Here is a 1,153,433-nt window from a genome sequence, read left to right on the forward strand (position 1 = left end):
AGATTGCAAGTACTAGAGAAAGATCATTTTTTTATATACGTAAGAAGCTCCATATTTCCCAGCCTTTTGCAAGAAATGCACTGCCTACTGGTAACTACACTAGTTCGATTTAAAACTCTTCTGCTAACTCGCATGTCCCTAATTGGCAATGCGCCGGAATATTTGAAGCAATGCTTTTCACTCTATTGCCTTAAGAGAGCATGGAGGTCAGCTGTGAGAAACGTCTGTTGATTCCACCTTGGAGCATATGGGAAAACACCAGAGCTAAGGGGCTCCTAGTTGTTGCCAGTGCTATATGGAACTTTTCCCTTAAAGATTGATGGCAGACACACTGCGAGGCTTTAAAAATGCATTTATTTGTGTAAATCTCTGTCTACAGAATACAACACTTAGTTGCTTATTCAGGTCCTTGGCGCTTTTGTAAGACAATATGATAACAAAAATCATTATATCATAATACAAAATCACCCACTGCCAGATTATATTAAAGTGAAGTTGGCTATTGTGACCTGTCAAGAGCAAGATTATGTTCCAAGGTGCGTAGGGATGCACACCACTCACACCCAAACGAGAAAGTGGCATAACGTCCCATTGTAATTTTCCTGTGTACCTAATCTGTTTTCCTTAGAAAGTTTATAAACTGACTGGTCAGTTTGTAAATTGTCTTTACAATTGTCTTTACAAACTGACCTGGTCAAGTAATATTTTCACAGAGCTCTTCAGTATAGTAACAAACCCCCCAAGATTGGACCAGCACTTCAAGCTGGGAATGGCTGTCAAAGATAAGAACCAGTCTTCAATATGGGCGTGGCTCTTCAGGATAGGAAAGGCTCTCCCCAATAGTAGCACCTCTCCAAGGTAGAAAGCATTGTCGGAGATGAGCACATCTCAGAGATTGAAACAGTTGTTTACAATGAAAATAGCTCTCCGAATGTAATTAGCTGTCCCAGGTTGAAATGGCTTTCCAGAAGGAGAATATCACATGTATTTTTGTGCAAAGTCCATCAGTGTCTGAAGAAAGTGCTGTGTGCAGGAGGAGCTAGTTTAGGATAAATGGGGTTGTGCCAGAGATCTCAGAATAAAGGGGTAGCTGAAAGAGAGCATGAGAAAGATTGTGGTGCAGAAGACCTTGAGTTATAGAATCCTCCTCATGAGAGCCTTGATAAGAAACGCATTCTGAAGGATAGATAGAGGGAATGAGATCTCTTTGGTAGAGCATGCATAAGAGAGGGGTTTGCAGGAGGAGCTTTCTACAGGATCTCTTGAAACGCTGAGAGTGAGATATGTGTTGCCAGGCGTATGAGAGTCTATTCACATGTGCTTGTGGGAGAGTGATTTGCACAGTTGTGCTCATGCTTAATAGAATATCAATGGAGTGAGCGCTTGCTGCAAGTGAATAATTGTTCAGCAGTGTTAGAGGAATATAGTGCAACAGTACCCAGTGATAATGAGCGATGCATAAGTGCTCGAAAGGGTAATGGGTGATGCAGCAGTCATGTAGGAGAAATGTATGTACCAGTGCTTGACCAACAGAGATATCTGAAGGTGGGCATGGGGTCATAGAGGCCACCAGCATTCCTAGAGATGTAGAGGTTTATGTATTTTTTCTCTGTGGTTAAGAGCTGTTTGGAATATGCTTACAGTAAAATGTGTTTAAGAGGTTGTGACAGAAAGAACTGACGTTAACCTCAACATCATTATCCGTCAGCTGATGGTCAAAGTTAAGTCACTTGAATTCACCCAGATACAGGCGACTTTTTCCAAGACTACATCTGCAAAAAAAACAAAGCAGCTGCCTATCATGGAAAAGTGACAATTAATCACCCAAAAGAATCCAAGCGTTGGTCCAGTTGTACCTGGATGGAGAAATTACTCAGTAGTCTCCCTACATATCTCATCAAAGGCCTGAAGACTTTTGATCACACCACCTCAATAGTAATGCAGCTCCACGGTCTCTGCCTCCAAGTCCACCTAATCTTCAAAACCAGCTGTGTCACCTATAAGGAATTAGAAATGGCACCCTCACATACCGGTCAGAGAAAATAACCACGCCTGGTGATCAATGTCCTAATTAGGAGTCCAAGCATTGGCTGCATTACTCAAAGTATCTGAAAATCAATCTGCTTCCCAAAACTTTAAACACCAGTGCTACCCTCCCTTATCATTAACTATATCATAGAGTTTGCATCCTTTGTTCACCCTTCAGGGCACTAATATATATACTATGGTAATTGCCAACTGCATTTCTACAGTTAGGAAAGGACACAATAGATTTTATCAGACACACAGGGTAATATTCCATGTAAAAGCCATTACTGCCACTCCTAGAGCAGAACAGTTTTACAATTTTACTTTAAATGGTGTTTTGACCTCTCCCATTGAAAACTGCTTTTTTTTATATAACTGTATTTTTCTGCTGCAATGATTTCTAATAATGTCCTTTATTTGACATATCAGACCTTCAAATGCAAAATGAAGAAATAATACTTTTAAAAAAAGGGGTCCCATGCTTTACTTGTGAACTATGACAAATATATTATATAAATGTAAAATAAAGAAAACACTTTTACAGAACCGAATTATAAACCAAATCAAATCATGTAAAACTTGGCTAGCTTTATACATGTTCAGATACGAGTAAGGCGTATCAGACTTGACCAGTGGAACCAGGACCTGTTCCGATTGTTCAGTAGGCTCACTCTTTCAAAATGAAATTACTTTGATAGTTTGGGATGTGCACAGAACTGGCTTCTGTGGCATCCAAATCAGACTATGCACCAATCAACTCTTGCCTTCAATGCTGAAGCATATCTGTTTCTTGCACCTGGAATCCATGAGGCATGGAGCAGGCTCAAAGCTTCCTCCAGAAGGCCTTCATCTTTAGTGATCATCCAGCATCTTCCAATTAAGAATATATCCCTCTTAAGTCAAAACTTGCTGAGTCCCCTGAGGATGAGTGTCCTCTGAAACAATAAGGAAGCAAGAGACACCATGTTTCAGAAGACCGGGTCAGGTGTAGTACTATATAACAGTGAAATCACTCCACTTTTAGATTCACTCAAAGAATTCTCACAAACGGCAGGAAAGTATGAACCCTTCAGCTCCACCAAACTTGATTGAATGCTTTAACTGCTAGATCACCTAGGTCTGGTCCCTAAATAAAAGACCAGAGAAGCTAACATGTTAGATATTAAGCAGAAATGCCTTATCTAAAAAGGCTTCCTAAGTCTGCTGAAGCACTTGAAACACATATGGATACAGCCTTTAGTCCCTATAGTTGCTCAGAAATGTAGAATTCTAGATTCAGTAATCCAGGTAAGATTCTACTCTGAATAAAACGTTTTGATCTAGGCTGTAGTGTTAAATATATTGGGTCAGAGCTACAAGCACAATAAAATGAAGTTTACATATGGACAATGAGTCAGAAGTTCAGGACATCACAAAAGAGCATCATCTCTCTAGCTAACTTCAAACGCCTAACTACAGATGTACCTGCTAGTAATTCCAGATGTAACATGAAGCGGAGACTTCTACGTGCAAACTACGTAATGTTGCTTGGACTCTTCCAAATCTATCTTTCTGATGTATAGCTCTAGCTGTTTCAGGTTTATGTGCTGTGAAAAAACAATAATAGGTGGTTCTCGGCTTCAGCCACTAGCTGAATCTAGGCTCCCCACCAAAGATCCTTCCTAAGGTAGGGGCCAGGTAAACAATTGAGAGGCCAATAATGTAAAGGCCTTGGAAGAATGGACTCAAAGCTGAAAGTGTACTTATGATGGGTGGGCCAGTTCACCTTACAGGAAAAAAACTCCAATTGAAGCAGAAACTTTATTTCCTGCTAGGTCAGTTTAATCTTTTTTTGCGCTGGAGCTGCAAAGCTGCTTTAGTAGCTTCCATTATAAAACCCAGAAATGCCAAACTCTAAAACGACAGTTGCATACAGTTCAGCCCAAAAATAAACCTCCCTGAAAGGGTTTTGATATATTCTTATTGCGAGGCGAGAATCCCCTTCTTTTTAGACATCAAAAGAATGTCCAAATATGGTCTTAAGCAAACTTTCTTTTACCATGAGCTGTGTCCCCACCTGTCACGCAAATTTTGAAAAAATGCATGGGTGCAGAAAGAGGGAATTGTTATATTTGCCATTGAATAAACCTTCTTCTCCAAAGACATCAAAAGAAAATACTAATACATTATTAAGCTTATGTCCATCGCCCTGATCTCCACCACTTACCATCTAAAAAAAACCAATGTTTAAAAACACAATTGGGTAGAAAGAGTTTAACAAAGCTGGCATTTCCTGGCAAACATTACAAGTTGATACGAAAAGCTTGCATCTTCCCATGAAACCCCTTCCGTTTTAGAATATGCCTCAAAAACAGATTTTATCCTTTATGAATTATTTGTGAACAACCACTGTTCACTGATCTGTTTTCACTAATCGACATTGTGGTTTTCCTTTACAACCTGAAAAATATTTCTTAGAGACACCTCTTAATTTATAGTCCTTCTACAGTACTTCTTGTATCACTAAAATTACCGACATTTTCTATAATGATTGAAAAAACCTTCCATAATAGTTTGCAAAAAGAAAATGTGAAGTGTATCTAAACAGATCTAAAACCCAGGAGAGTAGCTGGATTATGAAAGGTAGGGGCAACCTGACCCACTCAGTTACTGAAGATGAGGACATTTTTGGCCAGTTAAAGACCTGAGTTCTGAGGGCATATCAGGGTCAGCTCAGCTGGGTATGTAAGGATCAAATGGAGATTTGATGTCTGAATGGTGCTCACTGAAGGACAGCTGGCTGTGTAAGGAGGTGAGGGCTGAGGTACGGCTGAGGGTATTTAAGGATAAAACAGTGGTCTTCTGAGGAACCTTCAGAGGTGTCTGAGGTTGGCGTAAAATGTTTTAGGACCATCTGTAGGTGGCTGAAGACAGACTCTGGGTTTCTTAATGGCATGCTGGGGATATCTTAGAGCACTTCAGTGGCATCAGAGAGCTGACTGGGACATTTGAAGGACCATTCCTTAGTATAGGGCTGTCTGAGAAGACGTTCATGAATTCTAAGGGCATGGTAGGTGTCTGTGGGAATACTAGAGTTTCTGAGAGCACATGAGGGTAGTTTAAATTCCAGATCACTGAAGAACAGCTGGATCTGTCAGATGGCTAAATGGAGGTGAAAGCCTGATTGGGGGGGCGGTCTCTGATGGCCTTCAGGTGGTCTCAGAGGGCATGCCAAGGGTCTTTGAGGACAATCTGGAAGCATTTATCGACCTATTTGGGTGTCTAAGAAAAAGAGGTAGGCCAATGAGAATGATACAAGAATCTTGAGGTGCTACCTGCTGGTGACTGAGTTTCATTTGTGGTTTTCTTAACCTCCTTGAGAGCAGACTGAGGTTGTCCATGTACCAGGTGTGAATTCTAAAACTGGACTTATGGCTTACTTGGGCCAGCTAGTTGTGTCTGAAGGAGAGTTGAGAATCACTTGTGCTGGTGGTTTAAAATGTATTTTTATAATGAAAGTAAAAACGCAACGTCCATAAGTGTAAGATAGGTTAACATCAGTGTAGAATAAGATTAAAGTAAAAACAGTGTTCATTCAAATAATATTAGTAAGATAACAGAAATACCTCCTATAAATGATATCCACTTTAAATAATGACTGATCATACTGTGTCCAGACTTTATAAAACTTCTCCCTAGGTCACTCCTTCATCGTATGTAGAGGTCACATGTATGGTCATAAGATGGTAACATTCGAGATATTTTACCTACAATATGGAGGGCAAGGGATAACCTCTTCAATAGTGGGCATAATTTGGCAAAACCTACATCTGGAAAATCAATTCGATCTTAGCGAACGGGGACAAACTGATCCGTATCAAACTTCATAGTTGGGAATTCCATATGACTTAGCTTATAGATTTCTTACACTTTTCTCATGGAAACAGCCAGGGGGGCAGTTCAAAAGCAAACATGTGTAACTGATCGGCTTCCTCACTTTATCTAAAGCATTAGGAATTGTTGCCGCACCCACCACTTGCACAACCTTGCGGGCAGATAATACAGCTGAAAGAAGGTCTTGTAATGTATCATACGATTTGACGATTATAACAATTGTACACCCCACATACCCCATTCTCAGAGCTGAGGTTTTCGGCACATATGCTCAGTCATTCTCGTTTCTAGTTTCTGTTTCTAGCAGAAAGTGTCTGTTAACTTTGTTTTTGAATAGTGGTTTTAATTGTCTTTTAACTAGAGGAATGCCTTTCCAGCCTGATTCATTTTCTCATAGCCATTTCAGCCAATACATTGGGATGAGGTGCATTCTCTGAACAATCCAATCTTTAACCTTTTTTTTTTACCTTCCATTACCCGCCTTCTCAACCACCCCAGAGTTCTCTAACTGCCAAACGACCTTGCAGTACTGAGCACACTGCGCTGCAAAAAGGCAAATGAAATGGCTGGTGTCATGGAGAACAAACTGTCAACATAAGAAACAGTCCCACCAGGTCCAAAATAAAATACCAAATTCGCATAACTTCTTGTAAGGCTTTGAGTACAGCAGGTTGTCCATGGAGCATACACTGATATAAAAGGTTAAATCCAGATAAAGCTAATCTTCTAGAATGATAAGTGAAGTGACCAACATCAAGCACAACCAAACTTTTCCTTGTACAGTAGGAGATCCTAGTGCGACTTCACCTTTGGCAACAGTTCCTCATTTAGCTCCCAATATATGGTTACACTTGTTCTTGGCAATGCCGTTCATTGAGTAAGTACTTAAGTAAAATAGATTTTCACAGTGAAGATAACATCTGATCTCGCACCACCTCTTCCGACTGCAGTTGGTGTTTTTTGTGAACAAAAAAAGAGAAATTGTTGCATACTTACATGTCAGGCAGAGACTCATACATGCTTGAAAGCAAGAGACTGTCATAGTGAAATTAAATTTCCTTCTATTCCCTCATTTTGCATTTTTTGGGGGACAGCAATTCATCTTACGGATAGTGCTCAATAGTAGGAAGGAGACTGGCTTTTTCACTGGCATTCCAGACTTAGGGTGCTGTACAAACTGCTTAAAAATTATGGTTTTGACAGCAAAGTAGTCGGGGTTTCCTTTGTGGAGCAGCTTCTGCGGTCTATTTTGAAAAATCTCTTGCTTCTTTAGGGAGACATTTGAGGGTGGTTGTATTCCCATTCAGCGGTGGCCAGTCTCACAGGAGCTGAGGGAAGAACACTCAGGAGGGCTAGGTGGAGCTTAGGAATTCCTTTGAGTAAGGATCTGCCAGAGTCTAGCATTGACATAATACCAGTGGTTGAATTACAAGTTTAAAATCCTCTTCAGCAATAAGAGGTATTATTCCAGCTGGCATTGAACCTTATGAGCTAGTGCAATAATGTGTTCTTCACAAAAACAGCTCTTGTCATTGATGAAGCCACGTAATTTTGTGCAGGCAACAATTTCCGTCTTGCAGTATGGCAATAAGAGGTATTATTCCAGCTGGCATTGAACCTTATGAGCTAGTGCAATAATGTGTTCTTCACAAAAACAGCTCTTGTCATTGATGAAGCCACGTAATTTTGTGCAGGCAACAATTTCCGTCTTGCAGTATGGCAATGATAGGTTGTGGGGCCAATATTGCACAGGCCTTAGGCAGCTAGTATGGGCAATTAGGTAATACTCTGTTTGCATGGAGTTTAATTTGAGACTGTGATGTCATCTATGACTGTATATCTCTGGCTAGGGAATAAAATGTCTTTGGAGAAGATATTTGTAAGTAAAGCGGACTATCGTCAGCATAGAAACAGTATGAGATGTTGGAGTTTTTCAGAGGGGAGGCCAGCAGTTTCATATTAAGGTCAACAAGAGTAGGTGAAAAGATGAAAGTAGGGAAATGTTTTCTAGTAAATTTGCTATTTTTATCCTCTGGCCTCCGTTATCCAGGTATCAAGTAACCTAGTCCATTTAAACAGAGCTGTCCTAGAGGAGTTTCAGGATAAAGGAGTGGTGACAGGGGCATATGTCGCTGACAAGTCCAGTAGAGGTGTATGCATGCATGTGGTCTTGTTATAGTGTAAACCTGGCCAAAAGGCTTCGGAGCATTGTACAATGTCAGAGGGAAAGAGATAGATAAGATGTAACTGAGAGGTAGCTGCATTCTGGGAATAAAAGGTAAACATGTTTTAAAGGACTGCGGTTTCAGCACTTTCCTAAAATAGAACACTGTTGGGGTGGCCCTGATGGATGTAAGGATGTTGTTTCATATCCAGGGTGGATATATGTAGAAGGCCTGTAGCCTTGTTTTTTACCTTAAATTTGATGTTCTTCTGGTGCAGAGTGGCAAGAGTCACTGGAGATACTGTGCTTATCAGCCAGATGTGAAGGGGGTGCTGCTTGTGACAGCTTTGTAAATGACGCAGCACGTTTTAATTTTTTTGGGGATGGCAAGGGGAACCATTGGGATTCTCTCACTGTGGGGCTGATGTCCTGTTTCTTCAGGCCTTGGATGAGACGTGCTGGGGGGTGTCAGATGCTCTTAAAGAGGCCTGTGTGGAGTCCGGGAGGCATTGGGGCATTTAGTGGCACACCTACAACAGGTTTCCACCAGATTGTTGAAAATAATCCTACTTTTTAGTATGCTGTTTTACTTACGCTTATGAACTAAAAAGCTTTTGGCGTGGAAGATTCCACAGCTGTTAACAGAAATGTTTCAATGCAGAATGAAGAAGGCATCTGTGGACATGAACAAGAAATGAGAAAGACGCATAGTCAGCATTATAGACTGAGAGAGAAGACTAATGATTTCACTGACTAACATCTGACACTTAATTGACAGTTGCAGTGTTTCTCATGAAAGAGCTACTGGGGAGGGTTGATGAACAAGCTGGGCTGTTAGCGTACTAGTCAATATTTAGAAGCATCTAATTGCAAATTACACAGAAAAAGGCCTACTTGTTTGTGTTTATCTAGGACCTTCACTGCAGTGTAACCACTTGTCATGTATACTTAAATGTTCAACTGATGCTATTTGTCCCTACAGCAATACCTTTTAAAGGCAACACTGATTTACTAACATGCAGTAGGAAGTTATCGCTTTTCTTGCTTCTGAATTCTCTAACTCAGATTTACCTGACTATATAAAGCTTTGTACAGTGAACCATAAGCTAAAAAGACTCAGCATTTGAAAGTAACTATGGCATTCCTGTGTGGATTTTAATCCTGTGTTTTGTTCTTCCAAAGCATGTGTACTGTATAGTCCGTTTGAAACTGAAGTCTAATAAAAATGTATAGTTTGCAACTATATATATATATATATATATATATATATATATATATATATATATATATATATATATATATATATATATATATATATAAAATGTATGTGTGATGAGCGTGAGAGAGAGACTGCGCAAGGCGCATTCTATGTCCTGGATTTTTGTAAGCAACTGCAATCCTATTTATTGCTGTATCCACATGTTTTCTTGCGGGCAAGAAATGAATAGTAAATACAAATGTCTTAACTAGACGGTTTTTTCACTCGAGGAGAGAAAAGGCTTGCCTGGAGAACACTATAAGTTTGAATAAAAGAGCTCTTTGTGGCAGAATGATGCTGTCTAGACTTACTTTCCTTTATCTTGATGTTTGATTTAACTCGAAAGCTTAATTCCCTTGTTATAGAAAATGTTCTCACGCCACTAAGCGTCTGAAAGGTCAATGACCAAAGGAAAACCCAAGTATGTGAATCCCAAAGTAAATTGGACAGAAGTGCTCCTTCTACAGATGAATGAAGCAAGCTTCCCAAACCACAAATGTATACACTCAAGCCCAAAGGTTTTGAACAGGATTGTATCATTAACTTTTTGAAAAGTACAAGCAGGTGTCCAGGTAGAGCTCAAGAGAACAAATGAAAAGTCATTCGAATAGTAACAATAATGGAAAAACATTGCAGCTTACCAAACTAGTTTTAATTTTTTTGCGCCACAGGTGCCAAGAGATGGCAGCAGCTCAAAATCCGAGACAGGCATTTCCACAAGGAGTGTTATTGTGAGCATAAAAACATTGATGAGGTACCTTACGGTAATAGTAATGCTTTTTTATATATCTCACAATCCTTCCTCCTTGCACTATTTATTTGTGCAGCCTTAAGACATTTCAGTGTTAATCAAAAGATTAATTTTGTGTTTCATAATACTTTCCAACCACACTAACAAACCATATTGACGCATCCAGTCACTATTGTCATCTTTATCATCCGGAGTCCTCGAAAGGACCTCAAGTAAGACTTGGGATGGGGTCAATGCAGACTCATACAATGATGTAATTCAGCAACAGGATAAGACCAAAGGCTTTTACTTTATCAGTGGTGCACAGTCCCTTTCATACTTCCAAGTATATATTCAATCTCTGTGGGTATGCCTATACAGATGTTTGGGATAAAAGTGCAGCATGCTGCCCTTATAATTATGCACGGTCCACCTTTGACAAACAGGGCAAAACCAAAAGCCTGTCCATGCTGCATAATTACAGGCCTTTGGGCCTTTGATTGATTAGAGATCAAAGCTAAGGCAGCTGGGTCTGCTGCCTCTTCTAAAACTTAAGTAACTTGGCATCACTTGTAAATGGATAATTCCATTTGTAAATGGGCAAAAGATGGCAAAGAATTAGGCAGTCTCTGAAATGGGTCTTGTTCAGAGGAAGGAGCTTTGTTTCAGAGGTTCTAATGGCTAGCAAAACATAGCTTTTTGTAGTAAAATCCGGAGCAGTCCTTGGGTAGCCGCCAGTAAGCTTGGTTCCCACAGACATAAAAGGTTCTGGTCAATTAGTTGTGCCACTTCGAGTAAACAATACTCATGAAAAAAGTTCAAAATTAGAGACAAAAGAGGTTGGCTTGGTCAGAGTCAGAAGGGGTATATCACACTGATCCCTTTTAGAATTATATTGCAGTTACTAGTTTAACAGACCAGTTCTTAGGCTGTATTAGCTAGGGTGTGATCCGGGCCAAGATCTGGTGGCTGTGTAAGTGAGGAACGCTGGCCCTCCATCTTTGGAGCCTGGGTAAGTAGGCATATATCGAGCACAACAAAAGGTTTGCTTGTACTGTTCCAGAAATTGCAAGAATGTGCTGTTCTTTTAGACAGAATACTTGTTCAGAGGGTGGGCAGCAGGCTCAGAGCAGTTAATTTCATCTTGCTGCCACCTGTCACCTGCAGGCACAGCACAGTGATCTAACCAGGCAGACTTGTAGAGAGGGCTGGCCAGACCCAGCGAGAGAACATGTAGCTGGGGTGCTTCCCTTTACCACAGTCACAAGGAATAATGGAAGTGCTGCATCCTGATGTCTGCTTGTGTCTGCATGGAACAATGCCAGCAGTAGCAGCACTCTGGTACACAGGAGCAAAGTCTGTTCAGGTTGCAGGTGTGGTGTCTCAGGTCCTTGGACCGCTTGCAGTGTGAAGTGTCCATTCTGGAAGGCATTCCGTGGCACTTAACAACAGTTTTTGTAACCAGCAGAATCTGGTACAGGACAAGGCTGGAGTGCAGACCTCTGCTTGTGGAAACGTGAATCCAATCTCCGGGCTGCAGATTATGGAACGCTTTAGTGGGGCTGGTAGACAATGTGACTTGGGCCTGACAATGGAAGCTGTTGAGATAGCAAGTCAATTGTTTGTAGTATTCTCATGTCACATCATTATTTACATGCAAATTGAGTAAAGCTGGTGATACTGGAGGAATATTAGGAAAAAACATAGGTCAAAACTTCATGTGGTCTCATCTTGGTCCTTTTGGGGGTGGCTTGAATTGAACAGAGAGCTAAAGGATGGGCATTGCGACCATGTGATTCCTGTTTTACTTCAAATCCAGGACATTTTGATTTCAGAGTGCCATTAAATCTTTATACTTTGCCTGAAGACTCAAGGTGGTATGTGGAATGAAAGTGTTGACTAATTCCCAAATCCTTAAGTAGTTATTGGAATAAAGAAGACAAAAAGTGACTACCTTTGTCACTCCTGTTGCAAAGGAGTCTTCCAAACTTGGGGATAAAGTCTCAGAGCAGCTCAGGCACAGGGGTAGACATCAAACCATCCGGAAAACATGCACACTAGAACCAGTACATAACATAAGAACAGCACAAGAGCATTTGGGTAAAATCATCCTGGATGTAGGCAGAGTCCTCGTGGACAGATAGAGAGCTGTAGTAGTTTTGACACCGTTCCCAATATTGTAGATTTAACAAGTAGCACAACTACTGGGCATTGGAGGTGAATTATGGTGCAAATCAATGGGAACCTGCAGTACAAATCATACGGTTTTTACCAGCATGAACAACACCATGATAGGATCGAACTCAATTCAGGAGTATCAGTTTGGGGTGTCCACTCTTCAGTGTTTATCCCTCCATACTGCATCAGGGACTCTTGCAATCGGGTTTTAAACAGGTGGGGTGTTCTCTGTAGCTGGAACACACTCCTGTAACTCATTAAGAGCATTTGAGGTGAGCATCATGAGGGGCTCGGCTAATTGGAGCACTCGAAATCGAGTAACTTCAAAACTGTGAGATGGAGCAGCCTTTTTAGCTGTCTGATCAGCAAAAGTGTTACTTTTTCTCTTTATTTCCTTGGTAGCTTAGCATGCCACACATGTAACCATGGCAACTTTAGACGGTAACTGGAGCGTATCAAGCAATATCTTTAGTTTGATTGGAGCCCTGCAGAGTTGAGGAACCTTCGCTGCATCCAGTGAAGCCCAAAATTGTGAGAATTCCTGGACACATGCTTTGAATCTATAAAAATAGCTTTCTCTGGAGGCAACCTCGAGATCTATCAGTGCGGCTACTTTAGCAGATTGTTCATGAGGGAACCATCAGCTTTCAACAACTTTGTATATTGTACAAAAGCATAACCAACAACCGTGGGTCATTTTTCGTTTATGAGGCAGGAACTATTATTATACAAAACAACCATGCGACAATAGTGCGTCGGTAAAATATATGTAAGGTTTGAATAGTGGGGCAGTGGTGATGAAGCATTCGTGTCTCTGCGAGAGCAGTGTGGAGCAAGGTAGCTGGAGTGAACACAGGACATGGAACCAGTGAAAAGCATATAGCAACAATATTTCATATCTAGACATGAACATGAAAAGATGCTGCGTTTTTGTGGTGGACAGTAATACAGCAACAGTTCAGGGTGACACGTACAAATGTTTAGACACTTCAGCCACAGGGGTAGTGGGTTGGCACAGAGGCAGCCTTGTCGCAACAGCATTGAGAGCAGAGGAATAATAAGCAATTGGTTTCTTTTAGTCCCCACGATCTTGTACCAATTCATCCAAAGCAAAGACGTCTCTCTTAAGGTAATAGTTTAAAGGTTTGGGATAGTCGGTAATCCTGAGAAGGAGACCGGGGCCAGCCCAGAATGCACATTTCCCATGCCCCTGGGGACAGTCGAACTGCAGAGGGAACCAGTGAGAGAAGAGTGAGAAGTGTGTCCCAATGTTTTAGATCAAAGCAACAGTTATCAAGCAATCTATTGACTCGCCAGATACAATTATTGGTTCTGCAAACAGATAGAAGTCTCAGTGGTAGGCCGGTCTGGGATTGCAGTATCCCCACCTCCCAGGGCTTCACGCAGTATCAGCAAGAGGGTCAGCTATCCACAAAAGACACAAAACCTGAACATTCTACGAGTTCAGTAATTAACTGGCTGAGGTGGGTGAGGGACAAAGCAAAGACCAATTCATAGATGTTCTTAGGAGCCAGTGGACTGACTAGTAACTCTGGTACCCCTGGAGGCCCCCTGTCCTGTCGAACCACCTACAGGTGGCATACAGCCAGTAAAGAGGCAAGAGACTTGAGTGTATTACCTGGAGGCATTTTGTGCAATACTGCCGCATCCTTGTGAAATATGGGCCAGCAAAAGCTCCTACTCCCATTAAATCAACAGCACTAGTGCCCAGCCAGTAAACCGAGAGCACCTTCAAATTACATGGCTCTTGTGATTTAATAGTACTGAACAAGTAGACCTGACCTCAAACAAGAACAGAAAAGAACTCTGAAAGAATTTTTCGCAACAGATTTCACAAGTAAATCAATCCAAATCCTACCCCCCGCCCCTAATGATCACTTGCCAAAAAACTGCAAAGGGCAACAAGGCCCCAGTTCCATGGTCATTCATATAGTGAGAGTGAGACATGACATATTGTTGAATCTTCAAGAAAATAAGAGTGCTGAGACAGCAAGAGGCCTAGGTGGTGACCCTAGAAGACACATAGATGTAATAGAAGACAAGGTTGAAGTGGTGCGTCAAGACATGTTAAATGTAAAAGACCAAAACCTAGACTTACAAGCACACCTAGAGGACCTTTTCCAGAGGAGACAAGACATCAAGGGGAGGAGGGGTCTGGGGTGCCAATGAATAACAAAGGAGGCAATATAGAAGCATATGTTCAGAGGCTCTTCGCCCTTATTATGCCCAACCTCAGATGAGAGGATGAGTACCATTTGGAGGAGAGAAAAAGCTGGGAGGAGACTGTAGGGCAGAGCTCCTCTCGGCTTCTGTTAATGAAACTCCAGGAAATGAGTCAATGCCTACTAACACGTCCCTTCTATTCAACTGGGAAACACATTACCAACCACCCACTCAAAACAGGAGTGCTCTGGGACTGCTTTGGGGCCAATGCTACAGCTGCCTGCAAGAGTAAAGGAGGAGACTCGGGATGCGCATAGAGCCGGGGAAGGAGTAGGACTGCACAGACCAAGATCATCCGAGAAAGGCTTGCACATTAGATTCTGCATGCATAGATATATAGTGGCCCAGCTGCTATACGTTCACTCTGTCCAGATTTTAAGACAATTGCAAACTGCATTTTGGGACTTGCGGTTTTGCTTTTATACTTGCAAATCTGGACTCAAACACGCCAGCAAGCAAATGTACTGGAGACTAAAATGTCAGACGTACCATTAGGTGTCTATGACATGAGGCTACTTGACAGGTTGAACTTCGAGGGCGTGTGCCAGCAAAAGGCAAGACGTGCTGAAAGTGCCATTTAGCTTGAGGGCGATGTTTTCACTCTGACCTCATGCTGAAAGGAACAACAAAAGAAGAAAACTACTCAAGTTAGGTACAGACGTGGGAAAACAAATCGTAAAGGAAACATTGTAGAAGGGCAACTACAGAACACAGTCGAGGACACGTCAAAGGCCTGTATTTAAGGCTGCCGTTTTTTAGTGTGCCCTATTTTAATTTCTGCACAGCTCTGCAACTGAAACAGACTAGTTGATCACACATCTTTCTATAAATGCTTCAACTGAAGATTACTAAAGAAAAAAAATCAATGCATTGCACAGGATTTTTAACATCAGCAAAGACATAACGTACTTGATAGACAACTCCGGGAAAGCGTATCCATTCAAAGACGGTTACTGTCTACGCCAATATTAAAAGCCTAAATGTTTTGACACCCAAATGAACACGACAAAGAGAGCGAGGGTGAGCTGGCCCTTGAAACGTCCCCTCTCCTGTTGTTTTATGTTTGTAGAGGGAGCTGGGGGGAAGGGAGACCTGCTGAAGGACTTGCCCAAGGAAGCATGGCTGCTCTGAAACACCCACCCACAGTGTAAGAGGAGCAGACAAAAACAGAAGAAAAAGTCCCCTACAAAAGAGATAAACAAGACCAAGTGTTATTATACAGTAGTTGGCCCCTGCTCTGAAAGAGAAAAAGGAGGACCAAAGAGGCAGATCTGACCACTAGGGAGCAAGGATTTTGCAACCAACAAATGACATTGCTTTAAGCCCACAGTATAAGTATACTTAAAAGTATACACTAGGTTGAACGCTTACGCTTGACCAAATAAGCAGGTAAAATAACTAGGGGAAGTACATATAAAACAGAAGTGCAGACCATCTGGAGTGAATTCACAGCGGTGTGGGCTTGGCTTAAAGTCCTGGACACCAAAAGGGAACTGTATACCCTGCTTCAAATAAAACAAAAATATTGTAAGGATGGGAACAAAGCCCTGTATTCGGAGAGTTAAAATCACCAGAGACTTGGGGCCTGATTTAGATTTTGGTGGGTGGGTTACTCCATCACAACGGTGATGGATATCCCTTCCGATGAAATGTAAATCCTGTAAAATAATGGGATTTATATTTTGGTGGCCGAGATATATCCGTCACCCTTGTGACAAAGTAACCCGTCTGCCAAAATGTAAATCGGGCCCAGAGTTATTTCTGCCAGAACACATAGAAAGTTATGAAACATGCATTTAAAGACTACTATAGAACATTATGGTCATTAGGAGATAAACATGAAGATATAGTTAATTATCATGTACAAAACATGGCAACCCATAAACTCACACCTGCGCAAACAGAATGTCTTGAAAAATCCTTTTCAATTTAAGAAGTGATTAGAGTCTCGAGACTAAAAACCACAAAAGTGGTCAGGCTCAGTTGATTTACCTCGCTATTTTACAAAACATTCCGTCAAGTAATGGCACCTGTCCTCACACAACTAAATAATTAATTTTGGAAAATAGGATCAATTAGAAACTCATTAAGGGGAGGTCTTTATCGTCCTGCTCAAACCAAAGAAAGACCTAACTTCATGCTCGACTGACAGGCCAATCTCCCTGTTAAACATCAGAATTGTGACAAGCAGAGTAGGACCACATATCCAAAGCTTGATCGACCCCAACCAAGAGGGCTTTATACCTGGTAGAAACTGTTCAGACAACACTAACCATGTCTTTCAAATAATAAGATTAGAACAAGAAAGAAAGCCTTGTTACTTGCGGTCGACACAGAAAGTGTTTAAGAGAGTACACTGACCCTTTGTTGCATAAGCCCTAAACATATCGGCTTTGATCCAAGATTTAGAACATAGTAGCTGTGGTAGCCCCATCGCTAAGATTTAGGCCAATGGAGATCCCATAGCCCCATTTAATATTGGAAGAAACTTGAGCCGGGGCTACTCCCTCTCCTTTAGGTTTTATATATAGAGCTCCTAGGTATCAGAGTCAATAACAACAAAGGGATTAGGGGGTGCAGATAGGGAGTTGTGTCGCAAAATCTGCACATACGCATTCAACGTGCCAGTAGCTCTAACTCAACCCACTTTCTGTTACCCTCTGCTAGAGAAAATTAACCTATCTGTCAAAGCCCCTTTAGCATTGACTTACAAAAATACCAGTTTCTTAATCCCTCAATAACCACAAATCAAAGACAGCAGTTACCAAGAAAATGACCCCCTGCTGTTGGTCTTTTATTGTTTAATTAATAAGGAGATGGGTTATTAGGCAGGTGGACCTTTTGACTAAGCTTAGAGTGATTCCACCATAAGTCCTCATCTAATGCATATGCATTTCAATCGATAAACATCAGCCAATTATTTCCCTGGACTCAATAATTCTCACGCACCATGACCCATTTGGTCATGAATAACCACACCTTTTAATTAAAGTTAATATTTATATTTCCCTAGATTAACAATGCTAATATCACGTAAATTAATCTCAACACCATGTGATATACATACACAAACAATACCAGTTGACATCATCTTCTAAAGAATCTCAATTTAGCTAGAACATTGGCTATTAAACATTCCAGAATCACAGTACAAATCAATAGCAAGAATAGCTGCACATTAGAAATGATATACATCTAGATTCAGCAAATGAACAATATCAGTTCTTTGTTAAAAGCAGTTTGTTAACATGTCCAGTGTCTCTTTAACTACCCTTCTCTATAGAATAGCATGTTTGGGCTTCACGCTAAAACAATTTAGTCAAAGTTAATTTGAAAAAAACATTTAACTATGGCTCTATCAAAATAGCGGTTGGTGTCTAGAAACAACGAACAAACTTACAACAAGAACAATAGCACTTTGTTATACCTTTCCTCATATGGATAGGCAAGCTGTGATTCTCTTTGTCAGTTGGACATCCATCTGGTCTTCTTCAGCGAAAGGGAATGGTTCAGACACGGGGACTGTAAGCAAATCTGAACCATCAAGTAACAGCATCTAAGGGATCAGCAACAATCATTTAGCCATTAAGCTATAGAATTAAAGTTAGAAAATAAAGTCATCAGGAACTGCTCATCTCCCAATCAGAACCTTTACGAGAAAAGTCAAAGTAAGAAAAGCCTTGTATATTCTTGTGTAATCGGGCTAAGTTAGAATCACCAAAAATAACTTTCCACATTGTAATTGGCCAGAAAATCGTATGTTTTCAGTCAATCCCATAAGAATTAAACCCCAAATCTAAGATAAAACTGATCTGTCTTTCATGCATCGATGATTGGCTCCTCTTGTTGTGTTCCCATCGTCCGGCTCGTCAGGTAACTTTCTTGTATACATTCGTACTCCAGCCAGTGCATCCATTGTTAGTTCCTGGGAACATCGCTGTCTCACACATCAAGTTAACACTCTAACAAATATTATTACAGAACATTCTAGCAAGCAGTTCTCATGAGAAAATTAAAGACATCTGCTAAATGTTTGGTCAACACAGTGTGAACAATAAATGTATTGCTCTTTCTGGACGTACATTCCCATGATTTTATTCAGAGATTTGCAGTTTAACATGAGGCTGTGCAAACTAGGCCCAAAGCTCGCTAACGTAAGGCCTACGATTAATAAGCTAATACACAACATGACTCATTAATATAACATATGATTATAATTTCTTTACACATACAATTTGAATAATAATATGCATTTCTCTAAAGCATTCTATATTTATGAAGGACACTCAAGTGGGCACATTTGATTAGTTGCACATTATTTTCCGACATTAGTCAAATCTCTATGCATATTCTTAACTCATAGATCATTAGTAATAAATTGAGCGTTCACAATCCTTCCTCTGATGACTAAATATCTCATCACACTTTCATATCACCCATTGTTCTTTCTAAAACGTTTATTTCTTCTATCCTGTTTTGAATTTTCCCTAAACAATCTTTCCATTTTAATTTTTCCCCTCCTCTGATCATTTTTCAATGTATTCATTTTAATCATATGAAACAATTTATAAATTCCCCATGTTCCAATTATACAAATCACAATAATCAATATTACTTGTATTATATTCAAAATTAACCCCTTCCGGGGCAAGCCAATCTCCCACAGAAGCAAAACCTTTGCCAACTTTTTCCCAAACTCCTGATTCTTTCAGCACATTCACATCAGTGCTCTTATTAGTAAAATTTTTAATTAACCTTTTAATTTCTCCACTATTGTTGAGTATGAACGCGTAACAATGTTGCAAGTTCAGCATTTTACAAACTCTGCCCTCTTTTGCTAAAAGAATGTCTAATGCAAGGCGGTTCTGAAGATTCATAGATATTTCTGCATCTATTTCTGTATCCATTAGGATCATGGCTCCCGAAAATGTAGTCAGCATGTTATCCATTATAGTAGACAACGTTCTAATTTTCACTGAATTTAGAATAACTCCCACTGAAGGAATCCTTGCTCCAGATATGTCTCCAACTGTGCCAGAATAATCCCGCTTTTGTCTATCATGATGTAATTCAACTTTTTTAAGTACTTCATTCAGGTTCTCAAGTTGAAAAATCTTTGGGTATACTATCCCCAAGTAACATGTGCCATACCATCCTCTTGGAAGATGGTAATATGCAATTTGTCCACAGATATAAAAAACTCCTGGAATTGCTGGGTCTTGTCCATTCAACATAAATGTCCATTTACTCAACCAGAAACACATGTCTACGTTCACTTGTTCCCACAAACGTGTCAGTTCTAGATTTAGGTCTATATACACAAAGCTTCCCTATGTGTTGTGCATCTAAAGCTATTTTCCCTTGCGTCTTTGTTTCGCTAAATGCATGATAATTTCTAAATGTTCTTTTTCTCTAAGCCTTTCTCTAATCTTTCCTTTAATGCCTTTCTCCTATCATCTGTCTGATCTAAGAAGCTGTTTTCCTTCTCTTCGTGTCTCACAGGAGTGTTTGAACGGCTTTCAGTTTGCTCAGATTCAGTCTTTGTTTCTCCTTCTCCCCTCTCCAATTCTGGAATTGGTCTGGACGTTGTTAGAACTCTCAACAACCCCTCTTCATTGCCCAAAGAAGACAGTACTTTCCAAGTATGGCTTGCGTGGGTTCAGTTTGGAACTCCAGCGCACTTCACAGCTATAGCAGTGACCAGTACTACTTGCTAAGGGCCTTTTCACTGAGGCTCCAAGCAAGTCTCTCTCATGTGTTTTCTAATCACAACCCAATCTCCTGCTTTCAGGTTGTGGCTTTGATCTTGAGATGGCTGCAGTGTGGTGGCTTCCACCTGATGAGAGAGAGTGAACCACGTCAGCCAGGCCTTTGCAGTAGTACAACACCATATAATATGTTATGTTCGCACGAGCATTTGCAGGAACCGCTGGCAATCTCATCACTCTGCCCATGAGGAATTGATGTGGTGATAGTCCAGTTTTCCTGCCTGTTGTGTTTCTCATACTCATCAGAACTAACAGCAGTGCATCTGTCCATTTCAAATTTGTGGACCCACACACTTTCAACATTCTTGATTTCAAGGTGCCATTCATCTGCTCATCAAGTCCTGTGGCTTCAGGGCGGTAGCTACAATGCAACTTCTGCTCAATGTTTAAAGCTGCACATAGCAATTTAATTACTTCATTGTTTAAGTGACTTCCTCTGTCTGATTCTAAAAAGACCGAAAAATCAAAACAAGGTATCAGTTCCCTAAGCAGTAACTTTGCTACTGTGAGGTTGTCATTTCTTCGTGTAGGGTAAGCTTCAATCCAGTGACTAAAGATGCAAACAATCAACAACGCATCTCTCAATCCTCCACACACAAGCTTCTCAATGAAATCCATCTGCACTCTGCTAAATGGACCTCCTGCTCTTCCAATGTGGCTCGTATTGACCACAGTCCCTTTACCTTTGTTCATCTGCTGACAGATGACGCAACAGTGGCAAATTGCTTTGCTTCAGCAACCTGTCTAAATTTTGGATTAAACCAGTATTGCTTAAAAGTACGAATTATGGCATCCCTTCCAACATGTGCTTTACCATGGTAATACCTAGCTATTTGAGTCAACAACTATTAGGCAGGACCACCTCTCCCTCTCCTGATACCCACAAATCATCTTCACGTTGAACGCATTTTAACTTTATCCAGTTTTTCCTTTCCTCCCTGTCAACATTATCCTGAAGCATTTTTAGTGTTTCCAATGTGTCAACTACATGTAAAGCATAACTGGTACAGTTCTCCTCCTCAGGTAACAATTCCCATTTGTCCTTGAACGATATACAGCTCAATGAGCAAAACCTTGCTACTTGATCTGCATATCAATTTCCCGTTGACACAAAGTCTTGCAATTTCAAGTGTGCACTGCATTTCACCACAGCAATCTTTTCAGGCAATTGCATAGCTTGTAACAAATCATGTTTTTTTCACCATTTCTAATTGGCAAACCAGAAGAGGTCAGGAAAACTCTTAGTGACCACAGCTGACCAAAATCATGGACTAATCCGAATCCATACTGGCAATCAGTATAGATGTTAACTTTGAGTTGTGCAGAGACATGGCATGCTCTTGTAAGAGCCATTATTTCAGCTACTTGTGCAGAATACACTCCTCGAACCCTATCAGAAATTACACACACAGCATATCCTGCCCTCAATGTTCCCATGTTATCTCTGAAATAGGAATCATCAACAAAAAACAATTTGGTAATTTTCTCCCACTCTGGTGTCTCGAATATCAGGCCTCGGTTTTGTGCACTAATCAGTAACCTCCAGACAGTCATGTTCGACTTCTTTCAATTTGTCAACTTCAATATTTTCTTCTGGAAGCAAAGTTGCTGTGTTCAGCACTGTACACCTTTTCAACAACACATTAGGGGAACCCAGGATGACAATTTCATACCTCGTCAACCTCGCATTCACTAGGTAGTGCGTCTTGGATCTTGTAAGCAAAACTTCTATGGAGTGAGGAACCATAACAGTTAAAGGATGTCCCATCACAATGCTCTCACTCGGAGTGAGGCTTGGTCCAACTTCTGCAACTGTGCCCAGACAGCCTGGTAAAGCTGCTGCAACTGGGTCCAGAGTAGCTGAAAAATATGCTATTGGGCGGTTTACACCAACATGGACTTGAGTCAGAACGGACAAAGAACATTCATCACGCTCCTGACAAAACAACATGAAGGGTTTTGTGTAGTCCGGCATTCTCAAAGCGGGGGCTTTGCACAAACTCTCTCTCAAGTATGTAAATGCTTTCATACAGGCTTGATCTAACAGTAAGGGATTAACAACTTCTTTGTGTCAACTTCTGCAGTGGCATTGAAATAATTGAAATGTTGGGAATCCAGTGGCGACAATAGCTCACCATTCCTAGAAATATTCTGACATCTCTCTGTTTAGCTGGGGGATTTATCTTCAATATGGCTTTAAACCTCTCTCTGGAAATCCTTCTAGCTCCCTTCTCTATTTGGTGTCCCAAGTATTTCACATCTTTCTGACAGTACTGTAATTTAGCTGGGGACACTTTATATCCATTCTTCCCTAAGTGATTCAATAAGGGAATAGTATTGTACTTGCATGCCTCTTTTGTCTTGGATGCAACCAATAGATCATCAATGTACTGGACTAACGCCGATTGGAAGGCATTTGCAATGAGTCCAGGTTCTTTTTCAGGATTTGGTTGGAAATGGATGGAGATTCTGAAAATCCTTGAGGAATTCTGCACCAACAGTAGACTCCATCCAAAAATTTCAAACAGAAGATAAATCAACTATCCTCATGAAGAGATACAGAAAAGAATGCTTGAGACAGGTCCACTACGGTGAACCATTCAGCATCACATTTCATCTGAAACAACATCACTGCTGGATTTGGCACTACTGGGCAACATTTGATCACAATATCATTTACTTTCCTCAAATCCTGAACAACCTGGAACTTCCCACATGGCTTTCGCAATCCCATTATCAGTGAGTTACATGGGCTGCTCCGCACTTCTTTTAAAACACCTTGGTTTACAAATTCTGCAGTTATTGGAACAATCCCCTCAATTGTGTCCTGAGTTATGTGGTACTGAGGAATCTGGGGGAAAATCGTATTTGGCTTTACCAGGACCTTAACTGGCTCAACTCCTTTGATTAGACCAATGTCTTTTCCTGTGAAATCCCACACTTTCATTTTAACTGTGCCCTGTAAGTCAGTAGGAAGATCTCTCACTGATCAAAGGGTACTCTTCATCAATGTGTCACATTCTGTTTCTGCAGGCAAGTCATCTTCATCTTCACTATTTGTCTGGATGGTAATTCCTTCATTCAAGCAAGCAATTGAACATCTTGTTTTGCGTAGCAAATCTCTCCCTAACAAGGATACTGGACTTAAATCACACAGTACAATTTTGTGTAAGCCTTTAAAGTTTCCAGTTTTAACTTGGACTGGTTCTGTGATTGGATTGGTCAACAACTGATTTGCAACTCCTACAGTCTGCACTGTTTTCCCTGAAAGTGGCAAGTTTGGAACTTCAGCAGTCCTCAATGTAGAGCCTGGAGGTCCTGTGTCGACTAAAAATGAGACTTTGTAACCCCTTACTTTTCCCTTCACACATGGGCCTTTCTGATCTACTTCTAATGAGGTTGCCAACATACATTCTTCTTCATAAGAACTCTCACTCACCCAATCATCATTCACTTCATCCTCACTCTGTAGTGGGCATTGGTGTACTCTAGTTGAGCCTTTGACTCATGACCTGCTGAGGGAGCAACACCTGTTGCTGCTACATTGGGGCTGGAGGTATTTGAATTTGCTGTCTAGGTACCATTTGAACTTGAGGTTGCATTCACTGTGACTGGTGCAGCTGCAAACGTGGCATTTGTATTTGTTGCACGGGCTCAAAAGTTTGCATCCGGTTAACATTATTTTCTAAATTCAGATTTTGACCTCTCATTCTTGGTCCTCTCATATTTGGGAAAGAATTGCTTTTGCTTGTTTGCTGAACAACACCTTCCTGACCTAACTTCAGACACTACCGTTTCCAGTGTCCGAGGCCTTCACAAGCGTGACATTGCAACAATCTCTTCATTCCTTGCACATCATTCTGAACAACAACTCTATTCAAGTCTGGACCACAGTTCACATTTCCAATGCCACCTCTACCTCTACCTTTTGCCTGGGTCTGCAACCACATGTTTCCTTGCTGCTGTGGAAAACCTCCCTGCATTCCTGATTGTGCCGTCTTAATCTGCATCACCATTGCCTTTTCTTTCAACTTCCTCTGGTTCAACTCAATCTCATTGCTAAAGTACTTTGCATACTGTAATACTTCATCAGTCGACTTCGCTTGCCAACAAATCAAATGACTCTTAATCATCTGGCTAATTTCAGGTCTCAATCCCTCAACAAATCTGAACACGAAGTGAATCATGTCTTTTGACTCAGTTGTCTCTGTCCAACTGTAATGTTTAAATGCCTTCAACAGTCTCTCATAGTATGCATGTATTGACTCCTTGCCTTCCTGAGCGGTCCTGTCTATTCTCTGCCAATCTATATTCTTTGGCGAAAATTTTTGTTTTCAAAAACTCTATCACCTTATAGTAATATGTCATCATGTCTGGAGATGGTGCATTTGTGACTGGACCTCTTTGAGGTTCGCTTGTCGGCCAATCTACACTTCGCTTGCACTCAACCCATAAATCTGTTGGAACCACTATTTCTAACAGGGTGTTCAAATTTTTCCACATGCATTTTGTGAGTTTCACAAACCTATCTCTTTGCTGGTACCATTCCACTGGCTTCTCTCTCAACCTGGGATAATCATTTGTGAATGACAGAATGTCACTTCTGCTCCAAGGGACATGGACAAAATTCCCTCCCGGAATCTCTCTCATTGGTAATATTTTCACTGGGTCCTCAGTCTGCTGCACATGTATAGTAAGATTCCCAGAACCACTTTTCCTCTTGTCTCTTTTCTTCACCCATCTGCCTTCCCATTTGTCTAAGGATTCCCATGTTTGAATCCTGTGAACCAGTTCTCTAAGGTGAATTTTAATTCCCTTTAACCTCATGTTCTCAAAGTCCCTTGAGTGTAACTCTAACCTGTAATTCCTCTTTAAGGGCTTTGTTTTCTCAATTTCTATGTCATACTTCTCTGCCAATTTCTGATGTACTATTTCTGCTTTATTGGTAATCAGCTTGCACAAGTAACAGAGCTCATCTTCCCTGTATGAGTCAATTCTATCTAACCCCATCATTACTTCAATCAGGTCTTCTGCTTCTAATCTAAGCCTGGTCACATTCAGGGCACTTCCTCCGCTGGAATCATCTTGGGTGCTACTCAGCTTCTCTAACCACTCAGTTAACTGTTGAGTTGTCAGACCTTGTAATGAAATGTTATTGTTACTTGCACCTGGCTCTTGCTGTAACGTTAGGCTCAGGGTCTGTAATGTGTCACCCTACTTGGATCTAAAACTATTTTGAATCTTCCCTGATTATTTGGAGGAGTTCTAAAAGAACCTAATTCAATTAATGGACTTGTTCCATCAAATGTTGGTCTCATGGGAATCATCATTCTTGTGTTCTCATTAAAACTCTCCCTTCCTACGCTTGGATTCAGGATTTTCTGCTCACTGTTCCTCTTATTTTCCCTGGGCAAACAACGGTATGACTGGACCTATTGTAACTGGTACTGACACTGCATCTGTACTTGGTCTGGCATCTGACTTTCTCAGGTACATTACTCCTGTACTCGAACTTAACATTGCAGACATCACTGCCTGTGAACCCGTTATGGGAGTGTATCTCGGGATGGTCTGTGCTTGCACTGGGGGAATCCGATTCGGTGCGGACTCTATCTGGATCAAAGTCAGCTTCTGGTAAACTTGTCCTGTCAGAACAACTAAGTTTGTTGCAGTCTCTACAATAGGCACATCTGGGTAAATTCTCTGAATGTCAATCTGCGGCATTGGCCTTTGAATCGCAGAAGTATTTGGAACGATATAGCTAACCTGTATTTGGGTCTGTGTGGATTCAGTCAGTATTAGAGCTGTTGGGTCTACACTGGTATTGGAACCTTTCTCATGTGCTGCATATGGTGGGAGACGATTCCTGAGTAACTGTAAAAATAAACTCATCATCATCTGAGTCTTCATCGCAAGTCAAAGACTTTTTAGACTCTGTCGATTTCTGCTGTCTGTCATCAGAAGGATAGGAATCCCTCTCTGCAGTACCTTTCCTAATGTTGTTCCTTCTCTCTTGGGTAATTGCTGTAAACAACTTTATTCCCTGTAAAGTCTCAGTTCTCCAAAATTATGCTCACTATCTTATCTAGCCTCTGCTAAAGTCTTCTCAGCGTTCCTCATTCTCCTCTCAAACTTCAGTTGCTGTTGCTGTCTGGCTACTAGTTCCCAAATAGCTAATGCTGCAAACTGTGCTGGTCTCGGAGGAGGTTTCATATCGTACAGTACTCTCCTCAAATTTTCTTAAATCCTCAAATTAAATGTTCCATGGGCAGCAAATGCTAAGCTCTCTTCTCTCTCATTCTCTTTGCACCATTGTTTCAACCAAAAACATGGTACAGCACATTGTTCTTAAAATACAATATAGACGGGTGTACCTTCTGGTGGTGTAATCTCCCCAATACTAGTTGGATTAAACGTACTCCTCTTAAAGCACTCTTTAAAGCTTTGAACATTTTCATTTTTTGCAATTTACGCTCCTTTCAATCAAATCAGTAAGTGACTTTTAATCCCCAAACCCTTTTTGCCTACCTTCCCAACCAATGAAGCTTCACTGTTGTCCACCAATCTGTTTGCAACCCTTCTCACTAACCAAACTATCCCAGTGCGGCTCCAATGACTTCACACTCACATGTACAGTGAGTGACAGAGCCCTTCGGCTTGCCCTCCTAAGCTCAGGTCCATGCAAAACTAATGCAGAATATTGTGAGCACTAAATAAAACCCAATACACAAATTTGTCTGCTTACTTCAGGTAGGTAACACAATTGCTTCAGAAACCTTACTGATTTTTCTCTGCGGCCTTTCGCCCCTGACAGATACTCCTGCTTCCTCAGTTTCCCTGCCTCGCAAGCAAAATTCGACCTGCAAATTTCACTCTCAACTGATCATTGGGTCTATCCTGGTGCACATAGGACTCGCCAAATCTCAGTAGAAAACCTATCCCTCACTTCAACACGCACTTTTGAGTTTGTCAAACATGACCAATTCACCTATTAAACAGACAAATTACAACATAAACCTAGTGTCTCCTACACTTTTCAATATACTCCAGAATCTTAGACCACACAGGGCCCGTATACCAACAACCATGTGGACAAAGGGCTACACACATGTGAAGCTCAACGACTTCCTTACTCTCACACTTCGGAGTGCGCAAGCTCCTTAACAACTTCATTTGTAGTATGCACACTCCCTAAACCCTCACAAACATCACAGTTCACCTGTAATTTGTTTAAGCTGGGCAAGTGCAAAACCTGTCTCATTAACACTGCAACTAGAACGCAGGGAACATCTTCAAACAAACATTGGCAAACTTGAAGGTTTTGGGAAAGTCATGGTAGGTTCTTAGGGAGACATTTTCTTTCCCCCTTGTATCATCGAATCTGAAAATCTTAACCTTTACCAATTTTCATTTGCCAGTTCTACAAAGTATTTTGATGTCTTAAGGATACTACCCATCCAACTCCTTTACCACTTCTGAGATAAACGGTCCTTATGATTACCTCTTATAGAGACAAACCATGCAAAGGACTCTATGATGGGCCCCTAAGGAAACAAACCATCAAACCCTTTTACCATTTCTAGAGAGAAAAAGGACTTTATCATGGCCTCTTACGGAGACTCAGTATCCTAATCTGCTACCATTTCTGTTAATTGCGTCAGTCCTTATCTGGTCTTTTATTGTTTGATTAATAAGGGGACTCATTATCAGGCCGGTGGACCTTTTGACTACACTTAGAGTGATTCCACCATAAGTCCTCATCTAATGCAAATACAACATCACAATCGATAAACATCAGCCAATTATTTCTCAGGCACCATGACCCATTTGGTCATGAATAACCACACCTTCTAAGCCATAGAATTAAAGTTAGAAAATAAAGTCATCAGGAACTGTTCAGCTCCCAAACAGAACCTTTATGAGGAAAGTCAAAGTAAGAAAAGCCTTGTATCTTCTTGGTGCGGTTGGGCTGTTAGAATCACCTCAAAGAACTTCCCACATTGTAATTGGCTTGAAAATGGTACGTTTACAGTCAATCCAATAAGAATTAAACCCCAAATCTAAGATATCACTAAACTGTCTTTCACACATTGATGTTTGGCTCCGCTTGACCTGTTCCCATCTTCTGGTAACTTTCTTGTATCCATTCGTACTTTCAGTGCTTCCATTGTTAGTTCCTGGGAATATTGCTGTCTCATGCATCAAGTTAACATTGTGACAAATACTAATACAGAACATTCTAGCAAGCAGTTCTCATGCGAAAGTTAAAGACATCTGCTAAAGGTTTGGTCAACACGGTGTGAACAATAAATGTATTGATCTTTCTGGACATACATTCCCCCGAATTTATTCAGACATTGCAGCTTGACAGGAGGCTGTGCAAACTAGGCCCAAACCTCGCTAACTTAAGGCCTACGATTAATAAGCAGATACACAACATGAGACATTAATATAACATACGATTACAATTTCTTTACACATACACTTTGAATAATAATTAAAATGCATTTCTCTAAAGCATTCTATATTGACGACGGCCACTTAAGTGGGCACAGTTTACCAATCGCACATTATTTTTCTATATTAGTCAAATCTCTATGCAAATTCTTAACTCATAACATGTAAAATCATTAGTAATAAATTCGGCCTTCACAATAATTAGGGGTTAAAATGTCATCCTCTCTTGAAATATTAGCAAGGTTAGAGCTACTAGGACCTAGCTCAGGCTCTGTAGAAAGAGCTTTAATCCTGGCATATGAGAGGGACCCAGAAGGACAGAATAACGGCAGTTAAAATCACAGTTCTGTGCAGATTTATCTATCTAGTACATTTACTGCCATTAACGTATCACATAGCAGACTTAAGAAAATACCAAAGCTGATTGTTATATTTGTATGGGCTGGCTGACAGCCTGAACTGGCAAAGAACATTGTGTTTCGCTCCACAGAGCGTGGATTGGGCCTCCAATGCACAATGAACTATTAATCATGCAACTCAAATGTGTTACATGGAAACTATTAGTGATTCATAGATCAAATTATAGCAGGGGAGCACTTAATGGAAATAGTATAGCTGCCCAAGAAACATAGACCATGAGGTTTTTTACTCCTCCACTGTGACAAAGCCCATATTAATAATGGGACGTAGTGATGATAAGGAAAGGACTCTCTATCTCGCCATCCCCGAACACATTTTGATATGACAATCCAAGTTCAAGCCATCATTAGAGAACACAAGCTATGCAGCCTACCAAGATGCTGTGGTTAGAGGATCAGGGTTTCATTGACCATGCAGTCCTGAAAACCATTTGACTAATTAAGGCAAATTTTGTGGTCGTGGAAAATGAGAGGCATTGAATTTCACATACATCTGTAATAACATAAGCAAGCAATCTTTAAATGTCATACGAGAATTGGCTAATTATAAAATCAGACGATGAGTGCATATTATCCAATACATATAAATTCCTGATCTGTACCTCATATACTGACAAAATTCCAGCCTAGAAAAGGTGGGAAACAGAGCTATGTAGGTCACCAACAACCAAGGAATAGAAGACGTTTGACTACAGACCATGGGCAACTGCATCCTGTGTGGTGCACCGAAGGAGAACACAATATGGGATAAAGCTAAGAACAAGGAGTCCTAGAAACAGTATGGAGGTGCCAGCAATCTCTTACACTTGCTTTGACACTGTCCCAAACTCAAAATATATTGGGGATGAAGTGACAGAGGATAAAGGGCCTGATTTAGAGTTTAAAAGACAGGGTACTTTATTCCATCACAAAAGTATCCTGTCTGCCAAATCTTTGGTCCACCCAATCTATTCTGAGTTTTGCAGACCTTCAGTTTTTTGACAGAGGCACCCCGAGCCTACTCTGAAGAGTAAGGACATCAGACTGTGGGCCCTCTTTACAGCAGACAGTATGAGGTCTTTAAGGCAAACCTGGGGCCTTATTACAAAATATGGCACATTATCCTTGTTTGCGCTGGGCGCACATTTCCAAAGGTCTGCCCTGTGCAAAGGAGAATGCACCATAATAGATTTAATGCGCGGCACCCAGGGCAGCTGTGAACTCGCATTACCCTAGGGGCAGTGCATTCAACTGAAATACAGAGCAGCTTTGAAGTAGCCGCTCTGTGTTCCACTCTGCAGGTGGCAAACTGCCTGCACTTTTAAGAGGGGTGAGAGATCCCTTTGCAGGCGGGTGCAGTGAGTAACTGCACCCGCCTGCAAGAGGATTTCTGGAGGGTCCATAGGACCCCCTTCACCTCATCCAGAGGGCTACCATAAGGGGGCACACTGACAGTGCACCACCTTTCTGTGGTACACTGTTAGTGTGTCCTGATGGCGGGGGCGCAGAGGCAAAGAGATTCCCTCATTTGCATGGGGACACAACCCCATGCAAATGAGGGAACGCTCTCTGTAGTACTGAAGGGGACGCTCAAGTGTCTGCGGCTCCTTCTGTAATGCCAAAGTGCCCCATCGGTGTGCAAAGCGGGTGCAAACATCCACTGTGCTCTCTGGGCACTGTGCATAATATGGCCTCTGGGGGTTACAGACAGAAATAAATTCCCCCACACACCTGGAGTGACCACCCAAAGTGTTGGAGTCATTCATTGTTTGTTTATTTTACAAATACAAAAAAGTAATGGCGCTTCCTCTGACGGCACAAAGCTTACTGCTGGGCCAGTGGTGACCTTTAAATCTGGAGAGCAGTATTCCTTCAGGATAGCGGATGTAATTTCCTCTGCCACCCTGATGGTTAGTGAGCTGCCTGCCAAACAACAGATCAGGTCTTTAGACTTGGGGTTGATTTTTGTGATCCCTAATGTTTAATACCAATCCTATCAGTCTCCCACCATATACAAAACTAGGCATAGGCAACAGAATCTCCCATCCTACAAAATGTCAAAAAAGAATAATTATAACACTGCTAAACAAACCAAGACAAGTGATACCCTTTCAATGGGGAACAAATAGGGTCTTGGATCATAGATCATCCCTTCATCCAATCTTAGAATTGAGAGGACTAGAAAAAACACTGAAATTAGAAATGCAGAAAGGATCACCCATATTGTTGAAGAGAGGGACAACAGATTTTGTTGTTTCTATAAGCATCTTTAAGTACAGGAAACTACAGGTTGTGATGACCGAGAAGGAATATCTGTGCCTGGAGCAGCTTCCCACATTGCTAAGACCGACAAAGAGAAATTAGAGAAGAAGACATTCTTTGGGTTATAAACAGTCTCAAACTATCCAAAGAACCAGGACCAGATGACTTTATGGGCAGACTTTTACAATGTTTTGGGGCCTAACAATTACAGATGCTTTCCGGGGATAGTGTACTATGGTATAGTCACTCCGCAGTGTCAGAAACTATGATCCTCGTCATACTCAAGCCAAATAAACCAGCTACAGAGTTTGCCTACTATAGGTCAGTCTTGCTACTCAGTGTGGGTGTCACAATACAAACAAAATTGCTAACATCCTGACATTAATAAACCTTGACCATGCAGGTTTTATGTTGGGCATCTCTAGCTTCACAGCACCTGCAACACGTTGCTCCTATCCAAGGCTGGCTGGTTCACATTTTATCTCTGTGACAAAATTATTTTCTTCACCTTCTTAAGTGTAACAAGACTATATAGCACTTTAAAAAAAAAATGATTGTACAATGAGTAACACATACACTCTCAAACAACCAGTGGCTGAGGAGAAGTTAAACTGCATTTGAGAACAAAACACTGCTCTAAACTCCCTTCCCCACCATGCCCCCGGTTGCAGTCCTTTGATAAGTTGTATAATCATGAGCAAGCTGTTGTTACTTAGTAACCCATGGCTCATTTCCACATGCTCCTTCTATTCCCCTATGAGACCGGATATCTTGCTCCACTCATGTATGTGATGATATTCGGAATACTCAGATAATTTGGACATGTGAATTCATTGAACTTGGCAGCCAGAAATGGCAGCTATGGCTTCCATACTATGTCAAACTCTACCTCTTTGCTCAGGGGTCAAGGAGATTTTATATGTGCTACTTTTTTCTCAAAAATGTTGCATAAAAATGTCCATGGTTTGTTGCCTCCTTCAAAAGACCGGTGATCAAGTTGGCAAGACAGGAGGTACCGCTAATGCTTTTATTTTTCACATTAATCCAATCTTGCTGCACAACTGGTGTTTGATTCTGTGTGTTTATGAGCTTCCTTTTACCTGGTGGTTCCCTCTCAGCTCAGCATCTTTTCAGGAGCACCTCAGTTAGAATGTTCTCCCTCTGGATCTCCTTGATGACACCCCATATATGGCCACATAATCTTCTTCATTTAGAGAAGTAATCTAAAATGATTTCTCTAATGTCCGGAAGTGCAACTGGATCCCTGAGGAGTGCTTCATTAAGGCACCAGGTAGTTTTACACTTACTCCAGAATATTCCAAGACTTTCAAATAAGCAGACCATTGGGCCCTGATCTGACAAGGTCATGGGTCTCAGTTCTACCTCTTATCTCTAGCACCAGCCTTTTATCCAGCAAAATATAATATCATGTGAGAGGCTTGTGCAAGCAGGACTGTGTCCCTGGAAGATCAGACCTGCCCTACACAATAGCTCTCCTCGTTGTTTAGGAGGAAGAAGGTTGTTTTGTTTCTGGGTCTTCAAGGAGTCACTTTACTGCCAGTTTCTCAGCACTGTGGTTACCACATACGGTTAAAGAACAAGCGCATCTAGGCACCCTGAGCAGATATGTTCCTGCAGGATTCAGATGCGGTGAGTTTGGTTCTATATTAATTTATGTGCGTGAGGATAGAGCTTTATAAACTCACACTGATGTTCTAGGAGAGTTCAGGATATATTAGTGTCAGCCGAATGCAGCCTACATGTTGACCCATTTCCACCTTCTGCTCCATCCCCAGCAAGTCACTCTTCTGTTACTTAGATCACAGTGTTGAGATGCACCTATTAAAACAATGATAATCTATGCACACCCATTCCAGACTATTATAAATCACGTATGTATGGCTGTGTTCTTTGATGGGTCACACACACATCTTTCAGTTGTCAGGTGTCGCAAATCTGCATTCACAGACCCCAGATCCCATTCACCAGCACTCTCAGACCTTACCAAAACTCCTAGATCATTACTCTCAGACCACCGTCAATACCTAACAACCCACACGCTAAATACCTCCATTAGCAGTTCCATGCCTTCCTCAGCACTTCTGGGCCCACATCAGTACTCACAAATCACCGTCAGCACTCATATACTGCCATCAGCAGTCACAGATTCCCATCAGCCGCTATAGACCACCATCAACACTCATAGACCCCCATCAGCACTCACAGATCACCGGCAGCGCCCACAGTCCAACACCAGGAGTCACAAATCCTCATCAGTGCTCACAGATCCCAACCATGACTAACAATCCACACACCAACCATGTCTCCTATTACTTGTTGATTGTATGCCTAGCTTTGACCCTGTACAGTGCTGTTCTGCCTCTTGGCTACATTAGTCCTATATAAAAAACACATAAGAGAGCAGCACTTGACCTTCTTGGTCTCGTTCAACAATCCCCCCAATGCCACTGATTAGCTGCCTTTGGCTCCACTGGTTGGGTGACCATACTAAAGTCCACAAGCCCCCCAGTTCGGTCCTGCTGTGGGAACTTTGCCTGAACCCTTATTTGATTATTAATTTTGTCACTTCTCACTGTATTCATTTTCACCGTCTCTCACATAGACCTTACGGTTCATTTGTTTGCTAACTTGTTTACAGTGTTTTATTTTTACAGTTTTGCATATAGATTCTTGGGATTTCCACTTGCTACTGGCCTAGTTGGTTTTATTCCTGCATAGCGATAGCCTGCCTTTGTCCTGCTTTCCGCTGTTGCCGCCACCGATTTTCCCATCTGTTTTTTCTCACTTCAGGATCTCTGCCCGTCCTAATTTCTGATGGCCCCTCCCACCTCCTAGGACTACTAATGGAAGCTTCTGCACCCCCACGCCGCCAGCACATCAAAAGTGCTCCAAAGGCAAGCCTGTCCATGCCTGGACTGTGCCCAGTGTCAGGAACCCTAGCTCTCCCTCCATCAACTGCTACTCTAGAGCTGAACTTACTGCCCTGGACTCCAACCCCAGAGCAAGGACCTCTGCCGTACCTCTCCTCGCTCCACAACAGGTCCTTTCACATGCTGCCACTGCCTCTTCTCCTGAGTCAGCAATATAGAAGCGTACCCCCCTCTTGCCAACTCCACTGGCTCCTGTTCAACATCCGATCCCTCTGCAACCATGCAAGCAAGATATGGGACACCATTACCATCCTCAACTTCAATATCGTCTTCCTCACAGAAACGTGGCTCAATGCCTCTGCACCCGACATCACCACAGCCACACCCGCCGACGGGAAGATTGTTCACCACAGCTGCATTAGCAAATACAGATGTGGAATCGCCATCATCCACAAAGATTTCATCCATTGCTCTACCATGGTGAACGACCACTCAACTATTATGGAACACCTCAATTTCCAGCTCAGATTAGACTGCAAAAACACCATAAAAGGCACACTGGCTTACAGACCTCCAGTTTCTGCAACACCATCCCTGATTTCATCATGCCCCCCAAGCTATTGAAACCGAACCATACATCTTCCTCCACTGGCGGCTGGCAGGAGAGAAACGTAGCGTGGCAGGGGATGAGGAGGGAGGGGATGAAAAACCATAGGATATATATTTTATGAACTTACCTTTATTGCCGTGCTGGGCAGATCTGCTCCTCCTATGTCCTTGGCTGCACGAACAGGCTCCTAGGCTGCCCTGTGTCTATTCCTAACACTCCTTTCATGCTGCTGGAAGCATGAAAGCAGCATTAGGATTGGACGGAGTGCCCAGCCAGGGCTCTCCGAGGCAAAGTAAAAGTGCCTTCTTTGCTGGGTTGGAGAGAGCCCAGTGCGCATGTGTGTTTGGCTGGGCCCAAACATACATACTCACTGAGAGGGAGTGCTGTGCACTCCCTCTTCGTGCTCATCACAGCTCCATGGCCCCAACCCTTTTACAAGAAAACAATTATAAACTTTGTTTATTATTGTTTTCTTGTAAAAGATTTTCAGCTGCTGCTGCTGGCGGGGGTGGAGGGGGATGGCAATCCTCCGTCATAGCAGAGGAGCAGCCCATGTCTTCCTCGGAGACCCCAGTTTCCAAATTCCAGCACCTCCCACCGCAGTTGGAACAAGATATCCAAAAGCCAATGGACCGATGCCTTGGAACACCCTGGAACTAAGGTCCTTGAAACACAAATAGCATACAAAAGGAAAGGAGATGGTGCACGACCAAGGAGCCCACCGATTGAACCAGCTACAAGAACTCTCTCAGCCAGTACCACAGACTACTGAAAGACACCGAAAGGAACGCCTTAGCCAATCGCATCGAAACCAGTGGTAACCACAGCAAAAAAGTATTTAGCATTATAAAGGAATTCCCCAACCCCTTCTGTCAATGTCCCAGACAACTGGAAACACAAAGGAATCAAACCACTCCTTAAGAAACCTTATGCCAATACCAACAAGCTCAAAAACTTCCAACCGATCTCCCTATTCCCCTTTCTTGCCAAAGTCCTTGAGAAAGCAATCAACCAACAACTCATGGAATACATAGAGAACAACAATCTTCTGGACACTACCCAAGCAGGCTTCTGCTCCAACCATAGCACTGAAACCGCACTCACTGCCGCCACAGACAACATCAAAACCAGGCTTTGCGGACCCCCAGTGGTTCCTGGACCACAGGTTGGGAACCCATGGATCACATAATTTCTATCCAACAGAACCCAATGAGTGCTCCGACCTACCTTCTCATGAAAACCTAAGAACGTCATCTGCGGTGTCCCCTAAGGCTCATGACCCACCCACTTCAACATCTACATGACTCCCTTGGCCAACATCGTCAGGAACCAAGGACTCAAAATCATCGAATACACCAATGACACCCAACTCATCCTACCACTATCCAAAGTCCCCTCCAACACAAGGGCCATCCTCCACCTCTGCACGATCAGCATTGCTAACTGCGTGCAAGACAACTGCCTCAGACTCAACGCAGACAAAACTGAAGTCATAATCTTTAAAAGCACCACCTCACCATGGGACGACTCTTGATGGCCCGCCACCCTGGGACCATCCCCTCCACATACATACTCCCACAGCCCAACCTGAAACCTCTGCATTAATCTGGACAACAAACTCACCATGACAAGCCAGATCAAATTCAGTCTTCTCTGCATGCTTCATCCTCTGCATGCTACCAAGATCTTCTAATGGCTCCCTCGTTCCACCAGGTGCACCATCACACAAGCCTTTGTTACCAGTCGCCTGGACTATAGCAACGCTCTGTACTCTGGAATCACATCAAAACTCATGAAGAGACTACAAACCACACAGAACAAAGCAGCCAGACTCACCCTCAACCTCCCCAAAATGACCCACGTCACCCCCCACCTGAGGGAACTCCACTGGCTCCCCCTTAAACAAACTTTGCAAATTAAAAATGCTGACCCACACCTACAAAGCCCTCCACAACCAAGGACCAGCACACCTCAACCGCCACCTCAGCTTCCACCTCCCCTCCAGACCCTTGCACTCTGCCTCCCTCTCCCTCACCCACATCTCCCACATCCGCTGCTGCAATAGGGGAGGCCGCACGTTCTCCTACCTGTCCGCAAAATCCTGAAACAGCCTTCCCATCCACCTCAGGACAACATTCTCCCTCCTGGAATTCAGAATGGGGCTCAAGACCTGGCTCTTTGGCTGAACCTACAGCATCCAGACCCAGTGACTAGATACCCTCACAAGTGATTAGCGTGCTATACAAATCCTGACTGATTGATAACCCAGTTTCAAAATTATATGGGCTGCTGAGTAGTGTGAAAATCAATCCTGAGTTGATGTTTGTGTCACCAACTATCAATCATTCACAGGTCCTCTAAACAAACCTTCGCTGAGGTGAAGATTGTTACTGTGCTTCCTTCTCAGTTTTGGTTTTAGCAAGCACCTCATTCATGGCCATATTTAGGTCACAGTCAAGTGTAAGACACTCCATGGCCCAGGCTGCAATGTTTTGAAAACTCTGCTATAGTCACAGAGTTTTTGGTGCACTGGATTAGGGTTGATGCCACTGTGTGATTGGGCACCGGGCATTGAGGACAGAGACTAGTTATATGATGATGATGTCTTGGTTTTCTTGAGTGATTTGCAGTGCTCTGGCCCTCATTTGCAAATCCTCCGCATCTTTGGCAGTCTTTAAGGACTGTGTAAAAACAAGACCAAATCTTCTTTGTTCTTTTTTAAGAAATCTGCCTTCAAACATGGTTTGGACATGGGATAACTGGGTGACGGTGGAAGGATTTCAATACATAGGAGTACATGTGATGCAAGACCCCACAGGATCTAGGCAAGGAGGATTTTACCCTAGCTTGACAAGCTCTCGGCAGATGCTAAATTCTGTTTAGCACTTACCCTGTCTCTGCTGGGCTGTTCAGTGATTTTTAGAATGGTGACCTTCCCCCGATTGCTCTACCAGTTACAAAACATTCCCTACATGTTCCCTCAAAGCTTCTTTGCCGAAATAACTTATATCCGTAGAGAACCTTTTGCTCAGTTCTGGGTGGTCAGAATTGCACTACAAAAATGTCACATATCAACCTATGATGGAGGCATTGCTACTACCAAACTAGCCTCTTGTAATAAGACAGCCAATCTAGTGATGCTTAATGAGTGGTGGTACGACTTTGAAAGAGATCCCGCTTTTGTTCCACATGTTGGGCGTTATAGGGAGTTCAGCTCCTCCACCTTCTCTACGGATATATGACCTGCTTTGTTCTCCTATCAGTTACTATAGTGGTACAGGAGGCCTGGCATGATATAACCAGACCCTTGGGGTGAAATACCAAGCTTACAAAAGAAAACCTCCCATGTGTGTCAGGAATACGCTCCTCCAGGTGCCTCGGTTGATGGGATTTTGCTAGTGGAAACAAATGTGGGATATCTAGGTTGCAGGATGTAATGCAGCGGGTCATTTTGGAATCCTACACTGAGTACAGACTGAATTTGAACTTCACTGTAGCCAATTTTGTAGGTATCCACAGCTGCAAAATACAATCCAACACTTTGAAATGTCACTGAGTATCCCAAAACATCACCTGTGTCCTCAGTAGTGTGGAATTTCTTCACACAATACCCTCCAATGCCCATATCTTCAGCCGGTCTCCTCATCCCTCCCCATTGCCCCCTGCAAGGGTGGAGGAGTTAGTCAAGGTCTCTGTGGTCTTAGCAGGGGCCCCATACCTTTTCAGATTTCCTCGGGCCACCCTGGGCTTTGTATACCATCTTCTAGGCCAGCATGCATCAGTCTAAGTTGACCGCCCAGCGCTTAATTGTCAGAGCACTCCCACTGCCCCACAGCTATACAATGTCCCTCCCAACCACTGCAAGGGCTGTGTTACAAAACAACAGTGTGTATTTAGATAATGTCATGTATCCCCAGATTCCCAGTGTTGCCAGTGCCAGGCTGTAGTGATATTTGTATTTTGACCACTGACTTCGTGTCGCACCACTTTTCACTTGGCTTAGCTGTCCACCGTCACTTTAGTGATCACCAGTTACTGACTCCATTTTTTATTCAGCTTAGCCTTAGCTTTACTGCCACGTTAAAGGAACAAGTAGTTTTCCGTACAAAACATGTTATGCAACGTGTTTTCTATTTTGCGTGTTCTTTTCTCATTTCTCACAAAAGAGCTAGGACATAATATAGAGGAGTCAGTCAACACGATAAAGATGTACTAGACTGATATTTACGGTACAGCAGGGAACGGCTTAGGCTTGGGAGAGACACCTTGGGAAACTGGCCAGTTCCAAACTGTTTCTTTCAACCATGATCTAAAATAGCCAGCATTTGTTAATACTTCTTATACAGCGGAAGGCTTTTTTCCAGAAAGCTCCTTCCTCGTTTGTTTAAAATATATAAGAGACCCAGATCAACAGTGGGGGATTCAGAGACCTCAATCAGGATTTTAGATATCGAATGCCTGATATATTTCCCGTGAGGGTAGAATTCTCTCTTTCTCATCTCAGTCGAACGGGGTCATCGGCTTGCTGGCAGGAGAAAAAGAGACAGGCCCTACGTTGATGCATTTTTATTAATTATTTGCTTTGCATTGTGTGTGAATATATATCCATATAACAATATAAGTGTTTGTATCCTTGCGTGTATATATTTGCTGTTTATAGATTGAAGATTCTTTGTACATGGTCTTACTTCATTGTTGCACATTTTAAAAGTACACTTTTGGCTATTCAAGCCTTCCTTCACAAGCCTTGCGAAAAGCTATAATAATTGTCTTCTTCAGATTATGAAGTGCATTTCAGAGAATCTTTTCGACCCATTTTCAGTTTGTGTATTTTGGCTCAATCAAAAGTAAAGCAAAACACTTTGGTGTAGATCGGCTGGGGGAAGGGTTTGTAGGGTAAAAGTGTATACTTAAAAGTGAAAATATGTTTGGCAAGAAGACTAAAGCATCTGCTTCTAAAAACGTGTGTGAACAGAGTGTTTTTCAAATTCCTGGATGGTGCCAGGCACCCTATGATGAATTAGCTAATGAATTTTCCCGTTTGGCTGGTTTATCAGAAAGTTGGAATGAAGTTTGAATGAAGCAGAACCAGCAGACGTATTGTCTTGCTTAAGAAAAGTAACGGTTGAAGGTAATGATCTTTCAGTTCTTGGCAGACAGGGTGGATACTTTTGTCTGCCTACAGAAAAATGCATGAAAAATGTAAACAGTTAGAAATAGTAAATGAACAACTAGAAAAGTAGCTTGTGGATTCAAAGAATAGTGTTATCATGTTGTCTTGCCACAAACAAATTTTTCCAAGATAAGGCAGACACGCATCAAATTATCGCAGAACATGCTGCAATCAAAGTAGCTCAAAACAAATATCGTAAACTTAGAGGAAGAATAAATCATTAAAAAGTTCATTTAGTTATTGCTAATGCTGGTTTGGACTGGTACCCAGATTTGTCTTGGGATAATAGCATTTGGACCAGCTGTGATCTGTCAAACTCTAGTGATGAGGAGAGTAAAAAATGTGGGGGGCAGGGGTACCTACTGTCCCGCCGCCAGCCTCGGCGTGCGGCCGCACCCCTGCCATTTCCTACTTTACCCGAGGCCCCAAATTGGGCATGGGGCCTCGATTAGTTACGGGCACGGCACGCCCCCACTAGTTCCTGCCTCCCTCCACACACTTACTCACTTACCTTATGTTTCCTTTCTTCTTTTCTTCTTTCTTCATTTCTCCCTGTATTTATGCCCTTTTCTAGCTACTATGTTCTTTTCTTCTTCCCAGCATGCCGTCTTTCTCCCTGCATGCCTCTGGAACCTTTTTTAACATGGTCTGTAGGTTTCTATGCTGTATTCCGAAACCAATATGGTGTATTTTTACTTCCTGTTTGTCACTTCCTGTTTTTTGGGTATATAAGGTGTGTGATTCCTGTTCTCCTTGCGCTGCAACACTTCCTTTGGGTGGTGATCTTCGCTTCTTTTTCTTCTTTGTCAGATATATTTTTTCCTAGCCTGTTCCAGCTTTTTTATTACTATTTTTGTCCTATTGTTCAGATTTACTTTTTACTTTTGTTTTTTTTCCAGGGAGCTCCTGCTTAGAGGTTTTTTCCCTTTTGGGTTTTTTCTCTCTATGACTCCTTCTGGAGGGCACAGACTGCTTTTGGCATTCCCTCCGTCGGCAGCACTGTGACTACCAGAAAGGGTCGCCCCTACTTGGGTCAAGACAGAACCTATAAGAATCAAGAGCTCTCTGCAGTTCCAGTGGGCCACAGACATAGACAACGAGTAGTTTGTGACAGATTGCAGTGCCAAACGAACCAGACTTTGTCAGGCAGAATGGAAAATACTGCAACGGCTGTAGCAGAACCTACCCAGTCACTACTCGTAACTATTCAACAACAAGCCCAGGAATTGCAACAATTGAGAAATGAAAACGCGGCTTTACGATAAGCCCTGGCATCCAGAACTACTGATGTTCCCACCATCTCTACTACTACCCCTCGGTTTTCAGGAGACCCAAACAAGCTGTGAAAACTTCTTGATGCTTTGACTGTCTATTTTCCCTTTAGACCAACACAATTTGCGCAAGATAAAACAAAGGTGGGTTATCTCATCAGTGCCTTGTCTGATGCTTCCTTGACCTGGGTGACTCCGTTAGTAGCCTCCAATGACCCGGTGCTGTCTGATTATTCAGCTTTTGTGAGAACATTTGAACAAATGTTTGAACACCCAGGATTGGAAGTGTCAGCAGAAGAAGAGCTATGTGATATTCAACAAGGCACTCAAGATATTCTCCAATACATCACACCCTTCAGACAATTGGCAGCCGAGACGACATAGGTGGAACGTACTGTGGTAACTATTTTTCGCAGAGGTCTATGAGAAGACATAAAAGACAAATTAGTACATTCTGCCAGAATAGATGATCTACAAGGTTTGTTGGATTTAGCGTTCTCTATAGAATATTGTCTCCAAGAACGTCGTCAAGAAAAAAGAAAGAATCATGGACCTGCTCAGTCAGGTAACCCACGTATCTTTGTACATTGTCCTGAAGAACCTCGACCTGTATCAAGGGAGACAACAGAAGAAGAACCTATGCAGGCAGTTTGTCCTATGAAGATCTCGGGAAACGCTGCTTCCGTCCTCTGTGAGAAGGGAGGGGACGGGATCTTCTGCAATACCTTCCATCAGTTCTTCCAAGGAAGAGGAAACTGTTCTATTTCTGTTACCTGTTACCCTGCAATTACCTGATGGTTGTGAAGAGAGGACCCTGGCATTATTAGACTGCGGAGCTAGTGGCGTTTATATGGATGTGACCTGGGCTAAGAAACTGCCAATTCCACAACTGCCAAAAGACATTCCAGAACAAGTGCATACAGTAGATGTATCCTTATCATCAGGTCCTGTCATCAATACCACTTCAATTCTAGGTCTACACTTTGAAAAACATCAGGAACATGTCTCTTGATTTAATCTCCTCTCCCAATCATACGATAATCCTAGGAATACCATGGTTTATGAGACACAATCCATATATTAATTGAGAAACCAGAACCATTTCTCTGTCTTCTAAGTTTTGTCATGATCATTGCTATGCTTCTGACACCTATTGGTCCCCCAGAAAGATATTATCCTCAGAACCAAATTTAGGACACTCCATAAACTCTATCAAAGGGGTACTAAGTCATTATCTGCAGTTCATAGAAGTGTTCCAAAAACCATCGAAACAGTACTACCTCCACACAGAGACCTTGATTGTACCATTCTCCTGGAACCTGGAGCACTTGTTCCTTTTGGAGGAATGTGTTCTCTCACTGAACCTGAAAAACAGATACTCAAGGACTATTTTCAAGAAAATCTACAGAGTGATTTTATTTCACCATCTTCTTCTCCTGCGGGGGCTCCCCTCTTCTTCGTACCTAAAAAGACTAAAGATCTTCGTCCCTGTATTGACTTTCGTGGATTAAATAAAATCACCATAAAAGATCGATATCCACTACTCCTCATCATAGACATTTTGGAGGATGTCAGAGGAGCACAGATGTTCACAAAATTAGACCTTCATGGAGCATACCATCTCTTGCGAATTAAGGAGGGAAATGAGTGGAAAGCTGCCTTTCGAACACCCTTTGGATATTACGAATATAAGGTAATACCTTTTGGTTTAATTAATGCCCTCTCAGTTTTTCAAAGCTTTATGGATTCAATATTCCCAGACTTATTAAATCACACTGTGGTGATTTATTTGGATGATATCCTCATATTTTCCAGACGCCCTGAACTTCATCCTAAACACGTAAAGCAAGTCTTAAACAGACTTAGGCAACATCTGCTCTACTGTAAGCCGAAGAAATGCAAATTTGATAAGACCGAGGTGAAATATTTAGGCTATCACATTAATCAGATTGGTATCTCAATTGATCCGGAAAAAGTTCATGCCATTCTAGAGTGGCCATCCCCTTCCTCAATCAAAGAAACTCAATGTTTCTTAGGGCCGCCAATTCATCCTGAACTTTGCTAAACAAACTAGCCTAATAAAACAAACTCTCAAAAATGAGAGTTTGTGAAACGGTTTCATCTGGACGGACATGGCTGAGACTGCTTTTCAAAACTTAAAACAGGCCTTCGCCCAAGCACCCATACTAAGACATCCGGACACCAATAAACAATTCATAGTTGTTACTGGTGCCTCAGAAAGAGCTATCGGGCAGCATTATTACAACAACAGGACGACGATGGATTGGAACATCCTATCTTTCATTTATCCCATGTGCTCTCTGATTTTGAGCAAAATTATTCAGTACTGGAAAGAGAACTTTTGGCCCTAAATCAGCCTGTCAAGAGTGGAGACAATTCCTCATGGGTTCAAAATAATCTTTTGAATTAAGAACGGACCGTCGTAATCTGCAATGCTTATGCAAATTTCAGTGTTGAAACAGTTGACAAGCTCTTTGGGTCTTTTTCTTTAGTCAAACGACTTCTATATTACCTATATTCCAGGGTCTCAAAATATTTTGGCCAATGCCTTATCTCGACGTTATCCTGACAGTTGTAATACCCCTCCACAATATCTACTTGAACCAGGCAAAATAATTGGTGTTGTCCAGTCATTTCTCGATGAAGTACAATCTGAATACTCAACTCTCTCAGAACAAGAACTAAAGGATCTACGTCCCAAAGTACGCAAAACTAGAGAATACTACTATCACAAGGACACATTATTTCTACCTTCTAAAAAAAGGACAAGAAAAAGCAGTTCAAATGTGTCATGATTCCCCTGTAGCCAGTCATCGAGGTATTAAAGCCACGCAGAAATTACTTCTCCGCTCTTTATAGTGGCCTACATTGAAACAAGATGCAGAAAGATACGTAGAATCTTGTCCATTTGTGCCCAAGTGAAAGTACCCCGTACTAGGCCAGCAGGACTACTTCAACCATTAACAGTTCCACCAGCCCCCTGGCATACAATATTAACTGATTTTATGTGTTCTTTACCTCCATGAGTGGGAAAACAAGTTATAATGGTGACAATAGATTAATTTACTAAAATTGCTCATTTTACTGCCTTGAAGATATTACCTACATCTCAAGAATTGAGCCAGATCTTCATTCAAGACATTTTATGTCTCCCTGGTCTCCCACAAAGTATTGTTTCAGACAGGGGACCTCAATACATATCACAGTTCTAGAAACACTTTTGTAAGATCTTGAATATCAATGTGGCTTTATCTTCTGGATTTCATCCCCAAACCAATGGGCAGACAGAACGTCTAAATCAGGGACCTGAGCAATATCTTAGTTGTTTTTGTAACTCCACTCAGAGCAACTGGAGCACTTACCTTCCCATTGTGGAGTTTTCTTACAATATTACCGTCCATAGTTCCTCTAAAGTCACTCCTTTTTTCTGTTCATATGGATTCCATCCCACATCTTTTCCTGTCACTCCTAAGACCTCTTCTACACTTCCTGCTATCACCTCTTTTTCCCAGAGACTACACAGAATTCAATGGCTTATTCGATCTAATCCATTATTCACTAAAAGACACATGAAAAGAATGGCTGATAAGAAACTATGTGAGGCTCCAGCTTATCAAGTCCAAGATAAAGTCTGACTTTCTTCCAGATTTTTGCCTCTACATCTTTCCCAAAATAAGTTTAAACCCTGTTACTACGAACCCTTTTGTATTCTTCAAAAAATTAATTCTGTATCTTTCGGTCTCCATTTACCTCAATCCTGGAAAATCCATCCAGTATTTCATGTCTCTCAATTGAAACCTTAGGCACCTGATCCTTTTTCCTTACATTTCACATGTCCTCCTCCTCTGTTGGTGGATAATGAACCTGAATATGAAGTACAAGAAATATGTGACTCTCGCATATTCTGGAACCATCTCCAATATCTTATTCATTGGAAAGGCTATCCTCTTAGTGAATGTTATTGGAAAGATGCCTCGTCTGTTCATGCTGCACTTTTGATCCATCTGTTTTTTTGGCTGTTTCTGCACAAACCCGGGGCTCTTGGAGGGGACCTACTGTCCTGTCGCGAGCCGAGCATTCGGCTTGGGGTGCGGCCGCAATCCCTGCCATTTCCTACTTTACTCGAGGCCCCAAATTGAGCATGGGGCTTTGAAGAGTTATGGGCGCGGCGCGCTCCCACTAGTTCCTTCCTCCCTCCACTCACACTCTCACTTACCTTATGTTTCCTTTATTTTTTTCTTCTTTGTTCGTTTCTCCCTGTATTTATGCCCTTTTCTAGCTACCATGTTCTTTTCTTCTTCCCAGCATGCCTTCGTTCTCCCTGCATGCCTTTGGTACCTTTTTTAACATGGTGACTTTTCTGTAGGTTTCTATGCTGTATTCCCAAACCAATATGGTGTCTTTTTACTTCCTGTTTGTCACTTCCTGTTTTTTGGGTATATAAGGTGTGTGATTCCTGTTCTCCTAGTGCTGCAACACTTCCTTTGGGTGGTGATCTTTGCTCCTGTTTCTTCTTCTTCAGTTATATTGTTTCCTAGCCTGTTCCAGCTTTTTTCATTACTATTTTTGTCCTATTGTTCAGATTTACTTTTTACTTTTGTTTTTGTTCCAGGGAGTTCCTGCTTAGAGGTTGTTTTCCCTTTTGGGTTTTTTCTCTTTGGGACTCCTTCTGGAGGGCACGGAATGCTTTTAGCGTTCCCTCCGTCGGCAGCACCGTGGCTACCAGAAAGGTTTGCCCCTACCTGGGTCAAGGCAGAACCTATAAGATTCAAGACCACTCCGCAGTTCCAGTGGACAACGAGTAGTTTGTGACACCTAAAGGAGCAGAATGTAGTGCGTGCACAGCCAATAATTATATGAAAATTGCAGCACACACCACAAAATCCGGCAGGGATTGAAATGAATTCTTTGAGGATTACACACATCAAGAAGTCAATGATATCACAGATAGATTTAAGCAACGGGCAGGAGAGTCAGTACTTACTTGGATGGTGCAGTTGTTCGGTTATGGTGCCTTGAGCGTTATGCTTGATATAGAGGATTCTTCTAAATTATGTACTCTAAGCACAGATCCCCCTCATACAGGAACAGTTTAGAAGTTTTCAGGGTCCACACCAAATTAGTTTGCTGGAGTTAGCCTCTGAGGGCTGTAATCATAAGTACCCTACAGAATCAGATTGGCCACCTAATTATAAGACCTGGTATACTTTAAGAGATGCAATGCAGAGACTTAAAGAGGAAAGTATGAAAACTGCCATTTTCCTGAACAATGCACACCATCTATTAGATGGACCACTTGCTGTCTCAGTGCGCAACCAAATTTTTCGCCTTGCTCCACCAGCCTACAAACAAGTGATCATGACTCTCCTAATTAATCAGACAGGACAGGCTTTAAAAGATGTGCTAGAGGCTGTCAGAGAGTATGGGGATATTAGGACAATGGGATAAACCTGAGAGATCTTCAAGGTCTGAGGGTGCACAAATAATAAGAGTGTCCTGGAAAGACATGTTTACGGTGCTACTAAAAGACGGTGTCAAAAAAGAACAGATTGATGGGATAGATACCAAAAGCTTGTGGGAAATGTACCATAAAAGAGGTTTAGATCGAAAGGAAAGAAACAGAAAGGTAAACAAGCAAGATAACAAACGTGAAATGTAGAGCCAGTCACAGATATCAGGGGAAGAAAAAGAAAGGGAGAGAAATGTTTCCTCACAAGAGAGAGGAAAACCTGGACAGTGACTGGTTAACTTTTGTGAACAGAGACGGGGCGAGCCTGCTTGCAAATATGAAAACATATATTCAGACCGCACTTGGGCAAAAGTTGACAGGTTTAAATCATACCAGGAAACTGGCCAAGCTCCAGTACACAAATGGGCTCGTCGAGATAACAGGCCTCATGTTGATTTAGAAATACACTGGAATCACAAAAATGTGCAAAACGTTTAAACCTTATTTGACACTGGAGTGGAGGCCTCTTTAATTTATGGAAACCCTAGGAAGTTTAACTGACCGCATTACACTATCACAGGGTTGGGGGGGAGGAAGATCCCCGATGTACAACCCACCGTACAAAGGAAAATAGGGAGAACAGCAAAAAGAGAATATACTGTGCTGGTTGTGCCTCTTTTAGTATACATACTGGGAATTGACATTTTGAAAGGAATTACTTTATATTTGGATGATGATTGTTATCAGTTTGCAAACAAAAAGATTCATTTCAGTGGCAGCCATGAAAGTGGGTCATTTAAAAATTCCCCCAGATGAAGGTGCCCCTGGCAACTAAAGTAATTAATTTAAAACAGTACTGCATTCGTGGAGGGCATGCTGAAGTAAGTAAAACTATAAAATACATGATTGAGGCTGGTGTAGTAGCTCCAACTTCTACTGAATGTAACAATCCCCTCTGGCTGGTTAAACGACCTTATGCGCGATACAGAATGACAGTTGATTACCGCGAGCTGAATAAACATACACCCCCTTTGGCAGCCACGGTCCCAGAGACCATCACTTTGATTGAACAAATACAGAAACATACAGGGACATGGTATGCCACCATGGACATTGCCAACGCGTTCTTCTCTATACCCTTGGCGCCAGAATGTCAAGAGCAATTTTCATTCTCCCACTGTGGAAGGCAATTCAAAATGTTATCTTTGCCTCCGGGGTACATACATAGTCCCACTATCTGTCACCGGCTGGTGGCAGAGCACCTGGATGAAGTATTTGTCATTCCAGGTGTTCAATTGACCCATAACATATATATATATATATATATATTTTTTTATTTTATTTTATTAACATTTTGCTGTTATACAGATTATGTTATTCAAGACATTGTCATTCTTAATCATTGCTATAAATTCTAAACATCATTTCCCTTTAATCTATGTTGAAGGCTGGTATTTAGTTTGCCATGTCTCAGTTATATTAGAGCACCTTACTATTCCCATCTGCCTTGTGATTGTGCCTGTTCCAATATTATGGCTCCGATTACATACCTTCACTAGCAATTCCTTACATGCTGCCCTTAAACTGATATTGGTCAACTTTAACATTAACATAAACATGAACACAAACATGATGATGCCATGGTTCCCTGTAGTCTGATTGTGGGGGTTGTCGTGGTGGAGCAGTGCCTCTGCGGTGTCTGACCCTTACCCAATACCCGGCGTTCCTTCTGTATGTGCCGGGTCACCTAATTATCACTCTACCATTCTCCACCTCTCCCCTCTGCGTCCTTCCTAAATTCTGTATCTTCCTCCTGCTTTTTAGTGGCTTCATGCTTCCACAACTCGCCCTCCGTGCTATTTATTAATTAATGTAGTGGGTTCATCCCTCAACTATCCCAGCTGTCTGGCTGATCTGTCAACTCGATTCTCCTTTGTCACTATCTTCTCCCATCACTACTCGCCTCCACTTTGTCAGCACCTCCTCCCAAGCTGGGGCTATTGGTGTCTGGCGCAGGCCTCTCACCTCTTCACTCTTCAGGACCTGTAATTCGGCCCCAGCCCACCTCAATATCTCACGCCTCCGCTCAGTCATGGCAGGGCTCCTGGGTGATTTCCAACCCATAGCAATTAGTCTCCTATATTGTACTAGTGTAATAACCAGGTAGCGCTCCTGCACCTTCCCAATTGTTAGTCCCGGTTTCAAGTCTACCAGGCACACTGCCGGGGTTTGTGGTATTGACATTCCCAACAGCTTCTCCAGATCTCTCACCACCATTCCACACCCAGCCTGGACCTCTGGGCAATGCCAGATCATGTGATCAAGATTGGCATCCATGGTGCCACACTTGGGGTATCCCTTAGGGGCACCTCTGTATATATGGGTTAAGTGTAGTGGGGTGAGATATGTCCTTTGTGTGTAGTTGTACTGAATGTATCTCAGGCGCCTGTTCCTTGATACTATCTTTGGATATGCCAAGAGCTTCCTCCATTCCGTATCTGACAGTTCTCGTGCGAGGGTCCCTTCCCATCTATCCCTCAGTGGTCTCAGCTGATCTAATGTGTCCTCGATTTGTGTTCTATATAGTTTTGTGATTAGGTGGGTATCTGCACCCGATGTCCGTAGTAGGTGTAACACCCGGTGTGTGGAAGGCTCTGCGTTAATCGTTTCCCAGTGTTCCCTTACGATATGAGTTAGTCTCTGGTGCACGAGGAACTGTCCACTAGGGACCCCTTTACTGTCTACCAATTCAGTGAATGAGCTCAACACCCCTCCACAGAACAGGTCTCCTATTGTCTGTACACCAGCCTTCGTCCACGCCCCCAGGTCGGAGTCCACCCGGTTCCCTGCAGTCGTTTCTACCCTCAGCATGCTCAGCGGTAATGCAGTGGAATAGGCCTTCCCCACTACTACTCGCCGTGAGCACTTCTTCCAGCAGGCCAAGGCCACTTTCGTCAGTTCCTGTGACTTCATCTTCTGGCCCACCATATCTGATATAATCTCCTCCACTCCTGGTTCTCTCCTTGCAGTATATCTATCCAGGTAGCCACCGCCCACGAACCATCTAGCAGTCCACTGTAATTGGCATGCTAAGTAATATAGTTCAAAGTCCGGGACTCCGAGTACTCCCTCAATAGCTGGTCTACATAACATTGATAGTGCTGTGCGGCGCCGGCCTCCGTCCCACACTAGATCGCTGAGTAGCGAGTTCAACTCCTTGAACCATGATGCAGGGATCTGTACCGGTAAGTTAGTGAAATATTAGAGGAGACGAGGTAACATGATCATTTTAGACAGTGATATCCTGGCCATTGTGGATAGTTTCAATGACCTCCAAAACCCTACAGATGCTCTAAGGGAGCTGAGCGCTCTACCAAGGTTCCCGTCCTGTAAGTCCCTCGGGTCGTGGAAAACCTGAATCCCTAGGTACTCAAATGTATTAGGAGCCCATACTACGGCCTCCAGGAATGCAGAGGGCTGGGCGCATCCTACTGTTATCGAGAAAACGTATGTTTTGCCTCTATTGAGTTGCTGGCCCAAGAGACCTCCGAAGTCATCCAGTGCCTGTAAGGCCCAGGGCAGTCCAGATTCCCCGTCTCTGAGGTAGATTAGGATATTGTCAGCATATAGTGAGATGTTGTGTTCGGTTCCTCCCCATGTCACTCCCCTGCCCTCACCCTCCATCCGCATATGCGCAGCCAGGGGTTCAATAGCTAGGGCAAATAATAGCTGCGGTAAGGGACATCCTTGCCTGGTGCCCTTATGTATGGGGTAGGGGCTTGAGATGGTTTTTCCCGTGTTCACTCTCGCTTGTGGGGCTGTATAGAGAAGATCCACCCACTTTACCCACTTGTCTCCCATGCCCATCCTTAACATCACCATCCTCAGGTAGTCCCAGCGGATCAAATCAAAGGCTTTCTCAAAGTCTATTGCCAGTAACATCCCTTTTGGGGGTTTCACTGCTCCTGGCATCTGTAGGATAGCAAAAAGATGTCTAAGATTGAGTGATGTGTTACGGTTTGGTACAAACCCATTTTGGTCTGCATGTACTAGAGTGGGTATGTGCTGGAGCAGACGGTTAGCCAATATTTTGCTAAGAATTTTTAAATCGCTGTTCAGCATTGAGAGTGGTCTGAAGTTGGTGACGACGCTTCGCACGTTTTCGTCTTAGGTAGAGGGATCATTACTGCTTCTCTGAGTGTGTCTGGGAGTAGGCTTTGGTGTAGTGCTTCTGCATAGAGGTCCACCAGCTGTGGGGCCAGTAACTTGGAATATTTCTTATAAAAGTCCCCTGGCAACCCATCAGTGCCTGGTGTTTTCCCTGGGGCCAGCTGTATGATAGCCTCCAGTACCCACTCCGTCGTCACCGGGCCCCCTAACTCTTCGCCATCTCTACTGGCCAGGGTCGGCAGTGGGAGTGGTCGCAAGAATTCCCTCAATCTTTCCTCATCTAGTTCTTCTGGCTCCCTGTACAGGAAAGTATAGTACTCTTTAAAGGCGTCATTTATGGGTCCGGGTTTAAATCTGTGGTCGCCTTTCATGTCAGGTACGCCTACTATGGGCGCTCCCTCTCCTCCCGATATCACCAGCCATGCCAACATCCTACCGACTTACCCTCCTCAGCTTGTACTGAGGCTAAGTGTCTCTGGAAGTAATGGCAGCGAAGTTGTTCTTCCACCTGTGAGTGGGATTTCCTCGCCTATTCGTATTCCTCCTGTTCTTGTGCGCTTCTATGTCCCTTTTTTTCCCATTCATGTATATTCTCCTCGAGCTTGATCAATTCTCAGTCTAATGTACGTCTTATCCTGACTGTCTGGCCTATACTATAACCCCTCATTGCTACCTTAAGGGCTTCCCATTCCATATACCTAGAGGAAGTTGACCCCTTATTTATGTTAATTTGATCAGTTAAATGAGATCGGAGAGCCTCTCAGAATGCCTGGTCTTCGAAAGCTGTCGCCGACATTCTCCACAGTGGTATGGGGGGCCTATCCTCAGTCGCTCTCCACGTTTCTAGTAATGGATTATGGTCCGATATGGTTCGCCCCAAGTACTCAGTATGAGTCATACTTCTCGCTATTCCGGGAGTGCACACCACCCTATCAATTCAATTCAAAGGAGCTTTATTGCGGCTACAAGAGCCAAAAAAGCGCAAGCAGTAATACATACGAATAAATACATATAATGATAATTACAAGTAGATATATAATGATAAAAGGGAGTAAAAGATAAGAGAAAATGGAAAAAAGTGGAATAAAAATGGAATAAAAGGGAATAAAAATGTGCTGCACAGGACGATGGGACAGTCTTATTTGGAGTCTTTATCCAGAAGGGTTTTCCCTCTAACAAGCCAGCTGGTTCTGAGGAATTTGGCGACGGCGATCACAAGCGTTGGCCTGGTGTCTGATCTGAGGATTCGCAGGGCTAGCGCAGAGCTGCGGACTCCCAGTAGTCTGCATGCCGGGGCCAGCCATTTCCCCCGGGGGGGCGGTGTACGCGGGACAGGCAAAAAGGACGTGAGGGAGATTCTCAACGGGGGGTTTGCAAGCTGGGCATACAGTTGAATCATTGTGTGACCAGCTACTGGTGAATAGTCTTAATGGGAGTGTTCCGATGCGGAGCTGGTAGTACAGTTTCCTTTCCCTTGGGGCTGTGATTAGGTCCCAAAAAGCTTAGTACTTGCATGACTCTTTTAGGTTGGCAAAGTCACAAGATAGTGTAGAGTGGAGTGCAGCCCTTGAGTCTTCGTAATTTGCCATTTGTCAGTATAGTTTCTTTAGTGCGCTTTTCGAGGGGAAGACTGATGTGGATGGTGAGTTCCAGAGATCATCAAGCCCAAGTGATTACAGTGAACCCTTGATGGATCGAAGCCAGGGGATTCTGTGAAGATGGTCGGCTTTTAGGATGACCTGTAGAGCTTTGGTGAAGATGTCGAGCTCCGGAGTGGTCCAGAGACGCCGCCAGTACAGCAGAGGTCGCAGGCGGGCTTTGTGTCCAATGTGTTTGATACAGAGATCCTTGAGAAGGGGGAACAGTGGGGTGCTTAGCGGAAGGGACACAAGGTTTCTTAGGAAGTTGTTTTCAGCGGTGGTTAAGTCTTCGGATTTGGTATAGCCCCATATTTCAGCCCCGTAAAGCGCTGAGGTCAGTAGTCCTGCACCAATTTGCCTTTGAAGTGTGACCCATTGACACTCTTGGTCACGCTTGGCTATGCGTATTGCAGATTTATAGGACTTCCTTGCTACGAGGATGGCGGTGGGGTCCTTGTGTTTAATGGCTTCAACTAAGCGCTTGTTTAGAGATCGACACGTTTTGTTGAACCAGCGGTGCCTACCTATGGGTCGTTTGTCGTGGTGGGCTGGGGGTACTGAGAAGTGGGCTGCGATATCCCTAAAGCAGGAGGTGTGAATTAAGCTTATTTCCTGGTGGGGAGTTGCAGGACCTGCCTCTAGGCCCATTAGTGTGGATTTTAGGGCGTTATAGGCAGCGTTGATGAGTGCGGGCCGAGCCACGACCTTGTCCCATTTTAAGTGTTGTTTATTGTTGGTCAGGCTAATACCCTCGGGTGCTACTGCTGGGGAGTTAGACGTGGGTGGGAGATTACCTAGAGCTAATGTGTGGACAGAGAGGGGGTTGTGATCACTTTCAGTCCTTTCAATGATCGTCATGTCGATGACTAGAGGCCATAGTCTTATATCGAATAGACAATAGTCGATTCTGCTGGTGTGGTTGGTTTTGTTGAACGTGTGACTGCCATTGGTGTCTGATTTGGTTCTGCCATTTAACGCCCTGAGCCCGAAATCCATGGTAAGTGATTTGGCCTGGATAGCGACCTGCGTCCATCTCTTGATGGGTGGAATTGACAGGGCGGGGATAGACCAGGCTTGATCCTCCTCATTGGTGGACCTGAGGTCGTCCCAGTCAAGGGGTTCGAATGTGACGTTAAAGTCTCCAGCCACAATGGTTTTGTGATGGTGGGGATAGTTTTGTAAGAGGGCTACGAGGGCGCAGAGGGTTTTGGAGACTTGACCCCCCCCTGACCCCTCGAGTGTAGATATTAAAGATGTTCACCACAGAGTCAGGCCCAAAGGATAGACGAAGGCCTAACAGGTCGGGAGAGTCAGTGGGTAGCTGTGAGATATGGCAGCTAAGTGATGTTTTGATCCAGATGGTCAGACCCCCCGAGGGCCTGCCTCTCGTGCTGGCCGCAGCGGGGATGTGGAAGTTTGTATAGCCTGTTCGAAAAAGTGGGTCGAGTGACCATGTCTCTTGGAGGAGACATATGTCATATTCGTCAATAAAGGAGGAGAAGGATGGAAGGGGAAGAATAGATTTCAAACCTGCCACGTTCCATGAGATAAGTCGTACCCCAGTTTGTGGCTTAGCTATCCTGTCTAAATGCCTGGGGTTTGTATGGTTGGCTGTCGGGGGTTGATCTGGCAGATGTGGTTGAGAGCGCAGAAGTGGGTTGATACCAATGTTTACCCATGGGGCCTGTGTGGTTGGTGATGTTCCTCTGTTGGAACTGACCTGGTCCTGGTCCGGGAAGTGCTTGCAGGCCTAGCCAGCAGCACTTGGTTTGGTGGACAATGCGCTTGCAAGTTGGAGGGTGCATCGTTGTCGTGATTGCTCAGTGGACTGGCAGTGTTCTTAGTGTCATGGGTGGGGGAGAGAATACATGGACAGACAGTGGTGGGGTAAAAGGTAGATCTGGGGGTGATAGATGTTCGAAAGTTGCAAGGTTTGCCTGCATAGATTTTAGGTGAGGCTGTGAGTCAATCATTTTTACCAAGAGTGGACAAATTTTCTGCTGGGTGGTGACTCGAGCACTCCTCGTGGTGCGTAGGTGGCCTGGGGTATTTAAACTGGATGCGTGAGTGTACTGGTGGGCTTGTTCTTGCATCTAATGCCACCAGGTTGTTTACCATGGTCCCGTCCTTGAGTGTCATTTTTAGGATGTCAAAGTGAGATCCCGGGTCTGGCCGTCGTACTACGTTAATTAGGTCCTCGCGCATTATGGAACGGCAGCCTCTAACATGGCGTATCCAATGGATTGCCTTGTTTTTGATAGAGTCTGCCCCTTCCCTGCGTGTCGATGTGGTTAACTTGGGTACGTTAACCATTAGAACTATATTACCTAAATGGAACTGATCAGTGGCAGGTTGTGCAGAATATTTTGAGGCAGTGTTGCTCATGGGTTTGGGGTTTTTGTGAAAGATGTCTTGTGAGTTTCCTATGCCTGAGTTGTGGGAAAAGGGTGTCTGGTAAGAGTTCGTGGTCTTATCCCCGATGGGGAGGGGGCCGATATGGCTAGAAGCTGAGAAATTAGGCAGGTTTGGGGTTGGGTTTTGGGCAAGGTTTGTGGTGGCCGTGTTGTTTGCGTGAGTTAGCTGTTTTACTATTGCAATTAGGGAGTTAACCATATGCTTGAATTCTGAGACTTCCTTCTTTAGAATTTGTATGCATTTAATATGCTGTGGGGTTACATGAGGAAAATGCATGTTGGTGGCTGCTGGCCCATCTGCCAGGGTACCTGGATTGATGTCGTCGTGTGATTCAGGGATGTTGATTAGGGGATTAAAACGGTTACTGAGCTGGATGAAATCGTTGGTGGCCAGTGGTAGGTCTTCTACTAGAGGAGGGGCGGTATGTGTGATAAGGTTCCTACTCTCGCCCTGCCCTGTAGTGTCGGTGACTTGTTGACCACGTTTCACGAAAATCTCGGCGATTTTCATGGGTCCATCTTTCCTGCTGATTGATGTGGTTTCCCCCCCGGTTTCAGTAGGATTATTTCCCTGGGGGCTAGTTAGTATTCTGTTGCATTCGCCCAGGAGAGAGTCAATTCTATCCATGACGCAGTTGCTAGCTGCATGCTTGTGCCTTTTGCGCTTGGCTTTTAGCACGACCCCGGCCCCAGCCTCTGTTGCTTTCCTTTTGCCCATCTCGTGTTGATGTTGGTGCAAAGTTGGACTATGAGGTGTCAGGTTTAGTGGGGCAGCTTACTGAGGTCACAGGGTTGGCAGTAGCAAAAGGGGCTAAGTCCAATGAGGCCTACTTGGGTGATAGATGTCAGGGGGGTGGCCCAGCCCAGCTTCTGTCAGCCGCTGACGGCGCAGGACAGGCCCGCCCTTGCCCGGGCGCCTCCCGCGCGTGTCCCGCGCAGCGGGCGCTTCGTGAGGTTTTAAAGGGCTCCTGCCCAATAGAAAATGTTTCTGGCACGTCCCGAGCAACGGGCGCGCTTCGTGAGGTTTTAAAGGGCTCCTGCCCAATAGAAAATGTTTCTGGCGCGTCCCGAGCAGTGGGCGCACTTCGTGAGGTTTTAAAGGGCTCCTGCCCAATAGAAAATGTTTCTGGCGCGTCCTGACTGTCTGGCCTATACTATAACCCCTCGTCGCTACCTTAAGTGCTTCCCATTCCATATACCTGGAGGAAGTTGACCCCTTATTTATGTTAATTTGGTCAGTTAAATGAGATCGGAGAGCCTCTCAGAATGCCTGGTCTTCGAAAGATGTCGCCGACATTCTCCACAGTTGTATGGGGGGCCTATCCTCAGCCGCTCTCCACGTTTCTAGTAATGGATTATGGTCCGATATGGTTCGCCCCAAGTACTCAGTAAGAGTCATACTTCTCGCTATTCCGGGAGTGCACACCACCCTATCAATTCTAGTATGTATCTGGTGCAGAGCAGAGTAGAATGAGTAGTCCCTATCATGTGGGTGTTGTTCGCGCCAAATGTCTACCATTGCCCATGCCTTCACCCATTCACTCACTTTCTTGGCTATTTTTTGTGTCGCTGCGCCCAGCAGCGGGGGTGAGGAGCGGTCCAAGTCTACACCCAGAACACTGTTAAAGTCTCCTCCTAGTAATAGTTCCCCATGTTGCTGGCAGGTGATGTGACTCGAAAGGCGTAGCAGGAAGGGGGCCTGATCTTGATTAGGGGCATAGACGCTTCCTAAAATTATTGGGATCATGTGGAGCCTCCCCTTCACCACTACAAATCTGCCCTCCTGGTCTATGTCTATGGATATCTCTTCGAAGGGCATGCCGGCGCGAATCCAGATTAGTGCTGGAATAGGCAGAATACCTGGTGACAAACACCTGCCCTCGCCATCTGCGTCTCAACTTCTCCACCTCGCTCGTGGTCAAGTGAGTTTCTTGGAGCATCGCTACATGTATGCCCCTCCTCTTCAGGTGGGACAGTATTCTATGTCTTTTTGCCGGTGAACCCATGCCCCGTATATTCCATGTTAAAAGATTATAGTCGGCCATCTGGGTATGTCATGTAAAAGATGCGGGTCCCACCTCCTCTCGTTGTCCTCCCCTCCACTTTGTGTGCTCCAGCGACCCTTGTGTATGTAACCTATTTTCTTCAGGCACCAACTAATTTCAAACTTACATACCCCCAACTCCCCCCCCCCCCCCCCAAGGGCATCTCCCTAACTGTAGGCTGCCCAAGAAAACCGTGCAACCAAGCAACGTAGTCCAACAAATACGCTTAGTTCTCGCCATTCCACTGGTTGGACGAGAAACCTGTCTGGGGTGGTACGATGTCCATTGGGGCCATTCTTCTAATCAGTGTGCCCCACCCCGGAGTCCATTGGCGCCCCGGTCACCCCAATTCATCCGCTGTCTGCGGAGTCACTTTCGACAGACTCTCCGAGCAGCCGGAGTCCTCCACTGACTATGCCGCAGTGCCGTCTGAGTCAATGTCATTGTTTCCCTTCGGAGAGGCCTCTCTGCCCATTGATGCCACTGCCCTCAGGGCCTCCTTCTTGCTCAGGTCTTTCTGAGTTTTCGATGGTCGGTCGAGGGGCGAGACTGGCGCCACCACCTCCCCCCAACCCTGGGGGGGTGGGGAGGGGCCCCATCCGGCCCCCCAACTCGTCTTCTCCTTCCTCCCTGGGCCTCTAACCACTACCATGCTTCTTCTGGGTTTGGAAAAAACCTGGACTTGCCCTCTACCATCACCTTCAGTCTGGCTGGGAAGAGGAGTGAGTATTGGATTCCCTCTTCTCTCAGCGCTCTCTTTACTGCAAGAAAGGAGGATCTCCTTATTTGAACCTCGATGGTGAAATTCGGGAAGAGGGTCACTTCTCCATTGTCCTCTCTGTAAGGGCCTGCCTCCCTGGCCCTCTGGAATAGGACGTCCCTGTCTCTATAGTGTAGCAGGCGTGCTGTCACTACTCTGGGTGGTCTCCCGGGCGCTGGAGGTATTGCAGGGACCCGGTGCATTCTCTCCAGAGCAAAGAACGGTGTCAGACGTCCTGGGGCCACTGTCTTACGCATCCATTCCTCCAGGTATTCCACCATATTTGTGCCTTCCGATCCTTCCGGTACAACCACCACTCGCACATTGTTTCTTCGGCTCCTCCCCTTAGCATCCTTTTCTCCAGTTGTGTTATTCTCTTTGTTATATGTAGCATGGTGGACTCCAGATCCTTTTGTCTCGGAACTATGTCTGTCAGTGTGGCCTCCATGTCATTGACCCTGTCTGTTAACTTTTGGTGGTCTGCTCGGAGGAGGCCAACCTCCACCGCGACCTGAATGAAGTCACGCTGTAGGGTGGTTTTTGTGTCTTCAATTGCTCCTAAGATTTTGTCTAGCGTGTCCTGTACTGTGGGCTGTGCTGGGTCACGCATGTCTCCTCCTTTCTTTTCGTTAGGTGTTGGGCGGTCCATTCTCTTACATCCGCGGCGGCTTCTTGTGGTCATCAGCACTGGAAGACCGGGTATCCGGTTCTCTACTGTGGCCAGCAGCCTATACTCAGGCGTCACTTGGTCCCCCTGGTCTCACGCGGGCATTCCTTGTGGTCTCTGGTGGCTCACTGGTGTTCCGATCGGCCGTTGCCCTCCCCGCTGGGACTGTTACTGCTCACAATTGTTCTTATTGGACCTCCACCAGGATCATTCGGGTCCTCAGATGTAAACGCTTCACCTAAGGCCTGTGCGGGCCCCGCCCTGTGTCTCCCAGAGAAGCTTGTTTAGTGCCTCAAGACTGAATTGGTCCTCTTCTTCTCCCGGTGTCCGCCTGGGGTAGCCAATAGCAGTCCGGCCCCCCATGGGTTCTCCTGTCGTCTCCCGCAGCACAAAGGAAAAGCAAAGAAAAGGAGGGGGGAGGGTTCTGACAAGGGCCTGCCGTCAGCATTCAATGGGCCCGGTCCTGTCGCCCACCATGCGCTCTCTGCGCCGTCTTCCGACTTGCAGGGGTCAGGAGGATCCTTTATGCCGCCTTGTTTTTTGGTCGGCACCTCTCCCCAGTTCAAAAAGGGGGTCCGGGTTCGCCCCCCCACTGGGCCCTGGCCAGGCCCCCGCTCACGTGGTCCTCCTCACTGGGGGGTAGGACACCCGCGGGCCCCCTCGGTCGCTTCACCGAAGCGATTCCATGGCCCCGCCTCTTGGTGCTTAATAATAATCACGGGCTCCCCCACCTAGTCCCAGGGGGCCCAGAGACAAAGGCCTGTCCCTCTCCAACAGTCCCAGTCTTGCTGCCTTGAGCCACGTTCTCTTTGCCACCTTTCTGCCCGGGAGGGCCAAGGAAGGATCCTGAACTCCGACCCACTCCTTAACCGGCACTTCTCTTACTTCCAAATGGTGCCCGTGGTCGTCCCTCTTCACAGGGCCCCAACCGGGACCCTGCTCACCTGGTCTCCCCTTGACGCAGGGAGAGGGGGCCACCACCAGCCCCCTCCGCTGCTCCTCCGGCTCCGCTCTGGAGTCCTCTCCTCGCTGCGTTCTTCTGGCGCCCCCCCCTCCAGCTCCAGGGGGCCTGCAAGCGATGATCGGTGCTCTCCTCGGCCGTCTCTCCAGGGCCGTGCCCGGCGCGCCACAACAACTCGCGCCCCCGGCTGGTATTCAGGGCTCCAGGGCGCGATGGTGCCGCCCCGCCACTCCCGCTCGCGCCAGAGCCGGTCGACTCTTCGGCGCACACCACCGCTTCCTCTGCGCGGTGTTGCACAGGTCTGCTGTGCCGGCGGCTCCAGGGCAGGGCTCAGTTTAAACGGAGAAATGAATGGCCCCGTCAGAGCTCACGGACTATGCATCCGACATCTTGGCTCGCGTAGCCACACCCCCTTGACCCATTACATTGATGATGTGATGATTCAAGGAGAGACAGAAGAACAGCTGCAGATTCAGTTGCAGAGTAAGGGGGGTGATTAACACAGATAAGACATAAGGACCATCTCAAAATGTGAAGTTTCTAGGCATTCAGTGGAATCAGGGACACAGAGAGGTGTTAACACAAGCAAAGCAAATGATTCTCGAGTTTGCCACACCCCGCACTAAGCAGGAGAAACAGAGCTTTATTGGATTGTTTGGTTTGTGGAGACAGCACATCCCTCATTTGAATCAGATCTTGGCCCCTCTGTACAAAGTGACAAGGAAGAAACATGAGTTTGAATGGAGTGAAGAGCAGCAGGGTGCTTTTGATTTGGCAAAGGAAGCAATTCAACAGACCTTAGACTTGTGGCCAATGCACGAGGAAGACAGGAGGGAGACACTGAGTTACATGTAATTGTTCAGGGACAATATGCAAATTGGAGTAAGTGTCAAAAACAGGGAAGGACGAAGGTGCTCCTGAGGTTCTGGACTAGAAAACTACCTGACTCTGGGGAGCACTATACTCCTTTTAAAAAACAGCTTTTGGCCTGTTATTGGGCTCTAGTGGATACTGAGCAAATAACACTAGGTCATAATGTAATTTGGAGACCTGAAATACCAATCATGCAGTGGGTGATGAGTTCATTTAAATCTCACCATATAGGACATGCACAAGAGGCTAGTATCATATGCTGGAAATGGTACATACAAGACAGGGCTCGGGTAGGACCGGCAGGCACTGCAACTCTACATGAACAGGTGTCACAAGCCCCTGTACAGGATGAGGAGAGGGGGCAGGAGGTACCACAGGTAAAAGAGTCCCCAGTAAGATGTGGTGCGCCGTTTGAATCCTTGTCCCGTGAGGATAGGAAACATGTATGGTTCACAGATGGTTCATCCAAATACTTGGATACCAAAAGACATTGGAAAGCAGTGTCATACAATCCAGTTACCAAATAGTTGCTGACCACCACAGGAGAAGGTAAAAGTAGCCAACATGCAGAGTTGTATGCTGCGTATCAGGCTCTAAAGCAAGAGCTGTCTGGGACTTGTCATATTTACACTGATTCTTGGTCCACTGCCAATGGGTTAGCCACTTGGCTTCCCACATGGCATGCACAAAACTGGTTTATCCACTCAAAGGAAGTGTGAGGCAGAAAGTTGTGGAAGGAAATTTGAGAAATGTTAGAACACAGTAAAGTCATAGTGCATCACGTGAATGCTCATTGCCCCATTGACTCACTAGAACACTGGTTCAATTCCCTTGCAGACGACAAAGCCAAAAGTTCAGAGACAGAAGTGGCAATACTAGATTCTGACTTGGTGGGGATGGCTAAATAAGCACACCAAAATGTGGACATCTGGCAGAAAAAGACACTTACAGGTGGGCAGAGATTAGAGGGATGCACGTTCCCCTAGACTTGATAAAAACCGTAATTTTGCAATGTCCTACTTGTCAGCACACACAACAGAGATCTGTCCCGCAATCAGTCAAAGGTCAATTGGGGAGAGGAAAGTTACCAGGACAGAAATGGCATGTTGATTACATTGAACTACTACCGATTAATCGTTGTGCCAATACGCCTGCACCGTAGAGGACACTTACTCTGGGTACCTAATTACTGCCCCCTGCATACGTACTGCTCTGTAAAATACTATCAGATCTTTTGACTTGTTAATGTTATACTACGGAGTACCACTCCAGGTCCAGAGTGACAATGGGTCACACTTCAAAGGCAAATTGGTGCAGGACTACTGTTCTCAGCACAATATTGAGTGGACCTATCAATGTGCACTTTCACATGCCTGGGACTCATGATGTTTTCATCTAACTCTATACATACTCGTTATCCTAGAGACACTATGCAACTAGATGAAAATTGTGACTTAGATATTCAATTATTATACCAATCAGACTATCTAAGCTTAAGACTTTCTATTGTAGGCATGCCTGGTTTAGCTGTATACAATACTAGGATTGTAAACAAGTTAACTTGTCTAATAGTTAAAAACGTTAACCATACTTCTATTGCTTTATCTGAATTTTTATTAGATGTGTGTGGTATGTAGAGATAATCAGGACGACATATTGACTTAGAAACACAGTATGAAAGTCATATAATGCCAATAACATAGATAAGTCCCATTGGCAGGTACCCCTTGATCTGTCACAAGTGTAACTTCAACATTAGGACTTCTGATCAATTGGCATAGTCTATCGCAACAGATGTAGATCGAAAGATTTGCAAAGAAATATAATAGGCGGGTCAAAAAACACCATTTTCGGCAAAGCTGCCCGTCCTGCCACTACAAGCGACCACGTGTCCCAGAAGGCCATCTGTGTGCGCAGTGATGTTAGCACCCTAGTGATATTATCTTCATAAAGGTCAGTCATGGTGTGGTAGATGCAAACTCCTAAGTATCTGAATGTATGTCTTTACCAATCCAATCGTACTCTGTAAATAACAAAGTAGGGGTCGGAAACATATGGGACAAAGGGGAACAGGCAGGATTTCATACAGTTAACATGCAGTCCAGAGATGTCTGCAAACTGGACAAGGTGCGGGCAATTGTGTCATGTATGTTATGTGTAACCTTTATGTAAAGCAGCATATCAGTATATAAAGATATCGTATGTATCCCATCTCGTAGGGGGATGCCCCACTGCGTCCCCCAATATAGCATAGCCAGCACTAGCAGCTCTATTGCCAATGAAAACAGTAAAAGTGGGCAGCCCTGTCTTGTCCCTCCTACGTATGGGGATGGCTTCCGATATGGGGCCCTTTCTTGACCCTTATAAGGGGTTTGCTGTATAGCAGTTTCACTAATCAGAGGTAATCCATTTTGATCTGGATGTACCACTGATGGGACCGAGGGTGCCAGGTGCTCCACTAGTATTAAGTAGGACCAGTGTTCCATAGGATCTGACCAAGAGGGAGTCCTTATTGGGTTTAGGTAAAGAGATAAGTATTGCTTTTCTTTGGGAAGCAGGCAGAAAGACTGCCACTTGCCAGGGTGTCTTTGTACATTGCTAATAATTGTTGAGCTAACTGCAGCCCATAAGCCTTGTACAGTTCAGCCGGCAGTCCATCTGGGCCTGGGGACCTGCCCATGGCCAATTCTTTAATTGTATCTTTGATTTCTTCCAACGTGATAGGATTTTCTAGCATCATAGGGTGGTCTGAGGTGATGCGAGGTATTGTCAGATTGGCGAAAAAAGGATTATAAACATCTGCTCTTGCGTTTGTAGTTGATTGGTATACTTGCATTTAGTGTTGTGTGAGTTCCTCATGTATAGCGTGCTGTGTGTGTCAGTGTGGAACATGTGTTAGAGTGCAATACCACTACAGCTTACTGTGGCTGATCATGTTGAATAAACCACGCCAACAAACGTCCAGCTCTATCAGCCAACGCTTGTGTGTGAGCAGAGTGAGCTGTATAATTAAGACACCTCAACAGTTTTAACAGTGTACCGTGTTCCCTCTTTTCCTCTGCCAGTTCCCCTGCAGCGTCAGATTTGCTGACCACTCTGGTTTCTTACTCTAGTAAAGTATGCTCTATCTTAGAGAGGTCCTTGCTAAGGAGTTGCCTCATATTTCCTTGTACAACCATGCAGTGCCCTCTCAGAGTCACATTAAATGCATCCCATTCTATTAATGTATTGGAGACGGTACCAGCATTATGATCAAAATCGTCCCTGATCTCTGTCCATAGAGAGGTTCAGAATGGGGAGCCCTCTAGTAACGGAGGCTGGAAGCCACAGGTAGGGATAGGAGATGGGTCAATTGTCCATTGGACTTGCAGATTTTGGGGGTTGTGGTTGGAGTGAGTACGGCCAATATACTGGCCAATATACTCAATGTTAGCAATGGAGGGGAGAAGCGATGGTGTGCCAACAAAGCTATAGAAAGAGATGTGTAGTTGATGAAGTATGGAATGGAAGGAATACACCCTCGTTCCCGGGTTTCGCCATCTCCACATGTCAACCAGCTGCCATTGCTGAAGCCAATCTATTAGCATTTGTGCATTAAAGAACTGCCCTACTCCCAGCCACAGACGAGATCTGCACCCTCCTTGACCAAGGTGAAACCTTCGCTCTCATCTTCCTGGATCTGTCTGTTGCCTTTGACAGAGTCTCTCACGACACACTACGCACCCGCCTCCACGACGCCGGCATTCGAGACTCAGCACTGCGATGGCTTTCCTTGTTCCTCACCGGCAGAACACAGAGGGTCCGACTCGCAACCTTTCTCTCGGAAGCCACCAAGATCAACTGCGGCTTCCCCCAAGGATCCTTGCTGAGTCCCATCCTCTTCAACCTCTACATGACCTTACAAGCCGCCATCGTCGGAAGCCATGCACTCAACATCGTCTCCTACGCTGACGACACCCAACTGATAGTCTCCCTCACCAACAACCCGACCACCACCAGAAACAATTTCCACGAAGGAATGAAAGCAGTCGCCGTCCTGGATGAAAGATAGTTGCCTCAAACTGAACTCCGACAAAACAGAGGTCCTCATCCTCAGCTCCACACCCTCTGCCTGGAACAACTCCTGGTGGCCCATAACACTCGTAAACGCCCCCACCGACCATGCCCGCAACCTCGGTGTCAACTTACACTCATCGCTCTCAGTGGACCGACATGTGAGCGGTGTCTCATTAGCTGCTTCCACACCAGGCAAGGCTCAAATCAGTACTAAGCATGCACCCACAGCGGCACATGGGCAGCCAGGTGCACAGGTCAAATTCAGAGTTGGGTGCCCAATGTTAACCAATGGAGATTGGGGGGTGAACAAAGATGTGCTGTTCATGGGTGAGTAAAGTGGTGTCAGGGGTTGATCGCCTGAGGTTGAGGTAATCACCAGGGGCCCCACAAGGCAGTACCAAACTTACCCCCCCAGGGCCACGGGGCAGTTGGGTGCAGAGTGCTAACAAAGCATTGGGCGCCCAATGGAAATCAATGGGGGGGATCAGTTTTGGTAAAAGGCTTCAGGCTCAGGCCAGGAAGATGAACGAAGAAACCCACAGCTGCCCAGAAGTTCTGATGCCAGGAAACATAGGGACACCAACAGTCCAGCTTCCCAGGACCCCGGGACTGTGGCTGCAGGGGTGTCCTTTGGTGTTGGAAGCAGCTTACTGGGCAGGTCGTGGTCAAGAGGAGTCTTCTATTTGAGGCTGCAGGTTTGGAGGCACAGCCCGGCAGGGGTCAGCCCATGGTAGACTCAGACTCAGACTCAGAATTGCTGGGGAACCTTTGCAGAACCGGTGGGCCACTGGACTCAGGTCGTGGGCGTCGAATGCATAGGTGGGTCCGGGGGTGGTTTTGCGGTTCCTCAGGGAAGAGTTATTTTCTGTTAAAGTTGGTTTCTTCTTGAACAGGTCTGTTGTTCTCAGGAGATCTTGATCTCTGTCGAAGGTAGGCAGTCCTCCCAAAGCTTTGGAGGTCGCTGGGCTGCAGGACGGGTCGTCTTTTGGTGCAGGATCATCAAGAGCTGCAAACAGGCCAGTAGGGCTGGGGCCAAGTCATTTGGTGTCTCTGGTCTTCTCTGCTGATGCAACTCTGTAGCGTCTGGTTCATCTCCACTATTTGGAGAGACCTGGGTCGCATAACAAAGGCGGAAAGGCCTTTGAAGCTCCCCGCCATGGAATGTCCATCCTGCCTTGGAGAGGAGGTAACACCTCTGCCCAGGGCAGACATTTGTCTCTGGGCTTCGAGAGCAGTGACTCTCACCGTGGGGATCCGAAAACGTGTCTGTGGTGGCTGAACTGGTCAGTGACAGTCAACACACTAGTAGCCAGTAGGTTTTCAGGGGTACATCAAAGATACCATCTGTGTTAATTTCCTAATAAATCCATCACTGGAATCAGTGAGGTTTTATCATACTGATATGTTTGAATTAAAACATCCCAAGGTTCAGAGAAGTCATTATGTAGCTGGGGAACTCGTAGTGGCCAGTGCCCAGCACATGCATTTAAAATGGCTTCCCTGAGCACTTGCTATGTCTCAGAATTGACAGATCATGCATATATGTCTTCATGTGTAATATAATGTACCCTGCTTTAGGGCTGAAAGGCCTGCTTGAGGGGTGACTTACATATTTTGTATGCAGTGTCAGGGTACATGGCACACAGGCAATTTTGGGAGCACCTTGTCACGTAGCCTGCAGTGGCAGTATGCATAAGGTTGGTTCTGGTTCCCTCAGAGTGGGCCAAGATGTGCTGCAGCGCTGTGGGGCCCTCTTCAGCACCCATGCCCTAGGTACCAAGGTACCAGGGTACCATTTACTAGGGGCTTATAGGGGGCTGAAGGGCCTGGTCACTTGGGGATCAAGTGTCTTTTTTTTTTTAAGGAAGGGACACTGGCACTGGGAACCTTGTTAGCAGGAACCCAGTGCACTTCAGTCGCAGATGCATCTACAAACCAGGCAAAAAGTCAGGGGGAGGGGTACTGTAACCAGAACTCAGCTCCCCTATTACCCTTGAGGCATTCATAGAATTTGGATAGGAACACATTATGTCCAGGGGTCTTCCCCTCCTTTCAGCTGGCCAATCGCCTTCCCAAGCTCCTCAAGTATTGGTGTTGGGATGTCAGCAATGAACTTCAGGCAGTGTTCCCTATCCATCTGTACCTTAGACTCAAATAATAAAGGGAGGTGCTCCGCAAATTACTCCGCTATATCGAGTGAGATTTGGGCCATGCCTCCCTTGTCTCTTACCACTGTGGGTATCCATCACCTGCCCTCTTCCCTGTGTGCCAGTCAGGCCAGTAACTTGCCTGCCTTGTTCCACACAACATATAGCTTGTGCTGCTTAGCCCTGTAATAAGCTCTTGCCTCACTCTTCGCCTCCCACCGACATAGGATTTCATTGATGGTCAGGATCTCCCTTTCATGTTCTTTCTTCTACCTGGTGATGTGTGAGAGGAGGCATCCCCAGATCAGTGTCTTGTATACCTCCATAACACTGATTTCAGACTGCACTGAGTGTGCATTTTCCTGAAAATATTGACCTGTTGCTGTTCTCATGGCCTCCTTAGTTTGCCAGTCGGTCATCTTCCATGGGTCTAGTCTCTGGCTTTGTAGGCCCTGGCGCTCTGGGACCAGCAACTATGTGAACAGAGAGGAGTGATCAGATACCCTGCATGCCAGGTAGCACGTGCCAGGTAGTGCATGCCTCCAAATTTGGACCACTGGGGTCCCGGCATGATAAAGTAGTCTGTTTGGGACATAGACCCAACTGCACCTGATGCATACAAGTATTGTCTGTGTATGGGGGTTCTCCTCTCTCCATAGGTCAACGAACCCCGCACCCACGTACTGGTGATTAGTCGGGTGTCACCTATGGCCCTGTCCCAGTTGCCACACATGCTACAATTAACATCACCCCCAATTAGTAGCATAGTAGTCGGAAGCAGGCGGACAATTCAGTCCCATAGAGTTCCCAGAAGTTTAGACTGTAGTCCTGGTGGAAGGTTCCAGGACGCCACTGTCAGGCGTTCCCCTTCAAATATGCCACTGACCACTGCGAAACAACCCTCCAGGTCCTTCCATGTTTGCAGGACTTGGAATGGTAGGGAAATGCATACCAGGATTCTGACCCCACGTAATCCTGTTATGAATCCCAAGACTATTAGCGCCCTTTTCCCCGGATCCTACAGTTATTCCCCACTAGATGTATCTCTCGTAGTAGGACTATGTCAAGGTTCTCCCTATGGATTTATTTAGATAACTCCCCTCTCTTTAACTTCATTGACATTCCACGACAGTACTGCTATTTAGCCACTGTGGGTATTAGCCCCCGCTGAGCAGTCATGGGTAACAGTCGGTATGGACATCACTTTTGGTTTCTCTAGTCTGTGCCCACATGTGTGCCCCCCATCGTGTATGTGTCCCCTTGTCCCCACCAGAATTCCCCACTCTTTACATCCTCACAATGCAGGTTTAGAATTACTCATGTCCACAATTCCCAAGGTGCCTGTCACCCCCTCCATTGCCCAGTATTAAACTTTAACTCAAACCTTTTATGTTTTAGTACTCCTTTTATTCCCCAACGGATTTACTGATTTCATACCATGTCGCAAGTGGGCCTGAAAGCCTATGAAATATGCCTAATTTGGGATGTGTGCCATGACTTTTCCTTGCTTTATGTGGCAGGCTACAACAATCCTCTAGCTGATTCTATACTTAGACATTTTCTTTGACTCATTATATAGATTTGAATTGACTAACCTATTGCCTTTTTTTAGATCCTGTAATGATTCTTAATTTTGAATAAACGTTCATGATTTGGACTTTAAATCTGGTCTTGTATAGGTTTCCTTTATTTGCCTTGGGCCTTGCTCTTCTTGGGATTTGTACGTGATGGGCTTTTGCAAGCGCATAATTGCTTCTCTGCAGCCCTCCATAATTTTATTCTTGACTGGGGTATTGCAGTATTGGGGCCAATTCACTTTGTGCCACTCTGGTCTTTTTACTTCTGGTATGTCTTTCAGTTGATGATGCCGTATGTTGCCCCTTTTCCAAATCTTTGCATGGGGTTGCACAAGCTTTCTAGAAGGATTTTATGTCCCTTTGCTTGTTTTTCCAAATGAGCATGATTTGAAATTCTGTATCTGATACCTTGATCTCCTAGAAAAATGAATCACAAGTCTAAAGGATTGCCTTTTCTGTAGGGTAACTCTGAAAAGTCCTAGTACAGTTGACGTTCTCCTTCACCTAAAAATACCCCCTCCCTTTATCAGGCTATTCAGAATGGGTTCTTTCTCCTTAAAGAGGTGCAGGTATTTCAGTTTATTTGGGGAGCCCCTCTTCCCTGATAGTCAAGGACATATCCAGGATGGCTTCAAAGAGGTCTTGTATTTATTTCTTCGTGTCTCTACCATCTACTCCTTTTAATGCCCCCCCATGCAGAATGAGTTCTTCCTATGCTAGTTTTCTAAGTATTGCTTCTCTTAAAGAATTATCAATTTCTCATCCAGAATGAGTATATGTCCTCTATATCCCTCTGGTTCTAATGGTCGTTCATCCATGTTTTTTTTAAAGAGAATGTACTTCATCTCCAGGCCACGGCTACCACTTTTTCAATTTTCCCTGGTCCATATATATGGTTTTATGTCACGGACTCGATTTCTGTTCCTTTGTCTAGAAATAATTATTCCACAAAGCTTTTTGTTTGCTGTTTCATCTCTATCCCTAACTGATTGTTCAAGATCAAGGTTACCTCCTTCCTCTTACTTTGACTGGCAGGTGGCTACGTCATCCAATTTAGATTCCCCCTAGTGCTTCACATCCTTGATGTTGGTATGTCATTGTCCCATACTGTTTACCATGATCATTGAGGATAGGTCTGGTGAGATCTGGTGAGATCGCCGTCTCTCTAGCTGGACTAGATCCTTCCTTTCTTGGTCTCTTGTAGTTGTACTCAAACCAAAGTGACATCTGTAGTGTGTGACATGCCCAGGCAGCAGAGACAACTGCCCTGCGTTCCTGCCTCCTCTCACGCAGGAGTCTGCTTGTGACATTCTCACTACTGGAAGTATCTCAAACAGCGGGATAACATAATTTTATACTGTTTCTGACCTTTCTGGTTCGAGACACCACTGTCTTGCTCTTGTAAGGTGGTCCTCTGATATGTTTTACTGCTTTACCATCAGCTGAAATCAGCTCTTATCAACTCAACAGCTAATTTTGACTTTGACCCTGGCAATCTGTTTGAAACAGTCACTGACTGGCTTACGGTAGCCCTAGACAAGGTAAGCACCTTTGAGAGTTAAACACCTGAGCAGGAGAAATAAGTCTGTGCCTTGGTACTCTGACAAACTGTGAGGAAGATTGCTAATGTCCTTTGTGATTGTTGAAGGGATAGGGTCGTGGATGTGTGAGGTTGGTTTCATTGTCTCTAGAACCTTTATGACCTCATTTAGTTGCTGATAAAGAAATGGAGACGCCAATCTCAAACTCATCACCAAACGTAGCATGAGTAGTAACCACTGGACTACGAGGTAGGGCATATTAACATTATTGAGAAGCATGAGGCAGAAGAATTCTCACCTAAAACTATTCTAATGACATCACATGTGGGGAATGCCGACATGTCTCACCCCAGTGAAGAAAGGAGAAGGGAAGAGGCAGAGAACCCAACATAGGTATAATCATCACAGCATACTACACTCACGTATTTTGTAGTCACCGAAAAAATGCAACAGGAATCTGGCTCCATGTCCATTTTTATGGTTACCTAGGGCATTTACAATCCAGACTGCCAGTCGTCTACATTCTCGGGAGATGTAAGGTGCACCATACACATTTTTAAAAAGATGTAGCATGTCTACATTTTCTGCTCAGAAGAAGGGTTGAAAGGATCCCAGTATTAGCTACATGAACCAGAGAAAGAACTTGTGGTTAGAAAAAAGTTGATAGGTGTAGGATGAATTATTCAGGTGGAGTTCTCTGCATAAAGTGGAATGAGCTTCCTGATTTGCCGTGCTGAGTTATAGTCACTAAAAAAATGACTTGAAGTATTAAACGTTTTTAAGTAATCACTTTCTTAGTAATCACCTCCAAAAGTTAAAAAATGAATGCATTCAGCTCAAAAGAAAAGTCCCATGCCGACAGAATAAACCGTTCTTGGAGACGTAACAAAGCAAATCTTTGCAACAAACAAAATGCAAAACCTTGGATTGGGGAGAAGCCTCCCTAAGACCCGTGAAATATGCCAGCAGCTGGAAGCTGACCTTTCAAAAGTAGCCAAACTTAAATCAAATGCCATTCTTTAAAAACTCTAGGATGCATAAGAGGTGATAGATCAGTGGAGATAAAAGGTGAGCATCACACTGCTGACAAAAGCATTACAGTACTGTATTTAGAAGAAGAAAAGAGGGGAAAGACATCTACACTATTGAAATCCCCTTGCCACCTCACAAAAAATAACACTTACACGTACAAGGTCTAACATTTAGCTTTTAACCCATTAGATTCAGTCCTGTCAGCTGACGACTGAAAATAAGTGCCCACCAAATTGGCAATGGGGACAGCAGCATATGCTGCTCCGTTATCACTTCTAGTAGATATAGGACAGATGGATTCACACTGCGTGGCCAGAATGGAGCAATCAAAATTACAATTTTTCCCCCCAAGTGTATTTTCTGAAGGATCTGCAGAAGTAGGGGAAAAGGAGGGAATATAACAAAAACAGGCTGATGAAATGACACTGCTTCTATCTTCCATGCTCCAAGAGTATTTCCTATTGTGCAAAAGATTAGAGGAGAATTATTGTGGATGTGAACAGATCTGTCCAGGGGTGTCTCCATACGTTTACTAATTCCAAAAAAACAGATCTGACCTCAGAGCAAATTCCATGGACGATGGGAACACAAGGGTCAAATATCTACGTAGATGTTCTTACCACCCAAATTTATCAAATTGTGATTCACAGTAGATATGCTTCTGCCCACTCCAGATGCTTCCTTCAACACATGAGGCAGGGACAGAGATCTGATCTCTCCTGATGGTTTAATATAGCATTCCTTGTCCAAGCTGTCTGTCCGGAACAGAAAGTACTGTCCTTGAAATCTTGTTGCAAATGCCTGAATTGGCATGTAGACTGCCTGCAATTCTTTTCAATTTGATGACCTGCGTGGGAGTCCACAATCTTTGGGCTGAATAACGCCCACAAATCAAACCATAACCATTCATGGTCACACCTGTTGTTGGTGGGAGCTTGAGGTCCACTCTGCAGAACAGATGTTCTCCCATGAGCCACCACTGCAGAAATTGTCCGATTTTGGGAGACAAAGCGAGGAGTACCTCCTTGTCCTCAGACAGAAAACTCCAAGGTGCCACAATGTGTTGAACTAAGGTCCTAATTTACAAAGAAATGATGGAGCATTGGCGCTGCAAGCCAGCTTGCTGCACCGGGTCATTTTGAAAGTGCAGGGATGTGCTGCATTTACAGGAATATGACGCATCCCTGTACTTTCCTCTGCACTGGTGCAGAAAAGTACTGCCTAGCGCGAATGGAGGCACCCTTACGCCATGGTGCAAGGGTGCCTGTGTTGAAGGGATGATTGTTAATGTGCAGGAAGGGACACCTTCCTGCAAGTAACAAACATCAAAGGCGTTTTCCTTTTTCTATGTTTGCTGCAGAATGCAGCACACCTAGAAAGAAGGGAAAAAAATGGGAGAAATAAAGGTATTTCTCCCTGTTGTGGCAGTTTAGCCCTTGTAAATCTGGGAATGCGTCAGATTCAATCAGGTTCCATGGGTGTTGCATGGGAACACCCACAGCAACACCCATGAAACGCCCTTTCCACGTGGAGTTATGCGTGGAAGAGGGCCATATTTACAAGGCCATGAAAAGTCATGCAAGGTGGCTTTGCGTGGCCTTGTAAATATGGGCTGGCACACTGCACCACCGGAGCGTAAAAAAAATTATGCTCTGGTCGTGCAGGGTGCTGCTAGGGCCTTGTAAATGAGGCCTTGGGAGTTTTAGATGATATCTGGCCCAAGAGATTGCAAATGCTCCAGCTGCTGTGTCCTCTTGTGATGTCCACAACAGATAGGCTAGTACCCTGGTCCTTCTCATGAGATCCCTCATATGAGATCTCAAAGTTAGAACTCAGAACTGTGGAAGAGAAATATTCCCTAGCACCAGGCTGCATGTAGCTTCTACAGCCAATCTCCAGAAATTGAAGCAAACAGGACAAATAGGACTTTTTCAAGTTCTAAATCCAGTGAAAGTCTGTCAGCAGGGAGAGGACTAAATCTGCATGACATTGAACTAGATGGAACAATGGCGGCATACATCAACCAGTCATCTAGATAAAGAAGTAACACATACCATCACCTAATAACTGACTTAGAAATAGGGCTAGTACATGCTAAACACCCACAGAGCTGATTTAAATCCAAAGAGCAGGATGTGGAACTGGTACTCCCAAAAGGGCACTTCAAAGAATAGGAACTTTAGATGATGAAGGATCACAGGAATGTGACATGCTTGTCCTCCAGCTTTATGAACGTCCAGTACTCTACTGGAACACCATCTGCAGGCTGTCCAGCAGAAGGATCATTCAATTAATATTTTCAAGACATTTCCTTTGCCCAAATCCTTGTTAAGTACTGAAAAAATTGTTATTTTAAGAAGGGGACCCTCAATGCTTTACATAAAGGTTTTTTTCTTCAGTGGATCATTGGGCCAGCCTGTCATTTGTACTCCTGAGTCAGGAGGATTTTGATAGTCCTTTTTAGGACCACCATTAACACACAAGCACATGAAACAGCAGCATTCTTATGCGCTGGAACCAAAAAACAGATAACGAAAAAACGCCAGATAGTTGTGACCCTTTTCTTCTTCGCTTCTCTGGTTGATGTGGAAGATATGCTTCACTCTAAAAAACATAAAATAACCCTTGCTCCAACACTTTGGCCCTCATTCCAACATTGACGGGCGGCGGAGGCCGCCCGTCAATGTTGCGCTTCAGGAATTCCGCTCCGCGGTCCAGAGACCGCGGAGGGTATTCTAAGTTTTTCCCTGGGCTGGCGGGCGGCCGCCGAAAGGCCGCCCGCCAGCCCAGGGGAAAACGACCTTCCCACCATGAAGCAGGCTCGTAATCGAGCCGGCGGAGTGGGAAGGTGCGACGGGTGCTACTGCACCCGTCGCGTATTTCACTGTCTGCTATGCAGACAGTGAAATACATTTTGGGGCCCTCTTACGGGGGCCCCTGCAGTGCCCATGCCGTTGGCATGGGCACTGCAGGGGCCCCCAGGGGCCCCGCAACTCCCCCTCCCGCCATCCGGTTCCCGGCGGGAGAACCGCCAGGAACTGGATGGCGGGAGGGGGAGTCGGAATCCCCAAGCCGGCGCAGCAAGCTGCGCCGGCTTGGAGGATTCCTTGGGGGCAGCGGAAAACCGGCGGGAGACCGCCGGTTTCCCTTCTCTGACCGCGGCTAAGCCGCCGCGGTCAGAATGCCCCGCGGGGCACCGCCGGCCTGTCGGCGGTGCCTCTGCGTCCAGCGGCCCTGGCGGTTACAAACCGCCAGGGTCGTAATGAGGGCCTTTGTGTGGTAGAGGCCACCTTGGCCTCATTTGGGGCCAGGGTTTGGGAAGCCTGATGATGAAGAATGCCACATTTTGATGTGAGTGAGGGCCCTGCTTTTCCCAGAGAGATCTCTGTGGGGATTGATGAGAATTTTTAAGACAGGAGGGGAAACCCCTCTGATGTGTATTTGCTTATGATGGGAGGATAAGGGTTTAGTATTCTTTACCTAACTCCCTTCCCTGTGTATGATAGCCGTTTTTATCCACAACTTCTAAACGGACTGCACCTTCAGGGACAGGTTAGTGTGTCCTGTCAGGGAGAGGAGAATCAATCGTCTGGTTTTATAGGTAGTCTACAGAGAACTTGATCAAAGGGCATAATATCTACCCATACCTGGGAATGGAATGCTTATCAGGTTCTCAACACTCCTGCAAAATTAAGGTGCAAATGGTAAGCAAAAATGGAGGTTCAGGGTAAGAGACCGGCTGGTGTCTACTGAATGCATCATCTATCAGCTTTGTAGCATGGTGGCAGTAGAAAATGAAGGTGTAGGCATTTCTTGATATGTGCCAATACCGACTCTCCCATGACTTTGTTTCTTTTCTTACATATTTGCGCACAACGTCTTCAGGACTGCAGACTCAATTATACCCTTCAACTGATCTATAGTCACTAATGTCAATAAAATTCTTCCAGTACTCCAGAAGTAGAAGGAAACTGCCCCCATGTATTTTTAGGGTGATCATCAAGACTCGTTAACCGCAAATGATCCCTGCCCCGCTTCTTGGATTATTTTTGGCTGGATACGGGTCTCCCTTCCCCGGAATCCGGATAGGATGATCCAGGGGACACACTATATCAGTTCTGAGCGATGTGCAGGCTCCTGTCACAATCAATACTGTCAATACTACAAAAGTAGTACAAGTACCTTCCCACAGCAATAACACTTACAACCTACTGCATGGGAGCCGTCAAATGAACATCCCAAGGCGTTATATGAAATCTGGTGAACTTTATTTAAATATTTCAAAAGTTTAATCTAAACTGGATCTTGAATTCCCTCATGGAAAGTGTAGTTTAATCTTACATGTGTACATAGAGACAAAAGAGAAACAATAGGCAACCATGTATTATAGTTTAATATAGGGTTGTGTGAGTTGGCTGCAGAACGTAGTGCTTCAGATTTTTCAAATTCACAACAAACAAAGGTGCCTTGGCCAGGAGCAGTAAAATATCTGCTACCGCACATGTGTTATGCTATTAATTGTGTTTGACCAATGACTTTGTGTTTCACCACTGCGCATATTAGTTGCTCAATATTCCACCGTAGCACATTACATGTTGTATTCAGTTTAGCTGCCTACTGGCTTAAACGTGGCATTAGACATTTAATTGGGTATTTAGGTTAGCTGCCTATTGGCTTTAACATGGCATTAGCCATTACATTCTGTATTCAGTTTAGCTGCCTATTGGCCTTAACATGGCATTAGACATTACATTTGGTATTTAGGTTAGCTGCCTATTGGCTTTAACATGGAGTTAGACATTTCAGTTGAGACATTGCAGATGAGCTGTGTTTTTCCAAGCTGTGTTTTTCCACATGATAGACCAAGCTGTGTTTTTCCAAATTGAATTGACACCAAACCCTAGCTGATAAGAGAGCGTACATTTGGTGTTTTCCTTTCTGCTCAGCCTTGGGAAGAGGAGGGGTCTAGGAGATCTGGCCAGTCTCCAAAGGCTTGTTTTCCTTTCCCGAGTCTAAGAGGAGGAGGCACGTTTTTGGAACGATGGCCCTGGGCAGCAGCGAGAGGGAGGATCTTGACTTCAGGCAGGAGCGGACGCCAGTTGCCTGTCTCCCGTTTGGGTGGAAAATCTCTTTCTCGCAGTTGAACCGGAGTCATCAACTTGCAGACTTTAGAAAGATGAAGCAGAGTGATAGGCCCTATGGTGATGCAATTTTTACTTTTATGCTTTGCTTTGAAGTTATGCTATAATTTAATCACATGCATTTGCTGTGTACATTGCAACTGAGAAGTACTTTGATATATTTTGCTTTCACTGCTGCGACTACTTTTAAACGTATGCTTCCAACCTACTAATCTCGTCTTTCAGTAACCTCGTGGTGAAGTAATATTAATAATAATAAATGTCTTCTTTAAACTAAGAAGTGCATTCCAGAGAAGTTTTGTAACCTCAGTCATAAGATAAGAGAAGGAAAGCAAAACAACATGGCTGGACACTTACTGCATTCTAGGTGCATCTTACCTGTTCCAAACACATCTTCCTAATCCGTTTCTTGTTTTCGAGCAATTTCCCATTAATTCTTAGGGCCCACCTATGCTTTGAACCCCTTCCATCAGCCCACCCCCAGCCCAAACTTCAACGATTCTTCTGCAAGGCCCACAGCCCAGAGTTAGGAAGGAGGCATTTTGCTTAACAGCATCTTGACCCTGATGTTGTGACCTACGGTTAAAAAGACATAAAAGTTAAAATATTAAGCACTGAAAGTTTCCAACTATTGTGAAAATGTTTAACTCAAGAGAACTTCAAAAGCAAATGCCGATGGGTCATTACTTGCCCAAATCCAGCAGTCCATACAAAACTAATTAGCCAGACGACTAACCCAACAGTAATCAGATTTTGAAACTGACGTAAACAGGGGAAAAGGTGTAAGTTAAGAGAAGTCTGCCATAGTAAACAGTGCTGTACACTTTAAATAGTGCAAGAATATAAGCGGCAGACAACAACAGTCAAGAGGCTATCCACTATATACATATTATGGCAAGTGCCAACATGGGGCATGGATGGTTTTGGAAAGGAGACAAACTGCAAAACAGAAGCCTATCTGATTAGATAGATAGTTAACACGATTTGGACACTCAGGGCCTCATTTACGAGAAACCGACGCATTGTCATCGATGCATCAGATTTCTTGTGCATGCAGCACACCTCCTAACAATGCCGTGGATGTGCTGTATTTACAATACAGAGCTCCATGGCACATGTTTTCACAGATGCGTCAGAAATGTTGACGTATCTGTGGTACTAAAGTGGCGCATTGATGGAGTTGCGTCGTTAAACTGACACAACTCCAGCAATGTGAGGAGAATCCCACTGGAAAAAGTCCTGCATCACTTTTATGCCTGGTTTGAGCAGGCTGTAAAATTTTGACACAGAGAAATCATAGAGTGACACAGTGAAAAGTTGTAAATTTCACTGCATTAGTTCTATGTGGCTTTTTACGTGGGAAAGCCTACCCTGCATAAATTATACCTGGCGCAGGTATAATGTGACGCAGGGCTTTTTCAAACTGACGCATTGAGCCCAATGCGTCAGTTTGTAAATATGGAGCAGTGTAGTACACTGCTAGCACCGCCGCTGCACACAAAACAAATGATGCAACAGTTGCAAAAGGGTTTGTAAATGAAGCCTCAGGTTCTTAGAATACAGTAAACAAAATCTCAGAAAGCAAGATAGGCAAAGCTCTAGAATAGTTAGCATACTAAAATTAAAAGATGAGAACCCCATAGGTGAATAGCAAATAACAGATATCCATAGGAAAAGTAAGGCTGGAAGAGTATCTGTTGAAGAGGGGACTAGCATATTACTGCACTGGTAACTGAGATGGCTCGCAGTCAATGAAAAAACCTGAAAACTGAGTACCGCTAATGCACGACGAGAGTACTGATTACCTGTAAATGAGAGTAAACAAGATGCAACTGCTAAAGTTTATCAAAATTTGAAAAAAAGCCCGATGAAGAATCTGTGTTTTTATAAGTATCCTGTAAAATATACAAAACCACTGTGTGATTTAGTTCAGTATGTCATTCGGCTGGTATGTACAAAAAGCTGCAAACCTTACATATGGATAACCTATTTGGCCTCTATTAAAAATGACCTCTTCAACGAGTCGCGCTGTCACTCGAAGTCAAAGTAAGTCACTCTTACTTTCCCTCCTTTCTATGGAAAGCACACACCAAGTGTGCACACACTAGAGTAACTGACATAAAAATAAATCATCTTGTTGATCTGCCGTCTAGAGAATCTGCCAGCTAAGGGTATATTTGCTATCAGTCATAGTGTGCATAAACCTTTCCTTTCACAGAACATATACTACCATCAACTGATACAAATAGATTGAAAACATAATTATGCTTTCTACTGGTGCTGATATTTGTTTAGCAGGCCAAACACACTGAACATACAGGGCATTACTAGCTCATTAAGGTGTGAAGCTATGCACAACTCTCATGTTTGTTTACATGAAGGGATGTCTGCTAGGGGGCAAAGTCTGCTTCCAGCCAGCGAACGCACTCCCAAAGTCAAGTGACAGTGAGTGGGGGCACAAATGTGTACAATGGGTTTCCAGGATGTCTACTCAGTTGCTTCAGTGGTTACCCATACGTTCCCACAGCAAGGGCCAGTATACTAGGCAGCAAAGGTTTGTGTGCGCTAAATGCATTTTCAGACGGTCTAACAAGCCGCTTTAGTCATCACAGCAAGTTTCTGCTGCAGGCCAGAGTACTATAGGCAGCCACCTACTTAAACATTCAAGGAAAGATGGTTGCAAGCTATAGTGGCACTTATCTTAAGATGAAATTCCGGTTTGTTCTGCATCAATTCAGATTTGGTACAGTGTCTTTCAGGCAAGCGTTGGTAGCCTAGTTGGCCAGTCATCCTGTGCATCAGTTAAGTTAAACTGTGCTTAATGGAGGCAACTGCTGACGTTTTGCAAGGAGAGACAGCACTATCTGGTAGGACTGTACATTAGTTTCTAGTCTAAGTTGATGGAAAATGAATATACTCCAGTTTCATACTCCACCTAAAATAAAATAAAAATCATTTTTACTATATATTTCGCTATATTTCTTGTTTTAAGAGAACCTGCCGCACGAGGGCAATTTGCGATATCAAAATTGAGGGCAAAAACAACTAAAAAGAAATGGCAAGGCACGCCATAGTTTCACACTGCGTTTCTCCTCATGGAGAAGCTAAACACTAACTAAACATATGGGACCAATGAGTGAGATTTGTGGTGATCACCAGCACCCGGTTAAAAAAGAGCATAAGCAAGGGTAGCTCAGAGGAGGCAGCATGGCTATGTTTAACAGTAGACAGCTTCCTGCCATGTAACAACTGCACAGGCTTTACAAGTCACATTGCCTATGCGTAATGAACAGGCAGACTTTAATTTTAGGTTTTTGATTTTTTTCAAAGAATGGTTCGATCTGAAAGTATTATTGCAACACCTATGCAGGTGGCTCAAATGTCCACAGTGCACACAGGGCACCAGCACTTTCGAGTCAAACACACATGTATACTATACATTCAAGGAGGACTGGTGGTGCTGGGCCAGGAGCCCTTGTATATTCCCAGGGCAGGGAGAGGCTGACGGGGACTATGGTCATCAGAACATTCCAGGACAGGAAACTATAAACAGCACTGGGGCTGAAACCAGTAGTTATTCCCACAGCCGTATTGACATCGCGGTCCCTCTGTTTCCAGTTGAAGGAATAACAAAGTGAGAGGTTACGCACTTATTACATAGTCACCCAGCCACTCGCGTTGGAACGTAGATATCCACGCTCAGCTTGCATTCCTGCTCATTCACTGCCAGGCAGGACCGACATTTAAGGCCTCACCCGACATTGTGCCCATTCTGCCAAACTCATGTACAAGACGGTCTATAAATGAGGGGCGACAGCCTAAGTGCCTGCTAACTACAAGTGGCTGCAGAAAGCTCATCCAACAGGTGTCACCTAGATTACATAGGGTTTTATATGGCACTGTTACAGCTGTGTGTAATTGCATAGGAAAAGAACTGTTTAAAGTCACTTTTGCACGTTCATGTACGTGGAATGATGCTGTATTCCACAAGAAAGACACTCAAAAGAGTGATGCTGGCACCCCACGATGTGACAGTCTTCAAATAAGGTAGACTATGCTTCTCAACATAAGACTCACAAACGATATGTGCAACTTTTTGTTAGACCTGGCATCCTGGGCGTGCTCTCCCATAACTTCTTGGTTTCTGACCTTCTGTTTTCTGACCTATTTTTGCTGGCTTTTAGGGATCTGTGCACTTTACTACTGCGCTGACCAGTGCTAAAGTGGAGGTGCTTTCTCTTCTAAAACATGATAACAATGGCTTCTCCACAATTGGCATATCTAATTTACTTGCAAGGCCCTAGTAAAGTGCACTGTATGTGTCCAAGCCCTGTAAATTAAATGCTACTATTTGGACTGCAGCACTGATTGTACCACCCACTACAGTAGCCTTTCAAACATGTCCCAGGCCTGCCACTGTAGGGCCTGTGTGTGCAGTTTTCACTATTGCAAGGCCTATCTTTCTCATAGAATAGCATAGAATAGCATAGCCTTTAAACACCTTTTAAGTATAACTTCCAAATGGGAAGAGATAGAAATTTGGGGTTTGGTGTCCCTGGACTCACAATTTAAAATCACAACTTATGGTTAAGTCGGATTTTAAATTGTAAGTCTGAAAGTGCCACTTTTAGAAAGTTGGCATTTTGTTACTTTAACCATTCTGTGCATCTGCCTGTTTCTGATTATATGCCTGGGGTAGACGACAGATGGGCTTTGTGCATTCCCACAAGACAGTCACACACAAAGGGAGCCTGGGTGTGGCACTTGCATATTGATGGCCCATCACCAGGCTGATGGGTCTTCCTGGGCTAGGTGGGAGGGAAGAGCTAAAACTTTCTTCTGAATAGGGCTGTGCCTTTCCTCACACAAAGGGGCGCATAATTCCCTGCATAGTGTCTAGAGGCAGGGAGGGCAGGAAAGGGACCCTGGAGACTTCAAAGGAAGGTCTGGAAGTTTCTTCAACCTTCCACCACATGGACATCAAAGTATAAATTCTGGACCCCAACCCCCACCAAATCTGAACTCTATTGGGACAAGGTCACTCTGCCAGGATAAAGGACTGCTGTGCTGCCTGGAGGGGCTGCCACTCTGCTCTGCACTGCTGTGTTGGTCTACTGCTTCTGTGTGTTGGACTGTAGGAGGGACTACCACCTTGCTGTTGCATTGTTCTGTTGGCCTGCTTCCTGATACTTCCATCCTGAGGGAAAAGGACTGGGCTCTCTCCCACCTGTCCCTGCACCAAAAGTTTCCAAAGGCTAGTTGGCTTGCTCTCGGTTTTCTCTCATCCAAGAGCCTGTCCCCAGAGGAGCTAGAGGACAGGAGGGAGGAAATAACGTTAAAATTAGAGCTGGCCAAGCTCTAAAAGGAGAAAGGTAGGGCCTTGGAGGAGAAAAGATTGCTCATGGAGACGGAGGAGAAGCAGAGGACATTGGCTCTGGAAGAAAAAAAGATGATACTGGCTCAGGAGCTGAGCCTGAAGGAATTGGACACCACGGCCTAACAGGCGGAGTCCAGCAAGGGTAGTGGCAGCAACACTGCTGTGTCTTCCAAGGTACACATACCCAAGAACCTGTTGTCTGATTTTGTGTTGGGGAAGACATTGACAGATGGCTGGAGGCATTTAAGATTGCCCTACACATGCACAAGGTCCCTGAAGTGGATTGGGGGGCTGGGTTTTGGGGGCATATTCCTAGTGAGGGGAAGTACCCCCTCTTAGTCCCCTAGGGGGACAAGATCAGGTATCCCAACCATGAAATCGGTTCTGGCCAGTAAGTTTGGTCTGACACCAGAGAAATGCAGGCAAAAATTCAGTGATAGTCAAAAGTTTTCATGCCAGAACTTGGTAGATTGTGTGGATACTTTTTGCAAGGCATTGGATGGTTGGGTGAAGGGCAGTGGAGTAACAGATTATCAGGGGTTGTATAATTGGATCGACCTTTGCTTTACAGACCTGTGCCAACACCTTGTGGATAGCATGCTCACTGACCCCCCCAGATAGCTTGCTAAGGAGGTGGATCACTAGGTTAACACCAGGGTCCCTAAGAAGGTATCTGGGAGGGGGGCCGGAATCACACTAATGGGGAGCAGGGCCCTCACCATAAGAGGGGGGGCTAAAAAGAGTAAGGAGTTCTCTAAAGGGCCCCAAAATAGCTCTGCGGACATGGTTTGTCTTCCCCTTCTGAGAAAAAGACAAATCTGTAGGGGAGGCTCCAATGAAGTGCTTCCAATGCCAGTAGGAGGGGCACTGCGATGAAGATGCTAAGTGTCCCAAGTGGGCACTTCCTCCCACTGGTAGGCAGCCCCGGGGAATGGCTAGTGTGTCACCTGGGGAGGACTTGTCCCTACATAGTGCTGGGGAGGAGGTACAGTTAACCATAGTGTCCCTGGGTGATAGAAAAGTGGTCGGAAGCCAGCCAGGAGGAAATGAAATTCTGGTATGACCAACATGCCACTTTGGTGGAGTTTCAGCGTGGCCAAAAGGTGTGGGTCATGGAGCCCACGGAGCCCTGTGCTCTGCAAGACCGCTGGTCTGGGCCCTATGATGTTAAGGAGCGGAAGAGCGATGCCACCTATCCGATAGACCTCAAAACTCACAGAAACTCCTTGAGGATTCTGCATACAGGCTGCCTCAAGCCCCAATACTAGAGGTCTGAAGTGACCATGTTGTTGGTGACTGATGATGGGGTGGAAGAGGAAAGTGAACCTCTCCCTGACCTGACTGCCAAGGAGCAGGATGGGTCAATGGAGGGTGTAAACCTCTCCACTACCCTGACCTTAGACCAACAGAGAGACTGCTGCCAGTTGTTGGAGCAGTTTGCCTCACTGTTCTCCCTTACCCCAGGGCTCACTACATGGTGCACCAATGATACAGACACTGAGGACAGTCCACCCGTAAAAAATTAAATGTACAATTTGTCCGTTAAGGTGAGGGCTAATTTCAAGGAGGAGGTCATCCAAGATGTTTTCACAGGGTTACTGAGCACTCCAACAGCCCTTGGTCCAGCCCAGTGGTGCTGGTGCCCAAGGCTGACCCACCAGGTGCCACATCTGAACCTTGGTTCTATGTGGACTACAGAGGGCTCAATGTGGTCATCAAGACCGACTTGCACCCCATCCCCAGAGCGGATGAGCTCATAGATTGGCTTTGGGCTGACAAGTTCCTCAGCACATTTGACTCAATGTCTGGGTACTGGCAGATTGCCTTGACCAATGGGGTAAAAGAGAGGTCTGCATTCTGTACTTCAGAAGGGCACTACCAGTTCCGTGTAATAGCCTTTGGGTTAGACAATTCACCGGCCACCTTCCAGAGGTTGATAAACCAGGTCCTAGCAGTACCGAAGAGCTTCAGTGACACCTATGTGGATGACACATTCTTCAGTTCTAGCTGGGAGGACCACCTGGGCCAACTGCGGGAAGTGCTTCAGGCTCTGCAAAGAGCAGGCCTGATTAACAAAGGTAGCAAGTGCCAGCTAGGAAAGCGTTCTGTGGTCTACTTGGGGCACCAATTAGGGGGTGGCAAGATGCAGCCCTTGCCACCCAAGTTTGACACTGTTCTGGCTTGGACACCTTCCAAGACCCAGACAGAGGAGAGAGCTTTCTTAGACCTTCCTGGGTATACAGGAGATTTATCAAGGGATATTGCACTATTGTTGTCCCCTTGACAGAGCTGACTTCAAAGAAGCAGCCATGTCAGTTGATCTGGAAAGATGCATTCCAGAAAACCTTTGATGCCCTCAAGGAAGCCATGTGCATGGCACCCATGCTCAAGGCCCCCAACTTCTTAAAATAATTTTTTGTCTAGAAGGACGCCTCAGAGAATGACATGGGGCAATGCTCTCACAGCTAAATAAAAAAAGGCCTGGATCAACCGAATCCTTCATCAGTAGGAAGGTTCTTCCCAAGGAACAGAGGTAGAGCTCAATGGAACCCTATGCTGTGGTTTGGGCACTGAAGAAGATAAGGCCATACGTTTGGCACTAATGTCCTGGTTCAGACAGACCACAGGCCCCCTCAGATGGTGAATGCAAATAACGGGTGAGAATTCCAAACTATTAAGGTGGTCCATCTCCCTCCAAGGAATGGACTTTACTTTGGAACACCTCCCTGGTGCAGGCCACACCAATGATGATGATCGCTCCAGGGTCTTCTGTCTTAGTGAAGAAAACTCCCAAAGAGTGTGGTAGCTCTCCCCACTTTCAGCTGGGGAGGGTAAATGTTAGACATGGCATCCTTGGTGTGGTCTCCAACCTCCTTTTTTCTGACCTATCTTTGCTGGCATATAGGGATCAGTGAACTTTACCACTGCTGACCAGTGCTAAAGTGCAGGTGCTTTGTCCTCTAAAACATGGTAACATTGGCTTCTCCACAAGTGGCATATTTAATGTACTTGTAAGTCCCTAGTAAAGTACATTATATGTGCCAAGGACCTGTAAATCAAATGCTACTAGTGAGCCAGAGGCACTGATTATGCCACCCACTACAGTAGCCTTTCAAACATGCCTCAGGCTTGTCACTGCAGAGCCTGTGTGTGCAGTTTTAAACTGCCATTTTAACCTTGTAAGTGTACCCACTTGCCATGCCCAACCCTTCTTTTTATTGCATATAAGTCACCCCTAAAGTAGGAACTAAATAGCCCCAAGGGCAGGGTGCAGTGTATATAAAAGATTTGACATGTACTGGTAAGTTTAACATGTCCAGGTTTTTCATTCTTGCAAGGCCTATTGCTTACATAGAATAGCATTGGGGTTGCCGTTAAACACCTTCTAAGTGTAACTTCCAAATGGAAAAATATACAAATGTGGAGCTTGGTGTCCCTAGAATCAGAACTTAAAATCACAAAAATTGTAAGTCTGAAAATGCCACTTTTAGAAAGTTGGCATTTACTTACTTTAAATGTTCTGTGCCTCTGCCTGTCTCTGAATACACATCTAAGGTAGATTACATCTGGGCTTTGTGCATTCTCACTACACAGACACACACAAAGGGAGCCTGGGTGTGACATTTGCATATTCATCCTCAATCACCAGGCTATTGGGTCTCCCTGGGCTAGGTGGGAAGGAGGAGCTGACACTTTGGAATAGGGCTATGCCTACCCTCACACAAAGGGCTGCATAAAGCCCTGCATAGTGTCTGGAGCCCGGGGAGGGCAGTAAAGAGACCCTAGGGACTTCCAAGGAAGGCCTAGAAGTTTCTATAACCTTCCAGATCCTAGACACCAAGGTATAAATGCTGGACCCCAAACCTCAAATCAAAACTCTACTGGGACAAGGACACCTTGCTAGGAAGAAGGACAGCAGTGCTGTCAGGAGAGACTGCCGCTGTGCTCTGCACTGCTGAGTTCGCCTACTGCTGCTGTGTGCTGGACTATAGGAGGGACTGCCACCTTTCTGTTGCAATGTTGTGTTGGTCTGTTGCCTGCTACTCCCATCCTGAGGGAAAAGGACTGGACTCTCTCCAACCTGTCCCTTCCCCAACAGTTTCCAAGGGTTTGTTGGCTTGACCCCGGTTTTCTCTCGAGGTCCCCAGGACATCAAGGACTTTGCACTCCAGTTGTGTGCCTCCAACTCTAAGAGCGTGCCTGGACACTAAGAACAAGAACAAGTGTGCTGCTTTGTCAGATTCCTGCACCACTAGTGGGACTGTTTCTGTACTAATCTGCAGTGCGGACTGCCCTATTCCTACCTCCTCATCAACAGGCAGTACTGAGGACTGCTGGCCCCACTGCCATTGGCACCCTACATCGCAGCCGGATCCCTGCAACCCCTTCCGAGGACATGGGCTCTGTGGGCAAGGGCACCTTTGGAAGCCGTGGGTTCTGCCACCCACAGCAAATGCAAGCCATGTCTCCATAACTGCAGACCCGTTTGACGCCCACCAACACTAAAGACCTCAGACATCAGCCCGGCTGCCCCTCTTTGAGTCGTGCAGCGGTGGGACTCCTTCTCCGTGCACAGATACCAATGTGCGTGGCTGCCTCGTGGAGACCTGTCCCCATGTGCAAGGTTGCTGGGATGGCGATCTTTGGTTCCCCACCCTAGGCTGGCCTCTCCACTTGTACCACCAGCCAGAGGAGGAAGGCCACCAACATCCGAGGGGGAAGGATTGCCCTGAACTCATCTGTGTTCCGGCAAGAGTGTGAAGCTGCTCTGGAAGTCTCCATGGCCCCTAAGGCAGAGCCGCCCATGCCGGGATATCCATTTGAGCACCACCACCAGGACATCATGGGTAAGAGAAGGTAAAGATTGGCCCCCGTATATCTACCATTTTGAACCTGAGCGGTTCCAACCCTCTCTCCGGCACTCCCTTCTGGGAATCATTGGACTACTGTAAAGACCCGGATAGAAGCTCCCAGGCTTCTCAAATCTCCCAGAACTATACCAAATCACTTGACCTCACTCCAAGAAGCACTCTGGTAACCAAATGCATATTGCCTAGTATACTTGAATTTTTGTTGTTTTGGTATTTTTTTTTGCCAGATAAAAGATATATATTTTTCCTAACCCGGCGTGGTATTTTCCTTTGTGGTGTCTATCAATGTGTTACTGTGAATACATGTTGCACAAATACATAACACATTGCCTTTTAAGTTAAGCCTGCCTGCTCTGTGCCAGCTACCAGAGGGTGATCACAGGTTAATTTAGGTTGTGTATTTCACTCACCCTTACTAGGATTGTGGTCTGTATTTGGACAGGGTGCATACCTCTGCCAATTAGAGACCTAATTTCTAACACGTTTCCATATTCCATATTATAAAAGTGCGGTTGAGCCAGGAATTGGAAAGGTTACTAAATGCAGGTGTTAGACATATCAGAGTGGTTCTCACCAATAGTACTGATACAAAAACAGCTTATTAAGGTATCTATATATGTGTAGACATGCATACTATCAGTAAAAAATATTTGGGGAAATCGATCTCCGGTTCTGAATTTTTCAGAGCCATTTGCTTTATTGTGACGTGCAAGAAAAGGAGATTAGTATGATGAATATATCATAGACACACACCAGCATTTCTCGACCTGGCAGATTGGTACTCCACTTATGTCGGGGGTTTGCAAGTACTGTCAGTCCTCTGCAAAGACGGGTGAAGAAAGGAGTTGGGTTAAAGTGGATGGAAGAATATCAGAAAGCTGTTGATGTTATTAAAAATTAGACTGCCAGTACCACAACTGTGAGTCAGCTTGATCTGATGAAGAATGTATGATCTACTGAAGCAACTTCAAAAGGGTTAGCAGTGGTTTTATTGTAGATTGACAAGACATGTGAAGAAGTTATCATGTTTGCTTCAAGAGCACTTCGGGGACCAGAGGCAAACTATTCAGGAATAGAGAGGCTCCTGGATGCAAATGGGTGGTTAAACATTTCCAATTATTTTTATGGGGTTTACCTTTGGTGGTAAGGTGAAACCCCAAACCACTGGTGCAAGTGGTCTCATCTAATGGTTAGACCCAGATACTTCAAGGATTTGTAAGTGGGTTGCAGGACTATGATTTCCATGAGGAGTATAATGCAGATACTAATATCATAGTTATGTATTGCTTATCAAGGATGCCCTTAATGCAGCAGCCATCTGAAGGGGGCCAAGTACACACCCCACACCCTGAAATGCCCATGTTACATAAGAAACTCACTATTTTCCTTGGTATAACATGTAGACTAGTCCTGTAATTGTCTGTTTTTAGTCTTATTCATGAAGGCAGATGGCCTCCTAAAGCACATGACTCATTCTTGGTGTAAAGAGGGTGCTAACAGCAGGAACACCATTAAACACTCAGTAAGAAAGCAAGATGAGCAGTTAGGCTGAGGTTTGTGTCAATAAAGCACTTTGCAGTTAGTTTTCAGCTATGTGTAGACTTGTGTCTGATTGTCAGTACCACCCATTCCATTTGTGGGATTATGACACTCAGTTAAAGTCCCCAGAGCTGAAGTTCTGTATGGGGAAGAATGTCCACCTACTGTGTCACCAAATTCAGATTGTAAAACCTCAGTTCAAAGGGTCAAAATGCATGGCAAAGGGTCAGTTTTATGGTCCCATTTGTAGATGTCAAGCAGTAATATAAACATAAGTATATAGACTGACACAGGTACAAGAAGAAATGGGTGTATGTTCTTTGGTTTGTGTAATACATAGTTGAGCAAACATTCAAATGCAAGTGGTTTTAATTAAAAGATTACAAAAATAAAAGATTAAAACATAAACATATGCACATACCCTTTAACCTCCTTTCCCCACTCATCTCTTTTAACAAAACCACAACACTAACACTGGACTACACTCCTGTGGTGTCGGATTGAAGCTAAGGCTTAGAAGAATGTCTTACCCCCCTTAACAAGCTACCAGAGTGAACACACACCAAGTAAACTGCAACAGGGAAATGATCAATTAGGTCCTCCAACAGCGAAATGCCAACCAGGAAATCCTAGCCAAATAAACCTACTAACAGAAAAAGGTGAATCAAGCGACCTGCCAATTTGTAATGCACCTAAGTCGTTGCCAACTGGGAAATGCGTATTAGTCCTTCACAAGTGTTTTTAGTTCAATGTAGGGAAACCAACAGTGAGAAATGCATACCAGGTATCCCACCGAAAGGGGAACACATTCCAGGCACCCAACTCACCAGAACATATGCTATCTAATAGCCATTAGTCATTACTGAAATGTAAGCAAAGTTACCCAACAAACGTTAAGCTACAGGGAAAAATGCACCAGGTAAACACCAAAACAAGAAATTGTACTCCAGGTCATACACAAATGCGGGACCATGGTCCGCCAACACACCAATGTGTAAACATGTCCAGGGGAGCGCAACAGTGTACAACTCACACAAATCAAAATATAACCTATTGATGTGCTGCCCAGGATCAGATCATCATGACTCACTTAATGAGGAGCAGGAGGCGCAGAATAGACATCCGGAGAGTCACCTTTGTTTAGCTGATCATGTAATTCAACTACGACTTGTATTTAATTTCCTCCCTCTAAATACTTATTGCTGTTGAGGGGCTGGAGGGTTAAGGTCCAGGTTGCTGTCTCTAGGCGTATACCTTGCAGTGGATCTCACTGGAATGGGTCCTTCTTACTTACCTACTGATTTACTCACCTACTCCAATTCCAAGGGATCAAGAGAAAGCAAAACCAATGACATGCCTAGGAAACCTGTCTGACTTCCCCCTGATTGGCAGGGAGTGTGCTGAAAGTCATTGGAAACAAAATGGAACTTCTGCTGCTTGACATCAAGCACTCCACCACCCACCTTGCAGTCTATAAAGCCTCCTGTGCTCAGCCTTGGTCAGTCAGTCACCTGCACTGTGCCAGGTAAAAAAGTCAGAAGCCATTCCTGACTCCAGATCACCACTGACGCCCATATGTCTTCGGTAGTTAACCACTACTTTCGCTTTCTTGAACACCTCCCCACCCAAAGCCTCCTTGGAGAGGCAGTCCATCTTCAGCATCCAAATAAGTTAACTCATTCTACTCAGGATTGTCCAAACAGCCAAATTCCCCCCTCAAAGAAATCCAGAACATGACTGCAGGACTGTTAGAGGGGAAGCAGCATTAGTAAGCCATGTCACTGACATGGACACTGAAATCTGGTCCATCTCCCAGTTAACTACTGTTAGAAATGTGGTCTCTAATTGGCAGTGATTTGCACAACGTCCAAGTAGGGACCCTCACTCTAGATAGGGTAAGGGAGACACAGCTTATATAACCGCTGCTCACCCCCTTGGTCGTAAGCAGTCAGGCTTATCTCAGAGGCAATGTGTAAAGTATTTGTATACACATACACAGTACCACAGTGAAACATCACATACATATTCCACATCCATTTAGAAAAACAGCCAGTATTTATCTGAATAACATGACCAAAACAACAAAAATTCAACATACACAAGTAAAGATATCACCTTTTAAAGGTTTCAATGAGTCTCAATCCATAGAAATCAATGCTTGTATCTTTTTATAGAAAATACCTGGGATGCGTCAAAAGCAAAGATGATGCGGGTTGCAGGGGAGGGAGGAGCCAAAAAGCAAAATGATGTGTTGGTTCGTCACTTCGCAGGAGAGGTGATGCGTCAATTCTTTCCTCACAGGAGAAGTGATGCATTGGTTCCTTACTGGCAGGGGAAGTGACGCATCAATTCTTTCCTCATAGGAAAGGTGATGCGTTGAATTCCAGACAAGCAGCCTCCGTTCCTTACTGCGGTGCGGGCCAATGAGAAATTGATGCCTCGGGGACGATGCATGGAAAATCCAGACATGCTGTGTTGATGGACCCGGGGGAAACAGGCGTTGAGTTGAATTCTGAAGCTGCGTGCCAGGCGTTGTCCTGATTCTCCAGATGCATGACAGGTGCTGAGTCGATTTTTCTGCCACGGTGTGTCAGTGCATGGATTTTTTCTTTCAGGTCAGCAGCTTACACTTCCAAGGACCCAGGGACTAGAGTTGGCACCACAAGTCAGGACTCTCATCAGAAGAGCCCAGGCACTTGCAGAGGAAGTCTTCAATGTCTCTTTGACTTCTAAACAGGAGGCAAGCTCAGTTCAAGCCCTTGGAGAACCTTGGAAAGCAGGATGTAGAAAGCAAAGTCCAGTCCATTCACGCCCAGGACAGAAGCAGCAAGCAGTAGGCCAGCACATCAAAGCAGTAGGCAAAGAGGTAGTCCCCTCCTACAGCATCTAGCTCTTCTTCCTGGCAGAATGTCCGCAGTCCAGAAGTGTTCTAACTTTATGGGGTCAGGGGTCCAGTACCAGTACTTAAACTCATTCATTTTTGCCTTTAAAGTAGGCAAACTTCAAAGAAAATTTGTTGGTGTGCACAAGACCCTGCCTTTCCCTGCCCTCACATCAGACACAGTCTAGGGGGCTGGATACTCCTTTGTGTAAGGACAGGCACATCCCTATTCAGGTGCAAGTATCAGCTCCTCCCTCCACTTTAGCTCAGGAAGGCCCCTCAGGATATGTAGGGCACATCTCAGCTCCCTTTGTGTGACTGTCTAGAGTGAATTCACAAACAGCCCAACAGTCATCCAGACCCAGACTTCTATTCCACAGACAGGCAGAGGCACAGAATGGTTAAGCAAGAAAATGGCAACTTTCTAAAAGTGGCATTTCGAGATTTACCATTTCAAAATCAACTTCACCAAAAGATGTATTTTTAAATTGTGAGTTTTGAGATCACAAACTCCACATCTATATCTGCTCCCAATAAGAAATTACACTTAAAAGATATGTTAAGGCAATCCCATGTCCTACCTTTTAAATACACTGCACCCTGCCCATGGGGCTGCCTGGGGACTACCTTAGGAGTGACTTACATGTAGTAAAAGAGAAGGGTTTGGCCTGGACGGTGGGTACACTTGACAGGTCGACATGGCAGTTTAAAACTACACACACAGGCACTGCAATGGCAGCCCTGAGACATGTTTACAGGGCTACTCATGTGGGTAGCACAATCAGTGCTGCAGGCCCACTAGCAGCATTTGATTTACAGGCCCTGGGCAGACCTGGTGTACTATACTAGGGACTTACTAGTAAATCATAATACCATTAATGGATAAACCAATCACCAATACAGTGTAGACAGAGAGCACTTGCACTTCAGCACTGGTCGGCAGTGGTAAAGTGCCCAGAGTCCTAAAGCCAGCAAAAGCGAAAGTCAGCACAGAATCAAAAACAGGAGGTCAGAAGCAAAAAGACAGGGGAAACCCTGCAGAAATGGCCATTTCCAACAACTCCTAAACCACCACAAAAAACTCCAATAACAAATTACAGTGACACAACTCTGGATATGACATATGCTCCCCTGATAAATGCCGTCTCAATATCACATGAACCCACAAGCAGTAGGCTGCTACTTTGTAGGTCAAGAGGTGTTATTATGTAGTACAATCTAAATTAACTTCTATGACAACACTGATAACCTTTCTGCAAAGCTGCCCTCATACAATAAAGCTATCCATCTTGCACCAAAGTCCACCATCACACAGCCAAGCCAAACACCTTGCAACTAAGCAATCCCACACACTCACTACAATGCTGACAACTTCATGTTGGAAACTGAAGGGAAAGGGTCAATAGCATCATTTTTTTACGCTATTGATGTACCTACATAGGGTTCCGTTATAGATAATGGTATGCCCCTTTTTAACACCTGCTCTGAACAGGAAAAAAGACTGTTAGATTTCCTTTAACATTTTTCCGTCCCCCCTAACGGGAGAATGCCCCCTTTGCATACATTATACCTGGCGCAGGCATAATGTAGCGCAAAGCATTACAAAGTGGCACAATACATGCATTGCGCCACTTTGTAAATATGGTACAGCGTTTCTGGCCTTCTAACACCACATTAGCGTCAAAAAATGACGCTAATGTGGTGTTAGAATGGTGCTAGGGGCACTTAAATAAGCCCCTAAGTTTGTTAACTTTGTAAGGTGTTATAATGTATTTGATTTTCTCTTTGGCACTCACTCCTTCTAAACATCTGTCCATATTCCTAACCCTGTAAGGCTCTTAAATATGTCCCTGCGTCTGTAGTTGGCAGAGGTATACACCCTGTCCAAGTAGGGACCTCAATTCTAGCCAGGGTAAGTCAGATAGACACTTTAAATTAACCTGTGCTTATCCAGTGGTGCAGTCAGGCTTAACTTAAGAAGCAATGTGTAAAGTATTTGTGCAACACACACATACAGTAACACAATGAACTTTTATGTTTATTGGCATTTCAGTAATCATATCATCACATTGAGTTCTTAAGGTCATATGTGACTTAGTACAGTTGCATGTTAGCCTCTTGGGTACAGAATATTACACAATACGATCATTAATGTTATGATTCAACATGGTTTTGCTTGCAAATTGATACAAGTAGTTTCTGTTCTCAGGGGTTTCTTCTGCTCTTGTTTAAACTAAGAGGAAAAGATGCCAAAGAATGCAGCACTCAATCTGAGTAATGAATTTATTACAGCACTTCCCAGATATCAAATAAATGCACACAAATATATGAAAATAAGCATGTAACTCAAATGAAGTAAAACGTGTATACACAGGAAGAATCAAAGCAGTTAAACAATCACAGACGGCGATGTGCAATGCATCAACAGTAAATATATATGCATACATATATATGCTAAATAATCAAAAGTTAAAATGCATCACTATGAGGGGTAAATATGTCATCCTAGCCCGCACCATAGCCGGGGAACCCTCTGGAAGCCGAGGCAGGAGACCACACATGGGATCACAATTCTCCTAGGCAGCAGGCCGCTCCACAGGTGTGTTCCTATCTTAACGACATGTTACGACTCTGTCGTCCCATTTCTAGGGGGCGCTGTAAGGGGACTCTTGGTAGCCTGTGAATCACCTTGAACACTTATCTTGAGTCCCTTGCTGACTCCTGTTTGTTTCTCTTTTCCCCATGGTATACTTGTGTAGTACTGAATTTGCTTCCTGGGACTGCAAATCCCATAATGCACAGCCTGGTAGTCAGGAAAGCCTGGATTCTTTTTCCCATTGTTTTCTATGGGAGAAGTCCAGTTGCTCCTTTTCACTGGATCCTCTCCTCTAGGACTTGCAAGTGTCTGAAACTACACACACCTGAGACCTCTCCTGTGCAGCCCAGCTTGGAACTGCTTATAAGCAGCCATTTCCTCAAGATCCCCGTCGTGCATTGGAGTTTGATTCCTTTGTGTTACTGACCCCTTATTGGATGGTGTTCCACTTTTGTTCCTGTTCTGTTCCAGCTTGATCCTGTTTCCTGTTTCTCTGCCCTGCTCCTGATTGTTCCAGCCTGAGTCTGCTCCCTATCTCTTAGCCTTGTACCTGTGTGTTTCTTCCAGAGCCTGCTCCCTGTTTCTCTGTTCTGCTCCTGCCTTGTTTCAGCCTGAACCTGCTCTCTGTTTCTCAGTCCTGTTTACTGCTTTTTCCTACTCCCTGTATTCCAGCCCCGTCCTTGCCGGTTCCCGCCAGACCCTGCTCTCAGTTCCCACCCCTGTGTCTGTTTGTCCCAGCCAGAAGTTTGCACCCTGTTTTCCAGTCCAAGTCCTGCCTTTGCTTCATCCTGAGCCTGTTCCCAGTTCCTGCCTCTGTCTCTTAGTTTGTCCCTTCTGTTTCTGTTTCCTCTTGGTATTTGTGTCTGGTAAGTGCTCTATCAGTCTTCACATGTGTATAAGTGTCCTCCTTTGTACTGGGGTTGGCTCCTGGTTTCCAGGAGGCAATTCCAGCCCCCATCTTTGTCTAGTGGTATACGTTGTCTTTCGTGCTTAACAGTGACAGTGTGCTATTGCTGTTTTTCCAGGAATCACCACTGTGTTTCGAGCTGGTCCCAAAAGAGCGAGTCTTGTGTATGTAAGTACTATCCTTGTTTCTGCTCTAGGGTCCAGAGACAGAATCACTTCTGCGCCTCCTTTCTATGGGACTGGCAGGGTGACTATCTGTAAGAGCAAACTGCACAGAGGCATTGACATTCCCTGTCACTGTGGGAGGTTCTGCGCCCTACTCTGTGTACAACCCCAGCGTGTTTGTCCATTAGTAATCTGTTTCCTGTTTGTTCACACAAGGGTTGCTCTGCTTTTACTTTCCTGTGCCTGGCCATAGCTTTCCTTTCCGTGTATGCCTTTAGCTGCTCTTCTGCCCCAGTACACTACCTCTTTAGGATATTCAGTGACCTCAAGGGGTGTCCCAACCAGAGTCCTGATCAGACCCACCCGAATCCGTGACACGCCAAGTCCCCCACCCTTTTATGCCTTAAACAAGCTAGGAGACCATCCTAGAACACCCTCCCCTCTGTTATGAAATAAAAATCTGGTTGTACTTGGTGTTTGTCAAAAACACGCAAAAGAACTGGCCAGGCCCAATGCCCATTCCAGAGACAAAGCTGTACCTTTCTCTGATGAAAACATTCCCAGCCTGTTACCCTCTTATCATGTCCACATACCCTGCAATATGATCCAACACAGTATGGCCCTGTTCTGGCGAGAAAAGCAAAAACATGTTCTCTATGGAAAACATGCTTGGTGTGGAAAAACTATTTCGCTGCTGTGGCAGCATCTGAAGCAGTACACCAAATGGAGTCCATGGTCAAGATGGAGTCGGTGGTTAAATACACATAACATTACACTCCCCCTTTGACCATTGATTCTCATACCATACTGGTCTGAAAGTAATCCTTTTCAGTCTAAACATAGTCATCAGATTAGGTATGCACTGTATACAGCACCATAGCATTATTTTAATACAAATTACTATAAGTATTCCACCTAAAATAGAACAAAGCTGACCAAAATCTGGAAGGCACTTAAAGAGCCAGTCCCACCAACCTTTGTCTACATTTTGCTTCACTCCCTTCACCAATTCGTTCAAGGCTTCAATGTGAGACTGGAAAGATTTAAAATGATCTGACAGGTTAAAACAACACATTCCATCAAATTCTGAGCAGCCATGATTGTGCTTCAGAAGCAAGTAGTCAATAGCTGCCCCGTTATGCAAAGCAGTTTTTCTACTAACTGGTATAATAGTTCTGCCAAAGCAATAGATATGTTATTATTATTTTTAACCATCAATCATGCTAGTTTGTTAATAACTCAAGTACTATAAACAGCTAATCCTGGAACTCATACCATAGAAAGACCAAACGTACATATTCTTATCTAGATAATAACTGAACTTCACAATCACAGTCTTCACTTAGTTTAACTGTTTTCCTTATGTTTCAGGTATGTAATACAGCGTGTAATGTAAACATCATGAGTCCTAGCCAAGTGAAAGCACACAGTCCTCCAATTAAATTTGCAGGAATGTAAGTATATGTGATATTTCCACAAGAAAATAACCATCCAACAGGTAATTTGACATGCTTGATGTGACTAGCAGACAATACTATATTTTTGCAAAGCATGCTACTATTTAAATTTGTACCCGTTTTATCGCTTATTTGTTGACATAGTACTTGCTGTTCACATGGGATCTCTTGGGGAGACCCCATTGTTGCTTCAAGGTGCATTTGAGCGCACTTTCCGATTCTGTAAGTGTTGCATATTAGGTTGTAGCAGACATCGTCGCAGTATCAATGTAAGTGATCACCTTTGTTAGGTTGTCCCATTTCTCCTCTGTGCTTTCTTGGCAAAACCTGCAATATTCTTTTGGTGAGAAATGATGGTTTATGTCATTTTCTTCCACCGACTCATCCTTGTTGGTGGCATTAAATATATGCAGCAGAAAACTGGTGGGAGTTGGGATGGCCACTAAGCAAGTGGAAATGACATCAACAGTGCTTTTCATATTCGTCATGCAGAAATCTGATCTATTAAGCACAGTTTGTGCTAAGTAGATCCAGACATTTTCCGGCTGGTGTAGTAGAGGTGTTGATCGGTGTTGTAAGCCAGTTACGTTGGAGCTGGGGGCTGTCAGTCCCTCCCGACCCCATCGGACAGCCCAAACACAGACCATGCAGTGCAGTCAGCACAAAGACACCTCGTAGTATGATCTGTAAAAGAGACAAGTATGATAATTCTCGTAAATGACATTTATCTGCTGGTACATATTCTCCTTTTTCTTGTCCTGGTTTCATGACTAACAATGTGGTCTTTGCCCTTTGCTATGTTTTCTGCTGCTTCAGGAGGTTGATATGGGGATTCTACCCACACCTTAGCACCTGGTTATTTGTCATTTGAGCCAAACGCCTCCTTCCACACGCACTGTAAGAAGGCCTGGGGCGATCCCCTTTTTAACTATTTCTCCATACACTGGAATGATGACAATATGAGCAATTCTGTCTCCAAGTTGTATTATCAAATCAGCTTCTCCACTGTTCAATAGAATTATCTTGATTTCTCCTTGGTAGTCTGCATCGATCACTCCCCCCAGCACCTTGAATACCCTTGAGTGCCAGCCCAGATCGAGGAGGAATCAATCCAAAATGCTCTGGGGGAATCTGTATGCCAACACCTGTTTCTATGAGCATCATGTCTTTTGGTTTTAGCCTCTACATGTTCAAAGCATGTAAATGAAGACCTGTAGATTCTGGTGTTGCTTGGTACAGAGCTAAATCTCCTGTCTTTGTCTCCCAATACATAATAGTGTTAGTTGCCACATGGGGTTGTATCTTTAAAGCTAGGGTCAACATTTGCATTAAAGGAGTCTCTACATTTGTCAAAGGTCTATTATTCAGGATATGAAGGGCTTCATTTAAATGATCTCTCCACTCTCTTACTGTACCATTGGCTAGTTTGCGTAACTGGGCTTTTAGAAAGCCATTCATTCTCTCAATCAATCCTGCAGCTTGTGGATAGTATGGAATATGATAAATCCACTTTATACTGTCTTGTGAACAGTAGTCTTGCACCAGTTTACCTGTAAAAGGTGACCCATTGTCACTCTGTACTTGCAGTACAATATCAACAAGTCTAGAGTCTTGTTTGTATTGACCTAAGTAGCACGTCGAGATGGAAACACAATCAGATAGCCAGAATAGGTATGCACCACCATGTAGGCATATTGACACACGCCACTTTTTGGTAGTGGCCCGATGTAATCAATCTGCCACATATATGCCCTGGCAACTTTCCTCTCCCCAAAAGACCTCTGACAGTCTATGGAACACATCTCTGTTGTATGTGTGGACAAATAGGGCATTGCATGATAACAGTTTTGATCATATCCAGTGGAAGGTGCGTCCCTATAATCTATGCCCACCTGTTACTGGCCTTCTCTCCCAGGTGTCCACATGGTTGGTGAGCCCATTTAGCCATCCCCACCAAGTCAGAATCCTGTGTCTCCACTTCTGCCTCTGAGATTTTGGCTATTTTATCTGCAAGGGAATTAAACCATTGTTCTAATGAGTCGGTGGGACAGTGGGCATCTACATGATAAACAGTAGTAGTACTTTGCTCTAGCATTTCCCAAATTTCCTGCCACAATTATTTGCACCACACCTCCTTAGAATGTATTTGCCGATTGTGTGCATCCCACGTGGGAAGCCAAGTGGCCAACCCATTGGTCATAGACCAAGAATCAGTATAAATATGACATTTCCCAAGTAATTCTGGTTTTAGAGCTTGATATACAGCGTACAATTCTATGTATTGACTATTCTTTCCTTCTCCAGTAATGGAAAGAAGCTTCTTAGTTTCAGGATTATACAACACTGCCTTCCAATGTCTCTTGGCCCCCACATACTTTGCTAAACCATCAGTGAACCATTCATGCTTCCTATCCTCAGGGGACATGGACCCAAATGGCTCACACCACCTCACAAGTGATTCTTTTACCTCTGGCACCTCCTGTAACACCTCTTCATTCTGCACGGGGACCTGTGCCACCTTTTCATGCAGGGCGCAGTTCCTGCTGGTCCCACTCAGGCCCTGTCCTGTATGTACCATTTATACTTAATGACACTTGCTTCCTGTGCATGTCCTATTCGGTGAGTTTTGGGTGAACTCATCACCCCCTGCATTATCAGGATCTTGGGTCTCAGGATCACATGATGCCCTATTGTCATTTGCTCAGTATCCACCAGAGCTCAATAACACACCAGTAACTGCTTTTCAAAGGGAGTATATCACTCCCCGGCACCTGGTAACGCTTTGGTCCAGAAACCCAGGGGCATCCTCTTTTTCCCCTGTTTTTGGCACATTCTCCAATTGGCATATTGCCCCTGAACGGTCGCATGTACCTCAATGCCTCCCTCCTTTAAAGCATGTTGAATTGCCTCTTTCGCCAATTCACATGCACACTGCTTTCCCCATTCAAACCCATGTTTCTTTTGAGTCACCTTGTACAAAGGGGCCAAACTCTGACTCAAGTGAGGGATATTTTGTCTACAAAAGCCAAATAATCTAACGAACCGCTGAGTTTCCAACTTATAATGGTGTGTGGCAAATTCTAGTATCTTTTTTCTTTCCTGTGGCAACAGCTCCCTATGTTCCTATTCCACTGAATTCCTAGAAACTTCACATTTTGACAGGGTCCTTGCATCGTATCTGGATTTATCATCCACCCTTTGCTTTGCAAATGTTCCATAACCCTGTCCAACTGAGTCTGCACCTGTTCTTGTGTTTCTCCCTGAATCACAACATCATCAATATAGTGAGACAGCTGCACCCCTGGAATGACAGGTACTTCATCCAGGTGTTCTGCTACCAGCGGGTGACAGATGGTGGGGCTGTGTACATACCCCAAAGGCAATCCTAATGGCTTAAATTGCCATACAGGGTATGAGAAAGCAAATTGCTCCTGATTGTCAGGTGCCATTGGTATAGAAAAGAAAGCATTAGCAATATCAATGGTTGCATACCAGGCCCCTTTATATTTTTGTATCCTTTCAATCACAGTGGTGGTGTCGGGGACCACAGCAGTCAAAGGGGGTGTATATTTGTTAAATTCTCTATAATCAATGGTCATTCTATAGCTCCCACCTGGTTTGTCCACAGGCCACAAAGGATTGTTCCACGCAGTGATGACCGAGGCCACCAACCATGAATCTACCAAATCCTGTATGGTCTTACTTAACTCCTCATACCCTCCTCGGATTCGGTACTGTTTCAAATGAACCACCTTGGTGGCTAAAGGCACCTTCACTGGGGGTATTTTCAAATGACCCACCCTCACTGTTGCCGGTCAAATGTATCTCTTCGATCCAAAGTGATAATACCCACCCTTCAAATATAAAGTCCTTCCTTTCAGTAAATCAATTTCAAGACTATGGGGGTCATTATGAACACAGCGGAAACAACCGCTGTGTTCATGCTGGCGGTCAAACACTGACCGCCAGGTACCCTGGAACCCCGCCGACCAGATAATGAACCTTTCTGAGAGCCGGCGGGCGGAAACATTGTTTCCGCCCGCCTGCTTACAGAAAGGCTCGCCGGTACATTGACGACAGCTCCACATGGAGCCGCCATCAATGCCTCTGTGCTGGAGATGCAGTTGCACACATCGCGCAGATCACTGCCCGAAAATCAAAAAGTACATGGGCAGTGCAGGGGAACTCCCTCCGCCAGCCTTTTCCTGGCGGGAAATGAAACAATATCCGCAGGGTAGTGCAGTTACCCTGGTGGATGGTGTTTCAACCCGCCGCCAGGCTGTCTGACGGGGGTGACAGCTGCCGCTGGCAGCCGTCACCATGTCCATAATATGGCGGTTCGGCCCACCATGCCGCCATGTTCAAAATGAGGGCCTGTATTCTCCCTATTTTCATTTGAACATTAGTCTGCACAGCGGGGGGGTTTCTTTCCACCCAACCCTGTGATGGTGCTGAACCGTAAACTTTTTCAGATTCCATATATTAAAGAGGCCTCCGTTCCACTGTCCACCAAGGCCCAAACTGTTTGAACATTTCTATTTTTCCAATTAATTTCTAAATCAACATGGGGTTTATTATCCTTGCAAGCCCATCCCTGTACTGGAATTTGGCCTATATCCTAATCTGGTTTAAACCTGTTAACTTTTGTCCAAGTCAAGTCCGGATATATGTTCTCATACTTGCGAGGAAATTCCTCTCCTCCCCTGTTTTCCTCAGTCAACCAATCAGTATTCAAATCTTCCTCCTCCTTCACCCTTGAGGAAACATTTTCTTCCTCTCCTTTCCTTCCTCTGGCATCTCTGACTTACCCCGATTCACCTGTTTTGTATCCTGCTCCCCTCCTTTCTGTCCAGCCCTCACTTGCAACACATCTCCCACAGACTCTTGGTATCTATCCCATCTATCTGTTCTTTGTTGACACCATCCTTTAACAATGCCATAAATAGATCTCTCTTAGATACTCTATTATTATCTGTGCACCCTTCAGACCAAGAGGCTCTCTCAGTTTTCATCCATTCTCCCAGCTCTCCCAACTCATGGACAGCCTCCAGTACATGTTTTAAGGGATTACCTGTGTGGTTGATTAACAGGGTCATTATCACATGTTTGTAGGCTGGGGGAGCCAAACAAATTACTTTGTTTTGCAGTGAAACTGCCAGCTGTCCATCCAACAAACGGTGAGCATTATCCAGAAAAATGGCACCTTTCATACCCTCTTCCTTGAATCTCTGCAAAGCATCTCTCAATATATACCAGGGCCAGTCTGACTCTGTAGGATACTTATGATTACACCCTGTGACCGCTAACTGCAGTAGGGTGATCTGTTGGGTGCCTTGATAACCCCTAAACTGCTCCTATACAGCGGGATTGGTGCTAAGGATGCAAAACGTTGGTGCGTCTCCTACATCTGACATCAGTCCAGAAGCTCCTGTGTCAAATAATCGCACCATTCATGTAAGCAATGATTCCCCAGGTCTCTGCTGAAATCTATCTATAATATCATTAATCTCCTGTTGAGTGTAATCCTCCAGGGAGTCCACCATGGCCCCCCCTTAGGGTAATGTGGGCCAGTTTGTATCTTTTGTCTGCATACAGGCTGCATAGAAATCACTTTCTGTTCTCCTGGCTCAACCTGACCACCACTATTTTGAAAAGACTCTTCACCAGAGTCAGAAAAGTCAGAGGAATCCCAAATATTAGCACCTCATCTGATTGCTGCTGACAGTAGGTGTTAAAAAAGAGGCTCCCATTGGTTACAATGGGCCTCTGGGTGCTTTGCAGGATTAGCGGCAGAATTTTTTATGCTATTCCTGCAAAGCGCCGGACTAGCATAAATGATTCTGACGCTAGACCCCTAATGACCGCCATGGTGTGCTGTATTTGAAATATGGCGCACACATGGTGGCAATAGGGGGAACGCAAAGAGGTGCAGGAAAAGTAGTGCTGCACTGTGTGCAGCACCATTTTTCTTAACTATGCCCCCTAAGAACCACGTCTGTGTATGCTTATGTCTTGTTTTGGAGCACGTATCCTATCTCTGTCACTTATTATGCTGTGGGGTCAGGGCCCTGCGAGCGGGGGGGAGTCGAGACTGAGGTGGGAGTGGGGAACTGGTGGAGGGCTCTCAGTCACTGGCAGCTCTCTCCCAGCCCATCAATTCACTCATCTCAACTCCTGTTGAATCTTCCACCGTTACAAGCTCCTTGCAGTGCTCTGTCCTTCACCAGTGCTCACTGCATTTCATCCTTCACCCAAGTCTCTAGGCTAGGTCCCCTTGGCGATTTCCAAGCCACAGCCAACTGACGTTTCACCAGGACGAGGTCCACAAATCTGTTACCCACTTTTTTGGGTGCTGGCCAGTGGTAGGTCCAAGAGACACACCGCTGGAGTGTTGTCACATGACCTATTTAGGGTTCTGTTCAGATATAAGGTAAATTCATCCCAAAATCCAGTGAATTCGGGGCATCTCCAAGTCATGTGGGCAAAATCAGAGTCCAGCACTATGCATGAAGCTGTACTGTATGTATTTAAGATGTGAGCTACAGGAAACCTTCTGTGTGGCATGCTAACACCTTAGTCCATTCAGTATCAGTTAGTTCCTTACCCTTCCTAGTGGCCCAGCGAGCGGGGTGAGTGCACAAAGGTTTCTGGGTGTAGAACCATGTGATGAGGTGCGTGCCAGTTCCCATGGTCAAAAGGAGTTGAAGAACTGCATTTTGTAGCTCCCCATACCTCTCGCAGGGCACGGGTTAACGCTTCATAGGTACGAAATTGTCCCACTGGGAGTCCATTCTGCTCATTCAGGTCCCCGAATGGAACCAGAAGACCCATCTGATAGCAGTCGTCCAGCGTCACCAGTCCTGCATCCAACCACGGGCTCATTTGACCCACAGTCCAAAAAAAAATAGGATAGGGTTGTCATGGGGGAGGCCCACCAGTGGTAACTCAGGAGCATATGGGGTTGTCACGCTGGTTGGCCCCAGCCTGTGCTACCAGCAGATCAGGGCAGTGGACTGTAAGATACTGGGGTGTGGGATCTGCTATGCTGGTCGCAGCAGTTTTGCTAACAACAATCCTTGGTTGGACTCCTCGCCCACCAGTCCCAGCTCTGACAGGGCCGCTCCATTTTGTAATCCACTGAAGATTGGCAGCTAAGAAAAAGAGCTCAAAGTCTGTTTCTCCCAATTCTCCTTCAAGGAGGGAGTGAAGGATAGACAGCACAACCCCCCCGGCGACCACCATCCCAAATCAGGTACTGGAGAAGCCTCTGTAGTATGACCATTTTGGATATTGATATACGCACCATGGTGGGTAGCTGAAGGGATCACTAGAAAGATACACAGGTCTTCAGGGACCAGAAATGCTCCCCTAGGTTCCCCTTTTGAAGATTCTCTAAGTCATTTAAGATCTGGATTCCCAGGTAGTTAAAGGTGTGCAGAGCTCAGGGTATATCAGTGAGGCAGGAAGAGGGGCGGTTAACACCCTTGATCACTGGAACCACACAGATCTTGCTCTGCTTCAGGCGGAGACCAGAGTGCCAGCCAAAGTTGTCCAGGATCTGTAGTGCTTTGGTGGTATCTTGTGCGGCATCCCTGAGGTAGATAAGCAGATCATCTGTGTACAGTGCTATAATGTGTACAGATCCATCTCTCTAGATGCCGCATGCCACTCCCTCCTTTCGGAACTGTTCTGCTAGTGGCTCAATGGCCACAGCAAAACAGGAGGGGTGATATGGGCAAACCTGTTTGGTGCAAATGCATTTCTCATAGGCCTTAGAGATAGTTTGCCCTGTCTTGACCTGCGCCAATGGGTAGGCATCGAGAAGTCTCACCCAGCTAGCACAGAGTCCTGTGCGGAGCATAGTGGCTTCCAGGAAGTCCCACCGCACTGTATCAAAGGCCTTTTCCAGGTCTACTGAGACTATCACCTTCTTAGAGACAGGCCAGCAGTCACCATTTTAGAGTACTGAGCAAAGTCTATGAAGATTATGGGATGTATTACAGGTTGGTATAAACATGTTTTGAACACTGTGAATCACGGTTTGCATATGAGGTAACAGATTAGAGGCTAGTACCTTACTAAGTATTTTAAAGTCAGAATTCAACATAGAAAGGGGTCTGAAATCATAGACTGTTGCCTCCCGTGATGTGGTCTTAGGTGAGGGGATCACCATGGGCTCTCTTGTCATATCTAGGAGTACCCTCTTCTTAAAGGTTTCAGCATATAGTTCCGTCAGTCTTGGCGCCAGAATGTTCACAAACACCTTATAGATCTCCAATGGGAGTCTATCTGCTCCTGGTGTCTTGCCTGTTGCCAAGGACTCAATGGCATTCCTAATTTCTGGTTCTAACACCTGGGTGCCCAACAGTTCCTGTTCTACTGCCAGGAGGACCTAGGGTGGCAGGCTTTCAAGAAGTGTCATCTGGGGGTCTAGCAGTGGCTGGCAATAAAAAAAGACGCAATAACCTCTGAATTTGTCATTAATTTGATCAGGTGAAAAAATACCTGCCCCCCCCCCAGCTGTTTTAAGTCAGGTAATAGAGATCCCCCAGACTCTGGGCAGACCAGCCAAGCCAGTAGTCTTCCTGATTCCACTCTTCTCCATGAACCTGATTCACATATTTTTTTTAATCATGGCATCTGAGGCGCTCCAAGGCCACACTATACTGTTCCCGGTTTCCAACAGTTGCGGGAAAGCCCCAGGGCTCTCACTTTGTTGATTATCTCATGCATGGCGGTCATCCTCTAGCTTTAAGAGGTCACGTTCCAAGTCACAACGAATACCCATTGTCTTTCCCAGACAGTGCCCTGTCACCACAACCTTAAAGGCCTCCCATTCAGTGCTGCAGCTCAAAGCTGTCCCTGGGTTGGAAATAAAGTAGTCTGACAGTCGGTCCACCAGGGCGTCTCTGAAGGGAGCATCCTCCAAAGATGCTGGATTCAGCCACTAGGTTGGTATGGGTGGGCATGCATCAGTCAGCTGCAATGCCAGTAGAAGGGGCTATGACCCTACAGGGTACAGCCCAGGTATTCGGTGTTTGTTATGCAACTACTGAGTGACGTGGTACAAAAAATCTGTCAATCCTAGTATGGACCTGGTAGAGGCTTGAATAGTAGGAGAATTTCTTGTCTGTCAGGTGTTGTGTGCGCCAGGGGTCCTCAATGTCCCAGGGTGTAACCCAAGCTGTCAAACTGGCAGTCACCCTATGGGCCATGGCCCCAGGGAGCAGGTATTGGAGTGGTCTAGTGTTGTATCAAGGATACAATTAAAGTCACCTCCAAGGAGGTGCGGTCTCCCCGTAAGGTGGGCCAGTCTAGACGACAAGGCATGAAATAATGAGGGTTGATCATGATTGGGTGCATATACCCCACCTAGCCCCACCAGCCTTCAACAAAGGCGACCCTCCACTAAGACCCTCTGTGTCCACATCGACTACAGTAGTCTCAAAGGGGATCCCTGCCTACACCCAGGTCAGTGCCCTCCTCACGAAGGCTAAGTACATAGTAACGTAAAGTTGCCCTTGCCAGCGTCTACAGAGGCATTTGGCCTCAGTGTGTGTGCAATGGGACTCTTGAAGCAGGGCAATATATACTCCTGTCTCTTCAGGTATGTCAGGACTTTGTGTCATTTAGCTGGCCAATCCAGGTACATTCCATGTCATCAATTATAAATGTTGGGTGCATTAGCCATTTGGATTGTAGAAGAACAACCAAGTTTGGAACAGCATCCCTCCCAGTACCTCCCAATTAGGGACTCCACCAATCAAGCAAACCACTCCAAAGAAGGCATAGGACAACAATAACAAAAACTGATCCTAACTCCCCAACCCCAGGGTAGTCCGGCAATGGCTGGCCACCCAAACCATACAGCACCACAAGAGATTAGCATGTAGCATCACCACTTCTGCGTTCCTGGAGTGATGAAAGGGGGGACAGGCAGCAGTACTCATACCAGTCTTACACTGTTGGTCACAGCAGCCCATGTAGTAATGCCAACAGCCACCTCAGGGACCTGCGGCTGAGGAGCGGCCAGGCACCAGTCAGGAATTGTCTTCTGCAGCCTGGGGAGTTACGTGCGGGGGCTCATTTTCATCAATATGTCCAAAGTCTGAGTCAGAGACATCATCCTGGTGGTCTGAGCTGCTGCCATTGACCTTATCTAATGGTCTGTGTCTGTGTGAGCAGCACTGCAGCTTCCAATACCGCTACCTTGGGGTGGTTTTTGTCAGTGGGCTGCAACATATGTAGCCCCTTGATCCTTAAAGTCGCCGGCGGAAGTGTGAGTGGCCATCTAGCATTATCTTCAGTTTAGCACGGAATAGGAGGGAGTATCTTATCCCTTCCTCTCATAGCGTTTTTTTTACTGTCAGAAAGGAGGCTTGTTTGTTTTGCACCACCACCGTAAAGTCTAGCAACATTGTGACCTGACTGTCATCCACTCAAAATAGGCTTGTCTCTCTCTTACACTGGAGCAATACATCCCTGTCTTTGTAATGCAGCAGTTTAGCCACTAGAGGTCTGGGCGGTTGTCCTGGGGCAGCAGCTTGGCAGGTACTCAGTGGGTTCTCTCCAGGGTAAAGAAAGGTGTGAGCTGTGTCAGGGCCACAACCAACCACAGCCAAGATTCCAAGTAGGCCGCCATGTCCGGTCCATCATCCCCCTCTGGGAGGCCTAGTATGCGCATGTTGTTGCACCTACTGCACCCTTCAGCATCCTCTGCTCGGTGTTCCAACTTCTGTACCCAGGCCATAAGATGGGTGACCTAGGCATGCACTGCCAGGTGCTATGGGTGGAGGTCTGCCAATGTACTTTCACCATTCTTGCCAATTTAAAGTAGTCCGCTCACAGCAGGTCTAATTTGATTTAGACTTTCCCTATTTCTTGTTGGAGCGTGACCTTCAAGTCTTCAATGGCCTCTAGTATTCTGTTCAGGGAAGCTTTCACGGCAGATGAGTGGGGTCCGGTGTCCCTTCTATGTCAGGCAAGGCCCGATGTAGATCTTGCAATGGTGTTGTGGGTACACTAGCACATCCAAGAGCTTGATTACAGTAAGATGTTGTTGCAAGTGACATTCTTATTTGGGTATATTCATTACATCTATGAATATCAAGTTTGCAATAACCGCAGCTTTTGTTAAATGTCTCATTTATTATAACCAATGCTTCTTAATTATGCACATTGTATCCCACCTGCTAAACTTGTGCCAACTGTAAGTGCCAAAACATGTGCTCTTCACAATGTGATCTGCATTGAACATGTGTCACATTCAGGAGGATAATTGTTCCTTTCCTTAACAAGCAGTTGTTGGAAATGGCCCTTTTTGCAGAGTTATGTCCAAACATTTCACATTCTTCCTCCTATTTTTTTCTGATTTGTTTTTACTGGTTTATTGTCTCTGCGCACTTTACCACTGCTGATCGGTGCTAAAGTGCAAGTGCTCCCTATGTAAATTGTATTGGTGATTGGTTTATACATGAATGACATATTTGATTTACTGGTAGATCCCTAGTAAAGTGAACCAGCGGTGCCCAGGGCCTGTAAATGAAATGCTACTAGTGGCCCGAAGCACTGATTGTGCCACCCACAAGAGTAACCCTACGAAGATGTCTCAGACTACTGCAGTGTCTGTCTGGACATTTTTCGAATGCCATTTCGACCTTGCAAGTGCACCCACTTGACAGGCTAAAACCTTCCCTTTTTATACATGTAAGGCACCCCTAAGGTAGGCCCTAGGTAGCCCCTTGGGAATTATGCAGTGTATTTTAAAGGTGGGACATGTACTGATTTGTTTTACATGATCCAACAGTGAAATACTGCCAAATGTGGTTTTCACTGTTGCAAGGCCTATCTCTCTCATAGGTTAACAGGGAGGCTGCCTTTAAATAACCTTAAAGTGCAGTTTCCCTTCAAGAGCAGATGGAAACATGGAGGTTGGTGTTTCTGAACTCACAATTTAAAGATACACCTTTTGGTAAAGTTGTTTTGCATTGTCTGTTTGAAAATGCCACTTTTAGAAAGTGAGCATTTTCATGCTTAAACCATTCTGTGCCTCTGCCTGCTTGTGTATTCCACATCTGGGCCAGATTGACAGTTGGGCTGTTGTGAATTCCCTATAGACAGTGACATAAGGGGAACTGGGGTGTAGCCTGCATAATCTGACGGGCCATCTAGGCAAAAGTGGAGGAAGGAGTGTTCACTTACACCTGAAAGGGCTGTGCCTGCCCTCACACAATGCAGTCTCCGCCCCCCTGGTGTGTGTCTGGGGCCAGACCTGGGCAAGGCAGGATCTTGTCAACAACGGAGACTTTCTTTTTTTTGCCTACTTCAAAGGCAGAAAGGGGTATAAGTAGTGGGCCCAAAACCCCAGAATTTTAGAATCTTCCTGGAATCAAGAGGAACCTCTGCCAAGGAGAAGAGCTGAAGAGCTGGAGGAGGTGTACTGCCCCTTTGCTGTGTTGGCCTGCAGTTGCTGCTTCTGCCTTGAAAGATATAAAAGGGTGAAATTTGCTGTGTATCCTGCTTGAGAAAGTTCTTCAAAAGTTTGGAGTAGAGCTTGCCTCCTGTTGTAAGTCTCAGGGATATCAAAGACTTCTGTTTCATCCGTCTACAGCACTGGGAACTGTGTGTTTTGTGCTGTTCAAGAAGAAAAACCACTGCGCGGACGCCAATGATACTGCTGGCCTGCATCGTGACTTGCTGACGTCGCAGGGAGTCAAAGCTGACTTGGGACTACCAATGACAGCGCTTCAGCAACGATGACAACCCTGCCTGCACCATGACATGGTGACACTGCACGCTTCACACCGCAGCCCTGGTCTCACCAACACCACTGGACACTGTCACCGAGCCGCTGCCTGCACTGTGACCTGTGGGGCACCACACGTCGCATTGTCCCACTTTGCACCGCAGCCCTGATGCCATCCATGCCAGTGCTCCTGACTTCATCATCCTGGAGCTCGACCTGTAATGCAGGTGACTTCAAGGGCCCGGAGACCCCCAAACAGAGCTCCGGAACTGACGCCTGCAACGCCAGCGACATCATTCCCTGGATCTCATTGCGAGAATCCCCACACCCTGCATTTCCAAGGTACTGTTTGCGGGTCTTCCCGACACGATAGATGGCCCGTGAAGCAGCGGAAGGCCTGAACTGTTGGTTTTATTAATCACAATGCTGTGATAGCCCTAGATGGAGCTATTGATTTCAAGGAACTGTATTTGTAAGTTAATTCTTGCAAAAGTCATATCTTTATTATTGTATGTTTGATTTTTCTCGTTTTGGTCTTGTTTTACACAGATAAATATTGGCTGTTTTTCTAAAACTGGTGTGGGTCCTTTTGTAGTGTTTTCATTTGTTACTGTGCAAATCCTTTACACATTGCTTCTGAGATAATCCTGACTGCTAGTGTCAGGCTACCAAGGGGGTGAGCAGGGGTTATCTGAGCAGGTATCTCCATTTTCCTGATTAGAATGAGGGTCCCTACTTGGACAGGGTTTAAACCGACTGCCAACTAGAGACCCCATTTCTAACAGCAATCAACTGCCAAAAGGCACATGTGCACATTTGACTATTTAAGATCATTTGAGTCTGAGGTGTTGCTTGGCTTCGGAACTATTGCTCTGCTCCCCTCTTTCTAGTCAAGTCAAGTTCCTTGTGCTCCAGCCTGCCTCCAGTCAAGTTCCAGTGCAAGTCAAGTTCCTTGTTGTCCAGCCTGCCTCCAGTTGAGTTCCAGTGTTCCTCCTTCTCTGACCAGCTTCCAGTCAAGTTCAAGCATTTCTCTCTCCGGACATCCTCTATTAGAGATCTGGAGATCCTCGCCCTCCAGTCGGCTTCCTGCGGATTCCCAGCTCTCCTCTTCCGTCTTCTGCCGACGATCCTGTATTTCCTGTAAAAGAGAGACAATAAGAAAGGTGAAAAAACCCAGTTTGGGTTCTTCTGAAATTTTCAAGCAAGTAACTTCATTTCAAGGTAAAGAAAGATTAATCACTTAAATGAAACAAAACAGAGCTCTGGCTTTGAAATCATTAATCACAATAAGAACTAGTGTGATTTATCATTAGAGTGGAAATTCAAGATCTGCTAAACAGACAATAAGGAAAGATTTATTTCCTGTAACAAGCGCTCCCCTGAGAACTAGGAAATTTGAAATAGAGCACGCTTATCAAAACTATTATTGGCAAGAGATTATGCCACAACACGAAGAAGCCCTTTAGTCAAGTTGATTGTTTTTGAGTTTGGACATTATTCAAGAAAATATTGTAAAAAGAGAAAGAGACTTGTTCAGTCTTATAGAAACCCCATTAACCAAAAAACCAAAAACCCAGTATTTTGAAAAATCAGAAGTCCTGACACCCAAAACTACATGCAGTCCAGGGTTCAGCAGTTTGATTCTGCAGTCCACAAAGCAGAATCTGGTATTTTCTCTGTTTCTCTTCTCAAAACCCCCATCCCCTTGAGGACTTGCAATAGGGCAATGTACCCTTCATCATGGCCACATTAGTCCTCACCGGGATTGGAGAACTGTCATCACCACACGGGAATGCCTGAAATTCAGGTGAGTGACTTGCACAGCACAGAAAGCCAAGCAGCAACATTAAAGTTCCCTTGGGGTGAAGTCATCATGGATCACGTAACGGATTCAGATCTTTTAACCTGTACTGAGCAGTTGGCAGTTCTATTAGAAAATTTACAGGAACAAGTCCTGAAATTATGAACAGAGAAACAAGAGCTCAGAGAGACCCTAACACGTTCCACATCCTTCGCGAAATGGAGGGATCCCTCAGGTCCAAGGCCCATTATTAATTAATCCCCCAGAGTTTGGTACTTAACACTCCTCTTCTACTCTTGCTCTTCCCTCTGATCAGAATTTACATGTAACAGTGACCACTCCGACATCTGTGCAGCTGGCCAACCCTGAAAAACATACTGGGGATAGTTCGTGTTTTGCTGCTTTCATGAAACAATGCCAATTTCATTTTGTTGTGTAAACCTCAAATATTTACCTCTGATGCTACTAAGGTAGCTTTTGTAGTTTCCTAACTTGGTGGTATTGCTGCCAATTGGTCTATTCCACTTTTTAAAAACAATGATCCCAAGCTATATAATTTTGCCGCCTTTAAGGCAGCCCTAACGCGATTGTTTGCAAAAAATATTTTTTATCCAGTCTTGCGATAACGAATTATTACATTTATGACACAGGTCCAAGGACCTCTTCACTTACATTACTACTTTCAACAGGTTAAATACTGAGACAAGATGGCCTGAAGAAAAATGTACCTCACTTTTTTACAGAGGCTTGAGGGATGATTTAAAAGATAGTTTATCCCATATCTTGAATTACAAGAAGATTGTGCTGAATTTAGTAATGTAGTAGTGAGACTAGATTATCGGTTAGGAGAAAGGAAATCTGAGTGTCCTTGGAGTGAACCCAGGGTAGTTGTTTTAAAAACAGATAAAAAAAGAAATGAAAGAAAAAGCACAGGAACCAGAACCCATGCAAATTGGGGGAGTTAGAGGGCCTTTATCTATTAAAGAGAAGCCACCTGGCCATGTGGAAGCAAAGGATACAGTGCATTGGAACACCCCCAACGGACGTCAGGTCGGGAGGGATAGGGAAGTAATCATCACCCCCACCAGGGGCACAGAGCAGAGTTTGGACTCTGGAGGCCAGGATGACTTTCAAATCAAACTTCTATCTTGGAATGTGGCAGGATTGAGATCCAAAACAAATAACCCAGAAAGGTGTAACTTTATAGCTCAGCACCAAGTTATCCTGCTACAGGAAACATGGGCACCTTCACCAACCCATAGACCAGGCTATCTGACTTTTCAGAAGGCTGCTCTCCCTTCTCCATCTGGGAGAGCCTCAGGTGGCTAATAATTTGGCTGAAACAAAACTTGTTCCCGAAAGCAAAAGAGTTACCTTGCCCCACTGGCGACATATTGGCAGTGGAGCTGGGAATCAGGAATCCTAAGGGCTACACTTGCGTAGTGATTGTAAATATCTATATTAGACCTAGGTCACGAAGCACGCAGATTGCTATGCTGAATCTTCTTTCGGATTTCTGATTCAGCTGCCTGGGGGAACACGCCTAATTGCAGCAGGGGATTGCAATATGCAATTAAATGCCAAGGATGACTTTTCTCGACCAGGAACTCAGTATGCAGACCCTTGGGATAGATCAGGCCCAGCTGAGGAAATGACAAAGCAAACTGAGGGAATGATAGCCTTATTAGAGAACTTAATAAACAATGTGGGGTTAAGGAAAGTAAATGGAAATACCAAGTCGGACACCCCGGCAATGCCTACATACAAAAAAGGAACTTATGTGAGCCTCCTTGATTACATTTTTGTTGACAATACCCTTTTGCATTCCCTCAGCGATATGGCAGTTATCCCTAGGGCTGATAGTGACCACCAAGCCTTCTGTGCATTTTTTATACCCTCCACATTTAGAAGCAGCAACCTGTCCCAATGGGTGATGGGCAATAATGTAATGGTGACTAACAATAACAAAAATGTTAGATGGGCAGCGGTGACAAATGATAAGAAGATACAGGTTGCAATCTACAATGTAGTTAAAACGGTTTTATTCCCCCTGAAGTATATTGATTTTTCATTATTGGACTTCATTCATTTGCACTGCTCCTTGATGAATCGGTTGAGGCCACTCTGGTAATGAGAAAAAGAGGGAAAGCCACATGTAGCCCGTGAGATGGTTCTCTGGTTCTTGCCCCAAGGCCAAACATAAGCTGCTGAGAGCGTTGTAAATAGGGAATCGCCCTGAGATAAGAGCAGCAAGGAATTTATACAAAAAACCTTAAAAAATAGCAAAAATGATTGGGAAAACAACAAATGTAACTCCCTGGTTTACACTCTCCAAGAGGGCTATATAAAATTGTCTTGGAAAATGGTGGCAGAGAAGAAAGACCCTCAGAAAGACGAGAGTGATCCAGAAATCCAGCCAGCAAGTTGGGTGGCACACTTTGAGAACCTCTACAGGGTAGGTCCCAACTGTTGTAACAACGAATCTCAACTAACACCCGTAGAGACCTGTACCTCCCCCAACTCACTCCCTAGAAATTCAAGTCTGCAAAGCTTTAGTTTAGTCCATTTCTCCCTGAAAGAAACCTCTTTGGCTCTCCAATCACTGCGTAGAAGGAAGGCTCCAGGCCCAGATGGCATTCCAGGCGATCTGTATCTATCACGACCTGGAACTTGGTCGCTGTATTTGAATACTCTTAGCAATGCCATCTTGAGGGGATGTGACCTCCCACTGACGTGGCGAGGAGCAACAATAGTCCCCATTTACAAAAGGGGGCAAGAGAACTACCAGCTAACTACAGGCCAATAAGCTTAATCAATGTTAGCCAGAAGGTATTCTGCAAGCAGGTCCTGGCCAGACTGCATTCCTGGATCAATGACCACCAGATCCTCTCAGATTTCCAGGCCGGATTTAGGAAAGGGGTTAGTACAATTGACCAGGCCTTTTGATTTAAACTCCTTTGTTGAAAATACCTGAGGCTAAAAAGAGACCACTTGTATGTTGTCTTTATTGTTCTAAAGACTGCGTGACTTACTATGGAATGTTTTGGAACTTTACAACCTCAACAGCGAACTGCTGAGGCTGATAAAGCACCTTCACGAGGGAACTTACGCTCGGGTCTGATGGACCCAAGGTGGTGATTTGACAGCAGCCATCCCCATTCAGGGAGGGGTCAGACAGTGGTGTGTTTTGGCCCCCACCTTGTTTAGCCTCTATATCAATGGGGCAGTAGATCAGCTGATGCAGTGTAACCATGATGCCCCCAAGCTAGCAGGAGCACCAGTTCCGATCCTTATGTTTGCTGACAACACTCTACTGATGTCAAGAACTCCATTGGGTCTCAAAAATTAATTAGATGCTTTTGCTACGAAGAGGGGCCTTGAAATTAACACAGACAAAACTAAGTTTATGGTTTTAAACCCACACAAGACCTTCAGGGGGAAAATGTCTATTGATGGCCAACCTACAGAACAGGTTAGCCAATTTGACTATTTGGGGATCAGACTAACAGATGTCCACCAATGATCGGCGCAAATTACGAAGAGTGTCAATGTCCTTCAACAGTGGTCAATGGCGATTGGAAGGAAAATCAAAAACTCCATGGGAGGGCAAATCACGCCAGCTATCACCGTATATAAGGCTGCGGCAGTGACAGCTGCAACTTATGGTGCTGAGCTTTGGGGCCACTGTAACTCTAAGAATTTGACCCTGGTTGAAAACAGGTTCATACAATTTTTGTTGCATTTACCGACGAGCACACCTCTTATACCTAGCGCTTAACCAGATCCACAATGAAATTGACTTGAGACCGCTCATATATTGGGTGCGCCTTTGGTCTTCCGATCATTTTGCTCCTTACCAAGCAGCCGTAGCAGAGCTATTAGCTCTTGATGGCGTGGTGTTAATTCCTTGGTTCAAATATATTAGAGACGTGCCATCACATTAGAATGGAGGAGGTGTGGAAAGCTCCTCGCAACTTAACAAAGGAGGTGACACCATGCATAAAGCGATGCTATTCGGAGATGGTCCTGATGCAGATATGGTCGAGCCAGGGACAAGATAGCAGGACAGTCCAATTTTTAAACCACAAATGTTCACCGAAGTTTGAAACTTACATGGACAATGTACAACCAGCTTACATTAAAAGCCTTTTTATTAAATTCAGATTGGGGATCCTGCCACTGAAGTCCTTTACCTCGGGGTGGAACAAGGCCGATTCCACTCCGGGTTATGCCACTTATGCCCAACGAAACCTGAGACCTTGGCCCTCTTTGTTTTTTATTGCCCTAGATATTGGATCCCTAGGAGGAAGTGGATTATTCCCCTATGTAGACTGCTTGGAATAAGGAACTATAGAGAATCTCTCTGCATATTAATTAGTGACACAAGTGATAAGGTAGTGTTCGCAGTAGCGAGGTACCTTCAGTGTGCTTAGGCAGTAAGATCCAGAGTCCACATTTGATTGACTTGTAACCCCGCAAAGAGGTCTGGTTGACTAATGATCTGTTAAGATGCCATAAACCGACAGGTCATTAACCGTGTGACATTACAGATTGATCTTAATTAGTTTTATCCTTTTAAGATTTAATGTATATGTGGATTTATTACCTTGGAAATGTTTTAGGGCTCTTGATAGCTTACTAATTGTGTGATATTTTAGATTACTTTTTAAGCTAAGTCTTATTCTTTAAGATTAACATTCACATGCATCTATTTTCTTCGAGTACTTTTATGGCTTTTAGCCAAAATAAAGAAATATTACTATAGAAGAGAAGGAACAGTGCTGTAAGGCCAATCTATACCTATATTGTGGTAATTCTGGTCACTTCGCATGAGACTGCACAGATAAACCTAAAAAGAAAAAAGCTGTCGCTAGTTTGAGTGTTCCTGACCTGCAGCAGAAAAAACAATGCTTTCGGAGAGAACTGAGATTGCCTTTCTGAGAGGGTCCCTTTACCAGATCTCCCAATACTTGACTAATGTCCTAAACCATGTGACCCACAGTTCTATCCACTCAGACTAGACAAAGTCTTTCAGTGCTCATAGACTCAAGTGCTACAGGTAACTTCCTTGATCTGGCCCTAGCGGCCAAGCTGAGAGTGTCACCTGTTACCAAGGCAGTACCGAACCAGTTAGGGCAGTTAATGGCTTGTCCTCTGGCCTTATTCATTTTTACATTAATCAGTTAACCATAGTATGTGACACCCCAACCCTTGGCGTTTTTTTGGTATTCCCTAGCTGGAACGCCATAATCCTAAAATTGATTGGGTTGCTCAAACAGACACCTTGGACTCCCCCTTCTGCATCACCACATGCTATCAAAATACCCACTGTCCTGTGACACCCCTACATTGTGCCGCAACCAATGACCCTTCTCCCACTATTCTACCAGAAAAATGTCAGGATTTACAAGACGTCTTTGACCCAGTGAAACCAACTCAGTTGCAACCCCAGAGGGATTATAATTGTCAGATAGACCTAGTTCCTGGAGCAGTCCTTCCTTGCAGTAGAATATATGCATTAACAGAACCTGAGAATCAATATCTGTACACGTATTTGGATGAGTTGTTGGATTTGGGGTTTGTAAGACATTCTACTTCTCCCATTTCGTCACCTCTTTTCTTTGTGGCAAACAAATCTGGAGATTTGTGGGCTGGTATTGATTACAGAATGGTTAATAAAAAAAACATCAAAAATTGTTACCCCTTGCCTCTGATACCGGTCCTGTTGGACCAAGTCTGGGGGCCCACCATTTACACCAAGCTAGACTTGCACAGTGCATATCACCTGATCTGTGTCAAGAAAGAAGACAAATGGAAAACTGCCTTTCAAACAAAGTTTGGTTTGCTCGAATATATCATGATGCCCTTTGGGCTTTGCAATGCTGATAGTTTATGAATGATGTATTACATGAGTTCCTAGGTGTCTGCGCTGTTGTCTATATAGATGACATCTTGATATTCTCTAACAATAAGAAGGAACACAGTCAGTGTGTTCGGGCCATTCTGCAACGTCTATGTGAACACTCCCTGTATGCCAAATTAGAAAAATTTACCCCACTTATCACCCAGCGGCATTACCATGGACCCCAAAAAGGTAGACACTATTCTTTCATGGCCAACCCCTACATCTGTTAAGGATGTCCAAAAGATTCTTGGTTTCGTCAATTGTTATAGGCGCTTCATCCCACAATTCTCACAAATAGTGGTTCCTACAACCATCTAATTAAAGAAGGGACAACCATTTATCTAATCTCGAGCAGCGGAACAGGCCTTCAGACTCTCAAAAGAAGTTTCACCACTGCTCCCATTTTACACCACCAAGTTCCTGCGCAGCCATTTTATGTTAAAGCTAATGCTTCTCAATTCACTCTGGGAGGCGTGTTATTGCAAACAGATCCACAAACAGGGCATCTCCATCCTGCAGTCTTTTATTCGAAAAAACTCCTTCCAGCTCAACAAAATTATACCATTGCTGAAAGAGAACTGTTAATGATTAAAACAGCATTTACTGAGTGGCGACTTCATTTGCTGGGAGCAAAGCACACTGTCACCATCTACACCGACCATAGGAATTAGTAATTATTTAGTTCAGTTAAGGCTTTGACCACTAGACAAATACGCTGGCTTCAATTCTTCAGCGATTTTGATTTTATTATCACATACAGACCAGGAATCAAACAACTTCATTCAGATCAGTCAGATATCTTGTCACACATAGGGCACTCAGAGGATGCTAGTTTTGTAACCCTCCAAGTATAATACCTGCAGACAAAGCCTTTGCTCTAACCACAATAGGTATCTTCATGTCAAGACAGCATCTCATGACCTCCCCCCCTGAACAGTGGTTTAGAAAACCATTTAATATGATAGAACAGGACTATTACTTATAAGCAGGGAAATTGTACATTCCAACGTAGGAATTGTAACAACAAGTACTAGTCTGGAGTCATGATTCCATTCTGGCTCGACACCCAGGTATACAAAAGACTTTAGAAAACTGTTCACAAACATTTTGGTGGAAAACAAAGTGCCAAGATGTTTATGACCATGTAAATTCATGCCCAACCTGTGCTCGGAATAAATCCTCACACCTCTCTTACGCTGGTCTTCTCCATCCCTTGCCAAATTCCCCCTAAACCATGGCACACACTCAGCATGGATTTTATTACAGACTTGCCAGAATCTAACAAACATACTACTGTGTTAGTTATAGTATACATCTTGTCAAAAATGGCACATTTCATGCCACTCAAGAAATTACCAATGGCTGCTGAGCTTAGCACTCTGTTCCCACATCATCTAGTCAAACTCCATGGCTTTCCGGCGAAAATGATCTCCGATCATGGAAGTCAATTCATATCAAGATTCTGGAAGGCCTTTTGTTCTTCACTTGGCATACAAATAGCCCTATCCGCTGCTTACCACTCTCAAATGAATGGTCAAATGGAGAAAGTTAACCAGACATTAGAAGAAAACACTCAAGTGCCTCCTGTCCTCACTAACAGGGACTTGGGACCAAGTCCCACAATTGGCAGAATTCACATATAAGAACTCGATCCACTCAGGGTTAGGGTGCTTACCAGTTAAGTTTCTCACCAGCACCCATCCTCGTAATATCCCGGTAATCCTTCCAAATTTAACCCCTTCAGTCTCCTCCATCACTGAACGATTAAAGATTTTACAGGAAATCCAATGGAAAGAAGCTAGTTAAACACAAGACCCAAATAAAATTACAAACTGACAAACACAGAAGCCCTGAACCCATTTACCAAATTGGAGATTTAGTTTGGCTCTCTACTCGTAACATTACCCTAGCTGGTCCGAGGAAACTGCAACCACGTTATCTAGGACCATTCAAGATCACACAAGTCTTAGGACCAGTTACGATGAAGCTGCAACTACCTCCTGAATATACGATACACCCAGTATTTCATGTATCTATGTTAAAACCCAAACACCAGACCTGACTCACCACCCTCTTCAGTCGTACTCAGTGGGCATCAGGAATATGAGGTACATCACATTTTAGACGCCAAGCGAATCCATGGTGTAATGCTATCTGTATTTAACCACTGGCTCCATCTTGACCACTGACTCCATTTTGTGCTTAGCTTCAAATGGCGTCACATTGGTGGAGCAGGTTTTTGTCCACGTACAGCCTATTATCGTGTTTTTGCTTTTCTCACCAGAGAAGGGAATATAACATGGGGGAGGCAATACTGATAAGAATGTACCAGACTGGGAATGTTTATGGTAGAGCAGGGTACAGCTCAGTCTTGAAAATGACACCCTGAGATCTGCCTAGTCTCTAGCATGTTTTTTTAATACTGACCTGGTACAGCCAGCTTGTAAGTTTCACAACTTACTCCAAGGGAGGGAAGTTGGAAAGAACCTTCCTCATAAGTTTGTTTCAAGTTTATAAGGTGGTGAAGCTTGATACTGAGAGAGAAGGAACTCATCTGAGGGTGGACACATTGCATAGAGTAAATACTATTTGGGGTCGTTCTCTTTTGTCTCAGTTGTCACAGGTTCCACAACTTGACAATGGCAGACAAAGGATGATGTTGGATTCAAGCCGCATGGTGATGCATTTTTAATTCTTAATATCTAGCTTTGCTGTGTGCGCATGCATGAATACATAGTCACTATATATATATATATTATATTCATTGTTGATGTGCATTTTCTTTGATTATTATTATTCCACTGCCGTGATTATTTTGAAAAATTGCACATGTTGCTTCATTCACATTATATGCTCATGTTATTGTCTTCATGTAACCTGGGAAGTGCCTTAATAAATTCATTACTCTGACTAAGAGAGCTGCATTCCTTAAATTCGTTAGCTCCATTCCCTCTCAGTCTGAAGCAAAGCAGAAACATGGTAAATTGCATTATCTGATAGACTGGAAAGGATATGATGCTTCTGAGCATTCTTGGGAACCACATGAGTACATTTGATTACTTAAGGATGCTTGAGAGTCAGAGGCCTTGCTTGGCTTTGTACCTATTGCTCGGGATCACCTGTTTCTAGTCAAGTCATGTTCCTTGTCCTCCACTCTGGCTCCAAGCCAGTTCCATTGCAAGTCAAGTTCCTTGTTCTCCAGTCTGCATCCAGTCGAGTTCCAGTGTTCCCCGTTCTCCGACCAGCTTCCAGTCACGTTCCAGCATTTCTCTTCCTCCAGACAGCTGCCAGATGAGTTCCGGTGATCCTCTCCCTCTGGTCGGTATCCCTTGGAGTCCTTGCTCTCCTCTTCCATCTTCTGCTGACGATCCTGTATTTCTTGCAAGAGAGAGAAAATAAGAAAGGTGAAAAAATCCAGTTTTGGTTGTTCTGCAATTTTCAAGCAAGTGACTTAATTTCAAGGTAAAGAAAGAATAATTGCTTAAATTAAACAAAACAGAGCTCTGTCTTTTAAATAATTCATGACAATAAGAACTAGTGTGATTTATCATTTGAATGGGAATTCAGGATACCGCTAAACAGACATTCAGGAAAGAAGTATTTCCTGTAACAAGCGCTGTCCTGAGAATTAGGAGATTAGAAATGGGGCAGGTTTATCAAAACTATTATTGGTAAGAGATTACTCAAGAACACAAAGAAGCCCTTTAGTCAAGTTGAATGTTTTTGAGTTTGAGGACTTGTGAGAGGGCAATGTACCCTTCTTCGCGGTCATGTTAGTCCTCACCGGGATTGGGAAATTGTCATCACTCGCACAGAACAGACGGCAAGTGCGGCCTCTACAGCTTAGGTTTAGGCTTGACCATGGTATCCTCTAATGCTGGATATGGCAGTGTGTGTGCCCTCACCTGCAACAGGGTGAATGTCACCTGAGGGACGGTGTAGGTGGGGGTCCAGTTGCTGTCCCCTTAGGTCTCTGACATCTACCATCATCTGGGAGTACAGCACAGGAGATGATCAGTACTGCGGGTAATCACAGGGTAAGCGCTCTTCCAGTGGCGGCATTCTCACCTTGAATCATGGGCCTAGAGGTGGTCGCTTGCCCCAAATGTTGGACACCCCCACAGGCAAAATCATCTGTGAGGCCACATGATCGGGGCAGTTACCATGAGGGCCCGCCATGCAGAAGTGCTTCAGGAAAACCAGTGAGTGCCGCCATTGACTGTGTTCACTTGGTTGCTCCCTTTACTCAGGCCATCTGTCGCTCAGCGGTTTGACCGGCCGGGTGTGGCTTCTTGCCACCAGTGTTAGCCACCCTGCATTAGGTGCTGATCTCAGTGGGTTGAATCATTCTGGTTACTAGTCTCCAAGACCAATAGGGTCCAACCACTGCACAGTCACAATGCATGGGGGAGGTGTGGGCACGGGTCCCAAAGAAAGTTCAGTGGGGGAGAGTCAAGGCTAAGAGTATACTAGGTAGTCCCCTCAGTATGGTCCAAGTTGCAGCTACCATCCTGGATCACCAGGCACAACATCCTTCATTTGCCTGTGGGCTTCCCCAAAATCACTGCCAGGCACTTCAAAGGGTGGGGAGCTCTTGCCAGCAGCTCCGGTGCCCCTGCAAAGTGCCTCAGGGCTGCGCAGCCCCATCCTCCAGGAGGCCCAGCAACACTGCTGTTTGCCTCCCTTCTCTGCACTGGTCCCAGACAAAAGTCAGGCTGATCTCAGCCCACTGTGCGGCCAGCAAGCAGCTGACTCACCATCTCCGAGGCACCCTCAGCCTTCAAACAGATAAGAGTGAAGCAGGGACGGCAAGGCTCTCACCTCCCGTGGGCCCTGGAGGCCACAGCCACCTTTCTCCCTGCAAGTGCTGCTCGCATACTGATCCCTTTGCAATTCACTCCTCTGCATTTCCCACTAACACCCAGTCTCACTGGCATTTCATGGGTACCAGTGTCATAGCCGTGCCCGCTCGGTTCTGTGGTTGGCACAGCCAGATGCACAGGTCAGTCCTCAGGGGTCTCTGCTAGATAGGCCTGGCCACCATGTTGGCCGTGGGGCCCACCGCCTCAAGTCCAGTATAAGGTCATATTCATGCCCCAGAAGGCGCCCAGCAGTGCTGGCATCTCCTTCATTGCTGCAGCTTGCTGGCAGCCACCACCCCCAGCCAAGATGGCACTCGGGATGTCTGGTATGAAGAAGATTTGTTTTGGGCCGCTATGAGTCTGGGAATTTACCTGTTCACCATCTTGGCTGGCTAGCTATGCTCCCATGCACTAACACAATGAAACACCACAAAAAGGTCTTAGTTTAGATAAGTAGAGATTATTTATCTGAGTAAAACAAGACGAAAATGACAAAAATCCTAACTGTAGAGGTCAAGATATGAATTTTTTAAAGATTAAATGAAAAATAGTGCTTAGATGTCTCTAGTGGTCAAAAGGTTACTAGGTTGCATGAGACTGGTAAAAATACAAAGTTTAAGCTGACCACGATGGAGGGTAGGCCAGCTACAGAACCCATGCATGGTCTGCTGAAACAGTACCTTCGATGGAGCAAAGTGCAAACGGCGTGGGCATGATGCGTGTGTTCCAATCCGTGCAATTGGGTAGCTGTTTTGATATTTCCTACACCGTTGGGCCCCCATTGGTGCCAAACTCCAATGAGTTCAATGCGATGCGTCATTGCAGAGCCGGGCAGAGAGTTGCCATTAAGCCGTGCAGGCTTTTAGTCCGCTGTCATCGGGCAGCCTCGCGTCAAAGGAGCTATGCAGCACACTCAAGGCAAAGCTTCGGTTTTAGCAGAAATCAGTTGCAGAACCCATTTCTGAGGCTCAGGACTGCAGAGGGCACCTCAGGCAAGGGTAGGGCTCACAGATGGCAGAGTCCAGCAGCACCAGGAGAGTTGTAGGCAGTCTTTGATGTTCCTGAGACTGCAGAAGAACAGGGGGCATGTAACTGGAGTCACTCTGGATTCAGCAAGATGGGTCCAGTCCTTGTCCTCAGCAGGACAGAGATCAGCAGGGAACAGGGCAGCTCAGCAAAGCAGAGAAGCAGTTCCTTGGAACAGTCAATCCAGGTAGTGTGGCAATCCTCACAAGTGAGCAGTCTTTACTCCAGCAGAGTTCTTCTAGGGCCAGAAGTGTACTGATTTGGTGGAGTCAGAGACCCAGTTCTAATACCCAAATGTGTCTTTGAAGTGGGGGTAGCTTCAAAGAAGGGTCTTTGAAGTGTATGGAGACCCTTTCTTCCTAGCCCTGGCTCCAGGCTACCAGTAGGGGGTAATCAGTCCTTTGTGTGGGGACAGGCACTTCCCTACTGAAGTGTAAGTGTTAGCTCCACTCCACTCTGCCAACCCATGAAGGCCCATCAGAATGCAGATTAATGCAGATGCATCATTTGTCTCACCCACTCTTCCTTTCTTTGTGACTCTCTAGAGGAATTGCACAAAGTGTAGCTGTCACCTAGCCCAAACATATATTAGAGACAGGCTTAAAGGCACACAGAGCAGTAAGAGCAGAGAAATGTCCACTTTCTAAAAGTGGCATTTCTAAAATAGTAATATTAAATCAGACTTTACCAGTAAAGAGGATTTATCATTACCATACCAATGATATGTTACATGATACAGCAACTCCTTTCTGGCCAGGAATTACAGGTTAAAAGTATTTTGAAAAACAACTTTGGGAGTGTTTCACTACCAGGACATGTAAAACTTAAAATAACATGCCCTGCCTTTTATTTACAGGGCACCCTACGCTTTGGGTCACATAGGGCCTACTTTAGGGGTGACTTATATGTAATAAAAGGGGAGTGTTAGGCTTGGCAAGAGGTTTTAAATGCCAAGTTGATGTGGCAGTGAAACTGCATATACAGCCCCTGCAGGGCAGGCCTGAGACATGTTTTCAGGGCTAGTTAAGTAGTGGCACAATCAGTGCTGCAGACCCACTAGTAGCATTTAACGTATAACCCCTTTGTATATGGTATACCACTTTACAAGGGATTACTAGTAAATTAAATATTCCAATTGTGAATACACCTGTGTTACCATGTTTAAGGAAGAAGCAAATAAACTTTAGCACTGTTCAACAGTGGTAAAGTGCTCAGAGTCCTAAGGCCAACAAAAGGTCAGAAAAAGAGAAGGAAGGCAAAAGGTTTGGGGTAACCATGCAAAAAGGGCCATTTCCAACACAATCCCCCTCCAGCCTAAATCCAGGGTAGCCTAGTCAAAACCTTGATAGACTTCCCTGCTTAGGGTGGTAGAACCTGGACAAGGCCCATTGTTGCAGAAGTATTTGCCAACTGTAAGCTGCTCTGAACTCAGTTGGATCCCTCGGTCAATACTCTCTGAGGTCACTGAAATGTCCCATGGGGAACCCTTCTACTCATCTGGGGACCCTATCTGTGCAGCACCTGAAATTAATTTGCTCACAGATGCAACCCAGTAGGTAGACCGTACCACCAATGCCAATAAAGTGGTATATTCCCATTCCACTCCTTGAGTGTTACTCCCCAACCCAAGGAGAACTCTGTCCACAGGGACAGCAATCAACAGAGGCCACTGGCAGCTGTTAGTGTCAAGAGCCAGGACACAGCCCACCCAGGGCTGTCTGACTTCTGTCGTTCTTCAGAGTGGGGGACAGTAGCCCCAGGTGGCTTGCATCTTTTCTCCACTCTACCTCAGACCAGTTCAGGGGTGTTAGCCTGAAACTACTTGGGCTGGACAGGAGTCAGAGGAGAGTCATTATTCCCCTCTGCCCGTATATCTGGGGTCTGTACCCTCCATTGGGGAGTGGCACTCCCAGAAAACCGAATGGTCACAGCAACTGTGGCTGCTGCCCTGACCAGTTCTCCCACTAATTCAGGGGTGAAATCCTGCAATCCTTCTCCAGCTCAGGGTCTTTACCATTAGGATGAACATGTGCCTGGCAAGCCAGAACTTCCAGGGGAGAACACCTACCCCCCTCCAAGGGAAACACACTTTGCATGTGTTGTGCAAGAGTGCACCTGGTGCAAGTCTCCTGACCCCTGTCCATGTGACGAAGCACAAAGGCCCCCCCAGACCAGAAGTGGCCTCATTGGAATCAGTCATGGGGAGCTCTAATCTCATAGCTGGTGACCATTGTTTCTTCCACTGTGGACTGTTTCCACCTCTTGCCCCTCCATCTGGGCTTTTGCACGCCCCCCTGTAGAGTGGTACGGCCAGATAACAGAACTGGTCCCACACTTGTGGCAGTTGCCCACCCCCCAAGTTCCTCTGACACAGTGGGGCCCCCCTTAATGGGTGGCCCCTGGTACAGACTAGGTTCCCGTGCGGGTGCTCCTTCTGACAACTATCCAAGCTCTGGCGCTGGGAATAGGGCACCCTCGGTCTCTGCCCACCCACACGTCTCCTTCAACTTTAAGAAGGGACATGGAGCCCTCTGTCCCCCTCCCCGACTATACTGAGACCTGTCTGGGTTACTGTGAACCTCTCCCACCCTCGGTTGGGGGGAACCTGAGCCAGTCCATTTAGGATCACTCCCAAATGCCTTTTCAGACGCTCTGGTGCTCACCCAGAGATCTGCCTCTTTTAAAACCACCCTGGGGTCAGATAACTTACAATCAACCAAATGTGGGCGTAGCCGTGGAAAACAATAATTGAACATGTGCTCTCTGTCAATCAAACTGTACAAGTCTTCAAAAGTGTTTCCCATGCAACCCTTCAGCCAACCATCCAGTGCTCTGCAAAGATACCCCACAAAATCCTCCCAGGACTGGTGAGACAGTTTCTGACTGCCCCTGAATCTCAAAGTCCACTCTTTTGGGGTGAATCCATACTTCTTTACCAGGGCCTCCTCTATGGGGGTATAACTCAAACTGTCCCCCTCTTCTAGGGTCAGTGGGGCATCACTCCCACCACCAGGAATGTGACTCCATAAGTCAGCTCCCCAATCCTCCTGAGGGATGCTGTGCACCTCTAGAGCTACCTCATATACCTTAAACCGCTGGTGCCATCCCCCTCCTTGCAGCTAGGCACCAAGTCTCTGGGTATATGGACTGTATCTTTAACACTGGACACAGTAGTTTTACTGCCCCCAATATTGTTGTTGCTTGACCCTATAAGCACAGCTTTGATTTCCCCTTCCTTGAGACTCAGTTCATGAGCCCACAATACATTTTTCTCTTCCATGGCTCTCTTGGCCTCAGCTGCCTCTATGGCAAGTTTATCTCTGGCTAAGGCCCTTTCAGCCTCAGCCATCCTCTCCTCAACTAGGACTTTGTCAGCCTCAGCTCTGCTCTTCTCTACAGCCAGTTGGGCCAGCTGCTGCCTCCCATCCCTCTCAGCCTTTCTGTCCTTGAGCTCCTCAAAGCACAAGGTTTTGGAGGAGACACTGCTCCCAGCAATAGATTCAGCAGGGTATTACCTCTCTGTGCAGCCCCCTCTCTCCACTGGAGCCCTTTCCCAGTGATGTTTCTGCTCCTCTCCCTCCTCACGGCCACTGCCTGCTTGGGGTTCTGGTTGGGAATCCTCTATGAGGTTCAAAGGCATCCTTTGACTCACCCTTAGAATCTGTTAGTGCTGCCAGAATCATGCTTCCTCATAACTATACAAGGGTAGCTGAAGACCCTGGTTGGTGGATCCTTTTTCCACAGCCAGTCTTCTTTCCTTGCAGAAATCCTCCCCGACTATACTGAGACCTTTCTGGGTTACTGTGAACCTCTCCCACCCTCGGTTGGGGGGAACCTGAGCCAGTCCATATAGGATCACTCCCAAATGCCTTTTCAGACGCTCTGGTACTCACCCAGAGATCTGCCTCTTTTAAAACCACCCTGGAGTCAGATAACTTACAATCAACCAAATATTGGCATATCCGTGGAAAACAATAATTGAACATGTGCTCTCTGCCAATCAAACTGTACAGTCCTTCAAAAGTGTTTCCCATGCAATCCTTCAGTCAACCATCCAGTGCTCTGCAAAGTTACCCCACAAAATCCTCCCAGGACTGGTGAGACAGTTTCTGACTGCTCCTGAATCTCAAAGTCCACTCTTTTGGGGTGAATCCATACTTCTTTACCAGGGCCTCCTCTATGGGGGTATAACTCAAACTGTCCCCCTCTTCTAGGGCCAGTGGGGCATCCCTCCCACCACCAGGAATGTGACTCCATAAGTCAGCTCCCCAATCCTCCTGAGGGATGCTGTGCACCTCTAGAGCTACCTCATATACCTTAAACTACTGGTGCCACCCCCCTCCTTGCAGCTAGGCACCAAGTCTCTGGGTATATGGACTGTATCTTTAACACTGGACACAGTAGTTTTACTGCCACCAATATTGTTGTTGCTTAACCCTATAAGCACAGCTTTGATTTCCCCCTTCCTTGAGACTCAGTTCATGAGCCTACAATACATTTTTTCTCTTCCATGGCTCTCTTGGCCTCAGCTGCCTCTATGGCAAGTTTATCTCTGGCTAAGGCCCTTTCAGCCTCAGCCATCCTCTCCTCAACTAAGGCTTTGTCAGCCTCAGCTCTGCTCTTCTCTACAGCCAGCTGGGCCAGCTGCTGCCTCCCGTCCCTCTCAGCCTGTCTGTCCTTGAGCTCCTCAAAGCACAAGGTTTTAGAGGAAACACTGCTCCCAGCAATAGATTCAGCAGGGTATTACCTCTCTGTGCAGTCTCCTCTCTTCACTGGAGCCCTTCCCTAGTGATTTTTCTGCTCCTCTCCCTCCTCAGGGCCACTGCCTGCTTGGGGTTCTGGTTGGGAATCCTCTATGAGGTTCAAAGGCATCCTTTGACTCACCCTTAGAATCTGTCAGTGCTGCTAGAAAGCATGCTTCCTCATAACTATACAGCGGTAGCTGAAGACCCTGGTTGGTGGATCCTTTTTCCAGAGCCAGTCTTCTCTCCTTGCAGAAATCCTGCAGCTCCTCCAGATTGTGGGGTAGAAGGCGGTGGATATCCATGACCATCCTTCTTTTCTGTCAAGGTATTATAGGTGCAACAACCAAACAGAGTCCTAAGTCAATGAAGATGAGCAGGGGTCCAATTTAGAACAAACATTGGCAAAGCTAATAATTCCCGCCTATACAAGAGCTTTTGGTTTTGGCACAGTGTTTTGCCATGTTGTACACCTGTGTGGCTGCTGTTCCGCATGGCTAAAGGTTAGTGGAGTATCAGAGTGGAGTGGGGGAGTAGAGTGTCATAGAGTGGATCTGTTGGAATGTCATATTGTCACATTGAATTGGAGTGGACAAGAGTGGGGTGGGCTGGATGGGTTGGAATGAGGAAGGCTGGATATAATGTAGTGGGGTGAACTTAACTGGGATGGGGTGGGGTGAACTAGACTGGGATAGAGCTGGGGTGAGTGGGGTGGATTGGATTGGAGTGGGGTGGGGTGGAATGGATTGGATTTGAGTGGGGTTGGCTGAACTGGGATAGGGTGAGGTGGATTGGATAGTGTGGATTGTAGTGGGGTGGATTTGAGTGGATTAGATTAGAGTGGGGTGGATTGGATTGGAGTAAAGTAGGTTGGATGGTTTGGATTGGAGTGTGGTGGGCTGAACTTGGATATGGCGGGTAGCTTGGGGTAGAGTGGGGGTGACTGTAGTGGGGTGGACTGGATTGGAGTGGGGTGGAGTGAATTGAAATGGGGTGGGTGAATTGTGGTGGGGTGGACTTGATTGAGTGGATTGGACTGGGGCAGGGTGGACTGGATTGAGGTGGGGTCCGTTGGATTGGGGTGGATTGGATTTGAGTGGATTGCACTGAGGTAAGGTGGACTAGATTGGCATGGAGTGAGGCGGACTGGAGTGGGGTGGATCGGATTGGGGTTTATCTGGTTGGGGTGGGGTGAACTGGAGTGAGGGGGATTGGATTGAGTGGGGTGGATTAGGGTGGGGAGGGGTGGATTGTATTGAGTGTGGTGGATTGGACTGGGGTGCATTGGATAGGGTTGGGTTGAATTGGATTGGAGTGGGGTGAGTTTGATTGGGGAGGGATAGATTGGATTGCGATGGACTGGCGTGGGTGGGGTGGGCTGGAGTGGAGTGGATTGTGTGGGGTGTATTGGACTGGAGTGGATTGGACTAGATTGGAGAGGGGTGGATTGGATTGGTGTAGGGGTGGCCTGGGCTGGTGTGGGGTGGATTGATTGGAAAGGGTGTTCTGGTTGAAGTAAGGGAAGATTAAGGTGGTTTGAAGTGGGGTGGATTGGACTGGAGTAGGGTGGATTAATGTGGACTGAATGGAGTTGGGTGGATCGTGGTGAGGTTGTTGGAAGGTGGTGGACTGGATTGGGGTGGGGTGTACTAGATGGGGTGGATTGGTCTGGGGTGGACTGGACTGAGGTGGATTGGATTGGTGAGGGGTAGCGTGGACTGGGGTGGGGTCGATAAGATTGGGATGTATCTGATTGGGGTGGGATGGGGTGGACTGGTGTGAGGTGAATTGGATTGTGTGTGGTGGATTAGGGTGGGGAGGGGTGGGTTGGATTGTGTGGGGTAGATTGGATTGGGGTGGACTGAATAAGGGTGGGGTGAAGTGGACTGGAGTGGGGTGGGATGGATTTGAATGGGGTTGGTTGGACTGTTGTGGGCAGGATTGGAGTGGGATGGATTGGACTAGAGTGGGGTGGACCGGACTGGATTTGGGTGGACTGGACTGGAGTGGATTGGGGTGGGTGGATTGGGATGGATTTGGGTGGACTGGACTGGACTGGGGTGGACTGGACTGGGGTGAGGTGAGGTGAATTGCATTGGATTGGGGCAGATTATTTTGGATTGGAGTGGGTTGTTTGAGATTGGAGTGTGGCAGGTTGGAGTGGGGTAGGTTGTTTTGGATTAAAGTGGGGCAGATTGAAATGGATTGGAGTGGGGCAGGTTGTTTTGGATTGAAGTGGGGCAGAATAGAGCAGTAAGATTGTTTTGGAGTGGAATAGATTGTTTTGGATTGGAGTGGGGCGGACTGGAGGGGGCAGATTTTTTGGGGATTGGAATGGGGCAGATTGTTTGGACTGGAATAGGGCACATTGGAGTGAGATAGTGTGGAGCGAGACAGATTGTTTTGGACTGGAGTGGGGCAGATTGTTTTGATTTGGAGTGGGGCAGATTGGAGTGGGGAAAATTGTATGAAGGCGGATTGGAGTGGGGTGGATTGGGTTGGTGTGGGATGGACTGGATTGGATGAGAGTGGGTGGATTGGAGTGGGGTGATTTGGGATGGAATAAAGTGGATTGAATTGGGGTGCGGTGGATTGGATTGGAGTGGGGCCCCTTGTTTTGGATTAGAGTAGGGCACACTGGAGTGGGACGGATTGGAGTGGCCAGACTGTTTTAGATTGGAGTGGGGCAGACTAGATTGAGGCGGATTGGAGAGGGGCAGATTGTTTTAGATTGGAGTGGGGCCGATTGGAGTAGGGTGGATATTTTTGGATTGAAGTAGGCCAGATTGTAGTAATGGGGACTGGAGATGGGCAGATTGTTTTGGATTGGAGTGGGGCAGATTGCTTTGAATTACAATGGGGCAGATTGTTTTCGACTGGAACACTTTGGAGTGAGGCAGATTGTTTTGAAGTGGGCCAGATTGTTTTAGACTGGAGTGGGGCAGACTGGAGTTGGGTAGATGGGAGTGGGGCATATTGTTTTGGATTGGAGTGGTAAATATGCTTTGGATTAGAGTGGGGCAAATTGCTTTTGATTATAGTGGGGAGAATTGGAGTGGGGCAGAGTAGATTCAGTGGGTTGGTAGGATTGGCGTGGGGTAGGTTGGAGTGGATTGTATTAGGTTGAGTGGTCTGGGTTGGAGTGGGGTGGGCTGGTAAGGGGTAAAGTGGAGTGGATTGAGGTGGATTGCACGATTTTGTGTTAAAGCACCATTTTAGAAATTACACATAATGAAACAACAATGTCGCTTTGCAATATTTCGAACAAGTTAACTGTCATCTTTTGAGAAGAGCACCTGCAAGCAAAAACAAAAGAAAACATCAGTGGAAAGTGAGAAAAGAGAACTTGGCAAATTAAAAGAAAGTTAGCTATAAAAAATCAAACTTTGCAATTTTGTTGGACCTGCTGGGCATGTTTTTGCCAGTCACAAGCATTCTGTTTGCAGGGCACTAGAAGTTAAAAAGAACAATATAGTTCCTCGGTCACATCGGGCACTGTGAATAGGCACTAATTAAGTTGAATCAATCAGTGCTTGGTTCCTGCTCCACACAGAGGAACAGAAGTTATGCCATGCCTGCCCTGACAAATTATGATGCTGCAAACAATAGTGCCAGGCAAGCCAACAAATGGTGAGTGACATGCTGTACACAACAGAGTCTCGCACACAAGACGCATGCACTAGCAGGCTTGACCGTAAAAATGACGAGCTGAGAGAAAAATAAGAAAAACTTGGAATGGTCTGAGATGTGGAGAGTAGTGTACACCAAATTACAGCCCTTTGTGCAGGGACAGGCACTTCCCTAGGTGTAGCTCTCCTCCACCCTGCCAGCCCAGGAAGGGCCTTTCAAAATACAGATGAGTCCTTTGTCACACCCACTCTTACTGTGTTTGTGACTGTCTAGAGGGAATGCACAAAGTGTAGCTGTCGGCTAGCCCAGGCATATATTAGAGACAGGCTGCAAGGCACATACAACAGTAAGAGCAGAGAAAGACTCACTTTCCAAAAGTAGCATTTCTAAAATAGTAATATTAAATTCGACTTTACAAGTAAAGAGGCTTTATCATTACCATCCCAATAATGTGAAATATGATGTAGCTACTTCTTTCCGACCAAGAATTGCAGCTTTAAAGTATTTTAAGGAATTCTCAATGCTAGCCTCATAGTAGGTCTCAAAGTAGTGAAAGATGACTTTGGGAGTTTGCACTATCAGGACATGTAGAACTTAAAATGACATGCTCTGCCTTTTATTTACAGGCACCCTGCTATATAGGACCCCTGGAGCTTACCTTGGGCGTGACTTATATGTAATGAAAGGGATACTTAAGGTTTGGCAAGAAATTTTAAATGCCAAGTCAAAGAGATAGTGAAACTGCACACACAGGTCCTGAAGTGGCAGGCCTGAGACATGTTTGTTTTCAGGGCTACTTAAGTGGGTGGCACTGTGCTGCAGGCCCACCAATAGCATTTCATTTACAGGCATTGGGTGTATGGTATATAACTCTACAAGGGACTTACAAGTAAATGAAATATGCCAACTGTGGCTACACCAATGTTACCATGTTTAGGGGAGAAGCACATGCACTTTAGCACTGGTTAGCAGTGTTAAAGTGCTCAGAGTCCTAAGGCCAACAAAAAGGTGGTCAGAAAAAGAGGAGGAAGGCAAAACATTTGGGGTAACCCTGCAAAAGGGGCCATTTCCACGACATCACAACAAATTTGACCATTATGCAAAGAGGCCAACCACTTACTGAAGACTGTTCATCTAGCAACAATTACGTACTACACAGCTTGCAGCAAAGATGACCACCTGGTAACAATGTTTACAAGTTTTCACCAAAGTCAATAACCTAATCCTCGGGCTAAGGCTCAAAATTTGCCTTCTAACCATTCGTATCCAATCACAGCTCAAGGAACGCAGTGGGACCGTACAATTTACTGGACCATGCTAAATCATTGTTTTCATTCACTCATCTATTGCCTATTGATCCTCTAGGTAACATTCTCTGTGCAACAGCTCTTTCACTGACATTCCCAGATATCCGGCTTCACCACCGATGCAGTGAGAAAGATTCAAGAGAAGGGAAATTAGAGAAAAAAAGTGAAATTTCCAAACGCAAGACCGTTTGAATACCCGGTGAAGTAAGATTGGCTGGATTCTTTATTAGTATATTTCACAGGATAAATGCAGGTGGCTTTTCCAGTGGAAATAGCACTATTGAGATCAAGAGCCTAGAGGGAAATAAGGCTGGCATTGCAACCTTAAGGGGGCTGGAAAATATGCATCATTGGATGTCTTAGCCTAAATCGAATGTAGATCCTGAGTGGCCTTCTGCAGTTTGGAGAGAAAGCGCACAAACCAGTGGAGTGTAAGTGCCTCGGCTAATACTGGAGACAGGCCTACAACAGGAACTACAGGGACTGACACTGCAAGGCATGGGCACTGTAAGGCAAAGTGCACCTTTCTGAACACAATGTAGATAACTAAGGACCTAGTAAAGTATGGAGAGAGCTGAACCAGTGCAACACGAGGGGAATGACTTCAGCTGGCACTGCAGGGTAAGGGTCCAGTTCTGGGAATGGATGTTGAGGGCCCTGTGCCTCACACTGCAGAGTAATGGCACTGTCTTAAGCCTTTGTGCTGAGGGCCCAGGGCAGGCACACCTGGTTATGGCTTTGTGCTGGCAATGTATGCTCTGAGTCCCCCTGAAGCGTCAGTACAGAAGAACCACTATTTGTGGTTGTGGTGAAGTGGCAATGCTGTACTGTTGGTCTTTGTTTAAAGCAGGCAGGGGTTGGCCACTTCAAATGTCTGGCCATGCACAGTGCCAAGGCCAGTGTTCATCTGTCCACTGGCCTAAAAAGAAAGAAATTATAAATGGGGCTCTTATGCCTCAATGTAACCCCAAGTCAAAGCATTCCATCAATGTGAACAGGGCAAGCTGTCTGAAAAGTGCTCGGGTTGGCTGTGCAACTTAAAACCCGAATCGCAGGTCAACTTAAACAATGTGACCTCAGTGCAGGGTGGATTGGATGGTTTACACATGAATGGCTGCAGTGCTGGAAATGGAAACAAGGTGTACTACAGGATCTCATAAATTAGGTATCAATGTGCGGCAGCAGAATGTTATAGAGTGACAAGGGACTAAGGGGGTCATTTTGACCCTGGCAGTAAAAACCGCTGCAGCGACGGCCACCAAAAGACCGTCACCCCAGCTACCAGCCATCCGCCCTGTTATGACCATAGCCGGATTTCCACCAGAAGGATGGCAGAAATCCGGCTGTGCCAAAGCCAGCGGATGGTGGTAAGGTGGCGCTGCAGCCAACAGCAGTGCCACACCAGTAGACCGCTGCAGACCATATCATGACCCATGATATGGCCTGGCGGTGTTCTGCTTGTGGAAGTTGCTGCGGGCAGCAGCACCCCGTCCTGTCTCCTGCCAGAGGACCCCCTCACAACAGGTAAGTCGGTGCTCTTACAGGGGAGGGGGGTGTTGTGTGTGTGGGGGTGTGTGTGTGTGTATGTCTGTGCATGCGTGAATGCGGATGTGTGTTGCATGTTGTATGTCTGTGCATGTATGGATGTGTGAGTGTGTGTATGTTGTGTTGTGTGAATATGTGTGTGCTTGTATGTATGTAAGTGTGTGTGGATGTGTGTGTGAATGGATGTCTGCATGTGTGGATGAATGTGGGAATATGTGTGTGTGTGTGTGCGTGAATGAAGGGGGGTCTAAAGAGGGAGGGGTGAGGGAAACCTGTGGAGGCGGAGGGAGGGCAGGGAAGACCCCTATCAGTGACAAGGAAGGAATTCCCTGTCACTGATAGAGCCTACCGCCATGGTTTTCGTGATGGTAAGGAAGCCACGAAAACCATGGTGATATGCGGGGTCATAATCCAGCGGGCAGGCTAGTGACGGCCACCGCGGCAGGCAGTGTGGTACATTGGGAGTTTGGCTTGAGCCAAACCGCCAATGTCTTAATATGGAGAAAAGTACTGTTGGCAGCACTTTCCTCCATATTAATGCCGTCCACCGTCCGCCAGGGTCATAATGACCCCCTAAGTCAGGAAAAGCGTACATTAAAAACTCTGCCACAATGAAATTGGCAATACAGCCATAAGTGACAGTAAGTCTGTTATGGCTTACTTAGTACATCACAAACTGGCTGATTTTCAAAATATCACATGGGGTTAAAGCACCTGCTGCAGATATCTCTGTATGCCCAATACACGTTAGATAACTCTGGTGGTAAGTTATATTAGCTTACTGTACTGTGCTGCAAAGCACAATGTGTAACAAGCAGATCAATGATTTGTATTTTATGTGGCTAGCTACGTGGGTTACTAATTTTGTCAATTGTTTTGTTGCATGCAGTTTATAAATTACAATTCTTCTGTCATAACATAGTGAGTTCCGAATCGTCATTTGGACCATCGTGCAAACCGAAAGGCATACATTTAGAATTGTATCGTTTTTCTCAATCTTTTGTTCCTCTAGGGTCTGTAAAAATGATTCCTTGGGATTTTAATAAAGTCTTATTTGTAAAGACAACTCCAACTACTGTCACGTTTTTAAATCCTGGATTTTATCCAGACTAAGCACTCATAAAATATAATGCAACCCATTTTGGATAATAGATGATTTTTACACCTTGTGTGCCTATTTGAGCTATGTAGCATTTCGCGTACACTGGTTTACACATATGATGTATTGTCTTGTATAATGTGTACGTGTGTGAAGCGTTCTGACACCCTACATTGAAAAGTGTAGCGCTATAAAAGAAATTAAATAAAAGAGTTAATTAGTGCCATTTAAATCATTATTAGTGTAATTACTCACACAGTCAGGTGTATCTGCCATTTTTACAGTGCATGCACAACTTTTACATACAGGTAGTTGCCCGCAGTCAAAATCCTGCCTCCAATTCATACTGTTTCTTCAGCATCTGAAAGTTGACAACAGGCTGGGTGCCTCTATTTCTCTCCGTGGCACTTGCATCTAGATGTTAAACTTTAGGCAGCTCCAAGCCAGGATGCGACTTCAACGGCCAGTTTGGATCCCGTTTATTTCTTGCAAAGATTGTCCGTCAGTGAACTGCTCTCGGTTCAGTCCAATAGCTTTAAAATTACGGACACTGTCTGAGTAAAGAAGATTTACGGAAAACAGACACTTGTCCGAAATCACGTATACCATGTGCAAATAATGGACTGAAGTGCGACTTTTGCCTGAAGGGGCGCGCTTGAGATTGTCACCTTTTGCAGAGAAAATTGGAAAATCACCAAATTACATTACAAGGGAGGAGGGATCACACTGCTTCTCATCCCAGCACAGTTCACCCCATTGCATCCTGGTAGATGCAGTACGCTTACTTCAAAGTTGCTGTAGCTTTTCACTAAAATTGGTGCAGGTAGTGCTTTTATCTCTAGACACATGTTTCTGAGTGTTGCCCTTCATCAGTAGAGAGCAGAAGCAGCAAAGAGCAGAGACAAGCCATCTAGGGTTGCTTGTGTGCTGCCCAGGTCTTCACAGGTCACAGTACCACTCCATAGGTGCATCCCAGGTGAGCTTGTCAGCTCATAGGCTCAAGGGAGCCTTTTAAACACAAGTGGGAGGGAGCACACTGCCTCTCATCCCAGCAGAGTTTACCTCAATGCACCTTGGTAATGCAGTGTGCTTACTTCGAAGTTGCTGTAGTTTTTCACCAAAGTTGGTGCAGGTAGTGCTGTTATTTCTAGGCATGTGTTTCCGGGTTTAGCCCTCCATCAGTAGAGAGCAGAAGTAGCAGAGAGCAGAGAAAAGTCATCTGGAGTTGCTGGTATGCTGCTCAAGTCTTCACAGGTAATTGTACCACTCCACAGGCACACAGGTGCATCCCAGGTGAGCTTGTCAGCTCATTGGCTCAAGGAAGCCTTTTAAACACAAGGGGGAGGGAGCACACTGTCTCTCATGCCAGCACAGCTCACCCCATTGTACCGTCATAAATGCAGTACACTTACTTCAAAGGTGCTGTAGGTTTTCACCAAAGTTGGGTCAGGTAGTGCTGTCATATCTAGACGCGTGTTTCTGGGTTTAGCCCTTCATCAGTACAGAAGTAGAGATCAGAGGAAAGTCATCTGGGGTTGCTGGTATGCTGCCCAACTCTTCACACTTTACAGTACCACCTCATTACCAGGGTGCAATGCGGTGAACTGTGCTGGGATGAGAGGGAATATGCTCTCTCCCCCCTTGTGACCAAATTACATTACACAAGGTCATATTATCTTTAGTTTTTAGTTTACAGCCTAACAGACAGTGTAGCTGTTTGGTATTCAAAAGACAGCTTGGGGATTTTCAGAAAGTTGACCTGGGAAAGTATTCTGCCTGTTACTTGCCATTGGTTTTGTGGCTTGTAGCTCACATTTTCTGCCTTTCCATTAGCTGGCTTTATTTGCTTTAAGCTCCCTGCTTGACTTCACACCTCCCCACATCAAAGCTGTGTTTACAGTATTATTCCACAAGCTCGTCTTCTGTAAGACGAGTTCTTGTTCTTATCTCATCACATTTTTTGGGCATTCAAAGACCTTGGTCAAATGTCAAGCTGTGCCTTTGAGGGAGCCTGGGGTTTATTTTGCTTTCGGCTGACTCCAAAGTGAGGGGAAGAGAAATGGTGCATACGTTCTCCATGGGGCTCCTTGTATCCTTTTTTATTTTATTTTAGACATAGCCATCACAAAAGGTATCTCATTCTTCAGCTGCACAATACATTTGCCTTTCATTTGTGGGGCATGAAGTTCACTGTTGCCATTGTCAGGGTGGGTGGAAGCATGGAAGATTCTAAAATCATGTTTGAAAACTATTATACTTGCAATGATTTAGTCTGACGTACTAGTACTACTAAGATGTAACAGTTCTGCATGTGAGTGAAATAAATTTTTTCAAAAACAAATTGCAGAGACGTTTTCATACTGAACATGCTTTTGCAATATGTCTTTACAAATGAATGTGGCCCTTTGTAAGTTTCTTGCAATAAAACAATAAAAAAAATAAAAAAAGGAAGGGTGCTTGAAAGATAAGTATGCAGGACACCCTTGCTACTTGCTTTGTTTCATGTTGATTAACTTGGAAATAAATGCTTGCCTATTTTCAACGGGGTGGCCACATGCAAAGTTCAGGAGGGCATTTGCGAACCACACTGATTTAGTCTGATGTACTAGTTCTACTAAGATGAAACAGTTTTGCATGTTGTTATGCCATTAATTGTGTTTGACCAATGACTTTGTGTTTCACCACTGCGCATGTTAGTTGCTGAATGTTCACCAGTAGCACATTACATGTTGTATTCAGTTTAGCTGCCTATTGGCTTTAACCAGGAGTTTGACATTGCAGTTGAGACATTGCAGATGAGCTGTGTTTTTCCAAGCTGTGTTTTTCCACATGGTTGATCAAGCTGTGTTTTTCAAATTGAATTCACACGAACCCTAACGTGATAAGAGAGCGAATATTTGGGGTTTTCCTTTCTGCTCAGCCTTGGGAAGAGGAGAGGTCTAGGAGATCTGGCCAATATCCAATGGCTTGTTTTATTTCCCGAGTCTGAGAGGAAGGGGTAACGGTGGCCCTGGGCAGCAGCAAGGAGAGATCTTTCAGGACTTCAGTCAGGAGCGGACGTCACCTGCCTGGCTCCCGTTTGGGTGGAAAGTCTCTTTGTCGCACTTGAACCGAAGTCATCAACTTGAAGATAGGAGAAAGATGACAAGCAGTGATAGGCCCTACGGTGATGCAATTTTGACTTTTATTCTTTGCTTTGAAGTTATGCTATAATAAAATCACATGTATTGCTGTGTACATTGCAACTGAGAAGTACTTTGACATATTTTGCTTTCATTGCTGCAACTACTTTTAAACGTGTGCTTCCAACCTACTAATCTCGTCTTTCAGGAACCTCGTGGTGAAGTAATAATAATAATAAATGTCTTCTTTAAACTAAGAAGTGCATTTCAGAGAAGTTTTGTAAGCTTGGTCATAAAATAAGAGAAAGAAAGCAAAACACCTGTGCATTAAATGCATTTTTGGAATTCTTGCAGAGAATTATTTTTTTTATATTTAACACGCTTTTTGGAAAATTCCTCTCTTTGGTAAGACCATTTAATTTTTTAACTGCCTTTTTAGGAACAAAGTACAGAACTGCATTTCTGTCTCAGCCTTAGCCTAACATCTAGTGATTGTTAGAAATGGGGTCTCTAAATTGCACCCTGTCTAATTAGGGACCCTCACTCTACTCAGGGTGAGGGAGTCAAACAACTAAGATAAGCCCTGCTCACTCCCTTGGTAGTTTGGCACCAGCAGTCAGGCTTAACTCAGAGGCAATGTGTAAAGTATTTGTATACACACACACACAAACAGTAACACACTGAAAACAACACAAAAGTACTCCAACCCGTTTAGAAAAATAGCCAATATTTATCTGAGTAAACAAGGCCAAAATGTAAAAACTCCAACATACACAAGCAAAGCTATGAATTTTCAAAAATTAATTCTTAGTAAAGCGCTTAGAAAGACAATAGCTTCATCTGGGGCTGTTGTGACGTTTTGACGGAGTTGTCTCCAACAGTCCGACGCCACTCGCGAGGGAGTGTGGGCCGGTCACGGAGTCGCACAGAACCAAGTTACAGTACCTGGGAAAACAATGAGGAAACAAAGATGTTGCATGGAGTGGGAGAGGTGAGGCATCGCTAGAGCCAGTGCGGCATTGGTTTCTTATTGCTACTTGGGAGGTGAGGTGTTGGTTCCTTACTGCTAGGCAGGGCAGGGGAGGTGAGGTGTTGGTTCCTTATGGTTGCAGGGGAGGTGATGCGGCGTTGGTTCCTTACAAGGTGGGATCGATAAATCCAGCAGGTCAAGATTAGAGGCATCGACTTTGCAGTGTCACGATCACACCACGGGGCTACAGGTGCTGTGGGGGAGGCAGTGTCACAGATGTTGGTGACACTGCACACAGGACTCACTGTGTTGTGGGACTTCGAAGGAGCTGTAGCGGAGTCTGGCATGCAGCGTTGGTAGCGGCACTCAGCAGGTACCACGGCTCTGGTACAGGCAGTGGCGTGGAATCAGACAGCGGTGCCGGTTCCAAAGTCGCTCTGGAGTCAAAGTACTTGGTTTCTTCTTGATTGCATCAGAACTCACTCCCAAGGGCCCAGGAACTGGATTTGGCACCATTTGGCAAGCCAAGACTCTCGGCAAGAGAGCCCAGGTGCTGGCAAATAAAAGTCTTTGATGTCCCTGAAACTTCTTAACAGGAGGCAAGCTCAATCCAAGCCCTTGTAGAACCTTTGGAAGCAGGATGTAGAAAGCAAAGCCCAGTCCTTCCACTCCCAGGACAGAAGCAGCAAGCCAGCACAGCAAAGCAACAGGCAGAGTGGCAGTCCCTTCTACAGCATCCAGCTCTTCTTCCTGGCAACATGTCTTCAGTCCAGAAGGATTCTAACTACATGGGGGGCAAAGATCCAGTACTAATACCCATTGCTGGCACTGAAGTAGGCAAACTTCACAGAGAAGTCTATGTAGTGCACAAGACCCTGCCTTTCCCTGCCCTGGCCCCAGACACACTCCAGGGAGTTGGAGACTGCTCTGTCTGAGGACAGGCACAGCCCTATTCAGGTGAAAGTGTCTGCTCCTTCTAACACTCTTAATCAGGAAGACCCATTGGGATATGCAGGGCACTCCTCAGCTCCTCTTGTGTGACTGTCTATAGTGAATTCACAAATAGCCCAACTGTCATCCTGACCCAGACGTGAATTCCACAGACAGACAGAGGCCCAGAATGGTTAAGCAAGAAAATGCCTACTTTCTAAAACTGGCATTTTCAAACTTACAATTCTAAAACCAACCTCACCAAAAGCTGTATTTTTAGATTGTGAGTTCAGAGACTCCAAACTCTATTCTTCTATCTGCTCCCAAAGGAAAATTACACTTGTTGATGTTTTAAGGCAATCCCCATGTTACCCTACGGAAGAGATAAACCTTGCAATAGTGAAACCCGAATTTAGCAGTATTTCACTATCAGGACATATAAAACACACCAGTACATGTCCTACCTTTTAAATACACTGCACCCTGCCCATTGAGCTGCCTTGGGCCTACTTTAGGGGTGACTTACATGTAGTAAAAGGAAATGTTGGGGCCTGGCAAGGGGGTGCACTTGCCAGGTCGAAATGGCAGTTTAAAAACAGCACACACAGACACTGAAATGGCAGGCCTGAGACATGCTTGCAGGGAAACTGATGGAGGTGGCACAATCGGTGCTGCAGGCCCACTAGTATAATTTGATTTACAGGCCCTGGGCACACTTGGTGCACTATCCTAGGGACTTACTAGTATATCAAGTATGCCAATCATGGATAAACCAGTCACCAATACAATTTAGTAAGAAAGCATATGCACTTTGGCACTGGTTAGCAGTTGTAAAGTGCCCAGAGTCCTAAAGCCAACAAAAATAGGTCAGAAAAACTAGGAGGAAGAAAGCAAAATGTTTGGGGATAACCCTGCAAAAAGGGCCAGGTCCAACAGTGAGCTTGGTTTTTTACACTGTTTATGGCCCATTCATTGTCAAGCACAGGATAGGACTTTTTCAGATGAAAGAGCCAGCCACATTGTAACACAATTTACCAATGCTTGGTTTTTACTTCGATGTTTAAAGCATATGCTTTATTTATCACATCTGTGACAACTTGTTGAAGAATTGGATAAGTTTAAAGGCACTTTTTATTAATGCTTTTGTGTTTATATTTAGCTACACAATAATTATGTATTCTGTCTACAACTATGCCTTTTTTGAAACACATATATCACTGGATTTAAACAATTTCCTCATTTCTCCATGCAGGGACTAGGGTCAAAAGCTCTTGAAACCCACCGATTATTGCTATATTTTACTACCAAACAAGCAGTCACATGTGCAGTTACCTTGCAGGCACTAGGGCCATGATTTGAATGGTGCAGCAGGTGCAGTGGTCCAGCAGCCAAAGGCTCTAGGAAACCCACTGAACACAGATTATTGCTATATTTTATGCTTCAAAACAAGCAGTCACATGCAGTTACCTTGCAGGCATTAGGGTCATGATGTGAATGGTGCCACGGGTGCAATGGCACAGGGACCAAAAGCTGTAGGAAACCCACTGAACATTGACTATTGCTATATTTTACTACCAAACAAGCAGTCACACAGGCAGTTACCTTGCAGGTACTAGAGCCATGATTTGAATGGAACAGCAGGTGCAGTGGCACCGGCGCCTAAAGCTATAGGAAACTCACTGAACACCAACTATTGCTATATTTTACTACCAAACAAGCAGTCACACGTGCAAATACCTTACTGGGACTAGGGCAACTATTTGAAAGGTGTAGCAGGTGTAGCTGCACACGGGCCAAAAGGTCTAGGAAACCCACTGAACACCGATTATTGCTATATTTTATTACAACTTCAGCTATGGGCGATATCTCCCCGCTGCCAAGCAACCGTCTGCCATCCCGGCACTCCCTGTGGCACAGTGTGAGCACCACCTCCTCCGTGCCACACTGTCTGACCCTTCTTCCCTCTCCTCAAGGGCTTTCTTCTTCACAGGTGTCTTCTTTTCCTCACCTAGGACACAGACACACCTTAAAAGTGCACAAATCACCTGTTTTCACTGTGTGGACAACTTTTATAAAGAACACTTAAATGTTCTATAAAGTATTTCAGTGCTTTATAAGAGCACCCGTTATATTGCACAGACACTTTTTTATGGCACTGGGGAGATTACATGATTTGGCCAGGATCACAGGACGTTGAGCCAACACCAAGATTCGAACCTGGTTCCCCAAGTCGCAAGCTCTTTCTGTTACTTCACATCTTTATTATAGAGATCTGCAACATGTACAAAAAACACTGACAAAGACAACAGATTTTGCGTAGGCGAAACCTATTGACTTTGTCAATGCTGCTTCTTTATTATTAAATATAATACTATCTTGAAATACATACCTTCCGGATGTAAGCTTGTCAAAAACATCTCCAACATTTGATTTTACTAAATTATTGTCCATGTAGAGTTGAACACAAGCCATCCAAAGGGTGCACATAACCGACTTGCCTCTTATTTCACTGTGGGCATTGTCAGGGTGGGTGGGAGCATGAACGTTTCAAAATTCATGCTTGAAAACTATTCTTTAAACAAAAAAACATACTTGCTATGATTTAGTCTGATGTACTACTACTAAGATGAAACAGTTCTACATGACAATAAAATACTTTTTTTTTTTAAAGAGACGTGTTCATATTTTTACACGTTTGTTAAAAATGTCTTTCAAAATGTACGGTGGCTCAAAAGTTCACCTTGTAGGACACCCTAGTTACTTGTTCTCTTTTATGTTGATTAACTTGTAAACAATTGCTTGCCCGTTTTGAACAGGGGGCCGCACGGAAAGGTGAGGAGTCTACAGAGACGTTATAGTATAGATTATACAGCAGCACTGGCATCAGTGCAGCGTAGCTCTCAATCAATCAATCAATCAGGCATTGCTTGTATAGCGCAGCTACTTACCTGTAAGGATCTCAAGGCGCTGGGGGAGGGGGGTTGCATAGCTACCATCAGTGATGTGGTTCTCCAAAAAGCAATGTCTTCAGCTCCTTCATGAAGTTGAGAAGGGGGGTAGTTTGTCTTCAGAGAAGCGGAGGGTGTCCCAGGCCGTGGCTCCGATGTGGGAGGAACAGCGCCTCCCTGTTCTTGATTTCCTGATGAGGGGTACTTCAGCGAGGGAGAGCTGGGCTGATCGGAGGGTCCTCTGGGGTACGTGGAAGTTTAGTCTGCTGTTCAGGTAGGCTGGTCCGGTGTCATGGAGTGCTTTGTGGGCGTGGATGAGGATCTTGAAGATGATTCTTTTTTCTACTGGAAGCCAGTGAAGTGTTCGCAGGTACTGAGAGATGTGGCAATGTCGGGGTAGGTCGAGGACCAGTCTGGTGGTGGCATTCTGGATGTTCTGTAGTCTGCGAGTGAGCTTCTTGTTTATTCTGGCGTAGAGCGCGTTGCCATAGTCCAGTCTGCTGGTGATAAGGACATGTGACGGTCTATCAGTGTTCCAGGGGGATCCATTTGAAGGTCTTGTGTAGGAGAAGGGTATGGAAGCAGGTGGATGTGACTGAGCTTATTTGGTGGTCAATGTTGAGTTTGGCGTCCAGCATGATCCAGAGGTTTCGGGCTTGGATCGTGGGGGTGGGCGGGTCCGACGGTGGGTGACCCCCATGAGTCGTTCCATGCATCAGTTTGTGTGCCCATGATGAGAACTTCTGTCTTGTTTGCGTTGAGTTGGAGACAGCTATTTCTCATCCAGTTGGCTCCTGCTCCCATGCCTTCGCGGAAATTGTGTCTGGCTGTGTTGGGTTCGTAGCTGCAAGTGAAAAAGCTATAACGCAGTCATCACTGGCTATGTCATAAAGCCTTTATCTTCACTTTCAGCCAGTAGCAACAAGGCTAAAAATCTTTGGCAAAGCCAATAGATCTCGCATTAGCAAGATATATTGGCTTTGCCAATGCTTGTTATTTAATGTGAGACATTGAGCGATTCAAAGTCAGAGGAAGCTCACCCAACGCAAGGAATTGAACCTGTTTTCAAGGTTTGAAAGAAGTTCTATTAGGCCCCCTCCTCTTCCCTAAGTATCAGCAAGAGCGAGTGTTTGTGAGTGTCGGGAGGGCAGAGTCCATTTGTCAACCCGACTCCCTACGCCCCCACATCAAAAGACAGAACCACAAGGGAAAATAGCCAGGTCTGCCAGGCCGGGAACAATGCAGGCTATTAACGCCAGTTCCACAACTAATCTGTTAAACCTCCAGCCAAACTCAACCTGTGCCACAGTTGGCAGGAGGAGGCAGAGACAGCACATGCCGACTATCGTAGAAAGGCTCGGACATATACCAATGAAAATTCCACAGCCAATCACCACTTCGAATTCTTTATGGATCACTATGATTGGTTGGCTTTTCTCAGTAACTCCAATCATAGGTAATTTTACACAATAACAGTACCTTCAAGCTCAGAATATGTCCTATCGTGGGATTGGTTACTAAGCGACCCGGAAGTGTTAAAATTACGGTCAAATGATATCCTTCAAAATGTAAGCAACGGACGTTAGATAGTAGCTACTGATGGTCCCTGGAAATAGTTAAAAGATGGCCATCTTATTTAGTTTTTGTTCCCTGGTTAGGCTCTTTTTCTTCATGATGTGTTAGACTTGTCTTGTTTTGTTCTGCTTGTTTCCACCCTAAAGCCTAATAAGGCTATCAGCGCTCAACCCCTCGGTGAGTACCGAATTATACCGGCAAGTGTGAGAGCATTGGCTTTGTACAGCAGTGACGTTTAATATCTGCTTGGAAAAAAAAATCCCGCAGGTCTTCAGTGTTTTTCTTTTTCACCAAAGTGGTGGCAGGTACGCATACAAGCCAACGTTTTACGAGAGGAAAGTGGCTAAATTAATATTCATAATAATAATAATAATTGGGAGAACTATTTCCCCCATTGACTTTTATTGAAGGAGAAACAATTGTTGGTGGGCGATAGCTAAAATGAAACAATTTCTGGCTTCAAACATCGGGAGTCTCCCACCTGAATCGGGTCTGTTTGTATTTATGAATGTACGTTTGATCTGTGGGCGTGCTCATAAATTGAAGAGTTGGTACTGTTTCATTTAATTTGTTGATGATTGTGTGAAAACTGCTTTAATGATCAGCTACTGTTTGCGCTAGTATTAATAGATTGTTCTATCGCCTGTAAATGTAGGTGTATACGTTTTTGTGCATTAATAAAGTTGTGTATTAATAACTACTGAATTTGGATCTGCATTCATATTCACCTATGTTACACTTACCTGATGTTACTGTCTTTGAAACCATCTTGATATGGCCCAGTGAAGTGCCTTCCCTTTGCCTATGCTAATTAGGCCATCCTCTCATTTTATTAAAAAAGGATGTCTCACCTTGCATAACCACTGTTTATTATTTCTGCTGTATGTACTCAAGTAAAGCCATGTTTGTTTATTTCTAAATGACTTTGTGGGCTCAGTAATGTTTCATCCTTCAAGTTTTATTTCTCCTGCTCACTGTATTGCAGTCCATCACAATAGTTCACTTTTGTTTTGTAACTAGTTTGTTCTGCCATCCCTGGATAGCTTTAGCATTTAGGGGGCTGAATCAGTATTCAGGTGAATCAGTTTTTGGCTAATGCTTAGGTTGTAAGGCATTTAGACACTAAATAATTCTATGTTCTGATTTGCAGAAATTTCTTTTGCTCACACTATGATGAATCTACAGTTTTCATTATATTGTGTGTGAAGATTTTCTATATAAATTCTCATATTTCTGGGTGAGACGCAACCTTTCCGATGCTACCAGGGATGCGGTCCAATTTCTTATTGATTTGCTGGTCATTTGGACATAGACACGTTCTTGATCTTGCCTACTATTATTCTCTACAGCCCTATTACTGAGAACCTCTATGGCAATGACTTTATGCATTTGCACATATAATTTATTTATCGTACCTTTTTACATTTTTGTAATCATTCTAAATTTACGATTCTGCCGATTGAGTATGTCTTCACCCGATTTACTGTATTTTTGATATGCTGTGTTACTTCGTTTCTCGGGACATATTACCTCATGAAATTGAGGTTTAATACCGTCTCCGATCCACCCACCCATCCGTCGCGTCCTGTTGAGGTATAAGATTTTAGGTATTCCCTGTACCTAGACGGGTGATGACCACACCTTACTTTTATATTTCAAGACAGGCAGAGTATTGGATATTATAGCAAAAGCTATTTATGACACCTAATATCTACTCGCAGATGTCAATTTACACGAGATTTTCGCTGCCTTAGTATGTCACAGAAGTTCTACCTGACTTTTAATAGCCGAATTACAAATGGCTGGTGGGAGATTTTACTTGTGAAATGTACATTTGTCCTGTTATTTGAATCCATTGGTTTCCTCGCTGTAATTCTGTCTTTGACAGAAATGTTATTAACCGCAGCGAACTGATGTTGCCTGGAAATACTCCAGCATATTCATGTAAAATAAGATTACTTGTTTGAAAGGCGTAGGTGATTTCAGTAATCTCCAGAGAGACTGACAATATGAAACTTCTTTATTTTTCTGATGGAAATTTTTAATCTTGAGAGTCCCTGAAATATGTCGTAGAAACCTCCCTTGATTTGGCTTTTTTAAATTGTATTATATATTTTTTATTTAACTACAGATGACGTGTTTAGGCGATATTTTGTCTACTTCAACGTAAAAGTCCAGCGTTAAATATGGTTATTTTTATGTTTATATACATTACTTGACACTTTTCCCTAATATTAGTAGGGTTTTACCTTGATGGTTGTATAATTTATATCTAAGATACAGGTAGTTTTATGTATTTATTTCTTGATAGAGTTTGTTCTGGTAGCACGTCTTACGTTTTCATGGATGTTCTGTGGTATTGTGTAATACGTTTTTCTGAATGGAGGAAAAGGCTTCGAATGCCCGAACCATGCACACAGACAGTACTAATGTTGTGTGTGAACTGCAGATACAACTGCATAACAGTTTCCTTCAAATACCACTGAATGTGTGTTTCTTTATCTTCACTTTTGATTCGATGAGTTGTATTCTTCTACTACTCAAATCTGGTACTATTTTTTGTTTTTTGTTTCGCAGTTCTTCATTTAAAGTTTACAAAGGGAAGGGAAACAGCAACAGGGCACAACAGGCAATGGAATGCTCAAATCCGGCTGCCCTTAGCCGACAGAAAAAATAAGGCCTTGTATAATATTTAAATAGTTTAAAATAGAACAGTCATGTCTGAGCCCAGAATAGACGAGGGAGGATTGTGGCCCTGGGGTAGGGGTGGGGACTGAAAGGGGGACGGGGTAGAGGACATGGGAGAGAGGGAGGCTGCATGGGGGAAGAAATAGGGGCAGAAGATAGGAGTGGGAGATAGGTGGGTAAGAGCGGGACCGTGGGTGAAGAAGCTGACAGGAGAGAGAGCAGAGAAAGCAGATGCAGTACTGTGAACAAGACACAAGTCAGAAAGAAGAGGGGAAGGGATAAAGAGAAGAAGAGACCTAAGGTGCGATGCCATTCCCCAGGCGAAGCTGGCAGGCCTGCCAAGGTGCTCGCCCTACAGGCAGTTTGGGGCATTCTGACCTCAGCCATTTGGAGGAAAGGTGCCCAAGTGCAGAGAAAGGACTCTGCCTCATGTTGCAGGTTGTAAATGGTGCATTCTAAAGGCGTTGTCTGATCATTTTTTTTTTTGGGGGGGGAGACTCTGAGTCGGAAGTCAGTTTTTTGCCGTTGCCAGCACTGTATGAAGCAATTGGCGCTCATCTGGACAGGGTTGGAAAAACAACAAAGTAAAGGCAGCGGTAGGGGGATCGATATCGTGGTGCCAATTGCCTCCTAGAATAGGGGAACGGTAGAACATTTGCAAAGAACATGAACCAGATCACAGCAAGTATAGGCATAGCACCAGCAATCGGAGTGGGCAGCAGCTTCGCATTGGCACCTTCACCAGGGTCCAGTGCCAGTCGTGAATTGATTTGAAGAGGCAGAACTTCATCCGGGCCTCTCTGAAGCCATTGCCCAGGGTCTCTGCCCAATCCTCTGGTTCGTAGTCCACCTGGAGGAGAACCTGCCATTTGGTGTGCAGGCTATCCAGCAGGGGTACCAAATATAGATGACTTGTCAGGAGGCCATAGAAGCCATACATCGCCCCTCGGAAGCGACCCCACATCTTCAGGTACAAAACTATGGGCAGGTGTGTGAAAGCCACAGGCTACGGACCTAGCTTGTGGGTGAGGCAATGATGCAACTGTAAATACCACCAGCATTGGTTGGGTAGAAGGCCAAACCCCTCCTTGAAGGGTTTGATGATGTCCTGGTCACATACCTGTTGGAGGGTAAGCGTTCCTGCCGTGCATCACCCACCCCAGTCAAGCACCACACTGTAAATGTGGAGTCCAGCATTACCATAAAGGAGTGCCTGTTCATCGAAGAGGGCGTCTCCCAAGAGCAGGCCGTGGACACAGGACCGAAACTTGACCTTGGTCTGAATCATTGGGTTTCTGGAGCCGGGAGCATAAGTCTTGTGGCGGTAAATGGGGCGCAGACCTTGGGGTAAGCCACAAGGTTATGCTAGATCAAGACCCATAAAGGAGCGTCCGGGGTCTGCATGTAGTCAAGTTGCACCAAGATTATGGCCAAGGTGTAATGTTGCACTGAGGGCAAACCCAGGCCACCACACGAGCGGTGGGCCACTAGGCAGCTGCTGGCCACCCTAGGTCGAGAGGAACCCCACACAAAACCCTGATGTCCTTGTCCACGGAGCGCAAGAGGGAAAAGGGCACAATCAGGAGTAGCATGTCCAGGACGTAAGTAAAGCACTGTAAAGTTACCATCTTGACCTCCTACCCCATAACATGAGACCCAGGCGGGTCCACTTCTTATAGTCCAGCCATGTGCAGTCCAGAAGTGGGCCAGCAGGTTCCCCACATTCTCACCCTGCTCATAGTGGTGGCCCGCAAGCGCTGCAGCGCATATTCTTCCCTAGAGGTGTACAGGGCGTTAAGGTTCAGACTGGCTTCCTCAAGGTGCCCGCCGGAGGGGAACCATGGGGGCCTCAGTATACAGGCGGGTGAGAGAGGCAATGTCAGCCTCCAGGGTCTTCTGTCATTTGGCATGCTGCGTGTTGGCAAGGGCCATAACTTGCATCAGCTGACCCCAGATGGTCACTTTAGCAGCTGCCCACACTCGCAGTGCACAGGGAGGCTACAGACCCCTGTTGTGCCGCAGGTTGCTAGTGACATGAGATCAGAGCTGTGCCTTGCTCAAGGGGGAGTCATATCAGGAGATGTTGAGGTGCCAAGGCTTTCGGCCCAGGCTTGTCAGCCCCTGTTTCAGGGAGAGAAGCACCTGTGAATGGTTCTAGAGTGTGCTCTCCCTAATCTGGACACCCTGGGAGAGGGAGACCACTGGTTGTGAGTCCAGGAAGTAATTTAAACAGGACTGTGTGCTGTGACCGTCAAAAAGAAGGTGTACTCCTGATCTGTAGGATGGGAAAGATGCCAGACACCTATGAGACCACAGTTTGCCATGTTGCCCCCCCCATGAGGGCTCGGCCTGCGTTGTTGCTCATACCAAGCAGGCCAGTATGGTCCAAATCCGTATCTCAGGCCAGATTCCAGTCCTCTCCCACAATCCAGTGAGTGGCATCAATTTCATTTAGAGGACGGTTAAGCTGAAGGAAGAACTGACATTTCGGTTCCATTGGTGCGTAGACATAGCCCACGCAGAGCATCTTACCGCTGAGGTGAAGTTTCACGAAGGCTTACCAACCCTCCTCATTGGTCCACGTCTTGAGCACCATGAGGGGCAGTGATTTCCGCTGGACGATCATCACGCTGCGGTTGCGTGGACCCATCGGGCAGGGAGGGCAGGCGGGTGCTGTAAGCTTTGCCAATAAGATGTGGGTCTCCTGGAGGTGGGCCATAGCCATTCGTTTGCATTGGAGATATGCCAACATTTTTTTCACTTGATAGTGTGTGAGGCCATGCATGTTCCAGGAAATAGCGCAGAGGGGTGTTGGGTGGCACATGGCAGCCATGGGTAGCACAGAACGAGCGAGAGGCGTGGGGCACCTGGAAGGGCCAAGCATGGGGGGGCAGGGAAAGGGCACAGAGCGCGGAGGAGAGAAAGAGACCATCTTGCCTGGGAGAAGGGTGGGGGAAAGAGAGGGAAAGGGCTGGCAAGGAGGGGTGATAGGACAGGGTAAAGAAGGAGAGGAAAACTATGTCTATGGGCAAAGGATGGGTGGGGATGATGGGAGCACCAAGGGCCAACTGGTGGGGGACTTCTTGATTGGAGTCTCAAAGGGAGTCCGAAGGCTTCAACTCTGAACTGTGGGTCCATACCTGGAAGTCTGCACCGCTTGGGAGACTGTGAGCAAATGGGAAAACAGACTGGGGCTAATGGAGGAGCATCAGGGTGAGAGCACCGTTTGGGGTGGAATAGGGAGATGGTAGACCTCCGACACAGGGCCTTGTGTGAGGCAGCTTTGCGTGCAGGTGGGGCACACAGACTAGGCAGACTGGACAGCGTTAATAACAAGACACAGAAAAACAAGTGGTTCCCTACTTTAACAGGCCAAAGGGGTGGGACTGGAGGTGTGCCTAAAAATAGCAAACAGTAAAAAGAACCAGTAGGCAACCATGTAAAGATACAAACAGGAGGTGGCCTACACTAAAAAAAATACTCAATCAGTAGTTCGTCCGGAAGGTCATCAGGTAGATGCCAAGAAGAGGCGAGCATTAGAGCAAGGGGACCTCTCACTCTTTGAATGCTCCAGGATTCACCGGGGAGCAGGACTTGTCCAGACATAGATCCTAGGTGGGCTCTGCCGTGGCCCGAAGCGCCTTGTCCTTGCTGCTCTGAAATCTGTGCAAAGGATCATGGTGTCTGTCTGAGGGGTGGCTTCTCTGGAGGTTGCGATCCTCAGAGCCCAAGAGGGAGGATATCGGCAGGGGAGCAGCTGCCGATGGTTCTCCAGGGGTCGTGTCCATCTCTTGGTCCTGGAGGCTCCTCAGGAAAGAGCGTGGCCCCAGTGGATCAAAGAAGTCCTTGACTCTGCCATTCTTCGTGATCCACATCCGTGCTGGCTGGATGAGGCCAAACGTGATGTCCAGTTTGCAAGAAAGGCCCTCTGCTTGTCGTTGGATTCCCGGGAGAATTCAGCCGCAATGTAGATTTTGTGACTGCTGAAGTCGAACAGACCATGGGATTGGGTCGCATCCAGGAGTTGCGGGGCCTGTTCATGATGATGGAAGCAGCCTGTCGGAGGTCCCGCTCTGTCTGATCCTGCCCCTCACAGCAGACCGAGGAGGTGAGCCCGCTGGATTTCCAGGAGAGGGGAGAAGGTCAGCCCCATGAGCGCATGGAGTAGGTCTCTGAGGAATGTGCAGGTGTCTGGGCCCTCCGTAGATTCCGTGAAGCCAAGGAAGTGTAGGTTGTCACTGCAACTCTAGTCCTTCAGATCAGTGAGCTTGTTGTGAGGTAACAGAGATCCATGTCCCAGTCCGAAAGGCAATTGAGTGTCTCCTCTCCGGTCAACAAGCAATGGTCTGTCCCCTCCAGCCTGTCATTGAAGCCTCTCAAATCCGCCCGCATGGACCTTCATTCCACTGTGAGGTTGGACATCTTTGCATCCATGCTCTCCAGATAGTGACCCCTGCCATGATTTCTTGTAGGTCCTGGTCCATCATTGGATTCTGGGGAAGAGGGGTCGCAGCAGCCGGAGCAGCAGGCGTAGACATGGAGCAAAACTGAGTGACTAACTCAGTGAAGAGCAGCTGGTGGGTCACCTTGTCAGAGGGCATCACTGATGAGCAGGTGTGAAAGGAGCACACTGCCCTGTCTACCTGTGGAAAGCCGTGGGGTGCAGAAAGGGCTGGCTGGGTCCAGTGAAGAAAAGTGCACTGGAGCTGAACTCCACACCCCTTAGGCTTGGGGGCCGGAGTTCTGTCTGTCAAGTGTCCAGTTGGACAGGTCAGTCACAAGGTGGGCCAGCGCTGCTTCGTGGTGGTGATGTGTGGGCTCCAACCAGACCCAGCAGTCCTCTCCAGCAGGTGGGTAAGTAGTTGCAATGGGAGAGTGGGGGGCATCCCCCAACAGAACAGAGCCCAAGTCCAGAGGACAAGGAAGAGGGGAGCCCTCAACAAGTAGGTCCAGGGGACAGCGGGGTTGGGTGGGGATGGGGAGGGCCGGTCTTCACCCCTGCCCCAGTGGTCAGTGCCCCGGCCACCAGGCAAGGGTGCACTGCCCATGATGGGTCTCTCACCCATGGGTCTCTCCTAACCAACTCACCAAGCTTCGCCTTTTGGTGGGGGTGGGGGGAAACTAAAGTTGGGGAGGGTGGGCCGGCCAACTGCCCCACTCACTGAAGCCCCAAAGAGGTGCCCCCTAGGCAGGTTGGAGGCCCACTGTCTCCTTGACGGCACTGGCCATGTGATGCAGCTCCTTATCAGGTGCATGGCAGGGCAGGTGGGCTAATGTGGCTGCAGCAGGCATCAGTGGGCGTTCCTGCCACAGAGCCCTGAAGTCCACCTGTAGGTGGTGGTTCCAGGAAGAGGAGTAGGGCAAGCTGTCACCCCATACCCCTGACAGCAGGAAAAGGATCTGTGGCCCCCTCCTGGCCTCGCAGGTTCCCTCCAGTGCGAACGTGCACTCGGCTGTGTTGACCAGGCAACCGGGTGCCGGTAGCTGTGAGGATCAAGGAGCCCTGACCCCATCTAGCAGAGAGTCAGGGGCTCCAATGATGCCCAAGGGGGTGTCTTGCTCCGGAAGATTGGCCCCTCTGCCCCGTAGCACATTGGTATGTTCACTCTTACTTTTGAGTGATGTGGCCTGTATAGTATATGTCAGTATAGCATCCCAGATCCTTGTCGGTTCCCAGAGTATGACTGTTTTAAGGTGGAAGTGTTTTGGAATCAAAGTGCTCAACTTAAGAATAGATTGGACTCAAGAGGAGCTGCTTAAGAATGTGGACCACTTTATAGGAGTCTTGACTCCAGCCCCTCACTACTAAAAAGCAATTTCATGCTTCTTTATTTTCCTACCTTTTTTTACTCAGTGAGCTTTCTCAGAAAGTAAAAGAAACGAGCATTTGCAATGCAATAGGTCTCATATATTTCAAACAAGTTAATTGTCATCTTTTGACAACAGCACCCACGAGCAAAAACAAAAGAAAACATAAGAAGAAACTGAGAAAACACAACTTGGCAAAATAAAATAAATTTAGCTTTTAAAAATTAAATTTTGAAATGTTGTGCCTGTTGGGCACGTTTTTGCCAGTCATAAGCCTTCTGTTTGCGGGGCACTCGAAGTTAAAAACAACAAATAGTAGCTTGATCACATCAGGAACAGTGGACGGGCACTAATTAAGTTGCATCAATTAGTGCTTGATCTCTGCTCTACACAGAGAAACAGAAGTGATGCGAGGTGTGCCTTGATGAATTATGAGGTTGTAAAGAAGAGTGCCATGCAAACCAACAAATGGTGAGCAACAGATACGCTCCAAGCCCTGTACTGAACACTGCAGAGTCTCGCAAGCGAGACTCATGTGCATGCACTCACAAGCTCGACCCTAAAAACGGCACCTGCATCATTTCATAGAGGCGCATGAGTTGTAATCATGCTCACAGCTATAAAATTATGAGGCTGGGCATGTCATTGCACGTTTTTAAAAATGTATTTTGATATTTGACCATGCTGCACAGCATCACGTTGATGCTGCACAGCATCATGTTGATGTTATACAGCATTGCCAAAGGTTGGTGGCAAAGACAATATGTCCCACAGGTGAGACCTCTTGGCTTTGCCAGTGGTTGTTTGTTTTAATATTATTATTTTAGTTATTTTTTTAAGGGAAATGACAGCTGCCATCCTTCCATTTGCCCTGCTGTAGTGCCATTCACAGGGTTAGCGGCCCACTTGATCCTTTGCTTATTTGGCGTTGGGTGATGGTGTTCTGCTTTGCCCATTGTGCAAACCTGAATAATAAGTAGTCCTCCTTAGTGACAGGGAGTATGGATTAAATGCCTTATCCCATATGTAAAACAATATAATTTTAATCAATGCATGTTTTTACACTGAGTGGCTTCTTACAAAAATCGTTCACAAGCAATATAAGTATTGTCAAAGTGCTTATTTGCGAGGGCCCACTACTGCACAGCTGTTTACTTGACAGTCAGCTCATACTTTGTTATTAATTTTCCTTTTGAAAACGGTTGTGGCCACCTTAGAATAGTTAAAAAACATAATAAAATACGATGGATGTATGCATGCATGGTAACTACCTTGGAATGGTTATTATGATACATTGTAACAGATAACATTGGAAAGTGTGTACAGATGGAATGGACTGTGATCTTTTAATGGTTTTTGATGTAAATAAGACAAAAAGAAGCTACCACTGTGGAAACTAATAGGTCTGCACATAGATATCAGTAACGATTTATTGGCTTTGCCAATGCTTGTTGTCTTTAAATCTGCTGTTGTGTAGCCATTATAGTTATAGCTCCATGCCCGTTAGTTTAACGCACTAGGCTGCTGTGCACTTTGACCTAGATATATTTTATTCGGATTCGCATTGTTATTTTTACAATAACCAGTTTTATGGTCTTGTTTTATTTTCATCTATCTAACTGTTTTTGCTTAGCCCAGCACTGTGTTCTCAAACAAGGCATTCTTGATCACTTTGTGCTTCAGTCAAGGCTACAGTTTGGTACCTTGCCGGTGAACGTGGTAGAAGTTTAGTCTCCAACATTCGTAGAAAATACACATCCTTACGTAGGGACATTTTCTTAGAACATCAGTTGTGTTATTATAAAAACACTTCGTAGTCCCATTACACTTTAAGAGGGAGATTCCAGCCAGGGAACCACGACTGTATGCTGACTGCTGAATGCTTCGCCTCAGATGCTAACGCAGACCACAGGCCTTTGCTCAGGTATGAGGGTTGATGTCGTCCCAGGGGAACCTGAAAGGCAGAATTAGAGTTTAACATGCTGTGCTCAGATTATGATTTAGATAGGAAATAGTCCATAAATCCTAGTGACAATATGATAGCGTTATTCTTTTGCTTCACTCTCCTCGTCACCATTTTAATATTTTCATGTTGTGTCGTCCTGGTTATTGCAGCTCACGCTTTGCTATCTAAAATGTAATTGTCTTATTAAACCAGTCATTAAAACGTATACTGCTTCTTATTGTCATTTATATATGAGTCTGAATTGTGAATGAGAGAACCGGATGCGACCTAAGTGACCACGACTTCCCTGAGAAGCCTAATATGTCATGCGCTCGGCTGCCCAATCATCCCTATCTTCTGGTAGAGATGAGGCACTGCTAGTTAGCCGGAGCAAAACACGGATGTAGGGTGACAAGTGTCACCCACAGTGGGTCATACTCAGTCTCCCACGCCTTGGATGATCTTGCTGCTCAAAATCCAGTAGTCTCATTAGAATAATGAGAGCCTACGCGACACTGCAACTTGTAATGAAAGTGTGTTCATTTCTATAAATAACACAATCCTAATGTCTGTGTGTTTACTAAAATGGAAGCCTTTTGATGTTGACTTTGGATTTAGTTGTTTTTACACCTAGCTTTGTGTATTACAGATATAATCTGTACATCTGCCACAGGGATTTATGATAGATTAAATATTATCGCTGGAGATAAGATATACAGTGTGAATATATGTTAACTGACTGGGAAGATTCTCACTGGCCTGACCTTGAACCTCCCAAAGTAGCCAGGAGACCTTTCACTTTACTCCTAAATGCTAATGATGCTATTAGGGAAGCTTGTGTCAACGTAAAAAAACAATATGAATACAAAGGGCTTTGTTTACTGTTATATGTGTTATAAGGAACTACAAATCGTCCAAATTCTGGCAGAAATGCTAAATAGGGCGTTTAAGCCAGTGGCTTAAATTGCCTCAACTTTAGGGATATTAATATGAAAAAATTCCAGCTGGTAGATTATAGTCTGCTTTTAGAGTTTTTGTCAGTAATTGGGGGATTTTCAGTTCCCTCTCGCTGTAAATAAGACCCTAAGATTTTAGGTGAACTTTAACAACTCAAAGTGCACAATTCTTAATCTATTTAACACCAAACTGATAGATATTTGTGTTAATAACATCTACCTTGAAAGGCTTGAATTGTTTCCATGCTTGGGGTTTTTTAAGTTATAAACTCCACCTGAACACCATTCAAAGTCAACATGTGTAATACGACTATCAAATTAAATGGGGTGTTTAGTGTTGCCAGAGTTCATGGCAGTGTGATCTGAATGAAAATATATTCTTTTAAGTGTATCTGAGATATTGAGCTGGTATTTAAGTGAATATCAAAATATTACTAGGGGAGAAGGACAGGCTACTTAAATGATTACTGGACTCCTGTTTGCTATCTCAAGTTTAGTAGCTTATAAAGAACTTGTGTTAAGTGAGGGAAGGAGTGAATGGTCTCCACTAGAATTGTTGCTTGCTATTTGGAAGAATCTGTTTTCAGCACTTTCATACACATTATAAATTATATTTTTAAGTTGGACAAGGAATGTTTTTATCTCCCAGTACGATTATATTCAATAAGCTGTGTCAGCTTGGTTAAAAGGATATTGTAGGCTCTCCTGTCTGCATTCTTCCTGCTCAATAAGTACTTAAAAGAACCTTGTTTTATGCTGCCTGTAGATCTAAGTAAGAAGATGTTGAATTGAGGAAATATTATGATACAGCATGTATCCCTTTCAGTGGTGGCTAATTCATTGACCTGTATTTCTGTTGGGTGTTCACTTAATGCGACAATAATGAATAGTTTTAGAGCCTGTCTTTTGTCTGATCTGCTGAGTTTATGGCTGTTAATGGTCTCTGTTGGACCTGGCCCTTTTTGCAGGGTCATCCATTAACATTTTGCCTTCCTCCTCCTATTTTTCTGACCTCTTTTTGTTGGTTCTAATACTCTGTGCACGTTATCACTGCTGAACAGTGCTAAAGTACATGTGCTCTCCCTTCTAAACTTGGTATGATTGGTTTACACCTATTTGGCTTATTTAATTTACCTATAAGTCCCTTCTAAAGTGGTATACCATATACACTAGGCTTGTAAATTAAATGCTACTAGTAGGCCTGCAGCGCAACTTGCACCACCCACAGAAGTAGCCTTTCAAACCTGTCTTAGGCCTGCCATCACAGGGCCTGCGTGTGCAGTTCACTTCTGCACTCACTTGGCAAGTCAAGCCAGTTGCCAAGGCCTAAACTCCCTATTTACTACACCTAAGTCACCCCTAAGGTAGGCCCTGGACAGCCCTATGGGCAGGGTGCTGTGTAAAGGTAGGACATATATTTGTATGTGCTACATGTCCTAGTAGTGACTAACAGCCTGTTTAGCTTCTCACTACTGTGAGTGCTTCTCCTCTCATAGGAGTGTATTGGAAATTCCGTCACATATGTCTAAATGAGGAATAGCGTGGGCATGTTTAGTATATTTGGAATGGTTGTGAAAAATGCTGCCTACTGGTGTAGGTGGATATTTTTATTACCATTATAGAAATGCCACTTTTAGAAAGTGAGCATTTCTCTGTGCTAATGATTTAGGTGTTTTGCAGCTTGACTCCAATCCACGTCTGGGGTTGAGTGACAGCTGGGCTGTGTTCTTATTTCTCAGACTACCACTTTTTGCTCATCTGGAACTTTGTGCTGGCCTGTTTACCTGGGCCCTGCAGCTTCGTGCCCCGTTCCCCCAAACTGTCTCCAGGGGCTGGGTGGTGTGATTTCAACCCCCCGCATTCTTGTTGCTTTGGCCCTGTTTCCTGAGTGGCATGAGTGGCCCCCCTTGGCCATTGTGGAGAATGCTCTAGGGGTAGCAGCGTGTGAGGAGTGCTTTATTTCTGACAAGAGCACTTTACTATTGTTAGTATTCACCCTGGGTGCAAGGAAGCTCCCCATGACATTGTGTTTATGGGGTCCCCCTCCCCGAGGTAGGGGAAGTCTCAAGGAGCCCGGGGAGTTGGCACGGATGAGTGTGCTCTCCTAAATACCCCCAGGGCACAGGCTGGCCCTTTCACGAAAGAGATCATTGCCAAGCTTGGTGTCAGGTGCGGCTGCAGTGTCCGATCGTGGGTGGCTGCCAGGTGATTTTTCCTCTGTGTGGGGAAACTGGGTAGGCGGGAGCTGCCTCTCCCCAAAGCCACGGCACTACATTTCTGAGGGCAGCGGCCTCTGTCCGGATCTTTACACAGGGAAGCCCAAGAAGGGTTTCCCCTGTCATTCCCCTTGGTTGCAGCCTCCATAAGATGAGCGGGGAAGCTTCCCTGGATAGAATTGACTGTATTTATTGTAAGTGGAGCGCAGGAGCTCTTACACTAATGTGGTGGGCTGTCACTCACCGCCTACAAAGTAGAAGAAGCACCAAGGTGTGGTGACCACATGTGTAAGGTGTTTTGAGGTGACCAGTGGATGTTCTGCCTCTTTCTATGACGGTCTCATGCTCTCAGGGCTTATGTTGTGATTGTTCTTTCTTTTGCTATACTGTGATAATGACGATTGTCAGAATATGCATTATTTGCTTGGGAAGGGCATTGTGTCTTCTGACATATGTAATATGAAGAATTTTCATGGTGACTTGACAACTGCTTATTCTTGCAGAGTACTAGTAACCAGTGTGATAATCTGACAACTGCTTGGGTAGCAGTGTATTACTGATCTGTGTCATTTTTGGTTTAATTATGTTTTATGCAATACTGTATGTTTTTATATAACTGGTTGTGGAGTTTTTTTTTTGGTGTATTTATTGTGTCACTAGTGTTGTGTGTGTTGTGCAAACGCCTTACACATTGCCTCTGTGATAAGCCTGACTGCTTGTGCCAAGCTACCAAGCAGGTGAGCCGGGGTTATCTTGGGTATGTAGCTCTCTTGCCCTGACGAGAGTGGTGGTCCCTGCCTTGATGAGGTGCCTAGCCTAACCAACCAGAACTCTGTTTCTAACACTCTCCTTTTCAAATTCATTTGGAGTGTTTTGTTTGTTTTTGGTAAAATTTGACCTGTGCTTCATAGCAACCCAGATTTTGTGCTTGTAAATTTCTATTCCCACCAGATGAAATGAAAGCCCAACCGTAGCTGAATTAATTCTCCTTTGTGACCCACTTGACAAAATTCCTTTAATGCTTGTAATGCTGTTGATATTCTGGGTGAGAGTTTATATTTCAGAATGGGGGATTTTTGGAGAATGTTATAGAGCAGACAACTACAGCTCATTATTTGATTATATTTTTATTATTTACCTGCTGTTTGCTGCATTTAGGGAAGTATGGTTTAGTGATCATATGGAGAATGTTTAAGCCCAGTACATTAAATCAGATTTATCAGCCACAAATATCAACGTGCCAGTGCCTCTAAATAGAGGAGGGCAAAGCTAGGAGCAAGATAATAATCATTATGACGGAGGAAGTTCTGTGAGCAAAGTTACATTTGTAGGCTAAGTTATTTTCTTTGATGTTGGCTACGCAGTAATATGATCCAGGTCTTTGATAAATTCAGCTTGGCAAATGGCAGACACAACCTGCTACAAAAAGCAATGGGATAGTATCAAAAACACATTGGGATCCCCTTTGGTTCAACAGAGAAATTAACTGAGACAAGACTGCCAGACAGAGCAGACCTTGTAGAAACCATTGTCCAGGTATTTGCTTGATATATAGCACCATTACCAATAGGGTTAGATACAGCTTTAGCAATGCAAGTGATTAAAGTATCGTAGACCCTTGTTTGCCCCTGCTCCATTTAAGTACCTTTCTATTAACCTGAGCAAAGAAGCAACAGAGCAGGAGCAGCTTATAGATGTCAGTTATTACTTTGCATACCACTACTTCTGCCTTAAGTCCACCCTTCGGTGTCAACATACAAAATTACATTTATCCAAGAATACTGTCTTGAGTGGATGATCCTTATTTTTTACGCACTGCCAGCCAAGCGCCACCCCAAGCTCACCGCCAGCCAAGCGCCACCCCAAGCTCACCGCCAGCCAGACGCCACCCCGAGCTCACCGCCAGCCAGGCGCCACCCCGAGCTCACCGCCAGCCAAGCGCCACCCCACGCTCACCGTCAGCCAAGCGCCACCCCACGCACACCGCCATCACTTTTGTTTTGTTTTGTTTATAAACAACAAATAAAACACTAACTAATTATAAAATAAGTACAAAACTACAAACACAAAAGCTCTAACTAAATACATGACAGTAATGCCAACCGTGAAACTGAACATATGAAAATATAAAATAGGCAGTTTACGCTCATGGTATTTCCCAAAAAGTTTTCTTGGTGTGGTAACTCCTGAAACAGCAGGCCACACACAGCCCAGTCTTTGAAGGGTTATCGGGCAGTTTATCCGGCTCTCCCGCTGGATACCTCTTTGGCCACATACTCTATATTTCTTAGTGGGCAAGTCTTCTTTGGGAGTGGGAGGAATGTGATCTGGAAAGTGGCGATCTTTCAATCTAGCCACATCCTCCACCACTGCTACTCTAGGAACTCTTGCCTGTTCCACCACAATAAGGCTCTCCATCACTGACTCCTGAAATTTAAAAAATGTCATCCTTGACTCAGGTGAACAATCCTTGAACACAATAAAAGCATTAAAAGTTGCCAAATGAAATAAATGTAGGGCCAACTTTTTTATGCCATACGTAAGACTTACGAAGAGCAGTGTAGGGTTCCAACCTCTGATCTACTCCATCAACACCACCCATGTGCCTATTGTAGTCCAAAATGCACGCAGGTTTGCGCACTTCATCAACCTGACCCCAAACAGTCACAGGGGAAGTACTCTCATCATGGATGGTAGATAGCATGTACACATCCTTCCTGTCTGAATATTTTAGAGCTAGCAGCTCACTGTCCCTCTCAAGTTTTTTTACAGACAAGCTCCCTTGGATAGCCTTTCCGGTTAGAATGGATTGTGCCACAAGCAACAGTGTCCGCTCTAAACAACTCCTTGAACAACTGCACTCCAGTGTAGAAATGATCTATATTTAAATGGTGACCTTTGCTAAACAGTCGTCTACCAAGTTCCCACACGATTTTCTCGCTAACTCCAAAAGTGGGCGGACAACCAGGAGAGTCAATACTGGAATCCCACCAGTGTAGACCCGGAAATTATACACGTATCCTGTACTACTTTCTGATAGCATATACAATTTAATTCCATACTGTGCCCTCTTACTAGGAATGTACTGCTTAAAAACTAAACGCCCCTTGAAAAGGACCGAAGACTAGTCCACACTTATCTCTTTGCCTGGAACATAGACCTCTGAAAGCCGATCTACAAAATGATCAAGGACAGGCCTAATCTTAAAAAGACGGTCACAATCAGGGTGATCTTGTGGCAAGGATAAAGCATCGTCTACAAAATGCAGCATACGAAGAAGAAGCAAATCGCGATTACGAGTCATAGTTGAAGGAAATATAGCTGTTGTCATCAAGGGACTAGTAGACCAATAAAAAGCCAGTGATGGCTTCCTTATCAACCCCATCAAAAAAGTCAAACCTAAAAACTTTTTCATCATTTCCAGATATGTGGGAACCCACTGAGTAGCTCTAGACTGAAGCCTAAGTCTGGCAGTGTTGTCCCTCAAATATTGCTCCGCATACAAATTAGTCTGCTCCACAATCTCTTCCAAAAATACATCGTCCATAAACAAGTGAAAGAAATTGACAGGCAAAAAGTTTTCCGTATTGACTCTACACCCTGGCAGACCAGTAAATGCAGTTAACTGTGGCTGCTCCATGTTTGGAGCAATCTAGGTGTCAGGTCTTCTAATAGGAAACCCTTCAGTCCTAGGCTACTGCACTCTTGGCACATCAATGTCCTCCTCTAAAACAGGCCCCTTCATCTGCACTGAGAGTGGCTTCCTTATCAGAAGAATCCTCTCCGACAGAAAACTCACTCCCATAATCTCTCACTTCCTCCTCTGCCTCAGATGCAGAGTCCGTCTCATAATCATGGTCAGAAGATGACTCAAAAAGCGTGCCAACAACCTGCTGAGTGGTCAGTCTGCGGCTAGCCATGATCCTTTCTAACAACAAATGGATTGCAGACAACAACCAGCACTAAAATAAGTAATAAACAAAGTGTAGCTTTATCACAAAGAGTTACGTACTAAAAAACTATACCACTCACTTGCCTGAAAAAGCTGCTCACCAGCAACTACTCTGCATAGACACAGCAATCACCAATGATATCCCACTAAAAAGAAAAAAGCAAATTAGACATATGACAACACAAATATCATTGTGCTCAAATCTAAGGACAATTTCACACACAATCCTGCATTTAGTACACCACCTACAAACATGTCATTCATGCATGTCAACAATACTCCTTTGGAGCAAATTTCTTTTAGTTACCTAAAACATGCACCTATGCAAACTGCAGGACAGCTACTGCCACAACCGCAAAGAGCCACAGAAAAGGAAGCAAAAGCTTTGAACTAGAACAAAAAGAAGAAATAAACTGTTCTAATCACAAATACAAATACTTTGCCAGTTGGCAAACACCCCGCCACCAAGAAATTAGAAATTGTCCCTGGTGCCTAAGTGGCTTCTGTCCCCATTTGGGGCAGATGGGCCTAAAAAAAATAGGCGGATCTGCCCCCAAATGGCCAACGTCTCTGGGCCCTGTTTGTGGGGCGGACCCATGCAAAAGGGGGCACCGCCAGCACAAAAAAACTAAGGGGAACAAAAAAAAAAAAATCCCTCACGTCTTGGTGGCTTCTGCCCCCTTGGGGGCAGATAGGCCTAAAAAAAAATAGACTGATCTGCCCCCAAGAGTAGCAGAAATGGCCATCAGTAATGTGCCCCCCTTTGGAGAGCAACGCTTGCCAAAGGGGCCACCCCCCCCACCCCCACACAAAATACACACACACAAGATCCCTGGTGCCTAAGTGGATTCTGCCCCCCTTGGCGGCAGATGGACTTAAAAAAAATAGGCCAATCTGCCCCCAAGTGGGGCAGAAATGGCCAACAGCTCTGGGCCCCCTTTGGGGGGTGACCCTTGTCAAAGAGGGCGCCCCCAGCACACAAAAAAACAAAGGGAACCAAAAAAAAAAATCGGACTTCTCTGTGATGGGCCTAAAACAAATAGGCCGATCTGCCCCTAAGGGGGCTGAAATGGCCAACAGCTCTGTGCCTCCTTTAGGGGACAACCCTTGCCAAAGGGGGCACCCCTAGCACAAAACAAAAAAAGGGGAACAAAAAATAAATCCCTGGCGTATTGGTGGTTTCTGCCCCCCTTGGGGGCAGATGGGCCTAAAAGAAATAGGCCCATCTGCTCCCAAGGGGGGCAGAAATGGCCAATACTAATTCCCCCCCCTTTGGAGGGGGCGACCCTTGCCCAAGGGATGCCCCCAAACACACAAAACACACACACACCACACAATCCTTGGGGCCTAGTGGGTTTCGAGCCCCTGGGGGCGAGATTGGCCAAAAACAAAAATGGCTTCCAGCGCGTCCTCGGCAGCTTCTGATGACAGCATGCCAACGTCATCAGATTGCCGGGGGGGGGGGTTCGGGTGGAAAGGGAAGCAATTCTCCTTCCTTCCCTGACTGGGGGATGTGGGAGGGAGGGAGGCCCACGGGGGGAGGGCTAGCACTCTCCCCTTGGGCCGGGTGCAGGACGAGCTGGTCTCGTCCCAGGCACATCAGAACCGTGTGCCTGGACGAGACCAGCTCGCCCCAGGCACCCTGGGGGTTAAAAGTTTAACACACAGAAATATAAGGCTGCTCCCTTTTCTTTGTCCCTCTCTCTTGACCCCCTCATTCTATGGGTTAAATGCCACAAAGATGCCTCTTTGTGGCTTGTTTGGTGCTATAAACGTTTAGCGATACACTAGAAAGGGTTGCATCTCTAGGGAATCACAGCCAGTCTGTAGGACTGAGATAAAAACACTCCTAAGATGGTGGCCTTGTAGTGTGTCCTCTCCTGCAGCGACAGGCCTGGGAGGGTTGCTGTGGCTCCTGGCATACATCCACTACACTTCAAACCAAAACACAAAGGTACAAGTCATTGTCATTTACAGCACCAATACCTCTGACTCTCACAAACGTGAGACGTATTACATTGCAAAGGCTTGTTAACACTTTGTCATAAAAATGAACATCAATTGTTTTTTTTTTTTTTTTGCATCTAAAAATAAAACCAACTATAATACACATAAAATGTTGCATTCAGTGTGGTATGATCAGTTGTGAATACCTGCAGATCTCCAGAGTGCTGCAGTTTCTAACAGAAGTTTCCCCTTGATCCCAAGCCATTTGGCGGATGGATATGACTGACAGCAAATTCCCCTTCAAATAAAAAAAATAAAAAAATTGCCAGTATATCCTTTGTATCCCCTGGGCAAGTTGACAAACATTTTACAGTATGAATTTGGAGTAAATATTTTAATAACCACAAACAAAAAATGGCAGTGTTTCTAAGTTTGAAAACATCTGGATTACCCCCAGAAGGGAGAAGCAAGAAGGCGGCCAATTGACGTGATCGCTTAGCGTTCCTACGACCCGCCAGGCATTATGCAATAGTAAAGAGAAGGTCCCAGGGTATCATGCTGGCTGCCGTGGTGGCTTTTATTCTCTAGATGGTTACATTATTTTTTGATACTATACGGCAGGCCAGAGACTATTACATTATTTCCGAAGAAGTTGTTATCCTCAGACGGCTGCCTTTCAGCGAGGGCTCCGCGCAATCCAGTGCCCGCGGCAGACCTGGGTCTCGAGGGAGAACAGGGCCGAAAGCAGCCAGCGGCAGTTTGAGTTCTTTTTATTTGAAGGCTGCCCCAGCGGCCTTTTCCCAGATTATTCTTAAAGGTACTGGGGCCGGCCCAACCTCCAGCAGCACTTCACGGCAGGACGGGCGGCGCTTTCCAGCAGTGGGGGAGAAGAAAGGCAAAGTTGGCATGGGGCACACACAGAAACCGTCTTGGACTGTTCTCGAGCTCCACAGGGCACCGAGGCTATGGGGAGAGGTTCACAAAGTGCATTTGGACCTGAGGGGGTCTCCGTGGCCAGATGAGATTACTAAAGCTATGGAGGATGCCGTCACCCCACAGGTAAAGCTGAGCTATCAGACTAATGAAGCGCTGGCTCATGAAATTGCTACTGTTAATACTGAAGGGTTCCCAGTAGATGGCCAGTCAGGGTGTGGGTTTGGCAGCTGCTGCTACCTTTTCCCCTCATGAGAGTCGCAGGGGTAGGCTGTGCAAACTGTGGTTCCCGGATTAACATTCAGTCCAAAAATAAAATATGGTGGGCCCAACCGCAGAAGTAGCAGTGGACAGGAAAAAGCAACCCATTTTTGGAGAAGGGCCGACTGGGGTGACTGAGTAGTGGGGAGGGAATAACAGCCCACACGTAGGGAAGGGGGAATGAGGCCACAAACACTCCACAGTTACGCAGGAATCCCTTTCAAAGAGATCCCCCTTGGCCACAACTAGTAGATCTCGTGGTCGCCTTCAGCAAGACAGGAACACCTGAAACCCGTTCCTCCTTGCCATCTCTGAACCTGAAACCAACAATAATTTTTTCTCTTTGTCAGATGATGCCGAATGGTCAACTGGGGTATCAGAATCCCTTAACGGGTCCAGTGCCAGCAGCAGTATTTCAGCAGACCAGATGGGTTCATCATCTTTTTCTTCAGCTAGGAATGTGGCAAAACGAGCAGGGGCGCCACTCACTGATGCTAAGGATTTAAAATGGGACTATTCCCCCAAACAGCAGCTGGTGGACAGTAGAACAATTGGCCAGCCGGATGGACCTCCTGATACTCTTACACTCTATCCCCCCCCCCCCAATACGTTTGGGACTATTTTCCTAAGCATCACGACTCACCGTGAGGAGACACGAACAGACAGTTGTAGATCATAGGTAGTAATTTGCAGACTGCAGGGCTGGTCCGCAAGGTCGGCAAATCCTGCAGCGTCATTGTTGAACAAGTCACTGATCTGGAGACAAGAACCGCCGCCCTCAAAGCAGATGCTGCGGGGGCCAGGGGCCAAATGAACTCACGAATCTCAGTTAATTGACATACAATGGAAGCTGGAAGACCAGGAAAACCGGCAAAGGCGTAACATCTTGCGGGTGCTTGGGATCCCAGAAGGAAGAGAAGGTGCAGATGTGCAGTCTTATATGTTGGACCTGTTTCATCAGGCATTCCTGGATCTGGGAGGCTGGAACTGGGCCCAAGAAGTCCAAAGGGCACATAGTGTACCTATGGTATGGTAGCAGCAGGCTAGGGACAATGCGAAACCTAGGGCTATCCTGGTCTATATGGGGAATTTTCTTCTGAGGCAGGCATTGTTTGAGAAGGCCATGCTAGAGGCGAAACATACTATAGGGGACTGCGCCTTCTTTGTAAGACCGGACTTTTGTCATGTAACAGTTGAAATATGCTGGCAGCTGCATCAGCTCATCAAGCCCTTTCAGAAGAAAGGACCTCAGCCTTTGTTTTACTGAACCCGGCTTGGCTGAAAGTGACATGGGGGGGAGCATACCATAGTCTTCACTTCAGAGATCAAGGCCAAAGAATATCTTCAGGAAATATGCAGCAACATTTGATTAGGTCCTAGCTGGCCCATGGCTTATCGTCTTCGGGTACTTACGAGTGGCGGTGGGTGCTAAATTAGGGAAGCTTCTCCCTTTAACATTATTCTTTCCATAGTTATTACCTCAGGAGGGTTCAGTCTCTGGCTTTATGGGTTCCTCTGGGTTTCCTTATTCTGGGCCATCTTTTTCAGGTTTAAGTGTATGTGTCAGAGGTCATGCTTTCATCACCTCCGACCAATGGTCGGTCTGATCGCTTCTCTGGGATGGAGAGGGTTGTTCAGGGGGGCAGAGAGGGGAGGAGGAGGACAGGGAGAGGGGGTGGGAAAGGAAGGGTTCTGGGTGTGGGGGGAGGCATGGTTGTCTGAGCGGGGAATAAAACAGAAAGTCCTGAAGGGGGAGTCATGGAGTAATTGGTGCAGAATGTAGGCGTGTGGCTTGTATGGTAACCAGATTACAAGAAGTATGTGTAAGGCTGAGGATACTGCATCGAATACCAAATGGGTAGATTAGTCATTTGCTCTGTTTAATGTGGGTGTCTTAAACGACAAAGTAAAATGGCGGAGGGTAACAGCAATTTTGGGATCCTTTGGTACTGATGTAATATGCCAGCAGGAAGCACACATTCCATGGGACAAGAAGGACTTGCTGTCTATTTGGGCTTATACTCTAGCGACTTGCATGATTCTGAGCACAACAATTCGAGCGTGGCAATTTTCATTAAGAATAGCGTGGATCCAGTCAAACAGTTGGAGGGTGGATATATTGAGTAGGTGGGCAGTTGTGGAAATGGGGGTAGGGTGATGGTCTGCTCCATTTACGGATCTAATCTGGAGGATCCCAAAGTGCTTGCAGATCTGGAGGTAGAGCTAGCAGGGTGGCCTACCTCGTTGGTAATATGTGGAGACTTGAATATTCATTTGGGGATGGGGAATCAACACAAGTTTAAATATAGTGGGAGAAAGCCCCGAGTATAATGTGCTTTGGATTCACTCAAGGAGAGTCATGGGTTTATAGATGTTTGGGAGGCAAAGAAAATCCCTTACCCTGGTTATACATACTTCTCGGCCCACATAGAAAACTTGTCAGATTAGACTATTTTATGGTGTCTTCAAGTCTGATCAGCAAGACAGCCATAAGGAAACTGTCAAGGCTTCCTAATGGCTGTCATGGCAACATGGGTTTATACCCGGCCGAGGAATCACTGATCATATCAGACGATCCATTACTCTCGTTTACATAATGGAGAACACAGATGGGCGAATGGCCGTGGTCTTACTTGACACAGGAAAAAACCTGCGACAGAGTTTTGTGGCGATATTTACGGTCCGAAATGAGGCAGAAGGGACTTGGGGCACGTTTTATTGCAGCTGTTAATGCAATGTATAACACCTCATTTGCCATACGACAGATCATGGGGGCAGAATCTGAGAAGATAAACATAACTAGGGGCACAAGACAGGGTTGTCCCTGTGTCCCAATTCTATTGGCCATGTATATTGACCCATTCATAGCATTGCTGATGCAGATGATGGTATTAAACCCGCCTGAACAAACAGATTAGATGCAAAGGTATTAGCATATGCAGATGACATGGCGATGGAATATGGGAAAGCCTTATGTTACTCATTGAATTGGGGAAAAACAGAGATTGTCTGCACAGAGAACATAATATTTACCTATATGCGATGGGTGGAAACAACTACTTATCTTGGGGTTAAGATTAATCCTAAGGTTTCCACTCTTTGCCAAAGGAATGCGGAACCATGGATTAGTAAAATCAATACAGATTTAAGGCGGATTAATGGATTACACTTGTCTATTATTATTGGTATATGTAATATCCTCAAAATGCTCATTTTACCCCAAATATTATAGCTGTTTCCTGCTATTCCCTTAGTGGTCAAAGGGTCGCTACTCCGTAAGTTAGATGCCATTTGCATTAACTTCATACGGCAGTACCAGAGGGTCTGGTGATTCCTTAAATATGTAACGCTTCCACAAGACAGAGGGGGCTGGGTGGTACCTAGCTTTTTAGTTTATCATTTGCCAGCCCTTCTGCAACAGATGGGAATTTTTCTATTGGCTGGGAAGGCCGGAGGGGTTAACCCCATGACTTGAGTAGAAATCCCAACAATCTATGAACTTGCACTCAGAAAGGCGGGTCAAGGCTGCCTCCTTGGACAGCTAGAGCGGAGTTACTATAAGAAGGTTTGGTTTAAGAGTGTGAGATCAGCCTGTAAGGTGTGGATCCGGGTTAAGAAACGGTTGAAGCTCAAGCCATATAACATATATACCTCTTTGTGGCACACAGCGCTCTTTATGGCCAATTTTTATGACGTAATGGGTCAAGACTGGGAACGGGTTGGCCTTCTTAAGCTCAGGGACCTTTATGACACCGAAGATACATGCTCTTTTGTGGAGTTAAAGTTAATGTTTGGGATTGATCCCCGGTCTTTCTTCAAGTATCATCAGGATTGGGCTTTTATGAGTCAGGTCAGCCCAGGTAAAATATCGATGGGCAGATTGGAGTTGCTGGAAGCAATATGTTAGCCAGATTGTAGGATTGGTCATATTCATAGGCTTTTTCGAGATACAGCTCCTGATGATTTGGAAAAAAAACTGAAGCTTTGTTGGCTAGACGACTAGGTGAGAGGGATGTGGATGTATATATTTCTATTGAATTAGGTATGCAGTTCTTTCTTTCATCCAGTTTGAAGGCGCAGCACTATAAAACTATTTTTTTTGTATTATACCCCGGCTAAGCTATACGGATGGGGTAAAAGGGTAGATGATAGATGCTTGTGGTTTGGTGAGGGTCCAGCGGGTATGCTACATATGTTTTATGGGTTTGATAAGCTGTCTTTACTGAAGGCAGGTATTGAGAACTTTTGGGATAAATTGTTTAGGAGTGGTGTTCGTATCAGCCCGCTGATGATGCTTTTTGGCTATGATGTCCGTAATACTTAGTTTGACCCAGACCTATTTTATTTTTTTATATATCTCCATGTCTCTCGCCTGTCTTTTTATTGCCACAGCATGGAAAAATCCCAAACCGCCAACTTATGAAGCTTGGATAGGACAACTTAATGGAATCTACAATGTTGAAAGAGCATTATATAACTGTAAGGGCAAGAGGGCCAAAGAGAGGGGCACGAAGATCTTGTCTCCTATGACTCAGTGGCTGACTGTTTCCCTAGGATGTGTTGACTGGCTAGATCCCCCCTAAATGACTGGACGGGTTTGCGATTAACTTTGGAAATCTTGGGTGCGGGATCATTAAAGGGGTGGTGGTGGATAAGGATCTTTCCTTGGTTGAGGAGGGTATGTTCGTATGGCTATGCATATCTCAATTTTGCAGTCCTCGGCAAGACCATTTGTTTAACTCTGCATGCATTTATTGTTGTTTGGGCGGGTATAGTTCATGTGTATTTTGGATACTTATTTCTTGTTTATGGATTGTTTTTGCTCTTTTTGTGCTTCCTCTTTTGGGTGTTAAAATACATAAAAAAATAAAGCATTTGGATTGGCTGTTTAAGCAGGGCTTGACACAGAAGCAGCCTAGTTTCAGCACTGAGTGGCTAAAGTAGCTAAAGCCCTACTCATTTGGCAGCTAACATTATTTAACCTAAAACTAAATACTCCATCCTACCACTTATTCCCCCAAACTCTTAAAAAAAAAATGCTTTTCATGCTAAAAATTCTAAACTTCCCACCAAGTACCCCATCATAAACCTCCCTGTAAAACTAAATATGTTAATGCCAAACAACTAAACTCAACGACCTAACCCACACTTAAGCCACTCTCTGGGATAAAAGCCCTGTTTTAAATCCCATCCCCAACACTATAAACCTAATTTACACACAAAAATAAAAACTCCCATCCTAAACCGTCAGACTAAAAATACACTGTACATAACCAAAACTAAACCACTTGCCCCATCCCTGTCCTATACAAGGCCCCAGCATTCCGGGCATATGGCATACCGCCAAAAAATGGAAATTCAGCAGAAAAAAGCTTGCAATTAATAGTCTTCCAGTTTAATTCAAAAGATGCAGATACCCACGTGGAAGCTCCATCCAATCCATAGTAATCAATATTCAAAACTATGAAAACATGTTCATTATAAATAGTACTTATACAAGCTGCTCCCTGAAAAATGTAACTAGTGATTTGTTAATTTTTTGGAAGGGGGAGTGATAGAGTTGCGCGATTCAACTCATACCTTCATTCCCAAATAAGTGCCTAGATCCATCCTAATCTGTAATCCATTAAAAAAGTCAATTGTTAATAACATTTTGCAAAGTCCTGCTTCAAAATATTTACAACTATAGAAAGAGAGGCAAAACAAAAATGGCAGCAAAAAGAAACTTAAACATTGGATTCACAAGTATCCTGTATCAATAAAAAAAATCAATTATTGATTCTTGTAAAAATGTCTAAAAGAAATTAATATTTTTAACAGTAAGATTTTGTATGATTTTTAAAAGCTTATTTATTATTTGTAGTTTGCTATATAATTTAAAATCTATTACATGTATTCACTTACCTTGCAAAGTTTTGACTTGTGATATATTGACCCCCAGTGGTAAGTACTCTGATAACATAATTCTTGAATGGTAGGTAAATGTAGTGTGATCTGCTAACCACACAGTAATTGTAGCCCACTGGGTCCAGGCTCCAGCATACAGCAGACTGCACAGCTGCAAACTTATTTACCCTAGCTCAGTGGTTTCCAACCTGTGGTCTCCGGACCCCCAGGGGTCCGTGTCACATTCCCAGGGGGTCCGCAGGCCTGGGCCAGGAGGAAGGCACTTCTCCAGTTGGAGCGTCTGACAAACACATGCATGTTTTTATATTTATTGCTTCTTTTCTGCAGCAGTTTAAAAACACCTCAAAGTTCCTTGTACATCCAGCAGCTTTTGGGCAAAAATAAAAGGGTCAAGATAACTTTAGTGAATAATGTACCTGCCGGAGAGAGATGGGAGTTTTGTCTAGTGGCAGTTTTTACTCAAAGGTGGTGCAGATGGTTAATATGCCTGCTGCAAAGTAGGTGTATCTTGAAAAGAACAGTACTTTATGTGCATTGCACAGTGGGTTACTGCTTTTGTCACAGAGATTCTTTTGTTAATGTGCAGTTCATAAGTTACAATTATAACCTAGCACAGTCAACTATGAACTGCCATCAGAGAGGTGCATGCAAACTGCATAGCACAAATTAGGAAGCTCTTTTTCCTAAGTCATTCGTTTTCCTTATGCTGCTAAAAATGGTTTGTTTGCGTAGAAATGCATTCTTATTATAAAAGTCAACTCTAACCACTTTGTTGTTTTCTGAATCCTGAGTTTGTGCTTCTCCAGACCAACCACTCTTAGAAAATGCCTACCAGTGTGGATGACATGTGACTCCTGCACCTTGTAGTCCTCTGTAAAGTGCTCCAATACTCTACACTGGTATGAGATGTGCTATAAAACAAATGAATTACGTATGACAGAGAAGCTATGGAGAGATGGGAGGTCCTTATGGTTTTACTTCCTTTCTCCACCACATATCTATGTGAATACGCTTTCTCAGATCTTATGTGCCTAAAAAATAAAAACAGAAATCCCTTGGGAAATGTTGAATTTGACCTGAGGATTCAGCTTTCCTAAATAAAACTAAATATCATTGTCAGTCACCGAACTGCAGCTTCCAGTAATGATTCAGTGGGGGTCCTCAGCAGACAAAAGGTTGGGAACCACTTAGCCGCTTTCCTCATACTTTATATTACCTGGTTTTGTAATTCTCTTAGGGAAAAACCTTGTCTGCGCCTTGCTGTATGAACATAATCTCCTCCCTGCACTTCTCTCAAAGGAAATTCTCCTCCCAAAGTATCACATACATTCCCTCTCCTTTCTTAAATCTTCAATATTTTTTTTGATAACCACATTTTGTGTTTAACAATGCAAGCGTCATTCATTGTGACATAAATATTATTCTGTAGCAATAATAGCTCTGGAGTACAATATTGAGACTAAATAATCCTGTCAAATGGCAGTTCTCGGTCGAATACCCATGATATGTCCACCACTTCCCCCCTATTTTATCATGTTTTTGGGGACACCTGCTTGCTTCATATATTGTTTTCTCTTGGTGTCAAGCCCCTTCTGCCAGGCCAGCAGCGAGGGGGGTGAGATGGGAAGAGGGTAGGCTGCTTCAAATGACTGGCCATATCCCTTTTTGCCCCCAAGCAGGTCATCCCTATGAAAAGTCTTTCAGGCCGTAGCCCTCCAAGTTCCTCTAAAAGGCCACCTGAGGACCAAAATCAATGGAATAATCAAGTACCGCTGAAATCTCAGACACACACCACCCCACCCCACCATCAAAAGGGGAGTAGAGCTGGGCAATCCCAGGCTACATGGTAGAAATCAGCATTGGGAAAGAACACTGTGCTCATACGGCCTGCACCACTCAGCCCATCTGTTGTAGCCGATGGAAAGGGGGGGTTAATAAAGAAGTTGCATGAAAATAATTCATTTGGATCATTCTCAATTTTGGTGAATGATGCTTCCCTCCAAGTCATCATTATTCAGCTTGTCTATCTACCCCTCCCATTTAAATCAGAGGGAAGTGAACACATCCAGTCCATTGATCATCAGAGAGCGCTACATCTCTGATATGGCTCTTTTACCTAGGTGCCCATGAGAAGTTTTGCTTCCAATGGACTGTATTTGGGGATCTAGAGGTCTGTGGGGAGAAGCGTCCGCAAGGCATAGTGCAATTGGAGGAAACAAAAGAATTTCTTGTGGGATAAAGCATATTTAACATGTTGGTCTCTTCATTCCTAGAAGGACATCAGAGACCCCCTCAGCGAAAGTCCCCTAGACATGTGATTCATGTCTGGTCCCATTGGGCAAAACCTTTGAGACCCGACACCTGCCAAAGCCAGGTGCCCCACCAAAGATGAGTCATGTCCATCATATAAGGTGTAAAGCCGCTCTCCAGCACTGCACCACCACTCAGGTGTAGGAAGGTGCTGATTCGGGTAGCTGGTCCTCATATAGCAGGCAGAGAAGTTCCTTGAACCCCAGCAGATATACCTCCGACGGCATGTGAGGTCATCCCACCCCCTGTAAACCATTCCTTGATGGGGACAAGATAGAAATAGTGAACGTCGATCATACCAAGGCCGCCGCCGAAGGGAAACTTCCGCACTGAGGTGAAGGCCACCCGGTGCTGTTGTATGGTTTGCTAAAGACATCTTGAGCACTTTAAGAAAGTTAACCTAGAAATGCATTCTGCCCGTCGCTTGCCATTGGCTTTGTGGTTTGTAATACAGGTTTTCTTCCTTCCCGTTTGCTGGCTTTGTTTTAGACTCGCCAGGTTCAATTTGCCTCCCCTATGAGCAAGCCGTTTTCACTAAATACTTCCTCTTACTCCTTTTTCTGTCAACAGGCTTTTAAATCATGTTCTTATCTGTCTTATTTGCTGGGTATTCAGAGACGGAGGTCAAAGGTCAAGCTGTGTTTTGTGGGAATCTAGTTATTTTGTTTTTCTTTCTGATGACTTCAAAGTGACAGGCTTTGTGGGAAAGAGGAATGCATACTTTCTCCATGAAGCCTGCTTGTGCCCTTTTTATTGGCAAACGCAAAGCGCTCCGTCCATTCTGTAATCTCTCTTTGGGCTTCAAACCACGCACGTCAGTCACTTACATTGGTTCGTGGGCTTGCCTTTTAAAATCCACTTGCTTTCATTTGTGAAAGGCATGCTTATGTTATGCCTTTTCCGGTGTTTAGCCCACCTACATAGCACCCGAACATACGAGGCTCGATGTTTTCAGCCTGGAGTCCGGTCTACTTTATCTGTTTATTTTCCACACAGCGCGATCCCGCTGAGTTTTTTTTGCTTTACAACGCTAATAGCTCTAACTCGAACAAATGCAAGACCCATTGCATTGAAAATGCTTGTTTATTTTATTTTAGATATGGCCATGTCAAAAGTTTTTTTTTTTTGTCTTCATCTGCACAAAACATTTGTACCATTTATGCAAAATCCCATTTAATTTGTGAAACTGCCTTTTTAGAAACAAAGTGCAAAACAGCATTTTAGTCTCAGCGTCAGCTTAACATATGGTGATCTTGGACAATTTACAGAGTTTATGACCCATTCACTGTCAAGCACGGGATAAGATATATCTACAACAAAGAGCCAGCCACATTGTAACACAATTTAATAATTGTTGGTTTTTACTTCGGTGTGTAAAGCATATGTTTTATTTATGACATCTGTGGCAACTTGTTCTATAGAGTTGGATAAGTTTAAAGGCACTTTTTATGAACGATTTTGTGTTTATCTACAAAATAATTATGTATTACATCTGCAACTGTGCCTTTTTTTTTTTTTTTGGAACACATACATTATTAATAGAAACAAATGATTTCCTCATGTTCCCTTGCAGCCACTAGGGCCATGATTTGGGTGCGGTGGTTCAGGGGCCAAAAGCTCTAGGAAACCCACTAAACACTGATTATTGCTGTATGTTACCACTAGGCAAGCAGTCACAAGCGCAGTTACCTTCCAGGTACTGGGACCATGATTTGGATGGTGCAGCAGGTGTAGTGGCACAGGGGCTAAAAGCTCTAGGATCCAGCTGAACACTGATTTATTGCTATATTTTACTACTAAAGCATTCAGGAGTGCTTTTTTGATTCTTTTGTCAAATTCAGTTGAAAGTAATAAAAATTGTGCTAGAGTTCCAAACCGCATCAACATCAAAGCATTAATTAATTTGTTCAGTTCCCTTTTTCCCCAAGTACAAGGAACTATCTATTGTGACAAATAAGATATAATACAGTTCCAAAACTATATGAAACAGTTTTGCTGCCTTTATTTTCATTAACTTCTGCTGAAAATAAAAAGCGTTGACTGCTCTGCGTTCGTCTTGTCAAGAGAGGGCAGTATAGTATCGTGCACAGTGACATGCTATTGGCAGAAAAGTGCATATAGATTGCTGGCTAGCGCTTTTCCAGTGGTAGAAGGAAAAAGCTGCAGGGTGCTTAAGCAAGTACTGGAGAAGAGATGACAATCAAGTATTTTAGAAAGAATAATAATTAGTGGAAACGTTAACAAGAAAATAAATGACCCAAAACCTCTTTCACACAAATTATTTTCTCAAAGTTTGTGTCTCGATTGAAGCAAACGCTACAAAGACATTCAGAGCATTTAGTAGCACGAGTATAATTCATCTGCCTTAACAGTAGGTGATAAAATGACGATTTATGTCTACTTATATAACTACATTTCAATTGATAAAGTATGTCACTAGCAGCTTTCAAATAAATGACATTGTTTAGTGTTCTAAGAATGTTGCATGCAAGAACCTTAAGTTATCGGAGAACCACTCTGGCAAAATATGCAGCTTCCAACTGCCCGCCCTCCCTCATCTTATAATGTCATACATTTATTTTTGGGGATGTCAAGTTTGTCTTCTTGAAAATATTTGCTATGGACACCACTCTGATTTCTTTTCCCGCTGCAGAAAACCACCGTGTTGGACAACTGGGGATCGATCATATATATGAAAAGGGGCGTGACTCTGCACATAACCAAGAATGTTTATCTGACTGATCCACCTGCTCAAAGTTGCCTTAGATTGTTTTATACCCTTAAGTCCCGACTTGAGAGTCACAAAAAATAGTGCAACAAAGGAAGTGACATCATTGCACCTCCTAGCATCTTTCTCCAAGAAGTTATATGATTGGTTTTCAGGCAAAAACATCCTTAAAAGAATGTCAGCAGATTACAGAAGCACACCAATAAATACTTGACAATCAAAGATGCACAAGTTCAGTTTATTGCCTGCTGTAAAAAGGGTCTTATCACAGACCAGATTCTTACATACCACGATTCCATCATGGGAAGCATCATATGCTCTTGTGGACACTTCCACTGAAACTAGTGTCCTTTTTTAGGCGCAAGTGAGTATTGTGGGCTTTTAACCATGCCCACCTCACGCCCTTCACTTTCACTCGTTTTGTGGGCTTGCCTTTTAAAAATCCTTTGTCATCATTGATAAATCCTTTACGTTTGTCCCTCTTTAGGGAGGTTTTGTTAGCATCTTGCAGACTGACCCCGATACATGGATAACTGCACGATTGCCGATATGTTTGTGAACAAACTTCTTTTTCCTTTCGTGTCTCTCCTTCACGCTCATGACGGCCATGGCGCTTTAAATTGGCTCGCTTAAGTCAACAAATGTTTTAGTTTTCATTTTCAATTTATGTGGCAAGAAAAGTCCAGTTAGTAATTTACAGTGCCAATAGCTCTAGCTGGAGCAAATGTGAGACCTATTGCATTGTAAATGCTTGTTTTACAAATTCCTGGGTACTTCTTCCATGAGAGCAGAGAGTGAATATAGCTTTTTTTATTTATTTATTTGTTTATTGGGATAGTGAGTGGATTAGGGCTTGGTGATTGCCAAGTGGGGATGGGGGGTTGGTGGAGAGGGGGAACAGCACCTTTGGAAAGTGTTTGATGCTCATGAGAGTGAGATAAGCACGCTGAGCACCAACCATGTAGAAAGTAAAGAGAGCACTGTGGCTCCTGAGCTTTCACTTTGTAGTCTGGTGATGTTGCACTGATTGTCTTTCAAAATTAAAAATGGCCTCAGGCTACTGGGGTAGCTCTTCCTCTGCAGCTCTAGCTGAAAATTGAAAAACAAGAAACATTTGGTGGGAGTGCCAGATGAATTTTTACTCTGTAGTGGGAGTTTGAGATGTAAATTCTGAACTGCATGGGTAGTGTGGCAGAAGTAAGCATCTTGTTCTTCGCACTTACAAAGTTAACCATACCCCTTGACTGAACTTTATAAAAGGTAACACAAATTAAACATGCAAAATGTCTTTTGAATTTTGTGCATCTTTATAAAATGACACCACATTTATTAGTAAATCAGATATTTCGATTTCAGCCCACCACCCTTACCCTTAGTAATTGGATCTTATTGAAATGTGAAATGCCTGTACTGGCAGACCTTGAAAAATCTACTCTACAACTCACTACAGCAAGTCATGTTTTATTGGAGTGAGTTCATGTTGGGGCCTACTGCAAGAAAGCTTGGGCGGGCAAAGAACAAGTGTTCTGTTCATTCATAAAGTGAATGAGCAATAAAGATGCATTTAAATCTTGTTTGTAGCTTGTCCTGTTTGCTGTGCCTCAAGACAGAGGTCAAATGTGAGCCTATGTCTTCTTATGCTGCGTATTCTATTAGGTAGGTTGGTGTTCAATTTTCTTCCCCTGACTGCAAAGCTAGAGAATTTTCTAAAGAGAACTGTATGACAATATTACTGAGGTACTGGGAGTGTGAAATGAAAGGCTGTAGGATGTTGGTTTAATTCTCCAGCACACAACATTTAAGTATCTTTTAAATCAATTGTACTTTTTTGTAATTCTAAAGTGTGGTGGAAACAAAGATTTTAATAGGTTCAAAACGAATCACTTTTCTTGGTGATGTGCAAATGATAAATATTTGCTGAAACCCGGTTTCCACACCTTATTTTTATGCTATTTAGATTTGTAAGTAAAACTGCCTGTCACTGGAGGAGTTTGTGGTCATTTCAATGGAAAATGTGTTGTCTGTAAATGATGGTGTACTACCAAATTATATTTCAATAACACAACTATTAAATGTGAGAGTTTCACACGTGAACTTAGAAACATGCTTGCTCCCGCCCTGATGACAATCCTGTTGGTGAACTAAGAGGGCAGTCAGGTTTCACATGTACCCTATATGTAGGCTTGATTCCTATTATACATGGAGCAAAAGTTTAGTCTATTAAATCAAACAAAAAATGTTTTTGTACAGCAGTCATGCTGAGCTCATATATCTGAAGGTGCTCTTGTATATGATAATTGATGGAAAAGGAGTCTCGGTGAAACAAAATATTTGCCTTGGATCACACAATTTGAGACCAAGCGCATTTCAGTGAGGTCGAAAAGATTATTCAGGGCTCTAGACCTGCAGGTCTAGTAACATTTTTATGCTTTTTTTGAGGACTCTCAGGAGGTTTTGATAACAACTTGCACACTTTCATGCAGATTCATTAAACAACACTAAAGTTATTAGCACAAGATGATGATCTGTTATTCCCTCACCTCAGTAGATCGCCACAAAATGTGTGCTGTTCCCATGGCAGAAAAAACATACTAAATGTCTACCAATTTTAACGTGGACCTTTCAGAATATTTAGCAAATTAACTTTTTGTCTCTCCCCCACACATCCCTTGCACCCCTTGACAAATCTGTACAAATGTAAAAATACCAAGAGAAAACTAAATATGCTTAACTATATTTATTGAAAGTGTTTCAAACATTTTTAAAGTTACAGGCAAAAAGCACCTTTTAAGCTGTCCAGACATTGCAGATTTTCTACCCCTTTCAAGCCTTCCCTGAAACATTTTTGTAAGTTTACCGAATGAACAGACTTGTACTCAATGAGCAAAAGTACTTCCTTGATTAAAGTCAAAATCAAAAACAGCTTCATACGAATTATTACTTAAGTCCCAAAAGCACATAAATAAGATACTGTAAAACACAGCACCAAACCATTGTAAACATTATGTCATATTGTTCAAGCTTTCCCTTAAGTAAAGTTCTACTTTCATGCGAACCTAGGTGTAATTGTTTTTTTTTCCCTATGGAGGAAAACAAAGATTCTTAGGTGAGTAAAATGGCAAGTTTAACTATCCACCCCACTTTTTTCCACAACCCCTGAGGAGATATGCAAAGCTGGAACGTTTTGTGCAGATTTGTCAAACGGTGCCAAAGTTATGGGCAAAGCAAAACTGCAGAGTCACTATTTCAGATTTTAATATATCCTAATATCTATGTTTTTTGAGGTAGAAAAGTGAATAATAAAAAAAACAAAAGGGCTGCAGTACAGTTGTGATGACAGTATCTTCTGTGAAACCTTATGATGCACTCCATTTTAATCCTGAAGATCCATCCTCATTATTGGGATTTCTGTGTGATAAGCATGACATAGTTTTATATTTTCTTTATTTTATTTTTTAGATGAACATCTGCGCTAAACACCATAATAAGACAGCACCGGAGCAGGACAGACAGGCGGCCTCTAAGGAACCCCCACAGACCTCCAGAACAAATGGGTGGAGCTGGCCTCCACACCCGTTACAGATACTCGCCTGGATCACCTACATCTTCTTTACTGTGGTGTGCTTTGGCATTCTTATACCACTCCTGCCTCATCACTGGGTGCCTGCTGGTTACATTGTATCCTTTTATCATGGAAACAGGTGTGGTTTCTCACATACATTCTACAGACACCTTTGCTAACTCTCCTTTTTTAAAGGTTCACAACTTTCCCAGTGTATGAAATGTTAAAATCGTCATTTTAAATACAGGGTTGTGGATATTTGTTTGAGTTGTAATGAGACGTTACAGCAATCTACATGTCATGCTAACCAATCCACCTATTCAATTTGGCGTCATACAGTGAGAGAGCCATTTTATATCAATGTTCTCATGTCTAGGCTCTGATACCAGGATCATATTAAAGTAGGGTAGAATTGTAGAATCAGATTATTCCGAAGTTCTGATTATAGCAATCTTTGTCAGGTCACCCAAGAGCTTTTGTTCATGTGCTGGTTATTTTCAGCCCCTATGTTTTGATCACAGTAGGGCCTCAAATGCCAACAAGTTTCAATATGCATGTGTTATGATTTTAGGAGTGTGTTCATTTGCCAGTCCCCTCAGTTTTCAATTTCTTCCTTTATTATATTAGTTTCTAAGAAAGGTCTCTTGAAATACTGATAGAGGTAAACATTAACTGTAATGCATTCAATTGATTTAAAGAAAATCTGTTATCTCAGTGTACTTTAATCAAGCATGCTGTTCCCACACATTTGGTTTGCACAGAATTGACTCTATTTTCATGACTCATCAATATAGCTAATATGTCCCTGACAAGTCCACTCCCTAGTAAGTTTATATGCTTGCTTCTCACTTCACTTCAGAACATCTGTGTCTCTGGGGAGGGCCACAATAAGTGTGACTAACAATCCCCCACCACCAAATGTATTGATCCTGGGATCTTGATTTAGGCTGATAATGTTCCTCAACAGAAGAATCGTTTAACTCTGCATAAATGTTTATTTGATTATTCTGTATCTAGCACAACAGTCTCACCTTGTCTCTTTTCTGTAATCTCCACCCGTAGAACTCTGGTTAAATATCTGGCAATGAGAAATGGGTTAGTATGCCAAACCTCTGATATTATTACTTGACTGTTCTTCGTACAAGCATGTCTCGCTCTCAGGCCCCACCAGAAAGTCTGTAGTTGCTTTTCAGCTTATGTAATGCGCTCAGTGGTGAGAGGAAAGTGGGAGAAAGAAGCCAGGACATTGCTGGAGTGCTCCTGATGGGTACAAACATAAACAAAAAATAAGCACTGCCTTCAGAGCAGAGTTCATCTTAACGTGTTCAAACTAATTGCACTTTCCAATTTGCACCTGTTATTTATACAAGCATGCCCCCTTATTGACCCCACCAGAAAGTTCTCTGTATCTTTGCAGCCTCTGCAAAACGGTGAAGATTTTGAGTTAAGAGGAAGAAGTTAAGACGTTGCTTAAGTGTTTATGATTGGGCTGAGGATGTTTAAAACTAAACAGCCGCCAGAGCAGTACAATGGCTGAGTGCGCTTAGCACATTCTTGGACCTGAAGGCATAGGCCAAACCATGCTTCCTGTACCTGGATGTAATTATTGGAAGGTGTCTGATAAGGTATATTTCTTTTTCCAGTTAGCAGTGAAAAGACCTAGAAAATCTCTTGCATCCTGTGGACTCTGGATATTTTTCCTACCTCTGCCCTTAGAAATTATCACAGCCTTCCATCTTGGATCCTCAGGATAAACTTTAATTTACATCTGGGAGACCCACTCTAGTGGTGCATGCAAAGTCACGTAAAAGGGAGAGTCTAAAAAAATAATCTGACTGATTCTAGTATTTATACATGGCAACTCCCTCTATGCTGGCACCACCCAAAAGAATCTGAAAAAACTATAGCACATTCAAAACACCTCTACCAGACTCATCCTGGACGTCCCCCACCGCAAACACATCACTAGACATCTAAGAGACCTCCACTGGCTCCCCGTTGAGAAGAGGATAAACTTCAAACTCCACGTACAAGGTTCTCCACGACTTAGGACCCACCTACCTCAACCACCTCATCTCCTACTCACCAGCCAGACCTCTCCACTCAACAGGCACTATTCACTTTACCTACATACGGAAGACCTCGGCTGGAGGAAGATCCTTCGCCTACCTCGCGGCAAAGAGCTGGAACACTTTGCCTGTTCACCTTGGGCAGTCACCATTACCCCAATTCAGGAAGGACCTTAAGACCTGGCTCTTCGACTGAAGCACAGAAGACTGACCCCCCACTGCGACCTTTACGGTGAGTAGTGCACTGTACAAATTCAGATTTGATTTTGATTTGACAGTTCAACAAGCATTGCATGCAAATAGCTGATGCATACGTTACAATCTAGCAAGCATTAGTCATGTGAGGTTTTTTTTTCTTCTCAGCCTCTAGCTTCTTTGTAAGTGACACCCTCACTCCCTACGATGAGTTTTTTTTTTGCTGCTGTTCTGTTTCTTGGAACTCTTTGTGTTTTTTTTTTCTGCCTACGCCTTGTACCGAATCTATATACTGAATCCCAGGGCGTTAGACATACTTTGGGTTTGTTTTCTTCAGGCTCGTTTGGTTGAGTGGCACAAATGGAGTCTCCTTACAAGATGGAGTTAAGGTTCTGTTTCCTATCTTCACAGCCCTTAAGAAAAAAGAAAACCAGGATTGCAAAAGGCAAGATGATGCTGATAAAACCTTTCTCAGCCAAACAGGAAGACCCCTAATTATGATTGTTTTGAGTCTAATTATATTGTGCAGTGCTAAAAAGACCCACCTCCCCCGGCTATTTTCTACTTTGGAGACTGTTACTCAAGTTAATAGTTAATCTTTCAGTGATGAAGGGTATACGGGTGACAGTATTGGGAACCGATCTGGACTTTCAGATTGACTTGCAGGGTAATTGCTTAGAAGTGTTACCTCAGGTTGAAATCCTCCTCACTCTGCAGTAAGAGACAGTTAGAAATGATTAAATATAAATGACACTGCCCTGTGATCTAAGATTCAACATTTGCATACACCTACTTAAGTTCTTAACTGGCAATCAGGCAGGTTAAAGCTACATATAGTCTTGCTGCAGTCTCTGGTAAATTACGTTGCCAGTCTTGATGTGATCTATCTAATTTACAGGCAAATGTTATTTCCCTTTCGCTATTTATCTTCTCTGAGTTGTGGTTGCTTACATATTGTTGATTAACTTTGCACTTTACCAGGGTTGATGCAATGATTAATATCAATTAGAAGTTTTATAACCTCACATGAAGTGATGTCTAATTAAAGATTGAATAGATAAGTATCTAGTAAAAAAACTATCTGATCCTTTAAAGAAAAGTCAAGGAAGACAAACAAAATTGAGTTAGAACATACATTAGTTGGTGAAACTACGGTTAAAAACACAAGTGATACCATTTCCACTCTGGACAAAGTCTCTTTGCAGGAAAGTGAAAAAAAGTTGTAAATAATTTACAAACAATCTATACAATCAATTAAAACATAATCAGCCAAAAATGAACCACATTCCTGAAATGAATGTAAGAGTTGAGACGTAGCCTTATTTTCTAGGGCATTGCTAGTTAATAAAAAAAAATGTCTGTCTTGGAAAGTACCCAGTTGTCTGCTTGGTCTCACTCCCCACCTAAACTGGATGAGTTCCTCTCAACATGTGACTGGAAAGCTAGTATTAATATAGTTTGAACTAATAACCAGATTCATAAACAGGAGAGGCTAGCTCCATTACAAAATGCACTAAATCTAGTTATAAAAAAATGCTACAGCTGTCTACAAAATTAAGCAAAGTGTAGAGGTGGAGTAGCCAGTTAATCCAATGGAGCAAATCCAGCTCAACCTGAATGTATCCAAATATGTGATACGCATCAAAGCAGAACTAGCACCCAAGAATTCTAACTATTGCATAATGCCAGGGAACCAAAGAATAGCAAAGTAGCAAAGGTAAATAAAATTAAAAAAGCCTCTGGCACTGCACAGACTCGCATTACGTCTTCATACATTTGCAAAAAAAGCCTAGTAGAGACAAGAAAATAAGTTGATCTTTACACTGTAGCCAAAGAATTTATTCTAAATAGAAGGAATATTTTACAACTAATGTCTTGTGTGATTTTGTTTATTTGACTTTAAATCACACTATATCTTGTGAACTGAATGTATCCCCTATTGACTCAGCCTAATCTAGGCCAGACTTGAGTATCAAGGTTCGGAAAAGTAGCTGAACATGCCTATAATAATAAAGGGATTTTTCTCAGACTGGAGAATAACAATTCAAAATAAGAGGTTGAAAATTACCCAGTGGTTCTCTCCAGCTTTGAGCAAAATGTTACCCAGGGGAATGAGTCATTGGGCTAAACTGACGGTACTAAAAGGAGCACTTGGTGGCTCGGATTTCCACCCTAGTTTTGTAAACTCCCTTCTTGATTCCCTAGCATGACAAAGCGGTGCATATTCTGCCCCTCTATGAAATTCGAGCTGGTGGAGGACTGAAGCAGGCTAGCATCTGCTGTTGTGGATGAACCGAAACAGACCGAACTGAACTCCTGACATTCATTTGGTGATCTTACCTCCATCAGAGTCTACTTGCACATTAATTCCTAGAATGTTACAGGACTCGATAGACTACTACAGAACAGAGTGAATATATAATGCCTTACAGAATCTAATATTCTGTGTTTGCAAGAAACTAGGAACTTATCTTCTTTGGGGCGGAGATGATACCAAGAAAATGTTATTCCAGCAAAAAAGGAAGCCAAACAGTGAGACTATCCACATGCATATCAACAGCCCTCAACATAAATTGTCCATCTATGCAAACAATAATTATAAATGAATGGCTGCATGGTGTGGAATCATACTTCCAATCAAAATGGTATTATAGAAATGTTTTGCACAGAAGTTGAACTTTATGAATACTCTGACACTGACTTAATTATTAGCGGTGACTTTACCTTAAGTTTGCCAGGATGTGGTAGTGATGATGGACTTATGAGTATGTTGGGCACTCTGATTGGTATAGACAGAAGCCATGCTATAGAATAAGGGTGCGACTTTGAGGAAGAGACAATTGTTGACATTTTTCATTCATATCACCTAGGTCTTTGAATGGCTATATGAAATCTAACCTACGTTGTGGCTACACTCATCATTCCCATGGCATATGCGCTGTAATGGACTATATCTTTGTTTCCCTCTATTTGTTCAAATTGTGTTTTGGACCTTGTCATTTTCTATTGTGTAATACTTCAGTTTCCAAAAAGTATTCTTCAGTTGTACTGCCCGAGTTGCTGACCTATTTAAGTTGAGCAGGATAATGGTTAACACCCAATAATTGAATAGGTTAAATGGGACTTCAATTTGAACTTCACAAATGGCCATTAAAAGTGAATACAAAAATAATACGATACATTTCTCTCAGTGACTGTGAATTCCTCTCTAGCACATGGTCTATGAATTTTGAAAAACATTAGAAGACCAACAGCTTGATAGTGGTGGTAGCGCCTGGGACCAATTGCTTGAGAAATCTCTGGATCCAATCAGATGCATGCAAATTTTCCAAAGTTCTGAAATCTGCTGTTAATAGTAAGTATCCATTAGAAAAAGGTTTCTGCAGGTCAAGAAGCCTCTGATGTTATGTATTTAATCCATACTGATTTTAATTGTTGTTTATGTCTGTGCATACGTTAAATGTTCCGGTTTGATAGGCCAATTAGTATTAATAAGAAGTAGGTGCAGGATGTACTCTGCAAAGAACTGAGAAATTAGTTTTGAAGCAGTTGAAGTGTACACACCCAGTTGGGTAGGAAGGATAAAATATAACACATGCTGTGGAAATCCTTAAGCTATAGTTACAGAAGACAAAAATCAAGTTTGTTTAGTTAAGTAATATGTAGGTAGCAAGTGATGGGTAGCAGACTGTATTCCACAGACACACCATAATCTTTTGGCTGGGGGCTTGGCCAAGCGGAGAGAAAGATGGCCGCTTAATCAAGTAGCTCCACAACCTGCTCTCCTTCATCATCACTATTCCCAGTGGCGGTCACAGTATGATTGCGCTTACGACTGGAATCTAAAGCAGGATGTTACGGTGACCAAGGGATGAGGATTTGACCCACCAATTTCTTGTGGTACGGCCTGATGAATGGCCCTGCTTGCCTGGTTCATAAGATGGCCACCAGTCTACCAGCTGCTTTTTACATTTTTTGTAGCAGTACAGGGAGGCACAACTAGGAAATCTCATAGCAGTACCAGCACCACATACGCCTGCCACAGCGCCGATAGGTGTTGATCAATATAGCTTTACTCACACTGACCCCAGTCTGTATAACAGAGGTAACAAAGTTAACCTATACTGACGTAACATGGAGGCCACTGTTTAAGAACAATCTACAAATGCACACTCCACAGTAACCCCAACGGTGTGTTCGTTTCAAATATGTCTACCACCTAGGTTTTCAGTAGGGTCCTGAGTTATAATTGACCGTCCTTTCAGACCACTTCTATACTTTTTGCAGGCAACCCTCTAAACAAGTGTTAAAATGCCATTTACCGCCATTGTGTTCCTTTTGATACTGCTGCAAGAAGGCTGCCATAATTTGGGTGCTGTAATGAGAGGACACTCTGAATAAGGGTCAGAATAACTATTGACTACCTCGCAGCTACTTGGAGGGACACTAAGGAAAGCCTTCCAAATGAGTCTATATCTTGTTTGATGGATTGCAGGACAATGTCTAATATGAACTCCACTTCCACAGAGGTTTTTCGCAGTGCACCAAAGCGTCTGTTTTGTGTCACAGCTATGATTGACCATGAAGCGCAAGTACAGTTATATATGGTCTCTCCCTGGCAGGGGCAGACAACTAACAGATGCACATCAGTGTCCACATCATACCACCAATGCCATCCAAGCGAGTAGGATAGTTGTTAATGCCACTGGAGCCCAAATGTCCATACCTGTCCTCTTGTTTGGATTTCTATAGAAGGGATATACTATTGGCGCATATTGACCCCTTTTACACTGACCTCAGTGGCTCCTATGTGCTCTTAATTGAGGAATCCCTGTGCGTTCTATTCCTCAAGCTGTCCCTCAATCTGTCTCAACCAATATGGTGGAAAAATAACATAAAGCCAGTTTTTAACTCTCAAAATTAGAGCCGCCTAACCCAGCTAACCCAGACTCAATGGTCAAAGGAAAATCTGACATCAACACAACAATGGAAACAAATCTCAAAAAGCTTTCTGATGTCCTTTTACTTGGCTCATGGCACTAAAGCAAATACGGACGTTATGCAAGAAGATACTGTTGCCTTAAGATCATATCTGAAAACAGTGTCCAACAGGATTTCACCTACCAAAACAAGGATAAGCTCCTTGGAAAAGGTTGCCACAAAAATGAAATAAACTACATCTTCACCTCAGCAACCCATTCCAGGGAAATGCATAAAGAATTGGTGAAACTAGAAGCAAGGAACAGGAGAAGGAGTTTACTCATTTTTGGATTTTGAGAAGGAGCAGAGGACTGAGTGGGCTCCAGTATCACTTTTCTTTTTAGAGAACTAGATCCGAAAGCCAACAGGCATAAATGTCACCCACAGTTTTTAATTGGACAGAGTTCACAGGGCACCCTCACATCCTCGCAAACAACAATTGCCTCTTAAGCCTCCCAGACCAATAATCTGTAAACTGCTTTGTCAACATGATGAAATGTTACTAGGCTACATGCGTAAACATGGATCCATAACATGGGAAGACAAGAAGATCATTATCTCTCAGGATTACTTTAAGGATACAGTACAGACTTGCAAAGGCATTCTGGCTCTTCCCACAAGGTTATAAGACATGAATATCCAAATATTTTTGCAGGCCCGGCTTGCTTCAGGATCGGGTTTAAGGGTAAGCCACATATCTAATACAATTGCAAAGATTTAGTTACTTTACTGGATTATCTTCAGAGATGGACCATCAAAACTCAAATCTCCCTGAATCTATTTGGCAAACCCGGAGACAAACCAAATATGTTTTTCCAGATTTGTTTTATGATGGTGTGTCTTGTCTGTCCAGTTCAGTGATGTCCGCCCTAGTGGCATTGAGTAGAAATTTGTTGCTAATCTCATCTATTACGATTTACTACTTAACTGAGCAAGAGTTCTGTTAATCATTTGTAGCTTCTTAATGTCTGATGTTCAGATATTAACTTCGACTACCTTGTACTCAAACTTGACTGATATGTTTTAAATTTTTCGAAATGTATCTCTGCTGTTCCCTTGTTTCCTTATAACTTGATGGTTCACCTATTGATCAAGTTTATTTGTCACTAGTGACCTTTCTGATTTTTGGAGAGGACCAATGGAATGTATTGCTTTTTTGGTGTTAGTTCCAGCTCCTTTCATGTGTTCACATTTTCTGAGTTGAAAGGGTGCTGGAGAATTGTCTAAAGGGAGTTGTAGAGGTTTAGGGAGGAACCCAGAGCCTACTTGTATATTGTATTGTTTCTGTTTCCCTTTATCCATATGTACCACCACTTTCACTCAAACCCTTGCACAAAGCATTTTATGTCTGGGCTTTGGACTCGTGACGTGCCCATTCATAACATATACACCCTGCATGTTGTGTTTCTATCCCGACTGGCTTTGGCCTAACATACATCAGGTTAGTCACAATCCTTTATTTTAAAACCTCATGGTCAAACACAAAAGGGAATGTGTAAAGATAATACCATTAAATGTCAAAATCATTAGTCATATTGTTAAAAGAAGGAAATTTGCTTATTATCTGTATAAAACCAAAGGGGATATTCTGTTTCTACACGAAACTAAAATTACAGATTAAGAAGTATCCACCTTTGGTGGTCAAAGAGTTGGGGGGAGATAATTTGCTGTTCCACTTTTAATAAAGGGAAAAAAAGTGTAATCAATGTTCTAGCAAAACATTCTAACATCTTAGTTCTAGAGTCTCAAATGGATAAACAGAGGAGATGGAATTTTAACAAATTGGCTAAGGTGGGACATTAATTTTTACACACTTAACATTTACGCTCCCAATATCAGCGACTCAGCCTTTTGGAACATAATTAATAAACTTTTGAATAAAGCTCCTAAAAATACTACTATAATATTTGGAGGGGATTTTAACTTACAATCTATGACTCACTCTCCACAACATAAGATATTAACCCCTTCTCTGCCAAGCCTTTTCCCCCCCTCAGGTGCCAAGCCTTTTATTTTGTCTATTTGTGGTAGTTCGCGCTTAGGCCCTCATAACATTTTGTCCACATAAGCTATCCACACCAAATTTGCATCCTATTTTCCAACATCCTAGGGATTCTAACGGTACCCAGAGTTTGTGGGTTCCCCTGGAAGAGACCAAGAAATTAGCCAAAATATTTAGTTTTTATGGAAAATGAGAAAAAAATGCTGTAGAAGAAAGCATGTGTTTTTTCCCCCCTGAAAATGGCATCAACAAAGGGTTTGCAGTGCTAAAATCACAATCTTCCCAGCTTTCAGGAACAGGCAGACTTGATTCAGAAAACCACATTTTTCAAATCAATTTTGGCATTTTACTGGGACTTACCCATTTTTACTATTTTTTTTGTTTTTTGTGTGCTTTCCAGTTAGTGACAGAAATGGGTGTGAAACCAATGCTGGATCCCGGACAGCTACACATTTCTGAAAAGTAGACAAAAGTCTGAATTCAGAAAGGGGTCATTTCTGTAGATCCTTTAAGTTTTTCCCACAGAAAGTAACAGCTAAAATAAACAAATATTGAAATTGAGTTGGAAAAAAACAGCCATGTCTGTGCACGTTTTCTTCTGTAACTTTTTCTAGCTATGGCAGATTTTTTAAAGCAATATACCATTATGTCTGCTGGACTCTTCTGGGTCCGGGGATATACAGGGCTTGTAGGTTCATCAAGAACCGTAGGTACTCAGAGCCAATAAATTTGCTGCACCTTGCAATGGGTTTTCATTGTATACCGGTTATACAGCAATTCATTTGGTGAAATATGAAAAGTGAAAAAATAGGTATCAAGGAAACCTTTGTATTTCCAAAATGGGCTCAAGATAAGGTGTTGAGAAGCAGTGGTTATTTGCCCATCTCTGGATTCCGAGGTCCCCATGCTAGCATGTGAATTACAGGGCATTTCTCAAATAGACTTCTTTTTCACACACTGTCTAACATTTGGAAGGAAAGGATGTAGAGAAAGACAAGGGGCAAGTCTCCCAATTAAAAATGGTATCTCACTACTGTTGGTAGTGCCCGCGATAGAAAACACAACGTGGACACATCACATTTTTACATTTAAATTTGACGTGTTTTTTGGAAAGTGCCTAGTTGTGGATTTTGGCCTCTAGCTCAGCCAGCTCTAAGTGAAACCTGGCAAACCTGTGCCTTTTTAAAAACTAGACACCTAGGGTAATCCAGGATGGGGTGTCTTGTGGAGCTCGCACCAGGTTCTGTTACCCAGAATCCTTTGCAAACCTAACAATTTGGCCCAAAAACACCTTTTCCTCCCATTTCGGTGATGGAAAGTTCTGAAACCTGAGGGGAGCCACAACATTCCTTCCACCCAGCATTACCCCAAGTCTTCCGATAGAAATGGTACTTCACTTGTGTGCCCTGACAGAAAATGCCCCAAAACATAACGGGGACACATCACATTTTTCTAATGAAAACTGACCTGTTTTTTGCAAAGTGCCAAGCTGTGGACTTTGGTCTCTAGCTCATCAGGAACCTCAGGAAACCTAGCAAACCTGTCCATTTTGGAAAACTGGACACCTATGGGAATTCAAGATGGGGTGACTTGTGGGACTCTGACTTGGTTCTGTTACCCAGACTCCTTTGCAAACCTGAAAATGTGGCTAACAAAATATGTTTTTCTCACATTTCGATGCTGCAAAGTTCTGGAATCTGAGGGGAGCCACAAACGTCCTTCCACCCAGCATTCCTCCACATCTCCCGATAAAAATGGTACCTCACTTGTGTGGGAAGACCTAGTGCCTGTGGCAGGGAAGGGTCCAAAACCCAAAATGGACCCATCAAAATTACCTATTACAAAACTACCTGTTTTTGCAAGGGGGGCACCTGCGTTTTTGGTCCTGCGCTCGGCAGCCATATTTGGAAACCTACCAAATCCAGACATTTCTGAAAATTAGACACCCGAGGGAGTCCAGGGATGTGACTTGCGTGGATCTCCCAGTGTTTTCTTATCCAGAATCCTCAAACATCAAATTTAGCTTTAAAAAAATCACATTTCCTCCCCTTTCTGTGTGGCATCGCGGCACCAGCACAAATTTCCTACCACCCAACGGTGCCCTCAGTCTTCCGATAAAAATGCTAATTCTTTTGTGTAGGTGGCCAAGTGCCTGTGACAGGGAAGGGCCAAAAACATGTCAAAATTGAGAGGGAAAGCGGGTCCAAAAGGGCAGTTTGAAAAATAAAATTTTTAGGCTGACAAGTGGGGCAGGATTCTTATCGATATAGATGCAACAATGCTGGGTGGTAGGAATTTTGTGGATTCCTACGGATTCTGGAAGGTTCTGTCACAAAAATGTTGGGTTAAGTGTGTGATTTCAAGCACAATTGGAGGTTTGCTTGCCATTCTGGGTATGAAAATGGTGTGGGGTGCATGTGAAGCACACCGCCCTGGACTCGCCCAGATGTTTAGTTTTCAGATGTGTCTAGTTCTGGTAGATTTTTCTAGGTGGCAGCGTTCCAAAGTCTAAAAAGTGCAGCTGCTCACCATTCCAAGTGGGACGATATTGAGAATTAGCCAAGCTCTCTTGGGCCAAAAGTAAAATCAAAACCAAAATAATCAAATGTCCTCTTGCTTGCTGTTGGGCAAAGATCCTTTAGTTTGCGGGAGGGTGAAAGACCAATACCCCCTTCATTTGGGGTGGGGGGCAAAACAATGCCCATAATGGTTGGCAACCCCCAACCCTCTATTTTATTTTATTTTTTATTCCCTGGCATCTAGTAGGCTTTCTGATTCTATGCCACCCAACACCCCCCATCGAGAAGTGGATGGAGTGTAACTACCCCATCTGCCCATCGGTGGGCAGAATACCTTTGTCCCCATTTTTTTTGGGTGGGGGTATGGCCATAGGGGGCAGACGTGGCCTAAAATAATATTGGTCCCCAGGGGAGAGACCCTTCCCTAAGGGGCCACTCACCCACCTGCAAAAAAAATAAAAGAAAGAAAATTAGCCCTGGTGTCTAGAGGTTTCTGCCTCCCTTGGGGGCAGATTAACCTAATTAAAATAGGTGGATCTGCCCGCAAGGGGGGCAAAAATAGCCTAGAAAAAAATGTCCCCCTTGGGGAGCGACCCTTGCCCAAGGGGCCACTCCCCCCATGTGTTTACTAGAAGTATACAAACTCTCTGGTGTTTAGTGGGCATTCCTGCAGCATGATCAGAGCCATGAAAGGAAAGGAGAAGCCTTTCCTCTCATGCCTCCTCGACCTGCCCTCTTCCCCCGTCCGAGGAGCAACTAATCAGTGATGGGGGTGACCTCAGATGAGGTCAGCATGTGGTTGCACACTGAAGTCATCTGATTTCATGGGGGTTCGCAGGGGAAGCGCTTCCTGTGCCTGGGGGGTGTGGGTGGTTGGTCACCTCCCCCCCGCCCCCAATGGGCCGGGTGCAGGTCGTAATGGTGAGGTCCTCGGCACAGCAGCGTTGCAGCAGAGGACGCAACCTGTAATACATACTTTTTGAAGGATGCTTGGAGATTGCAGCATTTGAATGAAAAAGACTACACCTTATTTTCCCATCCTCACCAAACACACTTTAGAATTGACTGTTTGTTAATCTGTGATTACATAGTTGGAACCATAAACAATTCCTCGATCGAACCATTACCTTATTGATTGCTTGGAATATATACCTGCTAAAAAAGAAAAACTGGTGTTTAGACCCTGAAATTCTGCAAGACCAGTGGTGGAAATTTCATTAAATGGGGATAAATTAAAAGTCTGTCCACTCAACATTCACTGTAATAAATTTCTTCTGGCAACAGGACTTTATGAAATACGTAGGTTTAGAATTTAATGACTACATTCCAGAATCTCAAAGCCACAATGAACAACTGGTTATCAAAAAGGTCTCCCTCATAATGGGTTCCGGGTCCTCTATATTACTTACTTGGTGGGGCAAAGTAGATTTACTTAAATTGATCATTGTTCCAACAATTAACTACTTGTTATGCATGATGCCTATAACATGTTTGGAGGACTTTGTTAATCAATTTTTCAACAGATGTAAAAAAAAAAAAATCCTATGAAACGGGAAGAAACCACATATAGCTTTAAAAAAACAAAGATTTGGATGGCATTAACCTAGCAGATTTGAGAAGATTCTAATCTGCCTTTTTATTTAGTCAAGGAACACACTGGTTTAAAACTGATGAGTATTGCATCTGTGTAAGGAAATGCCTCCTAGGCATGGTTACTCCCTAACTTTTTGCCTTTGCTGATGCTACGTTTTGACTGAAAGTGTGTTGGGACCCTGCTAACCAGGCCCCAGCACCAGTGTTCTTTCCCTAAACTGTACCTTTGTCTCCACAATTGGCACAACCCTGGCACTCTGATAAGTCCCTTGTAACTGGTACCCCTGGTACCAAGGGCCCTGATGCTAGGGAAGGTCTCTAAGGGCTGCAGCATGTCGTATGCCACGCTCATGCATGTCGTGGGACCCCTCACTCAGCACATGCAGACAGCTTCACAGCTTGTGTGTGCTGGTGGGGAGAAAACGACTAAGTCGACATGGCACTCCCCTCAGAGTGCCATGCCACCCTCACACTGCCTGTGGCATAGGTAAGTCACCCCTCTAGTAGGCCTTACAGCCCTAAGGCTGGGTGCACTATACCACAGGTGAGTGCATATGTGCATGAGCACTAGGTTCCTACAGTGTCTAAGCAAAACCTTAGACATTGTAAGTGCAGGGTAGCCATAAGAGTCTATGGTCTGGGAGTTTGTCAAACACAAACTCCGCAGTTCCATAATGGCTACACTGAAAACTGGGAAGTTTGGTATCAAACGTCTCAGCACAATACATGCACACTGATGCCAGTGTGCAATTTATTGTAACATACACCTAGAGGGCATCTTAGAGATGCCCCCTGAATACCAATCCGACTTCTAGTTTAGGCTGACCAGTTTCGGCCAGCCTGCCACACACCAGACATGTTGCTGGCCACATGGGGAGAGTGCCTGTGTCACTCTGTGGCCAGGAACAAAGCCTGTACTGGGTGGAGGTGCTTCTCACCTCCCCCTGCAGGAACTGTAAAACCTGGCGGTGAGCCTCAAAGGCTCAGCCCTTTTGTGACAGTCCCCGAGGGCATCCCAGCTAGTGGAGATGTCCGCCCCTCCGGCCACTTCCCCCTCTTGGCGGCAAGGCTGGAGGAGATAATGAGAAAAACAAGGAGGAGTCACCCACCAGTCAGGACAGCCCCTAAGGTGCCCTGAGCTGAGGTGACCCCTGCCTTCAGAAATCCTCCATCTTAAGTTTGGATTCCCCCAATAGGATTAGGGATGTGCCCCCCTCCCCACAGGGAGGAGGCACAAAGAAGGTGTAGCCACCCTCATGGACAGTAGCCATTGGCTACTGCCCTCCCAGACCTAAACCCACCCCTAAATTTAATATTTAGGGTTCTCCCCAGGAAATCCGATTCCTGCAACCTGAAGAAAGAAGGACTGCTGACCTACAAGCCTGCGTAGAAGGAGGAAGACGACAACTACTTTGGCCCCAGCCCTACCGGCATGTCTCCAACTTTGAAAACCTGCAACCAGCGATGCATCCGATAGGGACCAGCAACCGCTGAAGCCTCAGAGCACTGCCCTGGACTAAAGGACCAAGAAACTCCAGTGAACAGCGGCCATGTTCAAAACCAGCTACTTCTTTGCATCAAAGAAGCAACTTCCAAAGACTGCACGTTTCCCACCAGAAGCGTGAGACTTCTCACTTTGCACCGACGCCCCCAGCTCGAGATTCAGAGAACCAACACCTCAGGGAGGACTCCCCGGTGACTGTGAGCCAGTGAGTAACCAGAGACGACCCCCCTGAGCCCCCACAGCGACGCCTGCAGAGAGAATCGAGAGGCTCCCTCTGACCGCGACTGCCTGTAACAAGAGACCCGATGCCTGGAACCAACACTGTACCCGCGGCCTCCACGACCTGAAGGAACCGAACCACAGCGCAGGAGTGACCCCCAAGCGACCCTCTGTCTAGCCCAGGTGGTGGCTGTCCCGAGAAGCCCCCACTGTGCCTGCCTGCACCAGTAGAGTGACCCCCGGGTCCCTCCATTGTTTTTTACCTGAAACCTGATGCCTGCTTTGCACACTGCACCCGGCCGCCCCTGTGCCGCTGAGGGTGTGTTTTGTGTGCCTACTTGTGTCATCCCCAGTGCTCTACAAAACCCCCCGGTCTGCCCCTGAGGACGCAGGCACTTACCTGCTGGCAGACTGGAACCGGAGCACCCCTGTTCTCCATAGGGGCCTATGTGTTTTGGCCACCTCTGCACCTGACTGGCCCTGAGCTGCTGGTGTGGTAACTTTGGGGTTGCCTTGAACCCCCAATGGTAGGCTGCCTATGAACCCAGAACTGAGACTTGTAAGTGCTTTACTTACCTCCTAATCTAACCTTTACTTACCTCCCCCAGGAACTGTTGATTTGTGCACTGTGTCCACTTTGAAAATAGGTAATTGCCATTTGTACAGACTGTATCTGATATTGCTTTTATTCAAAGTTCCTAAAGTATCTAAGTGAAGTACCTTGCATTTAAAGTGTTTACTGCACATCTTGAACCTGTGGTTCTTAAAATAAACTAAGAAAATATAATTTTCAATATAAAAACCTATTGGCTCGGAGCAAGTCTTTGAGTGTGTGTTCCTCATTTATTGCCTGTGTGTGTACAACAAATGCTTAACTCTACCCTCTGATAAGCCCACTGCTCGACCACGCTCCCACAAAATAGAGCATTAGAATTATCTACTTTTGCCACTATCTTACCTCTAAGGGGAACCTCTGGACTCTATGCCCACTATTTCTTACTTTGAAATAGTACATACAGAGACAACTTCCCACAATCTGTCCTTGGTTTACCTTATAAAAGGTATTGGTAGAAAACCTCCCTCTAATATCCATCCTACCGTCACTAGGAATGATCCAATTCTCCAAAATCCCATCATCGCTGACACAAAAAGCACTTAATTAAAGCTCAATCCCAGGTTCTCAGAAACCAATATTGCAAAATCCAACCAAAAAAAAAATCTAACACACCCTCTTTATGGTGTAACTCTAACATTAGATTGAAAGAGATGCCTTCTTTTGCGGGGACTTGGGGCAAAAGTAGGGTTCAATTAATCAAACATCCGGGATCTAAAGGTAACTCTGTCTTTTGCCAAACTTCAAGGCTTTTTTGGTCAGGAAAATGCTGAATTTTGACAGTTTATTAAAACTGAAAGTGGCATTATTCAAACAACAGATTTTTTTTAATTGTCATTATTTGTTGTTATATGGTTTCCAAAAAAGATCACAAGAATCGGTCATTGGGAGTGCACATTGTATAGATGTTATGCAACAGTTCAGTTGTTGGCATGGATCACAGTTTATAATACCCCATGGGGATCATGATTCAGACGTTTTGCACATGCCTCCCCCAGTACAATGCAACTATCCGGTGGACACCAACCATAGGCCATCATGAAGATTTAGGATATGTGTGCATGCATTAGCAGGGAAAGTACCAAGTAGCACAGACCCGATCCTGACCCCTTCCCTCTCCCACCCACCGCCAGCTAAGGTAGTGATTGGTCCTGTTGAGTTACTGCACGAGTATGTAGACGGGCCTGTAATGGGCCCCATATGTTGCCAAGACTGAGTATAATAGGTTTCTAACTGTTTGTTGCAATACATCACATGTTTGAGCAATAGCCCAGCAGTGGGTGAGCATTCCCTGCCCCATACATTCTTGGCCTGAAGGAGGGCGATAGAGACATTGCTTGACGCCTTACTTCACAGCTGTGGTGGAGCTCAGCAAGGCCATCTTTGGGGAACGTCTAAGGGTGAGTCCTTCCGTATCCAATAGTGTGCGAAACACCTAGTCCCAAAATGTGTGGATACAAAGACATTGCCAGCTCACGTGGGCAAAGTTGGCTTCCGGTGCGGCTTAGCAGAAATAAAACTCACAGTTTGATCTTATAGAGAGGTGGAGTAAATGCCGTGCAGGAATTTTTAAGAGTTATAGTCGGAGCTGGCCATTGGACAAGAGTTCCCCTATCTTGGCGCAGCGGTATACCCATTCCTTATCCTAAATTGTGTGTCTCAGATCTGCTTCCCATTGCTCTCTAGCCTGCGGAATTGTGACAGTGGCTTCCGATTGCATAGTGTAGAGTCTAGTCACTGAGTACCTTGAGGTGGGGCATCACAAAGCAGGGCCAGAGTTTTGGAGCTGAGGGGCTCCAGGGGAAACGTGGGTTGTTTCTCTCTACTTAGCGTCCGGAGCCAGTAATATGTGTTTGCTTTAATAGGCAGGAGGACCTTCCTGGTTGATGATTGGTGCGTTGCGCAGGAAAGTGCTCCCCTAATTGATGTCAGCCAGGTGGGGAATGCCCCAGCTCCTCAAGCACTGCTGAACAGCTTTATCCTCTGTGAGAATTGCCATTGAATAGTGGGCGATGGGCTGCTCAGCAGCGTACAGAATAGGACGAGCAATGTGTTGACAGACGGCCTCCTATGCTAATAGAGTACTAGAGACCCCAGCAGATTTGAATGCAGTGACTGCAGGGTTCTGCACCAGGTTAAAGAGAGCAACACGGCCTGATGCGCATTGTTAAGCTCTGTTGCCAGAATTGCCATCTATGGGGTTGGGCGCAGCCAGATATAGGTCATGTGTGCTTAGGCACATTGATAGTTTAATTCAAAATCTGGTGCTGCCAGTTCCCTTTGATCATAAGGCAAGGTCAGTACTTTTCAGTGAATGCCGGCAGCCTGCTCACCCACATCTGCGTTGTCGGTTGCAAGCAATGTCTTAAGGAAGTGCTGGAATAGTGGGAGCAAAGTGTTATTAAATAGATGTAACAGTTTGTGGAGTATAATCATCTTTATGATGGCTATCCTGCCCAACAGGAGAATGGTATACTATTCAATCTGTTGACTTAATCGTCTAATTTGGCCATGACTACTCAGTAATTTTCGAGGAGTACTGCAGAACTATATCTATTGACCCAGATACCCATATAATTCAGGGATATGGAGGTCGAGGGCAAAAGGAAATCCAGCTCCCTGGCGGGTGTGGCTGGGTTCGGAGGGAAGATGGTGGATTTGTTCCAATTAATTGTAATGCCGGACAATGCCTTAAAGAATGTGAATTCCCTGATGACTGGACTGGGGTTCTGGGCTGGTCGTTGTAGGGTTATGTCATCGGCATATAGGGAAACCACTAGATTCTGTGGGGTAAACATGAGGCTATGATGACCTTGCAACTGGAGAAAGCAGATGCCAGGGATTTCGGAGGGTAGAGCATAAGGCAGGGGAGTGGGGGTGGCAGCCCTGGTGTGCGTGCTCCTCTTGACGGGGCAGAGGTCAGAGAGAAGCCTGTTTAGGCTTATTTTGGTGGCAGGGCCAGAGTATAGCAGTCGTACTAGATTCATAATTTTTTTTTTTTTGGGGGGGTGTCCTGCCCTGGCCAACAACGTAAAGAGGTTCCCACACTCCAAAAGTCTAAGGCTTTTGTGACTTCTAAAAGAAAACGGTTACAGTGTCAAGATCTGGCTGAAGCTGATGTAACAGAGCCAAAAGCATATAGAGATTGCGGGACACGGATCTACCTGGGCCGAACCTGGCCTGATAGCACCAGGTTCAGGAGTAGCAATAGCCGATTTGCAAGGATTTTCTGCAATATTTTCACATCTGTGTTTATAAGAGAAAGTGGGGTGTAAGTGTCCACATGCGAAGGTGGTTTATTTAGCTTTTGGAGAGTAATCAGTATGGACTCATAGAGGGACTGGAGAAGGAAGCAAGTTTGCAATGCTTCCTCGTAGTTTTCGAGTAAGAAGAGGTGAAATTAAAAGCATATACCTTGTGGAATTCAGAGGGGAGATTCCCCCTCCCCCTCTCGGAGCCTTGCAAGTATGAAGGTTGGCAATCACTGTAGTGACCTCAAAATAATCTGTGTACTCCTCGGATCTGGAGACGCAGGAAGTATAGAGGCACACTTCTTTTTGAGACTCATTTGCCCAAAATGTCATCATCACCCTATCCGTATCTAGCTGAAGAATGCCCAACAGTGATGTGGGAACCTGCAGCAAGTAAGCCAGGGATCTGCTTGTCCTCTCTGCCTCACTATATGCACAGACCACCAGGTACTTGTTTGAGTGCTTGAGCTCTAGATCAGCAAAGTCTGTGAATTCTGATAATTTGGTCCTAAGCTCCATCAGGGTGTGAGACCAGGGTGCAAGTATGTAAGGTATTTCCAGTTCAAGTAGCGCCATTTCCAGTCTGTCAAGATTAGTGTGTAGCGTTTTCCGCATTCCATATTGCTTAGCAATGCAGCTCTCGCAGATATATGCTTTAAGCGCCTCCCAGGCCTTGACCCCGAAGTTGACTGAGGTTTTGTTATCCTGAAAGTAAGTAAGAATTGCAGCCTGTGTCTCGCTCATAAAAGGAGGGTCCAGTATTTCAGAGGACGCCAGGAGAAGGCACTCTGTTTGAAGCAGGTATGTCAAGGCACAACATGTTAGGCAAGTGGTTCACTTGTGCCATCTGTAGTGCACCGTTACGGTCCCTGTAGTTCAGCAGTTAAGCAATGATGGACCATGGTGGGACTCCTGGGGCCCAGAGAGTGATGGCCTCGCTCAACCGTGAGCATCTGTGAGAATCCGGTGAGGAAGGATTCTATCTATTCTGACGTATTTCTTGTATTGGATGATTCCAAAATCCCCACAATGCGAAGACTGTGTGCCAGGACCGGGCCTCTAGTGACTCTTCAGTGGTAAGCCATTTGTCATGCTTGTTTAGGGAAGTGGTCAGCTTGTGAGGTGAGATTATCCAGCTTCGTGTCAATTGAGGTTAGGCTTTTCTGCATGTACAGCAGTACTGTCTTAATGCTGGTATCATCCTCCCCTATTGCAGCTCCAGGGTCAGGTGGGAAGTCGCTGGTGGGCTACCTTGCGGCCGAATGTTTGTCCTCAAAGTGTAATTTGGGCTGCCTCTTTCCCTTGCCCATCATGCTGATTGAGGGGGGCTTGCTTCCAGTTAATAGAAGGCTAGATGCTGTAGTTTGATGCACCGCAGCTAGCCTCAGCAGAGGAGGGTGCTGTATCCCCCGCGCACATTGCCAAACAGGCACCACAGAGAACTCTTCACAGGAAGTGGGTTTGTGTCCTAAATCGGGGTGCCTCTGGTACAGTCGGCTCACATGTCTGGGAAAGTGTAGTAGTGCCTCCTATTCCTGAAATGGTGAGACTGCCAGGGGTAGACTGACCTGGGTGTTGCGAGTCAGGGTAGCGCCAGTGTAACCCCTCTGTTGCCGGGGTGCCGGGAGAGGGCCTCAACACTGAATGGTCACGTGAGGCACAACTTGGGGAGTGTGCAGACAGGCCAGAACAATTAATAGACCCATTAGTATTTTAGCAAGTACCCCATTCCAAATGTTGGTAAACCAGCTCCCTACTCTGGCAATTCCTTTTCCAAATTTCTCCCAAACTCCAGGTTCCTTCAAATCTGCACTATTTTTAGTTAGGTTAGTAAGAATACCTCTAATCTTTTTTCTATTGTCCGGAATGAATGAGCAACAATGGCGCTCGTTGAGCATCTTGCAGACCCCTCCACTCTTTGCTAAAAGAATGTCTAAAGCAAGCCGATTTTGAAGAGTCATAGCTCTTTCTGTAGCAAGTTCAGTATCCATCAGGCGTATAGCCCCTGTAAAATTTGTCAGCATGTTATCCACAATAGTAGACAACTTTTGAATCTTCATAGAATTCAAGATAACCCCTACTGAAGGGATTATAGCTCCAAATATATCACCAATGACAGCAGCCACTGATTCTCGTTTTTGCCTAGGATGGTGTAATTCAGACGTTTTAGGTATCTGTTTTAAGTCATCAATCTGGTAAATCGTTGGGAAAACTATTCCCAAATAACATGTCCCATACCATCCCCTAGGGAGATGGTAATAAGCATTAAGTCCACAGATGTAATAGATCCCAGGGACCGCTGGATCCTGTCCATTCAACATAAATGTCCACTTACTCTGAAACAAAAACACATGTCTACATTCACTCGTTCCCAAAAACAAATTGTCCTGCTCAGATTTTGGCCATTTATACAAAGCCTACCTACATGTAATGCATCTATAGCTAGTTTGCCTTGCGTTTTGATTGCGGTGTAAGCATAATCATTTGCATATGTGCGTTTCTCTAATCCTTTTTCTAATCTTTCTTTCAATGCTTTCCGTCTATCATCAGTGTGATCTAAGAAGCTTTTCTCTACAGGTGATAGTAAGCAAGTCAGATTATTGCGATGTGCATAAGCAGTCCCAAATGTAAGCATCGGCTCAAAGAATCCTCTAACTATTTTTATATCATGTTCCTTAGCTAACTTGTTCAGGAATTCTATCACAGGCACAAAAGAAAACATAACATCCAAATTTGAATAAAAGTATTGCACATGCTCTTGATTATAGAATTTGGTTAGTAGTAAACTACAGCTAATACCGTAAGTTAGAGGAAGGGTATGGTAGGTAACCCCCTCTTGCACAGATGAAGGAATCTTGGTACACACATAACAGTCTTTCGCATCCATGGTCTCCACATATTCATTCAGCAAGCGATAGAAGACGTTAGTAGAAAGTTCCCCTTTTGAATTAGTTCTCTCATGCAAGTGTCTTGCATCCTGCTCAAATCTTTCCCACGGTGTTAGTGTTGTAGTTTCAGGTTTTGAAGTAGCATTAATAGTCTTTTTCTCCAACCACGGCATTCCCACAATCACTCCCACAATTATTATCGCACACACAATACCTATTATAAGGCTTAACCAACCACACTCATTACTTCCCTTGTTACTACCTCTATTATAAGCCATGTCTGTATAGAATCAGATAGCAGAATAACAATCAACTTGGGAGTGATATAGAACCTTTCTCTTTTGCTCTTTGCGTGTATTTACAGCGTTTTCACTCGCTCCAGGACCCCTTTGTCAAATCAGGTTAGCAGCTTGTCATAATCAGGTTTTTCAAAGTCGAATCCGGTTCTAATGTCACATTCGGTAATTTATAAGTCTCTTTTCTCAGTTTTCAATTTCGATTTTAACCAAGTCTTTCCTTTGAATTAGTTCAGGTACCGTAGTATTGGCCTGGTACTTCTCGATCAAAACAGAATGCTAGGAATTCTTGTTGCCATTCAGATGTTGTTGCATACGCCCATTCAGGACCTGTATATCTTCTGTTTGCAACTCTTTCTTTTCAACCTTCGTTCACCTTGCTGTTCTCCTTCACTTAGGTCTTCCACTCAGGATGTATCAGTTTCCTCTATTATTGTTTCATCTGGTATGCTTCTTATGCTTAAGAGTGGTTTCTCTGGCCAGTTATCACCCTTATGCATCTTATTCCGATATGTCTTTTCAGGACGATGGGCAGCACCCTCCTCTTGTGATATGGTGTTTTCACTTGATGGACCTGCAACTGGCTCAGGGGATGTTGGCACACTCTGATCTCTTTCTATTATTTCTCCTTCTTCTTCTTCTTCTCCTTGATTGTAACGGGTTCCAGTTCTAACCCGTATCCGTCTACTTCTGGGAGAACCTCTCCTTGACTTAGTTCTCCTGCAGCCTCTATTGAGATAGGCACTCTGTCACCTCTCTCGAACTCATTCACTGTTTGAGGGACGATGCTGTTCTCAGTGGGCTCTCCTGCAGTCTCAGTTCCTTCTTGGTTGTTTTCTGGCCCTGAGACTTCTCTTCCTGGAACTGTTGTGCCGGAAACTTCAAGTTCCTCATCAGCTGGACACGTTACCTTTGTGTGACTGGCATGTATCCAGTTTGGAACGCCTGCACATTTCACAGCAGTGGTTGTCGTCAAGATTACTTGATACGGCCCTTTCCAGCGTGGCTCCAAACACGATTTGCTCACGTGCTTCTTGACAACCACCCAGTCACCGGCTTGTAGGGTGTGGCCTGGATCTCCAGTCGGTGGCAATGTGTTAGCCTCTACCTGGTGAGAGAAAGAGCGAATCACATCAGCCAAACCTTGCAGTAGTCCAACACCATATCATCTGTGATATTCACTGGAGCATTCGCAGGTACTGCTGGCAACCTCATAGCTCTGCCCATGAGGATCTCATGGGGGGATAGTCCTGTTTTCTTATCAGGGGTGTTCCTCATTGACATCAGCACTAAGGGCAATGCATCTGGCCATTTCATATTGGTAGCTGCGCACATCTTTGCCATTCTTGATTTCAGAGTACCATTCATTTGCTCTACTAGTCCTGATGCTTCAGGGCGGTAGCTACAATGCAGCTTTTGTTCGATGTCTAGTGCGGCACACAGGAGTTTAATCACCTCATTGTCGAAGTGTCTGCCCCTATCTGACTCTATAGAGACCGGAAACCCAAACCTTGGTATTAGTTCCCTAAGTAGCAGCTTTGCAACTGTCATTCCTACGTGTGGGGTAGGCTTCAATCCAGTGACTGAAAACACACACAATCACTAACACGTACTTCAATCCTCCACAAACAGGCATTTCAATGAAATGCTGAACGGACCACCAGCTCTCCCAATGTGGCTCAAAGTTACCACAGTTCCTTTTCCAGCGTTCATCTGTTGACAGATGATGCACCTGTGACAGGTAACCTCTACGGCATGTCTGAACTTTGGGTTGAACCAATCGATTTTAAATGACCTGATCATTGCATCTCTGCCAAGGTGAGCCTGTCCGTGATATAGCCTGGCAAACTGAGACATAAGGCTGTTTGGCAAGACTAATTTCCCTTCTTCTGAGACCCACAAATCATCTGCCCTCTGTACACATTGCATTCTTTGCCAGGAACGTTTTTCCTCCTTGCTAGCACGACTTTGTAATGTTTTGAACTCATCTAGGGTATCAACCATCCTTAATGCAAGGTTCAGACACAGGTCATTTTCAGTTTGCTGTAACAATTCCCACTGTTCCATGCAAGATATACAGTTCAATGTGCAAAACCTTGCGACTTGATCTGCATAACCGTTTCCCATGGACACACAATCTTGTGACAACATGAGCATTGCATTTCACCACGGCAATTTCAAGAGATAACTGAATTGTATGTAACAAATCCTTTATTTGTTCACCATTTTTCACAGGAGAACCAGAAGAGGTCATGAAACCTCTCTGTGACCACAATTGGCCGAAATCATGTACAATCCAGAATCCATATCTGCTGTCAGTGTAGATAGTGACTCTCAGGTTCACAGCTGCGTGGCATGCTTTAGTAAGGGCAATTAATTCTGCCACTTGTGCTGAAAACACTTTCTCGAGCCAGGAAGCTTCAGTGATACCAGCTATGGTACATACAGGGTAACCAGCTCTCAGTGTTACTACAGAATCTCTTAAACAGGACCCATCGACAAACATGATACATTCATTTTCTTTCAGCTGTGTGTCCTGAATATCTGGTCGTGGTTTGGTACATAATTCCGTTACCTCCAGACAGTCATGTTCAAATTCTTCCTCGTTGTTAATTTCAGTATTCTCAGCAGGAAGTAAAGTTGCCGGGTTCAATACAGTACATCGTTTTAGCGAAACATTTGGTGACCCCAGTATGATTGTCTCATACTTAGTAAGACGGGCATTTGTCATGTGCTGGGTTTTGGTTCGAGTCAACAAAATTTCAACTGAATGTGGAACCATTACTGTTGGGGGATATCCCATGACTATGCCTTCACACTGTGTAAGGCTCTGACCAACTGCTGCAACTGCGCGCAAACAACCCGGTAAGGCTGCTTCGACTGGGTTCAAGGTAGCTGAAAAATATGCTACAGGGCGATTTGCACCTCCATGGACCTGTGTCAAGACAGACAAAGAACAAGCATCACGTTCATGACAAAACAGTAGAAAAGGCTTCGTATAATCTGGCATACCTAACACTGGTGCCCTGCACATGCACTCTCTCAATTCCATGAACGACTCAAGCTCTTCTTTGGACAAAGCTATGGTATATGGCTCATCCTTGATCTCTTTGCCTATCAGTTTTATCAAAGGTTTTGAGATGATCGAGAAGTTTGGTATCACTGGCGACAGCAGCCCACCATTCCCAAATACATCCTGATATCCCTTTTTGTCGTTGGAGGGTTCATTTGCAAAATGGCTGTTATTCTTTCTTTTGATATTCTCCTGGACCCTCTTTCGATTAGATGTCCTAAGTATTTCACCTCTTTCTGACAGTACTGCAACTTCTTGGGTGACACCTTGTGTCATTCTTTCCCAAATGATTCAGTAAAGCAATGGTATCGTATTTACAGTTATCCCTTGTTTTGGATGCAATCAGCAAATCATCCATGTACTGCACTAGAGTCGAGTTAAAAGGCAGTACTAAGGATTCCAAATCCTTTTTCAATATCTGGTTAAAGATGGACGGTGATTCAGAAAACCCTTGAGGAATTCTGCACCAACTGTACACCTTATCCAGGAATTTGAAGCTGAACAAAAATTGGCTGTCCTCATGAAGAGGTATCGAAAAGAAGGCTTGTGACAGGTCTATAACTGTGAACCACTCATTATCACATGGGACCTGAAACATGATCACTGCTGGATTGGGCACTATGGGGCAACATTTTACCACAATCTCATTTATTTTCCTCAAGTCCTGCACAATTCGAACTTTCCCACAGGGCTTTTTCAAACCCATTATTGGAGAGTTGCATGGACTGCTCAAAACCTCTTTCAGGACTCCTTGTCTCCGAAAATCTGCAAGTATCTGTGACACTTCAATAAGAACATCTTGTGCCATATGATATTGTGGCACCTGAGGAAACACTGCATTTGGCTTTACTTGTACTTTAACTGGTTCCATGCCTTTTATTAGTCCCACTTCCTTTCCTGTCAGATCCCACACTTTCTCTGTCACCATCCCCTGTAACTTGACAGGTAAATCAATCATGGTAAGCATTGGGAACAACGTAATTAAAGGATAATCCTCATTTGCCGTTCCTGTCTCTTCCTCTGAAAACTGACCTTCATCTCCCTCATCGTCACTATTTGTCTGCACTTCGATTCCGTCATTGGAACAGGTAATCGAACATTTTGTTTTGCACAGTAAGTCCCTTCCCAGTAGGGATACTGGACTTGAATCACAAACTACGAACCTATGTAGCCCCTGGAAGTTGCCGATCTCAACCTGTACTGGATCTGTAATCGCGTTTGTCAGATACTGGTTTGCTACTCCGACTACCCTTATGGTACGCCCCGAAAGTGGTAGTTTTGGAACCTCCGCACTTCTGACTGTAGAGCGTGTAGCTCTGGTATCAACCAAAAATGAGACTTTATAGCCCATCACCTTTCCTTCCACATAGGGACCCCTCTGATCCACCTCTAAGGATGCTGCAAGCCTGCACTGTTCGGTATCTGAGCTGTCATCTGACCACTCTCCATTCATGCCATTTTCGCCTCGTAATGGGAATTGCTGTACTGTATTATTTTGATTCATTACCTGACCTGTGACCTGTTGAGGAAGCATCACCTGTTGCTGTCCCATCGGAGCCATTGGTAATTGCATTTGCTGTCTAGGTACCATGGGAACCTGCTGTTGTACTGGTTGCAATTGCGCTGGCTGGAAACGCGGCATTTGCATCTGCTGCATGGGCTGTACCCCTTGCATCTGTACCAGGTTATTTTGAAAATTCGGGTTTTGATGTCTCAGTTTTGGAACTCTCACATTTTGCAATGTACCGACATTAGTGCTTTGCTGAACAACACCATCCTGCACCACATTCGGGCACTTCCCGTTTCCAGTGCCCCACGCCCCCGCACGCGTGACATGGTGACATCTTTTTCGCCCCTTGTATGTCATTTTGAACCACAACGGTATTCAAGTCTGAACCGCGATTCACAAGGCCTCGGCCGTGCCTGAAACACACCATTCATTTGCGGTTGCTGTTGTATCATCTGCTGAACTCCCTGTATTCCTGCCTGTGCAGCCCTTATCTGCATCACCATCACTTTCTCTTTCAGCTTTTTCTGCTTCAGCTCAATCTCATCACTACAGTATTTCGCAAACTGCAATACTTCTTCAATTGGCTTTGCTTGCCAACAAATCAATTGATTCTTAATCATCTGGCTAACTTCTGGTCTCAGCTCTTCAACGAATCTAAACACAAGATGGTTCATGTCCTTCGGCTCAATAGTCTCAGTACCACTGTAGTGTTTGAATGCCTTTAACAATCTCTCATAGTAAGCATGTACTGATTCCTTAACTTCTTGTGAGGTCCGGTCAATCTTCTGCCAATCAGTTACCTTTGGCGACACCTTTTGTTTCAAAAACTCAATCACCTTATGATAGTACTTCATCACCTCTTCAGAGGGTGCTCCGGTCACCTTATCCCTTGCCGGCTCCTTCGTCGGCCAATCTACCCCTCTCTTGCACTCGAGCCACAAATCAGGCGGAACAATGATCTCAAACAAGGTATTCAAGTCTTCCCAGAGACACTTCGCAAGTTTCACAGACCTGTCTGTCTGCTGATACCCCTCAATCGGTTTCTCCCTCAATCTGGGATAATCATTAGTAAAGGATAGAATGTCTCCTCTGGACCATGGTACATGAACTAAGACACCACCAGCTGTTTCTCTCATGGGTAGTATTTTTACTGATTCTGTATCAGGTGAGGCTTTGGCTTGACTCGACCCTGGACTGTCACCGTTTTCCTTATCTCTTTTCTTTGCACATCTGCCTTCCCATTTTTCTAATGCACCCCAAATTTGCGCACTCTGCAGCAATTCTTTTAAATGCGCCTTCATTCCAGCAGACCTCATGTGCTCAAAACCTTTCGAATCAGTCTGATCTATACCTCCTTTTCAAATGTTTAGTATTTTCAATATCAATATTGTATTTATCTGCCAGGTTTGCTAATCTCTGGTGCACCTTGCCCACTTCTTTAGTAATCTTGGGGCATAGAAATCTCAGTTCTGCTTCCGTGTATGACTCCAATCTATTTACTCCCATCGTACCTTCCACTAATTCAGCAGCTTCTGCCCCTAGTCTTACAAGATTTAGGTAATCATCTTGCCTTTCCTTTTCCGGTTCCACTGCAGTCACCGTAGTCTTTTACGAAGTATAAGTCTTTTCTAGCCCTTCGTTCAGCTGTTGCACTGTAAAACCCTGCAGCAAAATGTTCCCTGCATGTATCATTGGTGACTGTGAGGCATTCATACTCATTGTCTGTGGAGTTAAAACCCCTAGCCCTGCTTGACTCCATGCTTCCAAGGGTGCTCCCACTGGGCTAAGGTCTATTAAGGACCTCCGCTTTTCAACGGCTTGTGCTCCTTGGGCCATTATCTGGGGAGTTCCTATAAACCCTCCTCTTATCACATCTTGGGTCATTACTCCCTGATCACATACGCCAGTTTTGCCTTGTGCATACAATGGCACTGGTGGACCGACAGTAATTGGTAACGATATGGCAGCAGGTGTCTGACCTGGTCCCAAACTCCGTGGAGCAGTAACTCCATAGGTCTGTTCCAAAGTACCCGGGACAGGCACTAATGGAGGACCAACCACCGGGTTATACCCTGGTATCAATTGTGGTTGCGGCTGGGACAGCAATTTCTGAGTTGACTCAATCTGTACTAACCTTGATTTCGTATATATCAGGTCTGGCAGCACTATCAGATTCGTAGTAGTCTCAAGTATTGGGACGTCTGGATAAATTCTCTGTATCTGTGGTGGAGGTTGCAACTGTATCTGCATGTCTGGTGCAGTGGGTACACTGACACCATTCTGTATCGAAGTCGTATCACTAGTCTGTACCATATCAGCAACTCCCTTCTCCTGCATCTGGTTCCCAGGATCCATGCTAGAGATTGGCGTGCTATCGCTCACCGCATAAGGTGGCGGGTGATCATGTAATAATCTGTCCATGAATTCCTCATCATCTGAATCATCTTCCTCTTCCCAAGGTCTTTTATTCTCTTTTGATTTATTAGAGTCTTTATCTATTTTACAGGAGGCTTTCTTTCCCTGTCTCTCTTCTCGCTGGGAACAATTTTAATCCATCTACAATTCCCCGTCTCCACATTTTGTTCTCATTATCCCACCTAGCCTCTGCATACAATTTTTCTGCCCGTTTCAGTCTTCTCTGAAACCTTTCTTGTCTATGTTTAAGAGCCATCAGGTCCCAAATTGCTAAAGCCTCATATTGAGCTGGCCTCGGAGGTGGTTTTTGTGTACTTAACATCCACCTTAAGTTCTCCAGCACCTTCGTATTGAATGTCCCATGCTCTGGGAACGCGAAACATCCCTCCTTCTCTTTTAATTTGCACCACTGTTTCATCCATAAGCAAGGCGCAACACCCTTCTCTTCCATAACCATGTAAGCTGGAGTACCCTCTGGCGGTGTAGGCTCCCCATCAGTTGCCATAATATATGCGTCTCCTTTCAGAGCGCTCTTGAATGCCTTGACAAAATTCATTTTGCAATTTTCTTTTATTTGTATTTAATCAGAAAGTGACTTAGTTCCCAGGACACTCTTCACCCACCTTTCTCAGCCTATTGCCTCTCACGGACGGCAGCCAATCCGTGTGCGACCCCTCTCGACAACTGACCTATCTCAGCGCGGCACCACTGACGTCACACTCACACACTGCAGCTGACAAAGTCTTGCAGCTCGTCTGCTCCTCACTGAATTCACACAAACTAAAGCAAAATTATTGAGAGCACCTTAAATGACAACACAAATCTGCCGGTTTACTACAGGAAGGGTAACACATTTGCTTCAGAACTTTACAGAGATTTCACTTGAAGCCTCGGCCGCTGCTTTCTCCTTCTCAGCTCCCGCATACGCAAGCAGAATTCTACCCGCAAATTCTTTCGACTTGTCAATGGTTCGTCATAGTCCACTTTAGAACTTGCCAAATCTCCATCGAAGGTTTCACACATACATTTCGACTCAAACTTGACTTGTCAACCACGTCCGATTGACCTATTAAACCGCACAGATTACAACATAAACTCAAGTGTCTCCTACACTTGTCAATATACTCCGGAGTCTTAGACCACAACAGGTCCGTACATAAACAACCAACCACGTGGATAATTTTGAGCACCAAGCACCGCACTCATATGAAGTACGCCGACTTCCCTACTCTCATACTGCGGAGTACGCCCACTCCTACTAAGACAACATTTACCTAACCTAAATACACACAGATTTCACAATCACCTGCAAAAGGCGTAAGCTGAGCAAGCGCAAAAAACCCTATAAGACACACATTATGCCGCTGAGACAATTCCCAACTCACTTAGGCAGGCTCCGAGATCCTGGGAAAGTCATGGTGAACTTAGCAACCCATCATACCTCCAATTTGCTTTATCACAGAAAAACAAATTAAACAATGATTCACCGTCCTAGGGCCCCCAAGGGCAAAACCATCCTCTGCTACCAGAACTGCTAACCCATCCTTTTATGTTAATTTATTACACATTAGGACTCGTTTTAGGCCAATTAATCTTGTGACCCAGTTGAGAGACACCGTAGGACGACATAACTGATCAATATGTCAATCAATATATCAATAATGTCATCAATATTTATCACAAGAATACACTTCACTTTGGTCAAAGACATTAATCAAATAGACGACGTAACCATGACCTTTCAGTCATGAATAACCACACCTTTTAATAGAATTTTATGAATTTTATTCCCTATTAATTACAATCTACGAGCAAAAGGGTTAATCTTAATACCAAGAAGCATAATAGCATAGCCACAATGTGGCAACTGTGATAAGATTTCATTAATGCGAGAATCACAAATATTAGAACGTAACACGGCGTAAACATAGATTAAGATAACAGAGCTCTGAACACACATCAATTCAACATAGCATGAAGTCAGTCATTTGTCTATTTGCGTCAGTTTAAGTGAACTCCTGTTCTAACCACTAATTAGCATTAGCATGTTGGGCTTCATGCAAAACAATTTAGAACACCAATTTGGAAAACATCTAGCTATGGTCTCTATCAAAAGGAGAAGTTGGTACCTAGAAAGGAAAAGCAAACAGACAAATTACAAATTGCATTGTCATAATTACCCACACAGGATCAGTCTTCGTCTTCAGGACATTAGTCAAAACGTCATCAGTCTAAGTTCAACTAAAGGACATAGGAACACATCCCTCGTAAGGAGGAGAAGGGTAAAATGTGCAGTCTGTGGGTGGAGATGGTTTTAATAAGTCTCAAAGTCACCGAACAGAGTGACAGAGTTTCTGGATAAAATCAATAGCATTCCCTACCTAGTTCTAATGACCCTTCTGTGACATGGGTTTTTATCTCTTTTCCGTAGTACATTCCCCCAAAATTCTATTGGACATTTACTATACCCCACTATCTTTAACCTATCAAATTAAACATTGGGTAATTCCAATTGTCACCCCACATTTAATTCATAACACTTCTATTGGTCTTCGTAATTGACATCTTCGGAGGTGGCACGTCCGGTGTTACTTCATTCCTTGGCACGTCTTTTCGGGTCAGCAGATCCATTGTCCAGCGGTCTAAATGACCTTGTATATTACATTCATCTACATTTGTTTCAATTTGTATACAAATCTTAAACCAAGGCACCAAATATGCGCTTGGGAACGGAATCAACATAGATACATTCATCTTCCAAGTTGAAGAAAAAAATATTTGCAGGGTCATGGCCCTTTGCGAGTCGGCACACTGGAAAAACAGAAAAATGCATTTAAATGAGAGCTGGGCAGCTAAAACCCACAGCTCACGCTAACTTAAGGCCTATAAAGATTTTTAATATAAATGCAGTAACATAAATGTTAATATAATCTTGATTAATCATAACATAAACAATTTTACTCATCATTAGTTTGCGTATACATTGGTGGCCACTCACCATGGTCACTATTCAAGTGCACGTTTAAGCAAACCCGCTATTATTATTGTTTTCTATGTAGCATTGTTATACAGTGATATAAGCATTTCATTTGAGTATATATTATTTATTCTACGCTCTCTCAGTCCCTCCTCTGCTAATGTGATTGATGCTAGAGATACCCCAGCTCCAGAACTCACTTCACCTCTGTCAGGGAGGAGCAAGTTTTGCATCTCTTGAAATTTATTAGTATCTGGAATTGTGCAATCCTGCACAAAATCTCTGGCAGTGTGAAATCAAGAATTTTGTAGAGAAACATTTTAAGCCTGCAGCATGATCAGCTACGGGGACGGTGGTGCAGGAGGCATCACCATTGGATGGATTTAAGGAGTTATTAGATCCCTTGGGAAAAGAGGCCTTGGACCTAGTAGAGAACCATGAGTTGCTGCCCCCAACTTTTTTCATCTCCCTGTTTGGTTTGTCGGGTAGAACTTTGTTTAGTAAGCTCATTAGAGGAGTCGGGGGCAATGGAAGGTTCTGAGGTAAAAATGAAAGTGAGCAGTAGAAAACACCCGGTAATGTTTGAGACAGGACTGCCTAGGGGAGCAGCAACAGCTAAGGCAAATGTGTCCGATGTGTCTCTCCATGGTGGGGACCCAGGGTCCTTGGTAACCTCTAGAGCAAACCTCGAATCATTACTGACTGGTCCCTCCCTGATGCTGGACATCCTCCTATTAATGCAGAAGTCCCTGCATGGATTGCTTGAATCATCCGTTGCTACAAGTGAGGCCTTGGGAGCGGAGGTGCTTATAATTAAGGACATCTTAGGCGAACTAAAGGCAATTACATTTTGTATGCCCACACTCGTAAGTCCTGTATCCCCCCAGCCTGCTGGTTTAGATGAGGTGGCTATGGTGCAGAGGGTGGTGCAGTAAACTGTGTATGTGTCAAAAAGACCAAAGCTAGTGGGAAGCTGGTACTATAGGTGGGCTGGTAGCTGGCACCTGTGGCAACATAATGGTAAGAAAGGTGGTTAGAAAGGCAAAACCTTAAATAAATCTCCCAAGGTAGTTATCCCTCACCCGTCAACTTTGTTTTCGTGAAATGTGCATGGGTTGGATAATTTTAATGGAAAACCTGATCTAACACGGATCTGGAAGGATAATTAGGTCATTTGCTTTCAGGAGACCTGGTTGGTGGCCTAACCAGCCTGAGTGGATTTATGCAATTTGTAAAAAGGGGAGCTAAAGAGGGGTCATGGCACCTAAAGGGTGGGCTGATGGCTTTTGGATCTACTAAGTGCAGTAAAGGAGAAAGAGTAGAATCAGCAAATAGCGACTGACTTTTGGCATGTCATTTAAACTTGTATGATGACCGCTATCCAAGCAATAACTTGCTAGTTATTATTGTCTATGTACATCAATAGGCGTCCCAGAAGGAAATGCTTGAGGCTTTCCAGTTAGAGCTGCTGACTTTGATAGAGCTCTCAGGGGGGCCTCCAATCCTCTTAGTAGGAGAGTTATGGTGTCCAAAGTGCAAAGTTCCCAGAATATACTCCAACTAAGTATGATTTACATCTAGCAAAATTTTCATGGCGGTTTGTTTATCCCTTAATTTCTTTAGTTTCTTTCTTTCTTCCTTCCTTTTCCTATTGATCTCTTTTGTTTGACCACCAAGCACCATTGTAGTGAAGGGTGAGAGCAGCGGGAGAGGGGGCGGCGGCATCAGTGTGGCTGCCAGCTACACACCTTGCAGTGATTGGGTGCCACCAAGTAGTGTAGCCCCATGCTACTTTTTTCAGAGGCGGAGTGGCAGAGCTTGTTTTTTTATGTGAAGGGCCACATTCCCTCCATGCTGGTAGCAGGTGGCAGGCCTAGGAGTGGCTACTCCCTGCAGGAGTGTCAACTGCTGTGGTGGAAGGTATGCCGGTGTGTGTGCCGGCACACTGCCGTCCAACAAAGTAAGTTAGGCTTTGTTAATTTGAATGGGAGATTTTCTGGGGACACCCCAGCAGCATAAACATACGTGCCTGGCAAACAGAGATGCCCGATAACTTACATGTTCAGACAGGCATGGTTTTTTATTATTTGCCCAAGCTTCGAGGTGCAAAGGTTATGGGGGAGCGGTCATCAGGACCTTAAAGACGGTGTGTGCGGTCCCAGATTTAAGAGAGCGGGTGATTCAGATGGAAGTATCCTTTCCTAAACTCTTGTCGACAAGAGTCTATGAGAGATATATGTCTCTTTTATTGCAATACCAAGTTACCCATGACATGGGACCTGCTGTGGAATTGGCCTCGAATATAATTACTTGGTAATCTGCAACCATCTCAGAGGTAGTCGAATGTCTGATGCCCCTAGCTAGGTTATGTAACTATTGGGGGAAAAAAAGAGATAGTCCAGTAAAACTAGGGGGTTAAAGCAGGTCTGGTTTGATAATGAGTGCCTAACAGCTAGAAAGATGCTGGAGAAAGCAGTAAGGGCAAAGCATTTTTCACGTGAAAACACAAGGAAAAAAGAACGTAAAAGTATAAGAAAGGAGTATGATGCGTTGATAAGGGCAAAGAAGCAGGGTTTTCATCAGTCTAATTGGGATCTAATGATTTGCACTCTCCAGAATAAATTCTGGCAGCTAGTTCAGCGAGGGTGCACAAGGTTAGCTCCCACAGTGAGGTTCACGGTTCCAGAAAACACATGAGTTACTTGCTTAAGTAATATCTATAAAGAAAGAGTGGTACTAGTGAAAGAAGCCTGCCCCCTACTAGGGGAGAAGACCCTGGAGACCTTCTCATTTCAGTCCTTAGTAAAACTGATAGCCACCCTCAAATTAACAAAGGCAGCTGGTCCCGATAACCTACCTGCAATTGTAATAAAGTCTAGTTCTGTTTGGTGGGCATCTTTCTACTCAAAAATCTTTATATCTATAACAAAGACAGGGGTTTTCCACCCAAGCTGGAAAGCCGATATAATTAAACCTACTCATAAAAAAGGGAGACAAATGATCCCGGTAATTTACGCTTGAAAAGCCTCCTTGATATAGATGCAGAATTGTACTCAAAGTTTCTTCTTATTTACATAAAGAACTGGAGTGAGGGTAATGATATTGTCCCCATGGAACAGGGAGGCTTCAAGAAAGGGCATTCTACACGCGACCATTGTTTTAGCTTATGGACGCTGGTGAAAAAGGCGATTGAAGCAACAGGGAAATTGTATTGCGGTTTTGTTGATTTTAGCTCCCCATTTGATTTAGTGGATCGTTGCATTTTGTGGAAGAAGGCTGCTGCAACTTTCTATTCCCTCTTGCTTATTAGCAATACTCCAAGAAATACATTCACAGAACTGGGCCCAAATGGAGCTTGATTTAAATGGGGCAGTGGGTTGAGGCAGGGATGTTTCCTAGCCCCCCATGCTGTTTTCTCTCTTCCTAGCATCTTCGCTAACACTAATGACTTTTTGCTGAAAATGGAGGGGGGGGGGGGGCTGTTGGAGTGCGGTGTGAGAAGAAATATTTCATGCCTCCTTCACATGATTTGGCTATTTTAGATTTGACCTAAGTGGGCCTTCAGAGGAAATTGCACAAATGTAATATCTACTCTTTTGGTGGTGGCCCCTCATGGGCTTCACCATTAACTGCCTTTACTGCAGAGGTGCCCTCCCAGTGACTTTATGGTGCCAAGCTACCAGCCTTAAGCTATGAGACAAGATGGGAGAAGGGTGAGGGCACATGCTTGAAAAAGATGTTTGGGCTGCCCAAATGTGTTATGGACCCGGCGATAAGATTGGAAGGGAATTTTTGCAGGCGTGGGATTTTCTGGCCTATAAATCTTCCTTGAGGTTCTGGGACAAATTATGGATTTCTGTGACCCAAAAGGTATAGCTGTTATGTGCAAAGGAAATTCTGAATAGTGGGTTAAGAAGGGTGGTGCAGGCTAGGTCTAGAATAAGGAAAATTGCTTCAGCCCTTCAATTAGAAAACGTTAAATTGGCAGAGGCCTCCCACCTCTCAAAAATAGAATTGAAAGGGGCCTTCAAAAAAATAATCTAGACATATGACTTTGAGTATGTAAAGGGTAAACCCTTAGCAAACTATATGATGGGATCTTGGGACAATCTAAGGGGTTTCTATATATAGCTGCCTTTGCTAATGTCCACTTATGCTTATTACTTTTAAAATTCTGGGGGGTTCTGAATGTGCGATATTTAAGATCAGAGACGTTTAATGCACTTTTGGATGCAGGGAATAACTGTTCATGTGGACTGGGATTTCAAAATGTTAATGTTCATTTTTTATTAGATGGCTTGCACTTTCATAGGATTCATTGTGTGTTTTTTAAAACCGCTTTTCATAAAATGACCGACACCGAACTGAAGCACTTGCACTTTTGATAAACATGGAATCTTTTGATTTTGCATGTGCCCTTTTAACGTATTTAAGAGCATGTTTGGACTAGAAATATTGCGCCCATGAAATCTGGCTCAAAGTTGTACATAATGCAGTGTTGATAGTAGTACTTTAGAGTGACTTGGAGGATTAGTCGGTTGAGAAGTTTAGACTGCAGGGTTTTTAGGGTTGTGAGGGGGGTTTGGAGTGGAGGTAGTGATGGAAGCGGTGTATTATTTTATGTCTAGAAATGTTTTTTTGTTATTGTTTTAAAGACTTGTGTAAACATGAATAAACTTGAACCTTGGTTCACTTTTAATGAATTTGATGTTTACATTAGCACACAAAATGATTCCACAATTTGAACGATCTGGGAAAGGTCTCTTTTCATACTTGATGGGAATAACTTCGATATATTAAAGGTGCAGAACTAATTTTAGCACAACTACACCCCTGGATTTGAATCATCTACCCTTTATGGAACAGACGAATATCATGACAGAATTAAATCACTGTTTAGTTATTTGTTCGTCTTGCATATAGTTCTTTCACATTCCATACCTATGCTTACCCAATATGTAGGTCACTGACATTACAACATACCTAAACACTGTTAGCTTTAATCGGTACAGTGGTGTCTCTTGTTGTATGCCTTTTTCTTTTTTCTTTTTCTATTTAAGTTTTTCTCTCTAACTATGTTTTGATATGTACAATACATCTGGAAGTTAATACCCTCTACTGTGTTAGCCACATGCAACCATTCATGTTGCCATACTTTCAGAAGAGCCTGAACAGATTTAACTCTTGCCTCTGTATGGAAAGCATACTATGAATACTTTTGTTACTTTTTTCTTTCCTTTTGTGATGACATTTAGTTCGTATGTACTTTCAATAAACATTTCTGAAGTCATCTTAGTAACCTACATTCCAAAGCCACTTAAGGGTGACTTATTTGTGGTGGTGTTTGGAGGTTTGATTTCTACCTCCTCTTGTCCTGTCCTGTCTGACCTTGGTGCATGCCCCAATAGCTGAACGTATAGCATTGACTAAAGACCACTCTGCGTTGCGTGTGCCCATCAACACAGGCAGCTCATTGGTACTAGCTCTTATCCCCGTCACTGTGCTTGTGCATACCACATGCTAATTCTTGTCTCTTCCTATTCAGGGTAATTAATGACATATAAATGCAATTAAATGAATTGGTGTAAATGTCATGAAACAGCAGTCTGAGTTTTACAGGACGAACTTGTATATCACGATGGAAAGTGGCTCATTATAGACCAACGGCGTGCTGTGCGCATGCTATCACTAAGTTTGGATGCCTGATAATTTTTTTAAAATAATTTTGTTGTTACAGAACAAGTGACAGAACTCTGCTTTCCCTTAGGTAATGTTTTTTTAAAGAATTATATTCCTTAACTGTGCGCCTTCAGTGTACCGGTGTGATGTTTTTGTTTCATTTAGTAGTCCATCTTGCTGCCATTTCTATTGATCCTGCAGATGACAATGTCCGTGGCAAGAACCGGCCCCAGCGTATGCCTGTGTTCGATCGTAGCAAACACGCCCATGTTATCGAAAATTTTCACTGCTGTTTGTGCGAAGTGGACGTGTAAGTACGAAAAGCCTAGCTCGTAAGGTTTTTTTTGTTTGGCTGTTTGATGACGTTGAAGAGAGTGAACTCCACTATGTCCTCTTCCTTGCCAACTTCAGCCTGTTTTAGGCAACCCCCACCCTTGGCCCACCAAGAGGAATGAAAACACAAGCCTGAGTTCAGTGGAGTGGTACACTAAAGGGATTTCGAAGATGTGCCAATTGTAAAGAGGAGCTTGGTTGAAGGAGAAGGGGAAAAAGTAATGTTTTATTTCGTCCCATCTTTAGCAGACACTTAAAGTTCTGAATAAAGTAAGCACTGAAGTTAAGTCCGTTTGTGTACAGGAGAGACCAAGCAAAAAGTAATAGCACTTCGAGCCTCATTTAGGCAAACAATGAGAAATAAAATATCATGTTTTTCACACACAAAAGTCAAGGTGAGAAGTAAGGTTGCCTTTTATCTGTGAGAATATAGTCTGCATCTTATGGCGTAGTAAAACATTAGCTCTGATTTTAGTCTTATTTTACATTATCTACACCCGTGGATGCAGCTGATGTGATTGGCAGACACAGACCCAATCTGTGCCTTGGCCCTCCTCCGTGGCAGCCTCTGCTTTTGAGGTAGGTACAGAAGAGAGCCTGTGTCCTTTCAAATTTCCTCATTTGATCTTTCACAATGTCCATCCTTCATTTTCTGCATTACAAACATTATCCATAGTTTAGCCTGCTACATGTTCATAGAGGAAGTTAGGTTATTTTCCTTGATTGGGCAATAGTTAGGCAAGCTGCCAGAAGTTTATAAGTGAGTAACTTGCCCATATGGGTGGTCAACGGATACGCCCTATCATTATAGAGTATCTCCTAGGAATACTGTTAGAAGGTGAAGGGAGAGGTCAACAGCCTCTATAAGTTTAGTTCGTTTCAGTTTCCAGAATGTCCAGATGGCAGGACCACCAAATATGCATAATTGTCCCTCTCTACTCATCTCCCCCTCTGCACACACCTGCCAAACTGAACGTTCCATGTAAGTGGGCAAGGGTTGGGTACGTACCATTGTCAAATGATTTTAAAACGTTTTTTCTTGGGTGATCCTGAAACAGTGTTCACCAAAAATGTCGGTCACCGAAACCAACATATATAGACATATGGGAAACTGGGATAAGCATGATATGTGAAGATTCCTGGTTGAGGATTTGATCTTGAGCAACTAAATCTTTCGTTCAGTCTGCATTAAACTTTTAACTGTAACATCACTTTAACCTTTGTTTTTTTCTGTGAACATATATGTATATATATTTCTAAACTAAACAAAGGGGGGAGAAGGAGGGTTGAGGGGGAGGGTCTATCCTCCTTAAAGATTCAATAAACATATTAAGAGACCCAACCCAGAAGGGAAAACCTCCACAGAAAAAAAAGTTTTTTTTGTTGGAAAAACCCTCGCCCACCAGGGTTACCTCTTGGTGGCATGCTTCATCATTGGGTTTCTTTCCGTTCTGCTGCAGAACCAGGCGTGCTGCGACCAACGGAATATGTATTCCCTTCTCCAAGCCCTTATTGTGCAGGCCCAGGCAGTGCCCAGCAAGGGATAGCCACCTGCAGTGGGCTGAGCACAGGTCGAGCCCATGAGGGCACACTGATGAAGGCTGTGTGCAGTGGGAGATTTGGAGCCTGTGGGGGTGTTTGGCTCAGGCCTGGGCCAGTGAGCGTGCTGCCTTTCCAATGCCCAGCTGTGGATGACGGAAGGTTGGACACAGCCGGTCAGGCCCTCTGATCAAACCCCTGGTTGTGCACCAGATGGCTGGGCGGCAGCGACAAGGTTGGCCAGCCACAAGAGGGTTGAGCTCAGGGTGTGGTTGGAGGCCAGGCCTTGCAGTTAGCCCTACCGCTGTGCATGACCAAGGCAGTGCAGAACATGGCTGTTGGGCTACAGGTTGCTGAGGAGGTTGGGTGTATGCTCAAATTTGAATATGAAGAAAAAAAACATAGATTCACAGGAAAAAAAGGTGAAACAAAAGTTATGACTGTTTTGTTTAGTAAAAAAAAAATCTATATGTGTGTGTGGCTATGTATGTAAATGTCAACTGAATCTGGAGATGGCAATATAGGCCCATATTATACACTACTTGTTATGTATTTTTTATTGTTTATAAGTCACTAATTGAGTCCAATATTCTTTGCTAAGATGCAGAGCATTTGAGCATCATCCATTTTCTCAGCATTACTCCTGTGGGCCAGTGGGGGTGTCGTGCATCTCTGCGTTAACTCTGTTCTGCCACAAAAGTGACGCGGGCCCCCTATAAGCACCACCTCTGCACCTAACAGCAGTTCCTTCAGACACAATCCAAAAGCTTGCTTCCAACCTTTTTCTCTTCTTTGACAAGCTTTTTAAAAAAATGTATTTGACAGTATGCAAGGGAACATGCACCCACCAAAAACTGAATGTAAACCTTGTAGGGACTGTGACAAGCAGATGGTTGTGACAGACCCTCACCAGGTATTCTCTGGTGCCTGTGGTCATTGTACTACTCCACGTCTTGCGTGGACTGTGCGCGATGTTACTAAAGCAATTGCATAATGCAAAGTGAATCTTTACGTCACCAAAAACCATCAGAAGGTCCGCAACGCCCGCTGCAGGTCAAAGTTGAGGATGCTGACGTGTTCTGTTCTTGAGTTCATTCTTGTGAATCAACCTCCTCACATTCCAAGTTGTCATATAAGCCCAAATCTAAAAATAAACAAGTTGAAGCAGGATTCTACCTTGTCCTGCCACTCTTGACTAGAGAATTTTGATGGGTGTCAAAAAGTCTCTTGGTCTCTGTCCAGGTCACCTACTGAAGAAACAATTCCACAAATGATACTAATGCCACCTTAGAACCCTAGTGCATTGGCTATTATGCAACAAGTAAAGGCTTTGAAAAAGCTCTGTTGCGTATCTTCGTCTCCCTCTGGACCTGAGTAGTCTTCCAGTTGGGCTACCATTGGTGGAGCCGTCCTTGATGCCATCTGCGCCTCTTGATCTTGCTGTGGGGCCCACTCTGACTCCAGGACCGAATCCAGTCTGATCTCAAACTCAGCCCCGCGCTCCTCGTTGTTCCTAGGTGCACTGATGCTGGTTCCGATGCCTCCAACATCGTAGGAGAAACCTAACTAACTCGAGATGAACCTAACATAACCTCCGCTGAAGTTACAACCTCCAAGGCGTTTGGCCCAGCTGGTCCAACCACATTCTGGTTCGACAGAAAACTACAGGATCTCTAAATGCCAGGGTGGATGAACTCAGACAGTGATGCCTAGTGGATCACAAATAGCAGCTACACCCAGATGTGTGGTGCAGGCGTCTTCCAGCAATAGGAGGAACCCTGTCTCAGTCTATTTGGCCCCACTGAGAACTTGCATTGTCAATGGTGTTGCACATTGGAGTTTCCAAAACGGAGGTCTTTCTTTGGCTTATTCTACCTAGACTGGGTCTCCTTGACTTCTGTATGCCGTCCCACCTTTGTATCTCCTGCACATTGTTATGAAAAAAGTGAACAGATATCTGTCCCAAGTTATCCTAGTGGGTCTGGAATGGACCATGAGAGGATGGTGCATGGAACCTCTGGGCATGAGCATCCGTCCTCCCATCAGACTACCTCTTTGAGAACATCATCTATTGCAACAGCAGGACAATGTCCTGCACCCAGGCCTGCACAGTTTACACGTCCACATTCAATCTTTGCCCCAAACCCCTGAACATCCAGCCCCCCGGAATAGTAGATGCCATTCTAGAGGCTAGGTTTCGACCTACAAAATCTGTAGATTATGCGAATTGGTGTAATTGCTACCATACAGACCCATTATAGGAAAAGTTGTCAAATGTTTTGCTTTTTGTGCTGTTTTTAGCGTAGGAAGGACTTGCTGTGGGTACTGTTAACAGTCTTTCTCATAACTATAACCTCAGCTAGTTGTATGAGTGATCTACTACCTTTGTCTGTTCACCCACCACATATCACCTTCTCTCTGGACAAACTGGTGTTCTGCATTAGACCAGCGTTTTTACCATAAGTTTTGATGCCTTTTGTTGTTGGAAGTTCAGCCACCTTTGTGGAATTCTTTATTCCACCTCATATCTCCAAAGAGGAGGAGAGGTTCCATATTTTGCACCCCAAAAGGGCATTGATCTTTTACATCAGTCATACCAGGGACCATCGGGTGTGCAAGGTCAGATTTATTTTTGGTGGATAACCTATGTAACTGCAGATTCCCCACAATCCTACCATCTCACCCAGTCTGTCGAATGAACTCTTTTCTCCAACTATAAAAAGTTTCAAATTGGAAATCGAAATACTGTCATACCTGATCTGACAAAATAACCAAAGGTAAGTAACTTTTCCTTTGGCGATAATGTACTAATATTTATAATGTATCTATGCCACAATGTGTTACTATAAATTGAATTTTAAATGCAATGTACATTATAAGGAAACTCAAAGCATGCATTTTAAAATGTGATTTTAATTTGTAATAGATTGACACTATAGTGTTGGTGTAACAAAGTCTTATTGAAAAAAAGTACAGTGCAATGTAGGATGGTGTAACTTGTTGCTGACAGGGTTCGGTTTACTATCTTTATTTTCACACACTGAAGAGGCTTCATTGGTAGATGCTTGCATTAAAGATGGGCCTGTAAGCGCGAGCCTGTCGGGTATGCAGACTAATGGTCTAGGAGCAGCACTGTCATTGTGAAAGTATTTATTTTATTTGCTTATTTTTACCAGCACTGAAAGGAAGACACAATGCTGTGTTTAACGTTCTTGTATAGGGAATCTATATATCCTGCAAATTAATTCAGCCCTTGGAATTATGGAAAATATTCAGTTAGACCACTTTTGTGAAATGTGATCTATGAAGCCACTGGTAAACATTAAATACGAATGTTTAACCATGATATCTGTCTATTTTTCTGCCTCTTTGTATCGATATAAGGGTTTTAGAAGACCAGGAAAGACATGTACTCTGAACAGCGGTCTTTAAAATGTATTCCTCATGCAGTATTACTATTCATGTGGCACAGTTGACAATGCATGACAATTATATATTCTAATCATCGTTTCTGCCCGTGCAGAAGTTAGCTCACATATCTTGCTGACCAGAAACACTGACAGTTGCCCTAGAAGACCACTTTCAAGACTGGGTTGATTGATAGAGATCATCCTGACTTACTTGTGTAAGTGGTTTTATACCATCCTGCGTTCCCTGATACACACTGCACAGAATAAACACCCTAAGTTGCAAATGTGTATCTGCCCCAATGGTAATTGTCACCACGCTTCTACACATGATCACAAACATTAAGTCACAAAGTCCTCTAGGTGCTGTTCGAGAATCCACATTGGGTAAAATACTATTCCACTCAAGATGAAGGAGGCCGCCTTCATTAAAATGATGCTACTCCCAAAACGCCTGCATATGTTTCATCTGTACTACTCGCACCTGAATCTTCAGGTGTTGTAGGTGTTACATGTTTACAAATGACTTTGAAAGAAGTGTGTGTTCTTTTACATTGCAGTTCCTTGAAATACACGAGGATTCAAATAGCAAATGTTTAAAATGGAAACAGTTCTCAGAGTAAAGACATTAGAAAATATAATTGGGCTACAAGTTTCGGGGGGAAAGAGGGTTAATGAATGGGTTCCTTTACGTGGCAAACAATGTAATCCTTACCATGAAACTGCAGAATAAGCAAAACACCTACTGTTTGCAGTTCACTGATGCTGAAAAGCATGAGCAAACCAAAATGACAAACAAAAGCACTTTACAAAATTTCTGCTTAAGAGTAAAAAATATAATTTGTGTCCTGAAAAATAGTACAAGTGGCAACCTAATGGAAAAAAAAAACCCACCCAAGTGTACTTTACATTTAGTAGTTACTAGGTTATTGGCAAGGCTTTTGTTGGAACGTATTTTGAACTGACATAGTAATAAACCATGTTAAGTTCCAAGTGCCTTCAATTACCTTATTGATATAAAAGCAGGTAAAGTCAAAGATTTTACACTTTGGAGTTTTTGTTGGGCATATTAACCAACTGGCACAACTCTTGGAAGTAGATTTTGGCATTCCCCTATGGATACATCTGTAGAAGGTGCACAAGAAAGATGTGTATAAGTAGGTTTTCAGTATTTACTGACACTTTCACCTCGTTCATGACCACTTCCAAGCTGGTTATTTTGGAAAGTTAGATTATACAGAACTATGATTTGCTGAACAAGTTATGTTGCAAAGGTGGTGATCTTCTTAAACGTGGTAAACATTTTCACGAGTACAATAAGGGTACCGCCACAGTTCTAGAACATATGTGAACAGCTAATTTTGAAAGCCTCAAAGTTAAATGTGCTTGCTTCTTGCATAAGAAGAAATCAGATTGGTCGGTGGTAACCAGAGTATTGAACCAATGGACTTTGGAGTGGTTGCTTTGAACACACCATTAGTATTTAAGTCTTATCAAGCTGGTAAATCTGCACCACTGCCAGTCCAAGATGCCCACAGGAGTTATTAGCATTGTTGTGGGAGCGAAATCTACTGTAGTGCTCAAAGCAACAACGAGGGGCACATATTGCTTGGGTCCCCAAGTGGTTTATCTGTAAATAAAATGTGTGCTTCTGTTTGCCTATTAAATTATTTCTAAGGTTTGCAAAAACTGTTCACAAACATAAGAAAACATGAAAACGAATAAAGTTAGTTAAGATGATTTCTCTGGCTAGTAGAGCGGTTTGCTTCAATTTATATTGACGATTTTGGACACTGAGCAATGCTAGTGATTATAATGCTTCTCATCGTACTTAGTAGATTAAGCACAAATATCACAGTGCTCTGGTCAGTAAGATGCAAAATAGGTTTATTGTCATATCTTACAATGTCATGCCCTTAAAGTTTTTAAAATCAGGCATATTTTCCTTACATTCTAGAGTGGATTTAATGAAAGCTGTAACTAAATAGCAAATGCTCTTAATCATCCTTTTCATCTTTATCTTGTTATTTGCCATTTTTATGATGCACTTCTGTAAGGCACCTGCATTTGTACCCATAGTTAGCAAGCTTGTGTAGCAGTTAGACCTTCAGCTGGCAGATATAAAGCACATTTCTTCAAACTGGTATCCACCTTAAAAACTGATGCAAGGAGCATTTTTTTGTTTTATCTGCTCCTCAGTCTTTATCTTCACAGAAGAAACAATTTGTTTGAAGGCATGTGCAGCTGTAGATACACATGCTCTGTATACTTCTGCCATCCTGTCTTGGGTCCGGATGTGTACAAGTTGTTTTTCTTCGAAGAAGTCATTAACTCATGTCTGAAGTGAACCCTCTTTTCAGTGATACTGTGCATGGGCATCGACTCCATTGTTAAAATTTTCTTTCTGCCATGGGTTTTGGACGTGTTCATCAGTGCTCCGGTTCGAGATCGCTTTAAGCCCCTTTGGATTAACTTTGATTTTCTGTGCTCGTTGGTATTGTTTTTGATCTTGTTTCATTCACATACTGCAAACGGGACACAAAAAACACTTCGTTGGTTTTGACGTACTCCACCTTCGGACCTCTCTCTTTACACGCTTGTTTCTAGCTGAAATGCGCTGCTGATGGAACGGACACCTTTTCTCTTTTATCCTATGTGCCACGGCGAATACCCCCACACAGATCTCCACTCTGTGTTTAAACTTTATCACCGGATCATAAAGAAGAGGACTGTAATGCCTGTCGATTGTTTTCAGTCGAAGAAGATGCTACGAGATCGTCGGGCACACCAAAGAGAAATGCAGCAAAAAGACCTCCAGGAGACATCAGATATCTTTTGTCTCCAGGACGTCGAACCACAAAAAAAGTCCTTTTCCATTTCAGAATTCGGAAGCTGAAGAGGGTGTGCAGATACCATCGGCCCACCTCGCAGTGAGTACAGAGGGCCATGTACCAAGGAAGCATTCCGCTTCAGCAGAGACTAAGGCAACCAGGCCAACAGGCCATGGTAGACACAGAATGATTTCCAGGGATGCTCGCCATTGGGCTCTGCACCGAAGGCTAAGCCTAAAGACTCCTTCCACAAAATGGGCTGAAAGGTTTCTGCACCGACCCAACCTGGGATGTCTTCAGCATCAAGCTTTTTGGCATCAAAATTAAAACATTCTTTGGATCTGAAATCAAAACATCCTTTGGTACCGAAAGTTGCACCGTTCCGATCAAAACCATATTTTTCAGCAACAGACTATGGCAGAGAAAGTCGATCCGAAGCAAAAGACAATACATATTCAAGCAAATACTGGTCGGATAGTTGCAAAATCTTCCCATCTTACACCTCACACTTCATTTGAGGAAGATATTGATGTCCAACCTCCTCCACAGAAGAAGAGAAAAAGGGACATTGTCACCAGTCCAGTACCTCCACCTTTGCCACCCTCTCCTCCACCTCCACGTCCTTCACTACATCATTCACACTTGGAGGCAGAAGATTTGAAACACAAAACTCCATCAGGGTCACCACACTCTGATGTAGAAGATTAGGGGTTGGAGGATAACATGCAACACCCATCATTAGATCCTTGGGAGACATATGATATTGACTCCCCAGAGTATACAGATACTCATTTATATCTGGCAAAACCATCTCCACCAGAAGACACAACATCTTTTAATGAGTTGGTAGCTGGGGCGGCTGCTTACCATCAGGTCCCTTTGCACAAAGACCCATCTAGATGATTTTCTATTTGAAACCCTTTCTTCCACCACAAGGGCATCTCAGTATCTACCCATGTTAAAGGGCATGACGTGGCATGTGGGGGAAATATTTAAAGACCCTATTTGCGCCCGAATAGTTATACCCAGGGTTCACAATAATATATAAACCAGCCCCATCAGATCCTTCTTATATTAAGGGACATATTTCACCAGTTTCCTTAGTAGTTTCCAATGCTTGCAAAATAGCTAATTCTCAAACTTCTGGGGATGCATCTCCTCCAGGCAAAGAGTCAAACCTCGGTGATGCTTCAGGTAAAACGGTGGGGGTTCAAGCAGCCAACCACTGGGAGATTGCCAACACACAAGCCCTATTGGCAAAATATGACAGAGCACACTGGGGCGAGATGGAAGATCTTGTGCAACATCTTCCATAAGAATTTTAAAAGAAGGGACCGCAATTTGTACAAGAGGGCAAGTTGATTTCCAACAACTGTATTCAATCTGCTCTTGATGTGGCAGATACAACTGCCAGGGGAGTAAACACAAGCATATTGTTAGGCTGTCACGCATGGCTGCATATATCCCGTTTTAAACCTGAAGTCCAACAAACTTTGTTAAATTCCCCATTTGATCAGGAATATCGTTTTAGTCCACAAGTAGACCAAGCTGTAGAAGAAATGAAAAAAGATGCTAATGTTGCAAAATCTATTGGAGCTCTACAAACATCCAAAAGCTGAGGCTCCTTTCGTAAAACAACTTTCAAACAAAGTAATAGACAATCAGAATCATCTACCACTTTCAGACAGCAACATTCACCATCCTCTTCAAGAGGTATCTATAGTGTATCATGTAGGGGAAACCATTCCAAAGGTAGAGGAAGAGGTGCTTCCACTCGCACCACCCCTTCTCCCTCAAAACAGTGACTCTCTCCTCATACCCCCCTATCACACAACATCTGTTGAGGGACGTCTACAAGAATTGTACCCTACTGGCAAAATATAACATGTTGTCATTATCCATCATGGTTATTGCCTGGATCTTTTAAACGCACCTCCAAATATAACTCCAAGAAATAACAAACTCTGTCTAGAACATCTCCAATTGTTCCACCAAGAAGTGCAGGCTCTCTTCAGATAGGAGCAATAGAGTTAGTTCCCAATGATCAGAAAGGAAAAGGAGTTTTTCCGTATTTTCTCATTCCCAAAAATGATAGGTCCCTTTGACCAATTCTAGATCTCAGACCATTGAGTCAATACATCCTATCAGGGCGTTTTCATATGGTCACTCTACAAGATGTAATACCACTATTACAACAAGGAGACTTAGGCCCTCATTATGACATAAGCAGTCATTCTCACCTGCCGCCACGACGACATCCGCCAAAAGACCGTCGCCATGGCTACCAGCTGACTGCCATATCATGACAGTAGCCGTAATTCAGCCAGAAGGCTGGCGGAATTCCGGCTACGGTGGTGGCGGCAGATGGCGGTAAGACACATGATACAGCCTGGTGGTGTTCTGCTAGCGGACGCAGCTGCTGGCTGCAGCATCCTGTCACCTACCGGAGGACCACCTGCAAGCAGGTAAGTCGGGTGCTCCAACAGGTGAGGGGGTGTTGTTGGGAGATTTGTGTGTATGTGTGTGCGTGCATGCGGGTGTGGGGCGTGTGGAATGCGTGTGTGCATAAATGGATGTGAGTGTGCATGTATTTTGTGTTGTGTGAATGCGTGTGTTCTTGTATGTAAGTGTGTGTGCATGGATATATGCGTGAGTGAATGTGGGTATGTGTGTGTATGTGTGTGTATGCGTGTGTATGTCTGTGCATGTAGGTGTGAATGACGGGGTGTCAGAAGGGAGTGGGGGAGGACGCTGGGGAGGGGGCGGGGGAGACCCCTATCAGTGCCAGGAAGGAATTCCCTGGCACTGATAGTGCCTACCGCCATGGTTTTCATGGCGGTAAGAAAGCCACGGAAACCATGGCGGTGGGCGGGGTCATATTCCCATGGGTGGCCTAGTGACGGCCGCCGGGCTGGAGACTGTAGTCTCCAGCCCGGCAGTCGTTACCGCCATGGTGGTCGGTGTGTTACAAATCTGAGAAAATATCTCAGATTTGTTATATAAGGCAGACATTACCAGTTCAAAGTTTTCCCATTAGGAGTAACAACTGCACCTCGTGTATTCACAAAATGTCTTGCAGTAGCTGCAGCGCACCTCCTCAGACGAAGCATTCATGTCTTCCCATATCCGGACGATTGGATTATCAAATCCAGTTCCCTTCAGCAATCGCTGCAGCATACACAGACAACCATTCATCTTCTACACCAGTTAGGGTGCACCATCAACGTACAAAAATCCCACCTACAACTGTCCCAGATACAGCCCTACCTAGGAGCTGTTCTCAACACACATTTAGGATTAGGCTACCCCAATCCAATCAGGATTCAAAACATAACAACTCTTTTGAGTCAACTATTTCCCAATCAATATGTACCAGTACAAACAATACAAAAAGTTCTAGGGATGATGGCATCTTGTATTGCAATAGTCCCATATGCAAGACTGCAAATCTCTCTAACTGCAGGAGTGTCTGGTGAGTCAGTGGTCTCAAGCTCAGGGTCAAATACACAATCTAGTGTTGGTTTTTTTTGGACCCTCATTTACCTTCCAAATTTCCCTCACATGACCAGGAGATGGGGGGGGAGCAGTGAAGGTTCGCACACAACTGCTCACCACCCATTTCCGACCTCGTCGCCCCTGTCTGGGACAAACATTCCACCCAAGCTCCAGTGCGGAAAGCGGAGGAAAGAGTATAATCATAGGATCACATCCTACCTATTCATACCTCACCCTTCCCAACCATTGCTTCAGCGGATTCCAAAATCTGATACTCTTACAAACTTTATGACAGTCTAACTTAAGATGGTAAATTAGAGTTTTTTTTCATTCAACAAAAGTAGGGGGAACAGGGCTGATCCATTTCCTATAAATCTCCCTTCTTGCCACAAGCATCATATAAAACAACAGTTTAGCTCCATCACTACCCATCTTCTGCGTCTCATATGCACAGCCAAACATCACTATCAGAGGTCTTACCTTCTGGCTTGTGGGAAGAATCTCCTTAATTGCATCACCCACCTCTTGCCAAAACATACGGAGTAGAGGGCAATCAATAAACATATGGAGATCGTCATCTGGTGCAGAACCACACTTCTTACACCTCACCACGTTATCCTGTCTCAGCCTGGACAATTTTTCGGGAGTCCAAAAGGCTCTGTGAATAGAAAATAGATGATTTCTCCATAACGCAGCAGGTTTAACAATATTATAGAGAATTGTAGTGGATACTTGCCAAAGGTCTTTAAGCTGCGGCTCCGGCAAGCACTCCCTCCAAATTTCTTCCGGAAGGTTAAATTCAGCATCCACAATGTCCATCATCAGCCAATACCATCTAGCCACTTCTTTCTTCATCGGAGTATCCAGCTGCATCTGGTCCAAAAGTCTGTTAGTACTTCCCACTTCCTCTGTCACATTCCCAACCCAAGTCTTCATCTGAAGGTATTTAAACTTAGACAGCCTTCCTCCTACCTCCATATTAAGGTTATCCAACTCCCTAAGTTCACCATTAAGAGATGTCTCCATTGCACAAACCCTGCCTCTTTCAGAGGAATAGCCAGGGCTTCTTTAGTCCGCTCCGGGGAGCCAGGAGAATCCCAAATCGGCGCATACTCATTATAATATGACAATCTTGTGATCTTCCTCACCTCATACCACAACACTGCCCAACCATGTAATATCTTAAATCATTTTTTTTTAAAGAACTTCGGATCCCCAAACTTATACAAAAAACTTCTCTGGACCTCCTGACCTTCCATCGTAGCAATTAACACCTGCCCCAGCTCTGAATGATCTAATGCATTAAAAGTCTGTCTTACATTTTTTAGCAGATAAGCCCATTCGTAGTACTGCATATGAGGAGCCACCGGACCACCTTTTTCTTTCTTCCTCCTGAGCTTTTTCCATGATGTACGAACACCTTTAGATGCCAAATAAAACTGTTAATTTTCCCCTGCAATTTCTTTAAAGCAGCCTTGTTAAACATTAAGGGCAATGCATTGAAAATAAAAGTTTAATTTGGGAACAATCACCATTTTAACAACATTAATCTGACCTGTTATAGTTAGTGGAAGATTAAGCTATTTTCTCAGTAAAAGGTCCACCTCCCTCATAACCCGAGCAAGATTTGTTTCCGCCATTTTACATATATCATGTGTTACCATAATCCCCAAATATTTAACTTCTTTCTTTACATTCACTGCATCGTTTAGTTATATATTCCATGCCATAATTTTGATCTTTTGATTATTAACAGTATAACCAGAAATTCCCTCAAAATCCTCCATTAACTCTTGTAGAACTGGTTTGGCCTGACTTAATTAAATATGCTGTATAAATCATTAAATCATCCGCATATAAAGAAACCTTCCTGACCAGATCTCCACACCGGAAAGGAAGTATTCTCTTATCTCTCCTAATTCTACAAGTTAATGGTTCAATATAAAGGTCAAATAATAATGGGGATAATGGGCACCCCTGTCTCGTCCCACTTTCTATTTTTACCGGAGGAGTGAGCATACCATTAAACGAAATTCTTGCACTTGGGTCATGATAGATTTTTTGCAATGTTCTAATAAGTTGGCCTCCAATTTTATATGATTCACATACCGTAATCAAATAACTCCAATTAACCCTGTTGAATGCTTTTGTTGCATCCACCATTACCACCTCCAAAGGCACATGCTTCGAAGTGGCTAAATCAGTCGACCCTACCAATCCCTGTGTCAATTCATGCATATGCCTACCCTTCAAAAACCTTTTCTGGTCTGTGTGTTTGAGTTTCCCCATAACCATTCCTAATCTATCAGCCAGGAGTTTAGCAAAGATTTTATAATCACAATCTAACTCCGATATTGGGCGGTATGAATCACACTTCCTGGGGTCTTTGCCGGGTTTTAAAATTAACATAATAATCGCCTCTTTCCAAGAAGGAGGAAGATTCTCATCCCCCCCCCATAATATTATCACATAATTGCTTAAGAACTTTAGAAGTACTACTGCCCAGAACTCGATAAGCCTCCATGAGTAACCCATCTGGTCCTGATGCCTTCCCCAATTTGCCAGCTAAAATGACCCATTCTACCTCGCTCTGCTGAAATGGATCATTAACCACACTTCTCTCCTCTTCATTCAGAGTAGCTAAGTCTAATTCCCCAAGCCACCCTTTCAGTACCTTCAAAGGCAGCTTCAAATCTTCTGTGTATAAGTCCTTAAAAAAATTGAAAAAACCTTCTTCCACTTGCTCGCCACCTTTTCTAATCTCACCCGAGTCTTCATCTCGAATTTCTGTCACCCAATTCCTAACCCTATCTGATTTTAACTTCCAAGCCAACAATTTACTGCTGTTCTCACTGTACTCAAAATGTATCACCCTATTAGCTTCACATCTCAATCTGATCCTGTGGTCCAAAAGAGCTGCCAACTCCAAACTGGCTGTCTGACGTTACTTATATAAATCATCAAATTCTTCACCCTGCTCCTTACTTAACATTCCCTGCTCAAATTGTCGTATTTGACTCTCCAACCTGCTTATTTCTTCATTATATAATTTCCTCCTGTGTGCAGCTATCCTAATCAGACATCCCCTCAAAAAGGCCTTAAATGTATCCCAAACTATAGCTAAGGGAGCTGAACCCAAATTTATCCTAAATAAATTCCTCTGAATCCGCCCGCAATTCCGTAACCACCTCATCTTCCAAAAGCAGAGTTCTGGCTAAAGTCCACCTTTTTTCCCTCCTTTTCGTTGTCAACCTAAGATCTAAACTGACCACCGAATGATCTGATAAATGGGCCCCTATATGTACTACAGACTCAACAAAGTCCCTCAAAACAGTATCCAAAAGGAAGTAATCAATTCTGGACTGATGCCGATACTTCTTATTATTATAAGAATAAACTCTCTCTGACCCCCTCTTATCCCTCCAAACATCATATAACCCCCATTGGGACATCATTACCTGAATCTGACCCTGCATTTTCTCATTTATTTTGGATCTACTACCCGCTGATCTATCTTATTCGTAGTTCAATGCAACATTAAAATCACCTGCCCATATTATTGGATCTAAATATTGCAAAAGAAGATCTGAAAGTTCCCTTAATGGGCCGACATCATCCCTATTAGGACCATAGTATCCTACCAAGGTAAAGACATATTCAAAAGCAGAGAGCTTCCAGAACACCCACCTCCCTGAGTTATCTATGGGACCTTCCAGAAAAGTAATATTGGCATGATTCTTAATTAGAACAGCCACCCCTTTACTACCACTCAAACAATTTGAGCTAGCTATCTTCTGAACCCACCCGCATGACTTAAAAACTTCAAAACATTCCTCCCTAGAAAAATGGGTCTCTTGTAAGATCAAAACATCAAATGGGGCATCCTTCAAATATTGCACCAACCTTTTCTGCCTACTCTTTACCCTAAGACCATTTACTTTCCAAGACGGGAGTCTCAAATTCTTTACTGCCATTTTACGACATCAAAACCACCTACCTTCTTCCACACACACCCCACCCATGACTCCACGCCCCCCAGGTCTACCTACCACAATGAGGATGTTTTTTTTTCCTATTATGCTCCCCACCACCATCCCCCATCTCCTCGCCCATCCCCCTTCCTCCCCAGGGAACACACCCAATCATTAACCTGACCAAAGTCCGAGGAGGGTCACCGTACCTAACTTGGGACATTGAGAAAAAAAAAGCAAAAACAAATCTCCTTACCGGGAAAAATAATAGAAGCTTAGGTCAGACTTTTCTCATTCCCGCTCCCTTTCTCAATTTTCCTGATCAACTCGTCCACCTCCTTCCAGTCCGTAAAATTATACATTTTGTTATTCACCATAACCCTTAATGAAGCAGGGGATTTTAACTGAGCTGTAACACCCAGTTTTTTCAACATATCTATTCTTTTACCCAGCTCACACTGTTTATTTAAAGTCACAGATGCTAGGTCTGACCTAATTTCAAATGGGGATCCGTTTACTGACAATGATTTCTTTTTTAACGCCCGAGCCAGAATATGTTCCTTCAGTGAGTATGTTTGAAAATGAACTAAAATTTTCCTTGGTCTATCCCTGTTGGAAGGCATTTTCGCTGGGACCCGGTGCACCCTCTGAATATCTTTAGCAAAGTCCTCCTCTGATTCTTCCACATTCACCTCCTGCTTTATGAATCGGACCATGAAGCATTTTAAATCACCTTCTTTCAACCCTTCCGTGACCCTTAGAAACCTCAGATTGTTCCTCCTCTGATTATTTTCTAGGGATTCCATTTTAGCCATTACCCCTGCTTCCCCTTCTTTTAAATATCTTATTTGATCTTTATTTTCTTCCACCACCATACTTAACTCACCCACCTCCTCCTCCAAAGCAGCTGTCCGGCCCGACAGGTCATCAATTGTCTTCCCTAAGTCTTCACAGAGGCCCCTAATCTCCGCCTGGTGTGCATTAGAAGTCTCAAAGCCATCCTTCAGTTCCACAGATAATGCTTTCAATATATCCGCAATTGGAAGCCCCTGATCTTCTCCGACAGGTTGAAAATCTTGTACTGCATTTACCTCCTCTTGCCTCTCTACAGATCTCACAGAAAAGGAATACTGCAAAACACCTCTCCCATCCACCCAGAGGTCTGGGCTAATGCCCTCTGAACTAGCAGCAAACTCTAACTTGCCCGATTTATCCAGCTCTTGCATACTCGCACCCCCAGTCGACATTCTAGGTGATCCTGGCAATACTCGAAAATAAGTCCTTACTGATGGTGTAACCCGGACTTTTCTATAGTTCAAACCTCCAACACTCTTCACATCCAGTCTCTTTGTGACAGAACTATTATCGTATTCCGCCTTACTTCTCGCTGTAGAGGGTTTCTGGAGGGGGACCAGACTATAAACTTCCACTCTTCAAAGGCAATGCTCTATGGATTAATTGGTCAGAGATATTTGCTTACGCTTTTCCACCTCTCCTTCTCCCTTCCTTTGTGGTGAGGAAGCTCAGACAAACCTTTCACCCTCATTCAGGTAGCTCCCACTTCGGCATGTCAACCATGGTTCACAACACTACTCGAACTTTCAGTAGTTCCACACAAGAAGCTTCCCCTACACCCTGTCCTTCTCACTCAGAACCATGGAGAAATCAGACATCCAAACCCCAAAGAACTCAACCTTGCAATTTTGGCTCCTGAAGTCATAGAATTTGGATATTTACACTTAACTCCTAAATGCATGACCATTCTTTAGGCAGCATGCAACCCCACAACTAGAGCATGCTGCGCTGCTAAATGGAAAAGGTTTGTTACTTATTGTCAATACAAACAGATAGATCTGTTTAATGTAACTATTCAAGATATTGTTTGCTATGTTCTCTTTTTGCAAACTTGTGGCCTAGTATATATATCAATACGACTGCAGTTAGCAGCAATGAAAGCTTATGTACAAAATAGGCAACATTTACCATTATTCAAAATCCCATTTATTAACACATTTATGAAAGGTCTTAAAAGAGTGATTCCACCCACGGTGCCTCCAGCACCAACATGGAATCGTAATATTGTGCTTATCAGAATTATGGGACCTCCATTTGAACCTTTACATAATTTTCCAATCCAGTTTCTTTCTTGGAAAGTAGACATTTTTGGTGGCAGTAACTTCACTACGATGTGTGACGGAACTTCAGGCATTAATCCTAGAAACCCCCTTTTTCAAGGTTATAAGGATAGAGTAGTATTTCGTACCAACTCAAAGTTTCTTCCAAAGTGGTTTCTGCTTTTCATTTGAACCAATCGGGTGAGCTTCCAGTTTTCTATCCTCAACCTCATTCAGTTGCTGAAAGAGCTCTACACACCTTAGATGTTAAAAGAGCATTAATGTGCTACATTGATAGTGCTAAAGACTTTCGTAACACTAAACAACTTTCTGTGGCTTTTTCACCTCCACATACAGAAAATGCTATATCTAAAGCACGTCTATCAAGATGGATAATTAAAAGTATCCAAACGTGCTATACTAAAGTGTAACAATGTCTACCCATACCTCCTAGAGCACCATCAAGGTATACAATAGGTGCATCCATAGTTTTTTTGGTAATCATACCAATTATTGATATATGCAAAGCAGTCACATGTTCAAATCCAGACACATTTACCAAACATTACTGTGTGAATGTCTTTCACGGCAACAGGCAAATGTTGGACAAGCTGTGCTACATACTCTTTTTCATACAACTGCAACACCTAATGGTTAGCCACCGCTTTTGGGAAAGCACTGCTTAACAGTCAGTGCAGAGCATGTGTATCTACAGCTGCAAATGACATCAAACGGATTATGTTATTTACCCTGTAAGCATCCGTTCGTGGCATGTAGAGCTGTAGATTCACATGCGCCCGGACACCCATGGCAGTAGTATTTCTATTACACTTCAGATGCATAGACATCTCTTACTAACACTATATTCACACTCCATTCTCACCCGACTGCAGCAAAACAATCTTAACAATGGAGTTGATGCACATGCACCATATCACCGAAAGGAGGGGCCACTTTGCCTTGTGGCTCTGTCGACGTCTTCAAAGAAAAATAACTTGTACACATCTGGACCCAACACTAGATAGCAGAAGTATGCAGAGCATGTGAATCTACAGCACTACATGCAATGAACAGATGCTTACAGGGTAAGTAACACAATCCTTCTGACTTGTTAAGACTGAAAGTATATTTTCCCCTTTATACATAGATTTGTTGGAAGGGCATCACATTCACTTTCTGAAAACAGTGTGCTTTTAGGCTCTGAGGGGTACTTTTGCTCACTTTTATTCTTTTATCATTCAGTAGCTCATTCCACTTTGTTCTGTTTCTAGCACAAATTACACTTTCTGTAAAACTTAATTTTACATTGTAGGAGGCTGGCTTAAAATAGATTGGATGATGGCAGTGGAATTAGAGTTCTGATTTCGTTAGCTAAGCTAATTAAATCTTTAAGAGCCCACAGGTAGTTTTCTGTAGTTGCATGTCCTGCAGCCTTGTCCCTACTAGGATAACCATTAGGACAGTTTCTCTTTTTAAAATGTATTTTATTTTTTGTCAAAAAATATATGTCCTACTCTGTAAAATACCTTCCAGGTGGATCAGATATGCTATCTCCTTCCACTAAGTGTAAACATCTCTTCATAGTTGCATACCATGCCGTCAGTTTGTAATTACAAAACATGCCCCCCTAACTCCACTGTTCTTCAACATGTGGGGGCATGTTAAAGAAAAGTGGCGCTGCACACAGTGCAGCAACACTTTTCTTGCGCCCCTCAGCGCCCCCTTACACTACCATGTGTGCTCTGTATTTTAAAATATGGTGCACCATAGCAGTAGTTAGGGGATTAGCGTCATCAAATGTTACGCTAGTCCGGAGCTTTACAGGATAGTGTCAAAAATGTTGACGCTAGTCCTGCAGAGCCCATTGAGGCCCATTGTAATCAGTGGTGTGCCTCCTTTTAACGCCTCTGCTCTGAGCAGGTGTTAAAAGTGACAGAAAAAATCTCTTCGATGTATTTGCGCCATTTCACTGCCCCCCCATGGGGTAATACCCCTTTGCATACATTATGCATGACTCAGGCATAATTTAACGCAAAGGGTTACAAAGTGGCACAATGAACTTTGTAAATATAGCGCAGGATTTTGGCCTCGGTGTAAAAAAGGGCAAGGAGGCGCTAAGGGGGGCCATAAATACGCCTCATAGTCTTCTAGCCCTGTTGACCATATAACAAAACTGAACCATTATTAGTACTTATGTACTTCAAAATATTGATGTAAAGGCATGCAAAATAGTCTATCCCTTCAATCACACCACTACTCTTCTGTACCAACATCATGACTTGCATCAGAGTAATTAGCCCACAAATCTTGGTTCCTTTTAGGGTTTTCTTCATTTTACAATTTAGACCCTAGCAAGGCAATGATTTTCTTAAATATTGCTACTTAAACATGAGTTTGGGATGCAACTGTGGCTCATATGGAAGAGAATATTCTTTGTTTCTATGAAGAATTCTTTATGAAGTTTCTGGTTGGGCAAGTTTACCCTTCCATTACTGACAGTATGGAAGAATATAGTTAATAAAAAAAAATACAAGATGTCACAGCTGTATGGGCTCATGCACCATTCTTGGAGTGATATTTTTATACTTTGGAAGCATGGGGGTCTGTATTCAATTTGCACACATGGTTATGCAGATGCATCCATCTTGAAACTATTTAGGCTATAAGCTAAACTAGGCCAGTACAAAAACATTAATGTCAGTAGTTTAGTGCCTGCATTTAAAAGGTAAGATTAATTGGCTTTGCTATAGCTTCGTTACTTTTATACATTGGGGATATTCCTGGGGAATATCTGATCTGGCCTTAGTTATCATGTATACTATACCTATGTGTGTCTTCATAATACTACTATCTTCAGGGGTATATACAGATATGCACAGCCACGCATAGAGGACCTACCCAGAAGAATCCCAGTGTGCAGGAGCGCACATTGTAATACCCTTCCTCTCCTCCTGTCATCAACCTTTAATTTCCTGGTGAGGACTCAAGTCACGTCTACCCCACCCAAAAAGACGTACTGATTTATCTCTATCCTCACTGTTCTCTCTCTCTCTCTCTCTCTCTCTCTCTCTCTCTCGCCCCCTCTCTCTCTCTCTCCCCCCCCTCTCTCTCTCCCGCTCCCCATCCTTCATAGAGTCCGAAAGAAGCCCATCTAGAGGAAATATCTTCATATATACATTGTAAAGGACCCCATTTGAGAGGGAGTGGTAACCTGGCATGTGGTCATTTGCCTGTACTGACCTCAATCAATCAATCACTGCATTTGTAAAGCGCGCTACATACCCGCGAGGGTCTCAAGGCGCTGGGGAGGGGGGGTGCTACTGGTCGAAGAGCCAGGTCTTGAGGAGTCTTCTGAAGGCCAGCAGGTCCTGGGTCTGTCGTAGGATGGTGGGGAGAGAGTTCCAGGTCTTGGCGGCGAGGTAGGAGAAGGATCTGCCACCGGCGGTGGTTTTATGGATGCGGGGGACTGTGGCGAGGGCGAGATTGGCTGAGCGGAGGCTTCGGGTGGGGGTGTGGAAGCTGAGTCGGTTGTTGAGGTAGGTGGGTCCGGTGTTGTTCAGTGCTTTGTGTGCGTGGATCAGGAGCTTGAAGGTGATCCTTTTGTTGACGGGGAGCCAGTGCAGGCCTCTCAGGTGGAGTGTGATGTGGCTGCGGTGGGGGACATCGAGAATGAGTCGGGCCGAGACGTTCTGGATGCGTTGGAGTCGTCTCAGGAGCTTGTTTCTAATTCCTGAGTAGATGGCGTTCCCGTAGTCGAGTCTGTTGGTGATGAGGGCCTGGGTAACAGTTTTTCTCGTGTCGAGGGGGGTCCATTTGAAGATCCTGCGGAGCATACGGAGGGTGTTGAAGCAGGACGCGGAGACGGCGTTGACTTGCCTGGTCATGGAGAGAGTGGAGTCGAGGATGACCCCCAGGTTGCGTGCGTGGTCCGTGGGTTCCGGGGCTGTGCCTAGTGACGTGGGCCACCAAGAGTTGTCCCAGTCTGATGGGGTGGGTCCGAGAATGAGGACCTCCGTCTTGTCTGAGTTCAGCTTCAGTCTGCTGTCCTTCATCCAGTCCGCTACGGCCTTCATTCCTCGGTGGATGTTAGCTTTGGTGGTGTGGGGATCTTCGGTGAGGGATATGATCAGCTGGGTGTTGTCGGCGTAGGAGATGATGTTGAGGTTGTGTTGTCGTGTGACGTGGGCGAGGGGGGCCATGTAGATATTGAACAGTGTCGGGCTGCGGGAGGATCCCTGTGGGACGCCGCAGATGATCTCGTTGGTTTTAGAGCGGAAGGGTGGGAGGCGGACGCTCTGGGTTCTGCCGGAGAGGAAGGATGTGGTCCAGGCCAGGGCCTTCTCTTGAATACCGGCGTCATGGAGGCGTGCTGATAGGGTGCGGTGGCAGACCGTGTCAAAGGCTGCTGATAGGTCCAGGAGGATGAGGGCGGCTGTTTCTCCTTTGTCCATCAGGGTCCGGATGTCGTCAGTGGCGGCGATGAGGGCGGTCTCGGTGCTGTGGTTACTGCGAAAACCGGATTAGGAAAGGTCCAGGATGTTGTTGACTTCGAGGTAGCAGGTCAGCTGTTTGTTGACAATCTTCTCTGTCACTTTTGCTGGGAAAGGGAGCAGGGAGATGGGCCGGAAGTTCTTGAGGTCCTTGGGGTCTGCCTTAGGCTTCTTCAGAAGGGCGTTGATCTCGGCGTGCTTCCAGCTTTCTGGGAAGGTTGCTGTCTCGAAGGAACAGTTGATTGTTTTCCCGAGGTGGGGTGCGATGTCTGCGCTGGCTTTGTTGAAGACGTGGTGAGGGCAGGGGTCCGATGGGGATCCGGAGTGGATGGAGTTCATGGTTTTGATGGTGTCTTCGTCGCTGACGCTGGACCAGATGGTCAGGCGACTGGTGCGAGTGGTAGTCGCACAGGTGGTGGACTCGGTGGTGGGTGCGGGGGGGGTCGGGGTTGAAGCCGTCATGGATGTCGGTGATCTTGCAGTGGAAGAAGGTGGCCAGGGAGTCGCACAGGTCTTGAGATGGTGGGATGTCGTTGGTGATGGAGCTGGGGTTGGAGAGTTCTTTCACGATGCTGAAGAGCTCTGTGGTGTTGTGTGCGTTGTTGTCTAGGCGGTCCTTGAAGGCGGTCTTCTTGGCGGTCCTGATGAGTTGGTGATGTCTGCGGATGGCGCTCTTGAGGGCTGTATGGTTGTCTGGTGTTCGGTCATGGAGCCATTTCTTCTCCAGCTTCCGACGGGTGTGCTTGGAGATCCGGAGATCCTCGGTGAACCAGGTGGTTTTTTTAAAGGTCTTGAGAGGGGCGAGGGTGTTGGCCCAGTCGTTGATCCACTGTGTGAGGTTGGTCGCGGTAGTGTCTGGGTCGGTGGGTGGTCTCAGGGCGAGGGCGGTAGTCAGTTGGTCCTCAGTGACCTTGCCCCAGCAGCGGCGTGGTAGCTGTTGGGTGCTGTGGTGTGTGGTGGGTTTTCTGAAGGTGAACTGGACGCATCTGTGGTCGGTCCAGTGTGGTTCGGTTGAAGGAGAAGTGGGGGCTTGCGGAGAAGATGGGGTCGAGCGTGTGTCCAGCGGCGAGAGTGGGTGTCGTTACGAGCTGTTTGAGTCCAAGGTTGTCGATCAGGGCGGTGGAGTTAGCGTCGTTGTTGTTCTCGAGGTGGAAGTTCAGGTCCCCGAGAAGGATGTAGTCCGTGGAAGCGAGGGCGTGGGTGCTGATGAGGTCGGCGATGGTGTCACTGAACTGTGGGCGGGGTCCGGGAGGTCTGTAGATGAGAGTTCCTCTGAGGGTGGTGTTGGGGTCGGTGTGGATCTGGAAGTGCATGTGCTCGGCGGTGGTAAGGGTGTCATCGGTGTTCATTGAGATTTTGATGGAGTCTTTGTGGATGATGGCGATTCCTCCTCCCACTCCGTTGGTGCGGTCTCTGCGGGAGATCTTGTAGCCCGGTGGGATGGCTATGGCGATGTCTGGTGCTGAGGTGGCGTTCAGCCAGGTCTCCATCAGGAAGGCGACGTCGGGGGTGGTGGAGTCTAGGAGGTCCCAAAGTTCGATGGCGTGCTTGCGAGCGGAGCGGGTGTTGAGGAGGATGCAGCGGAGGTGGTTGGGTTCTCTGGCTGGTGGTGTGGAGGGTTGGATGCTGGTGAATCTGCAGTTCCGGCAGGTGAAAGGCCCCTGGGTGTGTTTCGGGGTGGCCCGGTAGCAGGGGTGGTCTCATCTGGTGTTGAGTGCGTGGAGGGTGCTTGCGTCGTAGTGCAGTCTGGCGTTGCGGGGGGTGCAGGTTCCAGGGGTTCTGGTGCTGGGCGCGGCCTCCATATGAGAGCAGAGGGAGGGAGGAGCAGCTGGGAGGTGGGAGCGGGGCGGCCAATGGGAGTAAAGGGAGCGCAGCAGCAGGGGCTCAGCAGCAAGGGAAAAACCCGGGGGAAAACCCGGGGAAAAAACGGCAGGAAAAGACGGCGGAGAGGGACAACAGAGCACAGGGGTACAGAAAGCAAAACACAGGGGAACAGAATGAAAAAACGAAGTGGCACAGAAGCCAAGCGCAGGGGTACAGAAAAAAGGGAGCGAGTAGTCAGGCGGCAAAAGCGGCAGCGGAGGTTCAACCCACAGGGGGCTGCGTGGCAGATGGGGGGAGCGACCTGCCTGACGTCAGGGCGACTAGGGTTCTTCTCACTATGGCTGGACAAAACTGGGCGATATACACCCTTTTCAGCCTTTGACTCTCAGTGATAATGATGGCTATCAGTCACACACTACTCAGGGAGGTTAATGTGTGGGAGCACCTCAGGCCAGAACAGAAAATTGCACCCAGCAGCACATAACAGGAAAATTAAGCCTAGTACTTTTATTTTAGGAAAAAATGTACCGTTTGCACTATTGAAACATATGGCAGTAGATACACATGCTGTCCATACTCCTGCCACTTAGTGTCGGGCACAGATGTTGCAAGTGGTTTTTGTTCCAAAAAGTCATTCAAGCCATAGGATGTCTTGTGACTCTTCCCTTGGTTGGTAATACCCATGAGTACACACTCCATTTTTAGATAGTTCTTCTCCACCATCTGGTTCAAACGTGTACCAATGGTGCTCCTACACACAATGTGTTCCATGTTTTTGGTTTGGCCCTTCACAGTTCAGCTTTCCACTCCCACCTTCAAGAGCAGTTTTGTTTTCGAAATCTGCTGTCTTCTTGTTTTTATGCACTTTAGATAACACTGTGCAGCACCAGGGCCATGAAACTTGGGTTGCCCACCTCCTTTAAGGGTCCAGTACTTTCTCTGTTATTTGACGTTGGAATATGTGGAGGCATCAAAGATGATGGAATAAATGAACAGAAACACTGAGGAGGAAGAGAACATAGAGCATGGGGTTTCCAACCTTTTCTGTAATAAGTGCTACTTGCGTTCAATGAAAATCATCCTGAGCCACTAATATTAATGAAGTAACAGTGACCACCCTATTCAAGATTGTCAACAGTGATAACATTAGTGAATTAGGCAGGGTTTCCAGCAGTAATGTAAAAAATACTTTGACTATTTGAATTGAAATATTACATCGGTCCTCAACCACAAAAAGGATGGCCCCTACTGACCAGTCGTGGAACTCGGAATCCTCATCAGATATATCCTCTAAGAACATTTCCTCATGGCAACTATGTTAGATGTTATCCCTCTGCTGCAGAAAGCAAATTTCATAACTGCTCTAGACCTGAGGTATACCTATTTACACATACCCAATCCACCCTGCTAATTGGTACTAATTCTGGTTTGTGGTAATTCGCCAGTACTATCAGTTAAAATTATTGCCATCCTGGATTACCATAGCGCCACCCCACTGATTTACGCCCCTCCCAAGTGTCTTCAGAAAATGCCCACCCTACTGATATACCCCCATGCCCCCCCCCATGTATCTTAAGAAAATGTCTAGCACCTGCTGGAAGCAGTGGCTAACCCACACCCATGCTACTATTTCCCTGCTCCACGGCTTGGCATTTATAATGAATGCTAATACAGCTCATCATCAAGCCCTTCAGGTTCAGCCCCTCAGTTGGTCTATTGTGAATGCTGTCACTACAATAGCATAACCCAATCAAATGTCATCTGCATTTCAACTGTTAGTGTCTTTTTTTCAGTTAAATTGTCATCTCAGTATTGTATTTCTCCTTCTAGGGGGTTTAGCCTCTGGTACGGCCATAGTCTTCGATGACAGACTCAACATTCCTCTGTTACTGGAGTGCATTGTGGCCAATTGGTTACAGTTAGAGAGTCACTGGGAAGGTCTAGTGTTAGTAAGTGTAGGATGTTGGCTCTATATGTACTATTTAAAAGTAAGAAATAGCATGCACAGAGTCTAAGGGTTCCCCTTAGAGGCAAGATAGTGGCAAAAAGAGAGAATTCTAATGCTCTATTTTGAATTAGTGTGGTCGAGCAGTAGGCTTATCAGATGGTAGTGTTAAGCATTTGTTGTACACACACAGGCAATAAATGAGGAACACACGCACCCAAAGAGAATTCCAGGCCAATAGGTTTTTATATAGAAAAATATATTTTCTTAGTTTATTTTAAGAACCACAGGTTCAAGTTTTACAAGTAATATTTCAAATGAAAGGTATTTCACTCGGGTATCTTAGGAACTTTGAATCAACACAATAGCATGTACAGTGTTGGCAAAAATGGCAATAAGCTATTTTAAAACTAGACACTGCAATTTTCAACAGTTCCTGGGGGAAGTAAGTATTGGTTAGTTTTGCTGGTAAGTAAAACACCTACAGGGTTCAAAGTTGGGTCCAAGGTAGCCCACCGTTGGGGGTTCAGGGCAACCCCAAAGTTACCACACCAGCAGCTCAGGGCCGGTCAGGTGCAGAGGTCAAAGTGGTGCCCAAAACGCATAGGCTTCAATGTAGAAGGGGGTGCCCCGGTTCCAGTCTGCCAGCAGGTAAGTACCCGCGACTTCAGAGGGCAGACCAGGGGGGTTTTGTAGGGCACCAGGGGGACACAAGTCAGCACAAAAAGTACACCCTAAGCGGCACAGGGGCGGCCGGGTGCAGAGTGCAAACAGGCGTCTGGTTTGCAATTGGTTTCAATGGGAGACCCAGGGGTCTCTTCAGCGAAGCAGGCAGGCAAGGGGGGGGGGGGGGGCTCCTCGGGGTAGCCACCACCTGGGCAAGGGAGAGGGCCACCTGGGGGTCGCTTCTGCACTGGAGGTCGGATCCTTCAGGTCCTGGGGGCTGCGGGTGCAGTGTCTTTACCAGGCGTCGGGTTCTTTGAAGCAGGCAGTCGCGCTCAGGGGGAGCCTCTGGATTCCCTCTGCAGGCGTAGCTGTGGGGGCTTAGGGGGGTCAACTCTGGCTACTCACGGGCTCGCAGTCGCCGGGGAGTCCTCCCTGTAGTATTGTTTCTCCGCAGGTCGAGCCGGGGGCGTCGGGTGCAGAGTGGATAGTCTCACGCTTCCAGCGGGAAACGTGGAGTCCTTTAAAAGTTGTTTCTTTGTTGCAAGTTTCAGTCTTTGTGAAACAGGGCCGCTGTCCTCGGGAGTTCTTGGTCCTTTTAGATTCAGGGTAGTCCTCTGAGGCTTCAGAGGTCGCTGGACCCTGGGGGATGTGTCGCTGTTGCAGTTTTTCTTTAAGTGGGGAGACAGGCCGGTAGGGCTTGGGCCAAAGCAGTTGGTGTCTCCGTCTTCTCTGCAGGGCTTTCAGGTCAGCAGTCCTTCTTCGTCTTCAGGTTGCAGGAATCCATCTTCCTCGGTTCTGGGGGGCCCTAAATACTCAATTTAGGGGTGTGTTTAGGTCTGCGGGGGTTAGTAGCCAATGGCTACTAGCCCTGAGGATGGCTACACCCTCTTTGTGCCTCCTCCCTGAGGGGATGGGGGCACATCCCTAATCCTTTTGGGGGAATCCTCCATCTGCAAGATGGAGGATTTCTTAAAGTCAGAGTCACCTCAGCTCAGGACAACTTAGGGGTTGTCCTGACTGGCCAGTGACTCCTCCTTGTTTTTCTCATTATCTCCTCCGGCCTTGCCGCCAAAAGTGGGGCCGTGGCCGGAGGGGGCGGGCATCTCCACTAGCTGGGATGCCCTGTGGCGCTGTAACAAAGGGGGTGAGCCCTTGAGGCTCACCGCCAGGTGTCACAGTTCCTGCAGGAGGAGGTGAGAAGCAGCTCCACCCAGTACAGGCTTTGTTCCTGGCCACAGAGTGACAAAGGCACTCTCCCCATGTGGCCAGCAACATGTCTGGTGTGTGGCAGGCTGGCAAAACCAGTCAGCCCACACTGGAAGTCGGGTATGTTTTCAGGGGGCATCTCTAAGATGCCCTCTGGGGTGTACTTCACAATAAAATGAACACTTGCATCAGTGTGCATTTATTGTGCTGAGAAGTTTGATACCAAACTTCCCAGTTTTCAGTGTAGCCATTATGGTGCTGTGGTGTTCGTGTATGACAGACTCCCAGACCATATACTTCTATGGCTACCCTGCACTTACAATGTCTAAGGTTTTGCTTAGACACTGTAGGGGCATAGTGCTCATGCACCTATGCCTTCACCTATGGTATAGTGCACCCTGCCTTAGGGCTGTAAGGCCTGCTAGAGGGGCGACTTATCTGTGCCATGGGCAGTGTGAGGTTGGCATGGCACCCTGAGGGGAGTGCCATGTTGACTTAATCATTTTCTCCCCACCAGTACACACAAGCTGGCAAGCAGTGTGTCTGTGCTGAGTGAGGGGTCCCCAGGGTGGCATAAGACATGCTGCAGCCCTTAGAGACCTTCCCTGGCATCAGGGCCCTTGGTACCAGGGGTACCAGTTACAAGGGACTTACCTGGATGCCAGGGTGTGCCAATTGTGGAGACAAAGGTACAGGTTAGGGAAAGAACACTGGTGCTGGGGCCTCAGCACACTTTCAGATCATAACTTGGCATAAGCAAAGGCAAAAGGTCAGGGGGTAACCATGCCAAGGAGGCATTTCCTTACAGTAAGGGTTATTGTCCACTACTCACTGCAGTAGCGGAACAGCTACAAACTGTTGCAAAGCAGGCAATTTGTGGACCCTATTTTTGAAAATTACGATGGACAAGTCCTCTGTGGCTAGAGGTGTAGAATGTGTGGTTACCTCAGCAACAATGTCTCTACATCAATCGTCTGGAGCTTTTAGCCATTCATCTAGGTCTCAAAGCTTTCTGTTAGACCATCCAAGGCAAGGTAGTCCTTTTAAAGACTGACAACATGACAACCATGCCCTACCTACAGAAACTGGACAGCATACATTTTCCACCACTCTCTACACTATTGCAGCAGATTTGGCACAATATTACACAATCAAATACACCTCCTACCAGAGTACCTTCCAAGGGTGGGCAACAACTTTGCAGCCTTGTTCAGCACGAAGAATCAACAAGTGCTTGAGTGGAAACTCCACCCACAAGTCCTACTCCTGTACATCGCTGGTGTGCTCCCTAGATAGACCGGCTCGCCACTCACCAAAATGGAAAATGCCAAGGCTTCGTCTCCAGGTTCTGTCACCCACAGTCCATGGGCAATGCTTTATGGATGAACTGGTCAGAAATATTTTTTTATGTTCACCCCCCCCCCCCCCCCGGCCCACCTACTTCTATATGTTGTAAAGAATACATTGCAAGGATGTCTCACTCACATTCTAGTAGCTCCCACTTTGGCCAGACAACCATGGTTCGCAACAGTCCTCGAGATTTCTGTCATTTCCCACGAGAAGCTCCCCAACATTCTGGACCTTCCCATACAGAACGTCAGGCACCCATACCCGGAGCAGCTCTATCTAGTGATTTGGCACCTGAGGTTTTAAAGTTCAGTTATTTTTATCACAGGAATGTATGGATATTCTCAGGGAAGCCCTCTGACCTACTCTTAGTGCTTGTTAAGCCTCAAAGTGGAGAAGGTTTATTCACTATTGAAATACAAAACACTGGGACCCCCTGAAACCCTCTGTCCAGGTCATTGTCTGCTACCTTCTCCACCTTCAAAAGTCAGGATAGCTTACTTATCTGTATGCCTTCACCTGGCCGCTATTGCTGCATATATGCAAAAAAGTGAAAATACTTAATTGATCAGGATTCATGTCATTAAAGCTTTTATGATTGTCCTTAAAAATATTTTTTCTGCCCAGGGGTCCACCTGCTTCTCTCCTTAATGTGGTACTCAATAGGCTAATAGGCCCTCCTTTTGAACCATTACATGTTTGCACCTTGCATTCCCTCTTGGAAAGTAGGAAAATGTTTTTTGTAGGGCTCATAGCCCTCATTACAACCCTGGCGGTCGGTGGAGAAGTGGCGGTAATACAGCAAACAGGCCGGCGGTAAAAAAAACCAAATGAAATTACAAGAATGTTGGTGACCGCCATGCCAAACCGCCAATTCTCCACTCCGAATTCCAGGGTGGTAACGACCGCTGGGCTGGAGACTTCGGTCTCCAGCCCGGCGGCCGTCACTAGAGAAAATTGAGAGCACATAGGAAGCAAGTCATAGGATATGGGCGCTCACTTACTTGGAATTATAGATTCATGGGTGCCCTGACAGCTGTGTTTTGTCGGCGGCCGTCACTACACTGCTGGTGGTATCACGACCCCACATACCGCCATGGATTTCGTGGGGTTCTGTACCGCCACGCAATCCATGGTTGTAGGCACTATCAGTGCCAGGGATTTCGTTCCCTGGAACTGATAGGGGTCTCCCCCCAAACCCACGACCCCCCCCTACAACCCCCAAAGGTGGTAGGATTCTCCCTCCCCACCCCCTCAAAACATTGACACACACACCCTACACGCAGACTCACACAACTACTAAACATACACATACACCAAGACATACATGCACACATGCACATAGACATAAACGCACACATTTCCCATACACACAACATACTCCCCGCATGCATACACGCACTCACACATGCACACCCCCATGAACGCACACAACACCCCCCCACCCTCCTCCTCCAACCGACGATCACCTTACCTGGCCCGGTGATCCCCCGGGAGGGAACGGAATCCATGGGGGCTGCTCTGCCGCCAGGACCCCGTCACTAGAACACTGCTACACTGAATCCTGGGACGTGATTCAGTGGGTAGTGTTCTGATGACGTGGAGGTGGAGCAGGCTCCACTTCACTGCAGACCACCAGTATGGCTGCTGGCGGCACTCCGTCCAGAAAAGGGCAGAGGGCTGCCAGCAGTCATGATACACTGTGCGGAAAACCTCCTGCACTGGCGGTCTTCAGCATGGCGTTATCTTGGCGGTCTTGGGAAAAGACCGCCAAGGTCCAAATGAGGCCCTATGTCTTTAAAGTATATCAGTGAACTGCAAGCTCTTACTTTGCAAGAGCCATTCATTGATGTTCAGATGGAACATCGTTCTTAGAGCTAACCATAAATTCCTCCTCAAGACTGTAATCCCTTTTCACTTCAACTAAACAATTAGTTAAAGTGAAATAACAGTCTTCATGCACTAGATGTTGAATGGCCTCTAAGGTACCATATTGACAGAATTAAACGTTTTCGTAAAACTCAACATTTTTATTTTATTTTGCTAAACATCATAAAGGTAACCCAATATATAAAACCAGAATAGCTCGGTAGCTTGTTACAGGCATCCAAACGAGCTATTACAAAGTCAGAAGATCCCTGCCTACCCCGTCTAGGGCAAACTGGACTTGTAACAGGGGTGCAACAAAGGCTCTCTTGGGAAACATTCCGATAGGTGATATTTGTAAGGTGGCTACATGGTCAACTCCACATACCTTCACAAATCATTATTGGGTAGCTATTTTAGCACCTCAGCAGGCTAGACTTGGCCAAACAATTTTGAGAACATTATTTCAGTCATCTGTGTCCTCCAATGACGGACCACTGCTTTAAGGGAGTAGTGTTTCAAAATCTGTGCAGAGCAGAGAATCTACTGCTACACATGCTATGAATGGAAAATATTACTTACCATGGAAGCATCTTTTTGTAGCGTGTAGTGCTGTACATTCACATGCTCCCACCCAGCAGCTAATGTTTCCTGCAGATGTCCTTTATTCCTTTATATTGTCACTATCTACTGCTTGCTTAATCTCACATGCTATGTGAAAAACAATCTAACAATAAAGTTATAGCCCATATGCATTACCAACTAAGGAAGAAGTCACAGGCTATCCCATGACAACAAAGGCTTCTTCGAACAAAATCAGTGAGAAAAGACTGAGCCCAACACTAGATGGCAGGAGTATGCAGAGTATGTGACTCTACAGCACTACCTGCTATGAACAGATGCTTACAGGTTAAGTCATGTTTTCCTTACTCTGCAGTAAAGCACAAAATGCACACTTCACAAAATACGTCCCAGATACTCAAAATGCAATTGTCAGTCAACTATTATTAACCTCGTAGCTGCTGGGCCTTTCCCCCATGCCCCCCCCCGCTGCCCCAGTGCTGAGCCCTTATTTGGCTATTTGGGGTAGTTTGCGCATAGGCCTTCATAACTTTTTGTCCACATAAGCTATCCACGCCAAATTTGCGTCCTCTTTTTCCAACATCATAGGGATTCTAATGGTACCCAGAGTTTCTGGGTTCCCCTGGAGGAGACCAAGAAATAGCCAAAATACACCTAAAATGTAATTTAATTTTTTTTTAAATGGGGAAAAAAGGGCTGCTGAAGAAGGCTTGTGTTTTTTTCCCTGAAAATTGCATCAACAAAAGGTTTGTGGTGCTACAATCACCATCTTCCCAGCTTTCAGGAACAGGCAGACTTGAATCGAAAACCACATTTTTCAACACAATTTTGGCATTTTACTGGGTCATACCCCGTTTTTACTATTTTTGGTGCTTTCAGCCTCCTTCCAGTTAGTGACAGGAATGGGTGTGAAACCAATACTGGATCCCGGAAAGCTAAGCATTTCTGAAAAGTAGACAAAATTCTGAATTCAGCAAGGGGGCATTTGTGTAGATCCTACAAGGTTTTCCTACAGAAAATAACAGCTGAAAAAAAACATATTGAAATTGAGCTGAAAAAAACAGCAATTTTTCTCAGCGTTTTACTCTGTAACTTTTTCCTGCAATGTCAGATATTTTAAAGCAATATACCATTACGTGTGCTGGACTCTTCTGGTTGCAGGGATATATATGGCTTGTAGGTTCATCAAGATCCCTAGATACCCAGAGACGATAAATGAGCTGCACCTTGCAATGGGTTTTCATTCTATACCGGGTATACAGCAATTCATTTGCTGAAATATAAAGAGTGAAAAATAGGTATCAAGAAAACCTTTGTATTTCCAAAATGGGCATAAGATAAGGTATTGAGCAGCAGTGGTTATTTGCCCATCTCTGAATTCCGGGGTGCCCATACTAGCATGTGACTTACAGGCCATTTCTCAAAAAGACGTCTTTTTTACACACTGTCTTACATTTAGAAGGAAAAATGTAGAGAAAGACAAGGGGCAATAACACTTGTTGTGCTATTCTGTGTTCCCCCAAGTCTCCCAATAAAAGTGGTACCTCAATTGCGTGGGTAGGCCTAATGCACGCGACAGGAAGGGCAACATGGACACCTCACATTTTTACAGTGAAATCTGCCGTGTTTTTTGCAAAGTGCCTAGCTGTGGATTTTGGCCTCTAGCTCAGCAGGCACCTAGGGAAACCTAGCAAACCTGCACAGTTTTGGAAACTAGACACCTAGGGGAATCCAAGATGGGTTGACTTGTGGGGCTCTGATCAGGTTCTGTTACCCAGAATCCTTTGCAAACCTCAAAATGTGACCAAAAAACACTTTTTCCTCACATTTCGGTGACAGAAAGTTCTGGAATCTGTGAGGAGCCACAAATGTCCTTCCACCCAGCATTCCCCAAAGTCTCCCGATAAAAATGGTGCCTCACTTGTGTTGGTAGGCCTAGTGCCCGCAACAGGAATAGATCACACAACGGTCAATGTTGGTACTTACATGAGGCAACTGTTGACCCTGGGGTGATCCATTCCTTATGCAGGCACTAGGTACAGGCACTCAAGCGGGGTAGTGTTTTTATCAGGACAGGTGAGGAATCACTGGGTGGTAGGAATTTTGTGGATCGCAGCATGTTCCTCTAGTTTGTGTGACTGAAATGCAAGAAAAATAGAGTTTTTATTCAACATTTCAGCTTTGCAGGGTATTCTGGGTAAGAAAACTTTGGGGAATCCACACAAGTCACACCTCTGTGGACTCCCCCAGATGTCTAGTTTCCAGAAATGTTTGGGTTTAGTATGTTTCCCTATATAGCCGCCGAACCCAGGACCAAAAACACAGGTGCCTTCCTTACAGAACCAGTTTGTTTTGTGATAGACAATTTTGATGTCTCCACAATACAATTTGGGCAGTGGAATTCGGGGCTGAACTAAATTGGGGAGCTCCCAAGAGAGCACCCTCTCTGTGCTTGCCCCCGCATTCACCTGCTCTCTGGGTTGGGCTAACCCACTATTGCCCTGTTGCACAGACCGTGCTTACGAAGGGACAACAGAACTTCCTCATCACCTCCATCACAATTTACTGGAAGGAGTTATCCAATGGGACTCCTCCAACTGAAAAATCACTCCCAGAGTCTGCCCCATTGTCCTATCCCTCAGATGCTGTCTCAGTATCTGCTGTCTCAGTCTCTGATCCTATGTCAGAGCTGTCCTCTATAACCAGAGTGACGTCAGCAGCAGTCATCCATCAAGATGCCATCTCTGCTATTGGCTAAACTTTTGCTCTTAAACACTAGCCTACATAGACAGTCACAAAATTGCTGGTGTGTGTGTGATACGTGCAACAGTAGAGGCCACCTTACCTGCACTTCTTCCCTCAATAAGCACGTTCTTTAAAGACACTCAAGCACCTTGTCACATACCATTCGTCACAGTCTTTAGCACCTCCTGAGCCCAGTCCAACAATCATTATTGGTGCTCCCACTCCCATGTCCTCCTCCTCGGATTCCCTCATTACCACCCAGCAAACGTGCTTTTCATCTCTCCATAGCCACCCTCCACCCTGCACATACATTTCATTTGTATTATAGCGCAGGTAGTGGCTGACTTTACTAATGTACTCCGCTATTTACATAAAATACAGATTTGCTCTTTGCAGTAGTCATATAAACCTTCTTCGCTTCTTTATGGCACTAAAACTGCCACTAGAAAAAAGTCTGATCCTTTTGTAGCAGAAACATAATCACAAGACTTACTTGACTTCTTTATTGCTGCCTAAAAGCTACAGTTGGAATGCGTCAGTTGAAGTAGGTGCACTGCGTTGAAGACACAAGCTGCAACTGCAAGACAACTGGTGGCAAATATATATACATATATATGAGATATATATATATATATCGCTTTTATATGTGGGTCTGGTTTTCCTGGGGGCCGATTGCAGCACCCAGGGAAACCACACATGCACTGACAAAAGTGATATATATATATATATATATATATATATATATATATATATATATATATATATATATATATATATATATATAGATAGATAGACAGACAGACATATCTACCTACATGGATTGATATATCTATATATATAAATCTATATATATTTATATATAAATAAATATATATATATATATATCGGTATTTTTTTTTGTGGTAGTTGTAGGGTTTCCTAAAATGGCCCCCCCGGAAACCCTACAACTACTATAAAAAAATAAAAAGGCCCCCACAGGGGGTCGCCCTGCCTACAGGCGACCCCCTGTCAATTTCGTTAAAAAAAAATAATAATAGCCTGATCGCGCCCCCCCCCCCCGCCAGGGGGCCCAAACATTGAAATTTAAAAATATGGCACGGGGGTGGGGAGGGGGGGGGTTTGCTGGCCCGTTTTCCTAGGGTGGGCCGACCCCCCAAAGTGAAATCCCTGGTGTCTACTGGCGTTTCCTGGTCCTCGATCACAGCGGGCCAGGAAACGCGTTCAGGAAGGCCTTGTATGAAAGGGGACGAGGGGAAGGCGGTTTGGGGCTGTTTTCCCCATCGACCGCTTCCTGCTCCGATGGGGAAAACAACAGTGTGACGTCAGCGCGCCTCGCGCCACAAAGGGGCGGGTGGGGGGGAGACACAGAAGCTCTTCCGTGTCTCCCAGGGGTAAAAAACAAAACAAACAAAAAAACAGAAAATCCTCGGGTACCCGAGGATTTTCAAACCCCCTCTCTGGTGTCGGTCACTGGTCGTGACCCGCACCAGGGAGGTAGTGCGGGCGTTCGCCAGTGGCCGACGCCCGCATTGAAGGGGTTAAAGGTGACCCTCCACATGCACTTTACTCTCCTCCCCTTCTCTGAAGGTCTAGGGTCCAGTAGCACAGTTACTATTGGAGGAGCAGTTCTCCCACTTGTTTAGCATATAATCTTCTCTGACTTTGCTCAGCCAAATAGCCTTTTGCCAGCTCATCTGGGTGGTTCAGGGCACAATAGACCTTCTGCTTAAGTCTGGCTCATCAGAGTTGTGCTGGGCTACAGTCAGTTCACATGGCCGAATTGCTCAGCAGGACAGGTGCAAGCTGGTGTGCAAGATCCTGAAGACAGATATGGGAGCAGCTAACTTCTGCCGGTGGGCATCTTTTGGGCTTCGGTGGTGTTGATGGCCTCATGGTCTCATGGTCTCTGTGGGCTCAGTTCCACTGATATGGTGAGTCACATTGCTGTGTTCCAGGGAGGCCCTAGAACGGCTACCAATCTTGTGGTTCTCTTCCCTAGAGGCAGACATTCGCAGTGACTTTACAGCTTTGCGTGACACACTAATGTATACAAAAAGTGATGGATGGAATGCTTAAATTACTCTTAGCCACTAGACCGCATCACAGACCATTGTTATTTTGCACAATGTGCCACCTCCAGTGGGAACAGTCCAGCCTGAACTACCAGACCAGGTTCTCCATGAACCATAATACAAGCAACCCAGGACCGTTTTCACCCAAGTTTGAGAATATCAGCCAGTTATAGCTCGATTCCAGTGGTTCTGTCTGTGTACAGGACCCACGTCTGGGTGTACCCATCCCACTTAAGGCGACACACTGAAGTATATTAAAAGAGATGGATGCAATGCATGAGTTAATCTCAGTCACTTTTAATTACACAGTGGAATGGGTATGCCCAGATGTGGGTCCTGTGCACGCTGTCCCTGGACTCAAGCTATAACTGGCTGATGTGCCCTGACTAGACGGATACCAGCCCTGGTCTGTTTGTTTTCGATCTGTACTATTTCTATTAGCAGGTTCAAGACTGATTTCCATATGGCTGGGTCCAAACTGAAGTGTCATGGTCAGCAAGGTAACAATTATTTTGGATGCTGACTAAGCAGTTACCAGTGGCTGAGATAATTCAAGAATTCCATCCTTTTTCTGTATTCTTACGTTAACAGCTTCAAGACACTTTGGGGTAAGATGGTCAAGTCAGTCAGACACATAGGTTTCTGGTGTCACCGCAACCAGGCAGTGCCTTGAGACAGCAGCATGCTCTTCAAAGCAGTATAATTTGTTCAGCACACCTTGCCAGGCTAGCCACTTAGATTTGTTGGTGGGATACATAGGGGTGGGTAGCACAGTTTGCAGCCTTCTGTAGTGGCAGGGGCTGTGCTTCCCATCCAAATGATAGCAGTCCTGTGTTTTGCCAGTAGTAATTTCAGGTGTGTAAACTTATACTCCATCTTTTTTCTCCTGCGTGAATGTATGTCTCCCAGAAGCCCCACCACAGGGGTTTATTCTAATTGTATCCCACAAGCAGTCTCCAAATGTTGGAACACTTCCTCTCAAAATGCTCTTACAGGTGGGCAACTCCAAGTGAGGTGCAGAAAGGTGGCATTGTCCACCCGGCAGCAGGGGCAGTCTGTCAGACTAGTGTGATCTATCTTATGGAGTAGGACCGGTGTAATGTAGGTATAGTGCAGATAGTTGAAATGACTCAGCTTAAACCTAGCCTGGAGGACACCATGCTCACCAAAGAGCACATCCTAGACCACTGTTTGTCCATAAGGGGTGTCGCTAGTTCTGTAGCCCACGCCTCCCTAGCTGGGAATTGTCTTCTCGGGCTGTCCGCTAATGCAGCTTTATACAAATGGGATAGCAAGTGTCTCCCCCACCCCAGTTCCAAGAGTGCTTGAAATACCTGGGAGGAGGGTGGCACAGTTGGATAATTTGGCCAAATCACTTTAGATGTTTTGGCTGTTCTAGCATAGATGAAAAACTGCCCTTCCCCCTAAGCAGTGGTCTTCCGTGCAGCATCAAATGATAGGAACATGTCCGTTAGGTAAAGGTCTCCCAAAGTCTCGCAATCTCCCGCCCTCCAAGCTGTTGTGTCCACTGTCACTGTCAACATGCGAAAGGCTGGTAACTCCCAGAATGTAAACTCCCTGGCAAATGGAGCTTTCCGCTGAATCACTTTAACAGTTGCCGTATGTGTGATGAGATACGGGACCTTTTCTGTTGTTTGGCAACCTTAATGCAAAAGTAGCGGTAACTCCATGACTCTCTCGCTGTCCGCCAGCAGTGCCTTCTCCCAATTTATTCCCTCTGCCAACCAATGGGTGACATGTTACATTTGGGAAACCAAATAGTACCACTCCATCTGTGGGACCGCCAGCCCCACCCTCAAGAGTGTGCAAATGCAGAAATTCCCGAGCCACCCTCCATCTGCCCCTCTCTAGACCAGCGTTGTGAGTAATGAGTACAAGCACCGAAATGCCGCTCTTGGCAGTGCATCAAACGCATGCTGTAAAGTGTAAAGACAGTGGGGAAGGAACACCTTTTTTGCAACTGCCATTTATCCAGACGCTATAATTACTCCCAAGTGCCTGAACTTGTTGGTCTCCCACCTTAGTGGAAGCTGCAGTAGTATGCTGGAGTCCACCTGCGCTAATCCTCCCAAAGGGAACACCAGGGACTTGGCATGATTAATACGTAAGCCTGTTATATCCCTAAATTTATTCAAAATATTGAAGCAACACTGACAGCGACTCTTCAGGCGATCTCAAGTAGTAGAGTTTCATCTGCTTAGAGAGGCACCAAATGAGTTGTGTCACCCACTACAATCGCCAGCGCTTCACTTGTTGACGAAGCTGTATCGCCAGTGGCTCCATTGTCAATGCAAAGAGCAAGGGGGACAAAGGACAACCCTGCAGTGTCCTCCTGCCCACTAGCACTGGTTTTGAACCTAGTTAGTGAAGTTGGACCTTAATCATAGGTTTAGGATAGAGGAACCTAATCCAGCCTCGGAAGCATCGTCCAAATCCCTTTACCTTTAAAACACCCTGCATATATCTCCAATCTACCGTATCGAAGGCTTTGGATATATCAACAGAGACCACCACTAAATTGTCTTGGGATTCTGCTGTTTCATGCATCACCTGCATAAGGCACCTTAGACTCATTGTGGTATTCCTACAAGGTATGAACCCACATTGATCCACGTGTACCAAATCTGCCATAACCGCTCGAAGATGAAGTGTGAGCACCTTACATAAGCCCTCATTTTGACATTGGCGGTAAATGCAGCTTACTGCCGCAGTGACGGCCGCCAGCATACCGCCTCAGTGGTGAATATCCATTTGCCATATTATGACGCACACACACACCAATCTGACATAATACTGCCACACACACACACATCCGCCAGCCCAAAGGTCAGTGCTAAAGTGGCGGTATGAACACCCATACCATTACACCAACAGAACAACGCCCACCACATCATGACCCACTAATCACCACGACGGACATTCTGCGGCGGTAAACCATTGCCAGTGCACACCGGCACGCTCAGGAATGGACACTCAAATAATAAACGGCACAACATTGGCTATTTACCAAAAACACACACCTGACACTTGTACACACACCACACCCTCCCATTGACAGCACTATAAAACACACCCACAACCCTTTACGAATACAAATTATTGTACACCAAGACCACTGAGACAACTAGACACACTCACCCATACATCCCTCACGCACCCCACTACGCACACCCAACCACAGTACTCAACACCCACAACACTCATGTCCCCACAAAGGCACCCCTGTTTCCCAGATGAGGAGTTGCGGGCCATGGTGGAGGAAATAGTCAGGGTAGAGCCACAGCTGTTTCGAGCACATGTACTGCAAATATCCATTGCCAGGAAGATGGAACTATGGCGGAGAGTCATAAACAGGGTGAATGCCGTGGGACAGCATCCAAGAACAAGGGATGACATCAGAAAGAGGTGAACGACCTATAGGGAAAGGTACGTTCTGTGGCAGCAAGGCACCAGCTCATCATACAGAGAGCTGGCAGTGGACCCCCACCTCCTTCCCCACAGCTCACAGCATGGGCGGAGCAAGTCTTGGTGTTACTACATCCTGAGGGACTCACTGGAGTTGCCGGAGGACTGGACACTGGTGAGTCAATATTTATTACTTATCACCCCCCCATACCTGCATATCATCTCACACCCTCACCTTCACTCCCATCAGTCCACTCCATCCCACACACTGCACCTACACATATGAGTAACCCCAGTGCTCAGCCCTGCATGCAATACCAATGCATGGACAGCCCTCCCAGCCCTGCATGGACACCCACCACTGAAGCATGCACAGCATAGGGGAACTAACAACCCCACAATACATCAACATACACAAACCAAGGTGGCAGGGGAACAGCAACGATAGTGGGGAAGGTAGGGATGTACAATATGTCACAGGCATGAAGAATAATACATCACTTACCTGGCCCTCAGATGACATGTGCCTTTTCTGCAGGAGGAGGAGACTGGAGATGTCCCTGTGGCAGCAGTGGACCCTGAGGGCAGTGAGGATGAGGCGGCAGAGGAGGAGGATGTTGACAACAGAACATCAGTTATATGTCATCAGTTATACGAGGGGAACCAGTGGGACGGAGAGCGAGGGGAGCACCACGATGGAGACAGGAGGTGACAACACTGACTCAGATACCTCCTCCGATGGAAGCTCCCTGGTGGTGGTGGACACCTCTGTGACCACCCCAGCTGCAGGTACAGCCACCACCACATACCAGCACCGCCCTCCCAGTAGCCCCTCAGTGAGTTGCCTGTGCCCGCTCACCCAGGAGGGTGGGCATCTCCTTCGCCCCAGGCACTTCAGCCCCTGCCCCAGTGAGCCCTGCTGCCCTGAGTGAGGAGGCTATTGACCTCCTGAGATCCATCTCTGTAGGGCAGTCAACCATTGTGAATGCCATCCAGGGGCTGGCATCCCAGACGCAGCAATGCAGTGCATTCTTGGAGGGCATCCACGGTTGATTTGTGGCCCAACAAAGATCGGTTCGATCGGTTCAGGCTCTGGCCTCCTCTCTGATGGCAGCCATTGTCCCTGTTCCTACCGTCCCCCCTCCAACTACCACTTCCCAGTCCCAGTCTTCTCAACCCCAGCCCATCCCATGCACACATATAGACTTGCATGCACACAAGACTGACACAGTTAAACACAGGCACCACACTTCAGCCTACAAGCACTTACGCAAACACCAGACAGTTGCAGACACAACCACATCCACTGCCTCCCCCCTTGTCCTCCTCCACCTCCCTCACAGTCACATCCACACTCTCACCTGCATGCACTGCTTCAACATCCATCACCACACCAATCAGCACTCACACCTCACTAGCAGACACCTCCACAACATCCATCCACACGTCCCCTGTGCCCACTCCCACCCTGTCTGTCAACCCCCCCCCCCAAAGGACACAAACGCAAGCACTCAGACACCCAACAGCCATCCACCTCACATCAGCATACTGTCTATGCTCCTGCACCCAAGTCCAGCAGACGTACTCCTCCAACAACCACTCCCTCAACCTCCACTCCCATCCCTCCTACCTTATCCTGCCCCACCGTCCCTAAGAAGCTTTTCCTTTCCCAACTTGACCTCTTCCCTCCCTCTTCCTCCCCTGTCCTGCTCGTTAGAGCAGGGTCCCAACACCCAGCCCGCACCTCAGCCAAACAGTCCACGGGGATAGTGGAGGCACCTCCTAGTCGTGGAGGGAAGATAGTGAAGGATTTCACTCCACAAACCAGAAAGGGGAAGGATCCCACTCCACAAGCCTTGAAGGGGAAGGAACCCTCACCTCCTGCCCTGAAAGGGAAGAATCCCTCACTTCTTGCCATGAAAGGGAAGAAGCTCTCATCTCCTACCATGAAAGGGAAGAAGCACTCACCTCCAGCTGAGACACAGCAGCCCTTGCCTCCTAAAGAGGCTGCCCAGGAGGCCCTTTCCACTGCTGAGACACAGCAGCCCTCACCTCCTGCAGAGGCTGGCAAGGTACCAACACCACCACAACCAGTGGGCACGGGCCCTCATCCCTTGCTGAGGCACAGCAGCCCTCACCTCCAGCAGAGGCTACTCAGGAGGCACCTTCCACAGCTGAGAAACTGCAGCCCTCACTTCCAGCAGAGGCTGGCAGGGTACCAACACCACCACCACCAGCAGTCAAGGAGCCCTCATCTCCAGCTGAGATGGTGCAGCCCTCACCTCCAGCAGCAGACAGGTAGGCCACCCTCCAGGGACTGCTGTACAAGAAGCCCCCTCCAGAACCAGTGGGCAAGTCTCCCACCTCGGAGACTGTCACCTTGCACTCCCCAGCATTGGGAAATGGGCATGGAGCCCCCTCCAGAACCAGTGGGCAAGTTCCCGACTTCGGCTGAGGTGCCCCCCACCCTCCTTCCCCCTGAGGTGCCTGCTTACTTCATTAACGATGACCCTGCACAGTTCTTTGTGGATGTTGTCAGGGAAGAAGTTGGGCCATTGACTGTGCCATGTGGCCATGTGAACCCTTAGTACTTTGGGCTGGGCATTGGTCCTTTGTGGACAATTGTACATATCTCTTTGTTTACCAGTTGGTTCATATGGTGGCTTTTGCCTTGCAAGTACATTTTCAGTACTTCAGAACTCTAGTCCTTGTATTATTCTGCCATGTGTTGTGTGCCATTGTTTTTCATCTGCAGCTGGGTGTGTGTGTGGTGTGTGTGTGTGTGTGTGTGTCTGGTGTGTGTTGTGCATGTGTGTGTCACTCTCCTTTTCCTCCCTACCTTCCTGGTGTGCTAGGGGGCTGTACTCCCCATCGTTGTTGACGTTGGTGTTCCAGGTGATGCATGTAGAAGAGCATTGGGAAGACTTGCAGTTCTGGTTCCATGGTGGCGTTGCTCTTCTCTGTGTCTCTGATGGTGAGTCTTTGATCTTCTGTGCAGTGTTTCCGCCAGGCTTTTGATGGTGTTGATTCCGCCCCAGAAATCGTGGCGGATTGAAATGTCATAATATGGTGGGCGGTACCTTGTCTTCCGTCTGGCTGTTGATGGCTACTGCTGTGGTACGTGGGGACCTGTACGAAGATGTAGCTGAGGTGTCCACCCCTGGTTTTGGGATCATTACTATGCACCCTTCTCCCATAGACAGAGGCAGTTCTCCACATTCTTAGCTTCAAGGTAAACCTCTAAAAAATGCTGGGCTATAGCCACTGAGTATGTGTGCTAGTTTCAGCCAGGAAGCCATTGTTCCCTGGAGTCTTCCCTCCGGGCAAGCTATTCAAAGCCAACAGGATCTCCTCTAGTGTGATTTCCGCCCCCAATCCCCTTATCGCCCTCTCCCTCAATCGTGGAACTTCCAGGCCTTCAAGGAACTCCAGCGCTTCTGCTGGCTGCTGTGTAAGTGGGCTAGTATATAAATGTTGCAGGTGATCTCTTAGTGTGCCTAGCAAGTCTGCTTGTGCGTATGTGTCACCCCAGTGGCGTTCTGAGGTGAATAATGGTGTGACGCAGCAATTCCCTGTGTAGAATCCAAGCTAGTAGACTCCCCGAGATATCCACTTCTCGATACAGCAATTGTCTGTATGACTTCAGTGTATAATGTTCCAGCCTGTCCCTCTCCTCCAATGTCTGTCTCCGTAGAATGACCTCATCTCCTCCTCTCTGTGCCTTTTCCGGGAGTAAGCCCTGCAAAGCTGGCAATTGTTCCTCTGTTTGGGAGAGTTCTGTCTGTAAGGCCTTATGTACTCCGAGCCCTATACATCGCTCTTATAACTGCCTTCACGGCCTCCCACTCCGTGGCTCAGCTATTTGTTCTCTGCCAGTTTTCTGCAACGTAATGTTGAAGACAAATAAAAAGAAAGCAACCCAACTTCATGTGGAGGGTTTCGAAATACCAAAATCCCTAATTAACACTAAATACAAAATAAGCCTAAAAAATGACCAAGGAGAAAATCCAACTGACAATACCTTCACACAAAACAAATAAATAAATGATACATTTTATTAGATAATACTATATATATATATATATATATATATATATATATATATATATATCTATATTATATATAGTCAGACAATAGAAACAATAAAAAGAGAAAACCTAGTCAAAACACCCCCTCTACCAAAACTATATAAAAATAAACATTCACACATACTCATTCACGCTCTAAAAACAAAACAAAGAGACATGAAGTGACAAGATTGGTGGGGAAGAAAACGGAAAAAGGACAAAAATCTCATTCTGTGGTTCAATCAAAGACTCAAATCACTCAAAGACTGAATCATTTCAACTCATATATAAGGACAAAAACTATTTTTCCTTTATGTGTTGATATATAGTCCCTTGAGTCAACCTTCTTTATGGCAATGATGAAGCACAAATCCGATCCAAAATCTCAGTCCTGGTGTGAAAGTGCCGACGTACGTTTCGGTGAAGAGTGACCAGACAAGGACACTCACCTTCATCAGGGCACACAACTTATTCAAATATCTATAATAATCCGGGGGGGGGGCTATAATAATTCTCAATTCAAGTACCTATAGCAAATAAAATATTATAGTTGGAATGAACAGAGACTAATATGTATGGGCTAAACAAAACAGGACAAAACAACATAAAAACATAGATGAAAAAAAAACCAACAACAAAGAAAGAGAAAGAAGCATAAACTAAAAAAGCAAAAAAGAACAAGAAGAGACTGGAAATAGATGAATGCTCTAAAATTAATAGAAACAAGAACCGAAAAATTCTATTGACAAATCCACATATTGAAATCTTATGGCTTGCTATTGCCATAGTGTGCATTCATCTTCAAACAAATAATTTTTTTTTACTCGAGACTCAAGTCTCTAAAATGCATATACCAGCAGTGCCTAGTGCATCCACAATGAGCATGCTGTGTGCAAGATCCTGTTAATCAGAAGACCAACCTCATGGTTACATTTGTTTATGATCATGTTAAAAAAAGAATTCAAAGTGCAAAGAGAAAAAGATATATAGTGTACCAAGGTGACTCCCTCAATCCAGATAGGTGTTTCTAGGTGGACATGCATACCGATAAATGAAAATACCTAGGCAAAAATAACAAATTCTTACTTGGAAAACTGTTGTAGCTCCATAATTAATATAGCAAGTATTGCCTATAATGAGAAAAATATAATACCAAAAAAAGTTCAACAAATTCTCTGCATCATTCGCATAGGAGTTGGCAGTATAATACCAAAAGAGCACTATCTCACCAAAGCCACAATGCATACCCTCTATCCACGCTGGAGGCTCACAAGTAAATTTGGGGGCAAATCAACACATTGAAAATGAATATTTCAACTGCAGAAGGGAAAAGTAATGGCCTCACCTAAAAGTGCAAAAAGAAAACGCCAAGCCGTTGAGAGATCTCACCCACTCTAGAAATTTCGAGAAAGGCAAGTCAAAAAGCGGTCTGCAATGACTTGCTTATTTTCACATACCTGCCGAAATGTGTAGATATAATCAGTCCCATTATCAAGTTACCGCCGTATTCGTCTGGAGCATGGTATAATTAGAAAAAGCCGAACCGAAGAATAGAAGGCTTTTAAACGCGTTGCCCGGCTGTTAGAGAACAGCTGACACGCTTCTGGTATGCAGTTAACATCATGGAAACCGAGGACGGACAACCACGTCCTACTACAAAAGAAGCTTAAAGGCTAAATGGCCGCCTTCTTAACAGGGCAAGAGCTGAATATAATTACAATGTCACCATAACAATTCAATAAAAAGTATTCATTGAAACGGTGAATCTAAGAGGAAAAATAAGTAAAATTAATAGAATATTCACAAACTAGGGACCATCTAAGTAGATAAACCATAAGTTATATTGTGGCTTCATCATGTAACAGAGCAAAAGAGAAAAAAAGAAAAGAAAGAAAGAGCCCGAGAGCCAGCTGCCAAAGAAGTTATACCATCCTAAATAAAGACAAGTTCTAAGTGAAAGCGTTTTCTCACGGAATCCTCTCATTAAGACCTTGATTGAATGTATCCAACAAGTATATCCAGAAAACCTCTCTTTTCTTTCAATATTTGTCGAAATCAGCATGAGACATGGTGATTTTTTATAAGATGGTCCACTTTAGGTTGTCATATTGATGGCCCTTCTCCCAATAATGGTCTACCAATGGAGCTTGAGAACAATGGTTTGTAATGGCTGATTTATGCTCACTGAATCGTTGCCTAAACTGTCTGCCTGTTTCGCCCACATATCCAAGCCGGCAGGGGCACAAGATTAGGTATATAATATTTGCACTTTGGCAGTTAGTCGTATTCTTTAATGTTATTGTTTTTTTTGTTGTAATGTAAAGAGTCAGATACTATGGCATAAGTTCAAGCGTGACATACACCACAGCGATGATTTCCTAAGATGGGGTTGGCTCCTGAAATACTTTTTTGTAGCCATTCAGTTCCTTTATTGGATCTCGCTTGAACCAGCTTATCCCGAAGGTTAGTATTTCTTTTATAGGCAAACCTAGGTCTCAAAAGAGGAACATGTTCTTTGTTGGTGTTCAAGATGTTCCAGTGTGTGTTAATGACACTTTGTATCTTATGAAGAGCCTTGGCTATTCTTTCTATCCGTGGGTGTTAGACCTGACAGCCTTAGCGTGGTCACCCCTAACTTTTTGCCTGCCTCCCTCCACTTTTTGGACACTATTTTTGCTGGTTTTTAGACTCTGCGCACTTTACCCCTCCTAACCAGTGCTAAAGTGCATATGCTCTTTCCCTTTAAACATGGTAACATTGGAGCATACCCAATTGGACTATTTAATTTACTTATAAGTCCCTAGTAATGTGCGCTGTATGTGCCTTGGGCCTCTAGATTAAATGCTACTAGTGGGCTTGCAGCACTGGTTTTGCCACCTACTTAAGTAGCCCTTTTACCTTGTCTCAGGCCTGCCATTGCAAGGCCTGTGTGTGCAGTTTCACTGCCACTTCGACTTGGCATTTAAAAGTACTTGCCAAGCCTAAAACTCCCCTTTTTCTACATATGTCACCCCTAATGTGTGCCCTAGGCAGGACATGTACATGTGTAGTTTACATGTCCTGGTAGTGTAAAACTCCTAAATTCGTTTTTACACTACTGTGAGGCCTGCTCCCTTCATAGGCTGACATTGGGGCTGCCCTCATACATTGTTGAAGTGGTAGCTGCTGATCTGAAAAGAGTAGGAAGGTCATATTTAGTATGACCAGAATGGTAATACAAAATCCTGCTGACTGGTGAAGTTGGATTTAATATTACTATTTTAGAAATGCCACTTTTAGAAAGTGAGCATTTCTCTGCACTTAAATCTTTCTGTGCCTTACAATCCACGTCTGCCTGGGTTTAGTTGACGGCTCCTTGTGCATTCACTCAGACACACCCCAAACACAGGGTACTCAGCCTCACTTGCATACATCTGCATTTTGAATGGGTCTTCCAGGGCTGGGAGGGTGGAGGGCCTGCTCTCACACAAAGGACTGCCACACCCCCTACTGGGACCCTGGCAGACAGGATTGAACTGAAAGGGGACCTGGTGCACTTCTAAGCCACTCTTTGAAGTCTCCCCCACTTCAAAGGCACATTTGGGTATAAATCAGGGCCTCTGCCCTACCACCTCAGACACTTGCTGGAGAAGAAACCTGAACCAGAACCTGCACCCTGACAAGAAGAACTGCCTGGCTGCCTAAAGGACTCACCTGACTGCATTCTACAGAGGACTGCTGCCCTGCTGTTGCCCTGCTGCCTTGCTGAACTCTTGCCCTGCTGCAGAAGTGCTCTCCAAGGGCTTGGATAGAGCTTGCGTCCTGTTCCCTGAAGTCTCAGGACCAAAAAGACTTCTCTCTTTCAACTGGACTCCTTGTGCAGCGAAAAATTTGACGCATAGCTTGCTCCGCTGTGAAAAATTCACTGCACGCCGACCCGGGACGCCGCCGCTCGACTTCGCAAGGAAAAGATTGGCGCAACGCCTGCAGTGCGCCCGGAACTTCGACGCACGGCCCGCCTGGACAACGCCGGCCCACCGGAACGACGCACAGCTGGACTTCAAGCCCAGGATTCCACGCACAGACCCCGGGGCGTCTGAAAACCCCACGACCCACAGAGGAGACCTGTCTTCCCCGCGTGAAAAATAACAACGCAAGTCCATGTGTGAAGGGGTGAACCGCTGCACACACCATTTTCCACGCATCTCCTCCTCTGCGGCCCTCTGCGGAGATTCTTTCACTCCAAACCAGGTACTTTGTGCTTAAAAGAGACTTTGTTTGCTTTTTAAAGACTTAAGACATTTCATATCACTTTTCAGTGATATCCCTACAATTTCTTATTGCATCTTTTATCGTTTTGACCTACAAATATCCAGATTAATATTATATATTTTTCTAAACACTGTGTGGTGTATTTTTGTGGTGCTATGTTGTGTTATTGTATGATTTATTGCACAAATACTTTACACATTGCCTTCTAAGTTAAGCCTGACTGCTCAGTGCCAAGCTACCAGAGGGTGGGCACAGGATAATTTGGATTGTGTGTGACTTACCCTGACTAGAGTGAGAGTCCTTGCTTGGACAGGGGTAACCTGACTGCCAACCAAAGACCCCATTTTTAACAGTGGGTGTCTTGTAATTTGTCAGCTTGGAATTTCCAAGTACCAAGGGACCTTACACCTTCCCCCCCATTCGAACGTGATGGTCTAACAAATAACGGGAGAGGTGTCCCGCTCCAAGCATCTTCGGGACAAGTTCATCTGAGATCAATATTCTATCCATTCTATTAAAAGTATAATGTGTGGGTGAGTGACATGTATATTCTGATGGATACAACTACCTGTGGATTCCTCACCTTATGAATTCACCCTTGCGGCAGGATCCAGCAGAAAATCTTCTTCCCAGCTCTCCACATCGAGGACGTCACAATTGCACGGCTCCATGCGACTCCGTCTGATGTCACCGTGCCAATAAGAGGTCCTCGCCGGCGTGCTGACGTCAGTTCCCTTTTTACCGTGCCTTCGATGCTAACGGTTTTCTCCTAGCTCTCGCTTCTGTTGGAGGGTTTCATCTTGTTGCTCTTTGTAGTTAAAATGTCTCCCCCTAGGAAGTCAAGTTTCAAGCCATGCAGAGAGTGCGGGGGTCGCATGTCGGTCACTGACCCTCATGACGATTGTCTTTGGTGCCTTAGCTCTGAGCATGACGTCGAGGAGTGTGCGTCTTGCCAGAGCATGAATCCAAAGGCCTTAATGTAAAGGGAGGCCAAGCTCTTTTTGGCCAAGGTCAAGAAGGGTCATAGGAGCCATCGAAGATCCTCTTCCCATGCTTCTTCATAGAAGCATAAGAAACGGCGCCGTCATGACTCTCGGCGCCATTTGGCTCAGAGCAGATCAAGATCCATCTCGTTGGCGCCGTGCGACGTGGGAGGTGAGTCCGACCGTGACTATTCAACCCCAGAGTCCTGAGGCTTCTCTGGTGCCGTCTGTCTTTGAGGTTGTGGCACCTCCGGACAGTTCTCGATTTTTACCTGGTGCTCAGGAGTCACATGTTCAGCAGGCGCAGGTGCAACAGGGAGACCAGCGGTATCCTGCCTTCACGGCTCCGGGAGCGAATCCGCTGGTATTTTTGAATGCCATGTTCTCTATGTTCAATGCCATGGCCCCTGCTGGTGGACCGGCTGGTCCCATGGGTCCATTGGCATTTTCGTTGGGCTCTCCTGCTCCGTACAAGGCGGTGCAGTTTATGCCATTCTATCCGGCTCAGGGTACCGGACCGGCTCGATGACCTCGCCTCGAGGCCCTGTGGATCCCATGACATTGCCTTCTAGATCTATGGTGCCGATTTCATCACCCCGTCCGCCGGCTCCAATGGTGGAGCCACGAGCATCTTCTGCGCCATTAGGATCCGTGCCGACGCCGGATCAGAGTGATGGATTCGAACGGAGTCATCCTTCCTCTCCTGTTCCACGTCAGGTGTTGAAGCTGGTGTCTTCGGCGTCGGCAAATTCCATGTCGACGCTGAGGTTGGAGGCTCGATTGAGGTCACGCAAGAAGGCCTTGCGACTTTTAGAGGAGGAAGAGTATCAAAGGCAGTTGTTAGAGGAAGGAGAAATTGTCGAGCCTTTGGGAGAGTATCAAGGCTCGGAGTCGTCCAGTGGGCTGGATACTTCCCCGGAGTGGGACTTGTCTTCACCGGGGGAGTTTACGGAGGAGGCAGCTTCTTTTCACAAGGTGATCAGGAAGGCAGCAAACTTATTGGAACTTCCATTGCCTGCTGCAGAAGTTAAGACGAACATTTTAACAGAGGTCCTGCATCCTTTTTCGGCTTCTGCAGACCCTTTGCTCCCATTCAACAAGGCTCTTACGGAGCTGTGACTAGAGCTGTGGCAAGGAGATACCGAGTGGAGCCTGGTGATCCCGGGTGTTTATCACGACATCCTACCCCGGAGAGTTTGGTGGTTCAGGCCTCTTACTCTGCACGGTCTGCTCCAAGCTCCTTCCTTGTGATTCCATCAGACAGGGAATCCAAGCTGATTGAGCAATTCGCAAAGAAGACTTTCTCGTCTTGCAGCATGGCACTCAAGGCTGCAAACGCTACCTGTGTGCTGGGTAGACATGTCCACACCCTCATGCTCTCTGCGAAGGCCATGGTTCCTGATCTGCCGCAGGATGTACAGAGACCATATGGGGAACTCCTGTCTGATGCGCAGGCTGCGGCGAAACAAATAATCCAGTCTGGCCTGGACTCTACAGACTCAGTGGCCAGGGCAATGGGTACATCTATTGCTACCAGGAGGCACGCTTGGTTGAGGTCCTCTGGGTTTTCTTCAGATGTACAGACCACCTTGTTGGATTTGCCCTTTGATGGGGAAAAACTGTTTGGAGATAAAGCGGACTCTGCCCTAGAGCACTTTAAAGATAGCCGGGCCAATGCGAAGTCTTTAGGATTGCGAATCTCCTCTGCTACCCCTTTTAGGTCTTTTCGGAGGTTCAGGGGGTTTGGACGTGGTGCAGATTATCCAGGGAGACCCCAGTCCTCGGTCCAGCAGCCTACCAGCCTCCCATATTGGTCCTTTAGAGGGCGGGGAGGGTTAGGACAAGAGGGGCCTCCCAGCAGCACCCTACATCATCCTCTTCCTCTGGAGGACAAGGGAAACAGCCTTAGTTTTCTTCCCTTTACCAACCATACTTCTCCTGTAGGGGGAAGATTACGTCTTTTTCTCCACGAGTGGGAGTTAGTTACATCAGACTCATGGGTTCTAAACATTGTCAGAAAAGGATATGCTCTCCCTTTTAATGAGTTTCCTCCTCCCATCCCTCCCTTTCCCTTGTTCAGAAGACCATCTCCTGTTGTTATAGCAGGAGGTTTAGACCCTATTGTCAAAAGGTGCGGTGGAGTTGGTTCCAGAGCAGGAAAGGGGTGTTATTCAAGATACTTCCTGATCCCCAAAAAGGACGGTCATTTGAGACCAATACTAGACCTGAGGATTTTGAATTGGTTCCTCAAACAGGAGAAATTCAAAATGCTGACCCTAGCGCAGGTACTTCTGGCGTTGAATAAAGAGGATTGGATGGTGTCTGTCGACTTGCAGGATGCGTACTTTCATATCTCCGGTTTGTGGTGGGGTTGCAACACTACCAGTTTGCAGTCCTTCCGTTTGGTCTTACTTCAGCCCCTTGAGTCTTCACAAAGGTGATGGCAGTGGTGGCAGCAAGTCTCAGAAGGAAGGGGATATCAGTATTCCCTTACCTGGACGATTGGTTTATCAAAGCCAAGTCTCCAGAGCTTGTGTTGCGTCACTTGCAGATGACAACTCAGTTGTTGTTCAGGCTGGGTTTTTCGATAAATGTACCCAAATCTCACCTGGAGCCCTCTCAACGCCTCCTGTTCATAAGGGCAGTACTGGATACAAAATTTAATCGGGCCAATCCTCCGTCTCAGCGGATCCAAGATATTCAGGCGTTGATTCCAATCTTTCAAAATGGAGCGGTTTTTCCAGTCCTCAAGGTCTTACGCCTGCTCGGTCTGTTCGCTTCTTGCATTCTGTTGGTCACTCATGCACGTTGGCACGTGAGGGCTCTCCAATGGTGCCTCCACAGACAGTGGTTTCAACACAAAGGAGATCTCGAGGAGTCAATCACGATCTCCAGAGACGCTGCAGTGGATTTACGATGGTGGGCTGTGGACGGCAACCTTTCTCAAGGAAGGTCGTTTTCACTGCCTCCTCCGGTGGCCACGATCATGACGGATGCTTCCACTCTAGGGTGGGGAGCTCATCTGGGGGACCTGGAGATCAAGGGTCTACAGGTAGCTATTGTATACACCAGAAAAAGCATTACAGAAGGTAAGTAACTTGTTCTTCGCGTGTCCATGGGTGCTCTTCTCTCCACACATGGTGGAGGGACATGTGTGTCATGATATCCCGTAGCTGTGCAGTCTTATGTGGCTTAGTGTTTTGTTTTGATAAATGAGGGTCTAATTCCCTATCGATAATACAATTAAAGTCCCCAGCCTAGAGCAATTTATGGGGTCGCTGTCAGACCGCTGCCAAAGTGGCGGTCCGACCACGACATTATGACCGTGGCGAAGACGCCACAGTCCAACTGCTGACACTGCCAGGCTGCCTCCAGCCTGCAACCTGGCAGTCCCGGTAGTTGTAATCCACCAGGGCAGCGCTGCAAGCAGCCCTGCCCTGGGATTACAAGTCCCCATTCGCCAGCTTGACCGCCATGGAAAGGCTGGTGGAATGGGGGACTCATGAGGTGAGGGTGCGGGCCTGGAGACCACTGCACTGTCCACGCACTTGGCTTGGGCACTGTAGGGTCTCCATGCACAGCCCCATCGCGCACTCCACTTACCCGCCGAACTGCCTCATTGCAGCCGACTCCATTAGGAGCTGGCTGCATTTTTAAGGCCCTGTTCCCCGCTGCACCATCAGGTGGAAACACTGTTTCTGCCTGCCAGCACAGTGGGGAAACCATAATGGGGCCAGCGAGGTTCAAGTCGCACAGGCGGCCTGATGGCAGAATGACATTGCCGGGCAGCCTCCGCTGCCCTCCAATGTCATAATGAGGGCCTTAATGTCTACTATCGGAGCAACTACTTCCAACAAAGTACGGTAAAATTGACCATCTTCTATGTTTGGCCCATATATGTTCAGGAAGACCACTACCGTCTAACCTGCCTTGTAGGAACAAGTATCTGCCCTGCACATCTGCTTCCATCTATGCCAATACAAATAAGATGCCTGGAGCAAACCAGAACACCATTCCCTGGGAATAAGAGTAGTAGTTAGCATAATACACTTGGCCCTTCCATTTGTTTGTCAGTTTGGCACCTTCCTGATGAGTGAGATGGGTCTCCTGCAAGCAGGCTATCATCCACCTCTCATCTCTTTTGCAAATACAACACACTATAGCGTTTTTGATAGGACCCCACCCTCTGCACATTCCAGGTAAGGAGCTTCAATTAACGCATGGTAACCATTTGTTGAGTTTTACAGTGGAAACCTTAAACGGGCCTTTCCTATCATATCCACAGTGTCTCTAAGCATTAACTGAAAAACATCACAACATATAACCTCCCCCCCCGACTAGGAGCAATTAAACAAAAATGTGTTCTCGCCCAAGCTTCCTGATGTGCTAGGACTTGCATCATCATCCCCTCCTCCCTAGTGCAACCAAATTCCCAAACGATCCCTCCTTCGAACCCTCCCATAGCTGTCTCAGTGTTCAGTGCAATGTAAATATAGAATGTAGTTAGCCCTCGCAAGGGCCAGTGATTACTTTCCGGAGCCTCTTCTCTCCCTTATTATGTAGTTCTACTCCTTATTTCAATGGGAGACCAGAGTCCAGTCATTGTCAACCATCCATCATCATGTAGGCGCTTCCGACATTCCTCCCTCCCATAATCCAGAGGCTAAGTGATTTATGCACTTAAATGCATGCCGTGGAATGTCCTGACCAACCATCATATCCTCCACAGTAGAGACCTCTCTTTTACTTTCATGCTAGAAGTATTTGCAGGATATTATGTTATCTCACCTAAGACACTTGTGTCCCAAATCTCCCTCCCCTCTGCATCCCCCACATCCAGACACATGACTTTATTAATGTTTGTGCAGATAGCCCAATTGGTCTCCTACCACTCATTTGTCAGTCTTTCAGATCCGTCTGTCAAATTTCTTGCCAAAGTCCCTCATATATTCAAGTCCAGAATGGTGCATTGATCCCTAGGCTGGATCGCTGAAGTCGCCCTCATGTCCATCTGCAATGTCAGAATTTTCGCCTTCCTGTTCCGTGTTGGGTGTCCCGGGGCCAGTCTCCTCCTGTGATGGCTGTTCCAGATTGCCTGCCAGGTTCTGTGTTTGGTCTATGATGGTCATTGTGCCGTCTTCACAGATCTCCACATGTCCGGTCTCCCATTCTGTTGTCAGGGAGTATCCAGCAGAGTGGCGCCGCCACTGCGATCCCCTCCATCAACCACGCTCTCGCTGTGGATGCCCTTGGGAGACCTTCGCCATATCGAGCCATGTCCATACTTCCTCTAGCTGTTCAAAGAAATGCATCTTTTTTTTTTGTCCTCATTCAACCCCGCATTTTGAGCCACCTCTTGAACCGTACACCCTTCTCACCATCTAGTTTAGTATTACTCACACTACTCCCTATGCCCTCTTCCTGTAGCTGCCCAAATATAATCAGCGGAAGCGATACAGTAATCTCCTAGCCCAACATAGATGATACAACACCACAAACTTCCTCCCAAAACAAACGGATAGCAGGGCAATCCCAAAACATATGAACGTCTGTTGCTCCTACACTACAGTATTTCAAACATTTAACCACTTCTCCTTTCTTAATCTTAGAAAGCTTCTCCGGTGAGATATAAGCTCTGTGTAGAGTATAAAGATGATTCTTTCTCAACGGGGCTGGCTTCACTACTTCATAAAGGATCGACACAGACTTCTTCCACCATACACCAACCTTATCCTTGGGCATATAATTACTCCACAGATCAGTCGGCAGTGTGAAGTTCCCATCAGGCATTTCTACCGTTTCCCAATACCAAACCGCCAACTTCTTTACAGGGACAGAGACAGAGAACTCTAAAAAAGAATCCTCCAATGGATTTCCCACCCCCGGACCCCCCTTAATTCCTCTTTCCCACTCTTTCATCTGCAAAAACTTCAACCTAGACAGGGATCCGCCCATTATCCCTACTAACTCTTCCCATGAAAGCAAGGTTCCATCTCGGGAAAGGTCGCCCCAACTTTCTACCCCTGCCTTTTTAAATGGTAGTGCTAAAATATCTTTAAAGCACTCTGGGATGCCCGGGGAATCCCAAATAGGCGCATAATAACTTTAATAAAAAATACCACATCGTTGTCTCAATTGATACCAACTCTTTGCCAGCCCTTGCAGTACTTTCAACTTGATTTTTTTGAAAAACTTGGGATCACCAAATTTGAAAAGGAAATACCTTGAGGCCCCTTTGACAGTTGAAACCATTGCCTTATACATCACACCCACCGCTGAAGCATCTGGGCATACAAACAACATCCTTGAATTCTTGAATAAGAAGACCCAAGCATAATATGCCAGATATGGTAAACCCAATCCTCCCTTTTCCCTTCTTCTACGTAATGTCTTCCAAGATATCCTTGGCACCTTTGAACTCCAAATAAAAACGTTTATTGCCTGCTGCATTTTATCCAGATACCCTTTATGCATTGCAAGAGGGGTTGCTTCCATTTAGGCAAAATAAACATTTTAATTAAATTTACTCTCCCAAGTATCGTTAAAGGGAGATGTGCCCATTTCTGCAGCATACCTTTACACTCAACTAACAATTTTCGTAAATTCCTTTAAACTAGGTCCTTAAGGTCCTTAAGGTTATGGGTCACTAAAATACCTAAACACCGTACTTACTGCTTACTTTGGATCGACCCTACCTCCATATTCCATTGCATAATTTCAGTTTTTCCCACATTAACCCGATATCCCGATATGCTTCCAAATTGCTCAGCCAATTCTATAACTGTATTAAAGGCCAGTGATAAATTATTAGTGTATATCAGAAGATCATCTGCATATAAAGATTTTTTTTTTCCCAACCATTACAGCGAAAAGGAGGGATGAGGCTATTTTGCCTAATCTTTCTAGCAAATGATTCAATATAGAGATTAAACAAAACAGGGGACAATGGACAACCCTGCCTAGTGCCTCTAGAAATTGTGATAGGCCCTGTGAGATTCCCATTAACCAACACCTTAGCAAAAGGAGCTGTATATATCTGATCAATAACCCCACAGAACTTAGCTCCTAAATCGGCCCGCCTTAGAATTGATTTTAAATAATTCCAGTTTACATGGTGGAAGGCTTTCATTGCATCTAAAATAATAATTGCCAGCGGTGACCCAAAGGTTGTAGCCAAATCTATCGCCCCGATCAATTCAAAAGTCAACTCATGCAAGTATCTACCTTTAGAGAAGCCTTTCTGGTCTGGGTGCACCAAGTTATTGACTATCTCACTCAGCCTATCAGCTAAAATTTTAGCTAGTAATTTATAATCGTTATTCAGGAACGATATAGGCCTATAAGAAGCATATTTTGCCGGGTTTTTATCCGGTTTCAAAATTAGTGAAATAACAGCCTCATTCCACGAAAAAGGAATACTATAGCCATGCTCGAAAATCCCCCCAAACAATTCTGTCAAGGATGGGATAATCGAATCTCCTAATGCCTTATATACCTCCACTGGAATGCCGTCTGGGCCCGAAGTGGTCCAGTTCTTACTGCTATTCAAGGTTCTCCTAATTTCCTCTGGCGTGATTGGGGCGTTCAGTATTTCCATTTCTTGCGGTGCTATACATAAAGATATATCAGGCCCCAGCCAATCCGTCACCATATCTCCTCCCACCTCTAACTCCTCTGAGTACAATTGTGCAAAACAATTTTGAAAGACAGATTCAATCGCAGCATTATCCGTTCCTTTTTCTCCTGACTGCTTCATTCCAATCTCCTTAATATAGTTCCTTACTCGATCTGCTTTGCACTTCCAGGCTAACAACTTCCCAGCATTTTCCCCATACTCAAAATGACCCAATTTGCTTTCCTCCCATCTCCTTAAAATTCTTCCCTGTAATACATTCTCCAACTGTTTTCTCAGCCCATCCAAACTAGCCCTCAAAGACTCTGTCTCACCTAATTCTATTGACTCAGCCTTATACTTGCTCTAACAAATTAATTTAATTTCTAAACAGTTTATGCTTCTGATATGAGATGTTCTTTATCTCCCCCCTAATAACAGCCTTAAACGTGTCCCATACCACTGACATTGGTGCGGACCCTGCATTTACACTAAAGAAAAATTCGGATTACTTACGCAGTTGCATCACCACCTCCTGATCCAGTAGTAAAGATCGGTCAATGGTCCACCGATTACTGATTATTCTCTGCGGAAAAATCATATCTAGGACAACCGCAGAATGGTCAGATAAGTGAGAGGGCAGATATACTATCTTTTCCACAGCCTCTCTCAAGCGTAGATCTAATAGAAAATAATCAATTCAGGAGGCATGTCTATATTTCTTATTGAAGAAGGAGAAATCCCTATTATTTCCCACTCTTTGTCTCCAAATGTCGCACAACCCAAATTCTTTCATCATCCTCCCTAAAAAATTGTTGCGATTTGGGAGTGCCTCGCGACTTACAATTATCCCTGTCCAGCTCATTATCTAACACAACATTAAAATCACCCATCATAATGACTGGGTCCGAAAATTCACTTGGAGAACATGGCGGGCTGGGCCGTAGTAGCAGCGCGCTAGGACGGCTTCCGGTTCCTGGGGGAAGTGAGGAGACGGCTATGCCGGTTGAACTGCGGCGGATGTGCGCACCCCAGTTTTTGAAACCGGACGAAAGGTGGAAGGCAGCTGGGGCTGCATTGTGGTGCCGTGCCGCGCTGGAGTTGCGCCGGACACGGAGAAGAGCGGCGCGTATTCCCCTCCGGTGGAATAGCGGCAGCACCAGCGAGGTTTGGGTGAAGCGGGCAAGGCGAGGAGCGCCGACTGGCAGCATTTCTGGTGCAGAAAGGGGGACGGAGGCCAGGGTCCCTCAAAGAACGGTAAGGCAAAGGGGGGGGGGGGGGGGCGGTGATACCTCCCCTCCCCCTTTTTGCCTGACAAGTGTGGAGGGGGCTGGTCAGCTACGGACTGACAAACTTGACTTTGTACTGGACTGTAAGGGAGACTCAGGCAAGGAGAAGACTGCAGCTAAACCATTTGAGGGAAGGAGGAGCGCCTCAAGGAAAGAGGGGGAAAGTAAGCTTAAGGGGAAAGACAAGTTGACTCCCTCCCTGAGGTTTTTTAAAGTGAGCCGGAGGTAGTAAAGCTCACGCCCGGTCAGGTTAGAGCGGTGATTGAGGCTTCTGCCTTACAGCTTGCTGATTCCTCTGGTGAGGGCAGGGGGTTGGTTGATAATAGTACGGTTTTGTTGTCCCAAGCTAATGGAGGAAATAAGGAGGGATCAGGGTTGGAGAAGACACTTCCCCCGACAAAGTCTGGCAAGGAGCAGTTTGGTGCCCCTCAAGTTCGGAGTTTAACCTCGGTGGTTCTACAGTCACAAGACCCTTTACTTACGTTAGTTGAAGAAACCTCTCAAGCAGTTTCAGCCCCCTCACTTTCCCAGAGTTCCTCGTTTGAGGCGCTGATCCTGTCTATCTCTGAGGATGTAAAGAGAGGCTTTGCAAACTCAGAAATAAATCAAGGGGAGATAAAAGAGGTTTGCGGGGTGTTGGAAAGAAAGATCGATGGCTTGATGGAGAGAACTCAGGCTCTCGAAGAGGCTGTGGGCGGTATGAAGGAGGAACTGGGTCAACACAAGGTTGAAACTGATGCACTGAAGGGAAATGAGCAGGTCCTAAAAAATAGGATTGAGTAATTTAAAATTACTCAAGAAGAAATAACTTAAGGCTTTTGAAAGTGCCAGAAGGCGCGGAAAGTAACGATCTCAAAGCCTTTGTGGTCTATCTAACTAAATCTGCAGTGGGACTGTAGGAGAGGGATGAGGAAATCGGAAAAGATATTCAGAGAGTCCATCGGGATCCTTTTAGGATGCGGATGAACAGTAGTAAACCTCAGAGAATTTTGATAAATGTTTTGACATATGAGATGAAATAGAAGATCTTATCTAGAGCGTTAAACCAAAAATCCTTAAAAGTAAATGATGTCTTTGAGATTAGGTCTGATATATCCAGGTCTACTATGGATAGGCAGTGGAAGCTGGGGAAGCGCTTGGAGATATTTAAGAGTTTAGGGGTTTCAGCTCAGTTGAAATTTCCAGCCTTTCTCCGGGTTATGTACAATAACAAAATGTATAATATCAGAGATATAACCGATGGGGATGAACTATTGGAAGTAGTTAAAAGTGGGCAGACCGTAAAATAGCGGTGTTTGATGGTTTTTCTAAGTCAAGATCACCCAGGAATGCAGAGGTGTTCTAAAATTTGGACCAACAATGGTCTCTATATGGGGGGGGTTCTCTACGGGTGGGGTAGCTGGGGGATGGGAGTTGTGGGGTTGGGTAAGGTGGGGGTTGGAGGGGAAAGAGTATAAAAAAGTACCTTGTTCAACCCAGTTATTTGTTTTGCAATATTTGAGATATAGCTAGTAGGGGGAGAGGCCAGGGGACAAGGAGTACACCATTGCAAATTCTCTCTTGGAATGTTAATGGTTTGAGGACGAGAGGAAGAAAGAATAGAATATTGCAGTGTTTGCATGACTCAACTGCACAAATTTTGGTTTTGCAAGAAACCCACTTAGCAAAGGCTGAGTGTATGAGCTTAATAAAAAAGCTGAGGTGGGTTCAAGCGTTTGTATGTACAGAGCACAATTATCATACCAAAGGTGTGTCGATTTTGTTTAAACAGCTACAACAGGGAAATGTAGTAATATTAGAGGTAAGATCAGATACAGCAGGGTGGTGGGTTGTAGTTAAACTACAGCTTAATGGTTGAAATTTAGTTTTAGTGGGGTTCTACGGCCCCAATTGTGACGACATAGAACCTCAAAGAAATGCATCTTGCCGTCATGTCTAATCTTTAATTTAGCTGGGTAGAGGAGCATGTACCTGATGAACATGGCTCAAAGGTGCCTTTTAACTTCAAGGAACGTTTTGTGGTGATCCAGCACTCTACGAGTATATTCCAGGTAAATCGCTATATTCCAGCCTTATTATTGTGGAGTAGAGTGCTCTCGCTGCTTTAAGAATACCATCTCTGTCCCTGTAGTTTAATATTTGGGCTATCAAAGCTCGAGGTGGGGCACCCAGCGGAGGTCTCAGGGCCAACACTCCATGCGCTCTCTCTATCACAAAGTATCGTGACAGCACGCATGGTAAAGCTTCTCTCGCATCCATTTCTCCAGGAAGTGCTCCACCCCCTGCCTTTCTGCCACTTCAAGGAACACCAGAAGTCGAAGATTATTCCTCTGGGAGCGTCCTTCAGAATCCTCCACATGCTTCTCAAGGGTGGAGTTGAGTGTGGTTACATGTGTCTTCTGCTTTTTAAGCTGTTGAACTTCCGATTGTAACATAGAAATATTGGTCTCTGATTCATATACCTTATCCACAACCTTACGCAGGTCTGCTCTCACGGAGGTGACCTCCACTGATACCCAAGCAATTTGCGCCTATAATGCTGTTCGTGATCCTTGTATAGCCTCCAGTAGTGCTGTCCTTGAGGTTTCTTGCTGAGTCTCAGATGTCCCCTCCGAAGCATCCTGGATCAGCCCAGAGAGGTGCTCCCCCTCCTGCCTCAGAGTAGTGAATGGAGTTATGGTGTTGCCCTGAGCCTGGCGCTGCACCCGGTCTCTCCCCATATTTTACTTGGATTGTACAGGTACTTCGATCTGATTCAATTAGCGTTCAGTAGGGGTTAAGCTGTATCACTTATTCTTGTATTGTGTACAATATTTTAATGTTGTTACAACATTAGTTGTCTCAGTTCTCCTCTTGTCTATTTGCCATTCACCTTCGCTCTGGGCCCTCCCCCAATTCGCTCAGGTCTAAGGGCCCCCCAGGCTGTATTGAATAAAAGCAGCAGCCCAGGTTTCTCTCTGCTGCCCTCACGGTCTCTATGTCTTCAACCTGTGCTTGGTCTATTTGTTGCAATTATTATGAGCTATCTAGTGTCAACCCCATAGCCCCTAATTATAGCTTCCCAATGTCTGTCACTGGTTGCTGTATTACTGATTTCCAGGCTGGGTGGCCCAGTGTCTGAGGCAAAGCTGGAGCCCGCTGTTTCTATCCTCCAGTCACACTGCTCCACCCTAGGCCGTTCACATGCCCCCCTCAAGAGGCTCTTTGCAACATTGCTTTTTGTCCAGCTGGGCTGCCTCTCTGAGGCCCCTCGTCTCCTCCTCAGCAGTCACAGAGTCTATGAATTTCGCCGGCCGCTTATCCAGCTCAGTGCATTGGCCGCTACTACAGCAAGCGTTGCCAGGCAGCATCCACCTCTCCTCTTCCGTATGCCACACCTCAGCGACCCAAAAATCTACAGTCTCCAGCCCCTGGTGCGGATCCCCAACACGCCTCCATGCTCTGACGCTGCAGCCAGGTCTCAGACGCAATCAGCGTCCCCATCCTGCCTCCAATCTTAAGTCTCACTGCAGTTGCGCTCCCTTGCAATGGTGACTGCTGCCGTTCCCGCCACCTGCAGAGCGACCACCATCCCAGGAGTCTCCGGCAGCACTGTCTCTCTCTCGCTACAAGGTAGCACTAACCTTCCCCCATCCGCTCCAGTCGCACATGCTGCAGGCCTGGGAACAAACTCCCCACTCCCAGGCAGAGGCCTCAGCCTCCGACAGTGCACAGCATCATAGGGGGACACCCTCATTGCAAAAAGCCGCCTTGGTGCACCAGAGTCCGAACAGCCCCCGGGAGACCAGTGTTTGTGGTCTTCAGTACTGTTAATTGCAGGATATTTCATGTTTTGCGAGGTTGGCTTATGGAGCTCCGTAAGAGTGTGTCCTTTCGGCCATGTTGTTGGCTACTTCCCCCTGACTGGGGCGACAGTTGAGGCCACTCAGGTATGGTTTGGAAGTGCTGTGTTACTTCCTAGGTGTTCAGGTACTGGCTTCCAGATTAGAGCATACCAGTCACACGGGCTGTGGGACTCAGGTGGCAGACCACAGCACCAGGGTAATCCTCTCCTGTCATCACCACCAGTCAAAGTCTCCTGCAAGGTTGACTTGCTCTTTCATTCTTGCTCAGGCAGGACTAATTTGCCTTCCAGGACAAGACAGGCAGTTATTCTTCCAGATCAGACTCAAGGTGATGTCTTATCACATCAGGGAAGCAGGATATCTGGCATGTACTAGTGCTGGTTGAGCAGCAGTCCTGGGGCTACTCTGTGGAACATCAACCCCTTTGTCTGAGAGAACTTGGAACTGGACCAAGAAGTGGGCCAACAGCTTCTCTCTTTATACATGCATGACATAAGGGGATTTGGATTCCCAGTCTGCCCTTTAGAACCAGTTTGGATCAGTTTTATTTTCTTGTGTCCTTCTAAAGCTGTCTTACAGACTCACTTTGTAAGAATGATGCTCTTCAAACCAGGGTTTTCTCCAGGCTGGACTAACCCCAACTGAGACACAAAGGTGTGAGCAGTCTGCACCTTACTATCAACAGCCACATCTGATAATGAGAAGGAGGATGAAACAAAGGGCTGCTCTCCTCAAGAAAGACCTTTCACACTTCAACAGTGGGAACTGCTGTCCTGGTCTTCACTTTTTCCATCCTCTAACTAAGAAGACTAACCAGCAGCCATTTGTATCAGGAATGACCTAATCAAATTTGTAGGGGGAAGCCTGTCTCTGCTCTGCCCACTTCCCTGTGTGGATTCCCTCTCTTCAGCCTCTGGAATGTCAACAATACACTTCCATTGTCTGGGAAAACAATCTGACCTCCATCTTTTGCACATGAATAGGCCCGGGGCTTCCAAAAAGGAACACAGGGGCCTGTGTCATTGTGGTTCAATCAGTCACTCTTTGCAGCGTATAAAACACTTCTCGTGCCCTTGTTCTTCCAGACACTCAGGAACTGTCCTAGGATTTAAGTTGTGCTGTTAGCAGTGGAAATTTCTACAAGTGAGCCTGTCGGTGCTCACTCATGTGACACAGGTCAACAAAAAGCTTGGCCACACTAGAATCATTGCTTAATACAGTATGCTGCTGTGACCAATCTATGTGTGTGAACTTGTGAGAGGGAGAGTAGGTCAAAGCCAGGCCTAGATATCCATGCTCACTCTAGGTTAGTATAAGGCTGAGGCCAAAAGAATCTAGAAATTGGAATGACAGAAAATCCTAGTTGGTCATGCTGAATAGGGGACTCAACTCGATACCATGCAGGGGACATTCACATCTCAACTCCACTCCTTCATCTGTAGTAATTTTTTTAATTTGTTTATTTATTTTATTCAGGTTCATCAGTCCCTGAACACTGCCTTCTGACACCATATTTTAAAACAATTCTTAGGCTACCAGGTTCACCATATAGCTTAATGAGGCTAGCAAGTAACTATGCCTCATGGCTGGTTATTATTTTGTTTTCATTTACCATAGAAATATGAATTGAACGTCTCTTGATACTCGGATCATATTGTTCCATCCTTTTAATATCTCTCTAATCTGTAAGACGTCCGTCTCTGTAGCTCTCATTATTAATGTCCCTATAGCTGGGATCAACAAATCAGACACATCAGAAAAGTGCATGTGCCTTCTGAGAGCATTGTTGCTAAACTGATGGTGAGGCTGATGCAAAAATGTATAGTCTTTTCAAAGACACACATGACTCTGCATTAAAGAAATGCTGCTGTAGTCATTATTGCACTTTTAATGTTCATTCTTGTGACAATATTAATTAGCACATAATATGTTCTTTTTATAGGAGTCCGAAATCCAAGCACTGCAGTTCATGTAATAAGTGTGTTTCCAATTTTGACCACCACTGCAAATGGCTAAACAACTGTGTGGGAGGCCGAAATTACTGGTAAGTTTATTTAACTTACCTCAAGCTGCTACTTTTGACTAACAGTGTGCCCTATAAACCACAAAATGCTTATATTATGGGTATACAGCTTTTTTTGCTGCACTTTTGTAACCTGTTAGTAGTGGGAGGGCCAGTGGAAGGCATAAAAGTCTTAAGGACTCACTTATGTGGCCTCATTCCACAAGAATCATTGCTACAGCATGTTGGAGATATTGCATATTTTGGAAAGTTTCCTTGAGCTGAACCAAGGAGACATTATTGAAATAACTAATAGAAGAAAGAATAAACACTTTAATAACTTTCTTCCTACGGATAGGACTGAAAAATGTAAATGCATTATGGAGCTGGATAAAGCGAGCTTTTACAGCAGTAGAGATCTAGGGGACCAATAGTAACTGAACATCTAAGATGACTTCTAAGTTATTTACTTTGGATACTGGGCCCTATTCCGAAGGCCAGATTTCACTCTGCCAGTTGGATGCAGGACTGTCCATTACTTTGATCTCACCCTTTTTAGCGTTTAATTAAACTTATACTTGCATATTCCACTATCACTGGTCAAGAGGCATCTGGTTAAATTCCTTTCTCTTCAACCCTGGCCTGAAAGAAACAGATGTCACCACTGTTGTTAATATTTTGAAATCCAAAGGATTTACTTAATAATTCTGTAAGATGTAAATTGTGGGCATTAAATGATGAAAATGATATTTGAGTACTGCTCTTTGTCTGAAGGCAAGGTCTAAATGAAGGAAGTGCAACCACTAGGCTTCAGTCTTCAAAAAACATTAATGTTTTATGTATTGTGAAGGTGCATGTATTTAAAAAACAACAAAAACATGTTTTTATGCTTTGTACTGTTGAGAAAGAAACACAGCAGAACTCTGACACTGATATGACAGACACAATGCAAGTTAGTGTTTTATACATGATCAAATTGAGCTGACAGCTTGACAACCTGAAAAGTCTATCAAAATTCCTATATTCCCTGCATGGACCCAAACCTTGTCAATTCAATTTCAAAAATCTTTATCCAGGCTTACTAGGTCGTAAAAGAAAACACAAAACATAATAAAAAAGAAAATGCAACCAATATTGATGATATTAAAAGCCCTGCAGATGTTGTAAGATGCACTTGCAAAGGATGACTTCAATCAGAAAACACGAGAGTTAACAACTAGCAAAGCTAAGTAATTCATATACTTTCACGTTGATCATCCTTTAACCTAAAAATACTATTATAATATTCATGTAATAAAACAATTAATAAATAGCATTTCTAAGAATACCGAACGTGTACATAGGCTAATATCTGTTTGGTTAAAAGTATGATGATCATAATTACATGCCCAAAGAATTGCTGGTTCTTACTTCAGATTTAAGTATGGAGATGACCCAAAAACATATTTCAGGGGAGTTCAATAATTGCAGGTGAAACGAAGCTACTCTGCACCTGTGATTCCCCATGTTCTTTACTAAGGGTTTTAAGAAAATGTTTTCATGAAAATTTTAAAAAACTACAAAAAATGTAGAGTTAACTTACATTATCACAAGAACACGGCAAAGCTGAGTCCCACTGAAAACCAGGCTCTCTCTTTTTTTTAAACACAAAAGACATCAAATTATTCCTGCTCTAAATGATTGAAATGATGAAGAAAGGATCTCTCCCAATGGGTAAGATATAACAATAGATAAATGACAGGGTCGATTGATGCTAAGGCCCTATAATAGGTAGGACTGAGCATTTAGATTATTCCGCTCTCAGCCTTCTTTCCTCACTGTATTCTAAAAAAATGGGACTTAACCCTTAATTTGTCCTCTTTGTTGATGCTCCTCAGGTTCGTAAAAGGAGAGGATAGTTCCAAGGCATGGAAAGTTTTAGAAATGTAGTTAAACCGCTTGATTGTATGCCCCTTATCCAAGCTGAGGCAATCCAAAATTATATCCCTGCACAATGAAGACTCCAGATTCACCCACACACTAATGCTTAGCTATTGGGGGGCCAAATAAACCTTATCTGCAACGTAGGTTTGATTTAGCTACAAGTGGATGACAAAAGTATAGATAGATGGTGGGAGATGCAGAATCCTCTGACAAATGTGGTTTTTCTCAGCTTAAAGAATAGAAGCATTGTGAAGACTCCATATCCCTACCCAATACGTGGCGGTGGCAACACACTGTGCATTATACACTTTCAAGAGAGGGGCGATGGTCCCGTTCTCATGGGTCTCAGAAGTTTACAAATTGTTTCCACAGACCTGCTACGCTAAGACATGAGCTGTTAAATTGGAAATGCCACATACCCGAAGAACTAAAAATTACTCTTAGGTAGTTAAAATCGCTTACACTAGTGGGTGTTTGGCCTTTGATACTAAGTCTCAACAGACTAGTTTTACCAGGCCCATGTACCATAATGTACGACTTCTCATAGTTGGCCACAAGGTCAAGGCTGCACATGAAGGAGACATAGCGATGGACCAGCATCCGTAAGCCATTAGGGGTACAGACCAGGAAGACTGCGTCGTCTGCATAAAGCAGTGCAGGCACCTGTGTGCCAGCAATCCTTGGGATGTCTCCCGGATTTGAAGTCAAATAGGATCCTAGACCATTGATATAAACAGTGGAAAGTAGGAGGGCTAACATACATCCTTGACGCGTCCCCCGCTTTAGAGAAAATTCAGAGGGCATTTCTCTGTTAATGCCAAAGCAAACTCATGCTGCTAAATTTTTTATGCACAGAGTGAAGGAAATTCTCTAAGGGTAAATACACCCCTAGATCCAGCAACATCAACCACAAGCTTGGTCCTGTTCACTGAATCAAAAGCTGTGAGCAGGTCCATAAAGGCCAGGTACAGTAGGTGATGCTTGACATGGGTGTATTTGTTTAATATCAAGCTCAAATTCAAGCATTGCTCCACGGTACCCAAGGTCGAAGGAAACACAAATTGAAAGGGAGAGAAGATGTCATTCTATTGGGCCCAAGCAACGAGGTGATTGTAGACCACTCTTCCCTGATTTTAACTACACTGTTGATGAGTGATATAAGTCGATAATACTATGGGAACACACAGTCTCCTTTTTTAAATATTTGCATTATAGTAAAAAAAAGTCCAAGAATGAGAGATATTTAAATTAAGGGAGCCATTAAGGACGTTAGTAATCCATGGTCCCCATAAATCTGTTCTACGTTTTATGAGGTCAGTTGAGACCCCATCTGGGCCTTTCTACCTAAGCACGGCTGTATTGCCAACTCTACTTCTGGCAAAGATACAAAAATGGTTGGCGAGTGCTGCAATCTGTTCTGAAGAGTGTTAGCTAAATCCCCGTTCACCACAATATGATATGTCATAAAGTGAAGCACTTACTATTATCCAGAATTGGATCTTTCATAAATTCACATGCTTGAGTCATCCCCGTCGTCGAAGTGGGAGTCCCACAGTGCCTTAGAAAAGCAGTAAGTAAGAATAACCATAGGCTATAATGCTAGCAAACTTAAACATATAGCCTATCCATGTCCTTTTGAAAAAAGAACCAAACTTGACCTATGACCAATCACACGCTAGCACCCTCTAGAGTATTCCCAAGAGAGGCTCCTTCCCTCAGATTTTCTACTGCAGGTTGTGTGAAGGGAGTCTCCCTGAGCTCTGCTCAGTTTCTTCCTGTCAGAACATTTTTCTATCTCAGAATATGTCAGATACTTCCAAGAAAGGCCTTGTAAAACCTCTGGCAAGAATCTTCATGTGGATGATCCATGTAAAGATTATCTGTATTGCCTGTATCACAAACGTCAGGTAAAAGACTGTAAAATATGCTGCACCTTCTTTGCTAAAACTCTGAGGGACAGAGAAGGAAGACTTCTTCTATGGTTACAGGCAAAATCCTGTACTTGAGGTGAGGAGAGTGACATGGACCCGAAACCTCAAAAAAGGTCTAGATCTTCTGACATGGGGCAGGCTGAAGATGTCAGGAAGCACCACAAGGCACACCATAAAGACCCTGTGTAGGAAAGTACCATCTTGCCTGGCATGTTACCCCCATATTTCACTGTATATATGTTGTTTTAGTGTATGTGTCACTGGGACCCTGCCAGCCAGGGCCCCAGTGCTCATAAGTGTTCCCTGTATGTGTTCCCTGTGTGATGACTAACTGTCTCACGGAGGCTCTGCTAATCAGAACCTCAGTGGTTATGTTCTCTCTGCTTTCTAAATTGTCACTAACAGGCTAGTGACCAATTTCACCAATTCCCATTGGCATACTGGAACACCCTTATAATTCCCTAGTATATGGGAGGTACCCAGGGTATTGGGGTTCCAGGAGATCCCTATGGGCTGCAGCATTTCTTTTGCCACCCATAGGGAGATCTGACAATTCTTACACAGGCCTGCCAGTGCAGCCTGAGTGAAATAACGTCCACGTCGTTCAGGGCAAATTCCCCGGACTTTGTGAGTGCGGGGACACCATTTTACGCGTGCACTATACATAGGTCACTACCTATGTATAGCGTCACAATGGTAACTCCGAACATGGCCATGTAACATGTCTAAGATCATGGAATTGTTATCCCAATGCCATTCTGGCATTGGGGAGACAATTCCATGATCCCCCGGGTCTCTAGCACAGAACCCGGGTACTGCCAAACTGCCTTTCCGGGGTCTCCACTGCAGCTGCTGCCAACCCCTCAGACAGGTTTCTGCCCTCCTGGGGTCCAGGCAGCCCTAGCCCAAGAAGGCAGAACAAAGGATTTCCTCTGAGAGAGGGTGTAACACCCTCTCCCTTTGGAAATAGGTGTGAAGGCTGGGGAGGAGTAGCCTCCCCCAGCCTCTGGAAATGCTTTGATGGGCACAGATGCTGCCCATCTCTGCATAAGCCAGTCTACACCGGTTTAGAGATCCCCCAGCCCTGCTCTGGCGCGAAACTGGACAAAGGAAAGGGGAGTGACCACTCCCCTGACCTGCACCTCCCAGGGGAGGTGCCCAGAGCTCCTCCAGTGTGCCCCAGACCTCTGCCATCTTGGAAACAGAGGTGTTGCTGGCACACTGGACTGCTCTGAGTGGCCAGTGCCATCAGGTGACGTCAGAGACTCCTTCTGATAGGCTTACCTTTCTTACTACCCTATCCTCCTTCCTAGGTAGCCAAACCTCCTTTTCTCGCTATTTAGGGTCTCTGCTTTGGGGAATTCTTCAGATACCGAATGCAAGAGCTCATCAGAGTTCCTCTGCATCTCCCTCTTCACCTTCTGCTAAAGGATCTACTGCTGACTGCTCAGGACGCCTGCAAAACCGCAACAAAGTAGCAAAGACGACTACTGCAACCTTGTATCGCTTCATCCTGCTGGTCTTCTCTCCTATTTCCTGGTGGTGCATGCTCTGGGGGTAGCCTGCCTCCTTTCTGCACCAGGAGCTCTGAAGAAATCTCCCGTGGGTCGACGGAATCTTGCCCCTGCAACCGCAGGCAACAAAAGACTGCATCACTGGTCCTCTGGGTCCCCTCTCAGCACAACGAGCGTGGTCCCTGGAACTCAGCAACTCTGTCCAAGTGACTCCCACAGTCCAGTGACTCTTCAGTCCAGGTTTGGTGGAAGTAAGTCCTTGCCTCCCCACGCTAGACTGCATTGCTGGGTACTGCGTGATTTGCAGCTGCTCCGGCTCCTGTGCACTCTTCCAGGATTTCCTTCGTGCACAGCCAAGCCTGGGTCCCCGACACTCTAACCTGCAGTGCACAACCTTCTGAGTTGTCCTCCGGCGTCGTGGGACTCCCTTTTGTGACTTCGGGTGGACTCCGGTTCACTCCTCTTCTAAGTGCCTGATCCGGTACTTCTGCGGGTGCTGCCTGCTTCTGTGAGGGCTCCCTGACTTGCTGGACACCCCCTCTGTCTCCTCATCCAAGTGGTGACATCCTGGTCCCTCGTGGGGCCACAGCAGCATCCAAAAATCCCTAACCGTGACCCTTGCAGCTAGCAAGGCTTGTTTGCGGTCTTTCTGCGTGGGAACACCTCTGCAAGCTTCTTCACGACGTGGGACATCCATCCTCCAAAGGGGAAGTTCCTAGTCCTCTTCGTTCTTCGACACTGTCGCGACTCTTGGACTTGGTCCCCTTGTCTTACAGGTACTCAGGTCCGGAAATCCACTGTTGTTGCATTGCTGGTGTTGGTCTTCCTTGCAGAATCCCCCTATCACGACTTCTGTGCTCTCTGGGGGTTGTAGGTGCACTTTAAACCTACCTTTCAGGGTCTTGGGGAGGGCTTTTTTTTCTAACTCTCACTGTTTACTTACAGTCCCAGCGACCCTCTACAAGCTCACATAGGTTTGGGGTCCATTCGTGGTTCGCATTCCACTTTTGGAGTATATGGTTTGTGTTGCCCCTATACCTATGTGCTCCTATTGCAATCTATTGTAACTTTACACTGCTTGCATTACTTCCTTTTGCTATTACTGCATATTTTTGGTATTGTGTACATATATTTTGTGTATATTTGGCATCCTCATACTGAGGGTACTCACTGAGATACTTTTGGCATATTGTCATAAAAATAAAGTACCTTTATTTTTAGTTTATCTGTGTATTGTGTTTTCTTATGATATTGTGCATATGACACCAGTGGTATAGTAGGAGCTTTGCCTGTCTCCTAGTTCAGCCTAAGCTGCTCTGCTATAGCTACCTTCTATCAGCCTAAGCTGCTAGAAACACCTCTTCTACACTAATAAGGGATAACTGTACCTGGTACACAGTGTAAGTACCCCTTGGTACCCACTACAAGCCAGGCCAGCCTCCTACATTGGTTGTGCAGCGGTGGGATAAGTACTTGTAACTACTTACCACTTTGTCATATTGTACTTTTCATAAGAGAGAAATATACAAAACAAGTTCAGTGTATGTACACCTAACCAAAAAGTTTTGCTTTTCTTCTCTTACACTTTCCGCTAAGTGCTGAAAAGTACTCCTAAACGTGCTAAAAGTTTGAAAAAGTTTGAAAAAGTTTTTTTTCTGTTCTTTAAAAAGTCCTGAAACTTTTTCTCTCTTCTCTCTGTCCCTAAACCTTCTTCTATCATGTCTGATGTAGGAACTTCTCTTAAAATGGCCAATACAACATATGACAAACTTAACTTTAAGAGCCTAAGGAGTCTCTGCATTGATAGAGGTTTAGTGGTAGGAATGAACCCTTCTAGAGAATTTCTGTCTAACATGCTTATTGAGAATGATAAGGCCCAGGGTGGCACCTCATCTGAAAAGTTAATAGATAGCTCACACTCTGACTCAGGGGAAGCCCTTGAGGGAGTGGTACAGGGTTCTCTTCCTAATCTGCCCCTTAGCAGACCACTTAGCATTGCTGGTAGTAATAGAAGCTCCCATCATAGTAGGGATGTTTTTGTTCCTGAAGGCCAGGTTGTTACAGTGCAAGCTGTTAGAGGCAGGTCTCCCTCTGTTGAATCCAATATTTCTTCTGTATCCAAGCATTCCCAACCCACCCACCCTCAAGACAAATTGTTAGAAAGGGAACTCAATAAGTTGAGAGTGGAAGAGACCAGACTGAAGCTTAAACAGCAACAGCTGGCTCTAGACAGGGAATCTCTAGATCTGGAGAAGGAGAGACAGGGGTTGGGGGTTGGACCCCATGGTGGCAGCAGCAGTATTCCTGATAGCAATCCTGTGAGAGAGCATGATTCCAGGAATCTGCACAAGATAGTTCCCCCTTACAAGGAGGGGGATGACATTAACAAGTGGTTTGCTGCACTTGAGAGGGCCTCTATGGTACAGGGGGTCCCTAAAAGGCACTGGGCTGCTATCCTATGGCTATCTTTCAGTGAAAAGGGTAGGGATAGGCTCCTTACTGTTAGAGAAAGTGATGCCAATAATTTTGCAGTTTTGAAGGATGCACTCTTGGATGGGTTTGGCTTAACCACTGAACAATACAGGATTAAGTTCAGAGAAACCAGAAAAGAGTCCTCACAAGACTGGGTAGACTTTGTTGACTATTTTGGAGGGATGGTTACATGGCAGTAAAGTTTCTGACTATAAAAGACTGTACAATCTAATCCTGAGAGAGCATATTCTGAATAACTGTGTGTCTGATTTGTTCACCAATATCTAGTGGACTCAGATCTGACCTCTCCCAAAGAATTGGGAAAGAAGGCAGACAAATGGGTCAGAATAAGAGTGAACAGAAAGGTTCATACAGGGGTTGACAAGGATGGCAAGAAGAAGGATGGTAAGTCTTCAGACAAGGGTGGGGACAAATCTAAAAATTAGTCTTCATCAGGCCCACAAAAACACTCTGGTGGGGGTGGTGGGTCCAAATCCTCTTCTAATCAAGTAAAAAAGCCTTTGTGCTATTTATGTAAAGTAAAAGGCCATTGGACAACTGATGCCAGTTGTCCAAAGAAAAGCACCAAACCTCCCACTACCATAACCCCTACTGCAACCTCTAGTGCCCCTAGTAATAGCGGTGGTGGTGGGAGCAAACCTACTAATAGCCAATCCAAGGGAGTAGCTGGGCTCACTTTTGGTAATTTAGTTGGGGTTGGTCTTGTTAGGGAGACCACAGAGGATGTGTTAGTCTCTGAAGGTGCCATTGATTTGGCCACCTTGGTTGCTTGTCCCCTTAATATGGATAAGTACAAGCAACTTCCCCTAATCAATGGTGTTGAGGTTCAGGCCTACAGGGACACAGGTGCCAGTGTTACCATGGTGATAGAGAAACTGGTGCACCCTGAACAACACTTACTTGATCACCAGTACCAAGTGACAGATGCTCATACCAACACTCTTAGCCACCCCATGGCTGTTGTGAATCTCAACTGGGGGGGTTTACTGGTCCAAAGAAAGTTGTGGTTGCCTCAGATTTACCTGTAGACTGTCTACTAGGGAACAATTTCGAGACCTCAACTTAGGCAGAAGTGGAGTTGGAGGCTCATGCAGCAATGCTGGGCATTCCTGGGCATATTTTTGCTTTAACCAGGGCTCAGGCCAAAAATCAAAAAGGACAGGGTGACTTGGATCCTGGAACAATGGACCAAGTGCTCCCTAAAGCTAGGGTTAGTAAGGGTAAATACCTACCCACTATCCCTCCCTCTACAGATGATTCAACTTCTGAGGAAGAAGAATTTCCCCCCTGTGCAGAACCTTCACCAGAGGAGCTGGCAGCAGACACTGCTGAGCTTTTGGGTGGAGGGGGGCCTGCCAGGGAGGAGCTGAGTGTGGCACAGCAATCCTGTCCCATATTAGAGGGTCTCAGACAGCAAGCTATCAAGCAGCAAAATGGGGATGTCAGTGACTCACGTAGAGTTTACTGGGAGGACAACCTCTTGTACACAGAGGCAAGGGACCCAAAACCTGGAGCAGCCAGGAGATTTGTCATTCTCCTGCAGTACAGAGAGTTCCTCCTAACTCTGGCACATGACATTCCTTTGGCTGGACATTTGGGCCAGATTAAAACATGGGAAAGGCTTGTCCCCCTGTTTCACTTGCCTAGGATGTCAGAGGACACAGACTGACTTTTGTAAGTCCTGTGTGACCTGCCAAGCCAGTGGCAAGACTGGTGGCACCCCAAAGGCTCCCCTTATTCCACTACCTGTGGTTGGGGTTCCCTTTGAAAGGGTAGGGGTTGACATAGTTGGCCCCCTTGACCCTCCTACTGCTTCACGCAATAGGTTTATCTTGGTGGTAGTGGACCAAGCCACAAGATATCCTGAAGCTATTCCTCTAAGGACCACTACAGCACCTGCAGTGGCAAAAGCCCTCCTAGGAATCTTTTCCAGGGTGGGTTTTCCAAAAGAGGTTGTATCAGACAGGGGTAGCAACTTTATGTCTGCATGCTTGAAGGCCATGTGGAAGGAATGTGGTGTAACATACAAATTCACCACACCTTATCATCCACAAACAAATGGACCGGTAGAGAGGTTTAATAAAACTCTCAAAGGAATGATAATGGGACTCCCTGAAAAACTCAGGAGGAGATGGGATGTCCTGTTACCTTGCCTCCTTTTTGCTTACAGGGAGGTACCCCAGAAAGGAGTGGGCTTCAGCCCCTTTGAACTCCTATTTGGGCACCCTGTAAGAGGTCTTCTAACACTTGTGAAGGAGGGTTGGGAACAACCTTTAAAAGGTCCTAAGCAAGATATAGTGGACTATGTACTTGGCCTAAGATCCAGAATGGCGGAGTACATGAAAAAGGCCAGTAAAAACCTTCACGCCAGCCAAGAGCTCCAAAAGCAATGGCATGACCAGAAGGCTGTTCTGATTCAGTACCAACCAGGACAGAAGGTGTGGGTATTGGAGCCTGTGGCCCCAAGAGCACTCCAAGACAAATGGAGTGGACCCCATCTCATTGTTGAAAAGAAGGGCGAGGTCACCTACTTGGTTGACCTGGCCACTGCCAGGAGTCCCCTTAGGGTGCTCCATGTCAATCGCCTAAAACTCTACTATGCCAGGGCTGATCTCACCCTGCTCATGGCAACAGATGAGGGACAGGAAGAAGAGAGTGACCCTCTCCCTGATCTCTTCTCTTCCACAGAACATGATGCTCTAGTGGAAGGTGTAGTTTTGGCAGACTGTCTTACTGCTGAGCGAAAAGACAACTGCATAAATCTCGTAGGTCAGTTTTCTGAACTCTTTTCAACTGTGCCAGGCACCACATCTTGGTGTGAGCACACAATAGATACTAGAGACAGCATGCCTGTCAAAAGTAAAATCTATAGGCAGCCTGACCATGTCGGGGACTGCATAAAACAAGAAGTTCAGAAAATGCTTGAACTAGGAGTGGTTGAACATTCTGAAAGCCCATGGGCCTCTCCTGTGGTGCTTGTACCAAAGCCTCACTCAAAAGATGGAAAAAGAGAGATGAGGTTTTGTGTAGATTACAGAGGTCTCAACCAGGTAACAAAAACTGATGCTCACCCTATACCCAGGGCAGATGAGCTCATAGATACACTGGCATCTGCCAAGTATCTAAGCACCTTTGATTTGACTGCAGGGTATTGACAGATCAAATTATCAGAGGATCCTAAAGCAAAAACTGCATTTTCGACTATTGAAGGGCACTACCAATTCACAGTGATGCCCTTTGGTTTGAAAAATGCACCTGACACTTTTCAGAGGTTGGTGAATACAGTCCTGCAAGGGTTGGGGGCTTTTAGTGCAGCATATCTGGACGATATAGCTGTCTTTAGCTCCACCTGGGATGATCACCTGGCCCACCTATGGAAGGTTTTAGAGGCCCTGCAAAAGGCAGGCCTCACTGTCAAGGATTCAAAGTGCCAGATAGGGCAGGGGAAAGTGGTTTATCTGGGACACCTGGTAGGTGGAGAACAGATCGCACCACTTCAGGGGAAAATCCAAACAATCGTGGATTGGGTTCCCCCTACAACTCAGACCCAGGTGAGAGCCTTCTTAGGCCTCACTCGGTATTACAGGAGATTCATTAAAAACTATTGCTCTATCCCCACTTAATGATCTCACTTCCAAGAAGATGCCTAAAAAGGTATTGTGGACAGCTAGCTGTCAGAAAGCTTTTGAGGAGCTCAAACAGGCCATGTGCACTTCACCTGTCCTAAAAAGCCCATGTTACTCCAAGAAATTCATTGTTCAAACTGATGCATCTGAATTAGGGGTAGGGGCAGTCTTATCACAACTCAATTCTGAGGGCCAGGATCAACCTGTTGCTTTTATCAGCAGGAGGTTGACCCCTAGAGAAAAGCGTTGGTCTGCCATAGAGAGGGAGGCCTTTGCTGTGGTCTGGGCACTGAAGAAGTTGAGGCCATACCTGTTTGGCACTCACTTCATTGTTCAGACAGACCACAAACCTCTACTTTGGCTAAAACAAATGAAAGGTGAACACCCTAAATTGTTGAGGTGGTCCATATCTCTACACGGAATGGACTAAGCAGTGGAACATAGACCTGGGAGTACCCACTCCAATGCAGATGGACTCTCCAGATATTTCCACTTAGACAATGAAGACTCATCAGGTCATGGCTAGTCTTATTGTCCTTCGTTTGGGGGGGGGGTGGGTTGTGTAGGAAAGTACCATCTTGCCTGGCATGTTACCCCCCATATTTCACTGTATATATGTTGTTTTAGTGTATGTGTCACTGGGACCCTGCCAGCCAGGGCCCCAGTGCTCATAAGTGTGCCCTGTATGTGTTCCCTGTGTGATGACTAACTGTCTCACTGAGGCTCTGCTAATTAGAACCTCAGTGGCTATGCTCTCTCTCTGCTTTCTAAATTGTCACTAATAGGCTAGTGACCAATTTCACCAATTCACATTGGCATACTGGAACACCCTTATAATTCTCTAGTATATGGTACTGAGGTACCCAGGGTATTGGGGTTCCAGGCGATCCCTATGGGCTGCAGCATTTCTTTTGCCACCCATAGGGAGATCTGACAATTCTTACACAGGCCTGCCAGTGCAGCCTGAGTGAAATAACGTCCACGTTATTTCACAGCCATTTACCACTGCACTTAAGTAACTTATAAGTCACCTATACGTCTAACCTTCACCTGGTGAAGGTTGGGTGCAAAGTTACTTAGTGTGTGGGCACCCTGGCACTAGCCAAGGTGCCCCCACATCGTTCAGGGCAAATTCCCCGGAATTTGTGAGTGCGGGGACACCATTTCACACATGCACTATACATAGGTCACTACCTATATATAGCGTCACAATGGTAACTCCGAACATGGCCATGTAACATGTCTAAGATCATGGAATTGTCACCCCAATGTCATTCTGGCATTGGGGAGACAATTCCATGATCCCCCGGCTCTCTAGCACAGAACCCGGGTACTGCCAAACTGCCTTTCCGGGGTCTCCACTGCAGCTGCTGCTGCTGCCAACCCCTCAGACAGGTTTCTGCCCTCCTGGGGTCCAGGCAGCCCTGGCCCAGAAAGGCAGAACAAAGGATTTCCTCTGAGAGAGTGTGTAACACCCTCTCCCTTTGGAAATAGGTGTGAAGGCTGGGGAGGAGTAGCCTCCCCAACCTCTCGAAATGCTTTGATGGGCACAGATGCTGCCCATCACTGCATAAGCCAGTCTACACCGGTTTAGGGATCCCCCAGCCCTGCTCTGGCGTGAAACTGGACAAAGCAAAGGGGAGTGACCACTCCCCTGACCTGCGCCTCCCAGGGGAGGTGCCCAAAGCTCCTCCAGTGTGCCCCAGACCTCTGCCATCTTGGAAACAGAGGTGTTTCTGGCACACTGGACTGCTCTGAGTGGCCAGTACCATAAGGTGACGTCGAAGACTCCTTCTGATAAGCTCTTACCTTTCTTACTAGCCTATCCTCCTTCCTAGGTAGCCAAACCTCCTTTTCCGGCTATTTAGGGTCTCTGCTTTGGGGAATTCTTCAGATACCAAATGCAAGAGATCATCAGAGTTCCTCTGCATCTCCCTCTTCACCTTCTGCCAAAGGATCGACCGCTGACTGCTCAGGACGCCTGCAAAACCGCAACAAAGTAGCAAAGACGACTACTGCAACCTTGTATCGCTTCATCCTGCTAGCTTTCTCTCCTGTTTCCTGGTGGTGCATGCTCTGGGGGTAGCCTGCCTCCTTTCTGCACTAGGAGCTCTGAAGAAATCTCCCGTGGGTTGACGGAATCTTCCCCCTGCAACCGCAGGCAACAAAAGACTGCATCACTGGTCCTCTGGGTCCCCTCTCAGCACGATGAGCGTGGTCCCTGGAACTCAGCAACTCTGTCCAAGTGACTCCCACAGTCCAGTGACTCTTCAGTCCAAGCTTGGTGGTGGTAAGTCCTTGCCTCTCCACGCTAGACTGCATTGCTAGGTACTGCGTGATTTGCAGCTGCTCTGGCTCCTGTGCACTCTTCCAGGATTTCCTTCGTGCACAGCCAAACCTGGGTTCCCGACACTCTAGCCTGCAGTGCACAACCTTCTGAGTTGTCCTCCGGCGTCGTGGGACTCCCTTTTGTGACTTCGGGTGGACTCCGGTTCACTCCTCTTCTAATTGCCTGATCCGGTACTTCTGCAGGTGCTGCCTGCTTCTGTGAGGGCTCCGTGACTTGCTGGGCGCCCCAGCTGTCTCCTCATCCAAGTGGCGACATCCTGGTCCCTCCTGGGCCACAGCAGCATCCAAAACCCCTAACCGAGACCCTTGCAGCTAGCAAGGCTTGTTTGCGGTCTTTCTGCTTGGGAAACACCTCTGCAAGCTTCTTCACGACGTGTGACATCCATCCTCCAAAGGGGAAGTTCCTAGTCCTCTTCGTTCTTGCAGAACACAAAGCTTCTTCCATCCGGTGGCAGCTTCCTTGCACCCTCAGCTGGCATTTCCTGGGCATCTGCCCACTCTCGACACTGTCGCGACTCTTGGACTTGGTCCCCTTGTCTTACAGGTACTCAGGTCTGGAAATCCACTGTTGTTGCATTACTGGTGTTGGTCTTCCTTGCAGAATCCCTCTATCACAACTTCTGTGCTCTCTTGGGTTTGTAGGTGCACTTTACACCTACCTTTCAGGGTCTTGGGGTGGGCTATTTTTATAACCCTCACTGTTTTCTTACAGTCCCAGCAACCCTCTACAAGCTCACATAGGTTTGGGGTCCATTCATGGTTCGCATTCCACTTTTGGAGTATATGGTTTGTGTTGCCCCTAAACCTATGTGCTCCTATTGCAATCTATTGTAACTTTACACTGCTTGCATTACTTCCTTTTGCTATTACTGCATATTTTTGGTATTGTGTACATATATCTTGTGTATATTTGGCATCCTCATACTGAGGGTACTCACTGAGATACTTTTGGCATATTGTCATAAAAATGAAGTACCTTTATTTTTAGTATATCTGTGTATTGTGTTTTCTTATGATATTGTGCATATGACACCAGTGGTATAGTAGGAGCTTTGCATGTCTCCTAGTTCAGCCTAAGCTGCTCTGCTATAGCTACCTTCTATCAGCCTAAGCTGCTAGAAACACCTCTTCTACACTAATAAGGGATAACTGGACCTGGTACAGAGTGTAAGTACCCCTTCGTACCCACTACTAGCCAGGCCAGCCTCCTACACCCTTCCAACACCTTATCAGGGTCAGCCTCCTTCCAGCCATCATCTCCTTGTCGCAGGAAGGAGCCCCGTCAACGTTCTCCTTCCTCAGAGCTGTCAATGTCCAAAAAGGTACCACTTAAATGGAAGTCGAAGATGGCAGCTACCTTCGCCATTGTCTCGTCGACGAGACCTTTGTCGACTATGACAATGTCAATCTCATCGATGAGTGAGACCATGGACCTGACAACATTTAAAAAGAAAAAAGCCTTCATTGACTGATCTATCGTTGAGATCTCCTGCACCATTGACAATTCGGTCAACATAAGAGAAGCCTTAATCGGCGAATGCTTCATAAGCGAAGACATCGTTGACAGAAGCAACTCAACCGACGAAGATGACGACAACACCGACGAGACCGTCGACGGTAGCCCCATCGACAAGACCATCGTTGTCGACACCATCAATGACAACACCGTTGTTGACAATTTCATTATCGATGATGACTCTAACATCTAACACTAAAGCTGCAATACCTGTGCTCCCCATCTGTAGTGTTTCTCCTGACCTTCAGGCAACAGTCAGGATCACAACACTTTCCAGATCTACCTTGCATCCGGAAGATACATCCCCTCATAATGTAACTACATTAATACCGAGCCACTTGCTGGACTAGAAAGAGTCTGAGGACGAAAGGCCTTTCGGGGACACAGACAACTCATCACAGTTGACCTTCAAATACCTGAATGATGAGTATGAACACTAGCAATATCAAGCCTATTATGCACATCATAGACATTATTATGGCCAATGCAAAATCAACAGCCACAAGATACAGTGCAAATGCCTGCTTCTTTACTCCAGGTCTTGCAGTCCATGCGCCAAGATTATAAAAGAAGGTTTCCACTTTCAACTGATAAGCATCTGCAAAATCCTTCCTCCTCGGCTACACCAAAGAACATGCCTCCACCTCCATCAACACCTAGGTTCACACCTGCTTGTACAGTAGCTGCTCCCGCAGAGAAGACATCACCTCCTCAGAAGATGAAAGGAAAGAAGGAGAGATTGTCACTCCTCAACACCCTAGCGATGAATGGTATGATTATTTAGCCCCTACACCATCCCCTCCACCTCCTCATCCATCAGATTCTCATCTGGGGGGATATAGGAGGTTTTCATAATCTAATGGATAAAGCTGCCACGCGCTTCCACTTACCTACATCAGTCTCTCACTCAGAATGTTTCCTCCATGATTTTAAGGAGCAGGCAAGAAAACTGGTGAGGGCAATCCCCATCATAGATTTCATCTGGAATGAAGGCCTAAAGATTATGAAAAATCCAGCCACAGTCCCGCCAGTCCCTCCTAAACTAGACAAAAAATACAAGGCTATGGACGACTCTCCAGCCTGTTTGACAGAGCACCCAAAACCAGATTCTGTCATAGCTCAGGCTGTTCAAAGACGTTCTCCCATCTGCTCCCATTTCAGACCCACCACACAAGCAGGGCAGACATTTGATTAACGTGGTCAAGAGGTTCTCATTGATGTCAGCTATTACTGTACGTGCTGCCAACACCCTAGCTATTTGAGGTTGCTATCACCGTCCGATGTAGTCTGGCATGAATGCTTTTATCAACCTCATCCCAGAAGACAGGCAACCTGAGACACGAAAAATACTACAGAAAAGGGAGCGCACGTCAGTAGAGGTGATCGATTGCACTCTCAGCATAGCCTCCAAGTGCTTCCAACAGTTAGTTGGAGAAGCAATTTTGCGCCACCAAGGATGGTTAAAGGCAATCTCATTCAGACCTGAGGTTCAATCCAGAATTCTAGGCATGGCCTATGATGGCGAGACTCTTTTTGGGAAACACATAGATGATGCCTTACTAGCCATCAAAACAGATAGAGAGACTGCTCGTTTGTGTACTGTACAGTACAGGAAGCAGACTTTTTGGGGAGTGAGAGGAAGATTTTTCTCTTCTTTTCGTGGTACCTACCATAGACAGTACCAACTGTCCCAGTTCAGGCCAACATATCAGCAGTCTTACCAACAGTCATCTACAGCTGCTTACATCAGACAAGGCAAAAGAAGAACCCCCCCCCCCCCAAAGCTCATGAACAAAGCCACAAACAATGATCCTCATCGAATGCTGGCTACAGTTCTTTACTTCCACAAATTACTCTAGTGGTAGCAAACATCTCAAATTATCAACAAAATTGGGAACGGATCATGTCAGACAAATGGGTGTTGGATATAGTGACTCATGGTCATACGTTAGAATTTGTACAGAAACCACCAAACCACCCTTCTGTGAAAACACTTTCACTTCATCTTCCCTTACTGAAGCAAGAAGTGTTCAAAATGATTTCCAAAGGTGCAATATAAGAGGTCCCTATTCATCAGAGAGGCCCAGGTTTTTACTCTTGGTTCTTTCTGATAAGAAAGAAGATGGGAGAATGAAGACCGAGCTTAGACCTCACACATTTAAACAAATTCCTGTAGAAACAATACTTCCGTATGATCACCCTGTCGGATATCCTACATCTTCCAAACAGTGGAGATTACATTACATTGTTGGATCTCCAACATGCCTATTTCCACATCCCCATACACTCCAGGCATCGGAAATACGTTTGCTTTACCATAGCTGTTACCCATTATCAATTCAAGGTTCTCCCATTCGGGTTAAAGTCAGTGCTAAGAATTTTAAGAAGTGTCTCTCACCTGTGGCGGGTCCCCCTTGCAACAAAGGTTTTAAAATGTTCCCGTATTTGGATGATTGGTTGTTAAGAGCACCAACTCCACAGCATGCATCCAATTCCACCAACGCCTCTCTAGCCTTATTTCATAGTCTAGGTCTGACTATAAATCATCAGAAATCATCCACTATTCCAAAGCGCAAGATGGTCTTTTTGGGTGCAAAACGCGACACAGACAAAAACAAGGTCTAGCTTTCAATAAGAAGTGAGAATATTAAAGTCACTTCTAGGAATGATTTCTTCGTCAATCAACTTGGTCCATCTGACGAGACTAAAAATGAGACCATTACAAGAACTGCAGCTTTGATGGAGCCAGTCTAAATGGTCCTTTGAAGACTTGATCAGAATCACACCACGGATAGTGGAAACTCTGTGGTGTGGTGGTCTCAAACCAGTCATATCTCTCAGGGGTTAACTTTCCTGACTCCAATCCAGATTTCATTATAACAACGGACACTTCTCTGGAAGGCTGGGGAGGTCATTTGCAAGACATTTGCATTCAAGGGAAATGGTCTGATTCTCATAGGAGAATGCACATAAATCTGTTGGAGCTGAAAGCAGTACCTCTTACTCTGAAAGCGCTCCTTCCTCGGATTGCAGGATCTTCAGTGTTGATCCATATGGACAACACAGCAAGCATGTATTATGTCAACAAACAGGGAGGAACAAAATCTCTCTCCCTTTCAAGAGAAGCCCAAGCTCTCTGGGAATGGCTCACTCCACACAAAATTTCTCGGAGAGCAGAGCACATATTGGGTATCAACAATGTCCTTGCAGACTCTTTCAGCAGGACGGAAGACAGTTGCCACAAATGGGAGCTCAAACGGAAGAAGTAGACAAGATCTTTTGATGCTGGGCACAACCAGCCCTGGATCTTTTGTCCACCAACGAGAACACCAAATGGCACATTTACGCCAGTTGATTCCCACTCCTGGGATCATGGGGGAATGCTCTTTTGATGCAATGTTCTGGGATATCTGCATACGCTCCCTCCCCCTTCCCTTTGATCCCCAGACGTCTCAAGAAGATGAAATCAGAGGGTTGCCTGCTCATACACATAGCAACCAGGCGGCCAGGCAATATTGGTACGCGGAACTCAGCAAACACAACCTTCTAACGATGAACCAAGAGCAGGTAATTAATCCTGAACCAGCCTCTCTCCAATTGCAAGCATTTCTCCTGAGTTCCAGAGCATGAACATTAATCAAGAATTCAGAGTAGTTCTTACTAGAGCGCGGGCTGAGAGTACAAATAAGACTTAGAAGCTCAAGTGGCAAAGATTTTGCATTTGGTGTCAGAAAAACAATGTGCATCGGTTGGAGACTCAACCAGAGCAAATTATATCATACCTTCTTGCTGAATCCAAGACTGACCTCGGACATGCCTCAGTTAAAGTTTACCTGGCAGCAATATCCTCATACAGATATTCTACAGATGCACCCTCTTTAGGATCATCCAGGCTCATAAAATAATTTATGAAAAGATTGGTTTGCACTTTTCCTCCAGTGCGACTCCCTCCTCCCCAATGACATCTAAAAATTGTTCTTTGGCAATAATGAAAGCACTGTTCGAGCCCATACACAAAGCAAATCTCACATGAAAGGTGGCAACTCGCCTTGCTCTTAATTCCACTAGGTGAGTCACTGACATGAAGACATTTACCACCAAGGAGCCCTTTCTCACTTTCTCAAATGACTTTGTACTTCTCAGAATAAACCAGTGAAATTGGGACCTTTCTTCCCAAACCCATCGACTGTGGGCGAAAAACTCTCCACTCACTGAATATCAAATGATGTTTGAAATTCTACCTCCAGCGTACTAAACAATTCCGTAAGACAAACCAACTACTACTCTCTTAAAAAGAAGGTCGTCAGGGTACAGGAGTCACTAAAGCAACAATAGCCCGATGGATTGCATCCACCCTCCGGTTTTGTCATACCAAGGCTGGGAAACCTCTAACAAGCCGACCTAAAACACACCCTACAAGAGCAATCTCAACATCAGTTGCTCTGTTTCAAGGCATCGCCTCAGACAAGGTACGCCAAGCTGCAACGTGGAAGACTACACATTCTTTTGTGCAGCATTACTGTTTGGAATCGGCACAACGCTGTTCCACTGCATCTATTTCATTAAGGTGAGCCCTGTTAGAATTTAACTTACTATTATTTATGGCTTACATAATTCAAACTTGTTTTCTTATAGCCAACTGCAGCATTTTCCATTAGTTCTCAATTCCTCTTATGTAGATCCAGTTTACTTGACTTAAGGGTAGATTTGTTTGCCAGACAGACATCCCAGACTTCAGGCCTATCTCTTGGGGTGCGGCCATTGTCTTCCTCAGTCTACGATTGGCCGCCAAACAATAATCATTAAACCAATGGGATTCTCCCTTATCGTGTTGAACAGGTTTAAGCAGTGACTGTTTAATGCACTGGGTTAAGTTATAATAGACTAACACACCTCGGCTAACTTCTGTCAACTAATTGAGAAACAACCCCTGTTGTGCTTTTAATAGTATGTCCAGGGGATCGGCTGGATTTTTAAATTGCCATATAAGCCTTAGACCTTTCTGAGCGTTTGGTATGTTTGTGTCTACTCAGGGGCAGTTGGTCAGAAACACAGAAAGCATTATGGTCTCCCCTTTCAGTCAGAACGACATATCCTTTGGAGAACCAGGATGAAAAATTATTTGTATTTCAAGTAGATTGACTAGATCATGTACTGCTAGGTATCTGGATAGCTCTGCCCCTCTGTCCTCACTAGTTAAACCACAACCCACCAGTGACACTCCTGGTTGCCAGTTATAACCTTCAAACTTAGCATTAAGATCGCCGTATAGCAGAAAATAAAGCTGCTGTTTTTGTTGCCTTCTACAGTTTGTAATTTAGAAAGAACATTAAACAAATAAATAAAATGACCACAAACAATATAAATATAATCATTGTTGTAAAAAATGGTAAAATAAAAAGAAACAGGATAAATTATCACATATCTTCAAAACAAAGTTGAGGGATCGAGAATCAATAACCATCACTTCTACAAGAAGGCTCAAGCTAATTCTGGTTGAGAGTCCTCCCATGGCTCTACCATGAACTGTGGAAATAGCTAGGCTAGAGTAACAGGCGTAATCATCATTAGACATGGGAGTAGTAGACCAAGTTTCCTGCATGGCTATCTTTTACTCGGTGACAAAAGCTCGCCAGTCAGGATTATCAATTTTCCCATTAAGACCAGGAGCATTCCAACTTAGTATATAGATGGGTCGCCTTTGATTAGGGCCTAGGCATTTGTCCTTAACAGGTGGGAAATTCCGACTCATTCCCTGAACAGAGGTTTGATTTACCACTATTGGAAGTCAATCCAAGTCTGAAAGGGCATCAAGTCTATTAATGATGGAAATAGAAAAGGAAGCAGTTGGGCTTGCTGCAGGAGCTATTAATCCTTCGGTAGGCTCCCTAGCTCGTTTTCTTGGAGGATAACCCATAGGCAAATGTGGCAGAAACAAGTGCTGAGGATCGTGGGGATGGTGCGTGTTAGAAATGGGGTCTCTAGTTATCAGAGGTATACACCCTTGTCCAAGTAGGGGCAACTATCCTAGTCGGGGTAAGTCGCAATAAAATTTAAATTAGCCTGTGCCCACCATCCGTAACTTGGCACTGAGCAGTCAGGCTTAACTCAGAAGGCAATGTGTAAAGTAGTTGTGCAGAACTTCTACACTAACACAGAAAGACATTGCATCGCTCTAAAAAATAGAGAATATGTATCTGAAACAAAACTGTTGAAACAATGAAAATCCAATGTACACAAGTACAGTTATGATTTGTTTAAAGATTAAAACCAACTAAAGCACCTAGAAACACAATAGCTCCAACTAGGGCTATCACGGCATTGTTCCCAACAATCTGACACCACTGGTGCTGGTCACGGATTCACACGAACCCCCAGGTACAGTACCTTTTGAAAACGAAGAACTAGGATGTTGCACGGAATCCAAAAGAGGCGTCATTGGAGTTGGTATGGTGTCAGTTCCTTCCGGCTTCCGGGGAGATGAGGCATCTGTTCCACAGTGCAAAGGCAGGTGGAGGTGAGGCGTTAGTCCCGTCCAGATGCACGGGGAGCTGGTGCAACGTTGTTCGCAATGTTGATTCCTTGTGAACTGGCGGGGTTCCTGGTTCCGGTCTGTCAGGATGTGATTTGTTGAGTTGGTGAGACTTCAAAGAGTGGTTTTGAAGTGCACAAGATCCCCTTTCAGCCCAGTCTTGTCTGCCAGGGACCCTGTGTTGGGGTTATCAGTGCTTTGTGTGAGGGCAGGCCACTGGCATTTGAAATGTTAGTTTCAGGCCCTCCACCCTTCCAGCCCAGGAAGACCCATTCAGTATGCAGATGTGACTGAGTGTCCTGTGTTTGTGGTTGTCTGGGTGAAATGCACAAGGGAGCGGTCAACCGGCAGAGACCAGATGTTGTATAGAGACAGGCTGTAAGGCACAGATGGTTTTAAGTGCAGAGAAATGCTCACGTTCTGAAAGTGGCACTTCTAAAAAAGTAATATAAAACTGCATATGACCTAGTTACCCTTTTTAGATCAGAATCTACCACTCAAAAAGTATGAGTGCAGTCCTAATGTTAGTCTATGAAAGGAGCAGGCCTCACAGTAGTTGCAAACAAATTTAGGAGTTTTTCAATACCAGTGCATATAAAACACATATGTGCATGTCCTGCCTTTACCTACATAGCACCCTGCCCTTTGGGTTACCTAGGGCCTACCTTAGGGGTGACTTATATGTCGAAAAAGGGGAGTTTAAGGCTTGGCAAGTACTTTTAAATGCCAAGTCGAAGTGGCAGTGAAACTGCAGACACAGGCCTTGCAATGACAGGCCTGAGACATGGTTAAAGGGCTACTTCTGTGGGTGGCATACTCAGTGCTGCTGGCCCACTCGTAGAATTTGATGTACAGGCCCTGGGCACATGTAGTGCACTTTACTAGGGACTTACAAGAAAATTGAATATGCCAATTGGGGATGACCCACTGTTGCCATGTTTAAGAGAGAGCATATGCACTTTAGCACTGGTTAGCAGAGTCCTAAAACCAATAAAAACAGTGTCAGAAAAGTGGAAGGAGGCAGTCAAAAAAGGTGGGGGCGATGACCACTCTAAGGCTGTCAGGTCTAACATGTATCCCGCCCCAGCTGAAAGTGGAGGGAGCTATCCAATCCCTTGGGAGCTCTCATCACTAAGGCAGAAGAATCTGGATATCATTGGCGTGGTCAGTCCCCAGGTGATGCTCCACCGTAAAGTCCATTCCCTGTAGTGAGATGGGCCTCCTCAACAGTTCCGGATTTTCACCCCCATCTGCATGAGCCATTTGAGGGGCCTGTAGTCTGAACCCAGAAGTGAGTCATAAACAGGTATGGTATCAGCTTCTTCAGTACCCAGACCACAGCAAATGTTAATCACACTCCACCTCTGTTCCCGTGGTAATAAGCTCCTACTAATGAAAGCTACTGGTTGGTCTAGACCCTCCTCATTCAGCTGTGCTAAGACCGCCCGTATGCCATTCTGTGAAGCATCTGTCTGCACGATTAACTCCTTGGAGTAATCAGGGGCCCTGAGCAGGGGTGCCATACACATGGCTTCTTTAAGAGAATCAAAGGATTTCTGACACGTCTCTATCAAGATCATCAACCTAGGCTGCTTTTGGGAAGTCAGCTCAGTTTAGGGGACCACCATGGTGCACATAACCCTTAACAAATCTGCGTAGTAACCAGTGAGGCCTGCCTAGGAAGGCTCTCACTTCAGTTTGAGTTCTAGTTGGTTGCCATACAGTGATTGTCTTAATCTTAGACTGGAGGGACTGGATCTTGCCTCCCCCTGCTAGGTGTCCCAAGTACACTATGGAACCCTGCTCAATCTGGCACTTATTGGCCTTGATTGTCAGTCCTACTTGATGCAGGGCCTGGAGCACATCCTGGAGGGCAGTAACCGGAACTGGTAATGTCCCATAGCTGTTGAAAATGCAGACCTCTCTTTTGCCCCCTCAGTCAAGTCGATCTGCCAGTACCCTGATGTCAAATCAAAAGCACTGAGGAATTTGGCAGCGCCTAGCCTGTCAATGAGCTCATCAGCTGAGGGGATAGGTTGTGCGTCAGTTTTGGTGACGGAGTTTGTAGGAGGCTGGCCTGGTTTGTAGTGGGTATCAAAGGTACTTACACCTTATATCAGGTTCAGTTATCCCTTATTAGTGAAGTGTAGTCAGTGTCTAGAAGCCACGCTGTCTATAGGTAGCTGTAGGCAGAGAGCCAAGGCTGAACTAGGAGACATTCAAAGCTCTTGCAATACCACTATTGTCACCCAGTACTCACACACATGAAAGGCAATACTCAGTGTTACAAAAATAAAGGTACTTTATTTTGGTGACACCATGCCAAAAATACTTTACACCTATATATGCACTAGTAACCAAAAACAGGTAGGTACACAGTACGAAAAGAGTGCAAATAGTGAAAATCACAATAGGTTGTAATGGGCCTAGGGGGAACACAAACCATATACTAAAATAGTGGAATGCGAAAGTCGGTTTCCCACCTAGGCAAATGTAGTGTGTAGAGGGGCGCTGGGAGTGTAGGAAAATACCAAAGGTAAGTAAAATACCCCACCCCAGAGTCAAGGAAAGCAAGAGTAAAACACAGCAAGTTTCCTAAAACACACTAGAAGTCGTGATAGAAGATAATGCAAGAACCAGGAAAGACTGCAAGACACCAACAATGGATTCCTGGACCTGAAGACCTGTGAAAGAAGGGGACCAAGTCCAAGAAGCACTGAAGAGTCCACGGAGAACAGGAGCACCTGCTAACCCGGATGAAGGTGCAAAAGAAGAACCACTGGTGAGAAGACAAAGTCAGTATTGCACCAGAGAAGACAGATGCGGGTTCCTGGTTGGTGCAGAAGATGTCCCACAACAGATGGATGAATGCAGTCTTGTTTGTGTCGCTGGATTCCGCCAGCAAGCCTTGGCTCACCCAAAACACGCGGTTGGTGGAAAATGTTTCTGCCCGGGACCGGGGGGACCTGTGGCCTCTACCCAGGAGGTGGAGACAGAGGGGGCTCTCAGCCACTCAGAAAGCCCTCTATAGACCAGGCAGTGCACACAGAAGTCCCACAGCACGGGGACAAAGAAGGTGCAAATAGAGGCCTGCGCAACACGACACAAAGGATTCCCATGCCGCCGGAGCACCACTCGGGAAGCTGTGCTTCTCGGGATGGAGTGCTGGGGGCTACATTGTTCTGTGCACAAAGAACTTCTTGGAATGTTGCACACAAGCCTTGGCAGCTGCAAATCGCGTGGTGCACTGGGGTACTGTCTTGCGTGGGGAGGCAAGCTCCTACCTCCACCAAAGTTGGACAGATGGACGTTGGGACTGACAGACTCACTTTACTCCACCACCCATGTTGCAGGATCCACGCCTGTCATCTCGAGAGGGGACCCAAGCCACTGGTTGTGGCTGCAGAGAGGTGCCTGCTGAAGCAGGGAAGTGACTGTCACTCCACAGGAGATTCCTTCGGTTCTTCTGGTGCAGGCTGAAGACGAGCAGTGCTCGGAGGATGCAAGACCTGGAAACTGTTGCAGTTGCTGGCAGGAGGTGAAGATACAATGTTGCAGAAGTCGTCTTAGCTTCTTTGTTGCAATTTTGTAGAGTTCCGAAAGCAGTCAGCGGTTGAGCCATGAGTAGAAGATGAAGTAAACGATGCAGAGGATTCTTACTGGAGTCTTGCAATCCAAATTTGAAGAAATACCTAGAGGAGAGACCCTAAATAGCCCTGAGAGGGTGTAACACCCCTTTCCCAAAGGAAATGCTTAGTTCTGCCTTCCTGGTATGAAGATGCTCATGCCCCAGGAGGGCAGAAACTTGTCTGTGAAGCGGCAGCAGCCGGGGCTGCCCGGAAAACCTCAGAAGGCTGATATGGCAGTACTGGGTGTCCACTGTGGAGCCCCCAGAGTGCATGGGATTGTGCATCCAATACTGGAATCAGCATTGGGGTACACTTCCCATTTGTAAGACACCTTACTTGGCCGTATTTGGAGTTACCATTGTGAAGCTGTACATAGATATCGATCTATGTGCTGTGCATACTTAAAATGGCATCCCCGCACAAACGAAGGCTGGGAAAATGGGCTTGGATGACATGGGGGCACCCCTGCTATTGACGGGCTGCCCTCACACACAGGTACTTTGCACCCAGCCTTCAGGGTCTGAAGACCTGACATATAGGTGACTTATAAGTGACATGGTGCTGTGAAATAGTGCGTGCACTATTTCACACAGGCTGCAATGGCAGTCCTGAAGAAGCCTTTGCATGCGCTCCCTATGGGTGGCAAAAGAAAAGCTGCAGCCCATAGGGATCCCCTGGAAACCCAATGCCCTGGGTACCTAGGTACCATATACTAAGGACTTATAAGCGGTGACCAGTATGCCAATTTGGAGTGAAATACTGGGTCACTAGTATGTAAGGACAAACTTGGGAACAGAGAGAGCCTGAGCACTGGGGTCCTGGTTAGCAGGACTCCAGTGACATAGTCAAGCATACTGACAAAAACAGTGAAACATACTAACAAGTAGGCCACAAACCATGAGCACTGGAGTCCTGACTAGTAGGATCCCAGTGAACCAGTCAAAACACACTGAAAAACAGGCCATAAATGGGGGCAACCATGCAAGAAAGCGGCTACTTTCTCTCAGAGTTGAGACACCAGTAATCCATGCAGAACTAGAGTTCTGGTTGGGTGCCCATTGACTGCTGGTGGTCTCAATTACCCATAGAGCCAGCATCTTGGCAACTTCATCCTTGATGCTGGCCTTCACCCTGTCTGACAACCTGTAAATTCTTTAGAGGGGAACTGTCTGCTGTGTCAGTGTCATGGACACACAGGTGTATGAGTCCAGAGGTGAGGGGAAACAGAGAGGAGTACTGCTCCAATAACTGGTAACAGTCACCTCACTGGTCCAGGGTCGGGGAGTCAGAGAGGTTGACACCCTCCACTGACCCAGCACCCTCATGTGCAGAGAGGAGGTTGAGGAGAGGTTCTCTCTCCTCCACACCCTCATCTGTCACCAGGTGCATGCTGACTTCAGACCTCTCAAAATGAGGCTTCAGTCTGTTGACATGGAGCACCCTTACAGGGTACCTAGGGGACTGGAGGTCCACTAAGTAAGTGGCCTCCCCTTACGCTTCTTGATCTCATACGGACCAGTCCAGCGATCCTGAAGAGCTGTGGGCTCTACTGGTTCCATAACTGACACACAGATTGAAAGATCACCATAGTGGCGTTCTGGTCGTACCAGAATTTCATAACCTCTTGACTGGCCTTGAGGTTGCTCTTGGCCTTTTTCCAGAAGCGGTGCATCTGGTTGCGAAGATGTAGCTGACCACATCCTGGGGAGGTTTCTTGTGAGCTTTCTCCCTCCCTTCTTTGACAGTTCTTAGGGGTCCCCTACCAGGGTACCCATAGAGAAGCTCAAAAGGCCTGAACCCTACCCCCCTTCTGGGTTACCTCTCCATAAGCAAAGAGAAGGCACAGCAAGAGGACATCCCACTTAAGCCTGATGGCCTCAGGCAAGCCTGTGGTCATTCCCTTCAAGGTCTTGTTGAACCTCTCAACGAGACCATTGGCTTGAGGATGATAAGGTGTGTTGAACTTGCATGTTACCCCACACATCCCACATGGACTTCATGTGTGCAGACATGAAGTTAGTGCCTTTGTCAGACACTGTCTCCTTTGGGAGCCCTACATGGGTAAAGATCCCCATCAGGGTTCTGGTCACCACTAGTGTAGTCACCGTCCTCAGAGGGATTGCCTGTGGGTAGCGGGTGGCATGGTCCACCAAAACCAGGATAAACCTGTTGCCTAGGGCAGTTTTGGGGTCCAGAGTACCAATGACATTGATGTCCACCTTTTCAAAGGGGCTACAACAACAGAAAGTGGGATCATGGGAGCCTGAGCTTTTTGCCTGTCTTCACACTGGCCTGGCAGGTGGAACAGGACCTACAGAATATATCTGAGGCTGTCCGTATTCAGGGCCAATAAACCTGGGTGACGAGCCTGTCAATGGTGTTGTCTCGGCAGGAGTGTCGTGAGCCAGGCCCGGTAAAACAGGGGGAACACCAGCACACATGCTGCCACAGTACCCGGAACCTTAGGCTCATTGTAAAGGAGATCATTCTCCCAGCAGATAAGGTGATCCCCAGAGTCTTCACCTGCTGCTTGGGCTGAAGCCTGTTGCCTTAAGCCCTCAAGTGTGGGGCACTCGTTCTGTGCCTTCCAGAATTCCTCCCTGGTTTGACAACCCTCATCTTGCCAGCCAGCAAGCTTAGGTAAGTCACCCAACACAGTTGTGTCTTCCTCGGTTTGGCCAGGGGCCTTCTCTTTAGGGACCCTGTCAACCTCCACTGCGGGAACTTCTGGGACCAGTTTCTTGTGCCCCTTGCACCTCCCCTTGGCAGCTGTCTGGGCCTTTCTTCCAGGCTTCGAATGCCCTTAACTTCCCTCCTGGGCAGCCATGGTCAGTGTTATCATGCAGACCCATTCAAGCAATCCCGTCATCTCCAAGTGAGACCTTAGTTCTCCCTCCCTCCAGGTAGTGTGCTCAAGGTCAGTGCCTAACAGAAATTCTACAGGCATGGCAGGACTCACAGCTACTTTCACAGTACCAGAGACCCCCCACCTCTACCCAAAGCCACTGGTAGATAGCACTTGAGATTGTCGGCGACTGTAGGAGGCTGGCCTGGCTTATAGTGGGTACCTTGTGGTACTTACACCCTGTGCCAGGTCCATTTATCCCTTATTAGTAGATTAGAGGTGTTCTAGCAGCTTAGGCTGATAGCGGTACCTTTAGCAGAGCAGCTTAGGCTGAACTAAGAGACATGCAAAGCTCCTACTATACCACTTACATCACTTAGCACCATATCATAAGAAAACACATTACTCAGAGTTACCAAAAATAAAGGTACTTTATTTTAGTGACAATATGCCAAAAGTATCTCAGAGGATGTACTCCCTTAGGAGGTAAGTAATATACACAAATTATATGTACACAAACCAAATCAGTTAAGTAAAGAGTTAGAAAAGTAGTGCAAACACTGTAGAACATAATAGAATGCAAACAGGAGAAAAAGGCTAGGGGCAACACAAACCATATAATCCAAAAGTGGAATGCGAACCATGATGGACCCCAGGCCTAGTGTAGCTGGGAGTGTAAGAAAACACTGAGGGTGTCCAAGATAACCCACCCCAAGAACCTGAAAAGTAGGAGTAAAGTTACCCTACTACCCCAGAAAGAGAGTAAAGTCGAGATAGGGGATTCTGCAAGGACAACAACTGACTGCAAAGCACTGAAGACGGATTCCTGGACCTGAGGACCTGTAAAGGAAGGTGACCAAGTTCAAAAGTCACGCAAGTGTCCAGGGGGGGCGGGAGCCCACTAAACCCCGGATGAAGGTGCAAAAGGGCTGCCTCCCGGGTGGAAGAAGCTGAAGATTCTGCAACAACAGAAGGTGCCAGGAACTTCTCCTTTGGTCCGAAGATGTCCCACGGCGTGCTGGAGGATGCAGAGTTGTTTCCACGCAGAAAGACCGCAAACAAGCCTTGCTAGCTGCAAGAGTCGCGGTTGAGGATTTGGGGTGCTGCTAGGGCCCAGGAATGACCAGGACGTCGCCCCTTGGAGGAGGAGACAGAGGGTGCACTTCGCAACACAGAGATCCCACGCAGAAGCAGGCAGCACCCGCAGAAGTACAGGAACAGGCACTTAGAAGATCTGAGGACAGCGGTTGACTCAGAGTCACAAAGGAGGGTCCCACTTCGTCGGAGTACAACTCAGCAAGTAGGGCAATGCAGGACGGAGTTCTGGGGACCCAGGCTAGGCTCTGCACAAAGGAATCCTTGGAAAAGTGCACAGAAGCCAGACCAGCTGCAGATCACGCAGTACACAGGAATAATGTCTGGCGTGGGGATGCAAGGACTTACCTCCACCAAATTTGGACAGAAGGGCCACTGGACTGTGGGAGACACTTGGACCCAGCTCCTGTGTTCCAGGGACCACGCTCGTCAGGTTGAGAGGGGACCCAGAGGACCGGTGATGCAGAAGTTTGGTGCCTGTGTTGGCAGGGGGGAACATTCCGTCGACCCACAGCAGATTTCTTCTTAGCTTCCAGTGCAGGGTGAAGGCAGACAGCCCTCAGAGCATGCACCACCAGGAAACAGTTGAGAAAGCCGGCAGGATGAGGTGCTACAATGTTGCTGGTAGTCTTCTTGCTACTTTGTTGCGGTTTTGCAGGTGTCCTGGAGCAGTCAGCGGTCAATCCTTGACAGAAGTCAAAGAGGGAAGTGCAGAGGAACTCTGGTGAGCTCTTGCATTCGTTTTCTGAGGAATAGCCCACAGGAGAGACCCTAAATAGCCAGAAAAGGAGGTTTGGTTACTGAGAAAGGAGGCTTGGCTACTGAAAGAGGTAAGCACCTATCAGGAGGGGTCTCTGACGTCACCTGCTGGCACTGGCCACTCAGGGCTGTCCATTGTGCCTCAACACCTCTGAATCCAAGATGGCAGAGGTCTGGGACACACTGGAGGAGCTCTGGGCACCTCCCCTGGGAGGTACTGGTCAGGGGAGTGGTCACTCCCCTTTCCTTTGCCATTTTCGCACCAGAGCAGGGCTGGGGGATCCCTGCACCGGTGCAGACTGGCTTATGCACCAGTGGGCAACATCTAAGCATTTCCAGAGGCTGGGGGAGGCTACTCCTCCCCAGCCCTTCACACCTATTTCCAAAGGGAGAAGGTGTAACAACCTCTCAGAGGAAATCCTTTGTTCTTGATTCCTGGGACTGGGCTGCCCAGGTCCCAGGGGGCAGAAACCTGTCTGAGGGGTTGGCAGCAGCAGCTGCAGTGGAGACCCCGGAAGGGCAGTTTGGCAGTACCCGGGTTCTGTGCTAGAGACCCGGGGATGCATGGAATTGTCCCCCCAATACCAGAATGGTACTGGGGGGACAATTCCATGACCCTAGACATGTTACATGGCCATGTTTGGAGTTACCATTGTGGCGCTACATATAGGTAGTGGCCTATATGTAGTGCACGCATGTAATGGTGTCCCTGCACTCACAAAGTCTGGGGAATTTGCCCTGAACAATGAGGGGGCACCTTGGCTAGTGCCAGGGTGCCCTCACACTAAGTAATTTGGCACCCAACCTTCACCAAGTGAGGGTTAGACATATAGGTGACTTATAAGTTACTTATGTGCAGTGAAAATGGCTGTGAAATAACGTGGACGTTATTTCACTCAGGCTGCAGTGGCAGTCCTGTGTAAGAATTGTCTGAGCTCCCTATGGGTGGCAAAAGAAATGCTGCATCCCATAGGGATCTCCTGGAACCCCAATACCCTGGGTACCTAGGTACCATATACAAGGGAATTATAAGGGTGTTCCAGTGTGCCAATGAGAATTGGTAAAATTAGTCACTAGCCTGCAGTGACAATTTTAGAAAGCAGAGAGAGCATAAACACTGAGGTTCTGGTTAGCAGAGCCTCAGTGATACAGTTAGGCACCACACAGGGAACACATACAGGGCATACATTATAAGCACTGGGGTCCTGCCTAGCAGGATCCCAGTGACACATGGGCAAAAACAAACAAATATATATACAATGAAAATGGGGGTAACATGCCAGGCAAGATGGTACTTTCCTACCCCCCCCCCCCCCCCACCCCCCCATTATGCAGACAACCAGCAATTAGCCTAGCCTAGTCTAGGCCTGGAGCTTGGGGGCAGCCAACTGTTGTAATTTTCCTTTGCCGTTAGTCTGTATTTTTTTTTTTAGTCCCATTTTGTATAGATTACTATAGTTTCTAACTTGTCTCCTCTCTTTCATTCCGTGCTCTTCACTAGTAGTGCTATAGGGCCCCCTCCCACCACAGCCCCTGCCCCTCGGTTTCTGCACGCTGCGTGCCTCACCCAAGTGCTCAGGGGGAGGATTAGCTGGAAAGCATGGAGTGTGTTTTCTGAAGGATAGAGCTACGGTTGCTGCCTTCCTCCTGAAAAAGGCAGTGGTCTCTGCGAACTCATTCTGGCTGTGCACTCAGGATAAGATGCTTTGAAGTAAGATGGAGCAGGAAGCTTGAGTCCATGGTGGTCGACAGCCACTATTAGGGGGCACTGCAGATTGCATAATGTCCTGTCTTCTGTGTCATTGTCCTGAGACCAGAAATCTGCTCACTGGGATGTGAAATGGTAATGGGTATTGCAACTTGCAGGATGCTTCTATTGTGCTAGGCTCTTAGAGCACCAGGCATGAGGAATTTAGGGTTCATTATGTACTAATATGATTTTTAATCCAGAAATTGTAGTGCTCTCATGCCATGTTCATCAGCTGTGACATCTAGAAGAGTCTGAATGAGGTGGATGATTGCCATTTAGATACAGCGCAATACTGATGTTTAAGTCTTCCCAAGATTACCGATATTCTTCACTTACTCACTGTACCCTAAACTCCATGACAGGGTCCTGGCATCATGCCCTCATGGAGGACGTCTATGAGGTGCAAGGTTTATTCCCCACTGTGAGTCCGGTAGGGCCTGTCGGAGGCCATAAAATCATCCGTAGAGTGAGCCTTAACTACAGCTTGGGAGTTCCTCTGAAGACAACTCATGCTTTTGCCAACTGTCTGGAACATAGCCTTCACTGTCGGGGGAGTCACTTGGTCACTCAAGCCTGCAGAACCCCACCGACACTGCTAAACCCCATGCAAATAAGACCAAGAAAAATCATTAACACTACTGTCCCAGTGTGTGCTTTCGAAAGAGTCAGAAAAGTAATCTTAAAGAAAGCCTGGGATTTGCAGAGCCTGGCCTCTGGACTAGTGGGAGGACAATGCTGGCCAGGAAAGTAGGGATTGAACCCCTGCCAGTCACGGACTCACAGGAGGGGACAGGTTAGCTGGGGTCCTCATTATGACTGGTGAGGAGCCTACTCTGGGCATAGTCCCCTGCATGTAGAAAGGTGAAAAGATCTAGATTAGAAAAGCAAGGCTGTAGTGGCCCAGCTGTCAATGAGGAGGTTCTAACATGTTTGACCCCAAAGACATTTATCACCCATGTCCTTAGAGTGGATAATATATCAGTAGTAGGTTAGGGATTGCCTTTGGTTGGAATGTTCATTGCCATCCCTAGACTTGAAGGTGTGCCTGACACCAAAGATAGATAGCGAAACAGCCACTTCTCTATCCAAACACTTAAAAGATCCCAAGAAAGGAATCTGTCATAGCAAGCATGACAAGACTTACCGCTAGATATTTCTTGTCAGCTCAAGAAGATCCTTTGTTTGTTGTAAGCCAAAGGAGCCTAAACATCTTATTTTCTCAGGCATTTTTTCAGGGTGGGCCCAGAGGACCATGTTTTTTGTGGAATACAAACTACGACCAGTCCACCAAGTGGTGACGTTCCTTCCTTATTAAAGACTACCACATGCCAGGTAATCTAGTGACCTCAGAAGCATGCCCCATCGCAGATTGCATTCTTTTTGTTGAAATGCGATATTGCCGCATGGAGTACTCTCAGGTACCTGATGACTGATGCGTAGTAACTGTTTGGATATAGAAACTGTTTCAGGTCCTTATGATTATGCGTTGGATATTTCTTCTGTGTTGTTATAATTCAGCTCAGAGGAAGTCGAAAGCCTGTTCACCTTAAGACGAAACACTTGTTAGCTATTTTTGTGCTGTCTTATTATATCAATGCTGTATGAATGACATGATAGAGTTGGATGTTCTTTGTTGCCTTTGTAATTATATCAACACTGTATGAACCATATATGGCGAAGACTGTTCTTGGCTACTCTTGCAAATTCATCAACGCTGTATGAACTATATACATCTGAAATTAAATGTGATTACTTTATTTTGAGACTTTTGAGTGCTCAGAACTCCCATTGTACTGTTCCTATATTAACTCCTAAGAGTGGGGGTTTTGTTTGGGGTTGTTTGGTAGCCAACTCCAGGTTCTTGAGCACCACTTTGGTGTTATGCATTGTTTTGTACACACATCCTGGATGGTATTGGTGAGCGCCTTAAGTTAACACTGGCTTCCTCCTCCTGTAGGGTAAATTATGGGTAACTGGAAAAGTGTAAATTATTATATATTACAAGATGATACTTTCTTTATTGGTTTGAGTTGAGGCACGGTTTTAGAGTAGTATAGGATTTATAATCTGTTTTTTGTCAGGATAGGAGCAGAAGTAGGAGTGACATGACAAGTGACTAGATGGAGACAGATAGCAGAATGAAATGAAGAAAGAGGAAGTGTTTGTCCTGTGGAAATATGTGTTCGGACTGCAAATTTCTAATTAGTTGCTATTGAGACTGCATTTTCTTCTGTGAGACTCAGTTGTCTGTAATCCAGAATAGTTATGTGGCTCTCTTGGGTGCTGAGAATAAAAGAAGAAATTGTTATGCATAACCCTTGCCGCTGTGCCCTTAGTAGAGCTGAATTTTCCTTTATCTTAACTAAGATGTTTGACGCTCACCACTATATCCTTTATGACTGGGAACTATAGCCTATTCGTTAGAATAAGATATTTGATGGTGTCTAACATAACATTTTCTGAACGCTGCCATAAGCCATGATCCCTTAGCCATTGCAGATTAAGATGTTAGCTTTAATGCAGTGGGTCAGACAACAGCACCGTTCAAGGGATGTAGGTGTAGGGTATGGTGTAAGGTAGTTGTCTTTTATATAGACTTGAAATTGTTGTAAGTTAGCAGACTCTAACAATTTTGCCATATACAGTACATTAGAGGTAGTTGGCCTGAAGTTTGCAAGATCTGTGTTTTCCTTAAGACAATCGTGTCATTTCTGCCTTATTAACAGAGACCAGGACCTTACCAAAATAAAGCAATAAAATAATGCTTGCAGGGACGCTTTTTGTATTTGGATAGAGCACTAAGGCCCTCATTATGTCAACAGTGGTATTGACTGCCTACCGTTGCGGCTACAGCTGCCAAAACACCATCGCCGCGACTACTACATACTATGACCGTAGCCGGAATTCTGCCAGAAGGATGGTGGAATTCCGGTTGCGGCCATCGCTGCGGGTGGCAGTAGTAGACCGCCGCAGACCATATCACGACACATGATATGGCCGGGCGGTGTTCTGCTGGCGGACGCTGCTGCTGACAGCTGCGCCCTGTCCTGTCTTCTGCCAGGGGACCCCCTGCAATCAGGTAAGTCGGGTGCTCTGCCAGGGGTGTTGTGTGTGGGTGTATGGGTGTATGTTTGTGTGTGCATGCATGCAGGTTTGTGGTGTATGGAATGCATGTGTGCATGCATGGTTGTGAGTGTGTGTGTATGTTGTGTTGTGTGAATGCGTGGATGCTTGTATATATTAAGTGTGTGTGGATGTGTGTGTGAATGGATGTATGCATGCGTGGGTGAATGTGGGTATGTGTGTGTATGTCGGGGGGTTCTGGAAGGGGAGGGTGGGGGGGACTCCAGGGAGGGGGAAGGGGGCAGAGGAGACCCCTATCAGTGACAGGTATAGTGCCTACTGCCATGGTTTTCGTGGCAGTAAGGAAGCCACCAAAACCATGGCGGTAGGCGGGGTCATAATCCTGCGGGTGGGACAGTGACGGCCACCTGGCTGGAGACTGAAGTCTCCAGCCTGGCGGCTGTTACTACCCTGGCGGACGGAGTGGTACATTGGTGGCTTGGCGGTTTGGCTTGAGCCAAACCGCCAATGTCATTTTTTGGGGAAGAGTACCGCCAGCCTGTTGGCAGTACTCTTCTCCAAAATACCGCTGTCTGCCAGGGTCATAATGAGGCCCTAATTCTTTTATTAAGAAGGACAGATGAGGATCTTCTGGTGAATCAGAAATCCTCCAGATTTTTATCCGCACCTTATATTTAGATCAAATTATTTGGGAATCGTCAATCCTTAAAACAACTACGTGTAATGTCCTTAATCCTCGCCTCAGGGGACATACTGGCAAAATCACAAGTCATTGTTTTCTTTTCGTGACTAAATGATTGAAATGTTTTCTTATGATTACCCAGAATTATTTTTCTTTAGAGCAGTCGCTCTCAATACCTGATCAAACCTTTTTGTCTTAATCAAAGTCTCATTTATCACTGTATCAAAATTCAAGTTAAGCTTTACAGTGACTTAGCTCATGTTAATGGCAACATGATCGTTCCAGATTTCTTTTGGTCCGCTTAGAGTCTGTCCCTGCTTTAGCAAACCATTTGTGCCCAACATATTTTGAATTGTTTTTTTAGTGGAACGATATTGACTTCCACTAGGGACAAATTGACACATCTTACGACTGTTTAAATGGTATGTTTCCTGACATTGCTAGTAAAATGATATCATTCTTCTATGCAGCACATCTGTGCAGGGACTGTGGGTCATCCAAGCATAGCACCTAAAAAAACAAAAGGGGAGAGGAGCCAGGAAGGGAGGCCATTGCCTCAGCATTCAACGATGCAACATCATGAATTGAGACTCATTACACACCTTAGCCTTTACTCCATACCCCTCATTGACTGTTCAAAAGGGTAGACATTTAGCAAACCATTGTATTCCTCATGGCACTAATTAAGTGCCATATTCTCATTGTGGGGAAACATCATTTGGACTCAGCCGCTTGACCCATTGAAGCTCCATGAAGTCCCAAGCAACACTCAGTTGGTAGAAGAGATGCACAGCACTGGAGGGATCTGCCTCGAACAACCCTTAACTATATGCACTGTAGGATCTTCATTTATTGCCATAAGTGTTACAATAATTCCTTTCTGTACGTTTGGACCCCTGAAACCTTTAACTCTAATTATTCATCTATAAATATGTATATATATGTTAGAGGGGGTAAAAAAATCCTGAATGTTCAGGTGAATGAGGACCCTCCAAACTACAAGGGTAGTGTTTCCTGGTTTTTTTTTTTTTTTACATTGTTCCCAAAACTGCTCTGTCCCAAAACTATATTGCAACACCCTAAACTTAAAAACTGCCACCTAATGTCTACAAATTAATAAAACAGTAGTCTGACAAGCATAACATTTGGAGAGCTATAAAGTGGTTTGTCTAAAGGCTTCCAGTCCCATGATGTCTATTACTGGCAGTTCTAAGTCTGTTCTTTTTTTCATCTTGAATGAGTGAGATCTCGGACGAGAGAGGGATTTGATGGAGAGATTACAGGGAGAGAAAGGGAGGGGGAGAGAGAGATTGAACGCTTTTGAGACATTTTGAGCGATTGAACGATGTTGAGCAATTGAGAGATTGATATTGATACTTCTCTACATATTTTGTAAATCCTTCTTTAGTATTTTAGTTGATCGTCTTTAGCCATATTTTCTAGGCGCAGTGCCTTCGAGTTTTGTGAAGTACCCTTCTTATGAAAGGTAAAACATTTGATGGGGCCTCCTTCCGATCTATTTGGCGTGACTGCCTGCTTGCCATTTCACCATGGAGTGTGTAATCTGCTTTAAAGTGTCCAGAATGAGCCTATAAAACAAAGAAGACATCAGGGTTATTGAAAAACTTAAATTCCATATATAAATGGGTCTACATGTGGGATCGCATTTACACTGTGACCTAGCCCTGAAATTCAAAAGAGGGCCAAAGAAATGCCTTTGCTTTTGTCACTTCAGATTTCACTTTTTCTGTTCTACGTCAAAGTTCTCTACGCAGTTTGTCACGAAGAGCACAGCTGAACATCAGACCATTGCTGAACATTTGGGAAATTACTGACTGAGGCATTCCTTCTCGACACCCTGCACCAACAAACTTTCAATGTTTTACCATGTGATGTCTCTGTCTAGAGTGACATACTGGGTAAAATAGGACAACAGATTGGAATGTGGTCTGAGCAGTCACCCGTAGCTGAGATTAATTTAAGTAGCTATCCATCACTTTGTTGTTTGTTGCAGTAGGCGCCCTAAGTTTGACAATTATGCCCAGAAGGAGGGCTGCTGAGTCGCGTTTCACTTGAAGCCCCGCAGCTAAATGCTATTGGTGAGGGCCAGCACTGTTTTGAGTGGTGCCAAATTGAGGTTTCTGCCAGATGTGGATTATTTTTCTCACTGTGACAGATCGCAAGCTATATAGCTCACTAATATAGCCTAAGTAGGCTGAAGTTAATATGCATTTGCTTGTGTTCCTGTCTGGATGGGGCAGGGCATGGCATTTTCAGCTGAACTGTTACTATTGGACCAGGACCAAGATTTATTTTCATATGACACATCTGTGTCTATGATCTCATAGAAGTTTCAAAACAATGGACTGGAATACGACTGCAAGCAATTACCAGTGGCCAAGATTATTTCAAGCATTCTTTCATCTTGTTGGAGCATCATTTTACAATGCACAGATTTACGTCCAAACTAAATATTTTTTAGTATCCAAAACTGACACCTGGAAAAAAGCTGAGACAACCTATGTATACTAACACACTCCTCTTCTTGGGACCCGGTATTTCAGGAGTTTAGCAGATAACCTGCTACAAACCCCATTGAGACTGCTACAACTAACACTACCACCAATGCCAAAGGCATATATGGTCTCCATGCACGTTTCAATATCTCCTTTCAAAAAGAGGCTTCCCTCTGTTCATAGGAATAGACATATTCCACCAGAGACACTTCAGTCATCTCCTTTCCAACCTTTTACAACCCATACACTTGGAATTTGGATGATTATCAACACTGCATAAGAAGAAACATAAAAATATCACATTTACGGTCTCCACCCAGACACATCTTTCACCTATGTGCTGCCTTCATCATTGATTTGCTGTTAGGAGACTTGCTGATGGGGACCTATCCACATTGCAGGATGTATTGGTGAGAGGTGTATCCAAAATTAATATCCCACTGGAGACTCCCCATATTGCAGTGTTGATAACTATGAAGGCACTCCAGCCAAGAGCAACACTGAGACCTCTGCCGCTGCTTTGAGTTCCAGGGCTGTTAGTCACTGCAGGAGTGAGAAAATTCTCCTCTGCCAGTTCTGAGGCCGCCACACCTTGACGTTTGAAGAAGAACAGGCATCTGGACCATAACTTGTGTTTGAGTTTCAACCCAAAGCCCATTTCGATTATAATTTTGGCTGTCAGGAAATGGCATACATCAGCTCTGGAGACGTCTGCTCCACATAGAGTGAAAGCAAAAGGGTGAATGCTGAGTGGAATGAGGTATGTATGATAATTGCCAAATCCTTCAGAATTACTTGTGTGAATGCCCCATTACGGAGGTGTGACCCATCCATTTGAGAAACCATACAGAAATTTTCAGACACGCTTTCTGGCAATTCAAGTAAGATTTGAACAATATGGTTTAGAGGGGCTTCCGATAACCAGACCACTGTCTAACTGCACACAATTGCTTCTATCCCTCTCAACCCGTTGTGGTTGCATCTCTCAGGTGGTTGTATTTCTCAGCATGTAAAAGAGTGGTAAAACATTACAGGCATCAAGTGAATACTGGCTATTCTTCAAGATGGATGCTCTTTTTGTTTCAGAGCACCCCACACTCTGCGTTCCACAGACATTGACACCAAAGTACCATTGTGTTGACCTACTCAGGGAGGCCAATCTCAGCCACCTTTGCTGGAGAAAGAGTGATGGGAACTGTTCCCAACCACTCCCATCACCATTCCTCTCACCACCTCCCCCCCGTAAAGAAGAAAAGGTGTGTCTTCAAAATCTTACCTGATACAGAGAAGGCAGTTTAAGGACTTCAGACCGATCCTAGACTTGTATTTAAACAACAAATGAGTCGGGAGAGAAAGATTCTGCTTGCTAGCACCCCATCAGCCTTTTTGTCATCTAAAAAACGGGGACCAAATATGTGACAGATCTTTGAGATACTTAAATTCTCATTCCATTAACAAGGAATGTTCTCCGTTTTATGGTATGAAACACGCATTTGCAATATACCGTTCTCCCCTTTGGGCAGAGGCCTCCACTCCAGACCTTTTCCAAATATATAATAGTAGTGACATCCCATTTGCATCCTTAAAAAATGACCTTCTGCAGAGGATGCCATTGCTTCTGAGTTACTAAATCATTATAAAGAATACCTCTGTGTTTGGCTGGGGTACCCACTTAAGAAATGTATCCGTGCTAAGCCTGTAGACACCAAATGAAAGTCTTGGAACATCAGCTTCCTTGAGCACAAAATAATTCACCTGGCCCCTGAACACCTTCTTGCAGACTTTGATTACAGATCATGTTCTGGTGTAGGCTTGGCATGTTACCATAGTGCACTACTTAAACAGAACAGCACCAGATCCAAGACCATGGTCTCTAGAGGTATAGAAAATCAGTTTTTTTCTGTTAGCCAAGACTCTGTCAATAAAAGGGTCCCATCTCCCAGGAGTACAGAATCAATGAGTAGTCTTCTGATGGATACAACTAAATGTGGATTCCTCACCTAATGAATTCTCCCAATGCGCCAGCATTCAACGGAAATTTTCTTCCTAGCTCTGCACGTTGACAAGGACGTCACAATAGCCTGACTCCCACGCTACGCCGTCTGATGTCATCGCGGCAATAAGAGGTTCTCGCTGGCGTGCTGACGTCAGTTCCCTTTTTTTCCGTGCCTTTGAGTAACGTTTTTTTCTTCAGGCTCTACAGAGCAACTGTTTCTCAGAAGGTGATACTTTGTATATTATGTCTCCTCCTAGGAAATCTGGGTTTAAGCCCTGTAGGGAGTGCAGGGGCCGTATGACAGTCACGGACCCGCATAATGACTGCTTGTGGTGTTTAAGCTCCAAGCACGATGTGGAGGAGTGCGGTTCGTGCCAACAAATGAATCCGAAGGCGCTCAAAGAACGTGAAGCCAAGTTGTTTTAGGCTAAGTTGAAGAAAAAGGAGAAGCACCGACATCAGAGGTTGTCTTCCAAATCTTTGAAGACCCATAAGCGACGTTGTCATGACTCCCGACTGCCCCAAACACCAAATAATGAAGCTTTACGTCCAGGGATTGGAACCAGGCTTCCTGTGCAGATCCTCCTAAACAACATATTCAAGGAAATTAGTTATTTTTCCCCCTAATCCTTTTGATTCCAGCAGTGACGTTAAGGTTGCTGAGCTACTAAGTAACAATGATCTCTGTTGCCCACAAATGGCCCAGACACTGATGATTTCTAGGACTACTGGAGATGTTGTTAAAGCCACACTGGGCTACCAGGTTAATTGAACCAGATGTCCAGATTACAGGGCCAACTATTCCATCCAAACCGGACATCATTGTTTTGGACAGCATGGTCCCTGAAATACGAAAATGTAGATATTTTAATTTGCCATAGTCGCAAATTGATATTGTGAAGGAAGGAAAGAGACCTTCAACTAGGGCAATGTATGCTTTCAGGTGTTTTTTTGTTTATGGTGCCAACAGGAGGATTACAGCTGCATCTCGCGCCAAGAGGAAGTGATTCCACAATGCTTTCGGTGTCTAGCTAAAACTGTGGTGTCACTCCTCTTCGATTACAGTCCATATTGCAACTAGAACCACAAATGGAAAAGGCCCACCATTCTCAAGGTCCTAGTGATTATGGACTTTCTTGAAGGTTTAAAGGTTGTTTTGCCAATAACAGAAACTTCACCATTTGCAATCTTAATGTAGTACTCTCTATTTAAAAGGTCCCTCTCTTTTGAACCCATCCACAAAGCTGTATTAATCTGACATTTAATGATGCCCCCTTAGCCCCATCACTTCAGAGCACAGTACGAATAGTGTTTTTTTAAACCTAAGTTGGTATTGTAATATCACAGTAACAGATACATCACTTTCCCAGTTTTCTTCGAGTATGCACCTATGCTGTATGAACACACACTTCATTCATTAGATGTCAGGAGGGATTTGTGTGTCTGAGAAGACAAGCCTAAACTGCAAAGCATCCTTACCACCTTTTTCCTAATTATGCTACCTCAAAGTAATCTGTTTTATGCTGGATCTTTTCGTAGCTGTCCTATTTCTGCCTATTGTCCACAAATCGTTGTATGCTGTAATGGGTAGAACAAACATGTGAATGATTCAACAGCAAATCAGTGGATGAAGAGGCCAGGCTACAACCCCCTATAATTAAGTATATTATATATGGAATTCTAGTAAAATCAAAAAGTTGTGACTAATATGCACCACCATGAATCCATTTGGGGAAGGCACTGATCGAAAGCGGAGCCTGTACCATTTCCAAAAATGCCTCTCCAATGTTTGTGCGTGCCTGGTTGGTAGAATCTCACTGGATACGCATCTCACCACTCACCTCCTGTAGCTGGCCTTGTTGCCTTACGGCGTCCTGACATCATTGATGTGGACAGGTGGGCCCTTGGGCTGACACAGGGGCAATTCTGTGTTGCTCCAAGGATAGATAGATATATAAATGTACCCAGTGCATGTGACCTTACTCTCATTCCTCCATACTCCCCCGCCTCTCTCCACCCCTCACCCACCGCACCTGCAATGTTTTGGCGCTCAAGTGAGCAGAACGAGGATTATGACGTTACCTCTCCTCTACACGTTATTCTTAATATAGATGTGGGATGTTAGCATCACTTAAAGTTTTAAGAAAACTTCCGATTTTAGGATCTGGTATATGTGTTTTAGATACTAGCAGGTTCCTGTAGTCGATATTCTAAAATTGTCCAAAAACATAAATAGGAAGTGCACATTATTATCTGTTATTGCTTGACCATTACTAAATTAGCTGACAGTAATAGGATGTTCAGAAGAGCTTGGTCTCAGCATGGTACATAAAGTACAGAAATGCACAGTGTGATGATGGCTAAAAATGAACAGGCCCAGATTAGCTCAAGTTTTGTCATGTGTCAGGCTTCAGACAGGAATGGTAAACAATGTTCTAGCTAATGATGGACTTCATTTACTTTGCATCCATCTCTCTGTTTCCTTGTGTATCCCTCCCTGCAGATTTGCCACCTTGACAAGACATCCCTTCCCCTGTACACTTTGCTTTTTTATATGCACATCGAAACACATGACATAAGACTGCAACATGCGCTGAACATGTTTATTAAAAAAAGAATAAAGGTTCTGGCTCCGTAAAGCTCCCAGCTACTTCGGGGGGAGTGATAGTAGGAGCTGTAGTGGTAAACCTATCCTCATAATAATGCTGAAGTTACAATTTCCTGGTATGTGGTTAGGTACTCACCTTGAATCACAAAGCCAGAAAGAGTTACTATGCTGGAGAGGAGTGTCCTTTTCAGTCCATCTAACATGACATACAAAGCAAAAAAAAAACTATGCCTGCTTCTGTACATATCCGGTATAAGAAAGTAAAATATTGTTTGGGATGGGTGACTGCCCACGTCAGAGAACAAAACAATACCGCTTCTTGTCAGAGTGAACCCTCAAAGTCCCTAAATTAACGTGTGCTCAACTCCCTGGTACATATGGAACAGAGCAGAGGGGCTTAACATAGGGTGATGTGTCAAGTATTTATCACAAAAACAGTAATAAAGTCAAAATACCAAGCAATAAAAATCCCACATTGGGTTAGAAAAATAGAATAAAATGTGACAAACCAAATAACATCAAAATGCAAAAAGTTAAAAGGGGGAACTGGAGGTATGAATTTCTAAGGTTTTATGTAGTAATAGGGCCAAAAAGGACGAAGCGCCAGGATGGTCTATGGAAGCGGTAGACCGGGACCTAGGCATGATTTGAGGATGACAGCCACGGAGACCAGGTCTCATACAAGAAGAGGATTGGTCCGGTGAAAGTAAAAAAAAAAATGTTTAACAAAAAGTTTTTTTTATCCCACTTCTGAAAGGGACTTTGTCATTTTTTTCATGAGAAGCATAGACTTTTCTTGTAAGTCCCAAAGTAGAACTGAAGTGTCACTTTGTAAGAATAAAAAAAAAAATCCTATGAAAGATCCCGCTGGAACATAGCTGTCATTGTGGAACTGAGGGCCAGGGGCCAGATAACTAAAGCGGTTGATCCCGCTGGTGCTCTGGAGATTTTTTGCTGAAAAATTTCTAAGCCCCATTGCAGAATGTGATTTTGTTGTTGTTTCTGAGGTGTGAAGAACTCTGTGTGGGACATATCTGATGCGGTGGAACATCTAGTTGGATACATTTTCCTGGTGGGTCCCACTGAAGCTCTAGTGCTCTAGAATGAAAGTTTACTAAATTTCCAAACCTACTTCTCGTGAACAAACAGCCAGAGAAGTATACTTCTTGGGCCCTTGGACCTCAGGGGAAGCTAGTTGGAGGCCCTCAAGGGGTCAGATAGAGACAACATTGAAATCCGGGCTACTGTTCAGCTGGGCATATCAGAGAAAAGGACTCTTGCAGTTTCTTCGGTCCCTGTGGGCACAAAGGAGATCAGCCAGGTGACTATTGGAGCCCACTTTTTATCCTGGGTACAAAAGGGACAAGTCTAGTACTTCAGGGCTCTTATCAAGTCACAGCAGATCCCTGCAGGTCCAGTAACTGTTCTGCACAGTGTGCCTTGGGGTGCCACATTTAATGTTGGCATTAGTTAGTGGGTGGGGGTTACTCCTGGGCACTCTGTAACCAACATTGTAAAAGTTCCCAGAGCCTGGTCCTCTTATGTTTTAGTAGATCCTGTTTGCCTTACTACAAACAGGCCCAAAGTGCTATGTGTCAGGATTATTCGAAGATGGCCAAAGTCTTCAGCCACACTAAACTTGGACTTTATGAACTGGGGGTGTGTAGGGGAGTGTACTATGGAATTTAATAATGACCTCCCATACATAACACTAAAATCCTGTTTGAAGCAGGCCCTGGACCCACAGCAAAGAATGAGACAGAAGTCTGGTCTGCAGGTGTTTCACCAGCCAGACAGGTAATTCACAAGAATTGTGTTCTGTTCCTATTTTGATAATGCCTGCAAAAATAGTTCCCAGAAAAATGCAGCACAACTGGGATGACAATACAGATAAGGTAGATTTCCTACATTGTGTATGTCTGACATTTTAACTGTAACCACTCTTCTACAACTGTTACTATGTTTCTAGTTCATAGTGACATATTTTAAAGCACAGAAGCACTGCACAGTGTCAGGTATCCCCTTATGGTCAAATTTGCAATGAGAATGTCCTCCTATTGGTTACCTAGCTTGCACCCCTGCCCTGAATGCCCAACTGCTGGTGACTCTGCTACCCTAACTGTTATGTTGGCTTTAGTGTCACACAAATCTAACATGCTGAGGCCTGTCCCTGACAATGGGATGTCCAGTGCCTGTCATGTGACTTGGGGGTGGGGGTCCTTAAAGTGGACAGAGGACTGATGTCCCTGTCCTAGTTTAAGCACTGTTGGACCTGCCGTCCTTGGTGTGGTCTCCCCTGTCTTTTGTGCCTCTGCTTCCCATATTGTGACTGTGTGTTGGACTTTGTTTTTGCTGGTTTTTGGTACTGTCGAGGGGTCTGAGGACTCTTACGGTTACCAGCATCCCCTTGATGAACCAGAGGACAATTGGTGCAAGGACCGGGTGGATGCCAGTGGTTTGGGCCTAGAGTGGCAGTCAGCTGGGAGTTGCTTCATCCAAACCTTTGCTCTCATGTAACAAAGCCCTTACGGATGTCGTTCTTGGGGCCTGATAAAATCTCTGCACAAGCTCCCTTGTGCACAGGACTATTGCCTGCAGCCATTTCACTGCTCTTGGTGACCCCAGTTTCCTCACCCAGCAACCCAACCCGGAGAGATTGGTAGTCCAAGCTTTCAGGATCAAACCTGGCATGTTTACCATCACTCCACCAAATAGGGAATCCAAAAGCTGGATGCCTTTGGTTAGGGGATTTTCTCTCATCAGCCTAGCACTGCAGTTGCTAAACACCACAAGCCTTTTGGTCTGATAGACCACACTGTGTCGGATTTGACAGTGCAAGTGCTGCCCATGGTTTCTGAGGAGGCCAGAGCCATACTCTACCAATCTATTGCACACTAGTGAGATGCAGCAAAGTTCGCTATCAATTTTGGACATGGCACACCCGCTTTGCTAGGCAGAGAGATTTCATAGTCCTTGACACTTAAAACACCACACCTGACTGAGCATCACTGGCTTTTCAAGGAATGTCCAAACTTTGCTCATGGACATGCCTTTTGAAGGCTCTCACCTGTCTAGTGAAAAGGCTCACCCAGTGCAGGAGCTCTTTAAGGATGGCAGAGCTACGGCCAGGTCCTTGGGCCTATCTATGGCCCCACTATATCCCCAGCATGCCTTTCTCCCCTTCCATGGCTACAGTAGGGGCTACCAACGGCGTCTCTTTCTGCCCAGCCACTGAGGCCAACAGGTTTCCTTGCCTTTTTGCATGTGGGGACATATTTCCAACATAGCATGTTGGTCCACCAGCTAGAGGTGGGGTCAGTCCACTATCTCTTCCCCCTCCCTCCCATCACCACCCTTCCTTAGATCAAGGGAGGACAGGTTCTGGTGTTCAGACACCACCATTGCCATGTGGTACTGACACAAATAGGAGAGGGTGGGGTCGTGGTCCCTTTGTCAGGGCTGGACCCTTTGTCAAGAGGCCCTGCTCCTGTGGACATGGCTGAAATGACAGGGCATATCCTTGGTGGTTAAAATCCTGGCAGGCTCTCTGAACGTTAGGAAGGACAAACTCAGCCATTGATACCTCGCAGATCACAAATGGCATCTCAATCCGGAGGTGGTGCAAGGTCTCTTTCAAGTGTAGGAAGAGCCTTGGTTAGCTCTGAGCACCACCAACAGGAACGTGGAGTATCAGTAGTTATGCATGCTGGAGTTTCCAAGGCGGTTCTTGCTCTGAGATCCTTTTCATCTTGAGTAAAACTTCAGTCTCCAGTACTCCTTCCTGCCAATACCACTCTTGTCCAGAGTCCTCAAGATCAGGAACGATCAGGCCCAAGTCATTCGTGTGGCTCTATATGTGGCACAGAGAGTCTAGTATACTTAGTTCCTGAGCATGGCCATCGGTCCTCTACTCAGGCTGCCCCTTCGGGTGGATTTTCCGTTGCAGCAGGAGGTTAGAATTCTGTACTTGAACCTGCTCATGCTCCATCTTCATGTTCTTAGACAGTTAACAGCTTTTGACCTTCCTCTCAAAGTCTGTGTTATTTTAGCAGCCAGGCGTCCCTCCACCAAGATGGTATATGCCTGCCGCTGGAACAAGTTTGTGGCATGGTGTGCATCTAAAGATATTGATCCTCTTGCTGCGCCCTTATCCCAAGTTCTTTTGTGTGTTCTTTCTCTGGGAACTGTAAAGGTTACTTGTCTGCCATTGTGGCATTGTTGCTGTTGCAAGACCAACCTTCCTTGTTGAAGCCACCTGTTATGACTTGATTTTTCAAAGGCAAATAACATATTTCCTCCCATGCCCTTCATCAGGTCCAAACAGGATCTTAATTTGGTCCTCATGTGTCTTTTGTGTTTGCCGTGTTCAGTTTATTTGCTTACTATCAAGATGTTTTTTCTAGTAGCCATAACATCAGCCATTAGGGTCAGCGAACTGCAGACAGGTCCATGCACCCTTCTTACCCAACCTTCTACGTGGAGAAGCTGGTTCTGTGGATCCATATTTCCTTTCTCCCGTAGGTTGTGACACCTCTTTAGGTAGATCAAAACATCAATTTGCCCAGATTCTTTGCTCCACTTCACCCTTCTAAAGAAGATGAGCGATTTTATTATCTTAGGTGGATGATCAACTCTTCGAGTGGTATTTTGGTGCTAAGAACGGGAAGGCTGTACAGAAGAGGACTATCTCACGATGCATAGTACTCTCAAAAAGATCTGCTACTCATTGGCCCAAAAGCAACCCCGAGGACTTGCTTGCTCATTCTACCAGAGCCAAGGCTGTGTTAGCTCATGGAGTCCGTTTCCTTGACATCTGTCACATAGCAACATGGGCATCTTTGCACACATTCACCAAACACTACTGTCTGTGTGGTCAAATCTGTTGCAATGGGCACTTTGCCTGTTTGGTCTTGCAGGACTTTATGGAGCAATATCACTGACCTTGTCAGTGCACTGCTCTGGCTCCCGTGGCTCCACCTTGTAAGTAGAACCCTTTCCCTGGCTCCTCAACTCCTGACCCCTGTCAGGAGTTTGAGGCCCTCCTCCTCCCTCAGGCTTCTGCCTGTGCCTCATCACTGGTGTCTAGTGGGAGAGCTCCGCTTTCCTACTAGGCTACCTTCTGCCTCTCTCCTCCTTTTCTCTTCTTTGCTCTCTGTTCTGCTTCACTTCTGTCCCATTGTGCTCCTTTTGCTTTGCGCTTCACTTCTGTCCCTTTGTGCTCCTTTTGCTTTGCGCTTCACTACTGTCCCTTTGTGATCCTTTTGCTTCACGCTTCACTTCTGTCCCTTGTGCCCCTTTTGCTTCGTGCTCCTCTTCTGTCCCTTTATGCCCCTTTTGCTTCGCGCTACACTCTTCCTTGTTTTTTCTCTCAGTCCGCTCTCTCGCACTTTCGCTCTCCCTCTCTCTCTCCCTCCCCTGCGGCTGCTTCCCCTGCAGCCCACCCCCTCCTATCTCTCTCTTGTGCTGCACTCCCGCTGCTGCTGCCCCCGCCGTCCCCTTTTTTGCGGCATGCCCCCTTTTTTGTGCTGTTTTTCACCCCCACTCCCACCTCCCAGGTGTCCCCGCCCCCACCTCCCTACTTAATGGCAGCCGCTGCGTGGTAGGTCGAGCAATATCACTGACCTGGTCAGTGCACTGCTCTGCCTCCCGTGGCTCCACCTTGTAAGTAGAGCCCTTTCCCTGGCTACTCTGAACTCCTGACCCCTGTCAGGCATTCAAGGCCCTCCTCCTCCTCCTGCAGGCTTCTGCCTGCACCTCATCCCTGGTGTCTAGTGGGAGACATCTGCTTTCCTACTAGGCTAACTTCTGCTTCTCTCCTCCTTTTCTCTGCTTTGCTCTCTGTTCTGCTTTACTTCTGTCCCTTGCCCCTTTTGCTTCACGCTACACTCTTCCTCGTTTTTCTCTCACTCCTCTCTCTCCTCTCTCTCTCACACTTTCGCTCTCCCCTGCCACTGCTACCCCCGTGGTCCCGCCTCCCTCCTCTCTCTCTCGCACTGCACTCCTGCCGCTGCTGCTCTGGGGCCCGCCCCCTTTTTTGCAGCCCCATCCCCTTTTTCGGGCCATTTTTTACCCCCGCTTCCACCTTCCAGCTGTCCTCTCCCCCCCACCACCCTACTTAATGGTGGCCACTGGCGTGCCAAAGGCAAGCTCGTCTGCCCTCGTCCCCGCCTGGACCGTGCCCAGAGGCAGAACCTCTGGCTCCCCTCCCCCCCCCACCGCCGCCACACACGTCTTCACTACGACGCCACCACCGTCTGCCCCCTCAACACCGGTCCCTCTCCTGCCTGCCTTCAAACCTTCCTGCAGACCACCTGCTGACCCTTCTCCTGCCGGAACTGCACCTTCACCAGCCTCCACGTCAATTACCCACCCACCAAGGCAGGACGCAACCATTTCAGATGTATCCTCCTCAATACCTGCTCCGTCCACAAGCATGCAGTAGAGCTATGGAATCTACTCGACTCAGCCTCCCCAGACGTTGCCTTTCTGACCGAGACCTGGATGAACCCCTCCTCAGCGCCTGACATCGCCATAGCCATCCTGGATGGCTACAAGATCTCCTGCAGGGACCGCTCCTACAAACCAGGAGGAGGCATCACCATCATCCAATAGAACACCCTCAGCATCACGTCCAGTACCGAAGACACCCTTAGCACCGCCGAACACCTGCACTTCCAGACCCACACTGACCCTAACACCACCCTCCGAAGGACCCTTGTCTATAGGGCCCCCGACAGCAGTTCAGCGACTCCATCAGCACACACGCTCTCGCCTCCACTGACTACATACTCCTCGGGGACTTAAACTTTCACCTCGAGAACACCAACAACAACAACACTGCCACCCTGCTAGACAACCTCTCCAACCTCTGCCTCAAACAGCTCGTCATGACACCGACCCACTCGGCAGGACACACACTCTACCCTATTTTCTCCGCCAGCAATCACGTCTCCTTCAGCCACACCACTGAACTCCACTGGACAGTTCACCGCTGCTTCCACTTGCCCTTTCCAGAAATCTGCAACACACCACCACCCACAACGGGTGTTGGGTACCGCAGTTGGAACAAGGAACACCGAAGACCAACTTATTGCGACCCTCTCCCGGAACCCACCCACCGACACCGCAGACCCTGATGCAGCTGCCTGCAACTTCAGGCAATGGGTTGACACCTGTGCCAATACTCTCGCCCCAATCAAGAATACCTCCAACAGACGCACCAACAGAAAAGCCTTCTGGTTTACCGCTGACCTCCACGAATCCAAGCAAACCTGCTCTTTCGAAAGAAAGTGGCGCCAAGATCAGACTCTGGAAAAACACACTGCCTTCAAAAACACCATCTGCAGACACCGCCAACTCATCCGAGCCTCCAAGAGAACTGCCTTCAAAGACTGAATCAACAACAATGCACACAGCCACAAGGAGCTCTTCCACGTCGTGAAGGAATTCTCCAACCCCGGATCCAAAACCAACGACATCCTGCCATCCTAAGACCTCTGCAACTCCCTAGCTTCCTACTTCCACTGCAAGATTGCAGACATCCACGACAGCTTCAGCACCCAGACCCCCTCCCCCGCACCCAAGGCAACAACCAACCCCACAGATTCACCCCCGACCAACCTCCTGCTCACCTGGACCCCCGTCAACGACAACAACACCATCAAAATCATGAACACCGTCCACTTCGGCTCTCCATCTGACCCCTGCCCTCACCACATCCTCAACAAAGCAAGCTCTGTCATCGCACCCTAAGGAAGAACATCAACAGCTCCTTCGAGTCCGCCACATTCCCAGAGATCTGGAAACACGCCGAGATCAACGCCCTCCTCAAAAAAAAAACAAGGCGGACCCAAAGGACCCCAAGAACTTCCGGCCTATTTCCCTGCTCCCCTTCCTGGCAAAAGTCATCAAGAAGGCAGTCAACTAACCCGCTTCCTCGAGTAGAACTGTACCTTGGGCTTGTCCCAGTCCAGATTCCACAGCAACCACAGTACCGAAACCGCCCTCATCGCGGCCAATGACTACATCAGAACCATACTGGACAACTGCAAAACTGCGGTCCACATCCTCCTGGACCTCTCGGCCACGTTCGACACCATCTGCCACCACCCCCTAAGCTCACGCCTCAGCAATGCAGGAATCCGCGAAAGAGCCCTGGACTGGGTCACCTCCTTTCTCACCGGCAGAGCCCAGAGAGTCTGCCTCCCCCATTCCGCTCGGAGGTCACCAAGATCATCTGCGGCATACCCCAGGTTCGTCCCTCAGCCCGCTGGCTAACATCGCCCGATTTCACAACCTCAACATCATCTCATACACCGACAACACCCAGCTGATCCTCTCCCTCACCAAGGACTCTGCCCAGACCTACCTCCACGAAGGAATGAAGGCCATCGCCGAATGGATAAAGAGCAGCTGCCTCAAACTCAATTCCGACAAGACAGAAGTCCTTATCTTCGGCTCCACCCCTCCACATGGGATGACTCGTGGTGGCCTGCCACTCTCGGAGCTGCTCCGACTTCCACTGACCATGCACACAACCAGGATTCACCTTGGACTCCTCATTATCCATGACCCAGCAAGTCAACGCCATCTCCTCTTCCTGCTTCAACACCCTCGCATGCTCTGAAAGATCTACAAATGGATACCCACCGAAACCAGAAGAACAGTCACCCAAGCCCTCATAATCAGCAAACTGGAATAAGGTAATACCCTCTACGCAGGAACCACGGCCATACTCGAGAAGAGGCTGCAACGCATCCAGAACGCCTCTGCACGCCTCACCCCGGACATCCCCCACCACTGCCACATCACAGACCACCTGAGAAACCTGCTCTGCCTCCCAGTCAACAAGAGAATCACATTCAAACTCCTCACCTATGCTCACAAAGCACTGCACAACACCGGACCAGAATCCCTGAACAGACGGCTCTCCTTCTACACCCCGACCCGGCATCTCTGCTCTGCCGACCTCGCAACCGTCCCACGCATCCGCAGAACTACAACCGGCAGTAGATCATTCTTGCACCTCGCCGCCAAAATGTGGAACACTCTTCCCACCCACCTACGCCAAACCAAAGACCTCCTTACCTTCAGGAAACTTATCAAGACCTGGCTGTTCGAGCAGTAGCAGCATCTCTTCCCCCCTCCTCCCCTCCTCAGCGCCTTGAGACCCTCACATGTGAGTAGTGCGCTTTACAAATTCCTGATTGATTGTGAGGGACCGCTAATGACAGACAATGTTCCTCTGGGCCACCACCAACCTGATACCGACATTTGTGCCCTTTATTGGTATGCCAGTCCTTCAGTATATTAAAGATCAATAGTGTTGGGTTTTTCCCAATGGGGATGCCAGTTTCTGTCTCAAAGGCTGCAGTTCTTTCGTCACTGGGCACTCCCAGACAATGTATATAGATGCACATATGATAGTACCACATTGAAATTAATTCAGATCGGCCCGTTTTTGACAGCTTGTTCGGTATATAATATATATCCTGTGGAAGTAGTTAAACTGCAAGAGGTGCAACCTATCTGATACAGTTATGTGGATCTGCAGAGTCTGTTATTAACCCTTTGTGTAATCTGGAGATGCACTTTGTTTCTAGCCTATTGATTATTAGCTTAGTCTCCAAAGGGTTGAAGTCCGGCACTAGATTGAGGTTGCCCCTGTAGCTCTCTAATCCATGCCTCAACTGCAAAAAAAACTGTGATCTGTGTAATTCAGACTCCTTCAATATCTGATCAAAGGGCACCATATGGCTTAACACCCACTCATCCCCATTCTTAGCTATCCCAATGCTATCTCACATGTGAAAGTCCTCCAGTCAGGACAGCCCACCATGGCAAGTCCCCGCCAAAGCAAGGTCACCCTTGTCAGATGCCTGTTCCAACCAATCCACTTCACTGCCTCTTTCAACATGAATATCATTGACTTGTGGCTCAGCATTGGTAATTCTGACTCCATGCCACAATGACAACAGGAAGTGTGCATCCAGGTTTATCACTTCCAGTGTGATGGCCATGTCACCCAATCCCCAAAGAACCATTCAAATGGGGACACATTTAGTGGCCAGCAGTACAATTGCACCTCAACTATCCCAAGCCCTGCATCATAAGGTGATTGCACATACTTATTATAGGTAACTGTGTGAGGGCTACCCACCCACAGAAAGCTCATGAAGGGAGACTGGAAAGAAGAGAGAACATTTTTCTGGCAGTCTGTATGGGTAATTTTGTAATGTGTATAACAATTGTGTGATCGCTACTGTTTTGAACAGTGGTACCCTTCCCATGAGATTCAGTGGAAGTCAGGTCAGTGTCCACATGTGCTTTAACTTTTCTGGGCAGTGGGACTATATTGGGGTTCCAGCATGTTCGCTTTTCATGGGCTATCTGCATGCGTAGATATTTAAAATGTATTGTGTCGTGGTGGGATCCGAGGATTGTCGCTTCACTATCTCTACCACAATGTGACAAACTCCAGATCTCACCATACCACTCTCAGCATTCCTATTGAAACCTCTACTTCTGCCTTGATACTCACATCCACCTCTTGGAGGAACCGGAACGGCACACCAACTCCTTGGGGTACCAACGCTTGTCCTTCTTGCTGAAAGAATTCAGTTTTTGCCCAGTTAATTTGTTTAGCTAGAACTTTTCTTCAATTGTTCAGTAACCTCAGCGTAGCAACATGTGAAAGCTTATAACTAGGTGACGTCCAATGCAGTTTCTCACCTGCCCACTTTAATACCTCCTAACATTCAGTTCTTCAGTCCACAAACCCCTTGATATGTTGATTGAAAACAATACATCCATATCTCACCGCTCAACCTTCAACACAGTTCAACTCTTTCCACTTCAGTATATCTGTTTTTTATGTTAATCTCTAAACTTCTAAATATCTTTCATAAAAGTACATAAGTCCTGTCCTCGCCATGCTGTATATATACATAAGCTTCCCCTGGTAGTTCTCTTCGTGGAAATTCTTCTTTGATACTATTATACTCTCTCATCACTCTCCATCCTTCATTCTTTAATGGCTTTGAAATCCTTTCATGCCTGTACATTTGCACATTCTCCTAATTTCTAATCATTTCCACAGTTCTTGTCAAATTGTCCCCAAACTTTGTATCTCCTTACTCATCTTGTATTCTGTTTGCTCAGGTATATATGGCTAATGATTATTTCTTTTGTACAAATCTACAGCCTTGTCATTGACTACTTTAATTTTTTTTAAGCTTTTTTTATTATTTCCACAGGTTCATAGTTCACAGTACCATCAGGATATAGTAAAAATCTATCTTTAAACAAAAACATGACAGTAGCTTAAAGTACCATTATCACAATTGGTCAATGGTAGCAGTAGTGAATATGTAAGAGGTGTAAGAAATGCACATGAACCCCCTCCTACACTCCCACCTGGCCTGTGCATTAAAGGTATAGTCTGTATGTCTGGCTAACATGGAATATTAGGATTGAGGGTTAGACAACTGCCACGTTTCCTCAGCCGAAGTGACTGGCTCGGTCGACGAGGAAATTCCGTCTAGTCCCAAGCATTGAAGAACAGGAGATCTGCCACTAGCCCCCCCCCCCCCCCCCCCTATATCACTCTCCCGACTTCATGTAGTAACGAAACACATTTTTTTAAATGTGGACGGAGTATTGTGTGTTAGCGCTTTTAATTTAATTTAGGGCCTGTTTCCTTGCTAAATGAGCTGCGAAGAGCAAGTGAGTTATGAGTTTGCCAGACGAGGAGGACAGTGGATATACAGCAGTGACCCCCTTTGGTCCACAGTAAAACCGGGTGACCAATAGGGAGGTTCTTCTTCATAATCACTTCTACTTCCTGTATTATCTGCTCCCAGAAATTTGCTGGCCAAAGGGCACTACCACCACTTATGTATCACGTCCCTTCTTTCACCACAACCCTTCTAACAGAGCTCTGATCCACCTATGAGTGCTTTTAGTCTAACACCACCTGGTTAACAGCTTGTAAGAGCTTTCCTCATATTGCACTCATATGGATGATTTTGCTGCCCTGGTCCATATCTTTCCCCATGTTTTTTCAGATATTTCATGACCCAGTCCTCTATTCATCGTAGAGGTGTGAGTGGGAAAGTGTGGCACATATGGTTTGTCCAGTGCCATTTATAAAAGTGAGTTCCCCTTTTTCTTTGTTTTGTTGTTAAGAGCTTTGGTCTGGACCTCCCCAACCCTCATCCATTTCAGTGCTTGCAATATTCATCATTGGGTTGGAGCTGGAATTTTTACCTACATGTGGGCCTGTCTGCTAATATCCCATCTGTATAAAAGTCTGAGTTGTTGCAGGTTTCCTGTTTCATTGCAAAAAGCTAGAGTTTAGTTTTCTGGGTGAGATCGCAGGGTTACATGTTAGCCAAGTTATGGGGGATGGGAAGGAAGTCAGCCCAAGGGTGTGGATCACTGTAGGAAGTTGTCTCTGTATATACTATCTCAAAGTAAGAGTGTGCACAGAGTCCAAGGGTTCCCCTTAGAGGGAAGATGGTGGCAAAATGAGATCATTCTAATGCTCTATTTTGTGGTAGTGTCGTAGAGCAGTAGGCTTATCAGAGGGTAGTGTTAAGCATTTGTTGTACACACACAGGCAATAAATGAGGAACACACACTCAAAGACTTTACTCCATGGCAATATTTTTTATATAGGAAAATATATTTTCTTAATTTATTTTTAGAACTACAAGCTCAAGATTTGAAGTAAATACATATAATTCAAGGTACTCCACACAGGTAAGTTAGGAACTTTGAATTAGAGCAATAACATATACAGTTGTTGTTAAAATGGCAATAAGCTATTTTAAAAGTAGACACAGTGCAAAAATCAACAGTTCCTGGGGGAGGTAAGTGTTGGTTAGATTGTGAGGTAAGTAAGACACTTACAAGTCTCAGTTCCTGGGCATAGGCAGCCCACCATTGGGGGTTCAAGGCAACCCCAAAGTTACCACACCAGCAGCTCAAGGTCGGTCAGGTGCAGAGGTCAAAGAGGTCCCCAAAACACATAGGTACCTATGGAGAACAGGGGTGCTCCAGTTCCAGTCTGTCAGCAGGTAAGTACCGGCGTCCTCAGGGGGCAGACCAGGGGGGTTTTGTAGAGCACGGGGGGGGACAAGTAGGCACACAAAACACACCCTCAGTGGCACAGGGGCGGCCGGGTGCAGTGTGCACAGCAGGCGTCGGGTTTCGTATTGGTTTCAATGGAGGGACCCGGGGGTCACTAGCGGTGCAGGCAGGGCACAGGGCGGCTTCTCGGGCCATCAACCACCTGGGCTAGGCAAAGGGTCGCCTGGGGGTCACTCCTGCACTGAGGTTTGGTTCCTTCTGGTCCTGTGGACTGCGGGTGCAGTGCTTGGTCCAGGCATCGGGTCCCTTGTTACAGGCAGTCGCGGTCAGGGGGAGCCTCTGGATTCTCTCTGCAGGCATTGCTGTGTGGGTCCAGGGGGGTCGCCTCGTCCTACTCATGGTGTCGCAGTTGTCGGGGAGTCCTCCCTGTGGTGTTGGTTCTCTGGATCTCGAGCCGGGGGCGTCAGGTGCAGAGTGTGAAGTCTCACACTTCCGGCGGGAAGAATGAGGTCTTCGAAGTTGTAGAAAAGTTGCAAGTTTGTTGCAGGTTGTTGAGCAGAGCCACTGCGCACGGGAGTTTCTTGGTCCTGGGAGTCAGGGCAGTCCTCTGAGGCTTCAGAGGTCGCTGGTCCCTGTTGGATGCGTCGCTGGTTGCAGGTTTCCGATTCAGGAGACAGGCCGGTAGGGCTGGGGCCAAAGCAGTTGTCGTCATACGTCATCTCTGCAGGCTTGTAGTTCAGCATTCCTTGTTCATGTTTCAGGTTGCAGGAATCTGATTTCCTAGGTTCAGGGTCACCCTTAAATACTAAATGTAAGGGTGTGTTTAGGTCTGGGGGCAGTAGCCAATGGCTACTGTCCTTGAGGGTGGCTACACCCTCCTTGTGCCTCCTCCCTAAGGGGAGGGGGGCACATCTCTATTCCTATTGGGGGAATCCTCCAAAACCAAGATGGAGGCTTTCTAAGGGCAGGGGTCACCTCAGCACAGGGCACCTTAGTGGCTGTCCTGACTGGTGGGTGACTCCTCCTTGTTTTTCTCATTATCTCCTCCAGCCTTGCTGCCAAAAGTGGGGGCAGTGGCCGGAGGGGCAGGCATCACCACTAGCTGGGATGCCCTGGGGTATTGTAACACGAAGCCTTAGCCTTTGAGGCTCACTGCTAGGTGTTACAGTTCCTGCAGGGGGGAGGTGTGAAGCACCTCCCCCCAGAGCAGGCTTTGTTTCTGGTCTCAGAGGGCATAAAGGCCCTCGCCCCATGGGGTCAGAAACTCATCTCGCAGCAGCAGACTGGCACAGACCAGTCAGTCCTGCACTGAAGGATTGGGTAAAATACAGGGGGCATCTCTAAGATGCCCTCTGTGTGCATTTTTTAATAAATCCATCACTGGCATCAGTGTGGGTTTATTTTTCTGAGCAGTTTGATACCAAACTTCCCAGTATTCAGGGTAGCCGTTATGGAGCTGTGGAGTTTGTTTTTGACCAACTCCCAGACCATATACTTAATATGGCCACACTGTACTTACAATGTCTAAGAATAGACTTAGACACTGTAGGGGCATATTGCTCATGCAGCTATGCCCTCACCTGTGGTATAATGCACCCTGCCTTAGGGCTGTAAGGCCTGCTAGAGGGGTGACTTACCTATGCCACAGGCAGTATTTTGTGTGCATGGCACCCTTAGGGGGATGCCATGTCGATTTTGCCTTTTTCTCCTCACCAACACACACAATCTGCAATGGCAGTGTGCATGTGTTAGGTTAGGGGTCTCTAAGGGTGGCACAACACATGCTGCAGCCCTTACAGACCTTCCCTAGTCACAGGGCCTTTGGTACTACTGGTACCTTTTACAAGGGACTTATCTGTGTGCCAGGAAGGTACCAATCGTGGAAACAATGGTACATTTTTAGTGAAAGAACACTGGTGCTGGGGCCTGGTTAGCACGGTCCCCAGCACACTTCTCAGTCAAGTCAGCATCAATATCAGGCAAAAAGTGGGGGGTAACAGCAACAGGGAGCCATTTTCCTACAATCACCAATTCCCAGTGGCCAAGAATGAATGTTTTGGACTGCAGTACAATGTTCGGGCTTGGTCTATGTGTACGTGAATGCCACAAAAAGTTTGGTAATGGCTTTTTAAGGAAGTACTATTCTACAAAAACACAAAGTGGTGTGTTGGAGAACTCGGTGCCAGCCCAGAGATGGACGCAGTTGTGCTTCCTTTACATAAGCTACAATGTTACATAGCTCCAGACTCCCTTCTGTTGGCTTCTTAAACATGGTGTGTTTCAAGACAGTTGGTGTTTTGTTATCCCAAACAAAGGCATAGAGTTTCTGTTGGATGTGTGCAATGGAGTGAACACCGAAGAGGTAGTGCAAAGAAAATGTAAAGACCTCTAGGCAAAAGGTTTTTGTTTACTTTCTTATTTACACTTGCAACCCTCCCAAATCATGAGATGTCCATCTTCCCCCAGCGATGTAAATCTTTAAGTAAGACGTTCAATAGTGATAGGATGTTAGCCTTGTAGACACGGTCGATGTCACTCTCTAAAGTGATTCCCAGGTATTGGAGTGAGTGCTCCTTCCAACAGAATCGTTCCCTCTGTAACATCAGCCTGGAGAGCCCTTGAGGATCTGAAATCCCCATGACTGATGATTTAGCATAATTTATCTTAAATCCCAAGACCATCTCAAATTGCCACAGCTCCCGATCCAGTTTTGGAATGAAGGTATCAGGATCAGGCGAGAAAAAAGCACATCTTCCACAAACAGGGCCATCTTATAGTTGTTCTTGTCCAACCTGAGGCCCTGTATTGCCTGATTGCCCATTAGTTTTTGGACCAGGAGCTCCAACACAAGAAAGAAACGATGAGGGGGAGAGTGGGGAACCCCTGTCACGAGCCCCTGGTTGGCATCGGTATTTCTGATACTTCACCATTGATTTTTAGCCATGTCCTGGGTTGTTTGAAATTGACTAAGATGAGCTTTGAAAGGTTGGTGCCCATCCCCACCTTTGCAAGGTTTTTGGATATGAATGCCCAATCTACCCTGTGGAAGGCCTTCTCTGAATCCAGCGATAGAAGGATCATTTGTGTTTTGTCTGTTTGCTGCATCAATTTAATTAAACGCCAGCTTGGTGTTAAGAGTTGACTGCCGATGTTTTATAAAGCCAGCTTGTTCTGGCTCTATCATTAAAGGCCAGGCATCTTGGATGCTTGACACCAGGACAGATGTGAAGATTTTCACATCAAAGGTCAAAAGAGCAATCTGTCTGTAGGAGTCACAGGATGTGGGATCTTTGCCTGGTTTCAAAATTAATTAAAGTTGGGTGGATACATTCATTGTGGGAGTGAACTCACCTCTTTCTAGAAAGGAATTCAGCAGTGTCGTTAGTGGGGTCACTAAGATAAATGAGTATGGTTTATAAAAAGACGCCAAGAGACGCTTTATTGTATTTGAGTTTTTTGATGGCAGCTCTGACTTCGTGTGTTATGGGGCCATCTATCAAAGAGAAGTCGAGATCACCACCACTGGAGAAGAGCAAGGATTTGCTGTAACGTCTTGGGCCATTTAGTTGAGGGATTGAGTGGTGTATAGGGATGAGTAATATTAGTGGAATACTTTTATGTAAGTACTATATGGACAAGATAACATTTCTAGTTGGGGCGTTTCCTCAATTTGCAAGCTAGTAACCTACCAGCCTTGTTACCTTACTCGTAATATTTATGTTGTGTATATGTGTATAGAGTATTTTCTGAGCTGTCTCTTGCATTAGATGTTCTAGTTCCCTCCTGTGGCTCTCAATTCCCTGTATATTCTTTAGAAGCCTTGTTGCTTATGGCGAAGTTTGAGATCCCATATCTGACTTTCTAAGTCCATTTTCTCCTGGGTTGTGAGCCAGGTAAATCGAATTGTTTGGGAGATCAGGTTTTCCCGGATGAGAGCCTCTTCCACATCCCCAATCAAATTCCAGCTAACTGCCCCATTGTCATTTACTTTAAAATAGTTGTTTATAGTCTTGCAACTAGAATTCCGCAGAAAAGGGTCACTGAAGGGAATTTCATTAATTGCCCAATAATGGAATGTCGTCATCTGGGGTGTCGGGTCAAGATGCTTTCTATACCGTTGAATGATCATAGGACCTGCGTGTATGAGACTACCATATGGGGGACTAAGCTCTTTTGTTCAAGGAACTAGTCAATCCTAGAACTTTAGAGTAGAACATATAATCATGCTCTCCTACATGGTGAGTGCCCCAAATATCAACTAAGGACAGGGAAGCTATTCCGTGGCTGAGAGATGGGGCTTGATTGACCTAAAATCAATCTGTCTAGCCATTGAGGTCTGCCCCTTTCACTATGGGACCCCCCATGAAATGTAACGATTTGCAGGAACATATCTTTGTAGAATGATTGTGGTCATTAAGCCCATATACTGACAAGAAGGTAAGCCTCATGGCTCCAACTGAGCAGTCTAGACCTATGTATCTGCCTTCCTTATCTGACATTTTAGTGTGTAGTGTAAACAGAAGGCCTTGTCTCACTAGCATAGCCACTCCTTTTGTCTCGTTTGGGACTGTGGTGTGATATTGAGTGGGGGACCCATAGGAGCGTAGTCTAAGGTTGTCCCTTTCCAACAGGTGCATCTCCTGGAGAAATTGTACGTCCATCTCCTTGCGGTCTACCCATTTAAATAGGGTTCCCCACTTCATAGGTGAATTTGAGGCCCTGTATATTGAGAGTTGCGATAAACAGTGTTGTCATTCAGTGGATTTCTGGAATGGAGCTGGTGTTACGATAAAGCATCTGTGTTTGCACAACGTAGCGTGAGCATGCCGTTTTGGGTATCGGGGAGGTCCAGGCCTGGGTGGGCCTTTCATGTCTGGTACGTTGTTGTCACGCATTGTGGTATGACAGCTGGCTATTATTGTTACCATGGAAGTTTTTATGAACAATGAATAAAGGCAAGTGATGATAAGCATCTGTAAAGAACAAAATTGTAATATAAACTTGGACCCACAGTAACAGGACTGGCAGAAAAATGGTGGGCAGCTTCCAGGATATTTACAGGATCTTCGGGGACTACAGATGAGGATGTTTGTGGGAGTTGGTTGGAACAGTTCAGTTCCAGGAGTGGCCTTGGGGAGGGTATCTAGGGGGCAGCCCCAAATTGTTCTTCAAAGTTCGGAACAGGTCGGTGGTTTGCAAGTTCTTTAGTTAAGAAAATCCCAACAGCAGGGCCACCTCTCCCGTCCGGTTAGTGACCCTCCACAGTCCCCTCCGGTAGGTCTGTGAGCCGACAACTAGCCGTTTTCAGACGAATGATAATGGAATTCTCAATCCTTCCATTGACTGCGTTTGCAAGATTGTCTTTTTGCTTTGTTTGTCCGGAGGGGTTTCCACTGTGTTACTGTTAAGGCTGTTGTGGGCCTGGTTTCCTTGTTCTGGGCATCATCCACTGTTGATAACTGAAGCAATTTTCTGGCTTCTTGTGGCATTTTCACTGAAAGTTGTTTGTACTCCTTTGCGAAATGGGTATCCCCAACAGTAAGGGATTTTCATTTGCCTGAGGGGCGCTGTGATCTCCCTGAATTCCCAGCTATGGGTGAGGCTCGCCGAAGACACATTCTGATAGATTGTATTTCGCCCTGAGACTGAGCATGGTGACAATTGATTTCTTGACCTTGTAAAAGTGAATTTGTGTCAAGGTCTGAGGCAAAGTTCCACTTTTGTTGAAAAGGCGAGTATACCCTGTCGGTGTGATCTAGTTTGATCCGAGTCAACTGGTAGTTGCAATAGTTGGTGGAAGAGACCTCGGACATAGGACTCCAGTGCTGCACTAGGAATTTTCTTATCTAAGCGTGTAATGTGAAGGTTCTTCCATCTTGACAGATATTCATAGTCTTCAAGTTTTTCTTCTAGCCAGAGCTGTTGTGCATCTAGTTTATCTAGTCTGAGATCCCGGTCATCATTATCATGAGCTTGCTTGGCGAGGGATGTTTCAACCTGGTCATCTGTTTTAAGTTTTTTGAATTGTTAGGCCTTTTGAAAGTCCTGTTGTAAGGTGGCAATGTTTTTTTTTAATATGGTTAGAAGCATGTGAATATTCGCTTTGGTCGGGGGGACGCAAGATCCTGAAAGCCTGGAAAAGGATTAGCGGAATACTGGGGCTCCAAGGTCGGCTCCAAGGCAGACGCATGGATTGATGTCAGTCTACCTTACTGTGTTGGTGGAGCATCACTTTTATGGAAGATGTCTTTGCAGCCTTAGATTTGGCAGATGCTGTTGTCTTGGTAAGCGAGGCCTCAGACGCTCCCGTCGAGGCGATCTGGGATTTTCAGAGGTATAGTTATAGCCAGGTGTGGGGATGGAGGACGTCCTGACGTTTTGTGGCTGCACCCTGTTTCAGGGTTCCTGGCCCCGCTTCATCGGTCTCCCCCCTCCTCTCAGGGGAGTGTTATAATGATGACCTTCCCCCTGTTGGGGTCAAGGACTCAGTGGGTAGAGGTGCAGACTTTTGTTTGTTATAGACGCAGCTCTCCTTCGCACAGGCTTGAGGTGTGAGGCGATGTGGGATGGCTATGGAACATACCTTGGCTATGGCTGGGTCAGCCCCAACCTCAGTCGATGGGCCCAGCACCCTGCCCACATCACTCTCTGTCTATGTCAATTAAAGGGGTAGTCCTTGGGTTACTCATTTAAGTTCACGTGCTGATTATTGTCCCAGGGAGATGCAGATTTGGAGAAGGTGTACCTTCAGTAAAAGGCAACATTGATCAGCGCCAGCCCCCATCTTGAGTTGGGATAGGCCTCCATGATATCTAGTCCATGCGCCATGCGATTCTTCAGGACGACTCGATTCGCGCTTGAGTCAGGAGCAGCTGGGCTAGTTTTTCAGCCCGCTGATGGCAAAACAATTCTTTGAACGGACCCACAGTACAGACTGTGGCCCTATTCCTTCTCAAATGTATGCCTCCTAGCCCCTGGACTCCGTTGGCTCCAGGCACAAGATAGGGGGCCAGCATAAGCCAGCTGTTTATTTGTTATTTTTTTTAAAAAATTGTCCTTATTCACTTGTCCAGCCTCTCGATGAGGGAGATCAGTTCAAATAACAAACAATCTCCCCCTAGAGACTCTTGTTCAGGACAACCCGCGTCTCTGATTAGCAGAGCCTCACCGGCCCGCCTTCAAAGCTGCCGGGAACCCGCCTTGACATAATCACAGGACAATACCTCGTTCTTGCGATTCCAACCAACTTTTCAGTGGGTCCCAAAATTTTTGCTTTTTATTTGATTCTTTATCCCTTACATCCAAAGTTAAATTATATATTAGCAAATCCTTCCACTCTATCGCCGTCGGGGGAGAAGCACTTATCCATTTCTTACATATATCCCGCCTTGCTAACAGTATCATATAGAAAAGTAGTTTAGCATCATCTTTTGTTTCATTCCTGGAGTCCAATTGACAACCAAAAATAACTAAGGAGGGGCTTACCTGGTACTCTAGGGGTATAATTCTATTCACTATCTCACCAACCTCTTTCCAGAACAAACTGAGCTGGGGACACTCCCAAAACATGTGGATGTCGCTTGCTCGATCCTTGCCGCACTTTTTGCAGCTAACCGGGGTGCCTTCCATCAATTTAGACAGTTTCCCTGGGGACCAGAAGGCCCTGTGAATGGAGAACAAATGGTTTCATCTTAGACAGGCAGATTTGACTGTAGCATACAATAAATTAATAGATACTTGCCATAAATCTCTTAACTGTACTCCAGGCAAGCATCCTCCCCAGATTTCTTCAGGCAAGTGAAATTCTCAATCCACAGTTTCCATCAATGTCCAATACCATTTTGCTACTTCTTTCTTTCCCACAGGGTCTTGAAATAATAGTTCTAATAATAACCGCCCACCTTTTCCTTGACACTCTTCAGCCAACTCCATATTTGCAAGTATTTAAATTTGGAAAGAAGTCCATCTACCTTTATATTAAGATCCTCATAGGGGAGTAGCTCCCTGTCAATACAAAACTGTCCCCATTGCACCAGCCCAGCCTCCTTCAGAGGTTTAGCCAAAATATCTCTTGTCCATTCTGGTGAGCCCGGAGCATCCCAGAGAGGCGCATATTTACTATAAAAAGGTAGCTTGGTAGCCCTCCTTAGGTCATACCAGATATTAGCAGAGTCTTGTAATATTTTAAACATCCCCTTTTTAAAATATTTTGGATCCCCAAATTTATAAAGGAACCCTTACTCTGTATCATAATTGGATTCCATCATAACTTTAAGACCTGCCCCAAATCTGAAATCTTTGACACATTCAGTGCCCCCTCATGTTCTTAATGAAGACCGCCCAGGCATAATATTGAAGATCAGGCAGAGCTAACCCTCCCTTGTCCTTCCTCCGTCTCAATTTCTTCCATGCAATTCGCACACCTTTGGAGGCCCAAATAAAACTACTAATTCTACCTTGTAATTTACCAAACCATTCTTTCTTATATTTCAATGGGACCGCATTGAAAATAAATAATAACTTTGGTAATATCTTCATCTTTACTAGATTAACCCTCCCATAAATAGTAAGAGGTAGACTAACCCAAGTCTTCATTAATTTGCTGACATCTGCCATAACTCTCAAAAAATTAACCTCTGCTATTTTGTCTATATCTTGTGTGATCACGATGCCCAGATATTTCAATTGCTTCTTAATTAAAACACTCTCCTCTCGCATATTCCAAGTCATAATTTCAGTCTTTTCCTTATTAACTGCATATCCAGAAATTTCCCCAAATTCCCTTGTCAGTTCTTCCAAAACCGGTAGGGTTTGCTGCAGGTTCGCTGTATACACCATCAGGTCATCTGCATACAAAGCAATTTTCCTACTCCAAGACCCACACCGAAACTGGATTATCTTCTGTTCTCTTCTAATCTTGCAAGCCAAGGGTTCCATATATATGTTAAATAGCAGTGGTGATAATGGACAACCCTGTCTAGTTCCCCTCCCAATTTTAAAGGGGTGCGTTAAAGTACCGTTGACCAGGATTTTTGCCTCCGCATTCTGATATATTATCTGCAGTGCCCTAGTAAATTTCTCTCCCAAATTAAGAGCCTCATAGAGGACACTCAAATAGACCCAGTTAACTCTATCAAACGCTTTTGTAGCATCAATCATTACTAAGGCCAAAGGCTCCTTGTATATTTTAGCCATGTCTATGGAGCCTATCGGGCACTGAGTCAGCTCTTGCTTTTATCTCCCCTTAATGAAACCTTTCTGATCTTCCTCAATCAATTTACCTAAGGCTCCCCCCAATCTCCTGGCCAGAACTTTTGTAAATATTTTATAATCACAATTTAGTAGAGAGATCGGCCTGTATGATTCACAACTTTTTGGGTCCTTTCCTGGTTTTAAAATCAGGGTAATAATGGCCTCCTTCCAAGAAGCGGGACATGCACCCCCCTCCAACAAGATATTATTACATAACTCAGTTAGGAATGTTATTATACTACCTCCTAGAGCTCTATAAACCTCAAAAGGTAATCCATCTGGCCCAGGGGCTTTAGCCAACTTCCCTTCCTGTATACACTGCTCCACTTCTCCTTGCCTAATAGGATCATTCAAAACTTTATTATCCTCCTCCTCCAGGACCACTAAGTCTAAGTCCCTCAACCATTCTTTAACTTTCTCTGGAGACCCTTCTAAGTCTTCTGTATACAGCTCCTTAAAGTGATTTCGAAAGATCTCCCGGATCTCGTTGTTACTATTAGAAACGAGGCCTGACTCTTTATCCAGAATCCTAACTACATTATTCCTACCTAGATTTGTCCTTATTTTCCAGGCCAACAATTTCCCACAATTCTCACCATACTCAAAGTGGGCAGATCTATTTGCCTTGCACCTTGCCTTAATCCTTTTGTCCAGTACTGCTAGGATTTCATACCTTAACTTTTGATGTAATTTAGCAAGTTTCCCAATTTTTTCCTCTTCTTCAGGAGCTAGATCTATCAGCTCCTGCTCCACTCGTTGTATGCACCCTTCCAGCCGACTGATTTCTTCCTTATACTCTTTCCTTTTAATCCAGGCCGCTCTTATCAGTCTACCTCTCAGGAAAGCCTTAAAAGTATCCCACACCATAGCAAGTGACGATGACCCCACATTAAACTTGAAAAACTCCTCTGCATCTGCTCTTAATCCTGCAACTATGCCATTGTCTAATAATAAAGTTCTATCTAACGTCCACCTATCCTGGGCAACTCTACCTTTTAACCGAACGCTCAAACTGACTGCAGAGTGGTCCGATAGAGGAACTCCAACATGAGCTATTTCCCCTTCGCAGTCTCTCATCCTCCCATCTACCAAAGCATAATCTATTCTTGATTCAGGCCTATATTTTTTATTATTGTATGTATATCCCCGTTTTAATCCCATCCTTTCCCTCCATACATCGTGTAAGCCTAACTGCGACATCATAGTTAGTAGACGGGAGCCCATCTTTAGATTAAATATCGATCTACTACCAGAGGATCTGTCAAGTTGAGAACTCAGCATAACATTAAAATCGCCCATCCATATTATTGGATCTGGAAATTTAATCAACTGCCGAAATAGATCCTCCAAAGGTGCAGGGTCATCTTTATTAGGCCCATAATAAGCCACCAGAGTACACGTTGAATCGAACGCTACCAATTTTATGATAACCCACCTATCAGCCTTATCCACTGGTCCACACTGGAAGGAAATCCTAGGGTGTTTTTTTATTGTAATAGCCACCCCTTTACTTCCGCCGGCCTGAGTAGTACTCGAAATCTGCTGCACCCACCTACATGGTCTAAACACCTTAATGCATTCTTCATTAGACATGTGTTTCCTGCAAAACCAACACGTTAAATTGTGCATCCCTGAAATATCGCAGCAGTCTTTTTTGCCTCTTTACTACCCGAAGACCATTGATATTCCAGGACAAAAGTCTCAGCTCATTCTCACCCATTGTCCGAACTACGAAAGAATCTACTGAATGGGGACATATTTGTTTTATTTTTCTCCCATGCTCCCCACCCTGTGATTACCCCCACCTTCCCTCTCCACCCCTGATCCAACCCCCACCTCCATCCCCTCCCCCTACTCCCTAGGAGAACCCACCCTATTCCTAATCTAGGCGAAAACACCTCAGGAGGACTCCCCAGACCCGTAAATTTAATTGTAAAAAAGGGAAAAAGAAAAAAAAAAAAAAAAACTCACATCCCCCCTACCTTAGTCTCTTTTTTCCAAAGTTTTGATCAGCTCATCTACCTCTTTACAGTCTCTAAAATTATACATTTTGTTACTCGCCATTACCTTCAAAGTGGCTGGGAATTTTAGTTGGGCGGTGGCGCCAAGCCCCTTTAAAACCTCAATTCTTCTCCCCAATTCCCATTGCTTATTTAAAGTCACACTTGGTAAGTCTGACCTGATCTCAAAGTTCATACCTTCCACAGTTAACAATCTCTTTTTTAGTGTGGCAGACAGAATACGCTCCTTAATCGCATACGTCTGAAAGCAAACCAGGATTTTCCTGGGCTTATCCTTATTGGGCAATTTCTGAAACGGGTCCCTGTGCACCCTTTGAATATCTCTTGCGATGGCATCTTCCGTATCTTCAACCTGTACTTCTTGTTTGATCAGACGAACTATGAACCCTTTCAGGTCCCCCCCTTCCATACCTTCTGATACCTTTAAGAATCTCAGATTATTCCTTCTCTGATTATTCTCTAGAGATTCCAATTTCAAAAAAACACTTTCTTCTCCTGCTCTTAAACTCTGTATTTCCACCTTGCTTCTTTCCACCGCCGTCCTTAAATCTGCAACTTCTTCCTCTAGGGCGGCCATGCTACCTGCCAATTCGTCTATCTTTTCCCTGAGGGTCTCACACAGACCTCTTATCTCCTTCTGGTTAGCATTCGAAGTCTCAAAACCACCCCTGACCTCCAGGGAGAGTGCTATCAGCATTCCTGTTATAGATTGTTCCAAGGGTTCCTCTGCCGACACCCGCTCATGCCCTTCTGTGCCCCGGGGAGGAATTCTCAGGGGGGCCTCACGTCTCTGATCCACCAGCTGGTGCCCCGAAACCAAACCGAGCTGCTGATTACCCCCTCTAGGCCCTGGTACATCATTTGTGTCAGATTCCTGCAATCCACCATTATGCACACCATTAGTACAATGGACTACCGCTCCTTGCCCTGGGGGGCCAGGGACATCTAACTCGCCCCATGTGCTTCTTCCAGCGCTCAAAACATATTCGGGCTACACTGAATTTGCCCGATTCGAGTTTCCTCATCTTTCAAAACTGCCCATTGTCCAGATTCACTCCCCTCCATACTTAGGGTACTGGGTAAAACTCTGAAATATGTTTTAAAAGAGGGAGTAATTCTGCGCTCTTTATTCAATAAATTCCCTCCTTTTAAATTCGGGAGGACCTTTCCACTCCTTCTGTCGCTGCGTCTGATGTGACTCTCTTGTTCCGAAAAACTTCCCCCAGCATTCAGGTCTTCCCCCTTGGACCCCAAAATCCTCTTGCCACTCCTAAGAGAGTATACTATGCCAGGTTTACTTACTCCTGTCGCCCCTCCCGCTATATTTCCTGTCTTTTTACTCACCCCCCTAGGGCCATGCATTCCGATGTAATTAGATTTTTTAAACTCTATTCCTTCATCCATGACCCTAAGTGGGGCAGTCCTACAGTTTGGGGGGGGCGCATTACCTTTCCTGCCAGTCTCCTCTACCAGCCAGGGATGTGAAGTTTCTGCAAAATCACTCACCTCTAGGGCGGCACCGCGACTTGTGCTGCCTCTGCCGCCTCTTCCCCGGAGGGGGATCCTAATCACAGCCTCCCTGCCACGCTGAAGCTCCCATGCAGCCCGGGACTACAGAGCCGGCGCCGCCTTGCTCAGGCTTCCTCCATGCCGGACCCCCTCCACCTCGGCCCATCCGTTGAAATTCCGGTAAGGAGAGAAGGACTGCAGAAACCAGCGCGTTTTCTGCACGTTATTTTCCTTATTTCCCCTAACGATATAATAAGTCAGGGTCGGGCCCTGAGATCCTCCCGCGGCCCGCGTGCTAGCCGGCCGCCATGTTCTCCTCCCAAACTCTTGTCCAAGGACCAAACCAGCTGTTTCGGCTTGGACTGTAACCCACACTGTCCGGTCCCTGCCGCCCAGCTTTGCTCCGTCCGCCCGTCCTCAAGCTACAGTGCCTGCCATTTTGGCTGTGTCGGGATGCGGTGGCTGCTGATCAGGAATGACTGTGCAGCATACCGGGGTCACATCACATCAGATGGCTATGCTTGGTGGGCGAGGGAGAAGTCTCTCGATTTTCCACCCTCAGAATGCACAATTCCAGCTGTATTATTATGTCCCTGGATCACATGCCCAGAGCTCAACTTGGAGACATGTGGATTCCCCCCTACCTTGACCACGCCACCATTTACCACTCATTCAAGTTTCTCATGTGCACATCAAGCATGCTTTTGTGCTTCCAAATTAAAGACTCCAATTCATCAGATGTTTGAGATCCCAAATTTGATCCGCTTTTGAAGTAATGATTTGTTGCAAATTTAATTTACCTGTTGAACACAATCCTGAACTGCTGTCCCGCTTTTCAGTGGAAACCTCTGTCCCACTCTTCAGTGGAAATTCTAACACTGAAATCTCAATCTCCAATTCCAGTTCATCAATCTCATTATAAGGTGACGGAGTAGTCCCAGTCAACAGTTCATCCATCAATTCATCCTTATTGTCAGAATCACTCTTTTTTTGTCTCATTTTTATTTTTCATTTCTTTTGATTTGTCCTTCACTGGATCATTGGCAGTCACAGGAAATGCTCCTACTGTTTCCAACACTTCAGTACGCCACACCTTTCTCCATAGATGCAAACTAGTGTCCATGTAAGCCTTACCAACTTTAGCTCTCAACATTTTCTGTTGCACTTTTTTGTGGGTACCATATAAAAAACTGCACAGGTCTTGGTTATGGTGTTGTGTCAAACAATCTAACTTTCAAGTAAACAAGCTTCTTCAATTCAAGTGTATCATTCTCAGGGAATCGTAACGTATTACTGGTCGCTGTGCTTTCATCCTCTCTTGATGCAGTCATGAATTTAAAACCCTCTCATGAACTGAACTTCCAATCTGTGGAGGAGTTTGCACTTTTGCAGGTGAGTTCTTTAGATTTACCCAGATGCCCTATTTAATATCATACAAACTTCAGACTACACCACGAAATCAAACACCAGTGTAGTAATAAAAAAATAAAAACATCTGTGTGTGGCTCAATGGTTAGAGCGGCAGACCCAGATGCAGAAATCTGGCCCGGGACCAGGGTTCAATTCCTGCCTCGGCAGGTCTTGGGTTCAATTTCCTGGGACCTGATAATTCTCACATCAGTGCCTAATCTAATTCATGAGTCCCACTCTGTAACTCTGGGCAATAGCTTGCTTAATCTCCACAACGGCCCCAACAGCGCTGGGATTCCTGGCTTCACCTTGGAGGTTGCCCAGGAGTGGGCACCTCAGAGGGAAAAGCCAGGAGGGGTTCCACAGCGGTATGTGTACAGCGCCTTGAGACTCTAACAAGTGAGTAGTGCGCTATACAAGTACGAAGTTTACAGTTTACAGTTTTAACACAAATAGTTAATTCTATGTCAGGACCGGAAGCAAGGATTATGCCAAACTTTCTTTACTTTATTTAAATAGCAACCAAGAAATATACACAAGACTACCAATCCCAAGAACACTAGTGAACAGAAAAAAAAAAAAAGTATCCAATAACGAGGATCAGCACCTTCCCAATCTTAGTCCGTCTTCAGTGTTAGCAAATTCTCTTTTGTGTCTGCTCGTGGCCAAGATAAGTACCATTTTATCTCTCTCGCATTTTTTGGAGGCAAACAGTTATTTTTGTATTTAAATGTTTTTTCTTTCATACTGCTTTCCTTTAAAAAATTTCTCTCTTCAATCGCGGGAGTGTTTTTCCTCGCTCCTCCGCGACTGTAATTGTTTGGTGCGAATCGCTATTGCACGTCGGCTCCGCTGAGGGTGTTTTGACAGCTGACACGCTCGAGCTCGAGCTCAAGCACTCAGCTTCGAACGTTCTCCTCTGTTGAGTGATCACGCATAGGTTTTAGTGTGTGTTCTTGCCTGCAGTTACGCCCTTTTATGGGGTCTGTAATATTCCTACTAATTTAAAACCCCGACGCCCTGTATTTTCATGGTCTGTATTTCATTCCTTTCACACCCTTTTTTTCGGGGTCTGTATTTAAAACTGTTCATTTTTGGAACATTCCTCTCAGGCAAGTTTATCCCCAGTTAAGTTTCTGGCTCCATGGGTGTTTCGTCCCACCCTTACAGCTTTGCTGTTGATTTCATTCTGACTGACACCCAGTCTTGTTTGAAAGCCTCCTTTTTTGTTTTATTGCATTTTTATTAACTTAGCCATAAATAAGATGGAATTAAATGAGGAGGAGGATTTTTTTGATGCGGTTGATGCTACTATTTACAGCACAGTTTCTGAGACTATTGCTCCTTTAGAGGAATGTTTGTCTCTACAAAGTTCAAGAGAGTGTGCTAAGATTTTTACATCCTCACCTCTCCCTTCAGCCCCTGTTTTGCAAAACATTCCTGAGGGCCCTACTCCTGCGAATCGTCATCGCGAAACAGGACTCAAAGGTTTATTTCATAAACTCAAACAGGCGTTCATTTCTGATGACAATAACCCGATTATGGATTCTTCCTCATCAATTCCTTATGATCAACATTCTGATGAGTATGTTGATCCGGATGAAGAAGTTGGCCCTTCCAGACCTTGGCTTCCTTCTTCTCAGGTTTCTTCTGATCCTGTCCTTGAGCCTTCAGATATGTTTGATCCCGATGATATTCTCCATCCTCGGTCTTCTGATTGGGCCCCATCTGACAAGGTTGCCACATATGTAGCGGGCGCAATCGTAAGCCGTTGGAAAAAGTGTAAAGCAATTGCCTTAAAGCGGAGTGTCCTGGTCCTTCCCTGTGTAACAAAGTTGCCTAGACACTTGTTCTAGACCCCAGAATGTCAACCTTTTTGCAGAAATTTATCAAGGATCCAAAAAAGGTATTGACAGGTCCTGGCGGGCATGTCAGGACAAGCTTTTGTATATCCTTGGGCCTTTAACAAAGATCTTGGATATGGCTTCTGGCTCTGTGATTTCCCCAGAAGTCCTCTTTGGTTGGGCACAACGTGCTGTGATTTTCCTGGGAAACGCAAATTGTGCTTTTTCTACTGAGATTTGCCGCTCTCTTTTAATTAAGGTGGACCCAAAGTTAGGAGACCTTGCAGATTTTGAGGCAGGACCCGTGGCTCAGGGTGGTCTTTTTGTATAGACATTCATCAGAGAACTTGGGAAATTCATGAACACTTTCACATCCCTTGACAAGGCTCAGTCTTCAATTAGTTTTTCCCTCTCGTGTTTGTTACAGGGCCGGTGAAGGCAGGGGCCGCTCATCCGGGCACCAGTACTCTCAAAACTCCTTCAGAGGTCTAGGGCCCAGGTCAGGACAACCTCAAGATCAAACCCAATTCGCCAACTTCTACCTAACCAGAGGACGGCATTTCAGGAACAGAGGGAATAGAGGTGTCTCCACTCCCACTTATTCAGGTAAGAGTTCTCCCTTCTTCTCTGTTAAAAGTAGGGGGCATCTGGCGATTTTTATCCAGGCTTGGGAATCACTCACAGCCGGTCCATGGGTTTTGCAAACAGTCAGAGGTTTTCACATAGAGTTCCATGGAAGTCCCATTCAGATTGCTCAGCCTCGACCCATTCAATTTTCTTCTCAAGATCTTGCTTTGGTGGATGCAGAAGTCCAAGCTTTGTTGGAAAAGGAAGCTATCTGTCCAACGAGTCCTCATCCTCGTGGCTTCATCTTGGTCGACAAAGCAAACTGAGGTCAACGGCCTGTCATAAACCTTTGCGACGTCAACAATTGGCTTGTATATTGCCATTTCAAAATGGAAGGAATTCACCTCCTTCGTGACGTTCTACACCCGCTGGATTGGTTAGCTCGTTTAGATTTAAAAGACGGCTACCTTACCATTCCAGTTTTTCCTCCTCACAGTTCGTTTGGCGTCAACAAACTTTCGAATTCACCCCGCTTCCGTCCACTCTTTCCTCAGCCCCTTGGTGTTTCACCAAGATTCTCAAGCCAGTGGTGGAACATCTCCGAACTCAGGGTATTTGTCTAATCGTCTTCGACGACATTCTTCTCTTGGCCCAATGTCCTCGTAAGTTGACTCTTCATTTCGAAATCACTATCAATCTTTTGGAACATTTAGGTTTCATTGTAAACCAATCCAAATCTCTTCTAGTCCCTTCTCAGAAAAGCCATGTTTCTAGGGTTTGTGATAGGCAGTCTCAGCCACTTTGAGCCTTCCATCTTGGAAGATTACAAAAATTTGCCACGAGCTTTGGCGATCCTTGGTCAGACATCGGATTTCTCTTCGTCAAATTGCCCGTTTGATAGTCCTTCTTTCTTCTTCCATCCAGGTGATTTTTCCTGGCCCCCTCCAGTATCGCTTCCTCCAGTGTCTCAAAGCGTCACATCTTCGCAAGGGTTATTCTTACACTCACGTGATTTTTCTTTCGGAGGAAGCTCTGGAGGAAATTCATTTGTGGCTCCCATATGGAGGCCTGGAACGGCAGAGCAATTTTCAGGTCAGCACCAGATCTCCTCATAGAGTCAGATGCCTGCAGATCAGGCTGGGGCGCTCGTTGTGGAGATTTTTTCACGGGTGGATTCTGGTCCATGGAAGAACAGAGTTTACAAATCAATTGTCTGGCACTCTTAGCTGGCTTGCTTGCGGTCAAGTGCTGGACGAAGGACTCTATTCAGTCTTGTATCCTCCTCAAGATGGGCAATATTTCTGACATTGTCAGACCTTGCAACCAGTTTCTGGCAATATTGCCTAGATAGTCAGATCTCTGTCACAGCGGAGTATCTCCTGGGCCGTTTCAATCAGATGGCAGATTTCCAATCCAGACATTTACGAGACTTCAGTCTCTGGAAAGTCCATTTTGATGTATTTCCAACCTCAACGACCATTGGTGTACATTTTCAGTAGATCTTTTTGCTTCCCGGTTAGACAATCAATTTCCCAAGTTTTACAGCTGGAGCTGGACCTGTTAGCAGCCGCCACAGATGCTTTTCTCCAGAATTGGACTCAGGAGAACGGTTACACCTTTCCTCCTTTTGCGATGATCACTTCCACATCCGCTCAAATTTGTCGCCAGCTGGCCAACGTAGTCTTGATCACTCCTATATGGAGATCTTGTTTGGTTTCCAGTTCTTCTGGAACTTTCCTGGGATTTTCCAACTCCCCCTGTTTCCCTCGATCCTCACCAATCCGGATCATATGCCTCACCAATTAGTTCTGGAGGGTTCTTTCTCTCTATGGCGTGGTGTCTTTCAGGAGACGATGGTCGATTCCAGGCCTTTCGGGCCAAGCTCGGGACCTCTTGTTCAAGGCCTGGGCTCCCAGCACTTCCAAACGATACAAATCGACTTTGTCTCGCTGGTGTTTGCGATTGAATCTCGATCCCATTGATGCTGATGTAGTTTATGTAATAAATATTCTAGCCAGTCTGGCTTCAGAGGGCTTAGCCTGTCGCTCTATTAATACTTTCAGATCCACCATCTCAGCTGGATGTTCTCCTTTGAACGGGTCTCCATCGGGAGAACACACGCTGGTGTGTCGCCTCCTTCGGGACATTAGGCTTTCACTTCCTCCTGAACTTCGTTATTCTTCCCTTTGGGATGCCAATCATGTTTTTAACCTATTTTTGTCTTGGAGCCATAACCGTTACTTATCCAGGAAAGAGCTCTCAGCAGAGCTGGCGATGCTCCTCTGTTTAATTTCCTGTAGGCAGGTTTCTGATGTCCGTGCTTTGGATATATCTGCTAGAGTGTTTTCTTTGTTGGGTGTTACTTTCACGGTAAGTAGAAGAACGAAATCTAATATAAGAGTGATTTCCTGTCCTGCTTTCCCAGATTCTCCTAAGCTTTGTATGGTTCAATGTCTCAAAGCATATGAAGACATGTTTTCTGAACTTCGCCCTCCCGGTGAACGTCAGCTTCTCATTGCCCTTAGGAAGCCTCATACAGCGGTCTCTTCTCCTACCATTGCACGTTGGGGTCGATGGGTTATGCAGGAAGCCGGAATTGATCTCTCTATATTTGGAGCAGATTCCAATCGTGGAGCCATGGCCTCCAAAGCGCTCCCTTTAGGTGCTCGCCTGGAGGATATCATGAATGCTGCAGATTAGTCTTTCGACTCCACTTTTAAAAGGTTTTATTTTAAACCAGTTCTTGATGTGGCTCACCTCGTAGTGGACAAGCTTTGAACTAACATAATCCTCACCTCCGGTCCTGGCATAGAATGAAAAACTTCCCAGCTATTGTAACAGAAAGTTTCAATTCTATTAAGGACACGGAGGCGAGTATTATCCCACCCGATTCTTCTTTTATCACACATTCCCTTCCCCGTTGCTAGTAAGTAAAATAATACTATTTTTATTTTTCAGTTTACATTCTAGTTTGAATATCTTGTACCTGTTTCATTTTCTACAATCTCATGTTTTCCTTTCAGGATAGTTTTCGTTTCTACTCACTCACCTCTAAAATCCGTTATTCTGCTATTGTCTTAGGATCAGACACAGTTAAACAAGATGTTTGACCACCCTTCTCAGCCTGTCTCGCGCTACGAAAGAGGATTTGCTAACACTGAAGACGGACTAAGATTGGGACTCACGTGTGTCGATTGGTTGTTGCAGTGCTGTTCCTCGTTATCAGATACTTTTGTTTTTACTTCCTGATCCCTAGTGTTCTTGGGATTGGTAGTCTTGTTGTGTATTTCTTGGCTGCTATTTAAATAAAGTGAAAAAAGTTTGGCATAATCCTCGCCTCTGTTTCCTTAATAGAATTGAAACTTTCCATTACGATAGCTAGGAAATTTGCCATTACTTAAAACAATAAAAAATGTGTCTTCTTATCAGGAAGTGGGGCGTATTTTAAACTTGCCGCAAGAAGGTAGTAGCACTTGAAGGCACTACCTGACCTCATACACAGTAAACTAGGTTTCAACCAGCGACATGGAATCAGTATAGTTTACCCATGTGCACATAATAAACCACCTTTTATTCCACTCTCAATTAGTGCTCCCTCACAACTCGACTATTAAGGAATTTACAAACTTCAAATTATATTTAAACTTTGTACTACACCTTTTAACTTCTAAGACACCTTTATCTAACTTCAGTTCTCCAAAAACGGAAATATTTTCAAATAAAATACAGTGAGAAATCAAATAACTGTTCAATATTTATTAAGGCAGCTTCATCAACAGACCACATTATGACACTTACTGCTCATAACTTAATACCCAACCCACAATAAGGATGTAATCAGCAAAACACCAACACCCATTGCAAAGCACACCGAGAAAGACCTAATGCCCTAATACTACTCACCAGTCCAACCATCTGAACTGCAAACTGTACAACAGTATGTACTGTCCTCGAACCACCGGTTCAGGCTTCTCCTACTTCAGGGTCCAATTATGCACTAATTAGCCTCTTCATCAACACCAATTAGCACTAATTAGCTATTACCTGCATTCTCCACCTAAACTATTGAGTCTCCATCCTTAAATATTTAAGGTGGGTCTCTGACAAGGAAAGAGAGAATCCTGAAGTTTAATGCTCAAGCAAGACCCTTAAGAAAAGCTACACAACAATTAGGCTTTTCCAATTCTCAGTATTTGCAGTTTTTTTCAAATAATAAAATAATTGCAGAAAGCAAAAGACCTAAGTGTCATGGAAATTAGCACAGACTGTATTATAATAATGCAAAATACTGTGTGCCCCTCAAGAAATCAGGTAGCAAAGGCACATTTGGTAATTCATCAAATTACTAGTAAATATGCCTAAGTTCAACAAGCATTGGCAAAGCTAATAGATCTTACCCGTGCATGCGCTATTGGCTTTGCCAATGTGTTTTAGTCATGCTGTACACCAGCAGGCTGCTGTTCAGCATGCCTAAACTTTAGTGGCATAGAGTAGAATAGAGTGGCGTTGAGGGTTGTGGAGTGGAAGAAAGTGGAGCAGAGTGGAGTGGTATGTAGTGTGTTGTTGAGTAGAGGGAGTTACGCAAAGTGTTGTGGAGGGTTGTCGAGTAGAGTGGCAGAGAGTGTCATAGAGTGGAGGGGCATAGACTGTTGTAGAGTGGAGTGTCATGGGGTGGAGGGTCATAGAGTGTTGTGAGGTACAGAAGAGTGGCGTGGAGGGGCATAGAGTGGGGTGGCTTAGAGTGTCATGTAGTGGCATAGAGTAGAGTATGCATGTTGTGGTAGTGCACTGCCATTATGGACAACACATTTTCAATTGAAATTACTATTACATTTGCATAAAATTTGCTTCATTTGTGCTAAACTAATTCTGATATATTCTTAAATAATGACAGTTGATTGAAAGACAGTTCAATTTTGTTGTGTGCTAGGAAAACAACCTTGCTTTTCACACCCCCAGATTGTCTAGTAAATCGTATAACCTTTGAAGTGAGGGAACAAAAAGTAAACAAGCTTCCCTGGAAAACAGAGCCAGACATTTCATCTGTCTTTGGAATGCCCAGCAAATGTGAAAAGATAGAAACAAAACTTGAAGGCCTGTTTACAGAAAGAGACCGCTCATGGAAGAATACCGTAAATAATATGCTCCACTGGATGGACAAAAGCATACTGGACTCCCTAAAACAAATAGAGCCAGCAAACAGAAAGCAAAAAAATTAGTTACAAACCACCACAAAACCAGTGGTAAGCAATGGTCGGAATGCATTCCTATGTGAGCTTTCAGAATGTCCCAAGATGTTTTTGCAAACCAGACAGCTGTGCTGTCGGTTAGACTCCGACCTAAAAAGAATTGCTACTTAATGTAGATTACTTTGGGCCTTTGCAAAAAGAGCATTGAGGCAAACAGTTCTCTTCCAATAATTCCCAGCAAGACTCGTTAAGGCCTAACTTTCCACTAAAACAAAAGAATTCCTCATCTACATCTTGGTGGAGCGACATATTTTTTTGTGGAGGAACGAAAAGGTAAAAAAAAAAAGAAAAAACTTGAAAAAAGTAGTGCAGAATTACTTTTTGTTTAAAAAAATGTTCATGGTAAAGCATTTAGGGAAAGATTTAAAGCAACAGGGAGGCAGGAAGAGAATAAAGTCTAAACAAGAATTCAGAGAACGTTAGGTGGGGAGGGGGTCGTCAAAGTCTCACAGAGGTGAGAGATGTCAATGGGGGTATACTGGGACGTGGGAGGGGTTAGAGAGGCTTACAATGGAGAGCGATAAGACGCATGTACTCACATCGAGTACTTCACAAAGTGTTGCGTATACTCTCATTATTCTAATGAGACTACTGGATTTTGAGTGGCAGAATTGCCCGTGGTGTGGGAGACTAAGTCTTACCCACTGCTGGTGACACCTGTCACTCCAATCCGGGTTTTGCTCCGGCTAACTAGCAGTGCCTCACCTCTACCAGAGGTTGCCCGGCCAATGCGATGCAGGACGAGCGCCCACGCACTATTCCTCCATCCTCGGAGTCTGGGTCGAGTCTGCACTTCCCCGAGTTTCCCAGAGAGACCCCCACCCAACTAAAAGAGCTTTACGAGGCCATGCGCCTCATCTTTGTGTGGGCCGACCCCGATACGGGGCCTTCGGGTTCAGAGTCGGCGGCTTCGGCCACAGAGGTCACCACCGGCACCGGTCACACCTTCGAGACCTTCCCCGGCGCTGGGTCGATTATCAACGCTCCCAACGTTGGTAGTGCCCACTATCGACGTCGACCCAATTCTTATCCCCGACGACTCAGTGTTGGAGCGGCGTTTGCCGACTTCAGCTTCGTGGGGCCTATTCGCCCCAGGTCGGATTCGGACCCTTTTTCCTATGGGTACGAATATGTGGAGGAATTGGAGGGGTCCCTGGACCTTTATTAATTCCAGGATGACCCTGCTATGGACTGGGCACAGGATTTGGGTGAAGCCAGTGGTCTGGGTTCTTCTCCTGACGCTGGCATGCTGTCTCCTCCTACCGTGGCTATGGCGGAGGGACCAACTCATGGTATGGTGGTCCGTAGGGCAGCTGAGGTCCTCGGCCTTGAGCTACCTACTGTAGAAGTCAGGTCTAATCTCCTGGCGGAGGTGCTTCAGCCTGCCACAGACAGGTGGGTTTTGCAGATTATTTGGAAGGGCTACTCCCTCCCTTTCAAATTTGCTCTACCAGACATGCCACCATCCTTCCATCATCTTCCAGAGGTTCATTTGGCGCTTCTCCGCCAGGAAGTTGCGGCTCTCTTTGCTGAGGGAGCTATAGAAAAGGTCCCTGTGCCAGAAGTAGGTTGTGGTTGTTATTCCCGCTACTTTCTGATACCAAATAAGGACCTTACGTCCTATCCTAGACCTTCGGGACCTGAACTACTTCCTCAAGAAGGAGAAATTCAAAATGCTCACCCTGGCTCAGGTTCTGTCTACCTTAGACCCAGGAGACTGGATGGTAGCGTTGGACTCAACACCAGAGCAGACAAACTCAGATGTCCACGCACAGTTGATCACAAATGGCATCTCCATCCGTAAGTGGCACAAGGTCTCTTTCAGCAGTGGGGAGAGCCTTGGTTAGATCTGTTTGCCTCCGCAGAGAACGCGCAGTGTAAGCTGTTTTGTGTGAGACGCTTTTCGTCTCGAGTGTAATTCAGGCCTCCTTTACACCTTCCCGCCTATCCCTCTTCTTTCCAGAGTTCTCAAGAAAATCAAGAACGACTGGGCCCAAGTCATCTTGGTGGCTCCGGACTGGGATCGAAGAGTGTGGTACCCAGAGCTATTGAGCATGTCCATCGATCCTCCACTTAGACTGCCTCTTCGGGCGAATCTTCTGTTGCCGCAACAGGGGGCGGTTTTCACCCAAACCTGTCCAACCTCCGCCTTCATGCGTGGCGATTGAGTGGCAACAGTTGACGGCTTTTGCCCTTCCACCCGAAGTCTTCAATGTTATCTTGGTAGCCAGGCGTCCATCAACTAAAACTGTATACGCCTGTCGTTGGAATACATTTGTGGCATGGTGTACCACCAAATCTGTCGATCCCCTTTCTGCCCCTCTGTCAGAGGTTCTTCTGTTCGTTCTTTCTTTAGCCCAGCAGGGCTCTGCTTTGGGCACCCTTAAAAAAAATGTATCTGCCATTTCCACCTTTCTTAGGCTACCTGATCAGCCCTCACTTTTTAGGTCTCCTATTGTGAGTAAGTTCTTAAAAGGGTTCACCGACTTATTTCCTCCCACTCCATTTATCATGCCTCAGTGGGACCTTAATCTTGTACTTACTTATTTGATGTCTGCCCCCTTTGAGCCAATGCATAATTGTCCCTTGCGACTCTTCACATTCAAAACTGTCTTTCTGGTCGCTATCACCTCTGCTCGCTAGTGAGCTTCAAGCTCTTTCCTCAAAACCTCCATACTTGTCTGTACATCCTGACAATTACACACTAGAGCTTCCTTCCTTCCTAAGGTGGTTACACCATTTCATGTAGGCCAGTCTATCACTTTGCCTACCTTCTACGCACCCCCACATCCTTCCCATGAGAAGGAGAGACCTAAAAAGAGCGTTGGCGTGCTACCTCAATCGTACTAAAGATTTCCGGTTGGACGATCAACTCTTCGTTGGCTATGTGGGTGTGAAAAAAGGGAAGGCAGTGCAAAAGCGTACCATCTCTTGATGGATGCTTTTTTGCATCAAAATGTGCTACGCTTTGGCTAAGAAGCAACCTCCTGAAGGCTTGCGGGCTCATTCCACCAGAGCAACTGCTACTTCCACTGCGTTAGCACGTGGAGTTTCTGTCCTGGATATCTGTCAGGCAGCTACGTGGGCATCCCTGCACATGTTTGCTAAGCATTACTGTCTGGATAGTCAGGTCCGTCGAGACAGCTACTTTGGTCATTCGGTCCTGCAGGACTTTCTAGTATGATCTTGGTTCGCAGCCCACCACCGAGCATGGCATTGCTTGGGTATCTATTCTAAGGTAAGGAATCTGCAACTAGAAGTCCCTATCAGATGTACAAGTTACTTACCTTCGGTAACGAAATATCTGGTAGAGACATATTCTAGTTGCAGATTCCTTACCGCCCACCCATCCTCCCCGCTTGCAAACTGATCTCTAGTGACAGGGATTCCCCCTTTCAGGTCCTTAGCTCTGGCGCAGCAATCTCAGTGTTCTTAGCGGCTCTGCGCTGTGGCGTGGAAAGTCGTTAAAAGAAACTGATGTCACTGCGCGAGGGCGGCATCTATGTACTACTCCCAACGTCACCACGGCGACTACGACGCCTGCGGAGTCGACTGATGCCACCTACCGACGCTCAAGGGTATTTCTCGAAGAAAAATCTGTGGATCCAGTCTGACGCCTGGGGGAAAATTTTGCAACTAGAATGTGTCTCTACCAGATATTTTGTTACCAAAGATAAGTAACTTGTACAACGGAGGCACTATATGTTTCAGTAATGATTTTAATGAAGTAACTGCATCCTAGATAGCAAAGCGTGAGCTGCAATAACCAAGATGACACAGCATGACAATATTAGTCACAATGTTGACAAGGAGAGTGAAGCATAAGAATAACGCTACCATATTGTCACCATAGTCAATAAACTAATTCCTACCTAGGCTATGATAGAGCACAGTATGTTAAGCTGTAATTCTGCTCTTCAGGTTCCCCTGGGAAGACATCATCCCCCATACCTGAGCAAAGGCCTGAAGTCTGCAAAACATCTGTAGCGAAGCAATCAGCATACAGTTGTGGTTCTCTAGCTGGAATCTCCCTCTGGCGTGTAAGGGACAAGGAAGTGTTTTTATAGTAAAACAACCGATGTTCCAGGAAAATGTCCCTGCATGAAGATATGTGTTTTCTACGAATATCGGAGACTAAACTTATACCATGTTCATTGGCAACCTACCTTGCTGTAGCCTTGGAAGAAGCACAGAGTGAGCAAGAATGTCTTGTTTGAGAACATAGTGCTGGCCTAGGCAAAACAGTTAGACAAACAGAAAATAAAACAAGACCGTAAAAATGGCTATTGTAAGAGTATAGTGGTGCAGAGTAGAATAGAGTAGTGTAGAGTGCATTGGCTTTGAGTAGTGTTGTAGAGTGCATTGGCATGGAGAGACGTGATGCAGAGTGTAGTTGCACAGGGTAGCTAGCAGTGGCATGGTGTGGGGCAAAGTGGAGTAGAGTTGTGTCGTGCATTGATTTCAAGTAGATTAGAGTGCCATAGAGTGGATTGGCGTAGATTGCATTGGCGTGGAGTGGTACAGACAAAAGTGTATTGACATAGAGTGCATTGGTGTAGAGTAGAGTGGTGTAGAGAGCAGTGTTGCTGAGCAGCATTGGGTAGAGTGTAGTGGCCAACAGTGCAGTTGTGCAGATTAGGGTAGAGTGGTGTATAGTGCATTAGCATAGAGTACAGTGGTACACAGTAGAGAGCTGTGAAGTGGCTTTGAGTGGTGTGGTGCGAAGTTGAGTGAAGTGGCATAAAGTGTGGTATGCATAGTGTGGTAAATACTGTGCACAAACAATGTGTGGAAGTTTAATTACCTAGTGTATTAATTTGTTTTGATCGTATTCAAATATTTGTTTCCACCACACTTAAGAATTACAAAAAGATAGCTTCTTTTGTACTTTCCTATTCCGGATATATTCTGAAATATCTGCAGTCAATTTGCAGACATTTAAAAGTTGTTGTGTGCTAGCCAAATCCTTTCCTCTCACATCAAAATTATCACATGAATCCTATCATTTTGAAGCCAGAGAAAGAACAGTAAACACCAAGCTCCCTAGGTAGAGAGAGCCTGATATTTGACCTTTCTCTTAGAATGCATAGCAAGTGTGACAAGATAAGAAAAAGATTTAAAAGCCTGTTCATAGAAACCGAGCACTGTGAAGAATACAGCAAATAGGCTATGCCCCAAAAGAAGAATGACCTCAATCTGGGCAGCCTAAAACAAGTAAGACCAGCAAGAAAAGCAAGCAAATATGACTTAATAACAACAAATCCAAAATGGTAAGCAATGGGCAGAATGCATTCCCAGGGAAGTTTTCAGAATGTTCCCAAGATGTCTTTAGCAAAAGGCTTCGACCTATAAAGGGCCAAGAGTATCCAGCCCTCTCTAAGCAACAGGAAGAAAAGTCTGGAGGTTTGAAAAGATGATAAAGATTCTCTGTTCTCCAAATAGCATGCATTTTATAATGTTCTGGACTCCGAAAACACACATTTATATAGATTTTACGCAAAGGGTCATCACTAAAAATGTTACTTGCACAGCCCCAATCACATTAACAATTTCAAGACGAAGCATACTTGTGCATTATTTTCATTGGCTGGAAAATAGAGTTGTTGCATTTTAGACCTGACAGTCTTAGGGTGGTTTCCCCCAACTTTTTGCCTGCCTCTTTCCACTTGCTGCTTTTAGGACTATGCACACTTTACCACTGCTAACCAGTGCTAAAGCGCATATGCTCTCTCCCTTAAAACATGGTAACATTGGTTCATACCCAAATGGCACATTTGATCTACTTGCAAGTCCCTTGTAAAGTGCACTACATGTGCCCAGGGCCATTAGATTGAATGCTACTAGTAGGCCTGCAGCACTGGTTGTGCCACCCACATAAGTAGCCTCTTAACCATGCCTCAGGCCATTGCAAGGCCTGTGTGTGCAGTTTCACTGCCACTTCGACTTTGCATTTAAAAGTACTTGCCAAGCCTTAAACTCCCATTTTTCTACATATGTCACCCCTAAGGTAGGCCCTAGGTAACCCATAGGGGAGGGTGCTGTGTAGGTAAAAGGCAGGACATATACAAAATGTGTTTTATATGTCCTGGTAGTGGAAAACTCCTACATTCATTTTCCACTGCTTTGAGGCCTGCTCCTTTCATAGGCTAACATTAGGGCTATCCTTATATACTGTTTGAGTGGTAGATTCTGATCAGAAAGGGGTAAACAGGTCATATTTATTATGGCCAGAATGGTAATGCAAAATCCTACTTACTGGTGAGGTTGGATTTATATTACTGTTTTAGAAATACCACTTTTAGAAGCTGAGCATTTCTGTGCACTTAAAATCGATCTATGCCTTACAGCCTGTCTCCAAACCATGTCTGGGCTGGCCTGGTTGACAGCTCCCTTGTGCATTTCACCCAGCTAACCACAAACACAGGATGCTCAGTCACACTTGCACACATCTGCATACTGGGTGGGTTTTCCTGGGCTGGAAGGGTGGAGGGGCTTGACACTTACATTTCAAAGGCTAGTGGCCTGCCCTCACACAATGGACTGCTGAACCCCCTACTGGGACCATGGCAGACAGACCTGTACTGAAAGGGGACCTTGTGCACTTCAAAACCACTCTTTGAAGTCTCCCCCACTTCAAAGATACTTTTGGGTATATTACCTCGGTCCCTGACCCTACCAACTCAAGACACTTCCTGGGACAGACACTCTGGACCCGATCTTGCAGCCTGCCAAGGGAAGCTGCCTGGCTGCCCAAAGGACTCACCTGGACTGCTTTGCTGTGAAGGACTGCAGTCTTGCTGGCCTCTGGCTCTGCTGATAAGTGTTCTCCAAGGGCTTGGATTGAGTTTGCCTCCTGTTCCTGAAGTATCGGGGCCAAAAAGACGACTTCTCTTCAAAAGGAACTCCTTGTTCTGCGAAAATTGATGCATTGCCTGCCGGAATCAACGCACAGCCTGCCCAGCGGTGAAAAAATCACCATATCGCCGACCTGGAACGATGCAGCCCGGCTCCCTGAGTGGAGATCTACGCAGCACCAGCGTTGCGACCAGAACTTTGACGCACAGACCACTGGATCGACGCATCGCCAGAATGATGCAGCCCATCTTCCTGCATGAGGAATCGGTGCAGCACCTGCCGTGTGACAAACTCTGACGCATCGCTCACTGGATCGACGCAGCACCTGTGACTTCATCCTGCACACCCAGGATTTCCACTCATCGTCCCTGGGCATCAAAAGATCCCGCATAGCAGTGAGGATCCAAGACTGTGCCAAGAATCGACGCATCGTCTGCGTGTCCAGAAATCCGAGGCACACCTTCCTTTTTTCTCGCATATCCTCCTCTGCGGTCTTCGTGCGTGTAATTTTGATGCATGCCAGTACTTTGTGCATACAAGAGACAATTGTTGATTCTTAGAGACTTAAGACTCTTCTGATCATTGCAAAAGTGATACTTCAACTTGTGCTTATCAAATCTTGATTGTTTTGACCTTAATTTACTCAGATAAATATTTTATATTTGTCTAAATCTGTGTGGGGTATTTTTGTGGTGTTTTCGCTATGGTATTGCATGATTTATTGCACAAATGCTTTACACATTGCCTTCTAAGTTAAGCCTAAGATTGTGGTCCATACTTGGACAAGGGTGTATACCTTTGCCAACTTGAGACCCCATTTCTAACATTGCACAAAGGAAATCTTACATTTTAATAATGCAGTAACGGTAACAAACAGTTGGTAACCGACGTTTAGCTCATAACCTTGTAATGTTGCATCAGAAGTACATCCATTCCCGAGGAAGCTCTAGATCAAATTTCCATTTTAACACAGGGACAGAGACCAAGGTGTGCAGCTGATTTACGATGATTTTATGAAAACAAGTAAAACATACGAAGCAGCTCGTGAACAACAAGTAAATATCCACTTTTCTCCACGTATATAATTAGGCTAACTAAACCAATCCAATGTTAAACACTATATTCTAATAAAATGTTTACCTTCACACTAGCGCTCAATTATCTGAGTATTGGCGCTAGTCTTGAGCTTGTGTTTGGGTAAGACACTATCACTCGGTGAGCGAGAGGACGTGGACCAGCAGTGTGGCATTGAACATAGAGCCAATGTCATTGATGTTGCTTATTTGAATGACCAAGACCAACCCCCTGTTCTTCAAGCCGCTTCTGTCTGGAGGGGGCTGGGGTGTGCGGGTGCCGGGCACCTTCTAATGTAAACAATACTTATTGTTCACGGCGGTTTCTCTCACCTTTGAACGTCTTTTAAAACACTTGCCCCTTCTTATTTGTTCTGTGACGTACTTTGCACACCAGTGTGTCATCTTTTGCAACTAAAAAGCCCTCACAGGTCTTTAAGTAGTCCCACTCCCAAAGGACTGACGACCTTGGGATGGGGGGGGGGGGGCATTGCCTCTCTAAATACGAAGCGAATTTTGCGCTCTTTGTTCACCGTTGCTAGGCGCAATGTCTTGTGAATTTCAGATCCAACCATGACATTAAGGCCCACCTCTGGACTCTTTGCGAATGCTCCTTTACTGCCGGGGACGTCCCTCTGACCTTCTAGCCGCACGTAGTCGGCCTTCATCACCGCTTTATCCTAGTCCTCAGTTTCATTCTCATTTCCAGTAGAAATCGGTCCATTGCCCATGAATGACAGGTTTTGAATCTAGGTTTATTTACGATGTTAACCATGGAAACGCAGACTTGCACTGATATGGGAGGCAGTAAATGAAGCTGGTTGTACAGCGAAGTGGCGCAGATTGCCAGCATGTTAGTGAGCGTCTGTGTTTGTATACATTAGCAGATTAAAGTTTTGATCCGTTGGCTTTGCCAACAATGCTTACGTGCCTGGAGAACTCAGTGCGTTCTAACCTTTGTAGCAACACGTGTAGATCCAACGTCAAACCTGTAGCTGATCCATACTAGTAGTGTGGGCATTGTGAAGTATGAAGAACCACAGACAACACTCGGGGTTGTATTTAACCCAAAACCGATATTCTTAACGAGTCGGAAACTGTGCCCAGTACTTGCCCTCTATTTCCCGATCGTTATTTCTAAATATCATACAGAAATTCCGAGGTATACGTATGAACTTTAGACGCAAAGAAACGGGCACTCGGGCGCAGTCCCTCATGGAAGCCCCCGATGTGGTCGGACATGCGCGCTCCTATTCTGAAGCAATGTGCATTGAGAATTACGGGAGATAAAGGGCATCACTGCATCTGATACTGCGCACGCAGAGCCAAGGTTTGTGGTGTTTTGAAGAAATAATGCCTGAAGATTTTTTACACCAACATATTCCTTTTTATGCAGCTAAACAGAATCATCGCTCTTTGATATAGTGCGAAACTAAACTCTCCCTGTTTCTATTGCCAGGTTTTTCCTGAACAGCATAATCTCTGCTGCCATCAGCTCGCTGCTGGTTGCCATCGTCGCCTCGTATGTTTTCATGCAGTACTTTCTCAACCCCTCCATGCTGCGCACAGACAAGAACTTTCAAGGTACGTGTCTCACTTGGCGCGCGGATACTAGATCGGAGCACTACAATTGTACAACACGGTCTGTGATATGTGCTTAATGTTTTTTTCAGAAGTGTCACCTCATTTCATTTATTGTTCTAAAATCTGCTGCTAATAATAGTCGCCATAATTGATACGCCTTATTTTTTTTGTGTTTTTTTTTTGTAAAAGGCTTACCATCTAAGGGGGTGAGAAATTCCTTAATTAAAAAAAAATACACAATTTCCATAAACACGTGGTGACATTGCACATCATTTTAATACAGTAAACGGTTGGGGGATCGCAAATGAAAATTGGTCATGAGGTCACACCTTACCTTCAAAAGTCACTGGAGTTACCAGTAAGAGGCCTGGTTTCAAGAAAAATGTCTCTCACGGCACACTTTCTGTTTGAACCAGTCTTCCATGAAAACATTGTCTGCAGATACCTACCTCACAAGGCAAAACTGTGTATGAAATGTCTTGCTTGGGTAATTTGCAGAATTTTACATCAAGTGAGATTGCGTGAAATTAACGAGTGCAATTTATTTTTTGCACGAGATTAATGACCTTACTTCTTCACAACACTAAGAGGGACCCACTGGATTGGTCGTACGTGTTCTGTTTGGACACCTCTATAACATGCCACCCCGCCCCCCCAAACTGGCCGATATGTATTTAAAACAACTACTCTCAGAAGATCCAGAAAGGCTATTCATGAGGCTGAGATTTCCTTTACATGCATATTGGTCTGGGAGATTAAGCGTGGACTCCGACCAGTTTTGCAGACTGTGTAGGACAGAATCAGAAACATTAAGCTACATCACATGTATCCGTAAAAAACCATTGACTCTTAGAAAATATTGTCTGCTTCCAAATTTTGAATATAGGCTCCTGCAATGAAGCCACGGCGAGCTGTCTAAAAGGGCAATGCAGCCAACTGACAGCATGTTTTTTACACATATCATATAAACCATTACTGTACTGAGACGGGAGAAGAGCTCACCCTTGTGCATGTTAAGAAACTCATGGGACGATGAATAGTACGCATGGCCACTGGAATTGTGTATGCAGCAACGGAGGGCAATATTATGCGGCAGGGATGACTAAATGAAAAGGCAAATTATGCAGCGCAATGTGGCACATTTTGTGATAGTGATATTTTGTTATGTTCTACACTTGTTAACACGGGGCATAAAATGCACCTCATTAGTACCAGATTAACACCCAAACCTAGCAATAAGCGACAAATACAAGTCAGCATTTGCAAAGGGCCTTTTACTGCGTGGCACGCGTCGCTGCGGTTTAGTACCTTTTGAAGAGTTTGAGTTAGAAGCAAATGCATTTTTGCTGTTAAAAATCTGCAGATTATGGATTATTGGTAAATGCGGCAAAACCATAATTATGTGAACAAAGTGTAAACCGCACAGTCGCTGGTGGCCCTGGTAATACGCAAAGCATCTCGGGTACAGCAGCAAGGGATTATAGGGACAATAATGTAGTAAAAACTAAACATTGAAAATGTTAACACGTTTTTTAAAGGAGAGACTTGATATATCCATCTCCATAAACCAAAAGCACTTTGTAGCATGTTTAAAACATTTTCACTCTTGCTTTCATTGGATATCTATGAATAAAACTGTGCAACGATTTTAATCATATGATCACATAATAAAATGTATCTATTTACTACAAGGAGTTCCAAGCTTTCATTTAAATTTATTTGACTATCCACAGAAGTGACCAGGTAGGAATCACTGCGCTTATCTGTTGAAGTTACTTGGAACGCTCACAACGAAAGCATGCGGCTACTTCAAGCAGCGCAATACTTTTGTGGGTGCTGAAAGCAGTAGAAGAAGAAAGCTAGAGTTTAGGACTGGGATTCATGTTTTCACCTAACACACTTTGAGGGCCTTCGGATCGGAGAAAGAAAACATGAAGGAAAATAAAGCCTAAAAAACGTTAACATATGTCCAATAAATTCAGTAGACCTATTTAATTTATACTTGTTGGAAAATGGGTTATTGGCAAGGGCAGGTAGGTACCTACACTTAGCAATAGGCCACTAACCTCCACTAAGGTCCAGTTAGGTCTCAGTAAATTAAACCCAGCTCAACCCTTTGTAGCTTGGCAACGAGCGTCAAGGCTTAACTTAGGAGACAGAGTGTAAAGCATTCAAATATCACAAAACAGTAATTAAATAAAACACAGGAAACAGGTTAAAAATCCAAAACCAATTTATAAAAATAGATTATATTTTTATCTTTAAAATGACACCAAAACGAATAAAATCAGATCAGGGGAACCGGAGATATGAATTTTGAAAGAATTTTTTTTTTTTTAGCGCCTAGAAACAAAAAGCGCCAATCGGGTCATCTGGTTGCACCTCGACCGGGGCAAAGTCAAAGTTTCAGGCCGACCGTGATGGAGCCCTACTCGGCTACAGGCCGCAGGAGGCCTCGGTTAAAATGTTACCTTCACACTTAGGGGGTCATTACGACCCTGGCGGCCGGCGGTATGTTGGCGGTAACACCGCCAACAGGCTGGTGGTGTTCCGCCAGCAATTAGGACCGTGGCGGAATTGCCACGGCCATACCGCCGGCCCCTCCACTTTCCTGCCAGGATTCCGCCTGGCGGTCATAATCCCCAGGGCAGCGGTGCCAGCACCGCTGCCCTGGGGATTATGAGTCCCCGACCGCCGGCCTGTCCATGGCGGTACATACCGCCATGGAAAGGCCGGCGGTAAGGGGACTTGGGGTGCCCCTGGGTGCATGGGCAGTGCAGGGGCCCCCAGGCATAGCCCCGTCGTGCATTTCACTGCCCGAATTTCGGGCAGTGAAATGCACGACGGGTGCTACTGCACCCGCTGCACATCAGCATTGCCGCCGGCTCTTTTACGAGCCGGCAGCAATGTTGATGTGACATTTCCCCTGGGCCAGCGGACAGTAACACTGTTACCGTCCGCTGGCCCAGCGGAAATGTCATAATAGGGAGACAGAAATACCGCCGGCAATGGCGGTATTCTGTCTCCCGCGGCCTCAGCTGTCTTTTGAAAAGACCACTGAGGTCGTAATGACCCCCTTAGTCTTTTATTCGAAGATTTTCTTCAGCGGGACGAACCTGCCAGTCCAATCCAACCTGGAGCCCTTCTCCGGATACGCGATGCTGTAATCCTCGGTGGAGATTTTTACCTTCGGACTTAGTCGTTTTTTCGAGGTGAAAATCCTTCGACCGGGGTAAACCTGGATCTTGATCCGACGTCCATGGAGCCCTTCTCGGATACGCTGGCTGGGAGGTCCCGGTCAACTTTTTATCTTCGGACTTAGTCTCTTTTTCGGAGATTTTCTTTACCAGGATGAACCAGCAAATCAGGCCGGGTCGCGGTTGAGGCAAGCCGGCTAGAGTTGCTGCGGCGGGTCGGTCCCTCTATGGAGCTTTTTTACAAAAGTTGTCAAAACTTCTCCAAACTTCTGGGGCTTCTCCCAGATGTCCTTTTAAGGTTCTTTTGGGGTCCACAGCTCACCCCAAGGGTCCAGAAGTTCTGAGATGGTCCTTGGAGAGCGGACTACAACTCCCAGAATGCACCTGGCACAAACTCCTTTTTGGCCACTGGACAGTGGTCAGCTGGTCGCTTTCTTCAGGAGTTGGTGCAGGGGACTCTGGTTAGCAATTTTTCACCTGTAGCAAACAGGGAGTCCCTCCTTGAACCAGTTGAAGCCAGGCTAAGTCCTTCTTGTGGTGAAGCCCAAGTGTGCAGCTGGTGAAGTCCTTCTGAGTGCAGGTTCCAGATGCAGGCCAGGTGTCCAGCAGGGCAGTCCTTCTTCTCCTTTGGTTCTTCCTTGTTGGAATCTGATGGGGATCTGAGGTGTGGGTGCAGGTCTGCCAGTTTTATCCTTGCTCCTGGGTGAAAAGCAGGGGGGTCCTGGTTCTCCAATCAGGTGCAGGGTCCTTCCCCCTGTGATGACCACTTCCTGGGAAGTGTGGCAAAAATCAATCCCAGGAGGAAACATTCTCTAAAAATCCATCATGGCTGAATCTGATTTTTGAGGTTACATCTGGCTGAGCCCACCCACTGGTGTGGCTAAAAATCATAAACACACCCCTTTCCTGCCCTTTCCTAATCTAATCAAGGGGGCACCTAGTTGTCTGGGGTTGCAGGGTGTGGGGGTGTTGCTGGTTGCTCCAAATGTCCTTCTCTGCCTTTGAAGACCAGTTTGTCAGCCCTCCCCCTTCCTGCCTCACCATCTGCTGAGGGCAGATTCCTTCCCACAGGCACATTCCTTTGTGTGAAGCCAGGCCACTTCACACCTCATCAAGGCAGCTTGGCCAAGCTACTAGAGCTGGCCAATCAGAGCACAGCAGCAAAAACAATGCAGGGCTGAAATGGGCAACTTTTCAGGTAAAGTTTAAAACTCTTTACCTGAACAAGTTATATTAAATCCCACAACTGGAAGTTGTGGGATTTATTACAACAATTAATTTGATACCAAATTCTTGGTATGCATCATTTAAGGAGACTTTAAAAATTAAAATAAAGTCTCCCCATTCTAGCCTATGAAGGCCATTTACTACAATGAGGGAAAAACGAATTTGGCTGTTTTTACCTCACCAGGGCTTATAAAACTATTTTTATAAAGTCCCTGCTTATAGTTACATGGCACCCAGCCCTAGGGCACACCTTAGGGGTGACATATGTAAAAATAAGGTAGTTTAAGACTTTGGAACTACTTTTAATTCCAAAGTCGAATTTGCATATAACTTTAATTTAAAAGCAGCCAGCAAGGCAGGCCTGCATTTAAAATTCCACTGGGCACCACTACATATGCTGTGGTCCCTAAACCTACATGCCCTACCATATACAAGAGACTTGTAGGTAGGTTGACTTAGCCAATTATAATTAGCCTAATTTGCATATCCATTTTACACAGAGCACAGGCCCTGGGACTGGTTAGCAGTACCCAGGGCACCATCAGAGTCAGGAAAACACCAGCAAAAAGTGGAAAATGGGGGCAAAAAGTTAGGGGGCCTCTGCAATCAGCCCTGTTTTCCCACAATACTGATGTAAACTATGTGAAATGCAAGAAAACTTACCTTCAACAGGCACTCAGCGAATTCTGTTGGGTTTGTCAATGTTTGTTTTAGACATATAACACAGCAGCAATGGGAAATCAAGTTAGTTGCAGGTGGTTAACTGAGGTGCGCTCACACATGGACAGATCGTATGAGAGTCAGAGGCTCGTGGAAAAACTGTGAGGAGCTGTGGCATGCGGGCGGACCGTGAGGGCCCAGGGCATGTGGACAGACTGGGAAGTAGTGAACACGTTGACAGTGTGAGGAGTGTGAGTTGGACCATGTGAACAGACTGTGAGGAGCTGGGGCATGTGGACAGACTGAAGCTGGGTCAGTGGCACAAGGGCATTGTGGGGGTGTGGGGCACAGAGTGACTAATAGAGAAGAAGGGGGGACACAGAAAACAGTGTGAGGTGTAGGGTGAATGTGGGCAGTGTAGCCGGTGAGGCTAGTGGGCAGATTGAGTGGTGTTGTACATTGTGGTTTTGAGTGAGAAGAGAGTGGGTATGAACACAGGCATGGTGAAGTAATGTGAGAAACACAGGCAGGACAAGCAGTGGGGGGGAGGGCTTGGGAGTGAGTTACTGTTGGAAATGACCCTTTGTTCAGGGTTAGCCCCAAACATTTTGTTTTCTTCACCTATTTTCTGACCCTCTTTTTGTTGGCTTTAGGACTTTGGGCACTTTACCACTGCTAATCAGTGATAAAGTGCACGTGCTCTCGCCCCTAAAACTTGGTACAATTGGATTACAGCTGTTTGGCTTATTTCATTTACCTGTAAGTCCCTTCTAAGGTGGTATACCATATACCTAGGGCTTTTAAATTAAATGCTACTAGTGGGCCTCCAGTGCAGATTGCGCCACCCACAGAAGTAGCCTTTCAAACTTGTCTCAGGCCTGCCACTGGAGTGCCTGCGTGCAAAGTTTACTGCCACATTGACTTGGCAAGTCAAACTACTTGCCAAGTCCTAGACTCCTTTTTTACTAAGGTAGGCCCTAGACAGCCCAATGGGTAGGGTGCTAATTATGTAAAAGTTAGTACATATATTTTTATGTACTACGTGTCCTAGTAGTGACAAACATCCTATTTTGTTTTCCACTGCTGACAGTGCTGTTCCTCTCATAGGTTTGCATTAGGAATGTCCTTGCATATGTCTAAGTGGTATTTTCTGATCTATGAGGCGTAGTTTGGCCATTTTTCCAATGGTAGCGAGAGATCTTGCTTATTGGTGTAGGTGGACTTTTTATTACCATTGTGGAAATGCCATTTATAGAAAGTAAACAAACACAAATGATGGACGGAATGTGGATCCAACCAAACATTCACCCCCATTCACAGATCTGGGTTTAATCCATCAATTCTTTTGCTACCATGCTACCCCAGTTTGGATCTAGCCATATGAAAATCAGTCTTGACCCTATTCCTCATGGGAACAGTCCAGCACAAACTGCCAGGCCAGGTACTCCCTGGACTGGAAACAAGCTTCCTGGGACCGGTTTCAGGGTATCACCCTTCATCAGCCAGGCTAGCTTGAATCCAGTGGCATAGTGAGCCCGGGACCCACATCTGGGCATACCAGCTCATTCTCCCAAAAGGAGGGCACAGAACCCCAGAAGGAGGGGCAGAGGGAGGAAAGTCTTGCCCCTGGTCCTGAAGATACAGGCCCTGAGCTGGAGAACGAGTCTCAGGATACCACCCCTGATCTGGTGGGAAGGAGAGTGAAGGAAGGATGCGATGAACCAGGGGCTGCCCCCCCTACTCTGAGAAACCACAGAAAGCAGGTACCCCTAGATGGTCTTGGGCCTGGCTTGTGACACTGACAGCTGCCAATGCCCTCTGGTGGTTGCTGTCCTTATGGACGGAGCTATCCTTGGGTTGGGGACAGAAGTCATACCCCAGGGGTGGCATGGGCCACATCACTTTGTTGGCCATGGTGGTACTGTCTGCCTACTGGGATGTGTTGGACCTGGCATTTTTGACAGGGTCATCCCCAAACTGTTTGCCTCCTTCCTCCTATTTTTTCTGTGGCTTTTGAACTCTGGGCACTTTACCACTGTTAACCAGTGCTAAAGTGCATATGCTCTCTGTGTAAATTGTACTGTTGATTGGTTTATCCATGATTGGCTATTTGATTTACTTGTAAGACCCTAGTAGTGTGCACTATATGTGCCTAGGGCCTGTAGATTAAATGCTACCAGTGGGCCTGCAGCACTGGTTGTGCCACCCACTTCAGTAGCCCCTTGACCTTGTCTCAGGCCTGCCATTGCAAGGCCTGTGTGTGCAGTTTCACTGCCACTTCGACTTGGCATTTAAAAGTACTTGCCAAGCCTAAAACTCCCCTTTTTCTACATATAAGTCACCCCTAATGTGTGCTCTAGGTAACCCCTCGAGCAGGGTGCTGTGTGGGTAAAAGGCAGGACATGTACCTGAGTAGTTTATATGTCCTGGTAGTGTAAAACTCCTAAATTTGTTTTTACACTACTGTGAGGCCTGCTCCCTTCATAGGCTATCATTGGGGCTGCCCTCACACATTGTTGAAGTGGTAGCTGCTGATCTGAAAGGAGTAGGAAGGTCATATTTAGTATGGCCAGAATAGTAATACAAACTCCTGCTGAATGGTGAAGTTGGATTTAATATTACTATTTTAGAAATGCCACTTTTAGAAAGTGAGCATTTCTCTGCACTTAAATCTTTCTGTGCCTTACAATCCACGTCTGGCTAGGTTTAGTTGACAGCTCCTTGTGCATTCACTCAGACACACCCCAAACATAGGGTACTCAGCCTCACTTGCATACATCTGCATTTTGAATGGGTCTTCCTGGGCTGGGAGAGTGGAGGGCCTGCCCTCACACAAAGGACTGCCACACCCCCTACTGGGTACCCTGGCAGACAGGATTGAACTGAAAGGGGACCTGGTGCACTTCTTAGCCACTCTTTGAAGTCTCCCCCACTTCAAAGGCACATTTTAGTATAAAACAGGGCCTCTGTCCTACCACCTCAGACACCTGCTGGAGAATAAACCTGAACCAGAACCTGCATCCTGCCAAGAAGAACTGCCTGGCTGCTCAAAGGACTCACCTGACTGCTTTCTACAAAGGACTGCTGCCTTGCTGTTGGCCTTCTGCCTTGCTGAACTCTTTTCTGGCTGAAAAAGTGCTCTCCAAGGGCTTGGATAGAGCTTGCTTCCTCTTCCCTGAAGTCTCAGGACCAAAAAGACTTCTCTTTTTCAACTGGACTCCTTGTGCGCTGAAAAATTCTACGCACAGCTTGCTCCGCGGTGAAAAATTCACTGCACTCCAATCCGGAAAGACGCCGTTCGACACGACGCCTGCAGTGCGACCGGAACTTCGACGCACGGCCTCGCCTGGACAACACCGCCCTACTTCCAGAGAGGAAATCGACGTGACGCCGGGCGTGAGAAAAAAAATTCCATGCACAGACCCACGGAACGATGTGCAGCCGGATAACAAGCTGAGGAATCCACGCACAGACCCTGGGGCATGTGGTAATCCCGCGATCCACAGAAGGAGATGACCCGCGTGCGGGAAAATGACGCACGTCTTCTCCAAGAGAAAAATAACGACGCAAGTCCGTGTGTGAAGTGGCGAAACCGACGCACACACCATTTTTCTTCCTGTAGAACGATGCACATCTCCCCGCGTGGAAAATAACGGCGCAAGTCCGTGTGTGAAGGGGCGAAACCGACACACACACCATTTTTCCACACATCTCCTCCTCTGCGGCCCTCTGCAGAGATTTTCCACTCCAAACCAGCTACTTTGTGCTTGAAAGAGACTCTGTTTGCTTTTTAAAGACTTAAGACACGTCATATCACTTTTCAGTGATATCTTTACAAATTCATATTACATCTTTTATCGTTTTGACCTGCAAATATCCAGATACATATTATATATTTTTCTAAACAATGTGTGGTGTATTTTTGTGGTGCTATATTGTGTTATTGTATGATTTATTGCACAAATACTATACACATTGTCTTCTAAGTTAAGCCTGACTGCTCAGTGCCAAGCTACCAGAGGGTGGGCACAGGATAATTTGGATTGTGTGTGATTTACCCTGACTAGAGTGAGGGTCCTTGCTTGGACAGGGGGTAACCTGACTGCCAACCAAAGACCCCATTTCTAACAGGATGCATTTGTACACAGGTTAAAGTTAGGTGCTTCACAGATGGGGTCCAGAGGTGAAGAGAAGGGTTCCTCTTGGGCAAGTGTAGTGGGTTCGGAGAGCATAGACATAGCGATCCAACTGAGAACAAAGTGGCGTAGAACTGGCAAGTGTTGTCCCTGAAGTTGCGGGCCATTGCCCACGTTCTATCGCCCCAAGCAGGAAAGCCCATCATGGTATTGCTTGGTCTACCCTAGCTTTAGCCTGGAGGTGAGGTTGTGTTGAAAATGTCCCTTTCTGGAGTAATGCTAATAGACCTTTGGGTTGAAGTGAGGTTTCAACCCTCGGCCAGTAATAACAGGGCATCTCACGTAGTTGTATGGCGGTGCCTTCCTGCCTCCCTATCCAACTGGCCAGTTGTCTATGCCATTGTGTATTCTCTTGGCTATGAACATTAGTTCCCATCACCCTATTTTTGTCAGAATGTTTACACTCGCTAGCTTGTGTTTTATGGGTGAGACACCAGAGTATAGATTATATGTTGTGAACAATTGTGGAGGAGACAACAAAGGGTGGAACAGAATGATAGGTTTTGGATGCCTTAGACTTTAGGCACTAGCACCGTACTTAAGATCATATTATAGGCGTCATGTGCACTTCATTCAGCATTTGACTTTACAAAGTTTATGACATTGCAGCCCATGGTACAGAGAAATGGGAAACCGTTACGCCTACCCCACAGCTGTGCTTCCCTCAGTGGTGTCAGTGACAAAGGCACAGCAGTAGGAGATACATATGCAGAGGAGAGACAGGGGGAGCACCCATCTCTCCATCCCCTCGCTGAGTAAGTTTTGTAAACACAAAGTACTGTCTTCGGGGGAGAGGGGCATCTGAGGCAATAAAGGGATACATATTCAAGGAGTGTCAGGATGAAGCAGAGGGAAAAGTTTGAACTGTTAAGAGTATTAAAGAAGACTCCCCTCACCCGAGCCCCTCCTCCCCTTCAGAGAAAACACACCCTCAGAAGGCCCCACGCACTGCTCAGTGGACCACTTAAAGTGGCCAGGAGACCTGGCCAAGGGAAGAACACACAAATAAGATATTAGGAAAACAAGAGATGGGGCTGAGGGCTGTGAGAAGGTGCACACAGCTTAGAAGCTGAGGGGGAACAGGAGAGGAAGGGGACACAAATGGGTTAGCAGTTAGAAGAGCAGGAGATGATGAGAAATAAGGAACGTCATTAAGGGTGTGAGGTCCCGAGTTAACGTGTACCAGAAATCAAGCGGCCGGTGCTAGGACTTCTGGTGCCCCAGGCAAAAGGGTAGATGTGCGTCCCCTCTAATTTGCATGTGATATCACAGGAAGTGACATCGTAGGACTGTTGATCTTATTTGGCATTGCTGAAGAGACCTTATGTGGATATCAGTAACATGCACAAAAAAATAAATATCCACATGAAATAGGTCCATATATTTTAAAACTCTATTAAGTGGGTTACGTTAGTCACATTAGATGGAAAAGCTAGGTGCAGGTCCCACAAAGATGGATATTTTTACTTTATGATAAGATTGTTTCCAGATTAGTGCATGATAAAAGTTCCAGAGCATTTTGGAAAATACATTGAATGGCATCTCTGGTAAAAATGATACAATGCAGAATAGCAACAGGAAGCTGAGTTCAGATACATGTACTTTTCAATTGTATTTTAAAGCTATGTAAATCACCGACCAGAACAATAAAAGACAAACACAAAACCCCGAACCAAAGCTTTTGGATTTAGAATACATAATTGTAGGAAGGTGTCTTTCTTCTAGCGTGGTTACCCCCATTTTTTACCTCTTAGTCAGTGTGTTTTTACTGTCTCACTGAGATCCTGCTAGTCAGGACCACAGTGCTCATAGTTTGTGGCCTGTATGTGTTGTCACTATGCTTGACTGTGTCACTGGAGTTCTGCTAACCAAAACTCCAGTGTTTTTGCTCTCTCCGTTTACCAGAGTTGTCACTATAGTTTAATGACTCCGTATTCCAACCCAGATTGTCATACTGGGCCCCCCTTATAAGGCTCTAGTGTATGGTACCTAGGTACCCAGGGCATTGGGGTTCCAGGAGATCCTTATGGGCTGCAGCATTTCTTTTGCCACCCATAAGGAGCTCATACAAACACTCCTTCAGGACTGCCACTGCAGCCTGAGTGAAATAATGCACACACTATTTCACAGCCATTTTCACTGCATTAGGTAACTTATAAGTCACCTATATGTCTAACCTTCAGTTAATGAAGGCTAGGTGCAAAGTTAATGTGTGTGAGGGCACCCTTGCACTAGCAAAGGTGCCCTCACGTTTTCCAGGACCAATTTCCTGGACTTTGTGAGTTCGGGGACACCATTATAAGCGTGCACTACATATATGTCAATACATATATGTAGCTTCACAATGGTAACTCTGAATATGGCCATGTGAGGTGTCTAAGATTGTAAAATCGAACCCCCAAACCGAATCTCATATCGGGGGGCCAATTCCATGCACCCTGGGGGCTCCACCATGGACCCCTAGTACTGCCAAACCAGCTCTCTGAGGTTTCCACTGCAGCACCAGCTGCTGCCACCTCACAGACCAGTTTCTGCATTCCTGGGGATTGAGCAGCTCAATCTCATGAAAGCAGAACAACACATTTCCTTTAGGAGAGGGATGTTACACCCTCTCCCATTGGAAATAGGTGTTACAGCATGGGAGGGGTATCCTCTCAGAGCCTCTGGAAATGCTTTGAAGGGCACAAACGATGCCCTCCTTGCATAATCCAGTATACGCCGTTTCAGGGACCCCCAGTCCCTGCTCTGGTGCAAAACTGGACAAAGGAAAGGAAAGGGAAGTGACTACTCCCCTGTCCATCACCACCCCAGGAGTAGTGCCCAGAGCTCCTCCAGAGTGTCCCTGGCATTAGCCATCTTGGATTCCAAGGTGTGGGGACCCTCTGGGAGCATCTGAGTGACCAGTGCCAGTAGGAGGTACCCCTCCTGATAGGTGCATACCTGGATAGGTAGCCAATCCCCTTTTTGGGGTTATTTAGGGTCTCTCCTCCGGGTGTTTCCTCAGATTCGGTTTGCAGGACTCCACCAGGACTCCTCCGTATCCTCTGCCTCAGCTTCAGCTTCTGACCGTCAGATCAACCGCAGACTGCTCCAGGAACAAAGTATCCAGAAAGGCCACTGTGACCTGCAACTTCAGCTCCAGCCCGCAACTGCAACAGTTTTCAGGTTGTGCACGCTCTGAGGATTGCCTGTGTCTTCACCCTGCGCTAGAAGAACTGAAGGCATCTCCCATTGAGTGACACCCTGCTTCAGCAGGCACCTCTCTGCAACGACGACTGGTACTCTGGGACTCCTCTTCTGTTGATGAGCGTGATCCCTGGAACACAGGAGGTGGACCGAAGTGATCCTGACTGTCCAAAGACCCAGCTGTCCAAATTTGGTGAAGGTAAGGGATTGCCTTCCCATGCCAGACAGTACCTCTGTGCATCGCGTCTTATGCAGCGCCTTGGGCTTCTGTGCACATCTTCCAAAAGTTCTTCATGCACACACTATCCTGCTCAGCTCAGCTCTCTGAGTTGTTCTCTGACAGCGTGAAATCCCCTTTGTGTAGTGCTGAGACGCCCTCACTTTGCAACTCCTTTGTCCCCATGTCCTGGGACTCCCGTGGGTGCTGCCTGGAGGTGGAGAAGTGTGGCACAATGGTTAGAGTGGCAGACCCTGATCCAGAGATCTGGCCCGGGACCAGGGTTCAATTCCTGCCTCGGCAGGTCTTGGGCTCAATTCCCTTGGACCAGATAATTCTCGCCTCTGTGCCTAATCTAATTAATGGGTCCCACTCTGCAACTCTGGGCAATAGCTTGCTTAATCTCCACAACGGCCCTGACAGCGCTTGGATGCCTGGCTTCACCCTGGGGGATGCCCAGGAGTGGGTGCCTCACAGGGAAAAGCCAGGAGGGGTTCCACAACGGTATGTGTACAGCACATTGACACCCTAACGGGTTAGTAGTGCACTATACAATTGCAAAGTTTACAGTTTAGTTTTTCTGAGAGCTCTCTGAAGTGCTGAGAGTCCCCCTCTGTCTCCTCAGTCCGAGTTGAGATCCCAAGGTCCCTCATGGGTCCGGGCAGCTTCTCTTTGACGCAAAACACGTTCTTGCGCTAACCAAGGTATGTTGGCGGAATCCAGCGACGCAGACAGCCTGCTTCCAACGACTCAACGTGGGACATCTCTTGCACCAAGCAGGAACCCGCAGCTATCTTCTTTGGTGCATTTCTGTGCTTTTCTTCCAACCAGATAATCCACTTTTGCACCTTCTTCCAGGTTGGCAGGGGGTCCTGTTCTTCCTGGATTCTATATCGACTTCTGGATTTGGTCTCCTCTCTCCACAGTTCTTCAGGTCCAGGAATCCATAGTTGGTTTCTTGCAGTCTTGTTTTGTTCTTGCATAATCCTTCATCATGACTTCTAGTGTGTTCTGAGCAAACTTGCTGTACTTTACTCCTGTTTTCCTGGGCTCTGTGGTGGGGTACTTTACTTACTGTTGGTGTTTTCTTACACTCACAGCGCCTCTCTACACGCTACACTTGCCTAGGGGGGAATCCGACATTTGCATTCCACTATTTTAGTATATGGTTTGTGTTGGCCCTAGGCCCATTACAATCTATTGTGTTTTTCACTGTTTGCCCTATTCTGTGACTGTTTACTTATCTGATTTTGGTTACTAGTGTATATATTGTGTATAATACTTACCTCCAGTAGGAGTATTGCCTCTAAAATATTTTTGGCCTTGTGTCACTATAATAAAGTACCTTTATTTTTGGTAACACTGAGTTTTGTCTTTTATTTTGTAAAAGTACTGTGTGACTATAGTGGTATTGCAAGAGCTTTGCATGTCTCCCAGTTCAGCCTTGGCTGCTCTGCTACAGCTACCCCTAGACAGCCTAAGCTGTAGTGGATCACTGGACCTGGTGTAATTGTAAGTACCTCTGGTACCCACTACAAACCAGGCCAGCTTCTCACAATGATGGAAAACAAGTTAGCAAATCTACATTTCTTTAAAAAAAAAAAAAAAAAAAAAAAGCAGACTAAAGGAAAGTTTGCAGTCGAACACTGAGAGAATTAATTGATAATCGCATAAAAATATAATTCCAGTAAAACAGAAAATAGAGTAACTCCAAGGTTCTAGATCATGGTCACCAACCTGTGGTCTGGGGATTAAATATTAACAGATGAGGTCCCAAGCTTTCAAAAATGACTCAGTGGGGGGAGGGGGTGTCCTCGGATTCCAATAATGATTCAGTGGGGTTCCTGGGTTCCAGAAATGATGAAGTGGGGGTCCACAGAAGTCAAAAGGTTGGGAGCCACTGTTCTAGATTATTCTCTTTGAGGAGGCTCCCTGGTATTGGTTCATTAGAGAAAGTCTAGTATCTGGGTGTTTAAAGTGAATCTATGCTGTAAATTCAAGGGATTTTCAAACTGGTGTTTTTGATTTGGTGTGAGTGAGAACAGTAGGGGGTGACAGTGGCAGGATGGCAAGATTCTGATGAAAATCCCTCAATCTCCCCAAAAAGACAGCACCATCATTGTATATTTTTCCTACTTTATGGGATTATCCAATTTGGGGAAAATACAGGTAAAAAAGAAAAATTGCCATCTTCGTATCATGTCATGAAGGCATCTGCAGGTCATTGGTAGAATCTGCTCTGTTTCACCTACACCCTAATACAAACAAATCAATATAACAGGTTATCAGAAAGTTAATTTATAACGAACAGGGTTAAAAAAACAAGGCAACAAAATGAGTGTAACACTTACCGGCTCCTTCAATGCTTAGTCGGTGACGATTCTCTGAGTCCATCAAGATATGCCACCAAAATTTCATAGGAACCAGAGTGTCAACAAAACATCAGCATAAATTTCACAACCCAATCAGAAGAAGGAACAAAACACGAAACAGAAATTAAAACTCTGAAAAACAACGCTGTAAAGAGCGTAATGAGTTACTTCTGACAGGACAATATTGAATATGGAAATTCAATGTGACAAATCAAGATATCATGTATTGCACTACATACTAAAATGTGATCTTCCTAGGCCTTTCTTTTGCTAAGGGCATCAGTCATTTCACTGTAGTCCAGTGTTGCTGCAAGATCACCTTCAATTGAAGGGACACCATTAAGCGCAAGTAAGTCTTTATCAATTTGAGGCGTGAGAAACTGTGTTTGGCAGATGCTGCTGTCACTAAAATTGTGATATATCAACAAGAAAATGGTCTAAATGTAGGGATAGATTAAATCAATATTTTTGAAACATAGTGCTCAATACTGTCTTTATGGATTAATTTCTTTCCAAAATTTATTGCAATTAGTAGTAGTACAAAATCTTTATTCGACTTTCAACAAGTCATACAAGACATAACAGTCATAAAAGATCTCCAATTATGATACATACATTTCAATATATAATAAAAAGTCGAATAGGTAAAATAATAGAAAATGTAAAAACACACAACAGTAAATCAGTCTAGTGTATCAATAAATAAAAACCCTATCACAATAGATTATGATTCGATCACCTCCCCCATAGATTTCCTTATCTTTAATACAGAACATAAAAAGTTAGCTAAAATTCCGCACATCTCTAAAGAACATAGTGACTGGAGACAGGCATAGGCTGTGCGACACTGGGGGAGATTGATTGACCTTAAAAGCGGAACAACTAGGCGCTTCCTCTGGTAGGCGTAAAAATTACAGAATAAAACCACATGGATTGTGGATTGAAGTGTTTTTGCATCACAGGGACATGGTTTTAACAAGGTGGACCAATCGTTCATAATTGGAAATGAAACTAGGCGATGAAATGTATCTAGCCTCAATCTAGTAAGAACGTAACGGTGGCGAGGGAGTACCACGTTTGCCAAATACGGCTGCATGCCCTCAGCCGTCAGAATTATTTGGTTATAAATGACTGAGGTTTTTTTTTATTCCGCCCCCCAACGTATGTCTTCTAGATAGTTTAGTGCCAAGATACTCGGGTCCTTCCTGGATATCTTCCGCAACGAGACTGGGTTTGTATAGTAGTCTTTATTTCCCATTTTTTCAAAGAAGGTCATAATGTATTTTAACCATGGTACCCTTGATGTATATAATGATTTCGTACAGTCGGTCAGGATGGCCTTATTAAAACTGGTGTGTTCCGAAGTCCAGACTTTATGCCATAATAGCAGTGGCTGGATCTTTATCAAGTCTGCAATGAAGGGAACCCCGAGTTCCGAGTGTGTGACGTACGATGAAGTGCCTTTTGGTACCCTCAACAGATGTTGTAGGAAATCATTTTCCACTGTCTGCACTAGATCATAGTTTGTATGTCCCCAAATTCCTGCCCCGTACGTAACGGCCGGGATACACTTGGCTTTATAGATCTTTATCATGTTAGGTTGTGTGATCCCCCCAAGCCTTTTGGAGAAGAGTCGTAGTGCCATCGGTGTTTTGATCAGGTGTACTCTCTTCATCTTCCTGCAGTTGGCCCAGGAACCCAGCTTATCAAATGTTATGCCCAAATATGAAAAGGTCTGCGCGATTTCAACCGTGCTATATAAAATAGTGGTGTTATAAGTCTTGCCGCGCTTCCTTTTGCAGTTCATGATAAAAGTTTTGGAGCTGTTGACAGTAAGTCCCAGCTGTGTCATGTATGTAATGCAGGTTGTTAGGAGTTTCTGGAGAGCTAATGGGGTCCTGGCCATTAATACTGCGTCGTCTGCGTAAAGTAATGCCGGAACGGGTCGCTTATCTATTTGGGGTACATCTTTACACCTAGTTGCCAATTCTTTGTCTAGGTTATTTATATACATTGAAAACAGGAACGGAGCAAGAACGCAGCCTTGGCGCACTCCTCTGTGTAGACCAAAGGGGCGAGTACATTCCCCTTTTAGGCCGTACCTCACTCTTGCTCTGCACCCTGTGTACATTTCGCGAATAAATTGAATTAAGGCCGGTTCCACCCCCATGCTATTTAAAATGTCCCACAATTTATCATGGATTACACAGTCGAAAGCTGATGATAAGTCAATAAAGGCCAGGTACAGATTGCCTGCTCTAATCTTAGTATACTTTCCAATAATGAGACTTAAATTTAAACTTTGTTCCACTGTTCCGATTCCTTTCCGGAATCCATACTGGACCGGGGATAAAACATTCTTTTCCTCTGCCCATGTTTGCAGCCTATACAGAATTATTCTCCCTGCTAGTTTAGCTGTTGTGTCCAGAAGGGAGATTGGCCTGTAGCAGGCTGGATTGAGGCGGTCACCCTTTTTATATATTGGAATTATGTTGGAGACTCTCCAAGATGGTAGGGGTCCGCATGTGCAGATAGCCCTCAGTGTCTGCGTCAGTACAGGCCCCCACAGCTCAATATTGGCCTTAAATATATCGATTGGAACGCCATCAGGGCCTGGCGCTTTCCCTGATTTGCTTTCTATTATAGCTTCCTCTACCTCCTGAAGGCTAAATTGGGGGGTTATAACTAGGCGCGGACCTTCCTGTGAATCGTGGTCATGTGTATGGTCTAATATGTCACTCGTCAGTGAATATATATTAGAGAAATGTGCTACCCAGTCTTCTTCGGAGATGGCGATTTCCATCCTAGGAATGTCTCTGTCCCCTAACGCGGGGGAATTTATTGTCTGCCAGAAGAGTATATTATCTTTCTTACGACTTGCTATATGGAGGGTTTCCCACAGGTTTGTTTTTATAGTCAATTTCCTTTCCTTTATTGCTGTCTTATATTCCTGTCTGCGTTTACGTATGTCACTCAAGCACCTTTTTGGGGCATTTAGGGCCTTTTTCAGTCTCTTATGTGTTTGAGTGCAGTTATGGTCAAACCATCCGCACGTCCTTTTTTTTCCTGCCTTGTTGCTTCTAATAGTGAGGGCTTCTTTTATGGTTTGAGTAATCATCGTAAACGCACTTAGACATTGTCCTGGATGTGGGTTCTCTCTTAAACAGTCTGCGAAAGCATGTTTGCATTGGCATATTACCTGTTTCAATAAAGACTTGGGGTCTGTCTGAGACCACTTCATAGTGTATCCATTGCGCGGCACCAGTTCAATATCATCTACCAGTGTAATACTATCTTCCCTAGCTGCTAAAAGGGGGGATAGTAGGAGATTCATGCTCTGGGGGTAGTGGTCACTAATTGCGATGTTGTGCAAGGTATATTTTGTAAGATAGTGTGCGAAGTGAGTAGACATTAGAACATAATCGATCACTGTATTTACGCCCCTTCAGTTATACGTTGGTTTAAACTGTGGGTCGTTCAAAAATAATTCATTTACAAAGGATAGGTTATAGGTTTGAGCCAGTAAATTCATTTCATCTCCTTGAGTGTTATGAGAGAAGTGGAGGCTTGCACCTATGCCTTCCGAGTCCCAACCACATATCTTGTCTGAAATTTCTTTGCACGGATGGACGTTAAAATCACCACCCCATATCAATAGGATCTTGCGGTTATTTTTCCCACATATTCTTTTTAAGTCATTTCCCATTTCCACGAGAATGTCGGAAAATTCTCCTGGAGCAACGTTATTGTAAAAATTAATAATGACCAGGTGGGTCTTGTGATCTAAGTCACTCTCTATCATTTGGTAGTATGGACTCGTAAATTGCATCACTAAATTCTGTAAGGACAACTTGTTAGAGATATATGTACACAGTCCCCCTTTAGGTCTACCATACCTGGACTGCTCGGCAGGAGTGTGAAATGTTTTGTAGCTGTTTAAATGGGCAGGGGTTAAAAGCCATGTCTCTTGTAGACAAACACATAGATAATCTTCTAAAAAATTAGCCCAGATCTCGTTTCCTAACTTATTTGCTAGACCTGCAATGTTCCAAAATAGTAAGACTATTTCAAGTTTCTGGTTAGGATTCTATTTAAAATTACAGGGCTGGTTCTTTGGGGAAGGAGGGGGGATATTGCCCCTAGTGGTATTTGGTATATTACTAGATTCATCATCGCACTGGCTTAGATGAGGTAATATCTCATTCCTTTTAGAAACCGTTGTATGTGATGTACCTTCCTTTTGTAGTTCCGTCCCTGATCTATGTATTATCTGTGCTTCTCTATCATGGAGAGCTAACTGTTTCATATCGAGTCAGTCTATATTTTCCAGCGTTGAAAGAGGATAGAATCTATTGCACATTATAGACAAGTCTGGGCTGGATGAGGGTGCTACAGCTCACTGTGAGCAGGTGGAGTTGTTCCCCTCTGGTCTTTGATAAAAATATCCCAGGGGTAATAGCGAGATTCCTTGTAAAGTAGCTTGTTTGGCTCCTAAGTCATGAATAATCCTATTCACTAAATTTGGTGAGCCAAAAGAAAGGACCACACAGTCTCCCGTCAGCGCTTTCCTGCTGATTCCTATCCATTTAATTCTTCTGACCATTTTTATATCAACATTATTGCAACTAATTATGTGCAAGGCAGACAATAACTCATTGGTAAATATATACAGAATACAAAATATTTACAAAACAAGACATTACTCACATAAAATTAAATTAAACACATTAAATTAGATTCACATTTTCTTCTTGATTCAACTAAGGCCATCATCTAGCTTCTCAAAGTCTTGAAGCTGACCATACCATCAGTAGAGGGTTGTGCCCAACAACCTTTCTTTATGAGATACTGGTGGTCACAATTTCAAAATTCTGATTGTAATCCACTCTGTTGCGATGATTGGAAGTTCACGTACAAGCAGCTGTCAAATACCTATATATTTTTTAAGGTATTTTGCAGTGCATATTAAGTGATTTTTTGTAAAACTGACTCCAATAAAAGAACACAATCTCTGCAATATATATGTCAACGCGTTTCAGCCTTTTCAATCAGGGCCTCATCAGGACTATCAAGGGTTAGCGTCGCCTCTACAAAAATTAAAAACAAGGAGACTCACAAAAAATATGCTTAAACGATAACTAACGCAAAAGAGCTCTACTGTGTACATCAGTGCTGGATTATCACCAAAGAATCCCTGTGAACAGAATTGCTTCTACCGGTGGGACACACATGCTTTCTATAATTAAGTGTCTATGGCACCCAATTTGTGTCAGTGTATATAGATATGAAACTATAAAAAGTATATCACAACATGCTGAACTAAAGCATGCACATTAAAATCCCAACACAAGCCCAGCAGTGGGCAATACCTGTAAACAGCAGTGTCCATGTTCTACATCGAGGAGCACCGTGTATTATCTAATTCTGGTGCTGAGTAAGAAAAAGTGAGTAACTCACTGGCATGTATTAAAGTGGGGATTAATGAACAAAAACGAAGGCTAATCAAAATCGGGACTCACTGTGTTGTTAGAAGTACGGGAATCTTTCTGTGATTATTTACCTGGACCAGGTACGCATACGCAGTGTTTGTAGCCGGGGAGGGCTGCTAGAATGAGAGCAGGGTAAACTTAAAGCAGGGTAAAGTAAACATGAACCTTAAAAGTACTCAAATGTCAGCGGATCAGAACTTACTTACTTAATCCGCATGACTTATCCTGTTGATGGATGGCTTCCGAATGGGTGCTTCTCCAGTATTGGGGTATCTTTCATAGATTCACATGCTTGAATCATTCCCCGTCGTCGAAGTGGGAGTCCCACGGTACATAGAAAGCAGTAAATAGAGAAAAAACTTTTTTTTTTTTTTTTAACTGAAATCCATAGGAAAAAACACATTCAATTATAGAACTATCAGCCTCTTTATAAAGAGCCCAAACTTCAGCCAATCAGGCGTGACCACCTCCTTAGAACCCTCAGCACAGAGGCTCAGTCTGTCAGATTTTCTACCGCACGTTGTGTGTAAGGGAGTCTCCCTGAGCTTTGCTCAGTTTTCTATCTCTTCAAGAGAAATCCTTAGAAATTTTCACTTGACTTTTTTCTACAAGACTTTTTCCATCATGTCTACAAGAAAAGGTCTTTTTAGGCCTTGTGGGACCTGTGGCAAATTGAGACTTCACTGTGAGGACCCTCACAAAGAATGTATCTATTGCTTACATCCAGAGCATAAGGTCAAGGACTGTAAGATCTGCAGGACCTTTCCTAACAAGACTCTGAGAGACAGAGAAGCCAGGCTCCTACTTTGTCTCCAGAAAAAGAAGGCAAGAGAAGCTCTTTCTGAAGAGGAGGGTGACACTTCAGTGGCCTCAAAGAAAAGAAAGAGGTCTGTGGAGAGCCTATCCCCTACAAGCTGTAAGTCAGCCAAGAAGCTGCATGCTTTTAAGGACACCGGGGATCTACCTTCAACATCCAAGGTAGCATGTGGCAGGGTTCACTCAGAGCCATCAACACCTGCTTCTTCTTCAAAGAAGCTTAAAAAGCCTTCAAGTTCACTGCCTCCGTCGACGTCCCAAAAATCGACACCGTCGACGAGCGCTCCGTCGATGACAGGTCTACCTGTGACGACGACTACAGTGACGGCTACGTTTACAGCTCCTCCATCACCGATGATAGTGACTTCGTCTCCGCTGTCGTCTACGACGATAACATCGGTGAGTCTAAAGTATGGTCCGTCGTCGTTGCACACTTTGAAGATCACTAAGAAGCCGTCGACGAGTAAGAAGCTAAAATCTTTGCAGTCGACGCATTCATCGACGAAGAAATTCAGGAGGTCGCCGTCGGTTTCGCTGACGAAGATTCCATCGACGCACCTGACAGCGAAAACTCCGTCGACGACAACCCCGTCGACGGGTGGCGTAGTGACATTAACTTCGTCGACGGGACCTTCGTCGACACTGGTACCACCGACACCAACTACACCGACGGCCCCGTCGACGCCTGCTCTGTCGACGCCTGCACCGTCGACGAGGACACCATCTACGAGTGCTCCGTCGACGACAGTTCCGTCGACGGTTCATTATCCTGGAACATCTCCTTACCTACCGCAAAGGATTTTACCTGTGCAGAGCAGGTCGTCTTTATTGCTGCCATCGCATACATCGCCCAGCAAGGTTGCACCCGTTCCTCCGCAGCATCTTTTTGCTGATGATGATGATTATGGCGATGGTTACTCTGATGACGGATTTTTTCCGGTATCGCGTAGTCCGTCCGAACTACATATAAAATGCCAAGAGGAAGATGAAGAGGAGGATCTTCAGCCGTTTCCGCACCAACAGGATCAGGGGCATTTCGAACAACAAGAACAGACAGTACAAATGCCGGTATCATTGATTAACAACCTTCAACAAATGATGCAGGACTACTATGCGAGGTTTCCCCGCCTGGTTCTTCTACACCGGTACAGCCTCCACAGACACCAGTGTCCACTCCAGCTAGGCCTTCCGGATTCCCAGACCCTACCACAGCACCTCCATCGGTTCAGGGTATTGCGTCACCGTCATCCGAAGAGGAACAGGAGGAAGGGGAGATACAGGACTCAGACTCTCTAATACCGGAGTGGGATGAGTATCCGATCCAGACTCCATCTCCGTCTACACCACCGCCAGTAGACTCTCCACCGCAGGACATTGGGGGTTTCCATAGTGTCATGGAAAGAGCTGCAAAAAGATTCCAGCTACCGATTACGTCAAAACAATCAGATTGCTTTCTTTATGATTTTAAAGAAGACACTAGAAAATCGGTAAGGGCCATTCCCATTGTCGATTTCATCTGGGAAGAGGGCCTAAAAGTCATGCAGACTCCGTCCTCCATTCCTGCAGTCTTGCCCAGACTAGAAAAGAAATATAAGGCACCTGACAACTCCCCAGCATGTCTAATCAGCCATCCTAAACCGGATTCGGTTATTTCACAAGCAGCTCAGAGAAGATCCAGGAATCCGTTGGCTTCTCTGACTGCCCCTCCAGACAAGGAAGGACGGCGGTTGGACTCCATAGTTAAAAAAACTTTCAACTATGGCTGCCACCACTGTTAGAGCGGCTAACTCTCTAGCAATACTTGGGAGATACGATCGTCAGATGTGGTCTGACATGTCACAATTCATTGATATGATACCTTAGGCCAGTAGGGCAGAGGCACGCAGAATTCTGCAAGAAGGAGAAAAGATTTCGGCTGAAATCATAGACTCTGCCATTGATGTTTCCTCCACAGGATTTCGACAATTGGCCGGGGCGGCGGTACTCAGACGCCAAGGGTGGCTAAAGGCTACCTCTTTTAGGCCGGAAGTTCAATTGAAGGTTCTGGACATGCCGTATGATGGCAAGCTTTTGTTTGGCAAACATGTCGACGATGCATTGCAGTCTATTAAGGCAGACACTGAAACAGCCAGGTCACTTGCAACGCTTCAGTACAAAAGGCAACCCTTTCGGGGAGCGAGAGGGAGAGGAACCTTTTCACATAGAGGAGGTTTTCAACAATATCGACCTTACTCCTCTTACCAAGGGCAATTTCGCTCAACCTATGGCCAGCAACAGCCGCATTCCTTTCGTCAACAATCATCAGCTCGCTTCAGACAACAAACGAGAGGAAAGTCTGCTTTCAGAACCAAAGAAACAGCTAGAAAGCAGTGACCCTCATCAAGTGTCTGCACCCAGCCCCTATATCAACACTCGTATAGGGGGCACAATTTCCGAATTTCTACACCAACGGTCCAGAATAACAACAGACAGATGGGTTTTGGATATTATCAATCGGGGGCATACACTAGAATTCAACCAACCTCCTCCTCAAGTACCACCAAGAGGCCCCCCGCCAGCCCATCTCAACAAGCTTATGGAACAGATTGCTATCTTAATGAGCAAGGGAGCAATAGAGATCGTGCCAAGAAACCAGAGGGGAGCAGGTTTTTACTCCCGTTTTTTCCTTATCAGGAAGAAGACCGGAGACTGGAGGCCTATTCTCGATCTTCGTTCGCTCAACAGATACCTCAAGAAGCAATCTTTTCGCATGATCTCTCTTCAAGACGTTCTGAGCCTGCTCAACCGAGGGGATTTTATGACCTCGTTAGATCTTCAGGACGCATATTTCCACATTCCAATTCACCCCAATCATCGGAAATTCTTGCGGTTCAGGGTCGCAGGCATTCACTACCAGTTCAGAGTGCTTCCGTTTGGCCTCAAGTCGGCTCCAAGAGTGTTCCCCAAGGTTTTGGCGCCTGTGGCAGCCCACCTCAGGCAATTAGGGGTACAGGTGTTCCCGTACCTAGACGACTGGCTAATAAAGGCACGTACAGCGTCGAAGGCTGCCAGAGACACGGAAAGATGTCTCTCCCTTTTCGGAGCTTTGGGTTTGACAGTCAATTACCCCAAGTCTCACATAGAGCCCACTCAGAACATCACGTTTCTAGGAGCCATCTTAGACACTTTACAAGCGAAAGCCTTTGCTTCGCAGGACAGAAGACAGAAACTTCGAAACTTAGCAACACGGCTCAGCAGAAAAAGGTCAGTTTCAGTGCGGACTTACAAGTCTTTTCTAGGGATACTATCGTCTTGCATTCCGTTGATAAGGAACTGTATCCGCACATGAGGACTCTTCAGCAACAACTAGACAACCAATGGAAACAGACAGAAGGCTCTTTCGACGAGCTAGTACAAATCACCCCTGCAGCGAAACAGCCTTTCAGGTGGTGGAAGGAAACTCCCCTCGTCTCAGAAGGACTGTCATTTCTGAAGGACAGGACCATGCACATAGTAACAACAGACGCATCCCTGGAGGGATGGGGTGCTCATTTACAGGATCTTTCCGTGAGGGGAAAATGGTCCACTCAAGAATCAACTCTCCACATAAACGTATTAGAGTTAAGAGCGGTGGCTTTGGCACTCAAATCCTTCCTCACGAACATCAGAGACTCTTCAGTTTTGATAAGGACGGACAACACCACGGTCATGCATTACATCAACAAGCAGGGAGGGACAAGATCTCGGGCATTATCTCTGGAGGCGCAGAAGCTGTGGCATTGGGTGATTCAGCATCGAATCTCCATCCGAGCAGAACATCTCCCAGGGATCACCAACACCTGGGCAGATGCCTTGAGGAGGAATCGAACCAGCTGCCACGAGTGGGAACTCAATCAATCGGTTCTCGACAGTCTCTTTCGTCTTTGGGGCAAACCCACTCTAGATCTGTTCGCGACCAAAGACAACAAGAAATGCCGACACTTCGCCAGCTGGCGTCCGCAGAGGGGTTCGAAGGGGAATGCATTTTTGATGAGATGGTCAGGGATTTATGCATACGCTTTTCCCCCGCTTCCTCTCATCCCGAGACTTCTGCTAAAGATGAAGAGGGAACAATGCAGGATTCTTCTAATTGCTCCCAGGTGGCCACGCCAGTTCTGGTTCACAGAACTTCTATTGCTATCGGAAAAACTTCACATTCGGCTGAAGGCAATACCGGATCTGTTGACAATGAGCCAGGGTCAGGTTCGTCATCCCAACCCGACATCTCTTCGTTTATCAGCCTGGCTCCTGAATTCTATGAATTCGATGGATTGAATATCCCTCCGGATTGCAGAGAGGTGCTTGCCTGCGCCAGAGCTCAGTCTACAAATCGCACATACAAGTTCAAGTGGAAGAGGTTTTGTTTGTGGTGCGCAGCTTCCAGCATCCATCCTCTAGCATCATCTCCTGAACAAATTTTGCCATATTTATTGCATTTGGCTAAATCCGGTCTTTCGCATTCATCGATTAAGGTGCATTTGGCTGCCATATCACGTTACCGACGAACGTCTCAGTCACCTTCACTATGGTCCTCCAGAATAATAAAACAATTTCTTAAAGGTTTGTTCAGAAAGTTTCCACCAATTCATCGTCCTGCACCACAATGGCTGTTCGAGCCTATTCATAGAGTGGATCTAAAGTTCGTTTCTTTTAAAACAGCCCTTCTTTTAGCCTTGACATCGGCAAGGAGAGTCAGCGATATTCAGGCCTTTACAATTTCTCCACCTTTCCTTCAATTCAAGCCAGAGGTGGTCATTTTGAGAACAAATCCAAGGTTTATACCTAAAGTTCCATCATATTTTCACTTAAACGAACCAGTAGTTCTACGAACATTTTTTCCAAATCCTCAAACGGCAGTGGAACGAGCTCTGCATTCGTTAGACATTAAACGCTGTTTAAAGTTCTATATAGAAAGAACAGGTGGTTTCCGTAAATCTGAACAATTATTTATCAGCTATGGAAAGATCAATCACGGTAACGCAGTTACTAAACAAACTATAGCGCGCTGGATCTCTTCTGCTATTCAGTTGACCCACCAGTTGGCGGGGAAGCCATTATCATCCAATGTCCGGGCGCATTCCACTAGAGCGGTATCCACTTCCACAGCTCTGTTCGCTGGAATCCCTCTGGACCAGATCTGCAGGGCGGCGACATGGACATGTGCTCATACTTTCACCCAGCATTACTGCCTGGAAGCTTCTGACAAGGTGGATGCTGCGGTAGGACAAGCAGTTTTGCGCAATTTGTTCACATAAGGTGAGCCTATAATCTTTACCCTCCGTCCTCTGTGTATTGTTTGAGATATAATTTAAAGTATATACTTGCATATGTGCAGTTATGGATACATATGTTTTTTATTAGGTAGAGGTGTATGTATATAGATATATAATAGATGGACTCTATATGTACTTAATATGGTTAGCACTTAATTTGCAGATGTTAATTGCTTATATACATTCAGACAACATGCATTATGTTTATGCATTCTATTGGTACTACAAAAAAGTAATAATTTGTTCTTACTGCTGGCTATTCTGATTCAAGCATGTGAATCTATGAAAGATACCCCAATACTGAAGAAGAAAATGAGTTACTTACCTGTAACTGTGGTTCTCCAGTATTGGTATCTTTCATAGATTCACATGCGACCCACCCTCCTCCCCAGAGAGGCTCACCTTCTGAGATTTTTTCCTGTGTACTCTAGTGCGGAGAAATCTGACAGACTGAGCCTCTGTGCTGAGGGTTCTAAGGAGGTGGTCACACCTGATTGGCTGAAGTTTGGGCTCTTTATAAAGAGGCTGATAGTTCTATAATTGAATGTGTTTTTTCCTATGGATTTCAGTAAAAAAAAAAAAAAAAAAAAAACGTTTTTTTTCTATTTACTGCTTTCTATGTACCGTGGGACTCCCACTTCGACGACGGGGAATGATTCAAGCATGTGAATCTATGAAAGATACCAATACTGGAGAACCACAGTTACAGGTAAGGCTGATATTCCGCTTTGGTAAACTGCTCACCCGTATTTAGCTGCGTCTCAACCTCAGCAGCATGCCTCATCTGACTGGGGCATCGCGCGGTCATCCATGTTTGTTTACGGCAGCATCTAGACCGGCGCGTATAGTTATATGCATGGGGCCGGGGGCGGCCATCTTTTGTAGGACGGGAATAATTCTCTAAGTACCTGATATGCCAACCTACATCTGAATGGATATAATTAATTTGATTCCCTAAGTCTATATTTTACAGGATGCACCTAGTGCGTACTGTTGTTTCATATTTTTTAGCGGTGCTGGAAATTAAGTCCAGTAAGTTAAATATATATCTGTGTAAAACTCGCATATCAATTGTAACATTGCAGTATGTCATAGCCTGGCCCTATACCATACCTCAATATCCTAAGTCAAACATTTACCGATTATCCATAGTCCCTTTACAACAAAAATGGTTGCATCAACATTGCCAATATAGCACATCACTGGTATAGGAGCCGTCTGTAAATAAACCCATGCTGTAAAATATTTGCACATATTACAATGTCGCTTTTCCACATTGGAACATTAAGTTACTTAGTTCCCCTGTCGGAGTTCTCTTTAGCCATTATGCAATCAATGTCCAAACTTCATCAATGTCATTCAGCCCATTCCGGGCTGTTTGGTATTTTTCTATCAGTCTGGCTTCCAATTTCAGAAGTTTCTTTGTTGTTGGTAATCCATCTGATTTTGGTTGCACCACAGCCAGTACTGTCCAACGAATATCTTCTGCTTTGTGTTTGCACTCCATGAAATGTCCATCCAAGGGGGCTCCGTTTATAGCACATTTAATTCTTGACCGGTGTTGTAAAATGCGAGGTTTAACCGGTTGAGATGTTTGTCCTATATAGACTTTATCACAAGGACACATTATACAATAAATAACATTTTTTGTATTGCAGTTCGAAAAATCATTTTGCACATGTACTTTTCCATTTAGTAGTATTTCTTTAGACTCTTGTGTATATTGACATGCAATACATTTACAGCACCTATAGTGGCCCTGGAGAGCTGGTAGTTGTAACATTGATCTCAAATTTCTCGCTTCTGTTTGTGTATGGGCTGCTTTGACCCATTGGTCTCTCAGACTGCGTGCTTTTTTAAAAGCAAAAAGTGGTTTGTCTATATCTAGATCTTTAATGATTTTCCAGTTCTTTTCTATGATCGAGCGTATTTTGTTGGCCATTGGACTGTATGTAATGACACAAGTTAAAGGGGTTTGTTTAGCTTTCACTTTGGGGATTAAGAGTGTCTCTCTGGGTGTAAACCAGGCTCTTTTAGCTGCTGTTTTCACCAGTTTTTTTGGGTATCCTCTGCTGATTAATTTTTCTGTGAGTTCCCATGCGCTATGAAAATAATCTTCTTTCTCAGTACAATTTCTCCTAATTCTCAGGAATTGGCCATATGGAAGATTCTCTTTGAGTGTTCTAGGATGCCCGCTGGAAAAGTGTAGCAATGTGTTGCGGTCTGTGGGCTTTTTAAAGAGGCTGACTTCTAACTCCCCGTTCCTAGTTAAGATCAAAAATATTGATTTAATCTATCCCTACCTTTAGACCATTTTCTTGTTGATATATTGTTATTTAACCCAGGTCAGGTTAGGGTCATTGGGTTTACTGTTTTTTGTATAATGTTGAGTCACTGAAATTGTGAGCAGAACTCTTAGGGCAAGCCCACAATTTGGATAGATGTCTTCCAATTTATTAGTATAAATGTACTGAAGAGCCTCTAACATATTTAGTTTTTCAGGAAGGATTTGTGCAAGAAAGGAAATCTCTTAAAACAGTTCCATCACATCTATGTCTGAAGATATAGCACCATAAGCTTTGCTGTGTGACAGAAGATGATGTAGATCATTGCACTGCTTTTGTAGGTCTCCACTCTTCATGTCTTTTAAATTGGAAGTATTATAAAGAAAGCCAAATTGCTTTTGGTGATTTTTCAGCTGCTCAAGTCGTGTGTCAACGCACATAATTGCTGTATCAACAAGAGCATTGAAAAACTGGATGCAAAATTGCTGTTTTTGGTCCGTTATTGGCTTGTCAGCTCCCTCGTATCCAAACATTTTCATTTTCTTGGATCTCCTTCGAACACATTTGAATTCTTTTGGAATTTCCAATTCATCTGCAAGCTCATTTGCTGAAATCAGTGCAGCTATAAATTTCTCTTGGCAATACTATAAGAAAGCAAGTAGTTTCTGAACGTGTTTCACAGCTGCATCAAGTTGCATGTTCTTACTCTGCATTAGTTTACTGAACATATTGATTCTCATTAAAATATCTTACCATTTGAGTAAACATAGCATGAATTCATATGGTGCAATATCTGATGTTCTTTATTCATTTCATACACCTGCAGAAGTGCTTCATGTATTACAATCATCTGAAATCGGACAGCTTTGATGCTTTCCAGACGGAATTCTCACCGAGTAACAGAGAGGCTTTTGAGGAAAAGGGTCAGTCCAGCTTCAGTTCATACATTCCACCTTTTTGTTTATGCAGAGAACAATAAACAGTAAAGTTGTTGAATAATACCGAAGAAGCTGGCAGCATATGTAGATGAAGCTGCAGCATCTCCCAAGACTAGGTTCCAATTGTTACAGGCGCACGGTGTAAAAAAGCCAGACTGCTCTATGTTAAGATTCAAGCTTGCACTCCATTGTAATGTCTACACATATTTGTGTAATTGTCATAACCCTGCCCACGACAATCAGCAAGGAGAAGTTTCAGTGCCTCCAGGTTGTGCAACAATGCATCAGTAAGAGCCTGTCCAGTTTCCTTTTCCAGAGAAATGAATCCAGTGAAATGTTCCTCAATAGAAGTAGAACTGATGCATCTCACAAGAAATGTCATTTGTTCTGTATAACTCAGATAAGGAGTACAGTCAAGGAGCACTGAGTAATATTTGGCTCTTCGGACGCGCCAAAGGATTTCTTTGAGAACCATCTCAGACATCAGCTCAATCAATTCATTCTGAATGTGTTTGCCTAGATAACGTGTATGAATCTCTTTTGTGGTGTTCCATCCATCATAATTGACTCATATTTGCCTAAAGGTTGTACAAGTCCTAAAAACTTGTCATTGTGGTGTTGGTTTAGCTCGGTCGTCACTGCCGCAGAATGCCAAGCTGTGTTCTGCTAGGTACTTTGTAATTGCTAGAAGCCTCTACAAGACATTTCGCCAGTACATCCTCTCCTGCTGGATTTGAGCAAGGTTTTGCTTATCAATAGTGCATTCCTTACGTAATCAAAGTTCGGGCTCCTTCCACTTCCTGATATTTTTTAGGTGCTCCTGAGAATGTTCATGTTCATATAAACGCTATCCAAGATGGTGCCAGTCAGACAAACCGCTGCTCACAAGCTGTGTGTTAGTGTAAGAAATGGTAACTAATTTGCAGCCGAAACAAAATACTCCATTTTTGTACTTCGAATAAACTAGCCACTGCCGGTTAATTTGCTGACCATTATTCATTTTCCTTTTAAAATAAGAAGGATTGAAGGATTGATTTTGAGAGTCACGTGGAAAATAATCATACGCATTGCGCCCAGCCTGGGTAGGTCCTCTTTCTGCTAGGTAGCACAGTATTTTATCTTGAGGAGTAGGCCATTTCTCAGGGTGAATCAATGTGGTGGAAAATCTTTCCAGCAGTTTGGCTTGTATCAGTCTTTACCACTTTTACAATTTCCAAGTGCTGGCCATACTGGTTCTTCCCTCTATGATCACAATATTCTGATGACATATTAATTGTGACCTTAACTTGCTGTTGCCCCTCTGAGTTCCTTTGTACCTCTCCTTGGAGGTTGGAAGCATCACTGTTTTTTTTCTTGCTGCTGGTTCTCCGATTCCTGTTCTTGCAAAGCTGATACTGGTTCTTTTGTAGGTTGCTGGTCAGGTTCTTGATCAAGTTCCTTGAAATTGGAGACAGTCTATACTGCCTGTGGTAGTAGTGACGCATTTATGATCTTGGCCCAGGATGCTCTTCACCTCTTTGTCACACTGAATGAGGGCACTAGTAGCAATTGATGCTTGGTGCTGATCCTGAGGTTTGTCTAGCTCCTGATTTTGGAACTGGAAGACTTCTGTGGTGGGGTTACTTCCTTCTTATTGTGCATCCCTCTTTTGATGCACTTAAGTAACACTTCTCGCTGACTTTTTTTTATCTTCTTCCATCTGTTCCCACTTCCTTGTCCTCTTGAATGCACGAGAGCCTTTTTCCGTCCAATGTCGTGGTCACAGCTAGCCATTATTCTTGTGTTAAAAAGCTTGACCATGCAGCATAAATGTAAAATGAAATACCATTTTATATACAGAAATGGGAACATACATTAAGTATAGGTTTTTCACATATACAATATACCTATTGTGCAAAATTCTTAGGATTCTATTAGCAAATCAAACATTAAAAGTAAATTTGTTATCTGATATCTTATCCCCTACTGCTTACCAATAAATATTACTTATCCAGCTCAGTCTAAAACATACTTGAGATTACCTTTAATATGGTGGCTCCTCTAGTACCTTCATAATTTTTAAACACTGTGGACAATATAAGTTGCTATTACCCAATTTAATAATACTGTACATTTTATCCAAAACATACTTCTTTCCGTCATGACCTACACAATAGAAAAAAGGGGAAAAAAACCTGAAAAATAAAGAGGCTACAATCTAAGGAAGGTCCCTCAACATATATAGGGACTTTCTACACAGATCTATACTCGGGCACTTACTCCAATATCAGTGATATAAGCGTAATCTGCAAGTAACCGGATCCACTGTTAGTGAGAGTGCTCCTTCTTAACAGGTAGAGCTTGATCTATGCTACAACAAAAGAAAGAAACCAATGTAAATATCTACCGAAATAATGCTTCAACCCAGATAACCCCATAGGTACTATTCTAAACACCTTTATGCCTCAGTGGCAGCCTCTGTGAGAACCTCTCACCTATGGTCTCTACTCCAGCGCAGTCAGGCATGACCTGTTATAATCATCCACCGACAACCCACACACACACAGATACGTAAAGGCAAGTTGGTTCAAAGTATGCACAATAAAGTATTGATGTGTTGCTTGTAAAAATACATACAACCAAAATCCAGAAAAAAATAAACACTTCTAGGGACGTTAAGTAAGAAAGACATGTGAAACGTGAAGTGGTCCTTGACCAATAGGAGTCCACACACCTGCATTTGTTGTTGTTTTAAGAGGCTGCAAAGGATGGTATGTGTTACTAAATATGGCTTCAAACTAAATTGTATGCGTTCATTTGTAACATTACTTTTCTGTATTTGTTTAATGAATAGAGATGGATCATTAAAGCGGCTTGAACACATTTAAAAGTGTTTTCTATTTATATTTTCTGTTTAAATTATGTACGGATAAGGGTTAAGAAAAATACTGGTTTAAAGTAATTTTGTTTATTTTTCTGCCAGTGAGAGATCAAAAGACTGGCGGTGCTCGTAGAAAACCCGGCTGGTGGCAACCCTGGCTGCGAGGCCTATGGAAGGGGGCCACATGCCCTGGGCCTTGCAGCACTATATAATGGCTACAAGGCCCAGGGAAGAGGCCCCACACCTGCACCTTGCAGCCTGATGGATCACTGTGAGGAGGGTTGCCACCTTTCAAAGAGAAAGATGACGACCATTTGTTGTTGGCTGCTCAGGCTGGTACTGCTACTAAATGGGACTTAGAAAATGGTATACATTTTGCAGAGATATGTGGTTTCTTTCATGCAACATCCATAACAAATTCTTTTAGATTAAAACAGGACCTCACATTTATTAGAAATGGGAGGGTGTAACGGAGATTATTTACAGTAATATGAGTAAGTGTATGCTGTGTTACAATTTGATCACACACGTCACTATCTCTGAATATTAGATGTAAACATATTTAGATTTTGGACAGCAAGCCTGTGAGCTGTCAGTGACTTGCTCAATGAGGTCATGAAAAAGCTGAAATTGGATCATAAATTCAAAGCTGTTCCGAAGAAGGGCCCCCTAAAAACGTTTTGCCCAGGGCCCCAAAATCCTTATGTCCCTGGACATCCTTTCAGGAAGGCATGGCTTGTGGCTTCAATTATGTTTATCTGGTTGCTTCAGCCATCCTGCTCATAGGAGGTAACCCGTATCTCACCTCCTTCCTAATGAAGCAGCCCTCATGCATATGCAGGCGACACTGCCAATGGAATTCAAGACAGCGGGAATGTACATTTATGTGCAGGGCCACTGGAATTAGGTGGCAGGAGAGGGCCAAATTATGCGACAGGATTCAGTAAATTATGCCTCAAGAAAAGGCAAATTATGTGGCATAATGAGGCACAATTTGTAATGGTATTCATTATTTCATCATTTTTAAGCTTGGTAACACAGTCTGGGCATTGGTTGCACCTCATTAGCTACAGTTTAACACCGCTATATAGCAATAAGCAACAGGAAGCTGACCAGTCCAGCTATGCAAAGGGCCTTACATGGCGCTGCAAGACTTGTCCCATTTTTAGTAACTTTTGAATTGTTTAGCTAGAAACATTTATATTGCATATTCCATAGCCCGGAGATCCAGCCGTGCCTTGCAACCAACTACAACTGTTGTGCAGCGTAAGAGTTAAGTGTAGGAAAAGGGTACATCAAAACATATCACTCGATCAGTGGTCTTTTGTAAGTAAGCATTTCAAAATGCCCCAAATGCAAAAGCTTTATCAGCTTTAATCTCTGCTTGATGGAAGAATGTACCTTCCTTCTCCTTAGTCCTCCCCTCCTCTCATTGTCTTTACAGTTATTTCATGGGATAAATGTGTAATTATTTCTGATTGACTTTTGTGTGCTTCTGTGTACGTGGGAAGGGGATAATCTATTGTAAAGAAGGATTAGTTACAAGTCTCTAACTCGCCACCAAATATCAGTGACAAAAGACTAGTGCCCAGAAATTATATACAGGCTGCCTAACGTGGATGAGTGCGTTCCGAAACTTTACATTTTGAAGGCCACAAAGAGGTCTTTTTTTTAAAGTACAGCAAAAAGTTAAATTTTGTGATCTGTTTTTAGGAAATAACACGCAGCGCTACATGGCCCAGGGAAGGAGGCAGTGGCGGTCGGCAGCTTTAGGATGGAGGGAGGGGGGCGGGCGGGTTGGATAGCACACACACACACTCATTCTGTCACACACACACGCATGCACGCACGCTCATCCATTAACAACACTCATAACAATCAAACATGAATGCACGCACCAAACATTCGTTTTAAAAGATCTCACACACACACACACACACACACTTTTACCTTCAGCCTCGGAGGTCCCATGAGTAAAAGCAGCAGTCCCAACCTCGTCACATAGTGGGATGGGGTCAGTGTGACTGCTGACCCCACCCCACTCTGTGCCGAAGTGTCACTGATTGACACTCACCCTGGGCGCTTCGGGGCTTAAACCTGAAGCACCCAGATCGAAGTCAATGGGTGACGCTTTCCTCGTCACCCAGGGGAGGCCCTTGAGGCACCTTTGCTGACCTGAGGTGGTCACACCCATAGGAGCTGTGTCCTTCTCAGCCCCGCAAAGTTCAGCTCAGACAGCCAGGAGTCTGCGCAAATCGTGCATGTCTGCTCCTGGCTGCCTGACCCGAACATGAAGAGTGTCTGTCAGGCTGACCTTTGTTCAGCCTGACAGACACTCTTCATGAAGGGCAAAAGGTGGGGGGGCGTGGCCCCTCTGCCCTAAAGGACGGGCCGCGCCTGGAAGGAGGCCCCCACACTGGGGCCTTGTAGATAGATCCAGTGCTTTGAGGCCCAGGAGATGGGGTAATGAGGCACTTTGCAAAACACTGCCCTACTTTGGCAGTTCTGCATACATTTGTAAATGCAAAATTCCTGTTTACATAAAAAAACAACCTTTGCTATGGATGATGCAAAGGTTACCAAAAGCCTACCAATCTGGCTGCTCACTCTTCCCCTCATCTGCCTCTCCTTACCTGTGTCCGGCTGGTCCTGGAAACAAAGGGTGCTCTGTTACTTAGAAACAACGTGCAGAAAGGGCACACAAGAATGGCAGATATTTAACAGAGGCAGTGCCCTGCCCCTGACACCATAAGCCAACATAAATGCTGGCCCAGCTGCTGTGTCCTCCCCCATACTGTTTGCCCCTTCCCACCATCCCTGCATTCCCAGGAATGTCACCATGCCCTGAGCAGCATGGTCCAGACATTCCACATATCACATTGGAAGTGTGATCGAGTGAGACGGGATAGCAAGGGGGGGGCTGGAGGAGCAGGTGGGCTAAATGTGAAAGTGTAGCCTTTCACAGTGAAACGGGCCCCCTGTTTTTCACCTGAGCGCGAGGCCCTGGACAGCTGCCCACACTACCCATGCCTAGCGGCGGTCCTGCACTCATCAGCTAACCTGCTAGCCATAGACCAATAAAGTGTAGCAGCAATAGTAATGTTTTGTCAGCAAGTAATTAACTTCACTGAAATATACTAGCTGAGCTTTTTAACGGGTTGGAGAAAATGCCACAACTTCGAAAAAACACGCAACCTTGTGTTACATACAGTCAAAGTATACGGATGAATTATCGATAATGAATCTTCAATTTTAATGATAATGGATCAAAGCCAGATAAGCAAGAAAGCAGTGACAGTGTGAGGGAGAGGATCTGTGGACAGAGCAAGCAATGGGAGGAAAGTAGTTGTGGGGCCAGGACAAGCATCAACAAATGCGGGTGTAGAAACAGTTTGCAAAACAGATAAAAATGCCACTAACCTTGAAAAACGTGCGACCTCGTGTTACATACAGCCAAAATGATAAACCTGCATTCAACAATACAGATAAGCAGAGGAACTATCTTTAAAGAGTCCTCAATATAATGGAGAACCAGCTTCTTGGGGCTTACAGAATTGGACCAGCTGAGAGGAGTGGAAAATAAGCACCAGAAAAATTGTTGTTACTTAGTTTGTAAAGACGTGGAGTTAGAGTAACCCCATAGCCTGGTGCAATAAGTGGCCTTTGGGACACATTGCGATTTATAAACCTCAAGAAAAGGTAGTGATGGTTTCCCTCCCAAGGGCGGTATAAGAGTAAATAATACCCCAACCAACTGGAATAACTTTTGTCTCCTAATTGATTTGTTAAAATGCCAACGTTGGGTGCCTTCAGAGGTAACCCCTAAATAAGGAAATTCTGAAAATCTCAGTAACTTAATCCTCATGAAAGAGATGGAACTCATGTAAGTGTTGGTGCTTTTGCTGAAGGCCCTGGTCTGAGACTTGGAATGGATGATATCCAGGTTCAGATCCATCATAAAAGAATGAAAGGCAGATACCAATTTTATTAAAGTGAAAGGGCTGAGTGCAAGCAACACATCATCCTGAGCGTACAACCACACAAGGGTAGCACCAGAATTTACTGTAGACTCATCAAGGTGCTGCTTCACTAATGCTGAGCTAAGGCTGCTAATATATAATGAGGAGAGCATAGTAGCCAAGACATACATACCCTTCACTCTGGGCTAAAAGAGTCCATGCATTCTCCCAATGGTCCAATCATAACTTTGGCAGTCGGATTGATGTCTAGCACAGAGAGAAAATTGACGAACGATAGATCCAAATCCCCCAAAAATAACTTTTATCATAATTTTGATCAATTAACCTGGTTGAAGGCGCTTGAAAGGTCCATGAAGGCTATGTACAATGGGCAGTGTCTACTAAAAATGTTTGTTGATAATGAGATGCAAATTTTGCCACTGCTCTTTTGTACTTAGCCCCTCCCTAAATTTATATTGGCAGGTGCTCATTATGCCCTTCTCCTTTGTGCAAATTGGGATCCTGTTAAAGAAATCCTTGCCTAAAGCCAGTGCTAAAAACACTTGAATCTATTAATGAAATAGGATTGTAGCAGCATGTGTCTGTACATTGGCCCTTTTTTTTAAAACAGGGACAATTGTGAAGCCTGTTCTGTAGCCCGGTAAGTTTATGTGGCTTAAGTTGTTGAAAACGTTGGTGAGTAAAGGGGGCCATAGGTCAGTATTGCACTTAAAAAGATCAATTAGGATTCTGTCCGGCCCCGGAGCCCTTTTAAAAGGACAGACTGAAAGAGCAGAGATGACTTCTTACTGTTCAGCCTTAAGCTAGAAAGAAAGCTTATTTCCTTCCAATTGGTTCCCTTTTGATATTTCTCAGATAGGCAAAGAATAAATTTTAGAGAAATGATAGACCCATTGTTCGGATGGATGCACGGGAGCTAATACTAGACATTTGATGATGACAGTTTTTAGTCTTATTCACAATTTCCCAAAAAGTCCTGGAATTTCTACGTTTGGAGGCTAAGATTAACTGATTGCAATTATTCTTTGCAATCTGTCTTCCTGGCACGAAGAGCTGACCTATAGCAAAGGCGTAAAATGGAGACTAAATTCATATCCCTTGGTTTCTCATTTAAACATGCCTCAAATTCTTGTTCACTGCAGAACAGGTGTCATTGAACCATCCCGGAGATTGGTGCTTACTGAGAAAAGCCAGCTTCAAAAGAAGACTTTGAGCAGCAACACATACATCCTTACAGACAGTCAGTAGGACTTCACACCCCACCATTACAAATAAACAATTTTCAAAGTAGCTAAGATTCAGCATAACCAAACACTCTAAAAAGGCATTTGTGTTCCTTGTTTTCCAGCCAGTACACAGGTTGTTACACATAAGGCATAAACACGTAAATGCTTTAAATGGAGTAGATCTCATTGCTGAAGGCGACAACAAGACCGATTTCAGAGGATTGTTGTTGGCATTCAGACTTAAGGTATTGCAAGATTCCAGTTGGCACAATAGGCTTCTAGAAATAAATATATAATCAATAAGTCACACATCCCCTGCCAAAGAAGTTAAAAATAAAAGGATTATGGTAGTCCTGCATTTCATGGATATTGACCAGGTCAAAGTCAGAAATGTACCTACAAAATTCAGCCCCACCATTGTTATTGCGAAAACTAACTGCATTAGTAAGTTATATTGTAGGCAAGTATTGCAATGCATTTACATTTTATGACACCTGAGCATTAAAATCTTCACAAAATATCTAGTTGGAAGCTCTAAAGGAAAACGTGGAAGAAGCAAGCGTGTTTTAACAGAAGCTGAATAAATCATGAAAATTCTTAAAATTGGAGTGGGTAAACTTGTTATTATAAAATGTGACAAAATAAAATGTCAACTCCTTTCCAGAGGCAGCGCAAAACGCTTATATCCCCTTATTGTTACCAGGAATATTGCTATTACTCAAATTAAGTGCTAACGTAACCATACCGTCAAGCCCTTCCCATAAGCCCTGGCAAAGTTACCCTTGATTGAAGGGACCGAGAAATAAGTGTAACCATCACAAAACAATATCAGTAACAAACCAAGTCTCCACAGTATCATATGCGCTGATGAAAGAAAGCGATTCCTGGTTTTTTTTTTTTTTTTTTACGTCAAGCCAGCAATGTTCCAGCTAATGATACTGATGTTGGAATCACACTGTCTGGAATTGAATAGATGGTAGAACAACATTACCCTTGGAATTAATCTACATGATTCAAGATCGGCTTGCCATAGTATGTGTTGTCAGCCCTCTCAAGAGGTGCTTCACAAAGATAAAGACCTATTGGAAAAGGGGTACTGGGTTGCAGGACACTGATTGAGAATTATGGAGGGTACTAACAGGATGAATGATTGGCTGGGAAGATGGTGACATCTAAAAATGCTAAAGGCAAAACTTACACGCAACTGCTGTTGGCTTCTGGATTCCCCCATTGAGGCAATAAGCCCTAACCATTTGTCAGCTCTTTTGGCCCTTGATCTGCTGGAAGAAAAGCAGGGGATTTAGGTAGCTGATGTTGATGAGAAGCCGACCTCCCTCGTTGCGGCCCAGTCTACTTGTAAGGATTTTAGTAATTGTGCAATCAAGAGTTCAAATTCTGCAAATATGGGATCAAATAAGTCTGTCTTAAACTGAGAAGGCACGGGCATGTCCTCTGATGAATTGAAAACTTTATCACAACCTCCAGGAAGCTTTGCATCCCTTCTTTTCGGATTAGCTACATGATCTGGCATAGGAGAACCAGTTGTAGTGGCAGAACTCATGCCCCCTGGTTGAACAGGTACCCACTCCTGGGTCTCCAAGACTTGGTCTGCTGAAGAAATAATGTCTGTGGGTGAAATACAAACTGAGGCGTAATCATCAAACAAAAGTATCCTTTCAGCAAGCTCTATTTCTTTACTAATACCTACAACAGCACAAGCAAGAAAGACATTGATTGTTGATTTATGTGCAATAAGAAGATTACCTGTGCTTTCCTTTGCCCCTTCTTCCTAGAATCCATAATGAAAAAGGAAAGAGTTGGGCCAGCAAAGCCTCTTATGGGGTCTGATGGGCACAGACTGGTCCGCTCTTGGAACAGTGTCGGGGCATGTCCTGCGCTCTTCCTGCACTGTGAGGAATGGAAGCACTCTATATGTGCACTTGCGCCCACCTCCACCAGGGCTCCTTCTTCCAAGAGAAAATGTCTCTGGGCTCTTAAGTTTTCCCAGACCCTCCAGCAGCCACTTTGCATTTAAAAGTATGGATTCAAATCCTGCATCACTTCACTTCATTGCCTACATTCTGACCATCTTTAATTTGATTTGGTAGACATTCCAGAGGAGTGCAGACATATATTAATGGCAGCCAGAGTGCCATCCATACTAATCTGCAATTTGTATCCGTATATCCAGAGAAAATCCTATAATATGGCTTGCATCTCATTATAGTGATTCTGAAGTATTTGTCTGTCTCAATTAAGATGTTATTTCAGATTTAAGACAACCCAAAGAAATATCATGGTTTTCAGTATGAAGTGTAAAGCAGGTTAAGGGGCTTTACCTCTTTACCTATATCAAAAACGTGCTGAGACATTTGATGTAAATATATTCCTCTTGCAACAAATGTTGCCTTTTTTACCTATGTATGGGACTGAATCACAAAAGAAAATAGCTCTACTGCAAGGAGACCTCTCTGCTAGACTACTGAAGAAAAGCTGGTGTTTTTCATTAAACAACCACTTCATGTTTTCTCTGAAGACTGTGTGAACTTAAGGACACATTCTTCCTTTCGAAAGGTTGCTACAGACATTCATCTCAATGAAACAATTATGTTGCCAAGTTTTTTCCAATCAAACTTTTCTAGTAGAAAGATGACTTAATTTGCATTGTAAGAAGAAATGTTTGAAACTTTAGTTGGATGCAATAAAGTCTTTAAGGACTAGTTATCAGCTGGTCTTCTTAATTGGTGGACACTCATACAAAGGACAACTTAAAGCAAGGCATCACACGATGGTTTGAAAACCAGCATCATCTTCTGTCACTCTTAAATAGCAAGAGCTTTGCAGTAATTGAGAAAAATGTAATCAGTCATTAAAACAAGTATAGCTGAAGGAATGTAGGCCAATCTCATTGCTCTGCCCATCTGCAAATCATCGATAGAGGCCAGACGTTCTATCTGGATTACTTTTAATACTCATAAGGACAAAAGGAAGGACATTGGTCCATTTCAGACTAGTGTATGGATAAACTGCGGTGAATTTGTTCTTGATGGTTCTATTCAACCTCTCAACAATGCCATATGATTGAGTGCAATAGCTGCTATGGAACCTTTGATCAATCTAGAGAGGTGTACAAATCAACTGAAAAATTTAATTCTCAAAATGAAAGCCACAATCCATTTCAGTAGAGGTCGACAATCTCAAACAGGGTATTAATTCCATCAACATCAGATTTACCATTATCATTCACAAGGAGAGTAGTCCTCTTACCTAGATTATTTGTTTGACAGACGTGAGACATGTTTGATACAAATTCTCTGCAACATTTATGAATCTGATATTTGACCAGTATATATTGAATGTTTGTGTCATGAAGTCTCTCCTCGCATTTACTGATTATGTAAATACCTATTCATGCAACTCAACATTGAGTTATATATATATTCTTTTTCCAACCCAGCATTTTCCACTATCTTTTTTTATTCTCTGGTGCTTCCCAAGTCACTTAAAGAAGACTGAATTGGTTTCAACAAGAAACAATTTACATTTCCTGACTTTCTGCAGGAGTCTCAGATGATTCCTTTTGTTCAGTGCTATGAAGAGTAATTTGCTCATTTTTATCTCAGTTTCTTTCACGTGCACAATATCCAACCACTTGGTCTGCATATTTACTTCTAAGTGTGACCGTATCTATTCCAGTCTTACCCGCAGCACACTTGACTACAGCAGTTTCCGTTGGCTGTTGTGTTGCTGCCAACAAATCAAGTATGTAGGAACTATCCCTGATGGGAATTCCAGAGGATGCCATAAAACCTCTTTGTGACCTCAATTGTCCAAAGTCATTGACCATTGAATCCAATTACGGGTCAGCTGAATTTCAGCAAAATGTGAAACACAGTGTATGTCCTATCACAATTCCTTCGCATTACTCAATTGCAGTGCAAACAGCTGCAACTGCTTTTGGAAAGCCAGGAAGACTTACAGCTCATAGATACAATACAGGTGATAGCTCCAGTATGTTTGAGTGAGCACTCTCACATGGCAGTAGGGGAAAAAGTCCATATTGTAGTCAGGCAACCCAAGGGCAGTACATTGCACAGTTTTTCTCTCCGTATCCGGAATGCCTCTAAACATTGGTACCAGGTCTCTGTGGGTCAGCTTTAATAGAGGCTTTGCAATCGAGGAAAAGTTTGCAATCCACTGACGCCAGTAGGCAACAATTCCCATACGCATCTTCACCTTCCTCTGGGTGATGAGAGGACCCATCTTCACAATTGTAGAAATTAATGCTTTTGAGACTTTCCTTGTCTTTTCTCAATATGATGACCAAGATAAATCACTTTTTTCTTGAAGTACTGCATCTTGTTGGGGAAATCTTATGACCATTGTCAGCTAAATGATTCAATAATGCAATTGTATAAAGTTTACAGTCTTCTTTCGTCTTAGATGCCATCATTTCATCACCTATGTATTGCACCAGGATTGGGTTGGAGAGCAGCTACAGACTTTCCAAACCTTCGTTTAGGATCTGACAATACGTACAGTATAACCCAGAGGGATTTGTCACCAAACAACAACATTATTTTGAAATTGGAACTATTCCATTATGTACAGGAATAGTGAAGATCACTTTGCATAAGGCAGTAACAGTGGTTCTTAATCTGTGGCCCGGGCACCCTTGGGGGTCCATCAAGACTACTGAGGGTGTCCATGAGTGCTTAGAAAATTAAGTAATATAAGCTGATTAATAAAATGAATATAAATAAGCAAAACATAAAATAGATAATTCTGTAAATGTGAACACATTTCTTGTTCAAGTTTATTCTTGATGCGTAATTAATAAAAATCAATACATCGATACATCACATTATTCTATAAAAATTAATAAATATACAATACAAAATATCAATTTAACATTCTACAATCTAAATGATAAAAAAAGCGTACCAAAAACGTATTGTTATCTAAAAAAGAGGGTTCCCACACTCCTGTGCAATTTTTTTTAATATTAATTGACCTTCACCATTAGAAGTTTTCGTGATGCCAAGCGTAGAGGCTTCGAAAATTTAGCACTTAAAACAATGTCCTGGGGTTTGAATCAGGCAATCACTGCTTGCCTGCAAGACCGTATTTCCCTCTGATTAAATAATGACTTCAATAGAAGTTTGCGCTCGGTTCTTAAAACGTTACAGATACAAACTAAATGAATTATATCTTCCTGTCCGTTTCCACATAGCCTACACTGTGGGATTTTTTTAGAGCGTTCCCATGGGACTAGGTGGGCATTGCCCGGAATAATCCCAAATCTATATTTAATAAAAATATATTTATCTGTCTTGGTCCACCCTGCCTCCAGGTACGGCTGAAGCTTTAAAAGTTTATAATCATTAATGATCATCCACGAGTGTGATCTAGTAGCTAGTAAATCCTTGTCCATGATTAATGATCTTTTTTTTGCAATCTGATTTAAATTTTGAAAAAAATAAATGTAAGCGATATTTGAGTCCCATAACTCCACTGCCCCTAGGTCGATTAGTGCCTGGTCTAAGTACCGGCGCCCAGTGGCTGCGGTGTTTGAACTGATCTCTTTCCAAAGGGCACGACTGAGCGGATTTCCCTTTGCCAGCTGTAACTGTTTCCAGGCTTTGATGTAGCTGGCTTTTCTGTCTATGCTTTGGTTTACATAGCCAAACTCCATCCTAATTTGTGCTAATGAGGTGTATCCCGGTAGCTGAAATAGGGACCTAAAGACTTTTCCAATGATTTTATTTAGGATAGTAGCGTCTTACCCACACAGAGCTTCGCTTCCATATCCTAGAGTTGGAATTCGTTTGGTTGCGATGACTTTAAGCAGGGGGCGATGGCTAGGACCGGTTAGGAATTTTTTTAAAGTTTGGAAAGCAAATAGCACGTGGCCTTTTCTACATAATTCCTGTTTCTGAGAAAGAAAGGAGCTGTGTTCGTCAAAAAGTACACCAAGGTATCTGTACTGATTTACTTGTTCGAGAGGGCCCCTTTGTGAGTTCCATTTGATTTTTAAGGATTTTTTACTGATTCTCATTACTTTAGTTTTATCCTGGTTAACTTCCATTCCACTCTGCTCTGCGTATTCAAATATCTTAAAAATGAGTCACTGTAGTCCTACTTTAGTTTGGCTCAGGAGAACCACATCATCGGCGTAAGGAGATTCTAAATAATCATATTGCCGAGCTTTGGAGAATGCCCATTTACCCTGTTTAATTCCACAGATAAATCAGATAAGAAGAGATTGAAAAGGTATGGTGCTAGCACACAGTCCTATTTCAATCCCTGCTTTGTCATAATTTTCCTAGAAAGGAAGGAGCCATCCCCTACCTTGACTCTTACCCACGTGTCTGTATGTAGCTGTTGTATGGCTTTTAATAAAGTCTCCGGTATTCCCCAGGAAGCTAGTTTCTCCCATAAGAGAGGTCACCGGACCAGATCAAAAGCTGATTTAAAGTCCACAAAACACAGATACAGCGGCTGTTTTTTGTGTTGGCATTTGTCAAAAATCACTGATAAAGTTAATATGTTTGCAGCGGTGCCTAGGCCCTTTACAAAACCTGTCTGGTTAGGAGGGATGATACTATTTTCTGTTGCCCAGCTACGGAGGTGTTCCAATAGGACACCTGCGTAGTATTTGGCTTCTACGTCTATTAAAGTTATTAGTCGGTAGTTCTCAGGTTTTGTTTTGTTACCTCCTTTAAATATTTGGTGAATTATCGCTCCTTTCCAGGATTTGGGAATACTTCTTGACAGTATGCAATGATTGAAAGTAGGGGCAAGGTTTTCACCCCAGTAAGTTGAATCTAGTTTAAACAGATCGTTCGGGATCCCATTGGGGCCAGGAGCACCCCCCATTTTTACTTTTTTTTATTAAATTGCTAACTTCTGTTGCTGAGAAAGTTATTTCTTTATTTTCCTTTTGGACGAAAAGGGATTTTGGTATCATTTTCCCTGAGCTTAATTTTTCTGTAGCCACTTCTAAGATTTTATCAGCTAGCTTGAATTTGTCAAAGTGTTGATTTAAATAGTCAACCCAGACGGGTTCTGGGATATTTGAACTAAACAAAGTGCTCGGGCCTTATTCAAATCATTGACCATTTTCCAAAAACCCTGAGTATTTTGTTTTTTACTTAGAAATAGGGCTTTTGCCCAAAGTTCTTGATGTTTCTGGTGTTTATGTTACCATAGTTGTTTCCGATATGCATTATTTAGATTTTTTAAATCAGCCTTAATACAGCCGCTTTGTCGGGTCCTTATTATACAATTTTTATATTTTATTTCTTGCTTTGCTTAATTTAATAATATGCGCGGAATAATTTATAGTTATGTTTGTATTTGCACCCCGTGCCTTATTTCGATATCCCTTTTGTGATTGATCTACAAGAAGACTAACCACAAAATTGTTTAGGAAGAGCGACCAACTTTCTATTGGGTCCCTGGTTATGTCCATGTTACATTGTGCAAAAATTGCCCTTGACCGGACCCCTATAGATTCCTTTAGTTTTGTTTGGAGCATCGGAATTTTTTATAGTTTATTGTAGTGATGTCTCCTGGCATGGTTTGTACAGAGTTGTGAGTAGGCGGATCATATCCTATTTCTAGACATTGCTGGCCATGATCACTCACATCTGATTTTATGATAGAAAACTTTGTAATTAATGTAAGCAGAAATAGTGAGACCACAGTATAGTCAATTATTGTGTGGGTTTGGTTAGCGTAACAGGTAGGTGCTGGCGGAGTATCCTGAGGGTATCTCCCATTTAGAATTCTCAGCCCAAGAGCCTCAAAGTCTTTTACTAGAGTGAGTGCTGGCGTACCAGCTTTTCCTCTCTCGATTTCCCCCAGAGATTGTTGTGGTACAACCCATAGGTGATCTTGCAAAATGGTTTGTGTATCCCTTTCAAAGGGATTTAATAGTTTTTGGTTGAAATCCCCAGTTATCAGAAGCTCCAGGGGGCCTAGATATTGATTGGCAGTTATGATTATATCTATAAATTTTGATGACATGTATTTTTTTGATTGGGCGTCTGGGTGGATGTAAACATTGATTAAAAGGAAGGGGTTTGAATGATCCCTATGCCACCCGTTTAGCTTCACTACCAGGAACTCGTTGTTTTCAACATATATTTGAGTACACAATAATTTTAGACCTCCTGAAATAAACGTAGCAAGGCCCCCCTTTGAATGGCTGTACTTTTTTTCCTTTATTGCTGGGGAAAAAAACCCAATAAATACATCGATTTCAAAAGGGTTTGTAGCCCAAGTCTCCTGAAGGAGGATGAAGTGGAAATTCTTTAGTAGGGTTGATAGATCTTTTTGGTTTGTGTTTGGTCTGACCCCGTTTATATTCCATGAGCAGACCTGAAAGGGGGTGTTATATTGGTTTGTTAGCCTGTTATGCGCCCTGCTACTTACTAGTCAGTGGTGTTTTTCTAAATAAGTTAGATCTGATGTCGGGCCTAGTTCAGAGTGTACTAAGTGATATGTATTAAAAGGCGTGCCCCCTAGAGGGTAACCCTCGGTTTTTCCAATTGCCGACTGAAAAGGGTTTACCCGACTCTTTTAATACTTGTGGATTTAATGGGTTTTTGTGTTCCTCTAACGGATCCGGATAGCCAATTTGCTTGGGGGTGCTAAGCTTAATTCCCCATTTTAGAAAGGCACATTTTTCGTCAGCCACTCTTTTTGCCAGAAATGGTGTCCTCCAGGTTACCAAAGTTGCTTCATTAGGGGCTCCTTTATTTGTCTTTTCCATTGAGACGAACTCTATAGAGGCGATGTCAGTGGATTTTATATCTTTTAGTGTTGGAGTAACTTGCAGTAGCTTCAATATGTTTCCCCTGTTCAAAATGTCAAATCGCCCCCTGGACTGGTATTGAGGTTCCAGTATTAGTTGTAAACAGTCATTTGACATACCGGGGTTGGGCTGCCTGTTTCATCCTCCTGTTCAAGTTGGGCGAGCCTTAGATCTTCTACTACTCTGTCAGGCCGTTTTGACTTTATGGTCGTTTGCTTTGTTATAAGTCTGTTTGAGTAGTCATCCTCCTGAGGTGGTTTTGACCTTTCTTTTTTTTTTCCCGATGTTGGGCTGGTTGGTTTCCAATTTGAGCCCCTTAGGGATAAGCCTGTCTCGAGTTGGTGATCCTGATTATTGTGCCCTCTTTTTCAAAATACCTCCTGCTTATTTTAGGGGTCTGGCTTTTTTTACTTTGTTCTCCTGCTGGTATAGGTTTGTAACCTGAGAAGCCATTTCTGATTGGCCTAATTCAAATAATATAAGTGTTGCGTCGTACGTGTGGTTTGGCCCGCTCTGATATTAAATATCAGAAAAGGTTTATTTGTTGTTAATATTCCCTTTATAGTTGTCGAGGAGTTGTTTAACCTGGACATATCATCTTCTGTGTCCAGGCTAAGGGTGGGACGCCAGTTTTTTACCATTGGGCCCGATGGAATGACTGCTTTTTTGTTTCTCGCTTTTCTTCGTTGTTTCTTTTGTCTTTTTGTAAGAGACTTCACTGGCTGAGGCAGAGTCCCTACTAATTCAGGGAGAATAGAGGGGCCTGTATTTGCCTTATGGTCTCCAACCTGATCACATTTAAGTTCCTCCTGGGCTTGCCCCACTTTGTCTGTTTGTTTCCTTGGGCACCCATATACTCCGTCTCCCAAGTTTCTGGAATCCCTTATCTCCCTCTGATCCAGGAGTGGCACTTTGGTTGTGGTTTGTTCGTCAGGTCTCGTGTTTAAATTGACTTTGAGGTTCATAATCAACGAGTTTAGGGCTTCTGGAAGGGAAGCCAACTTGTTGATTATTGGCTCACCTCACAGGTGCAGTCATTTATTGTCATTTCAGCAACATTTTGAGCTCTCTTAATCAGATTATTTAAATTTGCCAATTTCTGATCAATGCCTGCTATGGATTTGGCCATGGTATTCAGTATGTCCACCTGGACATCCATTTTTGAAGATTGGTAAGCTAAAGCACCCAGCGATAGCTGTACGGTTTTGAAGAAAATGTCCCATACAGCATTTTGATCCAGTCGGTCCTGGGTGTTTGATAGTGGAGGGGTATTTTCATTGTCGTCCTCCTCATCTTCCCTTATTATCCTTTTTAATATAAGAGATGCGTCTGGGGATCTGGTTCTAGAAGGAGAACTATTCGTTTTATTTTCTGAGGCTCCAATTGTGAGTAATTGTGGGAGCACCCCCATATCGTAATTGAAAGACTTATTACAATTGAGCATAGTAGAGCTCAGATCCCGGTCTTGACATTGGTGTTTCTCCAGGTTATATTCGGATTCTAAGTGAGGATTCATTGCATTTGTTTTACTATGGCCTTGTAACCCTGGGGAAGATTCGCTTTGAAAGCGATCAGCTGCTCCTTTAATAATAACGTTTACCTCCAATGGGGGTTTGGTACCTAGATCGGGTAAATCGGTTTGGTTTACCAGTGGAGGTAAGTTGGAGGAATCAGGAGAAGGTGAAGATGACCGGAAGGTCAATAACTCCAGATCGTTTAGTGAGCCCCAGTCATTTTCTTTGATGTTATCTTCCATTTGGTTAGTTTTTTCTCCGGAGGTAGTCTTCTCCGTCCCCTCTTTTTCCTTTAGTCTGCTTTTGTCATCCTGCTCATGTAACAGACTACATTCGCTTTTTATGGGGTAAATTGGGTGAGGTAGTGTCGCGGCACCATTAGGTAGGGAGAAAATTACATCCAAGGGGTCTTTCAGGAAGTCCGCTTTATTGAAAACGTTTATTTTTGGAGTTGCAGGTGAAGACGAGAGTTTATTTGATTTCTTGTTTTTCTTAATTTGAGGCTGGAGAGCCCTTTCTTTCCCAGACCTCATCCCCCCGTTATGTAGGTTTATGTCTTTCTTTTTGTTATTCCTCCTTGCTTTTACAAAGTGGAAGATGCCTCTGCGTCTTTCAAGTGAGGGGCCCAGGCACTTGAAGGCTTTTCTTTTCTTTTCCCTGACCAAATAGACACGCCGCCACACATCAAGTTTGAGGGGCACGAGCACGTGTGGTTCCCTACTCAGCAACTGTACACTCCTGAGCTCCTGGGCAAATCCATTTATAGTCCGTTGTTGGAGTCTCCTGTCCAGGACCAAGGGTCCAAGGTCCAAGTCCCGAGGTCCGATGTCGACCCAGTCTCCTTACCTCCTTCTCGGCTGCACACTCTGTGCCCCGCAGGCTAGGCTGGACAACAGCCAGCGGTCAACAGGCAGCAGGCAGGCAGGGCGGTGTGGGGGGGGGAGGAGGGGGCCACCATGTTCACGCCCTCTGCCCTTCGCCACACACACCGTCTCTTGGCGTCTCAGGTGTCTCTCACCAGCCCCATGGGCTCTCGGGGGGAACAGCTGAATGGCCACGCAGGGTTGGCACAGGGTTGGCAGCAGGGTGCCGCACAGGAGCAGTCCGGCAAGTAGTGGGTGGTGGATCGCGGATGGAGCAGCAGGCAGACCACGCCCACAAGCAGGGCAGGGCAGGCGCCGCAAGGTTAGCGGCCAGAGGCGGCCGGGGAAGGTGGCGTCGGCTCGTCAGCTCGGGCGTCAGCTCGCTGCACAGAGTGAGAGAAACTGGTGGCTGTGTCTCTTCACTCCCGGTTAGCTGTGGTTCCCGGCGGCAGTCAGCAGCAGCAGCACGGCTCCCGACGCTCCTCCGAGTCTTCGCGCCCTCGCTAACTCCGGCTCTCAGAACCCGGAAACAAACCGCAGATCCGTGTACACGAACGCCAATCCCACAGACTTCAATAGGTCAAAATCTGTGAACAAATTTGACATTGGTGGCTAAAAATTAAGCTAGTACCTTCCGATTGATTCATGGGAGCAGTGCAAATGCATCAGACAGAATATGGTATGCTCAATAAGTGGTCTCTATTACATTTACACAAGTGCCAACATTCAGATTAAAATTACAACTTTATATTTTTTGTCGATTAAATAAAATGTTACCATTTGTGTGTTATTTGTAGATTTGTGTGATTAATTCTCGTTTCTGGATTTTTGTGTACTGCTAAGCTATTGAAAGGATCAAATTCATATGTCACATCTCTGTGCGTGAGAAAACAACTGCACTCTTTTTCACAATGAATGCACCACAATAAATCAAAATAAATCTTGTCTCCTTACCCTAAATAAGAAAAATCATAAAGTTAGACTGAAACAAACCTTGCAAATGACAGACACAAGGCTAGCACCTCCGCAGCCTCAACCTCAGTTCAAATCAAAGAAGACTTCCTTCCAGCGGCAGTCCACCTCTAGCTAGTGTAGCAACTCCCTCGAAACGAGGAGCAAAAAACACTATACCAAGTTAAACACGGAGTCTCCTGCAAAGGAAAACTAATTATTCAGAAAACCTCCTGTCTGTGTGTATGTAACACCTCACAAGACACACTACCTTTATGCAGACAAGTTAAACAACAATATCTTGAATTTTGATAAATCTAATAACCAAACAATAATAAAACCCAGAACATCTTTGATGCAAATTACAAATAAGAAAAGAACATTAAAATCGCAGTGAACACTAGTTGAACCATAAATCAGCATTGGCTATGCAAACCCTCACATACAACATAGCAATCCTTCATGCAATACAAGACTCTGCGATTTAATAACATATGAGAATGCTCTCAAGCACCATGCCTCTTTATGCTTACTATCCGATTTTATCAGGAACAGCTCTTCAAGTCAGGATCCTGGCAAAATGCACCACTAGGATCCACACTGGAAAATCCACTAAACTAAGGAAAAGAAGACAAATCTTCTAATGCAGAAAGAAGGTGCTCTTAACTTGCAACTATCCCTTGCTACCGCATTATTGTGGGCACAGAAGACCCCCACAATTTTGACACTTCAAAATTTACCTTGGCACTCAGCAGAATACCCACATTTCAATGAATTGGAGACTGTGTTAAACCTCAGTTTCATGAGGCAATGTGTCCCCAAGGTAAGCACAGCCAATTATGCAATATATCTATTCATTAATCAAGTTCTAGATCATCAGGCTAGTTTTAAGTATTAATTTTAAAAAATCACAGGAAGTGTGGGACAGATTTAATGCCATGAAAGCTCTGAGAATATTGGGCATTATGAAGAAGGGCATAATTAAGTATATTTTAAGTCCCAAGAGGGCAGCAAAATCAATGGAGAAAGGGAGAATATCTGTCCAAATGCCTAAGGACCCTATTATGAGTCTGGCGGTCCGGAAAGAGCCATACTTGCGATGGAGGTCGGACCGCCACGGCTGTGGCAATCCGACTGCCACATTATGACCCTGGATGTTGGACTGCCAAAAGACCACGGTCTCCGCCAGGATCTTTGATCCCAACGGGATGGCGGCGGTTGTGGTTTAATTGGCCACGGTGGATCTGAAGTCAGTGCTGCCATGCTGATTTCAACAATGTTCTCTGCCAGCCTTTCATGGCAGTTCAACTGCCATGAAAAGGCTGGCCGAGAAAAAGTGCCTCTGGGTCACAGGGTGGGAGGGGGTCTTGCACTGCCCACAACATTGTTGTGGGCAGTGTAGGAGCCCCGCACCCCAGTGCAGACAGTGCGCATTCAGAGGGTGTTAGGGTGGAGGGGGCCTGTGCAACGGCATTGGACCTGGCTCCATGTGGAGTCAAGTCCAATGGCACTGCACGTTTTCCACTGGTCTGAGGTTTCTGCCAGTCTGGACAGTGGAAAACTTGTAATGGGGCCGGTGGGGAGCTTGCCAGCACCATGGCGATCACCTCAGCCCCTAAGTTTTTAGTAAAGTCTTCAGGCTCACCTCAAGGGTTTTAATACATTATATCTGCACATGAAATTACCAAAAATGCAGAATCACTGTGGTGTAATCAAATGTATAATTTCGTTAGTAAATACGAAAACACTTCAATTAAGCGTCATAGTGCCCTAATACCGAAGCACTGTCCCACTAATTGAATATACCTGGCCCATCCTAGTGCTGTCCGGAGATGGTGAAACAAACCAGATACATGAACAACAGTAGCCTGTTATGAATTAATAGGGTATGGTGACCTAATGGAAGGACCTTGAAATGTAGGTACGGTTTATGACCGAACCAGGGAAAGCTCATGGAAAAGAACATGAACAATGAGAATGTAAATAAACTGATATGATTCTACCTGAACGTGTACTGCAGAAATAAACAGTGAAATGTGCAGGGAGAGTACAAGTGTGGCATCCTTGTTGAACAATATTGCTGCTATGCCCAAATTGAGGTCTAGGTAACAAGGGTCCAAAAACACAATTCTACAGAACATAGGAAAATCGTTTTAAAAGCAACAGTACAATATCAGTATGCACATGTGAAATAGAATGTGAAACTACATTCTGCTAATTGTTAATAATGCACAAATATATAAATGCACAACAAATCTTCTACAGAGGACACATTTTGATGCACTACTGCCTGAATGTAAACACAAGGAAAGATTCTGTGGTGAGCACAGCAATTCTTCACAAAGGTTCCCCTCTTTTCACCTCCCACAGGGGTTTACCCATTTACAGATTAATTCAAACATGTGAATCCATGAAAGATCCAATTCTGGAGAATGAAAGTTGCTTTTCTGTAACTACAGTTCTACATTGTTTGTATTTGTCATAGATTCACATTCCTTGACTTGTAAGAATCTTACTATTAAAATTACATTAAAAGTGTACTATTGAAAATATGATGTGTTATGCTCTCTGGGAGGACTGGAGTTCAGAGCACACCATATCATTAGCTGAATGTGGACCCAGCATGAGGTAGATGGGCTAGCATTTATCTTGTTCTATGTTTTGCTTTACATCATTCTGTTTTTTAGACTGCTGTATGAGGTGTTCTAACCTAACTGCTCAAAATAATTCAAACATGAGATATCAGTGACGTAGAACTCTAATTACAAGTTAGTGTTTCCTTCTCCATCACTGGAAACATTATCATAGATTGCAAACGCCCTGCTTCTCCTATATTGAACAAATCTAATGCTTGAGAGCTTCAAATAATAATTAGGTGAGGAGTTGATGGCAGATGTTCACAAAATAGTAGCCCTCCTTCCATGTGCAGTTTTTGCTTGTGTGTTTTCATTGCTTTTTGTTTGAATGCTCATTTTGATTACAACTAATGTTTTCAGTGTTTCTGGATCCTGCGGAACTTATCCTGCAATAAAGGATGAAGATAATAAAGATGCTCATGACTGAGAAATGTGATTAGAAACTATGCAGTACTCCAGTACCGATTTTTCGAAGTTCCCAAACTGAAATTATGTAACCCTAATACTGTGCACCGAACCAGATATGGAGAGCTAAATTAAGGAGTGCAAGGAGGAGTATGGTCATCGGGCAATTTTATGGAAAACTACCCGGAGAATATTCTCTTACCTCCTCAGAGTACATTGCTAGAAATTACTTTAATTTAACACTGGCTTGTAACTTGGTTTCTGCTCCGAAGGCATGCAAGCCCCACCTACTCTTTTGAAATAAAGCTGCATACAAAAGAGCACTTCTGTTTGGCATCTTCAGAACTGTGAACCAGAAAGCAAAATGCTATAGGATTGTAGAGCTTTTTCAAGTTCTCTAAAGGTTCTTGTTGAGGTCACTTTTGTCTGTCAAACATCCTATTTCTTGTCTTTAACCCCTTACGTGCTGGTCAGTGGCCGACACCTGCACTACTTCCTCAGTGTATCTGTCGGCCATTGGCCAACACTGGGGGGGTATGTAGAACCACCACTGGCGCTCTGCACCAGAAGGAGTCCTTTATATTATTTTTCCTTTAGAAGAGCTTCCCTTTTTGACTGCATTGTCAATCCGTGTGCAGGGCGTGCTAACATCATTACAGTAAAAGTGAAAGTTACTGAATTGGTGCTCAGGGGCATATCTCAGCCCCTGGACACTGACTCTCTTGGGGTAGCTTTTGCTAGAAAGGGGAGAATCGCCCTCTTCCCGTGGTGCATCTACCCATTGGATCCCTACTTGGGGATTGCCATAGGAGAGGGACCCCCAATCAGGGATCTACCAACTAGGCACCAGGAAAGGAGGAGTGGCCCCTTGGGCCAGGCTAGTGCTGGACGTAGCAATTAAAAATTTTCAGTCTTTCTGCCCCTGGTGGGGCGGATGGAGTAGTTACACTTGATCTTTCCTAGGGGAGGCATAAAGCCCACTAGGATAAATAGGGTAAATAAAAAAAATAAAAAAACTTTAGGTGTAGGGACTGCCCACTCTGGGCATGGCCATGCCCCCACACCTAATAAATAGAGAGCAAGGGAGAGTGGTGGAGGCCCCCACTCCACGTCTCAAAAGTCTTTCAAACTCCCCTTCTCCCTCCAACCCCTACCCTGGGGACAGATCGCCCACTTTTTCGAAACAGAGACAAAACAAACAAATGGAGGGTGCAGCCTTGATGCCAAGGTATATGGCTCGATGCCAGCCTACCCTGGCATTGAGCCATATCCCCTCCCCAGAAAGGGCATTATTGTCTTTTTATTTCCCTGGGGGCAGGAAGGAGGTTTGTCACAATTGGGGAGCTTGCCCCAAATGTGCCCCGAGGAACAGAAAGTCCGCCTGACACTAGGGATTTTACCTTTGGGGCAAACGAAAGTGATGTGGCTGTTGTACTCTTGCATTGGCCACACCCCTACCCCAAATATTTGCATTCCCCCCTCTACCCCCCTTTGCAGGAAGGAGGTTTACCCAATTCTTCCCTGGGGGTTACTGGATGGCAGGGATATTTTGTTTTCATAAAATAGTGGGATGGTTCTGGCCCATCCTAACATCTGCCCCACCCTCATTCCTAAAGACTTAACAGACTTTCTGCTCCCCTGTGGACTGAGAAATCCCATCCCAATGGCAAACAGGACATTTGATTCCTGTGGTTGTTGTAGAACATATGTGCCAGGAAAGTGAAGCTAACTCAATATATTCCCACTTGCAGTGGTAAATGGCTGCACTTGTTGGGTTTCAATAGCCTGCCACCTGGGAAAACCTCCCTGACCCAAATAGGTCTGAAAACTAGCCACTGAGAGCAGTCCAGGCTGGTGTACTTCGTGTGTATCCCATAACATATTCTACCTACATTACCCGGCAAAACACAAAATTCGACTAAAAACACACACTTTCATCAAATGTCTGTGAGGAAAACTTCCTGAATCTGTGGGGAGACACATATTTCCTATCACCCAGCATTCCCTTAAGTCTCACGATAATAAATGTACCTAACTTGTGTGAGTGGGCCAAGACACCTTGACACACAAGGCTCTAAAATGCTACATGGAGAGATCAGAGATGGAAGTAACGAGCAATTTGGTCCTGTCCTGATCTGCCATTCATGGAAACCTACCAACATCAGACATTTTTTAAAACTAGGCACCCAGAGCATTCCAGGATACTGTGCTTTGCGTGAATCCCACAATGCCCTGAAAACCTAAAGTTTTGCCTGAAATCACACATTTTCCTTACATTTCTGTGATGGAGACTTTCGGAATCTGCAGGAATTCACAAAATTCCTACCGCCCAGTGTTACCACACTTGTACCAATGAAAACAGTGTACCACTTGTGTGGCTGGGCCTAGTGCCTGCGACAGGACCGAATTAAATCCTAATAATAATGGCTTCCATTGACCTTGGTTTGATATGTTCCTGTTGCAGGTTTTTGTGGGTAAGAAAACCTCATGGGATCCACGCATGGCACACCACCCTGGAATCTCCTAATTGTCTAGTTTTCAAAAATGTCTGTGGTTCGTAGGATTGCATGAGAGGCACCACAGCACAGCCCCAAACACTGCAGCTACCCCGATTGCTAATCTCCTAATGTAGAGCTTTAGAGCCTTTTTGTGTTGTGGGCTTGTGGCCCAACCACTCAAGTGGGATGCTTTTCTTATTGGGAGATGTGGGAACTCGGGGTAGTAGGAAATATGTGGCTCCCTGTAGATTCCATAACTTTACATCACCGAAATGTGAGGAAAATTTGTTTTTTTTTTTAGTCAAAGTTTGAGGGTTGCAAGGGATTCTGGTTAAAAAAATAAAAACCCAGTGAGAGCAACACAAGTCACCCCACTTTAATTTCCCCCAGATGTCTACTTTTCACAAATGTGAAAGTTAGCTACGTTTCATAGGTGTCGACTGAGCTAGAGCCCAAAACCCAAAGCTACCCAGTTTGCAAAAAAAAGGCCTGTTTTGAGCTGTAAACTGTGATGTATCCATTTTGGGTTTTGGCCGGTTTCCTGTCGTGGATAGCGGGCAAACCCATGCAAGTGAAGTACCATTTTTATCTGGAGGCATGGGGGACTGCTGAGTGGCAGTAAGTTTGTGGCTCCCCACAGATTCAAGGACTTTCCATTACAGAAATGTTTTTTTGTTGTTGTTTTTTTAAAGTCAAAGTTTGAGGTTTGCAAGAGATTCTGGGTAAAAAAAAGAAACACCTGGTGAGTGCCACGCAAGTCATCCGACCTTGGGTTCCCCTGAAGTGTCCTGGATTTTGCTGCATTTGTGCATTCCAAATGTAAGCCAAAGTATAGGAAAAAAACAAATTTTGAAAAATATCCTCTAAATCATATGCTAGTACGTGTAACCACAAATTTGGACATGTACACATAACCACTGCTCCTTCACTCCAAATCTTTTGCCCATTTCAGAAATACATAGATTTCCTTGATACCCATTTTTCACTCTACATATTATACCATATGAATTGGTCTATACTCTGCACATTATGAAAAACCTTGTGCAGTGCGGCTCAGTTGTTGACTCTGGGTACGTTGGGTTTTTAAAGGACCTACAAACCTTATATATACCCTCGGCTAGAAGGGTCTAGCGGACATAATGGTATATTTCTTTTGTAAATCTGACATTGTGACAAAAATTTACAGATGAAAATGTTTTCACAAATGGCCATTTATTTCCTACTCATTTTCACTATTTGTTTTATTTCAAAAGTTAATTTCTGTGAGTAAGCCAGAAGGTATCTACACATATGACCCCTTGCTAAATTTGGAATCATCTACTTTCCCAAAATGTGTAGGTTTCATGGCTCATGCATGGGTTTCACGCTGGTTTCCACCACAAACTGGAAGTAGGTTGAGAGCACAAAAAAAGGGAAAATGGGCTACCTCTTTGAAAAATGCCAAAACTGTGGTGAAAATGTTTATTTTTTTCATTCAGCAGTGCATGTTCCTGAAAGCTGGGAAGATGGTGACTTTAGTAAGCAAACTGTTCATTGATGCCATTTGTAGGGGAAAACCAGACACTTTTTTGCAGTTATTCTATTTTCCCCCAAAAAACTCAAAATTTAGCTACATTTTGCTTATTTTCTCAGTCCTCTTGGTAATCCACAAGCCTTTAGTACATTTAGACTCACAAGGATGTGGGGGGGGAAAGGATGCAAATTTGGTGTGGATACCTTATGTTGAAAAAGTTATGGAGCCATAAGCACAAACTACCCCAAATGGCAAAAAAAAAGGCCTCAGCACTGGAGGGCAGGGAATTGGTCATCTTGGGGGTGGGGAGCTTGGTGGGGGAGTCCCAGAGGTTAAGAGGTTAAGCTTTTTAAGACTCTTATGCATGAGGTCATTAGCTGGCAGATGTTTACAAAGCATGATGGTACATGACAAGTAATAAGCTTCCAAACCAGCACAACTACGAGTAATGCCTTTGTTAGTCCCCCCCCAAAGCAGCTTGGTGGCCTTTTTAGTGGGGCATTTCAATGCATCTTAGGGGTTGTTTTTGTGTGCCTCTTACATTGGGCTGGATCAATGCTTATTTTTTTTGTTAGGTCCTTCATCAATGCTTATTTGTTTTGTTAGTTGCTTAATGCTGTGCTGCATTAAGCAGCACAGCATATTGAACCATAATGATGGCATTGTTCAGCCCTACTGTTTGAACCTACACCTGTTGTGGTGTAGCGTCTCACAGGTAGCCTCATTGTATAGCCCTGACTTGCAGCACAGCGTGAAAAACCAGTTGTGCATCCCAAAGACGGCATGAAGTCACCACTGTGCATTGTTTGGCAGCACTGTATACTCATTCATTCTGAAGGGGCCATTTTTCAGGCCTCACATACCCAGTTTGAGATTGCCGCTGTGCAACTCCATTGATTTACATTTGTTGCGTACATAGCAAGCAGTGAACCAACAGACCATAATCATTTTCATTAATAATTATTTTCATAAACTGTTCTATTACTTTAATGTGTTCATTACCATTTTCAAGTCTCTTTTTGTTCTCGTTTCTTAGTTGTGGTTGTTATACTGTGTAATATTTTCATTTCATTAATGGTTCTTTTTCTGTATTTTCATACCATTGTTGTTTGTTTTTCAGTTTTAAAGAACAGTACAGATGTCTGGTTTGTGTTTCTGCCTGCAGCTCCCGTCGAGACACAAGCATCTGCAATCTTGGTCCTAGCTGCACTGGTTGTCCTTCTGGGGCTCCTCATAGTAATTCTTTTGGGACATCTTTTCTGCTTTCACGTCTATCTAAGTATGTATTACCATCTATCTAGTTTTCTCGCAACCAGCCTGCCATCCTGCTTGCTTCTTTCACACACCCCACAGTTTACTCCTTGTCTGCCATTTTTTCTGTTGTCTTTTATGTCAGACGCATGGAGGTTTTGTCAGCAACCAAAAGTCCACCTCTAGAGTATCATGTGCTGGATATTAAGATTTCTTATTTTCAGTGTTTGCAGATGCCAGTGTGGTTGGGAATCCTTAGACTGTAAAATTTTAAGAATCATTTTGAAAGTTAAAAAAAACAACAAAAAACAATAGGGACAGTTGCCCCCCCCCCACCCCCACACAAGTTTTGCGTGAATAGTAGTGTAACTTTATGCAAGTGATGCACCCCCCATGCAGAATGAGAAGAGGTAACCCTGTGTCTCTCGTATCTTAGATATTCATTGGCCTTGCACTGAATTAGGAGCCTCATGAAGGATTTGGGGACTCCTGCACCACGTAGGCAAGCTTTACGTCCTTGGAAGCATGTTGCAGTCTTCAACTCTGTTTCGTTTAAGGATGAGGTTTTCATTCACCTTTTACTGCCTTTTTCACCTTTACATTTCTGAGGTAGTGGGGTTACATTTATACCAAATTGCAGGTAGCCACTGACAACTTTTGAATTGTTAGGAAAATAGTAATGTTTTGGATTCTTGCCAAGGCAGTTCAAGATTTCAGGGATGTAGTTGGAGGTCTGGTGTCTTATTGTGGGGGTGCTATTGTCCCAGATCAAGAACCCTGATTCCTGCCTCTGATAGACCTGCAAATCTCGAAAGGCTATGTCCTTGGGAATCTTTCATCAAGCTCTTCATCATTTCCTCAATTGATTGGATGGAGTGGGATCTCCATGCATTGACTGATACCATAGACTCATGAGGTTAATCAGACGCAAACCACCCTTTAACATTTCTCTCAAATGTTGAAGAATAGCAGTGAGCCCTCTATTTGATGTAGACCCTCCTCTGTTACCGAACTTGTTCCTGTACTGAATTATGCCTGTACAGGTGTTCAGTTGGCATATTATGTTTAGTGATTCCCCTTTTTGTCATAGACATCTAAGTTGAGCTGTCATAGAGCAAGATCCAGTAATCTTGCACTTCAGTGCAAGCACAGCAGTATCAGCCTTGTATTACGATCTGTTATTCCAGGCTTGTGTTGCCTATTAACAATCAGAATAGTAATAATACATCACCTCCAGTACATTTCTTCCTCATGCCTGCACTTAGAAAGTTATTTCCGGCTAGAGAATGGTGATTCTCCAGTTAACATACAGAGATAATCTTGATTTCATTAAAGACAGCTGAGGCCAACATTATGCAATAAACCTTTTATTGCTGCCCCAACATTGCAGCTCTTTAAAGAATGTAAATAGATGATAAAGAAAAATACTCTAGTATAGAATAGTTAACAGCATGTCGCTAAGCATCTTCCACTTTAAGCCCCGACGAAACAGGCAATGCTTCTTTGATTCGACCTGACAAAATTCTTATTGCAAGCTATTATCTGAAAGCAGAAGAAAAACAAGTGATACCATAAAAAGGTTCAATTTAATCAATTTACCTTAATGGAAAAAATATAGAGTTAGTGCAACTAGAAATATTTTATTAAACATGTATTTCAACTACAGAAATGTGATGAAAAAACATGGGAGTGGTGGGCAGGTTGTCTTTAATAAAACCAAGATTCTCCTTTGTATGTTAATTGAAGAATCTTCGTTTCATTACATGACCGAGGCTACCATTATGCATGTTAAAAGCTTTCCAACGCTACACCACTCATGTTTCACTGGTTTAAGGTAAAAATGGCAAATGTGGTAGCACTTGACCAAGCTGCTTCTTTCAGAATGTCTGAAAGTGTACTATCTGCCCAGAACACTTTACTGGCCATTGCACCTCTAGAAGAGAGAAAACTTAGCTAAGTCAATTCCTGCTTCAGACATAACAGCCCTCACCAAATGTGAAATAGTAACTGTTGAAAGTGCTCTATATTGCTTAACATAGGAAATTACCAGTTGATCTTCGCCATCTGGTCTGAATTACAGCATTTTTTGTTCATAAACTCTTATACAACTCACTACACCCAATTCCTTGCAGTCATTAAAACATGGGTAAAATAGTTTTTCAGACATTGTTTTGGTCCTTTTCCAAATCTCAAAATAGACCCTGTCCAGGTTGTAATACCTATTGGAAACCTCCAATGCCTTAACATCTGATACTCTTCTAAAGGATATTAGATAGAGTAAAGTTGTCAACTTTAATGAAATCTGTTTTCTAGAAAGATAGGAATTGTCAGGCCATGAGATAAACAGGTCAAAAACGTGATTAACATTTCAAAGCAAATCATACTCTGCCCTAGGGGGGCGCCTAGGCCTATTTCCTTTCATCACCCTGCGTATTAGGAGGTTACTACCAATAGAAAAATAATTTACCAAGGAATGACCAGCCGAAATACCAGATCTGTAGCAATTAACAGTTCTATAAGAGAGGCCTGCTCTGAACAATTGTGCCAAGAAGTTTGCCACTTCTACTAAAGGAGCCTCCACAGGATCTAAATTCCTCTCCAAGCACCAACTACACCACTTTCTCCATACTCCTGAGTATCTTGTCCTGGTACCAGGTGCCCACGAATCGTCCAAAAGACTTTCAGCCTCTCCTGAAAGGGCAGAATATCTTCTGGATCTCCTGAAATCTACCAAACAAGAGGTTCAAATTTCCTTCTAGCACTATTGCATGTTCCTCACCTTCCTGCTCTTCTAAAAGACCTGAAGTCCGTGGATTAATACGGGGACCTTCCACAGCTAGTTCCATTATGCCCGGGAACTATATTTGTGAGCTCCAGAAAGGAGTCACTAGAACGATGCTGCAACATTCTCTCCTGTCTTTCAACAACACTCTCTGGATCAGTGTGAAGGGGGGACATACATAACAATTCTCTACCTTCCTAGACTGTAGTAAAGCAACCACCGCCAATGCTTTGGAATGTGGTCTCCAACTGTAAAACTGCTCTACCTGAAATGTCAGGCTGCCTGCTGGCAAACAGATCTATCTGAAAGGGGCCCCACAGACTCTGAATCTTTTGGAAATACACTGGATTCAGTTTCCACTCGCTGGCATCCCTCAAAAATCTTGGGTTCCAGTCTGCTCTGATGATCTGATGACCTGGGATAAACTCTGCTTTCAAAAGAATTTTCGAACTCCAACAAAAGTTCCAATTTTTTTGTCTAAATCTGCAAGTTCTTTTGAACTTGCGCCCCCTAAACAATAGTTATACCGCAGTTAATTTGTTCGTTCAGATCAATACTACACTGTTGGTTGAGTGGACGTGAAGCTCATTAAGGCATTCAGGTCTGCCATAAACTCTAGACAATTTTTATGTGTAGAGATAGCTCCTCCCTGGACCACTTTCCTCGAGTTTCTACCTCTCCTAATTGTGCATCCCAACCAAGGTTGCTTGCATCCGATTCGACAATAGATTCTGGGATATTCCCAGATATTGTTTTCCATTTCCAGCTGTCCAGGTTGCATAACCAGAATTGAAGGTCCTCTTCTGCTTCCTGATACAGGGGAATCACATCTGCATACCATACCCTTTCCTCTGACCCATGGGTTTCAGTCTCTGAAGAGCTCTGTAGTGTAATGGTCCTGGGGAGACAGCTTGAATAGATGAAGACAAGAGACTAATCACCCTTGCCAGGCCCCTCAGACTTACCACTTCCTTTTCTAGAACATGAGATACCTCCTTCTTGATCTTTGTCCGTTTTTTTCTGTGGCAGACAACGCTGTGTCATTCTACTATCTGCCTTGAATTCCAAAAAATCCAGATTCTGTGTGGGGGTCATGACTGACTTCTCTACATTGATAATAAACCCTAGCGCTTGCAAGAGGTCTGTTGCCCATTTCAAGTACATCATCGGCTCTTCCTGATCCTGAGGCATCAGTAACATATCGTCCAGATATATAATTAAACTTACTTCTTTGTTTCTCAGGAATGCAACTACAGGACGTAGGACTTTGGTGAAGCACCAAGGGGCTGATGACAGACCAAATTGAAGACAACAAAACTAGTGCAAGATATCTTTCCAACTGAGTTGTGAATACCTTTGAGAACCCAAATCCATAGGGATTGTGAAGTAGGCATCATTTAAATCCAACTTCACTAATTAACGTTTTTTTTGCAAAATGTCCCGCAAAAGATGGATCTCTTCCATCTTGAAGTGTCTGTAAACCAAAAATCTGTTCAACTTTTAAGTTTATAATGGGTTGCCAATCCTTGTCCTTCTTTTTCACTAAGAAAACAGTACTTACAAAACCTAATTCTAAGTCTGTGACCTTGAATATTGGTCCTTTGAACAACATTTGTAAAGCTTGGCGTCTACCAGTGCCAATTGATTCTGATCTAATGATATTTCTCTTGGACGGCAATTTTGATAGTCAGTCTGACAAAATTCAGTTTTGAAGCCTCTGACAGTCTGTAACACCCATGTGTCCTTTGTTATGGCTGACCAACTTTGATTGGGGAAAAAACAACTGGAAGACTTACCTTAATCTTCAGTTTCTTGGGATCTGCCCCTGTTGCCTGTTGAACAGGGAGCTCAACCTCTCTGCAGGTAAAAACTGTTGCTTGCACAGAAAATTCTCCCAATTCTGGTAATATTGGGACCTTTGCATCCCAGAGCTGACAGCCAGACCCCTCCTGTGTCAGCCCTTTCTAAAACCAACCACTGGGACCAAATTAGGTGTTCTCCCTGACTTATTACCAAAGAATGGCCTGGGACACTAAGCTCTCATCAAGTTTTGTGACTTCTTATCAAGGGACTTGCGGAACCAAACTTGGATAAAGAAGGTCATGTGGTCCATAGACCACCAGTCCGAACCCCTTGGTTGAGTAATATGGGTTGGATTAAACATTTCCATACTTTGAGGGTCCCTAATAGCCTTTCAACTTGAGGGCTCGTCTAAGTCCTCGTCAAGAAAGTCGTTCTCTAGCAATTCTTGGGGATCAAAGACATACTCATCTGCCTCATCATCCATATCGCTATAACCTGACAGCTCGCCTTTGGTGTCAAAACTGTGGTCTCTTGTGCCAAGGAGGCTACTCATTCTTTTTGTGCCACTGGGCTGGGGGGGGAGGGTCACCTGTTTCAATTTCGCCAACATGGTTGCTCTTGCTGTGTGTGACGTTATGTAAACTGTTTTGTGTTTTAAGTACCTGGCTAAAACTTTACTCACAGTGTTACCAGCACATAATGTTATCAAATTAAACTTGTTCCCTCATTGGCCAGCCCTGGCACTCTGTAGTTTATTATATTTATATTTTTTGCTTGTTTATGGCATCTAAGAGGAGCATGCCTTTTTGGTTTAACGTCAAGATCTTTCATTTGGGCATTGGCAGATTTGTTAATGTGAGAGCTTATTCCAGTTATCACTCTCCTAATAGTGGCTTTAAAGGCATCCCAATGCATCTGACAAGAGCAGTCCTCATTGGGGGAGGGGAGTTACAAGAAAATACATTTAATGGCTGAACGCATTGTTTCAACATGTACCATTTCCTGGAGTTTATTGAGGTTGAGTCTCCAAGATTTAGCAATAGGTTATAGCCCAGTCAAGCAAAGTCAAAATGGCAGAGTGATCTTAGAGCAGTCTAACTTTGATGGAGGAGTCGGAGATAATTCTTACCAGGTTACTAGATTCTAATATATGACCAATTCTGGACATAGCTTGATGAGGAAAAGAGTAGTAAGTGTAGTGTCTAGTATCCAGGTGTTGAATACACCAAGTGACTACCAAGGAGCAGCTAGAGCATATTTAGTTAATTAATTTTGGTCTAAGGATCATCTAAATCTAGCTCTAGAACTACGTTTATGGTCAAATCAAGTGGAAGATTGAAGTTGCCTCCAACTATCAGTCATGAGTTGTTAAGGAGGTGAGCAACTAGTGCATTAGTGTGTTTCCAGAAATCTGTATAATTTGTGTTAGGTGTATAGATGTTCAGCAGGTAAAACTCCTTACCAGATTTCAACAGTTAGTTGCTTATTCAATGTCCGTTGTGATGAGACAGAGTATCTAATACAATCATTTTTGCTTATTTGGTTAGGACAGTCAGTACACCATTCTTATCTTTTTTGGGGCAGGTGAGCCTATAACCTCCGAGAACCAGGGGGCCTTGAAGGAGGAGATATCTGTGTGGGAGAGTTTGGATTCTTGTTGTAGAAATATGTCACATTTGAATTTGTATGTATACTCGATGATTTTCTTCCTTAACTGGATGATTAAGCAATTTTGTGTTGAGTGAAAGTATTTGTAAAAACTCAGTCTTCAACATAGGAAGTACAAGAAGATGATGGAGGGGCACGTGTCAACCACAATCATTTTGGTGTCTTGTGTAAAGGAAGTACTCGGGATAGAAGTGTCTTGCTTTGTAAGCCTACATATATGAATAGAATGACTAGTACAAGACAGATCCATTTTGAGCATGAGCTTGAGGGAACTATCAGAAGAAAGGCAACCCTCGAAGAAGGAAAGAGGGGGGGAAAATAAACAAGGAAAAACAAACAATTAGAACCCACCAACTTAATAACCCACCCCCGCTAACCCTACCTGAAAATATGCTAGCATCGGACCCAAAGGAGGATGCCAAGCATCTCCTGGGCACCATAATACAACATTATATCCAAAGAAATGAGCCCGTTTGTAAACACACTAAAACTAATATGTTTTGCAGTGTGGACTTAGTTAAGGCAATAAAAATGGATAAACAACTTTGATGATTTGAGTAGATAAGCAAAATCACTTATAAGAAAAGCAAGTAATTAAGCTTCTTAGTCAAACAGCTATCCGACTGTGATATCCATCAGTGTACAGTATTGAGACAAAGACAGGGAGGAATTAGTGTAGGTATGCCTAAATCATTGAGGTTACCTGTAAAGGAATGAGAATTGAGCCATGAAACAAAAAATATTAGAGGTTACTGAAATAGGCAATCTAGACCATCCATAGTCAATAATGGAAAAAGTCATATGATAAAAATTAATGTTTGGTGCAAAGTAATACAGCGTGTCATACGTGTAGACAGAATTTACCTTGGTTGTAGTTCAGGATTGAGCATTTTAAGAAATTAGATAATAATGACATTGAAAAGACCTAGTATAATGAAAACAATATGCAGGTATCTACATTAGTAGAGTGTTCTGGAATGGATACAAATGAGAACTACAGAAACATTGCAAGTAAGCGACCTAGAATAAAGACATACTGTATCCTTATTGAACTGGCATAAGTTATCAAAGGGTGTAATCAAATGTACCTCTCAAAGGTTTATGTAAGTGAGCTCCGCTCATTTTATTGTTGCCCACTGCTCTTCTTTTTTAAATCTTTTAAGTTTGCTTCCTCTGTGTGTCTTAAGTTTGTTTTTGAATGTTATTGAAATGTTTACACTTTTACCTCAGGACAGCGATTTGACTCTGATATTCTAACTTGGGACTGTCCGGCCGTGCTCAGCGCATGGGGTCCTTTTTCACTTTTACTGCTGCATTGAGGTGGATGGACTAGTTCTCATCCGCATTGCCATTTAAAGGCAGATGGGGCACGGACGCGAGGGTTTCCATAAGTGAGCTCTGGTCATTTCATTGTTACGCACTGCTCTGGTTCACTTTTTTAACTCTTAAGTTTGTTTCCTCTGTGTGTCTTAAGTTTGTTTTACTGTATGTTATTGGAGATTTTACACTTTTACCTCAGGAGAGCGATTTCACTCCGATATTTTTAACTTGTGACTGCCCGGCCGTGTTCAGTGGTGGGAGTCCTTTTTTCACTCTTCCGGCTGCATCGAAGTGGGGGGGTCTAGCCCTCATCCCCATCACCATTTAATGGTGGCCAGGGCGTGGATGGGCACAGTGGGCATGACACTGGCACGCCAAAGGCAAGACTGTGCGGCCCGGACCCCTGCCCGGTTCGTGTTCTTAAGGCATATGCTATACTTCTGCTGAACTGCTGGGCCTTAATAAAGCACCTAAAGCAGAACGCATACACTCCCTCAGTCCATGGAATTCATTTGGCAAGTGCCTTTTTTGTAAATACACAATTAGTACTGACAGAGTAAATATTTTTCTTAAGCCAAGTTCACTAACCAAGGAAGTTCCTCAGGAGACAAAAAAATAAGCCTAGAGATAGTTGACGTCTATGCCTACTTAACTGTAGATCCCTACCCATCAATCAATCAATCACAGACATTTATAAAGCGCGCTACTTACCCGTTAGGGTTCCAAGGCGCTGAGGGGGGGGGGCTGTGTGACTGCTACTGCTTGAAGAGCCAGGTCTTGAGGAGTCTTCTGAAGGTGAGTAGGTCTTGAGGAGTCTTCTGAAGGCGAGTAGGTCTTGAGTCTGTCGGAGGTAGGGAGGGAGCGAGTTCCAGGTCTTGGCGGCGAGGTAGGAGAAGGATCTGCTGCCGGAGGTGGTTCGTTGGATGCGGGGGACGGTGGCGAGGCTCGCGGATCGCAGTTGGCGGGTCGGCGTGTAGAAATTGAGTCTGTTGTTGAGGTAGGTGGGGCGGGCGTTTGTGTGCGTGGGTGAGGAGCTTGAAGGTGACCCTCTTGTCGACGGGAAGCCAGTGGAGCTCTTTGAGGTGTGGGGTGATGTGGCTGTGGCGGGGTGCGCTGGTGATGAGTCGGTCTGAGGCGTTTTGGATGCGTTGAAGTTGTTGGAGGTGTTTTGCTGGGATTGCTGCAACTGCATAGAGTGCGTTGCCGTAGTCCAATCTGCGGCTGACGAGGGCGTGGGTCACTGTCTTCCTGGTGTCGGTCGGGATCCACTTGTAGATCCTGCGGAGGTTGTTGTAGCAGGAGGAGGTGACGGCGCTGACTTGTCTGTCCATGGAGAGTGAGGAGTCGAGGATGAATCCCAAGTTGCGGGCGTGGTCGGTGGGCGTCAGAGCTGTTCCAAGGGTGGTGGGCCACCACGAGTCGTCCCAGGCGGAGGGGGATGTCCCGAGGATGAGGATTTCTGTCTTGTCGGTGTTCAGTTTCAGGCGGCTATTTCTCATCCAGTCAGCGACTGCTTTCATTCCTTCGTGGAGGTTGGCTTTGGCGGTGGCGGGGTCGTTGGTGAGGGAGAGGATGAGCTGGGTGTCGTCGGCATAGGTGATGATGTTGAGGTCGTGACGGCGGGCCACTTGTGCGAGGGGGGCCATGTAGATGTTGAACAGCGTCGGGCTCAGGGAGGAGCCCTGGGGGACGCCGCAGATGATGTTGTTGGCTTCTGAGCGGAAGGGTGGGAGGCGGACGGTCTGTGTTCTGCCGGAGAGGAAGGATGAGGTCCAGGCTAGGGCTTTTTCCTGGATTCTGGATTCTTGGAGGCGTGATAGTAGGGTGCGTGGCAGACCGTGTCGAAAGCCGCTGAGAGGTCTAGGAGGATGAGGGCGGAGGTTTCGCCGTGGTCCAGTTGGCGTCTGATGTCATCTGTGGCGGCGATGAGGGCGGTCTCGGTGCTGTGGTTGCGTCTAAATCCGGTTTGCGAGGGGTCGAGGATGTTGTTGTCTTCGATGTGGCATGTCAGTTGAAGGTTGGCGATCTTTTCTGCGACTTTCACTGGGTAGGGGAGGAGGGAGATGGGGTGGAAGTTCTTGAGGTCCTTGGGGTCGGCTTTGGGTTTCTTGAGGAGGGCGTTGATGTCTGCGTGCTTCCAGCTTTCCAGGAAGGCGGCTGTTTCGAAGGAGGCATTGACGATCTTGCGGAGTTAGGGCGCGATGATAGAGTCGGCTTTGTTGAAGATGTGGTGGGGGCAGGGATCAGTCGGTGATCTGGAGTGGATGGAGTTCATGATTTTGCGTGTTTCATCGTCAACGACATTGGACCAGGCGGTGATGGGGTTGGCGATGCTTGGGTTCGAGGTGGTGACGGAGGTGGCCGTGGTCGGGGTGTTGAAGCTGCTGTGGATGTCGGCGATCTTGCTGTGGAAAAAAGCATACGTTGGAAGTGTTTACCTTCCTTGAGGAAACACAGACAGATGCGCTCTTTTTAACTGAAACATGGCTTAAAGGGGATAGCGTCCTTGACATTGCAGTTGCCTTATCATGCTATACTGTCCCTAAGAGGGATTGCACTGGAAAATTAGGGGTGGTGGCCATTATTGTTAAACAGGCATGGATTGCAGATGCACTGCTAATTTGATCCCTGGCTTTGAGAGTCTGCTATTTTCTATTAAGCTCTCTCATAACGTCACCTTTTCTGGAATTCTTGAAAACCATCCCAGAAATCCTGGCAAATCAGTCTTCAGTCGGCCAATTTTACTCTACTGGATGACCTAAATATCTATATTGAGGACCGTACCTGTCCCTAGTGGTTAACCTCCTGCTGGATTTTAATGATTCACCTATCCCAGCTGGTCAATTCCCCAACACACAAGAGGGGCCACACTTTAGACCTTCGTTTTAGCAACCTTATGGACATGTCAGTGGAATCTCCCTTACCAGTAGTGTGGTCAGACCATTATATCATTCCTTCTTGATTTCTAAAACAGTGGATCCTACCCCTAAAACGAATCCCCCTATGCAAACTCGCCAATGGTCTAAATTAAATATAGCTAGCTGGGAACAGGTCTTAGGCAAATCAGCTCCAATTCTAACAGAGGCGAAAGGGGTTGCGAAGCCTTACTTGGAAATAAAAAACTGGATCAATGAAGCCCTGGATAATGATATGCTGTAAAAAAATGTATAAGAAGACAAGAACATAGGAAAAAATGCACTTGTTTTCTTAGGAAGCGATCCAACTCACAAAAGAATGTAATAAATATGAAAGAAAGTGGAGGCATTTGTGATGAGGCACATAAACAGATATACAAAGCAGCCCTAATAAATCAGCATGTCATCCGGTGAGTGCGGTTAAATGATTTTGCAAACAGGATCAAACGTGTCCTAAAAAAGTAATTTACATTATTGCAAATCTCTTTTTGAAACAAATATACCGGATATGATCCCTCCTCCTCCAAAGGACTGCTGCAAACTATTAGCTGAGCACTATCTTGGAAAAGTGAAGAACATCTACGACTCCCTATCGGCTGGTCTTGAGAGTAAAACTGAAAAATGGGTTAGAACCGTAAATACAATTGCTATTTTCCCCACTTTCCCCCTAGTTGAGTAAAAAAAGGAAGTATTAGGTGTGGCAGCCACAGTTAAATCAGGCTCCTCTCTTGATCTTGCCCAAAGAGATATCCTTCTGAAAGGGGGAGATATTATGCTATTTGCTTTGATGGAGTTGTATAATCTGTCATCAAAAATTTTCAGCGTCCCCGAGGTATGGAAACATGCAGTTATCCTTCCACTACTCAAGAAGCCTACTCTGACCCCTGAGGTGATCAACAACTATAGACTGATCTCTCTACTCGCTGGCCTGAGTAAAATATTGGAGAAGATAATAAACTGAAACCTTACAGAATGCCTGGAGGATAATAATATTCTTCATCAGACTCAAACAGTCTTTTGTGCTGGCTATAGTAGAGAAACAGCTTTCTTAAGGCCAACTGAAGATTTTAAGATGTTTTTTTGATCAGGTTGGTTCAGCTGCTTTGATTGTTCTTGACCTGAGTGCTGCTTTTGTCATGATATCCCATCCCACACTAGTGCATCAACTGGAAGAAGTCTGCATTGTAGGTAATGCACGACAATAGCTTTTCTGGACAAGCGAGGTTTTCAAGTCAGGGAAGGCTTAATGTTATGCCACCAGCCATCAGTTAAAATGTGGGGTGCTGCAGGTGTCATCATTGATTCCCCACTCTTTCAACATATATGTACGACCGCAATCTGACATTATCTGCTCTGCTGGCTTCACAATGGTGTTGTAAGTTGATGACACACAGCCGATTGTCTCATTGACACCACCTCTATGAGATTGAATTGCTACCTAGAAAAGGTGGGCAAATGGATGGCAGCCAGTTGTCTAAAACTAAACAATGACAAAGCCGAGGTTCTGGTTGTGGGGAATAATCCAGCCCTCTGGCAATAAATTAGTTGGCCCGAATTCTAGGAGAATACCCAGCCCCCAAGCTGGAAGTGATTAAGGTTCACCCTCAACAACTATCTTACTATGACCTCAGAAGTAAAAAAAGATAGTCAGTAGTTGCTTTGGTTTCCTGAGAGCCCTCAGAAATACCCAAGGGCTGATTCTATCACACCTTGACTATGGTACCCCACTTTATCTTGCAAGTCCTAAATCAGTTACCAATCAACTCCAAATAATCCAGAATGCTGCTGCCCAAACACTACTAAGCCTTCCAAAAAAGCAGTCACCATTAAAGTTCCTCCACTTGCTGCCTATAACCCGCAGAGTACAATTCAAGACACTATGGGCCTCATTATGAGTATTTTGCATTCTAAGATTGCCAAACTCGCCGCAGTCCATCTGCCAAATTACAACCCTGGTGGTGGAACCGCCGGGGGACCACCGCCAGGATCATGAATCCCGACAGGGTGCGGCAGTTGGAGTCGGGGTCAGCCATGGTGGTGCCCATGGCAGCACTGCGTTGCTGATCACAAGTCCACTTTGCGCTGGCTTTTCCATGGAGGTTTCAACGCTGTGGAAAAGCTGGGGGAAAGCCAGTGTAGGGGACCACGGGGGTACCTGCACTGCCCAATGGCATGGGCAGTGCAGGGTTCCCCCTGCCAGCACTCTTGGAAAGCGCACTGTCTTCTCAGAGGTTGCTGTTGTGCGGCGGTATTGGCCTCGGCTCACTTAAAAAAGCCAATGCCCTGGCACTGTTTCCACCATGCTGATCCGGAGAGAAACGTCATAATACAACGGGGGTGAGGCCGTCAGTATGACAGCAGCATCACCCCCACAGGTTTTGCGCTCCAATGATTGGACCCCCAAACTCGTAATGAGCCCCTACATCTGGTACAATGGTGCCAAAGCGAAAGAAGGCCCTAAAGTTCTTTATCAGCCAATCGCTCCCTATCAACTAAAGAGGACTCTTGGGTCAGATAACTTGAATCTTCTGGTTGTTCTTAGGGTTCACAGAGCCAGGTGTGGTAGCCAACCCTTTACCTATCTCTCACCAAAGATCTGGAACTCCCTCCCAACCTATTTGAGAAAGTAAAACTACTTCTTGAATTTTAGGAAACTGCTAAAAACCTATCTTTCCCGTAACCTGTTTACCGTTCCTCGCTCTAGCAAACCCTCTAGCGATGGGGAGCCCGGTTTTGGGTAGCTATGCATTTTGAAAATTCGGTGAATAGAATAGAACAGAAGAAAGATAATGAGTACAATGTAAAAATGGTAATACAATACTATGTACCTGCATTTGAAGATGACGTGTCCATCAAAGTCTCTTGAATGTTGTCCAAGACAGAGGCCAAGTCTTGATGGTTGTGGAACATGTACGATGATCCTTTGTAGGTAATATGAAACTTGGCGTACCTGCAGTAAAAAAAAAGGGATGTTCATATTCTTCAGTCTGTATTTGAGGGAAAGGAAGCATTTTGTTTGGATGGTAGACTTGGATTAATGCTGCGAGTTGATTCGATATCCTTCCCAGGTGATTCGTTTGTTTTTGTGTATAAAGTCTCCTATTAATTCCACATGTTCGTACCATAGAGGTTTACAAATAATTGGTCTTGGTGGGCCTGTTAATACAGCATGAATGTTTGGTCGTGTAGGGTTGCGAAGTGCCCTCTTCAATTTAAAACGTTGTCAAAGGAGGCATTGATATTATGGGGGAGCCAGTCCTCCAAAAAGGCATGAACCATGTTTTTCTTTACTGTCCTCAGGAATGCCAAAAAATCTGATGTTACCACTTCTGTTTGTGTCTTCAAGTTCGGTGATATTGTGTTGTATCAACTTTGATATTCTTTTGTATTCAGGAAATGTCTTTCTTAGTAGCTAGGGATTTGTCTACGAGGTCGCTAATGCATTGTTCGGCCATTGAAAGTTTGTCTGTTATTTGTTTTATATCTGACCTCATACCTGCCACATCCTGTTGCATAATGTCCATGATAACTTTTGTCTTTTAAGCAAGTTGTAAGACATTAGAAAGTTTCTTAAGGTTAGTGTCCATTGTTTCTTGTAGTTTGGTTTTGTTTTTAACAGGGGATTCCGGGGCAGGAGGTTCTGTTTTTGTTCCTTTTCGTACCAGCTTTGGTCTCCTTCTCGGCCATCGTGGGATTTTTGCTGTTACTTTGTGTTTGGAGAAGAAAAAGTGCATAGAAATGCTAGTTGTCTCTCTATAAATTATAAATTTTTTCAATGAGGCACTACAAGATGAACAATGAAGCAGCTACTTATGAAGCGTCATCATAACATCCAACAAATTTGCAGCACTGTAGCAGGTTTAGAGTTTGACTTGATTGGAGGAAAAAACACTGATAAAGAGGATAACTGCATTTTGAGTACAAATGCAGGTAAGTTTCATTAACTGATAATGGAGAACAATTTTCTGCTGTTTTAGAACATGGAGCCCATCATGTTGAGGCGTAGAGTGAGGTTGATTCTTTTGTGGTAATGCTAGGGCCTGAAGCACGAGAGTCCGTCCAACTGGGAGAGAGGACAGCATCCAGGTATGTTCACGGGGTCAGAGTTGATTGTGTTGTTCATATCTGCACAGGAGTATGAGCAGAGATACAGTTTCACACCATATAAGGCATGGTGTGACAACCTGCTTGAGTCAAGCAGCGCAATAGAGGTGCCCTGAGATTTTTCTACAGTGACTGAGAGGTTACAGAACACCAATCACTGTTGTCACAAGTAAACAGACATGTTTTAATTATATGTGTAAGCATGAATACAGAGTTTGCAAAGTTATAGATAGGTGTAGTGTTGTCGCCCTTTAGAAGATTTTTATGTATGATTGCAGAGGAGTATTTCTATTTATTAGGATCAAGCATAGGCCGGTGGGAGAAGGGGTCGTGTCACAGAGTGTAGGGCCTTAAATTGAGACAAATGATCCCCAAAAATTGTAGAAGAAAAGTCACTCACTGCAGATGAATTGTGGATGGATAGGCGATTAAAAGCCAGTTTGCAAATGTGGCTCCAATCAGTGCGATCGCATCGGGTGGTTGGCTGCAACTGTGACGCATTTCAGGTACACGTGTGGCTGTCCTGTAGGCCTCCGACAGTACGCTGTTAGGCCACGGCTCTCCCAGTGGAATACGGGGCTAGTAAGGAAACCGGACCTCACGCTGCATTCCAAAGGTGTCATGGAACTTCTTTCACCGGCGGTATGGTAAAAAAGTTCCCTTCAGACCCAATTTTGCGGCAAATGTTGGGTGCAGAGGAGACCAAGCAAAAGCTCAGGTAGACATTTTCCTCCACGTCAGGCCACACCCCACTTTATTTTTCTTAATGTAACTAAAGAAGTGTGTTGGAGCACGCTGTTATTTACAGACAGCACATTTTCAATTGAAATTGCCACTGAATCTGCCCAGACATATGGTTTTACTGATAAAACTATTGTATGAAAATGATGTGTGGTGGAAATGGGTTTCAGTGAGTATTTATCATTTGTGCATCACCAAATAGTGTCTTTATTTGTTTTGATTCCATTCAAATCTTTGTTTCCAGGACACTTCAAAATTACAAAGAACTTCTTCACTTTTTACTTTCCTAACTGCTGAATGTATGCAGTTAATGTGCAGGTTTTTACATTTTGTTGTATGTAAAAAAACATGACATGCTGCAGCCTTTCCTTTCACACTCTGTGTCTCAGCAAGATTGTTGCATAATTCAGTTTACTTTTCTTTCTCCGACTGCAAAGTAAGGCAAGACGTAGCCGGACATTTGACTTGTCGTTGAAGCACTGCAAATGTGGCAAGATAAAAGCAAAATTTGAAGGCATCTTTGTTGCTTAGACTGTAATGACCCCCCCCCCCCAAATCTGCTCACAACCTGGCCCACAGGTTGGAAAACGCTAGACTGGAAAGAGGGTAGTTGAAAGGCTCCAGTATTGTTATATTAAAAAGAAAGGTCAACACAATACTGTCAGATTCTTGGTTACAATATTGTCTTCATGAGAAGGATGTTGTTGCATTTTTTTTGTATTAGATTCATATGGTGGACCTAGTCAGTTTCACTTGGCAGTCTGCAAAATTATTTCACTGTTGCACAGTATTACAAATGCTATGTACAACAAATTCTTACAAGTTGACAGACTAGTCTGCTTTTAGGATTCAGATTTTAAATCTGAATATTATATGCTTACCAAGAGGCTCGCCATGCCTGATAGTATAAAGATACAATAACATAGCTTGGTCAAATTTAAAATATGATTTGCCATTTTAGGTGTACCTACTCTCATATATATATTTTTTTTAAGTTCTATGACTTGTATAACTTATTCAGTCCATGTCCTTCTTCATGACGTAGCAAAATTGTGTACAGAAATAACTTACTCAGTGAACACCCTGAAATAATCCTTATGAGAAAGCATTGAAGTCAGATTTCCCAGTTGATTGTCCATGGATTCTTATAATGTGTTAAAAGTGTCTCTGGTGTGACTGAGGATCTCAGAGCATTTTAAACAGTAAAACATTTTGAGCTCCTCCGAATGAATAGGATCAGACTAAATGTACATTTCTGATGGATACAACTACCTGTGGGTTCCTCACCTAATGAATTCTCCCCATGCGTAGTATTCGACGAAAACTTCTCTCCAGCTCTGCACGTTGGCGAGGACATCACAATTGCCCGACTCCACGCGGCTCCCCCTTATGTCATCATGGCAATAAGAGGCCCTCACCGGCGTACTGACGTCAGTTCCCTTTTTTCCGTGCCTTCAATAACGTTTACTTTTCCAGCTACCTGTATCGTTTGCTGTTTGGAAGGGATACTTTGTGTTTTTTGTCGACATGTCGGCCCCGAAGAAGTCAGGTTTCAAGCCCTGTAGAGAATGCGGAGGTCAGATGTCAGTGACTAACCCCCACAAAGACTGTCTTTGGTGCCTGAGTTCAGACCACGGCGTCCAGGAATGCGGTTCATGCAAACAAATGAAGGAAAAAGCCTTGAAGGAACGTGAGGCTAAGTTGTTCTTAGCCAAGGCTAAGAAGGAGAGAAAACAGCACCACAGATCATCGTCGGGGAAGTCAACTCACAAGAAGCGGCGTCATCGTGATTCCAGGCGTCGATCCAGAAGCCAGTCAGAGTCGAGGTCTCCGTCGACTCGACGCCGTAAGTCCTGGGAGGTCAGCCCGACAGTGTCCCCTCAACCGTTGACTCTGCAGATATCCCAGGTGCCGTCGGTCTTTGAGGTTGTGGAGCCTCAGAGTCTGCAAGCTTCTTCAGCTCATCCAGACGCGCAGGAGTAGAGTCCGGCTCCAGCTCCTCAGGACTATCCTGCATTCCCAGCTCCAGGTACAGATCCGGCGGCATTTCTAAATGCCATGTTTGCTATTTTCCAAAACATGGCTCCGGGAGGTGGTGCGCCGGCTGGCCCCACTGGTCCCCTGGCATTCAACTTAGGCGTTCCGGCTCTGTACAGGCCGACGCCATTTATGCCGTTCTGTCCGGCAAGAGACACTAGCCCGGTGCCGGTGGTGCAGACATCGACGTCGAGGGAGAGGCCTTCGACGTCGTTATCTGTTAAGATGGAGCCCCGAAGCCGGATGGCGTCGACGGGTGCAGGGCGTATATCCACGGTGCCGATGGATCCATCTATGGCATCGGGAGGATCCGGAGATCCTATAATGACGCCTTCTCAGCGCCATTCGCCGACATCGTTGCACTCCATGTCGACGCCGGGGTTGGAGGCCAAATTGCGGTCCAGAAGGAAGGCCCTCAGGTTGTTGGAGGAGAGAGAGTACCAGTGGCAGATCCTTGAGGAAGGGGAGATTGCTGAGACCCAGAGTGAGTTTCAAGGGTTGGATACGGCCAGTGGACTAGATACTTCCCCGTAATGGGATCTGGCTTTCCCAGGTGAGTATACAGAGGAAGCAGCCACCTTTCATTCCGTCATTAGGAAGGCTGCGGATTTCCTGGAACTTCCCTTGCCTACGGCGCAGGTTAAAACCAACATCCTGACAGAGGTACTTCATCCTGCCACGGCCATTGCAGATCCTCTTTTGCCATTCAATGAGGCTCTCATGGAGCCAATAGAAGAGGTGTGGAAGAAACCCGTCACTTCGTCGGCTGTGAGCAGGTCGGTGGCCAGACGGTATAGGTCTGCACCTGGAGACCCCGAATTTCTATCTAAGCATCCATCTCCAGAGAGTCTGGTCATACAGGCCTCCTGTTCTTCACAATCTGCTCCTGGCTCCTTTCCGGGAGTACCATCTGACCGGGAGTCCAAGCGTATGGAGCAGTCGGCCATGAAAGTTTTCTCCTCGTGTAGCATGGCATTGAAATCTGCTAATGCTACATGCATCCTTGGCAGGTATATGCATGCAATAATGGATGCAGCGAAGACAGCGTTACCGTACATGCCCCAAGACTTGCATGGCCTACTTTCGGATGCCTAGGCAGCGGCCATGCAAGTCATACAGTCAGGGCTGGATACCACGGACTCTGTTGCTAGAGCCATGGGGGCCTCTATTGCCACCAGGCGCCATGCTTGGTTGCGCACATCTGGATTTTCATCAGATGTTCAGGCCACGCTCTTGGACTTGCCTTTTGATGGGGCTAAATTGTTTGGTTCTAAAGCAGACTCTGCGCTAGAGCGCTTTAAGGAGTGTAGGGCCACTGCTAAGTCCTTGGGCCTGCAGACTGTTTTGACCCCATTTAGATCCTTTAGGCGGCTGCATGTTTTTGGACGAGGGACTTCCTTTCGGGGAAGACCGCAGCAGGCAGGACAGCAGTCTTCGAGCCTCCCTTATCGATCATTTAGGGAGCGGGCTAGGGTCCGCACCAGAGGGGCCACCCAACAGCAGCACTCTTCCTATTCCTCAGGAGAGATGCAACAAGGAAAGCAGCCCTAGTCCTCTCGCCATTGCATCCCATGCCTCTCCGGTAGGAGGAAGGTTATCTCCTTTTCTTCCGATGTGGGAGACCATAACATCCGATTCCTGGGTCATCAGTTTGGTGAGAAAAGGCTATGCCCTTCCGTTTCGGGAGATTCCTCCTCTCTTCCCTCCCCGTCCTTCCTTTTGTTCAGAATATCATCTCCTGTTGCTAGAACAGGAGGTTCTGTCCCTATTGTCGAAAGGTGCAGTGGAGTTGGTTCCCGAGCAGGAGAGGGGTCAGGGATGTTATTCAAGGTACTTTCTGATCCCTAAAAAGGATGGTCGTCTGAGGCCTATCTTGGACCTGAGGATTTTGAAATGGTTCCTCAAGCAGGAGAAATTCTAAATGCTGACTCTAGCACAGGTACTTATGACGTTGAACAAGGAGGATTGGATGGTGTTGGTCAACTTGCAGGATGCTTATTTCCATATTCCCATTCTCAAGTCACACAGGAAGTATCTCTGTTTTGTGGTAGGGTCGCAACCCAACCAGTTTGCAGTCCTTCCTTTTGGTCTTACTTCCGCACCTCGAGTCTTCACGAAGGTGATGGCGGTTGTTGCAGCAGACCTCAGAAGGAATGTGATAGCTGTATTCCCTTACCTGGACGATTGGTTGATCAAAGCCAAGTCTCTGGAGCTTGTGCTGCATCACCTGCAGCTGGCAACCCAGTTGTTGTTCAGTCTGGGCTTTTCAATAAATGTGCCCAAGTCACACGTGGAGCCCTCTCAACGCCTCCTGTTTATAGGGGCAGTACTGGACATGACATTGAATCGGGCCTTTCCTCCGCCACAGCGGATTCAGGACATTCAGGCGTTGATTTCGATGTTTCAAGAAGGAGCGGTTGTTCCAGTCCTCAAAGTCCTTCGTTTGCTCAGTCTGTTCACTTCTTGCATTCTGTTGGTCACTCATGCACGATGGCACATGAGGGCTCTTCAGTGGTGCCTCCGCAGGCAGTGGTTTCAACACAAAGGGGATCTCGAGGAGTCGATAAAGATCTCCAGGGACACTACTGCGGATCTACAATGTTGGGCTGCAGGTTGGCAACCTGTCTCGAGGAAAGCCGTTTTCGCTACCTCCTCCAGTGACCACAGTGGTAACGGATGCCTCCACTTTGGGGTGGGGAGCTCATCTGGGGGACCTGGAGATCAAGGGTCGTTGGTCTCCAGTGGAGCCAATGTTTCATGTCAATCTGCTGGAACTGCGGGCGATTCATTTGGCCCTCAAGGCCTTTCTCCCTTCCCTTCACTGTCAGTCGGTTCAAGTCCTGACGGACAACACAACCGCGATGTGGTACGTCAACAAGCAGGGAGGAGTAGGGTCGTACCTTCTTTGCAGAGAGCCTCTGAAGCTCTGGTCCTGGGCACAGGACCATCGGCTTTGTGTAATAGCAAACCATTTGGCCGGGGTTCATAACGTGGGTGCGGACAGTCTCAGTTGGTTATTCTCAGACGATCACGAGTGGCGTCTTCATCCGGATCTAATTCTTGACATCTTTCGGATGTGGCGTTTTCCCCGGAGAGACCTCTTTGCCACTCTGGAGAACGCGCACTGCCCGTTGTTCTGCAGCCTTCTGTATCCGATGCAGGGGGCATTGGGGGATGCGTTTCACATGTCCTGGTGTGACCAGTTGCTTTACGCGTTTCCCCCCATACCCTTTATTCCTCCGGTTTTGAGGAAGATTCGCCAAGACCGGACCCGAGTCATTCTTGTAGGTCTGGATTGGCCGAGAAGGGTATGGTACGCAGACCTACTTCAACTCACTATGCCCTCCGCTCCATCTCCCTCACAGGGCAGACCTCCTCTCGCAGTCGCAGGGGCAGGTTCTACACCCCTACCTCCAGAGCCTGAACCTTCATGCCTGGAGATTGAATGTGGCAACCTGAGTGCTTTTTCTCTCCCACCAGAGGTGGTGGACGTTATTTTATCGGCCAGGCGATACTCCACCAAATCTGTCGATGCGAGCAGGTAGGCTAAATTCGTTCATTGGTGTGGAGAGCGACAAATTAATCCCTTAAGTGTCCATCTGTAAGATATATTTCTGTTTGCTTTGTCGTTAGCGCAGCAAGGTTGCACTGTGGCCACTATCAAAGGCTATCTTTCGGCCCTTTCGGCCTTCTTATGTCTTCCTGATCAACCCTCTTTCTTCAGATCCCCTTTAGTGTTAAGGTTTTTGAAGGGGCTTACCAATAGGTTTCCTCCCACTCCGTTTATCATGCCCCTGTGGGATTTAAATCTGGTGTTAACTGTTTTGATGGGCTCTCCCTTTGAGCCACTTCATTCTTGCCCTTTAAGGTTTTTGGTTCTAAAAACTGTGTTTCTGACGGCCATCACGTCGGCTAGATGTGTGGGTGAGCTTCAGGCACTTTCTGTTCATCCACCTTTTACAACCTTGAATAAGGACAAAGTGGTTTTGAGGACCAGGGCGGCTTTCCTCCCCAAGGTAGTGACTGTTTCATTTGGGACAGTCCATCACTCTCTCAACATTCTTCCCTCCTCCGCATCCATCTAAGGAGGAGGAGAGACTCCATCGTCTGGACCCCAGGAGGGCTCTCAGTTTTTACATAGACAGGACGAGAGAGTTCCTCTTGGATGACCAACTTCTTAATAGATATGTGGGGAAGAGGAAGGGGAAGGCCGTCCACAAACGAACGCTATCCAGGTGGGTTGTGTATTAAGATATGTTATTCATTGGCGAAGAAGGATCCTCCTGAGGGGATCAGAGCCCATTCCACCAGGGCCAAGTCGACCACATCGCCCGTGGCCAGAGGTGTTCCAGTGGCGGACATTTGTAAGGCCGCGACTTGGTCTTCCCTCCACACCTTTGTAAAGCATTATTGCTTGGGCTCTGAGGTGAGGAGGGATGGCCATTTTGCGCGGTCTGTGCTGCAGGAGTTCTTGGTATGGTCAGACGGACACTCTCCTCTGAGGTGGTACTGCTTTGGGACTCTATTCATTGGCTGAGGAATCCACAGGTAGTTGTATCCATCAGAAGAGCAAGTTACTTACCTTCGGTAACGCTTTTTCTGGTGGATGCACTAGCTACCTGTGGATTCCTCACTGTCCATCCCGCCTCCCTGTTGTCTGTCTGGTCATGCCGAGATCTCCTTGGGTGTGCATCTGTGTATTTTAGTTATGTATATACATATATATATAGTTGTATTTCTGTTTATTTGCAAGTTCTGATTTTTGTTCATAATGGTGCAGAACTTTTAGGAAGGTGCATGGATATTGTTTCTATTATTGATGGTTGCTTTTTCCATAAAGGTTTATTGGATACAGTTATGAAGTGTTTGGATTATCAATGTTTATCTATTCGTCTCAAAGACATGTAAAAAATGGCGTAAACTGACGTCAGCACGCCGGCGAGGGCCTCTTATTGCCACGATGACGTCAGGCGGAGCCGCATGGAGTCAGGCAATTGTGACGTCATCGCCGACCTGCAGAGTTGGAGAGAAGTTTCCGTCGAATGCTACGCATATTGAGAATTCATTAGGTGAGGGATCCACAGGTAGCTAGTGTATTCACTAGAAAAAGCGTTACCGAAGGTAAGTAACTTGCTCTTATGGCATTCAGAAGGCTGCAAAACTCCCTTGCACTTTGAATAATGGCTTCCCTGTAACAGTGTTGGCTTCAGATCCCTGAGTACCAATACATGTTTGTGCTAGCTTTGTGAGGTTTTCTTAAAGCAGAAGACAGTTAGTTTTAGTTCCAAGTGCCTGGCTTCTTATTGGTCACCAATTGGTAAGTGTCTTATTTAGAACCCTCAATGAGTCCAGATGTTATCTAGTATTGGGGGATAGAGTGAGGAACGTAAGTCTAGGTTCCAAAGAAAGCTTTCAATTGCATGGACAAGGCATGAAATGTGAATTGTGCTCATTTTAATGAGGTGAGGAATTCCAACACTGTCACCATTGGACTAAACGTATGTACCAGTGTTGTTTTGATTACACATCATAACTCTTTTCGAGAGGTTGTCCCTAATTATTCTGATTTAAAAAATCATTTTAAAAAAGTCCTCTACATCTTCCTTAATAGGGCCTCCAGCAATGTGTTAATTTCAAACAGTGACACAATCACAGCTTTCTTGGAAGACTGAGCAATGGATAGGTTGCTGTCAGTGTTGGAGGATGCTTCTCAACCTGAGTAGTGTCCTAATTTTTCTGACAGACATTTGTAATTTTTGTCTTTTTGCCTGCAGACAACGGGTGTAATCTGTGGTAACCAGAGGTACAAGCCTATTACCTCCCCATGGCATTTTTTGGGAGATTGCCTTCATTGATGGAAGAGACCTAGATCTACTTCTGGCATGCCTGACACTCAGTAGCTTTTTAACTCTTTATGGCCACAAGGCCTTGTAGGGGAGTTAAAAGGATGATAGCAATCCATAGTGTACCAGTTTGGTGCCACCTAACCACTGTACATCCTACAGAGATTTGGACGGATTATGTTTTTTGTGGTTCTACGTAGACACTTGCTCATCATGATCACTGTTCAGGTTGCTGCAACTCAGCAGCAAAAATCATCTGACAATTTATTTGCACATCCCCAACACAGTGAAAAAGAAGCAGCAATTTTTATCCCCAACTTCAGTCAAAAACGGCCTCTCGTCTGTAGGCAGGTGGGTCTGCTTCCAGTTCGGATAAACATAGAGCAAGGGCATTGACCACTCATGTGAATAATCAATTCGCACTTGATAAATTTTACAGTGTCGACCAGTGACCACTCTAGTTTAAAAATTTCAATAAATGATAGATCTTGTACAGTAGAAATTTTTCTGATAGGGAATCTTGCTGCAGATTCCTTACCTTAGAATTATCCACAGGTGTAAGATTTTTTATTAGCAAGTACGCCTCTGTGCTTGTAGTTGTTGTTGTTCGGCCCTGCGGCCGTCAGCAGTCATCTGTGCAGTCAGTGAAGTATGCAGTGCCCTATGTATGTGCCATCCCAGCGTGCTGATGTAAATTCTTTTCTTTCCTTGCCAGTAAGCACAGAACCAGAGAGCGCTACCGCATTCATTCTTTGGCTGACCTTTTTTCAACTTTTTGTCAAAGCGTTTTGAATTCTTCTCTTGGTGTGGCAGGGATGTCCACTAGGAAAGCTTATGTCAAGCCCTGCGGTGCCTTTCACTGACAGATGTGGGTAACAGACCTGCATCTTGTTTGCCACTGGTGCCTTTAGCCTACCGTGACGCAAAGGCCTGCATCGATGGCTGTGCCGTGCAGCCCTAGGTCTTGAGGGAGCGTTCCCTCGAGCTCCTTGCAGCTCGACGTGCGATGTCGCAGCGGCCTCAATCCTGGTTGAGCGGAAGGTCATGGGATCGGACACTGAACCATCGAACATCTTCGCAATCTTCCGGTCTTTTGGGTAAGTCCCAGAAAGGAAAAAAAAGAAAAAAGTTGAAGAGGTCAGCGATTTCACCCATTCCATTAAATTCAGACGACAAGAAGAAGGAGGGTAATTATTCAACGCCTGGCTCTGCGGTAGAGCCAACACCTGGGCTTGCTCTACCCCTCCCAGAGTTTCCAGGAGCTAGAGAGACTGCTGTCCAACTTGAGTGGTCCCATCCCTGCTGGCGCACGTTCTGGCCCCTTTGATCCACAGGTAGATCCAGACCAGTGCCGGCCATTCCAGCTTGACCTTTCCCAACGCCAGTCCCAATGTTGATGCGTCTGGTGCCTTCCAGTGGCCCCGTCCCTGTTCTTATCTTCGACATGTAGCTTGAAGGGAGTAATTCAGCGCAGACTGGAGCCTTGCCCTCCAGACCTGAGCCTGAACTCTATTCCTACAGGCTTGTGGAAGATTGGGAGGGGTCATTAGTCCCTAAGAAATACCAGCCCCTAGACCCCGCCATGAACTGATATGAAGACTTGGTGGATGGCAGTGAACTGGACACCTCCTGACATACTGGAATGATCTCATCTCCTAACGTGGCCTTGGAGGTTGGAGTTTATTTTGCTATGGTGGTGAGAAAGGCAGCTGAGGGCCTGGACCTTAACTTGCCTTCAGTGGCAGTCAAGACTAAGGTCATGACAGAGGTGCTTCAACTGTGAGTGACCCCCCTCAGAACAACTTCCTGTATTCAATGATGCCCTTACGGACATCCTGCATCCTGGTCCAAGTCCAGCACAGGGGTTCCTGTGAAAAGGAAAATTGCCCACTGCCATCGTCCTGCCCCAGGGGACAACAATTTCCTCACAGATCACCCTACCCCAGAGAGCTTGGTGGTCCAAGCTGCCACTTCCCATATATACCCTAGTGCATTCCTCCTATTCCACCAGATAGGTAATCCAAGAGGCTGGACACCTTAGGCAAGAAAATGTTTTCTTCTACCAGCCTGGCACTTCGGTCCGTGAGCACCACGTTCCTTCTGAGCCGTTATTCCCATGCACTATGGGATTTAGCTGCACAGGTGTTGCCCATGTGTAGGAGGCCTGGGCCATACTCCTCCAAGCTATGGCAGACTGGAGAGTTGCTGCCAAGTTCATGATTAGATGCGGGCTGGATACTACCGACTCGCTAGGCAGATCGATTTCTTTGCCAGTGGCCTTACGGCACCAAGCCTTTGCTGAGAATGACTGTCTAAGTCTCGCTTATAAGCTTGCCCTTTGATGGCTCCCATCTCTTCGGAGACATGGTGGACTAAGCACTGGAATGCTTCAAGGATAGTAAAGCTATGGCCAGCTCTTTGGGTCTTTCCATGGCCTCCGCCAACTCCAGTCTGCGATTTTCTCCTTTTGTGGTCACAGAAAGGGCTTCCAGCCACTTCAGCATGCAAGTTCCCCAGCCTGTGCTTGGCTGAGGACATGGTGCCCACACCCTGAGGGTCGACCATCCAGTGGTCAGGCCGGTCCACCACCCCCCGGCAGCCGCAACTTCCAAACATCTACAGTTGGCCCTCCAACCACCACAGGCAACCAGTGGGAGGCAGGCTACACCATCCCCTGCTCAATTGGAAGGAGATAAAATCAGACTGCTGGGTTCTCTTCATTGTCCGAAGGGGCTATTCCTTCCCTTGCGTGACTACCCCCCTTCACCCATGCCTCCCCTACTGGCGACAAGCTGATGAAGGACCACCTTTCCTTGCTCTGCCTGGAAGTGGTGGCTCCCTTGGCCAACGGAGCCATTGAGAGGGTGCCAAATCTCGAAGTAGGCCACAGCTGTTATTCCTGCTACATTCTGGTGCCCAAAAAGGATGGAGGCATGCGTCCTAGACCAGCGCCCTATCATTTCATCATCAAAAAAGAGAAATTCCAAATGCTAACGCTCACTCAAGCCTTGTCTACCCTAGACCCGGTAGACTGGATGGTATCTTTGGACTTGCGTATTTCCGCAATCCTGTTCTGCCTGCCCACAGACATTACCTGCGGTTCGTGGTGGACCATGAGCACATTCAGTTCGCTGTGCTTCCTTTTGGCTTTACCACTGTCCCTCTGGTGTTCACCAAGGTAATGGCAGTAGTTGCAGCTCATCTGCTGAGATCATTGGTCCCAGTCTTTTCCAAACTGGACAACTGAATGTTGAAGGCAGGATTGCCCCAGGCAGTCATCTCCCACCTCCAGAGTATGGTGGACCTCCTGCACTCACTGGGGTTTACTACCAGCGTGCCAAAGTCACAGTTGACTCCCTCTCACATGCTCCCTTTCATCAAAGCTGTTCTGGACACAGTGCAGTTTCAGGCTTATCCTTTCGAATGAAGAGTCCAGAATATTCAGGACTGGATCCCAGGTTTTAGTGAGACTGGCTCTGAGGCTGCTGGACTCTGCAGTCGGACCTGAAGTTCCAGTGGGTGCAGCATCAGTGGAGTCTCTTGGACATGGTCTAGATCTCGGAGGGGACTGCAAAAGATCTGCAGTGGTAGTTAACGAAATATGAACGGGTCAGTAGCAGACCCTCTCCCTTCCCCAACCAGATCTGATGGTAGTGACAGAAGCATCACTCCTGGGAAGGAGAGGCCTTCTGGGAGAGGTGAATATCAAAGGTCTTTGGACTCCGGCTGAATCCTGACTCCACATCAACCAACTGAGCTTCAGGTGATCCGTCCGGCATTGAAAGCTTTCCTACCTTCCATCAAGGGAAGGCTACTATAGGTGTTCACGGACTACACCACCACTCTGTGGAATTGCAACAAACAAGGCGGGGTGGGTCGTGAACTGTTTGTCAAGCAGTCCTGCACCTCTGGACGTGGCTGGAACGTAAGGGCATATCCCTGGTGGTTCAACACCAGGTGGGCTCTTTGAATGCCAGGACAGATGAACTCAGCCAAAGCTGCCTAGCGGATCACAAATGGCGTCTCCATCCGGAGGTGATGCAAGCTGCCTTTCAGCAATTGGGAGAGCCTTGGTTAGATCTGTTTGCCACCGCTGAGAATGCGCAATGTCAGCAATTGTGCACAATAGTTTCCAAGGCGCGCTTGCGACAAGATGCTTTTCATCTCAGTTGGAGCTGAGTCCTCTCCTGTGTGCCTTTCAGTCCATACCCCCTGCCCAAAGTTCTCATGAAGATCAGGAACGACCGGGCCCAAGTCATTCTAGTGGCTCTGGACTGGAGTCTTAGAGTTTAATATCCCGAGCTGTGAGCAGGGCCATTGGTCCTCAGATTAGGCTGCCCCTTCGGGAGGATCTTCTGTCGCAGCAGCAGAGGAGGTTTCTCCACCTGAACCTGTCAGCGCTCCACCTTCATCCTTGGATTTTGAGGGGCGACAGCTGATACCATTTTTACTTTTTTTCTGAAGTCTGCAATGTTATCTTGACAGCCAGGCAACCCTTCACCAAGACTGAATACTCCTGCTGCTGGGGCAAGTTTGTGGCATGGTGTCCAGAAAAGAAAGTTGACCCTCTTTCTGCTCCCCTTTCTCAGTTCTTTCTTTTTAATCTTTCTCTTGGCCAGCAGGGCTCTGCTTTGGACACCTTAAAGGCTAACCTTCTGCTATCTCAGCCTTCCTGCAGTTCCCAGATCAGCCAGCCATTCTCAAATCCTCTGTTGTGAATAGATTTTTGAATGGTCCTTAACATACATTTCCACCTTCATCTTTTATCATGCCTCAGTGGGACCTCAATCTCTTACCTACATTTCTCATGTGTGTTCCTTTTGAGCTACTATGTAACTGCCCTCTTAGGCTCCTCACTGTCAAGATGGCCTTCCTAGTGGCAATCACATATGCCTGGAGGGTCACTGAGCCTTGTCATCTTAAGCCTCCAAACTTAAAGATCTTTCCAGACAAGCTAGTTCTTCGCACTAGAGTTTCCTTTCTGCAGAAAGTTGTCACTCCCTTTCATGTATGCCGGTCCATCACCCTGCTAACTTTTTATGTTCTGTTGCATCCATCCGAAGAACAGAATCAACCTCATCCTTTGTACCCAAAAAGAGTTTTGTCGTTCAAACTTGACCACAAAAAGATTTCCTGGTGCACAACCAACTCTTCATGGGGTATGCCAGAGCTAAGAAGGGGAAGAATGTGCAGGAATTGACTAACTTTGGATATATCATGCTGTGCATTCATATCTTCTGAGCACTGGCCAAGCAGCAACCCCCTGAAGGTTTGCATGTTAAATCCACCAGAGCTAATGCTAAGACCACTGCGTTAGTGCACAGGGTTCCAGTCCTGGGCATATGCCAGGCAGCAATGGTGGCTTCTCTGTACATGTTCACCAAGCACTATGCCTGGACAATTACTTTCCTCTGGATGAGCATTTAACCTGTTTGGTTCTGCAGGACTTTCTAGTGTGAATTAATTCCACAGACCCACTTCTGGGAAGGTATTGCTTGGGTATCTATTCTAAGGTAGGGAATCTACTGCTAAAAGTCTCTGTAAGTTGAAAAGGCCACTTAACGTCTATAACACCTTATCTGGAAGAGACCCTATCTAGCCAAAGATTCCTTACTGACCCACCCTTCCTCCTGTTTTGCAAACAGATTTCTAGGGTCAAGGCCCTTCCCCTTTCAGGGCTCTAGTTTTCCAGTGTTCTTCGTGGTTCTGTGCTCCTGACGTGGAAAGTTGTGAAAAGAAACTGATGTCAGCACGCTGGGGTGCAGCCTATATAGGCACCGCCCACGCCACTTCCAGCACCAGCGATGCAAACAGTGCCACATCGTGGCACGCTGGGGAACTGCTCACTAAACATTTCTGGATCCAGTCTTGACGCCTGATGGTTATTCTAAGGTAAGGATTCAGTGGCTAGATGGAGTCTCTGCCAGATAAGGCATTATCGAAAGTAAGTAACTTGTTTGAGGATAAGGCAAGACCTGGTGTATGAGACACTTCAATCACCTAGTCAACCTCAAACTATATCTTCAAGCCATTCCGTTGCTACAGATATCCTTCCAAGTGGCTTTAACCTATCAATAGATTTTTAAAATGACAGAGTAACTCAGGTGCAACTCTTCAACATGAATACTTGTTTTTTCAGCTATACACCCTTCACTGCCTTTGCTAAGTCCTTACTTAGCCTTGTCTTCTCAACATAGTCATTCGACAGCACCTCAAAATAACTATGTTGCTGTATTCAAACACACACTTGATCTCTTCTCTTCCATATACAGAATATGGTACTTTTTTGAATGCTTAAAAATGTCACCACACAGAACTTCTTAGATGCATGCCATCCCTCGTGGGAGTACCCTCTAAAATGTAGAGGGAAACTGTCAGGTCTTTAATGGGGGGCTTACAGTTCACCTTGAAAAGGATTACCCTTGGAAACTAGAGATTAACGAAAGCAGAGAGGAATGTGCAAATGAATTTGCTACTTATCTAGCCGTACTTTGAAGGTTCATGTGCTGAAGTTCTGATTGGACAAAACTAAAGACCCAAAGGATTAATTAGAATGCCCAACACATGCCAGAGACTCCAAAAAGGGGTTACTTGAAAAGGAAAAAAAATACAATACTATAATTAAAGCATCTAAGAAACCTCAATCTGAACAATTAGACTATATGAAACCACAGCAGGATGTCCACTGCCCACATCTTGACCAGCACAATACCTTTATCACTATCCCTAGCTGACAATGCAAGATACTGTCATGTTGAAACCAGAACAAATGTTCTAGGAGACCTACCCTTGAATTCACTATGAATATTGTATTATTTGAGGGTGGTCATCAGGTAGCTCAACAACTTTCGCCCTGTCTCGGTCTGCCATTTCTGTCAAAGGTTCTTGAGTGTCGCATTGCTACCGAACTTAAAACTTTGTGGATAACAAGCTGTTTGTGTTTCACTTAGAGTTCAAACATTATGCAGTACAGGAGTGGCACAGCCTCAGGTAGCAGATATTGCAGTCTGAATTCTGGACACCTTCACCTTCATTATGTTTTATATTGGCAATCTTAGGTCTCTTCCTTCTACTCATGGTAGTCTGTAGGCGCACTTATTTTTATTAGTATGTGTAGAAAAGTACCCTCTTTCTTGGCATGGTTACCCCCATTTTCTGCCTGTTGTTGGTGTGTTTGACTGTGTCTACTGGCATCCTGCTAACCAGGACCCCAGTAGTTTTGCTCTCTCCTGTAAATTGTACCCTTTTCTCCCCATGTTTGGCATACTGTCCTCCCCATGTAAGTCCCTAATGTATGGTACCTAGGTGCCCAGGGCATTGGGGTTCTGGGGGATCCCTGTGGGCTACAGCAGTTATTCTGCACCCATAGGGAGCCCACGCAAAGGGTTATTCAGGCCTGCCATTGTAGTCTGCATTAAACGGGTGCATGCACCCGCTTTCACTACAGGTCACTGCAAGTCACCCATATGGTAGGCCCTCTCAGCCCAGAGGGCAGGGTGCAGGTACCTGTGTGTGAGGGCACCCCTGCACTAGCAGAGGTGCCCCCACAAACTCAAGGCCCACTTTCCAGGGTTGGCGCCCAAGGCTCCTCCAGAGGGTTGCTGGGTTCTGCCATCTTGTTTCCAAGGTTGGCAGGGAACGCTGGGAGCATCTGTGTGGTCAGTCCAGGCAGGTGACGTTAGAGCCCCCTCCTGATAGGGGTTTACCAGGTTAGGTGACCAATCCCCCTTTTAGGGCTATTTTAGGGACTCTCTTGGGTGGGCCCTCAGATTTGACTTGCAAGATTCCAGCTGGACTCCTCTGAAACCTCCACTTTGACTTCTGGCTACTGGAACTGCGTCTGGACCCTCCAGAAACTGACAACGCTGCAAGCAACGAAGAAGACTCTTCTGCAACTTTGTTTCCACTTCTCCTGCCAGCTTTGCAACATTTCCCTGGCAATGCATCCTCAGAAGACAGCAACTCTTCATCTTTCACAAGATGCAGAAGGAATCTCCCTTGGAATGAAGGAGTCCCTCCCCTGCAACCGCAAGCACCTTCAGCAAGTGATGACCACTGCATGGATCTCCCCTCATCTTGAGCTGCTGCGTGGATCCAGCATCACATGAGGTGGTCCGGAGCAGTATTCTTGGTCCTCTCTGCCAACGGACCAATTTTGGTGGAGGTAAGCCTTTTCCTTCCCATGCAGGACAGTACCCCCGTGCAGTGCATGCATCTCTTGCAGCTGTCAAGGCTTCTTTGTATCTCCTCCAAGAGATCTCCAGGTGACCTGTAGGTCCAGCCCCCAACACTCCTTCCTGCGAAGCACAGCCTACTGCGTGGTTCTTTGGCAGCGTGGGATATCCTTTAGTAGACTGTGTGGGCTTGTTCTGTGACTCCTGTGTCCCCATCCTGTGGGACTCCTGTGGGTGCTGCCTCTGCTCCTGTGGACTCTGTGTCGCTGAGGGTCCCCTGTGACTCCCCCTCTTGGGTTGAGTCCTCCTGCGCCTTGCTAGTCCCCGGCAGCACCCCTTTTCCACTAACTGAATGTTTGCTTTTGCCAAGGCTTGTTGGCGGTATTTCTGCACTGACACCCATCTGCAATCTTCCTTCCAGCATCCTTCAGGCACTCTTGTCCGACTCCAGGGCTGCAGTGCTGACCTGTTCTTCATCACCGTCGACCAACTTCTGCGACTACAGCTGGGTGGGTAGTAGCTCCTACTTCTCCTGGACTCCACTGTGACTCTTGGACTTGTTCCACAGGTCTTCTTTCTTCAGGAATCCACTACTGGTTTTAATGCAGTCTTGTCTGAGTGTCCTCTTTTTCTTATTTTCCTCCTTTTGGGTGGTTTGGTGAAAGTCCAGTGATTTACTCCTGTTTTCCTGGTCGCTGGGGGGGTACTGTGTTACTACCTGGTCACTGGGGGGGTACTGTGTTACTTACCTCTGTGGTTTTCTAGTACACCCAGCTCCCCTCTACACATTCCACTTACCTAGGTGGGGGTACCGTGTTCGTATTCCATTTTTTTTAGGATATGGTTTGTGCTCCCCCTAGGGTCACTATTGTTTATTACTACTTGCACTGTTTTCTAACCTTTTCTATGCCTATTTCTGATTGTTAGTGTATATATTTAGTGTATTACTTACCTCCTAATGGAGGGTTGCCCTTCTAGTAATTTATGGTATTGTGTTCCAAAAATAAAGTACCTTTATTTTGGTACAACTGAGTGTTTTCTTTCATATGTGTAAGTGCTGTGTGACTACAGAGGTATTGCATGAGGTTTGCATGTCTCCTAGATAAGCCTTGGCTGATCATCCACAGCTAACTCTAGAGAGCCTGGCTTCTAGACACTGCCTACACTTCACTACGAGGGAATACCTGGCCCTGGTATAAGGTGTAAGTACCTTGGTTACCCACCACACCAAGCCAGCTTCCTACATTGGTGGTGCACCTGTGGGATAAGCACTTGCAATTGTCTTACCACTCTGTCACTTGGTACTTTCCACAGGAAAGACCACTTACTAGCTAGGGATCTACACATATACCTAGTGTCAGGACATAGTTTCTATGGTTTGGTAAGAGAGGGGTCTAGGCAAAGCCCTTGCTCCAAATCTCGCTAAGAGAGGCTAGAAATTAGGGAGGTTAGGTGCACCCTACACCACTTTAACATGTCTTCAGGACCTAGGACATCTCAGACCATGGGTTCTCACTATGAGGACCTTACCTTTCAGGAACTGAGTGAAGTGTGTAAGAGTAGGAAACTGAAGACCAGGGGGAACCCTAATAAGGGTCTGCTCCTAGGACTTCTCCTCCAGGATATCCAGGATCCAGCTGGTAGCCAGGAGGAGAGGGAGGAGGATGTAGACTCTAACACCCTAGTGCTAGAAAGAGAGCATCTGGACACTGAGCAGGGTTAGGAGGGTCCATCAGAGGATCACTAGGGGCCAGATGTATCATGGAGGCCTTTTGCGATTCGGAAATAGCGATTTTTAAGAAATCGCTATTTCCGACTCGCAAAATGCCATGTATCACATTTGCGAATCGGTAATTGCGATTTCTTAAAAATCGCAAATGCTATTACCGAATCACAAATTGCGATACCGGCCCCATTCGCACCTATGGGCCTGTTGGCCCATATCTGCGAATTTTTTGCATTTAAAAAATTGCGATTTCTTAACCAGAAATCGCAATTTTGGAAATGCAAAACCCCAGGGTGCTGGGGGCCTAAGGCCCCCTCTGCTGCACCCCAAAATTATTTTTTGGGACATGTAAGGTGCACACATGCCAAAAGGGAATGTGTGCTTTACGTGTGCATTTTAAAAATGCATTTAAAATGCTTTTTTAAATTTTACCTGGTGGTAAATCGCGATTCCTAAATGACCAAATCGCATTTTGGAATGGCTTCATACATGTGCTAAGAAATCGCAAATAAGGAATCCTTATGTGCGATTTCTTATTTAGAGAGTCGCAATTTGCGACTCTCTAAACAGGCTCACAGTTTTAAGGAATCGCTATTTTAGCGATTCCTTAAAATTGCGTTCAGAATGTCTTTCATACATTCTGAACTGGCTTTTTGCATTCGCAAAAGGGCATTCACACCGTTTTCGAATGCAAGAAACTTTGATACATCTGGCCCTAGGTCTCTAGTAAACCCCCTAGTGTAGCTGGGACCACTAAAGGTAGTGTCAAGGCTGGCCATGTTAGTAGCCCCCCCTTTGTAATAAGAGAGCTAGTTGAGAGGGTTAGTAAGACTAGGGACAGATTGCCATCCTGCCACTCTCATGTCACCTCAGTATCTGAGGGGACAGACTGCTCAACTACAGCAGAAGATTGTCTAGACGGAGAGTTCAGGAAACTGAGGCTGAAGGAGGCCAAGCTGAGGCTGAAAGAGGAACAGCTAGCCCTAGATAGGGAGGCCTTGGCAATAGAGAGGGAGAGGCAGGGATTGGGGTTATTACCACATGGTGGCAGCAGCTTTGGTTTCAGGGAACCTAGGGTCAGGGAGGACTCTTTTGATTCTAGAAACCTTATCAAAGTTATACCCATCCACACCCCTCTACCACATCCCCACAGGGTGGTGGATGACATTCAAAAATGGTTCTCTGCTCTGGGAAGGGCCTGCAAAGTTCGGAGGGTCCCCAGAGACAGTGGGCTGTTATTCTTTGGCTCTCCTTCACTGACAAGGGTGGGGATAGCCTTCTTACTGTCAGAGAGGAGGATGCTGACAATTACACAGTTTTAAAGTCTGCTCTTTTGGATGCTACTTTCAAGCGGTGCTCTATGTCTCTGAACTGTTTTACTAACCAGGATACGTAAGACACGTTCAAGAATTTTCATAATCAGTATGTATAGTAGAAAAAAATGACATATGAGTAAACGTGGGCAAAAATGTTAGAACAGTTGGTGAAATTCAAGCCATTTCTCAATTTTGCATTAAATACAAATTGTGAAATTTCTCAAAACTTTACATTACACAATTTTGTGTAACTTTTTTTATGTGAATATGCCCCTTGAATAAAAAAATGTGTTCAAGATACATGCAGGAGGCTTGTTTGCAAAGACGTTGTCTCACCAAGAGGCGTTTTCTTCTCAGACAGACCGTTTTAAGGCGAGGTGTGTGTGTGTGTGTGTGTGTGTGTGTGTGTGTGTGTGTGTGTGTACATTTCATCCTGAACAGTAATATCATATTGTCATGCAATTTCATTATGTGAAGGATAATTATGCAAATTCGCACTCCCCTTATAAATTGTATTTGTTGCGCTAAATGTAGCAGACCTGAATGTCAGCAGCACTTTTAAGTGGCGGGTGCTGCTCAGGTCAGTTCAGTGTTATGGTACGTACTTTATCAGTCTCATAGAGATGAAAAGCTGAGCCAGTCATCACAAGAAATAAATGTGTGATCTTGAGGTTAGTATTTACCAGCAATTTCTCTGTAGCAGATGACAACCCAGTGACCTACCTTACCAGCATTAACCAAGCTCCACAGGAAGTATGTATTGATTATCTGATATTGATGAATCACAGACCAGTTACAGGCAGTTGTATTAGTGCAGATAAGTGAAAAGTGCCCTCTTGATATGTTTGATTGTAAACATAGAAAATTCAGTGCACTGTTTATACATTGAAAACAGAGCTTGGAGAAGTCAGCAGTCATTATCATCATCAACTTTATTCGGCCAATACAAAATAGCCATAAAAGTACATAAATATAAATACATATTCAACATAATCATATCCTAATTCATAATGCGGATACTAGCTGACCACAATAAATAAAAACATAAATATATAATATATAATAACATTAACAAAGAACCCCCCGCCCCCCTCACAAATTAAAAGTAACGTTTATTGCCAAGGTTGTGTAACATCAAATCATATTTAGACAAAATCATATTGAGCGCCTCTCCATAATCATTATGACAAAACTGGCCATACCCTACTGCCTTGTGACTGGTTAGCCCACAGGTTCGGGATATTGGAAGAATACATGATTGGATGTTAAAATCTCCAACCCACAAAATAATACAATTAGAATGGATGAAACGTAAAAATGTATATAGGTTCTGTTGAGGTCATGAACTACTCTGCAGTGGGTAGAATCAAAAATATTATTACAATAATTGATTAATACCACATCGGTCATACTCTTATGCTTCATCCACAACAATTGAATGTTTGGAGTCTCCCAGGAGGTCTTTTTGACCACTATAGGGAGCTTATTTGAAATAAGCACCTGGAGCCCACCCTTAGCTCTCCCAAATTGGGAACGAGTAGCTGGCAAGAAATATGAGGTGAATCATTGTATATGAACTGGGGAAACACACCATGTTTCTTGGATACATACCACGTTAAGTTTATTAATGATGTTACCCCACTCCTTTGTCTCAATCTTACTACAAAGACCTTGGACATTCCATGTAGCAAAGTTATGGCGCTCTTTATTATTTCTAATATGCTCATTATCGCCATTCCTTGCCTCTATTTGGCTATTGGTGCTTAAAAAAATTCCAGTTAGCTCCCTGTTAGAATTATTAATACAGGCCTCTGTGTCTGAGCCTTCTGTCCCCTCGGTCTCTGTGAGGGCATTACTAAAACCAATAGACGTTATCTTTTCAGTAAACAACCATACTGGGCCCCTCACTAAACTAACCACCTATCCCCCATAATTTGGTCAATCATTATCTGAAAGTGTATTCAAGGCCTGATATATATTGCTTAGTGATACTGAGGGGATATGGTGTAAATGTTTAACTGGGTCAGAATAGTGGTGTGTGGAGGGTGCCCTTATTTTACAGGTTGCAAGTGTCAATAGAATGCACCCAATAGGAGCAGTGATGGAGCGTGATGTGGGTGAAATGTGGCCCTAAATAAAATGTCCCTCACATGCCTTGGGCTCCTCAATTTAATAATTATACAATCTCCCCCACACTCTTTCTCTAACGGTCCCACCCAACATACTCTTCGAGTTAGGATGATCTGGTGGCCATTATCTATTGTAAATACGTTGTTTTGGACCAACCAATGCAATACTTTGTTCTTCAGAGTCCTCTGGGGTTCGCTCTGACCAGGCCATAAAGGAGGAACAATAGCCATGATAATAACATATGGGCAACACTCTGGTGGTAAATTAATAGTTGGGGGATCCTCCCTCAATTGCAAAGGGGCTGACACTGTGTTCGTTGAATTCAAGATGTTGCCCCTCTGGGACATACTAGGTGCTCTAGAGTTTGTAGTAGATCTTAAGCCATCTGGTGGCAAGCCATACAGCTTCTTACTAACGATTGTATACTGCTCACTAGGTTGGCCTACAACACAGGCCGCTCTTCACTTCTCTATAGAATTATGCCTCCGTCTAGGGCTTGGGGCTAAACTAGCTTCATCTATAGGCTCTATGTACTGTGATGTAGCTAAGGGGCCTTACTCATTTTGTGTAACATTCTGTACAGCAGTCGTTTGTGAGATAGGAGCCACCAGGGACACATTGCCATTATTTTCCTCACCGCCCCTTCAAGTTTATCCAGTTTGTCTCTAAGTAGTTTAAGCAGATCATTAAAGGCAGATATAAGATTATTACAGTATATGAGTGCAGGATTAGCTGCCATTATAGGGCCCAGATCGCTGTCAGTCCCCTTTCTGCACAGTTTCCTCTTTTTTACGGTGGGTGAGTGATTTGTTGATATGGGGTTAGCAGTAACTGTAGCCATACACCCTCTGTGGTCATCACCATTCCTTATGTCCTCCAGTTCTAAAGTGTGATTAATATCAGCTACCAGGTCAATTAGTCTGGGAGGTCCCACTTTACCTTCACTCGATCCAGCTGCCCCCATAGATAAATGCCTTTCGTGAAGATCAATTTCCTTGGAGATAACTCCCACTGCCCGTACTAAAAAGGAATCGGTTGTTGAACAGCAAGGTTCAGTATCTGCCTTCTGAGCTACAGTTTTCCATTTACCCATAATTTTATAACATGTATTAACACCCACAAATCTATTTGCAATAGCAGAAGCACAAGTCTTAACTTATGCGCCCTTGGGCGCTGCAGAGCGTCGTAGGCGGCCTTCCTCCCATCCGTATGACTGGGAGGTGTGGTCCAGTTGAGCCCTTCGCCCCCTGTGGCCTAGAGCAGAGTGTTGCAGTCATTGCCCCTGAAATACTGGTAGGGCTGGGAGACACATTTGAAGTCCAGGTACACATGACTCTTTTCTAGCCACACCTAACTTACAGTGGTTCCGACCTCTTGGAGAATCTGTTGAAGACACCGAAGCCCAATGCACTCGGTATCATTTGATAATTAGGGTTTATGTTGCCTTGTACTGAAAGAGTGGGATTTCACTTGAGGGCCATAACACAGGCCCTTGTAGCACCTGTGGAGCAGGGGACCGACACTTAAAAGAATGAACGTAAGTATAGTCTTTCCTCTTGTTCGATCTCTTGTAAGTGTGCCCTTTTCCACTGAAAAATGTTCAGCATGTTTGGTGCGATTCATTTGAAGGACTTTCTGGGTTGGTGTTGGGTAGCTTCAGTATTTTGAACTTTCCCTAATTTTAATGTGAAATGGCGCACCTTTTTAAAGTACTGCGTTACAACATTTATGTAGTTCTTAATACCCGATGTGGGGTGCTGAAGTGCATGTCTTGATGTGTAGCACGCTACACCTTGTAGTGTGTGTGGTTGCTAGTATGCTGGTTAGGTTGTAGCCTACCAGACAGCGCAGTTGTCTGGTTTGCTAAAGACATCGTGAGGAATTTCAGAAAGGTGACCTAAGAATGCATTCCGCCTGTTGATTACCATTGGATTTGTGGTTTATAACTCAAGTTTTGTGCCTTTCCATTTGCTGACTTCATTTGCATTAGCCTCTCCCAGTTCAGTTTGTCCCTTCCGTGCCAAAACTGTGTTTTCGGTATCCTTCCACAAACTCATTTTCTGTTAATGGACCTTTAAAACTTGTTCTTATCTCATCACATTTGCTGTGCATTCAAAGTCTAAGATCAAGTGTCAGGTGCTGTCTTCTAAGAGTGCTTGTTTACTTTTCCTTCTCTGACTTCAAAGTGAGAGGATTTATGTGACAATCTTGCTTGATACTAGGGGTGGAAAGAGTTTTTTCTGCACAAATTAACACTTAAATGAACTGTGTTTTAGATTATCTCAGAATTATGAACGCACAAATGAAGCACATTTTTTGTTATTGCTGAAGTGTTTTGGAAAATACTTTAATATGATCAAAACAGATCATTAATCTAGGAGATACAGTTGCTGCACATGTTCGTCTGTGCACTGTATAGTTTTATTAGTAAAACTGTATGTCTGGGCAACTGTAATGTTCATTTCAATCGAAAATATGTTGTTTGTAGTGGCAGTGTGCTACCACACTTTGAATACTCCACTCTACACCACTCCACTCTACTCTGCACCCTCCACTTTACACCACTCCACTGCACTCTGCACCACTTCCCTCTACACCTCTCTACTCTCCTGTACCACTCTACTCTGACAATGCACTGTTTACCACTGCATTCTGCCAATACACTCTACGCCAATGCATTTTACTCTTTAACACTCAACTCTTTGCAAATACACTCTATGCCAATCCACTATACGCCGCTCAAATCTACTCTGCATCACTTCACTCCGTGCCCCTGCACTCTGCACCACTTTACGCTATGCCATTACATTCTATGCCACTCTGCTCAACTGCACTCTACCCTGCACCACTCCATTCTGTGCCTCTTCACTTCACTTTATCCTGAACCAATCTACTCTTTGGCACTGCCCTCTATGTTACTCTGCTCCACTCAGCACCACTCCACTCTGTCACTGTACTCTAAACCACTGCACTACACACTGTTGCGTGGGCTCTCTTTATCCTAATTGGGCTGCTGGATTTGGGCAGCAGTATCACCTGAATTGTGGGGAACAGAGTCCACCCCCACACCATGTGACAACTTTTAACTTAATCCGTTTTCCAGCCAACTAGCAGCGCCTCACCTTCGCCCAAGAGCAGGGATGATGTGTGGCAACTGGGCGCATTATAAGAATGACTTCCCAGGGAAATCATGGTGTATCAGATCTCATCCTTTCCTCTCAATTGCATTAGTCTCACACATGCAAAAACAAACAGAGGCAGAGAATGGTTCAATTGAATTTATTAAATCAGCTGTACCCTAGATAAAATGGCATGTATTACAATAATTAGGATGATAAACCATGCTAGAAGCAAAATGGTGCCAAGAAAAGTGAAACACAGGAAAAGCCCCACCATACTGTCACTATGCATAATATAAGTACTTCTTACCTAAGCTATCAGAGCACAGCATGATAAGCCCTAATCTGCCCTTCAGGTTTCTCCCCATACCGGAGCAAAGCAGCCTGTTGTCTAGGGAGACATGATCCCCAGATAGGCCAGGGAACCAGTGGTCTCAGTAAGTAGCTGCAGCAAGGTCAATCAGCGTGCAATCCTGGTCATCTGGCTGGAATCTCCCTCTAACGTGCATGGGACGTAGACTTGTTTTTATAATAAAACAGTTGATTTTCTGAGAAAATGTCCCCATGTAAGGATGTTTCTGTGAATGTTGGAGACACAGTGTACCACTTTGCCGGAAATCCTATCTCGTTGCAGCCTTGAGGAAAGCACAAAGTGAAAAGAATATCTTGCTAGAAACACAATGCTTTCGTAGGCGAAAGAAAAGTTCTTGATCAAGAAAATAAGACAGCACCATAAATGTGGCCTATGCTGAAATAATAAAAATGAAGCAGAATAAAATGTAACTGGGCTAAAGGGCACACGTGGCAGGCCTAGTTGCCAAAACAACATGCCTAAAAATATTACTAACAAACATTTGCAATGCAATGGGTCTCGCGTTTGCTTGAATTAGAGCTATTAGCATTGTAAATTTCTAAGTGGACTTTTCTTGCATCATAAATTGAAAGTGAAAAGTAAAACACTTGATGTAAGCAAGTCAATTCATAGCACCACGGCCGCCATGAGCACAAAGGAGAGACACAAAAGGAAAAAGAAGTTTGCTCGCAGTCAAATGTATCGGCAGACGTGCAATGTTCCATGTAACAGGGTCGATGACCAAGGCGGTAACAAAACTCCCCCAGGGAAGGACAAACGTAAAGCATTTACCAATGATGACAAAGGATTTTTGAAAGGCAAGTAATAGTGATGGACGTGAGGTGGGCGTGGATAAAAACCCACAGATAAATTACAACAGGCCAGAGCGCTTGTGCGCTCAGCCTAAAAAAGGTATCAAATAGGGAAGCCATAATGGAAGGGGGGGGTAGTAACTTTTGTTCTCTTGACTTCACTGAGACAAAAAAAAATCATAAATGGTGCCAGCACTCCTCTTGCACAGATTAGTTCACACTGGTGAACTGCACCTGAATATAAGTGAGGCCACTGTGCTGAGGTCCCTGCTCACTCTGTATGCATTAATGGACCAGCCAAGCGGGAGACTGGGATTGATGCCTCCTGTCCTGTTGGTGGAAAGGAGATAACAGAGGCAAATCGACCTCCAACAACAGGTCTCCAGAAAAGCAGTTTAGGCCCCCGCTGGGTGGCTGGTGGCATCTGAACAGCACATACCAATCTCAAATCGGCAACCACCATCATCATCCTTTATTGCATGATTACTTAAAATCTTCGCAAACAAAACAAGTCATACTAAAAACAAAACAAAGCAAATGTACATAAAGCGCTCCCCAAAAGGCAATTGTCCGGATACAGGTGATAAAAGTGACTTGTTGCAAGGAGTAAAATGTCTGGCCCATGTTTAATAAAAAGCCAAGGTGCGTTTTGTGTGGTCAGTCAGTTCAGCTTGGAGCATCTTAATGAACTTCCCGAATTTAGCCAGGTCAACTGGTACCTTTAATGCAAACACCAGAGATATGGCCCGGTACAGGATCTTAAGATGTGGCGAAGAAAAAAGAGGTCTTAGGAGAGTTCGGCATGCATTTGTTCAGGCCGGACAGCAGCACAATAGGTGGATGAAGGTTTCAGATTTATATTCACAAAGCCTACAGCCCCTTATGTTATTAAGGGAATTCCTCTTTGGATTTAGCTATTTTGTCCTCAGGCCAAGCAGTCTCACGGAAACAATTTGTGTCACGCAGGCTTTCCTAACTGGGCAGGTGAGATATGGCTGTGGTGCCAAATGCTGTGTGGTGTTTTTATAAGATGCAGCCAGTGCTTCTTGCACAGGAGTATTGCTCAGTGTTTCCAAGTCGCATGCCCCGGAAAGCTTTTTTGTCTTTCTTCTCTGCACGGATTTGATTGAAATATGTGATTGGGCCAACCTTATCAGTTGTGCTTGATTGATTAAAAGATTATTTAAGGCGGCAGCTAAATATTTTGACCAAGGATTCGTTCTTGTGTCAAAGATGTAACAGAGGACTGACTTCAGGGTGTTGGGTGGAGCCCTAACTATCCTGTGGTAGTTTTCCAGGAATGTCCCCATCGAGGCCCAGTGCTGACCCTCCAGCCCAAATTCCAGCCATATCAGGTGGCTCCTTATATATTGTGCCAGCTTGAAGACTCTTGTAGATTTTGACTTGGAGCTTTTCTATCAGCGCAGGGAATTGGCCAGGAAATGCTTCATCACCATAGTTCAAAGCCGGAAGGAAGGTAGCTTTAAGAGTTTGAAGAATTAGGCCCTCATCACGAACATGGCTGTTCAAACTGCCATGCCGGCGGTGACGGAAAATATGAACAAGGCAGCCCTCCGACACCGCCAGGCTACCACCGCCAGGCCGTCTGACGATGGCACAATACTTTATCCAACAGGGCAGCGCTGCTTGCAGATAAAGAACCTTTGTTCCTCCAGCCTTTCCCTGGTGGGTTCCCCAACCAGGGCAAGGCTGACAGAAGGGGTGATCTGGGGGGCCCCTGCACTGCCTGTGCACCTGGCATGGGCAGTGCAGGGGCCCCTTTGCAGTGCCCCGTTGCGCAGCTAACTGCCCAATTTACAGGCAGTGATCTGCTCGATGGGTGCTCCTGCACCCGCCGCACAGTGGCATGTACGACGGCTTCATGTGGAGCCGTCTGCAATGTCCCGGCCCTGCATTCTGGTGGGCTGACGGGCAGAAACACTGCTTCCGCCCGCCGGCCCAGCAGAATGTCTAATATACGGCCGGGGGGGTCTCAAGGGGGCTGGCGGTCTGTGAAAAGACCGCCAGCATGAACACAGCGGGGTTTCCTGCCGTGTTCATAATGACACCCTGAGTCTTGCTGAAGGACTTTCTGTTAAGTTGTTTAACTGGCATATGGTTATTATGTAGTCGTCCTTTGCCTTCAGATGTTGAAGGTGGGCTTTGGGCATTCCCTTTGCTGAGAGATGGACTCCTAGATAGTTGTTCACGTCCGTGTTGCTGATAATGAGTGGCCCCCAGCTTCTAATGAAAATGCTGATGTTACAGTGACCCACCGAAAATTACCACTTTGGTTTTTGTAGCATTTACCTTCTTTTTGTTTGCCATATTGTAACTGTGTAATGCAGTTAGTGCTTTTTGTAGGCCAACTTTGCAGTGAGTCAGCAGGACAATATCATCCACATATTGTAGCAAGGTGATTTTTTGGTTTCCAATTTTTGGTAAAATCAGATTTGCTTGTTTTAGAGCCTGTGACATATCTGCAGTGTAAAGGTTGAATAGAAGCTGTGCTAAAAACGCATTCTTGTTTTAACCCATTGGTAGTGGGAATCCCCTTGCTGACTGTGGTGGTTGACAGCTTAACCCTTACCAAGTGGATGTGCATAGTAGTGTTATAGCTCTTACAAGCTTATATGGAATATCCCAGATTTTTAGCTAATTCCAAAGTGGATTCCTGTCCACGATATCAAATGCTGCAGAGTAGTCTACAAAGCATGCGAAGAGTGGGAGGAATTTTTAGCCACAGCCTCATGAGCTAGAAAAGAGAGGGCTGCAATGTTGTCCGTGGTCGCAGAGTTTGCCCTGAAGCCAGTTTGATTTAGTGGCACTATCTCCTTGGCCTCTGCCCAACTTTGCAATTCTTCCAAAAGGAATGAGGTAAATCCTTTTGCTTCAATGTCTAGGAGTGCGATAAGACGATAGTTGGCTGGGTCTTGCCTGTCCGCTTTTTATAGATAGGATGAAATAGGGAGCCTCTCCAGTTCGATGGTACTTCCTGAGAGGCAAGGCAAGAGCAATACAATGCTGAGAGGGTTGGTGAGCACAGCTTCAGACCTTCCTTAAAAATGTATGCAGGGATTCCGCTTGGACCAGGAGCCCCCGTCTACCTCATTCTACGCAGAATGATGGAAATCTGTCCTGGAGAGGGAGCGATTCCCAAAGCTCTTTGATGTTTGTTAATATCTGGCTCCCACTCTATTGGTTCCTTTGAAAGTTGGTCACTTGCGTAAAGTTTTTTTTTTTACATGTTCTGTCCAAGTGACTTCATTTATCACATTGATTCGCTGGTCATTCTGCCTCATATTGTTTTTGATGTATCTCCAGAGTTCATCATGGTTACGTTTTCTTGGCAGAGGGTAGATGTGAGCAGACTCCTTTTCTGCTTGTTGGCGTTTTATGGACCAGATCAACTGGTTATGTTTGGTGTGTTTCCGAAGTTTTGATACTAGGTATTTTTTGTTGGGGAATCTCTCGTTTTATCGAGTGATCTTGTCAATCTGTCAAGATTTGACTTACTTTCCCCTATGGAATGATGTAAAGAAGTTTTTGCGAAACACCATTGGGATATGTTGGGGGATTCTGCGTGTTGTAAAATATCGCTGGTGATATCTGGCCATTTAATTTGGAGTACGTCACTAGTCAGTGACAGCAGAGTCAGACTGTTGGCGTTTAGCCACAGATTGTATGCTTGAGATGCACTAGGTCCCCATTTTATCCGTCTAATTATTTGTGATTCTTCTTCCCCCTGAGGTGTTCCAATTAATTTGTACATTTCCGGATGCCTTGGATGCATCTCAGAGCTTGCTATAAGTAGATGGTCACTTGCCTCTAGTACTGAGATTTCATGCCAGATAATTACGTTTCCTCAGTGGAGAAGATGTGATCTAAAGTGCTCTTGTCCTTGAAAGTTTTTGGAAACTGTTGTGCGAAGGCTCTAACTTTTTGAGAATGCTGAATGGAAACGAGGCCATGTTTTTTTAAAGAACTGTTGGAGCTGGTGGCTAGCTAAGCATACTGAGCGGACCGGCTCGCTCTTGTTTCTAGTGATCCAAGATACAAAATCCCTGCAGATTATGATGTTAAAGCCGATGTGATCACAGACTACTCTATCCATTGAATCAACTAGTTGTGCCATGCGTTCTACTCTTGTTTGACCAAATATGTTGAAATAGAGGTTAATTATGAGAAATTTTGACTTCTAAGCTTTTGATGTTGAGACTTCCACCCTTTTTATTTGTAACATTTGGTTATTGGTTATTGGTGGATACTGTACTAACTTGAAAGTCTTCAGTTGACATTTAAATAGATCCGTAAGGTCTCCCGAAAATGTTTCTTTTTGTAGGTGTCTATTTTATTTCATGGAAACCTGGGACAGGCAATGGAGAGGTTAGCCAAGTCTCTTGTAGACATACCATATCCCCATTTATTAGAGGTTGTTGAGCTGCATTGTGTTTAGGAGTCTCTTCAGGCCTGCAACATTCCAAGTGATGTTCACTAATTTCGAATTGACAGTTATTGTTAGCCATAATGTTGAGTTGTTACGATTGAAATATTGGTGCTCCAGTGTGGGCTGCTCGCGTTCCAGTAATCAAGAGACACTTTTCTGATGCTGCTCGTTGGGGTAGGATAGGTACAGGATATGGTGAGTTTGGTGTACCATTCGTCTGCCTTGTGGTGGCTGGTGGTGGCCGTGCCCCTTAAAATGATGCGAGTACTAGTTTTTTGGTGCAAATTTTTGCTTGATTTTTTTGAGTGGGTAGGTATTTCTGATGAGCCATAGGTTCTACCTTTATGCCCCATTCCTCCAGATACTGTTTATTTATCAGTACCGTGTCCACTAGTGCTGGGAATCATAGGGTCATTATGGTGGTTTCGCTGAGATTGCTGTGTTCGGGCAGCTCCTTAAATGCTGCTCTCACAATATCATCAGATGTTATATTAATCGCTTCTGGTAGAACCTTAAACAGCCTTAGCAAGTTTTGGGGGTTCAAGATGTCGTGGTTAACTTCAGAGCGGTATTGGGGTATGCGGGCTAACTTAACTGTGGGTATGCTGTTTCCCTGTTCATTTGCCCCCTGAATTTCTACATCGATGTCATTTAGTGCTTTTAATTTATTCCCAATTGTGGTGTCAGATTTAAGCTTGACAGGTGATTGGTCCGGTACCCCAGGCTATGATACGAGAAGCCCGAGCTCATCACTGCAGAGCTGACCGGTTGAGGGTCTGGTATACTTTCCATAGAGGTTAGGCTACCCGGAGGCCTGTTTAATTTTACACTTGAAGTGCCATGAGAACTGACTTGGGCCAGTATCTGTGTGGGTTGATTATCAGCTGACTGGGAAGCTGAGTAGACAGAAGGGTTGCATGATTTTGTACATATGTTATCTTTGTTGTGTGTGCCAACTTGGGCCAATGGCGGTGAATATTGGTTGGCCATTGATTGGGGAACTTTCTGGTTGCCCTGAACTTTTTTGCCCATCCGCCTATCTTTGAAGATGGGGTATGCACTTGGTTCATCTGAAAGTGCCGTTGTATGTTCCCATCTTTGCACTGCCTGTTGTGTCTCCTTTTTCAACGTATTCTTTGCTTTTTAAAAGTGTTGCTGGACAGCTAGGGACGCTGCTGTTTGTTGGATCATTTGGAGCACCTTTGCTCCTTTCCATTTCGTGATCTCTGTTGTTGCAGAGTGGGTGAATGCTCTAATATGGTCGTTGGTTCTTTGAGTGTGTGCAAACTGTCGTTTGGAGTGGTGGGCAAGTTCTCTACTCATGACAGCAGCTGGACTGGCGTGGCTTGAAAGGTACCAGAATCTGTTGGAGTTGGTTCCGTCAGTGAAGTATGATTTGCTTGTTTAATTAGCGCCGTCTTAGGTATTGGAAGCTTGAATTGTGCAGGGCTGCTTTTCATTCCGCAATCATGCTTGTCAAAACGTCCGGTAAAGATGACAGTTTATCCACCAGTGGCGTGGAAACACATACATGCAGGAGCTATTGTGTGTAAGCATAGCCCGCTTTGTTCTATAACTATGAACTTCGCTTCTGTTTTGTTGATAGAGTTAGCTAGTGCATATATAGATCCAGTTGCATTTCCAACTTATCTGATTGCCATGTGAGGGCATTGATTGTAGCTGTCAAGGTTGAGTTAATGGAGGCCAGTAAATTATTGTGGTCTATGTTTGCTTGAATTTCCAAAGGGATTGCCCTCACCTGGGCGTCGGTTATATCCAACTGGTTTTTGTTATCTGGTGGGTGGTGCGGGGTACCACTGACGCTGCCACAGATTCTTGCACCAGTGGCCTTCTGTGTGCTTCCTTCTTCAAGAGACACAATGGATGTTTAAGCCAGCAGCTCAGGTGATCCCCCCCCTTGGAACCAGGGCACACTCTGTCAGGTAGCGGGGCTGCTTTTTTGCGGAGTCAGCACAGTGAAAAATGCGGCAGCAGCTTCGGTCCTAAAGCCCCGGTCGTTTGAGGCGAATGCAGAAGCTGTATCAGTTGGAGGGCTAGTCTGGGTGGCGTCACCTCCGCCATATTCAATCCAATCTTCATAGTTTGTGTGATTTACCACTGCCGCTAGTGTATTGTAGGTGAGGATATTTAATGATAATTCTATGATTGTGCCATCCTTTGGCTGGACCAATCCATTCTGCCCCCAGTCCTGACATTCGTTAAGCATTGGTTGGCAAGGTTTTTGATACTTGGTATGTTTCCAAAACGGAACAGGCCCGATGTCTGATCTGATGTTGGTGAAATTGATTTCTGAACTTTTTTACTTTTCTGTACTTTTGTGAAAAAGTCCCGAACCGACCTTTGGGCAGTTCCTTTTGCTAACTCTCTTTGTTTTATTGCTACTTTTTTTCCAGTCGTGGTAGGGCTGGTGGATTGTACTTCTGTACAGAACGAATGGCTGTCTCTCCAGTGAGATTTTTAAGTTGCTTGCTCTTGTGTGCTCTAGCTGGTTTGTATGGCCGCGAGGGCTTCTGGAGGAGCACTCTGGCGATGTCTGAGCGTGACCCCTCCATCTTGCTCCCTGTCGCTCCCCCTGATGGGGGTTAATTAATACCCCCTCTGAGCACCAGGGCTGTCGACCCCATGAGTACCTTGCTTTTAAGTGTTTTGCTCTTACTCTGATTCGTTGGCGCAAAGACACAAGGCAGAAAAATCTCCAGGTGAGTACATGCAAGTTTGTTCTTTTTAGTTGGATTGATCGCTGGTTGAGGCTAGGGTTCCCCATGCTGCCCTTAATGCTCCTGACCTCGCGCAAATTGGACATCGTAGTACTGTGCTATTGGCCTGCGTATTGTCTTCTGTTGATGGAGTAGTGGCTACGATAATGTTGAGGATGCATGTTTTTGAGGCAGTGGCAAGGCGGGCAGTGGCGAGGAGGGCTGGTGGGTGGGCGGATCGATGCGTATTTCTGGAGTGTGATGTAGTTTTTACATGTGGATTCTGCCTGTGGACTCGAGGACTCGAGCTGGCCCTACCGGAATCCTGCAAGCTGCACCCAACTCTAGTGGGGCCGATCCGCAGGGACGATCGGCAGGACCTCCGGGGAGCACACTTGACGGGGGCTGATAGCAGCCTCCGCACTCTGTCCCCCAACCAAGGGTAGCCTTAAAGGCCATTGTGAATGATGTCAGATTATGGCTCAAAACCCAAGGCGATATCATCAAACAAACGAGTAATGCAATATATGTTGTTTGTTTACATTGGCAATGCCAGACCACACAAAGACAACAGGGTTTTCTCTACAGTGATGGCACCTTTGCATGGAACAGCAACAAACTCCAACAACTAACATAAGCGGGCTGCAACAGTGATAAATCGCCACTTCTACATTTCCTTGAGAAATACTCAGTGATGCTTGTTTAGTCATGCTTCACTTTTCTGTATCCCCTTTGTGTTCTTACATCAGGGATGCTAGTGCATGTTTTTGATGCACCTTGTGTGTGTTGTTTTTTACCATAACCCATTTGTAAGCTCATTAACTTTATGTATGCTTGTAGGCAGTGCTTTAGGTGGAAATATAGATGTGCCTGAACTCCCTGTTTAGAGTACTTATTTGCTCCTGAGAAGCGTTGGTACTCTCCCATTAAATATATTACAGCAGTGCTGAGGAGTGCAGGTACTCTCCCTTTCAAGTTATAGAAGTGCAGGTACTCAGTACCGAACAGTACTTGCTCATTTAAAGCACTGCTTGTAGGCCAGTGGAAGTTTCTAGGAGGTGTGCATTTGCAATCAGTTTTGTTCATATCTTAAGACAACTATGCAAAAAGTATTTGCGGTAGCACTAATGTGAAACTGTATCTGGTGACTTACTAGTTATCTGAACTGCTTTCTTCTTTTGCTGTTACTATACATTTTGTGAATTTGCATAACATGATTGCCCACGCTCCCTGTTCTATGCTGTGGCCCTGCAGACATTTTATCACAGTGAACTTAGAGCCCGCCAACTGCTCAATATTTGTATGTCTTCATTGTGGCCCTTGTTTGTGTGCTTCTCATTTGCCCTTCTGGGTTTTCCTTTCGTATCTTGTTTGTCGTTCCCCCGGAACAGTGATGAATTACTTGTGTCCTTCCACTGCTCCATTTTCAGCTGCTACTTTTTTCTTTTGGCTTAAGCACTCAACAAACATTAGAATGCATATGTTTTCCAATTCAAGCAGTTTCTGTCTTTCATTCCTTCCCCTCCACTGTGCTCTTTAGGGTCGAGCCTGCATCGCATGCCCTTGCGCATGCGTTTTGCTAAGCGAGATGCTTTAGTTACTAAAAAGGGCTCGGAGCCCCATCCACATCACGTCAGTGTCTGTCAATGGTTCGTGGGCTTGCCTGTTAGAATCTGCTTGATTTCATTAGTGGAAGGCATACATACGTCATGCCTTTTCCGGTGGATAGCCCTCCTCGAGCGCATCGACCAAGTACAGAAAACATGCAAGGCTCTCTGTTTTCCGTCCGGCTCGTGGACTCCTTTTTCTCTCTTTTCCCAGCGCGATCTCGCTTGGCAGAAGTCGAGCGCTTTCCACAATATCGACCCTGTTACACAAATAATTGCACTTTTTCTGGTTAGTACATAAATGCACTTTTGCTGATAGGTTTCATTACCAGTGAAAAGTCGGTTTAGGAGTTTACAACGCTATCAGCTCTAACACAAGCAAACGCGAGACCCGTTGCATTGCAAATGCTTGTTTTGCTCTTGTCCTTGTTATGTACTTCTCTTCTGTCAGTGTGTGCTTATCCCCTACCCTCTGCTTGCTTTTTCGCCCATGTGGTTCTTCCCCCAATTCCATGTTGTGGTTTCTGTCAACTGTTTGCTCTCTGATTAACCTGCACCCTCCATTTTCCCTACCCCTGATCCCTCAATTCAACATAGTATCCTCTCTTCCAGTTTGTTGCCTGACCCACCCGCATCCTGTGTTCCTTCTCCCGTTCGACAACCTCTCTCTTCCTTCACCCTTCCTGTACACTCTGTGTTACTTCTTTCAAAATGTGCCCTACGTGTTGATTCCACTCAGCCATGTCCCCTGTGTTGCTTCACCTCCCCTCCATGTTCCTTCCCCCGCCCTACTTTTTAAAATTATTGTTCACTAAACAAAATGAAGAAAAACTATTGTGTCATTTTCTAGGAGCACAAATGCTTAGTGCATGTACCAACAAAATGAAGGTCAGTGTGGACATAGGCTTGTTTTCTTTTTCATGCTTTACATCACTGGGGATTCTGTGCAGCACGGCTAGACCTATTTCGTTTGCCAATGTTTGTCCCAGGGCGCCAATGTAAAGTGCTCTTTCACGCTAATGTTATGTTTTCATCAATACTCAAAACCTGGTCCTGAATTTTATATCTCTGGTTAAAAAAAACTACTTTTGCCCATAAATAAAACTGTTTTTTTTTTTGGCATCCTCTTACTGCTAGCTGAGCACGAAGCTGGGCTACGCTCTTGCATCTTCTTTCTGCAATCAAACGGGTAAGAATAGCTGTGGCATTCATTTGTGTTAGGCAGTGAAAGGTAAAACGTGCTTACTCGATAGGAAACTCTGTAATGTCGGGCCAAAGTCACTGTGGGCCTCCTGCAACTGTCGGATGTGTTCATCAGTTGACACCTGAAGGGAGAGAGCAGAAGCCTGTAAGCCTCGTGCCACAAAGGGGATGTGCAGCAGTAGTGTGAGAGAGGAAGGGAGGCGTCGTCCATCTGGTGCTGTGCTCAGCCTGGGCCTGGAGGAGCACTGCGCATGCACCGCATTAAAGCTTCAGCGGTTACTTTCTCCATGCAAACTCGCGAGTGCCTCATTAACCCATCATATCAAAAATAAACAAGCATTTGCAATGCACTAGGTATCGAACATTTCAAACAAGTTAATTTTCATCTTTTGGCAACCGCGCCCACAAGCAAAAGCAAAAACAAAAAAACTCTAATGAAGTTAGCAGAACAGCCTGAAAAGATTTATGGTTCCCAATAAAGATAAGTAATGCCCTGTGTGCCATGTCCTGAGTGCTGGCAGGGAGGGGCCCTGGAGAGACAGAGAGACTCTCAGTGATGCGAGAACATAATGTGATTTTATTTAGTAAAATAAGCTTATTTTAGGAGCCCTGTATTTAGTAAAACAAGCTTATTAGTAAAATAAGCTTATTTTAGGAACAGGGTAAAGGACTGCACTGGAATAAGCCAAAACAAGTGTTAAGGACATTGGAGGAGGTGGGAGGAACGGAATGCTGCAATACATCACAGGCAGCTACCATCCTAAAAGGTAGCACCAAAGAAATGTTAATAATAGTCCCTTACAGCAAATATATAATGAAACCAATGTGGAAAGATACAGCACTAGGTCACTGCTCTGAAACAGAAAAAGGAGGGAGAAAAAGGCAGAACTGACCCCTAACAAATATGAATTTTTAAAGGACAGGGCAACCGACAAATGAAATTGCTTTAACCCCCAAGTGTAAATATAAGTATACTAAAAGTATACACCAGGCCGAATGCTAACGCTCAACCTAAAAATGGCTATACAACATCACCCGTGTACTCTACGCCACTGCACTCTACGCCATTGCACTCAACTCTGCATCACTGTACTCTACGCCACTGCTCTCTATGCACCTCCACTCCACTCTACACCACTGCATTCTGACATTATACTCTGCAACGCTCCGCTGTACACCACTGCACTCTGTGTCACTATACTCTACTCTGCACCACTCTATGCTACTCTACTCTGCACCATTATATGCTACTGCACTCTATGCCTATTAACTCTACTCTACACTCTATCCCAGTGCACTCAGCATCGCTCTACTCTGCGCTGCTCCACTCTGCGCTGCTCCACTCTGCGCAGCTCCACTGTTATTCTACGAACTCTTCATCTCAGTGTCACTGGGGTAATAGTGGAACAAGTTCTGTTCTAAGTGGTTAGGCTTGCCACAGCTAGTGAGCTATGTCAGTAGGTCCATAACATATGATTACAACAGAATTTCAGGATGTAGTTTGCAGTAATCTATTATGGTTTCGAATTGTGGCCTGTGCAGAAACATTCATTGTGTACTTTTTCGGTCTCCTCTACAGACACTGTTTGCTGTTTGGCAAGATCACGTCACCAAACACCACAGAAGATAAACATGCATGCTGATGCATAAACAAAAGAGATTTTTGACAATCCCTTTCAGATATTGTATACTGTTATTTAGTTGGCTTTGGGCATTTGTTTTAGGAGTTGCCCACCAGCATTGTTATCATCCCAGGGCATTTCACAGACATAAACATTAAAAAAAACACAGGTATGTTATCTCCCAGGACCACAGTTCTCTGTTTCTCCTTCTGAACACACTCTGTGATTACGTGTCCAGTAATCCCCATTTTGCTCCCTGTGTTTTTCTTTTTAATAATTTCTTGAGGATCCAGCACTAGCATATTGCTATTAAGCTGCTCTCTGCAGATTTACCTCGAACTATGCCCTTTATTTTCTTACTTTTTACTTTTCTATTCTAACATGATAGGCCATGTTGAAACACATGCTCACCCTCGCTCCCTGTCTTGCTCCAGAGGAAGGTCACAAGACCGTTTGCAGAGCCCTCACCACTCGTCCTCATCCCACTCCAAGTCCTTATGACATTCGATCACAAGAAGTCGTCCAGGAAGAACAAGTGTTCTTCGACTTCACCCTGTTGCTCGGCCGATGCAACGCATGAGGAGCATCATCCTTCTAGGCCTCCATCCTCGGAGCCTGCTCCATGCCTCCCTGAGTTTCTGGGAGGAGGAGCCACCCCTGCCCAACTCAGGGAGTTTTATGAGGCTATGAACCTCATATTTGGGCTGGCTGACCCTCCTGTGACACCCTCATGCCCAGTAAGGTCAGCAGGGGCCCCCTAAAGTTCAGCGCTAGCAGCTTCGGCTCCAGAGGGCCCCCCCAGGATCCGTCTCCGGATTGGACCAGATGCCGGTCGTGCTATTGCAACCTTCCCTGGCGCCAGTGCAGAAATGGATGCGTCTGACGTCGATTGGATCCATAATTGTCGTTGATCCCATACTTATTCCTGACTCGGACCCAGAGCTGGAACTAGGTCGCTCAACAGATTCCGACTTAAAAGGGGACATCACTCCCCGGTAGGATCCTGACCCTTATACTTACAGGTACTGTGAGAGTATGGAGGGGGCGCTGGACCCTCTAGATTACCAGCTTGAATACACTTACATAAACTGGGCTCAGGAACTGGGTGAAGCAAGTGGGTTCCTTGCACACATTCACCAAACTACTTCCTGGACAGTCAGTTCCACAGGGACGGCTATTTTGGCTGTTCTGTTCCGCAGGGCTTCCTAGTATGAGTAAGCCTGTATCAGATGAACAAGTTACTTTTCTTTGGTAATGAATTATCTGGTATAGACATATTCTAGTTGCAGATTCCTTACCGACCCACCCATCCTCCCGCTCTTCGAACTGATTTCTAAAGACAGGAACTCCCTTTCAGTGCCCTAGTTCTGCGCACCAATTTGAGTGTTCTTCATGGTTCTCTGCTTCTGGGATGGAAAGTCGTGAAAAGAAAGTGACGTCAGCACGCCAGGGTGGTGCCTACGTATGTCTGTGACGTCATCACAGTGACCACAACGCCAAAGACAGACATGGAGTCAACCGACGCCACCTCACAGCACGCAAGGGTATTGCTCAAAGGAAAATCTGGATCTAGTCTGACGTCTGGGGGAAATTCTAAGGCAAGGAATCTGCAACTAGAATATGTCTCTACCAGATAATTTGTTACCAAAGGGAAGTAACTTTTTTGACAGTTATTATAGTGTGCTACAAGTCACTTGGCAACTGTCCCCTTTTCCTCACCTTCTAATACATTCCCAATGTTTATACCCCATCCAGTAATGATAGCCTTTTAAATAATTCTGCGAAGAGCCTGCTTGGGCCAGGCATTTTTCAAGGCTGCCTCTGGCTGATTACCTCCATCACCTCCTCACCAACTGATGTACTTTTCCAGCTGACTCCCCACTTCCTCCATTAGCTTTCACATCTCCAGTCTCTGAAAGAATTCTGCCCTCCCCCCTCGCCTTCAATCGCTCAACGTAAGACTTCATAAAATCTAGCAAAAGTTTGGTCAGTCTCTTTGTCATTATTAATGTTGGTTTCTTTCAAGTTTATGATTTGTTCATCCCATCTAAGTCCTTCCACCCTTCTACACAACCAGGCTAAAATGGGGTCTGACCAAACTTGTTTGTTTGGAATAGAATGGACTTCTTAATCAGTTCTACCATCGCCATGGACCCTCTAGTAAATCATACATGTGCCACCAATGTTTCTTATGTTCCACAAAAAACATTTAGTCTGTACCCAGTATGAGTCTCCTGAAGGAGCACCAGTAAGGTTTGTGACTGCTAAGAAAGTGTGTCATGGTCACCTTCTTAATTTTATATAAAAAAGCCATTAGTGCTTCAAATGTTTTAGTACACCCATCATCTCGTACGATGACTATTGCTGGGCTTGTACAATATACTTTTTCCCTCCACTGAGACACCCATTTCCATCACCATCCCTGAATGACCCTCTCGCGCTTTCTTGCTGTCTCCCTTCCTCCCACAGTTTCTGTAATAAGAGCTACTTATGTTCAATAACAGTCGCCAAGAGCTACTAATGTTAGTGTGGTAATAGCGACCAGATTACCTACGTGGTCAAGATAACTACTAACTATCACTGCAGTGCATCAGGCAGGGTTCCCAGCACTAATGTGTAAAAGGCTTTGTCAATATGGAATGTCTCCACATGGGTAATACATAACAGATATAAGCTGCAATGCCTCTGACTCCATGGTGGTAAATTTGTAAAAACGTCTTCCCAAATCCATATGATTTATAATTCAAGTCCCATTTCTCATCCAGTCTCTGTAAGAAGAAAGATTTTGAGCTGAGGAATTTTTTTTAGTTTGGCTGTTAACAGGAGCATAAAAGAATTGCATTGCTCTTTACCTTTTTTAATTTCCTCAAAGCATTTCTATGCTCCAGGGAAGACCATAACGTGAGTGGTGTCCTATAAAACTTTCAAAAGCATCACATGGCCATCCGGATGACATCCCTGTTGCTATAGTTGTACAGTTAAGCGATCAGCAGTCACTCGATGTCCTCACAGGAGTGTGTGGTGCAAAATCATACGTGTGCATTCTACCATAAAGTACAGGGATGGCAACAGGGTGCATAGCCATTTTTCTATGACCTCTTCGGGCTGGGTTCCCATTACTCCTTCCCGCACCCAACATTTTGAAGATTGTCTTTTGGGCCCTCCCTTCTACATTCTCTATTATTTCTTCCATGATCCTAGAAGTGGTCATCAGTTGGGCCACTTATCTATTAAGTTCACCATCTATGTCTTCCATCTCTGAGATTATTCTTTCCCCTTCCTTTACTCAAGGAACTGTGTTGCAGCTGTCTTGTTTTAGCAATAATACTTTGACTGCAGCTTCTCTGATATTTTCCCCCAGTGCGGAACAGGTATTTTGTTATTGCTTGCAAGATTATCTTTCTCGAGGAGGGTGGGGGGGCAGCTGCACTCCACTACTTGCAGGTACTCCTGTTCTTTTGGGTTGATGAAGCTCCGTTGATGTGCTTGGTTTTGTAAATTTGTCTATTATCACTTGATTTTGGTACAAGGGCTCTTTTATCCTTTGCTGTTTTGTCCCTGTGTTAGAAATGTGGTCTCTAGTTTGCAGTTCTATGCACCCCGGCCAAGTAGGAACCACAGGCTTGGTAAGGGTAAGACAAATACGCAACCTAAATTAACCTGTGCTCACCCTCTCTTAGCTAGGCACAGAGCAGCCAGGCTTAAGTTATAAGGCAATGTGTAAAGTATTTGCACACCGCACGCACAGCAACCACAATGCAAACACCACAAAAAGACTCCACGCAGCCTTAAAAAAATAGGAAGTATATCTGGTTAAAAGAATAAGACCAACGCAATAAAAAATCCAAACAGTAATGTATTAGATAATACTTAAATTTATAAATACAAAAGCAGTACTGTAGGAACCATTTGCACTCTTAGTAAGGTTAATATGATAATGCCTCCACAAAGACGCAGAGTTTTTATATGCGTCGCACTGGCCCTTAACGATTTCAGAGGTCCAAAAATGTCACAACCGTCCTCGGTATCTTGTGGGCCACTACGGATCACTCGGACCCAGGGAATACTAGATGTTTGGGTGAAAAAGAGGAACTGCTGTCACGTGGCGACTCCTGCTCTGAGATGAAGGTGAGAGAAGCACTCCTTCAGGGGTTCTCGGCAGGCCCCACGGGACGGACTCTTAATGGTGGAGGGGCGCGGGGGTAATGGAGAAGCCTCACCAGTTGGAGCGACTTCTAAAGGGTCAGCGCTGCTTCGGCAGGGCTGTGGGAGGGCACCACGCTTACTCGGGGAAGTCCTGTGGTGAAGTTCCACATCGGGCTCCTCGACGATCAATACCACTTCAGCCTAGCGACACAGGGTTGTGCGGAGACTCCCAAGAACCTAGCACCGCTTCAGCAGAGCGGTGCAAGAGTGGTTATGAAGCACTGTGCTCACTGGGGGGAATCCTCGTACAGCATACACCACCTTGGCATAGCAGCACGGGGCTGTGATGAAACACCACGCTCATTAGGATAGTCCTTAAACAAAATCCTTAAAAAAACGTAATATTTGACCCCATCATCAGTTGTCATCCTTGCCTCTCTCCCTGAAACCATTTGGGAAAAAGAGTGTTAGTAAATGTCGCAGAACATTATCGTTTGTATTTTTGTTCGTCTGTCACTCCGTCTGACTGTGCCATCTCCACAGTCCTTCTTTGTCAGCATTACTACACAGTCTATTATTCAGGCAGAGGTTCCAGGTGTCAACCTCCCTGTGTCAGCAGCCACTCCTTTAGGGTTTTCTGCATACACCCTGTTTCTCTGCTGCTTTCACTGCTGTTCGCCTGTTCAAGGAGCCTCCCATGTATCACTGGTAAGCAGTCTCCCCTGTTGCATGTAGCCTAGTGTAAGTGTGCATAGTTCAGCTGTATTCGCCCACCCCTCAAGGGTTAAGACTCTACAGCTGCCCCTTCACTTCTATAATGGGATGGAGCAGTGTTTGAGTTGTGGTCCTGAGCCCCCTAGGGGTCCTTAAAGCTTACTCAGGTGGTTCTTGACTGCTTAGAAAAATAAGTAATATTACCCAATAAATAAGGTGTATATAAATAAAGAAGCAAAATGTACTACTGAAAATTTTAAAACGTTATCTACATGTGAAGTCATTTGAAATTGGATGTAAAAAAATAAGTTAGTAGTGCAAGTGCATCAAACAGAATATAGTATGGAAAATAAGTGGCTTGAAATTGAATTTAGAAAAGCTCCAAACTTCCTATTAAAATGTTTAGATTTGTATATATTCGTTCATGAATTAAGTAAAATATTTCGTTATTTGTGTATTTGTTTCTAGAATGCTGGTTTCTGTATTTTTGTCTGTTTTGTTTTCAGTTCAGATCATCAAAAATGCGTAGCACGGGGTACCCTGCTTCAAGGATGACTCCGTGGGGGTCCCCAGATACCAATAATGAGTCGCTTTTGGTCCCTCGGTTCCAATAATGATTCAGTTGGGGTCCACAGAAGTGAAAATGTTAAGAACTACTGGTATGGGGGACAAGGCACTATTTCAATTCCCCTAGGTTGCTCTGGGAACTTCCTCTTCTCTGTGAGAGCAGCTGTGTGGTGGCACTCACCCAGATACCTCCTCTGTCTGGCTATCAGTCAGTGCCCTCCTCTCACCTCTATGGCTTCACTACAATCCTCACGTTGCAACCTCTGGTCTATGTGCTACTTCTTCAGTCAGGTTATCTCGGTGCCATGTCACTCACCAGACCAGACTGTTCACTTGAGAGCAACACTGGGATCTGCATCATAGGCCACCCACTGGTAGTTTTGTTTCCTATCCAGGCCTTCCTTTCTGCCCGTGCACCTCTCCTCTTCTATCCTTATTATGCCTCTCTTTTACGTCTATGGCTCAACAGATATGTCTTCTTTTACAGCGCTCTCTCCTAACAGTCAGCCAGCACATTCATGGTTCAGCAGTGGCAGCCTGCCCACCCCCTCCCTCTCTTTTTTTTTTCCCTTCAGCATCTCTCAGGCAGCCAGCTGCCTCCATCATGGTGAATGCTGACGTACGTAGCCCAAGGCAAATTACCAAGGCAGGAGCCTAATAAAAGTACTCAGTCTTTCCTCCTTGCACTTGCAGTTTTTTCAATGGCCCCTGCTTGCCACTGACCGCTCCCTGGAGGCCTGGAGAAGGACTTCAGCCACATGAGTTGTCTTGACTCTGTCACCCGTATGGTGCAGTACCTGATTTCCCAACTCCTGACCCTCACTGGGAGCTCAATAAATTCACTAATGACGGAAGTAAAAAAGAAATCCTACATCAAGCCAATAATAAACAAATGCAGACTCAACCAGTAATGATAAACACATTGAAACTTAGCTGTCTTACATTTCAAACTTTATTGAAAAAACTGCCCACTGGCAGATGGACATGACATTTAGACCTGGAGGTAATACTGAATCAGCACTAATCTTCTTCTGGGACAACCTGAAGAATGTTGTTGACACTAATTAAGGTTGCTTCTCTAATGTTACTCAACCTGTCATAAGCTTTTGTGATGGATGACCATAAAACACTAGTCCAAAGGTTGTATGACTTTGCGATACAAGGTGCTGTCCAGAACTGAATAAAATATTTCCTTATTGGTAGGCCAGCGGCAAACCATCTCACTACCTTCATTCAACTCCCTTTGTGCACATATTCGTTAGGTGTCCGGCAAGGCTCAGCAGTCATCCCTGTACTGTTTAACATTTCTTTGCCCTTCTTCTCGACCTTGCAAATACATCTAGTCTCACCTGTTCACAACAATGTTGATATTCATTTTTTTTAAAACTGAGAAACCCTCAAAATTCAGGTTTTCCAAACTAAGTAAATGTCTGTTGGCCAGGAAGCAATGAATGTTATAAAATCCCCTGAAACTCAGCACCTCCAAAACTGAAATACGTACTTGTTGATCATGACAATATCACACCCCTCAATCCTCTTGATCCGGAAATGGAGCAGCCAGCAACTCCTTTGACTGAAGTGGAAAACCTCAGAACGAATGTGGACTCCAACCACTTTTGCAGATCCAGAGTCAGCTAAGTGAAGAGAGACTCACTTCTATACAATGAGAATTCTGTGACGTTTTTCTGTACTTTCTTATAGGGCAGAAGGTTTGTAGGCCTTAGAGAAATCTCATCTAAACCACAACATTTTACTCACTAAACATGATTTTATCAATCTACAAAGAATCCAGAACATGATATTGAGACCAGTATTAAACCTAGCTTTCTGGAACACCACATTCCCCCCTCTCTGAGAGCACTCCATTTGTTAGTGGAGGTAAGAGGAATATCCTTAGATGCCACTGCATTGCTCAATGTGCATTCAGTGGATGTGACCAGGCTTCTTTTAATTTAGACTGGGATTGTACAACCAAAGGATAAACTAGTGAAATCTCACCTTACTAATGATAATATCTCCATTTCACGAAAATGTACATAGTGTGTATCTGCTTCTCAGTACAAATAAGGAAGCTGTAGGATACGCTTCCACAAAAAATATGAATCAGTAACATCTGTTGAAAACTCAGAAGCTCAGTAAAGTCCTGATGTTTCCTAACACCAGGATCCAAGGAGCTTTATGCCACAACCCTGACCATTATACATTTTCTGCTTGCATACTTCAAACTTCTCTCAATTTCCAACATATACTTAAGACAGATTAACATGCCACCGCATCAGGTGTGGAGCACACTCTCTGCACCAAACGCCAGACATCCTTCTCTTATCCATGCATTTTCAAAATTGAAATTATTCTTGTTTGTGTTTCTAAAAGCACTTTTGGCCTTGTCGAGGTAGGAAAACGGCATAGACATGCTGTGGTACAATCTAGTAGAGTAAAACACGTAAACATAAAACAAGCCAGACGTGTGGCTTTGCCATTACTTGTAAGTAGGTAATATTGTGGCTACCTTCAACACCTTTAAGAACATGGATTGGGTACAGATAAGAGTTTTAACGTCTCCAACATAAAACTTACCTACCGCTTTGAAGTGAATTTTAACATCTGATTAGAAATCCTGTTAGAACCAAGAGCACACTCAAGTTTCTAATCCTTGAACACACTTCCTAATTTCTTCATCTGTGTTCCCTTCGTTCAGCATCTTGCACAAATTCTTATCCCTCCTCTCTAAGCAAGGTCTCATTGTGGTTACTTGTAATTGTGTTGTCCTAATCCTATAAATGATTCAGGATATGTGCCCCTAAGGACTGGATACAGTTCTGCTAATGATGCCTTGAAAATGATTTACAGTTTTTCTGATAAATGTTAATGCTGCCTTAGCTCACGGGAGCTGTATTTAAAGTATTTATATTGTCCATTTCTCCTACAGTGCAAGAAAGTACTAGAGCAAATAGTTAAGTTACTGTGTACATGTCTAACACTTTTTTGGTAACTCTGCCCCTTTAACATGATTCTGATAATACGATATATAGAAATTTGTAACTATGTATGTCCCTTCTTCGCTTGTCTTTCAGAATGGAACAGACTCAGCACCTATGAGTACATAATGCGCCAAGGTCATCGCCAAGAATCGAAAGCTGATGAGAAGGAACCAGACGCTGTTGGCTCGATTCCTCCGAGGATGGTGCCTTTCCAGGTATAGCACTGACACTTCGTGAGGCATTATTATTATTATTGTTGTTGCTTCATCAGACATTATTACTATTGGTACCTTGTTGTTAATATTATTTTAATTGTATTTATTCCCTCAGTGCTGAGCCATTTGTAGTCTATTTTAGTTCACGCTTTCGGCTCCATAACCTTTTTTCCCCACATAAGTTATCCATGTCAGGTGTACATCCTTTTTTCCAACTTCCTGTGGACTCTGAGGATACATAGGATTTTTTTATTCTCCTGGAGGGGACAGAGTAAGCAGGCAAAATATTGAGAAAGATAGTATAGTGTCCAACGAGTTTTATGATAGAACCCTTTTGGCTCTGAACGGATTCTGTAGCAGAGTGACGTAGGTGTTAGAACGGAATGCAATGAAAGCTTGGTTTAGAATGTTGAGTTCTGCTTTACTTGCAGAAAAATACATTTTTGTACTATTCAGCTCTGTGTGTGGTGTAGTCATTGGTGGATACCCAGGCAAGGGAGGACACTACAACTGGAGATGAGATAGGGGATAAGTAACCCAAAGAACGATCATGCTCTCCCTGAGAGTTTGCCGTGAATCAAGCAAACTGCTTGTGCGGGCCACCTGTGTCGAGAAAGATTATCAAGTATCTCAAAAATCTTATTGGTGATAGTGTGACAGAAGTCATAAAGGAAATGACGAAGAAGCCACACACATTTAAATCAAAGAAGCATTGAATGTCAAATTTATTCCAATACCAAACATCAATTTTGAAAGATACATTTTCAGTCAAATGTCAAAGAGTTGGTGAAACTATGTATTAGTTTGTGGAGAGACTTAATACAATCATCAAACACTGTAAGTTCACAGAATTTGATGATGAAGAAGCTATATGCCTTAAAATTATTGATGTATGCTTGTCAGATTCATTCAGAAGATGAATGCTGAGAGAAATTCTTAGTCTGAAGTGAGTGTTAATGGCTGCCAGAGCTGAAGAGCGTGCTGAAAAACAGCTGCTGCCATGCAGGCCGGAGGTGCCCAGAGTGAGTCAGTCATGAGTGTGAAAAGTAAGCCAAAGCAACAGACTGAATGTCATAGAGTGATGGCTACATGTAAAAAGAAATTATGTTCTAGATGTGGGTTTTCATTTCCACACAAAAATAAATGTCCCGCCATTGAACAAATTTGTAAAGGCTGTGGGAAAGAGAACCATTTTGTCACAGTTTGTAAAGTGAAGGAAAAATTGTGTCATGGCGTGAAGACAAAATGGCCGCCAGAATGGTCCAGATGCAACGCTCCACACAAGTCCACAAGGCCAAGCAGTGACATCAGTGGAGGCAGATCGCCACTGAACAAAGACAATTGTCATTTAAATCATTGCCAAACAGTTCTTCCACCTCAATATCAAGTGAAAGTGAGGAAGATGGCTGTGCCATGTCGATGTTTACCTCAGAAAAACGTGCGCATGTAGGTACATGTAAAGAAAAATGTCACTCAAAGAAAAGTCGACCTGCCAAAGCACCAAAATCCTGCAAACACTATCCAAAGATTACATTAAAAATAAATGGTTGTTTGATACCATTCATTATCGACAGTGATGCATTGATAAATATAATGCCTGAAGAGACATAAAGTGAACTATTTAAATGGTGCAAAGGTCTTCTCTCGCTTTGATTCAAATAAAGGTTATCAGTTGGAACTCCTAGAAAATTGCAGGTACATTACAATCTGTTCTATACATGCTGGTCTGTTTCGATATGAAAGACTTCGTTTTGGTGTGTCATTGGCTGCAGAAGTTTTCCAAGATGTCATTTGACGTATCATACAGCCTGTTGTGAATGCATTCTGTTATAATGATGACACGAGGTTTTGGAGCTACACAGAAGGCACATGATAGAACTCTCACTCAAGTATGCTGTTTACTTAATGATGCTGATTTGACTTTGAATGCAGATAAGCATGAGTTCCACAAGACAAAGTGAAATTCTTTGGCAATATATTTTCTAATGGGGGTATGACATCTGATCCTGTGAAAGTGCAAGGGATGTCAATTGCTGATAATCCACAAGATATTTCTATAGTATGTTCATTTCTTGGCATGGCCAGTTATGTTCAAGATACACAGAAGACTTTGCCACTGTTACTGCTCCATTACGAATTTCAGGACTCCACTCACCTGAAGACCAGGAAGCTGCATGGGCGAAGATAGTCCCATCAGTTTCACCAGGGAACAAGATTCAGCACAATCTGGACATGCTAAACAATGTATCCAGAGGAAAACAGGGGGCACGGTAAGTGAAAGGGTGAAGGGCAAGAGAAGACTGACTCGCAAAGTTGAGCCACCACAGACAAGCACCAACCGGGGATTCAAGAGCACCGTTAGTGGAGCATCATCGTCCACTATCTCCCCACTGCTCATCACCCTTCCAAGGCATCATTCACTAGTAATATACACCTTGATGTAGGTTTCCTGGTGGCAGATGGAGTCCATAACGCAGATAAGGGAGTGCAAGCAGTCGAAGAAGTCTTCCAAAGAAAAGGAAAATAATATATGAAGATTCTGGTGTTTGGGAGAACTTGAGCAGGAAAAATGAAATAACTAATCCAAAAGATATCGAGAGAAGGGGAAAAACAAGATTGCATTACAGGGATTCAAAAAGTCATAAAAATGCCAGAACAAGGTGCCCAGAGTCCCAGAAGTAGCTTGAAGCCAACTGCAGCTTCAATGTAGGATGCAGCTTTTAAAGGAGCCGCACACAAGTACAATATCTTGTGATCCCTCATGTGCAAATTCAGCCATCAGGAAGACGCAGAATCATAGAGCCCAGGTGAGGGGGAGCGGCAGGAGTGTGGGAGGCAAGAAGCAGTTTACTGCCTTCTGCTTGCCAGTGCGCATGCAGCCAGTGTACACCCAGATGCATGTCGCGCATTTCGTAACAACAAGAGTTGACAAAGAAAAATGTTTCATTTCAATGGTCACAAGAATGTGAGAGAAGTTTTAAGAGAATCAAACATGCCATTGAAAATGCTGCTGAAATGGCACACTTCAGTCCAAAGCTTCATACAGAGGGTGTTGTTGATGCTAGCACAGTCAAGTTAGGCACTATCCTTACACAGCAAAGTGAACACCCAAATACTCGAAGGCATATTGTGGCATATGCTAGTAGTCATTTGTCCCAAACAGAATATGCTTACTCACAATCTAAGAAAGTTAGGTGGTAGTATGGGCTTGTGAACATTTCCATGTATTCCTCTACAGGAAACCTTATACGCTGGTAACTTATCATCAAGCTTTACTGAACATCATTGGCAATCCAAAAGCCAAAATGCCTCCTGCATTGAACGATGGGGACTACAATTTTAATAGTACGAATATGCCATTTCGCGTCATCCAGGAAAGGCTCAAAATCCTGCTGACTACTTTTCCATAGCAAGATACTCTATCCAAGATAGCTGAAGCCTACATTCATTTCATTGTAAAATAAAATATACCAGCTGCTATCTTGTTAGTGGAGATCAATACTGCCATGATAGTGACATACTGAAGTTAAAAGACATAATTATACATCAGTTATGGAACTGACATACTCAACCTTTCACCAATGAGAGTAAATTTAAAAAATACAGAAATGTCAAAGATAAACTGTCCATAAATCAGAAGGGAGTTATTCGGCGAGGGGCAAGAATCCAGATTCCAGAGAGTCTGTGACAATAAGTAATTGAAGTGGCTCACAAAGGACATTGTGGTATTGTTGCCACAAAAAGAGGTATTTGAGACAGAGTTTTGTTTCCATATTTAGATGAAAGGGTTGAAAAAGAACTCAATGCCTTTCGTCTGTGTAACTGCCCTTCTGCAAATGTTCCTCAACATACTTTGTACATGTCAGAACTCCCAAAGCATGCTTGGGAGATAATAGCCTTCAACTTTTTCGGTCAATGAACATCACCTGATGGTGATTGTGGATGAATATTCACTTTTTTCATTTGTCGAAGATCGTTTGGTGCCTGAATCTCGACCGGAGTCGGATGTCTTCGGCAATTCTTTGGGCTTTTTTGGTGCTGATGTTTGGTCACCTTCTTTTCGATGGGTTAAGCCATGGCCTGCTGGCGGTGGCATCCCCTTGGCCTTAACGATCTTTGTGTGAGTTTTGGACGGGGCAGTTTTACTCACTGTTTTCTGCATCGTCGTGGGTCGCTCACTTTCGGATTCGTCAGAGTCCGTCCCCTGGATGGAAATTCTTTCCTGCTCTTCGACGTCGAGTTGTTCTCTCGGTGTTGACTCCATTTGTAGTCTTCTCGCTCTTCGATCACGTAGGGTTTTTTTTTTATCGAAACGCCCGACAGGCCTCACAACTATCCTCCCTATGTTCTGGTGATAAACACAGATTACAGACCAAGTGTTGGTCTGTATAAGGATACTTTGAGTGGCAGTTCGGACAGAAGTGGAAGGGGGTCCGGTCCATTAGTTTCGTCGATGGATGCGGTCGGGCCAACAAGGCCACCCTGAAGAGCGGAAGCCCCGAAGGCCCGTCGGAGCGCTTCAACTATCGGTGTCGATACTCTAACACTAAACCGGTACCGAGCGCGAACAATACCGTCAAATTTTCGATGTTTAGCTGACTTTCCCGATTCGAAATACGGAGCGAAGAGGAACACGTCCGAACCCGATGGTGGAAAGAAAACAATCTAAGATGGAGTCGACGCCCATGCGCAATGGAGCCGAAAGGGAGGAGTCCCTCGGTCTCGTGACTCGAAAACACTTCTTCGAAGAAAAACAACTTGTAACACTCCGAGCCCAACACTAGATGGCAGGATAATGCACAGCATGTGAATCTGCAGCGTCTCGTATGGTTAGGACTTAGGGCCAGATGTAGGAAACTAGCAAATTTCGACTTGCAATTTGCGAGTCCATGCGACTCGCAAATTGCAATTTGCTATGCAGAAAGGTGTCTCAGACACCTTCTGCGAGTCGCTATGGGGTCGCAAAGACTCACCTCATTATTATTAATGAGGTGAGTCGCAATTTGCGCCCCCATAGTGACTCTGGGCACTGACGGGGATGGAGGCCTGCTGGGAACAGCAGACCTCCATGTCCGTGACTGCTTTTAAATAAAGCATTTTTTTTTTTTCCAAGTGGAGCCCGTTTTCCTTAAAGGAAAACGAGCTGCACTTAGAAAAAAAAACCGAAACCTTTAGTTTAGGATTTTTTCAGGGCAGGTAGTGGTCCCTTGGACCACTGCCTGCTCTGAAAAAATAATTTTGGGTCCAGTCACAAAGGGAAAGGGGTCCCATGGGGACCCCTTCCCGTTTGCGAGTGGGTTACCATCCACTTCAAGTGGATGCTAACTGCGACTCCATTCTCGCAAATGGAATTGCATACCACTGCGAGTCGCAAATAGGAAGGGAACACCCCTTCCTATTTGCGACTCGGAAATGCATTTTGCGAGTCGGTTCCGACTCGCAAAATGCAGTTCTGCATAGCAAACACGCATTTGCGAGTCTCAAACGGCGATTTTCGCTGTTTGCGAGTCGCAAACAGTTTGCTACATCTGGCCCTTAGTTTCTATAGAAAAAGCATTTTTTGTTTTGCTAATAGCTTTTGTGCTGTTTGATGAATCTTCACAAAACTTTCCAAGAAAATATGACACTCACATCAGCTGCTCTCTGGAAAGTTGCAGGATGATCCATCAAGCTGGGGCCAAGAAAAATGGGGGGGGGGCCCTAAAACACATTTTCCCCATTCATTTTTCCATAGAGATTTTGAACAGCGATATTGCCCAAACCACTAGACGGAATCATGCTAAATGTGGCAGAAACGTAGCTCTTTTTTCTTTTGTTTCTTTTTTGTTATTTGGTGTAAATCCGTTCAGTAGTTTTTGAGAAATTGAAGATAATCCTTTCTACCAACTGTCGCAGAATACAGCCAAAGGCCGTGCACGTTGTGGTTGGATTAACGTATAGTAATGAAAATTACTGTGCGTTAAAAAAGCTGCGGAAATTCAGTGAAAGAAACAAAGGTTACTGGGACTTTATATTTAGGAAATAGAATTAAAAAAACTTAGAAGTTTACTTAAAAAACCAAAGGTTATAGGGATGTTCTAGTTAGGCTCACAATTTAAACGTACAAAACCATAGAAATGCACCTGTTCTAGTAAGTTATCTCAAGTAACTATAATTTGTGCCTTAAGGTAACTATAACTCACGCCCTCGCAATGCACTGCTAGTTACCCCACGTAATACATCACTCATGACATCTTTGATAACATCATTGCTAATATCTGTGTAACATTTGCAGTAAGATTATTTATGAGAAAACTGTGCTTGGTGGGGGCGCGAGTTAGATTTACCTTAGGGCACAAGTTATAGTTACTTGAGATAACTCTAACTGTAGCTTTCTCCAGCTCTCTCATTTGTGCTTTTTCTTCCACTCCTTGTTGCTCTTTCATCTGTGTGCTTTTCTCGCCACCCACCTCGTGTGAGTCTTGCGTTTCTTTTGGAGTAAGCACACCTTGTGTGCATTGGTTTTCCAGTTGTCTCCCTTTTGCACTGCTTTCTTTCTGTCTCCTGTCCTTGAGTTTTTTCTCCCATACTCTGCACTCCATGTTGCTCTCTTGTCAGTGGTGTCCTCTCGCAACTGTGTGGCCTCCCCAACCACATTGTGCTGCTTTTCTCTTTCCTCCCCTCCTCAGTGTTATGCCCACTCATAGCATACATTGCTTTTTTCCTTTTTTTCCTTCTTTTTAAAACACTGCTTCCAAAAAAACCTTTTTCTTTTATTTATGAATCCAAGTGGTACCCACTCCATCTTAGATTGATAAATAGAAAAAGAAAGCAAATGGTACCCATGTCAGTCCGCTGGCATGCTCATGTTTTATGATACATGCACACGTCAGTGGAATGACTTAACCTCTTTGGTGCGGGTCACGACCAGTGGCCGACACCAGGAAGGGCATTAATAAATCCTCGGGTGCGTCGCACCTGAGGATTTTTTTTTTTTTCTTTTTAAATTCCCTCGGGAGACACGGAAGCTTCCGCGCGCTGACGTTTCAAAGGTGTTTTCCCCATCAAAGCAGGAAGCAGCCTTGCGGCCGCTTCCTGCTTTGATGGGGAAAACGGCCTTTTACACGTTCGGGAAGGCCTCGTAAGAAAGGGGAGACACTCCCCTTTCTTACGAGGCCTTCCTGAAAGTGTTTCCTAGCCCCCGGTCGCAGCTGTGCTGCGATCGGGGTCAGGAAACACTTTCAGGTTTCCTGGGCACCCCGATCGCAGGTGGGTTGTGAGGGCGTTCCAGGTTTTGGGTGCAAGGTAGGAGAAGGATCTGCCCCCGGTGGTGGTGTGTTTGATGCTGGGGACAGAGGCGAGAGAGAGGTCAGCTGAGCGGACGTTTCGTGTGGGGGTGTGGAAGGTGACTCTCGTTGAGGTAGGCAGGGCCTGTGTTGTGGAGTGATTTGTGTGCGAGGATGAGGATCTTGAAGGTGATCCTTTTGTCAATGGGGAGCCAGTGGAGGGATTTGAGGTGTGGAGAGATGTGTTCGTGTCGGCGGAGGTCGAGGATGAGTCGTGCTGCTGAGTTCTGGATGCGTGTAGTTTGCGCTTGAGTTTTAGAGTGGTGCCGGCGTAGAGGGCGTTTCCGTAATCAAGCCTGCTGCTGATGAGTGCGTGAGTGACAGTTTTTCTGGTCTCTGTGGGGATCCATTTGAATGTTTTTCAGTATACGGAGTTTGTTGAAGCATGAGGAGGTAAGAGCGTTGATTTGTTGGGTCATCGAGAGGGAGGAGTCTAGGATGATGCTGAGGTTGCGTGCGTGGTTGGCGGGGGTGGGTGCAGGGCCTAGCGTGGTGGGCCACCATGAGGGGTCCCAGGTGTTTTTGTGTGGGCCAAAGAGGATTATTTCGGTTTTGCTTGAGTTGAGTTTCAGATGGTTGGCTGTCATATATATATCACTTTTGTCAATATGTGTGTGGTTTCCCTGGGGGGAAAAGGGTCCGACTTGTCTAGTGGCAGTTTTAGTGCCATAAAGAAGCGCAGAAGGTTTATATGCCTACTGCAAAGAGCACATCTGTATTTTATGTAAATAGCTGAGTACATTAGTAAAGTCTATGGAGAGATGAAGGGCACTTTTGCTGGGTGGTAATGAGGGAATCCGAGGAGGAGGGAGTGGGAGCACCAATAATGATTGTTGGACTGGGCGCAGGAGGTGCTAAAGACTGTGACGAATGGTATGTGACAAGGTGTTTTTTGAGTGTCTTGAAAGTACGTGCTGATTGAGGGAAGAAGCGCAGGTAAGGTGGCCTCTACTGTTGCACGTATCTCACACACACCATCGATTTTGTGACTGTCTACGTAGGCTAGTGTTTTAGAGCAACAGTTTAGCCAATAGCAGAGATGGCATCTTGATGGATGACTGCTGCCTGCACTCGGGTTATAGAGGACCGCTCTGACATAGGATCAGAGACTGAGACATCAGATACTGAGACAGCATCTGAGGGATAGGACAATGGCGCAGACTCTGGGAGTGATTTTTCAGTCAGAGGAGTCCCATTCGATAACTCCTCTACCATGTACATTATGAGGGAGGTGATGAGGACAGTCCTGCTGTCCCTTCGCAAGCTGTTCGTGCAACTGGGTAATAGTGGGTTAGGCCAACCCAGAGAGCAGGTGAATGCGGCGGCAAGCAGAGAGAGAGTGCTCTCTTGGGAGCTCCCCAATTTAGTTCAGCCCCAAATTCCACCACCCAAATCATATTGAGAAGACATCAAAATTGTCTATGGCAAAACAAACTGGTTTTGTAAGGCAGGCACCTGTGTTTTTGGTCCTGAATTCGGCGGCCATATAGAGAAACACACTAAACCCAAACATTTCTGGAAACTAGACATTCGGGGGAATCCACAGAGGTGTGACTTGTGTGGATTCCCCAAAGTTTTCTTACCCAGAATACCCTGCAAAGCTGAAATGTTGAAAAAAAACTCAATTTTTCTCGCATTTCTGTCACACAAACTACAGGAATATGCTGGGATCCACAACATTCCTACCACCCAGTGACTCCTCACCTGTCCTGATAAAAACACTACCCCACTTGAGTGCCTGCACCTAGTGCCTGTGTCAGGAATGGATCACCCCAGGGTCAACAGCTGCCTCACGTAAGGACCAACATTGACCGTTGTGTGATCTATTCCTGTCGCAGGCACCAGGCCTAACCACACAAGTGAGGTATCATATTTATCGGGAGACTTGGGGGAATGCTGGGTGGAAGGAAATTTGTGGCTCCTCTCAGATTCCAGAACTTTCTGTCACCGAAATGTGAGGAAAACGTGTTATTTTAGCCACATTTTGAGGTTTGCAAAGGATTCTGGGTAACAGAACCTGGTTCGAGCCCCGCAAGTCACCCCTCCTTGGATTCCCCTGGGTTTCTAGTTTTAAAAAATGTGCTGGTTTGCTAGGTTTCCCCAGGTGCCGGCTGAGCTAGAGGCCAAAATCCACAGGTAGGCACTGTTTTCTATGAAAAAATGTGATGTGTCCACGTTGTGTTTTGGGGCATTTCCTGTCGCGGGCGCTAGGCCTACCCACACAAGTGAGGTATCATTTTTATCGGGAGACTTGGGGGAACGCTGGGTGGAAGGAAATTTGTGGCTCCTCTCAGATTCCAGAACTTTCTGTCACCGAAATGTGAGGAAAGCTTGTTTTTTTAGCCACTTTTTGAGGTTTGCAAAGGATTCTGGGTAACAGAACCTGGTCTGAGCCCCGCATGTCACACCTCCTTGGATTCCCCTAGGTCTCTAGTTTTCAGAAATGCACAGGTTTGGTAGGTTTCCCTAGGTGCCGGCTGAGCTAGAGGCCAAAATCTACAGGTAGGCACTTAGCAAAAAACACCTCTGTTTTCTTCCAAAAATTTGGATGTGTCCACGTTGCGCTTTGGGGCGTTTCCTGTCGCAGGCGCTAGGCCTACCCACACAAGTGAGGTATCATTTTTATCGGGAGACTTGGGGGAACGCCGAGTGGAAGGAAATTTGTGGCTCCTCTCAGATTCCAGAACTTTCTGTCACCGAAATGTGAGGAAAACTTGTTTTTTTAGCCACTTTTTGAGGTTTGCAAAGGATTCTGGGTAACAGAACCTGGTCCGAGCCCCGCAAGTCACCCCTCCTTGGATTCCCCTAGGTCTCTAGTTTTCAGAAATGCACAGGTTTGGTAGGTTTCCCTAGGTGTCGGCTGAGCTAGAGGCCAAAATCTACAGGTAGGCACTTCGCAAAAAACACCTCTGTTTTCTTCCAAAAATTTGGATGTGTCCACGTTGCGCTTTGGGGCGTTTCCTGTCGCGGGCGCTAGGCCTACCCACACAAGTGAGGTATCATTTTTATCGGGAGACTTGGGGGAACGCTGGGTGGAAGGAAATTTGAGGCTCCTCTCAGATTCCAGAACTTGCTGTCACCGAAATGTGAGGAAAACGTGTTATTTTAGCCACTTTTTGAGGTTTGCAAAGGATTCTGGGTAACAGAACCTGGTCCGAGCCCCGCAAGTCACCCCTCCTTGGATTCCCCTAGGTCTCTAGTTTTCAGAAATGCACAGGTTTGGTAGGTTTCCCTATGTGCCGGCTGAGCTAGAGGCCAAAATCTACAGGTAGGCACTTTGAAAAAAACAGCTGTGTTTTCTATAAAACAAATAGGATGTGTCCATGTTGTGTTTTGGGGCATTTCCTGTCGCGGGCACTAGGCCTACCCACACAAGTGAGGTATCATTTTTATCGGGGGACTTAGGGGAACATAGAATAGCAAAACAAGTGTTATTGCCCCTTATCTTTCTCTACATTTTTTCCTTCCAAATATAAGAGAGTGTGTAAAAAAGACGTCTATTTGAGAAATGCCCTGCAATTCACATGCTAGTATGGGCACCTCGGAATTCAGCGATGTGCAAATAACCACTGCTCCTCAAAACCTTATCTTGATCCCATTTTGGAAATGCAAAGGTTTTCTTGATACCTCTTTTTCACTCTTCATATTTCAGCAAATGAATTGCTGTATACCCAGTATAGAATGAAAACCAACTGCAGGGTGCAGCTCATTTATTGGCTCTGGGTACCTAGGGTTCTTGATGAACCTACAAGCCCTTTATATCCCCGCAACCAGAAGAGTCCAGCAGACAAAACGGTATGTTGCTTTCAGAAATCTGACATTGCAGGAAAAAGTTACAGAGTAAAACATAAAGAAAAATGGCTGTTGTTTTCAGCTCAATTTCAATATTTTTTTATTTCAGCTGTTATTTTCTGTAGGAAAACCTTGTAGGATCTACACAAATGACCACTTGCTGAATTCAGAATTTTGTCTAGTTTTCAGAAATGTTTAGCATTCCGGGATCCAGCATTGGTTTCACACCCATTCCTGTCACTAACTGGAAGGAGGCTGAAAGCACCAAATATAGTAGAAATGGGGTATGTCCCAGTAAAATGCCAAATTTGTGTTGAAAAATTTGGTTTTCTGATTCAAGTCTGCCCGTTCCTGAAAGGTGGGAAGATAGTGATTTCAGCACCAGAAACCCTTTGTTGGTGGCATTTTCAGGGAAAAAAACACAAGCCTTCTTCGGCAGCCCTTTTTTCCCATTTTTTTGGAAAAAACAAAATTTTCACTGTATTTTGGCTATTTTCTTGGTCTCCTCCAGGGGAAACCACCAACTCTGGGTACCATTAGAATTCCTAGGATGTTGGAAAAAAAGGACGCAAATTTGGCGTGGTTAGCTTATGTGGACAAAAAGTTATGAAGCCTTAAGCGCGAACTACCCCAAATAGCCAAAAAAGGGCTCAGCACTGGGGGGGAAAAGGCCCAGCAGCTAAGGGGTTAATGACCATCATGTCCTTTTTTGTTTTGTTATTTTGACTGTGCTGTACAGCTTCCTTGCACTGTGCAACACTACCAAAAGCAATTGCCCAAGCCAATTGCATCACATCTAGCCAGCACCTCGCACTGCTTTCTTTCTCTGTCTCCCGTCATTGTGTTTCTTCTCCTCCAGATTCCGCTCCATGTTTCTCTTTCTCGCCCGTGGTGTCCTCATCCAACTGTGCTACCTCTCCGCCCCCATGTGCTGCTGTTCCCTTTCCTCCCCTTTTCTGTGTTATGCCCAATAATAACATGCTGTACTTTTTTAAAAGAACAAAATATTGCTTTCTTCTCAATAAAAAAAATATATATATATACATATATATATATATATATATTTCCTTTTATTTATGAATCCAAGCAGTGCCTGCCCCATCTTGGATTGATGATAAAAAAAAATAAAAAAAAGCAAATAGTGCCTATGTCAGTCTGCTGGCCTGCTCATATTTATTACACAGGCACATGTTAGTGAAATGACTTGATGGCCATCGTGCCCTTTATTTGTTTTTTATTGACTCTGCTCTACAGCATCTCAGCACTACCAAAAGCAATTGGCTAAGCCAGTAGGTCCCAAAGCATGACCTACTGGCTCTGCTAATGCTTGGTTTCTGGTGCCACCAGAGATCTTTTATCTAGGTTTACCCCCAGGGCCATTTCATCCCATCATTGCTGCTCCTTTTTACCCTTATTGCTTTCGCATAGGCTTGGCATGGTACAGGTACAATGTAAATACATTATAGGTCACCCTGCCAAGGCACTGACATTAGAACATTGATGTTAGCACAGGGGCATCAACGCTGACAAGCAACACATGAGCAATGACACAGAACGTTTTACACTGAGGCACTGACAACACGACTCAGACAAATACACAAAATCTTGGCACTATGTAAATGATACTAAGACATTATTATAGGGCCATCAACACTGACCTGACCAAAAGAAACCAATATTGACCGTAGAACATATGGGCATTGATACTAATATGGAGATGGTGACAGTGGAACACTAATGCAGGGGCATACACCGTGACCTGAGATGCTGACACAGGGATACCAACACTGATAGTGGAACATGAACACTTGGATGCAAGCAGTGATGCAGGGGTACAGACACTAGGCCACGACACTCGGATGCCAACACTGACATCGAGACATTAACGCTTTGATACGTGCAGTGGGATAGCAGTATAAACATGAATGCTCCTGGGCCTTAGATACTGACTCGGGGCCACCCATTAGGACACTGACAAAGGACAATAGGACAGTTATACAGGAATACTAACACTGACATGGGAAAGCAGGCATGGTAAGTGATCTTCTCAAAGTAGGCTCTGAAGCTGGAGACTATAAATTACTTTATTGGCTTCCTGTGCCCCACCACATTTTGGTTAAGACTCTGTTTTGCCCATCTGGCCTGTAGCCTCTTCAAGCTATCTTTTCTGTGTGAGAAAAGGAGGCTTTATCTACATAAGTCTATGCTTTGCTTGGTACCAAGCTTTTTGATTACTTGTCCAAATGTTAATGCCACCTGTATCTGATAGAGACTTCTAGTTTCAGATTCCTTACCTTTTGAATTTCCCTATGTGTCAGTCTAGATGACAAGATTTTTCTTGAGCAGGACCCCTGAGCGCGGATAGGTGGCATTGCTAGTCTCCGCGTCCATCATCGGCTGTGCCGGATATGACATTGCAGGTCCTATATAGGCACCACCCCAGTATGCTAATGTCCATTTTTTTCTTTACAAACCAACCAATGCTGATCTGAAGAGAGCTACCCGTCAGTCAATTATTGACTGGTGTTTTTTGACTTTTTGTTGAAGTTTTTTTCTGGTGTGTCGAGGATGTCATGTAGGAAGACTGCGTTCGGGGCCCTGCACGTCCTGTCATAGGCCAATGTCGGTGGAAAATCCGCACCTAGTATGCCTTTGGTGTCTGGAGTGCGATCATGACCTTAAGTCGTGCTCCTACTGCCGGGCCATGAATCCAGAGCCTTTGGTGGAGCGGTCCCTAAAGCTGGTGGTGGCCAAGCGCTCGGCTCCCCATAAGTCCTGATCTCGGTCGAGAGGAAGATCTCGGGATGGAGGGCAGAGCCCCCCTATCTTCTTCATCTCAATACAAGTCCTTGGGACGTTTGGTTAAGTCAAGGCATAAGAAGTCATTGAGGAAGGCCAAACGAACTTTGCATTCACCTTGTACGTCGGCCAGTGAGGGAGAGGGAGCGTCCTCAATCTAGGCTGGGCTGACTTTGGCTTCCCTGGGTTTCTGGGAGCGGAAGCAACCCCTGCCCAGCTAAAAGAATTTTATGAGGCCATGCACCTCATCTTTGGGCAGTCTGACTTCGCTAGCACGCTTTAGGACACTACGCAGGGTTCTGTGCCGGCATCTTCAGCCTTGGCTCCGAGGGGCACACATGGATCCATTCCTGTATTCAAATTGGCCTTGGTTGTACCACTTCGACCTTCCCCCCCCCCCCCAGTGCCAGTTCTGACGTTGACACTCCTGTCATGACTCATTCCCCCAGGCGGCGCCATCCCCCTCCTCATTCCAGACTCTGACATGGAGCCGGATGGGCATCATACAACACCGGCAGGGACCTTGCCCCCTTTGTCTGATCTTGAGCCTAATTAGTATGGGCTGAGTTACGGTGAGAAAGGAGAGAAGTCGCTGGACCCTTTAGAATACAAGCTCCAAGACCCAACTGGGAGTCCATCATATCAGATGAGTGGGTTTAGCAGATAGTATAAAGGGGCTACTTCCTCCCTTTCACGACTACCCCTCCATCCATGCCACCATCCTACGATTGAATGACAGAGAATCGCTTGCCACTTCTCCAACAGGAAGTTTGGGCTCTCTTGGCCCAGGGAGCCATAGAGAGGAGGGTCTCTGTGCCCTAAGTAGTTTGTGGTTGTTATTCACGCTCCTTTCTAGTGCCCAAAAAGGATAAGGCCTCTGCCCTATCCTAGACCTTTGGTCCCTCAGTTTTTCTCTCAGGAAGGAGAAGTTCAAAATGCTCACTCTGACTCAGGTTTTATCTACCCTTGACGCAGGAAACTGGACAGTAGCATTGGACTTGCTTTACGCTTACTTTCATATCCCCGTCCTGCCTGCCCACAGATGTTACTTGCAGTTCACGGTGGGCCACAAGCACTGTCAGTCACCAGGCTCACTTTTAGCTTTATCAGTGCCCCTCGGGTGTTCACCAAGGTGATGGCAGTGGTCACAGCTGATCTCCGCAGGTCAGGGGTTTCAGTCTTTCCCTACCCAGATGACTGGCTGTTGAAGGTGGGCTCGCCCTCGGCTGTTGTCTTCCACCTCCAGACTTTGGGAGATCTCCTGCAGTCGCTGAGGTTCACTATAAACGTGTAGAAGTTACACCTGACTCCTTCCCAGATACTCCCTTTCATTGAAGCTGGTCTGGACACACTGCAGTTTCGGGCTTATCCTCCTGAGCAGTGATATTCAGGCTATGATACCGATGTCTCAGCCTCTATCCTGGATTTTGGTGTGAATGACTCTGAGGCTGATAGACCTCATGGACCCTGCTAGTGACGCTAGCCAGATGGCATATGCAGGCTCTGCTGTGGGACCTGAAGTTCCAGTGGGCTCAGCATTATCACAATCTCTCCGAAATGGTCCAGATCTTGGAGGGAACTGCAAGAGATCTGCAGTGATGGCTAACGAATCACGATTGGGCCGGAGTCTGATCACTCTCCCTTCCCCAAGGAGGTCTGACATTAGTGACAGAAACTTCAATGCCAGGATGGCACAGCCACCTGGAAGAGGCGGAAATCATAACAGTCTGGTCTTCGGAGGAGTCTGAACTCCACATAAACCTGTTGGACGTCCGGCAATCAGACTTGCCTTGAAAGCATTTTTTCCCTCTCTCAAAAGGAAGGTAGTGCAGGCGTTCAGGGTGAAATGGGTCATGGACCCTTTGTCAAGAGGCTCTGCACCTCTGGACGTGGCTGCAACATCAGGGCATTTCCCTGATGGTTCATTATCTGGCAGGCTCCCTAAACATCAGAGCAGACAAAGCCAGCTGACAATGCTTAGTTTACCTCGTCTGGCGCATTTCCTTCCGCACCTCCAAACAGGGAATCATTATGACAGGACCAACTTGGGAAGAAAATGTTCTCTTCCTCCAGTCTGGCATTGCGGTCCATGAACACCGCATGTTTTGGGTCGCTACACCCATATTTAATGGGATACAGTCGCACAGGTGCTGCCACGGTTGCCGGAGGAGGCCAGGGCCATTCTCTCCCAAGTTGATGCTGACAGGAGAGACAAAGCCAAGTTCGAGATTCGATGTGGGCTGGGCACCTCTGACTCACTGGGCAGATCCGTTGCATCAACAGTGGCCCTTCGGTGCCATGCTTGTTTGAGGACGTCTGGCTTTTCAGGGGATGTCCAGAAATCACTTATGGAAATTCCCTTTGATGGCACCAGTCTCTTCAGAGACAAAGGGGACTCAGTACTTGCACGCTTTAAGGACTCCTGGGCAACGGCTCGGTCCCTTGGCCTTGCAGTAGCCCCTCACCCCACTCAGTTCACTTTTCGCCCCTTTCATGGCTACCGAATGGGTACCCAACCGCATCTATTTCCCTCGCATTACCTTGCTGCACATGATGCCCAGCCTCTGCATGGCCCAGGACGTGGGATCCAACGTCCACATGGATCAGGGATGCAGCGGTTGGCCCACTATACCATCCCCACTCCCCCACCTCCAAGCCTTCCTAGTCCATCGCCCGTTGATGGGAAGATTCACCATCACCTGCCCCACTGGGTATCCATCACGACAGACAGGTTGGTTTTTTCAAATCGTCCAAAGGGGCTACTCCCTCCCCATCGAGACTACTCCTCCTGTCATGCTACCATCCTATTATCAGATAGCAAAGGATCACTTGGCACTTCTCTGGGAGGAGGTTACAGCTCTCTTGGCCAAGGGAGCCATAGAGAGGGTCCTTGTGCCAGAAGTAGGTTGTGGTTGTTATTCCCTTTCTCGTGCTCAAAAAGGACAAGGGCCTTCGTCCTATTCTAGACCTCTGGGTCCTCAGTCTCTTCCGCCGGAAAGAGAACTTCAGAATGCTCACTCTGGCTCAGGTCCTTTCTGTCCTGGGCCCTGCAGACTGGATTGTAGCGTTGGACTTGCAGGACACTTATTTTTCTACTCCCGTCCTGCCCGCCCACAGACGTTACTTGCGGTTTATGGTAGGTCATGGGCACTTTCAGTTCATCGTGCTCCCCTTTGGCCTTACCAGCGCCCCTCGGGTGTTCACGAAATTGATGGCAGGTACGCTGGAACGTCAAGGCATATCTCTGGTAGTTCAACATCTGGGGGGGCTCTCTGAATGCCAGAGCAGACAAACTCAGCAGTCCATGCATGGTTAATCATGAATGGTGTTTCAATCCAGAGGTGGCACAAGGTCTTTTTCAGCAGTGTTGGAGCCTTGGTTAGATCTGTTCGCCTTTGCAGAGAACGCGTAGTGTCAGCAGTATTGCGTGTTGGAGTTTCCAAGGTGGCAATCGGTCAGCAACGTTTTTCGTCTCAGGTGGAATTCAGGCCTCTTATGTGACTTTCTTCTGATAGCACTTCTGCCTGGAGTTCTCAAGAAGATCAAAAACAGCCCGGCCCAAGTAATGCTTGTAGCTCGGGACTGAGCACAAAGATTCTGGTATCCCGAGCTACTGAGCATGGCCATCAATCCTCTGAGCAGACTGCTGTTCGGGAAGGTCTTCTGTCGCAGAAGCAGGGGAGGGTTCTCCTGAATCTGTCCAGCCTCCACCTTCTTGCGTGGAAATAGAGTAATGGCAGATGACAGCTTTGGACCTTCTGCCCAAAGTCTGTAATGTTAGTTTGGCAGCCAGGTGTCCCCCCACCAAACCGGTATACACCTGTTTTTGGAAAAAGTTTGTGGCATGGTGCACAGAGAAATCTGTTGACCCCCTTTAGGCCCCTTTTTCAGAGGGTCTTTTGTTTTTACTTCTTTTTCCCAGCAGGGTTCTGTGATTGGCACGTTCAAAGGTTCCTTTTCTGTTATCCTGCATTTTTTAGGTTACCTGACCAACCTTCCTTGTTTACGTCTCCAATTGTAAATAGGTTCTTTAAAGGCCTTACTCATATGTTTTCTCCATCTCCATTCATTATGCCCCAATGAGATTTGAATTTAGTTTTGACATTTTTGATGTACACTCCTTTTAAGCCTCTACACAATTGTTTTCTCAGGCTTCTCAATTTGAAAACAGCCTTCCTTGTAGCCATTATATCTGCCTGCAGGGTGAGTGAGCTGCAGGCATTGTCATCTAAACCACCCTACTGTACCATCTATCGTGAACAAGTGGTGCTTCTAGCACTCGAGCTTTCTTTTTGACAAAAAGTGGTCAAGCCCTTTCATGTAGGCCAGTCCATCTCCTTGCTTACTTTTTACACACCCCACATCCTTCTGAGGAAGTGGAGAGACTCCACTGCCTAGACCCAGAAAGAGTTTTGGTGTTCTATTTCGATTGTGCAAAAGAGTTCAGATTGGATGATCAACTTTGTCAGTTATGTGGCTGTGAAGAAAGGTCAGGCAGTGAAGAAGTGGGCCACCTGGCCAAGAAGCAATCACCTGAAGGTTTGCATGCTCATTCCACTAGAGCAACAGCTGCGACCACTGCAATAGCACGCAGAGTTCCAGTCCTTGATATCTGTCAGGCAGCAACTTGGGCATCCTTGCACACGTTCACCAGAAACTACTGCCTGGACTGTGATGCCTGTAAGGAAGGGTACTTTGCCCGTTTAGTCCTGCAGGACTTTCTAGTTTGACCTTGGTATATGAAAGAAGGATCTTTTTGACCTGTGTAAAATGGTGCATCCACCTTTCACCCCAAATATAAGGTTTACCTAATTTCGCAGTCACTGCACTTTGACCCTATAAGCCACACATAAGGCAAGCCCTTCAGCCCAGGCAGGATGCAAGGTTCTAAGTGTGAGGGTACCCCTGCATGACAGAGGTACCACTACAAACCCCAGACTCCTTTTTCTGAGCTTTTGAAGTGCAGGGAAACTATTCTAAGGTATGTAGCGGACACTGGTCATTACAAGATATCCAACTACAGTGTCCCCGAACCTAGTCCTGTTTGGTATCAAACATATTGTAATCATGCAGCTACACCGGCTTTAGTGTTGGTTGCATGATACCATGTACTTTGGGGGTTCCTTTGAGGATCCCCCATGTCTGCCTGTTCAGCCTTGCAGGGTTTGTGTGCATGTCAGTGCTGCTGCCAACTCCAGACACTGTTCTGCCCTCTTGCTGCTGAGCTTAACTCAGGCAGGGGAAGGCAGAACAAAGGATTTCCATAGGTGTGTCTGGGCGAAGGTGGAGGTGCTCCTGAGCTCCACCAGACTTTTTTGCAGGGCACATTTGGTGTCCTACTTCCAAAATCAATTTCTTCCAGTGCAGGAACCCTCAGTCTCCCACTCTGGTGTGAACTGTCTTCCGCTCTGGTGTGAAGCACAAAGTCACCACCCCCTGTCCAGCTCCTTCCCTAGGGGGGTGCCCAGAGCTCTGCCAGGTGGCTAGTTGATTCTGCCATCTTGGAAACAGAATGAGCGGAGGACCCTGGGAACAGCTGACTGGTCAGTCTAGTCGAGTAGCATTCCTGACCCCCCCACCACTCCCCCCTTCTTGGGACAAGACTACAACTGTTAAGAGAGCTCCCACTGTGACTTTGGGGGTCATTACATCCCTGCGGATGGGGTTAAATCGGCGGTAATACCGCAAACAGGCCGGCGGAACAAAAAAGGGAATTATGACCGTGGCGGAAACCGCCAACATAGATAACCACTTTAAACCTCCGACCGCCACGGCGGTACAGACAAGCAGCGCTGCGGTCACCGCCAACAAACAGGCGGAAGACAAAGTACCGCCCTCAGTATTACAACAGGCCAATCCGCCACCTTTTCCGGGGCGGATTCACCGTGGATAAAAACACGGCGGAAACAGCTTTTGCAATGGGAAAACGCTCACCTTAACACACTCCACGAGGAAGGAGTGCACCATGGAGCCAGAACTCCAAACACTCCCTGCGATTGTCTTCCTGCTCCTCTACGAACATCAGCAACGGCGAAGACAACGGTGAGTACTGCACCTACGACATAGGGGAGGCAAAAGTCAGGGACAAACACACGCAACACCCCCACCCCGACCCTCGCACACTACAACACACACACCAATGCATTTGCAAACATCACAGTAACAACCCACAACCCCCCCCCCCCTGGAAGAATGCAAAGACAAAAAGGAAGTCAGTACAACCATTGTAATGTATCAAAATACAGTAAGCTCATATATACATAAATATATACACATTCCAAATATATACATCACGATTAGTAGTGCAGGTATGCACATTTCAATGTCCATGGACCACTGGGCCCAAAATGCATGGGTGAGGACCACACACGATACCTGTCCAGAAATGGAGAGAACACTGCAGGGGCATCAGATAGAAATGCAACAGGCACCTCAGGGGGAAGGGAAGGGAAGGAGGGCTACCTCAGCCGGATGACAGCACCACGCCAGATCCACGACGGGGCTCCATGCCCATTGATGTATCCTGGGGAGTGCCAAGCCACAGTCTCACAAGTCTTTGCAGTGGGTGGTTTGCCCACTGCTCAATCCTGGGGAGTGCAAAGCCACAGTCTCACAAGTCTTTGCAGTGGGTGGTTTGCCCACTGCTCTATCCTGGGGAGTGCAAAGCCACAGTCTCACAAGTCTTTGCCGTGGGTGGTTTGCCCACTGTACCATCCTGGGGAGTGCAAAGCCACAGTCTCACAAGTCTTTGCAGTGGGTGGTTTGCCCACTGCTCTATCCTGGGGAGTGCAAAGCCACAGTCTCACAAGTCTTTGCCCACTGCTCTATCCTGGGGAGTGCAAAGCCACAGTCTCACAAGTCTTTTCAGTGGGTGGTTTGCCCACTGTACCATCCTGGGGAGTGCAAAGCCACAGTCTTTCAAGTGGATAACAGTCTCCACTTGTTCTGGAGGGGGACTGGTGCCCAGGGTGCTTCATCCTGTTAAGGACTCAGGTAGTGGATGCTATTCTCCACTGGTTTTGGAGGGGGACTGGTGCCCAGAGTGCATCACGCTCCCTGTGACGGTCCCAGTTCCGTCACTGCCCCTGCCGCACATGGGCAAACGATGATTGAGTTGGCGGTTCTTGCATTGTTTAGCGGTGCTTGCCATGGTGGTCTTTGCCCTGTTCAGCGGTCTTTGCCCTGTTCAGCGGTCTTTGCCCTGTTCAGCGGTGCTTGCCCTGTTCAGTGGTGCTTGCCATGGCGGTCTTTGCCTTATTCAGCGGTGCTTGCCCTGTTCAGCGGTGCTTGCCATGGCAGTCTCTGCCCTGTTCAGTGGTCTCTGCCCTGTTCAGTGGTCTCTGCCCTGTTCAGTGGTCTCTGCCCTATTCAGTGGTCTTTGCCCTGTTCAGCGGTGCTTGCCCTGTTCAGCGGTGCTTGCCCTGTTCAGCGGTGCTTGCCATGGCAGTCTTTGCCCTGTTCAGCGGTCTTTGCCCTGTTCAGCGGTGCTTGCCCTGTTCAGCGGGTCTTGACTTTGCTGTCTCTGACCTGTGCAGCGGTGTGTGCCATGGCGGTCCCTCATTGCCCAGCGGGGCTGTGGCTGCCGGGGCCCTCCTGGGCACTGACTCTGGCAGTGGTCTCCTGACCAGTGACGATTGTGCTGCCCTCCTGGGCACTGACTCTGGCGGTGGTCTCCAGACCAGTGACGATTGTGCTGCCCTCCTGGGCACTGACTCGGGCGGTGGTCTCCTGACCAGTGACGATTGTGCTGCCCTCCTGGGCACTGACTCTGGCGGTGGTCTCCGGACCAGTGACGATGGAGCTAGCAGTGGCGTCCTGGGCAGCAGGGAGGAAGGCGGCCTTCCCCGCCGTGCTGCTCTTCCGAGACTTTGGAGACTTCTTCTGCCCCTTCCCCACCTTGGGAGGAGTCACAGCTGACTCGACACTCCCCCCGGGACCCTTGTGAGCGGCTTTGCCGGCAGGAGTCTTCACCCTCTCCCGTCGGGCACTGTCCAACTTCTGGTGCTTCACAGGGGGTGGACTGGCAGTGCTTTGGCTCTGTGTCACACTGGCTGCCCTGGTGCCCGGTGCACTCCACATACCTCTAACAGGCACCACTGGTACCGGACTTTTTTTGGCTGAGGTGCTAGTACGGGACCTATGAATTGGAGAGGGGGGGGTGGTGGGACAGAGGTCAAGGTTGCTCAGGAAAAGTTTCTGACGAACTCTGGGACGGGTAGCTGGAGGGGGTCTGGGAGTGGAGGAAGAGGAGATGGTTGTAGGAGGTGTAACTTTTGATTCTTTGGGTGCAGGTGCATGTTCTGGAGGCTGTCGTGAGGTGGATGAATGTTGGGTGTGTGTGTGCCCGCATTTGTGTACTTTGGGAGGTGGGCGTCACAGACACACTGGGAGAGGACACAGGGGACGTATAAATGGTAGTGGGGGTGGTGAGTGGAGATGAGTGGGGTGTGGTGTGGTGCTGGGTGTTCTGGTGCGAGTCCTAGTGGCTGTAGTGGCAGTGCATGCAGGTGAGAGTGTAGACAACACGGGGAGAGAGGAGGGAGACGACGACGAGGAGGGGGACACAGTGGAGGCAGTGGATGTTGCAATGTCTGAATGTGGGTGATGCTTGTGTGTGTGCCTGTGGGATGTGTGGTACCTATGTTTGCCAGAGCTTCCCTTGTGTGTTGATGTGTGTGCAGGCTGGTCTGATGGTGTGCTTGGGATAGGCAGAGGTACAGGGGATTGGCTGTGGGTGGAGGAAGTTGGAGGGGGGAGGCTAGACACAGGGACAATGGCTGCCATCAGTGCTGAGGCCAGAGATTGCAGGGTTCGATGATGGGCAGCCTGACCAGAATGAATGCCCTCCAGGAATGCATTAGTGTGTTGCAACTCCCTTTCTACACCCTGAATGGCATTCACAATGGTAGACTGCCCAACAGTGATTGACCGGAGGAGGTCAATGGCCTCCTCACTGAGGGCAGCAGGGGTGACAAGGGCAGGGGCTGAGGTGCCTGGGGCGAAGGTGATGCCCACCCTCCTGGATGAGCGGGCACGGGCGAAGGCTGAGGGGCTGCTGGGAGGGGGGTGCTGGTAGGGGGGGTGGCGGCTGTACCTGTAGAAGTGGGGGGCACAGATGTTGCTGCCACCACAAGGGAGCTCCCATCAGAGGACGAGTCCGTGTCGCTGGTTGCAGATCCGGTGACCGCCGTGAAGCTCCCCTCGCCCTCTGTCCCACTGGTGTATTCTGAGTCCGTGGTGTGGCCCTCCATGGCCATGTGGGATGCAGCCCCCTTGTGCACCGGTGCCCCTGTACCTCTGCCTGATGATGCTGATGCACAAAAGAACAGGGAGAGCACAAAAAGGGGTGGGGAAACAGAAGAAAGACAAGTTGAGTGCATGGCTTACCGCTACCGTTGGCGGACAATACAGACACAGCAGCCCCCTGCACTACGCCGTGCTCTTGGCCTCTACAGATGCAGTTCCTGGGATATGGCCTACATGGCTATGAGTGTCATCTGCCCACATAGATGACACAGGGGCATGTATACCTGTAGTTGGCACTCTACAGAGGTGCGGTGGAGTGGCACATGGCCTGCATTACGGAGGGGCCTAGCCTACGGAACTCGCCCCGGCCTAGGGAAACACACAGCCCTCCTCCCCCACCCAGACCCCTCCACTGCGCGCAAAGTCATGAGAATGTGAGTGTACTCACCCCCTTGTGTCTGCTGTGATGCCCTCATGCGCCCATCCAACTCAGGGTAGGCCACCGCCAGGATCCAGAACATCAGGGGGGTCATGGTGCGACGGGCACCCCTCCCACGTTGGGAGGCCATCCCCAGCTGAGCCTCCGCTGTCTTTTTGCTCCAGCGGCGAATGTCCTCCCATCTTTTCCGGCAGTGGGTGCTCCGTCTCTGGTGGACCCCCAGGGTCCGGACGTCCTTGGCGATGGCACGCCAAATATCCTTCTTCTGGTGGGCGCTGACCTACATTACATGTACAGGGGAAGAAAAGAAGTCATTACCAACTGCACCGTCGTAGTGAGTGGCCCACATCCCTGCCCCTGCCATGTGGCACATGCATTCACACTCCTTCATGCTCGCAGAACTCTGCCCCCTTCCTACTTACATCCAGCCCTCTCCACCCAGGCATAGCCCATACAACTTGCACCCTATGTACTCACCTGTTGGTCTGGAGGACCGTAGATTAGCGTGTACTGGGGAAGGACCCCGTCCACGAGCTTCTCCAACTCCTGTGCAGTGAAGGCAGGGGCCCTTTCCCCAGACGCACATGCCATTGTCTCTTCCAGACCGAGGTCACAGCAGCACTTGCCGTGTAGGTCCTCTCCTGTCGAAGATCAGGTATTGAGTAATCAAACAGATAGAAAATGGCGGTCACGTCCGCGGCGGTGCGTATTATCACCGCCGGCGCACTTCGTCATTGGCTCCTGGGACCCATAGGGTCCAATGTTAACCAATGCAGCATTGCGCCGCTGTCTACGACCGCCTACCGCGATGGTGTACAACGCCAGTGCAGTTACCTCACATCCCATTGTCCCACTTTAGAGGTCAGGCATCTGCCATTTCAGGGGCCCACATGGCTTCATTTACAACTGCGTCACACATACCTAGGCCTGGACTCAACACACATACAGGAAGAATTTTGTATTTTGTGTTGCGTTCTGTGTAACTGTGGGTACATACCTCAGAATTGGTTGACTCTGTGGTCGCTGTTGTCCTTCCTAGGCACCGTCAGCTGGGACATGTGAGGAGATGGCAGAATCCTCCGGTGTACCGACCGCTGGTGGACCTGTTGACAATGGAGGAGCGGCATTTAATCATCACCTACAGGTTTGACCGTGCCACAATCCAGGAACTGTGTACCCAGTTGGAGCCAGACCTGATGTCACCAATCCGCCATCCCATAGGAATTCCCCCTCAAGTGCAGGTGCTATGAGTGCTCCATTTCCTAGCAAGTGGGTCATTTCAAACAACAGTGGCCATGGCATCAGGGATGTCCCAGCCTATGTTTTCCAACGTCTTGTTCAGAGTGTTGTCTGCCCTGCTGAAACACATGAGGAGCTACATCGTTTTCCCTCAGGTGGAGGATTTGGCTACAGTTAATGGTGACTTCTATGCCCTGGGACATATCCCTAACATCATAGGTGTCATTGATGGGACCCATGTGGCTTTGGTCCCCCCCCCACAGGAGTGAACAGGTGTACAGGAACCGGAAGAGTTATCATTAGATGAATGTACAGATGGTATGTTTGGCAGACCAGTACATCTCGCAGGTAAATGCTATGTTCCCTGGATCAGTGCATGATGCCTACATCCTGCGAAATAGCAGCATCCCTTATGTTATGGGTCAACTCCAGAGGCACCGGGTGTGGCTATTAGGGGACTCTGGTTACCCCAACCTGTCATGGCTATTGACCACAGTGAGGAATCCCAGGTCCAGGGCAGAGGAACGCTACAATGAGGCCCATGGGCGGACTAGGAGGGTGATCGAACGCACCTTTGGCCTCCTGAAGGCCTGGTTCAGGTGCCTGCATATGACAGGTGGTTCCCTATTCTACTCACCAAGGAATGTGTGCCAGATCATCATCGCCTGCTCTATGCTTCACAGTCTTGCTTTGCGACGCCAGGTGCCTTTTCTGCAGGAGGATGGTCCAGATGACAGTGTTGTGGCAGCTGTGGAGCCTGTGGACAGTGATGAGGAGGAAGCAGAGGATGAAGACATTGACAACAGGGACTCTGTCATACAGCAATATTTCCAGTGACACACAGGTGAGAACACATTTTTTTACTAGTACATTTACTTTCACACTTCTACCTCTATCCTGTCTGTCAATTTGAAGCAGTATTTGCTAACTGAGTTGTACATTTCCATTATGGTTTCACAGGTGTGGTTACCAACGTGTGTCATCTGCTTGCATCCTTCATGGGCTTGTGATGTGACATAGGTATGTTGACATTACATTTTCGAACGGATTTTGTCATTGTCATAGATAATACACATTTTCAAAATCACAGACTGACTCCAGATTGTTTTGTGGTTCAAGGGTGTTTATTGAAGTGCTAATTATTGGAGGGGGTGGCAAAATGGTGAGGGGTGATGGTGGAGGAATGTCCATTCTATTAGTCTCACAGGTGCACTGCCCATATGGGCATAGGAAGTGGAGCTGGGGCAGTTCCAATATGGACAGGGTAACAAAGTGGGACAGTGGGATGACAATCAGGGTGGTCTCATTTCCTGGCGGGGGTCTTGCCATCTTGCTCTGTCCTGTTCCTGGATCTCAGGGACCGCTTGCGAGGTGGTTCTCCGTCTGCAGGGGGTGGGGTGCTTGTGTGGTGGTCCTGTGGCGGGGCGTCCTGTCCACTAGCGCCGGCGGAGGTGGTGGGCAGTTCATCGTCCAGGCTAGTGTCAGGGGCCCCTTGGAGTGCCACGGTGTCCCTCATGGTCTTCTGTATGTCCTTCAGTACCCCTACGATGGTGCCCAGGGCGGAGCTGATGGTTCTGAGCTCCTCCCTGAACCCCAAATACTGTTCCTCCTGCAGGCGCTGGGTCTCCTGAAACTTGGCCAGTACCGTAGCCATCGTCTCCTGGGAGTGGTGGTATGCTCCCATGATGGAGGAGAGGGCCTCGTGGAGAGTGGGTTCCCTTGGCCTGTCCGCCCCCTGTCGCACAGCAGCCCTCCCAGTTCCCCTGTGTTCCTGTGCCTCCGTCCCCTAGACTGTGTGCCCACTACCACTGCCCCCAGGTTCCTGTTGTTGTTGGGTTGGTGGGTTATCCTGGGCTCCCTGTAGTGGTGAACACACAGCTGATTGGTGTGTCCTGGGTACGGAGGTATGGGCCCGCTGGGTGGGTGCTGTGCTGGTGTTACCAGAGGGTGGAAGGTCAGTGTTGGGCTGTGCCTGTGCGAGGGGAACCGACTGTCCCGAGGCCCACGATGGTCCGGGCTGGTCATCTGGATCCAGTTGGCCAGAGCTGCTGTCATCACTGTGGGCCTCTTCTGTGGGTGGGGTAGAGATGTCTGGACCCTCCTGTCTGGTGACGTTACATAGTGGTCCTGCAGGGGTATAAAAGCATGATTATTGCATCTGTGTGTGTCATAGTGTGCAATGGGTGGGTGAGCGTGTACCCCAGTGCTAGCATTCCTGTGTGGGGGCTTGTGTGATGATGGTTAGGGGTTGTTATGGGTATGTGCAGTGGGCATGCTTTGGTGCTGGGTGTCTATGCTTTGTTGTGTCATGCAGGGCTTGGTGTTGGGATGGGTGGTTTGTGTTATTAGTACATTAGTGAGGAGTTGGAGTGATAGGGGAGGGGCTGAGGGAGGGGGTGTGTGATAGCATGCAGGTAGGGTGGGGGATATGACAGTTAAGATTTGACTTACCAGTGTCCATTCCTCCACCGACTCCTCCGAGGCCCTCAGGATCCATAATGGTCAAGACCTGATCCTCCCATGTTGTTAGTTGTGGGGGAGGGGGTGGGGGTCTGCCGCCAGTACCCTGAATCGCGATGTTGTGCCTGGAGACCACGGTACGCACCTTCCCCCATAGGTCGTTCCACCTCTTCCTGATATCCTCCCGATTTCTTGGGTGCTGTCCCACTGCGTTGACCCTGTCCACGATTCTTCGCCATAGCTCCATCTTCCTTGCTATAGAGGTGTGCTGCACCTGTGAGCCAAATAGCTGTGGCTCTACCCGTACGATTTCTTCCACCATAACCCTGAGCTCCTCCTCCGAAAACCTGGGGTGTCTTTGGCGTGCCATGGGGTGGTGTAGGTGATGTGTGGGGTGGTGTATGTGGTGATGAATGTGGTGATGTATAGTGGTGTGGGGTGTTTTGTGCGTGGATGTTGTGTGGGTGATGGTGTTGTGTGCCTCTGCGTGGTGGGGTTGTCTATTGCTGTGCTCTCTCTCTGTCTCCTTCGTCTCGAATTTTTGTTCTTAGGGGTTTATGGGTGATGTGAGTGTGTTTTTTATATTGTGTTGGGTGTGTGGGAGTGGTGTTTGTATGTGTATCAGGTGTGTGTTTTTTTAATTGTCCAATGTGGCGGTGTTTTGGAGATGTGTGTGTATTTTGAGCGCAGCGGTGTGTACCGCCAATGGAATACCGCGGTTGAAAGACCGCCACGTGGATTCGTGGGTCGTAATAGCATGGGCGTGTTTCTGTTGGCGTGACGGTGGAGGATTTGTTTTCGCCAGTTTATCACTGACCTTTGGTGTGGTGGACTTGTGTGGGTGTCTAAATTCCGGCGGATTCCGAGATGTGGGTCATAATAGCTGTGGCGGAATTCTGCGGCGGTGTATTGGCGGTCTTCTGCACGGCGGTAAGCGGCTTTTACCGCCAATGTTGTAATGACCCCCTTTGTCCCTGAGTACTGCTAGAACTCTGCAAGGTCCGTGGCCATGCATCCTTCAGAGTTACAAGGACTCTATCTGCACTAAGGACATCCAGAAGGAATCTCCCTTGCAGTGAAGGAGTCACTCCCCTGCAACTGCAGGCACCTTGATGTCGATGACAAGTTTGTAGATCCTGCTGTATCACAGACTTCTTAAGGCTCTGCAACACAGGTGGTAGTTCTGCAGCTCTCTAGAGGTCGGACCTGTCTTCTTCACAACTGGGAAGACAGTGGTCCCTCAAAAGTTCTGCTGGGACGGAACTCCTGTGCACAATCTTTTGTTGTCACCAAGGCTTGTTGGCTGTTCAGCTCGAAAAACTGCTAGCTCCAAGAAGCCCCAGCCTCACACATCACACAGCTCCAAGCCAGACCTCCTCTCTGTGACATGGGTATCCATCTTCTTTGTGCTACTGAGGCCTCTTCGCAACTCCCTGTTCTTGCTGCCTGAGGGTCCTCCTGGGATAGCCGATGTTCCTAGTGACTTCAGTGGGAGGTTTCGACACAACTTCATCCTTATGCACCTGGGCTCCCTGGTGTAGGCACTCCACTTCTCTGGGTATCCACGAGTGGGGGCACTATTGAACCACGCTAATTCCAACAGGTTATCTTGGGGTCCCCTGGAAATGGTCCGCTTCAAACCTTTTTGCTGACCGCAACCTCCTCTATAGTTTTCTATGGGTGTTCCAACACACTTCTAGCCCTATGCACACAGCTTCCTGGTTTCCGGTACGTGGGTCCTGAAGGTGGTCACTCATAGGTCATCATCTGATGTCTCTTTACTTCAAAGGGCGTCTTCATCACCATCTGGGAAGGGTCCTGAAACACACAAACACTAACCATGACTTTACCCAATGTTATCCCATGGGACACCCAACACTAGGTAACACCTCTGCACACGGGCTTCTGGGGAGTACCTGCTACTTACCCCTGGTGTTCTAATACTTCCCCCACCCTTAGGATTCTTGAGTGTTAGTCTTGGTTAGTTGTGTCTTTATTAACCCGCTATTTCTTTAGTATATGGTTTGGTCTCCCCATAGTGGACAATGTTATTATATGCCTGTTACCCATCAGTTTATAAGTATACTTGTGTGTATTCTCCAGGTAGGAGATATACCAAAGTTTGTTTAGTGCCTGTGTGTCCATAAATTATACTTGTGGTTATTGCAGTTGCTTTACACCCTCTCAGATAAGTCTTAGCTGCTCTCCACAGTTACTGTTTAGGTATCTATTCACAAGGTAAGGAATCTGCAAATGGTAGTGTCTGTCAGATGAACTCATTTCTTACCTTCGGTAACACCTTATCTGGTACAGAGACATGTTTCAGTTGCAGATTTCCTCACTGGCCCTCCCATTGTCCCCGGTCTGCGAACTGATTTGTAGGGACAGAGACTCCCTTTCAGGGCCTTAGTTATAACGCACCAGTGGTCTGTGTTATTTATGGCTCTGAGCTTCTGGCTTGTAATGTTGTGAAATGAAACTGACTTCAGGGTGCCGGGATGGCACCTATATTGTACCCCCAACATCATATCCGGCACCGCTGACTGACGTGGAGCTGATCAACGCCTCCTAGCGGAGGGGTACTGCTCAAGAAAAATCTATGGATCCAGATTGACGCCTGGGGAAATTCACAGGTAAAGGAATCTGCAGCTAGAATATGTCACTACCAGATGTGGTGTTACCGAAGTTAAGTAACTTGTTCATCAGGTGCACACTGTTCTGAGCCTCACTCACTTTAATACCTAGCACTGTGCTCTACAGTGAATCCTATTCATCTAGTTTTAAGGAAAGCCCTAAAAATTTGCATTTTCTCCCGATAGTGAGATTGAAGCACCATTAACCAAGAGAGCAAGAAGGATACTGAGCAACGGGATGGAGACAAAGGAATCTTGAATAAGTCCCTGCTGCAAAGGTTTTTCATTGAAAGTAAATGTCCCCGGGCTTATAGCCTTGGGTTCTGCCTTATGAAAAACAATAGCACCAGATCAGCACTGTTCAAACAATACCAGCCGAAACAGTCTGTTAATTAGTAACAGTCTGTTAATGAGTATTGGAGGGCAGACTGTCTTGACAGCAACTGAGAGTTCTGAAACAATAACTGCTTCAACTCTGTTGCAACCCATAATCCTGAGACAACAGTAATCTCATTGCCTATACTAGGTTTAAAGTCAGTTTGATGAGTTGGCAAAATGATTTGGATTCAACAAAATATTCCAGTTGTTGTGGAAACTATTGTTCAAGGCATGTGTTGCTGTACATACTCATGCTTCTTAGCATAATCCTGCCATGTAGTGTTGGGCTCAGATGTGTGCAAGTTGTTTGTTTTTGAAGAAAGTCTTTTGAGTCACGAGATATAGTGACTCCTCCTATTGCGACAATGTGCATGATCATCGATTCCATTGTTAGCTGACGTGCTACTCTACTTCAGTTCAATAGCGTTGTTTTCTCTTTCCAGACTTTACCATGGGTATTGTTTTCAGTTGTGATTCAATTCACAAACTCACTCATCCGTGCATCAATGTTGAATTTGTCAGCCAGGCACCTGTCTACTGTGGTCTGGGTGGACCTTTGCCCTTAGGGCGGACTTTTTCTTCCACATTCACTCCACAACATGTTCACTTGGTGATGATACAAATGCCCTCCTTTTCTACCCCCGATACTACGCCAAGTGTACACGCACTGCTGCTCTCCAAGTATGTAACTTGTGCTTCTCTCTGGGTCACCAGGAAGCCAACTGCGAAACCTGCCATTCCATTTTGCTAAAAAAAAAAGACTCTCGAGGTCGATGACCTTGATGACTCGAGATGTCCCGCTGCAGCCCTGAGGATGCTCCGGACCTCTTTGAATACGAAGACCTTCAAGAGGAGGGCCATGCTTAGGTTTCACCAGCAGACAGCAACTCTTTTTCACTCACATAGAGCTCAGGCTCTGAGCTGGAGATGCAGGACATCACGCCTGGACAACCTGTGAGTACATTGCCCCCTCTATCCCAGGTGTAGGAAAGTACCATCTTGCCTGGCATGTTACCCCCATATTTCACTGTATATATGTTGTTTTAGTGTATGTGTCACTGGGACCCTGCCAGCCAGGGCCCCAGTGCTCATAAGTGTGCCCTGTATGTATTCCCTGTGTGATGACTAACTGTCTCACTGAGGCTCTGCTAACCAGAACCTCAGTGGTTATGCTCTCTCTGCTTTCTAAATTGTCACTAACAGGCTAGTGACCAATTTCACCAATTCACATTGGCATACTGGAACACCCTTATAATTCCCTGGTATATGGTACTGAGGTGAGGTGAGGCTGCAGCATTTCTTTTGCCACCCATAGGGAGCTCTGACAATACTTACACAGGCCTGCCACTGCAGCCTGAGTGAAATAACGTCCACGTTATTTCACAGCCATTTACCACTGCACTTAAGTAACTTATAAGTCACCTATATGTCTAACCTTCACCTGGTGAAGGTTGGGTGCTAAGTTACTGAGTGTGTGGGCACCCTGCCACTAGCCAAGGTGCCCCCACATTGTTCAGGGCAAATTCCTCGGACTTTGTGAGTGCGGGGACACCATTTCACGCGTGCACTATACATAGGTCACTACCTATGTATAGCGTCACAATGGTAACTCCGAACATGGCCATGTAACATGTCTAAGATCATGGAATTGTCACCCCAATGCCATTCTGGCATTGGGGAGACAATTCCATGATCCCCCGAGTCTCTAGCACAGACCCGGGTACTGCCAAACTGCCTTTCCCGGGGTTTCACTGCAGCTGCTGCTGCTGCCAACCCCTCGGACAGGTTTCTGCCCTCCTGGGGTCCAGCCAGGCCTGGCCCAGGAAGGCAGAACAAAGGACTTCCTCAGAGAGAGGGTGTTACACCCTCTGCCTTTGGAAAAAGGTGTCAGGGCTGGGGAGGAGTAGCCTCCCCCAGCCTCTGGAAATGCTTTGATGGGCACAGATGGTGCCCATTTCTGCATAAGCCAGTCTACAACGGTTCAGGGATCCCCCAGCCCTGCTCTGGCGCGAAACTGGACAAAGGAAAGGGGAGTGACTACTCCCCAGACCTGCACCTCCCAGGGGAGGTGCCCAGAGCTCCTCCAGTGTGCTCCAGACCTCTGCCATCTTGGAAACAGAGGTGTTGCTGGCACACTGGACTGCTCTGAGTGGCCAGTGCCATCAGGTGACGTCAGAGATTCCTTCTGATAGGCTCTTACCTGTGTTACTGGCCTATCCTCCTTCCTAGGTAGCCAAACCTCCTTTTCTAGCTATTTAGGGGCTCTGCTTTTGGGAATTCTTTAGATAACGAATGCAAGAGTTCATCAGAGTTCCTCTGCATCTCTCTCTTCACCTTCTGCCAAAGGATCGACCGCTGACTGCTCAGGACGCCTGCAAAACAGCAACAAAGTAGCAAAGAGGACTACTGCAACCTTGTATCGCTGATCCTGCCGCTTTCTCACCTGTTTCTTGGTGGTGCATGTTCTGGGGGTAGCCTGCCTCCTTCTTGCACCAGGAGCTCTGAAGAAATCTCCTGTGGGTCGACGGAATCTTCCCCCTGCAACCGCATCACCGGTCCCCTGGGTCCCCTCTCAGCACGACGAGCATGGTCCCTGGAACTCAGCAACTCTGTCCAAGGGACTCCTACAGTCCAGTGACTCTTCAGTCCAAGTTTGGTGGAGGTAAGTCCTTGCCTCCCCACGCTAGACTGCATTGCTGGGTACATCGTAATTTGCAGCTGCTCCGGCTCCTGTGCACTCTTCCAGGATTTCCTTTGTGCACAGCCAATCCTGGGTCCCCGACACTCTAACCTGCAGTGCACAACCTTCTGAGTTGTCCTCCGGCGTCGTGGGACTCCCTTTTGTGTCTTCGGGTGGACTCTGGTTCACTCCTCTTCCAAGTGCCTGTTCCGGTACTTCTGCGGGGCTGCCTGCTTCTGTGAGGGCTCCCTGACTTGCTGGGCTCCCCCTCTGTCTCCTCATCTAAGTGGCTACATCCTGGTCCCTCCTGAGCCACAGCAGCATCCAAAAACCCTAACCGCGACCCTTGCAGCTAGCAAGGCTTGTTTGCGGTCTTTCTGCGTGGGAACACCTCTGCAAGCTTCTTCACGACGTGGGACATCCATCCTCCAAAGAGGAAGTTTCTAGCCCTCTTTGTTCTTGCAGAATCCACAGCTTCTACCATCCGGTGGCAGCTTCTTTACATCCTCAGCTGGCATTTCCTGGGCATCTGCCCACTCTCGACTTTGTCGCGACTCTTGGACTTGGTCCCCTTGTTCCACAGGTACTCTCGTCCGGAAATCCACTTTGGTTGCTTTGCTGGTGTTGGTCTTCCTTACAGAATTCCCCTATCACGACTTCTGTGCTCTCTGGGGAATATAGGTGCACTTCACACCTACTTTTCAGGGTCTTGGGGTGGGCTATTTTTCTAACCCTCACTGTTTTCTTACAGTCCCAGCGACCCTCTACAAGCTCACATAGGTTTGGGGCCCATTCGTGGTTCGCATTCAACTTTTGGAGTATATGGTTTGTGTTGCCTCTATACCTATGTGCTCCTATTGCAATCTACTTTAACTTTACATTGCTTGCGTTACTTCCTTTTGCTATTACTGCATATTTTTGGTATTGTGTACATATATCTTGTGTATATTTGGCATCCTCCTACTGAGGGTACTCACTGAGATACTTTTGGCATATTGTCATAAAAATAAAGTACCTTTATTTTTAGTATATATGTGTATTGTGTTTTCTTATGATACTGTGCATATGACACCAGTGGTATAGTAGGAGCTTTGCATGTCTCCTTGTTCAGCCTAAGCTGCTCTGCTATAGCAACCTTCTATCAGCCTAAGCTGCTAGAAACACCTCTTCTACACTGATAAGGGATAACTGGACCTGGTACAGAGTGTAAGTACCCCTTGGTACCCACTGCAAGCCAGGCCAGCCTCCAACACCAGGCCCATCTCCAAAAAGCAATCCCAGCAGGTCTGGACCAACCAAAAACTTTACTGGGGCCACCACTGCCCTCGGGCATGGTCGGCACCAAGCAGGTGCATTGGATAGCTCAATCTCAGCACTGAAAAAAACAGCAGAAACCTTCAGCCCTCGAACTGACTTATAAGTCATTTGACCCAAGCCAGCCATTGGATTCGAGAGGGTTGGCACTGAAACACCACTCCACCTTGGCTCTGAAATTGACCACAGACCCAAGTGCCTTGGCACTGAAAGGCTCAGTATTAAAGTCCTCAGCATCAAAGGTTGTGTAGGAACCAAAATCATACTCCTTTGCGAAGTGCACGGTCAATCTGCAAAAATTTTGAACCTGTGCTGGGACGGATGCAAGAAGACATTCTTTTATGCCAGAAAAAAACGGTTTATCCACTCGGACCCTAGTGGTATTTTTGCAAGACCTTCACAGTCTGCTGCACAGCCAGCAAAGGACATCTTACTTTTGAGGAGGTTTTGGACACACATATACCACCAAAACAAAGGAAAGGGGTTTACAAGGCTACTAGGCCGGTGCAGACCTTTACGCCACCATCACCTCCTTCTGCAACACCTTCACCAGCACCATATTCCCTGCAGGGGTCTATTCATTCTTTTGGGGGGGATGGGGATGAAGTAGGCCAGTACTCCATTCCACCACAATATGACCCATGGGGTGCTTATGACATAGAGCCTCCTACAAATATAGACACTCTCCTTTGACTGGCAAATCTGTCTCCAGCAGATGACACCACTACCTACTACGATATGATAGGTAGGGCAGCTACATATCACAAGGTTCACCTGCATACAGACCCACTAGAAGAATGCTTTTTAATTGAGTCATTCTCTTCTAGCCAAAGATAAGCACAATATCTGCTAATTTTGCAAGGCATGCTTAGATACACTATCCCCCGATCACACAACAGCTATTGGGAGTCAACTACAAACTTTCTTTCCTGCATGGCGGAACATCACCTCCGACTAGTGGGTATTGGATGTTATCCAACATTGTTATTGTCTGGAGCCCTCTTGCACACCTCCAAACGTCCTATCTCACGAACACAGACTCCCAACAGAACATCACCATTTGCTCAAAGAGAAAGTTCAGGCACTTCTCAAAAAAGGTGTCATAGCGCCAGTGCCTATTCCCCAACAAGGCACGTGAGTTTATTCACTCTATTTTCTTACACCATTTTAGGAAGGGTCCTTAGGGCCAATATTAGACCTCAGAACCCTAAACCAATACATCCTCTCAGACCATTTTCATGTGGTCACTCTTCAAGGTGTAATTCCATTACTACACCAAGGCAACTTCATGACAGCACTCTGTCTGAAAAGTTGCCTGTTTCCACATTCCTATTCACCCGGCCCATATTAAACTTTCAGCATTTCCCATTCAAGGTACTCTCCTTCAGGGTCACAGCTGCCACCAGGGTTTTCACTAAGGGTCTAGTAGTAGTAGCAGCTCATCTGTGCAGGCAAAACGTACAAGTTTTTCCATATTTAGACAACTGGCTCCTCAAAAGCACAACTCTCCAATTCTGTTTACGACACACTCAAGCCACCATAAAATATACTTTATCAATTAGCCTCTACCATAAATTCAGTAAAATCTCACCTCCAACCACTCCAACTACAACCCTACCTAGGAGCCATCCTGGACTCACAATAGGGGATACTTACCCCATTGCCACCCAGATTCAATCTTTCAAGGCCCTCATTCCACAGTTCCAGCCTCTTCAGCAGGTAACAGTGAGGACGGTCATTTGTCTTCTAGGTATAATGACTTTCTGCATAGGTATAGTACCTCATGCCAGACTCAACATGCAGCCGTTGCAGGAGTGCTTTGCACACTAATGGACTCAAGTGGAAAGTCAATTAGAAGATCTAGTGTTGGCAGGTTGTCAAACTTGCCACTCTCTGCAGTGGTGAAACACCAACAGTCTCAAAGGACGGCCATTCTTAGACCCATATCAGCAGTTACCATAGCAACAGATGCCGTCCTCAAGGGATGAGGAGCACATTCACAAGATCTCACATTCCAAGAACGCTGGAAAATCAGTCAGACACATTTCCATATCAATCACTTGGAGTTGCTAGCTCTTCATCTAGCGCTCAAAGCCATCCTCCTTCACCTTTTTGAGAAGGTAATCCTGATCAAAACAGACAACATAAATGCCATGTATTATCTCCAAAAACAAGGGGGCACCAGATTCCCTCAGCTAGCTCATCTAGCCCAGAATATATGGAGCTGGGCTCTCTGATACAACATTCATCTGTTGGTGTACTTTCTGGGAGCGGACAACAACTTTGCAGATCTCCTTAGCAGGAGCCACCAACAAATTCCTCCTCCCATACTTCCAACATTGGGGTCTCCCACAAAAAGATCTCTTCACCACAACTGAAAACACAAAATACCTAAACTTTGCCTCCAGATTCCCACAGTCTAAGGGCAACTCACTATGTATGAGTTGGTCAGGGATATTTGCGCTTTTACACCTCTCCTACTGCTTCCGCGTGTGGTTTGCAAACTTGAGCAGACATCCCTCATCCTGGTGGCTCGCACATGGACAAGGCAACCATGGTTCACCACATTCCTAGAATTCTCAGGAGTTGCCCATGAGGTAATGCTGAACAGGCAGGACCTCCTCATGTAGAACCATGGAGAAATCAGACACTTGAACCCCAGGCCCCTCAACCTTGTGATGTGGCTCCTGAAGTCTTACAGTTTGGTTATATAAACCTGCCACAACCTTGCATGAAAATTCTAAAAGAAGCATGCAGGCCTACTACTCATGCTTGCTATGCAGCAACATCGAAAGGATTTGTCCACTACTGTCATTCCAAACAAATTGATCCTTTACATCCCATTGTTCAGGACATTGTCTATTATCTTTTTCACTTAGAGAAATCCCGTCTAGCTTTTACAGTCATAAGATTATACCTATAAGCAGTGGCTGCAAAACAGACAACATACATCTTTATTCAGGATCCCAGTTGGTATAACCTTCTTGGAAGGTCTCAAAAGATTAATTTATCCTAGGGTGCCACCAGCTCCCACCTGGAATCTCTCTATTGTATTGATAAGATTAATGGGCCCTCCCTTTGAACCCTTCCACTCCCACCCCTCCAGTACTTATCTTGGAAAGTATCTTTCCTAGTGGCCGTCACTTCCCTCTGGCGTGTCAGTGAGCTTCAGGCATTAACCTTAGAAGAACCATTCTTCCAACTACATAGAGATAGGATGGTATTACCTACCAATCCTAAACGTGTTCCTAAGGTGGTATCTCAATTTCACCTCAATCAGTCTGTTGAACTGCCAGTATTCTTACCACAACCGGACTCAGTTGCAGAAAGTGCTCTACACACCTTAGCTGTCAAACTAGCCCTTATGTATTATATTGATAGAACCACAACATTTAGAAAGACACAACTCCTCTTTGTTGCTTTCTCCAAACCACACAAGGGAACAGCCATCTCTATTTCAGGCACTGTACATTGGATTGTCAAATGTATTCAAAGATGCTATGCCAAAGCTAAAAGACCTTTACCTATCCCTCCTAGAGCTCACTCCACATGCAAAAATGAAGCTTTTATGGCTTTCGTAGGAAATATACCTATAACTGACATACGTAAAGAAGCAGTCTATACCAAATACATTTACCAAACATTACTGCGTAGATGTACCTGCATGTCAACAAGCCAGTGTCGAATAAGCAGCTCTGTGTACTTATTCAATACAACTGCAACCCCTCCCATAGGCTAGCCACTGCTTATGGTGGAAACTGCTTTTCAGCCTATGCTAATCATGTGTATCTACAGCTGCACATGCCTCGGACGGAAAATGTTAATTACCCAGTAAGCATCTGTTCGCAGCATGTAGTACTGTAGATTCCCACCCACCTCCCCGGACACCTGTGGTTGTTGCAGTTACCTTTGTAAATTATCACTCATTCTCTCGGAATGAATATAGCCTTAGAAACCGCCGTAGCGGGCTCTACAGGCTATTAAAGGCCTGCTCCCCGCGTTAAATGCCCGAGGCGAGGGCATTTAACAAGGGAGAGGGACTTTAATAGCCGGTAGAGCCTGCTACGGCGGGTTCTAAGGCTATTAGAACATTCTGCCACACAGGGCTGAATGTTCTATTAAAAAAAAAAAAATCACGGAGCCCGAGGGGATTAAAATCCCCTCGGGCACCGTGAGGCTTTGTTCACAGCTGTTGCTGTGAACAAAGCGAACATTGGAATGTTGGCGCTGCGGGCTTTTACTGGCCAGTAAAAGCCCGCAGCACTCCATTGTTTTCAATGGAGCCTCCAGCATTCCAATGTTCTAATATGCATTATTCTTCACCATAATTCCTATTCCATCCTCACCCGCCTTGCAAGAGAACAATCTAACAATGGAATCAATGATTATGCTTATTGCTAGCAAGAGAAAGAGCCACTACACCTCATGACTCCAAAGACTTTCTTAGGAGAAAAACAAGTTGAACACATCCGAGCCCAACACGAGACGGTGGGATTATGCTGAGCAAATCTACAGCATTATATGGCACAAGCAGGTGCTTACTGGGTAGGTAAAATTTTTCTTTCCAACAATTTAGCGAAACAGGAATGAAAGATATCAGACAAAAACACAAAGGATCATTAGCGTTCAGTGTGTGCTTTTTTCATTGTAATGTACTCAATGGCAGCTTTAAAGGTGTCAGGAACAGAGCAGCATGAGCCACTCCAGTATGGCGAGATGGGCAAAGGTTGAAATGGTTTTGCTGTTAAACATAGCATGATTGCCGTCCATAGCTGGTCTAGCTTTCACAAAAAATAAGTCTTTTGCCAGATAGCTTCCGGCATTATGCTGCATTGTATTTCTGTAGTGAATGATGTAGTAGGTATTGTTAGGTGTCATGTTGTCTTTTGAGTGTGGCAGCTTTGGTCAGTTGCTGCTGGAGTCTTGGCTGGCTGGATGGCTGGATCGCAGCGCGTCATGGGTGCTACTCTTTGCTCAAAGTGTATTCTACTTACCAGCACGTCTCCTTGGATCTTCATTACAATTTTTCATGTTTAGGTTCAGACAAATATCATTTACAACTAAGAAATGTACATTTATTTAATCTGGCCTCTGATGGTGTGACATTGTAAAGTGCAGAGTACATTAAAGAACTAAGATACACGGTATTAGCACACATGCAATAATATATATAAATTCAATAGTGATAAGTAAGTTCACATGCTGATTATTTGCATATAATTATCCACATCCCAAAAGAAACAACAAATTACAGTTTGACCAAATTAGCATGCTCCAAAAAGGATTTCATCAAACCATTATATACAATATAGTTCATAAAATTATTATCACTTAATCCAGTTATAGAATAAGTATAATCCAATTCACAAATTCTTCACAAAAAAAATGTTCATTTCATTGTCCTGCTGTCACAATTGCATTAATTAGATCCCAAAAGTTCATTAAATTCCAAAGATAAATATAATCCAATTAAGAATTATTCCATTCCATCGTCCCGCTGTCACAGTTGCATCAATTTAAATCCCAAAAGTTCTTCAAATTTCAAATTAGGTATAATCCAATATAATATGGTTCATGTGTGAATATCCATCCTATCGTCACGCTGTCCCTGCTGTCAACACGTGTTTCATCCTGGGAGTGCCCACGGATTTCTTCAGGACCTCCTACAACAATATTATGTGTGTAATCAAGTAATATACTTAGTCATAATAAAATATTTATATTTGCATCTAAATAGGTGTACTGTGAGAACCCAATTATTACCAGTTAAATTTCATCACCCCCAAGTTGTGTGTTCTTAATATTTATCATAAAAATAGGTGACCCTACTATTATCTATGACTAAAGCAAACCCTGTGATCAAGCAAGTCATTTAGTGCTATTATAACGTGACCCTTAACCTCATACTATTTAATAATTAGTTCATGCCATAGTCGTACCTTTCGCTAATTATTCCACTATTGAAATTTATGATTTGTCCCTTGTCATTTGTCCAATAATCCACGATCCTTTGGTAAGAGAGAGCATAATTTAAAGTATATGCTTCTAATATTCACTCACTGAAATATCACAAGAGATCTAAGGTTGGGTTCTAACACACTGCTTACCGCTATTTTATATATTATTGATATTCTCTTCGTCGCGCGAGTACGCCGCTCCGACGGCTTGCAGTATCTAGCAGCGCGGCGCCTCAGCTGCCCGCGTTAAATACAACAATAAGATGTAGAAATAGAAAACGGACAACAACTCAGAAGCGTCCATGTATTCCAAATGAAAGAAATAGATGAAAGACTCCCGTATCAGCGAATCATCAATATTTGTACAAGTAAATATCGGGGCTCACTGTAGCTCCCAAAATTATGAGCTATCATCTGAATTATCAAGTGGTATATTGGAAACATCCTAAAACTAACTATACTAGTAATATGTATTAATAAAACTTAAACTCCCTATAGACCCCCGATTTCATAGTGTCATTATCACTATGTTGAATAGGTAACCCCCTATAATCAGTATCACATTAATCATATTATAATGTGCAAATAAATAGAATTGAACCTAAATAATTATTAAGCATTGAATTATTATGTAGTAGGGTATAGCCCTACCTTACCTGATATATAATATTATACAATTACTACTTAATTATCTCCCAAGAAGTACTCCATTTCATGATCGGTATTTAAACCCTGCTCTACAGCTCTGAACTTCAAAATCCAATAAGACTCCTTTCTCCTCAAGGCTAATTCCCTATTCCCACCACGTGGATTAACTGCACAATGGTCAAAACCAAAAAATGTAAACTTTTTGTATTTGGTTTGTGCTTGACAAATCTTAATATGTGAGGCTATAGGGTAACGTTCATCTTCTGAGTTAATTGCCCTCCAGTGTTCGGAAATTCTAACCTTTAATGGACGAATCGTGCTACCTATATAAATCTTATCACAATTACAAATTATCATATATATCACAAATTTCGTATTGCAATCAATATGTGATTTGATAGACACTGGGTTACCATAGTAGTCCACAAATTCCGTCTTGGGCTGCCATATCCATTTGCATACTGTACACGAACCACATTTGAAAAAACCTAAATTACGCTTCCCTAGCCAATCCAAATTCACTCTCTCCATAGGGTAACTTGGACTCAATATATTATTAAGGGTATTACCCCTTCTATATGCAACCTCAGGTCTGTTGCCAATGTACTTCTTGAGTGTATCATCCTGAGTCAGTATCGACCAATATTTTTTCATACTCCTAAGTAATCTCTTCGATTTCTCAGTATAATCTAAAATGATCCTAATCTTTCGAGCCTCATCTCTACCTAGAGTATCGTTTTTTTGTGCGACCCAACCATATATTCTGTTCAAAACTCTTATCCTGGTTCACGGTGCGTTTTATGCTAATGGCCCTAAGTATTTATCAGAAAGGATTGCTCATTATTGCCCCTCCAAACTGCTAGGTTGCTCGCTTGCGTTATTGGCACAGGCCTCGAGCCAGTCTTCTCAATACATTAAGTAGTTTCGCAAACCTCTACAAACCTGGTTGTTTAGTCTTAAATCAGCAGTGTTTAAAGTATATCAGTTCCATGTCAGTGCCGGGACGCTCCTAGGAGCAGCAGAATGCGATACAAACCAATTAATTGTTATGTGTGCCCATGTCTCCTTGTCCATTGTCTGTGCTCTTGTCTGTTTGCCCATGTCTCCTTGTGCATTGTCTGTGCTCTTGACTGTTTGCCCATTCATCTGGCGCCACTTTCAACGTCCACTCGAACCGAAATAATTTTTAATCGGTTACTTAAATCCATAAAAATACATACAACATATCATGACCAAAATGAAATAAAAAAATACACATTCAACTCAATAAAAGACACAACAAAAGTCCTAAAAAACTTCCTGGCTAACAGTAGGACAATATTATAAATAAGATCATATATCATGGGGTTAAGAAAGAAAATAACACACACCAATTGAAATTAACAACAGCTCCTTCTGTTACTAATCCTGATAGCACTTATTAAACATTTTGCAACATTGAGACAGACATATTTGCTTCTGTAGATAGGTTCTGGCCTGAATGAATTGTTTGCCTTTTAATAAGGGTAAGATCATTTGATAACGGGAACTACTGTAAAATTCACAGAATAAACCAAAGTGGATAGTATCTTGGTCGGACAAATTAGCACACCCACATGGGGCCAGAGTCTCAACTGTATTCCAACCTATGGGGTCTGCCTACAACCAGTGGATTGAATTCAGCCTAAATCTAGTCAGCAGAAAACAATGTTGAGAATTTGTTACAAAAGTAAGGTAAGGTTTGATATATCCACAAGTTTTAATAAAAATGTGTACCCAGATGGATGGCTTGGCTAGCTCTCTGCTTTCCCTTGATACCTGTGCAACAGCACAAATGTTTGTTTTTACCCAAACAAGGTCCCTTCTAGCAATTCCATCAGGATGGTCATATAGATCCGGGCGGCCCAGAACCCTAAAAATGGATCTAATATGGTTTAACCATGGAATAGATTTGGCCTTGTCAAGGTTCATGCAGTCCTTCATGATTGCCCTTTTTAACTCCAGCTCTGGATTTAACCATAATGAAATCCATCTTATTTAAGGACATAATATAGCTCACCACTAACTCCTGTGACAAGCTGCTAGGTCCCATGTATCTGAGTGAAGCAGAGTGATATGTGCCTGCGACCTCCTTACTGTGTTTACTGGCCGACCTAGGTGGGGGACAGGGTTGGGGATAATTCCCTACCACTTGGCTACGTTGTGCTAGAGGAGGATTAGCCTTAGACTCCTTAAGAAGATTATGGGCTCCTGTGCGAACTGATGCCACTTTGCTCTCTGAGCTAAGCAGCGTAAACTTAGATTCAATCAAAGACAATTTATTTTACTGAGAGGCAATAGGTTCCTTAATTAGCAAACCGATTTTACCCAAAAGATTCATCAACAAGGGTTCACCACTCGCAATTAGATGGACCAATAAAATAGGTAAATCCTCTTTGCCAGTCTGTGACAGGGTGCCTCCCGTGGAGTTAGATGCCTCTTCCATAGAGTTCACTTTCCCTCCCCGATGTAATTTTTTGCTACCACCGTCCCTCTACATCTTTTTCTTTTTCTTGGCAGGCTGGTTAGATTCGAAAGAGGAAAAATCTAGGTCATAAATGATTGACCACTACGGTCTGAACTTCTACCCTTGGTGGGGAAGCCACCTGCCCATAAAAAATGCTGCTCTCAATGATCCTCGTAGGGCACGACACCAAAGTCATATGTTGGATCCACCCCAGCCCCAACTTTTTTCAGCGGACTGGATTTAATCTTGTAGGTCTCTCACTGCAGAGGCCAAATGTGAGATAATAGAGGGCAATCCTGAAAACCACAGGAGGCCGCTGCCCCTAAGAGACAAAAGGTCTTCCTTTTACCCATGTTAACACACACAACTCTAATTAAAAAGGGGTTACCTGCCCGAGGGTCCATGTGCCATTACAGTACCATGACCCCTGCCGTGCTACACTAAGACACACTCAAACCATTTACACAAATACTCCAGAATGGAGTCCAGTAGTTGCCAAGGACTAAGGGACCCCACCTTTGGAAGGGAACCCAAGCACAGAGGACCACCAAGAAGATCCTCCCCGTAACAACATACAGTGTGCAAATGTGCAATAAACAGTCAAAAGACAATAAAAAGCTAAAAACCCAACCCTATAAAATAAACATGAATGCATAGGACAATGATTCAACTGGCGCACTCCGTGTGCAATGTAGGGCAAAGTTCTATCCTAAATAAAGTGCAAATGCAGTCACCAGCAACAAGACCCCTCAAGGCTGGAGGATGAGTTCCCACTCGGGTCCTAAACATAGGTACAGTAAAATTGAGCAATTAAACAATATGTAATCAAAGTTCCACGTTGCAATCTCCACGAGGGACAAAATCCCTCTGCAAGAGCTGGACAGTACAATAGAAGGCAGAGAGCAACAAAACCAGTTCAATAGCAAGCTCAAGCCCTACTGAAGTGCAGACAGTCACAGGAAGCCAGTTCGTAATAAAAAAAACGGCGAGACCATTCAAAGCCCTTCCTTCAGAAATTGAAAATACTTTGGACGAGAGAACAAGGCCCACTAATCGAGGAAAGTGCTCAAGTCTTAAGCCGAAAAAAGTCTTTTACCTTGAATCAGATGTAAATAAGTTTGAAAGGGCACTGAACGGCAAGGCCAAGAGGGGTGGCCCTGCCTCTTTCAGCGCTGACAAAGCTCAGGACAGCCCGCCTGCAGTGAGGAGCGTCAAGGGACAGAGGAGCGACGGAGGAGGTAAGTGATTTTTGTTTTTCTAATTAAATGTTTATTCCCTCCCTCCAACCCCCCCTTGCACCTCCTTGCCCCGTCCCTTTCGCGGCCCACGAAGCGCTACTGCAGCCACTCCACCTCACAAAACATCAGCACTTATGGGACAGCAAGTCCCTAGTCCAAAGCAGCCTTCTCCTGGAGCGTTTCGCACCGCAGGAGGTTAGGTGGCGCTTATCAAGCTTGTGGTGCAAGGTAAACTTGGCAGCCACTCTGCCTCAAAAGACAGCAGCACTTATGGGACAGCGTGCCCCTAGTCCAAAGCAGCCTTCTCCTTGAGCATCACCTCAGTTTTCCTTGTTTAGTTGTTAAAATGTACTTAGAAATGCACCATTTGCCATATATTTTTTCAAAAGGGCATTGGAGGTGAATAGGCAAGCCCTATATAATTGGTGGTTAAATTCTATCTGGATTTGACCAGACTTCTTAGCCCACTTTAGTTACAAACTCCATTTGAAACAATGGCTCAAGTAAACTACAGATTTGACTGTGTGCTCACGAGAGGCAAAATACTACTTATGATTAAAACGTCAGTATCAATCATGTTCCTATTGCCAGAGTTTCCTAGTGCCAAGTGTTGACCCATTCATACCACCATAACTGCTGTTCACCGTTAAGAGCTGACCATCTAATTCTTGCCAAATTGTGTGTTGCTCGGTCCTAAGCAAAATGTTCTGGGTTGTGACGCAAACCTAGATCAATTGTAATGGCCTGACCTGGTTTAGCATCAAAGGGAATTGCCAGGCAACACTAGTCACCAAAGAGGGGGAAATCAGTTGTTATCATAAATTCCTATGTGTTACATATGTACCTTAATTAACATATGTACCATCTAACACCGCTTTCCCATCTGCAGCTTTTTCATGTATAAAGTGTATTTGTGAATACTACTGAATAGCCTTTTTCGTCCGCCATCCATCAATGAGTTCACTGGCATGCACGTCCCTGTAAATCTTTTTTTTTTTTTTTTTTTAAATCTTTCCAACAACGCAGCACTGCCATTTTTAGGTTGAAGCCTACCAGACAGTCTTGTTTGCTAAAGACATCTTAGTGATATTTAGAAAGTTGACCTAGAAATGCATTCTGCCCATTGCTTACCATTGACTTTGTGGTTTGTAACTCATATTATCTGGCTTTCTATTTGCTTGCTTTATTTGCTTTAAGCTGTCCAGCTTGAGTTTGTCCCTCCCATTGCCCAAACCTTGTTTACTGTATTTTTCCACAAACTTGCTTTCTGTAAACAGGCCTCTAAGTCTTGTTCTTATCTTGTCATGTTTACTGTACATTCAGAGACTGAGATCAAATGTCAGGCTTTCTCTTCCAGGGAGTTTGGCGTTTATTTTTTTTCTCTGACTTCAGAGTGAAATAATTTGTGCGACAATCCTGCTCAGTGCCCATGTAAGAGGAGAGGGTGTATTATGTTCTTTTTTTGTAACACACAGCAAAAAAATGAACTGTACTGATGTTTCAGAATATGTCAGAATTAGTACAAATTAAGTACCTTTTTTGTAATTCTGAAGTTTGGTGGAAACATTTGAGTACGATAAAAACACATCAATACACTAGGTGATGAAGTTTGCACAAATCGTTTGTATGCAGTTAAATCATATTTTGGTGCAAATGTAATAATCATTTCAGTTGAAAATGTGTTGTCTGTAATGGCAGTGTGCTACCACACCATGTATACTCCACACTACTCCACTCTATGCCCTTCTACTCTGTGCCATGCCACTCCATTCTACGCCCCTCCACACCACACTACGAAATGTCACTCTAAGGCACTCTGTGACAGGCCCCAGCGCTCGCTTCCACGGCACTCCAATCTATGCCTCTCACTTCACAACAAAACACACCACTGCACTATACACCCCTCCACTCCACCTACCCCATTCCTCTCCAGTCCACCCAATCCACTCAAATCTATCCCACTCCACTCTACCCTATTCTACCCCACCCTACTCCACCCCACTTCACTCTAATCTAGCCCACTCCAACCTACCCCACCCCAATTTACCCACTCCAACTCACCCCAATCTACCTCACACCACTCCAATCTACCCACTTCACTTTTCCCTGTTCTAACCCATTCTACCCCAACTCACTCTACACCACTCCACTGTACGCCACTCCACTCCAGTTTAGCCCACTCCAGTCTACTCCACTCCAACTACCCCACTCAGTCTAACCCAGTCAACCCCACTCCACCCTAGCCTACCGCACTCCACCCGAATCTACCACACTCTTGTCTAGTCTACACAAGTCTCTTCCTCTCCACTCTACCTCAGTCTACCCCACTCCAATGTACCCCAATCCAAGCCACTCTAATCTACCCAACTCTATTCCAATCTACCTGACTCCACTCCAGTCTACCCCACTCCTCTCTACTCTGCTCCACTTCAATATACCCCAGTCCAATTTACCCCGCTCTGTTCCAATTTAGCTCTTCCAAGTCTAATCTACCCCACTCTACCTCACTCCAATTTTCCACTATCTGCCCCACTCCAATCTGCCACAATCTACCCCACTCTACTCCAGTTTACCTTACTTCACTTTCCCACACTTCTCTACCTCATTCCAATCTACCCTAATTCAAATTACTCCAGTCAGCTCCACCCCACTCCAGTGTACCCCACTCTATAACACTCTGACCCAGTCTACCCCACCCTACTCTACCCTACTCCACCCACCCCATGTCAATGTACTCAACTATAAACTATCCCACTCCGATCATCTCTCTTCAGTTTACCCCACTCCAAGCTGCCCTACACCATTACAAGCTACCCTACTCTAATCCACCAAAGCTGTGCCACTCCCCCCACTCTAATCTATCCCACTACACTCAAGTCCAACCTATTCCACTCCATTCTTCCTCAGTCTATCTCATTCCACTCCAACCTACCCACACATCAATCTACCCACTCTAGTCCTCTCAATTAACCCCCCTCAACTCTCCTCCAATCTACCACACTCCATATCAATCTACCCTTCTCCTCTTATCTGCAATCTGCCACATGCCTCTCAAATCTTACTCACTCCAGTCCAATCTAACCTACTTCAGTCCTCCTCACTTCACCCCACTTTAATCTACTCTACCCCACTCTAATCTACTCTACCTCATTCCACCTCAAATTTACCCTAGTCAGTCTACCCCATCCAATCTGCCCACTCCAGTCTACCTAAATCTACTTCACTTCAGCCTACTCTGCGCCACTCCAATCTTCCCACCCAATCCTAGTCTACCCCACTTAACTCTACCTGACCCCAATTTACCTCACCCCAATTTGGCCACTGCCACTCTGTCGAGTTCCACTTCAACCTACTCCACTCCAACCTATTCCACTCCAATCTTTCCCGTTCCAAACTACCCCACTCTTATCTCACTCCAGTCTACCCACACCACCCTAATGAACCCTTCTCTATTCCAATCTTCCCCCACTCCAATCTAATCTACCCCAATCCACTGCACTCTACTCTTCCCTAATCTGCCCGCTCCACTCCAGTCTACCCCCACCCTACTCTAGTCTACCTCACATCACCAATCTACTCCACTCTATCCCAGTTAAATCTACCCCACTCCAATGTACCCCATTCAACTTCACTCAAATCTACCCCACTTCAGTATACCCTACTAATCTAAGCACGACCACTCCAATCTACCCCACTCCACTCTACCCAAATCTACCCCACTTCCTCATTCTTTCTACCCACCCACATCTACCCTACTCCAATCTACCCCAATACAGTCTCGCCACTCCAATATATCCATCTTCTCCACTCCAGTCTACTCCACTCCACCTCAATGTATCCCACTCCGCTCCAGTCTACCCTACTCCACTTCAGTCTACCCCACTCCACTCTGATCTACCCCACTCCAGTCTACCCCACTTCAGTCTACCCCACTGCATTTCAATCTACTGTATTCTAATTCACACTCCTGCATGAGAGGAGGTGCCCCTCCAAACCCCAGACTCCATTCCCTGGGCTTTGTGAGTTCGGGGAAGCCATTTTAAGGTATGTAGTGGACACTGGTCAACACGAGTAGTCCAACTACATAATGGCTTCACCGAACCTAGGCATGTGTGGTATCAAACGTTTTGAAATAATGCAACTACACCAATTCCAGTGTTAGTTGCATGATACCATGTACTCTGGGTGTTCCTTAGAGGATCCCCCAGATCTGCCTGTACAGCCTTGCAGGGTCTGCATGCTAGCCCACGCTGCGCTGTCCCTAGACACTGTTCTGCTCTCCTCCTGCTGATGAGCCTAACTCAAGCAAGGGAAGACAGAACATAGGACTTCTTGTACAGTAGATGTGTGACCACCTCTCACTTTCAAAATGGGTGTCTGGGCTGGGCTGGGATGGGGTGGCCTCTCACCGCCACCAGACTACTTGGGAGAACGTGGGCACTTGCTGCAGCTACTGGAAAGGAACCGCTGGGCACTGTGACTGTTGCTGTTACCAAGGCTCGTTGACTTTTCATCCAAGAGATCTTTGAGCTCCAAGAAGCCCCAGCCTCAAGCACTCTGCAACTCCAAGAACAGCATCCACACTGCAACTCCTGCGACGTGGTATTCCTTCTTTGCTGTACTGCTGAGGCCACCTTGCGACTCCCTGTGTCTGCTGCCAGTGGGTCATTCATGGGGGCTCCAACGATTCTTTCTGCCCTGCCTGCGTACTGAGGGTCAGCCCTGACTTCCCTCCAAGGGACGAGTCTCTTGGACCTTGCTGGTCCACGCAAACCTGAAAACCTCTCAGCAACTCCTTTTGCGTTTGCCAATGGTTGTTGGTGGTCCTGCTGACCGGTGACCCTCCTGCAATCTGGCAATTGACGTGGGACAACCCGAGGGTGACTCCAAAGATCTTCCTGCATCTCCTGAACTCCGCAGCTGAACTTCTTCCTTCACCGACCTGCAGGAACTTCACCTCTAGGAGGGTGGGCATTGCCTACCTGCACCACCTGGTCTGGACCATGACCCCTTATTTTTCAAGTTCTTCCTGTCCGGAATCTGTCCTTGGGTTCCACCGACCTGGTCCATGGGTCACAACAGCAGCTGAACAAACGAGGCTCCCAATGACGCCAACAAAGGTTTCTGATGTCACTTCACCCCTATGCACCTAGGCTCCCTGGTGTAGTTACTCCACTCTTCTGGGTATTCACAAGTGGGGGCACTATCCACCCTTCCTTGTGCCAGCTGGTTTTTGGTGTTTTGGGAAGGGTCCAGAATCCTAAAAACTCTAACCACGACTTTCTCTATGTTAGCCTATGGGACGACAAAGAACCACTCTGCACCCAGGCGCTGAGGACACTACTGGTACTTACCTTGGGTGTTTTCATAACTACTTAGCTTCTTGACATACTCACCTTGGCTCGGTACTCCTTTCGCATTCCATTTATTGAGTATATGATTTGTCCCCTTCATTGGGCCTTATGTATTTCTATGCTTTTCCTGCTTGTTGCTAAGTATTTTTGTTGTGTGTAGTAATCTCTGAGTGGAGATATACCAAAGTTAGGTTAGTACTAGTGTTATAATAAAGGCTACATTTTTTTGTAACACTTGGTGTGGTTATTTCTTGTTTGAGAATTACTGACTGATTACTGTGGTATTGCAAGTGCTTTACACTCCTCCTGGTTAGGGTTTAGCTGCTCTTCACAGCTACCCCTAGGGAGCTTTTGCTATCCGGACACGTAAACACTATCAATAATGGTTGCCTGGACTCAGTATAGGGTACCATGCCGTAAGTGTACACCATAAACTGAGCCAGCTTCCTACAGAAAGTTCCTGGAAAACCTGGCAGGCCTTATGATAGAGGTGGAAAATTGCCCAAGATCACATATGGGGTATAAGAGGTGGAGCTTAACCCGGGCCCTGAGAAAGAGGTCTTATGGTTTTGTATGAGCTTACCCAGGAAGGTGATTACATCAGAATGACGAGTATAACCGTTTTGGGTTGTAAACATTTAATATCAAGAGAATGGTTTTGTCGGGGAGGGCGGGTAAGACCGCCCCTTTATATGAGGAGTTTGTCTCCATCTTGACCAATTGGCAGCCTAATGTCAGAGATAATAGAATACATAGGCATGCCTTGGCCCACCCAACCGGTGATGTTATTGCGGAGAGAAAAATTGAACAGAACCGTTAAGTAAAGGTGCGGTCTTGACTGACCAGGTTTCCTGGAAGGCCAGGATAGGATAGTTCTTGACCTTCTGCTCGAGCCCTGCTCCGTTCCATAAAAGGAACTGAGTTGATCAGCTGGGCACACCCAAGCAATGGGCAGACACCACCCCCTTTTTCAGGGCCAGAACCTCATCGCCCCTGTGGGGCGGGGGGTGGCGGGGGTGTAGTCACTCTCACTCTCCCTCCTCAAGAGTACCAAGGGCCTCACATTTTTTTTTTTTTAGAGATAGTAAGAGGAGGAACGGGATCGCAGAAACCCCCCTTGTTGGGCCTTAGCGAGCACTTGATTGGCATGGGGGGGCAGTGTAGCTGGGTGGTCTTGTGAAGGGCACCTGATCTGGACTATAAAATAACCCAAATGGCTACAGCCCAATGTCTGTGGAAGTGCCCTCCACCCTCTTGAAGGAAGCCACTATTATCCCATCTGTCCTGTTGTTAATAAAAGTCACCACTATGCAATAGGCATAGCAATCCCACCCAGCCCAACCCACTCTTCCTATCATATTTGTCTGGGAGTAGATGGGTGAATGGTTATATTTCGTCATGAGAAGGAAGAGCAGGATGGACCTGAAGGTCTGTCACACTCAAGTAACATTGTCACCAGTCTCATCCCTCCTGCTGATCTCTGAAAGACCCATATTATCTCTTCAATGTTGCAAAATCGATTTCGGTTCCTCCTTTTGTACGTATTTGCCATGATTGGAATGCTGAACTTCTTGATCAGAAGATATAGAATCTGTATCTGACGTCTGATTTCCACTGTGATGATGGATGTGTTTAGACTTCTCCACTGCCAAAGCTTTTACCACAGACTACTCTGCTAGCAGCCAAACATCAGATGTTGTCATTAAACTGATAGCAGCACAAGGAGATGCCTGCTTGGATCTGCTTTTTATTATAAGACTCCCATCTGCATCAGAGGAGCCAGTGAGAGGTAAATGCCACAGTTTCTCAACCCCCTTCTTCAATCAAATGATGAACAATTTACAAAAACAACTTTTCTCTATATAAAAGTGCCAAATCTCAAGAAAAGATAGAAAATTACCAATCTATTTGCTCTCTTTTTGGGTAATCAGAAATCTTTTTACATTACAGGAACCCACCAACCTAATGTAGGTCCTGTATTCTGACTCGTACAATAAGAATGGTGAACATGTAAGAAAAGCCATTTCATATGTTATACCACTGTCTTTATAGTCCGCGCACCAACTGGAGTGCGCCGGAACTAATCTCATTGTTTATACTGGACTGCGCACCTACTCTCCCCTCACCACAGCCCATCTTGTTTCACTTCGTTTTGAGACTGCACACCAGCTCTATAGAGCTTTGCTATATCTCTAGGTTTCAGTGATACTTTCTTTCAGCCAAACTGTTTCAGCCTATTTAGCTTTATCCCCAAACCCTGCAGGAACCATATGAATCCAAACATGTCACAACTGATACAGCGTTCTTGATCTATCCCTTTTTTCGGAGAACCGCCTCTTGTATATGTGCCAGTTTTGTCTCAGACAATGGGTTTGGACAAGGGATTGCCTGTGAATGCAGACTCGCCTTTACAGTGTTACATAGGCGCTGAAAGTGAATGACCAATAAAGATGCCTTTAAATTATGTTTTTATCTTGTCACATTTGCCATGTGCTCAAATACAAGGGTCAGTGCCAGGCTATGTCTTCTAACAAAATGCTACCTGTTACTGTATAGTGACAAGACCTTGTCAGTTGAACTGTGTAACAATATTGCTTGGGTGCAGGGATTGGGAACGAAAAGACAGTTGGATGTAATTCTTTTTCTAACACACATCAAATTTTAAATACCTATAAATGAACTGTAAACATACTTCAAAATACATCCGCAGCAAGAAAAGCAAAACTGAGGCACATTTGTAATTCTGGAGTGTGATAGAAACAATGTTATAATAGGATCAAAACGACTCAAGACACTTTAGTTGAGATTTACAAATGATAAATCTTAGCTTATACCTGTTTTCCACAGATTCTCACTCTCCCCTTCATAGTTTTAGCAATAAAACTGTATGTCTGTGCAAATTTAATGGCCATGTCAATGGGAAATGTGCTGTTTGTAAATGACATTGCGCTACCACGACATGTTTTGATAATATATTTGCAAAAGTGTGTTCTAAAATGCACCACCCAACATGTTACCATTCTGCTGCTGAATTGGTGAGGCTAATTTGCTAAATGTCTTCCTTGTATGATGCTTGTATTTTTTACAAACCCCATGGCTTCTTTGATGTAATATTGATGGCAGCACGTTTACTCTGAAAATGATTACAGCACCTCTGCAGAGTTATGAATGGAACAAGGAATGGGACATTGCAGTAACGCTCATGAGGGGCAGCAGTGTTGGCCTTGCTTACATTTAAACATAGGTGCCATCAATGGGTCCAACAGAAGTAAACTAATCTACTGCTTCAATCGGAGAGGAACATTAGAGCAAGACTACAACTTACCATATGTTCCCCGAAGTAGATGGAGGAGTCCCCTTTCATGTGGAATAAGTTCAGCCTCACAAGATTAGGGCTGGGAAATAGAATGTTAATGAAGCCCAGAACATATTATTTTCTTTTGTATGAGGAATCATCATCACCTGTCTCCATGGTGCAGTAGCAACTGGGTTTACTTGATCCACCCTCTGTTACGGCCTCTACATTGGTCTGTCGCACTTCTACAGTTAAAATGTAACCCTTGATTGCAAACACAGCAGCTGCTTTACATAAATCTGTTTACCTGAAACCACGCGAAAGGAGATTTTAATTATAATCTTAAACCTGATTCCTGTAGTGCCTTTTACTAACATATTTTTAGGTTTCTGTTTCTCAGAATATTCACTACAAATGCATTTGTTAGACAAAATGCCAAGCACAAGATTCACTAAGTCACCTGTTACATGCAACAATTAGGTTGGTGGTACAGGAATATGCTGGGATCCACAAAACTCCTGCCACCAGTGTTTCCCCACCTGTCCTGATAAAAATGCTACCCCACTTGAGTGCCCGTACCTGTGCCTGCGTCAGGAATGGATTCCCCATACCCCCTGCCCCCCCCCTCCCCCGGCCAACAGTTGCCCTCATGTAAGGATCAACATTGAATGTTGTGTGAGCTATTCCTGTTGCAGGCACTAGGCCTACCCACACAAGTGAGGTACCATTTTTATCGGGAGACTTGGGGGGGAATGCTGGGTGGAAGGAAGTTTGCAGCTCCTCTAAGATTCCAGAACTTTGCAGCACCGAAATCTGAGGGAAAAGTGTTATTTTTTTGCCAAATATTGAGGTTTGCAAAGGATTCTGGGTAACATAACCTAGTGAGAGCCCCACAAGTCACCCCATTCTGAATTCCCCTAGCTGTCTAGTTTCCAAAAATATATTGGTTTGCTAGGTTTCCCTAGGTACCGGCTGAGCTAGAGGCCACAATCCACAACTAGGCACTTTGCAAAAAACACATCTGTTTTCTTTGGAAAAATGTGATGTGTCCACGTTGTGTTTTGGGTAGTTTTCTGTCGCGGGCACTAGACTTACGCACACAAGTGAGGTACCATTTTTATCGGGAGGTTTGGGGGAATGCTGGTTGGAAGGAAGTTTACAGCTCCTCTAAGCTTCCAGAACTTTGCAGCACCGAAATCTGAGGGAAAAGTGTTTTTTTGCCACATTTTGAGGTTTGCAAAGGATTCTGGGTAACAGAATCTGGTGAGAACCCCACAAGTCACCCCATCCTGGATTCCCCCAGGTGTCTTGGTTTAAAAAATGCACAGGTTTGGTAGGTTTCCCTAGGTGCCAGCTGTGCTAGAGGCCAAAATCCACAGCTAGGCACTTTCCAAAAAACACGTCCGATTTCAATGTAAAAATGTGATGTGTCCATGTTGCATTTCCTGTTACGGGCATTAGGCCTACCCACGCAAGTGCGGTACCATTTTTATTGGAAGACTTGGGGAACACAGAATAGCAGAACACGTGTTATTGCCCCTTGTCTTTCTCTACATTTTTTCCTTCCAAATGTAAGACAGTGTGTAAAAAAGACGTCTATTTGAGAAATGCCCTGTAATTCACATGCTAGAATAGGCACCCTAGAATTCAGAGATGTGCAAATAACCACTGCTTCTCAACACCTTATCTTGTGCCCATTTTGGAAATACAAAGGTTTCCTTGATACCTATTTTTTACTCTTTATATTTCACCAAATAAATTGCTGTATACCCGGTATAGAATGAAAACCCATTGCAAGGTGCAGCTCCTTTATCAGCTCTGGGTACCGAGGGTTCTTAATGAACCTATAAGCTCTATATATCCCCGCGGCCAGAAGAGTCAAGTAGACGTAACAGTATATTACTTTTGAAAATATGACATCTCAGGAAAAAGTTACATGGTAAAACGTGGAGAAAAATGGCTGTTTTTTACCTCAATTTCAATATATGTTTTTATTTCAGCTGTTATTTTCTGTCGGAAAATCTTGTAGGATCTACACAAATGACCCCTTACTGAATTCAGACTGGTGTCTACTTTTCAGAAATGTTTAGCTGTCCTGGATCCAGCATTGGTTTCATACCCATTTCTGTCACTAACTGGAAGGAGGCTAAAAGCACAAAAAATAATAAAAAATGGAGTATGTCCCAGTAAATTGCCAAAATTGTGTTGAAAAATGTGGTTTTCCGATTCAAGTCTGCCTATTCCTGAAAGCTGGGACGATGGTGATTTTAGCACTGCATACCCTTTGTTGATGCCATTTTCAGGGAAAACACCACATGCTTTCTTCTGCATTCCTTTTTTCCCATTTGTCTGAAAAAAACATGCTTTGCTGTATTTTGGCTAATTTCTTGGTCTCCTCCAGGGGAACCCACAAACTCTGGGAACCTTTAGAATTCCTAGGATGTTTGGAAAACAGGACACAAATTTGGCATGGATAGCTTATTGGGACAAAAAGTTATGATAGCCTAAGTGCAAGCTACCCCAAATAGCCAAAAAAGGGCTCAGCACAGGGGGGAAGGCCCAGCAGTTAAGGGGTTAATGAATAGGGCTTTTTTTTTCACATATTACATCTTTTACAAACCACTACATTAGTACCCCAATCCTTGAATAGGTCTCTCTTGGTCTCTACAAAAACATAAGTACTAGATCGTTGCTGTTAATTTCTTAATCCTTGTCTAAGACATTTAGGCAGATTTCCTTTATTGACAACTCTAGGAGCAATGCCTCTGTTGAGGTTATCCTTTATAACGTAGGGCTATAGAAGGAGAAGCAGCAAGCTGGTGATTTAGCTTTTCTTTAAGCAAGCAAGTTCAAACTCTCACGTTCTTAAACTTGTTTTTAATTTGTTTTAGTAGTTTATGATGCCAGAACATGACACATTTCAGTTACAGTCAAAGATGCCAAATTGTCAGCGAGGACCTGTCCCATTAGAAGTCATTTTAAATCCTTCTACTACATAATCTTACTATGAACCCACTGTACTAAGACATGGAGGCTTTTGTTTCGGTAACCTAACATTGTTAATTCTTTTTTTCTTTGTTTCTTATCCTTGTATGTTGTGTTTCATATCACTGACATTTCTAATTGGTCAAACTCTGTTGGTAAATGTAAAGTTGCACATTGATTTTTTTCCTGTAGCTCAGCGAGGCTGTAGCATCTGAGATTCACACTTCAACAGCCAACGTTCTTCGCAATGGAAATAAAATATTTGAAGAATTTACATTAAACCATTTTTCTTGCACATTTTAGAATGCTGGAAGCCTGATGTTCTCGAACCAGGACTTACAAGTCAAGAACTCGTCTTCGGTTACCTTAAGAAAAGAGTGAGTAAAATGATCCCTTGTGAATACTCCATGTTTATTCCATTTATAGCTTCTCACGTATCTATTTGATTGTGCTTTGTATGAGTTTTGATTGGCTGCTGCTTTGGCTGAGTGTAATGGTCATCTGGGGAGGGAAGTTTAATATCTCACATTATCACTATAACTGTAGCAGGGTCTGTGGGTTACACGACAAAGATGAGGCCTGATCGCACATTAGGCACTCGCCCCTTGGGGATTCTCTGAAATTGTGCAATCTGAAGCATGATCTGACTGTTGTAGGAAATATTTTGGATAGGTCTGAGAATGATATCCCTCCCTTCTTGGGTCCCACTGGGGACAGTAAGATTGACTTTATATTAATTACAGTTGTACATTTGTCTCTCCTTATAGACTATAAAACCATCCTAAAATGTAATAGCATCTGTAATCCCCTTGCTTTCCAGCTAATCTGTCATCCCAGAAATAAGACAAAGGAGCCTGCCGAGGAGCTAATCTTTTCTAAAAATAAGGGCTTAAGACAGAAATGGCTGAAAGTAAATCAGTTGGCATTTAACCAAACAATTTTAATAGAGAGCTTACAGTCAGTTTTAACTTGTTTAAAATATGACGTTGCGACCGCAGACATATTAGAAAGGTACCAAAACGTATGTAGAACAGTGGCAATTCACCTATTGATTACCAAAGGGGGGCGGTGGTTGTAAACCGCATGGGTGGTTTAATAAGGCTTGCACCAGCACTCATAATCGCTTGAAAAAAACCTTGAAGGCTATTCCCCGCATTGTAGATCATGTACGAACAGCAAGAGCAGATTACAGGATGACCTTAGAAGTTAGGAAAAGAGAAATTCGGTCTAAAGCCTGGGATGATTTCATCTGTGCCGCAAATACAGGAGAATCAGCAAAATTCTGGTCAGTAGTGAATCATAGCTATTTCACTGATCCAGACTCCCCCAAGGGAGCAGAATAGGTGACCCACTATACGTGTGTCAAGACACCAGTACCTCATATACCACAGATGTTATGCTTAAAACATCAATGCTTGCCAAGGATAGTTTTAATAACATGACCCTTATCCTGGTGAGTAAATTTGTAACTGCTATGGAACACAGCAGAGTACTCCAGGGGAGCGCAACAGGATCAGATGGTGTCCCAATCGATTTCTTTAAATCAAACATAGGACTTTGGGGACTCCCGTTACCTAACGTTCTGAGGTGCGCAGTTGCTGGTTACATACCAGCTGCAATAGAGGACTTCAATAATTTTCCCAATTTTTAAGAAAGGTGATAGATCTCGCCCATCCTGTTACAGACCTAGCTCCTTGATAGATTCCAGCTCAAAAATATGGGGAAAGTTATTCTATCGCACCTTGAAACCTTGGCTATTGAAAACAACCTATTATCAGAAGCACAATTCGGAATCAGGGCAGGCATCTGGACAGTTGATTAGGTCTTAAATCTTTATCTTATTGCGAGGAAGTACGTTTTAGCTTTAAAAAAAAAAAAAGGCATCTTAGAGATGACCTTACTAGCATTTTTGATTTGGTGAACATGGTTAAATTGAGGCAGATCATGGAAAACATGGGTGTAGCTCGGGACCTTCTAGACTCAATTAAGTGCCTACACCAGGACCTCACAGTTACAATCCGATACCGCCAACAAGCTGAGGTGACAACTCACATAGATGCAAAGAGGGGCGTGAGACAGGGATGTATTCTGGCCACCCCTTTTTTTTCTTTTATATATCAACAGGATCAGTAAGCATCTAATAGACACAAGCAGGGATATGCTTAAGATGGAGGAGTCCCACATTCCAATTTTGCTATACATGGATGACACAGTCTTAATGGCCTTCACCGTGAATGGTTTACAGACATTATTGGACTCATTCCTGTCTTTTATGGTTTCATTAGACCTAAAGGTAAATTTGGCTAAAACATACACCATGACTTGTGAGAGCTCATGCACCAACGCTAAGACCTTTTTATGAAGGGGAAAATGCATAGAGAAGGTAAATTCCTTCAATTATTTGGGTATCACCTTTAGTGCAACTTTTAGTAGGAAAAAGCTAATCTCAGCAAAAACTCAAATACTGGGAAGGAATACAGAGGCAATCTTTAGGTTTGCCAAGAAATTGAAAAGTAAACCCATTGCTGAGATGCTTAGACTATATAGGAGGAACTGTGTATCTGCTGGGCTCTATGGGGCAGGTGTTCAGGGTCATTCATGCCCTCCAACATTCAGAAAACAACTTTGCTTGTAGATTATTGGGGTTACCTAAATGCACAGCTACTATCATTGTTCATGAGGAACTTGGTCTCCTCTACATTGAGGATCAAATAAAGGTAGCACCGCTCTTGCTCTGGATTAGGAGTTGATGTCATGCCTTCTTGATTGTTTATCCGTAGATGGTGCCAACGATATCCCATGAATCGCCTCTCTATGGAAAACCTGCAGGGACATAGACATAGTGGACGTCACGACAGACCCACAAACATGTAATTTGAACACCAAATCATTAAGTCTGTGTTTTTAGAAAAATATAGGGATTCTAGGTTAAAAGCCACATTAGTAATGGAAACGATAGCAAATTATGTGTTGGTATCGTCAACCAGCTCCCTAGAACCATACCTAACCTGGGTAGGAAACCCATATCATCGGTATCTTTTAACTCTGTTCCGACTGAACAAAATACATTAAAGTAGCCTTTCCATCGCAGGAAGCATGTTATGGCATACTCCGCCCCCCTGTGCAATAATAACAACAGTTTCGAGCAGAGTACGAGCCATTTTTATTAGGGTCGAGCCTGCGTCGCATGCGCTTGCGGAAGCGTATCGCTAGCGAGACACTTTAGGAATTAGAAAAGGGCTCGGAGTCCTGTCCACGTCATGTCAGTGTCTTTCATTGGTTCGTGGGCTTGCCGGTTAAAATCTGCTTGCTTTCATTAGTGGAAGGTACGCATATGTCATGCCTTTTCCGGTGGTTAGCCCTCCTCGAGCGCAGCAACCAAGTACATAAAACATGCGAGGCTCGCTGTTTCCCGTCAGGTTTGTGGACTACTTCTTCACTATTTTCGCAGCGCGATCTCGCTGGGCAGAAGTTGAGCACTTTGCATAATATCGACCCTCTTACACAGTTAATTGCACTTTTGCCAGTTACGTACATAATTGCACTTTTGCTGATACGTTCATTACGAGTGAACTGTAGCAGTGCGATCGCGCTGTTTTTTTCTCTTAATGTGGCAAGAAAAATCCGGTTGAGAGTTTACAAGTGGTCATAGCTGTAACTCGGACAGATGCGAGACCCTAGTGCATTGCAAATGCTTGTTTTATTTTGTCAGTTATTCACTGTGCCCAGACATTCATTCCTAATCCCAATATGGTGACATTGTAGATCGAGGAGTTAAAAAATGGGCCTTGATTTTTTGCAGAAATGATCAACTATAGAACTTTGCTCAGCAGTTTTACATTTTCTTACAACGGCCATGAAAATTTAGAAACGCTGTGAAGATATATTGGTGTTGTAGTCCCAGAGTGTCTGCCTATTTTAACAGACTATGCCTTTTTTAATATTGATCTTAGCCTTTGTGTAGTTTATATATTTTATCTGTATTTGTTGCTTTTATGTCAATAACCGCCGAATAAAGTTTTTTTGATTTGATTTGATTTGATTGATTGAGTGTTTAATGTTTGAGATGAAGTTGTGAGCAGTCGTGGCCCATTGGTGTTACATGCAGATGGTTGTTTAACTTTGGGAGACCATATGTCATCAACAATACTTTAGGCTGTGGTTTTAGGTTGAAAACATCGCTAGTATTACTTAAGAAGAGCAGAATGAAATAAAAGTTTACCTGATTTTGTTTTCTTTCGATAATTCGCTCCCTTACAAAGGCGATAAGTTTTACTCCTAGGGTTATGGTCATATCCAATCTGTTTTTCAATTTTCGGTTGAAGCGATTGCAAAATGTGTCTGTATTTTGGATCAAATAGAATAGACAAAAAAACACCATGGAAACAGTGAAAGAAAGGAAGTAATGGTGCAACCCATTTGGGAGCAGGGGAAACACATCTATGTCTTTTGCTTGTGTTTTACTTAGGGGATGCGAATTCTTCATAAAGGGGTATGATGAGCTTGTAATTGGTGAAATATGCTGTATATCCGACATGTATCTGTATATCTAAAATAGCACCAACTTAGATTTTGACATAGCCTGACATCTTGTTGAAAATCTTTAAAGGACTAAGGCCCTCATTACAACCCTGGCGGTTGGTGTTTATAGTGGCGGTAATACCGCCAACAGGCTGGCAGTAAAAAAAAATGGGATCACGACCACGGCAGAAACCGCCAACACAGAAAGCCACTTTAACACTCCGACCGCCACGGCGATAGCAACAAACACCGCAGCGGTAACTGGCAACAGACAGGCGGAGGACAATGTACCGCCCACCACATCACAACCTGCGAATCCGCCAGCTTTTCCGGGTGGTACCAGCGCCATCAAAAGCACGGCGGAAACAGAAAACAGAAGGGAAACCACTCACCTCTCGACACTCAACGAAGAACCAGGACGCCATGGAGCCCGAGCTGCAGGTCCTCCCTGTGCTGGTCTACCTCCTCATACACAAGGAATATCAAAGACAGCGGAGACGACCACTCTGAGTACTGCACCTAGCACACAGGGGATGGGGGGAGGAAAAAGAGAGTGACACACACGCAACACCCCCACCCCCACCTCCACCTCCACCCACAACACCATACACACAAACACATGCATCAACATTACATTTACACTCCGTAACCCCCTGGAAGAACGCAAGAACAAAAGGAATAGAGTGAAATAAGTGATATTTTTGAAATATGCAGATATACGTAACGAATAGAAAAACACTATATACAAATATTTACAGTATGTACAGAAGGCCGTACACTGTCCTTTGCAAATATCCGTGGCTCACTGGGTCAAAAATCATGGGCCAAACCCACACTTGACTCCTGCCTCAATACAGAGAGAACACTGAAGGGGCATCAGGTCGAAAACACACAGGCACCTCAAGAGGATGGGGTAGGGGGGGCACTTCAGCCGGAAGATGGTACTACGCCACTGCTTCTCGAGGGGGCTCCATGCCCACAGCGATGTCCTGGGGAGTGCAAAGCCACAGTCTCTCAAGTGGGTGCTTTGCCCACTGCTTGGTCCTGGGGAGTGCAAAGCCACAGTCTCTCTAGTGGGTGGTTTGCCCACTGCTTGGTCCTGGGGAGAGCAAGGCCACAGTCTCTCAAATGGGTGCTTTGCACACTGCTTGGTCCTGGTGGGAAGCTCCAGGCCATCTCGTGCAGCCTCGGACCGAAGCACACTGGGGCTGCTGCTGATGGTAGTGGTCCTACTGTCAGCGGTGTAGGTGGCGGTGCTTGCGGAGGGGATTTTGGCAGTGCTGTCCGTGGTGCAGGTGCTGCCAGTGGTGGAGGGAGGCACCAGCCCGTCTCCTGCAACTTCGGACAGCTGCCCGCTGGGGATGCTGCTGCTGACAGTAGTGGTGGCAGCGGCGGGGCAGGTGGCGGTGCTGGCCGCAGTACAGGTGGCAGGGCTGTTGGTTCTGATGGTGGACACCAGGCCCCCACCTGGGGCCTCTGAGGCTTGAAGTGCCTTGGCTTGGCTTTTCTGACCCTACCTCACCTTGTCATATGCTGCTGGGACCTTGGCTCTGGCAGCTGGAGTTTTGGAGGTGGTCTTGCTGAGTGGGTCGTGCTTCTTGGCCTTGCTGCATGCTGGCCCCTTCTTCACCTTGGGAGGTGGCAGAATGGTTTGGTCCTTTGCAGGGGTCCGTGGCACACTGCCTGGCATGACCGGTGCCCCCTTTGATCCTCTGGGAGTTGCAGGTACCACTGCAGAAGCCGACTTGGTGGTTGAGGTGCTGGCCTGGGATCTGGACACCCTGGCCCGAGGGGAAGGACGGAGGGTGGAGGGGTAGGGAACAGGCCAATGTTTGCCAGGAAAATCTTTTTTAGACACATTGGGACTGGAAGATGGGTGAGGATTTGGGAGTGGAGGAAGAGGGAGTGGTTGTAGGAGGTGTCTTTATGCTGAGTTTGGGTGAAGGTGCATGGGCTGGATGCTCTTGTGAGGTGGATGGCTGTTGGGTGGGTGGGTGCTTGTGTTTGTGTACTTTGGGAGGAGGGGTCACAGACACACTGGGAGGGGACACAGGACGTGTACATGGTTGTGGGGGTGGTGACTGCTCGTGAGGGGTGTTTTGTGATGGGCATGCTGGTGATGGAGGTAGTGGATGAAGATGTAGTGCGTGCAGGTGTGAGTGTAGACACTACTGGGAGGGAGGTGGACGAGGAGGAGGAGGGGGACACAGTGAGGCAGTGGATGTTGGTGTGTTTGCCTGGGCATGGTGGTTGTGTGAGTGCCTGTGAGATGAAGTGTGTTGCTTATGTTTGCCTGAGCCACTTTTGTGTGTTGATTTGGGTGAATGCTGGTCTGAAGGTGTGCTTCGGATAGGCTGGGGTTGAGGGGATTGGGTCTGGGTAGAGGAAATTGGAGGGAGGAGGCCAGACGCAGGGACAAAGGCTGCCGTCAGTGCTGAGGCCAGAGCCTGAAATGCTCTCTGTTGGGCCGCCACGCCAGAATGAATGCCCTCCAGGTATGAATTTGTTTGTTGCAAATGCCTCTCAACACCCTGGATGGCATTCAGTATGGTTGACTGCCCAACAGAGAGGGATCTCTGGAGGTCAATAGCCTCCTCACTGAGGGCAGCAGGGCTGACTGGGGCAGGACCTGAGGTGCCTGGGGCGAAGGAGATGCCCAGCCTCCTGGGTGAGCGGGCACGGCAAACATGCTGAGGGGCTGCTGGGAGGGCAGTGCTGGTAGAGGGGGGTGACGGCTGTACCTGTTGTTGGTGCGGGCACAGAGGTGTCTGCCGCCGCCTGGGAGCTTCCATCGGAGGAGGAGTTGCTGTCTGTGGTGTCCCCGTCGTGGTGCTCTCCTCGCCCTCCGTCCCACTGGTGCCCTCACCCTCGGTGGATTCGGCCTCCAGGCCCATGTGGGATGCAGCTCCCTTTGTCGCTGATGCCTCTGCTCCTCCACCAGATGATGCTAATGCACGCAAGGACAGGGTGACAAAACAAAAAGGGGAGGGGGGAGACAGAGGATACACTTGGTCAATGCCAGCAACACCACTGCCGTTGGCGTACACAACACACAGGAGACAGCCCTATGCACTCGGCCATGCCCACCCATTTCCTAAGTCAGTCACCAGCCCATGGGGTACAATGCCTAACGCCAGCATCTGCACACCAGAAACCCACAGGACCCTGCCCAGTAGTAGATGGCCACTATTGGGATAGGAGTGCGCCAGAGCCTGCCCAACAAGGGACCTACCCTGCCATGATCGCCCTGGCCTAGGGGCACCAACTGCCCACTTCCCCCACCCAGCTACCTCCTAACACGCGCAAAGTGAGCTTTCAGAATCTGTGCTCACCCCCTTGTGTCTGCTGTGATACCCTCATGCGCCCATTCAACTCTGGATAGGCCACCACCAGGATGTGGAACATCAGGGGGGTCAGGGTGCGATGGGCACCCCTTTCTTGTTGGGAGGCCAGCCCAAGCTGGGCCTCTACCGTCTTCTTTGACCAGCGGCGCAGTTCCTCCTGTCTCTTGCAGCACTGGGTGCTCTGCCTGTGAAAGACCCCCAGGGTCCGCACCTCCTTGATGATGGCACACCAAATACCCTTTTTCTGGTGGGCGCTCACCTGGATGGAAAAGACAGCAGAAAAGGAAATTATTAACCCGTTCGGACTGTCAGACTCATTGGCCACCAGTTCCCATTCATCCCCTGACGCACGTACACTGACGACCTTACATGCTGCACTCCGGCCCGGACGCCTCAGCACCCCCCAACATGTGGCTTACATCCACAGCAGTCCATACATTCATGGCCCATGCATCATGGTCACAGTGTACTCACCTGTTTGTATAGAGGACCGTAGAATAACATGTACTGGGGTGGGACCCCATCCACCAGTTTCTCCAACTCTTCTGCAGTGAAGGCAGGGGCCCTTTCCCCAGACACTTGAGCCATTGCCGCTTCCAGACACAAGTCACAGCAGCACTTGCAGTGTAGGTCCTCTCCCGTTGAAGGTCAGGTAGCAAGTGAGGGATGAGATAGAAAATGGCAGTCATGCCACGGTGTCGCGTACAGTCACCGCAGGCGTATATTGCCATTGGCTTCTGGTACCCAAAGGGCCCAATGATAACCAATGCGAAGTTGCGCGGCGGTCATCGACCGCCTACCACGACGGCGCACAACGCCAGCGCAGTTACCTCATTTCCACTTGTCCCTCCTCACAGGTCAGGCATCTGCCATTTCAGGGGGCCACAGGGCATGGCACCTAACTGCATCACAGCAGTCATTGGCACGGCAACTGATTCTAGGATTCACATTTTGTTTCTGTAAAGTAAAAAAAAAGCATTAGTGTAATAAATGTGGGAATATGACCCTCTGCTCACCGTTCTCTTCCATAGGCTCCAACCGCTGAGGCTGCATATGGGATGGCGATATCCTCCGGTGTACAGACCCCTGGTGGACCTTGCAACAATGGAGGACTGACACATTATCATTGCCTACAGACTTGATCGTGCCACAGTCCAGAAACTGTGTGCCCAATTGGAGCCAGACCTGATGTCAGCTATCCGTCAGCCCACCGGTATCCCCCCTCTAGTTCAAATCCTGTCAGTGCTCCATTTCCTGGCAAGTGGTTCCTTCCAAACAGTGACTATGGCATCAGGGATGTCTCAGCCAATGTTCTCTAACGTGTTGACCAGAGTGTTGTCAGCCCTGCTGAAACGCATGCACAGCTACATCGTGTTCCCCCAGGTGGAGGATTTGGCCATAGTTAAAGCTGACTTTTATTCCCTGGGACATATCCCAACATCATAGGTGCCATTTAATGGTGCACTTGTGGCATTTGTCACCCCCCCACCCCACCTCCATCCCACCCGCAGAGAAATGAGCAAGTTTTCAGGAATAGAAAAAGCTATCACTTGATGAATGTGCAGATGGTGTGTTTGACGGACCAGTACATCTCCCATGTGAATGCCAAGTATCCTGGCTGTGTGCATGACGCCTTTATCTTGAGGAATAGCAGCATCCCATATGTGATGGGCCAACTCCAGAGGCACCAGGTGTGGCTAATAGGTGAGTCCAAGGTCCCCAAACAGTATGAGTAGGTGTCTGGGTATGGGGTTGTCCCTAAGGGTTAGTGTGTGTCTAACAGGTATCCCTCGATATTTGCAGTGACTCTGGTTACCCCAACCTCTCTTGGCTACTAAACCCAGTGAGGAATGCCAGGACAAGGGCAGAGAAACATTACAATGAGGCACATGGGCGTACAAGGAGGATTATAGAATGGACCTTCGGCCTCCTGAAGGCCAGATTCCGGTGCCTCCATCTGACTGGTGGCTCCCTGTACTACTCACCCAAGAAGGTGTGCCAGATCATGGTTGTCTGTTGCATGTTGCACAACCTGGCCTTGAGACGCCAGGTGCCCTTTCTACAGGAGGATGAGCCTGGAGATGGTCTTGTGGCAGAGGGGGGGGAGGGGGGGCTGTGGACAGAGAGGAAGAAGAGGCAGAGGAAGAATATGTTGACAACAGGAGCAACATTATTCTGCAATACTTCCAGTGACACACAGGTAAGACATTGTACGTTCATATTACATTTGAGTTAACTGTTGGACATTGTACAAGACAGCCTCTTACCCTATGTCTCTCACCACTGACTTTACCCTTTGCCACCTTTATTTTCAGATCCCTGTGCCCCACTCTGGTTCCTGCTATGTGTACTGCTGCCCACTACAGGTCATACCAATATATATATATATATATATATATATATATATATATATATATATATATATTTGGACATATGGATTTAAATGTTTACAGCTTGTTAAACTAATACATATTGCAATCAATTGACAGACTTCGTACTTGTATTTGATCCAAGGGTGTTTATTTCAGTGCTCATAAGTAGAGGGGGATGTGCAATGGGCAGGGGTGATGGTTGAGGAAGGTCCAGTTAGAGTCAAGTCTCTTGGTATCACAGGTGCATTGTCCAAGGGGGCATAGGAAGGGGAGTAATGGCAGTTCAAGGTGGACAGGGTGACATAGTGGGACAGAAGGGTGACAATCAGGAGAGTCTTAATTCCTGGCAGGGTTCTCAGCAATGTTCTCTCTTCTGCCTGGATCACAGGGACCGTTTGCAGGGTGGTTCTCCTTCTGCAGGGGGTGGGGTGCTAGTGGCCTGTTGGTCCTGTGGCAGCGCCTCCTGTCCACTAGCGCCGGCGGAGGTGGAGGGCTGTTCATCTGTGTGGCTAGTGTCAGGGGCCCGTTGTTGTGCCACTGCCTCCCTCATGGACTTGGCAATGTCACCCAGCACCCCAGCAATGGTGACCAGGATGGTGTAGATGTTTGTTAAGTCATCCCTGATCCCTAGGTACTTTCCCTCCTGCAGCCACTGGGTCTCCTGCAGCTTGGCCAGTATCTGGCCCATGGTTTCCTGGGAATGGTGGTATACTCCCAGGATGTTGGAGAGAGACTTGCGGAGAGTGGGTTCCCTGGGCCTGTCCTCCCCCTGTCACACAGCAGTCCTCCCAGCTTCCCTGTTGTCCTGTGCTTCTGTCCCCTGAACCGTGTGCCCACTGAACCCAGGTCCCTGATCGTCCTGTGTTGGTGGGGTTGCCTGGGGTCCTTGTAGTGGTGGACACACTGCTGATTGACGTGTCCTGGGGAGAGTGGCATGGGCCTGCTGGGTGGGTGCTGTGCTGGTGTTTCCTGAGGTGGGAGGCTCTGTGGTGGGTTGGGACTGTGGCAGGGGAATCGACTGTCCAGAGGTCCCTGATGGGCCAGGTTGGTCATCCTGATCCAGGCGTACAGAGTTGCTGTCATCACTGTGGACCTCTTCAGGGAGTGGACTGGTTGTAGCTGGCACCTCCACTCCTGTGACGTTGAGTAGGGGTCCTGTGAGGATGCAAATGCAGTGTTAGTGTATCTGCGTGTGCCATCGTGTGCATGGGTGTGTTTCCCTGTATGATTGTGATGTGCCTTTCAGTTTGGCCTTGTGTTCGTGGTGGTTTTTGTGGGCTGAGTGAATCTCTGTGATGCGTTTCCATGCAGGTCTGTGATGGGGTTCATGCATAGGTGTTGCATGCAGGGCTTGGTATTAGGATGGGTGGGTTGTGATGGTGGGGCATATGTGAGGGGGTGGAGTGATGGGGGTGAGGGTAGGGGTAGAAGTTTGTGATCCCATGCAGGTAGGGTGGGGGATGAAGTAGTAAAGATTTGACTTACCAGAGTCCAGTCCTCCTGCTACTCCGAGGCCCTCAGGATGCATGATCGCCAAGACTTGCTCCTCCCATGTTGTTAGTTGTGAGGGATGAGGTGGGGGTCCACCGCCAGTCCTTTGTACTGCTACCTGGTGTCTTGCTACCACGGAACACACCTTCCCCCGTAGGTCGTTCCACCTCTTCCTGATGTCATCCCTTGTTCTTGGGTGCTGTCCCACGGCGTTGACCCTGTCCACGATTCTCCGCCATAGCTCCATCTTCCTTGCAATGGACGTCTGCTGCACCTGTGATCCGAATAGCTGTGGCTCTACCCGGATGATTTCCTCCACCATGACCCTTAGCTCCTCCTCAGAAAACCTGGGGTGTCTTTGGGGTGCCAAGGATGTGGTGTGAGTGGTAGGTGTGGGATGATGTGATGTGATGTGTTGTGGTGTGAGGTGCGTGGATGGTGTATGGGTGATGGTGTTCTGTGCCTCTGATTGAGTGGGTGCTCCTGCCTTGTCTCTCTCTCTCAGTTGTCAAATCCTTGGGGTCGTAAAGGGTTGTGGGTAATGTGGGTGTGTGTTTTATAGTGGTGTGAGTGTGCGGGTGTGGTGTGTGTATATGAGTCAGGTGTGTGTATTTTGAACTGTCCAATGTGGTGGCGTTTTTTAAGTGTGTGTGTACCGCCAGTGGTTTACCGCAGTTGAAAGACCACCGCAGTGATTCTTAGGTCGTGATACTGTGGTGTGTCCCTGTTGGCGTAACGGTGTGGGTTTTGGTACCGTCAGTTTATTACTGACCTTTGGTGTGACTGACTTGTGTGGGTGTTTGTGTTGTGGCGGATTTTTCTGTGTGGTTCATAATACCCATAGCGGATTTCCGCTGCGGTCACGGTATGTTGGCGGCTGTCAGCACAGTGGTAGGCGGGCATTTACTGCCACATTGTAATTAGGGCCTAAATGTATCTAATTTGGAACTTTATCTTGGATAAGAAGAACTCGTACTCAAGGGTGGCATATAATATTTTACATGTGTAGGTTGATGAAATAGAGCTTTGTCTTTCTTGACAATGGTTTAGTTCAAAAGAATGATGTCCACTGGATTTAGCACCTCTTAGTTCCTGCAATGATTTTCTGCAGTTGCTAAAATTATGAAATTGGTGGTGACTGTTAAAGTGGCGGATATACCGCCAACAGGCTGGCGGTAATTACCGCCAAATTATGACCAAGGTGGTGATAACTCCCATAGAGCGCCAATGTACCACACCAACCGCCAGGGCGTTAACACCAATGACCATGGCGGTAGCCATCAACAGCCAGGCGGAAGACAAGGTTCCGCCCACCATACTATGACACAGCACACCGCCATGATTTCCGGGGCGGTACTAATTCCTTCAAATGCCTGACAGAAACAGATCACAGAAGACCAAAAACTCACCAACAGAGAGACACAGAAGACTAAAGCTGTGAAGGAACCGGAACTGCAGGTCTTTCAGGTGCTCTTCTATGCCCTGCTCCACCTGGAACACCACTGCCAACAAAGACAACGTAGGTGAGTACAGCCGCCTAGCACACAAGGGAGGGAGGGAGGAAAAGGAGAGTGACACACACACACGGCAAACACACACCATTCACACACACACACACACACAACATACACACAACCAGCTGCAGACATAAACCAATGGCACACAACGCATGACATAATAATACAAGGACAATAGTTCGGCAGCACTGACATTGTGATAGCAAGGCAACACCCACCATATGAACCAATTTTAGAACAACGATACCAGAACAATTGTCCAGAAAGGGCCAATGCCCAGTCAAAAGTACATAAGGCTCACATGGCCACAGGGCACAGTCCAGACCCCAACTTGATCATGACGAATTGCGCACAACACTGTGCAGGAGCAACATCTCTTAATTGGACAGGCATCTCCGGGGGAAGGGGGTGGGTAGCACCTCAGCTGAAGTCGGGAACTTGCCCACAGCTTCTGGAGGGGGCTCCATGCCCATTTCCTGATGCTGGGGAGTGCAAGAGCACTGTCTCTGAGGTGGGGAACTCGCCCACTGCTTCTGGAGGGGTCTTCTTGTACAACCGTCCCTGGAGGGTGGCCTACATGCTCTCTGCTGGAGGTGAGGGCTGCATTGTCTCTGCTGGGGGAGGTGTCTCCTGGGCATTCTCTGCTGGAGGTGAGGGCTGCATTGTCTCTGCTGGAGGAGGTGTCTCCTGGGCAGCCTCTGCCCGAGGTGGGGCCTTCTTCGATGTAATTGGTTGAGTGTGAACCTTTTCTGACATTGGTGGTTGAGTGGGTTATCTTTTCTGACATTGGTGGTTGAGTGACAACCTCTTCCGACATGGGTGGTTGAGTGGGAATCTTTTCTGACATTGGCGGTTGAGTGAGAACCTCTTCCGACATGGGTGGTTGAGTGGGATTTTTTTCTTATATTGGTGGTTGAGTGGGAGTCTTTTCCGACATTGGTAGTTGAGTGGGAATCTTTTCTGACATTGGTGGTTGAGTGGGAATCTTTTCTGACATTGGTGGTTGAGTGGGATCCTTTCCTTTCCTGGCTGGTGGAGTGGGATCCTTAGCTGTCTTGCCTCCAAGACTAGGAGACTCCTCCACTGTCCCTGTGGACTGTTTGGCTGAGGTGCTGGGCTGGGTCGTTGGGACCCTGCTCTTATGGGCAGGACGGGGGAGGGGTAGGGAAGAGCTCAAGATGTGCAAGGAAAAGCCTCTTAGGGGCATTTGGGCAGGATGGGAGTAGAGATTGAGGTAGTGGTTGTCGGAGGAATACGTCGGCTGGACTTGGGTGCAGGTGCATGAGAAGTATGCTGATGGTGGATGGCTGTTTGGTGTCTGAGTGCCTGCGTTTCTGTCCTGGGGGCGGGCAGACAAGGTGGGAGAGGACACAGGGGAAGTGTGGATGTTGTAGAGGTGTCTGCTAGTCAGATGTGTGTGCTGCTTGGTGTGGTGATGCTGGTGGTGGCCATAGAAGCAGTCCATGCAGGTGTGTGTGGACGTGACTGTGAGGGAGGTGGAGGAGGCGGGGGGAGACAGTGGAGGCAGTGGATGTGGATGTGTGTGCAAATGTCTGTGTGAATGCTTTTGGGCTGAAGTGGTGTGCCTGTGTTTGACTGTGCCACTCTTGTGTGATGTCTTGTGTGCATGCTCGTCTGTATGTGTGCATGGAATGGGTTGGGGTTGATGATACTGGGACTGGGAAGTTGTAGTTGGAGGGGGGACGGTAGAAACCGGGACAATGGCTGCCATCAGAGAGGAGGCCAGAGCCAGAATCGATTTCTGTTGGGCTGCCAATCCACCGTGGATTCCCTCAAGGAATGCATTGCATTGCTGACTCTGGGGTGCCAGCCCCTGGATGGCATTCACAATGGTTGACTGCCCTACAGAGATGGTTCTCAGGAGGTCAAAAGCCTCCTCACTGAGGGCAGCAGGGTTCACTGGGGCAGGGCCTGAGATGCCTGGGGCGAGGGAGATGCCCACCTTCCTGGGTGAGCGGGCACAGGCAACTCACTGAGGGGCTACTGGGAGGGCAGTGGTGGTACGGGGGTGGCGGCTGTACCTGCAGCTGGGGTGGTACCATAGGTGTCTGCCACCACCCAGGAGCTTCCATCGGAGGCGGTATCTGGGTCAGTGTTGTCACCTCCTGTCTCTGCCGTGGTGCTCCCCTCGCCCTCTGTCCCACTGGTTCCTTTGTCGTTGGTGGCCTCTGCCACCTGGGTCCTGTGGAATGAAGCTCCCTCTGACCCGGGTGCCCCAGCTCCCCCGCCAGATAATGCTAATGCACACATGGACAGGATGACAGAAGGAGAAAGGGGGGAGGGAGAGAAAGGGAGCCCTGGGTCGATTACAGCACCAACACCACAGTTGGCATACACAGCACCGTCACACACAGGGATCAGGATTGAGCACTATACATTGTACTGGCATTGAATTGGCTAGGTGCCACAGCAAGATAAGGGCCAAACACAACCAATTGCACACCTCCTGGGACCCCCAAAGCCCAGACAGGAGGACAGCATTACACATACAATCCAGCCTGTCACACATATGGCCCACAAATCCCGTTTCCAACACCATTGGCACACACATCGCCCGGCCCACACCATGTACCCTACCACCAGACATACCACCCCACATATGACACGATGCCTGCTCACACATCTCCATGCAATCCTCCCACAAGCATCGTGGCCAAGGTGTACTCACCTGTAGGTCTGGAGGCCCATCCAGCTGTCCTTACTGAGGCAGGCCCCCATCCACCAAGCGCTCCAACTCCATCAAAGTTAAGGCAGGGACCCTTTCCCTGGTCACACGGACCATCGTAGGGTCCAGACACAGGTCACAGCAGCACACACAGTGTAGGCGTTGTCCTGTGGAAAGTCAGGAATGAAGTGAGGTTATAGACAGAAAACGGCAGACACATCCGTGGCGGTGTACACAGTCACTGCCGACACTGATCCCCATTTGGCCACCATACTCCATAGAGCGCCATATTAGCCAATGAGGAATTGCACGGCGGTGCAAGACCGCCTTCCGTCACGACACCCAACGTCGCCGGAGTTACCTCACTTCCACCTATCGCTAGATACGTGACAGGCGGTCGCCATTTCATGGTGGTGGACTACATTCAGATCTTCCATAACTGCGTCATTTATGGAATTCGCACATACATTGCCATTCCCACTGTCCTATCACATTAATGTTGTATGCACACTAAGGTGGTGACTTCGTTGTATAAATTGTGACAGCCTACTCACTCTTATGTCCCTTAGATACCTACCCCTGCGGATGAATAGGAGGAGGAGACAAAACCCCATGTACAGACCCCTTGTGGACTTGGCTACACTGTAGGACAGGCACATTATACTCACTTATGAACTGGACAGGGCCACAATCACAGAGCTGTGTGCTCATTTGAAGCTTGACCTGATATCAGCTATCCTTCATCCCACTGGGATCCCCCCTCTTGTGCAGGTTCTGTCAGTGCTCCATTTCCTGGCAACTGGTTCTTTCCAAGTGACAGTGGGCTTGGCAGCAGGAATGGCACAGCCAATGTTCTCTATCATTCTGGCAAGGGTATTGTCTGCCCTGGTGAAACACATATGCAGCTACATTTCTTTCCCCCGGTGGAAGATTTGGCAACTGTGAAAGCAGTATTCTATGCAATGGGACATATTCCTAATATTATTGGGGTGAATGACAGTACACATATTGCATTTGAACCACCCCCCTTCACCCACACGCCAAAATGAACAGGTGTTCAGGAATCGGAACAGTTTCCACTCACTCATTGTGCAAATGATGTGCCTGGCGGACCAGTACATATCTCACGTTATTGCCAAGTATCCTGGGTCGGTGCATGACGCCTTTGTTCTGAGGAATAGCAGCATCCCAAATGTGGTGGCCCAACTACAGAGGCACATGGTGTGACTAATAGGTGAGCCTGGGTCCCCATCCACTGTATGTCAATGTATGCCTTGAAATGTTATCCCCATTGCATTGTGTAAGGCTACATTTTGTCCCTCAATACTTGCAGGTGACTCTGGCTACCCAAACCTATCGTGGCTCCTGACCCCTGTTAGGAATGCCAGGACAGGGGATGAGAACCATTATAATGATGCACATGGGCGAACAAGGAGAATAATCAAGAGGAGCTTCGGCCTCCAGAAGGCAGTGTTTAGATGCTGTCATCTGACAGATGGATCCCTGTGCTACTCACCCGAGAAGGTCTGCCAGATAGTAGTAGCATGCTACATGTTGCACAACCTGGCCCTCAGACGACATGTGCCTTTTCTGCAGGAGGATGGGACTGGAGATGCCCCTGTGGCAGCAGTGGACCCTGAGGACAATGAGGATGAGGACAACAGAACATTTGTTATACGGCAATTTTTCCAATGACACACAGGTGAGACAGTGGAACTGACCATTACTCTAACTATTGATGTTTTGTGTGTAGTTGTAGCAGGAAGGCAATCACTTCCTTTGCATTTCAACTTACTGTCCCCTATGGCTTGTCCTTTTACAGATGTTGGTGATATGACAACAGTGTCCTGATGTGTTTACTGCAGACAGCTACAGGTCATTATTTGTATACTATCACAGTTTTCGGATCATTTGCACTAGATGTGACTGTTCCCATAAATGCAAATTTTCAACACATAAAACGGTGCCACTCAAGTTGTGTTCAAGGGTGTTTATTGTAGTGCAAATAATTGACTGAAAAATGCAATGGAATAGGGTGATGGTGGAGGAAAGTCCAGGGTATTGCTCCAGTCTGTTTGTAGCACAGGTCCAGTGTCTAAGGGGCCATAGGAAGGGCAGCAAAGGCAGTTCAAAATTGACAAGGTGACAGGGTGGGACACAAGGGGGACAATAAGGAGAGTCTTGTTTCCTGGCGGTGGTCTTGGTCTTGGCAAGTGTCTCTGGCTTCCGTCTGGATCGCAGGGAATGTTTGAAGGGTGGTTCACCTTCTGCAGGGGGAGGGGTGCTGTTGGCCTGTGGGTCCTGTGGTGGGGCCTCCTGACCACTAGCTGCAGCGGAAGTGGAGTGCTGGTCAATAGACTGGCTAGTGGTAGGGGTCCGATGGTGTGCTGTTGATTCCCTCATGATGTTGGTCATGTCTGCCAGCACCCCTGCTATGGAGATCATGGTCGTGTTGAGAGTCTGCAAGTCCTCCCTGATTTCCTGATGGTGTTCCTCCTGCAGCCACTTGTTCATCTGCATGTTGTTAAGGATCTGGCCCATCATGTTGGTAGGCCCCGAGGATCTTGGTGAGTGCCTCTTGGAGAGTCTGTTCCCTGGGCCTGGCCTCCCCCTGGCGCACAGTGGTCCTCCCAGTGTCCCTGATACCCTGTGCCTCTGTCCCCTGAATGGTGTGCCCATTGCCACTGATTGTCTTGGGGGCGAAGCGTGGACTGGGGTCCCTGTACAGGTAGGCCCACTGCTGATTGACGTGTCCTGGGGACAGAGGTATGGGGACGGTGGGTGGGTGCTGTGGTGTTGGATACTGAAGAAAGAGGCTCTGTGGTTGACTGTGAATGGGCAGGGGTGGCTGACTGACCAGTGGTCCCTGATGGACCGGGTAGTTCATCCAGATCCAGAAGTCCAGAGTTACTGTCATCACTGGGGGCATCTTCTGTTGGAGGACTGGTTTATCATGGCACCTCCTCTCCACTGAAATTGGCTAGGGCACCTGTGGGGATGTAAGTGATGTATTATGCTTCATGTGTGGGTGGGATGGAGTGAGGGTGAGGGTGGAAGATGGCATGCAAGTATGGGGGTGATAAGTAGTAAATTTTGATTCAACAGTGCTCAGTCCTCCGGCGACTACAGTGAGTCTCTCAGAATGCAGTAATGCCAAGACTTGCTCCTCCCATGCTGTGAGCTATGGGTAGGAGGTAGGGGTCCACCGCCAGTCCTCTGTATGGCAAGCTGGTGCCTTGCTGCCACAGAAAAAACCTTTCCCCATAGGTTGTTTCATCTCTTCCTGATGTCGTCCCTTGTTCTTGGATGTAGTCCCACGGCGTACACCCTGCCCACGATTCTCCCCCATAGCTCCATCTTCCTGGCAATGGATATTTGCTGTACCTGTGCTCCAAACAGTTGTGGCTCTACCCTGACTATATCCTCCACCATGACCCGCAACTCCTAGTCTGTGAAACGGGGCGCCTTTGTGGGGACATGGGTGTTGTGTGGTGTGTGTAAGTATGTGGGTGTTGGGTACTGTGGTTGGGTGTGTGAATTGGGGTGCTTGAGGGATGTATGGGTGTATGTGGTGTGTGTGTCTAGTTGTCGCAGTAGTCTTGGTGTCAGTCTGAAGGCAATAATTTGTATTCATAAAGGGTTGTGGGTAATGTGGATGTATGTTTTATAGTGCTGTGGGTGGGTGTGGTGTGTGTATGAGCGTCAGGTGTGTCTCTTTGGTATTTGCCAATGTTATGTAGTTTATTATATGGGTGTCTATTTTGAGCAAGCCGGTGTGTACAGCGAATGGTTTACCTCCATTGGATGTCTGCGGGTGGTGTTTCTTGGGTCATAATGTGGTGGGCGTAGTTTTGTTGGCATAACGGTATGGGTGTTGGTACCGCCACTTTAGCACTGACCTCTGGGCTGGCGGATTGGTATGTGTGTGTGTGTGTGTGTTAATTTGGCCAACGGATGGCAGCCGTCACTGCGGCGGTAAGTGGCATTTACCGCCAATGCCGTAATGGCCACCTTAATCTTCTTCTGCGTGTTCCAGTCATAACATTTTCACTCCTTTGATTTGAGTGATTTGTTTTCTTCCATTACTTGCTTTGATGTCATAATTATTTTCTACTCAATTTGTTCTTGTACTGAATACTGATTTCTTATTTTTATTCCAGTGATTACATCCATGTTCTTCTTCTATCGGTTTCCATGATGTCATTGTTTACTTCACTTCATATAAATTGCTATTCCCTCTACTTGATTCTCGTGATGATGTATTGGTTCCTTCCTACAAATGATTGACAATGTGATTTTGTTTCTTTCTTAGTGCGACAGATATCATTATTTCCACCCTTTTGTTCTTTCCCTTGGTTTTCATGATGAAGTTATTCTTTGTGTTCTGCTATTAGTTCCATATTATGTCATTGTAAATCACACTCCAATTCAGGATACCTTCATTGAAAAGCTTTCAATGCTTCCAGGTTATTCTAAAACCTTTCTACATCAAACTTGTCTTTTTCTGTTCATTACATTTGTAGTGCGTGCGCATTAGAAAATTTGTCCGCAAATAGATCACAATTACTAAGTCTCAATGTTGAACCCCTCCAAATTTTGTGCACCCACACCACCAATGAAATCCCTAAAGGGCCCCAGCAAATCGCACAAAACAAGGCATGTGAAGAGTAGCTCAACCAAAAATGACTCCTTAACTGCTAGTCCTTCAAACAGCCCCCCTCCTGTCGTCCTTAGCACTTTTTTCCCTATTTAGGTAGTTAACGCTAAGGCCTCCACAACTGTTTTTCCACATAAGGTTTCCACACCAAATATGGTTCTTTTTTTCCAACATCCTGGTGATTCTAATGGTATACCCAAGGTATGTGGACTCCCCTGGAGGGGACTGAGAAAATAGGCAAACTATAGCATATTATGAGTTTTTTGAGTGCTCTGGATAAAAGAGCTTGTTTGTCCCCTAAAAATTGCATCAACTAGCAACATACATAGTTGAATCAAAAAACTAATTTTGTACCACAGTTTTGTGATTTTTCAAACAGGTAGCCCATTCTTCTCATTTTATGTGCTTTCATCCCACTTCTAATATGTGGTGTAAACCAGTGTAAAACCCATTGGTGATCCAGGAAAGCTATAGATTTCTGAAAAGTAGACACATTCCAAATTTAGCAAGGAGTCATAAGTGTAGATCCCTCAAGAGTTTCCCAAAAAATAACTGTTGAAATAAATATTGAAAATGAGTAGGAAGTAAAGGCCATTTGTGACATCATCTTTATCTGTAACTTTTTGTCACAATGGCTGAACTACAAAAGCAATATACCATTATGTCTGTTAGAAACTTCTGGTTGCGGGACTATATAAGTTTTGCAGGTTCTCCAAAAGCCCAAGGCACCCAGAGTCAACAACTGAGCTGCACTGTGCAATGGTTTTTCACTGTGAACAGAGTACAGACCAGTCCATATGGTGTAATATTTAGAGTGGAAAATGGGTATCAAGGAAACATGTATTTCTAAAATGGGCACATGATATGGACTTTAAGAGCAGTGGTTATTTGTGCACCTTTGTATTTGTGGGTACCTGTACGAACGTATGATTTTTAGAATATTTTTCAAAATGTCATCTTTTTTTATACACTGGCTTACGTTTGAAAGGCACAAATGGAGGGAACTCCAATTGGTAATAAATGTTCTAATATTTTGTGCTCCTACATGCCTTCCAATAAAATGGTGCCTCCGTTTTGTCAGTAGGTCTAGTGCCTGCGACAGGGAATGGCCCAAAACACAACATGGACGCATCACATTTTTCCACTGATTCTTTATTGGCTCAGTGGGTAGCAGTAGATTTTGGACCCCTTCTCAGCCGGCACCTTGGAAAACCTGGTAATCCTGTACATTTAAAAAAACTAGATACATAGGGGTATTCAGAGTGGGATGACTCTGTGTGGCTCTCATCAGTGTTTTTTTTTTTTTTACCCAGAATCCCTAGCAAACCTCAAACTTTGACTACACAACACATTTTCCTCACATTTCTATGATGGAAAGTTCTGGAATCTGCAGGGAACCACAAACTTCCTTCCACCTGGCATTTCCCCAAGTCTCCCAGCGAAAATGGTACCTCACCAGTTTGGGTAGGCCTAGTGCCCATGACAGGAAATGGCCCAAAACATAACACAGACGTGTCACATTTTTCCACTGAAAACGTACGCTTTTTTCCCAGTGTGGGTAGCTGTAGAATTTGGACCCTAGCCTAACAGGCACCTATGAAAACCTAGCAAACATGAACATTTTTTAAAACTAGACAAGCAGGGGAGTCAGGGGTGCATGTCTTCTATGGTTCTCACCGGTTACTTTTACCCAGAAGCCTAAGACTTTGAATGTATGTTTCAGGAGTTTGAAAAGAGCTGTGGATGAGGAGTCAGTGAAGCTCTTTGAGGTGCAGGGTGTGTGCGTGTTGAGATGTTGAGAGAGGAGGATGCCTGCTGCATTCTGCATGGTTTGGAGTCATCTCCCTAGTTGAGTGAGGTAATAATTTAGTATTGGGGTGAGTGTGGCTCCAGTGGGTTTGAATCCGTAGATGAATATGATGTGAAGGCAGGTGTGCCTATACTACCTCTAGTTTCTGCTTTCTACCTAAGCAATATTACTGTGAAAGCACACCTAACCTAGGCTTTTCCTACCCGTTCATGTCTGTCCTCATTAAAGTCCTGACTTATCCTGTTTCCTTTAATATAGGTTCAATTGGCAAGTATACATGATTTTTTTGCAGGTTTCTCTACACTTCGTGCCCCTTTTGGGCTATCAGCTGCTGTTTTTTTTTTTTTTTTTTTACTCTGAGAGTGCACTGAGGCCTGCTAACCAGACCTCAGTGCCAGTGTTTTAACCACATACAAATTGCATGTTGAATTGGATGCCACCGATTGGCAAGGCCTGGCTTACTTATTAGTCCCTAGTATATGGTATCCAGGGAGTGTAAGACAGTGTTTCCATTCAGGGCTGCAGTACTGTTTGTGCCACCCTTCATGTGAGAAGATACAAAATGACCCCTAGCCTGCCAGTGCAGACTGGAAGGATAGTGGTTTTTACTGTCAGTTCGACTTTTTTACTGTCAGTTTCCTCCCTTCTTAATGGCTGGCGCTGCGCGTCGCGAGTGAGCGAACTCTGACCTGTTTCAGGTCCTGAGCTCGCCCCCCACGACCGCAGCACCAACCTGCTGCCTCCTGCCTGTGTCCCCCGTCCACGCTGCCGTTTGCGTGTTCGAGGCCCTCCGCCACCCGTAGGCATCCTCCTGCGCCTCATCCCTGGTGGCTAGTGGGCTCACTTGACCCGTGTGCCGCTTCCGCCGTCCTGTAAGTTGTTTTTTCGCTTTTTCTGCGCCTCGCCGCCGGCGCTTCTGCCCCCATTGTGCCCCCCTGATTGCCATCTCCCCGATCGTGTATTGTGCCATTATTGTATTTCTGATTGTGTGGTTTTCTTATTGTGACTGCCTTTAATTTTGCTCGTTTTCTGTGTTTCTGCCCCTTGTGCGCTCCCCGATCCCTGCCGCTGCCTCCCTGCGGCCCCGCCCCCCTTGCGCCCCCATTAGCCGCTCCCTCCCGCCTCCCGCTTCCCAGCTGCTCCTCCCTCCCCCTCCCTTCTTAATGGCTGGCGCTACGCGTCCGCGCCGCTGGCGCGCCGGAGGCGCGCCAGAGGCGCGCCCGTCTGCGCCTGGACCGCGCCCAGCGCCACCCCCCCTGGTCCTCGCGCCCCCCGCGTCCGCTACTCAGCCAACGAACTCCGCGCTTTCAACACCGGCTCCTCCACGGAGTGCTTCCTGGCGTCCCCGAAGCACACTAAAGGACCTTTTTCCTGCCGCTCCTGCAACTTCTCCTGCATCAGAACGACAAAACCAACAATAGAATCACTCAACCCCAACCACCTGAACTGCATCCTCATCAACACCCGCTCCGCACGAAAACACGCCATCGAGCTCTGGGATTTGCTCGACTCCACTGCACCCGACGTGGCCTTCCTGACCGAAACCTGGTGGAACGACTCCTCGGCTCCGGACATCGCCATCGCCATACCGGACGGTTACAAAATCACCAGAAGAGACCGAACCAACGGAATCGGCGGCGGAATAGCCATCACTCACAAAGCTACCCTCAAAATCCACACCCACACTGACGACACCCTCAAGACAGCCGAACACCTCCACTTCCAGATCCACACAGACCCCAACACGACCCTCAGAGGAACCCTCATATACCGCCCTCCAGGACCAAGAGCCCCCTTCAGCGACACCATCGCCGACCTCGCAAGCACCCACGCCCTCGCTTCCCCGGATTACATCCTCCTGGGAGACCTAAACTACCATATGGAAAATAACAACGACGTCAACACCGCAGCACTGACCTCCAACCTCCTCAACCTCGGACTCCGCCAGCTGGTCAACACTCCCACCCACATCGCTGGACACACCCTCGACCCCCTCTTCACCTCAAGCAACCACATCTCTTTCAGCCACACCTCCGAACTCCACTGGACCGACCATCACTGCGTCCATTTCTCCTATAAGAAAATTACCGAGCAGCACCGCATCCATCTACCCCCCTACCGCCGCTGGGGCAAAGTCACCCAAGACCAACTGACCAGCACCCTCGTTAAAAACCCTCCACCCGACGCGACCGACCCGAGCACAGCCGCCATCAACCTCCATCAATGGATCCTCGACTGCGCCAACACCTTAGCCCCACTCAAGAAGCCCACCGCCAACCAAGGAAAGAAAAAACCAGCCTGGTTCACAGACGAACTGACCACCTCCAAAAGCCGTTGTCAGAAGCTCAAAAAGAAATGGATCCTAGAACGCACGCCCGACAACCTCGCCTCCCTCAAAGACGCAAACCGTGAACACCACCAACGGATCCGCGTCGCCAAGCGCGCCCACTTCACCGAACGCATCAACAACAACGCCCAAGACTGCAAAGAACTCTTCGGCATCGTGAAGGAACTCTCAAACCCCAACGCCAACTCCAACGACATCCCGCCCTCCCAGAAACTCTGCGACGACCTCTCCACCTTCTTCCACCAGAAAATCGCTACCATCCACAACAGCTTCAACACCGGCCCACCGCCAGATCCCCCCCCCGACGTCTCCAACCGCGACTGCCGCCTCACCGCCTGGACCCACGTGGACGACGCAGAAACCATGGCAACCATGAACACCATCCACTCAGGCTCCCCCACGGACCCATGCCCTCATCATGTTTTCAACACAGCCAATGCCACCATCGCCCCCAAACTCCGCAAGATCATCAACCTCTCCTTCACTTCCGCCACCTTCCCGGACAGCTGGAAACACGCTGAAATCCAACCCCTCCTCAAGAAACCCAAGGCCGACCCCAACGATCTCAAAAACTTCCGCCCGATCTCTCTCCTCCCTTTTCCAGCAAAAGTCATCGAGAAGATCGTCAACACACAACTCACCCACTTCCTCGAAGACAACTCCATCCTGGACCCCTCACAATCCGGATTCAGACGAAACCACAGCACGGAGACTGCTCTCCTCGCCGCCACAGATGACATCAGACATCAAATGGACAATGGCGAAACCTCGGCCCTCATCCTCCTCGACCTATCAGCCGCTTTTGACACAGTCTGCCACCGCACCCTACTGACCCGCCTCCAGGAAGCCGGCATCCAAGACAAAGCCCTCCACTGGATTTCATCCTTTCTCTCCGACAGAACTCAGAGAGTCCGACTCTCCCCCTTTCGCTCCAAAGCCACCAACCTCATCTGCGGCGTCCCCCAAGGATCCTCCCTCAGCCCTACTTTGTTCAACGTCTACATGGCCCCCCTCGCAAAACTGGCCCGCCAGCATCACCTCAGCATCATCTCCTACGCCGACGACACCCAGCTCGTCCTCTCCCTGACCAAAGACCCACTCACCGCCAAAACAAACCTCCACGAAGGACTAAAATCCATCGCCGAATGGATGAACAACAGTCGCCTGAAACTCAACTCCGACAAGACGGAAATCCTCATCCTCGGGCACTCTCCTTCGGCCTGGAACGACTCATGGTGGCCCGCCGACCTCGGACCCCCACCCACCCCTGCCAGCCACGCAAGAAACCTCGGCTTCATCCTGGACTCTGCACTCACCATGTCCAAACAGGTCAGCACCGTCTCCTCCTCCTGTTTCAACACCCTCCGCATGCTCCGCAGAATCTTCAAGTGGATTCCAACAGAGACCAGAAAGATGGTGACCCAAGCCCTCGTCAGCAGCAGACTTGACTACGGCAACGCACTCTACACAGGCATCCCAACCAAAGACATCAAACAACTCCAGCGTATCCAAAATGCCTCCGCCCGACTGATCCTCGACATACCCCGCCGATGTCACATCTCCCCTCACCTGAGGGAACTCCACTGGCTCCCGGTGGAGAAGAGGATCACCTTTAAACTCCTCACCCACACTCACAAGGCACTTCACAACGCCGGACCCTCCTACCTCAACTCCAGACTCAATTTCTACGCTCCCACACGTCAACTTCGATCCGCCAACCTCGCCCTCGCCCCCCGAATCCAGCGCAAGACCTGCGGCGGCAGATCCTTCTCCTTCCTCGCCGCCAAGTCCTGGAACTCTCTCCCCACATCTCTACGCCAGACCCAGGACCTCCTCGCCTTCAGGAGACTCCTCAAAACCTGGCTCTTTGACCGCTAACTGCAGCACACCTCAACCCCCCCCCCCCCTTCCCCCCAGCGCCTCGAAACCCTGACTGGTACATAGCGCGCTTTATAAATATCGTGATTGATTGATTTGTCATTTAAACCTCCTATGGCAAAGCCAACCTTAGGATAGGCCTTCCTTTGGGGAAACATTAGTCTGTTCTAAATAAGGCCTATAGAGTCCTGTGGCAGGGAGCTATATTTTGTTAAGTAAGATATGTTTACAATGTTTCTTAGCAGCAGCACTTCAAAATTGTAGTTTTGCTGTGGATGAAGTTAGTAACCCCCTTGGCTAATACAGAGGTAAAGGGTGGAATCCCAATTTAGCTAATTGTTTACTCTGGCTACCAAAGTGGGTCAATGTAAGGTATCAAATTAATTGTCAAATCAAAAAGAGGGACAGTGAGATTAAATGTCCAGTGTACAGTCTCCCATCATAACCTATAAAAATAATCAAGTACACTGTTCCCAAAGAAAGAAAACAAACCGAGACATAGGGGGCTCTGATGTCAGGAGCGAAGAAAGCCCTCACGCATCCATTAGGATGTCAAGCATCATCACTGGGCCAGCTCCTCATCAGACCGGCGCTGCAATGTCTGACGGGCACCCCTTTTGAAAAAAGGGGTGCTCTTAGCCGGAGATCTAATTAACTTGTGCCGGAAATGAGTATGCTGTAATGAACATAGTGAGGCGAGCACAAACAAAGAGGTTAAAAATAGCTCTAAACCTAAAACATCATAATTTAATAGATCAGAGGAAGGTCTAGGCTAAGATTAAAAATAACGGAGAGTGCTAATGGAGTTAATGCTCACATACACTCTCACTTGATGCAGTAGAGGGGAGAAAGACACTGTCCTAATTCCTATACTCAGGTCGACATGTTTCGCGTCTCATTGGTCACTCGGGATCCAGCAATGCTTCCTCAGGACCGACAAAGAAGAAAACACAACTTATTCTCTAGACTAAATAAACCCTAAAAGGACACAGGTAAGTAATCATAGTGTAGTCACTTACTCATGCTTACTGCACGTCTGGTCAGTTTATTTAGAAAAGGTTGCCCTGTGAATCAGAGAACAATAGCAGACATACATGCGCTAGCTGCAACGATGATATTCAGTATATATACAGCATTATGGTAAGGTGCTACGGTGCAAATTGTGCAAAACAATAAAGGTAATCTAAGTAAGCTTACCATCCCAATTAGAGATAGTGGCGCCCTAGGAAGACACAGGCCACTCACCAGGTACGCAGACCTGAACAAGCATAATGAAATACAGAAAAAAGTAGCAAGTCATTGGTAACAACAATGTGATCAAATAGAAATATAGCTTCAATGCACTGTTATTAGAAACCATGAACATGTGAATGAAAAACGTTGAGCCGTCAGCCGCAGTTCAGTTGATCTGAAAGTAGTTCAAAAGCCTGAGACTAGTGTCAAAGAGTGACACCGGCATCACCTAGGAAGTTACAAACAGACATCCCAATTCATGTTGACTTCGTAGGGAGAGTGTTGCTACACCTGTAGTTGCGAGAGTAAACGCTATAGTAACCAGACAACCCTATACATATAAATTCCATCAAAAGGGTATAGTAACACACATATCTACAGTTATAAACACTGTGGGAACGTCCCCTGTGGTGTGTTAAAGAAACGAAGTGGAAAAACTTAAAAAATGGCCGATCTCCTCATCGCATGTGTGTGGTATGTAATAGAAGTCAAGCTGACCCCTCATGGTGGTCGTGTCGCGGTCACAGACCTATTGTCAGTATTGTGTATATACAGCAAAGTTTAAAAGTACACACAGTGATATTAGGCCTATTATCAGTATCGTAAAAACAGAGGCACTTACTTCAAGACGCGCCCAGTGGAGTACAGGTACCTACCCCGACACTGTGTTCCAGCAGATAAGAGCAGGATGCATCGGACACGTTAAATAACGGCCATCAGATGTGAAATACGGAACTGGGTATTAATTCTGGATAGGCTAATAGCTGTCATGTGATCCTTGTTCGAGATCGCGTCATTAGGGTGAAAGAATGTGGAAGACCGGACGTCGGGATATCGTCCAACTAACCTGCTGACAGCAGGTATATCGAAATGGAGGACGGGAGTCAAATGCTTACGTCACCGTCAGAGTCACAAAAAACGGACTAATCAGTCCTCTTTAAGCCAAGGGATCTGGATTAACAAAGTTGCCACTCTGTGCCCCCGATAGTCCAGTGGCCCCACAAAAGCACTGACACGCAAACAGCTTTCTGTCCTCCTGGGAAGACTCCCAGGCCAGAAAGAAAGGCTGCTGCCACACTGGAAGATGTGACCTACTCCCACAGGATGAATGCCCAGAGTGTTAGCCCAAAAGACAAGCTTCAAAAGTGATGTTGCCTTTGACGGGCTGCTGTGACTGCAATTTTGGGCGTGTTGCCTTTTGTTTCCTGCAGACAGAGTAGAGCCTGGGACAGAGGAAGGAAAAACAGTTCAAAAAATGGTTTTCCAGGGGCGAGTAGCCCATAGCCACACCTCTGCTGGTGGGCTACCAAGGTCTTTACAGCTAAGGAAGGGTTCTACCATGCTGGTTGTGGTAGGAATGTTGCACTCTGGGATGCCAGATGCCACACATGACCTGAAGTGTGTCACCAGAGAGGAGGATTCCAAGTAGCCCATAGGCTAGTGGCTGTGCTGTACTCTCTGGACCCTTTGATGAGATATAAGGGGCACCCCTGGTACCCAAGACTTCAGTTCTCGCTGGATCTGGGGAGGGAACGAGAAGACCACTCTGCACCTGTTGGAAAAGAGGCTGCGATGCTGGAGTGACTGCACCTTCTGCACTTTCAGCTAGTGGAGTTTGGGCCATGTTGTGTGTGCCTGTCTCAGGGATACACTGTTCCCTGGTGCCAGACCAAAGCAGAGGCTCCAAGGTTCAGCTGGCTGCCCCCCCCCCAAAACAGCCTTGGGGACATAAAAGCTGCAGTAGCCCAAGTCGCATCCCTGGTAGCCACCTCAGAAGTTTTGCTGCTACCAGGCACTCCCAAAGACAATTCTGAGATGGCCAAATGGTGCACCTGTGTCTACTGGACTCGTGAGTGTTGGTTGTGACCAAATTTGTCACCCAGGGGGGACACCAGCCTCCACCAAAGATTTGCACCGTGATTGCAAAAGCGCGGAGTCTGCATCAGCAGCCCTTGGAACCCTGAAAGTAGGACTTTGTGGGACCCCCGAAAACAGGAGCATGAGTCGTCCCCTCTCACCTGTGGACCAAGGACTCGACCTGTGTTCATCTCTGTTGAGCCCACAGCATCTGGAGCATCCTTGAGCATCTTTGTCTGCATCCCTCAGCATCAGGACCACTCTGTTGTTGTCCATGGCAGTCATCCTGTAAAGTTCAGATCTTGCTCTAAAAATGCTTTAGTGGGCAGATAACTGTCCAAAGTATCCTCTCTGGCCCCCTGGACCTCTGTCTTGTTGGACTTGGTCGCCCAACTCAGGCCGAAGTTGCTGAACTAACTTTTGCAAACTTATCAAAAGTTTCTAAAGTTTTTGTTGACCAATGCTTGTTCGTGGTTGATGCTAAAGTTATGTAATCCTTTTACAAAATCTATATCTTGGGAACCCTCAGGTAGATTTTGATGATTAAGGTCTCTAAAGGTACATAAAAATCAAATCTAGTTTTACCTGGTGTCTTATTTCACTAATGTCATGCGACTTTTGTATTCCATTGTTTGGTGGTGTTAAATGCTTTACGCATTGTTTCTTTTCAAAGTCTTTTTTGCTTGGAGCCACAGATTCCCAGGGTTGAGCTAAAGGCTGAGTAAACGTACCCGAGTAGTCCCAAGATGGCAATTGTGAGTGTACTGCACAGTAGAGTGCCCCAGCCATACCACGTGGTACACACCAAATCCTCACATGGGTGCCTAGTGGTAGGATCCAGAACTTGTGTTTAGCCATACCAGACAACGAATAAGTTGGTAACTGACCAAAAGTGTTCCTGTTCCAAGTTGAGAAGTAAAAGTCTAAACAAGTTCTGTCACTTAAGGCACCTGCCTATGCAAAGAAAAGTAAGTCAAAGGAGTTGCAAAAGATTTTTCTTGCTAGTAAGTCTTCAAGGATGATCGGCGAAGAAATCCACTTGGCCACCTTGCCTACTCTGAAAATCAGCGAGCTGAGGGCTTTATACAAAGAGAGGAACATTGTGCTAGGGGTTTCAGCTAAAAAGGAGGATCTGGAGAAAGCCCTTAAAGCCAGGGAAGAGGCAATGAGAGCACAGTCCCCACTGGGGAATGAGATTACCCCTGAGAGTGATGACGATGTGGAGGATAACAATGATCCATTCACAGAGGGGGACCAGGAGAGTGTGGTCCCCACAGTTTGTTCCAGGAATAACTCCCTGTTTGGTAGTGACAGGAGCTTCACATCTGTGAGAAGTCCTAAGGACATAGAGGCCTAGCTTAGCCTCTTGGAACTACAAGAGAGGAGGCTGGCCTAGGAGCAGCGATTGATGCTGGAAGAAAGGAGGGCCAGGCTGTGGTTCAGACCCTAGGAGAATGGTGGCAGCAAACAAAGAGATAGAGGTGCATATAGGTGGTGCCTATGATAGCAGTTTTCCCATGGGCATAGTTCCAGTGCATGTAGAAGGCAGACCTACCAACTCACAATGTGCCACTGTGTGACACACAATATTGGATCCTCTCACACGGTCACCTGGTGAGGAGCCCATATTACACAGTAGCAGGGAAAATGAGCTGAAAACCACTGTAAACATTGTTTTTCAGCTTGTTATCTGAGGCTTTTAACTGCCAACATCGATTAATTTGTGTGAAAACACCCTAGGAAATCAGCAGCAACCTCGGCAAGCTTTATTTATTTATTTTTAGAGGAGGGTGTTTGGGGCCAAGGTGGGGGAAATAGTGCCTCTTAAGTGCTTCTTGGCATGTGGCTACACCTCCTCCAAGGTCTCACCCCTTCCTCACACTGTGGGATTTTTTGTGAAGTTGGCAGGTCTGAGAAGGGGATGGCATTGACAAGTGGCTGGCATTCTGTGAAAGAGCTCTCAGGATGAGAAGGGTGAGTACACAACATTGGGGGGGCATTATTGTGGGAATGGTTACCAACAGTAGGGATAGACAGATTGCTTACTCTACAGGATGAGGTGGCAGAATCCTACCCCCACATGAGAGGTGCACTCATTTAACTATTTGGTCTCACTCCAGAACAGTACTTGCTTATGTTTAGGAACACACCTAAGGTGTCAACACAGACATGGGTGGAATTTGTAAATTCATCTGTGAAGTCACCGGACGGTTGGTTAAAAAGTAACCATACTTACGGAGACTTGTACAATTTAGTGGTAAAAGAATACATTTTGACAAAATGTTCCCAGAGAAAGTACCCCAGCATCTGGTAGATTCAAAGCTTTCTGGTCCTAGGGAGTTGGGCAATAAAGCTGATGAGTGGCTAAGGACCATAGTCCCCAAGAAAACCCAGGAGGGTGATCCTAAAAAGAGGGGTGTGGGGAGGGGGGTGGGGGGTGGGGGTTAGTCCCACAGAAGGGAAAGGAGGGAGGTGGTAAATCCACCAAAGAAAATCCCTCAGAGCCCCAGAACCCTAAAAGAGAGGAGAATAAATCCCACCCAACTTTAGTAAGAAGAGTAGTGGGGACCCAGAGCTTTAAAAGTTTCTTTGATTTTCAGCAGGTAGGGTACTAAATAGGGGGATGCAGCTTATCCCAAGAGAAAGGTAATCACTTGCGCTGAAAATGTAGCTTTTGAGGATTCTTCCTCAGTTTGGAATGTCATAGTTGCCTATAATTGGAAAAAGGGTCTAGAGGGTAAGTAGGTGATTCTTGAGGATAGTAGGCATTGCTTTTGGTAAATGGATTTTATTGCATTACTAAACAATACAACCTGTAGGGGTTAGGAATATAGTGCCATGCCAATACATAAACATTTTACAATGTGATAACAAATACTGTGGCTTTCATTAGCAGTAGTAAAGAGGCAATTCTATTATACACATGTGTACAAACAACCCCCACCATCTCCTCTACCCGCCCCAGCTGAGCCCTCTTTCAAATTTCTCAGTTTAGAGCCTGTATCCAGCACTCTAGGCCATCAATATACCACAGGCATATTCAAAACGCATCTTATTCTCATTCCTGTAGTAAGGCAGCATCCTGTGTATTAATATGCACTGGCGAACTAGGCAGGGTGTTCAATTAAGGGTCAACTAGACAGTCCACCCGGTGTTCTCAAGCTCAGGCCCCATCTATTGAAACCGGCTTCATCTCACCTCTCTAAGCAGGGCCGCACTTTCGTATCCTGCCCACAGAGTATGTTCTTTCTTCAATTTAGTCAGTCCAGGACCCCTGGAAGTTTTCCAATTCATTGTGGTCGCCCTTTTTGCCAGTGTCAGAGCTAAGTCTACAAACCTGGTGGTTGTTTTACAACTAGAGGGCCCCGGGAATCCCCCTAGCAAACAAGCCATGGGGGTGTGTGGGATCGACCTCTGCGTCACGTCATTGATGCAAGTCACCACCTCCCTCCAGTAATCCACTAGTAAGGGACAGGATGTTACCAAATGGAACATCTCTGCTCCTATTTTGACACATTGTGGGCAAGCTACCCGAGGAGCACCAAACAGTCTGATCATTCTCCCTGGGGTAAGGTAGACTCTGAGCAGGTAGTAAAAGCTTATCATTTTGAATATAGCATTGCGGGACACAGTGAATGTGTTCATGAGAAATTTGACCCAGTCCGACTATGTGATCGGTGTACTATGTCCCTTTTCCACTTTTTCCGCAGATCCACTAAAGGTGTGGTGATATAGTAGCATATGGCTTGGTAGAGGCATGTTACTACTTTGAAGTGGCCAAATATGGTGCATAAAGCTTGACATCTCTGGTGATGCGGTGGTTCCTCCTCACTCCCATTCACAGTGGTTGCGCAGTGTTGGAACTATTGCTCAGTGTAATAGAAATTGGCCTCTTGGCACATCAAACATGGTGGAAGAATTGTCAAACTGTAGTAATTCCCTATCCCTGTACAGGACTCCAATTCATTTCACCCTGTGCATGGACCACTCCGCAATGTTCTGTAAGGCAGTGCCCTGTGATGTGGGCTCCTGGGGTTTAGAAGGACCCGAGGACTCAGCGGTGTCCTCATCACATTGCCCCAATGTTGCCCTCGGGAATAAATCCACTGGGCAAACCACTGGACTTGGGCTGCCAGGTAGTATACCTCCAGGTCCGGGGCTGCCAACCCCCATTTGCTGTCAAGCACTGAAGTTTGGCTAACACCACTCAGCGTCTACCTGAACCCCATATGAGCTCAGTCAGTAAGGAATCCAATTCCTTTAATCTTTTTGGGGGACAATGATGGGTAATGTGCAGGAGATATACAATAGTCTGGGAAGTGCTATCATCTTGGCGATTGGAATTCTACCAGCCACCGAGAATAGTAGGGTCTTCCAGAAGTCTACACTGACCCTAACGTTTCTCGTAGTTACCCTCCAGCCGACCTATGGGATTTTCGTATTTCCGGACCCCAAGGTATTTTAGACACGTCCCTACCCAGAGGAAAAAGGCTGGACGTTTGCCAATTAATGCACTGGCACGATGTGGTTTCGAAGCGTTCTAGAAGAGCAATCGCTTTAGGCAACTCTGGTATCTGCATCTCACAGAAACAATAGCATGTCGTCAGCATAGAGGGCGGAGTGCTGAATTTTGCTCTGTAAATCCAGTCCCTAATTTGCGCACTACCAGGTGTTCAACAACAATGGTGAACAATAGTGGGGAGAGTAGGCAACCTTGACTGGTTCCCATTCCCACTACATATGCCTCCCCATCCGACTTGGGCTATAGTAGCTGAGTACAAAAGTTTGACCCATTTGATAAATTCTGATCCTAGGCAGACTTTCGCCATCCCCTGATATAAAAAGTCCCACCAAAGGCTTTCAAAATACTTCTCAATATCTACTGCTACAGTCACCGCTTTGAGTTTATCTATGGACTCTGCATCTAGGAATATTGAGCAGCCATTTGATATTGTAGGCTTTATTGCGCCCAGGGATCAATCCTGTCTGATCATGCATCGATCACGGTGGACATCCGAGGAAGAAGCTGAGTAGCATGCATTCTACTTGGGCTTTTGTAATCTATGTTGAGCATAGATAAAGGGTTGGTACGCCCGCACATCCTGAGCTGGATGACCTGGTTTCAGCAGAGGGATCAGTAGGGCTTCACTGGTAGATCTGGGTAGATATTCCAGTTCCTCAGCCCCGCATATAGATCAACTTATTTAGGGGCTACGTCATAGATGTATGCTGCATAAAACTTGACCGGTAATCTATCGGTCCCAGGGACCTTGCCCCGGGCCAGAGCCTTAACCGCGGCCCTCACCTCCTGAATTGTGATATCTCCCCCAACTCCTCTGCTTCTGCTTGCATAATTGTCAGAAGCACCACTGGGTCTTTGAAATCGCTCACTTGTTTGGGACACACTGCTGGTGGAGGTGCATACAGCACTTTGTAATATTCTTCATATCTACTGTTTATGGCCCCTTGTGTATAGAGGTGCTTCCCTCTTTCTGATTCCACCTAGAGGATGATAGAACTCCTGGATGAGGGATTAGCTAGCCAGGCCAGTAGAGACCATGCCTTATCTTGCTGTCCATGAGCTTGGGTCATAAATTCACAGTGGTCAAAGCAGTGAAGTTTCTCACTGTATTCTGCCACTTCTTCCTATATGAACATGCTGTTTCAGGTCTGGGTTCTCCAGCCTTGAGACCTCCAAGTCTCTGAGTGATTTTTCATGGATTTCGAGGTCCCTAATCAATGTGCGTGGTACTCCTACCATCTCTGCTAAGCAACTTCCTCTAATGACAGCCTTAAAGCGTCCCATTAAATTAATGGGGATGGTGCTGTAGCCTTGTTATCGAAAAAGAAAGCCTGTATAGCCTCCCCGAATGGTGTATTGGAATACCTGGTCCTCTAATGCCTCCACCCGTAGGCGCCAGTCAAGGCTATAAGGATGCTCCCTAAGCCAGTCCAGGGACAATAATGCCAGATTGTGGTCAGATAATGTCTGGCATAGGTATTTCGTATTCCGGACTGCACCGTGTACCCCTGTGGAACACAGGAATGTGTCCAAAGGCACATGCAAGTAGTGCATTCCTGAATAAAAGGAGTAATCCCTAGAGTCAGGATGGGTGGGCCTACAAGAATCCACTAGTCCCCATCTCTGTTGCCAGCCACTGAACACCTGGGCATGGCGGTAGACCGGTGAATCAGGAAGTTGTGGGTGGGACCTATCTAGCATCGGGTCTGCAATACAGTTATAGTCTCCCCCTTGTAGTATTTTCTTTTTTGTCATGTATGGTGCTAGAAGTCTGTACAGTTCAGCAAAGAAGCCTCCCTGGTCTGTGTGAGGTTGTGGTCTGCTACAACATACCACCTGGCGCGGTCTATAATTTCACTTGTTTTCTGGAAGGGCTCCCTGGGAAGACCCATAGCAGCATCCCCTAGCAAAGGCCAAATAGGAGGTGGCGTATAACTGTACGCACCATCTCTTGCGTACGACTTCCCTTTCAGTTGTGGTGAAATGTATTGAGACCCCGCACATTACAGCTGAGAAAATAATAAGCAATGGGGGTTTTTCATAGCTACGTTTGATAAAGGTGTATGAGGGTTTGAGGCAAGGGGCTCGACAATTAATATTTGGTGTAGGCCTGTAAGGGTCTCGGCCTGTGGGCACCAGTGCAGATAAATTGCGCCCAACGCCTAACCTCTAAGTACCGAAAACAACAACCAGGCCAACTCCCAACCCAAGGACAAGAACAAACAGACTCCCCACCCAAACCTAAAAAACATCAGTCAACGCTTGTGCACTCATCATCTGCACAAATTCAGTGGGTGGGGGGGAGGGTACACCAGTCACAGCGCCTCCCAGCCCCACGTCACGGCACCAAGTAGGGAATCAGGATAATAGTAGCCCATTCAGACCCAACCATTAGCAAGCATCCTTGCAGACATATTATTCTCACACCCGGAAAGGGTGTCATAGTATATTTCAGCAGTAACAGAGATGGGTCTTTGAAAAAATGTGGTCCGATGTGCCCAGCATTGCCAGTGGCAATGAGGAGGATGCAGTGTTGCAGGAGGGCACAGAGTCCTAATCAGAATCTTCAAAATTGTCCCCTCCGCCTAAGGAGGTGCTACATCCAGTTGCGCTAATAGCCTCTACCACCTTCACCACTCTCCGGCTACTCCTAGTTTGACAGGGAACAGCACTGCATTTGGTATACCTAGAGAGCAAAGGTGTTTTTTTTAGCAGCTAGGAAAAAGGCCCACTTTTGTTGGACCTTCCTAGTGAAGTAAGGGAAAATCATCACTCTCAGGTTTTCGACGAGGAGATGACCTTTGATCCGAGTTTTGCCAGAATGTGGTCTCGGTCATGATAGTATAACAGTTTGGCGACCAATGGTCCGGGAGCTGCTCTAGGTAAGGGTGGGCACACCGGAACTCGTGGTTATGCTCGATGGTGTAAAACTGGGAAAAGCCCCGCTTGGCCACCTCTTCCTGGAGCTATTTCTCCCGATAAGGAGCCATGTTCCTGCTGGCCCCATCTATTCTCTCAGGTAGTCCTATAATCTGTACGTTATTCCTTCTGGCCCAGTTTTCAGAGTCTTCTGCCCTCCTCTCCAGTTCCCTGACTGTATCCTCCACATGTGACATCCAGCCCATCACAGATGTCAGGTGAGAAGAGATAGTGTCATGCAGTTGTGACCCTCTCAGCCAGTCTCCTGTGATCAAACATTAAGAGTACTATGTCTGCAGTGACAGTGTCTATTTTTAATTCAGGTGCATCAAGGAAGGCCGTGATGGCCTCCAGGACATTGTTCAGGGTTGCACCCTGACGCTCTATTCGGGATGGCCCAGTGGGCACAGTCAGTGTTTCGTCAGAGCTAACGAGGGTCGATCATGTATTTTTCTTAGAGTATTTTCCCATTATAAAGTGTCAGGGAGTGGACTAGGCAAGAGAGTTAGAGGGGCTACAGTAGTTGAATCCAGTTACAGGAGTCACTGCCCATCAGCCGCTCTGCTCATTGCCAGCCAAATGGCCTCTTCCAATTCCCTCTGTTTGCAATCGCTAATGAGGGTCTCCCTCTCGCCTGCCCTCTGCAGTGCTGAGTTCATGACTGCTGGACTCCTCTTGCTCTTCGGCGCCACGCATGGCTCGCTCAGAACCTCACTCGAGCATTCAACTCAGGCGAGGCAGATGAGTGGAGCGCTTCTCTGCTGTTTTAGTGGGGCTGCCATGCCGCCATCTTGCAGGACAGCCATGTGGTCGGGTCATCATTCTTCACAATCTTTCCACGAAACTCATCTCAGGTGCCCAGTACAAGTGCAGCAGGATCTGCTGGGCCAATTTGGACTATTTGGCTAAGGATTTTTGCCTGGATGGCGGAGTTCTCCCACGAGTACCATAGCTCTCGACTTACTCCATTGCCATCTGTTGGACCTGGCCCTTTTTGCAGGGTCGTTCCCAAACTTTTTGCCTCCTTTCTCCTATTTTTTCTGACCAGTTTTTGTTGGCTTTACGACTCTTGGCACTGTACCACTGCTAACCAGTGCTAAAGTGCATACGCTGTCTGTGTAAATTGTATTGGTGATTGGTTTATCCCTGGCATATTTGATTTACTAGTAAGACCCCAGATAAGTGCACTAGAGGTGCCCAGGGCCAGTAAATCAAATGCAACCAGTGGGCCGCAGCACTGATTGTGCCACCTACATGAGTAGCCCTGTAAACATGGCTTAGATCTGCCACTGCAGTGTCTCTGTGCAGTTTTTAAAACTGCCAATTCGACTTGGCAAGTGTACCCACTTGCAAGGCCCATAACTTCCCTTTTTATACATGTAAGGCACCTCTAAGGTAGGCCCTAGATAGCCCCATGGACAAGGTGCAGTGTATGGATGTTAAAGGTGGGACATGTACTGATGTGTTTTACATGTCCTAATAGTGAAATACTGCCAAATTAGGTTTTCCCTGTTGCAAGGCCTATCTCTCTCATAGGTTAACATGGGTTTTGCTTTTAAATATCTTTTAAGTGTAGTTTCTCTTTGAGAACAGATAGAGATGTGGAGTTTGGGGTCTCTAAACTCGCAATTTAAAAATACACCTTTTGATAAAGTTGGTTTTTAAATTGTCTGTTTAAAAATGCCACTTTTAGAAAGTGGGCATTTTCTTGCTTAAGCCATTCTCTGTCTGTGCCTGCTTGTGTATTCCCTGTCTGGGTCAGACTGACAGTTGAGCTGTTTGTGAATCCCCTCTAGACAGTGACACAAAGGGAGCTGGGGTGTAGCCTACATAGCCTGATGAGCCATCTGGGCTAGAGTGGATGGAGGAGTGATCACTTACACCTGAATGGGCTGTTCCTAACTTCGAACAATGCAGTATCCAACTCGCTTGTGAGTAAGGAATCAACATTGCTGACTTTTCCGGCACACTCTCGTCTGTGCGCCTTTATTTTTCACGCAAAAAAGTTACTTTGTATAAAAACAACGTTTCTATTGTTTTTCTAAGGAGTAAGTCTCTTTTTGCTTTGAATATTCATATCTTGACTTGTGTTTGTTGGATTTTTGTCGTTCTGGTCTTATTTGATTTAGATAAATATTGCCTGTTTGTCTAAACTGGTGTCTATTTTGTAGTGTTTCCACTGTATTACTGTGTGTGTTGGTACAAATACTTTACACATTGCCTTTGAGATAAGCCTGACTGCTTGTGCCAAGCTACCAAGGGGGTGAGCAGGGGTTATCCAAGTGTGTATCTCCATTATCCTGACTAGAATGAGGGTCCCTGCATGGGCAGAGTGCAAACTAAATGCCAACCAGAGACCCCATTTCTAATAGCATCTAGCCACTCCTTCAAGATAGTAGGCACTTTAACCACATAAAGGTGAATGGAATCCCAGTCACTGCCCTGAGAGATACCTGTGCCAATCACACCTTTGTGCTTGACAAGCTAGTGTCTCCAGATCTTTATTAACAAAGAGAGACTAAAAGGGTAAGGGCTGTCCCAGGTGAAGTTACTGTTAGGCCTGTGGCTGTAGTACCTTTAGAGATAGAGGATTCCCTTAGCTGTTATAGGGTGGTAGTTTTCCAGACCTCCCCTTTGAATATTTCCTTAAAAATTACTTCTCAGAGGTTGGTCTGAGCCCAAGAGAGGTAGTTACTCAGTGCAGTACCTCATTTAAGGATTCTGGAGGTGCTGCTCCTGAAACTAGGAAATGTAGGCCACTGAGAAAAGGCAAGAAAATGAAACATAGGAAAGGGAGGCAGCTCTTAGAAAAGGTGCAAGTGAGCCAAGGGCCTTCTTTCCCATTAAAAAGCCTCACCTTACCCAGAAGACGTCCTGCAAAGGCAGGCCACTGTTCAGTAGCAGGTTGTAACCCCTGATCTAACAAAAGAGAGTGGAAGGAGGGTGTCTGCCACAAGATCTTGTGGACCCTCACTTGGAAAAAGTAGAAGGGCACTGTGGACCCCAAGAAACCTGTTGAGTAGTCCACCCCCCTGTCAGTGGAGAGCTAAAGGTGTGGTTCTGGGCATTGACAGCTGTCAGTAACCTCTTCTTGGTGTTGGCCTTCATGGTAGCACTGTCCCGATCATGGTGGTCAGACCCCATGACAGGTAGTAAGGTATGCTCCCTGACACTCTTGGTCATGGTGGGCTTGCACCAATGTTGCATAACCTTTGTGGGTAAGCTAGGTGTTGCCCTAACTAAGTTAGGATTGGAGGAGGTAGGTGCCTCTCTTCCCAAGGTCAAAGTTAAAGATGAGGGTAACACAGAGTAAGCTAAAGTCTGTTAATGATGGGTCCTGTCAGACTTGAGGTAGGTCAGTTACCCAGTGGGAGTGACCCTGTCAGAAGGATGCAAGGAAAGGGTAGGCCCTGAAAAAGGACATCCAGTTTCCTACAGCCTGCCTCTCTGAATGGGAGGGAGGCTTACCAGGAGTGTGGTTGAGATGTCACACATGCATTAGCTTTGGGGAGGGGGGGGGCCAATGTAAATAAACAGCCATTTTGGAGGTTTCCCCCACTTTTTACCCCCATTTGGACTACTAGCTGCTGTTTTTTCGACTTTGAGAGTGCACCTAGGCCTGTTAACCAGAACTCAGTGCTAGTGTTTTAACCCCATACAAATTGCATGTCAGATTGGATCCACCCATTTGGCGAGGCACGGCTTACTTATAAGTCCCTAGTATATGGTACCCAAGGCATGTAAGACAGTGCCCACTCAGGGATGCAGCACAGTTTGTGACACCCTTTGTGTGACAAGGTACAAAATGACCCCCAGCCTGCCAGTGCAGACTTGAAGGGCAGTGGTTGCACTGTCAGTTTGACTTTGCCATCTAAACCTATAGCAAAGCCAACATATCCCTTAACATTTAATATGTCTTCCCTAAGGAAGGCCTATAGAGTCCTATGGCAGGGAGCTATATTTTGTTAAGTAAGACATATGTTTTACGATGTCTTAGCAGCAACACTTCCAAATTGTCGTTTTTGCTGTGGGTTAAGTTGGTAGCCCCATTGGCTAGTACAGATTTGCTGGTGGCGTCCCAACCCAGCTAACCTTTGACTGGAACTACCAAAGTGGGTCATGTAAGGCATCAAATTAATTGTGGCATTAAATGCGACCTGATGGCCACATCTAAATTAATGTCACTTTTAAAGGTAAGCAACTTGAACAAAGTTGCACTCTGTGCCCCAGCTAGTCCAGTGGCCTCACAAAGGCACTGACACATTCACAGGCAGCTTCCTGCCCACCTGGGCCGATGTGTAAAGGACTCCCAGGTCAGGAACAAAGGCTGCTGCTACACTGGAAGGTGTGACCTTCTCCCACAGGATGGCTGCCCTGGGTGTGGCCACCATTGAAGGGCTGCTGTGACAGCACTCTCAGGCAGGATGCCTTTTGTTTCCTGCAGACAGAATAGAGTCAGTGACACAGGAGAGAAACAAGTACACAAACCAGTTTTCAGGTGGTGTATAACCCCATGGTAGCCACACCTCTTGGGGTGGGCTACCGAGATCCTTACAGCCAAGGAGGGGTTCTGCTATGTTGTGGCAGGGATGTTGCACTCTGGGAAAGCACCAGAGAGACTAAATGGATTCCTTAGGAAAAGCAAACCTTAGCATTGTCTTGCTGCCTCGTGATCTGCAGTCATGTAAGTGGTGTGACACAATGCAAAGGTGTGCTTTTCCAGAGTAATCCATTTACCACTACAAGACTATAAGGAACAGAGAGGCCCTTTTTGCATTGTTGGCTTTTTCTAGAAGTACTCCTGCATGTGTAGGTGTGACCACTCTTAACATGCAATAATAAGGTTTACTTCTCCTGAATAATTTGTTTACCCCACCAGAACTGTCAAACCAACCGTGCGGCCTGATATACATTGTAGATTCTGTCTTGAAGTATTCTTGCATGTGTTGCTTACAGGATGCCTTACCGAAGTTCCCAAGATTCCACGGTTTCTATGGAACTTTAGTCAGATGACTTTTGTCCTAATGAAACATGAAGACTAAAGGTCGAATCATCAACATTCCCTCGCTAAGTGGTTTTCAAAACATGTTATGGCTCCCCAGAGATACCATACATGAACAGGCAGGATCTCTACTTAAGTTTGTTTGATTTCAACGGTGGCATCTCTTCAATGTCTTGTTCTGTGTTGTTGTATACATATTAGTTCACTGTATGAGCATTGTCTGCAGTAATTTTGATACATACTGAATGTGTGTTGTCCTAATAGAGAAAATCAGCACCATGCAAGATAGTATCTTTTTTGTTAACATTGATTATGATACAAGCGTACTAATAGAGTTTGCACACTTTCAAAGCAAGCAGAAGTATTGGTGAAAGAGTCCCACAGGGCGTTTGTATGGCTTGGTACGCTTACTCTGGTTCTCGTGGGAAATCAGTGGTGTCCTTGATTTGTAAACATAAGTTCCCTAAAAAGCGCTTAAAAAAACAGTCAAGACTTTACTTTTTTGCCACACAGGGTACTCTGTGAGAACATGGATTATGTTCCTTCCACAATTATGTGTAATGTGTGGACTATAATGTACTTGACAGTTGAAGAGCGTAACACCTACCACGTTCTGACCGCGGAGAAAGGTGTCGAACAGGCCATAAGCATGTTCATGATTTCCTCAAGTAGAGGCACAAAAATTCTATGGCTGCTTGCCTAATGAAGTAGTGGGCCCTGAAAGGTAGGTTTCCATGCACAGCCATTGAAAGGTTAGCCTTACAGCAGCTGCTCCTCAGTCAATTTCCCAATACTTCACTTTTGTATGGTACAACAAAAGCAAGTAGGAAAATGCAGGGCTGGCTGAGAAGGGTACTGGGGACAGTGAACATGACTCTCCTGCCTCTTTCCTTTCTTGGAACAGAATCTACAATGACACGGTTGAGTCTTTTTAGCTGTTTCAGGAATGCGATTGGCAAAGTGTTGATCCTGCAGTCTTCCCACATCCTCCAGAGTCCATAAAGTAAAGGCTACTGCTTCTGTAAGACTTCCAATGATGGTTAACTGAAAGTCAAGGAGAGACATGAGTCTTCCTGTACAGCACATGCATTGTATGTTGCCATCTGGATCAGGTAGGTAAAAAGTTACTTATACCAAGTGCGAGTTTCATGACTCACATTGTATGGGTGCAGAGCCTTGTCATTCTTAGCCACTCCGTCCATATACTTGTAATCAAGTATACAGAAAAGCCTGTGAACTTCTGCCATCTAACCCCAAGCGGTGACAGGGGAAGTGTTTTCATCATGAACTGTAGTAAGCATGTATACACTCACGCCTATCAGGGAACTTAACTGCGAGCAGGTCGTTGGAATGAAACGCAGTGCTCTGGGATTTCAGTTGCTTCTTACAAACAGGCTCCTGTGGGCATCCTTTGTGGTGACAATGAACTGTACCACATGCCACAGTGCCAGCTTTGTACAGCTCACTCCCATATAGATTATAACCTTTGTGGAGGAGTGGCTAGACAAGTTCCCATAAATCTTTTCTCTGATTCCTAGTGTGGGAGGGCAACCTACAAGGTTTAGAGTGGACTCCTTCCCTGTATAGCCTCTCAAGCTGTACACATAGCCAGTAGAGCTCTTACACAGCATGTACAGCTTGATGCAACGGTAAGCTCTTTTGCTTGCAATGTACTGCTGGAACAGCAGCAGCCATTTGTACAGCATCAAGGATTCATCAATGGCTATATTCTTTCCAGGCAAATAAATGTTCCACAACAGGCAGAATTCTGAACAACCTGTCATGGTCTGGAGGGTCCTGGGGCGGAATTGTCATTGAAATGCGGCATACGCTGCAATAGCAAAAAACGATCTCTGCTCATGTACGGTGCGAAGATGGGGATTACCCAACCCATAGGTGTAGACCAGCAGGACGGCAAGCTTGGTTTGTGCACTAACGCTATTTTGAGCATAAAGCCCAAAAATATATTCAACTCTTCCAGTGAAGTGGGAGTCCCCTAGAATGAGGCCCCAGATTGCCTCCATGCTTTCTCAGAAATTGTTTACCTCACACATTTGTTTGCTGCTCTATTTACTCAAGGAATTCAACATCCAAAAAGAAATGGGCATAGTCAATTGGCAAAATATTTGCTGTATTGACTTTACCTCCAGCATAGGCAGTGAAAGGCGGAATGTGAAGCTGAACTAAATTGGGTTGCGGCCAAGCGAGCAGTTCGTCTGTGCTTGCCCCTACACGTGCCTGCTCTCTGGGTTGGACTAACCTGCTACAGTTGCTCTGCTGCACACATAATGCTTGGAAAGGGATGGCACAACTGTCATCATTATGTTCCTCAGAATCGCCAGAAGATGAGTCGTGGAATTGTACCTCACTGATTGAAAAACCACTTCCAGATTCTGCTCCATTTTCTTCTCCTTCAGATGCTGTCTCAGTGTCTGATCATGCCTCAGAGTTGTCCTTCATAGTCCGAGTTGGGGCCTGAGCAGCAGTCATCCACGAGAAGCCATCTCTGCTACTGGTTAAAACCATCCTTCTAAACCACTGAATATGTAGAAGGCAGAAGTATTGTTCTAAATCATTTGCTGGGTATGTGTGAGAGAAATATGTGCAACAGTAAATAAATACAAAATTGGTTATCTGGTTTCCTTAATCTGCACATTCTCAAAAAGCACTAAACAAAATAGTTAAAAAAAAAAAAAAGACAAAGTATTACTTTACCTTGCCACATAACCAATACCAGAGCATACTCTTGTCATGGCTTATGCAAAACCTTATTGTAGGTGGAGCTGCTGGGCATTTGCCAGTATAAAACTAATATCCTAAAGCCAAACATCTATCATTGTACTGAAGAAGGACACATTCACATAAAAGCCCCTGCAACTTTGCACAGTCATGCTCCTTGGAAAAACACACAGTGCTATCACCACGTTCACTGGAATTATGCGGTGGGAGAGCAACCAGTAATGCGACTGGGTTGACTACATTATAAAGCAGGAAAAGGCAAATTATGCAGTAAATGCAACACTTTTTTGATAGTGTCACTTTAATATTTTAAGATTTTAAAAAACATGATAATACTGCCTAGGGAAAGATTATTAACTCATTTTATTACCAGTATAACAATCAAATAAATAAAGACATAACTAACTGAAAGATGACCTGCCAACTTTGTGCAATGCCTTTCACTGCCTACCAATAAATTGTTGGCAAGTATGTAGTGTGGCTTTTGTTTTATATTTGTATTTTTTTTCCTGCCGGGGAGGGGGGGTGCAATCGCCCCACCAGTAGAAAAGACTCATATAAAAAAAAAAAAAGCAGGGCCCCAAAGGGGAACAACCCATTCATTCAGCGCTGACACCTGCCTGTCTTTTTTTTCCTCACTGGAGCAGTGAGAGTACTCACCTTGCTGCTTTCACCTCTCCATTGGGGAATCTGTGATGTCAGTGTGCCACAGTGCTAACTTCAAAGATGGGTGGGTGTGGGCTGATGTGAGAGCGATTCTGTGTCTCCCCTCCCGGAAGGATCCTTTTCAACCCTCACCAGTGTCGCCAGTGTTGACAGATGCACTGGGGATGGAGTGCAGGTATTGTTCATTGACTGACTCCACACTAAATGGGTTAAGAAAATACATCTTCATCTACAGGCATATCAGATTAACAAATATTTAAATTCAAACACTGTGAAGAATCATATTTTTAGTTAGAGACATGGGCCAGCAATCTGTCTGTGCAGGGCAAGTCTGGTCCCTCTTTTCAACCCATACATTATGGGCTACATTATATCCAGAAAGCTGTCTCTATCCTCTTTCAAGTGTCTCAAAAGATTCTTCATAGCCATTGTGTCCCACATTTTCAGATATCACAATGCTTCAGTGGATCTTATGCATTTTTATGTGTTCTTGGTAAGCACCATCTTTGCAGCCAGTAGGAGTGGAGATATCAATGTCCAGTCTCTATTGTGCACTCTCTCCCATGTGGTTGCTGTAAGCCCCAGTATCACCATTGGTGTGTCTTCAAGAACCAGGAATGCAACGGTTTCTGTTTTATAACTTCCAATACTTCATTTTATAACTGCCAATACTTCCTTCGAGTATAAAGACCTAGATTTTTATAGGATCAGTAGATAAGTCCATTGATTTTCTCTCTTCCTTTTTGAATGGTACTACAGACTCAAGCTGGGTTACTTGTACGGTCTGTAAGCAGGATTCTCTAGTATTTGGTGGCATTCATTAGCCCACAGCAATTCAGCTTACGCAACACATTTCATTAGGCTTAGAGAGTACTTCTGTTCCATACTGCCATTCCCGTGTCCTTCTAACGCTACAGAAATGAAATTCAACACTGGGTGTTCTCTACAATAGACTGTACCCAACTGGTAACTTCTCTTAAGAATTTGTTTGCTCTATATTGTACCACTCTTTCTGTTCTGAACACGGAGTTCCCTAGCAGCAGTTTACCATTCCAGTATAGCTGACTGCAATGTTAGAATGGTAAGTTAAAGTGTACAGGTGCATGAAAATGCAAGTGAGAGGCCTGGTTACACAGCGAGCAAGCCCTTAGAAATCCAATAGTTATCCTCTCTGCTTGGTCTTCTTCATTGCCACCCTCTGCTCATTTCCAGTTGCTCCTTACAGCATCTCACAAAGGCGTTGGGAGAACCGACAGGGCCATAGCAACTTCTGCCACACTTTCCCTTTTTACCCAACCCTGCCACACTGCCCCTCCTCAGAGGGTCATATCCAGCACAGCTCACTGACAGCTCACCTCTTATGCAGCTGTATTTCACTCCACTGCTTCAGTTTGACTAGAATGTGGTACAAGAAACAGATGCAATATCACTTTTTGCACCATTTTAAAAAGCCACCATTGTTTCCCTGGGATGAAGAAGGGACATCTCTCTTGGTGTAACTCTCATTCCAAGCCACCTTATCCATTTTGTTGGTGGTCATGCTCTTCTCCGTAGGTATTTCCCTGGAGCTTGGGTTATCTGATAGAGACTTCTAGTTGCAGATTCCTTACCTTAGAATTTCCCCCATGCATCAGTCTGGATCTGGAGATTTTTCTCGAGCAGTACCCTTGCATTGGTCGACTCTGCATGCGTCGTTAACATCGTGCGTGTCAGATATGACATTGCGGTTCCTATATAGGTGCCACCTCGGCGTGGTGACGTTATCCCTTTCTTTCCATGCCAGCCTACATGCAGATCCGAAGAAGAGTTACTCCTACAGTCAATTTTTGACTGGATTTTGACTTTTGTTCAAGCTTTATTGACATTCTGGTTCGTCAAGATGTCCTCACGGAAGACCAGATTCAGGCCTTGTGATTCCTGTCACCGGATGATGTCCATAATAGATCCGCACCTTGTGTGTCTCTGGTGTTTGGAGCACAACCTTGACCCAAAGTCGTGCTCAGAGTGCCAGGCCATCACCCCAAAATCTTTGAGGCAGTAGTCCCTAAAGCTACTTGCGTCCCGGCGCTCGGCTCAGTGTCGCTCCCGTTCTCGGTCGAGGGGAAGGTCCCTAGACCACTTGCGGAGCCTACACTCTTCATTGTCCCACTCCAAGTGCTCGGGACGTTCCGGTAAGCACAGGGAGTCATTGAAGAAGAGCAAGCATTCTTCAACTTCACCCTGTCGGTTGTATGATGAGACACAGGAAAAGGAGCATCGTCACTCTAGGCTTCTGTACTTAGAGCCTACTTTTGCATCAGCTCCAGACCTTCAGGTTTCTGGGAGCCGCAGGCATGCCTGCCCAATTGCTTGAGTTTTATGAGGCCATGCACCTAATTTTTGGGCATGCTGGCTCTTCTGGAGGGACTTCAAGCCCCATGGGGTCGACAGGAGAGACCCCTGTGGTTCCACGCAGGCAGCTTCAACCTTGTCTCAGGCAGGAAACCCAGGGATTCGTTTCTGGATCCGAACCGGCATCAGTTGTGCCACCGTGACCTTCCCCAATGAGGGTTCAGATGTCGCCGCACCCAACGCCGCTCAGGACCACAGTTGGCGTCCATCCACTACTCATTCCCAACTCTGATACAGAGCCGGACCAGCATCACTCGATGCCTATTCCAACTTCAACAGAGAGTTTGATTCCCTAGGTTGGATCCTGACCCTTATTCTTATGGGTGTGGTGAGAGTATGGAGGGGGTACTCCATGTACTGGGCTCAGGACGTGGGTGAAGCCAGTGGTCTGAACACTTGCTCTGACGCTGGCCTGCTTTCTTCCCCTACGGTGGCTATGGAGCATAGCATCTTATTCAGTGGTGGTGAGGAGAGCAGCCGAGGTCCTGAGCCTCAAGCTGCCTTCGGTAGCCATCAGGGCTAACTCCTGACTGAGATGCTTCAGACTGGGACTTCCTTTTCAGAACCCCTTTTGCCTTTAGTGAAGCCCTCACTGATGTCCTGTGAGGAACTTGGTCCAAACCCAGCACAGGGGCTCCTGTTAATAGGACAGCCGTGCTGCACCATAGACCAGCACATAATGAACCAATGTTCCTGACGCAACACCCCACTGCTGAGAGCTTGGTTATCTAAGCCTATACATCCCTAGGTGCATTCCCTTCTGCACCCCCAGATAAAGAATCCCATACTTTATGGGACACGTTGTGCAAGTACTGCCACAGGTCCCTTAGGAGGCCCGACAATTCTCTCTTATGCTGATGGGAGAGACACAGGGATGTTCATGATACCATGTGGACTGGATATGCCCGACTCACTAGGTAGATCAGTTCCATCGACAGTGGCCTTGAGGCGCCATGCTTGGTTGAGGACGTCTAGCTTTTTGGGGGATATCCAAGTCGCGCTTATGGACATGCTCTTTGATAGTACCCATCTCTTCTGAGACAAAGCAGACTCTGTGCTTGAGCGCTATAAGGAGTCTCAGGATGCGGCCTGGTTGTTGGGCCTCGCAGCTGCCCCTAGCCCACCTCAATCTGCTTTTCGCCCTTTTCGTGGCTATAGAAGGGCCGCCCAACCACGTCCCTTTCCCTCCAGCCACTGTGCAGCACATGCTGCCCAGCCTCTGCGTAGCCGGGCACATGGGATCCAACAGCTTCTTGGATCAGGGAGCCAGCGGTCTGCTCAGTCCACCATCCCTCCTGCTGCAGCCTCAAAACCTTCCTTATATAATGCTTCCCCATTAGGGACCAGTTAGAGGCAGGATTCGCCATCACCTGCTCCGCTGGCAATCCATGATGTCAGACAGGTGGGTTTTGTAAATAGTCAAAAGGGGCTCCTCCCTACCCTTCAAGACTACCCCTCCTTCCATGCCACCATCCTCCGATCGGATGACGGAGGATCACTTGGCACTTCTCCGCGAGGAGGTTATGGCTCTTTTGACCAAGGGAGCCATAGAGAAGGCCCCTGTGCCAGAACTTTGTTGTGCTTGTTATTCCCGCTACTTCCTGGTGCCAAAAAGGGACAAGGGCCTCCACCCTATCCTAGAACGCTGGTCCCTCAATCTCTTCCTCAACAAGAAGTTCAAAATGCTAATTCTGATGGATACAACTACCTGTGGATTCCTCACCTTATGGATTCACCCTTGCGTCAGCATCCAACGGAAAATCTTCTTCCCAGCTCTCCACATGGACGAGGACATCACAATTGCACCGCTCCACGCGACTCTGTCTGACATCACCGTGCCAATAAGAGGTCCTTGCTGGCGTGCTGATGTCAGTTCCCTTTTTTCCGTGCCTTCGATGCTAACGGTTTTCTCCTAGCTCTCTCTTCTGTTGGAGGGTTTCATCTTGTTGCTATCTGACTTTTTAGTTACAATGTCTCCACCTAGGAAGTCAGGTTTCAAGCCATGCAGAGTGTGGGGTTCGCATGTCAGTCACTGACCCTCATGACGATTGTCTTTGGTGCCTTAGCTCTGAGCATGACGTTGAGGAGTGTGTTTCTTGCCAGAGCATGAATCTAAAGACGTTAAAGGAAAGAGAGGCCAAACTCTTTTTGGCCAAGGCAAAGAAGGGTCATAGGAGCCATCATAGATCCTCTTCCCATGCTTCTTCGAAGAAGCATAAGAAACTGCGCTGTCATGACTCTCTGCGTTGTTCGGCTCTGATCTCAGATCGAGGTCTCCATCTCGTCAGCGACGTGGGAGGTGAGTCCGACTGTGACTCCTCAACCCCAGAGCCCTGAGGCTTCTCCAACGCCATCTGTCTTTGAGGTTGTGGCACCTCCGGACAGTCCTCGATTTTCACCTGCTGCTCAGGAGTCCGATGTCCAGCAAGCACAGGTGCAACAGGCAGACCAGCGGTATCCTGCCTTCCCGGCTCCAGTAGAAGATCCGGCAGCATTTTTTAATGCCATGTTCTCTATGTTCAATGTGATGGCCCCTGCTGGTGCACCGGCTGGTCCCACGGGTCCATTGGCATTTTCTTTGGGCTCTCCTGCTCTGTACAAGGCGGCGCCGTTTATGCCATTCTATCCGGCTGAGGGTACCGGACCAGCGCCAATGACATCGCCTCAAGGCCCTGTGGATCCCATGACGTCGCCTTCTAGATCTATGGCGCAGATTTCATCGCCCCGTCAGCCGGCGCCGATGGTGGAGCCTCGACCATCCTTGGCACCATTAGGATCCGTGCTGGCGCGGGATCCGAGTAATCGATTCGACCGGAGTCAACCTTCCTCTCCTTCTCCACATCAGCTATTGAAGCCGGTGTCTTTGACGTCAGCAAATTCTATGTCGACGCCGAGGTTGGAGGCTCGACTGAGGTCACGCAGGAAGGCCTTGCGACTCTTAGAGGAGGAAGAGTATCAAAGGCAGTTGTTGGAGGAGGGGGAGAGTGTTGAGCCCTTGGGAGAGTATCAAGGGCTGGATTCGGACAGTGGGCTGGAATGGGACTTGTCTTCACCGGGGGAGTTCACGGAGGAGGCATCTTCTTTCACACAGTGGTCAGGAAGTTAGCAGACTTTTTAGAACTTCCATTGCCTGCTACGAAAGTTAAGACGAACATTTTAACAGAGGTCCTGCATCCTTCTTTGACTTCTGCGGATCCTTTGCTTCCATTCAAAGAGGCTCTTATGGAGCCCATATTAGAACTTTGGAGGAAGCCTGTATCATCGCTTGCTGTGAATAGAGCTGTAGCACGGAGATACAGAGCGGTGCATGGTGATCTGGGGTTTTTATCAAGAAATCTTACCCCGGAGAGTTTGGTGGTTCAGGCCTCTTGCTCTACACAGTCTGCTCCAGGCTCCTTCCCTGTGATTCCATCAGACAGGGAATCCAAGCGGATGAAGCAATCTGCAAAGAAGACTTTCTCGTCTTGCAGCATGGCTCTCAAGACTGCAAACGCTACCTGTGTGCTAGCTAGATATGTCCACGCCCGCATGGACTCCGCAAAGGCAAATAATCCAGTCTGGTCTGGACTCTACGGACTCGGTGGCCAGGGCAATGGGTACATCTATTGCTACCAGAAGGCACGCTTGGTTGAGGTCCTCTGGGTTTTCTTCAGATGTACAGACCACTTTGTTGGATTTGCCCTTTGAGGGGGAAAAGCTGTTCGTCGATAAAGCGGACTCTGCCCTAGAACGCTTTAAAGATAGCCGGGCCACAGCGAAGTCCTTGGGATTGCAAGCCTCTTCTGCTACCCCTTTTAGGTCCTTTCGGAGGTTCAGGGGGTTTGGGCATGGAGCTGTTTATCAAGGGAGACCCAAGTCTTCGGTCTAGCAGCCTACCAGCCTCCCATATCGATCCTTTAGAGGGCGGGGGAGGGTTAGGACAAGAGGGGCCACCCAGCAGCACCCAGCATCATCCTCTTCCTCTGGAGGACAACAGCAAGGGAAGCAGCCCTAGTTTTCTCCCCCTTATCGACCATACTTCTCCTGTAGGGGGAAGATTACATCTTTTTCTCCACAAGATGGAGTTAGTTACATCAGACTCATGGGTTCTCCCCGTCCCTAGTTTTGTTCAGAAGACCCTCTCCTGTTGTTACAGCAGGAGGTTCAGACCCTATTGTCAAAAGGTGCGGTGGAGTTGGTTCCAGAGCAGGAAAGGGGTCAGGGTTGTTATTCAAGATACTTCCTGATCCCCAAGAAGGACAGTCGTTTGAGGCCAATCCTAGACCTGAGGATTTTGAATTGCTTTCCCAAACAGGAAAAATTCAAGATCCTGACTCTGGCACAGGTACTTCGGGTTTTAAACAAGGGGGATTGGATGGTGTTAGTCGATTTGCAGGATGCGTACTTTCATATCCCTATACTCAAGTCACACAGGAAAGTATCTCTGGTTTTTGGTGGGGTCGCAACACTACCAGTTTGCGGTCCTTCTGTTTGGTCTTACTTCAGCAGCTCGATTCTTCACAAAGGTGATGGCAGTGGTAGCAGCAAGTCTCAGAAGGAAGGGGATATTGGTATTCCCTTACCTGGACGATTAGTTGATCAAAGCCAAGTCTCCAGAGCTTGTGTTGCGTCACTTGCAGATGACAACTCAGTTGTTGTTCAGACTAGCTTTTTCGATAAATGTACCCAAATCTCACCTGGAGCCCTCTCAACGCCTCCTGTTCATAGGGGCAGTACTGGATACAACAGTGAATCGAGCCTATCCTCTGTCTCAACTGATCCAGGACATTCAGGCATTGATTCCAATGTTTCAAAATGGAGCGGTTGTTCCAGTCCTCAAGGTCTTACGTCTGCTCGGTCTGTTCGCTTCTTGCATTCTGTTGGTCACTCATGCACGTTGGCACATGAGGGCTCTCCATTGGTGTCTCCGCAGGCAGTGGTTTCAACACAAAGGGGATCTCGAGGAGTTGATAACGGTCTCCAGAGACGCTGCAGCGGAGATACGATGGTGGGCTGTGGACGGCAACCTTTCTCAAGGAAGGCCGTTTTCACTGCCACCTCCGGTGGCCACCGTCATAACGGATGCTTCCACTCTTGCTTGATAGCGAATCATCTGGCTGGAGTGCTCAACATACGTGTGGACACTCTCAGTCGGCATTTTTCAGCCTTTCACAAGTGGCGTCTCCATCTGGATCTGGTTCAACACATCTTTCAGATGTGGGGTTCTCCAGTGATAGGTCTGTTTGCCACTCGGGAGGACACGCACCGCCCGTCATTCTGCAGCCTCCAGTATCCAGTGCAAGGAGCTTTGGGAGATGCGTTTCAGATCTCTTGCTGCCACCAGTTGCTTTATGCGTTCCTCCCCACCCCCCCCCCCCCCCCCCCCATACCCTTGATTCCTCGGGTTCTGAGGAAGATTCGCCAAGATTGGGCTCAGGTTATTTTAATAGCCCCGGATTGGCCAAGAAGGGTGTGGTACACAGACCTTCTCCAACTCTTGCTGTGCTCTCTGCTTCGTCTTCCTCTCAGGGCAGACCTCCTCCCGCAGTGGCAGGTTCTACACCCCCACCTCCAGAGCCTGCACCTTCATGCCTGGAGATTGAACGGGGCAACCTGAGTTCCCCTTTCTCTCCCACCAGATGTAGTGGATGTTATTTTATTGGCGAGGTGACACTCCACTAAAACAGTTTGTGCCGGCAGGTGGGCAAAATGTGTGGCTTGGTGTGGAGAAAAGCAAATTGATCCTTTGAAGGCCCACCTTTCTGATATTTTTATTATTTGCTTTGGACTTAGCAAAGAAGGGTTGTGCAGTGGCTACGGTTAAGGGTTATTTAGCTGCTCTGTCAGCCTTTCTTTGTCTCCCGATCAGCCCTCATTGTTTAAATCACCTATTGTGGTTAGGTTTCTTAAGGGTTTACTTAATAAGTTTCCTCCCACTCCTTTTCAGGTGCCTCAGTGGGATCTTGTTTTAACCTTTTTAATGGGGTCAACTTTTGAGCCCTTGCACTCTTACCCGTTAGGGTTTTTAGTGCTTAAAACAGTTTTTCTTGTTGCCATAACCTCGGCTAGGCGGGTTAGTGAGCTTCAAGCTCTTTCTGTTAAACCCCCCTTTACCTTGTTTTTCTCAGATAAAGTGGTGTTGAAAGCCAGGGCAGCTTTCCTGCCAAAAGTTGTCACTCCTTTTCATATAGGGCAGACTATTACCCTTCCATCTTTCTAACCTCCTCCTCACCCCTCGAAGGAGGAAGAAAGGCTTCACCGCTTGGACCCTAAAAGGGGGCTTAGTGTTTGCATTGAAAGGACAGCTGACTTTCACCTGGAAGATCAGCTGTTTGTGCGGTATATCGGACAGAGGAAGGGCACAGCAGTCCATAAAAGAACAATCTCCAGGTGGGTTATCCTTTGTATCATGATTTGCTACTCGTTGGCAAAAAAGGTTCCCCCTGAGGGTATCAGAGCCCACTCCACCAGGGCTAAGTCTGCTCCTTCGGCCCTGGCAAGAAGGGTTCCGGTGGTTAATATTTGCAAGGCAGCAACTTGGGCGTCCCTCCATACCTTCGCAAAGCATTATTGCTTGGACTCTGAGGTTCAGAGGGACGGCCATTTTGCATGATCTGTGTTACAGGATTTCTTGGTGTAATCAGGCAGGCACCCACCTCCTAGTGCGGTACTGCTTTGGGACTCTATTCATAAGGTGAGGAATCCACAGGTAGTTGTATCCATCAGAAGAGCAAGTTACTTACCTTTGGTAACGCTTTTCCTGGTGGATACAATAGCTACCTGTGGATTCCTCACAGTCCCACCTGCCTCCCCATTGCCTGTCTGATTGCACTAGGATATGTGGTTGTATAGGTGTATGTATATATTGATATTTTTCCTATATATATATAAATGATGGTTTTGATTATGTTGCATCATGAAGGTTTTATGTATATATGTATTTATTGGAATTAGTGTGCAGTCGGTTCTCACCTGTTCACCTCAAAGGCACCTAAAAAATGGGTGAAACTGACCTCAGCACGCCGGCGAGGACCTGTTACTGGCACGGTGACATCAGACGGAGTCACATGGAGCTGTGCAATTGTGACGTCCTCGTCGACTTGGAGAGCTGGGAGGAAGATTTTCCATTGGATGCTGGTGCAAGGGTGAATTCATAAGGTGAGGAATCCACAGGTAGTTATTGTATCCACCAGAAAAAGCGTTACCGAAGGTAAGTAACTTGTTCTTCTGGCTCAGGTCTTTTCTGCCCTAGACCAAGGAGACTAGATGGTATCGTTGGACTTGCAGGACACATATTTCCATATTCCAGTCCTACCGGCCCACAGATGTTACTTGACGATTGCCGCAGGGTGTCATCTCCCACCTCCAGACTAAGGTGGACCTCCTGCATTCACTGGGGCTCACTATAAACGTTCCAAAATCACACCTGACTCACTCTGATGCTCCCTTTCTTCGCGGCTGTTCTGGACATAGTGCAGTTTCAGTCCTATCCTCCTGAGCGGTGAGTCCAGGATCTTCAGGCTATGATACTGATGTTGCAGCCTCTAACCTGGATTTTGGTAAGAATGACTCTGAGGCTGCTGGGCCTCATGGCCTCTTGCATCCTGCTGATGACACATGCCACTTGGCATATGCAGGCTCTGCAGTGGCACCTGACGTTCCAGGGGGCGCAGCATCAGGGCAATCCCTCCGACATGGTCCAAATATCAGAGGGAACTGCACAATATCTGCAGTGGTGTTTAAACCACAGTTGGGTCAGAGGCAGATCCCGCTCCCTTCCCCAACCAGATCTGACAGTATTCAGATGGGGCTGGGATTGGGCAGCCACATGGGAGAGGCGGAGATCGGAGGCATCTGGTCTCTGGCAGAGTCCAGGTTCTATATCAGTATTTTGGAACACAGGGCGGTTAGGATAGCATTGAAAGCATTCTTTGACAGCTTTTGACCTTCCTCCTGAAGTCTGCATCATTATCTAGGCAGCCAGGCGACCCTCCACCAAAATGGTATGCGCCTGTCATTGGAACAAATTTGTGGCATGGTGCACATACAAGTCTGTTGACCCTATCTCTGCCCCTCTATCAGAGGTCCTCTTGGTTGTTCTTTCTCTAGCCCAGCAGGGCTCTGTTTGGTCCCCCTCGAGGGTTACTTATCTGCTGTCTCTGCTTCCCTTAGATTACCTAACCAACCCTCCTTGTTTAAATCTCCTTTTGTTGGTAGATTCCGGAAGGGTCTTACCCAGATGTTTCTTCCTTCACCGTTCATAATGCCCCTATGGAATTTGAACCTGGCTCTTACTTTTATGATATGTGCTCCTTTCAAGCCACTTCAGAACTGTCCTTAGGCCTCTTATCCTAAAAATAGCCTTCCTTGTAACCATCACTTCTGCCCACAGTGTGAGTGAGCTGCATGCTCTTTCATCGAAGCCGTCCTTCATTTCCATCCATCCTGACAAGGTGGTGCTTTGTACCAGGGCTTCCTTTTTACCAAAAGTGGTCAAGCCCTTTCATGAGGGCCAATCCATCACCTTGCCTAATTTTTACACACCCTCACATCCTTCTAAAGAAGAGGAGAGACTCCACTGCCTAGACCCAGAAAGAGCCTTGACACTCTACTCTGATTGTACTAGAGTTCCGAGTGGATGATCAACTCTTTGTGGATTATGTGGGTGCGAAGGAAGGTCAAGCAGTACAGAAGAGGACCATCTGCAAACGGGTCGTTCTCTGAATTAAAATGTGCTACGCATTGGCTAAGAAGCAACCTTTGGAGGGTTTGTGTGCTCACCACACCAGAGCAACAGTTGCAACCACTGCGTTGGCACGTGAAGTTCCAGTCCTGGACATCTGCCAGACAGCCATGTGGGCATCTCTGCACACATTCACCAAACACTGCTGCCTGGACACTCAGGTCTAAAGGGGCGGATGTTTTGCCCTTTCAGTCCTGCAGGACTTTCTAGTATGATCTTGGTTTGCAGACCCTCCTCTGCGGACGGTATTGTTTGGATATCTATTCTAAGGTAAGGAATACGCAACTAGAAGTCTCTACCAGATGAAAAAATTACTTACCTTTGGTTAAGCATTATCTGGTAGAGACATATTCTAGTTGCAGATTCCTTACCGACGCACCAATCCTCCCTGCTCTGCGAGCTGATTTCTAGGAACAGGGACATCCCGTTCAGGGCCCCAGTTCTGAAGCGCCATGGTCCGTGTTCTTCATGACTCTACGCTTCTGGCGTGGAAAGTTGTGAAAGAAACTGACGTCAGCATGCCAGGGTGGTGCCTATAAAGGACCTGCAAAGTCATATTTGGCGAGCAAAACATTGAATACGGAGTCGACATATGCCACCTAAAGCCGCACAGGGGTACTGCTCATGAAGAATCTTCTGATCCAGACTGACGCTTGGGGGTAATTCTAAGGTGAGGAATCTGCAAGTAGAATATGTCTCTACCAGATAATGTGTTACCGAAGGTAAGTAACTTGTTTGTTTGGCCTCTGATCAAGAGAAGAAGAACAAAAGTTGAAGCTCCAGAAAGTCATATCTTCTCTGAACCAGGCTTGTCCCATTGTATAACAGCATGTTTATAGGCTGAAACTGTTAGTTACACAGAAGATGTAGTAATACTAGACAAATAGCATCAGACATGTTGGATTGTTATAGCAATAGGCCCTTCTGGAGCACTAACCTTTTCAATCACTTAGTTCTCTGTATCTGATTGCATTGGTAATCTGGTTACTCTTTAGTCCATTCTTAATAAATGTAGATGTTCTGTGTGCTGTATGAGTTAGCAAAAGTAAACTATTTTTTGTGTTTGCCTTCATGAGTAAGTTGTAACATTTCAGAGTAAGGTAAACACACTCAAATATGTTTATGCATTTTTGGGCCATCATAATCTTCTATTTTATTACTCAACTAGCATTATTCGTTCAAGACACTTCTTCTGTGGCTGGAATTGATTTATAAAAGGAACACATCTTTATAATCTCTTTCCAGGAAGTGTTATGTGTCAGTGTGAATTCACAGTAAAGTCAGAAGTTCATCCCAGCATTGCCCCATGGCCTGATCCTCCTCCTAGAAGTGCTATGTCCTGTCGGCAGTGCCCCTACAATGTGTGTTCTTTCTTGGCATTGCACTTTTACTGTATTTGTTCCCTCAGCAATTACCTTTCAGTATGAGCTCTCTCCAGCAGTGCCATGTCAACAGAAGCAGTAACGTAGGAATAAAGGAGCATAAAAGTCCGAAGTTAAAAGAAATTGCAAAAAAAAACCTGAACACAGTTCACTACTTAAGGGGCAAGGACACATTTATTACAAGCATTGCATAGAACCATTTAGTGTCAACTGTGAAAGGCTGACCTTTTTGCTTTGCCAAAGCTTGTTTGCAATGGCATCATCTAATGACAAATGGCTGCCACGCCATTACGACACATGCCCACGGAGAGGTAGCCATCTTGGAATGGATTTTCTGTTCAAGAAAAGCCATTCCAAGATAGTGGCTCATCCATACATGTACATGTTTGTCATGAACAAAGGTGCAAATTTTGTATTTCTAATTTGTCATTCCAGTATGGCAGGCAGCCATGTTAAAATGCTTGAATGTTTAAATTGTTCAGCATTCCATCCATCATCTTTTCTTTTTGCTTTTGTCTCCCTAAGTGGGAAGGGTATGCCCAGACGTGGGGCCCATGCTCACTAGGCCCCTGGATTCAAGCTAGCTTTGCTGATGAGGGGTGATGTCCCAAAACCAGTCTCAGGATGCTTGATTCCGGTCCAGGGAGTACCTTGCTTGGCAGATCAGGCTGAACTGTTCCCATGGGGAACCCGGTCAAGACTAATTTGCATATGGCTAGGTCCAAACTGGAGTAGCATGGTGGGCAAAAAAACTAAGGATTAAATCCAGATCTTTGTGACTGGGGTGAATGTTTGCACCGTGCAGCATTCCGTCCATTGTTTGTTCTTTTTGCTTATGTTAAAATGGTAAGTCAAAAGTTAAATAAAAAAGCGCACAGGTACATTAAAATGCATGTGATAGGCCAGGCAGCACTTTCCAGCTGCATGATCTTCACAGGAAAAACAGAAAGTGTGCAGGGATGAAAAGAGGAACGGGGAATTAAGAGGACGCAGAAAGATGGTGGCAGGACAGGTTTGTTAGGACGATCGAGAAAATGCATTCCAGTGAAGTGCTAAAAGGCAATGAAAAAGTCACTTGAACTTATCAGTTGATATATACTATTTATCCAGTCAGGACACTGAAATGCTCCTGGCTGGCCAAACATAAAAATAAAGAGGAGAGGTGTTGAATAAAGAGCAGAAGACTGGAATAGTCTTCAATGCCTTACAGTTGTGATTTAGGAGTTGACCCAAAACTAAAGCCCTCCACGTATATATAATATTTTAGGAACAATAGCATTAGCTGTCTGTTTCAGGCCTGTTGTAGCCAAAAACTTAAAAGAAGACATCTTGTTAAACCGATTCTGCAATAACTTTAAGCTGTTTACTGGTAAAATGTCATGTGGGATTTAAGAGTTTAAATATTGCACTTAAAAACATAAGTAGCTAAGGCCCAGTTGTACAAAGGCATTTTACTTTTGCAAAAGGTCCAATTTGCAAAATCGGGCCATTTGCAACTGCAAACAAGCAATTTGGTATCTGGCAAACACAAATTGTGACACAGTTTGGATTTGCAACTAAATACTGAATCATTATTTGGAATAAACGTGTTTAGGGCGTCCTTTCAAAATACTTATTCAGTATGGGATGTAATAATGTTTTGCAACAGAAATCTGGTTGCAAATAATTAATATTATGCCAACTACACAAATATACTTGTAACCCAAGGCGCAAAAAGGAAGAGGGTCCACAAGGTACAAAACATTTTTAAGGGAAGTTGGTAGTCCCATGGACCACTGCCTATCCTTAAAAATGTGACTTCAGCTTATATATATATATATATATATATATATATATATATATATATATATATATATATATATATATATATATATATATATATAAAAACTAATCTCCTTTTCCTTTAATTAAAGCGGGCTGCATTTGAAAAAAACGATTGCTTTATTTAAAAAACAATCCCAGACATAGTGGTCTGCTGACCTCAGAAGGCCATCATCCCTGGGATAGTTGGAAATCATAGTTGGCCAGAATTTGTGACCTGCCTCAATGTTTGAGGTAAGTCAAATCATGACCCACTGCAATTCGGCATTTTTTTAACTGACCATTTAGTACGTAGACCGGTTTACAAAGTACCATACTTATCGCAGAAATGCTGGTTGCATATTACAAACAGTGTTTAGCGGCCAGTGCTTTGTACAGCTGGCTCTAAAACGTAATTTACCTCCGGAAAGGACTAGGGTGATATCAACCAATGAGAAAAACAATGCTCATCACCTATTGGTCATAGAATCCTCAGACACCTCTTAAGAGCTATTTCATGGAAGCCACTAGGTTCCCCCTGACTTTCAGTTCTTCCTAAAGATTTAGTGCCTGACTGGTTTGAGTGAGGTTGCCAGGAGAAGGGCTCTGACGGGTCACAACTAAAGGAATGTTAGGAGATGGAATAGAGGAGAGTCAGTGGTTATTTACCAACGTCACTTTGCTTTCCACAGCTCCACATGGGGGATTATGCTCAGCGACTGATAGCAGCTAGTACTGCTACATAAATTGGCACACATAGTAGACCAGCTTAGGACTCCGTTGTCTTGTTCACACTTTGCACAAGGTATCAGTATCAAACCGGTCAGGTAGAAACCATATCTCTTAATTTGGTGTTTCAGTCTCAGGTGTTAGCACTGTATTGAGTAATCACAATCACCTTGGTCACAAATCAGTCGCAGTACTTGTAGGGATTTCAACAGATTGTTTTCACAGTATCCTTTCTGCTTGACCCAGCTGTGAAGTGTGAGGAGCTGGTGCTGGAGCTCCTTGCATCTTTCCTTATTGATAATTAACTCCGTAAGCAATGAGCAGCTGGGGAGATGCGGTAGCCATCTTTATATTGGTAGAGATAAAACAGTGACAAACCCCCTTACATGGCAATATCCTGTGACCATTAAAAGTGCAAGGCAGGGACCATCGGCTCCTGTAAGTCCTTTTAGAAGGAGAGTTGTCAATGACTCTTCAGAAAAAGTAACTGATTAAAACCTAACCTTTCATCTATAACTCAACTTACTTACTTGGTCAGTAAACTGCTGTTGGCCCAAAATGCTGGTGTAAGTAAGAATGCTGTTAGTTATTTACAAATGTGACTATGTAAAGGAAGGACACGGATTATCTAATAGTTAAAAGTTGAGGGTTGCTTTCGTTTCAAAATTGCTTGGTTGGCTGGTTCAGAGCGTTGAAAGGCAAAGAACCAAGGTACGTGTCCACCCAACTGTATTTGGTATCAGACACAAGATCCACGAGATCTGCATAGGAAAAACACTTCTCATCACTCCCAGATGCCACCAACAAAGAATGGAAGAAATTAGTTTCTCCTTCTTAAGCTCAAGATTTGGAGTGCTCTCAAAGGTAATCATGCCAGAGGTGTATTATTTATTTTGTGTGTTACTAAGTTCTAGCTTATAAAGTCATGATATGCAGGTCTGTCTCCACTGTGGGGAACATAGAACTACAGCTCCAAGAAATGCTGTTGTAATGTATGGTATTTAATTATCAATTAGTGAAGGGTGATGCAGAATCTGCTGTGAGAGAGAGAGAGAGTCTTTCCTTCTCAGTCTTTGATAGAAACCCTTCCTTTGCATCTTCCTGTGTGGGGCATAGTGGGGTGGCTGGATGACAAGCCTGTTCGCACCCCTCCTGCTCTATCACTCCAGACACACACCCGGACTCCAGCCACATTCTGGAAGCAAAGAACTGAGGGTTGCGTTGTTTTGTTGACTTACCCGACTCACTGGCAGTCAGTGCCCCGTGGTTACCTTCGCGAAGTAACACCGAGTTCTGAGGACCGCTAGGACGCTTTTGTTTCAGAAGACTCTTTGGTAACTTGCAGCTTGGCAGTCCTGTGTGCTTTCCGCGCCGGTTGTATTTTTTCATTCAAAAGCATGCGATGGGGGAAGCATGTAGTATGTAGGAAACAAAATCATTCCGTCTAAGAAATCTTGCTGGCTCGGGCACAAGGAAGCTGGCATATTTCCCCAAAGCAAGCAATTGCAATCTAATCTCAGATTCAGATGGAATATTAAAATAGGGCGCTTTGACATCGAGCCTGGAAATACATTGCAAAACTGCCGAAAAACACTTCAAGAGAAATGAAATCAATTCCCACGCCTAAGGTAGAGCAAATAATAAAAACTTTAATTTTCAGTGTCACTCACAGGACAAATTGGAGGCCTGTACTGACAGGAAAGAATGCACTGTCCATCTGTAAAAAAACAACCAACGCGAAATTGTGAAGAGGGTATCATTGAAAGTAGGTATTTTGTTCACCTGCTTTAGTCTGTACAAAACATTAGTTAAACGTACTACCACACAGATATATTCAATGGGCCGTATTCACAAAGTAAATTCGCCCTTAAACGTAAACTTGCGACTGCAGTTACCCGTTTCTCACCTGCCAGGAAGTCCCAGAGAGAGTTATGTAAGGTGTAGACTGAGCTGTTTGATACTAAACAACCCAGGGTGCAGAGTGGCCATCACGTAGCTGGGGAACTCATGTTTGACCAGTGTCCAGTACAAGTACTTAAAATGGCTACTCTGTTCACTCACTATGTCCCAGGTTTGGCAAGGACACAGTGTGGGCATATTGCTCATGCAACTATACCCTCACATATAATATGGTGCACCCTGCCTTAGAGCTGAAAGCCCTGCTAGAGGGGTGACTTACCCATAACATATGCAGCATAGGGTGGACAGGGCACACAGGGAGTGTGCCATGTCGAATTTGTCTTTTTAGGTTTGCCCCACTACACTCAGCCTGCAATGGCAGTGCTGCGTGCATCTGGGTGCAGGGCCCTAGAGGGTGGCACAATCAATGCTGCTGCCCTCAGCGGTCTACCCTTACTATCCCATGCCCTGGGTATTGGTGTACCCACTTACTAAAGACTTACAGTTGATATTTAAGAGTGTATCCAATTGTTGCAAGCATCACAACAGATTTAGGGAAAGAGCTATGGCCTATGGAACCTGGTTAGCAGGGGCGCTGGGCACTACAACTTCTAGGACACATCAGCATCAGGCTAAAAGTGGGGCGTTAACAATGCAAAAAGAGGCCTCCTCTCACAGCAAGCCTGAGAAATACAGTTTCACATTACTAATCAATAATTCACCGTTCACAAACCCGAGAGGTGGATTGGCACAATATACCATCTGCACATGCTTGCTCGCAGGGTAGCAATGCTGGTGAGAAAAGGAACTGGGAGGCGTTGAAGTAGACATCCAGATACTTGGGTGCATGGACTACAAACATTGTTATGCTCATCCTCTTTCACATGTGCTCGACATTCTTCAAAGGGCAGCCTCATAGCTGGTGAAGCTCTGCTGATCAGTGCTTTGTAGACATACAAATGAGACTTTATCTTGATACTGTAGTGAATCCTAGTTTGTTTTAATGGGATAACGGGAGTTAGCTTAGCCTTTGGCTTGCAGACTAGTGCCCCCGTAACCTAGTGACTTTTAACCTACTTAGCTTGCTCTGTCTTAGACCATTTATTTAATTAAATCTTCTAAGATGGCTGTCTTGTTTATAGTTAGGCCTTTTTGTTTAGAGTTATGTTATCAGTGACACTGTGCTAAGGCGTCAACTCATGCAACAAAGACAAACAAACTGTAGGTGCTCACATTAGAAATTACCGTCCCAAGCATGCAGCGTTATCTATTGTTTTGGAACAGCCTACATCAGTGGGTCCAAGTAGATCTGTATAAATACATCAAACTTTAGACAGAGAATCAGAGGAATTCCGACCAGGTACCATTGCTGCTATCGATGCTGCACATCGCCTTGACACTGACCCGGACTTCGTGTTCGTCCGAAGTCTGAGCTCGAGACCTCATTCAAGGTAACCAGGGTTGGGGGCTTCTTCCAGGGACATGGCATTGGCAGATTAGGTGTAACATACCCAGCTCTTCTCTAGGTAGAAGGTTAGGCCTATTATGATAGGGTACACTGACATATGATACACTTTGTCTTTCTATGCTAATACAAGATGGTGGGGTCTTCATAATCATGACCCTCGTCTTTACAATTCTATCTCTTGTACTGTTCATTATCTTAATCATTGCAGTCAATCCAATTTACTGCATTGTGTTAAATAAAAACTATTGAAACATTTCTGCATCTTCGTTATTGCCTGTGTTTGGTTGAGACATAATATATCTGTGAGAAAGGGGTAATCTCCGTTTAACCACAACACTCCCTGAGATGTCATACTTCTGAGTCCATGCGTAAAGGCTGCCACAAATCACCTTTAACTGTTTGGGTTGTTGGTGAGGTACTGCTAGTGAGCCGGAAGGGTTGGGACTACAGATGCAACTTGTTGTAGGATAGGCATGGTCACCTACAAACACAAGCACTGTCATCCTTAACCAGTTCTGTGCCTTGGAGGAGGTGACCTCGTCCAAGGCTACAGTTCCAGTGTGCTCCCCACCCAGCCCCTGTGCTTCTACAACGACCCCCCCTCCGCCCCCACCTCCACCTGTGACGTCTCTGATTTGTCACAGGGCCTCCCCCATCGCGCTGGAAGCTCAGCTTCCAAAGCGATCGAAAGATAAATGCAAAGCATTTCTCTTTCGATCACGTGGGGGAGGCAAGGAGAGGCTTCAAAGGGAAGGAAATGTATTTCCTTCCCTTTGAAGTCTCTCCAAGCGTTTCAAAAACCGGATTGCTTGCAGAAACCTCTAGGGCACCAGGGATCATTTTGTTTTTCTATTTTTTTTAAATTAATTTATTTTTTTTAGGTGGAGAGCGACCGTTTGGACAAGGGACGCTCCCCTGGAGGGGAAAATTGTATTTAGGCCATTTCATCAACCATTTTTTGCTACGCCAATCTGCCCCCAAGGGGGGCAGAAACCACTAGGCACCGGGGATTTTTTTTTGGGCGCCAATGTCACGCAGGGGGAGCGACCTCGTAGGCAAGGGTCGCTCCCGTTGCGGGGTGTGGGGGGGGCAAATTTATTTTAGGCCATTTCTGTCTCCCCTGGGGGCAGATCGGCCTATTGTTATTAGGCCGATCTGCCCCCAGGGAGGGCAGAAACCTCTAGGCGCCAGGGCAAAAAAAATGTTGTGTTTCTTTTTTTGTTTGTTTGTTTGTTTTTTTAGAGATGGGGAGCGACCCATTAGGCAAGGGTCGCTCCCCTGGGGGGCAAATTGTATTTAGACCATTTCTTCCCCCCCTGGGGCTGACTGAGCTAGAGGCCAAAATCCACAGGTAGGCCCTTTGCAAAAAACACCTATGTTTTCTGTGAAAAAATGTGTTGTGTCCACGTTGTGTTTTGGGCGATTTCCTTTCGTGTGCGCTAGGCCTACACACAATTCACAAATTTTGATGTTTGCAAAGGATTCTGGGTAACAGAACCTGGTCAGAGCCCCACAAGTCACCCCATCTTGGATTTCCCTGGGTTTCTAGTTTTCAAAAATGCGCTGGTTTGCTAGGTTTCCCCAGGTGCCGGCTGAGCTAGAGTCCAAAATCCACAGGTAGGCACTGTTTTCTGTGAAAAAATGTGATGTGTCCACGTTGTGTTTTGGGCCATTTCCTTTCGTGGGCGCTAGGCCTACCCACACAAGTGAGGTATCATTTTTATCGGGAGACTTGGGGGAATGTTGGGTGGAAGGAAATTTGTGGCTCCTCTCTGATTCCAGAACTTTCTGTCACCAAAATGTGAGGAAAATGTGTTTTTTTAGCCAAATTTTGAGGTTTGCAAAGGATTCTGGGTAACAGAACCTGGTCAGAGACTCACAAGTCACCCCATCGTGGATTCCCCTAGGTCTCTAGTGTTCAAAAATGCACAGTTTTGATAGGTTTCCCTAGGTGCTGGCTGAGCTAGAGGCCAAAATCTACAGGTTAGGTACTTTGCAAAAAACACCTCTGTTTTCTTTTAAAAAAATGTGATGTGTCCACGTTGCGTTTGGGGCGTATCCTGTCGCGGGCGCTAGGCCTACCCACACAAGTGAGGTATCATTTTTATTGGGAGACTTGGGGGAACATAGATTAGCAAAACAAGTGTTATTGCCTCTTGTTTTTCTCTACATTATTTTCCTTCCAAATATAAGAGAGTGTGTACAAAAGACATCTATTTGAGAAATGCCCTGTAATTCACATGCTAGTATGGTCACCCCGGAATTCAGAGATGTGCAAATAATCACTGCTCCTCAACACCTTATCTTGTGCCCATTTTAGAAATACAAAGGTTTTCTTGATAGCTATTTTTCACTCTTTATATTTCAGCAAATTAATTGCTGTATACCCGGTATAGAATGAAAACGCACTGCAGGGTGCAGCGCATTTATTGGCTCTGGGTACCTATGGTTCTTGATGAACCTACAAGCCCTATATATCCCCGCAACCAGAGGAGTCCAGCAGATGTAACGGTATATTGCTTTCGAAAATCTGACATTGCAGGAAAAACTTACAGAGTAAAAGGTAGAAAAAAAGTGCTGTTTTTTTCACCTCAATTTCAATATTTTTCTTTTTCAGTTGTTATTTTCTGTAGGAAACCCTTGTAGGATCTACACAAATGACCCCTTGCTGAATTCAGAATTTTGTCTACTTTTCAGAAATGTTTAGGTTTCTGGGAACCAGCATTGGTTTCACGCCCATTTCTGTCACTGACTGGAAGGAGGCTGAAAGCACAAAAAATTGTAAAAATGGGGTATGTCCCAGTAAAATGCCAAATGTGTGTTGAAAAATTGGGTTTTCTGATTCAAGTCTGCCTGTTCCTGAAAGCTGGGAAGCTGGTGATTTTAGCACCGGAAACCCTTTGTTGATGCCATTTTCAGGGAAAAAAACCACAAGCCTTCTTCTGCAGCCACTTTTTCCCATTAAAAAAAAAAAAAAAACGAAATTTTCACTGTATTTTGGCTAATTTCTTGGCCTCCTTCAGGGGAACCCACAAAGTCTGGGTACCTCTAGAATCCCTAGGATGTTGGAAAAAAAAGACGCAAATTTGGCTTGGCTAGCTTATTTGGACAAAAAGTTATGAGGGCCTAAGCGCAAACTGCCCCAAATAGCCAAAAAAGGCCTGGCACAGGAGGGGGAAAAGGCCTGGCAGTGAAGGGGTTAAACTAGCGGTCTTGCCCAGAGCAAGAGTCTAAACTACGACAATACCTCTTGTATGCAGCCTTCGTCTCTTAGAGTTGTGTTTGCCATTTGCGTTTTATACCGAAGTCTTGTTTTACGCATGAAATCCTACAAATTAACCATGCTCAATATTCTATCACACATTTCATATGCTGTTAACCTATGCTTGTATAGGATCAAAGCAAATATTTATTGAAAACATGTGAATTTACTTTTTATTTCACTTAATAGTTAATGCAGTTTGCAGTGGCACCACTACAGCCCGTAACGTAAGCATTTATTTAAAATAAATTCCACTTGTTTATGTTTTAAAATGCCTGCTGAATAACTTGTCTGATCAGGGGCGTAGGAGACACAACATTTCTGGGAGGGACAGAGACACCCTTGAGGACTTTCCAGTGACCCTATACAAATCACCCATTGTGTGAGAACCATACGTCCGGGTAAACGAATACAATTGCATAGTTTGGAAGTGAAATATTCAGAAAGGCACGCATGTAGTCACAGTTTGCAAGTATGCTTTATTGTTATTTACATTCACAAAATAATTGGACCATATGCAAAAAAAAAAAGGAAAAAAAAATGTTTATGAATTTTGTATCTTCATGCACCAAGCAAACAAAGGTGGGACAAAAATAGGACGAATGAACTAAATGCTCTTCTTGAGATTCCTAAACCTTAACAACCTTAACATGTCATTGGCCTAATTAGAAATGACTTTTTCTTGCTGCAGGTATCTATAATACAATAATGAACTTGAATTTGAAAAGCCAAAAAAGTTATTGCGCTGTTCACTGCGGAGGACAAATTATTTCGCTATTGTCTATAGGTCAATCAAGTCCATCACCTCTTTATGTATATTGCATATGGCAACATGATTCAGTCTTTTCTGGGACATAGTTGATCTTAGCCAAGTTTTCAGTCAGCGGAGACCACTGACGCTTCTCTCAGCCTCACAAGAAGATACTGGAAAAAATCAAAGAATCTGCAGTAGCTTCTCAACCTGTAAAAAGAAAGCTCTCTCTCTCTTGGAAGCATGTTTTGGAGTATGTCTGCCCGTTCTGGGACTGAAGAGCCATTGAACATACTAGATAATATAGTTAATTGAGCTTTGAGCAGCAAAGGGTTGATTTCTTTGTACTGAGCAATAGAGTCCATGCCACTGCCTGTCAAAAGCACCTGTGCATATGTTTGGATGCCTTCCTGGTCAAAACGCTAAGTGAGATGAACAGAAACTGTAACCAAAAGGTCAAAGTACTGAGGGCAGTAGTAGTGCCCCACAGTTGCAGGATGAAAACTTTCTGCTGCTCCATCATATATTCTTTTAGGGATTTGCTGCAGTTGTGGAACTTCAAGTGGCATTAAGATGGTACTTAGCAGTCATGTGGTTAGTGGAATTGAGCAGACTGTTTAAAGATTCCTCACTACGAAGCTTCAGTATAGCACTTTTTGCTATATTCACAGCAGCGAGTAGCCCAGATATACTTTGCTGGCAGCCTTGCTTGGCAATATTCAAACATTCCAGAAGCTGCAGTACTTGGAGAGCAATCTGAAGACCTAGGACAGTTGTTCTTCTCTGAGAGTGTGCAAGCAAACCATGAGCACAAGCAGACATATCACCACTGGACTTGGATGTTGATAATTGTTCTAGGGTTTCCAGAATAGGTTCATAATTATCGATTACCTTTTGTATAGCTTTTACACTGACCGTTCTGCATGTTGGGCACAGTGGATTTATTTTTAACACATTTGTAGGGCCTTCAATGCTGTGCTTGATGAGGTCTGAAAATATTGTACGACATGTCAAAGATTGCCCAAACAGATTTCGAAGTTGTTGGACATAAAGCAGTGCATCTTCCATTATGGAACATTTATGTGCTGCAGCCTGTATAACCAGATGTGTACAATGTGCTCCACAATGAACATAAAGAGAAAGAGGTTGTTCTTGCCATAATAATGCTTGTGCACCATGATATTTCCCTGCCATATTTGCTGCACCATCATATGTTTGTGTTCTCAACTTTGACAGAGAAAGATCATGGCGGCATAAAACATCTTTAATGATTGTAGCAGTTGCAGTACCAGTGGTGTTATGAGCCTGATACAGTCCAGTAAAATGCTTATGAGGGTACAGATCTTGGTCAGTGTAACAAATAAAAAAGCGTTCTTGTTCCTGACCAGATATATCCTGTATGCCATCAACAGTTACTGTGTGTAGATTGTCACCAATATTCTTACAAATCTGATGCAAAACCGCATGGGATAATAACTGGAGGACTTAATTTTGGATGTCTGGGCTGAGGTATTTTGCTCGATCTGCTGTAATCCACTGTTTCAAAGGAGGTACATCCTCTGGTCATGCACTAAGAAACTGATGGAAATTCCCATTGCTGTCATCATGACCTCGAAGTGCAAGGTCTTGCTTTGACAGAAAAGCAATAGTAGGAATAATTTTGTCAAAACAAAGCCAGGCTTCTTTTTGTTGTTGGATTTGCTGTGATAACTGTTGATTAATTAGTTGGTATCCTCTATAGTGTGCTAATCGGCTCAGTTCATAAGAATGAACATAACTGCTCTGGTGCTTTTTGAACCTTTCTATGGCCTTCTTCCAGTTGGTATAACCATTGCTGCAGAGTGCTTCCTCTGTGTTCTTGGAAAGCTCTGCTCATTTCAGTGGCATAGCTTTTGCAGAGTGAAAGCACAGTACTCTTGCCAATCTGTTGCTCTTAATTTAGCCAGGTGACATCCTGGAACCACCTTCCTTGAAAATGCAGAATATGTTTTTTCCTAGCCCGTGACTGTTTCAATGATTTGAACAAGCATGGTGCTCTCAGGTGGTTGGATTGGTGCCACTGTGCATCCAAGTATTTCCTCATTATCCTGAAGACTGGTTGCTATACCGGAAGAATTGTTGCTTAATTCATCTGAGGAAGTGACAACTTCACAACATGTTCCTGGGATTGGGGCGCAATCACTTGATATTTCTAAATGGGCCACCCTAACTCAATTTTGAATTGCAGACTGCAGATCCGGCATATCATTGCAATGAATTGTATTAGTTTCTGAGTTGTCTGAATATAGGGTCACTTCACCTGGCCGTTTCTTCACAAAGAATTTCCGGATTTCTATTCTAGGAAAAAAAAGAAAAGAAAAGTTTTTAGCAGTTGCAATTTGAGAACATACAGATTAATTAACTGCAGTTCAAAAGTTCCCTTTAGTGTGTATCCGCTCATGTAATTAACACAGGAAGTGTTTGGAACAAAACCTGCCTACAGCATAAGGATCCTCTCTCAGTGTTGCGCGACAGTGAGGGGAAGTGATCCTAGAATGTGCAAAGACTTCCTAGAAGGTCTATCCAGCTGCTTTAAAACACCGTTAGGTTTCCACAGCAATTCTACTCAGCAATTTATCTGACTTGAATGTTTCAGCAATACATATAACACTCCAGCATATAGTTAACAGTGGCAGAGGAACTTACCTGAAAAAGTTCCTTTAGCTGAAGATGACAGATAATGCGATCAATTAGGTCTCCAATAATAAAGTATTTTTGTACTTGTGGCAAAAAAGAATGTATTGGGGAACAAATATGACATTGTAAGGAGTTTTGATTTTAGTCAGTAATACAAGTATAGTGCTACAGAATTGTTCCGTACACAGCATAGAAAGAGAAAATGCAAAAAATGATGAGGTGCTGAAAAAGGAAGCATGTTATCTTAATTTGACTAAAAAAGTATTCAAACAGATTGGGCAAAAATTATTCATTTTTTACGCTAGATAACTTGATAGTGGACTTACTCATTGGAAGCGGTAGTAGTAACATTGGCCCTTTTTGCGGTTATCTTGATCCACTCACTGACTGTAGGTTGTTGGTCTGGCTGAGTTCTGGTGGCTGGCAGCGCTGTGTTTCCTTCTGCTAAGGGACTCTTGAGACTTACCACCAGGTAATAGTTCAGGTGAGCTGGAGCTCAGTCTGTGGACTTGGAATTGGAAGAGGCGCTGGTTACTCAAGGAAGGCACAAAGACGGTCCTGCTCAGATATTAAGTTGTGGCACACTTCAGAAAAGAAGGCCAACCACTAGCGCAGTGGGCACAAAGCTACCATTTGCTCTTGGGGGGGATGGGAGTTTGAGGGAGGGAGGGGGCACCCAAGGTAAATATCCTGGCAGGCAGGCAGGACCTCTGCACAAAGTTTGCACCCAAGAGGGTTGTGGGGGGGAGCTCTTCGTTATGGAGGGACCTTCCCCAGGGCCACATAGCCAGAGGGGTGGATGCAGGCATGGAACTCACCATCGGGCCAGTCATTATTGTGGATGAGGTTGTGAAAGTATGCTTTGTGTCGTATTTTTATGTATTTTTATATTTTTATGTATTTTAAGATGGGGTGAGATCATGATTGGTGAGGCAATTCAGCTTACCTTTCTTACCTGAGCAGGACACCAAGGTCACAGAACCCTTCAAGGTGTGCTGGCAGGAAATCGAAGGCAACATTCAGGGTCACAGGAGTTGCAAACGATCGCTGGCATCTGTTCCCTAGGGCCAACTACTAGCGCATGCGCAGTGGGCACAAAGCTAGCATTTGCCCTTGGGGGGGGGGGTGCAAGCCTGAGGGGTGGAGGAGGCACCCAGTGTAGGTATCCTGGTGGGCAGACGGGCCCCCTGCACAAAGTTTGCACCAAAAGGGTTGCGGGGGAAGCTCTCCCCTATGGAGGGACCTACCCCAGGGCCACATAGCCAGAGGGGTGGATCCAGACCTGGAACTCACCATCTGGGCCAGTCATTATCCCATCTGCAGTCACTGAAGTGGATACCCAGCAACTGAATTTAGATAATATTAGGAAATCCGATGTGTTAGCACCTCTGTTATGCCTAGACATCTACACATGTAAATTAAGTTGTAAATATGATGGGGTTACTGCATATAAATGTTTTAGGTGATGATTGATTTTAATTTGCTGCTTCACAAATAAAATACAGCTGGAGGTTTACGACCCCTATACCATGAAGTGTGTTTTATTGACTAAAAAGGCATGTGGGAGAGAAAACTCAGGGATGGGTAGGAGGCCTCGGTAGTTCCTGGCCATAGAGAGAGAGAGAGGTGAGAGTTGAGAGTTTAGCAACAGGCCTGGCCAGCCAGACTAACTCTGCATCACTCAAAAAATAATGCGTCAAGAGGCACCCTGTGCCACTGGTAAAGCCGTTTGTTGTGCCAGAGTCTGTGTGCCCCTATGTTGTTTAGCAAGCCCTGTTCTTCCTGAGAGGGCTGTGACTTCTGTATGGTCTAAGGCAGTGTGGCAGGCACAGTGTCATTGACTGTAAATGCATGGTTACAGCAAAGAGAGCGGTCTAGCTGTCCGGGTGGAACAGGAAGGAGCAGAGGGCAGACAAGAGAGAGCTAGGTAGGGCTGGGTTTGGGTTTGGGGTTGGAGGTCAGGGTAGTTTTTAGGGCAGTGCAGGGTAGGATTTTGGGTACAGGACGAGGAGGTCAGGAAGTTTTTAGGACAGGGTGGGGTAGGTTTTGGGGTTCATGGCAGGAGGTCTGGTAGTTTTTAGGACAGGGCATGGTATGTTTTAGGGTTCAGGGTAGGGGAGGAGGGCAGGGTCATTTTTTAGGACAGGGTAGGTTTTAAGATTTAGGGTTAGGGTGTCGGGGAATTTTTAGAACAGGGTGGGTTAGGTATTAGGGTTCAGGGCAGGGACAGGGGGTCAGGGTAGTTTTTAGGGCAGTGCAGGGTAGGTTTTAGGGTACAGGACAGGGAGATTAGGTGTTTTTTAGGACAGGGTGGAGTAGGGTTTAGGGTTCAGGGCGGGGATCATGGTAGTTTTTAGCACTGGCAGAGTAGGTTTTAGGGTTCAGGGTGGGGGCAGGGGATCAGGTAGTTTTTAGGGCAGGCAGAGTAGGTTTTAGAATTCAGGGCAGGGGTGTCAGGTGATTTTGTGGACAGGATGGGGTAGGTGTTAGGGTTCAGGGCAGGGGCGGAGGGGTCAGGGTAGTTTATAGGAAAGTGCGAGGTAGGTTTTGGGGTTTAGGGCAGGGGTCGGTGTAGTTTTTAGGACAGGGCTGTGTTACTTTTAGGGCTCAGGGCGGGGATGGGGGTTAGGGCTCAGGGCAGGGTGTGGAAGGGGCAGTTTTAAGTGCTTGGACGCAGTGGAGTATGGTATTAAGAGGGCATGGTGGGAAGAATTTACCACGCATGTTCCTTTACCAAACATACTTTTACTACGAAATTCGCTGTAAAGGCATGCATGGTAAAGGCATGCATTGTAAAGACGTGGTCGTTGTTGAGAACGTGTTAAGGCATGCGTGATGTACGATTGTGTTGTTCCATCATACATCCCTCATACCAGTGTAGGGTGTCAGAGCACTTTACATCACACAGACATTACACAGAGACAGTCATCACGTGTGTAAATCAGTGTATAGGAAATGTTACATAAGACAGAGGACTACAATGTGTAGGAGTCACAGTTCATCCATACTGTTAACAGGCATAGTTTAAGAGTGTCCTGTCCTGAGAAGCGCAAACTCAGGATTTAAAACATAACACCATGGTTGGGGGTTCGTTTTAATAATAAGAATTGATTTTCACTCAAATGAATCCGTTTTGCAACATTATATTAATGAGAAACTGTGGAACAATCATAACGCTCTATTCTGATGGATACAACTACCTGTGGATTCCTCACCTAATGAATACTCCCATGGCGCCAGCATTCGACGGAAATCTTCTTACTAGTCTCTGCACGTCGACGAGGACGTCACTCTAGCCCACGCGACGCCGTCTGACGTCATACAGGCAATAAGAGGTCCTCGACGACGTGCGGACGTCAGTTCCCTTTTTTCCGTGCATTCGAAACGGTTATCTTCGAGGGAGCAACTGTTACTTTTGTGGTTACAGTGTATTTTTGCTGCGTAGTCTTTCGCTGTGGTAATAATGTCGCAGAGAAAGTCTGGATTCAAGCCTTGTCGTGAGTGTGGAGGCAAGATGTCGGTGACGGATCCTCATTCCGATTGCCTTTGGTGTTTGAGCTCCGACCACGACGTCTCGACTTGTGATTCATGCCAGCACATGAATCCAAAGGCCCTCAAGGAACGTGAGGCGAAGCTGTTTATGGCGAAATCGAAGGAGAAGCATCACAAGAAGTCTTCTTCTCCAAGACATCGGCGTCATCGAGACTCCCGGCGCCGTAGAGAATCTCGGCGTCATTCGAAGGAGACTCGTTCCAGGTCTTCGGATCGGCGCCGAAGGACATGGGAGATCAGTCCCACGGTTACGCCGCATCCTTCGACGCCGTTGCCCTCTCCGGCGTCTCCAACTTCACCTGGACAGGCGTTGGTGATTGAGGTATTGGAGCCTCAGGTGTTTTCTCCGGCGTTGCAGACGTCGAGGCCGGCGTCGGGGTCGCCTCCGAGACAGGCACCCCTGTATCCGGCTTTTCCCACCCCTGGAGCCGATAGTTCCGCATTCTTGAATGCGATGTATGCCATCTTCCAACAGATGGCTCCAGGGGGTGCTCCGGCTGGGCCTTTGGCCTTTTCATTGGGTGATCCTGCGCCTCTTCGGCCGGCACCCTTTATGCCCTTTCTCCCTTTTGGGAACGTGGGCTCGGCGCCAGTGTCGGCGCCGGTGGCCGCTCCGGTGGCTTCAGAGGGATTGGCCCCGGGGATTTCCATCCCATCGACGTCGACGTCGGGATTTCGGCCTGTGACTCCGGTGGGTCCATCTGCTTCGGCTGCTCTTTCGTCGGCGCCGAAGTTACCTGTGGCGCCGGACGCGGCGTCGGTGGCTTCTGAAGATCGACGGCGATCTTCGACTTTGGCGGAGGCATTGTCGACTCCGCGTATTGAACAACGGCTTCATTCGAGGAGACGTGCTCTCCGTGTATTAGAGGAGCAGGAGTACCAACGAGCCCTGGAGGAAGGAGAGCTAGAGGACTCGGGTGATGGGCTGCGTGGTCTGGAGTCGACCAGTGGGCTGGACACTTCCCCTGAGTGGGATCTTTCGTCCCCGGGAGAATACACTGAGGAGGCTGCTTCCTTTCATGCAGTGGTACGGAAGGCAGCTAGTTTTTTGGACCTGCCTTTGCCGGTGGTGGAGGCTAAACAAAACCTTCTAACAGAGGTGCTACATCCGGCCTCAGCTGCGGCGGAGCCTCTTTTGCCATTTAATGACGCTCTGCTGGATCCGGTGTTAGAGGTGTGGAAGAGGCCGGCATCTTCCCCAGCAGTTCACAGAGCCGTGGCCAGGAGGTATCGGGCGGCTCCGACTGACCCTGGTTTTCTGTCTAGGCACCCTACGCCGGAGAGCTTGGTGGTGCAGGCCTCCTGTTCATCCAAGTCAGCGTCTGGTTCTTTCCCGACGGTGCCTGGGGACAGAGATTCAAAGAAACTAGAGGCGCAGTCCAAGAAGATTTTTTCGTCCTGCAGTCTGGCGTTGAAAGCCACCAACGCAACCTGTATCCTGGGGAGGTATATTCATGCTCTGATGGATGACATTTCCTCATCATTTACAGAGCTTCCCCAGGGTCTTTTGGATGTTGTTTCAAATGCCCAGGCTGCTGCGACCCAGATTATCCAGACGGGACTGGATACGACCGACTCGGTAGCCAGAGCAATGGGCACAACTGTGGTGGCAAGGAGACAGGCCTGGCTCCGTAACTCGGGCTTTTCTGCAGATGTACAGTCCACATTGTTAGATCTCCCGTTTGATGGGGACAAACTATTTGGAGCCAAGGCTGATTCGGCCTTGGAACGTTTTAAGGAGAGCAGGGCCACGGCTAAGTCGTTAGGGCTCCAAGCTCCTTCTTCCACGGCCTCTTCCAGATTTTTCAGGAGGTTTCGTGGATTTGGGCGTGGCTCTTTCTCCTCTTCCTTTCGGGGAAGATATCAGCAACCTGCCTCTTCCCATCCCTATAGATCTTTTAGGGGGAGAGGTAGGGTCCGCACCAGAGGAGCCGCTCAGCAGCACTCTGCCTCTTCCTCATCCTCTGGCGGGGTGCAGCAGGGGAAGCAGCCTTAGGCTTCCACCATTTCCCACTCACTCCTCTCCTGTAGGGGGAAGATTACAGCATTTTCTCACCAAATGGAAGACTGTTACAACGGACACTTGGGTTCTCAGTATTGTGGGAAAAGGCTACACCCTTCCCTTTCGGGAGTTCCCGCCCCTCATCCCGCCCCGCCCTTCTTATTGTTCAGAAGAACACCTCCTGTTGCTAGAACAGGAGGTACAAGCCCTCCTTTCAAAGGGCGCGGTGGAGTTGGTCCCAGAGCAGGAAAGGGGTCGAGGATGTTACTCAAGGTATTTCCTGATTCCCAAGAAGGATGGTCGTTTGAGACCAATCCTGGACCTGAGGATCTTGAATTGGTTCCTCAAGCAGGAAAAGTTCAAGATGCTGACCCTAGCACAGGTGCTTTTGGCGTTGAACAAGGAAGACTGGATGGTGTCTGTCGACTTGCAGGATGCTTACTTTCATATCCCGATACTCAAGTCACACAGGAAGTATCTCCGGTTTGTGGTGGGATCGCAGCACTATCAGTTTGCGGTCCTTCCGTTTGGTCTTACTTCAGCACCTCGAGTCTTCACGAAGGTGATGTCGGTGGTTGCGGCAGAACTCAGAAGGAAGGGGATAGCAGTATTCCCTTACTTGGACGACTGGTTGATCAAAGCCAAGTCCCCGGAGCTTGTGTCGCATCATCTGCAGTCAACAACCCAGTTGTTGTTCGACCTGGGTTTTTCGGTGAACGAGCCCAAATCTCACCTAGAGCCCTCTCAGCGCCTCCTGTTCATAGGGGCAGTACTGGATACAACATTGGGTCGGGCCTTTCCTCCGCCTCAGCGGATTCAAGATATTCAGGATTTGGTTCCAATGTTTCGAAATGGAGCGGTAGTTCCAGTCCTCAAGGTCCTTCGTCTGCTCGGTCTGTTTGCCTCCTGCATTCTGTTGGTCACGCATGCTCGCTGGCACATGAGGGCTCTTCAGTGGTGCCTCCGAAGACAGTGGTCTCAACACAAAGGGGATCTAGAGGGTACTGTCAAGATCTCCAGAGATGCTGCTGTGGATTTGAAGTGGTGGATTGCAAGCAACAATCTTTCACAAGGAAAGCCGTTCCAGCAGTCGCCACCAGTGGCCACAGTCATAACGGATGCTTCCACTCTAGGGTGGGGAGCTCATCTGGGGGATCTGGAGATCAAAGGTCTTTGGTCTCCAGAGGAACAGGTGTTTCACATCAATCTGTTAGAGTTACGGGCTGTACGTCTGGCTCTCAAGGCCTTCCTCCCTTCCCTTCGTGGTCAGTCGGTACAGGTCCTAACGGACAATACTACCACGATGTGGTACATAAACAAGCAGGGAGGAGTGGGGTCGTACCTTCTCTGCAGAGAAGCTCTTCGACTATGGTCCTGGGCAAAGGACCATCAGATTTGCTTGATAGCAAACCATCTGGCCGGAGTCTTGAACGTGCGTGCGGACAGTCTCAGTCGCCAATTCTCGGCAGACCACGAGTGGCGTCTCCATCCAGATCAAGTCCGTTTAATCTTCCAGAGGTGGGGGTTTCCTCGGGTAGATCTGTTTGCCACTGGAGAGAACGCGCATTGTCCGGTATTCTGCAGCCTCCAGTATCCGATGCAGGGAGCGTTGGGGGACGCGTTTCAAATAACCTGGTGCGGCCAGTTGCTTTACGCGTTTCCTCCCATACCCTTGATTCCTCGAGTATTGAGGAAGATTCGCCAGGACCGGGCTCTAGTCATCCTAATAGCTCCGGATTGGCCAAGGAGGGTATGGTACTCCGACCTTCTCCAACTCTCAATGTGCCCTCCGCTCCGTCTCCCTTTCAGGGCAGACCTCCTCTCGCAGTCGCAGGGGCAGGTTCTACACCCCAACCTCCAGAGTCTGCACCTACATGCCTGGAGATTGAACGGAGCAACCTGAGTTCCTTCTCTCTCCCGCCTGAGGTAGTGGATGTTATTTTAGCGGCCAGGCGACACTCCACTAAATCTATCTACGCTAATAGATGGTCTAAATTTGTTGCGTGGTGTGGAGAGAGGCAGATTGATCCTTTGCATGCTCATCTATCGGACGTTTTGTCTTTTGCTCTGTCTCTAGCGCAGAAAGGTTGTGCAGTGGCTACCATTAAGGGTTATTTATCGGCCTTGTCAGCCTTCATATGTCTTCCAGACCAACCATCTTTATTTAAATCCCCTATTGTTATCAGATTCTTGAAAGGTCTTCTAAATAAATATCCTCCAAAGCCATTCGTTATGCCGCAATGGGATTTGTCCTTGGTCCTGACTTTCCTTATGGGGTCCCCTTTTGAACCTATGCATTCTTGCCCCTTAAAGTATTTGGTTTTAAAAACAGTCTTCCTGATAGCTATAACATCAGCAAGGAGAGTGAGTGAGTTGCAGGCCTTATCAGTAAAGCCCCCTTATACAACTTTTTATGGGGATAAGGTGGTGTTGAGGACCAAGGCTGCTTTCCTCCCGAAGGTTGTTTCACCTTTCCATTTGGCTCAGGCAATTACTTTGTCCACGTTCTATCCTCCGCCTCATCCTTCCAAAGAGGAAGAAAGACTGCACCGTCTGGACCCAAAGAGGGCGTTGAGCTTCTTTATTGATAGAACAAAGGATTTCAGGCTGGAGGATCAGCTGTTTATTGGATACGTGGGCAAGAGGAGAGGAAAGGCAGTCCACAAGAGAACACTATCCAGGTGGGTTGTTCTTTGCATTAAAATCTGTTACTCTTTGGCAAAGAAGGATCCTCCTGAGGGCATTAGAGCTCATTCCACCAGAGCTAAGTCGGCCACTTCGGCCTTGGCCAGAGGTGTTCCTGTGGTCGACATCTGCAAGGCCGCAACTTGGTCGTCCCTTCACACTTTTGCAAAACATTACTGTTTGGATTCTGAGGTTAGAAGGGACGGCCATTTTGCACGGTCAGTGCTGCAGGATTTCTTGGTTTGACCATTTAGGCACCCACCGCCGGGCGTGGTACTGCTTTGGGACTCTATTCATTAGGTGAGGAATCCACAGGTAGTTGTATCCATCAGAAGAACGAGTTACTTACCTTCGGTAACGACTTTTCTGGTGGATACATTAGCTACCTGTGGATTCCTCACGGTCCCACCGCCTCCCCGTTGCCTTTCTGGTCTTACCAAGTAATCCTTGAGTACGCTCCTCTTGGTCTTTGAGGGTGCAATAGATGTTGTATATATTGTATTTATATATATGTATATATCTTTGTGTATATACTTGATGTGTATATATATTTTAAAAAGAGAGAGTTATATATATATATAAAAGATTTACAGTTATTCATGCAATGTTGTGTATTTTTACAATGTAATGGGATGTTGCCTTGCTCTTTCATTGCATTGCCTGGTTGTTCTCATGCACGTAAAAAATGATTGGTACTGACGTCCGCACGTCGTCGAGGACCTCTTATTGCCTGTATGACGTCAGACGGCGTCGCGTGGGCTAGAGTGACGTCCTCGTCGACGTGCAGAGACTAGTAAGAAGATTTCCGTCGAATGCTGGCGCCATGGGAGTATTCATTAGGTGAGGAATCCACAGGTAGCTAATGTATCCACCAGAAAAGTCGTTACCGAAGGTAAGTAACTCGTTCATCTATACCATGTATTTTTTTTGCAGCTCTTTGATGGCAGTTAATTGCTTACTGTTCTATATTAGGTTTTAATTTATAAACTGCAAATGACAAAATTATCTTTCTGACAAAATCAGTAACCCACAGACCTACACACATTATATGCACTTTGTGATCTGCATGTAGAAGTTCTTTGCAGCAGGCATATTAACCCTGTGTGCTAGTACTATTTTATGATGACTCAAAACTTCCACTAGACAAAACTTCAATCTTTCTCTAGGAAGACCATTAATCACCGGATTGAGATTTTTATTGTTGGCTGAAAACTGTTGGGGACAAGGAATACCCAGCAGGTGCTTTTAAAGCCACTTTCAAGCACGGATGTCACCTCAGGGTACAATAATTAGCACTGGGGCCATCGAGACCCTGGTGACTGGGAGACAGATGGCGACAGAAACGGGGCCCTAACAAACATTGTCGCACAGTGTTCCACCAGCGAGCTAAGGCCTGCCCTGCTCATATCTCAGGGTGAATCAACAATACTCTATTTAAAAAGGGAGATGCTTGGCAACACAGCACTGTATTTAAAAAGAAAGGGAGATACTTTATTTAATTCCTCAAACCTCCTTACCTTATTCAAATCTTGCTGCTGTCTTCAGGGTAAAGGGCTGCAGGAACGGATTTTAGACAGCTATCACCAAAGGGCCTCTCTCCCTTTGTTTTCAGAAGTGCAGACTGCAGGCAACTGTGGGCTGTTGGTGGCAAGTTGTGAAAGAATGCCTTGTGTACTGCAGCACAACAAAAGGCCTCCCCTCCTACGCCCATGCTTCTGATTCTGTCAATCACTGACAGTCCTTGTCTCAGAGCAGCTGTTACTGTCCCGAATCTCTCGCTCACCTCCCCCCCACCCCCTGATTTTAGGGGCTCCCAGTTCCTGACACTGGGATGAAGGGAGTTGCAATCTCACTCTGCTGCTGCCATTGCATGCTGTGGGTCAGAGCTTCATTATTGTTGTTGTAGCAGTTCTGATGTCCTGTGGGAGGGCATTCGAAGTCTTTGCAGCTAGACAGGTGAATGAGTGGCCTCCTGCCCTGCCTCTGAGAATGCAGCCAATGTGTGCAGGTGATAGCGATGTCGATCGGAGGTTGTGGCTTAGCTGGTGGAAGTGCAGACGACAGTTCAGGTAGGCAGGTCCATTCTGATGTACCACTTTGTAGAGGAGGGTGAGTATGTTGAAGTGGAAGCGTTTCTGGAGTTCCCTGAGGTGTGAGGCCTGATGTGGGTGTGGTGGTGTAGGTTGAGAACAAGTCTTGCAGTGGTGTTTGGAGCTTGTGGGTGAGGTGGATGCATATTCCATAGTAGACTGTGCTGCCGTAGTCTAACCTCCTCATGATCAAAGCCTGGGTGATGGTCTTTCTGGTGTCCAGGGGGAGCCATCAGAAGATTTAACGGACAATGCAGAGGATGTCGAAGCAGGCGGATGTGACTGGGTTGATTTGGAGTCTCATGTAGAGTTTGGTGTCCAGGATGATGCTCAGGTTTCGAGCCTGGTTGGCTGGAGTTCAAGCGAGTCCAAGTTTAGTGGGCCACCAGATGGTGTCCCAGGGAGAGCAGTTGGGTCTGAAAATCAGGACTTCCGTTTTCTCCTCATTGAGTTTCAGCAGTTAGTGGGCATCGAGGTAGTGACTTCCGTCATGCAGTGCTTGAAGTTTTGGTGTTGATGGGGTCTTCTGAGAGGGACAGGATGAGTTGCATCTCATCAGCGTACAAGATGATGCTGAGTCCATGGGAGCGGGTGATTTTTGCAAGGGGCACAAAGTAAATATTGAAGAGGGTGTGGCTGAGGTACGACCTTTATGGGACCCCGCAGATGACGTGTTTTTCTGGACAGGAAAGAGCGCACCCTTTGAGAGGCTGGTTCTTGAATTTTTGCGTTGTGGAGTCTTGTGATGAGTGTGTGGTGAGAGAACATGTCAAAAGCGATGGAGAGGCAGAGCAGAATTAGGGCTGAGTGTCCTCCATCCATGATGGCACGAATGTCATATGTTGCAATGATGAGGGCCGTCTCGGTGCTATGGTTGCTGTGAAATCCCTATTGTGAGTTGTCGCAGTTCTGGATTGGCTGTTGATGCATTTTTCCAAGATTTTTCTAGGGAAGGGAAGCAGAGAGATAGGTTGATAGTTGCTGAGGGCTTCCTGGTCTGCGCCAGGTTTCTTGATGAGAGGGTTGACGTCTGTTTCCAAGCGTTCTGGAATGTGGCTGTAGCGATGGATGTGTTGATGATGGACTGTAGTACAGGGCTTTGCATGATGCCACCGAAGTTGAAGCAGCGGTGCGGGCATGAATCCTTGGGGGCACATGAGTGGGTGGATGCCATGATCTTTATGGTTTCTTCTGTTGTCAGTGGGGTCAGGTTGGAGAGATTTGGTGCACCTGAGGTGCAAGCAGGAGTGTTGTTGGAGACGTTCTGGTATATGTTTTGAGATTTTATTGTGGAAGAATTCTGAGAGCTGATTGCAGAGCTCCTGTGATGAGGTGATGGAGATGTATGTGGCTTCAAGGTAGGTGAATGCTTTGATTATGAAGAGCTCTTTAAGGCTGTTGCTGTCTTTGATTCTCTGAGACAAGGCCCTCTTCTTCGCCTCTGTCAGCTTGTGGTGGTAGGATCTAAGTGCATTCTTGTAGGTGTTCCTGTCTGAGGGTTTTTGAGAGGATTGCCACTTCATTTCCAGCTGTCCTCAGTGTCTCATGGAGTTTCTGAGGGTATCTGTGTACCAGTTTGCCTTTTGTGGGGTTTTCCTGGGTTTGTTGGCCTTGATGGGAGTGAAGCTGTTGGCGCAGGTGGTGAGCCCCAAAGGTTTTCTGCATACACCATACTCGAGCGCTTGAACCCTCAGACATACCCCTTCAAGTCTATGAGAGGGCGACATATGACCCTTGCTTTGGGCGTGGCTCACCAGGAAATACTTTACTTATGGGGATTGAATAAACCTCGCAAGTGTACTTCTTGGCTGCATAAGTTATGGTACATTTTGGGGAAGAAGAGACTGTCCATTGCAACAGAGTTTAACCAGGGTACCTACCAAGAACTTTCAGCCCCTTTCATCACTATTCTTTCTACAGAATTAAAGGAGCTGACCTGCCCGAAATATCTTAGGCTGCTACGCCTTACGTTATCTCTGCCTTCACCCACTGAATCGCCTACTGCCACTGGGGAGTAGGACACAGGCCTGAAGACTCCTTTACTAACAGATTTGGATGGATTGCTGGGCAATAGGCTATTTGTTGCATAATACCATACGCAGGAGTGACATGGGGAAGGGGACGTTCTTCGGGCTTAAATTCGGTTACTTTGTCTGCTGGCTTTTTAGGGTGAAGCACGCAAAGCGCTCTGTCCCTGTTATCTCTCTACGGGCTTGTAACCACGCCTATCACTTTGGTTGGTTCGTGGGCTTGGCTTTTAAAACTTGCTTTATTTGATTAGTGAAAGGCATGTATAAGTCATGCCTTTTCTGGTGTTTAGCCCTCTTCTAGCTCACGGCCAACTACTGAAAACATGCTAGGCTCCATGTTTTCTGTATAGTTTCTGGACACTACTTTTTCTCTTTGTTTCATAGGTAGTGCGATCTCGCTGGGCAGTAGTTGCATGCTTTGCATGACATCGACCCCGTTAAATGGATAATTGCACTTTAGCTGGTAACGTGGATAATTGCCCTTTTGTCAATACGTTTTACTGCAAGCTAACTTTTGTTTCCTTTTGCGTGTCTGCTTTGTGCGCATGGCGGCCTTTGGTACGCTTACAGGGAGTGCAGAATTATTAGGCAAGTTGTATTTTTGAGGATTAATTTTATTATTGAACAACAACCATGTTCTCAATGAACCCAAAAAACTCATTAATATCAAAGCTGAATATTTTTGGAAGTAGTTTTTAGTTTGTTTTTAGTTTTAGCTATGTTAGGGGGATATCTGTGTGTGCAGGTGACTGTTACTGTGCATAATTATTAGGCAACTTAACAAAAAACAAATATATACCCATTTCAATTATTTATTATTACCAGTGAAACCAATATAACATCTCAACATTCACAAATATACATTTCTGACATTCAAAAACAAAACAAAAACAAATCAGTGACCAATATAGCCACCTTTCTTTGCAAGGACACTCAAAAGCCTGCCATCCATGGATTCTGTCAATGTTTTGATCTGTTCACCATCAACATTGCGTGCAGCAGCAACCACAGCCTCCCAGACACTGTTCAGAGAGGTGTACTGTTTTCCCTCCTTGTGAATCTCACATTTGATGATGGACCACAGGTTCTCAATGGGGTTCAGATCAGGTGAACAAGGAGGCCATGTCATTAGATTTCCTTCTTTTATACCCTTTCTTGCCAGCCACGCTGTGGAGTACTTGGACGCGTGTGATGGAGCATTGTCCTGCATGAAAATCATGTTTTTCTTGAAGGATGCAGACTTCTTCCTGTACCACTGCTTGAAGAAGGTGTCTTCCAGGAACTGGCAGTAGGACTGGGAGTTGAGCATGACTCCATCCTCAACCCGAAAAGGCCCCACAAGCTCATCTTTGATGATACCAGCCCAAACCAGTACTCCACCTCCACCTTGCTGGCGTCTGAGTCGGACTGGAGCTCTCTGCCCTTTACCAATCCAGCCACGGGCCCATCCATCTGGCCCATCAAGACTCACTCTCATTTCATCAGTCCATAAAACCTTAGAAAAATCAGTCTTGAGATATTTCTTGGCCCAGTCTTGACGTTTCAGCTTGTGTGTCTTGTTCAGTGGAGGTCGTCTTTCAGCCTTTCTTACCTTGGCCATGTCTCTGAATATTGCACACCTTGTGCTTTTGGGCACTCCAGTGATGTTGCAGCTCTGAAATATGGCCAAACTGGTGGCAAGTGGCATCGTGGCAGCTGCACGCTTTACTTTTCTCAGTTCATGGGCAGTTATTTTGCGCCTTGGTTTTTCCACACGCTTCTTGCGACCCTGTTGACTATTTTGAATGAAACGCTTGATTGTTCGATGATCACGCTTCAGAAGCTTTGCAATTTTAAGAGTGCTGCATCCCTCTGCATGATATCTCACTATTTTTGACTTTTCTGAGCCTGTCAAGTCCTTCTTTTGACCCATTTTGCCAAAGGAAAGGAAGTTGCCTAATAATTATGCACACCTGATATAGGGTGTTGATGTCATTAGACCACACCCCTTCTCATTACAGAGATGCACATCACCTAATATGCTTAATTGGTAGTAGGCTTTCGAGCCTATACAGCTTGGAGTAAGACAACATGCATAACGAGGATGATGTGGTCAAAATACTCATTTGCCTAATAATTCTGCACTCCCTGTATGTGAAACGGTTTATCTTTTCAATTTATTTGGCAAGAAAAGTCAGGTTAGGAATTTACAATGCTAATAGCTGGAACTTTAGCAAATGCGAGGCCCATTGCATTGCAAATACTTGTTATATTACGCTGCAGGCCTGTTGGTTGTAGGCAAAAGCTGTGAATGTTTACAGTCTTTCTGGGCAGCTAACCCTAATAAACAAAGTTGATCCATAAAAATCATTATTAATCACAAGGAAGTAGCTTATAAGAACACTGAACATCCCTTTCATTGCATTTTGATTTCAGACTTCCAAATTCTCACGGAAGTAAAGCCATTAAAGATGATAAACAGAAAGGTGACTATGAACCCAGCTTGTCATTCAGCCCTCCGCAGGAAGAACCACAGAAGAGCCTGCAGGTGAGTATAGGGGCATGTTAATAGTGTGTGAAGTGCAAGAGCATCTGTTTGAACACAGGCTTTCAAGTTATCATTAGCTTGTTTTATAAGTCCTAATGAATCCATAGCATCATGTTACTATTGTTATATTGCTAATCAGGCTTTGAAGCGCATAACTATAATGCAACATGGCTGCTATTTGAACAACAGTCACCAGAAAAGTTATTCAAGTGCAAATAAGCAACATCTGTTATTGAAATTCATAAAGGACATTCCATCAAACAGCTGTGTTATTACAGTGCATGTGGGAAACCTCATAAGATATTTGTATGTGTAATGTTTATCTGAGATCTTACTTGTGCCCTCTTTAGGACACCACTAACATGAAACTTGAAACTTATTAGCAGCATCACACCTTCACAATCAAAGAGGGGCTAAAAGGTTTAGATCAAATAACCGCTTATAAGATGGATTAATGAAACTGTCCTAAAGTAGATTGTTCATTTAGGATGTCACCTTGCATCGTGATTTCTCACGTATTGGATTGAAAATCGAAGTTGCCACGACATGGTTTGGTTTCAAGTCCCTGCACCACAGAAATCTGTGGGTTTCTGGTAGGTGCCACATTGTCAAACAAACAAAAGGTAACTGGATGAATACTTGCAATTTGTCTAACCACTTTTTATCGCTTGAGGTAGCATTCCAACCCATCTTTCTTTTGCTCACGATGCCGCTATAGTTTGGACCCAGACAAATGCAAATCATTATTGACCCTGCTCCCAGCAGTCCAGCATGAACTACCAGGGCTGGTTCTCCCTGAACAGGAACACATGCAAATCAAGACCGATTTCGCCCTCAGTTGGGGCTTATCAGTCAGATATAGCTTAGTTCCAGGGACACACCGTATAGCTGAAGAAGCAAACTGCTAACTCTCCAGAGAGGACTGAAAACATTGCACTATCTACAGAGTATGTGACAATGAGATTGAATATTTATCCTGATTCTCCAACACTGGCTCTTTCATAGTTTCACATGCTTGAATAATTCGATGTAGTCAGGCTAGCTAGTTGCAAAGGTTTGGTCGCAATTTGCAACCAGTACTTTTATGACTAGTTAAGATTTTTAAGAACTAACCTGTGTACTAATAGGTTGGTTCTTAAAGTCCAAACTATAGATGGTTGAAATCTGACCTACCTCATGCATATTTATGAGGTGGGTTGTAAATTGCTATTCACTATGATTCGTTGACATCACAAGAATGGTGGCTTGCTGGGGTCAGGAGACTACCTGTCTGTGATCCCCTTTAAAAACCTTTTTTAATGTAGCTTGATCTCCTTAACTTAAAGTAGGCTTTGTTGTAAAGTAAATAAATGAATGAATAAATAAATACGTTTTTTGAAAACTTTAATAGTAGGCAGTGGACCACTGCCTTACCTAAGACATTTTTTTGACTGTTCGCATTGGAAGGGTCCCTTGCTGACCCGTTCATGTTTGCAAATGGGTTAACACTACCTTTCAGTAGTGTGTAAAATATTAATGTTTTGCTACTGGATTTAGGTTGCAAAACAATAATACATACCATGAGGAAGTTATATTTGAAACGGACGGCCCTTTTTAAATACTGATTTGGTATGGTTTCCTAAACTCGTATAGCGATTCAGTAATCTGGTACCAAATCACTAAATGGAGTTAGTGCATTCGAAAAACACATTTTCTAGTCTCAAACCCTGTAATTGACCAAATCCCAGGATTTGTGAGCAGTAAATTTGTTTTTAATTTAGTGATTTGGTACCAGATTATTGAATCGCTATATGTGTTTAGATAACCATACCAAATCAGTATTTAGAAAGGGCATGTTTAGGCCATCCTTTCCAAATAGAATTTCCTCATTGTATATATTTCTGGCCCTAGATTATTTCTTCATAAATAAAGAGTAACAATTTATGCTGTCGGTTCTTTTTGTCATATAACCATTAAATCTCTTTCCAGTGTGCAAATATAATTGTTTATGTTTTTCATCAGTCTAAGTAGCCCTCTCATATTTTGGACCTTTTTTCTTAGATCACAACCTTAAAAAGATTTCTACCTAATCAGAGGGACAAACATTCCTTTTAGTTGCAGATGAACTTAAATTCTTAGGCTCGAACCGGTAGCCCCTCCTAGTGCTGCTTCTGCTTAACAATCATAATCACATACAACATGGTGTGTTCTTCCATTACTTTCACAGACTCAAGTATTGTCTGCTTACACTCCCTAGATGGATCAGCCTCCTTTGAATTTGTTGCCAAAGTCACTGAAAATACCAACTATATTTGTATCATGCATATGTTTTGTTATTGTCCCTCAATGTTGTACCTTTTGTAAAAGTAACAAGAGCGGTGCTTTAATTTTGTTTTCAAATCATTGAAAACCAAAGGTCATCTATCCCATGACTCTATACCTTTGTTGTAAACAGAAATGATAATCCATCATTATTTTTTTTGTGAATCATGATACCCAATGCATTACTCATTGACCAGCTATAATATTTGATGCCCCCTCTGAATCGATAATTACAGAAAGTAACATTCTCTTGCTAATCTGGGAATAAGGATAACGTTCATTATTTCCCAATCTAACATTTTACTAAGGCCTTGAATGCTCATCTTCAAGCAAACAATTCTGTAGTGTTTGCAGAACGTGTGCTTTTTCTCTAGAACCGACCCACACAACCACTTATTCTTGATTTGAATATGTGTTAGCAAGTAGAGACTCAACAAGTATTTAACTCATTGGGTCAGTTTCATTATTGTTTTTCTCATACACTTTCCTTCCTTTAATTAGAGAGACTGTCAGACCTCGAACCAAGTGGCAGGCAGAGACTACTGGGCCTCAAACATGGTGGATGAAATGATGGGGAGGGGGGTCCTACTATGGCTATGCAAACCCTTTCCACACTTGACCCTTGGGTTAGCACGGCCAGCCAGTCACAAGCTACTCAGACATGTATTGTCCAGTACTAGAGTTCCCAGCTTAACAGTCAATCAACAATAAAGTAAATGTCCAGCCCAGTGCTCATCATGCAAAAAAGAATATGTATGTGCGCTCTCTCTCAATTCTCCTGCCTCTTAACTGGTGAATGTGTTCTCTCAGGCTCACCATCAAGTCAACAGGTCCTTGTGGGCTTGCCCAGTCTCTCCTGGGAGCAGTGGTGGACCCTCAGGCAATTCTTGAGTACATTTGTTTTTGTGTCAGGATATGGTACATGCAACCACGTACGGGGTGATCAGAATCTGGTAGATGCAGCCCAGCAAGGGACAGCCAGGGGTGGTCACAGCTCTGACCCGGCTCAATAAACACTTGGTCATGGAGTTCCGGTTCCCACCTTCAACCTTTGGGAGAGTGTGGGAGAAGCTTCTGACATCCAGGTCCCCTCAAAGCACTCTGCAGATGTCTGATTTTCCTGGGCTTCCCACAGCTGCCAGGGACATGTTTAACCTCCCTCCATAGACATTCTCTCCTCTTGCTGGGTAGACAGGCTCCTTACCTCTCCAGGCAGACAGGCAAGCACTTCAGGGCAGGTGCACAGCTGCTCCAGTAAGAGATGTAGACTCCAGGCAGTGCCCCCTCACCTCTGGAGATTGGCAGTCAGGCAGATGCCAGACCTCGTTAGACACCAGTCCTCTGAATACTCTGCGGAGCCTCCCCATCTTTGACTGGAACCACTAAGAGGGGTAGTTGGGTCCACTTCTATACACAAATGGCAAAAAGGATGTGGGTCCACGGTCTCAAATGTTGAATCAGCTTTCAAGCATCTTTTTCCAGGTTGTTCTACAAACACAGCATTTGTGTATAGTGATGGCTTCTCACAGCAGTCCTTTCTCCATCTGGGAGCAACAACAGCAGAGACAAAAAGAGGTGTCTGCACATTATTGTCCTCAACCCAGTTGAAGGAGCTTCCTCGCCTTTCACAAATGAGTCTGCAGCACCTACAATCCAACAAATGACAGGTTTTAGGTAGGCTAATCTGCACATTTTGCTAATCAAAAGGCCTTACAGAATATCTAAAGTAGTTGTGTCTCCACTTTGTCCACTTCACTGTCAAGCTCTACTCTATTGAAGGTCATGAATAAGAGTAGTATACTTGTTCAGTCTGGGAGTGCTGTTCTCACTCTTGTCTTGTGCAAGATAGACCAGGGTTATCCGAAAAGGAACCCACTGCCCTACATTGGCTTACTCACACACCATGCAAATATCACACAAGCTACACACATCAATACACTTTTCTGATGGATACAACTACCTGTGGATTCCTCACCTAATGAATACTCCCATTGCGCCAGCATTAGACGGAAATCTTCTTCCTAGCTTCTGCACGTCGACGAGGACCTCACATTTGCCCACGCGACGCCGTCTGACGTCATACAGGCAATAAGAGGTCCTCGCCGACGTCCGTTCCCTTTTTTCCGTGCCATTCGAAATGGTTATCTTCGAGGGAGCTACTGTTGCTGTTCGGCAGTGTGTTTTTTTGGCTGTGTTTTTTCTCTGAGGTTACTATGTCTCAGAGGAAGTCAGGTTTTAAGCCCTGTCGTGAGTGTGGGGGCAAAATGTCGGTAACGGACCCACATTCTGACTGTTTGTGGTGTCTAAGTTCCGATCATGACGTGGCCAGGTGTGGTTCATGTCAGCATATGAATCCAAAAGCCCTGAAGGAGCGTGAGGCCAAACTTTTTATGGCGAAGTGGAAGAAAAAGGAGAAGAAGCACCATCGAAAATCCTCCTCACCGAAGTCTCATCGGCGTCATCGAGACTCCCGCCACCGTCGAGAATCACGGCGCCGGTCGAGTAAAGAGAGGTCTCGGTCGAGGTCGCCATCGACTTGGCGTCGGAAGACTTGGGAGGTCAGTCCCACAGTCACTCCCCATCCGTCGACGCCGTTGCCTTCTCCAGCCTCGCCGACTTCGCCCGGGTCTTCGGGCCAACCGCCTTTAGTATTTGAGGTTCCTCAGCCTCAAATGTTCTCTCTGATGTTGCAGACGTCGAGGCCGGCGTCGGTCTTGCCTTCGATCCAGGCACCCCAGTATCTGGCTTTTCCGGCCCCTGGAGCCGATAATACCGCATTTTTAAATGCAATGTATTCCATCTTGAGGCAGATGGCTCCAGGTGGCGCACCGGCTGGGCCTTCGGGTCCTTTGGCTTTTAACTTGGGTCCTCCGGCTCCCCTGCGACCAGCACCCTTCATGCCCTTTCTCCCCCTGGGGAACGTGGGCCCGGCGCCGGTGTCGGCTCCGGTGGCGGCTCCGGTGGCGGCTCCGGTGGCGGCTCTGGTGGCTCCAGAGACTTCGGCTCCGGGAGTTTCGACTCCAGCGGCTTCAGTGTTTCGGCCAGTGACGCCGTCTAGGCCTTCTGCGACTCCAAAGCAGTCTTCCCTCCATCCGACTCCTGGTTTGGCGCCGAAGCTACCTGTGGCGCCTGTTGACCCGGCGTCGGACGGATCCGGTGATCGGCGTCATTCTTCGACATCTGCTGACGCCATGTCGACGCCGAGGATTGAGGAGATGCTGCACTCGAGGAGTCGTGCTGTCCGTCTCCTGGAAGAACAAGAGTATCAGCAGAACCTGGAGGAAGGAGAAATTGAAGACTCTGGTGAAGGTCTTCATGGGCTGGACAACGCTAGTGGCCTTGATACTTCCCCTGAGTGGGACTTGTCAACTCCGGGGGAGTATACTGAGGAGGCGGCCACTTTTCATGCTATTATAAAGAAGGCAGCTAACTTCCTGGAACTGCCTTTGCCGGTGACTGAGGCGAAGCAGAATCTGCGGACAGAGGTGTTGCATCCGGCCTCTACATCAGCAGAACCTCTTTTGCCATTCAACGAGGCGTTGCTGGAACCTGTGTTGGAGGTCTGGAAAAAGCCGGTGTCTTCTTCAGCTGTCAATAGGTCTGTGGCCAGGAGGTATCGGCCTGCACTGGCTGACCCTGGCTTTCTTACCAGACATCCAATGCCTGAGAGCTTGGTGGTCCAGGCTTCCTGCTCGGCAAGGTCTGCGCCTGGGTCGTTTCCATCAGTGCCATCGGATAGAGACTCCAAGAAGATGGACATGCAATCCAAAAAGGTGTTCTCGTCATGTAGCATGGGGTTAAAGTCCACCAATGCTACGTGTATTTTAGGGAGGTACATTTATGCTCTGATGGACGAAATAACATCTACGCATACAGAGGTTCCTCAAGGGCTGTTGAATCTCGTGTCGGACGCTCAAGCTGCTGCAACCCAGGTTATCCAATCTGGGTTGGATACAACTGACTCTGTGGCTAGAGCGATGGGCACGGCTGTAGTCACGAGAAGACAGGCTTGGCTTCGTAACTCAGGGTTTTCATCAGATGTGCAGTCGACCCTGTTAGACCTCCCTTTTGATGGAGACAAGCTCTTTGGTGTCAAGGCAGATTCGGCCTTGGAGAGGTTTAAGGAGAGCAGGGCCACGGCCAAGTCGTTAGGATTGCAAGCCACTTCTTCTGCCTCCTCCAGATTTTTTAGGAGGTTTCGAGGATTTGGTCGTGGCTCATCCTCCTCCTCCTTTCGGGGGAAATTCCAGCAGCCTACCTCTTCTCTCACCTATAGATCTTTTAGAGGGAGGGGTAGGGTCCGTACCAGGGGAGCCTCTCAGCAGCACTCTGCCTCTTCCTCTTCCTCTTCCTCTGGAGGGGTGCAGCAGGGGAAGCAGCCTTAGGCTTCCACCAATTCCCACTCACTCCTCTCCTGTAGGGGGAAGGTTACTGTATTTTCTTCACAAGTGGGAGGTCATCACATCAGACGCCTGGGTTACCAGCATTGTGAGAAAAGGCTACACCCTTCCCTTTTGGGAGTTTCCGCCCCCATCCCGCCCCGCCCATCTTATTGTTCAGAAGAACACCTCCTGTTGTTAGAACAGGAGGTTCAAGTCCTCCTTTTAAAGGGCGCGGTGGAGTTGGTTCCAGAGCAGGAAAAGGGTCAAGGTTGTTATTCAAGGTACTTCCTGATTCCCAAGAAGGATGGTCGGTTGAGGCCAATCCTGGACCTGAGGATTTTGAATTGGTTCCTCAAACAGGAAAAGTTCAAGATGGTGACCCTAGCTCAGGTGCTTTTGGCGTTGAACAAGGGAGATTGGATGGTGTCTGTCGACTTGCAGGATGCTTATTTTCATATCCCGATACTCAAGTCGCAGAGGAAGTATCTCCGGTTTGTGGTGGGGTCGCAGCACTATCAGTTTGCGGTCCTCCCGTTTGGTCTTACTTCAGCACCTCGAGTCTTCACGAAGGTGATGTCGGTGGTTGCTGCAGAGCTCAGGAGGAAGGGGATAGCAGTATTCCCTTACCTGGACGACTGGTTGATCAAAGCCAAGTCCCCGGAGCTTGTGTTGCATCATCTGCAGTCGACAACCCAGTTGTTGTTCGACCTGGGCTTTTCGGTAAATGTGCCCAAATCTCATCTAGAGCCCTCTCAGCGCCTCCTGTTAATAGGGGCAATACTGGATACAACATTGAATCGAGCCTTTCCTCCGCCTCAGCGGATTCAGGACATTCAGGCGTTGGTTCCAATGTTTTCAAAGTGGAGCGGTCATTCCAGTCCTCAAGGTCCTACGTCTGCTCGGTCTGTTTGCCTCCTGCATACTGTTGGTCACGCATGCTCGCTGGCACATGAGGGCTCTTCAGTGGTGCCTCTGAAGGCAGTGGTCTCAGCACAAAGGAGATCTCGAAGGTTCTGTCGAGATCTCCAGAGATGCTGCCATGGATTTGAAGTGGTGGATTGCAGACGACAATCTTCCCCGGGGAAGGCCGCTCACGCAGCCTCCACCAGTGACCACGGTCATAACGGATGCTTCCACTCTAGGGTGGGGAGCTCATCTGGGGGACGTGGAGATCAAAGGGCTTTGGTCTCCAGAGGAACAGATGTTTCATATCAATCTGTTAGAGTTACGGGCTGTACGTCTGGCTCTCGTGGCCTTCCTCCCATCGCTTCGCGGTCAGTCGTTTCAGAGAACCTGGTGCGACCAGTTGCTTTACGCGTTTCCCCCCCTACCCTTGATTCCTCGAGTGTTGAGGAAAATTCGCCAAGACCGGGCCCAAGTAATCTTAATTGTTCCGGATTGGCCAAGGAGGGTGTGGTATTCCAACCTTCTCCAACTCTCACTGTGCCCTCCGCTCTGTCTCCCTCTCAGGGCAGACCTCCTCTCGCAGTCGCGGGGGCAGGTTTTACACCCCAACCTCCAGAGTCTGCACCTTCATGCCTGGAGATTGAGTGGGGCAACCTGAGTTCCTTTTCTCTCCCGCCTGATGTAGTGGATGTTATCTTAGCGGCCAGGCGACACTCCACTAAATCTGTCTACGCTAATAGGTGGTCTAAATTTGTGGTATGGTGTGGAGAGAGACAGATTGATCCCTTATGTGCTTATTTGTCAGACATTTTATCTTTTGCTTTGTCTTTAGCACAGGGGGGTTGTGCAGTGGCTACTGTTAAGGGTTACTTGTCTCCCTTGTCAGCCTTTATTTGTCTTCCAGATCAGCCTTCGTTATTTAAATCTCCTATAGTACTTAGATTCTTGAAGGGCCTTATGAATAAATTTCCTCCAAAACCTTTCGTTATGCCTCAATGGGATTTGTCCTTGGTGCTAACTTTCCTTATGGGGTCCCCTTTTGAGCCTATGCATTTTTGCCCCTTAAGATTGTTAGTTCTTAAAACAGTTTTCCTGGTTGCTATAACATCTGCAAGGAGAGTGAGTAAGTTGCAGGCTTTATCGGTAAAACCCCCTTATACAGCTTTTTATGGGGATAAGGTGGTGTTGAGGACCAAGGCTGCTTTCCTCCCGAAGGTTGTTTCACCCTTTCATTTGGCCCAGACAATTACTCTGTCCACATTTTATCCTCCGCCTCATCCTTCAAAGGAAGAAGAGAGACTACACCGCTTGGACCCAAAGAGGGCGCTAAGCTTTTACATAGACAGGACAAAGGATTTCAGGCTGGAGGATCAGCTTTTCATCGGTTACGTGGGACAGAGGAGAGGAAAGGCAGTCCACAAGAGAACACTCTCCAGGTGGGTTGTTCTTTGCATTAAAATGTGTTACTCTTTAGCAAAGAAGGATCCTCCTGATGGTATTAGAGCTCATTCCACCAGAGCTAAGTCGGCCACTTCGGCCTTGGCCAGAGGTGTTCCTGTGGTCGACATCTGCAAGGCCGCAACTTGGTCGTCCCTTCACACTTTTGCGAAACATTACTGTTTGGACTCTGAGGTCAGAAGGGACGGCCATTTTGCACGGTCAGTGCTGCAGGATTTCTTGGTTTGACCATTAAGACACCCGCCACCGAGCGCGGTACTGCTTTGGGACTCTATTCATTAGGTGAGGAATCCACAGGTAGTTGTATCCATCAGAAGAACAAGTTACTTACCTTCGGTAACGACTTTTCTGGTGGATACATTAGCTACCTGTGGATTCCTCACGGTTACACCCACCTCCCCGTTGCCTGTTTGGTCTAACCAGGTAATTCTTGAGTGTGCTCCTCTTGGTTTTGAGGATTGGTATAGGTTATGTATATATGTGTGTATATATATATATATATATATATATATATATATTTATATTTAATTTATATATATTTATTTACTTGTTTAAAAAAATAAAATAATAATTATTATTAAATTAGTAGACCGACTTATCACAATGATGTGTTCTTTACAATGTCATTAAATATTGCTATTGTCTTTCATCTCAATGGATTATTGTTCTGAGGCACGTAAAAAATGTTGGTACTGACGTCGGCACGTCGGCGAGGACCTCTTATTGCCTGTATGACGTCAGACGGCGTCGCGTGGGCAAATGTGACGTCCTCGTCGACGTGCAGAAGCTAGGAAGAAGATTTCCGTCAAATGCTGGCGCAATGGGAGTATTCATTAGGTGAGGAATCCACAGGTAGCTAATGTATCCACCAGAAAAGTCGTTACCGAAGGTAAGTAACTCGTTCATCATGCACTCAGAATGTTGGTGCAAAGGACTCGGCATGCACATAAAAGTGCAAATCTATACAAATTGGCCATTAGGCCTGCGCTCCGCTCACTCAAATAAAATGGCATGGTCACGGTACTGATTCTGTAACACAGTACGCTGCCACCACTGTTTTACATGATAGACTGAATGACAGGGACATAGGGCCAGATGTAGCAAAGAAACATTTTGCGACTTGCAAATAGTGAGTCATAGTGACTCGCTATTTGCAACTCGCAAAATGTTATGTAGAACAGTGTCTCAGACACCGTATGCGAGTCGGTATGGGGTCACAATGACCCACCTCATTAATATTAATGAGGTGGGTCGCAAATTGCGGCCCCATACCGACTATGGGCCCTCGCAAACATGGAGGCCTCCATGTTCATGACTGCTTTTAAATAAAGCAGTTTTTTTTTTTTAAAGTGTAGCCTGTTTTCCTTAAAGGAAAACGAGCTGCACTTTAAAAAAAAATCGAAACCTTTAGTTTCGGTATTTTTTCAGGGTAGGTAGTGGTCCCTTGGACCACTACCTGCCCTGAAAAAATAATTTGGGGTCCATTCACAAAGAGGAAGGGGTCCCATGGGGACCCCTTCCAATTTGCGAGTGGGTTACCATCCACTTCAAGTGGATGGTAACTGCGACACCATTTGCGACCGCATATGCGGTGGCAAATGGTATTGCATACCACTATGAATCGCAAATAGGAAGGGAACACCCCTTCCTATTTGCGATTCTGAAATGCATTTTGCGAGTCGGTGCCGACTCGCAGAATGCATTTCTGCATTGGAAACACGCATTTGCGAGTCGCAAAGGCCGATTTTGCCGTTTGCGAGTCGCAAAGTGTTTCCTACATCTGGCCCATAGTCCTCTCTCTAGTGTTAGGACTGTTTTGGTGATAACCACCTAGTGACAGCGCAAATCCAACACCATTTATAGTCGAGGAGAGGCTGAGACCTCTATGCATATATTAGATTGACATGATGCTGGGGCCAAAAATAAAAAGTTAGGTTACTAGATACACGAAGCCAGTCACTCACGGCAGGGGAATACAATTGTTTACCTTGCAGGAGACATTTCTGTCTCAACAGACCATGTCGTCCACTTGCTTTTCATTTGTTCACCCATCCTTCCCACCTTTCCAGAGGTCTCCTTAACATTGTTCTTTTTTTTTGTACGAGGGGAAGCCCCTGTGTTCTGCTGCAATTGTTTAATTGTCTATTTGTTTCTTTCAACCCTTTTGTAGTGTCCCTTCTGTACTTTTTTCATTTAATTTTTGTACTATGGGTTTTGGCTCCACTTACCTTTTGCTGGCCTTCTACTGCTAGTGCGTTGTGGTTGTGCTCCGACTTTTTTTTTTTTTTTTCCTTTCACTTTCTGCCTCCTAGTGCTCCTGCTGCTTGTCCTTTTTGTGCACATGCTCTCTCTCTTAGAATCTGATCTCAGCAAGGCTACTCCGTTGTAGTATCCAGTTTAAATCTTTTACTGAGGAATTGTCTATCTTTTATTTTAATGTACGGATCAATTGAGTTGTTTATAAGGTATATTCCACGTTGTGATGTTCTCGAATATGTCACTCGAGAAAGTAATCATTGAAAAACCAGTGTACTGCTCAAACACTTTTGTAACTTTTAGTCATTCTCCCTCATACTTTCACACTAAGCACATCCAATGACAGCAGATCAATCCAAATTATTTTCTTTATAGTTAACTTAATCAGAATGCTCAACAAAAAAGGAAGCAAACACCCCATATACTTTCTTCATAGATTCCCTACTCCCACCCCTTCTCCGGCCATCAAGCTTATGTTCCAGTGTTGAGCTTCCGGGGTGTTGTGGCTCCATTTCAGGGCAGTGGTTCGAACTTCCTACATGGTAAATCACTGCATTCACTCTTAGGTTTAGGTATGCTCAGTGGTGGGGCTTATTCTTAGCACTCGGAGGTAAATACGGCTAGTAAAAATCTTATTTTCTTGGACAAATAAATCAAGGAGGGTACCCAGAGGTCTCCAAAGTCTTCCCCTCTCTGTTATAATACCAGAGAGATTTTCTTCTTCCCCAGAGTGTCCCAGATTCTGTACTTCCATTCACTAATGTCCAGTGTCTGCTATTTTCCCCCACGGGGCTATGATGGTCTGCCTTGCAGCAAATGGTGCAGTGACATCAATCTCCTTCTCCTGGAGAACAGTGGAAAGGCTTGTGAGTTAGATCCTTCCACTACTGTTGTTGACGTTTGGATGCTACTCACCTTTTCATATTGCCCTGTAATAGGATGAATTATGTATTGTAATATGCAGAGGTCCTTTACTACACACTTATGGTAAAAGAAAAAAACAATCTGTTGGTTGTAGAAAGAAACTTCTTTAGTCTTCTTTTCAGAGCTTTAAGTACAGCTAGAGAGTAAAGTCAACGTGTTTTGTCCCTTCAAGCGTGCAGGCCTTGAGCTTTCCCAAGGCTGTGAAGAAGTGCATATAAATATGTGCGCATTAGATTATAGTCGGGCAAACATATGAAGATAGGATAATTACCACTAGGTTATGATAAGACCCCTTACTAGGTTGAATCGGGGGTGAAGCGCACACAGGTAAGGCATTGCACACTTGTAAGTGCAAACAAGATGTGTGTGATGGTGGGTGGACCAGTGAGAAAGAGGCAACTATCATGCTAAAATGGGTGCAAACAAATCAGTTTAGGTGGTGTAGGGAGGCTATGCAATGATGTCTAAAAGCCAGATAAAGGGCAGGTAAAATAATGACCAGTAGGTTTTGGGATCCTTATTAAAAGTAGATAAAATATCAGGTTGGGGTCTGATAGCTCTTTCACAATGTGAGATCAGCAGGACATTGCTCATGCATGTTAGGTGGTTCCTGCGGAAAAAGATTCACACCTGTATCAAAGAAGAGTCACTTGTGAGGTCAGATAGGAGCAGTCGAATTACTAGGGGTCTAAAGTGCCAGTTTGGGCTTGTCCTAGCTACTCCTTGGGAGTCTGTCACGTGGAGAACCCTCAGCCTATAGAATTGTGGTTTTTGCATTGTCAGAGTAAGTGTATCACACCTTTTATAAAAAGAAGTCATAGTTCACCATTCAAAAATGGTGCTTGTTTTAACTAGTAGGTAAATAAATGTAAATGGCTGGTGCTCAATGCCACAGCGCAGAATTACTTACAGTCTTTATAGCTTGCATGTGACTTGCTATTGTATATTTTTCATTTTAAGAAAATAGTAGCTGGTGTGACCTACATCACAAATGTCCAGTACGCTGTTTTCCACCAAATGTTGAGTGATTGAATACAAGGTGCATTTCCCTGATGATAGTTCTACATACCATGATAGCTGATCCGATCAAATTATTAATGAACCTAGATCAGCATTCTAAGGAGTAGCATATAGTGAGCAAGCAAACTGAACTCGGGTAAACTGCAAAGTCTGTGAATGGAGCATGTTAATTTGCACCTCCAAAAGGATTTGTGCATTTTGGGTGATGAATGTGTCCTTGCCTCACAACAGAGATTAAGCAGATTCTTGATGGATTGTGCTTGTCCTCCTAACTCTAAATATAGGTCTAGTAAACCAATGCTAAGCTCCTTCCGTTTGTATTCATATGTACAAATCAAATCTCATTTTAGTGCTGTAGATCTTGCGGCCCTAACTCATTGAACTGCCACTTTAATTATTTACATAACTCCCTACTGGGCACCTTAAGCAAAGATCCCCTCCCAGTGGCTGTCCATCATTTATGTGTGTTTGATTTTGTCTAAGCCAGCGGAGAAGGGTGTACCGGATAAGGTGCACCAAGCTATCATTTGAGTTTGGAAATTGCACAGTAATGTGCGATTCTGCTTGCACTGTAATCTATCACGTTCCAAGGATAAAATGTGAACACTGACCACGCCCAGTCGCCATAATGCCAAATCGTGCAAAAATCCGCTTAATATCTGTTGCATGCTTATTAATGCTTGATCTATGATCAAAAATGCTGTGGGGTTTGCAGATTTCTTAGACGTTCATCTCACTGACACAGCGTTTGTCACTGAGACATGGGCAAACATTACTTCAGGCCCTCACCTTATTACTGCAATACCTCCTGGCCATTCCATCTTTAGGCTGGACCGTGTTGGGAGAAAAAAGGGGGGAGGATTAGTGATTATTTTTTGTAAACTCCTTAAAGTGTCCGTTCTACTTAACTTAAGTCAGGTTCTCTCCATGACCCTTGCCCTCCCAGAATCCTTCACCTTGCACCCAATATTGTATCTAAGCACCTCACGGACATCTTCAGTAGGATGTTTATGACTGGCTACTTTCCAGAAGAGTTGGAAATAGCCTCCATCCTTCCTCTTTTTAAAAATAAATCAAAAAAATGATCCTAACAACTACCATCCCATCTTGTGTCTTCCCTTTTCTGCGACGTTCGTAGAAAAGGACATTAATGCTGAACTCTCCTCCTTCATCACCAACAGTGGGCTCCTTGATGACACCCAATTTGATTCCATTAGATCTCTTGGCAGCATTTAACATGGTCAACCATGATCTGCCAATAGACCGTCTTTCTGCTCTAGGTTTAAGGGGTAAGGTGCTTCAGCTCTTGAAATCCTTCCTCTCAGATTGAGAGTAGTTCGTTGCCCTGGACAATTTCAAATCCTCCTCATTCTCCTTACCAGGTGGGATTCCACAGGGCTCTTCTTTGAACTCTGCTCCTTGTAATCTATATGTGACCCCCATTTGGCTCAGCTGATCAAATTGTTTGGTTTCTCTTTGGTGTCCTACACCAACAACACCAAGATAGTGGTGTCAGTGGCTAGTAACCCCAAAGATACTGCCTCCATATTCCATGACTGCATGCTTCAGATCGGGAACTGGATGACCCACAACTATCTAAAACTAAACTCTGGTAAAAACAAAGTGATTCTGATCGACAGGAACACATTGTTCTGGTCTCCTAGTTGGTGTCCACAGGAGTTTGAGATCCTCCCCTCTCCTGTCTCTTAAGCCAAGAACTTAGATGTTCTCTTTGACAGTAATTTTTCATTCTATGGCCATGTAAACACAATCACTTCATCATCCTTTTTCCTGTTAACAATCACTAAGGAAAGTTCTTCCTTTTATTTCCTGCGATCTACAAACAATGTAGTTTCTACTCTCAACTCCAAAAATGATTACTGTAATGCGCTATTCACCAACATCTGGAAAAGATGCATACATAAATTGAAAATACTACAGAATGCTGTGGCTCGGTTAATACTGGGAATCCCCAAATTTCAGTCTGTTTCTAACGGCATCACCTAGCTTCACTGGCTTCCCATTAAACAAAAAAAAAAACTCAGACTTCGAAGCCCTCTGCATCACTTTCAAAGCAATGCGCAACGTGGGACCTAAGTATTTCAAACAACGTTTCCGTTGGTACACTCCCAATAGAGTACTAGAATAGCCTCAGCTAGAAACCTAGTAGTACCTAAGTTCAAAAGATCAAGTTGGGGCAGCAGGAGCTTTTTTACCTACACAGCCAAGCTCTGGAACTAGGTGCCTCCGAATCTTAAGAACAAAAAGGAACTGCGGTCCTTCCAGAAAACTCTCAAAACCTGGCTCTTTAGTAGTTAGATCATGCTTTCTCTTGTTCCTATTGTTTTTCTGTTTCTTGGAGCAGCAGCTCCTGGACACCCCAGGGAAGTAGAGTGCTTTACAAATGTAATTTTCATTTTCATTTCACAGTGCCATACATGTGTCAGGAAGGCTGTTGAGAGCCAGTACAATGGGCTTCACAAGTTAATGTTACGAATTGACATTTATAAAGGCTGTACTTGTCTACTGCTTCTTCATGCGTAATTGAGTGTCAAGTCCAAACCAGCGTCATCAAGCGTTAAAACAAAGGGGTAAAGATGGATGGTGTGCCATTCAATCAAACATTGGCACAGCCAGTCGATTTGGTTCTCCTATACTGCATAAACCCTGATTGCTGGAATCACAGTTCCTGGCAATGCCTTGAGTGAGGAGCAAAAATCAGGACTGCAAGTGATGACAGTGAGCCCTCAGCCAAACAAGCAGTGCTGTGGAAGCCAGGGTTGCAAACTGCCCTTAGGGAACTCATATCACAGCTTCCTTAGAATCAAAGCTCTTAAACACAAGATGCTCGCTGTCATTAAAGTGATGATCATCCATGTACTGAGCAAGATACACTAACACTTGACTTTTGTCTCTAAGATGGAGACACTGGTAAATGTTTGGGCTGATGCAGAACATGCTTGGAATCTAGCAAATTCCTAAACGTCTGCCTTTCACTAGTGCTATCTGTGAGACTGACCTAGACAATGTAAGTATTGCATCACAAACACTAATTAATGTACCACTTCTCTTCATTGTATTTTTAAAAGAGAAATGGCTCCACGAGGTGGCCATTTTGTACCAGATAGTGTGAAAGCAATGGCTTCTACATGCACTTCATAAGGAGCATGCGCTGTGATCACTACTTTGTAGTGACAAATGAAGACTAGCTTGCTTCTAACTGAGGCAAGTTATCAGTCTTGCTATCTGAAGTACTAGAGATGAGCAGAACGTAGATACAACCCAGGGATCGTGGTCACTAAATTTAGGTAGGGTTATGTTGGGTATTAGGGTGCTGGCAACAAGCCTTTCCCTGGTGAAGAAAAGATGCTTACTTGCTGTACCTGTTAGAAGTCCAATGTTACAGTTAGCTTTGATCATGAAATCTGGAAACCATGGTCCCAATACAAAGCATATTAATACTGCCAGAGTCTCTGTAGAAACTTCTTCATTGGAAAGAAAATGGAGCAAAGTGTTCCAATGTGTGGAATATGGTATCTGATAGAGACTTCTAGCTGCAAATTCCTTACATTTGAATTCTCCCCATGTTTCAGACAGGATGTAGAAGATTTTTCGTGAGCAGTTCCCCTGCATGCCAGTAGGTGGCGTTGATTGCGTCCATTGCCGGTGTCCGCACCAGAAATGACACCATGGTAACTATATTGACGCCACCCACGCACGCAGACGTCAGATCTTTTCTTTCCATGCCAGCCAGCTCTGATTCAGGAGGAGCTCATTTAAAAAAAAAAATTGTCAGCCATTTTTGAGGTTTACCTCCTGGTGTGTTGAGGATGTTGTCATGCAAGACTGGTTTTAAGCCCTGCAGAGCATGCCAGTGTCAATGATGTATCCGCACGATGTCTGTCTGTGGTTTTTGGAGCAAGACCACAACCTGAAGTTGTTCTCAGATTGCTGGGCTATTCATCCAAAGGCTTTGAGGGAATGGTCTCTAAAGCTGGTGGTGGCCCAGCATGCAACTGCGCTTATGACACGGAGCCGGATGGGCATCATCCAATGCCGGCAGGAGCCTTGCCGCCTAGATTGAAGCCTGAGACCTATTCCGTTGGGCTAGGCCGTAGGGAAGATGGGTGGGGGTTAGCTGGACCCTTTAGAATACCAGCCCTATGAGGAAGAAATGGCATGAGAATTTGGGTGAAGCCATTGCACTTGACACCTCTCTAGATACTGGTATGCTTTCTCTCCCTACCATAGCTACGGAGAGATGCAAAAACTTCACAATTCAGTGCAGACTTGGCACAATTGACTTCCTAGGCAAAGCTGGTTCCACAACAGTGGTCCGAGGCACCACGCCTGGCTGAGGATGTCTAGCTTTTTGGGAGATGTCGAAGTTTCCCTTATGGACATGCCTTTTGATGGAAGCCGCCTCTTCAGAGATAGGCAGATTTGGTGCTCGAGAGCTTCAAGGGCTCTCTTGCTACAACCAGGTCCTTGGGCCTAAGGGGGCCCCTAGCCCCCTAATCTGCCTTTCGCTTCTTTCGTTGCTACGGAAGGGGCTTCCAGCCACACCATTTCCCGCCCAGCCACTGTGCCGCGCAAGCTTTCCAGACTATGGGCCTGATTCTAACTTTGGAGGACGGTGTTAAACCGTCCCAAAAGTGGCGGATATACCACCTACCGTATTATGAGTCCATTATATCCTATGGAACTCGTAATACGGTAGGTGGTATATCCGCCACTTTTGGGACGGTTTAACACCGTCCTCCAAAGTTAGAATCAGGCCCTATGTGTGGAAAAGGTCCTGGTACCCACTGACCTCATGAGTCAGGTGGCCAAGCCGTCTGGTCAGTCCACTGCCCCCTAACTGCAGCAGCCTCTAAATCCTCTTAGTCTTCCCCTTTACCACCATGGGCACCCAGTTAGCTTTGCCATAACCTTCCCCACTGGCAGTCCGTAACATTGGACAGGTGGGTTTTGCAGGATGTCTGAAGGGGCTACTCCCTCCCCTTCAAGACTACCTCTCCCTTCATACCATCATCTCATGACCAGAGCTAAAGCTGCGACCTCTGTGGTAGCACATGGCGTTCCGGTCCTGGATATCTGCCAGGCAGCAACATGGACGTCTTTGCATACATATACTAAACATTACTTCCTGGACAGTCAGGTCTGTGGGATGGGCACTTTGCCCGTTCGGTCCTCAGGACCTTCTCGTTTGAAATTGGTTTGCAGACCCACATCCGGGGATGGTATTGCTTAGGTATTTTTTCAAAGGTAAGGAATCTGCAGCTAGAAGTCTCCATTAGATGATCAAGTTGCTACTTCAGTAATGCCTTTTTTGGTAGAGACCATATCTAATCTAACTACACTTGCACCCTGAATGTTTTGCAAAGCCTAAAAAATCATACATGCTATTTAAAGAAAGGAAAGATTGGCCCACGCCATGACATAATTATGCAAAATACTATTGTTCACAGTTTAACAGTGCCAATTACTGAATGGGCTGGCACTTTTTCCCATGTTGTATGCTGCGATGGGCAAAAGCAGAAAGTGTATAACAATGTAACTGTCCAGTGGAGGATAACCCCAAACAAAGAACCACAATATGTAAGGTGAATTATATATTGTTGCTGTCTCAAAGGACAGACCTACAAATTGCGTGATCGACCCTCCTCTCTGACCACACCACAAACTATTGCTTATTTCTGCAGTGTGACTAGACCAGGTTTGGTTCTGCAGGCTCCAGCAAGGCATAATCGGAGCTTAACTGCACTGGTTTGACATAGAGCCAATTACACTTCCTTGAGATTAATGCCATCTTCCCTTTAAATTACCCATTTTGTTTATCAGTCCATCATTTTACTTTAGAAAATAGAAATATCTACAAATAGCTCTTCATTATTGGGCATATATCATTTGGGGTGGAGGGGGAACTGCTAAATCATTACCTGAATCTGCTTTGAATGACTGTGCTAACCTATTGGGCGTCCTTCTGGGGATATCGGAATAGCCCATTGTCGGAGCAGGAAGAGTTCAGATTTTGTAGGCAGTTATTAGGTGTCTGGCCTAGCAGTCTGTGCTTTGCTTTACACAACAAACTAGGTACAGGGTATGTACAGGATGATATCAAGCTTGCTCCTTTGCTTCCCTGAATCTCCATTTGGACAAGTGAACATACAACCCATAACACGGAAATTATCATGTGATCGGGGTATAAAAAAAAAATCCTTGGATGAACTATATCAAAAATATTGCTAGCAGCTTGGTTCGAACAGAGTTATTCACTTCCCCGCAATCATTGAATAAACGGGAGAAGAGCTGATTCAAGAGTGAGTGTAACCAGACGTCCCCCGACACCGGTTCCTATATGCTTACAGCGGCCGTGGTAACATACCCTCGGGGCACCCGAGAGAACCTCGGGGGTATGACGTCTGACGCAGAAGGCGTTGCGACGATAAAAGAAAGAGAAGACCGACCAACGAAGAAAGCGAGGAGAGAGACGGAGGAAGACGCTCGAAGAACGCGACCCAAGGAAAAGAAACACGGAGAGCCAGAGACCGCCAGAGAGGAATCCGACGAAGAGGAGGAAATCCGGGAAAAGGAGGAAAAGCCCAGGGTGCCTCCCGCCCCTGCCGAAGAGAATCCGGGAGACCGCCAAACAGCCGGCCGCGTCCCGGAGGGGCGTGGCCTCCTCAGGTACGTCCGTACCGTAACTGGGGGTTTTTGTCAGAGTGGCTGTCAGGAATTAGGGGGAAAAGGGGGGATCAGGGGAGGAAGATGGGGAGGTCCTGCAGAGAAGGGGAGACCCTCTAAACAAAGGGGAAGCCTTAACTCGATATCCCTAACTACACGGGAAAGGCCACAACAAAAAGGAAATTCTCTGGAGAAAAGGGAATTCCTGGGAATCCACGCGAGGGTGACGCTCACAAACAAATAAAAGTTATCCCAACACCACCCACACTTCTACCTATCCCCTCACTACCCTACTAACCCTATATAGACTTTACCTTACGTCCCTACTTACCAGTTTTTGTTCTTCTTTCATTCTGGGAACCTGGGCTGCTGGCACAAGGGGAAGACCGGACCACTTCCAAAGTTGAACCAGACCACACCGGGACCACAGCAAGAGCCCTGAAAGAGAAAGAAAAGGGGTTTTGAGTGAATGTAACAGGACAATCCTTGTGAAAAGAAACAAGTGATAAAAAGTCTGCCTTAAACAGAACTCAAATAAACCAGTTATCCCCTCAAATCTTGTGCCTGTCACATTATTCCAATATCTCTCTCACTTGGGGATAAAGAACCCATTAAAGTGGTGTCAGAAGTGGGATATTGGAACAGGCGACAGGATAGCTTGAGACCATGGAGGGTACTCCCACAATAGCGGACATGATGCAGCAGTTAGCTGAAGGACAGAGACATCTGCAAATTGTGTGGGAGGAGCAACAGAAAGAAGCCAAAGTGGAAAGGGAGGCACTATAAAGCGCTCTTAAAAGTCAGGCCACTATCATGGCCAACAACCAGTTGGTACATGAAAACGCGATAAAAACCCTGACTGATACCATTGCAGCCACCCGGGTACATCCTAAAGTACCCAGTTCAGTTTTACAGAAATATCAGGAAGGCGAAGATCCGGACGCCTTTTTTACCAACTTTGAGCGCGTAGCCACTTCAGCCACCTGGCCACAAGATAGATGGGGTCAGTATATCGCTCCTTTGTTAACAGGGACCCTCCAAGCAGCATATCAAGCGGTCAACCCGGGAGGGACAACGTCCTATCAGGACATCAAAAAGAGTATCCTGGAGCGGGTGGGCTTTGACACGGAACATTACCGGGTCAGGTTCAGGAAAGCCAAGTGGGGGCCCTCCGAAAATCCTCGAGCATTATATTTTCAGATCAAAGACTTGGGTCTCAAGTGGCTAGGACCCATAGGGACTAATAGGGAAGATATTATTGAGGTTGTCCTCTTGGAACAATATCTAGACGCCCTACCTACCAATACCCGCAACTGGATCAAACATACCGAGCCCGGATACGAATACTACCATTGAGTTAGCCTGCGCCTTCCATCGCTCCCTCAAGTTTAAGACACCCCTCCCCCGCACATAACCTAACTCCCTCAGACAGAACCTTGGACAATCCTCGGCCATGGGAAGAAGATCTGTAGAAGAACCAGGGAAACCACGAGGGACGGAGAAACCCTATGTACAGCAACCCCAATGTTTAGGTGGGGGGAATGGGGTCACATTGCCCGGTTTTGTCCCCTGAAATCCGAGAAACCTGAACCTATGGAAATAGGGGTTACTAGGGGCAGGGTATTCTTCACAGGGGGAAAAGAAACCCAATACAAAAAGGAACTTTTCATCAATGGGAGACTAACGGTGGCACTCATCGACTCAGGGTGCAGTCAATCCGTAATTAGGGCGGATTTAATGGCCGGCCATACCTTCACTCCGGGACTCACGGTATCCATTTGTTGTATACATGGGGAAACAAGAGAATATCCCCTAATATGGGCTACCCTTTCATGGGAAGGAAAAGAGACCCCCATAAGGATGGGTGTGGTTGAACGTTTGGTTGAAGAAGCATAATAGGAACGGATTTTAAAGACTTTCCGATACTGTTAGATAGTACACGGAACCAGGAGGACCTGAATGCCTGGTGGGGAAGTGCTCCTTTTTCTAAGCTACCAATACAAACCCCTGTTGTTCGATATAAACCTACGAAAAGAGAAAAACAAGAAGCAAGAAAATCCTACGGGAAAGGGAACGCGAGCCACAATAGAGTAATTACACAGGTCCATACCCTCACTGGTCTTCCCCCCTCCCGAAATAGTCAAAGAGAAGATCCGAGCTTGATCAATGCCTGGAAAACTGCCCGACCCCGAAACCTAGATGATAAGGGCCCCTCCTTTACGATAGTTAAAAATCTGTTGTACCGTATCACACGTAGTGGCAGAGAAGAAAAGAAACAGTTACTGGTTCCTGAACCCTATAGGCAGCAGGTACTGCACCTGGCCCACAATCAACCGGGGGTGGTCATTATGGGAGGGAGAAGACAGAAGAGTATCTGTTAAGGAGATTCTACTGGCCTGGGGTCTTTTCTCAGATCAGAAAATTCTGTCAGCAATGCCCTAAATGTCAATTGATCGATCCTGGACCAAAGAAAAGAGCCCCATTGCAGCCCCTTCCCATTATTGACGTACCTTTCTCAAGGATAGGAATGGACATTGTAGGTCCTCTTCTACCTTCTTCCAAAGGTTACCGTTATATATTAGTATTGGTAGACTACGCCACCAGATACCCTGAGGCCATACCCATCACCAGTATTAACACCAAAAGTGTTGCCAATGCCATGATAGGGTTCTTTTCCCGAATAGGTTTTCCCCGAGAAATATTAACGGACCAAGGTACACAGTTCATGTCCAATTTGATGGCTCAGATTTGTCAACTGCTAGGGATCAAACAGTTGAGGACGGCGGTTTATCATCCCCAAATGGATGGGTTAGTGGAGAGATACAACCGCACCCTGAAAACACTCTTAAGGAAGTCGATTTCTGAGTCAGGCAAGGACTGGGACAGGAAACTACCATTAGTATTATATGCCATCAGGACCCATGAACAAGCTTCTACGGGACATAGTCCATTTGAGTTGCTGTTCGGACGGCAGCCTAGGACATTACTAGACATGGCAGCAGAGTTGTGGGAGGAGGAAGAGGATGGAGAAAAATCTCTTTTGGAATACACCAGCGATTTAAAATCCCGGTTACAAATGGTATGGGAAGATGTAAGGGGACATATGGAAAAAGCTCAGGAGAAGCAAAATCGATATTACGACAGGAACACGCAAATGCGAACCTTTATAGAGGGGGACAGGGTGTTAGTGCTTCTACCCAGTTCCGAAAACAAACTTTTGGCTAAGTGGCAGGGGCCATATAAGGTGATAGGAGTGGTAACCCCTGTTACATATAACGTACAACTAGCGGTTGATCCCAAACGATCTCAGATCTTTCATGTTAACCTGCTAAAAAGATGGGAAGAACCGACGGTAGACCAGACCACGGGGTGTTTAGTTAACACGGTTAAGGAACTGGAAATAGGATGGTGTCCCACAGACCCCCCCTCCAGAGACGAGGTACCCCATCGAAATACAGAAATAACGGTTCAGCAAAACAGACAATTAACCCAACTACTCAACGTTCATAACCATGTATTTTCCCCGATACCAGGTAAAACCAAATTAGTACAACATCAAATTATAACTCAACCTGGTAAGATAGTCAGGCTACGGCCCTATTGTATCCCCCGAAGCTAGGAAGGTCCTAGTAGAAAATGAAATCGAAAAGATGTTAGACCTGGGTATTATAGAGCCTTCTCAAAGCCCCTTGTGTTCCCCGGTGGTGTTAGTGCCAAAACCGGACGGGTCTATACGCTTTTGTATTGATTTCAGACAAGTCAATGCCGTATCCCAATTCAATACTTATCCCCTTCCAAGGGTAGACGAACTCCTAGAAAAATTAGGTAAAGCTAAATACATGTCTACCCTAGACTTAACAAAAGGTTACTGGCAGATTCCTTTAGCCAAAGAAGATAAAGAAAAAACGGCGTTCTCCACCTCCTCCGGCCTATATCATTTTAATGTTCTCCCTTTTGGATTACATGGGGCACCCGCCACTTTCCAACGTCTCATCGACACAATCCTACGACCTCTTACCAGATACGCTGCCGCCTATCTGGATGATATCGTTATTTATAGCGAGACTTGGGAAGACCATTTGACGCATTTAGACAAGATCCTTGCAGCACTACGAATGGCTGGGCTGACAGCCAACCCCTCCAAAAGCCGACTAGCATTTAATGAAATCTCCTACCTGGGATATCACATAGGGAAAGGTATCATTAGACCACAAATGAATAAAGTAGAGGCCATCCTACGCATAAATACACCCACTACGAAAAAAGAGATCCGTTCATTTTTAGGCCTGGTGGGGTACTATCGGAGATTTATACTGCATTATTCCTCCTTGGCCGCTCCTCTGACAGACCTCCTGAAGAAAGGCCAGCCCAAAAATATCACGAGTCTAAACCCGGCTCAGTCCCATAGTTACCATACCTTACAAAGGTGTCTTACTACCCAACCGGTTTTAAAATGCCCAGAGTTTGATCTTCCATTTCACCTTCAAACAGATGCCTCAGACGTGGGTCTGGGGGCCGTGCTTTTTCAGAAGGATAGAAACAATGTAAGCCATCCGGTGGTCTTTATTAGTCGCAAGCTTTTTCCCAGGGAACTGAAATATCCCATAATAGAACGTGAGTGTCTCGCCATTAAGTGGGCGATTGAAAGCCTTCAATATTACCTCCTAGGGAGGTCCTTCCTGTTATACACGGATCAAGCTCCTCTTACCTGGCTCTCGAGATATAAAGATACCAACGATCGCATTCTAAGATGGTTTATGGAGCTTCAGCGAAGAAAGCGAGGAGAGAGACGGAGGAAGACGCTTGAAGAACGCGACCCGAGTAAAAGAAACACGGAGAGCCGAGGACCGCCAGAGAGGAATCCGACGAAGAGGAGGAAATCCGGGAAAAGGAGGAAAAGCCCAGGGCGCCTCCCGCCCCTGCCGAAGAGAAGCCGGGAGACCGCCAAACAGCCGGCCGCGTCCCCAGAGGGGCGTGGCCTCCTCAGGTACGTCCGTACCGTAACTGGGGGTTTTTGTCAGAGTGGCTGTCAGGGATTAGGGGGGAAAGGGGGGATCAGGGGAGGAAGACGGGGAGGTCCTGCAGAGAAGGGGAGACCCTCTAAACAAAGGGGAAGCCTTAACTCGATATCCCTAACTACATGGGAAAGGCCACAACAAAAAGGAAATTCTCGGGAGAAAAGGGAATTCCTGGGAATCCACACGAGGGTGACGCTCACAAACAAATAAAAGTTATCCCAACACCACCCACACTTCTACCTATCCCCTCACTACCCTACTAACCCTATATAGACTTTACCTTACATCCCCACTTACCTGTTTTTGTTCTTCTTTCATTCTGGGAACCTGGGCTGCTGGCACAAGGGGAAGACCGGACCACTTCCAAAGTTGAACCAGACCACACCGGGACCGCAGCAAGAGCCCTGAAAGAGAAAGAAAAGGGGTTTTGAGTGAATGTAACAGGACAATCCTTGTGAAAAGAAACAAGAGATAAAGTCTGCCTTAAACAGAACTCAAATAAACCAGTTATCCCCTCAAATCTTGCGCCTGTCACATTATTCCAATATCTCTCTCACTTGGGGATAAAGAACCCATTACAGTGAGTTTTAATAAACTGGCCATGGCTAATAGAGAAACAAGTGAACTGGCGAAATCGTCTGTGCAAGAATTTGTCATGATTAAGACATGCCAAGGGACTGAGCCGTATTTACTCCTGATCAGCAATGTGTGAGAAAGGTTGCTTGTAACAAGATTTCGACAGGGCTCCATTAGGTGTAATCTGTTTTCTCCCTGGCCATTTTGATCCGATACGTATCCTTGTGAGTCCCCTCAGACTGTGCTGCATTTTACTCTATTTTGTAAATTTTATGGTCCTTTTAGGCAAAGATTTTTATTGTCCATTTTAGAAACAGGGTTTTTACAATGCAGACCTGCCTTTTATTTTTTGCATATGGTAGCAGATGCTTCTGTTTGTATTGCTGTGGGATCGTTTTTAAGAAGTTCAATATGTTGGCATAACTTTGTGAATTTTTAAATTGTTTGTCGATGTATGCATTTGTGTATTTCCTTTGATATTTTATCTATGTAGGAGGCTGGCCTGGTTTGTAGTGGGTACCACAGGTACTTAGACCTTATACCAGGTCCAGTTATCCCTTATTAGTGAAATGTAGTCAGTGTCTAGAAGCCAGGCTGTCCAGAGGTAGCTGTAGGCAGAGCAGCCAAGGCTGAACTAGGAGACATGCAAAGCGCTTACAATACCACTGTAGTCACACAGTACTCACACACATGAAAGACAATACTTAGTGTTACCAAAAATAAAGGTACTTTATTTTAGTGACACAATGGCAAAAATACTTTGGAGACTATACTCCCTTAGGAAGTAAGTAAATTATACAATATATACACTAGTAACCAAAAACAGGTTAGTAAATAGTCAGAAGATAGTGCAAACAGTGAAAATCACAATAGATTGCAATGGGCCTAGGGGGAACAAAAACCTTATACTAAAATAGTGGAATGCGAAAATAGGTTTCCAACCTCGGCAAGTGTAGTGTTTAGAGGGGCGCTGGAAGTGTAAGAAAACACCAAAGGTACATAAAATACCCCACTCCAGAGCCCAGTAGGAAAGCAGGAGTAAAACACAGCAAGTCTCCTAAAACACATTAGAAGTTGTGATAGAAGATAATGCAAGAAGCAGAAGAGACTGCAAGACACCAACAATGGATTCCTGGACCTGAAGACCTGTGGAACAAGGGGACCAAGTCCAAGAAGCACTGAAGAGTCCAGGGAGAACAGGAGCCCCTGCTAACCTGGATGAAGGTGCAAAAGAAGAACCACTGATGAGAAGACAAAGTCAATATTGCACCAAAGAAGACTGATGCAGGTTCCTGGTTGGTGCAGAAGATGTCCCACGCCGGATGGATGAATGCAGTCTAGTTTGCGTTGCTGGATTCCGCCAACAAGCCTTGGCGCAACCAAAGCTTGCGGTTAGCGGAAAATGGTGTTGCCCGGGACTAGGAGGGACCTGGAGGCCTCTACCCAGGAGGGGGACACAGAGGAGGCTCTCAGCAACTCAGAGAGCCCTCGGAAGACCAGGCAGCGCACACAGGTGTCCCACAACACAGGGATAAAGAACGTGCAAATGGAGAACCACGCAGTACGTCACAAAGGATTCCCACGCCGCCGGAAAACCACTCAGGAAGCTGTGCGACGCAGGATGGAGTGCTGGGGTCCTAAGCTGTGCTGTGCACAAATAACTTCTTGGAAGTTTACACACAAGCCTTAGCAGCTGCAAGTCATGCAGTGCACGGGGTACTGTCTTGCGTGGGGAGACAAGCTCTTACCTCCACCAAATTTGGACAGCTGGAAATTGGGACTGTCTGAGTCCCTTTAGTCCACCATCAGTGTTGCTGGATCCACACCTGTCATCGGGAGAGGGGACCCAAGACACTGGTTGTCGCTGCAGAGGGGTGTCTGCTGAAGCAGGGAAGTGACTCTGTCACTTCACAGGAGATTCCTTTAGTTCTTCTGGTGCAGGCTGAAGACAGGCAGTCCTTGGAGGATGCACGACCTGGAAACTGTTGCAGTTGCTGGCAGGAGCTGAAGATACAATATTGCAGAAGTCATCTTTGCTTCTTTGTTGCAGTTTTGTAGAGTTCCTGGAGCAGTCAGCGGTTGATCCGTCGGTAGAAGATGAAGTAAAGGATGCAGAGGTTTCCTGCTGGAGTCTTGCAATCTGAATCTGAAGAAACACCCAGAAGAGAGACCCTAAATAGCCCTGAGAGGGGGATTGGTCACCTAACCAGGTAAGCACCTATCAGGAGGGGTCTCTGACGTCACCTGCTGGCACTGGCCACTCACCTGCTCCCAGAGTTTCCTGACCATCCGGAAAATAAGTTGGCAGAGCCCAGGGACAATCTGGCGGAGCTCTTGGCACCACTCCTGGACTGGTGATGGACAGGGGAGTGGTCACTCACCTTTCCTTTGTCCAGTTTCGCACCTGAGTTGGGACTGGGGGTCCGTGAACCTGTGTAGACTGGATTGTGCAAGGAGGGCACATTTGTGCCCTTCAAGCATTTCCAGAGGCTCTGGGAGGAGACCTCTCCCATGCCTGTAACACCTATTTCCAAGGGGAGAGGGTCTAACACCCCTCTCCTAAAGGAAATGCATTGTTCTGTTTTTCTGGGATTGAGCTGCTCAAGCTCCAGGAAGGCAGAATCCTGTCTGTAACGTGGCAGCAGCTGGGACTGCAGTGGAAACCTCAGAAGGCTGGTACGGCAGTAGTTGGGTGTCTCCAGAGTGCATGGGATTGTGCAACCAATACTGGAATCAGTATTGGGGGACAATTCCCAGTTATTAGACATCTTACTTGGCCATATTCGGAGTTACCATTGTGAAGGTGTGCATAGGCATTGGCCTCTGGACCGTGCACACTTAAAATGGCGTCCCTGCACTCATGAAGTCCAGGACTATGGGCCTGGACGACGTGGGGGCACTTCTGCTAGTGCAGGGGTGCCCTCACACACAGGTACTTGGCACCCAGCCTTCAGGGTTGGAAGACCTGATATATAGGCGACTTATAAGTGACCTGGTGCAGTGAAAATGGCTGTGAAATTGTGCATGCACTATTTCACACAGGCTGCAATGGCAGGCCTGTAGAAGCCTTTGTATGGGCTCCTTATGGGTGGTAAAAAATGCTGCAGCCCATAAGGATCCCCTGGAACCGCAGTGCCCCTGGGTACCTATGTACCATATACTAGATACTTTTAAAGGGGGTCCAGTATGTCAATTTAGAGTAAAATACTGAGTCACTAGTATGTAGTGACACATTTGGAAACAGAGAGAGCATGAGCACTGGAGGTTTTATTAGCAGGACTCCAGTGACAATTTAGAAAACAGTGAAACACATTGACAAGCAGGGCATAAACCATAAGCACTGGGGTCCTGACTAGCAGGATCCCAGTGACAGTCAAAAACACACTGACATAAGCCAGAAATTGGGGGTAACATGAGGGTAACATGCCAAAAAGAGGGTACTTTCCTACAATCTAGTTTTCTGGTTATCTGTAATAATAACTGAATAAACTGAATTGATAAGTCGACTTTGCTTTATCAGTTTCTGCATGTCTATATCAAAAGGAAAATACTTCCGGTGTTTGTGTCATAACAAACTTCAGCTTCTTTTCAGTGCTTTCAATTTAGTTTCAGACAGGCTTTGTCTACCAGCTGTGTAGCCCAGCAGTCCACAACCTTTTCTGTAATAGAAGCTACTTGTGATCAGTGAAAACCATCCTGAGCTACTAAAATGATTAGTGTTGTAACAGTGACCACAACAGATAAGAATGCATTAGCAGCTATCATTTCCAAGTTTACTAGCAGTGATCACCTCAGTTCATCAGACACAGTTCCAAATAATGCTAAAAAAGGCATTGTCACTGTGGCATGTGCTTTGTGCTTAATACAGAACAGCAAACGTTGCAATGCCCCAGGCCCAAAGGTAATAATGTTAGTAATTAAGGGCCAGATGTAGCAAAGGTTTTTACCCATTCTGTGTCTATGGGAAAAAGTGTTCGTACATATGGCCCTAAGTCTCTCCAGTGCCTTATCATTTATCACTGAAACATCAGCTTTAAATATATTTTGGAAATTCAGCCATTTATTTTACCAAACATCAGCTTTTGAGTTCTGAAAATAGATACATTTCTCATCTTGAAGTTTGGTATGGTATACATATATTAATTCAGCCAAGCCAAAGCTTCTAATTTAGTAGGCCTTATTTTTAGTTTAAAAAAAAAAAGTCCATCACAAATATGGCAATTTCCAGTTTGCTGTATTTACTAGTGTTTTATAGCCTATAGCACTTGTAATATGGTAGATAAGATGTCTACCATGGTTAGCTGGAGTATCCCATCCGCCAGACTGAGTAAGGCCCCATAGTCTTCTGGGATCGGAGGACATTGTGGGTTATTCTCAGTTGCTGGGCTCAGCACTGGTGCAGGTACCAAATGCACAGTTTTTCACTTTAACTTTTTGGGCTCTGGAGTGTTGAGGGGCTTCTACTCCACCCCCATCTTTGTCTTAATGGATCATTTCTTGTTCTTGCTTTTAGATGTTTCTTCACCTCCAGGCAGACTTTCTCTTTCTGAAACTCTGTTTTTTCTAGCCCTCATCATCTATAGCTGTAGCCTTTTAAGCCCTATTGTAGTACTATCAGGACAACTCATAGGATTGGGATGCATGAAGATAATAGAGGGTGTTTAGGTAACGGAAGTGTAGGGGACATGCTTAGGGATTTATCCACTGGTGGCTCTATACTAACAGAAACATCAGACCTAGGGTGGGCATATTACCATTAAAGTAGCTCAAATATTATCTCTATCTTATGCAGACCAGCATACTTAATATGCCTAACCCTAAAGGCTGATTTTAACCCATCTGTAGTAATAGCCTTCTAGATATAGCAGGATTAGTGTTTTCTATAAATCAGTGACACAATTACCCAAGGATGACATGATATCCCTCACTTCCAGAAAGATAGGATGGGGTGTAGGACTTGAGCAGGGAACCCACAATAATGAGCCTGAACATTAAAGCGAGATTCCCGCCTTTTTGCTAAGTAGCCATACAGCGTATAAGTATCGACTGATTCCAAAAACCAGGGCCTCACTTGTGTCAGATTGCAAAATGTGAAAGGCTTTCCAATAGTGTCTTACCCCTATCAAATTATATAGGAGTTTCAGCCAAACCCTCCTGGGCCGATCTTACTTCTGACAAAAAAAAATAGGACATGTTCAACATCCCCAGTTTCTTGATTACAGAGCTCACAGGCAGTTGAAGTAAGTTGATGGGATTTCCAGCTACATATGGGTTTGTTGACAAGTAATGTTCCCAACGTGAAATTTATATACAGTTTAAGGGCTATAGGAGGTTGAATTTAGTCGAGATACTTTTCTCTTGTGGGAGCGGTTTTGCATTCGAAGAATGCCTCTACCAAACTCCCAGATTTGGCTTTACAATGGTAGTCAATTACATTTCTATTCCAAAATGCCACTTTAACTAAGCCCTTCGCATCAGCTCTGATTGTTAAGGGATTATTCCAGTACCCACCTAGGCCTTTGAGATGAAATTTAACAAACTTGAGCAAGTGAAGCGATTACGCAGACTCAACACTTTGCCCACAGCCAACCTGTAATGATCAAGCCCTGCAGTTGACCACAATCTAAACCAGTACAAAAAGGGTTTCAACATTGCCAGGTCACCCACCCTTTTGAGGACTGTGTCAAAAAATAGTGCAATAAAGAGGGGACTCTGCGGTAAGCTAAATAGGGAGCTCAGAAAATTATTTTCCTTTGTAATCAGAAAAATCGTTATTTGAGAGCCCCCACAATTCCACTCCATATAACGCTGCAGCCTGGACATTTGCCCTATACACCTGTATTGTGGGAGAGACAGACTGGGGAGAAGTTGCTTTTTATCTTTTAGAGAATGCTGAGGCAGAGTGTAACAGCACCATTTCACTCTTATGTATATGTAATTTCCAAGTTCTGCTCTTTTCAATTCTAGTCCCCAGAAAGTAAAAGTTCCCTAATATCTGCAAGGGCTCACAATTCATTAAAACGTTGTCTCTATAGAGTTTATGCGGGTTGAGCATCACAACTTTTATTTCTGTGGTGTTCACCTCCAAACCACGAATATCACAAAACTCAGAAAATGTATTGAGGAGATTTTGAAGCCCTGATGGAGTTCAAGACAGGAGGAGAGTATCAGCTGCAAAAAGCTGTGCAGGCATAGGGAAAACAATAAGTTTTGGTGAATCGTGGGTGCACTTACCTGGAAATTTACCTACATCATTTATACAGAGAGAAATGTGTTGGTGTAAGAACACACCCTTTCCTTAGCCCACACGGACCAGAATAAAATCTGTTAGATTGCCACCCGACCCCAACCTGACTTGCACAGTGGTGTTATCATGTAGTCTAATGAGTATATCCAAAAGGTTCTAGTCCATGCCCATAGCAGCTAGGGTGGACCAAAGGTGCTGCCTCAGAACCAAATCAGAGGCAGCCCTAAGGTCCACAAAAGCCAAATATAGATGATCCTTGGACGATTTAAGGTATTTAGCCACAATAAGATCAAGATGAAAGATTTGGTCTATTGTGCTCACCTTGGAGGGAAACCCTACCTGTAATGGTTATAAAATAGAAACTTCGCCCATCCAGTCCTGGAGTCTGCCCAAGATCTGGCGACAGAAAATCTTCTGCAGGTGATCTGTAAAGCTAATGGGCAGGTAATTATTTGGGGTTCCTCTTTCGCCCTTTTTGTAGATTGGGATAATCTCTGCATTTTTCCACGAATCCGGCATGTCCCCACCTGCCAGTATCTCATTCGAAAGTATATTTATATAGAGACCCCAGACAAAGAGTTTGAAGTGTTACAAATCACAGGGATTCTATCTGGTACTTGGGCCTTCCCAAAGGGCATGGTTCTAATCGTTCATAGAGTTTCTTGGAAAGTAAAACTGTGGGGTGGTTACATTAAATTTCTCCGGGACTAACTTTCCAATCACTGCAACATCCAACTCTTTGCCAGATTGTTCATAGGTGTCAGAGAAATGTAGTTGGATTGTTTGTTCTATATAGTCTAATAGATCTAGAACAACCATGTGTAATGAGATGCCAAAATGGTTATGAATCATTATTATAAGACACCTCAACTAGGGCTAACCAGTTTGAGTCTACCCAACTTTTAGTACAGGTAATTATCTGTTTGTAGTTTATGCAGACAGCACCGATTTTGTCATGGGCTTCCTTTTTGACAGCTTCAATGAGTTGGCCCTTTGCCTTACGGCACTCCTAGTACAGCGTTGCTTCAAGGCTTCAAATAAGACTGGATGATAAACCGGCATTAAAGTGACTTCACGGGGTGTTCAGTGAATGGTCTAAGGATATTGCTGAAGTCCTCATAAATGCCTGTTATGGATCCCATATCAAGGTACAACTTTGACCATTTAATTGATTTCCTGTTTCTCAAGTTTATGATTGTTTCAGAATTGTCACCAAATGATACAGAGCTCCTCAAAAGGCGACCATCCAGGGTGAGCCTCATTTCAATATGATCACGGTCAATGGGTATGAGGATTTAAAAGTCAACTGCTATGTGCCAGAGCTCACGGTCCAGAAGAATGTAGTCAATTCTACTTTTTTTTTGTTGGACCATGGGAGAATGTGTGGGTGCACTTAGTATCAGACGGAAACCACCTGTTGCATGCTCGTATGCCATGGTAGAGGGTTAGGGATAAAATGCTGCACGAATATAGTGGTTCACTTTCCAGTGAGGGAATGCCTCTGGCCTTTTCCTCTGGACCAAAGATGGAAGACAAGCCATTCAGAGGCTCAAACGTGGTGTTGAAGTCACCTGCAATATTAACTTTGGGGCTGTCTGCCCTATTAGCAAAGTCCTGAGCGAGTTGATGTAGCGTGGGGGATTCTTTGCTGCAGGCCAAGTGTGTAGTCTGTATGGCGTGAAGAAGCCTGACCCCGCCTCCAGAAGGAAGAAAGCAGTCTAAGACTTGGAGTCCCTGTTGGTGTGCGTCCTGGGCTGTGGGCCAAGTAGTCTTTATGGTGCCCAATGGCACAAAGAAGCCTGACCCCGGCTCCAGCAGGAATAAAGTAGTCTGGGACTTGGGGTGTCTCTTGGCGCGCTGAGTTTGTTTTTCTGTTTTTAGCCTTTTACAAGTGTTTGGACTTGCAAGGACTTTGATGTGTCTTTACTGTTTGGGACTCATCAAGTATGTAGAGGTTAGGGAATAGCATTTGGTGTTACAGAGGCTTTCACTGCTGGAGAGCATGCAGTGTCAGTTGGAGCAAGTGTTGGCTCTCATGCTAATTTATCTGCACAAGAGGGTCACAATTGCAGGGGGGTTTTGCAGAGGGAGGGTAGAGCTGGCCGCAGGCATGCAGCAAAGATAGTGTCTTCTGTACAACTTGTGTCCATGAGTTTGGGAATTAAGATTCTCGTATACAGTTTTGGATTGGCTCACAGAGTTAAAAGGAGTGACAGGCCACCACATTGAGTACCATTATCAGGGTCATGAATGGTCTTACCTCAGCACGGATGATGGGGCATACAGACTTGATGGGCTACCACACTGATTCCCTTTCGCAGAGACACTCACCGGCCTTCAGTGTGAGCATACCACAGTGAAGGAGACCTTCACTGGGGGGCTCACACAGGTTCAGATACAAGCCTCTATTCGGAATGCAGGGTTGCTCAGCAGTGACTGGCCTAAGGACAGGATGTCTCACTCGGGGTCACACACTGGCTTCCAACCTGCCATGCTGTAATGAGCAGACTGATCAGGTGCCTAACTTCAGGGTAGGTCATACTCAACAGAGCCAAACACCACACGGTGCACAAGATCAGAGGTTCAAGCAGTGCAAATCAAGGTGTAAGCTCCCAAGGCAGTCTCCCTTGGATCTTCTATGCAGTCCCAGGAGTTTGCTCCTACCCTTTAAAGGAAGGCATCCATGGCTTCTGTCTCTGGATTAGACCTTCATATCGGGGGTTTAAGCCATCTCTTTATCCATCAATTGATCTGTTTCTGTGTCATTCACATTTTGCTTCTGCCTACTGCAGCAAATAGCTTGGGGCAGTGGTCAGCCTAAATAAGCCGCTGGGCAACTTCACTTTGAGTGACTGATTTTTGCTTTCACAAGGAGCACATCCACATAAGCTAATCCCCTTCAGTACCGGTGTTTTTGTTGTTTACTTTATAATTAGTTTAGTGTGGTATTTGTGTTTGAGCCCAGTATGATAGCATGACGCTTCTGATTCACATTCCATCTTTATCAAAGCAAATCTCCTGCCAATACTGTTGTAAATTCCTTTTAGCACGTTGTGCTTTTGTGACTGCTGCTATGTCACAGAATACCAGAATGCACCTATTTTAAACTGTTCTGTATTAATGTAGCCTCTTTTTACTTCTTTCTTTCTTTCTCTATCCTTCTTGCTTGCCCTTTCTCACCACCTTTTCTTTCTTTCTTTCCTCCTTTTTTCTCTCTCTCCCAAAGGCAAGAGGCTTGCATTCAATCCCAGACTGAACTTTTTTAGTTCTATGTCAGCCAACACCTTTTGATTTTACTAAACTTGTATGTGTAACATAGGTACTTATAAGGGTTTCAGCCAGACTTCACCATGGGGCAGTGGTTGGTCTCATTTACATTTTAATTACACCCTTTCTAACATGCATTAAGGGGCAAAGTATCAGCCCACTACAGCCATTGGCTGACATCATTATGCGTTACTGTGTGCCGCCATTTCACAAGGAACACATCCACACACAAAGTAGTTCCTTTCAGTGCCGGGGAGTACTATGGGAATGTGTAATTTTTTTTATTATTTAAAAAAAATTGGGACCAAAAATGTCTTTTTTTGTTCCCGTAGCAAATGCTTTTTTTTAAATTGGGGGCCAGCATATTACCAAGCAATACAAATTTGAAAACTATGACAAAACAAAATAATTTCCAGAAGGCTGCTATCCAAAGCCCACCTAGTGACTGTGCCAGTACTTTTTATACATGAGTGCAGAGCTTCTACAAGTGCTCATCATCAAATCTTGATTCTGTTGAACAACCAACCGTGAAAGAGCATTACAAAGACAAAACAAGCCAAACAACCATACAATATCACATAAGGTACAAGCAATTAAAATTAATACCAAAAAAAATAAAAAAACTGGATAAAGTGTAGACAGCAATATGTTAATCAATCTGGTCTTTATCGCCTAGATCTCAAGACAGCACATAAAAAGCGAGGGACATCATGTACGACATGGTCATTAGGCAGCATCTGCTAGTACATAAGAGCAGGGCCTACTTGGGTAAAGTTCAGGGACTTTAACAAGGAGAAGATAAACTGCTTTCTGGGCAAACTAAAATATTTACAAAACATTTCAAAATGCAAGGTGTCCTGCGGAGACCTGTTGTCACAGCCGCAGGGCAACATACAACAGGCATGAGCCCAGGCACTGGGAAACACCAGAAGATAATGCAACAAGTTAAATCTAAAATGGCCAAAGCGAACTTGTCCCTCATATTAGAAACCTGAGCGAGGTAAGGCTCCAGGCCTGGAACAGTTTTCTAAAGAATGTTTTCCCTCATCAAAGGTTTCATCAACTATTCCTGCTTTCTAGCTAATTAAACCCATTCTAAAAACGGATCCTTCACACTTTACAGATCAGAGACCGACAATGGATGGGGCTCGAGGAATAAATCCTCTCTTGCTAGGGAGGAGAAGGCAGCCTTCTCAAAAGCCATCCAAGGAATTCGGCATGTGGTCAAGGGAAAAACAATCCACAAGGATAGGTCTATTTCACTTGAGTCCACCCCCCCCCCCTTGCCCAGAGTTTAATCCAACACAACAAGGACTAAGGAAAACTGTACCAGCTACGTATTTTGTTCCACGGGTATTGAAAAGGCTAGGGCACTGTGAGGCACCTTTACCAGCCTTCTTAAAAAAATGATTTTAAACAATCTGAATTTCAGTCTTCGCATACCCTCTGACCTCACTGCTATACAGGACCATTAATGTAGAGGGTGAACAACAAAGGCACAAGAATACACCCCTGCTGAACACCCCTACTACTGCTGGAAAAAAGCCAGGTGCGGGTAGTTCCTTGAAAAAACTGCACTGAGACCGTAGTACCAGAATTCCGAGCAGATAAAAGGGCCTCTATAATCAGGTCCCCTCCCACAACTTTGCGTGGTTGACCCTATCAAAAGTGGAGATAAGGTCCAAGAATGCCAGATGCAGAGATTCCAACCGCACAACTGTATACTCATTAATAATTAAGTTATGGGTTCAAACACTGATCGGAAGTCGACCTACCAGGGAGAAAGCCAAATTGAACCTTGGCAAGATTATCATTGGCTTCTGTCCATGCAAACAACCTATTCAGAATTACTCTCCCTAGGACCTTAACCACTATGTCAATCAAAGAGATGGGGTGCTAACAGTGGGGGGGTTATCCTTGTCCCCCTTTTTGAAAACAGGTACAATTACCACCGTAGACCAAGACGGCAGCGCCCCTTCCCGTGCCACGTCATTCAGAACAAGGGTAAGGGTGGGGCCCCAAATCTCAGTAATGTCCATCGGGTCCTGGTGGGGCCTTATTGCGTTATAAAGCACCAATGCCCTTAATGACCTCCTCCACTGTAAACACCACACTATCCCCCACCCCCCACCACTGGAACCACCCTGTCCACACCCACCTGAGTGGCTCCAAAGCTATGCACCCCCCTCAAAGTGTTCGATCCATTTTTGCTGCGAAATATGATGGCAAAATGCCAAACCATTACCCTCAGCAAAGCAGGGCCTGTTTATCGCCCTCAAAAAAAGAGAACTATCACAAACCTCATGTGCCTGCTGTAGCTCCTCCCAACAGTTTCCCTCAATATGGACTTTTGGGTGGCTAAGACCTTTTTATATGCCAGCCGACAAGAGGTCACCAGATTCCTGTCCCTGGGGACCACCTTAAGAGCCACCTTTAACCTGTTCACGCTCCTTGAGCAGTCTTTGTCGAATCACTTGGGCCCCTGCATGCCCGATTTTAGCACTGGAGCAGACAGAAATTCTGAGGCTTCCAGCGCAAGAACTGCAAATGCCCCTCCGCAGGGCACAGGGATCCAGAGAAGTAGAAATCTCATGTTCACAATGAAAAAACAGACACTTTAAAAAGCAAGGGGTCCACCTGCGACCATTTGAGTCTCCTACCTTGATCAACCAAAGAGAGCCCCCCGATCCATGGCAGCAATAACTCCATAAATGCCTAGAGATAAAGGATTGTGGTCACTGAAAGCACTATGAATTATATTAAAATCAGAAACGTAGAAGAACAAAGTGGCTAAAACAAAAATGAAATCAGTGATGGACCTGCAGCTTCTCCCTTTAAATGTTGACAAAATAAGGGAATTAGGGTAGTTGACCAACTTCTCCAAAGTAAAAACAAGATTGTGAGTGTCTAGGATAGTAATATGCTTTGGACCCTCCCCTGTGTGAATCGGATGGAGCCCCTCATTCAACATACGTTTAGATTTGGTTGCAACAGCCGATAAAGGACACTCAAATAGATTACAGTTAAAATCTCCTACAAGCATTATCAGCTCCTTTTCCCAGACCAAGCTCTGACAGGGAATCCATTGCTAAATGTATGCAATGAAAACTAGACACGCTATCTGGCCCAGCCTTTGCATTATAAAAGTTGACCAATACTATTGGGGTGCAACCCGGAACTGAAAACTTCAGCCCCTGCACCATATGCGCTTTCCAATCCATATGCTTAACATGCCCACTCAGTTCCACTGCCATAAAAGTGACCAGACCCCACTGGCCCTCCCCGCCACTGAAGGCAAAGTGGGAGAATTTTTCACCTCCTAACTTCCATGTAGACAAATAATCTGATATGATTTAACAAATTTCACCCAGGTAGGGTTGTTTAACTTGGAAGACAACCCCACAATATTCCATAATAGCAATTTCGGGTCATTTGAATTGCGAACCAGGATGGCATCTAACGGGGAGGCAATCCCGGGGGTGGCACATGTATGTCAGGGGAGTTCAGTTAGTGGAACGACTCGAGCAAATCTGTTCAAGAGATGCAAAATAGGTTGCTGCAAAGGAGGTGAGCTCAGATTGCCATGAGGGACCCTTATATGTGGATTGTGGTGATGGGAATGGATTGGATTAGAGTGAGGTGGATTGGGTAGCAGTGGACTTGATTGTAATGGGGTGGATTGTAGTGGGTGATTGGTTGGATTAGATTAGGGTGGTACGGGTTGTATTGAAGTGGGTTGGATCAGACTCGGGTGAGGTGTATCGGATTGAAGTGGACTGTATTGGGATGAGGTGTTTTGTATTGGAGAGGGGTAGATTGGACTTGGGTGGATTGGTGTGGGCTGGACTGGATTGTAGTGGGTGGATTGGTTTGGAGTGAATGAATTGAATGGTTCTGAATGGATTGAAAGCTTATGCGTACTCTGTGGCCTATGTAGGGCCCATGTCATTGTGCTCCGTAGCTCTGACATGCAGTCCTTTATTAGTTTAAAAAAAAAAAAAAAAAATGCCGGCCCAACGTTTTGAAAAGAAACCCGAGGCCTATGCTATCGAGTGTCAGATATGCCAAATACCAAGGCTGGGTAGCCTTGATTCCACCTCATGCCTATTTCATTCACCACTGACACACCCTGTCCCTTTGTATCAGTCTTGCAGATTAATTCATCACTGCTTTCTCTATTAGTTTCTGTTTTCTGTCTTTCTTCGCCTCCTTCTGTCCCCCTTTTGTGTTATGCTCTCTTCATCTGGGTCACAGTCTAATGAGGAAAAATAATTGCCACTCCGCAAAAATGAGTGACGGTGTGCCCCACCAACAACCTCCGGACCAGATGAAGTGCTGCTGATGTGCCAGCACGTTCATCGCCTGTATCTGGGGAAGGCTGTTAATAATTTGAGCTGCACTGAAGTGACTTGTGATGCGTCTGAGCATTGTTAATTTTATATTTTGTATCAGCAGTTTGAGTGTCACTCAGTATGTACAACATAAAGATTTCATATGTTACACTTACGCACACAACAAGCATGGAACTGTAAAGGCTACATGTTATTACATCATTTAGAAAGCTCAGGTGCAACAAATCTTTACTTTGTGAAAAAAGCTGTTAATACAACAATATGTTGTTATGGCAGTAAAGTATAAAAATGAACACGCAAATCTGATTAGCGTTTTCTCTTTATGGGTTCATTATCCAGCCACCAAACAATTCCCACAGAAAACTTGAAAACCAGCAATTAAAATGTATTTGTGTCAGCACAATAAATAAATCAAGACCACACACTAGCTCTAGCCTAACAAAGCATTGCTTAAGCCCCACCATTTTTTCTATACTGCACATTTGATATTTTTTGAAGAACTTTCATTGTGAGGTTTTCCAGACAGCTACAGTTGTCTGTAGTGAGACTTAGTCATACCTAAGACAAACCTTGCCTAGAGGAAACATTTATTAAACCAACGCATATTCTTGGTCGCAAGCACTCGAGACTACATTGGTCTCTTGAAGAGGGGCACTCTTATAAAAAAGAACGAACATTAAATACGGAAATGGGGCATTGCCCAAGTAACTTCAATTGTGCAAACCAAGTGCAGTGACCCCCACTTGTCAGTTGATTGAGTCCACAGAAATGCTGGGTACTTTCAGCAAGGCTTCCTCAAACCCAGATCTCCCTTTTCCTACCAAGTGTTTTATGTCTCCGTGCTCCATCTTTTTCCTTAGTTTTATGGTGTCATGGCACATTAGTAAACCGTAATGCATTCTTCCCCGTGGCCACTTTGGACATGAGAATACGACCAGGGGTAATAGGTTCAGCTGCCTGTGTAATGCTTGCTCGGAAGTCCCACATCCTCTGGGTTTGCTTTGTTGTACAAGAAGCTTAGCATAAACCAATTTTGTATAATTCAACATTAGCAGGACATTTGCTCTACCCAAGCAAATTATACAGTTTTTAGGTGGACGTTCTAATGTTGATGATTCCAAGCAATCCTCAGTGCATCATTTAACTTGGCAAACTGTTTCGGTTTACATTTTTATCAAACAACGACCCCTATCTCTTTAGCAGCTGGCATTATCTGAGTGGTCCAGCTTCTTAGAAGTGTAGTTGAATTTCTTATCAATAATAAAGAAGTGACACAATTCTAGTAATAATTGAGTATTTATAAGTAAAATACAAATACGGCCAGGAGTACAGCACAGTTCTGCAACTGAAGCCACACTCAACTCAGCTCTTACACACAGTGATTTTTATACACTTGGTGGGCACTTAAAATCCACCTCCTTCACAACACTTATAATTAACAACACAATAATTCTTTAAACGCTATCTGACTACTTGTTACAAAAATACATTCATGGCAGATATATTATGTACATATTATCTAACATACACAATGTCATTCGGTCCTGCCTTGTGACCTCTATCAATATTTCCTCCCTACATGTCTAGCAGTCCCTGAAGTTTTACGTCCTATCTCCTCCTTTCTGCCAGCCTTGAAACACAAACACCGAACTCCATGTCTCCCTTTAAAGTCTGTCATGATTTACCCTTCTCCTTCCCTGATATCAGAAGGTAGCTCAGTCTCTCTCTTGTGTGTGTGTGTCCTTCTAAGTTATCTGTGGTATGCTAAGCTGAATCGTAACTGCTTTACCCTGCACCTGGCCTCTCTTCTTATTCTCATTTCTGTCCCTGCGTTCCTTCTTGACCATTATGTTCAAACCCAGGCCTTTACTTTTCTCGTATAATATAGACTTCTGCACTTTTATTTTCTAATTCGTGTGTTGACCACAGTAGGCCCTCTGCAGTTTTATTAAGGCCTATTACATTCCCCCCTCTAGTTGAATTTTCAGCTACCTGCTCACCTTTCCTACCCAATGTACACATCTCGGTGTAGGCATTTTGCTTCTCCTTCCACTCCTTACTACCTAATCTATTAGTAAACATTCCCCTCAACAGTCAGTCAGAACGTTCTTTATGTCAGCTAGCCCTCTTTCATATTTTGTGATGTTTACTAAGAATGTTCCCTGCTTTACTTGTAAAGGTTGCATCTGAGCCCTCATTCTACATAGGAAAAGATGGAGAAGACACTGTGTACATTAGATGAGACTTCCTTAGAAGAATGCTATCTATCTGAATCACTAGCGTGTGGAATCAAAGAACATATTAAACAAACTCATTAGTACTTTGCATACCTATTTACATCATTTGTTGATACCAAGAATTTTCAGTTAATCTATAATGTATAACATGAGATCTATTTGTATACACATTTCTTTTAGAATATGTCATCTTTAAGCATGATTCTATACATGGACTAAAATACCATTGCAAACCAGCAATAATAAATGTAATTGTGCTGTCTCAAGAAAAAACTTAAAAAGACAAATACAAAAATGATCCAAAAAAGTCTGTTAGCTGAACTAATATGATGCTCCACTCGCTGTTTGAAAAAGTGCACTGTTATTCCTCCACTGGTTCTTTTTCCTGCAAACGTTCCTGTGCCAGTGGTGACGCTTGACACAACGTAGGAGCCAGTCGAATGTCCGAAAAATGTAGCCAGGGTTTCCTGCCCTCCACTTTCACTGCAGTGGGCGTGCTCTGAGTGAAAGGATAAGGCCCCTCTAAATTGCTGTCCTTCCATCGTCTTGCAAACTTTCGAATGTATACCGATTGTCCCACAGAAATTGGACCAATCTGCTGGGCTGCGGTGGTGCACTTTTGCTGAGTTACCTATTTAGAGAAGAACTTAGCAGATTTCAACAATTGAGACAAATACCCACTCATTTCCTCCCTCAACACTTCAGCAGTTTTATGCTCATCTGTCCTTTGCCTTGCTATTGTCAACGGAGTTGGCGTAGGGCGTCCTGTCACTATCTGATGCGGTGTGAGGTGGTGGTCACTTCCTGGTGTATTCCTCAGAGCGTACAGGGCCAATGGAAGACAGTGGAACCAATTTTTTTGCAAAGTAGCACACAGTTTACTTATTTTATTTTTCAGTAGACCATTGAGGCGTTCCACTATTCCCTTACTTTGGGGATGATAGACAGATGACAGTTTATGCTTTATTCCCAGAGAGATACAAATATGTTGAATTGAAAAAGGACGTTTACAAAATAGCTGCCATTATCTGATCAAATTTTTTCTGCTATTCCCCATCTTGGTATTACTTCTCTTATCAAAAAATTAGCTGCTGCTTTAGCATCATTATGTACACATGGTCCTGCCTCGATCCACCTTGAAGAAGGGCAGACCACAACTATTTGATACCTATAATTGTTACATGTATCAATAATGACAACAAAATCTAAATGTAGATTTTTAAATGGACCTGTTGAATGCAGAATTGTTGATGTAATAACTTTCAATCTAAGTCTTGGGCTGTACTGTTGGCATACTGCACATTCAGCAATATACATTGTAATCATTTCCGACAATTGTGGGATGAACCAATCTGCCTGCAACGTAGCTAGAAGATATTCTTTGTGTAGAAAGGTAGCCTCTTTCTAGCCCTGTCACGGTGTTTTTACTGTCTCACTGGGATTCTGCTAGCCAGGGCCCAGAGCCCAGTGCTCATGGTGAAAACCCTATGTTGTCAGTATGTTTGATATGTGTCACTGGGATCCTGCTAGCCAGGACCCCAGTGCTCATAAGTTTGTGGCCTATATGTGTTCCCCGTGCTAACCAGAACCTCAGTGTTTATGCTCTCTCTGCTTTTAAAATTGTCACTGCAGGCTAGTGACTAATTTTACCAATTCTGATTGGCACACTGGAACACCCTTATAATTCCCTAGTATATGGTACCTAGGTACCCAGGGTATTGGGGTTCCAGAAGATCCCTATGGGCTGCAGCATTTCTTTTACCACCCATAGGGAGCTCAGACAATTCTTACACAGGACTGCCACTGCAGCCTGATTGAAATAACGTCCACGTTATTTCACAGCCATTTTACACTGCACATAAGTAACTTATAAGTCACCGATATGTCTAACCCTCACTTGGTGAAGGTTAGGTGCAAAGTTACTTAGTGTGTGGGCATCCTGACACTAGCCAAGGTGCCCCCACATTGTTCAGGGCAAATTCCCCAGACTTTGTGAGTGCGGGGACACCATTACACGCATGCACTACATATAGGTCAATACCTATATGTGGCGTCACAATGATAACTCCGAACATGGCCATGTAACATGTCTAGGATCATGGAATTGTCACCCCAATACCATTCTGGTATTGGGGGGACAATTCCATGCATCCCTGGGTCTCTAGCACAGAGCCCGGGAACTGCCAAACTTGCTTTCTGGGGTCTCCACTGCAGCTACTGCTGCTGCCAACCCCTCAGGCAGGTTTCTGCCTCCCTGGGGCCTGGGCAGCCTGGTCCCAGGAAGGCAGAACAAAGAATTTCCTCTGAGAGAGGGTGTAACACCCTCTCCCTTTAGAAATAGGTGTGAAGGGCTGGGGAGGAGTAGCCTCCCCCAGCCTCTGGAAATGCTTTGATGGGCACAGATGGTGCCCTCTCTGCATAAGCCAGTCTACACCGGGTAAGGGATCCCCCAGCCCTGCTCTAGCGCGAAACTGGACAAAGGAAAGGGGAGTGACCACTCCCCTGACCAGCACCTCCCAGGGGAGGTGCCCAGAGCTCCTCCAGTGTGTCCCAGACCTCTGCCATCTTGGATGCAGAGGTGTGAGGGCACAGTGGACAGCTCTGAGTGGCCAGTGCCAACAGGTGACGTCCGAGAACCCTCCTGATAGGTGCTTACATTTCTCAGTAGCCAATCCTCCTCTATGGGCTATTTAGGGTCTCTCCTCTCGGCTATTCCTCAAATAACGAATACAAGAGCTCACCAGAGTTCCTCTGCACTTCCCTCTTCGACTTCTGCCAAGGATCGACCGCTGACTGCTCCAGGACGCCTGCAAAACCGCAACAAAGTAGCAAGACGACTACCAGCAACATTGTAGCGCCTCATCCTGCCGGCTTTCTCGACTGTTTCCTTGTGGTGCATGCTCTGAGGGCTGTCTGTCTTCACCCTGCACTGGAAGCCAAGAAGAAATCTCCCGTAGGTCGACGGAATCTTCCCCTTGCCAATGCAGGCACCAAACTTCTGCATTACCGGTCCTCTGGGTCCCCTCTCATACTGATGAGCGTGGTCCCTGGAACACAGGAGCTGGGTCCAAGTGTCTCCCACAGTCCAGTGGCCCTTCTGTCCAAATTTGGTGGAGGTAAGTCCTTGCCTCCCCACGCCAGACAGTAATCCTGTGTACTGGGTGATCTGCAGCTGCTCCGGCTTCTGTGCACTTTTCCAAGGATTCCTTTGTGCAGAGCCTAGCCTGGGTCCCCAGCACTCCGTCCTGCATTGCCCAACTCGCTGAGTTGGACTCCGACATCGTGGGACCCTCCTTTGTAACTTTGAGTCGACCGCTGTCCTCAGATCTTCTAAGTGCCTATTCCGGTACTTCTGCTGGCCTATTTCTACCTATTGTGATTCTACATTGTTTGCACTACTTTTCTTACTGTTACTTACCTGATATTGGTTTGTGTACATATAATTTGTGTATATTACTTACCTCCTAAGTGAGGGTATCCTCTGAGATACTTTTGGCATATTGTCACAAAAATAAAGTACCTTTATTTTTAGTAACTCTGAGTATTGTATTTTCTTATGATATCATGCTATATGATATAAGTGGTATAGTAGGAGCTTTGCATGTCTCCTAGTTCAGCCTAAGCTGCTTTGCCATAGCTACCTCTATCAGCCTACGCTGCTAGAAACACCTCTATTCTACTAATAAGGGATAACTGGACCTGGCACAGGGTGTAAGTACCACAAGATACCCACTATAAGCCAGGCCAGCCTCCTACAATTTGGCATAATGCGCAGGAAGATGCAAAAAAACTTGGGGCATTACAGGTTTCCCAATGCTTTCCTTACTATAAATAAAATCTGTGGGTCATTTCATGTGTTAGAGCCTGTTCCTTCAACTCACATAAATATAATTGTGCTGCCTCAATGTACGAGGGTGGTAAGTCAATATCATTCTTGTCTACTTATCATTTCCAATGTACTCTCTTCAGTATCAATATAATTTGGAGATGTCTTAGCTGCCTCCTTAGCTGCCCAGTCTGCCAGAGCATTACTCCTGGAGACGAGGTCTTGCTTATTTGTATGGGCTGCTCATTTTATTACTGCCACGTTAGATGGTAATGTTAAAGCATGCATCAATTTTGCTTCTATAACAGCCACTAATTCTGCAGCCTGCGCTGAAAAATGAGAGGATAATGGTACTTGACTCACTATCTGCAATGTGTCAGACGACCCTTGCTGTTCAGCTTTTACAACTGCTACTCCTGAATGCCTAATCCCTGTTTCCTGATCTATGAAAGAGGATCCATCCACAAAGAGCAACATGCTCCCTGGGATGGGATCTTCTCCCACCTTACTCTCTTCTTCTGGTACATAATTGCCACAGTCATGTACTTGTTCGTCGTCAGTAACTGGGTGTGCAAAGAATGTCACTGGATTAACTGTATGACATTTAACCACCTGTAAGGAGGGTAATGAAAGCATTACTTCATACCCAAACACTCTCTGAGTCCTAAGAGGGCTTTTACTTTTTTGCAAAATAGCAAATACTGCACGCTCTACATACAGTGTTAAAGGTGATCCCATCACAATAGTAGTGCTTTTCTGGACCGCAAACGCTGCTGTAGCCAGGGCTTGCTCATATGGATAATGGCCCTTCATGATAGAATCTAGCAGCCCACTGTAGTAGGCAATTGGCTTATGTCCCATAGATATTTTCTGAGTTAATACTGCAGTCATAATCATTCCATTACAATGACAAAAGAGGTAGAATTGTTTCTTGTAATCAGGCATACCTAACATTGGGGCATTCCTAATCGCTTTCTTTAGCTCTTGGAATGCCATCTCTCCATCCCCTGTCCAATGTTTTTTATTTGCAGTCGCCTGGGATTCTTTTAACATGTTGAGAAGGGGTGCGGTCAATGTAGCATAATCAAAAACCCACTGTCTCACATAATTACAGAGTCCCTGAAACTGCCTCTCGGCATATCTCCTCCGTGGCACTACAAACCAAAATGTTGTCTACATATTGTAAAAGCGTACTTTTACATTGAATGTTCGCTGAATCCTTTTTAACTGTTCGATTAAAAATACTTAGGGATTCACAAAATCCTTGAGGAAGCCTACTATGGAGGTACTGAGTATTTTTAAATGTAAATCCAGTCAAATATTTGCTATCGATATGCAATGGAATACTGAAAAACACATTTTTCAAATCGATTACAGAGAAGAAAGTAGCCTCTTTAGGAATATATTTGTCAATATAGCCAAAGGATCGGGTACTACAGGAAATTCTGGAATGACAATATCATTCAGAGGGCGTAAAACTTGAAACATTCTCCAAGTTCGCCCTTTAGCTTTTCTTAGCGGGAAAATCGGTGTATTACATAAAGGGTGTTGGTTTTTCATATATCACCCCTTGCTCAAGTAACGCCTGAATGGTTGGTAAAAAACCTTCCTCTGCTTCTTTGGACAGAGGGTACTGGCGTATCCTGGGCAATATAGCTCCAGGTTTCAGTGTAATCTTAACAGGCTCAGCTCCTTTAATCAATCCCATATCATGTGGTCCTTTTGTCCATAACACTTCTGGTACCTTAGCCAAATCTTTTTCTTTCACTGTTATGTCTGGTACATTGTTTGACACGGTTCTATACTGCACCTGCATTCTAAGAGAAATGTCCATTTCAAACACAACTGTTCCAATTACGGGGTGTTCACTGAACAATAACTCATCTGAGATATCTCTCAGTTTGACCCCCGGATCTGTGAACACTATTGATGCCCACATTCCCTGTGCTTTGTCAAATGCAATGAGCACAGCATATGTTGGCCTTCATTCAAGAGCTGATATATTCAGCACCATTTCTCATTCTACCATTGGCTCTATGAGTTTGCATGACCGAAACACTAATTCTTTTGGTAACTGCATTTTTTTCCCTTGCAGCGCTGGTGTATGCGCTATCAGAGCATATATTCCCCGCAGAAAAGCCTCTGTGTCTACTGGCACTGCTCTGACCTGCTGTCTAGATTCTTCACAAGCAAGGAGAGACATTATCCAACCTGGCGTAACACCAGACGTATACCACACCATCGATCCATGTTTCAAAAACGAAATGGTCATGTTTAATTTACTCATTAGATCTCTCCCCAAAAGATTGACAGGTGACTCAGGAAAGTATACCAATGGCCCATCAATTTCTGTATCACCCACAGTCATGTTTATTGAATGAGTAAAAGGAACCCGTCTGACAGCCCCAGAGAACCCTTGTGTGTCCATTGAATTACACCAGAGTGGTAACGTACCTTCATTTATGCAAGATTTGGTGGCCCTGGTGTCGATTAAAAACTGATAGGGGTGACCTTCTATGGTTACCATCACAGTGGGTTTCTCCTCTGATCTGTGGGTTACTGATAGTATTGGACACATAGTTGTTACCTGTGGGCTTTGTCATTGTACATAAGTGGGTCTCTGCACCCCACCAGATACTTGGGGCGGCACATAATGCACCCCACCAGATACTTGGGGCGGCACATAAAAGGGGTTACCTCCTTGCACCACTACTCCTCCTACTTGCCCCTGCACTTGTCCACTTATGGAGTTACTGGCACCCTGCGGCACCTGTTGTTGCGGTGGTCCCTAAGGTACCATCCACTGAACTTGAGGTGGCTGGGGACCCTCTTGTCTTGTATATTGTTGTGGCCCCCATTGCATCTGCGGTGGCCTCGCAACTTGTCTTTGCGGAGTGGTCCATTCCTGCATATGCTGATCAATCCTTTTAGTTCTGCACTCTTTTACAAAATGACCCGACCTGCCGCAATAGAAGCATGGCGGCCCCCCTCTAAATCCTCCTTGTCTTCTTCACTGCATCGCTCCTTGTTCTCCATCTGGACCTCCTTGTCGCCTCCCCATTTCACTTACTCCCTGACCCCCTGGTATTTGCCCTTTCACTGGCATTGCGACAGCTGCTGATGGTACGGTCACAAGCGCTCCTTCAGTGCTCAGTTTCTTAACTTTTTGTTGCACTAATTTGGCAGTAGTTCTCTCTGCCTGCTCTGTTCTCTCTTTGTCCTTCTCTTGCTTTTGTTTGAAATAATGTATCATGTGCACCTGTATTTCTGGCCACAGTTTAGCCTCAGTTCCCACCACTACATCTAAATTTGCCTGTATATATGTGGGAAGGCCTTTCTTCAGCACATTATAAAATAAGAGTGCATTTCCTCCTGTGTATTCCCAATTACATCCTACCTCCTATATCCATCGCTCTTTCATTCTTGTAATAAACTCTGCAGTGTCCTCAGATGGCTAAATACTTTCTGCCATAAGGGCTCCAATGTTTGGCCTGTCTGGGTATGTCCGCCGCAGCGCATCCCAAACATGCTGACGAACATTATTAAAGCCTGATCCATCAAATTGTGTATTTGTCAACGTAACCTAAGGAAGGCCCGCTCTCGTGAATATAGTATTCACCTCATCTTCTGCCAGAGAACTCCACAAACTATTAACTTCGTCTAGGGCAAGATTGACTCCAGCTGTGTTTTTTTCAAAAACTCCCTATCCATTTTCCTGCACCTTCAGACAATGGAGGCAGTGCTCTTTTTAAGTTTTCTTTGTCCATCTGTGGCCAAGGCACGTATATTGGTGCCTGCCCTCCTTTAAAAATGAGAGGCAATTGTGTGATAGGCGGGGAACTTGTTAACCTACTCCTTAGCCTCGGGGTTGACCTATTGCTGCATATCACTTCAGTCGGTTTGTCTTCTGCATACGTTTCCCAAACTGCAAGACACTCTTGCATTTATGGATAATCCCAACCCGGGGCACCCTGTCCTTGTCGTATACAATCTTCTGCTATCGCTAAATCATAGGGTTGAAACGACCCCTGTCGGGACTATGGTTTTCTCCCCTCTTTTTCAGTCCATTCTGCCAATTCATCTGAGAAGGGGTAACAAAAATACCTTCCTTCTTCCTGTTCTATTGTCTCAATAGGTGTCATCCTTAATGTAGCTGATTTTAAGATTTACTTCCTCCTTGTCTGCTCTGAGTCTCGCGCTATTAATTGCAACCTCCGTATAGAATGGGGTCGAAAGTTATACAGACCCCTGCCTCTTCCCACTGCACCCTTATTTGTATCAGTCGTCACCCCAATCTTCAACTGTAGCCTGAGCTTCTGTTTCCTTTCTCCTTTCTTCTAAATATCTATCTTATCGTAACCTTTCTACATTTTCTTTTTCCCTTTCTTCCAACATCCACTCTCCTGCTGCCTCTCTCAATGTACTTGCAGATCTATCCCCTACTTTAAGAATAATCTGCCCAGTGGTCCATTGCCTTAGAAGAGAATCAACATTCTCCACTCTTTCTGCCCGTTCTTCAGCAAGCTGTACCCTAGATTTTGCTCCTTCCTTCCTTCTCTGTTCATACTCTGCCCGCTGAGCTGTCGGGAGTAAGCAAGGCGCTTTCTCCGACTCCTTCACCTCTGTCTCACCTTCCTCACGTTCAACCCGCACTGGATCTTGGTATCCAGCTGCTGGCCAAATAGGATAGAGACCGTACAGTGGGGGTCGCTCTGGAACCCCTTCTGTAGCTATTGCTTGTATTTGCGTCGCTGTCCGTTCTAACATGCTCGGTTTTATATTTGTCTTTGTATCACAGAAAACCCGCCATAATGACAAAATAGCTTCCCTCTTCTTTCTCTTTTTCTTCTGATATTTAGATTTAATGTGAGTCAATGTATGTTAAATTATGTCCTCATCAAATGTTCCTTCCTTAGGCCATGGCTGAGCATAGTCTTTGGCGACTCTGTACCATTGCTAACAATATTTCTGTATTATTTTTTTTGTCAGACGAAAATGTTTTTATCATATGTTCCAAGGGAGCATCCATGATTTTTCCCCCGGGACATACACTTCCTATACACCTATATGCTCTTTATTTCTATCTACTTCTCATGTCCCTTACACTACTATGCGTGTTTTTTACCTATAGCAGTAGCCTATAATACTTTTTCTATTTCAATGTCAGGTGTGTGCATTTATAAGGGACCAAATAGGTTACTACCTAACATAATACATGTCACATCTTATTATGAATTAGCATTCTCTATGATCGCACTTAGAAACCTAATGTCCCTTTCTACATATGAAACCTCTGAATCATACAAATCTGTAAAAAGTGCATCTAGGAGAGCCTCTAATACAATAACTTCCTGTGTTATTATATGAAACCAAGGAGTGTCACACAGGCACAGGGGTTGGCCGTGAGCCCATTCAAATGTTAAAACTAAATCGAGGGTATCTTCTTCTTGCCACAGGGAATTATCCGTCTTACTCAGAGTTTTTATTTATCTCTACTAATTTTAATTTTCTCTAATTTAATTTCTTGGGTTTTATTTATTTTTACGTTTTCCCACTACCCGGGCACTTCAAGATTTCCCCAGCGGACAAGGATCTCACACACTCTCTTCCTCACTTATTCCAGATTGTATAGCCACTGGTGAGAATCTTTGTTCTTTCTCTACAATTTGCCCGCTATAATTATGAAAAATCACAGTCTTTTCCTCATTTACATTGCACATTATTAATATCACACATTTTCATTATCATCATTACACTTTTCAACACAAAGTCTGACTGTGCTCCGGATAAAGTCGCTTGCCACCGACCACTTGGTCATCCCTCTACACCCTATCCGACTTTCACACATTACCTATCTCACCCATTCTCTTCTGTCACCCTCCGGACTTAGCCGGGCTACCTAACGGATACTAACTGTCCCTTCCAGGAACTGTGTCCTAGGTTATCCACATATACACCTAGTGTGTCTTCCAGGGATATTCCCTAGGTTATCCACAGATACACCTAGTGTGTCTTCCAGGGCTATTCCCTAGGTTATCCACAAATACACCTAGTGTGTCTTCCAGGGCTATTTCCTAGGTTATCCACAAATACACCTAGTGTGTCTTCTAGGAGCTACTCTCCTAGGATCCCGCTAATATACTTAAGCCGCAGATGTCTTCAAACTGGGGGGCGGGCCCCACTAGGGGGGCCTCAAGTGGTCCCAGGGGAGGCACCAAACTCTGGCCAAAAGAAGCATTATACAGATAACAGGCCTTTGTTTTAAGAGACAGGTGTAATCCTCACCTGGTATGCGTGCAGTATTCTGTTCAAGCGTCACAGGTGATGTCTCCTTTAGCCGCTGGTCCAGGGATTTGAGGAAGTAACAGGCTCCTGGATGCCGCTCGCCAAAATGTAGCTGAATTTCTTATCAATAATAAAGAAGTAACACAATTCTAGTGATAACTGAGTATTTATAAGTAAAATAAAAATACGGCCGGGAGTACAGCACAGTTCTGCAACTGAAGCCACACTCAACTCAGCTCTTACACACAGTGATTTTTATACACTTGGTGGGCACTTAAAATCCACCCCTTCACAACACTTATAATTAACAAAACAATAATTCTTTAAACGCTATCTGCTTACTTGTTACAAAAATACATTCATGGCAGATATATTACGTACATATTATCTAACATACACAATTTCCTTCGATCCTGCCCTGTGACCTCTATCAATATTTCCTCCCTACATGTCTACCAGTCTCTGAAGTTTTACGTCCTCTCTCCTCCTTTCTGCCAGCCTTAAAGCACAAACATTGAGTGCCGTGTCTCCCTTTCAAGTCTGTCATGATTTACCCTTCTCCTTCCCTGATACCAGAAGGTAGCTCAGACTCTCCCTTGTGTGTGTGCGTTCTTTTAAGTTATCTGTGGTATGCTAAGCTGAATCGTAACTGCTTTACCCTGCACCTGGCCTCTCTTCTCATTCTCCTTTCTGTCCCTGCGTTCCTTCTTGACCATTATGTTCAAACCAAGGCCTGTACCTTTCTCGTATAATATAGACTTCTGCTCTTTTATTTTCTAATTAGTTTGTTGCCCAGAGTAGGCCCTCTGCAGTTTCCTTTAGTCCTATTACAGAAGTAAAAGAAGGATCTCAGAGTCTACCATCCTGACCTGAGTATGAATTCCATTTAAACAAGTCTGCACTCTCACATCCAAGCATCTACAGTAAAGAAAGCATAAATTGCGTTTCCAGCTACACCATAAGCTATAGAATAAATGGAGAATGCCAGACTAACCCCTTTGATGATCCCAGCTAGTTTTTTGTTACACATGAAAGAAAAGGGGAGATCCTGTAACCTTGGGGACTCTGGTAAAGAAATGGCAACTACTGCGGAAAAACGTGGATCGTCACTGATTGCTTCAATGCAAATAGTAACTAACTCTGCTTCCCTTGAGGGTCTTGTTTATAATGTACAGCGGCAATTGCGTAATCACTAAAGTTAAAGTTACTACTTTCAAAGTATTTGTAGGGCAGAAGGTATGAGGAGCAGCAGACTTTTAGTATCCTGTTTTTCAGTCCCCCCAGAGATAGCACTTTAAACTGAGAAAGGCTGCAATCTGTTGTTTACTGAGGCTGAACGATTTTTCTATTTGATAGCTTGTGGTTGAAATGCTATGGCTATAAAGTAGGATGAAAGATTATTTCCAAGGTTCAGTAATGCTGTGACTGTTGCCTGTACCAATCCATTACATTCCTCAGTGTTGTGCGTGTATACATTATTGCATATTATTTGACCTTGTTCCAATGACCTATGAACCCCGAACCAAGGTTTAATTGCGTTTGCTTGATATCATGTATAAATCATGTTTTTAGTTTTATGTTACATGTTTGACAGTATGCTTTCCTTCGATACATTTATGACGAATAGATTGTTTAATTTCGGCTAGTACTGCATTTTACCTGTGACAAAACAGATCACAGCACTCATGCTCATTCTATTGTTCTCAACATATATTAACATCACAAGTTGACCGCCAATCATTCATGGCTCAAAAGCGCTACCTATAAAGTGCAATGCTATGTCTCAGGGAGAGAGGGAATTTTCGTTCCAGGGTGGATAATCCATTCTCAGACATGTAGATGGCATGATCTCCCACTGATAGTGGGCTATGTTAGCTGAGAGTACCCTTCCAGTGGCATCAGGGATGCAGATTTTGTACTCCACACCTTAGAATCACAGACTCTTAGGGCCTGATTTAAGATATGGCATATGGGAGAGCCTCTGACCATCAGTATGGCGTAGTTCGTTACTTCTGTCTCCTTGGTGGTCTCGTGCCTGACATGTCTAGAGATCCCCACCAGCCGTGCGGTGATCTATGTGCCTTCACATGAGCCGCCCTAAAAGTTTGGTGTGTGTCTGTAATGTTTTTAAATGGCTGTGCACAAAACGTATTTGTTTTTCAAAGACAAACTTCCAGAGAAAGAGTTTGTTTCTGAAATACAAAAGAAGGGCCCTCACGAAGGAGGTTTTTTGTTTTCCATGATAGAAAATGACTATCTGCTCTAAATTGATCGGGTGGTCTTATGCCTTTTCTGTGACGGCTGCTACTCCGTTGAACTATCAGAGTAAGTTTTTCTATTGAGGAGCAAGTGGGGGCCCCACCATCGGGAGGTGACAGTCCGTCTGATTCAGTATATGGCGGGGAGATGAAGGGTTTGGTGGACAGGGTATATTGTAACGTTTGTGATGAAGTACCCTGTCCACCAAACTCTAAATCAAGCCCTTAGTTCCTAATAATGAGTGTAGGAAAGAACCCTCTTTTTGGGATGGTTACCCCCACTTTTTGCCTGCTGTCAGTGTGCTTTGATGGTTTTCACTGGGATCCTGCTAACCAGGACCCCAGTGAGTGTGCTCCCTCCTTCTAAAGTTGGTGGCTTAAGACTTTGCACACCCCACAATTGGCATACTGGTGACCCCATGTAACTCCCTAATATTTGGTACTTAGGTACCCAGGGCATTGGGGCACCAGGGGTTCCCTGTGGGATGCAACATGTATTGTGCCAGCCATGGGAGCCTATGCAAAATGTGTCTGCAGGCCTGCCATCGCAGCCTGCGTGAAAAAGTGCATGCAACCGTTCACTATAGATGCAAAAAGAACAGATAATGGGCAGAATGCGTAACAATCCAAACATTCACCCCCCAGTCACAAAGATCTGGGTTTAATCCATTGTTTTGTTGCTCACCACGTCACCCCAAGTTGGACCCAGCCATACGCAAATCAGTCTTGACCCTGTTCCCAATGGGAACAGTCCAGCCCAAACTTGGTCCCCACCTTTGCAGGTCCTCTTCTGTCAGGATCCACCTTTGGGTTTTTGCAGTCTGGTTTGGGTCTTGCATAATCCTTTTCCAAAGTCCTCATGTTGGTTTTGGGAAAAACAAGGTACTTACCGCTGCTCTCCTGGTCACTGGGGGTCACTCTGGTACTCACCTCTGGGGTTCATACTTCCTCCAGCTCCCAGCTACTAATTCCACTTTTTTTATATGGTTTGGCCCTCCCCTAGGGCCCTCACTGTTTACCCATACTTTTGCCAATGCTTATTGCTTTCTTTGCTCTTTACTGATTGCCAATGTGTATATAATAGTGAGTTTACTTTCCTCCAGTTGGGGGATTGCCTATTCAGTATTCTAGTATTTGTGTTACTATAATAAAGTACCTTTATTTTTGTTAATCAGTCTGGTTTGTTCATGTGTGACAGTGCTGTGTGACTATAATGGTATTGCATAAGCTTTGCATGTCTCCTAGATACGTCTTGGCTGCTCATCCACAGCTACCCCTAGAAAGCCCTTGCTTCCTAGACACCACCTACATTTCACTAGTAGGGGACTTGGACCTGGTATAGGGTGACAGCACCATAGGTGTCAACCACATACCAGGCCAGCTTCCTACAATCAGTACTAGGAGTTTTGAAGAAGAAATTAATACTAACACATGTATTGGTTGCCTTCTTCAGGTTTTTCAAAATTGTACCGTCCATTTGCATATATTCTACTAGTCCAAATGTATAGTGTGTGTGCTAACTTAGGGGAAGAGCTCAGAGGAACACTTATATTACCACTTTGTCTATGGCAGGTCTGTTTGCCGTTCCGTATGGATCCATTTTCAGTTAAGTAATGGGAGAGGGCTCAAAGGACACCTGTCTGTTTTCTATACTCTTTAAGTTCATTTGGTATGCCTTCATTTCAGAAGGCCAAGAGAAATCGATCTGGTGTAACATGAGCGTCTCTATAAAATTACTATACATTTCCACAGCTCCCAGCTACTTGTATCACAATGTCTGATAGACAATTCTCAACACAGATTCCTCACCTTTTGAATATTCCCCAGGTGTCAGACTGGATGAGAAAACTTTTACATTGTACCTATTTACACTTAAAGGTGGTGCCATGCGCACTGATGCTTTTCTGCTCTGAAAGTGATGTGGGGGTATATATGGGCATGCTGACATCAGTTCCTGCCTTTCTACACCTCCAGATGGGGATCCAGGGCTTTTCTTGTCTCTTAAAGACCCCTTCGACAGTTTTTTCTTTAGGAATTTCTCTGAAAATGTACCACAGTTTTCAAGGGATGCTACCCCCTAAAACAACAGGTTTTAAATGTTACCAGCTGATGTCAATGGTAGATCCACACCAGGTTTGCCTTTGGTGTTCTGAGTGGAGCCACGACTCAAAGATCTGCAAAGATGGCTTGTTGATCAAGCTGAAGACCATCAGGGAGCTCATGGCGATGTTTTGTCAGCAAGCACAAGAAGACTCAGCATCAGGTCATTCCAACTTCCACTTCAAATCCAGGGCTCGAGCCTCGTCCCATTCCTGGAGTCGATAGAGCCACTGAGGGGCCCATCTTCAAAGCACTCCACATCCTCTGGTACGCACAACAAAACACAAGAAGTGGAGTTCTTTTGCTTCTTGACATTCCCACTACCCTGACGAAGTGCGTGAGTGGCACCAACTGTCTCGCTCTCAAAGTTGACTGAATGTGGAGCAGATTCTGCAGCTGTTTCTGGCACAACCTGAGTTTCTGTGGCCTTCACAAACGCCACACCAGATCAAAGAGTTCCAAGCAGCTATGCTCTGGCTCTTTTGATCTCTACTAAGTCCATCTGGCATGCCTTTGGGCCCCACGGAGCCCAGAGGCTTCTACCTAGTCTACCTCTGGCAGGTTCACCCTCAACACCAGATGGACCCTGTGAGTTACTTCTTCCTTTAACTCCAGTTCTGAAGCCGCCACCGTGCATACCCACGCTATACCCGACTACATTGACACAGATGCCGACCTCGCTGCCTGAAGAGATGCCCCCTATAGTCATCTCCAACACCAAATCAGCAGCAGTCATATTTTCGACCAACGTCAAGCCTAATTCCGGCAGACACCCATTAACACATTCCCACAAGGCAGGCAGCATTTTTTGCATTCTCTTTCTGAGACTGACTCCAATAACAGTGACTAGTGATGAGTTTGCTCAGCCCTATAATGAGGACAGGTGGTATGAGGAACTGCAGGAGGCTAGTGGGCTGATACCTTCCCAGAGACAGCCTTTTCTTCCTTCCCAGCCCAGCCAAAGAAGAATATGCTATAGTTATCTGTAAGTCAACTGAAGTCCTTGACCTCTGGCTCCCCACCATGGAGGTAGAAACAAACATATTGACTGAGGTCAAAGTAAGAACAAGATGCAGCAGGCCTGAAGGGCACGCAGCAATCCCTGAATAAACCCAGTAAAGTACAATAGTTATTCAAAAGGTTGCGGTGTGCAACTACACCCGGGCACCTGCTGCAAGAAAGGAGCCCAAGGGACACAGAAGGTCCCGACTACGCAAGAACATTCAGGTGGTGCACCACACAAGAAGATCCAGCAATAATAGTACACTGATAAAGTCCAATACAGTTGAAATGAAAACGGTAAAGACTTCTTTCGGTTGCCTTCCAAAAACTTGACAAAAATGCCTGCAGCAGGACAATGGAGCCTGCTGACTAGCCTGCTAACTGGGGGCCCAGTACAAGGTTCGGCATGCAAGAAAATATATGTGGGTAGTACTATAAGATCACTTAAACATAGAATACAGGAACATGTACGTGCCATCAGGAATAATGATAGTAGATACCCACTGACATCGCATATCGCATTAGCTCATCCCCATGATAGTTCAATTTGGTTTCAAGGGATTGACCACATCCCACAACACCCCAGGGGAGGGAATAGGGAACTACAACTACGCAAAAGGGAGGCAGCTTGGATATGCCGGTTACGAGCAGTAGAATTGGGACACAACACTGACCATGAATTTCATTACTTTTTATAATACTATGATCCTATGAAATTTTTCCACATTGAGTACTTATATATCTTTTGTACAACATATCAGACATTGTTTGAACCATCATGCATGATATTTTTATGCAGTCTTAGCATAGGCCTCCTTGGTCTATCACCCACTAAATTGTAAAATGAATATGATATGTTTTTTGTTTGTTAAATGTTTCTTCTTTAAAGAGATTTCCAATTTTGTTCCTAAAGTACTTTTTTATGGCTTTTGCTTCAAACTGCAATTTTGTAACCTATCTGTTTTCTTATGTACAAGTTATTGATAATGTTTGTCTATACAATTTTAGAATTTTCGGTTCCCTTTGTTCGTAACCAGCACTATCTTTTCTAATAACCTGTTTCGTTACAGGTGGTCACGTTTTACATTTTTTAGATTAACATACTCTCACTCACTTGGGGCCTTGTATACATATCTTTTCTTTTCCTTCTCTCCCGTCCTTCCCTCTTGTTTTATCTTATTTTATTTTACTCTATTCTCTACCTTTACTCCTATTGCACCTCTTTTCTTTTTTCTACACTTATGTTTATGGGACTCTCCTTTTGCGTGTTATATTTGTTTATACTCTTTATTCTTTAAGATGGCTGTTATTTTTAGTTCTTCTTCTATGTTTACAAACCAGTCCAACTTTCACCAATATGACCCCTGCTACGATGCAGTCCGTCGTTTATTTTAAGATGGCCGCCACGTACTGTCCTCTTTCCATTTCCATCAACTAGTCAATTCTCTATGAATACGACGCCTGCTATGATGTAGTCCGTCGTCTATTTTTACATTTACGGCAGAAGCTCGTGATTTTTTGCGTCCGCCTCTCCCGTATTTAATTTTACCACGTATGTGTCTGCTACACACACTTACGTCGGAACAGGCGGCATACGGCCGGGCCCCAATACTTCTTATACCTACCGGCCGTGGATACTTCCTTGATTATTTGCTTCACATTCTTTCAATACATTGCACAGGTAAGGGCACTAAATGGCCTTGTGCTACATTTTTGTTTTGAACAATGATATTTTGTTTACGACAAGTACCGCCAGATCTTGCATTTACTTTTGTCTTGTCTTCTTTTTTGAGGATATCGTTTTTCCTTGACAGGTTTATTTTACATGTTCTGCATAACTTAATTTGGGAGACACCTAACTCCCTATGATAAAGTTCTTTTTTCACCTATGGTTCCGATTTTTTACCATACATTTAGATAATTAATATGTGATTTCTTTGTTCTTTCTCATCAGGTTCATAATATACTTCTGTGTTTTGACACTTTGTTGAAATTCTTTTACAATATCTGGAATACCATTTTGGTATGTTTTCTTTTTGACTTACTTTTCAATTTATCTCATTCCTTGCACTTTTGGAAGTTTTTTAACTTTTGGAGCACAAAAGATTTTGTGTTTGTATCTTTAACATCTTTTGCGCACTTCTTTTTCTGTGTTATCACATGGTTTGCATGTCACACTTCTTGGACTCTCCTTGGAACTTACTTCATTCCAATTCTGTTCCTTGCCGGTTCTTCCTCCTTTTTTTCGACTATGTATAAGTCTTTTGCCTAGATCAATTTTATATTTTTTAACTCGGTTGCGCTGGATTCCTTGATGTATTATTTGAAATTGTTTTTACTCAGCTACTACGTATGTAAAAATAGTGTTTTTGTCAATTTGGTGTTCTTCAGTGTTGTATGATTGTCATTATATTACTTTTTCATTATTTCTCATGGTTATATGTTACTTTACAGCCCTGAGGAAGCCCAAGTTTATGGGGCGAAACGCGTTGGCTGTCTTTTCTGTATGAACTGTATGTCATAACAAGCCCCTCATGCCAATTAAAGAAGTTTTTGGAAGGCAACCCAAAGAAGTCTTTACCGTTTTCATTTCAACTGTATTGGACTTTTTCAGTGTACAATTATTGCTGGATCTTATTGTGTGGTGCACCCCCTGAATGTTTTTGCGTATATTGACTGAGGTCCTGCAAACAGGCCAGACTGCTTCCGAGCTCATCCTCCCTTTCAGTGAGGATCTGACTGAAACCCTCCTAGGTTCTTGGGCCGAACCTTGTACTGGGCCACCAGTTAGCAGGCTAGTCAGCAGGCTCCATTGTCCTGCTGCATGCATTTTTGTCATAACACCCTTCTCTGGAGAACCTCGTAGTACAGGCCTCCACCAGCCGGGCCAGCAGTATCACTACCACTCCCCCTGATAGGGAATCAAATTCAGTGAAGACGTTTGGGAAGTGCCTCTTCTCCTCAGCCAGCTTGGCTCTGTGATCGGTCAATGCTTCCTGTTTGTTAGGTCATTACACTTATGCCATCTAAGACTCAATGGCTCAAGTAATCCCTGGTGTAGCGGAAGATCTTCGTCCTGTCCTTTCGCAGGCAATTCAAGATTGTTGTGATGCTGTCAAGTTCACAATTCATAGTGGCTTGCAAACCACTGACTCTTTTGAACGGGCGGTAGGGACTAGTATTGCCAATCGTCGCCATGCATGATTTCAGTCGGCATGGTTCTCGGTTGATGTCTGGTCCTCTTTGACGGGTAAGCCCTTCGATGGGGCTTGCCTGTGTGGAGAATAGGCCCTTCAGTGTTTCAAGTAGAGTAAAGCTACCACTCGCTCTCTGGGCCACTCTGCCTGGCCTCTCGAGCTGTACCAACTCCACCATTCATTTTGTGGCTGTGGCGCGCCTTACTGCTAACCTGTTCCGCCCCAGTATGGAACCCAGTAGTACTGTGGGAGAGGCTGACATGCTCACTGCCCCCGTGGCCAATGTCAGCTTGCCTCTCAGTGCACTGCCCCCGCAGCCCTATTTGCCATACTTCTTTAGTGTGCCCTTACAGGGTCATTTCCATCCAGTGGGAAGCTGCATCTGATTCTATCCAGGTTGGCCAGTGATCACGTCAGACTGATGGTTCCTGGAGATCGTCCGCAAAGGTTTTGCCTTACTCTTCCTTTCTTCCTCACCGCTTCTTCCACTGTTAACCCAGTGACTGACAGAGGACCGTTTTTCCTTGTTGCAGAAGTGCAAGCCCTTTTGGTCAAAAGGGGCTGTCGAGAGGGTGTCCGCACCAGAAGTAAGGTGTGGTTATTATTCCTGCTACTTTGTGGCTCTTAAGAAGGACGGAAGTCTTCGGCCTATTCTAGATCTGCAACCTCTCACTGCCTTCCTCTGGAAAGAGAAGTTGAAAATGCTCACCCTGGCCCGTCTTGTCTGCTTTCAACCCAAGATACTGTATGGTGGCATTGGACCTGTAGGACGCCTGTTTCCAAATTTCCGTTCTGCCGGCCCATCGGTGCTACCTGTGGTTTGTGGTAGGAGAAGAGCATGTTCAGTTTGCTGTGCTCCCCTGTGGTCTCACCAGCGCTAGCTGGCTGCTCATTAAAATGAGGCAGCACACCTTCGGAGGTCAGGGGAGCCAGCCTTCGCCTACCTCAATGAAGGCTGGCAGTCATCAACCACCTCCAGACTACTGCAAACCTCCTGTTATCTTTGGGGTTAACTATTAATGTGCTGAAGTCACACCTGATTCCTTCCGAGGCGCTCCCCTTCATCTGAGCCATTCTCGACGCGGTTAAGTTTCATACCTTTCTCCTAGGAAAGAGAGTTCAGGACATTCAGACTATGATCTCAGTCTTTCAGCCTTCATCCTGGATTTCAGTGAGGTCGACTCTGAGGCTGCTGGGACTCATAGCCTCCTACATCTTGCTGGTTGAGCATGCTGGTCGCCCTTCCGCCTACCAACTGACAGGATCCTCCCTGCCCTCCTTAATGGAGGCTGCTGCGCAGTGAGAGGGCGACTCCTCTGACTCTGGTCAGCGTCTGCTCACCCCCTCTGCGCAGCTCCACCTACTGCTGGTCCGACTAGTCTACAGGAACACTCTCCACCTCTCCACCACCATCGAAACGCAGAACCAGCCAACCACCACCGAACACCTGCACTTCCAAATTCAGACCAACCCCATTACCTCCCTTCATGGCACGCTTATATACAGACCACCCAGACCCCGGCCCCAGTTCAGCTAAACCTTTGCTAACCTCATCGTTCCCCACGCACTCTCCTCCACCGACTTCATCCTACTCGGCAACCTCAACTTTCACCTTTAAAACCTCATTGACCCTAACACCACATCCCTCCTGGACAACCTTGCCACCTTCGGTCTCAAGCAGCCATTCAACCTCCCCACCCACTCGACAGGTTACACCCTAGACCCTGTCTTCTCAGCTGAAAACGACATCACCAACTCGCACACCTCCGAACACCACTGGACCAATCACCGATGCATCCACTTCACCTTTATGAAGACCACTGCACGCCCCATGTCCCCAGGCAGAAAGTGGGAAAAGTCACAGAAGTCTAGCTCACCGATGCCCTCAGCCACTCCCTACTGGATGCCACAAACGTGAACTCGGCGCACAACCTGCACTGTTAGATTACAGAATGTGCCAACACCGTAGTCCCCTTCAGAAAACCCACCGGAAACCAGCACCGGAGTAAACCAAACTGGTTCACGATATAACTCCAAGAATTTAAGCGCAGCTGTAGACGACTGGAACGAAAATGGAGGAACAGCAAACAACCACAGACTACAAAGACACAGTTACCATGCACCACCAGCACATCAGAGCTGCCAAGAAAGCGGCCATTCAAGAACAAATCAGCACCAACACACACAACAGCAAGGAACTATTCACTATAGTCAAGGAATTCACAAACCCCTGATCAGACATCTCGGACATCCTCTCCTCTCAAGACCTCTGCGACAACCTCTCCACCTTTTGCCACCAGAAAATCCAGTACATATGTGAAGGACTCAAGAACCATAACCTGCCCCCACCAGCATCACCACAGACCCTATGCCGCAGACCCTGAACCACTGGACCCCTTCTCCCAGCCACCGATAAAATCTGCGTCATACTGGACCACAATGACACAGCCACCCTTATCCTCCTCAACCTCTCCGCTGCATTCTACACAGTCTCCTTTGCCCCAGACTCCATGATGCCGGCATCCATGGCAAAGAACTGGAATGGATTAGTTCCTTCCTGTCTGGAAGAACCCAGTGTCAGACTCCCACCGTTGACTTCAGCATCCAAAGAACCTTGCTGCGGAGTACCCCAGGGATCCTCACTAAGCCTGAGCCTCTTCAACACTTACATGGCCCGCTCGCCAAAATCGTCAGACAGCACTGACTAAACGTTGTGTCCAATACCGACAATACCCTACTGATCCTGTCCCTGACTGACGACCCATCAAGAGCCAAGAGAAACTTCCACAAAGGGTATGAATGCAGTCGCTGCCTGGATGAAATTAGCTACCTCAGGCTCAACTTGGACAAGACAGAGATCCTCAGACTCCGCTCCACCCTCTCGACTCTAAGAAATGCCCTCACTGACCAAGCATGCAATCTAGGCATCATCCTTGACACCCATGCTCTGGTCAGCAGCAAATTGGACTATGGCAACACACTCTATGCCGGCATCACAAAGAGGCTACAAGGAAGGTTACAGAGAATCCAGAACACAGCACCCAGACTCATCCTGGACATCCCCTGCCACAGCCACACCTCTGCCCATCTCAGAGACCTCCACTGGCTCCCGATCTACAAACGCATCACCTTCAAGCTACTGAATCACATCTACAAGGCACTCCACGCCATCGGACCTGACTACCTCAGTCACCGCCTGTCCTTCTTCACCCCCGCCAGGCAACTCCGATCCTCCCATCTCGCTCTCGCCTCCATCCCCAGAATCATAAAAAGCATGTATGAAGGCAGATCCTTCTCCTACCTTGCAGCCCCCACATGGAATAGTCTCCCACTCAACCTCAGACAAGCCGCATCACTGAAGCAATTCAGGATGAAGCTCAGGACCTAGCTATTCGAGTGATCAGCATGCCCACAACAGCGCCTGAAGATCCCACAGGTGATAAGCTGCGCTTTACAAGTACTGATTGATTGATTGATTGATTGATAAGCAGGCTTTGCAGTGGGATCTGGGATCAGTTAAACTGAGTTGGCACATGTGGGCACTACCTTAGCTCTAACTGTTTGCGACCACCAAGAATGCAGTACATCTGCGGTTTGGAGTTTCAAAGAGGTATCTCACTTGGAGATGCAATTCCACCTTGAGTGAAACTCAGGACTCCTGTATGCCGTTCCGGTGATACCACTCCTGCCCCAAGTGCTGAAGAAAATCAGGAATGACTGGGCCCCAAGTCATCATAGTGACTCCAGATTGGGCATGGAGAGTATGGTATCCGGAACTCCTGGGCTCGACTACATGTCCTCCGATCAGGCTACCTTTTTGGGAGGATCTGCTGTTGCAGCAGTAAGGTTAGGTTCTCCATCCTGGCCTGCGCAATCTGCACCTTCATGCATGGAGATTGAGTGGCGCCAGGTGAATGCCTACAGCCTCCCTCTGGAGGTAGTAAACATCATCTTGGTTGCCAGGCATGCCTCAACAAAGACTGTATACACCTGTTGCTGGGACAAGTTTGTTGTTTGGTGTGGTGCATGACAGATTGATCCAGGCCCAATTGTCTGATGCCCTGTTATTCTACTAGTTTAGGTGAGGTGCACTACATCTGTTCCTAATTGCAATCAACTTAGCATGGTGTCTGAGTGAGCTTCAGGCCCTGTATGTCCATCTACCACACACCACCTTCTTCCCCAACAAGCTGGTTCTCACGTAGAGGAATAAACACTGAATAGTCCTGCCCACATGCGGGGACCCTGGAGAAGTTCTTCAATATCTCCTCAATTGGAGATTTTTTGCCTTACTTCTGGAAGACCTGTAAAGACACTTAGGAAAGAGACAGATAATGCACAATATAAATAGGCTACAATGGGCAAATTCTTCATCATGAAGTAAAAAAAAGGGCCAATACGTAAAACAGGCAGACTATAAGATGTTTTGGAAACAGTATAAGTCTTCAACACAAACACCTTTTTATGACAGAGATGGGGGAGAGCAGGGCAGAGTAGCCTCATAGGCTGTTATTATATGGCTGAAATAGAAGCTGTGCCTTTAAGAACCCAGAAACCCCCAGTATCCCATTATTGTAGGAGGCTGGCCTGGCTTATAGTGGGTACCTGATGGTACTTACACCTTGTGCCAGGTCCAGTTATCTCTTATTAGTAGTGTTCTAACAGCTTAGGCTGATAGAGGTAGCTATAGCAGAGCGGCTTAGGCTGAACTAGGAGCCATGCTAAGCTCCTACTATACCATGTATATAAAATAGCGCTATATCATAAGAATCACAATACTCAGAGTTACTAACAATAAAGGTACTTTATTTTAGTGACAATGTGCCAAAAATATCTCAGAGGATACACTTCCTTAGGAGGTAAGTAAAATACACAAAATATACACACAAACCAAAATCAGGTAAGTAAAACAGTCAGAAATTAGTGCAAACACTGTAGAATACAATAGGATGCAATAGGCCTAGGGGCAACACAAACCATATACTAAGAAAGTGGAATGCGGATCACTTAGGGACCCCAGGCCTAGTGTAGTGTGTAGAGGGTCACTGGGGGTGTAAGTAAACACTAAGGGTGTCCAAGATACCCCACCCCAAGACCCTGAAAAGTGGGAGTAAAGTGACCCTACTTCCCCAGAAACACACTAAAGTCGTGATAGGAGATTCTGCAAAGACCACAACAGACTGCAAAGCATTGAAGATGGATTCCTGGACCTTAGGACCTGCAAAGGAAGGGGACCAAGTCCAAGAGTCCGAAAGTGTCCAGGGGGGGCAGGAGCCCACTAAACCCTGGATGAAGGTGCAAAGTGGCTGCCTCCGGGTGGAAGAAGCTGAAGATTCTGCAACAACGGAAGATGACAGGAACTTCTCCTTTGCACAGAAGATGTCCCACGGCGTGCTGGAGGATGCAGAGTTGTTTCCACGCAGAAAGACCACAAACAAGCCTTGCTAGCTGCAAAGGTCGCGGTTGAATAAAAAAGGTGCTGCCCAGGACCAGAAGGTCCCCCCTTGGAGGAGAGACAGAGGGGGCACTCAGCAACACTGAGAGCCCACGCAGAAGCAGACAGCCCCCACAGAAGCACTTGAACAGGGGCTCAAGAAAACTGAGCACAGCGGTCATCTCAACACTAAAAAGAAGAGTCCCACGGAGCCGGTGGTCAACTCAGCGAGTTGAACAATGCAGGATGGAGTCCTGGGGACCCTGGCTGTGCACGAAATATTCCTTGCAAAAGTGCACAGAAGCCCTAGCAGCTGCAGTTCACGCAGTACACAGGATTACTGTCTGGTGTGAGGAGGCAAGGACTTACCTCCACCAAATTTGGACAGATGGACCACTGGACTGTCGGTGTCACTTGGATCCAACTCCTTTGTTCCAGGGGCCATGCTCGTCAAGATGAGAGGGGACCCAAAGGACCAGTGAAGCAGAAGTTTGGTGCCTGCGTTAGCAGGGGGAAGATTCAGTCGACCCATGGGAGATTTCTTCTTGGCTTCCAGTGCAGGGTGAAGGCAGACAACCCTCAGAGCATGCACCACCAGGAAACAGTTGAGAAAGCCGGCAGGATGAGGTGCTACAATGTTGCTGGTAGTCGTCTTGCTACTTTGTTGCAGTTTTGCAGGCGTCCTGGAGCAGTCATCGGTCAATCCTTGGCAGAAGTCGAAGAGGGAAGTGCAGAGGAACTCTGGTGAGCTCTTGCATTCGTTATCTGACGAGAAACCCACAGGAGGGACCCTAAATAGCCCTCAGAGGAGGATTGGCCACCTAGTCAGGTAAGCACCTACCAGGAGGAGTCTCTGACGTTATCTGCTGGCACTGGGCACTCAGAGGCCTACATTGTGCCCTCACATCTCTGCATTCAAGATGGCAGTGGTCTGGGACACACTGGAGGAGCTCTGGGCACCACCCCTGGGGCGGTGATGGACAGGGGAGTGGCCACTCCCCTTTCCATTGTCCAGTTTCGCACCAGAACAGGGGCTGGGGGATCCCTGAACCGGTGTAGACTGGTTTATGCAAGGAAGGCACCATCTGTGCCCTTCAAAGCATTCCCAGAGGCCAAGAGAGGCTACTCCTCTCAGGCCCTTAACACCTATTTCTAAAGGGAGGAAATCCTTTGTTCTGCCTTCCTGGGACTGGGCTGCCCAGACCCCAGAAGGGCAGAAGCCTGTCTGTGGGTTGGCAGCAGCGGTAGCTGCACTGAAAACCCCAGAGAGCTAGTTTGGCAGTGCCCGGGGTCCATGCTGGAGCCCTGGGAATGCATGGGATTGGCACCCCAATACCAGAGTTGGCATGGGGGGACAATTCCATGATCTTAGACATGTTACATGGCCATATTTGGAGTTACCATTGTGAAGCTACATATAGGTATTTTCCTATATGTAGTACACGTGTGTAGTGGTGTCCCCGCACTCACAAAGTCTGGGGAAATTGCCCTGAACTATGTGGGGGCTCCTTGGCTAGTGCCAGGGTGCCCTCACACTTAGTAACTCTGCACCTAACCTTCACTAAGTGAGGGTTAGACATATAGATGACTTATAAGTTACTTAAGTGCAGTGTAAAATGGCTGTGAAATAACTTGGATGTTATTTCACTCAGGCTGCAGTGGCAGTCCTGTGAAAGAATTGTCTGAGCTCCCTATGGGTGGCAAAAGAAATGCTGCAGCCCATAGGGATCTCCTGGAACCCCAATACCCTGGGTACCTAGGTACCACATACTAGGGAATTATAAGGATGTTCCAGTGTGCCAATCAGAATTGGTAAAAATGGTCACTAGCCTGCAGTGACAATTTTAAAGACAGAGAGAGCATAAGCACTGAGATTCTGGTTAGCAGAGCCTCAGTGACACAATTAGTCACCACACAGGGAACATATTCAGGCCACAAACTGTGAGCACTGGGGTCCTGGCTAGGAGGATCCCAGTGAGACATATAAAACACCCTGACAAATAGGGTGTCCACTATGAGCACTGGGGTCCTAGCTAGCAGGATCCCAGTGAGACAGTAAAAACACCCTGACATATACTCACAAATAGGCCAAAAGTGGGGGTAACAAGACTAGAAAGAGGCTACCTTCCTACAATTATGCCCAGCTATTGGCAGTTGCTTTAGTTCTTTTTTCCGGCTTCTGCTGACATGACCCTGAAGCATTGAGCTCGACCTTTTATAGATTTTTTTTCTCAATTGTTTTCTTTTATCAGAAATTGGTGACAAGACCTTTACACAACATCTTTTTGACATAAAACTGAGGCATTTTGTCAAATAAAATGCCTTCATTGTTTGGTAAGTGTGCTCACCGTGACAGGAAAAGGCCAAAACAGACCCTAATGAGGTCTGTATCATCTGCCTACCTTCTCAACTTCCTGATACCTGTGTCATTTGCAGTAAGTTTTCTAGGCGCACTCTGCGGAACAGAGAGAAGATTTGCCTTCGAGAGAGAAGAAAGATGTTACCAGCAAACACAGTCCACCCGTGGGGTTTGTATGCCGTCAAGGGCTGGTTTGAGCAGCATTGCTCGCCATCGACACAACATCAGTTGACTTCCAGAGATTATATGCCGTTGAGAAGTGCTGGTTCACCACGGATATGGTGCGGATGGTCGACGTCGAGGGCTAAACTTCGATGTGAAACGTCGACGTCGAGGAGAGGAGAAGAATTTATTCCTCATCTGAATCATCACCTTCTCTGGTTGTGTTACCATCCACTACATCTCCTTGTCCATCTTCACCTCCTCCACCTCAGAAGATGCCTCCACCTTGAACATTGGTGCTTCCTCCACCATCAGTGCCTCCTCCTGTACCACCTCCTCTAGTACCTAGAAACAGTCCAGCTTCCAGGCCTCGAATGCACTCCCGATCGCGCCACTACTCTCGTCATGGTCATCACATGCTGGGGCCCTCTTCTGCTATGTCAAGACATACCCATTGCCGTCATGGATCTTACCATAAGTCAAGGTTGCGCTCCCATCAATGGGATACTGATCATTCCTCTTCTTCTACAAGAGACTATTCACCAACTTCATTAGACACTCCACCGTCTTGTGTCTCTCTGGTAGATGACGTTACTACCTTTCAAGAGATACTAGTCCAAGGGACTTCAAAACTAAGTATACTGATATCGGTAAGCACACCGTCCACATCAGTAATCTTCGAGAGGCTACATCAGCGCACAGCTTAAAGGCTTTTGATTCCACTGGTTCTGGGTCTCCTTGAGCCTGCCATGTATTTGTTCCTAACTCCGGCCATGGCTAAGTCTGCCCATCAAGGCTTCAAAAGAAGTATAGGCCTCTGGATCCAGACCCATTCTTTCTTCATACTGATCCTCCACCTGACTTTGTTGTGATTTTGGATGAGAAAAAAGTCCATTCCAGCTCTTCATCATCATCTTCACCTCTAGTTAAGGAGAGTAAAAAATTGGACTCAGCAGGCCGCAAAGTCTGCAGTACAGTGGCCACTTCAGTGAAGGCAGCCAGCACTTTAGGCCCTCTTGGGCAGGTACGACCGAGCCCTTTGAGATTCAATTCAGCATTTTGCTGAGTACCTGCCAAAGGACAAAAGGGAAGACTTCCTGGAGATCGTCAAGGAGGGTGCAACGGTCTCAGATCAAACTATCAGTGCAGCTGCAAATTCCTCCCTCGTTGCCATACAGGGCTATTATCACAGTCACCTTGTGGGGGCATGCTTGCCAACAGCTAACATCTCTAAAATCGGAAGCATAAAACCACTTCCAAAATTTGCCATTCTCAGGTTCCACACTATTTAACAGCCACACAGAAGACAAGATGGTAAGAATGAAAACTGAAATGGACACATTAAAAGCTGTGGATCTGGAGAAACCGACGAACAGCGCAAATCATTGGATTCCGAGTAGATCTCAACAATATCTGATGCTACCTACCACAGCGCAAGCAGACAAAGAGAATGCTCTGCCCAACAACTCCCCCAAGGTGGTAAACAAACATCAGCCACAAAACCTTGAGTCCTCCCATCCCCCTCTTCTGTTGCATTTTCCATTAGTGGGAAGCATTGCACATTACCTGAAAGAGTAGCAGCCCATCACAACAGACGCCTGGGTTCTGAATATTGTGAAGAATAGGTACTCTCTCAGGTTTACCACCCCACCAAAGACGTCCACTTCCCATCTCGACTTACTCGGGACGGAAATCAACATCCTGTTTCAAAAGAAGGCGTGGAAGCCGTCCCCCACAGCCAACAGGGGACAGGCTTTTACTCCAGGTATTTCCTAGTACCAAAGAAAGACAAACACAAATTCAGACCCATTCTCGATCTCAAACTTGCCAAAATGTGGATTCGGAAAGAGAATTTCAGGGTGCTGGCTTTACGTCAAGTATATCTCCAACTTCATCAGGGAGATTGGCTTTGCTTCATCGACTGTCATGATGCATACTTCCACATTCCCTCCATCAGGAAGCATAGGAATTTTCTCAGGTTCCTTGTGCGGCATGACCATTACCAGTACACTGTAGTACAATTTGGCCTCCAGTCTGTACCTAGAATATTCTCCAAGTACATGGCTGTAGTGGCAGCTAATCTAAAAGAACACTGAATCTTCATTTACTCCTATCTAGACGACTGGCTCATAAAGGCATCCACTTCTCATGAAGCCCAACTACATTTCAATTGAACTTGCAAGCTTCTTCATCGGTTCAACAAGTCCATGTCAATACCAGTCCAGGCGTTGCATTACTTAGGGGCCTCCCTTGACACATTCATGCAAAAGAGTGACCTTCAGAGGAGCGATGTGTATCAATCCTTCAGAAATGTCAGACTCTCAGGAGCGTGCATAATCCAACAGCAAGAGAAGTCTCATCTCTTCATGGCTCAATGGTCTTCTGTATCTTTCTCACTACCAGTGCTCCTCTCCACGTGCGACTTATCCAGGAGTGTCTAGAGGACCAGTGGGATGAGCTGACGGGCAACTGGGAGGACAGAATCACGCACTCCTTACATGCAATACGATCCCTCAAGTGGTGGTGTTCTCCAAGCAGTTTCCACCAAGGGATGCCTTTTCACCAACAGGTCTCTTCTCAAACCGTTATGACGGATGCATCACTCCTCAGATGGGTAGCCCCCACGGATCACCTCCATATTCAAGGCTCATGGTCTCAGAGAGAGATGACATACCATACCAGTCTCCTTGAACTCCACGCAGTTCATCTGGCGCTCAAGGCCTTTCAATCATCATTCACCACTGACCCCCTGTTTGTTCAGAACAATACAACCACCATGTACTACCTGAACAAGCAAGGGGACACCAGTTCCAGAGCCTTGTCACTAGAGGCCCAGGCAATTTGGAAATGGCTGTTAGCTAGGTAACTGAGAGTAACAGCAACTCACCTCCCAGACATTCAGAATATTTAAACAGATGCTCTCAGCAGAGGGCTCAACAAAAAATCATGAGTGGGTCTTGCATGAAGAAGTCGTTCAAATTATCTTCCGCTTGTGGGGCACCCCTTCTATCAACCTGTTTGCCACAGTGGAAAACAGAAAATGTAGCTACTTCGCTTACAGGTATTACCATCCAGAGACTCTGGGGAATGTCTTATGGAACTACTGGTACAGCAAATGTCTTTCCACCTTTCTACCAATTCCCCTGATCCCAGCAGTCCTGATCAAGATGTTACACACCAAAAGCCAAGATGATCCTAATTGCACCGGTGTGTCCACGGCAATGGTGGTTCCCAGGACCTTCTTCACAGTTCTCAGCATCCACATCTCAAGCAAGGCCAAACCTACTAACAAAATTCAGAGGACAGATGGTACACCCCTATCTCTCCTCTTTGAATTTGGCGGCATGGCTCTTGAGCTAGTGCAGTATGGACACTTGAACTTGCCACAAAACTGCATGGAAATCCTCAAGGAGGCTAAGCAGCCTTCCACTCACTCTACTCTTCAAATGGAAGAGCTTTTGCATCTGGTGTTCCTCAAAAAATGTGGACCCAACTATTTGCCGAGAGGATGTGATTCTACCATACCTACTACACTTGGCTAAAGCTGGCTTGCAATTCTCTTCCATAAAGGTTTATCTGGCAGCTCTTACTGCCTACAGGAAATGTCTGTCACAAACCTCTTTTTTCTCAAATCCCTGTCATAAAGGATTTCTTAGAGGGGTTGAAGACGTTTTTCCCTCCCATTAGGCGTCCCTCACCTGCCTGGGAACTGAATATAGTACTTTTCTCACCTTATGCAGGATCCCTTTGAACCCATTCTCAAAGCTTACCTACAACACCTTACGTGGAAGACAGCTTTCCTGGTAGCAATAACATCAGCACTATGCTCTCATTCTATCTTTCATTCTAGCAAAGTGGTATGAGAACTCACCCAAAAGTCCTTCCTAAGGTAGTGTTGGACTTCCATGTAAACCAGACTATCTCATTGCCTGCACTCATTCAGAATCCCTCTGCTCCAGCATAAGGATCTCTCCATTCACTGGATGTTTGGAGGGTTCTGAAATGTTCTCGCCAGGATAAGAGATATTCATCGAATGGACCGATTATTTATTACCTATGGTCTGGTTTGCACTGGATTAGCCACCTCCAAACAATCGGTCTCCAGATAGATAGTTCCATGTATTTTGTTGTGCCACCAGAAAGCTCATAAATCACTTGTTGATAAACTGGAGACTCACTCTACTTAGTGAAAGGCAGCTACTGCTGCTTTACTGCACAATATCCACATTGCAGAAATTTGCAAAGCACCTATCTGGAAATCGGTACATAATTTCACCAAGCACTACTGCCTAGACTCTGGAGCAGATGCTCAAGTAGAGCAGGCTTCCCTCGGAAATCTCTTTGCTTAAACTAAATGACCCTCTGTCTTCTCCATAGTGATACGTGGGGATGGCTTGCTAATCTATTCAGTGCTTATGGAAATCCCCTACAAGAGAAGGAATAGTTTCTTACCTGTAACTCCTGTTCTCTCATAGGGGAATTTCTATGATAAGCTATAAGCAACCCTCCCTCCTTCCCAGTGGAATGGACAGAGGTATTCTTGCAAACTTTATATGTCCCACATCGCCTTAAAGAAGAACTGAAGCAACTGCCACCAGCTGGGCATGATGGGATACTGATAGTCTCTGGGTTCTTAAAGGCACAACTTTTAGCCATATGACAGCCTATGAGGCTACTCTGTCCTGCTCTCCCTCAGTTCTTTCATAAAAATGGGTTGGAGACGGAGATTTATACTGTTTCCAAAACATCTTAAATTATGCTTATTTGTGTATTGGCCCTTTTTTGTCTTCATGATAAAGAATTTGGCCATTGTAGCCTAGATATGCAGGCTACATTATCTGTCTCTTTCTTAAGTGTCTTTACAGGCCTTCCAGAGGAAAGGCGAAAAAATCTCCACTTAAGAAGATATATTAAAGACCTGCGCCGGGGGTCTTGCATGTGGGTGGAACTATTCAGTGCATATGACTTATCATGGAAATTCCCCTACGAGAGAACAGGAGTTACAGATAAACAAATCCTCCTTCTGCATTCTTGGGCATTCTTTCTACTGAAAGCTATGAGGCTATTCCACGTCAGTCAAACCATCAACCTGCTGGTGTTCTTTGCTCCATCTCATCCCTCTTAGGAGAAGGATAGACTACATCACTTGGATCCCAACAGAGCACTCAGCTTCTACACCCATTGTACCAAAGACCACCAGGTGGACGATCAGCACTTTGTGAGGTTCGCATGAGCAGAAAAAGGCAAGGCTGTATAGGTGAGGCAATGCTGTCTCGCGCTGGATTGTGCTCTGCATTAAGGTTTTCTATTCATTGGCCAATCTGCAACCTCCAGAACAGCTGTGTGCCCTTTCCACCAGGACCAAAGCTGCTACCACTAATTTGGCATTCGGACTCCCTGTACTAGATATCTGTTGGGCAGCCATGTCAGCATATCTTCATACATTCACAAAGCACTATTGTCTGGATATCCAGTTCCGCTAAGAAGGGCACTTTGCCACTGGGATGTGCAGACATTTTTGGTTTGAGTCCATTCACAGGCCACCTCCAATTAGGTACTGCTTTGGTATCTATTCAAAAGGTAGCAAATCTGTGACTTGAAGTCTCTGTCAGAAGAACAATGCTTTTTCTTGTAGACACTCTATTTATCTACATATTAATCACCAACCCTTCCGTCCTCCCTATTCTGTGCTTGAACTCTACCCATTACTTAGAACCCAAGTCTAGGAATCTGCACAGTGGTCTGTGAGTTTGCTTTTGGAGCTCCACATCTGGGGGTGCGGATAGTCCTGAAGGCAATTGACCTGGGCATAGCTCTCCAAGCGCATTAGAGCCTGCTGGCACGATGCATCTCTCCGTCCGCCTCACAGTTGATCATTGTCCTCAGACGCTCTTTTCCCACCACACCTGGATGCCCTCACGCCTCCTTCCCCTCTTCCAGGACCCTTCCACATCCCAGCATATATGAAGGGAGCCACTGCACGGACTTCCTGAGCAGTGATGACATGATCACAGCTGCCCAGCCGCACTAGGGCCTGCCAGCCCGACGCATCTGTCTGCCCACCTCACAGGTAATCAGGGTCCTTGGACGCTCCTTTCTCACCACACCCAACGCCCTCCTGTCCGCATTCGAGGCCCTTCCCACCTCCCAGCATATATGAAGGGAGCGGCTGCGTGGATGCATGCAGCAGACACACTGCCAGCCTGCAAAATGCAAACCCATCGGTGCCCATCCACACCTGGAATGCACCTGGTGCCAGGAACCGGCCCCCTTCGTGCCCCTCCACCCCCTATCGCTACAACTACACTCTGGGAACTGAAACCTTCCCTTCCCCCGCAGCCCATCATCTGCGGTTTCACTGCCTCTCCTCAATCAACTTCACGACCCTTCATGTGCTCAAACTGCCACGGTCATGCAACACAGACTGTCCTACCCACCCCATCGCCCACACAGCAGCCACACAGAAACTGGCGGACATCCCTGCACCTCTTCACTGCATCCTGCTCAATGCCCGCTCCCTTTGCAAACAAGCCACGGAAACCTGGGACACCATTATCCCCCTCGACTCAGACATCGCCTTCATCACTGAGCCATGGCTAAAACCTTCCTCCAACACAGACATTGCCACAGCCATCCTAGTTGGATACAAGATGATACACCCCAACCGCACAGACAAACACAGCGGTGGCATCACCATCATATTCAAGGAATCCATCCAATACACCATCTCCAATGACGACCCAACGCCCTTCATTGAACGCTTCAACTTCCGACTCCAAACCAATGCCCACACCATGGTGGAAGGCACCCTGGTGTACAAACCCCAGGGACCACGTCCTGCTTTCTGCAACACCATTGCCGACCCCATAGCCCTCCCACCATAGACTCCTTTCACTACGTCCTACTTGGCAATCTCAACTTCCTCCTCTGCAACCCCAACAACGAGTACTCCACTTCTCTCTTTGAAAACCTCAACAATATCGGCCTCACTCAACTTGTCACCAAACCCGCACACAAAGAAGGACACACTCTGGATGCAGTCTTCACCTCCAGCGACAGAATCAACTTCTCACACACAACTCACCTGGACGGACCACAACATCGTCCATTTCACCATCTCCAATGGTCAGCACACTTTTGCAAAGCCCCGCAGAGCTCCCCACTGAAGCTGGGTCAAGGTAACCGAGTCCCTCTGGAAGAAAGCCCTGCACACCACTCAACCCAAACTTCCATCAGACCTCAACCACGCCGTCCAAAACTTCACCTCCTGGATCACCAGATGCGCCAACAGTTGCACAGCTGAAACCAGCCATATCCACTAACACCTCCAAGTCAGTCAGCTGGTGCACCCCAGCACTCCAAGCTCCAAACGCAACTGCAGACGACTTGAGAAACAACGCACAACCAAGGACCCCGCAGACAGAACAGCCTACAAGTCAGCCCTGAACGAGTTCCACCGCCTCATCTAGACGACCAAGAAAGAAGCAATCACCACCTGTTTTAACACTGCAGCCAACCACATGAAAGAATTCTTCAGAATCATCAAGGAATTCTCCAACCAGACAGCCACAGCTACCACCATCCACCCTTCGCAGGAGCTCTGTGACTCCCTCTCAGACTACTTCCACAACAAGATCTCCACCATATACAAAAACTTCAAACCCCAGCCACCCACGCCCACCCCTCACAATGTCCCTCAACCAACGTACATCAACCACTCGATAACCACCTGGTGCCCCTTCATCGAACAAACGATCCGCAGCCATCATGGCGTCCATCCACTGCAGGGCCCCCAACGACCCGTGCCCCCACTAGCTCTTCATCCTCGGATTCAACACCATCAACAAGGAAATAATCACCATCCTCAACACCTCCATCACCATGACATCTTTCCCGCACAAATGGAAGCACACAGAGGTAAGGACCCTCCTCAAGAAACCTACATCGGACCCCAGTAATCCCAAAAGCTACAGACCCATTTTCCTGCTCCACTTCCCTACGAAAGTACTCAAGAAAACTATCAATCAACAGCTCACGACCACCTGTAGTGGAACCAGTTCCCTGCCTCATCCCCCCCCCACTCACCCCCCCCCAGCACACATCACCAGATTGTATGGACTAAACATAGTCTACTATGCCGACAACACCCAACAGGACAGAAGTCCTGAGCTTTGTAAGAACACCTCCATTTGGGACAACAGTTGGTGGCCAACGGAACTCGGACAAACGCCGGCTCCATTAAACCATGCATACCACCTCGGAATCATCCTTGACAACCAACTAACCATGGACCGTCAAATAAACTCAGCTGCCTCCTCTTGCTACTACATCCTCCACATGCTATGCTGCATCTTCACCTGGATCCCCGCAAATGCCCGAAAAACCATTACGCGTGTGCTGATCACCAGCTGCCTAGACTTTGGAAATGCGATCTACGCCGGAATATCCTCCCACCTACTCAAACACTCCAGACACTACATAATACGGCTGCCAGACTCATCTTGAACCTTTCAAAGCGGGCTATCATCACGACCCACGTCAAAAACCTCCACTGGCTTCCCGTTTAGAACTGCCACTTCAAGATTCTCACACTCGCCTACAAGGCTCTTCATAACAGAGGCCTGGCCTACATCAGCCACCGTATGCACTTCCATGTCCCCTCAAGATACCTTCGCTCCACTTCTCTCAACTTTGCACCCCCATCCACTGCAGCTGCAGCGGAGGCCGCTCTTTTTCCTACATCGTGGCCAAGTCCTGGAACAACCTTCCCCCTCCATCTCGGAGCGGCCCCCTCCTTGGCAGATTCAGAAGGAAATTCAAGACATGGCTATTTGGCGGAGAAGAGGCTCCCGAAGCACCCAGATACCCCTAGGGGTGACAGTCCCGGGCTCTATAAATGTTTGATTGATTGTCAAAATACAGGAGTGGGGCCTATGTAGACCCTGCATAAATCCTCCCAGAGTGGAATGGCGTCAGTGCGCAACCGCATGGCGCAACCTTCTGACGCACAGGAATCTGTGGCTAGATACCTTTAGGTAAGGGTCTTTATGGTAAAGGCTAAGTCACAAGTGAAGAGGAGTATGCTTAAAATCTGGAATTCAGTCCAGCGTCAATGCCAAATCACAACATCAGGCTTTTTCTGGTTTCTGAAGCCTAGAGGAACTTACTATCAGCTACTGTCCCAAAGGTTGTGGTCACCCAGTAGTATTGAATACATCTTGGTAGAGGAGATCTGACCACAGATGAAGACAGTGTCTAACAAAACTGAGGGCCGTATTTAGAGTTTGGTGGACAGATTTCCCATCCGCGTATTACGATTTCCATAGCATATCATGGAATTGTAATACCGTCAAGTTTGTGACAGAATAATCCCACCCGCCAACTCTAAATCAAACCCTAGAGTCTTGCTTCAATGCCTTCAAACGCTGGCCTATAGTAAAGATACACTTTCTCATTCAAGCAGATCACAGCTGCTATGCGTAGTCATTAATCAACAATATAAACTGATCTGTCTGACTTTCCCCCTCATTGCCTCAAAAAGAACCCCCCAAGTGCTTGTCAAAATTTAAGAAAAAATATATATTCCGGATTAAACTAATTTTTATTAAGTCATCTAGTTTTGTTGTAGCTAGCTGACTCAAGTTAATCTAAATAATTTGTTGTAAGGCCTTTTTGTAACAGCGTCCCACAAGATCTTTATGTGTATAAGGTAAAATATGTTGAAATCATTGAGTGGAAACTCCCTGATCTCAGATAGCAGAAATTGTCAATCACAATGATAAAGAGCAAGGAGATACTAACACATTTTGGTGTTCTTTTGTATCCACCCAGAAGAAGAGAAAGAAAAAAAAGAAAAAAGTGTTTAAAGTTCCAGAAGAAGTGATCAACGATCGGTCCAAGGATTGTAATATGGACATCATCCACTCCCCCTCTCCTGGTAAGTGGTGGCAAACAGCATCATCATAGTATTTTTCAGCATCAGATGCTCCATATTTTGTGTTTAATCATGATGATGGAGTATTTTTCTTTTGTTAGGCCTAACTCCAAAGAACAGTGATTCACTTTAAAAGAGAGCATTTGTATTGGAGGAGAAATGCCTTGAACATGGCTTGTTATACCTAAAATTATATTCTACTCGAAAGTGCAGTCATTTCAGTGTGTTAAATAAACTGAACAATTATTTGACAACATATATCAGCCTCAAAGATTAATAAACGCATGAGTATGGTGTACAGCTATCAGCCTAGTATTTTCAGGACGGTTGTCATGTGCAGTTGCAAAACAATATACTACTTCCACATGGACAGATTCTTTCTCACGTTCCCATATATCACAATCACAAGCTGCAGTCAGCACCAGATGCCAGCAATTCCTATCCACTATGTTCCCTGTAGGGTGCATATGCACCCTACTTTTCCCCCACTTGCACATTCTCTCAGGAAGGACTTCCATCACTGCACGCATCATGTAAGACACCATTCATCAGCCACTCATTTATAAGGTGATTTTCTCATAAACTGGTCACTTTTTTGTTGATTGTGCACTGGGAACACTAGTCATCCTTATTAGACCAAATTGGTGGTAAAGAGGACAGCAACAGGTAAGTGCCCCTCTTTTGATGTCTATGGGGTATTACAAGGGTTTGCACCAGCAGCAACACCACCTGCACCTACAGCTTAATCCATTAGTGTTTGAGGTAGAGGATGTAGTGATTTGTTTGTTCCTTAGCTTGTGACAGTGATCTGTGCTTGTGCCTAGAGAAGGTTACCTAGGTAACGGGTTGAACTTTTTGAGGCACTGGAAGACTGGCACTGGAGATATGAGTAACATGCAGTTGGTCCTGAAATAAATCTGTTGATACTTCCCTACATGTCCCAGTTGTCACTACTTTTTGGTGGGAAGCAGACCTACCCGCGTGTGCTGACAGCCCCGCATCTTTTCGGCTGACACTCCAAATCTCTGAGGCTGTTCTGTTGCCATTGAGGACTGGATGTTTGTGCTGGGAGTTGTCTGGTTGCTCATTGTACCCTGACTGATTTTCAGTGAGCCTTGTTTCCAGAGGCTGAGAACGCACAGTAGGGATATAGTGCAAGCATTTCTCCAGCTGTTGTTACAGCTCTTGTTGGCACTAGTGGGATGTGGTCCACCATTTTTAAATACATATGGTGCACCAATACACAGCAGCAACTCCACGCAAAGGCCACACAATATGGCCCATGTCATGCCTATCTTGGTCATTTGTTTTCAGTTACAGAAACTGTAACTCTGACGCACAAGACATGGGACATGATGCCATGTTTCAGCCACCCTGGTAGTATTAAATTAACCACCAAATCTTTTAAAACCTTCTCAGCATTAAATGTTATTTTGCCACAGCACGAATACTAGATAGAACAAGCGCTGAGAAAAGTAAGGTAGCAATTACTTTTCAAGTACATTTCAGTATTTATTTTCATTTCTTCTGGGATTTGACTAGTCTCCTTCAAGATATTTTTTACATCTAGAGCTAGGAGCGGTTTCATTTCATTACAGTACCATTATTTTCCATACCAGACTGCAAAATGCTAATTCTCAATTATGTGTGCAGCATATCAGACCTTTAACACACCTACAGCCATTTCTTCCTTTACCAGGGTAGCCCCTAATGAAATGGACGAAAGGGAAAGAGTATTTTTTTAATTACATCTCTACAATTGAAGATGATTCCTCAGAAGAATTTTCACCCATAAAGTGTGGAAAAAAAAGATTGTGCTTCTCATGTTGGGTCCTGAGAGCTTGCAAATGTACATTCAAATGGAGAAAAAAGTCAGAAAGCCTGATGAATGTGATGTTTTTAAAAATGCTTTTGATGATCTGGATGGTTACTTACAACCTACAGTCTGTGTACTTATTGAGAGATTTCATTTCTTTAATCACAAGTAATGCATTATTGAGCATATTAAAGAGTATGCATCTACCTTAAAAGAATTGTCTGCTTTGTGAAAATGTGGTAAATTACATGATAATTTTATAAGAGATCAAGGTGTCATGCCCAATAACGATTCTAACCTACAGGAGAGGTTGTAGGTAAATGGTGGTTCTTCTTTTCAAGACATTGTAGCCTTTGTAAAAAAAGACAGAGTTCTCTGAAAGGTGAGCTGAGGCAGCATTAAAAAATCCATCTTCGTAGCCAAATCAACCTTCATTGGTGTCAAATGTTTCCCAGTTTTTCCTCTAAAATGTTTTCAAGGCGTAGCCCTCGTAAGAACAGACCCAATAAATATCAGGATAACATTCATAGAAATGGCACAGAGTTTCATTGTTACAGATGTGGAAGCAAAGATCATTTAGCATGAGACAAAAACTCTCTAGCCAGCAAAGTCAAACGTTCATATCATGAAATAATTGTTTATTTTGCACAAATGTGCTGGAAAAAGAACAAAACAGTTAAATGCATTATCAAAAAATCTAGAAGAAGAGGAATCTTATATAGATGGAGTGCTCAGCATTTATTATAATATTTTAAACATCAACTCTAAGACAAACCGGTTTAGCAAATTGTGATAGAGGTGTAGGGATACAGGTCATTTCTGAATCAGGTTTTCCTTTAACTGTTGTTTTAAAATCAATTTGGATGGATCATTTAAGAATAGTTTGTGAATTGAATTAAATCTTACAGATCTGCACCCAGAATGTTTCACTGGTACTGTCTTCGTTGGGTCCAAAACCCTAATATTCGAGTTTAAAAAGAGCATGGCTAAATGCAAGTTATATGTTGCAGAGAAAGGACCTTTGGTGCTTGGGTGGATTGACCAGTGAGCATTGGAAATTACCTTAACTCCCAACAGTGAGGAAATGTATTATCCCATACATGATGAGTGATGTGAAATACGGAAAATGAAGCAAAAGCAATTCCATGTAAAGTTGGGGTGCCTAAAGGTTTCACTCACAAGATAGTGTTAACCTGTATGTCCTAAGGGAAGAAATATACATGTTCAGTGTCAAAGAAAAAGCTAATGTGGAACTTAACAAATTGGTGGAAAATGAGATAATACGGTCCATTGAGTGCACACAATGGTTGGCTCCTTTGTTCGTGGCACACAAGGCAAGTGGCCAAACAAGAGGATGCATTTATAGAGATCTAAACAAAAGCAGTGTTGTGGATAAATTTCAGCTTCCTTAAATCAGCGATTTGCTAGCGAAGACCAAATATGTTTAATGGTTTTGCACTATTGATCTAACTTCGGCCTACTACCAGGTACCACTTCATCCTGGAAGCAAGAATTGTACTGCTTTTATTACCCTCTACAGTGTTTTTGATTTATTCGGAAGTCGTTTGGACTTGCTTTGATAACAGTTATTTTCCAAAGATTAATACACAAATTATTCAAACATCTTAAGAGTCATTTTGTTTCAGGATGACATCCTGATAATGGACAGGAACTGAATTGAACATGACCACCTACTGAGGAAAATGTTGTGGTTTCTAAGTAAGAATGGTTTGGCTGGGGAATTTATAAAGTGTAGGTTTGTTGTAAAATTTGTGACATATCTTGGCCTTAAAGTTAGTGAACTAGATATAACATGTACTAGATTATTATGTAAGGGATGCACCACATCATCTACTAGCAAGAATGAGATAAGATTCTTTTTAGAGTGTATCTGAGTTTTTTCAGAATTTGTCAAGAACTTTGTCAGCGAAACCTATGGCTTGATTCAGTTAATCAAAGCTCGATTAGTATTAGCTTGGAATTATAACTTGAAGCAAACATTTGTAGCATTAAGAATGATATTTGTCAAGCCGCTCTTCTGCATAGTTTCAATCCTTCCATTCATTTTGTGATCACTACTGATGCAAGCGGGAAGGGGTTAGGAGCGGTCTTTTTTGAAGTTACTAAAGATGGTAACAAATATGCCTTGCCGTTTGCTTCTCACTCCCTTTTGCCCATGGAATAAAAATATTCTGTGATAGAAATAGAGATGTTACCCTTTGATTCGGCCATGGGAAAGTTTCAACAATACATATGAAGTTCAAAGATCACTGTGCAAGTCAGTCACAAACCTTTGTCAACCTAAAAGCTAAAAATAACACCATGGATCGCCAGGATGTTGCTAAGGTTGCTAGATTTTATGATGATGTTTAATATCTCCCAAGTATACATAAGAAAATAGCTGATTTTTGAAGTAGAATACTGCTACCCCCTGAAGAGTACATTCTGTGTGAACGTGATGAGTACAATGTGGCTTTCGTGGATGATGTTGTTGAAGAATGTAGGTTTGTAGCACGTGATTGGGATTCAGAATATTGTGCTGATCGAATATTGTGTAACATTACAAACTATTTCAATGGATCACAAAATATGTTATTGTTCTTTTGGACCTATTTTCCAAGTGACCTGAAGTAGAAAATCTAAAAACAATCGACTCACGGGCAGTCATATAATTTCTAGTGAAGGCTTTCATCAAAGAAGAAATTCCAAAAACATTACCAAGCAATAATAGACCAATTTAACAACTATGTTGTGGGATAGCTATTTTATGTTGAATTGTTGTAGTTAATTCTTTTCATTTTTAGGACTCTTTTTCTTCCATGATTTATAAAGTTATCTGTTGATTACTATTGTTTCACTTATGATTCATTATTGTTTATATATGCATTAACCTCTTCGCTGCCAGACCTTTTCCCCTCAGGTGCCAGGCCTTTTTTTGGCTATTTGGGGCAGTTTGCACTTAGGCCCTAATAACATTTTGTCCACATAAGTTACCCACGCCAAATTTGCGTCCTTTTTTTCCAACATCCTAGGGGTTCTAGAGGTACCCGGTCTTTGTGGGTTCCCCTGAAGCAGACCAAGAAATTAGGCAAAATACATTTTGTTTTAAAAAAAAAACAAAATGGAAAAAAGGGCTGCAGAAGAAGGCTTGTGTTTTTTTTTTTACCTGAAAATGACATCAACAATGGTTTTGTGGTGCAAAAATCACCATCTTCCTAGCTTTCAAGAACAGGCAGACTTGACTCAGAAAACAACATTTTTCAACACAATTTTGGCATTTTATTGGGACATACCCCATTTTTACAATGTTTTGTGCTTTCAGCCTCCTTCCAGTTAGTGACAGAAATGGGTGTGAAACCAATGCTGGATCCCAGAAAGCTAAACATTTCTGAAATGTAGACAAAATTCTGAATTCAGCAAGGGGTAATTTTTGTAGATCCTACTAGGGTTTCCTACAGTAAATAACAGCTGAAATAAAAAAAATATTGAAATTGAGGTGAATTCATGTTTTACTCTGTAACGTTTTTCTTGCGATGTCAGATTTTTGAAAGCAATATACAGTTACGTCTGGTGGTCTCTTCTGGTTGCGGGGATATATAGGTCTTGTAGGTTCATCAAGATCCCTAGGGACCCAGAGCCAATAAATGAGCTGCGCCTTGCAATGGGTTTTCTTTGTATGCCGGGTATACAGCAATACATTTGCTGAAATATAAAGAGTGAAAAATAGGTATCAAGGAAACCTTTGTATTTCCAAAATGGGCACAAGATAAGGTGTTGAGAAGCAGTGGTTATTTGCACATCTCTGAATTCTGGGGTGCCCATATTAGCATGTGAATTATAGGGCATTTCTCAAATAGACATTTTTTTTACACACTGTCTTACATTTGGAAGGAAAACATGTAGAGAAAGACCAGGGGCAATAACATGTGTTCTGCTATTCTGTGTTCCCCCAAGTCTCCTGATAAAAATGGTACCTCACTTGCGTGGGTAGGTCTAATGCTCGCGACAGGAAACGCAACATGGACACATCACATTTTTACATTGAAATCTGACGTGTTTTTTGGAAAGTGCCTCGCTGTGGATTTTGGTCTCTAGCTCACCTAGGGAAACCTACCAAACCTGTGAATTTTTGAAAACTAGACACCTAGGGGAATTCATGATGGGGTTACTTGTGGGGCTTTTACCAGGTTCTGTTGCCCAGAATCCTTTGCAAACCTCAACATTTGGCCAAAAAAACACTTTTTCCCCACACTTCGGTGACAGAAAGCTTTGGAATCTGAGAGGAGCCACAAATTTCCTTCACTTGTATGGGTAGGCCTAGTGCCCATGAAAGGAAAGGCCCCAAAACACTATCTGGACAAAAGAAATCAAAATTATCAAAAACAAAACTACCTGTTTTTGTGGGGGACACCTGTATTTTTGCTCCTGGGCTCAGCAGCCATCTAGGGAAACCTACCAAACCCGGAAATTTCTGAAAACTAGACACCTAAGGCAGTCCAAGGAGGGTGACTTGCGTGGATCCCCCAATGTTTTCTTAACCAGAATCCTCAGCAAACCTCAAATTTAGCTAAAAAATCTAATTTTCCCACATTTCCGCACCGCACAGGAACAAATTTCCTACCACCCAACGTTCCCCTCAGTCACCCAGTAAAAATGGTACCTCACTTGTGTAGGTGGGCCAAGTTCCTGTGACAGGGAAGAGCCAAAAACATGTCAAAATTGAGGGGTCAAAAAGGGAAGTTTAGAAAAAAAACATTTTTAGGCTGACAAATGCAGCAGACTTTTTATCGGTATAGATGAGACAATGCTGGGTGGTAGGAATTTTGTGGATTCCTGCAAATTCCGGAAGGTTCCATCACAAAAATGTGGGAAAATGTGTGATTTCCAGCAAAGTTGGAGGTTTGCAGGGCATTGTGGGTAGGAAAATGGTGCGGGGTGCATGTGAAGCACACCACCCTGGAATCACCCAGATGTTTAGTTTTCAGATGTGTGTAGGTCTTGTGGATTTTTCTACATGGCAGCGTCCCAAAAGTCCAAAAAGTGCAGCCCTCACAATTCCAAGAGGAACGATTTTGAGAGTTAGACAAGCTCTCCTGGCCCAAATGTAAAACCAGACCCAAAAATAATAAAATATCCACTTGCTTGCCGTGGGATAAGATGTTTTAGAATTCAAGGGAGAGCTGAAAGACTGTTACCCCCTTCAGTAGAGTTGGGGGCATAACCAGGTCCATACTGGTTGGTAGCCACCACCCCACTATTTTTTGTATTTTTTATTTCCTGGCATCTAGTAGACTTTCTGCCCCATGTATTTGGGTTGGGGGTATGACCAGACCCCCACCCTCTTATTTTGGAAACCAAAATCTTCCCTGGTCTCTGGCGGGATAGGCCTTCCAAAAATAGGCCGATCTGCTCCTAAGAGGGGCAGATATGGCCCACAGGAATATGCCCCCATAGGGAGTGACCTTTGCCCACGGGGCATCCCCCCAAAACAAACAAAACACACACACCAATCCCCCGGGGGCAGATCGGCCTAATAAAAATAGGCGGATCTGCCCCCAAGGGGGGCAGAAATGGCCTAAAAGTAATTTTGCCCCCGGGGAGCGACCATTGCCTAAAGGGTCGCTCCCCACATATAAAATAAATAAATAAACAAAAAATAAAATTATCCCTGGTGTCTAGGGGGTTTCTGTCCTTCCTGGGGGCAGAAATGGCCTAAAAATAATTTGGCCCCCTGGGGAGCAGCTCTTGCCCAAGGGGCCGCTCCCCTCATGTCCATAACAAAAAAACAAAAAAAACCCTGGTGTCTAATGGTTTCTGCCCCCCTTGGGGGAAGATTGGCATACTAAAAATAGGACGATCTGCCCCCAAGGGGGGCAGAAACGGCCTAAAACTAAATCCCTCCCCCCCGGAGAGCGGCTGCTCCCCTAATTCAGCAACAAAAATAAACAAACATTCCCTGGTATCTAGTGGCCTTTCTGCTGCCTGATCACATTGTGATCGGGCAGCACAAATGCTGAGAGAGACATGAAAGGAGAGGAAAGGCCCTTCCTTTGCTTTCATGCCTCTCTCGTCCCCTCCACGTGATCGGAGGAGAAATGCTTGCCAGCCTCTGATGAGAAGTCATCAGACGCAAAGGGTGGTGAGGTTGGAAGGGGAATCGATTACCCTTCCATCCCTGCCCAGGGAAGCGCGGGGTGCCAGGCCCCTGGTGGGATCGCTAGCGCTTCTCCTGTGGGCCCCTGTCTGGATGTAACGGTTACGTCCTGGGCACCCGAGCGGTGCTGCCCAGGACGTAACCATTACATCCAGGGCACCCGAGGAGTTAAGGTGGGGAGAGAGTGCGGTGATTATTTTGTACCTCAGCTCTTGCTAAGGTGACAGTGTTCTATGCTTGTGCCTGGAGGAAGTATCCTAGGTGAGGGGTTGGAATTTCTGAGGCATTGGAAGATTAGCACTGGAGTCATGAGGAGCACATAGGTGGTACTGAAATATGCCAGTTCCTAATTACCTGCATTGTCTCAGTCATCATTACAGGGAGTGCAGGGATTCAGAGGCGTCTGTGGTGTCCTAGTGTAACACATAAATTGTTATTCGGTTCTATTGGATATAGGTGGCAGAATGAGGGCTGTCATGCACATCTTTTGTGTTTCCTTTCCCACACCCGATGATTCTATTCTCTATTTATCTGGTAAGTAGATTCAGCGGGTGTTAGAGCTGCATCTGACAAGGACTTTCTGCTTTGGTCATTATGGTGCACCTTATGAGTTTGGCGAAAATTACCACCAAACGCGGTGCGGTATGCCATTAAAAGACTGCGTGGACGCAGCACCGTAATACAACCCCAAAGGCAAAATCATCCAGATAAGAGCGAGGTATCTGACCCCGCCAGGCCAAACAACATCGAGAAACAGACTGCACAGAATCCACCACCACCATGGCAAAAATAAACCGCCTTCCCAGTTATGAATCACTAATCAGCACAGTGGTCATGCAACAGCGGTATGCCATTGGTGGTACGGACAGCCGCGGCCACGTAATCGCCTCACCAACAACAACACCCCACATTGGTCATTTTGAAAACCCCACACCTGAGACACATACATAGACTTCACATACTCACACACACCACTATAAAACACTCACATCACCTACAATCCCTAGCTATGCCTACCTGCTGCCACACAACTCCCGGCCAACTGGAAAGGGAAACCACAAACTCAAATCATGTCTTTGCCTACTCCACACAGCACATATAACTCACAAACACACAACCACACATCCCTCAACTGCACCTTCAAATATCACCACACCTGTCACCAACTCACTCACACAGTCCACTACCTAAAACAACAACAACACCACCACATCTCATCACACATCTCTCCACACAACCCACTATGGCACCCCCTAAGAACCTCCGTTTCACTGCCAGGAAGTTGCAGACCATGGTGGATGAAATAATCAGGGTGGAGCCACAGCTGTTCGATGCACACGTCCAGCAGACATCCATTGCCAGGAAGATGGAGCTATGGCAGAAGATCGTCAACAGGGTGAATGCAGTTGGAAACCATCCATGCACAAGAGACGACATCAGGAAGAGGTGGAATGACCTTCGGGAATAGGTTCGGTCCATGGCATCACAACACTAGATTGCCATCCAGAGGACTGGCGGTGGTCCCCCACTACCTCCCCCAGAGTTTACTGGGGAGGAGAAGGTCATGGCTATCCTGCATCCTGAGGGACTCACTGGACTCACTGGAGGACTGGACTCTGATAAGTCAATGATGCAATACTCCCACCACCTGCACCTGAGAGGCATGTTTACCCCCTTCCCAAGACACCCTATCCCATATCTATCCCTCCCCATCCCCTGCATGCCCGCGCACCGCACTAACACCTACCCAACCAATGTGCACACAACCACCAGTCCCTGCTTGGAATGCTTGAAATACAAGTCCCACAATGCATCACCCATTCCACTAATTGCACTGCACTCATCCCAATGGGAGTCTTGCATGCAGATGTATTGGGGATGTAAGCACAAGAAACTGGTGGCAGATGCTGACAGGGATATGGCAGTGACAGGGCAGAGGACAGAAACAGAAGGAAACACATGCCACTTCTAATGTGTGCAAGCAATGCACATGTGCAATGTCCCATCGACAACTAACTGACTGTCAATACCATATCCCCTGAAGCTGTTGAACGCTACTGCCACCAAGCTAACACACAGTCAAACACTCTGCAGGACACACAATCGTTTTGTTTTTTTTTAACACCAGAGGTACTACTGCTCAGGGCAGCCGCCAGGAGGTGCCACTCCCACAGCAGAAGGCCCCAGTGATGACAGTACAGCGGGATCCCACCATAGGAAGACCTGTGAGGAACAGATATGTAGAATACATTTAGGTACAGTTTGTTCAATGACACATGTACCTGCTATTTGTCCAAAGTTGGACATCATTGCCAGAGTACTGTTACTTCTTGACTGACAATTTCACACAAATCTATGCAGGCAATGTTGTGGGAAACACTATGCAAAACGTACCTTCAACTCATTGGAAATATAGCTGAATGAGCTGAGTTCTGGAGTCCACATCATCCTCCCCTTCTTCATCAATGTCCTCTGTTCCCTCAGCTGCCACCGGTGGATCAGGTCATTCCTCCTCTTCCAATAGGGGTACAAGTCTCCTTAATGCCAAGTTGTACAGCATACAGCAGGCCACGATGATCTGGAGAACCTTTTTTGAGGAGTGGCACAGGGATCCGCCTGACAAATGCAGGCACGGGAATCTTGCCTTCAGTAGGGCGAAGGCCCTTTCGATGACTCTTTTTGTCCTGCCAAGTGCCTCATTGTAGCAGATGTCACCCCCTGACCTGGGATACCTCACTGGTGTCAACAGCCAGGGCAGGTTTGGATAGCCAGAATCTCCTGGAAAGTGTGGGAATACCTAGCACACGTCACCATTGTGCAGAGGGTAAAGAGTAAGAAAGGCAGGTTGTTAGCTACTGCACTCTCACATCTCACTCACCCACAAGCCAGACTCTCTCCCCTTGTAGTTGTGCCATCAGGTGTGGGACATTGCTGTTCCTCAAAAGGTAAGAGTCATGCACAGATCCAAGGAATTGGGCAATCACTTGGGAGATGTACTGGTCTGCAAGACACACCACCTGTACATTAATAGAGTGATAACTTTTTCTGTTCCTGTACGATTGTTCGTTTACCCTGGGAGAAATCAAGGGAATATGGGTGCCATCTATGGCCTCAATCACATGTGGAATGCGTGCAATGGCACAGAAATCATATTTCACAGTGGGAAAGTCACCAGTTTGGGGAAATTTGATGTAGCTGTGGAGTTGTTTCAGCAAGGCAGTGAGGACATCCCTTACTGAACATTGGCTGTGACACACCTGCTGCCAAGGCGACTGTCGCCTGAAATGACCCACTGGCCAAAAAATGTTGCACAGATAGTACCTGCACAGTAGGGGTAATAGCATAGAGATTACGTAGAGCTGGAAGTGGATCTGGCTCCAATTAGGCACACAGTTCACATATGGTCATCCGGTTCAGACGGTAGGTCAGTATGATGTGTTGTTTCTCAATGGTTACCAGGTCAACTAGGGGCCGATACACCGGTGCATTCCTCAGTCTCTGCATGGGTCGGTACCTAGGGAGGGCCAACACACATATGTCGCCACACCAACACATTGCAGATGATGTCAACGCACACACAACTACACAAACATAGCCTTTATGTAATGGAAGGGTTGTATACAGCTAACATTGTGACAGTCGACGTGTGATCACAGTGCTATGCAACCCACAAATGCAGCTAGCTGATGCCACACATCACCTATGGCATGTATTGCTGTGTATGACTGATGTGCTAATGTACAAGAAGATATGACCGCATGGAGGGTGCATAGAGATGCTTGCAAATGAACAGATAATTCCAGGCTTGTGAACGGGGCCCTACCCCTGTATGCCAAGTTGAATGGGAGACCAGAGGAGCAGGTGAGTGGATTAACAGTGTCCTAGCTGTGAGTGTGATTGCTTGGGTTGCATGTATGTGTGAATGTAGGATTACCGAGTGTATAAGAGTAGTGGAGTAGGCCATCAATGTGTACCTGTAGGAAGATGATGGAATGTATGGTAGCCTACTGTCAGTTCGATTGCACCCTATGTTAGCATGCATGTGGTAAGGCTACATTAATGTGTATTTCTTTGTGTCTCTCATGCAGGTCAGCGCCCATCAGAAGAAGGGGTTAATGCAAGCCATCCCCAAGGATGTGTGGAACCTGGGGGTCTATAGCAGGTGGAGCACCCACTGCGGGAAATGGTGGGAGGACCTAAGACGCTGGGCCCGGAAGATCGCAGAGGCCAGCTGGGGACGGCCTCCCAACAAGGGAGGGGTGCACGTCGGACCCTGACCCCCCTAATGGCCTGCATACTGGCAGTGACCTACCCTGCCTTGGATGGGCGCTTGAAGTCATCACAGCAGCCACAAGGGGATGATTTCTCACACTGTCCTGCATGCCAACTGTATTGGGGGGATGGTAGGCAATGTGGGGGGGAAAGGATGCTCTTACAGTGACTCATAGGTGTCAGGTTATGCAGGTGTTCAGCTTCTTGACCGGGTTACATTACCTTGTTGTGTAGGGGCCATGTGTACCCAGGGGAGTTGGAAATTGGGTAGTACAGTCAGTCAGGTAGTGTTCCTGTTGTCTTGCTAAGTTACATAGTGGCACTCAAAATATCTGAGCATTAAATGGATACCTCAGTTGGAGTTGCAGGACATTTACAATGAATCTGTAGGGCATCACTGTCAGTGCAGTGTACTCCAAATAGGCTGGTAATCCCTATCAGTGGTATATTCCTGTAGTGCAAAGGCTATGGTAAGGTGAGGTCTGACACTGAAGTGTACTGCATTTATGTCTGCCTGCATCATAGTTGAGTTGCTCACAGCCTCCATCCCTTTCTTTGTCTCCATCCCTCCTGTTTTCTTGTGTCATTGTGTGCCTCAGCATCATCAGGTGAAGAAGCAGAGGCACCAGCGAGTGGGGGTGTTGCAGCCCAAGGGACTTAGGAGGCACAGTCCACCGATGCCGAGGGAACCAGTGGGTTGGAGGGCAAGGGGAGCACCACAGGGGATCCTACTACCACTGCAACAGCAGACTCTGATTCCTCCTCCGATGGCAGCTCCCTGGTGGTGGCGAAGCCCTCTGGGACCACTGCAATGATATCTTCGTCCGCGAAGCCCCTCCTCCCCCCCTCCACCAGCACCTCCCTCCCAGTAGCTCCCCACCAAGTTGCTTGTGCCCGCTCACCCAGGAGGGTGGGCGTCTCCTTCGCCGCGGGCACCTCAGTCCCTGCCCCAGTCAGCCCTGATGCCCTTCTTAAGGAGGCTGTTGACCTCCTGAGAACCATCTCCGTGGGACAGACAACTATCGTGAATGCCATCCAGGGACTGGCATCCCAGATGCAGCAAACCATTGCCTACCTGGAAGGCATTCATGGTGCCTTGTCTGGCCTCCAGAGATCGCTTAAGGCTCTGGCCTCCTCTTTGACAGCAGCCAGGTCCCTGGTACCTCGGCCCCCCTTCCGAACTACCTGTGCCCCATCCAGCAACCATCTCCCCTCACCGATCTCAAGCACACAAGCCACACAGCATGCACGCAGAACAGCACACACGCCACACAAGGACACACACAGGTACTACAAGTCACACCGCAGCCATGCACACACTCAACATACAGCCTCAAGCATAACAGCCATGTCCTCCACTGTCTCCCCCACCACATCCTCCCTTACAGTGACCCCACCACACACACGCGTAAGCACTGCATCCTCACTACCAGATCCTGCCACCATTGACACAGTCACCACAACAGCAGTCACCCAGACATGCACCCCAGACACAGCCCCTGCACTCACCACAACCATATCAGACACCTGCAGCAAATACACCAGACATGCAGACACCCCCACAACTTACATTCATATGACCTGTTTGTCCTCTCCCACCCTTTTTTTACCCCCCTCCTCCCAAAACACATAACCTCACCCACTCAGGCACCCACATCCATCCACCAAACACAAGCAGACTGATCACCCACCTGCATAAACATCCGGCACACATACACGTCCTACCACCACTCCCTCTACCTCTACTCCCACGCCTGTTTCCACAGCCCCTCCCCGTGCGCCTACAAAACATTTCCTTTCCTGTGTTGACCTGTTTGAACCTGCTGGCCCACCCCATCTTTTCCCTGCGCATACCCATGGCCTCCCCAAGCCCAGTACCTCTGCTTCAGAATCCTCCCTAGACCTTCCTTCCGGTTCCCATGTCCCTTCCCCCTCCAAGAAAACCTGTCCAGAGGCCTGATCCCACTCCCACCCACCGATCTAAACCCACACCCCCTTCATCAAAAGCTAAGGCCAAGCCCCCCCCCAAGCAGAAGCCCAACCCCCCCTACCGACTCCAAGCCCCCCTCCCAAGCTGGAGCCCAAGGCCCCCCTTCCTAACCTGATCCCCACCACCAACCCTCCCCCTGAGGTGCCTGCCCCATTGATTCCCCTGCACTGTAGAGGCCATGGTCATGTCAGGAGTCACGTTGGGGCCTTGTTGGGACTGTCTGGCCGCATGGTCATGGACCTCAGAACTGCCCAATGGGCCCATTTATAAATAGTTCCCATTTCCCCTTTTGTTTTGCACAAAAATATATCTGGCCAACCTGCACAGTTGGTGCACTTTGATCAAGTTGTCCTTGACTATGGCTGCCTCGTGTGTACAGGTATGTGTATCGTTGTCCCCATCTGTGCATGTGTACTGTGCCTGTGTGGGAACATCACTTCTATTTTTCACTTTTGCCCCAGTCTGTATTTGTGTGTGCAGTGGTGTTTGTGTGGTCATGGGTTTGGAAGTTGGTGGGATGGTATGTGTGTGGGCAATTGATTGTGATGTGTGTTCAATTGTTATGCTTGGTGTGGGTGGAGTGAGTGGTATGGGCGATGGCATCATGGTATGGTACCAGTGTATGTGTGGATGGCACTTGTGGTTGTGTGACGTATCTGTGTCTGGTATGCCATATTTTGCCTTGTGTCTGTGTTGGCCCTGGTTTTGTGATCAGTTTGTGTGTGGCTGGGTATGAGTGTTGTGGCGTGTTTATGGTTGGTGTTGTTTGGTGTGTGAGTGTTGTGTGTGTAGGGTGTGGTGTGTATTCTGGTTGTGCATGAGTGTATTGTGAGTGTGCATGTGTGTATGTATATATGGGTAGAGATGTTGCTGTGGGTGTGTTTGTGTGTGGGCGTGGCAGTCGGTGTTGGTGTGTGCGGCATGTGGGTGTGTAATTGTCCCCTTCCCTCCCTTGCGTGGTAGGCAGGGTACTCACCATTGTCATCTTCGTTGGCGCTGTATGTCCTGGAGGTGGATTGCAAGTACCAGCATTGGGAAGATCTCCACTTTACGCTCAATGTTGTCGGTGGCCTCCTCTGTGTCACTACGGTGACTGTTTCCTTAAATACTGTTCCTTTCTGCCAGGCTTTGGGTGGAGGTTGGCCTGCCCCGGAAATCGTGGCGATGAGCTGATCCCTAATACGGTGGGCAATAAGGTCCTTTCCGTCGCTCTGTAGATGGCATCCACCGTCGGCGGCGGTCGGCCCGCACTGACGGGGTACTCAGTGTGTGTTGGCCTGTTCACCACCACGGTCGCAATGCGTGGTCTGCACCGCCAGCCTGTTGTCGGTCAGATCCCCACCGCCGGCATAGCAGGACTGTTTCCACCAGGCTCGTAATGAAGGCCTATCTGTTGTATTAGATCTGCTGCCTGATACTTCAAGGAGCATAGTCTTCCATCAGCGATTCTGTGCACTGCTCTTTGTTGGTGTCAGCATTGTGAGGCACACACACTGCCCTATTTACCTGCCACTTTATGGGGCATCATGAAGGCATATGCTATCTATTTATTGTGTCTTTAAACATCCATGGGTTTTAACAAAATGGTCATTCATGTAATTGTTATTTATTTATTGTTTTTTTTTATTATAAAAAGTCGATTAATTGTTTTGAATGCACTTCATCATCTTTAGTCCATTCTGCTTGTGCGTACTCATGACCTGTGTGGGTCGGGTTAGCTGAAGGCAGGCGTTAGTTACTGATCTTATGGTGCACTTTGGTCCAACATTCTTGTTTTCTTCTCCGCTTTCTCTGATAAATATTGTGACTTCCCAGGAAGTTACTGTGTCCTCCGATGAGGTATGTAGGGTATCTTATAGCTTTAACCTGTGTGAATGATGTGTTGCATCCAATCTGATGGCAACTATGAACCAAGATTTTGTCACTTTGGTGTATATGTTCTTGTCCTTTGTGTACAATAAGCACAAATATGTTCAATAATGTTATATTTATGGGATTAATTAATTACATACAAAGACATTTATGACTATGAGTGGTGAGACTTAGACATGAGAACTAATTAAATAGCATACTTGCTCACAACGACAAGATGAAAAACACCATCAGGAGCATGGTAAGCAGAGTCAGAGAAATACAATGCTGATTGATCGATGCAGAACCTGCAGGTGCATCTGTGAACATCAGAGGCAGCCCCAGGTTCCGTGCGTGAACGAGCTGAGTAATGAACTGGCCAGCAGCATTGACTTGGGAACGGGGTGCGCCTTTCCAAGGCAGCAGACTGAAGACTTTTTACAGTGTGGGAAAAGATATGTTCATTTCTGTATACTTAAATTAGTTATAGTGGCAAGCCATCGATTAAGGCTAATCTCTATTATTAATTGGTACGACAAAGGCATTAGACTTACTTACTAATTTTGAAACCATGCAAATGCCATTAAGCCTTTATGAGTGGATTATTATCCAGCGCTAAAGCCTGCATACAGGTATTTTATTACATAGAGTGTCTCCGATGAATGTATAAGGCAAGGTTTTTATTGTTGGTTACCTCCTATGACAAATTCTGTGGGTAGAGGATTTACAATTTGAATCTTCTTAGGAGGGATTGTATATTGTTTTGCCGCTTGGGTTAGCAGCTCCCAGAGCCCAAATGGTATGATATTGTATGGCCCATCAAAAGTACATGTTGCTTTTTCACATGTTCATTACATTACCACTTATCAGTGTTTGCTTTGTTATGGAAACAACTTGCTGCTCTGACATGGATTGTTAAAGGAGACAATCTCTAGTTCCAGTTAGTATATCTTGAAGTGGTATCACGCAGAATGGCACATCTTCTGTGTGAAAATATATTTGATCTATTGATTAAACATAATATCTAGTATCTGCTGCCTACCCGAGACTTGGCTCATGAAACCAGTGCATATAAATGGATACAAGACCTACCATACACCTGCTTTACCCTCTAGACAAGGGAGATCAAATTGCGGGTGGGGGGGGGGGCGTTCTGTACATATATGTCAAACAAGCTCCCTTTGACCAACTTGAACATGTACTAAAGCGCATAAAACCATCAAGAAAGCCCTAAAGAATCCACATAGGCGCAAGAGTGAGATTTGTACAATTATACATGCGTATAAGAAAGCAGTTAAAAAACAGAAAAAACAATTAAAAGAAGTCCTGGAATACACTCTATGAAGCAAGCCTTAAAAATGATAACGTAGCTTTTTGGAAGATAGTTAATTCCCCACTGTTGGGGTTGGCTGAGAATCCTAGACTAGAGGTTGCAATTACTGACAAGAAGTAGATTGCCCACTTCTCAGATACATATAGCTCCAAATCTCGTCGGGTCCGAAGCATCTCACTACTGGAAGAACCTGCTCACAAAGATATTACTATCAGCCCTCTGTTTACCATAGAAGAGGTGGTTAGTGCTAGTACTGCAAGTAAGGGCGGGAAAGCACCAGGTCCTGATGGCGTCCCAGTTGACATATATAAAGCCAACATTGTACTCTGGGGCCCTATACTGACCTTGGTCCTGACAGCATGTTACATCTGAGGCTTCATTCCAACCTGGGATGAACCCATCAAAAGTACATGTTGCTTTTTCACATGTTCATTACATTACCACTTATCAGTGTTTGCTTTGTTATGGAAACAACTTGCTGCTCTGACATGGATTGTTAAAGGAGACAATCTCTAGTTCCAGTTAGTATATCTTGAAGTGGTATCACGCAGAATGGCACATCTTCTGTGTGAAAATATATTTTATCTATTGATTAAACATAATATCTAGTATCATAGTACCCAAACATGAATACCAAATCATCCTCAATAGAACATGCATCCATACTAAAGAATATCTCAGGCGCTATGGGGGCTATCGACAAACAGATATCATCTGTGAAGAAAGACTTCTGTCACAGGGCAGTTCTACTCCTCCCCTAACAAAGCGGAATAGCCCCATAAATCTTGATCGTGACCACCAGAACGAGGTAATAGAGAAAAATAACAGTAATGACGCTTATAATGGATACATACAACATATCAGCGAAACCATATCAGCTTCTGACGACTCATCACCCCTGCCTAAATGCAAAAGAAAGCACTGGCCACAACAGGTGCATAACTCAAAAGTATTGCAAGACCAGCCTGGTGAGCAAGACAAATTAATAATTCTATCTGCCGGACAGAGGATAACCAAAGTTACAGTCAGGAAATCCCCCCAGCAACTGGCGGAAAAAACTCTAAATTCATTCTCAAATATACATGACATAATTGAAGCCTTAAAATGTACAGTTAAAGTATCACTGGATGCTTTATCAAAGCACTTGAGCCACGTAGAGAATAATGTGACGACTGTTCTGGACCTTTTAAAAGCCGGGCTAGCAGAATCAACTATCACAAGCAATCAGTCTAAAGGCATAACCCATTTAAATTTAACCCCCACAGTTGACTCACAACTTTAACCACCCTGGGGCCTTTAAAAGCAAATATGTATTGAAAATTCTATTAATAAGGCCGGTATAGGCAGGGTATCACAGCTCATAGGAGTGAACAAAACTTTGAGTGAGTCCAGGCGGGAAAATAACCGTTCCTCTCCTCCTGATCCACCCAAGTTATATCCTACGTCTCCCCCCGCAGCTACTCCTTATGAAGTTATTCTCGCTAACGTTCTGACCATACTTACACACAGCCAGGTATTGACTGCGTTGAGGAACAAATCCTTAAATTAGATAGGATCCCATATGAATCCCAGCATGCTTAGCCTCCTCTTTGAAGATATAAAGAAGGTGAGAAGAGTAAAATGGATAGGCAGAAACCAGAAATCACTAATGGAAGACTGTGTGGTCCTTTCCTTTAAATCCCCAACACTGGTAGAAAGAATAATAAATACACTTAAGTGCACACCACCTATCTCCCCTTGGCATTTCACTATTACGACTAGGCTACTTCTAACAAGCATATATGTGATGAAATCACTCTAGACATCAGTCACAAATATCAGGTGAAATGCACACGAGCATTAACACCATAATTTGAAATTATGCATAGTTGGTATAGCAATAGATCTGGAGTGCAGGAAGAGGGGGAAGCTGACTATCCCTCCACCACCTCCGCCACTTATCCCACCCATCCTTGCACTGACACTAAAATGGCTACTATTGACGTACAAGAAGAAGGGGCTGTAGGACAAGACTTTGGAATGTAGCAGGACTCCGCAATAAGATCAACAATATAGAATGGACTGACTTCCTAGGAGCCTTTTGCTGCTGCCTACCAGAGACTTGGCTCATGAAACCAGTGCATATAAATGGATACAAGACCTACCATACACCTGCTGTACCCTCTAGACAAGGGAGATCAAATTGGGGGTGGTGGGGGAGTTTCTGTACATATATGTCAAACAAGCTCCCTTTGACCAACTTGAACATGCCAATTAGCAAACCGTGTTATCAAATCATAGTATGCAATGTCCAGAATTCATCCCAGTTAGTGATTATCAAATTTTATAATATTGTCTCACTGCTCAACGCCCCAAGAATGATCAGGCGCATGCAAGATGACCTAGAAAAAGTCTGCACCAACACTAGGAGAGAGTCTCTAATTGTGTGGGGTGGTGATTTTAACATATGCCTATGTAAGGAACGCTCAGAAAAGGTTTGTGGTCTAGCCACACTTTAGCCAGAATCAACATGGGAACATTTTGAATGACACCATCTATAGATTTGACTTGTCCTTTTTAATGAAACTGATGCAAATACTTTACATCTTAAACCCACCTTTAACGGCAGAGGTGCTTGCACTACAATTGATTTTATATTAATATCCAATAATTTTTCACATTGCAGACACACGACATAGCGCTCAGTGATCACTATCCGCAGAGCATACAACTTACCCAACTATTAGATAAACTGTGGTATAAGGAAACCCTAGAACCACACACTGACATAGAATTGGCCAAACGAAATGGCTATTCCTTAAGATGGAAGCCTTCAGGGTCTGTCTTGAGGAAGACATAGACCCACAAACACTTCTTAGGGCCTACACCTCAATCAAGTGTGGAGCAAAAAAGGGACTTAGTAGTAGCGGGAGAAGGGTGGGGCACTGCAAAAAAGCAGGTTGGTTTGACCCTGCATGTACTAAAGCGCATAAAACCCTCAAGAAAGCCCTAAAGAATCCACATAGGTGCAAGAGTGAGATTTGTACACTTATACATGCGTATAAGAAAGCAGTTAAAAAACAGAAAAAACAATTAAAAGAAGTCCTGGAATACACTCTATGAAGCAAGCCTTAAAAATGATAACGTAGCTTTTTGGAAGATAGTTAATTCCCCACTGTTGGAGTTGGCGGAGAATCCTAGACTAGAGGTTGCAATTACTGACGAGAAGTAGATTGCCCACTTCTCAGATACATATAGCTCCAAATCTCGTCGGGTCCGAAGCACCTCACTTCTGGAAGAACCTGCTCACAAAGATAATCCCCTTACTGTCAGCCCTCTGTTAACATAGAAGAGGTGGTTAGTGCTACTATTGCAAGTAAGGGCGGGAAAGCACCAGTTCCCGATGGCATCCCAGTTGACATATATAAAGCCAACATTGTACTCTGGGGCCCTATACTGACCTTGGTCCTGACAGCATGTTACATCTGAGGCTTCATTCCAACCTGGGCTGAGTCCATCATTGTGCCAATATTTAATAAGGGTGATCGCCATAATCCCCCCATCTGACATTTAGATTCTCTAGCAAAAATAGCAGGACAGATTTTCTTAAATAGATTACAGGAATGGGCATAATTAAACAAAATATTTTCGGACCTTCAGTACGGCTTCTGCCCTGGGGTAGAGACAGTGGAACAAGGCCCAAATTTGAGCATCTTAATTGGGAAATACACCAGGATCAAGAAAGGAACTTTATATATGGCCTTTGTAACTACAGTTAAAAAACTATCATGACCATAAAAAACTTTTCTAAACAGCTGGACACGATTACCCCAAAAGATGTGCTCAAAATAAACAATGCTAAATGTGTCCCGACTGCTACATATGGTTTGGGAATTTGGGGACATGCTAAGTTTGATACGTTGCAAGTGGCAGAGAATGATTTTCTAAAATCCCTCTTAGCTGTCCCAAAAACAACCTCATCTTTTTTACTCCATTCAGAGCTGGTGGTCACCTATATTACAGACCTAATAAAGATTCAGCCTATATTGTTATGGCACAAAGTATGGTCGTCGGAGGACACAGGTTTTAATCGTGCCATCTTGAGAGACAGTCTAAACTTAAGGTGTCCAATAAGAACTCCCTGGCTGATGTACATTAAAATCTTTGTAAAGGCCCTAAGCCACTCAGACTACTGAGACGCCAGAAACAATGGATGCATTAAGTAGAAAAGAACTGAGAATGGAGTGCCTCGCCTGAGACTGGACAAATTTCACCATCTGATTAGCTTCTCCACGATGAATGACTGGAGTGCCACTCTAGAGAATTGCCCTTGTGACTCAATCTCAACGCAAAGTACAATCCCTCTAGAATTATTCTGTGAGCTATACACCAGACAAAGGGACTAATTTATAATGCCATTTATATGATCCCCGCATGTCGGACAGTGCCGACCAGCCTACCTGCTCCTTCAAACTCTCTCGACAATCGACCTTTGCAAACTATTTATGTTCAAATTGAAACTCAGTAAGTGCTTCTAGCTAACTGTGTATTTTACATACTTAAAAGCATGTGATGACATACATAAAAGACTTTGCTCCTTGAATGGAGTACGTTCTTACCATCATGGCACTCGTCTAAATTAACTATAGTACTAGAACTAGGGAAGTCCTCCCTTTAAAAAAAAATATCATTATAATAGTTTAGTTGATGGCCCATGCTAACTGTTTGGGGAGCGATGAGTCGACACTTGGGATCCGAAGAGAGCGAGCTGTAAACACGTTGCCTAATGAAACGCTTTATAGAGTTGACATGTGCTTAGACGCATTTTTTCTTTTTTAATTGCACTTTATGATTGGAAAATTTAATGATCGACAAATAACTAATCTGTTTTTTTGTAAATAGGTGATTTATTTGTATTATTGATGCATATTTTACGTTATCATTAATTAATTATAGCATGCTACTGTTTTTGTAAATAGTTGACGTGAGTTCTTTAAAACTATCCTTTTATGGGTGATAATTCAACCGAATAAAGTGATTTTACTTACTTATTTAACATAAATATAGCATAAATATGTTAAGTTCTTGGTCACGGTTGCAACTCAGTGCAAATAGTGTTTGTTGCAACCCATACTATATTAGCATACAATAAGTTGCAAATAAGTTTGCCCTGTTATTTGCACCAGTACAGGCGTTGTCTAGTAAGAGCCCTGGTGAGTGTTACGAGTAAAACTGCGAACACGAAGACATTCACATCACGTTTCTTTTCACCTGCCTGTCATCTCTTGCAGCACCAATCTGTAGCTTTTTGTCCTAGAAAACAAACGTTTGCATGCAAACGAGAGCCCAGAACACTTCAAAAGTGTCTTATAATGCACCTCTGAAAAATAATTGTGTTTATGGTGATCTGTGGTTAAAAGTACATATCTATTTAAAGATAAGATCAAGGCCGTTTCTTAATGTAACTTACGTGCTTTCAATACGATATATGGTGGGAAGGCAATATCCATCTCTCCTGGCCTGTTATGTTGTGAAAAAGCCAGTATTCTGATTTCCCGAACAGACGCATGAATGCAGCCCCAATGATCACGTTTGTTATTCTTTAAAATCTCTGTTGATTTCCCTATGAATTTTTTTTAAAAAATCCTTACATATTTCTTTTTAACTCAAGTTTCAACCTCAAACGATATTGCATCTGATTCCAATAACTCTACAAGACCTTTTTGTTTATATCCTCATTCATTTTTTCTCACTTGAAAGATCATGTTAGGTTCCCATTTTTTTGCCATCATGCTGAACTACTGCAGACCACGGGCGTAGCGGACACCCCCACATCTTTCATAGTGTGGTGGTGGGGGGGAGGACAGCATTCCATATTTAAAGTGCCCCCCCCAGCTTATCAGCTCAAAGCTGTATGTATTGCAAGGGCTCCCCTCAAAATTCCTTGCACGGGGGTGGCCCTAGGGTTTCCTTTCATCACAGCTGCAATGGGAAACGTCAGATACCGTCCATAGTATGGCAGTGCTTCACAGGTTGACCACACAGGTTAGGTTTTCTTGCCCCGGTGTATTTTAATGTACTGAGACAAGTCAGTTAGCTGCATACTGGCTTGTGCAGGTGTGGTTACAGGGGTCTGTAGTGAATCGTTTTTTTCCCTCCATGGTACGGCTCCTGGCTGAGCATAGTAAACAGAGCATCTGCCAGACACAACAGTAGTCTATATAAAACTCCGAGTTTGTTGCTCGGATGTTCCCCATTTGTGCCATTGCTTTTCTGTGCCTGCAGCCCTGCTCTGTAATTGTTTGCCTCACATTTTATATCCACCTGTGAAAGCAGTGTGTGCCACTGTCCCACGGTTTGCATTGTGTTTGTGTGACTTTTACATGTTTTCAGTTGTATTGTGCGTGTCTCAGCCTTTGTGATATTCTGTGTGATGGATTAGCTTGAGTATAACAAAGCAGCCATTAGTGCCTCAGAATTGCGTAGTCTAGATCACTCTGGATAAAGATGCATGTTTCGAGTCCCAGCCTTCCTACTTGATCAGACTGTGTCAGGCTATGCAAAACTGCTTGTTCCCCATATGCGTTAATGTTTTTGGGTTATCAAACACATTCTGGATCACATAATATGCTGCTGAGAACACTAATTTGAGAGCAAGCTTTTGAAGACATTTTCAAATTATATTCAGCATAAACATTTCCCTACTAATTTGGCATTCTGCAACATTTTTGTGTTCTCCATATACAGTACAGTTTTATGTGTTAATGGCTTGTGTCAGTCACTGTTTTCCAACACTTGTATCGTTTTGAAAGGTCAGCCATGCAAGATCTGGATTTCAACAAAAAATGTGTGTTGGTCTAAACCAGAAAACTCGGGTAACTATTCAGTTGCTTTTCCTAGTGATACTTTTCATACTGTCATGTTGTATTCATATTCCTGACAGCCTGATCTGAATATCTTATCTTCAGTTGTAGGCTTCCCAGACACACTTGTTGAATGAGCCCACGTGAGTATGAGCAAAAACTGTTTAGATGTTCCTAGTGATGCTTCAGGTTTTGTTGGTTACATTGGATTAATGATCCATGCCTTGTCTTTTTCAGCGTTCCCATTGAGTGACACAGTTGTATTTGAACAGGCAGATGTATTTACTAGCGGGACTGGCAAGGTAAATGCATAGTAGATTTTCTTAGTAGTGCCTTAAATCCTCTTTGATATATTGTATTCATGATCATATTGAACTTCCTAAATCAATTTGTTTTCGCTTACATGCTTCTTAGACTGCTACACATATATCTGGACAGGCAAGTGTCATAATAGGCATGAAAGACAAGCTAATTACTCAGTGGATTCTCTGGGTACATTGTAATAAACAAAATACTTCAATCATTTCTTCTGTTGCAGGCTTCTCAAAAAGTGATCCACCTGGATTTATTCTGTCATGTGTTAGTAAAAGTAGGTAAGAGCTTAGTAGATTATACTAGTGTTTTTTCAGTACTAACACATTTTATTCATTAGGATATTAATCTGATTTAAAGTTTTTTTTTGTTTTTATTTATATTTGTAGCCTTCCTGCATGCCAACATTGGTTATCAGCAGAATGTTCAAGCACAAAGTTGTCACTTCTACAAAGAGTGATACATCACTACTAGGAAAGAAATGCAGCCTAATTATTGAAGAAGAGTGGCTGAAAGAAACTGTCCAGTCTGAGATGCAGAAACCATGGAGCAAAGTTCATATACCACTGGTGGAGATGTTTTAGTCAGTCCAGACATGGGTTGGATTTGCAAAACGTGTTGAATCATCAAACATTCTTGGTGACTTTCTGTTGGTAACAAATGTAGCGATGGCTTGAAATAGGATAACTTGAAATGACATTTAGCCCCTTGGGTGCCCAGGACATAATGGTTACATCCTCATTTGCACCTCTCGGGTGCCAAGGACACAACCGTTACGTCCTGCTACGGGCCCTCACGCTTCCCCCGATGGCCAAGCACCCCCCACCCATGGGCAAGAATGGAAGGGGAATTGCTTCCCCTTCCATCCCTGACCCCCCCTCCCAGGGACATCTCATGACATCAGCGCGGGATCTTGCACAGACCTCATCAGAGGTTGCCCCCACTGCGCTGGAAGCTCAGCTTCTAGCACGGATCAGAAGAGAAATGCAAAAGCATTTCTCTTCTGATAACGTGGTAGGGGCAGGAGAGGCATCAAAGGAAAGGAAAGGCATTTCCTTTCCTTTGATGTCTCTCTGAGCATTTCGGGCAGCAGAAATGCCCACTAGACACCAGGGAGTTTGTTGTTTTTATATTTACACATAAGGGGAGTGGCCCCTTGGACAAGGGTCGCTCCCCAGGGGAAAAATAATTTACGACCATCTCAAGATCGGCCTTTTCTAATTAGGCCGATCTGCCCCCGGGTTTGGGGGGGGGGCAGAAACCTCTAGGCACCAGGTATCATTTTTCTTTTGTTTTTTTAAAATTTGTTTACATGTGGAGAGTGACCCCTTAGGCAAGGGTCACTCGCCTTGGTGGAAAATTATCTTTAGGCCATTTCTGCCCCCCTTAGGGGCAGAGCAGCCTTTTTGTATTAGGCCAATCTGCTCCCAAGGGTGGCAAAAACTACTAGCCACCAGGGATTTTTCTTTTTTTTTTTAGGACAGTTTCACATAAGGGGAGTGACCCCTTAGGCAGGGGTCGCTCCCCTGGCAGGGGCAAATTTATTTTAGGCCATTTCTGCCTCCCTTGGAGGCAGATCAGCCTATTTAAATTAGACCGATCTGCCCCCAAGGGGGGCAGAAACAGCTAGGCACCAGGAATTTTTCTTTTTTTTTTTAACAGATGGGGAGCGACTTTTAGGCAAGGGTCGCTCCCCGGGGGGCAGTTTTGTTTTAGGACACTTCTGCCCCCCTTGGGGGCATATTGGCCTATTTTTATCAGAAACTACTAGACACCAGGGATTTTTATTTTTTGTGTTAATTTGACGCAAGGAGAGCAACCCCTTGGGCAAGGGTCATTCCTCTGGGGGGCAGATTTATTTTAGGCCATTTCTGCCCCCCTTGGGAGCGGCCTTTTTTTATTATGCCGATGGCAGAAACCACTAGGCAGCAGGGATGTTTTTTGTGCCAATTTCACGCAAGGGGAGCGACCCCTGAGGTAAGGGTCACTCCCCTGGGGGGGGGCAAATTTATTTTAGGTCATTTCTGCCCCCCATGGGGCAGATTGGCCTGTTTCTTTCTGATGGATACAACTACTTGTGGATTCCTCACCTAATGAATTCTCCCCATGCTTAGCATTTGACGGAAAATTCTCTCTAGCTCTGCACGTCGGCGAGGACGTTACAATTGCCCGACTCCACGTGGCTCCGTGTGACGTCATCGTGGCAATAAGAGGCCCTCACCGGCGTGCTGACATCAGTTCCCTTTTTTCCGTGCCTTCGATAACGGTTACCTTTCTGGCTACCTGTATCGTTTGCTCTTCGGAAGGGATACTTTGTTTTTTTCTCGATGTCGGCTCCAAAGAAATCGGGTTTCAAGCCCTGCAGGGAGTGTGGAGGTCGGTTGTCAGTGACTGACCCTCACAAAGATTGCCTTTGGTGCCTCAGTTCAGATCATGACATCCAGGAATGCGGCTCCTGTCAGAAGATGAATCCGAAGGCGTTGAAGGAGCGTGAGGCAAAGCTATTTTTAGCTAAGTCCAAGAAGTGGAGGAAGCGGCACCATGGGTCCTCTTCAGGAAAGTCGTCTCACAAGAAGCGGCGTCATCGTGACTCCCGGCGTCCGTCCAGAAGTCGGTCGGAGTCGAGGTCTCCATCGACTCGGTGCCACAAGTCTTGGGAAGTGAGTCCAACGGTCTCCCTACAGCCTGTGACACGGCAAACGTCCCCGGCGCCGTCAGTCTTCGAGGTCGTGGAGCCTCAGAGTCATCTGGCTTCTCTGGTGCATCCAGGCGCTGAAGAGTCCAGCCTGGCGCCGCCTCCGGCTCTGCAAGGTTATCCTTCGTTCCCAGCTCCGGGTAAGGATCTGGCGGCATTTCTTAATGCCATGTTTGCCATATTCCAAAATATGGCTCCGGTAGGTGGTCCGCCGGCTGGCCCCACCGGTCCCCTGGCATTCAATCTCGGCATTCCGGCTCCATACAAGCCGACGCCGTTTATGCCGTTCTGTTCGGCTGGAGACTCAGGTCAAGCACCTCTGCCGGCGGCGCAGCCCTCGATGTCGAGGGAGAGATCTTCGACGCCGGTGTCGGAGGGGATGGAACCTAGAGGTCGGATGGCGTCGTCGGATGCAGGGGCCCTGTCCATGGTGCTGATGGATCCATCTGGGGCGTGGGGTGGATCCGGGGATCCTATCATGATGCCTTCCCGGCACCATTCACCAACATCGTTGCACTCCATGTCAACGCCGGGGCTGGAGGCTAAGTTGAGGTCTCAGCGAAAGGCCCTTAGGTCCTGGAAGAAAGAGAATATCAACAGCAATTCCTTGAAGAAGGGGAGATCACTGATCCCCAGGGTGACTTCCCAGGACTGGATACTACAAGTGGACTTCCCAGGAGAATATACGGAGGAGGCAGCCACTTTCCATTCAATGATTAGGAAAGCCGCAACATTTTTGGAGCTTCCCTTACATACAGCACAGATTAAGACCAACCTGTTGACAGAAGTTTTTCACCCTGCTACAGCCTATGGCAGATCCTCTTTTGCCATTTAATGAGGCTCTGATGGAACCAATCGAAGAGGTTTGGAAGAAGCCTGTCACCTCTTCGGCTGTTAGTAAGTCAGTGGCCAGGCTTTATAGGTTTGCGCCTGGGGACCCGGAGTTTTTGTCCAAACACCCTTCACCAGAGAGTCTGGTAGTGCAGGCATCCTGCTCTTCGAGGTCGGCCCCTGGTTCGTTTCCGGGAGTCCCATCGGACCAGGAATCCAAACGAATGGACCAATCGGCCAAGAAGGTGTTTTCGTCGTGCCTCCCTTATTGATCGTTTAAGGGGCTGGGTAGAGTCCGCACAAGAGGGGCCACCCAGCAGCAGCACCCTTCCTCTTCCTCTGGAAGGTTACCTCAAGGAAAGCAGCCCTAGTCCTCTTGCCATTGTCTCCCATGTCTCTCCGGTAGGGGGGAGGCTTTCTCTTTTTCTTCACATATGGGAGTCCATAACATCAGATTCCTGGGTCATCAGTGTGGAAGGAAAAGGTTTCGCTCTTCCCTTTCAGGAGATTCCTCCTCCCTTCCCTCCCTGTCCTTCCTTTTGTTCAGAAGATCATCTCCTGTTGCTAAAACAGGAGGTTCTTTCCCTATTGTTGAAGGGCGCAGTGGAGTTGGTTCCGGAGCAAGAGAGGGGTCAGGGGTGTTATTCCAGATACTTCCTGATCCCCAAAAAGGATGGTCGTCTGAGACCTATTTCGGACATGAGGGTTTTGAATTGGTTCCTCAAACAGGAGAAATTCAAAATGCTGACTCTGGCACAGGTGATTTTGGCGTTGAACACAGAGGATTGGATGGTGTCGGTCGACTTGCAGGATGCTTATTTTCACATTCCCATTCTCAAGTCCCACAGGAAGTATCTCCGGTTTGTGGTAGGGTCGCAGCACTATCAGTTTGCGGTCCTTCCTTTTGGTCTTACTTCCCTTACCTGGACGATTGGTTGATCAAAGCAGAGTCTCCGGGGCTTGTGTTGCGTCATCTGCAGCTGACAACCCAGTTGTTGTACAGCCTGGGTTTTTCAATAAATGTGCCCAAGTCTCATCTAGAGCCCTCTCAACGCCTCCTGTTCATAGGAGCAGTACTGGATACGATATTGAATGAGGCCTTTCCTCCACCACAGCGGATACAGGATATTCAGGCGTTGGTTCCGATGTTTCCAGAAGGAGCGGTAATTCCAGTCCTCAAGGTCCTTCGTCTGCTCGGTCTGTTCGCTTCTTGCATTCTGTTGGTCACTAATGCACACTGGCATATGAGGGCTCTTCAGTGGTGCCTCCACAGGCAGTGGTTTCAACACAGGAGATCTCGGGGAGTCGATAAAGATCTCCAGGGACACTGCAACGGATCTCCGATGGTGGGCTGCGGAAGGCAACCTTTCTCAAGGAAATTTAGCTGCCAACTTTGGTGACCACAGTGATAACAGATGCCTCCACCTTAGGGTGGGAAGCTCATCTGGAGGATCTGGAGATCAAGGGTCGTTGGTCTCCTGTGGAGCAGAGGTTTCATATCAATCTGCTGGAACTGCGGGCGATTCGTTTGGCCCTCAAGGCCTTCCTCCCGTCCCTTTGCGGTCAGTCAGTTCAGATTCTGACAGACAACACGACCGCGATGTGGTATATCAACAAACAGGGGGGGTGGGGTTGTACCTTCATTGCAGACAGGCTCTGCGACTCTGGTCCTGGGCTCGGGACCATCAGCCTTGCATAGTAGCAAATCATTTGGCCGGGGTCCAAAACGTACGGGCGGACAGACTCAGTCGCTTCTTCTTGGAAGACCACGAGTGGCGTCTGCATCCGGATCTCACTCTTCACCTCTTTCGGATGTGGGGTTTTCCCCAGATAGACCTGTTTGCCACTCGGGAGAACGCGCACTGTCCGTCGTTCTGCAGCCTTCAGTATCCGATGCAAGGAGCGTTAGGGGACGCGTTTCAGATGTCCTGTTGCAACCAGCTGCTTTACGCGTTTCCCCCCATACCTTTGATTCCTCAGGTTTTGAGGAAGATTCGCCAAGACCGGGCCCAAGTTATTCTAATAGCTGTGGATTGGCCACGAAGGGTATGGTATGCAGACCTTATTCAACTCTCGCTGTGCCACCCCGCTCAGTCTCCCTCTCAGGGCAGACCTCCTCTCGCAGGGGCAGGTTTTACACCCCCACCTCCAGAGCCTGCACCTTCATGCCTGGAGATTGAGCGGGGCAACCTGAGTTCCTTTTCTCTCCCACCAGAGGTGGTGGACGTTCTTTTATCGGCCAAGCAACACTCCACCAAATCGGTCTATGCGAGTAGGTGGGCTAAATTTGTTAGTTGTTGTGGAGAGCAGAAAATTGATCCCTTAAGTGCCCATCTTTCTGATATTTTGTTATTTGGATTGTCGTTGGCTCAGCACGGTTGTGCTGTAGCCACTGTTAAAGGCTATCTTTTTCGGCGCTTTCGGCCTTCTTATGTCTTCCAGATCAACCCTCTTTATTCAAATCTCCTTTGTTTTTTTTAACGATTTTTGAAGGGGCTTACTAATAGATTTCCTCCCACTCCTTTTATTATGCCGCAGTAGGACCTAAATTTAGTGTTGACTTTTTTGATGGGCTCCCCCTTTGAGCCACTTCATTCTTGTCCCTTGAGGTAGTTGTTTTTCAAAACTGTGTTTTTGACAGCCATTACGTCGGCTAGACGTGTTAGTAAACTACAAGCCCTTTCTGTTCACCCGCCTTTCACGACTTTTCATAAGGACAAGGTAGTTTTGAGGACCAGGGCGACTTTCCTCCCCAAGGTGGTATCTCCGTTTCACTTGGCACAGTCCATAACTCTCTCGTCGTTCTACCCTCCTCCGCACCCATCTAAGGAGGAGGAAAGACTCCATCGTCTGGACTCTAGGATGGCTCTCAGCTTTTATATCGACAGGACGAGAGAGTTCCGGTTGGATGAACAACTCCTTATCGGATACGAGGGGAAGAGGAAGGGGAAGGCGACCACCAGAGAACGCTCTCCAGGTGGGTCGTTCTTTGTATAAAAATATGTTACTCATTGGCGAAGAATGATCCTCCTGAGGGGATCAGAGCCCATTCCACCAGAGCCAAGTCGACCTCATCGGCTTTGGCCAGAGGTGTTCCGGTGGCAGACATCTGTAAGGCAGCGACTTGGTCTTCCCTCCACACCTTTGTAAAGCATTATTGTCTGGATTTGGAGTCGCGGAGGGATGGCCATTTTGCATGGTCCGTGCTGCAGGAGTTCCTGGTGTGACCAGACGGACACCCTCCTCCGAGGTGCTACTGCTTTGGGACTCTATTCATTAAGTGAGGAACCCACAGGTAGTTGTATCCATCAGAAGAGCAAGTTACTTACCTTCAGTAACGCTTTTTCTGGTGGATACATTAGCTACCTTCTACCTTGTCAGCCTAAAAATGTTTTTTTTCTTCAAACTGCCCTTTTGTGCCCGCTTTAGTTCCCCATCAGTTTCGACATGTTTTTGGCTCTTCCCTGTCACAGGCACTTGGCCCCCAAACAGAAGTGAGGTATCATTTTTACTGGGAGACTGAGGGGAACTTTGGGAAGTAGGAAATTTGTCCAGGTGCAGTAATCTCACGCAGAAATGTGGGGGAAATGTGATGTCTTTTTTTTTTTTAGCTAAATTTGAGTTTTGCTGAGGATTCTGGATAAGAAAACACTGGCAGATCCAAGCAAGTCACATCTCCCTGGACTCCCTTGGGTGTCTAGTTTTCAGAAATGTTTGGGTTTGGTAGGTTTCCCTATATGGCTGCTGATCCTGGGACCAAAAACACAGGTGCCCCACTCACCCCCCTCACTCCTTCCCCTCCCCACCTCCTCCCCACCCGCAAAAACAGGTTGTTTTGTATTTGATAATTTTGATGCGTCCACAGTGTTTTGGGGCATTTCCTTTCGCGGGCACTAGGCCTACCCACACAAGTGAGGTACTATTTTTATGGGGAGACTTGGGAATGCTGGGTGGAAGGAAATGTGTGGCTTCTCTTAGATTCCAGAACCTATTTTTCATTCTTTAGATTTCAGCAAATAAATTGCTGTATACGCTGTATACAATGAAAACCCATTGCAAGGTGCAGTTCATTTATTGGCTCTGGGTACCTAGGGTTCTTGATGAACCCACAAGCACTATATAGCCTTGCAACCAGAAAAGTCCAGAAGACTTAACGGTGTATTGCTTTTGAAATCTGGCATGGTAGGAAAAAGTTGCAGAGTAAAATGTGGAGAAAAGTTGCTGTTTTTTTCACCTCAGTTTCAATATGGTTTTATTTCAGCTGTTATTTTCTGTAGGAAAACCTTGTAGGAGCTACACAAATGACCCCTTGCTGAGTTCAGAATGTTGTCTACTTTTCAGAAATGTTTAGCTTTCCAGGATCCAGCATTGGTTCCACACCCATTTGTGTCACTAACTGGAAGGAGGCTAAAAGCACAAAATATAATAAAAATGGGGTATGTCCCAGTAAAATGCCAAATTTGTGTTGAAAAATGTGGTTTTCTGATTCAAGTCTGCCTGTTCCTGAAAGCTGGGAAGATTGTGATTTCAGCACTGCAAACCCCTTGTTGATGCCATTTTCAGGGAAAAAAAACACAAGCCTTATTCTGCAGCCCGTATTTCCCCATTCTGGCACCTGAGGGGGAAAAGGCCTGGCGGCGAAGAAGTTAAATGTCAAAGTTCACAAATCTGCTTTGGTGATACTTGAAAGTAAAAGTTCTGCTGCCAGACTGGCTTTTGGAGGGCACACCATGCTTTCAGAAACTGGCACTGATCGAGCATGCAGATTAGAAGTGGGTGAATGGCAATAGTCAATTTCAAAAGAGATAATTGTTCTGATCAAGCTATCGTACTTGTGGCCAAGATTAACATTTTAGTATTTTCCATTCAAGACATCCATTACAATTTAGCATTGTCTGTAATGGAGTTGGAGGAGCAAAATCTAGACATTTGAGATTCTTGAGGCCATCAACAGTGTAATGCGCTTTTAAAAAAAAAAAACACTACAGAACTTTGCAGCACTCTGTGTAGCACTTGGATCATAATGGGAACAACGATGTTTCAGCTGGCTAAATGCTCTTCCTGTGTATAATGTTTGGATCTGCATTATCAACAGAGCACAAACAGTTTTTGGAGTAATAGTAAGCTGAATATATATAATGCTGAGGCTATTACTGCAGTTCTGATAGACAAGGCAGGAAAATGGTATTGCTAACACACATTAAACAATCTATCCCACATTTAGATGAGCTGCACCCTGAGAAAGTCTTGGGAGGTGATGATGCCTCCTAGAGGACAATCCTCGTCATTGTCACTGTCTTGTTGATTATCTGCATGGTCTGAGAGATGGTAGCATTATTGAGGTTTGTTTACAGTGTATTCTCTAGGTCTACAGTTAGTAAGTTCAAGATGGATGCAGTTGCTTAAATCACTTAGAGGCAAATTTGTTTCTAGGCGGACGGCCTGTGGGAACACCATGTGATTAAGTAAATGACTCTGTCCCCATGGTGGAGAGGCTGCCCACCTAATTTATAAATGACCGCCAAGCTGATGGTCATTTATAAAGGTATTAGCAGGAACTGCATCACAGCGGGTCATGTCAATGAATTTTACTGTTTGCTACAGGTCTGCATCGAAAGGATGCGCCCTGTTGGAAACCGTATTCTTTTTAACTTTTCAAAAAGAAAAAAAAAAACGGGGTTTTCTTTTTCACAAGAAGAATGCTCCCCTCACCATGGGAGGCTTCTTCCATGGCGAGGAGAGCATTATAATTGTATTTCTCTTTTTTACCGCCAGGTGTTAACTCGAAGTAAGGAGCAATAAAAAAATTACGACATGTCAGCCCATCTAAATTAGGCTGGTGTACATGTTGCCATTTCTCTGGCCGCCTTCCCTCGGGCCGTCAGAGAAGTTTGGTCACAGCGGAGACAGAGTAGTCTTCACTGTTGCCAAACTAAAGGTCCACCTGCATTTAAAACCAGCTGGTATACCTCCATATTGGTGGTATGTAGACAGAGTATACCTGCCACCAACATATAATTGAGGCCCTTAATATGAATTGGTCTACTTTTAACCACTGAAAGAAGTGAGGTGGCGTTAAAGGCATTTGTAGTTTGTGCCCTAATGCATTATTATGAGGTGGATCTTCAATACTTTGAGAAAGTTGAATTGACAAATATTGCCACAAGAAGCTGTCCAACTCAAATGTGTGATATTTCTGTTTCAACACTGAATCACATTTTGGGTGAGCCTGGATCCTTTTGCAAGTTGTTTCAGAAAAACTCTTTCAGCGCCGTTGAAGCAAAACAGCATGCATAAGCCAAGGCAGACTTACTTAAGGAACAGTACTCTGATGAAACTGTCATTTGGAGCAGTAAAGTCAGATCTCATTCCTCTGACAGGGAAGATAAAGAGTTCGAACAGTCATCCAGTTTTTCTTTTGATTCACTTCTTTGTGAGAATTAGCAAAAAATGAGGCCTAAAGACAAACTGATGGAGTGGGCAAGCTTTGAATTCTAGGCAATAGCAACTGAATCTCATTTTGTGTTTGGGTATGAGAATGTGCAAGGACCTGCAGGAAGGTCTTGTTCCCCAGAGCTTGTGAGTCGTCTGGTGATATTGTTCAATAGTAGTTTCTTGTTGCAGGATATGTAAAGAATCTCTTGTTTACAACCTTGCAAAACATGGCAAATATTATTGTGTGCAATGCTTATCACTCCAATGTAACTTCTAAGTTTGTTGAATTATGGGCATCTTTCCAGGAGCCAAGCACAGATAGTGTACAAGGATTCAACCATATGAACATTGTAAAATCCAAATCAAGCAATATACTACAGAAGAAGAACCTGGATATGCTGTTTAGGGATAAAGCACAGCTTTTCAAATATAAAAGTTGCCCTTATTGAGTTTATCAGTCCTGGAACAGTGGGAAGGAACGTCAAGAGACATAAACATGTCAGACTTCTACTTCTGGTGTTTGTCTGTCCCCATCCTCCTTCCTCCATCCCCAGCCACCCCCTCAAATGTAGCTTCCTGTGTAGAAGGCCACATTTTATATACTCTGCCTTTTAAGAGGGTCACGATGAAATTATTAATGCTTAATTTGAGCTCCGAATTCCAGATATCTGTTATATATTTGTTCAGTTGATGAATTTCATACTTAAATTGTACATGATCTCGTATAGTCTCCCAGAACCCTCAGTGTTGTACACCTTTCTACTCAACAGTACTGAGAGTAACATTTCATAATTGCACACCCGGATTCTGCAGCACAGTGTAGGAGTCACTTGAGTAAACAATTTATGTTCACAAGCTGCCTCAAATGCCCTGTAGATTAAGCTATTTTTCAGTTTCACCAAATAATTTAGAGTGGTTAATGGCTCTGTTTTTTAAATTCTTGTACATCAAGTTTATCGTAATTGTCAATTTTACAAACTCATATCAACATATATTGTTATCTATTTTGAATTTGCCTTGCCTTCCCCAGTGAGGTGGGCAGGATTTAACTGACAAGCAGGATTTCAAGTTTTAACCTTTCAAGTCTCTAACAATGTAGTGTGTACATTTTCTCTACATGTGCTTCTATTTAATAGAATCAGTCAAATGGGTGTAGTGCTTTTACCCTACGTAGGCCTTTAGTTTATTTACAATCCTTGTCCAAGTAATCCTGCTCTGGTTGCCAAATTTTCGAGCAATTCTTTGTCCTTTATCAGGTTCACATGAAAACTACTTCATTGAGAATGGTAATTAGAAAATCAGCAAAAAGTTATTGTTCCTTCGCCCTTCACAGCCGGCCAGTCGAAGCACCAGCAACATTACTGTTGGATTTTCTGGTGTGGAAAACCCCACTATTTCCTTAGGTGTTGCAAGCACTTGTTTGCAGTAAGTTGTGACACTTGGTTATTTTCATCAGATGTGAATCAGGTATCCCTTGGTGCCAGATCTCCTCTAACTTCTTTTGGCTTCACTGTGAAAATCCTATTTTGAATGGAATGTCATGCTATTTTCTTCTTTCATTTAAGACCATCTTGCACTCTATTGAAAGATTAACATAAAATGCAAAACAAGGCAGCCTTATTTCCCCAGTATTGTGGGATCTTGACTGGTTACCACTGGAAACTAGGATCAAAGTCTCCAATTGAACAAAAAACTCTACTTGCCTAAAGTCCTGGCAGTATCTGTGGCAAACGATTGAGAGGTAAAGATTTGCTACTACTTGCAACAACTTAATTAAGAACATAGTTGCCCCAAACCATTCTTTCAAAGGCTTAGCAGCAACCTGCTTTTGGACTTCATTACTCAAAACAACTAATATTCCACCCATATCTACTATGCATTAGAAAGAGATTGAGAACCCATTTATTTAATTGTATTTAGAGCAAACTTTACTCTTATACATTATCAGTAGTCTAATCCCGCCTATTTATTTGCTGCCTTTCACGTTCCCCTCCCCTTATTTTGTTGTTTCCTACTTGGATCTGAATTTAGGGGCCTCTTTATCCTTTTTATGGTTGGTAAATCTGGCAATCTGTGTAAAATTTTATTCTGTTGTTATAATGTCAATGATGTAAAGTGCACTAATACCTCTTGCTGCAGCAGTGCCTAAAAAGTTAAATAAATAAAAACATCTCTTGTAAACACCCTGATAGACTTTACTAACTTTCTGTTGTTAGGGGCCAACATGTTATCACAGTAGGAGACTATTACATAAGTAGGACTGTTTTTTTTCAGTTTGAATATATGTCGTTCCAGAGAGTTTCCCATTTTGCACCTGTGATTTACCTTTCTACCATTTCTTCCTTTAAGGCATGTACTCCAATTTGGTTGCGTAATTCAATTCAGAAGGATCTTGCTTAGACACCGCACCTTTAATTGTTACTTTTCCAAATGTGGACATTGACCTTGTTAAGTTTTACAAAACAGCTGCTGTGACCATACTATCCAATTGTTTTTTTTACCGTGATGATAGGTGACTGTGTCCACCAGAGCTGAGCTGCAAAAAGACTCTCTTTAATGCTACCCTAGGATAGCACACAAATAACTTTTAACAATCATTAGGACTGCATTCCCCAATACAATGTCCGATTAATATATCAACGATTCATGAAGCCTTTTTGATTCCCAAGTGTATGGTACACACACAACTTGTATCAAAAGGTGAGTTTTTATTTTTAATTTATTTTTACTTTCTTATTTGAGACAGTCACTTTTTCAGTAAACACAATTTGTTCTTAGCAAACTGATCTGTGGTCTTGATTCAACCACCAATTTTCCATATATTTCCAGCAGGAGTTAAGTTACATTGATGATTTTGTTTACTTACCTTTCCAAATTCATGTATTCTACTACATCCAAAACTCAAAATATTCTGATTATGTAGTTTTTCGCTCTAGTAAGCCACAACTCTCTGCTTACAGTACATGTAGGTGGCATTCTTCCATCCGAAATATCCACTTTCAGGAATTTTATGTCATCAGCATTTCTCTTGATCTTCTCCTTCTCTTCTTCCTAAATGTTTAGGTGGTGGTGGACGTTCCTTGCGGCTCTGTCATGTTAATCTCAGAGTTCCATGATTTGTTTTACCTCAGTAAAGTTTTGTTTTAGTTGTTACCATTTATTTGGAATTTAACCCCACCTGGGAATGTCCAACAGAAGCAGAGATACTGTTTCGCTAATTACTCTACTATTAGACATAAAAGGTTTCTCTTTGCCAATGTTGATTGGGTCAGGTGTTGTAGAAGACAAGCTTTATCCTATGATAATCTATATGGGCTATTCCATCTTGCACCTCTTATCAATTAAGATTTCTCTTGGCACAATGCAAATTTGTCCACAGTGTCCCTTGGTGTGTTGTTGTCTCCCGGAATGTTTGCACCATCTATCCACGGTCACTACCTTTTCATCTTTTTATCTAGTATTTGGGCATAATGTTGCTTCCCTTAGTTCACAAAACAAGTGCCTTCAGCCACTTGTGATGAATTTCCAATGCTAATGTTGTCCTTTCTCATCTGTTTTTTAGAAGTTTCCCATTTTGTTTGTTATTCTACATTGTGGTCGTCCACTACTTTCAGTTCATCATTAATTATTTTGATGCTTTAAATAAAATGTTCAAGAGGGTCGATAAGTAGGATCAAGACTATCTGAATCTTGTTAATACTTAGCCCAAACCAATCAAACAAACTTAGGTAAGTCACAGTGCCAGGTCAAAACGTATAGATTTATACAAAATTAAGATAATAACCGAATGCAAAAATTGGTTAATCAATAGCAGTCAATGTTTCAATATCAAATCAAAATCAGAAGATCAACATAAGGTCACCCTCCAAAGAAAACAACTAGAACTAGATATAGCTTCCAAGTGAAAGCTCCGGTTTATCTCTCACAATTATCATCGTTTATAGGGTTTTAGCCAGAAAAGGTACATAAAGTGAGTGACGAGGTGTGACATAAGTTTGAACTAGCAATGTTTCCTTCTAGTAAGCCAATGAACATTCTAATGCATACGATGCAGTCAGTAAGATAAATCTTAAAGCACCTACCTCTACTGCATATTAATGAATGAGGTGTATTTAGGATATCAAGGAAATGACATGACGTTTATGTCATACAGAAATACAATAGACAGTTCAACTAATGAATGGTTCTTAGGAGAGGCTCAAGCAAAGGACATTGAAAGTTACAAAGACAGGTACATCCTGAACATGGTTTGCTAGAGGAATACAAATTAATAGAATTTATTGATACAGAGGCCATGATTTCGACTCCTGTTTTGCTGACTTTCTGAAACAGAAAAGCCCACAGCAAACATTCACATGAAAAGCTTGTTTACGTAAAATAAAAATCAATTTTTTTCCTGCAAATATGAATAGATATCAATGCAAGCTAGCTAATGACTAGTCATGGTTACTAAACCACATCTCATTTAGGCTTTATTTTCTAATAGGTAAAAATGCTCCTGCAATTAGTTTCCAAGTTGTTAGAATGATCACTGTTTACCCCTCTAGTTCCTGATGAAGTGTAAATTTTGCCTAAAACAAAATAATCTTCCTTGCATTTCTGTGACTCACACTGACCCTAGTTTGATTCTTTCTTGTCATGGCCACTAAGCACACAAGTGGGGTAGCATTTTGAGTGGGGATATGGAGGATGGTCAGGATTTTTTGTAGGTTCCAGAGGATGCGTTGCAGAAGTGCATGGAGCATGGAAAATGCATGCTTTTATGCAAACTTTGAGGTTTGCATGGCACTGTGGGTAAGAAAACTTCATCGGATCCACTTGAGGCATGCCACCCTGGACTTCCCCCAGGTATCTAGTTTTCAGAACTGTCTCGGTTTGGTAGCTTTCCCTGGATGGCCCCCAAGCCCAGCTACCTCAGTAATCCCTATTGTCAATGTCTTCTTATTGCATTTTGAGGCCTTTTATGTTGCGAGCAGTAGCCCACCCATACAAGTGAAATACACTTTTAATGGGAGGCGTGGGAATGCTAGGTGGTAGGAAATTTATGGATCCCTGCAGATTGTGGAACTTTCCTTCCCAAAATATGACAAAACTGCATATTTTTAGCCAAAATTTGATGTCTGCAAGGGTTTCCGTGTACTAAAGCCTTATGGGATTCACACAAGTCACACCACTCTGGACCCCCCCCCCCGGTGTGTAAATTTCAGAAATGTCTGGATTTGATAGGTTTCACTCAATTGCCGCTGAACCCGCTCCAAAAACAGCTGCCACTCCCATTGCCAAAACAGCTCTTTTGTTTGATAGGAAATGTTTCCACAGCTACCCAACTTTCAGGAAAAATGGTCTGTTTCTGGTGGAAAAATGTAATCTGTTCTCGTTGCATTTTGGGCCCTTTCCTTTTGCGAGCACTAGCCCCACCCATACAAGTGAGGTATCATTTTTATTGGGTGGCGTGGAGGAAAGCTGTGTGGTAGGGAATGTATGGTTCTCCACAGATTCCATAAATTTCCCTCACATAAATATGTAACGTGAGCGCTACTTAGCGCGTTGTGCAGCCCTGCATCGCCTTCTTGCAGCCTCTGGGGACTCCCTGTCCCAGGATTGCATTGCTGCTGAAGCCTGGCGAAGCCAGGAACATGAGCGCTTCTTAGCGCTTTGCGTAGCACCGCCTCGCCGTCTTGCTGACTCTGGGGACTCCCTGTCCCAGGATTACATTGCTGCTGAAGGGGGGCAGAGCCAGGAACGCAAGTGCTTCTTAGTGCGTCCCGCAGCCCCACATCGCCGTCTTGCCGCCTCTGAGGACTCCCTGTCCCAGGATTACATTGCTGCTGAAGGGGAACGGAGTCAGGAATGCGAGCGCTTCTTGGCGCATCGTGCGGGCCGCACCCGGGCAAAGCCCAGGCCAAGGGCAGGCCCGTCCGTGCCCGTATGAGACCGCCTGAGGCCGGGCTGGGCCACCCCTCTTGGCTCAGAGGTAGGAACCATTGAGGGAACCCGTTGTTGTCTGGTATTATCAAACTTGTGTTACAGTTTATTTTGTGCATGAAATGGGGCTGCGCAAGGCAAAAGGAAGCCCTGCAGTGGGCTCAGTGCAAACTAAAATCCCGAAGCTCCATCAAATACTACACACCCTCTCTGTGTAGCCAACGAAATAGACACTTTGATAGAAGAGGTCAAATCTATGTTGAATAAAAACTATAAGAACCCACGAAAGGGATTGAAAAGTGGTACCCTTGCTCCCTTTTTGACGGTTATACTTCCTAGTAAATGAAATACCCCCATAAATGGAGATTCCTCGTCAGGACTGGTATCCCAGGTTGAAGGTACAAATGTAAAGCCTTTGGGAACTAGTCTAGTACATTTAAATGCAGAAGACGCTATGCCAGGTATCATGATTTTCCACGACATTCCCTGTACAAATCGATTTTTGCCATTGGAACTACAGGACCAAATCCTCGACCAAGGAAGTTCCTCCTCAAGTTCACGACCCTGAAATCAACATCTTCTTACGGCTCCTTCTCAGGGGGAAGTGGTCTCTCTTATTACTGTCCTAAAAAAATAAGTGAGGGAGCTGAAGTCATTATTGGTGGAAGTACTAAATACTTCATCGATACACACGCGTACTCGCGCTTCACGTTTTGACTCATTGGAAGGTGGATTGATATAACTGATATCAGCAGATAAGTTGCTTAACGGAATTATTCTGGGATTCGCTTGTAAGGAATACTTATGATATAGGACGCATCTACATATATGTTTAGCCCTGATGAAGTCATTGGGAAACTCTCGGACGAAACACGTGTTGGCTATCAATTTGGATGCGGCTGCTAAAATTTAAATAATAAGCTATATCATCCTTTGAAGAATATGATTGAACCTTGATTTGAGAAAATCTGGACTGGCTATCAATTTGGATGCGGCTGCTAAAGTTTAAATGATAAGCTATATCATCTTTTGAAGAATATGATTGAACTTTGATTAGAGAAATCTGGACTTGGACTTTGGATCATAGCAATCTTGGAACAACAGATCAATTAATTCTACAATTTGGATTTGGACAGTGATACTGTAATTGGGGATTATGTTGGAAATAATCCTAATAATTTTCAGAAATATATGACAAAACATTACCTATGTATACTGACTTATGAGTACTATTATTTTTCATGTTATAATGAGTGCCTCTTGTACTTTATATTTGCAATAGTGCTTTTAGCATCTATCAAGACCTTTTGGGTGTGGTCTTTCAAGAGTGCACCATTTCGAGATTCGACATTCTTCGTTGATATTCACCTCGCTACCCAGAGCGCCTAGTTTTCTCCCAGTACAATACACCCACACGTAGTTAGAGTATTAGTCCTTCCACTAGGTCAGCATATGACACAAGAGAACCCTCAGTCAAACCCTCTGGTTCATTGTGCCCCAAGGATCACTCTGGCATCCCATTTGAGCCTCGACTGCGTGCGAAATTGGTGTGGGATTCAACTACTGTGCAAAACTGCTGTAAACGATCATCCACTCAGATATAATATCGGCCGAATGTTTTACTGAGAAGGCAGCCCACTGGGATTTCATAAAGCTAATGCTATCTAGTCCAACCTTGGTAAAGGGCCTGCTAACCATGGAAGCCCGAAATCCCATGCAAAATGGTTCAAATATCTGTCTTAAAAGCAGTTGGTTTGTGAATAGCCCTTTACTGAAGAGAACTCCTTCCATCTTGAATATTAGGACCCTTAATGAGGGATCTTCGTCTTCAGTTGCTTCTGAAGAGATGCCTTTTACCGTCTACAAGAAGGAATATGAATGTCTGATTGAGAGGTCAAATTTACGCGAGATAGAACAAATAGACGTTGCTTCGGACATTGATTGACTGTTTCCTTCCATGTTTCCCCGGGATAATATCGTATCCCCCTCTAAGGTTAATTTGCAGCCAGCTGGCGATTTAGATTTAGAATCTTTTTCTCCGAAGAGTTTGGCTCCAGTGTTTAATGTCAACATGGTAAAATTAAAACCCATGGAGAGTCACGTAAGAATGTGTACCCTTGAGTTCCCTCAGAAGGGCTCCAGTGATCTCGCGACTTCAACCTCGGAGTTTATAACATGGAATGTGGGCGGAATTCGTAACAAATTAGATGATGTTGATTGGGGGGAGTACATAGATACATTTAATATTTGTATGTTTCAGTAAACTTGGGCCACCTCAAAGGTTTATAGACAGGGGTATTGTTCCTTTTGCAAGGAAGCTAGGCCATCACCTGCCGGTAGAGCAGCAGGGGGGCCTTATCACCTGGATTAGAATTTCTGAGGTGGGTAAAATCAAGCAAGTCCATATTGATTTGGCAGATATATTGGCCCTGTCTATACAGTTAAAGCAAGGTTTACTGTTGTGTATTAATGTCTATAATAGACCAGACCATCCTAACCAAAGGTCGAAAACTATCCAGATGTTGAAAGCCCTGGTGTTGGATTGCCTTTCGTCGCATTTTATTATTGTAGCTGGCGATTTTAATGTGTCCCTAGAGCCCAATTTAGCCTTTTCTGAGAACGCAGCTAGAAGATTCAATATGGAATATTCCTTCTTACTCGTCCAGAAAAAAACAGTCTAAATCTAGCATCAGGGCTCTTCAGGTCATAGATTTTATGATAACTCCTACCAGGAAATGTACTTATTGATGTGAGGATATGGCATACTATTAAAGATATTAAGGTGGGTAATCAATATAATAGTGATCATGCCCCTCTTTTGGTAACATATGAAAGGCAGTTTTTTTTACCAAAACAGGCGTACAACAAAATCATGAAGTCCCCCCTTTTTTTAGAGGTGTCTTCCAATAAGCGTGACCTGAAATGGGATCTCTTTAGAAATTCTCATAAATCATGGGGAAGAATGTGTGTTTTAGTATCAACTCATCAATTATCTGACGGTTCTTGTCCATATACCTAGAATGAGGTTATGGCCCTGCATACATTCCTTTTTTCTGCCTTGAAAGAGTTATTCTTTAGAACTACCAGGGAGAATAAATACCCGGGAGCAGGACCGCACCATAGGTGGTTTGGTAAGGTATGTACAGAGGCCAAGAGTAGTCTCATAAAAGCAATAAAATTAAAAGATAGAGCCAAGATAACTTAGGCAAGGTGTGAGAATGCATCTGCACTTAAGACTAGCAAAAATCACTGGGAAGAGGTATCATGGCAGGATCTATTCCTGGCTGCCAAGGACAAAAATTCAGAACGTTTTTGGTCCTTGGTGGCCAGAAATGAAAAAAATGTGAATTTTAGACCGGACTGCCATATTCCCCCCAAAAATTGGATTAGCCATTTCACAGAGTTGTATAGTTACAAGCCTGTTTTTCCTATTGTTAATAATAGTGAATCAACAAATATGTCTTCCCCTTCAGTTAGTTTTACACCCTTTACTTTAAAGGAAACTGATTGCTATAAGGGCTCAAAAATCAGGAAAGGCACCTGGGTTAGATGGTATACCCACGGATATGTTTAAATCAGATCTTGATTATTGGGGTCCTTATGTTATAAGGGTGTCAAACGCTGCTTTGGTAAGTGTCATTTACCCCAGACCTGGAAGGGAGCAATTATTGTACCCATTCATAAAAAAGGGGAGAGGGGTGTCCCAGGAAATTATAGACCAATCAGTCTTTTGGACAACCTACAAAGAATTTTCTGCTATCCGGAACTGAGGAGACTTAAGGAATGGATTGAAGATAACCAAGCACTCCGCTATTTACAGGTGGGCTTTAGGCAGAGAATAAGCACAGTTGACCAGGTCTTTCGCTTCCTTACGATCAAATGGAAGATGATGGACCTGGAAGCATGGAAACTCTTTGTCTCTTTTGTAGATCTTTGGTCTGCTTTTGATTTGGTTCCACATTGCAAAATGTGGAAGGTTATGAGCAGAGTTGGAATTCCGGGTCCCCTATTAAATTTGATTAAAGACTTGTACTCCGAGAGTTATGCCAGAATTCGATGGGGGACAAAAGGGGACTTAACAAGTGAGATCCCAATATGCAGAGGGGTGAGACAGGAGTGTGTGTTGGCCCCTACACTCTTCCTATTATTCATCAATGCTTGCATTCCTTACTCATTGGACTGTGTTAGTGATGCACCCAAAATAGGCAGGGCGAGGACCCAGTGTTTGTTGTTTGCAGATGATACTTCGCTACTATCCCAAACTGCTTTTGGACTTGCTAACTAGTTTGAGAAGTTCACAGGTTTTTGTAAAGACCATGGATTGGAAATTAATACTTCCAAAACCAAGGACATGGCATTTGGTGATACAAAACATTAAGGGCCTGATTTTAACCTTGGCGGACGGCGGAGGCCGTACGCCAAGGTTCCGCCGCCAAATGACCGCACCGCGGTCACAAGACCGCGGCGGCCATTCTAACATTTCCTCTGGGCCGGCGGGCGCTCTCCAAAAGAGCGCCCGCCGGCCCAGAGGAAATGCCCCTGCAACGAGGATGCCGGCTCAGAATTGAGCCGGCGTAGTTGCAGGGGTGCGACGGGTGCAGTTTGCACCCGTCACGTATTTCAGTGTCTGCATGGCAGACACTGAAATACTTTGCGGGGCCCTCTTATGGGGGCCCCTGCAGTGCCCATGCCATCGGCATGGGCACTGCAGGGGCCCCCAGGGGCCCCGCGGCACCCCCTGCCGCCATCCTGTTCCTGGCGGGAGACCCGCCAGGAACAGGATGGTGGTAGGGGGTGTCAGAATCCCCATGGCTGCGGAGCGCGCTCCGCAGCCATGGAGGATTCCCCCGAGCAGCGGAAAGTCGGCGGGAGACCGCCGACTTTCCGCTTCTGACCGCGGCTGAACCGCCGCGGTCAGAATGCTCGTGGGAGCACCGCCAGCCTGTTGGCGGTGCTCCCGTGGTCGGTGGCCCTGGCGGCCACCGGCCGCCAGGGTCAGAATGACCCCCTAAGTGAGGAAACATATTTCTGGATGGGGAAGCTTTAGAAAGAGTGACTGACTTCAACTATTTGGGAATCAGACTGGAGGACTCACATAAATGGCAGACTTACTTATCAAAGTCTTTCATGAGCTTAAATCAAAATCTGGGGGTATTTTGAGATATGCTGCTAGATCCCCCAGGTTTGCCATCACTCCTGCATTGGAAATATATAAAGCCCAAGCGAGAAGGTTTTTTTTTTATATGGTGCAGAGCTGTGGGGACATTGTAACTTGAAGGATCTAGAAAGAGCTGATAGTTTTTCATGAAAGCTTTATTAACAGTACCTGCAAGTTCCCCCACATTGCCCATCCGGATCGATTTAAATCTACACTCCAACTTGCATATAGCTGCCCTAAGGCCATTAACGTATTGGATTAGGATCTGGTCCTTGGACATTTTTAGCCCATATAGAGCCTGGCTGAGTGTCCTGATGAGTATGCATGCTACTAAAAAAAGTTAGGTGGTGTAATTAGGTTGAAAAAACTCTTATTAAACTTGAGTTGGGAACCTTTTGGACAGACCCTTCTAACCTTCCAGAAAAAAGCTATGCAGGTTGTAAAGGATGCATACTGGTTAAATGTACAAGTAGAAAAGTTAGCAGAGGTGCCTTCGTGTAGCATGACGAATGGCTTTCTATCACTCAAATGGCACTTTGAATTTAAGAATTATATGGATTTGATGTTATCCCCTTTAGCACGTGCACTTTATATTAGATTTAGATAAGTATCGCTACCACTACGCACTTTCACTTGCAGTTGGACTTAACCTGATAGTCATTCTGACTTATGCCCAATGGGATGTGGAGTTGCCAAATGCATGGCCCATCTCCTATTTCATTGCCCCGCCTATTCTAAGCAGAGGGCACAGTGGATTATACCACTTTGCAGATCCATGGGTTTTAGGAATTGGCTATTAGCCCTTAGGATTTGGAAAACAAGCCCTCATGAGACACTGGCATGCGCAATGGCAAAATTTCTGGAGGCAATTTGGCATATTAGATGTAAATCTTTGGAGTATAATTTATAATGAATTGTACTGAAGTTGTTTTGAGTGTGGAACTGTAGTTTGATAGTTAATATTTTATAGACAATTCATGAGTATTAGTTTAAAAACCAGAATACGAGAATAGGAGTTGTGTTGTCCTCTTGAAGTCATGTTTTTAATATTGGATTACAATTTTAAATTAATTCATACAGGGAGTGCAGAATTATTAGGCAAGTTGTATTTTTGAGGATTAATTTTATTATTGAACAACAACCATGTTCTCAATGAACCCAAAAAACTCATTAATATCAAAGCTGAATATTTTTGGAAGTAGTTTTTAGTTTGTTTTTAGTTTTAGCTATGTTAGGGGGATATCTGTGTGTGCAGGTGACTATTATTGTGCATAATTATTAGGCAACTTAACAAAAAAAAATATATACCCATTTCAATTATTAATTATTACCAGTGAAACCAATATAACATCTCAACATTCACAAATATACATTTCTGACATTCAAAAACAAAACAAAAACAAATCAGTGACCAATATAGCCACCTTTCTTTGCAAGGACACTCAAAAGCCTGCCATCCATGGATTCTGTCAGTGTTTTGATCTGTTCACCATCAACATTGCGTGCAGCAGCAACCACAGCCTCCCAGACACTGTTCAGAGAGGTGTACTGTTTTCCCTCCTTGTAAATCTCACATTTGATGATGGACCACAGGTTCTCAATGTGGTTCAGATCAGGTGAACAAGGAGGCCATGTCATTAGATTTCCTTCTTTTATACCCTTTCTTGCCAGCCACGCTGTGGAGTACTTGGACGCGTGTGATGGAGCATTGTCCTGCATGAAAATCATGTTTTTCTTGAAGGATGCAGACTTCTTCCTGTACCACTGCTTGAAGAAGGTGTCTTCCAGGAACTGGCAGTAGGACTGGGAGTTGAGCTTGACTCCATCCTCAACCCGAAAAGGCCCCACAAGCTCATCTTTGATGATACCAGCCCAAACCAGTACTCCACCTCCACCTTGCTGGCGTCTGAGTCGGACTGGAGCTCTCTGCCCTTTACGAATCCAGCCACGGGCCCATCCATCTGGCCCATCAAGACTCACTCTCATTTCATCAGTCCATAAAACCTTAGAAAAATCAGTCTTGAGATATTTCTTGGCCCAGTCTTGAAGTTTCAGCTTGTGTGTCTTGTTCAGTGGTGGTCGTCTTTCAGCCTTTCTTACCTTGGCCATGTCTCTGAGTATTGCACACCTTGTGCTTTTGGGCACTCCAGTGATGTTGCAGCTCTGAAATATGGCCAAACTGGTGGCAAGTGGCATCGTGGCAGCTGCACGCTTGACTTTTCTCAGTTCATGGGCAGTTATTTTGCGCCTTGGTTTTTCCACACGCTTCTTGCGACCCTGTTGACTATTTTGAATGAAACGCTTGATTGTTCGATGATCACGCTTCAGAAGCTTTGCAATTTTAAGAGTGCTGCATCCCTCTGCAAGATATCTCACTATTTTTGACTTTTCTGAGCCTGTCAAGTCCTTCTTTTGACCCATTTTGCCAAAGGAAAGGAAGTTGCCTAATAATTATGCACACCTGATATAGGGTGTTGATGTCATTAGACCACACCCCTTCTCATTACAGAGATGCACATCACCTAATATGCTTAATTGGTAGTAGGCTTTCGAGCCTATACAGCTTGGAGTAAGACAACATGCATAAAGAGGATGATGTGGTCAAAATACTCATTTGCCTAATAATTCTGCACTCCCTGTATTATATTGTATTTTATCCTTTTATTTTTTATTTCAGATTCCGTATGTGCGATATTTGTTACGTGGGCGTATGACATTATTAGTCAGAGGATATTATATTAACTTTTTTGTTATATTTGTCAAAGTGTTTTGTAAATGTGCTTTTATGGTATTTTTTTTACCGAAATAAAGCTAAACTTGAGCGTGTTTTAGCCAAAGTCTGAGGTTTGCAAGAGCTTCTAAGTAAGGACACCCTGTGAGATCCACACAAGCTACACCAGGATGCTGAAAACAATTATTAAGTTTTAAACATGCCTAACATCCAAAAAAGTAATTAGCTCCAAGGTGGTGCAAAACCCTAACAGTCAGTAGGTTAACATGCACCATGCATTTCTCATGCTTTGGCCAGCAGGTGCACTCCTCAAAATGGCAGTCAGGGAGAGATAATCAGTCAACAATCAGCTAAGTGCTAACATCAACTGCAAGTTAAAAGCATTTCCACTCTGCAGCAGGACCTCATCAAATTTCCTGCAACCACATTAGCGGCTTTACAACTGGAGAATACATAACGGAGGTGTTCCAGAGATAAACAACTTACTAGCCCACAGCTTTAAGTGAGGAATGGGAGATGGGTTCCTTGTCGTTTTTTGACCCATCTCTAAGACACAGCTCCTGCTTCACAATGTTACTGGTTTAGTGGAAGAGATGTTCTACACCAGGTTTGATTGCCACATTCTGCCATCGTTAAGTCCTTTCAGGTTTCCACACGGCAGCTGACACAGCACTTCCCTCTGGACTACAGGGCAGGCTGGGACGGCGGTGCATTATTCTGAGCACCACAGTGCATCCCTATGTGAGGGGAAGGAGAAACCAAAGAACTACTCTGAATGAATTGCAAGCCAAAAAACAGTACCCACCGTTTAGTGGAAATGTGAAAGAAAATATCTTTTGCCTATTCTGCCAGTAAGGAGGTTTGTACGGATAGTACATTCTTCCAACACAAAGTACACTGCACGTGCTTTACTCCTCAGCTTCACCCATAATAGAATATGTCAACTATAGCAGACACTAGAGCCCACAAAGGAGGGTACAAAAGGAGCCTAAGGAAGAACCCAGTACAAAGCACTGGAGTCACCAGGTCTAAAGAAGAACAGCCTCAGGTATGGAAATTATTACGAGAGAATTTGCAGCTTTAAAAAACTGCCCATGTCGACCAAAACAAACACTGACTGGATTCATACAGATGAATATAAGGATCCCTGCTAACAAAAAATGAAATCATCTGAAATTATTCGAATGTTTAGGGGGTAGCTCATGTCCTTATGAGTTTCTCTTAATTTGCACTGTTCTACCCTTAGACTCTATTCTTGATAGAGACTGTTTTTCTTTTTGCACACCTTGTATTCTGGTCACATATGGGATGGCTAGGTGTATATCTCTAGTGGTCTCACGTTCTTTTGTAATGGTGACCCCTGACCATTTACATTTAGTTTTCTGTTGGTACATGCGACCATATTATTTTACTTGTGAGACATAGATTCTAGTTTGGCAGGTGAGTTGCCAGCTTCTTTACGTTTGTGATTTCCTTTCCGAGCCATTTTCTCTTCTTTCAGGCTGCTACTTTTGTCCTGAAGAAGACCCTGCTGAATTCTGTCTTTAAGGGTCAAAACGTTGATCATTATGTCTCAACCACCTATTAATTTGATGAAAGGCCTGTTCCCAAAAAGCTATGATGTGATGATGTATTGTATTCTTGCATACTTAAATCTTGTCCTGTTGGTTGCGTTTTAGTCTGTGTAATGTGCACTTTATATATTTATGCACATTTTTTCACTTTATTTCACTTGTAATGTGGCGACACATGTAGCAACTTATCACCTGTTTAAATTGTCATATGAGGATTATGATATTTTATGTCAGCAGGGATCCTTGTGTTTACTTGACTATTTGTTATGTTTTCTGGAATAATTGCCTTTGAAACATTTGTTACAGAATGGCTTGTGTACCCTATTTCATTTGGAGTACAGGGTTGATTTCCCCTTTTTGTTAATGTTAATGGATTTATACAGAAACCACATACTCCCGAATCTTAATGGAGACCAAATATTTCATCATCAATCTGGAGAAGACAGTCATAAAAGATCAACAGCACAACAGAGGATAGATTACATTTAACACAGAAAATTCTAATTAAATGTAATTCTAATGATAAATTAGAAAACCGAAACAGAAGGCCTTCCAAATAAAAGAATGAAGGAGCAGGCCTTCCTGAAAAAAGCAGGAATTATATGTTCTCTCCTTCGACAGACACTTCAAGAAGAAAGGGTGCATAGAATTGCAGCATATCTTGTTGAAGATGCCAAGCTCCCACACCTCATGTTTAAACCATTACAATATCCACAATGTTGTGATGTTCTGCAAGCTGCTATAAGGAACCCTAAATTGTCATGGCAAGGTCAGAGGATCTCAGTTGTCCTTGATTAGGCCACAGAGATTGTGAAGACTAGAGAGGATTTACTTTGATTCAGGAAACAATTATGAAGTAGAATATACAATCTCCTTTTGCTGATCCACGTACAAGGAACACTTCTATTCTTTAATGACCTAGTGGATGTAAAAATATTCATATTGAGTTGGGAGAAATTTGAAATAGGCCCATAACAAAGAATTCTTGAAAGTCACAAACCAGGAAAAGCTGAAGAAAGATTAAATACATCACAGAAGTGGATTATTCTGTGAACAAGGTCCAACTATTTTCTGGGGTCATTTAGCCTGTTCCCATTCTTGAGCAAATGTAGATGTTGCTTTCTAAACCGTCTTATAATGTGCCTCATGTGACCAACTCACACTTGATTAACTATGTTTTCTCACATAATTTGTCCTCATGATTTGTCTCATCCTTGTTTCAAGGCAGTGTGTCTCATAGCTATCTCATGGTCAACTAACTTGATCTTCTTATTCAGTAGCATCGCAAGGCTTTTTGTAGGATGTGTAAATATTTTGTATAAAATCATTATAAATGTAGAGGATGGTCATAGCTAGTCAGTCTCATAACACCTTAATCTATACTGTCTTAAGGATGTAGGCAAGTAAGAAAGAATTTGAGCAGAAAAGGACATTTGCTGCTGCAAGCCAAATATTACTTTCAGCTTGCCTTTCTCGCCCATAAATTATTACTTGATTAGTGTTACCTAGAATTTGATCTGATGCAGTATAGAGATCATAATGCAGTTATAGAATGGGCATACATATGTGAGTTCCTCCTTCTACTGGATGTTCGCACATTATTTGTACTTTATTTTTGGGTGAGGCTAAGGATAGTTATTGACTTCATGGGGGGGGTTTCACTATTATGAGCATCAAAGTACCCATGTTTATTACAAAACGTTTTACTGAGTCTGATACCACCAGATACTGTGAACCTTTTTCCTCTCCTCTGTCTGCTCCACTGCCGTAAGTAGGTAATACATTTAAAGAAATACACCTGGGGCCTGATTTAGAGTTTTCTGCAGGTGCTTCATCATAAACATGACAGATAGCTCCCCCACCTCCTTACAAGTGCATTAGTATATAATGCACTTGTAATAAGGTGGACTGGATATCCTTCATACTTGTAATGGTGTACCCGTCTTCAAACTGTAAATCAGGCCCTTGGTTTTTAATTGCAGCACTAAACAGAACAAACATGATACTACCTTGTTAAGGTTTCTTTCAACATCCAGATAGAATTATCTGATCATCTCACCTTATGACATATGATACGTATTTAGTAACCTTGACTGAACAAGGTTCAAAACACCCTTGTAAAAAGTATATTTTAGGTTTTGCAGTGAGACCAAAGGAAAAGATTGTTTTACTTCATGAGGCTAAAATAGGGCTAAGACAGAGGTGAGGGGGCAGCCTGACAGGGCATGATAGTGAAACTGCCAGCCGAGGCTCATTGAATTATTAAGTAATCTGACAAAACCCTGGTAAAGCTCTAATTAATGCGCCTCAGTAAACATTTGCCATGTTGCTGTCACCACAGGGCGGTTGAGTAAAATCCCCTTTCCAAGATTTTCCCTGTAACACCAGTGACCTTGGTTAATGAAGTCTAATGAGTGACCTTGTGGAGACACAGCTTGGTTACTGAAATTCTGAGCGACAAAGCAGGAGGAGGAAGACTGTGTCAACCATTCCCCACCCCCTTATTCTAAAACACCAGGGTGAGCAGTGGTGATAGGGGAGCTATGATGGGCACCTTGAAGGAGTGAGAAAGGGCCAGGCTATGGATTTATCTGCAACAGTGGAAGAGTGGAGTGGAGTGGTAGTATTACCCTTGAAAAGGAGCATTGTGTGAGGCCAGTCTGGAGGAGAATAGAGAGTAGAGCAGCACACCCTGAGATTCTTGGGCAATCTAGAGTGGAGAGGTAGGGTAGTACTGTAAGGATGATGGCAGTATAGGTTTGGTGTTCAACTTCTCTGTACAGTGGGCCACATGGCAACCTGGGTCATAGGACCATGAAACAGTGGTATGACCTGCAGAGGCCTGGTGGAGGAAAGTGGTTATGGCAGAAGAGATGGCGCTTTGTGCGCCAGTTAAAACTGGCACTGGTGGCATCTGACATGGGAGAGGGCAGCCACCTGCAGGAAGAAGCATCTGCGTATCATACCAGAGGAAGTGGAATTCTACAGAGAAGGTGGTAAGACTTACTGGGGCTATGACCAACAATTCATCATTAGTGGGCACTGCTGTAAACCCTAATCCAGTCTCCTGGTGTGAAATAATGTGACATGGCAGTGTACAGGCCCTGCAGAAGGTGCAGCCAGGAGCAGTAGCCTGTGGTAAGTCGACCTCATGAGGATGACACAGCCAGGACACAGCCACATTTACAGGAGTGTTACAAAGGAAGACAGACTGTCTTTCACATTAGATGGTCCTGGTGGATTCTCTTGTGATTGTGACTTCCTGCCAGCTGAAAGGGATAGGCATCATAAGTATCTGCCACACCTACCCTGTGGAAGTGAGTGGAACCCAATACAAAGCAGTAGCCTGAATGCATGATTTGAAAAAATGCTGTGTGTAAACCACACATTGAGTATAGTGCGAGGAGCCAGGTAGATGGTTGAGGCCTGAATGGCATGTTAAGGCACCTTATAAGAGACTGTGGCTGGCTTGAGCCAGGGGGAGTAATGGAAGACCATTAAGTGGTGTCTGTCCTGTTACATACCTGGGACAGAGGTTGGTCTTACCTATTTCCTAGATATTGGAACACACAAAGCTTTGTCGTAAGTTGATTGCCCAGCATGTACCATAAGTTGGACCTTCATGAGTAGCCCCTGCTGCTGCTTCCTGGATCTGATTTCATTGGTACAAGGAAAGGGTGGGCTCCTCTCCAGTCAAAGTAAGAGGGATCCATTTGCATGATCTCTCTGTGGGGAAAGCTCCGACAGCCAAGGGCTCCTGTTAGTCATCTTCCGGGACATGTTGGTGCAGTGAGATTCTCCATGGAGATCACACAGCAGGTGATTAATAATACTTGAATGGTACTGAAGATAAGCATAGGGGAGGTTGTAGTGGATGTGACACTGTTAAGGCAAGACCTCTGGAATGTGGTGGATGGGTTGATAGAGATGAAAGGGAGGGTCTCCACCAAGCAGTTACGAATGGAAACCTTTGGAGATGGCCCTCTCTGCAGTGTCACCCCCAAACATTTTGCCTTTTTTCCTCCACTTTTTGCTCATTTCTGTTTTTGTTGGCCTTAAGACTCTGGGCACTTTACTGCTGCTAACCAGTGCTAAAGTGCATGTCCTTATGCCCCTAAAACATGGTAACATTGGTGTAGCCATGATTGACATATTTAATTAACTTGTACGTTCCTAAAAAATGTACTATATGTTTCCAGGGCCTGTAAATTAAATGCCATTAGTGGCCGGCAGCACTGATAGTGCTACCCAATTAAGCAGCCCTTTAAGCATGTCTCAGGCCTGCCACTGCTGAGCCTGTATGTGCAGTTCCACTGCCATTCAACTTGGCATTTAAAACCCCTTGCCTAGATTTAAACTCCCTTTTTTACACATAAGACACCCCTAAGGTAGGCCCTAGGTAACCCGTAGGACAGGGTGCAGTGTATATAAAAGGCAGAATATATACTTTCTAGTTTTACATATCCTGGTAGTGAAAAACACCCAAATTCATTTTTATTTTTGTGAGGCCTACCCCTCTCATAGAATAACATTGAGGATCCCTTAATACACCTGTTAAGTGTCATTCCTGCTGGAGAAGGAGCAGGACTGTTATGTTTGGTACCTATGGACTTGTAATAATAAAACCTCCTTAATAGTTAACTGGATTGGATTGGATTGGATTGGATTTAAGATTATAACTTTAAAAATGCCACTTTTAGAAAGTTGGCACTTTTCTGCTCTTAAGTAAACCCTGTGTGCCTGCTGCCTGCCTCCGATAAACGTCTGGGTTGGGTGACAGCTGGGCTTTGTGCATTCCCTCTAGACAATCACATACAAAGGGAGCTGAGGTGTGCCTGAGGGACTATTTCTTTATGGGCCATCACCAGGTTTATGAGCCATCCTGGGTAGGATGGGAGGGAGGACCTAAATAGGGCTGTGTCTGTCCCCACACAAAGGGCTGCATACCCTCATGTAGTGTGTCTGGAGGCCAAGGCAGGAAAGGGAGGATCTGTGTGCACTTCAAAGCCCCTTTTTGAAGCCCCTCCTCCCCCTCAGCAGCACCTTTGTGTTTAAGAACAGGGCTTTTGAAACTACCAAATAATTCTGGACCGGAGGACGTCCTGCCAGGAAGAAAGACTGTTGTGCTGAAGGGATTGAAACTCTGCTGGACTCCTGCTTTGTTGTGCCTGCCCTACTGCCTCCTTTCCTTCTTTTGTGCTGCAACTCTCGAAGTTGCTGCATTGCTGTTGTTGCACCGATCAGAACTGTTGCACCTTTCCTCGGTGCTGACGCATTACCCCTGCGGCCAAGTACAAAGACTTCGCAGCACTAACTGCGCAGCTTGGAATTGGTGCATCGCCTTCAGCCCCGACGCATTGCCTGTGCATCATCAGGCTGCGTGGCTCAACAATGACGCTATGCCTTTGTAAAGGGGTTCCGCACCACTGTTCCTGGATCAACGACTGCTTGCCTTGATGATGACGCATCCCTATGACTGCCCAGAACGAAACCAAAGCATTGCCTTTGCATCATCTCTTTTGCTTTGGATCCTCGATGTCGATGCAACCCTCCATACAAGGTACTGTTTCAACGGGACAGGGTTGGTCCGTGTAGCTACCCTGCACTCCTTTGCGGTTGGCCTGAACTTTGGATTTACCCCGATATAGAGTGACCCGATAGCTCTGGTTTGTGCTTTATGCTTCTAAGCACTACAGTTGCATTTAATCTTTAACAATTCATCTCGACTTCTACTTATTGGATTTTTGTCATTATGGTCTTATTTTGTTCATTAAATTAAGATCTCTTTTTGTGTGGCGTTCTCATTGTTTTAATGTTTTAAATGTTGCACAAATACTTTACACATTGCCTCCTAAGTTAAGCCTGCCTGCTCTGTGCCAAGCTACCAGAGGGTGAGAACAGGTTACTTTATGGTGTGTAACTGACTTAGCCTGACTAGGATTATGGTCCCTACTTGGACAGGGTGCATATCTCCTCTGCTAACTAGAGACCTAATTTCCAAAAGAAACTTTAAAAGCATAACTCTAAAATCTTGGAAGACTTGGGTGGAAGATGCAGAGGATATGCTCGAAGAAATAACCTACATAGATATCATTAGGATGCCACAGGGATCAGAGAGTGCCCATCCTGAGTTCCTAAAGCCCTTGCTGCAGATCCTGGTCCTGACAGGAGACAAATTCTCTGCATCCTGATAGAGCATGCATACAGTGCGCTGGCACAGCACCTGCCTCGAGTGCCTCAGAGGCTGAAAATCACCAAACTTCTCAACAACAGAGATAGAGATGTAGTTGTTTTTGGCACAAAGTTGGATGTGGGTACATTATGAATCATAGGTATTGTTGCATGTGGTTCTTCCGAGGCTACACTAAACCTGTTCACAAACAACGGAGATCCTTTTTTGAAGTAAGAAATTGAGAGCCATGAAACTTGATTAATTGCACCTCTTTTCTGCCAAGCTAAAGGTGATTTTCACACCATGAGATGCTTGTTGAGATGTGGATACAGATTCCTTTAAAGATGGGGTTGCAGTCAGTGAAATGTAAGTGCAATTGATAACTGAAATAACTGAAACAAAACATGTAATCAGTGTGTTTGTTAACCTGACTACACTTTATGTAAGTTTCATGCTGCTGACTGATCTTTGATAAGTGTTTTCCCATACTAAGTGCCTATGTAAGGGTATAGGGCTGTTTGAATGTGGTTTTTGTGGTGATGTTTTTATCTGTCTGTTTTGTATTCTAACGTGTGATCTGTAAAAGTGTTTTATGTGATTCTTCACTTCCTTGGCAGACTCTCGCTCTTGCCTGATTCTCAGCTGGCCACTGGCACAAGAGTAGAGTACAGGACACAAAAGCTATTGGCGGATTCAGTGAGGAGGCAAAATAAATGGATCAGATCAGTTTGTTGGACTCTGTGATTGTCTGGATTCGGAGGGTTGTGCTCAAGCAGGTCCTTGGCTCATCCAGGACTGACACAACATCGCTTTCCAAGATAGGCCTTGACATTTTTTGCATAAGAGGAGTGAGACTCAAACCAAAATAGTGTATTATTAAGATCATAATTATTTTTTTAATCGTTTAAAAAGTGCATAATCGCCATTATGTCATATCACAGTGAAACATTAATACTCATTGAAACATTGAGATGTATTTAATAGTTAAAAGCAAAACCAATATATCGATCTTTCTCAGCCCAAATTGTCTCGGCCAAACCAGTATTTCTTTACCATGAGTGTTCATATACTCTTGAGTTTCTTGTGGTTTACTTTACAAAAAAATAAAGGAGTAAAACCTGCTGGATCACTGGGAAATACCATATATAACTTGAAACACTTTAAATATTTGGGCTAACTTAGTAAGTCTGATCTTCAAGTCCTGTATTAACTGAATCAGCCATTTACTTCTGAAAGTGCAATATGCCAGAGAAAAGAAAAACAAGGTCAACATTTTGAAATCATGTCTTCAGTGACAGAAAATTGTTCATTTTTGTTGGCTTTTAACTAATTGCATCACCCAGCAGTAAAACAAGTCGCTTGCATAATTTCGAATGTGTAGTTTCCTACATTTCTCTATTCTATAGGGCGTTCACCATACTACTAAAAGCAGCCCACTGGGAGTTTGTCAGTCCAATTCCAAAATGGCGATTGTATTTTAGAAGGAAAAATGTATTTCATTTAGATTTTCACACATCCTAAACATTGAAATATTGTGCAGCCCTTTTGATTGAACATATCGGATAATCTGAAAGGCGTGGCTCACATCTTAACGTTTACTAGATGTCAGAGATAAATGTTTGCTAGTAACGGTGAATTTTGTGACAAGATGGAGGCTCTGATTATGTTCTGCCATATTGCCCAATGAAAAGTAATTTGCGAACATGAAAAGAAAATGTTTCTAAGACAGCAAAACAGAATACTTCCAACACTTTAATCTCTGGAACACATCTATTTAATTGGTGCTTTCAATGTGATAAATAGTGTTAACTTTTTCTCTTGTTTGCCTGTATGTATTGAAGGTTTAATTACGGTAAAAGTTCACAGCATGAGACACCAGGTTTTTTGTTGAGGCATTTGAGCTTTCTGTCGTTCAAATCTCAGGTTAAGGGTAGGGTGTGCTACTCAGTGAAGTATGTGTGAGTTTTACAATTAACAGATTGATAACTTCTTTTTGGAACTGCAAAGGTTTGTCTGAGAAAGAGTGCCTGTCTGGTGGTCTGGTGGTGAGCTCAGTGGCCCCGGGACATACTTCAGTGACACAAACCATTCAGTGTAAAAGGTCATTTATTAGGACAGGATTGTAACAATGAATGCATAACCTTAATGTTTCAACAGAAAAACCCAACTTTAATAAAGCCCACCTTTTAACATTTCCTCGCTCATCCTTTCACTCAAACCCCGCATTTTTCGCTTCCATTCCCCTACACACTCCCCTTTTCCTTTCATGCCCTACTTGTTTCGTGCGTACCCCACACTCTGATCCTTCACCTTCTTGTTTTTCACCTGGAAGGGTGGCCAAGCCCGCATCTGACTCTCCACCCTCCCCCATCTCCTGCCATCCAGCACAAACCCATTTGGCGTTTTGCTACCCCACCAAGTAAGAATCACACTACTGCAACCGAACTGCCTTACTCCTGCTCTCTGAGCCACATCTTCTCTCCCCACAAATCCCAAACCAATAGCCTCAGATCCGTCAGGTAATAAGCATTCCCTAATTCAGACAAGTGCACTCCGTCTGCCCTGAAAAGTGCCTCATCCTGCTGCTTCAAGATTTTTATCCCATGGGCCCAACAGAAAACCCTCTTAGCTCGATTAAGCTTCCTGCGAGCCCGCTCCATGCTTGACTGCCCCGCTCCATGCTCGTCGAGGCACAAACTCAGTCCAGACCAAGCAAGTTCCATGCATCCTCTGCTTGAGTAGCTCGAAGTCTCTCTGCATGTATTGCAGTAGTGTGAACCCTGACAGTTTCGCCAGATCATTTTCACCCAGATGAATCAGTAGCAAATCAGGGCAACCCCAGTTCGGCAAGCTAGAAGTTATGAAAGGAAGCAGATTTTCCCACCTCATGCCACTTTTGCCCCACCAAAAAACTTTGTGCTGGTTACAGGGAAGTCCCAATGCCCGACCATAAAACTGCTTCTCCGCAAACTTTGTTGCCTAATGGATAAAGGAATGGCCGACTAGCCATGTGACCATCTTGTCCTCCCGTGGGCCGAACACACATCCTGCAAAGAAAAGGAGTTGTAATATTGGTTCCAAAAATTGATCCCCACCCAACAAACCCCACCGATATCCCTGACCAACTTACATGGTTGCAAAAGCAAACAAAGCCTCTAAGGCCGCACGTAACGCTCGCAGCATCTAGACTTTCAATAGCCCTGATTTTTGCCCTGTCCCAACCCAAATGTGCCGCAGCAGTAGGTGCCCCAATCCTAAATGAATGTGTGCCAATATCAAGAGCTTGGTGACCCGTCCGCCTTAAAGCCGTCCTCAAAACCTGCAAAAACCGGAAAGTTGTAAGCTTAGCCCCAGACTTATGCACAAACACTCCTGTCTCTCTTGAAACACCCCGTACGCTTCGGAAGCTCAGCCACTCCAAAACCGGACAAGCCACCACATTACCACATTTTTTCAGCCACACCCATTTGCCTTTCCCTAACTGATCAGTCTTGGATCGACTGAGCCAAATCCCCAAACGATCCCCATGCAGACAAACCTCCCCGACCTGCACACCTACCTCTCTCCTTACCCCCAACAGTTCTGACACTCGAAAGGCACCAAAAAACATCCACACCATGCATAAACAGAAAAGCGCCAACTTGGAATCATCCGTGCAACACACAGGCAAAACATGTAATAGCTCCAGCAACAGGTCAAAAGTAATGGGCTCTCTTGTCTGCCCTACCTGAAACTGATCTAACCCTACCCACATCCTTTCAGCATTTTCCCCAACAAATCATCCCTAGCTGGATCATAACCAAAAGCAACTTCCCTTAAAAGGAAACCCCTGGCAATTTACCACCAATGGTAGCGGGCGACAGACCTTTCTGTATCATGAAAAGCACAAAACACAAAGCGCGTAACTCAAGCATTCTGCAACCAAAAATTTCCCGAAAACAACTCGAACAATTGAAAATCCAACAATGCCAGCCGGTAACTCCGCCGAGTGGATTCCACTAAAGACAACTTCTCCAGCCCCGTGATCATTTTGCCCCCACTCCCAAATGTCTGCCGGGACCGCAGTCTTGTTCCGCTCTGCTTCTGGTGCCAGGCTGCGAAAACATTGCCACTGTGAATGAGACAGGGAATCTGCAATCCCATTGTATATCCCAGGTATGTGAGCAGCTTTAAAAATCACATTTAAAGACAAGCAGCAAACCAAGGACTGGCGCAACAGGCGCAACACCCTGAGGTCCCTCGCCCTCTGCCTGTTGACTAAGTCGACCACTGTCATGTTGTCAACACGAAAAACCACTGTCCTGTTAGTGAACTCATGCCCCCATACTGCTAATGCCACCAGGAGGTGAAAGAATTCCAGGAAAGCAATGCCACTACCCTGCTGCAACCATTGTCTGGGCCATGGTTCTGTACACCACCTGCCGTCCCAAAAAAAACCAAAACCTGTGGCTCCTGCTGCATCTGAAAAACTTGCACCTGCCAAACTGTCTTGTCTTCACAGAAAAACATGGAAACGCCATTAAAATGTGTCAAAAAAGTTTCCCACACCCTGACACCCTCTCTTAAACCTACCGACACACGTATTCTGTGGTGTGGCAATACCACTCCCGACATAGCTAGACCCAAATACCTACAGAACGTCCTACCACCCTGGACCACCCTGCAAGCGTAGTTGAGGTAACCCAGCAGCTTCTGTGCTGTGCGCAGATCAGTTTTGCGCAGGACCCGCACGTTGCCCAGAAATTCCAGCATTTCTTTGACTTTAGTCGCTGGTAATCTGGCAACCAAAGCATTTGAATCTAGTTCAGTGCCCAAAAAGATTAAAACTGACTTTTAGTCGTTTAGTCTTCTTGGGAGCCAAAGGCACCCCCACCTGTTGTGATGGCTCCTGAAACGCAAAAAGAGCCTTCCCACAAAGCACCAGAACTAGCTGTCCCTACAAAAAGAAAATCATCTAAATAGTGAGTCACCGTACAATGCCCACTCCTTTTGACAAAAACCCATTGTAGAAAAGTACTGAATGCTTCAAAAAGCGTACAGGAAATGGCTCAACCCATTGGGAGAACCCTCTCAACATAAATGGTCTCATCAAATTGCATACCCAACAAGTCAAAATCCTCCAGGTGTATAGGCAGCAGTCTGAAGGCCGATTGGATGTCGCATTTCACCAGCTCCGCTCCCTTGCCACACCCCCTGACCAATTTTATGGCATCGTCCACCGATGTATAAATCACCCTAGTATCTTCAAGTGCAATGAAGTCATTGACAGAGTCACCCTCCAGCCATGACAAGTGATGAATCAGGCAAAATTCACCTGGCGCCTTCTTCGGCACTACTCCCAAAGGGGAGATCATAAGATTCGTACTTGGCCATTCATCGAAAGGCCCTGCAATTCTGCCCAGAGTCACCTCCTTATCCACTTTGCCTTTTACTACCTGTGGCATTTCCTTTGCAGACCGCAAATTGTCTGCCAACCGCCTCATTCGTGGACCTTGATAACGGACCCAAAAACCTTCTTAAAAACCCCATGCTAACTTACAAGCCGTGGCCTTATCGGGATAGTTATGGAGCCAGGGCAAAAGAACCTCCAGCTTAATTGGCGTAGGAGCCCTTTGGCGCAGGAGCGCCCTGCATGCCTCTTCCTTTGGACGCTCTCCATTGCTTAGCTGGGCTTGAGAGGGAAAAACATTGTGTAACCGAGTGCCGTCCCCCACACATGGAGCAGTCATGCTTAAACTTGCAGGGTTGTCTGGAACAGAAACCTTTATTAAAGTTCCAACAGGCTCCTGTTGTGGGTACCGGGGTTTGCTGACCCATACCCGCCCCTCCTTGGGTGGGACAGGCCTGAAAAGGCTTATAAACCACTGGCAAGTGGCGTGAGGTATGAGTAGATGTCGTGGACTGTGAAGACGCCATCCACTGCATCCATAATTCCGGATCTGCGTCTCCACAGAGCTTATCAGGGTTGACACTCACCCTTGCCCTGAACTCCTCGTCATAGCTCAACCAGGCAAAGCCACCGAAATGCATCTGGGCTTTCCGTATAATATCCATGTATTTAAATAACGCTATGGCCCTATCTGGGAACTTCTCACAGTATATGCTTGCGAAAATTTAAAATGCCGAAGTCCAATTGTCCGTTGTAATTGGAACCCTTGGTCTATGCGCTAACTCCCACTCCTCCTCCTCGGAGCCCTCCTTGGCTAGTATGTCCCTATATAGGAGATTAAATATGTCCACATATTCATGCTTCCATATCCTAGCCTTAGTTTTGTCCGCTACATGCGAACCCAAAGGCATAGCCAGACCCATGTATGGAAGCCGCTTCCTGTGCCCACCCCCCCCATCCTTGTCCTCTGGCCCCGTAAACTCACCAGTCGCCTTGCTTCCAGATTCACTTCCAGCTGCAGTATTTGTATCCTGAGCCTTTCCACTGTCTCCACTTTGCATGACCCCTTCCGCAGGTGTGCCATGAACCGCAAAAATTGCCTACCAATACAGACTTGCATGTAGTGGCTCCACTGAAACCTGAACCATCCCCCCAGACTGACCACCATTGCCCTTTACCTCTTCCTTGCGCCCCCAAAGGCTGTGAAACCTTCCGTGACCCACGACAACGTGCCGGACCTTGCCGCACCTCTTGTGGTTCGCCACCAGACACACAATCCTGTAAAATAGAACCAGAAGAAGGGGTTGCGGCGGTCCTGCGCCCTTTCTCCCTCCCTTTCCCGCTGCTCACCTCTGCCTCCTGAATCTCCCCATCCTCCCACTCAGCCATCTCCTCATCATAATCGAGCTCCACCACATCCTCATCATCCAACCTGCAGTCAACACCACCACTCAACAGTATATAATTTGACGAATCTTCCTCTTGCCCCTCATGGCGCACATCATCTCTGCGTTGACCCCGATCCTGCGGTGTAGAGAAGGCCGCTGAAGACCCCTCTAGTGCTTCAGACCAACGTGCTGGGGCCGTATTGCGCCCCGTTGGCATCGCCTTCTTTCTCCCAGTATCAAACACTGGCATTATCCGTCCGTGCCCATCGAGGCCGTGTGCGCCATTGGAGCTCATCGCGCTGCCTAAGCCTCTGGCCGCACAAGCCTCCTGGCCCCTCCCTACCTCTACCTGGGATACCCAAACCCAACTACCCCGACCTATCGCCTGATGCGGGGGCACCATACTCTCCGAACCATTTACTGCCCTCTTTAGTTGCCTGCCTCTTGCCACCGCCCCATCCCTGTCCCTGCATAGCTGGGCCTACCTCTCTTCAGTCTCCACCACTATACGGCGCTGTTCCTGTATTCTGGCATCCAGGTCCCATGTCTCACACATATCGAACCTGCCCTGCCTGGACGCCCCCAAATTCAGACCCACCCAGTACCTCCCCGGCCCCCCCACCAGCTTTCTTTGCCTGCCCATTACCTGACTTGGCCTTGCCTGGGCCCCCCTCTGACTTAGAGGAGCTCTTGCCTTTCTTTTTTTATTGAGGGCACAAGGATCCTTTCCATGGCAGGGCCATCCTTTGGTAGTGAAAGATCCAGGGGTGCCACATCTATACTGGGCCCAGGCAGCTCCTGGGCCCCCTGGTCAATCTGCGCCATCCCAGCCTCAACCAGCTGCACCTGAGTGCCATCAAGGTCACCCTCATATTGTTCCCCCATCCCCCCTTCCTCGGTTGGCTCTCCCTCACCCAGAGCAGCTTCCCCTTCTTCCTCCTGACTTGTGGGGCTAGATGCGCCTGGCGCCCGCCTGACAATTTTTTGGGCTTCTTGGCCCTCTCTGGTGACACACATGCGGCTACAACTGCCGTTACCCGGTTTGATGCGCTGCGCATCGGCTGCACCATGCCGACCCATGCCTGGTCAAGTGCACCAAGCCTGAGAAGATCGGCTCGGCCGGCTTCGCCTAGGATGCGAAGCGTGGCCCTCACTGCCTCAGAGTCGTGGCTTGTTGCCATGGCGTGGCCCTCACTGCCTCAGAGTCGTGGCTTGTTGCCATGGCGCTGACGCAGGCTGCAGTGTAAATATGTGAAAACGCGCTCAGCAAGTAACAAAGCTGATGCCCGATTGTCTAATTCGTAGAAAAAACTTGCCTCGCCTCCGCGTATTTGACAAAACCCAAAGCCTCCCTAGGGAACAACCAAATTCTGAACCGTGCGATGAGCGGCGCAGAAAGAGCCCGTTCCCTCCCCCCACGCCCCTTTTATCTTACTTCCCCTAGTACCACTCCCACCTACCTGTCACCAATCCCGTCTCCGCGTCGTCACTTCCCCCTCTCCCAAACGTACCCGCGGAAAGACTAGAGCGAGTCTCTCTCTCCGCAGGCCCCTCCGGTAAGAGAGGAGCATGTTCGCCTCAGCTCAGTGTGCTCAGCGCTTGCAGCCTGTACTGTTTAGAAGCATGTCCACCAACAGTGAATGCTTCTTTTTATAGTACAGTACAGGTTGTCACGTTCATGTGGCTAAAATGTTGACCGGAAGCAGAGCTGTCCCTTTAGAAATCAAATATACATAGTTAGTTAGGTGTGCCAGTAGTGAGATCCTGTGAAGATTTAATTTGGGTAAATAAAAAAGACGCTCTATAGTTAGAGGCCAAATTCGCTGAGGGATGCTTTGCGAGATTAGAGGATTACATTGTGGGGTTAACCCCTGATTAATGAAGAGAATTCTCACCGCAGCTTTGTCAGGCTATTTTAGGGGATTGGTTTTTAGCAAGTGAAGTTTAATTCTCTGTGAAACTTTTGCGGAAGTTGATATGGAGGTCGGCAGGGTGTAGTGCAAGTGGGCTGACCAGGGCAGAGTTCAGGTGCATGCAGCCGAGGAAATGGGCATAATGGTGGCAAGGGGAGTCAAGGCAGCTTTCATTTCTAAGCTATTAAAAAAAGAAAGAAAGTAATGAACGAACTTCAGGAGGAAGAGCAGTTTTGGTCTTTATCAGACTCCGAGGAAATTTCTCCAAAAAAGAAGCATCCGCAAGAAGAAGAGAAGGGAAGATGTGTGCCTGGACAGAGAAGACTCTCAATTGGAGTCTTGCAAAATAAAATACCTTCTCTGTCTCAGAAAGCATTTTCTGAAGTTAAAGGGTTTTTAAATTCAGAAAGTATCACCCGCTGGGTAAAGAATGGTCGTGATTTGAAAACATAGGCCCTCATTTTGAAATTTGGCGGTCTTTTTTGAAAGACCACCAAAGTCGAGTGCGCCAGAAGACTGCCAGTGCTGGCGGTCTTCTGCCCATCATATTACAAGTACTGCAGGATTTCTGCTACATTTTGGGCGGAAATCCTGCAGTAGTCGTGCTGGTGGGCGGAGGTGCATAGGCGGTTCCACCATCGGCCCCGCCCTGCCAAAAGGACTCCACTAGCTGTATTAGGACCTGTAATACAGCCTGACTGTGTCCTGTTGGCGGGACGCTGGAGGTTGTGAAAGCGCCTGTTCCCTTTCCCTGTTGGATGACCACCTCACCGGACAGGGTAAGTTGGGCGTCCGACAGGGGAGGAGGGTCGTGGTGTTGTGTGTGTGTGTGTGTGTGTATTGGTGTCTGTATGGGTGTGTATGGATGTTTGTATAGGTGTATGTATGCGTGTTTCTATGGGTGTGGCTATGCATGTGTGAATGTATGTGTGGTTGAATGCATGTATGAATGTTTAAGTAAGTGTGGATGGATGCTTGTGAGTGAATGTGCGTGTGTCAGTCTTGGTGTATGAGTGTATTTGAGGTGCTTGAATGAGTGTATGCGAGGTGCGTCAAAAGACCGACAGGGTCATAATGAGGGCCATAATCTTTTCAAAAACTCACAGGCCCTAATTACTAGTAGCGGAAAGCAATTACCATAATTACATGTCTTTAAAAAAAAAAAATACTGGTTAAAATTGCATGAGTCAAAAATTGATTTTGGTAAACTGTTGCATGCCAAAAGTATATTCTGCTTTAAATATCACAATTTTTTTTAATCACATGTAATTTTTATAACAAAAGGAAATCAATCTGCAATCACAGGTCCCCTTTTATTTGGAAAAAAACGGCAAAAATAGCACTGCAATTTAGCACTAGCAAGCACATAGCAGATGATAAACTACCAAAAGATTTTTTTTTTAAACTACAAAGTAAATGAATAATATCCGCAAATATCACAAATACACATGAGAATTTCACATGCAGATCTGTAACATTACACCAAGAAGCACCGTGTAATACAAATCTCATACACCTGGCCCATGCATTCATCAGCACCAATATAGATGATTTGAGTGAATGTCCTGTGAGAAACTGCAGGCAAACACCATTTTGCTGAACAACGCCATGGATGCACCACTTTTTGTTCTCTTTATGGAGCTGCAGAAACATACTAGAGCACACACAGTCTTACGTAATATTGCAAAATCCAAGCGCACAAAGATGCAGAACGAAATTGATAATTCAAAGGACATGGCTGAATCTAGTGAACTTGACACAAGAAGAGGAATTTATATACACAACAGATATGAACACCATCCTCCTGTTACTAGATGTCTTCGAAGACATGTTGGAATCCAATATTGGCATATGCATTGCCTACTTCCACTCTTGAAATTGCTGGTGGAAGTTGATTTCTTTAACAGCCCACATGCAGCACAGTGTCAATGGTGCAGGGATCAGTGTGTTTTCCATGGATTCTCATACAGCAGATGCAATGAAAGAAAGGTTGTATGCAATTGCAGACTTTCATAACATGCTGGGCCCATGGGCTACATGCTAATTGAAATGAAAAAAAATTGAAAAGCACACTACCACTTAGTCCAAGCATCTTGGCGCTAAGCTCATGTACATGTCCTGATTAAGTAGTTTGATGCAGAAGAGAGGGGTGAGTTACATTCAAACATGACACATCATCGAGTGCTCAGAACAGCTGAGTTTTGAGGTTTTTCTTGAACTTAACTTCATTGGTTATAAATTGAAGCGAAGCCAGAAATTGGGTCCAGGCCTTGCACCTAAAACTGGCGAAGGATTGTCCTGCAGTTAACTTTAATCTGAAGGTGGGTAGTCAGCCGTTTGAAAATGGATGATCTAAGGAATCTCATCAGCCTATAGCATGAAAACCAATTGTGTAGGTATTTAGGGACCGTGTCATAAAAAGACCTATATTCCAAGACCAGTGATTTGAAAATAATTCTCATTTGATAAGCAGCCAGGGCAATTCATTTAGTATTTCAGAAGCAGAACTTTTCCTTGGCGGTCTCAGCACTAGCCCAGCTGCTGTGCTTTGGACCACTTGTAACTTACAAAGCTGTTTTGAGATTCCTAGATAGAGGCTATCACAATAGTCCAAAGTTAAGAGAGCAAAGGCCACTGTTTTCCAGGCGTCCAACGGGCGAAAGTCATGAAAAGAACGTTCCTTCCACTGTGGTCGAAAGTATAGAACATTATCAAATTTGACTCCTAGGTTTCTGGCCACTTCTACCGAAGAAGTGTGGGGGGGGGGGGGGGGGGGGGCAGAGTCAGGCCACACAACATTTGGGGAAAACTAGTTTTGTTTCTCACTTAGGATTATTTCCTTTTTGTCTGTAATACATTTCAAGTGGTTATTTTCCATCCGGAGAATGTCAGTGAAGCAGTTTTTAGAATTCAGCTCTGATCCAAATGGAGTATTTATCTAATGATAATATCTTTTGGTTATCGTCTGCATAAGAAATACCAAATGATTAATCACTAGTAAGAGAGGGGCTATGTGCCCATTAAACAATGCAGGGCTAAGCGAGGAGCCCTGCTTGACCCCAAAAGATAGGGTATTCTCCTCAGATGAAAACTGCCCAATGGATACCATTTTTTTCTGTTAGCAAGGAAAGATTGGAACCATGATTAGGTATTGCTAACGATCCCAGTTTCCAGGAGTTGGTGGGAGATGGTATGAAATAATGCTGAAAGGTCTAACAGGATCAGACAGCATCATGTCCTTTGTTCATTGTCATTTTTATTGTCTTGGAGACCTTCAACAAGACTGATTCTGTGGAGTGTCCAGGTCTAAAGCCGGATTGATAGGGTTGAAGGGCCTTCGATTTCTCTAGAAAGGATATCAGTTTTTCATTTAAAAAAAATTCTAGGATTTTGATTAGTGCAGGAAGGAGCACTGTGGCCAGGAATTCGCCAGAATTGAAAGATCAGCCATCGTTTTTTAAAAAAGGGGTTATACCACTGACGTTTTCCAGGGCTTAGGTGCTACTCATGAAGATAGTTATTCAAAATGTGGTTAATGACTGGGTTGACCATTTCAATTGTTTTATGGAGAATAGCAGGCAGGCAGGGGTCACTTGGCGAGCCAGATTTACAAGCGTGGGTAGCTTGTTCCAACTGAAACTGTGAAATGGTCTGAAAGCCTGCTACAGTAGTGCTCTTAAGTGCCACTGCGTGAGTGGCCTCTAGGGGATGTTCAATTTCCCGTCTACATTGCGCAAAGCATATTTGAATGTTTTCAATTTTCTCTTCGATAAAATTAGACAATTTGTCACAGAAGTATTGGAAAAGAGGCCTATCTAAACAGGGCTTTTTGTTGAAGAAAGGCTTTTTTAATTTGGACGATCTTCTTAGGATCAAATTTATGGAGCTCCACCTGTGAAATGTAAAACATATTTTTTGCTTCCCTTATGGATCTGTGGTAGGCTTTCAGAGTGGTTTTAAATTTGAGGCAATCTTCCGGTTTCTAGACCAATCGCCATTTACACTGTAATTGCTTACAATTTATCTTTTTTTTTTTTGCAAGTGAAGGCGAAAACAAAGGTGCTGAGATGGTGGCACGTCTTCTACTGGGTGCAGCTAAAGGAACTAAGGTCCTGATTTAGAACTTAGCAGACAGGTTACTCCAGCACAATGGTAATGGATATCCCATCCGCTGAAATCTATATCCTATGATGTTCTATGGCATTTAGATTTTTGGCGGACAGGATATCTGTCACCTCTATGACGGAGCAACCAGTGTGCCGAGTTCTAAATCAGGCCCTAAATCCTGTACTGCCCCCAGTATCAACTGATTCTTGGCCATTTAGCAAATCTCCTGTGGCCATGGAGGGGGTTGAAAGCAATGAAACAATTAGTCAGTTTAATGCCCAGAGATCTGTCCCCACTTGATAGTGTAGAAGGACCCAGCAGCTATCTATTGGATGGCTGAAGGGGTAAAGTTTGCCACTAAATTAATGGACACAAATCAGTGATCTGACCACTACTAAACTTCAGGCACTCCCACAGACAAGGGAAAATTGGTCCAAATCAGCTTAAGGGTATAGCCCACTGAGTGAGACGGGCACACCACTACTTGAAAGAGCTCTAAAACCTCCAAGGTGTAATACAGACTGTTGGTGTTTGAGTTTTCAGAATTGTCGAAATGTCAGTTAAAATCACCCAAAAAAGTAATGTTCAACTGTTGTAATCGATAAGGTGAGAGAGTGTCGCCTAAATATTACAGGAAACCAGAGTGAAAGCCTGGCGGGCGATAAACTAGAATGCCTGTGATTGAAAGGGTATGACAGAATCCCAAACTTTCAGCTCCCATAAGATTGTTCACTTCAAAGATACCAAATTGCCACATGATGCCGAAAAATAATGCCCCTCAGTTCTATTATGTCTAAGAATGGTGTAGCCTGTAGGGAGCACGGTTATAATGTCTGGATTCGAGCAGGATTTCACTGAGGACACGGTAATGAACATGAAGTCAAGATGGTGGTCACTAATAAGGTCCTATACCTCTTGTGAGTGCTTGGGAAGCTACCATGCATTTATGAGACCACCAGACAGATATTGTGTCAGTAGGCTTTGATTCAGAAATTTTACTGGGTGACTGTCTCTTCTGCCAGTTAAAAGTGTTTTTATAACAAATACAAGACAAAAGGGTCCTCAATTCGCTCAAGATCAATTACATTGTCTCCAGGTTCTCTGTGGAGGTCTGTCCACGGTCTGCCACCTGATGTAAAACCAGCTGAGTGGCTGGTGCTGGCCGCAAAATGGACGCAGACGAGCACAGTTGGGCTTTTCCTTGTACCTTTGGTGCGCCAGTGGCACATCTGTGCAACAAATGTGCTCATATTCCTCTTGGCCCCTTAGGCCCTGACTCCCCAAAAGAGCAACTAGAACGCTAACCTAGCGGTAGAGATGCCAGCTGGGAAATTGCCTCAAGCGCGACCTCATTGCTGCACATTTATGACAACAAGTATCTTTCAGCCGTAAAATGATCCACACAGTAAACCACTGCTGTGTTAAGCACTCATGCTGACCTATATATGCCATCATTCTGCACAGAAGTTTCCTTTTGAGCATCATATAGACTTACCACCCTATTGATCCTGGCTAACTGGTAGGTGTATACCATACTATTGACTTTTGAAATATGCATGTATGTTGTTCTATCCAAGTGACACATATAAGGAGATATTAACCTTAAACATTGTAACAATGCAAAAAATCATTAAAGATAAAATATTAAGCAAGAAGGTGCGCTCTAATTGTTGTAATCAGATGTCATACACATAGTTCAAGTCTGAAAACATCTACAATATTTTTCTGCCAGTCTGCATATACTGTTCTTTTGTCATGTACATATACCTTACAAACTGATACTTGTTTGGTTGGTTCAGTAAATATTAGTTACGGTGTGTAACGACTATATGAAAATATTCAGTGTGAATATAATGTATTCATTGCCATAAAACAGCAGAACTAACAAACTCCAATGTGATTTCTGCTACTAATGCTGGATACTCCCAATAGTCTGGCAGTGACACCTGTTAGAGGCCCAAAAGTGCATAGGTATTCTTACAGCTATACCCATGTGCAGACCAGGAATATACTTGAACTGGTCATTGGCTTGTTAAAACAAGATTTTGATGTTTGGATGGAGGTGCCTCAGAATACACACCAGACAAAAGGTTGTTGCATAGTTTGTTGTATTCACAGTTCTCTATAACCTAACCATAATGAGACATGCATGACCACCTTCCACAGAGTGCAAACAGCAGTGGTGGAGATGAATGGGTGGACGAACAACAGCATCAGCTACTGGGGGGCAGTGCCTTTACGTTATGGGCAACCTTATCTTTAATTCTTTTTTATTAATGTTAATTCCAGTAAAATATTATGAAGTACAATAAAGACATTCACTATAGTAAAGCTTGAACGTGTGTTGTTATTCAAAGTAAACACAAACATGTTACTCTGCGTCACTATTGCAAATATTTGTGCATCGTCAACCAGTTAGTCTTTTTCATTTCAAAGGGTGCATCATAATCATTTTTTACAATTATGCTTCTCAATTAACTTTAAAAAACTTCTGACACAAACAGAATCAAACAACAAAAAGGAGCAACAACTATTCATTGATGAATTGCCTTGGGATATGAGAGCTCTTTTTTTCCTGGCTCACAACGATATGTAGCAAGTTGGGCCATAGTGCAAATCATCTTCCAGACAATTCTGGCAAAGTCTGCGAGGTTTGTAGTGGTGCTGAAGTTGATGAAATTGTACTGAAGCTGGCAGAATACTGTCATCTGAAACAGTATCATTTTCGGCCTCTTCATCAGACTTTTATGAGTATAAAAATGATCCTTTAATGCTTTTGTGATCCTCAAACATTTCTCAACTTTACATATTGATGTGTTCAGTCGATTTAAGACACATGTATTGGACCATGGTTGGAACCTTTAGGTCCCCTGTACTGTTTTGAAGAGATCTCTTTCCTTCATAGGATGCCTCTTATTTCTGGTATGGCTGGCAAACCTCCTACTTACTTAAGAATTCAGTAGTCCTGCATTTCCCCTTTGAGAGTTAACAATGTACGTGTGATCTCCATGTGATATGTTGTGTTCTGATGGGAGTTGCTGCCTTAATATCATCTTCATCGGCTTTAGACATTCCTACGGTTTCGTTTTAACTAGTCGGATGTGGAGGACTCAAGCCCTTGTGTGTTTCTGATTGCCCTGATGGCTCATTGGTGGCTTTAACCATGCAGAGCATTTGCTCACACTCTACTGGCAAGGGAACCATTTCTTCAGGCTTGACATGCGATTCATTCTCTGGGGAGCTCTTAAGTGACACAAGTTTTTAACTGTCCAAACTGCGGTGATGTATACTGACCTTGAGGATGATGAAGTTGACTGTGCTTTGGGTCTGTAATGTTAAAGACACCACTGGCGTATCAGAATAAGTCATAGTATGCATGGAAATAACAGCACAATGAGCAGGGCTGTGTGCAGCTGTGTCTGGAGTGGTTGTTTCTTTAGTTTCACTTGTAATGAGTTTCTCAGTTGAAGTTGTGGTACTTGAAGCAGAGTTTCAATGGTGGTGGCTATTGTGGTTGCTGTGCTTGTCTATCACCAAACTCTCAGTGGATGCTACTTCTATTACGTGTTTTATCATTTTTGCGATTTTTCTTAGCTCTGCCATAGATTGGTAGTTCTAACTGACTGTGCTGTAGTCTCGGACTTGATACTAATTAGGAATATTGACTTTGAAGCTGGAAAATTCTTACTGGGTTTGTGTTTGGAAATGAGGGATTGTTCTTGATGATATTCCGGCTGGTGCTTGAATAGTATAGTAGTCCTACATCCCTTAGAACTTGGTGCTGTATTTTTGGAAGGCCTGCCCGTGTGACCTTTATGCCGTATCATCATCCAGTTTAGTGCTTGGTGTATTTTTATTAAGAACTGAGGCTGTTGGAGGTGGCTTTTTTGGGGCATGCTGATAATGTGGCTTCTTCTCCTTCCTGATCCTTGTGCTCGTGTTCACCTGTCATGAGAAATATATCTGAATATGGCATATTTTTAATACAGTGTAGGACCATCATGAGTTTTATATTATTTTAATCTTTTTTTACTAGCCATTTTACTTCGGATTTTAACTGCTTACTTTTAAATGTGTTAGCTAATAATTCTGAAGCAAACAACAATCACCAATATTGGACATAATTGTGATCCATGTATATTTTTTTATTACTGTACAATAGACTTTAGCTGTGAAAGTTGTAAAAGATCTGTTTAGTTATTAAAGAAGAAATAGATATGAGTGAACGTCTTTAGAAAGCATGTTGAATAATTTAGAAGGATCTTTAAATTCAGCCAATAACACCACACATACATTGAAAATCATAACTATACTTGAATGAGTCTGCATATGCTATTATCTTACAAGCACATATTTTGATACACAATAACAAAGTAAGTTTATCTTACATGTTAAACTCTCGTCCCTGCTTCCTCATGTTTACTGCCTATCTCCAGTCCTCCTGAAATGTTCTCTGTTGTGGATTCATTCAAGGGTCTCAAAATGTTTTTCTTCCATGGTTTAAGTGGCAGTTTTAGATGTGGTCCTCCTTCTGTTGCCCAGCTATTCTTCTTTTGTTTTTTTTAGGCAGTTTTAGGCACCCCTCTTTTTAACTCGTCGTAACACTCTTTAACGTCCTGAACTTCATGTAGGTTGCTCAGCACTGCCTTTATCTTCTCTTTAAAATCCTTCCACAGAGGAGATGTGTTTTGGGGGTATTTTGAGCATTAAATGCCTCATAGGAGTATTGTGGCTTTTGAAGACTTAATCACCTTCAGCTGATGACCTCTAATATTTTCAGTTCTGCGGGGCTCCAAGACATCTGTTTGGTGCTTTCTAGAAAATTGCTGGTGCGTTTGTAGCAGAGGATAGTGTGTGATTGTAACACACAAGTTCCTGTGCGATTCTTGAATAAAGGTTATTATCTGCTGTTTCTGTCCTCTGCATTTTGTGCACCTACTGGGATGGACACACAGTTGCAGATCGGCTTGGCATTTTTACTCAAGTATCGGCCGCCTCTTCTTCTTTTCCTACTGAAGATGCAAAAAATGTGTATCTTTTTGTTGTTTTGCACATGCACTACAGACTGCATGCATTAAATAACCCAGACCGATGATTATTGAATATATCGATTGCCAAAATGTATCATACTTGATAAAAAATAATGTTTTCGCCGGGCACTAGAAAAACTTGTATTTGCAGGATTTTACCCCACAAAGTCCTATTTATAGAGGTATACTAAATCTCAGAAATTTACTGCGTAACTTTGAGTGCCAAAGAAGAGTCTGTCTAATCCATTATCCTGGATGAAAATAAGTGTGATGAAGAAACGTTTTGAATTTATGATCCAAGGATGTTTGAAGTAGGAAAGGACGCTAGTTTGACACATGTTAAGAAGGATGAGAGTGAAATGCTGAAAACTCCCCAGACAGAAAGCTTGTTTGAGGCAGAGGGGCATTCATCATCCTATATCTAAAGACTGCTGGCGTTTGGAGCATGTTCCAGACTATTTGCATTGAAAAATAAGCAAAGCACTGGAGCTAGAAGAGAGAAACATTTTAAGGTAGGAATGGGAAAGTTCCGCCCATTGCTTGCAAACAATGCCTGTAACCAGTTGAGCCCCAAAATAACTAACTATATGATAAGTCCGGGCAAAAACCCTAATACTGAATTAGATAAATTATTTAAAATGTGTCAAGATAAGCTTTTTAGATGTGATTGGTCCAGTAGCCAAAATGTTCGATATGACAGAAAAAGCATTCATGAGGTGTACTCCTATATATATGACATGCCTAAGGAGTTGTATTCAAAGAGACATTTCTTTAGAAGGGAATTCTGATGGCTTCTTCCCAGTCAAGAGAAGGAAATGCATTTGAGTAACTTTCTCTGAAGGTGATTGATATGGCCTTTCTCGAGGATGGCCTGCTTCTCCGCATTTACTGTTCGGTGACAGTTTTCTAAAAGAACTTTGCACGTACGCTGCAACATTCACAAGTTTAGGTAAAGTGTAAATCATGATGAAAGTGGTATTGGCCTTTGATGTTGTTAGCAGGCTTTAATGATGGAGAGGTTGTTTTAATGTTAAACATCTTTATTCACATGTTTAATATAATGAAATGTGCATCATACGGAGGTAGAAACGCTGATGCAATAGATCAGAGGACTCACCATGCAAAAGTATTGACGATAATGAATGATGGAGCAGTTGGTCAGGTTTGTGAGCTTTTCTCAATTGCATGTGTTGTAGGATAGCATGTAGCATACTTTCATGGCTATATCCTTAAAGCATGCCCCAAAACTAAACAACAGTTGTGACTGGTTATACATGAAAACTTGCTTGGGTTCTGAAATGGGTAATAGGGCCGATATGTTTTGTCCAACGTCGGAGGCTGTTCAAAAGGAATACCATTATATTGTAAACGTTTATGAGAGAGAGCGTAGAGGCAGATCAAGGGTCGGGATGGTTGCCCTCTGACAACTAGTAGGGCCCCTACATAGGAGAGTATTTATTGCCAGTCAAGAGACTGGGAGCAGAGCCTGGACAACTATAAGAATGAAAGACCAGGTGGCCTTGGTAGCCTCCTGGTAGTGCCGACCAAGGAGTCCTTCTCAGTAACTGAAGTAAGTAGCTAGCAAGAAGGCTTATGCGGATATGGTATCAACTCTTGGCTTCTCAATGAGACCCCTAGGGCTCCCCACCCTCCTCGATCTCGTCCCAGCCTCTTGCTCTTGGAAGCTACCTATGCCCTCTGGCCCTATCTTTGTGTAGAGACTGGCTCTTAGCCAGGGCTCACTCAACTCGTTGATACAAGGCCATAATTGATGGGTTGGAGTGTGACCTCCACCTTATTGTGATCTCTCTTTTGGCCACCAGAAGCCTCAAAGGTAGGAATCGGGCTGCTGCTTTGTAATGCATTGGCCTCCTAAAAGGCTTAGGGTGCATATTTCACAGGTATCGGGCGGGGCAGGCAAGTCAGTACACTCTGCTAACATAACATGGGTAGCTCTGCGCTGGAGGCTGCACAACGTGGGCAGGCGGAACTGACTGGTGTAAGAGAAAAGTTTTTGTGTTTTTGCAGGGTAGAAGTATGCTCTGTGCAAGATTTTTAAAATTTGTTATCAGTTTAAACGTAGTGCTGTGGGAGAATATACATGGGTGTTCTAGAGCCCTAGTCCACCCTTTGTCGTGGATCGCTCTTCCAATTCCAGCTTCTCATGTTTCCACAAATGCAACTATTATGTGAATACTTTATTTGAATGGCTTTATACAGCCTGGTGGTGTGCCTTTTCCTAGTTCCGATCGTATATACAGTAGTGTGTGTACAAGCAAGTGTGTCACCAGTTTTGTGGCAGTTAACCCCACTTGATCTAAGGAAGTGAAGGAACTGACCATGTATAATGAATTGGCCCTTTTGTATTATATGTTGCTCACTAAGCAGGTGAAAAGGTGTTAACAAGCCCTCTCGAAATAAGTTTCCTGTGGTCTCAATGCACGCTCTTTCTCATTGTTGTAGATCCTGTCTCTCAAATATGCCTTTATGATTAGGAAGGGTGAGCAAATGTATGTTAGGGGTGAAGGGAGCAATTTGCTAATTCATAGCTAGACTGCGGCCAGTGCAGCATTATGCCACTGACGCCAGCCTTGGGGGAGCCAAGGCTAGGCTTGACATTTAGGGGCATCAGGCTGTACACTGCTGCTTAAGTCAAGGGGAGAAGGCTGTGCCTGTTTCCTGCAACAAGACCCAGGCAGCCATAGGGATAACCATTGGAATTGGCTACCAGGTTATCATTCTCGAAACAGGGTACTCCCAATGGACCCTGGTCGACCTGGAGGTACTGCTTAGCCACTGCTTTCTGCGCAAGCCATTTGACGAAAGGAGGCAGCCTAAAATGGTGTCTGTCTCCCAAAAAACATGCAATTGAGTTAAATCAGGATCTTTGCAAAATAGTAGACTGGATGAGGTACCATCATAATTTTGGAAATGGCGATGCCACACATGATGGCGAGAGGTAGTGTTGTCTAAAATGCCTCCTGTGCTCTAAGGGAGCTCATTACTCTAGTGAGATTGCCCTCTAGTAAGTCCTGCTCAGAGTGATATACTTGAATGCTAAGATATCTGAAGGAATGACCTTCCAATTTAATCGTGCCGCCTCCCACATTCTTGTCAGTGGAAGGCACATTAAAACATAGAGGAACAAACACAACTTAGCCCAGTTAAAAAAAGGCCGGAACCTGTGCCTCAATCCTCAAGAACCTAGGCAGAAAGCAGTCATGTCTGATATCTTTAAGGAAGAGCTTTATGTTGCTCATGTAAAATGAAATTATATTCGCTTTTCAGAGTCAGGAATTCCCCTGCCTGCCCCTAAATTCTCATGCCAATAGCTAGTGGTTCTATGGCAACACAAACAGGGGTGGGAGAGGTGGCACTCTTGTCTGGTTCCTCTACCGACCTTAAAGTTGGCAAAGACGAGTTTACCTAGATGGACCTTTGCCATAAGTTTAGGGTAAAGTAATTTTTTACATATGGCATATCGGAGGTGATGCTTTGATGGCTTGGTATAGTCTTCTTATAGTCAAGGATATTTTACCCTGGGAAAAAGAGATTTTGATCAAATGGGGGAGGGCCTCGTGTATCTGGCTTTCTAGGATTTTAATGAGAATTTTATAATCAGTATTTCTTATAGCAGTTAGTTTGTATGAGACTGGATCAGTATGCGAGTCCTGGCTTTAGGATCAGCACTAGAGAGGCTTCTCGCTTTGTCAAGGGCATGCTGCCTTTTGCTAGTGTCGCTTCGTATAGCCAGCCCAAGCGGGGTGCAAAGAATGACTTGCATGTCTTATAAACTTAAACAGAGAGGCCATCCGTTCCCAGGATCTTACCGTATGTCAAATTGCATATAGCTGCTTTGATTACTTGGCATGCGATGGGGCTATGCAGTTCGGCTTTCGTGTTTATTGGGACTTTGGGAACGTCTAGCTGATTAAGATTTTTTTTTTTATACATATCTAGGATCTTTCAGGTTCTGCATCATACAGTCAGCAATAGAATCCTCTACTCTTTGAAGCTCTTTCACATCACCTGAGATGGAAAGGTTCTTCCGGTTATAGCCAATTCAGACTTCTCTTGCAATATCATTACCCAAGACACATGCAAATGCAGTTAAGTAGAGTATGCACAGCTAATGGTGGCTTCCACATTGTAACTGAAATTTATCTGCAGAGGTTGAAGTGGTTGACAAAAAAGTAACAGAAGTGGATGTCAGAATTTTGGAGCCATGTCACTTTTCACTTTTCCTATGAAAGCTGTTGTTCCCACAGGTAGGAGGTAGAGAGAAGTGACGTGTTTACAGGCTTGGAAGAAGATCTCTTCAGATCCTTGGGTAGTGCAGACCGTTCCATGTTAAATTACCTAGTCCACAGATTCATTGTCCGAGAGATTCGATTTTCAGCCCAGGTGAAAAGTTTGGTCTTCAACGAGATTAAAGAAGGGTGTCATAGAAGAGGTTTTAATGGAAGAATTTGTAATAAGCAGTTTATTTTTGTCAAAAAGAAAGGTTCACAACATGCAGGAATGAGACCAGCGCTAAATTTGAGAGAATTAAACAGCTGAATTGTAGACCATCATTCCAAAATGAAGAGACTCTATTTGTTGAGGGACATACTGAGGGCTCAGGATTGAATGGTACGGTTAGACTAGAAGGCTGCGAATTTTAGAGGGTTCTCTAGTTTAATTGGATGAACAGATGTTGGCAATTTGAATATTTTCCGTTTAGACGGTTTCCAGCACCGGAGGTTGGTTAATTACATCAGAGAGAGGCTTGTCTCATATTTGTACGACATTCTTCTGGTGGCTCAGGATCACTGGATGTTGCTGCGTCAGTCTGAGATTATTCAGGTACTGGAAAGGTTAGGTTTCGTGATGAACAGAGGCAAATTGGTGTTGCAACAAGGATAGAGTTTCTACAGTATTGGTTTCCAGGGCATTGCTGCTTTGTTTTCATCAGCAAAGGTGAGGAAGGTGCTCAGAGAACAGAGACAAAGCAGGGAGTTGTTTTCCTCCAAGCGTGTTGGTCTAAGTAATAGGTCCTTTTATCTTCAAAAACACTGTCTATAGTCCCTGTCCAGTATTAAAGAGGTTGTAAGGAGAATTTCTCAGGAAAATCAAACTACAGTCATCAAGTTCAGATTATTATGAAAGCTCAAAATGAGCTATGTAGGGACGTGGAGTATTATGCAGTGATGCTGGTTATACTTCAGTATGTAATACTCTCACTATACCACAACGATGATCCTTTGGATTCACAGAACTAAATCCGTAGCTCAATCCTGGCAGTGTGGCAAAGAACAGTCAGGCTTTACTAGAGGAACAAGCATTTCAGGGTCCTACTATGGACAATAAGTAATTTGCACAACTCCAAAGAGCCCAGTGTCGTGGAGTGGGGAGTGGTGGAATAGGGTGGAGTGGATTGGAATGGAATAGATTGGAGTGGAGTGGATTAGATTGGTTTGGGGTCATTGGATTGGAGTGAGGTGGAATGGATTATAGTAGGGAGGTTTGGAGTGGGGTGAAGTATAGTGGAATGGGGTGGATTAGACTGGAGTGGGGTGGACTGGACTAGGGTGGTCTGGACTGGAGTGGTGTGGATTGGACTGAACTGGGGTGGATTGGTGTGGATTGGACTGAACTGGGGTGGATTTGATTAGATTGGAGTGGGGTGGATTGGATTGGAGAGGAGTGGAATGGATTGGAGCAGGTGAACTGCATTAAGGTGGGGTTGTTTGGAGTAGGGAAAAATGGACTGGAGTGGGGTGGATTGGACTGGAGGGTTTGACTGTACTTGAGTTGGATAGATTGGATTGAGGTGGAGAGGAGTGGATTGGAGTGGGGTGGGGTGGATTGGAGAGAAGTAGATTGAATTGGCATGGGTTGAGGTGAATTGGAGTGGGTACACTGGACTGCAGTGAAATGGATTGGGGTGGGGTGAACTGGATGGAGTGAGTCGGACTCGACTGGAGTGATGCTGATTAGATTGGAGTGAGGTGGGTTGGGGTGGATTGGATTGGAGTGGGGTAGATGGATTTGGCTTGTTTGGGGGGGCTGGATTGGGTGAGGTGGATTGGGTCGGAGTGGGATGGATTTCAGGAGTGGGGTAGATTTATTTTGATTGGCGTAGGGCAGATTTTTTCAGATTGGCTTGGGGATGATTGAAGCGCGGCACATAAGAGTGGAGCAGATTGTTTTCAGTTGGAGTGGGAAAGATTGGAGTGGGGCAGATTGTTTTGGATTGGAGTGGGACAGATTGGAGTGGAGTCGAGTGGATAAGAGTGGGCGGATTGTTTTGGAGTGGGCGGATTGGAGTGGGGCAGATTGCTTTGGATTGAAGTGGAACAGATTGTTTTGGATTGGAGGGGGGTGGATTGCTTTGAATTGGAGGGGGGCAGATTGTTTTGGATTAGAGTTGGATGAATTAGAGTGGGGTGGTTTGGGAGTATTGGAGTGTGGTGGATTTCAGTGGTTTAGATGGGGTGAGTGGTTTGGTTTGGGGTGGGGTGGATTGAATTGAATGGTTTGGTGTGGGATGGATTGGTGTGGATTGGTGCGGGCGGATTCTAGTGGGGCAGAGTTTTTTTGATCGGCGTGTGGTGGTTTGGAGTGGGGTGGGGTGGGGTGGATTGGAGTAAGGTGGATTGGGTCAGATTGGAGCGGGATGGATTGAAGTGGGCCAGACCGGAGTGGGGCCAGACTGGAGAGGGACGGATTGTTTTGGATTGGAGTCGGGCGGGTTACAGTGGGGCAGATTGTTTTAGATTGAAGTGGGGCAGAGGTTTAGATTCAAGTCGGGTGGACTGTTTTGGATTAGAGTAAGGCAGATTGTTTTGGATTATGGTGAAGAACATTGTTTTGGTTTGGAGTGGGGCAGATTGTTTTGGTTTGGAGTAGGGCAGATTGTTTTGGTTTGGAGTGGGGTAGATTGTTTTGGATTGGTGTGAGGCAGATTGTTTTGGATTGGAGTGAGGCAGATTTATTTAGATTGGAGTAAACCAGATTATTTTAGATTTGTGTGGGGCAGGTTGGAGTGGGACTAACTGTTTTGAGCTGGAGTGGGGCAGATTGTTTTGGAGTGGTGTGAGGCAGATTTTAGTGGGGCAGAAAGTTTTGGATTGCAGTGGGGAGGAGTTGGTTGGAATAGGGTGGATTGGGGAGGGTGTGGGGTAGATTGGTCCAGTGTAGATTGGATTGGTGTGTTGAGTTTGGTAGATTGGAGTGAGGTGAATTTGGGTGAAATGGATGGATGGGGTGAGGCGGACTGCATTGGAGTAGAGCAGATTGAAGTAGGGCAGATTTTTTCCAATTGGAGTGGAGCAGGTTGTTTAGGATTGGAGTGGAGGAAGTTTGAGTGGGTGGATTAGAGGGGGGCAGATCGTTTTCAATTGGAGTGAGGCAGATTGAAGTGGAATGGATTGGAGTGGAACAGATTGTTTTGGGTTGGAGCGGGGGCAGATTGGAACAAGGCAGATTGGAGCAGGGCAGATTGTTTTGGTTTGGAGTAAGGCTGATTGTATTGGACTGGAGTGGGGCAGATTGTTTTGGATTGGAGCGGGGCAGATTGCTTTGGATTGGAGCGGGGCAGATTGTTTTGGATTGGGGTGTGACAGGTTGTTTTAGATTTGAGTGGGCTGATTTGAGTGGGGCTCATTGTTTTGGACTGAAGTGGTGGAATATTGGAGTCAGGCAGATTGTTTCTGACTGGAGTCAGGCAGATTGTTTCTGACTGGAGTCGGGCAGATTGTTTCGGACTGGAGTCGGGCAGATTGTTTCGGACTGGAGTCGGGCAGATTGTTTCGGACTGGAGTCGGGCAGATTGTTTTGGACTGGAGTCGGGCAGATTGTTTTGGACTGGAGTCGGGCAGATTGTTTTGGACTGGAGTCGGGCAGATTGTTTTGGACTGGAGTCGGGCAGATTGTTTTGGACTGGAGTCGGGCAGATTGTTTTGGACTGGAGTCGGGCAGATTGTTTCGGACTGGAGTCGGGCAGATTGTTTCGGACTGGAGTCGGGCAGATTGTTTCGGACTGGAGTCGGGCAGATTGTTTCGGACTGGAGTCGGGCAGATTGTTTCGGACTGGAGTCGGGCAGATTGTTTTGGACTGGAGTCGGGCAGATTGTCTTGGATTGGTGTGAGGCAGATTGGAGTGGGGCAGAATAGTTTGGAGTGCAGTAGGGTGGATTTGATGAGGTGGATTGGGGAGTGAGTTGGGTAGATTGGACTGGGGTGAATTGGTGTGGGGTGGAATTTGATAAATTGGAGTAGTGTGAATTAGGATGGAATGAATGGATTGGGATAAGGTGGACTGCATTGGAGTAGGTTGGATTGGAGTGGGGTGGACTGCAGTGGGGCACATGCTTTTGTATAAGAGTGGGGAAGGTTGTTATGGTTTGGAGTGGGATGGATGTGAGTGGGGCGGATTGTTTTGGATTGGAGTGGAACAGATTGGAGTGGGGTGGATTGTTTTCAATTAGAGTGGAGCAGATTGGAGTTGGCACACGTTTTTTTCAAATTGGAGTTGGGCAAACTGGAGTGGGACAGATTGTTTTCAATTGGAGTGTAGCAGATTGGAGTGGACAGACTGTTTTAGATTGGAGTGGGCCAGATTGTTTTGGATTGGAGTGTGACGAATTGGCATGGGGCAGATTGGAGCGGGCAGAGGCTGACTGTTTTGGGTTGGAGTGGGGCAGATTGTTTTGGATTGGAGTGGGGCAGGTTGTTTTGGAGTGGGGTGGATTTGAGTGGGGCTGATTGTTTTGGATTGGAGTGGAGCAGATAGTTTCCAATTGGAGTGGAGCAGATAGTTTCCAATTGGAGTGGGGCAGATAGTTTCCAATTGGAGTGGGGCAGATAGTTTCCAATTGGAGTGGGGCAGATAGTTTCCAATTGGAGTGGGGCAGATAGTTTCCAATTGGAGTGGGGCAGATAGTTTCCAATTGGAGTGGGGCAGATAGTTTCCAATTGGAGTGGGGCAGATAGTTTCCAATTGGAGTGGGGCAGATAGTTTCCAATTGGAGTGGGGCAGATAGTTTCCAATTGGAGTGGGGCAGATAGTTTCCAATTGGAGTGGGGCAGATAGTTTCCAATTGGAGTGGGGCAGATTGTTTTGGAATGGATTGGAGTGAGGCAGACTGGAGTGGGCCAGATTATTTTGGACTGGAGTGGGCCAGATTATTTTGGACTGGAGTGGGCCAGATTATTTTGGACTGGAGTGGGCCAGATTATTTTGGACTGGAGTGGGCCAGATTATTTTGGACTGGAGTGGGCCAGATTATTTTGGACTGGAGTGGGCCAGATTATTTTGGACTGGAGTGGGCCAGATTATTTTGGACTGGAGTGGGCCAGATTATTTTGGACTGGAGTGGGCCAGATTATTTTGGACTGGAGTGGGCCAGATTATTTTGGACTGGAGTGGGCCAGATTATTTCCGACTGGAGTCAGGCAGATGGTTTCCGACTGGAGTCAGGCAGATGGTTTCCGACTGGAGTCAGGCAGATGGTTTCCGACTGGAGTCAGGCAGATGGTTTCCGACTGGAGTCAGGCAGATGGTTTCCGACTGGAGTCAGGCAGATGGTTTCCGACTGGAGTCAGGCAGATGGTTTCCGACTGGAGTCAGGCAGATGGTTTCCGACTGGAGTCAGGCAGATGGTTTCCGACTGGAGTAAGGCAGATGGTTTCCGACTGGAGTAAGGCAGATGGTTTCCGACTGGAGTCAGGCAGATGGTTTCCGACTGGAGTCAGGCAGATGGTTTCCGACTGGAGTCAGGCAGATGGTTTCCGACTGGAGTCAGGCAGATGGTTTCCGACTGGAGTCAGGCAGATGGTTTCCGACTGGAGTCAGGCAGATGGTTTCCGACTGGAGTCAGGCTGATGGTTTCCGACTGGAGTCAGGCAGATGGTTTCCGACTGGAGTCAGGCAGATGGTTTCCGACTGGAGTCAGGCAGATGGTTTCCGACTGGAGTCAGGCAGATGGTTTCCGACTGGAGTCAGGCAGATGGTTTCCGACTGGAGTGGGGGCAGATTGTTTCGGACTGGAGTGGGGGCAGATTGTTTCGGACTGGAGTGGGGGCAGATTGTCTTGGATTGGTGTGAGGCAGATTGGAGTGGGGCAGAATGGTTTGGAGTGAAGTAGGGTGGATTTGATGGGGTGGATTGGGGAGGGAGTTGGGTAGATTTGACTGGGGTGAATTGGATTGTTGTGGGGTGGATTTTGGTAGATTGGAGTAATGTGAATCTGGATGGAATGGATGGATTGGGGTGAGGTGGACTGCATTGGAGAAGGGTGGATTGGAGTGGGGTGGACTGCAGTGGGGCACATGATTTTGTATAGGAGTGGGGAAGGTTGTTATGGATTGGAGTGGGATGGATGTGAATGGGGCACATTGTTTTAGATTGGAGAGGGGCGGATTGTTTCCGATTGGAGTGGAGCAGATTGGAGTGGGGCGGATTGTTTTCGATTGGAGTGGAGCAGATTGGAGTTGGCACAAGTGTTTTTCGAATTGGAGCGGGGCAAACTGGAGTGGGATAGATTGTTTTCAATTGGAGTGTGGCGGATTGGAGTGGACTGAATGTTTTGGATTGAAGTGGAGTGGAATGGATTGGAGTGGGCCGTATTGTTTTGGATTGGAGTGGGACGAATTGGCATGGGGCAGATTGGAGCGGGCAGAGGCTGACTGTTTTGGACTGGAGTGAGGCAGATTGCTTTGGATTGTAGCGGGACAGATTGTTTTGGATTGGGTTGGGACAGGTTGTTTTGGATTTGAGTGGGGCTCATTGTTTTGGACTGAAGTGGTGGAATATTGGAGTCGGGCAGATTGTTTCTGAACGGAGTTGGGCAGATTGTTTCTGAACGGAGTCGGGCAGATTGTTTCTGAACAGAGTCGGGCAGATTGTTTCTGAACGGAGTCGGGCAGATTGTTTCTGAACGGAGTCGGGCAGATTGTTTCTGAACGGAGTCGGGCAGATTGTTTCTGAACGGAGTCGGGCAGATTGTTTCTGAACGGAGTCGGGCAGATTGTTTCTGAACGGAGTCGGGCAGATTGTTTCTGAACGGAGTCGGGCAGATTGTTTCTGAACGGAGTCGGGCAGATTGTTTTGGACTGGAGTGGGGCAGATTGTTTTGGACTGGAGTGGGGCAGATAGTTTTGGACTTGAGTGGGGCAGATAGTTTTGGACTTGAGTGGGGCAGATTGTTTTTGACTGGAGTGGGGCAGATTGTTTTTGACTGGAGTGGGGCAGATTGTTTTTGACTGGAGTGGGGCAGATTGTTTTTGACTGGAGTGGGGCAGATTGTTTTTGACTGGAGTGGGGCAGATTGTTTTTGACTGGAGTGGGGCAGATTGTTTTTGACTGGAGTGGGGCAGATTGTTTTTGACTGGAGTGGGGCAGATTGTTTTTGACTGGAGTGGGGCAGATTGTTTTTGACTGGAGTGGGGCAGATTGTTTTTGACTGGAGTGGGGCAGATTGTTTTTGACTGGAGTGGGGCAGATTGTCTTGGATTGGTGTGGGGCAGATTGTCTTGGATTGGTGTGGGGCAGATTGGAGTGGGGCAGAATGGTTTGGAGTACAGTCCAGTGGATTTGATGGGGTGGATTTGGGAGGGGGTTGGGTAGATTGGACTGGGGTGAATTGGATTGGTGTGGGGTGAATTCTGGTAGATTGGAGTAATGTGAATCTGGATGGAATGGATGGATTGGGGTGAGGTGGACTGCATTGGAGTAGGGTGGATTGGAGTGGGGTGGACTGCAGTGGGGCACATGCTTTCGTATAGGAGTGGGAAGGTTGTTATGGATTGGAGTGGGATGGATGTGAGTGGGCAGATTGTTTTTCACTGGAACAGGGCAGCTTGTTTTGGCATGGAACAGGGCAGATTGTTTTGGACTAGAGTGGGGCCGATTGTTTTGGATTTGAGTGGGGCCGATTGTTTTTGGACTGGAGCGGGCAGATTGTTTTGGATTGGAACGGGCAACTGTTTTGGATTCGAGTGGGGCAAAGTGGAGTGGGGCAGACTGGAGCAGGGCAGATTGTGGTGGAGTGGGTTAGGAGGATTGGAGTGTGGTGGATTGGAGAGGATTGGATTTGGTTGAGTGATTTGGATTGGAGTGGGGTGGATTGGGTTGAAGGAGGTGGAATGGTGTGGGGGGACTGGTATGGATTGGAGTGAGGCATATTGAAGTGAGGCGGATTCTAGTCTGGCAGATTGTTTTGGATCGTAGAGTGGCAGATTGTTTTATATTGGAATGGGGCAGGCTGTTTTGGATCAGAGTGGAGAGTATTGGACTGGGGTAGACTGTTTGGATCGGAGTGGGGCAAATGTTTTAGATTGGGGTGGAGCAGATTTGATTGGGGCAGATTGTTTTGGAACAGAGTGGGGAGAATCGGAAGGGGGAAGATTGTTTTTGATCGGAGTGGGGCAGATTGTACTGGAGGAGGGCAGATTCTTTTGGATTGGAGCGGGACAGATTGAATTGGAGTGAGGAAGATAGGAGTGGGGTGGATTGTTTTGAAGTGCCGTGGGGTGAATTTGATTGGTATAGGGTGGATTGAGGAGGGAGTGGGATGGATTGGACTGGGGTGGATTGGATTGGTGTGGGTGGATTTTGGTAGACTGGAGTGGGGTGAATTTAGATGGAGTGGATGGATGGAGTGAGGTGGACTGCACTGAAGTAGAGTGGATTGCAGTGGAGCACATGTTTTCGCATTGGAGTGGGGAAGGTTGTTCTGGATTTGAGTGTAGTGGATTTGAGTGGGGCCGATTGTTTTGGATTGGAGTGGAACAGATTGGAGGGGGCAGAGTATTTTAAATTGGAGTTGGGTAGATTAGAGTGTGGAAAATTGGTTTCAAGTGGAGTGGGGTGGATTGGAGTGGGGCAGATTGGAGTGGATAGGATTGGAATGGGGCAGATTATTTTGGATTGGAGTGGGGCGGAATGGTGTAGGGTGGACTGGAGGTGGACAGAGAAGATTGCAGCAGAGCAGATTGTTTTGGACTGCACCGGGGCTGATTGGAGGGGCAGATTGTTTTGGATTGGAGTGGGGCGGATGTTTGGGTTGAAGTGGTGCAGATTGTTCTGGATTAGCCAGGGCAGGTTGTTTTGGATTGGAGTGGGACAGATTGTGTTGGATTAGAGCAGGGCAGATTGTTTTGGATTGGAATGGGGCAGGTTGTTTTGGATTGGAGTGGGATGGATTTGAGTAGGGCTGATTGTTTTGGATTGGAGTGAGTCAGATTGGAGCAAGGCAGACTTGAGTGGGGCTGATTGCTTTGGACTGGAGTGGGGCTGATTGCTTTGGACTGGAGTGAGGCTAATTGCTTTGGACTGGAGTGAGGCTGATTGCTTTGGACTGGAGTGGGGCTGATTGCTTTGGACTGGAGTGGGGCTGATTGCTTTGGACTGGAGTGGGGCTGATTGCTTTGGACTGGAGTGGGGCTGATTGCTTTGGACTGGAGTGGGGCTGATTGCTTTGGACTGGAGTGGGGCTGATTGCTTTGGACTGGAGTGGGGCTGATTGCTTTGGACTGGAGTGCGGCTGATTGCTTTGGACTGGAGTGGGGCTGATTGCTTTGGACTGGAGTGGGGCTGATTGTTTTGGACTGTAGTGGGGCAGATTGTTTTGGAGTGCAGAAGATTGGCGTGGGGTTGATTGTTTTTGGATTGAAGCGGGGCAGATTGTTTTGGATTGGAGTGGGGCAGACTGGAGGAGGGAAGATTGTTTTGGATTGGAGGGAGGCAGATTGGAGCAAGGCAGACTGGAGTGGGGCTGATTGTTTTGGACGGGAGTGGGACAGATAGTTTTAGTTTGGAGTGGGCCAGATTGTTTTGGACTGGAGCAGGGCAGAATATTTTGGACTGAAGCGGGCAGATTGTTTTCGACTGGAGCGGTGTAGATTGTTTTTGACTGTGGCGGGCAGATTATTTTGGACTTGGGTAGGGCAGATTGTTTTGGACTGTAGTGGGGCAGATTGTTTTGGATTGGAGTGGGGCATATTTTTGTATAGGAAGGGGGCAGATTGTTTTGGATTGGAATGAGATGGATTTGAGTGCGGCTGATTGTTTTGGACTGGAGCGGGGCAGATTGTATTGGAGTGCGGAAGATTGGAGTGGGGTTGATTGTTTTGGATTGAAGCGGGCAGATTGTTTTGGATTGGAGTGGGGCAAATTGGAGGAGGGCAGATTGTTGTGGGGTGGGTTAGGAGGATTGGAGTGTGGTGGATAGCAGCGGATTGGATTTGGTTGAGTGATTTAGATTGGAGTAGGGTGGATTGGGTTGAGTGAGGTGGATTGGTGTGAGTTGCTGTGGAGTGGACTGGCATGGATTGGAGTGCGGCGGATTCTAGTGTGGCAGATTGTTTTGGATCGGAATGTGGCAGATTGTTTTGGATTGGAGTTGGGGAGGTTGTTTTATATTGGAGTGGGGCAGGTTGTTTTGGATTGGAGTGGAGTGGATTGGAGTGGGGCACATTGTTTTGGTTTGGAGTGGAGCAGAGGGAAGGTGGGCTGATTGTTTTAGATTGGAGTGAGGCTAATTGAAATGGGGCTAATTGGAGTGGGCCTATTTGGAGTGGGGCAAATTGTTTTGGATTGGAGTGGGGCAGGTTGTAGTAGGGAAAATAAGTTGGATTGGTCTGGAACAGATTGGAGTGGGGCAGATTGTTTTGGATCAGAGTGGGGGAAATAGGAGTGGGTAAGGTTGTTTTTAGATTGGAGTGGGGCAGACTGGAGTAGGGCAGATTGATGTGGGTTGGGCTGGGAGGACTGAAATGTGGTGGAGTGGAGAAGATTAGATTAGTGTGAGTGATTTGGATTGGATTGGAGTGGGGTGGATTGGGTTGAGTGAGGTGGATTGGTGTGGGGTGCGGTTGGTTGAACTGGTTTGGATTGGAGTGGGGCAGATTGGGGTATTGCAGATTGGAGTGGGGCAGGTTGTAGTGTGGCAGATTGTTTTGGAACGAGTGGGGCAGGTTGTTTTGGGTGGGAGTGGAGCGGATTGGAGCAGTGCACATTGTTTTGGAGTGGAGCAGAGTGAAGTGGGGCTGATTGTTTTAGATTGGAGTGGGGCTAATTGGAGTGGGGCAGATTGTTTTGGATCGTAGTGGGCCTGATTGTTTTGTATCAGGGTGGGGCAAATATTTTGGGTTTGGGTGGAGCAGATTTGATTGGGGCAGATTGTTTCGGATCAGAGTGGGGGAAATTGGAGTGGGGAAGATTGTTTTTGATTGGAGTGGGGCAGATTGCTTTGGCTTGGAGTGAGGCAAATTGGAATGGGTTGGGATGGGAGGATTGGAGTGTGGTGGATTGGATTAGGTTGAGTGTTTTAGACTGGAGTGATTGGGGTGGAAATGTGTGGGGTGGGGTGGTCTAATATGGATTGGAGTGGGGTGGAAACAATTTTGATTTGCAATATTTAGAACAAGATAATCTTCATCTTTTGAGAACAGCGCCCAAGAGCAAAAACAAAAGAAAACATGAGTGCAAAGTGAGAACAGACGACATGGCAAAATATTAGAAAGGTAACTATGGAAAATAAATCTTTGCGTTTTGTTTGTCCAGCTCGGCACGTTGTTGCCAGTGACACGCCTTCTGTTTGCTTGGCCCTAGAAGTTTGAAAGAACAAAATAGTACTTAAATCAGGACGGGAGCAGCGGACAGGCACTCATTAAGTCGAATCGATCAGTGCTTGGTCCCTGCTCCACAGAGAGGATCCCAAATGATGGTAGATTGCAGTGACCAGTTACTGACGCTTTAAAGAATTGTGCCAGGCAAACCAACAAATAGTAAACAGCGAGCAGGCTCCAAGCCTTTATTGTTAACAGTGTCTTGCAAGCGAGATGCATGTACTGGCACATGCTCTCGTAGGCTCAACTCTAATAAAGCAGATATTTATATTAATTTAGACATCAAATGAAAGTAAGTCAGATGCTTATAACCAGAGTTATGGATTTTCAATTGAAAAATAATTCAATGCAATTCGAGCTGTTAAACCTTTACAATTGCAGTCAGTGGGGAAAATTACTAGCTACCCTTCTGGGGTGAGGTCAGAGAAACCCACTTGTAGTTAAGATTGTGCGAGTCCCAGGGCCAAGATGCGACAGTCTGACCAATTTTACCTGGCCTGTGGGGCCCTGATGCAGAGGTGTCGTGGCTGTTCTTGGTGGTGGATGCGGGAGCCGAAGGTGCTGAAAAATGGTACATGACGCCTGGTCATTTGCATTTCGAGTTTGTGGGAGCACACAGGCTTTAAGCTTGTGTGGGCCCCTGGAACAGGTTTCACCAGGCAGAACACCTCCACTTAGCTAGAGCGTCTTTGGTGCAGAAGTGTGCTTGGCTATCCATGGTGCTGAACGGGAGGTGCTGTGATGATGCAGGTGGGGAAACAGATGCAAAAAGCAAGTGGTGCCACTGGTGAAGTAGAATTCAGGTGTTGTGGTGTGCCCTCGGGTTGCAGCATTGAGTAAAGGTGGCAGTGACCAGACTGGCCACCAACAACCCTTGACAGTCGTAAGGTAGAGGAGAAGCTTTCTCCTTTTTCGGACGTCTTGGGGAAAACAGTAGCCGGCTGTAAGTTGGTGGAGAGCTGGTCTATACTTTGCACAATGGACTGGCCCACCTGCTTTTGAACTATCCCCTGGAGGCCCAATGGTCAGCGCTTCTTCTTGCTCTTCAGCTGTGGTAGGTAAGGGACTAGTACCCCAAGTCCAAGGGATTTTGGCCTTCCCTTTGGATCACAAAGGGTTCCCGCTATTGCAAGGTAACCTAAAAAATAAAAAGAAAGACAAACTCCTCTTGGCAATGTAAAAACAGCTCTCTACTGTTGAGACAGAGAGAGTGGCTAATCCACACCATTAAACAGCAGACTCAATTTGCTACTTCACAGGCAGGTTCATTACAAAATGTCAAACAATGAATCACTACATAGTTTACATTAGTTGTGGAATAACATCATGCCACTTGTGACTCTATGACCCTAAATTACTACACATCCTTTATTGCAGGTCTAACAATGCTTAACAAACTAACCATTCTCCATGTCTCAGTATATGTGCTTTGTCATGCGGATCCCAGAACCCTTTATCAGAAGTTGTATACCCAATCTCCAGCACTTCTTCCTTAGTCACCTTCAATGCCATTCTTGTTTAACTGGGATAACAGAATGCATGCTTGTGTGTCAGGACCATAAATTCCTTCATAATTACTAAATGCTAGTTGGCCTTTAACTGCAACCCTTTCAAGTTGTTTATTATATTATGTCCTCAAGTAAACTCTTCAACTTGCTCTCGTTAACATGATTTATGGCCTACACTGTTCTTACACCATGTAGAGCTGTGTGACACACTCTACTGTTGTGCCATGTTTTCATAGTTCACATATCCCATAACACCTCTCACTGGGGGAATCAGTCCAAGACAAGTCGCAGTCCAGCAGTTCTATGGAGGTTGCACATCTTTGGTTTGTGCAGGTTACTGTTGTCAATGCAGGTCTTCTCTTGTCCTTTTTCCCCAAATGCTGCAGATCTGGCTGAGGTTCTTGTGCCAGGGGTGCCTCTTAAATCATAGATTTAGGGGTGTGCGTACATGTAGCCAATGGGCCACTAGCCCGAGCAGCTAGTCTGCCCCTGAGGTGACCACATCCGGTGGGATTTAGCACACTTTCTGTCTGGAACCAGTTATTTTGCGCCTTTTCAAATGTCAAAAGTCTTCCACGGCTGTAGAAACCAGACTTCCCACCCTAGAGGTGTGGCTAGCCGTTTGGGGGGTGTATACTTCCTGACTAATTTTCCCACCTGCCCGGGTGCTGATTTGGCAGGGGACAGGTGGATGGCTTTGTCCTTTACTGGGGCACAGCATGCTTGCATATCGGAGGCAGTGTGCCTTTTGAAGCTCACCGCCTTGATGTGCAACTTCACTAGCTTTCCTGGGAGGGATGGAGGTGTGACCTCCTTCCCATCCAGGCCATTGTCTGACTCCTGGGAGTGGTCATACTTCTGGCTAGGGGAGGAGGGGGGCTGGGAGTCAGAATCCCGTTTTGGAGGCAGCAGTTGTGAGCTGGCAGCCAGAGCACAGGAAAATTGGTAGGCAACCTCTAAGGTTGCTCACTCGGTCCATGCCACATCACACTCAACAAATGAGTTGTATCAAGGGGAAGAAGGCATGTTGTTTGATACCAAACATGACCCATTTCGGCAGTACCGTAATGGAGCTGGCAACCTCGGATTTTGCCTGGGTGCTAGCCAATGTTGTCCTATGGACCATCGTTCACTTATAACCTTTAATTGAAAAGGCAACTATAGGGACGCATCCGCTTGCACGTATATGTTCACCCTAATATAATGCACCCTGCCTTCTGTGCTAAGGAGACCTTCCTTGGGCAAGATTGATATATATTAAAGATATTGCTTGGAATGTGCCACACATCGTGTGGGCCCAGTGGAGTTCGAACAGTTTACACTGCTCCAGCAGTTTGCAATGGCAGGCATGCTGTCAGTAGTTTACTTGGGTCACTCAGGGTTGAGAAAACAGTGCTTCAGCCTTGTTACCCCTTTAACACCCATCCCCTGGATACCATGTACTAAGGACTTCTAAGAGGGTTAAAGTACTTCACAGATGTAATACCAATTCACATTTACCAATATAGGGGGAGAACACTGGCACTGGGGTGTAGTTAGCAGGCTCCAGTGCACCTTCAGGTTCATAACCAACAGCCTCTAGAGCAAAATATGTGGCGGTGAGCATCCAAAAAGGGCACTTTACTACTAGCTACATCTTTGGTTAAACATAAAAAGCACTGAACAGCAGGTTGATTTATAGAGACAAGGTGGAGCTAGTAGTTGAATCAGATGGTAGTCTAAAGCAGTTGCAAAGTAAAGAGCGAGGAGAGTTTTATATAGGTTGAAAATTACCCAAATTAGAAAGGAAACCTGGTCAGTTATTTTAAATTATTATTGCAATCCTTTTGCAATAAAGTTTCATAAAAGGAGAAACCTGTTCATTTTTTTTTAGAATGGATAACACAATTATGCATTGTACCAACCTTTTGGGTGGGAATGCATTCAAGGAAGTTAACTGAGTTAAGATTTTGTTATTATTGCCTGAATCATCTGGTTTTGGTCAGAGCAGAACATGTTCCCTGTCAGACAAAAGCACAGGCAGATTAGTATTCAATACATTTGAGAGCTTCAAATGAATAGCAGCTGGCCAGTGAAGTATTAGAAGGTTGGGAAGAAAGTGGAGTCCTTTGGTTTTGTATTTGTTTGCAGCGAGAATGATGAAGCAGCTAGAGATATTTTTTAGTTGGAGGCTGAGCCAGTAGATGGTTTTTTGAACATTCGACTGTAAGTGGCAGCTTTTTCATTTACACCTTATGAGGTGATTCCCAGAGTTCTGTTGCAGTGAGTCCGCAACCTGGTCCGTCTGATGCAAACTACAACTTGGTAGCTAGCTCAAGACTGATTTCCAAAGTTACTGCACATGTGTGAAGGTTCCGTCGTTCTTGGAAGTTCTGAAGGTTTCAGAGGGGAACCACAAGATTATGGTGTTTGCAGGCCAAGTGCAGTTAATAAAATGGCTGGTTTCTGGGGAGTGAGGAGACTAAGTGGTCTTTCAGAACTGGCTTCGGACTTGGTCAAGGATCTTTTGATGCTAGGAACAAGGAAGGGAATCAGGTCAGTTTCGGGAAAATGCATGTGATGGAGAGAGGAACGGTTCTCATCTGTGGAAGTATCTGAAGTAGTTGTTGATAATTGGACAGCTAAACTGTATGGCCAAGGTTAGAGCTATCCATCAATACATTTTCATTTGTCCTTGACAGCGGTAGGCCACGTTTTGGTTTAAGGAGCTTCAGTTGGAAGAAAGTTTTTAGAATGCAGACTTTTGAATAGTATTCATCTTAAGAGGCTACTTAAGTGAAGAAATTCAATTTTTTTGCTTTTTTTCTTGATTTTTTTTGTTTTTTTGTTTAAGAGATGGTCAGGATAGGAAACAAAGATATGTCTTTAAAACCGTCAATTTGTAAACTAACTATGTTGCTATGTTTGTTTTCATTTAAGAGATTATCAAATGTGAGGGTGGTGGATTTGAATCGATTTGTTTTTTAAAGCCAATAGCTGTTTCTGCAACGTCTAAGATTTTGTTTAGTGAGCTTCCAAAAGTTGCGCCTGATGAAGTATGTGAAACAATCAGGTGAGGCCAGGATGGGAGGCCCACTGCTACAAATCATGTAAATCTTTTTTGCTACACCATACAAACAGCAGCTGCTACAATTACTAGATGTGGGAGAAGTGAAGCATGAATAGATGTTTGTTTAATGTTCATTCTGTGATGGGCACTATGTCATTTTATTTTATGTTATATTGATTTGTATAGCACCCTAATCACCCACAAGGGTATCAGGTACTTGGGCAAGGTGTGTGGTTCCCAAGGTGCTTATATGAAGAGCCAAGTCTTCATCTTCTTGAGGAACTCAAGAAGTGAGAAGGAGGCTCTGATGTGCTGAGGGAGGTTGTTCTGTGACTTAGGTGTGATGTTGGAGAATGAGCGATCTCCAGTTTTTTTTTGGCGGATGCGGCTATTGTGTGACTGGGAGTGAGGCCGAGTTGGTGAAAGTGTGTGCTGCTGTTGAGGTATTCTGGTCCTGTGTTGTGTAGGGCTTTGTATGTGTGCAAGAGAAGTTTGAACTGGCTGCACTTGTGAGAGGCAAGCCAGTGAAGCTTCCTGAGGTCCGGTGTAAGGTGCATGTGGCGTAGGAGGTTGATAGAGTCTTGCAGCTGCGTTGTGGATGGTCTGCAGTCTGTGTAGTAGTTGTTTGGAGATTCTGGTGTAGAGAGTGTTATCGTAGTCAAGGCTGCTAATGATGAGTACTTTTGTGCCGGTCCACCTGGTGTTCTGAGGCATTCATTTGAAGGTCTTTCGTGGCATGCACAGAATGTGAAAGCAGGAGATGCACAGTGCCTTTACTTGAGCTGTCATGATGAGCTTGTCATCGAGGACGATTCCTACGTTTTCTTGCGTGGTCTGTGGGTGTTAGTATTAGCTCCGATGGCCACAGGGTGGAATTCCATGTTGAGGTCTTGTTGCTGAAGATCATTACTTCCATCTTGTTGGAGTTGAGCTGCAGGCAGTTGGTTCCCATCCAGTCTGCTACCATGTTCATGCAGTTGGTTCTGGAGGTGTTTGTCTTGTCTGTCAGGGAGAGGATGAGTTGGGTGTCATCGGCGTAGGAGATTACAGTGATGCCTTGTGATTGTGCGACATTGATGAGCGATGTCATGTATATGTTGAAAAGAGTGGCTCTGAGGGACGATCCCTGTCGGACACCGCATATTAGTTTGTTGGTCTCTGATTTGAAGGATGGAGGTCTGACACCTTGGGTTCTTCCTGGGGAGAAGGAACAGATGTATTTTTGAGCTAATTCTTGTATGCCAGTCTTGTGGAGTCTTCTAATGGGGATATTGTGGGAGATAGCATGAAAGGCTGCAGAGTGGTCAAGCAGGATGATGGCCGCTATTTCACTTTGGTCCAGGATGTTTTGAATGGCGTCAGTGGCGCGATGAGTGGTGTTCCGGTGCTCTGGTTCCGTCTGAATTCTGATTGCGTATTGTCCAGAAGATGGTGAAGTTTGAGGTGGGTTGTGAGTTGCTTGTCAAAGGCCTTCCCAATCACTTTGGCTTGATAGGGGAGTAGGGAGATGGGTCGGAAGTTGCTCAGTTGATTTGAGTCTGCTGTAGGCTTCTTGAGGAGAGTGTTGATTTCTGCAAGTTTCCATCCATCCAAGAAAGTAGAGGGCATGATGGAGGTGTTGATGTGAGTCAGGGTGCTGCTGATTGGTGATGTTCCGAGGTTGTAGACGTGGTGGGGCTGTGTTGATTCTGGAGTGGGCTGCTCATTTGGTCAGATGGCCATATTGGTTGGTGGTGGGTGGGTTAGCAATGAGTTCTCTGCAGTTGGGTTGGTGTGTGAAGTTGCTGTAGATGTTTGCAACCTTTCTGTGGAAGAAGTTGGATAGGTTGTCACAGAGTTGTTAGGAGGCAGCAATGTTGTTGATAGTGCCTGAGGGTGAGGTAAAATCCTTGACAATCGAGATCTCATTGCAGTTATTTGAGATTCCTTCTATGCGGTCCACTTTTGCTTTTTTCTTGGTGACTAATTTTCTGGTGATAGTGTCGGAGTACAGCCTTGTAGGTAGTTTTGCCGCTGGTGTCGTGGCTGGCTGTCCATTTCTTTTCTACCTGTTATAATTGGCATCCTCAGCGTTTGTAACGGGAGGAAGGTTGGAAGACATTTTTTGATTTGCAGATCAATTGAATGTTTCAAGTATTGCTTATTTTTATTTTAAATCATTTGAACATGCATTCTGATGGATACATCTACCTGTGAATTCCTCACCTTTTGAGTACTCCAAATCCGCCAGCATTTGATGGAAATCTTTTCTTTCTAGCTCTCCACCTAGACATCACAATGGAACGGCTCAGCACGCAACTTCATCTGATGTCATCGGAGCCATAAGAAGTCCTCGCCGGTGTCCAGACGTCAATTGCCTTTTTTCTGCGCCTTTGATGCGAACGTTTTTTCTACTTCTCCAAATGTTACACTGTTTCAAGGGACCTCCTTTCCCGAGTTTTCTTTGGGTTACAATGTTGCCGCCAAAAAAGTCAGGCTTTAAAACTTGTAAAGAGTGTGGAGGTTATATGTCGGTCACTAATCCACATGAAAATTGCCTCTGTGGCCTGAGTTCTGACCATGACGTCGGGGGATGCTCTTCATGCCAGAGTATGAACCCAAAGGCACTGAAGGAAAGGGAGGCAAAGCTATTCCTGGAAAAGGCTAAAAAAGAGAAGCAAGGCCATCGAAGATGGAGGCCTTGGGAGGATTCATCGTTCCACAGGTCCTCAAGGTCGCATAAGAAGCAGCGTCATCACAGCGTCGCTCTTCCCTAGATGCTAGCCCAGGGTCTTTGTTGCCAAATTCTAAGTCTCTATGCCGGTCGACGGTGGAGGAGAGTCCCACCTCCCCAGCAGAAGTCGCCTGAAATGTCACTGGCGCCGTCTTTGGTGGAGATCTCGGCATCGCCTGCGGCATCGCCTGCGAGCCCTGCAACGCAATTTTCTCCTGTTACTCCACCAGGCCAGGAGATTGAAGAGCAGGAATCAAGTCGGGCCCTGTGGGGAAAGAGCTTTTTTGCAGCCTGATATTTTCTAGTCCTTGATTCTGACCCTCAGCAGTGACACGGGGGATCATTTAATGCTCCTCCTCCTCCTAGGCTTCAGTTTCTGCTTTTCTCCTCACAAGCACCCTCCTCCCACCTTTGCAAGCCCCAAGCTGCTTCACTTATTCCTGAATATTCCACACCTACTTGCCACACAACGCGATTGAAGATGACAACAATGGTGAGTGCCCATTATCCTCTGTAATGTGCACTACACTAGTGTGTCCACAGGCGGAAATTAGCATGGTCTGTTGCACACTGTGGGCATGGCACAACCTAGGTTGTAGAGCCTGTCTGGACTGCCTATCCTCAGCTAATCTACAACTTACTGATAACTTGGCGCTTGCAAAAAATGATGCTTCCGCAAAAGGCTGGAGCTTGCGACTGTGGGCGACCTCTACCCCACAGGGAAATTCATAAGTCTACAAGACTTTCTGACCTACACCCATGCACACATCTATATTTTAGGCTGTGCAGGACCTGCAAAGTAGTACAGAAGACATTCCCCAGCGAACCTGTGTCCCTGCATGCCTTAGACTGCTTGCTAGGCGATACCTCCCTCAGGCGACTGATCACCTGCCTATGCGCCACCATGCAAGATAGGGCCCCTGTGCTTCAACCCATCGCGCTGCTCAGATGGTAAGTGCATCTTACCACCGACTTGACATTAATCAATTGGAAATATTGCTGTTCCAGACTTGTATGCTATCACCCAACTACAGGCTGCAACTAATACACATAAAATGCCTTCACCGCATTTACTGCACACTCGCTGGCCTGCTGAAAGTAGGCTTAGCCCTGGAGGCGGAGCTTATTTTCTACACAGCGTGAGAATGTGCCTTGGTGCCTGGGTACTGAGAAGGTGCTTTTACTTACATAGACTTGATGATATACAGCCCTATACCCAGTGCTTTAAATGGAAATCTAGAGGTGCAGGTGCTCACTCTTTGGAGTACCTGTATGTTCCAGAGAAGTGCTGATACTCTTCTATTAAATATATTGTAGCAGTGCTGAGAAGTGCAGGTACTCTGTCTTTCAAATTAAAGAAGTGCAGGCAGTTGGTACCGTGGATTGCCTGCCCATTTAAAGCACTGCCTATAACCCAGACACCACTAACAACTTTACTGAGCTATGTAAAAGATGTCCTGCCTGGCACCCGCTGCCTTGCGGCTGTGCTTCTAATCCTGGCCAAGAGACTAGTGGCAACACACTGAGAAGAAGCACAAGTCTCAGTGCCCTGAACCTTACACCCCTTCAGCCATCCTGCTGCACACCCCAGCCAAGCCCAGGTTCCCGAGCCTATGGGGGGGTGGCAACAGTGACGAGCATGGGACAGGCCTGGACAGAGACAGAACAGCTACCTATATCTGGGAGCTTCGAGACCCTCCAGTTCAGCTTCAGGGGCACTGGCTGGTCATCGAAAACTTCAGCCTCAACTTTCCATGTGCTGAGTTGTGCACTCCCTCTAGCACCATTGGAATCAGCCAAGTGTAGATAGCAGGAAGAGGAGTGGAGGCTCTGATAGCAACTCTGAGGTCTATAGTGCCACCTAACTATCTTCTTCCCAATGAGAGATAAGATACTACAGACTTTGAGGAAAATATTTGAAAATGATCTTGAAGACATGGTGATGTCTCAGATGAAAAGAAAAAAACAACTGAAGAAAAATTACTTTGTTCCAGGCCTATTTAGCTGTAGTTAGATACTCTAGGTTTTGAAGAGGGATATACATGACGCTCTTAGTGAAGCAGAGGACACTCTCCCTGCTAACTATTCCGACAAGCTATTATTTTTTTGATGTCCTGAATGCAAGTTACCTAGATACTGATTTGGATTTCCAGGGTCTGAAGGGGTTTTCCTGTATGCTTTATCTTTCTCTTTGTTAATAAAGAAAGCAACTGAGACTCTGGACATTCAGCTGTACTCCTATCAGAAAACAAAGCACTTAGTAAAACCACTGTTACGCTTCAGTGATGACCTAGGAGATGCGCTCAAATGAGCTTGGAGAACTCAGACTACCAGCCATAGGTATACATGCAGCAAAATGGAAAAGAGCATATCCTGCGAACTGTCTTGTTTTTTTAACCAGGATATGACATCTGACACTTTGGTTGTTTATGCAGCATTATCTAAGTTGTATCAAAAAACGTTCCTGGGACCCTCCCGGCAGAGCCCCTGAACTATTACTCTGTGGATATGATTCTTTTTGCATTTATCAGTTATACACTACATGTTTATGGGCAGGTATTCTCAAGCCTAGTGTGAGATGGCATCATTCTTGGCTATTTCCGGCCTAACTCAACTGCTTCAGTCCTTTAATTGTGTTTTTAGAAATGGATACTAATAAGCATACCATGCAGATGGCCTTGATATTGTTAGTGCTGTGGTGAGATGATTGGGATCTACCATGGTTTTATGCAGAATTGCCAGAATTAATTCAACCAACTTTTCTGGCATCGTCTTTGGCCATGTCTCCTAATGGCTTCTTCAGCAGAAATTGTTCTCTTTCCCCACACACTTTTAAGCAACACAGCTCTGCTGCTCGTTCTCTAGTTTAGGTCTCCCCTGCAGCTCCATTCCATCAGCCTAACAGGAGATTCAAAGGCATTATATATCAAGAGACCTGCTCAACAGCTGCAGCAAACTCCTCAGTTCCTTCAGACACCTAGAGGATGAGACGTGTGATGATGAGGCAGCAGACACCAGCGTCCTCTTCTCCTCCTGGACAGTTAGGGTGAATTGTTTCAATAGAATTGGAAGGAGATCACGATCAGAATTTGTTTACTCTTCTACTTCTCACTCACTCTTCCTCCCATTTCCGTACACAAACAACTGGATATAACAGTTGTCACTTCTTTTGAAAGTGGTTACAGAACTTTTCCTGTTATGAGAGAGAGGAGTCTCTTTTTAAAATGTTCCCTTATACATAAGCCTAGAAAGAAATCTGTATGTATACCTATGGCTGGTAGTCTGCTCATAAAATGTTTAGAAAAAGAAAGGTTCAGGATGTTCACTACTGTAGACACTTTGCGTTGCCCAGGAGAAAGGCGGGTCTTTGGACCGTCAAGGCACATATTTCTATGCCCCATTCAGAAAGATTCATGGACTGTATCTAAGGTGTGTCATAAATGGACAGCATCACCATTTGGCAGTTCTATGGTCACCCACCCCATATTCTTCACAGAAGTGCTGCTAGTAGCAGCAGTCCCTTTTATCATATCTGAATGATTACTTACCAAATACAAGAACTCTGTTGTAGTGTTTTGGTATCTGGAGGTTGCACTCTCAGTTTTCCACACTGTAGGGTTCTCAGTCAACAAAAGCAGGCCTTGTCTATTCCTGATACAGCATTTTAAGTTCAGTAGGACGATCCTGGATGCAAAATAGTTTCAGCCTTCTAACTTCGGAAAGAGTGGAGAGTGTACAGATTAAGGTGAATATGTTCTCAGAGCAGAATCTGTACTTTGTCATTTGGATCCAACAACTTCTTGATTTTTTTGTTTTTTGTTTCTGGTGCCTAAGGCTCATCAGAGAACTTGTTCATTGTAATGAACTCTGCTATCAGTGCATATAGATTTTTGGTCATTTGGAGGGTACTTGGTATTACCCGTTCTCTCCCCCTGCCAGTCTTTTTGATTTCACATGCGTATCCTCTGGGTTGGGCAGTGCACATGCGATGACGTAAAGGTTTGGGATGGTGAATGTAGATGGGCTAGTTCCTCTCCATATCAATGTTCTCTAGTTTAAAACAGTGAATTTAACACCCTGACCATTATTTCTGAAAGCTCAGGGTGAACATGTTCAGATTGCGATGAACAATATGAATGCAATTTTGTACATGAAACAAAACTGTATCAAGTTTCTTTCCAGGAGTCTTTTGATATATGGTTGTATGCTACGAAAAGAAGAATTATTCTGTCAGCAGTTCTTTCAATGGTTCATCTAAATACAACAGTAGATCTTCTCAGCAGACTAGCATCAATTAACCATGTGTAGGAGCATCTCCCAGAAGTGGTGCATGCATCTTTAGGCCATGTAGTCTTCCATAAATAGATCTTTTGTGGCACGAGCCAAGTGCAGCAATTAGGGCCTGATCTAGAGTTTGGCAGAGTTCCGCTGTATAACAATTCTGTTAGGATATAATGGGATCGTAATACAGCGGATAGGATATCTGTCACGTTTGTGACAGAGTAACCCCATCCTCCAAACTATAAATCAGGCCCTTAGTTTTTTCTGAGCTTCCCCAAAGGATGAATTATCTAGTGGATGTACTAGCCATATTTTATCGTATGATTTGATGCCAAAGTTGCGAGATGTGGAAAAACGTAGTCAGTCAACATCTGAGGTGGCCCCCTGGAGCTCAAGTTCACGAACATTATTGGCTTTAAAAGCCGAACCTGTGTAATTCATGGAGGCTGGGCCAGTTATTAGTCTGTTTGGGCCATGGCGTCCTGTAGCACTATTCAAAGCCGATGTAGTCGTATGGGATGGAAAATTCGGCCTCATATTTCCAGGAACAGGACAACTATCACTAAAAAAAAAAATAGCAGATTCCTTCCTCATGTGATTGCGTGCTTCCAAGTGCAATAGGCCCATTACCAGATGGGAACTTGTAAGATTAAGTTTTATAATGTCCCGCTCACCGGATAAACCTTTTAAACGTTCAGCCGATAAAATGTCAGCGTGAATGATTGAACCACAGCCTCTATCATGACGAATCCAATGTGAGAATTTGTTAATTAGTGAAAAATTGTCTTCCCGTGATTGTGTGGGTAGGGGAGGGACGTTGCACATATAAGTATAGTTATCATTATTCACATGAGGGCTCCGACAGGATACTAGTGTAGTATCCCATTTCAAGTCTTCATAAGGAAAAAAAAAAGGCATAATATTGTCAGAAAGGGGCACAGAAGGTCTACTATAATGAGTCCTATGCTTAGAGCCTAAAACATTCTCAGGATTTAGCAAAGGACTAATTGGCAGAGGCCCGGAAACAGGAGAATGGTGGGTTGGCAAGAGAGTAGTCTTGGGTTCACAAGGAGAAGGTAAGTCTTTCTTTTTAAGGAAATTGAGAATTTCTGACAGTAAGAGTTTCAGCTCACCTACTTCGTTCTTTAAGCTAGTCACCAGTGCTAAAAGGTCTTCACTAGGGGGGGTCACATTCAAGAAGCAATGGTGCCAAAGGGGCCTGTTGGAAATTATCCAAGTCTTGCAGTTCCAATATGGAAAAACGGTTGGAGCAAGAAATTCCATTAATAATTGCGTCAGTTTTTAAAACTTCAGAGTTGGAGTGAGATGCAGAATGTGTTGAAGGGTTGGAATTTATGAAGGGGCTTTGAGAGACTAGTGCCAAAGGTAGGGCGCTAGAAGATTGCGGATCAGAGGTGGCATTGGATCCAGCCGTTAAAAACGGGATGAGGGTACCCGATTTCAACACTTTCGGTACGTTTCTTTCCTTTTTATTCAAGATCAATTCCACTTCTTCTATCAAATTGTCAATCTCTTTTGTTACGCAGTTTGTATGGGGTTGCGTAACTTTATTGGTTTTCAATATTTTCGGCTTGGCAGAACCCAATTCAGGACTACTCCTCGCCTTGCGCTTCCCCATTTTAGTTGAAGACCTCAGCACAGGTAAGAATAATACTTTTTAAAAGTTACAGGTGCAGGGAAAACCCAACACCATACCTTAGGGCCCAGAGGGGGAACCCAGCCTGGCCTCAGACGGTCTCTGACGGGCGCAGACGGGATTGGAGTCCCCCCACTCAGACCCAGGTGTCCGAGGAAAGCTCTGTCGCAGTGCGCGGCACACTTAAAAGCGTCCGCGTTGCTGGGGCAATGATGGCGGCAGCAGCAGCACAGAATCCTGACGGTTGGAGTCCCCCACTCAGCCCCAGGTGTCCAAGGAAAGCTCTGTTGCAGTGCGCGGCACACTTAAAAGCGTCCGCGTTGCTGGGGCAATGAGGGTGGCAGCGGCAGCACATAATCCTGGGGGTTGGAGTCCCCCACTCAGCCCCAGGTGTCCGAGGAAAGCCCCAGGAGTCCATTAATTGGTTTGTCACCTTCTCTTTTTGCCCCCTCTACACTGAATCCACAGGTTGACAAAGCACTAGACATGAAGGAAATGCAGGGCTAATGCAGAGACGTACACAACAGGGGCACAGCACAAGCAGAATTTGGAGCTGTAGTTAAGACAGAAATTGGGAGGGACCTCAAGGGTGGAGCTAGGAATGTATAGTGCTGATGATGGTGAGCTGCACAGAAATAAAAAAATCAGTGGATAAGCGGCAATGACTTCCTACACCCTGCACCTCCACCCTGCCAGCCTACCACCACCAGGGGACGGGGGTGAAAGGAGCGGGGGCAGCGTGGGGCTCAAATTCCAGGTGAGCTCATTCTGGTCCGGGCTGGTTTGGGGGCCGCAAAGGTCACGGAAATCGCAGAAAGCTCCACTGCTTGTCCTGGACCACTTTCTGCTATCTTTGCCTCCCTACCGCCCTGTCATCCAGCCGCCTGCTTGCTGCACACCGCCCATAGCTCTGCGGCACAGCTGCCCCGGAAGCACTCCTTGTGTTTCGGAAGCGGTCCTCAGCGTCAGCATCCTGCTTGTATGATTTGTATTATGCCATCTTTTAAATCAATAAGTACTAAAGATTTTTTCAACGTAGATTGCCTGTCATTTTGACCCCTCCAGGATGGGTTATGCTCTTGTGTTACCCGGGCCTTCTGGATCTCCGTCCTGTCCTTCGTCTCTTTCTGTATTCCATAAAGAAAGTCTACAACATTTAGCTCATGCAGAAATGAGATCTGGTCAAAAGGTTGAAGTAATTATGCTATGCACTGTTTTTAATCATTTTCTGTGAGACTGTTGTGATAAAACACTTGTTTTTCCTCCTGTTTTTTTGCATGTCTTTTTTCTAGTGCTTTCTGTCTCCTCTCCGAACCACCCCTGCCCACTCAGTCTCAGCACTCACTTTTATCCCTTACACCCTACGAAGGGATAGTCTTCTCACTGTGCCATTTTGCTGCCCTTCACCTCACTGATCATTCCTGCATTTCTGATGCACACTTCTTTTTTAGGTAGAAGTCTGCCACACAGCACAGTTGTATGGTTGTGAAAGATTTATTGGGAAAATGTAGATATCCAACCTGGAAAGCAACTCCACCCATTGCTTTTTATTGCCTTTTTGTTAGTCTCTTCTACTTTCTTGTTTTTTAAATGGTTTTATTTGTTTTAGCTCATCCATCAAGTCTTTGTCTCTTTGGCTTACCATCTCTCTGATAGGCTCTTTTTATCCTTTCACAAGGTCTGCTTTTCAGAATAAAAAATTTTCTTTTTCTAAAAGCACTCCGTGAGACTTCTCCCAGCACATTTCTTTTCATAACATTATAAAAATGTAATTTTCCTCAGTTTTGTCCTTCGAACCGTTCACTCACTCTTTCACTTTTATAAAGTTTTACCCTTAGAGCCGCCCTCCTGCATGATTTAACTCCACACTGCACTTTTTTTTTTTTTATTCCGTCCCCTTTCACATTGCATTGTTTGCATTTTACTCCGACACCTGTGGTTTCCATGTTCTTGGCCTGTGCACACCCCGTTTTGCATCCACCCTTCTTTTATGTTGCTTCTCTCAGCCTTCTGTTGCTGCCATGCCCTATGCGATTCTGGCCTCTGTGTTACTTCCCCCACCTGCATTCTTCCCCCCACTCACAGTCTTTTCCTTTCCTGCATCACTTTTTTGGCATGCTTGTTGGTGTGTGTGTGTGTGTGTGTGTGCACATGTGTGCTTACAACATAACACAGGTGTCTGCGTCTGCTTTATTTGTTTCTGGTTTATTAGCTAGTGAGGTGGGTTCCAAAGATGAGACCTATTTTCTTTACCAGTGCTTGTTCTGCATTTGTTTTTCTGGTTTGACTCAACATGCCTTCCTGTGGCACCCTGTAACCCAAACCAGCACTCCTATCACTGTGACATATTTGTTCTTTGCTCCAATTATGCCTCATTGCCTACTTGTTCGTCTTAACTCTTACTTTCTTTTTTAATGGCATTCTGTTGCTCTAGTTACCTGATATTTCCCTTCCCTTCTTTCACGAAACAGATTACCTCCACTGACACCATATGACTGCTTCCTCCTTTCTTAACCTGGTGCTCTTTTTGCCTTTGCACCCATGTGCCAGCCGTCTTTAAACGTTAGGGTCACGGCGGCTCCCAAGCCCAGCTGCGCAAGGATGAGGGTAACGCTAGGGGCTAGCCACCCCACCATGTAGAAAAATCCTAGCTACAGAAACATTACCAAAAGACATCTCAGCTCTGGTTAGAGAGGAATCTCCTTCACGGAGAGCTATGACTCCTTGTGTTGAAAGTCAGCGATCCCTGAAAGCTGATCTACATGCTTTCGACCAAGACCATCACCATCTGGACATGTAACATTAGGACCATGGTCAAAAGAGGCAAGACAGCCCAAGTGGCAGCAGAGTTGAAAAAAAATACAACCTTGCCCTGTTTGGCATCAGTGATACCAGATGGACACAGTCCTGACAGAAAAGACTGGCTGCAGGAGGAAAGCTGCTATATTCTGGGCATGAGGAAGAGAATGCCCCACATAGTCGGGGAGTAGCACTGATGCCAACACCAGCAGCAAACAGAGGTCTGGTTGCATGGGATGCCTGCGGTGCCAGAATTATTACAGCGACCTAACGCACAAAGAAAATGAGGATCAACATGAATGTTATCCAATGCTATAAACCTACAAATTACAGCACAGAGGGGAAAAAGAACAGTTTTACAATAGACTCCAGTCCGTTCTGGAGACATGCCTTGATAGATTTACCACCATACTGATGGGGGACCTTAATGCCAAGATTGGAAGAGACAACACTGAGTATGAAGAAGTCATGGGCAACCATGGCCTTGGCAACATGAACTAGAATGGTTAAAAGCTTGTAGATCTCTGTGCCCTGAACATTTTGGTTATAGGCAGCAGTGTATTCCCACACAAAAGAATACTCAAGACAACATGGGTATCACCAGACTATCCAACAGAGATTCAGATCGACTAAGTCTGCATTGCCAAGGAGTTCCAGCAGTCCTTGCAGGATCTGAGTGATGAGAAGAGCATTCGTGCTGTCAGACCATCATCTTGTTGTGGGCAAGCTAAAGCTGTAGAAAGCATGGATGGGACTGACAAACCAATGCCAGACATATAATACCACCCTCCTCAAAGGTGCACAGAAACAAAGGGAATACTAAGTTACCCTCTGTAACATGTTTCAAGTCCTGTAAGAACTAGTAGATGACAAAGACCTAGTAGAAGGACAGAGTGAGATCAAAGAAGCAGTGACATCAACCTCAGTCAGCAGGTACTGTGTCCCAGGATACATCAGCAAAAAGAACAGATCTAGAGTGAGACCCTCTGCAAAATCCAAGAAAGAAAGGAAAAGAAAGCTGCATTCAACACCAGCCGAACAAGACTAGAAAAAGTGAAAGCTCAGGGTGAATACACCAAAACCAACAAAGACGCAAAGAGAAACTAAGGAGCAGATAAGTAACGAGTATTCAGTGGTCTTGCAAGGGAAGCAGAGGAAGTTGCAAGCCATGGAAACATGAAAGAACTCCATACCATAGCAGGGAAACTCTCTGAACGTTGGCAAGACAGTCATGTGTAAGGAAGGCCAACAGCTAAGATGGATGGAACACTTGAACTACTGAACCAGCGTGTGCCGCAGTTTCCACCACACATACAGCCACCAGACAAGGACTTGGCAATTGACCCCAGCAGGCCAACCAAGGAAGAAATACGGCAAGCCATCAAACATCTGAGAAATGGAAAGGCAACATGACCCGACAACATTGCTGCAGAGGCACTGCAAAGTGGACATCAACTCATCAGCAGACATGCTTTACCCCATGCTTAGAGGGATCTGGGAATGGGAATAGGTGCCAATGTATTGGAAGGAGGGATATCCCATTAAGATCCCCAAGAAAGCTGACCTGAGTAACTGTGCCAACTACAGAGGGATAACTCTCCTATCAACCCCAGGTAAAGTGTTCAACTGAGTCATCCTGAACAGAATGAGGGAACAAGTCAATGCTCATTTGTGAGACCAGCAAGCTGGCTTCTGCAAAGATAGATCCTGTGCAGACCAGATTGCAACACTGCGCACCATAATTAAGCAGTAGATGGGTTGGAACTCCCACCCCCCACATCAATTTCATTGACTATGAGAATGCATACAAGAACGTGGACTGAGAAACTCTTTCGAAACACCTGCACCACTATGGTGTGCCGGATAAACTTGCAAGAATCATTGTGTACTCTTACAAGGGAATGACCTACAAGATAGTCCATGGTGGCAACTCATGGAAGCCTTCCAAGTGAGGATCAGAGTCCGCCAGAGTTGTTTGCTCCCATCTTTTCTGTTCCTGTTGACCATAGACTGGATCCTGAAGACATCCAGAGCAAGGAGAAGAAATGGATTCCATTGGACAATATGAATGCAGCTTGATGACCTGGGCTTTGAAGGCGACCCGGATCTACTTTCCCATACCCACCTGCAGATGAAAGAAAAGACTGGCAATGTGGCAGCCACATCAGCACAGCTTGACCTCAAATTCCACATGGGAAAAACAAGATTCTGAAGGCTAATACGGCCAGCACAACTGCAGTCACTCTTGCAGGCAATGCGCTGGAAGAGTGAGGCCTTCACATACCTGGGCAGTGCCATAGACAAGCAGTATGGCACAGATGCCAACATCAAGGCAGGAATTTGCAAAGCAAGGGCTGCCTTCATTCAGCTAAAGAAGATCTGGAGCTCCAAGGACCTAGCACTTCAAACAAAAATCAGGCTTTTTGACACAAACATAAAATTGGCCCTTCTGTATGAAGCACAAACTTGTAGGACAACGACCACCACCAACAAAGTTTAAACGTTTATCAACACCTTTCTGAGGAAGGTCCTCCAAATCCGCTAGCCAGACACCATCAGCAGCAATGACCCACGGCAGCAGACTTTGCAACTCCCTGCTTATAAAGAAGTCATGAAAACACGCTGGGGCTTGATAGGTCATTGCCCTCTGAAAGCCTGCATCTCTTCATCAAGGTGCCTGATTCCCAGTGGTGGTGCAGAGGGCGGCTGAGGCCCTGGACCTTACACTACCCTCTGTGGCAGTCAAGCCAAATGTGTTGAAGGAGGTGCGTCAGCTGGGAGTTGCCCAAGCCCTGCACAGGGTCTTGGGTGCATAATTCAATTATCCATCCTACCTTCCCCACCACAGGGGGCCCCAGTTTCCTCACCCAGCACCCCACCTCGAAGAGCTTGGCGGTCCAGACCTCCACCTCCATAGTCAACGTAAGCACATCCCTTACCACTCCTTCAGATAGGGAATTCAAAAGGCTGGATACCCTTGGTAAGAGGATGCACTCTTCTGCCAGCTTGGAATGGAGGTCAGTGAACACTGCATGCCTCTTGGGCCGATACTCCATACGATCTGGGACCTGGTTGCGCAAGTGCTGCCCATCGTCTTGGAGGAGGCCAGAGACATACTCTCAAGCAGTTGCTGATGCAAGGGATGTAGCCAAGTTCCTCATGAGATGTGTGTTGGACAATACAGACACGCTAAGCAGAGAATTTTAACATCTGTGTCCCTTAGGCTACACGTTTGGTTGAGAACCACTGGCTTTTCGGGGTATCGCCAAGCTTCGCTCATGGAGCAACCATGGAATGTCGTTTACAAACTCTGTTTATAATAGTCTGTAGTATTTCTTTAACTAAATTGATCTGTCAAAAGAATATGGAGCCTCTGAACCTGAAGACTGTGCACAAAAGCACCTACTTCAGTTTGCAGTTGGCCCCACACAGGAATACCTCCTTATAGGCAGGACAGCAAGTTTGTGTTCAGCTTACCAGCACGGATGTCCATTCACCAACGTGCCAGGGGTAGCAGAAGTGACATCACACACACTTTAACCTTAACAGCATCAGAGGAAGTGACGACATATGACCTTTGACCCTGAATATTACCAGGACGTGAGGTCACGGAGCCTCAATCCTAAAGGCATGACAATAATTGACATTGCTAAAGCATTATAAGAATGGTATGATTAATATAACAACTCATACAAATGTCCCTTTTCTGTACCACAATATTAGGGTACTGACATGATCTTTGAAAGCAGCAGGGCGAAATACTTGCCCTCAACTCTAGCATGTGGTTAAAACAAGTGAGTCTGACCTTTTCCGTGGGACTTTGGGGTCCTCCCCAAGAGACAGCTTTGAAAAAAAATGGAATCAAAGAATGCATTTTAAAGCACAGTTTTCACATTAATTTGCTAAGTAGCTTAGGATTTGAATGGGCACTCATTAAATATTAAAATCCTTTATGATGTGCCTAGCCAATGAAACCTGATGCTCCTCATTAGTTGCCCCCTGTCGCAATCACTTTTACTCATTCTCAATTATACTCACTCACTCTGACTCACTCATGCTTTTTCACAGACACAATCACTTTGCTCACGCTCATTCTTACTCACACTCTAGTATGGCTCAGTCATTCTCATTCATTCTCAGTCACCCATTCTCTCACTTAAGGTCACTCATATTCTCACTCACTCTTTCTCATTCCCTTTGATTCAATTATATAAACTTGTTCTTACTCACTGATGGACTCTTGGTCACTTTCACTCAAACACACAAATGTTCACATATAGACGTTCTCTCACGGACACACTCACTCACCTGCAAGTGTACATTCAGCATATAATGTAAAAGCATTAACTTATCTCAGCTGCCTTTAGAGGTCTTGCTCAATCTCCTGGTGCTCCAATTTTTATTACAATATTAGCGATTAATTCAATATTATTCACTATTAAAGTTATAGAAAATGCAGTGCTTAATTTGTGAAAAAATAAGTGCAGGTACCCAAAATTGATCCATGGATGCTAGTATCCAGTTATCTCACTGGTGCCACCCGCTTCATCACTGGCACACCCACTGCTTGATTGAAAAATGTGCAAAACTAAATTCGAGCTAGTAAGTGAAATAAGAAAGCCAACTTCTCAAGAGAAGACAGAAAGTTCTTCACTTGAAAACGTTGAAAAATGCTGCAAAATGGAGCATTGTACAGCACAGTGTCTCTTAAATTTGACAAAAAGACATGCGTTTAAAAAGGGGACTCAAACTTTTCAAGTACTTTGATGGTGCATTTAGGCAAGGGCTGGTGTGCATCAAGACCTGCTTCATGATTTATTTTGAACTTGAGTGTTGAACCTTGTCAGTCTATTTCACATAATTGATCTTACATAGTTTATGTAATTAAATGATCCAAAATGGTGTAACAAATCACTGACTGACAGACCAGTATGTAGGGAGAGTGTCCAGCAGCAGAAAAACGCGACCCATCATGCCTGTCAGCATTTGACAGTAATCGGGACCTATAGTTTACTTGACAACACTGCAAATACTCTTTCATCAGTATTAACTCAAGATAAAAAAGGAGTGTCACACGTTTGTGCCCACAAGGAAGGGGCGTTTTTCTTATTACATCACCACAAGTCACGCTTACTTGGTGGGTGCCATTCACCTTGTAGTTCCTACAGAGTTCATTGTGATAACATACATTGCAAACCTTGCCTATCCCTGATTAATTTAACTGGGATCATAGACCAAATGCGTCTGGTTTCACCCTCCTTGGCAACAGTTTAGGTTGAAAGGTGTACTATTCGTGTAAACAGACTCAAACATTTTAGCTTTTTTCTGTCCCAGTTTTGTATATTGGGTGACACCTCCGTGTAACTAGCCAATTTCCATTCTGCTTGTAGCATAGCACTGTAATCACAAAATGAAAATGCATGGCTGATCTACACTTTAGATGAACTGTGGGTTTTTAATACATTACTAATTATCGCAGTAGGTGCATCATTTTGTTGGTGCGCACTAAAAGTGATATAAAATAGAAATTCTAGCACAAATATTCTCCCCAAAATCTCTTACGAAGCACGCTCCCAGGATAACTTGTACCATTGGAAAATATGCCTATTTTGAAAGACAAAAATCAAAAGAATGCTACCGCCAGCAAATTATTAAATGCGCTATTAAAGACCATTCATTTAAAAGCATCAACACATATGTATGAAAATGTGCCATCACCTTAAAGCCAAAAGCATCATATCTTAAAAAACTGGCACCCGGACAGGAACACAAACCTGGGACTCGGGTTGAGGTGAATATTCCATGGATTTAAACATCCATCTATGTAAGCATTTGGTAATTTCATGGAAACAGTTGCCAAGCAGAACTATGCTGCGATAATTGGTTCGGATATATCAGTTCAGTGTAAATTATTAATAATAACGCAGACGCTTAAAATGAATGCAAACAAAACAGGAAAGCAATTTACTGAATCTGAAACTGTACCAGGGCAGAGGCCATCAAATGAAGTACAAAGTTAAAGATTGTGAACCAACGCTTTTCGACCCTGCACGTCCATTTTGCAAAGGCACAACTTTGCTGTAGTCATGTTACCACTCACCTGTTTGATGCTAAATCTACAACACTCCTGCTGGGGAGGGCACACTGTGCAAGGACAAACATGCATGCTAGGATGTTTGACAGTAAATGAAGTGCTGGCATGATAAAAGAGCACATCTTTAAGCAAACTGCCTGTTGTCGACCAGAGTGTTAGAACTAGTATGTTTATATAAAAAATAGAATGTGGAGTACATTAAAGGTTTTGAGTTAAATTCCCTGGCAAAGCCCCTAAAGGCCCCTGTGCACTGCTAGTGGTTAACAGTGTGCTGGGCTGGTGAGGGACATCCAGATGGGGCTGATCAAGGTTTTTAAATACTGTAGTAGGTGTTGTGGGCAGTATGAAACAAGCATTTACAGTGCAACGGGTCTTGCATTTCTCCGAGTTAGAGCTATTAGCAGTTGTAAACTCCTAACTGGGCTTTTCTTTCCACATTAAATGGGAAAAAAAGAGCTGCTACAGTTCACTCGTAGTGAAACCTATTGGCAAAAGTGCAATTATGTAGGTCACCGGCAAAAGTGCAATTAACTATGTAACAGGGTCAATGTCATGCAAAGCGCTCAACTTCTGCAAAGTGAGATCGCGCTGCGAAAAAAGATAAAAAGTAGTCCACAAACCGGACAGAAAACAGCGAGCCTCGCATGTTTTCAGTTCTTGGTCGCTGCGATCGAGGAGGGCTAACCCCTGTAAAAGGCATGACGTATGCATGCCTTCCACTAATGAAAGCAAACAGATTTTAAAAGGCAAGCCCACGAACCAATGAAAGACACTGACGTGACATGGACAGGGCTCCAAGCCCTTTTCTAACTACTAAAGCGTCTTGCAAGCGAAACGCATGCGCAAGGGCATGCGACGCAGACTCGACCCTAAAACGAGTGCATAGATTTTAAAAAGCAATCGGTCGGTTGTAGTCACACAGGTGGGAGCTGCAAAACCATGCAGGTCAAATCACTGATCCCTGCTTCACGTGCTGGGAAATGCAGCTCTGTTTTCTCAACACTATCTTCCAGGGCTTGTAAAGCAGATTATGCATACAAGGTCATTGGCGCCTCTCTTTTCCATCACTTAATCAGAATGCAAATGTGCACCTGCTTTAGTACATTACTTGCTTCACCCCAATATGTCCCAGTCGGCGTACAGGGAGCAGTGCCGCGGCTTGCATGTGTTTACAGTTCACAGCCCGGTGATCCAGATTCTGCATGCTGCTTTCATTACTCACCTGCGAAAACCCACTCTGAGTCGCAGATAGTAGCATTTTTTTCCTACATTTCGGGCTTCTCCACCTCAGATAGGCCCTGACCCAAACCAGGTAAGTAAGCGAGGTCTTACCATTTTGTAGGTGCTGTCAACTAGACCTTCTCCCCTGTGGACTACTACTCCGCTGCAGTCTGCAAACGCTTGGAATGATGTACATGTGAGTTTTCGTGCATCTGTGCATGGGTGTGGCTGTCAGGCCCTGGGCAGGAAAGCAACCAGTGATTTAAGGTAGGTTAAGTCCTGCCCCCGAGCTGGCGCCCAGGACCCCAAATGTATATACAGTGTTACAATTAACACATTCCATCTCCACCAAAAGAGAAAAAAAACAGTGACTGTGGGTGTGTATTTTGCAGCAAGGGCGGCACAGACCACCAAGTCAGAAAGAAGCCCTGCAAAAGCCACTGTTGTAAATCCCGGTGCTGCTCCATGGCAAGAGCCAGGGCTCTAAAACGAATCCTAGTGGTGCTGAAAATTAGAAGGTCGGAGCCCTTAGTTCCTGCACTCTTGGCAATGTTTTTGCCATCTCTGAGGCCACAGGTTGCAAATATAGCCCCAGGGGTCACACGGCGAAAGCCAGAGGTCGGAACTGCGAACACAGGCAACCCTTAAATGATGTCCATGCTTACCAGGGTTCAGCGGTAAAGTTGGCCGTGGTTTAAATACAATTTATTTTAAAAAGAATGCTGCAGAATAAGCTCAGTCTAAGTCCATTTAAGTCTCCGTGTTACCAACATGAGACTTAAATGTACTTTTTACTTTTCTTATTGGGTAATCATTCGAGCTCCCTCCTTCTTTCAGTTAGCGTTTTGAACCTTTTGGACAGCGTATCTGTTGGCTATAAGTTTTGCTAGGGGGGTAAATTGTCTCTAGAAAATTTCGATCTCTCTATTCTTTTAACAGTATTCTCTAAGCTTACACTTCCAGTGTTATCTGTTGTGTTTGAAAACACAAACAATTGTTGGCAGGTCACGAATAAAGAACGACAGGACTCAGTTTGGCAACCAATATGAGCATTTATGAATAACGTCCGGGAGGGCAGCACAGCTCTATGTCTGAAACCGCACTTAAATTTGTCAACTCAAGCAGCCCTTTTTATATGTTTTTGCCACCTTGAATGTGTCTTATCACTTGTCATGCAACTTTGATTTAAGCTCTTGTTTGGTACATTGTATCTCTTCTTACGTCAGCATAAAGCCGCATTTCTCATGAGAAAGCATCTAATTACACGTTTGCAGGAAAGCGAAGGTTACATATCTGTCATGTGCACATTTATTAATAAACAGCAATACCTTTTATCTCACGTTCTAAAGGCTGTCTGTATTTCCTCCTTTTCTAACTCCAGACATGGAACCCCCGTCTATCTGGCCTCCCTCACACAGCTGCTGGCCTTCAAGCATCAATGCTTATTGTGTTCCTGTCCAGAAACTCCCTTTCCTTATGAACCTGGATTTGAAATGCGTGCCTTTCCTCTAACTATATTATCGAGTTATGATTCAAGCTTCTAGGCCTTTCTACGTGCAGCTGCATTGTGAATAACTATGCCTTTGTCTCACTTCTCTGCCCCCTGCACTGAGCTTTTTACTTGGATGCCATGAGCACTCGGGGCCTGTATTCCTCTCTGAGCATATACGACTCTGCACGTTTTCCTCCTAACTCATGCATTAGCAAAAATTATATGTTATATTTTCAGTAACATTCCCCCCTTTAGTTGAACTTTCAACTACTATTCCACCATCCCTACTACACTCGTTCATTTGGATATATACGTGATCCTCATCCTCCTTCACGTTCCTGGCTACCCTAATAGTGAACATCCCACCTAACTTCTGGCTAACCTTCTTGCAGCATCCTACCACTAACTGAAAAATACAGAACATCAATAAGATCACCACAAGTATCGGGAATAATCCCTTAATCGGTCCTGATAACTAGGATGGTATCCATACAAACCATCCTGAAAACCATCCATCGGGGGCACCCCCCTCGTCTGCCATCTTCTTCCGTAAGTTATGTAGAGTCTGTATGGCCTCTGTGATTGTTCCATTGTCTGCATCGTTGGCCGGCACGTATGTACAGCAGGCAGTTCCGATCTTGGCACAGACCCCACCTTCCATGGCTGTCATCAAGTCTAGCACATACCTATGTTGCATAAGCATCACTCTCACAGCCCGCATCTCTTCCTTGACTGCATTGAATCCATCTTCAGTTGCATTAATTGTCTTCATCAGTTCCCATCGTGTTATCTGCAGCCAGCGAACCGTGGCCTTTGCTTGAACAAAGGGGAAGATGCTTCCAAAAAACAATTGGGCATCATTAAACAACCTGTGCACTCGTGGAATGTCTTCCCATGTTGTAGTACCCATGTACTCTGCATATCTCTTCTTCCGATGATGAAATAAAGTCGTTGGACGGCTCATGGGGTGATCATATAACTTTGAGATGTCCACCCCTGGAATCACCAGGGAGGGGGTGTGCACAGTTGCTAAGGAACAGAGACCTTTCCATCCGGAAGGAAGTCGCGAATACAGCCATTCTCCGCATTGCCAATAATAGTCCATCAGACTGGAGGTGCCCCATTGCATATCGGCATTGTACTTTGTGGTGATGCAATTGATGTTCCTTCCCACGGGGACTGTTCCATTCCCTCTGAAACATAAAAAGAAAACAATTGGTGTTCTGCCTGCTCGGAGAGTTGTTGGTGTTTCCACCAAAGTTAATCTAGATATATTTTCATCCCATATAGCCTGACACTTCTGCTGTGTGCTATTATCAGTCTGATTTCCCATCCAGAGAGAGAGAGCTCTACATCCAAATGTTGCACCGTGGTACCACTGACCACAAACATACACTGATCCATTTACTCGAAAATATGGCCTTTCCTGACAATCTTGAGGCATGGGTGAAGCTGAATAATTCTTACTGAAAAGTGTAGGTCTTGATATTCCCAGGAATCCCTGTTCTATTATTTTGCTCTTCCAATTTCTACTTTTATATTTCATTATCCCTGTCTCAGCCATCCTCCCTAATTTCACTACTAATTCCTTGCGATCTGTCAGGACATCTGTTATATCGGCTAATTCCTCCTCGTATTGTGTGATGTTTACTAGAAATGCTCCCTGTCTTATCTGCAAGGGTTGCATCCGTGCTCTCATCCTACAAAGGTACAAGTGCAATAAACATTGAGTAATATTTGGAGATACCTCTTTTGACGAATGTAGCCTGTCTGTGTCACTAGCAAGTGGAATCAAAGAACAAACAAAACATGATTCATTAGTAATTTGCATGCCTATCTCTGTCATGTGCTGATACCATACATTGTCTAATAAGCTAGCATGAATATTGTGGGATATATTTTCATATTTATTTACTTCTCTCTGCAAGCGCTTAGTATACTGACACATTGCCATGCGTGGACTAAAATACCATTGAAAGGTAATCGCTAACATAACAAAGCATGAACAGAAAAACAAAATCAAAATACATAACTGTCCATCAGCAGTGTCGAGTAGGAGTTCCGCTGGCCTCTTTAGGAAGGATGCTGTCCTTCGTCTCTGTCTTTTTCTTTGTCTTGCTGCAAATGTTCCTGTGAAAATGGTGATGTATGACATGAAGCCGGGGACAATCGAACGGCTGATAGGTGTATCCATGGCTTCCCGCCCTCCACCTTCACCGCTGTGGGGGTGCTCTGGGTCACTAAGTAAGGGCCCTCGAACTTGCTGTCTTTCCATCATCGCACAAAATTGCGGATGTACACTTGCTGGCCCACGGAGATTGGACTGGTCTGCTGGGCTGCGTTGGTGCACTTCTCTTGTCGTGCCACCTGTTTAGAGAAGAACTTGACAGACTTCAATAACCGAGATAGATAACTACTGTCCTAGGACCTCAGCTGTCTTTTGAGCATCCGTTCGCTGTCGAGCTATTGTTAAGGGAGTCGGCATAGGCCGTCCTGTTACTATCTGGTGAGGGGTCAAATGATGGTCACTTCCTGGTTGGTTTCTGAGGGCATATAAGGTTAGGGGAAGGCAGTACAGCCAGTTTTTCTTCATTGTGACACATAATTTACTAATTTTGGTCTTCAACAGGCCGTTAAAGCGTTCCACTATACCATTACTTTGGGGATGATAAACAGATGAAAATGTATGTTTTATTCCTAAAGAGGTGCAGATGTGCTGAAACATGGCATTAACAAAATGGGTGCCGTTATCTGAACGTATTGCTTCTGCGATTCCCCACCTAGGTATGACTCTCTTATAAAAAAAATTAGCTGCAGCTTTGGCATCATTATGTACACATGGTCCTGCCTCAATCCACCTTGAAAAAAGGCAAACTAGTACGATAAGGTATCTGTAGTTATTTCATCTTTCAATCATGTCAACAAAATCTATGTGTACATTTTTAAATGGGCCTGTTGGACGCAGTATATTTGATGTAATTACTTTTAGTGTAGGTATTGGGCTGTATTGTTGGCATACTGTGCATTCTGCAATATACATCGTAATCATTTCAGATAACTGCGGAATGAACCAGTCTGTCTGTAATGTAGCAAGAAGGTATTCCTTGGCAGTGTGTGCAGGGAGGTGTAGTTGCTCAAGGGCAATATACAGCAGGGCTTGAGGCATCACTGGCTTGCCTTTACTTTCTGATGGATACAACTACCTGTGGATTCCTCACCTCATGAATACTCCCATGGCGCCAGCATTCTACGGAAATCTTCTTACTAGTCTCTGCACGTCGACGAGGACGTCACTGTCTCGCACGCGACGCCGTCTGACGTCATACAGGCAATAAGAGGTCCTCGACGACGTGCGGACGTCAGTTCCCTTTTTTCCGTGCATTCGAAACGGTTATCTTCGAGGGAGCAACTGTTACTCTTGCGGTTACAGTGTATATCTTGCTGCGTACTCTTTCTCTGTGGAAATAATGTCGCAGAGAAAGTCTGGATTTAAGCCTTGTCGTGAGTGTGGAGGCAAGATGTCGGTGACGGATCCTCATTCCGATTGCCTTTGGTGTTTGAGCTCCGACCACGACGTCTCGACTTGTGATTCGTGTCAGCACATGAATCCGAAGGCCATTAAAGAACGCGAGGCGAAGCTGTTTATGGCCAAGTCAAAGGAGAAGCATCACAAGAAAAAGTCTTCTCCAAGACATCGGCGTCATCGAGACTCCCGGCGCCGTAGAGAATCTCGGCGTCATTCAAGGGAGGCTCGTTCCAGGTCTCCGGATCGGCGCCGGAGGACATGGGAGGTCAGCCCCACGGTGACGCCGCATCCTTCGACGCCGTTGCTCTCTCCGACGTCTCCAACTTCGCCTGGACAGGCGTCGGTGATTGAGGTATTGGAGCCTCAGGTGTTTTCTCCGGCGCAGACGCCGAGGCCGGCGTCGGGGTCGCCTCCGAGTCAGGCACCCCAGTATCCGGCTTTTCCCACCCCTGGAGCCGATAGTTCCGCATTCTTGAATGCGATGTATGCCATCTTCCAACAGATGGCTCCAGGGGGTGCTCCGGCTGGGCCTTTGGCCTTTTCTTTGGGTGATCCTGCGCCTCTTCGGCCGGCACCCTTTATGCCCTTTCTCCCGTTTGGGAACGTGGGCTCGGCGCCAGTGTCGGCGCCGGTGGCCGCTCCGATGGCTTCGGAGGGATTGGCCCCAGGGATTTCCATCCCGTCGACGTCGAGATTTCGGCCTGTGACTCCGGTGGGTCCATCCGTTTCATCTGCTCTTCAGTCGGCGCCGAAGTTACCTGTGGCGCCGGATGCGGCGTCGGTGGCTTCGGAAGATCGGCGCCGATCTCCGACTTCAGCGGAGGTGTTGTCGACTCCGCGGATTGAGCAACGACTGCATTCAAGGAGGCGTGCTCTCCGGGTACTAGAGGAGCAGGAGTACCAACGAGCCCTAGAGGAAGGAGAGCTAGAGGACTCGGGTGATGGGCTGCGTGGACTGGAGTCGGCCAGTGGGCTGGACACTTCCCCTGAGTGGGACCTTTCGTCCCCGGGGGAATATACCGAGGAAGCTGCTTCCTTTCATACAGTGGTACGGAAGGCAGCTAGTTTTTTGGACCTGCCTTTGCCGGTGGTGGAGGCGAAACAAAACCTTTTGACAGAGGTGTTGCATCCGGCCTCAGCCGCGGCGGAGCCTCTATTACCTTTTAATGACGCTCTGCTGGATCCGGTTTTAGAGGTGTGGAAGAAGCCGGCATCTTCCCCAGCAGTTCACAGAGCCGTGGCCAGGAGGTATCGGACGGCTCCAACTGATCCTGGTTTCCTATCTAGGCACCCTACGCCGGAGAGCTTGGTTGTGCAGGCCTCCTGTTCGTCCAAATCAGCGCCTGGTTCTTTCCCGACGGTGCCTGGGGACAGAGACTCAAAAAAGCTAGAGGCGCAGTCGAAGAAGATTTTTTCGTCCTGCAGTCTGGCGTTAAAAGCCACTAATGCGACCTGTATCCTGGGGAGGTATATTCATGCTCTGATGGATGACATCTCCTCTTCGTTTACAGAGCTTCCCCAGGGTCTTTTGGATCTTGTCTCTGATGCCCAGGCTGCTGCGACCCAAATTATCCAGACGGGACTGGATACCACCGACTCGGTAGCCAGAGCAATGGGCACAACTGTGGTGGAAAGGAGACAGGCCTGGCTACGTAACTCGGGCTTTTCGGCAGATGTACAGTCCACATTGTTGGATCTCCCGTTTGATGGGGACAAACTGTTTGGGGCTAAGGCTGATTCGGCCTTGGAACGTTTTAAGGAGAGCAGGGCCACGGCTAAGTCGTTGGGACTCCAAGCTCCTTCTTCCACGGCCTCTTCCAGATTCTTCAGGAGGTTTCGTGGATTTGGGCGTGGCTCTTCCTCCTCTTCCTTTCGGGGAAGATATCAGCAACCTGCCTCTTCCCACCCCTATAGATCTTTTAGGGGGAGGGGTAGGGTCCGCACCAGGGGAGCCTCTCAGCAGCACTCTGCCTCTTCCTCATCCTCTGGCGGGGTGCAGCAGGGGAAGCAGCCTTAGGCTTCCACCATTTCCCACTCACTCCTCTCCTGTAGGGGGAAGATTACAGCATTTTCTCACCAAATGGGAGACTGTTACGTCGGACACTTGGGTTCTCAGTGTTGTGGGAAAAGGCTACACCCTTCCCTTTCGGGAGTTTCCGCCCCTCATCCCGCCCCGCCCTTCGTATTGTTCACAAGAACACCTCCTGTTGCTAGAACAGGAGGTGGAAGTCCTCCTTTTAAAGGGCGCGGTGGAGTTGGTCCCGGAGCAGGAAAGGGGTCAAGGAGTTTACTCAAGGTATTTCCTGATTCCCAAGAAGGATGGTCGTTTGAGACCAATTCTGGACCTGAGGATCTTGAATTGGTTCCTCAAGCAGGAAAAGTTCAAGATGCTGACCCTAGCACAGGTGCTTTTGGCGTTGAACATGGAAGACTGGATGGTGTCTGTCGACTTGCAGGATGCTTACTTTCATATCCCGATACTCAAGTCACACAGGAAGTATCTCCGGTTTGTGGTGGGATCGCAACACTACCAGTTTGCGGTCCTTCCGTTTGGTCTTACTTCAGCACCTCGAGTCTTCACGAAGGTGATGTCGGTGGTTGCGGCAGAGCTCAGAAGGAAGGGGATAGCAGTATTCCCTTACTTGGACGATTGGTTGATCAAAGCCAAGTCCCCGGAGCTTGTGTTGCGTCATCTGCAGTCAACAACCCAGTTGTTGTTCGACCTGGGCTTTTCGGTGAACGAGCCCAAATCTCACCTGGAGCCCTCTCAGCGCCTCCTGTTCATAGGGGCAGTACTGGATACGACATTGGGTCGGGCCTTTCCTCCGCCTCAGCGGATTCAAGATATTCAGGATTTGGTTCCAATGTTTCGAAACGGAGCGGTAGTTCCAGTCCTCAAGGTCCTTCGTCTGCTCGGTCTTTTTGCCTCCTGCATTCTGTTGGTCACGCATGCTCGCTGGCACATGAGGGCTCTTCAGTGGTGCCTCCGAAGGCAGTGGTCTCAACACAGAGGGGATCTAGAGGGTACTGTCAAGATCTCCAGAGATGCTGCTGTGGATTTGAAGTGGTGGATTGCAAGCAACAATCTTTCACAAGGAAAACCGTTCCAGCAGTCGCCACCAGTGGCCACAGTCATAACGGATGCTTCCACTCTAGGGTGGGGAGCTCATCTGGGGGATCTGGAGATCAAAGGTCTTTGGTCTCCAGAGGAACAGATTTTTCACATCAATCTGTTAGAGTTACGGGCTGTACGTCTGGTTCTCAAGGCCTTCCTCCCTTCCCTTCGTGGTCAGTCGGTACAGGTCCTAACGGACAATACTACCACGATGTGGTACATAAACAAGCAGGGAGGAGTGGGGTCGTACCTTCTCTGCAGAGAAGCTCTTCGACTATGGTCCTGGGCAAAGGACCATCGGATTTGCTTGATAGCAAACCATCTGGCCGGAGTCTTGAACGTGCGTGCGGACAGTCTCAGTCGCCACTTCTCGGCAGACCACGAGTGGCGTCTCCATCCAGATCAAGTCCGTTTAATCCTCCAGAAGTGGGGGTTTCCTCGGGTAGATCTGTTCGCCACTCGAGAGAACGCGCATTGTCCGTTGTTCTGCAGCCTTCAGTATCCGATGCAGGAAGCATTGGGGGACGCGTTTCAAATGACCTGGTGCGGCCAGTTGCTTTACGCGTTTCCTCCCATACCCTTGATTCCTCGAGTATTGAGGAAGATTCGCCAAGACCGGGCTCTAGTAATCGTAATAGCTCCGGATTGGCCAAGGAGGGTGTGGTACTCCGACCTTCTCCAACTCTCAACGTGCCCGCCGCTCCGTCTCCCTTTCAGGGCAGACCTCCTCTCGCAGTCGCAGGGGCAGGTTCTACACCCCAACCTCCAGAGTCTGCACCTACATGCCTGGAGATTGAACGGGGCAACCTGAGTTCCTTCTCTCTCCCGCCTGAGGTAGTGGATGTTATATTAGCGGCCAGGCGACACTCCACTAAATCTATCTACGCTAATAGGTGGTCTAAATTTGTTGCGTGGTGTGGAGAGAGGCAGATTGATCCTTTACAAGCTCATCTATCGGACGTTTTGTCTTTTGCTCTATCTCTGGCGCAGAAAGGTTGTGCAGTGGCTACCATTAAAGGTTATTTATCGGCCTTGTCAGCCTTCATATGTCTTCCAGACCAACCATCTTTATTTAAATCCCCTATTGTTATCAGATTCTTGAAAGGTCTTCTAAATCAATATCCTCCAAAGCCATTCGTTATGCCGCAATGGGATTTGTCCTTAGTCCTGACTTTCCTTATGGGGTCCCCTTTTGAACCTATGCATTCTTGCCCCTTAAGGTATTTGTTTTTTAAAAACAGTCTTCCTGATAGCTATAACATCAGCAAGGAGAGTGAGTGAGTTGCAGGCCTTATCAGTAAAACCCCCTTATACAACTTTTTATGGGGATAAGGTGGTGTTGAGGACCAAGGCTGCTTTCCTCCCGAAGGTTGTTTCACCCTTCCATTTGGCTCAGGCAATTACTTTGTCCACGTTCTATCCTCCGCCTCATCCTTCCAAAGAGGAAGAAAGACTGCACCGTCTGGATCCAAAGAGAGCGTTGAGCTTCTTTATCAATAGAACAAAGGATTTCAGGCTGGAGGATCAGCTGTTTATTGGATACGTGGGCAAGAGGAGAGGAAAGGCAGTCCACAAGAGAACACTATCCAGGTGGGTTGTTCTTTGCATTAAAATATGTTACTCTTTGGCAAAGAAGGATCCTCCTGAGGGCATTAGAGCTCATTCCACCAGAGCTAAGTCGGCCACTTCGGCCTTAGCCAGAGGTGTTCCTGTGGTCGACATCTGCAAGGCCGCAACTTGGTCGTCCCTTCACACTTTTGCAAAACATTACTGTTTAGATTCTGAGGTTAGAAGGGACGGCCATTTTGCACGGTCAGTGCTGCAGGATTTCTTGGTTTGACCATTTAGGCACCCACCGCCGGGCGTGGTACTGCTTTGGGACTCTATTCATGAGGTGAGGAATCCACAGGTAGTTGTATCCATCAGAAGAACGAGTTACTTACCTTCGGTAACGACTTTTCTGGTGGATACATTAGCTACCTGTGGATTCCTCACGGTCCCACCCGCCTCCCCGTTGCCTTTATGGTCTTGCCAAGTAATCCTTGAGTGCGCTCCTCTTGATCTTTGAGGGTGCAATAGATGTATATATATAATATATTTATATATATATATGGGTATATGTGTATATATCTTTATGTATATACTTGGTGTGTGTATATATTTTTAAAAGAAAGAGTTTTATATATATATATATATATATATGTACATAAAAAAGATTTACAGTTATTCATACAATGTGGTGTATTTTTACAATATAATGGATGTTGCTTTGTTCTTTCATTGCATTGCCTGGTTGTTCTCATGCACGTAAAAAATGATTGGTACTGACGTCCGCACGTCGTCGAGGACCTCTTATTGCCTGTATGACGTCAGACGGCGTCGCGTGCGAGACAGTGACGTCCTCGTCGACGTGCAGAGACTAGTAAGAAGATTTCCGTAGAATGCTGGCGCCATGGGAGTATTCATGAGGTGAGGAATCCACAGGTAGCTAATGTATCCACCAGAAAAGTCGTTACCGAAGGTAAGTAACTCGTTCTTCTTGCCTATAGATAAAATCTGTTGGTGACTGTATACACCCTCGCTGCTCCCACAGCTCCCTTTCATGAGGTAGTGCTTGTTCTTGCAATTCGCGTAAGTGCAATCGTGCTGTCTCAGTATATGGGGGTGGTAACTCAGTAGCACTCTGTCTGTTTATCATCATCCCTAACGTGTGTTCATCTTGTTCGCTGAAGTTTGGAGATGCTTTAGCTGCTTCTTTTGCTGCCCAGTCTGCCAAGGCGTTTCCCCTGGAGGCAAGATCTTGCTGATTAGTGTGTGCTGCACATTTTATAACTGCTACCTTAGATGGCAGTGTTAAGGCCTTTATCAATTGCCCTAATAGATCTTTATGCATTGCTGGGCATCCATCAGATTTGAGAAACCCCCTCTTTTCCCACCGACGAATACTAGAATGCACGGTGGTGGTGACATATGCTGAATCTGAATAAATGGTGACCTCTAGTCCTTCGGCGTGCTGTAGCGCTTCTATCATAGCGACTAACTCTGCAGCTTGTGCTGAGAAATGGGATGGAAGTGGTATCTGGCTCACTATCTGTAAGGTGTCAGAGGATCCCTGCTGCTCGGCTCTAATAACAGCTGCTCCTGTATGCCGAATCCCAGTCTCCTGATCTATAAAAGAGGACCCATCAACAAAGAGTAGCATACTCCCAGGGATGGGGTCCTCTCTTACCTCGCTCTCTTCCTCTGGGGTGTAAGTAGCACAGTCATGTACCTGCTCATCCTCAGAAACTGGGTGTGCAAAGAATGTTGCTGGATTAAGTGTGACACCGTACCACTTGCAAGGATGGTATTGACAATATTATTTCATATCCAGATACTCTCTGAGTTGTAAGAGTGCTTTTGTTTCTCTGTAAAATAGCAAATACCTCATGCTCTACATACAGTGTTAAAGGTGATCCCATCACTATGGTTGCACTCTTTTGAACCGCAAAAGGCTGCTGCTGCCAGAGCTTGCTCACATGGGTATTGCCCTTTCATGGCGGGATCTAGCAGCCCACTGTAGTAGGCAATTGGTTTGTGCCCCATAGATGTCTTTTGAGTCAGTACTGCTGTCATTGTTGTTCCATTACAATGACAAAAGAGGTAGAAATGTTCATTGTAATCAGGTGTAGCTAACACTGGAGCATTTGTTATTGCTTCCTTTAGCTCAAGGAAGGCTGTTTCCCTGTCATCGGTCCAGTCTACTTTATTTGTGTTTGCGTGGGACTCTTTTAAGGCAGTGAGAAGTGGTGCAGTTAGGGTGGCATAATCAAATATCCACTGTCTCACATAATTGCAGAGTCCTAAAAACTTCTGCATCTGTTTAGTGGTTGTGGGCTTAGACATGTTCCTAATACTCTGTACTCTGTCTGGTGTCACCCTCGTTCCATCTTTGGATATTATCTGTTCCAAGTAGTAGACCTCTGTCTGCACGTACTGTAATTTGTTCTTATCCACTTTGTAACCTTTTTCTGCAAGCATGCAGAGGAGACCAATGGTGTCATCTCTACATATGTCTTCAGTTGCGCTGCAAACCATGATGTCGTTTACGTATTGTAAAAATGTACTTCTACACTCTACGTTTGCTAAATCCTTCTTCACTATTCTGTTAAAAACACTTGGCGATTCACAGTAGCCTTGAGGTAAACGCCGGTAGCAAAATTGAGTCTGTTTAAATGTAAAGGCGATCAAATATTGGTAATCAGGATGTAGTGGAACGCTGAAAAACGCATTCTTGAGATCGACCACTGAGAAGTAAGTGGCCTCTTTAGGGATGTTTGTTAGTATGATTCATGGGTCAGGTACCACTGGAAATTCTGGTATCACTAGATCATTAAGAGAGCGAAAATCTTGAACGATTCGCTAAGTTCCCCCCTTTGCCTTGCGTATCGGGAAGATCTGAGTATTGCACGGTGACGACCTCTCGTATATTACTCCCTGCTCCAGTAATGCTTGTATTTCTGGGAGAATACCCTCTTCTGCTTCCTTGGACAAGGGGTACTGGCGTATCCTGGGCAGAGTTGCTCCAGGCTTCAAAGTAATCTTCACAGGCTCAGCCCCTTTGATCAGCCCCACATCATATGGACCCTTGGTCCACAGTACCTCTGGGACCTTTGCCAAGTCTCTCTCATTTATGGTTGGGTCTCGCGCATGTCTGGACGCTGTTCTGTATTGTAACTGTACTCTAATATCAATGTCCATCTCAAACACAACTGTCTCAGTTTGTGGGTAATCATCAAATAGTTCTTCATCTGATATATCTCTTAATTTTACCCCAGGACCTGTGAATATTATTGAAGCCCACATCTCCTCTCTCCTGTCAGTTGCGAACAACACAGCATATGTGGATCTGATTTCAAGGGCAGATATTTCCAATATCATTTCACGTTCTTTAATAGGATCCACAGGCTCATGAGGCCTGAACAGCAGTTCTTTTGGTAACTGCACTGTTTTCCCTTGCAGCGCTGGTGTGTGCGCTATTAGGGCATACACACCGCACAAGAAAGCTTCTGTATCAACAGGAGCTGCTCTGACCTGCTGTTCCAGCTCCTCATGAGCTATGAGGGACAATATTCTGCTTGGCGTAACATCTGGTGTGTAGCATACCATTGACCCATCTTTCAGAAAGGAGATGGTCATATTCAGTTTACTCATCAAATCTCTCCCAAGAAGATTAACTGGTGACTCTGGGGAGCATAGTAGCGGTCCTTCAATTTGTTTATCTCCCACAGTCATGTTTACTGATTTGGTGAATGGAACCCTACTCACAACCCCAGAAAACCCTTGTGTGTCCACTGAGTAGCAAGAAAGTGGTAATTTCCCTTCCTTAATGCACAATTTGGTGGCCCCAGTGTCGATTAGAAACTTATAGGGGCGACCTTCTATGGCTGCCGTCACAGTGGGTTCCTCGTCTGACCTGTGGGTTACCGATAGTATTGGACACACAGTGGCTATCTGCGGGCTCTGTCATTACATGTAGTTTTGAGTTGGTGCTCCCCCAAACATTTGGGGTGTTGCTTGGAAGGGGTTGCCTCCTTGCACTATTACCCCTCCCACCTGTGCCTGTCCTCCCATTGTATTGTTAACACCTTGTGGCCCACCTTGCGGCATTGGCCCCTGAGGTGCAGCCCACTGGGCTTGGGGCCCCGGTGGGGGTCCCTGCATGGCTTGCTGTTGGGGTGCCCACTGCACTTGTTGAGGCCTCATCTGGCCCTGTGAGGTATTCCAACCTTGTGCTCTCTCATCGTTTTTCCTGGCTCTGCATTCTCGTGCAAAATGGCCCATCTTACCGCAATAATAGCATTGCTGTCCTGCTCTATAGTTTCCCTGCCTTCTCCCTTGTGTTGTCCCTTGCTCTCCTGTAATACTCCCCTGTCCTTTCTTTGTATCACTTACTGGTTGTCCCTCTGGTGTCTGCACCTGTACTGGCATGGTGATGGACATTGGTGGTGCAGTCACGAGTGCCCCTTCTGTACTTGGCTTCTTAAGTTTTTGTTGCACCAACTTCGCTGCGGCCCTTTCTGCTTGCTCTGTCCTCTCCTTGTCTTTTTCTTGTTTTCGCTTAAAATAATGTATTATGTGGGCCTGTACTTCGGGCCACGGCTTTGCCTCTATTCCCACCACTCCATCTAGATTTGCTTGAATGTCAGTGGGAAGGCCTCGCTTTAATACATTATAAAACAAAATTGCATTTCCTCCCGTATTTTCCCAGTCACATCCTACCTCCTGAACCCATCGCTCTTTCATTCTGCTGATAAATTCTGCAATATCCTCAGTCGGCTTTATACTTTCTGCCATGAGGGCTCCAATGTCTGGCCTGTCTGGGTACGTCCGTCGGAGCGCATCCCAAACATGTTGGCGGACGTTGTTAAAAAATGACCCATCAAACTGTGTATTTATCAATGTTATCTGAGGGAACCCTGCCCTTACAAATATTGTGTTAATTCATCTCCCACTAATGAGCTGAGCAGGCTTTTGACATCTCCTAAGGCTAGGATGACCCAGCAGTATGTTTTTCAAAACATCCTATCCATTTCCCTGCACCTTTAAACAATGAAGGCAGTGCTCTCTTTAAATTAAATTCTCTTTGTCCATCTGTGGCCATGGTACATATGTGGGCACTTGCCCTCCCTTAAAGATAAAGGGCAACTGAGTTATTGGTCGAGGGCTTCCTGATCTGAGGCTTAATCTTGGATCTGGTCTAGTACTACGTATCACTTGAGTTGGTTTGCCTTCAGCGTACGTTTCCCAGACTGCAAGGCATTCTTGCATGTAAGGGTAATTCCAACTTGGGTCACCCTGTCCATGTCGTATGCAATCTTCTGCAGTCGCTCAATAAAAGGGTTGAAAAGACCCTTGTTGGGGCCATGGCTTCCTTCCTTCTCTTTTAGTTCACCTCGCCAATTCATTTGAGAAGGGGTAACAATAATAACTACCCTCCTCTTGCTCTATTATCTCTATGGGTGTCAATTCTGACCTCTTTTTGAGTGTTGACGGTCTTTTTGTGACTGAGACACCTCTGGCTGTCATTACTAATTCTCGTTGAGGGCGCGGACGAAAATTGTATAACCTTGTATTAACTCCTTGCTCATGCGCACCCCTATTAAACCCATTGTCCCACTCCTCATCCTCTTCTGCCCCCGCTATGCCTTGTGAGCCTTCCGGGGGCTCCTCGTATGATGGCGTGTCTACACCTCCTCCCCCCCCCTCTTCTTCTTCTATCCAGTCCTCTGCTGCCTCTCTTAGTGTCTCTGCAGACGTGTCACCAAGCCTGAGAATAACATGCCCTGTAGTCCATTGTCCCCGAAGGGGGGTAAAGACTCCTAGATTGCTCTGCCTGTCTCACTGTGTGTTGCAATTCACTTACTAGCCTGTCTCTCCCGCCCAGCTCTGGGTCAGCTCGAGGAGCCGAAGGGACAGGAGCGGGGGTTGCCTCAGCTCCCTGTGCCTCTAACCTCTCCTCCTTAGGCTCAACCCGAACGGGATCTTGGTACCCTGCAGCTGGCAGGCTAGGGTACAACCCATAAGGTGGGGGCTCCCCTAGCGAATTTCCTGGGGACTCTGTTTGAGTTTGTGCCACTTCTTGTATTGGTGTCACTGCCTCTTCAGGCGCAGTAGATTTAGCCCTGTCTTTTTCATGACAGAACACTCGCCATAGTGATAGAATAGCTTCCCTCTTCTGTCTTTTCTTTTTCTTATATGTTGAACGAATGTAAGTTAATGTGTGTTCAGCTATGTCGTGGTCAAATGTCCCATCTTTTGGCCATGGTTGAGTGTGACCCTCGGTGCCTTTATGCCACTGTTTGCAATATTTTAGTATCCTTTTCTTATCTGAAGGGAACGTTTTCATCATATGGTCCAAAGGGGTATCCATGATCCCCATAGGACGAGTGTTTCCTATGCGTACCTCTAGCAGCGTAACTGATGTGCTGTTTTTTCCTTTTTTTCTTTTTTCTTTTTTATCCCTTGTCTGTTATCTTGTGTGTATTTTTAACTATACCACTGTCACTAACTTACAGCAGTATTGTGTAAGGTCAGTCCTACTCAGTATTACCTGACTTCACATATATTGTTGTAAGACCGTATCGGTGGACATCAGCCATGCTTATCGCTAGTCTGTGTAACACTTCTTCTATGGTGATGTCTGGGGCAGGTGAATTTATGGGGGGCCTAAGTGGATTTGTAGCTGAAGCAATGCATGTTATAATGTTGTCATGTATGTAGATGAGTATTTGTGGTGCTCGGGGATGCGTTGAGCCATTCATTATTTAAGGCTGTGAAGGTACGAATATCTGTGAGGAATGCATCAAGAAGAGCATCCAATATAAGGGGTGATTGAGTTATTATTTCAAGCCTCGGGATGTTACATGGGCATGGGGGTTGGCCGTGAGCCCACTTAGATACTAATTTTAACTCCAGTGTATCTGTTTCCTGCCACAGAGAATTATCAGCCTCACTCATAGGGATTTATTATCAACCTTTACTTGCTTTGGGATTATTTATTCGGACCTCCTGTGTTTTTATTTTCACTAATTATTTCCCATTTACGGAACGCTTTAAGGGTGCCTATTGGGATGTCAAAAATATGGCAGAGATCATGCACCCTCTCCTCTTCACTTATATCTGACTGCGTGACAACTGGTGGGGACACCTGCCATTTCTCTATAACCTGACCTTTATGATTGTAAAACACAGTACTATTTTTGTTCTCTTTTTCACTCATTACTCATGAAACGCATTCACTGGTCCCTATTGCGCCTTGCAGGTTTGCAACCAGGAGTCTGACTGTACTCAGACTCCCACTAATATCTCAGCCCTGGTCGCTTCCCCTCAAAGATGCCTTCCAGAGGTTAGTAAATCTGGGAATCTGGTGAACCGGGCGTGTGACTCAATCAGAATGAAATGTGCACACTTGTTACTCGGTCCACCTCACTTTTTCCTACTCTAACCCCCCTGTTCTAACCGGAATATCTGGTAGGCATTCCCAAATGAATGTCTCTTCCAGGGGCTGCCCCCTAGGTAATACACTACTGTCGTCCAGGGGCTGCCCCCTGGGTAATGCACTGTTGTCGTCCAGGGGCTGCCCCCTGGGTAATACACTGCTGTCATCCAGGGGCTGCCCCCTGGGTAATACAATGCTGTCTATTACACCAGTTAGTCTTCCGGTCTGACCGGGGAATCACAGTGTATTAATACCATACCATCAAAACATTGCTTTAACCCCCTGACTAGTCTTCCGGTCTAACTGGGGAATCACAATTAATTTTTTTGCATAACAACATAACATTGTATGTAAACCCCACATAAATCATGCATGCATTTTGTCATATTATAGTTGCCAAAAAGAATCATGTAATTAAAAATAATAAGGTACAAGCCCAACCTCTCTCCACCCTTTAGGACAGCAACATCTGGAATCCCCGACTGCCTGGTTGAATAGGCAGGTGTAATCTCACCTGTTTATGTTGCGCGCAGCGTTCTATTCAAGCAGTACAGACGGCTCTTCTTTCAGCTGCGTCTGGAGAAGAGAAGGAGGGCTCCTGGCTGGCTTGCCAGATGTTGGCAGGCCACGAATAAAGAACGACAGGACTCAGTTTGGCAACCAATATGAGCATTTATGAATAACGTCCGGGAGGGCAGCACAGCTCTATGTCTGAAACCACACTTGAATTTGTCAACTCAAGCAGCCCTTTTTATATGTTTTTGCCACCTTGAATGCTTCTTATCACTTGTCATGCAACTTTGATTTAAGCGCTTGTTTGGTACATTGTATCTCTACTTACGTCAGCATAAAGCCGCATTTCTCATGAGAAAGCATCTAATTACACGTTTGCAGGAAAGCGAAGGTTACATATCTGTCATGTGCACATTTACTAATAAACAGCAATACCTTTTATCTCACGTTCTAAAGGCTGTCTGTATTTCCTCCTTTTCTAACTCCAGACTTGGAAGCCCCTGTCTGTCTGGCCTCCCTCACACAGCTGCTGGCCTTCAAGCATCAATGCTTATTGTGTTCCTGTCCAGAAACTCCCTTTCCTTATGAACCTGGATTTTAAATGCGTGCCTTTCCTGTAACTATATTATCGAGTTATGATTCAAGCTTCTAGGCCTTTCTACGTGCAGCTGCATTGTGAATAACTATGCCTTTGTCTCACTTCTCTGCCCCCTGCACTGACCTTTTTACTTGGATGCCATGAGCACTCGGGCCTGTATTCCTCTCTGTGCATATACGACTCTGCATGTTTTCCTCCTAACTCATGCATTAGCAAAAATGGGCCTTCTCTTTCTATATTTTCAGTAACACAATACACATTATTTACTTAAGGAGTGAAGTCCTTTTTATTATCTAAGGTGATGTCAGATTTCGGAGTTTTGGAAATTATCTTCCCTCATTTGTTACAGGAGGAAGGAGTCCATAAGATGCCCCCTAAGAGAGCTTGTAATCATTGTGTTTAGGACCAAAGATTTAAGCACTGCTGCTGATCTCTTCATAGAAAGACCGTTTCAAAATGCATCCCTACGGTTGTTATAATTTGTTACCAGCTTGCAGGTCAACAAACGCAATTGGGTTTTAGTGCTTGCTCAGCTTAAAGGCAAAGCTGCTGCTTCGACCTTGTAGAAGGACTGATTGAGGCAGTTTGCCGAGCTACTACTCTTTTTTTGAAACAATACTGTTTGTTTGCGCACTTGAGAGAGGGTTTGTAATATAGTTTTGCCGTTCTATGCTTTCTTCTGTGATCTCTTTAGCATTGTCCCCCTAATTAAAGAGAGGTTCACTTAAGGAAACTACGAGAAAGGATTCATTAGAACTGACTTTCGGTAGCTTTTGATAAAGTTGTTTCTAATGGATAGGTATCTTTCCGGAGAATTCTTATTGCCTTCCCACTTTTGATCAATATGGATATTATTTCCCTAAATTCGATATTTGTGTATCCGTCTTTAAAGTCTGTCTGAAAGTTGTGCAAAAACTAAGCAAACTAAGCACTGGGATTTGCAGGAAGACGCATAGATATCAGAAAAACTACCACAGTTGTCATTTGTTTCTTCTGGCTGCTGTTTACTGATGTTACCTTTCTGCAGCTGGTAATCAACGGGTTTGTGAACTGTAGTGCCTTCACAGCGCTTGTAGTTGCGTTCCACAGCCTCTCAAGTGCTTTGTGGCTACTTCATGACTCCTACCTTGGGGTTCTCAATGAACGCATGAACAACTTGTCCTTCACCTTTGTTGTCGGTGATGTCCCTCTAAACCCCTCACTGAAAACAGTCTTTTTTCCATTCCTAGCTAAGTACAGTTCATTATATTGGCAGTGGTGGTGCTTCATAATACATCAGTACAAGCAGATGAAGTGTTACCAGTTAGTCATTTTGTCACACAACAACCAGCACAAATGTTTTAGCTACAGTTCATAGATCTCACGATCATTATTCTAAAATGCTCTTTAAACTGTATTTCTATTTTGTGCATAAAAAGGAATATTAGTTTATTTAAATAAATTATTGTTGCCTAAAATTAATCACTCGCTGCACATTTGTTTTTACAACTAGAAGAAACATAAAAAAAATATTTTTCTCACTTGTTCTTTTTAACTTTCTCCATACAGAATCATTGCCTGTTGCATCTCAGGGTCTCCTCCTTCCTATCTCAGCATTTCCTGCAAGATCTTTACCTTTGTTGGCACAAATCAATCATAATCCCATCCTGGCAGCAGGGCCACCAGCAGACTATCACTCTGACTCTGCTGAATCAATGGATGAGATCCCTGTTGCCCAGACCTGTCTTGGTAGTGCTGAAGTGTCCAGTTACAGCCGCAAAGGCCATCACTACTCTAAGAGCAGTTTGGGAAACTCTCAAAAGAACATGGTTCCAGCAAGGCAAAGCAGAGGTGAGCATTCCAAGAATTCTCCACAGCAATACTCAAAAAGGAAGAGTTTTCTTCGATCCCTGGACAGACAACAAATGTTTGAACTTTCCCCACAGATGCCCTCTGTCTTTGTAAGTAAAAGTAGTGCACAGTTGGTTAACCCTAATCTCAGCTCGAAACTAAGCCCAAGGGAAGCACTCTCTGGACATCACAAAAGGAAATGGCCTCATGCTAGCCACAATGGACCGAATGGACCTACCGTTGTCAGAAGTGATTATTCAGATGTGGACAACCATATCACAATGGCCTAAATCATACTACTCAAAGTAAGACTATTAAAACATCTAAACGCCCCTCTGTGACAAAGGATTCGCTTCTTAATGAAAACATTAGAAGAATGTGTCTTCAGTTCATTTGTTTTTTTTTAAGAACCTTTAAGTCAAGATCTATATGGGAGACTAATGTCTTGGAACAAAAACCCCACATTCACAATGAGTAAAACGCTGAGAAACCTGTTGCCTTTCGAGTTCTTGAATGACAACCAGGCTGTTTTCTTCCTTTTAAAGGCTGTAGCTCATGCCTCAGTCATGCAAGTGAAGAAGCAGATGTGAAAGTTACATTCTACAAGGTTTGCATGTATTTGGTGTGGACATTGGCACAAAGACTAGGAAAATTGATGGCATATGGAAAGCACTGAGTAGTTCAGAACTATTTTATGTTACTACTACATAGCCAAAATCTAAATCCTTAAAAAAAATATGTTTGAGGGCTAAACGTATGACTATTTTGCAGTACTGTGTCTCACACCCGTAACACTGTGACTTGCCATAACACAGGATACAATTTGTTGGATTAAAGTGTGCTGTACAAGAAACACTTTTTTTAAGTGGCTCACGTGCATTCTTATGGAATTCTTCAGGGGTGTTTCCTGAAAGATAGGGCAATTACCACAAGCACTGCTACCACGTCATTAAACTCCAGGGCTAGGACCATTACCCAGAAACCTGAAAATTGTCTAGCAGTATTCTTTAAGACTTGTTGAGGATTGGTTGAAACTAGCTTGTTATCCTCAAGCAATTAAGAATAAGATGCTGCATAAATTGATTTTTCGCAAAACTTGTAGTTCATCACCTTCTGTTTGGAAGAAGAAATATCATCAGCCTTGCAACGGTTTTGAGAGAAAACCTCACTTCATTGTCTGAACTCAGGAACATTCCATGGTGCAAGAAAAAGACTTTTGCTCGACCCACCTTATGGTACCTAATCCCAGCTTTGCTCTGGCTTAATATTCTCTCTGAATTATAAGGCTGGGCATCTTGCACACGGGCGCACCGTGCTTTGAACAGTTGTATTCTAGGTAGGATTAGTCTTGTTTCGATATTAGCTGCTTAGCTTCCCCATACATAATTCTGGGGCCCGGGTAACAGACTTCAGTTTCCAGCTACATCGTGTAGGATCCCAGATATCTATGTAGAGTTTGTTTGATAAATACATCATTACATTTAAATACATCTTATTTCACAATGTCAATATTGTCATGTTTTACAGAGCACTTGCAGTGCTGTTTCCCAACAGATGTTTTACAAAGCATTGGAGTGCTGTTCTCTGACAAAACTGACTAACACTATGTTGTCACTGACCAACACTATAAATTCAGAATAAGTTGGGAAGGTCATAACCCCTACATTTTGTACTACACAAATATACTGAATCTGTTATTTTATCTTTTTGTAATATTTTCTCCATTTTCTTATTACAAGGTACGTCTTAACTTCTTCCACATAGCTAATGTCTTGTAATTTGTATTTGTTTGTGTGCTGTTTGTAGAAAAAGACTGACATTAGTTGGCATGCGTGGCATTCCAATATCTATCATTATAATAAATGTGTTTTTACCTTCTTCCTTCCAATGGAGGTGCGCTAGAGATTGTTTATGTATTTTTGTTCACAGCCACTGTCTCTGAGTTTTGCCTGACAAAGGGATAAGAATGTTAAAACAAGCACAGTAGTTGGTGGTAGTAGAGAGCACAGTTAGCAACCTTTTAATTCAGGTTCAAGCAATTTGGCTTGGTCCATATTATGTGCACTTTTGCAGCGGAGTGAAAATGCAGCCACTCCATTTTGGAGGTTTTTTTTTTTTGTTACATGCATAACACTAAGCACAGTAGATCAATTTATTCTCAAGGTTGGATCCACCTTCCTCGTTTGAAAGTGGAGCAATGCGAGTTACTTGGTCATCTAAACAAGCAGCACAAACAGTGCAACATCATTTTATTAATGTTTCTGTACTGCAACCGTCTGTTTAGTATATCCCATACGTAGTTTGAATCAAAAATTAGTTTCTCCATGTGCTAACATGCAAGTAAACAACGTGGTTTTACTTCATTTTGTTGTGCAAAACACAATATCTTCCTCAGTTATCCTTGTTGACATGGACTCTCTTCTTCATAACCAGATAAACTGTGGGAACCTAGGAAAATACCTCATTATTTAGGTGTCAGTTGTTAAATTGTTATAAATATTTTTTTTTTAAATTGGTCCAGCATCTTACCACGTTGTAATATGATAAATAACCTTTGTTGTCCCACACATTAAATGAGCAAGCAATTAGACAGCCCCAGTGTGTAATAAACCAGACAAAACTATATTGCTTTATTAATATGAATGCTCCCATGCTATTGTTGGTCATCTTATGCAAGAGTTTGGCCTACCTTATTATTTGCTGCAAAACCGACAAAGGCTACAAGATCATTACTCCTTTGTTGCATTTATTTTGAGTAATAAATGCCTCAGGGATTTTATAACCAGGGACCTAATTTGCTCAAGTAGACTGTTGTGGTAACATCTTTACTTGCCAACCCAAAAAACAGCATATCAGCTCAGTTCTGCTGAGACCCCATTGCTCCCAATTGATGAGCCAAGATTTATGCTCTAGTCACGATCTTTGCAATTTTAATCAAGACAATGTGGCACACTGTAAAACTAGATTGAACTGCTACACTCCATCTGGGGTGCTGAGATGTCAAAATGCTGACTTGCATGAGTTTCGTCAACTTAAATGGTGGCACTGCCTCCTCCCTAATTTTGCAAAAGTGAGACGGTGCAGTGCAGTTAAAGAACAGATCTTAAATCCTACTGTTTTAAACGTTTTTCTTTTTTTTTACTTGTTGCTTAGCCTGCCTCTTGGTACCCAAGTGTGTCAGCGCCCCATAAATAATTTCTTCACTTTTAAAAATCTAGAGCATGGCCTATTTATTAACCGGTTTACCTGGTTGTCTTCAGCTAGCTATACTTACCTCTGCTCTGATGTGTTAATGGTTGATTTTATATACTTTTCCACAATATCTGCTTCTTGACTACAGTTTAGAAGTAAAACAAATGATGAGAGTCAGAAATCCCAGCTTGAAACCCTCTGGCAAAATAAATAGAATATACATATCTTAGAGGAAGACGTAGACCTGAGATCAGATCATCTTCTTGAGAGGTACGCAGCCACAAGTGCTTGGGAAATCTTAACCAACAATAGCACAGCATGTTAGTACATGTATGTGCTGTTCGTGGCTTTGTTCATTAATTTGGCAAAACCTTCGTAATGTCTGGAAATTTCAAGAAAAATTACTTTCCATCACAGTAATAAAGTTTCTTTCCTGGTACAACTTGTTTTGCTACTTTGTGCAGTTTGTTTTACGACTTGCATTTTACATTGCCACTTGTGTTCCCTATGTTTCGATTCCAGCTTTGGCATTGACACTAGAATTACCTACCAAAGAAGCACATGTACTCGTATACCATTTTGCCATACTTTCATACATAAGCACTTTGATACAAGGTGCCATGAATCGAATCACTGTAAAAAACAAAACAAAAAAAACTGTTTTTTTTTTTTTTACTTGTAGGGAAACAGTCACTTTTCTTCAAAACAAAATTACAAATAAGCACAACAGGTTTGACAAACCACAATGTAGCGTGCATTTTTTATTTACCTCTGAAGTGTCCATTCTTTTTACCAACACACTACTAGAAATGTTGTTACCAAATAGACATACTCATTTTATCAACTGTCAAAAGCTGGAAGATACAGGGTTGGCTTTAGGGAATTCATATACTTGACATCCAGCAGAGAACATACTTGCTCACCAGGTTTTATTTACAGACTATATACGTTTATGTTATGTTAAATTTACATGTAAAGAGCACATTCAACAACATTTTATGGTGATGTGTGAAGCAATGCTTGCAACTTTGTGGGTGAGTAGATAGGGTACTAGCTATTTAAAAGAGACACATTTTTAAGATTTTCTTCATTTCAAATGATTGGCAAATTTTTTAAGAATTAGATGATGCCAGTTCCAGTGTCGAGTTGCTTGAATGCTGATTGCAGATTTAACTTTTTGAAATGTGTAATAAGGATTTAATACTGGAACGTCAGCATGTCCGAACAACTATTTCTAAGCTTCAAAGTGGTGGTGAAATATTCAGGGTTTCTGATCTGTACCCAGTATAGAGGGGCAGAACTGGAATAATTTGGTTGTGCAAGCAATAGCCTAGAATTTCAGATGTTGCATTTGGATCTGTGACATTTTGAGAAATCTTGATCTCCAGCAGTCAGCTAGACACAATTTCCATAATCTAGTATGCATTGCATAAAGGCATTGGCTTAAGTGGTGGGAGAAATAAAAGGAGATTCAACTATGTGATAAGGGAAACTGTATTTCTGATGGATACAAACTACCTGTGGATTCCTCACCTAATGAATTTGTCCTTGCGCCAGCATCTGACGGAAAGTCTTCTTCCTAACTCTCCACGTCGACGAGGACGTCACAATTGCACGCCTCCACGCGACTCCGTCTGACGTCACCGTGCCAATAAGAGGTCCTCGCCGGCGTGCTGACGTCAGTTCCCTTTTTTCCGTGCCTTCGGCGCTAACGTTTTTTTCCTGGCTCGTTGGATAGTGTGTAGCTTTTATAGTTACAATGTCTCCCCCGAGAAAATCAGGTTTCAAGCCTTGTAATGAATGTGGCGGTCAGATGACGGTCACTGATCCGCATGGGGACTGCCTTTGGTGTTTTAGCTCTGAGCACGATGTTGAAGGGTGTGAATCGTGCCAGAGCATGAACCCTAAGGCACTAAAAGAAAGAGAGGCCAAGCTTTTGTTAGCGAAGACTAAGAGGAAGGGCCATAAGAGGGCTTTATCTCACGCTTCTTCCAAGAGGCACAAGAAGCGGCGGTGTCATGACTCACGGTGCCGTCATGACTCACGGCGCCGATCGACACGGAGCTGGTCGAGGTCTCCATCTGCTAGACATCGAAGTAATTGGGAGGTGAGCCCTACTGTGACTCCGCAGCCCCAGAGCCCAGAAGTATCAGTCTATGAGGTGGCTCCTCATAGCCCTCAGTTTTCCAGTCTATCGCCTATCGCCCCTGCTGGTACACAGGCGGGTCACACGGGGCCATTAGCATTTTCACTGGGCTCCCCGGCTCCATATAAGATGAGGCCGTTTATGCCGTTTTGCCTGGTTGAGGGTGCCGAGATACTTCCCCAGAATGGGACATTTCATCTCCAGGGGAGTTTACGGAGGGGGCAGTGTCATTCCATTCGGTCATTAGAAAGACAGCGGACTATTTAGAAATGCCTTTATCTGCAGCAGAGGTGAAGACAAATCTGCTAACTGAGGTGCTGCATCCCTCTACATCCTCGGCTGATCCTTTGCTGCCCTTCAACGAGGCATTGTTGAAGCCTATTATGGACTTGTGGAGGAAACTAGTTTTGTCTCCGGCTGTGAATAGAGCTGTAGCAAGGAGGCATAGGGGAGCACCCTGGGATCCTGGGTTCCTTTCACGGCATCCAACCCCGGAGAGTTTAGTGGTTCAAGCATCTTGCTCCACAAAGTCTGCTCCTGGTTCGTTCCCTGTAGCCCAGTCTGATAGAGAGTCCAAACGAATGGAACAGTCTTCAAAAAATATCTTTTCGTCTTGCATTATGGCGCTCAAGGCTGCAAACGCTACCGGTGTGCTGGGCTGGTATGTCCATGACCTTATGGACTCAGCCAAGGCTATGGTCGGGGATCTGCCGCATGATGCACAGAGGCCTTTTGGAAACTCTTTTCAGACGCACAGGCTGCGGCGCAGCAGATTATACAATCTGGCCTTGATACAACAGACTCAGTTGCCAGGGCAATGGGGACATCTGTTGCTACAAGGAGGCACGCTTGGCTGAGGTCCTCCGAATTCTCCTCGGATGTACAGACCTCCTTACTTGACTTGCCCTTTGATGGTGAAAGGCTGTTTGTGGAGAAAGCAGACTGTGCCCTTGAATGTTTTAAGGAGCGCCGGGCTACAGCAAAGTCCTTAGGCTTACAGGCTACCCCTGCTGCCCCTTATAGGTCTTTTTGCAGGTTCAGAGGGTTTGGTCGTGGGGCAGTTTTTCGGAGGCCCCAGTACTCGGCCCAACAACCTGCCAATCCATCCTATCGATCCTTTAGAGGGTGAGAGAGGGCTAGAGCTAGAGGGGTAGCCCACCAGCACCCTTCATCGTCATCCTCTTCCTCTAGTGGACAACAGCAGGGGAAGCAGCCCTAGTTTTCCCCACTTTATCGAACATGCCTCTCCTGTAGGGGGAAGGCTTTGTCTTTTTTCTCCGCGAGTGGGAGTTGATAACAACAGAGTCCTGGGTGTTGAATATTGTGGAAAAAGGATATGCTCTCCCCTTTCAGGAGTTCCCTCCTCCCTCCCCCCCCCCGTCCCTCGTTTTGTTCAGAAGACCATCTCCTGTTGTTGCAACAGGAGGTTCTGGTCATGTTATCAAAGGGTGCGGTAGAGTTGGTTCCAGAGCAGGAAAGGGGTCAGGGTTGTTAATCAAGATATTTCCTGATCCCCAAGAAGGGCGGTCACCTGAGACCGATCCTAGACCTGAGGATTTTGAATGGGTTCCTCAAGCAGGAGAAATTCAAAATGCTGACTCTAGTGCAGGTACTTATGGCGTTGAACAAAGAGGATTGATGGTGTCTGTCGACTTGCAGGATGCGTACTTTCATATCCCTATACTCAAGTCGCACAGGAAGTATCTCCGGTTTGTGGTGGGGTCGCAACACTACCAGTTTGCGGTCCTTCTGTTTATGCTTACTTCAGCACCTCGAGTCTTCACAAAGGTGATGGCGGTGGTTGCAGCACATGTCAGGCGGAAGGGAATAGCTGTATTCCCCTACCTGGACAATTGGTTGGTCAAAGCCAAGTCTCCAGAGCTGGTGCTGCATCACCTGCACGTGACAACCCAGTTGTTGTTTTTTCTGGGGTTTTCGGTAAATGTGCCCAAGTTTCACCTGGAGCCCTCTCAATGCCTCCTGTTCATAGGGGCAGTACTAGACACAACATGTTATCGGGCCTACCCTCCGCCTCAGCGGATTCGGGACATTCAGGCACTGATTCCAATGTTTCGAAATAGAGCAGTTATTCCAGTCCTCAAGGTCTTACGCCTGCTTGGTCTGTTTGCTTCTTGCATTCTGTTGGTCACTCATGCGTGCTGGCATATGAGGGCTCTTAAGTGGTGCCTCCGCAGGCAGTGGTTTCAGCACAAAGGAGATCTCGAGGATTCAATAAGGATCTCCAGGGACACTGCAGCGGATCTCCAGTGGTGGGCAGTGGACGGCAACCTTTCCCAAGGAGGGCTGTTCTCACTACCACCTCCAGTGGCCACAGTTGTTACGGATGCCTCCACTTTTGGGTGGGGTGCTCATCTGGGGGATCTGGAGATCAAGGGTTATTGGTCTCCGGTGGAACAGATGTTTCATATCAATCTGTTGGAACTGCGGGCGATAAGTCTGGCTCTCAAGGCCTTCCTCCCTTCCCTTTGCGGTCAGTCGGTTCAAGTCCTCACGGTAACACTACTGCGATGTGGTACGTAAACAAGCAGGGAGGAGTAGGGTCGTACCTTCTCTGCAGAGAAGCTCTGTGGCTCTGGTCCTGGGCTCAGGACCATCAGATTTGCTTGATAGCAAATCATTTGGCCAGGGTTCTGAATGTACGTGCGGACAGTCTCAGTCGGCAGATCACGAGTGGCGTCTCCATTCAGACCTGGTCCGGTACATCTTCGGAATGTGGGGATCTCCGCAGGTAGATCTATTCGCCACTCGGGAGAACGTGTACTGCCCGTCGTTCTGCAGTCTCCAGTATCTGATGCAAGGAGCGTTGGGGGACGCGTTTCAAATACCCTGGGACGGCCAGTTGCTTTACGCGTTCCCCCCATACTCTTGATTCCTCGGGTCCTGAGGAAGATTCGCCAAGACAGGGCCCAAGTCATCTTGGTGGCACCGGACTGGCCAAGAAGGGTGTGGTACACAGACCTTCTGCAACTCTCAAAGTGCCATCCACTCCGTCTCCTGCTCAGGGCAGACCTCCTCTCGCAGTCGCAGGGGCAGGTTCTACACCCCCACCTCCAGAGCCTGCACCTTCATGCCTGGAGATTGAACGGGCAACCTGAGTTCCTTTTCTCTCCCACCGGATGTAGTGGATGTTATTCTGTCGTCCAGGCGACACTCCACTAAATCCATTTATGCTGGTACCTGGGCTAAATTTGTGATTTGGTGTGGAGAGAAACAGAAAGATCCCTTGAATGCCCACCTTTCAGATGTTTTGTTATTTGCGCTTGCTTTAGCAAAGAAAGGCTGTTCAGTGGCTGCAGTTAAAGGTTATTTGGCTGCTCTATCTGCTATTCTTTGCCTCCCGGACCAGCCCTCTTTATTTAAATCACCGATTGTAAATAGATCTATTAAGGGTTGCTTAATAAGTTTCCTCCCACACCCTTTCATATGCCTCAGTGGGATTTAAATCTTGTTTTAACATTTCTGATGGGTTTACCGTTCGAGCCCATGCATTCATGTCCTTTAAGGTATTTGGTCCTTAAGACTGTTTTCCTAATCGCTATAGCCTCTGCTAGGAGGGTTGGGGAGCTTCAAGCCCTTTCCGTAAAGCTCCCCTTCACCTTGTTTTTCTCTGATAAAGTGGTACTGAAAACGAGGGCGGCTTTCCTGCCAAAAGTTGTCACTCCTTTTCATATAGGGCAAACTATTACCCTTCCCTCTTTCTACCCTCCTCCCCACCCCTCTAAAGAGGAAGAGAGACTCCATTGATTGGACCCTAGAAGGGCTTTCAGTTTTTATATTGAGAGGACGAAAGACTTTCGCCTGGAGGATCAGCTGTTCGTGGGGTATGTTGGTCAGCGGAAGGGCAGAGCAGTCCATAAAAGAACAAACTCCAGGTGGGTCATTCTTTGTATAAAAGTTTGCTACTCACTGGCAAAGAAAGTTCCTCCTGAGGGTATCAGGGCCCACTCTACCAGGGCTAAGTTGGCAACTCGGGCCCTGGCAAGGGGAGTCCCGGTGGTGGACATATGCAAGGTGGCAACTTGGGCATCCCTCCATACCTTTGCAAAGCATTACTGCTTGGATTCTGAGGTTCGGAGGGACGGCCATTTGATGGTTTGTATCCATCAGAAGAACAAGTTACTTACCTTTGGTAACGCTTTTTCTGGTGGATACAATAGCTACCTGTGGATTCTTCAGTCCCACCCGCCTCCCCGTTGCCTGTCTGATTGCACTAGGATATGTGGTTGCATAGATATATGTGTATATTGATATTTTTTCTTGTATATATAAATGATGGTTTTTGATTATGTTGCATCATGAAGGTTTTATGTATATATGTATTTATTGGAGTTATTGTGGAAGTCGGTTCTCACCTGTTCGCCTCATAGGCAAGTAAAAAATGGGTGAAGCTGACGTCAACACGCCAGCAAGGACCTCTTATTGGCACGGTGACATCAGATGGAGTCGCGTGGAGCCGTGCAATTGTGACGTCCTTGTCGACGTGGAGAGCTAGGAAGAAGACTTTCCGGCGGATGCTGGCGCAAGGACAAATTCATAAGGTGAGGAATCCACAGGTAGCTATTGTATCCACCAGAAAAAGCGTTACCGAAGGTAAGTAACTTGTTATTTTGAGACATGAACTTGAATAGACAATTCTTTGGTACATTCTTGATCTGTAGCCCCCTTCTGAACCACAACCTTCACTTATAAGTATATGTATAGCTAATCCCCTTCTACCTGGATTAGACTGTAATAATTACTCACACTAAACCTTGTTAAGAGTCCTGTTGCTAGCTCCCACTCCTTGCTCATCCCTTTTACTTGTCTGATTGATCATTTACCAGACCCATATCTCTATTAATGTCCCAATCAACCAGTGCTGATATTGCAAAAGATTGAAGTCTTCTCTACTTGTTTATCCTCAGCTGCCCATTTCATTTTAGTTGGGGGGGGGGGATTACAGCCTGCATTTCAAGATCATTTTCACGGTTTACAGCTTCCTCTTTTATTTTCTGTGGACTGCTTAGCATTAGGGAACTTAAGTATTTGAAACATGTTTAACTCAAGTTTCCCAGTATTACAGGCACATCTAGGATCTGGTTGTATTCACTACTGTAGTGTTGTTATTATAGCAGTAGTCCTTTGTCAGTTTCTGTATATTGCTCTGTAAATGCTCTTTATACTTACCGTTTGTAAACATGTTTTCTTTCACTGTGTATTCCATGTTCCAGCTCTCCTCACAGTGTATTCCAATAAACTGCTTCACAGTTAGTTGCAATTGGAAGTCACAGGAGATGAACTGCTGGACATGAGTTCCTCATTTTAAAATCAAAACTACCATTTAACGCAATGTGGTGTCATTGATCACTTCACAACATTTAGCAACAGGGATGAAAATTGGATACTGTTGCTCCAGGAGCCCACCCTCCTTGTCAATTTAGCAGGAAGCTGTGCATACCTTAGCTCTGGAGCTGTTGTCTTCAAGAATAAATTCTATTCAGCTTCACTGTTCGCTGTTGGCTTTTCTGCACTCATTTTCTGTTTTTGGCAGATTTGATGCCTCGCTGTTCTTTGCATGCCTCATGGATTGCAGAAGCCGGCGCCAACATAACACATCAAGAAGTTGCATGAGCCAGTTTAATGTACACTGACTGAGCACACGCACATCTGTGCGCCGCCTCCCTCCGTCATCACACGTTGTTTCAGGCACACCGATTACTACTTGGATGGGATGTACTTTTACACTATTTTAAAATATTAAGGAGGTACCAACTGAAGGTATTGCTGCTATAATGTTCATTCGAGTAAGAGTGAGTCAGCATACGGATCCAACGTTGGTCATCTACTCTGCCTCAGATTTTCCCAGGCAAATAGTGGAACGGAGAGATTATTTGAAAGCCTGGGGCATTGAGGTGACCACCTATCAAGGAGATAGATATCCAACTCCATTATTTAAGGAGCCAAAGATCAATAAGAAAACAGAAGTCTCCTGGTCTGTCCTACGAGGGGCAAGTGGAACATCTAATCCCAGTAAGACTAAGGAAGAAAAAATCAGTAAGGGATAAGGAGTCCAGTCCCCCTAAGAGTTCAAATTTGGAAAGGGGAGGAACGAAGAACGATACTAGCAAGGTCTGATCCTCTGTCCAACTGGAGTTGGCAACCCTTGGTTCTAGCCTCAGGAATGGTCCGTTAAAGTTGAACAACAACTCAACAGCCACTATCACTGCAAGGATCCCTGAGTATTTGCTCATAGAATATAGGAGGTCTTCAGGCAAAGTTGGAAGATACAGTAGTAACTCAATTTTTAGGCTCATTTGATATTATTATGATACAAGAATCCTGGGCCCAAGCATCTATACCCTTAATTGGATATAAAGAATTCAATAAGACAGCATAAAAAATAAGCAATTTCGGAAGGGCAAAAGGTGGCCTAGTGACTTATCTTAGCACTAATTTCTCTGCTAAAACATAAGAACCTAATACAGAAGATGTGCCGTTTCTACTAGTCCGACTTGATGGTTGGGAAAAAAACATATGCAAACCACTGATACTAATCAATGTGTATGTAAATCCTAAAAAGGAATCTGCTGAAACTAATACTCAGATAAAACATCTGCTTAATATAAAATGTTTAATACATCTGGCATATTGGCCAATCTCAGGTGACTTCAACCTCAGTTTATTCTATAGCCCAAGTGAGGAATATATAAAAACAGCAGAGACAGCCCCAAGGCAAAATATTCTGCTGTATATTAGGAAGGATAAGATTGGAGAGAATCTAATAAAGAGCTGTGAATTAGCTGGTTTATTTACTTTGAAAGGACAGAATTCGGTTGATATTCCCCCTGCATGGACAAGGATCTCTGGAAAGGTGGTCTCATATCTAGATTACACTTTGGTCAATCTCTGATTGTACAAGCATGTGAGCGATTTTAGAATCTTTGTCCGTGCGGCAGGTAATTAAGATATCCTCTACACTTTGTAAACAAGAGAAAGTTGCATGTTTGAAGGGGGAGATTGCCACAGAAAACCTTAAGCGATTGAAATGGACAACTAATTCTCTGAAAATTCAAGCAGAAGAAGCAGTGACCAGCCTGGAGTCTGATCACGGAAACCTGACAGCTGTTTGGAGATGCTGACCTGGGCAACTGGAAAACTTGATTGTAGGCTTTTACCAATAGTTTATCCAAAAGGGATTCCTCCAACCCCCTTGACTTATAAGTTCCTTTGCTAAGGAATTTATAAGTCAAGGGGCTCCGGAAAAAAAGAATAAAGGAGTCTCCCTAGGATAAAGCAATGGTGTACATATGCCACACGCATTGCGCATAAGAAAAGCGACTGTGTGTAGGATGTAAAGACAACTCTGTAATTGCTCAGAGGATGAACTGCTAGTAACTACCCTCTGGGAGCAAAGGAAGCTTTTAAAAAAGGAAAAATTGTCTTTTACAGCGACGGAGATAATGAAGATGACTAAGAAATCACGATCGGATTGTGCACCCGGGCCTAATGGTCTACCACAAGTCCTGTTCAAACACCCCACGAAGATGGGTGGATTTTTTTTTACAACACTATTTAATTATGTTTTGTCAACTGGAAATGTGCCAGCTAGTTGAAGGGTTCAATATTTCACCCTATTTATAAGGGGGGGGGGTAAGGGTGCCTCCCCAAGTAACTATTGATTAGTCAACCTTTTAGACGTGGACCTTTAATACTTTTCAATGTGCCTACTGCAGCAGTTGGAGTCATGGGCGGTAGGTAATGGCAGACTACCTAAAAATCAAACCGGCTTCATTAAGAGCAAAGGTCCCTTAACTAATCTTATGGCGCTGGGTTCGATTATTAACAGAGCAAAAGCAATAGGGACTCCATTATACTTGTGCTTTGTTGATTTTTAAGCAGCTTTTGACTGTCTCTCTCATAGCAACTTGTTGGCAAAATTACAGCGATGGGGATTACCTTCATCTATCCTGAATCCTATTAGACACCTTTATTCTGACACATCGGTAAAAGTTAAACTGGGCGATGGCTCGCATTTATTTAGGGCACTTAAAACAAGAGTGGGTTTAAAACAAGGCTGTGTGTTGGCTCCACTTCCCTTCAATCTTTACATTGCAGACCTCCCAACAGTCTTAAATAGCCAGTCTGCTTATTATTTACACTTGAAGGATACCAATTATCCAGTTTGCTATATGCGGATGACCTGTTGTTGATTAGCAATTCCAGAATAGGCATGCAAAAATTGATGGAGGATGTGCAAAAATGAATGCACTGGAACTAAATTGTCCTAAACCGTAGACCCTGTAAACAATGTAAATGGTATCTAAATGGAAAGATAATAGATGAAGTGACCACTTAAACATACTTAGGGGCTAAGGTAGACTCAAGAGTAACTTGTGTGCCACAAGGAAGTGATAAAGAATAAAGCGCAAGCTCCTAATTATGTATTTGGAACATTAGCAAGGACCATCTGTGGGCAGTCCCTGAAACCTTTAGCAGAAATTATGCGAAGTAAATTATTACCAATGCTTGCCTACGGCACAGAAATTATGAGTGGGTTGGAGGAATCCCTTTTGGATAAACTAATGGTAAAAGCCTACAAGCAAGTTTTCCGGTTTCCCAGGTCCGCATCTCCTGCTCAGGTTAGATTGGAATTCTCGGTAGTAAGGCAATTGCTGGCTAGACCAGCAGCTTTTATTGAATTTTGCCATAAATTTCATCAGTCTCCAGTATGGACGTTAGCAAATTTATTATAGCAGGAAATTGACCTTGAGAGGGGAAATATTAATTATAAAGTGTATTCGGAAAGAAGCATATAGTAGCTGGGTATCGGTGGCATATGGGATCAGACGTTATTGAATCCAGCATTTAAGAAAATAGTGAATAAATCAACTAAGCTACAACGCTGGCTAGAAGATAGGGAGTAATTAGCTAAAAGGGCTCCTGGGTGGTTGGTTCTTAAATCATATAATATACATGAAGAGTCACCAATGTTCGCCACACCCTACTCACTGAAAATCAAGACTAGGAGAAATTCCAACGCTAGATCTGGTACCATTATGGAAGAAGGAGTTACATAAACCCAATCAGGAATGCCACTTATGTCATCTAACGGTGGAAACAACGGGCATGTGTTCTTTATCTGTCCAGCTATGGCTTTTCAAAGAACAAAATTGTTAAAAAATAATAATTTAATGCCCTAGGGATTAGTTTGTGCAGGCAGGCCCAAACTGAAGCAATCGATCCAAGGAATGAAATTCTGAATGTTAGACTGGTTTAATTTATTGAAATCTTCATCTCCGTCACTGCTCCAATACGAAATAAATGACCCAGGTAAATGTGCGTTCAATAGAGCGGAGTATCCCCATAGAAATTGGGTTAGGATGTATATATACTGTTGTCAAGAATTAATGACATAACACCTAATGTAGATGGAATGTAATGCACCTTTTTGGCCAATTTTGCACATTATTTAAATTAGCAACTTATATTTATCAATTGCTTTTAGATAATACTGTTGTTAGACCTAAAAAATGTGACTTACAATATATGAACTGGTAGATATGAATGATGAGGGAGGGTCTATTTCATGTTCCATCCTTGGAAATTAAAACTATTTCATATGTTTGGTAATGGACCCTTGAGGGGTTACGAGATATTACTGACAAGGGGGGGTTATTTTGCATTTTATTACGATTTTAAACAGGTTCATAATTGGAAACGGCTTCGCGGGGGGTCAAGGTATTTACTGCACTGATCATGCTTTTCATATGTATTGCACTGATTATGTTTTGTTTTATTATATGAAGATGGAATGATTTATGGGTTTTATTAACTAATAAAACAAATTACTGTCTGTCACTGCCTTTAGGAAGTAGGGTTTATATGCAACTTTAAAGCTTTACTTATTGGCATGGCTTCCACACAGCAACTAGTACATTTAACTCCTTTTCTTACGCATCCTGGAAAACCACCCGTAGTATGGATGACTTGGTTCAGATCTTTTGAAAATTATTTAGTGGCAAAAAGGTTTTACCAAAAAAAGCAGTGTTACTATTTACTCACTTGGGTCAAGATGGTCAACAGATATTTGACAATCTACCTGAGGTAGAACCTCCTGATGGTGACTTTACAAAATACAGTGAATACACAGAGACTGTAACCAGACTCTCTAATAAAATTACTGAACAACAGAGTGTACTCCTTGAATGATTTAATTTTTTCAAACAAAAACAAAATTTGGAAGCTACAGTTGAGGAATATATTTCAGCATTGAGATATTTAGCACCAACTTGTAACTTTGGAACATCTTAGGATGTATAGATCAGATACCATTTGATGTATAGTTGTCACTCTAAGAATATACAAGAACGCTTATAAAGCTGTATGGACCCAACATTAAGTAAAGTAGTATATATTTTCAGAAGCATTGAGCATTCATTAATATCAAGCAAGTTTATAGCTAATGAGCATAACCTTTCGTCTATCAATTCTGGGGAAAAATGAGTTGATGAATGTGTTATCTGTAAGAGATAGGTCCATGAAAGGATTTCTAAAGAGGAATCTTGTTACTCCAGTGTGTTTTAAATGTGGATCCAAAACACATTTGAGCAACAATCCTCCATGCCAACATTCGAGTAATCTACATGTAAGAACTGTTGATATTCCAGACAACTAATTTGCACATGATCTATCAATTAGGACTTAGGCTGAATACTGATTCACAGGTATCGAAACAAGTAAAATGTCAACTGTGTGAACTAAGAATTGGTAACAAAAATCTTAATGTGATGCCAGTTTTTGGGGCTCCCATCACGATCATATCAGATGTTTTTTACAAGCAATTTTGGGCTGAAAGTAAAACGCACAGCCTAACAGATGTTCATCCCAAGGCATATGGAATACCAAGGCAGAGAAATGTGGGGATACGTCTTGGAGAATTTCGATGTGCTTGGGAGGGGAAACTATAACAAAAATGTAAGTGGCCATTAAAGGGAAAAATATTATTGTATGGTAATACCTGACCAGATTAGGCCTATTGCTGTTCCCAGCCTCTGACACACCTGTTATGGTAAATGATGCTGCCAGTTCTTTACCTCAATTGGTTTGGTTTGTAACTGAAATGTTACAAACATCATTGAAAAATTTCCTGAGGCATTTAATCCAAAGTGGGTCAGCCCCACTGTGATTGTACGCAAATAGGCAGGAGCCATTTGAGTGTGCTGATTTTTGTATACCTAACAAAACCATAAGTATAGATTGTCACCCATTGCCCAAGATCTTCCGACCAGTATTGGTAATGCAAAGAATTTCTCACTGCTAGATCTGAGGTCTGCCTACAATCAAATACCACGCACTGCAGAGATTCAAGAGTTGACCACTTTTATAACACCTTATTGAGACTTAAAAAAGTTTGCGTCCACCTTTTAGCCTAGTGTCTGCAGCAAGTGTTTAAAAAATTAATGAGACACTATTTTAGCAGGCATCTCGACCGTACAGACGAACTAAGATGACATATTGATATTTGCAGACACACTTCAACAACACAATAGTTTATCAGAGAAGATATTGGTCATTTTTAAGTAACTTGGTATTTCCTTATAATGTGAGAAATGCCAAACTTTAGCAAAATAATTGAGGTCACTGTATCACATCAACAGGTATCAAGCCCAAGATGTCACTTATCCAGGCAAAACTTGAGGTGACACCTACGAAGGATGAAGATACCCCCAAATCTTTTCCTAGGAATGAATGAATACTACTCTCAATTTATTCAGCACTATGTTCTTGTGGTGCATCCTTAAGGAAGGAATGTATTGAGGAAAGGTGTGAAATTTATATGGGATGAGTCGGTTAATGAGACATTTGAAAAAGTCAAGCAATTAATAGTTTTGGCTCAAATTCTATCTCCTTTTTCTCCTGGTCAAAAGTGTTTACTCATTGTAGATGCCAGTCAGTCAGGTTTAGGCGCAGTATTATCGCAATGGGTTAATAACCGAGAGCAAACTATAGCCTTTGCATCTCAATGTTTAAGAGAAGCAGAATTACATTACAGCACAAATGAACGTGAAGCATTAGCCTTCATGGATTGTAGAACAATTTAAAACATTTGTATGGGGCACACATTTTGACATTTTTACAGATGACAAACCACTAATTCATATGCTAAGTGGAAATGGTTCTGGGAAGGCATCATCCAGTTAGTCTCATTGTTGCAGTTGCTAAAAGAATTACATTTCACAATTAAATACATTCCAGGAGGACAGAATATCAGGAGGACAGAATATCAGAGCTGATTGCTTGTCTTGAATGGCTTTGGGTTTTCAAGAATTCAAAGTAGACGGGGATGATGTGGAATGTGTGGTGGTCCTGGTTGAAGATGTCTTAGACTCTTTATTTCTTTGAAAGACTGGTTCAGTGCAACTGAAAAAGATGATGTTTTGGTTTTAGCCATGGAATATGTTAAGAAGGGATGGCCTACTATGTTTATATTCAACTTGCCTCAGTTCACAACCTTTTAATCAAAACACTTCATGAAGGACATTTTGGGGTGGGTGGAACTTACAAGAAACTCAAACAGTATTTTTGGTGGCTGTCAAGGGCCACTCAAGTGTCCTATTGGGTATCCAACTGAGGGACTTGTTTGCTGTCAGATAAACATTGAAAGTGTTGTCAGACCACTATTCACATGATACCCTGGCCAGAAGATTTCTGGTGTAACGTTGCGCTAAATTTTGCAGGTCCATTTGAAACACTCACCAGTAACATGAGGTATTTATTAGTCTTAATTGAATACTTTTCTGAATGGGTATACTTTTAATTCACGTCTGACCCCACCACTACTAATGTGGCTAAATTCTTTTAGAAAGTCTTTGACATCGAAGGCCCGCCAATAGAACTGGTAACCGATAATAGTGCAAATTTTGCCTCACTGCAGATGAAAAATGTCATAGAATATTTTCATATAAAGCATCTTAGAGTGACGTTATATTGTCCAACATCCGATGGGTTAGTGAAAAGGATGAACACATTTTCTGAAAGAGGGTATCCAATCTGCTTTAGCCATTGGAGCAGTAATGCTGTAGTTTAAAAAAATTAAACTATTTGATCACCCCACAGAACACCCCAGGATTTTAACTTTTTATTTTTGTTAAGGAAAAGAGAACCAAGATCAAATATGTGTTCTGAATGGATAAACAGGTTAAGGTCAAAACGTGATTAATGCTACTGCAAAATGGACAAAGAGTAGCAAAGAAAACAGAATGTCAACAGGTGATTCTTAAACCACATTTTGATAACAAACATTAAGTAAGAGACTGGAATTTTCTTCCTGCCAATTGGGTCCAAAATATGCAACCTAATACAGTAAAAAGGGAGAGTGTGTGTACACAGAACCTGTACATGTAATTAAGTTCTCATAAGGTTCGGTTTTACTTCTCAGAAAAGGATGGTGGAGCAGTAGATGTTCAGTTTAGTTGTCCTCTGAACAGTCAAAAAAATCATCAGTCATAAAGGAGGTTTGAATGATCAATTGTCTCAAGATCATTCATGGTTCTCAATAGATGATGATGTGGTTGGCGATTCAGGGACAACGTTTCCTCACACATTGTCAGTTGAAGATAGTGATCATGGAAATTCTTGTATACCTGAGAATACTTGTCCATGTACTTCCTTGAATTTGTCTGAATTGAATTTGGGAGATGATCAGAGAGAGATGGTATCACAGTTTTTCAGATGGACAGTCAGAATCAGTGCATGGAGTTAGCCTCTTGTGAAATGCTCCCATACTGGCAAGGTGCAAAGTTTTTTACTTGCATTTACTTTTATTAATCCAAGTTACAGTAACCCCTTCGCTGCCAGGCCTTTTCCCCCTCAGGTGGCAAGCCTGTTTTTGGCTGTTTGGGGCAGTTTGCGCTTACACCCCCATAACATTTTGTCCACATAAGCTACCGATGCAAAATTTGCATCCTGTTTTTCCAACATCCTTGGGATTCTACAGGTACCCAGACTTTGTGGATTCCCCTGAAGGAGACCAAGAAATCTGTGAAAAGTTAGTTTTTTTTTCTTTCAAAAAATGGGAAAAAAGGGCTGCAGAATGAGGCTTGTGGTTTTTTCCCTGAAAATGGCATCCACAAAGGGTTTGCGGTGCTAAAATCACCACCTTCCCAGCTTTCAGGAATAGGCAGACTTGAATCCTAAAACCCCATTTTTCAACACAATTTTGCCATTTTACCAGGACATACCCCATTTTTACTATTTTTTAGTGCTTTCAGCCTCCTTTTAATGACAGAATCCCAGAAAACTAAACATTTCTGAAAAGTAGACAAAATTCTGAATTCAGCAAGGGGTAAGTTGTGTAGATCCTGCAAGGGTTTCCTACAGAAAATAACAGCTGAATTAAAAAACTATTGAAATTGAGGTGAATAAAACAGCCATTTGTGTCCACGTTTTACTCTGTAACTTTTTCCTGCGATGTCAGATTTCAAAAGCAATGTCCCGTTAAGTCTGCTGGACTCTTCTGGTTGCGGGGATGCATAGGGCTTGTAGGTTCATCAAGGACCCTAGGTACCCAGAACCAATAATTGAGCCGCAACTTGCAATAGGGTTTCATTCTATACCGGGTATACAGCAATTAATTTGCTGAAACATAAAGGCCCGTATTTATACTTCGTTTGCGCCGAATTTGCGTCGTTTTTTTCGACGCAAATTCGGCGCAAAACTAACGCCATATTTATACTTTGGCGTTAGACGCGTCTAGCGCCAAAGTATGGGCAAATAGCGTCATTTTTTGGCGTGAACGCCTTCCTTGCGTTAATGAGATGCAAGGAAGGCGTTCCCGTCTAAAAACAGACGCACATAGCGGTGCGTGGTATTTATGCTCCAGGGCAAAAATCACTCCCGCGTGGCAGGCGGCGCAAAAAAATGGCGCAAAGCACGAATAGCGTGAAATTTTAACGCCTGGGTCAGGGCAGGCGTTAAAATGGGGCAAACACACCTGTACTTAATCAGAACACACAGAACAAACAACAGAGCAGCAGAGCAGCAACAGGGAGACATGGAGGTGCTTTTTCTTCAACGTGCACGTAGACGCAGAGCCCTGCAGCAACAACAGCAGCCACAACAACAACAGCAGGGACCCCAAAGACAGCGCAGAAGGCAGGAGAGGATATTCCGCCCAAGAACAACCCTGCATGGCCTCAGGGAACGAGACATCATCCAGAGGTACCGGTTGAACTGGCAGGCCATTCAGCAGCTGCTGACAAATATTGAACAGCAATTGGCCCCCACTTTAGTGACTCCACGCACTATCCCAACAGAAACAAAGCTGCTTGCCGTACTTCACCTGCTGGCAAGTGGCTCCTTTCAGACAACTGGTGCCCTGGTTGGTGGAATCTCACAACCATCTTTCTCCGCATTCCTGCCTAAAGTACTGGATGCCATCATTGGACTGACACCCCGCCACATCTGCTTCCCTAACACACTGCAGAAGCAGCAGGAAACAAAACAGGGGTTCTACGCCATCAGTGGCTTTCCGCACGTCCTTGGTGCAATTGACTGCACACACGTACGCCTTGTGCCACCTGCTGCGAGTGAACACCTCTACCGCAACAGGAAGCACACACATTCCATCAACGTGCAGGCCATAGTCGATCACCAAGGACTGATCAGCAACATTGTGGCTAAATATCCTGGGAGTGTACATGACGCATTCATCTTCCGTCACTGCACCATCAACCAACACTTCCAGGATGGACGGTATGGCAATGGACTACTTGTTGGTAAGGACAAAAATCTACTTATATACTCACTGCACAGAAACCCTCTAGGATAAACAACACATACACCACAATAGCAACACCTAGACAGGAACACACTGAGGTACTCACATCACTAGCCATGTGTCACAAGTCACCATTGAACCTCTCACACATTTGAATTTACTCCACAGCTTAGTGTGAAGACATTCATGACTGTGGTTGCCTAAATGTCACCTTGCAAATTGGAAGTCTCACAATAACCTGTACACTAATACAATGCATAACTTTTAAGGGATGGGATGGCCTGGCTATGTTCATATGAACGTTTCTAATACCCTTTCATGTTTCAACTCTGCATGGAACTATCATCACACCCCCAGTGAGGACACACGGACACCTGTGTCACAAGTCACAATGCAAGGGAGGGCACACTGTACTTGAGAAACCAATACATCCTGCTGACAAACAGTTAGACAACAAACACTTGCTCAGCCAAGGAAAAAAAACAATGCCAAAGTTTCCACCAACAACCATAGGTTGTCACATTAGTACACAAAATAGTCACAGACAACACAACACAACTACTGCCATCAAAGATACGTACAACAGTGCCTCCTACATCTAATTGATACCATTCTGTGTTTCTCTTTCAGCTGATCAGGGGTATGGCATCCAGCCTTGGATAATGACACCATATGGGAACCCAAATACTGCTGCTGAGCGGGCATACAATGACGCCCACAAGAGGACATGCAGCATTGTGGAGAGGACCTTTGGGATCCTAAAGTCAAGGTTCCGCTGCCTTGACATCACTGGCGGAAGCCTACTATACTCCCCAGAGATGGTATGCAAAATCATACTCACTTGTGCCATATTACACAATATTTGTGTACAAAGGAACATTCCCCTCCTTGAACCGGACCCAGACATGCCTGAGGATGATGATGAGGAGGATGCTGGCCTGCAACAGGAGGGGGAACAACCTAACACCGCAGCAGGAGTGCGTAGGCGCCAACAGCTTGTGAACAATTTTTTTACTTAAGTCATTATAATCACTTGTATTCCACACTTGTAAATAAACACAGATCACAAACACCACATCATGCTTTGGCCTATTCATTTCTGACCACCTTTAGTTTGAAATAGCTGAAGATGAATGTCGTCTCATTGATCAAGAATGCCATTAAAATTCATCACACCAAAAATAAACATCACAACTGTATGCACAGAGGGTAGGATGTGACATGTTACATTACCATACACAGAGCCCAACAAGAGTACAAATGTGACAATTAGACATGCCGGATCCAAACAACTGAGACAGTCTCTCATCCAGCCCAAAATTGGAGATCATTTGAAAGTCACATCACACGTGTTCAGAGACAGGGTGGGACCATCCATGTGTACGTGAACATGTCATCAATGGCTTCTCTCAAGTGTATGATGTGAGCAATACACAATTGCAACAACATCAGCTGCCACTAACTCAGGAGGAGACCTTGAAGTTACAGTGACAACATACACACAGACAGGTCATACTGGATCCACATTCCCACACACATGTACACATATGTCATACAACCAACCTAATATTTGAAAGTAGACCATCACAGTTGTGTCCCAGTTTGAACCTAGCAGGAAGATTGTAACATGACACTAAACCAGTTAATGCAGAAAGGGACACAGACAAGCAAAACAATCTTCGCATTATCACATCGTGAACGCTGAGAGTCTTGCAAACTTAGGGGGTCATTCTGACCCTGGCGGTAATTACCGCCATGGCGGAGGTCGGCGGTAGCACCGCCAACAGGCTGGCGGTGCACCGATGGGCATTCTGACCGCGGCGGTTCAGCCGCGGCCAGAAACGGACTTCCCGCTGCCCTTGAGAATCCGCCATGGCGGCGGAGCGCGCTCCGCCGCCATGGGGATTCTGACACCCCCTACCGCCATCCTGTTCCTGGCGGGTCTTCCGCCAGGAACAGGATGTCGGTAGGGGATGCCGCGGGGCCCCTGGGGGCCCCTGCAGTGCCCATGCCAATGGCATGGGCACTGCAGGGGCCCCCGTAAGAGGGCCCCACAAAGAATTTCAGTGTCTGCTTTGCAGACACAGAAATTCGCGACGGGTGCAACTGCACCCGTCGCACCTTCCCACTCCGCCGGCTACATTCTGAGCCGGCGTCCTCGTGGGAAGGGTGTTTCCCGCTGGGCTGGCGGGCGGACTTTTGGCGGTCGCCCGCCAGCCCAGTGGGAAAGCCAAAATGACCGCCGCTGTCTTTCGGCGGGAACCGCTTGGCGGGCGGCGACCGCCGCCCGCCGCGGTCAGAATGACCCCCTTAGTCATATGAAAATGGTATGCAACTTAGCTCCAAATCATCAATACTGCAAACGTCAAATGGGCTAATGAGATGAATGAATGGTCAACAGTCATTCATACCATATGGCCTTACATTCGCCCGCTGCTGCAGGTTTGCCAGGATATGATAAAAATACTCCATGGATACAGTAGCTATTCTGGATGGTCAAATCCTAGGGTGCTGGGGGCCTAACTCCACCTCTACCACCCCCAAAACATACAGGAATCATGTACTTGTGAACTAAACACATGCATAAGGCACATGTGTGGCCTCCATGTCACAAGTCCTACACAAATATGAAACACAAAATCATAATGGGACATGGTCAGCCCCATAAAAACTGAAAGTGACTCTCCCACTCCCTGTTAGGACTACAGATAAAAGCATCCCCATCATAAAGGTGGGGACATTTTGGAGACGGAATACATAATGGTATCAAAAACCTCATTTCAAAATAGCCATCAGCAATTACACCAAGTATGTTGTCAAATATGGTCAATACATTAGTTAACGTATCCCAAACATCACAGTGTGAAGGCCGTCTATACATAAAAGTACGGACATTTGTCATATACAAACACAAATGTGTCTCACATCGCACCGTTTTACCATGAGAAATCACCTTTCCAAAGCTAAACACATGAAGACATTTGGATAAATTTGCTCCATATTCTACGCATACAGCATGGCCGTCATAATTTGTTCATGTACATGAGTGCACACAATGCAGAGTCAGATACAAATGTATCCAAAAGTGTCTTGATATTTCACCTTCAAATTATTATTTACATCCACAATATTTTTGACTCTGCATCATGTGCACTACTGTACGTGTAATAAAAACCACGCCCATGATGTATGCGTCGTGAAATTGACGCTATATGCACAATATATTGCTCATTTCATGTACAGTATTAATTATTAATATTCATATCATTTTTTTTCACTCCGCATCATGTGCACCACTGTACGTGTAAAAAAAATGACGCCCATGATGTATATGCACAATATGTTGGTCATCTCATGTAGAGTATTAATTATTAATATTCATATCATATTTTTTCACTCCGCATCATGTGCACCACTGTACGTGTAAAAAAAATGACGCCCATGATGTATGCGTGGTAAAAATGACGCTACATGGACAATATGTTGGTCATCTCATGTACAGTATTAATTATTAATATTCATATCATATTTTTTGACTCCGCATCATGTGCACCACTGTACGTGTAAAAAAAACGACGCCCATGATGTATGCGTGGTGAAATTGACGCTACATGCACAATATGTTGGTCATCTCATGTACAATTTGAAATATTAATATTCATAGCATATTTTTACACTCCGCATCATGTGCACTGTAATGCGTCAAAAAAATATGACGCACATCTGTGTATGCGTGAAAATATGACGCATTACGCGAAAAGAAAAACGGCGGCCATTTTATGCAGGAAGTGATGTAATAGGATATCCTGTTTACCAAATCTGTACTGGGAGTTGACTTTCACTTTCACTTTGCAGTCTCAGAGTTATCTAGACTGTGTGGTTGTGTGAAAGGTGTTGTCCTGTGTTTTACTGCTTTAGTGTCCTGTGTGCCTTGTATTTTGTCTTTGTGTCAATCTTTTATTGTTGTCAAACATTGTCTCAGTCTGTTTAGTGTTGTTTTGTCTATACCTGTGATAGTTTGTATTGTCTGTGGGAGTCTGTTGTGGGTAGCATAGTTTGGGGGGTTAGTTGGGCTATTTTTCTCCTTCTTCTTTTTCTTTCACACCTCTACCTTTCCCCATTTCCCACTTTTTCTTTCATTTTTCTTTTGTACTTTTTTACACCTCTCATCATGTCAGGTAGGCCTCGCCTGTCCAGGATGGGTGAGGACGAATTGGGGGGCTTCATATGGCTCGTAAGCCATTTCCTCCCACTGATGCTGGAGGCTGGGGGCCGTGTGATACAGGGGTATCACACGGAGGCGAGGAAAATCCGTTGGGAGAAGGTGCGCCATCACCTGGTCCGGGTCTACGGGAGTCTGAGGAATATCCATCAACTCAAGCACCGCTGGGCAGATCTGATCAGCAGGGAACAGGACCTGCTGGACCACCTGGGACTCCAGATTGGTGGCTATGTTGGTGAGTAATAATCAATTACATGGGAATAATAGGAATGTGTGCGTGAACATGTGATGATTGGTAGCCAATCTGCAAAATAAGTAGCTGACTGCGTGTTATACTAGGGAAACCTAGGCCCATGGGCATACACATAAATCCCCATTTTTGCTACACATGTACACCCAATAACAGCAGTAAAATGCAACATCTATTTGTATTTTGCTAAGTAGCCCCCTCTCTGCGTCACAAAATGATGCAAATGCTGCGCTACAAAGGTATACATATGTGTCCAAATGTGTATTTGTTGCCGGGTGTGTATGAAGACCTATGCTACCAGGCCGATGCCTCATTTTTGCAACACATACCAGATGGCTGTAGCTGCATGGAATGTACTGTTGCATTTGTGTCTAAAAAGCAACACGTGAACTGCTCTATTTGTACTCTACTGGTCATAATGGCCAGTGAGTACGTCAGGTAGAAACAACATACCTACATATGTAGACGCCATAGCTAGACCGAAAATTGCAAACACATGATGATGCAACACCTGTGTGTTGCCTTCACCGTCACATGAAGTTAGTCATGTTGTCCACACATATGTCACATGTGTGTCTGGTTGCTGTGTGTTGAACCTGTCCACATAGCCTGTTTGATTGTGAGTGGTCATGCAGTCCTCATGGAACCAGTTGTGGAATGTTTCTCTCTGGGATGCACATGCTGAGATGTATGGATCACATGATTGTTCGGGCCTACTAATGGAGGATTAACTTGGACGACACATGACTGTCCTGGCCACTGCATGAGTGTAGTAGGGTGTGTCACTGGAGCAGGAGACTCATCCAATGATAATCTAGAATACAAAGTCAGCCAGGCAGGATGAGCATGTGTGAAAGTGTATCATTACCATGTAATATTCACACACTGTCATTGTAACAGAAATTATTTGTCTGTTCACCCAGTCTGAGTATAATCTTCCTTTCATGCTTTACAGGTGGACCAGCCCCGTACACCGTTGGTGAGGTAGCCCATTTTGACGACCCCGATACCTACAGTGAGTGTTGCCTAAGTGCTATTTACATTGTTTGGAAATGAAGCATGATGGATTACTGTGTGTTCAGGATAATTCATGATTTGATGTGCTGGCCGTTCATTGGCTTTGTTGTTTTGGTGTGATATCAAATTGGAATAATGTTTCGGTAAAGCAATACCTAGTCATCTCTCAGATTGAGGGGCAGTAGGTCATTCAATTAGTGCGACAATTGGGAATAGCATAACTCATTTTGAATACACTGGTCAATGTTAGACTTGGTCAGGAACTTGCCATTAACTGAGTCAGCATATCAGACTGACAGTCTCCCAGATAGCTTAGGCACATGGCTTCGATGACAAGTGCTTCTTCCTAGTTGAGGATGGACTGTGTACACTGTAGGTCGGATCTTCCGGGGGCATGTACTTCCACAAGGTGACCTCGAAGTGTGTGTGACTTGAGTGCAATGGCCTAGGTGTTCTGTTGAATCATGTGAATGGGTGTTCTACCTCCTCTGTGTGTGTTGTAAAACATGCCTCACTAATAGTATGTTATGTTTGGCTAAGTCATATCATTTTGACATGTGTGGACCTGGGATGTGACAAGGTTGGGCTGACTCCTACGTGTTGCTAGCCCTTCATAGGTGTTGTGTGTGAAGGCACATGCTTGTTGAACTTTCTGTACACTCCTGGTTGTGCATTGATCATGGGATTGTTGTTTGTTCTTCCCACACCACCCACAAAGACTGGGATGTTACTGTGAAACAGGGTACCTAGGACTGTAGCAACCAGTATGTTACACGTACTTTACACCTTTTGTGACTTGAGTTTGTACCTAGGTCCAGATGTAGCAAAATGTCTCCACATTGCAAATAGCATAATTTGATGTTAGTGAGTTGCAAACGTCTGTTTCCTAATCCGAAATGTTTTTGGGGGTCATGTACATATTCGCAAAATGCTTTTCTAAATGAAAAAAAATAAAGGAGTTTACCAGCCCTACTTGCAAATCACAGTGTTAGGCAATCCCATTTGCTAACGAGTACGTGGTTGCAAAGTGAGTAGCTTTTATCATCCACTTGAAGTGGATGCTAACCAACTTGCTGACTGGAAGGGGTCCTCATTGTGAACCTTCACCTTTGTGAGTGGACCAAAATACTCCTGCACAAAACAGCCAGTGGTCTAGGGGAGCCATAATTATTGTGTAAATTTCGAACAATCAATTGTTGTGAATTTAAACAAATCGCAGCTCATTTTCCTTTCAGATAAAGGGCCTACACTTGGTGAAAAATAACTTGCTTCATTTAAAAGCAGTCACGTCTATGGAGTTCTGCTGTTCCCAGCAGGCCTCCATCCCCGTGAGTGCCCATAGTTGCTAAGGTGGTGCAAGTTGGAACCCACATCATTGATGTTCATGAGGTGGGATTTAGGGACCCCATAGTGACTCGCAGACGGTGTCAGAGACACCGTTCAGCTTTGCAATTTGCTAGTTGATTTCCCATCAATTCCTACATCTGGCCCATAGTGTCGACATATGATTCATGGCCAGGGGTTCAATCTTAGCACACAACTATTTCGAAATGCCATTGAGTGAGGAGTGTGATTCTTATCACATAGAATGACATATGTAGTGAAATCAGTATGCGGACGAGCTGGTGCCATAATGTATAATGGCTTAGGGATGAATTGTATGAGTAGTTTAGGGTGATGTCATCCATCATGTAGCGACATGGATATGCTATATGTGATATGCCCTTCAGTATGCATGATTCACATGTACTTCCTCTGAGCCTTCCCGTGAAATATGTTGTGACAATTGCTGCAACCAATACATTGCTAGTAATGGACAAATTACCCATTGTGGTATTCAACCCACTGTAGATTCTATGCTCAATATTTGCCTTTTCCCTTCACAGCTGCAAACCTGAGTGCCGCAGCTCGCAACCAGTTTGAGCGCCGGGCAATGAGGTACAGCCACATCCTGCAGGTGCAGTGTGGGTATCGGAGGATGGCCCGCAGATACAATTCGGAACGGGCCTCCGGGGCGTGGTATGCCACACCACAGGCTCCCCCAACGGTGCCCCCAACAACCCCCGCCACTACATCCACCAGGTCTGGCCAAGTGGACCCAGCAACGGACCAGGCATCCTCATCCAGACCTGGACCCAGCCGTGTGGTGGGAGCAGGGCAGTCCCGTGCCCACACCACTCCACCAACACAATCCACCTCCACCGGCACCCAGACCTGCACTGACCCTCCGATCAACCCAGCGGACTTCCACGCATTGTCAAGGAAATTGGACAGGTTGATTGCAAAAGTTGACACCCTGACGGAGGACATGGCTGAGGTGAAGAAGAAGGTGCGCTCCATCCGGCGAACAGTACGGAGGCCAAATCAGTAGACATTTTGCCCTCCAGAACTTTTACCCCTCCCCTCTCACCTCTTTCCTATTTCATACTGTTAGTTGGGTTTGGGGGGTTAGTTATAGGATAAGTGTAGGAAATTAGCTTAGTTAGTGTTAGGTAAGAGGGTGGGGGGTCCTTCTTCTTTATATCTTATCTTTTTGTGTGGGTGGGTGGGTGGGGGGCAATGTTGGGATTCCTGTTTAAAAAAAAAAATATAAAAAAAATACAAAAATATAAAAACTAAAAAAATACAAAAAAATATATGTTTGTTTAGGATAGTGTAGTATGTGTGTAGGTTAGTAAGTGTTGTCCTGCATGTGTCTTGTCTCATAATGGTGGGTGGGGGGTTGATGTTTAGATCGTTTCGTTACATGTGTAGAGTAAGTTTAGCTTAGGTTAGTTAGGGACAGTTGTGGGTTAGTAGTAGTCAGGTTAGATTAGTGTAGGTTTATCTTTCCCTTAGTTGCCTCTTTTATTACTTATTGGAAATAAAAATTTTGTTAACCCTTTACCTGATGCGTTAGGTGCTACCTTTTCATGGCCTTGACATCAGTGTAGCAGAAAGTTTTAGTATGACATTTGTGTCCTATGCTCGCTATCCCCAGGCTATTGAGGTTTAACATGCCAGCTACCCGTGTGCTAACTTGGTAAGTATCCACCATGTGGGAGAGCCACCATTGGTAGTGTGCATAGATCATCAAGATTTGGGGTTGGTATGTATCCTACTTCACAAAGAGTGCTTCCAGAGTTGATTTTGTAGGTAAATAGATAGGTCGGACAGCATTGTGAAGTTCAGGGAGAGCTTTGTAGATGAGTATTTGTTCACACTCTTGTCTTGTTGCTGTCATTGCTGACCTACATCATGTGTGTACTGCTTGAGCATGACTTTCCTTCATGGTAGTATACGCTGTAAGGGTGATTGATGCAGTGTAATTTGGTTATCATTCCTTTCATTTTACAGCATAATTTCTTGTTTTAGTATTGCAAGGTGCCTACATTTCTCAGCCACCATTAGTTGTCTAGAATAGCTATGGATGGGGCCTCATTCTGGCCAACACAGCATGATTGTGTGTGCTTAGTCCCTACATCAGTTATTTTCCTCAGTCTAGTAAAGCTATGATGCAATCCTGGCCACTGCACAGATGTTTCAGTATACATGAAATCAGGACAGTAGTATAGAGAATCGACATGGTTGCCACACAGCCACTTTGGAGTTATGTACTGCACAGTTGAAGTGTGAATGACACAGAGACACAATAGGTGTGCAAGTGATATTTATTTTTAGGTGGAGTAGTGCAAAAAGTCCATTAACAATGTTAGGTGAGTCCGTTCTGGTGCATTCTTAAATGGTGATCCTATTTACAGGGTGTGGATGATGCTCCTGACATGCTGGGGTGATGTCACAGACGGTGCAGAGGAACAGGAATTGCCAAATGGTAGGAGAGAAACATTTACAGCCAATGTGGACAAGTTAAACAGTAGATTGCCGAACAGTCATTGAGGGTAGTTGGAGTGAGGCTGGCATGTGTCAAAACGTAGGACCTTGGTCAGAGTAGGGCATGGTGCAGGGACTAGGGCTTCCGGGTACTCTTGCGAGTGAATGTTATCTGTTCCATGTCTTCTTCTTCTGATGTGTGTGTTGCCTGGTGTGTCCTTGTTGTTGTTGGTTTTGAAGGGGCAACACACACCTCAGTGTCAGAAGACATGGAGGCAGACATCCCGGGGGCTGATCCCTGTCCAGTTATGAAGGGCAGTACTGCAGCAAGGAGAGCGTGCTGGTTTTTCAGAATGGCAGCCACATCCCGATGGTAGGCAGCCAGGTCTGCCCTGAGGGGTTCGATGTTGCATTCGTGCACACGCTGACTGGCTTGCTGTTGGAGTTGTTTGGTCAACTGGATGACAGCTGTGCAGATTGCCTTCTGTGTTACTAAAAGTTCCTCCAAGAGCGATGTTCTGGCTTGCATTGCAGCTGCCTGATCAGCAGTTGACAGCATGCACGAACGCACCCCCTCAAGGCTGGCTGCCATAGTTTGCATCCCCACCCGCACCTCCTTGGCCAGCTCCCGCTGGACCCCAACGACTGTTCTTTTGAAGCTGGTGCCAGTGTCGTCAGAGTCCTCAGCTGTGTTGGAGCTGGCAGGTCTTACAATTGGGGTGGCGGGTGGTTCTACTGTGGTGGCTGCTTCTTCTTGGCTCCTCCTTGTTACTGAAGGGGGGGTTTGGAGGCTTTCGAGGACCATGTCAATGGTCTCTTGTGTGAGGTTGATGGTCTCGTCATCCATGTCATCAGGGAACTCATGGACAGGCATATCGGCAGGAGATCCGTGTTCCTCTGCAAAGAAACAGGGTACAATTAGTGTGTCTGTGTTGAGATCATTTTGCACTAAGATACAAGCCTTTGGATGCCTTAACTTTGTACTCTGATTTTGTCTTGGTATCTGCTGTCCGTCATAGGGCATTGTTGTAGGCCTATGGCCCACCTGTGTGTCACATATATGATATGGAGCTATCAGACATGCCTGCCAGGTCATCTCTAGGTGTTGATTTGTAATTATTTCGTAATATGCATTTTTTTGTCCTACTCCTCCCTCGGTGTTTCACTATTGTTATGGAGGGACATTTGTTTGGGTGGGCTCTCATTATCCTACATGTGATTCTTGGCTTTCTAGGCAGCAGGATAGCTAATGGTGTGGGGGACTAAGTTTGACCCACTTGTAAATAACTCGGTCACCCAGATATTCTATTTAGCTCAGACAGACTAGCAGTGCCTCTGGTCTCCCACAACAGAGGAATGTTTAGAAGTCCAAGCCCATGACATCTTTGGGACTTCTCAGGGAAGTGGTGGTCACTCAGGTCCTACACATTTCTATCTTTTCCGGTATGTTCCCATACACAAATGACACAGACAGGATTTGTTTGATATGAAGTTTCATTGTACAACGACTTGTAGGAATTTAGGTGTGAGCCCCAATAACCAAAACAATACACACAGTTAGAACTGAAATAGTCCGCAGGAGAGTAATACATTGGTACACAGCTATCATGGTGCCTAACAGTTTCTACTCTCCCTCTGCTTGTTCTATATATAGCACTGCATGTTAAGTTTGGAGCTTGGCTGTCTGAATCACAGGGGAGACATCATCCCTCATATCAGAGGAATGGGCTGGGATCTGGTTGTGCATCAGCAGCAAGGCAGGCAGCATCTAGATGTGATTTTCTGTTTGTAAACTCCCCCATGCGTGTCTTGGGACGAGGAAGTGAATTTAAAAGACATATGTCATTGTGATGACAAAGTTTCCCTACACAGGAATGGCAAACCTTAACCCCTACCACATCTATCATCAACGAACCAGACGGTATCCTTGACTGGGGCACAGAGTGAATATGTTCTGGCAAACTCCAGTGCAGAAGTAGGCAAAACAGGGTGATTTGACTAATTGCCAACACCTTAGGACTGACTATTTGCTACATTAACTGATAGGAAGGGCAATGAGATTCATTTAGTGCAAAGTGCTCTGAGGCACTTAGATGTGAGCAAATGAGTATAAGTACATTCAGGGTAAGATGCACAAAGGCCTCCAGCCTGAGGCTATTGCGCAAAGTATACGTTTCACTTGCCACGCTACACTTTGACTGACTGTGGGTGTTGTGACTGCCCTGCCAGCACACTTGCCTCACAGGCCCTGCACCATACACTTTTTATTCACATTGCATGATCTGTACATGTTAGGTGGCATGACCTATGTATGTCAATGTTAGGATGTGGTATGGATGTAAACATTGTTGATGTTTGTATGTGATGGGGTCTCATGTGTGTCTTACTGGATTGGCCTGTTTATCGTATGAATGTCCTATTTTTTGGTTAGACTGTGCAGATGTGTTTCATTGACCAGTTGCCTGTGTCCCCTCGTCAATGTTGTTGTCTGAGCAGTATGACATTTGTGATGTAGCATTGTTAGGCAGGCACGTGAGGGACCCTGACGTATGCAGCATGTGTGTGTCGTTAGTGCTGTGTGGCTCCTATTGCTGTTTACTTAGGCTTATGTATGTGTCAGTTATGGACATTCGGCATTTAAGTGTACTGGTACCTTTGTCTTATTTCTAGGAGTAGTTGCAGATGTCATCCTCACCCCCTAATTTAGGAATGTATGTTCCAGGGTGGGGTTCCTGCCATTTGGTACTATAGCTGCCCAGAGATGAGAGGTGTTATTGTCAACTGTGGTGGCAGTTAAGTTGCAGTTGTTGTATTTGCTACTGCATTACAGGTAGGGACCTAGTTGATGGGGAATAGTTTGTGCAAAACAAGTGCCTGGATGTGGATTCAGGGTAGTGTCCTTCCCACCTGTCACTGGTTTCCCTTGGCTCTCTTGTTGTAATTACAGGATGTCCCCGTGGGACTGTAGTGGTGGCAGTATTTTGTCGTGCCCCGGCTATGGTCAGTACTGCCCATTCCCCCCTGCCGTGCCCCTTTCCCCATGCCACTTCATATATGTGCTAAGTTACATGCATTGTGTAGTAGGTATCCCCCCCCCCTGCTTACAGTCCCCATTATTGCATTGTAATTCCCCATGCGACTTACCCTGCATGTGCGTAGTGTCGTGGTAGTCTGCGCTGTCCAGTCCTTGTATCCCTGTGACGATCTCCTCCGGGATGACGGCTGCGACCATCTCCTCCATGTGGTCCAGGGCCTCCTGTTGTGCTGGACTCCCCCCTCCAGTCTGCATTGCTGCCTTCCTGTTCCTGGCCATTTTCTCTTTGGTCCTACGTTTACAGTCATGCCAGCGTTTCTTACACTCGGTGACTGTCCGGCGTTCTTCAGCCACACTGTTTATCTTGTCCACAATTTCTTTCCAGATGGCCTCTCTCCTACTGAGTGGCAATTTTGAGGATATGAAAAGTTGGTGCTGGTGTTCCGTCACCTCTTTCACCAGGATTTCCTGCTCCTCTGCACTGAAGCGACACTTTCTTTTTTTCTTTAACATGTCCTGGTTCCTGTATGCTTCCTCCTGGCTGGGTCCTGGTCTGCTCTCATCCTCCTGGGGTCTGTTGGGGCATCTGGGATCCATTTTGGGTCTCCTCTCCTGTAAGTGCAGTTTTCGCACAAAAATGTCACGCAATAGCGTGAAAAAAACCGGCGTTTTCACGATTGCGCTGTCGTAAATCGACCCACAGTGATTTGCGTCCCTTTTACGTGGGTTTCCCTTACGACAGTCCGACGCTGTTTGCGTCACGAAATAATGACTCCCACCTGTTGGTTGTGCCGCCGTACGTCAAATTATAAATTTGACGCCCGAATGGCGCATCCAAATGGCGTTAGACGGCGCAAATTTTTTTGACGCAAAACTGCGATAGCGCAGTATAAATATGTATAATATGTATAAAGTATAAATATGGGCCAAAGAGTGAAAAATAGGTATAAAGAAAACCTTTGTTTTTCCAAAATGGGAACAAGATAAGGTGTTGAGAAGCAGTGGTTATTTGCACATCTCTGAATTCCGGGGTGCCCATACCAGCATGTGGATTACAGGGAATTTCTCAAATAGACTTTTTTTTTTACACACTATCTTATATTTGGAAGGAAAAATGTAGCGAAAGACAAGGGGCAATAACACTTATTTTGTTGTTCGGTGTTCCCCCAAGCCTCCCGATAAAAATTGTACCTCTGTTGCGTGGGTAGGCCTAATGTTCGCGACAGGAAATGCAACATGGGCACATCACATTTTTAAATTGAAATCTGACCTGTTTTTTGCAAAGTGCCTAGCTGTGGATTTTGGCCTCTAGCACAGCCGGCACCTAGGGAAACCTACCAAACCTGTGCATTTTTGGAAAACTAGATACCTAGGGGAATCCAAGATGGGATGACTTGTGGGGCTCGCACCAGGTTCTGTTACCCAGAATCCTTTGGCCAAAAAAACACTTTTTCCTCACATTTCGGTGACAGAAAGTTCTGGAATCTGAGAGGAGCCACAAATTTCCTTCCACCCAGCGTTCCGCCAAGACTCCCAATAAAAATGGTACCTCACTTGTGTGGGTAGGCCTAGTGCCCCCGAAAGGAAATGCCCCAAAACACTATCTGAACACATCAAAATGATCAAATACAAAGCTACCTGTTTTTGCCGGGGGGGACCTGCGTTTTTGGTCCTGGGCTCAGCAGCCATCTAGGGAAACCTACCAAACCCAGACATTTCTGAAAGCTAGACACCTGAGGGAGTCCACTGAGGTGTGACTTGCGTGGGTCCCCAATGTTTTCTTACCCAGAATCCTCAGCAAACCTTAAATTTAGCTAAAACAATCAAATTTTTTCCACATTCCTGTGTGGGATCACCACACCGGGACAAATTTCGTACCACCCAAAGTTCCCCTCAGTCTCCCAGTAAAAATGATACCTCTCTTGTGTAGGTGGGCCAAGTGCCTGTGACAGGGAAGAGCCAAAAACATGTCAAAATTGAGGGGGAACCAAAACGGGTCCAAAAGAACAGTTTGAAAAAAAACATTTTTAAGCTGACAAGAGCAGCAGAATTTTTAACGGTATAGATGAGACAATGCTGGGTGGTAGGAATTTTGTGGATTCCTGCAGGTTCCATCACAAAAATGTGGGAAAAATGTGTGATTTCAAGCAAAGTTGGAGGTTTGCAGGGCATTGTGGGTAAGAAAATGGTGCGGGGTGTATGTGAAGCACACCACCCTGGAATCACCCAGATGTAAAACCAAAACCCAAAATAATCAAATGTCCTCTTGCTTTCCGTGGGATAAGATGTTTTAGTGTGCGGGGGAGAGCTGAAAGACTGTTACCCCCTTCAGTTGGGGGTCGGCGCATAACCAGGCTCATACTGGTTGGTAGCCACCTCCCCACTATTTTTTTTTTTTAATTGTAGACTATCTGGTCCCCCTGTACCCCCCCCTCCCCCCAGGGTCTGGATTGGGGGTAATGGCCCCATCTGCCCACTGGTGGGCAAAACAACTTTGGCCCCATTTATTTGGGGGTGGGGGTATGGCCATACCCCTACCCTCCTATTTTGAAAAAAAATCTTCCCTGGTTTCTGGTGGGCTTTCTGCCTCCCTTGGGGGCAGATGGGCCTTCCAAAAATAGGCCGATATGCTCCAAAGGGGGGCAGATATGGGCAACAATAATGTGTCCCCTTGGGGAGCGACCCTTGTCCAAGGGGCTGCCCCCCCCCAAACAAAACACACACATACACACACACCAATCCCTGGTGCATAAGTGGTTTCTGCCCCCCTCCAAGGGGAGCAGAATGGCCTAAAATAAATTCCAACCCCCCCCCCGGCGAGTGACCCTTGCCTAAGGGGTTGCTTCCCTTGTGTGAAATTGGCATAAACAAATTATCTTCCGTGCCTAGTGGTTAATAAAAATAGGCCGATCTACATAGAAATGGTCTAAAATAAATTTGACCCCCAGGAGAAAGACCCTTGTCTAAGGGGTTGCTCCCCTTGTGTGAAATTGATGCAAAAAAATAAAAATCCCTGGTGTCTAGCCTAAATACAATTTGTCCCCCAGGGGAGCGACTCTTGCCTAAGGGGTCGCTCCCCACATATTAAAACAAAAATCATCCTTGGTGTCTAGGGGGTTTCTGTTCCCCCTGGAGGCAGATCGGCCTAATTATATTAGGCCGATCTTACCCTGGGGGGGGGGGTCAGAAATTTCATAAAAATAGTTCCCCACCCCCCCCCCCCCCCACCCCCCCCCGGGGAGCTGCCCTTCTACAAAAAAATTCCCTGGGGGGGTCTAGTGGGCATTTCTGCTGCTCAATCGCATTGAAATGCTTGCAGAGACATGAAAGGAAAGGCCATTTCTCTTCCGCATCATGCTGAAAGCATGCTTCCAGCATGATGGGAGGTGACCTCTGATGTGGTCAGCATGCGATCGCGTGCTGATGTCATCAGACGTCACGGGGGGTCAGGGGTGGAAGGGGAAGCAATTCCCCTTCGAACCCTGCCCTGGGGGGGGAGGCCCTAGGGGGGAGCGCCAGCGCTTTCCCTGAGGGCCTATACCAGGACGTAATGGTTACATCTGTAGTGAGCCAGCACCGCACCACAGGACGTAACCACTACGTCCTTGACAGGGAAGAGGTTAATGGTAACATTGCATTGTTAACAATTGTTCTTACATTTTGTGAAGGGAAGAGACAATGCACTGTGGTTATTATAGCTTTAGTCCTTTGCCAGTTCTTCAGTATTGAATCTTTCATAGATTCATATACTTGAATCTTTCCCATCATCCTGGTTGGAGTCTCACAGTAACAAAAACAATAATAATAGTAATAAGCAGTGCTACGCCTAAGCAGTGAAAAAAACATAGAGAAGCCAAGTGACATTGTTTTATTAGAACCAAACTTGAACCAGTCAGAACCCAGATCCTGAAGCACTCTTCTCCCGCAGAGACACCACACATCAGATTTCTAACTGCAGGTCATGTGTGAGGGACTCTCCCTGAGTTCTGCTCCGTCTCAGTGCTGTGTTAGCTTTTGACCTTTCATCTACTCTCATGACTGATATTTTGACCTTCAATCAACTCAAAGGTAACCTTTTGGTTCTTTTTCCTGGTTAACACCATGTCAGAGGAATCTAAGGAGAGGCTTTTCAGGCGTCGCAAATCTTGTGGGAAAACAAGTTTATTCTCTGAATATCCCCGTAAGGAGTGCCTTTAATGCTTAAACACCACCACCACAAACCTAAGGAGTGTACGCATTGCAAGAAGGTTTTGTGTAAGACCCTAAAAGATCACAAAGCCACACTGCTTCTTTGGATTCAGAAAAATAAGACCCATTCTGGCTCAAATTCAGATGATGAGGGTTAGAATAATTTTTCAGCAGGAGAAAACATGAAAGAGTGCTAAACCAAAGATATCAAGAAAGCAATGTCTTACAGCAAGGACTCTGTGACAGAAAGTTTTGTGAGTAGAGAACCCTCTAGTCCGTACTCTTCTCACAAAAAGGCTTTGTCTTCCTCCTCATCTGTGCCTACGACTCAGTTTAAGGAGCTGTCATCGAATAAAATCCGTCCATCCACGGACCTATCACACTGAATCATATTGTCAAAGGCTGACTCATTAAAGGTGACATCGCCCACGCAGATTTCACCACCTTGCCGGTGGTGAAATCTATCTACTGACAATGACCCTGGTAAGGACACTTCTACATATTTGGAAGGAGATTTTTCTTGACAGACAACACCCTGCTGCTCATCGTTATGACACTTTTCAGGAACATCATCTGTGCGATCAGCCCTGGAAGGAACATCATGGCTCGCATGAAGACACCATTTCGGTACCTATATCACTCGTGACTGACTTACGCCACATGTTGAATGACTACTGCAGGAGGTTTTCTGAAGCTAATGCTCCAATACAGCATACTCTGGGCATTCTTAAACACCAGGTGCAGTGTCAAGTTTTGCCTCCGATTACAATAACAGATGACTTTATTGAGAGTGATGTGGAGGAACAGCTGGAAGGAGGTGAAGTTCCTTGTGACTCATCAGATGATAGCCAGGAATAGGATGATTATGTAGCTCAATTGTCTGCCTCGACCACACCATCACCTGCTAACTCACCTGCAGGTGACAGGAGGTTTTTATGAGCTCTTGGAACAGACTTCTAAGCGTTTTGACTTGTTCTACCTCTAGAACACACTGAATGTTTCCTATACGATTTTAAATATATAACATACAAATGTGGTCTGACATTTCAGCCCTTCTAGAATTTTTACCAGAGTATAAAAAGAAAGAAGTGAAAGAAATTCTTCATAAAGGTGAGAGATCTTTCTCCAAAATTATAGATACAGCAATTGATCTCTCAACAGCTTTTCGACAGATGGCGGGTGCGGTGGTCCTGTGCCATCAAGGTTGGCTGAAAGCCACAACCTTTAAACCAGAAGTACAAGCAAAGATATTAGACATGCCCTTTGATGGGAAGAATCTGTTTGGGAAACATGTTGATGATGCTCTTCAGTCTATAAAAGCGGACACGGATTCTGTGCGTTCGCTGGGTACATTGAAACAGTGTTGCTTTTAGCCCTTTCGAGGAGGCAGATGAAGAGGCCAGTTTATGCTGAAAGCATCTCATCACCAACATAGGTACCAGCCCTGTTCCCAACATTGGTATTGTCCTCAATATGCATCACAACAAGAATACAGAGCCACTTCAGCCTCTTCGTTTTCACAACAACCTACACATAGACATCTTCAAGCTGGGGGAAAAACCCAAGAAGCTTCCAGGTACTAGTGACAATTTACAGGCACTGGTCACCTCAGTCCCTCCCCAATGGTATCTAGGAAAACACTTTTCCTAACTGTACAGTCAGTGGAAGAGCATCTCTTTACAAAAATGGGCATCAGGTGCAACACAACATGGGCACACCCTGGAATTTGTTCAAAAGTTTTCCCAATCACCCTCGGTCTCATCATCATCTAGCTCCGCTGAAGCAGGACATTTGTTTGCTTATCTCCAATGATGCAATAGAGGAAATTCTGATCATATATCACAACAAGGGCTTCTATTTCAACTTTTTTCTAATCAAAAAGAAGTCCATAAAATGGAGGCAGGTTATGGATCTGAGGCTGTAGAACAAATACATAATGAAACAATTATTTGGAATGCTTTCAGTGGATTTTACAACTGCTAAATATAGGGGACCACATGACAGTCTTTGAATTTCCTAGATGTATATTTTTATATCGCCTATACATGTAAAATATCCGATGTTTCTGAGGATCAAGATGGCTAGGTGCTATTACCAATTCAAACTGCTTCCCTCTGAACTGCGTTCAGCTCCCAGATTATTCACAATATTCATTGCCCCAGTTGTAACCTTCTTGGGAAGAAGCGGTCCTCTGGTGTTCCCATACCTGGACAACTGGCTTATCAAGGATCTCACATTCCAATCAGCAAAAATATATACTGGAGTCCGTCTTTGGCAACTCAGAACTTATTAAGTCTAAAGTTAAAGAAAAGTTAACCCTAACTCCATCTAGATCATCAGTTTTCCTTGGAGCAGTTCTGGATGCAAAAGTATCCAGAGCTTACCCAGCTACGGAAAGAATCTAATACATAACTGTTTCCCTATCACTTCTGTCCGGTGTACAAGTAAATGTTCAGAATTATGTTGTCTTGCATTCTGTTAATTCCAAATTGCCATCTGCGCATGAGCCTCTTACAAGAGCAATTGGATGCACAATGGTTTCAAGGCACCCAGGGAACATTTGAAGCAGATTAACAGTCACCCTAGCAATGAAACTAGTGGTGGCTTGGTGGGAAAAATAGAAAATATCTCTCTGGCCTGTCATTTGTTTCTGTGCAGTCCCATATCATAATGACAACAGACGCTTCCATGGAGGGTTGGGGAGCTCAACTGCAGGCCCTAGAACTTCACAGAAAACGGTCTCTTCTAGAGGGAAATATACATATTAATCTTCTGGAATTGACAGCGGTCTGTCTAGGCCTCCTAGCTTTTATTTCCAGAATACACAATTTCTCTGTGTTAGTAAGAACGGACTATACCACAAGCTTGTTCTCTCTCACCAAACAGGGAGGAACAAAATCAAAGGTCTTGTCTTCTCAAGTCCAGCAAATACGGGAATGGTTAATTACTCACAACATTTCGTTATGAGTAGAACATATTACTGGAGTAAAGAATAAATGGGCAGATGCCCTGTGCAGGACTGCAAAACAGTGCCACAAATGGGAAGTAAATCAGCAACTGTTACTGCAAGTTTTCCATATGTGGGGAACCCCAAATCTAGACCTATTTGCAACTCTTCAGAACAAAAAGTGCAAGATGTATGCAAGCAGGTTTCCTCAGAAAAAGTAATGGGGAAATGTATTCCTTCTAGTCTGGACACAGGAATGTTTGCTCAGGCTATCCCTCCTTTTCCCCTGATTCCAAAAGTTCTTCAAACAATGAAGCAAGAGCGATGCCACCTCATTCTGATTGCTCCAGGGTGGCCAAGACAATACTGCTTCACAGAGTGTCTTCTCCTATCAGAACGTCTGCACTTTGAGTTCAAACATACATAGAACCTCCTGTCCATGAACAAATGTCAGATTGGTCACCAACAAATACAATCTCTCAGCTTGGCTCCTCATGGCAATGAATTTGGATCACTGAATATACCGGATGATTGTAGGACAAGTCTTCAGCATTCTCCGGGGGATGCCACAAGTAAATGTTTTAAGGTGAAATGGAAAAAAAAAAATTTGACGTGTCAATAACAATCTGCATCCCCTTACATCAACTCCAGAGCAGATACTACCTTACCCACTTAACCTGGCGAAATGAGGTCTATCGCATTCCTCCATAAAAATTAATCTGGCAGCTGCGAGAAAGTATCCTCTTTCTAGCATGGTTACCCCCACGTTTGGCCTGTTTGTGAGTGTGTGTCAGTGTGTTTTTACTTTGTCACTGGGATCCTGCTAGCTAGGACCCCCGGTGCTCACAGTAAAAACCCTATGTGTCAATGTGTTTTGCCTGTTTCACTGGGATCCTGCTAGCCAGGACCCCAGTGCTCATAGTTTGTGGACTAATGTGTGTGTTGTCAGTAGTGCTTAACTGTGTCACTGAGGCTCTGCTAACCAGAACCTTAGTGCTTATGCTCTCTCTGCTTCCAAATTAATCACTATAGGCTAGTGACTTCATTTACCAATTCCAGTTGGCACCCTGGACCCCCTAATAAGTCCCTAGTATATGGTACCCAGGACATTGGGGTTCTAGGAGATCCTTATGGGCTGCAGCATTTCTTTTGCCACCCATAAGAAGCTCAGACAAACCCTCTCACGCGACTGCCACTGCAGCCTGCGTGAAATAGTACACACACTATTTCACAGCCATTTTCACTGCACTTAAGTAACTTATAAGTCACCTATATGTCTAACCTTCATTTACTGAGGGTTTGGGTGAAAAGCTACTAAGTGTGAGGGCACCGTTGCACTAGCAAAGGTGCTCCCATGCTGTCCAGGGCCAAATCCCCAGATGTTGTGAGTGCGGGGACACATATGTCAATACCTATATGTAGCTTCACAATGGTAACTCCGAATATGGCCATGTAAGGTGTCTAAGATCATGGGATTGTCCCCCATTCCAAATCTGGTATTGGGGAGCCAATTCCATGCATCCTGAGGGCTCCGCCATGGACCCCAGTACTGCCAAACCAGCTCTCTGAGGCTTGCACTGCAGCTACAGCTGCTGCCACATTACAGACAGGGTTCTGAACTCCTGGGGTCTGAGCAGCTCAGTCCCAGGAAAGCAGAACAAAGCATTTCCTTTGGGAGGAGGGTGTTACACTCTCCCCTCTTGGAAATGGGTGTTACAGGCTTGGGAGGGGTAGCCTCCCAGAGCCTCTGGAAATGCTTTGAAGGGCACAGATGCTGCCCTCCTTGCATAGGCCAGTCTAAACTTGGTCAGGGACCCCCAGTCCCTGCTCTGGTGCGAAACTGGACAAAGGAAAGGGGAATGACCACTCCCCTGTCCATCATCACCGCAGGGGTGGTGCCCAGAGCTCCTCCAGTGTGTCCCAGACTTCAGCCATCTTGTTTTCCAAGGTGTGGGGACACTCTGGAGATCTCTGAGTGGCCAGTGCGAGCAGGTGAAGCCAGAGACCCCTCCTGATAGGTGCATACCTGGTTAGGTAGCCAATCCCCCTCTCAGGGCTATTTAGGGTCTCACCTGTGAGTTCCTCTTCAGATTCTGCTTGCAAGTTTTCATCAGGAATCCTCTGCAAGTACTGCTTCATCCTCTGACCTCGGATCAACCTCAGACTGCTCCACGAACCACTGTTACTGCAACAAAGTATCCAGAAGGGTTACTTCGACTCTACAACTTCAGCTCCAGCCAGCAACTGCAACAGTTTCCACAGTGTGTACGTTCTGGGGACTCCCTGTCTTCACCCTGCACCATAAGGACAGAAGAAATCTCCCGTGGAGTGACAGAGTCACTTCCCTGCTCCAGCAGGCACCTTCTAAGATGACGACTGGATCTCTTGGACTCCTCTCCTGGTGACGAGCCTGCTCCTTGGAACACAGGTGGGGGACCCCTTCCACACAGACTGTCCTAAGGTCCTGCTGTCCAAATTTGGAGGAGGTAAGAACTTGCTGTCCCCATTTGCGACAGTTCCCCTGTGCACCGGGTGAGCTTCACCTCCTGAGGCCTCTGTGCAATATTTGCAAGAATCCTTCATGCACAGCTTGGCCCAGGTCCCCAGCACTCTGTCCTGCGACGCTCAACTCAATGAGTTGTTCCCCGGCGGCGTGTGCTGCAGCAACCGTAATTGTCACCTTCTTTGTCCCGGTGTCCTGGGACCTCCGTGGGTGCTGCCTGGTCACCTGTTGGGAGCCCCCTCTGCCTCCTCAGTCTGAGTTGATGCCCCCAGGTCCCTCCTGGGTCCAGGCAGCACCATTTTGACGCAGTCCTTGACAATATTTGAACCAAGGCTTGTTGGACGAATCCAGCGCTGCAACTCACCTGCATCCACCATCTCCACGTGGGACATCCTGTGCATCATGCAGGAACCCGCAGCCATCTTCTTTGTTGCTCTTCTGCAGACTTCTTCCAACCGGAGAATCCTCTTTTGCACCGACTTCTAGGTTGGCAGAAGCTCCTGTCCTTCCTGGAATCTTCTGCGACTTCTGGACTCCTCTCTTTACAGGTCTTCAGGTCCAGGAATCCACCATTTATTGTTTGCAGTCTTGCTTGGTTCTTGCAATAACTCTAATCACGACTTGTAATGTGTCCTAAGGAAACTTGCAGTACTTCACTCCTACCTTCCTGGGCTCTGGGGTTGGGTATTGTACTCACCTTTGTAGTTTTCTTAATCTCCCAGCGATTCTTTACACACTACACTTGTCCAGTGGGGCATTTGTGATACCCATTCCACTATCTTAATATATGGTTTGTGTTGCCCCTAGACCTATTCTTCCTATTGCATTCTATGGTATTTTCTATTGTTTGCTCTATTCTATGACTGTTTACTTACCTGATTTTGGTATCTAGTGTATATATTGTTCATAATACTTACCTCCAGAAGGAGTATTGCCTCTAAGATATTTTTGGCCTTGTGTCACTAAAATAAAGTACCTTTATTTTTGGTAACACAGAGTATTGTCTTTTATTGTTTATAAGTACTGTGAAACTATAGTGGTATTGCAGGAGCTTTGCATGTCTCCTAGTTCAGCCTAAGCTGCTCTGCTACAGCTACCCCTATCAGCCTAAGCTGCTAGAACACTACTAAATTTCGCTAATAAGGGATAACTGGACCTGGTATAAGTACCCACGGTACCCACTACAAACCAGGCAGCCTCCTACAGCAGCTACTTCCAGATTTCCAAGTGAAAGCGGAGAAGTCTTGTTGTGGTTCAACAGACTAATCAAGGAGTTGACGAAAGGTCTTTTTAGAGGTTATCCTCAATTAAAGCATTCTCCTATGACATGGCAGCTAAATACAATTCTGTCACAGCTCACATGAAGTCAGTTTGAACCTATCGTAAGGCAGACATAAAATATGTTTCATGGAAGGTGACTCTTTTGTTGGCCCTTGCCTCTGCAAGGATGAGAGAATCATATTAAGAACTAATCCTAAATTAATTCCAAAAGTGGCAACTTCATTTCACCTAAATGAGCCAATCGTGTTGACCTAATTTTTTCTTTTAATCCTTAGTCTACAGCTGAAACATCACTAATTCTCTGGATGTTAAAGTATGTTTAGAGTTTTATAAAGACAAATTCAAGAGCTTTTAGAAAATCAGACCAGTTTCATCTTTTATTTGCGCCACCTAAAAAGGTCACAGTTTATCATGAAGCAATATAGCTCTGTGAGTTCCTGCAGCCGTTCCTTTTTCCACAACAAACCAGGAAAGACGTTGATTGCAAAGGTTAAAACGTAGTCTACAAGAAAAGTAGCAGCATCTACAGCCTTGTTTGCTGGAGTTTTGTTACTGGACATTTGCAGGGTGGAGTCGTGGACTACTGTCCACACCATCACAAGACATTATTGTCTGGATTCTCTGTGAAATGCGGATGCCGCAATTGGGAAGGCAGTGTTACCTCACCTTTTTCAGTAAGGTACAAAAATCTTATTTTTACCCTACATATTGTTTTGTAATGTCTTCAGAGCTTAATGTTTGTATTAATACTTAAGTTCTGTTTTTTATGGTAGCCTATATATTGTCATGGTTGCTTTTCACTATAGAGCTATTTGCCTTTCCCACCACTTCTTTACCTTGGTACTGCTTGCTAGTCTGATTCAAGCATGAGAATGTATGAAAGGTTCAATACTGGGGGTGGAATCATGTTACACTGTGGTTCTCCAGTACTGACATCTGTCATAGATTCACATGCGACCCTTGCTACTCCCCATTAGGGCTCACTACTCTGAATACCTCTTATAATCTTTTACTTTACACTTGTGCTCCAAATCTAAGGTGTGGTGGCTCCATAGGGGAAGAGTGCTTAAGGGTCTGTGTTCTGATTGGTTGAAGTTTGGTTCTAATAAAACAATGTGCATTGGTTACCAATGTCACTTGTCTTCTGTTTTTTTTTTTCACTGCTTATTATTATTATTATTATTATTATCATTCCTACCACAGCGGGACTCCCACCACGACGAGGAGGAAGACTCAAGCATCTGAATCTATTAAATAGATCAATACTGGAGAAGCACAGTGTACAGGTAAGTAACTTGCTTTTTTATGTCCTGCTCTTTATACTAAATGTTTGCAAACATGTTTTCTTTCACTGTGTATTTCATGTTCCAGTTCTGCTCGCTGTGGATTCCATCTAAGTGCTTCACGGTTAGTTGTAGTTGGACCTCACAGGAGGTGGACTGATGGACGTGGGCTTTTTGTTTTATGATTAAAGCTACCATTTTAAGTGATTTGGGCTATTTTCTCAACAAATGCTATTGCTGAGTTGGATCAAGATTCAATCTTCCCTTCTGACCACTACTCCTCTAGGCTTAATATTTTAACTTCAATTAATGTTTGATTTCTTTTTCTCTAGTGTTAAAATGAGTGATTCTACTTGAGACTACTCAGCAGAGTTATTCATGCCCCCTCCTTCTGCTTTCACTGGGATGTTTATCAACCGCAGATGGGTGACCCACAGTTGGATTGCAGAACATTCTTTCCGATGCTCCAAATATTATTCTTCTTCATCACTAAGCCATTAATCTCTTCATGACTCTATCCTCTGCGTTAAATGCCATGGTGCTGATTTCTTCTTGCATAAATGAGTAGCTTAGCTTAGTTTGAGGTTGCCTTCTCAATTATCTTGAGCGTTTCCTAGAGGGCATATTTAGATTGTGAGAAAGCTTTGGGAGAACGTGATACTCAATCCTCTCCTTTGTGTTGTCCCTTTTTGGGAAAGAAAAACTCTTCCTATTCAAGAGACACACCCTGCTTCTTTAAACCTGACAATATTGCATGATCCAGCTGTTTAACCCTGCCAAAGTTAAGTAAATATTACATTTTTGTGGCATGAAAATTCATCACTAAATTCCATTTTTCGTTTGTAGTATAAATGATATCACTTGCACTTCATCCATGGTGACATTAAAGTCTTTGTCTCACCTCCAGTCTGCAGTAGCTTCCTGTTTGCTGCTCATACACAAGGAAAAGGGAAAGGAGAGGAAGATATGGAGTGTAAAAGTAGATATGGTGACAATGTTTATTACAGATGCCAGTTGCTGCCTTGATAACCCCTGATATAGTAGTGGCAAGAGCATCAACGGTGATCTCAAAGGCCCACCAAGGTTATAGCTGCTGCTCCTAATAGATGCCTTTGCACTGTGGAAGATTTTCTGTCAATCACTGTGTACAAGCGTATGGGGCACGTTTTTCCCTTCTTGCGTATAGCTAAGGGTTCCTTCATAGTCCCTTCCCATGTATGTGGAGCATCTCTTCAATGAGTTTTCTCCTGCCTTCCTATAGCAAAATGGTTGTGCATGACACCCTCTGTGTGATCAGAAGGCACAGGAACTCCTATCACAGTCTCCTACAATGTTATGACTGCAGGCATTCTAGAGGAGTTGTTTTTAATCTGTGGTCCATGGACTCCTGTGGGTCCATAAAAACTGAGTTAGGTCTGCGAGCCCTTAGAAATGTATATAAAATTAACAGATTAAAAAAGTGTGTATGAATAAGCAAAATCTTAAATTGAATATTTTAAAACATTCTGTAGATGTGAATTTGAAATTGGAGCCTAAAAATTAAGGTAGTATCCTCAGATTGATTTGTGTGAGAGGTGCAAGTGTTTCAAACAGACAAATAGTATGGACAGTGGATGGCCTCAGTTGAATTTAGAAACTCTCTAACCATCCTATTAAAATTACATTAAAGATTTTTTTTAATATATTTGTCTGCGAATTAAATTTAAAAAATTCATATTTTCTGTGTATGTTTTATGAATGCTTGCTTTTGTATTTGTAGTGCATTGTTTTGTGGTGTAAGTCATTCGCTTAGGCCAGGGTCCCCGTCTTCAAGTAATGGCTCAGCGAGGGTCCCTGTATTCCATTAATGATTAAGTGGGAGTGCACAGCTTCAACTAATGATTAAGTGGGGTCACAGAAATCAAAAGATTAAGAACCTCTGTCCTAGATGATAGTCAGGTTTTCGGTGCCTGGCCTTTGGTGGGCTAACTGCGCACCCCTGCTCCATCAATCTTACCAGGCGTTACATCACAATGTGGAATCTCTTCTGTGGATGAAACAAAGCCTTAAAATACACAAAGGACACAGAAAGTGATGTTGGAAAGCTCCCAAATTAGACCTGCATGACAGGAAGGCATATCGATTTATACTAAAAATCACCCAATCAGAGCAGCGAGCCAAATAGTCACCCTGCACCTCCTCCTTGTCCCAAGTATTTTGTACTGTCATGCCCCCAACCAAGGCACCTGCTGCTCCCAAGGTGCAACCCATAAAAGCCCAAAGTCTATATAATGATATTGGGGGAGCACCAAAAAAAAAGTTCTCACGAAGATTTGAGTTATCCAGGCAAGTTGCTTCCAATTTAGCCTTTTTTTCTTCCATACAACGGAAAACAGCCAAAGTGTTTTGTTTACCACGTGATCTTCCTCAGGGCTGTAAAGCAAACATATACAAAATACATGAATTGCTCATTTGCGACATAACACATTACCATAATCCCAAATATAATAAGACAACTTCGACAATACAATTGAGTGTTTAATGACAAAACTCAGAAAAAATGCCCAACATTCCCAAATACAACACTTAATTTTTTTTTAAATAAAATGAATCCCCTCTGTACATGTTAAATGCTGTTAAAAAACACATATCTACATAAAACCTATACCAATGATGGAAAAAATTAAACCATGGGTCTACTCCATAACACTTATTTAATACCCATATTTCATCCAAAACCTAGGTGTGGGAAATGTACTAATCCATTCCATATTACAAAATGTGATAGTTAAGTATATATCATCATGTTAGTGATTAGTATATATTTGCTTCTCCCTAGTGTATGACCATACTCATACCGTTGTAGCATAGTATTAGAACAAACAAGGCCTTGAGTAGGGTAGTCTGTTAAAAGTATTGTGCACCCCTGTAAAATACAGCCAGGGGTGCATATAACATCATTTACTTATTGTGGTGTACCAGACATTAGTTATTTATTGAATCCTACCCAAAATAAAACTGATGGTGCCTTTGATGAACATATACCTCCTCTCAGTGTAACCCAAACGCAACTATTCATATTACATACCATTAATGCTTTATAAGGAACTTTGTAACCTCCAAATATATCAACTTGACAGATTTGACTGAGTATGTTCACTCTTGAAATGTCCAACTTTTTTTGGTACCTCCCCAACTGCATTATATTGATTTAGTCTACTCTTCTATCTGCTATATTAGCCAGGTTGTTGGGGAAAGTGCTCACTGGATTCTGCATCACTTCTCAAGGCTACCACTGGCTTAAGATAAATTCAGCCACTTTGTGAAAAAGCCAGAAGGCAAACTTAATTAATTGGGAGAACTTTTGGGAGAATCTGGCCAACTTGCTTCATTGCAAAACTCTACCCTAGTGCACATTTAAGAGCCTTTCAAAACATGTTCACTTTGGAGTGAGATATGAAATAACTAATACTGCTAGTCAGGTCCATGTGATCTTTGTTTTGTTATCACAGATGCCCTAATGGAATTTAAAGTGTTGGTACCTTTTTAAACAGACTGGCTAAACATAGACAACCCACAGGAGCCGACTCATACTGCAGATCCCATTTTATTCCTATAGAATTCTAAGTGGATGTTATTTGACAGAGGCTAGTCTCCCAAAGGTGGCCACGGTGGACACTGCTACTAACACATTTGACCCAGAAGAAGAAAGTGGACCACTGCAAACCAGTAGACTATATAATTTGGGTTGGTCTAAGGCAGTGCTGCCTTGGGACATAATTAAACCTCCAAAACGAGCCTCTTCCGTCAAAACTAGGATCATCTTTTACTGCCAAGAACTTGCTGTTCTTAATTGTTCTCAGAGTATAGAGATCTTTGTTCTGAGCTTCCGCTGTTGTAATCCTGGTCAAATAAAACCCACTCAAATATCAATGTTTTCAGACTATGGGTAATGGTGTTTGCTCAAATCAGTTTTTAGTCCTGCTTTGTAGTAAATCACAAAATCACAAGTATAATTAAATCTTTCATTGACATTAATATTGATAAAGCACTCCACTTTAGGAAGCCGTACTTTCATGACCAGACGAATTTCTGTTTAACTGCATCGACAAGACGTAATGCTGTGAAGTTGAATGCTTCCTGTACATGTTTAAGCATCTGAGTTGTGCGTGTAAAAAACAAAAATGAAGACTCCGGGAAAATTGTAATTAAATATTTTTGTGTCCCAGGGAGAAGACCAGAATAAACTTTCGCAACTGGAGGACTGTGTTGTCTAAAAGATGCTTTTCTTTTTCGCGCTGAAAAGACACCTCACATGCAGTTTATCTCATGCAAGGCAATGGAAATGATTACTTTATCAGAAGCAATATACAAAGTGGGTGTCCACTGTAAAGGACATTATTACAGATATCAGTTTTGAACTATTACTAACTCAGACAGACTACAGGATACAGTGGCTGATTTAATAACTTTTGGTGCAGTGTTGCCAAAGTTGCTGCACTGTGTTTCATCATTGGGAAAGACAACAAGCATAGGCAAAGCAAGTAGGTCTCTCCTTTGTGACAGCTATTGACTTTGCCAATGTCTTTTAGCCATGTTGTACAGCTGGGTGGCTAAAAGTGGTGTAGAGTGGAGTAAAGTGGAGGAGTGGAGGGTAGAATGGCATAGGGTAGAGTGGAATGGCGTACAGTAGTGTGGCAAAGAGTAGAGTGGTGTAAAGCTGTGTTGAATGCTCTAGAGTGACACTGTGTGGAGTAGAATGGCACAGAGTGGAGTGGTGTACAGTGGAGGGGTGTAGAGTGGCATAGAGTGGGATGGAATGGTGTGGAGTAGGGAGTTGACATGGAGTGCCAAAGAGTAGAGAGGCCTGGTGTGGCATAAAGTAGAATGGCTTGGCGCAGTGTTTAGTGGCGTAGCATTGTGTGGAGTAGAGTGGCACAGAGTTGCTTAAAGTAGAGAGACATAGAGTGCGGTGTAGGGGTGTAGAGTAGAGTTGAGTAGCGTGATGTATAGTGGAGTGGCATAGACTTTCATGGAATGGATTGGCGCAGAGTGGAGTGGGGTAGAGTGGCTTTGTATGGAGTGGAGTTGGGTAAAGTGCAGTGGTGTGCAGTAGTACAGTTGTGGGTGTAAGGAACTATAGTATCAATAAACACAGTAGGTAGAATGAAAGCAGCATAAATAAGAAGCCGTAAAACATTTTGAATTGCTGCAAAGATGGGCAAATACATGCATTGACATGAATTGATTAGTTGTAAACAAAGCCCTACATAAAATAAAAGTGCATCTTTTGAAAGTAAGAAACTCCAATGTAAACTAAAGGTGCATCTTTTAAAAGCATTCCTCAAAAATAAAAGCACATCTTTTGAAAGCATTCGCCAAATATACTCGAGTGGTGTCTCAATTTTACTAAATGGTTGATATAGCTGTATGCCAGAAGCTGTATGCCACTATTAAAAGTAGGAAAGCACAGTACACGTCTAGGAATAATACCCAAATGCTTATTTAAAAAAATAGTGCTTTGCAAAAAAGATGAGGAAGAAAAAAGCTGAGGAAGAACACGCACTTGGTCAATGCTCCAGTGAGGAGCTAACACGAGAAAGTATGGAAAACTTATGGGATCCAAGCAATCGAAAGATTGCAAATGAGCATGACAATGAAAACTACCAATGGTTTAGGTCCACTGAATAGTAAACAATACTTCTTGCAGCATAGTGGATGCAGTGTGAATGCAAGTCCTAAAAAGCATTTGCAATGCAATAGGTCTTGCAATTGCGAGAGTGCAAGTTATCGGCGTTGTAAATGACAATATCTTTTATTTATGTGTTTTGGTTTGGAGTGTAGGGGATATATGTGGTGTGTAGTAGAAATGTGTGTTTTTTCATTTGAATTACTGCTTGTGGAATTGTGCAGTGTGGAATTGTGTGGTACAGTGTATTTGTGTAGTGGAATTATGTGGCATGCTCAATATATGTGGGTCATAGCTGCATAGAATAGAGAGGAAAATAGAGCGGGATAGGTAGTTTATTTGGGAACTGAGAAGAAACTATGCAAGCTTCCCTCACATAGAAGGTACAATGCAAGCTTCCCTCGCAGAGAATGTACCCTGAAAGCTTCCCTCACACAAAGGAGATGTAATACAGGCAGCAGCAGTGTATGCTTCTCTCACACACAACAGATATAGCACAGACAGCAAGGCATGCTCCCTCACAGAGGTACAATGCAAGCTTCCCTCACACAGAGCACAGATACAATACAGGCAGTAGTGCAGTCTTCTCTCACACACAGAGCAGATTCAGCACAGGCAGCAGCAGTGCAAACTTCCTTCACACATAGCAGATACAGCGCAGCAGCAGTGCAAGCTTACTTCAGACACAGCACAGATACAGCATAGCAGCAGTGCAAGCTTCCCTCACACACAGAGCATATACAACACAGGCAGCAGCAGTACAAGCTTCCCTCACACACAGCACAGATACAGCACAGTAGCAGTACAACCATCCCTCACACACAGCACAGCTATAGCTCAGCAGCAGTGCAAGTTTCCCCACACAGTGCAGATACAGCACAGCAGTAGTGAAGCTTCCCTCACACACAGCAACTAAAGCACAGGCAGCAGCAGTTCAAGCTTCCCTCACACACCAGCTACAGCACAGGCAGCAGCAGTGCAAGCTTTCCTCGCACACAGCACAGAAGCAGAGCAAGCTTCCCTTAAACACAGAGCAGATACAGCAAAGGCAGCAGCAGGGCAAGCAAGACCTATTGCATTGCAAATACTTGTTTGTCTTAGGTGATCATGCCACATCTTGCAGCTAGTGTCAGTTCTTCACCTGTGTCATTTTCTAGTGTTGGTTAAACAATTTACAGGGGTTGGGCCATCATGATGGGAGGGAGATGGCGAACGGCGGGAAGTAAACCTCGAGTCTGTCAGTCACTCTGTAGTTAAGAACCTGGATCTTTTAGAAGGAGAAAGGAGTTTGCACCTGAAGTTATAGTAAATTGTTAAAACTGCAGCCACAACATATTTGGAACCTATTTTGAGGCCGCAAGCCTAGTAAGATTTATTTCAAGTGTGGAATCTTCACCTACTTGTGACCTGTTCAGGCATGGTATGTGTTTAACTTCTATGTAGCATTATTCATAAGGGGCTTTTATGCATATTGTTTCACTGAGGAAAGCCACCAACTGTAGGTACATACTAACATTTTGGCTACAGTAAGAGCGTGCGAGATTCATCCGGTTAGTAATTTGATAATACTGATGCTTTTATAAGACACCTAGTGTGAATGAAACTTGCTAAATTGAAACAGTTAAGTTGAGTCAGCTAAGTTTATGATGGGGTGAGTGAGGATGCGGCCGGATCTCCAAAACGCTACAGTTTATTAGCAGACAGGTATTCAGATAGCATTTCTTCCAGTGGCTGACTCGATATGTCGAGGATTGTGTCCAACTTCCCCTAGACGTTAGTTTCAGCTGATCTATAAGTTAATGGTGGATTAGAGGGACAGGATGTAAGGGTTCATTTTGTATCTTTCCGTATTAGGGCATGGATTTACTGTAGGGCAGGTGACATACCAGATTTGAGAGGATATATTGTAGGACAAAACGCGCTTTTTGTGAACATAAACAGAAATTGAGACTACAAACTTCCGAACTGAGGACTGAACCATAATGTTTGTTGGTGAGGCAGAAACACCAGCGTTGCCCTTTATGGACAACTGTGTTTTCTTTTTTAGGGTTGAGACTGCGTCGCATGCGTTTGCTCATGCGTATCGCTAGCGAGACGCTTTAGGTATTAGAAAAGGGCTCGGAGCCCTGTCGATGTCACGTCAGTGTCTTTTATTGGCAAGTTGGCTTGCCTGTTAGAATCCGCTTCTTTTGATTAGTGGAAGGCACGCATACGTCATGCCTTTTCCGTGGTTAGCACTCCTCGAGCGCAGCAACAAAGTACAGAAAACATGCAAGGCTCGCTGGGTTTGTGGACTACTTTTTCTCTGTTTTCGCAGTGCGATTTCGCTGGGCAGAAGTCCAGCGCTTCACATACTATTGACCTTGTTAGTTACAGCAGATACAACATTTAATGTTCAATGTTCTCTCGTAGTCACTGAGCACGTCCAACAAAGATAACAGGTTCTCCTACAGGATATATGTAGTGCCTAATTTGAGCCAATGTTTTATTTTTGGGGGCCGGCACTTATATATTTTTTTTTGCCATCAGTCATTTACTACGAGCAAAAGACACTAATGGGAAATACACAGGAAGAAAAAGACTGAAAGCGTCACGAAGGGAGAAAGCAGAATGCTGCAAGAGTGAGCTGAATGGGTAGGAAGTAGCCCTAAATGGATTAAAGAGGCCCGAGATGACTTTAGGGTTGTGCTGCCTCGTTGTTGGGTTCTAGTACATTTAAATGCAGCAGCCGCTTGTTTCAGGGGAGAGCTTTGGACACCGGCATGTTTTTATTTACAAGTTAACCACTGGATACATGTACACAAAAGGCAGCTGCTTTTCTAGGCTCCTTCACGCAACAAGTTGGAAAAAGAAACATTTTTAACCCAGAAATCCAGAAATCAGATGTAGCGTCTCGCCCAAACGCTTATCAGCTTTTGACTTGGTGCCAAGAGAGTTACAGAGCCGAACAGCCTCGGCCCTCCAGCTGGGTTCGAAAGCGAGGGCATGGTCGAGAAAAATAAACATAACAATCCATTTTTACCACTGCTTTGGTCTGTGCTCTTGCCGTCAGACTTTCAGCGTGATTCTGACAACATTTAGATGGATAACGACTTTATTTGTAGTTTGTGCCGAGTTCTTTTTAGGGTCGAGCATGTGTTGCATGCGTTTGCGCATGCGTATCGCAGCGAGACGCTTTAGTGTTTAGAGAAGGGCTCGGAGCCCTGTCAACTTCACGTCAGTGTTTTTAATTGGTTTGTGGGCTTGCCTAATAAAATCTGCTTGCTTTCATTAGTCGAAGGCATGCATACGTCATGCCTTTTCCGGTGGCTAGCCCTCCTCGAGCGTATCGACCAAGTACAGAAAACATGCGAGGCTCGCTGTTTTCTGTCCGCTCGTGGACTACTTTTTTTCTCTAATTTACTAGCGCGATTTCGCTTGTTAAACTTTGTTGTGCCTCGGTGCGTGATCACCTCAAACCTATGCAAACGTTTTTAAGACAACAATTCCACCCCACCCCCTTTCAGTGCTCTCCTATAGCCCCTCATTAGACCTCCCTCGCTTCGCCCTGACTCTTTGCAGCTGCACTCCCATGGGGGTAATTTCCAGCCGTGTAGCAGGGGCAGAAGCACCAGGACACCGAGCACTGACCCTAATTAACGCTTCATTTTTAATTTTAAACAGGACCCACCGGGCCTAGTTAGGTTTGGTGATTTGGTGAAGTGGAGGAGAGATGAAGGACGGCTGCTCTTCTGTGGGTGTGCTGGTTCACCTGAGTCTTTACTTGCATTTTGACACTCTGTGGCTTACGCAGTCCTGGTACTTATACACAAGGTAGAGACGTGTGGTGGTCTTTTCCCCAGAAGTCTAACCTAGGTGATACGTCCCCATCCTAGCGCATAAGAGCAGCAGAAAGCTCCCGGAAGCAGACCTTGGCAGCTGCTGTGTACGAACTGAGAGCAAGGCGCCCCTCTCACGCCCACAGGAGTCATCAATGGAACAGGCCTCAGTGAAAACATATTTTTGTACTGATTTAGTTTCATTTTTTTAGTGCTTTTCAATATGAGGCACAGATGAGCCATGAAAATCAAGAAACCAATGTGAAATAAGAGTATTGCATGTGTTAATGCATCTGCTGCGGAGAGCTATGCATAGATGCCAGGTGCAGCTTTGAAGCCTAGTGGAGCCGACTCTGTCATTCATCCTTGCGACGTCCATAAAACAGTGACATTAAGTTGTGTAATAACAGGCTATGTTATTTCATATTATAGGTTTACATCTTTGTCTTTTTCATGCAGACGTCATACCTTCACAACATCTTTCTTGAATATGACAGACTGAGCAGGAGAGGGCAGGTGTACCTCACACTCCCCTTTTCCCGCAGCTTCTTGGGCAGAAGCAGTTCACTTTTACTCAGTGCGTGAAATGGAAAAAAAGAAGTGCAGGTGCAGATTGTTTCTGAGAAGTTCCGGTACTCTCCGATTGAAAGTATTAAGTTTCTTTGGAGAAGTGAGGATACTCTCCCTCTCAAAATACAAAAAGTGCCAGTACTAGGTACCGGACAGTACTGGCCCATTTAAAGCACTGCTTTTACTTGCAGATCAGTCACTTTGCAATGCAGGGAACTTACATTTCAATTATTTTAGAAGGCAAATACTCGATGAGCTAGCACTGCATGTTTCATGTTTCATCAGAGAAGAGTATTTCTTCTGCTTGGGGGCTGAGGGGGCTTAACCGTGCGTATATTTTAAAACTGCCTCACTAGCTCGGCACACCGATTGACTTACCTCCCGCACAGAAGGACCCCTCATTAACACTCCAAACGTGTGTTTTGCACTCTCACAAGAGACCTCCCAGGGCATAATGACACACTGCTTAAACTACTGTGCACTTTAAAAAAATGTTGTTCCTCCGTGAGTGATCACCTCAAACTATGCTAACATTGTTGATACAACAAACCCCTCTAATCAATGCTGTCGTATAGCCCCTAACAACACTTCTCTGACTCTTTGCAGCTGCATTCCCATAGGAGTACTTTCCAGTCGTGCAACGGGGCAGCAGCACCAGGACACTAGGCACTGATCTAAATTAATGCTTCAGGGGCCATCACACCCTGCCTACTTCACTGCGTGCTGCCAAATTTTTTGTACTTGGCTCCCTTTTTATGGGTGAGTGGAAAGTGCTCCGTCCCACGCTGTAATCTCTCTTTGGGCTTCTAGCCACGCCCATGTCACGTCAGTCACTTTCATTGGTTCGTGGGCTAGCCTTTTAAAATCCGCTTGCTTCCATTTGTGAAAAGCATGCATACGTCATGCCTTTTCCGGCATTTAGCCCACCTCAACAGCACCGGTAAACTACTGAAACCATTTGAGGCTCCATGTGTTAAGCATGGTTTCCTGACTACTTTATCTTTTTATTTTCCATGCAGCACAATCGCGCTGGGGTTTACATAGCGCAATCGCACTCGGTTTTTCAGTTTTCAATTTCAGCGCGATCGTGCTGCATTTTACATAGCGCGATCACGCTGTGTGTTGTTTTCTCGTAATTTGTGTGGCAAGAAAAGTCCAGTTAGGAGTTTAGAGTGCTAATAGCTCTAACTCGAGCAAATGTGAGACCCGTTGCATTGCAAATGCTTGTTTTACTTGTGTCAAGTCTGCAGAACAAATAAACGTTGCCTTTCACAGGTCAAGCAATGAATAGCCCTCGACCTATCAGAGTTTTAATGAGGGTCGACCTTCCACTTTCAGTTGCCGTTCTTTCGCCTAGATAAAGATTTTGAAGGTGACGTCAGAAAGGGGACTTAAACGATCGACAGGTCATCAAATGACAGAGAACTGAGGCCTATAGTGACTTGGCTCACATAAACGCCTGTATCCAAATACTTTAAATACTGGGCTCTGCTACTGTCCAGACCAGTGATACCCATTTATCGCCCTGCATTGACCCAGCCTCATTTCAAAGATGCAAACATTGAAAGGTACACAAATTCTGTAAAGCTGTACTGCCCAGATCTGTTAAACGAGTCTTTCCAAATTATTAGTCGCCGAACAGCAGCATACTCGCATGTGAATGGCATAATATTTGGAGGTTACAATAATCTAAGCGATGTTTATAACTGAGACGTTATTCTTTGTATTTTATGGTCAGGTTAGGTGTTATTTCACTTAGAAAAAAACGAGCGTGAAAGTGTAATAACAGAGATCTATGATGAACTTGTATGTGGCACAAACTCTTGCAAAATCAACCTGATCACTGCCGCCCACTCGTTATTGCTGTAATGAGAAACCTTGGGGACTGACATGTTGGAGAAACAGGACCTTCTCCTCGACGCGCGTTTTAATGACTGGGTATTGTGAAAGGACCATGTCACAAACTGTTCGGCAGGGTCTTTAGAACTGAACCGCTGGAATCTCCCCGAACCTCGTAATGACATGTCAGGGCAGCCGTCCATAGTTCACGTATTTGTGTTCAGTGCCAAAGTGTATTTTGTGATATACAACACTACAATAACATTCATAACCCTTGAGGTAGGGGAGCAAGCTGTGTGACAGGCTACCAAAGGGCGAGCCAGGGTGTTGCAGGTGGAGGCCTGCCTGATTTTTCCGCCGTGTATTTTCCCGGTGGGATGGAGCCTTTGGATGCGTTCTTAAAGGAGCCTGTCCGGAGACAAAAATAACACTAAGAACACGCAATAGCTTTATTAGGGTGCCTTCAGCAGCATTAAGGCTGCTGCCAGAGGAAAGGCCCAGTTGAGATGGATCCTCATGAGATGTGCTATTACAGTAGCTGCAGGCCACACTGGCACAGTGCAGCTGTTATTCACTAATAACCCAGAATCCAGCAGCCTCCTTCAACCCTGCGCCGGACTCTTAAGAAGGGCTTTAATGTCATTTTTAGGGTTGAGCGTGCGTCGCATGCGCTCGCTCATGCGTATCGCTAGCGAGACGCTTTAGGTATTAGAAAAGGGCTTGGAGCCCTGTCGAAGTCATGCCAGTGTCTTTCATTGGCAAGTTGGCTTGCCCGTTAGAATCCGCTTCTTTTGATTAGTGGAAGGCACGCATATGTTATGCCTTTTCCGGTGGTTAGCCCTCCTCGAGCGCAGCAACCAAGAACAGAAAACATGGGAGGCTCGCTGGGGTTGTGGACTACTTTTTCCCTGTTTTTGCAGCGTGCTCTCACTGGGCACAAGTCCAGCGCTTTGCATACTATCGACCTTGTTACTCAGTTAATTGCACTTTTGCCGATAGGTATTATTAGTGTGAACTGTAGCAGCGCGATAGCGCTGTTTATTTTCTTTTTAATGCAAGAAAAATCCGGTTCGGAGTTTACAACTGTGAACAGCTGTAACTCCGACAAATGCGAGACCCTAGTGCATTGCAACTGCTTGTTTCATATAACTGCTGTTTTTAAGGGTTTGCGCGGTTTGTTTTGAGAGCACGCTCTTATTGTGGCGTGTGTCTGTAAGGTGTAGAAAATAACTTTGAGGGACAACCATGTTTTAATGTCCAATGCCTCTTTTTTTTAGGAGAATGATACGGTGTACTTCCTGTATATAGGGCAGACATCTGGCTCTTGATTCCACAAAAACATTTATTAGGCGGGAATGGGCTTTTCTTGATTTGCAGAAATGCTCATCGTCACAGCACAATGGTTCAGAGAACACAAAAATGTGCATTTTGAAGTCAAGAACTTGCCTTTTTTGGGAGACAGAAGTGTGTGTTTTACGGCCTCGATGTACTGTTTAAATGTAAAACGCTCAAATTGTTCAGACTGGTGGGGGGCAATAAGAGTATTGGCGAAAATGTTTCTTGCCCAAAATTGCTGAGGAAATCGTTTGGTCTGTGGGGCACCTTTCAGAATGGGTTGCGTCTGTACTTAGAAGTGCTTACAAGGCAGAAGACGGGCTTCCTCTCCGCAGCTGCGAGGGATGGCTGTGCTTACAATCTCTTTATCGAAGGTTCATTGGCGGAGCTGAAGCGAGTCCTAGTACGGCTGGGGCACAAAGGTTTAGTAGGCGCGCCATAATGTACATTGGCAGAACTAGGTAAAAGCTGGCGGAAAAGTAAACCTCTAAGTCCGTCTGTCACTCCGAAGTTAAGAACCTGGATCTTTTAGAAGGACAAAGGGGTTTTCATTCAAAGTTATAGTAAATTGCCTTTACTGCAGCAACAACGCATTTGGAAGCTATTTTGAGGCCGCAAGCCTCGTCAAATCTATTTAAACTTCCGAATCGCAGAGGTGAAAGCCGAAATATCTAGAGCACGAGTGGAAAAGCACAGGAACACGAATGGCAGTACGGCAGGCTTGTACAATACTTACTTCAGCTGCTCCCAGAGGCTGAGCAGAGCTGCAAAAGAAACAAGCATTGTCAATGTTACGGGTCACGCATTTGCTCGAGTTAGAGTTATTAGCGTTGTAAACTCCTAACCAGACATTTCTTGCCACACAAATTAAAAGAAAAACAAATTGCAGCGCGATCGTGCTGAAATTGAAAACGGAAAACCCCAGCCCGATCGCGCTGTGTGGAAAATAAACAGATAAAGTAGTCTGGAAATCATGTTGAAAACATGGAGCCTTGTATGGTTTTTAGTAGTTTACTGGTACTGTGTAGGTGGGCTAAACACCGGAAAAGGCATGAGGTATGCATGCCTTTCACAAATGAAAACAAGTGGATTTTAAAAGGCAAACCCACAAACCAATGTAAGTGACTGACTTGACATGGTTGTGGTTTGAAGCTCAAAGAGAGATTACAGAATGGGACGACCTCTTTGCGCTCACCCATAAAAACAGGTCCATCCTACAAGGATATGGCACTGTTTTTCTCCTACCACAGCAGTGGCACACTTTAGTCAGTCATGCTGCAAAGTCAACATCCTTGCACCACAGTCCAAGAGTGTATGTGTTGCGTTAAGAATATGTTTTATACTTGACAGAACCCTTCTAGTACAAAAAACATCCTTTATTACTTTTTCCATGTTGTATGTGTGCTATAAATTACAGTGCACGTACCAAAGTTTTAAAAGGGTAGAAAAAAATGTCAAACTGTATGTCTACCTCAGAAGGCATGCCTTTTTGGTGCAAAAGATTTCCAAATTTTATCCACTTGTCTACTGGTCAAAATGGATTTGTCAAGGTATACCTTAGTTTGATCGAATTGTAGATCATGATCAGTTTCTCATCATGAAATTGCACACAATATCTTCTTAATAAACTGTTGAATTGCAACACGATAAAATGTTGTATTTCTACTTCTCAGTTTTCAGTGTCAAAGACTACCACAAAATAAAGTTTTCAAATTGTGCTGCCTCCTTCCTCGACCGTCTACAAACTAGTCATAAATAATTGCTTCCACCTATGAAAGAAGGGTAGGCAAGATTGGGACAAGGTCCTTAATTATCACATATTAATCAAATGCTTTAAATAAATAAAGTAGTAACATTCATATGATATATAAGTAGCATAGAATTCTTATGAGGCCATATAGGTGCCAAGCCAAATGCTCAGATATGGTCTTTGGGTCCTACTTGTCAACCTCTTTTTTAATGTTACTCTTTTATAATGTTACACCGAAGATGGTACTGATACTACAGCTGGAACAATGAATGCTCCTGGTAGCCATGATTCATCTTGCAAATATTTAGACGTACAGAACTAGGGCCAGATGTATGTGGGGACTGGTTTGTGATTACCAAATAGATTTTTTTTGTGATTCGCTATTTATTAGTCTCAAACACCCATGTACCAATGTGTGATTCACACAATACGCGAGTCCCAGTGTTTTGCAGATAGACCTACCCCACTAATATTCATGAGGTAGGTCTTGCTTTGCAACCCACTGGGAATCGCTACAGGGGTGGTGGCCTGCTGGGGTCAGCAGACCACCATGTCTGTGATTGCTTTTAAAAAAAGCTTTTTTTAAAATGCATCCCGTTTTCCTTAAAAGAAAACGGGATGCATTTCAAAATGAAAAATGAAAAGTTTTCTTTTCCTTTTTTAAGAGTAGGCAGTGGTCTGTGCTCTTAAAAAATGTTTTGACAAATATTCTCAAAGCGGAAGTGGTCAATGATACTCATTCCTAATTGCGAATGGGTTATCACCAACTTGAAGTTGGTGGTAAAATGTTTTGCTACTGCATTTTGGTAGCAAAACATTCACACATACCACTGAGATTCGGTATTGGAAAGGGTTGCCCTAAATACACCCAACTGAAACCTGGATCACAAACCCAATGCCAAGAGGGCTTGGTACATCAAAAATTACTTTTATGTAGTCGCAAACAGTCTGATCTTGCGAATTGAACCATTTGCAACCTCAAAACAGCTTTGTACATCTGGCCCAAAGTGCTTAATTTACCATTTGGTGAAAACATGCTTTTGACACTACAGTTAAATAGCAGTGCAAAAATGAAAAATTTGAGCGGATATTGCAAAATTTGGAAGTGCCTGTTTACTGTGTAAATTTAGTAAATGCCAGCTGGTACCCACTACACAAGCCAACACAAAATGAGCTTAGTTTTGGTTGTGTGAAGGTCTCATCTTTCCATAAAAACAAATGTTAGAAGAAAACTATTGACCAATTAAATCCCTGGTTTCTAAAAATAGTTTGAGAAAAATGTTCTGTCCAGATGCTCTAGACCCGCAGCTGTCCCCACCAATATCTCAGAGGTTTTCAACAGAACCCCGGTCTTATATCCATTATATAGGAATGCCATGTAGCAATAATCAAACATTACATAATGTTTACTATGAGTTATTGGTTGCCCGTTTGGACACCATACCAACACACTGTCATTACAACCTTAACCAGTTTAGTTTAGTTGAGTTGCCCCATCTGGCTCTTGTTGCACTAGTTTTGTGAAAGTGATGCATTTGGGAGATAAAAGTAATTCTTTGGAGCTCCAGGGTATTTATTTATTCCCAGCAAGAAAGAACATCAGAACTATCTTAGATTTAGATAGAAAGCTAACAATATTGGAGCAAGGGCGTTCTGAATGACCTAAACATCTCACATTATTTACAACAGTGCCTTTCGGAGACAGCATACCTTCTTCCTGGGATCCATCTTTACCCCTGTCTTTGTTACAGGATGCTTCAGGATCCCCCACCATCTAAAACATTACTTAACCTTCCGTTGGTTTGATCTATACATTACAGAATGTGATGATTAAATAAGAAAAAACAATCTAAGTACTCAAGCCAACAAAGCCAACTGGCCAGATAGCTGGCTACACCTCTGGTGATCACCTGATTTATAAGGAGAATGATCTCCTTTATAGCGAGCTCAAGCCTGGTTCAACCTGTGTGTTGAGGGTCCCCTAATGCCACAGCGCCTTCCTACTGGGTTTGGCTCATGACGTACACCTAACAGGACATCTGGAGCAGGCCAAGTCCTCTGCAAGGCTGGTCACCGACTGCTATTGGCCATGTAGGAAACACAGTTAATTGGAAGTATTGGTAGTCAGTTTGACCTGTCATTTCTCCTTCCATAAAGAATTTGGCACCCAGGAAGCAACACATAATGTTCTCGCATACAAAAACTGCTTGGTGGTTCCAGCTGTTGCTAGGTTCTGTAGCCTCTTATATTGTTGTGTATTTTGCAAATCTGAGGCGAGGTCTCTAATAACATCTAGCTCCACACTAGTATTACACTGTAGAGTCAAGAAGACAATGACTACAGTTGTTAGAATCTCTCCAGTAATGCAAAATGCTGAACATTTTAATCGATGTCCTAAACAAGCAAGCAATACATTATCCTTCCTTAGATGAACAAGCTGTTCAACTTTTGGTGTGGGTACAATGCTTTTTTTCCATGTCCAAGGGAAGCTAGATTTTACTGGGTAATAACAATTCAGATTGTTTTGTTCACCAATGGTATTTCATGGCCTTTGGTACTGTTTCTCTCCAGTTGTATTGCCTAAGTAGTCCCATTGCAACCCTGAATCTCAAGTGGTAGCTTGAGTGAACATTGAACTGGTAAATACACAATAAAAGTCAATGTCTAACTGAAGTTACACTTTATAAAATAATACACCTTTAGTCACAACATGAAAAGGTAGGGATGTTAAATAACGATTTCAAAGTTAGAAAATCTACTACCTTTTTGGTCTGTGATATTACCACAGATGTTAAGTTAGCTGTTTAAAAGAGGGCGTGTCCAAGATTGTGAATGAACATGTCTCACATTAGCCAACTCCGCTCAAGGTACCCCACTGCAATTATCCTTTGTCACAACCCCACACTGTAACCGCTGCAGGGGGAAGTGTAGAAAGCCAAGAGACTGCAAGTCCTGCCAGAAGCTGTTGGGTGAGACACTGCTGTGGTCGTGGGCTGCTGTGTGCTTGCATGGCCCTTGGGAGCGCTCCCGTATCTAGCCTCAGTTTAACCACAAGTCAGAACAGAACCCCACCTAGATGAACAGGAGGCAGCCTGGTGCACAAAACCTTCGGCATGGGCCCCAGCACAGGCACTGACCATCGGATTCTCCAGGAGGAAGCACAGAGCAAAGAGACTACAGGAACTACTGGGAGCCGGCTGAATATGCAGTGCTGTGGTCGCGAGCCATTGTGCAACACAAGTATACTGAACCCAATGTGGAGGCGAAGAACGATAAACTGACCCCAACAACATGGTGACTACTACACTCAGCGAACACACTGCCAAATTTGTGGACATATTACAGGCAGTCCTAGATGTGAAAACCACCCTGGAAACCAAGAGAGACTTTGTGCCAGTGGGATTGGAACTTCTGCAAGCAGATCATAAAAAACTAGCAGTCAGGGTGACGGAAAATGGACCCGAACTCACCATCATCCACCCCACAGTGCCGGATATGCAAGCTCAACTCCAGAGGCTGCGAGAGGAAGTGGAGTACCTGAAAATCAAAGCAGAAAATGCAGAGGGGGGCTCCCAGAAGAATAACATGAGCATAGTGGGCTGTTTGAATGTGTGGCGGACCCAGCATGGTTCTCGTAAGGGTACATAGGATACTGGGCATGCCACGAGGGCCTCCCCCAGGCCAGTGATGGCATGGCTACTAAATCACAGGGACAGGGACCACATACTTCAGGCCTCATACAGCAAAGGGCCATGGATGGTCAAAAACTGCACTGTGCACATTTTCCCTGGTTATTCAACAGAGGTCCAATGGCAAAGAGGATCCTTTCTGGAGGTTAAGCCATGGTTGTGCCAGACGAACATTTAATACTCTTTAATGGTTTCAGCCAAATTACATGTACTAGATGATAAGACCACCAGATACTTTACCACCCCCACAAAGACGTGGGCTTGGCTAGAGTCAAAGGGCATGATGAGAACAAGTGACAGAGAGAGCAGAATTAGATAGGCAAAAAGAAAGGTATGGGCGATGGTCCTCCAGAAGACCCAGGAGCAAATCAGCTACTGAACAGGCGGCCAAGGAATACACTAAGGTGCTTGCAGCACTGTAAAGGCAGCACAGTCCCCTGACAGAGACACTGAAACATGACGTCTTCACCCACCTGGAGACGGGCAGCAACAGTACCGGCAATGCCATGGCAATATTTAAGCAAGGTCCGGAACTTACACCAACGACTGCAGATTACATAATTTGATGTGTGTGAATTGTCGGAAGGGATCTGATTAGAAAAGAAGGCACTGTGACCCTATGATGTAGGGCGGGTGGGAAACCACAGCAGCAAGACACTATTGGACCACATTGTATTTCTTCATGAGATGGGGCTAACCCTGCAAAACTATACAGGATACTCTTTTATCTGAAATGGCATCATGTACACGTTGATGACCTTCAGTAGACAAACCTGATCGTACCAGAGCTAGCAGAACAAAAATCGGTTGCGTGGGATTACAGTAGGCACTCCATAGTCTGGCCAAGCCCGAGAAGTGTTGCTGTGGGTGGCTCTGGAATCCCATTTACCCTTTGTGCTGGCAAGGTCAAGTGGGAAGGGCAAGTATATTGTGGTGAAGGGCGTATCTGCGCCTAGCGTGGGAATAAACACATTCTTCGCCATTTTGATACCAGCCCTCTTGAACAATATACATGTACCTTGCATCTGGGGTGGGGGCTTCAATTATGTACCAGATGTCCATTGTGACCGTATACTTCCCCTTGTTGGTGGGCACACAGGCAATGTTTAGAACAATGGGCAGATGCCATCGGACTGACTGATCTGTGGTGATCCCTATACTGTGTCTCCCGGGTGTATTCCCTGTTCTCAGGACTGCCTGCACTCCATGCAGGAATATATTTATTCTATTGTACAATGGGCATGACCAATAAGGTGATTGGTATGGCATACTTAAGCTGTACCCTATCTGATCACTAGCCACTTAAACTTTCCTTTCAGTGGGGTCGCGCATGACCACAGGTGCCAACATGGAAATTACAGCCAGAGGAGCTTAATGATGTAATCCACCATGAGAGGTAAATAGAGGAGAATGAAAACAGTGGCATGCACCAGTGTGGAGTGGGATGCCTTCAAGGTGGTGCTCTGAGGCCAATACATCAAAACCACCTATGGAGTCAAACATACACTGCATAGGGAACTGGTGGACATGGAACGAATGACAAGGGCCTTTGAACTGCAGGTCCTCAAACACGCCCAGGGCACGCAACAACTAGCACACCACGTGACAATGTACTGAGACACACAATTCACAATGCTGAGTGAGCCAGCTGGAACCATTGGGGCTGGATCATGTGGCAGCATGCAGAAGAGAACAATTCGGGGCGCTTACAGCCCTGAGTAATACACACTGATCAACAGCACATGACCCTAAGAGCAATGTGTACCCTGGCAGGGGAGATAGTAAATACAAGAGCAGAGATTAACATGGTATTTCATTGTTACTACGCAGCTTTATGCACCTCACCACATGGGCATGATCCCGACCAACTCCACAGTTTACTAGCTAAAATATTGCTCTCTGCAGTTAATGCCCCCCAGTGATTGGAACTCAAGAAACCAATCACAATTCAGGAGGTGAAAAGGGACATCCATCAGATGCATGAGGAAAAACACCAGCTCTAAATGGGTTACTGGTGGAGTTTTATGCAGCGTACCCACCAAGTGTTGCCCCCAGGCTATTAAAGTTATATGAAGCTGAGGAACATAAAGGCTGACTCCTCCTTTTAATGAGAGGCACAGATTGTGGTGCTCCTGAATCTGGGATGAGACCCGCTATAGGTGGTGTCCTACCGCCCCCTTTCATTATTAAACTTAGATTACAGAATACTGAGAAGGGTGCTAGCAAGCCGATTACTAACTTTGGTACAGACACTAGTAGACCAGAACAGTTTTACATCAGTGTGGAATTCCATCTTAAACCTTCGCTGCCTGTTTAGTGTTATGAACAGGGCGAGACACCACAAGGGAGAACATTGGATTGCATCGCTTGATAAGGAAAAAATGTTTGATATGCTAATGTGAGAATATCTGATGGAAGTATTGCAGAGAATCTGATTGAGTTTGGAGTTCTGTTGCGGGGCGCAGCTTCTATAAAAAGCCGCCATGGTGAGAGTGCAAAGGGTTGAGGTGAAATCAGACGTCATACACATACAGAGGGCCACCAGACATGGGTGCCCCCTCTCACCATCATATGTGCGGTACACATGTAACCTCTGAATTGCCTGCTGCACACAAAGGCCCTGGAATGTGGTATATTGGTAGACAGGACCTGGCAGTTAGGCCCTCCTTATGACAATGGCGGGCGGCAACGCCATCAGGCCGTCTGTGCGGCCTAAATCTTTCCGGCCCTATAATGGCTTCCCCACTGGGCCGACAGGTGGAAACAGAGTTTCCACCCGCCGGCCCAGCGGGGAAAAGGGGCTTAACATTGCAGCCGACTCCTAATGGAGCCGGTGGCAAAGCGGCAGTGCAGCGGGTGCAGCAGCACTCATCGTGCATTCCAATGCCCGTAATTCAGGCAGTGGAATACGTGATGGGGCTGTGCATAGGGGCCTCTGCCAAGTGCATGGGCAGGGTACGGGCCCTGAGGGACCCGCTGAGTCCCCCATTCCGCCAGCCTTTCCATGGCAGTGTTTACTGCCATGAACAGGCTGGCGGATGGGGACTCGTAATCCCCAGGGCAGCGCTGCCCTGGCGGATTACAACCGCCATGACCACCAGGCTGCAGGCTGGTGGCAGCCTGGCGGTGTGGGTGGTTTGACCATGGTGGCTCCGCCATGGTCATAATGTTGCGGTCGGACTGCCACTTTGGCGGTGGTCCGATTGCGACAGTTACGATCTAGTGACTGCCAGGGTCATAATGACCCCTTTAGTGTCTCTATATGCTGACAATCCATTGATCTACCACGTAATGAGATTACAAAGATTAGGAGACTACCACAGGTAATGGAAATGGTGGTGTCAGGGTTACGGGTTAATTGGAATAAGTCATGCCCCAACTGCTGTACTTTTCCGCAGCACTACTGATGATAATGAAAAACTCTTTTTTTAAACAAAATGGAATTGTTACTCACAAACTTGGTCTGGAGAGAGGGCTGCCCCCAAGTGGCACTTCCAACACAATATGCTCTGTTAACTCACATACACATCCCTCACCAAAAACAACTACAGCAATATCCCCTCTCACTATTCCACAAAAACAATACAGACCACAAACATCAGCACATCAAAGCAACACAAACTTACATTACACTTATCGTCATACCCACTCCCACCCTCAGGACTACACAAAGAATACAAATTCCATCCTATCTCTACCCCTCCTTTCTCACTCTTCACAAACACCTACTACAAGTACCCCAACCCAGCAACTTTCATTCACTCGCCTCTCCTCCACTGCACAATTTAGAGCCTTACATCATGGTCCACATGCTCCTCCACCACCCCTAACCCATACTCCATCCACACTAAACAAACGCAAACAAAATAAAAAACATGCCACTCATAGCAACCTCGCATCCCCTTGTCTATTACATAATAAAACTACCCTACAAAAAACAGTACACTCCTCATGGCTCTCTCAGCCACCAAGTCCACCACCCACACACACAGACCCAACAAAATGCCTTCTTAACCTGCTGGAAGAGGAACACTATATTGAAAAGCAAGACTATGGTGAGCCTCAAACAGTTATCGCAACTAGCAACACTCCTGCTTCAAGCTCACATTATACTACTTACCCTTCTCCTAAACAAAAAAACCCTACCACTAACACACCTTTTCTAAACTGCCAGCTCATAAATGCTCGATCACTCTCAAAAAACAAGCACCACATCTACGACCTGCTCACAGACACACAACCTGACTTACTATTCATAACTGAATCCTGGTTGGGAGATGACATGGCCCCAGTGTTGCACTAAGCCGTTCCTCCAGGCTATCAAACCATCGCACAAAACCGTATAGGCAAGAGAGGAGGTGGACTAGCTATTATATTCAAACAGGCATTGAACCTCAGTAAAACTGACAACATCTCCATACAAGGCTGTGAAGCCCTCCTTACCAGATGCCACCCTACTCCAACTTCCTCCTGTAACTTTCTCCTCCTTTACAGACCTCCACCTAACAACTCCACATTCCCGGATGCTTTTCTAGACACAGTCTCAAGCCTTATTACACTATACTCCAACCTATGCATTCTTGGGGAGCTAAACATTTGGTTTGACAAACCCAATATGCCCCATCCAAAAGCTATCACCACTGGCCTAGTCGCATTGAACCTACATCAGAGTGTACACAATCCCACACACTTCGCTGGTCAGATCTTAGATGTCATTTTTGCTAAGCCTGAAATACTTACTATTCATAGCATCACGCCAATCACTTGGTCAGACCACCATTTGATAACTTTCTGACATACAACTCCACAAATCAACACACCCCACAACTACTTACATACATACACCTATCGACCATGGAGCACACTCAGTTTGGATGACTTAGAAACACAACTAACAGCCAACACAGATCTAGATACAATTAATTCTGTGCCAAAACTTTGAGTGGCTACAGGAAGCTTTTGATATCCTAATACCACTCAGAAAAACTAAACACAACAAAAGAAAACCAACACCTTGGAGAAACAAAGAACTTAAAAAGATAAAGCAACAAATCAGAAAGTTGCAGCGGACCTGGCTCAAAACAAACAACAGTCAAGACAAACTGCAGCTACACAAACTTAACAGGATAAACAAATCATCAATCAAAAAAGCTAAAAAAAAGGTACTACTCATACAGAATTCATAATGCTCAATCTACAACCAAGGAATTTTATAAAATTCTCAATGAATTTCGAAAACCTATTTACATGGAAGGAAGTCATCCCACTACTCAAGATTTCACTAACAAATTGGCAACTCACTACACAACCAAGGCAGACACATTGGACTCCTATTTAAAACAGAAGAAAGTCATCAGCACCAACCCCTTTCCTAAAATACCCTCTAAGAATAAACCAACCCAACCTCTACAGTCAATCAATCAATCAATCAGTCCATTTATAGAGCGTGCTACTCACCCGAGAGGGTCTCAAGGCGCTGGGGGGGGGGGGGGGGGTGTTACTGCTGCTCGAAGAGCCATGTCTTGAGGTGTTTCCTGAAGGCGAGATGGTCCTGGGTAGTTCTTAGGTGTGCAGGGAGGGAGTCCCATGCTTTGGCTGCCAGGTCGGAGAATGATCTTCCTCTTGCGGTAGTTCTGTGGATCTGTAGGACAGTGGCGAGGGCGAGGCGGGTTTAGCGGAGCTGACGGGTGGGCGTGTAGAACGAGAGGCGGCTGTTGAGGTATTTGGGGCCCATGTCGTGGAGTGCTATGTGTGCGTGGGTGAGGTGCCTGAAGATGATCCTCTTGTTGATGGGGAGCCAGTGCAGGTGTTTCAGGTGGGCAGATATGTGGCTGTGGCGAGGAATGTCGAGGATGAGGCGTGTGGAGGCGTTCTGTATGCATTGTAGTCGTTTCTGAAGCTTGGTGGTGGTTCCTGCGTATAGGGTGTTTCCGTAGTCCAGTTGGCTTGTGACGAGGGCATGGGTAACCGTCTTTCTGGTTTCGGTGGGGATCCAACGGAAGATCTTTCGGAGAATGCGTAGGGTGTTGAAGCATGATGACGAGACGGCATTGACTTGCTTGGTCATCGTGAGGAGGGGGTCCAGGATGAACCTGAGGTTGCGTGCGTGATCTGAGGGGGTTGCTGCAGTGCCCAGCGCCGTGGGCCACCAGGAGTCGTCCCAGGCAGATGGGGATTGTCCGAGGATGAGAACCTCCGTCTTGTCTGAGTTCAGTTTTAGGCGGCTGAGCTTCATCCATTCCGCGATGTCTTTCATTCCTTCCTGTAGGTTGGTTTTGGCGGTGGCAGGGTCTTTGGTGAGGGAGAGTATCAGCTGGGTGCGATGGCGGCGAGGGGGCTCATGTAGATATTGAAGAGGGTTGGGCTGAGCGAGGATCCTTGGGGGATGCCGCAGATGATCTCGGTGGGTTCTCAGCGGAAGGGAGGGAGGTGGAATCTCTGGGTTCTGTCGGAGAGGAACGACATGACCCAGTCCAGGGCCTTTCATAGGATTCCAGTGGTGCGGAGGCGGGTTATTAGGGTGCGATGGCACACGGTATCGAAGGCTGCCGAGAGGTCCAGGAGGATGAGGGCGGGTGTTTCTCCATTGTCCATCAGGGTCCTGATGTCGTCGGTGACTGCAATGAGGGCGGTTTCTGTGCTGTGGTTGGCTCGAAATCCAGATTGGGATGGGTCGAGCGAGTTGTTAGCCTCGAGGAAAGCGGTCAGCTGCTTATTGACGGTCTTCTCGATGACCTTGGCCGGGAAGGGAAGAAGAGAGATGGGGCAGAAGTTCTTCATGTCATTGGGGTCTGCCGTGGGTATTTTCAGGAGGGCGTTGATTTCTGCGTGTTTCCAGCTCTCGGGGAAGGTGGCTGATGCGAACGAGCTGTTGATGATGTTCTGGAGATGGGGTGCGATGATGGTGTCGGCTTTGTTGAAGATGTGATGGGGGCAAGGGTCCGAAGGGGAGCCGGAGTGGATGGTGTTCATGATGCTTCTGGTCTCTTCTGAGCTGATAGGGGTCCAGGAGCTGAGGGTAGTGGTGGGAGCTGCTGGTTCGGTGGTAGGAGGCGGGGTCTGGGGTCCAAAGCTGTCGTGTAGATCTGCGATCTTTCGGTGGAAGAACGTGGTGAGGGAGTTGCAGAGTTCTTGTGATGGTGTGATGTCGTTGGAGCTGGCGCTGGGGTTGGACAGCTCTTTGACGATGTTGAAGAGTTCCTTGCTGTTGTGGGTGTTGTTGTCTAGTCGCTCTTTGAATGATGTCCTTTTGGTGGAGTGGATCAGTTGGTGGTGTTCCCGGGTGGCGATCTTGAGGGCTGTCATGTTTTCTGTGGTTCGTTCGTTGCACCAGGTTTTTTCGAGGGTTCAGCAGGATTTCTTAGATTCTTTCAGGGCGTCCGTGAACCATGGGGTTTTCCTGTTGCTGGTCCCGCCTGTTTTTTTTTTAAGTGGTGCGAGGTTGTCGGCACAGTTGGTGATCCACTGTGTGAGGCTGTGGGCTGCGTTGTTGACGTCAGTGATGTTGGCTGGTGGGTTCTGGTTCAGTGTTGAGAGGAGCTGGTCTGTGGTGGTTATGCTCCAGCATCTGCGCGGGATTTGTTGTGTGCGATGGTGGTGAGTCTCCTGTTTAAAGGTGAAGTGGACGCATCTGTGGTCGGTCCAGTGTAGTCCGGAGGAGTGGCTGAAGGAGACGTGGTTGCTGGCGGAGAAGATGGGGTCGAGTGTTTGGCCAGCGATGTGGGTGGGGGTGCTCACCAGTTGCTTGAGTCCGAGGTTGTCGAGCAGGGTTGTGGTGTTGTTGTCATTGTTTTTCTCCAGGTGGAAGTTCAGGTCCCCGAGGAGGATGTATTCTGGTGAGGCTAGGGCATGCGGGCTGATGAAGTCTGCAATGGTTTCGCTGAATTGCGCGCGTGGGCCCGGGGGTCTGTAGATGAGTGTTCCTCTGAGGGTGGTTTTGGGGTCGGTGTGAATCTGGAAGTGTACGTGTTCGGCGGCGAGGGGTGTGTCTTCGGTGGTGGTCGTGATGTTGATGGTGTTCCTGTAGATGATGGCGATTCCTCCTCCGGTTTGGTTGACGCGGTCCTTCCGGAGCGATCTTGTAGCTGTCGCGGATGGCTATGGCGATGTCTGGGGCAGAGGAAGCGTTCATCCAGGTTTCTGTGATGAAGGCGACGTCTGGTGCTGTTGTGTCCAGGAGGTCCCATAGTTCGATGGCGTGCTTGTGGACAGAGCGTGTGTTGAGGAGGATGCACTTGAGGTGCAGGTGGTGGTTGTTGTTGTTGCGAGGGCCGATGGGTGGTCTGCAGGTTCGGAGGCATGTGTATTTGCAGGCTTGACAGGTGAAGGGTCCATGGGTTCGCTTTGGGCTGGCTTGGTAGCAGGTGGCTGTTCGTCCGGCGTTGAGGGAGGCGGAGTCGTATCTCAGTCGGGTGCTTTGTGTGCAGTGGGGGCCAGGGGTTCTGGCGCTGGGTGCGGTCCAGGTGCGGACGGGCACAGACGGGCTTACCTTTGGTGCACCAGCACAGCGCCACCATAAGAAGGTAGGAGGGGAGGAGGGGTCGGCTGGGAGGCGGGAGGCGGGAGGGTAGGGCAACGAATGGGAGCAGGGGGGGCGGGGCCGCACGGGAGGCAGCGGCGGGAAAACAAAAACGGGGCTGAGGACTAAGCAGGCGGAGCAGGGGGGCGGGGCCGCACAAGAGGCAGCGGTGGGAAAAATAAGAAGAAAACGGGGCTGAGGACTAAGCAGGTGGAGCTGCAGCGGTGGGGAAGCGATCTACCCAAGGGTCAAGGGTCGCTGTCTCCACCGCGCAGCGGCCGCCATAAGAAGGTAGGAGGGGAGGAGGGGTCGGCTGGGAGGCGGGAGGGTAGGGCAACGAATGGGAGCAGGGGGGCGGGGCCACATGGGAGGCAGCGGCGGGAAAAGAAAAACGGGGCTGAGGACTAAGCAGGCGAAGCAGGGGGGCGGGTCGCACGGGAGGCAGAGGCGGGAAAAAGAAGAAGAAAACGGGGCTGAGGACTAAGCAGGTGGAGCTGCAGCAGTGGGGAAGCGACCTACCCACAGTCCTTCAAACAAATATCCCAGGGTGAATATATGGATTTGGTCAAAGCAAGCTGACCTTCTGGTTGCCCTTCTGACCCTTGCCCACCACAAATCTTCAAGAACATTCTTCTATCTACTTCTGCTGCCACACCCGTAAGAAGAATCATCAACAACACTTTAACTTCAGGAACTTTTCCTGTAGACCTGAAAAAGGCATGCATACGACCTTTATTAAAGAAAACAAACCTAGACCCGCAAGACCCCAAAAACTACAGACCAATCACAAATGGACCTTTCCTGGGCAAATTGATAGAAAGAGCAGCATTCGCTCAGATGTAACAATTCATTGAAGACAATTCTATACTTTCAGACTTCCAAACTGGATTCCGCCCAGGAAGAAGCACTGAATCGGCACTCATAGCAATCTGGGATGATCTTAAAAACACAGTCGACCAAAATGGAGTTGCTGCACTACTTCTCTTGAACCTCTCAGCTGCCTTTGATACGGTTGACCATGACACCCTAATTCAAAGACTCCAAGAAGCCGGCATACAAGGGATTGCTCTCGACTGTATTATTTTCTATCTTCAAAAAAGATCGAATCTCATCCACTCGCCCCCCTTCTCGTCCGAACCCTACCTCACAAAAGCAGGGGTCCCCCAAGGATCAAACATCTCACCTTTGCTTTTCAACATATACATGATATCTTTACCAAAACTGATCAATGATTTCCATCTCACATGCTACAACTATGCAGATGACACACAAAAGTAGAATGCCCCAAAAACATTGAAAACTCACAAAATCTTCAGGTGCCTCAGAGCCATTGATCAGTGGATGACCTGAAGCCATCTCAAACTAAATACCTCCAAAACAGAAATACTCATATGTGGTGACTGGAAAAATTATGACCCTCTGTGCGTCTGGCCTGACGATCTCGGACCATCTCCTCAATTATCCAAGGAAGTTAAAAACCTAGGAATCACCATGGATTCCAAGTTAACTATGAATGCCCAACTGGACAAATTAGCACGAACAAGCTTCATCACCTTGAAGACTTTACGACGCATCTTCCCCCACCTCGGATTTCCACACAAGGTGCAAGCTACTATCTCGCTTGTACTATCCAAACTGGATTATGCCAATGGTCTCTACCATGGATCATCTCTATCTGTTATGAAAAAACTACAACGTATCCAGAATTCCGCAGCCAGGCTACTATTACATGTAAAGCCGCAAGCCCACATCTCCCCTGCCTTGAGAGCACTACACTGGTTACACGTTGCCAGAAGAGGCACTTTCAAGCTGCTTTGTATCACCTACAAAGCTATACATGGAACAGGACCACTTTTTATCAGAAACAAAATAACCAAATACATCCAACAAAGAAACCTCCGCTCAAGATTGGCACCCCGCCTTAGAACACCACCATACAAGAAAAAGACTATAGGTGCTACATCCTTCTCCGTTCAAGCAGCCACACTATGGAATTCATTACCCCAACTATAAGAGCCACAGATAACTTTCTTGTCTTCAGAAAACTACTCAAGAGTTGGCTCTTTCCTTCACAACCACCATATTCAAACAACTATGAACTGCATATGCCTATGTTGATAAATATTTTTTGCAGATTATGTGTATATTTCTAGTTGTGTATAGTTTCTTTAGAAAATATGTATTGCTACTATGTCATAACAATAAAATACACACACGCTCTTTAAACCTGTTTGACTAAGTATATTTTACCCATGGTTCTAATTATGTATTGTATGTGCATATGTGTGTGTATTCATGTGTGTGTGTGTGTATGTGTGTGTATATATATATATATATATATATATATAAGTATGTATGTGTATATGTTGTTTCTGTGCTTGGCATGTTAGTGGGTCATTGCATGGCTCCTGGGTGGGTTGTTATACTAGATATCTATGAATTCCTTCTCTCATCTTATCTACCCATCATCATATGTCATGTCTCTATCAAACTATCCTCCATTCTCACTCTGACTCATCCCAAATCCTTTCTACTACTTTCATCTCCTAAATAACTCTGCCTAAGCTCTTCCCTCCGCTTCCACATCTAACTCACCAAACCTCACTCTACTACCGTGACCTCCCACACAACCCTACTAAATTCTCCCACATTTATCTCAACCTGCTACTATGCTCTCTCTAACCCTTCCACATACTCTTCCCTCCTCCACCCCCCTTTACTCATCCCAAGCCTTTGGGTTGAGTAAATTAAGGATATACTCCCAAATTAACACTTCTGGATTTCTTTCCTCCTCCACCCCTCCATTACTCCAGTCAATCTAACTAACAAACTCTCATATCCGCGGCTCAAATGAACTCATAATAATACTAAAACTATACTCATTATTTCCTGATACTAATCCATCACTAATTCTTGTTGGGTTCCAGAGTAGCGTGCTACTCACCGAAAAGCGCTTCGACGCCTCGTGAGGGGTAGTAAGAGCTATATCAATACGATACAATACAATACAAAGGGGGCCTCGGAACTCCCATTTACAAGCGTTACTACGCTGTGGCACAACTCTAATGGCCTATGTGATAGCAATACTGAGAGATAGGGAGACACTGGATGTGCAATCACATTTAGGACACAGATCCATTACACAGTGGTTGATGACACAGGTATGGGACGGGCAGATGCCACTCCTTTAGGACAGTAGCCAACGGATGCTGGATGACATATGTCATGAAAAAACCCACCTCCCTTGCCATATGCAACTGAATTATCTCTGAGGTCCCTGACAGACTCCGCCAGACTTATAATGCTGCATGCCACACACCACTTCCATGCGGCAGACTTACGCGAATGAGGGGATCTAATCATGGACAGAGGTATGAAAACATTTCAGGATGAATATGGTTTGAGTCCTGGGCAGTTCCTGGCGTATAGCACACTAAGCAGGATAGCAGCATCTAAATGGACGCTGGGATGAGGCTTCTAATATGTCAACCTTACTCCAGGCTGTCCTTACACATGGCAACATTAGGTGAGCAATTATTTGCCTAAATACCACCCTGTTACAACAAGCCAGATCACCACAGTGCTCGATAAAAGAATGGTGGGAGGAGCAACTAGGCTTGGAGATATTACCCGGTGACTGAGAATGAGGGATATGCAGTGTGAAACTATACTGTGGTTTACACAATTCAACTATGTACATCACACATAATTGCCAGTGGCACGGCTAAGGTAGCATCAGCACCACACAGAAGGAAATGACTATAAGACTTTTGGAAGTGGACAATGGTGGAAATAGAGGATTTGTCAGCTCTTCCGGCAGAGGGAGGAATGGGAATCAGATACACACACTGGAATGCCATTCTTGAAAAAATAGAGGCCAAATCTGTCAGTAGGACCACTTGAGGGGACTGAACTGGATAGTCATGGGATTTATAAGAATGGAAATGTGAGTTGGAAATGACGGTAACGAAACCCTCGTAGAGCCCTATGCGATCTTTGGCAGAAACAAACTTGAGTTGGGCCTGCCCAGAGCTCCCCTTGTTACCTGCGCCACCTCTACTGAGGCTTGATCACTGACCAGGGGACTCCCATACGTAGGGCCCTTGATGACATCCAATTTGCCCAATTAGTGAACAGCTAAGTCCAGTTCGGTTATGTGTTGTGTTAATTATTGCTATATTTGTCCATACATTGTAATTGACCCCTGTGATCATTGGACACAGGTGACTGGGATACCCACAGCACATGATTGCAACTAATGCTCGATCTGTGTGATTGTGAGAGAGCGTAGTTTACATAACCTATATTAAAATGAAATGCTTATATTAATGTGTAATGATGCAGCATAGAAAACAATAATAATAGCGGTTTTGCTTAAACATGCACCTAAATTGTAACCACGGTGAATGGCCACCAATGTATACGCAAACTAATAATAATGAGTAAAATGTTCATGTTATGATTAATTAAGTTTATATTAACATTTATGTTACTGCATTGATATTGAAAATCTTCATAGGCCTTAAATTAACGTAATCTGTGGGTTTTAGCTGCCCAGCTCTCATATTAAATGCATTTTCTGTTTTTCCAGTGTGCCGACTCGCAAAGGGCCATGACCCTGTAAATGTTCTTTTTCTTCAACTTGGAAGATGAATGTATCTATGTTGATTCCGTTCCCAAGCGCATATTTGGTGCCTTGGTTTAAGATTTGTATACAAATTGAAACCAATGTAGATGAATGTAATGTACAAGGACATCTAGACCGATGGACTATGGATCTGCTGACCCGAAAGGACGTGCCAAAGTGTGAAGTAACACCGGACGTGCCACTGCCGAAGACGTCAATTATGAAGACCAATCAAAGTGTTATGAATAAATTTGGGGTGACAATTGCGATTACCTAATGTTTAATTTGATAGGTTAAAGATAGTGGGGTATAGTAAATGACCAATAGAATTTTGGGGGAATGTACTACGAAAAAGGAATAAAAACCCATGTTACAGAAGGGTCATTAGAACTAGGTAGGGAATGCTATTGATTTTATCCAGAAACTCTGTCACTCTGTTTGGTGACTTTGAGACTTATTAAAACCATCCTCACCCATAGACTGCCCATTTTACACTTCTCCTCCTTATGAGGAAAGTGTCCCCTATGCCTTTAGTTGAGTTTAGACTGATGGCGTTTTGACTGATGTCCTGAAGACGAAGACTGATCCTGTGTGCTGACCTAATCCTTGGAGGGTAATTATGACAATGCAATTTGTAATTTGTCTGTTTGCTTTTCCTTGCTAGGTAGCAACTGCTCGTTTTGATAGAGACCATAGCTAGATGTTTTTCAAATTGGTGTTCTAAATTATTTTGCATGAAGCCCAACATGCTAATGCTAATCAGTGGTTAGGACAGGGGTTCACTTAAACTGACGCAAATAGACAAACGACTGACATTATGCTATGTTGAATTGACGTGTATTTGACACTTGCTGTATTCTGATCTATGTTTACGCCGTGCTATGTTCTGATGTTTGTGATTCTCGCGTTAATGAAATCTTATCACAGTTGCCATATCGTGACTATGCTATTATGCTTCTTGGTATTGAGATTAACCCTTTTGCTCGTAGATTGTAACCAATAGGGAAATAAAATACATAAAATTCTATTAAAAGTTGTGGTTATTCATGGCTGAAAGGTCATGGTTGCGTCGTCTGTTTGATTAATGTCTTTGACAAAAGTGAAGTGCATTGTTGTGATAAATATTGATGACATTATTGATATTTTGCTTGACATATTGATCAGCTAACTCGTCCTACGGTGTCTCTCAACTGGGTCACAAGATTCATTGGCCTAAAACGAGTCCTAATGTGTAATATATTAACATAAAAGGACGCATTAACAGTTCTGGTAGCAAAGCAACGGTTTTGGCCCTTTGGGGCCCTAGGACAGAGAATCATTGTTTAATTTGTTTTTCTGTAATAATGCAAATTGGAGGTATGATGGGTTTCTAAGTTCACCATGACTTTCCCAGGATCTCAGAGCCTGCCTAAGTGAGTTGGGAATGTTCTCGGCGTCATAATGTGTGTGGTATAGGGTTTCTGCGCTTGCTCAGCTTATGCCTTTTTGCAGGTGATTGTGAAATCTATGCGTATTTAGGTCAGGTAAATGTTGTTTTAGTAGGAGTGGGCGTACTCCGCAGTATGAGAGTAGGGAAGTCGGCGTACTTCACATGAGTGTGGCGCTTTGTGCTTAAAAAATTATCCACGTGGTTGGTTGTTTATGTACGGACCTGTCGCGGTCTAAGACTCCGGAGTATATTGACAAGTGTAGGAGACACTTGAGTCTATGTTGTAATCTGTGCGGTTTAATAGGTCAATCGGCCGTGGTTGACAAGTCAAGTTTGAGTCAAAAAATGCATGTATGAAACCTTCGAAGGAGATTTGGCAAGTTCTAAAGTGCACTAGGACGAACCATTGACAAGTCGAGAGTAGAATTTGTGGGTCGAATTCTGCTTGCGTATGCGGGAGCTGATCAGGAGAAAGTAGCGGCTGAGGCTTCAAGTGAAATCTCTGTTAAGTTCTGAAGCGAATGTGTTACCCTTCCTGTAGTAATCTGGCAGATTTGTGTTGTCATTTAAGGTGCTCGCAATAATTTGCATTAGTTTGTGTGGATTTAGTGAGGGGCGGACGAGCCGCAAGACTGTCAGCTGCAGTGTGTGAGTGTGACGTCAGTGGTGCTGCACTGAGATAGGTCAGTTGTCAAGAGGGGTCGCGCACGAATTGGCTGCCGTCCGTGAGACGCAATAGGTTGGGAAAGGTGGGTGAAGAGTGTCCTGGGAACTAAGTCACTTTCTGATTAAAATACAAATAAGAAAAAATCACAAAATGAATTTTTTCAAGGCATTTAAGAGCGCTCTGAAAGGAGACGCCTATATTATGGCAACTGACGGGGAGCCTACACCACCCGAGGGTACTCCGGCTTACATGGTTATGGAAGAGAAGGGTGTCGCGCCTTGATTATGGATGAAACAGTGGCGCAAATTAACAGAGAAGGAGGGATGTTTAGAGTTCCCAGAGCATGGGACATTCAATCCGAAGGTGCTGGAGAACTTAAGGTGGATGTTAAGCACACAAAAACCACCTCCGAGGCCAGCTCAAAATGAGGCTTTAGCAATTTGAGATTGGATGGCTCTTAAACATAGACAAGAAAGGTTTCAGAGAAGACTGAAAAGGGCAGAAAAATCCTATGCAGAGGCTAGGTGGGATAACGAGAACAAAATGTGGACATGGGGAATTGTAGACGGATTAAAATTGTTCCAAGCAATAGCACAAGGAGAAGAGACACAGGGGAAGAAAGCCTCCTGTAAAACAGATAAAGATTCTAATAAATCTAAAGAGAATAAAAGACCTTGGGAAGAGGAAGATGATTCAGACGATGAGGAATTCATGGACAGATTATTACATGATAGCCCGCCACCCTATGCGGTAAGCGATATCACTCCAAGCACTAGCATGGATCCTGGGAACCAGACGCAGGAGAAGGGAGTTACTGATACGGTACAGACCAGTGAAATTACTTTGATACAGAATGGTGTCAGTGTACCCACTGCACCAGACATGCAGATACAGTTGCAACCTCCACCGCAGATACAGAGAATCTACCCAGACGTTCCAGTACTTGAGACTACTACAAATCTGATAGTGCGCCAGACCCGATATATACGAAATCAAGGTTAGTGCAAATTGAGTCAACTCCGAAATTGCTGTCCCAGCCGCAACCACAACTGATACCAGGGTACAACCCAGTAGCTGGCCCTCCATTAGTACCTGTCCCGGGTACTTTGGAACAGACCTATGGAGTTACTGCTCCACGGAGTTTGGGACCAGGTCAGACACCTGCTGCCATATTGTTGCCAATTACTGTCGGTCCACCAGTGCCATTGTATGCTCAAGGCAAAACTGGCGTATGTGACCAGGGAGTAATGACCCAAGATGTGATAAGAGAAGGGTCTATAGGAACTCCCCAGATAATGGCCTCAGGAGAACAAGCAGTTGAAAAGCCAAGGTCTTTAATAGACCTTAGCCCAGTGGGAGCACCCATAGAAGCAATACGTCAAGCAGGGCTATGGGTTTTGACTCCACAAACGATGAGTACGAACGCCTCACAGTCACCAATGATACATGCAGGGAACATTTCACAGCAGGGTTTTACAGTGCAACAGCTAAACGAATGGCTAGAAAAGACTTATACTTTGCAAAAGACTACAGTGACTACAGTCGGACTGGAAAAGGAAAGGCAAGATGATTACCTAAATCTTGTAAGATTGGGGGCAGAAACTGCTGAATTAGTGGAAGGTACGATGGGAGTAAATAGATTGGAGTCATACACGGAAGCAGAATTGAGATTCCTGTGCCCCAAGATTACCAAAGAAATAGGCAATGTGCATCAGAGAGTAGAGAACCTGGCAGATAAATATAATATTGATATTGAAAACACTAAACATTTGAAAAGAAGCTACAGATTAGATTTTGACTCAAAAGATTTTGAGCACATGAGGTCTGCAGGAATGAAGGCACATTTAAAAGAATTGATGCAAAGTGCGCAGATTTGGGGTGCATTGGAAAAATGGGAAGGCAGGTGGGTAAAGAAAAGAGATAAGGAAAAGGGTGACAGTCCAGGGTCAAATCAAGCCAAGGCTTCACCCGATCTGGAATCAGTAAAAATATTACCTATGAGAGAAACAGCTGGTGGTGTGTTAGTTCATGTACCATGGACCAGAGGAGACATCCTATCTTTTACCAATGATTATTTATCCTAGATTGAGGGAGAAGCCGATCGAGTGGCATCAACAGACAGACAGGTTTGTGAAACTTGCAAAGTGTCTTTGGGAAGACTTGAATACTTTATTCAAAATAATTTTTCCGCCTGATTTGTGGCTTGAGTGCAAGAGAGGAGTACATTGGCCAACGAAGGAGCTGGCAAGGGATAAGGTGACCGGGGCACCCTCTGAAGAGGTGATGAAGTACTATCATAAGTTGATTGAGTTTTTGAAACAAAAGGTGTCGCCAAAGATGACTGATTGGCAGAAAATTGACCGGACCTCTCAAGAGGTTAAGGAATCAATACATGCTTATTATGAGAGATTGTTAAAGGCGTTCAAACATTACAGCGGTACCGAGACCATTGAGCCGAAGGACATGAACCTTCTTGTGTTCAGATTTGTTGAAGGGTTAAGACCAGAAGTTAGCCAGATGATTAAAAATCATTTGATTTGTTGGCAAGCGAAGCCGATTGATGAAGTGTTGCAGTATGCGAAATACTGTAGTGATGAGATTGAGCTGAAGCAGAAAAAGCTAAAAGAGAAAGTGATGGTGATGCAGATAAGGGCTGCACAGGCAGGAATACAGGGAAATGGAGTTCAACAGATGATACAGCAGCAACCGCAAATGAATGGTGCATTTCAGGCACAGCCGAGAGGCCGAGGTTGAGGGATTGTGAATCGCGATCCAGATCTAAATACCGTTGTGGTTTAAAATGACGTACAAGGGGTTAAAAAGATGTCGCCATGTCACGCGTGCGGGGGCGTGGGGCACTGGAAATGGGAGTGCCCGAATGTGTTGCAGGATGGTGTTGTTCAGCAAAGCACTAATGTCGGTAGATTGCAAAATGTAAGAGGTCCAAAACTGAGACATCAAAACCCGAATTTTCAAAATAACCTGGTACAGATGCAAGGGGTACAGCCCATGCAGCATATGCAAATGCCGCGTTTCCAGCCAGCGCAAATGCAACCAGAACAACAACAGGTTCCCATGGTACCTAGACAGCAAATGCAATTACCAATAGCTCCGATGGGACAGCAACAGGTGATGCTTCCTCAACAGGTCACAGGCCAGGTAATGAGTCAAAATAATACAGTACAGCAATTCCCGTTACGAGGCGAAAATGGCATGAATGGAGAGTGGTCAGATGATAGCTCAGATAGCAAAGAGTGCAGGCTTGCAGCATCCCTAGAGGTGGATCAGAGGGGTCCATATGTGGAAGGAAAGGTAATGGGTTATAAAGTCTTGTTTTTGGTAGACACTGAAGCTACACGCTCTACAGTCAGGAGTGCAGAGGTTCCGAAACTACCACTTTCTGGACATACCATAAGGGTGGTCGGAGTTGCAAACCGATATCTGACAAACCTGATTACAGATCCAGTACAGGTTGAGATTGGCAACTTCCAGGGGCTACATAGGTTTGTAGTCTGTGATTCGAGTCCAGTATCCCTACTGGGAAGGAACTTATTGTGCAAGACAAAATGTTTGATTACCTTTTCCAATGATGGAATCGAAGTACAGACAAATAGTGAGTATGAGGGAGACGAAGTACAGTTTTCAGAGGAAGAGACAGGGACGGCAAATGAGGATTATCCTTTGATTACCTTGTACCCAATGCTTACAATGATTGACCTACCTGTTGAGTTACAAGGAACAGTAACAGAGAAAGTATGGGATCTGACAGGAAAAGAAGTGGGACTAATAAAAGGCCTGTAACCAGTTAAAGTACAAGTGAAGCCAAATGCAGTGTTTCCCCAGGTGCCACAATATCATATGGCACAAGATGTTCTTATTGAAGTGTCACAAATAATTGCAGATTTTCTGAGACAAGGAGTCCTGAAGGAAGTTGTGAGCAGTCCATGTAATTCTCCAATAATGGGTTTGAAAAAGCCCTGTGGGAAAGTCCGAATTGTGCAGGAATTGAGAAAAATAAATTAGATTGTGGTAAAATGTTGCCCCATAGTGCCCAATCCAGCAGTGATCATGTTTCAGGTTCCATGTGATGCTGAGTGGTTCACCGTTATAGACCTGTCACAAGCCTTCTTTTCGATACCTCTCCATGAGGATAGCCAATTTTTGTTCAGTTTCAAATTCCTGGATAAGGTGTACAGTTGGTTCAGAATTCCTCAAGGGTTTTCTGAATCACCGTCCATTTTCAATCAGATATTGAAAAAGGATTTGGAATACTTAGTACTGCCTTTTAACTCAACTCTAGTGCAGTACATCGATGATTTGCTGATTGCGTCCAAAACAAGGGATAACTGTAAATACGATACCATTGCCTTACTGAATCATTTGGGAAAGAATGGACACAAGGTGTCACCTAAGAAGCTGCAATACTGTCAGAAAGAGGTGAAATACCTAGGGCATCTAATCGAAAGAGGGTCTAGGAGAATTTTGAAAGAAAGAATAACAGGTGTACTGCAAATGAACCCTCCAACGACAAAAAGGGATGTCAGGATGTTTTTGGGAATGGTGGGCTATTGTCGCCAGTGGATACCCAACTTCTCAATCATCTCAAAACCACTGATAAAATTGACAGGCAAAGAGATCAAGGATGAGCCATATACCATAGCTTTGTCCAAAGAAGAGCTTGAGTCATTCATAGAATTGAGAGAGTGCATGTGCAGTGCACCAGGGTTCGGTATGCCTGATTATATGAAGCCTTTTCTACTGTTTTGGCATGAACGTGATGCTTGTTCTTTGTCTGTCTTGACACAGGTCCATGGAGGTGCAAATCGCCCTGTAGCATATTTTTCAGCTACCTTGGACCCCGTCGCAGCAGCCTTACCGGGTTGTTTGCGCGCAGTTGCAGCAGTTGGTCAGAGCCTTACGCAGTGTGAAGGCATAGTCATGGGATATCCCCTAATAGTAATGGTTCCACATTCAGTTGAAATTTTGTTGACTCGAACCAAAACTCAGCACATGACAAATGCTCGTCTTACCAAATATGAGACAATCATACTGGGGTCACCGAATGTTTCGCTAAAACGATGTACTGTATTGAACCCGGCAACTTTACTTCCTGCTGAGAATACTGAAATTAACAATGAGGAAGAATTTGAACATGACTGTCTTGAGGTAACGGAATTATGTACCAAACCACGACCAGATATTCAGGACACACAGCTGAAAGAAAATTACTGTATCATGTTTGTCGATGGGTCCTGTTTAAGAGATTCTGTTGGAACACTGAGAGCTGGTTATGCTGTATGTACCATAGCTGGTATCATTGAAGCTTCCTGGCTCGAGAGAGTGTTTTCCGCACAAGTCGCAGAATTAATTGCCCTTACTAAAGCATGCCACTCAGCTGTGAATCTGAGGGTCTCTATTTATACTGACAGCAGATATGGATTTGGAATTGTACATGATTTCGGCCAACTGTGGTCACAGAGAGGTTTCATGACCTCTTCTGGTTCTCCTGTGAAAAATGGTGAACAAATAAAGGATTTGTTACATGCAATTCAGTTACCTCTTGAAATCGCCGTGGTGAAATGCAATGCTCATGTTAAGTCACAAGACTTTGTGTCCATGGGAAACGGTTATGCAGATCAAGTCGCAAGGCTTTGCGCATTGAACTGTATATCATTCAAGTAACAGTGGGAATTGTTACCGCAAACTGAAAATGACATATGTTTGAACCTCGCATTAAGGGTGGTTGATACCCTAGATGAGTTAAAAACATTACAAAGTCGTGCTAGCAAGGAGGAAAAACGTTCCTGGCAAAGAATGCAATGTGTACAGAGGGCCGATGATTTGTGGGTCTCAGAAGAAGGGAAATTAGTCTTGCCAAACAGCCTTCTGTCCCAGTTTGCCAGGCTATACCACGGACAGGCTTACCTTGGGAGAGATGCAATGATCAGGTCATTTAAAATCGACTGGTTCAACCCAAAATTCAGACATGTTGCATAGGTTACCTGTCACAGGTGCATCATCTGTCAACAGATGAATGCTGGAAAAGGAACTGTGGTAACCTCGAGCCACATCGGGAGAGCTGGTGGTCCGTTCAGCAAAATTTAAATGGACTTCTTTGAAATGCCTGTTTGTGGAGGATTGAAATACGTGTTAGTGATTGTGTGTGTTTTCAGTCACTGGATTGAAGCCTACCCCACAAGTAGGAATGACAGTCGCACAGTTGCAAAGCTGCTACTTAGGGAACTAATACCAAGGTTCGGGTTTCCGGTCTCTATAGAGTCAGATAGTGGCAGACACTTCAACAATGAGGTGATTAAACTCCTGTGTGCCACACTAGACATCGAACAAAAGCTGCATTGTAGCTACAGCCCTGAAGCATCAGGACTAGTAGAACAAATGAATGGTACTCTGAAATCGAGAATGGCAAAAATGTGCGCAGCTACCAATATGAAATGGCCAGATGCATTGCCCTTAGTACTGATGTCAATGAGGAACACCCCTGATAAGAAAACAGGACTATCCCCCCCATGAGATCCTCGTGGGCAGAGCTATGAGGTTGCCAGCAGTACCTGCGAATGCTCTAGTGAATATCACAGATGATATAGTGTTGGACTACTGCAAAGGTTTGGCTGATGTGATCTGCTCTTTCTCTCACCAGGTAGAGGCTAACACATTGCCACCGATTGGAGATCCAGGCCACACCCTACAAGCCGGTGACTGGGTGGTTGTCAAGAAGCACGTGAGAAAGTCGTGTTTGGAGCCACGCTGAAAAGGGCCGTATCAAGTAATCTTGACAACAACCACTGCCGTGAAGTGTGCAGGACTTCCAAATTGGATACATGCCAGTCACACAAAGAAGGTAATGTGTCCTGCTGATGAGGAACTTGAAGTTTCCGGCACAACAGTTCCAGAAGGAGAAGTCTCAGGGCCAGAAAACAGCCAAGAAGGAACTGAGACTACAGGAGTGCCCACTGAGAACAGCCTTGTCCCTCAAACAGTGAATGAGTTCGAGAGAGGTGACCGAGTGCCTATCTCAGTAGAGGCAGCAGGAGAACTAAGTCAAGGAGAGGTTCTCCCAGAAGTAGATGGATAAGGGTTAGAACTTGAACCCGTTACAGATCAAGAAGAAGAAGAAGGAGAAGAAGGGGAAATAATAGAAAGAGATCTGAGTGTGCCAGCATCCCCTGAGCCAGTTGCAGGTCCATCAAGTGAAAACACCATATCACAAAAGGAGGGTGATGTCCAACGTCCTGAAAAGACACATCGAAAGAAGACACATAAGGGTGATAACTGGCCAGAGAAACCACTCTTAAGAATAAGAAGCATACCAGATGAAACAATAATAGAGGAGACAGATACATCCAGAGTGGAAGACCTAAGTGAAGGAGAAGAGCAAGGCGAACGAAGGTTGAAAAGAAAAAGAGTGGCAAACAGAAGATATACAGGTCCTGAATGGGCGTATGCTACAACATCTGAATGGCAACAAGAATTCCTAGCATTCTGTTTTGATCGAGAGGGACCAGGCCAATACTACTGTACCTGAACTAATTCAAAGGAAAGACTTGGTTAAAATTTAAATTAAAAACTGAGGAAAGAGACTTATAAATTACCGAACGTGACATTAAAACCGGACTCGACTTTGAGACACCTGATTATGACAAGCTGCTAACCTGATTTGACAAAGGGGTCCTGGAGCGAGTGAAAACGCTGTAAATACACGAAGAGAGCAAAAGAGAAAAGTTCTAAATCATCCTCGAGTTGATTGTTATTCTGCTATCTGATTCTATACAGACATGGCTTATAATAGAGGTAGTAACAAGGGGAGTAAGGTGTGTGGTTAGTTAAGCCTTATAATAGGTATTGTGTGTGCGATAATAATTGTGGGAGTGATTGTGGGAATGCCGTGGTTGGAGAAAAAGACTATTAACGCTACTTCAAAACCTGAAACTACAACACTAACACCGTGGGAAAGATTTGAACAGGATGCAAGACACTTGCATGAGGGAACTAATTCAAAGGGGGAACTTTCTACTAATGTCTTCTATCGCTTGCTGAATGAGTATGTGGAGACCATGGATACGAAAGACTGTTATGTGTGCACCAAGATTCCTTCATCTGTGCAAGAAGGGGTTACCTACCATAGCCTTCCTTTGACCTACAGGATTAGCTGTAGTTTACTACTAACCAGATTCTATAATCAAGAGCATGTACAATATTTTTATTCAAATCTGGATGTTGTGTTTTCTTTTGTGCCAGTGATTGAATTCCTGAATAAACTAGCTAAGGAACATGATATAAAAATAGTTAGAGGATTCTTTGAGCCAACGCTTACATTTGGAACTGCTTATTCACATCGCAATAATTTGACTTGCTTACTATCGCCTGTAGAGAAAAGCTTTTTAGATCACACTGATGATAGACGCAAAGCATTGAAAGAGAGATTAGAAAAAGGATTAGAGAATCGCACATATGCAAATGATTATGCTTACACCGCAATCAGAACACAAGGCAAACTAGCTATAGATGCATTACATGTAGGTAGGCTTTGTATATATAGGCCAAAATCTGAGCAGGACAATTTGTTTGTGGGAATGAGTGAATGTAGACATGTGTTTTTGTTTCAGAGTAAGTGGACATTTATGTTGAATGGACAAGATCCAGCGATCCCTGGGATCTATTACATCTGTGGACTTAATGCTTATTACCATCTCCCTAGGGGATGGTATGGGACATGTTATTTGGAAATAGTTTTCCCAAAGATTTACCAGATTGATGACTTAAAACAGATACCTAAAACGTTGGAATTACAACATCCTAGACAAAAACGAGAATCAGTGGCTGCTGTCATTGGTGATATATTTGGAGCTATAATCCCTTCAGTAGGGGTTATCTTGAATTCTATGAAGATTCAAAAGTTGTCTGCTATTGTGGATAACATGCTGACAAGTTTTACAGAGGCTATACTCCTGATGGATACTGAACTTGCTGCAGAAAGAGCTATGACTCTTCAAAATTGGCTTGCTTTAGACATTCTTTTAGCAAAGAGTGGAGGGGTCTGCAAGATGCTCAACGAGCGCCATTGTTGCTCGTTCATTCCGGACAATAGTAAAAAGATTAGAGGTATGCTTACTAACCTAACTAGAGGTAGTGCAGATTTGAAGGACCTGAGGGAACCTGGAGTTTGGGAGAAATTTGGAAAGGGGATTGCCAGAGTAGGGAGCTGGTTTACCAACATTTAGAATGGGGTACTTGCTAAAATACTAATGGGTCTGTTAATTGTTCTGGCTTGTCTATTAGGATTATGGGGAGCATGCAAAATTAATGATAAGATTAAGAGAAATTGGACCAAAAGAACCAGAAGAAATGAAGAAAGTGAAAGGGAGAAAATGTTCAATGAAATCTGGGAGAGTTCACATAAGGGACAAGATGTTGAAATGCGCATTATGCGTAAAGTGAAAAATTAAAGATGAAAGGCTAAAGGGAAAGGTTTGTGTGATGACGAGCGTCATCAGAGGAGGGACTGAGAGAGCGTAGTTTACATAACCTATATTAAAATGAAATGCTTATATTAATGTGTAATGATGCTGCATAGAAAACAATAATAATAGCGGTTTTGCTTAAACTTGCACCTAAATTGGAACCACGGTGAATGGCCACCAATGTATACGCAAACTAATAATAATGAGTAAAATGTTCATGTTATGATTAATTAAGTTTATATTAACATTTATTTTACTGCATTGATATTGAAAATCTTCATAGGTCTTAAATTAACGTAAACTGTGGGTTTTAGCTGCCCAGCTCTCATATTAAATGCATTTTCTGTTTTTCCATTGTGCTGACTCGCAAAGGGCCATGACCCTGTAAATGTTCTTTTTCTTCAACTTGGAAGATGAATGCATCTATGTTGATTCCGTTCCCAAGCGCATATTTGGTGCCTTGGTTTAAGATTTGTATACAAATTGAAACAAATGTAGCTGAATGTAATGTACAAGGACATCTAGACCGATGGACTATGGATCTGCTAACCCGAAAGGACGTGCCAAAGTGTGAAGTAACAGCGGACGTGCCACCGCCGAAGAAGTCAATTATGAAGACCAATCAAAGTGTTATGACAAATGTGGGGTGACAATTGGGATTACCTAATGTTTAATTTGATAGGTTAAAGATAGTGGGGTATAGTAAATGACCAATAGAATTTTGGGGGAATGTTCTACGAAAAACGGATAAAAACCCATGTCTCAGTAGGGTCGTTAGAACTAGGTAGGGAATGCTATTGATTTTATTCAGAAACTCTGTCACTCTGGTGACTTTGAGACTTATTAAAACCATCCTCACCCATAGACTGCCCATTTTACACTTCTCCTTATGAGGGAAGTGTCCCCTATGCCTTTAGTTGAGCTTAGACTGATGGCGTTTTGACTGATGTCCTGAAGACGAAGACTGATCCTGTGTGCTGACCTAATTCTTGGAGGGTAATTATGACAATGCAATTTGTAATTTGTCTGTTTGCTTTTCCTTTCTAGGTAGCAACTGCTCGTTTTGATAGAGACCATAGCTAGATGTTTTTCAAATTGGTGTTCTAAATTATTTTGCATGAAGCCCAACATGCTAATGCTAATCAGTGGTTAGGACAGGGGTTCACTTAAACTGACGCAAATAGACAAACGACTGACATTATACAATGTTGAATTGACGTGTATTTGACACTTGCTGTATTCTGATCTATGTTTACGCCGTGCTATGTTCTGATGTTTGTGATTCTCGCGTTAATGAAATCTTATCACAGTTGCCATATCGTGACTATGCTATTATGCTTCTTGGTATTGAGATTAACCCTTTTGCTCGTAGATTGTAACCAATAGGGAAATAGAATACATAAAATTCTATTAAAAGTTGTGGTTATTCATGGCTGAAAGGTCATGATTGCGTCGTCTGTTTGATTAACGTCTTTGACAAAAGTGAAGTGCATTGTTGTGATAAATATTGATGACATTATTGATATATTGCTTGACATATTGATCAGCTAACTCGTCCTACGGTGTCTCTCAACTGGGTCACAAGATTCATTGGCCTAAAACGAGTCCTAATGTGTAATATATTAACATAAAAGGACGCGTTAACAATGGTATTACATATATTCATATATTGTAGATCGGCACTGTCTTCCATAGTTTACTTTCCTTGTTCATAAAAAAATAAACAACTACAATGGAAAAAAGCTAGCAGTTTTAAAAATTCCAGCTGTTTGGCCAAAATCTCAGCAGGGTGAATAGGATACTATGTATACTAGCCATGAAACCCAAATAAGGTTTCTGCCACTGGTAGTGCAAAGTCAGTTAGGATTTGTGTGACCACTTGATCTATGGCCAGGCACAAAACACTGGACTGTGTGGACAAGTATACAGGGAGGCTGGAAAGGGGGACAGTGCAGTGCTATAGTGATTCTGCATTTGTTACAGGTCAGACAAGGGTCAGATTCTTATGGCTTTATAAATTGCTCTCATCTTGAGTCTGTCCTCAATGCATGTCTTACTCACCAGGACCTTGGTTCTGTTACTCTATTGGTCAGGGTAGCTCCTTTTCTTATAAGGTAGTCTAGCCCTTTGCTTTCCAAAGAAGGATAGCAACTCAACTGATGGAGAATAACTTTGTTTTTATGAGTTTCAGGTAGTGGCATCAGAAAGCAAGAATAAATGTTGAACTGCTGACACTGGAAGTAAGCTAGCATCTGTTCAGGTGTGGTCTTTCAAATTCAAACTATCCTCCACAGAGAGTGTGAAAAGCACATTAACTGAATTATTACCATTCTTTGTTTCCTTTATGAGTACAAGAAACACATAGCAATTAAAGTGTGTATTGGTATGACATAGGCCAGACATCTCAAGTGAGATTAGATTGTTGCTGGTCAGAACCAGAATCATCCTACAATGGTAGACAATGGGGCTGGTTCCTGGACTGTATTTATGTTGCAGCCCAGAAGCCAGACACAGGAGAATTCCCTATTGGTTCTCTAAGCCTAATCTTAGGACAGTGGAGCCAGACTGGCCTTAATAATAGAGCATGGACCTTATTCTTGAGCAAGCTACATTGTGTGTCATCTTAAAGGGCTTCACATGGCCTTGATACATACTCAAATGAATACAACCACCTGGCAAACAGTGAAATAGAAAGGGAATAAAGGACCTTCGTTATGGGCTGAGAGAGTAGATACACATGTCTCTCAGTGGTAGTGTTAATAAAGACTAAGGGCCAGATGTACAAAGCTTTTTTTGCAAAATCGGACCTTTTGCAACAAGAAAAAAGCATTTTCCGATGCACAGACCCAATTTTGCATTTCGGTAATCTATTTACCAATCGCAAAAAGGGTTTGCGAGTCGCAATTAGGAAGGGGTGTTCCCTTCCTAATAGCGAGTCACAAAGTGATGTATGATTGTTTTGTGACCGTAAATGCGGTCACAAAACAATTGCAGTTAGCACCAATTTCAAATTGATGCTAACCCATTCACAAACAGGGAGGGGTCACCAGGGTGCCCCTTCCCCTTTGTGAATGGATGAAAAAATATTTTTTCAGAGCAGGCAGTGGTCCCACAGCCACTCAATATTTATAAGGTAGGTCGTTTGCGACCCCATTGGGAATCACAAACAGTGTCTTTGACACTGTTGTACATCAGGTTTTGTGAGTTGGAAATTGTGAGACACTAAGACTCGCAAAACCTGACATTTGTACATGTGGCCCTTAGTCCTTGCCTGGGGAGGGGACTGATACCGCCCTCCACCATCAGTGTGGTAGACCTCAGGCGCATCCGTAGTCAAGGACTAGTGCTCTGCTATGAGAGCAAACAAAATCATATGTTAGATCTCTAGTGGTCCTACACCATTTGATCCATCTGCCAGGGGCGTAGGTTCAGAGGGGGGGTTGTTACATCCCCCTAATAAATGTTTTTTGTGATAAATGTTTGGGTGCAGGTGCTTTCAGTTGGGTATGGTGAGGTGTCTGTTTGGCAAGACTTCAAAAATGTTGGTTATTTCACCAAATAATGCACTATCTCTCACCTATCTTCATTCCTCTCCCTTTCCACAGCCTCTTAAACCCCTCTTGTGTGCATTGTCATATAATGTATTTTAAGATTATGTGCCTGCAGGATTGTCGGGAAATCTGAAGCTAGCCCCCCCCCCCCCAATCATACTGACCAAGGTACGCCCCTACCACTGGCAGGTAAAGAATTAGGAATAGAGGGAAAACAATAGAAAAGCAGGGTTGCCTGACTCTATAATAGTACAGGGACTTTTGTCCTTATAGTGGGGTCTGTCAAAGAACAAGCTGACTATTGCACGATTTAAGAAGATTTGAAGAATTTGGACGCTGATGGTCTTAGTGGACATTTTCATGCTGTTCACAAATAGGTGATAAATCACAAGATCAATCATATTTATTCCCCAAACCTGGAGCTTCCTTAGATACATCTATTTGCCATAGAAAACAGTAATCATTTGCTTCCTCCTCGGGTTCTCTCCTATTAAACCAGTGGAAAAGATTTTGAAAGCCTGTTTCTTTTGAACTCAGATTAAGCACATCTTAGTTTTTTGGATGACAACATAGCTAAAATCTGTGCTATCAAGAAAGACTACTCTAGGAATCAATAACTGCCATTGGTCTTTCATCGGTATGAGGATACCATAAACTGGTCACATTTATTTCTTGAGAATGGACTGTAAAAAAGGCTTTTGGTCACTTACTTCAGATGCATCCTTCCAATCTCGATCACCTCCCTAAATAGAACATGAATCCTATACAGAATCATTTGTGAGCTGATGATTTTTATGTCGGCTCATGTCTGAAAGTCTGCCTTTCTAGAAGCAGCCCCCCTCTGACTGAAGGATTAGCAAACTGGAGGTCTCATCTTTCAAGGAACCATAAATCATCTGTACTAAATTTCTAACAGTGCTTGAATTAAACCATGAGATACTTTTTGCTGTCTGAAATCCTGATTTAAAGCTTCTTGAGATGAAAACCTTTACACTGTGTGTATTATTACTTTAGCTCTCTAAAATAGGAATTTAAAAGAGCAGTATCTTTCAGGTCTTCCAATAGTTTATTTTTCAACTAGGGTGAAGTTATTTCTGACAATGAAGCATTTGAAGTTACCATCGTCAAGTATCTATCTTTATGTACATCCAAATGTCACTTTGTAGAGTTGATGTTCTTCTGAGAATTCATAGTCATTTAGCCATCATTCAGGAAGAATGCTGCTTTTGGTCAGTTAGTTCTACACAACCCATGTGCTTGAAACCTGCTGTTTCCATCCTTCCACTCCTCCAAAACTTTCTTGTTTGGCTGCACAATGTATTTACCAAACCATTCAGGAGAAAAGCTGAGAAATGGGTAATTAAAACATTTTTACTGCCTCTCAACATTGGGTTTTCTTTTTGAACTATCCCTCGCATTTGAAAAACCACCACCGGAGGACGATCCTTCACCTACATCGCAGCAAAGAGCTGGAACAACTAGCCCCTATTCCGCAGACAAAGCCCATTGCTCACCATCTTCAGGAAGAACCTCAAAACATGGCTCTTCGGATAAGACACCACCCTTCCCCATCCTCTCCTTCACCCCCACACCCAAGCGCCTTGAGACCCTCACGGGTGAGAAGCCACGCTTTACAAATACTAATTGATTGATTGGAACTGCAAATCTTCCACTGAATTGGTGAGATTGGCACACCACCAAAGGTATCAGTTTTATGGAGTAAAGTGTCAGCAGAAGATACACAAATACCCAAAGACAACATTTCACAATTACTCTAGTTATGTGAGAAGTGGTTGGAGGTCTGTCATCTTACCTCATTACCTACATCGCCAGCAAGACAGAGAACTACCTATTAGCTCTAGGATTACCCCTAGGTGGAGAAGAGGCCTGCAAGTCAGAGAGGCAGAGGGTCGACTTGCAATGTTGGATCCCATTTTGTTGCTTGAGCTCACTGTGCTGCCTGAATGTGTAGAAGCCTAAATTAAAAAAGACCCAAAGCAGTTGGGTTCAAAATCTATCTCTTTCATTCAACAGCTGCAATGAGCCAAGTACATATTTGGACATGCTGAATTTACAAAAATTAAAGGTATGTATCTTCCCCATGCCCCCAATTTCCTGTATATTTCCTGCTTCCTTACTTATCTGATAGATCAAATACATTGCCTTTCTAATGTTACCACTGTTGCTAGGCATGTAGGCACAATACATTTGGCCCATCACTTGGCACACTCCACATTCCTCAGCAAGCAGAATATCAGATTCAATCCTATGTTGTACAACTATCACTCTCACTGATGTTATTTCATCTACAATATTCTCTAGGCCAGCTGTTGTTTTATTAGACAAGTCCTCAGTCAGTTTTGACAACTGATTTATCCTATAACTATTATGAAATACCCCTAGTGGTGGTATTATTATTATGAAATACCCCTTGTGGTGGTATTATTATCCCTGTTACCCTTTTACTAATCCAGCTGGCCATTCTCCTGTGCCTCATCATCCCTTTGTTTGCTCTAGATATTACTTCAACCAAATGTTGAACAAGGAATATCCTGGGCATAACAAAAGATAGGTAACAACTCCCATACCAAACTTGGGGAAGATGGGCAGATAGAATTAAGTTTACTTTGCACACACATATTGCATGACCTTTATATTTAATTACTTTTGGAGACAACCCCTCAACTTTTATTGGAACAATGTGATTATAAACATGCACATCACTATGTTTTGGCATGAATCACCTTGGTCACAATGCTGCCCACCATTACTCTTGTTCTATCAGTACACAATACTAGCATAGACATAAACAATAGGCTAGTCTGAGTTTCTATAATACAGCGCCATGTTTGAATGGACATGTTTAAAAATGACCTCCATTGTTTGAAATTGCATCTTGCTTATTCCGATCAATATTTAACATTCAAAATAAATTAATATTATTTTGCAGGTGTGAAAAAATAAAACAATATACAAACAGTTAACACTGGCCTGAAGTGCCATGTTCATCTTATATTGCAGGAGAAAAGGGAAGTTGAAAATATTGGTGCACAAGTGTCCCAACTGGCAACCCGGTGAACAAGAGCTGGCCAACATACGTGTGAGTCATTGTAAAAATATACACACATATATATATATATATATATATATATATACACACACTCATATGTACTCTGAAAAAAACAAAAGTTAGAGGGGAATTATAGTTAGGCTCAGTTTTCACTTGTAAAAACCTATAGAAATTCAGTAGGTATAGTTGACAGACCAAACTATAACTCATGCCCCCGCAATGCATTGCTTTGACTGCACATATTATATCACTCATGACATGGTCGGTGACATCACTAATGACATCATCCAGTGAGTTAGTGTAAAAAAACATTTACAAGAGTTAAAGATAGATAGTAAGCTATTTGATAAGTTCAATTAGTATTCTTTCAGTACTACTGATCAGTGATACTACTTATAATGTATGTCATCTTAGTGGATGTGTGGGTGTCTGCATTTGTGTGTGAGTGGTTGTTTGAGTGCATGTAGAGTTGAGTGAGTGGGTTTCGCAGCTGTTTTGCTGAGTGAGTTGATTTGAGTGTGGCTGTATGGATGAAAGATGTGGATGGGTGAGTAGTTCTATCTGTGAGTGAGTGGTTGTGTGAATAGCTCTACTGGTAAGTGAGTGAGAGTCTGAGTGGCTGTATGACTGAGTGAGTGGCTGTGTGAGTTGCTGGATGGGTGAGTGAGAAGTGGCTGTGTCAGTGACTGTATGGGTGAGTGTGTACTTGTATCAATATTGTTAAGTGAATATATGTTTTAGTTTCTCTATCACTAAGTGAGTGGTTGTGTGAGTATCTGTGTGGGTGATCAATCTATTAATCAATCAGGAATTTGTAAAGTGCACTACTCACCCGTGGGGGTCTCAAGGCACTAAGGAGGGGGGGGTGCGGGGGGGAGGTGCTGCTACTGCTTGAACAGCCAGGTCTTAAAAAATTTCCTGAAGGTAAGGAGGTCTTTGGTCTGGCACAGGTGGGTGGGAAGAGTGTTCCATGTTTTGGCAGCGAGGTGCAAGAATGATCTACCACACGGTTGTAGTTCTGCGGACGCGTGGGACGGTTGCGAGGGCGAGGTCGGCAGAGCGGAGATGTCAGGTCGGGGTGTAGAAGGAGAGCCGTCTGTTGAGGTATTCTGGTCCAGTGTTGTGCAGTGCTTTGTGAGCGTGGGTGAGGAGTTTGAATGTGATTCTCTTGTTGAGTGGGAGCCAGTGCAGGCTTCTCAAGTGGTCTGTGATGTGGCAGTGGTGGAGGTTGTCCAGGATGAGGCGTGCGGAGGCGTTCTGGATGTGTTGCAGCCGCTTCTGGAGTTTGGCCGTGGTTCATGCATAGAGGGCATTGCCGTAGTCCAGTGTGCTGCTTACTAGGGCTTGAGTGACTGTTCTTCTGGTTTCTGTGGGTATCTATTTGTAGATCTTTTGGAGCATGCGGAGGGTGTTGAAGCAGGAGGAGGAGATGGCATTGACTTGCTGGTTCATGGATAATGAGGAGTCCAAGATGAATGCTAGGTTGTGTGCGTGGTCGGTGGGAGTCGGTGCGGCTCCGAGAGTGGCAGGCCACTAGGAGTCATCCCATGCGGAGGGGGTAGAGCCAAAGATGAGGACTTTCATCTTGTTAGAATTGAGTTTGAGGCAGCCGATCTTCATCCATTCGGTGATGGCCTTCATTCCTTCATGGAGGTAGGTCATGGCGGAGTCCTTGGTGAGGGAGAGGATCAGCTGGGTGTCGTTGACGTATGAGATGATGTTGAGGTTGTGGGATCGGGCGATGTTAGCGAGCAGGGCCATGTAGATGTTGAAGAGGGTTGGGCTGAGGGACGAACGCTGGGGTATGCTGCAGATGATTTTGGTGGCCTCCAAGTGGAATGGGGGGAGCCGGACTCTGGGTTCTGACAGTGAGATAGGCAGTGATCCATTCCAGGGCTCTGTCGCAGATTCCTGCATTGATGAGGCGTGAGCATAGGATGTGGTGACAGATGGTGTCGAACGTGGCAGAGAGGCCCAGGAGGATGAAGGCCGCGGTTTCGCCATTGTCCAGTATGGTTCTGATGTCTTCGGTGGCAGCAATGAGGGCAGTTTCGGTACTGTGATTGCTGCGGAATCCAGATTGGGAAGGGTCCAGGGTGCAGTTCTCCTCGAGGAAGCGGGTTAGTTGTCTGTTGACAGCCTTCTTGATGACCTTTGCCATGAAGGGGAGCAGGAAGATAGGCCGGAAGTTCTTGAGGTCCTTAGGGTCCGCCTTGGTTTTTTTGAGGAGGGTGTTGATCTTGCATGTTTCCAGCTCTCCAGGAAGGTGGCAGACTTGAAGGAGCTGTTGATGATCTTCCGTAGTTGGGGTGTGATGACGGAGCTTGCTTTGTTGAGGATGTGGTGAGGGCAGGGATCACATGGAGAGCCGGAGGGGATAGTGTTCATGATTTAGATGGTGTCACTGTCGTTGACGGGGGTCCAGGAGAGCGGGAGGTTGGTCGGAGGTGAATCTGTGGTGTTGGTGGTTGCCGGGGGGGGGTCTGGGTGCTGAATCTGTTGTGGATGTCTGCAATCTTGTGGTGAAAGTAGGAGGGTAGGGAGTCGCAGAGGTCTTGGGATGACTAGATGTCATTGGGGTTGGAGCTGGGATTGAAGCGTTCCTTCACAATGTTGAAGAGCTCCTTGTGACTGTGTGCATTGTTGTTGAGTCGGTCTTTGAAGGCAATATTCTTGGCGGCTTGGTGATTGTATTGTTGTATGGTTGACTATGTGGGGGTGTAAGTAGTTGTATGGGCCAGTGAGCCCCTGTCTGAGTGGCTGTATACCTATATGACTAGGTGTGTGAGTGGATGTATTGGTGAGCAAGTGGGTGTATTAGTGAGTGTACGGGTATGTGAGTGGCTCTTCTAGTACTTGTATAGAGGAGTGGGTGTCTCAGTAGCAGTTATGGTGAGTGAGAGGATTTGTGTGTGGCTGAATGGATGAATAAGGGAATGTGTGAGTACCTCTATCTGTGAGTGAGTAGCTCTACTGGTAAGTAAGTGAGTGTGTGTCTGAGTGGTTGTGTGGCTGAGTGGCTAGATGGGTGAGTGAGAGGTTGTGTCAGTATCTGTACAGATGGGTGTGTGGCTGTTAGTGACTGGGTGAATCATTGAGTGCGTCACTGAATTAATGGGTGAATGTGTACTTGTGTCAGTGACTGTATTGGCGATTGAATATATGTGTTAGTATCTGTATCACTAAGTAGGTGGGTGTGAGTATCTGTGGGTGAGTGAGTGTATGTGTTGTTGTATGGTTGACTACGTTGGTGTGTAAGTAGTTGTATGGGTCATTTGTCCTCATTACAACCCTGGCAGTCGTGGAATATTGGAGGTATTACCGCCAACAGGCTGGCGGTACCTACCTCCACTATTATAACAGTGGCGGTTTGGCCAAAGCCAAACCGCCAATGTACCACACCGACCGCCACGGCAATAACAACCGCCGGCCTGGAGACTTCAGTCTACAGCTTGGCGGCCGTCACTAGGCCACCCATGGCATTATGACCCCGCCCACCGCCTTGGTTTCAGTGGTTTCAGTACCGCCACTAAAACCATGGCGGTAGGCACTATCAGTGCCATGGAATTCCTTCCCTGGCACTGATAGTGGTCTCCACCGCCCCTTCTCCTCCCAAGAATCCTCCACCACCCTCCCCTCCCTCTCCCGACCCCCCCGCACATTTACACACATACACGCACATACATACACACATGCATACACCCATTCACCCACGCTTTCATACATTCATACACCCTCACAGCAACACTCACTAACATACATCCAGGCACACACGCAATCTCATGACACAACATGCACATACACTAATTTTTTTTAATAAAGATATATGTACTTTTTTATTGATTTCAAACAAACACGAAACATATATATGCATACACACCAAACCAAAATAACGGATATTGAAACGTACAGTTGATAAAGGCACTGTGAGTTAAACTCCTTCCTTGACACTGAATGAAAAAACATAAAGTACAGCAATATATAATGAATTAGTATCAAGTGTAAAATGTAGAATGTAAGGTATAATAGTGATTGGGACAACCGAGATATGACCAAGGGCCTGATTCTTTCAGGTTTAAGTTTTGTGGGTAAAAAGTATGCCTGGGCCTTTGTACCGTGTGGTGTCGAATTTGAGAAGCTCCGCACTGACCTGTGGACTATCATCAAGTGAGGTGGAGGGGGTTGGAGGGCACATACACTCATTACACACGCATGCACGCATTCACACACAGTCACACACACCGCCACTCACGCACACAACACCCCCCACTACCCTCTGCTGTCGGAGCACCCAACTTATCTGCTTGCAGGGGGTCCTCTGGCAGGAGAGGGGACGTGGCGCTGCTTCCAGCAGCAGCATCCGCCAGCAAAACACTGCCAGGCCGTATCATGGAACATGATACAGTAGGCGGTGTTTTGCTGGAGTGGCGTTGCTGCTGGCAGCAGCGCCACCTTACCGCTGTTTGCCACCATGACCGTTGATGGAATTCTGCCAGTCTTTTGACGGTATTCCGTCTACGGTCATAATGGCATGGGTGGTCAGTAGCCACAGCGACTGTATGTTGGCGGCCGTCGCTGTGGCGGTAGGTGGCATTTGCCAACAATATCTTAATGAGGGCCGTTGAGTCAGTGTCTGGGTGGCTGTATGCCTGTATGACACCAGGTGTCATGTTTGTGGAGTTGCCTAGCTCAAGTAGTTTGGGCGACAATTTAGAAGGGGGTGCTCTCCTGTTTTTATTCATTTTATGATTTTAGTGTTCACACACTTTGTTAATTTACTGTTCTTTTACCACTATTGAGCTCCCCACAGGGGAACCTGTGAGAACTGTAGGGGTTGCTGTACTCCAGTCTCTGACCCTATTTGATTTCCTCCACTGTTTTGGTGATCACGCTTAGCAGGATCAATGCGTTGCCACACCCCTTAATGGAAGCACATTTAAATTGCCAACCAGCGCGTATGCACTTCGAACGTGCCAAAGGCAAGTCTGTCTGCCCCTGGATCACACTGAGCACCAGAGCCCCTGCACTTTCCACTATTATTCAAGCCACAAAAAGTCCTACTCAAGTGAGCAAATTTTAGCCCTCAATCGGTTTAACCCCAACACTAAGGCCCGTATTTATACTTTTTTAGCGCCACATTTGCGTCGTTTTTTGACGCAAAAACGGCGCAAACTTCCAAAATACCATTGTATTTTGTAGGTTTGCGCCGTTTTGCGTCAAAAAGCGGCGCAAATGCGGCGCTAAAAAAAGTATAAATACGGGCCTAAATGTGCCTGCTTTAATCTCTCGTCGGTTACTCCTTCAGCATTTTTAAAGGATAAGTGCCTCAATTGCTGATTTCTCCTCACTGTGCCCACTAACAGTCACACTCTAGTGCCTTGGGGGATTCACTCTGCCCCTTATATATCTTGCTCACCAGAGGTGATACCTAAACTGCGTTGTGCCCTTATTAGCGCCCGCTCCCTCCCTAAACACAAATTAGAGATCTTTTACTTTATTGATAATCAGAAACTCAGCCTTTATTCATTACAGAATCTTGGACAGATGCAGCTTCCACCCCAGACTTTGTGTCAGTAGTCCCAGTCAGCTTCTCAGTCCATAGACTTGATAGATTATTTAAAAAAAGGGGGAGGCCTAGTTCTGATTTTTTTTGTGACAATATCACCAACATTTTTTAAGCAATGCGTTCCCCTGACTGTGAGGACTTTCTGTTTAACCTTAAACTCAATAGCAAACTATCCTTTTTAGGTATTCCGCTCTATTGCTCTCTGTGCCCCACAGCTAGATGTTTAAACAGCCTAGGCACACTGCTTGAATCTACCTCATGTGCTAAACATATAACCATACTCATGGATTTTAATTTTCATCTTGAGACTGCATCAGATAGAGACACAGAAGCACTCCAGGAGACAACGAACAATCTAGGACTGGATCAGCTAGTTAATAACACCACACATTCAGCAGGCCACACATTAGAAGGTTTATTTACCAACTTTGCTGCCATCACCATTGAGGTCTTGCCTTTGACCTGGTCAGATCATCACGCTATCATTTTTAGCATTAAAACGTCTCAAAACTCCCCTCTGCACTCATATTTACTCTTATATTAACGGTCCCACCTCCTTTCGGGCTTGGAATAAAATTGTCTCAGAACAATTAAAACAATTGTTACAATCCCAACCTGATTACTCAGTTGACTCAGAGTTAGTCTCATTGCATTATACAGAGTGGCTTGACTCAACTTTTAATATATTTGCCCCCTTCTGGAAACAGAAATAAACCCTCAGGCCCCTGGTACACAAAAGCATTTAGGTTAGAAAAGAAAAAGTGCAGAAGATTTAAAAGACACTGGCGGGCTCTCTAAGAGGACGCTGAAAAAAGTTTATTCAAATCTGCACTGGCCAATTACAAGTCCCTCTTGCTCAAAGAAAAAAGTAACTATTTCACCAGGCAGATTGAGTCTGACAAAGACTTCACTTAGGAGCTTTTTAGAGTGGCATCAGATGTAACCACACTGCCAGACTGAAGAAACATCGATCACAATCGACTTTTCTGTGACAAACTAGCATGTGAATTTAGAGACAAGGTTCTGTTCAATCTTTTTATCAATGATGCGGTGGACCACTTGTTACACTGTAACCACGATGCTCCAAAATTAGCAGGAGCCCCTGTCCCCACTTTAATGTTCACTGACGATACTTTATTAATTTCAAGAACTCCAATGGGCCTACAAAACGAACAGGATGTTTTTTTTTTTTGCTCCAGTAGAGGACTTGAATTAAATCCAACCAAATCAAAGTTCATGGCTTTTAATCCACATAAATCATTCAGGGGGACAATGACCATAGCAGGCCACCCGGTAGAGAGAGTTAGTTAATTCGACTATCTGGGGCTTAGGTTAGCAGATGATCAACAGTGGTCGGCGCAGATTGGGAAGAGTTTGTCAGTCTTTAGACAGAGGTCAGCAGTGATAGGGAAGGAAATTGCCAATATTTCGGAAGGGGAGATCTCACCCACCATTACAGTCTACAAAGCAGCGCCAGTGGCAGCTTGCACTTATGGTGCTGAGCTTTGGGGGCACTCTAATTCTAGGTGCTTGACGACGGTAGAAAACCACTTTATACGTAATTTTTTGCGGCTGCCGATGGGTACTCCTCTTATACCCCTTAGATTTGATATAGCCCTAAACGAGGTTCACAATGAAATCGCTTTAAGACCTCTTATGTACTGGGTCCGTCTCTGGACTTTTGAGTATTTGTCCACCTTCCAAACAGCAACAGATGAGCTTCTTGTGGATGATTGTGCATTAAAAATCCCCTGGTTTAGATACATCAGAGACATGTGTAAACTCCTTAAAATGGAGGAGGTGTGAAGAGATCCTCACAACTTGACCAAGGAAATAAAAGTGCGCTTAAGTAGGTGCTACTGGGAGAACATGTTTGTGCAAATTTGGTCTAAAAAACTCAAGGTAGCCGGACCCTACAGTTTTTGGACCACATATGTAGCCCTAAGTTTGAGACCTATATGGATAATGTAAATCCTCCTTACACCAAAACCCTCTTTATTAAATTCAGATTAGGGATTCTCCCGCTCAAGACATTCACTGTGAGATGGAGCGTGGAGGATTGCAACCTGACCTTCTGTCATTACTGCCAGGAGAAACCAGAGACACTCGCACACTTTATGTTTTTTTGTCCTAGATATTTGGCCCCCAGGAAGAAGTGGATTATCCCGGTATGTAGGTTAATAGGAATAAGGGGACACAAGACATCATTACGCATTTTGACAACTGATACAACTGACAAGGTAGTCTTTTCAGTCGCGAGATACCTGCAAAACGCATGGGCTATAAAAACCAGAGAATTGTTATAATTGTGTATTTTAACAAATTGATTTTAGAACTATTTAATGTAGCAGTTGTTAATTGATTGGACTTAAGATATAGTGGCCCATTATATTTTAATATCTTAACATTTTAATATTTTAGGATTTTAAGATTAATGTCTGCTTTGCACTGTTTTAACAATTATGTGATTTTATAACTCACTCAGGGTCTCTTAATGTATTACTTGGCACTTCTTGTCTATCTCTTTCTCGTAATATTGTGTTGTATAATTATGATACAGTATTCATTGCATACTTTTATGGCTTTTTTAGCCGAAATAAAGTTATTATTATTATTATTAAAGACAAGGTCAGTCAAATCTATTCTAAATTTGAGCCGTCCAACGTTTCTGAGACTAATGATAATTCCTCCCATTCTGATTCAGGTCTTGCTACTTTTTTGGAATTTCAATATTCCTCTTCCAAACTTATATCTAAAAATATCAGTTCTGCTCAGTCTGGGTCTCCTTGTGATCCCTACCCCGCTTCACGCTTAGGCTAGCTGCAGAGATAGTAGGCTTCAATGTTGTTAATATTTTTAATTCTATGTTTATCTCATGGGGGTTTCCCTCTCTTTTTGGACAGCTAGACAGTGAGACATTGGGAGGCAGGAGGACTACAGGTCCCATCATTCTTCTTGGGTCCCTGGAGGCAGCCCAAGGCTCCACCTCACCTGTGCTGGGTTACTAGTGCTTTATAGCAAGCTCTGCACTCCTGCAGCGTGGGACAGCGAGACAGTGAGACATCGGGAGGCAAGAGGACTACAGGTCCCAGCATTCTTCTTGGGTCCTTTGAGGCTGCCCAAGGCTCCACCTCATCTGTGCTGGGTTACTGGTGCTTTATAGCAAGCTCTGCACTCCTGCAGCGTGGGACAGCGAGACAGTGAGACATCGGGAGGCAGGAGGACCACAGGTCACATCATTCTTCTTGGGTCCCTGGAGGAGGCCCAAAGCTCCACGTCACCCGTGCTGAGTTACTGGTGCTTTAAAGTAAACTCTTCACTCCTACAGCGAGACAGTGAGACATCAGGAGGCAGGAAGACTACAGGTCCCCGCATTTTTCTTGGGTCCCTCGAGGTGGCCCAAAGCTTCACCTTAACTGTGCTGGGCTACTGGTGCTTTATAGCATGCTCTTTTCTTGGCGCTGACAGGCCTGCCCAGGAAAAGCCAGGGCAGGACAAACCCCCCCGGTTGATTGGTCCCCAAGAGGCCCTATCTGAGGTTTGGGAGCTGCACGATCCCAGGCACCTATTTTTCACGCTAGCCAATCTCTCTGTCCTTATCACACTACAATTGCATGCCCATCCTGACATATAATTTAAAGTTCTTTAGACTGGTCTGGAATGTCCAGTGCAATTGAAATAAGGAAATGCAATAGATTTGGTGTTCTGTTTAGATCTTGTACCGGTACCTAGAACGCTATTACACAAATTCATATATTAAAATCAAGTCTTTATCTGTATTTTATAACTAGAATGCAGGGGCAAAAGAGAAAGGTATTACCATGGTAAAACGGAAAGCAATGGATGGACCCTCAGGGCAAGGGGTCCCTAAACATGCAGCAGAGAATTGTACTTTGGCAGAGATTGATGAGTTAATTGAGGAGGTGGAGGGGTTATTTCACGTAGGCTCTCATTATTCTAATGGGACTACAGGAGTTTAGCGGCAGAATTGCCTGCGGTGTGGGAGACTGAGTCTTAACCCACTACAGGTGACATCTGTCGCTCCAATCTGGGTTTTGCTCCGGCTAACTAGCAGTGCCTCATCTCTACCCAAGAGCAGGGATGATTGGACAGCTGAGCGCATGACACAATTGATTCCTCAGGGAAATGGTGGTTACTCAGATCTCATCCGTTTCTCTCAGTTATATTAGTCTCACATATACAATGGCAAGCAGAGGCAGTATATGTTTCAATAAGGTTTTAATGAAGCGACTGCATCTTAGACAATAAAGCGTGTAGTGCAATAACCAGGATGATAAAGCTTGACAGGATTAAAATTGTGACAAGAAGAGTAAAGCATAGAAATAAAGCTACCACATTGTCACTAGAGTCAAGGAGACTAATTCCTACCTAGGCTATATTAGAGCACAGCATGTTAAGTTCTAGTTCTGCCCTTCAGGTTCCCCTGGGAAGACATCATCCCACATACATGAGCAAAGGCCTGAAGTCTGCATAAGCAGCTGTAGAGAAGCGTTCAGCAATCAGCATACAGTTGTGGTCCTCTGGCTGGAATCTCCCTCTAACGTATATGGGACAAGGAAGTGTTTTTATAATAAAACAATTGATCTTCTGAGAAAATGTCCCTACGTAAGGATGTGTGTTTTCTATGAATACCAGAGACAAATCTTTTACCACATTCACCGGCAACCTGTCTTACTTCAGCCTTCAAAGAAGCACAGAGTGAACAAGAATGTTTTGTTTGAGAACATAGTGCTGGCCTAAGCAAAAACAGCTAGATAGAGAGAAATAAAACAAGACCGCAAAAGTGGCTATGGTAAAATAATAAACAAAACTGAATAAAATAAATCTAGGTTAAAGTACACAGTGGCAGGCCTAGTGTGATACAATAACCTGCATAGAGCTAACACTAAAATGGCTACACAACAGTTACTTATTCATAAAGAGAAACTCCATGCCAAGTTAGGTAATGGGTCTGCTCCTGAGGTTAAATCCAAAGGGTTACTTCACAAAGGAATTGGGCCGTTCTCCAACAAACTAAAAAGGTGCAGTCCCCCAAACCTAACAGTAAGGATACATCAAGTAGGAATATCTCCTCCCTCTACCCAACTCGACATCCCCTGAAATGATAGACTCAGACTGCGTGTCTGAGCAAATCCCAACTTTATAATCTAAAATTAAGACAGTGGAATGCTCCAATAGATACGTCGTATTGGATACCGCAGAGCCCATTGAGGTAGAAACTATAGCGTTTAGGCATCCCCCCAATAGAGATTGTATCCCTCTCATCGATCAGTTGCAATCCCTAAAGAAAGAAATTACACAGTTACGGGATTGCATAAATCGATTAGCTGACAATTTAAATAGTAAATTGAATAAATTAACAACACTGGTCAGGGAAAAGAATAAGCCAAGGGAGGATCTGTTGGATGGGAATATATCCATTGGTCAAGATAATTCACATAAGGAATTGATGAAAAGCAACCCTCAGCATGACCAGAGGAAAACGTATTCAGGAATTATCCACATAGCCAACGGCGGATTAGGGAAGAATAATGGATTTAATTATCAATATGATATTTATATGATTAATTTTCCCAAAATGCCATCAGAAGGGAAGGTATCACAAGAATCACTTACCAACAAAGTGATCCACGGGTAAGACATTCTAGAGGCTGCAGGTTTGTTATCAGAGAAGACATTATGTATGCAAGGCGCCTTAACTTATCTCAACTCCCTCAGTAATGTTATCTTGAGAGGTGAAGGTATTCCTTCCTCGTGGCAAGGGGCAGTCATAATCCCATTGTATAAAAAGGGAAATGGAGAAGAGCCAACCAATAATAAGCCCATAAGCCTAACTGACACAAGCCAGAAGATCTTCTGTAGGCAGGTCCTGGTTAGACTTCAAACTTGGCTTGATAACAACTCGGTCCTTGCAGAACAGGCAGGCTATAGGGCCAAAACTAGTACCCTTGACAAGATTTTTCGATTCTTGACTATATGCTGGAAATATGTATCTTTGAGGCAGGACCACCTGTATGTTGCATTTATATACTTACGAGCAGCATTTGATCTGGCACTAAGAGACACCTTATGGGAGGTTTTGGAAGCATATGTGATTCCTGGTGATCTCCTGTGGATCCTGTAAGTATTGCACCAAGATACATATGCAAAAGTCAGATGGAGCAGAGGAGGGGACTTTACATTTAAAATCCCCATTAGGCAAGGCGTTAGGCAAGGGTGCGTGCTTGCGCCAACATTGTTTAGGCTGTACATAAATGGATCAGTGAAAAGGCTGTTACAATGTAGGCATGATGCGCCTAACAGTGCTAAGGTTCCACTCCTTATGTTTGCGGATGATATGCTTTTATTATCAATATCCCCTATGGGACTACAGTGTGAGCTGGATACCCTTGCTGCTTTCTGCCATGAAAGAGGTTTAGAATTAAATCCGTCAAAGTCCAAGTTTATGAAGATCAACCGACATCGGTCCTCCAGAAAGAAGCTGTGGAGCTCCACTTGAACAAGTAAAAAAATTTGACTACCTGAGGGCAAGGCTGGCGGATAACATGCACTGGGGACCTCAACTATACAAAAGTAAGTCTTTCCTATTTCAGAGGGCAATGGCTATACGGAGAAGATATAAAGCTACTGGGAAGGTTCGGTTTCGCCAGTTTTAAAGGTTTATGGGGCCACTGCTGTGTTAGCAGCCACAAATGGGACTGATATTTACGGCTATGCAAACGTAACACCATTGTCACAGACAGAAAATACGTTTTTTAGGGCTTTGTTTTATCTCCCAACGAGTGTGCCCCTTCTGCCAATAATTTATGACCTGTATCTAAATAGTATTCACCATTTGAATGCTTTGAGACCCGTTGTGTATTGGATAAAATTGTGGTCATCTGTGGAATCCTCCCCATTTAGGAAATCACTGGTCGAATTGGTACCCTTAGACTCACAAGTACGCATACATTGGCTAAAACATGTAAAACAATTAACGGATATGTTAAAAATTGAGGCATTGTGGCACAGGCCTTGGTCAATGGGAAAAGACACTGTACAGAAATTGAAAAAAGAATATTGGGATCACATTGTGTTAAGAGCCTGGGTTGATCAGAAAAATGGGAGTATAACTGCACAAATTTTGTTACATAAGTGTGTTCCCAAATTTGAACCATATGTTGACAGAATCACTCCCCTCCAAGCAAAATTACTATGGCCCTCATTATGACATTGGTGGTAAATCCCACTTACTGCCATGTCGCCTGCCGCCAACATACCGCCTCCACGGCAGATATCCGCCAACCATATTATGACACACACATACCAATCCGTCACTATACAGACACACACATAAGTCTGCCAGCCCAAAGGTCAGTGATAAACTGGTGGTTTTCAAACCCACACTGTTACGCCAACAGAACTACGCCCACAATATTATGACCTACGAATCACCGCCGCGGACATTCAATGGCGGTAACCACATTGGTCAATTTAAATAACATACACCTGACACCTATACAGACACCACATCCACACCACTATAAAATACACACCCCCATTACCCACAACCCCTTACCACTACAAACCATTGCCAACAAAGAGAGAGACAGCAAGAGCACCCACACATCCAGACCCACATGCCACCATCACCTATATACCACCCATGCACCTCACAACACACACCCCAAAACATCACCCTACACACCCTCACCCACACCACTCACACCAAACTCATGGCACCACAATGACGCCCCAGATTCTCTGAGGCAGAGCTAAGGGTCATGGTGGAGGAAATCATCCAGGTAGAGCCACTGCTATTTGGACCACAGGTGCAGCCGATATCCATTGCTAGGAAGATGGAGCTATGGTGGAAGGTCGTGGACAGGGTCAAGACGGTGGGACAGCACCCCAGAACAAAGGATGATATCAGGAAGAGGTGGAATGACCTATGGGGGAAGGTACGTTCCACAGCAGCAAGACATCAACTCGCTATTTAGAGGACTAGCGGTGGACCCCTACCTCTACCCCCACAACTAACAACATGGGAGGAGCAAGTCTTGGCAATCATGCATCCTGAGGGCCTGGAAGGAATAGCAGGAGGACTGGACTCTGGTAAGTCAATACCCTATTACTACCACCCCCCTACCTGCATGCCATCACTTACCCCACCCTCACCCTCACTCCCATCACTCCACCACCTTCACACACCCCACCATCACAACCCACTCATCCCAATGCCAAGCCTTACATGCAACACCAATGCATGGACACCCCTCACAGACCTGCATGAACACCTATCACCACAGCACGCACACTAGAGAGAATCGCCTAGCCCACCAAATAACTCACACAAGAAAAAGCTGCCAGGGCAAATTCAACCAAAGAGGGCAACACACCCATGCACAATATGTCAAACACAGAAACAATAACACTGCATTTACATCCCCACAGGTAACCCAGCCAGTGTCACCGGTGAAGAGGTGCCAGCACCATCCAGTCCCCCTCAAAGAGGAGGCCCACAGTAATGACAGCAGCTCGGGTCGCCTGGATTTGGATGACCAACGTGGCCCATCTGAGACCTCCGGACAGTCGGTTACCTAGGCACACACTCACATCACCACAGAGCCTTCCCCCTCAGGAAACACCACCACAGCACCCACCCAGCAGGCCCATACCTCTGTCCCCAGGACACGTCAATCAGCACTGTGTTCACCACTACAGGGACCCCAGGCCACCCCTCAAAAACACAGGACAATCAGGGACCTGGGGTCAGTGGCAGTGGGTACACGGTTCAGGGGACAGAGGCACAGGACAACAGTGAAGATCGGAGGACTGATGTGCCACAGGGGGAGGACAGGCTCAGGGAACCGACCCTCCAGGAGGCACTCGCCGCGATCCTGGGAGCATACCAACATTCCCAGGATACGCTGGGACAGATTCTGGACAAGATGCAGGAGAACATGCGGCTGCAGGAGGGACAGTACCTAGGGATCAGGGAGGGCTTGAAGGACATCAACACCACCATGGTCTCCATTGCAGGGGTGCTGGCTGACATGGCCAACAGTATGAGGGAGGCAGTGGCACACCACGGGCCCCTGACACTAGCCAAACCACTGAACAGCCCTCCACCTCCGCTGCCTCTAGAGGCCAGGAGGCCCCGCCACAGGTCTCACAGGCCACCAGCACCCCTCCCCCTGCAGAAGGAGAACCACACCACAAACATTCCCTGCAATCCAGGAAGAAGCCAGAGACTATTGTTAAGACCCCCACCAGGAAATGAGACTCTCCTGATTGTCACCATTGTGTCCCACTCTGTCACCCTGTCCACCTTGAACTGCCATTGCTCCCCTTCCTATGCCTCCTTGGACAATGCACCTGTGTTACAGATTGATGGAGTCTAACCTGGACTGTCCTCCATCATCACCCCAGCCCATTCCACTACCCCCTCTTCTTCAGAGCACTGCGATAAACACACTTTGATAAAATACAATTATGGTGTATGTCAAATGTTTTCAAAATGTATTCATTGAACCAGGTTCAAACATTTCAATTCAACTGTACAGTAATGTTTACATTGGAAAGACCTGTAGTTGGCTGCACTGAACACACCAGGAGCAATAGTGGGGCACCAACATATGCAAAAAGAGATGCCAAAGGGTAAGGTGAGTGGCCATAGAAGTAGGAATACACAGCCTGCCCGTAAAAATGTCACATATCAACTGTCAATTATATGTGTATTAATACTGTCTTACCTGTGTCTTATTGGAAGTATTGACAAATAATTTACTTCTGTTGTCCTCATTCTTATTCTCTGCCTTCTCATCTTCAATATCCACAGGATCCACTGCTGCCACACGGCCATCTCCAGCCTCTTACTCCTGCAGAAAAGGCACCTGGTGACTCAAGGCAAGGTTGTGCAACATACAGCATGCCACAATGACCTGGCCGAACTTCTTGGGTGAGTAGCACATGGATCCACCTGTTAGATGGAGGCAACGAAACCTGGCCTTCAGGAGGCCAAAGGTCCTCTCTATAATCCTTCTTGTTCACCCATGTGGCTCATTGTAACATTCCCCTGGGGGGCAAGTGCAATGTGTGTTTCATCAATTACCCCAATGATGTTGGAGATATGTCTCATTGCATAGAAGTCAGCTTTCACTGTGGTCCAATCCTCTACTTGAGGCAAAACAGTGTAGCTGCACATATGTTTAATCAGGGCAGACAACACTCTGGTCAGCACTATTGAGAACATTGGCTGTGACATTCCTGCTGCCAAGCCCACTGTCACTTGGAAAGAGCCACTTGCCAGGAAATGGAGTACAGATAGGACTTGCACAAGAGTGGTGATCCCGGCGGGGTGACAGATAGCAGATATTAGGTCAGGCTCCAATTGGGCACCCGGCTCTGTGATTGTGGCCCTGTCAAGTCTATAGGTGAGGATAATGTGCCTGTCCTCCATTGTTGCCAAGTCCACCAGGGGTCTGTACACGGGTGATGTCTCCATCTCCTATTCATCTGCAGCGGTTGCAATCTATGGGGCAAAAGAGTGAGCAGCTGGGCATTATCTCTACATTCCTACCACTACAGTTCAATGCATATTGTGATTGTAACATTATTTTGTTAGAGATGTCCAAATAGTGCATTTGTGTACTCTGACACAGTTAGGCCTGCACCCCCCCTCCTGAAATGGCGTCCGCCTTTCCTGTATGGAGGGACAGGTGGAAATGAGGTAATTCAGCTGACGTTGTGCGCTGTTGCGGGAAGCAGTCGAGAACCGCAACTCCTCATTGGTTATCATTGGGCCCTGTGGGGTCCAATGGCCAATGGTGATTGTGAGCGGGCGAGCCCGTTCACAAACCGCGCTGGCCCCGGAAATGACGTGTCGGACCTCTCTGACCCGTCATTTCCGCGTTCCCACGTTGCCGTGGGAACGCCATCGAAGGACCGGTGGCGTCCTCCTGTCGCCACGGAAACCCCGGAGGGGTTCCGGGCCGCAAGAGCACCACGGCGGGAAGTTCCCTATGTAAAGGGACTTCCGGACGCCGAAAGGGGGCGCGTCAAGGAGGAGAGCAGAGGAGGTGGCAAGGAGGAGAACAGAGGAGGCAGCAAGGAGGAGAGCAGAGGAGGCGACAAGGAGGAGAACGGAGAGCGCGACAAGAAGGAGACTGGAGAAAAGGAGAGCAGAGGGAGAGCAGAGAAGGAGAGCGGAGAGAGAGAGAACAGAGAACAGGAGGAGAGGAGGGGCCAGGACAGCACCCCAAAGGAACACCACAGCTCCAGCCACGGCCCAGGAGGGTCGTGGCTTACAAAGGTACGGTCCTTGTGGGAACAGAAAAGAGGGTATCACCATTAAGAGGGCACTGGGGAAGGGGACAAAGACAGAGGGAGGGAGGGGAGGAGCTTGAAGGAACTTTAATAAGCACAAGAAAACCACGAGAGTCACAAAAGTGCACTAGTAGAAGTTTATTCACGTGATCCCAACTCACCATCCTCACCCCTTTGTCCCCTCCTCCCCTTTACTTTAATAAATCATAAAGCACATTTAAATACCCCACTTACCTTAGCATTTTTCTTTTTGTCACCGCGGTACCATCCATGTGAGGCTGCCACCAGACGAGATGAACACTCCCCTGGAAGGAGAAGAAACAAGGCGATAAGAAAACCAAAAGGAACAAGAGACAGTACTGAACCCTAGGAAGAAGGAAAAAGATAATTAGAGACACTTCTATATAAAACTGCAATAAACCTTTTCCCTGAACATCATACTTACTCTTTGTGAGTTTTTATACCGTTCGACCTACTACAGTGGTGTCAGAAGTGGGATATTAGTAACGAAGTATCCCACGGGTAACCGAACGGTATACATAATGAGTGACAATCCGACCCTAGAAGATATGATTAAACAACTAGCCGAAGGCCAACGCCATCTGCAGTTAGTTTGGGAAGCCCACCAACGAGAGGCGAAAGAGGACAGGGAGGCCTTACAGTCGGCCTTGAAGAGCCAAGCAATGATATTAGCAAACAACCAATTGGTCCATGAAACAGCCATGAAAAAGTTAACGGAAACAATCGCCGCTAGTAAAGTGCATCCTAACGTACCCAGTTCAGTATTGCAAAAATATCAGGAGGGAGAAGACCCGGAATCTTTTTTCACTAACTTTGAAAGGGTTGCTTCATCAGCCCAATGGCCGGAGGATAGGTGGGGTCAATATGTCGCACCATTACTTACAGGTCTCCTACAAGCCGCTTATCAGGCCACTAATCCTGGGGGAACCACACCCTACAAAGATATTAAGACCAGCATTTTAGAACGGGTAGGCCACGACAGCGAATATTATCGAGTTAAATTCCGGAAAGTAAAATGGGGACCAAATGAGGACCCCCGGACTTTCTACTTCCGCGTGAAAGATCTAGCTTTGAAATGGCTGGGTCCAATTGGGAATAGCAGAGAGGAGGTTATCCAAACTATTGTCCTCGAACAGTATCTAGACTCTTTACCTCCGTCAACAAAAAATTGGATTCGACAACATCCAAAGGTGGACACCGAGATGGCCATTGAACTAGCCTGCGCATACCACCGGTCCACAGATGTGAGAGGTATGCCACCACGACCTCACATCAAACCGGTTGTAACCCATCCCAAGCCTGTACCAAGATTTCCCCTGGAAGACCCGGGTCCTCGCCGAGTTTCAGAAGGTCCTCCTTTACAGGGACCACAGTGCTATAATTGTGGGGAATGGGGACACATAGCTCGTATGTGTCCGCGGAAAGTAGAAGGAGGTGAACCTATGGAAATAGGAGTGACCAGGAGACGCGTACTCTGTACAGGACAGGGAGACCTTAAATTTAAACAAACCATTAGACTAAATGGTAGGACTGTATGTGCGCTAATTGATTCAGGTTGCAGCCAATCCGTGGTTCGTGAAGATGTAATAAGCCCAATCGATAGGGACTCTAGTAGATGGGTCACGATTTGTTGTATTCACGGTGATAAGGAACAATACCCCGTGACAAGAGTTAAAATAGAGTGGGAAGACTACACGGACTTACATCCAATGGGAGTAATGTCCCAACTAATTGAGGAATGTATCATTGGTACTGACTATAGTCGTTTCCCAGAACTTCTGGATCATGTTCGTAAACCGAACATCCATCAGGATTGGTGGTTGGAGGCTCCGTTTTCAGACAGCAATATTGAAGGCCCTTTACCACGAAGGAAATTGTCACGTAAAGAGAAGCGAGATATAAAAGTTCAGTTCAGATCTCAGAATAAGCACGATCAACCTCAGAGACTTATAGCTGAAATACATGATGCACCCCTAAGTTTCCACCAACAACAGAGAGAGGATCCCTCACTCGCTCAAGCATGGAAATCGGCAAAAACCGAAGAGACAGAGGAGGTGGGTCCTTACTTCTTGGTTAAACGAAACTTACTATATAGGGTAACCCATACCCGGGACGGGAATCAGAAACATCAGCTAATAGTTCCTGAAAAGTTCAGGAATCAAGTCCTAACCCTAGCACACAGCCAACCAGGGGGAGGACATTTCGGGAGAGAAAAAACGGAAGAATATCTCCTCAGACGATTTTACTGGCCAGGGGTTTTCGCCCATATCAGGAGATACTGTTCCCAGTGTCCCCGGTGTCAACTGACAGACCCTGGTAAGCCCAGGAAAGCACCACTTTTGCCCCTTCCCATCATAGATATACCATTTAGCAGGGTAGGAATGGATTTAGTTGGACCATTAGTACCGTCTTCTAAAGGACACACCTACATATTGGTGATCGTTGACTATGCCACCCGATATCCAGAGGCCATTCCCCTGACCAGCATGACCACAAAATCCGTTGCCCAAGCAATGATAACCGTTTTCACCCGAATAGGGTTTCCCCACGAAATACTCACAGATCAGGGGACCCCATTCATGTCTAATCTCATGAAACAAGTTTGTAAGACTTTAGGAATTTCCCAAATAAAAACATCCGTTTACCATCCACAAACAGATGGGTTGGTGGAACGCTACAATCGGACCATCAAAACGTTACTAAAGAAAGTAGTTACTGATTCAGGGAGAGACTGGGATCAAAAATTACCATTAGTTTTGTATGCCATTAGAACTCATGAACAGGCATCCACAGGACATAGCCCATTTGAGTTAGTGTTCGGTCGACAACCACTCTCCCTTTTAGACATGGCCATAGAAACTTGGGAGGAAGAAGCTGAGGAGGGGGGTAGACCATTGCTGGAATACATACACAACCTAAAATCCCATTTACAAGGGCTGTGGGAGGAGGTACGAGAAAATATGGAACAGGCACAAATAACCCAAAAACACTATTATGACAAAGGGAGTAAGTTGAGAGTTTTACAGACAGGAGATCAAGTTCTCATCATGCGTCCCACATCGGAACAAAAACTACTTGCCAGATGGCAAGGTCCGTATCGAGTGATACGAGCAATCTCTCCAGTTACTTACTTGATTGAGTTATCAGATAACCCTAAAAAGACACAAATTTATCATATAAATCTGTCGAAGAAATGGGAAGCATCGGAGAACACAGACAATGTAGTAGAAATGGGACAGCTTTTATATCCAAGTAAGGAATCACACATTGAGTGTTACCCCCACTCTCAGCCTGAGAATAATAACATACCCACTATTAATGAGTCCTTAACAAGGTCTGAGAAAGAGCAGTTAAATTCCCTACTGAATCACTTCAAAATTTTTTTTTCAGAAAACCCCGGTAAAACCTCTTTGATTTATCATCAAATACGAACCTCTCCGGGTAAAATAGTCCGCTTACGACCTTATCGTATTTCAGAGGCAAGAAAGCACATCATAGAGGATGAGGTTCAGAAAATGTTAGCTCTTGGAGTGGTGGAGCACTCCCATAGTCCCTGGTGCTCGCCGGTAGTCCTAGTACCAAAACCTGATGGGGCTGTACGCTTTTGCATAGATTTTAGGAAACTTAACGAAATCTCTATGTTTGACACCTATCCAATTCCTAGAGTAGACGACGTCCTTGAGAGATTAGGGAAGGCAAAATATATGTCCACAATCGACTTGACTAAAGGATACTGGCAGATTCCTCTGGCTCCAGAGGATAAAGAAAAAAACGCTTTTTCCACCCAATCCGGGCTTTATCAGTTCACAGTGTTACCATTTGGCCTACATGGAGCCCCAGCTACCTTCCAAAGGTTAATGGATAGGTTACTTAAGCCCTTCCAAACCTTCTCAGCGGCTTATTTGGATGATGTAGTCATTTTTAGTGAGTCGTGGGAGGAACATCTACACCATGTAAAAAAAAAAATTCATACCCTGTCAACAGCAGGATTAACGGCCAATCCCAATAAATGTATCTTAGGGAACACCGACATATCATACCTCGGGTATAATATTAGTCAAGGCACTCTCCAGCCCCAAATAAAAAAAGTAGAAGCCATAAAGAATGCCCCTACTCCTAAAACAAAGAAAGATCTTCGTTCTTTTCTGGGTCTAGTAGGATATTATCGCAGGTTTATACCTGGATATTCCACTCTTGCTGCGTCACTCACGGATCTTTTGTCTAAATCCAACCCCAACCAGTTGTTACCCTTTTCTGAGCTACAGAAACACAGCTTTGAGGGACTAAAATCCTATCTCACTAAAGAACCGATATTACAATGTCCCGACTTTACTAAACCATTCCATCTGTATACTGATGCTTCCGATGTGGGCTTAGGAGCCGTTTTGAGTCAGCCGGACGAGGAAGATCGAGATCTCTCTATCCTATTTCTTAGCAGAAAGCTATTCCCTCGGGAGCGTCATTACCCTATCATCGAACGAGAATGTCTCGCCATTAAATGGGCAGTGGACAATTTACAGTATTATCTGTTGGGCCGGTCTTTTGTTCTATATACGGATCACGCTCCCCTCACCTGGATGGCTGCCCATAAAGATTCCAATTCCCGGATTTTACGATGGTTCCTTGAACTGCAGCCTTTTTCCTTTCAGGTTCGACACGTTCCTGGGTCACAACAAGGTCCTGCTGACTATTTGTCTCGCTACCCTTGCACCTCTTCGATCCTCGAACAGGACCCATCTTGGGAAGGGGTGTGTGAGCAGGCAAGCCCGTTCACAAACCGCGCTGGCCCCGGAAATGACGTGTCGGACCTCTCCGACCCGTCATTTCCGCGTTCCCACGTTGCCGTGGGAACGCCATCGAAGGACGGGTGGCGTCCTCCTGTCGCCACGGAAACCCCGGAGGGGTTCCGGGCCGCGAGAGCACCACGGCGGGAAGTTCCCTATGTAAAGGGACTTCCGGACGCCGAAAGGGGGCGCGTCAAGGAGGAGAGCAGAGGAGGCGGCAAGGAGGAGAACAGAGGAGGCAGCAAGGAGGAGAGCAGAGGAGGCGACAAGGAGGAGAGCAGAGGAGGCAGCAAGGAGGAGAACGGAGAGCGCGACAAGAAGGAGACTGGAGAAAAGGAGAGCAGAGGGAGAGCAGAGAAGAAGAGCGGAGAGAGAGAGAACGGAGAACAGGAGGAGAGGAGGGGCCAGGACAGCACCCCAAAGGAACACCACAGCTCCAGCCACGGCCCAGGAGGGTCGTGGCTTACAAAGGTACGGTCCTTGTGGGAACAGAAAAGAGGGTATCACCATTAAGAGGGCACTGGGGAAGGCGACAAAGACAAAGGGAGGGAGGGGAGGAGCTTGAAGGAACTTTAATAAGCACAAGAAAACCACGAGAGTCACAAAAGTGCACTAGTAGAAGTTTATTCACGTGATCCCAACTCACCATCCTCACCCCTTTGTCCCCTCCTCCCCTTTACTTTAATAAATCATAAAGCACATTTAAATACCCCACTTACCTTAGCGTTTTCCTTTTTGTCACCGCGGTACCATCCATGTGAGGCTGCCACCAGACGAGATGAACACTCCCCTGGAAGGAGAAGAAACAAGGCGATAAGAAAACCAAAAGGAACAAGAGACAGTACTGAACCCTAAGAAGAAGGAAAAAGATAATTAGAGACACTTCTATATAAAACTCCAATAAACCTTTTCCCTGAACATCATACTTACTCTTTGTGAGTTTTTATACCGTTCGACCTACTACAGTGATGTACGCTTTCAGTGACGGTATGCACTGCCACAGACGTGACTACCATTTTCTATCTGTGCACTCACTTGCTACCTGACCTTCAACAGGAGAGGACCTACACTGCAAGTGCTGCTTTGACCTGTGTCTGGGCCCGGCCATGGCTCGTGTTACTGGGGAAAGGGCCCCTGCCTTCACCTCGGCAGAGCTGAAGCGACTGGTGGATGGGGTCCTACCCTAGTACTGACTGCTGTATGGGCCTCCAGACCAACAGGTGAGTAAACCGTGAGTACGATGCATGGGGCGTGAGTGCATGGAGTGCTGTGTGTGAAGGCCTCATGTAGGGGGGTTCGTGGATGGGCCCTGGGCAGCGTAGAGCATGTATGGTGGCCAATGTCTGTGCTAATGGGGATGGGAAGGGGCATGGTGGGCCACGAGTGGAACAGGCAGGACAGTCGGACTAATACCTTTCCCTGTGTCTATTTCCCTGCAGGTCAGCGCCCATCAAAAGAAGGGTATATGGCGTGCCATCACCAAGGACGTGCGGACCCTGGGGGTCTACGGCAGGCCAAGCACCCACTGTCGGAAAAGGTGGGAGGAACTGAGACGCTGGGTACGGAATATGGCGGAGGCCCAGCTGGGGATGGCCTCCAAATGAGGAAGGGGTGCCTGTCGAACCCTGACCCCCCCTGATGGCCCGCATACTGGCAGTGGCCTATCCGGAGCTGAATGGGCGCTTGGGGGCATCACAGCAGTTACAAGGGGGTGAGTACAGTGCCCTCATTTACAACTTACCCCAGGTGGGGTGGTATCCGGGTCGGGGTGGGGGCCTTGTGGGTGCCCCTAGGCCAGGCCTGGCATTGCAGAGTAGGCCCCATGTTGTGCAGGATTCTGATGTGAAAGTCCTCCAACCAAGCTAGCAAGCATCCACTACTGGGCAGGGGTCTGTGAGTCTCTGGTATGCTGCAATCTGCGTTAGATGTCCCTATCTATGGGCTGGTGACTAGCATTGTGACTGGTAGTGCATTGCCTAATGCGAAGGGATGTTCCCTGTATATGAGTGTGTTGTGTATGCCAATGGTGGTGTTGTTGCCGCCATTGACCAAGTGTATCTTTTGTCTCTCCCCCCTTTTTGTTTTGTCACCCTGTCCTTATGTGCATTAGCATAATTTGAAGGAGGAGCAGAGGCACTGGCGACGGAGGGAGCTGCATCCCACAGGACCCAGGAGGCTGAATCCACCAACGGTGAGGGCACCAGTGGGACGGAGGGTGAGGGGAGCACCACGGCGGAGACTGGAGGGGACAGTTCGGACATGGATTCCTCCTCCGATGGAAGCTCCTTGGTGGTGGCGGACACCTCTGTGCCCACCCCAGCTACAGGTACAGCCTCCACCCCCTGTACCAGCACCGCCCTCCCAGCAGCCCCTCAGCGAGTTTCCTGTGCCCGCTCACCCTGGAGAGTGGGTATCTCCTTCTCCCCAGGCACCTCAGGCCCTGCCCCAGTTAGCCCTGCTGCCCTGCTTGAGGAGGCTACTGACCTCCTGTGGTCCATCTCTGTTGGGCAGTCAACCATTGTGAATGCCATCCAGGGGATGGCAGCCCAAATGCAACAGTCCAATGCATTTTCTGGAAGGCATTCACACTGGCTTGGCGGCCCAACCAAGATCAATCCAGGCTTTGGCCTCCTCGCTGATGGCAGCCATTGTCCTTGTGTCCACCCTCCAACTTCCTCCACCCAATCCCATTCCCCTCAATCCCCACCTATCCCAAGCACACAGGCAGAAGAGCAGGCACTCAGGACAACACACAAAAGTGGACATGGCAAACACAAGCACCACACTTCATCCTACAGGCACTCACACAAACAACATCCAGAATCAGACATACCAACATCCACTGTCTCCACTGTGTCCCCCTCCTCCTCATCCTCCACATCCCTCCCAGTTGCATTTACACTTACACCTGCATGCACCACATCCTCATCCATGCACACGTCCCCTGTGTCCTCTCCCACTGTGTCTGTGCCCCGTCCTCCCAAAGTACGCAAGCGCAAGCACTCAGACACCCAACAGGCATCCACCTCACAACAGCATCCAGCCCATGTACCTGCACCCAAACACAGCAGACTGACACCTCCTACCACCACTTCCTTTTACTCCACTCCCAAACCATCTCCCTCTTCCTGCCCCAATGTCCCTATGAAGCTTTTCCTCGCCAACATTGACCTCTTTCCTAGCCCTCCCCCCCATACCTCACGTCAGGCTGGGGTGGTAAAAACACAGGCAAGCACCTCAGCCACTCAGTCCACGGGCACAGTAGTGTCTCCAGCTACACCAGGTGGGAAAGGATCCCGGCCACCAGCCAGCCAGACGGAAAGGGGCCCTGCCCCAAGTGCGTCAAGGAAGGGCAAGGAGTCAGCCCCAGCTGCAGGAAGGAAGGGCAAGGAGGCAACCCCAGCTGCAGTAAGGAAGGAAAAGAGGCAGCCCAAGCTGCAGGAAGGAAGGGCAAGGAGGCAGCCCCAACTGCAGGAAGGAAGGGCAAGAGGCCTGCAGGCAGTAGAGACAAAGGGGCCTGGTGCTGGGACTCAGTCAGAGCTACCACCAACAACCATGTTGGTGCAGCCGTCCGAGGCTGCAGGGGATGGGCCGGAGCCTCCCCACACCACTGCTAACAGTGCCACCAGCAGCAGCAGCCCCAGTGGGCAGCAGTCCGAGGCTGCAGGGGATGGGCTGAAGCCTCCTCCCACCACTGCCAGCACCGCCACCAGCACTGCCACCAGCAGCAGCCCCAGTGGGCAGCCATCCGAGGCAGCAGGGGATGGGCTGGAGCCTCCCCCCACCAATGCGGGCACCGCCACCAGCAGCAGCAGCCCCATTGGGCAGCCTTCCGAGGCTGCAGGGGATGGGCTGGAGCCTCCCTTCTCCACTACCAGCCCTGCCACCAGCACTGCCACCAGCAGCAGCAGCCCCAGTGGGCAGCCATCCAAGGCTGCAGGGGATGGGCTCGATCCTCTCCCCACCACTACTAGCACTGCCACCAGCAGCAGCAGCCCCAGTGGGCAGCCGTCCGAGGCTGCAGGGGATGGGCTGGAGCCTCCCCCCACTGCAACCTCCACCAGCAGCAGCACCACTGCCACTACTGAGCAGCCGTTGCCGCCAGCAGACAGAGTGTAGTCATCCATCCATGAGGTGTTGTGCGGACTGTCCCCTGCACATCCTGTGGGTATGACACCCAGGTGAGAGACTGTGACCTTGCACTCCCCATGATCTGCATGACAGGGCACAATGCCCCCTCCAGAACAAATGAAGAAGCCATCCACTCACTCCATCCTCCCCAGGATGAAGCACACAGGGCACAATGCCTCCTCGAGAGCCAATGAGCAAGTCATCCACTTGAGAGACTGTGGCCTTGCACTCCCCAGGACCAAGCACAGGGCATGTTTCCCCCTCCAGAGCAGGTGGGCAAGTCACCCACTTGAGAGACTGTGGCCTTGAACTCCCCAGGACAGAGTGATGGGCATGTTTCCCCCTCCAGTACCAGTGGCGTTGTACCATCTTCCGGCTGAGGTGTCCCCCATGCCCCTGAGGTGCCTGGCTATTTTCAATCTGATGCCCCTGCAGTGTTCTCTCCGTGTTGTTGCAGGAGTGAGGTGCGGCCTTGGACTTTGTGATGTGGCCTTGTGGCCCACGGACATTGAGGACTCGGCAGTGTCCATTGATTTGTGAATATGTACATAATTTTTTATTTGGATGCACGTATTACTACTATATATATCTTATTACACTCTTTTTACTCTATTGTAGTTGTCCTTGCATTATTCCTGAGGGGTACCGGGTGAATATGTAATGTTACTGCATCTGCTTGTGTGTATGGTGTTGGGGGTGTGGGTGTTGTGTGTTGCATGTGTGTGTCACTCTCTTTCCCCCCCTCCCGTGTGTGCTAGGTGGCAGTACTCACCGTGGTCGTCTTGCCGGCGTTGGTGTTCGTAGTGGAGCAGAATGTAGAAGAGCATGGGGAACACTTGCAACTCGGGCTCCATGGCGGCGTGGTTCTTCCTTGTGTCTCCTAATGTGAGTTGTTTCCCTTCTGTGCAGTGCTTCCGGCAGGCTTTTGATGTCGTTGGTACTGCCCCGGAAAAGGTGGTGGATTGGTGTGTCATTATACATTGGGCAGAACATTGTCTTCCGCCTGGGTGTAGGCGGTCACCACAGTTATGCCTGTTGATTTTGCCCTGGCGGTCAGTATGTTAAAGTGGCTGTCTGTCTGAGCGGTTTCTGCTGTGGTCATAATTTCATATTTATTACCGCTGGCCTGTTGGTGGAATTACCACCAACATATCACCGACCGCCAGGGTAGTCATGAGGGCCTAAATATTTTGTTCAGATATGGGGTTCTTCCCCTAAAGTCCTTCACTGAATGTTGGGTAAACAAATTCAGCAACCAATCCTCCTGCCCACACTGCTTAGTGCTCAGTGAATCCACGGCTCATTTTTTCTTTTTTTTGTCCATAATACACCTAGGTGCAGAAAAAATGGATAACCCTATTATGCAAATTAATGGGTGTGAGACAATACAAGATAATGTTACGAATCCTGAACAGTGAAACCCAAGAAACAATTGTGTTTCCAGTTTCTCGCTATTTGCACTGGCCTTGGAGACTGAGATTTCAAATTACTTGTGTATTAATTTTAAGTGTATGAATTTTAAATGCTTTTAGTATGTACATGATCTGGAGTTTCTCATTATTTGCACTGTTATTGCAAATTGAGACTGAACTAGTACTCAAAAGACCCAGTAATTATGCAGGCCCAAATAGACACAACCTACATACAACTTTGGTATAGTATCCCTAGTGATTGTTGAATTTATTGTGGGTTAATTGTTGCAAATATTCGACATGGCAAATTGTACAAATTTTAATTAATCTTAGTATGAACAGGATTTTAATGTATTTTATTTATTTATTATGATATGCACTTTTATGGCTTCATAGCTGAAATAAAGTATTTACTACTACCCTCTCTTTGGAAAAAGCATCAATCTACCCTCTACTAAAGAAACCTGGATTGATTGCTGCAGACCTTAACAACTATTGCCTGATTTCCAGTCTTCCCCTTCCAGCAAAGATTGTTGAGAAGGAAATGCTCATGCTTAGTGTACTAGTCATTATCGGTCTTTTGATACTAAAATCGTACTGCTGTGGCAAAGTAAATTACATGGGTCCAGAATTTTTAGAACCACATAGGGACAAGGTACTGACCCTCATTAAATTATTTCTCATAGGCAGAGAAAATACAGTGGCCTTAGTCCACTTTGAATCATCTTTATTTAGCCTGCCTTGTAGAGTCCCTCAGTGGTCTTTGCTTTGTCCTACACCTTTCAGTGTTTGTCACCGAAAGAGCCTCTATGATAAAATCATTTAACTTTACGCTAACATCCTATGCTGACAATACCCAAATTGTCATTTCAGCCTTCAATGCTAGTTTCCTCTCAGTTCCATGATTGCGTGTTATCCATCAATTTGTGGATGAGCAAACATTGTCCGAAGCTCAATTGAGATACAACCGAGGTCATCATGTTTGGTAACCTCACACCAACTTGGAGCCTCTCATGGTTGTCAGACAAATTAGGCTACCCATGTTCCAAAGGCCAAAAACCTGGGAGTTCAAATTGACAATAAACTACATTACATTTTTCAAGTCAGATTAGCTCCGGCGTTTCCTCCTCTTTCTTCACTCTTAAAATGATTAGGACAATTCTGTCACATATTCCCTTATCCACTAATAAATGGTTCTCACTACTCTGGTCCTATTGAAACTGGATTACTGTAACAGACTCTATATGGGTCTGCAGGAACAGCACCTTAATAAGCTGCAAATGGTACAAAATACTGCAGCTAGGTTACTACTTGGAACTCCCAAATTTTACTCTGTCTCACGATCAATCCACAAGCTACATTGAATGCCAGTAAGAAACCATATTAAGTTCAAAGCTTTGTACGTTGCCCACAAGGTGCTGCACAATACCGGTTCAGACTTTCTGAAGCACAGCTTTTGTGGTACGAGCCCAGCAGACCTCTGGAGCGAAGAAATTCGTCATCCAAAGATTTAGAAATGAGAATTGGGGAGGTAGAAGTTTTATTACTAGAACCACCACACTTTGGAACAGCCTTCTCCCTCTTATCAGAGCTTTGCCTCTACTGATTGCCTTTCAGGGAGGAGCTGAAAACTTGGCTGTTTTCCATCTAACCGATAGAGGCTGTTCCTAACCTTCTCAAGATTGTGATGCTTCCAGCGCCAGGAGACCTTAGGGTAATCATGCACTTTATAAATCTTTTTAACATAACATAACATGTGACTGGGTGTGAGTTGGTGTACTGATGAATAAGTGGACGTATTAATGAATGTATGGGTGTGTGAACAGCTCTGTCAGAAGTTGTAATATAAAGTAAGTGAAGATAATATAAGCTGAGTAGGTGACCATGTGGCTGTATGGTTGTATAAGTCGGTGCGTGAGTAATTGTATGGGTGAGTGGTGGTGTGACTGGCTGAGTAAGTGAATGGGTGTCTGTGACTATGAGTGAGTAGTTTTGTGAGCATTCATATGGATTTAAGAATGGGTAATGTGAGTAGGTGTATATGTGTGTGTGTGTGCGCATGAGAGACTTGTATGGGGTGTAATTGGGGGTGTCAACCATTAGGTGGATGACATCATCAGTGATGTGATTTGAGATGTCATCAGTGATGTCACTGATCATGCCATGAGTGATGTAATATGTGAGGTCATAAGCAATGCATTGCTGGCGTGTACATTATAGCTAGGTCTGGAACTATAACCGTGAATTTCTATGGTTTTGTAAGAGTGAAAACTGAGCCTAACTATAACATCCCTGTAACCTTTGTTTTTTTCTGTGAATTTCTCAGTTTCTTAAATTCTATTTCCTAACTATAACGTTCCTGTAACCTTTGGTTTTTTCAGCGAATTTCTATGGTTTTTTTATTCTATCTCCTACCTATAACATTTCTGTAACCTTTGTTTTTTCAGTGAATTTCTGTGGCTTTTTAAATAAAATTTTGTAAGTATAATATCAGTCTATTAGATAGTGCACTGCAGAGGTTTTTGTTTGTTGTGAAAGAGTCACAGTTCTGAATAAAAATTGCAACATTTGAAAATGGTGATTTGTGTATGTTTAGTAGTAGGATGTCAACAGTTTCTTGGTCTCACAACACTTAAAGTGAGGCAAAGAATTTTAAGCATTGAATTGTGAGATGTGTGAAAGGGCCTCTTTGAGATAATTATCCCCCCAAATTTTGCCTGGGAAATGATGTGATTTCCAACTGTAAGTGCCCTGGGCCCCTGCTAACCAGGTTCCCAGGCCCAGATCACTTTCCCCAAACTGTACTATGTTTGGCACTTCAGTCACCTTTGTAAGTCCCTAGTCAATGGTGTTGCAGTATGACCTTTAAAATTAATATTAACATGAAAAGCTCACAATATATCCTGTAATGAAGCTGCATAGAAAATGTGTTAACGTAGGAAATAATACATGCGTTTGAAATGTGCCCACAGGGAGTGGTCACCCATGTATACGAAGACTAATGAAACTTATTAATGATGAATTAATAATGTACTAATGTATTAATTTGTATTGGTATATCATAATTAGAGCTATGTATTTGGGTTTTGTTAACTAAATTACTAGGCCTTAGTTAGCGAGGGTCTGGGCCTAGCTGCCTGGTCTCATACTAAACTGTGTTTTTCTAACATGCAATGTGCTGCTTTCCTGAAGGACACGAAGCTGTACTTTTCCAGAAGCTAGATATGTGTGTGTAGCCGTAGTAAATTCTTTCTCATGGGACCCGACTTACTCCAGGAGACATTCTTGCTGACTGCAACAGTGTAATTCGTAACAGGTGCAAGGCCGCCTAGACTAGGAGAAGACAATGGGACTACTGACTGGAGCGTAAAGTGTATCTCTTCTCCCCTGACATTCCACTCGATGAAGACATCAATTACAGGAGCCAATCAACGGCATGAGAACTGTGTTTTGTGGAAAATTCTAGTAAGGTGCGTGGAGAATTATTGGACAGAGATAATGATGCACCAAAATTGATCCAATAGGGAATTAAGGGCTAGTTCGACTGTTTTGATATAACCGCAGGACCCAAGAAGAAATTAGCCATTACTAGCCATACTTTGCCATTGTTCTTTTGAGACTTTGCTGTTATTCTTCGTGATACTCTAACCATCCTCTATCTAAGTCCTTCCTGATACTTACTTGTCCTCCATATGAGGGAAGGGTCTTATTCTTAGCTATGCCATACTGAGACTTGCCCTGTCCTATCCTTGCTGATGGTGAATCGACTGATGTCCTGAGGATGAAGACTGACACTGATTGCTGATTCGTTGGAGGGGTAACTATCTGATTAAATTGTAAATTTTCTGTTTGCCTTTTCTTTCTAGGTACCAACTGCTCTTTTGATAGAGGCCATAGTTAGATGTTTTCCAAATTTGTGTTGCTAAATTGTTTTGCATGAAGCCCAACATGCTGATGTTAATTTGTGGTTAGTTAAGGTGTTCACCAAAATCTGACGCAAAACAGACAAATGGCTGAATTCTTGCTTTGTTGAATCACGTATCATTGCAACTTGCTAAACTGTTTCCTACTAATGACATGTTAATGCTGGTTGTATATGCTCTATACTTTGATTAATTGTGTTTTAATTACAAGTTTGAAGAGTTACTAATGAGATTGATTGCTAATGAGATTAACTGAGATGATATTAGAATTGTAACAAATAGGGAAATAAATATTTAAATTCTTAACTTAATTCGTGTGGTCATTCATGACTGAAAGGTCATGGTGTGTTCACTTTATTGACTTATATTAAATGTTATTATCTAGTTGATTAGTTACTAAAAGGGTGATTGGGTTATTGGGACATTGATTGTGATGCCAGAAAGATACCTCGTACGGGGAAGTCTCCGAACGTGGTCAAAAGCTTCATCTGCCTAGGCGTGTCTCCTTGTAAGTTTAATTATCAAGGTTCTGATGCGCTATCAGTTTTTGGTAGCAGAGGTAATGGTTTGGCCCTTTGGGGCCCCAGGAGGAGGGACCACTGTTTGATAAGATTGTTGGTTCAAAGGGTCTGATAGCAATTGATGAGCGTAGTTCAGAAGTAAGCAAGGTGTATCGGAAAATTGGGTTTTGGGAAGAATTGTTCTTTTCAATGATGCTAACTGAAGAGATGATGTGCCCTTAAGTCCCGAATGACTTTTCCGGAATCTCGGAGCCTGCCAAAGTGAGTTGAGTATGTTCTCGGCGTTCTAGTGATAGTGTGAATGAAGTAGGTTTTGCGCTTGCACAGCTTATGCATATCGCAGGTGAAGTGTGGAGTCTGTGAGGATTCTAGGTCAAAATATGTTGTTTTAGTAGGAGTGTGCGTACTACGCAGTATGAGAGTAGGGAAGTCGGCGAACTTCATGTGAGTGTGGCGCTTTGTGCTAAAAAATTGTCCACGTGGTTGATGGTGATGTACGGACCCTGTGTGGTCTAAGACTCAGGAGTATATTGATAAGTGTATGAGACACTTGGTTTATGTTGTAATTTGCACGGTTTAATAGGTCAATCGGGCATGATTGACGAGTCGCGTTTGAGTCAAAGTGAGTGAATGAAAACTTCGATGGAGATTTGGTGAGTTCTAAAGTGCACTAGAACAACCCATTGACAAGTCGAGAGTAGAATTTGCGGGTCAAATTTCGCTTGCGAGTTCGGGATCTGAGAAGGAGAGAGTAGTGGCCGAGGCTAAGCAAAATCTCCGTAAAGTTCTGAAGCAATTGTGTTACCCTTTCCTGTAGTGAACTGGCAAATTTGAGTTTTTGTTGGTGCTCGCAATATATTGCATTCGTTTTTGTGTGAGCGGAGAGTGAGGAAGACAAGCCGCAAGACTTTGTCAGCCGCAGTGTGATTGAGTGTGACTCCATTGGAGCCACGCTGGGATAGGGCGGTTAGTAAGAAGGTCACGCACGGATTGGCAGACGTCCGTGAGAGGCAATTGGTTGAGAAGGTAAGCGAAGAGAGTTCTGGGAATTAAAGTCACTTCCTGATTCGATTGTAAACTAAATAAAAGACGCAAAGATGACATTTTTCAAGGCTTTAAAGAACGCTTTGAGGGGAGATACATATATTACTGGGAGTGTAGGAGAAGTTACACCGTCAGAGGATACACCAGACTATACCGTAATGGAGGAGAGGGGAGTCACGCCATGTCTTTGGCTAAAGCAATGATGCAAAGCGACAGAGAAAGAAGGGTGTTTGGCGTTTCCGGAGCACGGAACGTTCAATATAAGGATTTTGGAAAATTTGCAGAGGGTGTTAAATGAGCTAAAGCCACCTCCGAGGCCAGCCCAGTTTGAGGCGCTAGCAATTTGGGAACTGATGGCAATACGACAGCAGCACCAGAAATTTGAGAGGAGAATGAGGAAAGCAGAAAAGACACCAGCGGAGGCTAGGTGGGATAGTGCACAGAGAGTCTGGAGGAGAGAAATGATAGACGGAATTAGGATGTTTCCAGCAATAGCCCAAGAAGGTGAAGACAAGGGAGGGAAAGCTACTTGTAAGACTGACAAAAGTTCTTCTAAAGACAAAGAGGCTAAGAAGCCCTGGTCAGAGATGGACGACTCAGACAATGATGAGTTCCTTAATCAGTTACTGAACGACCGACCACCGCCATATGCAATAGATGACAACAGACCGAGTACCGGTACAGGTCCTGTAAGTTCAACTCAGAGCAAGGTGACAGTGAAGCCAATACAGGTTAGTCCCATCTCGACACCAGTTCCGGTGCAGAGTAGTATTAGTGTGTCTACTGCTCCGGAGATGCAACCTGAGATACAGCCACCACAGGTTCAGAGACTTTACCCTGATGTCCCAATATTAGAGACTATCACGAATTTGATGGTACCGTCAGATCCAACATATACGAGACCAAAGCTGATACAGACCGAGCCAACTCCACCTTTACTGCCCCAGCCACAACAACAAGTGGTTCCGAATTACACTTCAGTCACAGGACCGCAGTCAGCCACGGCACCAATAATGAACCAGAATATGGGAGTTAATACTCCACAGGTTTTGGGAAACAGGCAGATCTTTGCCCATTGCAGTTGGTCCACCAGCACCATTGTATGCACAGGCGAAGCCTAGTGTATGTGATCATAAATAATGACCTAAGAGATGGCAGGAGGAGGGTTTGTAAGGAGCTCTCAAGGGGTGACTCCAGTGGAACCGACATTCGAAAGGTCTAGGTCTTTATTAGACTTCAGTCCGATTGGGGCTCCTCCACATGTCATGAGACAATCAGGTTTGGGACTGTTGACGCTGCAGATCTCGAGTACAAACATACCGCAAATACCGATAGTGCAGGCTGGGAATATCTCCTTGCAAGGTTTAACTGCACAACAATTGAACGATTGGTTAGACAAGTTGAACTCACCACAGCCTACTCCTGCAGCAGCAGGGAGGTCAGAAGGAGAAGAGTACCTGAATTTTGTGAGGTTGGGCATGGAAGCAAATGAACTAGTTGAAGGAAGCATGGGAGTGAACAGGCTAGAAGCATACACGGAAGCAGAATTGAGATACTGTTTCCAAAAATAACCAAGGAAGTAAGCAGAGTGCACCAGAGGTTGGCAAATTTGGCTGATAAATACAGAATAGACTTAGAAAGTACTAAACATCTGAAGAGAAGTTACAGATTAGACTTTGAGCCTAAAGATTTTGAACACATGAGGTCTACTGGGATGAACGCACACCTTAAAGAAATACTGCAGAGCGCCCAAGTTTGGGGAGCCTTAGAGAAGTAGGAAGGCAGATGGGCGAAGAAAAGAGACAAGAGGAAAAGTGACTGCATAGAGCAGCCAGCCAAAGCCTCACAGGATGTAAGTACGGTGAAAATGTTACCAATGATAGAGACGGCTGGAGGGGTTCTTGTCCATGTACTGTGGCTAGGGGTGATATCTTGTCATTTACAAATGACTTTCCCAGGCTAAGGGAGAAGCCAATAGAGTGGTATCAGCAGACGGACAGGTTTGTGAAGCTTGCAAAATGTCTCTGGGAAGACTTGAATACCCTCTTTGAGATAAAACTTCCAGCTGATTTGTGGCTTGAGTGCAAGAGAAGTGTGGATTGGCCGACCGCAGAACCAGCAAGGGATAGAGTCACAAGAGCACCGTCTCCCGAGGTGGTGAGATACTACTTTAAGGTGATTGAGTTCTTGAAACAGAGAGTTTCGCCGCAGAATGTTGATTGGCAAAAGATTGATCGGACAGCACAGGAACCCAAAGAGGGTCAATACATGCTTATTATGAAAGGTTGTTGAAAGCGTTCAAGAACTACAGCAGTACAGAGGTTGTTGAGGCGAAGGACATGAATCACCATGTGTTCAGATTCGTTGAGGGATTGAGACAGGAGATTAGACAGATGATTAAGAATCATTTGATCTGTTGGCAAGCGAAGCCAATTGACGAGGTGTTGCAGTATGCGAAGTACTGTAGTGACGAGATTGAGTTGAAGCGGAGGAAGCTGAAGGAGAAAGCGATGGTAATGCAAATTAAGGCAGCACTGTCAGGGATGCAGCGAGGTTGTCTACAACAGATGATGCAACAGCCGCAAGGAAACTGGATGTTTCAGGTGCAAGTGAGAGGCAGAGATCAAGGAGGTTTTGTGAACAGAAGCACAGACTTGAATTCTATAGTGGTTCAAAATGATGTGCAGGGGATGAAGAAGATGTTACCTTTTAATGCTTGCGGGGGCGTTGGACACTGGAAGCGGGATTGCCCGATGATGGTGCAGAAGGGTGTTGTTCAACAAAGCAATAATGCCAGTGCACTTCAAAACGTGAAGGGACCGAGGCTGAGTAGGGTCCTAATCCGAACTTTCATAATAATATGATCCAGATGCAAGGTCTTCAACCCATGCAACAAGTGCAGGTGCCCCGTGTACAGCTGATGCAGATGCAGCAAATGCAACAGCAGGTTCCCATGGTACCTAGACAGCAACTGCAATTGCCCTTTGCGCCAATGGAACAGCAACAGGTGATGCTTCCTCAACAGGTCACAGGTCAAAGAATAAGTCAAAGTAACGCAGTACAACAGTTCCCATTGCGTGGTGAGAATGGAATAAATGATGAATGGTCGGATGAGAGTTCAGATAGTGAGGAGTGCAGGCTTGCAGCATCCCTAGAAGTAGATCGGAGAGGGCCCTATGTTCAGGGGAAGGTAATGGGTCACAAGGTTTCATTCTTGGTTGACACAGGAGCTACACGCTCTACGGTCAGAAGTGCAGAAGTTCCGAAGCTGCCTCTTTCGGGATGTACAGTCAAGCTAGAAGGAGTGGCAAATCAACTCCTGACTAACCCGATCACAGATCTGGTTCAGGTTGAGCTTGGCACTTTCCAGGGATTGCACAGGTTTGTGGTTTGCGATTCCAGTCCCATGTCCCTACTAGGAAGAGACTTGCGGTGCAAGACAAGGTGTTTCATCACCTGTTCCAAAGAGGGAATCGAGGTTCAGACAAACAGTGAGGATGAAGGCGGTGAGGAGCAGGTTTCAGAGCCTGAAACGGAGACCGCAGATGAGGAGCATCCTCTGATTAACTTCTTCCCAATGTTCACAGTGACTGATCTGCCAGCAGATTTGCAGGGGACAGTCCAAGAAAAGGTGTGGGACTTGACAGGGAAAGAAGTAGGACTGATAAAAAGAGTAGAACCAGTCAAAGTCAATGTGAAGCAAAATGCTGTGTTCCCTCAGGTACCACAGTACCATATGGCGCAAGATGTCCTTATAATGGTGGCGCAATTAATTGCAGACTTTGTGAAATAGGGAGTCTTCAAGGAGGTGATGACCAGTCAGTGTAACTCCCCAATAATGGGGCTGAGAAAGCCCTGTCGGAAAGTTCGAATTGTCCAAGACTTGAGAAAGATTAACAACATAGTGGTGAAATGTTGTCCAGTGGTTCCAAATCCAGCTGTGATTATGTTCCAGGTTCCATGTGATGCAGAATGGTTCATAGTGGTTGATTTGTCCCAAGCATTCTTTTCTGTGCCTCTTCATGAGGACAGCCAATTTCTCTTCAGTTTCAAATTACTGGATAAGGTTTACAATTGGTGTCGAATTCCTCAAGGCTTTTCGGAGTCACCTTCCATCTTCAATCAGATACTGAAGAAGGATTTGGAGTAATTGGAATTGGCTTTTCAATCAACTCTAGTGCAGTACATTGATGATCTGTTGATCGCATCCAAAACGAGGGATGAGTGCAAGTATGATTTGATTGCCTTACTGAACCACTTGGGAAAGAACAGGCACACGGTGTCCCCCAAGAAATTACAATACTGCCAGAAAGAGGTGAAGTATTTGGGTCATCAAATTGAGAAAGGGTCAAGGAAGTTGTCCAGGGAAAGAGTAACTGCACTGTTACAGATGAATCCCCCAACGACACGGGGAGATGTTAGGATGTTTCTGAGAATGGTGGGTTACTGTTGTCAGTGGATCCCGAATTTCTCAGTCATCTCCAAGCCATTGGTGAGACTGACGGTTAAGGAAGGGCCAGATGTCATAGTACTGACAGAGAAGGAAATTAAGGAGTTTACTGAGTTAAGGGAGAGCATGTGCAGGGCTCCAGCTTTAGGTATGCCTGATTAGGCGAAGCCTTTTGTTCTGTTTTGCCACGAACGTGATGCATGTTCTTTGTCTGTCCTGACACAGGTCCATAGAGGTGTAAACCGACCAGTAGCATATTTTTCTGCTACTTTGGACCCAGTTGCAGCAGCCTTACCAGGTTGTCTGCGTGCAGTAGCAGCAGTTGGTCAAAGCCTCACACAGTGTGAAGGCATGGTGATGGGACATCCTTTAACCGTCATGGTCCCACACTCAGTTGAGATCCTGTTGACCCATACCAAAACACAACACATGACAAATGCAAGGCTGACAAAATATGAAACGATTATATTGGGGTCACCAAATGTAACATTGAAAAGATGTACAGTGTTGAACCAGGCACCTTTGCTTCCAAATGAAAACACAGAAGTCGAAAATGTTGAAGATGTAGAACATGATTGTCTTGAGGTAACAGAAATGTGCACCAAACCGAGGTCTGATATTAAAGATACCCAATTGGAAGAAAATGACCAAATTATCCTAGTCGATGGCTCATGTTTGAGAGACTCAGTAGGAGTGCTGAGAGCCGGATACGCTGTATGTACGATCTCTGGTATCCTGGAAACGTCTTGGCTTGAAAGAGTATATTCTGCTCACATGGCTGAATTGGTTGCTCTTACTAGAGCTTGACATCCCGCTGCCCAGCTGAGAATGACTATCTATACTGACAGCAGATACGGATTTGGAATTGTCCATGATTTTGGCCAACTATGGTCACAGAGGGGTTTCCTGACCTCTTCTGGTTCGCCAGTGAAAAATGGTGAAAGAATTAAGGAGTTGTTGCACACGATTCAGTTACCTCATGAAACTGCCGTGGTGAAATGCAGTGCTCTTTTGAAATCACAAGACTTTGTTTCGATGGGAAATGGATATGTGGATCAAGTCGCAAGGTTTTGCGCATAGAACTGTATATCGTTTAAGGATCAGTGGGAGTTGTTACCTGAAACAGAAAATGAGACATGCACAGGTTATGCATTAAGGGTGATTGACACGTTAGAAGAATTGAGATTGTTACAGGGACATGCCAGCAAAGATGAGAAGCGTTCTTGGGTTCGGATGCAATGCGTACAACGACCAGATGACTTGTGGGTTTCAGATGAAGGGAAAATGGTCTTGCCGAACAGTCTCCTGTCACAGTTTGCAAGGTTTTACCATGGTCAAGCACATATTGGGTGAGATGCCATGATCAGGTTGTTCAAAATTGACTGGTTTAATCCGAAATTCAGACAAGCTGCAGAAGTGATCTGTCATAGGTGTATCATCTGTCAACAGATGAATGCGGGGAAAGGAACAGTGGTGAATTTGAGCCACATTGGGAGAGCAGGAGGTCCATTTAGCAGAATGCAATAGGATTTCATTGAGATGCCCGTGTGCGGAGAATTGAGATATGTGTTGGTGATTGTGTGTATCTTTAGTCACTGGATCGAAGCATACCCTACACGTAGGAATGACAGTCTCACAGTAGCGAAGCTGCTGCTTAGGGAATTTATACCACGTTTTGGGTTTCCTATCTCTTTAGAGTCAGATAGGGGAAGTCACTTCAACAATGAGGTGGTTAAGCTATTGTGTGCAGCATTGAACATTGAACAGAAGTTGCATTGTAGTTACCGCCCTGAAGCATCAGGACTAGTGGAACATATGAATGGTACCCTGAAGTCGAGAATGGCAAAAATGTGTGCAGCCACGAATTTGAAATGGCCTGATGCATTGCCTTTGGTGTTAATGTCAATGAGAAATAGACATAACAAGAAATCAGGACTGTCCCTCATGAAATTCTCATGGGCCGATCTATGAGACTGCCCGCAGTGCCTGCGAATGCTCTTGTGAATATCACAGATGATATGGTGTTGGACTACTGCAAGGGTCTGGCTGACGTGATCCACTCTTTTTCTCACCAGGTGGAAGCTACCACCCTGCCACTGATAAATGATCCAGGACACAACCTGAAAGCTGGTGACTGGGTTGTCATCAAGAAACACATAAGGAAGTCGTGTTTGGACCACGTTGGAAGGGGCCATATCAAGTAATACTAACGACCACTATTACTGTGAAGTGTGCGGGAATTCTGAATTGGATCCATGCCAGTCACACAAAAAAGGTGACGTGTCCAACTGTTGAGGAAGTTGAGTTGTTGAAAGTACCAACAATGGAGAAGGAAGTCTCAGGGCCGGAGAGTGATCGAAGGGGAACTGAGAGAGAAGGAGAGCCCATTGAGGATGGCTTGGTCACTCCAGTAAGAGACGAAGAAGAGGAGACCCAGAGGGGTGACGGTGAGCCTGTCTCAACTCAGGCACCAGGAGAGCAAAATCAGAGGGAGGTTCTACCAGAAGCAGACAAATATGGAAATGAGCTAGAGCCCGTGACAGACCCAGAAGGCGAAGGAGTTGAGGCGGAAGGGAGTCAGAGTGTCCAGACTCCTCCTGAGCAAATTGCAGGTCCATCAAGAGAAAACACCATACAGTCAGAGGAGGGCAAAGAATTGCCACTGGAGAGATCAAAGACCAGAGAGACACTGAAAGGAGATAAGTGACCAGAGTTGAAAGTGAAAAAGGGAAAGGTGGGTGTTGAAGATGCAATAGAGGAAGAGGTTGATACAACAAGGAGAGAAGATCTAAGTGAAGGAGAGTTGCAATGTGATCGCAAGTTGAAAAGAAAGAGAGTAGAAAACAGAAGGTACGCAGATCCTGAATGGGTGTATGCAACGTCAGCTGCATGGCAACAACAGTTCTTGGCGTTTTGCTTTGATAGAGAGATTCCAGGTCAGTACTTTGGCACCTCAGTCTGGCAGAAAAGACTGAGTTGGCATAAGAACTGAATTAAAGACAATTTTGAGAAAGAGAGACTGATAACTTACCAGATTGAGCCACTGATAACCTGAATTGACTTTTGAAACCCGATTTTGACAAGCTGCTAACCTGAATTGACAAGGATCCTGGGAGTGAAACTGAGAACTGTAAATACTTGCTTGTTTTGACTTTGCTGTGAAAAGAGAAAAGAAAAAAAAGAAGAAAGAAGAAAGTTTTCTAACTGTCCTCTGTTGTTGTTTGAATTAACCTTCCTTCACTTTCTGATTCCTTACAGATCATGGCTAACATTAGAGAGGATAATAGAGGGAGTAGGCATTGTAAATATTTGGGTGTTGGTTTGGGTGTTGTGTGTGTGATATTCATTATGGTTGTGGTTGTGGGTATGACACTATTGGATAAGAGTGGGACTAACAATGCTACAATTTCTGAGCTTACCACTGCACTAACAGTTTGGGAGCGGTTTGAGCAGGATACAAAATATTTGCATGAGGGAACTAACGCAAAAGTGGAACTATCCACAAATGTTTTCTATTGCTTACTGAGTATGTTGATACAATAGATGCAAATGATTACTTTGTGTGCACACAGATTCCTGTTTCGGTACAAGAGGGGGTTACCTATCATAGTCTGCCTTTACCATATGGGATAAGCTGTAGTCTATTACTAACAAGATTCTATAACCAGGAAGAGATTCAGTATTTTTATTTGAACCATGACCTTGTGTTTTCTTATGTGCCTATCATAGAGGATTTGAGTAGTGTAGCTAAGTACTATAGTATAAAGTTAGTAAAAGGGTTCTTTGAGGAGACATTAACAATTAGTACATCTTATGCACACCACAATAATTTGACATGTTTGCTTACACCTGTAGAGAAGAGCTTTTTAGATCACACGGAAGATAGAAGAAGGGCATTGAAGGGTAAATAAGAGAAAGTATTGCAGCAGCAAGCTTTTGCTAGTAGTGAGGGTTATAGTGCAATTAGGGAACAGGGGAAATTAGCTTTAGATGCACTACATGTAGGTAAACTTTACATATCTAGGCTGAAGTCATATTATGACAATGTGTTTGTGGGAATGAGTGAATGTAAGCATGTGTTTTTGTTTCCGAGTAAGTGGACGTTCATGTTAAATGGACAGGATCCAGCGATCCCTGGGATCTATTATATATGTGGACTTAATGCTTATTACCGTCTTCTGAAGGGATGGTATGGGACATGTTACTTGGGGATAGTTTTCCAAAGATATATCAACTTGACGATTTGAAAAAGTTTCCGAAATTGTCTGAATTACATCGTACTAGACAAAAGAGAAAGACTGCTGCTGGTGTAATTGGAGACATATTTGGGGCAATAATTCCTTCAGTGGGAGCTATCTTAAACTCCATAAAGATTTGAAAGTTGTCTACCATTGTGGATAACATGCTGACAAATTTTACAGGGGCTATACTCCTGATGGATACTGAACTTGCTGCAGAGAGGGCTATGACTCTTCAAAACAGGCTTGCTTTAGACATTCTTTTAGCGAAAAATGGCAGAGTTTGTAGGATGCTTAATGAGCGTCACTGCTGTGCTTACATACCAGACAATAGTAATGAAATTAGGAGTATGCTTACTAACTTAACTAGGGATAGTACAGATTTGAAGGAACTGAAAGAACCAGGTGTGTGATGACAATAGTCATCAGAGGAGGGATTGTTGGAGTGTGTCTTTTAAAATTAATATTAACATGAAAGGCTTGCAATATTGTGTAATGAAGCTGCATAGAAAATGTGTTAACGTAGAAAATAATGCATGCGTTTAAAATGTGCCCACGGGGAGTGGCCATCAATGTATACGAAGACTAATGAAACTTATTAATGAATAATAAATGATGTACTAATGTTATGAATTTGTGTCGGCATGTTATAATTAGAATCATATATTAGGGGTTTGTAAACTAAATTACTAGGCGTTAGTTAGCGAGGGTCTGGGCCTAACTGCCTGGTCTCATATTAAACTGTGTTTTTCCTAACGTGCATTGTGCTGTCTTCAAGAAGGACACAAAACTGTACTTTTCCAGAAGCTAGAGATGTGTGTGTAGCCGTAGTAAATTCTTTCTCATGGGACCCGACTTGCTCAAGGAGACATTCTTGCTGAATGCAACAGTGTAATTCGTAACAGGTGCAAGGCTGCCTGGAGTAGAAGAAAACAATGGGACTACTGACTGGAGCGAAAAGTGTAACTTTTCTTACCTGACATTCAACCCAATGAAGACGTCAATAACATGGGCCAATCAACGGCATGAGAACTGTGTTCTGTGTAAAATTCTAGAGGTGTGTGAAGAATTATTGGACAGAGATAATAATGCACCAAATATTATCCAATGGGGAATTAAGGGTTCGACAGTTTTGATATAACCGCATGACCCGAGGAGAAATCGGCCATTATTTGCCATTATTCTGACATTCTGCCTTAAGCCATACTTTGCCATTGCTCTTTTGAGCCTTTGCTGTTTATTATTCCTGATACTTTAAACCATCCTCTATCTAAGTCCTTACTGATGCTTACTTCTCCTCCGTATGAGGGAAGAACCTTATTCTTTAGCTATGCCAAACTGAGACTTTGCCCTGTCCTATCTTTGCTGATGGTGAATCGACTGATGTCCTGAGGACGAAGACTGACGCTGTTTGCTGATTCATTTGAGGGGTAACTATGTGATGAAAATTGTAATTGTCTGTTTGCCTTTTCTTTCTAGGTACCAACTGCTCTTTTTATAGAGGCCATAGTTAGATGTTTTCCAAATTTGTGGTTGCTAAATTGTTTTGCATGAAGTCCAACATGCTGATGCTAATTCGAGGTTAGTTAAGGTGTTCACAAATATCGGATGCAAATAGACAAATGACTGAGTTCTTGCTTTGTGGAATCTTGCACTACTGAGACTTTGTTAAGCTGCTTCTTATTAATGATGTATTTATGCTGAATGACTATTCTCCATGCGTTGATTAATTGTGTTTTAATTATGAATCTAAAGAGTTACTAATGAGATTGATTGCTAATGAGTTTAACGAAGATGATTATTAGATTGTAATCAATAGGAAATAAATATCCTAACACTTAACTAGATTTGTGTGGTTATTCATGGCCGAAAGGTCATGGTGTTTTCATTTATTGATTCTTATTAAATGTTATTGATTGACGTGTTGATTAGTTACTAAGAATATTGATTAGGTTATTGATATATTGATTTGATGATGCCAGAAAGATATCTCGTACTGGGAAGTCTCCGAACGTGGTGAAAAGGTTGGCGTGTCTCCTTGTAAATTTGCTTATCAAGTTTCTGACGCGCTATCAAAGGTAACTTTAAATCCAATGGCAATATGTCAGCAGTGATCAGCACTACCCCCGAGCAAGTACATTTGAAAAAAAAAGTGGCAATTACTTTAGTGCTTCATGTGGGATGATTTATGATATTTATCTTAACAGGGATTTCTCAGCAAAGTTTTAATTGCAATTAAAATTCACTCTGTCACACAGAAGGCGTGGAATGTCAGATATAAGCACACACAAGCCATGGTAATGTCACACATAAGCAATATCAAACGTTGGAACTATGTCCCCACCACCCATTGCACAAATAAAGGGACAAAATACAGTGTCACAGAAGAGGTACCAAAGCCTCGACTACAGAACAACTTTTGGGCTCCAGCAGTCGAGAAACAACTGCCAGAGCACTGTCTTTCTAAAACCTGCCATCAATAGAATAGATTAGCCTCTTTGTGTTTATCACGATCAATATTTACATATCTATGTACATCTTCTGATGCATTTATGAGTCCTGGGTGCACACTGAATCATTCCAGGATAACAGTGCCCATGATTGCTGCAATAAAGGCGTCAAGTATTTTAATGAGCGCTTCTTGCAGACATTCAAACAGTAAATGATTATCCGTGCCAATTCATTAGTCAGCTCGCCCTTGACTCATGGTATTTCAAATACCTCCTCACACACAAGGGTTCCCCTTTCTTTTAACCAATGCCATAAGGTAGTTACAACGGACCCTTCAGGCTCTTTCCCTACCTCCTGCCACATTTTATGTATGTCTAGGAGATCCACTTCGAATAAAAGGAATCCCACGCCCGACAATGTAAACATGTCTATTAATTCCACATATTACATTTTGAATAATCTCAATCGGTGCCCTATGCCGGTATTCCCGTTGTAGCCATCTAAATTGCTTATTTATTACCCATCCACTGGTCTCCAGTGGCATAACACAAAGTGGGAACTCCCCATCCCACCCCAGAATGTGGTGAGGGGGTCCCTTAGTCTCCCATAGCCTGACATTCACAGACATTGGGATCAATGCCCAGTCCTCTATTTCCCCTGCATCGTTTTCTTACTTCCTCCTGATTTTCTTCAAAATGTCCGTTAAAATGGCGACGTAGTTATGAGCTTCGATTTACCTCTGTTTTATCCATGACGACATGGACTTTTAATGGGACATATTCTGTGATATGCATGTCGTAGTTGCAAGTATTTGTACATTTCTTCAGACCTAAGTTAAAGTCCTCGGTTTACTTTGAGTAGGGCTTGATGATATTTTGAAATTGAATGATAAAAGAAAGAAATACGAACCCAATAACGGGATCTGCAGAGCTAATCGGAGCTGCCAGAATGCCACAAACTATAGGTAAGGTGCTTCTAACCCTCTGTAGTACTCCTCCATCCACAGCCAGGCACTGCGACCCAAAACAAGATAATCGCACCTGGGTGGTCATGACACTCAACATGGAAACTCTTGGCATGCAGACTCAAAGTAAAGACCACACACTTCCAACCACGCGTGCTGTGGCAGGCTGTCCTTGTGAATTACCGCTATAGTGCCTCATACCGGGTAGTAAGCACTACATAAATGCTATATTACCCATCAACCCTGGTATAGAAATCACAAATTGGACAAATCTATGCAGGGACGTAACGCACGCACTTGCAGCCCCTCCCAAGCAGGGTGGGGCGGGGGTGGGGGGAGGAGGGGGCGCCACATCTGGGGCACCTCAATCCTTCAGGGGGGCATTCAGCCCGAGGCCGATGAATGTCTATGAGATATGGGAGACTCCGAGCCCCCTCATTTCATTGTGCATTTTGCAGGCGGGTGGGGCATCATTTTGTGTTACGCCACTGAACCGAGGCTCATTGTGTGCAGCTGCACCCACTGGGTTAACACAGCCAGCCTTTCAGCCGTGGGATGGTCTTTCAGATGTTCAGGCCTCAATGGATAATACTTCATGTAGCTGCTCGCTCGCTCTCTGCAGAATGTCAGGAGATCTTGCCGTTTGTGGAACGGCTTCCTTGGTGACAGAGTTTGCTTTCACGACTGGCGAAAACAAATCGTCTGGCATTACATTGTTGGGCATGTTTGTGCTGTTCTTGGCACCGGGCCCCGCAATGATGAAAGAGGGAGCCATGTGAAAGGCAGACATTGTGCGTGATTCACGAGTGTGTGATGTTATCCTGGCATTCAGCCCGAGAATCACGCAAGGAGCCGCGCACACCCCACAACCAGCGCCTCTCCAGCTCCCGCGCGAGGTCTGTGTGAAGGTCTCTGCATACAATCAAGTCCTGTGTGTTTCCCAGATACATTGAAGGGTCGCTTACTTCCAGGGTCTCAACTGTATTTGTTTTAAGCCTCTCTAACATCGTATGTTACCTGTCCTGAAGATAAAACTGCCAGAGTTGGACTTCACCGAATACATGAGAAAATATAGTTTAAAAGTTGGAATTTGAAAGCACTTGGCGGTAAAACCCAATTCTCAGGGCTGGTTTCGCAGCATCGGGGGCAGTTTACCTAGTTCATTTTTATAGTATTGTAGCGTTATTTCTATATCTATAGAGCTTTATTCCCCTGACGAGATGCAGAGGCGCCTTTCGGGTAATAGTTACACGATATTCGATCAGAGTTCAGGGTATGGAAGGTGTCGTCTGTCAAGTGGCCTATATGGGTTGTGTTGTGTTGATGTGTGTAAGGACCAGAGTTGTGCCCTTACCGTACGTGTTTTGCTGCTGCACCTTTGCCTGAATTTGGACAAAAAAAGGAGTGAGAGGTAGGATGCTGAAGCATGGGAAGCCAGATGGGTGGAATGAAAATGTTTTAGTGCAGGTCGGCTAATGTGGGCAGTACTTTAGTGTTGTTTGTGCATGGCAGGAACTGATCATACTGGGTCGCATCAAGCGGATAGCTGCACCTCCACATAGATGAACAAGAAAAGTAAGACTAAAGTTGGGGTCCCAAATGCAGATACCTACCATCTTTGGAGAGCTTTGTGTAATGCAGTTTAAACCACATAGATTATGGGACCTTGGAGAGGTTTGTGTAATGCAGTTTAAATCACGTAAATGATGGACCTTTGATAGGTCTGTGTAATGCAGTTTAAACCACATTGATTATGGGACCTTCACAATCATTTGTCCTGGTGCCACTGCACATGCTGCACCATTGATAGCTAAGCCCCTGACTTCACAGTGAGACGTCATGCACCTCCACAGAGGGAAACGTAAGGAATTATGGAACTACATTTCTACAACTCCTTTGCACAATGTGGAGAGTCTTTTATGATATAGCGTCACACACGTTTTTGATTAAATAACGTAATCGTGCACCTCAGCTCAAGCAGGGTTAAACACAGTAAGCCTTCCAGCCGTGGGGACGGTCTTTCAGATTTTTGTCAGGCGTCAATGTATACTACTTTTTTTCTTACAGCTGCCTCTACCAGTTCTGCAGAATATCAGATGATCTTGTTTGCGGAATGGCTACCTTGGTGACAGAGTTTGCTTTCACAACTGGCGAAAACATTGTCGCGCTTGTTTGTGTTGTTTTTGGCAAGGACTCATTTGTGTGAAATACTAGTATATGGGCAGACAGAACATGGGCGACAGCAGAGTGGCCAACATTAATTGTGAGTTTTGGAGTTATGTGTTCAGAAACGGCTCTTAATATGCTGCAGAAGCATGTATCTGCTGCTAGCCTAGATGATTGGGAAAAGATTGAAACTATAGAAGGGGTCGTGCATGTAGATACCTTCCATCTTTAGAATGGTCGGTGCGATACAGTTCACATTACATTGATTATGGAACTTTGGAAGGTGCCCATCAGTCAGAATGTAGCACTTGTGGGTGCAATCTTTCAATAAGTATAGTATTTGACTTGGAATTTGATGATATAGGAATGTCCCCTGCATGGAGTACAGTCACATTTACCTTCCAGTAGTGACAGACTCTAGCCCTCATTATGGACATAGCGGTCGAAACCGCCGTGTTCATGCTGGCGGTTCAACCACTGACTGCCAGCGTCCCCGGATCCCTGCTTGCCGTATAATGTACAATCCTGTGGGAAGGCGGGTGAAAATATTGTTTCCGCCCGACAGCCCTCAGGAATGCCTGGCTGGGACATTGAAGGCGGCTCCACAAGGAGCCGCCACCAATGCCTCTGTGCGGCGGGTGCAGCTGCACCCGCTGCGCAGATCACTGCCCGAAAATCAGGCAGTGACCTGCGCCAAGTGCATGGGCAGTGCAGGGGCCCCCAGGAGTGCCCTGGCGCACCCCTTCTGCCAGCCTTTCCCTGGCAGGGAAAGGCTGGAGGCTGAGGAATCATTATCTGAGGGGCAGCACCGCTGCCCTGTCGGATAATGATTCCGACCACCGCCAGGCTGTCTGATGGAGGCAGCCTGGCGGTGAGTGAAGGCCGCCACATGGTGTTCATAATGTGGCGGTTTTGCCCGCCATGCCAGCTGGCGGGTTTACTCGCCACCACTGGCAAGGCGGGCCCCACCGCCAAGTTCATAATGACCACCTCTATGTATTTGGCATCCTGGTTTCGATTTTGGCCATAGCATGAGGCCTAGTCTTATTCCTTGTCATAAGTAAGGGTCTTGACTTGTCCTGTGACCTGCAGGGGCGCATCAAGTATGCCCTCACTGACAGTGGAATCCTGCCTCTTTGATAGGGTCAGCAAATAGAGTGGTGGTTGCAGCATACAGTATTTTGTGAATCCATAGTTGTGATCAGAACGTTTGGTTTGAGTCACTGAAGTGGCGGTCTGCTGTCCTACTCATGGAAAATTCTGCCTCTATGTGCTCTCCCAGTCCCTATTCTTGATATTTTGCGTGTATATTGTGCATGTGTATGTGTGTAGACTGAATCTTAAATGCAGGATGTATGTATTAGTGAGCCGAGTAAATGGCATACGGATACCTCATGCCTAGCTGTAGGAAAGTACCATCTTGCCTGGCATGTTACCCCCATATTTCACTGTATATATGTTGTTTTAGTCTATGTGTCACTGGGACCCTGCCAGGCAGGGCCCCAGTGCTCATAAGTGTGCCCTGTATGTGTTCCCTGTGTGATGACTAACTGTCTCACTGAAGCTCTGCTAACCAGAACCTCAGTGGTTAAGCTCTCATGGGATGTCCTGTTACCTTGCCTCCTTTTTGCTTACAGGGAGGTTCCCCAGGAAGGAGTGGGCTTCAGCCCCTTTGAACTCCTATTTGAGCACCCTGTAAGAGGTCCCCTAAAACACGTGTGAAGGAGGGTTGGGAACAAACTTTAAAAGCTCCTAAACAGGATATAGTGGACTATGTACTTGGCCTAAGATCCACAATGGTGGAGTACCTGAAAAAGGCCAGTAAAAACCTTCAGGCCAGCCAAGACCTCCAAAAGCAATGGCATGACCAGAAGGCTGTTCTGCTTCAGTACCAACCAGGACAGAAGGTGTGGGTATTGGAGCCTGTGGCCCCAAGTGCACTCCAAGACAAATGGAGTGGACCCCATCTCATTGTTGAAAAGAAGGGCGAGGTCACCTACTTGGTTGACCTGGGCACTGCCAGGAGTCCCCTTAGGGTGCTCCATGTCAACCGCCTAAAACCCTACTATGACAGGGCTGATCTTACCCTGCTCATGGCAACAGATGAAGGACAGGAAGAAGAGAGTGACCCTCTCCCTAATCTCTTCTCTTCCACTGAAGAAGATGCTTTAGTGGAAGGTGTCGTTTTGGCAGACTGTCTTACTGCAGAGCAGAAAGACAACTGCATAAATCTCCTAGGTCAGTTTTCTGAACTCTTTTCAACTGTGCCAGGCACCACATCTTGGTGTGAACACACAATTGATACTGGAGACAGCTCACCTGTCAAAAGTAAAATCTATAGGCATCCTGACCATGTCAGAGACTGCATAAAGCAAGAAGTTCAGAAAATGCTTGAACTAGGAGTGGTTGAACATTCTGAAAGCCCATGGGCCTCTCCTGTGGTGCTTGTACCAAAGCCTCACTCAAAAGATGGAAAAAGGGAGATGAGGTTTTGTGTAGATTACAGATTTCTCAACCAGGTAACAAAAACTGATGCTCACCCTATACCCAAGGCAGATGAGCTCATAGATACACTGGCATCTGCCAAGTATCTAAGCACCTTTGATTTGACTGCAGGGTATTGGCAGATCAAATTGTCAGAGGATGCTAAAGCAAAAACTGCATTTTCAACTATTGGAGGGCAATACCAATTCACAGTAATGCCCTTTGGTTTAAAAAATGCACCTGCCACTTTTCAGAGGTTGGTGAATACAGTCCTGCAGGGGTTGGAGGCTTTTAGTGCAGCATATCTGGACGATATAGCTGTCTTTAGCTCCACCTGGGATGATCACCTGGTCCACCTGTGGAAAGTTTTGGAGGCCCTGCAAAAGGCAGGCCTCACTATCAAGGCTTCAAAGTGCCAGATAGGGCAGGGGAAAGTGGTTTACCTGGGACACCTGGTAGGTGGAGAACAGATTGCACCACTTCAGGGGAAAATCCAGACAATCATGGATTGGGTTCCCCCTAAAACACAGACCCAGGTGAGAGCCTTCCTAGGCCTCACTGGGTATTACAGGAGATTCATTAAAAACTATGGCTCCATTGTAGCCCCACTTAATGATCTCACTAGCAAGAAGATGCCTAAAAAGGTATTGTGGACAGCTAGCTGTCAGAAAGCTTTTGAGGAGCCCAAACAGGCCATGTGCACTGCACCTGTCCTAAAAATCCCATGTTACTCCAAGAAATTCATTGTTCGAACTGATGCTTCTGAATTAGGGGTAGGGGCAGTCTTATCACAACTCAATTCTGAGGGCCAGGATCAACCTGTTGCTTTTATCAGCAGGAGGTTGACCCCTAGAGAAAAGTGTTGGTCTGCCATAGAGAGGGAGGCCTTTGCTGTGGTCTGGGCACTGAAAAAGTTGAGGCCATGCCTGTTTGGCACTCACTTCATTGTTCAGACAGACCACAGACCTCTACTTTGGCTAAAACAAATGAAAGGTGAACACCCTAAATTGTTGAGGTGGTCCATATCTCTACAGGGAATGGACTATACAGTGGAAATAGACCTGGGAGTACCCACTCCAATGCAGATGGACTCTCCGGATATTTCCACTTAGACAATGTAGGCTCATCAGGTCATGGCTAGTCTTATTGTACTTCGTTTGGGGGGGGGGTTGTGTAGGAAAGTACCATCTTGCCTGGCATGTTACCCCCATATTTCACTGTATATATGTTGTTTTATTCTATGTATCACTGGGACCCTGCCAGGCAGGGCCCCGGTGCTCATAAGTGTGCCCTGTATGTGTTCCCTGTGTGATGACTAACTTTCTCACTGAGGCTCTGCTAACCAGAACCTCAGTGGTTATGCTGTCTCTGCTTTCCAAATTGTCACTAACAGGCTAGTGACCAATTTCACCAATTCACATCGGCATACTGGAATACCCTTATAATTCCCTAGTATATGGTACTGAGGTACCCAGGGTATTGGGGTTTCAGGAGATCCCTATGGGCTGCAGCATTTCTTTTGCCACCCATAGGGAGATCTGACTATTCTTACACAGGCCTGCCAGTGCAGCCTGAGTGAAATAACGTCCACGTTATTTCACAGCCATTTACCACTGCACTTAAGTAATTTATAAGTCACCTACATGTCTAACCTTCACCTGGTGAAGGTTGGGTGCAAAGTTACTTAGTGTGTGGGCACCCTGGCACTAGCCAAGGTGCCCCCACATTGTTCAGGGCAAATTCCCCGGACTTTGTGAGTACGGGGACACCATTACACGTGTGCACTATACATAGGTCACTACCTATGTATAGCGTCACAATGGTAACTCCGAACATGGCCATGTAACATGTCTAAGATCATGGAAGTGTCACCCCAATGCCATTCTGGCATTGGGGAGACAATTCCATGATCCCCCGGGTCTCTAGCACAGAACCCGGGTACTGCCAAAGTGCCTTTTCAGGGGTCTCCGCTGCAGCTGCTGCCAACCCTTCAGACAGGTTTCTGCCCTCCTGGGGTCCAGGCAGCCCTGGCCCAGGAAGGCAGAACAAAGGATTTCCTCTGAGAGAGGGTGTGACACCCTCTCCCTTTGGAAATAGGTGTGATGGCTGGGGAGGAGTAGCCTCTCCCAGCCTCTGGAAATGCTTTGATGGGCACAGATGCTGCCCATCTCTGCATAAGCCAGTCTACACCGGTTTAGGGATCCCCCAGCCCTGATCTGGCGTGAAACTGGACAAAGGAAAGCGGAGTGACCAATCCCCTGACCTGCACCTCCCAGGGGAGGTGCCCAGAGCTCCTTCAGTGTGCCCCAGACCTCTGCCATCTTGGAAACAGAGGTGTTGCTGGCACACTGGACTGCTCTGAGTGGCCAGTGCCATCAGGTGACATCAGAGACTCCTTCTGATAGGCTCTTACCTTTGTTACTAGCCTATCCTCCTTCCTAGGTGGCCAAACCTCCTTTTCTGGCTATTTAGGGTCTCTGCTTTGGGGAATTCTTCAGATACCGAATGCAAGAGCTCACCAGAGTTCCTCTGCATCTCCCTCTTCACCTTCTGCCAAAGGATCGACCGCTGACTGCTCAGGACGCCTGCAAAACCGCAACAAAGTAGCAAAGACGACTACTGCAACCTTGTATTGCTTCATCCTGCCGGCTTTCTCGCCTGTTTCCTGGTGGTGCATGCTCTGGGGGTAGCCTGCCTCCTTCTTGCACCAGGAGCTCTGAAGAAATCTCCTGTGGGTCGACAGAATCTTCCCCCTGCAACCGCAGGCAACAAAAGACTGCATCACCGGTCCTCTGGGTCCCCTCTCAGCACGACGAGCGTGGCACCTGGAACTCAGCAACTCTGTCCAAGTGACTCCCACAGTTCAGTGACTCTTCAGTCCAAGTTTGGTGGAGGTAAGTCCTTGCCTCCCCACGCTAGACTGCATTGCTGGGTACTGCGTGATTTGCAGCTGCTCCGGCTCCTGTGCACTCTTCCAGGATTTCCTTCGTGCACAGCCAAGCCTGGTCCCCAACACTCTAACCTGCAGTGCACAACCTTCTGAGTTGTCCTCCGGCGTCGTGGGACTCCCTTTTGTGACTTCGCGTGGACTCCGGTTCACTCCTCTTCTAAGTGCCTGTTCCGGTACTTCAGCGGGTGCTGCCTGCTTCTGTGAGGGCTCCCTGACTTGCTGGGCGCCCCCTCTGTCTCCTCATCCAAGTGGCGACATCCTGGTCCCTCCTGGGCCACAGCAGCATCCAAAAACCCTAACCACGACCCTTGCATCTAGCAAGGCTTGTTTGTGGTCTTTCTGCGTGGGAACACCTCTGCAAGCTTCTTCACGACGTGGGACATCCATCCTCCAAAGGGGAAGTTCCTAGTCCTCTTCATTCTTGCAAAACACCAAGCTTCTTCCATCTGGTGGCAGCTTCCTTGCACCCTCAGCTGGCATTCCCTGGGCTCCTGCCCACTCTCGACACTGTCGCGACTCTTGGACTTGGTCCCCTTGTCTTACAGGTACTCAGGTCTGGAAATCCACTGTTGTTGCATTGCTGGTGTTGGTTTTCCTTGCAGAATCCCCCTATCACAACTTCTGTGCTCTCTGGGGTTTGTAGGTGCACTTTACACCTACCTTACAGGGTCGTGGGGTAGGCTATTTTTCTAACCCTCACTGTTTTCTTACAGTCCCAGCGACCCTCTACAAGCTCACATAGGTTTGGGGTCCATTTGTGGTTCGCATTCCACCTTTGGAGTATATGGTTTGTGTTGCCCCTATACCTATGTGCTCCTATTGCAATCTATTGTAACTTTACACTGCTTGCATTACTTCCTTTTGCTATTACTGCAGATTTTTGGTATTGTGTACATATATCTTGTGTATATTTGGCATCCTCATACTGAGGGTACTCACTGAGATACTTTTGGCATATTGTCATAAAAATAAAGTACCTTTATTTTTAGTATATCTGTGTATTGTGTTTTCTTATGATATTGTGCATATGACACCAGTGGTATAGTAGGAGCTTTGCATGTCTCCTAGTTCAGCCTAAGCTGCTCTGCTACAGCTACCTTCTATCAGTCTAAGCTGCTAGAAACACCTCTTCTACACTAATAAGGGATAACTGGACCTGGCACAAGGTGTAAGTACCTCTGGTACTAACTACAAGCCAGGCCGGCCTCCTACACTAGCCTTAAACAAAAGATGGAGTTAAAGTTGTTTTCACAGGTAGTGGTAGTGTACTGCTGATATTTCTGAAAGTGGAGAGAGGAGACTTAGGGGGTGATTCTAAGTCCGGCGGGCGGCGGAGGCCGCCCGCCAGACTTCCCCCACCAAAATACCGCTCCGCGGTCGAAAGACCGCTGAGGGTATTTTGGGATTTGCCCTGGGCTGGCGGGCGACCGCCAAAAGGCCGCCCGCCAGCCCAGGGCAAATCAACCTTCCCACGAGGACGCCGGCTCAGAATTGAGCCGGCGTAGTGGGAAGGTGCGACGGGTGCAGTGGCACCCGTTGCGTATTTCAGTGTCTGCAAGGCAAACACTGAAATACATAGTGGGGCCCTCTTACGGGGGCCCCTGCAGTGCCCATGCCATTGGCATGGACACTGCAGGGGCCCCCAGGGGCCCCGCGGCACCCCCTACTGCCATCCTGTTCCTGGCGGGAGACCCGCCAGGAACAGGTTGGCGGTAGGGGGTGTCAGAATCCCCATGGCGGCAGAGCGCGCTCCGCCGCCATGGAGGATTCTGTAGGGCAGCGGAAAACCGGCGGGAGACCGCCGGTTTTCCTAGTCTGACCGCGGCCGAACCGCCGCGGTCAGAATGCCCTGCGGGGCACCGCCGGTCTGTCGGCGGTGCTCCCGCCGACCCTGGCGGTCTCAGACCGCCGGGGTCAGAATGACCCCCTTAGATGCTTGAAAGGAAACGAAGGGGAGGAGTTGTGCCTCCTATGGAAATTTGATTAGGCCTTTTAATTGGCAAGGACGTTTTCCTGATCATTGCCATTTGATAGCTGGTAGGGGTGAGGAGAGGGACTGTAAACGCTTTTGTGCTCGATGAGGTGAAGCCTTGTGTGGCCTTGTGTCTTTTCCTGATTAACCCATTCATTAGGCTGATGGAGACAAGGTCCAGAAATCTCTTTGTGCCTCTGTTGCGGATGCTCCAGGCTGAAGACTATCCTTATTGTGGAAGTATCACCCTACCCAAAGGCTGGTCCTCGAGGGCTGCCTGGAGACATGTAAAAGAAGAGCCACCTGCTGAAGTTGCAGATAATGGATACACATCTCCTGTCTGATTTCTTCTATAAAAGTGAAACCTCACTAACCCATTTGTTGTTCCAATTCCAAGTCCACTGTGGACAAGAAAGGGAGTGCCCCTCAGCGTACAGAGAGGACTGCTGCAGTGCCTTAATTGAGCCAGTGATTTTCGGGGCTCAGCACCAGCACCTAATTCTTAACACCAGTGCTTGTGACAGCCTGCCACATGGTGGCGCTGCCTGCCAAACTTGGGTATGAACACAACAACAGCTGCTTAATGAATTAAATATACATTAACAATCACTAATACGTGTCTCCTAAGCCATTCTCATAGCTTTGGGGGCCTTGAACAGTATGAATTGCCACACTTGTAGGAGTGTGATGGTTAGTACTTGTGTTGGTACTGTAATTTGTAGCGCTGGCAGGGGCAATAGATGGTGTAAGCTGCTGTGTCCTCCTAATGAGGGCCCTGGCACTTATTGTTTTACAAATTAACCAGTGAACTGCTGTACAACCAGTACTGGTGTCTGCCCGGCAGCCAGAGTTCCAGAGGTGACTCTGGTGATTTATTTATTGATTAATTTATTGACTCCAGTGAGGGGACACCACTTGAGTCTGGAAGAGCTATGTATCTGTCCTGAAGCACCTAGAAGTCCACCTGCCTGTTGAGAGAGTGAAGAAGCCTGCCAAGACTGCAACTCAATTGCTGAGGCCCAGTTGTGGCTATTATCTTGTGTCACCAGCCTGTGAGTGACCGGCTCAGAAGTAAATGATCTTTGCATGGCTTTATCTGCCCAAAGTATTTGGCCTGTGGGTGGCTGCATCTTCCGGCCTGTGTAAGGCTACATCGTGAACTGAAAGAGCCTGGGTCTGCGACCATCATCAAGGCTCCTGACTGCTGTGACATCCATCAGAGGTCTAAGTGAGAGTGTGATGCCCTAGGGTTGCTGATTCCACACCTGCCGAGGTCACTTTCAGAGTGCAGACCCAGCAGATGTAGAAGGGTGCAGGAATGAAGCAGCAGGCTGGCATACCACCTCTTAGGAGAAGAGGTACAAACATGGAAAAAAGAGAGCACAGAGGCTGCACTGATACATTGAGGTCTGATCCACCACATGTGGTACAACTAAAAACTGATACTGAGCAGTAAATACTAAGCACATTAACTTTAGGAGTGATAACTGCACCTAAGCCATAACCGCACTGAAATCTCTTACCCCAAAAAGGACAGACCACCTAGACTGGGGTTGAGGGAACCCTGAGCCTGAGTCAGGTGGGAGGATCGGTGGAGATAGGAGAGAGGTATAGCACTGCATGATATTGTCCAAGGACACTAAATAGCTTTTTTGTTGTAATGATGTATGGTATTTTGTTTTAGTGCAGTTTAAATTACTTTTTTCTTATAGTAGCAGCACTGGACGGGACAGTTATCTACTGTGTTCTTTTTGTGACTGTTGAGCTCTGTGCTTGAGCACACCTACTCTGCATTTCTGAGAAGCCTATGGCTGCTTGTACTTGGCCCAGTATCCAGAAACATAGTAGGTGGAACCATGAGACAGCAGAGGCAAACAACCTAATCCCTCATGGTTAAGGTTTAGTAGTCCCTGCCTTTTCCATGGCCCACCAAATGGGGTCTGACAGAGTTCATGAAAGAGCCAGAGGAACAAAACAATGGAATGAGCATTATATAACCAGCCATGCTACATGCCCTGACAAGTCCACCCAGGAAGCAACCAATAAGAATGATTAATATACAAGCCAGCCGTGATTTGGTGATGCCACTGTGCAGCGATGACAGCAGGACTAGTAGACAACCAGCCTCAGTGAATGCTTTAGGTATCTGCCCCAAGTGTGGCAGAGAATAACCCTGAGGAATGACCATGATACAACCAGCTATTGTATTAGCTCAGAAGAGTCTACTCATGTGTGTCAGAAAGCAGCCGAAGGGAAAAGAAAATTATAAAAACTTTCATTCATGGTGTATGTCATGAGGAGTCCAATCAGGAGTGGCAGAGAGCAAACCAAAGGATTATTCCATTATAAAACCAGCCAAAGATTATCCTCTGAGAATATTCCCATAGAGTGACAGATTAACAACCATTATATGACCTGCCCTATATATGCTCTGAGGAGTCCAGCCATGTGTGGCAAGGGCACATTACACAAAAATGTGTATGTGTGGTACTTTTTCCAGTGTGTCCACCCAGGTGTGACAACAAGCAGCTAGTGGGAGTAGGAAATTATGAAACCAGCCATGGTATATGCTTTGGAAAGTCCACAATTGAGTGGCAGACAGCACCCAAAAGAATGGGCATTGTGGGAACTTTTTCAGGAGTCACAGAGCAGTCTGGGTACTGGGCTCAAATTGTAACAATCAAAGTATTTTACCATCTGTGGCTTTAACTTACTACTAAGCCCAAAACTGAGCACAAGAAACAGGTCTTTCACAAGTACATCCCTTTACCTTCATGATAACAAATGAAAGCAGTCCAAGGCTTAACCAGGGATGTGGTGTGGGGTAGATACTCACAACCCCGTAAAGCAAATACCCTCACTCAATAACTCCATGTCCAATCAATGCTTCTTGAGAGGGGAAAGAATTTTAATTTAGCATACACAAGCCTTTACCACACACAGGTCCGAAAGCCATCTCAAAGGGCACAGAGAGAAAATTCTCTCCTCTGGGAAACCCATATATATGTCCTTGGCGGCCACAGTGGTACTGGGCAGTTTTGTCAAGGTAAGATGTCCTAAGGGGATGGGAACAGTGAAGAATGCTCTCTTTGTGCTCAGGCAGCTCTCCACCTTTTTGAGTAAAAGTGCACTCTAGATGAGCATGTTCTGGAGGGAAAAGGCACAAGACCACTTCACAGAGCTTGGTAATGTTGGGCCTTTCATGGATCCCAAAGAACTGGTCTAGTGTGCTTATCATCCAGCTCCTCAAGACTCCCTCTTCTAGGCAGCCTTCCTTTCATGCAAGGGAGCCTCTAACTCACTCACTACCAGTCACTAGGCTACTCCCCTTGAGATTCTGACAAGATGAAGACATTCTCAGGTTTTTGCTCTGAATTTGGCAATCAGTGAACAAAAGTCTTATGTCAAAGGTATACCTGGGTCTTCATTGGGTGGGACCACTGTAACTGGCAGATGAGAAGTCCTCTCTCAGTGACTTTGGATTTTGGCCCAAACGTTGTACACAGTTCATAGTTGGTGGCAGATTTACAAATATTTCATGCAATGCAGTGCAGCAAGGCAACCTTCTGCAGTGTATCTGTGAAAAAGAGAGAGCTGAAATGCACCATATCTACTAAGATATGCCACATTTCTGTTCTCTCATAGCACTGGCGCACAATATGCTGCCTAGCGCTATTACAGGCACCCTAGCCCCCTTCTGCAAGGGTACATTTGTTACTGGTAGGATTGTTTTGTGCAGGAAGAGTGCAGAGGTACTTTCTTCTCTCTATGGAGGTATTGAGGAGAAATAAACATATTTGCCCTTTTTGCGCCTCTCTGTGGTAAGCAAATCATTATGACACAATCACAGGTTTTTTGCCTTTAGCAAATCTTGGACTGGGACAAATCCCATGGGTGGATACACGGGAAGGCCCATGCTCCACCCATGGCGCACCTACTACAACGAAATGTAACTCCATGGAGCACATGCCACTGTGTTCGATTACATTTTTTTACAAAGTCGTGCAGACCATCACAAATAGCCCCTTGCGTGGCTTTGCAAACCTGATTTAAAGACTTGCATTGTGACAACTTACATACTTAGTAAACTTGCCCCTTAGAGTTTGCGGATTCCACTAATTTAGCTCTAGGACTGGTTTCAGTTAGGTCCTGGTTTTCGCACATTCCCCCAAGACTGTGCAGACAGTTTTTGTGTCATATTGTTAGGCGTAAGGAGGGGTGGGCTAAGAACTCTCTGACCGGGTAGACGAAGACAGGTACAAAAGAGGGTGACGCTTTCTGTCTCAACTACCACTTAACCTGTTGATGGTAGCACCTTTTAGGGATGAATGAAGTAGGAAAAGGAAGGGGGGCAGTCCCTACACTTTTAAGAGATCACCTTTCGCCTATCTGTGGTGGCTTTGATATCATGCATGCTCTGACCCTCGCAGTTCTGGATGGACTCAAGATAGGAATTATGTAATCTATGGAAAGTATTTAGGTGTGGTTATGAAAGACAGGATGCAATGTGAGTAGAGCGTGAAAGTATATTGAAGATTAAAGAAGTTTGTTATAGAGCTCTGTGTGCTGCGTATTCACTTGCATGCTCCCGGGCTGAGGAGGACACTACAATTGATAATGTGTCAGATGGGTTCCGTGCCCTGAAGAAACAAAGCTGCTCTATTTGAGAGTTTGCAAAGGTGCAGCAAACTACTCAAGCGTGCTTCATGCGCAGTCTGCGGTTGGCTTATGTGTAGCCAAAGCGACATTTTAGCCATAAGCAACCATCAAAGAAGTTGAATGCCCTACAGAGGAGTACATTTGAAACACCCGCCAAAACCCACTAAGAAGGCCAGAAGAAGAGATACTGTGTTGCACCACAATGCAGAGCCATCATCAAATTGAAGCAAACGCTAAAGGCAGTGACGACTAGGCACGAAAACTGAAATGTACTTACCGGCTCAGATGACTAAAGCTTTATACGACCTCGAATTGGACAAGACGACAAGACCCGAGCAAAGCAGTGTTGCATGGAGAGGTTGCCAGTCCTGCTTTGCAAGAAGCACACTGCCTGAAAAGCACATACAGAACATTAGTGCCAGGTGGACTGCATGGAGTGAAATGTTCAATGACTTTGTAGATGCGCTAGGATTAAAAGATGATAAGAAAATCAATAAATATTTGAAAAACCTGGCTGGTGATGGAGTGAAAGAAGTGTTATACAAAATCTCACAAGCTGATGCACATCATACCAAAAGATAAAAGAAGCATTAGATGCCAAGTTCAATCCAATGCCGAATGTTGACTGTGAGCGTTACATTTCCAACCAATCACAACAACAAGCTTGTGAGATGGTGGATGAATTTTTTGAGAGACTTGATGCACTTTTCAAAAACAAGAAAAACGTATGGTTCCGATGTGGGTTTTTATTTCCCAGGAAGGTAAATTTCCAGGCATAGGACTGACATGCAAAGACTGCGGGAAGGAAAACCACTTCATAACATTCATATCAGTCTACAAAAGTGAAAGAGAAACCAAATGCATCACAGCGAGAAGAGAAAATGGACACCAGAAGGTTCCAGAAGCATTCTCACCACACCCACATGGCCGAAAGGAAACATCAATTACAAGCAGAAACCAAGTACAGTAGATTATTGTTAAATACATCATAAAAGGCTCTTCAACATCATTATCAATCACTTGCGAAGAAGACGGATGTGCGTTAATGATATTTACTAAGGAACAACATGCACTTATAGGATTCACTGCTTGCATAGAAGATCAAAAGTAAAAAAGAATCAGAAAGTTAATTTGGATGTGCGTTGATGATATTTACTAAGGGAAAACATGCACACAAAGGACTCAGTGCTTGCATAGAAGATCAAAAGTAAAAAAAGAATCAGAAAATGAAGTGAATGAAGTGACAAAATTAATTTCAATGCTGTCCTAAAATTACAATAAAGGTGAATGGGCACCCCATTGCATTCAGTATAGACAGTGGTGTGTCGCTTAACATCATGCCAGTAGAAACGTTTAACAACCTTTCCCCTGTGCCACGCTTTGCTCTGTCAATCATGAAGATATAGGAGTGGGCTGTTTCTAAACTGTGACAGAGGCAAGGGTAGTTTACAGCAAGCTTGTGACATAAAACAACGTCAGTGCAAGAGCCAGTTCCTGTCCTTCAAGTAGCTGCATCTAGTGCATGCCTACTTAGCTTTGCCACTGCTGGTGATATGGGACTCTCAACTACAACATCCATGCTCAGGCTGAAATTGTGAATCAGTTCATGTAATTGTTTAATGGCTTAGGAAGACTCAAGATGATGAAGTACAACTTCATATGCACCCTGTTGCCCAACAGAGTTGCTTTTCACTTACAAAAGCCATTGAGATAGAACTAGAAACACAGTTGAAGCATGACATCATTGAACGCTCCACCAGTCCTACGCTGTGGATTTTGCTCATAGTTGTGGTGCCAATAAAGGACAGTGGAGGTGCAGTGTGTATTTGTGTTGATATGCACCAGGCCAAAACAGCAATCAAGAAAGAAAGACATCCTGGTCCCTGCATAGCAGACATGATCATGCACCTAAACAGAGCTAAAATCCTCCCCCTTCTTGACCTGAACAAAAGATATCACCAACTCGAGCTGGAAGAGAACTGTAGGCTCATTACAACGTTTTTTATTTATTTTGGTTTGTTCACATACAAAAGACTGAGTTTTGGGCTATCTTTAGCTGCGGAGATATTTCCGGGTGTTATTCACCAAATTATTCAACCTTTTATGCATGCTTTCAATTACAGTGATGACATACTGGTGTTTGGGACAATGCAAAAGGAGCATGATAAAGTTCTTAAGCAAATGTGCCAATTACTTGCTGATGCAAGTCTCACCCTGAATGCAGCAGTGTGTGAGTTTCACAAAACCAAGCCTAAATTATTTGGGTATATATTCTCTGATGGGGTAATAGCTCCTGACTCAGATAAGGTGCAAGCACTGTCATCTTCCTGTCCCCCACAAGATGTTACCATATTGCGATCCTTCTTAGGCATGGCCAGTTTTTGCTCAAGGTGCATTTGTGACTTTGCTACAGTGAGTGTCTCATAGAGAAACTTGACAAAGTGGAATGTCCCATTTCAGTGATTTCCTGAATGCGACTGTAGTTTCAAAGAGGTAAAACATGCAAGACAGATGTCAAGTGTGCACTTAAATGGGCATCAAAGACAGTGGAACACAGGCTGCACACAGTACAGCCATGCTGGCCAAAAATACAGGGAACAATTTTCACTGAGTTCCTCCAGCAGGGACACTGCAAAGTACTATATCTTGTTCACGACACAGCTGGACTTGTAGCAGTCCCATCATCATTTGGTTTCGAGGTGGGACATCCTTTGCGGAGCAGCAAAAGTAGTATCAATTTATCACTGATTATGAATAATACAAATGGTATTCCTCCAATGCACAGGAATGCATAAAAGATGGTATCACTCTGAAAACAGTCTGGAATGTGCTGACAAAGCTATCCCCAACCACTTTAAAAAATGTGTACAATACCTGCAGTACTGGAAGCATTAAATATGCGACCCACAAGTTCACTAACGTGGTGGGGACTTTTTGTGCTCAATAACATTTGTATTTCAGAGGACGACCTTGCAACTTGAGGTTCAAAGGTTTCATGGCAGTTGAAAGTGCCAAATTTTTCTGAAACAATAAGGCCTTTCGTCTGATCAGCTTGTTGAAATTAACAGTAAAGGTAGGAATGGAATGTCACAGGCTGACTCCTATAATCTCAAGCGTGGGAGGAAAGAGCACATTACTACAGTAGGTCACTATTTGAGAGACCGAAACGACATAGGGTTCACCTGCTTTCATCACACAACAGCCTTGATCAATCATTCAACATCAAATATCTTCCATTTAAAAGTAACTGAAATGCTGGGTGAATCAAGGAAACTGGTACTCCCTTCAAGTAACACACCATATTGGCCACAGAGGCATTACACGGCCCGTGCACTGTGACCCGTTTACAAGTCAAGTGGCTTAGAGCAGATTCACATTTGTTTCTGCAGAGAAAGGCCTCTTTTCCCCACTCACACATTTGTTCTTGTAAAAAGCTGGCCTCGTGTGTGGTGGGCAACTATGGTGTTATTACCTTATACCAGGTTCAAGAATACCCTTTTAGTGAGGTGTAGTCAGTGTCTAGGAAGTCAGGGCTCTCTAGAGGTAGCTGTGGATGAGCAACCAAGATTTATCTAGGAGATATACAAAGCTTATGCAATACCACTTCAGTCAGATAGCATTCACACGCATGAAAAAAACACACAGTGTTACAAAATTAAAGGTACTTTATTATGGTAACACAATTACTAAAATACTGTATAGGCAATTCCCCAATAGGAGGTGAGTAAACACACTATTACATACACATTAGAAGTCAGGGTTTGGAATAGAAAGCAACAGAAAACAGTGAAATAACAGAAAATAATGGAGACCCTAAGGGGAGACCAAACCATATACTAAGTAAGTGGAATGTGAAAGTCAGTTCCCCACCCAAGGAAGTGGAATATGTAGAGAGGAGCTGGGGAAACTAGGAACCCCAAAAGATAAGTACCAGGGTGTCCCCCAGCGACCAGGAGGGAAGAGGTAAGTACCTGGTTTTTCCCCAAACCCACAGGTAAACTTTGGAAAATGACTGTGCAAGACCCAACCAAGACTGAAAGAACCCAAAGGTGGATTCTGACAGAAAAGAACCTGCAAAAGAAGGAGACCAAGTTCAGTTCGAGTTGGAGTGTCTGGTTGGGGCAGAAGCCACTACCCACCCTTCTGGAAATGAAGGACCAGGTCAGCAGTCAGGACAAGGATTCAGCTGTGCAGCACAGGAGCAGGAGAAGAGTTCCGGAAGGGATGCAGACAATGCCCGACGTTGGAAGAAGAGTTGCAGTCAGTCAGTGGTGTGGATAAACCACCAACAAGCCTTGGCAAAGGTAGGAGTGGCAGATGAAGAGTTGCAGAGTTGCCGAGGACCAGAATGATCTAGGAGGGCGCAACTCTAGGAGGGGAGCCCCATGTGACCCTCAGCAGTGAGGAGAGTCAGAAGAAGAGGATGCAGCCCCCAAAGGCAACTCACAGGCAGCAGGCGCAGGAGTTGCAATGAGGCCCCCTCAGCACAGCCGGAGAGGAGTCCCACGTCACTGGAGCAGCAGGCAGGAGACTGTGCTTTGCCAAGAAGAGTGTTGGAAGACGGGATTACACAGAGCCTGAAGATCCCTTGGAAGAAGAGCCAGCGAGCCTTGGAAGCTGCAAGAGTTGCAGTGCACAGGGGTACTGTCCTGTGAGGAAAGGCAAGGGCTTACCGCCTTCCATGTTGGACAGCTGGTAGAGAGGACCAAGGGGAGCACTCCAGACCCCCACCTGTGATGTAGGATCCATGCAGTTCCGGAGAGGAGAGGATCTACGCAGCCGGTCGTTGTTGCTGTTGGTGCCCGTGGATGCAGGGGAGTGACACGTTCACTCCAAGGGAGATTATTTCTTGCTTCTTGTGCAGGCTGAAGACTCGTCACCCTCAGAGGATGCACAGCTAGGGAAATGTTGTAGTTGCCAGAAGGAGCTGGAGAAACAATGTTGCAAAGCGGAGTCATTGCTGGAGTTGCAGATTGTCAGTTCCTGGAGGGTGCAGTTGCAGTCCTGGGGGCCAGAAGATGAAGTAGATGATGCAGGTCCTGCTGGAATCTTGCATGTCGAATCTGAAGACCCACCTTGGAGGGAGACCCTAAATAGCCCAGGAAGGGGAAATGGTCACCTAGCAGTGTGACCGCCTATCAGGTGGGGGCTGTGACATCACCTGTCTGACCTGGTCACTCAGATGCTCACAGGGATCTCTGCCTACCTTGGCCTCAAGATGGCAGAATCAAGTGGCCACCTGGAGGAGCTTTGGGCACCACCCCTGGGGTCGTGATGGACAGGGGAGTGGTTACTCCCCTTTCCATTATCCAGTTTCGTGCCAGAGCACAGATCAGGGGTGCCCTTCAAAGCATACCGGTGGCTTGGGGAGGCTTGGGGAGGCCCTTCCAAGCCATGTAACACCTATTCCCAAAGGGAGAGGGTGTTCCCTATCTCTCCCAAAGGAAATCCTTTGTTCTGCCTTCCTCTGCCTGCGCTGGTCAAGCAGCAGGAGGGCAGAAACCTGGCTGGGGTGTGGCAGCAGTGAGGGCTGCCCTGAAAACCCCATAAGACTGGTAAGAGCAAAGCTGGGAGACCTCTAAGGAGTCCTCAGAGTGCATGGAATCATTCAAGCAATACTGGTAAGAATATTGGGATATGATTCTAACATGTTTAATACCAAACATGCCTAGGTTCGGAGTTACCATTATGTAGATGGACATGGGAAAAATAATTTCCTCACTTACGAAGTCCAGGAAAATGGAGCTGGAGTTTGTAGAGGCACCTCTGCTCATGCTGGGGTACCCTCACACACAGGCACTTGCACGTGCCTTCTGGGCTAGGAAGGCCTGCCATAGGGGTGACTTACTGTGACCTGTCGTGAAAAGGAGCATGCACCTTTTCACACAGGCTGCCAAGGCAGGCCTGCAGACACATTTTACATGGGCTCCCATGGGTGGCATAATACATAATCACCTGGTGCCCCAATGCCCTGGGTACTTAGATACAATATACTAGGGACTTACAGGGAGGCACCAGTATTCCAATTGTGGGGTGTGCTAAGTCCTAAGGAACCAAATTGAGAGGGAGAGAGAGCACACTCACTGGGGTCCTGGTTAGCAGGATCCCAATGAACACAGTCAAAACACACTGACAGCAAGCACAAAGTGGGGGTAACCATGCCAAAAACAGGGTACTTTTCTATAGTAATTATAGGGTAATTCCCACATCTCTCAAATTAAACTCTCCCCAAAGCTTCATAGCTGCCTACTGAATAATGTTTCTAGCAGGATGTGACTGAAACGTTGAATTTAGCAGTCAGTAAGCTCCATGAATTAACCATGCTGCTGATGGGGGTTCGGCTACTGTGAAAGGCAATTTTTCTAATCTTTCTATCATCACCATTGTATAAGTAAGTCTTTTTTGTCATTATTTGTTGTTTGCATGTTATATTAAAAGGCAAAAATAGTTCTGTTCCATTCACATGCTTCCAAGGCACACACATTGATTTCAAAACCTTGGGGCCTTATTTATACTTTTTTAGGGCCGCATTTGCATCATTTTTTGACGCAAAAGCAGCACAAACTTCCAAAATACAATTGTATTTTGTAAGTTTGCACCAATTGTATATAAAAAAACGACGCAAATGTGGAGCTAAAAAAGTATAAATATGGGCCTTGGTGTCCAGCTCATCGGCATTATAGATGTAAACTGACTTTGCCCATGTTGTAAAAAGGCATGTCATTCTGTATAATGTCAAATGCAGGTGATACAGTGCCACTTCAAGCTTTATTCGGTCAATTAACCATGAAAGCATCACATACATTAAAGGAAAAATTTCAACTCATTTTATAATCTGTACAATGATTAAATAATTTTATAAAAAAAACACATAAATAAATACATACATGTGATATCAGAGTATTCATCTAAAATCCTGCCTGGGCACGCTTCGTGGGTCCTTGATTAAAATGGTGATCACGTATATGCCATGCTGCCACTAAAAACTTGCTGACTGCTAAAATTAATTAATTTGATCTATGGCTTTTTTAAAACCCTTATTGCTATACTGCAATTTTCCAGCCCCATTTCCCTACAGGTTTTTCGAATCCATATTGACTGTGGAAAAAAATATGTTGGGCAAAAAAACATAAAATGTTCAACTGTTTCCGGGGCACCGCCACAAGCCGGACATATATCTGAAGTAGTGATTGGCCCCCAGTTGCAAGTTAAAGACAACATTGGTAAGGACCCAAAACGGAATCTAGCACATAAACCTTTGCCCTGTAGATCTAGTATAATATCTTAATAGGATTCATACTGCGGAAACCACTTAAAATCAATAAAAAGATTAGATAATCGACCATGAGTTTTACAACAAATATAATTGTTCCATACATTGGACCAGTAAGCTGATTTCAAAGCAGTTTTATGGGATTTCACTAATTTTTGGGGATTCTCCCAATAATCTCCAAACCCCAAGATACAAAACCAATTGGACACATATTTAATCCAAGGAATAATAGCTGCATTTGGTCTCTTTAGCAGGTCAAGCAATGATGCTTTGTATAAATCCAATTCAGGGTGGTCCAAATCCTTATCCAATATAATAGAGGTCATAGGGAAATTAAATCAGCTACTTGGTTTAGCCCCAAATCAAGAAACATTGGGATCAGTGGTGTACTTCGGGGGCACACTATCAAAGCCCTCGCAAAATTGTTTTCTCCCACAGTTATATTTGTAGATACATAGCTTTATTGGTTACTTTCAACCCTAAAAGCAAAACAACCACCGGTAGAAAGATAAAAGATAAGTAAAAATTATGTTAAAAAGGAAATAAGAGGAATAAAAAAGAACATCCTTTACGGCCTTAAAACACATAAAAACCAAACACCTAATCTCCTACTGACTGTCATTTAAATCAATCATGGGGTATTGTTCCAGTCTAGGTGTGTGGTTAAAATTTGATGACTAAAACATTCCATTGTCAGTTTTTCATGTTGTCCTTATTTGGAAGTAAGTTCCGCATCAGCAACTTTCCCCAAGTGATTAGTACGTACATGCCAGGCAGCTGTAATGTACCTACTAACCGCACAGGGCAAGGGGGGGGAACTTTCCCTCATCAGAATTCTTAAGGCAACAATACAATGTCTTACCCCCACATTCCTACACACTGGCCGTAACCACTTTCGACGCGCAATCAAATAGGCAGGACATAAAAACATAAAATGTACAATGGATTCTGGATTAAGGGTACAGCTCGGACATAAATCAGATCTTGTAGTTGCACTCCACTTACTGCCATATGATTTGAGAGGCAGACAACCATATCTGAACTGGATATATAAACTCTTACTTAATGGGTCAAGAATTATATCCATAAAAGATTCAAAAGACGGATACCATTTAAAATCAAAAAATTGTGAGGTCAATCTGCTGTGAGTAAGGCACAGCAGATAGTTTTCCCTGACGTAAGTCCAGTATACCGTTTTCAAATGATTCTTCTGCTCCTTCCTTATACTTTCTGGATGACTCCATAGCTCACTAAGACCCAATTTGTGAAACCATTTAGAGATGTGATTAAACCAGGGAATGGTGAGTACATTAGGTCTATCCAAGATGTCTTGGATAGACTCCTTGTATGTAGATAACTCAGGGGTGGACCAAACACGGACCCAAAAAAGCAGAGGTCGTAGGGCAACTACATCTGTGATGCGTGGAAGGTCAAGGTCCCAGAACAATGGCAGCAGTGGGGTACTGCGAGGGCAGGCCAAAGTAGACCTCACGAAATTGTTTTCCCCCACTGCAAGCCTGCCAGTGTTTGAGGACCCCCAAATTTCTGCCCCATAGACCGCAGCACTTTGTGCCTTTGCTCTATAAATTTTAATAATTGGAGTAATCACTCTCTCAGAAGTAGACTTATGAAAACGAAGAATGGCTCCAGATGACTGTACCAGGCGAGCCAAACTTTTGTCGATTTGGGCCCCCCAATGCAGATTGTTGCTGATTCTCACCCCCAAGTAATCTATAGAGTTTACCAAACCTAGGGGCGTTCCATTGTAAAATATTGAATATCTCTTGGTGGGGCCACAACCCAAAGTCATGAGTTTAGTTTTGCTATGGTTAAGTTCCAGACCGTAGTCACCGCAAAACGAACTGAACTTGTCCATGAGTACCTGGAGGCCCATAGGGGTTCTGGAGATCAAGAGAGAATCATCGGCAAATAACAAAATTGGAATTTTATGGTGATTCAAAGATGGGGCGTCATTTTGACAATTGGACACGACTTGCACCACCTCATTGATGAACAGTGTAAATAGCGTTGGGGCAAGAACGCAACCCTGGCGCACTCCTCTCTTGATGTCTATTTTGTCTGTGAGTTCCCCCTGATTGCCCCATCTTACTTGTGCAAATGTTTTTTCATGTAATCTTTGGATTAAATGCACTAAGTTCCCTGGAATACCAATTTTGTACAATACTTCCCACAGTTTCTCTCTTGGGACAAGATCAAATGCAGATCTTAAGTCTACGAAAGCCACATAGAGTTTTTGCTTAGATAAGGTGACATACTTCCAGAACAGTAATGACACCCTGAAAACTTGGTCCATAGTATTAGTTTTGGGCCGAAACCCAGCCTGTAAAGGAGATAAAATTTGCTGGTCTTGAATCCAGTCAGTAAGCCTCACTAAGACTTGTTTGGCAAACGTCTTCTGAAGGATATCAATAAGGCTAATAGGTCGATAATTTACAGGCAACCCTGTATCACCCTTTTTATAGATCGGTATTATTTCAGCACCGTGCCAAGACTCTGGAATAGGGCTGCCAGCTGCTATGGCATTAGACAACAAATTGATATACCATGCCCATATCTTAGGTTCTGATTTGAACAAATCCCCTGGAATCTTATCCGGGCCAGGGGCTTTTGCTGGCCTCAGAGAATCAATAGCAGCTGTGGTTTCAGCTAAGGTAAAAACAATTCTCTCAGTTGAGATCTTATTAGCAGCCCAACACTCGACATGTGCAGGGTCCTCCAGAGCTTGCTGTACAGGCAAAGCATAGATTTCAGAAAAGTAGGACACCCATCTTTCGGGCTGTATATGCAACCCAATATCGTCCTTACCCCTTTTCGAACTGGAGGTCAACAACCGCCAAAAAGAGCTATCATCTTTACTTTGGACTGCTGCAAGCAGTTTCTGCCATGTCTCATTCTCCCAGTCTCTTTTGGCTCGCTTCAGGGCATTAGCATACCTACAACGAGCCTCTTTAATAGCCGCATGCGTAGAATTTTTAACAGCCTCTTTTAAGGTGGATCTTGCTTGCGCACAGTCCTGATTATACCAGTCCCTGCGAAGGGTGTCAGCGGGTCTCAATTTAATGGAAGTTTCCTTATAGAAGATACCCTGAAGGGAATCGACCATCTTAGTGTGGATCGCCATAATAGGAATATCCAAGGATTCTTGATCTTCATAATCTACAAAGAGTTTTAAAAAAGATGAATAAATTTCCCCAATTAAGTACGGGTTACATTCAACCTTTGGCCAGCAGACCCTAGAGCGTCTATGGTTCAAATGAGGGAATGGAACATTAGTAATCCTTAAGTGCTGGACTCTTAAAAATGCCTGATTAGTCAATACAAGACACAAAGGAATATGATCACTATCCAAGCGAGGTAAAATTTCCATATCAAGTGAACTTGACCATAGCCTAATGTCCAAAAGAATGTAATCAATAGTACTAAAGGAAAGCCCTCGCTTGAAAGTAATGGCTCGCTCTGAGTCAGATTTAGTGCGGCCATTGCATTCTCTCAGGCCATAGTTCAGGCAAAGGGAAGACATCTGGAATGCAACACAGGAAACAGGCGAAAGTACCATTTCTTTAGATTGGGGAATACCCCAATGTTCGTCCTCCTCAGTAGTCAGATTGCTAATGGAGTTGTCCAACACAAAAGAACAATTAAAATCACCTGCTATAATCAGAAAAACTGAAGGGTCCAAAACGTCTATGTAGTCCGTCAACTGGGAAAGAACAATTGAATCAGACCCACGGGGAACAGATCTAGCATAAATATTCAAAACTATAATTTTGAAGCCAGGACGGAATGTAAGTTGCACACCCAGCAGATCAAAGGAGTTAAACTTTATCACAGAGTGATCACATTCTAACTTATTGTTCAGTAAAATCATTAAACCTCCTATCTGTCTTCCGAATCCACCAGAGGCAGGTTGGGCAGCAGAGAAATAGGTTGTAAAGCCTTGTAAGGATAACTGTTCTTTAGTCCATGTCTCCTGGAAGAGACAGATATCTTGTTTGTTTACAAGGCTTACCCATTCCGGGTCATACAGTTTTTGCTTGATTCCAGCTACATTCCAGGACATGATGTTAATTTTAGGAGGTGGAGATATTGACTTTGTTCTCATAGGTAGGGCAGGAGTCGAAATCCCTATAAATTGACACACATCATTTACTGTTTTTGGAAGCACTGTACAGGGGGCAGACAGTCAGTCCAATTCAGAGAGTGAGGGGGAAGGGTTCTCATATTTAGAAGTAACAGAATTAACTGGGGAGGGAATAGCCCCAGCTGCTATAGTTCCGGATGTACAACATTCTCTGGATAGCGGGGCCCCAGGCGGCTGACTGCTAAGTCTAAGGTGATACAGTGTTATTCAATGTGTAAATACGAGTGGACAATGTATCCATTCCATTATCAACAACATCCAATGCTTTTTCCAGATTGACCAGTGCTTATCCGCAATGCTTTTTTACATGTGAGTACCACCATCCACGCTTCCGCGATGAAAAAGCAGTGCAAATAGTACCATGTAGTTTGCATGCGCACAGGCATTTTATTTTACCTGCTTTCCTGTTCTGCATGGTGCTGGGCTTTATTTTCTAATCCAGCTAAAATCTTTCCAATCCTCCCCCATCCCACTCATCCACCCCTCATTTACCTTTATTTTATTAGTGTGTCTCTGTGTTTGTGTATTTTGTGCTTTTGTCCTTCTTTTCAGGGAACTTTACACAATTTTTCAGTCTTCCCTTCACCTTCTTAGTTCTTCCTTTTCTTTTTCTTCCTTCTTTCTCGTACTTCTTTTTTAAAATTCTCCCATCCAGCAACATGGCAGAGCAGAGCGAGACAGTGAGCAGCAGCGCCAGTGCAGCTGCTAGCCGCACACCTCTGCGGTCACCAGCACCACCAATGGGTGCAGCGCAGCCCATTTTTTCAGAGGCGGAGTGTTAGAAATTGGGTCTCTGGTTGGCAGAGGTATGCACCCTGTCCAAGTAGGGAACACAATCCTGGTCAGGGAAAGGCACATACACACTTTAAACTAATTTGTGCTCACTCCCTTGTTGGCTGGCACAGAGCAGTCATGCTTAATGTAAGTGCCAATGTGTAAAGTATTTGTGCAATGCACACACTCAGTAACACAGTGAAAACACTACAAAAAGGACTCCACACCAGTTTAGAAAACTAGAGACTATTTAGCTGAGTAAAACAAGCCCCAAACAACAAATGTCCAATCCGTAGACGTCGAGTTATACATTTTGTAAAGATTAACGGCCTGTTTTTACTTTTTTAGCGCCGTATTTGTGTAATTTTTGTGACGCAAAAGTGGCGCAAACTTACAAATTTCAATTAGATTTTGTAAGTTTGCCCCGCTTTTACGTAAAAAAATTATGCAAATGCGGAGCTAAAAAAGTATAAATCAGGCCCTAAATGTGAACTAGTGCTTAGAAGTCACTAGCGGTCAAAAGGTTACCTAAGGGAACAAGGGACCGGTGCACATCCAAAATCCAGGCCACCGCAATGGAGGGTAGGCTGGCTACAGAACCCACACAGGGTCCACTGAGACAGTACTTTTAATGGAGCAAAGTGTTGACATTGAGGGTGCGATACTTCAATATATTCCATGCAGTTGGGTCACTGCGTCGTTGTCAAGCTCTGTTGAAGTGAATCAGATATGTTGTCATCGAGCTGCGCAGAGTGTAATCATTGGGCTGCGCAGGCTGTGAATTCGGTGTCGTCAAACAACCTCTTTGTCAGCATCGAAGGAGTGATGCCGCTGATTTTCTCAAGCACTCAAGGCAATGCATTGGTTTCTGTGGAAATTAGCTTCATAACCCATTTCTGAGCTCCAGGACTGGAAGGGGGCACCTCAGGCAAGGGTAGGGCTCACAAATAACATCTGTACCAGAAGAGCTTCATGGCAGTCTTTGATGTCCTTGAGACTGCAGAAGAACAGAGAGCACGTCAGCAAGCCCTTGGAGTCACTCTGGGTCAGCAAAATGGGTCCAATCTTTGTCCTCAGCAGAGCAGAGATCAGCAGGCAGCAGGGCAGCACGGATAAGCAGAAAAGCAGTTCCTTGGAACAGTTAGTCCAGGCAGAGTGAGAATCCTTAAAGCACAGTAATCCTTATTGCAGAAGAGTTCTTCTCAAGCCCACAAGTGTACTGTTTTGCTAGGGTCAGATCCCCAGTACTCATACCCAAACATGTCTTTGAGATAGGTGTGACTCCAAAGCAGCTCCTTAAAGTACACAGGTCCTCCTTTCACCCTTGGCTCCAGACTACCAGTAGGGGGTATTCATCCCTTTGTGTGGGGACAGGCACCTCCCAATTGATGTGTAAATGTGAACTCCCCTCTACCCTGCCAGCCCAGGAAGACCCATCAGAATGCAGATGAATGCAGATGAGTCCTTTGTCACACCCACCCTTCCTGTGTTGGTAGCTGTTTAGAAGGAATGCACAAAGTGTAACTGTCACCTAGCCTAGACATATATTAGAGACAGGCTGCAAGGCACACAGATCAGTAAGAGCAGAGAAATGCCCACTTTTCAAAAGTGGCATTTCTAAAATAGCAATGTTAAATCCGACTTCACCAGTAAAAAGGATTTATCATTACCATTCTAGTGATATGAAAATTATGTAGCTACTCCTTTTTGATCAGGAATTACAGCTTAAAAGTACATGAAGGAATTCCCAATGCTGGCCTATTGTAATAATAGGCCTCACAGTAGTGAAACATGACTTTGGGAGTTTTTCACTACCAGGATATGTAAAACTTAAATGTAAATGTCCTGCCTTTTGCTCAAGTGGCCCTCTGCTTTATGAGTTACCTAGGGCCTGCCTTATGGGTGATGTATATGTAATAAAAGGAAAGTTTAAGGCTTGGCAAGAAGATTTAAATGGCAAGTTGAAGTGGCAGTAACATTGAACACCTATGCCATGCAGTTGCAGGCCTGACACATGTTTTCAAGGCTAATTAAGTTATTGGCACAATCAGTGCTGCAGACCCACTAGTGGCATTGAATTTACAAGCCCTGTGTATATAGTATACCTCTGGACAAGGGACTTATAAGTAAATTAAATATGCCAATTGTGGAAACACCAATGTTACCGTGCACATGCACTTTAGCATTGGTCAACAGTGGTAACGTGCTTAGAGTCCTAAGGCCAACAAAAAGATACAGCAAAAACAGGATGTGAAAGGCAAAATGTCTGGGAGAACACCACTCTAAGGTTTCAAAGTCTAACACAGACGTGGCAGCACTTGTTTTTTACGTGCAACTCCACCTAACCCCCATGCTGACAGCAGGCGGCAGGCTTGGGAGGGGGTAAGCCCTGTTGGAGCATCAGCTGCTGTGGGGGAGGGTGCGTCGGTCTGTGCGCTGGAACACTGGTGTCCAGTGCACCCAACAACAGCTGATAAACTGCTGGACCGATATTCTCAACAGGGAGCAGGACCTGCTCGACCTGCTGGGCATCGAGAATGTGGGATTCGGTGAATAATTATTATTATTTTTCTTTTTTTTTCAAATAGCATGGTGCTCACACTCAGAGGTAAGTCAAGTTTATGTTACAAAAATGATGCGATCCAGTCAGAGCTAACTAGGTGCTCAGCGCTACCTAATCATATTCGTTGGTGCTCGCTTGAATTTATTATTTAAGAAGCCGTGCAGACTCCTCTGTATAGTGGTAGTAATAAGTAATATCATTGTGTTAGCATTCTCTGTGCCTTTCTCTATGTAGCTTGTACAGTTTCAAGCAATCTCCCAGCAATGTGTAGTATGTATATGCATCTATGCGTTGAAAAAAAGGGTGACTGAGTTGGCCCATCAAGGGGGGTTGAGAATGAGATAAGAAGCAAAGATAATTTATTGTAATGCATTAGTAGTTCCAAATGTACTTTATGTTTAGAAAATTTGGAATAGGGCTTAGGTTTGGGAAATTATGAATAGGTCAACTCAGTACTAGTACTATATGCAATCTAGTTTAGAAAAGTACAATGTTACTGCGTGTACTTTTGCCTGTCAAAATATATTTTTTGGGATATTAACTGTACCACTAACTTATTTTGTTAACTTCTTTATTTCTTACATCAGCACCCAAGGGGAGAAGAGGGCTTTGGAGACAGGTCAAAGAGCCGCCAGTGCCACCGCCAGTGCCACAGTGGGTTAAGTACCCCCACTACCACCAGTGCCAAAGCCAGAACTGACTGATCTGCTGGTCCCAGTAAGCCCTCCTGATAATATTATTATTATTTCCCTAACTTTTACCTCTCTCTATTTTGAATATTTTTTTCTTTTTTTACTATGCCTGTTTTCTTTTTTTCAGCTTCTATCTAATGTTTGTTAAATTCTTGTTATCTGTGCATATCCTATTTTTTCTATATTTCATGTTTCTGTTGGTGACTTCCTCCTGCCTGTACTAGTCTGTAGCTTCATTCTACTTTGTTAGTAAGCTTCCCCTCTCTCCTTATATCTTGTGGACTGGTACTGTAAGACTAAGAGAACAGATTTTAGGGTAGGTTCCCTACAGTGAAGATTGCATACTCATGTATAACATTCTTGCATGTTTGTTGAGAAGGCTTTTGATTTCTTGCTCATGCTCAATCAGTAAAACGTGAGAGTGACCTTGGTCATGGTGGACCCCCCCGGGTGCTCTATGCATTATCATTTATTTATATAGTAGTATACCAGACGTTTTGATGACAGTGCAGCATGGCTGGAAAGAAGTATGAGGATGGTCCCATTGTATTTGCCAACTAAGAGCATGGCCCTCATTATGACATTGGCGGTAAGTACCGCTTACTGCTGCCAACATACCGCCGCCGCAGCGGATTACCGCTACCAATATTATGACACACACATAGCAATCTGTCACTATACAGCCACACACACAAATCCGCCAGCCCAAAGGTCAGTGATAAACTGGCGGTAGCAAAACCCACACCGTTACGCCAACAGAACTACGCCCACCGCACTATGACCCACGAATCACGACAGCAGACATTCAATTGTGGTAAACCATTGGTGCTACATACCGCCACCCTCAAAATACACACACACTAACAAAACAACACTACATTGGACAATTTGAATAACATACACCTGACACTTATACACACACCACACACCCACACCACTATAAAACACAGACCCACATTACCCACAACCCGTTATGACTAAAAACAATTGCTACAAGGGAGATAGCAAGACCACAGATGAGACCACAGCCACACACCACCATCACCTATATACCATCCACGCACCTTACATCACACTCCTCAACACATCACCCCACACACCCTCACCCACACCAGTCACACTACACCCATGGCACCACAACAACACCCCAGGTTCTCACCAGGGTCATGGTGGAGGAAATCATCCTGGTAGAGCCACAGCTATTCGGATCACAGGTGCAGCAAATATCCATTGCAAGGAAGATGGAGCTATGGCAGAGAATCATGGACAGGGTCAATGCCGTGGGACAGCACCCCAGAACAAGGGATGACATCAGGAAGAGGTGGAACGACCTACGGGGGAAGGTACGTTCCACAGCAGCAAGACACCAACTCGCTGTATAGAGGACTGGTGGAGGACCCCCACCTCCTCCCCCACAGCTAACAACATGGGAGGAGCAAGTCTTGGCAATCATGCATCCTGAGGGTCTGGCAGGAGTAGGAGGAGGACTGGACTCTGGTAAGTCAAATCTCTATTACTATCACCCCCCTCTACCTGCATGCCATCATAAACTCCCACCCTCACTCCCATCACTTCATCACCTCACACACACCCCACCATCATAACTCACCCCTCCCAATACCAAGCCCTGCATGTAACACCAATGCACGGACCCCCATCACAGACCTGCATGGACACCCATCACTAAAGCATGCACACTAGAGAGAATCACCTAGCCCACCAAATAACAATTCACACAAGGCAAAGCAGCCAGGGCAATAACAACCATAGAGAGCAACACACCCATGCCCAAGATGTCACATGCAGAAACAATAACACTGCATTTTTATGCCCACAGGTCCCCCACCCAACATCTCCGGAAAGGAGGTGCCAGCAACATCCAGTCCCCCCCAGAAGAGGCCCACAGTGATGACAGCAGCTCTGGACGCCTGGATATGGATGACTAACCTGGCCCATCAGGGAGTCCCATACCACCACAGAGCCTCCCCATCAGGAAACACCAGCACAGCACCCACCCAGCGGGCCTATACCTCTGCCCCAGGACACGTCAATCAGCAGTGTGTCCACCACTACAGGGACCCCAGGCAACCCCACAAACACAGGACAATCAGGGACCTGGGGTCAGTGGCAGTGGGCACACGGTTCAGGGTACAGAGGCACAGGACAACAGGGAAGTTGGGAAGACTGCTGTGCGACAGGGGGAGGACAAGCCCAGGGAACCGACTGTCCAGGAGGCACTTGCAGAGATCCTGGGAGCCTATCAACAGTCCCAGGACACGATGGGCCAGATCCTGGACAATGTGCAGGAGACCCAGCGGCTGCAGGAGGGACTGTACCTGGGGATCAGGGAGGACTTGAAGGACATAAACACCACCCTGGTCACAATTGCAGGGGTGCTGGCAGACATGGCCAACACCATGTGGGAGGCAGTGGCACACCAGCGGGCCCCTGACACTAGCCAAACCACTGTACAGCCCTCCACCTCCACTGCCGCTAGTGGACAGGAGGCCCCGCCACAGGACCAACAGGCCACCAGCACCCCTCCCCCTGCAGAAGGAGAACCACCCTGCAAACGGTCCCTGCGATCCAGGCAGAAGCCAGGCTATTGCCAAGACCCCGCCAGGAAATAAGACTCTCCTGATTGTCACCCCTGTGTCCCACTCAGTCACCCTGTCCACCTTGAACTGTCATTGCTCCACTTCCTATGCCCCCTTGGACAATGCACCTGCGATCCACATAGACTGGACTCCTCTATCCTGGACATTCCTCCACCATCACCTAAGCCCATTGTCCATCCCCCTGTACTTATTGGCACTTAAATAAACACCGTTTGATTAAATACAAGTATGGAGTCTGTCAAATGATTGAACTATGTATTCATTTAACAAGCTTTAAACACTGCAATACAACTGTACAGTAATAAATACATGACCTGTAGTTGGCTGCAGTCAACACACCAGGAGCAATAGTGGGGCACAAATGTCTGAAAATAGAGATGTCAAACAGTAAGTGGCCATAGAAGTGGGAAAATCAGCCTGCCATTGACAATGTCAAACACAAAACAGTCAATGAAAAGTGAAGTTACAGTGTCTTACCTGTGTGTCATTGGAAGTATTGTCGTATTATTGCACTTCTGTTGTCCTTATCCTCTGCCTCCTCATCTTCACTGTCCACAGGGTCCACTGCTGTCACATGGCCATCTCCTGCCTCATCCTCCTGCAGAAAAGGCAGCTGGCGATGTAAGGCAAAGGTTGTGCAACATACAGCATGCCACAATGATCTGGCAGAGTAGTAGAGGGATCAACCTGTTAGATGGAGGCATCGAAACCTGGCCTTCAGGAGGCCGAATGTCCTCTGTATGATTCTTCTTGTTCACCCATGTGCCTCATTGTAATGTTCCTCTGCCCTTGTCCTGGCATTCCTCACAGGGGTCAGTAGATATGAGAGGTTGGAGTAACCAGAGTCACCTGAAAATATTGAGGGACAACTGTTAGCCACACACTCACCCTTAGGGCCCACACAATACCCATACACCAACACCAACTGGGTAGGAACCAGGGCTCACCTATTAGCCACACTCTGTGCCTCTGGAGTTGAGCCATCACATATGGGGATGCTGCTATTCCTCAGGATAAAGGCATCATGCACAGACCCAGGATACTTTGGGGCATATTTATACTCCCTCTGCGCCGATTCTGCGTCAAAATTTTTGACGCACAATCAGCGCAAACGTTGCCCCGTATTTAAACTTTGACGCCCGAGCCCGCGGACGACAAAATTCCGCTGTGTGTGTCATTTTTTGGATGCGGCAACCCGCCTTGCGTTAATTATATGCAAGGTAGGCGTTCCCGTCCAAAAAATGGTTTAAAGGGCCGTGCGTCGTATTTATGCTTTCGGGCAAAAATGACACACGGCCGGGAGGCGGAGCCAGAAAATGACGCACAGCCCAATTTGCGTCAAAAAATAATGCCTGGGTCAGGGCAGGTGTTAAAATGGGGCAAACACACCTGTATTTAATCAGAACACACAGAACAAACAGCAGAGCAGCAGAGCAGCAAAAGGGAGCCATGGTGGTGATTCTAATCCAGTGTGCACGCAGACGCAGAGCCCAGCAGCAACAACAGCAGCTACAACAACACCAGCAAGGACCCCAAAGGCAGCGCAGAAGGCAGGAGAGGATATTCCGCCCAAGAACAACCCTTCAGGGCCTCAAGGAACACAACATCATACAGAGGTACCGGTTGAACTGGCAGGCCATTCAGCAGCTGCTGCGAAACATTGAACAGCAGTTGGCCCCCCCTTTGGTGACACCCGCACCATCCCAACAGAAACAAAGCTGCTTGCCGTACTTCACATGATGGCAAGTGGCTCTTTTCAAACAACTGGTGCCCTGGTTGGCGGAATATCACAACCATCATTCTCCGCCTTTTTGCCCAAAGTACTGGACGCCATCATTCGACTGACACCCCTCCACATCTGCTTCCCTAACACACTGAAGAAGCAGCAGGAAACTAAACAGGGGTTCTACGCAATCACTGGCTTCCCACACGTCCTTGGTGCAATCGACTGCACACATGTACGCCTTGTGCCACCTGCTGCAACTGAACACCTCTACCGCAACAGGAAGCACACACATTCCATCAACATGCAGGCCATAGTCGATCACCAAGGATTGATCACCAACATCGTGGCTAAATATCCTGGGAGTGTACATGACTCATACATCTTCCGTCACTGCACCATCAATGAACACTTCCAGGATGGACGGTATGGCAATGGACTACTTGTTGGTAAGTACAAAAACCTACTTACTTACACACTGCACAGCAACCCTCTAGGACACACAACACATACACCACAACAGCAACATGTCGACAGGAACACACTGAGGTCGTGACATCGCTAGCCATGTTTCTTAAGTCACCATTGAACTTGTCACACATTGGAATTTACTGTACAGCCTAATGTGAAGACGTCAATGAGTGTGGTTGCCTAAATGTCACCTTGCAAATTGTAAGTGTCCCAATGACCTTTACAATAATACATTGCCTAAGTCTAAAGGTATGGGATGTCCAGGGTACTTTGATATGAACGTGTTAACAACACTTTCTATTTTAACTCTGCATGGAACTATCATCTCACCCCCAGTGAAGACACACGGACACCTGTATCACAAGTCACAATGCTAGGGAGGGCACACTGTACTGCAAATCCCAAAACATACTGCTGACAAACGGTTAGCAGACAAACACTTGTTCAGCCAAGGAAACAACACAATGCAGATGGTATAGCCTACAAGCATAGGATGTCACATTAGTACACAAAAGAGTGACAGACAACACAAGACAACTACTGCCATTAAAGGTCTTTTCAATAGTGCCATCTACATCAACATGATCCCATTCATTTTCTCTTGCAGCTGATCAGGGGTATGGCATCCATCCATGGATTATGACACCATTTGGCAACCCGAGAACAGCTGCAGAGCGTGCATACAACGAGGCCCATAGGAGGACACGCAGCATTGTCGAGCGGACCTTCGGCATCCTCAAGTCAAGGTTCCGCTGCCTCGACATCACTGGTGGTAGCCTCCTATATTCCCCTGAGATGGTCTGTAGGATCATCCTCACATGTGCAATATTGCACAACATTTGCATCAGAAGAAACATTCCCCTCCTGGAGCCAGAGCCACACATGCCTGAAGAGGAGGAAGAGGAGGATGCTGGCCTGCAACAGGAGGGGGAACTACAGAACACAGCTGCTGGTATACGCAGGCGGCAACAGAATGTAAATAATTTCTTCTGAATATGTTCACCTTCACCACTTTAGTTAACTAATTTAAATAAAAACCTATTATAATCAGCATATCATGGTCTGGCTATTCCTTTTTACACACCTTCATCTCTACTTATCAGAATAAGAGTGTTGCCTCATGGAGCATTGCTGAGATACTGAGTAGGACACGGAACATCCCAGAGCTTATGTGATGTCTAACATACAATGGTCACATACACACACACTCTTAATGACATATATCATGTACATATCTCCTTTGAAGGCCAATAGCAGACAGTAGGCACATTTCAGTTATCTACTGCACAGTTGATATGTCACATTACCCAGAGACAGATTTGTTGTGTAAGTGCTATTTATTGAAAAGTGCTGTAGTGCTATATGTACATTGTCTATGATTGTGAGTCCATTATAGTGACATCTTACATTGTGATTCTACACAAGGGGTTACCAAAATGCTTTGGTCATGCTGCGGTTGCTGTTTCAGACAGTGCAGAGGGACAGACTTAGCCAATGAGTAGGAGAGAGACAATCACTGGGCTGGGTGACAAGATATACAGTAGTTAGCAGAACAGTGCTTGAGTACAGTTGTTGTAAGACTGTCATGTTTCAAAACGCAGGACTTTGGTAATAGTTGGCCATGTGGCAGGGACTAGTGCTTCCGGGTCATTTTCCTTGTGAATGTGATCTGTTCCATGTCTTCTTCTTCTGATGTGTGTGTTGCCTGCTTTGTCCTTGTTGTTGTTGGTTGTGAAGGGGCAACACACACCTCAGTGTTAGAAGACGTGGAGTCAGACATCCCAGTGGCTGCTCCCTGTGAAGGTCTTAAGGGCAGTACTGCTGCAAGGAGGGCCTGCTGGTTCTTGAGAATAGCAGCCACATCATGATGGTAGGCAGCCAGGTCGGCCCTGAGGGGTTCAATGTTGCATTCGTGCACGCGTTGACAGGATTGCTGTTGTAGGTGTTGGGTCAACTGTATTACAGCTGTGCTGATTTCACTCTGGGTTTTCAGCAATTCCTGCAAGATATATGTTAGGGCTTGCATAGCTGCTGCCTGATCTGCAGATGACATCATGCACGAACGCACCCCCTCAAGGCTGGCTGCCATAGTTTGCATCCCCACCCGCACCTCCTTGGCCAGCACCCGCTGTACTCCAACTACAGTTCTCTCAAAGCTGGTGCCAGTGTCGTCTGAGTCCTCAGCTGAATTGGAGCTGGCAGGTCTTACAATTGGGGTGGTGGGTGGATCCTCTGCGACGGCTGCTTGTTCTGTGCTTCTCCTTGTGACTGAAGGTGGGGTCTGGAGGGTTTCAAGGACCTTTTGGATAGTCTACTGGGGAATGTTTATCGGCTTGTCATCCATGTCATCAGGGAAATCTGGGACAGGCATATCCGCAGGAGATCCATCTTCCTCTGCAATGAAACAGGGTACAATTAGTGTGTCTGTGTTGTGACAATTTTGACGTGACGTGCCTGCCTTTTGATGAATTCACTTTGTGATCTTGTTTTGTATTAATATCTGCAGTCCTTCAGATGGGCATTGTTTCAGGCCGATGGCCCACCTGTGTGTCACATGTATGTTATTGAGTTATCAGACTTGTGAGCCTCATCGCCTCTAGGTGTTGCTTTATGCCAAATAGAGAATTGCCACCTTCTTGTCCTACTCGACCCTCCTTGTATATACATTCTCATGGTGAGACCTTTCACCGGCTGTGGGTGTTCTGATGGCCCTGGCAGCACACTTAACTATCAGGACCTTCCCCAATCCCTGATCGTTCACATCGAATTAAATGTAATTGACATGTTGCATATCCTATGCATGGCAATGTTATGATCTGATATGGATGTTGACATTGTTAATGGGTCCTGCTGATGTTGGGTAATGTGTGTTACATTGGATTACCCTGATAGTCGTATCAGTGTCCTATTTCGTCCTCTGACTGTGCAGGTGTATTTCAGTGACCAGTTACATGTGTCCCCTCCACAATGCTGTTGTCTGAGCAGTATGACATTTGTGATGTTGCATTGTTACCCAGGCACAGGATGGACCCTGACATTTGCAGCATGGGTGTGTCCTTAGTGCTGTGTCGCTCCTATTGTTGTTTACTTTGGCTGATGTTTGTGACAACTATGGGCATTGACATTTGAGTGTACTGGGGCCTTTGTCTTGTTTCAGGAGATTGTTGCAGATGTCATCCTCACCCCCTAATTTAGGTGTGTATGTTCCATGGGGAGGTTACTGCCATTGGCTACTTGAGCTGCACACAGATCAGAGGTGGTAGTGGCAACTGTTGTTGCAGTTACATTGCAGTTGTCGGTTTGGCTAGAGGATTGCTAATAGGGCCCTAGTTAATGTAGGAGGTATGTTGGCTGACGAGTGCCAGGATGTCAGTTTGACGTAGTGGCCTTCCCTCCTGTTGTGGCTTTCCCTTTGCTCCTTCGTTGGCATGACAGCATGCCCCCATGGGACTGTTGTTGGTGTTGTGTAATGGTGTGCCCCAGGTCTTCTCAGAACGGGCCGTACTCCCATGCCGTGCCCTTTACCCATGCCACTCCATGTATTAGATGACTTCCATGCATTTAGTGGTCGGTATCCCCCCCATGCTCACAGTTGACATTATTGCATTATAATTTCCCATGAGACTTACCCTGCATGTGTGTTGTGTCCTGGTAGTATGTGCTGTCCTGTCCTTGAATACCTGTGACGATCTCCTCAGGGATGACGGCTGCGACCATCTCCTCCATGTGGTCCAGGGCCTCCTGGTGTGCTGGACTCCCCCTCCAGTCTGCAGTGCTGCCTTCCTGTTCCTGGCCATCTTTTCCTTGGTCCTGCGTTTGCAGTCATGCCAGCGTTTCTTGCACTCGATGACTGTTCTGCGTACTTCTGCCACACTGTTTATCTTGTTAACAATTTGTTGCCATATAGCCTCACTCCTACTGATTGGCAACTTTGATGTGACAAACAGTTGGTGCTGGTGTTCCGTCACCTCTTTAACCAGAATTTCCTGCTCCTCTGCACTGAAGCGACACTTTCTTTTCTTCTTAAAAGTGTCCTGGTTCTTGTGTGGGTCCTCCTGGCTGGTTCCTGGTCTGCTGTCATCTTCCTGGGGTCTGTAGTGGCATCTGGGATCCATTTTGGCTCTCCTCTGGTGAAATGGCTATGTTCACTGTGTTTTTTGACGCTATTGCGTAAAAAAAACATGGCATATCCGGTTTGCGGTGTCGTAAATCGACCCACAGTCATTTCCGCCGCGTTAACGTCGTTTTCCTTTACGACTTGACGCTGCGGTGTGCGTCAAAAATAATGACTCCCACCTGTTGTTTGTGCCGCCGTGCGTCAAAGTATAAATATGACGCCCGCACGGCGCACCAAAATGGCGTTAGCCGGCGGTAATATTTTTGACGCAAAACTGCGCCGGCGCAGTTTTGCGTCAAAAAGTATAAATATGGGCCTTTGTATTGACATGGGAGATGTACTGGTCCGCCAGGTACACTATCTGCACATTCATGGAGTGGAAGCTCTTTCTGAACACATGCTAATTTCTCTGGGGGGCGGGACAAATGCAATATGTGTACCATCAATAGCCCAATAATGTTGGGGATATGTCTCATTGCATAGAAATCAGACTTCACTGTCTCCAAATCCTACACCCGGGGGAAAACGATGTAGCTGTGCATATGTTTAATCAGGGCAGACAAAACTCTGGTCAGCACTATTGAGAACACTGGCTGAGATATTCCTGCTACCAAGCCTACTGTCACTTGGAAGGAGCCAGTTCCCAGGAAATGGAGCAAAAATAGAACTTGTACAAGATGGGGGATTCCAGTGGGCTGACAGATAGCAGAGTTTAGGTCAGGCTCCAATTGGGCACACAGCTCTGTGATTGTGGCCCTGTCGACTCTGTAGGTGAGGGTAATGTGCCTGTCCTCCATTGTTTCCAAGTCCACCAGGTGCCTGTACACGGGGAGATGTCTCCCTCTCCTATTAATCTGCAGCGGTAGCAATCTAGGGGGCAAAACGGTGAGCAGCTGGTCAGTATTCCATATTTACAAACACAACACTGCATTACATGTTATGACTGTAACAGTATATTGTTGGATAAGCCCAAATGGTGCCTATGTGTACTGTGACGCAGTTAGGTGCTATGGCCTGCCCCCCCCGAAATGGCATCCACCTGTCTACTATGGAGGTACATGTGGAAATGAGGTAATTCCGCTGATGTTGTGCGCCATTGCGGGAGGCAGTCGAGAACCGCAGTGCAACTCCTCATTGGATACCTTTGGGCCCTATGGGTTACAGTGGCCAATGGTGATGTACGCCAGCGGTGACGGTACGGACCGCCGTGGCGTGACTGCCATTTTCTATCTGTTAACTCACTTGCTACCTGACTTTCAACAGGAGAGGACCTACACTGCAAGTGCTGATTTGACCTGGGTCTGGAACCGACCATGGCTCGTGTCACTGGTTAAAGGGCCCCTGCCTTCACCGCTGCAGAGCTGGAGAGACTTGTGGATGGGATCCTACCCCAGTACTGAATGCTGTATTGGCCTCCAGACCAACAGGTGAGTACACTGTGAGCACGATGCAGGGGCATAAGTGCTGTGTGTGAGGGCCTTGTGTAGGGTGGTGTTGGTGGAAGGGCTCTGGGCAGCATGCTGCATGTATGGTGTGAATGTCTGTGTGTAAGGGGATGTGAGGACTATGGTGGGCCATGAGTGTAACAGGTAGGACGGTCTGACTGCTACCTTTTCCCATGTGTATTTCTCTGCAGGTCAGCGCCCATCAAAAAAAGGGTATATGGTGTGCCATCGGCAAGGATATGTGGACCCTGGGGGTCTACAGGAGGCGGAGCACCCACAGTCGGAAACAGTGGGAGGACCTGAGACGCTGGACACCGAAGACAGGGGAGGCCCAGTCAGGTATAGTCTCTCAACGAGGAAAGGGTGCCCGTCGAACCCTGACTCCCTTGATGGCCCACATACTGGTGGTGGCCTATCCGGAGCTGGATTGGCACTTGGGGGCATCACAGCAGCCACAAGGACATGAGTACAGTGCCCCAATATACTACTTGCGCGTGGTGGGGTGGCATACGGGTGGGGGATGTGGGCCCTGTGGCTGCCCCTAGGCCAGGCTGGATATTGCAGGGTAGGTCCCATGTTGGGCAGGGTCTGATGTAAACCTCCTCCAACCAAGATAGTGGGCATCCACTACTGGTCAGGAGTCTGTGGGTCTCAGGTATGCAGCAATTGGTATAAGGCGCACCAGCCCTTCCATGGGCTGGTGACTAGCATTGTGACTGGTAGTGCATTGCCTAGTGCATAGGGCTGTTCCCTGTGTGTGTCGTGTACAGCAACAGTGGTGTTGTTGCCGCCGTTGACCAAGGGTACTCTTTGACTCTCCCCCCTTTTTTGTTTTGTCACCCTGTCCTTTTGTGCATTAGCATCACCTGGTGGAGGAGCAGAGGCACCAGCGACGGGGAGAGCTGCATCCCACAGGGCCCAGGAGGCCAAATTCACTGACAGTGAGGGCACCAGTGGGAGGGAGGGCGAGGGGAGCACCACAGTGGAGACTGGAGGGGACAGTTCGGACAGTGATACCTCCTCCAATGAAAGCTCCCTGGTGGTGGCAGACACCTCTGTGCCTGCCCCAACTACAGGTATATCCACCACCCCCGTATCAGCACTGCCCTCCCAGCAGCCCCTCAGTGAGTTGCCCTTGCCCACTCATCCAGGAGGGTGGGCATCTCCTTTGCCCCAGGCAGCTCAGGCCCTGCCCCACTTAGCCCTGCTGCCCTGAGTGAGGAGGCTGTTGACCTCCTGCAATCCATTGCTTTTGGGCAGTCAACCATTGTGAATGCCAACCAGGAGCTGGCAGCCCATTTGCAACAAACAAATGCATTCCTGGAGGGCCTTCACTCTGGCAAGACAGAAATGAATCCAGGCTCTGGCCTCCTCCCTGACGGCAGCCATTTTCCCTGTTTCTAGCCTCCCCGCTCCAACTTCCTCTAGCCAATCCCATTCCCCTCAACCCCAACCTATCCCAAGCACACAGGCAGACCAGCATGCACACAAGACAACCCACAGGAGTGGTTAAGGCAAACACAAGCACCACATATCATCCCACAGGCACTCACACAAACACCATCCAGATGCAGACATGCCAACGTCCACTGCCTCCACTGTGTCCCCCTCATCATCCACCTCCCTCCCAGTTGCATCTACACTCACACCTGAATGCACTACATCCTCATCCACTACCACCATCAGCATCACGCCTATCATTACACGCCCCTCACTGGCAGTCACCCCCCCATATCCATGCACACGTCCCCTGTGTCCTCTCCCACTGTGTCTGTGCCCCCTTCTCCCACAGTACCAAACGCAAGCACTCAGACACCCAACAGCCATCCACCTCACAACAGCATCCAGCCCATGCACCTGCACCCAAAATCAGCAGACAGACACCTCCTACAACTACTTCCTCTTCCTCCACTCCCAAACATTCACCCTCTTCCCGCCCCAATATCCCTAAGAAGCTTTTCCTCTCCACCGTTGACCTCTTCCCTACTGCTCCTCCCTCCCGTCCTTCACGTCGGTCCAGGGTGGTCAGAACCCAGGCAAGCACCTCAGCCCCCCAGTCCACGGCCACAGTTGTGTCTACAGCTTCTGCAGGTGGGAGAGGATCCCGGGCACCAGTCAGCAAAATTTAAAGGGTGCCTGCACCAGCAGCATCTAGGAAGGGCAAGGAGTCACCACCAGCTAAGACAGGGAAGGGCAAGGAGGCACCACCAGCAGCGTATTGGAAGAGCAAGAAGGCACCACCAGCTGTGACAGGGAAGGGCAAGGAGAAATCCCCGGCTGCTGACAGGAAGGGCATGGGGCCTGCACCAAATGGCAGAAAGGACAGGAGTCCTGGTGCTGGGACTCATTCGGAGCCCCCACCACCAACAATGGTGGTTCAGCATTCCGAGGCTGCAAGGGAAGGGCTGGAGCCTCCCTCCACCACTGTCAGCACCGCCACCAGCACCACTGCCAGCAACAGCAGCCCCAGTGGGCAGCCATCAGAGGCTGCAGGGGATGGGCTGGAGCCTCCCCCCACCACTGCCAGCACCGCCACCAGCACCGCCACCAGCTCCACTGCCAGCAGCAGCAGCCCTAGTTGGCAGCCGTCCGAGGCTGCAGGGGATGGGCTAGAGCCTCCCCACCACTGCCAGCCCCAACACCAGCACTGCAACTGCCATCACTGAGCAGCCGTCACTGCCGGCGGACAGTGTGTAGTCCTGCATCCAAGGGGTATTGTGCGTTCTTGCCCCTACAAATCTGTGGGTCTGACACCCAAGGGAGAGACTGTGACCTTGCACTCCCCAAGACCTGCATCACAGGGCACAATGCCCCCTCCAGAACCAGTGGAAGAAGCCATCCACTCACCCCATCCTTCCCACGATGAAGCACACTGGGCACAATGCCCCCTCCAGAACCAGTGGAAGAAGCCATCCACTAGAGAGACTGTGGCCTTGCACTCCCCAGGACCAAGCAGTGGGCAAACCACCCACTTGAGAGACTGTGGCCTTGCACAACCAGGACCAAGCACAGTGCATGTTGTCCCCTCCAGAGGCAGTGGGCAAACCACCCACTTGAGAGACTGTGGCCTTGCACTCCCCAGGACAAACCACAAGGCATGTTGCCCCTCCAGAGGCAGTGGGCAAACCACCCACTTGAGAGACTGTGACCTTGGGCTCCCCAGGACATCTCACAAGGCATGTAGCCCCCTTCAGGACCAGTGGTGTTGTACCTCTTCCGTCTGAGGTGCCCCCCATTCCCCGTGCCCCTGAGGTGCCTGTGTATTTTCGACCTGATGCCCCTGCAGTGTTTTCTCTGTGTTGCTGCAGGAGTGAGGTGGGGCCTTCGCCTATGTGTTGTGGCCCTGTCGCCCACGGACATTGAGGACTGGGCAGTGTCCCTCCATTTGTAAATATGTATATACGTTTGTTTTTTTATGCACTTATTCCTAGTATTTTATTGTATTGCACTCACTTTCTTCAAATCATTTTGTCCTTATATTATTCCTGAGGGGTACGGGGTAGGTATATTACGTTGCTGCTTCTGGTTGTATGTATGGTGTTGGGGTGGGGGTGTTGCGTGGTGCGTGTGTGTGTCACTCTCTTTTTCTTCCCCCCCTCCCTTGTGTGCTAGGTGGCAGTACTCACGTGGTCGTCTTTGCCGGCGTTGCTGTTCATAATGCAAAAGAAGGTAGATGAGCATCGGAAATATGTGCAGCTCGGGCTCCATGGCGTTGAGGTTGTTCCCTGAGTCTCCATAGGTGAGTCCTTTGGCTTCTGAGCTCTGATTACGCCATGCTTTTGATGTCATTGGTACCGCCCCCGAAAAGGTGGCGGATTGGACTGTCTTAATACAGTGGGCGGTACATTGTCTTCTGCTTGGCTGTTGGTGGTTATCGCCATGGTGCTTGTTGATTCTGCTGTGGCAGTCAGTGTGTTAAAGTGGCTGTCTGTCTGAGCAGTTTCCATTGTGGTCATAATTCCATTTTGGTTACTGCCGGCCTGTTGGCGGTACTACTGCTGCTTTATCACCGACCGCCAGGGTTGTAATGAGGGCCCGTATGTCCTTCATTGATCAATTATTCCTCCCCTTCATCGTGTTTCAATGATTCAAAGTCTTTATAGTTCTACCCCTCCATTACAAAAGGTTTTTGGTTGACTTGGCTATCTGGATTTTCTAACACTGTCAACCAACAAAATGCCCAAAGTGATATTTGTGATAGAAGATACTGCTAACCAAACTACAATGATGTATTATGGTTATATTTTGTTAAAAAAACATAATAATAAAGGGAGGCATATCTGGCATCTAAATTGTGTAATGTTTTACATTTTTCTAGCTGAACCAACCACAAGTGTTGGGACCAGGGGCAACGGCAGTGCACCAGAAGCGTCAGAGTAGATGGTTGGAGGAGTCCCGGCAGAGGTAGTTGGTAAGTCACATTGCTTGCTTATTAACAAAGTAAGTATACTCACTCTATTTGTTAAGCAAGGCAGATATCCTATCCATTATCATTCACCACCGCCCCTGGCATTTCACCACCTGTGACTTAACTGCAGCATGATTCAATTCAGCACTGCAGTGTTGGCTGTGCAATGTGCGTCTGCTTCAGTTAATGTGTCATTTACAAAGTTTTCAATGCATTAACCCGAAATAAGCTGTGTTTCCTATGGCCCACTCAGTCACCTCCTAGTATTTCACTCCTTTATTCACTTTCCTAAGTTCTGTCCTAGTCTGCCTAAAAAATTGAAAAATGAATTCTTGTGATGTGCCACATTTTTCTGGTCAAGTGATTTATGTATATATGTTCCATGGCTTCCATAACGGATCTATGCCTCTTCAAATTTCTCCCTTTAGTCACTCATCAACAACAGTGACTGACTAAGTCAAAGCTTAGCATGATGATCAGCGACAGCCCTCCATTCCTTAGCAAAACCTCTACCTACCCTAAATCCTCTAACTTACCTTGCAGTACAGTGAGTTTTCTTACTGCCAAGTGAAGATATTTATTGAAAATAATTGGTGTTGGGGGTGGTGAGGCCACGTAGTAAAGTAAGATTAAGTGCCTGATTTAGAGTTTGGCATATGGGATACTCTGTGACAAACATGCCAGATAAAACTTATATCCCATTCCTTTCCCCGTCCTATAGTGCATCATTTTTTCCACTGTCTCCTGTGACATAGGTATTGATTATAAATTTGGCAAACCACGGGCACCAGAAGACCGTCTTCTGCCCGCTATATAATGGGTACTGCTGGATTTCCACCACACTTTGGGAGGATATCCGGCAGTAGCCATGCTGGCGGGCGGTAGCGCACTGGCGTTAGCACCACCTGCATAGCCCCGCCAGAAGAAAGCCACCAGCCGTATTAAGACCATTAATACGGCCTGGCGGTGTCCTGCTGGCAGGGCACTTCTGGGGTGGCAGCGCCCTTCCCGTTCCCTGCCAGACGACCTCTTTGCTGGAGAAGGTAAGTCGGGTGTCCGACAGGGAAGGAGGGAAGTTGTGTGTGTGTGTCTTGGTGTGTTGTCTGCGTGTGTGTATGCATGTGTGTGTGCATGTGTGAATGTGACTGAGTGTTGTGGAGTATGCATAGTTGTATGCGTATGAGTGTATGAATGTTGAAGTGAGTACGTGTCTGCATCTCAGTGTGCATGCATGTGAGGATATGTGTTTGGATGTTTGTGCGTATACATGCCTGAATGCATGTGAGTATGTGTAAGTAAATGTGTGGATGGATAAGTGTGAGTGAATGTGTGTGAGTGGATGTGTGTCTGGGAGTATAAGTGAGTGGGTGTATGCGTGGTACATGTGGCGTCTGTTTTTATGTATTCTGGGAGAGAGTGGGGGGCGCTATGTGAGTAGGGGTTGCTGTGACTGTAGGGGGTTTGAGGGGTCAGGTGCTTGCTGGGGGGGGGGCTATCTACCGGTGAGAGGGAAGGAATTCTGCTCCTAATACCTCTGTCTACCGCCAGTCGGAGATGAACATCTCCGGCCCGGCAGTTCATTCCGCCATGGCGGTATGGGTGGAGATGTGGCGGGATGGCGTCATCATTGCCACCCTGTTGGCGGTGATAGCGCCACATTAACCCTGGCAGTCGGAAGACCACCAGGGTCATAATGACCACCATAGTATTATTATTATTCAGCAGCCTTTTGGGCCTCAGGGTAGAACTGAAAGGTAGTAAGAGAAGAGCAGGCCCATTGGAATTAAAGTAAGATAATAAATTGTCCAATACTGCTGCCTCAGCTGCAGACTTCAGAGAATAACAAAGTACCCAAGTCTAGAATGCCTTCCTTGATTTAGCACAACAAGAATACTTGTGCTGCATAGTGCATAATGCCTTACTCATTAATGAGAGGTAATTAGTTTTTATTTCTACACACAAAGCGCCTCATTTCAACCTCAGCGGTTTTCTGTGAAGACCGCCGAGGCTGCGGGTGCCAGAATACCGCCAGTGCTGGCGGTATTACTGGTTCCCTATTACGACTTTTCCACTGGGCCAGTGGACGGTAATAGTGTTACCATCTGCTGGGCCAGTGGAAAAGTCACATCAACATTGCTGCCAGCTCGTAATAGAGCCGGCGGCAATGCTAATGTGCAGCGGGTGCAGTTCGGCCAGTGAAATGCACGATGGGGCTGTGCCTGGGGGCCCCTGCACTGCCCATGCCAAGTGCATGGGCAGTGCAGGGGCCCCCAGGGGCCCCCTGAGTCTCCTTACCGCCTGCCTTTCTGTGGCGGTGTCTACCACCATGGACAGGCTGGTGGTAAGGGGAGAGGAAATCCCCAGGGCAGCGCTGCTTACAGAGCTGCCCTGGAGGATTACGACCGCAAGGACCGGCAGTGTTACCGCGGAGGTACCGCCACGGTCAAAATGTGGTGTACCGCCACAATAGCCCTGGCGGTCACCGACCGCCAGGGTTATAATGAGGGCCAAAGTGTCTGTTTAGATTATTTTTACCCTAAAATCCTCTAAAAGAAAAAAAACATTTAGTTTTAACCTGCTATCATTTTAACTTAATTCCTAGCTGACAGCTAGTTCTTTTTTAGGTGAGGCATGTGTGGGGAAAACTGCACCCTGCCCATCAGTCAACTGCCAGGCCCTCCATCCCCGCAGCAAAATTGCCAGCGCTGCAGCCAAAACCACCACAGCTGCCCACCTCCTGCTCAGACCAATTCCAATGCCACGTGCTTTTGCAGTTGGTGCTGCTTTACCGTGCAGTGGCAAGCCTTCCTTGAGAAGTGAGAAGCCTCCTATCCCACATCTAAGAAGCCTTCTGACACCCTTTTTTATTTTTTTTATTTGGTGGGATGGACTTTGTTGTTGGTGGAGAGGGTGGGAATTGGGAAGAGAGCTTTGGATTTTTCTAGTTTTCCCTGGATATTTTGGACATTTTTGGACATTGGTTGGGGACGGAGCTGTTTGGGAAGAGGGGTAGGCTTGTTGTGGGTAGAGAGGGTGGGTTTACTTTAATTGTTATGAAAAATTAAAGAGGAATTATTCTTTTACTTTATGCCTGAAATTGTTTACTTTGCACTGCTGCCTTTTAGAGCAGCCTGTTTTTGAATCCACTATTCAAAGTGTATATCAGTTGGTTATGTTATACCCTTGTCCTACTACCCACTGTGACTATATTGACCACTGTGGGGTATCTCATTTCCTATGCCTATGTTACCTACAACAAGCTAGATGAACAATAACCTTCATTAGAAAAGAAGTTAGTTACACACTAAACAAATTCACTTCACTCCATAGTTCTCTTACCTGCAAAGATGAAGCAATGTCAGCCATCTCGCTCAAACTTCAAAAAGCTTACTGCAGGGTTTCCCAAGATGCCTTCTAAATGGTGGTGGTAGTAGTAGTAGCAAGATGGTGCACTATCAGGGAAGACCCACTTCCACCTACGTAAACTCCAACTGTAGGATTAATCAGAAGGCTTATCCATCACAGGCAACTAGATTGAAAGAAGACAGAGTTAGTGGGTTATTTATTAATATCACAACTTTACCTAGACTGTCTGATACCAGACTACCACCTTGACACAAGACCTGATATTATCATAAAAAACAGCAATAGTAACGTCTTCTGAGCAATGGGAGCTAGTATTTCATTAAAACTAAACTTACGAAATCCTCAAGTCAGGAGAAGTGGGCTGAGAGTCAGGAGTGGACAAGGTTAAGTGTTTACGCAATACAAGGGCTGAATGATGTTGAAGAATGATGTATGCTATATATCTAAATTATGGACCCCTTTTACACATGGGTGGGTCAGTGCGGCTGGTGTGGGCTATTGCTCAGGTGATGGAAGATCCTGCAGTGAGTTAGCGTCACTTTCATCACATCCCGCCCACCAAGTGTGTGATCCACTTATGGTGTAAATTAATTAAGTTATACCTCAATAATTCACACAGCCTGGGGGAAGAGGGTTATGGGTTTGATGAATGCATTGGAAAGGGGATTTGGGGAAAGGTGTGACCAAGACAAACACAAGACACCACAACATCAATATTCATCAGGGCGATGAGCAGTACATCTTCATCAATCTGTTGTACAAGGAAATAAAAGAATGAGTATGACACACTTCATTTAAATGCATTACAAACAGTCCTTCAGCCCCAGAGACCGAAGTCATTATTATATATCTAAATGTTCTGTCAGCTAGGTTTGAAAAACTACAATTGTGAAGGAGTGAAGTGAACCCACACAGTTCTAAAAGATATGATTGTTAAAAGAAAAATTATACTAGATTGACAAATCGGGTGGTGCATCTGCATTCCTCTCAAAATGTCTGTCACTCATGGGTGTGTGGCTGAACTGGGCCGGTAAGGTAAGTAGGAGTGTTATAAAGTTTTCACCTTTCATGCAGGAGAAAAGAAGGCTTGTGGATTATAAACAGAAATGATATTGTAGATTTAAGGAGAAGGGCAAATTTAAGTTTCAGGAGGAGTGTACCAAGAAGACTCAGAAGCAGAGCAAGAGCATAGGCTGCTACAATCGTTCATTTAATTTTATGACTCAAATGCGATCGATCAACTGAGAAGTGAGAGCAATTTATAACCAAATCACAGATAAGTAGCTGCATGTACCGGGCTGATCAATCTCACAACTGTCATCATATAATTTATCCGAGTGCTTGCATCGTGTGATGATGTGGCATCACAAGTCTGTCTCCAGTTACAAGCAACAGCCCCCCTCCAACCACAATCAGATAAGAGGAGTTTCACATTTGAGCCAGCACACACACTCAGCAGCATTTCCCAAATAAACACACCTCCCTCTTCAGTTCACAGAGCTGAGTAGGCCTCAGAGTTATTGTCATCATGGTTTCCTTTTGAAGTCAATTATTTTCCTTCTTCTGGTTGTTGAAATAGTCCAGCCCTGAGTCCTTCCATCCTCCTCCCAACTTCGAGTAACAAATCAGTCCAACTACATCCCAGGACACTTAAACAAGATAGACCTCTAGTGCACTGCAGTTGAATAATGAGAAGAGAAACATAATTTGAGTATTTTATTTTGTGCAGATAGATTTATGAATGTTAACTAAAGTGACTGGTCTGGTCTCTGAAGAACCATAAAAAATGGGTGGGCCCTGCAAGTAAATTTCACTAAGTGTGAAAGGGTCAATCACCTTCAGGAAAATTATCACCCATCCGGCCCTAAACATTGTAACTCATCGAAATCAAGTTTACAAATTAGTTGAACACCCTTCCTCACTGTCTGCCACCACATCACTCATCATCACTCATAATCACTCAATAATATATAATCACTCATTGGTACAATAGTTACTTCTTCCAATCCAAGCACGGTGGTAGATACACAATTCTATTTCCTCATTAATGTAAGAAACACTTTGGAACATGGCAGTCTTATAAATCAAATGAACTTCTAGGGCATCCGTGCTAGGTGATGAAAAAAAGAATAGGCATGGGAGGGAGGAATGCATTGTCTCCAGTGTCCTTAATGAAATGGGGAGGCTTCTTCACTTCACACTGGTCCAACTCAAATATGACCATACATATGCTTACAAATGATAGGGTTGTATAAGTCAGACACAAACATAATGCTCCACTAGTTATATCCCTTTTTTGTGGTAAAGCAGTTTGACGATAAATAATTCAAAAGTTCTATGGTGGCCTACTCAGTCAGGGAAGTAGCGATCGTTCTCAAACTCAGGTAGCTCACCCATACGTTGGTCAGCTAACACATTTGAGTCTGACCTGACCAATCACTCTCATCCTCTTCCACTTCCTGTGGTATTTCAGGAACAGTGCAATTGCGAGGTTGGTTCATTTTGATCCAGGTTAATCTCACCACTTTTTGAGTTGAGAGACTGGTTCTTCTCACTGTGACAACTGTGCCTTCTGTACTGAACACACGCTCAGCAGACACACTGGCTACCAGACAAGCCTGATACTTCATTGCCAGCCTGCTGTGCCCTGGCCATTGGCACATCTTCCTATACCAATGCACCACTGGGTTTTGATCCACATAGATCTCTTTTGGGTCATCCAGATACTCCTGGAACATCCTCTGGATGGTCAATTGTATTGCCACTTGCTCATCCTCTTTTGCATTCACATCTGTCCTGGATTTAAGACCTACCACTTGAAACCAGTCCAATGCAGAGGTTGGGGCTGATTCTTCTGTATCTGTTGTTGTGGTTGTGTGTTCTTGTTGTTGGTTGATATGAGACAACAAGACTGCCCTCTCTAGAAGTTGAAGACAGCACCTCAGATCTTCTGACTTTGAGTGGGACCAGCTGTTCTACTTCCAAGTTTCTGGCTTGCTCAACAATCCATGTCTTGTATTGTCTTCTGAAAAAGGAATGAAAGTGGCCAATAATTGTTTGGGCTGTGGGTCAAGTATTGTGCCACAGATATGCTCTTTGGATGACACAATGGCCCTCATTACGACTTTGGCGGTCTTTTACACAGACCGCCGAAGCCACAGGTGCCAGTAGACCGCCAGTGCTGGTGGTCTTCCGACCACCATATTACGAATACTGAAGGATTCCCGCCACAATTTGGGTAGAAATCCTTCAGCAGTCGTGCTGGCGGTCAGCAGCGCAGAGACGGTTCCGCAGCCATCTGTAAGCAGTAATATGGTGTGGTGGTGTCCTGATGGCAGGGCGCTGCCGCTGTGGAGGAGCCCGGTCCCGTTCCCTGGCGGAGGACCTCCTTGCCGGACAAGGTAAGTCGATCGTCCGACAGGGAAGGGGGTGGGAGGGTTGGGGATGTTGTGTGTGTGTGTGAGTAGGTATATGTCTGCGTGTGTATATACGTGTGTGAATGTAAGTATGAATGAGTCTTTTGGTGCGAGTGAATGAGTGTATGTATGCATGTTGGTGAATGAGTGTATGTATGAGTGTTGGTGAATGCGTGTGTGTTAGTGAATGCGTGTATGCGGGGAGTGTGTGCAGGGAGGGGGTGCTGTTATGGAAGAGGCGTGTGGGGAGGGGTGCTGTCATGGAAGGGAGTGGGGAGGGGGGTGCTGTCAGAGAGGGGGGGTGGGGAGTATTGTATTTGCAGGGGGGGTTGGGGAGTCATCTGCCAGCAACAGAAAATGTCTTTCCTGTCACCGGCAGCCTTTCTGCCAGGGTTTTGTGGAGGTGCTACTGCCGCAGTAACCCTGGTGGAAAACCGACTCATTATACGGCCGGTGGTCTGCAGTGGACAGCTGGCCCGGAGATGCTGTCCTCTGGCCCGGATGTCCTACCGTCCTGGTGGTACCAGTGAAGATCTGGCGGTTTGGCAGAAGCCAAACCGCCACACTCGTAATGTGGCCGGCTTCACCTCTGGCTCATCAGCGGTGAGGTTGCCACCGCGGTCCTGGCGGTCTTTGGACCATCAGTGTCGTAATGAGGGCCAATGTCTCCCTGCAGCCTTGTATTAATAGCCTAGTGCAGGATTAAGGTCTCAACCAAGACATGCACTTCTGCGTTCTCATTCACACCTGCAAACCTTTGCAAAACCTTTTTATTGGTCCTGTAGCAAATACAACAGGATAGCTTAGCACATCATACTGTATTCCTTGCTGACTTTTTATGTAAAAACCTCAAAATGCCATTGTGTAAGGCATTTGACTAGGCCTCATTTGTCCGCATCCATGATCATGCTTTTCCAAATTGTATCTCCTCCTCTTTGATTGGTCTGTACTGCTCAAACAGGCGTTGCAACATGTAATAGGTTGAGTTCCAATGTGTTGGCACCTCCTGTATGAGGGCTTTAACTAGAACTCTGTCAGCTCGCTGAATGATCCTCACATGTTTCTGGGCTTCAAAAGAATGGCTGATATTAGTTCAGATTCTTCAGCGGATGGTCATTAGGTTGCTGACTATGCCTTCTATTTTTAGAAAGTCCTGCACAACCAAGTTGATGCAATGTGCCAAACACAAGACCCTGAAATAGCTATCATCCGCCATGGCCTTAACTATATTACTACCACTGTCCGTGGCAACAAATCCAATTTTGAGACCTCTGAGTTGCAGCCATTCAAACACCTTGCTGTTAAAGTCTTCCAAGATGTTTGCAGCTATCTGATATTTCTCCATGGCCAACATGGCTACTGATGCATGCGGCCAAACAGTCTTAAAAGTTTCTTCAGTGCTGAGACCTGTAGATAGCTGTTCCCTACATATGTAGTCAGTTTCTTGACAACTAGTCCAAAATGTCTGTCGTCAGGTGGATAGTGTGAACAGCACTCTGCTGCGACGCGTGTCCAATCAATTGCAGAACATTGTGATGGAGCGCTGGAACAGCAACTCTGGCAAAATAGGGGGAACCTTCCCTTTCGGGCAGATGTCTTCCACAAATTCTAAAAATCCCACTCCTTTCATAGAAGATAAAGGGAGGAGGTTCAGCGCTAACATTTTAGCCAGCCTCTCATTATACAAACATGCCATTGGGTGGTTGGGTTTGTAAGTCCCCCTCCTGCCTAAACATGCATATATTAGTAGCCTGGATTTTGTATTTTCTGGTGCCACTGACGCAAGCGCCTTCCGAGAACTGAGTAGACTCAATGTGTGTCTTAGGGCAGTCTCTGTGTGCTGTGGTGTCTCCATCTGACTCTTGTGCCATTTCGAAGTTGCTGAGGTGGGTGATACTGGTGCAATGCTAGAGCCAGGGCTGATTTGTGTAAAAATGTCACCCTCCTCTCCATCAGTACCCTCACCTCCCACCATGATTGGAGCTGATCCCTCACTCTCCTCACCTTCACCACCACCACCTGCAGTAATTTATTAAGGTGCTTTTCCCACCAGATTGTGTGATGTTTCTTTCATATGAGTCATTTGGCCTCTGCTAATCATAAAGAACTTTCAAATTTGAGAGGAGAACTTTCTTAGTCTGCCACTGCCAATGCCTTAAAAGAGCTGGAGGTACAGTGTATACTTCTACTGAGGTAGATTCAGGTCTCAGCAGGGTCCTTACAAAAATGGGAGCTGGCGCTGGTAGTGATGGCTCCAGTGCCACATCCCTTGGTTGAATAGGAGCGGTAATGTAGGTCTCCTTTGGACCAGCTTCCATGATAATAACTGGCTTGTCATCCTCATCCCTTTCCATATTTCCAAGGCTTTCAGGAACTTTCTGTTTCCCTTGCCTTTCCTGGCATGTCTAAAACTCAGCTGGAGTCCAATCCATGTCCAGATTTTCAGAAGGGGGGGATTAGAGATAATGGTGGAGTACCCTTCCTTTTTCATGCTGGAGATCTAGATGCCAATGGTTCTAAAAGAGTTGGTGCTTGCTCAGCAGGAAGCCAAACCACCTGTTCTGCTCCTACTTCAGAAACATCTACTATTGCTGACTGCTGCTGTTGTCCATTTTGCTCAGTTTCCTGTAACAATTGGGTACTACTTTGCAAAAGAGACAAATCCAATTCAACTGCACTTCTCGTCGGTGTCGCAATGATTCAAGTGGCTGTCTCGTGACAGACATGGACTTGGGCTTAGGTTGGGGTTGTGCTATTGATGCGAGAGTGCAGCTCCCAACTTGCTCTCCAGAGGCCGGAGCAGCAGGCACAACATTCCAGTAAAAGGTTGTGGTCGGCACTGCAGTGGTAGAAAGCTGCTCCTTCTCACTGGCCTCTTTCTTGGCAGCACCTTTCTTTTGTGCCATTTTGAAGCTGTTAGTTGGCAGTTGTACTTAGGTGCACAAGCGGAAGAGGTTAGAGGACTCACGTCATGCTTTGTGTGGTCACATAACTTTGTATAGGGCTTCTGTCTAGCGGTACTGTGGGTGATATCTCTTGTGCAACTAAAAGCAAACAAGCAAGAAAAACAGTTAATGAAACGTGGCATTAAATTAGTACAGACAAAGACAATGGGAGTCATTACAACCCTGGCGGACGCTGTTAAAGCTGCGGTAATACCGCAAACAGGGCGGCGGATAATAAAAGGGAATTATGACCCAGACGGAAACCGCCAACAAAGACAGCCACTTTAACACACCGCCCGCCACGGCGGTACAGACAAGCAGCGCGGCGGTCACCGCCAACAGACAGGCAAAAGACAATGTACTGCCCATAGTATCACAACCCGCCAATCCACCACCTTTTCCGGGGCGGATTCACCGTGGATAAAAACACAGCGGAAACAGCTTTTGCAATGGGAAAACGCTCACCTGAACACGTCCCACGAGGAACAAGGACTCCATGGACCCGGAACTCCAAATACTCCCTGCCCTTGTCTTTCTGCTCCTCTACGACCACCATCTACGTAGGCGCCGAAGACAACGGTGAGTACTGCACCTACGACATGGGGGAGGGGGGAGGCAAAAGTTAGGGGGACACCCACCAAACACCCCCACCCTCGCATAGTACAACATACACACCAATGCATTCACAAAAATCACAGTAACAACCCACAATCCCCCCGGAAGAATGAAAAGACAAAGCGAAATCCGTTCAAACATTGTAATGTTGCAATATACATGTCTTGCAAAAATATACAGATACATACGAAATTCAGTTAGAAATATATACATTACGAGAAGTAGTGCAGATATGTACATAACAATGTCCGTGCACCAACAGTCCACAAATGCATGGGCGAGGCCCACAAAAGATACCTGACCACAATCGGAGAGAACACTGCCGGGGCATCAGATAGAAATACTACAGGCACCTCAGGGGGAAGCGAAGGGGGGGCACCTCAGCCGGATTACTGCAAAGCCAGATCCACGATGGGGCTCCATGCCCATTGATGTATCCTGGGGAGTGCAAAGCCACGGTCTCTCAAGTCTCCACAGTGGGTGAGTAGCCCACTGTGCCATCCTTGGGAGTGCAAAGCCACAGTCTCTCAAGTCTCTACAGTGGGTGGGGTGCCCACTGTGCCATCCTGGGGATTGCAAAGCCACAGTCTCTCAAGTCTCTACAGTGGGTGGGGTGCCCACTGTGCCATCCTGGTGAGTGCAAAGCCACAGTCTCTCAAGTCTCTACAGTGGGTGGGGTGCCCACTGTGCCGTCCTGGGAGTGCAAAGCCACAGTCTCTCAAGTCGATAACATTCTCCACTGGTTCTGGGGGGGACTGGTGCCCAGAGTGCTTCATCCTGTGCAGGACTGAGGTAGTGGATGCATGTCTTCACTGGTTCTGGAGGGGGGACTGGTGCCCAGACTGGATAAGTCTCCCCGTGAAAATTCCTGTCCTGTCACTGTCCCAGCTGCACATGGGATAAGGATGCCTGATGTGGCGGTCTATTCATTCCTACCCGGTGCTTGCCCTGTTCAGCGGTCTTCACCATGGCGGTCTTTGCCTTGTTCAGCGGTGCTTTGCCATGGCGGTCTTTGCCCTGTTCAGCAGTGCTTTGCCATGGCGGTCTCTGGACTGTTCAGCGGTGCTTTGCCATGGCAGTTCTGGACTGTTCAGCGGTGCTTTGCCATGGCGGTTCTGGTACGGACATTGGTGTGTGGCATGACGTTCCCTACACTGGGCATTGGTGTGTGGCATGACGTTCCATCATAGCCCACCTGGGCTGTGGAAGCCAGGGCCCTCCTGGGCACTGACTCCAGCGGTGGCGGTGGTCTCCTGACCAGTGACGATACTTGGGCCCTCCTGGGCTATGACTCCGGTGGTGGTCTCCTGACCAGTGACGATACTTGGGCCCTCCTGGGCTGTGACTCCGGCGGTGGTCTCCTGACCAGTGACGATACTTGGGCCCTCCTGGGCTGTGACTCCGGCGGTAGTCTCCTGACCAGTGACGATACTTGGGCCCTCCTGGGCTGTGACTCCGGCGGTGGTCTCCTGACCAGTGACGATACTTGGGCCCTCCTGGGCTGTGACTCCGGCGGTGGTCTCCTGACCAGTGACGATACTTGGGCCCTCCTGGCAGGTGACTATGGCGGTGGTCTCCTGACCAGTGACGATACTTGGGCCCTCCTGGGCACTGACTCTGGCGGTGGCCTCTTGACTAGTGACGACGGTGCTGGCGGTTGTGTCTCGACCGCGGGGAATGATGCCACCCATCTCCGCCGTGACACTCACAACAGGCTGGGCAGACTTCCTCTGGCCCTTCCCCACCTTTGGTGGAGTCACAGCTGACTCTCCAATCCCCTTGGAACCCATGTCAGTTGTTTTGCCTCTAGGTGTCTTCACACGGTCCCGCCGTCCACTCTCCAATTTTAGAGCCTTTACAGGGGGTGGGCTGCCAGTGCCTTGGCTCCGGGTCACACTGCCTGCCCTGGTGGCCAGTGCACTCCACAAACCTTGAACAGGCACCACTGGTATTGGAGGCTTTTTGGCTGAGGCGCTACGACGGGACTGATGAATTGGAGGGGGGGTGGGGGCAAAATGGTCAACTTTACAGAGGGACAGTTTCTGACGTACACTGGGATGGGTAGTTGGAGGGGGTCTGGGAGTGGAGGAAGAGGAGGTGGTTGTTGGAGGTGTCACTTTAGGTGTTTTGGGTGCAGGTGCAGGTACTGGAGGCTGTCATGAGGTGGATGGATGTTGGGTGTGTGGGTGCCCCTCGTTTGTGTACTTTGGGAGGGGGCATCACAGACACACTGGGAGAGGACACAGGGGACGTGTAAATGACAGTGGAGGTGGTGAGTGCAGGTGAGCGGCTTGGGGTGCTGGGTCTCCTTGTGCGATTCATGGTGCCTGTAAATGTGGTGCATGCAGGTGTGTGTGTAGACGAGACTGGGAGGGAGGAGGGAGAAGAGGAGGAGGGGGACACAGTGGAGGCAGTGGATGTTGCTGTGTCTGTACGTGGGTGAGGCTTGCGTGAGTGCCTGTGGGTTGTGTGGTGCCTATGTTTGCTTGAGCTACTTGTGTGTTCTGACTTGTGTGCATGCTGGTCTGTAGGTGTGCTTGGGATGGGCTGGGGTACAGGAGATTGGGTCTGGGTGGAGGAGGTTGGAGGGGGGAGGCTGGACACAGGGACAATGGCTGCCATCATTGCTGAGGCCAGAGATTGCAGGGTTCGCTGAAGGACAGCCTGACCAGAATGAATGCCCTCCAGGAATGCATTACCGTGTTGCAACTCTCGTTCTACACCCTGGATGGCATTCACAATGGTAGACTGCCCAACAGTGAGTGACCTGAGGAGGTCAATGGCCTCCTCACTGAGGGCAGCAGGGGTGACTGGGGTAGGGCCTGAGGTGCCTGGGGCAAAGGTGATGCCCACCCTCCTGGGTGAGCAGGCACAGGGCGAATGCTGAGGGGCTTCTGGGAGGGCGGTGCTGGTAGGGGAGGTGGTGGCTGTACCTGTAGAAGTGGCGCGCACAGATGGTGCCGCCACCACAAGGGAGCCCCCATCGGCGAACGAGTCCGTGTCGCTGCTTGGTGATTCGGTGGCCGACGTGAAGCTCCCCTCGCCCTCCGTCCCACTGGTGCATTCAGAGTCCGTGGTGTGGCCCTCCATGGCCATGTGGGATGCAGCTCCCTCGTGCTCCGATGTCACTGTACCTCCGCCTGATGATGCTGATGTACAAAAGGACAGGGAGAGCAGAAAAAGGGGGGGGGAAGACAGAAGAAAGAGAGTTTGAGTGCATGGCATACCCCTACCGTTGGCAGACAAGACAGACACAGCAGCCCCCTGCATTACGCCATGCTCCTGCCCTCTGCATATGCAATTTCTGGGATATGGCCTACATGGCAATGGTGGACATCTGCACACATGGATGCCACAGGGGCAACTATACCTTTACTTGGCACTCTGCTGAGGTGGGGTAGAGTGCCACATGGCCTGCATTACGGAGGCGCCTTGCCTACCAAACTCGCCCTGGCCTAGGGAATCCCACAGCCCACCTCCCCCACCCAGACACCTCCACTGCACGCAAAGTCAGCAGAATGAGAGTGTACTCACCCCCTTGTGGCTGCTGTGATGCCCTCAAGCACCCATCCAACTCCGGGTAGGCCACCTCCAGGATCCGGAACATCAGGGGGGTCATGGTGCGACGGGCACCCCTCCACGTTGGGAGGCCATCCCCAGCTGAGCCTCTGCCGTCTTCTTGCTGCAGTGGCGAATGTCCTCCCATCTTTTCCGGCAGTGGGTGCCCGTCTCTGGTGGGCCCCCAGGGTCTGGACCTCCTTGGCGATGGCACGCCAGATGTCCCTCTTCTGGTGGGCGCTGACCTACATGACATGCACAAGGAAAGAGGAACAGTCATTACCAACTGCACCGTCGATGTGAGTGGCCCCCTCCCTACTCTGGCCATGTGGCCCATTCATTCCCATGCATTAATGTTCTATGAACTCGGCCCCCTTCCCTCTTCCAACCAGCCCTCTTCACCAAGACCTAGCCCAGACAACGTGCTCCCTGTGTACTAACCTGTTGGTCTGGAGGATCGTAGATTAGCGTGTACTGGGGGAGGACCCTGTCTACCAGTTTCTCCAACTCCTGTGCAGTGAAGGCAGGGGCCCTTTCCCCAGATGCAGCAGCCATCGTCGCTTCCAGACCGAGGTCACAGCAGCACTTGCAGTGTAGGTCCTCTCCTGTCGAAGGTCAGGTATCTAGAGATTGAACTGATAGAAAATGGCGGTGACGTCCGCGGCGGTGTGCATCATCACCGCCGGCACACCTGTTCATTGGCTCCTGGGTCCCATAGGGTCCTATGTCAACCAATGCAGCATTGCGCCGCGGTCTACGACCGCCTACCGCGACGGTGTGCAACACCAGCGCAGTTACCCCACAATCCCATTGTCCCAGTTTAGAGGTCAGGCAGCCGCCATTTCAGGGGCCCACATGGCTTAATTTACCTCTGTGTCACACATAGCTAGGCCTACACTCAACACACATACAGGAAGGGTTTTGTGAGTGGTGTAGTCTTGTGTGTAACTGTGGGTACATATCTGGAGGAATAATGACTGATTCGTCGCTGTTGTCCTTCGTAGGCACCGTCAGCTGGGACATGTGAGAAGATGACGGAATCCTCCGGTGTACCGACCGCTGGTGGACCTGTTGACAATGGAAGAGCGACATGTCATCGTCACCTTCCGGTTTGACCGTGCCACAATCCAGGAACTATGTACCCAGTTGGAGCCAGACCTAATGTCACCAATCCGCCATCCAACTGGAATCCCCCCTGACGTGCAGGTGCTGTCAGTACTCCATTTTCTTGCTAGTGGGTCTTTTCAGACAACAATGGCCATGGCATCAGGGATGTCCCAGCCTATGTTTTCCAACGTGCTGTCCAGAGTGTTGTCTGCCCTGCTGAAACACGTAAGGAGATACATCATTTTCCCTGAGGTGGCAGATTTGCCTACAGTGAAAGGTGACTTCTATGCCCTTGGACATATCCCCAACGTCATAGGTGCCATTGATGGGACCCATGTAGCTCTGCCCCCCCCCCCCCCCACAGGAGTGAACAGGTGTGCAGGAACAGGAAGAGTTATCATTCTATGAATGTTCAGATGGTCTGTTTGGCAGACCAGTACATCTCGCAGGTAAATGCTATGTTCCCTGGGTCAGTGCATGACGCCTACATCCTGCGGAATAGCAGCATCCCTGATATGATGGGTCAACTCCAGAGGCACCGTGTATGGCTATTGGGGGACTCTGGTTACCCCAACCTGTCCTGGCTATTGACCCCAGGACCAGGGCAGAGGAACGCTACAATGAGGCCCATGGGCAGTCTAGGAGGGTGATCGAACGCACCTTCGGCCTCCTGAAGGCCAGGTTCAGGTGCCTCCATATGACAGGTGGTTGGCTATTCTACTCACCAAAGAAGGTGTGCCAGATCATCATCGCCTGCTCAATGCTTCACAATCTTGCTTTGCGACGCCAGGTGCCTTTTCTGTAGGAGGATGATCCAGATGACGATGTTGTAGCAGCTGTGGAGCCTGTGGACAGTGATGAGGAGGAAGCTGAGGAAGAAGACAACGACAACAGGGAGTCAGCCATACAGCAATATTTTCAGTGACACACAGGTGAGAAAATTTTCATTTTTACCATTACATTAACTTTCACACGTCTAGCTCTATCCTGTCTGTCAATTTCAACCAGTATTTGGTAACTGAGTTGTAACTTTCCATTACGGTTTCACAGGTGTGGTTACCAACGTGTCATCTGCTTGCATCCTTCAAGGACTTGTGATGTGTCACATAGGTATGTTAGCTTTACAATAGGAAACGCATTATGACACTGTCATTGATAATACATATTTACTAAATCACAGACTGACTCCAGATTGTTTTGTGTTTCAAGGGTGTTTATTGAAGTGCTCAGAAATGGGAGGGGGTTGTAAAATGAGGATGGGTGATGGCGGAGGAATGTCCATTGCAGAGTCCAGTCTATTAGTCTCACAGGTGCACTGCCCATCTGGGCATAGGAAGTGGAGCTGGGGCAGTTTAAGTATGGACAGGGTAACAAAGTGGGACAGTGGGAGGACAAACAGGGTGGTCTCATTTCCTGGGGGGGGTCTTGCCATCTTGCTCTGTCCTGTTCCTGGATCTCAGGGACCGCTTGCGTGGTGGTTGTCCGTCTGCAGGGGGTGGGGTGCTGGTGTGGTGGTCCTGTGGCGGGGCGTCCTGTCCACTAGTGCCGGCGGAGGTGGTGGGCAGTTCTTCGTCCTGGCTAGTGTCAGGGGCCCCTTGGAGTGCCACGGTGTCCCTCAAGGTCTGCTGTATGTCCTTCAGCACCCCTACGATGGTGCCCAGGGCGGAGCTGATGGTCCTGAGCTCCTCCCTGAACCCCAAATACTGTTCCTCCTGCAGGCGCAGGGTCTCCTGCAACTTGTCCAGGACCGTCGCCATCGTCTCCTGGGAGTGGTGGTATGCTCCCATGATGGAGGATAGGGCCTCGTGGAGAGTGGGTTCCCTTGGCCTGTCCACCCCCTGTCGCACAGCAGCCCTCCCAGTTCCCCTGTGTTCCTGTGCCTCCGTCCCCTGGACCGTGTGCCCATTACCACTGCCCCCAGGTCCCTGTTGTTGTTGGGGTGGTGGGTTACCCTGGCTTCCCTGTAGTGGTGGACACACCGCTGATTGACCTGTCCTGGGTAGGGAGGGTTGGGCCCGCTGGGTGGATGCTGTGCTGGTGTTACCAGAGGGTGGAAGGTCGGTGTTGGGCTGTGCCTGTGCAAGGGGAACCGACTGTCCCGAGGTACACGATGGTCCGGGCTGGTCATCAGGATCCAGTAGGGCAGAGCTGCTATCTTCACTGTGGGCCTCTTCTGGGGGTGGAGTGGGGAGTGGTGTTGTCTGGACCCTCTGGTGTGGTGACGGTCCTTCGGGTTCCTGCAGGGGCATAAGAGCATGATTATTGCATGTGTGTGTGTAATGGTGTGCAATGGGTGGGTGAGCGTGTACCCCAGTGCATGCATTCCTGTGTGGGAGCTTGTGTGATGGTGGTTTAGGGGGTTGTATGGGTATGTGCAGTGGGCATGCTTTAATGCTGGGTGTCCATGCTTAGTTGTGTTATGCAGGGCTTGGTGTTGGGATGGGTGGTTTGTGTTATGAGTACATTAGTGAGGAGTTGTAGTGATAGGGGAGGGGGTGAGGGTGGGGGGTGTGAGAGCATGCAGGTAGGGTGGGGGATATGATAGTTAAGATTTGACTTACCAGTGTCCATTCCTCCACCGACTCCTACGAGGCCCTCAGGATGCATGATGGTCAAGACTTGCTCTTCCCATGTTGTTAGTTGTGGGGGAGGAGGTGGGGGTCCGCCGCCAGTCCGCTGAACCACGATGTTGATCCTGGAGACCGTTGAACGCACCTTTCCCCGTAGGTCGTTCCACCTCTTCCTGATGTCCTCCCTATTTCTTGGGTGCTGTCCCACAGCGTTGACCCTGTCAACGATTCTTCGCCATAGCTCCATCTTCCTGGCTATGGAGGTGTGCTGTACCTGTGAGCCAAATAGCTGTGGCTCTACCTGGATGATTTCCTCCACCGTGACCCTGAGCTCCTCCTCGGAGAAGCGGGGGTGTCTTTGGCGTGCCATGGGGTGGTGTGTGTGATGTGTGGGGCGGTGTGAGTGTTGATGTGTGTGGTGATGTGTAGTGGTGTGTGGTGTTTTGTGCGTGGATGTGGTGTGGGTGATGGTGTTGTGTGCCTCTGTATGGTGGTGTTGTCTTGGCTGTGCTGTCTCTCTGTCCTTCGTCTCGAAATTGTGGTCGTAGGGGTTTGTGGGTGATGTGGGTGTGTGTTTTATATTGTGTTGCGTGTGTGGGAGTGGTGTGTGTATGTGTATCAGGTGTGTGTATTTTGAATTGTCCAATGTGGCGGTGTTTTGGAGCTGTGTGTGTATTTTGAGCGCGGCAGTGTGTACCACCAATGGAATACCGCGGTTGAAAGACCGCCGCGTGGATTCGTGGGTCGTAATAGCATGGGCGTGTTTCTGTTGCCGTGGAGGTTTTGTTTTCGCCAGTTTAACACTGACCTTTGGTGTGGCGGAGTTGTGTGGGTGTCTGAATTTCGGCGGATTCCGAGATGTGTGTCATAATAGCTGTGGCGTACTACCGCGGCGGCGGCGGCGTATTGGCGGTCTTCTGCACAGCGGTAAGCGCCTTTTACCGCCAATGTTGTAATGACCCCCAATATAATTTAGTGTGGTTGGTTACTTAAGTTATTATCCTTAATCATTAACAACAGTGTATCCATTCCAAAGTCAAACCACACCACCATAACATAAGACTTAATTTTCAATCAAACATTAAGTATATATGTAGCTGTTTTCTTTGTGACACCTGTGGCGGTCAGAGAGGTGCATAGGAAAATGAATTAATCCTTAAAAAATAAAGGCTGGTGTGCGCCTATGGCAGGCAAGGGGGTCCAGGGGAAATTGAATAATCCTTAAAAAACAAATGATTCTCGTGTGTGCACCTATTATGGCAGGCAGGGGGTCCAGGGGAAAATGGGATAATACTTAAAAAAACTAATGCTTTTGTGTGGCTGTGTGCTTATGGCAGGCAGGTCGTGGAGGGATGGAGGGAAAATGTAAAAACATTTTTTTGAAAAAAACACAAACATTTAAAAATGTTAACTAAAATACAAAAATGAAAATAAAAATTGCAATAACAAATAATAAATAAATGCAGAAGGTGCCATCACACAGGAAAGGGGAGGAGCTGCCCTCATACCAGCACTACAAAGCGCACGTTTCTGGCTGTGCGGGATGCCTCACAGGACTGCTGCTGCCTTGACGGCTTACTAAGCCCCAGACCTTTTTCCAAGCCTGAGAAAGAGGATTCCTAATCCCACAGGCCAGCAAGTGCAGGAGGCGCCCTCTAGGAGAGAAGGGGGCAAGGCTCCTTTCATGTCCACACTACAAAGCACCAACATTCTTCCTGCTATGTGGGATGCATGCGTGTCATACCCTGGAAAAGCCTGGGACAAGGGCAGGCCTGTCTTGTGCCCCTCATCACCTGGAGGAGGTTGGACCACCCTTCTGACATTTGCAACATTCCAAGGAACTATCCTTTTCATCTCTACAGGCTTGGGCCGTAAAGGAGATATATCTTATACTACCACTTGGTGATATTATTGTGCCAGCTCACCTCACCATTATTTAGAAAACAAAGCTAATGGAGACATCCATGAAGGCTTCCACCTTAAAGAAAAGCCCCTCCCTGCATCCATGAAAACACGTTAGAGATAGGTAACCTGATAGAAAAGGTGGAAACAAGCCTTCATACCACTCCCCCGTCGTTGTCTAGTCACCCACCGCCCTTACAGGCTACTGCACCTCTTGCCGTTAAAGGGTTGGAGAAACTCATTGCTGGAATCTTTATGAAGAATCATGGGCATAGGTCCCAAATGCATGGCTTACATTCCCACAACCCCCGGTCAGAATGGATGGCTGCATTGTTGTGAGCGCCTTGGTATTTGTTCCTGGTGAAGAGATCCCCTTGCCCCAGCCTTTTTCTATTCCTAATGTGCTCTGCAACAACAGCCATACTCCTTCGACAAGCATATGGCATGATGATGCTGCTGAGCCAGTTCTTGAGAGGGACTCAGGGCCAAGAGGAGAGCAAGCTGGCTCTCTGATTGAACTTGTTCAAACTTTAATAAAATCTGTCAAGGACCTCAGATTGGAGGTGAAAATGATTTGAAATTGCAGATAAGGTCGCTAGCTGATCTACACAAAGATGCCCAGCCCTCATTCTATCATCTGGAAGCAGGTGACCCTCCTGCAATGGCTAGGAAGCATTTGGCCCATGATCCTGCAAAAATTCTAAGGCAGTCCCTTGCAGGCCAGAATATTTTTACTCCCCAGGGTCTTAGCACTTCCAATACTTCTCAGAGGCCAGAGCAAATGATGTTAGGCTCGGCTTTAATGGGCTTCCCTTCCAACCATGCCCCCCCCAGTTCTCCATAGATATGTGAGATGTACCTCTGTTTGCACAGGGCCTGTTTTTTTTCCACATCATGCTGAGCATGGGGTCCGGGTCAATGGAGCTAGCTGCAACTCCTTTTTATGGTCCTCCTGCTGCCAGCTTAATGCATTCCTTTCCTAGAGTGCACAACCCGGGTTGTCACAGTACCATCTTCATGCACAATGGCCCTCATTACGATTCTGGTGGTTGGCGGAGAAGTGGCGGTCTTACCGCCAACAGCCTGGCGGTAAAAAAATTGGAATTATGACCATGGCGGTTACCGCCACGGTCATCCACCACTTCTCCGATCCGACCGCCAGGGCGGAAACGACCGCTGGGCTGGAGACTTGGGTCTCCCTCCCGGCGGCCGTCACAAGACCGCCAGCGGTATCACAACCCGGCTGACCGCCATGGATTTCATGGGGTTGGGAACCGCCATGTAATCCATGGCGGTAAGCACTATCAGTGCCAGGGAATTCCTTCCCTGGCACTGATAGGGGTCTCCCTCACCCCCCACCCCTATCACCGAGTCCTCTCCCTAAACCCCCCGCCCCCCTGACACTCCCCAAAGGTGGCAGGACCCCCCTCCTTACCCCCACCCCCAACATCCATTCACGCACTCCAACACGCACACACCCACATCATTCATTCACGCACCCCAACACGCACACACCCCATCATTCATTCACGTACCCGAACACACACACACCCCCAACATTCATTCACGCACCCCAACAGGCACACACCCCCAACATTCGTTCACGCACCCCAACAAGCACATACCCCCATCATTCATTCACGCACCCCAACACGCACACCCCCCCAACATTCATTCACGCACCCCAACAGGCACACACCCCGATCATTCATTCACGCACCCCAACATGCACAAAACCCCAACATTACAACATCCCCGCACCCTACACGCAAACAGACACACCCGATACACATACCCGCACACATGCCAACGTACATACCAACATACACACACACAGTCATCCATGCACACATACTCACAGACATACAAACAGGCAGACACACGCTCATATTCAGCCACACAACACCCCCCCCGCATTCATACACGCACTCACATACCCCCTCAACACACTCACACGCACACCCCCATGCACGCACACAACACACAACACTCCCCCACCCCCCTCCCCTAACGGACAATCACCTTACCTGTTCCGGTGATCCTCCGGGAGGGGACGGGATCCATGGGGGCTGCTCCGCCGCCAGCTCCCCATCACCAGAACACCGCCACGCCGAATCACAGAACGTGATTCGGTGGGCGGTGTTCTGTTGACGGGGCGGTGGAGGTGGAGCAACCTCCACTTCCCTGCCGACCGCCAGTATGGCTGCTGGCGGCTCTTCGTCTGGAAAAGGACTGAAGGCTGCCAGCAGTCATAATGCGCTGAGCGGAAAACCGCCTGCACTGGCGGTCTTCAGCACGGCGGTCCCTCGGCGGTCTTGTAAGAAGACCACTGAGGTTGTAATGACCCCCAATGTTCCCATGTTGCCAGAAGGGACAAGAGAAGATTAAGATTCTCTGACTAATAAGGTAATTTTCTGGCTGCGTAATGTAAGGAAATATCTGTGTGTTAATAGGCAGGACTTGGGTGGAATGGGCACTGTTGAACTCAGTTTGGTCTCCCCTAGCATGGCAAACAAACACATTGCCCTTGAACTGTTTAGCAACGCCTCTACTGTTAGACCTAGCAACTTTTTGGCGTGTTTCCCCAGTCTTTTTGCCTTCTGACCTCCTGTTTTTATGGTGACTGGACTCTGTTTTGGCTGGTTTATTGTCTCTGTGTCAGTTTACCACTTCTAATCGGTGCTAAAGTGCAAGTGCTCCTTATACAAATTGTACCGTTGATTGGTTTATCGATGATTGGCATATTTGATTTACAGGTAAGTCCCAAGTAAAGTGCACTGTAAATCCAATGCTACTAGTGGGGCTGCAGCACTGATTATGCCACCAACACGAGTAGCCCTGTAAACATGGCTCAGACCTGCCACTGCAGTGTCTGTGTGTGCAGTTTTAAACTGTCAGTTTGACTTGGCGAGTGTACCCACTTGCCAGGCCTAAACCTTCCCTTTTACTACATGCAAGGCACCCCTAAGGTAGGCCCTAGGTATTCCCATTGGCAGGGTGCAGTGTATGTTAAAGGTGGGGCATGTACGGATGTGTGCTACATGTCCTAACAGTGAAATACTGCTAAATTCAGTCTTCAGTGTTGCAAGGCCTATATCTCTCATAGGTTAACATGGTGGTTGCCTTTAAATAACTTTAAAGTTCAGATTACCTTTAAGAGCAGATAGAAATATGGAGTTTGGGGTCTCTACACTCACAATTTACAAATTCATCTTTTAGTGAAGTTGGTTTTTAGATTGTTAGTTTGAAAATGCCACTTTTAGAAAGTAGACATTTTCTTGCTTAAACCATCCTGTTACTCTGACTGTTTGTGGATTCCCTGTCTGGGACAGTTTGACAGATGGGCTATTTACGCCTCTTCTCTAGACAGTGACACAAAGGGAGCTGGTGTGTAGCCTGCATATCCTGATGAGCCATCTGAGCTAGAGTGTAGGGAAGAGTGGTTACTTACACCTGAAAGGACTGTGCCTGCCCTCACACAGTGCAGTCTCCAACCCCCTGGTGTGTGTCTGGGGCCTGACCTGGACAAGGCAAGATCTTGCAAACAACAGAGACTTTCCTTTGAAGTTTGCCAACTTCAAAGGCAGAAAGGGGTATAAGTATTGGACCCAAAACCCCAGACTTTTAGAATCTTTGTGGAATCAAGAGGAACCTCTGCCAAGGAGAAGAGCTGGAGGAGGCGTACTGCCCCTTTGCTGTGTTGCTTTGCTGGGTTGGCCTGCAGGTGCTGTGTCTGCCTTAAAAGAGTACAAAGAGTGAACGTTGATGTGTATCCTGCTTGAGAAAGTTCTCCAAGGGCTTGGAGTAGAGCTTGCCTCCTGTTGGAAGTCTAAGGGACACCAAAGACTTCAGTTTCATCTGCCTACAGCACTGGGAACTGTGTGTTTTGTGTTGTTCAAGAAGAAAAACCACTGCGACGACATCAACGACGCCGCTGGCCTGCACCGTGGCCTGCTTACGCCGCAAGGAGCCACACTGCCCCACTTCGCACCATGACCCTGGTCTCACTGACGCCATCATTGGACGACTTAACCGAACCGCTGCTCGCTCCCCGACCTGTGTGCCTCGCACGCCGGCATCGCCTGCTCACACCGCAGTCTGGGCATCCCAAATGCCACAGCTCCGGCTGACCCCAGCGCTGCTTCCTGCACTGTGGGCTGTGGACACCACTTGTGAGGAACATGAAGCACTGTCCCATACCGCACCGCAGCCCGGGCCACCGTTGCCAGCACCATCGACTCGAGAGTTGACAACTGACATCCCTGTCTGCACCGCAACCCGTGGACGCCGCACAGGTATGAAGACCCCTGAACTAACACTACGACGCCAGAGACGCCGTTCTCCGGAGCTCATCATGAGGATCACAATGGCCTGCAAATCCAAAGGTACTGTTTGTGGGTCTTCCCGACACTGTTTTTGTCCTGCGATGCCGCAGCCGGCCTGAACTGTTGGTTTTGTTGATCACAATGCTGTGGTAGCCCCAGGTAGAGCTATAGACTTCTGTATTTTTAAGTAACTCTTGCAGAATTAATATTTTTATTACTGTATGTTGGATTTTTATTGTATTTGGTCTTATTTTATATACATAAATATTGGCTATTTTTCTAAAACTGGTGTGGTGTCCTTTTGTAGTGTTTTCACTGTGTTACTTATGTGCAAATGCTTTACACATTGTTTCTGAGATAAGCCTGACTGCTCATGCCAAGCTACAAAGGGGGTGAGCAGGGGTTATCTGAGTGGGTATTTCCCTTATCCTGACTAGAGTGAGGGTCCCTACTTGGACAGGGTGCAAACCTACTGCCAACTAGAGACTCCATTTCTAAAATTGGTTGTCAGCAGTGAGTATAGGACTTGCATTTCCACTTGACCTACAGTGATTGATGTACACTACTACCATATCGCAGAGCACTACATGCCACATACAGATTTTTTTGTTGACCTATTTTTAATCTTGAGTTCAAGTGAACTCCAGTGACATCATATCTCAGTCAAGAGCATCATCAGTTGCATCCCAGGATTTGTTTTTTGAGGAGGATAGGGTGTAAACCTATACCGTGAAGGAGCTAATGGCAGTTCGCAAAAACCTCAAAGTCCAGGTCAGAGGCCTCACCTTAAGGAGAAGCTACAAAAGGCGCTGGGGGCCTGGGTAGCAGCCAGGCCTGCCAGTGGGCACTCTGAGGAGCCAATTGGGGAAGCTGTGGAGCCAAATCCTAGGGAAGATGTGCTGGGGGTGGAGGAGCTGCCGGGTCTGGCAGCAGTGGTGGTTCTAAGGGCCTGACTCCAGAGGAGATGGAGGACAAGAGAGAAGCCAGGAGGCACCAGATTGAGTTGGAGGTTGAAAATGGAGGAGAAGAAAATGCTCTTGGATCATGAGCTTAAAGGAGCAGGATGTGAGGAGCAGATCGAGCAACGATGGTGGCCGCAATTCCTCAGTCCGAGAGAATAGTTCACATTCCAAAGAATGTAGGGAGAGAGTACAAGAACAGGGACGACATCCAGAGGTGGTTTCAGGGATATGAGGCATTCATCCACGTGAATAGGGTCCCTGAGAAGAATTGGGGACCAGGATTGTGGAACCACTTCACAGAGGAGGGAAGGGACACTTTACTAGCTTTGGATAAGGGGTACAACCTCACCTACGCTCACATGAAGGAGGCCTTTCTCACTAGGTATGGTCTCACTCCTGATAAGTACGGGGATCAGTTTAGACAGAGTAGGAAAATTGATTCCCAGACCTGGTTAGAATGTGTATGTTATTCTGTAGTGTAATGGATGGTTGGGTGAAGGGCAGTAATGTGACAGATTTTCAGGGGCTGTACAACTTAATTGCATGGGAGCACTTGTCTAGTCTGTGACTGCAGAGCTGTGCCAGCACTTGGCTGATAGTAAGCTGACTGACCCCAAAAAGCTTGCTATGGAAGCAGACCGCTGTGTGAGTACCAGAGTCCAGAAGAAGGTATATGGGGAAGATTCCGCCAAGGGTGGGCAGGGTTCCCAGCAACAGAGAGGGGAGCAAGGGTAAACAAAAGGAGTCTTCCAAAGGGCCCCAATCTAGTAACATGGGCAAGAAATCCCATCTATCAGGAGATAAGAAACCATGGGCCTCTTAAGGAAGACCTGCAGAGGCGGGACCCCATAAGTGGTTTCTTGTGACCACGTGGGTCACATGAAGGGGGTTCCCAAATGACCCAAGGGGACACAGCCACCCAGTGGTGGGCAGACCAAGTGGTTGGGCAGTGTGGCGCTTGGGAAAGAGATAACCCTTGTCTCACTAGGGGAAGGTGAGATGGTCCAGAGAAACCTAATGTCTGATAACACTAAAAAATACAGGCAGTGGGTGACCATCAATGGGCAGAGGGTAGAAGCTCTCAGAGATGCTGGAGCCAGTGTGATTATAGTCCGGTGTCACCTGGTGTCTGAAGAGCTGATAATCCCGGGTGTATTCTGCCAAGTAGTTGCAGTGGGCAACTCAGAGCGCCAATGTAAGGTGGCACAGGTTCCCTTTGAGTAGGGGATCTCAGGTTCCTTGAGGGTAGCTATGAGTCCCACCATGCCAGTTGGCTGTCTGCTGGGCAATGACCTGGAGACTTCCACCTGGAAGGAGGCGGAGCTCAGGTCACACTTAGGGATGTTGGAGTTGCCAGAGTGGGCATTTGTGACCACTCGGAAAATGGCAGCCAGACAGAGTGATCAGACAAACCTGGAGCCTGAAACAGTGGCCCAGGTGACTGCCAAGAGAAAGGGCAAGGGGTGCGAGAAACCTGCCTCAGAAGTTCCCACACTCTGGGAGGAAGTTGACCTCCAGAGGGACGCCCCGGCACAGGGGAGGAAGTGGCTGAACTGGAAGACCTACCTGAGCAGACCCTTTGGCAGCAAGAAGGGGGCCCCACCAAGGAGGAGTTCTGTGCAGAGCAGAAGGTGTGTCCTACCCTCGTATGTCTTTGGCAGCAGGCTGAGGACCAGGCAGTTGGTGCCTAGCACAAGGATCACCTGATATATTGGGAGAATGATCTCCTGTATAGCGTGCCTAATGCTGCTGAGCCTGGGGCAGCCCGTGTGCTGGTGGTACCCCAGCATTTCAGAGCCTTCCTACTGAGTTTGGCTCATGATGTGGATCTGGGAGGACATTTGGGGCAGGGCCGAGACCTTTGACAGGCTTGTCACCCACTTCTATTGGCCCCAAATGAAAAAAGAATTCAGATGTGTTCTGTAAAACCTGTCAGACTTACCAAGCAAGTGGAAAAAGTGGAGGGAAATGCAAAGCCCCCTTCCAACCCTTTCCTGTTGAGAGCACCCCCTTCAAGCAGGTGGGCATTGACATAGTAGGGCCTCTGGACCCTAAGACAGCTCTAAGCAACAAGTTCATCCTGGTCTTGGTGAACCATCCCACCCGGAAGCTATCCCTCTGAATACAGTGACAGCGCCCGTTGTGGCCCGGGCACTGATGGCGATCTTTAGCCGAGTGGGTTTCCCCAAGGAGGTACTGTCTGACAAGGGTACCATCTTTATGTCCATGTACGTAAAGGCCATGTGGCAGGAATGTAGAATGAACTACTCCTTACCACCCCCAAAGTAACGGGTTGGTTGAGAGATTCAACTGAACTCTGAAAGGCATGATTGGGGGTCTGTCAGACTCCATGAGGCATAAGTGGGATGTCCTCATACCATTCCTTCTCTTTGCCTACTGAGAAGTACCACAGAAAGGGGTTCGCTTTAGCCCCTTTATTTCTAACATCTATCAACCAAGATCTGCTCAAAACTTAAAGCACCAAGGGATGCAGTTGAGAACAATGTGCCCCTACCACAGCACGGAGGCTCTGATCCATCTGAGGTTTGACTGGTACAGACTTCACTGACTCTTATTATAGGTCCTCATTATGAAGTTGGGAATATACTTTCATGGAACATTGCTGGCCTTAACACCAAACTAGCCAATCCAGACAGGGGGGCCTTTCATTGACTCATTTGATCTCTGCATGTTACAGGAAACTTGGGGCCATTTACAAGCGGCTTGCGCTGCCTGTGTATAATGTTTTGTAACACACCGATGTAGCAGGCTGCAGGGCCATATCTACAAGGTCATGCAGAGCCCTTTGTCTGGCTTTACATGGTCTTGCTGATATGGAGTAAGGCAACGCAGGTCTAGTCACTGCGTTGCCTTTACTTTGTCTCATAGAGGCGTCCCATGGGTGTTGCAGTGAGTGTTCCTATGCAACACCCATGGATTTTGACTCATTCCCAGATTTACAAGGTTGTGTAAACCTGGGAATGTCAAAATCTTACGCCTCCCTGGGGGAGGCATAAGGGAGGTGCAATGGGTGAAATAACATTATTTCTCATTGTTGTTTCCTCTTTCTATGTGTGCTGTATTCTGCAGCACACATAGAAGAAGGAAATTGCCTCCATTGATTGTTTTTGTGCAGGAAGGTGCCCCTTCCCGGACAAAAACAATTCCCCACAATGCAGACACCCTTGAACAATGGTACATGGCAGTCCCTTGTGTGTCAGTGCAGGGGGAGAGGACAGAAATGTGTAGTGTCTTATAGATACAGCGCATTTCTGTCCTTTTCAAGTGGCACAGGGTAACACAGGAAGGCACTTGCTGTGCCGCCCTGCAAAATGGACCGTATAAATATGGCCCTGGGGTCTAGGGCCAGTTTACAGATCTGGGTTCACTACCTTTTCATGTCCAGCTACTTCATTTGGCAGGGGTTTGGCTGACAGGTGGCCTAGTCACATGTATCAAGAACTCATTCGTTTGTGCAATCACTAGGTTTGATATAAATTCTCTGGATCTTGTGCGGTTGTCCGGTGTTAGGGGTGGGTCTTCCTACTATGTTTTCAATGTTTATAATAGGTCCAATGAGGTAAGCAGGCTGTCTAGCACCCTCCATATTCTTGAGGATACCATTAACACTCTCCTGCCTGCTCAAAGACAGGTAAGTGCCGCCAGAGATTTCAATGTTACATTTGAACCTCTTGTCCCGGTTTCCTTAATTTAACAGAAGACCAAGATGCAGCCTGGGGTGTTCCTCAGTTAGACTTGGGTTCCGTAAAAAGATGTTCAGTGGCTGCCAACCAGTTGATGAGCCTATCCCTTCATCTTGGTCTAAGGGCGTGCACTGGCAAGTCTATTTCTGACCGCAATGGTGCTCCTACTTTTAAAACATCCCCAGAAAAAGAGTTGCATTGACTTCATATTTTATTCTATACAGCTGTGGCCCTTTCTTATAGATTTGGGGGTGGTGTAGCATCACAACAGCGACCAAATGCTCTTAACTTGTCTCTCAATGGGCCTGGGCCTTATACCTATCAGGGAGGTATTTCTTACTTAAAGGGTGAACTAGCCCTTGTAAATAATGTGTGCCCTAAAATGGGAGACTCTTTGTAAGGACACAAATGTATGGACAGGTCGCTAAAAGTTTGGAACTATTGATCCCTAGTGACCCGCAAGACCCTGAATCGGTATCCCTACTTAATTCATATGAAATATAATTTTCTTGTATTTAAGGCCTGTTAAGTAAGGATGGCTGCAAGGCTTCCAAGCCTAAAATTAATTGTGCATGGTTTGACAGTTGTTACAAAAAACTAGAACCACTCTTATACAGACGCTTGAAGCTGGCAACAGAATTGTTATCTCCAAGGCCAGGCAAGCTTATAAAGTTGTACTGTTGTAGGTAAAACTCAAATGGGAATGCAATATGTGGGAGGACTTGGTAGCAGCTTCTAGGGCAAGGGACTGCAAATCATTGTGGGGTATATTGGCCCATGATAGCCATAATGCAGCTACTTGTGTTGATTACAATCTCCAGCCTAAGATGTGGGTGGATCTCTTCCCAAAGATCTGTGCAGTCAAGCCAATTTCCGTGAGCAGCCATACAGAAGAAGTTATCTCCCCCTTTGTAAGTGTAGCCACCCCATTGACCCCCCAATTTAAAGATATCCCTGAGACGATTAAGGTGCTGCCCCTTTATACTGGCCCTGGTCCGGATTTCATTCCTGGGGATCTGTTCCAATCGGAACTCTTCTATTTCTTTCTGCTATTTTCCTCTATCCTGGAAAGTGTCCAAATCCTGAGTTCTAGGGAGACCGCTGAGATTATCCCCATATATATAAAAAAGGCAGCAAAAATGACCAAGGGAATTATAGGCCTATTAGCCTTATTTGCACTTCTCAGAAATAGTTTTCTCATCTTATCTTAGGAAAGTTGTTGGACTGGGCCAAGGAAGAAAGCATTCTTTTAAGACATGCAGGCAGGATTTATAACTAGGTCTGGCACAGTGGATCAAATCATTTGTTTCTGCTGCTTACACTGGAAAACAGTAACGCTTGAGAAAGGCCACTTATATGTGGTATGTGAGATCAGCGTTTGACTCTATTCCCAGAGATAAGCTGTGGGAAGTGTTTAAGAAGATGGGTGTCCCTGTCAACCTTTTGTATGTTTTACTCAGACTACATGCTTGTAATACTGCTTGCATCAGCTATGAAACCAAAGGAAAACACATGCCCCTTTAAGATATTGGGACTGGGGGAGAAGGGAGGGCTGGTGGGGGTTTGGGCCTGAGCACTGAACATGGCAGCCGCTCCGAATAGCCACCTCAAAGGCTTGTGGGGGTTTGGGCCTGAGCACTGAACATGGCAGCCGCTCCGAATAGCCACCTCAAATCTAACAGCATCCTGCCTCACATTGGTGCGGAAGAACTCATAATATGAGCCTGGAGGCTCCTACATATATGCTGACACTGGGTTTGATGCCCGGGTGGGGAGGCCGCACCATCGATGGTGGTGAGGCGAGCACTGCAATCTTGAGGAGGTGCCCCCATTAAGGAGGAGCCAGCAGCGTGATGGGGCAGATCATGCTGGGCCCGGCCCCCGTGTGTGAGACCGCTTGGGGTGGCTTGGGGCTGACATTCCCTCGACCCCCCATCACCAGATCCCTACCCTGTCAGACTCTTACTGGAAAGTTCCTGAGGTGTTTTGTTCCTGGGCTTCTACAGGGCCTGCTGCTGCAGCCTTCGGTCTCTCCAAACCTGGGGATGGAGAACACGTGGCAACAGCTGCTGAGGAGCCGATCGCCTGGAGCCACACAGCCCGACTTGATCTGGAGGAAAGACAACCTGGCAGTAGAAGAGTGCGATGATCCCGGGGGGGAGTTTCCTCTTTAATGTGGGGCCCCTGGACATTGATGTTGCCAGCCCCACGAGGTGTGAGACCTTTGCAGAGAAGATCTGGGGCTTAACAGGGAGGGGTGTAACCCTGGACCTTGGTGGCGTTCTTTGGCCCCAAGTACATTGATTGTGGAAGAGACGCCCTTCATAGTATCCTGCGAGTGGTGCCTTGGGGTGCTGCCAGTTTCTGGGGAGGTGCCAAGTTGTTGGGGCTGCTCTCTCCAGGGGCCTTCTAATCCAAACCCACCCAGGTGCCCACTTGTAGTCCGATTGCAGATAAGGGCACTGGAGGCCATTTAAATACCATGAGTCTGTGTTGTTGATGGGGCCTTCCACCCACAATTTACTTTGGATTGAGACCTGGAGATAGGTGTATGTAGCCTGCTGATGGTGGGACCCTTCTTTCCATTCACTGAGCGGCCATAGCTCCTTCTTCATAGAACGTGATCTACAAGATGTGCCCCAACTCTGGTCCTGCAGCCCCACCCCCCATATTGAGAGGGTTGCACAGGGAGGTGGAGCATTCGCTGTAGAGATGGCCAGACTAGGGGCCAGATTTACAAGGCCCTAGCGCATCCCTGCGCCACATTAGCGTCATTATTTTTATGCTAATGTGGCTCAACGAGGCAAAAATATCTGCGTCATATCTACAAAGTGGTGCAATAGATGCATTGCTTTACTTTGTGACCCCTTGCGCCACATTATGCCTGTGGCAGGCATAATGTATGTAAGGAAGGGTGTTCCAGCATTAGGAGGCATGCAAAAATGGTGAAATGAAATCTCCAAGATTTCATTGCACCAGTTTTGGCGTCATTTTTAACGCCTGCTCAAAGCAGACATCAAAAGGACGCACCCATTGAAATCAATGTGCCTCCTTGCACTTTGCTCCACTAGCATCAACATTTTTGACGCTAGTGGAGCAAAGTGCCACAATAGCATCAGACATTTTGCCACTATTGCCCTAATGTGGGACATGGTGTGCACACCCATGGTGTCATTAAGTGATGGTGGGGGGGCAAGAAATCTGGCGCATCAGTACTGATGCGCCAGATTCTTGTAAATCTGGGCCTAGGTTCAGTGCAGTTTGTGGCAGGGGTTCCCCCCTACTTGTACTCCCCCTGGTGTTGCCCTGGTGCCTGAGTCATTAGTGATAGTCTACACAGTTGTTCCTCTTAAAACAACTAGAAGGTGGCTGTGTAATAGGTTTGCACCTCCAAAGTTACATCGGTAAAGTCCACTAACGCAAGTAACATTTATTGGTCCTCAGGGGACTCAAGCAGGTGCCAACACTAGTAAGCAAACTGCCACCAAGAATGCAACGGTGTCCATTGAAAATCAAAAGACACACTGAAACATAATAATATTCACACTACGGCACACCATAATGGTCCATGATATTCGTGGTTGTTGGAGACAAGAATTTAATATAAATATGAAGTTGTAATCCTTAAGCTTTCCTTCTAATGATTACATGAAGAGGAAAAGCACCATAAGTCCAAAGGTATAATCTCTGTGATTCTTTATTGATCCTTGTGGTAGTTCATGAAGAGGACAAATAACATCAATCCATAAAAGCACCAGCCAACACGTGTTTCGTCTACAAGACTTTTTCAAGGCTGTAAGATGTAAATTCAAAACATAACATATATATTCTGAGTTATGCATGAAATATCATGAACAAAGAACACAAGTTTTTAAAACACCACAAACCCCAGAAACCACTACAAGAAACTTCAAGCACATAACAGCTGGATATGTAATAGATTACAGAAAATAGTGTATTTCCACAAACAAATCTAAATATCAGACAGTGTGTCATAAGGCCAACACTGTTGTTCCTGCCTGGAGAGCCTGATTGCTCATTGCACTCTCCATTCGGATCACGGTGTGGGTCAGGCGGGTCGGTAGCAGAGCCTAATTCATCCTTAGGAAGTGTAGACACTCAGGGGGTCATTATGAACACGGCGGTAAACACCGTTGTGTTCATACTGGTGGTCTTTCCAAATACCGCCAGCCCCCTGAGATCCCACCGGCCACATAAAGAACATTCTGCTGGGCCGGAACATTGACGACGGCTCCACATGGAGCTGCCGTCATTGCCGCTGTACGGCAGGTGCAGCAGCACCCATAGCGCAGATCACTGCCCCTAAATCGGTCACCCCTTCTGCCAGCTGGGGGAAACAGGGTACATTATCCGTGCCCTCTCGGATAATGTAATCCACCATCGCCAGGCTGCCTGTCGGTGGTGGAGGTCTGCCACAGGCAGCCCTCCCTGTGTTAATAGTATGGCCGTTTAGACCGCCATGCCGGTGGTGGTCTTTTCCGCCGCCGCCGGCATAGCAATCTGAACCGCCAAGTTGATAATTAGGGCTTCAGTCTTACAGACACCGCAATGGCTAAAGACAAGCCCCCCCACTAGGGCCAAATAGAACACTATGGATAAATATACCCAACCTGCTATGGTCACTGGAGCAAATAGCCAGGGTGATCTGGTCCCGGACAATGCTGTTCTCTTGCCTGCCATCATTCGGTTGCATGACACACTCAACGCCAAGATTGGGATATTGGGCATAGAGGTTAATCTTCTCTGCCAGAACCTGTGAAAATCTGTTAAAAGCTTCCAAGACAATTGGATCCGGACTGTGATGCCCCCGGACGCTCTTTCTCCTTGCTTTGTTATCAAACAGGCCCATAGAGCTATGGTGCAGCATTCCCCCTCCTGGGGCAAGGCCCAGACCAGTGATTGCAAAACTCCTCAACTATATGAACAGAGACACCATCCTCAAATTTGCTCGGAGTCAGGATAAAATGCTCTACCAGTCTCTGTCCATCATGATATTTCCTGATTACATCACATTGGATCAGCAGCAGTGATAGTTGCTCCAGGCTGCCAAACAGAGCCTCAGAGAACTCAATATCATCTATATATCCCTGGCAAAATTCAATGTAATTTACTAGGCCCAGACTCTACTCTTCGAAACACCAGAGGATGTCTTCCACTGGACAGACAAGAGGGTATGTGTCAAGTCTCACACTCCCCCTCTGATGGACTCATCCAGAGGGGGTAGCCAGAGTAGACGGTTAAAGACTCCAGCAAAATGTCAGAGCCAATTGAGCTCATCTTGGTGGAGCCTCCAATGGGTGACCCGGCACCCGGGCACAGTCTCCAGTGCCCTTCATGTAACATTGCTGATGTTTGTTCATCTTCAGGCTGATTCCTCTTAATTCTGATGTAACTTTTTCTTTTATGTGGCTGCAATATCCAGGAGAGGTTAGCTATGCTCTCCTGTTGTGTTGCGTTTGCTTGCCTATGTTGGGTATGGGGATCCATTGAGTCGAACCTAACAGGAAGGGTCCACCTCTTGACAGGTACTTCTTGTTGTCGAAGTATGTTGGGGGTAAATGCTGTCCTATATTGAACAGTTGGAGATCCGTTTTGAAGGTGTTTTATTGTTTTGGTGTTGTTTTAGCTATCTATATCTGCTGCACACCAGTCTACCTACATACCACAGCCACTGATCTACACTCTATTCTTCTCTATGAGTGACAGCTTACCAATCCCTCAGATTGACCCACTACAAGTTGTTTTTGGAATGTAAATTGTCTACTGGACTAAGTTAAGAGAGGGGCAGTACTTTGTCAAGCTAAATGCATGGGTGCAGATATCCTCCTCTTACAGGAAAAACACCTGCTTGGCAACAAAGTCCTGTGCCTTTCCAGATTTGGCTACCACCAAGCCTTCCTTTCGGGATTCATTAGGGATCAAGGGGTGCTGGCATTCTAATAAAAAATACTGTCCTATACCAGGTTACGAAGACATGGTTGGATTGCCAGGGCCACCACCTTGCAGTTTCAAGAATACCATACAGCGAAAACATCACATTTGTAAGTTTATATGCCTCCCCCCACCCCTACATTCATAGAACACATGACAGAGCTCTTGGGTGACCTACATGAGGAACTCATAATGGTGGGTGGGGACTGGAACAGAGTAATGGACCCTGTTGCAGATCCATGTTGACCCTGTGGGACACTATCGGAGTTGGGGAAAATGCTCCCATCCTCTTTCATTTCTGCTCTAGGCTTGATTGAAGTGTTGAGGGCCCACCACAGTGCCAACGGGGGCTACACATTCTTCTGTGCCCATGGCTCGTTCTCTCACCTTCACTATTTCCTAGTCTCCCAGTCCTACCAATGTAGAATCTCAGAGATTGTGGTGTTAGCATGGGGCTGTCAGACTACTCCCCAGTGGCTTTGAGTCTACAGGTGGGTGTCTCGTTCAGCCTTTCACTGGCAAATATTGCTCTGGCACTCGCAGGATCAGAACTACCCTTGCCATGTGGGGCGCTCTATTATGGAATACTTCTTACATAATACCCCGTCCTCCCTTTTGCCAGTGACTTTATTGGAGGCCATAAAGCCTACAACAAGGGAGAACAACATTAGATACTGTGTTGAGCTGAAGTGCTGCAAGATGCGTACACTAGTAGACTTGAAAATTAAAATGACACAGCTAGAGGGGCAGGGTCGACAGGCTCATGGACAAGTGGCTCGCGGACAACGGGGACTCCTGCAACTTCATTACCAACAGGTCCTATTGGACGAGGCCAAACACTCGTGGAGGGTGAGCTAGGGTCGTATTTATTAATGGGGGGGACAAATCAAGCAAAATACTTTACAGGTTATGTCAGATTAGCTCCCATCTCTTCTTGGTTCTGCCTATACATGATTTGTTGGGAATACTACTCACGGATCCAGAGTGTTGCCAATGGATTCACTGCCCACCTTCGAGGGGTGTACATCCATCTAGAAATCCTATCTCAAGAACCAATAGCAGAGTTTTTATGGGCTGTGCCCCTCAGGGCTCTCTCTGCTGCCGACCATGAAGCACTGGACTGTGTGCTAATGAGAGGCAAACTCTCCTTAGCCCTAGCAGGACTGAACAACGGGAAATCCCCGGGGCCCAATGGATTTCCATGTGAATTTTTATAAAGCCTTACTGCCCAAACCGCAAGACCAGATGCTAGACACAATCTGCTCCTGCAGCGCTCCCACCCAATTAGCACCACATGGATATTGTGGTATTCCACAAGCCAGGTAGACTTAAAGAGGAGTATTCATCATAGCGACCAATCTCATTGCTAAATATAGAGGTGAAGATCATTGCTTTGTCACAAGTGTCCTCCCTGGAGGACTTCCACAAGTGGGATCTCATAGGGATCTCCACACTTGGAGACATGATGAATGGTACTCTCCTAAAGTCCTATCAGGATTTACAAGCAGACTACCAGCTTCACAGATATCTCCAGCTCTGCCACGCCCTGACTCTCAATGTAGTGGACTTGGAGGCTCTGCCTGAATTTAATACCTTAGAGGTTAAACTGTTGACGGGAGACTTGGGCAACCATAAGGTTGCACAGATATATCAAACATTTACATCTAATCAGCCCAACGTGTTTCAGTCTCTCAGGGCTGCATGGGAGACAGATGTGGGGACCCTTGAAAACAGGGACTGGACAGAGGCATTGGGGGCACCACGAGAGACTGCAATATCAGCCAGTCTGTGTCTAATTCAGGTTAAATATCTTCACAAAATCTATTTGATGTGGCAGAGGGACTGGCAAATGGACTTGGTGTCATCCCTGATGTGTCTTCGATGTGACATAGAAGAGGGCACATTCATATATACTGTGTTGAGCTGCTTGGCTCTACTGTGATTCTGACGCGGGGTGATAGCCTGTCAGGATAAAGTACTCACCTGTCAATCCCAATGGATCCAAAACAACCTATTACATCTTACAAATGATTTGGGCAGCAACAAGTATCGCTTATCCCTCTTATACTTAGGACTCACCTTGGCGAAACAAGACACAGCATGGGAATGGAGAGACACATCTCCTCCCTCCTTGGCGGTATGGAAGAGACTATTGAATGGGGTCAGAAATGGCAGTATATGAAGCACAAGATTGCTCTCTGAAGCCCCCCAAGATATGGCAAATGTGGGCCAACTATCAAGGTATTGTTCTGGAAACTATTGGCCCAATGGTTTCTTTGCTGAACGATGAAATTAGAGCATTCATGGGCTGAGTGCTGCCGAGGGGACTGTGGGACATTGAGTAACCTATGGCGTTCCATGTACTGCTTGAATGCTAATTACTGGGTAGGGAAGCAGTGGGAATTGTGCTTGCAGATAGTTTTGATTTTCTTTGTAGTTTTTTATTGCTAGTTGTACAGGCAGACTTCTGGGCTGTGTCGATTGTTTCAACAACAAAATCAATAAAATCTGTTAAAAAACAAAAGATTGAGACTAGTGTCCGCTGAGGTATGTGTTGGCATCGACACTGTTCTTGATTTACATCTACAATTCAGCAAAAACGTTTGACTTTCTTGGTAATGATGCACTAAAACTTGGCCCACATAAAATCTTGAGGCTGCTTTTTGCAGGCAACATACATTTAATTTCTAAAACCCCATGTGTTCTGCAGCCAATAGTAGGTCACTTCCTAAGTTTTTGCAGTGCCAGATGCCAGCTTTAAGGTATCACATTAGACGTATGGTTAAACATTACATAGAGATCCCTTGAAGTGTAATTGTTACTATGGTAGTCCTAATGGCCCTGTTGGTGCAAATGTGGGTAAAAGTGCTAGGGTAGTCACACAAATCGCAGTGGACACATAAGGTGCAGAACACCTATGCTCCTATCCCACATTATAGAGAAAAATACGGTATACAGTAATATATGGTAAAATGCTGCACTCCTTTTGATAAATGCAATTATAAAATGTAGGCCAGAGAGAACCTGTGCCCAATCTACATGAGATATGGTCATTTTTGTGAGCTTGTAAATACCGTGATGTGAAAAGTTTTTCTGAATGCGGCAAGTTTCAGATTGGTAGTGCCTCCATCGAGGTTTCACTCCGCAATGCCCTCACTGATGAAGTGCCCCCAAAGCAACCAACTCCCTCAAGTTGGGGCCAGGATCATGCCCCTTAATATCAGTCTAACTCCGGAGGGCCTACAAGTGTATGGGGCACACAGGAGACCTTGCTTAGTCCCTCTCTACCTTTTAGCAAAACCCAGTTGCCTGCTTCATACAGTACCTGAATGGAGCCCGCATGTGGGGAATACAGATGGCTCGTAGCATGGCACGGGCCTCTCTGGTAGACCCTGCTGCTTCAAGTGTTCTCAGCGGGGGCCGCTGATTAAACGATCTGAGCCAGGAGCCCTCTTCTGGACAGGAAAGCAGAGGTGGCGCTCATGTCACCACCACAACCCTGGCCTGTCGTGGAGTTTCCTGTGCCTACAAGCGTGCGTACTCATTGCACATACTGCTTGTCGGGGTGGGGGTAGAGGGGTGAATCGATACACTGTGTCCCCTGGCTGCAGGGCTCTCCTTCGGGCACAGTGTCCCTCTCTCACGGAGCGGAGCAATGACACGAGTGGGATGGTGCGATAAGCTGTGACAGAGGAAGCCCTCGATCCCCAGCAGCACCAGCTAGCAACTAGGAATGCTCCCTCAAAATGGAGCACTGGTACTTGAAAAATGGTGCAATGAGCTGTAAATGAGCACTATGCTCAATCCCCAGCAGCACCAGCTGGCAATCAGGCAGCGTCCTAAGTCTTTGATGTCCCTGAGGCCTCAAGGAGAATAGGGGCAAACCAATATGACCTTGTAAAACATTGGGCATAAGGTGAAGAGCAGGCAGGTGGGCCAGCACAAACGTCCAGTTGAAGGGTGGCAGTTTCTACAGTAGCTCAACAGGCAGCAGGCCAGCACAATAAAGCAAGTATTCCAAATGGCGGTTCCTCCTGGCTGTACAGCAGTCCTCCGACAAAGTGCAGAATGTAGAGCCAGCTGTGTCTGGTCACAAATCCTTCACAGTGTCTAAAAACATGGGGTCAGAGAACCAGTACTTATACTCAAAAAGGCCTCTGAAGTAGAGGGTGACTTTAAAGGGACACTTAGAAGTGCACAGCAATTCCTTTCAGCCCAGCTCTGGTTCCACATGATCAGCACGGGGTAAATCAGTCCTTTGTGTGAGGGAGAGGTGGTGTGAACCACCCCTCTCTCTCAGTCCAGGAATGCTATCAGTATGCAGATGAATGCAGATTTATCCCTTGTCACACCTAGTACTTCCTGTGTTGTGGATGTCTAGAGTGAATGCACAAAGTGTAGCTGTCACCCAGGCCAGAAGTGGATTGGAGACAAGCTGCAAAGGACACAGAATTATAAGCACTGAGAAATGCCCACTTTATCAAAGTGGCATTTCTAAAACAGTAAAGAAAAAAACGTCACCAGTCAGTAGGATTTATCATTGCCATTCTAAATATACCAACCATGAGAAAGCTACTCCTTTCGGATCAAGAGTTACCACTTAAAAGGGTATAAGGGAATTCCCAATCCTAACTTATGAGAGGAGCAGGCCTCACAGTAGTGAAAAGTGAAACAGGCTGTTCGTCACTACTAGGACATGCAAAACATAAAAGTACATGTCCTACCTTTTAATTACATAGCACCCTGCCCATAGGGCTACCTAGGACCTACTTTAGGGATGACCTATGTGTCATAAAATAAGAGTTTAAGACTTAGCAAGTAGTTTCAAATGCCAGATCAAAGTGGCAGTAAACTACACACACAAGTACTGCAGTGGTGGGCCTCAGACAGGTTTGAAAGGCTGCTTGTGTGGGTGGCACAGTCAATGTTGTAGGCCTACAAGTAGCATTTGATGTAGAGGCCCTGGGTATGGGGTATGACACTTTACGAGGGACTTACAAGTAAATCAAATGTGCAAAAGAGGTATAAACCAGTCATACCTAGCTTAGAAGAGAGAACCCATGCACTTTAGCACTGATTAGCAGTGGTAAAGGGCCCAGAATCTTAAAGTCAACAAAAAGAAGGTCAGAAAAATAGGAGAAGGAAGGCAAAAGGTTTGGGGTAAGCCTGCAAATAGGGCCAGGTCCAACAATTGATAAAAAATGTATGGTATTTTATCTCTATAAATCAGGTAGGGTGAAGATTCTAGTACAGGGTGTGTCTCTAGAACAAGTTTAGGAGTTTGTGTACCTGGGGGTCTGCTTATCTCAAAAGATGAACTTGTCTAAGCATATTGGCAAGAGCACCTTGAAACTTCAGCAAGAATCAGGTGCCGTGATTAAAATGTGCAAGAGAAGCCAGGCATGTTTTCTTGCTCCAGCAATGAAGATTTACAACCAAAAAGTGAAAAGCTCAGTCATGTAAGGCGCAGAGCTGACGGGCTATGTGTGGATGAGTGATCTCTGCACAGCAGAAAATAGGTTTGTTAGGAGCCACCTCAAACTCCTGCAGAGTGCTCCCGGTCTTCCCCAACTTATAGATATCAGCATCTAGGCGATTAACCTTAGTGCTATGCTCCAACACATTGGGGGTGATTCTAACCCTGGCGGTCGGTGTTAAAGCGGCGGCCAACCCGCCAACAGGCTGGCGGTCAAAAAAATTGAATTCTGACCCTGGCGGGAACCGCCAACACAGACAGCCACTTTAACACTCCGACCGCCACGGCGGTACAAACAAACAGCGCGGCGGTCACCGCCAACAGCCAGGCGGCAGACAATGTACCGCCCACACTATCACAACTCACCAATCCGCCACCTTTTCCGGGGCGGGAGCACCGCCGATAAAAACACGGCGGAAACAGACTACGAACGGGAAAACGCACACCACTACGCACTCCAGGAGGAAGGAGGACAGCATGGAACCCGAATTAAACATCCTACCTGCTCTCGTCTACCTTCTCATCTACCACGAGTACGAAGTCCGGCGCAGACGACAACCGTGAGTACTGCACCTACGACACACGGGAGGGGGAGGACGAAAGGTACGGCCACACACATATGCGACCCCCCCCCCCCAACTATGTACACACCAATGCAGAGCAACAAGTCACAGTGACACCACCCAAACACCCCTGAAAAATGCTATGACATAATCAAATTTGGAATAAATATTTATGTGCCAAAAAGCTCCTGAAAATTATCGTACAACCATGAAAGATATTTACAAGAAAACAAATGATATAACTGAAGTAACAAGTCCTGCACATCCTACGAATTCATCATGTCCGTGGGCCAAAGTTTTGAGAAACAAGGGCAAAGCCCACACAGGAGACCTGAGTCCTTTGGAGAGAACACTGCAGGGGCATCAGATGTAAAAACTACAGGCACCTCAGGGGGAAGGGAAGGGGGGGGCACCACAGCCACATGAGTCCACGACGCCAGATCCACGAGGAGCCACCATGCCCACTGTGCCATCCTGGGGAGTGCAAAGCCACAGTCTCTCAATGTCTCTACAGTGGGTGGGCTGCCCACTGTACCATCCTGGGGAGTGCAAAGCCACAGTCTCTCAATGTCTCTACAGTGGGTGGGCTGCCCACTGTACCATCCTGGGGAGTGCAAAGCCACAGTCCATCAGGTGGATGACAGTCTCCACTGGTCAAGGAGGAGGCATGGTGGGCACAGTGAACCATAAACAGTGCTTGAGACGGCGGTGCCCAGCGGAGCGGTGCTTGAGACGGCGGTGCCCAGCGGAGCGGTGCTTGAGAAGAAGGGCCCAGCGGAGCGGTGCTTGAGACGGCGGTGCCCAGCGGAGCGGTGCTTGAGACGGCAGTGCCCAGCAGAGCGGTGCTTGAGAAGAAGGGCCCAGCGGAGCGGTGCTTGAGACGGCGGTGCCCAGCGGAGCGGTGCTTGAGACGGCGGTGCCCAGCGGAGCGGTGCTTGAGATGAAGGGCCCAGCGGAGCGGTGCTTGAGACGGCGGTGCCCAGCGGAGCGGTGCTTGAGATGAAGGGCCCAGCGGAGCGGTGCTTGAGACGGCGGTGCCCAGCGGAGCGGTGCTTGAGACGGCGGTGCCCAGCGGAGCGGTGCTTGAGAAGAAGGGCCCAGCAGAGCGGTGCTTGAGACGGTGGTGCCCAGCGGAGCGGTGCTTGAGACGGCGGTGCCCAGCGGAGCGGTGCTTGAGAAGAAGGGCCCAGCGGAGCGGTGCTTGAGACGGCGGTGCCCAGCGGAGCGGTGCTTGAGACGGCGGTGCCCAGCGGAGCGGTGCTTGAGAAGAAGGGCCCAGCGGAGCGGTGCTTGAGACGGCGGTGCCCAGCGGAGCGGTGCTTGAGACGGCGGTGCCCAGCGGAGCGGTGCATGAGATGAAGGGCCCAGCGGAGCGGTGCTTGACAGGAAGGGCCCAGCGGAGCGGTGCTTGACAGGAAGGGCCCAGCGGAGCGGTGCAGAGACGGCGGGGCCCAGCGGAGCGGTGCTTGAGAAGAAGGGCCCAGCGGAGCGGTGCTTGAGACGGCGGTGCCCAGCAGAGCGGTGCTTGAGACGGCGGTGCCCAGCGGAGCGGTGCTTGAGAAGAAGGGCCCAGCGGAGCGGTGCTTGAGACGGCGGTGCCCAGCGGAGCGGTGCTTGAGACGGCGGTGCCCAGCGGAGCGGTGCTTGACAGAAAGGGCCCAGCGGAGCGGTGCTTGACAGGAAGGGCCCAGCGGAGCGGTGCAGAGACGGCGGGGCCCAGCGGAGCGGTGCTTGACAGGAAGGGCCCAGCGGAGCGGTGCTTGACAGGAAGGGCCCAGCGGAGCGGTGCAGAGACGGCGGGGCCCAGCGGAGCGGTGCTTGAGATGAAGGGCCCAGCGGAGCGGTGCTTGAGAAGAAGGGCCCAGCGGAGCGGTGCTTGAGATGAAGGGCCCAGCGGAGCGGTGCTGGAGAAGAAGGGCCCAGCGGAGCGGTGCTTGAGAAGAAGGGCCCAGCGGAGCGGTGCTTGAGATGGCGGGGCCCTCTTCAGCGGTGCCTATCTTCACGGCGGGGCCCTCTTCAGCGGTGCTCTTCTGCACCGCGGGGCCCTGTTCAGCGGTGCTCTTCTGCACGGCGGGCCCTCTTCAGCGGTGCCTATCTTCACGGCGGGGCCCTGTTCAGCGGTGCTCTTCTGCACCGCGGGCCCTGTTCAGCGGTGCTCTTCTGCACGGCGGGCCCTCTTCAGCGGTGCCTATCTTCACGGCGGGGCCCTCTTCAGCGGTGCTCTTCTGCACGGCGGGCCCTCTTCAGCGGTGCCTATCTTCTCGGCGGGGCCCTGTTCAGCGGTGCTCTTCTGCACCGCGGGCCCTGTTCAGCGGGGCTCTTCTGCACCGCGGGCCCTCTTCAGCGGTGCCTATCTTCACGGCGGGGCCCTCTTCAGCGGTGCTCTTCTGCACGGCGGGCCCTCTTCAGCGGTGCCTATCTTCACGACGGGGCCCTCTTCAGCGGTGCTCTTCTGCACGGCGGGCCCTCTTCAGCGGTGCCTATCTTCACGGCGGGGCCCTCTTCAGCGGTGCCTATCTTCACGGCGGGCCCTGTTCAGCGGTGCTCTTCTGCACCGCGGGCCCTGTTCAGCGGTGCTCTTCTGCACCGCGGGCCCTCTTCAGCGGTGCTCTTCTGCACCGCGGGCCCTGTTCAGCGGTGCCTATCTTCACGGCGGGGCCCTCTTCAGCGGTGCTCTTCTGCACCGCGGGCCCTGTTCAGCGGTGCTCATCCAGCAGGTCAAGGGAGCCAGACCTGGCCTGGACTCCCTGCTCAGTCGCCCTCGGACCGTGACGTTTCAGGACCCTTCGGGGACGGACTCCTGGCCTCTTTAGTGTCCTCCTTCCCAGCTGGGATGTGACATGTGGGGTCCACCTTCTCCGCGCTCCTGCTGCACTTCCGCTCCTTTGATGGGGCTCTCGGGCCCTTGCCTCCCCTAGATGGTGTGGCTGGTGAAGTGGCCGCACATTGCTCCTTGGGGGCAGCCCTGTCAGTCCTCGCACGGCGGCCCTTGTTTTTGCGGGTCCTCTTGCCGGGGGGGGGAGGGGCTGGACGTGTCCTTGCTGCTGATCGATGTGTCACTGCTGGCAAAGGGTGGACTCCAGAACCCATGCACAACAGTGACACTCGAAGCTGGGCTGGTGGTGGCTGCGGTGCTCTTGGGACTCTTTGCAGATGGAGGGGGGAGCTCATCGGAGGGAAAGAGGTCAAGATTAGCCAGGAAAAGCTATTTAGGTCCAAGGTAAAGGGTAGGAGAAGTGGTGATGGGAGTGGAGGAAGAGGATGTGGTTGTAGGAGAGTCAGGTGTGCTGTCATTGGGTGAAGGTGCTGGTGCTGTAGGCTGTCGTGAGGTGGATGTCTGTTGGGTGGGTGGCTGCCTGCGTTTGTGTGGTTTGGAAGAGGGGGTGACAGACACACTGGGAGAGGACACAGGGGACGTGTAAATGGCAGTGGGGGTGGTGACTGCACGAGTGTGGACTGTACTGGAGGGTGAGGTGGTAATGGAAGCACTGGCTGATGTTGGGGTGCATGCAGGTGTGAGTGTAGACGTCACAGGGAGGGAGGAGGGAGACGAGGAGGAGGGGGACACAGAGGTGGTTGTGACTGCTGGAATGTCTGCATCTGTGTGTTGCTTGGGTGAGTGTTTGTGGGATCTGTGGTGCTTGTGTCTGGATGAGCTGCTCTTGGGTGTTGAGGTGTGTGCAGGCTGGTCTGATGGTGTGGATGGGATAGGCTGAGGAACAGGAGACAGAGACAGGCTGGAGGCAGTAAGAAGAGGGAGGCTGGAAACAGGGACAATGGCTGCCGTCAGTGCTGAGGCCAGAGCAGTGAACGCTCGTTGATGGGCAGCCTGACCCGAATGAATGCCCTCCAGGTACGCATTGCTCTGTTGCACCTCCCTTTGCACACCCTGGATGGCATTCAAAAGGGTCGTCTGCCCAACAATGAGCGTCCTCACCAGGTCAATGAGCTCCGCACTGAGGGCAGCAGGGGCAACAGGGGCAGGGGCTGAGGTGCCTGGGGCGAAGGAGACGCGCGCCTTCCTGGGCGAGCGGGCACGGAGCGTAGGCTGAGGGGCTGCTGGGAGGGCGGTGCTGGTGCGCTGGGTGGCGGCTGTACCTGTAGAGGCGGGGTGCCCGGATGTTGCCGCCACTGCTTGGGAGCTACCATCCGAGGACGTGTCTGAGTCGCTGGTGTCACCACCGGTCCCCGTTGTGGTGCTCCCCTCGCCCTCCGGATCACTGGTGCCCTCGGTGTCTGTTCCTGGGCTCACCGGGGCCTTGTGTCCTGCAGCTCCCTCGTGCTCCGATGCCAAATCTCCTCCGCCTGATGATGCTAATGCACACATGCACAAGAAGATGAAGAGAAAGGGTGGGGGGAGAAAAAAGAAGACCAGGTTGAGTGCATGCAATGTCAACACCGTTGGCGGAGAAGACAGACACAGGAGCCTCATGCACTAAGCCGCGCACTCGGGGTACACTACTCAGTACTACTGACTAGGACAACAGGCCAAGAGACGTCAAACGCGCACATGGGTGATGCTGGACCATCAATGGCTGTACTTGTCACCCTACAGAGGTGGGGGCCGGGGGCACAGGGCCATGCCTAAGGGAGAGGACTACACTACAGAAAGCGCCCTGGCCTAATGTCACCCACAGCCCTCCTCCCCCACCCAGACGCCTCCACTGCGCAGAAAGATAGGAGAATGTGCTGATACTCACCCCCTTGTGTCTGCTGTGATGTCTTAAAGCGCCCATCCAATTCAGGGTAGGCCACCGCCAGGATCCGGGACATCAGGGGGGTCATGGTGCGACTGGCACCCCTCCTAGGTTGGGAGGCCATCCCCAGCAGTGTTTCTGCGGTCTTCCTTGTTCCGCGGCGGATGTCCTCCCACCTCTTGCGGCAGTGGGTGCCCCGTCTGTTGTGGACCCCCAAGTTCCAGACTTCCTTGGCGATGGCACGCCAAATCTCGATCTTCTGATGGGCGCCGACCTATTTGACATATACAGGGTGGAAAGGAGGAAATCATCAATGACCTGCATGTTAGATGTGATTGGCCCCCCCCACCAACTTTGCCATATGGCACATGCTCTCATCTGTCGTGCGTTGCACTCCTCATTCGCCCCCCACCCCACCAACTTACATCCACCCCAATCCACACAGGCATAGCCCATTCCATGTGCACCCGGTGTACTCACTTGTTGGTCTGGAGGACCGTAGAGTAGCGCATACTGGGGGAGGACCCCATCCACGAGCTTCTCCAACTCTTCAGACGTGAAGGCAGGGGCCCTTTCCCCAGTCGCAGCAGCCATTGTCACTTCCAGACCGAGGTCACAGCAGCACTTGCAGTATAGGTCCTCTCCTGTGGATGATCAGGTCTCGAGTGATCAATCAGCTAGGAAATGGCGGTCACGCCCGCGGCGGTGCGTACCGCGGCGGTGCGTACCGCGACCGCCGGCGCACATCGTCATTGGCTCCTGAAACCCATAGGGTTCAATGTTAACCAATGCGGCTTTGCGCCGCGGTCTTCGACCGCCTACCGCCACGGTGTGCCCCGCCAGCGCATTGACCTCACATCCCATTGTCCCACTGCACAGGTCAGGCAGCCGCCATTTCAAGGGCCTACATGGCTTAATTTTGACTGCGACACACAGGCCTAGGCCTTGCATTGCCACACATACACGCCTTTCAACCCATTGCCATTCTTTAACTGTGCAAGCTGTCTGTACGTACCTGTGGTTTGCCTGACTCTGTGCTCCATGTTGTCCTTCCTAGGCACCGTCCGCTGGGACTTGCGAGGAGAAGGACGAATCCTCGCGTGTACCGACCGCTGGTGGACCTGTCGACAATGGAAGAACGCCATATAATACTTCGATACAGACTTGACCGTGCCACTATCCATGAACTGTGTGCCCAGCTGGAGCCAGCCCTGATGTCCCCCATCCGCCAACCCACAGGGATTCCCCCTCTGGTGCAGGTTTTGTCAGTCCTCCATTTTTTGGCAAGTGGGTCATTCCAGACAACAGTGGCCATGTCATCTGGAATGTCTCAGCCTATGTTTTCAAAGATTTTGAGCAGAGTGTTGTCTACCCTGATGAAACTCATGCGGAGCTACATCATTTTCCCAGAGGAGGGTGACTTGCCTACAGTGAAGGGTGATTTCTATGCCCTTGGACATATCCCCAACATCATTGGTGCCATTGATGGGACCCATGTGGCTTTGGTACCCCCAAAAGACGATGAGCAGGTGTACAGAAACAGAAAAAGTTATCATTCGATGAATGTCCAGGTGGTCTGTTTGGCTGACCAGTACATCTCCCATGTAAATGCCAAGTTCCCAGGGTCAGTGCATGACGCGTATGTTATGCGAAATAGCAGCATCCCCTATGTGATGGAGCAGCTACAGAGACAAAGTGTGTGGCTAATAGGTGACTCTGGTTACCCTAACCTGCCTTGGCTACTGACCCCAGTGAGGAATCCCCGGACCAGGGCAGAGGAACGGTACAATGAGGCCCATGGGCGAACTAGGAGGATCATCGAAAGGACCTTTGGCCTCCTGAAGGCCAGGTTTAGGTGCCTGCATATGACAGGGGGATCCCTGATGTACTCACCAAAGAAGGTGTGCCATATCATCGTGGCCTGCTGTATGCTTCACAATCTGGCATTGCGACGTCAGGTTCCTTTCCTGCAGGAGGATGGTGCAGATGGTGGTGTTGAAGCAGCTGTGGAGCCTGCGGAGAGTGAAGAGGAGGAAGACTCAGAGGACGACACAGACAACAGGGACAGAGTAATAGAACAATATTTCCAGTAGCACACAGGTAATAATCACCCATGCCATTTTACATTTCCTGAAAGCCTCCTGCATCTCAACTTTGTCGATTTCCCCCCAGAACTATAAACATGATGTTTGATTTTCCCTTCCCTTTTCTGTGCTGTATGAGCCACTGCGTGACCTCGGCTTGGTTGGCCCATGGACTAATGCTAAGTTACCTCGGTATGTGTAATTCACAATGTTAAAAATACGTAACTGATATGTAATGTGTCATACATTTGTAAATAAGACAGGCTGAGTCCTGATTGATTTCAGTGCAATGTGTGATTTATTATTAGTGCATAGATATTGGTACATGATAGTGAAACAGTGATGGGTGGTGGTGGAGTAATGTCCATGGCAGAGTCCAGTTCTCAGTCTCACAGGTGCATTGTCCATATGCCTGTGGCAGGATGGAGCAGGGGCAGTTCAAGGTTTGACAGGGTGGCAATGTTGAACAGTGGGAGGACTTCAGGGGGTATGTGATGCTGGCGGGGGTCTTGACATCCTACTCTGTCGGTTTTTTTGATCTCAGGCTCCTTTTGCGGGGTGGTTGTTATTCAGCAGGAGGTGGGGTTCTGGTGGGCTGTCGTTATGGTGGGGCCTCCTGTCCACTAGCGCCGGCGGAGGTGGTAGGCTGTTCCTGTTCCTGGCTAGTGACAGGGGCCCTGTGTGATGCCACATGGTCCCGAAACGTGTCCTCTATACGGTTCAGGGCCTGGACTATGCTCCCCATAGCGGTTGAGATGTTGGTGAGTTGGTCGCTGAACCCCATGTAGCGTTGCTCCTGCTGTGCCTGGATCTCCTGGAACCTGGCCAGTACCGTCGCCATCGTCTCTTGTGAGTGGTGGTAGGCTGCCATGATGGTGGTGAGGGCCTCTTGGAGAGTGGGTTCCCTGGGCCTCTCCTCCCCCCCCTGTCGCACAGCAGCCCTCCGAGTTGCCCTGTTTCCCTGGGCCTCTGTCCCCTGGACGGTGTGCCCACTCCCACTGCCCCCAGGTCCCTGTTGTTGTTGGGTTGGTGGGTTACCCTGGGGGCCCTGTAGTGGTAGACACACCGCTGCTTGACCTGTCCTAGAGACAGAGGCATGGGCCCGCTGGGTGGGAGCTGTGCTGTTGTTCCCAGAGGGGGTTGGGTCTGCAGTGGCCTGTGTCTGGGTGAGGGGAACCGACTGCCCAGAGGTCCCCGATGGTCCGGGCTGGTCATCAGGGTCCAGGTCGACAGAGCTGCTGTCATCACTAGGGGCCTGTTCCGGGGGTGGGATGGACATTTCTGGTCCCTCCTGACCGGTGTGTTGTCGTTCGGGTCCTGCATGGGGTAAGAGGGTATGGTTATTGTTTCTGTGTGTGCATTAGCTTGCGTTTTATGGGTGCCCTTGTCCCCCAGTGCTGGCATTCCCTTGGGGGAGGTGTTGTGAGGGTGTTTTGTGGGGGGGGGGGGGATGGGTATGTGCAGTGGTCATGCTTAGGTGATGGGTGTCCATAGTTTGGGGATGGCATGCAGGGGTTGGTGTTGGGTGGGTTGTGCTGGAGAGACATTCTCAGGGAGGATGTGTGCTGGGGGGTTGGGGGTGAGGGTGGGGGTTAGCATGCTGGGGGGGGTGAAGTGGTTGGCCTTGTACTTACCAGAGTCCATTCCTCCGTGTACTCCAGCGAGGCCATCAGGATGCAGGATGTTGAGTACCTCTTGCTCCCATGCTGTGAATTCGGGTGGAGTGGGTGGGGGTCCCCCGCCAGTCTTCTGCACTGCGATGTTGTGTCGCGAGACCATCGATCGCACCTTCCCCCGTAGGTCGTTCCATCGTTTGCGGATGTCGTCCCTATTTCTGGGATGCTGTCCCACCGCGTTGACCCTGTCCACGATCTGCTGCCAGAGCTCCGCCTTCCTTGCTATGGTGGTGTGCTGAACCTGTGAGCCGAAGAGCTGGGGTTCCACTCTTATGATTTCCTCCACCATGACCCGGAGTTCTTGGTCCGAAAAGCGTGGGTGCCTTTGTGGTGCCATGGGGTGGTGTGTATGAGGTGTGGGGTGGTGTATGTGATGATGTGTGTGTTGGTGTGTGGTGCTTTGTGCTTCTATGTGGTGTGTGTGATGTTGTGGTGTGCCTCTGTGTGTCTGGCTATCTATTCTCTGATGTGTCTCTCTCTCCTTCGTCTCTGGTTTTTGTTGGTAGGGGTTTGTGGGTGATGTGGGTGTGTGTTTTATATGGTATTGGATGTGTGGGAGTGGTGTGTGTATGTGTTTCAGGTGTGTGCCTTTCAAATTGTCCAATGTGGTAGGGGTTTGTAAAGGTGTGTGTATTTTGACCGCAGCGGTGTGTACCGCCAATGGAATACCGCGGTTGAATGACCGCCGCGTGGATTTGCGGGTCATAATGGGATGGGCGTATTTCTGTTGGCGTGGCGGTGGAGGTCTGGTCTTCTCCAGTTTACCGCTGGCCGCTGATGTGGCGGACTGCAGTGGAGGGCGGATTTTTTGAGGTTTTGCAGTTGTGGGTCAGAATGTCCGTGGCGGCTGACTGCGGCCGCGGCGGTATTGTGGCGGCCTTCTGACCGGCGGTAAGCGGCTTTTACCACCAAGGTCAGAATGACCCCCATTATGTATTGGCACAGGCTCTGTATCAGAGAGAAACTCAAATATTTTAGAGCATCGATAAAGGTGCTGTTAAGGTCCCCGGGCTGTGAGAAGATCCCGTGGGTGCCACATATTAAACCTATGCTCTATGATATTGGTTTGCCATCCCTTTGGGATACCCCAAATGCAGCTAAATTGGTATTCTGCTTCTTGGTCAAAGATCGACTCATGGAGCTTTTGTGGTTGCGTCAACTGAAGTGTGAAAAGACTGGGAGTCTGATAGACTTGTTTTAGATCTCAAGATTATCCCTGCATATGAACTGTTTTTTGACAGTCTTCTGGGACATACCCCATTGCAACTATTTAAAATGAAGGTATGAGATTCTGTCTGTGAACAGCTTCTGTGTCAACTAGGGTGAGAAATTATGAAGCTCTAGCAAGTGTCCTACCTGTTACATAGCTGATTGAACTCTACATCATCTTGCCTTCTTTTGTCCCGCTTAGGTTCAACCATGTAAAAAATTGCTAAAACCTGTGTGAAAACTTCTGGGTTTCCGACATTATGTGTTTGCTCTATTTATACTATGTTGCAGACACAAGAGAAAGGATTGTTATTGGGATGACAAAATTCTTGAATGCTGCTTGACTTATTCGTAACCGTATTGTCCACTGCTGAATGCTTGATATGTTTATTACAGTAGCTGTTATTTGATATGTTCTCTTTATCAACAGTCTTCTTGATTTTGCACTTTAGCTTTTTTATTGACTGCTGTTTTTACATCTGTGTTTTTATTGTGTGTAAGACTTCAGGAGTTTACTTTTGTGCTATTTGTCAGCATTTCCAATGCATCTATTGATAATCCTATTGTGCAGGGTTGTTTTACACCAAAGTATCTATGTTTCTATTCCTAAGAGCATTGGCACTGGCACTTTGTATCTGATTGATGGCACTTTATTTTTAAACATTACTGTAAGTATGATTTTTAAAATCTTGAGTATTTTAATGGATGTGCTTTTTTATGGATAGTTGTATCTGAAATAAACAATTTTGATTGCGATGAAAATACAAAAATTAATTGCTAGTTTATTAGGGAACTATCAGAAACCCACTGGGAGGCAAGGAGGTGCAGGATTTTTTTTTAAAAAAAGTATACATAATATAAAACACTGTTTATAATCATAATATACATATACTAAAATAATCCTCAAGCATAATAATAAACTGATATCAGGGAAAAGTAAATGAATGAACAAAAACAAAAAGGCATAGCCCTCTCCTGTAAATCTTCCTAGAACACTGCTTTGAAAACTGGAACAAAGGGTGGCTGCACAAAATGGCTGCAAGGCCCGGCCACATGGTCAACCAACAAGAGCAAGCAAGGGGGCATAGAGAACAAAGAACAAATGCAAGCCTTTGGCAAAAACACACTGACTGCCTACACAAAATGGCCGCCGGCCACATTGTCAAACAACAACAGCAAGCAAGGAGGCATGGTCACAATAAAGAACAAAGGCGGGCCTAGTGCAAAAGCACACTGGTTGGCTATACAAAATGACGACTAGCCACATGGTCAACCAACAACAGCTAGCAAGGAGTCATGGCCACAACAAGGAATGCAGGTAGACCTAAGGCAAAAGTACACTAGCTGGCTACACAAAATGGTTGCAGGCCACATGGTCAAACAACAAGCAAAGAGGCATGTAAAACAAATAACACATTCAGGCCTATGGACACTGGCTGCACAAAATGGCCCCTGGGCACATGGCCAAACAACAAGCAAAGAGGCATGGAAAACAAAGAACACATTCAGGCCTATGGACACTGGCTACACAAAATGGCCCATGGGCACATGGCAAGGAGAACAAAGACAAATGGTGGCCCATGGAAAACACACTCACACACACTGCCCAGGCAATGGAGGCATGGTAACACTGAATAAAACACTACCATTAATTCAGCAATGTCAAAAATGAAAATTTACTGAGTTATAAAAATATACAACACACATCCTCCCAAGGCATCACATATTACCCCATCTATATACTTAATGCAGAAATAAAACATGAAATACAAAAAAAAAATCCATATTTATAATTTATTCCAATGCCATCCCTGCTCTAAATGAAGGTGTAAAACAACATATACCACAGAAACAATGATTTTTTGCACTGATTACTAGCACTGGACCTACTGGCTGGATGGCCCATTGGCACACAAGTCCACATAGTAAAATAAATAAATATTGCAAATGTAACAAACACGGAGAAAATGTATTGAACTGTGCAACATTTTTCCTTTACAAAAGCTGAAAAATGAAATGCAAAATATAACTAGCCACCTAGTGAAACTCCAGACCACCCACCACAATCAAATTTTTAAAAATAATGATAAATACTGGTGCATGCCCTCTACCAAACAAACAACACCTACATACAGGAGTTTTTTAACATACTTGTGATGTCACAAAACCAAAGGGGGCAGAGTTATGAAAAGTGGTGCTGCACCGAGTGAAGCACCACTTTTTGTGCCCCCCCCAACGCTACCATGTGAGGGCTGTATTTCATATGCAGCACACCATGGCAGTATTTAAGGAACAAGCATCAGAATTTTTTACTCTAGTTTGGCACTTTTCAGGATTAGCACCAAAAATGTTGACGCTAATCCTGCAAAGCACCCAGAGGCACATTGAAACAAATTTTAACACCTGCTCTGAGCAGGCGTTAAAAGTGACAAAAGAATGACGTAAAGAATTCACTTACATTGCTTTGGGCCATTTTCTCAGCCTTCCTTTACATACATTATGCCTGCTGCAAAGGCATGCATTGCACCAGTTTGTAAATTAGCGTAAAAAAAAACAATGCTAATGTGGTGAAGAAGACGCTAAGGGCTCTTAAATCTGACCCAAGGTCTTTAAATCTAATGGTATGTGCAGCAGACAAAGCGAGTGATCCTTCCACCTCAAAATCCAAGTGAAAAGTGACCAGGAGATAGGCAAAGCACAGGAAGGAGCTGGACAGGAACAGGAAGTTGGAGTATCTGGGACACTGCCTTCTTGTTGCAATAACGTAGAATAAAAAAGAAGCTTCTTCCACTAAAAAAACTTGAAAGGTTTGTTGGAGTAGAATATCAACTTCAAAAAATCTTTTTGAGTAGATTTTGAGTTGAGACCCTGTTCGAGGTGCAGCTGTGGTTGCTCTCCAACAACATGAAAAAGGCACAAGTGCTGTTGTGGTCAGAAGCTGTGCTAGCAGGCGCCAAATCTTGTGTGTGCACTCTAGCGGCCTGAAAAGTATTGTGGCCCCTCCCAGCCTGTGCCAAAACAAGTCTCGCATACACTAATGGAAAAAACTGCCATGCACCAGATGGCAGAATTTAACAGAAATTCCATGTTACACATGCGGAGTTCCTGAATTCCAGCAACTCCATGAGCAGAGTGAATGTTTTCACCAAGACCTAATTAAATGTACCATACTTTACCAATCCATTTAGTTTTTCCTCAGTGTAATTTACAATGTGTTGCCAATTCTCAAAATGTGCAATAAAAGGGATGCTGGGCATAATCATTACTTTAATCTTTGCTAGACTCAAGCAAGTAGTTGGCTGCACTGTGTTATTCGGAAAAATCATCCGTATTGGAATTCAACACTCCTTGAATAAGGCATTTATTCCCTGCATTTGCCAATAAACTGATTTCAAATCAATTGTTTCTTTCCAATATTCGTTGCCTTTAGTTGTTAGTTGGTAAAGGATTGAATTTGAGTAAATTAATTTTGTCTAGGTCAGCATATTATTTCTCACTTTTGTAGCAGGGAGTTTATAATAATAGGAAGCCAGAACTGAAGAATCATGCCTTGAAAAATAAGCAAATTTGTCTGAATATGTTTTTGAGTTACCCCCCGGTTGTGTCAGGCAACGTTCCCATTGTGTAGAGTTAAAAACTGTATGCGGAGTACTAGTTCTATGTAAGCAATGGTGGGCAGAGTGATGGTAACAAAACATTTACCCATATTTAGCAGAATTGATGTACACATCCTCATTTCATTTTCAAACAAAGTATAATATTCAAGCTCAGATAACACTGAATTCACTGTTTTATATTCCAGTCATGAGAAACACCATCTGGGGTTCTCATATCATCTATAGCAACTTTAAAAACATGAGAATTATGCAAAGTCTCTGTAGGACCAAAAATATCATATGAGACCTTACCTCAAACAATTCCCTCAGATACAGAAAAAGCAGAAATGTTCACAAAGGACTTGTCTCTTCACACTTTGTTGGAAGACGAGTAAAGATTCAACACCTCATCTACCAGTTTTACAGCAGAACATTCTGAGAGGTAATGTCCAAATGTAAGCTAGAAGAAAATGGTCACAAATCCAATGAACAAAAGCAGAGAAAGCAAAGAAAAGGTAATCTACAAGTAGGACCCTGGAGGGATCAGAAAAGTGTCTTTCAACCAGTGAAGAAAACCATGTACACCATTTACTGAAATGTGAGATGAATCAGCAGAAAAGTTGTCAATGTTGACATAATAACCCGAAGCAGTCTGTGTGAAGGCTTGTCAGAGTGGAGTAGAGTGTTGCTGAGTGGAGTGGTGTAGAGTGGAGAAAAGTGGCATGGAGTGGCAGAAGGTGGAGTAGCATAGAGTGGAGTCGAGTGATAGAGTGTAGTGTTGTGGAGTGTTGTAGAGTGTCATAGAGTGTCGTTGAGTGAAGTAGAGTGGAGTGGCATAGGGTGGCACAGAGTGGAGTACAGTGTCATAGAGTGGAGTTGAGAAGAGAGGAGTAGAGTGGAGTAAAGTGGCATAGAGTGTAATGGAGAAGAGTGAAGTTGCGTACAGTGTCATAGAGTGGAGTGCTATAGAGAAGAGTAGAGTGGCATAGAATGGTGTAAAGTAGAGTGGTGTAGAGTGTCATAGAGTAGAGTGGCATAGAGTGAAGTGGTTTAGAGTGGCATAGAGTGTAGTGGAGCATGTCTGGTCGCACCTGGTGTCCCATATCTGGCTAAATTAATTAGAAATAGACAGGCGGGTGACAACATCAGGCTGGCTCTTAATGTGGTTGACAAGGCAGTAACTAAGGTAAAGGAGGTACTCCTGCTTTCCCTCGACATGGGGCCAACAATAAAAAACGTTGTTCTTGCCAACTATGGTTGGCCCTCAATGAAAATACAAAATGACTTATGCCTCTCTAAATCTATCCCTTTGACCAAGGAGACCCTCAAGAGGTGCCCCCTCTTTCCCCTGATCTTTGTTCTCACTATGGAACCCCTTTACCATAGAATTATGGCCAACCCAAAGATCACAGGGATAACTGCTAAACAGGGACCTATGGAACTAGTGCTTTCACAGAGAATGTCCTTTGCTTCTTAACTAATCTAGCAGAGTCATTACCAACAGTTCTGGAGGAGCTGGAGGTCTTCCACTCTGTGGCTGGCTTCCAAGTAAACTGTCAAAAATTAAGGCGATGGGGTAGGAGGGAATAGCACCTCTCAAGAGATAGTAACAAGGCATGGTCGTTGGGGGAATTCGCTACTTGAGGGTGATGATCCTACCTCAACAGCAGAAGTTTTCCCTAGCAATGTTCCACACCTTCTAGATATATTGTTTAAGGCCCTATATAGATGAGGCAGACATGAGATACCCAGGGTAGGCAGGACAAGTTGTGTGAAGATGAACCTGTTGCCTAAATTGTTGTATCTCTTCCATTCCCTTCTGGTATGTATACCCCTGGATGCTCTGAAATCATTAAACCAGAGGATGTGTGCCTTTATTGGGGAGAGGAAGACCCCAGGGTAGTACTGTCCCTTTTCATGAGAAGCCCGGTTGAGGGGTGGAATGGGAGTGCCTGATTTACAGTGTTATGTCCTGGCTGCCCAGATCTCTCCATCCTTGACCTAGTGCTCCCCAGATGCGGCAAAGCCTTGGTGCCCATTGGAGCAGGAGTGCAGTTCAATCCCCCTCCACCGTCTCCTATAGCTCAAAAACCCACCCTACCCCCACTGAAAGTGGAGTCAAATCACCACCTCAGGTGGTCCACAAGGGTGACGTGACAACATTATTGGCACAGAGAACAAAAGGGATCACAATCTATCCTTCTCCTTTAACGAAAATAGCAGATGTTTGCAGATGGGGACGCTTTCCAAATGCTCTCCTGACTTTGCTGAGCATTAGATACCCCCCTCCAACAGTACAGTTACCATATGCACAGGAAAGGGCTGGAGATCTGTTTCTGAATTTGACTGAGAGACTAGATTTTGGTATGGTGAGAGGTCACACGCTTTTCCATTTACAACCAGCATAGGGCAAACACATTCAAATTCATGCTACACTGGTTCATGACACCACCCGTTTCCAAGTAATGTTCAATACTCCTGGTATATGCTGGCGAGGTTGTGAAGTCAAAGGAATGTCCCTGCACATATGGTGGGAATGCTCACTCTTGCAGCAGTTTTGGCTACAGGTGATGGGGTTTACCTGAGCTATTGTGAATGAGGTCTTCCCCATACAACCCAGCTTGGCCCTGTTGGGAACTGCGGATGACGAGGGGATATCCCCCTCTTTGGCCATACTGCTCAGCTCATTGCTCCTTGTGACAAATTTGATGGTAGTCCATCAATGGTGCTGGGCATTTCCATTAACTTCATATATGTGGTAGTCAAAGGCTTGGAATATCCATGCAACAAAGAGGCTGATGGCATTGGTGCAGGACACTAGGTTGCGAAAAGGGAGGACATTGACCCCCTTCCATGCCTATATTAAACACACCTGAGGGTTCCCCAGAGCTGGTGCAGTTGGCAATGGAGTGGGCCATGAGGGTGGATCCGAAGGATCTCTCTACTGTGAGATGCATTTAGACTCTGCCTGTACTATGAATATTCGGCGCACAGGGGGCGCATGACAGGCCAACGGTCCAAGGGCTGTGGGAGTAATGGGAATGAGAATGGGAAAGGCTATTCTGCAAAGGTGGTCGGTCTGTGTGATAATAATGCCCTGCTCATTCTTCTGTAGGAATGAGGGTTGAAAATGTTAAATAATGTTATTAAAAACAATTGCAACATTATTTTATTGTTGCAAATGCTGAGGTATAGCCCAGCGAAAAGTTGCTGTCATTGAAACTGGTACAAGCCAAAGGGAATGCTAGAGGTTAGTGAGTGGTTGACAGTGGACTGGGGATTTGGGACGATCGGTCAGGGTGAGGAGAAAGCGCAGGGGAGAAGAAGAGGACAAGACAGAGAGATGGCTTTAAAAGCGAGAGGATTGAGCTGTGAAAGAGAAAAAGGAGAGAGAGCGCGAGACGGAAAGAAAGCAAGAGAGAGAAAAACAAATATAAAAAAACTCATAGAAGAGACAGGTAGAGAGGAAAGTATATCAAACAGAACAAGAGTGATGAAGTAAGAAAGAGTGTGGAAATTAGTGAAATTAGTGAAATGAGAGATCAAGCCACTGCAAGGCAATGGAGAGACAGTATAGGGAGACCTGAGGAAAGAGGCGAGAGACACTGACAATGCTATGTTGACAAGAAAGCGCATAGACAGGAGAAGTGAACCAAGGGTGAATTAAGATGCATTTTCCCTTGAAAGATTCTTTGAGCCAACTGACACATGATGCATGCATGGTTCCCTACAGTAATGCTGTTAGAAATTGGAAGTCTAGTTGGCAGAGGTGAACACCTTTTTCCAAGTAGGAGACACAATCCCAGTCAGGGTAAGCTACCACACAACCTAAATTATCCTGTGCTTACTCTCTGGTAGCCTGGCACAGAGCAGGCAGGCTTAACTTAGAAGTCAATGTGTAAAGTATTTGTGCAATAACTTGTACAGTAACACAGTGAAAGCACCACAAAAAGTACATCACACCAGTTTAGGAAAATAGATAATTACTGAAAGAAAATAAGACCAAAACGGCAAAAATCCAACATGCACAAGTTAAGATATCACTTTTCAAATGTTTAAAGGAGTCTCAATCTTTAAGAATCAGTGGTTGTATCCTTTTAACACACACAGTACTTGGGATGCGTCAAAAATTACAACGCAAGGGAGTCACAAAGGAGAAGATGCATTGAAAAATAAGGAGCTGCATTGGATTTTCTGGTGAGACACAGACGATGCCTTGTTTCTTTCCATGCTGAAAGGTGATGCGTCGATTTCCAAGAACACAGCCTTGGTTCCTTACTGAGATGGAGGGGATATTATGACTCCCAGGGGCAATGGGTTGAAAATCCTTGATGTGCTGGTAAGAAGGAGCAGGTGATGCATTGATCCAGTACGTAATGTGGTGACTTTTCAGCCGCAAGGCAGGCGCAGTTTCTATTTCTTCAGGCACTGAGTTGATTTTTGAAGTCTTTGAGGCCCTGAGACTTCAGAACAGGAGGCAAGCTCAATCTAAGCCTTTGGAGAGCACCTGTGGGGAAGGCAGAGTCAAAAGTACCTCACACCAGTTTACGAAAATAGATAATTACTGAATAAAATAAAACCGAAATGACAAAAATCGAACATGCACAAGTCAAGATATCACTTTTTAAATGTTTAAATGAGTCCAATCCTTAAGAATCGGTGGTTGTGTCCTTTTAACACACAGTACATGAGATGCAGCAAAAATTAAAACACAGGGGGGCCACAAATGAGAAGATGCATTAAAAAATAAAGTGCTGCATTGGATTTTCCGATGAGGCACAGACGATGCATTGTTTATTTCCATGCTGCAAAGTGATGCGTTGATTTCAAGGAGCACAGCCTTGCTTCCTTACTGAGATGCTGGGATATTATTACTCCCAGGGACGATACGTTGAAAATCCTCACTGTACTGGTAAGAAGGAGCAGGCGCTGCGTTGATCCAGTACATAATCCGGTGATTTTTCAGCCAAGAGGCAGGCGTTGCTTTAATATCTGCAGGCGCTGAGTTCATTTTTGAAGTCTTTGAGGCTCTGAGACATCAGAACAGGAGGCAAGCTCAATCCAAGCCCTTGGAGTGCACTTCTGGGGAAGGCAGAGTTCTTCCAGCAGAGTCAGGGGCCAGCAGGCAGCAGGGCAACAAGAAGGGCAGCAGTCCTTCTCAGCTAAGCAGTCCAGAGGAGTCATTTGGGCAGCCAGGCAGTCCCCCTGACAGAGTCCAGTTGCAGACCCTGAAGCTTCTGATTTGGTGGGGTCAGATACCCAGCATATCTACCCCAAAATGCCTTTGAAGTGGGGGAGACTTCAAAGAGTGGTTCTGAAGTGCACAAGATCCCCTTTCAACCCAACCCTGTCAGCCAGGATCCTTGTAGGGGGTTATCGGTCCTTTGTGTAGGATCAGACAACTGGCCTTTGAAGTGTAAGTGAGAGACCCTCCACCCTTCCTGCCCAGGGAGACCCATTCAGTATGCAGATGAATGCAGGTGTGAGTGAGTGTTCTGTGTGTATGGCTGTCTGGGTGGAATACACAAGGAGAGCTGTCAACCAGCACAGCCACAACATGGATTGGAGACCGGCTATAAGGCACAGACGGCAGTAAGTGCAGAGAAATGTCCACTTTCCAAAAGTCGCATTTCTAAAATAGTAATATTAAATCCAACTTCACCAGTAAGCAGGATTTTCTATTACCATTCTGGCCATACTAAACATGATAGGGCTACTCCTTCCAGATCAGAATCTAACACTTGAAAGTATATGAGGGCAGGTCTAATTCTAGTCTATAAGACTAGCCGGCCTCCGTAGAGGAAAATTAATTTGTGAATTTTTCCCTACCAGGACATGTAAAACACATACATTCATGTCCTGCCTTTTACATACATAGTACCCTGCCCTATAGGTTACCTAGGGCCTACCCTGGGGGTGACATATATGTAGAAAAAGGGTAGTTTAAAGCTTGGCAAGTAGTTTTAAATGCCAAGTCGAAGTTGCAGTGAAACTGCACACACAGGCCTTGAAATGGCAGGCCTGAAACATGGTTAAGGGTCCACTTATATGGGTGGCACAATCAGTGCTGCAAGTCTAGTAGTACCATTTAATTTACATGACCTGGGCACATGTAGTGCACTTTACTAAGGACTTACAAGTAAATTAATTATGCCAACTGGGTAGAAGCCAGTGTTACCATGTTTTTAGGGAGAGAGCACATAAACTTTAGCACTGCTTAGCAGTGGTAAAGTGTCCAGAGTCCTACAGCCAACGAAAAGGAGGTCAGAAAAAGAGGAGGAGGAAGGCAAAAAGTTTGGGGTGACCCTTCAGAGAGGGCCATTTTCCAACAAGTGTAGTGGATATATTTGAATGGGACAGGATATTATGGGCTTGCATTCTGTGGTGAAAGCAATCTACAAGGGAGGGTTGTATTACATAACCATACATGCAAAACCAGCGCATGCCTGAACAACGTGGTCAGAACCACAACCGCATCTTTACCACGCAAGGCTTTATCGCACATGCCTTTACAATTAATTTTTTTGTAAAAACATATGTGGTAAACTAACATGTGTGATAAATTACCCCCCTCTCCTGCATCCTCACATGCCCCTGTATTTAAAACTACCCCACTACCCTGCACCCCCACCCTGAGCCCTAAACCTAAAAACGACTCCGACCACCCCGACCTCCCCTCCTCTTAAACTACCCCATGGCCTAAATGCACACAACTAACCCGTCCTCCCTCCCCTGAAATCTAACCAGCCCTGCTCCCTGAGCCCTAAAACATACCAGCCATCCAGCCCGCCCCTGCCCGTAAAACCTACTTCACCCCCCACCCTGAGGCCCACATCCACAAAACTACCCTTACCTCCCAAATCTACCCTGACCCCCCTTCCATGAGCCCTAAATTCCAAAAACTACCCCAACCCCCGCCCTGAGCCCTAAAAACCTCCATGAACTTTTCAATACCTCCCTAAACTACCCCAACCACTCACTCCGCCCTGATGCCTAAATTCCAAAAACTACCCCACCCTGAGCCCTGAAACCCCCATGCACCCCTAAAAACCTCCCCAAACTACCCTAACCCCTCTCCCCCACCTTGAGACCTAAATCCACCAAACTACCCTGACCCCTCCCCACGGCCTACCTACCCTTAAATCTATGTCGACCCCCCAGCCCTGAGCCCCAAATCCCCCAGGTACACCCCTAAAAACAACCCCAGCCTGCTTACCTAGACGGATCCTTCTTCCTGCTCCTTCCTGTTTACCCACCCATCCTCCTCTGCCCTGAGCCCTAAACCCCCCATGCACCCCTAAAAACCTCCCCCAGGCCCCCTACCCTTTAATCTACCCTGACCCACCCTGGCCCCGACATCTACCAAACTACCCTAACCCCCAAGCCCCCCCTAACCCTTAATCTACCCCAACCCTCCAGCCCTAAGCCCTACCCCCCCCACGCATCCCTAAAATAAAATAAAAAACTCCCTCCACCCCAAAAAACCCCAGTCCCACTTACCTCAACCGATCCGTCTTCCTGTTCCTTCCAGCTTGCCTGCCCATCTACACACAGCTAGATCGTTGCCTGAACCGCCCATATGCGGCCTGCCTTAACCACGCAAATGGGTAGTTAAGACATATGCATGGTTCAGCAAGTGTTGTTCAGCTTGCGGTGTTCCGGTATGTATGGCTAAGCCCCCCTAGTTTAAGCAGTTTCCCCTAGCACATTCTGCAAGTTTACCTGCAGGCATCGCAAATGAAATCACTATTGTGTCTCTCTTTTCTCTAAAAAATCCAGATTCATATTGTCCAGTCGTGTATACCCTCTGCTTGCAGACTGCTGCAAGCACTTACTGTTTTAAAGGTACTGACAGTTTTAAATTTAGCCTCACATCGCAAGCTAGAGGTTGACATTGATCCAGCGTCTGGCACTCTTACTGATTTTCTGGCTCTGATTAATCTTTTCGTAAGTTTCGAGGGGTGAGGAGAAACATTTTAAACCATTCAACTTAAATCACAGTGCATCTCATTTGGTCACGCATTAAATCTCGGAGGCGAAGGGTGGCATGTCCAAGATGGTTGTTGGGACAGATGCTTGAACGCGAACTCTGATCCACTGCATTAATTTATCTGTCTTCTTCTCCGCAGTAGGGCACAGTGATGGTGTGTGGCAGTCTGTGTCTCATTAGCAAACCTTTGGGGCGTGCATTCTGGCCCTGACTTTGCCACCTGTTTCCTTAAATCGGCCCCAGATAGCGGAGGAGCAATTGAGGCCTGTACCATTGGCTGAGCCCCGCGGCATACAGGGTGTTACCGACTGAGGGGAACGAACCCCCTGAAACATTGGGTTGCTGCAGGTACGGCACAGTAGAGGGACACTCACCAAGGGCCCTTGGCAGATTAACAATAGGGCCATTACAATCTTCTCAGATTCCACTACGGATGTTCGCAGGCAATGGGATGCATTTTAAGATGTGAAACAGCACCTTAGCTCCCTGGTCATTAAATATGTTCTGCTATTTCCAGCAAAATTATGAATTATTGCTGGCAACAAGACTTTGGGGGTCATTACAACATTGGCAGTAAAAGCCGCTTACCGCCATGCAGAAGACCGCCAACACACCACCGCGGCCGCGGAATTCAATCACCGTCATTATGACCCAAAGGCTGGAATCCGCCAAAATTTAGACACCCACACAAGTCCGCCACACCAAAGGTCAGTGATAAACTGGCGATAACAAAACCAACACCGTCACTCCAACAGGAATACGCCCACACTATCATGACCCACGAATCCACGCAGCGGTCTTTCAACCGCGGTGTTCCATTGGCGCTACACACCGCCGCTCTCAAAATACACACACATTTACAAAACACTACCACATTGGACAATTGGAAATACACACACTTGGTACACATACACACACCACTCCCACACACCCGATACAATATAAACACACACCCACATTACCCACAAACCCCTACGAAAAAAATCAAGAAAGAAGGCCAGAGAGAGACATCACCATCAACAACATTAGCATCCACAGGCACTCAACATTATCACTCACATAACATCCACGCACCTCACACAACACACCTTAAATATCACCTCACACATCACAAAACACACCACCCCACACATCACCCACACCAACCCATGGCCCGCAAAGATACCCCAGGTTCTTTGAGGAGAAGCTCAGGGTCATGGTGGAGGAAATCATCCGGGTAGAGCCACAGCTATTCGCATCACAGGTGCAGCACACCTCCATAGCTAGGAAGATGGAGCTATGGCGAAGAATCGTAGACAGGGTCAATGCAGTGGGACAGCACCCAAGAACACGGGATGAAATCAGGAAGAGGTGGAACGACCTACGGGGAAGGTGCGTTCCGTGGTCTCAAGACACCACATCGTGGTTCAGAGGACTGGCGGCGGACCCCCACCTCCTCCCCCACAACTAACAACATTGGAGGAGCAGGTCTTGGCTATACTGCATCCTAAGGGCCTCGCAGGAGTAGCTGAAGGAATGGACTCTGGTAAGTCAAATCTTAACTATTACATCCCCCACACTACCTGCATGTCATCACATACCCCCACCCTCGCCCTCATCCCCATCACTCCAACTCCTCAAACATGTGACAATATCACAAACCAGACATCCCAAACCCAAGCCCTGCATGCAGCACCAAAGCATGGACACCCATCACCAATGCATGGCCACTGCACATACCCATACACCCCCCTAAACCATCATCACACAAGGCCCTACACAGGAATGCAAGCACTGGGGTACAGGGTCACCCAGCCATTGCACACCATGGCACACACAGATGCAATGATCATGCCTTTACACCCCTGCAGGACCCCTACCCAACATCACCGGACATGAGGGTCCAGACATGTCCACTCCACCCACAGAAGAGGCCCACAGTGATGACAGCAGCTCTGTCAAACTGGATCTAGACGACCAGCCCGGCCCATCTGGGACCTCGGGACAGTCGGTTCCCCTCACACTGGCACAGGCCACTACAGAGCCTCCCCCTCTGGAAACACCAGCACAGCACCCACCCAGCGGGCCCATACCTTTGTCCCCAGGACACATCAATCAGCAGTGTGTCCACCACTACAGGGAACCTAGGCTAACTCACCACCCCAACAACAACAGGGACCTGGGGGCAGTGGCAGTGGGCACACGGTTCAGGGGACAGAGGCCCAGGAACACAGGGGAACTGGGAGTGCAGCTTTGCGACAGGGGGAGGACAGGCCCAGGGAACCCACTCTACACGAGGCCCTCTCCAACATAATGGGAGCCTACCACCATTCCCAGGAGACGATGGCAACGGTACTGGCCAGGTTTCAGGAGACCCAGCGGCTGCAGGAGGAACAGTATTTGGGCTTCAGGGAGGAACTCAAATCCATCAATTCCACCCTGGGCACCATTGTAGGGGTCCTGAAGGAACTCATCAACACCAGGAGGGACACTGTGGCACAATAAAGGGCTTCTGACACTAGCCTGGACGATGAACTGCCCACCACCTCCACCGGCGCTAGTGGACAGGAGGCACCGCCACAGGACCACCACAACAGCACCCCACCCCCTGCAGAGGGAGAACCACCCTGCAAACGGTCCCTGAGATCCAGGACAAAGACAGAGAACGATGCCAAGACCCCCGCCAAGAAATGAGACCACCCTGATTGTCATCCATTTGTCCCACTTTGTCACCCTGTCCATCCTTAAACTGCCCTAGCTCCACTTCCTATGCCCCTTTGGACAATGCACCTGTGAGACTAATAGTCTGGACTCTGCCATGGACATTCCTCCACCATCACCCCTGACGAATTTTACAACCCCCTCCAATATTGAGCACTGAAATAAACACCCTTAAAGCACAAAACAATCAGGAGTCTGTCTGTGATTTCTAAATAGTGTATTAGCAATTACAGTGGCTAAATGCTCTTTCAAATGTAATGTCAACATACCTATGTCACACAGCTCACGTCCATGAGAAAACAAAGCAGATGTCACACAGTGGGACCCAAATCTGTGAAATCGTAAGGGAAAGTGACAACTCAGAGACCAGACACTGGGTAAACATGACAGACACTAGAGAGGTAGTAGATTTAAATTAGATGTGGCAGGCAGTGTTGTCTTCTTACCTGTGTCTCACTGGAAGTATTGCAGGATCACCGTGTTCCTGTTGACGATGTCCTCTTCTTCTGCTTTCTCTTCTTCACTGTCCACAGGCTCCACAGGTGCCACAACATGTCCATCTGGACCATCCTCCTGCAGAAAAGGCACCTGTCATCGTAAAGCCAAGTTGTGAAGCATACAGCAGGCCAAGATGATCTGGCATACCTTCTTTGGTGAGTAGAATAGGGAACCACCAGTCATATGCAGGCACCGGAACCTGGCCTTCAGGGGGCCGAAGGTCCACTCTATAATCCTCCTGGTTCGCCCATGGGCCTCATTGTAGCGTTCCTCTGTCTTTGTCCTGGGATTCCTCACTGGGGTCAGTAGCCATGACAGGTTGGGGTAACCAGAGTCACCTGCAAATGGCGAGGGACAACTGTTAGACACACACTAACTCATAGGGACATCCACAGACCCAGACAACTATTCCCACTGTATTGGGTCCATGTGCTCACCTAATAGCCCCACCCGGTGCCTCTGGAGTTGCCCCATCACATAAGGGATGCTGCTATTCCGCAGGATGTACGCGTCATGCACTGAGCCAGGGAAGTTGGCCTTAACATGGGAGATGTACTGGTCTGCCAAACATACCATCTGCACATTCATCGAATGGTAACTCTTCCGGTTTCTGTACACCTGTTCACTCCTGCGGGGGTACCAAGGCCACATGTGTCCAATCAATGGCACCTATGATGTTGGGGATATCTCCCAGGGCATAGAAATCACCTTTCACTGTAGGCAAATCCTCCACCTGAGGGAAAACGATGTAGCTCCGCATGTGTTTCAGCAGGGCAGACAACACTCTGGACAACACGTTGGAAAACATAGGATGGGACATCCCTGATGCTATGGCCACTGTAGTTTGAAAAGACCCACTTGCTGGAAAATGGAGTACCGACAGCACCTGCACTTGAGGGGGGATTCCTGTGGGATGGCGGATAGCTGACATCAGGTCTGGCTCCAACTGGGCACACAATTCTAGGATTGTGGCACGATCAAGCCAGTAGGTGATGATCACATGTCGCTCCTCCATTGTCGACAGGTCCACCAGCGGTCTGTACACCGGAGGATGCCGCCATCTCCTCACATGCCCCAGCGGACGGTGCCTATGGAGGAGAACATCGAGCAGAGAGTCAACCAACTCTGAGGTACGTAAACACAGCTCACTCAGAAAATATTAGCAATTCGACATTTGCCTGTATGAGTGTTTAGGCAAGGCCTAGGTATGTGTGACGCAGTCAAAAATAATGCCATGTGTGCCCATGAAATGGCGGCTGCCTGACTTGTAAGGTGACACAATGGGATATGAGGTAACTGCACTGGCGTTGTACACCGTCGCGGTAGGCAGTCGAAGACCGAGGCGCAATTCTGCATTGGTTACCATAGGACCCTATGGGTCCCAGGAGCCAATGATGATGCACGCCAGCGGTGACGGTACGCACCGCCACCGACGTGACCGCCATTTTCTATCTGTTCAATCACTCGATACCTGATCTTCGACAGGAGAGGACCTACACTGCAAGTGCTGCTGTGACCTCAGTCTGGAAGAGACAATGGCTCGTGTGTCTGGGGAAAGGGCCCCTGCCTTCAGCACGGGGGAGTTGGATAAACTCGTAGATGGGGACCTCCCCCAGTACACGCTTCTCTACGGTCCTCCTGACAAACAGGTAAGTACACTGTGAGCATGCTGTATGGGCAATGCCTGTGTGGAGTGGGGTGGATGAAAGATAGGGGGGAGTGCATGTGCGTCATGGCAAGGGTGGGGATGCGGGCCAATGACTGTGATGGTGCAGTTGGTAATTACTTCTCTTTTTCCCCTGTACAATTCCTGTAGGTCAGCGCCCACCAGAAGAAGGACATTTAGCGTGCCATCGCCAAGGAAGTTCGGACCCTGGTGGTCTACCACAGACGGAGCACCCACTGCCGGAAAAGATGGGAGGACATTCACCGCTGGAGCAAGAAGACGGCGGAGGCCCAGCTGGGGATGGCCTCCCAACGTGGGAGGGGTGCCCATCGCACCATGACCCCCCTGATGTTCAGGATCCTGGCAGTGGCGTACCCGGAGTTGGATGGGCGCTTGAGGGCGTCACAGCAGCAACAAGGGGGTGAGTACACTCTCATTCTGCTGATTCAGCGCGCATTGGAGGTGTCTGGGTGGGGGAGGTGGGCCGTGGGTTCCCCTAGGCCAGGGCGAGTTTAGTAGTTAAGGTCCCTTCTTCAGACAGGCCCTGTAGTCAGGCTCCTGTGACATCCATGTGTGACGAGATCGGCCATAGCCTTGTAAGCCATGTCCCAGGGATTGAACAGTGGACTCCAAGTGCGCGGCGTAGTGAAGGTGGCTTCTGTGTCTGTCGTGTCTGCCAACGGTAGCAGTATTTCATGCAATCAACATGTCTTTCTTCTCTCTCCCTCCCCCTTTTTGTGATCTCCCTGTTCTTGTGTGCATTAGCATCATCAGGCGGAGGAGTAGTGGCACCGGAGCAGGAGGGAGCTGCATCCCACATGGCCCTGGAAGGCGACACTACGGAGTCTGAAGTCACCAGTGGGACGGAGGGCGAGGGGAGCTCCACGACGGGGACAGGAGCTGACACCAGTGATACAGACTCCTCCTCTGATGGGAGCTCCCTGGCGGTGGCGGCCCATCTGTGCCCCTGCATCTACGGGTACAGCCGCCACCCGCCCTACCAGCGCCGCCCTTCCAGCAACCCCTCAGCGTTTGCCCCGTGCCCGCTCACCCAGGAGGGGGGGCATCACCTTCGCCCCAGGCACCTCAGCCCCTGCCCCAGTCACCCCTGCTGCCCTCAGTGAGGAGGCCATTGACCTCCTCAGGTCCCTCACTGTTGGGCAGTATACCGTTTTGAATGCCATCCAGGGTGTAGAGAGGCAGTTGCAACATACCAATGCATACCTGGAGGGCATTCACTCTGGTCAGGCAGCCCTTCAACAAGCTTTTCAGACTCTGGCCTCAGAACTGATGGCAGCCATTGTCCCTGTCTCTAGCCTCCCCCCTCCAACTTCCTCCACCCAGACCCACACCCCTGTGCCTCAGCCTATCCCAAGCACACCATCAGACCAGCATGCACACACCTCAATAAACAAGGGAAGCTCTGGCAAACATAAGCAACACACATCCCACAGGCACTCACGCAAGCATCACACACATGCAGACACACCAACATCCACTGCCTCCACTGTGTCCCCCTCCTCCTTGTCTCCCTCCTCCCTCCCAGTCTCGTCTCCACTCACACCTGTATGCACTACATCGTCAGCCACTACCTCCATCACCAGCACACCCACCACCACACCCCGCTCACATGCAGCCACCACCCCCACTACCATTCACACATCCCCTGTGTCCTCTCCCAGTGTGTCTGTGAGGCCACCTCCCAAGGTACACAAACACAGCCACACACCCACCCAACAGCCATCCACCTCACGACAGCCTCCAGCACATGCACCTTCACCCAAAGTCACCAAACGCACACCTCCTACAACCACAACCTCTTCCTCCACTCCCAAACCCCCTCTGGCTACCCTCCCAGTGTTCCTAAGAAACTTTTCCTGGACAGCCTTGACCTCTTTCCCACACCTACCCCACCCCTTCAGTCTCCTAGGGCCCGACTCTCCAGGTCCCAACCTAGCACCTCAGCCACAACATCGGCGGGACCAGTGGTGCCAATAGTCACCGGATTATGAAGTGCACCAGGCAGCAGGGCAGCCAGTGTGGCAAGGAGCCAGAGCACGGACAGTGCCCCACCTGTCAAGCATAAAAAGTTGGACAGTGCCCGGCGGGAGAGGGGAAAAAAATCAGCCACCAAAGCCGCTCCCATGGGTACAGTTGGGGGTGTGGAGACAGCTGCGACACCATCCAAGTTGGGGAAGGGGCACATTAAAACCGGCAAGTCTGAGAAGATCAGCACGGCGGACAAGACCCCCAGCAGCAGCCCCGCTGCCCAAGACAGAACCGCCAGCAGCAGCCCCACTGCCCAAGACAGAACTGCCAGCAGCAGCCCCGCTGCCCAAGACATAACCGCCAGCAGCAGCCCCGCTGCCCAAGACAGAACCGCCAGCAGCAGCCCCACTGCCCAAGACAGAACCGTCAGCAGCAGCCCCGCTGCCCAAGACAGAACCACCAGCAGCAGCCCCACTTCCCAAGACAGAACCACCACCAGCAGCCCCGCTGCCCAACACAGAACTGCCAGCAGCACCACTGCCCAGGAAAAGACCGCCACCAGCTGAACCGCTGTCCAGGACACCGCCGCCAGCAGCACCGCCGGCCAGGACAAGACCGCCACCAGCAGAACCGCTGCCCAGGACACCGCCGCCAGCAGCACCGCAGGCCAGAACAAGACCGCCACCAGCAGAACTGCTGCCCAGGACATCGCTGCCAGCAGCACCGCTGCCCAGGACACCGCCGCCAGCAGCACCGCAGGCCAGTGAGCGCCAATGATTCCAACGCTACTGAGGCCGCCACGGGCAGGATGAAGCAGTCTGGGCACTAAGCCCCCTCCAGGAACCAGTGGAGATTCACATCCACTACCTCAGTCCTTGGCAGGATGAATCACTCTGGGCACCAAGCCCCCTCCAGAACCAGTGGAGATTCACATCCACTACCTCTGTCCTTGGCAGGATGAAGCACTCTGGGCACCAAGCCCCCTCCAGAACCAGTGGAGATTCACATCCACTACCTCTGTCCTTGGCAGGATGAAGCACTCTGGGCACCAAGCCCCCTCCAGAACCAGTGGAGAAAGGCATCCACTTGAGAGACTGTGGCTTTGCACTCCCCAGGATTGAACAGTGGGCAAACCACCCACTGTGGAGACTTGAGAGACTGTGGCTTTGCACTACCCAGGATTGAACAGTGGGCAAACCACCCACTGTAGAGACATGAGAGACTGTGGCTTTGCACTCCCCAGGATTGAACAGTGGGCAAACCACCCACTGTAGAGACTTGAGAGACTGTGGCTTTGCACTCCCCAGGATACATCAATGGGCATGGAGCCCCCTCACGGATCTGGCATTGTGCACTCAACCTGCTGAGGTGCCCCCCCTTCCCTTCCCCCTGAGGTACTGTTTTATTTCTATCTGATGCCCCTGCAGTGTTCTCTCCGTCTTGTTCGGGTATTGAGTGTGGGCCTCGCCCATGCCTTTTGGGCCCAGTGATACATGGACTGTGATGGTGGAATCCCTTGGACTTGTGTTCAAGGTGTATATAATTGTATATAGTATAAATGTATCTATTTGTAAATATTTTCGATTTATGTAATTGAATATATAACAATTATTCAACTCATTTCCTTTTGTCCTTGCATTCTTCCAGGGGGTGGTTGGGGGGTGTAACTGTAATGTATCAACATGTATTAGTGTGTGTGTTGTGGTGGGTGAGGGTGGGGGTGGGAGTGTTGCGTGATGCGTGTGTGTGTCACTGTTTTTTCCGTCCCCCTCCCCGTGTCGTAGGTGCAGTACTCACTGTGGTCTTCGCCGCCGGCGTTCGTGCTCCTGGTAGAGGAGCAAGAAGAGAATGGCAGGTAGAATTTGGAGTTACGGCTCCATGGCGTCCTGGTTCCTCGTGGGGTGTGTAGAGATGAGCGTTTTCCCTTCAAAGTCCTGTTTCCGCCGTGTTTTGGTTTGCGGTAAATCCACCCCGGAAAAGGTGGCGGATTGGTGGGTTGTAATAGTGTGGGCGGTACATTGTCCTCCGCCTGTCTGTTGGCGGTTACCACCGCGGTGGTCGGAGTGTTAAAGTGGCTGTCCATGTTGGCGGTTTCCGCCACAGTCGTGATTCAATTTTGTTTTACCACCGGCCTGTTGCCGGTTTTACTGCCGCTTTAACACCGACCACCAGGGTTGTAATGACCACCTTTGTCTTTCCCAACACCTAAGGATGCGTGGTCCTGGCTGGAAATGTGAGGGGATCATCAACACTTACCCCAATCAGTAGAAAACTGAGGCTGGGAGACTAGGCGATGCCGGCAGCACTCCAACAAGAACACCGGGGAATCTGTGGGAGACCTACGAAAGCACTGGTGGCACTGGGTAAAGGGGAGGTACTGGCGGCAGTGGAAAGGTCATCTCTATCTAGCCAGGAGGACAATGGCTCTGATAACGATGGTGGGACTCATCGAAATGACACACCAATGGTTAGACTGCCAGAGGAACTGAGGGATGACCTGCAGATCTCCCTGATGACTGTGGACTTGTTTCAGTCAGCTTGAGTATTAGAGAGGTTTCTCTTTTGTCTTCCCCTCTCATTTTGCCTGCTCTGCTGTATGGGTTCGGTGGGAAGTGGGGGGGCATGGAAGTTTGCAGACTATATTTTAGTGTTAGGGTTGCTTATTGTAATGTATGGTGGGGGACCCAAACTGTGGAATCTGCTAGTGTCTGCTTGGAACACCCCCGTACCTGTCAGACTTTATAGTAGTTACTAAATTGTAAATGGCTGTTAGAAAAGGGGTTGCTAGTTGGCAGTGGTTTGCACCCTGACCAAGTAGTGACCCTCACTCTAGTCAGGGTAAGGGAGCCGCACAGCTAAGACAACGCCTGCTCACCACCTTGGTAGCTTTGGCAAGCAGTCTGGCTTATCTCAGAGACTATGTAAAGTATTTTTACACACACACAGTAACACAGTGAAAATACCACAAAAGTACTCCATACCAGTTTAGGAAAATAGCCAATATTTATCAGAGTAAAACAAGACTAAAACAACAAAAATCTAACATACACAAGTAAAGATATAGGCCCTCATTACAACCCTGGAGGTCGGTGATAAAGCGGCAGTAATACCGCCAACAGGCCAGCGATAAAAAAAATTGAATTACGACCATGACGGAAACCACCAACACAGACAGCCACTTTAACATTCTGACCGCCACGGCGGTAGCAACAAACACTGCGGCGGTACCCGCCAATTGACAGGTGAAAGACAATGTACCGCCCACACTATTACAAGGCACCAATCCGCCAGCTTTTCAGGGCGGTACCAACGCATCAAAAGCACGGCAGAAACAGTACTTGGAATGGAAACCACTCACCTCACGACACCCAACGAGGAACCAGGACGCCATGGAGCCCGAGTTACAGGTCCTGCCCATGTTGGTCTACCTCCTCATCTACCAAGAACATCAAAGACGCCGGTGGCGACCACGGTGAGTACTGCACCTAGCACACAGGTGGAGGAAAAAGAGAGTGACACACACACGTAGTACGCAACACCCCCACCCTCACCCACAACACCATATACACAAACACATGCATCAACATTACATTTACACCCCATCACCCCCTGGAAGAATGCAAGGACCAAATGAAATGATTTAAACAAGTGAAATAATCAAAAATTCAGATAGGCCAAGATAACTTAAAATCATCAGTATATACAAATAATTACAGCAAGTACACAAGTCTGTATACTGTTCCATTAAATGTCCGTGGACCAGTGGTCCCAAAAAGCATGGGTGAGGCCCACACATGACACCTGCCCCAAAATGGAGAGAACACTGCAGGGGTATCAGGTCAAAAAAACGCAGGCACCTCAGGGGGAAGGGGAGGGGAGCACCTCAGCCGGATGATGGGACAACGCCACTGCTCCTCGAGGGGGCTCCATGCCCACTGCTTGGTCATGGGGAGTGCACAGACACAGTCTCTCAAGTCTCTCAAGTGGGTGGTTTGCCCACTGCTTGATCCTGGGGAGTGCAAAGCCACAGTCTCTCAAGTCTCTCAAGTGGGTGGTTTGCCCACTGCTTGCTCCTGGGGAATGAAAAGCCACAGTCTGTCAAGTCTCTCAAGTGCATGGTTTGCCCACTGTTTGCTCCTGGGGAGTGCAAAGCTACAGTCTAAATGGATGCCTTTCTCCACTGGTTCTGGAGGGGGCTTTGTGCCCAGAGTGCTTCATCCTGCCAAAGACTGGGTGAGTGGATGCTGTTCTCCACTGGTTCTGGAGGGGGCTTTGTGCCCAGAGTGCTTCATCCTGCCAAGGACTGGGTGAGTGGATGCTGTTCTCCACTGGTTCTGGAGCGGGCTTTGTGCCCAAAGAGCTTCATCCTGCCAAGGACTGGGTGAGTGGATGCTGTTCTCCACTGGTTCTGGAGGGGGCTTTGTGCCCAGTGATGCAGCACCTGGGGTGTGGCAGTTCCCATTCCCTCACCGGGATGTCTGAGCCATGAGATTTCCAGGGAACAGGTAGCATGATACTCCATGGAGGCAGAGCCACAGTCCACCCTGCGTCGACTTCGCCTGCCAACTACTGGTAGTGCCAGTGCTGGTTGTGGTGCCTCATGTAGTGTGTGCAGGGTCCAGGACTTCTCCTGCAGCCTCGGACGGCTGCCCACTGGGGATGATGCTGATGTCCACTATAGTGGCAGTGGCTGGGCATGTCGCGGGGCAGGTGGCATTGGCTATGGAGGTGTCTGTGGCGGAGATCCTGCCAGTGGTGCAGGTGTCTGCACTTGTGGAGGGAGACACCAGGCTGTCTTCTGCAGTCTGGGAAGACTGCCCACTGGGGATGATGCTGGTGACTGTAGTAGAGGCAGAAGACGTGCAGGTGGCGCTACAGGTGAAGGTGCAGGTGGCGGTCGTTGCGGTGGTGCCCACCGTCGTACAGGTTGCAGGTCTGTCTTGCAGAAGGGGTGACATCAGTCCCTCACCCGGAGGCTCTGTGCCCTGAGCTGACTTCTCTTTGCCCTTGTGTCCCTTCCCCACCTTGGAAGACGCTGCTGGGAACTTGGCACTGTCCTCTTTGGTTCTGGAAGAGGCCTTGCAAGGTGGTTGGTGCGGCTTTTCTCTTCAGTATGCGGGCCCCTTCTTTACCTTGGCAGGTGGCGGAATAGGGTGGTCCTTGGCCTCACTAGGTGGCACACTGGTGGCCCTGATGGGTGCAGCCTTCGATGTTCCCGGACTTGCAGGGACCACACTGGATGAGGATTTTGTGGCTGAGGTGCTGGGCTGGGATCTGGACATCCTGGACCTAGGGGAAGGACAGGGGGGAGAGGTGTAGGGAAGAGGTCAATGGAAGCTAGGAAATGTTTTTTAGACACACTGGGACGGGAAGATGGAGGGGGTTTGGGAGTGGAGGAAGAAGGAGTGGTTGTAGGAGGTGTACGTCTGCTGAGTTTGGGTGAAGCTGCGTGGGCTGGAGGCTGTTGTGAGGTGGATGGCTGTTGAATGGGTGTGTGCCGGCATTTGTGTACTTTGGGAGGAGGGCTCACAAACACACTGGGAGAGGACACAGGGGACGTGTGCATGGTGGTGGGGGTGGTGATTGCACGTGAGCGGTGTGTGGTGATGGGCGTGCTGGTGATGGAGGTAGTGGATGAGGATGTGGTGCATGCAGGTGTGAGTGGAGACGAGACAGGGAGGGAGGTTGAGGACATGGAGGAAGGGGACACAGTGGAGGCAGTGGATGTTGGTGTGTCTGCATGTGGGATGTGTGGTGCTTATGTTTGCCTGAGCCACTTTTGTGTGTTGATGACTGTGCATGCTGGTCTGATGGTGTGCTTGGGATAGGCTGAGGTACAGGGAATTGGGGCGGGGTAGTGGAGGTTGTAGGGGGGAGGCTGGACACAGGGACAATGGCTGCCATCAGTGCTAAGGCCAGAGCCAGAAATGCTCTCTTTTGGGCCGCCAAGCCAGAATGAATGCCCTCCAGGCATGCATTTGTTTGTTGCAAATGCCTCTCAAAACCCGGGAGGGCATTCAGTATGGTTGACTGCCCAACAATGAGGGATCTCAGGAGGTCAATAGCCTCCTCACTGAGGACAGCAGGGCTGACTGGGGCAGGGCCTGAGGTGCCTGGGGTGAAGGAGATGCCCACCCTCCTGGGTGAGCGGGCACGGGAAACACACTGAGGGGCTGCTGGGACGGCGGTGCTGGTAGGGGGGGTGGCGGTTGTACCTGTTGTTGCGGTGGGTACAGAGGTGCCCGCCACCTCAAGGGAGCTCCCATCAGAGGAGGAGTTGCTGTCGCTGGTGTACCCTCCTGTCCCTGTCGTGGAGCTCCCCTTGTCCTCCGTCCCACTGGTGCCTTCAGACTCCGTACATTCACCCTCCTGGGCCATGTGGGTTGTAGCTCCCTTCTGCTCCGGTGCCACTGCTCCTCCGCCCGATGATGCTAATGCACACAAGGACAGGGTGACAAAACAAAAAGGGGGAAAGACATAGGATACACATGGTCAATGCCTGCAACAACACCCCCGTTGGCGGACACAACACACAGGGAGCAGCCCTATGCAGTAGCCCATGCACTAACAGTTAATAGGAAAATCAACTGCCCATGGGGGACGATGCCTAAGCCCATTTGCTGCACACCTGGAACCCACAGGAGCCTGACTAGGTGTAGATGGTCACTACCACTATTGGGGTTGGAGTGCCACAGAGCCTGCCTAACAAATGACCTACCCCAGCAAGTTCACCCTGGCCTAGGGGAACCCACAGCCCACTTCCCCCACCCAGACACCTCGTAAAGTGCACAGAGTCAGCTGAATGAGACTGTACTCACCCCCTTGTGGCTGCTGTGATGCCCTCAAGCACCCATCCAACTCATGGTGCGACGGGCACCCCTTCCACGTTGGGAGGCCATTCCGAGCTGGGCCTCCACCGTCTTTTTGGGCCAGCGGCGCAGGTCCTCCCATCTTTTGCGGCAGTGGATGCTCCGTCTCTGATAGACCCCCAGCGTCTGCACTTCCTTGGCGATGGCACGCCAAATACCCTTCTTCTGTTGGGCGCTGACCTACAGGAAAGGTAAAGTAAGAATGGATTTTACTCCCCTGTCCGGTTCTTCTTACTTATTGGCCCCAACTTCCCACCCATGCCCTGAAACACATACACTGACCATCCTAACATGCAGGCCACAACCCCCCATGTATCTTCCATTCACACCACTCCATACATTAATGTCCCATCCACCATGCACACAGTGTACTCACCTGTTCGTCTGGAGGACCATAGACTAGCGTGTACTGGGGGAGGAAACCATCCACCAGGTTGTCCAACTCCTCCGCGTTGAAGGCAGGGGCCCTTTCCCCAGACACTGTAGCCATTGCCGCTTCCAGACTCAGGTCAGAGCAGCACTTGCAGTGTAGGTCCTCTCCTGTTGAAGGTCAGGTATCAAGTGAGTGAAGAGATAGAAAATGGCGGTCACGTCCACTGTGGTGCGTACCGTCACCGCCGGGTTACATCATCATTGGCTTGTGAAACCCATAGGGCCCAATGATAACCAATGCTGAATTGCGCAGTGGTCTTCGACCGACTACCGCGATGCTGCACAACGCCAGCGCAGTTATCTCAATTCCCCTTGTCCATCCCGTCACAGCACTTTTGGGCAGGAATACGGACAGACAGCGCCACACACCAATTAAATCTTAATAGTGCAAAACACCCTTGTGCAACCTATGAGGTATATGACCCTCTGCTCACCTTTCTCCTCCATAGGGCTCATCCGCTGGGGCAGATGATGAGATGACGTCATCCTCCGGTGTACAGACCCCTGGCGGACTTGTCGACAATGGAAGACAGACACATCATTATCACCTACAGACTTGATCGAGCCACAATCCATGAACTGTGTGCCTAGTTGGAGCCAGACCTGATGTCAGCTATCCGCCATCCACAGGAATCCCCCCTCTAGTGCAGGTCCTGTCAGTGCTCCATTTCCTAGCCAGTGGTTCCTTTCAAACAACAGTGGCCATGGCATCAGGGATGTCTCAGCTAATGTTCTCTAACGCGTTGTCCAGAGTGTTGTCTGCCCTGCTGAAACACATGCGCAGCTACATCGTGTTCCCCCAGGTGGATGATTTGACCACAGTGAAAGCTGACTTCTATGCCCTGGGACATATCCCCAACATCATTGGTGCCATTGATGGTACACATGTGGCATTTGTCCCACCCCGCAGGGATGAACAGGTGTACAGAAACCGCAAAAGCTACCATTCCATGAATGTGCAGATGGTGTGTTTGGCAGACCAGTACATCTCCCATGTGAATGCCAAGTATCCTAGCTCAGTGCATGACGCTTACATTATGAGGAATAGCAGCATCCCTTATGTGATGGGCCAACTCCAGAGGCACCATGTGTGGCTAATAGGTGAGCCCAAGGTCCCCACACAGTTTGAATAGGTGTCTGGGTATGGGAGAGTCCCTAAGAGTTTGTGTATGTCTAACAGATACCCCTCAATATTTGCAGGTGACTCTGGTTACCCCAGCCTTTCATGGCTACTGACCCCAGTGAGGAATCCCAGGACAAGGGCAGAGGAACGCTACAATGAGGCACATGGGCGTACAAGGAGGATTATAGAGCATACTTTCGGCTTCCTGAAGGCCAGATTCTGGTGCCTCCATCTTACAGGTGACTCCCTATACTACTCACCGAAGATGGTGTGCCAGATCATCATGGCATGGTGTATGTTGCGCAACCTGTGCAATGGCTGGGGTGATGGTGGAGGAATGTCAATGGTAGAGTCCAGTCTCTTTGTATCACAGGTGCATTGTCCAAGGGGGCATAGGAAGTGGAGCAATGGCAGTTCAAGGTGTTCAGGGTGACATAGTGGGACAGAAGGGTGACAATCAGGAGAGTCTTATTTCCTGGCGGGGGTCTTGGCAATGTTCTCTGTCTTGTGCCTGGATCGCAGGGACTGTTTGTGGGGTGGTTCTTCTTCTGCAGGGTGTGGGGTACTGGTGGCCTGTTGTTCCTGTGGTGGGCCCTCCTGTCCACTAGCGCCGGCGGATGTGGAGGCCTGTTCATCGCTCAGGCTAGTGTCAGGAGCCTGTTGGTGTGGCACTGTCTCCCTCATGGTGTTGGCCATGTCTGCCAGCACCCCTGTAATGGTGACCAGGGGGGTGTTAATGGACTTCAAGTTCTCCCTGATCCCCAGGAACTGTTCCACCTGCAGCCGCTGGGTCTCCTGAAACTTGGCCAGTACCTGCCCCATGGTCTCCTGTGATTGGTGATATGCTCCCATGATGTTTGAGAGTGCCTTGTGGAGGGTCGGTTCCCTGGGCCTGTTCTCACCCTGTCGCACAGCAGACCTCCCAGCTTCCCTGTTGTCCTGTGCCTCTGTCCCATGAAACGTGTGCCAACTGCCACTGACCCCAGGTCCCTGATCGTCCTGGGTTAGTGGGTTTGCCTGGGGTCCCTGTAGTGGTGGACACACTGCTGATTGACGTGTCCTGGGGACAGTGGCATGGGCCCGCTGGGTGGGTGCTGTGGTGGTGTTTCCTGAGGGGGGACGTTCAGTGGTGGTTTGGGGCTGTGGCAGGGGAACCGACTGTCCCGAGGTCCCTGATGGGCCGGGCTGGTCATCATGATCCAGGCATGCAGAGCTGCATTTGTCACTGTGGGCCTCTTCTGTGGGGAGACTGGAAATGGCTGGCACCTCCTGTCTGGTGACATTGGGTAGGGGTCCTGTTGGGGTGTAAATGCATAGTTATTGTATCTGTGTGTGCCATCCTGTGCAATTTGTGAGTTTCCCTCTACTCCTGTGCTTGCATTATTGCCTTGGCCCTTGTGTGAGTGGTGATTTTGTGGCATGGGTGAGTCTCTCTACTGGACATGCTTTGGTGATAGGTATTCATGCAGGTCTATGATAGGTGTCCATGCATTGGTGTTACATGCAGGGCTTGGTATTGGGATGTGTGGGTTGTGCTAGTGGGGTATCTGTGAGTTGTTGAGGTGATGGGTGTGAGGGTAGGGGTAGGAGTTTGTGATGGCATGCAGGTGGGGGGGATAAAGTAGTAAAGATTTGCCTTACCAGAGTCCAGTCCTCCTGCTACTCCTGTGAGGCCCTAAGTAGGCATGATCGCCAATACTTGTTCCTCCCATGTTGTTAGTTGTGGGGGAGGAGGTGGGGGTCCACCGCCAGTCCTCTGTACGGCTACCTGGTTTCTGGATACCACGGAACACACCTTCCCCCGTAGGTCACTCCACCTCTTCCTGATGTCTTCCCGGGTTCTTGGATGCTGTCCCACTGCGTTTACCCTGTCGACAATTCTCCGCCATAGCTCCATCTTCCTTGCAATGGATGTCTGCTGCACCTGTGATCTGAAAAGCTGTGGCTCTACCCGGATGATTTCCTCCACCATGACCCTGAGCTCCTCCTCAAAAAACTTGGGGTGTCTTTGAGGTGCCATAATGTGGTGTGGGTGATGTGTGAGGTGATGTTTGTTGTGCTGTGTGATGTGTTGTGTTGGGGTGTGTTCTTTAAGGTGCGTGGATGTTGTATGAGTGATGGTGTTGTGTGCCTGTGGATGCTGGTGTTGTGTTTGCTATTCTATCTCTCTCTGCTTCTTCCATAAATGTTGTTGTAAGGGGTTGTGGGTAATGTGGGTGGGTGTTTTATAGTGGTGTGGGTGTGGTGTGTGTATCAGGTGTGTGTATTTTTAATTTTCCAATGTGGTTGTGTTTTGTAAATGTGTGTGTTTTTGAGCACGGCAGTGTGTACCGCCAATGGTTTACCGCGGTTGAATGACCGCCGCATTGATTTATGGGTCGTGATACTGTGGGCGTATTCCTGTTGGCGTGACGGTGTAGGTTTTGCTATCGCCAGTTTATCACTGACCTTTGGTGTGGCGGACTTGTTTGGGTGTCTGTATTGTGGCGGATTACGAGATGTGGGCCGTAATACCTGTAGCGGATTTCTGCCGCGGCCACAGTATGTTGGCGGCCGTCAGCACGGCGGTATGTGGGATTTATCGCCAGGGTTGTAATGAGGGGCATAATTTTTAAACGGTTAATTATAATTGTAGTTTCTTGAAATCAATGAAGCGCTTGACTGAGGCAAAGTACTTGAGATGCATCAAAAACAAATACAATGTGAGCCGCAGTGGAGGTGATGCTTCAAAGGAGCCAGAAATGCATCAGTCCCTTACTGTTGCAGGGGTAGTGATGCGTTGGTATGTTACTGCTAGGCCTGGGAGGTGATGCATTGGTTCCTTACTGCCATAGGGAAACTGATGCGTTATTTACAGCATGAAGCATTGGTTCCTTACAACGGTGCGATGTTGATGAAACAAATGGTGCCCAGGAATGGTGTGCCGCTGATGCATTGAAAGTCAATCCACAATGTGTTGATCTTGCAGCAATGAAGCAGATACTGGGTGTGAGTCAGGGCGGTGTGTCACAGACTATGGTGATGTGGCACTCGAAACTCACCCCGCAGTGCTTATTTTGATGCACAGCGATGGAAAGCTGGGGCCTGCATTGAAAACTGTGGTTGATGCGTCAAGCAGCGAACACGCTCCGGTGCGGGCAGTGGCGATGCATCAAATCTTTACAGTGATGCGTAGGTTCGAAATTACTCTGTGAGTCGATATGTGAATTTTCTTCTTGTAGCACCAAAAAACTCTTTCAAGGGCTCAGAACTGTATTTAGCACACTTGCCAGGACAGGGCTCTTGGCAGAGGAGTCCAGGTGCTGGCAGCTTGTTGTGAGCCAATCATTTGAACTCCTGGTGGTTCCGATGGGGTGACGATAATCCCTGAATCCCAATGAGAATTGACAGGACAGCAATGAAAGACACACTGCAACCCTATGCGTTTCCAAGGGGAAGGGGGTTGGACTTAAGGATATCTGGATTCTGGTTCGAGATTCACGATACTGGCAGGATTGTTCAGGTACAAGGAGCTGGACTCGGCCCCTGTATTGAAACCACACTTTAAAAATTTAAAACAGGAAAAAATAAACAGATCTTTGGCAGTAACTAATGTCAAATCAACATACCAATAATTCACACTAGAAACATTCCCCAGTGTGATTCAAGACTTATTCAGGAATTATCATGAACTGAAATTATCATGTACAAGGTTTTTCCTTGAGAGAAATTAACTGGGTTAATCACAACAAAACTACTTCAAAGTCTTCAGTAGTTCAAGAGTTCCAAGAGTTCAAGGTTCATAAACAAATATGCAATGGCAATCAGATTATAGTTCTCAATTGTCCCAAAAGTCTTTAGAACACAAACATCAGATTCTGATTGAGAAAACTCAGATTGAAAACCAATCTACGAGCAAAAGACCCAGGAAGCACTGCTATTTCAAGGAGTACAACTTTTCTCTAATGTCTTTTCAGTCACGACATTGAGCCAAATATTATTCCTGGCTTTAGATAAGTTTGGTTAATCACCGCTGATCAAGATCCCAAACTAAACAGAAACACTTTTTTTATCTTATTTGGGATGACTCGTCTTTTACTGCCAGCACAAGAAAGCGTGATGCGAGAGGTGAACTACAAGCTGCCCACCTTTTACAGGTACTGTGGTAACTGCAGAGAAGATGGGAAATACTAGATTGGAACTCAGAAAGCGCATCGCTGCGAGGAGAAGCCTGTCACTGTGAAGGTATGGATGCCGCTGCAAAGAGAAGACTGTTACTGAGAAGAGAAGGCTGCCAAGGACTGGATACAGGTAAGCATTGCTTCCCATTTAAACGGGGCTAAGCAGGGTTTAGTCTGAAATGCCGGCTTCTATAGCCAGCTAGAACTGGGTGCAGGGAAACACATGGGGAAAACAGAAGAACTTGTTAGTCTTTATTGTAATTGCACATGTTTCTCAACTGTCTTTTTCCATTAGGAGGATCAACTAAAGAACCAGCAGTTGTCAACAGTTGACATGTGCTTCCTGGATTACCTGGGTGAGGCCCAGGTGGTTGTAGACAGTTGACATCTGCTTCCTGGATTACCTAAGTGTGAGGCCCAGGCGTTCAGAAGTTATCTTGACAACACACATGTAAATAAGTGAGTTGCCAAGTTACACAAGGTTTCTAAAGCATAACATGATTCAAACTGGTACTGTGATGAAAAGAAAATAACATCTCTGATATTATTCATAAGAGGGGGAATAAGACATGACTAAGGCATGACTAGCCCTGCTTACAGCTGGGACCATGACACAGGTGAAGTCTATGATGTCCCTGAGACTTCTTTACAGGAGGCAAGCTCAACTCAAGCCCTTGGAGAACTTTGGAAAGCACGATGTAGAAAGCAAAGTTGAGTCCTTTCACTCCCAAGACAGGAGCAGCAAGCAGCAGGCCAGCACAACAAAGCAACAGGCAGAGTGGCAGTCCCCCCTATAGCATCTAGCTCTTCTTCCTGGCAGTGTTCCAACTATGTGGGGTCTGAGGTCCAGTATTTATACCCATTTTTGTATTTGAAGTAGGCAAACTTCAAAGAGAAGTCTTTGTCATGCACAAGACCCTGCCTTTCCCTGTCCTGGCCCTAGACACACTCCAGGGAGCTGGAGACTGCTTTGTGTGAGGACAAGCACTGTCCTATTTAGGTGCAAGTGGCAGCTCCTCCCACTCTAGCTCAGGAACACCCATCAGAAAATGCAGGGCAGACCTCTGCTCCCTTTGTGTGACTGTCTAGAGTTCATTCACAAACAGCCCAAAATTGATCCTAATACATCCATGTATTCCACAGATGGGCAAAGGCACAGAATGGTTAGTCAAGAAAATGCCCACTTTCTAAAAGTGGCATTTTCAAACTAAGAATCAAAAACCAACCTCACCAAAACTTCTATTTTTGAATTGCAAGATCAGAGACCTCAAACTCCACACCTCCATCTGCTAAATTACACTTAAGAAATATTTCAAGGCAATCCCCATGGTACCCTATGGGAGAGATAGGCCTTGCAATAGTGAAAAACGAATTTAGCAGTATTTCACTATTAGGATATGTAAAACACACTAGTACATGTCCTACCTTTTAAATACACTGCACCCTGCCCTGGGGGGCTGCCATTGGGCTGCCTTGGGCCTACTTTAGGGGTGATTTACATGTAGTAAAAAGAAAGGTTTGGGCCTGGCAAGGAAGCGCACTTGCCAGGTCGAAATGGCAGTTAAAAACTGCACACACAGACACTGCAGTGGCAGGTCTGAGACATGTTTACAGGGTTACTCATATGGGTGGCACAATCAGTGCTACAGGCCCACTTGTGGCATTTGGGCCCATATTTATACTTTTTGATGCAAAGCTGCGCCGGCGCAGTTTTGCGTCAAAAAAATTACCGCCGGCTTCGTTGCGCCGTGCGGGCGTCATATTTATACTTTGACGCACGGCGGCGCAAACAACAGGTGGGAGTCATTATTTTTGAGGCACACCGCGGCGTCAAGTCGTAAAGGAAAATGACGTTAACGCGGCGGAAATGACTGTGGGTCGATTTACGACACCGCAACCTGGATATGTGCCGTTTTTTCACAGCATGAATCAATCTTTCTGAGTTAACATCCAAATAGGTAATCATGCTGAATATTGACACAAATGATCTATGTCAGTTATGAAGACAAGAAGACAAGAGTGTTAACAAGAACTCATCTTAGAAGGTGTCCCTGAACATCACACTGCAGTCAGACCTAAAACTGTCCCCACAATACCAAGTCTGGAAGCACACTTTGTGACGTAGAAAACATCCTCATCCACAAAAATCCTTTGTGATCCATCTCAACTCCGATTGGTGGTTCAAACAAATGGTGGATTCTTACCAAGGTAGCACTGGGGTAGCTGCCATTTTACACCTCAGTTTGTATTTGTTTGTAGCATAGGACACAAATGTCATAGAACAACTATCATCTACACTGATGCCAAGGCCATGATCAAGTAGCAGTTAACACATAATGTAAAGGGTTATCTATATATTTATTCAAAACTAATCACACAAGAGGAAACTAAGGGAAAAGTCATACCTACCCTAATCTAACCTGACTACTCATTACCCACAACTGTCCCTAACTAACCTAAGCTAAACTTACTCTTCACATATAATGAATCGTTCTAAACATCAACCCCCCCACCCTCCATTATGAGACAGGACACATGGAGGACAACACATACTAACCTACACACATACTATACTATCCTAAACAATCATATATTTTTTGTGATTTTTTTATTCATATATTTTTTTTTTTTAAACACACAGGAACCCCAACATTGGCAAACACACTTAATAAGGAAAAGTAGAAAGAATCAGGACCCCCCACCCCCTCCCTAACACTAACTAAACTAACAACCTATACTAACCTAACATTAATCTCCCAAGCCCACTAATCATGAGAACAAGGAAAGAGGAGGGAGGGGAGGGAATCATGTCCATTGCAAAAAGATATTCCTAGAGGTTGGCCCTCCGGAGGGTCCGCCTGATCGATTTGACCCGCTTCTGTATGTAGCTGACATCCTGGCTAAGATTGTTCACCTTCTTTAAAACTCGGTCCATCTTATGTTCCAAAGCCAGGAATGCCGCTGGGTCGACTGTTGGTGCTGGTGCAGTTTGTGTCCCGGCCGAGGTGCTCTGTGGCCGTGTGGAGCCTAGCCCACTGGACTGTCCTGCAGCTGTCACACTTCTGGGGCCTGGGTGTGCTGCAGATGTAGGGACAACTGTCCCCGCTGTGGGTGGGGCCACCTGGGGAGAGCCAGTGGTTGTGGTGGTGGTGGCTGTAGAGGGCAACGTTGGGCCACCCTGTGGTGAAGCCCACCATGCTCCGGAGGCCCGATCGGACTGGTATGTACGGGCCATCCTTCGGAACCCCGTCTGCACCTGCAGGATGTGTCTGTATCTCATGGCCCGCCTCTCAAATTTATGCTTCTGGGCGGGTGTCATGTTTGCAGCTGTGAAGACAAAGGGCAACTATTTACCATAGGAACTGCATTGTGTGAAATAGCACAAGTGCTCAATCTGACAATACATCTACTGTACTTGTAACAGCTCATATCACCATACAGATCATTGAAAGTCTCAGAGGAAGTACATGGAAAGCCTGCCTACAAAGGTCATCTCACACATAGCACATCCAAAACCTACATGATGGGTAACAACTGGCAATAACTTGTCATCAAAGTACTGACAGTTGTCAGCTAACAATCATGCTGCACATCCTCCACCTATTGCCTGGACTACATATGTCAGTGTATGTGATGATAATCACAAACCACAAGGTCTGCTATTTGTAATAGGATTTGCTAGTACAGTACTCATGTGCCATACCTAAGTGTGTACACTAGGTTCAAAAAAACATTCAAATAGTCACAAGTATGTGTTACATACTAGTTGCTTCAGTCCTAGTTACCCTATTCACAAACCCATGCCTGTGTTTGAGGGGGGGGGGAAGAACAACAAACAATTCCAAACTACATGCACACCCAGGAGTGTATAGAAAGTTCAACATGTGTTTGGCTCTACACACACACCACCAGTAAGGGCTATCAACAAATTGGAGTCAGCTAAACCTTGTCCTATCCAAGGCCCACACATGTCAGAATGTACTGACCTAGGTCAACATCACATACTTCCAGTGAGGCATAATTTTCAACAGACACAGAGTAGCAAGAACACCCATGATCATGAATAGCATGCACACCTAGGCCTTTGCACTCTAGTTCCATACACTTCTAGTACAACATGTGGAAGTACACGCTCCCAGAAGGTTCAACCTACAGTGTACTCAGTACATCGGTTAATAGGGAAGCAGCAGTCTTCTGAAAAGCCATTTGCAGAAGCTATCTGGGAGAATGTGAGTCTGACATGCAGACTCAGTCAGAGACGAGTCTCAGTGCAACTCTTATTGTAACTAGTGTATTCCACATGACTAACCCCAGTTCTCATAGCGGGCCCTACAGGAATGGCCTACAAACCCTAGATCAGACAAATGGATAAGCATTGGTCAACTCAAGATTTTCTAAGAACTGAAATCCCACTAATGGAACAAGACTAACAATTGGGCAGCGCATCACACTTTGCAATGTGTTCAACACACAAGAGTCCATAACACATCACCAGCAAACACAAAACATAACACACGTCAACACTCACTGTAGGTGTCGGGGTCCTCAAAACGAGCCACCTCTCCCACTGTGTACGGTGCAGGTCCACCTGTAAAGCATGGAAGGAAGAATATGCTCAGAATCAGTGCACTGACAAACAATTTCAATTACAAAAACAATGTGTAAGCTGACATGAGTAATGAAACCCTTTCAGACATGCTCATACTGCATGGAATATTTCACGGCCAACATTTACATAGGATGGGTCTCCTGCTACAGTTACACACACTTCTACACACATGCAGTGGCCCTGACTGTCATGTGGTGGCAAACATGCACCTCCATTAGTGAGCAGCAACAATATTGGTGTGTATCCGTCTCATCATGTGCATCCAAGAGAGACATCCAAAGGCTGGTTACTTGAGGACTGCAGGACCTGTCAAACAGCCTATGTGGTCATGACACTTTTGTGACAGATAGGTACATTGTACAGAGGGGCAGGGACTTTGGCAATACCTCATGTTGTTAAAGTTTCATAAATTGATGTGTCTCAACAATGGTGATTGGCACCAAACATAGATGTTTGTACCCTAGTCCATACCTTTGGACTGCCATCCCTAATCGGATTTTGGCACAAGAAACAAAAAATACCTGTCTAAGATGTTAGCTGAGGGCACCTGACTCCTTTCCAAAAATGGTTCATATTCAGATCTGGCATGTATCAATAAAATATGAAGGAGCACAGTAATCCCTAACAGGAATAGCACTTCCGTGAACACTTTCCTTACACACTCACCAGACACACGAGACATATGTCTGGGCCACATTGCTATCATCAATTGACGTGAAGGCAGCACTCATTTTCAGCATCATGTAGGGTTTCCAATGTCAGTCTCGCTATAGCGTCAACATATGTAGGTATGATGTTAGTACATCCATACTTCACTGGCAATTGTGACCTGTAGAGTCATGATTGCCTCATTAATGTTTCGCTTGTCTGACATGAAGGCGGCACTAAATTACATTCAGCAACAAGCAACCTGTAAGTTTGCAGAACATGAGCTGCCTGACTGCTAGCATTTGTCATCCTTCATATAGTGCATCAATTACCCTGTATGTTTCCTCAGCATTACACACAGTCAGCAACTTATCTGGCAGATTGCGTACCAATCATCTCATGTCACTACACAGCTTTTAATTGTGCACATTTACATGATCTGTACTCACCAACATGGCCACCAATCATGATTCCCAGGTGGTCCAGCAGATCTTGCTCCCTGGAGATCAGGTCAGCCCAGCGGTGCTTCAGCTGGTGGTCATTGCGTTGGCTCCCATACAGACGCACCAAGTGATGGCGCACCTTCCCCCACCGGACTTTTTGGGCATCAGTGTGATACCCCTGTATCACCCTACCCCCAGCCTCGAGCATCAGTGGGAGGAAATGGCACACCAGCCATATGAACCCCCCAATTCCTCCTCACCCATCCTGGAAAGACGTGGCCTACCCGACATTTCTGCACAGAAAAGGGGAAAATGTAGTGTGAAAAAAAGAAGAAAGGGGAAAATGGGGAAAGTAGCAGTAAGGAAATACAAAGTAAACTTAACAAATAGAAGAGCCCAACTATCCCCTATATAACAGTACCCACAACAGACTCCCAAAGACAATAAATACAACACTGGACTGGACAAATGTAAACAACACACACTCAGACAGTATTCTACAACAATATTTAAATGACAAAACAACAAGTAAGATGGCACTCTGGACACAAAAGCACAAAATCACAGGACAACACTCTGCACACAGCCACACAGTCTAGAATAATCACAGACTGCAAAGTGAAAGTGAAAGTACACCCACTGTACAGAATCTGTAAACAGGATATCCTATTACATCACATCCTGCATAACATGGCCGCCGTTTTTTTCCATTATGCGTCATATTTTCACGCATACAGCTTGTGCGTCATATTTTTTGACGCACAGGAGTGCAAATAATGCTGCATCGAAATATTTTTTATAATTGGTAAATAATATTTGGATGCGGCATAATTCTCACCTCTGGAAGTGAAAATTATGCAGCATCCAAATATTATTTACCAATTATTAAAAATATTTGGATGCAGCATTATTTGCACTCCTGTGCATCAAAAAATATGACGCACAAGCTGTATGTGTGAAAATATGACGCATAATGCCAATTATGTATTTTTTATGTCCAAATGAGTCATGCAAATTTGATTTACAGAACGGTGCTAAATGCTAAATACTGGGCTTAGCGAAAGCAAATGTACCTTACAGGATGTATGGAAGCCATTCACAGTGCAATAGTAATGATTGGCCAAAAAGGAGATTACTCATAATTGCACACACATGTAGATAATTGCTAATTGCGACTCTCCAAATATGAAAGCGCTAACAGGATGTCTTTATTAGCTAATTTGTGAGCACATGTATCAAGCTTTTACAAATTGCAAAATGGCCATTTAGGTAATGCAATTGACGCCGAAACAATTTTTGGTGGTAACCATGTGCTAATTACCAGTTAATTTAGCAAAAAAATGATTTACTATAGACATGTAGCGCACACATGCCCCTTAAGCATGTGTGTGCTTCACGTGTCCGTAAAAAGTGTTTAATTGGGCTGCAGCAGAGGGGGACTTAGGCCCCTAGCACCCTGGGATTTGCTGTTCCTGACTTGCGAATTAATCAACGGTTTTCCCAATTTCTGTAATGCAAACCATTGGCAGCAGGCCCATAGATGCAAATCTGTAATACCATTTGCACATTTGAAGTTGCCCTATTACTTCTTTAGAAAAATCAGACATACCATTTAGCATACATTTAATATCAAATTCTCAAACTTCCTTATGTTATAATTGCAAATAGGTTTTTGATGCATGTGGCCCTTACTGCATTACCTGGTTTAGTGGCATGTTTCAATCTTCATGCTAGGTTACAATTGGGACACTATTGTGATAGGCTGCTTGCAACCACTTTGGTGACTGGATGGTACATGTGCATGTGTGTGGTCCAATGTTGATCCTGTATCAACTGTTAAGGTGTATGTTGTCACTGTTACGTCCAGGTCTCATCATGAGTTAGTGGCAGCTAATCGTGTATCTAATGAGTATCCTTTGGAGATAAATGTGAGTAAAGTCATTGAGGACATGGTAACCTACACGTGGATGGTCTCATCCTGTCACTGAAGACATGTAATGAGACTTTCAACTGGGCAACCTTGGTGTGCTGAGTGAGAGAATGTCTCAGGTGTCAGGATCCGGCATGTGTCTTTGCAACATTTGTACGCAAGTTGGCCTCTGTGGATGCAAATGCATCTGGGTACATCATAGCCTCTGTGCAGAATAATATGTCTGGTATTCACCACACACAAGCCATCTCTATTATTTGGACAATGTTACTCAGCGTGTGAACTGTCAGGGTCCTCAAATGTGTAGACCTTTCATGGACATTATCTGAGGTTGGTGGTTCTGCTGGAGGCCAAGTACACCATCCCAGGCTATGGCCCAGGTACACTGTCACACTATGTAGTTTAGGCATTAATGAGGCCCAGACAACGGATGGGGCATGATTTAGCTATTCAAGGGCACTGTAACAAATATGATACAAAGAAAAGTCAGATGATGCAATACAATGTATTTGAGTATACATTGATGAGGCAAATTACAAATTAGCCTCTGAGGAAAGAGAGGTTTTGAACAGCAAGTGTGGTCCATATGTGGCCACCGGGAATCTTTAGGGTGACCCACGGACAGGTGCCAGTCAGGCTGACAGGATGCAGGGTCAGTCAGGATCCAGCTCTTTCACAATTGACATGATCAGTGGTCTGACTAAGACTGGTCAGAGGGAGCAGTAGACAGTTGACATGCCAAACTGTGTATGTCCTGTGTTGTTTTGAAGGTGACACATGATCCCAGATACAGTGTGACACGGCTACATTAGGAGCAATGCTTAACGGTGTAATTGCCAAAATGACAACATCTATGCTGTAGGAGGCATCAGCAGGGACGGTGCATGTAAATTTGGGTGGTGTGCATGGAGGTGATCACTGGTGTGGCCTCCATCAGTGTCTCACAAGTCCTGTCGGATGAGATTTGCTTTCAAATGGCCTACAGTACCTTTTACACGGGAAGCAATCGACAGGTGATACCAGGCCTTATAAACTCCAAACCAGTGTATTATTTGAGCTGACGTCCATGCAGTCAGATAGTACTATGACAATGGTATACCATAGGAAAGGGTGTGGCACACTGGATGACTCTTGTTAGTGTGTGTAGATGAGGGAATATCAGGGTACACATATTTGTATTTCAGGGACCTCTTCAGACAGGTGGGGTGTGACCAGGCGCATGGGTGTGTCAGGTTTTTAGAAAAGGGCTGACATGTAGATGGGATGTGATGTGCTGGATGCTTGCCATATGTGTGGCACTTGTGCTGTGTATGTTCTGCTTGTGTGTAACTCTAGTGACAGATAGTCTTTGCAAATATTGTATGTAGTTGGACTTACTGCAGTCAAGGGTCTGGTCATACATTCCTGTTCCTGAAGCAAAAGCATGTCAACTGTCTGATGTATGAGGCCTGTTTTCCCCTAGTTGAGTGATGGTGTTTTAGTTGTGTGCCATATGCTGCGATGAACCATGTTTCCAACATGTATGTGTGTAATAGGTGTGGTCCTCAGCTATTGCCCTTCAAAGGTGAACTGTACAGGATGTCAGTCATTTACATTGTGTGTGTATGTGACCGTTGTATGATAGGCATCACATTTGTAGTGGGATTTTCTGTGTCCTGATTGTTATATCATCAATGCTCCATGAGGCAACTCTCTTCTTCTGATAGTTAGAGCTAAAGGTGTGCAGAAATGATTAGCCAGACCATGATGTGGTGTTTCTTATCAGTGTTTATTTACAATAGTTCATTAAGTGGTGATGGTGATAATATTTAAAAGAAATTGTTCACAATGTGTTGGCGCCTACTCACTCCAGCAGCCGTGTTTGGTTGTTCCCCCTCATGTTGCAGGGCAGCATCCTCCTCTTCCTCGTCTTCAGGCATGTATGGGTCTGGTTCCAGGAGGGGAATGTTTCTTCTTATACAAATGTTGTGCAGGATGGAACATGTTAGTATGACCTTACAGACCATCTCGGGGGAATATAGTAGGCTACTACCAGTGATGTTGAGGCAGCGGAACCTTGACTTGAGGATGCCGAAGGTCCGCTTGACAATGCTGCGTGTCCTCCTATGGGCCTCGTTGTATGCATGCTCTGCAGCTGTACTCGGGTTGCCAAATGGTGTCATTATCCATGGCTGGATGCCATACCCCTGATCAGCTGCAAGAGCAAAAGAATGGGATCATGTTGATGTAGCTGGCACTATTGAAAAGACCTTTAATGGCAGTAGTTGTTTTGTGTTGTCTGTGACTCTTTTGTGTACTAATGTGACATCCTATACTTGTAGGCTATACCATCTGCATTGTGTTGTTTCCTTGGCTGAGCAAGTGTTTGTCTGCTAACCGTTTGTCATCAGTATGTTTTGGGATTTTCAGTACAGTGTGCCCTCCCTAGCATTGTGACTTGTGATACAGGTGTCCGTGTGTCTTCACTGGGGGTGAGATGATAGTTCTATGCAGAGTTAAAATTTAAAGTGTTGTTAACACGTTCATATCAAAGTACCCTGGACATCCCATACCTTTAGACTTATGCAATGTATTAATGTAAAGGTCATTGGGACACTTACAATTTGCAAGGTGACATTTCGGCAACCACACTCATTAATGTCTGAACATTAGGCTGTACAGTAAATTCCGATGTGTGACAGGTTCAATGGTGACTTAAGAAACATGGCTAGTGATGTCAGGACCTCAGTGTGTTCCTGTTGACATTTTGCTGTTGTGGTGTATATGTTGTGTGTCCTAGAGGGTTGCTGTGCAGTGTATATATAAGTAAGCTTTTGTACTTACCAACAAGTAGTCCATTGCCATACCGTCCATCCTGGAAGTGTTGATTGATGGTGCAGTGACGGAAGATGAATGAGTCATGTACACTCCCAGGATATTTAGCCACGATGTTGGTGAACATTCCTTGGTGATCGACAATGGCCTGGACGTTGATTGAATGTGTGTGCTTCTTGTTGCGGTAGAGGTGTTCAGTTGCAGCAGGTGGCACAAGGCGTACATGTGTGCAGTCGATTGCACCAAGGACGTGTGGGAAGCCACTGATTGCGTAGAACCCCTGTTTAGTTTCCTGCTGCTTCTTCAGTTTGTTAGGGAAGCAGATGTGGCGGGGTGTCAGTCGAATGATGGCATCCAGTACTTTGGGCAAAAAGGCAGGGAATGATGGTTGTGATATTCCGCCTACCAGGGCACCAGTTGTTTGAAAAGAGCCACTTGCCAGCATGTGAAGTACGGCAAGCAGCTTTGTTTCTGTTGGGATGGTGCAGGGTGTCACCAAAGTGGGGGCCAACTGCTGTTCAATGTTTCGCAGCAACTGCTGAATGGCCTGCCAGTTCAACCGGTACCTCTGTATGATGTTGTGTTCCCTGAGGCCCTGAAGGGTTGTTCTTGGGCGGAATATCCTCTCCTGCCGTCTGTGCTGCCTTTGGGGTCCCTGCTGGTATGGTGGTAGCTGCTGTTGTTGCTGCTGGGCTCTGCGTCTGCGTGCACGCTGGATTAGAAGCACCTCCATGGCTCCCTGTTGCTGCTCTGCTGCTCTGCTGTTTGTTCAGTGTGTTCTGATTAAATACAGGTGTGTTTGCCCCATTTTAACGCCTGCCCTGACCCAGGCGTTAATTTTTTATGCAAATCGGGCTGTGCGTCATTTTCTGGCTCCACCTCCCGGCCATGCGTAATTTTTGCCCGAAAGCATAAGTACGACACAAGGCCGTTTAAGCCATTTTTTGGACGGGAACGCCTACCTTGCATATGATTAACGCAAGGCAGGTTGGCGCATTCAAAAAATGACGCACACTGCGGAATTTTGTCGTCCGCGGGCATCAAAGTTTAAATACGGGCCAACGTTTGCGCTGATTGTGCGTCAACATTTTTTACGCACAATCGACGCAGACGGAGTATAAATATGCCCCTTGGTTTATTGGCCCTGGGCACACAGGGTGCACTATACTAGGGACTTACTAGTAAATCAAATATGCCAATCATGGATAAACCAATCACCAATACAATTTAAACAGAGAGCTCTTGCACTTTAGCACTGGTCAGCAATGGTAAAGTGCCCTAAAGCCCAAATAAATTAAATTAAGCCCAGGATCAAAACCAGAAGGTCAGAAGCAAAAGGACAGGGAAAACCATGCAAAGAGCTGACAGGTCTAACAATACGACTAAGTGGCTGTGATCGACTGAGGGTGCGGTCTCTGTGTGGATTTTGTTGTGGTTTGTTAATAATGTTTTGTTCTTTCACTTGTTTGACAAATTGCTTGGTTCACCTGCTGCTGCACCTCATCCCCATACTGTTTCTAGCAGCAGGAGTTGTACACCACATATGATTTACATGACTTCCAGGGAATATACTATAATGACAAGGAATGTGAGGGGTATGGGTAACTATTGTAAATGGCATAGAATCTACTCATACTTAAGGAGACACCATGTCCAGTTTGCATGTCTCCAGGAGACCCATTTAACAGCGGGAGAACTTGCAGGATTGAGCAAACACTAGTGAGGCACAGTGACAAGCACCATTTATTTGACTTTTGCTGTAGAGGTTTTCCTGTGGGTGGCCCCAGGGGTGCCCTTCGTTCTTGAATGCAGATTAGTGGACCCAGATGGGCAATATTTTACAGCAAAAGGGCACACTAGATGGGGAACCCCTTATCTTTGTGGTGTTATATGTGTCAATTGTGGGCCAACCCCTAATCTTTAGCTTCTTTACACTGGCTCTTCTCCATTTCCCTCTTTCACCTTCCTTTTGGTGTGGGTCTTTAATTGTGTCCCAGATCTGGCATAAGCTAGGTCTTTGCCCACAGTCACAGGAGCACTAACTCACTTTAACATCCAACAGCTACACCGATGGGCTCTCAACATGCAGGTCGCTGAGGTTTGGCACTCCCTTCACCGGCCAGAATGAGAATACTCATATTACTCTCCCATACATGCACGCCAAATGAGAATAGACCTTACATATGGCAGTGGGATACTGATGTCTAACTGTGAGAGGATTGAATATTTAGCTAGGGCACTGTAGCACCACTGTGCAATATTAGTGACCTTCTGTAGGAAAGTACCATCTTGCCTGGCATGTTACCCCCATTTTTTCACTGTATATATGTTGTTTTAGTTGTATGTGTCACTGGGACCCTGCCAGCCAGGGCCCCAGTGCTCATAAGTGTGCCTGAAAGTGTTACCTGTGTTATGACTAACTGTCTCACTGAGGCTCTGCTATCCAGAACCTCAGTGGTTATGCTCTCTCATTTCTTTCCAAATTGTCACTAACAGGCTAGTGACCAATTTCACCAATTCACATTGGCATACTGGAACACCCTTATAATTCCCTAGTATATGGTACTGAGGTACCCAGGGTATTGGGGTTCCAGGAGATCCCTATGGGCTGCAGCATTTCTTTTGCCACCCATAGGGAGCTCTGACAATTCTTACACAGGCCTGCCACTGCAGCCTGAGTGAAATAACGTCCACGTTATTTCACAGCCATTTACCACTGCACTTAAGTAACTTATAAGTCACCTATATGTCTAACCTTTACCTGGTAAAGGTTAGGTGCAAAGTTACTTAGTGTGAGGGCACCCTGGCACTAGCCAAGGTGCCCCCACATTGTTCAGGGCAAATTCCCCAGACTTTGTGAGTGCGGGGACACCATTACACGCGTGCACTACACATAGGTCACTACCTATTTGTAGCTTCACAATGGTAACTCCGAATATGGCCATGTAACATGTCTATGATCATGGAATTGCCCCCTCTATGCCATCCTGGCATAGTTGGCACAATCCCATGATCCCAGTGGTCTGTAGCACAGACCCTGGTACTGCCAAACTGCCTTTTCAGGGGTTCCACTGCAGCTGCTGCTGCTGCCAACCCCTCAGACAGGTTTCTGCCCTCATGGGGTCCAGCCAGGCCTGGCCCAGGATGGCAGAACAAAGGACTTCCTCAGAGAGAGGGTGTTACACCCTCTCCCTTTGGAAAATGGTGTGAAGGCAGGGGAGGAGTAGCCTCCCCCAGCCTCTGGAAATGCTTTCATGGGCACAGATGGTGCCCATTTCTGCATAAGCCAGTCTACACCGGTTCAGGGACCCCTTAGCCCTGCTCTGGCACGAAACTGGACAAAGGAAAGGGGAGTGACCACTCCCCTGACCTGCACCTCCCCTGGGAGGTGTCCAGAGCTCCTCCAGTGTGCTCCAGACCTCTGCCTTCTTGGAAACAGAGGTGCTGTTGGCACACTGGACTGCTCTGAGTGGCCAGGGCTAGCAGGTGACGTCAGAGACTCCTTCTGATAGGCTCCTTCAGGTGTTGCTAGCCTATCCTCTCTCCTAAGTAGCCAAACCCTCTTTTCTGGCTATTTAGGGTCTCTGGTTTGGGGATTTCCTTAGATAACGAATGCAAGAGCTCATCAGAGTTCCTCTGCATCTCTCTCTTCACCTTCTGCCAAGGAATCGACTGCTGACCGCGCTGGAAGCCTGCAAACCTGCAACAAAGTAGCCAAGACGACTACTGCAACTCTGTAACGCTGATCCTGCCACCTTCTCGACTGTTTTCCTGGTGGTGCATGCTGTGGGGGTAGTCTGCCTCCTCTCTGCACTAGAAGCTCCAAAGAAATCTCCTGTGGGTCGACGGAATCTTCCCCCTGCTACCGCAGACACCAAAGAACTGCATCGCCGGTCCCCTGGGTCTCCTCTCAGCACGACGAGAGAGGTCCCTTGAATCCAGCAACTGTGTCCAAGTGACTCCCACAGTCCAGTGACTCTTCAGTCCAAGTTTGGTGGAGGTAAGTCCTTGCCTCCCCACGCCAGACTGCATTGCTGGGAACCGTGACTTTTGCAGCTACTCCGGCCTCTGTGCACTTCCGGCGGAAATCCTTTGTGCACAGCCAAGCCTGGCTCCACGGCACTCTAACCTCCATTGCACGACTTTCTAAGGGGCCCTCCGGCGACGTGGGACTCCTTTGTGCAACTTTGGGTGAGCACCATTTCACTCTTCTTCGTAGTGCCTGTTCTGGCTCTTCTGCGGGTGCTGCCTGCTTCTGAGAGGGCTCCTTGTCTTGCTCAACGTCCTCTCTGTCCTCAGACGCAATTGGCGACATCCTGGTCCCTCCTGGGCCACAGCAGCATCCAAAAACCCTAACCGCACGATTTGCAGCTAGCAAAGCTTGTTGGCAGTCTTTCGGCAGGAAAACACTTCTGCACGACTCTCCATGGCATGTGGGATTCATCTTCCAAAGGGGAAGTCTCTAGCCCTTGTCGTTCCTGCAGAATCCTCAGCTTCTACTGTCCAGTAGCAGCTTCTTTGCACCCACAGCTGGCATTTCCTGGGCATCTGCCCATCTCTGACTTGCTTGTGACTTTTGGACTTGGTCCCCTTGTTCCACAGGTACCCTCGACTGGAAATCCATCATTGTTGCATTGCTGGTTTGTGTCTTTCCTGCAGAATTCCCCTATCACGACTTCTTTGTCCTTTGGTGAACTTTAGTGCAGTTTGCACTCACTTTTCAGGGTCTTGGGGTGGGCTATTTTTCTAACCCTTACTATTTTCTAATAGTCCCAGCGGCCCTCTACAAGGTCACATAGGTTTGGGGTCCATTCGTGGTTCGCATTCCACTTTTGGAGTATATGGTTTGTGTTGCCCCTATCCCTATGTGTCCTCATTGCATCCTATTGTAACTATACATTGTTTGCACTGTTTTCTAATACTATACTGCATATTTTTGGTATTGTGTACACATATCTTGTGTATATTTGCTATCCTCATACTGAGGGTACACTCTGAGATACTTTGGCATATTGTCATAAAAATAAAGTACCTTTATTTTTATTATATCTGTGTATTGTGTTTTCTTATGATATTGTGCAAGTGACACTAGTGGTACTGTAGGAGCTTCACTCGTCTCCTAGTTCAGCCTAAGCTGCTCTGCTAAGCTACCATTATCTATCAGCCCAAGCTGCTAGACACCCTATACACTAATAAGGGATACCTGGGCCTGGTGCAAGGTGTAAGTACCCATTGATACTCACTACAAGCCAGTACAGCCTCCTACATTGGTTGTGCAGCGGTGGGATAAGTCCTTTGCAACTACTTACCACTTTTGTCACTGTACTTTTTAAAAGAGCAAAATATACAAAACAAGTTCAGTGTATGTACACCTAACCAAAAAGTTTTGCATTTCCTCTTTTCACTCTTTTTCTAAGTGCTGAAAAGTACCTCTAAACTTTCTAAAAGTTCTTAAAAAGTTTTTAAAGTTTTTTCTGTCTTTTCAAAAGTTCTGAAAAACTTTTTGTTCTCACTTTTTCTGTCACTTAAACACTGTCTAAAATGTCTGGCACAGGCCAAACTGTTGATCTGTCCAAACTTGCTTATGATAAACTTAGCTGGAAAATAGCAAGGAGTCTCTGCATAGATAGAGGTTTAAGTGTAAGGAAGAATCCTTCTAGAGAACTGTTAGTGAATATGCTTGTTGAACAGGATAAGGCCACAGCTGGCACTCCTGTTGAAAAGTTAGCTGATGGTTCCCACTCTGACTCTGGGGAACCCCTAGCTAAAGAAGTGGGAGGGAAACTTCCAAGCCTGCCCCCTAGTAGACAACCTAGCATAGTTGGAACTGATGTTGAGTCACATCATACAGATATTGTGGTCTCACATCACAGTAAGAGTATTCCTTCACATCATAGTAGAAGTGCTGTTTCTGTGAGCCAAGCTGTTAGGGTGCCATCTGTTAGGGACAGGTATCCTTCTGTCCTTTCTCATCATACTTCTGTTTCTAGACATGTCCCTCCCACCCACCCTGATGACAGATTGTTAGAAAGGGAGCTCAAGATTGAGAGTGGAACAAACCAGACTGAAGCTCAAGAAGCAACAGCTGGATTTGGATAGACAGTCTTTAGAAGTAGAGAAGGAAAGACAGAAACTGGGTTTAGAAACCCATGGTGGCAGCAGCAGTATTCCCCATAATCATCCTGCAAAAGAGCATGATTCTAGGAATCTGCACAAGATAGTTCCCCCTTATAAGGAGGGGGATGACATTAACAAGTGGTTTGCTGCACTTGAGAGGGCCTGTGTTGTACAGGATGTCCCTCAAAGGCAGTGGGGTGCTATCCTATGGCTATCATTTAGTGGAAAGGGTAGGGATAGGCTCCTTACAGTGAAAGAAAGTGAAGCCAATGATTTCAAAATTCTTAAGAATGCACTCCTGGATGGTTATGGCTTAACCACTGAACAGTACAGGATGAAGTTCAGAGAGACCAAAAAGGAGTCTTCACAAGACTGGGTTGATTTTGTTGACCATTCAGTGAAGGCCTTGGAGGGGTGGTTACATGGCAGTAAGGTTACTGATTATGAAAGCCTGTATAACTTGATCCTAAGAGAGCATATTCTTAAAAATTGTGTGTCTGATTTGTTGCACCAGTACTTGGTGGACTCTGATCTGACGTCTCCCCAAGAATTGGGAAAGAAGGCAGACAAATGGGTCAGAGCAAGGGTGAACAAAAAAGTTCATACAGGGGGTGACAAAGATGGCAATAAGAAGAAGGATGGTAAGTCTTCTGACAAGGGTGGGGACAAATCTAAAAATGAGTCTTCATCAGGCCCACAAAAACACTCTGGTGGGGGTGGTGGGTCCAAATCCTCTTCCAATCAAAACAAAGAAAATAAACCATGGTGCTATTTATGTAAAATAAAAGGCCATTGGAAAACAGATCCCAGTTGTCCAAAGAAAATCACCAAGCCTCCTACCACTACAACCCCTACTGCTACACCTAGTGTCCCTACTAATAGCAGTGGTGGTGGGAGCAAACCTACTAATAGCCAATCTAAGGGAGTAGCTGGGCTCACCTTTGGTAACTTTGGTAACTTAGTTGGGGTTGGTCTGATTAGGGAGACCACAGAGGCTGTGTTAGTCTCTGAGGGGGCTATTGATTTAGCCACCTTGGTTGCTTGTCCCCTTAACATGGATAAGTACAAGCAACTACCCCTAATAAATGGTGTTGAGGATCAGGCCTACAGGGACACAGGGGCCAGTGTCACAATGGTGATAGAGAAACTGGTCCACCCTGAACAACACCTACTTGGTCACCAGTACCAAGTAACCGATGCTCACAACAACACCCTTAGCCACCCCATGGCTGTTGTAAATCTCAACTGGGGGGGGGTTACTGGCCCAAAGAAAGTTGTGGTTGCCTCAGATTCACCTGTAGACTGTCTATTAGGGAATGATTTAGAGACATCAGCTTGGGCAGAAGTGGAGTTAGAGGCTCATGCAGCAATGCTGGGCATTCCAGGGCATATTTTTGCTTTGACCAGGGCTCAGGCCAAAAAGCAAAAAGGACAGGGTGACTTGGATCCTGGAAGAATGGACCAAGTGCTCCCTAAAGCTAGGGCTAGTAGAAGTAAAGCACTACCTACTATCCCTCCTTCTACAGTGGATTCTACTTCTGAGGAAGAACAATTTCCACCCTGTGCAGAACCTACACCAGAGGAGCTGGAAGCAGACACTGCTGAGCTTTTGGGTGAAGGGGGGCCTGCCAGGGAGGAGCTGAGAGTGGCACAGCAGACCTGTCCCACACTAGAGGGTCTAAGGCAGCAAGCTGTCAAACAAGCAAATGGGGATGTCAGTGACTCTCACAGAGTTTACTGGGAGGACAACCTCTTGTACACTGAAGCAAGGGATCCAAAACCTGGAGCTGCCAGGAGATTGGGGATTCCTCAGGAGTACAGAAAGTTCCTCCTAACTCTTGCTCACGACATTCCCCTTGCAGGACATTTGGGGCAAATGAAAACTTGGGACAGGCTTGTTCCCTTGTTCCATTGGCCTAGAATGTCTGAGGACACAAAAGATTTTTGTAAGTCCTGTGAAACCTGTCAAGCCAGTGGCAAGACAGGTGGCACTCCAAAGGCACCCCTTATTCCACTGCCTGTGGTTGGGGTTCCCTTTGAAAGGGTAGGGGTTGACATAGTTGGCCCCCTTGACCCTCCTACTGCTTCAGGCAATAGGTTTATCTTGGTGGTAGTGGACCATGCCACCAGATATCCTGAAGCAATTCCTCTAAGGACCACTACAGCTCCTGCAGTGGCAAAGGCCCCCCTGGGAATCTTTTCCAGGGTGGGCTTCCCAAAAGAGGTAGTTTCAGACAGAGGAAGCAATTTCATGTCTGCTTACTTAAAGGCCATGTGGAAGGAGTGTGGGGTGACATACAAGTTCACCACACCCTATCATCCACAAACAAATGGACTGGTGGAGAGATTTAACAAAACTCTCAAAGGCATGATCATGGGACTCCCTGAAAAACTCCGCAGGAGATGGGATATCCTTTTACCATGCCTCCTTTTTGCCTACAGGGAGGTACCCCAGAAAGGAGTGGGCTTCAGCCCCTTTGAACTCCTCTTTGGACACCCTGTGAGGGGTCCACTAACACTTGTCAAGGAGGGTTGGGAACAACCTTTAAAAGCTCCAAAGCAAGATATAGTGGATTATGTACTTGGCCTCAGATCAAGGATGGCTGAATACATGAAAAAGTCCAGTAAAAACCTTCAGGCCAGCCAAGAGCTCCAGAAGCAATGGCATGACCAGAAGGCTGTTTTGGTTCATTACCAACCAGGGCAGAAAGTGTGGGTCTTGGAGCCTGTGGCCCCAAGAGCACTCCAAGATAAATGGAGTGGACCCCACACAATTGTTGAGAAAAAGGGTGAAGTCACCTACTTAGTTGACTTAGGCACTGCCAGGAGCCCCCTTAGGGTGCTCCATGTCAATCGCCTGAAACCCTACTATGACAGGGCTGATCTCACCCTGCTCATGGCAACTGATGAGGGACAGGAAGAAGACAGTGATCCTCTACCTGATCTCTTCTCTTCCACAGAACAAGATGCTCTGGTGGAAGGTGTTGTACTGGCAGATTGTCTTACTGCTGAGCAGAAAGACCACTGCATTAATCTCCTGGGTCAGTTTTCTGAACTCTTCTCTACTGTGGCAGGTACCACTTCTTGGTGTGAGCACACTATAGATACTGGAGACAGCTTGCCTGTCAAAAGTAAGATCTATAGGCAGCCTGACCATGTCAGAGACTGCATAAAGCAAGAGGTGCAGAAAATGTTAGAACTAGGAGTGGTTGAGCACTCTGAAAGTCCATGGGCTTCTCCTGTGGTACTTGTACCAAAACCTCATTCCAAAGATGGAAAGAAGGAAATGCGGTTTTGTGTAGACTACAGAGGTCTCAACCAGGTAACCAAAACTGATGCTCACCCTATACCCAGGGCAGATGAGCTCATAGATACGCTGGCATCTGCCAAGTATCTAAGCACTTTTGACTTGACTGCAGGGTATTGGCAGATCAAATTATCAGAAGATGCTAAAGCTAAAACTGCATTTTCAACCATTGGAAGCCATTACCATTTCACAGTAATGCCTTTTGGATTGAAAAATGCACCTGCCACTTTTCAGAGGTTGGTGAACACAGTCCTGCAAGGGCTGGAAGCTTTCAGTGCAGCATATTTGGACGATATAGCTGTCTTTAGCTCCAGCTGGGATGATCACCTGGTCCACCTATGGAAAGTTTTGGAGGCCCTGCAAAAGGCAGGCCTCACTATCAAGGCTTCAAAGTGCCAGATAGGGCAGGGAAAGGTGGTTTATCTGGGACACCTGGTTGGTGGGGAACAGATTGCACCACTTCAGGGGAAAATCCAAATAATTATTGATTGGGTTCCCCCTACTACTCAGACTCAAGTGAGAGCCTTCTTAGGCCTCACTGGGTTCTACAGGAGGTTCATTAAGAACTATGGCTCCATTGCAGCCCCTCTTAATGACCTCACATCCAAGAAAATGCCTAAAAAGGTATTATGGACAGCAAACTGTCAGAAAGCTTTTGAGGAGCTGAAGCAGGCCATGTGCTCTGCACCTGTCCTGAAAAGCCCTTGTTACTCTAAAAAAATCTATGTCCAAACTGATCCATCTGAATTAGGAGTAGGGGCAGTCCTATCACAACTTAATTCTGAGGGCCAGGATCAACCTGTTGCTTTTATTAGTAGGAGGTTGACCCCTAGAGAAAAGCGTTGGTCTGCCATTGAGAGGGAGGCCTTTGCTGTGGTCTGGGCACTGAAGAAGTTGAGGCCATACCTGTTTGGCACTCACTTCATTGTTCAGACAGACCACAAACCTCTACTTTGGCTAAAACAAATGAAAGGTGAAAATCCTAAATTGTTGAGGTGGTCCATATCCCTACAGGGAATGGACTATACAGTGGAACATAGACCTGGGAGTACCCACTCCAATGCAGATGGACTCTCCAGACATTTCCACTTAGACAATGAAGACCCATCAGGGAATGACTAGTCTTATTGTCCTTCGTTTGGGGGGGGGGGTTGTGTAGGAAAGTACCATCTTGCCTGGCATGTTACCCCCATTTTTTCACTGTATATATGTTGTTTCAGTTGTATGTGTCACTGGGACCCTGCCAGCCAGGGCCCCAGTGCTCATAAGTGTGCCTGAAAGTGTTACCTGTGTTTTGACTAACTGTCTCACTGAGGCTCTGCTATCCAGAACCTCAGTGGTTATGCTCTCTCATTTCTTTCCAAATTGTCACTAACAGGCTAGTGACCAATTTCACCAATTCACATTGGCATACTGGAACACCCTTATAATTCCCTAGTATATGGTACTGAGGTACCCAGGGTATTGGGGTTCCAGGAGATCCCTATGGGCTGCAGCATTTCTTTTGCCACCCATAGGGAGCTCTGACAATTCTTACACAGGCCTGCTACTGCAGCCTGAGTGAATTAACGTCCACGTTATTTCACAGCCATTTACCACTGCACTTAAGTAACTTATAAGTCACCTATATGTCTAACCTTTACCTGGTAAAGGTTAGGTGCAAAGTTACTTAGAGTGAGGGCACCCTGGCACTAGCCAAGGTGCCCCCACATTGTTCAGGGCAAATTCCCCAGACTTTGTGAGTGCGGGGACACCATTACACGCGTGCACTACACATAGGTCACTACCTATTTGTAGCTTCACAATGGTAACTCCGAATATGGCCATGTAACATGTCTATGATCATGGAATTGCCCCCTCTATGCCATCCTGGCATAGTTGGCACAATCCCATGATCCCAGTGGTCTGTAGCACAGACCCTGGTACTGCCAAACTGCCTTTTCAGGGGTTTCACTGAAGCTGCTGCTGCTGCCAACCCCTCAGACAGGTTTCTGCCCTCCTGGGGTCCAGCCAGGCCTGGCCCAGGATGGCAGAACAAAGGACTTCCTCAGAGAGAGGGTGTTACACCCTCTCCCTTTGGAAAATGGTGTGAAGGCAGGGGAGGAGTAGCCTCCCCCAGCCTCTGGAAATGCTTTCATGGGCACAGATGGTGCCCATTTCTGCATAAGCCAGTCTACACCGGTTCAGGGACCCCTTAGCCCTGCTCTGGCGCGAAACTAGACAAAGGAAAGGGGAGTGACCACTCCCCTGACCTGCACCTCCCCTGGGAGGTGTCCAGAGCTCCTCCAGTGTGCTCCAGACCTCTGCCATCTTGGAAACAGAGGTGCTGCTGGCACACTGGACTGCTCTGAGTGGACAGGGCCAGCAGGTGACATCAGAGACTCCTTCTGATAGGCTCCTTCAGGTGTTGCTAGCCTATCCTCTCTCCTAAGTAGCCAAACCCTCTTTTCTGGCTATTTAGGGTCTCTGCTTTGGGGATTTCCTTAGATAACGAATGCAAGAACTCATCAGAGTTCCTCTGCATCTCTCTCTTCACCTTCTGCCAAGGAATCGACTGCTGACCGCGCTGGAAGCCTGCAAACCTGCAACAAAGTAGCTAAGACGACTACTGCAACTCTGTAACGCTGATCCTGCCGCCTTCTCGACTGTTTTCCTGGTGGTGCATGCTGTGGGGGTAGTCTGCCTCCTCTCTGCACTAGAAGCTCCAAAAAAATCTCCCGTGGGTCGACGGAATCTTCCCCCTGCTACCGCAGGCACCAAAGAACTGCATCACCGGTCCCCTGGGTCTCCTCTCAGCACAACGAGAGAGGTCCCTTGAAACCAGCAACTGTGTCCAAGTGACTCCCACAGTCCAGTGACTCTTCAGTCCAAGTTTGGTGGAGGTAAGTGCTTGCCTCCCCACGCCAGACTGCATTGCTGGGAACCGCGACTTTTGCAGCTACTTCGGCCTCTGTGCACTTCCGGCGGAAATCTTTTGTGCACAGCCAAGCCTGGGTCCACGGCACTCTAACCTGCATTGCACGACTTTCTAAGTGGCCCTCCGGCGATGTGGGACTCCTTTGTGCAACTTCGGGTGAGCACCATTTCACTCTTCTTCATAGTTCCTGTTCCAGCACTTCTGCGGGTGCTGCTTGCTTGTGAGAGGGCTCCTTGTTTTGCTTGACACCCCCTCTGTCCCCAGACGCAATTGGCGACATTCTGGTCCCTCCTGGGCCACAGCAGCATCCAAAAACCCTAACTGCACGATTTGCAGCTAGCAAAGCTTGTTGGCGGTCTTTCGGCGGGAAAACACTTCTGCACGACTCTCCATGGCGTGGGGGATTCATCTTCCAAAGGGGAAGTCTCTAGCCCTTGTTGTTCCTGCAGAATCCTCAGCTTCTACTGTCCAGTAGCAGCTTCTTTGCACCCACAGCTGGCATTTCCTGGGCATCTGCCCATCTCTGACTTGCTTGTGACTTTTGGACTTGGTCCCCTTGTTCCACAGGTACCCTCGACTGGAAATCCATCGTTGTTGCATTGCTGGTTTGTGTCTTTCCTGCAGAATTCCCCTATCACAACTTCTTTGTCCTTTGGGGAACTTTAGTGCACTTTGCACTCACTTTTCAGGGTCTTGGGGTGGGCTATTTTTCTAACCCTTACTATTTTCTAATAGTCCCAGTGACCCTCTACAAGGTCACATAGGTTTGGGGTCCATTTGTGGTTCGCATTCCACTTTTGGAGTATATGGTTTGTGTTGCCCCTATCCCTATGTGTCCCCATTGCATCCTATTGTAACTATACATTGTTTGCACTGTTTTCTAATACTATACTGCATATTTTTGGTATTGTGTACATATATCTTGTGTATATTTGCTATCCTCATACTGAGGGTACCCTCTGAGATACTTTGGCATATTGTCATAAAAATAAAGTACCTTTATTTTTAGTATATCTGTGTATTGTGTTTTCTTATGATATTGTGCAAGTGACACTAGTGGTACTGTAGGAGCTTCACTCGTCTCCTAGTTCAGCCTAAGCTGCTCTGCTAAGCTACCATTATCTATCAGCCTAAGCTGCTAGACACCCTATACACTAATAAGGGATACCTGGGCCTGGTGCAAGGTGTAAGTACCCCTTGGTACTCACTACAAGCCAGTCCAGCCTCCTACACCTTCCAATGGGGTAGACCTCATCGATGATTCCGTGTGGTGGATACAACCACGGGCCCTGACAGACTCTGCATTCAAACTCATGTGGGTGAACAAGTTGACAGACATTTCACAGAGAATGCAGGTACTGCCATGAAAGAAGAGATTGAATGGGATGCATTTAAGGTGGTGGTGCGGGGAACCTGTATGTCTATGCAAATATGACAAGAACCGTACCCTTCTAAGAGAGATACTTGACTCAGAGAATCAATTGAGGTGTGCTGAACAGTATTGGGTAAGGGAACCAGCATGGATCTGGAATTTAGAAGTCATTCGGTGCCAACACAGGGAGGCCTCCCGGCTGTTAGCCACCTTTGCTTTTAAAGAATACACTAAATGGCAGCATGACCTGAGATACAAGCCCAGTAGCTTACAGGCCTGGATACTGTACTCAGATTGCCCTCATAATATCATAGGTGCGATTTGCACACCTACGGGGTCCATAGTGAAATCTTATCTGGCCATTAATAGGTAATTTGAAACAAGAGCCACTGGAGGTGGCTTTGGATGTGATTGCTGCATACCTAGATCCTCTTATTATGTCCCCTCTAAAACCATTGTCACAACAGGAACTAGACGCCCTCCTGACACTCGAGGAGGTGAAATTGGCCATCAAACACATAGGTAATGGCAAAATTCCCAGTACTGATGAACTCCCTATAGAGTTCTATGCCACATTCCAGACCCCCCTTGCTCAACGACTGTTGGAGATATACAGCAGAGCCAAGGTCTGGGGCAGTTTTCCAGGCAGCATGCAGGAAGCCCTGATGAGAGTTCTCCCAAAAGCCAGTAGGGACCCACTTGAGGTTGCTTCCTATCATACCCTTTTGCTGCTTAACCTTGATTACAAGGTGCTGGGTAAGCCCTTGGCAAACAGGTTGACCCCTTATGAATCTTTCAGTTATCCATTTGGATCAGAATGGGTTCATTCTGGGTAGGAAAATATTTTTGAACATGCGCTGGTTAGTCAGAGTTATCAAGTGGGAAGGCCACACCATGCAACAGGGATTGGTGGCCTCATTAGATATGGAAAAGTGTTCAATAACCTGGGCTGGAGTTACCTGCAGGCAGTGCTGATGAAACCAGGCCTATTTTGTAGACAGGTTTGAGTCCTCTTTGAGTGCCCTGTGGCCAGAGAGCATACCGGCATGGTCACCTCAGATAGTATTGCTATTGAAGGAAGAAGTAGGGAGGATTGCCCTTTGTTCTCCTTCCTGTTCACCCTTGCCATGGAGCCACTAGCCTACATGTTACAGGAGAAAACAGCTAATTAGGGCTATCCCAGGGGAGACTATCCCAATATAGTTTCAATCTATGGTGATGACACCCTGATCTACCTGCGGGCAGACCCTACAATAATGCTGGAAGTCATGTCAAAGCTGGATGCTTTTGGGCGTGTTTCTGGGCTTCAAATTCATTGCAGGAAGTCTTGTCTCTTTCCTTTGCTGCGGACACTAGAACCTATGCATCATCCACATGGGAGCATCCCTTTACAGTGGAAATATGACACCTTTAAATCCCTGGGAGTCCAAATATGCCACTCTGAACAGGATTTGATAGAAGGGAATTCGGGAAAAGCACTGGCTGTGATTTGCCATTCACTACCTTATTGGACACAGCTCACCCTATGTTCTATGGGGAGAGTAGTTTGTGGCACTACTGGTGATATTAAAGAAGTCGTTATTTATAAAATTACAACAAATGCTGGCATCACTAGTTTGGGCTACCAAGAGGCACAGGGTCAAAGTGGACACTCTATATGCTACTTTAAAGAGTGGGAGATTGGGTGCTCCCAATTCTGAGTGTTACTACACTTCAGTTCAACTTCAGTGGCATCTCAGATGACTCCAAGACCCTTTAGCCACTGAGAGGCAGCTGTTGGGGCTCGATTTCCAGGCTATTTCACTATTGGAGTAGCTCTTGGACTCTCCTCCTCACTATACTATCCATAGTGCATTATTAAGGGTAGGGGCATGGTATTAGTAGAAATACTGTAGGTACTTCATAGAAGGGGAAAAATACCATATACAACTAATATCCCCATCTGGAACATCCACAATTTAGGCAATTGCGAGAGATTTATAAGGAGGATACCTAGACTGCGGCGGGATACAAGATGCGGGGCGACATAGTAGAGGAGGGCAAGTTCTGTACTTTTGTAGACTTGATGGAAGGGGACACACTGGGCCCAGGTCAGTTTCTTTTATATTCAGTACTTCATCGGATTGTGGGGACATTATGGAACCTGGATAGGGAACTGTTGAAGGAAGCTGACCCCTTGGAGTTGATGATAACAATGACAGGGCCGGCGAAGGCTATTTTACATATGTATGGAGCCTCACCACATGATGCTCCAGGATCCGGGTTCTCGACTCTCAAGAGGTGGTGGGAGGTGAAACTAACAATACACATACAAGATGTTAGGTGGTGGAGGTGGTTGGGCTCTACTAGAACGGTTACACGAAACACCCGATTCAGGTTTACACAATTTAATTACTTACACCACACATATCTCTCCCGTGAAAGGATTGCAAAGATGTACCCGGGAGCCAGGCCATCATGCCCATATGTCAGCAGGCAGATGCAGATTTCCTCCACGTGGTATGGTTTTGCAATGTATTAAAGGATCTTTGGCAGAATGTAACATTATGCATTTCAGATGTCATTAAATCTATTTTGCCACATGACTCTATGCTTTGTCTTCTTCATTCCGGGATTGTGATCAAAAGAACAAAACCACTCAGGGGGTTCTAAGGTCTAGCACTTGTACTGGCACAAAGACGTTTTGCCATATATTGGAAAGCAGCACATGCTCCCTTGATTACTATGTGGCAGAAAGATGTCATCTGCTGGGCATCCGCAGGGCTTCCAGTACAGGCTGATGCCAGAGCAAGGGATGGGAGGTGGAATCCTATGGAACACTGGAATGATTATCTGATAAAACTGATTGCAATACTTACCCCTCTTGAACAACTTGAATCCCTACCATGATCTTTAACATTGTGCGGTAATCTGCTGCTTGTCTGATATTTTGTTCATTTCTTCTGAAAATCGAGGGATGGAAGGTGGATGCGGGGAGAAAAGTGAGGTTAGTGATATTGTTGGTCACAGTTACACTTTTTCTTTTCATCTGCTTAATTGCGTGATGAAGCTTGTATTGACGTTGGCTGATGTTTTTCATGTCAGTACCATATGGACGAAATGCTGTATACAGCAATTGGACCAGACCAGCTCACACACTAATATTGCCATATCTTGTTATGACTGCTATGAGCTGTATGTAATAATATTAATAATATTGATAATAAAAATATATATTAAAAAAACATAAATCTTGGAGGCAAAATCAAAGTTCAAAAAGTTTGTAACAAGGGTTATTACAAGTTCAAAGCCAAACTTTTTTAAATGAGTCTCAAAATCATACTATCCAGGTACAGAATTAAATTGTATTTATTTGTGTTTTATTTAGAGTATTTATAGAGCACCACACCCATTCTCCCAGGGGATATCATGGCGCATAATGCTCCCTAACATTTCACCTGAAGGAGTCTCTGCAAAAGACAGTAGCGAATACCAAAGTACCCTTATTCTGAGACCATCCAGGTTTTCAATTCCTTTCAAAATTGAACATGTTTGTCAGTAAGGCAGACATCCAGAGGTAAAGAATTCCACTCAAGTGCTGCTAAATGTGAAAAAGAACACCCATCATTTCTGGCTTTCCTGATATGTAAGGCCTTGGTGAAGGCTAGACTGTAGGATTTCAAATAGCATAAGAGCTTGTAAAATTAAACTCTGATCCATAGAATATCTGATCCGGTGAGTGCAAGGCCTTATTAGCATGGCATAGAAGTTAAAAAACAGCTCTTCTCCTCATTGGTATCCAGTGCAGAGATTTCAAGCACGCTGAAGCAGAACCAAATCTGTCCATGTCACACATTAGCTTGGTGGTGGCATTTTGAATGACCTATAGTCTTGTGAAATGGTAGTCTGCCATACCTGCAAAAAGGGTATTGCCATAGTCCAAATGACTAGTAATCAAAGCCTGTATTATGGTTTTATGCTAGGCAATTGTTATCCATTTAAACAGCCTTCTAAGTCGCTTGAGAATGCTAAAGCATTTAGCACAAGTGACTTTGACATGGCCCTGCATAGAGAGAGCATCATCAACAATGATCCTAAGGTTTTTAGCCAATTTCTTAGGGGTGGGCCTATCCCATAGTGAATGGGGCCACCAAGAGATGTCCCAGATGGAGAGAGTCCAACTGAATAAAAAGATCTCAGTTTTATCTGCATTTAGATTTAAACAGTGATTAGTCATCCATCCTGTTAACTTCTGTTAAGCACTTATTTAACTTGCATTGGGTATTGTCTAATTTCTCGCTCAGTGAAATAATCAACTGGGTGTCATCAGCATAAGAGCAGACATCAAAGCACCATTTCACAATGTGAATATCTATTCCCTTAATTTGGCATTGTGTGGAAAACTTCACTTCACACTTGTAATGGGTAACATGTGTGACCTTCTTTATAATGGAGCCACATACACATTAAAAAGTGTAGGACTCAAAGAGGAGCCATGTGAGACTCCACTTTCAGATTTGTGGGGGCAGGATCTGAAAGTGCAAAGATGAACAGAAAATGATCTCTTCTTTAGGAAGAGCCCAAACCTTTAAGAGCTTTAGAATGTATGCCTGTGTCATAAAGTTTGTTAATCAGCAGACCAAGAAAGACTGTGTTGAAAGCTGCAGATAGGTCAAGTAGAACCAGGGCAGTTGCCTTGTCCTGATCATCTATTAACCTGATGTCATCCAAAACAGCTAACAACATGCACTCAATGCTATTATTAGCTCAAAACCTAGTTTGAGAAGGGTCTAATAGATTGTTGTTTTCCAAACAATGAATCAATTGCCTGTTCATTAGTTTCCCCAGAACTTTTTACATAAATGGAAGGAGTGATATGGGCCAATAATTGGAAAGGATGGAGGCATTGATTCTTAGATCTTTGGTTAGGGGTAAAAGTATTGTTTCCTTCCACACTTTTGGATACCTAGCATCATCCAGGGATTGATTACAAATCTCTGTGAAATAGGGGCAAAGAGTGGCAGCTAATGGAGGATAAATGAAATGAGGGCAAGTATCAAAAGGGGAGCCCCACTTGTTCTCTGTCATCAGCTTTAAGACCTGTTCTTCTGTAAATTGTTTAAAGGCTCCCAGGTGAGCAATGGCATCTGGATGAGGGCCTATAGCAAGTGAGGGAGATTACTGTAGGGGAGATTGAGCCTCAAAAGATCAATATATCGTGCCTATTTTAGCTGTGAAGTAATTCCCCAACTCTTCACAGAGGGCCTCAGTGGGGGGATTGATTGAGATAGACAGGTTGTCGCATTCCATGTGCGAGGACACAAGAAGTCTTTAAGTAACTGTAAATGTTTATTCTCTAGAAATTCAGGACAGCACACGGCCTTCGCACTGTACGTCATCGAGCCCGACAACAACTGCTGTAATTTGAACGTGCTGATGGAATGTTGTGTGTGTTTCGCTGCAGATTCGAGCATACAACAATAATATTACACATTACAACATAACACATTTCCCCCCCAATAAATATAAAAACAAAAACAATCTAGAAGTGGAATAAAGATAAATCATAAACAGAAGAACCTTAAATAACAGATTATAAAAATAGAGCGCAATTACAACTAGGAGAATTCAAATCCTGTTCAACCATGCAATATACCTTAATTCATCATATAGTCATTGAAACGTTTTGATAACCTCTTCTACTTAATATTTTGCAATCATCAGGATGTGATATTTTGTCATCCTTAGTTTGTGACAATTGTGGCAGAGCCAAACCTTTCAAAATCTCTACTGCTACTGCGTGACTCCTCCAACTCATCATTGTCAACATTGCCATCAAAAAAATCTAGATTTCAAGAAACAAGACTAGAATCATTAGAAACATTCCCCAAACCATTGTCACCCAACCACCAATTAGAAGCCTGACCTGCCTGGCATGGAGACAACGTGATGTCCCTGCTGTTCTTGACAATGTCTGGTGCATTAACTAGTGCTGCGTTCCTTTTGCCCCACCATTTACTGTTTTCTACCATAATGGCATGTCTGGAAATCTTGACAAATCTAGTGGTAGGCAAAAACTTAGAACTACCTTTCTTCAACCCTCTAGGTCTTTTTATCTTTACTAAATCACCAATATTGAATGATATATCCTTAGTTTTATGCAGCATATCATTACTGATCTTACTCTTAATTTGATGCTGTATTCCTTATTACACTTGCATCAGGTAATCCATTAGCAGCTCCAGTTTTATCTAATACCCACTTGGGAGAAAGATCACAAGATGAATGCCTACCCTCAACAAAATGAACGGAGGTATACCTGTGGTAGAATGTGGAATGTTATGGTAACACCATAATCTATCATTTACCATTTTCATAATCCCTTTCGTAGCAGCAATCGCCAACTGAATCGTCTCTTTAAGCATTCTATTCACTCATTCAACCATGCCATTCACTTACGGACTGTACAAAGCCGCAGTTAGGTGTTCAATTTCATGCAAGTTAAGAAACTGCTGCATGACCCCGATTTAAACTGTACACCGTTGTCCGTGATATTGTTTGGGGATAACCTTCTCTATAAAACCAAGATGAGAATAAATTGATGACAACCTCTGTATTAGGCTCTCACAAGAATTTGCACTCCACCCATGTAGAATATTAGTCAACCACAACAAGGGCATACCTCATCGTTGTAGATAATCTCCACATGGGCCCCACAAAATCCATTCCCAGCTTCTCCCATGGGCCCTTTGGCAACTCAACCGGACATAGAAAAGTATTAAAGACCCTAAGAGATTTGTCAGCCTGATTACAATCTGGACAGGCACCAACCCACACATTGATTTCATCATCCATCCCTGGCCACCAATAAAACTGACTAATCCTTTTCCTCGTGCTTGTCATGCTCGTATGACCTTGGTGAGCAATGTTGATTGACCTGTTTCTGAGACTGCTCGGAGGAACTAACATGCAACCGTGTATCTTTGTGAAATAATTTGACATCTTCTCCAACACACCTTTACTGTGGCCAACCTTTGACAAAATATGTTTTAAACTTGTTTAAAAAAGTATCCACGCCCACGCACTTTTGCCATTCTTGTAAGGAAATCGTTTTGCTAGTTACTACAACTCCATCCACCAACCCAACCACACATTCAACCTCCTCCATCAAAACACCCTCCTGGTTATTTAAAGGACATCTGGCCAAGAAATCTGCCCTGGTGTTCCTCGCTCCTGAGACGCGTTTCACCTCAAAATTGTAGTCATAAATTCTGGCTAATAATCTGAATAACCCTGGGCTAGCTTTACCTAAATCTTTATCAGTAAGTAATGATACCAAAGGTTTATGATCTGGTATCAGAGTAAACTTATGACCCCATAAATAAGTGGACAAATGCCTAGTTGCCCAAACAAGCTAAAGCTTCACGCTCAATTGTACTATAATTACGTCTGTCTCAGATAAGAACCTAGAAGCAAAAGCTATAGTGCATTTTCTTCCATCAACCACCTGCGATAACACAGCCCCCAACAAGATTCCACTCACATCCACATCAATAATAGGCTTTACGCTATCCATAAATGAATGCAAACCGGGCGTCTCAATAATGAAATGTTTCAGGGTAACAAATGCCTCATTCGCCTCATCCCCCCAGACATATTCAGCACTCTTTCTCAACAGTTTTCTAATTGGTTCAGTTTGTAACGCAAAATGCGGAATAAACCTTGAATAATATACACACATACCAAGAAGAGACCTGAGCTGATCTTTATCTTACGGTTCAGGACTTAACTTGATTGCATCAACCAGTTGTAACTTAGGTCTGATACCAGTTTCAGATACAACATGGCCTAGATTATCTACCTCAGACTTCATGAAACTGCATTTTTCCCTCTTAATCGTCATACCAACACTCTCCAACATATTCAAAACATCATCCAACACTTTTATATGACCTTGTTCATCTTTTGTAAAAACAAGACTGTCATCCTGATAAGCCAGAACATTCTTATTCTCCTCAAACAATTGAAACATTAGTCTCTGGAACACTGATGCAGCCGAGCAGCAACCGTAAAAATTTGAATGCACCAAACAGAGTATTAAATGTGGTTAACTTCCTTGAATCAGTGCACAATTCTATTTGATGGTAGGCTACACGTAAGTCTAGGATGGAAAAAAACGTTGCATCACTTAACTGTGCTACTATCGCCTTAATCTTCGAAAGGGGAAAACAATCCACCAAAATGCTCTAATTAAGTGACCCCAAGTCCACACAAAGTCTTATTGCTCCATCTTTCTTCTTCGCCACAACTAGAGGGGAGACCCACTCTGCAGAATTAACAGGCTCAATAACATTCGCCAAGCATAATTTGTCCAAATGTTGCTTTAACTGATCTCTCACATTCAAGGGTATATTCCTCAATTTATGAACTACAGGAACAGCATCTTTTTTTAAGATAATCTCACGTTTGAACTCCTTCACTAGTCTCAACCTCTCTTCAAAGAGTCTCTTATGCCTGTCCAACACTCCACCCAATGTGCTTGGAGTTGTATATGACTCCACCAATGAAATAGGATTTACTGAACCAGATTCCAAAGAAATTGGAGGATCAGATCTTAAGATCATTCCGAGGGTATCTTGGTCTCTCTACCCTAAAATGTTGTAACCCTTCCTTGCTACATAAATCTTTGTAACAACAGTTTTTCCTGAAATTGAATTGAATTGTTGGAAAACCCAACTAAATCAATACTGTGACCCCCAAAAGCCACAGTGCGGATGTCCGGTGGTAATAGTAGATTGTTAACCCATTCAGATTCATACAAAGTCTTTGTCACAATCTAAATAGGTGACCTAGAATCAACTTTATCCGCAACCTTGACATTGTCAATGCAAATTTCACATATTGGGTCACTAATGTGACTTTGATCCGTCTCCAACATGACAACACCAGGTGGCTGTCAGCGTCACTGGAAAAATCAAGAGTGTTAATTGAACTTTCCTCTTTTAGAGAATTTGAACTCAAAGTACTCCTGCACACTTTTGCAAAATGACCAATTCTTTTACATTTAAGGCAAGATTTGTTCAGCGCAGGACAATTTTTAGCATTTGCCATGTGGTAGTGTGACTCACAATGGCAACAAACCCCAGAAGAACTCATTTTCCAATCTTTCTTTGATTCTTTTATAGTTGAACCAGACGGTTTAATCCTAAGTGGAAGTGCACTAATATATTCAGTGGTAGTCAAATCTTCCTCTGCATGTAGCTCCATCGATGCCCGGATAGACCTTTCAATTCCTCTTGCAATTTCCAGTGTTTCTTGTAAATCTGGATCTCAACAACATAAACGTTTCTCCTGAATACGTCTATTACAACAATTGACTACAACCTCCAAAGTAGTTATTCAAATCGCCATCAAATCGGCAAGTAGCTGCTAGCACTCTCAACTCTGCTAGAAATGTATCGATGGACTTGTGTGGCAATTGTTTCCTTGTAAAAATCTGTGTCGTTCCTCTATGATGCTCGTTTCATCCTTGAAATGATTCTCCAATCTAGTGACTCCTTCTATATATATATCCCATTCTGTAGTCGGAGCTTGTAAAATAGTTGGTAAATGATAAAAAATCCATTGACCTTCCGCTCCTAAGCAATTGTAGAGTAATGCAAGTTTTCTTTTAAGTGTAAAGTTTTCACCTTCAATAGCTATCACTATCAAAGGTTTTGAACCAGTGTAACCATTTATATTTCCTAATGCCTGGTCCTGATAAAAATGGTGGTGGTAAATTAGCATTGTGCATGTTGTATGACTTGACAATAAACTAATCTGAAAATTGCAAAAAAAATGTTTTTATATAGTTCCCAAAATATGGCCACCAAACACATTTGAGTACTTTTGCAGGAAATTGGGCTTGTTTTTACTAGTCTTCCCAAAATATGGCCACCAAAAACCTTTCATACTTGTACTACAGGAATTCTGCTTGTTCTTTCCCCAAGTTCCCCAAAATATGGCTGCCAAACACCTTCCAGGAGATCCACTGGAAATTGGGATTTCTTTGTGCTTATATTACCTTGATGACATCACATATCTCTAAAGCAAGACTTTCCTTCAAGACCACTCAAAGATCACTGTAAAACGATCAACAATTAATTGAAGTTTCACCCTTGCTTCCTCTTCTAAAAAGAAGCCGATTAATTCCACTTCCATAGTCTCCTATTTCACGATGTCACAGTGAGGCATTTTCCAGGTGCCGTCCTCCTGGTGTGGTGAGTCCACTCATCACCAAAATCAGTTTTGCGTTCAACGTGCGAGGACACAAGAAGTCTTAAAGTAACTGTAAATGTTTATTCTCTTGAAATGCAGGACAGCACAAGGCCTTCGCACCATACATCGTCCAGCCTGGCAATAACTGCTGTAACTCGAACGCGCCGGTGGAATGTCATGTGCGTTCCACCACATATTCAAGCTTACAACAATAATATTACACATTACAACATAACACAGCTCAGCAGGTCAGATGAGAAAGCTCCTGTCCTTGCGATTCTGCCTCAACACAATGTACAATACATGTGGTGTTATTCTGCAAATTGTTTGATATGCTGAGGAAACAATATGTAACCCCTCTTTTAAGAACTTTTCACAGATGCCAATGCAGTCCTGCGTACCTTTATCTCCAGTCACTTTCGACCATCGAAATATGCTGTGGCAAATTTTTTATGTTCTGTTTTAAGTGCCAGAAAGCACTTAAATAAGATTATAACTTGAATCTGTTGTACATTTTATTCTAATTACCGCGGATATTGTACTTAGAGTAATTGGTCAGGGGCTTGAGCTGACTAGATCATTTGCACGGGTAGTTACGGTTGACTTTCCATAATCCTCCAAAAAAAAAAATCTTTAGTAAACCCCTATAGGGATGGGACCTACACGTAGTACAGGGATTCTGGGTTAAGAAAGTATTTTGTTGGTACCATTTTACATCATATGTTTTACTTAGAACTACGTACGTAATGGACCTAAGCCGAAGGACTTTTATATGACTAGTCAGGCGGGAAACCATTCTCCATGTAATAGTAGTGAACTTGCATTTAGGATAGATCATATTTTAGTCAATCTTCCGAGATTATGGAATTTTATTCCTCGTTTTAGAGATCTGTCTTACTTGCTTTAATTTTAATTGTATTATATTTGGTACTGAGCGTTTTACTCAAAATGAGATCTGTTGCTGTCAATATTCTAAGGAGAATGAGAATATTTTACACTAATAAAATATTTATTAGGAAACGTGTTGTATGTATTATGCTTTTATGGCCTTTTGTGACCGAATAAAGAATCTTGATGAGCAAGCTCCTTCGCAATATTAAACATTTCTTTTGAAGAGATGATTTTTTCTTTGATTCGCCTGGTAAAATATGACTTCTTGGCTCTTCTCAGAGGTTTATGGTATTGTTTTAGTTCTTCTTTATATTTTAAATTAACAATTTTATTTCTAGAAAACCTCTCCTTCTGTTCAAGGTTTTGCATTTCAAGGGTTTTGCATTTCCTTTTGGCTATTCTTAATTCAGCAGAGTACCATTTTCCAGAGGGATGGCTTCTAAAAGATTTAATAACTTTCAGAGGAGCTCATTAACCTGAGAGTTTACAATTGTCATGTGTAAAGATTCAGGCCCTCATTACAACCCTGGTGGTAAACGCCGCCTACTGCCGCATTGAAGGCCGCCAACATACCGTGACCGCAGCAGTAATCCGCCACACGTATCATGACCCACACATAGAATACCGCCACAATACAGACACCCACACAAGTCAGCCAGACCAAATGTCAGTGATAAACTGGCGATAGCAAAACCCACACCATTACGCCAACAGGAATATGCCCACAGTATCACAACCCACGAATCAACGCGGCGGTCTTTCAACCGAGGTAAACCATTGGCGGTATACACTGCCACGCTCAAAATACACACACATTTACTAAACTACACCACATTGGACAATTCAAACTACACACACCTGACACACATACATACACCACACCCACACCACTATAAAACACACACCCACATTACCCACAACCCTTTTCAATGAAAAAAGAGATAGCAAACAGAGAGAGACAAGCCAGGAGAACCCGCTCAATCTGAGCCACAGAACACCATCACCCATACACCATCCACGCACCTCACAGCACACACCACAACACTTCACCCCACACATCACCCTACACATCTTCACACACATGACTCACACCACATCCATGGCACCCCAGAGACACCCCAGGTTTTCAGAGGAGGAGCTAAGGGTCATGGTGGGTGAAATCATCCGGGTAGAGCCACAGCTATTCGGATCACAGGTGCAGCAGACATCCATTGCAAGGAAGATGGAGCCATGGCACAGAATTGTGGACAGGGTCAACGCCGTGGGACAGCACCCAAGAGCAAGGGATGACACCAGGAAGGGGTGGAACGACCTACGGGGGAAGATGCATTCTGTGGTTTCAAGAAACCAGAATGCTGTACAGAGGACTGGCAGTGGACCCCCACCTCCTCCCCCACAACTAACAACATGGGAGGAACAAGTCTTGGCGATCATGCATCCTGAGGGCCTCGCAGGAGTAGCAGGAGCACTGGGCTCTGGGAAGTCAAATCTTTACTACATTACCCCCCACCTGCATGCCATCACAAACTCCTACACCCAACCCCATCACTCTACCAACTCACATATACCTCATTATCACAACACACCCATCCCAATACCAAGCCCTGCAGGCACCCCCAATGCATGGGCGCCGATCACAGACCTGCATGGGCACCCATCACCCCAGCATGCCCAATAGAGAGACTCACCCAGCCTATAAAATCACCACTCACACAAGGCCAAGCTGACAGGGAAATCACAGTCATAGAGGGTAACACAGCCATGCACAAGATGGCACACACAGATACATTGACAATGCATTTGCATCCCAACAGGATACCTACCCAACGTCACCGGAGAGGAGGTGCCAGCTACCTCCAGCCCCCCCCCCGAAGAGGCCCACAGTGATGACAGCAGCTCTGCACGCCTGGATCACGATGACCAACCTGGCCCATCAGGGGCCTCTGGACAGTCGGTTCTCCTGCCACCGTCCCAACCCATCACAGAGACTCCTCCCTCAGGAAACACCATCATAGCACCCACCCAGCGGACCCATGCCACTGTCCCCAGGACACGTCAATCAGCAGTGTGTCCACCACTACAGGGTCCCCAGGCAACCTCACAAACACAAGAAGATCAGGGACCTGGGGTCAGTGGCAGTAGGCACACGGTTCGGGGGACAGAGGCCCAGGACAACAGGGAAGCTGGGAGGACTGCTGTGCGACAGGGGGAGGACAGGCCCAGGGAACCGACCCTCCACGAGGCACTCTCAAACATCATGGGAGCATAACACCAATCCCAGGTACTGGCCAAGTTGCAGGAGATCCACCGGCTGCAGGAGGGACAGTACCTGGGGCTCAGGGAGGACCTAACAAAAATATACACCATCCTGGTCACCATGGCAGGGGTGCTGGCTGATATGGGCAAGACCATGTGGGAGGCAGTGGCACAACAAAGGGTGCCTGAAACTAGCCAAACCAAGGAACAGCCTTCCACCTCAGCCAGTGCCAGGGGACAGGAGGCCCCGCCACAGGACCAACAGGCCACTAGCACCCCACCCTGCAGAAGGAGAACCACCCCACAAACGGTCCCTGCGATCCAGGTAGAAGACAGAGAACATTGCCAAGACCCCCACCAGCAAATAAGACTCTCCTGATTGTCACCCTTCTGTCCCACTATGTCACCCTGTCCACCTTGAACTGCCATTGCTCCACTTCCTATGTCCCCTTGGACAATGCACCTGTGATACCAATAGACTGGACTCTAACTGGACATTTCTCCACCATCACCCCAGCCCCTTGCACATACCCCCATACTTTTTGGCACAAAAATAAACACCCTTGAAACAAATACCATACTGGAGTCAGGGTAATGAATCAAAAAATGTATTAGTACAACATTATCAAAGCATTGCAACTGTATGTTCAGTGAAATATGCTACAATATGACCTTTGGTGGGCAGCAGTACATATAGCAGGAGCCAGAATGGGGCACACAGATCTGAAAATAGAGAATCCAAAGGGTACAGTCAGTATCCATAGACAGAGGGTAAGAGCCTGCCATGTACAATGTCCAAAAGATTACTGAAAAGTAAAGTTGAGTTACAGTCTCTTACCTGTGTGTCACTGGAAGTACTGCTGTATAATGTTTGTTCTGTTGTCCACATCTTCTTCATCTGCCTCCTCTTCTTCACTGTTCACAGGCTCCACTGCTGCCACAAGACCATCTCCAGGCTCATCCTCCTGCAGAAAAAGCACCTGACGTCTCAAGGCCAGGTTGTGTAAAATACAGCATGCCACGATGATCTGGCACACCTTCTTCGGTGAGTAGTACAGGGATCCACCTGTCAGATGGAGGCACCGGAAACTGTCCTTCAGGTTCTCTCAATAATCCTCCTTGTACACCCATGTGCCTCATTGTAACGTTCCTCTGCCCTTGTCCAGGCAGTCCTCACTGGGGTCAGTAGCCATGAGAGGTTGGGGTAACCAGAGTCACCTGTAAATATCAAGGGACAACTGTTAGACACACACTCACCCTTAGGGACAACCCCACACCCAGACACCGACTTATACTGTGTGGGGACCTTGGGCTCACCTATTAGCCACACCTGGTGCCTCTGGAGTTGACCCATCACATAAGGGATGCTGCTATTCCTCAAGATATAGGCGTCATGCACAGAGCCAGGATATTTGGCATTCACATGGGAGATGTACTGGTCCACCAAACACACCATCTGCACATTCATTGAGTGATAGCTTTTTCTATTCCTGTAAACCAATGATGTTGGGGATATGTCCCAGGGCATAGAAGTCAGCTTTCACTGTGGCCAAATCATCCCCTGGGGGAACACGATGTAGCTGCGTATGTGTTTCAGCAGGGCAGACAACACTCTGGACAACACGTTGGAGAACATTGGCTGAGACATTCCTGATGCCGCGCCCACTGTAGTTTGAAAGAAACCACTTGCCATGAAATACAGCACTGACAGAACCTGCACTAGAGGGGGTATTCCTGTGGGCTGGCGGATAGCTGACATCAGGTCTGGCTCCAATTGGGCACACAATTCTTGGATTGTGGCACGATCAAGTCTGTATGTGATGATAATGTGTCTGTCCTAGGCTGTCGACAGGTCCACCAGGGGTCTGTACACCGGAGGATGCCGCCATCTCATCATCTGGCTCAGCGGTTGTAGCTTATGGAGGAGAATGGTGAGCAGAAGGTCATATTTCCACATAGAATGCACAACTGTTGCTGAATTTAGGTCACAGAATCAGTATGTGAAGTCAAGAGTCATTTGATGGGCCAATGTCTGCTGTGACGCAGTTAGGTGCCATGCCATGTGCCCCCCTTAAATGGTGGCTGCCTGACCTGTGAGGAGGGACAAGTGGAAATGAGGTAAGTGCGCTGGCGTTGTGCTTCGTCCCGGTAGGCGGTCGATGACCGCCACGCAACTTCATGTTGGTTATCATTGGGCCCTATGGGTTCCAGGAACCAATGGCGATGTACGCTGGTGGTGACGGTACTCACCACTGCAGACGTCACCGCCATTTTCTAACGATTCACTCACTTGCTCCCTGACCGTCAACAGGAGAGGACCTACACTGCAAGTGCTGCTGTGAACTGAGTCTGGACCTACAATGGCTAGAGTGTCTGGGGAAAGGGCCCCTGCCAGAACTGCGGGGGAGTTGGAGAAACTGGTGGATGGGGTCCTACCCCAGTACACATTACTCTCCGGTCCTCCAGACAAACTGGTGAGTACACTGTGAGCATGATATGTGGGCAATGCATGTTTGGAGTGGTGTGGATGTAAGCCACATGTTGGGGGTGCTGAGGCGTCCTGTCCTGAGTGCTGCATGCGAGGTGGTCAGTGTATGAGCGTCAGGGCATGGGTGGGAACTGGGGGGCAATGAGTATGCCGGTCTGGACAGGTGAGTAATTTCCTTTTCTGCTGTCTCTTCCCTCTTGGTCAGCACCCACCAATAAAAGGGTATTTGGCGTGCAATCGCCAAGGAGGTGCGGACCCTGGGGGTCAATCACAGGCGGAGCACCCACTGCCGCAAGAGATGGGAGGACCTGTGTTGCTGGACCAAGAAAATGGCAGAGGCCCAGCAGGGGCTGGCCTCCCAACGTGGAAGGGGTGCCTGTCGCACCATGACCCCCCTGATGTTCCGCATCCAGATTTGGATGGGCGCTTGAGGGCATCACAGCAGCCACAAGGGGGTGAGTACAGATTCTGAATCCTGACTTTGCACGCTTTAGGAGCTAGCTGGGTGGGGGATGTGGGCTGTGGGTGCCCCTAGGCCAGCGTGATCATGGCAGGGTAGGTCCCTTGTGTTCAGGCTCTGAAGCACTCCAAACCTAATGGTGTTAGTGGGCATCTACTACTGGGCAGGGTCCTGTGGGTGTCAGGTGTGCAGATGCTGGCATTAGGCATTGAACCCCATGGGCTTGTGACTACCTTAGTGACTGGTTGGGCATGGCCTAGTGCATAGGGCAGCTCCCAGTGTGTTGTGTATGCCAACGGTAGTGTTGTTGCTGGCATTGACCAAGTGTTTCCTCTGTCTCTCCCCCCGTTTTTGTTTTGTCACCTTGTCCTTGTGTGCATTAGCATCATTTGGCGGAGGAGCAGAGGCACCAGCGACGGAGGGAGCTGCATCCCACAAGGGCCTGGAGGCCGAATCCACCGAGGGTGAAGGCACCAGTGGGACGGAGGGCGAGGGGAGCACCACGAATGGGACAGGAGGGGACACTACAGACAGCGACTCCTCCTCCGATGGAAGCTCCCTTGCGGTGGCGGACACCTCTGTGCCCACCCCAGCAACAGGTACAGGCGCCACCCCCCCTACCAGCACCGCCCTCCCAGCAGCCCCTCAGCGTGTTTCCCGTGCCCGCTCACCCACGAGGGTGGGCATCTCCTTCGCCCCAGGCACCTCAGGCCCTGCCCCAGTCAGCCCTGCTGCCCTCAGTGACCTCCTGAGATCCCTCACTGTTGGGCAGTCAACCATTCTGAATGCCATCCAGGGTGTTGAGAGGCATTTGCAACAAACTAATGCATACCTGGAGGGCATTCATTTTGGCGTGGCGGTCCAACAGAGAGCATTTCAGGCTCGGGCCTCAGCACTGATGGCAGCTATTGTCCCTGTGTCCAGCCTCCACCCTCCAACTTCCTCTACTCAGTCCCAATCCCCTCAACCCCAGCCTATCCCAAGCACACCTTCAGACCAGCAATCACCCAAATCAACACACAGAAGTGGCTCACACAAACACAAGCACCACACTTCATCACACAGGCACTCACACAAGCACCATCCCCATGCAGACACACCAATATCCACTGCCTCTACTGTGTCCCCCTTTTCCTCGTTGTCCACCCCCTCCCAGTAGTGTCTCCACTCACACCTGCATGCACTACATCTTCATCCACTACATCTATCGCCAGCCCGCCCATCACAACAGACCCCTCACGAGAAGTCACCACCCCCACAACCATGCACACGTCCCCTGTGTCCTCTCTCAGTGTGTCTTTGACCCCTCCTCCCAAACTACACAAACGCAAGCACCAACCCACCCAACAGCCATCCACCTCACAACAGCTTCCAGCCATTGCATCTTCACCCAAACTCAGCAGACGTACACCTCCTACAACCACTCCCACTTTCTCCACTCCCAAACCCTCTCCATCTTCCCGTCCCAGTGTGTCTAAAAAACTTTTCCTTGCAAACCTTGACCTCTTCCCTATGCCTCCACCCTCCCGTCCTTCCCCTCGGGCCAGGATGTCAAGATCCCAGGCCAGCACCTCAGCCACCAAGTCGGCATCAGCTGTGGTACCTGCAAGTCCCAGGGAATCAAAGGGGGCATCCGTCAGGGCTGCCAGTGTGCCACTGACCCCTGCAAAGAACCAACCCATTCCGCCACCTGCCAAGGTGAAGAAGGTGCCAACATGCAGCACGGCCAAGAAGCACGACCCACCCAGCAAGGCCTCCTCCAAAAGTGCAACTGCCAGTGCCAAGGTCCCAGCAGCGTAGGCCAAGGTGGGGAAGGGGAAGAAAACCCAAGGCAAGGTACTTCAGACCTCGGAGCCTCCATGTGAGGGACTGGTGCCCACCATCAGTACCGTCAGCCCCGCAACCTGTACCGTGGAAAGCACCGCTGCAGGCACCGCCACCTGCACTGCCATCTGCCCCACCATCTGCCCCGCCACCTCCACCGCCCCCTGCAACCCCACCTGCACCACTGCTGCCACAACAACTGGCAGCAGCATCATCCCCAGTGGGCAGCCATCCGAGGCTGCAGGAGACGGCCTGGTGTGTCCCTCCACCACTATCAGCACCTGCACCACGGCAGCACCGGCAGCATCTCTGTCGCAGACACCGCCGCAAGCACCGCCACCTGCACCGCTGCTGCCACAACAACTGTCAGCAGCATCATCCCCAGTGGGCAGCCATCCGAGGCTGCAGGAGATGGCCTGGTGTCTCCCTCCACCACTACCAGCACCCGCACCACGGCCAGCACCGGCAGCATCTCCGCTGCAGACACCGCCGCAATCACCGCCACGTGCACCACCATCTGCACCACCACATGTCCAGCTGGTGCCACTACATCTGTCATCAGCAGCATCCCCAATGGGCAGCTGCCCGGGGATGCAGGAGGTGGCCTTGACCATCCCCCATCACTTGAAGCACCAGCACCAACACTACCAGCAGTTTGCAACCTTAGTCGCTGCAGGATGGAGTCTGGCTCTGCCGCCATGGAGTATCATGCTATCTGCTACCTGCACATCTCGTGCCTCAGACACCCAGGTGAGTGAATGGGAACTGCCACCCCCTAGGTGCAAAATCACTGGGCACAAGGCCCCCTCCAGAACCAGTGGAGATACGCATCCACTATCACTTTCCTTAGCAGGATGAAGCAGACTGGGCACAAGGCCCCATCCAGAACCAGTGGAGATATGCATCCACTATCACTTTCCTTGGCAGGATGAAGCAGACTGGGCATAAGGCCCCCTCCAGAATCAGTGGAAGAAGCATCCACTCACCTCCTCCTTAGCAGGATGAAGCACACTGGGCACAAGGCCCCCTCCAGAACCATTGGAAGAAGGCATCCACTTGAGAGACTGTGGCTTTGCACTCCCCAGGACCAAGCAGTGGGCAAACCACCCACTTGAGAGACTGTGGCTTTGCACTCCCCAGGACCAAGCAGTGGACAAACCACCCACTTGAGAGACTGTGGCTGTGCACTCCCCAGGACCAAGCAGTGGGCAAACCACCCACTGGAGAGACTGTGGCTTTGCACTCCCCAGGACCAAGCAGTGGCCAACCCACCCACTTGAGAGACTGTGGCTTTGCACTTCCCAGGACATCGCTGTGGTCATGTTGCCCTCTCCAGGAGCAGTGGCGTAGTACCATCTTCCGGCTGAGGTGCCCCTCCCTCCCCTTCCCCCTGAGGTGCCTGTGTGTTTTCGACCTGCCCCTGCAGTGTTCTCTCCGTTTTGAGGCAGGATTCAAGTGTGGGCTTCCCCCATGAGTTTTTTTGCCCACGGGGCCATAAATATTTGCAAAGGACAGAGTACGGCCTTCTGTACATATTGTAAATATTTGCATATACTGTTTTTTCCAATTGTTAACGTTATCTGCTGATTTCTAAATATCACTATTTGCGTTCAATTCCTTTTGTCCTTGCGTTCTTCCAGTGGGTTATGGGGTGTAAATGTACTGTTGCTGCATGTGTTTGTGTGTATGGTCTGGGTGACGGTGGGGGTGGGGGTGTTGAGTGTTGTGTGTGTGTGTCACTCTCTTTTTCCTCCCCCTCCTCTGTGTGCTAGGTGCAGTACTCACTCTGGTTGTTGTCGCAGCCGCCGTCTTTGGTGTTCCTGGTGTATTAGCAGATACACCAGCATTTGCAGGACTTGTAGTTCGGGCTCTATGGCGTCCTGGTTCTTCGTTGAGTGTCGAAAGGTGAGTGGTTTCCCTTCAGAACACTGTTTCCGCCATGCTTTTGATGGCGTTGGTACCGCCCCGGAAAAGTTGGCAGATTGGCGGGTTGTGATAGGGTCTGCCTGTCTGTTGGCGGTGACCGCCGGGGTGTTTGTTGCTACCGCCGTGGCTGTCTATGAAGGCGGTTTCTGCCGTGGTCGTGATCCCATTTTTTTACCGACGGCCTGTTGGCGGTATTACCGCCGCTTTAACACCGACTGTCAGGGTTGTAAGGAGGGCCTCAGTTTGCTTAGTATCAGGTTTCTCCATCTCTTTCTGGGGGGAATGAAATGACTGGAGAATGTTTCCTCAGTTATGCAACTCCAAGGTCTCTTTGGCATTGGAGTGGGGTATACTGGGTGACATTTGATGCTATGGAATGAGACTAAAACCAAAATTAGAAAATGATCGGTCCAAGTTAGTGGGGCAGTAAGTGACTAGTGATAGTTTTGGTATTGGAAGAGACGAGATTTAATGTATGGCCTGTACTATACGTTGGACTGGATACCCAGTATTTAAGTTGTAGTATACTCATATCACTTTCCAATTGCTTGAATAACTCATCCTTGTTTTTCTTTTCAAAGTGTAAATTAAAATCCCAAATACCCCAGTAATGTTTGTGCTTTACACTTAACAAGGTTAATTGTGCAAGAAGGTATTTAAAAAAGTGTGGGTCATACCCGAGAGATCTATAAAGGACTGAGCCTCCAAACAGCTACACATTTTATGGGTGAGCTGAAAGGCTAAAATCTCCCAACTGTAAGGCATAGACTTGAGTTCCACAGAACAAGAAAAGGAGTCCTTAAAAATAATAGCAGTGCCCCCTCCCTAGCAGTCAAAACTATCACAACTCAGTATCTTGTATCCTGCACATATGGCTACTGAAGTATCAGGAAGAATAGATGCTTTCAGCCAAGTTTTGTTAATAAATACCAAATCTGGTTTCAAGTCTGACATCAAATCCCAAATCTCAATGCAATGTTTCAGCAAAGATCTAGCATTGAAATATAAACAATACAGAATTACCAAAGGTGAGTTAAAACGTTGAATTAGGTTAAAGTTTATCAACATGAGGCATGCCAAGACTTCAGTAGCAGCAAGACTGACAATAAGGAACAATAATTGGTGCTCTGAGTTCAAGCTCTGATTTTCTCCTGCCTATCTATTGAATCTTTATAGGTCTAGCTACCCTGGTGAGCTAAAGGAAACTCTCAAATTCTCTAGTCTAAAGAAACAGAGAGTGAATTAAAAGTGTCAGCACTACAGTAGTGGCAGTAGAAGTTCCTGTAAGAGAGATGTATGTAGCATACAACCACACCAGCCATGCAAGGGAAAACAGAGGTCTACTCCTCTCTAAGTCTGTGAGGGGCCGCTCTAGCCAAAGGGCAAAAGGGGTCTGAATCTCGAACTGACTAAAACACACTTATCCCATTGAAACTCAGATAGTTGATGTCACTAACTTTCCATGGTCTATAAGTAATTGTGAATGTTATCTTCTAATTAAACTTTCATCTCTTGGTTCAAGCAGCAGGATGACCTTGGATCCTTTTGCCTTGAGGAACCTGGAGGGGAGCTCTCCTTCATGACTTGTCATTGACACTCCAGTCCTTGGCAACCTATCTTCTCACACCCCCTTATCTACAACTTCCAATATGCTTTCCATTAAGAGAAGGCTTCTGCAGACACATCTGCAAGTAAAAAGATACACAGCAAGAGCAAAACTTTCACATTGAAGGTTTTACATACGCTTGATATAAGTATTATAAATGGGTAATAACTATAAAAATCAAGACCACCATAATATTCATACATTGAATAATACTGCATACATGTGATTTGCATATGATCAGGCTATATGTTTACTTATATGTGCACTTCAGTTCACAACTTTTCAGCTCTTTTCATTTGCATGAATACACTCAAACACACATTTACTCTATGTACATTTGTGAAACTCTAAACTTCTGTAGTTTCTATTTATAAGCAATGAAATTCCTACACACACTAAGTAATAAGTGACATTATAATGAGACCTTTTATTGGATTTTGTGATTATAAATATTGGTTCCGGACTAGAAAATTTGTTATTTTTAGTTAACATATATATATTTATATATATATATATTCTCTTTTTTACACCTAGACTACCACTTTCGCACAATCCTGAAATCATTTTTTATCCTTTACTTTTGGGTGATCATCAGGCGGTCCATATTTACATCCACGTCTTTAGATCAAATAGGTCTTTCCTTTTTCATCTCTTCATTTATAGAGATCCTGCTTTTGAGTCATAAGACCTATATTAAAATATGACTCTTTCGATTGATGTATGATTAACATTAAATAGGGTTTAATCCTTTTTGTGGATTATTCAAATTTAATTTATATATGAATTTGGCATTATTGTTATGATGAATTGAGATATTTAATTGTTGGCATTAAGTATGATAATAATTGCAGTTATTAATGTATATTAATTCATTATTTATCTCTTTTAAACATCTTTTTTATCATCTTTTGTATATACAGGTTGGAATTATTTATTCTATTTATAGAATGCATATACTTATTGTATTTATAAATTGATTGATGTTTATATTATATTGCATATAGCTATTTATATATAAATTATTTGTAATAGCAAAGTTAAAATTAGGTATTATCCACATAAGAGAATATTCATATATGATTTGTTCTTTTCTTCACAATTTGTTATCAACAATTGGA

At 45.7% G+C, this 1,153,433-nt stretch overlaps 1 protein-coding gene across 4 annotated transcripts; it reads left to right on the top strand.

Moving 5' to 3' along the window:
- Positions 1–143,733: 143,733 nt before the first annotated feature.
- On the top strand, positions 143,734–842,253 carry ZDHHC1 (zinc finger DHHC-type containing 1). Of its 4 annotated transcripts, none has more exons than XM_069217653.1 (11): positions 143,734–143,791; positions 178,909–179,127; positions 216,929–217,104; positions 280,643–280,744; positions 367,882–368,006; positions 426,268–426,426; positions 487,338–487,459; positions 544,030–544,103; positions 629,142–629,253; positions 707,339–707,444; positions 840,069–842,253. In XM_069217653.1, exons 2-11 carry the CDS (start codon positions 178,909–178,911, stop codon positions 840,638–840,640), a joined length of 1,767 nt encoding a protein of 588 aa, XP_069073754.1. In that variant the 5' UTR covers positions 143,734–143,791; the 3' UTR covers positions 840,641–842,253. The 4 variants fall into 4 exon arrangements, with proteins under 4 accessions (XP_069073754.1, XP_069073753.1, XP_069073755.1 ...); XM_069217652.1 differs by having other exon boundaries at positions 143,769–143,975; XM_069217654.1 differs by having other exon boundaries at positions 143,769–143,975; positions 707,342–707,444.
- The last annotated feature ends 311,180 nt before the right edge of the window (positions 842,254–1,153,433 follow it).

The sequence above is a fragment of the Pleurodeles waltl genome, chromosome 12 (assembly GCF_031143425.1).
Source record: "Pleurodeles waltl isolate 20211129_DDA chromosome 12, aPleWal1.hap1.20221129, whole genome shotgun sequence".
Lineage (NCBI taxonomy): Eukaryota > Metazoa > Chordata > Amphibia > Caudata > Salamandridae > Pleurodeles > Pleurodeles waltl.

Bases quoted from the DNA above. Each gene is read 5' to 3' on its own strand.
- ZDHHC1 (XM_069217653.1), top strand. From the start codon at position 178,909: ATGAACATCTGCGCTAAACACCATAATAAGACAGCACCGGAGCAGGAC. The intron at 179,128-216,928 runs GTATCCTTTTAT...GTGCGCCTTCAG, and splicing joins GGGTGCCTGCTGGTTACATT to TGTACCGGTGTGATGTTTTT. The intron at 217,105-280,642 runs GTAAGTACGAAA...TTCTTTTTATAG, and splicing joins TGTTTGTGCGAAGTGGACGT to GAGTCCGAAATCCAAGCACT.